The sequence below is a fragment of the Macaca fascicularis genome, chromosome 13 (assembly GCF_037993035.2).
Source record: "Macaca fascicularis isolate 582-1 chromosome 13, T2T-MFA8v1.1".
NCBI classification, from domain to species: Eukaryota; Metazoa; Chordata; class Mammalia; order Primates; family Cercopithecidae; genus Macaca; species Macaca fascicularis.
In genome coordinates, this window is record NC_088387.1 from 107,981,459 (window position 1) to 109,134,891 (window position 1,153,433).

The 1,153,433-nt window shown below is 35.7% G+C and overlaps 2 long non-coding RNA genes and 1 pseudogene across 3 annotated transcripts; 1 reads left to right on the forward strand and 2 right to left on the reverse strand.

The window, feature by feature from the left end:
- Nucleotides 1-104,841: 104,841 nt before the first annotated feature.
- On the forward strand, nt 104,842-646,054 carry LOC123568281 (uncharacterized). Its single transcript, XR_006691469.2, has 3 exons — nt 104,842-104,997; nt 386,618-386,668; nt 645,131-646,054. It is a non-coding gene; the product is annotated as an uncharacterized lncRNA (long non-coding RNA).
- On the reverse strand, nt 390,244-402,327 carry LOC135966879 (uncharacterized). Of its 2 annotated transcripts, XR_012421765.1 has the most exons (3): nt 401,979-402,327; nt 400,675-400,722; nt 390,244-390,534 (listed from the first exon to the last, which is right to left on the reverse strand). It is a non-coding gene; the product is annotated as an uncharacterized lncRNA (long non-coding RNA). The 2 variants fall into 2 exon arrangements; XR_010580567.1 differs by lacking the exon at nt 400,675-400,722.
- Nucleotides 646,055-976,537: 330,483 nt separating the features above from the next.
- Nucleotides 976,538-978,804, reverse strand: LOC102121153 (histone-binding protein RBBP4 pseudogene; annotated as a pseudogene).
- Between the last annotated feature and the right edge of the window lie 174,629 nt (nt 978,805-1,153,433).

The following is a 1,153,433-nucleotide window of genomic DNA, read 5'->3' on the forward strand; positions in this document are numbered from 1 at the left end:
TAAGCAATAGGGTATCAATTAGGAAATTCATATAGCTTTCAATGTCTAATATATTATTTTAAAGTTGAAAGAGTCAATGTCTCCCTAAAATAGCCTATATATCAGGGTCATAAAATCTGAGAGAGAGAAACAATGAAGATCTTTACGGAGCACAGCATGATAGGTAAAATCCAGGGCTCCTCCTATTAGACCAGAGCACTGACTGATTTGGTCTCTGCCACTTAGTGGCACTATGATTTTGGACAACATATTACAATGATGGCAATTAGTCTACATTTATTGATAATTACTATGTTTCATGGGATGTTTTAAGAGGTGTGTATTTTTCCATTTAATCTCTACAACAACCAAATGAATTTTATATTAATATAATTGCCATTTTATAGGTCAGATAACAGTTGCATAAAGAGTTAAGTCACTTCCTTAAGATCACATAGCTAGAAGGTAGTGAAGCCAGAATTTAAACCCATTCTGCAACCAGGTCCTGTATTCATCACCACTGTATATACTGCCTCCCTAAAATTGCTAACCACTGTTTTCTCACATGGAAAATGAAGATAGTAATCATACCTATGTTATAGGTATCTGTGATTTAATAAAGGAGGCATTTAAATTTATGACTCATGTTAGACATGTAATAAATGTAAGTTTTATTATCTTATAGTTATCGTTGTGCCCTGATGTTATTGGTGGGAGGAGAAAAGGCTCAGGGAATTTAAATAATTGCCTAAGGTAGCATCAGGAGAAAATACAGATTAAAACCTTAAGCCACTGACTCATTCTGTGCCTCTTTCCACATCTCCTGAAAAGTGATTGTTATATTAAAAATCAGGGGGCAGATCCTATTATATTGATGTATAAATTAAAGACATAATTTACTCATAAACTCATTAAGAATCACTCATAGCTGCAGCTCATCAAAGAGAGGATATAGAAATCCTGTGTTTCCAGGAGCAGATGCAGAGAACATATTAGCAGCTTTGCTTCTGGAAAAAGTATATGCTTTGTTGATCACTCACCAACTGGCCCACTCCAAGGAAAGCTCTGAATCAGCAACCCCTTTTAAGAAAGTGTCAAGTCAACTCTTTATACCCTAGTAAGAAATGAGTAATGGCCCCATCACTAGAAGTAATTAGTGACTTTACACAAGACATTTCCAGTGTGTGGGCCTCTATCTAAAATCACAAAATGAAAGAATTGGACTAGAGAAGTTATAATATTCCTCAAAGTTTAATCATTTTACGATACTCTGAAATATTTGATTATTAATTTTCTCCTTAGTGTGGGTTTTTAGAGCAGGCGTTAAGGAATCTATCGGCTAATAATTAATCCCGTATTTGGTATGGTGTTAAATATTCATGTTCATTGTAAATTACATAGCATTATCAGCCAAAGGTCTGGGGTTTCAAACATGCTTTTTCCTGGGCCCACTTGTCATTTGCCTGATTTCTTATTGAAATGTGCATACTTAGGCTTTATCTGAACATTTGCTCAAGAATCCCAGTTTCTTGTACTGCAGAGAGTCTCAAATGTGAGAACCTTGTTTTCCATAAAATGAAGGTATGTCTGTACAAACTCTCTGTGCTTTTTATCTATCCTTTATTGTTCCCAGGTAATACCAAAGGACACAAGAAGTTCACATCAGTGTTTGGTAATGCACTGATTTTTAATTTTTATTGCTTTTATATGCAAAGGTTTTCTAAAGACCTCTGGAAGAATGAATTTCCTGCAAACTTTTCCACCATATGCCACACATTTTAAAATCAAGATGGGGGGGAAAAAGCCAGCATATGATGGAATCAATGAGATCATGTGCCTCTGTCTTCTTATCCCAGCCTGTTTTCAAGTTGTATTAACTTGAAACCAAGATCAAAGTGATAATACCAAGATCCAAAATAAACCGAATTGCTTAAGACATTATACTGCAATTGGCCTATTGTTTTATTCTTTAGCAAATTAGCTTAGTCAATAGTTCAAACTTGAGTTTTCTTTTCAGAAACATTCTTTCTGAAACATTAAACAGAAGTAAAGTATCTTCCATAAGTTAAACTTCTTGTTTTTTTTTTTAATGGAAGTTTTAGTGCCATTTTTTATAGTTTACTTTATGAAGTGGTGCCTAGTCAAGAGTAGATTTTCTAAGACTTTTGCATTTATCTGGGAAGGAGTATAAATGATCATTTTTTTAAATCAAAGAATCATGGATATCATATTGCCTGCATAGAATACTCCATGGGCCTAGGTACTGGGAGACAGGCAGGGATGGATTCAAAGGAAAGGCAACAAGGCTGCCCAAAGTTGCAGCCATCCAAGTAGGGAGGGAAGAGATGCACATAAATTGCTTGAATGCAAAAGTCACCGTGTCACATAACTTGAGAGATTCGTAGAGCATTTTGAGAGTTCAGAGGAAAGTAAAACTGTTTCCAGGTGACAGATGAGGAAAAACTTTGCAAGGTTAATATTTAGGCGGGAACTTGTAAAATGTTTCAAATGTGGACATGGAAAAATTCAGGATAAGGACACCTGAGAAAGAATGGATAGCTTAAGAGGAGGCACAAATGGATGCCTCCATTTGTAGGGTGTGGTTTGAAATTTGGGGATAGTTTAGTTTCATTAGAATGTATATCATGTAAAGAGGAATTCTAGGAAATTCTAGAACAAAAAGGATAATTAAGTATGTGGGAGACACTACTTAGGAAGTGATTAGCAGGAATAACATCTAACCCAAAATTTTATTCTCACCCCACTAGCACTGTGCTTGGCATTATTCAGTTGAATTTATCTGATAGGAAAGAAGGAAGCAGAACATGTAGAATCATAAAGGAAATGGAAGAGATAGTCGAGATGTACAGTTTAGGATACCTTAATTTTTTTCCCCTACAGCAAACTTCTTAATAAAACACAGGAGAAGCAGGAATGCCTTTTTAATACTCTTGAAGGTAAAAAGAGTATAAAAAAGAAAAAAAAATAAATTATGGAATTGTGATTACTTGCAAACTAATGTCAGTGGGATTGCTTGGAGTGTCAAGTTTTGCTTTTTGAAAGATGCCCAATGAAAGAAAAAGTCGGAATGCAATTTCTAGAGGAGAATAGGTTTTGTGAACTCTGTCATCACTTCATTTTGCCTCTATGCAAAGAAAATTGTATCTTATGTTCCAAGTCACAGTACATTTGTCCTCAGATAGTTTTACGCGTAGTCACCACTACCAATTTTCTGTCAAAATATTTACATTATCTGTGGGGCTATTTCACAAACTAACAAACATTCTTAGGCTGAAGGAAATAAATTTTAGTGCGTTTAATATATACTTTGGCTTCCTTACCAAATTCAAATGCTGCTTGCAAGCTACATGACATTGCAATATTCTGCCAGTCCCCAAATTTGAAAGATCTGTTTGAGAAGATTAAATGTAATTACTTTGTTCATCAAATATTTGGGGAAGTTGAGTTTGGAGATTGCTGATTTGAGATTTAACTTTCAGTAAATTGGAAAGTTAAACAACAACAAAAAACCTATTGTTTCTCTCTCTCTCTCTCTTTTTTTTCTTTTCTACTTTGTTGTAGAGCCATCCATGTTTAAATTGCTTTTCCTATAGGGAGTGATTTATTTCAGGCTAACTTGTGATGGATATGTTTTCCATGATTCAAATGAGTACTTTTTAACCTTAGGCTATGGCAGATGGGTGCATAAATATGAAGCAGAAACTGAGCCAAGGATTGACTTGTTTGCTTTCTAATCCTTTTTTCCCCAACAATTTTTTTAAAAAACTAAAATCTCAGTAGTTTTTAAGAACTCTGGATTGGATTATTCAAACTTCTTGGTTCCAAAGCCCAGTGTTTCATTTTGACAATGATAATAGCTGAATTTACTCACGGGTGTTTCTTACTTGGACTATCTCATCCTAATTTTAGGGTGCTGTTCAAGTACTAATTATGATAATCCTAGACATGTATCTCTTCTTAGCAATGCCAGGAGGAACTCTTCTATTTGCCAACTTATGGGAAAAACTAGAAATACCTAAAAGCAATCTTTATGTTCATGTAGGACATTGATCTGCGTTCTCTCTTATGTATAATATCTTTTACCAGTTATGTGATCATGGTTATATGAATATAGCATGTGATGGTATTTGGATAATCTAAAAGCAGATTGTATAAAATGGAAGGTCTTGGTTCATTAATAACAAAACATGAAATGAGACAAGCTAAACTCACATTGGAGAACAGTAGTGTGAGCACTAATTTAAGCAGAGACTCATATAACAAATTAGTATATATACAAGAATCATATAAATGTAATTCCAATTTTAAATTTTTATTTCTTTTATGGGCTGATTAGCAGTGGATAAGGAAATGCCTTTTGAATGATTTGGCCTGGATCTTCTTGCACTTTTGCTGTATTGTTCTAAATATTCTTGATTTTGACCCACTTGATCTATTTTCTTGTCACATTCTACTGCATTCCAGATTACCACTGTTACTGGTACCTCATCCTAATTGCTATGATTTCTCTGACTTATTGTTATTGCTTAGGGTTCAGGAGTTTGCATAAGACGGTCTTTGCCTATGATGCATTTCTTCTGCCCTGGGTCTCTTGATTCACCTCTGGATTTCTTGTTCAGTGAGTCTTGGTATAAATCTCTTCAAAGACATTGAAATGACAAAAGATTCTCTGACATTTGGGGGTTGGAATTTAACATTATCATGGTAGTATATAGGCTGATAAACCAAGATTATCTTCTGACTGAGTACTATATTTATGACCCTTCTTTATCTTACAAAAACCTTTTCCTCTCTGCTTATTTCCTGCATCATCATGACCTAAGTTGTGGAAACTACATGGTGGAAGAGGAGGAGTAATGTTGCTGGATTTAGCAAATAAGAACTCCTAGGAAGGGCACAGAGAAGAGTTTGTTTTGGTGCATGTCTGAGCTATCAGATATCCCACGGAAAAGGTTGAATAGAAATGAGATATCTAAATTCGGTTGGGGAAAGTTTCTAATTGAATTAGGAGCCACTGGAATATAGATATCCTACGATTAAACCATGAAAGGGCAGTAGAACACCAGGGAGTGAATACAGATGAGAGAACCAAAAATTAGCCCTGGGCAATGACAACATGAAAGATTCTGAGAATGCTTAACAAGTTTAAATATTCACATTGGCTGAAAAAAACCTTATTTTGGAATATTTTTCCACTGGAAAATTGGGAAAATAGGGGATCAATTTTATTTGGATCTGTCTTATATGTTGAGACATGTGGTAGTACCTAGCTAATCAGAGTGTTTTGTAAAGGGTGCAGGGCACTGAAGGCAGTCCTTAGCATGCCTGAACCTGTGTGATAATGAGCTGGATCATAACGGGTTTTTATTGTGTACCTGGTGCTTATTCATACTCTGTAGGAAAGGGAAGGCTGGCTTTACTAACTGGGACTTTAAGTAATTTTTCTGTATTGATGCTCGAAAATCATCTTTCTTTTATTATTCATTCAGTAGTTTTTCTCCATCTGAAGGGAAATGTCTTGGCAAGTGTAAATGTGCTTCCAATATTCTTTCTTGTTAATTCCTTTCACATGATAAATTGCAGGGAACTGTACTGAAATCCCTTGAAATTGAAAAGTCGGCCTATATGAATGCTTAGTAGCAAAGGTTTGAAACATAATAAGTCTGTAGATATTCAGCTGAGAGCATTTTCAGAAACATTTGCAATCCCTTGCTACCTTTTATGGATACCTATAGATTCATTTGCATACTTTTCCCAAGTTCTTATTTAGGTGGTCAATTAGAGTTATCTAAAATGGTTACAAAACTCGCCAAGATTACTTAAAATATTTCATGTATTTTGAAAATAAAGTCATTCATAAGATAACCTTTCCTTAAAAATAAAGCAAAGTAAAATGAAGAAATATCTTTTGGTTTCCCCCTATTTCCGGCTATACAAAGACAAATGACATCTATTTCGAACCTGGCCTCCGTGACCCTCTGTGCTGCTTGGTCATAATACAGGTCCTCAAGCTATCTTTTTTTTTTTTTTTTTTTTTTTTTTTTAATTTGAGACAGAGTCTTGCTCTGCCACCCAGCCTGTAGTGCAGTGGTGTGATCATGGCTCATTACAGCCTCGAACTCCTGGGCTCAAGTGAAGGAGATGTAGCAGATACTACAACTGAGAGTTAAAATACTATATTACTAATAATGAAAAACTGGAACTGTGTTCCTCCTGATGAAACACTCTTGGAATAATACAACATCTCCTGAGAAACATCCTTGCTTATGTTTAATCTAAACATAAAGAAACATCAGACAACTATATATTGTGGGATACTAACAATGCACATGGCCTGTCTTTCTAAAAAATATAACAGTAAATTATATATATATATAAAAGAAAAAAACACCAAAAGACTTGATTAGATTCAAGATAAAAAATTTGCACATAAGTTATTTCTTAACTGTATCATTGTATTAATGTTAGATTTCAAGGTTGTGAATATAATATTATAGTTACCCAAGAACATGATTTTATCTTTAGGAGATATAAGGGTACAGTAGAATAATGTCTACAACTTTTACAAAATTTTACGTACATACATATTAACATACATGCAGATACAGAGGCTATAGAAAGAAAATTTGGCAAAATGTTAATAATTGGTGAATTTACAATACTAATAGGGGTACATAAGCATTGTACTACTCTTTCAACTTTAGTGTAAGTTTGCATTTCACGAAAAAAAAGTTGGGGAAGTAAATTATATATACAATTGACCTTTGAACAACATGGTTTTGAACCATGAAGGACCACTTGTCCTTGGATTGTTTTTAATAAGAGTCACACGAAGTATGCCTGTCTGTCCTACCTCCCCTTCCACCTCCTCTACCTCCTTTACCTCTTCTGCCTCTGCCACCCCTGAGGCAGTGAGAACAACCACTCCTCTTCCTCCTCCTCTTCAGGCTAGTCAACATTAACAGGAGGAGAATGAAGACCTTTATAATGATCTACTTTCACTTAGTGAATAGTAAATATGTTTTCACCTCATTATAATTTTTCTTCATAACATTTTCTTTTCTCTAGCTTTCTTTATTGTGAGAATACAGTATATAAAGCATAGAACATTAAAAGTATGTGTTTACTATTCATGTTATCAGTAAGTCTTCCAGCCAACAGCAGGCTATTAATTGTTAAGTTTTGGGTGAGTAAAAAATTACATGCAAGATTTTTGACTGCATGAAGACTCAGCATCCCTAACTCTCCTATTGTTCAAAAGTCAACCATATTTGAAAGAAAAATTAATAGAACTGGAAAATATACTTCTCATTATAAATAACCCCAGTTTAAGAGGAGTACTTTTAATTGAAATCTGCAATTATGTATATAGTAATAGCTTATTTTTCAGAGAGTTCTGTACACTTTATCAAGCACTAATATATCCTATTTAGTTAGTATTTAGAAACTCCAATGGTGTCATATTGAATAATTTTTACTACTAATCTTCACTTTCTACTGCTGGAAAAGTTGCATCACTGAATTTAATAATCATGCACATGATTTTATAAGTTAAAAAACGTGGAGAAACTCAACTCAAACTTAGGTCAACCAACTCTAAGTGTCCTTACACTTTCTATATGGGATTCATTGCATGTACACGTTTGTGAGTGTATTAGTCTGTTCTCACACTGCTAATAAAGACATACCTGAGACTGGGTAATTTATAAAGGAAAGAAGTTTAATTGACTCACAATTCCACATGGCTGGGGAGGCCTCACAATCATGGTGGAAGGTGAATGAGGAGCACAGTCACGTCTTACATGGCAGCAGGCAAGAAAGCTCTTGCAGGGGAAGTCCCATTTATAAAACTATCAGATCTCATGAATCTTATTCACTACCATAAGAGTAGTATGGGGGAAACTGCCCCCTGAATCAATTATCTCCATCTGGCCCCACCCTCGACACATGGGGATTATTACAATTCAAGGTGAGATTTGGGTGGTGACACAGCCAAACCTTATCAGTGAGTGTGTGTGTTTTTCCAACAATTAAAAGATCTTTCAAATTTTGTGGCTGGCTCTTGCTTTGGTAGATAGGTCATGGAGCTGATGAAGCAAAAATTGTAGAATCAATTTTCATATTGAGAGAGAAATATCCAGCATTTCCCATTACTATGCCACAAACGATTGGGATTGGGATCACAGGGCATAGAGTAGTGTTGCTTTAAGAAAATGTTATTCCTGCAACTTGTATATATTTATTTGGTGGCTAGTACTGGCTTAAAACTCTTGTTTTCATTTACCCAGTTTGCTCTTGTAATACTTATAATTTTAATTCAAATATTCAGATTCTTATAGCTTTTGATCATTTCATGAGTCTTTTTCTTTTGACATTTGAAAACCATAAAGTCATATTAAATAAGAAAACCTTTTTTAGTTTTGGAAACTTGAAAATAAACTTATATTTCCCCATGCGCTACAAGTCAAAGGGGTTTTAGGAGCAACTTTCCTGAAGTTGCATTTATGATGATTTGTTTTAAAGTTTATTTAATGATAAGATGACAGACATATTTATCATATGAAGTAGTGGCTATTACCTTAAATTTTTTTTTTGCCAGTTTCTTCTGACATTTTTCACTACTTTGGCAGATTTAACCAAACAATGCCAAACAAAGTACTGTACAAGTTAAGTGTTTTATGGAACCAAGTAAAGTGGGCCTTGAGATGTGTTTTTTCACTTTGTAATTGTATGATTATACATCAGGACTTCAACTCATATAGTTTATAACTGGTTCTTTAATTATGGATGTAATTCCTAGGCTTAATATGCTAGATTCAAAGTCATAAGCTGATTCACATCGATGCTCTGTGGCTATAGCTTTGCTGTCCCATGACTTCAGGGAAATGGCTTTCTCTGCCATTGCTGCTGCTGCTTAGATGAAATGGCTATTAAAGGGCTTGGTTCATTTGCTGACATGCCATATCCATTCCTTTCTATATCTCTTTATGAAGTATTCCGTGAACATTGAAAAAAAATAGCATTTTGAAGACATTTAAGGAGGGAGGCCAGTTCTCCTTAGAGCTGGTAAATCTGAAGGTCTGGACATGTGTGTACAGGCTTTTGATGTTTTCTGTTTTTCTAATAAGTAATTTTAGACACCTGGCTATTTTAAGAGGTCTATTTAAATCCCTCTTAAAGGAACCAACTGCATTAATGTAAAATGTAGATTATTTGTGCATATTGTATGGAAAAAGCAGAAGTAACCATTAAAGAGCATTTGCTTGACCATCTCTTAAATAAAGTTTTATCAGACCAATTGCTCTTTCTCCTTTGATGATCCAGTATCCAAAAGGCCCAGGAACACTACAAAAATGGAAGTCCTGTAGCAGTAATAGAATGTAATAGAAAAATTGGCAAAGGATCCTAAGGTGTAATTCACAAAAGGGGGAGAAAAGAGGTAAACAAACAAATGGAAAAATATGCAACCACTCTATAATTAGTCATACATATATAATTTTTCTGAAAAATAAATATAACAGTTCATGTAAATTAAATGCTTTAAAAAATACCATTTTAGATACATTTTAACATCATAAAAAGTTACATATGGTGACACATTATGCAATATTAGGAAAATACAGAAAGAAAAAATACCCATTATTTCCAATCCTCATGTCCCAGAAATAAGCACATTTAGTATTCAGTTCTTCTGTATTGTTTCATGCTTATCGTTTTATTTGTTAGTTTTATATAGTTTCAGGCTTAATACAGTATAGAATTGTGTATTCTTCTACACATACTTAGCAATTTTTCATTCTTCTCTATTTAAACTTAACAATATGAGCTTTCAATATACTATAAATTTCTCACCAGAATGTGATAGCTTTTTCCTTTCTTTTATTCCTATCACAAATTTACATATGTAGAAGTGAAAATATGAAGGACAGAATTACAATGTGAAAGCCTTCACCTCTTAACTTTTCTAGTTCTTTGTGTACGTTTCCAGATTCTCAGATAAGAATGGGTAAAAAGATAGGTGGGGCAGTAGCTAGGATAGAGAGAGAGCACAAATACAGGATCGTACTCAATATGTTGACTTGCAATTTGCTTTTGGATTAATACATATAATGGACATTCTTCAATTTTACTAAGCAAAACAGCTTAGTCTGTTGAATAAATATGCAATGTTTACATTATAATTGATGCACTAATGGACATTTAAGTTCTCTCCAATATTTTGATGTTCCAAGGCTGCAACAGATATTCTTGTCTACTCTTCTGAGTGTTTTTGTATGAGAGTTAACTTAAAAGTAGAATTTTCTGGTCAGCAGTTTTACCTATTTTTTAGTTGATTGGTACTGACAAGTTACTCTCTAAAAATGTTGTACCAATTTATTCTTCAATCTATAATATGTGGAGTATCATATTTCCTATGGTCTTAAAAACACTAGATATTATACTGTTTTATAGTCTTTGAAAATATAATGGAGTAAAAATCGTACTCTATATTTTTATCATATTTCTCAGAGCAATACATAGTTTGAGCACATTTTCATATATGTATTATTCATTTTTGTGTAAATTGATGTTCAAATATTTTGGCCATTTTTATATTTATCTGTTTAAATCACAGTAAAACATTCCAATGAATGGTTTAACTATTGAATGCTATCATTTTGCAATATTGAAAAAATTACAGTATAAACACCTTTTGCAAAACGCTTTTATGCTATTCTAGATTACATACTTAGGATACAAATGATAAACCCAATTTGGGGTTAAGGGAGATGCACATTTTTAAGGTTCTTCTTATTTTCCAAATAATTTCCCAGCAAAGGAGCAATGTATAGTAATGCTTATTTCATCAAAGACCAGAAAAAATACTTTTTTTGAAAATGTTGCTAAAATCATAAATGAATACATTTATTTTTCAGAAAAAGTATACATGTATGACTAATTAGAGAGTGGTAGCATATTTTTCAATTTGTTTGTTTACCTCTCTTCCCCCCTTTTGTGAATTACACCTTAGGATCCTTTGCCAGTTTTTCTATTACATTCTATTACTGCTACAGGATTCAATAGAGTATTGCAAGAGTGGGAGATGAAATAATTAACATAATCATAGAACAAAATCCACAATTTATCAAAAAGTCTGTATTGTACTGTGGTTGAAAACATTAATTCTGGAGCCAGATTATCTGGGGTTTGTATTCTAGGAGGATTAAATTAATTAATGTCAATGTATGAGTGTCCTGTGGCTGCTATGACAAGTTATAATAGACTGGAAGGCTTAACACATTCCTTTTTTTTTCATTCTCTCATAGTTCTGGAGCTTGTAAGTCCAACTACATATCACCTGAAGTCAAGGTGTTGGTGCTGTCTCTGGAGGTTCCAAGGAAGAATCAATTTCCTTGTCTTTTCAGCTACTAGAACTGCATTTCTTGCAATTCCTTGGCTTCTTGTCTTTTCTCCACCTTCAAAGCCAGTAGCACAGCATCTTGCTTCAGTCTTCGCATTGCCTCTGTCTTTCTCTGTGAAATCACCTCCTGCCTCATTCTTGTAAGAACACCTGTAACTACATTTAGTGCTCTCCTGGATAAACCAGGATAATCCCCCGACTTCAATATCCTTACTTTAATTATAGCTTCCAGGTACCTTCATTACATAAGGTGATATTCACAGGTTTCAGACATTAGGATGTAAATATCTTTAGGGGACATTGATGAGTTTACCACAGTCTGTAAAGCACGTAGGACACCCTGGGCCACAGGAAATGCTAGGTAAATGTTGGCTGGTACTATGTAAAAGTAGTTTGAAATAATGATGATATAAAATGCCCAATAAATTACTAGGGAAGTGCATGGGAATTTAGAGGAGGCTGAGTTTACTTCCATCTGAGGATATTGCAGGTGGCATAACACAGTGGTAAGCGTTGAGAAGAAGAGTAATATTTCAGTTTGCAAAGATGGGGGCAATGCAAGTTTAATGTGCTGCATAATTCAGCTATTCCTCCTGCCCCTCCATCCTGTGACCCCACATTTGCTTTGTATTCAAAAGGACAAGGATAGTATAATCTGTGGACAAGAAATTTTATTCCCTTCTCTTATTAGCTATGTTACTGAGAATGCTTTTTTCTCATTTTTGCATTTCTAAGCCTCAAATTCTTTCTCTATAGGATAGAGATTGAAGTACCTCTCTTACGGGCTTCAGAATTAAATAAAGTGTAATGGTTAGGGGGAGTGTTTTGTAAAACGTAATTTAGTCCACAAATATTAGCTGTACTGTTTGTCTCTACATAATTATCAAGTATAAGGGGACTCCATTATTCCCAGGAAAAATGAGATCATTATCCTCAGAGCTTGATCAGGTTGAAGATATACTTTTCACAAAGATTCAGACTAAGTCTAAATGCAGGTAAAAATGAACTACTTTTTGTAACAATTAAATTTAAATACTTTGCTAAAATCATGGCACTACCGAGATGTGAGATTTGAGCAAACAGGTAACTCATTTCCAAATTAATAAATAGATTAATTCAATGGAAGTCAATATTAGAATAAAATTATGACTTTGAGGTTTTTCCTTGTTTTCTCTCTTTTCATACTTTATGCCTTAAAACTACAAGATTTGTATCTAAACCTATTCCCCTCCCTCAATTTTTTTCAGAAACTTTCAAGTATTTTCTTTTGCAGTCTTCTCCTCCAAGACCTAAACAATTCACTCTGGCATTTTTTTTTTTTAAGGAACTAAGAGATTTTTTTTGACTCAGTGGGTTGTTCCAGCCACCCTAAGGCTCTCAGAATATCTCCCTCAAATTGTTAGTGACAAAATTCTGGTTTGCATACACTACGGGTTTTGATGAATAAAGAACTTATTTTACCTGGCGTATCTTATAAGAGCAAATCTGTGCAATTATAAACTCTGTCTTGTAGTTACTCTTATTAAGAAAAATTTCTCTGGTCAAAGTTAACTTTTCAGCATACCTAGTAGTGGTTAATGAAACTCGAGGTGTAATGTATGATAAATAACTTGCCCTGAAGCACTGCAAGAAGCAAAACCAATCCTTATTTCTCTTATGGAGATAGGAGTTCTACATTTTTCCTTTCTGCGCTTTTGTTAGTACGTAATGTGGAAAAGAATTTTGTCATGTGATAGGGTTAGATGATGGCATTTTCTTCCTTAGTTGGTAAGAAAGAAATTGATGCTTGTGGTACATTGGTCATAGGTGGGGGTCCCTTTGGGTTTACTGCACTATGTCATTTTCCTAATGATTGGGGAAAGAAACATTATAGTCCACAAAAAATAAATGGGGTCCCGAGTGACCAGAACTTGTTATTTCTCTGATAATATGTCTTTATGTTTGTTTCCCTTTAAAACAGAGAAGTCAGCAGCTCCATCCAGGTTACACAGAGCAGGAGGAGGTATTTGGTCTTTTACTTGGTTCCACATGCTCTGAGCAGGAGAGGAAAGAAATCAAGCCAGTTAGACCTAGGCATTGGTGATAGTCTGTGATGGATCTTTATATCTTAGTTTCTTTTCACAACAATGAAAGCTGAATATCACCTACTTAAACTATACAGTAATAAATAGTTGTAACAAAAACATTGCATAGGAACAAAGACAGAAACTAATATAATTTGATACAATAAACATATCTTTGTATGATATATACATGTTTCAATAATACGTAAATGTAACATAAAGATACATATTAGGCAGTTTATAGTTTGAAAATATTTTTAGATCTATCATGGCATCTGTTCCTCACAATAAACCTGGGACGATGAAAATCATCCCATTCTATAGACAAGAAAAGTAGAGGGGTGTGAATTAAATTTCTTCAACATCACTCACCCAGCTAGAGGGGCAGAACAGAGTGTGAGCCATGATTTCCTGGTTTTAAGACAAACCTCAAAACTTACTCTTAAACAACAGCTTCCACAGAAAACAAGCCTGGCTAATTCTCATCTCCTGCATGACAGTAGCCTGGTTTGTTATGCTCATTACTAATCGCTACTCTAAGCAGCAGGCAGTATCTTGGGAGGAAAAATGTCTTGATGCCAAGTATGATTTCTAACGTGTGTAAGTTTCATAAAGCAAAGGAAAGCTTGGACATGTATTACACGGCTGATGATGAAACAGGGTACTTACTGAGATGGATGTCTTTTTAAACACAGCAGCTGTACTATCTGTGTGTGTATCCATCCTTATATGTGAGTGTAAATAGCAATGTAAAAAATATGGTCCTTAGAATGGCAAACCCCCAAAAGCCTCATTAAATGCAAGTTTATGAAATATACTGATGTGCCAATGAACACGAGATATTAATGTATCTCTGATGGAAAGTATCATTCTTTAAAGTATGTTGGGTAAATATGATGCTATAAATCTAGGGCTCCCCAAGCAAGATTTTTCTAGTGAGTTTAGTAGACATGAGGGGAATCTGACCCACTGTGATTTTATTTGCTTTAGCGAATGGGGAAAACAAAAATCTCTCCATTGCTCAAAGCTCTTGGGCACACAGTTTTTTAAAAAAATGAATTACGGTATTAGCAGTCTTACAAGACACTCCCAGGTAGGTTAATAAAATATAAATACTTGCAGCGGCCAAATAATAGCACATTTGATTAGGAAAGTGGGGTGGGGGGGGTTGGTCGTTAAGGTCCAGGAGAGTGATAAAGGTGCTGGTATGGGCTTGTGCGCTCTCTCTGTGTGGATTCAGAGACTGTAGCTGTGTTTTCCCCCAGTGGCACTGCCAGCTGCAGTTCTTAATGAGTTATTACATCCTGGGCGGAGCAGACAACATGGTATATTAGGAAATATTTTAAAGAAAAATTTGCCGCCTTGCAGGGTCAACATTTTGAAGAGGCTAGACATGAGCTCCTGAGACCTTTCTTGAGAGGAGGTTAAAATAGAAAGTCTTCCTGGGAAAAGACAACGTGATTTTTATCAATGATCTAAAGGCTGAAAGTCAGCATGCCAACATGCAGAGAGAAATTACTGCAGTTCTTGCCTTCCACAGAAAGGTTCTTGTGACAAGGAATAAGTGAGTCTTACTGAGAGGAAAACAGAAATTAGAGTCCTCCACAGCCCTCCAAAAATGTTGCATGTCAGGTGAGTGTTTATCCATTTTAACGTTTTTTTAGTGATAATGGCTGAAGATACTCTTAGTATGTATTCATCAATAAAACATAAGGTAAGGGCCAAGAAACAGAGTCTGTGGCTTTTGAGGAATCAGTGCCTTAAGGAAAAATGTACCCCTGACATAGAAGGAAGCTGGAGAAAGAAAGCAGCACAGAACTCCTGTGATTGTTCTTTTCCTCGATATTTTCCGTTTTATCCTCTCAAGAGTTTTGAAAGGTGAATATTTTGAAGTCTATTTTTTTGAGCAAGAAACTGAAGCAGAGAGAATGCAATTCCCCCTTAACTCTGCAAATAGAAGTGTCTGTGCCTTTCTACCACAGCCATAATTCTAGTGTTGATATACTTCCTTCAAATTGTTGTGGTGGTGTTTTTTCCTCTGCTATCTGTCTCTTCAATTCCTCAGTCATACGGTTAGCTTAGAGGGAAGGCAACTTTTTATGTTTCTCACAACTCATGCCCCACGGTTTTCACCTGTTTGGGTTGCACTTTCCAATCCCTGTTACTGTCATCTTCCTACTCCCCTTTCTCCTCTTTTATCTTCTATTACTCCATGGCAATATCAGCTCCATTAAGTTGTGGAAGGAAACGTGCAACAGTTGGCAATTTGCAGCTATGAAGCAGGAAAATGTGAACTTTCTCTTTCTTTGTGGAAATAACTCTATTTTTTTGGTGTGAGAAGCACAGAAATTTCAAAAGTTTCTCTAAGGATATTTTATATCATACATTTACTAAATACCTACAATTTGTCTTGGATGGTAGTGGGAGCTTGATAATTTTGTGTATGTAGTTTAGGAGAAATAACGATGAATTCTTAAATGATGTGATAGACTTTCTGGTATTCAGAAGTTAAAGAAATGTATACACGTATGTATAAAATAAGAAATCATAAAAAACAATTTTAGCATAAAAATAAGCAAAGAGCCAACACTACACAAAGTAAAGATAAATTGATTTTGATTGGGGAAAAATGAGCAGTTTATTAGAGGAGAGCTGGGCCTTATTACACAGAAAGGCAGTTTGAGCTGGCCTTACAATATGGTACAACTGGTCAACATGGTAAATCAAAAACCCTCTCTTCTGATTCTTTGTGGGATAACTTTTGAACCACAATAAGTGTTTTTATATTCTGTGTCAAAATTTATTTCATTTCCCTGATTTCCTTTTCTTTTAACCAGTTGTTTTTCTACTTTTTTGAATCTTTAAACATGCTTCTAAAAAACAAAGTGATTTTCAATATTATGTCTTGGGGCTGGAATAAGAAGTTGAGAGAGGTCTGTGGCTAATCAAAATAGAAGAGACACTCACAGACTATCACGAGGTTTCTGAATCTCACTGAAATAGACAAATACAGTGGCTGCCCATTGGTGCCCCAGGTTTGGAAGACACCTATAGTCTGAGTGCAGAATGTTCCAGCTTATATGTAGGATGACTGTGAAATCTTCTGTGGTACTTCATAGGCAAGCTTCAGGAGCATGACCTGGCTCTGAGTATGTTAGGGAACCTAGCTAAACCCAAATTTTTCTTCAGCATATGGTAAGTAAGATTCCTTTTTACAAGCTACAGTTTTCTTTATTATGCCTTTACTCAGGCTGATAACTAAAATACCTTATAATGTTGTTCTATCACATTTATAATTCAACAACTATTTACTAAGTATCTATTATAAAACAGATCTGAGGAAGTGCCTTCCACTTTCCAAACAATTATTTTCAGTGTTGCTGTTAGATAAATCAAGAGAGCCTTTCTACTTCTTTGCTTCCATTTTGCAAATTACTGAAATTCTCTGTTGTTCAATTTTTCATTTTAATTGGTAATGAATTACCTGGTGAGCAGGTGCAGGAGCCAAGGTGAGCATTTTGGGGCACTGGCAGGAGCAAACTCCGTGCAGACACAGTGGCAGCATCTGGGGATGCCTGTGACCCCCAAAGTCCCATAAAGAGTGTTACAGAAAGAGTGGATGGCTTAAGTGTTAAGAGTTCAGTGGATGCTCTGCATTTTTGCGTGAGGCAGCTGCCTTTCACCAGCGAGTGCAAAGGGTCAGTGTGACAGCATTTTGCATCCTCAATCATGGTTCACAAGTTCTTGTCCAGCATCCAGGAGAAGTGAGGTCACATAAATAACTGAAGGATGGTGAATGTGGGGGATTTTATTGCTGATGAAAGACGTGGCTCTTAGTGGGAAGGGGAGCTGAAAAGGGGCTGGGGTGGGAAGGTAATCTCCCACTGCAGTCTGGCTGTCTCTGGCTGATTCTTCTCTGAAGTTACACCATCAAGCCATCCTTCTGAAGTCGAGTCGCTTCTCTCCCATGTCCAGCCGTAGCCTCCGATGTCCAGCTGCTTCTCCTCTCGCGCGCAGCCGAGCATGGGGTTGTTATAGGCACAGGATGGAGGCTGGGATGGGCCACGGGTGGTTTTGGAAAAGGCAACTTTGAAGTAGGAACAGGAATGTAAGTTCTCACTTTGGGCCATGGTTTCAGGCTTTTCGGCCTGAGGGTGGGGCTTTCACCAGGGACCCGCTCTTTTCTGCCTAGAATTTCTCTGCCTCCTGTCCCTATCATAAACCTGGGGAAAATAAGATTCTCTAGGAACACGTAGGAAGGGCATGACAGCATGCCCCAAGGCAGTGGGATAGATGAAATGCAGCACCTAATGAGCAAACAACTAAATTTAGTTATTTAGGGCTAATTTTAAAGCTATGTCATTACCAGGCTGTTGTCTCAGGGGTCTGTGGATCACTAAGTAAGGGACCCTGGTGCTCTATTGATTATGCTAACTTTGTTCTCATCATCGCCCCTACACCTTTAATGTTATGAAAATTATATATTGTGTTTTTTCACTTCTTCCAGCTACCTTTAGAATTTTATCACTTAAAGGCTTACCTAGTAATTAACTAAAAATAAAACAAGATGAATTTATTTTTGCCTCATTTTCCTTGAATCTCCTAATGGAACTTCTCATTAAAATTATTTGAAAATTGATTTTAGAGTTATTAAATTTTTAACATTATATATCAACTATTACTTCTTGAAAATAACTTATAATATTGTTAATTCATTAATCTATTGTTTCTTTTATTCTATGTCTTCCCTTTGCTTGTTGACTTTTTCCACCATTTTGTGGTGGTACATCCTTGAGAACTACGTATTTTACAATTAGTATTTCTTGAATGGTACATTTGCCGAGTTATTGAATATACAACAGGCTTTTATTTTTCCCCCACAATTAACTCACAATTAGGTATAACTGAAAATCTCAGGCAAAAATCATATTTTTTGGAAGAAATTACTTCATAGTCTTCTAGCATTCAGTGCGGCTGATGAGAAGTCCCCACAAATTGTATTCTTTTTTTAATACTCTGCAAAATACTGGAAATTTGTATTTATCTTTGGTGTTCTTAAATATCACATGCATGTTGCAAGGCATGGCCTTTTAAAAAATATACACTACTTGACATTTAGTGGGTCTTTTTCATCTGAAAATTTAGGTCTTTTGACATTTTGAAAGTTTTGGAAAATTTTTCTGTGTCGTAATAATTCTATGTCTGCATAATCCCTTTTTCCTTAATCCCTCCCTCCCCCCCTCCCTCCCTTAATTCCCCCCTCCCCCCTTCCCTCCCTCCCCCCTTCCCTCCTTCCCCCTCTTCCCTCCTTCCCCTCCTTCCCCTCCTTCCCCTCCTTCCCTCCTTCCCTCCTTCCCTGCTTCCCTCCTTCCCTCCTTCCCTCCTTCCCTCCTTCCCTCCTTCCCTCCTTCCTTCCTTCCTTCCTTCCTTCCTTCCTTCCTTCCTTCCTTCCTTCCTTCTTTTCCCTTCCCGAGTTTTTCTTTAAGAGGTTATTGTGTTTATTTGTTTTTTTCCAAATATAGTTTAGTTGCAACATTTACTTTATCAATCTGTATTGCAGAAGGCTGTTAAAATTTCTATTTCTACATTGACACGCTTGTTTTTAGCTCTTTCTGTAAATTTTATTTTGAAATGATTTCAAATCTACAAAATAGTTAAAAGAATATACAAAGAGATTCTGTCCCACTTACACTTTTCCTTTCTCTTTCCTTCCTTCCTTCCTCCCCTCCACTCCACCTACTTTCTTATTTTGCTTCCTGGAACTTCTGTTGACATTTGCTGGGGTTTATGAGTTTATACTGCATTCTTAACTTTTCTTATCATTTAAGTTTGTGTTTTTAAGTCATTTTACATACTCCAGGAGAATCTTATCTTTTACCTTCCTGATCAATAATATGACATTAAAATATTTAGTCCATGATTCAGCTATTCAGCACCTATTTTTTATGTATGTATTCATAATTTCTACCAACTTGAATTTATTCTTTTTTTATAACAACTTACTCTTGTTTACAGTGAAGATACCTCTTTATCCCTTCAAGGATACTGTTCTTTGAAAGTCATATATATTTTTTTTCTCTAATAAATCAACTTGCCAGTGTCTTAGTTTCTGTTTACTGAATTTTGCATATTTTTCAAAGTACTTTTTATTTTATTAAATATTTGATTACTCTTGATTTGGTGCTCACCATTTTATTTGAGATCTCCTTCTAATCTTGGCGTGGATCTAGATTCTGGTTGCTGTATTCAGCCTCCAAAGAGTGCAGTCTCTGCGGCAGTGCATGTCTCTCTGGTTGCTTTTTCCCTGGGTTTGGTTTCTAGTCACACTTTTGAAAGTAAATAGCTACCTGGGACACTGGTGCTACTTATTTGTCCATTTTGCCCATTGCAGTGTTCTCCTCTGAGTTCCAATGCTGAGGAAAAATGTGTTATGGGAAAGGGCTGATGACCCAGCTAGTCCAAAAGCTGCTCCTTAATTAATCACTTTCTGAAACACGCAGCCTGCCTTCTTCCAGGGTGTCTTACCTTGGTATTTCTGGAGAGATTCCTCCAGTGACAGAAGTTTCCCCTGTGCCTGAACTATACTGAGGTTTCCTTTAAGAGGTTGTTGTGTTGTTTTGTTTGCTTTATCCAAATGTACTTATAACATTTACTTTATCAATCTGTATTGCAGAAGGCTGTTAAAATTTCCATTTCTCTGATTGCACTCTTATTTTCTAACCCTTCTTTTTAAAACTTTTCATTTTGAAATGATTTCAAATTTACAATGTAGTTGAAAGAATATACTAAGAGATCCCATTTCCACTTATATTTTACCAGATTTATTTACCCTTGGTTCTCTTGTATTTTTTTCTTAGCTATTTGAATATAGGTTGAATATATATTTATAGCTTTTACTAATTTATTACTACATCATGTTGATTTTCAGTATTTTCTAAGAACAACAATATCCTTTTAGATAAATATAGTAAAGTGTAGTTGAGAAAATTTAACATTGATATGACAAAACTTTTATCTGATCTACTGTCCACATCCCAATTTTAAAAATTTTCCCATTAATGTCCTTTATAACATTTTCCCCCCTCCATTATGGTATTTAGTCCAAATTACACATTTCATATAATATTTGCATATTTTTAATCCTTCTTTAATCTGAAAATTCCTCAGTCTTTTTTGTCTTTAATGACATTGACATTTTTAAGACACCATGGCAGTTATTTTTGTATTTGTCTCACAATTTGAGATTGTCTGATGTTTCTTTATAATTTGATTGTGTATTTCAGCCTATTTGGCTAAGGTACCACATAAGCAAGGTTGTGTGCTTCTCAGGGTTTGATATCAGGAGGTACAGAATGATATTTTTCCCTGTAACTGGTTAGGAGTGTTGTACATTTTCTTCAGTGTATAGTTAATATTTTCCTTTTATAAAGTAATTTACAGAGTGCTATATATAAATATAAAATACATTTAAATATAAAATATATAAATATAAAAATCTCTTTTATTTTCCCTGGAGTTAGTATCTAGTGATACATGCCTGATTCATGCTTACTATGATAGCTACATAACAAGAATATCTAATTTTATCATTCTTACATATTTTTAGTTGGCATTATAAATATAAAAAAGAGGGATTTTTGTCATATATCTCTGTTTTTATTTTATTCCTGGATTCCCATTTTATACAATAGGATATAATCCATTATTACTTTCCTTATTTTTATGCTAAAATTTTCCCAGAACCAGCCACCAGTGAGGACTACTCCAGACTGACTTCCGTGTTTTAAAAATATGTCCTTGCTTATTTAGTCGTTTATTCAGGAGCATTCTTTTATTTTCTAATGGTGCAACATGTTCCAGGTTCATTTTGTATTTTGTTTCTCAAACATGGAGATAGCCTTTTTTTTTTTTTTTTTTTTTTTTGAGACTCCTGATTCCTTTTACTGGGGAGTAGTATTTATTAATAGACACCAACATCTGAGCAGTATCTGTGCTCATTACTCTGGGGGTATTGTTGATTCTAGTCCCTTTCAGAGTTCAGAAATTGGAGCACTCCCTTTAATTCTAATTCAACCCCAAAGTGCTCTTGCATCTTTTCCCTCCTTCCATATTGTCTCTTCCTTCTATCATAGTAAAAACCTTGATTCTCAATAACATAAACGTATTTATTTCTCAGTCTTCTGACATATACAAATAATACCATAATTGCTTTACCCATATCAGTGCAAAAAATAAAACTACTATGAAGAGTTCATAATTTTTTGATGTTCGTATACTTTTATTTGGACTGAAGTTGTATAATCAAAGTTATGAGTTCTAAAGTTATCTGGCTTAGCCCCTCTGCCTCCACAGTGTGATTGTTATTCATTTGAAATAAAACTAAATCTGAGTCTGGTAGCCTCTGGCTCTAGGATCTACTTCCCCATTTTTGTTGATTTAATTTTATTTTTCAAATAAGTCAACTCTCTCCCTCCTTCCTTGCCTCTTTCGAGTGACCAGTATTATTCATTTCTGTTTTATCTATCTTTTCTGTGTGTGTGTGTGTGTGTGTGTGTGTGTGTGTGTGTGTGTGTTTCATAGCAGAACTAAGAAGAGAGATGTTTTGCGATGGGCAGAATTCTAAGGTGACCCCCAATGAGTCAGTCATATCCTTATATAATTCCATCCCCTTAGGTATAGAAGGAATCTTTCACTTACTTTCAGTCAATAAACATAGACTAGATGAAGGGACAGTCACTCCCTTGATTATGTTACATTATACAAAACTGAAGAATGAGAGCGAGAGAGAGAGAGAGAAAGAGAGAGAGAGATTTTCCTGCCAGCTTTGAGGCAAGGACCTCCCACACTGTGAGAAGACCTGTGAGAGTGTCACTTGACAAGGGACTGTGGGGTTCTTTAGGTGCTGGGCATGGCCCAGCTGACAGCAGCAGGAAAGACAGGACTTCGGTCTTTCATCCACGAGGAATTCTGCCAACAACCACGTGAACTTAGAAAAGGACCTCAAGCTCCAGAAAGGAATGCATCCACTGTACACCTCTACTTAAGTCCTGTGAAACCCTGAGCAGAGAATCCAGTGTAGCTGTACACAGATGCCCAACCCACGGAAACTATGAAATTAGAAAAACAAAAAAGCACAAGCCACTAAATTTGTGGTATTTTTTTCTTAGTATTGAAAACTAATAAATATATTTCCTTATTTTCGATTTTATTTGCAGTAAACATAGAATTCTTCGTATATTCTTTTACACTTTTAAAATGCATTATATCCCGGAGATCTGCATGCTAGTTAATTTACAGATTTTTTTTTTCTCAATCTGGAGATCACAGTTGTAAAACACTTTATTATTGTAACAACAATTTTTCAACATTTGGGCAGTTATTCATTTCTAACACTTTACAATTATAAATGATGATAGTTTAACTTTTTAGAAATGTGAAAATGATTTTCTTCTAGTAGAGAAGGTAAGCCCATTTGTCCTTATTGATATGACTAATATTTGGTCCCAGCTCTACCATAATATTTTATTTTCTAATTTCTCTTTATTCATGTTAACTTTTCTTTGTGTGGAGTGTCTTCTTTGTTCTCCCTGTATTTTTTTGATATTTAGTCATGTTTGTATTTCTATTCTAGCAGCTACCTTTGTGTTGGTGCCTTTTGTAAGTGTCCTGAATCCCCTCTATTCTTCCTTCACCTTTTACTATCTGGGTTGTTAGTTTTAAATGCCATCCTTTGATTCCTCTTAACAATGTATACAGTATTCAATTATCTCATTTTCTATTGTATTTGTTCTTTCCTCTTTTTCACTTATTAAAGACACAATCGTTTTGCTTTTTCAGTACATATAATATGTGTCTACTGTCCATGGCATTCCTGTTCCTACCATTCTAGATTTACTATTAAATATGTTATATCTTTCTCTGTCTCTTAGTATTGCTGAAGCTGTATCATGGGCAGTGTTATTGTGCCTAGTGTTAATCCCATGTAGAATTATTTTGGGGGAGGGATTAGATATGTCAAAAGATATAAAGTCACGTGGTCCTTCATATTCTAGGGTTATCCAGTGTGGATTTCTATTTTTTTTTTTTTGTCATTTTAATCTTTTAAAAAGAATTTTTTTAGATTTGGAGTTGGAGAAAAAGTAAATGTATGTCCTTGTTTTGCCAAGCTAGTACCATTTTTATAGCTGTTATAGCTTTGTTCTCCCTATACATGTTTTGATATTTAGTTTACCCATTGAAGCTAGTTTCTGGATGAACTGACATATTCTGTTTCTCATGGCAAAACTGTCCTATTTCAGTGTTTCAATCCATCAGCCAGCATTCCTGTGCTCACTCAACTAAAGCCTTGGCAAAACAGGATGGCTTTGGCAAAAACTGTTCTGATGTGATTTGACAAGTTGGAGGACACAATAAAATGAACTGCATTGTCATTTCACTTCCACAACTTTCGCAAACATTCCACAGCTGTTTGTCTTGTGTAGGCCATTCACCCAGAATAAGGAATGGAGTATGCTAGTAAAGTCTGTTGTAGGATGGGTAAGTAGGAGTTAACTCGGTGAAAGAGGATGGAGACAGAAGTTCGAGGCCTAAGGAATTATACATGGGCTGAACACAGCATTGACAGAAGAGGGCAGAGAGAAGGAATAAGGAAGAAACCAAAACAACAGGGCCTACTTAGGTCCCTGCTTTGCTTGCTAGCCCTGAGACTTGTAAGGAAATCCATTCTTTAATTAAATAAACATAACACTCCAAGAGGAAGTGAAAATTCCTAAAGGGATATCAAGGTCATTAGTATGGATAGTAGTTTTTCTTCGTCCTGACTTCTCCTAGGGAATGCTATGTTTTATATTTTAGGAAGGTGATTCTCCTGCATGAATTTGCTTTCCTTCCCTGAGTTTTCACATCATACTTAGTGTTCTTGTCCTGTAGAGTTCCCCATTTTTGTATTCTCTATTGGTATTGTGGCCAGGTTTCATACTGAGTCTCTCAGGTATAAAATATCTTTACCTCTCGAGTTTCACAAAGCATCTCTGAGGGTAGTTATCAACACAATCAAATAGGGCTGTGAGTCTGTTCAGGGCTCCAGGAGTCTGGATATAAACGTTGCAAATTTGGTCAGGAACGTGAATAACACAATACATTTCTTTACATAGCATGTGTCATTCTTACAACTTATTAGTAGATGAAGAGAAGGAGAGTAAGTGGGGGAAAGTGAACAGAGAGAAGAGAGGACAGGAGAGATGAGAAGAGGCACAGAGAGGAAAGGAGGGAGGACAGAAAGAGTGGAGAATATTTCTTACTGTGCAATTCTATCCAGTATATTAACCCCCTTTCTATAGGCATTAATATACTGGATAGAATTGCACTGTATGAAATTTCCAAATTATTAGACAAAACTTGCCACTCACTATAGAACAGGAAAATTCTACATTATTACTTTATAACCATTTTTGTAGTTTTTCTTGCAATTCTGGTACAAACAGATTTTGCTTTCCCATATTTTGAATCATCCTCTGCAGATGCAAAGAACCACAGGGCAGAAAGAATCCATTTCAGTGAGAATGGGAACAGCTGTCATGCACTGAATTTCTAGAGATGGCAATGGCTGTGATTCTAGTGGGACCTACCCAGTGTCCAGGGGTTGGGATTGGCATTGCAAACTATGTAACATATGCCCAACAGGAGAGACAGTAGTTTTCTAGTGAACCAGTTTTGTGACATGATTTTAGATATTTTCCTTACTTTTTACCCCAAAATCTGGGATCCTACTCTTCCAGAGAACTGTTCAATATTCTTTTGCATAAATTTTTCCTGTTTAGCCTCTGTTGCTTACAACTAAGAACTCTAATGTACTGAATAAGTCACTTTTTCTTTTGGGGACTTTCGTTGTTGTGAAATTGGCTGATCTATCTATTTCAGTAAAATAATCTATCATCATAAGATTCATTAAAGACTCTTCATGTTAGAAATTAATAAGAGTAAGAGTTCCTTGAATTTAAAAAAAAAAAGCAAAGAATGGCTCTTTCCAACTTTTCAGAAAATATTTCACACTCATTAGTGATTTTCTAATATCAAATGATTAATGACATGACAGTAAACTTCTTACTCCACTCAGTGAATTTCTGATTAAGTTAGAAGTGTGTTAATCACAGATGTAAGAAATTTATGTTTTTTTTAAAAAAGAATTTGATTATGGTTCTAATGAGAAGTGATTTTTTAAAGGGGCATACAATTTGCCATTTTGAACAAAATAACACTTTTTATGGGAATTGAAATATGCAGAGTGGAGATATAATAAAAGGAGCTTGAGATGTTGTCTGGAAAGGAAAAGAGCTCCAGGGTAAAAAGGACTGATAGTCAGAACATATAAACTGAGCATTCCATTGTTTTCCAGGGAAAGGAGATTCAAGAATTTTTTTTAAGATCAAAATAAAGGTTTTTTAAGACATCAGTTTCTTTCTGGAAAATATTTCAAAGTATTTGACATTTACATACCTTTATGGACAATGTGAGATATTTTTCAGGTCACCAGAACATAAGTATATTTAAAACATTCACCAGTAAAGATAGTTCAGCTTTCTTAAGATTGGACATATATCTTACAGTGCGCAAAACTTACTGTTTTGAAAACATGCAACTTTAGAAGAAACAAATTTACTTGTGCAGATTTCAACAATAAAAACTCTTTGAAGGCTGTGAAAAAAATTTTTTAAATAATGACATGACATTTAAAATTTGAAGGGTTAATTGCCCTTGGGTGATTTTTAGGATGTTTCACCACAAGATGTAACAAAACAAAAAGGCAAAAGCATACTTTTTCAATCACCTAAAAAATCACTGACACTTTTGTGATAAATTGATTTAACATATAATCTACTTTTTTTCTTACTAGTGTTAAAATATTGATAATAAATAAGTACATTTTCCCACTACCCATCTTAAACATTCATCAGTGTGATGAATATGCATGATTATCTGGTATTTGTGACTGACACACACTTCTTTAGATGTGTCGTTGGTCTAGATAGTGTTTTATCTCAGGTTGAAAGCTCTTCAAAGCCAAGAACTATGCTTTTTACCTTTTTCCAATAGTAGTATTGAATACCACAGGTCTTTATCAGATATTTGATGATGTCCTTAGTGTACATTTAAACAGGTTTGCATTTCAAAGCCTGCGAAACAAGCATTTGTAAGACAGTATATGAATCTGGAAGTTTCATTAGTCAACTTTTGGTATACAGAGCCATCTTGTTTTTGTTGCTTTGTTTTGTTTTTAAAATTCACAAATTTTTTCAAACATTACATTCAGCTGAACTTTATCAAGTACTGCATAGTGCCAGGCACTGTTAGATGCTAAGACTCCAGGGTGAGTGAACAGAGCTGCTCTTTTACCTCATGTCCAGTGACAGATATATATTCATTTAAAAAATTACACCAAAATCAGTAAAAGGGAAACTGTGATAAGTGCTGTGAAAACATGTTAAAATAAAATTGAAAATGTGGAAGACATGTTCTGTGTTTTAGTCAGTTGTGTGTTTCCAAAGACAACCAAATAACTGGCAAATACTCCTTCATTAAAGGTCAGTTTAATTAATCATTTCCACCTTTCATCAAGCCTGTTTGTATCTATATTTGGAAGGCTAAGCTGGTTAGAGAGATCAGGACAATGTCCCTGAGTAGTGACTTCTGAGCCAAGAGCTGAAGAATGAATCTGGCTGGTAAAAACCAGCCAGAAAGGAGAGTGCTTCAGGCAAGGGGAATGACTTGTGCAAACAGCACAAGCTCCTGGCAGCTGGTAACTGGTACAGTTGGCCCTCCCTTGATACTTACAGCACACTGTCCACTCACAGATACAATGACTACTCACACATCCCAAACCGTCAATATCCAGCTCTTCAATATGAATTTCAATAGAAAACAATTGAAATCACCGCTCAAGCAAATGGAGAGCAAAATTAACACAAGTCCATTCACAGTGTTCTTGGTACAAGAGATAGATAATAAAAACCTGCCTATTCAGTGAAAAATGACCAGCAGAAATGACCAGTCTAGAGGTGTGTCAGAGACATGTTACTCCACACAGAAAGGAACACCAAATTCCTAATAATGATGAAAAATGAAGTTCTTTAAGGAAATATCCAAATAAAAATGTTAAACAGATACTCAACTGCACCCTCAAGGAAATGAAAATAAATATCAATTAAAACTAATAATTGGAGGATGATTCGTAATGGATTTGAAGATGTGCCACTCATATCTCCCTCAGACAGGACTTGCTGCTGGCATGATGACAGCAGAGAACTGTCAGTCTGGGGTTGCCTCGGCTGCAGAGAACCATTTAGCACAAATCCAAGTTGTTCTCAGGGTGGCTGGCATCCATTGACCAACCATGGTCAGAATATAAATCTCTGCCCAACATGACCCAACAGGGAGCCTCACTGATGAATTATTTCAGTTCCAGAGCTCCCTGTGAGACCAACTGACACTATTGTTTAAACTACAACAGAGCTTGAATTCTGCCTCTGCACAATACTGACTATTCCTCTACCTTTCACAGGTGTTGATCACAAGATCACTTCCCAATAAACATCCTATGCTCAACTTGACTCAGAGTCAGCTTCCTAAAGAATCCAGCCTGAGACAAAATGCAAGACATTCAATAGCAGATCCAAAATTAAGAGCACCAGATGAAGTGAAAAATGGCAGCACTAAGGGAAGAAATTAAAACAAATTATGCTGTAGTATTTAAAATCAAATCAGAACCAGCAATGTCTGGAGTTGACTTGAAGAAAATACAGTCAACTATGCTAAGGACTAATTTTTAAAAATTCTGAAAAATGAAGTTGAAATGAGCCAAAAGAAAAGCAATTAGAGAGAGAAACATACTACCTGAAAGTTAGGTGCTTCCACAGAGATTGTGATTATTAAATAATATAAGCAAAATATTTGCAGAGTAGAAAATCTCAAATAGAAAAGTCTTTTTTTCTAAAATATATGTGTACATGATATTTATCGTGGTTTGAAACAAAAACAGGTGGGGATAGTTTCCTGGAGAAATTATCTCAGGATACAAGGAGGGAAGTGCAGAACTCAGGACAGGGTAAAGGTGTTGTAATGAGCATATTTCCACTATGGACCCCTTGGGCTTAGAAGTGCAATGTGCAACAAACCTTGGCATAATCCCACCAGAAAGGAGACTGAACCATTTAGCACCTGATTCCCATCCTCCATTGACAGAGGTGAATTCTGGGAACATTAACTTCCCCATGTTGCCAGACAACCTGCTGGCACTGGTGAAAGCCTTTAGAAAGAGAAGAGGAGGAAAAAACAAACAAACACACACACCACACACACACACACACACACACACACACACACACACACACAATTTTAAAAACACAAGTTTTTGAGGTGGGAAACTGAAAGCATACTGAAAACTGTTGGTGCCTACGGACAAATTCAGGTACGGCAAACAAATATTGGGCAAGGCGTCGTTGGCTTTTGAAAAAATAATTTTAAAAAATCGAGATTGAGATTAAATTTGGTGAGGTAATTAAAATTCAAAAATGAAGAAAATATTGCACAAACACATTGGGGAAAAAGTCGGTTATGGAAGGGAAAGATACACCCCCATTTGCACATGGAATGGCATAAAACAAAGATGAGTTTCCCAGAGTGTTGTAGGAAAATAAATATGTCCACTAAATGTAATGGTGGAAAAAATCAACCCTCAGAAACCAAATAACTCCTCACAGAATAAAAACGGATTGACTGACTTTCCAACAAGAATTTTATAGTAGAGTAAAAATGACTTGGCTAGGGCAATCAGGCAAGAGGAAGAAATAAAGGGTAATCAGTTAGGAAAAGAAGAAGTGAAATTGTCCCTGTTTGCAGATGACATGATTCTATATTTAGAAAACCCCATTGTCTCAGCCCAAAATCTCCTTAAGCTGATAAGCAACTTCAGCAAAGTCTCAGGATACAAAATCAATGTGCAAAAATCACAAGCATTCTTATACACCAGTAACAGACAAACAGAGAGCCAAATCAGGAATGAACTCCTATTCACAATAGCTTCAAAGAGAATAATATACCTAGCAATCCAACTTACAAGGGATGTAAAGGATCTTTTCAAGGACAACTACAAACCACTGCTCAGTGAAGTAAAAGAGGACACAAACAAATGGAAGAACATAACATGCTCATGGATAGGAAGAATCAATATTGAGAAAATGGCCATACTGCCCAAGGTAATTTATACATTCAATGCCATCCCCATTAAGCTACCAATGACTTTCTTCACAGAATTGGAAAAAACTGCTTTAAAGTTCATATGGAACCAAAAAAGAGCCCGCATTGCCAAGACAATCCTAAGCCAAAAGAACAAAGCTGGAGGCATCAGGCTACCTGACTTCAAACTATACTACAAGGGTACAGTAACCAAAACAGCATGGTACTGGTACAAAAAGAGATACAGACCAATGGAATGGAACAGAGCCTTCAGAAATAATACCACACATCTACAGCCATCTGATCTTTGACAAACCTGAGAAAAAACAAGAAATGGTGAAAGGATTCCCTATTTAATAAATGGTGCTGGGAAAATTGGCTAGCTATAAGTAGAAAGCTGAAACTGGATCATTTCCCTACTCCTTATACGAAAATTAATTCAAGATAGATTGGAGACTTAAATGTTAGACCTAAAACCATAAAAACCCTAGAAGAAAACCTAGGTAATACCATTCAGGACATAGGCATGGGGAAGGACTTCATGTCTAAAACACCAAAAGCAACGGCAACAAAAGCCAGAATTGACAAATGGGATCTAATTAAACTAAAGAACTTCTGCACAGCAAAAGAAACTACCATCAGAGTGAACAGGCAACCTACAGAATGGGAGAAAATTTTTGCAATCTCCTCATCTGACAAAGGGCTGATATCCACAACCTATAAAGAACTCAATCAAATTTACAAGAAAAAAACAACCCCATCAAAAAGTGGGCAAAGGATATGAACAGACACTTCTCAAAAGAAGACATTCATACAGCCAACAGACACATGAAAAAATGCTCATCATCACTCGCCATCAGAGAAATGCAAATCAAAACCACAATGAGATGCCATCCCACACCAGTTAGAATGGCAATCATGAAAAAATCATGAAGCAACAGGTGCTGGAGAGGATGTGGAGAAACAGGAATGCTTTTACACTGGTGGTGGGACTGTAAACTAGTTCAATCATTGTGGAAAACAGTGTGGCGATTCCTCAAGGATCTAGAACTAGAAATACATTTGACCCAGCCATCCCATTACTGGGGATATACCCAAAGGATTATAAGTCATGCTGCTATAAAGACAAATGCACACATATGTTTATTGTGGAAGTTTGGAAGTATTCACAATAGTAAAGACTTGGGCAACCCAAATGTCCATCAGTGACAGATTGGATTAAGAAAATGTGGCACATATACACCATGGAATACTATGCTGCCATAAAAAAGGATGAGTTCATGCCCTTTTTAGGGACATGGATGCATCTGGAAACCATCATTCTCAGCAAACTATCACAAGAACAGAAAACCAAACACTGCATGTCCTCACTCATAGGTGGGCATTGAACAATGAGATCACTTGGACACAGGAAGGGGAACATCACACACCGGGTCCTATTGTTGGGAGGGGTGGGGGGAGGGATAGCATTAGGAGAGATACCTAACGTAAATGACAAGTTAATGGGTGCAGCACACCAACATAGCACGTGTATACATATGTAACAAACCTGCAGGTTGTGCACATGTACCCTAGAACTTAAAGTATATAAAAAAAGAAATGAGTATAGGGAACAAAATGTGAAAATCAATAAAGATTAAGTAATAAGTTATTAAATGGTAAAGTAGGAGACTTGAGAAATAAATGCCACAATTAGTAAAACAAATATATAAGCAAGTAGTAAAAGGGAAGTGTGAAAAATATGTAAAATTAAGAATTAAATAAGAAGATAACCACAGACACAGACAATCTCATTGAAAAGATAAAGTCTACATGATATACATAATTTCCTACAAATTACAGTAACCACTGTTGACTTAAACTTCAACTTCCAAAATAGTATGGAGGCAAATATAACGATCCACAGACATACTCACAGGCAAATTATTTCAAGAAGCAGTGATTTTAATGATATTAAGCTGTTACAGAGGATTCTGCATAAATATTCAAAAATATGAGTTATAAGCAGGTTCATTGCAGACTTATTTGTAATAGCAAAAAATGTGAAAACGATGTGGATGTCATACTTCTTTCTTTGAGACTGGAAAATTACCACGAAGAATTCATATTCCTTCCGTTTGAACCTGTCTACAAACATTCCGAATTCTGGTTAAACTTTTATTATTTATTTCCCAATACTTCTTCACAGGGAACTTTGTGGAAGTTGAAGTTTAAGGAGGCTCACTCTTGTTCTAATGAGATTCTTCTGAGCAATGGGCCATCGTGTTTTAGTGGCATTGAGAGGAGCAGTCACATAAATAATTTTCCTAGGCTAAAAGCCACCTGAAAATTTATTTTGCCATTTGAAAGTAATTGATCCCTTTATTTCCTATGTTCTACTCTCAAATAAGTATTCCTCCACAGACCTCCACCCTCACTGTGCCTTTACTGCCCCACACTGCCCTGTTAACTGGTACTTGTCATTTGATTGTTTTCATTTCAAGATCAGGATCCAGAATTATGCCAGAATCATGCCAGAACCATCCCAATAGGCATCTCATGGGATGTCTTCTATCAAGACTTACTGGCCATCCATCATTCTCCAAGAAAGAAACTAGATTCAGCCTTCTCATTCATTACTTATTCAACAAATATTTATTGAAAGCTATTATTCATCAGGCATTGAGCTAGGTACTATGAATATGGATATGCATAAGATATAATTGTTGCTGTAAGTGATCTTGCATAAGTAAGTACGAAGGTTAAGCAGATAAAGTCATGAGGTGTTATGAGTGCAATAAAAATATTTTATGGAAATAGGGAGGAAGAGGAGCCTAAACAATGTGGAAAGGGAACTAATAGGGCAAGACTTCCTTGGGAAAGTCACATATGAATTATATCCCGAACAACAGTAGGATTTATTCACAGGAAGATGGTGTGTGTGTGTGTGTGTGTGTGTGTGTGTGTGTGCGCGCGCGTGCGTGCGTGCGTGCATTGGGGCAGTTGTCAGGAATATACAAGTCATGGGAAAGGTAACACAAAACTCAAAGGCAAAAAGTAACACAGAATATTCTGTACCAAAAGATAATGGAAGAGAAATGTGCTGTTACTACCTGTGTAACAACACATTCATTGAGCTTGTTGATTTTTAATCTTAAGCATCTGAATTTCTAAAATCAAATTCCTACATTTAAAGCAATCTAGAAGTAATTAGCAACACAACAAAAAACACTTATACTCGTACCTTGAAGAGTTTCTTTAGCTTTCCTTTTCCCAAAGCCATTCAAATGATAGACTTCATTTCCACCTTTAAAACACTTTAGACAGAAGAAGCCCTTGGGCATATAGAAAAGAGATGAAAGTAAATATTTATCGCCACAATTCATTTTCTTTTAAGCTCTCAGTCATGCTTTGGATCAAATAGAGCTAAAAGACTTCAAGGATCAAAGGGCTAAATATCATGAAGTGGCCACATAAATTCCAAAGCTATCTTTCATTTTAAGAATATATTAAGAGTGTCTTCGGTGACCTATAGAAAATTATTTTATGCTCTCGCTCCCAATTTAAAATAAACTCTTGCTAGCACACAAGAGACATTCATAATTTGCTTAATGTCTGCCTTGTGCAGCAGGAAAAAAATAAAAACTAATAAATTAGAGTGGAAAGAATAATCTTAAGTGCCTGAACTTTGGAGTCACTTATTCATTTATTTATTTATTCAATAATTTGATGATTTGTTTTGTGCCTACATTGTCACAGTGGAAGACACCAAAGATACCAGCAGACAAGTCAGGCGTACATCCTGCTTCTGGGGCCTAAATGCTCGTGGGGAAGATACACAACAATGTGTGTCAACGGATGAACCAACACAGATTCTAATAACTGCTATGAAGCAAGTAAACTGAGTGATATGATACGAAATAACTTAGGAATGCCACCTTAGGATAGGATGTTAGAGAAAGCCTTTCTTAACAGGTGACATTTCAACTGGCTTTCTGTAAGTCTCAGTTTACAGACATGTAAACTGTGAATAATAGTATCTATCTGATAGAACTTTTGAGAGCATCAACTGAAATAATGGACATAAAAAACCAAGCATAGTACCTGACAGTTAGTACTTGCATAAGTAAATAAGAAGGTTAAACAGATAAAGTCATGAGGTGTTATGAGTGCAATAAAAATATTAAAACAGTTACTTACACTAGTATTAAAACAGTTACTTACAGACTATACCCCTGTACATTTTTAGTTTTTCAGTAAAGGTTGATGAAGCTTACATAGGTACACCCATTCTGTGAAGTAAGACTGTACACTTTCAAAATCCACTTCTTCCCAGAACTTTAGGATACGGAACATCAAATTAAGAAATGGTCTGCTGCTGCTTTTAAAAATGGCAAATTAACTTGTATCAGCTCGTTCCAACGCCAAGAACCACATGAGAGAAAGTAAGACGCAGAGACAGCGTGAGACAGATACCAGGCGTGCAGAGGCAGGCAGGCTTGATGAGGTTGTTCTTTGTTCTGATTATCATCTCTCTCCTTCATCTTCTGCACTTTGCTGATGCTGACTGGAGCTCCAGATTCGCCCTCAAAAAACTGATCTGTGTAAGGCGTGGAGTCTTCTCACAGAAGAGTGTAGCTGACAGGTTAAGTGCGATGATTCAGTACTGAGGTTTGGTGGAATTTGAGCTTTTTCAAGGGTTCTCAGGGCCGCATTTGAATGAGATGACCACTAGTATTTGTGTCAGTTGTGCCTTTGCGTCAATCCTTTCTGATCTTCCCCCTCCATCCAACTTAATAAACATAACAATAACAATAATGGCAACTGAAACCTACATACCATTTTACGGATCATAAAGTGCTATCTGGTACATTGCCATGAATAGGTTTGATAATCCATTGAATTTTTATTATTAGCCACTACTTTTGAATAGAGGAAAAGAATTATTTTGAGAAACTGGGTGATTTTCCTAAGAATACCCAGGTAGTAAGGACAGAAGAGGGGCCTGTTTCATGTCAAATTATAATCATTTTGGGAATCTAAGTTCCCATTTCTGTCTTTTGTTTTTTCTGAGAGTGAAAATGCATGGACTTGTCATTGTCATCCTAAAGAGAAGACAAAAGCCAAGATTGACAACTCAAATTTGCCTCCTTTGTGATACAGCATGGAGTATGTAATGGACAACCTGGTAGAACTGGTTATGATTAATACTCTACGGAATGAATCTGGGAGACCTAGTTGTTGCATAATCAATTCCCTTTCCCTTTTTATCTTGGCTGCTGGGGAGTCCTGAATAAATTTTAAATTGATTTCTGACACAGCTACCATCTCCTTTCTTCATAAATTTTCTTATTTTATTTTATTATTATTTGAGCTTCCCTGTAGGTATTTTTATATCTACATTGATATCTACATTTCTGTCTGTTTCTAAAACTACATTTACACTTGCATCTTTGTGGCAAGCTGCCTCTAGTCTGGTTCAGAAGCAGTCAGGACATAAATCATAAGTGTAAGGTAGAACTACTTCACTCAAAGCAATCGAGCAACTTGTGAATGTAGGGAGAGTATTTTGACATTAAAAAGTAAAGCCAAATTTTTTTAGCATATTTGCCTGGATAAAGACATAGACTGAAGTCAGTCTGAATTTTGTAATATTTTCATTCGAATCTCATTATTTTAGTTATTTGCTCATTCTCAGACTTAAATGTCACTCCTTTGTGGGAGCTCCTCTACCATTTCAACAAGAAAACACATGGACATGTTGGGACACAGCTTCTGTTATTAATTGGAAAAATAAGAAATTTCTGTTTATACAAAACTTGTATGAGGTGCTGTTAATTTATTTGTCAAAACATAATTAAACTGCAAACAAATTACCGTACTTTTGACTGATATATTTTGATGCCTGGGTGGGAAATATCTCATTATTTTTTAGTCAATTACAAATGTGCAAATCAAGGATTTTAACACAGGTTTTCCTTTTGATGTAAATAGTAACATGTTTGGGTTTCTGAGTTGGAGGTGATTATTTCAAAATTATTTCTTTCTTTTAGCTTGTAGGCCTGTGTGTGTGTGTGTGTGTGTGTGTGTGTATTTGCAATAATTATAAAAATAGCACCTACATCAAGGGATGCCAATTGAATTACTAGAGGAAGCTAGCTCAGTGGGAAGAATGATTCAATTTCTAGACAGCATAGTTCACCAAGAGACCCTTCCCCAGGTGAGAAGTTCTCTTTTGATTTTGCCTCTACTCAACCCCGGTTATTCTTTTTCAAAGGTCACAATATGCTCAGGATATTTCACTACTGCTTTATTAATTTAACAGAAATTTGTTGAACACACATCTTTAGATACCACCCTTAGGCCTACAATATAATTTATCATCTAAACTGGGACATTTTTTAAAGGAATGAAGGTGTTACTAATAATCAAGGCAAGGCTCATAAGATTTGGAGGTTTATTGACTTTTCTGATGGTCACACTAATAGCAAAGAACAGATGGAAAGCCTGGATCTATGTCAAATGTCTTTCCCTGTACTTCCCTTAAGGGAAGAGTAAGTGTTCAACAAATTACTGAAAATTTAATGAAGGAATGAATCGATATTTTAGTTTCACCATGGCACTTAACATAAACCTTTGGGAAGAAGGATAGAAGTGTAAACTAGGACAGTCCCTGGCAGTCTGGTGCACAGGTTTGCCCTAACTAAACTAGACCCTGAGTATACAGATACTAATACCCTTCATAGATTGTCTTGTTAGCCATGCCATGAGACTGACATGCATCATAATATAAGAAAACGTTGTGTGGTGAAAATGATAAAGGGCTTAGGTGTCCCACAAGTCAGGTGCTGAGTTACACTTTGGTCATTTTCTAAGTCACTATCTTGAATAACTCTCTTCACTTTTGAAATCGAGCTTCTTCATTTGTAATATATGGGTTTAACAGAGTTCTTATTTCCAAGCAACAGAATCAACAATGGTGATTTATGCAATTCTTTAATAAAACTAACATATTAAAATAATACCGAGCAGTCATAGAAACATTGGAAAAGCAGGCTAACTTGCCCAAATTAAGATGCAACGATTAAAGTCCAAAGCTCCACCCTACCACAAGCTTAGTGAGGAGACTGTTTGTCACACTCAACACTTGGTCCCATGTATTGCACTCCTCCTGGAAACTCCACTGAAACTGTTACTCTGTATCAAAAACTCTCCCTTTCAGTTATTGCTCCAGACTGAAGTCCAACTGCATGCATGCCTATGATTGTTGATATCTTGATCACATGATTAAGATTTAGCTGCTAAAGAGGCCAGGCAGAAGGCAGGTGGTAGGACTCACACAAGGAGAACTCCACAAATAATGGAAGGATATCCAACCTCACAGGGTTTCTGTCATCATCAAGTTAGCCAATGAGAAAGTCCTTTGTAAATGGTAAAATGCTTCATTATTCATCATATTCCCATACCTGTTTAATGGTATGACATATAAAGAGGTTAAGAAAATGTTAATTGGCTAGAGACAACTAAACAACAAGTTATGTTTCCTCCAACTCCCAACTGGGAAAAGAGGATCGTGTTTACTATGAGATATATACATTTTACAGACTAAGTGTAGCAATGGTTTAGGAACAACTTTTACTCACCTAGGGAAGTCAATGCTTGCAGATGTTTCTCGTTGCTCCATATCTTTCCATTTAATGTATGTAATTTGTGCATCCATTTCAAAATAATAACTTCGACTTCACCCCAAAGTGTGTAGACTAAAATAATCTGAACCTTTATGCCACTCAGTGATTAGAAGTTACCCTTGGTTGTTGACCAGCTCTACACTCTTCTTGTGCCTCTGCTTCTGACAACCCTGAACAGTCAATATTAAATAGCTGTAAAGCCTTCCAATGGGCGAAATGCTTAGGCTGTGCCCCCATCATTTCACATAGTGTCCCATCCCACTGTCCTCTTTGAAAATGGGGACACAAGATTAAGTATCTTTGATTAATATGGGATTAGCCCTTGAATCATATTCATTACCCCAACTTACACTTATAAGTACTTACAATAATCCTTTCCTTTGTGAGAAGTATATAGATAATATGCATAGCTTTTTTTTTCCCCCTTTGGCCTGAGAAAACTGAGAACTTAGGTGGCTTTTCCAAATTCACAGTTTGTAAGAGGGAAACATGAGTAGAATGTGTCCCTTTAAATAATATTAGAAAAATTAAACTACAGTATCACTTGTATTTACATTATTGAATACGTCCATATTTTGTGGGCATTAGGTCAGAGATTTATCAGTCTTATCTTAGCTCAAGAAAAAGGTTTCACTAATTGCCCATGAAACTGAAGAAATGTATGTCCTGTAGTAAGTTGTAAATGAAAGTTCTCAACGTTATTATAGTTCTGTTTAAGAGTACTGGGTATCATTTTCTTGTGGCAAGACCCTTAAAGGTAAGAATGAGGGAAGTTTGTCCTAGTTATGGGTACCATATTGCCCAAATTTCCCAGGAATTAAATTTTAGATGTCCTAGGACCAGACAGAAGTAACAATTGGTCCAGAAAAATCACATTCAGACAGATAATAAATCCAGATCATCTTTTAACTAATGATCTGGTATTTACAGCTGTCTTTGGGTACTAATGTGGTGAGGAAGGGGACTGAGTGAAAGAGAAATGGGACAGGGCTAGTGTAAACCAGTCCCAAACAGAGGAAGTAAAGATTGGTCCTGAGTGTCAAGTATCAAAAAACTTACAGTTTCCTACAGGCAAAAATACACTCACCTCTTTTCTATGCTTAGAACCACTGTTCATTTATTTCCAAGAAGAAATTTTTGAAAAGAAAATGTACTTGTAATTCTAATATTTCTTTACATTTTAATCCAGTAGATGCCAACTTAATGGAGATTGAACAAATCTTAGTTTTAGTAGAATACACACTTATCTATCTATGTATCCATCTGTCTACTTACCTGTGTATCTATGTATCTATCATCTATATATCTACTATCTATCTGTCCATCCATCCATCCATCTATCTAATCTTTCTCAGTTACTACACTTTAGATGAAAATGTATAGCTAAAAATAATGCCATGGGGAGAAAATTAACAGCAACTTGAGACTCAAGAAGTATCTGAAGAGCAAATATTTAGCTTTAATTTAAATTTTATCTTCCTCATATTGTGAAGTAGTGTTATGGGATCTTTGGGGTGTCACTTTTCTGGTCAGAAACCTCTGTGTGGCTGCTGCAGTGGGGCAGACAGGTTCAGGTGCCAGCACCAACACCAGCTGTCTATGAGGCTACAGCTGGACCAGGTGTACTGCATGAAGTTTCCACAGCTGGCACCAGGGAACATGGTGGCACCTGGAAGCTTGGAGATGCCAGGAACTGCAGGGTTCCAAGGAGGGAGTCACAGCCTTAGCTCTGGGTGCTCTGAGGTCTGGGGTTCCCTGAAGGACTGCAGCTCTTCTTTCCTTCTCCCAAAACGTGGTGAGCAAGGAGCATGTCTCAGCCCTGTTTCTGTTATTGCTCTTATAGCCTTGCGAGTTGGTGGGCTCTGAGTTCTTGTCCTGTGGCCAGGAAGAATAAGGAAGAATGAGATATGCAAATAAGTGGATGGTGAGCAAGAGGAAGAGGAGCTTTACTGAATGATGGAACAGCTCAAAGGAGACCCCATGATGGGTAGCTCCTTTCTGCAACCATGTGTGTCCCATTGAGTGTTCAGCTCCTAGCAGAGAGGGTAGCTCCTCTCTGTAGCTGGTCTTCCAAACAAGTGTTCTGCTATCAGTGGACAGGTTAGCTACTCTCTGTAACTGATCTTCCGAACAAGTGTTCAGCTGTCAGTGGAGAAGTTAGCTACTCTCTGTAACTGATCTTCTGAACAAGTGTTCTGTTATCAGTGGAGAGGTTAGCTACTCTCTGTAACTGATCTTTCGAACAAGTGTTCAGCTATCAGTGAAGAAGTTAGCTACTCTCTGTAACTGATCTTCTGAACAAGTATTCTGCTATCAGTGGAGAGGTTAGCTCCGCTCTGTAGGTGTTTGTCCCATCATCTCCCCATCTTCTGCTCTCCTCATCCTCTGCTCTGCTCTGGCTGAGTCCAGGGCTTTTATGGGCCTCAGAGGGAAGAAAGTACATGCTGATTGGCCCATGAGCAGCTACGGGTGGCCTGGGAAAGGCACCACAAGTCCCACTTCAGTCCATGGGACTGGCAGCCCAGCCCCCAGCCTTCAGGCCCTCCCTGGTCTGAAGGTGGGGCCTCACTGGGGATTCAAAGGCTGAGGTGGCAGAGGGCTGACATGTCAGCACTGCCCTGAGCATGCGCACATATGGCTGGGCTATGACAGCACCAGGGCTTGGCCTCAACCCTGTTCCAACATTGGAGCAGGCACTGAAAGTGGGGAGAAGTCAGGCAGCAGGGGCAGAAACCCCAGTGCCTGCAAGGGGTAGGGGCCTTCCTAGGCCCCCAAGGGTGCAGACTGCAGAGCTGCCCGGGTCCTGTGCCCAGCCTCTCTGGCTCATGGCCCTGCCATGTGGATGGAGGGAGAGCTCTGGGAGTGAATCACCAGTCTTGGCCCAGCTATCATGAGTGTCAGACCCAGAAGTCACCCCAGTGTGGTGCAGACCCCAGGCACCTGGGTGGCACTGCAGCAGAGCCTCCTCCCAAGGTACAGGAACCGGGTGCCCTTGGCAAAGTGGGCATAGTGACCATGCTGCTAGTCGGGTCCTGAAGCAAAGGCTATTCCCACTTTCCCTGATGCGTGGCCCGAGCTGTGTTCCCCAAGCCCAGCCCCTTGCTCTGGACGACCCCGCTCTCTGTGTGCAAGCATAACACCACCCCAGGCCCAGCTCCACCGTGGACCTGGCTCTGCCTTGGGACCCCTCTCTTCCCAATAGCACTGCAGTGGTTGTGGGCAAAAGCGGTGACGTAGGACCAGGGTCCAAAGAGGCAGAGGCTCTGGGCCTGGGGCAGGTTCTGACCGACTGCACAAGGGTGGATTCATGCAGTCGGCTGCCTCGGGGATGCGGGGCTTGGCGGCCCCCTGACCACTGCCACTGCTGCTCCTGCAGCCACTCTTGCTGCCACTGCTCACACCTCCCTGCTGTAGCTGGCACAGTGACAGCAGCCACTCCAGAGGGCCCTTCTGCTGCCATCAGTAGTAATACAGGAATTCAACTACTCTGATAAAATGTGGATGTATTTTCTTAATTAGAAATGTAAAATTTTATATGAAAGTGCTTCATTTTCCTAGATCGAATGCCATGCAGTCTTAGTGGTTTTCCCAAAGTTCCTCTCATGTTAAGTACTCGATGTAAGTAATATTTAATAGAATTTTTTTCAAAATAAATAGGCAAACTCGGGCCCACAGGCTGGTCACCTGCCTTGTAAGTAAAGGTTTATTGGAACTCTAGCCAGGATGAAGGTAAGGAAAATAGGTTTAGGTTGTACAAATACAGTCTTGAATCTTATATTTATTTAAAATCTCAATATTTTATTCATCTTGAATTATAGATTTTTTCATTAATTTTTGTATTTTTAAAGGCTGCATTAAATATTGTTTATCATAATTACTGAATTTTTTGGTACCTGTCTAAAGTCTACCTCTGAGATTGGAACCTTACTTCCTTCATCCTAATTTGGGGTTCCTGATATTTTCATCCCAGATTAAATTTTAAACAAAATATATGCTCAAAAATTATAAACCATAGCCCTATGATATGAACAATAACATATGTTTAGAAAGGAAGGAAGGAGAGATGAAGAAATGGAGGCATAGGGAGAGGGTAAATCATTTTCTTCAACACCTAGGAAAGAATTCCACCACTTTCACCAGCCAGTTATATGCTCTTCTTTTATTTCCATGAGCACATAGTAGAATGCTGAAGAAGTGGTCCAGAGTTTAATCCTGGCTCCACCATTTATTAGCTATAGGTTTTAAGCTGCATTTTTAATCCAGCTGCACTTCAGTATCTGTACCTGTAACATTGGGTATAAGAAGACTTCTGTCACAAGATTATTTGTGATAATACATGAAGATAGTGCATTTCACAAAGTTTTCAAGTTTAGTTTCTGGTGCATGCTGAGGTCTCAGTAAATGGTAGTTATTGCTTTTCTTGTTTTTGATATGCTAGTAACGATATTATTGATTTTTTTCCTAATATTTTTGTATTACATAATAGAAATCAATGATATAATATGTAATATATTTTGTGTGTTAAATATATGGTAGTATACGACTAATATCAAATTGTACTACCCATAAGTTAATTATATTTATATATTGTTATATGTCAATTTTATATTCTCTTACAGTATCACTATCTATCTCTTGACTTATCGTGTATATTCTCAGAAAAAAGAGTTAACACCTTATATATTTATTGTATTTTGGCTTTTGGTTACATGATTCAGTTTCATGTTTAATATGTTTTATTCAGTTGGTACCATATTTCCAGTAGAAGTAGTAATGCTAGTTCCTTTCAATTTGGTACTTTCTTAATCCTCTCAATAACTCATGAGATCTATACTATTATCTATATTTGCCAGTTGAAGCACCAGGGTCTCAGAACGTCTGTGTGACTTGCCCAAGATCACAAAGCCAGTAGTAGAGCTTCCATTTAAATACAATCTAACGGACTTTTAGTCCAGTTGTAATTTTTTAAACTTTGTTTTGTTTTAGTTTAATTTTACTCATGAATTACACTGTCTCCCAGGATGTGAGCATATTATGTAGACCTAGTTGTGGTTTAATTAATGGTCATTTCCTTTCATTCAAGACCAGGCATCATCAACTCTTCTCAGTAGACTTTGCTAACACGTTTGAGGTGGATTAGATGTTGCCATAATAACTACTTTTTGCTATTTCAGCACTTCTCAGACACCATGTAATTGTTTTTTCATCTGTTTACCTGCTGCCACAATATGCGACCTTCCTGAGGTTATTAAACATGCTTTATTCACTTCTGCTTCTTCAGCACTTCATGAAATATTTGACACCTAGTAGGTGCTCAGTTAACATTTATTGACCAAATGAGTTAGTTCATGTGTAAATATTACTATTCATTTGAAATTTGAAAAATAACAGTAAGCATTAACATTCTCGAGTTCAAGACCAGCCTGGCTTACATAGTGAAATGCTGTTTCTAATAAAAATACAAAAAATTTAGCCTGTAGTCCCAGCTACTAGGGAGGCTGAGACAGGAGAATCACTTGAACCCGGGAGGTGGAGGTTGTAGAGGTTGCAATGAGCCGAGATCATGCCATTGCACTCCAGCCTGGGCAGCAAGAGCAAAACTCCATCTCAAAAAAAAAAAAAAAAAAAAAAAAAGATTCTTTAGACATGACGTAAAAAGCTTTGCTATTTTGCTGCACTATGCTTGCTTTGATCTGTTGATTAATTAATAATAATTTTATGACTTTGTTCTGTAATGTATCTTACAAGCCAATCAATACATAAATATAATAAAATGGCATATTAAACACACTTCCCTCCTTCCAATTTTTACATATATCAGCAATTGTTTTTGTAATAGTAATAAAAGTAATTGCTGTTAGAGTACTGTAAGTTTGAGATTGCCTGGGAAGTTATATCCAACTTTTAGAAAGTCATTTGTTAGATGTTTAATAATTCATTTTAAGTGGGTAAGAAGTATTATGTTAGGTTTTAGGAATATATACATAAACACAACATGGTTTTTTCTGAGATGTACTGTTATCTATTGTAGAAAATGGAAACTTAACCAAAGGGTATTTTGATACACTTCACTGAGTACTTGTTTTTCTTTTTTTTTGCTAGCTGCAAACTGAGATGGTAAGACAAGGTGAATTTTAGAATTACTTTCTGTCCTAAAACCCTTTGTTGTTTTGATTATGATTAGCATTATTGGACATACCTATCAAAAGATGAGTATGGAATTTATTGTGTAATAAAACTTGATTCCTGGAAGGAAATAAATTAATTTAGTGCAGTAAGATAAAAGCTTCTGATCATCTAAACCAAACACAGCTGGTAAATAAACTTGGAGGATACATTTAAAGGAGGATTTGGATATCCAAAGGTTGCTCCTTACTGTATTAATTCCTATTTTAACTTAAGTCATTCTCTACCGAACAAATCCATTTTTTGAAAAATGAACTCTGTCACTGATGAGGTTGTCTCTGGCCTTTCCCTAGGAGAAATGTGATTTAAACAAATTAAATTCTCCCACTTTTTAAATTGAACAGGCCAGGATCGTCAGCCCTATCTCTCTTACTCCCATGCTGAAGTGAAATGAAGACCAAACTATAATTGGCAATTAATAACTTCAGATTCTATTACAGAACTCTTGTTGCAAAATTCATCTGCATAGAAATTTCCCAAGAAAAGTGCATGTCTAGGTCACTGTGACCAAAATCCGCCCTCTCCTATGGAACTACAAATGTCAAAACGACATCGAGACTGTACTCCTTGTCCCTGGGCTCATCTGCACTGGGATAATCAGTGTCTGGCTGTCCTACTGTTTCTCAGCCTCAGACTGACCCGAGCAGGAGTCAGGAGGTTGGGTCTGTGAGGATTCTCAGGTCTACATGGCAAAAACTGGCAGAAAAGTTACTTAAGCCAAGGAATTATGTTTCTGCTATGAAAAGATCTTCATTATATGTTTTTTAAAAGGGACAAAGTCCTCTATATCTATACATAAACTGGAAATTTAGAAAATGAAAAAATAAATGGAAAAGTGATATGATGAGTAGGTCATCTATCTGTTTAATTAGTAAAAATGCAAATTAGAATAATGATTGATCAATTTTCCCCATGAATTGACTAAAAGAAGAAGAAAAATAGTGGTAATAACAAGTTTGGGCAGACATCTAGGAAGCTGCGCACTCTTATTTACCTTTGTAGTTGAGTTTGGAAAAACATACCCAGAGCTATAAACACGTGTATGTCCTTTAAACTAATAATTTTACCTTTTAGAGATTAAAAAAGCAAATATTTCAGAATGTGAACATAGATCTAAATAAACATTTTATTTTTGACATTTTCATTTATAATAGCTAAACTAGGGAATCACATAAATATTCAAAAATTGAAAATATTAAATTCATTTCTGTATATACATACTATATACATACAATAAAGGACAATGAAGCCATTAAAATGGGATCATAGGAGAATACTTACCAGTGCTGTCAGATGACAGAAACACATATTTCAATGTGACTTCAGTAGTTTTCTCTAAGATGCCACTATATATTTGTATACTTTCAATATTTTGTAATGTCCTAAAATTTTATAAAAATTGCTTTTTCAAAGTAAAATAATTAATGTGTATATAAAATGTAAAATATATACTAAAATATCTCATTGTCAATAGGAATCACAAGCTATAAAATTACCTAACCTCAAAAGACATACATTTTTGGAGATAAACTACCAAAATGTATTTAAAGACTTGGAATTATATCAAGACCTTGGGCAGCAATTGTAAAGGTGTCAGTTCTTCCCAAATTAGGTTCCAAATTACTAAACATCGAATTAAATTGTAGTAATCGTTGCTGGAGGCGAATGGAGGGAGGGCTGTAGCCTTGAAAAGTTAAATTCCTTATTTGTCTATTTTTTCTGTGAATGAATAGAAAAATAAAGCCCACATATTTTAAAGCAGAAGTATGAGAGAACAATCCCTTTCTTAGTATCAGTGGCACTGTAAAACTGCAGCAGTTCACACAAAATTATAATAATGGAAGCAGGATTGTCAGACTTACTGATGGAATGGAATACTAGTATAGATGTTTAATATGCAGATCCTTAGAGGGCAAAGGATTCATTATATTCTAGTATCTTTTAATCCAGCTCCTCCTCTTCTTTTCACCATAACCAAAATCTTAATACAGGTCCTAAACATTTCTCTCCTTTTCTTGCCGTGTAGTAATTTGCAATTATTCTGAGACATAAATTTGAACAAAGCTCTCTGAAGCTGCTGATCAGTTAACAATGGAGACTTACTTGAAAAGCACTTTATTGCTGTATTTTCATTGACCGGAAAATGTTCTAAAGTTGGCAATTTGTGGACAAATGTCTATTTTGTGAGAAGACATAATCTTAGTATAATTTTAAAAGTTTCTGGTTACATGAGAACCTGTACCGAAAATATGTGAATTTATACAACTGTAATTCCATAGAAGGCCACAATCCACTTTCGACTTTTCCATATTGTTGAACTTGCTTAATATTAAATCAGTAAGGGAAGGAGATTATCTATTGAATAAAAATATAAATACCTTGGTCTTTGTCTCCCTTTGAATCAAAAATATTTCAAATTTTCTTAAGAGTTACATTTTGAAACAATAGAAATCAAATTTCTCGGAAAAACGCAAATGTAGTAGGTTTTAGTAATGAGAGGATTTTGTAATGCTAATGAAGTTTTAAGACCAAAAATAGAAACAAATGAGTAAACTTACTGTAAAACACTGAAACATTAATATCTAAGTGGGTTTCACAAAAGAAAATTTCTCTATTTTCTTAAGCTGATAAGACAAACTACTAAACAGCGTTACCATAACAACAATAAAAACAAACAAACAAATGAATGTCGAAGTCTGGTAGAGCTGAGTTGAGGAAATTCTTATATGTTGTTGATTGAATTATAAGTTAGGACAAATTTTTAAAATAATATGGATCAAGAACTTGAAGCATGGTTCTATTTCTGAATCCATTTCCAACAGTCCATTCTAAGGAAACAGAGATACAACAAAAATTATACATAAAAATCTCTCATCATATCATTACAGAATTCATAATAGTAAAATTCTGGAAGTAATGGCATTGTGCAGAATGTTTGATTATATAAATTTGTTGTAGTATAAGAGTAGTTGTTAAAATAATTTTTTCAAGTAATACTTAAATACTCAGGAAATATCATAGTATAGTGCTAAATGAAAAAGAAGAGGGATACTAAACCAAATTTATACTATGATATTTCACATAAATGTATGGGTTTTTTTTTTTTGTATTTTTTTTGTTTTGGCTATAATGAAATAAGTTTAATTCAAAAGCATGCTAGCAGGTTTTTTTTTTTTCATACTTTAAGTTCTAGAGTACATGTGCACAACGTGCAGGTTTGTTACATATGTATACATGTGCCATGTTGGTGTGCTGCACCCATTAACTCGTCATTTACATTAGGTATATCTCCTAATGCTAACCCTCCCCCTTTCCCCTTCCCAACAATAGGACCCGGTGTATGATGTTCCCCTTCCTGTGTCCAAGTGATCTCATTGTTCAATGCTCACCTATGAGTGAGAACATGCGGTGTTTGGTTTTCTGTTCTTGCGATAGTTTGCTGAGAATGATGGTTTCCAGCTGCATCCATGTCCCCACAAAGGACACGAACTCATCCTATTTTATGGCTGCATAGTATTCCATGGTGTATATGTGCCACATTTTCTTAATCCAGTCTGTCACTGATGGACATTTGGGTTGATTCCAAGTCTTTGCTATTGTGAATAGTGCCGCAATAAACATATGTGTGCATGTGTCTTTATAGCAGCATGACTTATAATCCTTTGGGTATATCCCCAGTAATGGGATGGCTGGGTCAAATGGTATTTCTAGTTCTAGATCCTTGAGGAATCGCTACACTGTTTTCCACAATGGTTGAACTAGTTTACAGTCCCACCACCAGTGTAAAAGTGTTCCTATTTCTCCACATCCTCTCCAGCACCTGTTGTTTCCTGACTTTTTAATGATTGTCATTCTAACTGGTGTGAGATGGTATCTCATTGTGGTTTTGATTTGCATTTCTCTGATGGCCAGTGATGATGAGCATTTTTTCATGTGTCTGTTGGCTGTATGAATGTCTTCTTTTGAGAAGTGTCTGTTCATATCCTTTGCCCACTTTTTGATGGGGTTGTTTGTTTTCTTCTTTATGATTGAGTTCTTTATAGGTTCTGGATATTAGCCGTTTGTCAGATGAGGAGATTGCAAAAGTTTTCTCCCATTCTGTAGGTTGCCTGTTCACTCTGATGGTAGTTTCTTTTTCTGTGCAGAAGCTTTTTAGTTTAATTAGATCCCATTTGTCAACTTTGGCTTTTTTTGCCATTGCTTTTGGTGTTTTAGACATGAAGTCCTTGCCCATGCCTATGTCCTGAATGGTATTACCTAGGTTTTCTTCTAGGGTTTTTATGGTTTTAGGTCTAACATTTAAGTCTCCAATCTATCTTGAATTAATTTTCATATAAGGAGTAGGGAAATGATCCAGTTTCAGCTTTCTACTTATGGCTAGCCATTTTTTCCAGCACCATTTATTAAATAGGGAATCCTTTCCACATTTCTTGTTTTTCTCAGGTTTGTCAAAGATCAGATGGCTGTAGATGTGTGGTGTTATTTCTGAGGGTTCTGTTCTGTTCCATTGGTCTGTATCTCTGTTTTGGTACCAGTACTGTGCTGTTTTGTTTACTGTAGCCTTGTAGTATAGTTTGAAGTCAGGTAGCGTGATGCCTCCAGCTTTGTTCTTTTGGCTTAGGATTGTCTTGGCAATGAGGGGCCTTTTTTGGTTCCGTATGAACTTTAAAGCAGTTTTTTCCAATTCTGTGAGGAAAGGCATTGGTAGCTTAATGGGGATGGCATTGAATCTATAAATTACCTTGGGCAGTATGGCCATTTTCACAATACTGATTCTTCCTATCCATGAGCATGGTATGTTCTTCCATTTGTTTGTGTCCTCTTTTATTTCACTGAGCAGTGGTTTGTAATTCTCCTTGAAGAGGCCCTTCACATCCGTTGTAAGTTGGATTCCTAGGTATTTTATTCTCTTTGAAGCTATTGTGAATGGAAGTTCATTTCATGATTTGGCTGTCTGTTTGTCTGTTACTGGTGTATAAGAATGCTTGTGATTTTTGCACATTGATTTTGTATCCTGAGACTTTGCTGAAGTTGCTTATCAGCTTAAGGAGATTTTGGGCTGAGACAATGGGGTTTTCTAAATATAGAATCATGTCATCTGCAAACAGGGACAATTTGACTTCTTCTTTTCCTAACTGAATGCCCTTTATTTCTTTCTCTTGCCTGATTGCCCTGGCCAGAACTTCCAACACTATGTTGAATAGGAGTGGTGAGAGAGGGCATCCCTGTCTTGTGCCAGTTTTCAAAGGCAATGCTTCCAGTTTTTGCCCATTCACTATGATATTGGCTGTGCATTTGTCACAAATAGCTCTTATTATTTTGAGATATGTTCCATCAATACCGAATTTATTGAGAGTTTTTAGCATGAAGGGCTGTTGAATTTTGTCAAAGACTTTTTCTGCATCTATTGAGATAATCATGTGGTTTTTGTCTTTGGTTCTGTTTATATGCTGGATTACATTTATTGATTTGCATGTGTTGAACCAGCCTGGCATCCCAGGGATGAAGCCCACTTGATCATGGTGGATAAGCTTTTTGATGTGCTGCTGGATTTGATTTGCCAGTATTTCATAGAAGATTTTTGCATCGATGTTCATCAGGGATATTGGTCTAAAATTCTCTTTTTTTGTTGTGTCTCTGCCAGGCTTTGGTATCAGGATGATGTTGGCCTCGTAAAATGAGTTAGGGAGGATTCCCTCCTATTCTATTTATTGGAATAGTTTCAGAAGGAATGGTACCAACTCCTCCTTGTGCCTCTTTTAGAATTTGACTGTGAATCCGTCTGGTCCTGGACTTTTTTTGATTGGTAAGCTATTAATTATTGCCTCAATTTCAGAGCCTGCTATTGGTCTATTCAGGGATTCAACTTCTTCCTGGTTTAGTCTTGGGAAAGTGTAAGTGTCCAGGAAATTATCCATTTCTTCTAGGTTTTCTAGTTTATTTGCATAGAGGTGTTTATAGTATTCTCTGATGGTAGTTTGTATTTCTGTGGGGTCGGTGGTGATATCCCCTTTATCATTTTTTATTGCGTCTATTTGATTCTTCTCTCTTTTCTTCTTTATTAGTCTTGCTGGTGGTCTATCAATTTTGTATGTGTATTTTATATGTATGTTCATAGAAACCACAGTTGCCCGAAACCCAATGATCCAAACCCAAGTCACCAATGGCCACTTTCAAATGATCAACTCTCCTAGTTCATAAACTGCCTGTTCCACACACATTCTTATATACTTTTAAAAAATATTTACATATTTAATCTTTATCTTTTGTCTTTAATCCGCCTGGAATTGATTTTTTCAGTAAGCTGTAAGTTAGGAACAACTTTTTTCTCATTTAGATAGCAAAAATACCATTGATTTATTCCCCCACCAATGATCTGCAGAATTTTGTTTCCTGTTCTTTATTTCCTTACATAAGTGAGTCTGCTTTTGAATTCTTTATTCTACTTCATTGCTTAATGTTTCTAACCCTTTCCAACAACTACAGTATCTTAATAGCTTTATCATATTTATTTACATCTGATTAGAAAAGTTATTCATTCCACTTATATTCTGCAAATTGTCTATTGCATTCTTGTCCACTGCTGTGCTGCATAAGTATTTTGATTATCTTTTAGAGTTTCATAAGAATTCCTGTTGGAATTTTGCCTGCCATTGCATTGAATTTATAGATTAATTTGGGGAGACTATGAATTTAGTGAGAATTCATATTCAATAATGAAACTTCCTATTTCATAGTCCGTAATGATATTATTACTCTCCATTTCCTTAGGTTTTTAAATTATGTCTTCAATGAAGTTTTATAATTTTTCCATATACTTCTTTTCATGGACATATTGATTGCAGTATTGTACATTTACTCTATGCTGGTAAAGTGATCATTTTCTTTGAAAAGAACACTAATCACAGAAGTGGCAACATAATTCCTGCTTTTTAGCTGAATGTGTAGAGCCAGAGTGTTATGACTGTAGAATATTTGTTTTAGGTCTGGCTCTTAACTCTAAAATTTGTCCTCTAAGGATGGTCAGTAACTACTTTTTTTCCTAAAGGATAACTTTCAGATCAAATCAGTCTTAGTTTTTTTCACTGGCATTATTTCTACATAGACACTTTATATATATACACATTATATATAACATATACATTATACTATATATAATATATAGTATACATACTATCTGTACACATAGTATATACATATATACTATACATATATATACCTATATGTGTGCGTGTGTATATATATGTCTAGAGAACAGTTGAAAAAAATTAAGTACAAGTCAATAATCAGTGCAGTATTTTAAGTTGTGCTACTCCAATTTATTACTTTTCAGCGTATTATAAAATAATTTTTAAAGCAAAGACAAGGAAAGAAAATCCTCCTGTAATTAGAAAATAATATGTAACAAAATGAATCTTTCAGCCTATAGGAATAATGGTATAAAACATTGTTTAAAAAGACATATGACAAGGATAAGCACTTCTAATTTGAATCACGTCTGTAGTAGCTTTCACATAGCTGTTTTTATTCTAATTTCTAAGATGAGCATTCTGTTTCTCTACCCATTGAGAGATGTGTGAGATGTATGTTTTATCTCTTTTTTTCTGTATCATTGCACTTATGAATCAAATAATTTACTTTTTAGGCAATCTTAAGCATTTTCATACACAACTGTCTATAGATAGGCTGGCTGTATTGAAAGCCTTTTAAAAAAATCAGTTCTCTGCCTAGAGGATATCACCAGCTTTTGAATTAGGTATATATGAGATCTACTTCACCATTTCTGTCAGATATGTCCCTTCCATTTCTATAAGTACCAGTGTTCTCAACTATAAAAAAGATTATAAGTGTACATTTCTCTGAGGGTGCTGAGAAATACAAATTAAATATAATATATAAGATTCTCAATATAGCTCTTGGAACATAGTATTGTCTCAGCCATTGGTCAATGTTCTAAATCTCTTTAACATCTTACCTCTGCTTGAAACAGTTTAAACCATTTATGGAGCTTTTTCTCTCCTTACGTATGTCTCAATTTTCCTGTTGATTGGAATGTTCTCTTATCAGTGAGGTCATCCCTAACAGACCAGTATAATAATGTGCTCTACCACACACTTTCTTCTCTAATTTTCTCTTTCCACTTGATCTAATTTATTTTTATTTATAGCTCTCTTACTACCTGACATGTAATTATTTGATTGTTTAATGTCTTTTTTCTTTCACTGGAATGGAGCAGGAGCTTTAAGTATCCTCAGTGCATAGAACAGCACCTGATACCATAGTAGCCATTCTTTTAATATTTGTTGAATGAATGGTCGAATACATGAATAAATATTTTCTATTTAAATTAGAATACATGAGTCAGGAAATGCTTGCATTACTATATAAAAGAATAATAGTATCTGCAAAATTGGTAATCTTCATCTTTTAGTTTAATAACAAATAACTTAATCTACATGCATGGTAAAAGTACATTTATGCTTTTGCTGAGCAATTGAGATTTCTGTCTTGTTATGTCTTGTTCTCTTTCTAGATGTAATAGTTCTTTTAAATGGTCACATGACACTTTGATGTGGCTATTAAGAAATTTAAAGCCATTTATAGCCTATCTTTGTGCTATATAAGAGTTTATGATATCCATTTATTTAAATTTAGCCTTATTTTATTTCTCTACCATTTTTTCTCTCTCACTTCCATATCCATAAATACTTATTTTTATTTCATTATATATTCTATTTGCCATCTAAATTTTAAAACTAGGAAGAGGTTTGTAATACACATACACATAGAATCATAAAGATACAGTTTTTATGTGTAAAGTATCACAGTGGCAATAAATGAAGTATATATACATTGTACATTCTTTGTAATTTGTAAATCTGTTAAACATATGCAGTAGTTCAATGAAGAGGATATATAGTCTAACCATATATCTATCTTTCATAATCAACCGAAGAGTTAATTCAGTATACATGTAGAGTGAATGGAGTAAACTGCTGCGAAATGTTCTGGCTTTAGGTCTAACGTGGAAATTTTTTAAGGGAAATGCCCTATGTATTCTTCTTTTCATAGTACTTTATTTTTAATAGAACTTTCACAAGTTACTGCTCTATCTTCTCTTCCATTGCATGAGATTTTTGAAGATGAGACCATTATATATTCAAATTGTAGCCATAATAGTGTTGTATCACTTAACACACTCTTCAAAATGAATGAAAAAAAGATCCTTTTTCAAATGTTCCAAATTATTTTATAGCCTAGTAATTAATGAATTTGGTTGAATTGTTGTATTTATCACATAAACTTTATAAAGATCAAATGATGAGAGAACCCACACATTTTTCCATCAGAAAGTGAAGCAATGACTCTGCTGTTAGTCTAAGTTTAAGCTCCCTTAGGGTATAAGCATCAATCTGCTTGAAAGTGCGACTTTTTTATGGATTAAAGTGGGAGATTCTGTTCAGTGAGATGGACATTTTAGAAATTTCTCGATGTACAAGAAAATTATGTTATTATGATCAGTGAAACAGATGTATGATGATATAATTCTACAGTAGACATATTTTGGAGAAATGTTTATTACTCTACAGAAAACAAAGGAAAAAACAGAAAGATTAAATTCTATGATTGTTTTTGGAGATTTTTGGAAGGGGCCGCGAATAAATGGCAAATAAAAATACATAAGTGATAATTTAAAAGAACTCAAGTTATATCCTTATGATAGATATGGATGACATTTTTGGAAAAATTGTTTTGGAAGAAAGAATGCAAATCATATTAGTCCAAGTCAAGATTTTCTGCACATTGATTTTCAACATTTTTAGTTAATTATGCATAAATCTGTTAGAATTTCTAGTAACATATATGTCAGATTAATTCACCAATTTTTGTTCTTCTAATGTTATAGAAAGAAGGGGAAAAAGCATGAAATATGCAGATTCCTCACTCAGATATGTTTATTTTTTATGCAGACACATGACTGGAAGTCTAGAGATTCTACTTTATGATTTTTTTTTTTTTTTTTTTTTTGAGACGGAGTCTCGCTCTGTCGCCCAGGCTGGAGTGCAGTGGCGCTATCTCGGCTCACTACAAGCTCCGCCTCCCGGGTTTACGCCATTCTCCTGCCTCAGCCTCCCGAGTAGCTGGGACTACAGGCGCCCGCCACCTCGCCCGGCTAATTTTTTTTTTTGTATTTTTAGTAGAGACGGGGTTTCATTGTGTTAGCCAGGATGGTCTCGATCTCCTGACCTCGTGATCCGCCCGTCTCGGCCTCCCAAAGTGCTGGGATTACAGGCTTGAGCCACCGCGCCCAGCCTTATGATTTTTTTTATAGGTTTTTGCCCAATATACTGTTTCACAGTACTGAAATTGTCCCTATGAAAGTTCCCATTATCAGCATAACTCCTCCAAGATATGTGGATTTCATGCAGGGAACAAAAATAAACAAGATCTAACCCATCATCATTTTCTAAGCTTGAATATTTAGTTACTATTGTACCCATTGCCAAATGCTTAAGTGGAAAGTGGAATTTTCATGATTTGCAGCAACGTTAGTATTTTCTAAAGATGTTGGTCCTAGGATATTCTTGCCTCTTACGACTGTGGGACCATTTTAAATTATTTTTGCCTTATGTCTCCCTATTTCTCTTCTCTCTGTACTTGATTACTTATGTGAGTATCTACCTGCGTGCTATAGAATCATCAAGTTATTCTAACCATAAAATAAGGAGATAGATTTTTTTCAAATGTCACATAATGAGTGTGTGTTCTCTGTATGACATTTTTGGAGCTAAAGCTTGTCACAAGAGTTTTTGCTAACAATGTTATGAGATTAAGTTTACTCATTCATTTATTCTTGAACAATCTCTCAAAACCTATGAACTGCCAGGCACTGAGTTAGGCGCTATAGAAGACAGAGCTTTGCATTAGACATGAGCTCCAGTAGCTCCCTGGTGCTCTCTCCTACACTTTGTAGTTGCCTTTCTTCTAATTGTTTCATTTTTATAATCCATTTTAACTTACATCAAATATTAATATTTATATGCGTGTCATACATAAGTATATAGTTACTAAAATGTAGATATATGGATATAAATATTTTATGAAATATATATAGATGTCTATGGAAGTTTAAAAATATATACATTTTATAATTTTCCTTCAGCAAACTCCCTTATCCTTGTTAATAGATTAAATTAGGCAGTATTGCCCCCCAGGGATTGGAGGGATGGGAGCAGCATGGCTTTGATTTCTATTCATTCATAGTACTCCACAGTAAAAGCTAATTGTTTTAACTTACATTCACACATCATTTTTATATGATGATTTTATGCAAATGATTAGTGCTTATGCAGATATTTAGTGCTTATTATTTTTATATGATGATTTTATGCAAATGATTAGTGCTTCCTCTGAGACCACCAAGTCTTTTCACACCTATAGTCATATTTATGTTAGACATAACCTTATAAAACTTGTAGAGTCTATCATACTAATTTTAGAAAGAAGGATACATTGAAATAGAGATTAGTTAAGTCATTTTCTGTAGGTCACAGAGTAAACACCATATTCAAGCATAAAATAACCTTGACTCCAACTAAATATAGTAGATGCTCAGTTATCTGCCAAAGGAAGGATCATCTGGAATGCTTTTATCTACCAATCAAATATTTTCCTAAACTGAAAGACTAAACCTTATCTTTTTCAGAGATGATATATTAATTCTAAACTCTTAATATTTAGTATCAGTCAGGAGAAAAGTGAAGTATGAGAGAAACATGGTATATTGTAGCATATGTTTAAGATGCTTTAAGTTTTAATTGGATAGAGTCTTAAAAAGAGACTCTCTTTTTGTCAGGTCAGCCTTAAATTATTTTTTCTTTAAAATATTTCCATAGAGCTCTATCAGAGAACTTACAATAAGGTTCAAATTAATATTCTAAACCCAATATTTTCTTGGCTGAAAGATTATTTAGATTTATGCTTCTATTTTCAAACATTGAATTATAATCTTCAATTTTAGCTTAATTGTATTATAATTGGAAAATAAGTTATATATTATTTCATTTCTTTGAAATCTATATAAATGTACCATTGTAAAAGTACCACTTATTCAAGAGACTGTCTTTTTATATAAAATTACTTTAGCAACATCTTTGAAAATCAATAGACCATGTATGTGTATCTATTTCTGCACTCTGTTTTTCAGTTCCATTGATCTCTACATCAATTATATGTCAATACTATATAATTATAAGTCTTAAAATCAGATGATGTGACTCCTCCAACTTTGATATAGAGAAACTGTTTTGGTTTGTCAGTGTTTTTTGCTTTTTCATGGCAGTTTCTGTAAAGAGGCCTGCTGAGACTTTGAATTGGATAATATGGCTCTAAAGATCAATGTCATAAAAATGGGCATCTCTACAATATTGAGTCTTCTGATCCAAGGACTTGACATATTTCTAATTTTATTTATATGTATCAAATTTTTTGGTCATTTTCTTTGTATAGAATGTGCACATATTTTATTTAATTTATCCTTATATTTTCCATTATTTCTATGCAATTCATTTGGTTTTAAAATTTTTCAGCTTTCAGATATTTTTTTGGTAATATATAGGAGTATAATTGTTCTTTGTAATTTACCTAATGACTATAGCTTTGACTCATGGATTACTTAAGTGTATGGGGCTTATTTTCCAAGTATTTGGGAATTTTTCAGATATGTTTTCAATACTGATTTCTAGTTTAACTCAATTTTTTTCAGAGTTCATTTGCTGATATGATTCTAATCCTTTCTAAATTTACTGAGACATGTTTAATAGTTCAGCATATGTAAAGAATAATGCAATTGAAAAGTTCTTCCAATGAGAGATAATATAATAATGGTGGTTAAACTAAAAAAGAAGACATAAAAACACTCAAATATATGCTGCTAAAAACATCACCTCAAAATATACAAGACAAAATAGAAAGAGCATGAGAAATAGGCAAATGCAGAATCACAATTAAGAATTTTAAAATGTCTTTTGGTAACTGATAGAACAATATGCCATATTATGTTAGAAACTATTCATACACTCTACAATCTAGCCTAATTAAAATCTTTATATTTTGCATACATTCAACATAAACCTTTTTCTCTTAGCCTTTGCCAATATTGCTTTTATTTTCTTGAAAACGTTTCCTAACATTTTTGTATGACCACTCTGGCCCAATTAGTTTAAAGGCCATATTACCTCTAAGGAGATTTTCTATTTCTCCTTCCTTCTAAGATTGAATAGCTAATAATTATTGAATATTGATTCTATGAAAGACACTGTGCTAATTATGTAATCATGTGATTTATCTTTATAAGAAAACTATGAGGTATCATTACGTCCGTTGTATGCATCATGAAGTTGAGATTTATGTAGGTTGAATAATTTGCTATATTTAAACACTTCATGAAAGATGAAGTGAAACATGCACCTAATAGTTTCTACTCCAAAGCCCATGTTCTTAAATTCTATTCTAAATTGAATTACATATTTTCTGACTTCTCTTGGTGTAAACTTTAGTCGAATGCACGAAGTCTAATTAGGGTTCTAGTTCTATGTAACAATCAACCTGGATATTAGATACATAACCTATGGAAAAATACAAAAGCCAAAAATCACGTTTTCTAGAAGTAAAAACAAATACTTATACATCTTATTCTCTCTCTCTCTCTCTTTTTCCCTCTCTTACTTGTTCTATGTGTATGTATATGTGTGTGCATACATTTTTAATTGAATTTATTTGAACAAGTGCCCCAATACATGGTATTGCCCAAGGTAGTGTGCTTTTATGGTTCAGTACATGGTATTTGATTTTCTACTTGCGTCTTGGCAAAAACATCCATTAACTATATACACAATGGTGAAGAAATTCAATCCAGCATGTAGCACATTTCTTTTCAGAACTTGTAATTTTGCTCTATAGGGAAGGCAGGTATTCTCAGTGGGAATCAGGGGCCTGCTCACTAAGAATTCCCCTGAGGCTCAGTAATGCCACCCAGACACATTTTCTCTCCTGCAGGCTCTTAGGATTAGTTTATTGAGACACAAGTTATTAGAGGGAATGACTGGGCAAACTGCTCTTAGCTACAGTTATGTTGAAAGCATAAGAGATATATTTACTTATTATGGACAAAAAAAGCTTCCACAAAATACTCAGTTCTTGGTTATAAAGTGCCTTGAGGGGTAGCACAGATTAAAAAAAAGAATTAACTAGCAAATTAACTCAATTCTGCTCTGAAGCTATGGTTCAAATGAACATTTAATAGGCACTTTCTTTTTTCAGTAGCAACCCATTGATTTTTTCTAAATGAGATTAAGTATTAATTTAAAAAGGATAAAAACTAAACCAACAAATAAGAAAACTATTTTTTACTCATTTTAAGTTATTGTATAAGCTATGTAACAAAAACTATATTGAAAATCAAAGTAGTGTTAACAATTCAGCCACAACTTCCTTGTCCTATTGTGGCAAATAATTACATTTTATAATATTGTCATAATTGCAAGATTTAAAGAGCAAAGCAGAAATATTGCTTATCTTCCTCAAATATTTTCATTGTGTATGGAGAAAACTAAATTATATTGAACACCAAATTAAAATGTATACAGCTAGATCCCATACCAGACAGAGTTACTTATGCGATTCACGTAATTTTCGCACTATAAATTAGGTATCATTATCCTCACTTAGCAGAATAAGATTGAAGCAGAGAGATATTTTTTTAAAAAGTTCTACATAAATTTCAAAATTACCAAGTGACGATGCCATGATTCAAATTTACATCTTACTAACTTTATAATCATTCCTTGCTCCAATTGCTGCATAGACAAAGAAACTGGCACTTGTATTTCTTAGAGGTCAGAGATTCATACTCAGCTAAGCAGAGATCTTTCCCAGGTGCCCTGAGTTTCACTTAGGAAATAATAAAGTTTCAAAACGGACAGATGAGTTCTTCATTAGAGTGATAACTGACCATTACAGTGACTGCCCATCTGAAAGTATCTCTTAATGTTAATCAGCATATTATCATTTATTATTATTATTATTATTATTATTAAATCTATTCTAAGTAAAGGTGTTGAATTGAGCTCATATAGTCTGACATTTTCAATGGCAGACCTTAAAGTCAGACTGAGTTTGTATCTGCCATTTATTTTGTGGGCATGTTTGTATCTTCTCTGTGCCTCAGTTTCTGAGCTGCAAACTGAATTAATGCTAGAATAATACATATATTAATATGTTATTGTAGGAATTTAGTGAATTTATAAAGAAAAGCACTCAGAACAGTGTTTTGTACGTTGTAAGTCGAATATTGGCTTCCTTTATTATGTAAATAGATAGTTACAACAAAATATAATTTAGACAAATGAATGTATTGTTATTGTTCTAACTTTTTGCAGAATGTATAAGAAAATTCTATGGACAATATTTATATTCAACCAAAGTTACAAAGTTAAAAAGACAAAAAGTTTATCCTACATTCTCATAATAATATATTTTATTGTCAGAAATGTTTGAAAAACGGTCCATTATTTAAAATTCCTTTGATATTACATTAATTCTTCAAGTCTTATTCTGTGCATAGAAATTATCCATTATTTGCATGTTGTTACTAAATTAGTTAATTGACCATGACTTGTAATTAAATCTAAGGTGGATATCAAATTATTCATGCTGTAAATAAATTAATGCTCACAGATTTTGCTTTTATTTTGGGAATATTTGATTCGTATTCCTTTACTCTGTAACTAACTCATTTTCATTTCTTATGGGCCATAATTTTCCACAGACGGGCATTATGAACCCATAAAAAGTTCATATGACTAATTTCAGTCCATTCTGCTTTGTCTTGAAAATATTTTCAGTAGCTCTTTCTGAGGTTTCTAACTGCAAATGAACGCCCAATGAAGCTTATTTCTCTGAAGTGTGACTTCAGTGTAATGGATCTTTCTAACAAACATGTCAAAATGCAAGTACCCAAATCAACTTTGTGTGTCAAAACGTCTTCTAGTGAGATTATAAATATTTCTATGAAATTATGGACAAATTACAATGGCCATTGTGAGATTTAATGTGACTAGTGTAATGCAGTGCAGATAGCAAATAATGATGGACACCTACCATGGCTTTGAATACTTCTTAACTTCTAGTGTCACCTCTATATACAGACCTGCGTGTGCACACCCAATGGACACAAATATCATCTAGTGGCACTGTGGGTGAATTATGTAAATGAACTGGTATCAGAACGTGTTCTGTTTAATACCATAAATAATTGTTGACCTATAATGGCCCTGTGACTGCTATGTTTTCAGAGTAGAAAAATCATTTCTTTTTTTCTCCCCAACTGATAGTTTACAGGGAAAATGAGTGTCAAGTACAAAAGAAAAACATGAAGAAAACTACTATATGTCCTGGTAAATGATCTGATAGAGGTATACTCGGGGTCCTTCTAGAATACAGTAGAACCACTTCTAGAATTATCAAGAAAAGTTTCTCATTGAAATTGTAGCCTGGATACTCACTCTCTTGGTGGGGGGTTAAGAAATGTTGTCAAAGCATTTCCATGGTTATGGATTTCAAAGAAGCAGTGCTACCTTTGCCTGAGTAACCTGGAGGTCTCAGTGATCATTTTGATAATTCTAGAAGATCAGAAATTAATTTTTAAAATTTCTAGGACCTAACCAGTTAATAATTTCTCTTTCCAGGTAATACTATTCACAAAACTTTAAGATTTTTATCCATCAGCATTGTTCTATTATTATAGTGTAGAGGATATACACATTGTCCTTTTTGTGTACATTTACATACATTTAACCAATTTGAATTAAATATAACATTATGATCTGCTTAATGTATGAGCTCACATAAGATATGTTCCTTGTTTTTAGAAGCCTAACATTCTAAACGGTGGAGACAGATGCATGAATAAATTTACATAATAGAGCTTTTGGTGCCGAGACTATTGCAGTATTAGAATGTTTTGAATCTGACAATGTACTTATGTTCCATGCTGAAATAGTATTGTTTACGTGGTCCACTTGAGCATTGAATCATGGCAGAATGTATACTTGATTGAATACATTTGATGCATGAACCTTCAAAACAACCTGAAATGTTAATTTCAATTTGAGATATTATAAGAAAAAAAAATATTAATCAAATTTTTATTATTTGCTAAAAATTAATGTGCATGTTTAGGAGCATTGATTTATGGAGGAGAGTTGTGGAAATGATGGCAATATAAATTTGAATTTCTTGGTTTGATTCCCAACTTAATCTAATCACAGTAAAAATAGATAAAATTACTCTTAAATGCATAGCCTTTATCAGGGATAGAATATCATATCTGGGGATAAAAAACTCAGCGGTAAGTGACATGTCATAAATCACTTGACTCTTCCGTTCAAAGGCAGATGGAGGTACTTGGAAGGTTAGCTGCAGTGGGGTAAAGAAGGTCGGCATCTCCCCGTGTGTTTTAGGAAACTAGATTTGGACTCACCGAATGAAACTGCTGCAAACTTCTTGCATCCTTCTTATTAAAAAGTCAAAAAACAAAAAACAAACAACAACAACAAAAATAGATCCTGGTAAGGTTATGGAGAAAAGGAAACACTTATATACTGTTAGTGGGAATGTAAATTAGTTCAGTCATTATGGAAAGCAGTTTGGAGATTTCTCAAATAACTTAGAACTACATTTGACCCAGCAATCTCATTACTGGGTATATACCCAAAATAAAATAAATTATTCTATCAAAAAGATACATGCAGCACTATTTGTAATGCCAAACACGTAGAATCAGCCTAGGTGCCCATCAACAGTGGATTGGATAAGGAAAATGTGCACATATACACCACAGAAGATTAGCCTTTAAAGAAAATAAAATAATGTCCTTTGCAGCAACATGGACGCAGCTGGAGGCTAGACTATTATCTTAAGCCAATTAATGCAGAAACAGAAAACCAAATACCACATGTTCACATATATAAACGTTGGGTACACATGGACATAAAGATGACAACAATCACCATGGGACTACTAAAGCAGGGAGGGAAGGTGAGGGGCAAGGGTTGAAACACTATTGGAATTTAAGCTCACTACCTGAGTGATGGGATCAATCGTACCCCAAGCCTCAGCATCACACAGCGTACTCATGTAACAAACCTGCACATGTACCCCTTGAATCTAAAATAAAAGTTGAAATTATAAAAAAAAAAAAACATTAAATTTCTGCATCCTTTGATGGAGACAGAGAGAAAATATGACTGAGATTAGAATGTTTCTCTGTTGTTAAGTGGCATGTTCTACAGATGTCTATGAGGTCTAGTTGGTTTATAGTGTTGTCAATTTATGCATAGAAACATGACTCTTTGCCTTTTTTCTCATATTATTGTTATTCATATTAAACTTAGGCATGCAACAAAACCAACAATACATTGTTATATTTATTACTATGTATAATTTTATGTCTTCTAAGGAAGCTGAAAGAAGAAAGACTAACAAATATGTATTTATAGCTTTTGTTATATTAATCCTCCTATTTTTCATCTTTGGTTTTCTTTGTTTCCATGGATTTGGGTTAACCTCTGGCATCATTCCCTTATCCCAAAACAACTTTGATCTTAATGGCAACTATATTACACACATATTATATTTCCATATGTTACGTGACCAATGATAGGGTTTGACTGTGTCCCTGCCCAAAAGTCACCTTGAATTGTAATAATCCCCACATGCCAAAATGGGGCCAGGTGGAGATGATTCAATCATGGGGGTGGTTCCCCCATACTGTTCTCATGGTAGTAAGTAGGTCTCACGAGATCTGATGGTTTTATAAATGGAAGTTCCCCTGAACAAGCTCTCGTTTACCTACCACCATGTAAGACATGCCTTTCTCCTCCTTTGCCTTCTGCCACGATTGTGATGCCTCCCCAGTCATGTAGAATGGTGAATCCATTAAACCTCTTTTTCTTTATAAATTACCCAGTCTCAGGTATGTCTCTATTAGTAGCATGAGAATTAATACAGTCAACAATATATTGTATTCATATTTTCTATGATTACTTTTGTACAATCAGGAGAAAAAAAGACAGAAAAAAATGGCAGAATTGCCTTTTCCAGTCCCCTTTGCTTTTTCATGTGGATGGCTTACCATGTGTCGGTCATTTGTGTTTAACCTGAAGAACTTTCTTAGTATTTCTTGTAAGGCAGGTTTCAAAGAAATAAAGTCTCTGTTTTTTTTCTTTTTTAGGAAAGTCTTTTATCTTTACTTTTCAAGAATAGCTTTGCTGGATATAGAATTGTTTGTTAGTTTTTTTCCCTTGAGCTCTAAGAATATGTTATTCCACCACCTAGAGCTGAGTCCTTTTTCTCTTGCTGCTTTTGGAGTTTTTCCTTGTGTTTAACTTTCAGCATTTTATGATACATCTCTTTGTATATCTGTTTGTGCTATCCTATTTGGATTTTGTTGAGTATCTTGGATATGTAGATTGAATTAAAAAAATAAATTTGATAAGTTTTCAGCCATTATTTTTCAAATACATATATATATATGTATTTATATATATATATATATTTTTTTTTTCTAATGGTTTCTCTCCCTCACCTTCTTCTGGTGCTCTCATTCTTCATATTTGGTGCACTTAATGGTGTCCCACATTTCCCTGAGGATCCATGCATCTCCATTCCCTCTATCTTGTCTCCATTCTTTAGATTACATAATCTCTATCAATCTGTATTTATGTTTACTAATTATTTCTCTTGTTTGTTCAAATCTACCATCCTATTGAATACCCAATTCTTCCTAATTCTCAAATAGCTGTTATTTACTAAATAACTGTTATATATAGTAAATAGCAGACATTTGAGATCTACACATCTTGAATAGATATACTTGAAAGAATATTAGTTAACATTCTATTTCTAGACTTGATACTACATCATTATTGCTGAAATAGTGACTTGACTGCCCTGTACTCTGAACAGCTTTCTTTGTAACTTGGCAAATGTAGATATTACCTGTTTTCAAAGGATTAAAGGAAAAATAAATAACATATGTGAGAGTGTTTTAATAATATCAATATAAGGTATAATATTAATAATTCAAATGTAATAAATTCTGTTAAATTATTTAAAAGTTTATTAAGTATTTATATCAACCCTAGATAACTTCTTTAAAATTATATGAGCAAAGTTACAAAAACAGCTCTGATGACATTTTAAAAATATTTCTGATGACATTTTAGATGAATATAAATGCAGTAAATATAATTCTGAGACATGGGACCAACATAGATATAATTCTGAAAACCAAGCATAGGGAGAGTTCTAGAACTGAGAAGATTTCAATATTTGGAAAAATAAACATTCATTTTCTTTTCACAAGGCAAAATTTAGAGTTTGTGTCTTGAAAAATTATTTGAATTCAATGCCAGCACTTTCTAAGGATTAAAACTTTTCACTAATGAAGCACAGCTATTAAATATTGTCTTGTTGATGGTATTAAAACAGAGGCAGACAAGTCTTTTGTCAGTATTTCTATATGAAGTATTGCTGAAATCTAAAGATTTCTCTCAATCAGCATATTAGTGTTAATAACAACTTGATGAGAAACTTTGTACTAAATGAATTCTATGGTTTGAATTTGTCCCCACCAAAATTTAGGTGTTGCCAATGTGGTAGTATTAAGAGGTAGAGCCTTTAAGCCATCATGATTAAGTTATGATGGCTCCTCCCTAGTGAATAGGACTAAGGTCCTTATAAAAGAAGCTTGAAGCAGTATTCAGCTAACTTGCTTTTCTGCCATTTGAGGACACAGTGTTTCTTCCTTCTGGAAGAACAGCAAGAAGGTCCTCACTAGACACCATGTGCCAACACTTTGACTCCAAACTTCTCAGCCTCCAGAATTGTGAGAAAATAAATTTATGTTATTTATACATTACCCAGGGCCAGATATTTTGTTACGGCAACATAAATAGACTAAGACAATTGGTGATTTTCAAATGAGGTTTAGAAAAAAAAAAAAAAAATTAAAAAAAAATTGACTCAAAGCCTCAAGCTGAGGATGAAAATGGAGACTGATCTCTTGGAATACCATGTTTTACTCAAAGTAAAATTTTAATTTTATATATATATATATATATATTTTAATTTTATATATAAATTATAATTATATATATTTAAATATTGGGAAGTAATGTAGGGCTCTTTGGGAAAAATCATTTTTTTTATTGTACTTTAAATTCTAGGGTACATGTACATAACGTGCAGGTTTGTTACATATGTATACATGTGCCATGTTGGTGTGCTGCACCTGTTAACTCGTCATTTACATTAGGTATATCTCCTAATGCTATCCCTCCCACCTACCCCCACCCCACAACAGGCCCTGGTGTGTGATGTTCCCCACCCTGTGTCCAAGTGTTCTCATTGTTCAATTCCCACCTGTGAGTGAGAACATGAGGTGTTTGGTTTTCTGTCCTCGCAATGGTTTGCTCAGAATGATGGTTTCTAGCTTCATCCATGTCCCTACAAAGGACACGAACTCATCCTTTTTAAGGCTGCATAATATTCCATGGTGTATATGTGCCACATTTTCTTAATCCAGTCTAACATTGATAGACATTTGTGTTGATTCCAAGTCTTTGCTCTTGTGAATAGTGCCGCAATCAACATACGTGTGCATGTGTCTTCATAGCATCATGATTTATAATCCTGTGGGTATACGCCCAGTAATGGTGTGGCTGGGTCAAATGGTATTTCTAGTTGTAGATCCTTGAGGAATGACCACACTGTCTTCCACAATGGTTGAACTAGTTTACAGTCCCACCAACAGTGTGAAAGCATTCCGATTTCTCCACATCCTTTCCAGCAACTGTTGTTTCCTGACTTTTTAATGATCGCCATTCTAACTGGTGTAAGATGGTATTGCATTGTGGTTTTGATTTGCATTTTTCTGATGGCCAGTGATGGTGAGCATTTTTTCATGTGTCTGTTGGCTGCATAAATGTCTTCTTTTGAGAGATGTCTGTTCATATCCTTTGCCCACTTTTTGATGGGGTTGTTTGATTTTTCCTTGTAAATTTGTTTAAGTTCTTTGTAGATGCTGGATATTAGCCCTTTGTCAGATGGGTAGATTGTAAAAATGTTCTCCCATTCTGTAGGTTGCCTGTTCACTCTTATGGTAGTTTATTTTGCTGTGCAACTGGTTCAACATATGCAAGTCAATAAACGTAATCCATCATATAAACAGAACCAAAGACAAAAACCACATGATTATCTCGATAGATGCAGAAAAGGCCTTCGACAAAATTCAACAGCCCTTCATGCTAAAAACTCTCAATAAACTAGGTATTGATGGGATGTATCTCAAAATAGTAAGAGTTGCTTATAACAAACCCACAGTCGATATCATACTGAATGGACAAAAACTGGAAGCATTACCTTTGAAAATTGGCACAAGACTGGGATGTCCTCTCTCACCACTCCTATTCAATATCCTGTTGGAAGTTCTGGCCAGGGCAATCAGGCAGGATAAAGAAATAAAGGGTATTCAATTAGGATAAGAGGAAGTCAAATTGTTCCTGTTTGCAGATGACATGGTTGTATGTTTAGAAAACCCAATCATCTCAGCCCAAAGTCTCCTTAAGCTGATAAGCAACTTCAGCAAAGTCTCAAGATACAAAATCAACGTGCGAAAATCTCAAGCATTGCTGTACACCAATAACAAACAGAGAGCCAAATCATGAGTGAACTCCCATTCACGACAGCTTCAAAGAGAATAAAATACCTAGGAATCCAGCTTACAAGGGATGTGAAGGACCTCTTCAAGGAGAACTATAAACCACTGCTCAGTGAAAGAAAAGAAGATACAAACAAATGGAAGAACATTCCATACTCATGGATAGAAGAATCAGTATTGTGAAAATGGCCATACTGCCCAAGGTAATTTATAGATTCAATGCCATCCCCATCAAGCTACCAATGACTTTCTTCACAGAATTGGAAAAAACTGCTTTAAACTTCATATGGAACCAAGAAAGACCCTGCATTGCCAAGACAATCCTAAGCCCAAAGAGCAAAGCTGTGGAGGCATCCCGCTACCTGACTTCAAAGTGTACTATGAGGTTACAGTAACCAAAACAGCTTGGTACTGGTACCAAAACAGAGATATAGACTAATGGAATAGAATAGAACCCTCGGAAATAATAGCACACATCTACAACCATCTGATGTTTGACAAACCTGACAAAAATAAGAAATGGGGAAAGGATTCCCTATTTAATAAATGGTCCTGGGAAAACTGGCTAGCCATATGTAGAAAGCTGAAACCGGATCCCTTACTTATACCTTATACAAAAATTAATTCAAGATGGATTAAAGAGTTAAATGTTAGACCTAAAACCATAAAAACCCTAGAAGAAAACCTAGGCAAAAAAAAAAAAAAAAAAAAAATCCGTTTTTAAAAAACATTTGTAAAACAATGCTTCCAGTATGAATTTGTAAGCTACAAAACTAGGCAAACTCTCTTCATCTGTTCAGATTTATGATATTTTAAATTTGAAAACAGGTAAGTGAGGAAAACAGTTTCTGAATCTTAGTTCTGTGCTTTCTGGAATTTTTCTCTAGTTTTTCAGTTTTCCCTGGTTTATTTTCAACTTTCATCAGCATCTAATTCTTTGGACTCTTTTTTTATCCTCTCAAGGGTAGAGCCACTCTGGAAGATATGACTTTTCTCTAAAGAGGATGTCTGGGGTATTGTTGCTGTAAAAAGACACATTCTGAGCTCTTCATTACAAAAAGAAAAGAGATTTTAACCCAGGTTCAACTTTTCTAGCAAAAGGACACAAATGCCAGATGCAATGCACATTTATTCTCTCATTCTTCTTCTCAGTTCTTTCTAGGCTGACAGCTGTATGGCATGAAATAAGGGATGCTTTTGGCCAGCCAGAAATATAAAGGCCATAAAGAAACAGCACACACTGCACTCATTTCCCATAAAACAGGACCAACTTTATTACTTTTGATTTATAATAGAAATGACAATTGCATAAATTTGTTCGGGCATGTACAGAATCAAACACAAAATAGAAAACTCCCTGAACAATTCAGGATGCTACCAATTAGGTCGAAAATTGAATAATTTCATTGAGTTTAATAACTTGAAAAACAGTTCTAATGATCTCTCTCTCCACCTCTTCCCCACACTCTCATTTTCTCTTTCACGGGCACATATACACACACATTTTCAGAAAATTATCAGTTATTACTACAGCTTAGAGTGCTTTTTGCCATTATTATTTACATCTGCAGTGTAAATTTTACCTCTAAAATTATTTCCCATGAAGTTGAATTCAAATAATTCAAGAGATTTCTTGTGCTTTAAAACATCTTCAGAATATTTGGTCACGTGTCTTATTAAAAATATTATGCTACAGGATTATATATTATTCTTTCTTTTGTAATCTTATTACTAGAAATATCCTGGAATGGTCATTTTTATTAGATAAGTGTAAGTATATGTATACATGCATATTTACATATAGCTGCATGGAGTACACAAAATATATCCAGGAACCTTGAATCAAAGAGTTTTTTTTAAAAGAAGATACAAAAAAAAGTATAAATGTATATTGAGCACTTTCTCAATACCATGTACCATTTTATAACTAACATCTCATAGAAGCTGCTGTATATTTTAGAAATGAGAACCTTGAGAATCCATAGGATGGTTATTTCAGTCACATAGTGGGTATATGTCTCAGTTGGGACTCAACTGATACCTTCTCCTGTCACATTTTCCCATTTTATTACTCCAAAGTTAATCAAGAAATAATGAAAATTAATCCATAAATGGTGCTTCTTCTTTAGGAATCAGTAAAATTTCATGATAAAGCAAAGTGTTCCACCAATTACTAGTTAGATAAACTTGGTCGAGTGAAATTCTCTGTGCTTCACCCTCTTCATCTGTGAAATGGGGATAAACACAGTCATTTTGTCATGTGACTATTGTAAAGAGCAAATGATTGAATCCGTGTAAAGTTTTTAGAAAGAGAATGCTCATATAACATAGCATTTTTCATAGTCTGGGACATGGAAGTCTCCTGGTATATTCTAATAAGTATTGTTATTTCTCTGACTCTAATACCTTGGTTCTTTTTTTTCTCTTATTCTGTGATAACGTAGTGGATATTTTCTTTTCCCCCAGAAATTACTGGGGTTTTTTTTCTTCTCTTTTTAAGATAACTTTGTTCTAGTGCTTCCATAAAAAGGGAATGCAACTATGTTAGCAAATAAGGTTAAAATGAACCAGGGAGAATTGAGTATATTAACCTATTTTCCTGTCACTGAAGACTTAATTCTGTTGCTAGACAAAGCATAGCTGATGTAGCAGCTCCCAGGACGTTGGTATTCAGACCTAGTGCATCCATGGTGAATTAAGATAGCTTTTCCAACTCTTTTATACAGGATTTAACTCTCTACTCTCTGGTGGCATTATGACAACACAGTTTCATAAACAGATTATCTTTTATCATTTCTGTCACATATTTAGAGTCTATATTTATTGCCTAGATCTCACTCCTCAGTAATAGAGCTGTGTATTCCCCTCTTTAGTAGATGTCTTCTGAATCTTCAAGAGGCAATTTGAACTCAGTATGGCCTAAGTTAGTTTATTTTCCTTTCCTCCAAAGTACTTCTGTCCATTGTGTAAACTTCATCTCCATTAGCAGATTTGCCTTATGTCTATGTCACTGGAGGAAAACTTAAGAGTCATCCTCTACTCTTCTGTATTTTTCAAATTAAAAAATAAAAGTTGAATGTTGCAACAGCCTTCCAATTAATTCTCTCTCAATCTTAAATTGTTGCTACAAGCATGATATCCTTTGATGAATGAAGATGGTTGCACCTTCTAAATAACTATTTCTTCCAATAATCATATTTTAGAAATAGACTTCAATGGAAATCATTTTCCTGTTTGAAAAATACCAAACTTATTAACATGGCATAGAAAATTCGTCCTGACCTAATTTCTTTCTCTCTTCCCCCTTCCTTCTCAACAAAACATGTCTCATATCCCAATATGTATAACTGTTAAAGTTTCTAAGAAACACCACACACTGTCAGACTCAGAAGCAGGTTTGTTTAATAGCTAAATTGTGTGTGGCTTCCATCTCTCTTACTGCTGAATTCCTTATACTCATTTAGGACTTGATTAATGCTACCTCACCTGTGAAGCCTCTCAACAGCTTATGCAGAGGTAGGAACCCATAGAACCTCGTGAATACACTGTGAATAACTTTATAGTAACTTGCATACATCAATTGCCTAATTTCTAGTTGGGAACTATACCATTATAATACTAACTACAAAGGGTTGTTGGAAAGATTAAAAGACACAGGATGGCTAGTTTTATGTGTTAACTTGTCTAGGCCATGGTCCCCAGTTGCTTGGTCAAACACTAGTCTAGATCTTGTCGTGAAGGTCTTTTTAAGATGTAAATAACAAATCAGTAGACTTGGAGTAAAGTGGATTGCACTTGACAATACAGGTGAGCCTCATTCAATCTATTGGAGACCTTAAGAGAAAAGATTGCTGTCCTCAAAGAGTAATAAACTCTGTCTCCAGACTGCCTCCAGTATTATGACTACAATGTCAACTCCTGCCGGAATTCCCAGCCTGCTAGCAGCCCTGCAAATTTCAAACTTGGCAGCCCCTATTTTTTTCTCTCTCCCTTTCTCCCTCTTCTTTTCTTTCTCTCCCTCTCTCTCTCGCATACATATATACACAGACAGTTATTTATGTATTTATATGAAAAAAACCTATTGGTTTTGTTTCTTTGGGGAACCCTGACTGGTAAAGGAGATGCACATAGTTAGTATTTAACATAATCTAAAATGGGCCCTGTTTCATACCAAGTACTTTAGTCATGACATAGTTAGATATTATTTAAATATATTCTGATATGAACACCCAATATACAAATTGATCAAACTGTGGCTGTTTGTTGATTTAATCAGAATGAAGGGTGGACAAGATTATTCACTGCTTAGCTGACTTCCTGCCTCTCTATTCCTCTGCATAAAGTCCATCTTTTGGGCACATCTTTGTGACTCTTGGAACACATTCTCAAATATAGGCTCAAGCTCAAGTCTATATTTTCTGTCTACCTAGAATAAAATAAGTGCATCCTTAGACAGTATTAACTGTACCTTTGTACAACACAGGTCTTGGAATTTGTCCTTGGATTTATGCTTGACTTTGTGATGCATCTGAAGTACTGGAACACAGTGACCACTTTCTTACTCAGATAGTTTTCCCAGAGCACAGTGTCTGTCAAGGTGAGATTCATAATGATTTTGGTCAACTCAGAACACATTCAGATTAGACTGGGGTCAAAAGATGGGTGAGTGCTGATTTATTTCCTAGATTTTGTGGTAGTTTTAAAATGTCACATTAAAAAAAAAAAAAAAACTGGCCCCATTGGAGACCCATCTAATTATAATGTCTGGCTATTAGGTATTGATAGGTGAATTTTTTTAAATGCATAGGTGATTCCGACATACAGCTCTGGGTAAAAATATTCATTATATTATTCCATGTACCTTGTTTTTCTTAGCTACTGGTGGGAGGGAGTTAAAAGAGTTGACTTGTGAGCCATTCACTTGCTTTAGTTCTCTGGAGTAGGTGAAGAGAAAGAAGACAGGTGACCTGGTCTACTCTCCTTGTCAAGTGGAGCACTCTTTATCTCTGGATAAAGAGACAACATTGGCTTGATGGAAGAGGCTTCATCTAATGAGTGCACTTAGCAGGGTTTTTCCTTACCAGAGATTTACTAATAGTGAAAAACAAAACAAAACAAAACTATGAGGCATGACTCCCTGGAAAAAGTAACATAAGTGATACAACTTTCTGAAGTCTAAAATGGAGATGTATCATAACATAAATGCTTCTCGTTGCGTTCAGTAATGACCTTTAAATCCTCACCTGGAGATTCTCTGTCTTATCCTTGACCAGACAGTGTAGGTCAAACACAGAAAGACACATTAAGGGAGCTTTTCTTATGTCCCAGACATCTGCCTTCTGTGCCTGAGCCTCTTTATTGCCTGTATCCCTGGGATTATTGATAAAATTTGACCCCAGATAAAATCTCTGATATGTTTGAGCCTGATTTGACAATCCTATCCTGTGTATTAGCTTAGATACCAATGAGTATTTTGAATATTTTGCTCTGCCAACATAAAGAACTAGGTTGGAAGTGGAACAAAGGGCAATATTTAATTTTATCCTAATAGCCATGGACTATAAACACTGGTACCTAGGTTGGTAAAAGAAGCCAAAGGAACAGTTAGCGTGTGAATATTGTACCGGATCATTTCCTGCCTTCTTGTATACAAAGACATTTTGATATTTTGAAAGGAAATAAGGTGGAGAGGAACAAGGTGTCAATGCTGTCTTTCCTGTGACCTGAATATTAAGGGTATCTGTGTTTGTGATAGTTTCATTTTTAAAAACGTACCCTTTTACAGAGAAATGCATCCTTAACTTTAGGTGTCATGTTTTAGGGACAGATACTACGGTAATCTTTATTAGAAATATTATCTCAGAAATTCAAGGTAATGCCCTCGAGACATGCCCATCAAGTGAGCAACATAAACAACATGGCGCCTGTTTCCAAAGTAACTAAATCACATCTGCTAACAATCACTTTTATTTAATAATGTCTACAGAGGTGCTGTAAAACAGTCTGTGCAGAAATTTCAGAAGTGTTCTCTGAGTTCTAATGAGACTTCTGAACTTCCCACAGTCTAAATGGAAGTGGAAGTGGGTTTATAGCAGGGAAGTCCCACTCGTGTGCTGGGGAATCTACATACACTATTGATTCTTTTTATTGGTAGTAGGGAGAACACTTAAAAACATTTCACATTTTAAGGGTTCCCCATTGCTCTACTGAGCTGCCGTGACATATAAAAGAAAGACGACTGATGAGTGTGCCTTCTATTTTTTTGAAAATAGTATTGAGGATAAGCCTAACGGGGTGTGACAAGGAGTAAAGTGCTGAGAATAATCTAAAAAGTTCTGGTTTGAGAGCTTGGAAACCTGACCTCTCAACTTGACTTTCAAACTTACTAGCTGCGTGGACTTGAGAAAGTCAGTAACTTCTCTGAGCTTGGCATTCTACTTTAAAATATAAGGCCACTGAACTTGATAACATCCAAGTAATTATCTTGCCCCACTTATTTTGACCCAATGAATCTATAATTCTATGATTTCTGAATATACTTGCTGTTTTCTATTACTTATGAAGAGTAAGAGATCAAATTTATATTTAGGGAAATCTAATTCTCATTTTTTCCAACTTTCCTCAACATTTTCATCCAATTACCTTAAAGGTCAAAGGAGAGTCTTCATGAACCTGGGGACTAGTTAAAGCAGCAGCAAGCAAGAATCTGCTTTGACATTCTGCTTTAAAGTTGAACATTAATTGAATGCGCTTAGCCTGTCCTGTAATTTATCCAATTGTTTTGTATAAAAGTAAGTGCTTTCCTCATTCTCCTATGATTCTTTACTAAAACTGATGCACATATTGTGCTGCCTATTAAGGCATCCATTACCCACATGTATCTATTTAAATTTACATATAAAATAGTTAAAATTCAATGCAATTAATAATTCAGTTGCTTGGGTGAATTAGCCACATTTTAAGAGCTCAGTAGCCATATGTGGCTAGTGGATAATGTACTGGACAGTGAAGATATAGAACAGTTCCAGCATCATAGAAAGATCTACCAAATCGGCCCAGGCGTGGTGGCTCAGGCCTGTAATCCCAGCACTTTAGGAGGCTGAGGCGGGTGAATCACCTGAGGTCAGAAATTTGAGACCAGCCTGACCAACATGGTGAAACCCCATCTCTGCTAAAAATACAAAATTAGTTTTTCATGGTGGCACATGCCTGTAATCCCAGCAACTTTGGAGGCTGAGACAGGAGAATCACTTCAACCAGGGAGTCAGAGGTTGCACTAAGCCGAGATTGTGCCATTGCACACCAGCTTGGGCAACAGAGCAAGATCCACCCTCAAAAAAGAAAGAGCTACCAAGTCACACTATGGCCAAAAATAATCTGGTGGTTTCTTGTTGTTCAGGAATTCTGAGTGCTTTCTGAAATATAGAAATCCAGTTTGAGAATTACAGCTGAAAGGATGCTGAGAAATATTAACTTCTAATATAGTAGAAACGAAGCCTAAATTGGAAATTAAAAATAATAGGAATCATATCAATTTCTGTAATGCAGGGATTTAGGCAAATCACTTAGATTATTGATGTGTTTATATACAGTTGCTTTATCTGTATTATACTAATAAAAATAAAGGCACTTCCTAGATCATAGGGCCAACTGAAGATAAAATGAGATATTGCACAAAGACAAATATGTCCCATTAATATTTATATATTCTCAATTTACCAAGGTGTCAGACACATCTGGGCACTTAATAAACATTAATAACTGAAGGATTAAATGATGGTATTCATTCATTTATATAACATTGATATAAAAAAATAGAAAGTGAACTTGTTTATGAAATTTTCCAAACACAATTCTAGTAATGAAGACAAAATATTTTTACTTTATTAAAACTATTTCTCAAAAAAATTTTCTTTTTCTTTCTTTCTCTCCTTCCTTCCTTCCTTCCTTCCTTCCTTCCTTCCTTCCTTCCTTCCTTCCTTCCTTCCTTTCTTCTTTCATTTCTTTCTTTTTTTCTTTCAGGGTCTCATTCTGTTGCCCAAGCTGTAATGCAGTTGTGCAGTCTTGGCTCACTGCAACCTCTGCCTCCCAAGTTCAAGTGATTCTCCTGCCTCAGCCTCCTGAATAACTGGTACTACAGGTGCATGCCACCATACCTGGCCAATTTTTTTTTTTTTTGTCTTTTTAGTGGAGATGAGAGGTTTCACCATGTTGGCCAGTCTGGACTCAAATTCCTGACCTCAAGCGATCTGCCCACCTTGGCCTCCCAAAGTGCTGGGATTACAGGCTTGAACCACAGTGCCTGGCCTCAAAGACTTATTTCTAAATTTCACATGCTGGAGGATTAGCAGAGCAGCATAAATTACCTGTGAATTGTGGAATCTTATACCAAATTTAGTTTTAATGCTTTAGCCAACAAGTTTAGCATAAGTTCTAGAGCTAAAGATATGACACAAATTTTCCTTACAACCAAATCATCTCTGAACATTATCCTTTTCTATGGTTTTAAATAATATCTCAAGCTATTTTTGGAATGAGGCATTACTTTATTTGAAGGTTGCTTCCCTAGATCCCCTCTACTATAGTAGAGCACAGTATTAAGCCAAGAATTTGTAAAATAATGTTTGTAAGAGATAGGCAAGTGTCAAAATTTAGTGCATCTGCCTCATGATAATGTTTCCTGGGCCATTAAGCAATGTCTACTTGGTCTTAATTTACAGAGAATTCTAACAATGCCAGGGACCTACCTGCTTTCAGTTTATAGCAGATTATAGCTTGTAGCATTAAATGTATCTCAGTGGAGGGGTTACATATAAAGTAGAAAAAGTGATCACTGGCAGTCTTAAGAAAAATAAAATATCTTCAAGAAAAAGAGCAAATAAATAAATAAGTAAAGCAGATAGAGGCCATTTCACATGGCACAAACCACTCTAAGTTTTCCAGTCTCCAAGGGCATTTTTGGAACCCAGTGTAATATTAGATGGAAGTATTAGATGATATGAAATAAAGCATGACTTACAGAGTCTGAGGAATTGGATTCTAATCTGGGCATTGCTATTCAGTGTTTGTATCAGCTTTGGCAAATACTCTTCTTGCTAGTTACTTCCCCTTCTCTATAAAATGAAGGTAAATTTGTGTTATTGCTTGAGTCACTTTTGGTTTCCGAGTTTTATGATTTCGTTTGTAACAACAAATTAATGTGATTGTCCTGAGGGTTTTGTTTTTTTTTTTTGGGAAGAATTTGTTCATTCATTCTTCTTCTTTGACATGTGTGCTCATGTGTTTATATGTCACTCAACTGCTGATAGGATGACAGTCTCCAGACAGTAGTGCAAAGAACACACGTTCCTTTGGAGCCACACAGGCCAGGCTTTGGGTCAGAGCTTTGGCAGTTCTTGGATATCTGACTTTTGTCAACTATTCTATGTATTTATGGAATCATAGTTCCTTCTCTGTAAAATGGGAATTGTATCATGCAAATTTAAAATGTTAGTCATGGGGATTAAAATCAAGTATAAAGAAAGCTAGACTTTGTTTTTATGCTTAATATAGGAGACTAAATGAAGAGTAATTAATACTCTTTATATCTTCCCTGTCTCTTTAAAATTCTCATGGCCTTACTGGTTGACAATTCAGTTAGAATATATTTGTTATTTTAAATTTTAAAAGTATAAGTGATTTAGACTAAAATGAAGACAATACTAAAGTAGCACTTTAAAGAGGACCATGAACAAATAAAATTAATCAAGCTTAAAGTGATACTTGTAATTCTAGAAATTTTTTATCCAAACGTTAGAATTTTCCTATAATTATTTTATTGTTCTTGTTAGTCATTTAGGTTATAAAAAAAGATTAATTCACATTTATTTTATTGATATCATGGCACTTGACTTGGTATTTGTATTTTCTGGAATTTCTACATGCCTGATTTTGAGATCAATAACCAACAATTCATTCCAGATACAAACATATGAAAAAAATTCAGTCTCACAAAATGTGCATTAAAAAAATGAAATATCACCTCTCCTCAATGCATGATATGCATTAATTTTAATTGTATTTTTATTTTTAGTTTTAACATATACATGATTTTTGGCTTATGGAAATTAAATTTACACTATTATATATTATTTTGGTAAAAATCTATCAATATGTTAATGCTATTAGATATTTTAATTGTTGAATTACTCATTTCTTTTTTTAATTTTTTTATTATACTTTAAGTTCTAGGGTACATGTGCACAACATGCAGGTTTGTTACATATTGAATTACTAATTTCAACTGTAGATGTTAAGAAAAGAAATAACCAGAGGTGTATTAAAGTATATGTACATGGATACAAAGCAGTAATTATTTTTATTAGTGTATTTAAATGAATTTTGATCTTTAAGATATCTTTCTCAGCCTTATCATGTTTCATATACATTTTATGTAAAATATTATTGCCCTTGAACTTGCCTGAATCCCTTCTTACCTATTGGAAAGTATACTTTCATCGCATGCACAAGAAATGTAGCACTATTACTTATGTACATGCTCAGCAGTAGAGAATGCTTTTTATGTTATGTTACATTCATGCTAAACAAATATGTTTCAGAAATTAAATATGCTGCAGATTTATTTACATTAAAATATTTAGGATATTTAATGAGAAGCTGTGTGTTTATAGCACACATTCCACCATGAGCAATACCATCCCCAAGGGAGTGAAAACTTGGTTTTGGACGAGTGCCAAAAATCTTACTCTTTTTATGTGTAAAGCATAGATATACATATAGTACATAAAAAGATAAATGGCACACCTATGATATTAAAATTCATACTGCCTTTTTAACAACATGACTTTTTAAAAAACTATTGAGAAATGCTTCTTAAAGGGGTGATATTTAAAAAATCTTGAAAAATACTGGTTTAAATATACTGCTAAGTGCTAAAGAGGCTACAAAACTTGATACTTAGAGTCTCTCCCACTTTGGAGGATTGGTACAAGACCCCCATGGATAGCAATCTACAGATTCTCAAGTCCCTTACATAAAATGACATAGTATTTGTATATAACCTTTGCACAGCTTCTTGTATACTTTAAATTATCTCCAGATAATTATAATACCTAATAAAATGTAAGAGCTATGTAGATAGTTGTTATGCTACATTGGTTTTGAATTTATATATTTTTTGTTGTATTGTTATTTTATTGTTTTTCCCCAAAATATTTTAGATGTGAGATTGTTTGAATCCTTAGGTGTGAAACCCATGGATACATAGGGCCAACTATATTTGTGTGTGATACATTTACAAATATATACATATGCAATATACGTAATGAGCACACACTCATCTACACACACATCCACTCAGAGAATGAAACTGAGAGTACTTTGTATGTATATATACTCACAAACACACACTTCTACAGAAAATTATTGTAGAATTATAGAATATTTTATAAAATACTTTAAGTGTTCCTTTTATTTGTGATTTTTACTGATAATTTGTAAAACACACAGTTTTTTTAAAATAATTATTTTGAAGACCAGTAACTACCATTGGTTTTATCTGAGCCCAGTATCAGACTACATAGAAGATTCCATGTTATAAAAGATAGGCTTAGAACACTTGGAGATTAGCATGTAACGAGGAAAAGAATCACACATAAAATTACCAAACATAAACAATTGAGCTTTTTTGTGTGCCAAAAGAAAGATTTGAATGACAATGGTTCCACAATTTAGAAGAAAATCAGTTCTGCTAATCTATGTGCTCAGGGAAGTGTTAGGACTTGAACTTGTCTTTGGAAGACAAGTATATCAATGGGATTAGGTTTGGTTTATTTCCATGGTATGGAAAAGTTGGGTAAAAAGATAAATATTCACTTTTTTCTCACATAAAATCTGTCTTGGCAGAGGCAGTCCAGGGTTGGCATATGACTCTATTGCCCTCAAGATATCTTTCTATCTTGCTGCTTTACCATCTTAATGTTTGGCTTCTATCCTCAAGGTAACCTCACGAGGTACAAGTGATGCTGAAGATCTAGCTTTTATATCGAAATTCCAGGTAACAGGAAGGAAGAGAAGATCTCATTCTTTTCTTTTAAAAAGCCCTTTTGATAGGCTTGCAAAACACCTCTTCTTAAAACTCACTGGATAAAACTCAGTCATATTATGGCCACGTCTAGCTCCCAGTAGGACCAATAAAAGCATTCATATGCAAGGAGACAATGTCCTCTACCAAAATTTGGGCATTACTGGAGACATAAAAGTAGAATGGTTATATATTAGGCAATTAGCTGTGTCTGCGACAGTGCTGCCTTTAACAATGTAACAATCTTTGCATGTTTTAAATATAGAACACCTCTTCCCTGCCTCCCTAAAGAAATATCTCCATGGTCTTACAGAAGTTCTACATTCAACCCAAAGTCCATAGTCTCTGGATAAGATATATCCTTTCCACAGATCCAGAATGGCTCCTGATTATCCAACATTATATAAGCTGGAAATATTTATTAGCCTCCAAAATACCCAACAGAATTCATACAGAACAATTAAACAAGAAAGGTTATTTATAAAAGGAGGCGATTATATTACTGTGAGAATTGATGTACAAGAAGTACTAAGTGAGAAGGTCGCATAGAATAGGAGACAATTTTTTGTGACTAGAGAGATGCAGAAATGGCTCACAGGGGAAAAAAATTATCTGGACCACAAAGAATCAATAGGACTTTAAAAGAAAAATGATAATAATGAAAATGATAGTGGCAAGAATATTATCAATAATAATAATAATAAAATTAATATGTTAAGTGTTTTATATGTTTTGTGCATTTTCCTATTTCTCTATATGTGTTAACCCATGTGTTCATTTTAACAATCCTATAATACAAAATTCATCCCTGATATTTTTTTGTTTTGTTTTGCTTTTTCTTTTCTTTTCTTTCTTCCTTTTTTTTTTTTTTTAAATGGAGTCTCACTCTGTCGCCCAGGCTGGAGTGCAGTGGCGCAATCTTGACTCAGGTTCCCAGGTTGACGCCTCCACCTCCCAGGTTCATGCCATTCTCCTGCCTCAGCCTCCCGAGTAGCTGGGACTACAGGGGCCCGCCACCACGCCTGGCTAATTTTTTTTTGTATTTTTAGTAAAGACAGGGTTTCACTGTGTTAGCCAAGATGGTCTCGATCTCCTGACCTTGTGATCTGCCCACCTTGGCCTTCCAAAGTGCTGGGATTACAGGCCTGAGCCACTTACCCAGCCTCATCCCTGTTTTATAGAGAAGTCTCGTGCTCATGCCCACACAGGTAGTAAGTGGCAAGGAAGTGACTTGTCATGCTCTTAACCACTAGAGTAGAATTGTATTGATGTTAGCATAAATAGAGGGAACACCTAATACTTTTTTTTTTGGTGGTTTTGCATGGAATGTACTAGACACCAGCAGGTAGTTTTAATTTATGCTATGGCACAAAGATGAATTCCAAAATACACATAAGAACCACTCTGTGTAAGTTGATGTGTGAATAGTATCTATGCTTTACTGTTTATAAAAACTTATTTTAGACACTCTGAGCTCTAATAGTGATGAGATGATTACAATACCAAACCAATATTTATTTCACAGACTTTACACAGAAATAGTCATGTACTTTAGACATGCCTACCTATCAATGCTAAAGCCAATGTGCTTTAAATGGAGATTTGCTTGACGTTAGAACAGCGCCATATTTCTATGTCTTAAGCAAAGCCAGTTTAGAAAGAAAATGAAAAATATAGTGCTAAAAATACTCTATGCTCATCCTCTTCATTTTTTTACCATGTTATTTTCAAGGATAAAATACCAATTTATGAAAGAAAGATATTCTGAAGTAACAATTTAGGAGTGTTTTATTCATATATTTTTGTTTTAACATCAAATGCTTGAGGAATGTAAAATGAAAGCAAACTGTGGCTTTGAAGTTGATAACAGAAATGAAATTTAAATTCACAGCATTTATCACATAGTGGATAATGAATATATTCTTGTTAAATATAAGTCTTTCATTATGCTGGTTCTAGTGAAGGAGATTCTTTCTAGAATATCACAGTCCAATAGTACTTTCTGTGATGCTGAAAATATCCTGTACCTGTGTTGTCTAAAAATGGTAGCTACTATTCAGTACCTATTGAGCACTTGTGGCTTGGGCTAATAAGAAACTGCATTTTTAATTTTATTTTAGCTAACATATTTAAATGTATATAGCTACATAAAACTAATGGCTACCATATTGGGAAGCACAGCTGTAGTAGGCATAAATCTTAAATAAATGTGATGTACACATCTAGAGGAACTACAAAAACAAGAGCAAAGCAACCCCAAAGTTTGTAAAAGAAAAGAAATAACCAAAATCAGAGCTGAACTGAAAAAAAAATTGAGACACACAAAAAATACAAAAGGTCAATTAATCCAGGAGTTTTTACTTGAAAGAATAAATAAGATTGACAGACTGCTAGCTAGACTAATAAAGAAAAAGAGAGACAATCCAAATAAACACAATGAGAAATGACAAAGGGAAATTACCACTGACCCAACAAGAATATATTAAAACAAACAAACAAACAAAAAAAAACCTCAGAGGCTACTACAAACACCTCTATGGACACAAACTAGAACACCTAGAAGAAATGGATAAGTTCCTAGAAACATACAATCTCCTAAGATTGAACAAGGAAGAAATTGATTCCCTTAGTAGACCAGTAACGAGTTCCAAAATTGAATCAGTGAAAATAAGCCTACCAACCAGAAAAAGGCCAGGACCAGAGAGATTCAGGGCTAAATTATACCAGATGTATAAATAAGAGCAGGTGCCATTTCTACTGAAATGATTTCAAAAAACTGAGGAGAAACTCTCCTTAACTCATTATATGAGGCCAGCATTATCCTAATACCAAAACCTGGCAGAGACACAACAACAACAACAAAAAACTTCAGGCCAATATCCTTGATGAATATGGACGCAAAAGTCTCCAACAAAATGCTAGAAAAGTGAATCCAACAGCACATTGAAAAGATAATCCACCATGATCAAGTAGTCTTTATCCCTGGGATGCAAGGTTGGTTCAATATACACAAATCAATAAATGCAATTCACTGTATAGACAGAATAAAAAAGCAAAAACCACATGATTATCTCAATGGATGCAGAAAAGGCTTTCAATAAAATTCAACATCTCTTCATGTTAAAAAAAAAAAAAAAAAAAAAAAAAAAAAAAAAAAAAAACAACACCCTCAACAAACTAAACACTGAAGGAACTTACCTCAAAATAATAAGAGTCATCTATGAGAAACCCACAGCCAACATCAAAATGAATGGGCATAAGCTGAGTGCATTCCCCTTGAAAACTAGAACACCATTCCTATTCAACATAGTACTGGAAGTCCTAGCCAGAGCAATCAGGCAAGAGAAGGAAATGAAAGGCATCCAAAAGAAAGAGAGGAAGTGAAACTATCTCTGTTTGCAGACTATATTATTCTCTACCTAGAAAACCCCGTAGTCTCTACCCAAAAGCTCCCAAATCTGATGAACAACTTCAGCAAAGTTTCACAATACATAACCATTGTACAAAAATGAGTAGCATTTTGTATACACCAATAATATCCAAGCTGAAAGCCAAAGCAAAAATGCAGTTTCATTCACAATAGCCATAAAAAATAAAATACCTAGAAATACAGCTAACCAGGAGGATGAAATATCTCTACAGTGAAAATTGGAAATGAGTCACACTAACATGGTGAGTGTGGACAGAAATTGTGACTTGTGTTTTGGCAATAGAATATGGTAAATGTGATGGATGTTTGCTGCATGTTGAAAGGCCAATTTCACTGATGTTGGAGACACTTCTTCTACTAGCAAAGAAGATTCTTTAGAATTTAGGGACTCATTGTCCCCTAGTTTCATCAGAGTCTTCCCACACATCTCCATTTCAAATTACAGGATCCTATCTTTCTGAACTAGTCCCCCTACATTAACAATAGGCACTCAGTGAAGCTGGAAGTTCAAACGGCTTTATAATTTGGTCAATCTTGGGATAAAGTTCTGTTTTTAATTTTCAGCAATTATAGCCCTGTCACTATAGGAGATAAACCTTTCTTTTCGGGTATACCTAGTAGCTCTCAGGTCATTTTGATAGAGTGCATGAGCTGAACATTCAAATCCTTGAGCTCATACTTTTCTTTCACCACTGTAGCCAACTATATTAGGAGCAACCAACCAATGCAATTACATTCCATACTTTACAAAAAATGTTTAAATGTATTATATACATAAGTTACTTAACTCCTTGACTCTTATTAATGCTTGAGTATCCAATGCAGATATTTTGTGAATCTGTATAAACAGTTCATTCCATGAATTATCAGTACTCTCTTTACTACTAAAAATAGCCATTAGCACTTTAATCAGACTAGCCAATTCCAGACACCACAGAACAAATTTAGCCAATATGTACTTATAAAATTTCACCCTATCCCTACCTTAATGCTTTTCCCTTCATGCAACAAAATTTGCATATATTTCTCCTTGCTTGTACAAATGAATACAAGCTCGTGTGTGTGTGTGTGTGTGTGTGTGTGTGTATTTGCATTTGTATACACACACTTGGGATTTTTTTACAGAAATAATAATATAATAATATAAAAAATATTTTTTCTAAATAATAAATAATGAACATACAAAGGTATAAATATAAATTTTCTCCTGATTTCATTGTGTTTACATATATGCAAACTTATATGTTATTATATGATATAAGTGCTTTATATGTGATTAGGGTGTTTAGTGTATCACTTTTTTGGTTTTACTTTTTTAGTTTTGCTTGTCTCATTCTCTCCTCTCTTCCCCATCACTCATGGAATAAATGCCCTCACTTCTTATACATGTGAAAATCTGACATCTGTTACCTGTTCATAAATCATAAGTTTGCATATACAAAGTTTTCATATATATATATGTACATATATATGTAGCATTTCTTCGTAGTATGCTGTAGAAAATTTATTTAAATTTAATACGGTTCTCTGTATATCATTGTTTATTTACTCCATATTAGCTCATGAAAATTTCTCCGAGACTCCTGGGACAGTTGCAGTTCCACAATATGCCATTTAATAGCTGCATGATAGAGTCTATTTTTAGATCTAAGTATATTCAATCAGCATTAATTTTGTTGTGGTATTTGCCTTAAAATTCCCCATAAGCATATCTTTGTGTTCCAGACTGGTTTAGCAAACAGATTCCCTAGATTCCCAGCAAATTTTGCATAGAAGGTATATGCAGTTATTATTTTAAAAGCACGGCTGTATTGTTTTCCTGCCATGGGGTCATCCCAACTGAGTTCCAGTGACTAAGAATCAGAAATGAGAAGTCATCACAGTATCCTTTGTGAATTCCTGTTAGTCCTATGAACGTTATAAATTAAAGAGTTACTCTAAGTTTGTGTGTGGGTTTACAGCAGGAATAGGTACCAGGGTTAGAAACTGACTTCTGGAAGTGGGATGCTGCAGTATTAAAAACCTAAATATGAGGCATTCGTTTTGGGACTTGGAGATGGGCAGAATCTTGAAGGATCTTGAGGCAACTCTTATTGAAAACTGGAAAACTGGAAGGGCTCTAAGGTTCCCATTAGTAGAAACTGGAAGGCAAGAAGACAATTTTTATTGGACATTGGGGAAAAGGTGACACATATAATACGGCAGTGGAAAGTTTGTGAACAAAATCCCTACAATGAAATGGAAAGCAAAAACGCTATCAAATTATATTGCAAATCTGAGATTCCCAGGAAAAATGTAGAAAAGGCCCACAGGTAACTTCTAACTTCCTATGCAATCATAGAAAGATGAACGAAAAAAGAAACTGTCAACCTTTAAAGTATAATTTTTAGAAAATATAAAGCATTCAGGATGAGATGCATTCAAAACTAAAATTGTTTCTCATCTCTAATATCTCCTGGAAAAAGACTCTCATGGTAATGAATAATCCCAAAATAACTATCAAATCTATGATGTTACCTCGTAAAACAATCTAAAAGAGCTTCTGTAACACATTGCGTTGACACCACATACCTAGCACAGTTTCTAAGGTGTTGAGGGTCATGGCTTTTAAAACTTCTCTCCTAGGGAATAGGACTTCTAAGAAGCTTAAAGGAATGTCTTGTAGATTCTTTCAATTTGACAAAATGCTTTTGGTATCATAAAGGCATTGTCCTATGATAGCTTTAATCTCAGCCCAAGGTATAAAGATGTTTGTCTCAGAGAAACTGTATATGAACCTCGATTTAATCAAGCCAACGCCATTATAATTCATAAAAATTGGCAATTTAAGATAAATGTAGTAGCTGAAGCACCATTTGCTTGAAATAAAAAGGATAGAAAACAATCAAAATGCAAGAAGCCCCAGGAACCCCAACTTCTAAGGACAGGAGCCGAATAAGAAAATAAAACGCAACAGCACACACAGGCCACTTTCTGGGAGAGGCACTAGGAGAGCAAAGAGTTTTCCTGCATTTACTGTCTCTATGGGAGGCATCCTTAGGGGAAAGAAGGCAAGTGATCCATCTAACCTCCTTACCCATTGAAACTCCACTTAAATTAAGTAGTGATATTTGTTAAGAGGAAGAGTTCTTTTCTATGGAATGTCCTTAAGTAAGGTTTACTTACAGTAAATAAATTCAAACTCAATGAGGTGCATTCCTTGAAAATTGTCACAGAAGCTCTATACCTCTGTGTAGTATAAAATGAAGACATTCATAACTCAACTATTCCCTGCTGTGTGAGATAATAACCTGCAAAACTCCACTTTGAGATTTCATCTGTTATTCTGAGATGGAGAGTAAGTATCTGGCAGGAGAAGCAAGGGCCTGAGGAGCCCAGCGGGGTGTCTCAGATCTCTCTGTTTTACCTGAGCCTTTACATGCCTGTATTCTTGAACTTCACAGTAAAGCTTGATTTCAGGTATATTCGTTTGTTAGGGCTGCTGTAACAAAGTACCACTAACTGGGTGGCTTGAAGAACAAATTTATTCTCTCAGTTCTGGCGACTGGAAGTTCCAAATGTAGATGTCAGCAACTTTGGTTTCTTCTGAAGGATATATGAGAAAAACTGTTCCATTTCTCTCTCCTAATTCTGTTGATTTTCTGGCATTTTAAATTCTGAGCCTTTTTTTCCTTTCTGTTTTTGATTTTCAGTCTTATTATTTCCTATCTTTTACTTATCTTGGCTTCATTTACCTTATATTCACTTTATTTTTTCACTTTTTTCCTATAAAATGTAAAATCTTAGGTTTTTTATAGTATAAGAAATAAAAAGATATACTCTTTCTTTTTCAATATTATGAAGCTATGGCTCCACAGATATTTTGTGTTCTGTTTGTATTCAGTTAGAAATATTTCTAATTACCCTTGTATTTTTGACTCATGAGTTCCTTACAATGTGTTGTTTAATTTCCAAATATTTGCAGTTCTACTACTTATTGAAGCAGTTCTACTGGCTTACTGAAATTAATAATTTAGTTCCACTAAGGTCAGTGAATATGTCCTCTGTATTTCCATCCTTTTGAAGTTTATTGACATTTTTTTCAGTGCTAGCAATTGATCTGTCTTGGTGAATGTACCATATGCAACTGAAAAACGTGCATTTTGCTATTGTGGCAGATAATTTTCTACATCTATTAATTAGATTAAGGTTGTTGATAGTTTTGTTCAAGTCTTCTGTGGTTTGTTTGTTTTTTTTTTTAAATCTAGCTGTTTGAATGATTGCTTAAAGTATTAAAATCTCTTTCTGATTGTGGAATTTTTTACTTCACTCTTTTAAATAGTCCATTTTTGCTTTATGTATTTAGGAATTCTGTCATTAGACACACATATACATTTTTAACAGTCTTATCTTCCAGACGAATCATCCCTTGTATTATTAAGAGACCTACATTCTGAACAGAATGAAGTCATAGTAATCAGGGCTATGTGAACAATTGAGACTGATAATTGAGGCCATCTACTCCAAATGAGATTTTTGTAATGTTTTAGCATCATTATATATTTTGGTTTTGCTGATATGAACCAGACTACTAATAGCATTAATCCACAGTATTTATTGAGCATCTATTATGTGTTAAGATACTAAGTGATGAGGATATATCAGTGAAGTAGTTTTGGAAAATGCCTGCTCCTGAACTTAAAATATAAATATATCCTAATTTATTTATAAATTGTATGGCAATTATTTAGTGGTATATAAAATCATCTATTACTATTTTGTATATATGTTTATATACATGTATATATAATAAATATATATATGCATGTGTATATATACCTGATATATAATATACATTACATGATATATATTATCTGTATATAATATATTATATATAACATATATAACATATGAGTATATATTATATACATGCATTATATATAAGTATTATATGTAATACACAAACAGATGAATACACATGTTTTGCTAAATTTATTGCTCATGAGTGTTTTGTCTCCTTTTCTATTACCTTGAATCCTGATTCACTTGTTGTCTGGCTAGAGCCTTATAAAGATTTTTTTTTCTTAAAATACATGTTGTGGATAATATATTTTAACAATCTTTACATAGTCACTTTTTTTTCCCCACTAAGGTTAATGCTATCTTTACTGGGTTTAAGATACTGGTTGAAGTCATTTCCTCTTCAATTCTATAGTTCTCTGTTCTGATTTCTATGAGAAGTCCATAAGAAACAAAAAACACTAGTCAGATTTTTTTTTTGCTTTTTGGTAAATATTTTTTATTGTTTTAAAGATTTTAGAATTTTATTCTTTGTCGTAATTCAGGAAATTTACCATCATAAGTCTAGATATTCACTCTTTTGTAGCAATCCTGCTTAGACTTAATGGGATCTCTCAGTATCCTGATTCAGATCTTAGGAAAAATTAATTCAGTTACATTATCATTTACTATCTTTCTTCCATAAGTTAAAATGTTTATTTTGTGTGTTACTAGTATTTGTGTTAGGTCTACTGAATTGATGCTAAAAATATATCATTTTATTCTTCATCTCATTGAATTTTACTTTCTCATTTTAGTTGTTTCTTTTATTTCATAACCAAGTCCATTAATTCACATCTTTTCAAGTGACCAACCGTATTCTCCTGCAACGTGTCTATTGACATTATATCAGGAAATTGTATTTGTTTTGTGTCAAAGGTGCTTTATTTGGTGTATACACTAGTTAAATCTTCCTAAGTGCTCTTATTACAGCCGGAGTTCTGAGTGTGGCATCCATCCTTCCTGTCTCTGACTGTTGGCTTTTCTTCAGTGTCATATTGTTTTCACTTGTTATTCACTGAGGCTGATCTTCTGAGATGCCTTAAGGGACTGCATTGCCAAGGCTTCAGTAGACACAGCAGCCTCTGTCCCCAGAGGTCAGTAGAGAGCAGGAAGCATTGCAATCAGTTCATACTGCAGGTCCAGAGCCTTTCTTATATTCTTCTGCCATGAATCTATAATGGCACTTATTTCAAAGACTTTTCTGATTTTTTCTAGAAGTTTTCCTCTGTCGCCCAGGCTGGAGTGCAGTGGCGTGATCTCGGCTCACTGCAAGCTCCGCCTCCTGGGTTCACGCCATTCTCCCGCCTCAGCCTCCCGAGTAGCTGGGACTACAAGCGGCCGCCACCACGCCCGGCTAATTTTTTGTATTTTTAGTAGAGATGGGGTTTCACCGTATTAGCCAGGATGGTCTCGATCTCCTGACCTCGTGATCTGCCTGCCTCGGCCTCCCAAAGTGCTGAGATTACAGTCGTGAGCCACCGTGCCCGGCCTTCCAGAAGTCTTTATTACCTAGATACAGGTGTAGAGAAAAGAGGTGTTTGCACTTATTCTGAACTTGGATTTTGCCTTTGAGTTTGTTGGAGAGAGAGCAAGTTCGTGCAAATGAGGCTATCTATGTGGTTAAAGTGAGAAAGATCATGAAACCAATCCACAGAAGGAAGGAAGAAGCGAGATGTTTACTAGGGACAAAACAATAATTAATATGCAATCAAAAAGCAGACAAAATGTAGTAATTTGATAAGAACCCAGAAAGGTTGCGATGTTTCACTTCCTTGTAAATATTTGTAGGAATAATACATATGTATTCTCTCAGTGAATCAGTTCTGAAGGATGGCAGGAAAGAGAACAAATGGCCCACGTGTCTTAGTTGGCAGTGGGTTCAGAGGAGTTTATTGCAAGGTAGTGATCCTGGAACAAGGGGAAGCAAAGAGAGCAATGGCATGCATTTCAAAGGATTATTTTTTTCTTTTGAAGTTGGAAGATAACATTTTTAAAGGCAAATGTTGAAAAAGGGAGAAGGGAATGAAGTGTATGAGAATGTGCAGCCTGGCAGCCTCCTCTGAGGGATGCACATTAAGTTATCATCTTAGGGGAAAGAAGGGTGTGAGCGAGAAGGGTGCAGGAGGCATTCAGCAAAGAGGATGCGTTTGCATGAGAGTTTCCTTTTTTCACATACTTGCATTGCATGGAGTAGGGTTTAAAATTTTGTGACAGAGAAGACATTAAGTCAAAGTTATATTGAGTCTCTAGCTTATGGTGTTACTAAGAAAATAAGAATTGCGTGTGACAGTGAGCTTATTTCCAGGTACAGACACACCTCAGAGATACTGTGGGTTCAGTTCTAGACAACCACAATGCAGCAAGTATCACAATAAACTGAGTCACACAGTTGTTTTGGTTTCTCAGCGCATATAAAAGTTATGTTTACATGGTAAAGTTGCCTATTTAGTATGCAATAGCATTATGCCTTAAAAATAAACACATACCTTAAATTAAAATACATTATTGCTAAAAAAAATGCAATGATCATTTGTATCTTCAGAATTGTAATCTTTTTGCTGGGGAAGGGTCTTGCCTCAATGTTGAGAGCCTTGCTCTGGATTAGGTTTTGACTTATGGGAATATTGTGGTTGGCTTAGTCTTGTATCCAGACCAATAAAATTTTCATCATATCAGCAATAAGACTGCTTTGCTCTCTTATCATTCCTGTGTTCACTGTAGCAGCACTTTGACTTTTCATCAAGCCCTTTTCCTTTGCATTCAACAACTTGGCTAACTATTTGGTGCAGATGGCCTGGCTTTTGGTTTCTTTCACTTTTTGACATACCTTCCTCACTAAACTTGACAATTTTGACTTTTGATTTAAAGTGAAAGACGTGTGACTCTTTCATGTGAATACTTAATGGCTATTGTAAGGTTATTAATTAGCCTAATTTCAATATTGTTTTGTCTCAGAATAGGGAGCCCTAAGGAGAGGGAAAGAGATGTGAGGAATGGCCCATTAGTGGGGAAGTCAGAACACATAATAATTATCAATTACGTTTGCCATCTTACATAGACTCAATTCATGCTGCCCCAAAACGATTACAATGGTAACATCAAGAATCACCGATCAAAGATCATCATAAGGCATCTGATAATAATAATAATAAAAATAAAAATTGGAAATATTGTGAGAGTTACCAAAATGTGGCACACAGACTGAAAATAAGCACATGATGTTGGAAAAATGGTGCCCATAGACTTGTTCAATGAAGGGTTGCCACAATCTTCCATTTGTAAAAAACACAGTATCTGCAAATAACAATAAAGTGAAGCCCAATAAAGCGAGTTATACCTGTATGTATTTGGCCGTTTGTGTTTGTATGAAAGTGTAGGACATTCTAAGAAAAGTATGGGAGTAAGGTTCAGTCATTTCTGTGGCTTCTAGTTTATTTTCTTAGAGCATACCTATTTCTCACTGAATTCCTGCTTATGATCTTCAAGGCTGTAGAGATCAGCTCGTAAAGAAATGCACAAAGAGAGAGAAAATAGTTTCTGAGTATATTTCTAAAACGTTCACATTATGTAAAATGTAACACAGACTTCTTGGAAGGATTTTTTGCTGCCTAGAATACCCCTTAGTGAAATCCTCATTTCTGCCTATTTCCAGAGGGAAGCAGTACTCACTGTAGTGGTTTGAATTATTTTAAACCACCCACCGCAGCCACCCTGCTACCCCTCCCACTGTGGGTAGAGAATGCTTCTCACACCCATTAAGGTTGGGCTTTGCCATGTGACTTGTTCTAGCCAGTGGACTTTTAGTAGATGTGATGTGAGCAGAAGCATTAGGTGTGCTGGCACTATTTGGCTTGACTTTTTTGCTTTCGTGATTTGTCACAGAAAAGCATGCCTCAAGCAGCTGTTGATCTTTTAGCCAAGCCTGCAATAAATGACCTTGAGCTTTACTCTGCTCCAAGCCTTGCTGACCTCCAGTCTAAATCAGAGCTGTCCTTACTGACTCACAGATCCGCGAATAAAAAAGAAAATAGCAACTTGATATTTTAAGACATTGAGTTTTGGGGCAGTTTGTTACATAACAAGATATGATTAATAGAATGCAATTGTCAAGTAAGTTAAGTGCTGAATAGGTCACTTGTTACTTTATTTTCCACAGACCGCTTCTCTTTTCTTATTTTCCCTTCCCTTCTACTTTTTGCTCTTCTATATTCTCTTCTCTTTTCTTTCTCTTTTTCCTTCCTTCCTTCCTTCCTTCCTTCCTTCCTTCCTTCCTTCTTCCCTCCCTCCCTTCTTCCCTCCCTCCCTTCCTCCCTCCCTCCCTCCTTCCCTTCCTCCCTTCCTTCCTTGCTTTCTTATTTAAATGCACATACTGATTATTTTTTAAGATTATCTATCAAAAATATATACTATTCTCCTTTCAGTAGTATCTGTTTGAAATATTTGTTTGTTTGAAACTCAGTAGCTCTTCTCCCTTAGTTTTTTTATTACTTTGCATCTCTGTCTTTTCAATGTATTTTTTTCAATAAATTTATTTTTAATTGATAAATAATAACTATGTATATTTACAGGGCAAAATGTGGTGTTTTGATCCATGTATGCATTGTAGAAAAATCAGAAGTGGTGAATTAACATATCCATCATATTACCAACTTACTGTTTTATTTTGTGGTGAGAATGTTAAATATCTATTTTTATAGCAATTTTGAACTATGATGTTACTATATTTTCTAATTATAAAATTAGAAATAATTATTTTAGACATTTGTAAGGTACACAAAATAGAAAGAATATTTAAGTTTATCTGTAATTACACTTAGAGAAAGGGGGTTTTAATTTTTGGTTGTCATTCTCTAGTATATTATTTCAGGATGTATTTCTTGTTTGTAAAGTCATTGTTTATATGGAGCAAATTTGTTTTTAGCTCCTCCACATAGTTTTGCATTCTGATTTATAAATTAATATATAATAATTATTTTCAACATTATGAAATTTTTAATTTTAAATTCTTTAGATTCTCTCACAAGGCCTCACCATTCTAGTTGCCCAATCATGAATATACAGCATATTCCTTTCACCTTTCATTCCATCATCTCTGCAGTTTTACATTCATCACCAGTGTTTATTGATTGCTTAATAATGTCTGAAAAAAGAGCATGTATTTTTGCCATAATAGATAATTTGATCTCTGCATACAACCCAAAAACCCATTATCCTTACCTTCGTTTTGTATGTGAGAAAACTGAGGTTGAGGAAATTGATTTTATTGTCCAAGATCTGGAGGTTCTTATGAGTCATTGTTGTACAAAGAAGCCAGATATCTTGATGGTTTGCTCTTTTGCCATGCTGTAGCTGCCTCTACTTTGCATGCCTGTAAACTCACATCTAGTTAGAACTTTTGGTTCAGTTTCAACCACAATCTTATTTGCCTGAACAACTCATCCATCACCGCCATTCAAGGCCCCCAGCCATGGACCCAACTGACCTACCAAGACTGCACAGGGCATGAATGTTACCATCCATATTAGGCAACCCAGTCTGAAACTATGGTAATCACCTACTCTTAAGTGAATGCAGTGCCTTGGAGGAGTTAGGGATTCCTGAGTTATATCTCATCTCGACTATTTAAGACAACTGAACTCCTTAAGAATGTCTACTGTGGTCAAGTAGAAAGTATGTAGAGCTTAAACTCAAAAAGCCCTCAGAACTGATATAGAAGATTCCGTGGAAAAGAGTCCTGAGACTCAGAGAGCAAAGATGGCTGGGCCAACGTGATGCTGCAAGATAGTGGTAAAGATGGTTAAATATCTTTGCTTCTAGATGGACAGTACAACATTCTTTCCTCCGATAGTTGAAACATAATTTGGGGTTCTATTCTGCCTAGGGAGCTAGCTTATTGTGGATTTAACTTTTTGCTCTTGGCATTGTTCTTCATGTATCTTCCCCCATTAGAATTGTACAATAGGTTGACTTTATTTCTCTCAATTGAGTCCAAACAATTAATCTCAAATGTGTTTTGATTGACAGATAAGAAATTTGAACCCTTGACTCACCAGAAATATTTGGTTATGTATTTTATATAAGCTAGATTTATTTGTTGTTATAATAGATAGTTTTAAAAACCTAGACACACATCTGAGGTGGTGTTTAAAAATTCTTGTGTTTCAGCCTTATAGTACTGTTAAGATTCTACATTTCTATTCAGAAGACTTGTGAGAGGGTTTCAATTCAGGACAGTTTAAAATTGTATTTAATTAAAATTCTACCTCACTGTTAATTTCAAAGGAAGACAGAACATGCTTTCTAAGAATATCTTATCTACTAATCAATTCCTTTCCATTGCCATATGTATAAAAATAAGGATGATATTTTAAATGAATGTGTATGCAATAATGCATAACAAGTAATGTGTAACAATCTGCAGAAGTACAGGTTACGTTTTGCCTCCCCTGGGATGGTAACCGTTGGCTTGCTTTGCTATTGTGAAGTTTAAATGGACAGTAGTCTATAAAATAGCTAGTCTAGGGCAATGACCAGCCAGTGTTGATAATAAAAACAGCAATTCTTTCCTGTTTCTTTTTCACTCATCTAAAAATATCCTCTATTCATTAAGTGACACCTCTAACTCTTTTCAGATTGGGAAATATTTATAATGTTATTGAACGTATTTGTGAGCAAGTAATGTCAACAGCCAATTCTTTGTCTATCTACAGCCTGGGATAAAAAGAGTGGAATATGTAAAATAGATATTATCAGGGTGCCAACATTACAGTGATGCTTCAAAACTATTAATTAAACAAGCTGATTTAATTCTTACCATAAGCCAAGCTCTACGCAAGAGAGCCCATACAGACACATGGAGCTCCAAGGCAGGTAGGTCATGGTGACTACCGTGGAGCTGATCTTTAAGGATATTTCCTTTACCTTGTATATCCACAAACATCTCCCCTGCGTCTGTTTTTCACAAATGCTACCCTGGTAACTCATCAGTAGTATTTTCTCTATCAAAACTCAGACCTTCATGAGCGTTCATGTGGCCTCTTAGAGCTGTGAGGCCGGAGTCTTGAGATCTTAAGAGATGTGTGTGTGTGTGTGTGTGTGTGTGTGTGTGTGTGTGTGGAGACTCACTTCATTTTTCCTTGTCCCTCCCGCATACAGGATGCTTTTCCATAACAACTGTTAAGGGGCATCTTGTAGGAAATAGTATTACCAAAGGTCCCCCACATACTCTATTCATTATTAGGGACTACAACAGAAGGTGTGAGAGGTTGAGTGGCTCTATAATGGGCACCAGGGCTTTTTTAGAACCAAATGACAGAAATGAATTCACCTGTAATATTGCTCCCTTCCCTCTGAGCCCAGCCATCATGAACACAGCTCCCCTCTTTGGAAAAGATTGAAATCTATGTAAGTGCCTCAATGTGCTGTGCTCTGTGGGTAACACTGAGCTGCGCGGAGCATCCGTCAGTTCCACCCTGCCTTTTCAGCACTGCCTTGGGCTGTAGAAATCCAACATCCACCACAGAACACAGCTAAGCCTGTCAGCACATCCACATCTTCTATAAGCCCCAGACTTGGATCTCTGTTCTGAGCTTATGGAATCATGAAGCTCACTCTACGAGGTGAACGCTGATGGATAAACACTTCTATAAATTATCCAGGAGAAACTCCAATCTGTGGATGATCTCTTCTTATCTCTCATGCATTTATTTATGTCAATGCTGCAGAAGCAGAAGGCTGTATAATCCGACAGCATACTGGTTTTGGAAAGGTTAGCTCAAAAGTTAGCAGAAAACTCTTCTTCACCTGTGTTACAACTTATTTGTTGAATGCTTCCAAAGATTTTTTTTAATCTCCAAGTTTAAAAATCGTATTGAGTGTTAGGAAGAGAGAAAGAAATTAAGAGAGAGCAAAACTAATGCTGTGTGTTAGCCTATTCTGACGTCTCCACATCTTCTTGGTATGCAAGGGTGATGGCCAAATGTGATAAAATGACCCCAGGTGGCCCCCGCCAAGTATGTATACCCACACACATACTTTATATAGTAATTTTTTTTGAGGGGAGGGCTACCCCAATGTAGAGGTGGATAGATTCCTGATGTGATGTCAGGGACATAAAATGAAGCTCCATTCTTATTTTCTTTTCGACTTTTTATTGATACCTAAGATCTCTTTAGCAAGTGGCAAAGCCTTTTGTTCTCTTATAAACAATGACAGTAACAAAGCAATAACAGCCACACTGACTTAAAATAAAATCATTGTTGTAGAAGATCATATTTATTGACATGATTTGGATGTTTTGTCCCCTCCAAATCTTATGTTGCAGTTTGATACCAAATGTTGGAGGAAGAACCTGGTGGGAGGTGTTTGGGTCACAGGAGCAGATCCCTCATAAATGGCTTGGTGCCATCCCCATGGTAACAAATGTGTTCTTACTCTGTTAGCTTTCACGAGAGCTTGCACCTCCCCCTCCTCCCACCCTGCCCAGTCTCTTGCTCCCTCTCTCCCCATGTCACATGCCTGCTACCCTGCTGCCTTCCGCCATGATTCTGCCTTCCTGAGACCTCACCGGAAGCCAAGCAGATGGCAGCATTATGCTTCCTATACCACCTGCAGAAGCATGAGCCAAAATAAACCTCTTTTCTTTATAAATTACCCAGTCTCAGATGTTCCTTTATGACAATGCCAAATAGACTAACACATTCATCTTATTTTTTTTTTTCCACATTATATTTTAAATGAATGTTAGGTAATGTCTTAGTCAGTTGGGCTGTGATATGGTTTGGCTCTCTGGAATGACATGGTTTGGCTCTGCATCTTCAACCAAATCTCATCTGGAAATGTAATCCCCATGTATTGGAGGAGGGGCCTCGTGGGAGGTGATTGAATCATGGGGGCTGACTTCCCCCTTCCTGTTCTCATGATAGTGAGTGAGTTCTCATGAGATCTGAAGGTTTAAAAGTGTGTGGCATTTCCTCCCTCTCTCCATCTGTCTCCTACTTCACCACAGTAAGATGTGCTTGCTTCCTCTTTGCCTTCTGCAGTGATTGTAAGTTTCCTGAGGATTCTCCTGTTAAGCCTGAAGAACTGTGAGTTAAGTAAACCTCATTTCTTCATAAATTACCCAGAGACTGGGTAAAACTCCAGGTAACAGGCTGCTGACTTCTCATTGTATCCTCATTTATTGAAAGAGCAAGCTAGCTCTATGACCTCTTCTTATAAGGTCACTAATTCCAGTCATGAGCGTTCCACATTTATGACCTAATTATCTCTCAAAGATCTTGGCCACAGATATCATCACATTGGGGATGATATTTTAACATAGGAATTTTGGGGGAACACAAACGTTCAGTCCACAATAGGTACCATGCTTTTTAAGTTGTATTTAACTTAAACCCTATGACAAGTATTTATATAAATAGTTTACATTAAATCAAATTAAATATCAAATAACAGTTATTTAACATTCAATTATAATTGTTAAATAATTTAAATAAAATTTAACTAAATTTTAATTGATTAAAATAATTTAATTGTAATTATAAATAATAACTAATATTTAATTTGATTTATTATAAACATTACAATGCCATTTTTAGCATTTTAATTTTACTGTTGATAAAACTAATGCTGAGAAAGGCTAAGCTCATTGCCCAAATTAAAATGCAAACACCTGTCTGTCTTACTCCAATATTGTTTTTATTTCATTATGATACTTTGCTCTCAACTATAGCCCGGGTATAAGCATGCTTTCTAGAGAGGAAAAGTAAAGCATACTTATCAGATAGTATAGTATGTTTTCACTTGATCTATTTGTTTAAAATATTTCCTTTGATTATTTTAGAATTCTAAATTTGTAGACTACAGAACCACTAGAACTTAGCTAAATTATACTACATAATCCCAACGAAATAATCTCCTCTTCAATGACTGGGTAAAGAAGCAAAAACAAACTACTCAGTTTTGCCATCAGCCAGCCATTTTTCCTCTCCTCTCTCTTGCCTGTAGAAATAAAGGCATTCTGAACTTGAAAAAACCATAACTTCCCTCTTTTTCTGAGATACATGAACAGGGAGCTTGAATCCAACTCTCAGTGCTCACACTCCTTAGTAACTGGCAAGGGTCAACGCCCCCCTCCTTCTGGCCTCCAGCAGTGAGATCTTGGAGCCTCAGCTCTTGCAGCCTGAATCTCTCCATCTGCAGTCTATCTGCATCCCCAACACAGCTGGGCTCTGCTAGGCAGGATTATTGCCAGTCATCTCCAACTCGCCAAACCTTCAGAAGGGCAGCTGGGACACAAGAACTTTCCTGGGAATTTCCTGGCCGCCAGCTCAGATACTGTATCCTTGTTTGCTGAGCTAAAACTAGTAAAGATTGGCAAAGATAAATTAGCAACAAATCCATGAGGATTCCATGTCTCATCCGAACATTTGCCCAGCACTGATTCCAAGTAGCATTCAACTTTGTCTCTAACGAGCTAACAGATGTGGGCATTACCAGAGGAAGTTAATGTGGGATTTTTCACAGAGCTGGGATTGGATGAGTTTCTTCTCTAAACTTTTTTCTGGAGCAACAGAATAGAAAATGTCATTCTAGTTTGACAGTCAACTCGAGAGAACATTGAACATTTTTTTTTTTCCTTTTCCTTCGTTAATTTCTCAAGGCCAGATGATTCTCTAACCTGTATTTGCCTAGAACATACCTGGAGGCTAGCATGAGGCACAATGTTCTGTCATTTATAGCACGGGGCTTTAGGAAAAGACATCTATTCCTGGTATGAGATCCATTACCTAGGGCTAATCAGACACTTAGCAAACTGCCACAGCTATAAAGTCTGGCGGCTCTGGAGGAAAAGCTGAGCAGGCCAATCTCACTGCATGAATGAGTGCCAAGCTTGTGTACATATTTTAGGCATTGTAAGCATGGAGAAAGGACTTATATGTTGAATACCCTTATTTGGCTGACACATCACACTCATTAAATTTTCAGATAAACCTATAAAGAGAACAATAATAATAGTTAAGAAAAATAGTGAACATTTATTGAGTAGTTAATATATGCCAGAAACTGTGCTTAAATATTGTATGTATTTGATTACATAATAAAATCTACCTATGGTGTAGGTATTATAGGGCCTGCTATACAAATGAAGAAACTGAGACTCAGCAAGTCTGCATTATTTTAAAGTTCTCTCATACAGTAAATAATGAAATAGCCATAACATTTAACTTGTAATAAAGTAGAATGGAAGAACACAGGCTTCAGAGGCAGGTGGATGAAAGTTTGAACCCCTGCTCTGCTGACGTGTAGTAACAGCTGCTTGATGAGCTGTTTAACCTCCCTGATTTTCAGTTGTGTCATTAGCTAAACGGATACTGAATGTACTTTCCAGGGATAAGGGAAGTAAAGTGCCCGTTGCACACTAGGCATTCAATAAAATGGTTGCTTTTTGTACTCTTTCTATGACTATTCACTTCAGGCAGGGAGGTAAGACCTTTTTTCAATATTTTCTGCCCCAGGAATGATTTAATTGAGATTGGTCTGAGGTCTAGGATTGGAGTGGCAGTTATGATTGGGAGTGTAACAGATAGTTATAAGAAACGGAGCAGCAAGAAATGAAAGAATACAGAGAGGTTAGAATTCCCTTCTTTAATGGGTAATTAAATGTATTATTTTAGGGTTACCAAGGGTGATGGCATGAATTCTCACTAGATCCTGCCCTTTGGGTAACTTAATCTAACAACAATTAAGATTTCCTGTTTCTTCTGATATTATCATATAAGGGTACATTGTTAGAATATACTTGATGTTTGGTGTGAAAGAAAAGAGAAGTTCAGGATGCTGAATTTTGAAGAGTGGAACTCCCTAGGGGGAAAATAAAAAGCCTTCAAAGGGAATAGTGATATATTATCTATGAGATAATAGTGATATATTATATATCTTTTTGATATATTATCAAAAGCTTTTGATAAAGTTGAGCATATTGCTCAGAACATAACATTCTCCAGTTATTTGTCCAAGGTATTTTATCCTGACAGAATTTCTTTGTTGGGAGAAATAATCTGGGTCCTTCTACTTTATTGCTCACTATGTGAGCAGAAATTATTAACGTAAATAATCTTTCCCAATTGTAGACTAAGCTGTTTATATAAATATTTTAACTCCAGATCCAGGTGATCTGTGCCATTGCCCAGGGCAGATGAGGAACTGAGGCTTGGCGAGATTATTTGTCCTTCCCATGATCATGCAATTAGGAAATGTCAGAGCACAAGCAACTGTATGTGGGACTCCAAGTCCAAACTAAAGTGTTTGTATTTCCAGGTGGAAACATGTTCTTATGATAGCAAATGTATCATATATATGTACATATATACAGTATTTGAAACATTTACTAGTATTTTTTATTTTATACACAGTTTATTATACTAACCATTAATATATAATACAATGAGCTAAACCCATTTAACTGGTTTGACTCATACTCTTAAGCACTTTGCTAAAACACTGTCTGTGAGTACTACATTAAGAACAAATTTGTGGGCCGGGTGTGTTGGCTCACTCCTGTGGTCCTAGCATTTTGGGAGGCTGAGGCAGGAAAGGTGCTGGAGCTCAGGAGTTCAATATGAGCCTAGACAACATGGTGAGACCTCCTTCTTTATAGAGAATATAGAGATTGGCTGGGCATGGTAGTGCGCGCTTGTGGTACCAGCTTAAGGGACTGGCATGGGAGGATTGCTTGAGCCTGGAGGGGTGAAGCCTGCAGTGGGCTATGGTTGTGCCACTGCCCTCCAGCCTGGGTGACAGAGCGAGACCCCATATCAAAACAAAACTCAAAAAAACTGTGATCATAAAAAGCGCTGTAAACACCAATTTCAAACTATGCCACTCTATCTTAAATTTTCAAACAGCTATGTGCCTAAAATACAAGATTAAGTTTAGAAAAACAATTTTCAGTTCTGTTTGTTGCTCACATGCTAATTAACTGTATAACTTCTGTTTGCCACGTGAAAGGTTAAGAAACTAAAGTTCATTTTCGAATGAAAAAAATACTTCCTCCCAAAATGCTGGAATTACAGGCATGAGTCACCGTGCCCCACAAATTTATTGCTTCTAATGTGGCTTTATCTTTGTATTTATTTTACAGTTGACTCTTGAACAACATGATTTTGAACCGCACAGTTCACTTATGTGGGGATTTTTCTCCCCAGTAAATACAATTAACCTTCCATACTGGCAGGTTCTGCATTCCCAACGAAATGCACATTGAAACTACTGTGTTCCCAGGCTATGAAACTCATCCCTGTGGAGGCCTGGCATTTCATATCCAGAGGTTCAGAAGGGCTGACTGAGGGCCATGTGGATACATGAATTTTGGTAACTACAAGTGGTCCTGGAGTCTCCCCACCTCACTCTACTGCACCGAGGGACAACTGTATTTTTCTCTTGTTTCCTGCACTCTGCCACCAAAAGTTGCCTCTCTTTATCTTCTTTTTGTCTCTTACTTTATTTATTCTTGAACATTATCCTCAGATAATGTAACTCGTCTGTAATATTTCTGAGGCCATAGAACAAACCATTCTGATACATGGCGGTCTCCTTTCTTCATTTCTTTGACTCCTATTTCCTCCATTATTTACATGCATAAGTTTTATGCTACAGCTTTGGTCATTTCTTAGTTAAGGGTCATTTCCATTTGGGTCACTTCTGTTGAAGAATGCCCTGGTAAGTAAAATGAGGACAATTTATCATTTTAAGCTGAGCCTGTATACTTAAGTATTTTTGATAAAATATGTATTTTGTGTGTGTGCCTTGAGCACTGTCTACACCTGCGATCCAGAATTTTGGCATTATGCACAATGAAATCCCATAAATTATAAACTCTCTATGAACTCAAACTAATTGTCTTTACATGGTGTGTTTCTTTTCACCGTGCCAAACTGCCGTATACATTGGTCACATTATTGCTATGAATTTCTAGAATAACCATCTTGCAAGGTTCATTCTACAGATTAGGATGCTGATAATGGCATCAATGGGATACATAGGAAGAAGTTACGGAAACATATCAAAGTGTCTTATCAAGTGGCACTTCTGTGGTGGAATTGAAAATGGTACCCACAGCTGGGCGCAGTGGCTCACGCCTGTAATCCCACCACTTTGGGAGGCCGAGGCGGGCAGATCAAGAGGTCTAGAGATCAAGCCCATCCTGGCCAACATGGTGAAACCTAATCTCTACTAAAAATACAAAAGTTAGCTGGGCATGGTGATGTGTACCTGTAGTCCCAGCTACTTGGGAGGCTGAGGCAGGAGAATCGCTTGAACCTGGGAGGTGGAGGTTACAGTGAGCTGAGATTGTGTCACTGCACTCCAGCCTGGTGACAGAGCGAGCCTCCATCTCAAAAAAACAAAAAAGAAAAGAAAAGAAAAAGAAAGAAAATGGTACCCACAATGCATTAAAATAAAAACAATTTTTGGAAGGAGACATATATAGAAGGGGTTTGGGGAAATAGGGATTGATAGCGGTGCTGTAAATCTTTCAGGGTTTCATGTGGTTAGAAGTCAGATAGCTGTGAGAGATTCAGCTGGGCAAATTGAAGCTGAATAAAAATAGTCTTGTGTTCACCTAGGTCAAATCCAAAAAGGTTTCCTGGTCTTGTATATAGGAAGAGATGCTGTTATTGGATTATAGTGTTAACATTATCAACAACAGATTATTCCTTCACAACAATAGGAGATCTCTTATTAGAAGGAGACAGCTGGTATCTATGTTTCTGATAAGGATAAAAGGCAGAGGAGTACATGGTAATCATAGGTTATTAAAAATTCACATTGTTAGAGATTCCTGCAGTCATTGCACATTTGGAAATAATTAAAACGATTGTCACCTTGGAGTCCCAGTAGCTTGTCACTTCAGCCGGCTACTCTAGCATCAAATGTACACCTAACAGCTGCTTCTCTGGAACTGAAAAAAAAAAAAAAAAAAAAAGGAAGGAAGGAAGGGAGGGAGAGAGGGAGGGAGGGAGGGAGGAAGGAAAGAAAGCAAGAGAAAGAATGGTATGCATTCTTTATGATTTTTCAGTGACAATCCAGGGTTTTTCATTTACTGGGTAATATTTTTCACTCAAATATGTAAATGTTTGCAAATAACACCCTATGAATATATCTCACATTTACTATAGCATCGTAATATAATAAAAGCAATTTTTAAAAGCATATTTCATATGGTATCTTCGTATGAAAAGTACTCCAGGGTAAAAGGCTATAAAATTACTTCGTGCCTTGATGTTGTTATTTTTTTCTTACTACTGCTAATTCTCAGTTTTTATCGAGAGTCTGTTTTCCTATAGCATATAATAAACATGTTTACAACACTTTGCATCTTTTAAACAACATTGGATTAAAGTACATAAATAAATATAGAATGAGGAGCACAGGTGTTTTCTGATTCAATTAGCGCTTCTTTATTCTAAACTGTTTTCTTGACTTGCAGTCTCTTTCTTAATTCAAAAGATGAAAATAAACAGTTGTTTGGCTATTAGGGGAGCCCATGGAGGACTCATTAACTGGGTTCTAATTGGGTTATTTCACAAATCTGTCACTCAGGATTGAAGGTGAACCTGACGCCAGCAGCAAATGAGTGCACTGAGGGCTATGAAGTGGAATGACTGAGAGTACTTACGAGGAATATGGGGGAATGAGATGAATTTAGGACTAATGAAATGCACTTTTAATATTAAAAAAAAAAAGAGGTAGGAAGTCAAATAGTGAGGCTGGTGTTTGGAAAGAGTGATTTAGTTTGATTCTCCCTCACTTTTCCTTTATTTTCTTGACTGGAAAAAAGCATTTAACTAAACAAATAATGCTTCAGGACGTGTCTTGCCATCCCACCAACACCTAGATGTTTGTGCATGTCTGTATCATTTCAGGTAACGAATTAGACCTTGATTGTTTTACTTATCCCCTTCCCCCATTATGTGTGGCATATCTGGCAACCAGGGCTATCTCTCACTTACATTGTACATTTACCCCAAAGTAAGTTACCAATTAATGCTTATTGTGTCAATGAACCAATCAACCAATTGGCGAATGAGTGAATGCACTCTCATACTTGAGACCTTTCCTTCCTTTTGGCATTCCTTTATTTTTATTCTACTCCTGGCTACATCTTATTAACACTTCAAGGAGCAGTTTAAAGGCTAATTTCACTATGAAACTTTTCAACCATTCTCCAGCAAGATAGAGATAATAGCTTCATCTTGCCTCCTCAAAACACACAAGTAACACTCAGTATGTGACAGTATTCTCATACCCATTATAGTCCAGTATAATGACACATTAATGTACCTATTCCTCAGGAAGATTATGGGATATTTGGAGCATGGAACTAAGTACTAATCATATTTTGGGGCTTCTCTGTATTCTCCCCAACACTTGAGTTGGCACATAAGAAGTGTTACATAGACATTTGTTACATTATGGGATATTTGGAGCATGGAACTAAATACTAATCATATTTGGGGGCTTCTCTGTATTCTCCCCAACACTTGAGTTGGCACATAAGAGGTGTTACATAGACATTTGTTACGTGAATGATTTGATCCTTAAGTAGGGATGGGACACAAAATATTCCAATCAAAGTTATCGCAAAATTCTCTTAACTCAGTGCTAATTTCCTCTTCAGATGGCATTGTTAGTTATGACAGGATCAGTCTTCTAGCCTCAGAAACCAACAAAACCCAAAACTTCTATTATATTTTATTATATATAAAATATAATTTATTATATATAAAATATTAACATTATATATTATATATAAAATATTATATATAAAATATAATAAAATAAAATATAATAGCAAATTGAGATAATAAAGCAAGATAGCTACAATAAAGATAAGCTATAATAAAGATTAAGCTATGATTAAGATAATATACTTAAGAAAAATATATCTCTCATGTCAAGAAACATAACAGATACCTTCCTTGGAAAGCGGGTACCAAATCCTCAGTCAGCTCAGCTCTGGAACAGGAAACAGGGCGATGTGGCCCAGAATTCAATGACTGTGCAGGTGGCAGACAACTTGACACCCCCATGAAATCAGGAAGGCAAGGGAAAAGAAGAGGAGAAAGTAATACATTTATAAAATAACAATAACAAATCATAACTATAAAATTACATATTCATTAGGTATAACATATTCATAAACTATATTGTATACGTGAAACAATATATAGGTCATATAGAGATTACACTTTTTAAGATAAACTCTATAAAATGATCATAAAGCATTTTAATTTTTTTCAGAAAATGGGAATAAAATCTAGGTAATTATATGACCTTATGTGAGTTGAAACTTAAGAGAGATCATTAAAATAATAAAAATGCAAACCTTAACTTCCAAATCAGTAGAGGAGATAATAAAGACACCAAGAACTGGTCCCTCCAACACCAGTAATATTTGTTTGACAGAGGATCTAAAAATGCTACATCAGGGATATCAGCCGATTTCTTCCTTCCCTTTCTTCATTTTTTACCCTAATCCAACCTACCATCACTTATGACTGCTTTGACAGCCTCCCTTCACCTCGTTGATAAAGGAGGAACCCCATCCCTAAAGTGCACGATGGCCAAATCCACAGCACCTGACCCTGGATATATGCAATTAACAGCACTTTGCTAGTCACATATGATCACAGCCTCAGGGAAGCGGATTGCATTCCATGCAGAGCAATGCAGTGGGACACTTAGAAGCAGATAGAACCCGAAAAGATTGTCAGAGGGAGGCATTGTAGTGACAAGAGGGTGAGGTAACCCTTGGTTTCTACAGGAGAATGTGATTGCTTTTTCTGAATAATTTCTCAGACTAGTAGAAACGTGAAACCCATTAGCTTGAGGACGAGTTTGGTGTAGCTGATCAAACTATTAAGGAAACTAGCTTTGGCATAATCTGGGGAAAATTTCCCTCTGGGTTGGGTAGCTGCGGCGAGCAGGACTCAGGGCCCCCCCTAAACAAGGGGTATTTGTTCCAGGACTGCCCCCCACCTAAAAAAAAAAATCCAAAGGTGCTGAAATCTCTTATAGAGTATAATGTTTTCATATAAACTATGCTACGTAAATAGTTGTTATACTGTACTTTTTATATTTATTTTTAGTTTTTTCTGATTATTTTCAGGCCGCTATTGACTGAATCTGCTGATGTGAAACTCGCAGATACAGACGGGCAGCCTTTGGTCAGCAAAGAGTCACGTCTACCCAGCTGGAGCTCCTGATCTACTCAGCCACAGATACTCGTGCTGTTTCCTCAAGCTCTGTCCATTGGGACTTCCAACCCCTTCGGGTGAGTGACTTTGTTTTCATGGTTGTAAGTTATACTTTTCCTAATGTTAAGGTTTATAAAAACCATTTGAGGTAACTTACAAAAATGAATACATAAACACAAGAAAGAGGGAAGAACAAAGGGTTTTTGATAAGGAGGAGAAAACTAAGCTGCAAAGAATCTGAGATGAGATATTTGATACAATTTATCGTACTTTATGGTTCTAAGATTCCTGGCTGTCTGAAAAAAAAAAAAAAAATAACCAACAGAACCACAACCAGAGAAACAAATTAATGTGCAAGGTTTTATTATCTGGAAAATGAAAGAAAACTGTTCATTTCATGCTAGAATTAGTTTATAATAGATGTTACAAGGTATAAACCACTCTCTGCTTCTATAGTTTACCAAAGTTGTAGAGATGTATATTTTTCAGATGACCTTTTTCTATGGCAATGCTTTCTATAATGGAATGAATATATATTAAGAGTGTATTTTGTATCCGCCACTGTGCTTTGAACTTGATGTACATAATTTTATCTAATCCTCATCCCAATGCTGGTGAACTATATACTACTTTTGAAATTTTATAGTTGAGTTAATGAAGGCATACAGAGGTTATGTTAAATTCTCAAAATGAAAAACCTTGACAAATTGAGGTCAAGATGCAAATCCAGGGATACGTGGCTCCTAAAAGAATACAATTTAATATTAAATAATAATGCAGTCATCTCTATTTAGAATTTAGGTAATGGCTTCCAGACATGCCACTTTTATAATAATAGTGTCCAGGCATGTGGAATTAGAGCTTAAAAATGCACAGAAATGAGTTGTTAAATCCTATTTACTGACTTGTATGCAAGTAAACCCAAGTAGGCATTGAGTGAATTTAGAATACCAGCTGACCTACATTGTGAGAGTTGCAAGTGTGTGCTTGTCATGCTCATACATATACAGAATTACCATTATTAATGTAAGATTGATGGCCTCCTATATCCAGTTTGTTATCAAAACATAAAGCAGTGGGACTAACTATGTCCGGTGCATGCTAAGGGCCAGCCCACTTTCTGAGTTTTCTTTGGAAGTTTGAAAAGGTAAGGCAAGGATTTCCTTGCAAATGCTTAGGTTCTTCCCAATGCTTGAGCATTATTTATTTAAATTTTAAACAGTCTCATCTAAGTCTAAAACATGGGAAATAAAATTATAATAAGGTGGGAGTTAATTATATTTTGCTAAATATGATGACCTCCTGTGTTTAGTTTATCTGCGTTTCTAAAGCAGTGCCTGATGAACAGCATGAAGCATCACCAAGCCAGAAATTTAGTGCTCACGTTGTGGGGAAGATAACAGAATCTTTAATTTGTAGCAACAGAACCTGGTAGCAATTACTGAATTGAAGACACAGGAATATTTTGTGCTGTTGCAAACTAAAAATTATCAGTTTCAAGGACACATCCTAAGCTGAAAGTCCCAATTTTGTGGGTATCTGAAAAACCACTATGCATGGTTATATGTGAATGACCAGTTAATATTATTCTAAAAATTAATGTTCTTAGCAATCTCATCTAATTAAAAAGCCTCCCAAATAAAAGAAATGAATGTTTAGCTAGCTCCTGTATGCTGGCAAATAATTTGTTGTCTAGCGAAGTTGAACAATCAGACCTCACTATTGTTCTAAGGAGGCAGGCCTCCCTCTTATCACAACACACAAGTAGAAATGTTGCAGCACAGACTCAAAAGCAAAGGAAATAAAGGTGCCATAAACTGAAGGATACGTGGAGAAAATGCGTTTAGGGTCTTATTAAGTCCCAGGGATCTTTGGGTCTATCTGGGCTTTTATTTTCCTGTTTTCCACGCTTTTATTATTATTATTTTTTCACCCTTTCTCTTTCTGCCTTGGACCTGTGTCTCACTAGCTGCTTGAGAAAGGAGTTGTGCATGGCACAATGTAAAGAAACCAGGGTCTTCGGATGACGCTGAGTTCTCATTTTGGAGAGAGTAAGATTAGGCACTTTCTTTTTTTTTTTTTTTAATCGAAGTTGTATGTCTAAGTTACCTAGGACAGGAAAAATCGCAAAAATCAGGAATCAGATTTGTGTAACTGACTGCAACTTTTATTGCATCTTGTCTCCCAAGGAACTCAGTAGGGAGAACTGTGTGCAGGATGATGAGAAATGACATTTCAAATGACCTTTAAGTCGACTTCCAACCTGTAAAGTGAGAGACACTGGCATAGTCATCAGATTGCCCTATTGCACAATTTTGCATAGGATTTTTAGACTCAGATGTATAATTTTTCATTTTCCATGTTACATTTCAAGGAAACATAACCTCTTGTTCAAGCCCGTCAAAAGCATTTTGGATCTGGGTTCTGTGGCATGGCATATGACCTAACAATCATAACTATACACCAGAGGTGAATTTGACAATATGTCACCGTGTAAAGTCCTCAACCAAGCTATTAGGGAAGAAAGAAAAAATTGAACAGATAAAGGACAGATACCTGTGGAATGTAAAACATTCCTTGTTCTCATTTGAAATGATCTGTGTTGGCTATTTACCCAATTCTTTTGGATTCAGGATTAATTTAATTAGTTCTATTTTGGTATTTTGACATGTTTACAGCAAATGTATAGATAAGCATAGAGATACATTAGAATATTTAGATATTGGGATTTCCTCCCATAAGCATATTATATCTTTACCTTTCAGTAGTTTTTATAATTTTATATATTTTACAATTTTGTAACTCTTATTAGCACTACAATGAGTCTGTAGATTTAGAGAGAATAGGCATCTTTATAACCATAAGATGTCCTATTCAAAAACATGGGCAATTTTGGACATAATTCCTAAAGAAACCTTATGTAGCTTGTTAATATTAGTTACCTAATATTAATGTAATATTAATGTATTACATTATACATAATGTATATAATACATTGATATATACTGTATTAATCTAATATTAATGTAACATTAGCTACCTAATATTAGTGTAATATTAGTGTAATATTAGATACCTAATATTAGTAATATTAATAAATGTTAGATAATATTAACTAATATGTAATATGCTAATATTACTAAATATAGGGTACCTAATATTACTAATATTACAGTAATATTAAGTACCTAATATTGGTGTACTGTTAGGTACCCTATATTTCTGTCACTATCGAAAATATATGGTTTCAGATTACATATTCAGTTAAAATGTATAGATCTGAAATCAACTCTCATTAACAAACTTTTTGTTAAGCAACCTTGCCATAATCTACTACTCATTATAATTTATCCCTAGGATATTTTAGAAATATTTTTTACACACATCAGATAATCAAGTTACCACATTTTTATTTTCTACCTCTTTTGTTTTAAAAAAATTATTTGTGTTGAATTTTATTCAATGCCTTTTTGGCATGTATTGAAATATTAAAATTGTTTGCTTTTTAATATGTTAATGGATGAGGTACATTCATACGTTTTCTAATGTTAGAACAAAAATTGCATTTCTGTAATAAATGTTTATTAGTAATTATGTTATCCATTTTATACATTGCTTAATTCTTTTTTTTAACATAAATAACTTCTGCATACTGCCAGCAACCTTTTTCCAAAAGTCAGTTTGTCTTCATAACAGCATTTCCTGGCATATTATTTAGTCTTGTTATAAATGCAAAAATTATAATGCATAATATTTTAGCCCCAATTCCACAACCCTTTTTCTTATTATAATAATGTAGTATAAAGCTCTCCTCTTTAATTAAAAAAACCCCTCTCAATTTAGGGTACAAAAACATCTTTAAAAACTGTTTGCTGAAAACCAAACAATTGATGTGGGTATTAAGAAGACATTTCTTTGTGTTTTTATTTGGGTTCTTCCTCAAAATTGCTCCTTTTGAGGATGGGGAGCCTGGCATATTTGATTTATTCACAGATTCGGATGTGTTTGGAGGGTGAATTTTCTGTTGTGAGTTACTCCTCTGGGGATTAACTCCCCCATAATTTTGTGGTGTATTGCTCATGGCTGAGAAGCCTTTTGTGGCTTTGGAGAACACAGATCAGAGTAGCCCATACATATTTGTGTGATGCTGGCAAGTGCCTGGAACTGCCCACTACTATGAGATGAAATCTGATAGGTTGGGTTGATTTGGTTTGGTGTATTATAAGTGTATGCTCACTTTGTATAGGGTTATCTTTTTAAAATTATATCACTTTTAACACCTCCTTTACTTTTTTTTTTCCAAATATTTCTTTTACATTTTCTTGTTCTTTTAGTATACAGATATTGGCAAAAATAAGTACTAATTATAAAATGAAATATAGAAACATGCAAGAGAAGAATGCATGGCTGGGAATTAACTCACAATAAGGATGATACTCTGATGCTATCTTAGCACCAAGGGTACGTGACATCTGCATCACCTTTGTTGACATATGAGAGACTTTAGGAAACTTCTACATACCATTCGGTAGCACTAGTAATTGTGTTTGGAATATAGCTCAAAGACATTAATACACAGATGTTGTTTAAAATTTTGTATTAATTTGGGGGAACATTGTTTACCATCTTTCTTATACAAACATAGATCATGAAACATTGTGTTGAAAAATGTACATTCTATGAAATTTGGGGATTAAAAAATCATAGGCATTCTACTGGGATAATTTTATGTAAGGGCAGTATATAATAGACTACACCTTTTTCTTTAGAGTTTTGCATCCATGCTTATGAAAGTAGTCTCTAAATTTTATTTATTATATGGTCCACATCTAGGTTTGATATCAAATTTCTTACAATCTTCACAGAATAATTTGTAGAATTATTTTTGTTCATTACTTTTCATTCATTTTAATTCTAAGTGGTTTCTGTAAGAATGGAATTAATTTATAATTAATATAATTTACCATTAATATTTGATGGAGCCAACCTGAGAGACTTCGTTTCTTTTTTGTGGTGAGATATGTTAATGACGTATTTACTGTCATCTCAGATTAAACCAGGACAACCAAATAATTTAACCACAGTTATCATGATTGTTTGTTTGTTTGGTTGGGTTTTTAAAAGAAATCTTTTCCACATTATGTCTACTAGAGTTTCATTGAGTTTACTGAGTCTGAGAATTGTTTTCTATCTCTTCGGTTTTTCATCTTTTGTCTCAGTTACCACTTCTGAAATTTCAGTTATGCATTAGCCCTCTCTCATGTTACCCTTGTCTGTCTTTCTGTGCTACAGTTTGTGAAATTTTTGTCAGGTACCTTTCCCAGGCTACACATTTTCTTTTCAGCTATGTATAATTTGCTGCTTAACTCCTCCATGGAGTACTGTATTTTTTCTCCTTTCAATTCTAAGATTTAAATTTGTTGTGAGTTTCATTCAAAGTCTAATTGGTCATTTTTGATAGTATCTAGTTCCTTGCTGATATGTTTGGTCTTTTCTTATAATTATTTACTCATCATTTGGATACAATAATTTAAAAATCTGATAGAATTTAAAATTACTATTTTTTTCTCTATTTATTATCTTGCTTATGACTACTTCTTGCTTATGTGTTTCCTGATTTTTTTATATTTAGGTCTAAATTAATTAATTTATGGCCATCTTTAAGTTGCCTTCTTCCTGAAAACTATTCATTTTGCGTTATAACGATGTCTGTGGACACGGATAACCCAGGATCATTTAAAAATAGATCTAGTCTTACACTTTTTGGACCATATTGAAGTCTGAAGTCTGTTTGAGTTTTGGTTACACTTTTCCAGCGGAAACTTTTTAGTTTTTTCTTCCAGACATAGCCATTTTGTAACGATAGGAGGATTAGATTCCTGTTTCCCACATGAGAGTGATATTTCTAAGCTCATACGTTTACTGACCGTGCGGTTCGTTGAGGTCCTGGCTCCACGTAGTAGTGGTCTGATTTCCCACCTCACGTAGATACTCAGCTTTTTCTCTCATATTGTGCACAAGATGGACGAAACCCACTCACGTTGGTAAGGGCAGATCTTTGTTCAATTCACTGACCCAGAAACCCCCTCATGAACATACTCAAGAATAATGTTTACCAGCTATCTTGCTATCCCTTAACTCAGTCAAGTTGACACCTAAAATTAAACATCACTATATACATATAGTGATTTTTTCTAAAAAAAATTTAGAAAAATGTTTTTTCTGTATATGCACACACTTACATATATGCATATATTGATATTATTAAATTTTTGAAATTTAACCTATTAATGTAGTGAATGACTTTATTTATTTATTTATTTATTTATTTATTTATTTTGAGGCGGAGTCTCGCTCTGTCGCCCAGGCTGTATTGCAGTGGCGCAATCTCGGCTCACTGCAAGCTCCACCTCCCGAGTTCCCGCCATTCTCCTGCCTCAGCCTCTCAAGTAGCTGGGACTACAGGTGCCCGCCACCACGCCCAGCTAAATTTTTGTATTTTTAGTAGAGACAGGATTTCACCGTGTTAGCCAGGGTGGTCTCGATCTCCTGATCTCATGATCTGCCTGCCTGGGCTTCCCAAAGTGCTAGGATTACAGGCGTGAGCCTCCGTGCCCAGCCCATGATTTTTAATATATTTTACTTTGTGTTAAGTCTTCCTTGCCTTTCTCACATAAATAATATGTGGTCACACATTTAAAAATTCAGTTTCCCAATATTGTTTTTACAGTCTTTGTATGTATATTAATGAAAATACCTGGGAATTTTCTATTGTCAACCAATATTTTTCTGATTATGATATCAAGATGAATTCATCTTCTAAAGGACATAGATTTTTCTAACTTTCTTTTATGATAAGACATAACTTCTTCTCTTGAAAGCATCTATTTTACGAAAAAAGTCATTATTATTTCTTGTATTACATCTCTATTTTGGTTCACAGTTAAAGACAGCTGAAGATTTTGCAGCAGCTGCCTCAAGAATGTTGGCTTCTTCTTGGGAGTTTACAAATACTAACTCATTATCCCTGAAGTGTGTAATGTTGATTTAGGGAACTAACTGTAAAATTTAACAAACAAAAGCATATACATCACACGTTCAATGATGAATAATTAGCTTACAGACAGACTAACAAGTGTTCTGTAAATATAAGAGCAATAGAAATATCACTTCTAGACTTATCACTCAGAAATAAGCATAAATAACATTCTAATTTATGATATTGGGCTATTACTTTATATATATATACACATATGTATGTGTGTGTGTGTATATCTATATATGTACACACACACACTGGCACTTATAAACATATGTACACCTTTAGTTCTTGGTATTGACCTATACATTTTCATTTATTTTTGTGTATCTATTTTAATATATACACATATTTAGTATTCAGTATTGGTCTATACATTTTCATTTATTGTTGTATATCTGTAAACACACACATATGTGATGATACAGGACATATTTTGAATTCTACTGTTTAATATAAATGATATCTGTCTTTGTATATTTAAATGTATATTTATACTATGATTTTATATTTTCTCAGTCTCTTTTGATTATGTAGTAATAGAATTCATGTAATCTACCATTTGGACATTTATGCTGATTCCAAATTTACCTGGCTACTTTAACGGCATTATAATGGAAATACTTGTACAATATCTTCCTCTGCTTATCTGATAATTTCTTTAGAAAATATGTATATAAGCTGAATTATTAGGTATTTACACCTTAGGGATATGGATTTCTAAGGTAAGCTTTTAAGTTATCCTCCAGAAGAATTTTATTATTGATTTGTAACTTTGATATGTAAAGGATAACAAACTTTCTTATTTTACATGTGTAGCAATATTTTGCTTAATTTTTCATTATTTTTCAGTTTGGCTCTTTTATTTATTTATTTTAAAAAATCACAAACACTAAGCCATAAAGCCTATCAGCTATTTCCTTCATGGTTTCTGCTTTTACTGATATGCTTTAAAAAACTTTTCGTGGCCAGGCACAGTGACTCACACCTATAATCCCAGCACTCTGGAAGGCTGAGGTGAGTGGGTCACCTAAGGTCAGGAGTTTGAGACCAGCCTGGCCAACATGGCAAAAACCCATCTCTACTAAAACTACAGAAAATTAGCAGAGCTTGGTGGCGGGCTTCTGTAATCCCAGCAACTTGGGAGGCTGAGGCAGGAGAATCACTTGAACCCAGGAAGCAGAGGTTGCATTGAGTCAAGATCATACCTTTGCACTCCAGCCTGGACAACAAGAGCAAAACTTTGTCTCAAACAAACAAACAACAACAACAACAAATTTTCGTATGTCAAGACTATAACAGGAATATTCATTATATTTTCATTTACTGCTTTTATACTTTTGTTTTTAAAATAAACTACATTTTTTTTATTTTAGCTTAAATATGAAATACGTATCTGGCAAAATCAGTCATTTTTCTGCTAAACAGTGGGTGCTCTAGCCTCATTTTTGAATTATTCATTGCTTGAATACCAATTTTAAACGACATTTAAAAGCATTTCAAAATATAGTACAATGTCCTTTAAAGAATTTACTATGCTTTTCATGATGTGCATGTCTGTTCTCACATGGTCATGGGCCATATTAATTATTATGGCTGTTAAATATAATTTATTTTAGAAATAGCTTGGTATCCCAATTACTAGACTACATTGTGAATCATGATTAGAGATAAGATTACAGAGAAACATTGTCTCTCTCTACATAATTCAAATCTTTTATAACAATTGTGTATCATTCTAAAGAGCAGCAAAGATGTTTCTATTTAAAAATATACAACAAAAGAAAAACATAGTTTGTCTATTTTTAAAACTATAGTTTGAGATTTGGTTAAGATTACATTGCACCTGCAGAGTAATTTCAAAAGAGCTAAAATATTAACAATATTAAATCTTCTCATTTCTAGCCAGTCATTTGTCCTCTGAAGAATGAGTAATCAGACTGTTTCAGGGAAATGCAAAAATTGGAATTTGGTATAAATTTATTTCATACAGTAAGTCATCACAAGGGCAAAGATATTTTCTACATATATTTACTTATTATCAACTCAGACATGCCTATAGATATAGTAGTTGTCACTACAGAATATTGTAATAGCATTATTAATTATAATTATAGCTGAAATATTTTTGATATTACCTAATTCAGAGAGGGACATTTGATGTTTTAAATACTCATGAGAAAAAGACTGGCTAAGAACTTTCAGTACATTTTCAGACATATACAAATTATGTATAATAATCAGACATAACTGATTATGTATCATCGTTATCCATCCAAAAGTCAGAGTGTCTATTATATCCCAAACATAGAGCAAGTGAAGGCAATGCAAAAATGCATAGATTAATATAATGTGTGCTTCAATAACTGTATTAGTCTGTATTCACACTGCTATAAAGAACTACCTGAGACTGGGTAATTTTTGAAGAAAAGAGGTTTAACTGACTCATAGTTCTACAGACTTAACGGGAAGCATAATTGGGAGGCCTCGGGAAACTTACAATCATAGTGGAAGGCAAAGGGGAGCCAAGGCACATCTTCCCATGGCAGAGCAGGAGAGAGAGAGAGTGAAAGAGGAAGTGTCACACTTTTAGACAACCAGATCTCCTGAGAACACACTCAGCTTCACAAGAACAGCAAGGAGGAACAGCAAGGAGGAAGTCTAAATCTAAGATTCAGTCACCTCCTACCAGGCCCCTCCCTTGACACATGGGAATTACAGTTCGAGACGAGATTTGGGTGGGGACACAAATCTAAACCATATCAGTAACTTACAGTATATCAAGGTAAACAAATCTAGAATCCATCTTTTTTTTTCCCTCTGATACATGTATTCCTATATGTTCAAAGTGGTAGCAGATTGTCCAGAAGAAGGTAGCTATTAGCATGTGAATCTAAGAAATATTCATACTATAATGTTTGAATTGTCAACTCTTTTTCACTCCTGAATATAGTCCAATCACCGCACTTCTCACATGAAGACAAAGAAAAAACATCTTTTACTAAACTAATCAATGATCTCAGTGTCCCTAACTTCATTGAATATTGCTATGTATCTCCAACTATACCAGTGACTGCCTTGAACACCAGACCTCTGTATTCACCTAGCTATTCATTACTTCCACCTAGATGTATCAAAAACTCCTCAAAACTGACTGTCCAAACCAAACTCACAGTATTTATTAACTTGATATTCCACTGATGATGCTAATATCAATAAAAGCAACCAAAATCTATTTAGAAGAAATCACTCATTCCATGTTTTTTCTTTCTCTTTTTTTTTTTTTTGAGACAGAGTCTCGCTTTGTCACCCAGACTGGAGTGCAGTGGCGCGATCTTGGTTCACTGCAACCTCCGCCTCCCGGGTTCAGGCCATTCTCCCACCTCAGCCTCCCAAGTAGCTGGGGCTACAGGAGCCCACCACCACGTCCGGCTAATTTTTTGTATTTTTAGTAGAGAAGGGGTCCATATTTTTAAACCCATGTTTTTCTGTACTACCATACCCAAGCCATCACCAATCATCACAATTTTCTTTCCTAAACAGCCCTCAATTCTTAAACTTCTTTACTTTCACTCCTCCCAGGGGAGTCTAAGCTATCAACGCCTCTCATCTAAACTACTGTAAAAGCCTATTGCAACAGCCCCCTCCATCATTTTTTTAATTGAAGTAAAATTCACACAACATACTCTCTGGACTTCAATTTTTTATTAACAAATTTGAGGGTCTATAACAGGTATAGAAGTTCTCTAAGTTCCTCCTTATTCTAAATCTGGAAATTTATCCATTTGTATGGAACATGAAATTTTTCACAGATAATGTTAACAATTTTTATGAAAATTGAATCTGAAGTAAATAGTTTTATTAAACTCTATGGTCAAAAAAATTGAGAGTTATAAAGTATGAAAATAATTATATAACTATGTAAAAATCTTGGCACTGTTCCTAGACATGATTAATACTTAATAAATATGTAAATGCATGAATATATATGTTATACATTAATGATTTTTCTCAAAATGTATTTAATTAAATAACTTTTTTCAGTTCTTTAAAATCTACTATATATTACTAACATATTTTTCTCCACGATGTGTTTAATTTATAAAGAAGTTGATATTTACTTTTAATGCATAAATATACTTAAGATTTTTTAAAGAAAAAATTAAATTTCAATCTGATTTAAAATATGATATTTTACGCAACCAAAGAACTAAGTGTTATGTATTATTTGATCACAAATTGGAGAGATAGATATTATTATATTTTATGATGCCAGGCAATTGACTATACCATGCTTGGTAGGAAAACTGTATTTAAAATATTAAATAAAAGTGTTCTGTTCTGTTCATCGGTTCTAATAAAACGAGACTTTTATAAATTATCACAGAAAGATGAATGAGGGGAAATAAAATGTTTACTCTATTGACAAGACTCCTATTTTTAATTGAGTAATTGAAAGTAAGATTGTACAAAAAAAAAAAAAGCCTTCTGATTATAAATCCCCATAAATTTATCTAATTTCTTTAAAAAATCAAAATGTGATTGTGGATTTTTCTGGATTTTTATTTATGACCTAAAATCATCTTATAATTTGACCATTTTCCATTTTTTAAAGTTTAATTTTAGTTGTTTTAATTTTTGAAAGAAATGTTGAACTCAATTGTGAAATCTCAGCTTCATTCAATTTTGAGGATTGTGTTTCTAGATATTCAACTTTATTCTGTAGATGTGTTATAGAGAGGTTTTCTTGTTTATCTTAGGGACTTTGTCCTTTCTGGCTTCTAATGAAGAACTTCTATGTGTTCATTTTAAGAATGCGCTGTTTTCTACAAGTCTAATGAATGCTATATTATTTTGAAAGAGGATATACAGGATCTTAGGATATTAGTTGTATTTACAAACACATGTTAGAAAATGTCACGGAAAATTTTTCCTGTCAATAATCACTAATGTGAATAGACAACATATTTACATCATTTGTGGGCTTTTAAATGTAGGTATCAAGTTTGCCTTCTGAGTAAGCTTAAGATATAAGTATTAATTTAGTTAATCGAGTTTTAGAGCTACTCTTCATTAATTATCAATGTTTGCTAAATGTCACAAAAGATAGTTCTCGATGCCTTAAGCTGGTGAGAAAAGCTAGTATGTAGAAATACACTGATAATCAACTAGGGTATGTGATGGTGTGGGAACACAGGGGAGAAGCTGTTTGTTATAACTGCTGTATAGAATTGCGGGGAAAAATAAGCCCCTCCCTTCCCCCAAGGTGATGACATTTAAACAAAATGGTTACAAATGGAAAACAAACAGCCAGATGTATTTCTAAAATGACCTTCATCTCAGAGGGCACCAGGGAATATTCCAAGAATGAATGACTAGAAGACAAATATAAAGTCTATATGGCCAGTGATATATGAAGAAAAATACTCTTGCGTCATTTGCTGAAAATCAGTATAAATGGTCCTAAAATGTTTAGAATTTATTCTGTAGGAAAAGGGAGAATGGAGAAGATGATGTTTGTTGTTGATTTTATCTAGTGTGTTGATTTTATTATGGTAATAGTAGCTGGTCTTTATTGAGTGGTTGTTACGCGGCATTCTCTATATTAAGCATTTTATAGATGCTATTTCAGAAAACAAGATTATGTTTCAGGGAGTATATGACTTAATAGAGTTAACACAGTTAGTCATAGAAAAGACAAAATTGAAAATTTATGATTTCTGACTACTCCTTCTACACTTTTCCACTTCCCCAAATCACCATTTAATTTATATTTTATAAATCCATCTAAATTCTGTGGAGATGCCTACTCCTGAGAGCAAGGACAGAGCACCCCAAGATATATCTTGGATCACGTGAGGAATCAGGATTCAGGGATCTAGCACTGAAATCATCTAGCTAGTTCTGGTAAAAGCTCAAACACACAAAGAAAAGGATACATGGCAAAGTACAAAGCCTAGCTCATTGTTTTGCCTAGTAGGGATAATATTTTTATTTGTAAAATTTTAAGGCTACAGGAATATAAAATTTAATGCAGTTTCTTCTGAATGAAGATGTTACAGCCTGAACACTCAGTGTAACGAACCCCCTGCATTCCCCAAGAGAATTCTTTCCATAGTTGCCTTCATTTTACACTGCACTGCTTCCAATCAAGAAAATGGTTTTAATTTAGAATCAAAATCCAGAGAAGTAAGAAACTTATAGCTGTTATAATATCATAATAGGCTCTAAAGGAAAGACAACAGTGAAACTGTTGCCTCCAGAGAATTCCACAGAGCATCATTGAATAAGCCAGAATTAGAATACAGTTATTAGATATTCATTTCCAACCACTGGATCACACAATTGCTTTTAGTTAGCGGTGCATTAGAATGGTCTCTAAAGAGTCTTAATATACTTACTTTTTATCTCGTAAAAATGTAAATGCTTTTAGTTCATGCTTTCCTCATTATATAGACAGGCTTTTGTTTAATTACAAAAATGATACCTAGTCAAAAAATAAAACAATGCAAAATTATGTAGAAGTAAAAACCACCTTTGTCTCTACATCAATATATTATAAATATAATTTTAATTAATATAATTAATGAATTTATGCCAAGTATATTTTTCTGTAACTTGCTTTGTTAACTTAGGACAATATCATAGTTATTTTTACTTTTCAGTAATAGATTTAATTTATTCTTCTTTCAGCTCATAGAAACCTGTGGGTAGGCATATAGCACAGTTTATTCAACCTTCACTTACAGAGAGAAATTAAGTTTGTTTACAATGATTAGCTATTAACATTTTAACATATATGCATATCTCATACATATTATCAAATATGTATATTTACAAATGCATGCACCTCTATTTACATACATATATCTTAATGGTAATCCTTATCAAAATATGTATATGTCTGTGTGTGTGTGCATATATGTGTATGTGTGTTTTACGTTTGATTTTTCCCTTAGATACCAAGAATGAAATGGATGGGTCAAAGATTAGGTAGAATCTAAATTTTGATAAACGTAGTCAAATAATTTGCAAAATAGAGTATATAAACAGTGTGAACGTTGTATTAGAATGCCAACTACCCACCCACTTGCTAACAGTGATTGTTAATTCAATTCACTATTATGAATATAAAGGAAAATAATATGTTATCTCATGATTGCTCATTACTTATCTAGGGAAAACTAGCTTATTGTTCTGTTTCCAAATATAGCAGCAGAGAATAAAAAACTGGTTTTTGAATCTATGAACTAAGTATACTGTAATGTCTTTTCCTTTATGTAGTCCTGCTGGGAGAAATAATAATAATGACAATAATAAGAATAAGTGGCTGTGCACGGTGGCTCATGCCTGTGATCCCACCACTTTGGGAGGCTGAGGCGGGTGGATCACGAGGTCAATGATCCAGAACATCCTGGCTAACATGGTGAAACCCTTTCTCTACTGAAAATTAGCTGTGCATGGTGGCATGAGCCTGTAGTCCCAGCTACTCGAGAGACTGAGGCAGGAGAATCACTTGAACCTGGGAGGCAGAGGTTGCAGTGAGCCAAGATCACACCTCTGCACCCAGCCTGGGTGACAGAGTGAGACTCTGTCTCACAAAAAGTAAAACTAAAAAAAACAACAAAAAGTGATAATTTTCAAATTTATATTTATCGTACAGTTTACAAGCTCTTGAATGTATCTGCTTCTTTGCATCCTCATAGCACCCGTGTTCGGTTTTCATAGCTGTGATAATTATTATATTTCTGCAAAAATGGAAAAGAAACTGAAAGTCAGAAAAATAAAATAACTTTACCAAGGTCACACAAAATCAAATGAGATGTGTGAAATTGCTTTTAAAATTGTAAAGATCATTGTATAAATTAAGAAATGGATCTGGAGGAGGCACACCCAAGATGGCTGAATAGGAGCAGCTCCAGCCTCCAGCTCCCACGGTGAGTGACACAGAAGATGCATGATTTCTGCATTTTCAATTGAGGTACTGGGTTCATCTTACTGGGGCATGTTGGACAGTTGGCACTGGTCTGTGGGTGCAGCCCAACCAGCGAGAGCTGAAGCAGGGCAAGGTAACGCCTCACCCGGGAAGCAAAAAGGGGAAGGGAATTCCTTTTCCTAGCCAAAGGAAATTGCGACACACAACACCTGGAAATTCGGGTAACTCCCACCCTAATACTGCGCTTTACCAAGGGACTTAGCAAACTGCACACCAGGAGATTATATTCCACACCTGGCCCAGAGGGTCCCACGCCCACGGAGAATCCCTCATTGGTAGCACAGCAGTCTGAGATCTAACTTCAAGGCGGCAGCAAGGCTGGGGGAGGGGTGCCTGCCACTACTGAGGCTTGAGTAGGTAAACAATGCCGCCAGGAAGCTGGAATTGGGTGGAGCCCACCACAGCTCAAGGAGGCCGGTCTGCCTCTGTAGACTCCTCCTCTGGGGACAGGGCATAGCTATACAAAAAACAGCAGAAACCTCGGCAGAGGTAAATGCCCCTGTCTGACAGCTTTGAAGAGAGCAGTGGATCTCCCAGCACAGAGTTTGAGATCTGAGAACGGACAGACTGCCTGCTCAAGTGGGTCCCTGACCCCTGAGTAGCCTAACTGGGAGACATCCCCCACTAGGTGCAGACCAACACCTCACACCTCACACGGTGGGGTACACCCCAGAGACGAAGCTTCCAGAGCAAGAATCAGACAGCAACACTCACTGTTCAGCAATATTCTATCTTCTGCAGCCTTAGCTGCTGATACCTAGGCAAACAAGGTCTGGAGTGGATCTCAAGCAATCTCCAACAGACCTACAGCTGAGAGTCCTGACTGTTAGAAGGAAAACTAACAAACAGGAAGGACACCCACACCTAAACCCCATCAGTACGTCACCAACATCAAAGACCAGAGGCAGATAAAACCACAAAGATAGGGAAAAAGCAGTGCCGAAAAGCTGGAAATTCAAAAAGTCAGAGCACATCTCCCCCTCCAAAGGAATGCAGCTCATTGCCAGCAACGGAACAAAGCTGGACAGACAATGACTTTGACGAGTTGAGAGAAGAAGGCTTTAGTCCATCAAACTTCTCAGAGCTAAAGGAGGAGCTATATAACCAGCGCAAAGAAACTAAAAACCTTGAAAAAAGAATGGATGAATGGATAACTAGAATAATCAATGCAGAGAAGACCTTAAAAGAACTGACAGAGATGAAAACCATAACACGAGAATTACGTGACAAATGCACAAGCTTCAGTAACCGACTCGATCAACTGGAAGAAAGAGAATCAGTGATTGAAGATCAAATGAATGAAATGAAGCGAGAAGAGAAGTGTAGAGAAAAAAGAGTAAAAAGAAATGAACAAAGCCTCCAAGAAATATGGGACTATGTGAAAAGACCAAATCTACGTCTGATTGGTGTGCCTGAAAGTGACAGGGAAAATGGAACCAAGTTGGAAAACACTCTGCAGGATATCATCCAGGAGAATTTCCCCAACCTAGAAAGGCAGGCCAACATTCAAATTCAGGAAATACAGAGAACACCACAAAGATACTCCTCGAGAAGAGCAACTCCAAGACACATAATTGTCAGATTCCCCAAAGTTGAAGGAAAAAATGTTAAGGGCAGCCAGAGAGAAAGATTGGGTCACACACAAAGGGAAGCCCATCAGACTAACAGCAGATCTCTCGGCAGAAACTCTCCAAGCCAGAAGAGAGCGGGGGCCGATATTCAACATTCTTAAAGAAAAGAATTTTCAACCCAGAATTTCATATCCAGCCAAACTAAGTTTCATAAGTGAAGGAGAAATAAAATCCTTTACAAACAAGCAAATGCTTAGAGATTTTGTCACCACCAGGCCTGCCATACAAGAGATCCTGAAGGAAGCACTAAACATGGAAAGGAACAACAGGTACCAGCCATTGCAAAAACATTCAAAATGTAAAGTCCATCGGTGCTAGGGAGAAACTGCATCAACTAGCGAGCAAAATAACCAACTAATATCATAATGACAGGATCAAGTTCACACATAACAATATTAACCTTAAATGTAAATGGACTAAATGGTCCAATTAAAAGACACAGACTGGCAAATTGGATAAAGAGTCAAGACCTATCAGTGTGCTGTATTCAGGAGACCCATCTCACATGCAGACACACACATAGGTTCAAAATAAAGGGATGGAGGAAGATCTACCAAGCAAATGGAAAACAAACAAACAAAAACAAGCAGGGGTTGCAATCCTAATCTTTGATAAAACAGACTTTAAACCATCAAAGATCAAAAGAGACAAAGAAGGCCATTACATAATGGTAAAGGGATCAATTCATCAGGAAGAGCTAACTATCCTAAATATATATGCACCCAATACAGGAGCACCCAGATTCATAAAGCAAGTCCTTAGAGACTTACAAAGAGTCTTAGACTCCCATACAATAATAATGGGAGACTTTAACACCCCACTGTCAACAGTAGACAGATCAACAAGACAGAAAGTTAACAAGGATATCCAGGAATTGAACTCAACTCTGCACCAGGCAGACCTAATAGACATCTGCAGAACTCTCCACTCCAAATCAACAGAATATACATTCTTCTCAGCACCACATCACACTTATTCCAAAATTGACCACATAATTGGAAGTAAAGCATTCCTCAGCAAATGTACAAGAACAGAAATTATAACAAACTGTCTCTCAGACCACAGTGCAATCTAAATAGAATACAGGACTAAGAAACTCAATCAAAACTGCTCAACTACATGGAAACTGAACAACCTGCTCCTGAATGACTACTGGGTACGTAACAAAATGAAGGCAGAAATAAAGATGTTCTTTGAAACCAATGAGAAAAAAGAAACAACATACCAGAACCTCTGGGACACATTTAAAGCAGTGTGTAGAGGGAAATTTATAGCACTAAATCCCCACAAGAGAAAGCAGGAAAGATCTAGAATTGACACCCTAATATCACAATTAAAAGAACTAGAGAAGCAAGAGCAAACACATTCAAAAGCTAGCAGAAGGCAAGAAATAACTAACATCAGAGCAATACTGAAGGAGACAGAGACACAAAAAACCCTCCAAAAAATCAATGAATCCAGAAGCTGTTTTTTTGAAAAGATCAACAAAATTGATAGACCGCTAGCAAGACTAATAAGAAAAGAGAGAAGAATCAAACAGATGCAATAAAAAATGATAAAGAGGATATCACCACCGACCCCACAGAAATACAAACTACCATCAGAGAATACTATAAACACCTCTATGCAAATAACTAGAAAACCTAGAAGAAATTGATAATTTCCTGGAAACTTACACTCTCCCAAGACTAAACCAGGAAGAAGTTGAATTCCAGAATAGACCAATAGCAGGCTCTGAAATTGAGGCAATAATTAATAGCCTATCAACCAAAAAAAGTCCAGGACTAGACGGATTCACAGCCGAATTCTACCAGAGGTACTAGGAGGAGTTGGTACCATTCCTTCTGAAACTATTCCAATCAATAGAAAAAGAGGGAATCCTTCCTAACTCATTTTACACGGCCAACATCATCCTGATACCAAAGCCTGGCAAAGACACAACAAAAAAAGAGAATTTTAGATCAATATCCCTGATGAACATCGATGCAAAAATCCTCAATAAAATACTGGCAAACCGAATCTAGCAGCACATCAAAAAGCCTATCCACTATGATCAAGTGGGCTTCATCCCTGGGATGCAGGGCTGGTTCAACATATGCAAATCAATAAACATAATCTAGCATATCAACAGAACCAAAGACAAAAACCACATGATTATCTCAATAGATGCAGAAAAGGCCTTTGACAAAATTCAACAGCCCTTCATGCTAAAAACTCTCAATAAATTCAGTGTTGATGGAACATATCTCAAAATAATAAGAACGATTTGTGACAAATGTACAGCCAATATCATACTGAATGGGCAAAAACTGGAAAAATTCCCTTTGAAAACTGGCACAAGACAGGGATGCCCTCTCTCATCTCTCCTATTCAACATCGTGTTGGACATTCTTCCCAGGGCAATCAGGCAGGAGAAAGAAATAAAGGGTATTCAGTTAGGAAAAGAAGAAGTCAAATTATCCCTGTTTGCAGATGACATGATTGTATGTTTGGAAAACCCCATTGTGTCAGCCCAAAATCTCCTTAAGCTGATAAGCAACTTCAGCAAAGTCTCAGGATACAAAATCAATGTGCAGAAATCACAAGCATTCTTATACATCAATAACAGACAAACAAGAGAGCCAAATCATGAATAAAATCACATTCACAATAGCTTCAAAGAGAATAAAATACCTAGGAATCCAACTTACAAGGGATGTAAAGGGCCTCTTCAAGGACAACTACAAACCACTGCTCAGTGAAATAAAAGAGGACACAAACAAATGGAAGAACATACCATGCTCATGGATAGGAAGAATCAATATTGTGAAAATGGCCATACTGCCCAAGGTAATTTATAGATTCAATGCCATCCCCATTAAGCTACCAATGACTTTCCTTGCAGAATTGGAAAAAACTGCTTTAAAGTTCATATGGAACCAAAAGAGACTCCACATTGCCAAGACAATCCTAAGCCAAAAGAACAAAGCTGGAGGCATCCCGTTACCTGACTTCAAACTATACTACAAGGCTACAGTAACCAAAACAGCATGGTACTGGTACCAAAACAGAGATATAGACCAATGAAACAGAACAGAGCCCTCAGAAATAATACCACACATCTACAGCCATCTGATGTTTGACAAACCTGACAAAAACAAGAAATGGGGAAAGGATTCCCTTTTTAATAAAAGATGCTGGGAAAATTGGCTAGCCATAAGTAGAAAGCTGAAACTGGATCCTTTCCTTACTCCTTATATGAAAATTAATTCAAGATGGATTAGAGACTTAAATGTTAGACCTAATACCATAAAAATCCCAGAGGAAAACCTAGGTAATAACATTCAGGACATAGGCATGGGTACGGATTTCATGTCTAAAACACCAAAAGCAATGGCAACAAAAGCCAAAATTGACATTGGGTTCTAATTAAACTAAAGAGCTGCACAGCAAAAGAAACTACCATCAGAGTGAACAGGCAACCAACAGAACGGGAGAAAATTTTTGCAATCTCCTCATCTGACAATGGGCCAATATCCAGAACCTATAAAGAACTCAATCATATTTACAAGAAAAAAACAACCCCATCAAAAAGTGGGCAAAGGATATGAACAGATACTTCTCAAAAGAAGACATTCATACAGCCAACAGACACATGAGAAAATGCTCATCATCACTCACCATCAGAGAAATGCAAATCAAAACCACAATGAGATACCATCTCCACCAGTTAGAATGGCAATCATTAAAAAATCAGGAAAAAACAGGTGCTGGAGAGGATGTGGAGAAATAGGAACACTTTTACACTGTTGGTGGGACTGTAAACTAGTTCAAGCATTGTGGAAAACAGTGTGGCCATTCCTCAATGATCTAGAACTAGAAATACCCTTTGACTCAGCCATCCCATTACTGGGGATATACCCCGAGGATTATAAGTCATGCTGCTATAAAGATACATGCACACGTATGTTTATTGCAGCACTATTCACAGTAGCAAAGACTTGGAATCAACCCCAATGTCCATCAGTGACAGACTGGATTAAGAAAATGTGGCACATATACACCATGGAATACTATGCAGACATAAAAAAGGATGAGTTCGTGTCCTTTGTGGGGACATGGATGCGGCTGGAAACCATCATTCTCAGCAAACTATCGCAAGAACAGAAAACCAAAGACTGCATGTTCTCACTCATAGGTGGGAATTGAACAATGAGATCACTTGGACACAGGAAGGAGAACATCATACACAGGGTCCTATTGTGGGGGGGTGGGGGGAGGGATAGCATTAGGAGACATACCTAAGGTAAATGATGAGTTAAAGGGTGCAGCACACCAACAAGGCACATGTATACATATGTAACAAACCTGCACATTGTGCACATGTACCCTAGAACTTAAAGTATAACTAAAAAAAAAAAAAAAAAGAAATCGAAATTTAAGGATGAGAAACTACTTGCCTTACTGAATAAAATAACATGCATGTTTCTTGGCTGGAAAGGTAGGGTCTACTGGAGAACTAAAATTGACGTGCTTGGAAAACTCTTTCCCTATATTTGTATATTATCCTGAAACAGGTGCACATCAGGACACAGCTGCCATCTCCTGCCTAGCAAAATCTTTGCCAAAATTTGGCCTTTGTAAGACATGGGCATAAAATTTTTATAGGCTGCTGCAAGGGACCTCTAGTAAGAATTCTTCAAACAGTACTGGCAGCATCAGGTTATATAAAGCAGTGAAAAATAAAAGATGCAAACATGATTGAGCAAGGGGAGCATGTAATTTATACTCAGAAAGGACTGTTTTACATCTTGCATTATTATTATTTTTTCCTCTGAAGCAGATAATTAATTTTCACTCCAGGAGATAGGTGGTGCCCCTCAGCTTATGTTTAAAACACACAAAAGTAAATACATACAACAAGCACGCATAATGCATGCACACAGTCACAAAGATAAACACACTCACATGTAAACATACAAGCACACACTGTAATGCATATTTCCACAATGGAAATGGAACAGAGATAAATTGGATATACTTAAATAACTAGTATATACATTAAGCAGACATGTACACACAACTAAGCATTTGCATAAATTACCATACACAACACATAAAATTGTATATACACAAACATGATAAATATGTTCAAAGAGTCCATGCATGCATCGATGTGTATGTAAAATATTAATGCACAGAAAGAAATAAAATTGCATACTTGTTCAGACATTACAAAGGTTTTAAGGGCAGTACTAGTAAATTCCAGCAAAGGTATTACAAAAACAATAACAACAAATTACACACTAATACCCCTCAAAGAATACAAACACAAAATTTAAAAAATTTAGCAATCACTCTAGCAACATCCTATAAAGATAATATGTCATGAAGATGTTGGGCTTATCCCAGAGATTTACAAATTTACAAAAGATTTATAAATTCGTGAAACTTTGTTTTTTTATTTACCAAAATTTATTATTTCTAAACAGATAGATTAGAGCATTATATCATATTATTAGTCAGTATTTGCCAAGCCCTAACATACACCACACACTATAGTAAATTCTATAAATACAAAATTGAATAGGTTATAATAATTGCTTCTGTGGAGATCCTGGGATATTAATGTAACATGCAGTTATAGACAAATATGGCAAGTGCTTCATAGCACTGTTTTTAGAAAGAATGGGTGCTTTGCAAAGGAGCTCCTTGATTGGCCTGTAAAGAAGATTAGCTCTGGAGAGCAACCTCAAGCAAGTGGTACCTGAGTTGCACCTCAAAATACAATGAAACAATTAATTAAAAAAAGAAGAGTAGGAGGAATATTTTAGGTATTGACAACAGCATGAGTAAAACCACAAACTCTAAATACAACATGAACATGAGAATTCAATAACTTTGTAATTCAGCATAAAAGACAGTGGAAATTCAGCCTAAGAGACTGGTAGGGGACATGTAATTAAAACCTTTGATTGTCTTTTTTATTTTTTGCTGTAGCTACAGCAACGTCTTAAACAGGAAAGTGACTTAATCAGATTCAATTTTATACTTTGCTATCTGAGAGGGAATGAAATTCAATTGTGCAGTTTAAGAAATGAGACATTTAAAAATATGAAAATGTCTAGGCCAGATGATGAACGCATGTTTTAGAGTAATGTTAATAGAAAAGGAAAGAATGAATTTCATTTTTGAATATTGAAGATTCAGAAATTGGCAAAAGTTAATGATTCTTTGAATGAGAATGTGAGAAGGTAGTTTCTACTGTTATTCTCATGTTTGTTTGAAGCTCAGGGGAGAGGTCTGGAGTGAAATATGTAATAATGAGTTAACAGTTAATGTCAGGGGTATATGTGATTTTAGATGATGCATAATCAGATAAGATGGGTTGTAAGGATCACTGCAGTTTATGTGATGGACAAAGGAAGAGTATCTTTCAAAGATGCACAAATAGCGTGAGATAGGTAGGGAGAACTAAAAGTGTGTTATGCTAGAATCTAACAGAGTTAGCAATTTAAGTGAAAAGAGAGTGGCCACATTGTCAAAAGCCACAGAGATCTATGAAAAATGAAAACATAAATTAAGCATTAATTGGTATCTTGAGTGAACGTAGTTTAAAGCAGGTGGTGAGGGTAAGTTAGACGGCAGAGAATTTCATCAGAATGTAAGTTGAAAAAGTGCAAACATTGCTGAAGAACACACAGGTAGGAAGGCTGAACAAAAAGAGAAAGTTAATTTCACTGGTGACTAGAATTTGACTTTTGAATGAAACATATTGAGCAAATTTAGGGTAACTTCAAGAAATTTGAAGACAAAAATAAGTTCTAGTGAAAAATATTTATTGATTTTATTATGTAATAAATATTTTTCTAAACACTTTAAATGAATGGATTCTGTTGTCTCTATTGAGGCATAGAAGGAAAAATAATTTTCCCCAGGTTATTATTTTAATACATGGTAGAGCAAGGGTTTCAGCAGTTGGACCTCATCAGTCAATAGTGCTTTAAAATACTAAACTAAGGAGGCCATGGAAGTGATAGTGTTGGAAATAAAGGGGAAAATAAAGAAGTAAGACTGAGAAATGATGGTATGAAGTATACAAATGGAGCTTTTGATTGTGTGGATGAGGACAAATAATTCAACTGAGCCTTGAAGGAAAATAAAAATGGGTGAGATTCAAGAAACATTTATGCTAGAAACTGAAAGTTAAGCCATGTCATGCTTGAAAGCCTCATACTTTTGGAGAAGAACGAAGAAGTTGGTTTAACGTACCCTTATCTACTCATGTGCATTCTAAAAATGAACAAACAAACAAACAAAAAACAAAGGTAAATAACAGAAAGAAACCCTTCCTTCCGCCTTTAGCCAAAATTTCTACTTACTCTTTAAATTTAATTATCTTCCATTCTTTCAGAGACTTGAACTCCTACTCCTGTATCTTCAACTTCTCCCGAAAGATTTGAAACTTCTTTTCCATGAGGCTTCCAGTTAATATTCTTTCATATAAATATTTTTGGAGATAAGTATACATCGTGAAACCGTCAACACAATGTTTGCCATAAACCTATTCACCACCTCCAAGATTTTTACCGCCCCCTCACTCCTGTTCCTCCCTCCCTCCCTCCCTTCCTTCTTTCCTTCTTTTTTCCTTCCTTCTCCCTCCATCTCTCTCTTTCTGTCCTTCCTTCCTTCCTTTCTTCCTTCCTTCCTCATTTCCTTCTTTTTCCTACCTTCTTTCTCCCTCCATCTCTCTCTTTCTCTCCTTCCTTCCTTCCCTCCCTCCTTTCCTTTTTTATTTTTCCTTCCTTTTCTTCTTCTCCTTTTTCTTCCTTCTCCCTAATCCCTTCTTTCTTTTTCCTTCTTCTTCCTTCTTCCCTCTATTCTTCCTGAATTTTTTAAAGTCAGGAACTTCCTTGGTCACCCAGACTGGAGTGCATTGGCATAATTATAGTTCACACCAGCCTCTAATTACTGGACTAAAGCTATCCTCCCATCTCAGCCTCCTGAGTAGCTATAACTACAGGTATGTGCCATTATGCCTAGCTAATTTTTTTATAGACATGGGGTCTCAATATTTTGACTTCTTATTCTTGTTTGTAATAAGAATACAATATAATATCCACTCTCTTAGCAAGCATGTGTACAGTATAATATTGTTAACTATAGGCACTATACCATGTATGCGATCTCTAGGACTTATTCATCTCATGAAACTAAAACTTTTTACCCCCTAACTAATGTTTCTTTATTTCCTCCTCTCCCCCAGGCCCTGACAACCACTATTCCTCTTTCTGCTTCTATGAGTTTGTCTGTTTTAAATTTGTCACATAAGTATTAATAGTGTCATGTAGTATGTGTCCTTTTGTATGTAGCTTATTTCTCTTAGTATACTGTCCTTCAGGCTTATCCATGCAGTCACATATTGCAGGATTTACTTCTTTCTAAAAGATGAGTAATATTCCATTGTATGTGCATACCACATTTTCTTTACATATTTGTCTATCAATGGACATTTAATTGCTTCCATATCTTGAATGTTGTAAATAATGATTCAATGCATATCGGGGTGCAGATGTGTCTTTGAAATCCTGATTTTAGTTCCTGTGTATATATCCCCAAAAGTAGAAAGCCTGAAAAATCTAAAGAAACTGAAAAGAATGGATCAGTGATCAAAAATCTTCTAACAAAGAGAAGTCCAAGACCAGATGGCTTCACAGGCGAATTCTCCCAAAGATTGAAAGAACGAATACCAGTGCAAAATGCACTCTTCAAAAAAATATAAGCAGGAACACTTCTGAACTCTTTTTATGCGGCCAGCATCACCCTGATACCAAAGTCATACAGAGACACCGTAAGAAAAGAAAACCACAGATCAATATCCCTGATAATCATAACTTCACAAAATATTAGCAAACTGAATTCAACAGCATATTAAAAGATCATAATCATAACAAAGTAGGATTTATCCATATGATTCAAGGATGTTTCAATCTACACACATCAATCAGTGTCATACACAACATTAGGAAAATGCAAGGCAAAAACCATAAGATCATATTAATTGATGTAGAAAAAAGTGTTTGAGAAATTCAGCATCCTTAGAAATTCATTACTAAGATGTAGTAATAACATCTTCAAGAATTTTTTTTTCAAACACTTATGTGGCAAGACAAAATATTTCCTTAATTTTCAGTTGAATTATTACTGGTTCATGAGAATCATCATGCTTTGTTTTCCTGTATCATCCACTATTTCCCTGTTGTAACACATTCTATATTTAAATCACATATTGAGTATATTTTCTCTCCCATATTATGTACATTTCTTGAAGGATCATTTTTGTTTTCTTTGAAATCAGGCTGTTGAGCAGAGACTTTAGTATCTAATGGAGACTCAATAAATTTTGTTTTATGAGCACATTATAAATGAATGAATGAAAGGATAAAGGTGTGACTGCTTTGTAATGAATGTATCTGTTATTTTCATGATTGCTGCTTATGTAATTTAATGTTAGAAAAGAGTCTTTAAAAACTTGAACATAAAATATTTTTAAGGGTTTTTATAGTGTGAATCCCATGTCTAATGTCATTTTTATCAACAGATTATGTCACAACCGCTATTACACTTATATTAAAGTTTAAATTTTTTGTGTGGGTGATAAGACCCCCATAATTTGTCCTCAGCCTACTTCTGCAACTCCATCTCCTAATAATCTTCCCTGTAGTCATCCTGTTCTAGGCATACTGGCGTGATTCTTGCTCCTTAAACATAGCAAAATCTTTTCCATTTCTGGCCTTTTGCACTTCACGTTCAACTTTACTACATCCTACTTTTTTAAGAAGATCACATGATTTGCTCCTTTATATCAGTTCAGTCTCTTTCTAATTGCTTAGGGTAAACGATAGAGTTCTTGGATGGGTGCTGTGGCTCACCCTTTAATTCCAGCACTTTGGGAGGCTGAGGTGAGTGGATCATGAGCTCAGGAGATCGAGCCCATCCTGGCCAACATTGTGAAACTTCGTCTCTACTAAAAATACAAAAATTAGCTGGGTGTGGTGGCACACACCTGTAGTCCAAGCTACTCGGGAGACTGAGGTAGGAGAATCACTTGAACCCAGGAGGTGGAGGTTGCAGTGGGTTGATATTGCTACACTGTACTCCAGCCTGAGCAACAGAGTGAGACTCTGTCTCAATTAAAAAAAAAAAAAAAAAGATCGAGTTCATGATGGCATAACACGTGGCCTGTTCTGGAGCATGTTCCATGTGCCTGTGAGAGAGAATCTTCATTCTGCTGTTGTTTTGCATAGTTTTCACATCTATCTATCTATCTATCTATATCTATCTATCTATCTATCTATCTATCTATCTATCTATCTATCTATCTGTCTATCTATCTATCTATTTATCAATCATCTATCATTTATTTATCTATATATCTGTCTATCTGTCTACCCCCCACCACACACATACACACACAGAATATTTGGCTTATGTTATTGTGAAACCTTTTATTTTTTGCTAATATTCTATCCAGTTATTTTATTATTGGAAGTAGGTTTTGCATTTTTAAACTTTTCTTATTTAATTATCTATTTTTCCCTTCGTTTCTACCTACTTTCTCTTATATATATAGTGACACTCTTTTTGGGTTAATATATGTTATAATTGTTCTATCTTTTTGATGAATTTACCTTTTATCATTACATGTGATCTATTTTTGTCTCATTTTAAAATTTTGTTTTAAAATTTATTTGCTCTGTTATTAGCATAGCTACTTTAGTTCTTTTTGGTGGCTGTTTGCAGTAATTACATTTTAAACCATTCAATCTATTTGTGTGTTTGGATTTAAAATGAGCCTCTTAAAAGACAGCGTGTTAAATCATTTAAAAAATACATTCTGCTCATCTCTGCATTTTAATTGGAGAGTTTAATCTGTTACAATATAATGTTATTATTGGTAAAAGAGGATTGATTTTGGTCATTTTGTTACTTGTTTTTAATATATATTATATGTTTTTTTTCTTTCTTAACTCCATTCTGCATCCTCTTTTTAAAAAATGGCAATAGTTTATTTCTAAATATTTTTGACATATATTTCCCCAACTTTTTGAGGAATAATTGGCAAATAAAATCATATATATTTAAGGTGTACAACATGATAATTTGATAAATATTTATAAAATGTATCATTGTGAAATGTACATGTATTGTGAAATGAAACTGTTGTGAAATGGTTACTATTATCAAACCAATTAATGTATCCACCACCTCCCATAGTTACCTTTTTTGTATCTGGTGAGAATATTTAAAATCTATTCTTGTAGCAAATTTCAAGTATATGATACATCTTATTAGCTATAGTTACCCTACTATACATTTGTTATCTGGAACTTATTTATCCTTCATAATATCCTTCCTTATCAAACCTGCTGTTGAACCCCTCCAGTAATTTTTACATTTCAACTATTGTGCTCTTCAACCTCAGAACTTCTATTTGTTTATTGTTATACTTTCTATCTCTTTATGGACATTTTCTGTTAGGTGAAGTATTGTTCTGGTTTCCTTTAGTTGTTTGAACATAGATAAAGTAGTTGGTTTTAAGTCTTTCTAGTAAATCACATGTCTGGTCTTTCTCTGGGACAGTTTCTATCTATTTTATGTTTCCCTTTTTCTTGGACTTTCTTGTTTCTTTGTATTCCTCATATTTTTTGTTGAAACCTGGAAATTTTGAAAGGTAAAATGTGGCTGTCCTAGAGATTAGATTATCTCTATTTCAAAGAATTTTACTTTTTGTTGTTGTTGTTGTTATTGTTTAGTGACTTTTCTAAAATAATTTTGTAAAGTCTGTATTCTTTGTCTTATATGGCCACTGATATCTGTGTTCCCTTGGCTTGGTGCTCAGCTAGTGATATGAGAAGAATTTCTAAATACCATTCTATCACATTTTGTTTCATATATTTTGGGGCTCTGTTGTTAGGTGCATATATATTTATAATTGTTATATTATATTGATGAATTGATCCCTTTACCATCATATAATGTTCTTCTTGGAATCTTCTAACAATTTTTGCTTAGCAATTTAAGTATTTTTTGGATACTGGTATAGCCACTTCAATTTTTATCTGGTTACTGCATGCATATAACACATCTATCCTTCTTTTCACTTTTAACTATTTTTGTCTTTGGATCTCATGTGAATCTCCTATAGACAGTATATAGTTGGATTATTATTTTAAAATTCATTCTGCAAACCTCTGCCATTTAATTAAAGACTGTAACTCACTTATATTTAATGTAATTACCTATAAAAACACTCTAACTATCCAGTCTTTCCTCCCACATGTTTTCATTAGTCTATTGTCTAACTATTATTTTTTACTCTATAGGGAAGCAACTAATACATTTGTCTTTGAATATTTTGTTTTATTTTTATTTATTTATTTTTTCTTATTATACTTTAAATAGTGGGACACATGTGCAGAACATGCAGGTTTTTTACATAGGTATACATGTACCATGGTGGTTTGCTGCGCCCATCAACCCATCACCTACATTAGGTATTGCTCCTAATGGTATGCCTCCCTTAGCCGCTCACCCCCTGACAGGTCATGGTATGTGATGCTTCCCTCCCTGTGTCCACGTGTTCTCGTTGTTCAACTTCCATTTATGAATGAGAACATGTGATGTTTGGTTTTCTGTTCCTTTGTTAGTTTGCTGAGAATGATGGTTACCAGCTTCATCCATGTCCCCGCAAAGGATATGAACCCATCTTTTTTATGGCTGCATAGTATTCCATGGTGTATATGTGCCATGTTTTCTTTATCCAGTCTATCATTGATGGGCATTTAGGTTGCTTCCAAGTCTTTGTTATTGTGAATAGTGTTGCAATAAACATACGTGTGCATGTGTCTTTATAGTAGAATGATTCATAATCCTTTGAGTATATACTCAGTAATGGGATTCCTGGGTCAAATGATATTTCTGGTTCTAAATCCTTGAGAATCACTATACTGTCTTCCACAATGGTTGAACTAATTTACACTCCCAACAACAGTGTAAAAGCATTCCTGTTTCTCCACATTCTCTCCAGCATCTGTTGTTTCCTGACTTTTTAATGTTCGCCATTGTAACTGTCATGAAATGGTATCTCACTGAGGTTTTGATTTGCATTTCTCTAATGACCAGTGATTATGAGCTTTTTTCATATGCTTGTTGGTCACATAAATGTCTTCTTTTGAGGAATGTCTGTTCATATCCTTTGCCCACTTTTATATGGGGTTGTTTATTATTTTCTTGTAAATTTGTTTAAGTTCTTTTTAGATTCTGGATATTAACCGTTTGTCAGATGGACAGATTGCAAAAATATTCTCCCATTATGTAGGCTGCCTGTTTACTCTGATGATAGTTTCTTTGTGCAGAAGCTCTTTAGTTTAATTAGATCCCATTTGTCAATTTTGGCTTTTGTTGCCATTGCTTTTGGTGTTTTAATCATGAAGTCATTTCCCATGCCTATGTCCTGAATGATATTGCCTAGGTTTTCTTCTAGGGTTTTTATGGTTTTAGATCTTACATTTAAGTCTTTAATCCACCTTGAGTTAACTTTTTTATAAAGTTTAAAGAAGGGATTCAGTTTCAACTTTCTGCATATAGCTAGCCAGTTTTCCCAACACCATTTATTAAATAGGGAATCCTTTCTCCATTGCTTGTTTTTGTCAGGTTTGTCAAAGATCAGATGGTTGTAGATGTGTGGCATTATTTCTGAGGGCTATGTTCTGTTCCATTGGTCTATATATCTGTTTTGGTACCAGTGTAACATGGTGTTTTGGTTACTGTAGCCTTGCAGGATAGTTTAAATTCAGGTGGCATGATGCCTCCACCTTTGTTCCTTTTGCTTAGGATTGTCTTGGCTATATGGGCTCTTTTTTTAGTTCCATATGAAATTTAAAGTAATTTTTTTCAATTCAATGAAGAAAGTCAATGGTAGCTTGCTGGGGATACCATTGAATCTATAAATTAATTTTGGCAGTATGGCCACTTTCACAATATTGATTCTTCCTATCCATTAGCAGGGAATGTTTTTCCACTTGTTTGTGTCCTATCTTATTTCCTTGAGCAGTGGTTTGTAATTTTCCTTGAAGAGGTCCTTAACATCCCTTGTAAGTTATATTCCTAGGTATATTATTCTCTTTGTAGCAGCTGTGAATGAGAGTTCACTCATGATTTGGCTCTCTGTTTGTTATTGGTGTATAGGAATGCTTGTGATTTTTGCACATTGGTTTTGTATCCTGACACTTTGCTGAATTTGCTTATCAGCTAAAGGAGATTTGGGGCTGAGACAATGGAGTTTTCTAAATATAGAATCATGCCATCTGCAAACAGAGACAATTTGACTTCCTCTCTTCCTATTCGAATATGCTTTGTTTCCTTCTCGCTTGATTATCCTAGCCAGAACTTTCAATACTATGTTGAATAGGAGTGTTAAGAGAGGACATCCTTGTTTTCTGTAGGTTTTCAAAAGGAATGCTTCCAGCTTTTGCCCATTCAGTATGATATTGGCTGTGGGTTTTTCGTAAGTAGTTATTATTTTGAGATAATAAGAGCTAAGTTCCATCAATACCTAGTTTATTGAGAGTTTTTAGCATGAAAGGGTCTTGAATTTTATCGAAGGCCTTTTCTGCATCTATTGAGATAATCATGTGGTTTTGTCATTGGTTCTGTTTAGGTGATGGATTACGTTTATTGATTTGCATATGTTGAACCAGCCTTGCATCCCAGGGTTCAAGCTGTCTTGATCGTGGTGGATAAGCGTTCTGATGTGCTGCTGGATTGGGTTTGCCAGCATTTTATTGAGGATTTTCACATTGATATTCATCAGGGATATTGGCCTGAATTTGTGTGTGTGTGTCTGCCAGGATGATGCCAGCCTCATAAAATGAGTTAGGAAGGAGTCTCTCTTTTTCTTGTCTTCTGTTAGCTTTGTAAATTGTTTGCTCTTGCTTCTCTAGTTCTTTTAATTGTGATGTTAGGGTGTTGATTTTAGATCTTTCCTGCTTTCTCTTATGGGCATTCCATGCTATAAATTTCCCTCTAAATACTGCTTTAAATGTGTCTCAGAGATTCTGGTACGTTGTGCGTTTGTTCTCATTGGTTTAAAATAACTTATTTATTTCTGCCTTAATTTAATTATTTACCCAGTAGTCACTCAGGAACAGGTTGTTCAGTTTCCATGTAGTTGTGTGCTTAGAGTGAGGTTTTGTGGTTTTTGTTTTTGTTTTTGTTTTGAGATGGAATCTCGCCCTGTTGCCCAGGCTGGAGTCCAGTGGCGTGATCTCGGCTCACTGCAAGCTCCGCCTCTAGGGTTAATGCCATTCTCCTGCCTCCGCCTCTCTGAGTAGCTGGAACTAGAGGCGCTCACCACCACGCCCGGCTAATTTTTTTTTTTTTTTTTTTTTTTTAGTACAGACGGGGTTTCACTGTAGTCTCGATCTCCTGACCTTGTGATCCGCCCGCCTTGGCCTCCCAGAGTGCTGGGATTGCAAGCTTGAGCCACCGCACCCGGCCTGGAGTGAATTTCTTAATCCTGAGTTCTAATTTGATTGCACTGTGGTCTGAGAGAGTGTTTGTTATGACTTCTGTTCTTTTGCATTTGCTGAGGAGTGTTTTACTTTTTTAAAAATTATGGGTCAGTTTTAGAATAAGTGTGATATATTGCTGAGAAGAATGTATATTCTGTTGATTTGGGGGGTAGGTAGAGTTCTGTAGATGTCTATTAGGTCCACTTGGTCAAGAGCTGAATTCGAGTTCTGAATATCCTTGTTAATTTTCTGTCTTGTTGATCTGTCTAATATTGACAGTGGGGTGTAAAAGCCTACCATTATTATTGTGTGGGAGTCTAAGTGTCTTTGTAGGTCTCTAAGAACTTGCTATATGCATCTGGGTACTCCTGTATTGGGGGCATATCTATTTAGGATAGTTAGCTCTTCTTGTTGCATTGATCCCTTTACCATTATGTAATTCCCTTCTGCTTCTCTTTTGATCTTTGCTGGTTTAAAGTCTGTTTTATCAGAGACTAGAGTTACAACCTCTATTTTTTTTTTTCATTCCATTTTCTTGCTAAATATTCCTCCATCCCTTTTTATTAAGCCTATATGTGTCTTTGCACATGAGATGGGTCTGCTGAATACAGCACATTGAAGGATCTTGACTCTATCCAATTTGCCAGTCTGCATCATTTGATTGGGGCATTTAGTCCATTTACATTTAAGGTTAATATGATTATGTGTGAATTTGATCCCATCATTATGATGCTAGCTGGTTGTTTTGACCATTAGTTAATGCAGTTTCTTCATAATGTCAATGGTCTTTACAATTTGGTATGTCTTTGCAGTGGCTGGTACCAGTTGTTCCTTTCCATGTTTAGTGTTTCCTTCAGGAACTGTTGTAAGCACTAGTGGTACAAACAGGCCTAGTGGTAACAAAATCTCTCAGCATTTGCTTGTCTGTAAAAAAAAATTGTTTTTCCTTCATTATGTAGCTTAGTTTGGCTGGATTTGAAATTCTGGGTTGAAAATTCTTTTCTTTAAGAATGTTGAATATTGGCCCCCACTCTATTCTGGCTTGTAGGGTTTCTGCCAAGAGATCTGCTGATAGTCTTATGGGCTTCCCTTTGTGGGTAACCTGACCTTTCTCTCTGTCTGCCTTAACATTTTTTCCATCATTTCAACCTTGGTGAATCTGACGATTATGTGTCTTGGGGTTACTCTTCTCAAGGAGTATCTTTGTGGTGTTCTCTATATTTTGTGAATTTGAATGTTGGCCTATCTTGCTAGGTTGGAAAAGTTCTCCTGGATAATATCCTGAAGAGTGTCTTCCAACTTGGTTCTAATCTCCCCGTCACTTTCAGGTACACCAAACAAATGTAGGTTTGGTCTTTTCATGTAGTCCCATATTTCTTGGAAGCTTTGTTCATTCCTTTTCATTCCTTTTTCTCTAATCTTGTCTTCATGCTTTACTCCATTAAGTTGATCTTCAAACTCTGATATGCTTCTTTCTGCTTGATTGATTTGGCTATTGATACTTGTGTATGCTTCATGAAGTTCTCGTGCTGTATTTTTATTCCATCATGTAATTTATGTTCTTCTCTAAACTGGTTATTCTAGTTACCAATCCCTTTAACCTTTTTTCAAGGTTTTTGCTTCCTTGCATTGGGTTAGAACATGCTCCTTTAGTTGGAAGGAGTTCGTTATTACCTAGCTTCTGAAGCCTACTTCTGTCAATGAATCAAATTCATTCTCCATCCAGTTGTGTTACCTTGCTGGCAAGGAGTTGTGATCCTTTGGTATAGAAGAGGCATTCTGGTTTTTGAAATTTTCAAGCTTTTTTGCGCTGTTTTTTCCTAATCTTCGTGGATTTATCTATCTTTGGTCTTTGATGTGATGACCTTCGGATGGGGTTTCTGTGTGGACGTCCTTTTTGTTGGTGTTGATGGTATTCCTTTCTGTTTGTTAGCTTTCCTCCTAACAGTCAGGCCCCTCTGCTGCAGGTCTGCTGGAGTTTGCTGGAGGTCCACTCCAGACCGTGTTTGCCTGGCTATCATCAGCGGAGGTTGCTGAACAGCAAAGATTGCTGCCTATTCTTCCTTTGGAAGCTTTGTCCCAGAGGGGCACCTGCCAGATGGCAGTTGGAGCTCTCCTGTATGAGGTGTCTGTCAACCCCTGCTGGGAGGTGTCTCTCAGTCAGCAGGCAGAGGGGTCAGGGACCCACTTGAGGAGGCAGTCTGTCCCTTAGCAGAGCTGCAGCGCTGTGCTGGGAGATCTGCTGCTGTCTTCAGAGCCGCAGGCTGCCCCTTCCCCAAGGTGCTTTGTCCCAGGGAGATGAGAGTTTTATCTGTAAGCCCCTGACCAGGGCTGCTACCTTTCTTTCAGAGATGCCTGGCCCAGAGAGGAGGAATCTAGAGAGGCAGTCTGGCTACCACAGCTTTGCTGAGCTGCAGTGGGCACCGCCCAGTTGGAACTTGCTAGAGGCTTTGTTTGCACTGTGAGGGGAAAACTGGCTACTCAAGCCTCAGTAATAGCGGATGCCCCTCCGCGTGCACAAAGCTCAAATGTCCCAGGTCGACTTCAGACTGCTGTGCTGGCAGTGAGAATTTCAAGCCAGTGGAACTTAGCTTGCTGGTCTCTGTGGGGATGGGATTCGCTGAACTAGACCACTTGACTCCCTGGCTTCAACCCCCTTTCCCAGGGAGTGAATGGTTCTGTCTAGTTGCCATTCCAGGCACCACTGGGGTATGAAAAAAACTCCTACAGCTAGCTCGGTGTCTGCCCAAAAGGCTGCCCAGTTTTCTGCTTGAAACCCATGGCTCTGGTAGCGTAGGCACCCGAGGGAATCTCCTGGTCTGTAGGTTGTGGTTGTGAAGACCATGGGAAAAGCATAGTATCTAGGCCAGCGTGCACAGTTGCTCAGGGCACAGTCCCTCATGGCTTCCCTTGGCTAGGGGAGACAGTTCCCCAACCCCTTGTGCTTCCCAGGTAAGGCGACTCCCCACTCTGCTTCAGCTGGCCCTCCACGGGCTGCACCCACTGTCTAACCAGTTCCAATGAGATGAGCCTGGTACTTCAGTTGGAAATCCAGAAATCGCCCAGCTTCTGTGTTGATCTTGCTGGGAGCTGCAGACCGGAGCTGTTCTGACGGGGCCATCTTGCCTGCCCTGCCGCCTTTGAATATTTTAAACAAATCCTTCTTGGAAAGCTGCCTCAACCCTGGAAGAATCCTGAGGTATGGAAGAAAATGGCAAGGCTTTTGTATGAGTCATTCAGAAATCTACCAAACAGATAAAACAAAAAACCCCAATTTTTTAAAAGTAAGCTGTGTCTTGCTCACTCTAGTATCAGGTACCTTTACTGGGCATATGGACTATTGTCTTCAAGTCCTCTTCAGAGGGATTCAGAGGGTATCCCTCTGAACTTCAGAGGGTAAGTTAAATTGCTACACAGCTATTTTACCAATTGTTTTTCTATATTAAGTATTCCCTTGGTTTGTTGAAGCTTTTCGTTAGTTTTCAGAGTTCTGAAAAAGTTGCTTCTAATAGTTTTATCACTTTATGTATTGTTTTCTTAGGAAAAATATGTGTTCAGTGTTCGCTATACTGAAGTCATTGGGCATGGCCTCTTAAAAAAAGTCATAAACAAATTATAAACCACTGCGATAAAATTGTTTGCTAATGTCAAATGGCAAGTTAAAGTCAAAGCTAAAATTAAAACTCAACTTCTTAGTCTATTGCCCTTCAGTCACAGTCAACTGCCTTTCAAAGAATGATCCCTAAATAAATGACTTTAATAATCATAATAATGACACTCCATGAAACTTCAACAATCTACAAAATCACTCCCATCTAAAACTTTACTGGGCAATAGAGTTGCAACTAACCACATATGGATATGTAAATTTATATTAGTTTAATTTAAAAGAAATTTAAATTACAGGCCTTCACTTATACTAACCACATTACAAATATCCTAGATATCAAGAGCTATGTAGGATAGTGAATATCTTACTGGACAGCACAGATATTGAACATTTACTTTATTACGAACATTTATTTTGGAGAGCACTAATCTAGAATATTTATTTCTAAGTCACTGTTATGCTTCCCAGGTTGAGAAATATAAAGTAAGAAGACACTTAGAGGTCAATTCTTTCATTTTAAAAAGGTAAAACCAGAGTGAATAAAATTACTTCCCCACACCACATAGTATTTCAGTGCTAGAGCCAGGATAGAATGTATTTCTTCAGCAAGTATGCATTGCCGGTCAACTTCTGAAGATTCTTTGTCTGCATAAACAATTGTATTGTTTCTTTGCAAAACCATAACGGTATTTTGTTTAATGCCTTGTTTCAGCCTTGCCAGTTAGCTTTTCCTGTGATTTAGGAGATAATGAAATGAATAGACTGCTAAATCAATATTAGTTACATTCTGATAAATTAATAGGAGTAGTGTGTTTCCTGCTTCATGTAGGACTGACCATTGGTGAAGAGTCACAGCGGCGAGAGCAGCTCTTTTGATTGATGAAAAGTTTGAGATCTCTAAATCAGTTGCTTATTATTTTACAGTTAGTTACCCTCTAGGAATTCAAAAATTCTTACTGACAACATGAACACTGATGTTTCAAACATTATTTTACAACTCCCAGGAGCAGGTTTTAATTTATCAAGATGTGATCATTTAATACTACATAGAAACAACAAATAACAATAATATATTTCACGATGATGCCTGTGGGGATGTCTGCATTTGTGTATTCAGATAAAGCTATAAATATAATTGAATTGAAGAGATAAAGCAATACTCATCAGAGGTTGGTAGCAGATTTGTCTCCTTCCTATAAATGATTAGGAGGGGAAATATTTTCCCACAGTGGGGAAGCTTGTTAATTTGCATAACAAAGGATAGCCTTTGGAATCAGATACTGGCTTAAATCTTTGCCTTGCCTTTTACCATCGGCCTAACCTAGAATAAGCTAGCTATTTTCTCTGTGGATTAAATGAGATAATGTTTTTTTAAAGTTTATTAGAGCAAGTGAGGACATTAGAATTTTCAAGAGTACATGCAAAGGACATATAATTTTTAGGACATTATTTTTCTACAGAATTATTTAAAATGTGGACACTTTTATTTTCTGGAATTCTTATCTAATTTCTGATACATATTTAAGTGTATTTGAAATATGCTTCCTATTTACACAAAAAGAGGAACTGGGTAGTCAGAGAGCTACAGAAAGATGGGTGATATTCTGTTTACTTATTTCTAACCTGAATTTATCAACCATCTCTAAACCACATGAAGATTTCCTAATATGCTGGAATTCTGAATTGATTCATTCACACATATCTAATTCTATTTTTATCCACATATGCATTCATTTATTGATAATGGGCACTTCATTTCCTTTTTTCCTCGATTGACACTGGTAATGTTACTATTCCATTTCTTCCTCCACATCTTTAAGTCAGACACAAGAATTTTGATAAATTGTATATTAAATGCACTATTTTTAAAAGAAGGTATGTTATGCTACTAGTTGAAATTTAACGAATATATGACTTGGCTCCTAAAAACATAAAATATATGACAGCAGGAAGAAACAATGCTAAAAGGAATGTCATAGATCAGTTTTGCTCTTGTCAATCAGTTAAAATGATGATAATCCACTAATCTTCACATGGGTTGTCATAAGAACTTGTGACATATTTAATACATACCACAAAGATGGTACATAAGGTACTAGAATGTAAAGTCTTAATGATATGCATTCACTTTCTTTCTGGAATAAACGCATATATATTCCAAAGTTACTGGTAGACAAAAATTATAAAAAGACACAGAGAGGGCTTCTATTTCTGGTTTTATAGATCAAGAACTACAGACCTGGAATAACCCTGAAAATGCAGTTGCTTTAAGAAAGATTTTGGCTGCAAGTTAAGAAGAAATAGGCATGTATCATAGGTTTCATTGGAAAATTAATTAATTTGCCTTTTACAGTAATTTTAAAACTATTATTAATCATGAGGTTCTTCATTGTCTCAGGCTTATCTCACAGAAAAATTTACTCTAAAAATAGTGAAGGAAATACCAGGTATTATTATTTAAATTTTAACTTCTTGGATCTATTTTTTAGAGTTCTTCCCCCCAACTCTTTTTGCTTGTTTTTCATTGATTAGTAAAAGTAAGTCAGAATCCAGAACCACAACTCATCAGTCAAAATAGCAATTTACTCCAGCATTTCTTTATATTGTAGCTTCAGCCTTGAAATTTCCTTTATTAATCATCTCAGCATCTCTAAATTCAAATTTTTAAGGCCCAGTGCAAAAGCCACATATTTCATTGACCTAAAAGCATTTTACCTAAGCAAATCAAAATAATTCCTTCCTTTAAAGCTCCCCCCACCACACACACACACACACACACACATATGTTTATATTAATACATCAATCATATTTTCACCATTATTATTCTCACCTCCATCTTATATAGATTGAATCATTCTTGAAGAAAAGTATTATTATTATTTTAATCTCTGAATAGTTTTCTAGGACCTTGCCACTGGAAAATGCTCAATGATTATTTACTGATTTAAATATTTGAACTGGAAGGACTATGTTGCTTTTTTGGATTTGTAGCAATTAAAGTAATTTGTCTCAATTAACTTCAGGGTTATCCCGCTCACTAGTGACTCTTTTTCATCAGATATATGAAGACATTCTTCTCCAAAAATGTATATAGATAGCCAAAGCACAGAGCTAAAAATGTCCCTGGGAAAGTTATTGGCCAGCCTAAGCATTTAATATCTTTGCAATGATTTTTAGGCATAGAATTATTGTGAATCAGTAATTGATTAGACTTTGATGAAAGGTGTCCGTCAGCTGTAAAATTATTTAGCAACCAGAAGCTTTTGTATTCATCTTTTTAACAAGTATTTGTGGTGCAAATATTATGTGCCAGATTCTGTGCTAAATCTTTGATATACAAAGGTGAGCAAGCATGCCAGCCTAGGCAGCATAGTGAGACCCCATCTCTACAAAAAATTTAAAAAGTAGCCAGGTACAGTGGCACATGCCTATAGTCCCAGCTACTCAGGAGAATGACGTGGGAGGATTGCTTGAGTCTGGGGGGTTGAGGCTGCAGTGAGCTATGATAATACCACTGCACTCCCAGCCTGGGCAATATAGCCAGACTGTGACTCCAAAAAAAACACGGTGAATCTGTGTGTGTTTTCTTCCTTTATGAGCCTACATTCAAGTGAAGTGACAGACTCTGAGGAAATAAAACAAATCAATGACTGAATTATATATTTTCAAGAAGATAGAATTGTGCTACAGATAAACAAGTGAAGGGATAAAATAGGTGGATTGATCCAGGGTCAAACTACCAAATATACATATGTATATATATACATATATAGCTACACAAAACACACACACATATATGTGTGTGAGTGTGTGTGTGTATTCATTCAGCCTGATTTCTGAGGGGTGGAAATGCAGCCACCATTGCATTTGAATACACATGGAAAAATCTCTAGGGTCTGAGAGCCCTAAAGGAATTCAGGAAAGCTAGAGGGTGGTGAACAAGAGAGAGAATTAACCTCTGTTATTGGGTGGGCCTCATATCATCATTCGAAGGCTTGAATAAAATAAAAGGTGAACCCTCCCTAGAATAAAATAGCATTCCGCTGGCGGATGGCTTTTGAACTTGAACTTTGACTCTTCTTGGTTATCTAGGCTTCAGACTCAAGCTGGTACACCAGGTCCACTTTGTTCTATAAGTGCATGACAGCCTTTGAATTCTAACTGGTAAATAGAATGCAGATACTGCACTTGTCAGAGTCCATAATTGTGTGAAAGAGATATAAAATATTTATATACATAATTTTTATCTATATCTTACATAACGTGTGTGTGTGTGTACATACATATATATGTTATTGGTTCTGTTTCTCTGACAAACTTGACTTATTCGTCCATCAACACTTCTCCACACCAAAGTGCAGCTTGTTTGATGGTTCATCTGGTTAATCCACCATCTGGGGGCACTCAAAGGCAATTTCTATTGTCTATTTAATTTCCTCTGTGTATAGGTTGCATTTACCTGTCTGTTTTGTTTAATCTCTCATTTTTTAAGAACTGGACATTTTGGATACTGAATTACCCTTTTATTTCTATATCTTGTTCTCTGTCTTTAGTTTTCACTCCTGAAACATGCTCTCTGCCTGATACATTATCTTGTGACAAGAACGTAAAAATTAACAAAAAAGTATCCCTAATTTCATTATACATGTTTTGAATAACTATGTTATGATTGTTTCTGTGTACTTAGCATAAAGTAGAATGCTCTGATACAGATGAATAATGTTTATATTGTATGAGATCAAGCATACCAATTAGGTACTAAAATATCCCCTGAAGGATATAGTACATGTAAATATACATATAATATGTATATAAAATCTATATAAAATATAACTTACTATAAACATGTACCATATATATGTATTTGGTAATTGTATACATATATATTTGGTAAATGTAAATATATATAAATATATACTTTATATTAAATATATAATACATGATATTAAATATATGTTATATAATATATAATATAAACATAGCAAATATATAAATAAGTATAAATATTTGATAAATACATATGGTAAATATAATAGGTCATATTTATAGATAGATAGATATAAATATTTATGTATTTTATAAATATTTGTAGTAAGTAATATTTATATATGTAGATTTTGAAACAACAGTTTACTGAACCACAGCTATTAATCAGTGATAATTATATTCAACTTCATATTTCTTGATTTTTGAAAAAATCTAATTCACTCCATTGGCAGTTGATACTTTAGAAAATAAAATAATCAAATAGTTACATTAATGCCCTTCTATGTCTTTTTTCTTAATTTCTACTTTTCTTGAGAAGGATCTAAACCTGAGAGTTCAACATTCCAGTATTTTTATTATACAATACTTTCATATGGCCAAGAAAAGTGATCATGTGGTACAAGACATAAAATGCAATAAAATGAAATAGGGGCCCTAAATAATTGAGACCAGAACTACATAAACAGCCTTTCTATTAGAAACTAAAGATTTTCATATGGTTTTCCCAAAAGAAGGTCAACAAGAGACTCAGAAAGTGCAATTATTCTCTGCTACTCAATTTTTCTAATCTAAACACTTGCTCTCACTTCTTTATGGTATAAAATATGGCATTCTTTTAATGCACTAGCTATGCATGGCTCCTCAAATGTAAATAATGTCTTGCTTCGGACTAAGGACTGATTGAACTAGCGGTTAGTTGGTGACACAAATACAGCCTTACTTTCTTATCTTTTCATATGTGCGACTTAGATTTTCATCCAATGAAAATAATTGTGCTTCTCTACTCTCATCCTGCTGCTTCTGTATCTAGGTCTACATATGAATTCACTATCAACCTGTAATGTTTTGCTATTACTCTATTGTTGTTTTTATAAATATCTTCGACTTCTCTGAAAGATCAATATAAAATGGGATTTCTGCTAAGTCTTCCCTGGCCTACTCCTTGACAAAGTTTATTTTCCCAATTGTAGACCTCTTACAGCTCTTTGTAATACTTGAGGTTAGTAAGAATGGAACTGTTGGTGTCAAGAAAGACCTGACTGACTTTGTAGCCTGTATTTCAAAGAAGATCTCTCGGAGAGGTCACTTTATGCAAGAAAATGTTTGATAAATTTGTCATTGAAGTAAACAGGCTCAGAATGCTTTAAGAAAATGTAATGCTATCATTAAAAAACAATTTATTAGTATAGAATGGAAGTTAAACATTTTTGGCCAATAGAACTCTAACTTTGCCTCTGAAAAGCATATAGAATTAGCATCCAAGAATGGTTTTGTGAAAGCTAACTATCAATACTATCTAGAAGCATGGAATTTGAAGAAGGAAAGTAGCAAAGATGAAAAGCAAAAACAAAAATAAATTTTTCAAGAAAGCTCTTGATATGAATTAAAGACCGCATGAGTTCACCACACTAGAGAGAGGGATTTTAGACATGAGGAAACATGATTACAAACGAAGTTGAATGGAAACAAAGACCCTCTTTATTTGATTTGCTGTCATTTGACTACTTTATCTCTCTTTGTCTCTTACTTTTTTTTCCTGAAAAATATGGCTGATACAGTACAAGTAGGTCAATGACATGTTGCCAAAAGAAAATACCCTTGTTTGTTAAAGAAACTAGGGATTCAATGATTGAAAGAGTAACAAGAGGAGAGTGAACTAAACAATCTTTATTATTATAGCTTCCTGTGGAAGGGTATCTTTCATTTTCTGTTTAACTTATTTCTCTGATCTTTGAAGAGGGAAGACAAAGTCGAGAATCAGCCTTTAGGGAATGGGAAAGTTTTCCAAAAACCAATGACTTAACTTTCCTCATTAGGCCAAAAGCTTCTTGGTCAGTGCGTGACAGAAATAGACCAGGCCAGGATTAGTAGCTACAGCACATTTAATAAAGAAATTTCTAGCTCAAGCCTGTAATCCCAGCACTTTGGGAGGCCGAGGCGGGCGGATCACAAGGTCAGGAGATCGAGACCACAGTGAAACCCCGTCTCTACTAAAAAAAATACAAAAAATTAGCCGGGCGCGGTGGCGGGCGCCTGTAGTCCCAGCTACTCAGGAGGCTGAGGCAGGAGAATGGCGGGAACCCGGGAGGCGGAGCTTGCAGTGAGCCGAGATCGCGCCACTGCACTCCAGCCTGGGCAACAGCGTGAGACTCCGTCTCAAAAAAAAAAAAAAAAAAAAAAAAAAAAAGAAATTTCTATTAACAACAACAACAACAAAAAAAATCTGTGCCTTGGTCATAGGAATCACTTAATAAATATTTGTGAAAATTAATTTGTCTGAATTTTCATTTTTCATAAAACATGGTAAACTAGTACAACAATCAGCTGCATAATTATTTGGATATTTGAGATATTTCCAGTGGAAAATATTAATGTAGTTAGTCTTCATATAAATTTGTAGTGATAGTTTTATAAGATAATGTATGTAACTGTACTGAATACAGAATCAAAGGTCCTAGAAAGTAGAAATTTAGGCAGCAGAATGGCCAATCTTATACCACAGGTATTCACAGAAGCTGCTATCCATAGAAAGAACAATAGAGTTAAGGATGAAGAAGCCAGGGTGAATTTTGAATCTTTCAGGGGGTCCCATTATATATGTGCCATTATAGAACTCTCCTCGTCTTCTTATACACATCTATGAGTACGTAGCATATGTTCCAATGCTGCATTTAAAGAAACAGTATTTACAGTAAACTAAAGAGTGGAAAACACTGAGCATCAAAAGTAAAAGGGTTTTCCTTTGTTTGGTTTTCATACAATTTACAAACTATTTTCAATTATTGATTGGATCAGCTGAGGTCAGGGGTTCAAGACCAGCCTGGCCAATATGGCAAAACCCCGTCTATACTAAAAACACCAAAATTAGCTGGGTGTCATGACAGACACCTGTAATCCCTGCTAATTGGGAGACTGAGAGAGGAGAATCACTTAAACCTTGAAGGAGGAGGTTGCAGTGAGCCGAGATCAAGCCATTGCACTCTTGCCTGGCTGACAGAGGGAGAATCCAGGTCAAAAAAAAAAAAAAAAAAAAAGCACAAATAAATATAACATAAACACATAAATACACATAAATTCATCCTCGAATTAAAAATAATTTAAAAAATAAACGCTTTCTATCACCTAAAATACAATTAAATGACAAACTGTAGCAGCAGATACATCTTTAAGAAACTCAGAAATAATAAAATATTCACTAAAGAAAGCCAGCAAGTAAGGTATACATTGAAATATGGAAGATTAAAACTATACAAGTTACTTTAAAAAGATAACATAAACATTATAAAAGTTGACATTGTGAAGGGAAAATGATGAAAAAGCATGAATTTGAACTTTTGAAATTCCTTCCATTGAATTTTAGTTTTTCTTCTTACAGGTAAATTCAAATAAATTCAAAATGTAATTATTTTAATTAAAATAGTATGCATAATAAAATGCCATTTAAAATATCTTCAATTTCTTCATTTTTTCTTTCTATCAATTCATTTTTATATTTCTACATTTAATTATACACAGTGAGTGCTTGGTATAAAATTATAAAATTCACCAAATGTTAATGACAGTTGCTACTTCCTGGTGTATGAACATGTTCCATTTGAACAGCAGATACATATATATATATACACATATATTTCTCTATTTCCCATTAAATAAACGTTTTTGAAGTGAAAGTTTACTGTTTTTTTGATATGACATTGAAACTTATTTTAGGTAATTCATCTACTTCATATTAGACAAACTGATCTTCTTAATTAGTCCTCCTATTAACAGAATTTGAAACCTGTTCAAAACTGTTTTATAAGACGTTATAAAGTCACTAAATTGGCAAACACTTACGAAGCCAAGTTCCTGGAGAGAATAGAAGTCTCAAGAAATAAGAATTACATTTGCCATCACTTTTATTCTAGAGGCATTTGTCAACTAACAAGGAGTTACTCAAACAGAAGATAGTATCCATACTGAAGCCTAGAGGCATTACTGTTGCAATTGCAGAAAAAATTATTAAGATACATATGAAACAGTTAAAAGGTGAAGTTTGTACATATTGCATTTCCTGGAAGGAAAGGGGAGAGGAGAATGAGGAAGAAATATTTGAAGACATAATGCCTGAGAACTCCCTCATACTTATAAAAGTCATAAAATTAGAGTTTCAAACGATGCGAAGAACCACAAGCCACATAAATACAAATAAAAACATACCAAGACACAATGGAAAAACAGCTTAAACTAGAGAGGAAATCTTAAAAGGATATTTAAAACTATATAAAAAATAGGATATTTTATCTACAAAGAATAAATTGCTTGGCGACCGATTTCTCGGTAGAATCAATGGAATCCTTTAAAAAAAATTCCATGAAGTGATAGTAGAATACTTTTCCACCAAGGATTTTATACAAAGTTACATTATACTGCAGGAATGAATTCATTTTCAGAAAGCAAAGAAACACACCTCAGACAGACTTTATCACCAATAAACAATCACTGAAGTATGATGTCAGACAGAAAGTTAATGCCAAAAGGAAGAGTGGTATGTAAGAAAAATTGAAGAGCAAGAGAAGGATGAATAAATACGCTAGCTCCTCCCGAAGATTGATTTCTAAGAGACAAGAACAGAAGCTGTACAGCTTTGATATCCTCGATTCTAATGTATCTTCTGCAAGTTTCTATTAATTAAACAAGTCACTAAGGCCAGCCCAGATTCAAGAAGAGAAGAAAAACTCTACCTGTCAGTGGGGGAATGGCGTCGATGTATCGGCAGGAAAACCATTAAAAAGATGGCTGTCATCTTTCAGAGGAGTTGTCACATGCTCTGTAGCCACACTTACTCATTTTCAAGTTTTCAGTTATCAATGAAAGTATCACCATTCCCTTATTTGAATATCATTGTAAGCAAATTAACTATTATTATATCTCCAAGACTTAATGCTGCCTTGATCCTAGTACTGGAGATTAAGATTTGCCATTATAGACCTGAGAAGTGTCTTTAGTTTTTAAAATCCTACCAGCATCCGTATATCCAACTGAACTAAAAAAACAGTATGTACGTTTGTCTGCTGAAAATTGTCTACTGAAAGTCAACAACCCCTGAATCAGTATAGTGTGTAGCACAGGTTCTAGAGTTATACTGAGTTTCAATTCCTGTTCTGCCGCTTACTAACTCTTGATATTGGGTGAATTCGTAAACCCCTAAGTGCTCAATTTCTTTACTGATATCCTAGAAACATAGTACATAGTATTATACATAGTACTTACATCATAGGGCAGATATAGGTAATTTCATACATGTTAAGAGCTTAGAAAGGTAATTGGTATACAGTAAACCCCTCCATAAGTGTTAGTAACTATTATTATGCACAAAACTGAAATTTTCATCTTTCATTTTCATCAGTTAATGTCATTACCGTTAATTCTTTTGCTCCTGCTAAAGACTTGAAGTCCCTTATATGATCCCTGAAATCCAAATCTTCCATCTTAGTGATTCATTTTCAGAATTGCTTCTGAAATCTGCTGTTTTTTTCACTCCTTCAGACTCAATTCTGGTCCAAAAGTTGTTCATAGTATACAAAGATTATTACAATAAATCTCCCTTTCTATTTTGTTATTACCGTAACAGTCATTCCAGAGAACAAATATAATCACATCATCCCTTGATTAAACCATGTTTTTGAAAAAAAACTTACTGAATACGTTTCATGCTTTATGATAACTAAGACTCTTCATAGATTTGAGCCCAACCAGCTGCAGAATCTGATTACACGTCACTCTTTCCCATACAATTTTCAATTGAGATTACTAGCTCAAAATGTGACCATGGCTAATGATTAGAATCCAGTGCTCAGGATTGCTTCTTTAACCCCTTCTCTTCTCATATTATTCATTTTCCTTTCTTTTATTATTACTATTAATATTATTTTTGAGACGGAGTTTCACTCTTGTCGTCCAGGCTAGAGTGCAATGGCGCAATCTCAGTTCACTGCAACCTTTGCCTTCCGGGTTCAAGCAATCCTCCTGTCTCATCCTCCGGAGTAGCTTGGACTCCTGGCGTTCCTACCAAAAACACACTGAATCACTGAATTAAGATCTCCAGGAAGAGTCTGAAAAATACCTTGGTATTTCTAATGATCAACCAGTTTGGGAACCACAATTCCTATGTATCAGTTCCTAGGATATACCTGAGAACTCTTCTTTTGTCAGGTATTAACAGAGACAATAATGTAAAACAATACTGTTGCTAAATAAGTTTGGGAACTCCTCTTCCAGCCACATAGAATTACAGGGCATCTGTCTTCGCATTTCTCAATAACAGAATACATTCTTTAATTTTCTTTGTTCTTAGAATATCATGTGTATGCCCTTATACCTTCACGTTAGTTTCCGTTATATATAGTTGTTCCACGGTGAGCAGACATACACAACACTGCCCTCAAAGGCCGAGAGAGCTGAGAGGCCTAAGAAAGAAGGTGACAAATCCCGTTTCTCAGAAAGAAACATTTAATAGAGACTTAGGAACAGAAGCCATGTCCTGGCAGCCTCGAGAGGAGATGGTGGATCCTGGCACTGTTATCCTCAGACCCAAAGCTTATTCCTTCCACAGGGAAGGAATGTGTGGGACAGTCGACCCTTCAGGGAAAAGCAAGAATTTCCTACAGACAGGATTTATGGTAATTACAGGAAAATAGAAATCTTAAAGGCATTCCCGGAGCTGAGGTTAATCAGAAGTCATCGTGGCAGATAAGCATCCAAGATGCAGGTGCTTTATCCTCTACAGTAGTTACTTATTATAACTCCCTGTTATTCCTGGTACACTGTGAGCATGAGGGAAAAAAGAAACCACACGCGGCAATACTTATCTACCACCCACATCCACAGCATTTCCTAATCTGATGCTGTTGAATAAATGTTCATGAAGTGAATTTTTAAAAAAAATTGTAGTCAAGACTGTTAATGAGCTGAAGAAATTGAAGATCATTCTTTATGGCAGAGACACATCCTCCAATGAGTCTCTATTTGTCCCTGTTAAAACCTTAAAGTATTACTCCTTTCTGTTGAACCTCCACTTGGTTTAAAGACAAAACATCTGAATGGGTAGTAATGGCATCTGCACCTCACCCTGGTCTGCATGTTCATGAATACACTTAAGGAGTATATTTGATATCTGAAACATATCATCTGTATACAACACCTTTGATTAAATTAATTAATCTGATCTCCTTATGTCAGAGTTTCTAACTCATTTCAGTGGGGACTTGGAGATTTTCATAATTTAATTTTTACTGTTTTCACTTCTTTTTAAAGGAAAAACTAGCATTATATTAAATTTAATTTAAACTTACTGTAGGAGAGGTGGAAAAAATATAAATTAATAAAAAATAATTTTAGGAAACATTTTTTCAAGATTAAAGTTTTGTATCAAGTGTAAATTTTTTAGCTAGATGAGGAAAGATTTTCTCCAAAATTTAATTTTAAAAACATTTCAATTAAAAAATAATATTAAACATCACCTTAACTTTATATAAGAATAAACTTTTTGTGGGGGGTATGATAAATTTAAGGAATCATTTTGATATAATAATACTGCTCTCTCTTTCTTCTATTTTCCAAGTTGCCTTTTTCGTTTGCAACATTATCTCTAAAATTTCCATTAGTCTTGTGAGTCTTATGACTCATCTTAGTATAGTTTAATGACTATGTACTTTGTAGCAAATTAAACCTGATTAAATGAGAATTTTAGGATGAAAATAATACTTCCATTTAAATTTAGCAGTTCTGATTTTTACATATCCTTTAATTTCATTTTAAAAGCTTCATATTTAGTTCATTGTATCCCATTTCAATGTGGAACTGTGCATATTAAAAATAGAAGTATCATTTCAGAAACTAAAAAAATAGATATGTGAATTTAGCAGGCACAAATATTTTTGGCATTTATTGTGCACTGTTGGACTGCATCAATGACTCATTAAAGTTCATTAAAATGATGCTGGATGTGTAATGGACTATTTGAATGTTCCTATTTGAGACAGAATAAAAATATACAAATTTTGTTCTTTTCTTTGTGACAAATTATGTACAAGTGAGATATTTTTCCTTGACATTTGTCAGTCTTTATTAGTTGAGTAATAAAATCTCAGTTTTTATCAGCTTATGCTGATTAATCAAATAAACAGAAAAAATATTTTAGAATCCACTATAAGTATCTAATTGTTTAAGACTCAAAATGCAGGAGTTTTATGCTACTTTAACCTATAGAATCCTTATTTTTGTTAATTGATAAATAGAAACAGAATTTTTAGTAAAGAAAATATTAAATGTATATATTAATTTCCAAATCTCTTGTATATTTTAAAAACACATTTTACAAAATAATTTTGAAAAATACGTTAATATAGAATGACTTTTTAAAAATTATAAAATAGAATTATAATAAAGCAACTAAAAATTGCCCGTATTGGAATTGAAATCTAATACAAATGATGGAGATATTTTATAGATTTATCTTGAATTTCTTCTATGTGTTTTTTATGTCTTCATTTATTATGTCTGCTTTTTATTTAGCAATTTACTTATTAATGCTTTGTTTATGTTTTATGGGGTATTCTTCATTTCTTGTTTGAAAAGATTGGTTGCATTGGTATTGATTAACGTAGTGCCAAAATGATTTCCATGCTTTGTTATACATAGTACTTAGGTATAACAAAGTATACATAATCTATACAGATTAGACTTGTTGTATTTGTCTTCTCCTTACTTTGGGATCATAAGCGTCATCAGGTACTGAGGACAGGTTTTATACAAAGAACAGATGCTGTTATGATGCATTTTACAGTGATGAGTATACATATGCTTACTGAATTATTATATTTTGAAATGAAACACATTGGCTCTTATTTCATTCTGAAGTTTACTTAAGCAGATTGCATCTTGATTCCTGGTATCATTGCTTGAAGAAGAGGCCTATACAATTTCTTATTTGTCTTTTTAATAAAACGTTCTTACTTTAGATAACTGCTTCAAATAGAGCAAATTGTAACATCAGGAATTGTCTAGGATTGTCTGTATATTCACTATGTAATTGAATAGTGAAGAAGAGGAAGAGGAAAAGGAGGAGGAAGAAGAGAACGAGGAAAAGAGGAGAAGTCAGTCTTGCTGCTTAATCCCACTTGTGAAATGAAGGTGAAGAGAGTGAGAGGTCCACCTCTAGTGCAAACGTCTTTGTATTTATATATTTATTTATTTATTGAGACAGAGTCTCGTTCTGTCGCCCAGGCTGGAGTGCAGTGGCACGATCTCAGCTCACTGCAACCTCTGCCTACCGGGTTCAAATTATTCTCCCGCCTCAGCCTCCCAAGTAGGTGGGACTATAGGTGCCCATACTTTAAAAATAGATGTACTTTTAGAAGAGATGGGATTTCATTGTGTTATCTAGGATGGTCTCGAACTCCTGACCTTGTGATCCACCCACCTCGTCCTCCCTAAGTGCTGGGATTACAGGCGTGAGCCACAGCGCCCGGACAGTATATATATATTTTCAGGTTGTGCTTCCTTGTTGACATGGATTCTTCACCAGAACTCCTTGAGTGCAGTAAAAGGCTGGAGATCTTGCTAGGATGAGCAATGATCAAAAGTGGAAGTAACTAAGATGTGGATTAATTAAAATGTAAGAGCCTTGAAACATAATGAGATAGCTACTGCTGATTGTTTTCCAGGAGACACAGGACATTCTGTGATGGGGTTGCTGGTTGTGTCTTACTCTTCAGAAGCTAGCTCAGAAACATAAAGGAATCATTTGCAGTTTCTTTTGTATGGTTTCAGGATAGATCTGAGAAGTCACGGGAATAAAGCTGAAGTTACAATTTCCTGACCACTGGCTTCAAAGTCACCCAGTGCTATTTTTCACTCCAATTGCGTCACTTACTAGTTGGGTGAATTTAGGCCATCTGCTTCGTACTTATAATTGAGTTTAATTTTCTTCATCTGTCAAATGCAGATTGAATTCTTCATATCAGATGTTGTTTCAAGCCACTTTATGTATTATCAAATTTACTCAACCTAATGAGATAAATAGACTAGCCCAATTTATAGTCAGAATATGATTTGGACACAATTAGATGTTTTCAGAGCCTCCATACTTAAATTCTAAGTTACATTAAATTTTAAACAATGACTTACACAAAATGCTCTGGTATATCATACTAATTCCTTAGAGCAGGACTTTTTGGGAGGGGAAAGATAACCACGACCATTTAAGTATAAAATCCCATTTTCAAGTTATTTTATCAAAAATAAAACATATGAAATATGTTTTCACCAAATATCTAACTTCTGCTTAACATGAAAGTCTTTTTTCCTGATAAATCAAGAAAAATTAAATTTATTTTCACAACTACAGAATACATGAGAACTGAACTGAAAGAAGTATTTAGGCTAAGTACTCTAACAAAATGGAACTCACATGAAAACATTTTCTATCTCCTCTTTCTGTCATTTTTTATGGACATTTGACATCTTTCCTAAGGAAGGAAAGGGTCTGAATTATTGTCAAAATAAGTCAAGTCTTTTTTACTAATTTTTCAAATTATCATACAGTAAAATTGACTTTCAGTGTACAGTTCTATGAATTCTAACACATGTAGAGATTTATAAAACCACCGCCATCATCAGGGTCCAGAAAAATTCCATCACACCAAAAACTCTCCTATGCTGTTATCTTTTTGTTGGCTTTTCCTCTTCTGCACATACACAAACACACAAATACACACATCCACACACAGGCATATGTACACTCGTATCTGTTAATGTGCATGCACAAAACATCCCTATAGCTTTCTTATTCTTATAGATTTAACATTTTGAAAATATCATATAAATGAAATAGAATAGTATGTTTCAATAAATTTTTTAGAAGAATAACTTTAAAATTTTTAAAAATAGCTCCTGATTCAGTATCCATACACATATGTAACTAAAATAGTGGAATATTTTATCTACCCTTCTAATTGCTTCTATATCACTAGGAAAATTTTCTTAAGAAAACAAACAGTTGTCATGACCTTCGAAATTAAATGTTACCCACTAATTAATCAAAGTCTGACAATTAATAATACTATTTTGAAAGTTTTCTGATATTTCATATATCCTCTGACGGGAAATTGTACAGACCCTGACTCTCTCCAAATGTAAAGTCAATAACTAGAATATTTTTCTGAATCTGGTAACAGAAAACATTGGCTATTGTGAGCCATAACATGTTTGATATCACAATACATCAAAGGCTTGTTTTTGTTGATGAAATATATTTTTTAAATACATATGGTCTATTAAGTGCTGTGAGAATTGGGTCTCATTCTGGTGATCACAAAGGCAAGTCAAGTAGTCTAAGTATTATGACGTAGAAGAAAACCATGAAGCTCAGAATCTGAGAATCAAAACATCTGAGCTTTACTCCAGATTTGACATTATTGGGAGGTAGAGACTCCTCTTAATATGGGTGAAAGAAAACAAAGAAAAAATTCCTTAGGCAACATGGAAGGAATTAATAGTTCCCATATTTGATATTTGCAGTCTAATAATAGACTGACTCCCTACAAAGTTTATTGAGGTGCTCAAGTACTGCCACAGGATTTACTTGGGCGACTTTTTCTGGTTTGGCTTCATTCTCAGGCAGGCTCTGCCTATGTTGTGACAGAAATGACCACTAACATTGTTAGGCTTATAAAATAGCAGCTTAGAAAACATCATGGAAACATAGGTTGGTGTGAAAGTAATGGCAAAACCGCGATTACCTTTGCACCAATCTAATATCCGTTTCCTTAAGAAGTGCAACAAATTTCCGAGCGTGGCATTGGTATAATAATTTGGCCATTTGAATTTTTTTGATCTATTCATTATGAATCTAATTAGCCATACCTGGGTTCAGCAGCTGACATTATCTCAAGCAGAAATACATAGAGAGAAATTTGTGGTTCCTCAAAGAAAAATCAGAGTGCTCTGATTAAAAGAAGGATTAATAAATGATGGGGAGGAAAAAAACAACAGATACATTTTGTAAATGCAAACTGGATATATAAATTTAGGTTATTCACCTTCTACTATTTAGAGTAAGAGTATATCCTTTCTAAAGACAAAGATCTAAAATTCGAAGTCCAAATTAGTAAAATTATTTAGACATGATAAGGGCAATATTTTAGCTTTCAATGGCTTTGTGACACATTCTATAATATGTGTGATCAGTTTGGCCTATTTTAGGTAAAAAAAAAAATCACTAATATCCTAAATAATTATTTTATTTACTTGGGCGACTTTTTCTGGTTTGGCTTCATTCTCAGGCAGGCTCTGCCTATGTTGTGACAGAAATGACCACTAACATTGTTAGGCTTATAAAATAGCAGCTTAGAAAACATCATGGAAACATAGGTTGGTGTGAAAGTAATGGCAAAACCGCGATTACCTTTGCACCAATCTAATATCCGTTTCCTTAAGAAGTGCAACAAATTTCCGAGCGTGGCATTGGTATAATAATTTGGCCATTTGAATTTTTTTGATCTATTCATTATGAATCTAATTAGCCATACCTGGGTTCAGCAGCTGACATTATCTCAAGCAGAAATACATAGAGAGAAATTTGTGGTTCCTCAAAGAAAAATCAGAGTGCTCTGATTAAAAGAAGGATTAATAAATGATGGGGAGGAAAAAAACAACAGATACATTTTGTAAATGCAAACTAGATATATAAATTTAGGTTATTCACCTTCTACTATTTAGAGTAAGAGTATATCCTTTCTAAAGACAAAGATCTAAAATTCGAAGTCCAAATTAGTAAAATTATTTAGACATGATAAGGGCAATATTTTAGCTTTCAATGGCTTTGTGACACATTCTATAATATGTGTGATCAGTTTGGCCTATTTTAGGTAAAAAAAAAAATCACTAATATCCTAAATAATTATTTTATTACTTATATAGTATTTTGATGGGGTTTGCAGAAGACTCATTTGCTATTCTTACTGAAACTTGCGACACACATGCCATCTGACTTAAGTAAAATATTTAAATAAACAATTTCATTACTTTAAGATTTTCTTTATTTAGAAAAAATATAGAACTGCACCACACTAGAGTTAACAGAAACCCTGAAATCATGCTGGCCACATTCTGAAAAGGTTAATAGCAATGTTCCACATTGCTTAAGTACTATATCTGCAGTTAGTTTGATTTTTATTTTATAGCCAAAAAACTATGACCAGCACACATGTCCATCAGATGATAAACAGATAAATAATGCATGATGTATCTATCTGATAGGACATAATTTGCCAGTGAAAAGAAATAAAGTGATACACAGTACTATATAGGTTAACCTTGAATATGTTATTGTAAATGAAAAAATCCAGACACAAAAGACTATGTATTGTATGATACTATTTATATGAAATATCCAGAATAGACAAATCTATAAAGCCAAAATTAGATCAATGGTGACCTAGTGATATGGGGATGTAAAGTGCCTGCTAATAGTACAGGTATTCTTTTTGTAGTGAAATTAGATTACAACATAATCTAAAAGTGGTTACACAACTTTATGAATCCACTAAAAGGCATTAAGTTGTATAATTTGCATAAGTAAAATTGATAGTGTGTGAACTAAGTCTCAATAGAGCTACAAAAATCCATGTTACAGGGGCTGGTGAGCGAGGGGAGGGAACTTAGGGCATGGGTCAGTAGGTGCAGCAAACCACCATGGCACGCGTATACCTGTGTAACAAACCTGCACGTTCTGCACTTGTATACAGTTTTTTTCTTGTTTTGTTTTGTTTTTTAGATTAAGTGAAAAACAAAACAAAGCAACCACAACAAAAAATCCATGTTACACGTTGTTTAAGTGTCATATTTACATGTAGTGTCTTACTTGTCTGGTTTATTAAATTATGATTGTACAATCATAAGGTTTTCTGTGGAATGCAAGTTAGGAAGCTTTGCTCAACTTCCAGCTAATAGTGCTGGAACGTTGGGGTTATAAAAACTGCTTGAGCTCTGGATTTCGAAGATGGGTCAGATTCCCTCCTTTGCCACATAGCTGTTGAAAATACTGTATATAACTATAATGGTCCTTACTTTACTTTTTTGAAAGTGTACATAATAGCAGCATCAAACTTAAGTTTATCTTTAGCATCAAATGAAACATGAATGTAAAGCCTTACGTGGTTTGCTTATGACAAATACTCAGCAGCTACCAGCTAAAACTTGATGACATTTCAACATCTGTGAACCGAAGATGATTAATATTCATTTGTCTAACGTTCAGGTTTTAATCTTGTTTTGGTTTTTGCATGATTGTAAATCAGTATAACTATAAAACTATAAGTAATATGGATCTTAGGGAATGAGGTAAAACCAAGACAATTTGGGGGAGAAGTTGACTATGAGAGAATAATCATTTGATCATGAGGGAATGAAGTCACTTAATGTCTCTCAGAATAAGAATATGAAGACTGAAAAGGTGCAGGGAAGAAAATTTTTGATTATATTCTTTAATTAGGCATAGATCATCTTTTCTCATATATGTCAGAGTTCTTTTTCCTCCATCTTAATTTGGAAAGCCAATTTGAAATATTCTGCTCATTTTCACATGAACAACCAGCACGTGCAAACATTTAAGGGAAATGTTTCATTCACATCCAAACATTTAAAGGAAAATGTATAGATTTTCTTGTGTTTTAAACCACTTCCTCCTATTAATAGTATTCACTTTGCATCCAGAAAACTGAGGATTCCATGTGTATTTGACTTATGTATTCAGCTCTAATTTTCACCAGGTTTAAAATCAATGTTATTAACAGATCCAATTAAAATGATAAAGTTTACCAATGTTTAAATTAGAGCTAGCTGAATACATATTCCCTTCAGCATTTCAACAAAGTTTCAGGTAAACAGGCAGACTCCAAGGAGAGATTATAATTAAAATACCTATTTTTCCTACCTGGATATATATTAGGTTTCTTTTTCTGTAATACGTGTTTAAACATATTGATATTTTTTAAAACATTATGGTAGTGTGTAGCATAAACCCCACCCAAAGGACACTGAAAGTGATGTGGCATCAGAATGAGGTTCACTGTCTGCTTTCAGGAAGAGATAAACTCTGCTTCTTCATCTAGACTTCTACAGCAACAGTGTGTAAAACACTTCTGGAATCCTTTAACTGGATTGTAATTCTTTTTCTTTAAGCTACCAGAAGCATAAACTTTTTAATTCCTATGCCTTAAGACTAAATTTTATTGCTAAACTCTTTACTCTCTTTTTAAAAACTTTCTTCTTATTTAAACCCTTTACTCAACTTCCCAGGACTTACAATACGTTTATCTTTATACACACCACTGTAACTTTTGGGGTTTCCACATGACTCAGTGTCACCATTCATTGGGAACCAGTATACCCAACTACTTCACAGATTCTTCGCATATAAGGGGATTTATTGGATTTATTAATCAGTTCCATAGGGAATGGAATAAACTAGAAAACAAATGTACATTTTTAGCATTTGCAAATGGAAAAATGTTTCTTAATGCACTACTTTAGGCTATGGTGTCTGCTGTGTAGTTCTGACTTCCTACAAGAGACTGAGGTTTCATTGAGCTTCTACCAACCTATTTCACTGCTAAGAAAAGGACATGTTGATCCTCCGTCCACTCGAATCCATGGCTAAAAGCTAACCTAACGATGTGTCTTCTATCATTAAGCTTCCTTCCTCCAGATAGGAAACCTAGCAAACCAGAGCAGAGCAGTGAGTGATCCTTTATCTCAAAAGAATAGCAAGAATATTCAGGAATCGTGATATACAATGAATCCGATGAGGCTCCTCTGCATAAATATGCTTCCATTAGGTAATAATTCATCTTTTCCTGTGAATATACCAGCTACACTGATTTTTAAACATTATTGTCTGTGTTACTTTCTTCATGCTTTTCGCCTTTTGCATACTTATTTCTATCTAGTTATTTTCCAACACAAGAGTCTCATAAAATTTTCCCATTCAACACGATTAGAAATTATTGTTCTTTCTTCTGAGCTATTTGTTTATTTTTGCACAGCAATTGTTGAGCATAATTTATTTTGTCCTAATTGCTTTTTGTCTATTCTTTTAGAAAACGATATGTTCCTTGGAAACAGGAACTACATGTTATTTATTTTTATATCTCAAAGGACTAGCAAAGTTCCTAGTATACAATAGATGGTTTAAAAATGATTGCTGAATCAATATAACTGCTAACTCAAGTAAATACATGAGAACCGGATGAGCATATTACTCATTTTTGGAACTGATCTGAATGATTTCTATCATTCAAAAAAGAAAACCACAGCAAAAAAAAAAAAAAAAAAAAAAAAGAAGAAGAAGAAGAAGAAAACTAAAATGGATTAAGGTGGGGCTAAGATTTCAAAAGGAAACTTTATACATTGCTGTGTGAAACACAAATGGTAAAACTACATGGAGAAACAGTCTAGGTTCTTACAAAGTTAAACAACACTATTTATACAACCCAAATATCTAACTCAGGTATTTATATAGGAGAAACGAAAACAAATACCCACACAACAACCTTTATATGAATGTTCATGGAATATATTAATAAGAGCTGTATTGAGATGGAAATATATATATATATATATATAAAACAGCACAACTCACGTATTTGAAGTGCACAATTCAATGCTATTTTATTCACAGAATTATGCAAACACCATCACGATAAATTTTAGATCATTTTTGCTACCCCAAAAAGGAGCTCTGTACACCTTAGAAGTCACTCTCTACCTCTCAATACCTCCCTCCCTACCAACCAAGCTCTGGATAACAATTAGTACATTTTCTGTGTCAATAGATGCGGCTACATTGGACATTTCATGTGAATGGAACAATATCATATATGGTCCTTTATGATGGTTATCTTGAACATAGCATATTTTCAAGTTTCACGCATACTGTCACATGTATCAGTATCTTATTCCTTGTATTTCAGAATAATATTTCACTTTGATGATATACGACACTTCACTTCTATTGTTCAGTTGATGAATATTTGGGTGGTTTCACTTTTTTTTTGTGAGATAGGATCTTGCTTTGTCACCCAGGCTGGAATGCAGTGGCTGGATCACAGCTCACTGCAGCTTCCACCTCCTGGTGCAAGTGACCCTCCTGCCTCGGCGCCCACCAAATAGCTGGGACCACAGGCAGGAGCCACCATGACCTGCTAATTTTTCTGTCTTTAGTAGAGATGGGGTTTTGCCGTGTTGCCCAGGTTGGTTTTGAAATTCTGAGCTCAAGCGATCTGCTCCTCTGCCACCGTAACTGCTGGGATTACAGGCGTGAGCCACCATGTTTGGCTCTGTTTCAAATGTTTTAATGTGATAAATAATGTCATTCTGAACATTCATGTACAAGTGTTTGTGTGTGCAAATGTTTTATCTTGAATATAAATTTAGGAGTGGAATTGCTGGATCATATGCTAACTATTTGCTTAAACTTTTGAGGAACTTTCAGACATTTTCTCAATGTAGCTGCACAATTTTACATTTACACCAGCAGTGTATGAGAGTTCTAATTTCTCTGAAATTCATGTTATTGTCTATCACTTTTATCATAACCATCCTACAGGTATAAAGTAGAATATCAGTGTGGTTTTGACTTACATTCCCCAACAGATAATGATTATCTTTTCATTTGCTTATTGGTCATTTGCATATTTTGTTAGGAGAAATGCCTATTCAGATCTTTTGCCCAATTTTTAATTGTGTTATCTGACTTCTATTATGGAGTCATAAGAGATATTTTAATATCCTGGACAAGTCTTTTATGAAACATAGGATTTGATAACAATTTCTTCCTTTCAGTGACTTCCTTTTTCACTGTCTTCATTGTGTTCTTTGAGGCAGAAAAGCTTTTAATGTTGATGAAGTCCAATTAATCTTTTTCATATATATGTGTGATATGACCAAAAATATAAAGATTAATTGGACTTACATAAGCCATATATATGACTTGTTTTTATACATAAACCATATATAAATATATATAGTATACAGATATATATAGTATATATAGTATGCAGTATAAAAAGTATAGTAATAAATATGTATTTATACATATACCAGCCTATTCAAGGTCATAAATATTTATTACTAAGAATTGTATAGTATTAGTTCTAATGAGCTATTCAATCCATTTGACTAATTTTTGTGCATGGTGTAAAATAGGCATTCCACTTCACTCTTTTGCATGTAGATATCAAGCTGCCACAGAACAATTTTTTGAGAAAGGTTTTGTTTCCCGATTGAATTTTCTTGGCATGTTTGTTGAGTTAAGTTGGCCACCAGTGTATGGGACTATTTCTATACTATCAACTCTATCCCATTGATCTATATTATTATAATTATGTAATTACCACGTTGTCTTTATTATTGTATATTTGTAGCAAGCTTTTACAGTGGGGCAAAATGAGTCCTCCAACTGTTCTCTTTAAAGATAGTTTTGTCTACTCTGAGTCCCTGAGTTTCCATATGAATTTTAAGATCAGTGTGTTAATTTCTGCAGGACTTGATTTAGGATTTTGATAGAGATTGCATTAAACCGATAGATCTATTTTAGGAGTATTATCATCTTAATAAATTAAGTCCTCTATTGATGATCATGGATGTCTTTCAACTTATTTATGTTTTTTTAAATTGTTTTTGAGATTTTAGCATATGTGTTATACAATTTTTTTATTACAGTTTTATTTCTAAGTATTTTATTCTTACTATTAAAATGCAAATATTTTCTTCATTTTATTTTGAATTGTTTATTGCAATTGTATGAAAATGCACTTGATTTTTGTGTATTGATCCTGTATCCTACAACTTCACTCATGTTTATTAGTACTAATAGTTTTTTTGTGGAATCCTAATGATTTTATGTGTATAATATCATGCCTTCTGCAAATAGTGGTGTTTCTTACTTCTTTTTTCCTAGGTTGAGTTTTTTATTTCCCCCGGCTTACTTTTCTTTGCTAAAATGTTTAAAACAACTATAGATAAAATATTATTGTCTTGGGCCAGGCGTTGGTGGTTCATGCCTATAATCCCAGCACCTTGGGAGGCCAAGGCAGGAGGATCACGAGGTCAGGGGATCGGGACCATCCTGGCTACGGTGAAACCCTGTCTCTACTAAAAATACAAAAAATTAGCCGGGCATGTTGGCAGGCACCTGTAGTCCACCTACTTGGAAGGCTGAGGCAGGAGAATGGCATGAACCTGGGAGGCGGATCTTGCAGTGAGCCGAGATCATGCCACTGCACTCCAGCCTAGGCAGTAAAGCGAGACGCCATTTCAAAAAAAAAAAGAAGGAAAACTGTGATGTTCTAAAAAAAAGTTCCAGGCTTTCAAAATTAACTACAATTTTAGCTCTGAGTCTTTCAAAGATGGTTTTATTAGGTAGAAAAACTTCCTTTTCATACCTACATTGTTTAATATTTCTTTTATCGTGAGGCAATGTTGGATTTTGTCAAATGCCTTTTATGAACGTATTGAGATAATCGTTTTTATTTACTATATTGATAATATGTATTATAAATTTAATTTTTCATTATTTTTAATCTCCATGGGTACATAGTAGGTCTATATATTTATGAGATACATGAGATGTTTTGATACAGGCATGCAATGTGAAAGAAGCACATCATGGAGAATGAGCTGTACATTCCCTAGGCATTATTCTTTGATTTAAAAACAATCTAATTATACTCTTTAAATTATTTTAAATGTACATTCATGTTATTATTAACGATAGTCACACTGTTGTGCCATCAAATTGTAGGTCTTATTCATTCTTTCTATTTTTGTCTTACATTTATTCATTTTCAGATGTTTAATGAGCTTTGAATTCTAGAGATTAATATCATTTGGTCATGTTGTACAATACTTTTTATATGTTGCTATATTCAATTTGCAAATATTACCTGTGGATTTTTGTGCCTAAAATATCTTCATAAGACAAATTGGTCTGTAGTTTTCTTTTGATATTGTTGTCTGGTTCTGTTATCAGAGTAACACTGGCTTTGTAGGGATTCTTTGTTGCTTCTCCTCTATTTCTATCAATACTTTGTGAAAGATTAGTGTTATTTCTTCCTTAAATATTTGATAGAACTCACAAATGAAGCCAGGTAGTCCTGAGCTTTGCTTTGCTGGAAGTTTTAAAATTACAAATTCAATTGTTTTGCTTGTTTTAAATGTGTTGATTCTTTTTGTTTGTATGTGAGTTAGTCTCAGTAGTTTGTGTATTACCAGGAACTTATTTCATTTAAGATAACCAATTTATTTACTTATGATTTTTCATATTATAGTATTTTCAAAGAATTTTAGTTTCTTCTATCAATATGAATGTTCCTTCTTTAATTTTGATTTTATTCATTTGAAGTTTCTTTGTTTTTTTCCCTCCATCATCTGAGCTAAAACTTTGTCAATTTTATTGATCTTTTCAAAGAATCTTTCTTTGGCTTCTTGGATATTCTCAATTTTTTCTATTCCCTATTTTATTAATATCCAACTTAGATGTTATCATTTATTTGTTCTATTTTCTTAGTTTTAGTTTCCTTTTTTTTATTCAGTCACATAAGATGGAAGGATACCCTAGTTATTTGAGATTTATTATCCTTTTAAATATAGGCATTTACAGCTATAAATTTCCCTCTAAGTTCTGCTTTGTTCAATGACTTTTAGTATATTGTGTTTTTCTTTTCATTCATGTCAAACATCTTCAAATTTATCTCATGATTTCTCCTTTTACTCATTATTTAAGCGTGTGTTGAGACCATCCCAAATTTCTACTGGTTATTAATTTGGAATTGTATTCTACTGTGGTCCAGTAACTTTCTTTATATAATTTCAATCATTTTAAAGATTTTAAGGGTTGTTTGTTGCCCTAAGATATTATCTATCTTGTTGGATGTTTATTCCACATGTTCTTGTAAAGAATATGTATTCTGCTGTTTTATGGTACAGTGATCTATACATGTTTATTAAGGTTAGTCTATAGTGTTCATATCTATTATTTTTCACATCTTTATTTTGTGATCATTTGCATAATTGTTTCATGCATTTTGAAAGTGGAGTGTTTATGTTCCAATTATTGTTCCATTGCTTATTTCTGCCTTCAATTTTGTCATTTTATGCTTTATGTATTTTGGGGCTTTTTTGTTAGATGCATACATGTTTATAGTTTATGTTTGCTGAAGAACTGATTTTTTATCATGACAAAATTTCTCTCTTTAACTCTAGTACCTTTTTATTTTCTTCTCTATTTGTCCTTATGTTAGTAGAGTCACTTCAGTGCTTTGCATTTTATATATATATATAAAAATATATATTTTTTACCTTTTTGCTATCAATCTATTTGTACCTTTAAATTTATGGTTTTTCTACTGTGAACTGCATGTAGTTGGCTTTTGTTTATTACTTCAGTGTGAGAACCTCTGGTTTTGATTGTTAAATCAAGTCGCATTTTATGCTATTTTCCATATTGTTGGGTGTGTGTGTGTGTATATATACATATTTTTTCTATATGTCTCATGTCCTTTTCTCCTCTATGCCTCCTTCCCTGATTTCTTCCACAATAAGTAAATATTTTCTAGTGTAACATATATTTTTTTTTAATTTTTCACACAATTGCTGGTTTGTTTTTTTTTTTTTTACAGTTGTTTTAGGGCTTACCATATACATATTAACTTATACAGAATGTGCTTTAAATATACAGATTTATTTCCTGTGAAATGTAAACACCTATTTCTATATAGTTATGGTTCCTTCCTCCCTATTTTTTTGCTCTAATTTAAAAAAAATTAAAAAAAAATATCGTGTGATATCATACTTTATACATATTATATACTTTATATAATTTTCTTTATCCAGTCTATCATTGATGGGCATTTGGGTTGATTCCATGCCTTTGCTATTGTGAATAGTGCTGCAATGAACATATGCATGCATTTGTCTTTATAATAGAATGATTTATATTCCTTTGGGTATATACCCAGTAATGGGATTACTGGGTCAAATGGTATTTCCAGCTCTAAATCTTTGAGGAATGACCGTGCCATCTTCCACAATGGTTGAACTAATCTGCGTTCCCACCAACAGTGAAAAAATATTTCTGTTTCTCCACAACTTCTCATTTCTCTAACAACAAGTGATGTTGAGGGTTTTTTTTTTTTCCATATGTTTGTTGGTTGTCTTCTTTTGAGAAGTGTCTGTTCATGTCCTTTACTCCCTTTTTAATTGGGATGTTCGTTTTATTTTCTTGTAAATTTGCTTGTTTCTTATAGATTCTGGATATTAGACCTTTGTCAGATAGATAGACTGCAAAAAATATCTCCCATTCTGTAGGTTGTCTGTTTGCTCTGATGATAGTTTCTTTTGATGTGCAGAAGCTCTTTAACTTAATTAGATCCCATTTGTCAGTATTTGCTTTTGTTGCATTTGCTTTCAGAGATTTCATCATAGTATCTTTGACCATACCTATGTCCTGGATGGTATTGCCTAGATTTTCTTCTAGGGTTTTTAGAGTTTTGGGTTTTAAATTTAAGTCTGTAATCCATCTTGAGTTAATTTCTGTATAAGGTGTAAGGAAGGGTTCTTGCTTCAGTTTTCTGCATATTGCTGGCCAGTTCGCTCAGCACAATTTGTTAAATAGGGAATCCTTTCCCCATTGCTTGTTTTTGTCAGGTTTGTCAAAGATCAGATGGTTGTACATGTGCAGTTTTATTTCTGAGTTCTCTACTTTGTTCCATTGGTCTATGTGCCTGTTTTTGTACCAGTACCATGCTGTTTTGGTTACTGTAGCCTTGTAGTATGATTTGAAGTATGATTGTGTGATATCTCCAGCTTTGTTCTTTTTGCTTAGGATTGTCCTGTCTATATGAGCTCTTTTTTGGTTCAATATGAATTTTAAAATAGTTTTCTTCCTAATTCTGTGAAGAATGCCAATGGTAGTTTAATGGGAATAGCATTGAATCTATACATTGCTTTGCAAAGTATGTCTGGCCTGCATTTTTTTCTTATGAGAAGTCAGCATTTAATCTGGTTGAGATTCCCTTATACGTGACAGTTCATCTATTTCTCTTATTTCAAGATTTTCCCTGTATTTTTGGCTTTCAGCATTTTTACTATGATGCATCTGCTTAAAGATCTCTTTTTCTTTATCCTCTTTGGATTTTGCTGAGCTTCTTAGATATATAGGTTAATTTTTTAAGTTAAATTTGAGAAATATTTAGACACTCTATATATGTATATATACATACATATGTAGTGTGTGTAAATAATCTCCATATATAATATATATACATATATTTTATATATATCTTCGTGTCTCTCTGTGTGTGTATATGTGTGTATATATACTCTCTTGCCTTCTATTTTTGTACTCCCATTATACTTATGTTAGTGAAGTGGTAAGGTTAATGGTGTTTCACCTTTCTCTGATGATACATTCATTTTCCTTCATTCTTTTTCTTTTCTGCTCTTTGGGTAGCATGATCTTTTCTATCTGTCTTCAAGTTCACTAATTCTTTTTTCCACCAATTCAATCTGTTGTCGAATCCCCCTAGTGAATTTTTCATTTTAGGTATTGTATTTTTAAATTCCACAATTTCCACTTTATTCTTGTTTAAAATAATTTGTCTTTTTATTTATGATTCCTGTTTGGTTTGACGTTGTTGTTAAACCTTCCTTTACTTGTTTTATAGATAGATAGATAGATAGATAGATAGATAGATAGATAGATAGATTTCTTGAACAGATTTGTAATAGTGACATTGAAAAAATTTTTACATCTGAAATCTAGGACCTGTCACAGGCAGTTTGGGTTGTCTGTTTTATTTTGTTTTTCTCTGTGTATTAGTGAGAATTTTCTGCTTCTTTTTAGATCTTGCATACTTTATTGAAATCTGGACATTATAAAAAATGTCTGGATGCTGTTTTTCTCTTCGATCTACCACTGTTATTTACTTGCGCATTTATTTAGTACCCTGGTTGTCCTATTTTGGTAAAGTCTATTTCTCTTATAGCGTGAAGGCTTCGGTGTCACTGCTCAAGTCGGCAGAGCTCTGGGTATGTGCAGAGTCACCCTGGGTCAACAGTGGTTTTGCAGAGCTTTTTCTCTTTCATTTTTGCTCTCTATGTTAACCATTTGTCTCAGTTGCTGCTTTTTTCTGTCTTGTTTTGCCCTGGTAAAGCTATTATTTCCACAGAGCTGGAAAGGGGGTGGAGGATTTATTTGACCAGATTTCAATGAAAACACCTTAGACTCCCACTGTTCTTATCCAAGTTTTAATAGTTTTGCTTGCATAAGTGCTTCTCAATTTGTCTACGCTTTTGTTCAATTATCGATTTCAGACATGGTTGTTTTAAATAATTGTGTGCAGTTTTAATATTGTTACATAGGAAATTTGCTGTGCTCCTTATCACACCATTCCAGAAACTCCAGCCCCCAAAGTGACAATTTTTTAGAACATATTCTTTAATCATAATCCAGTATATAGTACTTACATATCTTGTTTCCTTTGATCAACATTATGTTTAAATACTTCATGCGTATTTTTAGTATGTGACTGTAGTTTTGCTCTACATAAGATTTATGAAAATTTTACATAATCTAATATTATTTCAATATTGGTTTTTGATAGCTACCTTATATGATATCATGTAAAATAGGCATAGGCTTTGGAGTTACCATGTATATAATAGCAGTTAATCTTGGTAACTTAAGGAGAAAATGTAGAGTGTTATTTCACCTTTATCTGCAACCATTTAGTTAAAAATAATATTAGGCAAGTAGGCAAAATGTTAATAGTTGTTAATATTTGGTGGTAGTACATGGTATTTGCGTTATTAGTTTTTAACCATATTTTAAATTTAAATCTGTTGCAATTATTTATATAATTAAAATGATCATAGAAAAAATATACTAAATATAAATAGCATGCTGTTATTTAAAGATATAAACACTTAATTTCCTAGGACTCATGAACTATAACCTCCTCAACTTCCTGTTTTTCTAAGGACTCAAAAGTTTATAGCTTGTTTCCATGTTTTTTCAGTTTCCCACACAAGGTGCACAAGTGAGTATGAATACGGACATACACATAAACCTACACATGTGCACGTAGTCCTTTGAAAACATGATGAAATCACTAATACTCCTATTACATTTTAATGAGACTGCTAGACACTTCTGACACAAATGAAATATGAAGTAGGTCTGACATTTTAGAATATGTATTAAATAACAACTTCGTAGGATAGAAAAATGGATTTTATTTGCCTTGTCTCTAGGAAATTTATCACAAATAATTACTGGGGGTTTTTGCAAAAATACAGTGATTACCTCTTTTTGTTTCTTACATATACTAGTTGAATACAAAAATATGCAATTTTTCAGATACATAATTTCAGTATGATTTATAAATCTCTTTTTCTCAACTTTCTTTTTTCTGGGCTCTAATATTTTCTGCATTTTTAGTGAGCAAAATTCTGATCACTCAACCCAAGTTAGGTGACAGTAGCCATAAGCTAGGTTTTCTGTCAGGGTATTTTTCCAAAGTAGCTAGAAATGAAATCTAAAGTTGAGGATAAGACTATGTCAGGCTAGACCATACTGAAGACAATAAACTCAGTTTGATACAGAGCTGTGGAATTCAAGCAGATTATAACATGTAGATTAGAGTCACACATTCAGTCAACGTGAACAAGCATGCAATATAATGCTTATTTTACTCAGCATTTTAGTTTGTGCTTTGTTATCAACTCCTCTGAGAAATCTTACCGAACACTTCCTAGACTAGCTTGATTTATACTCTTACTTTCTGTTATATGTGCTGTGGTTTGGTTGTTTGTCCTCTCCAAACCTTATGTTGAAATTCAGTCTCTAGTGTAGCAGCGGAAAGTGGAACCTGGTGGGAGGTGTTTGGGTCCTTGTGGTGGATCCCTCATAAATAGGTGAATGCCGTTCTTCAGCCGGGAGTTTTCACTCTATTAGTTTGACACCCCACCCCCTCAAGTGCAATCTTTGCATGCAGTGCTGTCTCTTTTTCCACTTTCCACCATCAATTGTAGCAGCCCCGAGGTCCTCAACAGATGGAGATGCACAATTTATAACTTTACAGCACCAGAATTGTGAACCTTATAAACCTGTTTTCTTTGTAAACTACCCAATCTCAGGTATTCTGTTACAGCAACACTAAATGGAGTAAGACACAGTGCTGGCTTCCTACATCTCTTCTATCACAACCTTTATCATATCATATCACATATATATATATATATATTTTTTTTTTCTTTTAAATATTATCTCTGTGAGGTATGGCCAATGCATTTTCCAAGGATAGATTAGTGTTTGCCACCTAGTCACTTTCTTAGGCACTGTGGAAACAAAATCCAGTAAAACTTTCTCTTAAGGATGTGACAGAAAGGTGTGTGTGAGAGTATTTGTGTGTTTTTAAAAACAGACTTTTGAGTGTATTATCATAATAACTCTTGGAAAATTTAGTTCAATTGAGTACAGTTGTGAAGTGAACTATGGTTGATTGTCTGCAAAGATGGATGCCAACAATTCCCCTCATCCCTTTAACTCTTCTCCTAAAAAGTGGAATCTATTCCTCCACCACTTTGATCTGATCTTATAATGTGTGACCAACAGAATGAGGCAGACTTGATTTAGTGCAAGTTCTAGACGTAGCCTGGAAGAATCCTGGAGGCTTCCACTTTTTTTCCTTGCCTGAATCACCAAAGAATCTCTGACTGCATGGAGAGAGAAGTCTGGCCACTCTGAGGCATTTCCCTCACCCCAGCCAAGATGCCAATGAAGGGAGTGAAGACATGTTGGATCCTTTAGCTGTCGTCAGACTTCCCCAAGCAACTTTGGGGAACTGACCAGAGACAATTTTTCCTCTTTGAGGCTGGCTCAATATGCTGTCATAAGTAAGTAAGTAGTTATTTTTATCTCTAAGCTCTGTAGCGGTTTCTTACACAGCAATAGATTTCTGAACCAGAAACTTACAGAAAGGAGGGATTAGTTCCGTGGGGAGGTGTAAATGTAGAGAAAAGAAGGCAGGATTAAGAGAAGTGTAGAAGATAAAATCAACAATGAGGACAAAAATGACAAAAATGGGAAAATCCAATAACTTACTGATTTCACATGATTAAACAAATGGTAATTGCATTATCTGAGATGTAAAAGAATTGTTTAAAAGCATTTAATTATCAACAATATACTTTCCAAACAGGTTTGTTATAACATACTTCATTTAAAATGAATTTCATTCATTTAAATTATACAATATAGTTTTTCTACTACATTCACAGAGTTGTGCAACTATCTCCATAATCAAAGTTGATAACATTTTCATCACCCCCAGAAGAAACCCTATACCATGTGTAATCACCTTCTAATCTCATACATCAAATCTTATGCAGTCAATAATCTGTTTCTATCAATTTTCCCCTTCTGAGCATTTCATACAAATGAATTTATGCAACATGTGCTTTTCTGCAAGTGGTTCATTTCATTAGTCTAGTGTTTATGAGGCTGATCTATGTTGTAGCATGAATTAGTACTACATTCATTTTCATTGCTGAGTAATGTATGATTGTTTGGATGTGCTATATTTTATTTGTCCATCTATCAGGTGACAGATCATTTGGTTGAGTTTTTTAGCTGTTATGAGTAATGCTGCTAGGAACACTAGTGTGTATGTCTTCGTGGGTATATACGTTTCTCTTGGGTATATACCTAAGAGTGGAATTGCTGAGTTATATGTTAACTCTATGTGTAAACCTTTGAAGAACTGATATGCCATTTTGCATTGCAACCAAAAATATATATAAGTGAAAGTTCCAGTTTGTTCACAGTATCAACAACACTTACTTTTTATTGTCTCTCTTTTGATTACAGTTGTGCTAATGATATGAAAAGTTATCTGACTGTGGTTTTATTTGCAAACCCCTAATAACTTATGATGCTGAGCATCCTACCATGTGTCTATTGGACATTTGTTTATTTCTTTGGAAAATGTCAATACACATTCTTTACCCATTTTGAAATTGGGCATCTGTCTTCCTGTTGTTGGTATGTGCACGTGGATACTTTCGTGAAAGGGCATAACTCTAAATAATTAATACGTGGATTATCAATGCTTAATTGTCCAGTTAAAATTCTTTTACTTTTGGATTAATTTCATCTTGTAATAGATACCCATTTTTTCTTCTATCTTAGAAACTTCATAAAGTTTTACTATTGTCACTATTTAATTAGAACATTTGAATGGAATAACATTCACCAATCTTGAAATGCCACAAACAAATTCAGAAAAAGTCAATTAGACATTTACGTGCTAGATATGTAAACACCGGATTCAGACTTGATGCAACTCTTGTATACAAAAGAAAAACAAAGGAACAACATCAAATTTTTCATGAAAATTTTACATCATTTTATCAGCTATATTGTAATCTATTTCTGCAAAGTAATTATAATATTAGTATCCAATTATAAGTGAGATATTGAAAACACATCTTGTAGTATTTCTATTTAAACATACATCTCAATTAAGACATATTATATTCAATACATAGATGACAGATATCATGGTGCAGAGGGATTGACTCATATGGTAAATAATGCATTTTTAATATAAAAAGGTGCTCTGGATCACCAAAATTATGGACTCTATTGGTAACAAATAATACAATGGCACCTTTTCAACAAAAAGATAAAATATGTTAATATTGCTGTCTGCATTTCACACATGGCTGATGTGTTTTGAACGTTCTTGTTTACCAAGTCATTTCAATACCTATCGTACAGCAACAATATGATATACGTGCTATTTCTACTACAATAATTTTACAGATTAAAAACATAAAAACATGAGATTAAGTAATTTGTTCAACATACTGTTATTAACTACTAGAAACTAAATTCAAACCCAGGACACAGAGCTTCAAAGCCTTCACTATTTATCCCTGTGCGATACTGCATATTTCTCATAGAATCAGGTCAGAGCTATCTGTTAATTTCTTTCTTTGTACTGCCTTTCTTGGGGCATTGTCCAGATATAAGCTTTTTACATTCTGTTAAGAATGATTGGAAACTGCCGCCTACTGTCATGTCACCATTATTGATATATATGTTTTTATTTCTATATTTTTTTCTGACTCATTTCAATACACCAGATGCTTTTGCATGTATTGAATGGAGGTACTAAAAGATTGGTGTAAACTGGAGAACTTGTTGCCTCTCCAGGTGACTCCACTACACAGCCGCAGTTGAGACATAATGGTCTAGAAGAGAGGATAATATTGCTATGCAAAGTGATGTAAAACACGAATCTCTGAAACTGTAATAACTTTGAAATTTACAATCTGAAAAGTGCTATTGTTTCGTAAACAACTGAAATATACCATAAATAAACGTAAGTACTAGACTGTTATCACCAGATATTAACTCACCTGAATTGCATGAAACAGTAAAATTTCATGTGAAAAATTCTAAGATACATGATATTTTCTATTTATTATTTAATTATTTATTTATTTATTTATTTATTTTGAGACAGTCTCGCTCTGTCACCCAGGATGGAGTGCAGTGGTGTAATTTTGACTGATTGCAACCTCCGCCTCCCAGGTTCAAGCGTTTCTACTGCCTCAGCCTCCCAAGTTTCTGGGATTACGTGCGTGCAACATGACACCTGGCTAATTTTTGTGTTTTTAGTAGGACAGGGTTTCACCATGTTGGCCAGGCTGATCTCAAACTCCTTACCTCAAGTGATCCACCTGCCTCAGCCTCCCAATGTGCTATGATTACAGGTGTGAGCCACCGCACCCGGCATTTTTCTTTTTATTGTTTCAGACCTCTCTCTGATGACTGATCCCTTTGATGTCTGGACTTCTGCCCCACTTATGGAGAGAGGGTCTTTTTTATTAATGCCAGCACCCAAATCAGTAGTCTGAAGATGTGTCAGATATAATAGATCAAAGCAAAGAGAAGATCATCAGGCTTCATCACTAATGAAACACTGAGTATTAGAATGAGTACTGAGGGTTAAATATTAAACCAATGTTTTTAAACTTTCAGGTGTTAAGACTCTGCTCATTCCTTTTTAAAAATTTATTCTTTGGAAGTATATCCTTACTAATAATGGCCAGGGTTGAGACATTTCCCAGGTTAATAGTCTCTTCCTGGGCTCAAAGGATTAAGTGACCTTAAAAAGTATAATTTAATGGATTGACTAGTAGGTGAGAGTGTTCTGTCAGGTAAGGGAAACCATTCATCTCTTCTAAACTATAAGCAGGTATGCAGTATTCTACTGTATCTGTGTATGAGGCAATCCTTGAAAACAATCTCAATTCGTGTAATAACCTGTTTTTCCACCATGTACTCACCCTTTTCCCTAAAGCAGAGTTCTATTTGGATAAACATATTTAAAAAACAACTGTTTGAAAAAGTCAGGCGATACTGTATTATTTCAGTCCAAATATTTTATCATAAAACTTTGTTGACATTGCAAAGTAGGTATACTTGTGCTAAAGACAACAAGGATGTTATTAGGTTTGTGGACAACTCATGGCTCAGTCCTCTAGATTCTACTTACAGTGACAGCCTTGGGGAAAGAAGATCAGGGAACTACTTGGCTTGCTAGAGAGAGAGAGTGATCCCCTTCTCTGTCCAACACTGTAGATGGACAGAGAAAAAATAGATATCAAAAATTCATAATGCCAATTTTCCATATGATTATATATTACTTTTTCTTTTTAAAATTAATATTTTAATTAAATCATAATTATATCCATTTATGGCATATAATGTGATATTTTGATATATGTATACAATGTGAAATGATTTTAATCTAACATATCCATAATTTCATCTAGTTATCATTTTTTTCTGGTAAGACATTAAGGAATCTAAAAATGTAGAACTCATGTAAGTAGAGAGTAGAATGATGACTATCAGGGGTTGGGTGTGGGAGAAGAGGGAATGGGGGGGTGTGGTCAAAGGGTGTAAGTATCAGTTAGACAGGAAGAATACATTTTTGAGATCTATTCTACAACATGGATAATATTGCTTATAAAAATATACCATATGTTATTCTTTGTATGTCTATAGATTATGTAGTTGTGTGATACTGTATGAAGGGACTTCAAAAACTTCATAGAATTGAATTTGAAAATACAAACTTTATTTCTCAATATAAGCTCCATCAAGTTCAAGACACTTGTAAATGATGATACCAGGCATTTAGTCCATTGCTAAAGAACTTAGGGTTCTGGGAATTAAACCAAGTCAATGCAATCTTTTTTACATTGTTAATTAAAGAAAAATGGGTTCCCTTTAACAACTGTTTTAAGATTAGGAAACAAAAATAAGTCACAAGGAGCCAATTCGACTATAAGCTGGATGTCTAATGATTTCTTATCAAAACTCTCACAAAACTGCCTTTGTTTGATGACAGGAATGAGCCAAAGCACTGTAGTGGTGGAGAAAGACTCAATGGTGAAGCATTCCTGGGTGTTTTTCTGCCAAAGCTTGGGCTAACTTTCTCAGCACACTCTCATAATAATCAGATGGTAACATTATTTGGCCCACCAGCTATTCAAACACCAAAATGCCTGGAGCATCCCAAAAAACGGTTGCCATGCCCTGTGCTCTTGGCCAGTCTGCTTTTGCTTTGATTGGACCACTTTCGCCACTGGGTAGCCATTGCTTCCCCTGTGCATTGCTTTCAGGGTCCTGCTGATAGAACCACATTTCACTGCCTGTTATAATTCTTTGAAGACATGTGTTAGGACACAAGGAAGAGAGCAATAGACACAGGGTTCTTGAGGGCAGAGGGTGGTAAGAGGGTGAAGACAAAAAATCACCTACCTGGTACCATGCTTATTACCTTGGTGACAAAATAATCTGTTCACCAAACCCCCGCAACACGAAATTTACCCATGTAATAAACCTGCACATGTACCCCTCAAACCTAAAATTAAGTTGGAAATTTGAAAAAAAAAATGCTTCAGGATCTTGATTTCACTTATGTAAAATTTTCACTAAAACCTCTGCTCTCATCTGAAGCTAATCTGGACGTAATAGTTTTGGAACCCATTGAGTAGGAAGTGTGCTCCACTTTAATTTTTTTAGTCAGAATTGTGTAAGCTGAACCAATTCAGATGTCTACAGTGTTGGCCATTGTTTCTGCTGTTAATTGTCAATCCTTTTCAATTGGGGCACAAACAAGATTAACTTTTTCTTTGCAAATTAATGTCAATGGTCTGTCATTTCAGGCTTTATCTTTAAAATTGTCTTGTTCCTTATTAGAACAAGTTATCCTTGTAACAAAACTGCTGATTTATTTGCTACATCAGCCTCATAAACTTTTCATAGAGCATCAATAATTTTAACACTCTTTCACCCATGCCTGCCCATGAATTTGATATTTGTTCTTGTGTCAACGTTAGCAGAATTCATGTTGGTTTTATAGGGGCTCTTTCCAAACTTATATCTTATTTTTCTTAATGCCTCAAACTAGATCCTTCAGACATGTTTTAACAAGTCAGTATGAGTTTATAATGGTGCAAAAATATTAAAATCCACCTATAGTTTTTATGATAATATGTATTTCCCATGAACTTTTTGAAGATTCTTCCTTTGTGTTTACATATATATGTACAAATGTGAGAAGAAACTTTCTAGGGCTAGAAGATAAACCACAGCAGAGAAATAGGTCAAAAAATTTAAAATTCCTGGAACTTAAGCAAGGCTGGAATATTTTACCGAGGGAAGAAAATGCTCTCAATCAGTCAGGGTAGAAAGATCTTGAAATCTTCAAAACATAGAGTGGAATCCTCAGAGATCACCCGAGTTAGTAGGTCAGCACTAAAGGTCACTCTGGACCAGCCAAGAGAAAGCCTAAAAGCAGATTTCAAAAGGGGCCAATTGGTTAAAAGTAATTTATTTGTGCATCCAAACACAATATAAATTTATTTCTTTAAAAATGCAACAATACTTAACATCCATCAATGAATACAATACATAGGATTAAAAGAGATGGCATCCATTAAATGATCAGATATGCAAAGTAGCAGGAGAATGTGCCCCATATCCAGAACAAAATAACAATGAACAGAAAAGACACTGGAATAACAGAGATGATAGAACTAGTAGATAGGAACTTTAAAAACAGTCATTATGAAGATACTTCATATGTTTAAGACTATAGGAAAAAATTAAGCACACTGAAGAAAAAAAGTAAAGACATTAAACAATAAAACAGGACTTTAAAATATAAAAATACAGTATCTACAATGGAAAATATGCTGGATGAGATTAGTAGCAAGTTGCACATTGCAGAAGAAAATATGAAGCACACTTGAAGACAGAAATAGTAACTATTAGAAATGAATCATAGACAAATGACCTAAAGTAAATGAATATAACATCAGTGAGTTTTGGGACAGTACCTAACAATCTAAGCTGTGAAATCGTAGTCTGAGAATGAATGAGGAGGTGAACATAAGGTAAGACAATAAAAACAGTTAAAGAAATAATAGTGGAGACTTTTCAAAATTTGATAGCAAACGTAAACTGACACATCCAAGAAACTGCATAAAACATGAGTACAATTAAATTAAAGAAAACCATGCTAAGGCACATTAAAATCAAATTGCTAAAATCAGTGATTTTTTTTTTAAAGGGAGTAAAAGCAGCCAGCAATGGAAAGAATAATTAAATAGAAAGGAACAAGATTCAAGTTAGAGCAGTATTTAAGTCGGAAATGATGAAAGCCAGAAGAAAATAGAGTACTAAAAGGCACTGGAGTGGGGAGTGAGGGTGGAAATTATCAACCTAAAGACAAATAGGTTAAAAGTAAAGATGGATGAAAAAAGCTATAGTATGCAAATGCTACTGAAATGAACAGTAGACTGGCTATGTTGATATCAGAGAAAGTGCATTTTAGAACTAGAGATAAATTTTCATAATAAAAAGGCATGAGTTCATTGAGAGGACATATAACAACATTAAATGTGAAGATTAAATGTTTTTTCTAAGATTGAAAACAGGACAAATATGTTAATGCTCACTAGTTTTGTGCAATATTTTTCTGGAGATTCAACTCAGCACAATAAGGTAATTAAAAAAGTATACATTAAGGAAAATGTGGCATAAGAGTGAATTTATTTGCAGATGACATGGCTATGTTTCCAGAAAATCTGAAGGTATCACCTAATGAGTTTAGTAATGTTGCAGAATATAAGGTCAATATACAAAAATCTGTTATGCTGCTACATGTAACAACAAACAAACAGTTGGAAATTGAAATTAAAATGAAGACAATGCCTTTTTCAGTAGTATAAAGATATTTTTGAGTAAAACTTATGGCATGATAACTAAACAGTAATTCCCAAATAGATATCAATCCTATAAAATTCAAACATTAAACTAAAGGTAACTACTTGAAGTCACTTGGAGAAAACAAAAGGTGTCAGATTCCAGTTGGATGAGGGATGTGGGAGTAAAGTAGTTCCCCAGCTGCACAGATTTAGGCCTGAGGATAAGTGCCAGCCACATGCCCTGCCCAGAAATGTAGGAGGCATCAGTGTAAAAAGGCACAATCTTTTGGATGAGAAGAATTAGAAACCTAAAGCCAGGGGGAACCATTAATAAAATGAATGGAGGAATCTAAAAAAGCAAAGAGCCAATGAAAATTCTTCCATTCTGTCTACTGACATTTCTGACTAATTTTTGAACCATGTGTTTGCAGAATAGACTTAAGGAAATTCTGCTAAATAACACGTATCAAACATGAAAGTCGCTGCCTAGGCTATAAGGTTTGCATTTTAAATACAGCAAGAAAATTACCTGCTAACAAAATACACATCAGAGAAAAAAAAACTAACAGCATTCAAAATATTTACAATATAACTTATACATTTTCAAACATAAAATCAAAATTAATCAAAACACAAAGCATTAAAAAAACCTCAAGGGGAAATAAAATCGAGTGACTCTGACCCTGAGATGAACCAAACGTAAAAACTACCAGAGAAGAATTTTAAAATGGCTGTTAAAATTACTTTTATAAAAGGAAAGCAAAATATGTTTTTAATGTAATAAAAGTTAGAAAATATCAACATATAAATAGAAAAAGGGACAAAATAGAAATTCTAGAATTGGAAAACACTGTGGCTAAAATTCAAACAATATTAATGTAATGGATTTTTCATTTGACTGGAGATGATGGAAAAAAGATTAAATAAACTTGATGTTGTCAATAAGAAATGTTCCAAGATGAAGAATAGACCAAAAAAGACCGAAAAATAAAATAAAAGAAAGGAACAAAGCCTCAAATACCAATTATATAATTTCAAATGGCCCTACATACATATATGTGAAACCCCAAGGCAGCAATTAGGAAGAATTGGATATAAAAGTTATTTTAAAAAAATAGAAAAAATATTCTATATTTTAGGGAAGACATTTTAAGAGTCACAGATAGAATACATGCTTAATGGATACTAAGAAAAATAAATATGAATAATCATACAACATGCAAATAAAAATTTATTTAATCACACAAAATAAAAATGTAACATTATAGTTAAGTTTTTGAGGGTAAAATATAAAGAGCAAATGTTGAAAGCAGAAGAAACAGAAAAGAATGACAATATGTTTATATGCTGACATCTCGGTAGAAACTATGAAAATTAAAAGTGAATATAACTGCACATTAAAAGGGCTAAAAGATGAAACTATAAACTATTAATTCAGAATTCTACATCTAGTAGAAATATTCTTTAGAACTGAGTAAAACAGATATTACACAAAATAAAATGAAATGAATTTCTACTAAGTGGGCATGCATTATAAAAAATTGTAAAGAAAATTCTTTAGCTTTAAGGATTAGTGTATCGGGTGAAATCTAAGGCCATATAAAGAAAAAAGGGTATCAAAAATGGTAAATATTTTTGTAAATGCAAATAGTTATTTTTTTCTTTATACTTTGTTTTTATATTAATTTCTTTGTAAGCTTTCTAACTGCTTGAAGCAAAAATGATAACATTATTCTGAAGGATTTAAAAGACATGTCCATATAACACATAGAGCAACTATACAGGGAGGATATATATTAGGGTTCTCTAGAGGGACAGAACTAATGGAATATATATATATATATACACACACACACACACACATATTCTTTTATATATAAATATATATAAGTGTATATATACTTACATTTAAGTTTGAGACCAGCTTGCAAGTTTTTTTTTTTTTTGAGACGAAGGTTCCCTCTGTCACCCAGGCTGGAGTGCAGTGATGCAATCTCAGTCTTATATATATATATAAGTATATATACACACATTTTATGTATTTATGTATTTATTTATTTATTTATATTTTATTTATTTTTAAGTTTATTAAGCATTAACTCACATGATCAAAAAGTTTCACAATAAGCCATCTGTAGGCTGAGGAGCAAGGAGAACCAGTCCAAGTTTTAAAATCTGAAGAACTTGGAGTCTGATGTTTGACAGTAGGAAGCATCCAGCAGGGAGAAAGATGTAGGCTGGGAGGCTAGGCAGTCTCTCTTTTCATATTTTTCTGCCTGTTTATATTCTAGCCCTCCTTGCAGCTGATTAGATGGTGCTCACCCAGATTAAGGGTGGGTCTGCGTCTCCCAGTCCACTGACTCAAATGTTAATCTCCTTTGGCAGCACCCTCAGAGACATACCCAGGATCAATACTTTGTATCCTTCAATCCAATCAAGTTGACACTCAGTATTAACCATCACAGGATACAAACCTAAATGAATCAGTACAATACTAATTCTAAGGAGACAGTGGAAAATTAATAACATATTGTAATCTTTATGATAACCCTTAAAATCATGGCTAGAAAATCAAATTGGGATGGATTCTGGGAAAGAAAGTTAAACATTTAAAAGCCAATTAATGCAGTTTGCCATATTAAGAGAATAAAGAAGCAAAAGTGGATGATCATTTCCATAAGTGTAGAAAGTCTTTGAAAAAAATGTATCACCCATTTAGGCGTTAAAAAAAGAAAATAAATACTATCAACAAAGTAGGGATAGGATAGATACTTCTTGTCCTGATAAAGGGCAAATGTGTACATTAATAGTTTTTAAAGGCTGAAGGATTTCTCCCTGAGATTGGAGAACCATGATGTCCACTACCAGTGCTTCTATTTAACATTGTGTTGGAGATTCTAACTCTTACAATAAAACAAGAAAAAGAAGTATAATGTATAAACATTTGAAAGAGATATTTCCTTGCATAAGATATGATTGTGTATGAATAGCAAGAAAAGGAATCTATAGAATATTTACTAATTGCATATAAAAAGTCAATATTAAATCAATTGACATTCTATATCCAAAATGAACAATTGGAAAAATAAATTTTAGAAAAATTAAAATAGCATTTAAAACACTTAAGAAACACTTTAAAAATAGATGTGCAAATATAAGGTGATGGATATGTTAATTAGCATGACAATGGAAATCATTTTCCAATGTATACAAATATCAAAACACATTGTACACCTTGAATATATGCAATAATATTGTCAATTTAAAATATATATATATATACAAGACTTTTCACTTAAAAGTCCAAAATATTGCAAAGGGAAATTAAAGAAGTCCAAAATAAATTGAGAGTTATGTCTTGTTGAATTGCAGGGCTAAATATTGATAATATAGCAATTCTTTCCAAATGTATCTATAGATTTGATGCAATCTTCCCCCAATCTCAGGAAACTTAAGCCACCTTTCTTTAAAAAATTAGCAAGCTGGTGGCTGCGCACAGTGGCTCACACCTGTAATCCCAGCACTTTGGGAGGCCGAGGCAGGCAGATCACCTGAGGTCAGGAGTTCGAAACCAGCCTGGCCAACATGGTGAAACCCCATCTCTACTAAAATTACAAAAGTTAGCCAGGCAGGGTGGCGGGCGCCTGTAATCCCAGCTACTTAGGGAGGCTGCGGCATGAGAATCTCCTGAACCCTGGAGGCAGGGGTTGCAGTGAGTTGAGATTGCACCACTGCACTCCAGCCTGGGCGACAGAGGGAGACTTCGTCTCAAAAAATAAATAAGTAAATAAATAAATAATAAATAAATAAGTTGCAAGCTGGTTTCAAACTTAAATATAATGAAAACATATCTAAAATAGCAGAAACAATCTTTAAAAAAGAAGAACAGTGAGGATTTTTATTATTTGATTTTAAGATACGTTCTAATACTCTAGTATTTCAAAGGTTTAAATCTAAGAGCTAAGACCAAAGCATTTCTAGAAGAAAATCTAGGAGTAAAGCTTGGTGACATTGTGTTCAGCAATAGTTTGCTAAAATACACAAATATCATGAAGTAGAAAAGAAACAATTAGGCACATTGAACTTTACCAATTTTTTTTTTTAATAATCAAAATCAATGCTAAAAAATTAAAAGGCAAACAGAAAACAGGGAGAAAATATTTTCAAAATATTTATCTGACAAAGGCTTATATCCAGATTATCTGACAGACTTTAGCAATTTAAAATCAAGAAGTAAAAACTAACTAAATAATTAATAAATAAATAAATAAATAATAGAAGAAGCAAAATATTTGAACATTTATTTCACCAAAGAAAATATATAAGTGAAAATATTCACATAAAATAGATGCTTAATATTGTTCATTGTTATACACAAATTAAAACCAAAATGACATACCAATACACACCCACAGGAATTTCTATAATTAAAGACTGCCAATATCAAGTACTGGCAAGAATAAGTAGCAACTGAAACTATCATGCAAGAATGATACCATCCCTTTGAAAAACAGTTGGGCCATTTTGATATGTTAAATATATCATCACAATACATCCCAGAAATATTACTTCTATGTTTTTGCCAAAAGAATTAAAGTTATATGTATTAATATAGACATGTATTTGAATTTGCATATGAACCTTTTTTCATATAAGTGAAAAATTTGAATCAACCCAAACTTCTATTATGTAATGGATGGAGGTACAAACTGTGGTATACTCTAATTCTATCATACTACTCAGCAATAAAAATTAACAAAACTTATATGTCCAAGAAAGGTGTCCCAGTTAGGGACATTTTAATAAAAACTTGAAAAATCACTAGAGGTTTGATTAGCAAATAGACGGAAATACTTTTCTAGAGTGGCTAAGGAAGAAAATGACATGGGTTGGGATGGATTTGGAAGCATGACAAAGAAGGGTAATTTTATCTTAAGTGCCATTAGGAAGTCATTGGAATGAGTGAAAATGACATTATTATATCAACTAAGAGAGAGTGAGACTCTGGGGTTTGTGCCGTATATTTGAGAAGAAGAAAATAATATTTTAAAATAGAATGGCTATGGAATATCAGTAAAAGAACAATCAACGAACATTATTAAGTCTGGGGCTTGAGCAAAGGGAAACATGCTGGTGCCATTGGGAAGGCTGGAAAATGAACATGTTTCGGGTGGAGGGAATCAAGATCTCTGGTTTAGACATGTTAACTGAGAGGTTCTGAAACACCTCAGTATGCAGTTTGACAAGTCAACTGGAGAAAAGGGAAAGTTTAAGGCTAGAGATATAATTTGTATGTCATAAGCATAGAGACGGGGTTTTAAAATCACAGGTCTTAATTAACTGACCTAGCGAGAGTACATATAATAAGAGAAGGGAAAGGGATTATTCCTCTACCGAATTTTTGAGACTGGATGGAACAGCTCGAAAGATTATGATACAATTAAAAAATGGTAGCATCATACAAGCTGGGAAAATAAAACAAAATCCAGAAGAAATTGGTCTTCAGTGTGAATGCCGTGAGAGCTTTCTGAGAACAGAGACTCTATCATTAAATTTGGAAAGCTGGAATGATGAGTGATCTTGCCAGCAAACATTTCAGTGATGGAATAGAAGCCCAATTACAGGATATTGAGAAAGAATGGGAGTAGGGAAGTGGAAACAATATCTGGAGACAATGACTCCGGTAAAATATGAAAGGACCTATGCTTCAGGAGGATTTCTATTTTCCTCACTGATGGGAGGGATATCTGTGGGCCTTGGTAGTAGATTCCCTCTCTCTCCCTCAAATCTTCCCAATTTGGAGTCCACAGATGGTATCCCGATCAGCCTGCCACTCACCTGTTCCATCCCTGAAGAGCCTGTTCTCCTACCCCAGACACTCAGCGAGCTCTAGGGCCCTCACAGGTTTAGCTTGGTGTTCCTCAGAGGCCACTTCCATAAATTCTTTGTGAGGGCCTAAGATCCTGTACAAGGCACAGATCCTTAGGAGCTACCTCTACAACTATGAAGTGCCACAGCTCCTTTAGTAAAAGCTTTCTGTGGAATTGTGGCTCCATTCCTGTCCTCGTACTTTGGAAGTATTTTTAAGTTGTAATGATATAAAAAAGAGGGGACTTTTATTTCTTCCATCAACTCAATGCTAGGGTTCTTTGTGCCAAATAGGTTCAATGGAAACCAAAACCAATTTCCAAAGTCAAAATACTGAGTCCTCATATCCCCACCCTATCTATGTTAAATATCTCACCTTCTTTTTTTTTCTAAATACCACAAAGTTGCTTAAATCTGACAACTACTCCAACATGCAGTAGTCAAAATCCCATTGCCATAACAATCCCCTTTGTTCTTTTAACCCTTCATCCCGATATCTTAATCCTGCTGTTCCTCTGGACACCTTTTGCTCCTTTCTGATAGTCAGTGGAATGGTGATCTGCATTTCACCTAGCCAGATTCTCCTGTTTTCAATCAATCCAACTCATCTCCTGTACAGAGAGTAGCACTGAAAGCTGCAGCCATCAATTTCCACCCTTGTCATTCAGAAGCAAAGAGTGTGCTTGTGGGAAATACTCCGTAAGTGTCTTCTACCATCATCAAAGCCGTACATCCTAGGATCACAGTGGTTATCCTCAGTAGTGTCCAAGAGTCTATATATACAAAATCTCATTTTTCCTCATACAACCTAGTGAGGAAAATGTTACCATTCTTATTTATAGATAAGAGAATTGACTCAGTTATTTTATCTAATAAGACCAAAGTTAACAAGCTCGTAAGTGGTAGGACAAGAGTTGAAATTCATGTTCATCTCACTACATGTATGTCGACATTCCACTACTAAAATACTACTTTTCAGAAATATGTCACCAGAATGTTACTTTATGTAGATATTTTAGTCAATTATTCCTTTCACCTTTCTTGCTCTTGGCATTTTCTGTTGTTTCTCTCACTTCTGTACATTTCTCAACACTCAGTTCAGGCAAATTTCCTCCTCAAAACCTTTTCTGACACCCACTCCCTAGGCTACAACTCATATGTGTTCCCACAACAGCCTATCTATTCTTACTGAGATGTACAGTATTTGTCTGTCTTCCATAACAGTATAGAAGCATATATCTATGAATGAATGGATGAATACCTAAACAAAGGAATATATGTGTGGATCTGTCTTTAAAAATCTCAGCATGGATCATGCATATCAATTTTGGAGCCTCCACACATTTGGCAAAGGCATACCCTACTAAAGATCCTTAATAGAGGCATTTTTCTCTAACCCTGAACCGGAGGTAGCAGCTGTCCTCTAGCCTGGGATTATTTTTACATTACACTGCCTGTCAAATGGGAGCGAGTGGAATTTTCCTCCTAATGTTTTCCACCTGCAACCCGTCCTCTGAGCTGTGCCATTTCTGCCTGTTTGGTCCCCTCCCTACCTCTCCGCTAGCAATTGAGAAATCTTTCTGTCTCTTAAAATGAGTACTGTCAATTTTCCCAGATGCCATTTGCTCCTTGTCTCAAGACCTCTGCTCTCTTATTAACCACTCTTTTCCTTTGATTCTTGAAGCTCCCTGGCTTCTTAATACCTGCCACTTTCCCCTTTTAAAGAAACATCTCAGCCCTGTCACTTGCACTAAGTACCAGCTCATCGTTAACCTTCTTTTCTTCAGGCCTTGAAACTCTCTGAGTGCCTCTCTCGTAACAGTGTCTGTAATTGATTTCAGTCTGGGCCTGGCTCTGGTGAAGCTGGGCCAGTCCGGGCTAGAAAACAACTGTCTTGAGGTGGATAGTCAGGCATCTTCCTGTCGCAATTTACTCCTGACTTGAGGCAAAAGGGCACTTTTATAGTTAACGAAGTTACAATTCTGAGCTTTTTGCACTTTGCTTTTGCCAAATCACTCAGTAATGGGCAAGTAGTAATAGGGTCAAAAATGTCCTGCCATGTGCAGAAACCTAGGCTTGGGTTTCAGACAGTTGTGGAACTTGGACCCTACCCTATGGTTTTTGCTATCACTCTGAGAAACATGGCTTCTGTTGGTATACTGTAAGCATTTCTGTTTTAAGAGTATCACATTATTCAAAGATCATCTATAATCAAGTAAGATAGCACATTCTTGGATTGTTTGTAGATTTGTAAACCTTATCTACTTTTAAATGTCTCAGCGACTCTGTGGATGTGAACATCCAACACTTAATAATTGTAATCCCTCTCATTGTCCTTGTTAAGTTTGCTCACCACAACCTCTGCCTCCAGGGTTGAAGAGATTCTCCTGCCTCAGCCTCCCAAGTAGCTGAGATTACAGGTGCCAGCCACCACACCCAGCTAATTTTTGTATATTTAGTAGAGAAGGGGTTCCACCATATTGGCCAGGCTGGTCTTGAACTCCTGAGCTCAGGTGATCCACCTGCCTTGGCCTTCCAAAGTGCTGGGATGACAGGCATGAACCACCACACCCAGCCTCTGAACTGTATTTTTACCTGCAAATAACCCTTTCATATTTTTGTAATGCACCATATCCAATCAAATGGACTGTCCTATGGTTTTGTCTGCTAAATATCTTTTTAAAATTGATCTCCTTTTCTCTATGTTCACTTCCATTACTTCAGTTTTTCTCTTCTATTAGTGCAACCTCATCCTGATTGCTCTCCTAGATTCTAGGGTTTTTTCTTCCAATCTGTTTCTTTCATTGTACATAAAGAAATCCATCCATAATAATAATACAGTTTTGACTACTACAGCCTGTCTTTATCTCTCAATAAAGATAACTAGAGACATAGATTTAATAAAAGGAACTTTATGGTGACCCATAAGAAGCCAATCTATTCCTGTGGACCCAGTGTTTCACATCTGAATGTGAGGGTCATTCCTGAACTGACCCTATCCTCCAGTTTTGACTGCTCATATCTTGAAAAATAAAATTCCTCATTATTCTGAGAATAAGGGACATAATTTTTAATGTAGACAAAAGCATTTGTATGCTAGGCCCTTGCCTCCTTCCATAGTAATTCTTACAATTTTGTTTTCAGATCTCTGGTTTTCCTGGAATTTAATTTATTGGAAAGCTCAGTGTACTCTTCCGCATCAGAGTGTTTCTACATCCTCTTTCTGCCTGCAATGCTGTTTCCTTCTCAAATCGCCTCCTTCAAACCTCAGCTCTGTTGTTAATATCTCAGAGTGAAATCCAGAGCTAGCAACGTTGCATCTCTTTGACCCTGATTCTGCCTTTACATGTCTCTCTGATTGCAACCAAGAAAAGTTCTGTGCATTTAAGGATTTTTGTAATTACTGTGGGCATTGGGGTCATGTAAAATCCAGTGAAATCCTCCCATTTTGAGATCTATAATCTTAATATATCTGAATATATATATATATATATATATATATATATATATATATCCCTTATGTCCTTTAAGGTAATATATTCACAGGTTCCAGTGATTAGAGAATAGACATCTTGACACAGGAAGACGTTATTCTATTCTGCTTGTCACATTCTTCTCTGCTTTCCTGTAACACTTCATCTGAACTATTCTGTTTGTGTGAGACAGGGTCTTGCTCTGTTGTTCAGGCTAGCCTCGAACTCCTAGGCCCAAATGATTCTTCTGCATCAGCCTCCTGAGTAGCTGGGACCACAGGCATGTGCCACTGAGCTCAGCTCATCTGAACTTTTTTTTTTTTACATTTAAATCTATCTGTCTGTCTGTCTGTCTGTCTATCTATCTATCTATCTATCTGTCTGTCTGTCTATCTATCTGTCTACCTACCTACCTACCTACTTACCTATCATCTATCTATATCAAAGCATATTTCTTCTCTGGTATATTAAATTGAAAACTATTTGAAAACAAAATGTACATGTAATTTGCTTTTCTGTCTCTCCACTATCCCAATCATATCTGCATGGACTTAGAAAAAATATCTAATAAATAGCAGGCTTCATTTCACATTTACTAAAATATTAAATACATATGAAGTCTTTTCTAACACCTGAAATAGAAAAATGTGCCTTTCCCTAAGGATGTATTTTCCTAACAAAATATTGACAGATATATTTTGATAGGCATCATTGTTCCTGTAGAACAAGACCAAAACAAAATTAAAAAAATTAAAAAAGACATCAATTTAAGTTCGGAAGGGTTTTTAAATGTCCTCAGGGAATGGCTAAGAGTCTACTAAAATGACCCCTCTGCAGAAAAGTCAGAAATCTTGAAATACAAAAAGCAGCTACCTGAAGAATAAAGAGAAGTAGTTATAACCTGGCACAGAGTCCTCTTGTGAGTAGAAATGTTTTCAGGACTAAGTTGTCTGTTTTTGTCTCTTCCATTTGGGAGACAGAATAAGTTACCACTCATAGTACCATGGAGTTTCCTCATGAAAAATGTGTTCTTCAGGGAAGTTATGGAAGTTTTGAAAGAGATGAGAGGGTTTCAGAAGTAAATTAGCCAGAGAGGAATTCCCCAAATTCTGTCTTCCACATTCCTGACTGACATCAGATCAGGGCACATATGGAGCAGACACAGCTGCTCAGTTAAAGACAAAAGGTTGAACTGTGTTTGCCACCCAAGAAATAGTTAGTAGTCTGGGTTCAACCAAGCCAATTATTTATAAAACAAAAGCAGCACACTCACAACAGAAAAATAACAGAATCTACATTTTTTATTTCCAGGATACAATCCAAAATTATCTGATATGTGAAGTAAAAGGAAAACATGAACCTCTCAAAATAAAAGATAAGAAACTGAGAGCAATCCAGATGACCCAGCTGTTACAATTGGCAAACAAGGATGTTAAATCAACTCTCATCCTTTCCTTAAATTATGTAAGGTGTGCGTGCCCTGCAGAAACATCAACATAGGAAACTGAGGCAGAGAATATAAGATTGTTGTTGTTATTCACGGTCCTTTGTAGTTCCATGTGAATTTTAGAATTATTTTCTTCTATTTCTGAAAAAAAAAATAGCACTGGGACTTCGATAGGGCTTGCATTGAATCTGTAGGCCACTTTCAGTAGCTTAATACATTTTAAAGCACTGAAACTCCTATCTCAACTAGTCTGTTCTGTTCACTAATCCCTAAATTCATCTTCCTTTAGGAAATCTAGATCCCTCTCTCAACAGAACTACAGTTTTTCTCACCAGGATTAAGTGGGAAAGGTATAGGTATACTACTATATAAAGCTAATATTTGCTTTGAGAAAGATAAGTGAATAAAGAGTAATTTTCTTCATAGGAATAAGCATAATCTCAGACTTGAATAAAAGGAGTAGGAAGGAAGGTCTAGGGAATACAAAATTTTATTCATAATAAAGCATGCATGCATAAAAACACTCAAAGTATTAAATAAGATGAGAATTTCAGTGTCAGGGTTGAGATAATTTCACACACTGTTGGTGCTAAGATGGAGCTGGACATGAGACAGTAATGGAGAAGCCTGCTTTCAAGTATAGACTATAAAAGAAGCAATTCACAAAACAGCAACAATTATTTTCTGTTTTCTGTTATTTAGGTTCATATGTATATTTTTCTGTGCCATTTTACTTGACTATTGATGTACACTATTCCTGCATTCTGTAACATTTCGCTTTTTCCTTTATGTAGCTCTTATTCCATTCGGTTTTATCCTTAATTATTTTCATGTCTACCTCTAACTGGATTACAGGTACCTTGGGGACAGGGGATAATCAACTTCATATCTATATTTCTGTTTCCTCCTATTGTATATAAAGGATATTTTCAACAGGTATCTGTTAAACACATGTTAACTTCCTATTGAGCACCCTAAAAAAAGGATCACATCTTCAAAACTTTGAAATATTTTCTTGTGAACAAAAATTTTTTAAATACGTATTTTGTTCCTGTGACAATCACAGACTTTTACCTCTTTTTGGTTTTAAACTTTGTTTGGTAGGCACACTTTCCAAAATTCCGTTGTTAAATTCACGTGTTTAATGTTTGCTTATCCTCATAAATATTTATCTGACATAATAATGAAATAATAATATTCTATCAATTCTAGCAAGGTCTTCATAAATGCCCAGGAGAGTTCCCACTTCTCATATCCATATGGTTAAGGTTTTCAAGATTAATTCATTATTCCCATATTGACAACAAATGTAACTGCATCATAAATATTAATTACAAGGATCAGTGTCATTCCTTTCACCCCATCCCTTGTAATGTCATTACATTGTTTATGAAACTAATATTTCTCACCACCTTTTTCTCAGTACTACAACATTAAAATGTAGAAACACTTGGATTTTCAACTTTTCAATAGATGTTCATTTTTGGAAGGCAACAACTATCAGAATTTATTTTAGAATTTACAAAAACAAGTATGCATACAAACTCTTGTTTGCCCTTTACCTCCATTTTAATTTACATAGCAGTTGTTTAAATTAAGATTTAGAATTTTGGGAGTATTAATTTACCAAGCTTTCCATCATATTGATTTTGATGTTCAGAGGTATCCTCAGAAGTCTGTGAAGAATGCTTACTGTGCAAGAATAAAGGGGCGTTTTATTAAACATAACTGGCAAAAAAGATAAAGGGGCTTACACATAAAGTCCAATCACGATGTATCTTATATTGTTAAAAATAAAAGGGACAGTTAAAAAATCAAATAAAGCACAGAAGCTAAAGTAAAGGTTCACTGTTAGGCACATCCCAATGAAGATACGTGGCGTGGTCACTGGTTTCCATTCCACCACCTCCACTCTACTTCTTTCCCTCTCCAGGATGTTACACTCTGATTCTCAAATACTTTGGCAGGAAGCTGGTTTTAGAGGCAAAAGTCCATATTAGAAAAAAATGCTGCCATGTATTTTCTAATATTTTCTCTGACTCCAGCCTGAAAAATATATCCTTTTCATAGCACAGATTAAACCACCATGATCTGGAAGAGCTTACTATAACTACTTAATATATTGCAATATTTGGTGTCATCTTGCCTTCGGTTATGAGAGGAAATGAAAGGAACAACAAATTTGTTTATTGTCAGTAAATATTGTTTAAAAAAAAAAGTAAATATAATTGTCTTGATCTGCTCAGCCAAAGCTGACTATGAGATTGCTTTAGTTTGTAGATTTTGTCAACTGCATTTAACCAAGGGTAAGAAAACAGAAATCTAAAGAATTCTCATCGGCTGACTCTCTTTTCGGACTCAGCCTGCCTGCACCCAGGTGAAATAAACAGCCTTGTTGCTCACACAAAGCCTGTTTGGTTGTCTCTTCACGCGGACACACGTGACATTTCCTGCCGAAGACCCAGGACAGGAGGACTCCTTCCGGAGACTGGTCACCTGTCCTTGCCCTCACTCTGTGAGGAGATCCACCTACGATCTCGGGTCCTCAGACCAACCAGTCCAAAGAACATCTCATGAATTTCAAATCGGGTATGGGGTCTTTTCACTCTCTTCTCCAGCCACTCTTGCTACCCTTCAATCTCTCTGTCTCACTACACTTCAGTCTCCTGGTCCTTCCAGTTACATTTCTCCTCTCTAGTAGAGACAAAGGAGACACATTTTATCCATGGACCCAAAACTCCGGAGCCGGTCATGGACTCAACTTTCCCTTTAAACTTACCTCCTTCACTATGGGCAACCTTCCATCCTCCATTCTCCCTTCTTCTCCCTTAGCCTGTGTTCTCAAGAACTTAAAACCTCTTCAACTCACACCTGACCTAAAACTTAAGTGCCTTATTTTCTTCTGCAATACCTCTTGGCCCCAGTGCAAACTCAACAGTAGTTCCAAGTTGCCAGAGAATGACACTTTCGATTTGTCTATCCTATAAGATTATCTCCCCACCTTAATCCACAAGCATGGGACACCTCTACTGTCTCCTTGGTGACTGATCATGCATCCCTTACCATCCCATTAAAACCTAATCACCCTTACCCTGCTCAACACCAATATCCCATCCTGCAGCACGCTTTAAAAGGATTGAAGCCTGTCATCACTCGCCTGTTACAGCATGGCCTTTTAAAGTCTATAAACTCTCCTTACAATTCCCCCATTTTACCTGTCCTAAAACCAGACAAACCTTACAGGTTAGTTCAGGATCTGTGCTTTATCAACCAAACTCTCTTGCCTATCCACCCCATGGTGGCAAGCCCATATACTCTGCTATCCTCAATACCTCCCTCCACAACACATTATTCTGTTCTAGATAAACCTAACTGACCCCACAAATCCCAAATCCTTTCCCCATTCCCCTTTCCATTCCTTAAAAAACAGCCCATAAAGTTGCTCCCACACTAGCTCTCCCTAACTCATCCCAACCTTTTTCATTACACACACCGAAGTGCAGGGCTGTGTGGTCGGAATTCTTACACAAGAGCCGGGACCATGCCCTGTAGCCTTTTTGTACAAACAACTTGACTTTACTGTTGTAGCCTAGCCTTCATATCTGCATGCAGCGGCTGCTGCTGCTTTAATACTTTTAGGGGCCCTCAAAATCACAAACTATGCTCAACTTACTCTCTATAGTTCTCATAACTTGAAAAGTCTATTTTCTTCCTCACACCTGATGCATATACTTTCTGCCCCCCTCCACTAACTCTCAGCAAGCTGAACTCATTGCCTTAACTCAAGCCCTCACTCTTACAAAAGGACTACAATATTTATACTGACTCTAAATATGCCTTCCATATCCTGCACCATCACACTGTTATATAGTCAAAAGGAGGTTTCCTCACTACCCAAGGGTCCTCCATCATTAATGCCTCTTTAATAAAAACTCTTCTCAAGGCCACTTTACTTCCAAAGGAAGCTGGAGTCGTTCACTGCAAGGGCCATCAAAAGGCGTCAGATCCCATCATTCTTCACTTAGGGCAATACTTATGCTGATAAGGTGGCTAATAAAGCAGCTAACTTCCAACTTCTGTCCCTCATGGCCAGTTTTTCTCCTTCTCATCGGTCACTCCCACCTACTCCCCCACTGAAACTTCCACCTATCAGTCTCTTCCCACACAAGACAAATGGTTCCTGGACCAAGGAAAATATCTCCTTCCAGCCTCACAGGCCCATTCTATTCCATCATCATTTCATAACTTCTTCCATGTGGGTTACAAGCCGCTAGCTCATCTCTTAGAGCCTCACATTTCCTTTCTATCATGGAAATCTGTCCTCAAGGAAATCACTTCTCAATGTTCCATCTGCTATTCCACTACTCCTCAGGGATTTCTCAGGCCCCCTGCCCTTCCCTACACATCAAGCTTGAGGATTTGCCCCCACCCAGGACTGGCAAATTGACTTTACTCACTCACATGCCCCAAGTCAGGAAACTAAAATACTAAAATAGACACTTTCACTGGAATGGTAGAGGTCTTTCCCACAGGGTCTGAGAAGGCTACCATGGTCATTTCTTCCCTTCTGTCAGACATAATTCCTCAGTTTCCTTCCCACCTCTATACAGTCTGATAACGGACCGGCCTTTATTAGTCAAATCACCTAAGCAGTTTCTCAGGCTCTTGGTATTCAGTAAAACCCTCATACCTCTTACCATCCTCAATCTTCAGGAAAGGTAGAATAGACTAATGGTCTTTTAAAAACACACCTCATCAAGCCGAGCCTCCAACTTAAAAAAGAGGACTCTGTCAAGAATAGAGCCTGAAAACTCGCCAACCAAACAAGTAATTACACTGAACCCCATTTGGCATACTCTAATTGGATGTCCTGGGTCCTCCCAATTCTTAGTCGTTTAATACCTGTTTTTCTCCTTCTCTTAATTCGGACCTTATGTCTTCCTTTTAGTTTCTCAGTTCACACTAAACTGCATCCAGGCCATCGCCAATCATTCTATATGACAAATGCTCCTTTTAACAACCCCACAATATCGCCCCTTACCACAAAATCTTCCTTCAGCTTAGTCTCTCCCACTCCAGGCTCCCATGCCGCCCCTAATTCCACTTGAAGCAGCCCTGAGAAACATCACCTATTATCTCTCCATACCACCCCCCATAATTTTCGCCACCCCAACACTTTACCACTATTTCATTTTATTTTCCTTATTAACATAAGAAGACAGGAATGTCAGGCCTCTGAGCCCAAGCCTGCACGTATACATCCAGATGGCCTGAAGTAACTGAAGAATCAGAAAAGAAGAGAAAATGGCCTGTTCCTGCCTTAACTGATGACATTACCTTGTGAAATTCCTTCTCCTGAGTCAGAAGCTCCCCCACTGAACACCTTGTGACTGCCCCCCTGCCTGCCGGAGAACCACCCCCTTTGACTGTAATTTTCCACTACCTATCCAAATCCTATAAAACGGCCCCACCCCTATCTCCCTTTGCTGACTCTCTTTTCAGACTCAGCCCACCTGCACCCAGGTGAAATAAACAGCCTTGTTGCTCACACACACACGCAAAATAATTCTCATCACCACTTCATAAAATTAACTTGAATACCACTCCCTCCCCCTTCCCTTTCCTGGTTTTCCGTAATAATCTATGCAAGATGTAATATTTTTTAAAAGATTTTAGAAACTGGTTAATTCTTTTTATTCCATGTTTTTCCTTGTAATCATAATACACGACCACAATATTTACATGAATGCTGCATTAGTTTTCTATTGTTGTATAACAAATTGTTCCAAAATTTTGTGGCACAATATAACAATAAACATACATTATCTCTTATATTCCCTGTGGGTCAGAAATTAGGGAGTAACTTGGTTGTGTGGTTCTGGCTTGAGGGCTCTCATCAATTTCAATCAGATGTCAACTGGGTCTGCAGTCATTTGAAGGCTTGACAGGGACTGGAGGATCCAATTCCAAAGGGCTCTCTCATATGACTGGCAAGTTCCTTCCTGCATTTGTCAGGAGATGTCAGTTTCTCACCACAGACCTCTCTAGGGAGCTGCTGGATTGTTTACATGACCAGTGGCTAACTTAAGTTAGGCAAAATAAATTATAAAAAAAAGGCAATACCTCAAAAATCACACACTATACCTTCTTCAATGTTCACTTGGTCATGCAGATTGGCCATGATTCACTATGGGAGGCGTATTAGTCTTTTTAAATGCTTGTCTTCTTCTGAGCCCTCCAAACAGTTTCAATCTCTGCCTGTTACCCAGTTCCAAAGTCACTTCCACATTTTCAGGCATCTTTTCAGCAGCACTCCACTCTACTGATACAAATTTATGGTATTAGTTTGTTTTCATGCTGCTGATAAAGACATACCGGAGACTGGGCAATTTACAAAACAAAGAGGTTTAATTGGACTTACAGTTCTACGTGACTGGGGAGGCCTCACCATCACAGCAGAAGGCAAGGAGAGCAAGTCACATCTTATGTGGTTGGCAGCAGGCCAAAAAAGGAGCACTTGTTCGGGGAAACTCCCCTTTCTATAACCATCAGGTATTGTGAGACTTGTTCACTATTATGAGAACAGCATGGGAAAGACCTGCCCCCATGATTCAGTTACCTCCTACCAGGTCCCTCCCACAACATGTGGGAATTCAAGATAAGATTTCAGTGGGGACATAGCCAAACCATATCAGGAAGAAAGTGCACAAGGCTGTAAAAACCAGAAATCAAGAATCATCAGGATCCATCGTCATGGCTGGTTATCTACTACAAATAATTCTTCCAATTTTCTGGCCATCTTCAGTGGATTTCTTGACTTCAACTTAGCACCCACCCACAGGTTACACTCTAAAAACCTGAAAAAACTCCAACTATAAGAGCACCAATTCACTTAATCAGCTTTCTAATTCAACCAGCTCGCCTTGAATTTTACTTGATCAACTCCTCATAAAGTGTACATTTGCTCAATCAAAAATGCAGTGAGATACCATCTCATACCAGTTAGAATGGCGATCATTAAAAAGTCAGGAAACAGCAGATGCTGGAGAGGATGTGGAGAAATAGGAATGCTTTTACACTGTTGGTGGGAATGTAAATTAGTTCAACCATTGTGGAAGACAGTGTGGCAATTCCTCAAGGATCTAGAACTAGAAATACCATTTGACCCAGCAGTCCCATTACTGGGTATATACCAAAAGGATTATAAATCATGCTACTATAAAGACACATGCACATGTATGTTTACTGCAGCACTATTCACAATTGCAAAGTCTTGGAACTAAACCCAAATGCCCATCAATGACTGACTGGATAAAGGAAATGTGGCACATATACACCATGGAATACTATGCAGCCATAAAAAAGGATGGAACATGGATGAAACTGGAAACCATCATTCTTAGCAAAGTAACACAAGAAGGGGAAACCAAACACCGCATGTTCTCACTGATAAGTGGGAGTTGAACAATGAGAACACATGGACACAGGGAGGGAAACGTCACACACAGGGGCCTTGCAGAGGGTGAGGGGCTGGGGGAGGGATAGTATTAGGAGAAATACCTAATGTAAATGATGAGTTCATGGGTGCAGCAAACCACACGGCACATGTATACCTATGTAACAAAGCTGCACGTTGTGCACGCGTACCCCAGAAATTAAAGTATAATAAAAAAGAAATATACGTTTGCTTAATTTCCAGCACTATTTACTTTTAATTATTTTCTTATTCAACTTGAATTTTAGAGTCTATCATTCCACTATCACTCTTGGACATACCTTTTTATCATTGACATTTAAATTTTACAGTAACAGATAATAGTATCTATTTTCCCATTTTCAAATGAACTTCTTAAAAATACTGGAAAAGTTTACACAACAGTGTGAGTATCACTATTATTTAATGATTGCAAACCTCAAACAGGACCTCAGTTTCCCCAGGAAAATGTAATAGTTTAGTCAACTCATTCTCTGAATGAAACATTTTTTTTCCTCCTTGAAATGTGACCAACTCATTTCCTCTTTCAATATTACTGATGTCTCCTTCTTAACTAAGAATATGTAAGCTATCAGATGGGAAATCTCTTTACTTCCATTCAGTAAACACATAAACCTTGGTTACATCACACTCATCCTTTCCTTCTCTGTTTTGTTGCAATAGATCAGTAAGTTTCAAACTTTAGCATGCGTCAGAATTACCTGGAGAGTTTGTTAAATCATTGATTGCTGGTCCCTACTCTAACTTGTAAAGCATTCCAAAGTGATGCTGATGTTGCTGGTCTGAAAACTGTACTTTGAGAATTACTGTGATAGAGAACATATTACTGATTGGTGTAGTTAAAATCCCTCCACTTGCGCCCTGGACTCCAACACTTTCCTATTATTAGCATTATCACGATATTTATTACTCTTCTTTTTTCCAACCCCATAAACATATGTATATATGGACATTTGAAACAAACTTTTCTGTGAACCAATACCCTTCATAAATCTCCCTTTGACAGTAATTTTTTTGAAATAATTTTCCAATTTATTGTCCACATTCATTCATTTCCCTCTAACCCCTCATCTCTTTCCAGAGTGGCTGTTTCCCTGATCCACCCAACTGAAACACATTTTGATAAATTCATGAACTACCTCCAGCTTGCTAAATCCAAAGGGCATCTTTTTTATTCCTCATATTGATTTTTCTATTTCTTCTTTCTCGAAACACACCTGGTTTCAATTACACCATGCACTCCAGGCTTATCCAGAATGAAAATGTCACTATTTTATCCATCTCTGTTTGTTCCCATTTTATGATTATCTTTATAGGCTTCTTCAACATTTAGCCATTAGATTTTAGAGTCCCTTAACATTTTTCCCCAAACCTTCAACTTTCCTTCTCTATAATCTGTTCCCAGACAATTTTATGCTTTCCCAACATTTTAATCACCACCTTGATGCTGATTACTCTCAAATATAAATTCAAGCTTAAGAGCTTCCTTTGATTATCCCTTACCTGTATAGCTACCTGACTGCTTGATTTCTCAATTTGAATAAACATAAGCACCTCAAAGACAACATTCCTCGACCCCTATTTATTTGCTTTCTTCTGCTTTGCACACCAGATTGGATTCTTTCCCATTGTTTCTTATATCAGAGAGTGGTTTCCACATCCAGTCAGTGAAGCAAGTTACAGACCTAACTGCCACCATTGGTACCTCACTCTTTCTAACATTCCATATTCAAACTATCATATAGTCAAGTGCACTTCACATTTTAAAATAGCTCCAAAATTCATGTATTTTCAGTATCTATATTGATAGAATTTTAGTTGCTATTCCTCCAAGGTTTATTTTCTTATGTTCTGTAGCCTGAGAGCAAACTTCTTATTTATGAATTTCTTATTATGAATTTATTTCTATTTATTCATAAAGTTGACTAAACTTTATGAATTTCGGGGTTACTTATTATTATCAGTTCTGGAATATGGTCAATTTCATTGCCCCTGTATTTGCTTTCCCTCTGAATTCTACTTAATTATGTCCTGAAGACTCTTTCTTAATTGTCCATTTGTTTGATTTTTTGCATAATTTCTGTTTTTTGCTTCTTGCTGCTACATTCTGAAATATTTTTCTGCTCTAATTTATTTTTCATATATGTTTAATTTGCTCATTTAATGAATCCAATGACTGTATTATGTCAAATATTAAATTTTTAATTTCTAGAAATTCTTTTTAACTTTTAAAATATACTTGAACTCTTCTGGTAATTCTCTGCTCTATCATCATCCTTTTATTGCTTATGTAATTTTAAACATACTTTGAAATATTAATAGTTTATGTCTGAGAACTCTGATAAGTACAGGTTTTTGAGATTTATTTTGCAGTTTATTTGTCTACTATCATTCATGGGGGTGAGGAGATTCTACATTAAGAGCCTACCTAGCATTTTTTAAAATTATGAAATTATGAGCTTATATTTAATGGAACTTTATTTTTAGAGCCAGTATTCAACGTTTGCCTTTAGATAAAAAATGCATTTGATTACTTTGACATAACTAGTTTGAGACTTCTTCTAAACTTAATTTTCATTTTTATGTGTGAGAATAAGAGCATATGGGTAATGTGAATTCAATTATAAAAGTCAACTTGAGGCCGGGCGCGGTGGCTCGCGCCTGTAATCCCAGCACTTTGGGAGGCCAAGGTGGATGAATCATGAGGTCAGGAGTTCAAGACCAGCCTGGCCAACATGGTGAAACCCTGTCTCTACTAAAAATACAAAAAATTAGCTGGGTGCAGTGGCAGGTACCTGTAATCCTAGCTACTCAGGATGCTGAGGCAGGAGAATCGCTTGAACCCAGGAGGCGGAGGTTGCAGCAAACTGGGATGGCGCCACTGCATTCCAGCCCTGGCGACAGAGTGAGACTGTGTCTCAGAAAAAAATAAAAAAAAACTCGAGAATGTGTTTAAGAATTCTCAGGGTGGGCTTTTTTTCTTCCTCTTCATAGACTATTGAGGCCTGTGCATATCTCCTCTGTCTATGCCTGAGGTATAGAAATTTTAAATGTATTTTTCTTATTACTGTATTCCCAATGTGTAAAACAATCTTTGACACCGATTAAATATTTAATAAATACTTGAGGAATGAATGTTTAATGTTGAGTAGTTATAATTGATGTAAAGAAATCAGGTCCTGGTGTCCCTGCAGAAAAAGGTACTGATGCAAGGGAAACAGACTTCATGAAACATCTAGGAGAGCAGTTTTGCAGGCATCAAATAACTTACAGGTTTTTTCCATCTTAAACATGTGTGAATGATTTTTACAGAATATAAGCTTACAGACAAAAGCTATTATAAATAAAAAAGAACAAATATGCCTTTTAACTAGAAGAAATTAATACATCTATTTCAATCTTTCTGAGGTAAAACATTGATCAATATTAGGATATCTACTAGTAGAAATTATCAAGTTATATAGGTAGAAGTCAAACATGAAGAGGGTATCTTTTTGTCTATGAAGTACTTCATAAAGTGCCCAAACTGACGCTCGAATTTATGCATCTTTGACTCCAAACCTATATTCTTAAACTATAATTTATATTGAAAATTGTCAGATGAGGGGCAGCACAGAAATTTTTCAGAATCCTAGAGTATAAAATAAAACTTTATTGCAAAAGAGTAAGTTGTTTGACATAAATAATCAAATCCATTTTCTATTATATATTTATATATATAATATACACATTTCTCATATATGTATGGATATACAACAATAAGGAAAATAGCTTTAACAAAAAAATTTTTTTTATTATACTTTAAGTTCTAGGGTACATGTGCACAACATGCAGGTTTGTTACATATGTATGTATGTGCCATGTTGGTGTGCTGCACAAAATTTCAGTTGCATTCACGGGGGAACCGAACCTGGACCTCCCGCATGGCAGGTGAGAATTCTACCACTCAACCACCGGTGCTAGACGTATTTAAAAAATCTCTGTACCTCAGACATAGAGGAGATGTGGACCTGTCTCAATAGTCTATCCAGAGGAAGAAAAATAAGTCTACCCTGAGAATTCTGAACACACACACACACACACACACACACACATATATATATAATAGCTAGTTATAACAGCTAATGGGAAGACAACCATCTACAATAACCATATATACATAGAGATGAGAACAACATGCAGTTCTGATGGAATAAATACTCCAAAATCTTATTGAGAAACAATGGATTGTTAAATATGATAAGGTCTTTAATGATTCCATTTTTGAACTTATATCAACAAACATATCACCCCAAATTAACAAGTGTAATTTTGTTTCTATGTAAGTAGGGACACAATCAAACAGATAGAATTAACTCTGAGTATTTAAAAAGAAGGAATTCAATGCACAGGATGAATTACACAGAAGATGAAAGAGTTTCAAACAGCAGATCTTAAGCTACCAAGAGATTAACAATAGCAACAGACAATATTGCCCTTAGATTGGAGGGATATAGGGAAGGGGGAGATTTTATTGGAGCCCAGAACCCTAGCATAACTGTAATTTAAAGAGGAGATTTACTGGCAACTTGAGATGCTGTGCAAGGCAGAAAAGGAAGGGAAGAAATAACTTTGGCCTCACCTCCCTTCCCACCTTCCAATCTCCCACCAGTACATCCCATTGGACACAGCCATTTGGAAGCCTTTAAAATTAATCTCTAATGACAGACTCCCTCCCCCAGGACACTGAGGTATAAGCAAACCAGGAAAGGTTGACAAGCTGATAGGTGGGCAAAACCTTACCTTTTCTTCTATGTTTTTTTCCTAATATGAATCTGAGCACATTTTTCATTGTGAGCATTTAGTGTATATACTTGACTGCTCTTTGTATCTTAAAATTGTTAAAAGCATTCTTCTCTACCATAATTTCTGGGTTTTTTTGAAAAAATATTTTTAATGACTGTCTTTTCTCAATGTATTACCTTAAAAATCAATTTTTTTGAGATTATTTCTAATTGTTAAGGTGTTAGAAAATGTATATAAGCCTGTACTTTATACTTATATTTTATTTTTCCTTAGAATAAATTCCTGTAAACTGACTTGATGGGTCAAAGTTAGTAAAGTTATTAAGTTTCTTGACTAACACAATCCTATTTGTATATTTATATATATATATGAAAAATTTACAGCTATTCATAATCCTATAGTATATATTTTAACTAAAATTCTATTCCTGCATTTGTATATATATAAAATATGCAAAAATTTAAAATTATTGATAATCCTATAGTACAGATTTATCACTCTTAAACATTTGGAAGACAAATATTTTTTCTACTAGTGAATAGACTATATTATTTATAATTCAATGTTTCTAACTTTTATTTTTTAATAACCTTTATTATTTTAGGACAGTTTTAGAGTCACAGAATTCTTGTGAAGATAATACAGAATTTTCATATATACGGTTTCTCCTATTAGCAACTTCTGATACTATTAAGGTACATATGTCACATTTAGTTAACCAATATTGAATTATTATTATTATTAACCAAAGTCCACTTTTTTATTTTAACTTCCTTAAACCTTACCTAATGTTTTTTTATTGTTCCATGACCTCATCTAGGATGCTACATTACATTTCGTATGTAATGTTTTATGTAGTATTTAGTATTGAGGCTCTTATTCAGAGCCTAAACAGACTCTAATTAATTAGAGCCTAACAGTCCTCTGGTTAAAAGGACTAATAATTGTGACCGTTTCTCAGACTTTCCATGTTTTTGATGCACTTGACAATGTTGAGCAGTACTAGTCAGATATTTTGTAAAACGTCCCTGAATCGAAATGAGTCTGATGATTCTCTTATGATTAGACTGGAGTAATGAATGGGCTTCTGGGAGGAAGACCACAGAGGTAAAGTGTCATTCCATCACATCGTATCAAGGGTCCATACTATGACCATGACTTGTCACTAACGATGCTAACCTTGATCATTGCTCCCAAGATAGTTTCTGAGGTAACAAATTATTTGGAATTATTCTACATGGGAAATTTGCTTATTCTCCCCTATTTATATGTTTATTCTAGTATTTATTTATCTCAGTTTAAATGTATGGATATTTATGTTACACTCTAGGTTATAACATTTATACTATTTTAAATTTTATAATAATTTTGTTTAGTTACATTGAGGGGAATCTGTGCATAAAACCTTGATTATTTTCTTAGTGATCGACAAAAGTTTCTTGGGTTAAAGGTAATACATTATTGAAGGCTTCTGATATAATTTGCCATAATGCCTGTCATAAATGTTATAAAAATGTCCACTTTACTTTGCCTCCTAACTACTTTATAAAAGGCAATGAAAGTACCTACTCTTTCTATATCCCCCAATAGACATATTGTAGAACTTTTTACGTCAAGGAGGCATGGCTTGTGAATTACTCTCTCATCTACTGTATCTACTGTATGTTTTGCTTTTATCTTCAGCAAGACCTCTAACTACACCTGTTTCAGGAATGACATTTAAACCTCATCATTTGGAGACCACAAAATGAAAATAATACCTTCTGGGTCAAATGAATGTTTTGCTCTCCTTTTTCACTTCCTTGTGAAAGATATGTGAGTTGCATAGAGACAGTAATGGGCGTTTGTATCAATTTTACACTTCGTTCCTGAGAGTGCTGGTTGTATTGCATTTAATTGTCACAACAACACTCTATGCATAAATGGGACTGTTTATGTTTAGAAGGTGAGAAAACAAATTCCAAAAGGTCAAGGTGCCCTAGATTATATACGTAATTCAGTGTTAATATTAATGGTGTGTGAATGCTTTATACCAAGCATGGTTAATCTTCCACAACGCTGCAGAATGTTATTCTCATTTTGCAGACATTAAAACGGGAGTTGAAAGATGTTGAGCCTGAGGTAAGCAAAACTAAAAAGCAGTAAGGTGTTTTCCCCATTTGCATCATTTTCCTTTAAATCCATGCTGCTTCACGTAGTGTGGATAATAGTCACGGATAAAGGTAGATTTGCATATATAATTTGTGATGTTTATATTTGGTTGCTGCACTGTGCAGTCCTGTTTGGAGGAAAAGACAGAGTAGGAAGCAGAGAAGAGTACTATAAAATAAATAAATAGATAAGCTAGAGTTCAAAAGAAGAAATTTTAAATTTGATGTCACTGTGTCACTAGCATTACTTTAATTCTAAATATTTTCTTCTTAATCTTATTAAGCCTGAAACTTAAGTCCCAGCTTGAATGCAATTTTAGAGATGCTAAGCTAGACGGCATTATCTGTGAGGTTAGGACATTTCCCATTGCCAATGCTCATGCCAAAAAGTTTAGTAAGATCCCTAGTCTTGTCACATGCTGGAATGTAAGTTTTGTCCCCTGGCTAAAGACAGGGTTATTTTTTTTCTAATAAAAAATATTATGGATTCAGACAGACAAGTTTTTAATTCGCAGCTGCTGTGTGCATTTGGTCAAACTACTTAATCTCACTAAGCCTCTGTTCTTATTTAAAATATCTCATGGTTAAAGATAACAGAATAAATCCACTATTACTCTATATAGTTAAAACACATGGAACTAGAGAAAAAATAGAGTAATTTAAAAGAAAATTTCTTAAACTCATTCCACAAATCATGAGTAACACCTGCATATTCTTGTAATGATTTCAACATGAGAAAGCCTGCTGAGAAACAAGCAACAGTTCTCAGACCTCTAATAGAATATGGATGTAGTCAAAGTATCTCCAACAGGAAATTTGGTTCAGTAATACTGAGACTAGAACAGGAATTTCCGAGACTCAACGAAAAACACAAAAACAGCAGAATCCAGTGGCAGAGGTGGGAGGGTGTGATTTAAACAATGGAAGCGATGTTGCCTTTCAATCTGGGTTTCATTCAAGCTGCTTCCATCAACTTTGAATCCCAACACTCTGGTAACTGCGATGCTAGTCCAACCTTACATTCTTCTCGCCTTCATCAAATGCCTTTGGAGTTCATTCTAACACATACTTCCCAGTTTTCTACATATGTTGGCAAATTTTGAAATATTTTTATATGTATGCCATCTCTTCTCAGACTTTGTATTTATGCTCTTTGATACCTACTCAGATTTGGGTCTCAACACAGGTTTTGAAAAGTGAGACAGATACAGTGAGTATTAAGGAGAGTCAACTTGCCTGTGCAAGGCAGTTGCCTCTGGGAGAATTATTATTAAGATCTTTGGTCTCAGGGAAGCAAATCTCCTTCTACGGGGATAAAAGATTTCTACCTTCACCCCTGGGATTTGGGGATTTAAGATCTCAATACCAATTATTAGAGTTCCATTTATTTCTGATCTGAACATGAGAGACCTAAAGAGGCTATAAATTCAATTAACATTGTAATTCAGGCACTTGATGAGTACAACTTAGAATTTGGTTTCATGAAACCCTATGTAGATATAACAGAGCAGTCATAGAAAATGTCTGTTTTCTATACATGCCTTGGATTGAGACTTTAAACACCCAAGTTGGCCATTTTTGTTCTCCAAGATCTTCAGCACATTCACAAGCAGCTACCTATCTCAGAAAACCAGTACAACGTATTTCTGCCATAACTCTCTACTGCCAAGGTTATGTGGTATCCCCAAACATCATATTTTGTAGACATTCAACTCTAGGCAGCTTGAAATAACATGTTAAGAATTTTTAACTGATGATTGTCTCTGAATGGAAAGCCCTTAAATGGTTCTTAAGCTTTTTCCTAGTTCTATAATAGAAAAAAACAAAGAGTCTTTTTATACAATAGAATTTTTAAATACTTAGCAAAATATGCATTTAAATTCATGCTTAACGAGCAGGAATAATCACAGAACTATCTCCTGTCCCAACCTCACTCTGCCCAACAAATGTCATCTAGCAAATGAGTGGCACTACTTATTCAAATGACTGCATGTTTATATTCTGTGATATCACAGTAGAGAAATATTATCTATAAGGAAAGTTAATTTGTCTTGTTGACTAAGATGCTTTTCTTAATGTTTGTGGAATGAATGAATATTATTTCTGTATAATTGCTCTACTACAACAGAGCTAATTTTTTATGTTTCTTAAATAATTTTCTTAACATTAGGCAAGTTATTCTATTTTTTCTTGGTTATACTCCTTGTCCATGAAACAGAAATTTTAATATATGAAACTTAACAGATATACCTGATAAAGAAGCACTGTGTGAACATAAAGAAATATACATGTTGTTCATTCATCTTCCCTCACAGTTGGTCGTTTCGTCTAAGCCTTGAGGCCAGAAGCTGACTTCTTGGGTCATTTTATAATCATTCCAATCTGGTCCAATTATGTACTGGCCCAGTTCTATACCTTCATTTGTTTGTGGCCTGTTATTTTCAGTTATTTCCAGGCTGCCATCTGTTCTACTTTGACCTCTTTAAAAGTTTTGAGCATGTATAACTCAGCAGCTGAGAGAACCATGGACACATCTCTCTCTGCATTTTGCATTTATTAAGTATTTACTATGAGTCAGAGCTATTTAAAAATGGGGAAATATATATCTCTCTAATAATATGTATTACTATATATATCTAATAATATGTATTATTATAGATATACATATATATCTATAATAAGAGTTCCATGGGTAAGTGTTCAGTATGTAGAAAAGTTGAAGAGCTGGATTTTGAACTCACAAAAGTTGAAGAGCTGGATTTTGAACTCACAGTTATTTTTCTGCCTATTTTCTTAACTACTGTGTATACTTTTCTTTTTCATATATTAAACTAGAAATTTCCTCTACCCAATTTGATTTAAACAAATTTTATCTTTATACAGAGGCTACTTCTCTTCACCTAGTCTTATTTTTAGAGAGTAAATTTTTTACTCATTTCCCTGATTCTAACCTTGAATTTGCCCAGAATGTTGTTTTCCTAAATCCCCATCTGCTTCACAAGTTTAAATCATGTACAAGAGGCACATTTTTCAGTGACCCAGGCCACCTCTTGTCCTTGCTGGTAAGAGGAGGAGTCTCAGACTTCATTCTCAGGCCCTCTAGGCCATCTTAGAATCCTCACAATAGGGTCTTGGTGTTCTCCGGCCTGGTCTAATGCCCTTGTTCTCTGGAATACTCAGCTATTCCAACATCTCCAGTCTCCTACTTCTCTCAGTAATTAAATTTAAGGAGATCGATTCCTTGTAAAGCAGGTTCATAATTTATCTATGCGGGTGATCATTATTACTTCTCATTGAGAAAACAATTGCCGTTTGAAATAGGCTTCACAATGCAGAAAAGTTGTACAGGATGCCTAACGATGATCAAAAGGTTATCCCAGAAATGAATCAAGAAGAGTCAAAAGGAAGAGATGAATAGCTAGTGACATACCAGTAAAATAACCTGATGCATCTATGCCTAGAATCAAAAACCGACTACCATAGAAAACAAATGACAAAAGTAAGAACTGTTCCATGAACAGCCCCGCATGCCTAACACTGCCGTTTTTTATGTTCTGTGCTGAAAGAGTTCTCGTTTTTAGATGGGTTATTTGTATAGTTGTCTCAAAACTGATTTAAGATATGCATAAGGTTTTGTGTTCCTACCTTTGCTTTGGGATTGCGATAGCGTGTATCTCTAAGGGGCTTTTGTAGCTCTAGGGTCTCATTCACTGTGTTGTGGATGAATTCCATCAGCACATGAACTCTCAGAGTTCTGGTGGTGCTCCATTGTCACTTAAATAATGTCACTTACATATCTCTCTGTACACTTGGTCATTCTTTTCACATCACACAATCTGAAAAGAAAAGATACACTGAAACACAACAAAATCTGTGCAATGTTGCTTTGGCCTGGGTAAGCATATTGATTTTCTAGTTTTTGCTTTGGTCCCAACTTGATGAGAGCCTTTTGACTAATTACAGCTATTTCTGGGGTTTAGTTTTCTCCATGGGGGGAAGGAAAGCTCAACGGAATAACTACTAATTTTATTTTCAAATTGGCTGGTATAAATCAACTTGATATCTTTGACCCTTCAAGGCACCAGATTCAACATGACAATTTAATAATAATTTTAAAAAGAACTGCTAATAATGTGCCTGTTAGCCAGGCAGCCTACATGCAGAATCTTTATTAAATAAGGAAACCAATACTAATGTAGAGCAAGTGATTTCCCAAGGATGACATTGTTTTCTTTTTCTTTTTCTTTTTGAGACAGAGTCTCCCTCTATCACCCAGCTTGTAGTGCAGTGTGTTCTCAGCTCACTGCAAACTCTGCCTCCCAGGTTCAAGAGATTCCCCTTGCCTCAGCCTCCGACTACAGGCACGTGCCATCATGCCTGGCTAATTTTTTTTTTTTTTTTTTGCATTTTTAGTACAGACGGGATTTCACCATATTTCTGGGCTTGTTTCAAACTCCTGACCTCAGGTGATCCACCCACCTTGGCTTCCCAAAGTGCTGGGAGCCACTGCACCCAGGGTTTGTTCAAGAAGGGCAGCCAGAATACAAATTGTCTGAGCGTAAGGCCCTTGTTCTCACCATCACATGCTAAATAGTTTCTCCTTCTATCAAATGGACTACTTTAGATATACAGATGACTGCAGCACTGGCCTTATCTACCTGCTTACATCAATAATCTGATATTTAAGTAGAGCAATTTCTTTCAAAGGAGAAAACAATTTGAATGCTCCAAAACAAAAACAAAGGAAAAAAAAAACTTAAACAAAATAAAAAATACTTAACTCCCCATAAAGGTTTGTAAGAATATGTGTTTCTGCTGGAAAGAAATTCAGTGAATTCAAATGAATTCAAATTAAGTCTGTTCTTTAGAGAAAGGTGCTGTCCATTGACAAGGTGAGACCAATCAGACGGTATCAGTCAGAACAGTGTCAGAGGACAAATTGATTTTGCTGTCTTAAGGGCATATAATCAAATAATTTGTAGAAATAGAGAAATCACCATTCAACTGTTGATGTCAATAATTCAATTATTTTGAATGTTAAAAATTTGAAGACAGTCAAAATTACATATATTCCAGGTTTTAGAGACTGGCAAATTTTTTTTTTATTTGAATATTAATATTTTTCAAAATTTGAGTCAAAGTAAATCAGATACTGACTGTTGTCACTTACTTTTTTAAATAAAAAGGCATCCCTAAAAATTTCTAGTTGTATTTTACAGAAATGAAAGGTCACATTTTGTGTTTCCAGTTACAAATTGTTTGCCTGTAAACAAACACATTTTGGAAAAAAAAGTGCTAATAATGCTACATAAAGTTTATAAAAGTGCTGAATATGCTTTGTTTACATTCTAATATCTGATCTTGGAGTAAATACACTAGATAGGTAAGGAAAAGAAAAATATTTTCATTACAGAATAAAGGAAGTTTTCTGTGGTGTTCTACACTGTGACTTTGCCCTTAATCAGAGACCTCCTTAGCCCCCAGTCAGCCCACTTAATTCCTAATTACAATTCCAGGTCCAAATTACACTTAAACCTTTGTCAAGCCTCCTTCAGAGTCACCAGAAAATTCATTACATCCATCTTCTTCATCTATTTATCATCCATTTTCATTTATGAAGATTTAGTTTACTGTTAAATATATTACACTGTAATCATTATAGTAATATAATACATTGATCACACCTCTTCTCCAGAAAATAATTGTCAGCTTATGAAAATACATTAAATATAAAAATCTCAAATCCGTAAAAAATTGAAGTGGCACAAAGAAAGGGGGAGTGATGGAAAATAAGTCACAAAAATAAAAATAAAAAACTTTAGTGTAATGACCTACTCTATTTGCTGACATGGAGTCGCAAACCATGCTCAAGCAATCGATGAGAGGAATTTTTTAAGTCAATTTAATAATTCACTATGCTCAAAATTACAGAAAAAAAAAAGTGCTCAGAAAAAAATCAGAATAGTTTTTGTAGAAGTTTGACACCAAAATTTCTCCCAACTCTCTGGTAAGTTGTTTTGGTTTTATGTCCCACTCACACCAGACTAGACCATGAGTTCCTTGAGGGCTGGGGTGACTCCCATTCACCTGTCAGAGGGAGATTTGTGTCATAGTGTCCTGCTTCATGCAGCCAAGGCAATAGGTACCCTATGAAAAGCCCACAGCTAAATGTTAGCAAAGCTGGAAGTCCCCTCAGGCTCTCTGGAGTCATGCCTCGCTCATAAAATGAGTTAAATTACTCTCAATTTTTATCGTCTAAAACACATTGCATAAAACAAAGGCAATCTGTTTTTTAAATAATTTTTTAAACTCACCTTCAAAAAAAGAGCATTTAAAATAGGTTAAAATCAATGTACATGAATTTGTATTGCTCTAAATAGATAAATAATTGGGTAAATAAATAAATGGGTGAGAAAAATCAGTTCATCCTTAAAAAATGAAAGAGGAGGATTAAAAATCAACACTAGAACACTACAGTAGTAATTGTTTCAAGACGGATCCACCAATGAAGTCTGTAATTAGTGGGTGAAATTTGGGGGTGTAACTCCTGTTGTAGTCTACAATTACCCATGATATTTCTCAATTACAAAGGAAACATAGTAATAACTTTACATCAGAGAAAACCAACATTGCCGACCTCAGATAAGTGATCAAGTTTAACATCACCAGCATTAAGCTCGGCTGTCACCACATATCTCCTTATATGACCACTGAGAAAAGCGCATCACTCTCTGGGTATTCCTTGCCACAATTGCATGAGTCCAGTCTAATCGCGAGAAACAGCAAATAAATGGAAGCTGAGGGATATTTTTATAAAAGACCCGACTAGTATGCTTCCAAAGTGTCATGGTCAGGAAAAACAGAATAACTGAGGAATGTTTATAGATTAGAGGAGAGTAAGAAGGCATAATAAATGTGTGGTACAAAAGTAGTTTGGTGGGGACCAGGCATGGTGGCTCATTCCTGTGATCCCAGCACTTCGGGAGGCTGAGGCAGGTGGATCGCCTGAGGTTAGGAGTTCAAGACCAGCCTGGCTAACATGGCAAAACCCCATCTGTACTACAAATACACACACACACACACACACACACACACACACATAGCTGGGTGTGGCAGCAGGCACCTGTAATCCCAGCTTCTTGGGAGGCTGAGGCGGGAGAATTACTTGAACCCAGGAGGCGGAGGTTGCAGTGAGCTGAGATCATGCCACTCACTGCACTTCAGCCTGGGGGACAGAGTGAGACTCTATCTCCAAAAAAAAAAAAAAAGTAGATTGGTGGAAAACCCAGCAAAATTTGATCTGTATAAAATCTGCCATTGTGTTAGTAGTGTTGTCCTAGTATTTACACCTTAATTGTGACAAGTATATATGACTATGCAAGATGTGAGTAGTTGAGCAAGCAGAGAAAATATATACATAAACTCTATATTATTTTTGCAACTTTCCTGTAAATTTGAATTATTTTAAATGGAAATTTTCCTAGCATCTTTGGGAAGGAAGAATTTTGGTTACCAGTACAACTTCTTCTTTTTTTTTTTTTAATACTTCTTTTGTTAACATGATTTTATTTAGAGGTAATTTCAGTCTTACATAAGATTGCAAGAATAGTACAAAGAACCCCCACATATCCTTTGTCCAGATTCACCCCCTGTAATTTGTCACATTTATATTTTCTTGTTCTCTGCCTCTCTCTCCCTCTCTGTCACTAATAGTAATGACTAGTTTTCTTCTTTAATGTATCACTTCCTTTATAGAGGGCTCTTAAAAATCTCCCATTATCTTTATATAATTGCTTAAATAAATTTATTAAGTATGCTTAAATCTTTGCCAGAACTCAGTCTCATGGCCACACTTCTCTGGAAGAGAGCCTGGAAAATGTGGTTTACTTTCTGGGTGGCAAAGTGCCCAGCTAAACTGATGACTGTGGAAGGAGAAAGGAGGTGTAAAGTGGGTGAGTAGCCTGCTCTGAAATACAGATCTGCTTTAAGAAGTTTCTCCTGCTTTGATTCATCTTTGTTTTCCCTATTCCCGCCTCCCTCTAAGTTAACTTCCCTTCCCATGTTTACAGTTGCCACTACCTGATCCCTTCTGATCTCAAAGCAGAAGAAAGTCACACAAAATGTTCTTCCAGTGCTCCCGTGTTCAGAAAATTTGAAACTTTCCCAGATCGAATCAGCAAACAACAGGGAAGTTTCATTCAATTTCTGGTCACTATATGACGTTCAACATGGCTATTACACTATCAGAAAAGCTAAATACATTGTGAGATTGTGAGGGCTGCTCAGTTTAATTTTGTTTTGTGCTGGATCCAGCTACCTAAAATAAGCCCAAATTTAACATAACCATGTCATTAACGTAACGATTTTTTAGCACTTATGACTAAGAAACATAATCTTCTTTTTTGTTTATTTAATGTCATCAGCTAAATATAGCAATAAATAAATATTAGTTTATAATTAGTAAATATGATGTATGCATTAAAATATTTATTTTAATAAAGTAGAATTCAGAATCTTGATCATGTTAGCAAGGTACAAACATAATTTTGGCATTTAAAAAATATTTTAACTAGTTATCTTTAATATACTTAGTATATATCTGTAAATATTCTCCTTTAATAAATTAGTTCTTTCTATTTATTCAAGATTGTGTGATATTTAACAAGGGTACAAAGACAATTCCCTAAGGAAAAAATAATGTTTTCAACAAAATGTCCTGAGACAACTATATATTCACATGTGAAAGAATAAAGTTAAAACACCTTTCTCATACTATACACAAAAATTAATTCAAAATACATAATAGACTTAAATGTAAGAGCTAAAACAACTAAAAAATCACAAGAACAAACTATAATAGTATATGCCTGTGACTTCAGGTTAGCAAAAGCTTTCTTAGATATGATACCAAAAGTGAAATTGAGAAAATAAAAAAAGAATAAAGTGTGCTTTATCTAAATTAAAAACCATCATGCTATAAATAGTACCACTGAGAAATTAGAAACACAGGGCTGCAAAAGAATGAAATAAAATATTTGCAAATCATTTATCTGTTAAGGGACTTAGATCCAGGATATATAAAGAACTCTACTCTTACAACTCAACAATAGAAAAGCTGAATAACCCAATTTAAAAATGGGCAAAGGAGCAGAATAAACATTTTTCCATAAAAGGTGTACAAATGACCATTAGGCAAATGAACATATGCTCAACATCATCAGCCAAGAAAGAAATGCAAAGCAAAATCACATGAAATACTAGTGCACTCACACTGGAACTCTTATAACAAAGGGAACAGAGTATCAATTATTGGGAAGGATGTGGAGAAACTGAAACCCTCATAAATTTTTGGTTGGAATGTAAAGTGATGTGACTGCTTTGCAAAACGGTCTGGCAGTTCCTCAAATGTTTAAACACAGAGTTACCATGTGACAGCAATTCAACTCCTAGGTATACATCCAAGTAAAACAAAAATCTATCCACCCACAAACTTGTGCATAAATGTCCATACCATTATTCATAATAGTCAAAAAGTGAAAAACTACCCAAATGTCTATCAACAGAAAAATAAAATTGGGTATATCCATATAATGGAATATTATTCTGCAATAATAAATAAAGTACTGATTCATGGTACAATATGAATGAAACTTGAAAACATTATGCTAACTAAAAGAAATAACTCACAAAAGAAAACGTATTATATGATTTATTTTATATGAAATGTCCAGAATAGGCAGATTTGTAGAAAAAGTAAGTAGATTAGTGCTTACTTAGGGCCAGGTAGGTAGGAGGGGTAATGGGAGTGATTGCTAATGCATAACGAGTTTTCTTGGGGGATGATAAAAAAGTTCCAAAATTGATTGTGGTTATGATTGCACACCTCTATGTATATACTAAAAACCATTGAATTGTACGCTTTAAATAGATGTATTTTATGGGACGTAAATTATATTTCAGTAAATCTGTTGTACATAGATTTAGATAAATATCTATTTCTTTCTCTCTCCTCTCTTGAGAATGTATATTAGAGGAAATGAAAGATTTTTGGTCAGGAAAAAAACACGTTTCACAAGAAATAGTATTAATCATATGATTGACATTCTCTTAGCATCATCTTGTTACCTACTTTGTTTAAGTCTTTCTTGACCTCTTAACTCTTGTTGATTGTTATTTTTCAGCAAACATTTCAAAATCATAGAGCATATATAATTCTCATTTATGGGAGGTAAAAGGTGAGATAAACAGTTGGCCCTGTAAGGACATGTATCTTCAGTTGTCTAGGTATTGACTTAAGAATCATAATCTTACATAAAAACTATAAGAAAGGAAAAGAAAACCCACAAAAACATGAAATAATTTGATGAGTCAAGGTCAAAGCTGAGGAAAAAATACATTAGAGAAACTTATCTAAATTGTATTTGGACAATGGGTCAAGAAAGTTCAATATCTACATATTGCATATTACACACTACTTATTACATAACAGTAGTTCTAGACAGCAGCTTATTGGAGCTAAGCGTGAAACATATGATGTCTAAAATTCAGTATTGAATTGCACAAAAATGGCTATTCAAAACAAGTGAACCATTTGAGATGAAATTTACAGTTTGGGGGAAACAACAGATTATGACATCAAGTATTTTTTAGAAACAGGTAGAATTGATTTCAATGACTTGATCTTCTCCTACTTAGCTCTGTACAAATTGTGAATATATTTACCTGAGTCAATCTCTGTTCTATAAAATTAGTCAGTAAAAATAAATTATCTCTAACATTCTACTATTTTGTTGCTGGAGGTAGAACCTCAAGATAAATATATCTGGGGAAACCCCCAACTAGTCAGCATGCATTGAACTCAGCAAATTTCTACCACTCCATCACTGAAGATACATTCTTGGTGTCCTATATAGACATAATGCTCTCTTGGTATAGGCAGAACACAAAACCCCTAACTGGTATGATTTCTTCTCACTTAAATACCATTTGATACATTGCAATGCAATTTAACAAATGTTGGTTGAGTACATCCATTCCCACTGTTCTAGATCATTAGGATACAACAACCCAGTCCTGAGGGATCTCACATTCTGTTATTTACAAACTGGATATTGCCTACAAATGACTCACAATACAAACTAATAAATTAAAGTTAGTGGTATGCCCCTGGTGCAGGGCACACAGTGAAGGGAATGATCTATTACATCTAAGGATATCAGAGGTGATTCCCAAGAATACTTTACTCGTGACCTGGAGCTTGAAGGGTAAATGGGTTTGTCAGATAAAAGGCAAAGAAGGTGAGGAATATAGGCTGTTCTGATTAGACGAGAGGCAGATAACAATGTCCAAAGACATGGTATCATCATGGCCTATCAAGGGAAATTCTTATAAAGAGTTTCATATGAAATTGTTTTATATAAAGTTGGTTTGGGTTTGTTTTGTTCTATTTCTCTCCCTTCACCCCCGCCCCGCCCCCCGCAACTATCCATGTATCATAGGTAGGAGCCTAATAGGGATGAAGAGTGAGGCCAGCATTTCATGCTGCTGTCTTCTTTTTCATTATGTCCATCAAATAGATCTATTATCTTTCCGAAAGCTTGGTAATTAAATGAATATTCTGGTATTGAACACTCAATTCAATTGAATCATATGGTTAAATTTCAGAAAGTATTTAGCAATATCTTACTTCCAATTTTAAATGATCAAACCAAGTAAGAAAAGCTATTCACAATGATAATAATAAAACTAAAAACAAAATAATGACTTACATTTACATAACTTAGCATGTACTAAGGTTTGTTTCAAGTCCATTTGCCTGGGTTGATTAAACTTCACAAAACTTATAAGCTAGCTACACGTGCTATTCCCATTTGCTACTCGGTGAGATTAAACTTTCACAGCAAGGATCCAGAGGTGCATATTTAAACCACAACAGATATAGTGCTTCCAGCCCAAGTACTCCATCTGGCTCTAGAATCTGAGCTCTGGACCATTAAGCAACACAACCACAGAAAGTCAGTGTGGAAGGATCGGCCAGGATATCAGATCGAGGGTAGGCAGGGGCCAGATTGTAATGAGTCTTTATATTCCACTGAGCTTCTTTTTTATGTTCATGAGATTGAGAATCAATTAAGGGTTTATTTTCGGGATATTTTGTGATACATTCTGCATTAGTAAAGAATCACAGTACTGGGGATAACTGAGATGGGAGAGTCCCCTTGACCCTTTTGTAGGCAGGAACTGAAGCGTACCAGCTCCGGGTTCAGTCAGCCATTCCAACACTGGCAGGGACAAACTTCACTCACTCAAACCCACTGTGCTCAACCCCTCATGGGAGGCAGCACATAGGCAAGTGGGTGCTGGGGTGGGGTGAGCTTTTTTGGCCTCCAGTCCTGTGGCAGTGTGTAGGGGTGTGTTACAATTAATGCTCTTTTAGCTTTGCTGTTGGCTGATGGCTTAAGTGTTAAACAGCTCAGTGAAGAGTCAGTGTGACAGCCTTCTGCACCTGCCCGTTTGACACCTGGGTTCTTGTTCGATGTCCAGGAGAATCAGGTCTCATGAACACAAAAGGTGATGAATGCAGAGGATTTTATTAAACAGTGGAAATGGCTCTGAGCCGAAGGGGAGCTGGAAAGGAGATGGTGCAGGAAGAAGGGGGTCTTTCTCTAAAGCGTGGCCATCTGCAGCTGGGCTCCACTCTGAAGTCATGTCGTCTGAAGTTGAGCCGCATCTCTCTGTAGTCTCTGACCCTCAGTTGCTCCCTCCCCTCTCCACATTCAGCCACTTGTCTCTCTGTTAGCTGAGGTCTGGGACTTAGATGGGCACAGAATACAGGGGCGAGTGGGTCAAAAAGGCAACATTTGGGTAGGAAAACAGGGATAACTGTTCTCACTTAGGGCTGTGGTTTCCAGGCTTGAGAGTGGGACCTTTGCTAGGGAACCTCCCTCTTTTACCCAGTGTTTTCCTGCCTCCTGTCCATATCATAACCACATGGAGGCTGACACATTAAACTTGACATTTCATGATATTTTAATTTTTATTTTCTTTTTCTTTTTTTTTTTTTTTTTTTTTTTTTGAGACGGAGTCTCGCTCTGTCACCCAGGCTGGAGTGCGGTGGCCGGATCTCTGCTCACTGCAAGCTCCGCCTCCCGGGTTTACGCCATTCTCCTGGCTCAGCCTCCCGAGTAGCTGGGACTACAGGCGCTCGCCACCTCGCCCGGCTAGTTTTTTGTACTTTTTAGTAGAGACGGGGTTTCACCGTGTTAGCCAGGATGGTCTCGATCTCCTGACCTCGTGATCCGCCCGTCTCGGTCTCCCAAAGTGCTGGGATTACAGGCTTGAGCCACCGCGCCCGGCCTAATTTTTATTTTCAAACAACAATGAATCAGAAAAAATAATGGTTCTGGCAGAAGTGTGGAGCATGGACAGAAACAGAGGAAGACTAACTTCAGTTGTATCAACAGAACAGACAAGAAATCAATGGAAAAAAATTTTCTAGTCAAGTGGGAAAGAGCTTAGGGAGTATAAATGACAAAAGTAAATCAGGAAGTGGTGGCAAATTGAAAGACTGCATAATGGTTAAGTAATCTGCTCTAGGTCATACGCAATGGTGTGCTGGTAAGCCAGCTCTCTGAAGGCAGTGGGGGAACCATGATTTGCAGTCTTTGTTGACTGCTGTAGTGTAAATACCCTCACCCATGGCTAATTTAAAGATAACAACCTGATGTAATAGATACACAAAATGGGATCTCAGGAGAGAGCTGGTTGGGATTGAATACAAGCTGTTTGCAAGCCAGCTCCAGCCACAGTAATAGTGAAGATGTGATGCTCTTCAGCACTGTGGTACATGCACTGCATTTCATGCAGACCTGAATTTGAAATAAATTGCTGCCACATTTAGTAGCTGTATGAGTGAGCTCAAGTTCTCATCCTTTCTAAGCTTCAATTTCTTCATTTTAAACTGGGACTAATACTACTTCAGGGAGTTGTTTTGCAAACTAAAAGATAAAATATGAAAAGCATGTTCCAGTGCTTGTTGCATAATGAACCTTCTATGAATAAATAACTAGTAGTATTATTACGCTTTATAAACCTGCAAGAAGCCATTCTTGTGCTAAAGAACACTGTTCTAGTGGTCTGGCTTGTAAATTAGAGTTAGGAATTTGACCCATAGCTCCTATTGTTAGGAAGTTCAGAAAGAATGTGTTTTTTTTCTTGTAGACTTAGGAATTTAGGAATTTATCATACCAGCCAGGCCCCAAACCCTGAACCCTTAGGCTACTTTTGTTTCCTTATCTTAGGGACTATCTCAGTTGATAAAGGGGGCATACGTTTTGGTCTCTTAGATCAAATAAATAAATATTTTTTAAAAAGAGAAACATTTTTGTACCTTCAACTGGTACTGCACCCAGGTAAACAAGGGTCTGGATTCTGGAGCTGAAGTGTTTGGGTTTAAACTCTGGTTAGACCACTTGCTAATCTGGTAAGATGGCAATTTATTAACCTCTATCTCACCCAAAGTCATCTGCAAGATGGAGTTAATCATACCCACCTCATCAAATCATCATGAAGTTAAAATGAGGTAAGGTAGGCAATGCACTTAAAATGGTGTTTGTTATTATTGTTACTCTTGATACAACAGAGGTTCCCTTTAAGAAACAATTCCAGGTCTATAGAGCACTATAATTTATTCCTCCTACCTGGCTATAATTTTGTCAGATGGATATGCATGTATACATGTATCCAGACATCACTCTCCATCCCATAAATACATATAATTATTACATGTCAACTAAAAATTAAAGGGAAAAAATAAAACTATAATTTTAGCTCAGCAGCTTTAAAGCATTTTTATAGTTACTTAAAATATGAAAATGCACAGTATTAGGACTTCATGAGTGGTTACTATGTTAATTTTAATTTAAAATCAATGACAAACATTGATTTTCCTTAACATAACCTTCTGAAGATATGGTTTCAACCTCCAGCTCACCAACAGTAACTAAAAACATAACAACAGCATCCCTGGATGTAGAGTTGAGTTAATAAATGAGACATGTTAAAGACAGAAAAAAAATAATACTTTCGCATTTTTAACAGAATGTAAAAATGGAAATTTGAACAAGAGATCAAATAGAATAGATGTGAGTTTGTAAACCAAAATAAATTTTAGAAGTAATTCCACAACTCTTGTACCTCAAGACAGATTAAGGATATTAAAAACAAATCAAAGGGTGAAGAGAAAAAAGTATTTAGACTCATAAAAAAAAATGCTTTTGGAGAAGGCTGTAGTCAGACGGTGTGACTCTTTCCCTGCCCAAGAGGATGGAGTGTTTGGGTACAGGGTTAGCTACATAATTTTCAGGGCCTAATACAAAATGAAAATGCAGGGGTCTTGTTTAAGAAGAAGAAAAAAAGTGATTTTGTTCTTTTTACTTCTTTTTGATGCATCGTAGAGTATTTTATCTGCTGTTTGATATTGCATTCTCTCAGGTGTAGGAATATCATTGAGTAAGAACAGGCGATCACTGTTCTTGGGAAGCCTGTGTCAGTCTGACTCTCCCTGTACGTGTTCAGGCCCCTGCTGGAGTTGAAGGACCTATGCCAAGGAAGTGGGAAGGTGGAGGGGCGGGGATGTGGGACCTTACTTGAGGCTCCAATCTCCTCGTATAAATGTACCTACAAAATAGTCAGTTTCCAGCATCTGCCTCCAATCTCCCAGCACATACTCTATTGTTCCATTTGACTTCACTTACAAAACACAAATTAAAAACAAAGCCATCAAACATTTCAAATGGTGACCATAGAGAATTAAATCCTGATTTGAAACCCTTCTTGAGCATGGTGCCCTGTACAACTGCACTGGCCACGGCCCATTAAGCTGACCTCAGGGTTGGAGGAGTGTGGGGGTGAGAGGAGAGGTCTACCTCCTTCAGATCAAGCCTAGTATGCACAAATGCGCATGCTTGGTGGGGGTGGAGGGGCTGAAATCTACCTACCTCACAGAAAATCTTGTGAGGAGGCTCTATGGGGATGATTCAGATTTTAAATATGCCTCCTTCTTTGCAAAAATACGGAGAGCTAGCACTGACTCCTGACTCCTAATGCTAAAACAGACTGTGGAAGCAGGAGATGGGGGCTGCCTAGAGCAGGTCAGGGCATGAAGGGCAGAGACGCATGCCTGTTTCACAGGATCATCCTGTCTCAGAAAGACAGAGGTACCAGTCATCCAGAAACTTAGCGGGAACGCTCTAGGAGACGAAAAGTCATTTCAAGCAGATTTCTGGGAAACAGATAAGTGGAAATCTGCAAATGGACACGTCAAAATTATAGAAAAGCACCTACAAGAAAATCAGTTTTGAATATCTGCTAGCATTAGCAAACCTAAAGCGCTGTAGTGTGTGACGCACAGCAAAAGCATGGACTCCCGAGTCAGATTCTCTGGGAACAAATACTGGCTCTTTGATTTTGTTCAAAAACGAAGGAGAACCTGAGTGACTCTTGAAAGTGATTTAATCTGTAATCCTTTGTGCCTTCAGTTTCTCCTTCTAAGAATTGGTTATAATAAAATTTCCAGTGATTAATACGTGGTAAGAAATCAATAATATCTTTACAATATCAGTCCAGTTCAGACATTTCTAAGCCACTAACTCCTACCTACCCTATTTCTGAAAGCTTTGAAAATATTTTAATAGGAATTATCTCTCAAAATTAGTATGAAGATACTAGTTCAGTTAAGAAGTTTAACATATATTCTTCTTTCACCTCTTTTTTTTTTTTTTTTTTTTTTTAATCTGGAGGATGTAATTTCCTGGACAGAAGAAAAGGAATAATTCAACCATGCCTCTCTTTTCTATGCTGAACTTCTAACTATGATAAGGGGACAGGAGAGAGGGTAAATATTTTACTTTAAATTGACTTCAGAACATTGATGGGTGTCTTTGACTGACACAGTCATTTCTCAACCATGTTTTTGTGTGCGTATGTGTGTAAGTTAAGTTTAGTGATAGGTAGTTTACATACAGGAAAACTAATCTTTTTAGGTGTATAGTTCTATGGATGTTGTAAAATGCATACATTTCTGTACCACAAACAAAATTGGAATAAGAACATTTTCATCTTCTTGAAAGTTTTCTCCCACCCCTTTATGGCAGTCCCCCATCTCCCCGTCACGTGATCACTGTAAACTACTGATCTTATTTCTTTTCCCCTTCGTTTTCTTTTTCCAGAAGGTAGTATAAATGAACTATCTTAGTCCACCAGGGCTTCTATAACAAAATCTAATCCACTGGGTAGCTTACAAGCAACCAAAATTTATTTATCATAGTTTTGGAGGCTGGGAGGTCCAAGATCAAGCTACTGACAGATTCAAAGTCTGTTGAGTGTCCCACTTCCTGGTTCATAGAAGGTACCTTCTGACTGTGTTCTCACATAGTGAAACGGGCTGTCTATCTACCTTGGATCTCTTTTATAAAGGCACTAATTCCATTCATTAGGGGGGTGCCTTTAGGACCTAATTATTTCCCAAAGGTCTTATCTTCTAATGCTGTCCCATAATGTATACCTTTGGTGGGGAACACACAGATTCAATAAGTAGCCTTTTTGTATCTGACTTTCTTCACATAATATGAGATGCATCCGTATTGTTGCACATTTCACCAGTCTGTTCCTTTATATTACTGAGCAATATTCCATCATATGGACCATCCCTCTATAAGTTCTATGATAATGTGATCACAAGACTGTCTATTATCTAACATTGTGCAGAACATTCATAGTGTCTACCTACCTTTCTATCTAGCAGCAAGGTAAAATGACCTCTATTAAAAGCAGAGCAATAACAAAACAAAAAAAAAGACTAACTTTATGATATTCTGAGGGTCATGCTCATTCTCTGTTATCTTAAGATCATATGATATCATATTCTATGATTATACCTTTGCATAACATCATTTCATATTATATGACTTTCTGTGTTCCTAAGTCATATCCATGGGAATTATAAATTATGAAAGGAAAAGTACAGGTTGACAACCACATTTACAAAGATGAAGACTGTAAAACTGAAAGAGGTGAAGACATTCTGGAGTCTACACAGTTAAAAAATAATTAAAATAACAATGATAATAATAGCTTACTTTTAATGAGTGTCTATGGCATGGCACATATTTTTCAAAGGATTTTTTCCTGTTTTGTACCATTTAATTCTTATAAAAATATTATTCATAAACTTGTTTAATATATTATCATTTTATAGATGGAAAAATTGAGAGGTGGAAGGTTAAAGTTACATAGCTAATATGGCCTGGATTTCAACAAGAATTATTTTCAATCAGAACATTAACCCTAAAGCCCTTTTCCAATCTACCATTTGATTGTTAAATAGAAAGACTGGGACTGAACTTTCATATCATTGATTTTTGCATAGTGTCCTTTTGCTTTATATGGCAAATAGTAAGGCACAGCCTGTGCTGCAGAAGAAACAAAAGAGAGAAGCATGCAGTGGCTATAAACACACAAACATACACATGTATATACATGTGTACATATTTGTGTGTATGATCATATGACTTGTATTCTATATATTTTACTCTTGTATCAAAATATTTTTCTAAGACTTAGATACAAATACTTAGTATACTTATACTTGGGTATACAAAAAAAATTTAAAAACTCTCAGTCTTTAGCAGGAACTTACAAAATATCTAGCTTGGTTGATTTCACACCCTCCCCTTTGCTGGCTATTTTACTATTTATTCTAACAATAAGAAATTTGTTTTAAAGTTGTAATAAGCAGACAATCAGTGTCCACCATCCTGTGACCCGAACATTAATTGAAATGCTACCTTTAACTTTGTATCTTGTAAAATACTAAAAACTTCAGATGGCAGTGGGATTTTTGTATATTTCTAACTTATTCTCACATACAACACCCATTATTCCTTGATGGAGCCAATTTTCCTTTCTGAGAGAATTTAACATCATCTTAAAATTGTTATCACTGGTATGTGGTCTGCAGTGTTTGATCATGTTTTTATTTTTATTAAGTTACTCCAACTCAATATCTCCTTCCAAATATTTTTGTAACCTGTACAACATAGAGATGAAAAGGACTATTTTCTTTTATTAAACACATTATTTGTGAATCTCCTTGCTACAATTTGTGGAGGATAAGTCATAAAGTATAAACAACATGCTCTCTGGAATTTATACTGTTTTCACTATATTTGTTTGTCTACCGGTAGGTATTGTGCACATATAAAATATAAAATAAAAGGTATATACTGACACAAAGATCCCTATTTTTCTTCTTCATAAGAGCCGTTAGGATAGTTTAAATTATGTGACAATTTTTCCTGTTTATTCTCTGATTCCAAATACAGACACTGAAAGCCCTTGGTTCTCTAAGTTTAATTCCTCAAGTATTCATTTTTATCATGTTAGATATTTTCTAAATGGAAAATGTGTAAAAATTACACTTCACTTTAAATAGAGTTAAGTCATTTATTATTTAAAATGCTAGACAAGATTTAGCAAAAGCTTCTCCTAAAGAAGTAGCACAAGGAAGTTACAGAGACAGAAAAGTTGCATTTAAATGTGTTTTGTGTCATTGAAGAAAACAAAACAAACCAAACCCCTTGATTCAGCTAGCTCTGTGTAAGGGGACTGACACCTAACTGGTGGGGGACAAAATAACTTGACCAGGAGCTCAACTTCCTGCTCCGGCACTTACTCTGTAAATTTGAGCTTGGGGAACATCTCTAACTATTGAAAAGTAGTTTGTTGATCTGAATTGTAAGTGCAATGATTCTCCTCCTATGTTATGTATAGGGCGGATTTGGGGCTACATTTTTAAGAGTTAAAAGCTATTAGACATTTTACAAAGGCCAAGAATGGTGGCTCACACCTGTAATCCTAGCATTTTGGGAGGCCGAGGCAGGAGGATCACAAGGTCAGGAGATGGAGACCATCCTGTCTAGCACGGTGAAACCCCGTCTCTACTAAAAAAAAAAATACAAAAAATTAGCTGGGCATGGTGGCGGGTGCCTATAGTACCAGCTACTCAGGAGGCTGAGGCAGGAGAATGGCGTGAACCCGGAAGGCGAAGCTTGCAGTGATCCGCGATCACGCCACTGCACTCCAGCCTGGGCGACAGAGCGAGATTCCATCTCAAACAAACAAACAAACACCTATAAGAGCGTGTTAATATTAACGAATGGGTTAATGCCATTATTATTCTTTTACTGGTTTTGTATTGCATTTAATCAAGAGTCATGGGGCTTTTTTCCTGTTCAGGCGTATTTTTTAACTTTGAATGGAGTGTCTGTGAAAAAGAATTGGCGCTTCCGTTGGGAAAACATTCTGTGATCTTCACTGGTTAGTTTCACATCCTTGTGAAAATCTCTTCACCACCTAAATCCCACATTTCTCCTCCAGTAAAGCACAGGGTTGCATTGTACACTCGGGTCTGTCTCATCTGCACTGAAGGGTCTTTGACTCCATTCGTGGACAATGCCACCATCCCTTTAAATTAGTTGGTATCCACAAGTGGAAAGTTGTAGTAATATCTTGGACTAAATTTAATGGGGAAGAGTGGTGGAGAATTGGAATAGTACGTAATGTTTTTTTAATTTTGATACTGATGCTTTATTCAGATCGCTTATTCAATCTGACAATTCAGAACAGGTGTTATCTCAGCTTAGGATAAAACTAAGACTCAAGTTGTTGAAGAACCCTGTTCGAGGTCACCCAGCTAGGGATTAAGTGGTAGAAAGCGAATTAAAACCAATGACCCTGGTTCACAGTTTATCATTTTCCTCCTTTGTCTTGTTTCATCTGGCTGCTTCTTTGCCAACTTCTATTGTAGATCCTCATCCTTTTGGGAGTTTACCACTACTTGCAGATAGTAATTTGCTTTTTCTACTTGTATACCTTATATAAACATTCTTTCTAATTATCCTAACAATTCTGCAAGACAAATATGCCATTTTCCAGCTTTACTGAGGTATAATTGACCGACACAAATTGTATACATCTAAAGTATACAATATGATGTTTTCATATATCTATACATTGTGATAATTTTATGAAAATCAAGCTAATTTACATAAGTATCACCTCACATACTTTTATTTTTGTGGTGAGAATACTTAATATCTACCCTTTAACAAACTTGAAATATATATATAATATATAGAATACATTATTAACTATCATGACCATACTGTACATTTGGTTGCCAGAACTTACTCATCTTATAACTAAAAGTTTGTATCCTTTAACCAAATTCTCCCTATTTTCCCCACCATTTGAACCCTGGTAACCACCCTCTGCCTTCTACTCTATACTATGAATCTGACTTATTAAATTTTACTGTGAATGAGATCATTGAATATTTGTCTTTGTGTGTGTCTATTTCACTTAGCATGATGTTCTCCAAGATTATCTATGTTGCGGCAAATGGCAGGATTTTCTTCTTTCTTAAGGCTAAATAACATTCCACTGTGTGTGTGTGCACATATATTTAATATTTGGTATACTGATTTCATTTTCTTTGCATATATACTAAGAGGACAATTGGTAGATTATATGGTAGTTCTCTTTTGAATTTTATAAGGAATCTTCGTATTGTTTCTCATATTTGTACTAATTTACATTCCACCAACAATGTATAAGGGTCCCTTCTCCCCACATCTTCCCCAACATTTGATATCTTTTGACTATAGCGATTCTATTAGTTGTAAGGTTATATACCACAGGGGCTTTGATTTGCATTTCCCTGATGATTAGCAATGTCGAGCACCTTTGCATATACCTGTTGGCTATGTTTATGTCTTCTTAGAAAAAAATCAATTTAGATCCTTGCCCACTTTTTAATTGGATTTTTGTTTTATTGCCATTGAGTTGATGAGTCATTTAAATATTGTGGCTATTAAAACCATTATGGCGTATATAGTTTGCAACTATTTTCTCCCATTTCATAGGTTGTGCTTTTACTCTGTTGTTTCTCTTGCTGTGAAGAGGCTTTGCAGTTTAATATAGTCCCACTTGTTTATTTTAGCTTTTATTGCTTGTGTTACATTCAAAAAAACAATTGCCAGGACCAGTGTCAAAGAGCTCTTACCTTAAGTTTTCTTCAAGAAGTATTATGGATTCAGAAATTACATTTAAGTCATTAACCCATCTTGAGTTCATGTTTGTGTATAGTGTAAGATAATAATGCAATTTTCTTTTAATATTAATATCTTGATTTCTAATACCATTTATTAAATAAACGATCTTTCCCTGTAGTGTTTTCTGAGTGCCCCTGTTGAAAATTTGTTGGTCATATAGGCTTGGGTTTATCTATGAGTTTTCTGTTCCGTTCCATTGGATTATATCTCTGTTTTTATGACAGTACTGTACTATTTTGATTATTGTAGTTTTGTAATATAATTTAAAATCAATACATTTTATTTTCCCGACTTTGTTCTTCTTACTCAACATTGCATTTGCTATGAAACGTCTTTTCTGGTTCCACAGCAATTTTATAATTTTTTTTTCCTAGTTTTGTGTAAAATACCATTGAAATATTGATAAGGGTTTTATTGCATCTGTAGATTGCTTTGATTGTTTACATATTAACAGTAAAGACACATAGAGTATCTTTCCATTTACTTAAATCTTTATTTTCTTTCACCAATGTTTCATAGGTTTCAGCATATAGATTTTTCACCAATGTTTTATAGTTTTCAGTGTATAGATTTTTCACCAATGTTTTATAGTGTTTAGGATATAGATTTTTCACCTATTTGAGTTATTCTTAAGTAGTTTGATTATTTTGATGCAATCGTGAATGGGGTTGTTTTCTTAATGTCTTTTCCAGATAGTTCGTTGATAGTGTATGGAAACACTACTAATTTTTGTATGTTAAATTTGTATCTTGCAACTTTACTTAATTTATTTATTAATTCTAACAGGTTTTGGTGGAGTCTTTAGGATATTTTATATGCACAATTCCATCATCTACAAATATAATTATTTATTTTCTGCTTTTGATGCTTTTATTTCTTTTTCCTGCCTAATCATTAGGTTAGGACTGCATGTACTATGTTGAATATAAGTGGAGAGAGTGGATACCCTTGTCTTGTTCTTGATATTAAAGGAAAAGCTTTCAGCTTTTCACCATTGAGTGTAATGTTAGCTGTGGGCTTGTAATATATGACCTTTATTGTGTGGAGGTACATTTCTTCTATAATTAATTTTTGGAGTATTTATCATATAAAGATGTTGAATTTTGTCAAATGATTTTTCTGCATCTTTTGAAATCATCTTGTGATTTCATTCCATTAATGTACTTTAGTACATTTATCACTTTGTATATTTTGAGCCATCCTTGCATCCCTAAAACAAATCCCATTTGATCATACGGTATGAACCTAATTACTTTACAAAGGCCTTACCTTGTAATGCAATCACATGGGGGATAACATTAGCTCACACTAAGGAGAGCATTAATTTGTTATTGAAATTGTTTTGCTAGTATTTTTTTGAGTGTTAAGCATCTATGTTCATTAGGTATATTGGCTTGTAATTTTCTTATAACACTTGTCTAGCTTTGGTATTTGTGTAATGCTAACTTTCTACAATAAGTTTAAAAGAGTTTTCTTTATTTTTCTGGAAAAGTATGAGAAAGAGTAATATTATTTCTTATTTCAATATTTGGTAGAATTTACTAGGGAAGTCATTAGTTCCTAATATTTTTGATGGGGATGTTTTATTATGGATTCAACCGATATTTGTTATTAGTCTGTCCATATTTCATATTTCTGTATTATTCAGACATGGTAAGTTTTATATTTCTAGAAGTTTATCAAGTGTTTCCAGGTTAACCCATTTTTTGGGCATAAAATTGTTTATACCAATATCTTGTGGTCCCTTATATTTCTGTGGTATCAGTTGTAATGTCTCCTATTGTGTGTCTCTTATTTACTTGAGTTTTCTTTCTTTTTTAGTGAAAAAAAAAGGGTTATCAAAGCTATAGGTTTGTCAATTTCATCTTTTCAAGAAAAACAACTTTTAGTTTCATTGATCTTTCCTATTTTATTTCTAGTTTCTATTTCATTTATTTTTGCTCTGATCTTTATTTCCTTCCTTCTACCTACCAATTTTGGGCCTTTTTTTTTTTTTTTTTTTTTTTTTAAGTTCTTTGAAGGGTAAATTGTTTATTGGAGATTCTTTCTTTTTATTAAAGTAGGCATTGATTGATATAAACTTCCCTATTAGAACTGCTTTGGTTTCAACCCATAAGTTTTGGTATGTTGGGTTTCTATTTTCATTTGTTTTAGTATGTTTTTTCTTTCCCTCTTTATTTCTTCTTTGACTAATTGGTTGAGAGCATGTTGTTTGACTTTCTCATGTTTTTGAATTTTCCAACTTTCCACTTGTTATTGATTTCTAGTTTCATGCCTCTGTGGTCAGAGAATAAACTTCATGCAATTTCAATGTTTTAAAATTTGTTAAAAACTTACTTTGTGACTAAACACGATTAATCTTGGAGAACATTCTCTGTGTACTTAAGAATCACGTGTATCCTGCTGCTATTGGATGGTATATTCTGTATATGCCTATTATGTTCATTTGGTCGAGAGTGTAGTTCAAATCCAGTATTTCCTTAGTAATTTTCTGTCTGGATGATCAATCTATTTTTAAAAGTGAGGTACTGAATTTCCCTATTATTATTGTATTTTTGTGTATTTCTCCTATCAGATTTGTTTACAGTTGCTTTGTATCTTAGGTACTCTTATGTTAGGTGCATATATATATAAAAATATATATATATATATATAAATGACTATATATTCTTTTTTTCGTTTAAGAATTAGTAATCATTTTTATTAAGGGGTCGAACTTAATTATAAACCCAGAGGCATAGAATTCTCTGCCTGCCTTGGGAACTCTATGTTATTTTAAGGGGAGGCATTGTTCTGTCTGCTTACTCTATTTTCAACGTTCTTCTTTCAACTTCCAAAAGTGACTCAGGAAAACTTCAAGTGTACAGTGCAACATCTAACAGCTGGACTGTTAAGTGGGATCCTGCTAGTGGTCATGTGCAGAAATGTAGGATCACTTATCAGCCTTCCACTGGGGAAGGCAATGAGCAAATGGCAACTTTTCAAATAAAAATTATAACTTGGATAAATTCTACCCATTTCTCTTCAAACTCTTTTTCCCCTCAGTGTTTAATTAGTCATACTTACTTTTTATTTATTATTATACTTTAAGTGCTGGGATACATGTGTACAACATGCAGGTTTGTTACATAGGTATATATGTGCCATGGTGATTTGTTGCACTCATCAACCCATCATCTACATTAGGTATTTCTCCTAATGCTATCCCTGCCTTAGCCCCCTACCCCCTAACAGGTCTCGGTGTGTGATATTCCCCTCCCTGTGTCCATATGTTCTCATTGTTCAGCTCCTACTTATAAGCGAGAATATGCAGTGTTTGGTTTTCTCTTCCAGTGTTAGTTTACTGAGAATGATGGTTTCCAGCTTCATCCATGTCCCTGCAGAGTCCATGAACTCATTCCTTTTTATGGCTGCATAGTATTCCATGGTGTATATGTGCCACATTTTCTTTATCCAGTCTATCATTGATGGGCATTTGGGTTGGTTCTAAGTCTTTGCTATTGCGAATAGTGCTGCAATAAACATACATGTGCGTGTGTCTTTATAGTAAAATGATTTATAATCCTTTCAGTATATTCTCAGTAATGGGATTGCTGGGTCGAATGGTATTTCTGTTTCTATATCCTTGAGGAATCACCACACTGTCTTCCACAATGGTTGAACTAATTTACATATATATTCTTAATGAATGAATTGATTTTTTACCCTTATATAATGACTTTATTTGACCCTTACAATATTTTACCTAGAGTCTAGTGTATCTTACATAAGTATATTTGTATACTTGTATATTTTGAGCCATCCTTGCATCCCTAAAACAAATCCCATTTGATCATACGGTATGAACCTAATTACTTTACAAAGGCCTTACCTTGTAATGCAATCACATGGGAGATAACATTAGCTCACACTAAGGTGCTTACTCTGCACCGTTTGTTTCTATTAGCATAGGTTATCTCTTCCCAATCCCTTCATTTTCAACGTGTGTTCTTAAAGCTGCAATAGTGTCTTGTAAGCAGCATATAGTTGGATTTTTAAAAAATTCATTCACCCACTCAGTCTTTTGGTGAATTTAATCAATATACATTTAAAGTAATTATTGATAGGTAAAGACTTACTATTGTCTTCTTGGTTATTGTTTTCTATTTGTTTTGTAGTTTTTTTTTCCTTTCTCCCTCCATTTTGCCTTGTGCTTTTATAATTTTCTGTTGTGGTATATACCTTGTTTCCTTTTAAAAGAAATTTTGTATATACTATAAACTTTTGCTTTGTGGTTACTATGGGAGTTACATAAAACATTTAATATTTATAACACTCTATTTAAGCTGATAGCAATTTGTTTTCAATTGTCCATGAAAATCCTACACTTTTACTTACTCTGGCCTCTAAATTTTGTTTTTGTGTGCACAATTTACATTTTATATGTAGTTTTTCCCATTACAAATTATTGTAGCCATAGTTATTTTACTATTTTTGTCTTTAATATTTTACCAAAATTGTAAGTGATTTACACACCACCATTACAGAATTATAGTGTTCTGAATTTGATTATGTTCTTATCTTTGCCAGTGAGTTTTGTATTTTCATACGATTTTGTGTTACTAATTAACATCATTTTGTTGCAGTTTGAATAATTCCCTTTAGCAATTTTTATTCAGCAGATATAATAATAATCTCCTAAGCTTTTCTTTTTCTGTAAAATCAAAAAGTATCTCTCTTTCATTGCTTATTGATATATAATAGCTGCATATATTTATGAGGCACATGAGTTTTTTATATATGCATGCAATGTGTAATTATCAAATCAAGATAAATGGAATATCCATCACCCCAAATATTCATCATATCTTTGTGTTTCAAACATTCACAATCCTCTCTCTAGCTTTTTCAAAAAATATAATGAATTCGTATTAGCTATAGTTGCCCTATTGTCCTCTCTCTTCATTTTTGAAGAAAAGGTTTGCCAGGTAAATTTTTGTTTGACTTGCAAGGCTTCTGCTAAAATGTCTAATAACCTATGGCCATTCCTTTGTATTTCTCGTATTCCTTTTGTTTTCTTGCTGCATTTAAATATCTCTCTCTTTCTTTGATATTTGAAAGTTTGATTTTTTTGTGCAGGCATCACTGGTTTATTATATATTTAAATTTATATTTAAATTTATAATATTTAAATTCTTATAATATTTAAATTCTTTTTTCTTTTTTTTTATTTCAGTAGGTTTTAGGGGAATAGGTGGTGGTTGGTTACATGAGTAAGTTCTTTAGTGGTGATTTCTGAGGTTTTGATGCACTCATCACTCCAGCCACGTACACTGTATGCAATGTGTAGTCTCTTATTCCTCACCACACCCTGCTCTTTACCCCTGAGCACCCAAAGTCCAATTTGCCTTTGCATCCTCATAGCTTAGCTCCCACATATGAGTCAGAATATACAATGTTTGTTTTTTCATTCCAGAGTTACTTCACTTAGTATAATTGTCTCCAGTTTCATCCAGGTTGCTAGAAGTTATTTCAATTATTTTTTGGCTGAGTAGTATTCCATGGTGTGTGTGTGTGTGTGTGTGTGTGTGTGTGTGTGTGTATGTGTATACATATATATGTATGTGTATATATATATATCACATTTTTCTTTATTCTTTATTCATTTTTCTTTATTCATTTGTTGATTGATGGGCATTTGGGCTGGTTTCATATTATTGCAATTGCAAATTGTGCTGCCGTAAACATGCGTGTGCAAGTATCTTTTTCATATAATGACTTTTTTTCATCACCTATGGATTGGGATTGCTGGATCAAGTATATCTACTTTTAGTTTTTAAAGGAATCTCCAGATTGTTTTCCATAGTGGTTGTACTAGTTTATATTCCCACCAACTGTGTAAAATTATTCCCTTTTCAGTACATGTCTGTCAACATCTATTTTTTTTTTTTTTGGCCATTCTAGCAGGAGTGAGGTAGTGTTGCTTTGTGGTTTTGATTTGCATTTCCCTGATAATTAGCTATGTTGAGCATTTTTTTCCATATACCTGTTGGCCATTTATATATCTTCTTTTGAGAATTGCCTATTCATGTCTTTAGCTCACTTTTTGATGGGATAGTTTGTTTTTCTCTTGCTGATTTGTTTGAGTTCTTTGTAGATTCTGGATATTAGTCCTTTGTCAGATGTACAGATTGTGAAGATTTTCTCCCACTCTGTCAGTTATCTGTTAATTCTGCTGGTTATTTCTTTTGCGATACAGAAGGTTTTAGTTTAATTAAGTCCTACCTATTTATTTTTGTTGTTGTTGCTTTTGCTTTTGGGTTCTTGGTCTTGAAGTCTTTGCCTAATCCAATGTGTAGGAGGGTTTCTCTAATGGCATCCTCCAGAATCTTTACAGTTTCAGACTTTAGATTTAAGTTTTTGAATCATCATGAGTTGATTTTGGTATACGGTGAGAGATGAGGATCCAGTTTTATTTTTCTACAGTGGCTTGTCAATCATTCCAGTACCATTTGTTGAATAGGGTGTTCTTTCCCCACTTGATATTTTTATTTGCTTTGTCAAAAATCAGTTGGCTATAAATGTTTGGCTTTATTTCTGGGTTCTTGATTCTGTTCCATTGGTCTATGTGTCTATTTTTATACTAGTACCATGCTGTTTTTGTTGTTATGGCTTTATAGTATATGTTTGAAGTCGGGTAATGTAATGCCTCCAGAATTGTTTTTTTTCGTTTAGTCTTGCTTTGGCTATGTGGGCTCTTTTTTGGTTCCATATGAATTTTAGGATTGTTTTTTCTAGTTCTGTGAAGAATGGTGGTGGTATTTTGATGGGAATTGCATTGCATATGTATATTGCTTTTGGCAGTGTGGTCACTTTTACAATATCAGTTCTACCTACTTGTGAGCATGTGGTAACATTTTGGTATTAGTCCGTTTTCATTCTGCTATGAAGAAATACCTGAGATTGTATTAATTATAAAGAACAGAGATTTAATTGACTCACAGTTCCACATGGCTGGGGAGGCCTCAGGAAACTTACAATCATGGCAGAAGACGCCTGTTCGTGGGGTAGCGGAGAGAGAATGAGTTGCCACCAGGGGAAATGCCAGAAGCTTACAAAACTATCGGCTCTCACGTGAGAACTCACCCACTATCATGAGACCAGCATGGGGAAGACCACTCCCATGATTCAATTACATACCACTGGTTCCCTCTTATGACACATGGGATTATGGGGATTGCAATTTAAGATGAAGTTTGGGTGGCGACACAGCCAAACTATATCACTTTCTATTTGTTTTTGTCATCTATGATTTCAGCAGTTTTAGTATTCCTTGTAGAAGTCTTTTCTTGTAGTGGTCTTTCAGTAGTTTTAGTTTTTCTTGTAGAGGTCTTTCATGTCCTCGGTTAGGTATATTCCTGTGTGTGTGTGTGTGTGTGTGTGTGTGTGTGTGTGTGTGTGTGTCTGTGTCTGTGTCTGTGTTTTGGTAGCTATTATAAAAAGGGTTGAGATATCAATTTGATTCTTAGCTTGGTCACTGTTGGTATACAGCAGAGCTACTGATTTGTGTACATTAATTTTGTATCCTGAGGTCACACCTTATGAAACTGGAAAAACAAGAACAATCAAAACCCAAACACCATGGAAGAAAAGAAATAAGAGAGACCAGAGCAGAGCTAAATGAAATTGAAAGAAAATAGACAGACTGGGCACGGTGGCTCAAGCCTGAAATCCCAGCACTTTGGGAGGCCGAGACGGGTGGATCACAAGGTCAGGGGATCGAGACCATCCTGGCTAACATGGTGAAACACCGTTTCTACTAAAAAAATACAAAAAAAAACTAGCTGGGCGAGGTGGCAGGCACCTGTAGTCCCAGCTACTTGGGAGGCTGAGGCAGGAGAATGGCATAAACCCAGGAGGCGGAGCTTGCAGTGAGCTGAGATCTGGTCACTGCACTCCAGCCTGGGCGACAGAGCAAGACTCCATCTCAAAAAAAAAAAAGAAAAGAAAATAGACAATTCAAAATATAAATGAAACAAAATACTGGTTCTTTCAAAAGATAAATGAACTTGAGAGACCATCACGAAAATTAACCAAGAAAAGAAGAGAGAAGATCCAAATAAGCTCAATTAGAAACAAAACAGGAGATAATACTACAGATACCACAGAAATACAAAAGATTATTCAGGACCACTGTGAACACCTTTATGTGCATAAACTAGAAAACCTAGAGGAGATGGATAAATTCCTGGAAACATACAAAACTCCTACATTAAACTAGGAAGATATGGAATATCTGAACAGACCAATAACAAGCAGTGAGACTGAAATGATAATAAAAAATTATCAACAAAAGAAGTCTAGGAACAGACTGATTCACAGCTGAATTCTATCAGACATTCAAAGAAGAATTAGTACCAATCCTATTGATGCTATTTCAAAAGATAGAGAAAGAGGGAATACTCCCTGAATCATTCTATGAAGCCAGTATTACCCTAATACCAATACCAGGGAAGGATATAACAACAAACAAACAAACAACAAAAACTACAGACCATTGTCCCTGATGAACATAGATACTAAAATCCTCCACAAAATACTAGTAATTCGAATCCAACAGCATAAAAAAAAAGATAATCCACCATGATCAAGTGGCTTTCATACCAGGGACACAGGGATGGTTTGACACACATAGCTCAATAAATATAATACACCACATAAACAGAATTAAAAATCTCATGATTATCTCAAAGATGGAGTAAAAGGATTTGGCAAAATCCAACATCCCTTTATGGTTAAAACCCTCAGCAAAATCAAAATAGAAGGGACATACCTTAAGATAATAGGAGCCATCTATGACAAACCCACCATAAAAATTGCACTGAATTAGAAAAAGTTGAAAGCATTCCCCCTGAGAACTAGAACAAGACAAAGATCCCTACTTTCACCACTTTATTTAACATAGTACTGGAAGTCCTAGCCAGAGCAGTCAGACAAGAGAAAGAAATAAAGGGCTTCCAGATAGGTAAAGAGGAAGCCCAATTGTCACTGTTTGCTGATGATATGATTGTATACCTAGAAAACTCTAAAGACTCATCCAAAAAGGTCCTAGGACTGACAGTTGGATGATAATGTGTCTTGGTAAAGTGTTCTTTGGATTGAATCTGTTTGGAAACTTTTCAGCTTCATGTACCTAAATGTCCATATCTCGTCCAGGAAGAGAAGGAAGTTTTCACCCATTAAAATAAGCTTACTGCACCTTAAAATAAACTTACTCTCCTTTTTTCTTTTCTTTTTTCTTAATTTCCTAATTCAGATGTGGTATGGTTTTGCTGTGTCCCCACCCAAATCTCATCTTGAATTATAGCTCCCATAATTCCCACATGTTGTGGGAGGAACCTGGTGGGAGGTAATTGAATCATGAGAGCAGGTCTATTCCTGCCGTTCTCTTGGTAGTGCATGAGTCTCATGAGTTGATAATTTTATAAAGGGGAGCTCCCCTACACACGTTCTTTCCTGCCTGCCGCCATGTAAGATGTCCTGTTGCTCTTCCTTTTTCTTCCATCACTTTTATGAGGCTTCCCTAACCATGTGGAACTGTAAGTCAATTAAACTTCTTTCCTATATAAATCACCCAGTCTCAGGTATGCCTTTATTAGCAGCATGAGAACAGACTAATACAGTAAATTAGCACTGGGTAGTGGGTGCTGATGTAAACATACTGAAAATGTGGAAGTGACTTTGGAACTGGGTAACAGTTTAGAGGTTGGAACAGTTTGGAGGGCTCAAAAAAATACAGGAAAATATGGGAAAGTTTGGAGCTTCCTAGAGACTTGTTGAATGGTTCTGACTAAAATGCTGATAGTGATATGGACAATGAAGTCCAGGGAAGGTGGTCTCAGACGGAGAAGAGGAACTTGTTGGGAACTGGAGTAAAGGTTACACTCACTATGCAAAGAGACTGGTGGCATTTTACCCCTGCCCTAGAGGTCTGTGGAACTTTGATCTTGCAAGAGATAATATAGGGTATCTGGCAGAAGAAATTTCTAAGCTGCAAAGTGTTCAAGAGGATGTGGAGCATAAAAGTTCAGAAAATGTGCAGCCTGACAATGGGATAGAAAAAGAAAACCCCATTTTCTGAGAAGAAATTCAAACCGGCTGCAGAAATTTGCATAAGTAATGAAGAAACAAATGTTAATCACTGAGACAATGGGGAAAATGTTTCCAGGACATGTCACAGACCTTCATGGCAGCCCCTCTCATCAGAGGCCCAGAGGTCCAGGCACCCCCCTGCTTTGTGCAGCATAGGAAATTGATGTCCTGCATCTCAGCTGCTTCAACTCTAGCCATAACTAAAATGGGCCAATGTATGGTTCAGGCTGTTGCTTCAGAGGGTGCACAGAAGTCAAGAATTGAGGTTTAGGAACTTCTACCTAGATTTCAGAGGATGTATGGAAATGCCAGATGTCCAGGCAGAGGTGTGCTGCAGGGTCAGAGTCCTCGTGGTGAACCTCTGCTAGGGCAGTGGGGAAGGGAAATGTGGGGTGAGAGAATCCACACAGAGTCTCCACTGGGGCACTGCCTATTAGAGCTATGAGAAGAGGGTCACAATCCTCCAGATCCCAGAGTGGCAGATCCACTGACAGCTTGCACTGTTCACTGGGAAAAGCCACAGACACTCAATGCCAGCCTATGAAAGTAGCTGAGTGTTGGGGGGACATACTCTGCAGACCCACAGGGGCGGAGCCATGGGCCATGGGAGCCCACCTCTTGCATCAGCATGACCTGGATGCGAGAAATGGGGTCAAGGGAGATTATTTTGGAACTTTAAGGTTAAATGACTGCCCTATTGGATTTTGGAATTTCCTGGGGCCTGTAGCCCTTTTATTTTGAACAATTTCTCTGATTTGGAATGAGTGTATTTACCCAATGCCTGTTCCCACTTTGTATCTAGGAAGCAACTAACTTGCTTTTGATTTTGTAGGTTCATAGCTGGAAAGGAATTACCTTGTCTCAGATGAGACTTTGAATTGTGGACTTTGAGTTAATGCTGAAATGAAGTAAGACTTTGGGGGACTGTTGAGAGGGCATGATTGGTATTGAAATATGAGGACATGATATTTGTGAGGGACCGGGACAGAATATTGTGGTTTGGATGTGTCTCCACCCAATTTATCTTGAATTTTAGCTCCCATAATTTCTACATGTTGTAGGAGAGACCCAATGGGAGGTAATTGAATCATGGGGGCAGGTCTTCCTGTGCTGTTCTCATGATAGTGAGTAAGTCTCATGAGATCTGATGATTTTATAAATGAGAGTTCCCCTGCACACATTATCTTTTGCCTGCCATGTAAGATGTCATTTTGTTCTTACTTCGTCTTCCGCCATGGTGTGAGGCCTCCCCAGCCATGTGGAACTGTAAGTCAATTAAACCTTTTTCCTTTATAAATTACCCAATCTTAGGTATGTTTTTATTAGCAGTGTGAGAGTAGACTAATACAAGATATTAGCACTTTAGATGGTGTTCTGTAAATTCCATGGATGGTCTTCATTTCTTTTTATATTTGTATTCTTTTTCTACACTGACTGAATATTATAAAATGATCTTTCTTTTACTGCCCATGTTCTATTTTGTTATTGATCCCCAGAGTGAAGTGCAGTAGCATAGGAATCATCATGAGATGCATTCACAGGAGTCATCATAATATGCTTCAGCTTTTAACTCCTGGCGTCCTCCCATTTCAACCTCCCAAGTAATTTGGATTACAGTGGCACACCACTGCATCCAGCTTAAATTGACATATTTTTTTCTTCTGCTTAATCAAGTCTGCTGTTGATGCTCCCTGTGACATTTTGCATTTCACTCATTGTATTCTTCCACTCCAGAGTTCTATTTTGTACTTTTTAACAATTTTCTTCCTTTTAATAAACTTCTAGTTTTGATCATGTAATTTTTATGTCATTTTGTTGCATGATATCTGTGTTTTCTTGTAGCTTGCTGAGCTTCCTGACAATAATTATTTTAAATTCTTTTTTAGCAATTAGTCGATGTGCATTTCTGTGAGGTCAGTTACTAGAATGCTTTTGTGTCCCCTTGGTGGTATCATGCTTCCTTTATGTTCTTCATTTTCTTGAACTCTTGCTTTGTTGTCTTCACATTTGAAGAATCACTTACCTCTTCCACTCTTTACTGACTGGTTTGAGAGAGACATGCCTTCATCAATCAGTTCAGTTTTGGAATCGGAGGCTATCAGAGACCTTTCCTTTGAATGTTCTCACTTTTGGTACTCCTTGGAAGTAATTATTATTCAGAACCTTTGTCTTCTCTCAGCAAATTCAGGACAGATGCTAAGTGCCTCTTGTTTGTTTTTCATAAAGCCGTGCCCTGAAGTGCTGAAATTTTTGTGCCTTCTCCCAATCCTGCAGAGTCAAGCCAGCCATCCACTTGAGAGGCTTGCACTCTCTGTCTGCAAAAATACATTTGAAGAGCTTGCCTGTAGGCTGAGGAGTGAGACACAGAGAGCATTTGGGGTGCCTGTGATCCAGTTGTGGGAAGGTCCACGGGTGAAGTATCCCAAAATTTCTGATTAAGTCCATGGAGTAGGTAATAGCGTCCATTTCCTCTCTCTCCCTTTTTATTTTTTTCTCCCAGCCTTTCTCAACCTCTCAGCTGTGCTAATTATCTCAGTATTCTGGATGGAGTAAGAAATACATGAACTTTTTGGAAAGTTACCTTTATGCCTAGGGATCTGGGCATTTATTCACCACAATCTCATTTATTTTTTCTGTAGAAGAATCTTTGAGTGAGGGTTTTCTCTGTGTACTGAACTGTGCCACTTTAGAGGAAGAGTGACACGGGTAAAGTTAAGATTGTTCTTTTACTTTCTTCAGTGTATCTATTTTCACAATTTTCCCCTATTTGTGAACTAGAACTTCTCAGTTGGATTTCCACACTCCTACAAAAGTGTTCTTGTCCTTGAGTGGTTGTCAAAAGGAATGCTTCTGCATGGGGATAAAAACAAAAATCTTATTCTGCCATCTTTCTGATGTCTTATGATCCACCTTTTATATAAAGTCCCTAAAAGTCTGCTAAATTAAGAAAATTGCTCCAAATCACAGAATAAATAAGTGATGAGTCAAAATTTTAACACAGATTTATCTGACTGGAAAGCCGCCTTTTCTCTGTCAAGCCATGCTATACTTCACAAACCTGGTTGTTGTACTCATTGGCCAGTTGTCCTGCATTCACATGAGCCTCATCTGCTTTAGGGTCATAGAACCTGGCTCCATTACATTTCTTCATCTTTAGTATCAGGAAAATACTAATATCTGTGGGGTTTCTGAGAGGATTAAATGAGCTAAATACTTGTGCAACCTTAGCTTAGTGTCTATCACATAATAGGCACTGAATAAATGATAGTTGTTATTGTTATTTTTATAAATTTTTTTGCAGAACAAGTAGCAATGGTAATGGCATATGTGCATTTGGAGATAGTTGTCTGTTTTTTGATGATATCCACAAATTAAGAACTGTAGTAGTTATTTTCTATTATACACATTTTTTAAAGTTTTTTTTTATGATTTCTTGCATTTCAAACTGGATTATATTTCCAATTTGAACAGTTACCTTCACTGATACCATTAAAAATTAAATATATTCTGCAAACAAATATGTGCATTTGTACAATATTCTGAATCATAAAACATTCATTTTGTAAAAAAGAACATTAAGAATTAATATTTTCAGTAGTCAATATTTAATATATGTGCATACAACCTAAATATGAGATGATATTTTTGAAATATTTATGACATCTTTAACCTGTTCTGTGTGAACTACACTAGAGTCCTGAAAATTCAAGTTGTCATCTATTTCCACAAGGCTTGTGTAGACATAATAGAATTATATCACAATCATTCTGCACACCAACTTATTCAAATCCTACTGTGTGGCTGTAAACGTTACTGATTCTTTACCCTTTTAGAGGTTTCTTGTATTCATCTAGCAAAATTAGCGTGCACTTTTTTTTAAACATTTTAACCTTTCTGAACTTGGAATGTGTCTTTTAGACATGTCATCTTATAGTTGCTGTCAGTTAGACATCAGCCATAATATAGGTGTTATGGCATGTGCATGCACAAACATTAAATGCAGCAATATAAGAATTCAAAATAAAATTCAATATAAATATTAAAATATTATAAAATTTTAATAATAAATTCAATATAAGAATTCAAAAAACAATATAAGAATTCAAGAAACTTCCAGAAACAAAGGGGGAAATATTTTTAATTCCCACCATCAAATTGACTGTAGATGGGATAAGGAACATGACAAATAGGAAGTTGTGGGCAACATTCAAAAAACAAGACTACATTACAAATCTTCCTGAATAGCTATTTTTTGTGATTTTAAAAAAGTAAATTTAGCAACACCAATAATTCTGTTGAGCACAAATAATTATATTGCATGGATAAAACATAAGACTGACAACTCTGAGTTGAAAAGTGTTCAAAAGAAGCAAACTTCAAGTGTGCAGAAATTTATGGAATAATCTTACCAATTTGTATATATATATATTTTTTTTTACTAAGACTCAAAGAGCTTTTTCTGCAAGGTATCAGAATGAATTTATTGTGTCTTTTTTATGTTTGGGCTTATTCATGGTATGAATGGACAGTGTGAACAGAACTTCAGAGGCATTCTCTTTAGAAACTGTAAGACAGTAAGGCTTCCTGAGAAAGTTGACTGAGAAAGTGAGTAAGAATTCTATATCATAAGAAAAATATGTCAGAGTTGCATTTGCAGTACTTCATATTTCTTAGCAGCATATAATATAATGGTACATTGTACAATCAATGATGTTCTAGATACACTGAAGTAAGGTCTTTAAATGTCTGCTACCCCATAAGAGCATGAGTTCCTCCAGGTCACGCACCAGGTGCTACTCATTTTTGCATTATTTTTATAAAGTGCAACATTTGGTATAAAGAGAAAGAGAGTAAATAAATATATGTAAATTAATAAGTAAATTAAACATTCATTTTTGTATATATACTTTATGACTTTCAATTATGAGAAAAGCTTTTGATATATTCTTTGATTTATAAATTGGGGAACTATTGAGTTGCTATTATATAGGGCAGGGGTTCCCAACCCCCAGACCAGTCCCAGTCCCTGGCCTGTTAGGAACTGGGCTGTACAACAGGAGGTGAGCAGGAGGAGGGCGTTAGCACCCAAGCTCTACCTCCTGTTAGATCAGTGGTGGCATTAGATTCTCATAGGAACCAGAACCATTATTGTTAACTTCACATACAAGGGATCTAGATTGCATGCTCTTTATGAGAGTCTAACTAATTACTGATGATCTGAGGTGGAAGAGTTTCATCCCGAAACCATCACCTGCCCCCTCACCCCTCATTCATAGAAAAATTGTCTTCCATGAAACTGGTCTATGGTGCCAGAAAGGTTGGGAACATTAGGGATTGGGGATTTCCAAAAGGGTCGGGATATTAGGGATTTGTTGGGGCTAAAATGTAGGAAAAAAGTACACATTTCCTGCTTTCAAGAAGCTCGTGGTGTAATGAATAAATACATATACAGAAGCTACATAGCCTGTCTTGAATGTTGTCATAGAAGTGTGTTTGAGATTAAATGCAAACAAAAATGATGCAATAAATTCATCCTGGTATTTTGTGAAATGTTTTCTAGGAAAAGAGGATCTTAAACTGAGACTTGTATGGAGAGATGAGTTTTCAAGATAAATTGAGTGGCTTTTCTAGGTACAGAGATAAGTCTCTATAAAGCAAGTGAAGTAAGGAATAGTCCATAGTCCAGCATGGCAAAGAATCAAGTACATTTGTATAGGAAATTAGAAGTACTGGGGCATGTAGCTGGGGGAAAAAAAAAAAAAAAAAAAAGAGCTAGCTTGTAGAGACTTTTAAGCCATGATAAATTTGATAAATCTACAATTCATAAAAAATACCCTATAAAAGCAAACCTTGCACAATGTGACTCCCAATTAACCAGGGAAGGATCGCATAGACTTACTCATGATACAAGTGGACAGTGGGGAATAAACTTCAAAGGCATTCTCTTACTGTAAGACTTCCTGGGAAGGTTGAGAAGATGAGAAGAGAGAAAAATCGAGAGTCTATCTCTAATCTAATGTACTAATGCATTGTACATTTCCCCAGAGCCCATTTCAATTTACTAGTTTATCCGTTTGTTATTTTCAGTAAATTAATATCATTGCTCATCTCAAAGACATGAGTGTTTGACCCTGGAAAGAACAGGTAATTTATTTTTGAATTTGAATAGAAGATTACAGAAGGGGTTTTGTGATGTTGACATGTGCGTGCTGATAAACATGTCAGTAAACGGAGAAGTTCATTACCAGAATATGACCCTTGAAAGTGTCACATTGACAATGCCAAAGATAATTGCCGCCATAAGCATGGACCAGGAGACAATCAAGCTAGGCTATTTAAATCCCAGAAGAAGTCACAGATCTTTCCACATTCATTTTCATTTATTCTCCCTACGTTATTTCCTTCAGTATTCGTAATGCAGCCTGTTACTTACCCATTCATTTCCACATTAGAAAACAAGTCCCCTGAGCTGTGTCTCAGTTGTTAATCACTTGTGTGTTTGCCCTCCATGTCCATGTAGACAATATTAAGATAATGATTTTTCAAATCAATTGAATTTGTTATAGTCTTCTTGTAGTTTTACCACTTTAAATTTTCTAAGGGTTAAAACCTAAATATGCAGTGAGCCCAGACTGGGCCACTGCACTCCAGCCTGGGTTACAAAACAAGAGCCTATCTCTAAATTAATAAATAAATAAATACCCAGATACGGTAAAAGATTTTTATGCTTGGTGTTTTTTTTCAACCTGTCCCTTATTCTAAAGGAACTTTTTAAGCTACTTTGTCATGATTTACATATACCTTAAAGTACGTTATGATTTTAATGGCATGTAATGTGCCATACATATTCTTATGGTGTTTTTTGTATTTTATTATGTGCTGGACAGAGACTACTTGCTGTTCAACAATTCCTGTTAGGGGAATGGTGAAGGGAGGGTTGTCATCGTTTGCTTTTTTGTTTTCTTTTGTTATGTTTTGTTTCATTTTCTGGTCACTCACGGAGCCTACATTTCCCAGCTTCTTTAACCATTAGCGGTTGTTATAGACAATTTAATATAAGTACACACAACTTCCAGGCATTGACCATTAAAATTTTCCTGACGTATTTTGATGCAGACGAGTAGAGTGACCTTAGAAGCCAGGTTCTGAAGAAGATAGTTTGGCTGTCTCAGTGTGTTATGGGGAGCAGTGTACTGTGTACACACACCTGCTGACCAGGAACACGTACATTAGACAATTATGTGTGAGAATCATATGTATATTATCTTAAATCACTTAAATGATGGGCATGGTTTGTTAGAGTACTAAGAGTGTGCTTACCATATCTTAAAGGCATGTTAGGAGATCATGAAGGATATTAAAAGGCCAAAGAGACCCACACGAATAATAATGAAACTTCCCAGGAAGACAGATTAGTCCATCAAATGAGGAGACAGAAGTTTAAATCACAAATGCACAACCCATAGCCAAGTTTGATGCCTATAACCTGCTGCGTTGATAGTGGTGTAGGAGTAAGGAATACATAGTTCCAGGGCATCTAGAAAGCAACTTCTTCTTTCCATTGGTGGCTAATTCAAGCCCAGCAATGTGGAACAAGGTGCAACTATAAAAACAAATCCCAGTTTAAACCTTGGGATGAGGGAATGTTTTACAGTAATTTTAGGGAATCAAGTATCCAGTACACAGAGCTGGGGCTTAGAATGGCATCCAGTTCCAATGAGAAATTGTAACAAAACCCGAACTACATTGCTGGATTACAAGAGGGAGAGGGAACCATGATGCATGAGGCGCTCGGGGCTCTGGTAGCTTCATGCACACTGACCTTGATAATGTGGCAAGAGACCATCTCCAGACCTCACCAAGGCATCGTGACCACTGAGTTCATGCTAGCCACAAACTGGAAAGATAAGAGCCCGGAAGTGCTGGCCTTTAAAACCCTCAGATATGCAAGACCAAATAGGCAGGGACTGACATTGTCAGAGCACACGGTTGGAATTTTATCCAATAAAGTATGAAATGTCCTCAACTTTGGTACTCATGAACCTTACAGTATTTGTGATGTACCATTACATTAATCCTTTGAAGATTAGTTCGTAATGTTACATGTATTTAAATATAATCAAACTCTGTCACATAAAGTCATATAATGCCCCATTCTATTAATCAAAGATTACAAGGCAATTACTTTTATAACATTGGCAACAATTAGGACAATGGGAGAGAAATAGATGATAATGTGAAAGTCATTGCTAAATTAAAGATTTAGAAATGCAATCATAAGAATGCTAAATGAAGTGAGGACAAAACCAGGAACAAAATTAGTTTCTTGTTTGTTAGAAATGAAGGGGTAACATAAAGTCACTGTAGTAAGTATAAAGCTAAACATCTTCATGTCGGCAGAGAAAGGAATTACAGGAAACTCCTTCTGAATATATTTAAGTTTTCTCTTTAACATTTCTGAGTTGAGTACTGTAAAATTATATGTTCATTATTGTATAACTTTGACGTCCAAAAATTAAAAAGTAACTTTTTAGGAAAATAAGGTTACGAATGAACTGCCCCAAACCAATACATCTTTATGAAAAAACATCCCGTAATACAATATAATATCAATGCTAGCGTGGTAAAAAAAAAAAAAAAAAAAAAAAAAAAGTCTGTTACCTGCCAAATGAAAAAAAAAATGCTCTGTAATATATTAGGCTTCACCACTAAAATCAAAGTTAATGTTCTCAATGCAGAGGGTACAAGCAAGTTTGAAGCTACTAAGTTACACAGACAAGGACAAAATGCACATAGATTAAGAGGAACGATGCAGAAAGCACTTTCAAGACAGGACAGGGGATGTGTCCACACTGAGCCAAGACAAATAGAGAAATGAGGTAAATAAACATCATGTACCTTAATCCATATCTCTATGACTCTTGTTCAGCTGTCTTAGTAAACTTTGCATTCAACTGCTCTTACTTGAATGGCATAAAACTATTAGTGTAATAAAAAAAATATATAAATGAACCAACTTGACTGTTGTGTTACACTGATATCAATCCCTTATATAGTAATGAAATATGAGTTAATTTGAATCATGTATTAGAGAAGAACAGACTTTACTAAAGCTCATTATTAAATGCCTATCCATTGCAAGTACCTAGCATTTTTACATTTTAGAGAGTAGCTCATATGCACTCATGCACATATATATGAACTATAATTTTCAAATATTTTAAATACATTGAAATCCACTACAACATAAACTAGACATTTGAGTAGTCTAGACTGACAGAATACCATATGCAATCATATGAAAGCTGAAAAACCAAGACATAGTTGACATTACTGAGTTCAAATTTACGATATGAGATGTAGTGGGCAGGGAAATGGGAAGATTTAGGTCCATACAAAATTGGTACAGGTATATGCTATAGATACCACAAAGTCTTGGGAAATTCCTGCAATATGAAATGATATCATTGTCCTAGTGATTTAGGAAGCTAATTGTCATGGCAGAGTAGATTTCTTACATGCGTAAGAACAGTTAGGCAGTCATTACCATTGTGTAGAGAAATAGTTAAAATGAATATAAAACAGAGCAGTCTCAGGAGAGATGGAAAGATAGGAACAGACAGGAAAGATATTACAGAAACTAGAAATTACAATTCAGGTTGCAGTCCTTTGGAGCTTCCTGGTCTATTCACGATGATACAAACATTCTGTGTTTTTTGAAGTAGAAATCTGACTGGAGAAAGGAACAAAACACAGATCAACTATGCAGAGATAAACAACCACCACAGCAAACTCCTAGAAAGCACTCTGGATTCACAAGGCGGAGTTACAATTTCCTCAGTTATTAACACTATAATCCTAGAATACATACACATTACAAATATGCAGAAAACGCTTAATTTTCTCCAAAATGTTTTGGAAAGGTAACAGCCATTGATTAATGCCTAGATTCATTGGCCCTTTGTAGGTTACTGAATGGTGATATGCCATCATTCCTTCTTCAGTTAGCTACAATAGAAGAAACTTCCTGTTATCAATTATACGGTTACTCTGTTGTATAGTTTATATAGCAAAGGCATTATATATTTTTTATGTTCTTTTATCCTTTTAAAAAAATGCTGAATTCAATTTTAGCATGCTTAGTTGATCAATTATATTTTTACTATTATTATAGATTTGTCTAAAAGTATGTATTATACTTTATTTTTAAAAATAAAACTCTTTGGAAAGAGTTTCACTCTTGTTGCCCAGGCTGGAGTGCAATGGCAGGAACTCGGCTCACTGCAACCTCCGGCTCCCAGATTCAAACAATACTCTGGCCTCAGTCTCCCAAGTAGCTGGGATTACAGGCACCAACCACCATTCCCGACTAATTTTTTTTTTTTTTTTTTTTTTTGTATTTTTAGTAGAGACAGGGTTTCACCATGTTGGTCAGGGTGGTCTCGAACTCTGGACCTCAGGTGATCTACCTGCCTCAGCTTCACAAAGTGCTGGGATTACAGACATGAGCCACCGTGACCAGCCAGCTCTTAAGTTCTTTTGACATGACCTTTTTACTCTTGGATAGCTCCCTTTCCTTCTGGAATGAAAAGATGTTTTAGGCTTATCCTATGTTTAGCTCACTCTAAGCAGGGGTCCTTGTTTCTTTTAGAATAAAATGGCATTTTAGAGTCCATGATTTAGTCATTAGTAGATAAAATCCTAATTAAAATTAAATAAAAAACTCATTTGAGTGTTTTTTTTTTTTTTAGCTCTGTTAAAGTTTCCTGACGTATACAAATTTATATTTGGAATCTTTTGTTTGATCGTGATGCAAGACCAATTGGTAGGACAGTATTTCTTGGATAAAAAGGTGAATTGAGTTATGGAATTGTATTTTAATTTTTTTATTATTTTGTGGGTCAAATCTCACTTCATTATTGAAAAATAGTGAGTTACAAATACCATTACCACCTTCTTTCCTAGCACTTTTGATCCAGCATTTGTTTATAACAGTAGACTCAATACCAAATATGAGGAAAATAAGAAAGTTTCCATTTTTTTCTTTCAAAAAATATTATTTAAACCCTAAAATATTTTTGGTAGCACATTTTCCCTGTAGCTGGTAATTTATCTGTGTAAAGAAGTCCCTAGAGAAAGGGCATATACTCGCTGAGTAAAAGTATCATGGACCAGGTCTATGTGGTTATTTTTTGTTAAATTTCCATTAGTGTTAAAACAGATGATAATAAGATACTGATATGCTTGTATTTCAAAATTCACTGAACTAAGAAATTATCAAGTTTCTTTTAGCCTCTGTTAATTGTATGAATATAATGCAGATAGATTTTTGTGAAATAATATTTGTGTTCTGTTATGAAATCAAATTATAAATGTGGACATATGAACAAGTAATTATGCTCCCTTGTTATGGAAGAGAATAATTTGCCATGGAACTTATTATTCCTCCAGGCATTCTCAGAATATATTTCCAGGTAATAAAAATAGTGCAAGAATATACAGAAGTGAAAATTGGTCTCAAATGAAGGCCTCCCCAGAAAAGCAGTGGGGTCTTTCCTAACTCAAGTGCATGGCCAGAGGCTATTAGTACACAAATAATGGACACTAACCAGTCAGATTTTTCAAAAGGAAATATTTTTCTAGGATGGCACAGTAGATAGGCATGTTTTATGCTTGAGGCATGGATAAAACAGGCTTGAGATCAAGCTTATAAGTTGTTACATTGAGACACCACAGATAGCTGTAGGATATTAATGTGAAACCTTAAGATAGCGAAGGAAAAATCATGGAGTATTTAGAATTCAATTATCATAAACTCAGAATCTCAATTTCTACTCTTTTGCTAAAACGAAAAGTGATTTTTAATATTACCAAAATTTGCATTTGATTCCGCACTAAGAGTGAAAACCCATATAACAGTGTTAGACCGTCAATAATTCAAACAGCTTTTTATTGGGTAGAAATTTTCATTTTTTTTTCTTGCATTCCCTAAACATATATTAAGGGAAGTGACTTTATTCTGGCTTAGCTATTTAGGAACCTGGCAGTGTTCTCAAAATGACTTTTGGATTAAAGTGCTCTAGCTATTCTGGTTAAAAGACAAGTTTCCTCCTCTTAACTAAACTCATTGTAACACTTATTTAAAATAAAATTCAGATGAGTTCATTTTACTTGCTCCTCCATTACCAATTGTAAAGAGTGTGCATTCAGAACAAATGAAGGCATTTCAGTTGAGTGGGCAGAGAAAAGCTCAGCATCTGCTTTTGCAGGTGCACTGATGTAATAGTCTCGACAAGGCACAGCTTATTGTTAGTAGGTAACAGGCAATGGAGGGAGCAGGGAGCCCTGCTTAGAGTTATAGATGCAAAAGTGGCATCAAAACTTTTACCCTTGATTTCCATTTGTGCTTCTTGCTAGACTGTATTTCTGGGAAAGTTTCTTAACTTCTTGGAGCCTGTTGGCTCATTTTTGAAATGTGCATAAAAGAATTTCCCGTTTGAAATGTTGGTGGCTTTTCAACATTGGACTGTCTAGCAATGCACTTTACAAAGATACTCCTTTGATCTCCTTTCTGCATTCTTTTAGGATTCAGATCAAGCATTCATCTCCTTCTGAAATGTTTCCTCTGCCAATAAAAGTAATAATAATAGTTAACATTCCTCAAATATTTACTCTGTGCCCAACAGATCTAAGAGTTTTGCACAAATTATCTCATAAATTCATCAGAAACCACTCTCTGTGGTTGTATTACTGTCTTCATTTTACAGATTTTACAGATTAAAAAAGCTGAGACGTTGGGGGTGTAAGTAACATGTTCAAGATTCCATCGTGGTAAATGGGAGAGCAGAGGCTTGAGACAGAGTCCGTGCCATCAACTATTGCAGAGTTCTGCTCATACAGTATGGTGTTTATGGCTCTCTATCCTAGACTCTTTCACAGTATTTACTGCACTTCGTTGTAGTTTTTGGCTGGTGTGTTTTTACCTCTAGATCATCAACTCCTTGAGAGAATTAATTCCTTCCATACTCAAGTACAAGAAGTAGCATACACAGCATTTAGAAAAATAAACAGTGCATATGAACATTTAGCATAAAACATAATTTGATGAGAAAGAGTTGAACAGAAACATCCAGTAGACTGTCTCATGGGTGAGAAGGTGGCTGTGATCCTTGTTGCAGGGAATAATTGACAATACTACTCGGAAAGCAACCACTAAGAAATGCTTTCAGAGAAATCAGCCTTTTATTTCTGTGTCTTCATTAGATTAAAACCTTAAGAGAGAAGGGAGATTTTCTTATTTAATTTATTTTTTAGCCTTTATTCCTAACATAGTACTTGGTACAAAGTAATAATTTAGATAATGTTTGTTGGATGCATCTCAAATTTAAATTAGTTCTTTCTTTTAGGCAAAAATGGAAGCAGCTTGTTATGTCACTCATTCTACTCAGAAATTCAAATAATGTATAGATCTTGAGAAGGTGATTTTAAAATGCACACGAAATCGTTAAGTGTTCAAGAGGAGTCAAGTTAATTTTGAGAAAGAAGAATAGACAGTAGATTTGCCTTACTATAGATTATAAATTAAAATGCTATTAATTAAATGATTGTAATATGGTACAGATTTTCATTAAAATTTTGAAATAAAAATTTTAATAAAAAATTTGATAATTAGGCTCATGCATGTATAAAATTCATATATAATATGCACATGGTAAGTAATATGCATGAAATAAGCAATATTTCAACTAAGTAGAAAAAGATCGATGATGAAATAAATGACATTGGGTTAGTTAAGTATCCATTAAGGAGGGGAGATAAATCAAGTCAGACTGTTTCTATCCGTTCTAGATAGATGACAAAGAAATTTTTCAAAACAAGACTAAACTAAACAAAAACAAACCAATAAATAGAAACCTGGAAAATGTTAGAATACATTAATGTGGTCATGACTTTAGAGTTATCATAGTATCACAAGTAAGCTTCTGAATTGTATGCATTCCATTATTGTTGTATGCCTCACATAGCACATGGTACACTAAACTGAACACCAAAGAGAACTCCTTGAGTCATTATTAATTTTAGTATTCTCTGCGTGAAGTAGTTGGAAAAAAGCATAGTTTGTTGTAACTTCTATTTTTTTTTTTTTTTTTTGAGACGGAGTCTCGCCCTGTCGCCCAGGCTGGAGTGCAGTGGAGCGATCTCGGCTCACTGCAAGCTCCGCCTCCCGGGTTCACGCCGTTCTCCTGCCTCAACCTCCCGAGTAGCTGGGACTATAGGCGCCACCATGCCCGGCTAATTTTTTGTATTTTTAGTAGAGACGGGGTTTCACCATGTTAGTTAGGATAGTCTCGATCTCCTGACCTCCTGATCCGCCTGCCTCAGCCTCCCAAAGTGCTGGGATTACAAGCGTGAGACACCGCGCCCGGCCTGTAACTTCTATTTTTAAAGGAACTAATCCAAATTTATATTTGACTATGAGTTTTACAGTTCTATCTAGATCTGCCGAAGATAGATCTGTTAGCTTCTGGGGTCCTGTTTTAAGGTCTTAGATGTTCTTGTCTTGTGTTATTTTGACCTCGGTGATGGGGCAGTGTACTTTAGGATATTAGCACAAAATAAGAAAAGATAAGTATTTGAGGCCATGGATAGCCTAATTACCCTGATTTGATCCCACTGATCATTACACATTTTATATAGGTACCCCAAACATATGTACAACTAAGATATATAAATAAAAATACAAACAATGATGGAGTTTATGTTTCCAGCAGCCTAAGGGAGCATAACAAAGCTAGTTTCAGTATTGATTTTTCTATTTGGTGACCAAAATACTAGCAGTAATTTCATCTGCTATGAAAGAGGTAGAATGTAGTCAAATTTTGTGACAGAATGACACATTGACACATAAAACATTTTATTTTACTTCAGTTAACTTGAATAGGATGGAAAGGTCAACATGCTTATTCCTATGTATGACAAAAATATACAGCATTATTTTAAAAAATGGACATTTCACAACAAAAGATTAAGTAGCATTTAACTAAACATAAATAAAAGTCATCTGGCATTTTGAAGGATAAGAAGCATCTGTATCAGGTTTTTTTGTTTTGTTTTGTGTTTGTTTTTTCTTTTTTTTTTGAGACCGAGTTTCACTCTTGATGCCCAGGCTGGAGTGCAGCGGCACGATCTCGGCTCATCGCAACCTCTGCCTCCCGGGTTCCAGCGATTCTCCCACTTCAACCTTCCTGAATAGCTGGGATTACAGGCATGCGCCACCACGCTTGGCTAATTTTGTATTTTTAGTAGAGACGGACTTTCCCCCAGGCTGGCTTTGAACTCCCGACCTCAGATGATCCATCTGTCTCGGTCTCCCAAAGTGCTGGGATTACAGGCATGAGCCACCACGCCGGGCTGCATCTTTATCAGTTTTAAAGTAAAGACATCAGTGGATATACTGATCTGGAATGTCTGGAATAAAATTTTATAGTTGGAATTTTAAATTGAAGTTTTACATGCCATATTATCTCTGCCTCCCTAAATGTCTGGATGATATCTATTTATTTCTGAAGATTTTCCTCAGACATCCAACATTTGTCTTCACTGGGTAGCTACAATATTCCTGCAGTTATCCCATCTCTCTCATGGATCATCAATTTATTTTTCTGTATAGGATCTTTCCTAACAGTTTATACACATATGTAAATATATTCCTTAGTTGACTTCAGATGCACATTTTTTTTACTTGTTTGTATGGAACAATAATGAACAAAGTGTTTCTAAATGTCCTAATTTTCTAATGTCTAAAGTGCTCCACCTGGGTCCCCACAACTATACAGCTATTGTTCACAGCATTGTTATCAATAACCTACTCCTTGATCTATCAAATAGCCACTTACTTTACTAGGCTTCTCAGAAAAAAAATGGACAAATATTGTCTACTCGCCGTTGGCTTCTGGATTACATAATTGCCCTAATTTCTCATTAGTTCCCTGGCAATTTCTCATGAGATTTTTTTTTTTTTTTCTGGATTTGCCTCCCTGTTGAACACCTATTAAAATATCTGAGGACATAGTAGAGATCCTTCTTCCTTAGTTATCTGCATAAGTAACCTCATTCAGTCTATGGCTCTAAAATATTTATTTCCAGTTCCACTATTTATTTGTAGCTCCAGACTTACATTTATGCATCTCCCTGTGGATCTTTTTTCCTGTCTTCAAAAGCTTCTTCAAATCAATCGCTAAAGTGAAAAACTAGGTGTCTTTCTTTTCTTCTTCCTACACCCAATCCATTAGGAAATGCTATGAAATTTATCTTGAAATATATGCGGAAGTAAACTCCTTCACTCCAGTTCCACTACACCCATGCTGCTCAAAGCAGCCACCATTTTTCCTCAGGACTCCTTCAATAGCCTCCTGATCTTGTTTTGGCCTCATCCTTACATTTCACTTTTCACTCAGCAAACAGATTTCTAATTATTTTTTTAATAAAGATTATAACATTCATTCGCTTAATGTCTATAATGGCTTCAAATTTTAGTAAAAATCCTGACACTTTATTTTTGGGAGATTAAAAAGCCTTTTGTAATTCAGCCCTTGACTACCTCTTCAATTTCACTTTGTGTACCTCTCCTCTTCATCTTTTATTCCCTATATTCTTGCCTCTCTAGTATTTTTTCTGTTTCTCAAAAAGTCTGAGCTTATTTGAACATTAATGGCTTGCTCTTATGTTACATATTTCCCTGAAGTGTTCTTAGCTTTCAACTTTATCACGAGATCTCAGTTTGAATACCATATGCTCATAGGGGCTTCTGTTGTCAATCCAGTGTCTCACTTGTTCACTTGCTATTGCTCTGTCCTATTTTAATTCCCTAAGAACATTCTTTACCTTATGTTTGTTTGCTCACTTGTTGCTCAGTTGTTCTCTCTTCTCACACAGGCATGCAATTCCATAAGAGCAAAACCTTGCCTCTCTTCTTCTCCTTGTATTTCCATTGGCCAGAAAGGCATATGATATATAACAGTTGCTCAAAAAATATCACTTGAAATAATCAGTAAATTGGTAATTTACTATTTATTTGTCATTGCTTCACCTAATCTTTGATCTGTCTGAGACTAATGACTGGCATGATTCATTCTTTGTATCTTCAGTAACCCTATGATAGCAAGAAAATCAATATATGAAAAAATGCCCGAATAAATGTAAGATTCATTAACAATGCTCCCATCATTGGATTTCTCAAAAGTCCTAAATAGTAATCTTCAATTGCAAAGTATCCTAGTTTTATTGTACATGATTGAAAGAAAAAGGGACTTCAGAACTTGTAGAAAAGGTGACTATGACCTTCTACATATGGTGACTACGACCTTCTGTGACCTTACCAGACCTGTAACAGGGTGCACCTGTGGGTGATGCAAACCTCAGACACTGTGTCACCCCTGCCACCCCAGAGAAGGCCAGATGCTATAAAGCACAGCCAAGCCATCCTGGCTATGCCCTTTCCAAATGGCTGGCTGGAAAATCTTTAAGTGTAATAAAATTGTTTTTGTTTTTTATGCCACTAAGTTGGTGGTGTTTTATCATGCAACCATAGCATGGATGAAAGTCATTAGTAAAAGCATCTGTGTTTTGTGGATCAAGAGGGTATGTGGAGCTACAGGGACCATCTCAGACCAGGTGGGAACAGAAGCTATTCACAGACACTAATATCTCTATGTGGAATCCTTATGTTGTCCTCCTACTAGAGATCGTACAGTCTTGGGATTTATTCTGGCCATTGGGTGACAGAAAGTAAAGAACTCATATTCACTGCAGATGTGAACTAGCACAGGTCAGGCCCTGCCGTGGAAAAATTTTGAATACAGTGTGAGAAAAAAGTCAATTGCATGGAGGCCAAAATGTTACATGAAACCCAAAATAAGAAACTTAAACATAGTATATGATTGTAATTCAATTGTCATAAAATAGTTTCGGCTTTAGAGTTTCTCAGGGAATGTCTGAAAGGGGGCTGTTATAAATACATCTAGAAAACTAGTACATTCTCTAATTAATATTATCTATAGATGACGTTACCAATTAAAAAATGCTTTATCCAGTGAGCTGTAACCTGTAGTCCTAGAAAAATATATTCTTTGACGAAAAATAAAAAATCTTTCTGATTTTTTTTTTTCGCTTACAAAATAGATTCAAGATGAGGAGGTGAGGACAAACCAGTGAAATTCCTCATAGCCCACAGGAAACTTTCCCAAACCAACTTAGTCCAAGTTAACTGCTTGTCCATGTTTTCATTGTGGGATGAGTGGCCTCTCCTGATATTTAACAGGCATACATTTTTATTCCCTACCTTTTGATATTTCCATCTTCTCCTCTACTGCACTGTCAATGCAAATTATTTAGCTCACTGCTCAGTGCTGAGTTGATGGGATCAGTCAGCTGTTGTAGTCTTGGTGGGAGTCCTGTGAGGGTCTCTGGTTATCCCAGAGTAAATGGGGAGACAGTAATATATAATCCAAAATGTTAGGAAAGCATCACATAGAAACGAGTTAGTGCCCAGGTGAGGGATTTCCATTTGGCCAAATTGTAGCCACGTTAGAATTTAGTGGAGGTTCCTTGAAACAACGTTGTAAGGATATGTGGAAATAGGGCATTTTAAAAATAAACAACAGCACATATTGGATGAAAAATGTATTAAATGGACAATTAAAATAGTTTCTTGACACCTCCCTGCTTCCACCCTGTTCACAGATTGTACACAGTCTATTCTGTACATAACAGAGTGATTTTTTTCAAAATACATCAGATGATGCTAGCCATCTGCTCAGAACCTTCCTACAGTTGCTATTTCATGCAGAATAAAGTACAGAGTCAGTGGCCTACAAGGCTGAATACATCATGGCCTGGACTTATTTCCTGCTCTATCTCCTAACACTCCGCTGTGTTTATCCCAGCCTGGCCACATTCGTGTTCTCTTCCTCAGGACCTTTCCATTTCCCATTCGTGGTACCTGGAGTATTCTTTTCCCCAGCACTCCCTGTAGCTCCCTCTATCCTTTCATTTAAGTTGCTTCTAATCTCTCGCTCCTGGGCTGCTGGTGGTGGCTCACGCCCAGCATTTTGGGAGGCCGAGGCGCGCAGATCACATGAGGTCAGTAGTTCAAGACCAGCCTGGCTAACAAGGCAAAACCCCGTCTCTACTGAAAACACAAAAATTAGCCAGGTGTCGTAACAGGCGCATGTAATTCCAGCTAATCAGGACGCTGAGGCAGGAGAATTGCTTGAACCCGGGAGGCGGGTGTTGTAGTGAGCCGAGATCGTGACACTGCACTCCAGCCTGGGCAACAGAGTGAGACTCCTTCTCAAAAAAAAAATTATTATTATTATTGCTTTCTTAGATATTTCCTTTGACTTCCCTACATAAAACTGTCTCCCCCAAGTACATCAGTCACTCACTGTCCACACCCTACTTCATTTAGTTCACAGTATTTATCACTATATCACTATGCGGTGTTTTTTTTTTTATATATATGAGTGTATATATATATTTTTCCTTTTTATTTGTTATTCTTACTAGGACTCACGTTTCTGTAGGGCAGGTGATTTGTTGGGTTCCCTGCCTAACCTGCGGGTTGTAGTATGTAGTAAATGTTCAATAAATACTTGTTTAATTATATTTACTATTGCATTATATAAATATATGTTGAATTTGAATATCAAATGATATTGGACAAATTAAATGCAATATTTACATTTACCTGAAAATTCACCTGTATGTGTTCACCAAACAATTTTTAATTAGCTTAATTGGACCTAGAATTATTAGTGCGTTAGAGACCATTTAGCCCAATATCACCACATTCAGTGCACTAAGAACAAGAAAGTAAATAAGGTAATCACATCAATATTATCATTTAGTTGCTAAGCATAATACTATGTGTATAATGCACATTTTTAGTAACTATAATCTTCTTAATATTCTTTTTTTTTTTTTTTTTTTTTTTTTTTTTTGAGACCAAATCTCGCTCTGTTGCCCAGGCTGGAGTGCAGTAGCATGATCTTGGCTCACTGCAACCTCCACCTCCTGGGTTCATGCCATTCTCCTGCCTCAGTCTCCTGAGTAGCTGGGACTACAGGTGCCCGCCACCATGCACGGCTAATTTTTTTTATTTTTAGTAGAGATGAGATTTCACTGTATTAACCAGGATTGTCTCAATCTCCTGACATCATGAACTGCCAGCCTCGGCCTCCTAAAGTGCTGGGATCACAGGCATGAGCCACCGCGCCCGGCCAATAATCTTACGAATTTCACATATTTACAGTTATTGAGTGATGATGTGAAAACTTATAACCTGAGAGCTGAGTAAATAGAGGAACCTAGAATTAGAACTCAGGTCTGTCTGACTTTCTAGCATGTGTTCTTTCTATTCTACTGCCTGACGTCTTTCGGTTTCCCCTTAGTAATTTCACTCACTGGGAATTAGGTTGCTCTTGGTGCACTCCTGTTTTATTACTGGTCTCTAGGAGTGCGCAGTGACCTTGGTTTTGAGTCCAGGACCCATTCTACCTGCTTTTTGTTTTGACAGTCATTTGCCATCATCAGGTCTCAGTTCTCTTTTTTTTTTTTTTTCCTACTCTAAAATAGTCATAATACTATCCCTTTTATCTACTCTCTTCAAAAGACTCAAGTATATGTGAAATTATTTTGCTAATTTCTAATTGGGTTATGCAAATATGAGCGATTGTTACATTTGTCAATAACAAATATTTAGCAGCTTTCATAGACGGTTTCGATTATAGCAATGCTAAGTTTGCAGCTTGCTTCTATGATTGCTAATTCTTTCGGATTCCAGTGTCACATTATCACATACATTTGTAGATATCAGACTCAAAACAGAGGCAAAGTTAAGAGAATCTAAAAGAATACACAATTTTCATATCTTCCAAATTTTCAAGACCATTCTCTGACTAGGACTGACTCAAATGTGCTTTATAGTTTTGCCTGTGGGAAGAAATAATTTATCTAATAATATACAGGGGGCATATTTGGAAGATATTTTATGTTGCTGGATATTGTAGGATTTGGGCTATGCTCTTATCTAAATACATGCATAAGACCTGTTTGTTGAACCTGTTTTGGTAAAATGACTGAGTTAGTCATTTTCTTAACATCAAGTTAGTCAGTTTCTTAACATCAAGTTAAGAAATGGGTAAGGGGCCGGGTACTGTGGCTGGCTCACGCCTGTAATTTCAGCACTTTGGGAGGCCGAGACAGCTGATCACGAGGTCAGAAAATCGAGACCATCCTGGCTAACACGGTGAAAGTCCTTCTCTACCAAAAATACAAAAAATTAGCTGGGCGTGGTGGCAGACGCCTGTAGTCCCAGCTACTCCAGAGGCTGAGGCAGGAGAATTGCTGGAACCCAGGAGGCGGAGCTTGCAGTGAGCCGAGATCACGCCACTGCACTCCAGCCTGGCGACAGAGCGAGACTCCGTCTTAAAAAAAAAAAAAAAGAAAAGAAAAGAAAAGAAAAAAGAAATGGGTAAGAAGAGTCCTTATCTCAGTGTATAAGGTGGTTCTGGGGAAACTGTAATTGAAGTAAAATGCTGAGATGATTTTTGGAGGTAGCATTAAATATAAATTTATAGGAAGTCATGAGCTCTAGTCTGTCATTAGTCTCAAGAAGTTACCAAAGGCCAACTGCAATTTTGAAAATGTGAACCTTAAAAGGTAAATTTTTTAAAATCTCTACTGAAGTTCTCCTACCAGAATTTTATTTATAGTTCTCACGGACAGTGGAACTGACTGTTCAACTGTTTACATTCGCAAAAGAACAAAATATACAGAATTGAGAGCAACAATTGCCTACAGACAGGAAATGCCGAGGAATTTCCCCTCCATTGTTACATCTCCCCCGAGAAGACCTGCTCTTCTGGCCAAAGACTGACTTGGTCCATGGTATTAGGAGTTGGAGCTTTCAGATGAGTGATAAAAGGTTCAAAAGCTTCCTCTGTCCTGAGACTTTCTCCATTTTTCTTCGTTTTTGGGTTGATGTCAACCTGATCCTCTCTTTCATTTTCTGTCTGTGAGAATGCCTAGCTAAAAAGCTATGTGAAAATTAAAGTAGGGTTGAGAGAACACAAAGTTTGAAGGGTTATGTCAAAGTGGCTTTAACAGTCTGGGGCCTATACCTCAGCAGGCAATATTGTATTCCAATATCTCCTTTCATACTTTTCCCAAGTAGAGGACTATGAAGACAAGCATAGAGAATAGTACTGGCATATTAAACAGATAATTTTGTTTTTATGTTTCTTCTTCACTCATTTTTGAGAAGATGGTTAACTGAAGTAAATATATAAATATGACCAATACCTAATAGTTAACATTCTTATCTTTTATAAAATGCTTCTCATTTATTTTTTATAGCTGATATAAGCAATCCTGTGAGTTATGCTATTTTCATTTTACAGTTGAGAAGAATGTATTGAGAAAATTTAATAGACTTGGCCAAGGTCAGTAAACTGAGCATGGTCACAAATCTAGCTTTTTACTCCTTTATTTTGTATGCTTCCCTTCTTGGAGAAGTAAAAGGCCAACGTGGAAAATATACAAAAATGCCAAATATGATAGTTTATATTTAAAATAGAGAGTTGATAAAAATTATTTTTCTGGCAAATTGAAAACTAATACCTAGAAAGACAATCCTGTATTTTAAACCAACCAACTATTAGAATTTCTAAAACAGAAATAAGTTTCCTTACATAGGCTCTGTCTCATAAAAAGGCTGATTGTGTTTTCTTAATGAGATTTCCTAGGTTAAGCTAATCATATTTATGTATTAAAATTTTCAAAGTTCTCAAATTGCCCACAAGTAATTTAAAACATCTGAACTAAATGACTATAAGCGGTGCCAACATCCATTTATGAACTTGCATTATCATCTAGAATATAATGTTGCATAGAACTAATATAAATGTTGACTTTTTTCTTTTCAACCTTCCTTCTGAATGTCAAGCAGATGGTTTGATTTAGGTATCAATAAAGGCACTTAAAGTGTGAGTTAACAATACCCTGAATGGCTTCTAGTAACTGCTGCTTCAAAGCATAGAATATAATAAAAATAAATAAATAAATAATAATCAGTTTTATTAAAGAAGAAGGGATAGAATGAAGAATCAGAAAATAAAAAAAGAAAAATTTTATGATTTCAAGTTCTGAGTAGATAATCTCTTCCAGTTTTGCAGTTTATCAATTATAAATTTAAAATTCGGTTAACAAATATTATTTTTAATGTTTAATCATGACACGATTTCTGTACCTACCCCTTTGCTTTGAGACATTTTTAACTTCCTAGCAAAGAAGAGTTATCCAGAGTCCCACATTTTTAACTTCCTAGCAAAGAAGAGGTATCCAGAGTCCCACAGTCTTGCTAAATTAAGGAGCAAGAGATAAGAATTTATAGAAATTAAGAGTGTTAGAATTCATGGATCAGAGGAATGGAGAGGAGAAAATTATTCAGAGAAAGAATAATAGAAATCTACAAAATGGTTTCCTTGGGTCTTTGAAATTCCGCAAGGATGATCACAGCACAATTGCAGAAAACAAAAACAAAAAAACATTGTATGGCAACATAAAGCTGAAAAATTTCTAGAGTTCACACAGAGAAGGGGATTGTTTTAGTTTCTAGCAGTCAGTGTGCAGAGACTTGACTGGATGCCTGTGCCCTCAGTAGAGGCCCAAGGAAAGCCTTAGACGTGAAACTAAACTACCCTGGAGTAAGACTGTTCTAGACTTGCCCTAAAAAACTTTAGAAACAAGTCTCAAAGACTGCTAGAACACAAACCAACACTCTTCAACTATTACAACCAAGCATAACACTCAAAAATACAGAATTTTAAAAATCTGGAATTCAATAAAATATGATGCATATGCATGAGAAAAACCAGTCAGCTGAAACAGACCAAAATAACAGAGATGATGAAATTAACAAGCACTTTAAAACAGATAAAAAATAGGTTCAAGGGTGTAAAGAAAATCCTAAGCATATTGAGAAGAAAAATAAAATACATAAAAGGAGCAAATGTAATTTCTACATTTGAAAATAAATATAATGTCTAATATGAAAAATTCACTGGTCGGGCACGGTGGCTCACGCCTGAATCCCAGCACTTTGGGAAATGGAAGTGGCTGGATCACCTAAGGTAAGGAGTTCGAGACCAGCCTGGTCAACATGGTGAAACCCCGTCTTTACTAAAACTACAAAAATTAGCTAGGCGTGGTGGTGTGCACCTGTAATCCCAGTTACTTGGGAGGCTGAGGCAGGAGACTTGCTTGAACCCAGGTGGCAGAGGTTGCAGTGAGCCGAGATCGTGCCATTGTACTCCATCCTGGGCAACACAGTGAGACCCTGTCTCAAAAAATAAATAAATAAACAAATAAATAGAAAGAAAAATTTACTGATGGTTTGAATAAGATAATCACCGAAGAAGAAAAGAGTAATTAATTTGAAAACAAAGCAATACAAGTTAATAACTAAAGCACAACAGGAAAAGAATGAATGGGAAATAAATGGAGCTTCGGTAACCTGGGAAATAATATCGGATGGTCTCATATATGAGCGATTTTGAGCCACAAGGGGAAAAAGGGGGTGCAGAAAAAATTTTCAAGAATAATGGTTACAACATTTTTAAAAAATGATAAAATTATAAATGCACACATACACAATGTTAAATAAAATGAAAAGAATAAACTCCAAAAAAGTCACAAAGCACCCACATCATATTAAAAATGTTGAAGCAATAGAGATGAAGATTAAAATCTGAAAAGCAGCCTGATTGTAAAAGGACACATTAGAGAGGAACAAAAATGCAAATTTCCACAGATTTCTTGTCAAAAATTCTGCAAGCCAGAAGACAAAGACATATTTAAAGTGCTGGGGGAAGGGGAAAGTCTGCCAAACTAGAATTTCTTACCAGAGAAAACTTATACTAAAACTGAAGACAAATGGGCATTTTTTTTTCAGACACATGAAATCATTGTTGATAGATCCACTATATTAAAAAAATGTTAAAGATAGTTCTTCAGGCAGAAGAACATTGGTACCAAACAGGAAAATAACTACAGGAAAGAATGAAGAGCACTGGAAATGGCAAATACATGATAAAAATTAACTTTTTTTTTCAATCTTTTAACTAAAAAAATTGACTTTTGTCCAGTTTTATTGAAGTGCAGTTGACAACTAAAAATTTTATATATTTAAGGTTTACAATTTGGTGACTTGATATATCTATACATTGGGAAATGTTTACCACAATCAAGCTAATTAACATACCTATAATTTCATGTCTCACATAGGTACTATTTTCTGTGCATGTTTGCGTGTATGTGTTATGAGCACATAAGATGTACTGGCTTAGCAAATTTCAAATATACAATACAATATAGTTGACTGTAGTAATATTGTTTTACAATTAGGAGTCCAGAACTTCTTCATTCTGCAAAACTGAAACTTTGTACACGTTGACCACCATCCGTGTCCCACCTTGAAGAGACCTATGTGTCCCTTCCTTCAGCTTCTGGTAACCAGCATTCTACTATGTTTCTATGAATTTAATTATTGTAGATTCCACATGTAAGTGAGATAATGTAGTATTTGTCTTTCTACGTTTGTCTTAGTTCACTTAGCATAATGTCTGCCAGCTCAGAAGACTTACCATAACGTCTTCAACAAGGATTTATTGTGCAAATGGGAGGATTTCCTTTGTTTTTAAAGGCCTACTAATCTTAGTTAGTGTGTCTGCGTGTGAGTGTGTGTGTGTATACACAATGAAATACTAATATACATGCCCAAATTTCTTTGTATAGTTTTAATCCTTTGTTGAGCATTTGGATTTTTTTAATTTCTTGGCTACTATGAATAATGCTAAAATGAACACAAGGGTGTAGATGTCTCTTCCATTTGATCATATTTTCTTTGGAAATATACCCAAATTATAGTCGTCAGATTATAACGTATTTCTATTTTAAGTGTTTTTAGAAACTTCCATACTGTTTTGCATACTGACTGAACCATTTTGAATGCCCAGCAACAGTGTACAAGGATTCCTTTTACTGCACATCCTTGCCAACACTTATCTTTCATCTTTCTGATAGTAGCCACTTGAACAGGTGTGACTTGATATTTTATTGTGGTTTTGATTTGCAGTTCCTTGGTGATTAGTGATATTGAGAACCTTTTCATCTACCTGTTGATCATAAGCATTTCTTCTAAAAATTTCTATCTAGACATTTGCCTATTTTGCAATCAGACTATTATTATCATTATGCTGAGATTTAGTTGTAGGAGTTCCTTACATATTTTAAATAGTAACCCCTTATCAGATATGTGGCTTGCAAATATTTTATCTCATTCTGTAGGTTGACTCTCTTTATTTTTTCCTTTGATGTGCAGAAACTTTTTAGCTTGTTGCAATCCAGTGTCCACTTTTGCCTTTGTTTCCTGAGTGTTTGGTGTACTATATGGAAATTATTGCCCAGAGCAATGCTAAGAAGTTTCTTCTTTATATTTTTTTCACGAATTTTACAGTTTCAGGTCTTACATTTAAATCTTTAATTCATCTTGAATTCATTTTTGTATAAAATGTGAGATACGCATTTGATTTCATTTTTGCATGCAAATGTTTGTTTTCCTAGCACCACTTACTGATGACACTATTTTTTCTCATTGTGTTTTCTCCCTTCTAAAGTTTAACAAATAAAAATGGAAACGTAGCATACCCAAATGTATGTGATTCAGCAAAAGCAATACGAAAAGTAAAAGTTGTAGTGAGAAATGCCTGCTTTAAAAAAAATCTCAAATAAACAATCTAACTTTATAACTCAGGGAACTAGAAAAAGAAGGACAAATGAAGCCCAAAGATAGGATAAAGAAGGGAATTATAAATACTAAAGGAGAAGTAAATAAAATAAATAATAAGATATTTTTAAGAACAAGTAAATTAATAGTTTATTTAATTAACAAAATAAATCAACACTTAGGCTAAATAAGAAAAAAATATAGAAGACTCAAATAAATAAAATTCTAAATAAAAGAAGCAAAGAGGAGGCATTACAATGTATCCCTTGAAAATAAAAAAAGATTAGATGGCACTATTATGAAAAAAGAAAATATTTGAAGGTATAAACCTACTGGTAAAATTAAGAACACAGGAAAACCCAGAATACTCTAGTAGTATGATTGTGGTATGCAATCTGCTCATAACTCTGGAAATAAGCCCACAAGACAAGTCTATCAAAAACAACAATAGCTACAGCATTTAGTTAAGAGATAGGCAACATACAAACACATAAAATTATGCAACATAAAAAGTCTAAATGCTGTTTACAGCAACTAGAGTTACACTGTAGATTTTTTCTTCAATTTGTTCATTGTTTGTATCCTTTTCTTGGTAATCTAAGTTGTCATTTCTTTAATATAATGTGTTATATATATAAGATGAATTTTATGAGCCTCATGGTAACAATAATGCAAGAACTATAGTTGAATCACTAAAAATAAAAAGTGACAAATAAAATGTACTACCAGAGAAATCACTTAACGACAAATGATAAATAATTGAGTAACAAAGAAAGAGTTACAAAACACCTAGAAGACAAGTAACCAAAAAGCAATAGTAAGTCATCATTTATTAATAATAACACTGAATATAATTTGACTCAATTCTCTAATTAAAAGGCATAGAGTGGCTGAATAAGGAAACAGGATCCTACTATGCTACCTATAAGAAGCTTACTTCGCCTGTTGTGACACACAGAGACTGAAAGTGCAGGGGTGAGAAAAAATTCTTCATGTAACTGGAAACCAAAAAAGAGAAGGAGTAGCTGTACTTATAACAGATAAAATAGAACACAAATCAAATACTATAAAAAGAGACAAAGAAGATCACTATATAATAATAAAGGTGTCAATTATTTGGTAGATAAGCTAAAAAAAAAAAAAAAAGAGAGAGAGAGAAGACCAAAATAAATAACATCAGATTGAAAAAGGAGACACAGAAAATGGGACTAGAAAAATACAAAGAATCACTGGAGACTATTACAATAAACTGTATATCAACAAATTTGAAAACCTGTAAGAAATTTATAAAATCCTGGACACATGCAACTTACCAAGATTAAACCATAAAGAAATAGAAGACCTAAACAAACCTCAAAAATAATGAGTAACAAGATCAAAACTGTAATAAAATGTCTCCCAGCAAGGAAAAGCTCATAACCTAATGCCTTCACTGCTGAATTCCACCGTATGTTAAAACAACGAATACAAATTCAACTCAAACTCTTCAAGAAAACAATGAGGACGAGGGAATATTTCCAAACTCGTTTTATTAGACCAGTATTGCCCTGACACCAAAACCAAATAAGGATACAACAAAAAATGACTACAAGTCAATATCACTGATGAACATAAATGTAAATATCCTCAACAAAATACTATCAAACCGAATTCAACCAAACATTAAAAAAATCACTTACCATGATCAAATGGAATTCATCTTAGGGATGCAAGGATGGTGCATATGCAAACTAATAAATTTGACACATTAGGGTGACAAAACCGATAACAAAATCAATATGTTTATTTCAATAGATGCTGAAAAAGCATTCAATAAAATTCGACATCACTTTATGACAAAAATCCTCAACAAACATGGTAGAAAAGGGTCAAATCTCAAAATGATAAATAACATATTGACAAACATGCAGCTAACAACATGTCAGGTGGGGTAAAATTGAAAGCCTTTCTTCTAAGATCTGGAACAAGGATGCTCACTTTCACCACTTTTATTTAACATATTACTGGAAGCCTGGCCAGAGCAATCAGAAAAGAGAAAGAAATAAAGAGCATCCAAATTGTAAAGGAAAAAGTCAAATTAGCCTTGTTTGGATGACACGATCTTATATTTAGAAAAAGCCAAAGGCTCCAGCAAAAATTCTTAGAAATGCTATAGAAATTCAGTAAAGTTATAGAATTAAATATCAACGTACAAAAATCAATACCATTTATATACATCAACAGCAAACAATCTGAAAAAGAAATCAGAAAAACAATCTTATTTACAACAGCTACAAATAATATAAAATACCTCGGGATCAGTTTAGTCAAAGAAGTGAAATGTCTGTACAAGAAAAACTATAAAACATCAATGAAAGAAATTAAGTAGGACATGCAAAAAAATGGTAACATATTCTATGTTCATGAATTAGAAGAATTAATACAGTTAGTATGATAACACAATTCAAAGCAATTTACAGATTCCATGAAATTTCTATCAAAATACCAGTGACTTTCTTCACAGAAATAGGAAAAACAATTTTAAAATGTATATGGAAAAGAACACATAATAGCCAAATCAGCATGGTACTGGAATAAGCACAGATACGGAGGCCAGAGGAAAATAATAAAAAGTTCAGAAACAAATCCACAAACCTACAGCCAACTGATATTTGACAAAGGCACCACACACATACAAAAGAAAGGAAATGTCTCTTTAATAAATGGTACTGCAAAACTGAATAACCATATGCAAAAGACTGAAACTAGTCTCATATCTCACTATATGCAAAAATCAAACCACGATGGATTAAATAATTTAATGTTGCATCCCAATTTATGAAACTTCTAGAAGAAAATATAGGGGAAACACTTCAGGCCACTGATCTAGGCAAAGATTTTATGGATAAACTGCAAAAGCACCGTCAACAAAAACAAAAATAGGCAAATAAAATTATATCCTAAAAAATTTTGCACAGCAAAGCAATCATCAGATGAAGAAACATCCTTCAAAATGGGACAAAATATTTGCAAACTATTCATCTGACAAGGGATTAATAACCAAAATATATAAGGAACTCAGATAACTCAAAAGCAACACCCAAATAATTTGATAATATAATGGAAAAAATGATCCGAATAGCTATTTTGCAAAAGAAGACATATAAATAACTGACAGGCATATGAAAAATACTCGACATCACTAATCATCAGAGAAATGTAAATCAAAACCACAATGAAATATCATCTCATCTCAGTTAAAATGGTTTTTATTAAAAAGACAGGAGCCAGCAGATGCTGGCGAGGATGTGATAAAAGGGCAACCTTCATACACTTTTGGTGGAAACGTAAATTATTACGGCCACTATGGAAAACTGTATGGAGGTTTCTTTAAATATTAAGAATAGAGCTACCATATGATCCAGCAATTCCACCACTACGTAAGTATCCAAATGGAACAAAATCAATATGTTGAAGAAATTATCTGCACTCCCATGTTTATTGCAGCACTATTCGCAATAGCCAAAATATGAAATCAGCCTACATGCCCATCAATGGGTGAATGCGTAAAGAATATGCAATATAGATATACACACAAAACGTAATTCAGTCATAAAAATAATGAAATCCTATCATTTTCAGCAACATAAAAAGAACTAGCTTTTATAGTAAGAAAAATAACCTAAGCAGAGAAAGAAATGTTGCATGCTTTCACTCATATGTGGGAGCTAAAAAAAAGTGGATCTCATGAAGGTAGAGAGTAGATTGGTAGTTACTAGAGGTTAGAAAGATTGCTGGGAGGAGCAGATGAAGAGAGGTTACCTTATGGGTAAACAAATATAGTTTGACAGAAAAAAATAAGATCTAGTGTTTGATAAATCAGTAGGTTGACTATATTTTACAATCATCTATTGCATATTTTAAAATAGCTAGAAGAGATTAATTTGAAGTTTTCTAGCATAAAGAAAATACAAATATTTATAATTATATGAATGCGTCCAATTATCACATGTATCCCTAAATATGTAACATCTATTATATATCAATAAAAATAAGGTAAAATTTTAAAAGTTGCCAGCATATGTATCCATGTCACATACTGAGGACATAATACCCCAAATTTCAAGTTATTTAAATTTAAGTACCTTTCATATTTACTTCTTTTTTTTTTTTTTTTTTTTTTTTTTGAGACGGAGTCTCGCTCTGTCACCCAGGCTGGAGTACAGTGGCACAATCTCGGCTCACTTCAAGCTCTGCCTTCTGGGTTCATGCCACTCTCCTGCCTCAGCCTCCCAAGTAGCTGGGACTACAGGCACACACCACCACGCCTGGCTAATTTTTTGTATTTTTAGTAGAGACGGGGTTTCACCATGTTAGCCAGGATGGTCTCGATTTCCTGACCTCGTGATCCGCCTGCCTTGGCCTCCCAAAGTGCTGGGATTACAGGCATGAGCCACCGTGCTCGGCCCATATTTACTTCTTATGACTAATTGCCTCAATCAAGTCATACTACCAAAAGAAAAAAGAAAAAAAAACTACCTTTGCCAATGATAGTTTAGATTAGACCCTATTTTGGAATAACTATTCATTTTCACTATGGCCAGTTGCTTGGTATTTGGCCTTAATGAAGAATTACAGGTGAAATCCAACTCCATGATTTAGTAGATGTGGAAATTGAAACCTATGAGTAGAGTTAAGTAAACTAGTCAAGGTCACATAACTGAAAAATGGCAAATCAAGCTTTTCTTTGTCCAAATATAGTATATTTTTTATTATATCACATAAAATTATGAATCAGCTATACAAATAGAAAGTAATCACCATAAAAGCTAGTCTTTTTGCTTTAAGTAAACTGTGCACTGGTGTAGTGTTTTCAGTTTATACATAGAGTCATCATTAATTTGCTGATTCTAATGATACTTCAGTGACACTGTTGAGGACATTGTTAATTTCATAACAGTAGCAAAATGAAACCCTTAGAAAAACACATTTTCTATATGTTGCTGTATATATAATGTTATAGACTGCATATAGTAAATATTTACATTCCATCCAATAAGCAGTAATTTTACATATAACACAGGGTCTCCCATGAAGAAGAAATTGCACTTATCCTGCTTTACCTTCTCATTCTTTGCCTCTCCTAATATTAAGTAAACTGGTAAACTAAAAGGCAAGTTTGTTATCAAAGGATACATGATTTTTAGCTTAATGTCAAGTAAGATCTTTCAAAATATAATTCTTTAGTACATTTGGAGAAGCAAAATAAAATAGTTTGTTATATTACTTATAGAATTCGTTTTATTAACTTGATAAAATGTACAAATTATGAAAACAACGAAATAAATTTAAAAGCACATAAATCATGAGATTCCATTACTTATAAGGACAACTGGATGCCAGAAGTTTTAATCAGTTAACAAATGGTGTGAACCTATAAAACTCACAGCATACAAAATTTTCTAAATTTAGATTTGACTACAGAATCTCATTCAGAGGAAGCCTCACCAGGGACTGGTGTTCCCAGAAAAACGCTTTGAGAAATACGTTATTAGATATTGTTCAGAGGATTATAGCTATGCAAAAGTAAGATTACACTCAGTTTGTATTTGAACTTAATATCTAGATGCAGAGACAAGATATATACACATTAAATAAATAACATTAGATAATCATGCAAAATATATCAAGGCAGTATATGCTGTATTTCATAAAAATCATAAAATTAAAAATGCTAGGAGCTTAAAACTGCGAGAAAGTGGTCAAAGAACATTTTGTAATAGTCTTAATAATAATTTAGAAACTAAAATGATGAGCATTACATCTTATGCACTCTGTCTATAATTTTAGTACCTGTCATTGGGTGAATAAAAATCATACCAGCTTAATAAAATGCTTACAAAAATTAGCTGGTCATGGTGGTGGGCGCCTGTAATCCCAGCTACTCGGGAGGCTGAGGCAGGAGAATCACCTGAACCCAGGAGGCAAAGGTTGGAGTGAGCCAAGATTGTGCCATTGCACTCCAGCCTGGGTGACAAGAGCAAAACTCCATCTCAAATAATAAATAAATAAATAAATAAATAAATAAATAAATAAATAAAATGCCAAAGATTTAACATATTTTCTTTTTATTCTCCCACAACTCCATGGTGCATATGTTGTTTTCTCCATTTTATAAACTTAAGTCCCAGCAGTTAAAACATACCTACCTATGAACTTAATACCAGTGAACTATGTACTTGAAAATAGTTGACAGTAAATACAATGCGTATTTTCCCACAGCAAAGAAATAAAAAGAACAAACAATGCTTTTTCAAGCAAAATCAATTACAATGCACTGTAGCTTTTATATAATATATAGAAGTAAAATGAATGTATCAATGACTCAAACAAGGTGAAGGGGGATGTAATAATATTCTTGTAAGTTTTTCTATTATGCTTGAAATCCTAAAGTTACATAATGTTATTTTAGGTTAAACTGTGATAAGATATAATATTTTAAATACTAGAAAAAAATATAATTATAGTTAATAAGATAATATACAAAATGAAATATAGATATATACTCAGCCCCAAAGAAAGCAATACAAGAAGGGTAAAGGAACAAAATGAGATTGGACAAAAAGAAAAGTAATGGAAAGATGGTAAATTTACATTCAATAAATACATAATGAAATAATTTAAACTTTCTATTATAAAGCAGAGATTGTCAGACTGTACAATAAGTAAAATAAATCTACTTTATACATAAAGGTGTAGATAGATTACAGATGAAAAGATGAAAATAAAACCACTATAGAAACACTAATCAAACTACATTGGGATGGCTATATTAAGATTAGAAAAAAATATATTTCAGAAAAGGAAATATCACCAACGATTAAAAGAACATTTTACAATGACAAAGTAAAGGTATAATGATTCTAACTGTACATGCACTTACTAACATAGATTTAAAGTACTTGAAGCAAGAAATGATACAGATAAAAGGAAAAAAAGTAAGGAAACCCAGAATGATAGTTGAAGTTTTCAAGATTCCTTTCTCAGTATTGACACGACAATAGACAAAATCAATAACAACAGAAAAGACATAAACCAAAGTATCAATCAACTTAACATAATTGACATTTATAAATATTTCACTTAACAACAAAGAGTATACATTTTACATGCATATAGAATATACAAAAATACAGATAATTTGTTGGTCCATAAAACAAATTAAAATACATTTAACATAATTGGTATTATTTTCAGTATGTTCTCTGAATACACTTAAACTATCAACTAGTAAGAGAAAGAAAATTCTATAACATGAAATAAAACTATATATTTTAAACAACTCATGTTGAAAATAAATCACAAGGGAAATAAGAAAATAAGATCACATATAATAAAAATGCAACAAAACAAAATTTGTTAAGTGCAGCTAAAATAGTTCATTGAGATATATTTATAGTATTATAAATATTATTTAATTTTTTTTTTTTTTTTTGAGACCGAGTCTCACTCTGTCACCCAGGCTAGAGTGCAATGGCACTCACTGCAACCTCCGTCTCCTGGATTCAGGCGATTCTCCTGCCTCAGCCTCCGTAGAAGATGGGATTACAGGTGTGCACCACCATTCCCAGCTAATTTTTGTATTTTTAGTGGATATGGGGTTTCACCATGTTGGCCAGGCTGGTCTTTAACTCCTGACCTCAGGTGATCCACCCGCCTCGGCCTCTCAAAGCGCTGGGATTACATGCGTGAGCCACCATGCCTGGCACTATTTAATTTTTTATTTGTGTAAATTACCTTTAATTTACCTCTGTCAAAGGCAATTTTGTTACATGGATATAGTGCATAGTGGTGAAGTCCGGGCATTAGCCTAATGTTATTTGAATAAAATACATTGTACCCATTAACTAATTTTGCATCCCCTCCCACTCTTCCACCCTTCTGAGTCTCCAGTGTCTATTATTCCAGTCTCTATGTCTATGTGTACACATTATTTATCTCCTACTTACAAGTGCAAGAAAACATCTTATTTGACGTTCTGTTTTTGAGTTGTTACACTTAAGATAAAGGCCTCCATTTCCATAGATGTTGCAGCAAAATATTGTGTTTTTCTTCTTTTTTATGGCTGAACAGTATTCCATTGTACACATATATACATGTATATTGTTTTCTTTATACAATCATCCATTGATGGACATTTAGATTGATTCCCCATCTTTGTTATTGTGGATTATGCTGTGATAAACATGCAAGTGCAGTTATTTTATTTATTTGTTTTTTTCTTGAGACGGAGTCTCACTCTGTCACCCAGGCTGGAGAGCAGTGGTGCCATCTCAGCTCACTGCAACCTCCGCCTCCAGGGTTCAAGTGATTTTCCTACCTCAGCCTTCTGAGTAGATGGGATTACAGGCACGCACCACCACGCCTGGCTAATTTTTTTATTTTTAGTAGACATTGGGTTTCACCATGTTGGTCAGGTTGGTCTCCTACTCCTGACCTCATGATCCACCTGCCTTGGCCTCCCAAAGTGCTGGGATTACGAACGTGAGTCCCCTCACCTGGCTGCAGTTATCTTCTTGATATAATGATTTCTTTTCCTTTGGATAGATGCTCAGTGATGGGATCGCTGAATCAAATGGTAGTTCAATTTTTAGTTCTTTGAGAAATATTCACACTCTTTTCCATAGAGGTTGTACTAATTTACATTCCCAATGTTTACGGTGTATAAACCTTCTCTTTTCTCTGCACCCTCATCAACATGTATTACTTTTTGACTTTTTAATAATGGCCAGCCTGACTGGTATAAGATATCTCATTGTGGTTTTAATTTGCATTTTTTCTCATGATTACTGATGTTAAGTATTTTTTCATATCTTTCTTGGCCATTAGTAAACGATATGGCATAAAGCATTACTACTGGAGAGAGAGAGATGATAAAGAGAGAGAGAGATGGAGATAGAGATGTGTGTGTGTATGTGTGAAAGGGAGAGAGAGAGGAACAGAGAGAGAGACAGAGAGAATAGAGATATTGATCTCTAATAGATGGAGATGTGTGTGTGAAAGAGAAGCACAAGCAGAGAGAGGAGAGATTGGTCTGGATTAAGATCCTACACTGTGCCTCTGCGTGATCTTATATAAATCAAATCCCCTCCCCGAGCATGTTTGCTTGTTAATGACAACGACCTCACCTATTTGTCAGGACAAATTAATGAAAATGCTATTATGCTTTGTAAAGTCATTGGTACATGCAGATTATTACTATCACGAGCATGTATTGATCAGAACAGTAATTTTATAATGATAGGGAAGTATGCTGCTCATTTCCAAGTTAGCTCGCAGATCTATTTTTTGCCTTTCCTTTCTCCATTCTGCTCCATTCTGTGCTTCAGAGGACTGCTGACCCCTAAAATTTATTTTTTCCAAATTTATTTGCCAACTGCACTGTTAGGGGCTAGAGATCAATAGGAATGAAGCCCTTCGCCACCCTCTGGCTTTCTTTCTTTCTCTCAAGTGGCTTCTCTAGAGCTGCTGCATCTCACCTGTGAGTACAGCATGGTCCAGCAGGTTCGCAGGTGAAGGCTGCGCTTTGACTGACACAGCCGGAGAATATTTGGCCACAAGAAGACTAAAACCCAGAAGATAAAATTTACTTTCCCACAAATAAAGTAAACCCAGTAAGGCTTTTAACTGGAATTTTATTCTTGTCACATATTATTTTGTATTATTTTAAACCTATTATTTATTTTTACATATTACTTTCAAATGTGATTTTAGTGCAGAGACTTTCAAAGAAAAATACAAATACAATCAAAGCTTTCACATTATCTCCACCATTAATGTTTAAGCTTGAAAACTTTGCCTTCCCCAGTATGTTTTATTAAAATTATTATTATACATAAAAATTATTGCCACTCTAGGTAATCCCCAATAGGCATGTTGTTTAGATGCTGAATTTATAATTTGTTTTAATCTCATCAAAGTTTGAAATGCTTTTGCCGTTGTTTTTAATATCTTAAGCATATTATCCTGAAGCTTTATAAAATGCTTGGTTGTCACTTTTTCTTCTGTAAGTAATGATTTAAAAATCATGTTTTTGTACCTAATGTAGCTTTGCCCTTCTGGAAAATAAAAAAAGCCAGAATGGCTCTTAATTTGGATTGTTTCCGAAAAAAAGAAAAAACGTACCAAATGCAAATAAATTACTTTAAAATGCAAAGACACATTGGAAACTTTTAAAATATGAGATGCAACATGAAAATAAACAATAGCAACCTCTCTATCAACTGGAACAGAATGTAAAACAATAGCAACCAATTCCAGTCTCCCCAATTAAAATGTGGTGACTTTGAGTAATTCCTGAGTTTCTCTTCCTCCCTTTAGGTCACGTGTTCTTTATAATGGTCAGTCTTGAGTCCCTCATAGAGTTGTTGGTTACTTTATGACATGAGCTGTACCTAAGCCAATGCTGGCTCACATAAGGGCTTAGAATCTATAACTCTAATTTTCCTTCTTAACTAAAACCTTAAAGGCAACTTAATGGTCTTTGCTTTACATTAATAGAGAAAATTTTTGGTGTGTCTTTTACACATTAATGTGGGTAATATGAAACAATTTTAACATACTTAAACAGATGTAGAAAGTAATGAGACCAGGCACAATGGTGCATGCCTGTAATCCCAGTACTTTAGAAAGCAGAGATGTGAGGGTTGCTTAAGTCCAGGAGTTTGAGACCAGCCTGGGCAATATAGCAAGACCCTGTATCTACAAAATAATCATAAAATTAGCTGGGCATTGTGGTGTGTGCCTGTAGTTTCGGCTACTGGGGAGGCCCAGGTGGGAGGATTGCTTGAGGTCAGGCTGTTGAATCTACAGTGTAGTACAGGAATCTACACTGTACTCCATCCTGGGTGAAAGAGGGAGTCCCTGTATCAAAAAAAAAAAAAAGTGAAAAGAAATGAAACATAGTCACTACTGTGAGCCTTATTTAGCCTTTTATGTACTAATGGACACATCTGAAGAGACATATAGGACATATAGTGTGTAATCTTCTTCAACATTGCTTGACCTTGCAAAATCCAATTCTTTGTAGCATGGGTAAGAAACAATTCACTATACTACACTAACCTTGTTTTACTACACTAACCTCATCATCCTAGTAATGTAGTTACTTAAAAGTTATCACTTAAAAGGGACTCAGTATATTCTGAAGAAATTATCATTCTGTGGGATATAAAAATGAGACACGAATAAGGGAAAACTGCTTAATTAATCAGATAATTTATTCACTTTTATATAGTTACATATAGCTATTGAGCACAGATGATATTTCAAACACAATATTAATCTTTCCAAAGAAAAAAGATGAATGATAAAGGCCTATACCAAGTTCTATATTACAGGAGAAAAATGATAAAATTCGCCCAGAGAAATCTTTCGAAAAAAAGGGACACTTGAATTTGACCTTTAAGGATAGAAAAAGTTTCCCAAATAATGAAAAGTATCTTGGGCACAGGAAGAAGGCAGAGAAGAATAGAAATGGATTAAATATTTTGAGAATGACAAGTTCTGTGGATGAGAAAGGATTTAAAATATCCTTTACCCACTCGGTAACATTGAGAATATTGAAACAAGGGAGAATTGCAGAAATAATTATAGAAAGAACATGCTGATAGCCAAATAGAAGACACAGTTAAAGAGAAAATCACTGGACACAACTATAATACAGGTTGAGTATCTCTTATCTGAAAAGCTTAGGAGCAGAACTGTTTTGGATATTTATTTGAATGTTTGGAATGTTTCGATATATGTAATGAAATATCTTGGAGGTGGGACTCAAGTTTAAACACAAAATTTATTTATGTTTCAGATACACCTTAAACACATAGCCTGAAGGTAATTCTAAATAATATGTTTAATAATTTTTTTCATGAAACAAAGTTTTGACTGCATTTTGACTGTCAAGACTTGTCACATGAGGTCAGATGTGGAATTTTCCACTTGTGTTGTCATGTCGGCACTCATTAATTTTTGGACTGTGGAGCATTTTGAATTTCAGATTTGTGGATTAGACACTCAACCTATAGCATAAGGCAGAGAATAAACATACTTTAATTCTTTGCATATGTGTATGGATATTGATGTATACCCAAGGTAGAGATAAGTAAGGCAGCAAATCCTCACTGAACTTTAAAACATGCTGGTTTCCATGTCCCTGTTAAGCATTTGAATCAGCATAGATTTAAATTATATACCTTTCCCTCGTAGTTCTCTATCGTGTTTTGCCCTCTGTTTTAACAATCGAAGAATGGCTATTTATTCAGTACCTCTTTCTTATCAGATTTTGTTAGCTGTTTGGAAATATGGCATAATCTAGGGATTTGTCATCTAGATGGAGAAAAGGTATATATACAAAGCATAATTAAAGCTAAGAAGCAATATTTGGAACAGAATTAAATTTTCTTTTTAAAACTGTTTGTTCGGATATTCAACAAAGTATTGTGATCTGGGACTTCGGTTCAAACATCCTGATGGAGATCAGATGAGAAAGAACCTTGAAAGCTAAATAGATACAAGTAGCACAGCATATGTAACCCAATGTTACACTCTATGAGCTTTTGTCTCTTTACTTATAAAGAAGATAATACTTACCTTCCCTACAATACCTACAGCATAGCATACAGCGTAGCATTGTTATATTATTTAAAATTAAATCTGGTAATTGACATACAAAGGGTTTTTAATAGATATTTTTACACAGATGTTATTTTGGGATATTTCTAATATTACAAGCAGAAGGGAAAGACAGGATTTCGGGGAAAACAAATGGCAATGTGGGCATCAAAGCTAAAGTATTTTCTTCTTAAATTTCTTCTTTCCTCCTTTTTCCCTATTCATTGTGTACAATTCTGTGCCAGTCCCGAAGTTAAGTGGTTCCTACCATGGAGAAGACCACAGAATGTGTGCTAGGAAATAAAGCCGGTTGAACATATGGAAGTACTTTATAGGGTAAGTGAGGGAGAATTTACTTTTCCAAGGGGAGAATTTAAAAGACCTCAAACATGCTTTCCCCGTGAGAACAAGAATGTTTTTTTGGTCTGCAGGAGCATTTCCCACCGCCAAGCAGGTATTTGTGATTCTGTGGCTCTTAATCTGCTTGGCACCTTGAGAATGGGAAAACAGGCAGAGCAGAGAGCCCTGCTATTGGGGAATGACATGAAACTAACGTGGGTTTACTACAGAGTCATAAAGCCATTGGTGCTGCAGGACTTTAGAATTAGCTGAATGCTCTCTTCCTATCTATTGTTCCTGGGTTGCAAATGCCCAGGTATAACAACCTAGTTACAGTACTGATTACAGTGCATTCTCAGAGCCAACCATGTAAGACAGAACGAATGTTGAATCTAGGGTGACTAGGCCCACTTATTGATGGAGTTGTTAAGTGTTTTACACAAGGTCATGGATGATACAGGATCACATCTGCCACCCACTCCTCTCCTAGTTTACTTCCCTTGCTGTCAAGCTGTCCAACTAGAATATTGCCTTGTACAACCATCTTCATTAGAACATCCAATTTCCATACAAACTTGCAATAAAGATTTCAAACTATATTCTCTGTTTATATCTCATGTGTAAACTGGGAACTGTGGTTGTTAATTAAGTCTTACAAAGAGTATTTTTAGTAAAAATGATTTTAAAATATGTTATTGGTACACATTCATCACACTTCTATCTGCACCATCTGATTCCAACACTGGCAATCACTGCATCTTGAATGAAGGCAGGTTTTGAGTGTGGTAACACCTCTAAAATTAGCAGAGAGAAGAAACTCACAATATTCAGGAAGAATTTTCTCTTCACATGTCACTTTATATTTTTAGAGGTACATATTTCCTTTTTGACACAAATTAGACATCATGTTTCTTTATAATCCATACTGCATTATAAATCATTTAACGGTTCTCAAAAGATACAGAAATCTTCATTGCTTTGTTTTGGGGAAGGATATTTAATCTCATTATCTTATTTTGGGTGTAAGAGTGGATGAGTTTAAGAATTCATCTCTGGCCGGGCGTGGTGACTCACGGCCGTAATCCTAGCACTTTGGGAGGCCAAGGCGGGCGGATCACGAGGTCAGGAGATCAACACCATCCTGGCTAACACGGTGAAACCCCGTCTCCACTAAAAATACAAAAAAAATTAGCCAGGCATGGAGGCAGGCACCTGTAGTCCCAGCTACTCGGGAGGCTGACAGGAGAATGGTGTGAATCTGGGAACGGAAGTTGCAGTGAGCTGAGATTGCGCCACTGCACTCCAGCCTGCAGGACAGAGCAAGACTCCGTCTCAAAAAAAAAAAATTAATTTCTAATGATAACAGTAAGAACACACACAGCTTTAATATTTGAATGAACATTTTATCATCTCAATTCCTACCTTCCAAATACTTATTATTTTCAAGCTTTTCTTTTCTTTTGATTTTTATGTTTTGAGAAAGGGTCCCACTCTGTCATCTGGGCTGGAGTGCAATGGTGCTATCATGGCTTACTGCAGCAGCCTTGACCTCGGGGGCTTAAGCAATTCCCCGACCTCAGCCACCTGAGGAGTTGGGACAGGTGCATACCACCATGCCCAGGTAATTTGTGTATTTTTTGTAGAGCCAGGCTTTCACCATGTTGCCCTGGCGGGTCTTCAACTCCTGGGCTCAAGAGATCCACCCTCCTTGGTCTCCCAAAGTGCTGGGATTATAGGGATAAGTGACCGTGCCTGGCTGGTTAGTTTTTTTTGTTTGTTTGTTTGTTTGTTTGTTTTGTGTGTGTGTGTTTAATACAAGAGTAATATCATTTCAATTATAGCCTTTAAGAGAAGGACGTGATCTTCCAGATTATGATATTAAAGCTCAGAAAGCTTAAATAACTGCTCGAGATCACACCATCAGTTTCTGAAGCCAGCGTGTCTCCATACACCAATGATTCTGTCCATGCTACATCAGCAACTTTGCAATATATTTCAGAAGACTTTTAAATTCTTGGAAATCTCAAATACCAAAATATTTCATCTTTCACAAACATGCCATTTCTGTTACAAACCACAATGGTCTTACAATTATATATAGTTGTCACTAAGACAACTGTCTAGCAACAGTGCTTGAGGGTGGTCAGGAACACTTGCCTGGAATGGGAAGATGAGTGTGCCTGTTTCTTCCTGTTCATTTGTTGTTTTAATGTGACGAGACCCAGGTTTGTCTTAAGCCAAATTTGATTCCTGCGGGTCTCAATCGCTGGTTTGTAAGCTAATTTTAAGCAATGGATTTAAGATCCTTAAATAAGCTGGCAGTTCTTTAGAGAAAAGATTACATCTTCCACAAGTAAATAAATAATGAACTTGAGACTTGATGCTTGCAGGGATTTTCTCGTGTAATAAAATTGCTTTTGTCTTTGTGGTTTTTATACGATGACATCTGGAAAACCCTAGATGACAATTCTAAGAAAAAAGCATAGTTAATAATAGAGTACAAATTAACCCAAGTCATGTTCAGTTGGGAGCATATTTTAAATAAATAAAAAATTGAAGTATTTAAACCTTTACATAAATGCTTCAATTACCTTCCCCATTGGTATTTACGCCTGCAGTGACTAGCTCATACATTCACACTGAGTAAGCATTCAATGGATTGTCGTGGTTTTCAGCTATTGTTTATTTTTGTCATGTATCCATTTGTTCAGTTAGCACATATTGAATGTTTACTGTGTGTCAGATCCCTTGCTAATCTGAGAAACCAAGGAATAAAGTAATCTTTGCCTTTTTAGCACTCAGATATTATTGAAAGAAATAGAAACCTACGCAGATACAACTCTGTATAATTTAGCAAATATAATAAGAAAATTATTCACGGAGTGTGTTTAAAGGACTAACATGAGGATGCAAAATCTGGAGTAAAAGAAGAGTTTAAAGAGGTAACCTATATTAAGACCCTTGAAAAATGAGAGAGTTTATTTGATTAGATGTAGACTGATGGGGGACAAGGAAATATATCTCAGGCAAATACTGTTCAAAGAGTGGGATTGAATTAGTGCAAGAAGAAAAAAGGCAAGAAAGGAAGTTGAAGAGAAAGGTAGGTATCAGACCATGAAAAGTCACCTAAGACAAGATAAGGCGTGTGTGTGTGTGTGTGGTATGTATGTGTGTGTTAGTGTGTCTATGTGTGTTTGTGTGAATATGTGTGTCTATATGTGCCTGTGTGTGTGTGTATATATGTGTGTGTATGAATTTAATTTGCAGAAGTGAGTGCAAAATCAAACTTTTTATAAGAAAGACAAATGTGCTACCACTTTGTGGAATACCTAGGAAGGGATAATACTGGAAGCAGGTAGGTCAGTTTGGAAACAAGTTTAAGAACGCATATAGGTTCTATGTGACAAACTGATGACTAACCTAATATGCACATAGGAAACGTTGAAAGCTGTCCTTCTAAGATCTGGAACAAGGCAAGAAAGTCTCCTCTTGCTATTTCTATTAAACGCATTCTGGAAATCTTAGAGCAATTAGGCAAGAGGAAAATAAAAGGCATCCAAATTGGAAAGGAAAAAGTTGAATTTAACTGTCTGAAGAGCACATCATCTTAAATATAGACAGTCCACTGCACCAAAAAACTGTACAAAGTACAGTCAAGTTGTAGGATAGAAATTCAAGATACAAAAGTCAGTAGCATTTCTATGTGTTAACAACAAACTCTCTGAAAAACAAAGAAACTTATTTCATTTAAAATAGCTATGAAAAAATACTTTAAAATAAATTCAACCATGAAATGAAACACTGTATACTGAAAACTATAAAACATCAATGAAAGAAATTGAGGAAAATGGGTTGGACGTGGTGGCTCACACCTGTCATCCCAGCATTTTGTGAAACTGAGGTAGACATATGACTTGAAGCCAGGAGGTCAAGACCAGCCTGGCCAACACGGGAAAACCCCAACTCTACTAAAAATATAAAAAGTTAGCTGGGCGTGGTGGTGCACGCCTGTAGTCCCAGCTACTTAAGATGCTGAAGCATGAGAATGACTTGAACCCTTGAGGTGGAGGTTGCAGTGAGCTGAGAATATGCCATTGCACTACAGCCTAGGCTACAGAGACAGACTCGGTCTTTAAAAAAAAAAAAAAGAGAGATAAATTGAGGAAGGTGAAATAAATGGGAATATATCTCATGTTCATGGATTGGAAGAATTAATATAATTAAAATTTCTATACTATTCAAGTGATATACAGATTTTATAATATTCTGTCAAAATTTAAATGGCATTTTTAATAGAAAGAATAAACAATTCTAAAATTCACTTGGAACCACAAAAATACACCAATTAGCCAAAGCAATCTTGAACATAAAAAATAAAGTTGGAGGCATTACACTACCTCACTTTAAAATATACTGCAAAGCTATAGTAACCAAAGCAAAACAACATGGTAACAGCATTAAAACAGACACATAAACCAATGGAACAGGATGGAGAGTTCAGAAATAAATCCACAAATTGGCAGCCAGCTGATTTTCAACAAAAGAACCAAGAACACACTATTAGAAAAAGATATTCTATTCAATAAATTATGTTAGTAAAGCTGGATATACACATGCAAAAGAATGAAATTAACCTCTTATCTCACACCTTAACTAAAAATGGATTAAAAATTAAAATATAAAACTCAAAATTATGAAACTTCTAGAAGAAAACATAGGAAAAACAGCTCTATGATATGGGTCTGGGCAATTATTTTATCTTATTTTTGATATGACTATTATTGAATAAATATTCTTATCCACAAAGTCTTCAGGCCACTTACTTTTCATGGTTTCTAACTGAAAGAGTTTCATCTTTCTGATGTCACAAGTCTTATGCTTTGTGCAATTTAACTTAAAATAACTCCATGAATAAGCTTTTTCTGTTGTATATCTGAGATCTTTGTCAAAATCCTTCTTCAAATGAATGTATTTCTTTCTAGGACGATATTAGTCTTCTTTATGCCTGCACTTTTTGCTCCCTAATTATATCTGTAGTTCACCTGAAATAATTACTCAGCTTTTTGGGAATTTAAAACCCTCAGGAGTTAGGAGTTGGCCTGTGTATGCAGTCCACTTTGTCAGCTCCTGCTGCCATGGCTCCCTGCCTAAGGCAGTCACTTGTGCAGCACTTAGTCAATGCCAAACCCATTTTGTCCTTAGAATGATCTCTTTAGATCAGCCATTCTAGTTTCTGAGCCAGGTTGTCTTATGCATTTGCTTTAATAGTTTTCTAAGAGGGCTGATCCAAGTGATCGCATTAGGAAGTATGAGGGGACAATTTTCATGAAGCCTGTGGGGTGTGAGAGGAGTACCAGCTGTGCCTATGGACCACCAGGCACTGGGTGCTGACTCTGCAGCCGCCTAGATGTGGGAGCTTAGATGAGCACATATCCTTTCATGCCTCCATTTCCATATTCATTAATGGAGATAACAAAATCTCTAAAGAGCCCAGTGTCATATTGTTTTCATTCAGTTTTTATCTTCAATAAAGTAGAAAGAATATATAGATGTGTGTGTGTATATATATACATATACATATACACATACATCTATATGTGTTTATGCACATATGCACATTTAAATGTATATATGTATACGTGTGTGTAACCTCAAAAATTTACAATGTACACTAAATTCATATGTATGAATAAATTTGTATGTATATTTATATATAAATTTAGCACAGAACATAGCACAGGATAGCCATTCTAATTATAATTTTAATAGTAGTTATTTTCATGCTATACTGGCATTTAAATGACATATGAAAGAGGTGTCTGTTAATTCTGGTTGTTACTAATGATTTTCACTCTTCCAAGAATGCACACTTCAAACTGATTTTTAAAATTAGTTATATTGCCAGGGAATTTTACCACCATACCTTGTTCCAGAGCACTAAGACCAAGGGGTCATGCAGAGTGACGGTGGTGCCTACAACTTGACATCCAGACCACACATTTCCACATATAAATAGTGCAGAAAATTCTGTTGCTTTTTGACCATGTTTTGCTGTTGCATATTTTCCTTGGAAAGGTTTTTGAATGTCTTGCACATATTTCTGCTTTTAAATATGCAAAGGTAATCCAAAAGGATGGGGAGTTTAAAAAATGAAGTGCCCAAATGGCAATCCCTTTTTTTCTGGCTTCTTGGTAGGCAGATGCACAGGTGGAAGGAGAAACATGACCACTTAGACCCTTGAAGAAGAGCATGACATGTGAAATCAGGTACTGCACCATTTCTCATGTGAAAGCGCTAGGTTGGCAGCATATTAGCTGAAAATTAAAATTAATCTGTTATGAATAGTTGGCCATGAAGTTAGTTCATTTGTAACGTGTATTTGATGCCTCTACTCTTTTTAAAAATAGTTAAAATTCAACTCAGTAGCCTCACAAGTAAAATGTGTAGAACTAGTTCCCACTGGCTTTGTAGTGACCTAGAAATTCTAAACCAAATAAAGCAAAGTGGAGCATGAAGAATGGGTCTGACATGTTGTTATGAATTTTCAATCTTAGAAAATTTAAGCAAAGTCTTAAAAAATATCTTTCCATAGAGTAAAGTAATTCTACAAGCCTTTTAACTGCATGACAGTGAGAAACATTTAGAAAATACATCTCTCAAAAAATAAAACAAATATGGATATTTATTTTGCCTTTTTCAGTCATTAGCACAAAAGGCAGCTATGTTGGAAGCTGAAAAGGAAACAATTATTCACAGCAGAACAAGGGAAAAAAAGCACTATTTATAAACACATAGAATACATGTTATATAAATAGATGTAAGCAGTCAAGTATCTTCACTTAAAAAGGTACACTTGCAAATATACATTTGTGTGTCTTAAAATTTCATGTCCAGATACAAAAGGACGGTGGACACAGCCATGAACTCCAAACCCTTCTGCCCCTCCTTGGAGCCGCAGGGCTCTTGAGCAGTGACTGACAGTTCCTGTCAAGATTATCCCACTTGGGACAGAGGGCACAATACGCAAACTAGATGAAAAGGAAGTGCAAGCTGAAGACGATAGTACATAAAGTCCTGATGAAGAAGGGAGAGAAGAAACAGAGAACAACCTGAGGGGGAAAATACATTTTCACAAAGGAGGTCTTGACATATCACAAAGTGTAATGGTCAGCAGATCCTTCATCTGTTACTCCCTCTGGAAGTTTAACCAACAGAAAAGCCAACACTCGACCACGCTGCACCCCACTGATACCAGTAATCCCCAGTGATCTATACTGGGGCGACTGGCTCTGCCTTCTGATCCTATCATTATGTGCAGAAGCAATACAGGAATATGTATTTCTAGCCTATTGGGCTGTTTTAAATTATAGATGGGCTACCTTTGTTTTCAGTCAAAACTCACATTTGCATTTTTACATGTTATGCTTAGAAATCTTGGTGAGCAGGCCGGGTGCGGTGGCTCATGCCTGTAATCCCAGCACTTCGGGAGGTCGAGGCAGGCTGATCACGAGGTCAGGAGATCGAGACCATCCTGGCTAACACAGTGAAACCCCGACTCTACTAAAAATACAAAAAATTAACTGAGCGTGGTGGTGGGCGCCTGTAGTCCCAGCTACTCAGGAGGCTGAGGCAGGAGAATGGCGTGAACCTGGGAGGCAGAGGTGTGAACCTGGGAACCTGAGCTGAGATCATGCCACTGCACTCCAGCCTGGGCAACAGAGCGAGACTCCATCTCAAAAAAAAAAATCCTCAGTGAGCAAAGGGCTGGTGGGATTCAGACTACAGTCTGAACTACTTGATCTTGATTCTGTATGATTAAATTAGGCATGGAAACTAGAGGTCTTCATTTTTTGGAGGGATAGCCACTTATCAGGAATCAGGACCAGGGGAGAGCATTTCCTTCTCCTCCTATCTTCCCAGGAAAGAGCATTTTATGAATCTGTTACCAGTAATTCCTCTTCTACAACTAGTCTATTCTCCCCAATACATACAATAATCTAACACAGTAGCCCAATTTTTGTGTTTGTAAAACATTATAGCAATAACTATAGCCAAAAAAAAAAAAGACTCCCCAAGAAACTTCTGTCTCAGTATGTTTAAGAGTTTCTCCAACATTCGGAGCAATTAAAAACTGGAAATGATTTGGTTGGACAGACATCACTGCTACATAATTAATGGTATTTGTGAAGAAGTCTGATTGGCAGGGGTTAATTAATTAATTAGGAAAATATTATCTTCATTGTTCTAATTTCTATTAGCATTCTGAATTATTCTAACTACACTTTTAATGTTAATCCTTGCAAAAAACATTTTTTCAGTTGTTTGACCTGAGTGGAATGACTTTTTCCAGTCTCCATTCCATTCATGCAATCCCAGGGAGCCCTCCCACCTATATAGTGACAGGTGAACACAGTTAGGCTAAAGGATGTGCTTGTCATCTTCTGAAGATTAGAACAGATGAATTTAGATGAGAAGCTCCCATATGTTTGTGATAATAAAAGTATACCATGTTCTTGTCAGTTGACATCTCTTCCCATTTCTAGCCTGAACTCCATGGATCATTCTCTCGCCTACTTGATTTCTGTTCCTCTCTTTGATAGCATCTTTCCCATTGTCTCCCTCTTCTCAAGCTCTGGATAGACTCTCTGTTCTTAAATTCAGGAAACTGGATACACCGTAAAGATATCAAACAAAGCATTTTAAATTTGACTATGAACAAAAATTTCTAGGAGTTTTTCTAAAAAAGAAATGAGCTAATTCCATCTGCTTATGCCCTCATGGCGACTACTCTGACATCCCAAGATGCTTCCCTGTGGCACCTGTTCTCTTCCTGAAGTGAGAATTTTATGTGAGTCTTTATCTTATTGACCTGGGAACTGAAATGTGAATTCCAAGCGCTTCTTATCTTTTCTACCACTAAAGTCATAAGCCAGAAAGAGGCCTGATGGTCCGCCAGATGCTCCTCAATATTTGGGGTGAGACTCTACATTAAAGCATTCCCATGACATTGGTATCACTTCCCCTAGTTCAGTTGTATAACTTCTACTTGTAAAGATAATCTCATTAATTTTTTCTTTCCTAAACTTTGCTCGGTCCCATGCCTCTCAGGACGCCATCCTTCAATAGTGCATTGGTGACTCTTGGTTCCAACTTCGCAATCTTCAAACTATGTTTTATGTGAGTGCATTTCCATATTGTACATTCAGAAAAAAATATTTAAATTGCCTTGGTCTGTCAGAAAAATTAAATATTCATTTTTCTACTTATCTGTTAACCCTCTACTAGAAAATGTGCCCCCAAAATGACAGCTGACCATTAACTTTGTAATGTCTTTCATTACAAAATCCTTTGGTCTGGGTGAATTCAAATGGGAGATTAAGTTTAATGTTATTATAGTAGAATGAATCCCTTATTTCGATATTGGTCTTATTTTCAAAATGGTCAGTGCTTTTATCCATGAACACCTTAGAAAAATTCTTCTAGTTTCATGAGAAAGACTAAAGAACTTATGTTTATTCTTAGTTTTATTAACATTATCGATTTAATATGAGAGACTGATTTATTGAGAACTTCCCCAAAACTGAGAGTAAAAGAGCCTAAGAAACACAGATATGGATATATCTAATAAAATGAAAGATAAAAGCATTGACACATTCCGATCATCTAGTTTTGTAAAAAAAAAAAAAAAAAAAAATCACTTTAAGGGACACATTTATTTATTTTTGAAAAATACTTATATTAGAACTTCAGACACATTTAAGTAAACTTACGAAGGCCAGTGAGTAAATGCATTAGGTAGCATTCTGTATATCTAGATATTATTTAATTTATATTCTTATTAATTCCATGGCATAGTATTCTGAAGATAAACTCTGAAATACTAAATCCATAAGAGGTTATTCAAAATCAAATTCTATTTATAAATATACTTTTGAGGAAAGTTTTTTGATTAGTAAATATTCTTTTAATTTTTATCTAAACATACACCTAGATATTATAAATTAGAAAATATCTTTTAAAATAAGAAACAAAGTTTAAGTGGTAATCATGCATAAGGGAGATAGATATTGCTATTCACCTATCAGAATACTTACAAAAATATTAGAAATTATAGTAGCAAAGACTTTTATTTCAATGTATTTATTATGATGAAACTTTAACAGAAAATAAAGAAAATTGTTATGTATTTTAAACAAGGCAGATATATTAGCTATATAAGTCTCTCAACTTTATATATAAGCAAGAGCTGTGAATAAGATTATGTGAAATACAGAACATGCAAGTTTTCAAGGTCACTGGAGTAATTCAGTGCTACATGGGATTAGTCTTTTTAAGAAGGCATTTCACAGTTCCTAAGAGTCCCAGAGCTAACTAATCCAAACTTCGAATGCTCTCATTCCACTTATTTTCAGATGTAATAATAGACCCTAAGTTGGAAATAGGCTGTTTACAGTAAAATAGCAATACAAAAGTGTACCAATGTGTTGTAAATTATTAATGTATTATAGAGACATAAATTGCTTTAAGTTTTGATAAGGAACATAATTTAAAGCTGTATTTGTATATGGTTATCCAAAAATAAGTCATTTGATGGAAAGGAAGAGAAGTTATTTTCTAAACAAAGGTCAATTATGAGTCTATTCTTCTTTGGTTAGGCAATAAATATACCTGTCACTTCTTTGCCTGAATAAAAAGCTGCTCCGAGTCTAGGTTAGTTTTAATCATTGTTATCTAGTTTCCCATCTTGGTTGGCAGACGTTGAAGAAAGCTAAATCAAGACTTTGGGAAGAATTTCCAACTTCTTATTACCAACAAATTTCTTCATTATTATTTCCTCCAACTCTGCTTTCCTTTATATATACCATATTCGTAAGATTCTCTGTATAGCAGACATCTGTGAAGGACGAATGGCATGCTGTTGTGGAATTAGTCTGGCCTTTAAAATGTGTTAGAGGCGAACTTGACTTCTCACATGAACTTTTGACGGCTTGGTGACTTTAATCAAGTTAATTAATCTAATGAATCTTCAGATCCATCCACTGCTGCTTTGTAAGCTTATGGTGACAAATGTAGTAGAGGAAATGATGGTCTCAAAATTACATAGGAGGTGGCTGCTATGGTGAGCTGCCAACTTTTATTGTTTGCTTTCCTCCTTTCAATTTATATATTTAAGCAAACCTAAAATTCTATTTCGTATATTTCTAGTGTGAACGGTAATTTTTTCCATTCCAGAAACAGCAAAAAAGTTGCATATATTAATTACATCTGGTTGCCTTACCACAGAAAAACCTTCCTATTTCAGTTATTTGTAAATTATTGTTACAAATGTTTCAAATACAAATTTTTTATAAATACAACTTTTGTTAGTAGTAGTTAAAAAAACTCCTATACTTATATCATGTTCACTCACAGGCCAGGTTCAAGGTAAGCCTTCAGGAAGTGATGGCCATTTTCTCGCTACCTTTAACAAATCCATGGAACCTAAATTAGAGACTCATATTCTAGATGAAATGACATCTTTCAGTGCATGTAGTACGTGTATGTAGTCTCTTTGCTGTTTACCTGAGCTATGTATTTTCCTCAGAATCTAAGTATGAGAAGAGTTCTGACCACCTTCATTTTCACCCTACTATCTTGAGAAAGGACAGTAAATAAAAAAGCAACAAAAACGGAAAAAGCAAGGAAACAGAAAAAAAAAAAAAAGAAAAAAGGTGTTATTCTCTTGTTGTAGAAAGAAGAAGAAATGAAAACAGCCTCAGAGACCCTGTGTTAGTACTGCATTTAATTCCAAAGACAGATTGGTATTTGCTTTGAAAACATACTTATTTTACCCACAAGTATTAATGATGCAGAAGTCATAGCATCAAAAGATATTAAAATTATTGGATTCTGTATAAATATTAACCAAATTATACTGCTATGACAACCAAAAATATAGCAGTGCCTAATGTATCTTAATATTCTTGCTTATATAATGTTGAAGTATTCATCTGGTTTTATACTACTAAATATGACAACATTTTAGATAAGTGCACAACTATCCTTTAGTCTCAATTATTAGATATTATATTTAAGAATTCGACTTTTGTTTCATGCATTAAGTAAACTAATAAAATACATACAAAATTTATATTCCATAAACTACAAAACACTGATGGAAAAAAAAATCACAGGTGACTTAAATTGCTAGACATATTATATTTATATTCATGATTGGTAGATATAGTAATTATGTTAATTCTTCCCAACTTGATCTATAGACATAATGCCAAATGATCAGGACTTTTTTTAGATATAGATAAGCTGATTCCAAAATTCGTATATGTGGTAGGCTAAAAAATGGTCCCTCAGCAAATATCCATGGCCTAATTTCTGGAATGTAGAAATGTTACTATATGTAGAAAAAAAATGGAGGAATGTCATCTTACAAATGAGATTAAATTAAGGATTTTGAGATGGAGAGATTATTCTGGATTATCCAGGTGTTTCCTAAATGCAACCATAGGTGTCCTGATAAATGGGAACAGACAGATATTTGACATTGACTCACAGAGAATAAGATGATGTCAGAGAGATTTGATGGTGTTGGCCTTCAACATGGGAGTGATACAGCCAACCAAAGAAGGACAGCATCCACCAGCTGGTGGAGGAAGGGAAGAAGGGATTCTCCGCTACAGCCCTGGATGGAGTATAACCCCGCCTGCACCTTGATTTTGGACGATACTGATTCCAGATTCCTGGCTTCCAGAATTGTAGGAGAATAGATTTATGCTACTTTAAGCTACTCAATATGTGATATTTTGTATGGCAGTCCCAGAAAACTAATAGAATATATGAATGTAAAGGAACTCGATAGCCAACACAAGTATGAAAAACAAAAACGTTGTATGTTTAATAACTTCTCTTCTTTAAATAGCATTGCTAAAATAAGAGCTATTATGAAAAAATATTTACAAAATATATTTGATAAAGCACTTGCATCCAGATTATATGAAAAACTTTCAAAACTAAATAATGAGAAGATAACCCCTTTGAATGGTAAAAATACATAAATAATCTACCAAAGAATTATGTAGATTTTATATAAGCACAGAAAAAGATATGCTCAATTTCTCAGGGTTGTGATATGTCTTGATTCTAATTTATGGAAAATATTTTCTTGCTTAATTTTTATTACATAATGATGCTATTTGTCATTTAACAAATCCATGGAACCTAAATTAGAGACTCATATTCTAGATGAAATGACATAATTATCCATTATAAGATCATTAGGCATCATAATTATGATGAGATATCATACCCAAACTATAGAACAGCTAAAATACTGATAGTACTAAGTGGAGATAAGGATACAGAGCAACTGAAACTCTCATTCACTGGTTCTTGGAACGGGAAATAATACAACCATGTTAGAAAGTTGTTTGGGTAGTTTCTAATAAACTTAAACATGCACCATAAAACTCAGTCCACTTACATATATTTATGCAAGGGAATGAAAAATATATGTCCATAAAAAGACCTCTACATGAATATTGACAGCAGCTTTAGTCAGAGTCACACAAATACCCCCCAACCCTTACTACACATACACACACCATGAAACTATCTTCATACCTCTCATGGTTTGAATGAAGTAATTCATTGTCTCCATACTTACTTGGCAATGAAAAGAGGTCCACTACTGATACATGCACAGCATTAATTTTCAAGACCTGGATACCAAGTGAAAAAAGCGAGAAACAAAATGTAAAAAATTACAAACACTGATTGAATGTATATGGAATTCTGGAAAAGGCATAACTATTAGGATCAGAATCAGTTTAGCTATACTTAGGGAATGGGATATGATGTAATGGTTGTCTGTAAAGGAACAAAAGGGAAGTTTTTGAGGTACTAATAAAAATACTCAATTTCTTGATTGTGGTGGTATTTTCATTGCTTTATATATTTGTCACAATTCACAGAACTAACCCTAAAAGAATGCACTTTTGTGTATGTAAATCTTATAAACCTGACCAAAAAAAACCCTTGAAATGCGTACAAATATTTACATAATAAGGGACAAATACTGGGTTTTAAAAGATGTATACATTAATATGTGTATTTGTGTGTTTGATGTCTATCTGATTGACAGTAATTCATTTTCTATTTGAAAACACAAACAAGGTAGAGAAAAAGTGCCTTATTTTAGGCAATATGCTAAGCTGGTGTTTGGCAGCAGTACCACATAAAGTTGGCATGCCTTTGCCTGGGCATTTGACGTTGTGAATATTTAGTACCTTAGTTGTTATTAATGTTTTCTTAATATCTAAATTATTTCATGGCATAAACTGAAAGTATATTTGAAAGAAGACTTAATCTTCTAAGAATTCCAGTTGCCTCCTGATCCCAAGCCACTGGGATTTATTGAGATTTAGTAACTTGGACAGCATCATAGAGCTTCAAATGGGTGGTACAAGGAATCAAACTAACTTCTTTGCTCTTAAGTCTGGAGCTGTTATGATAATGTCAGGACTTCCTTTTGCCTATATTGTATGGTTTGGTGTTGGCTCTCTGCAGTAAGTTGATTTAGGATGACTGAGGCTAAAATTTCTCAGGCTTGTGACAGAAAAAAGTCTCAATTCTAGTTTATAAAAAATATCTTCTTGCTTAATTTTTATTGTATAATAATGCTATTTGATATGGAATAATTATCAATTATAATGAAGCTCAAAGAGAAATGCAGCTCATATCCCACTCTCCTAAAGATCATTTATTAATGATTTGGAATTTATTTGTTCATACTCTTAAATGTGTATGTTTTTGGAAACTGGAAGTTTATTAAAGCTGTCTATTACTATTTTTATTGAACAGTTACCACGACCTTACTTTCCACGTTAATAAATATGGATTTTTAAAATAGATTTGGGGGTACAAGTGCAGATTTATTACATGGACATATTGCATAAGTCTGGGATTTTGACAATACATGCTTGCCAAATGTAGAATGTCCATAAGGAAATGTATGATTCCATAAATATTTTCAAAGGGCACATAGATTTTTCCTTAAGATCGTAAACAATTCGATGAACAATTAGAATTCAAAATAGTAATAACAAATCACATATGCTAGAATAAAAAATAATGAAGTACAATGTAAATGACATATCTGTGGAAAACTGATGGAAGAAATCAAAAGACCTAAATAATAAGAGAGATTCTCCATACTCATATATTACAAGGCTCAGCATTATTTAAACTTCACTTTTTTACAACTTGAGGTGTTTGTTGAATGTACTCCCAATTAAAGTCCAATTTATGTTGTAGTTATCAATAAACTGAATCTAAAATTTAATGGAGCAATAAGAACTCAAAAATATTTGATATAATATTGAAGAAGAACCAAGCAAAAGAATTCACATGATCTCATTTTAAGATTTGCTGTAGCCTGTAATCCCAGCACTTTGGGAGGCCGAGGTGGGTGGATCACGAGGTCAGGAGATCGAGACCATCCTGGCTAACACGGTGAAACCCTGTCTCTACTAAAAATGCAAAAAACTAGCCGGGCGCGGTGGCTGGCGCCTGTAGTCCCAGCTCCTCGGGAGGCTGAGGCAGGAGAATGGCGCGAACCTGGGAGGCGGAGCTTGCAGTGAGCGGAGATTGCCCCACTGCACTCCAGCCTGGGCGACAGAGCGAGACTCCATCTCAAAAAAAAAAAAAAAAAAAAAAAATTTGCTGTAAAGCTATTGTAATCAAGAGAGCATCATGTGGCAGAAATAATACATACATAAATAATGAATACATAAGTGGACCAGAATGGACAGAAATAGATCCACACAAATATAGCCAACTGACCTGAGACCAAGAACGAAGGCAATTCAATGGAAAAATGAGAGTCTTTTAAATAAATGAAGATGGAATGATTGGAGGTCTGCTTGCGTAAGAAGGAAAAAACAAAAAACAAAAAAAACACTCTCAAACCCGATGTCATAGATTTCTCAAAACTGCCTCAAAATGAGTCACCTTACAGTGGAAAAATACTACTACCTAATCTACATTATCAAGATCAGCATCAATAGGGATAAATCATGTTGATTATATATATCTATCTAATAACAATCTAAATCATGAGGAAAACATCAGACAAATCCAAAGTTAGATACATTGTACAAAATACCTGACTTGGCATTCTTCAAAACTGTCATGTTCCTGTAAACAAGGAAATCTAGGAAACTGTTACAGCTAAGGAACTCTTAAAGACATGATGATTAAATGTAATGTGGTATCTTGGATGGAATCCTGTATGAAAAACAAAAGAAAAAATAGATAAAACCCAAGAGAATCTGAATAAAGTATGAATTTTAGTTAATAATAATGTATCAATATTTGTTCCTTAATTGAGACAAATACACCATACCAATGCAAGATGTTAGACCTTGCAGCAGATATTAGGAAAGCAGATGTCAGATGTATGGACACCCTTGCAATATCTTCACAATTTTCTTGCAAATCTAATAGCATCCTCAAATAAAATAAGTAAGGCAAAACAAGGCAGGAATGAAACAATAAAGGAATAAGGCACACATGGTACAAATTGAAAACAAATAGTAAAATATGAGAATAAAACTGACTCAATCATTAATTATATTTAATTAACCATTCTCCTGAAACTGTTTTTGTTTGTTTGTTGCAATTGTCAACTAAAACCCTCATCTAAGAATCCAGTGGGCTATTCTGTGTTTATATTACTGAGTTTGTTTCAACAATATTTGACTCAGTTGACCTTGTTCTCCTTGAAAAACACATCTTTATTAATTTTTGTAACTCTGCTTTCTAACTTAGGGATCATTTTACTTTTTTATTACTCCTTTACCCACGATGCAATTATTGAATAGTAGCAGGTGCTGGCCTGAGCCTTATCCTCTTCTTACAAGATAATGTCCATTCCTATAACTTTCAATGTCATGCAAAATATACTCAGATTTATGCCACAAATGCACATTTCAGCTCTGAGCTAACATTTCTAGTTGTTTAGTTGATATCTCCATTTGAATGTCTTCCACGTATTTCGGGCTTCACATAGATAAAATTGACATTTTTATCCACTCCATTAGCCCTCAATCATGTTATTCCCTCAGATTCTTCTATCTTGATAAATACAGTCAACATTAATTCAGCTATGTCAGGCAGAGATCTAGATGTTATTCTTAATCCCTCTTTCTTTTTTCACTTTTCATTTACAACTTATACATAAGTCTTTAACGTTGCCAGACACACAAAAAAATCTCACATCATTTTCTTTTTGTTTCTGCGCTCATATCATACTAAATCAAGTCACTGTCATCTCCCGTGGACTACCGCACTAACCTCTTAACTGTTCCAATTTCCTCCACTTTTGTTCACATCATCTTAATTATTTAAAGACAAGCCAAAAGTATCTCTTTAAATATAAATCAGATTATGTTAATCTGCTTAAATCCCTTCATTGACTTCCCATTCATTCAAATAAAGTTCAGACTTGACAAGGTGCTGTATTATCTAGCTAATTCTGTATTATCACACATCTACTCTTTTTCTTCCCACTGTTCCTCTTTCATTCACTTACTTTCCCATAAAATAAGTATTAACTACAGGGCCTTGGAATCCATCAGTAAACCAAGCAGATGATCATAGTTTTCTTTATGCACCTTACTTACATTGTAGAGAGACAAAAGGCACAACAAAAGAACAAGAAAAACACAAGTATACTATAGGCAGAATTGCTTTTCCTGATAGTGCCAACTCCCCTTCCCCTTACAAGAAAAAACCTCAATAATTAATATAAAAAGTATTATTATTCAATTACCTTTAAAAATTTTGTCTAAACATTAAAAACTGTCTTACTGCCCACCCTAAATGTGTAGGAAAATAAAAAGTATAAAATATAACATCTAGTATACTATAAAATATGAAAAACATTGAGAATTAATGTTTTGCTTTATAAAAAACTTAACAGAAGTAGTTTGAAGTGTTCTTTTCTTCAAGTTGTATAATTTACAAAATAGAGTGAACATGTTTCTACGCCTTGAAAAATTATCATGTTTCGTTCTAAGTTTGCATCATTTTCCATCAAGCTATCCTTTGTGTTTGCCATAATAGGAAGTATCTCTAGAATTCCTTTAATGCAAAGTTTTAACTTTTTTTTTTTATTTTGCTGGCACCACTTCCTCTGGGACATCTTTATTCTTTTGGTCATAGCCACTTTTCTCACTTATGCCAATAAATTTGCCTTCACTAAATTCCTCTTGCTGTGTGTTTAGGGTCCCTGAAACAATGCAGCATCAATATTTCCTTTGTCAGCTATTTCTTCTATAAATCTGCTTTATTCTATTTCAATGTCACTGATTTTGTGATTTATGCAATGAAGAGGTAGTGGTGAAGTTTTTATTTACATAATTATTATCAGTGATTATCCCATGCAAACTGAAATTTGATCAACGTAGTTGGGGGAATCATGTTATCTAAGTAAACTGTAATAAGAAAAATCCATGCATATCAGAGCCATACAAAGTGAAGACTACTTTATTATAATGCTATTAGTCTATGAGTACTAGGAAGAAAACAGTGGAGCAAAGCAAGAAGAAAGGAAGAAAGGAGGTGCTACTTTTGATAGAGAATCAAGCAATTTCTTTGTTAGCAGGTGACATTTGAGTGTAGCGTGGTTATTCTGGAAAAGAGCATTTAATTATATTTAATCATCCTGCCATCTATGCACTTGCTTGGCTTTTCCAAGCCTTTTTTTCTGCTGATGAGGCTTTGCGCTTATTCTGTCTTTGAATGAATTCTCTTTTTCAGCTGATTTCTTCTCACCTGCAATTTTGGAAGAAATGACATTTAAGTCCAAAGAGGGTGATTCTAGGACTATTAAGTCTTGTATATAATATTTGTATCAAACATTTTACTAAAGTGTGTAATATGTACATAAATAATAAAAGTACATATAACACCACAAATGAAGTAGGAAATTGTTAGCACCCCAGAGGCTGTCTTCAGTCCCCACCTACACTATTCCTTTCTGTCAAAAGAAAACCACCACTTTGACTTCTAACATCATAGTGTAGTTTTGGACTTTTAAATTTTCTATGTGGTAAATTGCATAGAATGTATTTCTTCTAGAAGACTTCTTTTATTCATTCTATACTGTTGCATGCATTAATAGTTTGTTCATCTCCATGGCTGTAGAATATTCCATCATGTATATATTCCGCAATCTATTCATTCCACTGACTATTGATCGATATGTGAGTTGAGATTATTATCATTAATGGTACTAAAAACATCCTTTTACACACTTTTGAAACATATATTCATGCATTGTGGGTAGTATATACATAGGACTAAAGTTTCTGGATGAATTGTATGTATGTGGACATGCAAAATGACAGGCAACACTGAACATTTCAAAGTGGCACAAATATACACTCTCAACAGCAGTATATTACAGTTTCAAAGGTTCTGCATCCTCACAATCACATGATATTACCAGACTATTTTTAATTTTAGAAAATGTGATTGATATGTAGTGGTATTTTATTGTAGTTTTAATTTACATTTTCTTGTCGACTAATACAATCAAGCATCTTTTCGTATACTTATTGGCAATTTGATGTTGTTTCTTTGTGTGACATGAGGATATGTTTTTGTTTAAATTTTGGTTGGACTCATTTATTATATTTTAAAAATTCCCTAAATATTCTGAATATGAGATTTCATGTGTTAGAAATATTATAAATGTATTTCACCAAGTTTTCTTTCACCCTCTTAAGGGTTTTATAAATAACTTTTTAATGTTTTTTGATAAATAACTTTTTAATGTTCACATAGTCCAGTCAACCAATATTTTTCTCTATGGTTAGCATTCTTTGTAGCTGAGAAAGTTTTGCCTAGCCAAATATCATTAATTTCCATTGTAAGTCCCATAAGTTTCTTGGTTTACCTTTCACAGTTAAAACAAAGTAATCACCTTTCCCTGTGTTTCTGAAAACTCTCCGTATGTTATCTTTCTGAGTTAAAGTGGCCGAAGAGTTGTTTATGAGATTTGGAAGGTGTTAATAAGGTATCAGTCATCACGTTCAGAGAAACATCATTCATTAGCGATAGTAAGAAAGGCACAAAGATCCTTTGCCTGGACCCTGTATGTTTGCTCCATTTGCTGCATATCGAGCTCTCTGTCTGAGGGCTGATATTCGTGAGCAGGTGTCTCCAGGCCCGCCCTGATTTTTCACCCTGAATGTCAGCCACAAAGAGCCACTCCATCAGCTCCCGTGTGATAGTGCTGACCTGGTGCCTGGAACTGCCTATCTTCCAGATTTTTCTGTCATCTCCAACTCATTCATATGAGGGAATGAATTTTCTATGGCCCTTCAATTCCCCTTTCATACCTAACTTCCTCAGTTCTTCCTACATAGTGAGAGGTTTATAGTAGTTTAGCTACTAATCTGAGACTGGTAAACCTTAAAAGTTATTTTTATATGCAGTTTCAAACTGGGATTACTGTTGTGCACAACCATGCCCAGATAATTGTTTTATTTTATTTTACTTTTGTAGAAGCAGGGTATCTCTATGTTGCCCTGGTTTGTCTTGAACTCGCAGCCTCAATGATTCTCCCTCCTCAGCCTCCCAAAGTGCTAGGATTACAAGTGTGAGCCATGACACCCATCCCATTTTAACTTTAATTTTTATTTTTAAAAATCATTTATTTTTTAAAGGAGCAAATATATTTCATTTAAAAAGAAACTGACAATTAAGTTATTAAAAGAAAAAATCCTCTTAGTTTAAGTCATATATTCTTGGTGACCTCTCCCTTTACTATCGTAACAAGGAAATTAAGCTCTCTATTTTTTCCTGAAGCTCTTGATGAAAGAAAACTTTAGTCGAATTATATTTAAAGGAGCTTAATTGAGCAATGAGCATCATAGCAGATTCACAGACTCCAGCGCAGCCACGTGGTGGAAGAAGATTTACAGACAAAAAAAAAAAAAAAAAAAACGGAGGGGGAAATGACAAACATTAATTGGAAGTGAGGTACAGAATGGCTGGCTTGGTTACAGCTCAGTGTGTGCCTTATTTGGACACAATTTGAACATTCAGCAGTGTATGAATGGTTGAAGTATGGTCGCTGGGATTGGCCAAGTCTTAGCTATTGCTACAGGTGCATACTACTAAGTTAGGTTTTCAATTTTGTCTGCCTGTTAAGCTAGGTTACAGTTCATTCACAAGGACTCAAAAATAGGAGTACGCAGTCCTTCTCAGGCCATACTTAGTTTGCTTTAACAATTCCCCACTTTTGGTCATCTGCTCAATTTTGAGAGATTGACCAAAATCTTAGTCATTGATGTCACTATCACCACCACAAATGGACTTATATGGTCTTGAAACCCACTGGGACTCAGTAGAACAGTGGATTTTGCAAGGAGGGAAAAAGGACTAAGTAGAGGATATCTCTTTATGCTGGAATGTTCTGTTTATGGGAGAAAACCAAAACCTGGTCTGTTCCAGAATTTATATGTTTCCTTAAAGTCTTAGTTTGATTATATCACATTTAGCACAAGTGACTCCATTTTGTTTGGTTTGGTCTGTTGGAGTCTAGTGTATGAACTCAGTCCAAAACAATGGCCTCCCATAATTTTGTTTTTAAAAGATCCCTCCTTTTCTGCAAGGATCATATTTAAGTGAGAGTGTGACCTTGGGGCCTTAGCGCCACCCTGAGTTACCATGATTTTGGGTTTCCAGTCTCAGCATGTCATTCATAGGTTATGGTGTCTTCATGGTCACAAATTTCTTTCAGCTTTTGTCATTCCAGTTGAAGAGAGACCATTTGACAGTTTAGAGAGGGCTGCATGCAAACATTTAAAACCTTTGAGAGACTACAGCACGCAAGGGAGACTATTATTATGACTATGGGGAGGATGATACCAAGAGTTTGGAGTATGCTCCTTACACAGTGTCCCCATAAACCAAACCACCCAAAAATAAATAGATTAAAGAATGAACTAGATGAAGAGTTTACTCGCTTGACTAAGTAGTGTTTTCATTATTCACCTACAACCGAATTTTTATAATTTACATTTGATGTATTTCTTTATAGGCCCCAAGGGCCAGCTGCTGCACAGGTACTTTTCTGTTTGGCTAATTCTGTTATTCAGCATAACTTTCATGTGTGAATTTAAAGTCTGTTGTGTAACCATAGCCTTTACAGTAGAATTTGCTATAGAGCCTGTTATGAGGGATACATTTCTAATTGTTGTCTCTTTTATTCTAAACCATGGAAAAAGGACATAATGAATGATGTCCATCTAGAAGAGTGAAGGTCACCTGGCAATGTTTTCTTTAACCCATGATGCAGGTTAAGAGGTGTTTTTACTGATTATGAGGTAACATAACTACCACAAAAGTTTCTCACCTACATTGGGCCTTCATCTTTTATCTATTAAAGTATAAGTTTATTCATGTTTAAGGCTGGCTGCAAACTCCTTTACAAATAAAAGTGTACCCCATAAGTGCTCATAACAGACCCCTTTTCCACTTTTATTGCTCGTAGAGGAATAAGGAAGAAAAAAATATTCGACGGTAAGAGTCTCATAATAGTAGGAAAGTCTTGATCCGTGATCTTGGGAAAAGCTGTTCACATCAAGGATACCATCTTCTCCCGGGGAAGTTTTAGCTTCCCTGGCTAGGTTTACCTTAAGGTTCTAATGGGTGTACAGTTTCAAGAGTGTGGAGGGACCCTTCTTAGTTGTGAGAGTAATTATGAACCCAAAGTTCAAGTTCCAAAGTTTTGCTGCAATGGGGATGGCAAGGATAGTCTCCTCTCTGATGTTCTCAGAAGATATGATCTTCAGCTTCCAGACTGGGAAGGGGTTGTCCTCAGTGACCCGTAAAAAGCTTTCTTTACCTGGTGAAAATACACTGTAGCATAATAATCTACTATTACAACATCAGCCCTCTTGCATAGGAAAGCTTTTATACAACCAGAAAACATGCATTGAAAATGAGAATTGAATGAAATCCCTTTATAAATGTTTAAATGGCCCATTCGGTAGCCAAATGTACCTGAAGCTTTGATTGTTTTCCCAGGAATATGGAATCAAACATTGGTTTTAAACTATTTCCACAATGTGTAAGTCACCACATCAATATATTTAATTTGGATTATTTTATCTTTTCCATGGTGAGTCATGGAATGCAGAACCTTTAATAACAAAAGTTTTAAGGACTCAGGAAGGACAAGGCAGCTGTCCTGATTCTTCATGAGTCCATACTTGAGGTTGGACTTATGTCCACTTGAACACCAGTTGTTTCTCCAACATAGGTGCATAGCACTAATAACTGATGCATTATCATAGGTAATTTGACTTAGACCATGGAGTTTAATCAAATTGTATATCTAAACAATTTTAGTATTGGCTGATTTAACATGATAATCTGGCAAAGTATTTTCTTGGTATTTACTTAATTTTGTTCCTCTTGGGTTAGCAGTTTCATAAACCAGTCAGTCTTTTTATTAAAGTTTCAGGAATTATTACCCAGTCTAATTCTAGAGGAATTGGGGAATTCACAGGGAATTCTTACCTATGACAGGATAAGAGTGCTTTTCAGGTTCCTTTACATCCTTTCATGAATGTTTTTGTTGATTTTTTTGTTTTATTGCTTTGTTTTGTTTTGTTTTTGTCCCAGACGGAATCTCACTTTGTCACCCAGGCTGGAGTACAGTGGGGTGATCTGAGCTCACTGCAACCTCTGCCTCCCGGGTTCAAGTGATTCTCCTGCCGCAGCCTCCCAAGTAGCTGGGATTACAGGCTCCTGCCACCATGTCTGGCTAATTTTTGTATTTTTAGTAGAGATGGGGTTTCACCACATTGGCCAGGCTGGTCTCGAACTCCTGACCTAGTGATCTGCCCACCTTGATCTCCCAAAGTGCTGGGATTACAGGCGTGAGCCAAGTTTCATGAACCTTTTAAAAGACACCATATTCTAGGATTTTGTGTGCTTGTGAAATTTTCAGAAACTGCATCAGCATTAAGCAATTAACTGTGGAAATTACTTTAAATAGTTATAGTTAAAAACACAATAGACTAGGAAATTTGATTATTTCTATGGTCTAAAATAACTTAATAACCTCAATTATGACAGATAGCACATACTCAGACATATTAGAATTTTAGAAATTCCATATGGTTTGGAACATATATTAATATCATTCACTAAAATATAATCTGAAGATTGAACATTATTTTTATTTTGACAGTGCTTCCCATGATTTTTATACTAAATAAGCCAATGTCACTGTTGCATTAGTGCATTATTGATGTTAAACCCAATTCTTAATGAAACGTTATAGACAAATGTATTCAATTTTAATCAGTTTGACCGTAAGGTAAGAATTTTATAAACCTTTTATAACTCCTTACAATTTTTGTTAAAGAGCAGAATAGTGCTCTAAGAAAATCTATTGTGCTTTTATTTCAATGCTCAATTTACAGATGAACCAGATAATACCCCCTTAAATTTAGTCAATATTTTCACACATAGAATTTTTTACAAAGTTCATTTTTATAAATTCTTCCAAGAGTTGTTTAAACTTTAGCTTTATTTAATTTAATACAGTCTTTTAACCTTTTAATCTAGGCAGAAAAAAATTCACATTCCCATGATTTCTTATAGTGCTTACCAAAAATACATTTCACTTTTCTTACACACCTTGCATGTAAAACTGTTTCTTCATTAGTCTAGATTACATGTTACAATGTTAACTTTTAGCCACTTTTACTTTTGGTGAAAACCTTGGAAAGTTCAGGATTTTAGAGTCACAGTGGCATTTTATTAAGCATTCAGGGGGCTTAATCACCTTTAAGTTATTCAACGTTTTTTGCATAAATTTCCTTTCATAAATTCTTTCTTGACTATACAGATCATCTAAGACGCTCTTGGACTTTCTGACTTGCCCTAAATATCCCTCTGTTTAAACAATCAGTCATTTTACTTTAGGACAAGAATTAACCACACAAGATCCTTTCTTATATACAATTTCTTTCTTTCTAGCCTTCTTGGTATAGCTAGGGGACATGGATAATTCCACATGTCCCCAGGTCTTATCTAGAATCTAATGGCTCTGTTAGACCAGATGTCTAAATTTTGAAGACTTCTTAAAAATTTTACCAATAGTTTTTAAAACTATCTTTATTTCCAAAAAATTGCTAGCGTCATGTGAACTGAAAGGCATTAGTTTTACTTTTTTTGACAAAATATTTGATTTAAGTGCTATTTTTATTTAAGTCAATTAATTAGAGCTCATTTATATAAACATTACATACAATATATATGTATAACTACATAGACAGACGAACAGAAGATTACTACAATCGTTGGAAGAGTTTTCATTTGCCAATTTTTAAGTTTCCTAATTGGTTATTGGTTTTAGGGTGGAGTCCTTGGAAGAACAGGGGCAGGGAAAGTCCTCTGGTGCCTCTTGTTTTTCCCAAGGAGTATAGGCTGTTAGAGCTTGAATATCCACTTTTAATTAAGCTGATTTTTAACCATAGCACTCTTTAATAAAGTCCTTTTAAAATTTCTTATTACCTGACTTTAGCCAGGACAGATGGCCAATATTTCTGGCTTTTGAATTTTACCAGGTGTAGAGAAAGAAAAATTTAAGATAGTCTGTTGAGGAGAAGAGAATAGAAAAGGTCATCCAGATATTAAACCAGAAAAGACCCACTTCCTGTTCCGAGAATCGGACCCAGGCTGCCCCTGTGAAAGGGCAGCAACCATAACTACTGAGCTATAGCATAGGGGAATTGCCATCACGCTTCCCACAAGGAGTCTAGAATAGTTAATTTTGAGCTTCCAAAGGCTTTTAACTACTCAAGATGATTTTTAGAGATAACTAATACATGAATCCTAAAATTTCTGTTCCCTGGAAGACAGAGATCAACAGAAAGTATCTCCACATGGTTACAAAGTTGGACTCCCAAGGACATAAAACAAGATGGAGACATCATTCAGTTTTTTGTTTGTTTCAGGGACCTGCAGCAACGTTTGTTGCTAACCAGATTGCTGGGCCATCTTGAGCAGTGAACTTATAGGGTTCAAAGTGCATGTTTTGTCCTGAGGTATCCCTCCACACAGAAAAACAAATTCATAGCACAAAATACACCAAATTCATGACAGCTTGAGACTAGCCTCAGAATTCTTTTTCACATTAATGAAAACTTAACAGAGGAGGTACACAGTGACTTTTGCCAATTATTCAATGAGTTTGCAAAGACAGAGAGAATCCAGAAAGCTGACTGCTAAGAAATTCTTACCCTTTGCCTGCACACCAGGTTTTCAGGTTCCCTTTCCCTGAGCAGCCTGGTGACCCAGCTTGCTGCATCATTGCCCTGGGGTCACACTGCATCATAAAGGAAAGGATCTTTTTTTGTTCTGGCCAAAGCAAAACACATGTGATAAAGCATAGACATTAGCCACTCTGCTTAGCACTCAATATCAAACTGGCAAGGTTTAGATTTACCCTCAGATGGGCCCTGTCATCTTTAACCCAACCTCTGACTAGGAGTTTTAACACGTGGCCTTTGGGCAAGATGGCCACCCTGAGTAACAGAAAAGACAGAAAAGGAAAAGAAGAAAAAAGAAAGTATTGCTTGTGGCAGGGTGTGGAAGGCGAAGAGCTCAGGGAGATCAGAGCAAGACCTATTCATTTCAGCAACACTGAAAAGTTCAGGTGGCCACTTGTTTGTAGTGAAGGGATCTTTTACAGCAGTCCTATCAGCTCTCAAGTTTTCCCTCTTAGGGAGAAAAAAGTTCCCCATGTGCCACGATCCTGTATATGTCTAATTCTGTCACCCACAGCTGTCAGCAAAGAGTGCAAGGGAGATTATTTCAAAGAGAATAGTAGTTAACATCCCAGAGTGCCAAACCCATTTTTAGCCAAAAAGGACTTTACTGAGAGTCCTTGTTTAAAAATGCACTTCAGTGGTGCGTTGTTCATTTGGAACATTCCACTGTAAGTTATTTTTAGTAAGATTTTGCCATTTCTGTAAGACTTCACTACCTTACAGGTCTAATGTATAAGCTGGAAGGAACTGTTTTCCAGAAATTAAGGATACTATGTTTACCTAAAATATTGTCTTTACTCTCAGATTTTCTCGATTAACTTAGCCAGTGATTTCTTTTCCTACCTAGCTGCACAAGAAAATGAAAAGGGGTAGAACACAAAAACCCCTGTGAATTTTCAAAAGCCAAATTTTATAACCCCTGCCATATTACTGCTTACTACCAGTTCCCTTCTGACCCAGTCAGATGTAAGAGGCTTCTAACTGAATCCAAGCCAGTTAATTCCTAAAACAAATCCATTCCTAGACCCTGTATAATTTCTGTCATGACTCCAAACCCAGTTTAGATCAGAAAGTTGCTCAAAGAAACTCAGAGAACTCAAAACACAAACCTGTAAAACTCCGAAATCCAAGAGAGTGCTTACCCACAATGCCCAGCAGCTCTGAGGCACCCAAGTGGGTCCTGCAGCTACCTTGCATGTTCACTCTGCACACCTGGGGGTTGCTGGCAGCTCCACTTTGGATCCCACTTCTGACACCATCTAATAAAAGAAAAACTTCTGCCAAATTAAATTTAAGGAGTTTAATTGAGCAATGAATGATTCACAAATCAGGCAGCCCCAGAATCAGAGCAGATTCACAGAGACTCCAGCACAGCCACATAGTGGAAGAAGATTTATAGACCAAAAAAAAAAAAAGGAAATAATGTACAGAAATTGGAAGCGAGGTACAGAATGGCTAGATTGGTTACAGCTTGATGTATGCCTTATTTGAACACAGTTTAAACACTCAGTAGTGTATGAATGGTTGAAGTATGGCTGCTGGGATTGGCCAAGGCGTAGCTGTTGTTACAGGTGCATACTACTGAGTTAGGTTTTCAATCTTGTCTACCTGTTAAGCTAGGTTACTTACAGTTCATCCACAAGGGCTATAAAATAGGAGTACAGAGTCCTTCTCAGGCCGTAATTTAGTTTGCTTTAACAGTCTCTATACATACATTTATTGGCATATGCATGAAAATATTTAGTGCCTGATTTCCGTACGCTTTCTCCCCTACTATATGATGAGGCTGTCCATAAATAAATAAAGTGATATTTCAGAGTTGGAAGACTTAGGGATTTTCAGAATCCCCAGTATTTTAACACTTGTTGACATGGCATGCAACTTAAAGGGGGAAGCTGATGCTTTCAAAATTGGGTATAACTTAAAATCAGCTAAAAAAAGTATTAAATAGCCCAATGCCCAGGATATACACTAGGCTGACAGAACCAGAAACTCTGGATGATGAAAGAACAACATGAGCATTTTTAAAGCTGTCAAAGTGAATCCAATGTGAAAGCAAAGATGAAAACCACTGAAGAAGACAGAATCTCTACTAAAATATATGATACAATATTTATCTAGAGTTGTTTTCTCTTCCAGAAACTTCTGTTAACATTTTAGAAAATGATAATTTTTGGTCTGTAAATCACCTCTTTTTCTTGCCCCTGTACATAATAAAAACTAGACACAAATAACATTTTTAACATAATTTGTACATGTTATTTTCTTTTACAGGAACAATATAATAGACTCAGGAAGTGGACAAAAAATTTAAGTTTTTGAAAGTTATTGCCATGCTTGCAGAAGTTATTTGAACTTGGCCTAGGTCAGTTCTTTGTTAATGCCTTCTTTTCAGAATTTAGGAAATAAATCCATGCTAACTAAAATTTGTATAAATCTAAGTAAATACCTTAGTACTACTTCAAAAATGTACCTTAAGGATATTTAGCAGGAATGGAAAGAACAATAATAACAGACATGTACTAAAGATAAAAGGCATATACAAAAACAATAGCAGGTGTATTCTAAAGAAGAGGAAGCAGGTCCAGACAAAATATTGTGTCATATATCAACTAAAGGATTTAAACACATTTTAATTTAATTCTCACAAAGCCATTTTTGTACATAGTTATGAAGTACATGTGATATTTTGATACAAGCGTATGATGTGTAAATAATCAAATTGAAGCAACTGGGGTATCCATCACCTCAAACATTTATCATTTATTTGTGTTAGGAGCATTCTAATAACACTCTTTAGTTGTTTTGAAATATACAATAAATTATCATTAACTATAGTCTCCTTATTGTACTACCAAGTGCTAGACCTCATTCTTTCTACCAAATTCTATTTTTGTCCCATTAACCATTTCTTCTTTCCTCCCTTCCCACTATCCTTCCAGCTTCTGATAACCATCATTCCACTCTCTATCTCAATGAGGTCATTTTTTTGTTTTCCACTTACAAAACCTTTTGAAGCAAATAATATGTTCTAGTTTTTACAGACAATCAAATTAAAGTTCAGCATGTTTAAATAACTTTCCTAGGATTATGCAACTTGCAGTTGTTAAAGAAAGAATTTGAACATTCATCTGTCTGTGATTAGAGTTTATCTTAAATCACTGCATTCCTTTCCCTCTGAAGTCACTTGTGATGGTGAATTATAACACAAATGAATGGATGATTCATTTATCTTGATAAAACATTTTAATAAAGAAAATACATCTTTTCTCCTATGAGCTCTTGTATGAGGAACTAGATTTGAATCGGAGGGTAAGATTAAACTCTTACAAGTATGAATCCCAAATATCTGAGACAAGCTTCCATCAATTTTTTGCCAAGGTTAAGGACACATTGATGACACAGCCTGAGAAAGTTCTGAAACATATGCCCAAGGTGATCGGGGGTGGAGTTTGCTTTTATACATTTTAGAGAGACATGAGACATCATGTGTAAGATGCATTGGTTCAGTTTGGTGAGACAGGACAACTCAAAGTAGGGGCTTCCACTTTAGAAGTAGAGACAAAAGTAGATAAGAGACAAAGTAGATAAGTAGCTAAGAGACAAAAGGTTGCATTCTTTGGTCAATTCCTTGGTCAGCCTTGCACTAAATACACAATTTAGTCTGGCTCAATGAATCTGTATTTTTACATAAACAACAAGGGAGAAGAAGCAATCAGATATGCATTTGTCTCAGGTGAACCTCAGAAGGATGACTTTGAATAGAAATGGAGGCAGGTTTGCCCTAAGCCATTCCCAGCTTGACTTTTCCCTTTAGCTTAGCGATTTTGGGGTCCCAAGATTTATTTTCCTTTCACACAAGCGTGTTAGAAGAAGAATTAAATATATTTAAATTATTGTTGAGTTTTTTTTTTTTTTTTTTTTGAGACGGAGTCTCGCTCTGTCGCCCAGGCTGGAGTGCAGTGGCACGATCTCGGCTCACTGCAAGCTCTGCCTCCCGGGTTCACGCCATTCTCCTGCCTCAGCCTCCCGAGTAGCTGGGACTACAGGCGCCCACAACCGCGCCCGGCTAATTTTTTGTATTTTTAGTAGAGACGGGGTTTCACCGTGGTCTCGATCTCCTGACCTTGTGATCCGCCCGCCTCGGCCTCCCAAAGTGCTGGGATTACAGGCGTGAGCCATATTGTTGAGTTTTTAAAGGTATCCCTTTCAGCAAAGCTATAGAGCTTATAGAGCTATGGGCAGCTTAAATAGTAAAAAATTCCACAAGGCTCACTGAGAAAAACAGCCATTCCTTTCCCCTTTCCACTTCCCTCTTGATTCCTATTAGAAAGGGTTTTGGTGACCCTTTGGTTGTACAGGAGTATGCCTCAGGCAGGCTTAAATCTTGAGTCTGATATGAGATGAGTTCTGGGAAACTGGTCAGTGGTTCATCACGTCTTGCCACAAATCGTAGAATTGGATGGTGGTTATTTACGCAAGTGTTACCTGTGGCTCCTGGTGAAGGAAGGGGCCTGGCCAGAGACTCTATCTAGTATAGTCAGACAAGAAGATAGTACATACAACTATAAAATCTTCCTTGAAAAGGTTAAAAGAAGCTTCTCATGAGTGATAGAACTCCCATGTTACATGGTTGATGTCATTCAGAGGTGCATTGCTTTCAGTTTTTAGTCTCAACAAAACAAGAGATACCCAATGTTGACATTAATTCTATAACAATTATTTTCCTAAGCTTTCATAGTTTTCCAATATCTTTTCATCTAAATATAAAAATATATTTTAATTAGTCAGGAAGCATGGCTTATTTATTTTTGGCATTATCATGGTGCTTTGTTCATAATAAGAACCCAATAAATATTATATTTACAGGAATTTTGCTTAAAATTAATTTTCTTAGTTTGCATTGAAGCCTGGAGCTGTTTCATTTGTTAATAATGTTATGTGTGGATTGATTAATAAGAGGAAATGTACAAAGACCATGCTTAATGAATGGAATATAATAACTATAACTTTTTAAAAAAAGTTTCTGTTCTTTGGCTGTACTTTCCAAAATAAAACATGTTGGTAAAATAATTACACATATGAGTAGTTTCATAAATAAAAAAAAGACCTTTTATATATATATATATTTAATGTTCCTTGGATTACTTTAAATGTTTAGGGATTCTTCTACATAATTTCCTCTGGTGTTTTTACTTCAAATATAAGATTTACTGAAAAATAAAGTATAATAATGGGGTGAGACTTCATAATCATCAGAGAGACACTTTTTAAATTTAAATAAATTATATAATAAAGAAGAACATTTAAATATTAAACAATCAATAATATAGTTTATTATGAAAACTTTCAGACATTTCATCTCTAGTGAATTTGCATAGAGAAGCATCTATGCAAATTTCTTTGAGACAACTTAATAAATATCTAGCCTCACCTAAACAGACTCAGAGGCATGAATTAAGACAGAGATTATAATGGTGGCTATGATTTTCAGTGGGGTGAGATTTTGCCTCTTAAGGAGTGTTGGAAGCTTTACAAGCTTATTTCAGTTTTCAGAGCAGTGGGAGACTGCCATTTAGAATGCAGGGCTTGGACAGTCATAGCTCCCTCCTCTGTACACTCTCTCAAGTCTCTTGTCTCTAGCCTTGGACTGTTTTGCCTTCAAAATTTGCACTTTAGTGGAAATTTTAACTTACTGTTTTGTTGTTATTGTTGTTGTTGTGAATTCGTAGTCCTTTCTATCTGAAGATCACTTTGCTTATTTACTTACTTGTTTTGGGACTTGAGTGGGTGGACATTTTAACAGATCTTTGAGGGATATCACTAGGTTTCACCAATTGTAGTGACTCATCACCAAATCAACACTGGTAAACTCTTGTAAGGATAATGTGTCTCTAAAATCAGACTTTAAGTTACAAAATTTGTGAATGGAGACTGCCAGTTTACTCAGGACAATTCGCATAGATGGTTCAGAAGTGACACAAACCCAGGTCAATATATCTATCACTTGCAGTTCATATCAATACAACACTTAGATCTAGAAGTTTTGTATCTATGTACCAGATTTGAGACACAGGATATATAAAAAATATTTTTCTAATCATTATTCTTATTTTTGACTATCAGAATGTAGTCAGTAGGGTTGAAATGTCTGAACATATTCATATTAAAGTTATTGATTGCTTTACCATTAAATACATTTCCTGCATTATCATAAAAGTTGTTTAAACAAAATAGTGCCCATCTGATTATCACAAAATTTCACTTCTTTGCATAATAAGCTTCCTCTTTGGAGCTCAAAATACAAAACAAATGCATTGTATATTTGGAGTGAGGGTGAAGAGAGGGAGAGAAGTGAATAAATTAGGAAAAAATATGAATTGAGTGACTATAATTTACCAAGTGCTTTGCATAAATCATAACATTTTCTAGGTTGGAAATGATTATCTTCATTTCCAAAGATATACTTCAACAAAATGTAACAGTACATATTAATGAGCAGAGAAAGTATGCAATTTACTCAGGGTCATATGATGAATAAACTAGTGTTTTAACATGTAACTGTTCAGTTAAATCCCTGATTGGAAACATAAAAATAAGTAATTTACTTAGTATTGGGCATAAATGCAATCATGATCAAGTTAGATATGGGATATAGAACTGATAAATACTAAAATAAAACAAAGGGGTTTTATTTTTGTTATTTATTTTTCCTTTTTGACAGTGCAATCTTGTTCAGATCATTCATATATTAAATATTTTTTTCTTCAAGTGAAAATTGATTTTTCTCTTATAAAGTGTGTCTTCTCTGGTAGATAAAGCACAGATCTATTTCACAGAAGTACAATATTCTAATACTATATAAACTTAATGTTATATCTGACATCTTTTGTAAGTAATTTCTATTTTTAAACAATAAAGAGAAATGAGTTTTGTCCACCTCACTGATTTGTTGGGAGGAACTCACTAGATAGTGCACGTAAGATATGATATTTAATGCAATTTAATGGATTATTCAACCATAAGTCTCATCAAAGAAAGAGATATAGTATTTAAGTTTATTTATTTATTTTCTGGGCTTTTCACTACGCTGAAATTGACTAGTAAAGTTAGTTCAGAGGAATTTACTAAATGAATTCTGAGGTAACATATATAAGTACTGTATCATTTCAGGAAGAATGTAACATTCAGAATCTAATTTATCTATAATCCTCATCATTACCTTATGAGGTAGTTATTATCCATTCACTAAAATATGCATGAAGAAAGTCACTGAAGAATCCAGTACCAATATTAATATTTAAGCAACAACCCAAAGTACAAAAATGCAGTAATTGTCTCACAAAAGAGAGGAAAGAACAAACACTTCTGTATGCAATAAAACATCACAGAAAAGAATATCGATTCTCTAGCCAACGAATATGAGACCTGCCAGGATGTCTTCTTGCATCTGGTCTCCTGGCTGTAGCAGGAGAATCCAGGTGCAGAGTAGTCTTTAGCAAAATCAGAGATTAAGTCCTGAGATTTGCAAGAGCCCAAATGACAAAGAGGATTGTAAGCCAAGATTAGGAAATGTCACTTTAGATGGTGTTGGAATGATATTAAAGCTTAGAAGCTCTTTAAATCACTAAAGTGAAGGAATTTGGAGGAAAGATTCTTCAGACAATTTTCATTTTAAATATTTCTGCTTAGCATATTATATAAAATGGTCTATTATTGTGTCTTTTACTGTGCTGTAGTTTAGTGGAAGTAAAGATGAGTGGGGAACATTCAGGGTCTTTTATCTGTTTATATTCTAATTGGTTTATACCATAATTCAAAAATAGTACAGCCTAGTTAGGCAAAATGTGGATATTAGGAGAGATACCTATACTGACACTAAAATTTAGAGGTGGACAGTCTAATATGACGTGAGACTGGGTGAAATCACCCAGGGAGAAAATATTTCACTCAACTCATTTGGCATCTACCCATTTGGAATGAGTAGTCCAACAACTTTCTTTTGTAACTTTTAGTTTGAGATTTTAATGTTATAAATGACATTGATTTGAAAAAGTTGGAGTCATGATAAAGATTACAAGTTTCAACCATTAAAACTCTCAAAATCCTGAGAAGATACCTTTGTTATTTAAAAGTTTCTGAATACATGCTAGTCATGAGTCCAAAGGTAAATTAATATTTCTTCAAAAGAAAAAATATTGGGAAATCATAGAAATCAACAAAGGAATATTGTCTCCTATAAATTCCTTATTTTAAAATAACTTTGTACACTTCTGAATGTCTCTTCTGCAGGAAGACTTAAGTTGCACATATATAGCTGCAAAAATTGGAGGTATATATAAAAAAATATTATATTTTGGAATGAATTTAGCCAGAGTGGGGTGATTGGATCAGAAGATAAATAATCTGTTATTTTTTTGATAACAATTTTATTGATATATAATTTACATACCCTAAAATTTGCTGTTATGATTGAGAATGTATTGGATATAACTCTATTAACAGAATTATGCCAGCTTCACTGATATTTAAATTGAGAATGTTTTCATTACTTCGAACGGATACCCCACACCCATTAGCAGTAATTCCCCATTCCCTCCTCCCCATGGCCTTTGGAAACCACTAATACATTTTCAGTCTTTATGAATTTTCCTATTCTGAACATTTTATATAAATGGAATCATACAGTGAGTGACCTTTTGTGACTGGCTTCCTTCACATAGTATGCTTTTATATATGTTGTAGTTGTATCAGTACTTCATTTTATTGCTGAATAATCTTATTAAATTAATAAACCAAATTTTGTTTTGTTTAAATTTATAAATTTGAGTTGTTGGCACCTTTTGGCTATTGTGAATAATGTTGCTGTGAACATTTGTGTAAAAACAATTTGTGGGCATAAAGTTTACTTCCTTTAGGGGCTATACTGAGATATGAAACTGATTTATTATATGACAACTCTCTTTATTCTAATGAGGAATTGCCAAACTGTGTTTTAAAGTGACTGTTCCATTTTACATTCAGACCAGCAGCACATGGGGAATTTACTTTTTAACATTCTTCCCAGGACTTGTTAATGCTTTCTTTTTAATTACAACAATCTTAGTGGTGTGTGAAGTAGTAATTTATAGTAGTTTTGATTTGCATTTTTAATAGCTAATAATGTTGAGCATCTTTTCATGTGCGTATTGGCCATTTATGTATCTTTTTTGGTGAATTATCTCTTCAAATTGTTTGCTCATTTTTTGATTGAGTTTTTTTCTTATTGTTTAATAGAAGAGTTTTTTTAAGTATTCTGTATACTAAAGTTTTACTATCAAATATATGATTTTTAAATTTAATTTTTAAATTTAAAACTTTTAAATTTAATTTAAAATTAATTTGCTTTTAAATTAAAGTTAATTTTTGTCTGAGGAATGAGGTGAGGGGTCCAACTTAATTAATTTATTTTTTTTATATGTGGACATCCAGATGTACCTGCAACAGTTGTTGAGATGATTTTTCTTCTCCCATTGAATGGTCTCAGAACCCTTGTTATAAATTAATTGATCAAAAATGTAAATATTTTTATCTGACTACTTAATTCTATTTCTTTATTCTGTATTTTGATCCATATGCCCATATATCATTATCTTAATTGCCGTAGCTTTGTAGTAAGTTTTGAAACATGGAGGTACGACTTCTCCAACTCTATCCTTTGTCAAAATTACTTTGGCTATTCTGTGCTCCTTAAGTTTTGACATGAATTTTAGAGACAGCTATCAAATTTCTGCAAAAATTTCAACTTGGATTTTGTCAGAGACTGTGTTGAATCTGTATGAACCTTGGCAATATTATCTTAATATTTTTTTTTCTGAATAATGAAAATGGGATGCCTTTCTATTTCATAGGCCCTTAACTTATTTTGATGATTATTATAGTTTTCAGTGCACAAGAATTAAACTTATTTTGTTAAGAGTATTCACAAACATGTAAATCTCTTGAAACCATTAAAAATGGAATTTTTTAAATTTTATGTTAAATTGTTAATTGATTAATATATAGAAACACAATTGATGTTTGTATGTGTATCTTGCATATTACAATCTCCTGAAAATAATTTATTCTAATATGTCTAATAGTGTTACTTCTAACACTCTTTTTGTGGGTTTTTTAGGATTTTCTATGTATAAAATCATGTCATTTGCAAACAAAAATAGTTTTACTTCTTCCATTCCACTATAGATGTATTTTATTTCCTTTGTTTTCTAATTGTTATTTTAGTTGTCATATAATGGTTAGTCAATAATGTTTTTAAATTTCTTGACCCAGTAAGTCACCCAGCCCTTGTTAAGGGGCTCTGTGTGGATGCTGGGGCATATCTTCAGTGCTCCAGCAGTTTACAATTCTTTAACCTTCACTTCTTGGGTGAAACTCCTCAAGTCAGCCCATAGTGAGGGATTACAGCCTCCTAAGGTCTTTCCAGGACACGCACACACCTGTGCGCTTGTGAGTAGTCTTCTATAGTCTCAGGAATATGTCAGACATTATTCAAAGCCCTCTGTGGACACCTCATTCTTCAAGTTTTAGTTTGAAGTTTTATGGCCAATGTTTCATCTGCCCCAAGAGGTTGCCATTTCATTAAGTTACAGTATTAAACAATTGCCACTGATTTTTTTCAACAAATTACCTGGGAATAGGACTGTTTGCACTGGGCAAGCACTGAGTTAAGATAAATAGAGATAAGTCTTATGAATGCCATTGTTACAGGAAGACTCCAGAAAGGATTAATAATCACAATTCTTTAGTGTTTTGGCTTTTAGAGAAGGTCCATATGAATTCTAGTCCCTCCTTTGGCTTCTAGTATGCTCTTTTTGCAAGCACTATCATTGCAAAGTTGTTGGCTTTCAAAACTACCCCAAAGCTGAGGAGAAGGAGCTGGCATCAGGGCAAGTTAAAACACTGAAAAGCAAACTGTTTCTACTGAAGTTCAGCCATTTTTCTTAAATAAAGGCTCACCAGACTATTGCAAGTCTTTGTTAATTTACAGAGTTCTGAAGGTTAATTTTGACAATTTTTGCTAGTGTTCTCATTGCTTGTAAGTCAATTGCCCTTACTATATTATTCTGGAAGTGCTTCTAATCCATTACTTTTAAGATAAGCATGCATCACAACCTTAATTAACTTTATTTTTAAATGTTAAAGTATATGGAGAGCATAATTATAGCATTAAGTAGTATGACTAGAATGTTTAGGTGTTTGAAAGCAGAAAAAATATCATCTTGAAATGTAGAGGAGGCGTAAAGATTACTTGGATGTGAAAGTAACTGAAGGGTGTGAGATGCAATGTGCATATTTGGGGTTGAAGAAATTATATGAACAATTGCAAATAGGTGAGCTACTGTAAGATATGTTAAGAAAAGTAATGTGAATGTAGTGGGATCAATTATTTTTACTTTGCTGGTGTATTAGTCCCTTCTTGCTTTGCTATAAAGAATTACGCAAGACTGGGTAATTTATTAAAAAAGGTCTAACTGGCTCATAGTTCTGCAGGCTGTACAGGAAGCATGGCTGGGGAGGCCTCAGGAAACTTACACCACAGCAGAAGGGGAAGGGGAAGCAGGCATGTCTTACATGGCTGCAGATAGAGGAAGAGAGAAAAAGGGGAGGTGCCATACACTTTTAAACAACTAGATGTCATGAGAACTCACTCACTATCATGAGAAGAGCAAGGGGGAAATCCTCCTCCATGATCCAATCACCTCCCACCAGATCCCTCTCTAAAACTGGGGATCACAATTCAACATGAGATTTGGGCAGGGACACAAATCCAATCCATATTAGCAAGGTATTTTTGTTTATACTTTATCATATAAAATATATTTTTCTACTTACTATAACAGAAAACAAGCTCAGAGAAGCTTAATAATTGTCCATGGTCACAAAGCTATTCACAGACCCAGTAGTCAATCCCAGCATTGTCTACCTATTTGGGGGCTCATGTCACAATGCTACCTACCATGCTAACAGTACTAGATCAGTATATATTGAATGCAGTGCTATATGCAATAGAGTTGGAAAGTTGATATTAATATTGTTTAGAATCTAAAATTCAGATCCAATACTGTACTAGGTAGTCCTAATTATGTCAGATAAATATATTCCATCTTTTTACTCAAAGGGATTAAAATCTAACTGGGGAGGAGTTGGTATAAAACTTAAGTCATGAATTAAGTAAATGAAGACATAAGATGGAATGTACTTATGTAACTAAGTGTTTGTAACAGGCTGTAATGTAGTTGGGAAATCCAAAACAAAATAAATCTGGGAGAGTCAGTATGTTGAGATTACTTTCTATATCCCTTATAACACAAGCAGAACGTTAAAGAACCCAAGTGATTATCATTGAAGCAGCCTTACCCACAACATTTTCCTAATGCATATTTGTTATATCATAGGATGATTAAAAAGTATGGCTGGTAAAACACATTAACAATTATAAAATGTGTTTAGTTCTTACTACATGACAAACACTTTGCATTCATTTTCACTAATACTCAAAACTATCCTGTCAGAAACTACAAAAAAAAAAAAAGTGAAGAGTTTGTGGCTACAAACTTTTTGAGACTGCTACTGTGAAGAATTTTTCTGCCTCATTTCTGCTTAGTCCTATGACTTACTTCAGCCCATGAGATTTTAGCAACCCTGATGGAAGCAGATTGCTAAGAAGTGCTTGCACATTAAGGCTGACTCACTTTTGCTTCTGGGAACTTTTTTATCATATGTGTAACCATAAGTTAACTCCCTGAGTGGCAGGTCATGGAAACAAGGAGTTCAGCTTTCCCAGACACCCCAGCTGAGGCCAGAGATATATGACTGAGAACATTCTAAGTCATCCAAGCCCAAACTAGTTAACCCAGATTAGAGAAACCACATGGTTTGCCCATAGAAAAGAAGTGTATTAAATAATTGCTATTTTAAGCCATTAACTTATGGAATGACTTTCTTTGCAGCAATATTAACTGATAAATTAATTGTAATCCTAGGTGTACACTATGAATTATCCTAATTCACCAGTTAAAGCAGCTGGATTCCAAGTTATTGCAGTGAATTGCTAGATGTTACTCAGCTAGAAAAAAGAAACACTGAATTTCAAAATCATAGTTGTTTCAATAGAAAAGTTTTTCTCAGTTGTAACACACATCATTGACTATACTCTGATCCATCTAGTGATCCAAAGTGTAGCATAGAAGATTCAGCCTTTGTGACATCTTCAGTTAGTCACATCTAGAGCTCTCCCATTCTACTCGGAGGCCTACCAAACAATGAAGGGAAGAGTATTTAGATTTAAAATTACTGTAATAGATGTATTTAGTGTGTTGGTTTTCTCAAATGCTGGTTATGCCAGCAGTGAAGTTGTCAAAAAATACACAATAATGTAAGTGCTATAATGTAATCATTCACAATGTGCTTTGTTAAAATCTAGTGAAATTCAATAAATAATTTTAAAGCCCAGTAGAAATTATTTCATCTAAAATGCTTTTATTAATACACAAAATTGATCTTGGAATAATGCATTGTAAAAAATGGAAAAGAAAAAAATTGACTCCTAGAGATGTTTAAAAGCAGGGTAGAAACAGCGCTTTAGCATTTTTAAATATTGATGTAAACAGTCAGTGGTTATATTCCCCTTCTTTCCTACTGAGTGGTAAGTAAAGCTCAAACTTAGAACTGACAGAGATTTGTTGTTCTTATTGATGGAAGGTCCAATGTTAGATTTATTAATTTATCAGTTCAAAAACACACCAGAAGTCTAAACTTCAGTAATTTTGGTAAAAATATATGGCTATGGATGAGAGTATTGTGGGCCTTCTTAATGGGTCCACCACTACTAAATCTGTATGTTTTCTTAGACTCTCATTAAACTTTCTGACCACCAGTTTCTTTTTTTTTTTTTTTTGTATTTAATACATTGTTAATAAGTCTTTAAAAAGCTGTAAGTGCAAACATTTGTACTTGTTCCATTAGAAATATAATGGATTAATATTTAAATGTTGTTTTGCTTCTAAACGCCTCTGTCCTTGTGTGACCACAGTTCTGCATCCCATGGACACCTCCTGTGAGATGGTCACTGATAACATATTTGCACGACTCAGAGGGGGGAAACTTCATTCTCTAATAGTCAAAATTTTGAATGAAAATATGATGTAGGCATACAAATCTAGTAAATGCTTTCATATACTCCTAGAAATGGTCACTCTTGAAGCCCGTTTGTGTAATCTGTGATCTGGAGATCACACAATTTCTATCTCCTTCTGTGTATCTTGATGTTACCAATTTGAAAATACCCGCCTCCAGCCATACGCCGGGCATCTCCATATTGCTAGGAAGGAGTCTAAGCCTTATAGATGTATAGTTGACGGGGAGAGAAAAATGAATCTTTTTCTTTTTCTGCCCAACCTCAGTATGAACTTCTTCACAGAGTGACTGATCATTGAAGTCTTGTTGCTAGGAAAAACCTTATCATGTCTTAGGGCGCGTGTGCCAGCCTCACAGATGCTAAGACAATTTCAACATGTGACAGTACACTTTCCACGGTTGGTTTTCAATTTAAGGCACTACCCCATGTTTAGTAGCAAAACTTGTTTCACATTATGCCGCATAAGGGAGAGTACTTTTTGTATGGTCTGTCTTTCAGTACATGTACAGAAAGGCCCTCCTGTCAAAATCCGATAGCCTCGGAGCAATGGCTTGAGCAAGACACAAACACATAGACACACAAACACACATGCACACACACACACCCCATATGATCACAACACATATACCAAGTTTCCCAATGTAAACAGTAATCTTCAGGATTAGAAATATCATCATCGTTTTCATTTACAAAGCATCTGCTTCTCTAGGGCAGTATTCTCTTTGTGTCTCCTTTTCATATGGAAACAGTAAGTGAAGACAATAAGTGTCATATTGCCCAGGAAGAGATCTTTATTCTATGATTTATTCATCATATGAATTTGGAAGTATTACTTAAACTTTTGTGCCTCATTATATAACTCATAGGTTTGTGATAAGGACTAAATGAAATAAGGCACACAGAAAATGAAATGTCAATGCCTCACAGAGTGACTGTTAACTTTTAAACAAATTAAGTAAAATAAATATTAATTCATATTTATTTTAATTAATGATTATCTATGTAAAAGCATTAGTATGTGCTCAATAAATAAATTAATTTATGCATGTTTAGTCAACATTTACTATGAGACAGAGTTACTTCTATTATTTTTGATGACATTCAAAATTTGAGTATGAGAATGCACAGTAATGTTTTCCTCTCACATTTGTATTTCTTCAAGATGAATTTGAGAGACAAAAATACTTATTTAAAATTGTCCTTCTCTTTTCGGTAACTGAATAATTTGGTTTCTGATGTGTCTTGCACTTTAGTCATATCTGATCACTTTCCTCAAAAATATGTTGTTACTATTGTTGGCTGCAGATTCTAAGACAGCTGTGGCCAACTCACTTGTCAACACAATTTTAAGCTAAGTTTATATTTCAAGTGTTTAATTGCTTATGATGCTAGAAGGTGCCAAGAGAACACTATTGATTTCCAGATTGCAGACTGTAAGTGATAAAATTTGCGCCTCAGAAAAAAAAAAAAATCATCTGACTGTAAATTATGCAAATGTAGCAGGAAACCTGTAACAGAAAATCAGATTTTTAAAAATATCATTATCATTATACTTGTAATCTTCACTATATTTTCAAAGCAGATTTAAAATAAAATTTCATGAATATTCTGTGGTACTGTGCCCACATCTTTACTAAATTCAGGGCGCTCACTGTCATTCAGGGTGTCACACATTCTTATGTTATAAATGAAGTTGACAATTACACAACAGATATTAGACATGGAGTTATGGCAATGGAGGCCTCTACCTCAATGACTCCAGGTGTCATTGGACCTGAATAATCACTTAAGAAGGTTATTATAACAAATTTTGCCAACCAAGTGTATTTTGCCAAATACACTTGATGTGTATTACAAAATTCATATTGTGACAAGATAAATCTATTGGGACTTTGGAGAAAAAAGGCATGCCTGAAATGTATTAACTTTCTTGATTTGCAACTTATATAACACAATTTACATTTGGTAGTTACTTACTGGTCACTTAGTATAAATATAGGGAACAAAATTTTTCATAAATAAACTAACTTTTAATGAACTAATCTTTATGCATCACCTTGTTAATTTTTACAACAGTTCTATTTGGTTTATATTGCTATCTCAATATTACAGATTAAGAAACAGTGACTCAAAATATAAAATAACTTTCCTAATATTTCTCACACACAGAATTTCTATGTCTGGCAAAATCATTGACAAAAGAACTTGAAAACCCCTGTTACAAATACCTAGAAACACTAGATAAAATTCAAAGAACAATCTTTTAAAAATATAGATAACTTCACAATTTCACAACAGCATGTGAAACAAAGAGAATGTTGTAATTTTTAAAAAGATACCACAGCTTTTCAAGGAGAGCAAAATATATATGTATATTTCCAGGTTGCAGATTGGAAGTGATGCATACACACACACAAATATATAGCTGGAACTACAGCTGGGGTGCATAAAGTCTCCTCCACATGGTTTCCATTTATAAATAGCTTGAGTGTTCTTACAAACTGGCAGTCTCAAGGCAATGGTCCTAAAGTAAGCATTTGAAGACCATCAACATGCATTCAAAAATCTCTTAAAACATACCTTCAAAAGCCAGAAATTATGAATTTATGAAAAATATGTCAATTTTTCTCATTTATTTTATAGATTCTGTGACATCATATTCAAACTTACAGAACACCCTTTTCAGATATAAAAATTTTGATTTTAAAATGTACGCGGAATAGCATCAGTTATGGAATAGCCAAAATAATTCTTAGGAGTAAGATTAAAATTAGAGACTCATATTATCTGATTTAATAAATGATTGTAAAGCTAAAATCATCAAGACAGTGATATTGGACAAATGAGAGACATATAGAGCAAAGAATAGTGATAGAGAACCTGGAAATAGATAAACAAACATATAGGCAACTGAATTTTCTAAAGGTATAAGAGCAATTGAATAAAGGAAGAATTCTTTCAGCAAGAGGTATAGAAACAATTTCATAATTTAAAAAAAAAAGCGGGCCGGGCGCGGTGGCTCAAGCCTGTAATCCCAGCACTTTGGGAGGCCGAGACGGGCGGATCACGAGGTCAGGAGATCGAGACCATCCTGGCGAACACGGTGAAACCCCGTCTCTACTAAAAAAATACAAAAAAACTAGCCGGGCGAGGCGGCGGGCGCCTGTAGTCCCAGCTACTCGGGAGGCTGAGGCAGGAGAATGGCGTAAACCCGGGGGGCGGAGCTTGCAGTGAGCTGAGATCCGGCCACTGCACTCCAGCCCGGGCGACAGAGCCAGACTCCGTCTCAAAAAAAAAATAAATAAATAAAAAAAATAAAAAAATAAAAAAAAAAAGCAAAAGAAAAACTCCACACATAACGTACATCTTAGCATTGAAAAAAAGTGATTCATAAAACTAAATGTAAAAGATATTCACTTCAAAATGTCTATAAAAAATCATGAGAGAAAAACTGCAATTTTTGGTTTGGCCATTAGTTTACAGACACAATATCAAAAACATAATTCACTGAAGAAAAAAAATGTTATATTGCACCTAGTTAACATGAAAAAACTTATACGCTAAAAAAGTTATTCATGAGAGAAAATAATACAAGCCACAGACTCTGAGAAATATTAGCAAATTACATATCTGATAAATATTTTACATACATAATATGTAAACAACTTTTAAAAGTCAGCAATAAGAAAACACCCCAGTAAAATCATGGCAAAGTACAAACAAATGCTTCGAATAATATAAATAGATGACAAATAGCCTATGGAAAGTTGATCAGTACAATTTGTCTTTGGAAAAAAGCCAAATTAAAATAATGAGACAATACTAGAAACCTATTAGAATAGCTATTTTTTTAATAGCAATACCAAATACTAAAAAGAATATAGAGTAACAACGACTTTTATTTTTGGTAATGAAAATGCAAAATGGTAGTCACTTTTGAAGACAGTTTGGAAGTATTTTTATAAAGTTAAACATAGAACTGTCATACAACACAGAATTAACACCTCTATTTATTCAGTTTCTTTAACTGAAAACTTATGATCACACCAAAACATACATGCACATTTTTATAGCAGTTTTATTCATAGTCAACAAAAATTGGAAGCAATCAATATTTCCTTCAACAAGTGATAAACGAACTATAAATCCATATAATTCCGTGATAAAAAAGAATGATCTATTGATTCTTACAACATGGATGTCTAAAATGTGTTTTGCTAAGTAGGAAGACAATCCCATGAGACTACCTATTGCATAATTCAGCTCATAGGACTTTCCAGAAACAGGAAAATTATAAAGACGGAAAACTACTTAGGGCTCAGAGGAGTTGCAGAGGTTGACTACAAAAAGGATACAAAATAGTTTTCAAAGATGGAATTTATCTGCATGGTACCAGTGTGAGAAACACATTTCTATAAATTTTGAAAATTCATAGTACTGTATATTGCAAGGAGTTAAAACAAATCTATGCAAATATAAAAAAATTAACCACCATGTTGGGAGATCATGAAATGGAATGCAGATTTTCACAAATAAATCAAACTGTATTACAAATGTGTGACTTAAAAATGAACTGACCTCATTAACTTTAGAAACTATTGCCTTGATTGGAAACTATAATGTTAAAGATAGAAAGAATAAACAAAAACTTTAGTTGATAAATTTGTTTCTCATAGTGACATAGTAATATATGCAAATAATTCTTAAGGTGCTTTAGTTCTACACTTATGCAGGTAATAAATTGTAGATAATGGGATCCAGATTTCTCACTGTCAATGAAAGAAATTACAACCAAGTGGAGAATATGATAATATATACTTTGATATTGGATTTTGAGTCCTAAATACCAGTTTTATGTATATACTGCTAGATAAGTGCAGAAATAATTAGTTATATGTATATATGTAGGTTGCTATATTTCCTAACTCCATGCTGAGAGATTCTAGAGAGTGATATCAGAGTAGCAATAATCTCAGCACCTTGCTCTTGGTTTCCAAATATCACTCTCCAAAAAAAATGTATTAGGACTCCTTGGAAAAAATGGCTATTTCTTTTTTTTTTTAATTTTACTTCAATAGTTTTGAGGGGACAAGTGGTTTTTCGTTACATGGATAAGTTCTTTGGTGATGATTTCTGAGATTCTGTTGCTCCTGTCACCAGAACAGTATACACTATACCCAGTATGTAGTCTTTTATCCTTCACCCCACTACCAACCGCGTCCTCAAAATCCATTATACCAATCCTATGCCTTTGTGTCCTCATAGTTTAGCTCTTACTTATAGGTGACAATGTAGGATATTTAGTTTTCCATTCCCGAGTTACTTCACTTAGAATAATGGCCTCCAAATTCATCAAGTTGCTGCAAAGGCCATTATTTTGTTCTGTTTTATGGCTGAGTAGTATTCCATGGACATATACATATGTGTATATAAGTGTATATATGCATGGAATACTACTATTATATATGTATATACACACTATAATACATGTACATATACGTATATATGTACATGTAACTATACATATATATGTACCTATTATATGTGTATGTATATATCCGTGGAATATATATATATATATATATCACATTTTCTTTATCCACTCATTGGTTGATGGCCATTTAGGTTGGTTCCATATTTTTGCAGTTGTGCATTGTGCCACTACAAACATGCATGTGCATGTGTCTTTTTCATATAATGAATTCTTTTCCTTTTAGTAGATACCTGGTAGTGGGATTGCTAGATCGAATGGTTTAAGAGTTCTACTTTTAATTCTTGAAGGAATCTCCATATTGGTTTCCATAGTGGTTGTACTAGTTTACATTCTCACCAGAAGTGCAAAAGTGTTCCTTTTCACCAAATCCATGCCAACATTTATTATTGTTTTGATTTTTAAATTATGGCCAATCTTGCAGAAGTAAGGTGGTATTTCATTGTGATAATTTTTTAAATGGCTATTTTTAAGGTTTCTGAAGGAAAAATAAACATGTTTAATGCCAGAAACAAGGAAGTAATTTAAAAAATAGAATGAAGGCAGGTCAAATGAACAGAGAGGGCAACCTGAAAGACTTCTCAGTTGCCAAAGTTGGAACAATTTGAGCAACAACAAAAAAGTAGCGTTAGGTTTTAAACCAAATTACAAATTAACTATGCATTAGTCCATACTGATATTAATTAAATTTTTAAAAAATATTTTCTCGCACACAAATTCCGAATAATATACGTAGATATTCCCCTGCCAGAAATGTAGATTGATCTCCTCCCCTCAAGTACAAGCTAGCTAGATATAATAACACATTTCTAAAGAATAGACTGTGGAAGAGAACTTTACAGTAGGGAAAGCCATATCATAACCAATTAATCAAAGGGAACATCACCAGTGATAATTCATATTGATATTATGTGCCCTACTATATAATGTGATTTGAAGGACACTTCTTACCAAAAACCCATGACTCCAAACTGATTATGAGAAAAGCATCAAACAAATGCAAATTCAGAAACATTCCAGAAAATATTTGATAGATACTTCTCAAAACCATAGGTCATGGAAAACAAGGAAAATCAGAAATTATCACAGACCACAGAAGACTAAGTAGGCATAATAAATAAATACAATATGCTATTCTAAATGAAATCTTGAAAGAGAAACAAAGACATTGTGCAAAAACATGAGAGTTGAATAAAACCTGGGGTTTTGTTAACAACATTGTGCAACGTTTAATTTCTTAGTTTTAAAAAATGTATTATGGTTATATAAGATGTTACCATTGAGAAAAGTAGGTGGAGAGTGTTTGGGAAGAAATCTGTATTGTCTGCAATTTTCTGCAAGTTTAAAATTATTCCAAAATATGTAGTTTTAAATGTAGAAAAGATGTGATGAACCTTGGTTGGAGCTATGCAGTCCTCACTTCCCCACTGGATCAATTTAGCACAATTCCCTTAATAGTACAATTTATTGTAAACATACTAACAGTTGGCAGCAGTAGTATCCTGACACTTTCACTAAAACAGTACTGTTTCATAATAAAATATGTACCAGCATGTGAAAAGATTAGTAAAAATGAATAAATAGATATTGTATTGCCATGAGTTCTCCAGTTGTAAATTGTTGTCATTTTTTAATTACATTTGTCTTCATTTTGATGCCATAGTATCTTTCCTTGTCATCATATTGTGATAGTGTATAGTAGACATTTTTTATTTTTATTTTTTAGCTCCAAGAGAAACGTGGTCATGCTATGTAAAATAAACTTCCTCATTTATTTCTACTTGTCCAGCAATCAGAAATTTGTCAAAAACTAACATAAAAGATAAATTTAACATTATAATAATTGTTAGTTGTATGTATCTAATATTGTTATAAATACTATTGTAACAAGTTATATGTGTTAAGATGTTGCTGTGGGAAAAAAAGCAAAACAGAAGAAAATATACAGACTAATTATATTGACTTGTTAATAATAAGAACATATGTCTTTAGTACTCTTTCTAAAAGCTACAAAAATGGCAGTAAGGAATTGTAATTATGAAACTGATGAGAGAGGGAGAGGAGAGAGAGAGGGAAAGACTGGAAGAGTCGGTGAATAACAAATGACTTAGTAGCTGACTTAAGAAGCTGGAGGGCCAAGAGCAGTGACTCAGGCCTAAATCCCAGCAGTTTGAGAGGCTGAGATAGGAGGATCACTTGAGACCTAGGAATTTGAGACTAGTATGGGCAACATAGCAAGACAGCATCTCTACTTTTTTTTTAATTAGCTAGATGATCCCCTCAAGGCTCAAGAATGACTGGCATCAGCTATCTCTGGAAGCAGATGAGTGAAGATGAGCTAAAAATTCAAGGATTAATTGAACGTTTATTAAGATTGACTGAGACTCCCAGACTGCTTAGCCCATGTCGTGTAAATGAGCGTGTCCTTCCCCACTGCTATGGTTTGAAGGTCCTCTCCAAAACTCATGTTGAAATTTGACTGCCATTGTAACAGTATTAAAAGATGGGACATTTAAGAGTTAATTAGGCCTCATGAGTATGTAATTGATGCCGGTATAAAAGGGTGAGTCCTGGCTCTCTTACCCTCTCCAGTCCTTTTGCTGTCTGGCATGTGAGGAACTGTGTTCTCCCTACTGAAGGATGCAGTGCTCCAAGCACCATCTTGGAAGTTTGAACAAGCCCTTACCAGACACCAAACCTGTCAGTGCCTTAATATTGGTTTTTGTAGCCAACAAAACTATAGGAAATAAATCTGTTCTTTATAAATTACCCAAATGTTAAGTATAATATTATAGCAGCACAAAAATAAAGTAAGACACCCACTGTGACAAAGGCAGAAGGTTTATTCTTCACAGAAAATTGTTCAAAGTTGCCAAGTTTAGGGAGAGGATACTATTTCAATACTGAAGATTAAGTAAAAGTGAATATACTGTGTAAAGAGTTTGAGTTCCCCAGAAACAGACACTGGAATGACAGTAACATCAGAATTTCTGTGAGTAAAACTTTAAAGCGATCACCTATTAGCAGAGACCAGAGGGAAGAAAAAGACACACCAGAACTTCCAATCAGCTTTCAGATGTCCCGCCTAGCAATCATGAGGACATAGCCAAAGATTATCAAGTTCTAATAAAAAGGACATAAAACGCACCCAAACCATGATAAAATAAAAATAAAAACTCATTGAAAGAATGAGAACCATTAAAAAACACAATTTAAAAATATGCAGTTTACATAAAGCAAAGAGTTTAAGTAAAAAATAATGAGAAAGAATTATTTTAATTTAATAATGTATAACAGGAAAAATTCAAGAACAACCAGTCTTGACTAAAGCCCATGAGAAGGCTCTAGTCAGAAGATAAAATTAATAGAACACATAATGAGTTTGGAAGAGTAGAGAGAGATTTACACAATTGCAGTTCAATTTAAAGTAAATATATGATGACTGCTAAAGCTAAGAAAGTAAAAAAAACCATATCAGCGAAAGCTATCACAACTGAGAATCAGCATAAAATTGTGGTTAAACACGCAAGTGGATTCTGGAGCTGAATTCTTGTGTTCCAATACCGTTATACCATTTTCTAGCTGTGTGACTTTGGACAATTAATCAAGACTTATTTTCTTCGTCCATAAGGTACACATAAAAATATAACAATACCACCTCATATAATTGTTATGAGGGTTAAATGAATAATTATATATTCAGCTACTAAAAGTGCTAGGGGAAAAATAAAAGTTTGAAAAAATGGTAAGCAAAATACAATGTACCTAATGGAGTAATAGTAATTCAATATTATTTTTAAAACATGTTATAATTACATTAGAAAGTTGGACTGGAGTGTGTGTGTGTGTGTGTGTGTAATTGTCTGAGACAGAATAATGTTGAGGTAAGAAAATACAGTTCAATTATTATATTCTATGCTACAAAGTTCATAGATAAGGGCTAAAACTGAAAAATCAATAAGTGGTTATATAAGCATGCCATTTGTCAAGATGGAGGTAACACTAACAGAATTAGTTCAAACAGTTGAACGTATTTGATTCTGTACAGAGTTCGATGGTTAGGATCTGCAATATTGTATTAGCTTTGCACGATGAAATGACTCTTTAAACTTATGTGTTACTTTGATGGAAAGTTAAACTATATTTAAAAATTAGTATTGCTATGAATATATGCATACATTCACATGCTTGCTAATGTGTTTATGTCTTTGCCTATTGCTTTTTCTCTGCTTATAATGTCCAATATCTGCTATGTTTTATCTGGCTGTTTTCATCAGTAAGCATGGACCGACTCATATTCTCGGGTTGGAGATCATTACTGACCTACTCATGCAGATTCAATCGCTCATTTATTTGTGTCTTCACTGAAGTGTGAGCATTCCTCCCTAGTACACTGCATTGAAATATCAATTATGTGCCTGCTTTCACTTCTAGGCTGGATGCTCACAATAAGAACTGTTCTCTAATTGTCTCTGTGTTTTAGACTTCAGTATAAAACATAGCAAGTACTGAACAATTAGCTTTCAACCAAACTAAAGGAAGTTAATACTGTGGATTGAGGTCCTTGGAGAGGTATGGTGCCCAATGAAGGGTATGCCATACTATTTCCTGGTTCATTCCTTATAATGGATGTCTTAGTCTCCTCAGGCTGTTGTCACAAAACACCATGAACTGAGTAGCTTAAGGCCTTACCTTGAAATACCCTCACATTGGGGGCCAGGGCTTCAGTGGATGCATTTGCAGGAGATACACAGATTCAGCCCTTAATGGGAAAGGATGTCAACTTTGAATTAAAAGTCTGCATGTTATTAATTGGTTATGGGTATTTGGCCTATCCAATATGCCAGCATCTGCCACTAGTCATAGAATTCCTGAAAACTGCTCCACATTTTCCTGAGAGGCGAAATCTTTCTCCTCACTCTTATCTGCCTTTACAAGTGCATGCACACACACATGCGCACACACACACACACACAAACACACACACACCATTTACATGGTTACCATGAATGTTAGCATGTTATTAAATTATGATAACTCATGTTCGTGGCACAATATTGCCTTAGTTGAATGGTTCATGGATATAACTATAATTCTGACACAATAGGTATTCCTCCTTTGGAATTTTGAAACTGAAACTGAGGGAGGAGATTTGTTTCTCCGGGACTGCCTGAAGGTTATATCACCTGAAATTCAGAAATTTCTATCAGTCATGTTCCATACTGCCAGAGATAGAGAAGTGCACAAAGTCCATCTTAAGATGGAGAATAAAGAACAAAACAGATGCATGAAGCAGAAAAATAAGGAGACCAGAGAAAACTTTGTTTCCATTTATTCCTAAAAATGTGTTCTCAGTCCTAGGTTTCTCCACACACCTTAGTGTGATTCCTTTTTTGATTTAAGTTGTTTTAAATTCGATTCATGGTATTTGTAACCAAAATACTACTAACAAATGCAAAATTACTGAAGAAAGAATTACACATGATAGTTTGGAAAAGTATTACCAGATAAGTTATGTTAGAGATAAGGAATTTAGGAGCTGGCTTGTTAAAATAATTGTATGTTGCATCTAAACAACATTTGTATGCTAGTCTCTGTTTTTGTTTTTTTTTGTTTGTTTTGTTTTTTTTTTTTTTTTGCATCCATTTTCTGAAATTCATCAGAACACTTTTAACATATATTAACTTGGCCTAAGTTATAATAAAAGTATTATGGGTTAGTCTACTCTAAAATTTGGATTGAATGGCAAAGGAAACATTTGAATGAGACACCAAAGTGTGTTGGCAGTGGTGATAAATAATAGAAAAAAATATGATAAACTGTGGAACAATCACAGATAACAGCAGCAAAAGAATAATAAAATGGACTGATGGGGAAGTTGTACCAGTGGATATTGAGGTACCTGAGTATTCTTAAAAATTTCTGAGAGAATGTTTGGAATAAGCAAATGTCTGAGATTTGTCAGTAGAAATTATAGCTTTAAAATGTGATTATTTTTGCCTTAGTATGGTACAGACTAATTTACTTCTTTAAGTATCTAAAATTATATATAAAATGTATTTGGACAGGGTAGACACAAGTACGCACTCAGAATATGGTAGCTAGTAGTAGTTCATCAGTGAAAACTGAAATAATATTGACGAGATTTAAAGAAAACTGAGAAAAATCAGCTGACTTGAATTAGTTTTCTATTGCTACTTAATAAATTACCATAAACTTATTGGTATAAAAGAGTAATTATCTCACAGTTTCTGTTGGTCAGGATTCCAGGCATCGTTTGGCTGGGTTCTCAGTAGAGATCTCCTAAAGTTGAAATCCAGGTCGGGCCGGGCGCGGTGCCTCAAGCCTGTAATCCCAGCACTTTGAGAGGCCGAGGCGGGTGGATCGCGAGGTCAGGAGATCGAGACCATCCTGGCTAACACGGTGAAACCCCGACTCTACTAAAAAATACAAAAAACTAGCCGGGCGAGGTGGCGGGCGCCTGTGGTCCCAGCTACTCAGGAGGCTGAGGTAGGAGAATGGCGTAAACCCGGGAGGCGGAGCTTGCAGTGAGCCGAGATCCGGCCACTGCACTCCAGCCTGGGCGACAGAGCCAGACTACGTCTCAAAAAAAAGAAAAAAGAAATCCAGGTCACAGGGCTGTAGTTTTCATTTGGAGCCTGAGGTTCTCGTTAAAGTTCATAGCGGTTGTTGGCTGAATTCGGTTCCTTGTGACTGTTTTTGTAGGACTAAGGTGGGTTTTTTTGGTTTCTTTTTTCTGTTATTATTCTTTTTTATTTTTAATGCCAGCTCTCAGTCATAGACTGCTCTCAGCTCCTGGAGTTCTCGTGGTTTAAAACAGCAGAGTTTGTTTCTTCATGGAGAATGGTCAGAGCGTGTTTCCCTGATGCTTCAATGTTGTGATGCGCTTCACATCCTCTGAACATTTATCATGTCACAGAAAATGCTTACTTCCACTAATTGGTTAACAGGTTTCCAATAGAACATAGTTTTGACAGTAATAGTGTATGATTTATCTTTGTGTGTGCTTTGTTCAAGAATATCTTAGACTTTAAGGACATTAATTAATATTTAGAAGAAAGGAAAGAATGAATAAAAAAATAAAAGAAGGAGAGCCAGGATTGATTATGACATTAATAGTAATGGATTTAAGTTAATTATATATCTATACTAAATAACAAAGTAAGATATTCTTAGTGTTGTCCATAAGTGGTTATAGTACTGTATTAGTCTGTTCTCATGCTGCTGTAAAGAACTGCCTAAGACTGGATAGCTTATAACGGAAAGAGGCTTAATTGTCTCAGTTTCTCATGACTGGAGAGACCTCAGGAAATTTACAGTCATGGTGGAAAGGGAAGCAGGCACCTTCTTCACAACGCAGCAGGAGAGAGTGTCAGTGTGGGAAGGAGGAACTTTCAAACATTTATAAAAACCATCAGATATCATAAGAACTCACTCACTATCAGGAGAACAGCATTGGGTAAACTGTTCCCATGATACAATCACCTTTCTCCTTCAACACATGGATTAAAGGTTCTCCCTCAACTTGTGGAAATTACAATTAGAGATGAGATTTCAGTGGGACACAGAGCCAAACCATATCATTCCACCCCTGGCCCCTCCCAAATCTCATCTTTTTACATTTCAAAACCAATCATGACGTCCCAACAGTTCTCCAAAGTCTTAACTCATTTCAGCATTGGCTCAAAAGTCCACAGTGCAAAGTCTCATTTGAGACAGTGCAAGACACTCAATGCCTATGAGCCTGTAAAATCAAAAGCAAGTTAGTTACTTCCTAGATTCAATGGGGGTACAGGCATTGGGTAAATACAGCCAAATGGGATAAATTGGCCAAAACAAAGGGGATACAGACCCACACAAGCCTGAAATCCAGCGTGGCAGTCAAATCTTAAAGCTCCAAAATGATCTTTGACTCCAGGTCTCACATCAGTGTCACACTGATGCAAGAGGTGAGCTCTTGTAGTCTTGGGCAGCTTTGCCCATGTGGCTTTCCAGGGTACAGCTTCCTCCCAGCTGTTTTCACAGACTGGCATTGGCATCTGTGACTTTTCCAGGTGCATGGTGTGAGCTGTCAGTGGATCTACCATTCTGGCATCTGCGGGAGGGTGGCCCTCTTTTCACAGCTCCACTAGGCAGGGCCTCAGTGGAGACTCTGTGTAGGGACTCCAATTCTACATTTCCTTTCCACATTGCCCTAGCAGAGGTACTCCATGAAGGCCCCACACCTGTAGCAGAATTCTGCCTGGACATCCATGGTGTTTCCATACATCCTCTGAAATCTAGGTGGAGGTTCCAAACCTTAATTCTTGAGTTCTGTGCACCCCCAGGCCCAATACTACATGTAAGTTGCCAAAGCTTAGATCTTGTACCCTCTGAAGTAATGGCCTGAGCTGTACTTGGCCCCTTTTGGTACAGCTGGAGCAGCTGGGATGCAGGGCACCAAGTCCCAAGTCCCAAGCCCATAAAACCATTTTCCCTCCTAGGCTTCTGGAATTGTGATGGGAGGGGCTGCCTTGAATTTCTCTGACATGCCCTGGGGATATTTTCCCCATTGTCTTGGTGATTAATATTTGGTTCCTAGTTACTTATGCAAATTTATTCAGCAGGCTTGAATTTCTCTCCAGAAAATGGGTTTTTCTTTCTTTTTTTTTTTTTTGAGTTGGAATCTCACTCTGTCGCCCAGGCTGGAGTGCAGTGGCATGATCTCAGCTTACTGCAGCCTCCACCTCCCAGGTTCAAGCAATTCCGTGCCTCAGCCACTTGAGTAGCTGGGATTGCAGGTGTCTACCACCATGCTTAGCTAATTTTTATATTTTTAGTAGAGATGGGGTTTCACCATCTTTGCCAGGCTGATCTTGAACTCCTGACCTTGTGATCTGCCCACCTCGACCTCCCAAAGTGCTGGGATTATAGGCGTGATCCGCTGCATCTGGCTGGGTTTTTCTTTTTATTGTATGGTCAGTCTGCAAATTTTCCCAACTTTTATGTTCTGTCACCTCTTGAATGCTTTGCTGCTTAGAAATTTTTTCTGCCAGATACCCTTAATAATCTCTCTCATGTTCAAAGTTCCACAGATCTCTAGTGCAGGGGCGAAAAGTCACCAGTCTCTTTACTAAAGCATAACATGAGTGACGTTTACTCCAGCTTGCAATTAGTTCCTCATCTCCATCTGGGACCACCTCAGCCTTGACTTCATTATTCACATGGCTATCAGCATTTTGTTCAAAAACATCCAACAAGTGTCTAGGAAGTCCTAAATTTTCCTACATCTTCCTGTCTTCTTCTGAGTTTTTCAAACTATTCCAACCTCTGCCAGTTACCCAGTTCCAAAGTTGCTCCCATATTTTCAAGTATCTTTATAGTAGTACTACATTGTCTGCAGTACCAATTTATATGGAGTACCTACTAATTTTTTAGGTTTTAAGAATATTTAGTTGAACAAAACATATGTGGCACCTATACTAAAGCTTATATTTTTGGTGAAACAAAATAAGCAAGTGCACAAATAAATTAACAATATCATTTTAGATATTTATTAATATCCTAAATAAACATAAAAGAAAATATGATAAACAGTAGCGTGGCAGACGGTGGTGGTGACTACTGTATTTAGCAGGAGGAGCATAAGAAGGTTTTTCTCAAAGTTTGTTATTCAATCTGAGACCTGGAGTGCAAGAAGTAGTAACTATGAGAAGTTTTGAAACAAGTGGGAAAAAGAAGTGCTAACAAGGTTGGTACATCTGAAAAATCTGGAGAAAGTGAAGCATGGCTATATCTTATTAAGTAAGAAAAGAGTGGCAAGAAATTAGATATGAAAGAAAGATAGAAATCAGATTCTGTGGGAAACTATAGGACACAGAAAAGAGGTATTGTTATTGTTGCTGTTTGTTCATTTGAGTGTTTATGATTTGGGGGGAGAGTCTAATGGGAAACTACAGAATGGAGAGAGGTAATTTATGTGATACAATTTAAACATGAAACAGAACAAGTTGTAGGAGAATTCCAATTAGAAGAATATTGGAGTGTTCCAAGCGGTATATAATGATGGCCTTTAGTATAACGAAGTGGTGGCAGCGACAATAAACAGACATGGAAAGAAAAGTAAGATATTTGACTGTAGAAAAGAAAAGAAAAGAAGAAAAGAAAAAGAAAAGAGAAAAGAAAAGGAAAGTGAAAAGAGAAAAGAAAAAAATAACAGTAACATCAGCAAGATGTCTGACTAGAGGTGCTGGGTGCTTGCCTCATTCTTCACAGAAAAGGACAAAACAATAAACAACTAAAACTTTACTGGATTGTTTGAGGAAGAACACTGGAGTGCAACAAGGGAGTAGCAAGATTCCTATAAAGCATGAATGCCCGGTATATCAGCATAGACACATGAGTGAGGCTTCTGCCTCTTCACGTCTTCACTGCAGCCCATCTTCACTGCTGAGACTGGCTCAGATCTGGGAGACACTTCCTTTTGCAGGGAATAGGTCATCAGAAGGCCCCCAACAGCCTCCATTATTACCACAGACATTTGCAGTCCTTAACCCAAGAAAATCCCACCATCCTCACAAGTTATGAGCTGAGTTTGGAAGCTGCCTGGAATTTATATAGCTGTACCACTCCAGAGAAGTAGCACATAATGGACACTCTCCAATGTCCATAGCTCCAGCAGCTGCATCATGATGCTATCTTGAAGCTGGAGCCACTGCTGGAGTGTACCCTTTTCTGCATGTCAGTAGCCACTGTGCCTCTTCAGCCTTGAGGCTTTGCTGCTATACAACCATTCTCACAGGGCCAGCTGTAATACCATAACCCTGGCTCTCAGAGCCCAGGCCCAAGAAGAGCCATGACCCTGGTCCTACACAGTAGAGAAGCCAACCCTGGGTAAGACGAACTACTGCATGCCCACATCCCCAGCCAGAGAACCAACTTGGAAATTATATCCTCAGTGTATCCACCCTCCAACCACAATATACATATACAATTAGCTGAGGAAACAGCTTGGTAGACCTGCTCCCAGCAAAGCCACACCACCATTGCTAAAATCTCCCACAGCTTAGACCACCAAGGCACTCATACCTATCTTTAATGAGGAGTGTGTCTGATGAATCTGCCTGAAAATTAAATTGCTGGGTCCAAAGGAAGTGCGCTCTACTCAACCAACACCATGGGACCCATTTATGGTAATAAGCCTCTCTCTTTAGGAAAGCTGCTTTTGTGTTTCTACATTTGCCCCTGCACATGTGGTAGAAAAATTGCTCTTCCAGTTTTTTTGTTTGTTTGTTTTTTTTGTTTGCCTGGGTGACAGAAGGAGTCCCTGTCCCCCAGCACCCCCCAAAAAGAAGAGAGAGAGAGAGAGAGAGAGAGAGAGAGAGAGAGAGAGAGAGGTAATAATAATTTTTAAAAGACTCTTTTGGCTTAGGCAACTAAGTAAATATAGATGTCATTTACTGAGATGAAAAAATGTTGATCTTTGAGGGTGATAATTAATCAGACCTCCTCAATGTCCTAAAAGTTCAGGACAAACAAATAAACAGGTGTCAGACAGGTGGAAAGCATTATTACTGATAAGCTGAATTAGAGAATAGAGCTTGGATCACAACTGATTTGTTAACACCACCATGAATTAAATACATTAATTGGATAAGGGCTATAAAATTTAACTGTAGCGTAGCTCCATTGGAACAGGCCATTTACCATGTTTCAGAGTGAAAAAGAAAAAAAACATCTATATGCTGAGAATGTGATAATTTAAAATAACAAGGGAGGGAGGGAAAGACAGACAGAAAAAAAGAGAGAATGCAAGAGAGAAATTGAGTAGATTTATAATTCACCAAATATAAGATTTACCTTCTTTTATTGGGGAGGAGTGCATAAGTGGTGGAATTATTGTTCAGAAACATTATTTAGCAGGATAAAATATACGGTAACTTGAAGAATAAAGAAAAAAAAATATGTTGGGGTGGAGTTAGGTGCCTCCACAACACACACACAAAAGTTCTGTTTTTGTGAAGTTTGAAATGGATATGACACATCAAAAAAAAAGTCAAATAGTCAAATACAAAAGTTTAAAGAGTGAATATATCACATATATCGATAGGAAAGCAGATGTCAATGTTGTGCAAAACTATGTGGATATCCAAAGAGCAGTTTAGAAAAAGAAGATAATATAGAGCTAAATAGAGAATTGTAGGGTCCTATGATATTTAGATGCTGCACAGAAGATGAATCTAGAACAAAGGGGAATGAGAGGGAACAGAGGTAGAACTAAAACCAAGAACTTGTGATATCATGGAATCTGAGAAAAGAAATCATTCCAGAAGAGAAATGTACATGTACAGAATGTTCCTGAGAAGTGACTACAGAAGGTAATAACAGGCAGGCCTTGATATATCTGATATATCTTGATAAGTTTCAGCAAAGCAATAGCGATGGAACATGCTTCAAGGTGGATGACTATAGAATGAGAGGTGAAGATATAGAAATAAAGTGTAAGCAACTCTTTCGAAAATGTGTAAATGTGTGTATGTGAGTGTGTAGGTTACTTACACTTTAACTGCAGGGGAATATGAGTAATGGAGGCTAATTTTATTAGTAGTTTGTTTTTGCAGAGGGAATTGGAATGTAGTGGCCATATTCTTCTACACTGCCTACTGGTTTTTTAATTTTTAATTTTGATGGGTAGATAGTAGGTGTATATTGATTGGATACAAACATATTTTGATACAGGCATACAATGTATAATAATAATGTCAGGGCAAATGGGGTATCCACCACCTCAAGCATTCATCACTTCTCCGTGTTACAAACATTTCAATTTTACTGGCTCAATGACTCAAAATTGTACAACAAATTGTTGCTGACCATAGTCACCTTGATGTGCTATAAAGTACTAGATCGTATTCATTGTATCTCACTATATTTTTGTACCCATTAACCATCTCCCTCCCCTCCACCCTCCAACTACCCTTCCCAGCCTCTGGCAACAATCATTCTACTCTCTGTCTCCATGAGTTCAATTGTTTTAATTTTTAGTTCAAACAAGTGAGAGCATGTGAAGTCTGTCTTTCTGTGCCAGGCTTATTTCACTGAAGGTATATAATATCCTCCAATTTTATCAGTGTTGTTGCAAAGAACAGGATCTCCTTTTTTATGACTGAATACACTCTACTGTGTATATATTCTACATTTAGTTTATCTACTTGTCTGATAATGGAAACCTAGGTTGATTCCAAATATTGGGTAATAAACATGGACGTGAAGGTATTTCTTCAATATACTGATTTCCTTTCTTTTGATTATTTATCTAGCAGTGAGATTGTTGGATTATGTGGAAGTTCTACTTTTAGTTTTTGAGGTAATTCCACAAGGTTCTCCTTAGGGGTTGTACTAATTTGTATTTCCATCAAGAGTGTATGAAGTTTCCCCTTTCTCCACTTCCTCACCAGCACTGGTTATTGCCTGTCTTTTGGAGAAAAACCATTTCAACTGGGGTGAGATGATATCTCATTTTAGTTTTAATTAGCATCTCTCTGATGATCAATGATGTTGAGCACTTCTTCGTATACCTGTTTGCTATTTGTATGTTTTCTTTTGAGAAAAGTCTATTCAGATCTTTTGCCCACTTTTTAATCAGATTATTAGATTTTTTTCATATTGTTTGAGCTCCTTGTATATTCCACTTATTAATCCCTTGCCAGGTGGAAAGTTCACAAATATTGTATTCCATTCTATGGGTTGTCTCTTCACTTTGTTGATTGTTTCCTCTGCTGTGCAGAAACTTTTATTAGTAACTTGATGTTATCCGATTTATCCATTTTTGCTTTAGTAGCCTAAGCTTTTGGGGTGTTACTCAAGAAATCTAGAGTCAGACAATGATCTACAGAGTTTCCCCCAAAGTTTTCTTTTAATAGTTCCATAGTTTGAGGTCTTAGATTTAAATATTTAATCCACTTTGATTTTATTTTTGTATATAACAAGAGATAAGGGTCTAGTTTCATCCTTTTGCATATGGATATCTAGTTTTCCCAACACCAGGTATTGAAGAAACTGTCCTTTCTTCTTGGCAACTTTGCTGAAGATGAATTCATTGTAGATGTATGAATTTATTTTTAGGTTCTTTATTCTGTTACATTGATCTATGTGTCTTTTATGCAAATATCATGCTATTTTGGTTACTGTAGTTCTGCAAAGTAATTCGAAGTAAGGTAATGTGATTCCTTCAAATGTGATTTATTTTGTTCAGTTTGCTCAGGATAGATTTGACTATTCTGGGTCTTTTGGGGTTAGGTATAAATTTTAGAATATTTATTTTCTTTTCTGTGAAGAGTGTCATTGGTATTTTGATAGATTGCATTGAACTTGTAGATTGCTTTGGCTAGTAAGAACATTTTGATATTGATTCTTACTATCCATGAGCATGGAATATCTTTCTATTTTTTTGTGACCTCTTCAATTTCTTGCATCATTGTGAAGATCTTTCACTTCTTTCATTAAGTTAATTTATTGGTATTTTATTTTATTTGTAGCTATGGTAAATGGGGTTACTTTCTTGATTTCTTTTTTACATTCACTGTTGGTATACAGAAACACAACTGATTGTTTATGTTGATTTTGTATCCTGCAACTTTACTGAATTTATCAGTTTGAATAGTTTTCTTGTGGAGTCTTCAGGTTTTTCCAGATATAAGATCATATCATCTTCAAACAAGGATAATTTAACTTACTCACTTTTAATTTGAATAGCTTTTATATCTTCCTCTCATTTGATGCTCTAGCTAGGACTTCCAGGACTATGTTAAATAACAGTGATGAAAGTGGGCATCCTGTCTGGTTCCAGATCTTAGAGGAAAGTTTTTCAGTTTTTTCCCTGCTCAGTGTGATACTAGCTGTGAGACTGTCATATATAACTTTTATTGTATTAAGGTATGTTGCTTCTATACCCATTTTTTTAATCATGAAGTGATGTTGAATATTATCAAATGCTTTTTCAGCATCAGTTGAGATGACTATGGTTTTTGACCTTCATTCTGTTGATATGATGTATCACTTTGATTAATTTGCCTGTGTTGAACCACACTTGCATCCCAGGGATGAATTCCACTTTTTTATGATAAATGAACATTTTAATGTGTTGTTGAATTTGGTTTGCCAGTATTGTGTTAAGAATTTTCACATCAGAGTTCATTGGAAATACTGGCCTGTGGTTTTCTTTTATTGACGTCTCTTCTTCTGGTTTTGGTGTCACAGTAATACTACCTTCCTAAAAGAGTTTGGAATTATTCCTTCCTCTGTTTTTTTCAAATAGTTTGAGACAGATTAATTCTTTTTAAATAAAACTAATTGGTAATTGATTGGTAAAATTCAGCGGTGAAGCCTTTGGGTCCCAGGCTTTTCTTTGCTGGGAGATTTTTTTTTACAGCTTTGCTCTCATTACTTGTTATTAGTCTATTCAAATTTTGGATTTCTTAGTGGTTTAATCTTGGCAGGCTGTATATGTCTAGGAATGTATCCATTTCTTGCAGGTTTCCCAATTTATTGGCATATAGTTGCTTATAGTAGACTCTAATGAACCTTTGAATTTCTGTGAAATCAGTTGTAATCTCCCCTTTACCATTTTTTATTTTATTTATTTGAGTTTTCTCTATTTTATTCCTCACTTAGCCTGGCTAAAGGTTTGTCTATTTTGTTTATCTTTCCAAAAAAGAAAACTTTTAATTTAGTTAATAATTTGCATTTTTATTTCAATATTTCCATTTTATTTATTTTCATTTTGATATTTATTGCTATATATACATATTGATATATATTTATTGAAGTTTTTATACTTTTTTGCTATAGGCACTTATTGTTATAGACATTTCTCTTATTACTATTTTTGCTGTATCCTGTAAGTTTTGGTATGCTGTGTATCCATTTTCATCTGTTTCACTAAATTTTTTAATGTTCCTCTTAATTTTTTCATTGACCAACTGGTCATTTTGGAGCATATTTTTAAATTTCCATGTGTTTGTATAGTTTCCAAAATTTCTCTTGTTATAGATTTCTAGTTTTCTTTCATTGTGGTCAGAGAAGACACATGATATAATTTCCACTTTTTTGAAAATGTTAAGACTTATTTTGTGGCCTAACATATGACCTATCTTTGAGAATAATTCCTGTTCTGAGGGGAATAATGTATATTCTACAGCTGTTGGGTGAAATGTTCTATAAAATTTTTACATTCTCTTGCTGAATTGATACCTTTATCAACATATAATGACTTTATTTGTCTCTTTTTCTAGTTTTTATGTTGAAATCTATTTATTCCTGGAACAAGTATAGCTCATCCATCTCTTTTTTTGGCTCCCATTTGCGTGGAATATCTTTTTCCAACCCTTTATTTTCAGTGTGCGTATCTTTATAAGTGAATTGTGTTTATTGTAGGCAACAGATCATTGGGTTTTGTTTTTTGAAATCCATTCAGCCACTCTATGTCTTTTGACTGGAAAATTTAGTCCATTTACATTCAATATCATTATTGCTAAGTAACCTACTCCTGTCATTTTGTTATTGTTTTCTAGTTGTTTCATGGTCTTCTCTTCCTGCCTTCCTTTTAGAGAAGATGATTTTCTTTTAGAAAATCTTCCTTTCTTTTAGAGAAGATGATTTTCTATGGTGGTAAATGTTAATTACTTGATTGTTATTTCTTATGTATCTTTTGTATTTTGTTAAGATTACTATGAGACTTTGAAACAACATCTTATAAAAATCCATTACAACTTAATTCTTATTGCAAAAACAATCTAACAAGCAAAGAAAAAAGTATTACAAACTCTACACTTTAACTTCATTCTCTTCATTTTTTGCTATTTTGTGTTGTTTCTATATACTTCTTATTATACTGTCTATATCATAAAACGTTGTTGTAGCTATCATTTTGATAGGTTCGTCTTTCAGTCTTCCTACTGAAGAGGTTATTAGTATATATATTATATATATACTATATATTAGTAGTTTACATATAGCTATGACAGTATTATAATATTGTTTATTTGTCTGTGTACTTATTGTTACCAATGAATTTTATGTTTTCAGATGATTTCTTATTGCTCATTAACATCCTTTTCTTTCAGGTTGAAGATCTCCCTGTAGCTTTTTTTTTTTTTTTTTTTTTTTTTTTTAGGATAGGTCTAGTATTGATGAAATCTCTTAGCTTTTGGGGGTGGAGTAGAGGAGGGTCTGGAAGAGCCATTATTTCTCCCTGGGGTTTGAAGGATAATTTCACTAGATATATTATTCTAGGATAAAATTTTTTTCTTTCAGCACTTTAAATATATCATGCCACCCTCTCCTGCCTGTAATATTTCCACTGGAAATTTGCTGCCAGACATTTTGGAGCTCCTTTATATGTTATTTGTTTCTTTTATCTTGCTGCTTTTAGGATCCATTTTTTATCCTTGGCCTTTGGGAGTTTGACTATTATAGGTCTTGAGGTAGTTTTGTTTGTTGTAAATCTGCTTGGTGTTCTATAACTTTCTTTTACTTGAATACTGATATCATTCTGTAGGGTTGGAAAATTATCCATTATTATCGCTTCATATAAACTTTCTACCTTGGTTTCTCTAACTCCTCTTTAAGGCCAATATCTTCTAGAGTTACATTTTTAAGGTTATATTCTAGATCCTTTTTTGTGCTCTGTTCTTCTTAATTCTTTTGACTTCTCTGACTGTCTATTTTCAAATAGTCTGTTGTCAAACTCACATTTTTTTCTGCTTGATAAATTCTGCTGTTAAGAGACTCATGTATTCTTCAGTTTGATTCTTTTTAATTATTTCAATCCCTTTGTTAAATGTATCTGATAGAATTCTGGATTCCTTCTCTTTGTTGTCTTGGATTTTTCTGAGCATGGTTAAAAGAGCCATTTTTAATTCTCTGTCTGAAAATCCACGTATCTCTGTCACTCTGAAATTGCTCACTGGGGCCTTATTTTGTTGTCAGTGAAGTCATGTTTTCCTGGTTGGTCTTGATTATTGTTGATGTTGATCACTCTGGGCATTGAAGAGTTAGTATTTACTCTAATCTTCTTTAGTCTGGGCTTGTTTGTATCCATCCTTCTTGAGAAGGCTGTCCAAGTATTTAAAGGGAATTGAATTTTGTGATCTAAGTCTTTGGTCAATGCAGCTATATGTGCATTAAGGGTCACCCCGGTCTCAGTAATGCTGTGACTTTTGTAGGTTCAGAGGCACCACCTTGGTAGTCTTGGGTAAAATCTGGGAAATTTCTCTGGATTACCAATAGTGTCTCTTGTTCCCTTCCCATACTTTCCCCCAGACAAACAGAATCTCTCTCTATCCCTGCTGAGCTGCCTGGAGTTTGGGGATAGGTGATACAAGCACTGCTGCAGCCACCACTGCCATGACTATGCTGGGTCACGCCTTAAGTGAACAAAGTATTTGGTCTTGCCCAAGGCCTGTGGAAACTATTTTCTGGTGATTGCTGATGTTTATTCAAAGCCCAAGGACTGTTTAGTCAATAGGTTATGAATCTTGCTGGTACTGGATCTTTCCCTTCAGTACAACAAGTTCCATTCTGGCCCAGGGTGAGTCTACGAATGATGTCTAGGAACTGGGACCTGGGATTGGCAACTTTAGGAATCTGCATAGTGCTTTCTTTTACCGGGACCGAGCTACTAACCAGGTTGCAAGACAAAGTCCTCTTTATTTTTCTTCTCCTTCCCTCAAGCGGAAGAAATCTCTGTCCACGGCTACCACCAACCCAGGCACATGGTGACTAGAAACTGCAGCCTGGCTACTGCTCATGTTTATTCAAGGCCCACAAGCTCTTTAGTTAGCACCTGTGAGTCCTGCAGGCCCTTCAGGGCAGTAGTTTCTCTCCTGGCTTAGGGTAGATCTAGAAATGCCTTCCAGTAACTAAGATCTAGAATCATGGACTTTAGTAGTATGTTTGATGCTTTATTTTACTTTGGCTGAGCTGGTAACCAAGATGCAAGATAAAGTCCTTTTTGTTCTTTATTCTCCTTTCCTCAAGCAGAAAATGTCTCTCGCCAAAGCCACCATAATTTTCAATGTACTGGGTCACACCTGAAGCCAGCACAATACTGGGTGGTGACTGCTGTCTGGCCACCACTGATATTTATTCAAGGCCCAATGGCTCTTTAGTCAGCAAGTCATGAATTCTGCCAGGAATGGCTACTTCCCTTCAGGTGCCCCAGCTGGTATCTCACCAGGTCATGAGTGCTTTGCTGCTTAGAAATTTCTTCTGCCAGATACCCTTAATAATCTCTCTCATGTTCAAAGTTCCACAGATCTCTAGTGCAGGGGAGAAAAGCCACCAGTCTCTTTACTAAAGCATAACATGAGTGACGTTTACTCCAGCTTGCAATTAGTTGGGAAGGCGGGTGTCAGTGAGTCAAGACTGTTTTTCATACCTTCTTTGGTGCCTCTTTCCTTGACATGATCTTAAAACCAGGTACTGTCATCGCTCACCTGATTTTTGGTTCTTATGAAGGTGTTTTGTGTGTGGATAGATGATCAATTTGGTATTTTTGCTGGGGGATGATTGCTGATGGGCTCTATTTGGCCACCTTGCTCTGTCTTGCCACATTGCTCATTAACTGAGAATACATACACGTTTTTCTAATGCTCTGTAACCAGTTTGTTCATACATACAATAGAAGTATTACAACTATCATGGCTTGTTGTGAGAAGTAAAAGTATTAACACACATAAATCACTTAGAATTTCTAAGATATTAAAGGGACCCATTTATCCTTAACTACTGTTATTTTTATTGATTACTATTATCTTTATATGCCTTTACACATTTTAGTATCAACAAGAAATAGATCCTCTGAAAGTATTGTTAATTAATAAGTAAATGACTGATGGAGTATTTTTCTGCCTCTAGATCCAGTTTACAAAAGGTCAGAGGAATCAGCTTAATCTAAATTCAAAGCTATGGTACTCTGGAAATTTACTAGAAATCCTTCAGTTGTACACATACAAGAAGTTATTTATGCTATGTAAAATATACTTAAATTAAGCTGTTAAAAATCAACTTAAGGCCGGGCGCGGTGGCTCACGCCTGTAATCCCAGCACTTTGGGAGGCCGAGGCGGGCGGATCACGAGGTCAGGAGATCGAGACCATCCTGGCTAATATGGTGAAACCCCATCTCTACTTAAAATACAAAAAATTAGCTGGGTGTGGTGGCGGGCGCTTGTAGTCCCAGCTGCTCGGGAGGCTGAGGCAGGAGACTGGCGTGAACCCAGGAGGCGGAGCTTGCAGTGAGCCGAGATCGTGCCACTGCACTCCAGTCTGGGAGACAGAGCGAGACTCTGTCTCAAAAAAAAAAAAAAAAAAAAAAAAAAAAAAAAAATCAAATGAGCAAGACCTATTTCCTATGCAGCTATAACTCTAATCATGGAGCTACTAAAGCAGAGTAAGAGGTGTTGTTGTTTCCAGATTCCAAGCAAGCAATTCTGTTGGAAGATAAATGATTCTCAATGAACTTATTTGCCTGGCATACAATTCAGTATTTTAAAAGGTTCTTCTCCTCCTTCTCCTTCTCCTTCTCCTTCTTCTCCTTCTCCTTCTCCTTCTCCTTCTTCTTCTTCTTCTTCTTCTTCTTCTTCTTCTTCTTCTTCTTCTTCCTCTTCCTCTTCCTCTTCCTCTTCCTCCTCCTCCTCCTCCTCCTCCTCCTTCTTTCTTCTTCTTCTTCTTCCTCTTCCTCTTCCTCCTCCTCCTCCTCCTCTTCTTCCTCCTCCTCTTCTTTCTTCCTCTTCCTCTTCTTTCTTCCTCTTCTTTCTTCCCCTTCCCCTTCCCCTTCCCCTCCTCCTCCTCCTCCTCTTCTTCCTCCTCCTCTTCTTTCTTCCTCTTCCTCTTCTTTCTTCCTCTTCTTTCTTCCTCTTCTTTCTTCCCCTTCCCCTTCCCCTTCCCCTCCTCCTCCTCCTCCTCTTCCTTCTTTCTTCTTTCTTCTTTCTTCTTTCTTCTTCTTCTTCTTTTTAATTTTTATTTATTTTATTTTTTTTGAGACAGAGTCTCACTCTGTCACTTAGACTGGAGTGCAATGGCACAATCTCCACTCGCTGCAACCTCTGCCTCCCGGGTTCAAGCAATTTTCCTACCTTAGACTCCCACGTAGCTGGGATTACGGGCGCCTGCCACCACGCCTAGCTAATTTTTCATATATTTTTTTAAGTAGAGATGGGGTTTTGCCATGTTGGCCAGGCTGGCATCAAACTCCTGACCTCAGGTGATCCACATGCCTCGACCTCCCAAAGTGCTGGGATTACAGGCGTGAGCCACTGCGCCCGGTCCTGAGTAGAATCATTAATGGTTAGTAATTCTTATAGATTACTAATGTCTGCATTTTAGTAAGTAGATTATATAAATTTATGAAATCACAAAATGTTATTTAAGATATAGTATAATATGCCCAAGCTCAACTCATTCATAATTTTAAAATAAAGTATAATGAAAAATATTAAATTTAGATGTATGAATAATAATTGTGGTAATATTTTTATAGGCTTATGTGATCTTAAAATTGGCAAAGTCCTTCACGTTAGTCTGGGAAACTTAGAGGTTTTACAGTTTTCTTTTTATATCATTTTTACTTAACCCTATTGTTGATGAAATTCTCTGGGCTACATATCAAATAAAGATTTATTTGGCGCTCACTTGATTCCAAGAAGGATATAAAATGGTTGCACCTAAATTACTGAGCCATAAATTCTGTTTCTAAATGACATGTTATTGAACCATTCTATACCAATGCCATTTCTGAATGAAATTTGAATCATATCAAAAGCTTAAAATAATTTCTAAAGGAATGTACTTATTTGACAGAGTAAACTTTTTTTGGCTATAGTAGACATTCCTGATGTATAATTTTATAGCCTTTTCTGTAAAGAAAAAAAACCCCAAACTCCACAAAGTTACAGCTAGACAGGAGAAATACTAATAGTTCTTATGATCTATAACTGTAGGATGATCATAATTAACAATAATATATCATTTCACACAGCAAGGAGGATATTGAACATTCCCAACACAAAGAATCATAAATATCTGAGATGGCGAATATACTAATTACTCTGATCTGATCACTATACATATGTGTATTGAAACATCACTATGTAGCCCAAGAATAGGTACAATTACTATTTGTCAATTAAAAAGAATTGAAAAGACAAACGCCAGCCATTTATTTCTCAAAAATTACATGACACATATGTTTTGTTCAAGAGTAGTAGATACAGGATAGTAAATTAGCAATGGAAATTACACTTTAGATATCCAGTTTTGAGATCAGAGCCCATTCCATTTACAAGCTCGAATGCACCATTAATTAGCTGTGTGAGGCTGGACAAGTTATTGAATTGTTTTAATCTCTTTGTAATATCCTGCTTTTAGGGCCTATAAAACCTAAATCATAGGATTATAATAAAGATTAATTGAGATACATAATATAACACACTATACAGAGTAAAGTACAAAGTAAGTGCTGAAGGTTATTTTTGATAATGATGACAATGATTAAGAAATAAGTAAAACAACAGTATTTTCAACCTAGTAATGTGGAAAAACTATATTCAAGTGATTACAAAATTAATTATCTATTTCTGTATAAGCTCATCAGTAATTAAAATTTCAAAAGAACTAACTTGAGTATTTGATAACATTCTGAATATTGAAAAGATATGGAAAACCAATCCCAGACCTATTACAGAATTTAAACTGGGCATTTTCACTAGATGATATCTTTCAGTTTCTCAGTTGAAGCTTTTCATGTAAGAAGATAAAAAGACCAACAGGGTAACAGCAGTGGTCTAGAGAATAATACACTCTTACTATGTTTTTGCCATAATATGGCAATAAAAGAGAGAAATGGAGGAGAATGATGGGATAAAGGGGCATGTTATGATAATCTTTAATCTTTTGTCCACTCCAACCCATTCAGTTGTAATGTTCCAATACTCATGTTAAGAGTCAATCAATTTAATTTGTGGTATTATCAAACCAATTTTAAACTATCAGATTAATCTTTTTCTTGGATTTGAAAATTAATTTAATTTAGCATGATCTTTATGATGGTATAAATAAATAAATGAGGACAAAATAGTATTTGCCACATGAAAATCGTAAACACATTGCACAGATACAACTATGCTGTAGTGATTAGGTAAATTTAGCTACATTGGGAAAAGCTTTAGGCTTTGGAGTTTGTGAAAGAATTATCTGCTCTAGCTTTTGTATATGCATGTGAGGTGATCAAGTAAAAATAGAACTAAATTCACATTCCTTTTTAAAGTCATATTGGAATTAATTATTTCTTTCTTCCTTAATTATGCCAGTCAAGTGTGCTATTTTTATTCTAACAAGAGAAAGAGGAAGAACCTTGAGAATATGAGAAGGTATGGGATCCAATTAATAAGTAGAGTTGTGGACCGCTGATAGAGAAGAAATACAGACTTCACTGAGAGGAGAGAAGAAAATTTGAGTCAAGCATAGAAACATTAGTATATTTGGTGGTTAGGAACTTGTTACCTGATCTTTTTTTTTCCCATTGAAGTTGTATCTTAGTATCATGACATCACAAAATCATATATCTAAAGAGAATTGATTTTTGATTTGTTCTATTTGCTTACTCATTCTGCAAACACTTACTGAGTTTTGCTAGTATATGCCAGGTGCCATGGAAATTGCTGGAGTTAGGGGAATGTAAAATAGGAACTTACAGCCTAATAGGGTATACTGACATTAAATAAACTGTCAAGCAAATAAATGGATAATTAAAATTTTATCTATGTAAAATAGAGCCCTTGCAAGAATTATTCGAGCAAGTAGAACTTCAGATGACACATAAAAATTTTAGGTGTAGTCACCAGTCAAAAAGTAGGTAAAGAGTGGTCTAGCCAAGGCAAACACATGTGAAAATTCTAGGTGCAACAGTTTATGACAAACTTAATGCAGGGAAAGACACCAACCTGAGAGGTGACCGGAGCATGTTTAGTGGATAAAGGCCCAGGATGGTGTTTCTAGACCAGGGATAGACCTCAACGCAATGTTTAAGGTTTGAATTTTATGCCAAGGGTATGGGAAGCAATTTAGGGATTTATTTGTTTAATATAGTGCAGCACACCAACATGGCACATGTATACATATGTAACAAACCTGCACGTTGTGCACATGTACCCTAGAACTGAAACTAAAACAAACAAACAAACCAAAAAAAACATAACATTGAATGCTAGACATGGCTGGTAGCAACACAATAATGATATTAATGATCCAATCTTTTTTGTTTTCCATTCAGCCACCTTGAGTATATATATTTTACCTTCATATCTCATGGTTGACTTTGGGTTCTCCAGTTCAGTACTTACACCCTCCATCGAGGCAGCTCAAAGACAGAGGGGGGAAATGGTCAAAGGGGCCCTGAGATTCTCTCATGAACTCAAGAAAAAATCCTTTCTCAATAATTTCATTTGCCACTCATCAGAAATGGTGACAAAATAGGTTAGGAATTAATAATTTATGCCTTTAGCCTTTCTGGTAGGACAGACCAAGGGCTAAGGATATATATGAGAGGCTTTGTATAGCAGATCACATTATCTGCCACTATCATTCCTTTAACTACCCAATATTCCTTCTTTCAAAGGTAACAATTTATGTGGAATGCCATCATCACCTCACTAAGAAAAGTAGCTCCAAGGTCTCAGGATTGCATTCAGCTCAAAACTTAGGATATTTTGTATGACGTATGGTTTCTTATGTCATGGTAAGACCCTGATCCAAAAGGAGCCCTTGGTCTTTTAAGTTCAATAAACTCATCAGGTAATTGAGGCTACGCAGGTCGAGTAGTTTTCAGGATGACCACCTGTGGAGAGATGGCAAGACGATCTCTTAGAAAGAGTCTGTTCTTACATGATAGTATTCTTTCGGACCAGTGATTTACAGCATCCACCTAGAGCAGTATTCTATCTATCTGCCTTCTGAAGCCAGAAATGATTTTAGAAACAGTTTCCATATCATTCTTTTCATACCACCTCCTCCCTATATAGACAGCTCAAATGACATTCAGTTACTCGCCTTCCATATGTCTGTGGTTTAATTATAATTCACACTGCCAGAGAGGGATGCTAAATCACAGAAATCTGCCAGAGCATGCTGGCACAGCATGGGCATTTTCCATGTTCATCTTTTCTCTGACTTAAAATTGATACTAACAGCCATCATTCTTCAGGAAGCTTTTCTAAGAAGTACTGACCACCAAGAATGAAAGAGAAATAAACTATGTATTGCCTCAAGCAGAAAATGACTGCTGCTAAACTGCCTAAATACAAATTTAAGATGCTCAGTTAAAGCCTCATATGACAAGATCTTTTCCATTTCATCAACGAATCACATATGTCCTGTCTAATTTATCCTGTGTGGATAAGAAGGTGTTAGCTATTCTAACACAAAGGAAAAAAAAATCAGAAATAGAACAAATTTACATGAGACAAAATAACTAAGAATAAATTGATAAATTAAAGCCACCAAGAATAGACATTTTAAGGTCTACAGATTTCTTTGAGGTGAATTATATGGAATAGACCATAAAATAAGGCACTTCCATTTAGGTAAAATAGAAGGTGTAGCACATTTAAATAGCAAAAAAAAAAAAAAAAAAAAAAAAAAAAAAAATTCTCAAGACAGCATTCTCTAAGAGGTTTCAGTTACATGATTTCTCTGACTTTCAAAATGAGATTCTTGATCTAATCCAGATAATCAGGTTTAATCTACTTGTTCAGGATTTTAGGAATAGATTAAAGAGGTTAGCTAGATGGAAATAAATTCATACCATATAGTGGGAATGATATAAAGATTATATTTATCCATCCGTGTTTACATACACAAACACATTGAACCATTAGACTCTATACAAACTCTAAAGTCACTAGACAAGCCATGAGATCTGCTCAATGTGACCATAAGAACATCCTTGATTATTTCCTGGTCTGGATTTCTTTTCCTCCAATTCTACTGACCCTGTTGTGACCCTACTGATTTCTGCCCTAAAAAATCAGCTCCAGTGTTGTTAGTGTGTTGCCTGTCCCTAAATGTCAGTTTGTGTGTAAGAATGTTCTCAAGTTTTACCAACACTGTTTTGTTACAAGAGATTATTTGCTGGCGGCACTTCATAATCTGACAGTTTTTCTGTCTCACCCGCCCCCATCCCACCCACCCCCACCCCAACAGCCTGTCTATTTCTGTGTAGAGAGTTTTCTGCTGTGCTATGATAAAGGAAGGACCTTAATTCCTTTAGTGGGAGAGAACAGTTCTAATTCAGATCAAATTCAAAAGTGGTTTTCCCATTAAACAGACAGGTATATTATTAATCTTTCTGTGAAAAGCTCGTTAAATATCTACACCCAGTATTTTGGAACGTTTTTAGAAATGCTTTCTTTTTATTTTTAAATCACTGAATGTTTGCTAACAATTGCTCTCAAGTACCAAGACAAAGATGCATTACACATTACACATGAGCAGAGTCACTAAAATATTTATCATATGCCACTGCTAGAGCCTTATTTGGGCCTTGTCACTAATGTTTATTCAGTTGAATTAATAAAATATGACAAATTGGTTTGACATAAAAATAAAATAGTGTGCATTCAATTTCCTTTACAGCATGAGAGTTGAATTTTGTGAGGAGAAGCCTAAATATTCCAAATAATTGACACGTGGCTTAAGTTAAATTAGGTTTCTTACATTCCCAGTAACAACAACAAAATTGGGGTTTTAAATATATATGTTTATTCTTAAAATATAGGGTTTTTTTTGTTTGTTGTTATTGTTTTGAGACAGAGTCTTACTCTGTCACCCAGACTGGAGTGCAGTGGCGTGATCTCGACTCCCTGCAACTTCTGCCTCCCTGGTTCAAGTGATTTTCCTGCCTCAGCTTCCCGAGTAACTGGGATTACAGGCGTGCACCACCACGCCAAGCTAAGTTTTGTATTTTCAGTAAAGGTGGGGTTTTGCCATTTTGGCCAGGCTGGTCTCGAACTCCTGACCTCAAACGATCCTCTCGCCTCAGCCTCCCAAAGTGCTGGGATTACAAATGTGAGTCACTGTGCCCTGCCTAAAATACAGACTTTATAATCAGGGATTTTTGATCACTTATATTCCAAATAGAGAAACAATTATTAGCTAAGTTTAAATAGCAATTTTTTTTTTTTTTTTTTTTTTTTTCCTGAGGCGGAGTCTCGCTCTGTCTCCCAGGCTGGAGTGCAGTGGCACGATCTCGGCTCACTGCAAGCTCCGCCTCCCGGGTTCACGCCATTCTCCTGCCTCAGCCTCCCGAGTAGCTGGGCCTACAGGCGCCTGCCACCTCGCCCAGCTAATTTTTTGTATTTTTAGTAGAGACGGGGTTTCACCGTGTTAGCCAAGATGGTCTCGATCTCCTGACCTCGTGATCCACCCACCTCGGCCTCCCAAAGTGCTGGGATTACAAGCGTGAGCCACCTCGCCCGGCCTAAATAGCAAATATTGAAATTTCTGGAACTTAATGATCTAGAATAACAATTCTAAAGTTTCTCTATTGAGTTATTTGTGAAGATAATAAAACTATACCCCGTAGCTTCTTGGTCACAGCCAGTCACTGGCATCACTTGTCTTTACAACTTCAATTATGTGTTAAAATTTCATAAACATTTTTTATTTTTCAATGCAATATTTATATTTGTTTTAATAGTTAAATAATAAATTATTTTATATCAGGCAAAGCTAAGAACAAATAAAAAACTAAATAAAATTTATACTTGTCATGTTAATTAACAGGTGATCTTTTTGTACACCTAATCAATCAATTTCAGAAGACTTCAAGTACATGTTTTGGGTGAGAGACACGTGGCATAACACATAAACTTCAGGTTCCAAGTAGTTTTCTTCATTTATCTACAACATACTTTTATATATTCTCAAGAGTTCCTAAATGAGACACTTGGAAATAGAGACAAATGTTTCATCTAGTTGACTTTCCAACTAATGTCTGAAGAAGAGTTGATCAGAACTATTAGTGAGAGAAAGGCATTCTGAGTTGTGGAAACACTGAGATGCGTGACAACAGGCTGGAAATCCAATATTGACTAGAAAGAGACAAGATGACTACTTGGGTGGAAGCCATATAGAAGGATTCATGCACCCCACATAAGTCTTTAGGTTTTATGCTTTAGACTGTGCAGAGGCATTGAAAATTTCAAGAATAGATGTCCATGATATTATTACAGTTTAGGATCATCTCTCTGTAGCAGTATAGATGGTGTATTTGAGGCAGTTGAGCCTAGGATAGGCAAATAGGTACAGAGACAATTGCGATGTTTCAAATGAGAAGTAATAGCACAGTGACAAGTTACAGAATTCACAATTATTTCAGAATATGGACTTAACAGTTGGGTGGATTTTCTTGAGTATTTGAATGAGAGAGAGAATGGAATCTAGGACGATTGCTAGATTTTTGCTTGGTGTACACTATAATTACTAAGGAGGGTAAGATATTTTGGGAGTGGGATGGAAGGCAAATTCAACAAGGCTATACACTCCAAGTGTTGTGAAACTAAATAACCACTCTGAGTTAGTAGCACAAGTCTAAGGATGTAAAATGTCTTACCACATTGTTAAACATCTTTTCTCTCACACTGTGTTATGCTTATGAGACAGCAGTGGATAATAGTGAATTAAAGTTAAAGAATAATCGTGAGACGATGTTATAGTGAAAAAAAGACAGGTCTTCATATTTGACTCTAAGACGCATAACCTACTATATAACTCTGGAAAAGAGGTATACATCTCAATCAGAATTTAATTCCCTTGTTTTGAAAATGTCAATAAAATAATAGCAATCTTATGACACTGATGTAAATATGAAGTAGGAAAATATAAGTGAAATTGTACAACCCAGTATTGTCCACAACCATTGATTAATCTTAATTTGCCTAATTAAACATAGGAATATATATATGAGGGATGTTAGCCTTTCTTTTCCATGAGTTTTAGTACAGGTAGAAATAATCAGAACAATTTCCATTTATTGGATTGTGATGGTTAATACTGTCAACTTAATTTGATTGAAAGATACAAAGTGTTGATCCTGAACGTGTCTGTGAGGGTCTTGCCAAAGGAGATTAACATTTGAGTCAGTGATCTGGCAAAGGCAGTCCCACCCTTAATCTGGGGGGGCACAATTTAATCAACTGCCAGCACAACTAGACTAGAATATAAGCAGGCAGAAAAATGTGAAAAAAGAGACCAGCCTAACCTCCCAGCCTACATCTTTCTCCTGTGCTGAATGCTTCCTGCCCTCAAACATAGGACTCCAAGTTCTTCAGATTTTTGAAATCAGACTGGCTCTCCTTGCTCCTCAGCCTACAGACAGCGTATTGTAGGACCTTGTGATCCTGTGAGTTAATATTTAATAAACTACCATATATATTCATATATATATTTATATATATATGAATACATATATATTTATATATGTATTCATATATGTATATTCCATTAGTTCTGTCCCTCTGGAGAACTCTGACTAATACACTGGGTGATTAGAGTAGGCCAGTAATTCTAATGAATTATGGGTATTTTATACCTTAATTTATATAATCCTTACAAAAGCCCTGTTGAGATAAATATTATCACTCCCGTTTTGCTAATTATTCAGATTATGGAATACATTAAATACTAGCACTAGGAAAAAACCCAGATGTGCCTGACTCTAGACCAAATCTGCTAATTAAGTCTTGTCAAAAGTAAGGTTATGACTTTTATATCCTGAGTATCTAGGCAGAGAAAAAAAGAACCAATAATCCTGGGTATAGAACGATGGAAACTGCAAAATATCTTTACAGCAAAAACCCTATGCTACTAATGTCATTTTATTTTTGAAGTCACCAGCTGTAAATGGCATCCAAAAATAAACAAATGAAAACAACAAAAAGTCTTATTTTTTTGTCACTATGTAACAGACTTCTAAAACTTACATTTACTTGGATATCTTTTGAATTTTATTAAATGCCACCTTCTTCCCCCCCTCCCAACTACTGTGTCCCTCTCATCTATGTTTCATCATTAATAGCACCATTTTCAATGATATTTATTATATAGGCTTACTATATTTAATCTTTTTTTATTCCCTGCTGTACCATATAATTATTTTTGATACCATACAGAAGCCATTAAAAGTATATGAGACAGAAAGAATCTAAGAAACCCCAGGTTGTTTTCTGTGGTGTTTTTCTATACAGATAAAACCAAGGAACTGAATAGAATTCACAGAAAACTCACAAACATAGGAAAGATAAGAAGCATCTGCTTTTAGATGAAAATGTGTAAAGATAACAGCTATCTCAGTATCAGCACCATAATCCAATGTTTAAAGGACATTGGATTTGGTGTTCTATATGTAGGATTTACTATGTGTAGCATTTTGGGTTGTTTACCTAGCCTCTTCAAATATTATCTTCCTCATCTGCAAAACAGAACACCTCAAAACAAAACAACAACAGAAAAAGGATCTGAATTACTGTCTCATAAGATCACTGTGACTATTACATGAGATAATGTATACAAATCCCTTGACATAGCCATATTGAAGTTCTTTCCATTGAAAATTAATTCTTTTATTTAAATGAAAGTAAAACATTTTTGATATGTACTGACTTAAATGAAGAAAGTATCTTTGTTTCCCTAAGGTAATTAAAATATATTGTCATTGTGATAAAATTTAAACTGTACCATAGTCTCTCTCTCAGGCTGCATCACAATAAAATATAAATAAGTTGTTAAAATATGACTGATTTAGTTGAATTGATCACTGGATTTCTATGCAAAAAAAGTTTATTTATTTTGTTGAATTCAGTTGGTGTGGGTTTAGAGTTTGGTTCTTAGACCCGTAGAGACAAAAGCTTAATCAGTAAAGCTTATCCATCTATCCCCTCTTCTTGGAAGCAAAATATCCAAGCTGGTACACTCATTTCAGGCAGGTGCCGTTTATCCAGCTACAAAAGGTTGACTCCTCCAACAGTTCCAAGAAGTCCAAAGTACTAATGCCTTATGATCAGAAAGCCTCTGCAGCCTGGCCTCTGCTTAGCTACTAAGCATGATAACTATGGGCTTCCCTTCCCACCACTTTCCTCAGATACCCTGTGTTCTAACACCACTGAAGTACTTTGTACTTCCAAATGATTCTTTCCCTTGTCTTTCCTCTCACTGAGAAGTCCAGTTCTAGGCTAAATCCTTCTTGTGACCTTTCAGGCCCAACTGTAGGAAATTACAAGGCTTGCCGTGGTAGGCATCATAGAAAAAGTTGTTCTCCCACCCTAGACTTGGTGTTCACTGCAGTTCCTGGAGAAAGTTTCAGACAAGGACCCACTTTCTCTGGGCTGGTTCCTGCACATATCTGTATTCCCAGCCCAAGTGTCTCCATTCTAAAGGAGACACTTGGCCGAGGTACTTTTCAGGGACCTCTGTTAGAGTCTCTTTCTAAGGGAATCTTGACTAAATCACTCTTCTCCTCTCCAACTCAGTATTTTTGTACTCTTAGTTTTTTAATGGACCTACAGAACATTTTTTTTTTTTTTTACGGCTCCTCAGGGGTGAAATAATTACCCTTACCTGTACTGCTGTATCATCTGAGTGACCCTCATTAGATGTGCTGTTCTGTGGGGGAAAAATGGAACACTAGGGTTTCTGCTTCTTGCATATAATTTTTCAGTACCTGAATAAAGGCATGATTGTTATTTATTTAACTTTATTGACTTAATTGGCCAACTGGGCAATGAAGTTGATCAATTAAGTCGATGAAGTTAAATAAACAAAGGACTTTTCTAGAGATATGAAGAGTGCCATAACTGGCAGCCATGGTAATCTTCATATGTCTAGAAAAGTTCTTTACATGCTGCCAGGCACAGCAAAGTATTCTCAGAATTTTCTGTTCTCTGACCCATAAGAATTTGAACTAATCCCTACTTTATAAATGTTTATCTTCGTCCTACATATACCTCTACATTTATATTACTCTCATTGTTATGTGGCTTTAAAATTTTCTGCTCTCTTCACTTTTGTTCCTAAGAGAACATGAGACTTTTGAGGAGACACTGTGGCATATTCATTTTTTCCCTATATAAACTATGACAATACGTGACACATTCTGGGTGCATGTTAAAAATATTCAATGGGTCAATCTTATCAAAATCTAGTGAATGTTTCAACATTAGCTTCTTATAAAGACATATTTTCTTTGCTTTATATAATCTTAAAAAGAGATTTACAATGTAAAAACAACATAATGTAAAACCTAATATCTTCCATTATCAGAAAATGAGATGTGAAAAGAAAATAATTTACCAAGTATCTAAGGCCTACATCATTAAATGCCTATTTCTTTTATTGGTTTTAAGCATTTTTGAAGTGAGTGCCATTCACATTGTATTCCCTAATTCCCCATTTTTTTTTACCTCACTGCTACATATGTAGATAGCCATCAATTTACATTCACATTTACCTTCTCATATAATTACAGTGAAATAATGTTCTGTAGAGTTTAAAATATCTCCAATTCTGAACTCTTCATAAATATTCCAATTGCTGCTGTGGTTATAAAAGACTGGTTATTAAAATTAAAATATAATATTTAAGCTATGAAGATACAAAATGAAATGGAAATAATTTACTCATTATTGTCATATAAGAATACTATTCAAAAACATTCTTCCAAGTATTAAAATATTGCACTTAAACTTTTGCAAATCTATAGTCACTTAAATAAAAGCACTACCTTAATCTAATGAAGAAAGCTAGTTAAAAAAATCTTTTAAGAAATACCAAAATTAGCTCAAAATTCTTAGTGTGACTGTATTCAGCAAAATCCCTTTTTTATTGTTGAATTACTTCTAAAGACCCTTCCCTTCTATTCTTAGTATATGGACAATTGGATAATTATCCAAGCCTGGAAGAGTAATCATGAGTAAAAACCCTTGGTAAATAGGAAAAAAGTGGTAGGCTAAGAAACCCCCCAGATGGACTCTCTGGAGAATGTGCATCTACACCAAATCCCTGGAAGAAGTTCTTTTCACAAACAGTCCCCTTGTAGTCATTGTAAATCAAGGAACTCAGATTGAATAATAAAAAGAAGAAATGAAATATTGTAGCACTGGCTACAGTATTAATCCAGAGGAAACACAAGTTCTTTTTGAGAGTTGTCTAACCCATTGGCAGGGGAATATGTTTGAAGCCCTTGAGCAAATGGTCTGCTGTAAAAACCATCTTATTTAATGGATTGGTTTATTCTTCTAATGACTGTATTTTTCATATTTTGCTATCCATCAACTTGTTTTGAGCACTTTCCTTCTTTAGTTTATATTGTATCGCCTTGTCTTTTAAGATAAAGTTTGCAGATTAAGGTTATTGTTTTTTATTTTGGTGACAAAATAATTACAGGGATATTTTAATGTAATCTAAAAATTTTAAAATGCTTGTTCTCAGTTGCTTCTGAGTAGGATGTAGTAATATTTAGTAGATGCAAGCTACTATCTACTAAAAACAGGCAATGTGAAATATTTAAATAGAAATAATGTTGTGACCTATTGTTTAAAAACATCAAATGACTACAAAGAAGTAATGGATACAAGGAAGTTGAGACAAGTTAAAAATTTTGCACAGTGAAGAGCACTTTCTAGGTAAGGTGAAATATTTAGCGATTTCTTTCCTTGGACATCTTCTCTAAGTCTGTTACAGGTGGATAACTTGTCTCTCTTGCCTTTGTCGGAAGTTTCTAATAGGGAAAATAGAAAAGAGTGAACTTTGGGGTATAGCTTGAGGAGTTATAACCAGAAGAACACAGAAATCACAGCTAGTTTTACCAAACGTTAGAGGCGTGCATGAATATGGGAAATTGAAACAGCAGAATAAAATATTCTACAGTGTTTTGATGCTTAAGAAGCAAAGCTCCACTAACAAACAAAACGTCTACTGCTCATATCATTTATGATATTTTAACCTGAATAAGTTAAAGAGATAAGCTAAGTTCAAAACATCTGAAAGTACAAATTTTCAAGCTTGCCATATGAGAGAGAAACACACACACAGAGAAATACTTCAAGAGGGAACTATTTATGAGAGAGAGAGTGTGTAAAAGAGAGAGGTAAAGATTGATATACAGTCTCACAGAGAGAGAGAGAGAGAGCGAGAGAGAGAAAGAGATCGACCTAGAGTCTCAGAGTACTAGAAATAATGTTTTCGTTTCCTTAGGTTTCCATTAAATTGGAAACTTTTTCAACCATTATTTATTCAAGTGATTTTATGTCCACCTCCATTTGTAGGTTTCCGTTGTGTATGGTAGATAAAGTGATATTTTCCACGTGCCATTGTCTCTCTGTTTTGTTTTTCGTTTTGTATTTTTCTGTGCTCCAGTTGGCAGTTTCTATGGTTATGAATTCAAGCATACTGTTTACATTTGTTGTTTTCTGTAGCATCAAATCAATTCTTGAGCCTATCTGTAGAATGTATGTGAGAGGTTTTATTTTTTAACTCAAAGTGTTCTATTTCAGTATTTCATATATCTCGCATTGCTTTACCTACATATATTCATATGAGTTCACATGCATATATAATGTTAATGTGATTGAATAAGTTTTTGATAGTTAGATTAAAATTCTTACCTGCTAATCCCAATATCTCTTTTAATTATGGACCCACTTCTTTTGTCTGACCTTTCTCATGTGCTATTGAATCATAACTTTTTGCTTCACCATAGTTCTACTAATTTTTGATTAAATGCTTGACATTGTGACTCTGAGTTGTTCAGTGGTAATTTTTGTGTGTTTTTTTCTTTGAATATTGCCACACTTGGTTTGCCAGCAGTTAATTATCAGTAGGTTGCTTGATTATCATAGCTCTCTTAAAGCTTTGTAGAACTCTTTCCTGAGCCACTTTAGCCCTACTATTAAGGCATGGCTCCTCTGGAGGAATCTCATGACTCAACCTGGTGTTTAATAAGACCTGTTTACTCTTGCTACTTAGAGCACAATTATTTTTTAGCAGTGTGCCAAGTTCTAAAGATAGTTTAGTTTACAACTCACCAGTACTTCTTTGTCTGGTCTTGTGGAATTGCAGCTTTTATATAAGCAGTTTGGTATTCAACAATAGTATCAAGGAACCTAAATAATATGTATAATTTTTTCTTATGCGGTTCCATTATCTCTTCACTTTACTCCACAGAATCAAGTTACTGCATCCTTCACCAAATCCAACCTCTTTTGTCCTCCACCAAAATGTATTTCTATATTTTCAATTAAAAATGTATGTTTTTTAACTGAGCTTGTAGCAGTATTGACAATGAGGTCAACTATTTTGTTTTAGAAAGACAAAAATTCTACAAGTGATACTTGGATTCCATGAGTCATTAGGAAAAAAAAAAATTATTAGAATTAACTATTTACTTTATTTGAACCATTCAATGACACTGGTATTATTTAGCTGTTTGTAAAGTTCCTCTTCTGCTAAAAGAGGCAAAATTTAACATTTATGATATCTACTTGAGACAGCTTGAAATTTAAAATGAAAAGTTTAAAAACGCACATACTTGATTTAAATGAAAAGACATGCTTCATGGAATAAAATGTCAATGTACTTCTAATGTACTACATGTTAAATCATCATCTTTCATACAATCTTGGTAACACTACTAATTTTGAAGTAGATGCTACTGCTTTTTCAGCAGAGCTGTGTCTGAGGAAATTTATCTGATCACTTATGTTATTATAACCCCATAATGGAAAGTACACATTTTGTGCAAGTTATATATTCACTATGTGCTTTCTTGAGGAATGAACATTTAAATGTAATTTTCATTAAACATTACTGTTTTGATCATTGCTGCTGAAAGTGTTCATTGCCAAATACATAGGCAACTCATAAACAAATAAAAATGTACTGCCAAACAAAATGTATTACTTCTAATACGTTTTGTATTAGTTCTACAAAATGTAGAACTTCCAGACTACTCTGTGTAGGTTATGGCTGTATTGCTCGGACTACTTGCCACACATTTCCTGTATTTGAAATCTCTAATATTCTACATTTCCCACTGAGCCCACTGACTTGAAGTCTTAGCTTTATGTGAAGGCTGTGCCATAAACTATGGTAAACCTAGCTGATACATCTAGTATCTGGTAGGCAGTGCTACTGAATACTTCCTTGTATTACTTCCCAAGACTACAAGGAATAACTGTCTATAATAATGAGCATCTAAGCACACTTCACAGGTTTTTGCTTTAAATTCTGCATGCTGTCTAGAAGAAAATGTGTAGTAGGTTAGATTTCATATGAAAGTGTTAATGAAAATAGAGATCAGTTACCACTGGTCATAATTCAGATTAAACTATGTGTTACAAAGAGTAAACCTTCTTTAATGAACAAGGATTTCATAAGTAAATATATGACAGAAACGACAGGTACAAAGGGAAGCCTCCAAATCGACCTTGCCTTACTTGAATGAAACTTTTAATTATAATGTGTTACTGTTAACATTACAGCTCAGGAACAAATTTCAACACAGATGGAATTCCAGTACAACACGCCTATCTTGGGACTTCCCTAAGCAAAGAAGACATATAGTCATCCTGTCTTAGGGAAGTGCCCCTCCTTCCATGTATCTTAGTCAATTGTTTGAATTATTATCCCTAGTTCTATTATTTAATTTTTGTATGCCTTCTCCACCAGACAATGAAAGCAGAGACTGTTACTCATTGGGTATTGCTAACAATGGGCAGTATACTGAGTTACTCTAAAATTTTAATAAATATTTGTTGAATGGGGGACACTTCCAATAAAATTTACATAGTCTCACGATTTATGAGAACTATATGAAGTTCTGGAAAATTGTTTAGTTAGCAATATCAACCTTACAGTACAATTTGGAGTTCAAACAAATTCTGAAGAACACAAATGCAAATTTAAAAATTAATACAAAGAAGTAGGTGTGTATATAGAATGGTATATAGAAATTGGAATAAAATATGATAAAATATACAGCTCTTAGCAATAAGGATTGTATTATGAAATCGATTTTGATTCACATCAAGTGGCATGCAAATAGAATAGGAGTCATGTATTTGGAAAAGAAAGGATTCATAGTGGACACTAGAGATGCATTAAAGAAATTTTATAAAGATATTAGTGAGATCTTCATACATGGAAACTTGTGCTAGACTTTGAAAGAAGAAACTCTTAAGGAGGTATTTTATATAAGATCATGTACAAAATGTTGACATGGGACTATGTCTGACATATGTGGAGACCGTCAGGAACAGTTGAGATGAGGCAATGTTTTTTCCTTTGAATCAAGGTCTTGCTCTTTTTCCCAGCTGGAATGCAGTGACATGATCTCGGCTCACTTCAACCCCACCTCCCGGGTTCAAGCGATTCTGCTTCCTCAGCCTTCCGAGTAGCTGGGATTACAGGTGCCCGCCACCATGCCAGGCTAATTTTTGTATTTTTAGTAGAGACAGGGTTTCACCATGTTGGCCAGGCTGGTCTCTAACTCCTGACCTCAGGTGATCTGCCCGCCTTGGCCTCCCAAAGTGCTGGGATGACAGGCGTGAGCCACCTCACCTGGCCAAAGCAAATCTTTTCTATAAAAGAGCAGGGGATGGATAAGTAACTAGAGTCGAGTTGTAAATTGTCTTATAAATGTTCTTGGAAGGAAAGTTTCTAATTCTATACCCCGATTCGTTGAAAGCCATGAAAATAATAGAGAAAGACAATTTAGAAAATCCTTAAAGGGCTTTCAAAATAAATTTTTGGAGAGGGTTATTTATTGAATTTGAGCTGGGTCAAGCCACTAGACATTGCAAATGTCAGAAAATCAAAATCAAACTGGATTAAAGAATAAGTTGATTTATTATATTATTGTAAACAGAAACTCCAGAGGCAAGACTTCCTTCAGGCATGGCTTAATAAAGAAATTAACTCCAATTTTGTAGTATTCTACGTCCTGTTACCTTGGCTTGACCTTTTAATGTGTATAGTTTTCTTAATGGTTATAGCACAGCTACTGTTAGCAACTGGCGCAATGCAGTTCCTTGTTTATAGTCAAATATTAAACTTTGCACCAATTCGTCTAACCTGGACCAATAGCTATAGAAAGAAATTCTATGGTTAGCTTAATATTGTTATTGGCTGTTCTTAAACATATTTTGGGCTAAAAGATGTGACTTTATTTGTGAGCTTAAAAAAATCAGAACTCCCTTCCAAACCACAAAACTATACTCTAAAAATAAATCTGGGTATCAATATTAAAAAGACACTAGAAAAATGTGGGCAATTACTGACATCCATCCTTTGGGTACGTAGTGAGAAGCAGGATAAATTCTGATTCTTTTTCTATATTGTCTTGTGCTAGCAATTAAAGTTTAACAGTTACATATAGTCAGGCCTCTGTATGCACAGGTTGTGCATCATGGATTCAATCAACCGCGGATTTTAAATGTTTAGGGGGAAAAAAGGATCATTGCCTTCAGTACTGAACACATACAAATTTTGTTTCCTGTTATTATTCCCTAAACAATATAATGTAACAACTATTCACATGGCATTTATATAGTATTAGATATTATAATTAATCTAGAGATGATTTAAAGTATATGGGAGGATATCTGTATGTAAAATGCAATTACTATACCATTTTATATAAGGAATTTGAGGCTTTGTGAATTTTGGTAGCTGTGGGGTTGAGGCAATCCTGGAACTGATTCTCCATGGATACTGAGAAACAATTTACATTAAGTTGTTACAATTCCTGGAAATAAATGTACTCAGAACTATCTTTTAGTTTTATAAGTATAGTATAAGACTTCATGATAAAGATGAGCAAAAATAAAATTAATCTTAGTTTCTGGACCTTTGTACCTATGAATAAGATTAGCTATTTTCTGACCTATGACCACAAATTTTAATTAAATTACAGTGAAATAAACAGACACATGAAATCTTTGACATAGGTACTAAAACACTAAAGTGCGCCTTTCCACAAGATGACCAAGAGTGCACTAGCAGGGCATTGCTTCCTTTTTTTTTTTTTTTTTTTTTTTTTTGAGACGGAGTCTCGCTGTGTCTCCCAGGCTGGAGTGCTGTGGCCGGATCTCAGCTCACTGCAAGCTCCGCCTCCCGGGTTCCCGCCATTCTCCTGCCTCAGCCTCCCGAGTAGTTGGGACTACAGGCGCCCGCCACCTCGCCCGGCTAGTTTTTTGTATTTTTTAGTAGAGACGGGGTTTCACTGTGTTAGCCAGGATGGTCTCGATCTCCTGACCTCGTGATCCGCCCGTCTCGGCCTCCCAAAGTGCTGGGATTACAGGCTTGAGCCACCGCGCCCGGCCTTTTTTTTTTTTTTTTTTTTTTTTTTTGAGACAGAGTCTCGCTCTGTCCCCCAGGCAGGTTTTTTGTTTTGTTTTGTTTTGTTTTGTTTTTTGAGACAGAGTCTCGCTCTGTCCCCCAGGCAGTGGCACGATCTCGGCTCACTACAAGCTCCGCCTCCCGGGTTCCCGCCATTCTCCTGCCTCAGCCTCCTGAGTAGCTGGGACTACAGGCGCCCGCCACCGCGCCCGGCTAATTTTTTGTATTTTTAGTAGAGACAGGGTTTCACCGTAGTCTCGATCTCCTGACCTTGTGATCCGCCCGCCTCGGCCTCCCAAAGTGCTGGGATTACAGGCGTGAGCCACCGCGCCCGGCCAGGCATTGCTTTCTAGTAGCAGAAGAGCAGACCTCTTAAAACTTCTTTCCTCATTTGCTTCATTCATTTATATACAAACTCAATTAAAAAATAAAATGCTAAAGAACTGTGAAAGTGGTAAACACGATTTGATAGGCATGCTTATGTGTGATCTCATTTAATTCACCAAACAAGCATGTGGATTCTTACAAAGGAGATAACTAAAGCTCAAAGAGAAGCTAAATACTTCGTCACATTTGCACAAATTAGCAAGTAGAAGAGCCTGGATGTTAGGTCAAATGGGATACTTGGGAAGGCAATTCCTACCTTACTTTGTTGCTTTGACTCATTAACATTTAGGATTTTCCAGTAGATATATTCAAAGTTAATTGAATTTAGCCTAGTTAATTTCCTAATGAAGGAAGTCCAGATGATTGCCCTTTGGATCTACTTCTTGGTACATGTCTTCCCATGAGTAGAACTGATATGTATTGCCTGCATTCTCTTTACAGTAGTATGGCCAAATCTCTGTCTTTGTTGAAGGGATGACTCTAGACCTGCTTTTCCCACTTAAAAAAAAAAAAAAAAAAAAAAAAAAAAACCTTTCTTAAAATTATTATATCTAAGAATTGATATTTTCACACTCTATCTCACCATTCTTTTAATGGATTCTAGTAGTCAGTTGAGTTATTTTACAATTAAGAAATATTAAAATGCCAACGTTTGTTAAGAGCAATGAGAGCTTGGTTTATATTCATAATAAGGATTACATGATTGCTATATTTTTTTCCTGAAACACTATTTAGACAGGTTGTATGAATCAAAGAGTGGTAGTAAATTAGGGGAAAAAATAAAGGAATGTTAAAGTTTACTACAGAAGAAGGAAATTCTCAGAGAAAGACAGGAAATGGTAAGATAGTCTTCACTGTTGCCTCTAATTATCCTTTATGCTGAAAGCACAATTGGGAGGAAAATGCAAGGATTCTCTGCTTCTTATGTCTAATTGCCAAAGTCATACTACAGGAATTGCATTCTTAATTCAGGGTTTTGTCTCCCTTTCTATTATGGATATATAGTTTAAACCTATAAAGTCTATTCCTCATGCCTCTTTTTTAAAAATAAATTTTCATACAATGTTATTTCATAATAATTTGTTTCAAAATTATTGGTTTTAGTATTTTTCAAGAACTTATGAGTTTAAACAAATTATTTTTTTCTTTCCTTAAATACCTATATTTGGGAATGCAGAGCTATGTATGCCCATGTGTTTCTCTTTAGAGAATATAGCGCTCATGAGTGTTCTGTTTTCAGTTGTGAAGAAAAAATGCTAAAAGTTTCTCTGACTAACAAGGTCACCTAATCATCCCTAGCAATCAAACTATCTGTAAATGTCACTGCACTTATTCACAAATTTCCAGCTGCTAAGAAAACTATGAAGACTTTGCAGGAGTTTTATTTATTTATTTATTTATTTATTTATTTATTTATTTATTTATTTTGAGACAGAGTCTCGCTCTGTCGCCTGGGCTGGAGTGCAGTGGCCGGATCTCAGCTCACTGCAAGCTCCGCCTCCCAGGTTTACGCCATTCTCCTGCCTCAGCCTCCCGAGTAGTTGGGACTACAGGCGCCGCCACCTCGCCTGGCTAGTTTTTTGTATTTTTTAGTAGAGACGGGGTTTCACCGTGTTAGCCAGGAAGGTCTCGATCTCCTGACTTCGTGATCTGCCCGTCTCGGCCTCCCAAAGTGCTGGGATTACAGGCTTGAGCCACCGCGCCCGGCTAGTAGTTTTAAATTTTTCTTTTCTCTGACCTCTAATACATGTTTGAAGGCCACTAGACAACTAAAAGCTGAAATTTTCACCAAGGAAGTTGCCTAATCAAACTCATTCAATCTGTTCATATCCATATAAACAGCTGAATGTCATGCTGTCCTACTTTTAAAATACATTTTTCTTAAAGTATTTTATTTTATTTTTTAAGTTGATTGAGTTCTTGCCAACTGGAGTAGGAAATCACAGGATCTGCTTGCAAATTACACGAAAACATTCAGGTTAGTTTTTTTCAGCAAGAATATATTAAATTCAACACTTTCAATATACCACATTGGCCGAACATAAGTGCTTATTCAGGTATCTTGAGGCATCCATACTGAGGTTAATCAGATTTCTATTGTTGTAAGAACCTCACGAGTCTCACTAAAGGCACAAGATAGGGACAGCCTGATATGTCTGACCAAGCTTACAAATAGTTTGTATACAATGGTCAGTCACAAGCTTTCATACCATGGTGTTAGATGTGCAAATAAGTCATATTAAGAGAAAAGAGAGTCAAGAAACACAACTTTGTTTGGTAAAGAGGAGTAATCTTGGTGTCTCATTGTGTGATGTTGAGAGGTGAAGCCGGCTGGGCTTCTGGGTTCAGTGGGGACTTGGACAACTTTTTTGTCTAGCTAAAGAATTGTAAACACACCCATCAGTGCTCTGTGTGTAGCTAAAGGTTTGTAAATACACCAATCAAAACTGTAAAAATGCACCAATCAGTGCTGTGTGTCTAACTAAAGGTTTGTAAACACACCAATCAGCACTCTGTAAAAATGGACCAATCAGCACTCTGTAAAATGGACCAATCAGCAGGACGTGGGCGGGGCCAAATAAGGGACTAAAACCTTGCCACCCAAGCCAGCAGCCACAACCTGCTTGGGTCCCCTTCCATGCTGTGGAAGCTTTGTTCTTTCACTCTTGGCAACAGATATTGCTGCTTCTCACTCTTTGGGTCAGCACAACCTTTATAAGCTGTAACACTCACTGCAAAGGTCTGCAGCTTCACTCCTGAAGTCAGTGAGGCCACAAACCCACCGGGAGGAAGGAATAACTCTGGACATGCCACTTTTTTTTTTTTTTTTTTTTTTTTTTGAGATGGAGTCTTGCTCTGTTGCCCAGGCTGGAGTGCAGTGGCGCAATCTCGGCTCACTGCAACCTCCGCCCCTCCAGGTTTAAGCAATTCTCTGCCTCAGCCTCCAGAGTAGCTGGGATTACAGGCGCGTGCCACCACGCCTGGCTAATTTTTTTGTATTTTTAGCAGAGACGGGGTTTCACCATCTTGGCCAGGCTGGTCTTGAACTCCTGACCTCGTGATCCACCCACCTTGGCCTCCCAAAGTGCTGGGATTACTGGCGTGAGCCACCGCGCCCAGCTGACATGCCACCTTTAAGAGCTGTACCACTCACTGCAAAGGTCTGTGGCTTCACTCCTGAAGTCAGCAAGACCACGAACCCACCGGGAGGAAGAAACTCCAGACACACCATCTTTAAGAGCTGTAGCACTCACTGCTAGGGTCTGTGGCTTCATTCTTGAAGTCAGCAAGACCAAAAACCCACCGGAAGGAAGAAATTCCGGACACAATGTCATTAAAATTGACCTTTGTCTTAGTTTCTAGGAAACTTACACTAATGTCACATAGTGAACTAAAAAAAAATTAATGATTGAGTAAAATGTTTAGACTCATATTGGTATGTAATCATAGTGATGGTCACCTTATAAGGTTTCATTCAACTGAAAGCATACGTGATAGGAAAAGAAGGCCATATGAAAATATACAATTTGGAAAACAGGCATGAAACAGAATATTCTAATGTATCCAATACTTAGATGCACCCTAAAATCGGTGAGATTAACAGAGATGAGAAAATATTCTGTTTATGCTGAGCATCATTCTTAGAATAAATCTCCTTCTACACACTTACACACTTGAAAGTGACTACTTAGAAGCACACATATGCATATAGCAATTAGAGAACAAGCAACTAGAAAGTCCCATATACAGTGGCAACATTAACTGAAGGAATCTGATCCCACATTGCAGGAGGAGAGAATACACTGGGTTATTTATAAACAATTGTTTCTTTAGGCATGGTTTATTTCTTATTTATATTTGAATTAGTATGGCACCTGGTGCAAACTTTGGTCATGTTGGACTCAAAAGTGTATGTTTATTTTAAAAAATGTACATTGTCTAAATATCCACATTAGCTCTTGGGGAAAAAGTGATAAAGACTACTTGACGTGAGGGATAGTGGGCTATTGGCTACATTGGTTATGGAGGCTAAGTGAGGAAAAACAAACTTTGATTCTGTTTGTTAATTTGATTCTATTATGTTAGCTTCTCCTTTTACTTTGTGTCATGGGTGGCAGTTTCAAAGGTAGTAATGTTTGTTCTTGTGCAATATAAGTGATACCATTATTAGTGCAACCAAACCATCAAACCTCACATTCGCCACACTCTGAGAACTGAAACCACATTTCATTCTCTACCTTTACATGATTTCTCTATTCCTCTGATTTCATTAGCATGACTTCATTGTTCTAGCAGTTTCCTGGAAACAACCAAATGGTTTGATTGTTCAGTATGAAAACTTACCAAAAGATCAATTGACTTTGCAATGAAAAACTTCATTAGTTTTCTGTGCTATAAGATTCGCTAAATCCGCCGGGCACGGTGGCTCAAGCCTGTAATCCCAGCACTTTGGGAGGCCGAGACGGGCGGATCACGAGGTCGGGAGATGGAGACCATCCTGGCTAACACGGTGAAACCCCGTCTCTACTAAAAAAATACAAAAAACTAGCCGGGCGAGGTGGTGGGCGCCTGTAGTCCCAGCTACTCAGGAGGCTGAGGCAGGAGAATGGCGTGAACCCGGGAGGCGGAGCTTGCAGTGAGCTGAGATCCGGCCACTGCACTCCAGCCTGGGCGACAGAGCGAGACTCCGTCTCAAAAAAAAAAAAAAAAAAGATTCCCTAAATCCTTTGTGTCAAATTCTTCACCTTAGTGTTCCCAACAATTCTGTACTGTTGTGTCTTGATTTGAATCCAATCTTCTTTATATCCTTACATTGAAAAACCCACCTTAAATCAAACTTCCAGTATCTCCATTTGATACACTGACAAACTTTGTGAGGTAATGTTCCCCATGACCCCATGACCTAGGTCTGTAATACACACAACTTTGACTTTTCAACAGGTCTTGTTGGTAACACTGGGGGAGTCAGTTTCTGACAGTTTTTGAGGCCAATTTTTTTTTTTACAATTATTTACCACAAAAAGCAATTCCACTTGTGTTTCTTATTAACAATGTCACCTTTCCTTATCTTACCTTGAAACAGTTGGCATTATTCTCTTTCATAGGACTAAAGTTTCCTGATACACATCACGTAGATGAGACACCTGTCTCTCTCTCTCTCTCTCTCTCTCGGAAAAGAAGAAAAATTTTTGAAAGTGTAAATTTTGACAGTTAATCTTTTTTCTCATGAGTTACAAAGGAGATATTACTGTTTGTCTGAAAAGTTAATTTCAGAACTTCTGGTTCCTAAATGGCAAAGTTCCTCTTGGATCATCCCTCCCAGAGATAAGTATTATAAACTTTGTGGAAAAATAATAGAATGCAAGTAAATCTGGAAGGAAACAGACATTTTTAAGAAGGGAAAGGCACAAGGTGAGTTTCTAGAACTAACAGCTTAAGCCTTAGAAGTGACCAAATTTAGGACCACATAGCATGGTTAGAATTTGAAAGAAAACACACAGTCTTTCTAACATCAAGAAACGTAAGTGTTTCAGGCAATCAACACCACTTAAAAGTGAGAGGGAGTCTAGTAAAGGAGAAATCCAGAGAGGAAAGCACCACATGCTGTGTAGCTGTGTATGTATATTCTCTGCCAACACTTCTGACTGACCCCTAAATCACTACATACATGCATGGTCCAGATTTCAAGAAATGTGCTGAAACTCGAACTGCTCTCCAAGAGAAAGGTCTTACACTTGAGTTGATCTAAATTAATTGCCTACTAAAACAAACAAATGAACAAGCAGCAATACCAATACTTTTCAGAGGACTACAACGTAACGTGACTTCCATAACAAAATTTTCACAATCGACTGGATAAAATTCACAATTATCCAACAATAAAAACAAAACAGAAAAACATGAACCATTTTCAAAAGAAAGTAAATGGAAAATTTGTGAATTTATGACTATTTGAGGCTTAAAAATGTCTTTAAACTCTCAAAATTCTACAGGGATGAGAAAACTGAAGAAGCCACTCTGACAGCAAAAAAGGGCAAATTATTTAATAGCCACATGTGATGAAACCAAGTAGGTAAAAACCTTACAAAGACACAGGGCTTTGTGTTTGATATTGTAACTGGCTAGGAATTTTGAGACCTTACTCTTGTGCAATGACAAATACTCTATTTTTATTTAGGAAAACAAGTGAGCTAAATATTAGTAACCAAAGAGTGAAATACAGTTTACCAATTATTTCCAGCTCTCTATTTTCTGAAAATATTTTCTCTATTTTCTCTATACAATTTCACCTCCTGGAGCATTTTGTGGTTGGGTGGGACCATACACTGAATTAGTAAATCAGTGGTAGACAAGTTAGTAGCATGTCACTGAAGAGACATATTATTCACATATATATTGACCAGCCCATTTAAATGCAATGTAAGATCACCCAAGCAGATTTTTATTTTTCTCTCTAGTATAGAAACTAGGAGCATCCAAATGAGTGGTTACTGTTTACTAGGTTTCTAAAGGATTACAACCGAGCAGAAGTCCTCCTGTAACCCAAATGGCTAAGAATTTATAGTAAGAAATAAATATTTGTTGCTTAAGAATATAAAGTTTTTGTAAAAAAATCACACATTATGTTTTTGAGGATGCTGGTTATTTTAGAGAAACATGGATGGCCTATGCTGACCACTGAGAAAACTCAACTAACTACTTTAGTTTTCCCTGTTGGCTGTGATGAGTCACTCAGCCAGGAGACCTCTGGTGTGTGTGATGTACTTGATCTTCCATAGCTTTTACTAAAACTTTGAACATTCTGTCAGTTCTCTGTCCTGCCTCATTGGCTACAGGAAACTCCATCTCTATCATGACTGTCTATCAGATTTTCTTTTCCACTTTTAGCTTTTCTCATTCTAAATTTAAAGAATCTACTGTCTAGATTTTCTCTCAGTATTTCTAGCTATGACAAACTCTCTTCATCTCTAAATAAGGGTAATAACAGATCATGCATTAGGGAGTTGTTAGAGGGATTTAAAAAAATGGATGTTAAGAATGTAGACATGTCTGTTGGCATTATGATCACCATCATCATCCCGTCCCTACCAGCATCTTTATCTCTGCCATCTTACAACAGATATGGGGACGGTTGAAGTGATTTTCTATGTAATGTCAAGAACTATGGGATCACCTCAGCATTATTTCCTTAAGTATCTCACTCAGATATTGGGGTTTCTCTACCCTAATTTTATCAATTTTTCATTATCGGCAGGTCTTACCTTATAAACAAAGCACAAACGTTATCTGTTCAAAGATACCTTCATACTTACCGATGCATTTTCATTCGCACTCCTGCTGATCTTTCTTTGGATTTGACCCAAATGGATCAAAGTAGGAAATTGTAACTGTAGAGACTCAACATATCTACATTTTAGTCAAGGCCCATTTGAATTTTACTCCTTTGATACATGCTTGGTGATAAAACTCTTTTCTCCTTTGGATGAGAAGAAGATATTTAGCATTATCATGCATTCTCAGCTTTATAGTTTGAGGACTGTATACTCTGAGAGCTTCTGACTTTCATCCTAATAAGTGATGCTCTGCTTTTTGAACTAAAAATAAAATCTCAGTTATCCACCATAAATAAAGTTCTAGAGATCTGCTACACGACATTGTACCTATAGATATTAATACTTTATTATACACTTAAAAATTTGTTAAGAATGCGCTTATCTCATGTTAAGTGTTCTTACCACAATAACAATACTTTATCATATATTTAAAAATCTGTAAAGAGGGTAGATTCTCATGCTAAGCGTTCTTACTACAATAAAATTTTTAAAATGCAACAAATAACAACAGCATTTTAACAATACTCCTGCAAAAAGTTTAAAAATATCCATTGAAATTCACAACTGAGATTATTTTTTTTCTTTAATCAAACTAGATTGTCTCTTTTCCTGTGGCAGTAAATGTACTGGTTTGTTAGGGGAGAGACCATGGAAAGGAAGGATCAATGTGAACAAGTAAAATTTCAGTTTCAAATCTTCATGTTATATTTTGCAACACTAACAGTATAATAAGGCTGAAATTTTGGGCTAGATAAAATATTAAATTAACACTCTACGCTTGACATTGCTAACTGGAAAACTTATGTGTTGATAAAAGCACTCTGTCCCCTACTCTTTCTGTTTCTAACAAACAGTGGTTCTATCACTTAAGCTCCACTCAGCTACAGGCCAAAGCATTTCTGACACTCACAGACTCCCTTCTTTGTATTTCAGCCCCTTTCTCCCTTCTCTGAAAGAGAAAGGACATGCAGTTCTAAAACTTCAAGTTTTGCTTTTCTTTTTTGTCTCAATTTACCTTTTTAGTTTTTAATGAGTACTGATATTCTCTGGCTATGACCAACAATATTCCTCACCTCTGCTGTTTTTTTTTTTTTTTTTGCACTGACGTATGATTATTCTTTTTTCTATATAACCTATATTTTAAATGTGATTCAAGTTATATACCTTAAATATCATATTTATCAGTAAATTACTTACGGAACTCTTTACTTTGTATCCTTGAATATAGAGATGGTATCATATAAGTTGGTAGCCCAAAAAGTGTCCAGATTCCTAAATTAACATAAAAATGTTCAAAAACGTTTATCATAAGAATTTTTCAATCGACTTCAGTGAAAATGTTTAGAATATGTTACATACCAATAGAAAGCTACTAACAAGAAGACTTTTTCCTTTTCCCCACTCCCTTATGGTATAATATGAATATAGTTCAAAAAACACACAACAAATTCACACTTTTGTGTTTATCCTTTTGAGAATTTACAATTTTGATACTATGGGTTTTCAAATTTCTTGATTCCTTTCTGCCAGTCTTCATATATAAATGCTGGATTTCCATAGATAGTTCCTATTGCAACTAATGACAGCATATAAATTAATCTGAAAACTGCTTCTGTTGGCCTATTACAAGCCTTCCTTTTTAATGATAACCCATTTTTTTTTCCTAATGGGAAACATGACAACAAAATGGCTTTGACAATATACCTGTAGATTTTCCCCTCTAATGGCAATTTGTATAGTTTTAAGATTATTAGCAGAAGTAAGAGAAAAAGTGGTGTGCCAATGACTCAGTGGCTTTTTGTTTCATAAAAATGAATTGTGTGTGCTTCATTATACATTAAAACAATAGCCCAGCTGTTATTGACACACATTTCAAAAATGGTGACTGGAAGTTTTAAAAATGTGTAATTACCTGAGAGTTAAGAACAACCTTGTGAATAGACGATGAATAACAAGAAGTGTTTGGCAGGCCATCTAGAGTTTCAAAGAGTCATTCAACCAAGATAAAAAATGCAGATCTATTATGGGGAAAAATACAAGCTGATGAAAACAGCTTGTGTATTTTTTTGCTAATAGACTAAACTTTGCTTTAAGGAAAAAAGTGATCTTGTTCTTTATTTTGTGATAGATATTCCAAGAAAGGGGGATTTCTTACCTATTTAAGATATCCTCTTTTTTTGTCTTTGTTGTTGTTGTTTTGAGATGGTGTCTCCTGTGCTGCACAGACTGGAGTGCAGTGGCGCAATCTTGGCTCACTGCAACCTCCGCGTCCCGGGTTCAAGCAATTCTCCTGCCTTAGCCTCCTGAGTAGCTGAGATTACAGGTACACACCACCACACCTGGTTATTTTTTGTATTTTTAGTACAGACAGGTTTTTGCCATGTTCGTCAGGCTGAAATCGAACTCATGACCTCAAGTGATCTGCCTGCCCCAGCCTCCCAAAGTGCAGAGATTACAAGCGTGAGCCACCACACCTAGCCATATGACTGATACCCTTTGATCAGCCTTCTCACAGAGCTCTTAGCAGGTCACGGACATGGGTCAGAATCTCTGGTTATAGGAACATATTTTGACGTCGCTCCAGCTAAACAGGGAAGTCACCTTTACATAAAACATGAATCTTTTATTTAGAGATCACCATGAAACTCTTAACTCCACAAACACAATTAATTATTTCTAGTCTCCTCTTACTTGCATTAGTGTTTCAGAGTTGCCACTTTGGGCAAGTGAGGCAGAGTGGTAGAGTATAGGTCACACACCTGTTCCCTATTGAAGAGAACACTGGAAAAGCAAGAACAAGCTTTCTCATGTTCTATCAAGGAAGAAAGGGGAAAGGGTCTATTCCCACCAAAGTCTGTGATAACCTAAATTTTCTGTGTATCAAGAGTTCAGATAGTCAATATAGCCCTTCACCAAAGTGTCAAATATCAAGTATAGACATTAAGAAAATAAACAATGAACTTAATTAAACTTGGTTTCAAATCCCAGCTATGCCACCACTTCTGTGTTATTCTGGGAAAATTATGTGCCTTCTATGAGCATCAGTTTCAACTGTAAATATGGAGAAAAGCATGTGCCCTAACTTACAAAATTATTTTTGGTATTAAGATAATGTAAATAAAATGCAGTATCTGGCACAATTCGTACTCAATAAATATTAATGTTAATTATGATACATGAGGCTGTATATTTCTCTGAAGATTTTCGGGAGGATATTGGGTATTGTGATGAAGGGTAACAGAACACTTGATGGCCAAGTTGCTAAAAGAAACACAAGTCATATCTTCAGATTTCATATGACCCAGCAATCTTCCTTCTGGGTATATATCTGATATGGTTTGTCTGTGTCTCCACCCAAATATCATCTTGAATTATAGCTCCCATAATTCCAATGAGTTGTGGGAGGGACCCGGTGGGAGATAATTGAATCATGGAGGCAGTTTCCCCTCTTCTGTTCTCTTGGTAGTGAATGTGTCTCACAAGATCTGATGATTTTATAAGGGGAAACCTCTTTCCCTTGGTTCTCATTCTGTCTTTGCCTGATGCCATTAAGGCATGCCTTTGCTCTTCCTTTACCTTCCACCTTGGTTGTGAGGCCTCCCCAGCCATGTAAATGTGTGAGTCCGTTAAACCTCTTTTTCTTTATAAATTACCCAGTCTCGGGTATGTCTTTATTAGTAGCATGAAAATGGACTAATACAATATCAAAAAAAAAAAAAAGAAAAGAAAAGAAAATCAATGTATTAAGGAGATATTTGCACTCCCATTTTTATTATGACACTATTCACAATAACTAAGATATGAAATCAATGTAAGTGTCCATCAATGGATGAATGGATAAAAAAATGTGGTACATATACACAACAGAATATTATTAACCCATGTGTTTGCAAATGACAGGATCACATTCATTTTTATGGGCAAATAGTACTCCATTGTGTATATGTAACACATTTCCTTCAATACATTCATCTGCTGATGGACACTTAGGTAACTTCCAAATCTTGGCTGTCGTGAAGAGTGCCGTAATAAACATGGGAGTGTAGACATCTCTTTGATACACTGATTTCTGTTTTTTAGGGCATGTATCTTGCAGTGGGATTGCTGAATCATATGAAAGTTCTATTTTTAGTTTTTGCAGAACCTTTAAACCGTTCTCTAGAGTGGCTATAATAATTTACATTGTCACCAACAGTGTACTTGGGTTCCCTATTCTCCATATCCTCACCAACATTTATTTTTTCCTCCAGCAAATTAAATATATCACGTCACTCTCTTCTGGCCTATAATGTTTCCACTGAGAATTCTGCTGGAAGATATATTAGAGACCAATTGTTATATAACATATTGTATTTGTATTTTTCCTGATGCTTTTAAAATATTTTCCTTATCCTTGACCTTTGGGAGTTGATTATTAAATGTCATCAGGTATTCTTACTTGGGCTAAATGTTCTTAGTGTTATATGACTTTTTTGAACTTGAATATTGATATCATTCTCTAGCTTTGGGAAGTTCTCTATTATAATCCCTGTGAATAAAATTTCTACCCCTCTCTCTCTACTCCCTCCTTAAGACTAGTAACTCTTAGATTTGCCCTTTTGAGGCTGTGTTCTAGATTTTGTAGGCATGCTTCTTTCTGTTTTATTTCTTTTTCTTTTGTCTCATTTGTGTATTTTCAAATAGCCTGTCTTCAAGCTCAATAATTCTTTCTTCTGCCTGATGAATTCTGATGTTAAGAAACTCTTTTACATTCTTCAGTATTTTAATTGCATTTTCAACTCCAGAATTTATTTTTATTTTTTTATTTTTATTTATTTATTTATTTATTTTTTTTTTTGAGACGTAGTCTTGCTCTGTCACCCAGGCTGGAGTGCAGTGGCCGGATCTCTGCTCACTGCAAGCTCCGCCTCCCGGGTTCACGCCATTCTCCTGCCTCAGCCTCCCGAGTAGCTGGGACTACAGGTGCCCGCCACCTCACCCGGCTAGTTTTTTTGTACTTTTTAGTAGAGACGGGGTTTCACCGTGTTCGCCAGGATGGTCTCGATCTCCTGACCTCGTGATCCGCCCGTCTCGGCCTCCCAAAGTGCTGGGATTACAGGTTTGAGCCACCGCACCCGGCCTCAGAATTTATTTTTAATTATTTTAATCTCTTTGTTAAATTTATCTGATAAGACTCTGAATCCCTTCTCTGTATTATCTTGAATTTTTTTGAGATTCTTTAAAATAGCTATTTTGAATTTTCTGTCTGAGAAGTCACATATCTCTGTCTCTCCAAGATTGGTCACTCCAATCTTGGACACTCTTGAACATCCACAAGCATCAAGAGCATCCAGGAAAACATGACCGCACCAAATGGGCTAGTTTTCCTGGATGGTCTTAATGCTTGTGGATGTTCAAGAGTGTCTGGGCATTTAAGAGTTTGGTATTATTTTAGTCTTTGATGCCTAGCCTTGGTTGTACCCATCCTTGTTGGGAAAGCTTTCCAGGTCTTCAAAGGGACTAGGGTGTTGTAATCTACATCTTTGGTTACTGCAGCTATATCTGCTGCTACACAGCCAGTGGTGCTGTGGCTATTGCATATTTGTAGAGGTACCACCTTGGTGATCTTGAATAAGATCCACGAGAATTCTCCAGATTACCAGTCAGAGACTCTTGTTCTCTTCCCTTACTTTCTCCCAAACCAACCAACCCTCTCTCTCTCTCTCTCTCTCTCTCTCTCTCTCTCTCTCTCTCTCCCTCTCTCTCTCTCCCTCTCTCTCTCTCCCTCTCTCTCTCTCCCTCTCTCTCCCTCTCTCCCTCTCTCCCTCTCCTGATCTTGCTGGAGCTGGGGGATGAGTAACGCAAGCACCCTTGTGGCCACCAACCCTGGGGCTGTGCTGGGTCAGATCTAAACCATCACAGCACTGGGTCTTACCCAAGGCTTGTGATAACCACTGCTTTGGTACTGCCTGTGTTCACTCAGACCTCAGAGCCCTACAATCAGCAGCTGGCAAAGCCAGCCAGGATCATGTCCTTCTCTTCAGGGCAGTGAGCTCTCTCCAGTTCTTGCTGGTCTCCAAGATTCATCTGGAGCGGGGACCTGAAGTCAGAAACCTTAAGAATCTACCTAGTGCTCTATTTTACTGTGGCTGAGCTGGCACCTAAACCATGAGGCAAAGTCCTTCCCACTCTTCCTTCCCCTTTATACCAGAGGAATAGTTTCTCCCTGTGGCCACACCACCCCATGCTCATGGTGAGTACTCTCTGACTACAACCTGTATTCATTCCCTGGGCCTTCCCAGTTGGTGTCTCACTGGGTTGCATGCCCCACGATCCATGGGTCCAAGCCCAGCACAACTCCAGGACTTGTCTGGGATTGCAGTTCTGTGGCCTAGACTGCCTCTCAAGTTTATTCAGGAACCCAGAGCCCTTTAGCTCATGGTAGTGGGGCTAGCTAGAACTCAGGTCCCAACCGCTGAGATGAGTGACTGCCCCATGGATAGGGTTGGTCTAATTCTCCCTCTGTAGGTGTCAGCTGAGTTCTGCTTAGTGTTGCTTTCCCCTGTGACAGGGCAACACGGGGTTCAAATGCAAAGTCCCACAATTACTGCGCTCTCTCTTCTCAAAGCACTTAGATTCTCTCTCTGAGTAGTGTGGCCACTGCAAAAAGATGAGGGTAGAGTGATGCCAGCAATTCACACTGTCTTTTCTACCCTCTTTAGTGCCTCTTTCCTTGATATAGTGTTAAAACCAGGTACTACAATAGCTAACCTGATTTTTGGTTATTATGAAGGTGCTTTGTTGTGTGGATTGTAGTTCAGTTTGTATTCCTGTCAAAAGGACAATCTGTGGAGGCTTTTATTCACCCATGCTCTGCCTCCTCCGGGAATTTTTTTTTTTACTGTAAGTTCGGGGGTACATGTGCAGAATGTGCAAGTTAGTTACATAGTTATACATGTGCCATGGTGGTTTGCTGCACCTATCAACACATCATATAGGTTTTAAGCCCTGCATGCATTAGGTATTTGTCCTAAAATGCTCTCCCTCCCCTTACCCCTAACCCTCCATCAGACCCTGATGTGTGATATTCCCCTCCCTGTGTCCATGTGTTCTCGTTGTTCAACTCCCACTTATGAGTGAGAGCATGCGGTGTTTGACTTTCTGTTCCTATGTTAGTTTACTAAGAATGATGGCTCCCAGCATCATCCATGTCCTTTCAGAGGACATGAACTCATCCTGTTTTATGGCTGCCTAGTATTCCATGGTATATGTGTGCCACATTTTCTTTATCCAATCTATCATTAATGGGCATTGGATTGGTTCCAAGTCTTTGCTATTGTAAATAGTGCTGCAATAAACATATGTGTGCATCTGTCTTTATAGTAGAATGATTTATAAACCTTTTGGTATATACCCAGTAATGGGATTTCTGGGTCAAATGGTATTTCTGTTTCTATATCCTTGAGGAATTGCCACACTGTCTTCCACAATGGTTAAACTAATTTACACTCACACCAACAGTGTAAAAGCGTTCCTATTTCTCCACAGCCTTGCAATCTAACCATCTGACAAAGGTCTAATATCCAGAATCTACAAGGAACTTGAACAAATTTACAAGAAAAAAACAAAACCCCATCAAAAATGGGCAAAGGATATGAACAGACTCTTCTCAAGAAAAGAAGACATTTATGCCACCAACAAACATATGAAAGAAAGTTCATCATCACTGGTCGTTAGAGAAATGCAAATCAAAACCAAAATGGGAATATTCTTAACATGAAGAAATGATAAATGTTTAAGGTGATGCCTGCCCCAATTACCCTGATTTGATCATTATACATTGCATGCTTGCATCAAAATATCATATTATCCCATTAATATGTATAACTATTATACAGCCATAATAATTAAAATTAAAAATTAAAAAAATAAATGCTCATAATTTGGGAAAATCTTTCTCTAAACCTGATTCCTTTCTCAATAATCATATTCTAATGAAACAAAAAGGCTATTCTATGCAAAGAGTTGGAAAATCCCTTAGAGTTAAGAATAATTTTATCACATTCCCACAAGATAAGTTCCAGCCCTTAAACTGAGAGCAAAACCAACTCCCCTGGTGTTGGAATGGTTTGTGTCTTACCATAGGATATTACTCAGCTTATGTCTAAAATAGTTAGAATTTAAATGAATTTTGAAAAGGCAATTAAAACACACTATGGTTATAAAGATATATTTTTTAAATCTAAAACTTAGATCTGATATTTAATTAATGATTTGTCATTCTGTAATTTTTATATTCCTTGGCAAATTATTATAGATTATCACAAATTTAAGTTATCTGCAATTTGACATTTAGGAAATACATTTTATTATAAAGATATATTTTCTTAAGTTGTCAGTGTTTTAAAAAACTGTCAGATGTTTACCATAATTGTAGCTCAATTATACATCTCTAATGACCCATATTCAGCCTGCAGCTCCCGTGACTTTCTCAATAGGCACTACCATTTAACTTTAGTTTGAAAGCCAGAAATGTTGTCTGCATGCTATTAGTTTCAAATTTTACAGGACAAAATGCAAGGTCGGCTGTCTCACTGAGATCAGTTTGCATCTCATTAACATTGTATCTCCATAGTATGCACTTTTAGTAAGGTGTAAAACAATGTATTCTACTATTTTCATTAACTTAGTAGTATTACGTAAATTTTATCCAACTTTATTTGGCAAAGTTTTCTTTGACCTGGCAAAAGCAAATTTTGTCAGTATCTTCAAATACTTCATAAACTTCGTGATTTCCAAATAGCTGTCATTTGAATTATTACAGTCAATTTATTTTCAGCAGGGAGATAATAGTATCACTAAATTCATTAATCAATAAAATCAAAATTTGTTTCACTTCATTGTTTTCAGAGGCTTTATTTGCATTTTCCATATTTGTTTCTCTGTCCTTCCTCTCTACCCATGTACATATTAAGTGTATATATAATTATATCTGTGCAGGTATGCCATACCTATTTACATAATAAAACATACACACACAACTATGTGTAGGTGCACAGAACTTACACATTATACACATGCACACACTTATAGTTATGATCATCATTATCAGATGGGAATTGCAAATTGTTCAATATGTATAGCTTTGTTAACTTAAAAGGAACACATTCTCTTGAACATTTTTGCTATAACTGTTAGTCTCTAAGCTACATGCGATGCATTTCAACTTTATGTGAATTCATATAAGTTCCTTAACCTCTCATGGCCTCAGTTTGATCATCTGTAAAAAGGCCGTAATTAAAATGTATGCCTCACATTCTTGTGAAAATTAAGGTAATTATCTTGCATAAACCACTTAGTTCCTTACTTGCCCCTTGCTTGGCAAATAGCATGTAAATACTACCAGTCATTTTCAAACTCTATATTTCATAAACTTTATGACAGCAAATTCTTCATTTTCTCTCTGATTTCTGTATCAATTCTGAATTATTTTTTCTGCATGGATAGCAGCCTCAAAATGTCAGGTCCCCAGCTACTCCATCTACCAAGGTAGCAGTTATCATATTTTTAGATTCCATGAACAGTAAGTTAAAAATGAGAACTGTGGCATATTTTCCATATTTATGACTTTTTAAATTAATGTATTTTCCACATGTGCACATAAATGTACATATTTAAACTCCTGCATCATCCGTGATGTTCATAAAAAGAATCAAGGAATAAAGGAAAGTCAATTTAATTTTTGTCCATGTATGCAGCATATCTTATAGGTACATATAAAATGTTTTATGTTTCCAGTTGTCTGGAGTAAAACTATCATTTTTGTAAATATAATGGTGGGTTCGATGCAAAAGAGATAATGGGTGGAGTACAGTACAGTGTCCTTGAATTAACTGGAAAAAACAACAAATTGGTGATAGACATTCATACTGAAGATGGTCTGTCATAGTCAAGATTTGTCAAGTTGCATCCAAAAATTGCATGGTTACCCAGATGATAGCAGTCTTGTAGGAGGTAAAATCACATAGCCTTCTTATTTGACTTTCTTTGTTTTCTTTTTCAAAAAATTAAATTCAAAGTTCTGACTGGCAAACCTCTGAAAAAAAATAAAAGTAAAAAAGAAATTAAATAAGAGTAAAGAAAAGAGCACCTGAAGTTTTAGTAAATGCATTATATTTTGGGTCACTAGAAAATAAGTCAATATAGTTTCTCAATAAAATAACTGAAAATTATCTGTAAACACTCTTGAAATCCATTAAAAATTTTATTGTTAAACAAAGTCTAATTATATTGATAAAATAGTGTTAAAAACACCCCCTAAAATATTAAATTCTGGTATGATCACATAAGGAACATTGCATGCCCATTCTCTTCTTTATGGAGTCTCTTAAAATCTTTGCCCATTTTGTATATTGTTTTTATGTTATCATATTGAAAGAGGGCTTTATATATTTAGGATACAAGTCTCTTTAAATATCTGTTGTAGATATTTTATCCAACTCTCTAGCTTGCCTTTTCACTTTTAATACTGATTTTCAAAGAGCAAATCTTTTTCATTTGAAAACATTTCAATGTATCTTTTTTTTACTTCAATATGTGCTTATTTGTGCTAAAAATTTTTTATGCTTTACAGCTGCAATAATTTTCACTGCATTTTCTTGTAATCTATGAGGTTTTATTTTACATTTGTTGATGTGGTCACAAGTCTAGCCACTAAATATAAATAATAGTAATTGTTACTATTGACTGTTTGTCTGCTAGATACTAGCACTATGCGAAAGTACATAAGGTGCTAAAGTACTAGAGAGAAACCGATAAAATAAATTTAAATGCTCAGAGATTTCTTCACTAAAAGGTAACATCTAAGCTGAGTAATTAGGGAAGAATGAAATTTAACCAGGCAAAGATGAATAGGAGAGGTTTAAACATTCAACATGGCAAATACCAAATGCATAAGCCAAGAGGTAACAGTAGATGGTAAGTGTGGGGAAGAGCAGGTTTAGCTTGATTGAAACTTTGCATTTGAGGGAATAAAGGCTGAGAGACAGATCTGAAATAATTAGGAAAGGTTAGATCATAAATGTCTTACACATCTTGTGCTCTGGAGTAGAATTCACAGCGAACACAATGGGAAACTATTGAAATGCTTTAATCAAGAAAGGGATCTAACACATTTCAACTTTGGGGGGAAAAAGCAACACAGGCCGTCATGTTCCAAATGAACTTGAGAGAGAATATGTAAGGAGTTATTTTAATATTCAGTGATAGAAAACATGGGAGTCTATAGATAATTTGAGGAGATGGGGTATTGAGATAATTCGGAGAGATATTTGAGGACACCAAATTAACTGGATTTTGTCACTGACTCATTGTTAGGCAAAGGGATGAATAAAGGTTGACCTGAGCAAATGTGTGAATACTCTTTTTTTTTTTTTTTTTTTTTGAGATGGAGTCTTGCTCTATCGCCCAGACTGGAGTGCAGTGGCGCAATCTTGGCTCACTGCAAGCTCCGCCTCCCGGGTTCACGCCATTCTCCTGCCTCAGCCTCCCGAGTAGCTGGGACTACAGGCGCCCACCACCACGCCCGGCTATTTTTTTGTATTTTTAGTACAGACGGGATTTCACCGTGTTAGCCAGGATGGTCTCGATCACCTGACCTTGTGATCCTCCCGCCTCGGCCTCACAAAGTGCTGGTATTACAGGCATGAGCCACCGCGCCCAGCCAAATGTGTGAATACTTCTAACATTAACTAATATAAAAAATACATAATGAAACACAGATTTGAGAGGGAAAACATCATTGGTTTATCATGTTTGAGGTAACAAAATATCCTCCTGGTGTTGTATGCAGCAGGTAGCTGATAGCATAGGTACAAATCATATGGTAATACAATTATGTGTACATATAAATTTAGGAAGTGTCAAACATATCAATGGTGTTTAATTATTTGGGAGAAGACTATCAGAATCCCTTTGCTTGAGTGCCAGAAAAACCTGCACTTACATGGATTACATTGATACGATGATAAGTATTTACATGTCTGTTCAGAGCTATTGTAACTGCATCAGGCCAATCTGGTTCAACTTTTACATTACAAAGTTATGAGTTGTTTTATAGTTGCCATGGACTCTCAGGTTGAAGTTCATGCAACCTGAGCATGCGCAGATGTAGTAAGTATGCAACCACAGGGGGAACCTAGGTGCTCAGTCTGAAGAGCGGGGACTGAATTTAGAAGTGGACACCCCATGGCAGGATCCAGGATTCAGTCAGATCAAGCTCTGGTGTAATCTCATGGCAGGACCAGTCAGATCATGCCCCTTAGCACCATCTCATTATAAGATCCAGTCAGATTACATTTCATTACCCTATGTTTATAAAACCTGACCCAAACTCAAGCTTAGGGAGACAGATTTGAGCATATCCTCTTGTCTGCTTGCCAGTTGACTTGAAATAAAGCTTTTCTTGGGTCGAAAGTCTGTGCCATGGTATTGGCCTCTATGCACGTCAGGCAAGGAGCCCATTGATTGCTTGGTAATATTATGGCTCTTTCAATATCACAAAATGTAACAGATATTAGTTTGTGTTTGCTGCACAAATAAACAAATTAGTGAGTTAATGAATACGTAAATAAATGAGACATAAAGAGTAAAAATGCCCATTTTATGATATAGCCTCAAATTCTCACAGCATGACTTTAACTGCAATCTGTAAGTTCCTAAGAGCCCAAATTCAAGGGGAGAATTAGACTCCACATTTTTATTAGAAGAGCCACATATATGTACATGGATGGACAGCTGATATCAGCCAACTATGATATAATATATTATACTAGTTTACTGTGAGTCCAAAAATATAGGTCTTAAAAAATAGAAAAAAGGAAAAGACACTACTTGGTGATACGCATTTCAGTAATCACTGAAAGTTGGTTGCTAGTCTCCTTGGCAGCTGATTCGGGAAGATAAGTATGCCTGGCCATTATTCAACAACGCATACTTCCAAAGCGATTACTTCAACTGAAGAGAAATACTACAATGCACTTTTATAATTCACTGTATCTTTGATCATTGATCTTATGTTACATGATAAATATACAATGTGGAGAGGTCTGAAGTTAATTGCTTTAGAATTAAATTTATATGCTAAACATAAGTCTACGAACGAAGATACTTCATTCAGAATTGATGCCTAAGAAAAGGATCAGTACAGAGAATATATTATATTTAGAGGTTAATACATTTCTTTAAAATTAATAAATGAAAAATAAAAAATTGTGTGTTTGAAGAAATCACATATGTAATGGCTGGGACAGATCAGACCAATGAAATAGTGGATACCTCTCCTTTAAATATTTTGTATGCAAGTAACAAAAAAATGTATACTAAGCTTATAAGAATTTTAACAATTCAATTTAACGTATGGTCTAACTTTCACTACCAGTCGTGCCTAAAATGTCTTTCAGTAGTTTGTGGAAAGTCTTAATCTATGCTACTTGAAGGGTAGTTGATGGGCTATGCCAACCTAGGGAAGGGTAGTTTTCAGTCTACAGATATGTTTAGAAACTTTTATAGCCATTGATTTTCTCATGATAACAAAAGATGTAATCAGTTATTCATTTTAATCATATTTTATAAAAGGATTGGTTTGCAAACTTTTAAAATTAACAAATAAAACATGTGTCTTCATCAAAGACTAGTTTGAAAAGCATTACATCTAGTCTATGTTTTATACATTAAATACACTCATACCTTCTTACCTTACATTAGTGTAACTTACTGTATTTATTGCTATTTATTTATTGTATTTATTGCTGTATTTATTATAAACTCTTACACTCAAAAATTAACCTTTTTTCCATAAGTTATGGGGGTTCAGGTGGTATTTGGCTACGTGAGTAAGTTCTTTAGTGGTGATTTGTGAGATTTTTGTGCACCCATCACCCAAGTAGTATACACTGCACCATATTTGTAGTCTTTTATCTCTTACCTCCCTACTCTTACCCCAGGTTCCCAAAGTCCATTGTATCATTCTTATGCCTTTGTGTCCTCATAGCTGAGCTCTGACATATCAGTGAGAACATACAATGTTTGGCTTTTCATTCCTGAGTTACTTTGCTTAGGATAATAGTCTGCAATCTCATCCAGGTCACTGAAAATGCCGTTAATTCATTACTTTTATTGGCTGAGTAATATTACCTCATATCAATATACTACAGTTTCTTTATCCACTCGTTGATTAATGGGCATTTGGGTTGGTTCCACGATTTTATTATTGCGAATTGTGCTGCTATGCACATATGTGTTCAAGTATCTTTTTGGTATAATGACTTTTTTTTCCTCTGGCTAGCTACCCATAAGAGGAATTGCTGAATCAAAAGGTAGTTCACTTTTAGTTCTTTAAGGAAACTCCACACTGTTTTCCATAGTGGTTGTACTAGTTTACATCCCTACCAGCAGTGTGGAAGCATTCCTTGATCACAACATCCATGCCAACATCTAGCGTTTTTGTATTTTTCAATTATGGCCATTCTTGTAGAAGTAAGGTGGTATCACATTGTGATTTTGATTTGTATTTCCCTGATCATTAGTTATGTTGGGCATTTTTTCACATTTGTTGGCCATTGTATATCTTCTTTTGAGAATTGTCTATTCATGTCCTTAACCCACTTTTTGATGGGATTGCTAGTTTTTTCTTACTGATTTGCTTGAGTTTGTTATAGATTTTGGATATTAGTCCTTTGTTAGATGTATAGCTTGTGAAGATTTTCTTCTACTCTGTGGGTTTCCCCTATTCTCTGCTGACTGTTCCTTTTGCCGTGCAAAAGCTCTTTAGTTTAATTAGCTCCCAACTATTTATCTTTGTTTTTGTTGCATTTCCTTTTGCGTTCTTGGTCGTGTAATTCTTGCCTAAGCCAATGTTTGAAATGGTTTTTCCAATGTTATCTTCTAGAATTTTTATAGTTTCAGTTCTTAGATTTAAGTCTTTAATCCATCTTGAGTTGATTTTCATGTAAGGTAAGAAATAAGGACGCCTTTATGACCTGTCAGTGTTAATATAATGTGATTTTATTTCCATTCTTTATAATTGATGCATAATATTCATTGAATAAATATACTATCATGTATGTAATACAACTCTTCTATTGAAATAATTTAAATATTTTCCAATTTTTTTTATTGTGGAAAAATACAGTAAAACCTTTCCACATATGTCTTCATACATATACATGAGTTATGTTTAGGACAGATTGTAGAAGTGTATGTACTAGCTTAATATATGCACGTAATTAAAAGTCAGTCAGATAATGACCAATTTCCTTCCAAAAATTGTTTATCTTTCAATTCTGGCTGTGATAAACTAGTTTGCAGCAGAGCAAACTTCACATCAGGAAGAACTAGAAAACTAGATATAATTTTAAAAATCTATTTAAAGGCATTGGAGAGAAGTCAAGGTAGCCAGAGAATGTGGCATTTACTTCATCTCTCTGGGAACACTCAGAGGATAGAATATTCATTGAAGTGATTTCCTGAATTCTACAACTGTGTTTTCTTTTGAAGCATCATCTTTTTCATAAACAAAACCAAGTATAATACAATGTAGGTTATTCTTATTCTTTTCTATTGATTACGGTTTTAAGTCAAAATAAGGGCCATGTCTACTCATAGACCATTAGAGAAAAGAATGTTGTGTGATTCCAGGGTCTGACACTTAATAGTTCTTGAAGAATTGGTCAATTTCCTTCAACTCCAGGAGCCTTGCCTTTTTCACTTGCAAAATGAGGATAATAAAATGTAACTCACAAAATTGTTAGGAGGAAATGCACTATGAAATGTAAAGTTATAAAAGTTCTTAACTCACGAATAAGGGTCACTCAGTTAACATTAACCTATTTCCTTGTCGTTTTTTGGATTTCCTTTGACTTTGTTCAAACTGATTTTAGGTCTTCTTTCTCTCTGCAGGACAGTGAGCTGGACAACACTGCTTTATTATTTCAGCTGCTTCGGAAGGAGGTAAGTTAAAAGCCTTCCAGGCTTGGTTGCTTTCTCTACAAGGAGCCTGCTTACTCATTCTTAGTGGGAAGTCTGTTTCATGGGTCAATAATGGATTCTGTTTTCCTGGAGTTTAGTCAATTGCCACAGGTCTGAGGCAGTTTGGGCCTTGATGTCAGTGCTTTTATGCTCTGATTCCAGCTGGTGAGCTTGCCTGTTTCTTACTATGTAATCTTAGATTGTGGAGTTAAGAGATACGCATATATCTAGGAGGCTCATGAAAACACTCATGCTTATTTGCATGCAGTTGGTAGTACATGACAGACATTTCTCCAGCTCCCACAAGTATCAAGACACTAGGGAGCTGCATGGGTCCTTACGATATCTTCTTACCCAGCTCGACCCAGAAAAGCGTGTTGCTTACTTGTCTTGCTGCGCTACATCTTCTGCTAAAACCTCTAGGTAACCAGTGGTTTGCTAGTTTCCTTCAGCAGCGTTCATGTGTTTTCAAGGAATCTAAGAGTCCACGATCAACGCCACTAACACATCCCCAGGCAAGATATTGTCTATTGACTTTCCAGTCCCATTTCAAAAAACACATGTATGGTTGTCCTTTGTACAGAGCCTTGTTGGGGAGCACTGGAATTATTCACTATTTGGAAGAGTCAATGAAATTGGCCCAAGGAATTAAATTAACTAGGGTCATTTTTAGTTACTGCATTTCTAAAGCATGTCACCTTCTTTCATATGAAGGTGAAATGTGATATGATGTCACATTCTTTAATATATCCCCATGACATAATTTATCCAAGCCTTAATTCTGCAGTGTCAACGGGCTTTTACAATGTGGGTGGCTTTTCCAGCATTCACTTCCTGCAGCACCCATGACTTCCTCAGTGCCCAGTGTCTGCAACATGGGCAAAGTTCCAGCGCCAGGCTCTCGTAGTGCGTACAGTTTCTGCAGTGCTCAGCATCTGCAGTGCTCAGCAGCCACGAGCTCCTAGTGGCCAGAAGCTGTTATCAGAAATCTAGGTGACCAACCATATTGGTTGGCTCAGGACTGGGGGTGTTTGTGACATATAGGGCTTTATACTTTAAAATTAGGCATTTTTGGACAAGCCAGGACAAGTTAGTCACCCTATGGAAAATACCTCTGCCCTTGGTAGTTTAGTAGCTTCTGGTGAGACAGGGATACCCCGTCCCCCACACCATGAAACCTTCCCCAGAACCCTAGAAAACATGTTTAATTTCTGCTAGCACAGTGACTTTTCTCCTATACAGTGGACTTGTTTATGACCTCCAGAGCCAAGCAGGCTCCTCCTTGAGCATACTCTCTCAGCCCAAGATATAGTGATGGATCCGTATATCTGCTAGCCCCACACTGCTTAGCGTTCTCCTTACTTCTTCTAGCCAATATCTCATTACTCCAGTTTCCTATTATAGTTAAAAACACTTGTATGAAATCTTCCCTGTTCAAATTTCTGTTTTGTTTCTGTTCAGTGTTTGAACCCTGACTGATACAGATGGTACATTCATTTTTCCCTTGTTGTATTGAAGAATACTTGGCAAGTAAAAATTGTATATATTTAATGTATACAATATTTTGTGATGTTTATATATAAATGTATTATTAAATGATTATAACAATCAAGCTAATTAACATATTCATTCACCTCACATAGTTAGGAGTTTGTGTGCATCAAAATCACTTTTTAACTAGCACTGAGAATACTTCCTGGCACATAAGAGGTGCCAAATACACATTGCTAGCTAAATCTATTAGCATGTGTATTATGTTGGTATCAAGTTTACCCATACCTCTCACATAATTGGACAATAATTCATTTAAAAGGTTGCATGAAAATATAGAACTTTTTGTAATCAGATGATATTACACTTAACAGAAGAATATAAAAAAACAAGAATCGTGCATTATTTTTTTTCCATCTTGTTACATCCCAGATGATAAAATTTTTGTCAGAACCTGAGACAAGAAAATATCCTGCTTAAATATTTGGGGTTGGGGAGCGGAATAAAGTCTTTTAAAAATGTACAGTTGTTGACTTGAGAGATAAAATGAAGTATAAGCTTCCTAATTGTTAGAACTTATAGCCTTCTCAATGTACATCAGATTCACAAGAGCTGAAATAGGACTTGGCATTATCAAACCTCAAAGCTTAAATTTAGGACTTGGAGTATCATCAGAGTGAGGAGTAATAATAATATCCCCTCATGGTCATTGGAATAGGAAACATCACTCCAACAGGCGAAGTCTTAGAATTAGAATATTGTCACAGAAACACATTATACTGTTCAAGGAAATTTAATGTTCCCATTGAAATATTAGGTTGGTGCAAAAGTTATTGGGTTCTTGCCTATTAAAAGTATTGTCAAAAACTGCAATTATGTTTGCACCAACCTAATATTTGCTCCATGGAGAATACAGTAACTCCTTTAGCACTCATATAGACCTTACATTTCTTAACAAAGTACTACATTGATTTGTCCTTAGGATTTATGATAGAGGATACCCTTTTTTGAGATATTGCAAAAGTATGCTGCTTATTCTGAGGACCTCTTTTGACTTACAACCGTATTCATGTTCTCTCTTCTTGTATTTTAGTCTTTGGTTCTTTTCTCCTTATCTATTTTCTGTCTCAGATGTTGCCATCTTTTGTTGCCTGATGACTTGAAAACCATTGTTTCCTTAGTTTTGTCCAGTTTTTTTTTCTTTTTTGTATCAAGTAGGAAGGTAAATCTGATCTGTGTTCTTCAACCTTATCTAGAAGCTACTCAAAATTTCGTCTATTATTATATTATTCAGGGAACTGAACTAGGGGTGTAATTTTTAATTTCTTAAAATTTATTCATTTTAAGCCACATTTTCACAGATAGGGAACAATGCAGTATAACACACATGGCTAGTGACCCAGGATGCAAATCAGTTTACAAGGTTTGGTTAGTGAAACATTTTTCCAAGTTAGTTTTAAAAGACTGTAGTGATGCTAGATATGTGTGTAGGTAAATATGCACTGAAGTTTCTAATGCCCAACTCAAGAGGGCCTTGCAGTTCCTATTAGATGAGTAACCTCAGCTCAGCTTTGAGACTTTTCAAGCGCAGCATCTTGTTTTCAGAAGTTTCTTGTTTGGTGTGAATCAGATTTTATTGTCCTACCTTAGAAATCAAAGAAAATTGGGGGTTGGGAGGAAGAACTTGCTTGTCTTCCTGTGTTCTTTACTTGTCAAGAATTGTATGGACAGTGTAATGTTAACAGAAAATTAGTTATAGTGATGGTTTTGAGATAAGACTAAAGAGCTAAAAACAAAAACAAAAACAAAAAACCAAACAGCAAGATCTCCAGTGGCTTGAAAGATTTAAAGAAGTTTTGCTTTATTATTTTAATATTGAGGACTTGCTGAAATCATCTGAAGACAGGAATTAAAACATCTGACCTGTATTTTGAAGGATAAATTTGGCAGCAATCTCTTTAAGCACAGCACTTTTCCAAGGCCAAATGAAACATGTTAAAGTGACTTTTGTTCTGTGTATTAGTCCATTTTCACACTGCTGATAAAGACATACCCGAGACTGGGCATTTTACAAAAGAAAGTTTATTGGACATACAGTTCCACATGGCTGAAGAGGCTTCACAATCACAGCGGAGGGCAAAGAGCAGCAAGTCACATCTTACATGGATGGCCGCAAGCAAAGAGAGCTTGTGCAGGAAAATTCCCCCTTGTAAAAACCATCAGATTTCTTGAGACTTACTCTCATGAGCACAGGAAAGACCTGCCCCATGATTCAGTTACTTCCCTTCAGGTCCCTTTCACAACACGTAGGAATTCAAGATGAGATTTAGGTGGGGACACAGCCAAACCATATCATTCTGGAAAAAAGCAAAAATAAAAATAAAAACGTAAGTCTTAGCAAAGCAATCTTTGTAAAGAAAGACATTTGAGGCTAGGTGCTGTGGCTCACATCTGTAATCCCCGTGTTTGGGGAGGCCAAGTTGGGATGGGGGGATCATCTGAGGCCAGGAGTTCAAGACCAGCTTGGGCAATAAAGTGAGACCTTCATCTATTAAAATAAAAATGCATTTGATAAATGCTTCTGCTCATGTGTTTAGAAATGTTTTTCATTGTATAGGTATTTTTTTTAGAAATGTCACAAGTGGCATGCACTTCAAGAGAGTATTCTCTTTCAGGCCTGAATTCTTCCCAAGTTCACAGCTATAGTATGACACTTGATTTGGAAAGTTTTCAAACGTGCTTTCTTAACTGTGTATAATTTTCAAGTGGAAAACAAGCATGAGTGAAGCAACAACAATAATAATAACAACAACAACAGATTTTGAGAAATCAAAGTTGTATTTTTTAAATTTCTCTATCAAAAAATGAATTGGTAGAAGGTTATTAGGAAGTGAGTACTAAGAACTATATTATCAAGGCCTAAGTTAATTGCATTTAAAATATTATACTTTCTAAGAGATGGGATGTTTCTGAGAAATAATTTGTATGTATATAAACAGTGTTGAACTCATAAATCATTTGGCTGTAATTTCAGTTCACAAAATGTGATAGAATGCTTAGTCTACTTGGTGTATGGCTGTGCTTATCGTATCCATACGTTTGGGGAATATTCTGTAGTCATCATATATTACTACACAGGATTCTTCCAGGGAAGACTGATTCATGCATAAGAAATGATATTATAGCTATTTCCACAGGGGAAGGGAAAATTTGGCAAACTAAACCAAGATACTGCATACAGACTTATATTCTTTACAATTAACTTTGAAATGGGAAATTTTATTCTTTTACTTTTTCACCTTTACTTTCTGGATCTCCTTTAGGAAAGATGAAAGTGGATGTACAGGACTTAGCATCTGATAATTTTGGAATTAGATTTCTATTCTGTAACCTTGACAAGTCACTTAATCTAATTTTATATAATCATTTTTGTACAAATTAAGATTCATAATTATCAGCAATAGCTGGTTTGTGAATTAAAGCAGATAATATAACAATTGCATAGCATGTCTTATAATAGATTTTACAATATGTGCTTGGATTATATTCCACTTGAATCTTAGGTATAATTAGGTCTAAAACGCTAGTTTCACAAACTTAATTTTTCAAATTGAGATTTCTGAGGTATTTTGCTCCTCAGTAACAGTAGGACAGAATAATGGGTGTGAAAATGATTTGAGGAAACCTATCCATATCATATATAGTACATTCCACATTACACTAGGTGTGTTTTAAGCTCCACACTTATAATTACTAAAATAAAATGATAAGAAAAACTATAATAATATAGTAATAATTGTTTTGTAAGAATTTAGGGAGAGAATTCAGACATGAATGGAAACATTTTTATACCAGTTTTCCTAGGAGGAAATATGGGTTGGTTCTTTGGCAAATAATAATGATAATGCTTTACATTCTTACAACTCCCATTGTCTTAAGAACTTCCTGCACTATGCGAAGAAAGATCAAGAGGTGTCATCTGAGGTGAAGTGTTTGAAGGAAGAGTGGTTTTTCAATTATGAACGTGGAGAGCTACAAAAGGTCACAGAACACAACAAGTAAGGATAGACGTAAAGCTGTGAGAGAGAATGACATTTTAGGAAACCTGTAATCCAGTTTTACAGCATTGTTTTCATTCAAACAATACTCTTCAAATTATTCTGTAAACTAGGCATTCCAGTAGGCAACATCATAGGACGTCATAGTCAATGTACAGTTAAGAACTGAAATGTAAAAGTGGTTACCCACCCCCTAACAAATTGAAGGGTCTGCATCTGTATCTATATTGATCCAGATATTTTAAAATGAATTTTAGTTCATCTTTCTTTCTCTAGTAATCGCAACTATTTGTAAAACTTGCTACTTTAATAAAGGATGTGGCCACGGATATTTTTCTTATTAAAATGAGACCTTTTTTTAGTCAGTTCTCACAATGGAAGTAGTATGCATGTATAATCCACAAGTTTTCGTGTAATATTTTTATTATTATTCAGTTCAAGACATTTTTCAATTTACGTTTGATTTCTTATTTTACCAATCAGAAGTTAATTGCCTTATTTCCCAGTGGCTAGACATTTTATAGTTATCTTTGTATTATTGATTTCTAATTTATTTGTACTGATCAGAAAATACATTTTCCTGGATAAAAATATATGGTATTTATCATTTAAAATAGGTTAAGTCTTTATAACCTGGCATATAGTTAATTTTGGTAAACTTTAATGAATGTCGTTAAATAACAAGCATTCTATAGTTATAGGGTGCAGTGTTCTTTATGTGCCGATTAGGATAAGTATCTTAATCTTTTATTGTTCAGATAATATGTAACATTTTTTTAAATTCAATATGCCCAGAAGTTCTTTTGCATGCCATCTTTCCCTTATTTACTAAAAAGCTTGAAAGAAATTTTGTAACTATTTACCTATATTAAAATTCTTTTTTATAATACTTAGGATTACTTCCGTTGTCAGACTAGCATGACAATAAAGTAGTAACAGTGGAACATTTCTGTATGTGTTCAAGAGTAGATGTAAACTGAAGGAAGTTTGTCAGGACAGAAAGAGATTTAAGCTGAATACCCCTTTCATAATTATATTATCTCTTTAAATATAAATAAATTACAATTTTGAATACAGTAACCTAAATTATGACATCTATACTTTTAATAAAACCACCTGAGTTAAAATGAAAAACTAGGATGTAAGAAAAGATAGATTTCTGGCAATGTGAATTATTATTAGCATTTATCATAATTTCTAATAAGATGGCAAAATGCTTTCAATAAATAAAGTAAGAGAGAAATTTCTATAGAAATGTGTATGTTCAACAACATCACATACAATGTTACAGGTTGTTGAAATTGCATGAATGTAATCATTCTGACACATTTTTAGTTGAATATGACACTATCAAATGTACTGTGATATTTTTATATATTTGTTCACAAACTATTTACTTTGTGATTTGCCTGAGCATATACATTATAGTAAAAAGTCAATATTTGTTTTTCAGATAATATATTATTTAAGGGTACAATTATATGATGTTTCTATTTTATGCATTTTAGCAAATTAAAAATTGGTAAAGCAAATATTTTTTACAATGTTAATTGACCAATCTAAGTGACAAGCATATGAGTATGCAAAACACAACACTTTTATTTCTACATGATAAACATTTTTCAAAAAACAAGGAAAGAAAAAAATAGTTAATTTTATTTTAAAGTACCCATCACAATTTTCGCAATTTTTTAATTGCAATTTCTCATTAGATATTTTAAAACATGTAAAATCATTCATATTTATTCTTCAAGTGATGTAGAAAGTTGTAATAATTTATCTTGAGATTTTGAAAACAAAGACAATAAAACCTGAGAGTCTTGTTGGGGTTTTATGAAACCAGCTGTTTTATGTGATTGTTTCATTACTGGTCAAAGAAGATCTGACCACATATATACAGAACACTGTAACCAGTCATACGAGCTACCATTTATTAGTAATTTTTCTGTACCAAACACTATTCTTAGGTATACTACAAGTATCAAATTGTTTAGTATTCACAGCTAGGTCTTGAGGAAAAACAGTATAATTATCTTCATCTTACAGATGACAAAACTGAGGATCAGAGCATTTAGGCTGTTTCTTGGAGACCGAGTGCACAGTAATGGCAGAGTACCCTTACCTGCCACACTGCTACCGAAACAGTAAACAAAATATTATTCTAATATGCACATCCTTGCTAACGACAAGGAACAATGTGAGAAAACTCTGTCTAAATATAATAATTATTGGTTCTTGTACTTTGATATAATTACGTATTCAATGACTAAAACATACATTTCAGACATATTTAAATAAATTGTTTTAGTTTTTGCTACAAATATGGCAGTAATATTGTAAATGAAGATTTTCCCAAATGGTGCTTTAGTTAAAACCCAGTTGTCAATGCATCTTTTAAAAATAGAGCATAGAAACAGTATTGACCATCACAGAAATATTCCATTAACCATATAGGATTAAGGAATTTATAAAGAACTTCTTTTTAAATGACAAATGACACTAGAATTTTAGTTTAGTTATAGCTGTACTAGTAAATGCTATCTCTAGTAAAATTTGATTTAGTTAACCATTTAATAAAATGTATGTCATTTATTTTGTATTTATTTTCAATTTTCCACAATTGATATTTTAATACCTCAAATGTCTTATTAAAGAAAATTATAAATAAGAGATTACAAATTTATCATCTTAATGCAGAATCTGTCGAGCAGATATGTAGTAATGGCCTGCACAGGATTTTTTTCTTTTTTTTTACTTCAACTTTTATTTTAAGTTCCAGGGTACATGTGCAGGAAGTACAGGTTTGTTACACAGGTAAAGGTGTACCATGGTGGTTTGCTGCACAGATCAACCCATCACCTGGGTATTAAGCCGAGCATCCATTAGCTATTCTTCCTGATGCTCTCCCTCCCCCAACCCCTGCCCCAACAGGCCCCATTGTGTGTTTTTCCCTGCCACATGTCCAAGTGTTCTCATGGTTCAGCTCCCACTTATAAGTGAGAACATATGGTGTTTGATTTTCTGTGCTTGCATTAGTTTGCTGAGGATAATGGCTTCCAGCTCCATCCACATCTCTGCAAAAAACATGATCTCATTCCTTTGAATGGCTGCATAGTATCTCATGATGCATATGTAGCACGTTTCCTTTATCTATTCTATCATTGATGGGCATTTGGGTTGATTCCATGTATTAGCTATTGTAAATAGTGCTGCAATGAACATATATGTGCATGTATCTTTGTAATGGAATGATTTATATTCCTTTGGGTATATACCCAATAATGGGATTACTGGTTCAAATGGTATTTCTGTTTCTAGGTCTTTGAGGAATTGCCACACTGTCCTCCACAATGGTTGAACTAGTTTACACTCCCACCGACAGTGTAAAAGCATTCCTTTTTCTCCATAACCTTGCCAGCATCTGTTGTTTCTGGAATTTTTAATAATCACCATTCTGACTGGCATGAGATGGTATCTCGTTAGTGGTTTTGATTTGCATTTCTCTAATGATTAGTGATGTTTAGCTTTTGAGAAGTATCTGTTCATGTCCTTTGCTCACTTTTTAATGGGGTTGTGTGTTTTTTTCCCTGTATATTTGTTTAAGTTCCTTGTATACTCTGAATATTAGACCTTTGTCAGATGAATAGATTGCTAAAATTTTCTCTCATTCTGTAGGTTGTCGGTTAACTCTGAGGATAGTTTCTTTTGCTGTGCAGAAGCTCTTTAGTTTAATTAGATCCCATTTGTCAATTTTTTCTTTTGTTGCAATTGCTTTTGATGTTTTTGTTATGAAATCTTTGCCCACGTCTATGTTCTGAATGATATTGCTTAGATTTTCTTACGGGGTTTTTATGGTTTTGGGTTTTGTATTTAAATCTTTAATCCATCTTGAATTAATTTCTGTATAAGGTGTAAAGAAGAGTTCTAGTTTCATTGTTCTGCATATGACTAGCCAGTTATCCCAACACTGTTCATTAAATAAGAAATCCTTTTCCCATTGCTTGTTTTTGTCAGTTTTGTTGAAAATCAGATTGTTGTTGGTGTGTGGTCTTATTTCTGAGTTCTGTTCTGTCTGGTCTTTGTGTCTGTTTTTGTACCAGTATCATGCTGTTTTGGTTACTGTATCCTCATAGTATAGTTTGAAGTCAGGTAGCATGATACCTCCAGCTTTGTACTTTTTGCTTAGCATTTTCTTGGCTATTCTAGCTCCTTTTGGGTTCCATATGAATTTTAAAATAATTTCTTCTAATTCTGCAAAAAATGTCAATGGCAGTTTAATGGAAAAAGCAATGAATCTATAAATTACTTTGGATAGTATGACCATTTCCACAATATTGATGCTTCCTATCCATGAGCATGGAATGTTTTTCCATTTGTTTGTGTCCTCTCTGATTTCCTTGAGCAGTAGCTTGTAATTCTCCTTCAAGAGTTTCTTCACTTCCCTTGTTGGCCATATTTTTAGGTATTTTATTCTTTTTGTAGCAATGGGAGTTCATTCATGATTTGGCTCTTTGCCTGCCTGTTGTTGATGTATAGGAATGCTGGAGATTTTTGCACATTGATTTTGTATCCTGAGACTGCTGAAGTTGCTTATTAGCTTAAGAAGTTTTTGGGCTGAGACAATGGGGTTTTCTAGATACAGGGTCATGTCACCTGCAAACAAAGATATTTTGTCTTCCTTTCTCTGTATTTGAATATCCTTTATTTATTTATCTTGCCTGATTGCCCTGGCCAGATGTTGCAATACTGTGTTGAGCAGGAGTGCTGAGAGAGGGCATCCTTGTTTTGTGTCAGTTTTCAGTGGGAATCCTTCCAGCTTTTGCCCATTCAGTACGATATTGGCTGTGGGTTTGCCATACATGGCTCTTACTATTTTGAGGTATGTGCCTCCAGGACCTAGTTTACTGAGAGTTTTTAACATGAAGCCATGTTGAATTTTATCCAATGTCTTTTCTACATCTATTGAGATAATTATGTGGTTTTTATCTTTAGTTCTGTTTATGTGATGACTTGCATTTATTGATTTGCATATGTTGAACCAACCTTGCATCCTGGGGATGAAGCCAACACAATCATGATGGATAAGCTTTTTGATGTGCCGCTGGATTTGGTTTGCCAGTATTTTATTAAGGATTTCTGCACTGATGTTCACTGGGGATATTGGCCTGAAGTTTTCCTTTTTGTTGTATGTCTGCCAGGTTTTGGTATCGGGATGATGCTGGCCTAATACAATGAGTTAGCAAAGAGATCTTCCTTTTCAATGTTTTCGGAGCAGTTTCAGTAGAAATGGTAATAGCTCTTCTTCGTACATCAGGTAGAATTCAGCTGTACATCTATCTGGTCCTGGGCTTTTTTTTCAGTTGGTAGGCTATTCATTATTACCTCAGTTTCCTAACTCATTATTGGTCAATTCTGGGATTCAATTTCAATTTCTTCCTGGTTAAGTCTTGGGAAGGTGTGATTCAAAGTGATGGCAAAAACCACAATAACTTTTGCACCAACCTATGTATTGGCTATACAAGGACTCAATGGATAAGTGCAGCTTAAAGTTATACCCATCTAAAGTTAAATGACTAGTAAGTGAATTTGTTAAAATTTCATTGGTGTGTGCATTTCTTCATAGTTATAAATATTCAGAAAGAAATCATGTAATAATCATGAAGAAAATAGAACACGAAGAAAAAATTCTCCCATGATAATTCTAAATAGCCAACTGGCTCTCACATGTGTTTGAGATCAGAATGTATAAAATATGCTTGGAATGAATTACACTTAAGAATAATCTTCTGGAAGAATCTAGCTAAACCCATGTTGAAGAATTCTGGCAAGCAAATCTCCAAGAATTATGAACTATAAAAATATATGAACAGTACAATAAAAACCTCCATAAAATGAGAGTTAGGCCCACCCATATAGCAGATATGGGAATTGCTAAATAAAAAAAAAAAAGTTCATTAGGTTGCTATCATTTAATTAAATAAAATAGATTAATAAAATGTACAACCAAGGAATGAGAGTTCACCAAGAAGGATCAGAGTGACTGGCAAATAAATATTAAAGCAGCAAATAACACTCTAAGAAAAAATATATATACTTGTGTATGTATATGTGTGTTTATAGACATATATATTTAAACATTGATATAAATTTAATAAAATTACTCAGAATAAAAAATAGTGGGAAAATAGATTAATAATAAGGAAAGGCAGCACAATTAATAGAATGAGTGATCATTAAATATCTAAATAAAATAATAAATGAACACAGTGCAGAAAAATTGGATTAAAAATATTTAAAGATATATTGACATAATATTTTCTAGAATTAATAGATAACATATATCTTCAGATTCTAAAGTTTCAAGGAGCCACAAGTTACATAATTAGTAAGCAAATATCACTGAATGCTTAATAATAAAAAATGCTAAATACCAAAGCAAATAGATTTTTAAAATACAGATAAAGAACAATAAACTAGCTACCAAAAAAGCAATAAGAAGACTGACAGAATAGGTCTCATGATTAACAATATAAAACAGCTTACACTGGTATAATATGTTCAAAGGGATGATAAAAAATGTATCATCCTAAAATTCCATACTGCATGATGGTAAAAACAAATCAATGTCCAAAAAAAAAACTTAAGAGAGGCCAGGTACTATGGCTCACAGTTGTAATCCCAGACCTTTAGGAAGCTGCGACAGGAGGATCACTTGAAGCCAAGAGTTTGAGACCAGTCTGGACAAAATAGCAAGACCCCGTCTCTACAAAAAATATATATATATATATTTTCTACAAAAAAATATATATATATAAAAATATATATATGTATTATTATATGAGGAACCGCAGGGCTCAACTTTAGTCCTAGCTACTCAGGAAACTCAGGTGGGAAGATCGCTTGAGCCAGGAGTTTGAGGCTGCAGTGAGCTATGGTTGTGCCACTGCACTCCAGCCTGGGCAACAGATTGAGATCTTGTCTCTTAATTAAAACAAAAATAGAAACAAGGTTAAGAGAATATTTTATCAATAAACACTGATTAAAATAACTCCTAAAGGATATAATTCAAGAAAGAGTTAAAAAGATTCCAAAAATAAATAATACTAATATTAATGAATAATATCAGTTACAAAATGGGTAATTGAAATTAAAGATCTTTAAATTCCTTAAATTGAAATGCAGAGGATTTATAATACTGATTAAGTTAGGTATTACTATTTATTGTGTAAGTACTATGTAAACACATGCAAATGTTAGAATATTTGTGCTAAGCACTGAAATACCAGGTATGAGTGTATAATCTTCTATCTAGTACAAAGAAAAATGTAATAAATACACTAAAAAGTAAAAATTAAAATAATAAAAAATACAAAAATAATAAAAAATACAAAAGGCAAGAACTAACCAAATATTAAACACATCAACATTATTCTTGAGTTAAACATGCCTATTTCAGAGGCAGTGTTGTAATACTGACTTCATTAAATCCATTTGCTGAGTTTATCCAATTTTGGAAAATATTAAAGATAGTCCTAGTAGTTCAGAGAATTATTTGTCTTTAAAATTTCACACTCAAGTTAAAATTTTCCCTTTACCTTAGTAATTAGAAATGCACAGAATTATTGCTCCAAGTCTGCTCGGGGAAATCTCTCCCTTTTCGTATATTCTATGTATTTATTATACAGCAGGAAACAGATATTCTCTCAGATTTCCCTTTACCTAAAATCTTGACTGAAATATTTATTTCATAAGATTTAATCCAGTTATTTTTTCTTTTATATCTCTCCTTTTATTTTGGGGAAGACATATCTTGATATTGGTTGCTTTCAATCGGTATTAACACAAGGTCAAATAAAATGCACAAGATGGCATTTAGTGCCTTGAATTTATAGTAAAATCCAACAAGAATCCATCACCTAAAGCCTAAGAGAGTGACAAAATTTATTATCACTCTCTCTCAAACTCCAGCTTTATTTATTTTGTGAGCAGTCTAAAGAAAATAGCACAGTTAATGGGCAATTCAGAGAAGAATCACTTTTCAATTATGTAGGAAACAATTTGTTAATGTCAGAATCTGGGAGTAGAGCAAGTGTGGTCTGTTCTAAACAATCACTTTTAAAAATTGGATGATGAGAAATTATCGTGGTTGCTATTTTAAAATCTTAGCTTACCATATCCCCATTGAGGCTGCATTAGTTTCAGGAGCCAGGGTTGCTGGTTCATGTAACAGGATATAGTCATGAAGAAACATGATGTACCAGATACTACAATCATTCCACTAATAGGTGTTTCATATGCATTCTATCATTTAATCTTCATTTCAAAGAGGAAATATTCACAATTGCACCATTTTTATATACACAGGGAGTAGGAGTACAAATCGACTTTCATAGTCGAAAAAATCTCAAGTGATGGAGCTAGAATTCAGAGAATCTTTACCTGACTCGCAGATTATACCGATGACAGTAAATCAGGCTGAGTCTCTGTCTTCAAGGAAGTTGCAATTTATCAGAAAAGAAGATAAAATGAAAATAGGAAGCTTTGCCTAACACAGCTATTATATTATATACAAATTCAGAAACCATTAAAATATTTTGAATTAACCAGTGAGTTTTAAAAATTTCTTTATTAGGTCAGGGGTACATGTGCAGATTTATTATATAGGTAATCTCATATCATGGGGAATTGTACAGATTATTTTGTCACTTGGGTACTAAAGTTAGCACCCAATAGTTATTTTTTTCTGATTCTCTCCCATCTCCCACCTTCCACCCTCCAGTAGGCCTCAGTGTCTGTTGTTCCCCTTTTTGTGTCCAAATGTTCTCATCATTTAGCTCTCATTTATAAATGAGAACATGCAGTATTTACTTTTCTGTTCGTGTGTTAGTTTGGATAGTTCATGTGTTACTTAGTAAGGGTAATGGCCTCCATCTCCGTTCATTTTCTTGAAAAGGACGTGATCTCATTCCTTTTTATGGCTGCATAGTATACCATGGTGTTTGTGTACCACGTTTTCTTTATCCATTCTACAACTGATATGCATTTAGATTGATTCAATGTCTTTGCTAGAATGAATAGTGCTGCAATGAACACACATGTGCATATGTCTTTATGGTAGCACAATTTATATTCCTTTGGGCATATACCCAGTAATGGGATTGCTGGGTGGCATGGCACTTTTGTCTTTAGCTGTATGAAGAATTTTCACACTGCTTTCCACAATGGTTGAACTAATTTACACTTCCACCAGAAGTGCTCCCTTTTCTCTAATCAGTGATTTTTTGGGAATCTGATGTATTTGTTTTCTATTGTTGCCATAACAAATCTCCACAAATGTAGTTGTTTAAAACAACACAAGTTTATTATCTGGCCGGGCGCGGTGGCTCACGCCTGTAATCCCAACACTTTGGGAGGCCGAGACGGGCGGATCACGAGGTCAGGAGATCAAGACCATCCTGGCTAACACAGTGAAACCCCGTCTCTACTAAAAAAATACAAAAAACTAGCCGGGCGAGGTGGCGGGCGCCTGTAGTCCCAGCTATTCGGGAGGCTGAGGCGGGAGAATGGCGTAAACCCGGGAGGCGGAGCTTGCAGTGAGCTGAGATCCGGCCACTGCACTCCAGCCTGGGCTACAGAGCGAGACTCCGTCTCAAAAAACAAAACAAAACAAAACAAAAACAAAAAAACAACACAAGTTTATTATCTGACAGTTCTGCAAGTTAAAATGCAAATATAGGGCTTACCAGGTTAAAATCAAGGTGTTAGTAGAACTTGTTACTAATGAGAGGCTCTGGGGAAAAATCTGCTTCCAAGATCATTCAGATTGTTGGCATTTGTAGGACAGTTTTCTCACTGGCTATCAACCAGAAATACTTCTTTGCTTCTAAAAACTGCATGCATTTCTTCTCATATTTTGCATTAGCTCCAATAGGCTTCTCTTTGATCCTTATACAGGTGACCCTACATCTCAAAGCAGTGACAGTTTGTCCAGTCCACAACATGCTTGAAATCCCTCTGACTTCCCTTCCTGTATCATCTCTCTTGCCATTCTCTCTTGCAGCGTCTTTCTCCAGGCAGCCTGAGAAAATGTACTTTAAGTGGCTCATGTAATGAGGTCAGGTGTACCCAGATAAGCCAGGATTATCTTATTTTAAGGTCTGCCACCTTAGTTACATCTGCAAAGTCCCTTTTGCCATGTAACACAACACAGTCACATGTTCCAAGATTGGGGCTGAGAATTTGAACAATAAACAGCCACATGTGCTTAAGATAGCAAATATATATATAGGAGAGTGAGCATTGGACCCTGTGGGTGATCAAAGACAACTTCTCAGAAAGAATGCCCACTGGAAGACATGATTTTGAAATCTAGCCAGTGGACTCATCAACCTCTTTTGTTTACTAATCTACCTGTCTTTGGAGACATTTTTCATGAGGTAGTGGGTTGGCTGAACATACCTTGGAATTCATCTGGTTTGATCTCCTTTGTTTTTGAAGGAGGAAAGTTTTCACGGAAGAGTAATGAGTTATTCAAGTTTAAACAAACACTGAATAACTGGCAAACTACTTAATTAAAAAGATAAAAAATAATACAAAAATACAACGGACACAGCATTATGAAAAGGACAGCTGAGCTTCTCTTTGGTTTAGTGTGTTCTAGGAAAGACCTACATTCTTCCTGAGTCCCCCTCTTCCTCACATGGTAAAGGAGCCTGAGACTTTACAAATTCCTACTGTTCAATCTCTTCTCTCTCCAATTCTCCAAGACGTGAAATTCCCCCCAACTGAGTCCCAAGTTGCCAATTGTCTAATCCAGTACTGTTGTATCCTTTACTTGTTTACTTCATGGTGATCTTGATGTTTGTTTTATTTTTATTTTTATTTTTTAAGAATTATACTACTTTCAAAATAGAATGGCAAACAATTTCAGGGCCTAGGAAATGGTCTTTCTATATTTTGTCATCTGTTTCCTTTACAGAAATGTAAATACTTCCTAACTCCCACAAACAAAGATTATACTACCTTTTTCAGTGAGATACCTGACCCATCAGATGAGGAGATATTTATTTTGATTTTTTATTTGGAATTTTATGTTCCATTTTTTTTAACTATTACAATTTTTAACTATTACTCACAAAGTACCCTTCCGAGCCTATCTTTTATTGACAAGGATAAATAGATGAAAGTTACAGACCACAGACCAGAGACACGGATTTAATTCTTTGTTCATTTACTAGATCAGTGAATTTGGTTAGGTTATTTAACATCATTGAGCCTTAACTTCCTCATCTGTGAAATGAGAAAAACACAGTTACTCAACTACATTGCCATGTGAATTAAATAAAATCATGTATGTGACAGTATCTGGCACAAAAACACTAGCACAGAGTTCTAGTTCTCTATCCCAATGTTTCTATTTTAATTCTGTTATGTGTTTTGCAGGAATCTCTGTTGCTGAATTTAAAAGACAAAATGGAAGGCAAACTCTAGATTCTAATTCACAGAGAAAGTGTTAAGAACAATTTATTAATGAAGCTTAGAGAACAATGGTTTAAAGAAAATATTAGGGTAAATTTCAAAACCTTGCAATTTCCCATGTTGTCTTTGTAATTAGATGTGTTCTCAGAATGCAGTTATACATTTTGTAAATGACTTGTGAATGTCAGCTAATCTTGTTTTAATTAGAGCAAATAAGACTGATGTGAAGGAAAGTTTTAAACTTTAATGTTGAATTCCTTTCAAGTGTAAAGTGCAGTGAAAAAGTTCCTTTTTTAAGTGAGAAAGAAGACAATATAATGAATCATGGACCTCAAGAGGAATAAAGCACTTCTTTTATGAAGCAGAAGAAAAATAAATATTTTTAAATAGTAAAAATTTTTCTTTGAGAAACCAGATAAAGCCGAATTCCAAATTTAAAAGCTTGATGTACAAATCATGATGATTACACTAATTATAAGAGCTAAAATGTACTGAAGATGTTCTATGTTCTTGACATTGACCAAGAAAGCCTTCATGTTTCCCTCAGCGTGGACTAAACTTCAGACAGGATTGTAAGCCCTAACCTTTCTCTCCTTAGAGCATTTATTTTAGAAAACTTGTAATTGCACATTCATTCTCTGCCCCTTTGAGATGTAAATCTTTTTTAAAAGTCTCTTCCCAGTTTTACAATTCAGCACTGCCTTTCTCAAGGACCTAGGAGCCTTACCTTTGCAATGCAACTATCAAGGAAGGTAACACCCCTATCTCCTCTTCCTATGGCAGGGTAGGAACCTAACTTCAGCTGGCACCTTGCTTCAAGTTGGATAATCACCTCCTTTCATGAAGACTTGAGAAAGTTCACTTTTCCTTTTAGGAATGACAATTAGCAAGGGTAGATGGTCTGTGATCCTCCAATCCAAGCTCTTAAAACGCTCCCGCCTTTTGTTTCAGCAGAGGTGAGCTCAGACTGAATTCTGGAGTCTCTTTCTTACGTGTTGAACTTTGTACAGTTCAAGTTTTGCTTTGAAAAGATCTATTCTTTGTAATTGGCTAAGGGGGCATATAGCACATTCTCTCCATCAAAAATGTAATAGTAATAACAGAAATATACCTATACCTGGTTCAGGCAGCATTGTATGTGCATATAATAATAATAATAATAATAATAATAATAATAATAGTACATATACCTGGTGCAGGCAGCATTTTCTATGAGAACTGCTCTGGACCCTGACCACTAGAATCCTGGCTCATATAATCAGGTGGTGCTATGTGATCCATCAATTTAACCTCAACTATCTAAGAGAACCTTAGACACAGTATCTTGTGATAATAAATAAATGTGTTGACAATGACTGAAACCTCTTCTTGAAAAAAATACAATTAAACATACACGTGCATATAAAAATAAATATTAAGGATTTGTAGTGGGTAAGAACGACTCCTCAGACTTTCCTCCTCACTGCTCTCTTGAAGCACCTGGTCAGATGTCTCTATTTAGTCCAGAGTCCCTGTGAGTGCCCAGTTGCCCATCTTGTTCAAGCCTATCACAATCAGAGAGAATCTTGGATCTCACAGCTTCTTAAAGAATTGTCCTGAAGGACGATGTTCTAGCAAACGATTTCTAGGATGCGATTGTCATCGTCCAAATAAGCCTTCAGTGTACGGGCCAGCCCATGAAGGGCAGCTTCTCTCTGTGTCACCCACCTGGATGTGTTACGTGCATATATGCCTGCTCTTGGTATATGTGCTCTGTGAGGGCTCTTCACTCTTAAGATTATGTGAGGACTACTTTGAACTCTCTTTGGTAAAAAAGACTCATTTCCTGCTTAGCACAGACTTGGAAAACAACCCACTTTCCTTGCACAGAGTGGTCATGACATTTTCTAGAGAGTGATATGAAGTATCCCCCATGAATGTGAAGTGACTCAACAGTGGTTCAGGTGTGTCTGTGATTATCCCAAGCCAAGCTGCCTGCAGAATCACACTTCGTTGGCAAAATAATACAGTAAGGCTAAAGAATTTATAAATAAATGGTTTTTTTTAATAGATGAGAAAACTAATAGGTAAAAAACTGATCAGAGACACATGACTGGCAAATTAACAACCCTGAATTCCAACTGTCTTTGAATCTAAATCATGCCTTTCTCCCACTTAAATTGGCTCTTTCATAGCTGTAAGAGATGTCAGTTCCCCACAGCACATAAATTACAGATGAGCTGCTTTTTCACTTTACCACTGAGAGTCAAAGAGGTTGACTGATTTTGCCCTAGGTCCTCCAGTTACTGAATGGCAGAACTTAAACAAGAACCCAGGTCTTCTGACTCTAAGCCAGGATTCACATCATAATTAATAGAGGGGTCAAAATGTATCAAAATAGAGGTGTTCCTAGTGAGGGCAGGGGTTGGGGTGTCATTAGAGAGTTAATTGCTCTCTTTGAAAAAGTAATTCCTAATAAAAATTACCTTGTGCTAACCATCAGAACTTCTATGAGTGTAACTTGTGGGCTTACTTAGTTATACATAGCTTTTATATATGGACAGAAGAAGGGCAGCCAAAGGGGGAGAAAAACCTATCATTAAAAAAAATATTCATTTAGCATTGTATTAATCAATGTTATTCAGAGAAAAAAAAACAATAGGATGTGTGTGTGTGTGTGTGTGTGAGAGAGAGAGAGAGAGAGAGAGAGAGAGATTGAGATTAAGAGTAAGGTTTTAAGTTATTGGTTTAAGCAATTATGGAGACTAGCAAGGTCAAAATTTATAGGATAGGTAATAGTCCATCAGGCTGGAGACCAATGGTTAGCTGATGTTGCGGTTTGAGTCCACTGCAGTCTGTTGGCAGAATTATTTCTTCTTTGGGCAGATCCATCTATTTTTTTTCTTCAGTTGATTGGATGAAACTGACCCCCATTTTGTAAGAAAATCTGCTTTTCTCAAAGTCTACTGATTTAAATGTTTACCTTATCTTTAAGATACATACAAAGAAACATCTGAAATTATGTTTGGGAAAAAGCTGTTACTGTGGCCCACTCAAGTTGACCAGTACAACTATCACAAGTTTGTGTCGTGAGTCACTCTTTGCACTGATGCTGAACATTTAAAGATGAAAATAAAACAAAACATAGGCTTACATAGCCTAGTATAGAAACAAACAACAAATGATTTCATCATCATACAATTTTCATGCTAATGGAGATATTTGCAAAGTAGAGAGCAGGAAAGGGATTCACTTAATTGTTGCTAAGGAAGCAGGGAAGCTTTCCTAATAGGCAGAGAGTTTAGCTTGGAACTTCAAGGGTGGGTGGGGACTTCCCAAGCAAACAAACGGAAAACAGGACTTCCCAGTCAGAGGAAATGTTTGTGGAAAAATAGAGATTTGATGGAATGCTTCCTACCGGGGAAGCTATGGATAATTATATATATATATATATATATATATATATATATATATATATATATATATATATATATATGTATTATCTGAGAATGTTAAGTACTTTGTGGACCTTGAAGGGCTTCTGTGACTAGGAGAATAGTGGTGGGAAATCAGCCAAATCGCTGCCACCCTGTGAGAGTGTGTGAGTGGGACATGAAGACTGATTCACACAGTACTCAGGAGAGGGAGACAGCACCTTGACAAGTTTGAAGAAAGAGATTACGTGTATATGTATATGTGTGTGTGTGTGTGTGTATACACACATATATATGTGTGTGTGTGTATATATGTGTGTGTGTATATATATGTGTGTATATATATACATGTATATATATACACACACACACATACACACACATATATATGTAGTGGAGGGGGCAAAAGACAGGAGATGAAGATCAAAGTCCAGGTAAGACCTAGATTGTGGAGGACTTTGTGAGCCATGCAGTGGCTTCTGCACCTTATCCTGTAGTCCCTGGGAGAAATGGAAGAATTTAATGCGAGTCTTCTCATGGCCAGATATTTGTTATAGAATTCACAAGATGGGAAAAGCAAAGACAAATGAAAAACCTGGATACATATAGCCATTAGAATCAGACTGGCATGATGGGATTATTACAGACACAGCACAACTTCATTAGGTAATTGTCCAACGTTTGCCAGCCACACAGATATTTACTAATATTAAAGATCTCAGTAGCAGGCTGATCCCCAAAACATACTTCTCTTATTTCTTTGAAGTCAGTGGAGTTCAGATACTCCTCTCTCCTTTGGACCTGATTGTTTTCCCAAAGTTCTTATGAGCTGAGATCAAGTGACCAAAACTAACAGTGCCAATGAATTCAGATAACCGTCAGGGGCCGTTGGGGTGAGGTGGACAGGTCTCAGCGTGACCCGGTTCCTCTCAGGGTCAGAAGCCATTTAGAAATCATATTGGACTGTGTAAGTTTGAGTTGCTTTGACACTTCAGAACCTTGAGTAAGTCATTTTAGATCTTAGGTTTCAGTTTTCTTACCTTTAACGTGCAGATAGAACTGTCCACCTGGTTGATTACTGTGGGAAATAAAAAGAATTTCTAAAAAGTGCTTAGCCTAGGGTTTCTTGAATAATACTTGACCTAAAATTTCCTTCTGCTTGGCCAGGTTTCTGACAGCCTGTCTATGCTTACCCTTCTCTCAGTCGCGATGCTGTTTGCTTCCTAAATATGGAACTATGTGCTACTCTGAGTTCAGCCTAATATTTTATCCTTTAATTCTTCTGCCTGGAATATCTGTTTTCTGCATGGAATATCTGGTGGGTTAAGTCTTCCTATCAGTAAACTCTTAGGGGAAATGTTACGTCTTCCAGGAAGCCTTCCATGCTAAGTTCCTTCCAGGCTTCCCAGAGCCACTTCTTCACCTCCCCACAGCTATTAGCCCTACACCAGTGGGGGCTGTGAGCTTTAAAACTATGTTTTCACTTTTATTTCCCCAGAAACTTCTGCAGAACAGCACACGTAGTGGAAAATAAATATTTACATTAAAAGAAACAAAACAAAGAGCTGAAATAGCAAATCAAATATCCACCCACTGCATGAGGGAAATGATATTTCCTACAAAAGTTATGTTTCATGTGGCTTAAATATGCTTTCCTCTTCCACATGTTTCAGTGAATTTTGGCACAATGTTTCTCTTTCCTGGTGTCCATTTCCTTGTCTGTAGTAAAAGACTGAAGTTTCTGAATTACTGGATAAGGCTCCCTGTAGTTTGGAATCTGTGTTTCTTCAAAACAACCCAGTAGTAACAAGTAAATACTTTCTTATAAAAAAAAAAAAAATGCCTGACATTTTAAAGGAGTCAGAAAACAACTGCACACATTGAAATCCAAGTCCTAGCTAGATCACACTCATGTGTACTTGTGCTTCTGGCTGTGACAACTTTTCACAGAGCATCTCTTTCTTCAAACTTGTCAAGGTGCTGTCTCCCTCTCCTGAGTGCTGTGTGAATCAGTTCTCATGTCCCACTCACACACTCTCACAGGGTGGCAGCAATTTGACTGATTTCCCACCACTATTCTCCTAGTCACAGAAGCCTTTCATCTTCTTCAAGGTCAACAAAGTACTTTTCATTTTCAGAGAAAAAGAGCTATTATAATGCAGTGTGCTATCTTTTTTTCAAAATAGAAGAAATCTCTGACTTTAAAAAAGTTCTCATATAGAATCTGCACACTTAGACTACATATAAATGATTAACCTGATGTATTTTATATCAATCTTTAATAGCTGCATATTTAATAATTCTTCATAGCAATCTAACCTCATATTCCCACCAATAAAAAAATGACTAATTTAGTTTGCCTAAACTATCCAAACTTTCTGTTTTCCACACATAGTTGGCATCCATATAGGCATCAGCGTGTTTGATTTTGAATGTAGTAAACATAATTTTGCATAGTTTTTAAAAATTAAAACAATCCATTTTTCTCGGATTTTCCAAATTATTTACATTTTAACCGATTGCGTTAATGGCCTCTTAAACTTCTTTTGTGATTTAGTGTAAAACTTTTTTTGTGATTTAGTGTCAAAAGCAAAATGTTTGTAATTACACAGATGTGAATTAGAATTCAAGCTCTGACACCAGCATGTTGGGTTTCCTGAGACACCTTATTATGTATTTATTTAGTTAGTTGAGATGGAGTCTCTTTGTGTCGCTCAGGCTGGAGTGCAATGGCGCGATCTCAGCTTACTGCAACCTCTGCCTCCCAAATACAAGCAATTCTCCTGCCTCAGCCTCCTGAGTAGCTGGGATTACATGGTGAGCCACCATGCCCAGGTAATTTTTGTATTTTTAGTAGAAGCGCAGTTTCATCATGTTGGCCAGGGTGGTTTTGTACTCCTGACCTTGTGATCTGCCCGCCTTGGCCTCCCAAAGTGCTGAAATTACAGGCATGAGCCACCGACACCTTATTATTAATAATAATGCTGAGCCATGTTTATCTTAATTATAAAATAGAGAAAATAATTCATCAATGTTAGGGTGCTTATGAAAATTAAATGTGTTAACACGTGAGAATGTCTTCTTTCCTCCTGTTAGAAAGTTGAAATTATTTTTTTCTTTTTGTTAGTGCTTATGCTGTTACAAATAATGCTGTAATATAAGGTTATCCTCTATTCTCATACAGATGTGAGCATAGAAAATTACACATAAAATGTTTCTAATTATATGTGTTCCTAGGTAAATGTATGTATAGGGCAAGAATTGTCTAATCCCTGTATATCTGAAGTCAATGGTTCCCACCTGGGGATAATTTTGTCCCCCTGGGGACATGTGACAACGTTTGCAGACATTTTTGATTGTCACAACTAGAGGATAGGGTGAAACTGCCATTACCCGCTTAGTGGGTAAAGATCATGGATGATGATAGACGTTCTACAATGGGTGGGACAACCATCCGTAACCAAGAACTACTTGGCTCAAAATTCCAATAGTGCTAAAGTTGAGAAAACATGCCCTAAATCTATCATAGCACCTGGCATATCATACATGACCAATAAATATTTTCTGACTGTATGGGGAATTTTCGGGTCCTCACCGAAAGTAAACAGCTGGGTGCATGAATTCACAATGTCTAGTATGCTATTTTTCTTGTTATAAAGAAAGGGCAAGGGATGCCAAAAATACTACAATGTCAAGAGGATTTATTCTGAAAACATGTTTACTTATTTGAAAATAAAGTAGTTTCTCCAAATAGCACTTTGTCCTCACGAAGGTACTTTCTTTCAGATACAAAATAGATTAGCATCCGCTCTTGCCCACTTTATCAAAAGCTGTAAAGCAGTTAAAATTAACAGAAGAGAATGACCTCCATTATAAATGTTGCTCATTACCTGTCAGATCAATGAGTATTTAGATGGACTGAAAAAAATAACACTCTCAGATCAAAAGCCCACTAACAGCTGAAATATATTTCAGATTAAGTTAATTGCAACCCAGGAGGGATGACGTTAGCCAATATTGTTCTGTGCAATCTAATTAAAGGAAGCCAGGTAAAATCAAGAGCCTTTGGGGAGCTTTATCAGGTTTTACCAAGTCACAGACTCAACATATTTGATGAAATAGAATGTGTTTACAAAGAACAACTGCACTAACAAAAGAACCATATGAAATAAAATGAAGGAAGCGTGTGTCTTCCTAGACAGATATGATATGAAGACCTGAATTGCAATCTTGGATTTATCATCATATTCCTCAAAGAAAGTATTAATTACTCTGTGCTTTTATTTTCTACACCTATGCAATAAAGACTGCTGAAGAATTTTATTACTATTATTTCTTTGAAAAAATTAAATGAAATAAGATGAATAAAAGAAGGAACAGTAAAGATAGGATATGTCTTATTCTAATAAATAAAATGTATAGCTAAACTTTAATATACCAAGTACAGATTGTGGTAAAACTCTTTTTTCATCATCTCATTCAACTCTTGGAACATATGATGAGGGACATACTATTGTTAGAATTTTACAGATAAAGAAACCAAGGCACATACAAGTTACTGGATGGGCTAAGATCATGCAGGTGGTAACAGAGATGACCTTCAGGTTTCTAAACCCTACATTATACAACTTCTCAAAGTTGGTAAGGAGAATAACCGTGTTTAACACCAAATCTTCTGATACCAAAGCCTTCTTATTTGTACCCCAGTTAGTTGAAGACTGGTGATTAAACAATGATAACAAGTTCAAAAACTGCCCAGAAAGGAAAGTACTGCCTAACGTTAGTAGGAATTTGATATTAGCACCTGAGTCTTTAGTCAAAGTTCCTTGAAATACTATGAGATAATTAATCATGTGTAGAAAAATACTATGAGATAATTAATCATGTGTAGAAAAAGTTCATGAGTAAGTTTACATCATGGAAATACGGTAGTTAGAATTTGGGTGCTCATGGAGAGTAAAGAAGGTATAGAATATCATTATGAATAGCACTTTTGGGTGCAAGCTTTGCTTTATTGGCTCTGAGAAATCATATAGCCTACTCTCATGGCCATTTGAGGTCAAATGGCAAAAAAAAAAAAAAAAAAAAACCTCTGAATTGATATACTTTAAGGTAACATCTTCACTCTGCTAGCCCAAGTAGTCGTACAGGTAGAATGAAACTTCCTTTTTACTTATTTGACAAATACTAGTCTATTTCTATGTTCAAGGAACAATATGCTAGTGGGTGAAGATAAGATTAAACATGCAGATAACATTCTTGCTCTCATTAAGCTTCTATTAAAGTCAGAGAGACAGAATATAAACAATAAATTAGTAGCGTAACTGGAGATAGCGGCAGGTACAAGTTGGGGAATAAAATAGAGTAATGGATGAGAGAATGAACTGGAAGAAGCTGTTTTCATCCAGAAAGTCCGGTCTATGGGGTAAGGATTAAATTAAATTAAAATATATCTTCTGTGATAACTAGAACATAGTGGGGACTTAGAGCAGGGAATAAATTATTAACATTTACTTTAAAATCGTAAGTCATTAGGAAACATTCCTTCGACTTTGTTAGATGAGACTGACCATGTGTCATAATTAGAACCACAAAATTCAAAGGTGGTAGTTACACATACACTCATCCAACTCTATTCCCTACGGTAATAAGCTGGAGAAGAATGTGGGCAGAGTTAAAATTTAGAAACTGGCCAGTTCTGAGTTTGAATGTAGTGGGTTATTTACTGGCTGTAAAGTCATGGATAATTTAAATAAAGTCTGAGTTTCTGCTTCCTTCTTTGTTGAAATGATTGGCAAGCACTACGTAGTCATCAGTTTCCTTTCCTTTCTACCCATTTAATTATGAAGAAATTGACTGGAGGAGAAAGGAAGGGACTTGCCCATGATGACATAGCTATTTGACACAGTTATTTATTAGGTAAACCTGAAGAAATACCTACTATATTAGTCTGTTTTCACACTGTTATAAAGAACTACCTGAGACTGGGTAATGTATAAAGAAAAGAGGTTGAATTGACTCACAGTTCCACATACTGTAAAGAAGCATGGTTGGGAGGCCTCAGGAAACTTGCAATTACGGCAGAAAGTAAAGGGGAAGCAAGCACGTCTTACCATGGTGGAACAGGAGAGAGAGAGAAGGGGGAAGTGTTATACACTTTTAGACCATGGGATCTCATGGGAACGCACCCACTATCACGAGAACAGCAAGGAAGTAATCTGTCCCATGATCCAGTCGCTTCCCGCCAGGCCCCTCCTCCAATTTGATGTGAAATTTGGGTGGGGACACAAATCCAAACCTTATCACCTACTCTCCATTTTATAGTCTTTCCTGAACTCCATTTTGCTATCCCCATGATAAATTTAATCAGTAATGTGCAAAACGACAAAAAAAAGGGAGATATTTAGAAGGATAGGACAAATGAGAAAAATATCTTTGTGCAAAAAGTGAGTTAGAGGGTCTTGAGAGCGATCCCAGGAGTAGCAGCATTATCATCTCTTGGGAACTTGTTAGAAATGCAAATTATTGAGCCCTACCCTAGACCTACTGAGTTAAAAACTCTGGGGGAGGCCCCAGAAATCTGCGCTTTAACAAGCTTTTTAGGTGATTCTTATGCACATCTCAGTTTGAGAGCCAGCCACTGTTTTAGATCAGTTTTAGGAAAAGGAAAGGTATCTACCATAAAAGAAGCGAGCTTCTTTGCAACATAATACTGCAAGAATGAAATTGCCACCTTAAAGGATGTTTTGTGAATGGAAAATTAAATGTAGATTGATAGATTAGATAGATTAGATAGATAGGTAGATAGACATGACAGATATGCATATAAATATAGATTTTATTCATCCTACTGTATCATCAATCACTTTCACATTCTACCTGTTGCTGCCTGAACCTACTCATTTGGCAATATTCTATTTAGTAAAGAATTGGTAATACTAATCGTATTGGGTTTTTACTCACTTTAAATTTACCTAATTGCAGAAAAATAAAGTAACAGATTTTATCCATAGCATAATTTATAGATGTTAATGCAATGCCCTCAGACCTCACCCAGAGTATTATGCCGAGTGATGTTATCCATCTAAATTATTGATAATTTGCATTTCTAACAGTTTCCCTGGTGGGTGGTACCTTAATTTTGGCTCAGCTATCATCAACTTCCACTCATTAGAATTCTTTGTAAAATGTAAAATACTTTTAAAATATTAATTATTGATCTTTTTGTAGGAGACTCTTACATGTGCTCAAATTATTTCAGATAGATTCTTAGGTCTAATTTACATTACAATGATTTTACACTATATTTATACATAAAATATGTGCTATTTTGCTCAGAATTGGAGTAGTAACCCAGAGAGTCAGCATTACAGGTCATTAAGAAAAAGGATAGAATGTGCCTCAAGTGGCGGATCACTCAAGAATAAAAAGAACCATTTACTGAATTCTGTATGTGGATATTGCTGTTGTGGCTTTACAGACATTCTATGGACTCCTCACAACTTTAAGGCTAGTATCATTTTGCCATTTTAGGTAAAAAAAAAAAAAAAAAAAAAAAAAATGAGGCTTGATTTTAGATTAAGTTCAATCTAAATCTAAATTTCTTAAAGTTAAGAAACCAGTGATTGAGACCCAAATTCTGGTTAACTAAAAGCTCTTATTTTCAACTCTCAATGGCGGACTAGTCAAGAATAAAAAGGACCATTTACTGAATTCCACATGTGGATATTGCCATTGTGGATTTACAGACATTCGATGGACTCCTCACAACCCTAAGGTTAGCATCATTATGCCATTTTATGTCAAAGAAATTGAGGTCTGAGCTTAAATTAAATATGATACATTAAAATTAAGAAACCAGTGATTGAGACCCAAATTCTGGTTGACTAAAAGGTTTTGTTTTCAACTCTCTGGGGCCACGTTTCCAGAACCACGAAAACAGTTTAGCATTAACTTATCAAACACTTACTGTGCACCTACCATGCCATACAATGCTTTGTAGAGTATTAGAATGAACAATGGCCATGTCTACCCTACTTGCCAACCTGTTTCAGCTTCCATGTCACCTTAGAGAAGCCTAAATTCACCCATCCCATGGGGTGAACCCATTCTTGTTTCTTTTCTCATCTATAAAACAGTGTGAAAATGCATAATTTATAAAGATTAAAATGTATTCAAAGATCTAATTAGTAAAACAATAGGTGATTTTTAAAGGCCCTGTCATGTCCCAATGTTTCTTAATGAGTATATATTATTTAAATACTGATAGGTATTTTCCACTAGTGTTCTGGAAAATGTATTCAGTGCCTACTCATCTAAAGAATTCCTATTTTGCTCCCCACTGAAGTTGTAGGTTGCTGTCCTATACTGGATTGGACAGAGGCAGGAATGAAACAGCAGGGAATAAATATTTTATTTCTCAAGTCTTAAAATAACTAAAATATTAGAGAGAAAAAATATGTGCAAAAGAACCTTCTCTATCAAGTTTGGAATCTGAGTCCCTTGACAGGTTTCATTGGTAAATTTTTATACAACACTGACTTAGAATTTTGTATATACCTGTATTGTCAATCCCTGTAGAAATATTCTTAAACTGTCAACACCTATGCATATGCAAATCTCACCTTTCCTTCAAACTACAGCGTAAAAGCCATTAAGCCTCCCTTTGTTCTTTGAAGCTGGAAATTCTAAACAGCTTGTCTGAACTCAGTGGGTTCTTCATCTGTCTGTCTCCTAGGAGCACATGCCTAAGAAAATGTTGGCAAGAAAAAAAGAGATATTATTATACCATTAAAACAGAGTGTAGGGAGAAAAGATAAAATTACCTCTATGCTTGTCCTAAGGCATTAGCTGCTAGGATTTTGGTTTATTCTGTTCACTATGCTTTCAATGTTTTATTGGTATATATTATTTTACACAATTAAAATTAACTTGTAAAAATATTAGATCAATTTTTTTAAATAATACAATTTTTCATATCAAGTGTGACATTACAGTATCAGAGTTTACCTAGCTGCTAAAGATTTTTCAGGATATATTGCTTTCTAACATGAAGTCTAAGTTTTCATTGACTATTTCCTATTATACTAGACTGCAAACTGGATGATGCCATAAATTGTATCTGAATTGTGCATTTCCCCCAGGGCCTTACTCAGAGTAGATATACAACAATATTTGTATACCGAACAGCTTTTGCTGTATTGCATTTGGAATCCATGAAATACATTTTATCATTTAACAATGTCTGCTCCTTAGGAAAGAGTAGACCTTTTTACTTATTTCATGGGTAATTTAACTTTGAAGAGTGAGAGGTCAAATAGACGTGACCATCCATCCCGAGCCTTTTGTCTCAGGGCTGGTGTTCCTTCTACCATAGCCAGCTGCCTTAAGTTTAAAAAATGAATGGATTCTGGGATTATCTTTTAACTTGAATTTATACTCTATAGGATGGGCAACAAACTCTTCCCAGTAATATTCAGGATATGAATACTCAGACAGATTGGAGGTATTTCTAATGAATTGGGCTTCAAATCTTCAGAACACATATCATGCCAAAAACATTATTTTGATGAATAGGCCCTAAACTTTTGAAAAATGAAGCTGTGATGGCAAATATCAAATCTTTTAAACAAAATCAAATTCAGGAGTTCAATTTAAATTTTGGCAAAGTCCCAGCACATTAAAAGAGAATTAAATCAGTTTTAGGAAGCAGAACATTCATATTTTACCTTTATTTTTAAACAACTGTTAAAACCTCTACCTTTTTATTTCTTTACTTCAGAGAAAGAATGGCCCTGAAGCAGCAATGTCTTGTCTGACCCTGGATACCATAATTGAAATAAATGGAGGAAAAAGATGTTTTTATTTTAAAAGCTCCTTCCGTATGAAAGGAAATGTATTACTGTGAAGAAGCAATTAGAACAATTTATAATTGTATTTTTTAATGTATTTTCATTTTTATAAATTTAGCCCTGTACAATCCTACTCCAAACAGGAATTTAAAGAATAATAATGTCTACTATTTTTAAGCACCTACTATGTGACAGGTATTGTCCTACGCTTTTTACTACATTACATCACCAATCTTTCAAAACAGCTGTTAGTATGTCTATTATTACAGATGAGAACATTGTTCCTGAAATAGTAAGAAATCTTGCCATATTTGCATGCCTATTATCTGATGGATTGAGGTTGTTGACTTCAAAATTCGTTTTTCTCTGCATACTACCCGGCTATTACAAAAATCCATAAGTCATTGTGCTTAAAGATGAAGAAAACATTTTTGAACATGCCTAATAGATTTGTATCATGTTCCTTATCTGCTAAGCAAGGCACTAGAGGCTTTTGCTGATGTGGAATTTATATAATTATTTAAAATTTCATGTAGAATTTGTGAATACAAATTTAATATAAACCAATAATAATTCTTCTGATAATTTTGCAAAAGAAATTTGGAATGGCAGAAGACAGAAAATAATAGCAGTTAGTAGTAAGAGTTCCTAGAAATGGTTGGCCTGGGGTCAAGCTCCACCCAAGGAAACCTGGACAGATAGAAGCAGAAAAGTTCTTTAAAATCTAATAGTTATATGTATATAATCATATATATATGTAATTTTATGTATTTATATATAATTTCTGCTGCAGTTACAATGTGGCCATTTATTTTAATGTAAAGGTAATATTGTATATTCCCTACTACGAAGAAAAATTGAAACCCTAGAAAGAAATGACATATTTTCCCTTGAGCATTCGATGCACCAGATATGCAACTGTGGACCCCAGGAGTACATGCACCAAGTTTGAGAAGAATTATTAAATGTTTTACCATGTATTTGATGTTTATCGTAAGAAATGATTACATATACATGATTTTTAAGGACTTCAAGTATAAGATTTTATTTAATCCTCACCAAAATCACTGAGACATATTCTTTTGTTTGCATTTATATAAAATACTCTATGACTTATCATTTAACAGCATCATCAATTCCCCTTTACCTGAAGTGTTTGATAAGTCACACCAAGTTTGAAATGTTCAAAGCTACAGATCATGTTTAATTGATTGCTTTGTTTTCCTAAATTTTAGAAGTAGTGGCAGAGGGAAAAACAAGGGATGCGTAGTTATAGGCAATGGGTGGGAGCCCAGAAATTTTGAGGAAGATCATGCTTTTAGGTGATACTGTAAACACTATGTTCATCAGATTAAATTACTTTTCATGGGACTTGTAAACATTCTGCTAGGTTAAATTTTTGTGAAACCCCATCCTATCATTTAACAGTTAACTCAAGTAATAGGCTAAATGTATACATGGGAGTATCTGTGAAGTTTTACAGAAAAGAAAATGCATGGGAACACTGTGTAGCTAACTGCCTATATTAGCTTAGAAAAAAATACAATGTTTTTCCGTTTAGGCCACATTTATTTCCACTGTCCTTAAGTGAAAGTTGTCCCACACCTTAAGATTTCTTTATAGCTATTAAATACACAGATTCCATTCAGTTTACACAGAAGTAAACGCCTGGAAGGAGCTTACCCTTCTTACTGCCAAGGGATGGGCACAGCAATACTGGGAGAAAGGGAGATCAGTTCTTAGCATCTTCATCCTACCAAGGTGAATACTGTGGTCCTGAGGGCTTAAAGGCTATTTTTTAGGTCAAAAATTAAATGACAGACATTGTGCTTAAATAATTTGACCTTTAAGGATTTCAGTTCCCTAAAGAACTTAGAATTCTCAGTTTCAAAATTAACACAACAGATGTGTTAATTTTACAAGTGGGCATAGATTAAGGCATTCAGGCACACATTGCAATTGTAGCTGGAAAAAAAGACACGGATGTGATCAGGGAAACTAGTCTCTAATGACTATTATTATTCTGAAGCTAATGGTGATGAGCCCTGGGTGAACTTCTGGTTCTTCTGTAGCTACACCTTATTTCAGGGAAGCTCGACTGTAAATACAGACAAGTTACAGGAAATGAAGATCGTTTTTGTTCAAAAGTGTTCAACATAACATTGCCTTCTACAGCCAGCTTCCCAGTAATGTTTCCAAATCTATTTTTAAATGGCTTAATTTATTTTTGTTTATTACTCAGTTGATCAAAGACTATTTTCCAGGTGCTGTGCTAGGTGCTTGTCTCATGGGATCACAGTTTCTTTCTTCATCAAACAAATATGTTAATGAAAAATATATTCAAATGATAGATCAATGTTTGATTACAAAATGAGTTCCTCTATCAAAACAGTTAAGACAGGAATCTAGATCTTTCTGAAGAGGTGACATTGAAGCTGACATCTACTGGAGTCCAAGAGTGAGAGAGGAGCATGTGGGATGGGATGGGCAGGCAAAGTACCCTGAGGTGGGCAATAGCCTTAAATAAAGCCACCATAACTGAAGCCAATGGAGAGAAGGAGAGTAATGCAAGGTAAGGTTTCAAAAGGAAGGCTGAAACTCAGTTTTGAAGAATCCTAAGCCATTGTATCGTATTAGCTTTCCTAGATTTCCCTTTCAAAAACTGGGTGGTTTTTGAGAATTATTTTCTTATAATCCTGGAGGCCAGAAGTCCGAAATCAGGGTGTCATTGGTGGTGGTTCCTTCTGAAGCCTCTGAGGGAGAATCTGTTCCTTAACTTTCTCCAGCTGTCAATACTGGGTATTCCTTGGCTTGTAGATATAAACAGCCCTCTATATTCAAGGATTCCGCATCTGCAGAGGCAAGTATTTACTTAGCATTCATACTGTATTGGATATTATTTGTCATCTAGAGATGATTTTAAATATACAGGAGGGCCAGGCACAGTGGTCCAGGCCTATAATCCTAGAACTTGGGAGGCCAAGGCAGGTGGATCCCCTGAGCTCAGGAGTTTGAGACCAGCTGAGGTAACATGGTGAAACCCCTTCTCTACTAAAAATACAAAAAATTAGCAGGGCGCAGTTGCACATGCCTGTCATCCAAGCTACTCCAGAGGCTGAGGGACATGAATTGCTTAAGCCTGTGAGGTGGAGGTTGCAGTGAGCCGATATTGCATCACTGCACACTGCCCTCCAGCCTGGGTGACAGAGTGAGAATCTGTCTCAAAAAAAAATATATATATATATGTAAATTGTATGCAAATATTATGCCTTTTATATAAGGAACTTGAGCAGACTTTGGTACCCCAAAAGGTCCTGAAACGAATCCTCTGAGGATACTGAGGGTAAACAGTACGTTTTAACAAGCTTTGTGCATGGCATTCGCTTCTGTGTGGTTTTGTCTCTTCACATGGCCATATTTTCATAAAGACATCAGTCATATTGGATTAGGAGCCGATCCTACTCCAGTATGACCTCAACTAATAACATTTGTAATGATCCTATTTCTAAATATAGTTACCTTTTTAGGTACTGAGGATTTGGACTTCAACATATCTTCTTTTGGGGGACACATTGCAACCCGTAAGTCGTATTAAGATATTTTTATTTCTCTTAAGATCAAAGAGAAATCACTGAGCAAGTTTATACCTCCTTCTGACATTTCTTTGAAGAAAATAAAAGGGCAGGAGGAGAAAAAGCTAATGAATTCGCAAGCTCTTGCAAATACATTAGGATGGTAAGAAGTAATTGTGGCTTAAACTAAGATGCCAGCACTAAAGGTAGCGAGAAAGGACACATTTGGCAAAATGTCATAAGAAAAAGTTGATTTGGCCGGGCACGGTGGCTCAAGCCTGTAATCCCAGCACTTTGGGAGGCCGAGACGGGCGGATCACGAGGTCAGGAGATCGAGACCATCCTGGCTAACACGGTGAAACCCCGTCTCTACTAAAAAAAAATACAAAAACTAGCCGGGCGAGGTGGCGGGCGCCTGCAGTCCCAGCTACTCTGGAGGCGGAGGCAGGAGAATGGCGTAAACCCGGGAGGCGGAGCTTGCAGTGAGCTGAGATCCCGCCACTGCACTCCAGCCTGGGCGACAGAGCGAGACGCCGTCTCAAAAAAAAAAAAGAAAGAAAAAGTTGATTTGAGAACACCAGCAAATCAATAGATCGTTATGGACTTGAGTTTGGCATGCCACCGACACTAAGGAAAATGAGAGGAAGTTGGCCACATAGGAGTACCATTCAAAAGAGAGGCTGGACTTACAATTTTAGGACTCATAAACACACAGATGACTCTAAAGACGTAAGTGTGGATGTCTCGTAGAAAGAGCATAAGGAGAATAGAATAGGAGAATAGGGCTCTGGACTAAGCCCAGTCCAGGTAGAGGGTAGGAAAAGAATACTGAGCAGTAGGTGCCTGAGAGGTAAAAAGAAAAACAAAGAGACAGATAATAACAAAAGGCCATAAATAAAGCCTTTAGAACGAGCCTGAAGAATGAAGTCACATAAATCAAGAGAAGAAAATGTTTCTAGAACGGAGAATTGAATAGTATTCAATGCTGCTGAATTTGATGAAAAATGAAGGATCCAAAAGGCAAAAAGGGATAATACAAATGCCATTTTTGATTACATAACAGAATATCACATTTACCAGACTGATTTTGGAGAGGTGAGGCCAGCTGGACTTCCTGGGTCAAGTGGGGACTTGAGGAACTTTCCTGTCTTACAAGAGGATTGTAAAATGAATCAATCAGTGCTCTGTAAAACCATCTATCAGCGCTCTGTAAAATGCACTTAGCAGGATTCTAAAAGTAGCCAGTCGTGGGAAGGATTGAAAAAAGGGCCCTCTGATAGGACAGAACTGGAACATGGGCAGGGACAATAAGGGAATAAAAGCTGGCCACCCCAGCCAACAGTGGCAACCCACTCCGGTCCCCTTCGACATGTGGAAGCTGTGTCCATTCGCTCTTCACAATAAACCTTGCTACCACTCACTCACTGGGTCCGTGCCATCTTTGAGAGCTGTAACACTCAGCGTGAGGGTCCCCGGCTTCATTCTTGAACTCAGCAAGACCACGCACCCACTGGCAGGAGCCAACTCCTGACACAATTTTAAATATATGATATAGTATACCTATATATGGGAAGTTTTACAACTTTGACCAACAACTTTTGACTTATTCTATTCTTGGCACAAACAACTGTCAAAATCATAAATTGATAGGGTAAAAATAATATGGACTTGAATAGATCCCAATCTCTTTTTAAAAACTTCTTTGAATGATATTAAATCAATGAGTCCTGAAAATTTACAATCATGTTTTACCAGAATAATTGAGGGCAGTTACTTTGTATACTTTTGGACAGAAAGTACTTATATGTTTCCCAATTTTAGGAATCAGCAGGTAATCCTTAAGTAGTGCCACCTTTAATTTTTAATAATGCACTTTCCATATTGTAATATTCAAATGACATTACAGGGACATTTTATTACTTTATTTCTCTTACAATTCCCCCTCCTCTTCCTTTCTTAGTGGAGACTCTACAAAACAGTTAAGAAGGCTAGGTGTAAAAAAGTAGTCAATCATGTGACTATAATCAGCAACGAAGTGCCATACCTGAAAATCATTCATGTTCATTTTCTGAAACAGTTTGGAGACCCCCAAACCAAAACAAAACAAACAAGAAATTCTTCCCCAATGTCTTGATGTTATATATTTGTAATCTGAAATTATATTTTCAAAACAGCAGGCATATAAAAGTCTAAAAAATGCAAGAAACTTGAACGAGCTTTTGAGTATTCCATAGAGTCTTAATTCTTTCTACACTTCAATTTATTGAATTAACCTGGCAGTACAATAATTTCCTCTCCTTCCATAGACTTGTCTACCTGCTGTTAAGAATTGGACAAGATTTACTGATCTGGCTACCTACTGTTGTGGTATCTTTAAGTGGTGAATATAAATCTTTAAATCACAGTGCTCACAATGACTTCACTTCCTCCTAGTATTTCCTCCACAAATAAGAAAAAAAAAAAAAAAAGCAATGGAGAACATATTACTGACATTTGCAACACCATTTTTCCCTCTTTAAATTTTTTTTTAACACCTCTGGGGAAGTTGTAACTTTTTTTCTACTAGATCTTAAGAGGAAAACATCTACTCTGCAATATGTACATAAATGCTGAAGGGAATGCTAAAATACAAGGATGAAAAGTTTGAGACAGGACACCTTCAATTCCTGGTAAATAGATGTAATTAAACTCAGTGGGTTTTTTTTGTTTGTTTTGTTTTGTTTTGTTTTTTTAACCTAACTTCATTGTTCAGGTTTGTTATTGCATCAAATGAATCATTAAGAGTTTGGTATTGCTAAAGCTTCTGCAAAATTACTCGAATAGCTAAGCATCCTAAAGACTAACTTTTTAAAATACGCTTAATTTTTCCCACCTTAAACATACCACCCCACTTCCCTCTCCCAACTCCCTACTCCCCAACCACACTTATTCTTTGACTCTGCTATAGATTTTTTGATGAGGATAATTCATCATAACTTAATTTGTGGTTGAACATGTATCATTTTTGCCTGATTATGAAGTATACATTGCTTAGTTTTAGTGTCATTTTTTCAGATTCTGTGATTTCAAAACTGCTAAGAAAAAATGAATGTCAATATCTCTGTCTTTGTGGGGTTTTTTTGTTTGTTTTTTGTTTTTGAGACAGTCTTGCTTTGTTGCCTAGGCTGGAGTGCAGGGGCACAATCTCGGCTCACTGCACCCTCCACCTCTCAGGTTCAAGCGATTCTCCTGCCTCAGCCTCTCGAGTAGCAATAAATCTCTCTCTCCTCCCTTTTTTTTTTTTTTTTTTTTTTTTTTTTTGAGATGCAGTTTTGCTCTTTTTGCCCAGGCTAGAGTGCAATGGCGTGATCTCGGCTCACTGCAACTTCCACCTCCTGGGTTCAAGCGATTCTCAAGCTTCAGCCTCCCAAATAGCTGGGATTACAGCTGCATGCCACCACACTCAGCTAATTTTTTATATTTGTAGTAGACACAGGGTTTCACCACGTTTGCCAGGCTTGTCTTGAACTTCTGTCTTTAGGTGATCCACCTGCCTCAGCCTCCCAAAGTGCTGGAATTACAGGTGTGAGCCACTGTGACCAGCAATATCTCTTTTTAATAGTGGAGTATCACTGGGTACTAAAAGTGTGGTGGAGTATACTGAGGTAGCAGAGCTTGGGTATAACAATTTGGAAATTGAATCCTGTTTTTGCCTTTTACTAGCTTTATGTTTATGAAGTCAATAGCCTATTTTCTCAGAATGTCATTTTACCTACCTATAAAAATAGACACTCAGAGCTTTCAAAACTCTGTCAACAGTAGTTGGAACAATTAAAAGAAATAAGTGGGTAAGTGTGCCTAGAAATTAGTAAGTGGTTACTTAACTTGAAGTCTTCCCCTTTTATATCAAAAAAGATCTTTAGTAAGATCTAATGCTATTATAATATTTTTATGCAACAAAAACTCTTCTTGAGAAGAAAATGAACCTCTCATTCATAAATAACGTAATTATTATACGGTTGCTGATTTCTTTTGTTATGTTAATATCATTGCCTCATTAGTGAAAATTGTGCCCAATGCGAGGACGACTCTGTTATTTTTGAGACATTTTGTAAATTTGCTTTCCAGAGGATTGTATTAACTGAAAATGCCACCAGTAAGGAGATTAGCAAACCCACGTACTATTTTTTTGCTATTATTTACTTACTGCTATTTTACCATTTTAAATGAAATACAATATTTATAACTTTAAAATTAAACAAAGGACACAAGGTTGCCATCAGAGCAAATGCTATATTCATTTACCTCATTTTTTTGTATATACATAGAAAAGGTTGTTTTCTTCCATAAATCTTCAATGAAATCTAGGGGAAGATACAGTCGTAGTGGTGGCAACCACAGGGGTTCTTGTGTCATTTCACCCCCAGCTTTAGATGGCTTAGAATGGAGAGGGATTTTATTTGTTTGGGAGAAAGTGAAGAACTAGAATAAGAGTTTCTGCCTGATAATCCAGAGAATTCTCCTGGAGCATGTCCAAAACTATCGAGGCAGTACCTCTATAAGTCTGCAAGAACCATGGCATTACTGGATTTGAGATTACCCCTACTAGAGTTTAGATCACAGAAACAAGTTCCTCCTACAGTTTAGATCACGGAAACAAGTCTTTTCAAATATCTGGAAAGCCATTCCAAGAAGGATGACTACAAATAATCCCAGACAGTGAAGACTAAAATAAATACCTAATTCTAAATTCTCAGACACCAAAGAACATCTACTAGCATCAACACCATCCAGGAAAACATGATCTCACCAAATGAACTAAACAAGTCCCCACAGATCAATCCTGGAGAAATAGAGCTGTGTAACCTTTCAGACAGAGCATTCAAAATAACTATGAAAAAGAAAAAAAAAAAAACTCAGAGAATTTCAATACAACAGAGAGAAAGAATTCAGACTTCTATCAGAGAAATGTAACAAAGAGATTGAAGTAATTAAAAAGAAGAAGAAATTCTGGAGATGAAAAATACAATTGTCATACTGAAGAATGCAGCAGAATTATTTAATAGCATAATCAATCAAGCAGAAGAAAGAATTAGTGAGTTTGAAGACAGATTAGTTGAAAACACACAGTCAGTGGGCAGAAAAAAAAGAATAAAAAACAATGAAGGACACCTACAGGATCTAAAAAATAGCCTCACAAGGGCAAATCTAAGCATGATTGGCCTTAAAGAGGAAGTAGAAAAAGAGGTAGGGTTAGAAATCATATTCAAAAGGATAATAACAGACAACTTTCAAACCAAGAGCAAGATATCAATATCCAAGTACAAGAAGGTTATACAACACCAAGCAGATTTAACCCAAAGAAGACTATCTCAAGACGTTTAATAATCAGACTCCCCAAGTCAAAGATAAAGAAAGGATCCCAAAAGCAGCAAGGGAAAAGAAACAAATAGGCTGGGCGCGGTGGCTCAAGCCTGTAATCCCAGCACTTTGGGAGGCCGAGGCGGGTGGATCACAAGATCAGGAGATCGAGACCACAGTGAAACCCCGTCTCTACTAAAAATACAAAAAATTAGCCGGGCGCGGTGGCAGGCGCCTGTAGTTCCAGCCACTCAGGAGGCTGAGGCAGGAGAATGGCGGGAACCCGGGAGGCGGAGCTTGCAGTGAGCCGAGATCGCGCCACTGCACTCCAGCCTGGGCAACAGCGTGAGACTCCGTCTCAAAAAAAAAAAAAAAAAAAAAAAAAAAAGAAACAAATAACATACAATGGAGCTCCAATATGGTCAATGGCAGACTTTTTAGTGGAAATCTTACAGGTTAGGAGAAAGAGGCATGACATGCTTAAAGTGCTGAAGGGAAAAAACATTCACCCTAGAATAGTATGTCCAGTGAAAATATCCTTCAAACCAGACGGAGAAATAAAGACTTTCCTAAGACAAACAAAAGCTGAGAAATTTCATCAACACCAGGCCTGTCCTACAAGAAATGCTAAAGGGAGTACTTCAGTCCCAAAGAAAAGGACATTAATGAGCAAAAAGTAATAGCCTGAAGGTAGAAAACTCACTAATAATAGTAAGTACACAAACCAACTCAGAATCTTATAATACTGACACTGTGGTGTGTAAGCTACTCTTGTCCTGACTGGAAAGACTAAATGATGACCAATCAAAAGTATTAACTACAACAATTTTTCAAGACATAGTCAGTACAATAAGATATAAATTAAAACAACAAAAAGTTAAAAAGTAGGGGGAATGAAGTTAAGGCATAGCGTTTTTACTAGTTTTCTTTGTGCTTCTTTGTTTATGCAAACAGTGCTAAGTTTTTATCAAGTGAAAATAATGGGTTCTAAGATAGTATTTCTAAGCCTTATGGTAACCTCAAACCAAAAAACATACAAGGGATACACACACATAAAAAAGCAAAAAGCTAAATCATATCATCAGAGAAAATCACCTTTACTAAAGAAAGACAAAAAGAAAGAAGTGAAGACCACAAAACAACCAGAATACAAATAACAAAATGGCAGAAGTAAGTGCTTGCTTACTAATTAACAGTGAATATAAATGGACTAACCTCTCCAATCAAAAGACACGGACTGGCTGAAATGGATGAAAAAACAAGACCCTTTGATCTGTTGCCCAGAAGAAACACACTTCACTTACAAAGACACACATAGATTGAAAATGAAGGAATGAAAAAAATATGCTATACCAATGGAAACAAAAAAAGAGCATAAGTCATACTCACATCAGACAAATAGTTTTGACAAAAACTATTAAGAAGAGACTAAGAAGGTCACTATAAAATGATAAAGGTGTCAAGCAAGAGGACATAACAATTTTAAATGTATATGCATCCAACATGGGAGCACCCAGATATATAAAGGAAATATTATTTGAGCCTAAGAGAGATATATGTCCCAGTACAATAATAACTGGAAACTTCAACACCCCACTTTCAGCATTGGACAGATCTTCCAGATAGAAAATCGACAAAGAATCATCAGACTTAATCTACACTGTAGAACAAATGGATCTAATAGATATTTATGGAAAATTTTATCCAACGGCTGCAGAATACGCGTTCTTTTCCTCAGCACATGGATCATTCTCAAGGATAGACCATATGTTTTTTCACAAAATAAATCTTCATACATTACCAAATGTAAAGTAATACCAAGCATCTTGTCTGACCATGATGAAATAGAAATTAATAACAAAAGAAATTTTGGAAGCTATACAAATAAATGGAAATTAAGCAATATGCTCCTGAATGACCAATAGTCAATAAATAATTTTAGAAGGAAAGTGAAAAATTTGTTTCATTATATTGAAACAAATGATAATGGAAACACAACATACCAAAACCTGTAAGATACAGCAAAAACATTACTAAGAGGGAAGATTATAGCTGTAAGTGCCTATATCAAAAGAAGAGGAAAAATTTCAAATAAACCCTAGTGATGCATCTTAAAGAACTAGAAAAGCAAGAGCAAATCAAACCCCCAATTAGTAGAAGAAATAATAAAGATCAGACAATAAATAAATAAAACTATATTTTATTTATATATAAAAAAATAAATACAAAATATAAATGAAGTAAAAAGTGTTTTTCTTAAAAAAAAATAAATAAAATTGACAAACCTTTAGTCACACTAAGGAAAAAGAGAGGGGCTGGGGACTGTGCCTAACACCTGTAATCCCAGCACTTTGGGAGGCCGAGGCAGGTGGATCATGAGGTCAAAAGATTGAGACCATCCTGGCCAATATGGTAAAACCCTGCCTCAACTAAAAATACAAAAATTAGCTGTGCATGGTGGTGTGTGCCTGTAGTCCCAGCAACTCTGGAGGCTGAGGTAGGAGAATAGCTTGAACCCAGAAGGCAGAAGTTGCAGTGAGCCAAGATGGCACCACTGCACTCCAGCCTGGCAACAGAGTGAGACTCTGAATCCAAAAACAAAGAATAAGGAATAAGGACAAAAGAGAGAAGATCCAAATATATAAAATCAAAAATGAAAAAGTAGACATTATAACAACTGATACTGCAGAAATTCAAAGGATCATTAGCAGCTACTATGAGCAACTGTATGCCAATAAATTGGAAATTCTAGAAGAAATGGACAAATTCCTAGACACGTATAACCTACCAAGATTGAACCATGAAGAAATCCAAAACCTGAATTGACCAATAACAAGTAATGAGGAATGAAGCTGTAATAAAAAGTCTCAAAGGTGACCAAAGTGTTTGAAGATACTTAACCATGTTCATGTATTGGAAGGCTCAACATAGTGAAGATGACAAGTAGTTACGGATCGCTAATAGTTAGGCATTGGCAGAGGGGGTAGCATGTGAATGTGGCTATACATGAGTGAAAAGAGGGAGCCTTGAAGTGATGGCACAGTTCTGTATGTCAGTTGTGGTTGTTGTCATTACATGAAGTTGCATATATGATAGAACTTTATTGAATTATACACACACATAAAGAGGTGCTTGTGAAAATGGTAATATCTGAATAAACTTTGTGAGTTGTACTATGTCAATTTCCTGGCATTAATATTTTTTACAATCATTATACAAGATGTTACTATGGTGGGTGCCGTTGAAGGGTGATTGTGGAATCTTGCAACTTCCTACAATGTTCTTATTATCTTAAAATAAGCTTAAAATTATAATTAATTCTATCACACTTTTACAATAACAAATAAATAATTTCATATTCCATGTAAAAGTAACTCTTAGCAGTTTTCTCAAAAGTTATTCCAATTGTCTATCTAATTTACTTTTAAATATTTTATGGTGTCCTAAGTCTAGCTATTATCCTTAGGTGTCTGATGGCTTCCCCAAACTCACAGATAGATAAAGTTAGTAGTCAACCCTGAATAGGACATAAGAGAAATAATTATTGCATGTGGAAGTCTTGTTGTAAACCTTGAACTATAGTAAAATGACTAAATACCACTTAACTTATGTTTTCTGATTTCTATCCTGATATTCTATTATATTTTTCATAGTGGCCTTAACTTTAACTTTCAAACAAAGAGAATTATGATCTGTCTTGTCACTGACCCTACATACTTAATCTTGAAAAATCTTCACCCAAGGGATTTTTTAAAAATTCAATCTGGAAGCTTAACTATCACCTAACATAACCTTTCTGAAGAAAGATTTTTCTCTGCAATTTGTTCCTTTGAATATTTTCAGACTTTCTTTTAGGTTCATTTGACATTATTTTCTGTAAGTTATAGAGAAATTTTGTTTCATTTGGTCCCAGAAAAATGTGCCTGCAATCTTATTTTAATAAATAAGCTCTTATCTCCCCATTTAAGTTACTCTGACGTACATGAAGAGTTTCAGTCTTGCAAGAGTAGTATAGTTGCTGAAAGTACCCATGTTGTCATATAATGCATTCACCATGCTTTAGTGAACTTGAAAGTATTATATTGTTAGGTGACAAAAATGATGAAAGAACATGTAGAGGGTTCATGCAGAAAATCATCTTTGCTGATCAAATAAACATGAAGCAAATCTAACATGCTAGGTAAATACCTAACCATGGCTGAGTAAGCCTGGCTCCACGAGTGGGCATACTGCAGCAAATTAATTTTGCTGATTCAGTGGACAACTGTGAGCTGGTGCCAGATGAGAGTCACTTAGTGTGGATCTATGATTGTTTTCCAGGCAAAAGTTACAGAAGATTTTTAATTTTCTCTTTCTACTTACCCCAGAACAAAGCAAAACAAAACAAACAAAAAAAATTCAAAGACAAATTTTATAAAGCCTCTAATATATATAAAAACATAGTTTATTTTTATAAAATTAGAGTTAAGTTGAAAATTTTATATTTAAAGTTATGGAAGTCAAATATCTAAGGTCTTAACGGCATCTTGATCTTTTACTTCTGTCTAAAGAGAGTTATAGTAACTGCATGGCTTATGGAAAATAAATGTTAGTTTTGGTTATCTCATTGGAGATTCCCATGGTTTCCAAAGGGTAATATTTAATATTTTATCTCTCTTCTGTACAATTTTTACTTCTCAGGATTTTGGTTTTAAAAAATTGAATGGTATCCAAATAAATAATTGTGTGATTTCCAGTTTACACAATGCAAAATTACATCTACTTTACTATTTTGTCTTAATCTGAGGTAAGTGTTCTATGAGACCATTATTCTCATCACCATTTCATAAACAGTGAAATTAAGAGCCACCAAAAGAAACATGTCCTATGTCCCTTCACTAATATAGGACAGAGTTGAAGTTCTAACTCTTAGATTTGTCTGAAACCATAGCCCATGCTGTTTCTCTTCTATTCTGCTGTGTAAATGAATGCAGTATTCCTTGTAACAGAAATGTCTCTGAGTACACCAGGGAGAAGGTTCTCTCTACCTAGAAGTCCTAAAAAGTCCTCAAAAGACAGCTTTTCCCTTATCTAATTAATCTCAGTGATCTAGGAAGAGGACTAAGTATAAAAAGAAGAATTGAAAAGTAAGTAAATCTTTCAGAATCTAGGAATGTAGTGTATTGCTTCTCCTCTACCATTGATACTGACTTTAAATAGTGTTGTTATGCCATACTAAGTAGGTATAAAAAATCAGAAGACTTATTAAAAAGTAAGTCAGGGATTTCTGTCATGGATTTTACATTACATAAAGTATCACTATATTTGAAAGGAGGATAGAAGTTTGATTCATCTGGCTTATCTTCTCAGTCAATACTTGCCCTTAATAACAACACTGACTTCCAATGAAGTACATGATATTTAGCTTTTACATTATTTAATTTTTTGGAAACAAAATAAATAATATAGTTTGGTTATTATCCATACTTTAAGATGTATTATTATCCATACTTTCAGATAAGGACCCTAAAACTCTAGAGGTTAAGCAATTTAATCAATAGCATTAGCTTGGAGTTGATAATGCTAAGACTTATGTTCAGGTTTCTCTAATTCTAAGCCTAGGTTCTAAAAAATCATGCTTAGATGCCCAGTTTACCTCTTGGGTGGTGGTTTAAGGTTTTTAACTCAAGGAGTTAAGGCTCAGAGGGCACAGACCAGTGGGTGAGACTGCCTCTTCCTTATTCCAGTGAGCTAGGCTCAAGGCCAACAGTTCACGGTGCCCTGCGATGGGCTTCTACCATGGTCTGCCTGGAAGGCAGGGATACCACCCTGATGAACATGAAGGACAGATAATCCAGCCAAAGGGGGATTGTTCTCAGCTTTAAAATATAATGGCATCTGACCTGCTAGATTTTGGACTTGTTGGGAACCTTGACCCCTTTCTTAGTCCTCATTTCTCCCTTTTGGAATGGCAATGATTATGACTATCCTATGCCTGTCCCACCATCGTATGAAACAGATAACTTGTCTGCTTTGATAGATTCACAGCTGAAGGGGCATTTTGCCTCAGTATGAATCATACCTCCAGCTTCACCCATACTTGAATTAGATGATATTTAGGTGACATTTTGGACTTAGAGTTTGTGTGGGAACGGGTTAAGACTTTTGGGACAGTTGGGATGGGATTAATGTATTTTTTATATGAGAAAGCCATGCATTTGGGAGAACCAGACAGTGGAGTGTTATGGACTGAATTGTATTCCCTTGCAAATTTGTACGTTGAAGTCTTATCCCCCCAGTGGTTCATAATGTGGCTGCATTTGAAGATAGGGTCTCTATAGAGACAATTGAATTAAAAGGAGGTTATATAGGTGGGCCCTAATCCAATACTACTGGTGTCCTTGTAAGAAAAAGAAATTTGGACACAGATACAGAGAGGACTCATGGAGAATAATGACATCTAAAAGCCAAAATAAGACTGGAACAAGTCTTTTCCTTGTGGCTCTCGGAAACAAGCAACTCCACTGACAACTTGATCTTGCACTCTCAGCTTCCAACACTGTGAGACAACATATTTCTATTGTTTAAGTCACCCAGTCTGTGGTACTTTGTTACGACAGCCCCAACAAACTAACACACCAATCCAAATGATAAATCTCTGCACCTGATTTCACACAATTCGTGAGGCTAAAAATAGTCTCAAACACGTGATTATCTGTCCATTTCTGAGAACACGCAGTTACGTTAGTGTTCCTTTTTGAAGCCAATAAAAAGTCAATGTGACTTTAGCTGTATATTTTTCTTTTTTAGAGTGTCTCTGAAAGTTAAGCAGAAACAATTATAAATGCATGCATAATATGGGTAATGAAAAAAAAAAAACTGCCTTTCAAGCTGGTGGATCAGAATCATAGATTTTTAGATCTTGAAAACATTTGAGAATGTCATTCCAAACTGATATTATACAATGTTCTTGGCTCAAGCCTTTTCTTTAGTAACAAGTAAATGTCAATTTCTGCTATTATAAAAATAAAATACTACTTATAACTTTATTCCATTTTTCATCATTAAAGACCCTCTCCCTAAATTCCCTTCAGTAAACGCTTCTTGTTCATCAATAGGATAGAAATAAATCTCTTAAAAATACAACACACTAAACATGAGCAAATCATGAGGAAGCTTTTTGAAAGGTAGCCACAAAAGAGTTCATCATTCCAGAACTTTATGAGGGAACCAAACTACTTTTTAAAGGCCAACTCACTATATAGAAACAATTTCTACATTTTCTATTGTTTGGTTATCTTAAGCATAATCATTTTTGGTAAACTCAATTGGTATAAAGTGTTTTAACTTTCAAAATAATACAACTTTTTAAACTAAGGAACTGGAAAACATCTTTAGGATGGACGAGTTAACAGAAGAGTTTCAATACAGAATAAGCTACATTTGAAAATGACAAATCCTCCACGTTGGTGTATATCCTGCAGGCACACTTCTGGAGAGTGGAGCATTGCAGGGCTCCTAAGCATACTCACTCTGCACCCAGAATCTTTGGTGATGCAAACAATCTGCCTACTGTGGATAGCAGCCCTCTTTTTGTATTGTTTAATTCTAGATTCCTGTACATTCTGAAACGTACAACAGCTGTTGCTCCCAAACTGTGCATCTTGTGCTGCTCTTTCTCCATGCTGTCTACTTTTAGATTTAGAATGGTTATCATGAATCGGCTCTCCCTAAATCTCTGCCCTAGTCCTCTCCCTTGGTTTCTATACCCATGTGTTCTGTAACCCACTTGATATTTCTATTTGAATATGTAATATATAGCTACATTAACGCAATATGTCAAAAATTGAACTTTACTATTCCCCCATAAGTCCTGTTTCCCTATTCAACAAAAATTCTGTTCCTCTTCCTCCTGTGTTTTATATACCATGGAATATCATTGTAACTCAGGGGGCTTTCCATACTGTAAACATGTATGTCACCTAATTTCCTCTGCTCTCTACTCCCATACCCATCCATTTACATTTTTATTTTATTACCAAAATATCGAAGATAATTTTTTTCCTTTTTTTCCCTTCTCAAATTCCACCTCCACAGTTTCAGTCATTAGCATCTATTCCCAGAATTAGTGTGACGTCTTTGAAAGTGTGTTCTAGCTTTTCATTTTGGTTTCCTTCCTTCAATATTTCATTGAATTCATGTTGATATTCCCAAATAGAAAATCTGCTTTGTAAAAATGTCTTTGCTTCAAGTCCTTGAACTTGCTATCCTTAGGATGAGTTCCAATGTTGTGAATGAACCCAACACAGTCATTCATTATTTGCCCCTACCGTTTCTTTCATTTTTTACTACTTCCTTTCAAGTAAAGGTAACTGAAGCTATTAGATTTTTGTACACACTTGTGGATCTCTAAAAGACTTCCTGTTTTCTCTCTCCTCAATACTTATTACTACTCTAGAACATTCTCTTCCCCTCTACCTTATCAGCAGCAACTTAATCTGAATAACTTTTACATACCCTTTGGAAATCATGTTTGAAGTGTGATTACAAATAAAATTTGTAATTTGTATTACAAATAAAATCTGATTCTCTAACTCAGAATTTAGTATACCAACAAGGTGCTCCACTAAGGACCTTGTAGTTACTTCAACTATAACACTTGTGAGATATATTGCTATTATTGGTTTACTTCTATAAGGTCTTTGTTGGAAAAGAATATTATTTTGCATAATTCATATATTCAGAACCTATTGTGCTCCTTGGCACCTAGTAGATACTTAAAAATATTTGTTAAAAGGTTAGAAAATAAATGTCCTTTATCTAGCTTAAATCCTTTCCGGTTCACTTGACCTTAATCTAGTCTTCAGCATTAGATGCAATATTTTCTTGCAGCTTTTGGAACTGTTAGCTAATGTATTACAACAAACATGAATGCCTGAAAAGCTATGACTTAGGAATTCAGATATCCTAGTATTCATAGTGTATATGTATTTATTCATTCAATTGTCAGATATCACTGAACTTTAATATGTATAAAATCTAAGTCAGGAGTAGACATACAAGGTAATATAGATAAAATTGGATCAATTATCAAGGTGTATATAGCAGCTTCCGTCTAGATATTAACGTAGATGACTCCATTAATAAGTACTGAAAAATATTTGGTATATTTACCTGAATTATATTAAATTGTTGATGGTTGCTAAGATTGCTGATTACTTTTTGTCCTAAACATTATACTTTTAATGGTTTCAACCTAATATAGTGCCTGTAAATTTGAGATCTGTTATAAAATATTTGTCTACATATGTTCCTCTGTAAATAAATTTCAGAATATATAATGTTAGCATAAGTAGAAGTCAGGAATCATAATTTTCCCCCAGGTTATTATCATATATACATATATCTATATAAATATATGTATCTGCAAGTAAGTGAACATTTATTTATCACATAACATGTGCTTGCCACATAGGTAAAATAGATGAATTTATGAATTTCACCTGTTGTCTTCAGGGCAAATATATATATGAAAATACACAAACTCAAAACAACATACTTGTATTTGTGCCTTATTTTAGTCACTCATTAGCTGCATTATTTTGGATAGTAACCTTAAAAGCTTACTTCAAATACTCAATTCATGCACACATAGAAATTCCTTTCATCCGTCACTCAACTAGGGTCTGTGGGACAGACCCAGCACTGTCATTACATTCTTCTTGCATTACATATTTGTCCCACTCTTTGTCCCAGCATAGGTAAAACTTTGTAACCAGGGCATTGATTATTTTTTATCAATCCAAATGAATATGGAGATGTTATCTCAGAAAATAATTTAAAAATGTATTACTTCCTTAAAAACTATGTTATTTTATAAACTCAGTTCTCAGATACCATGCTCATTTGGCAGCAGCTCATCTCAGACTCTGATGCCTGAGGTCCAAGTACAGATTGATTCCATTTTCTCCTTATTTTTTGCTAGTAACTGGAGGAGCACATTTCACACAACTTATGACAAGCAAGTCATCAAATGGCAACCTTCCTGTTCCAGAGGAACAATACAACTGATCTAAACAGAGAGGCTAGAGTTGTCCTGGATTCAGCGCTGGGGTTCACCTCACTATCAGAACATACAGAACAGGATGCCAGGCCTCAAATACCTACACAATAATCTAAGCAGGAGAGGGCTTTAATGAGACCCAATAATTCATCACAACCTTCAGAAGTACAAACCTGCATCCCAGACATATAGACTGTGGCCGCCCTATGTTCACGACTGTCATTGTAATTAGAAGAAGTACAATTTGGCCGGGCGCCGTGGCTCACGCCTGTAATCCCAGCACTTTGGGAGGCCAAGGCGGGCGGATCATGAGGTCAGGAGATCGAGACCATCCTGGCTAACACGGTGAAACCCCGTCTCTACTAAAAATACAAAAAAATTAGCCAGGCGTGGTGGTGGGCGCCTATAGTCCCAGCAACTCGGAAGGCTGAGGCAGGAGAATGGTGTAAACCCGGGAGGTGGAGCTTGTAGTAAGCCGAGATTGCACCACTGCATTCCAACCTGGGTGACAGAGTAAGACTCCATCTCAAAAAAAAAAAAAAAAAAAAGTAGAAAAATCTGTTTTGTGAAAGTAAAAAAGGTTCAAATTTTCACCACTGTTTTGCCAAACCATTACTGTATAAATCGTCTGAAGCGTCAAACATATAAATATTGGAAAATCTCTTTAAAAACCAGAAGACTTTTCATATTTAAAAAGAAGATCAAGATATATACCAAGTTGTAAAGATTAGATACAATATATAAAACGTGTTCAGCACTGTCCAGATTAGTGATAGATTGGTTTCCCATGTTGCATTGAATGTGTAAAAACAAAACAAAACAAGAAAGTGTTTTTCTGATACAGCTTTATTGATTTTTCTCTTGGTGTGCCATTTTTATTGCCTATTTATTTCCTTTTCTGTGTATATTTTTTAGTTATCTTCTTTGTGGCCACCATGGAGGTTATGGTCATCATAAATTTATAACAACCATGCATAAATTGATACCAACTTAGCTTCAATAGCATACAGTAACTCTGCTCATTATAAAAGTATCTTCCTACCTCTTTATGTTGTTATATTTCAAACAAAATATTTGTATATTGTGTGCCTGTCAACATAGTTTATAATTGTTATTTATGAATTAGTTGTTAAAATTATATAGGAAACAAAATGAGGAATGATAGACAAAAAGAAGAATAATAATGGTTTTTATATTTATCTAGGTTGTTACCTTTACCAGTGATCTTAACTCTTTGTATGGCTTTGAGTCAATGTTTGGTGTCATATTTTTTCCGACTGACAGAATCCCTTTAGCTGTTATTATAGGTTGGGTCAACTAGTTAGGCACATCTTTAACTTTTGTTTATCTGAGTATGTCTTAGTATTTTCTTCATTCTTGAAAAAGAGTGTTTTCAAATATAGAATTTTTGGATAAGTTTCATTTACCGTTTGGCACTTTAAAAGTATCATCTCACTGCCTTCTTGTCCACATGGTTTGTAACGTTTCTTAGCATAGATTTTTTTTAGTTTATCCTATGTGAGATTTATTGAGCTTCTTGAATGTCTAGATTCATATTTCTTATCAAAGTTTTATCAAGATATTTTTGGAATTATTTATTCAATTATTTTTACTGTCCCTTTCTCTTTTGCTTTTCTTCTGGAACTCCATTAATATTAGTACTAATTTAGTCAGCTGGATGATGCATCATAGGTCCCATAGGCTCTCTTCATGTATCTTTATTGTTTTTCATCCTGCTTCTCAGACTGATAATATATATTGCACTAATTTCAAGTTTGCTGATTCTTTCTTTGCCTGCTCAAATCTGTCATTGAAACTCTCTAATGATTTTCTTTTTTGATTTCAGCTAACTTACTTTCAACTCCTAAATTTCTCTTTTGTTCACTTTATAATTTCTATCTCTTTTTTTTTGGTATTCTATGTTTGTTCATACATTTTTTCTGCTGATATTCTTTAGTTCTTTGTCCATCATTTCTTTCAGCTGTTTGAACATTTTTAAGACAGCTTTCAAGTTTTAAGAGAAGTTACTGTTTTCATCTAGTAGGTTCAAGGTATGGGCTTCTTAAAGGATGGTTTCTATCACATTCTTGTTTTCCTTAAAATGACTCATTATATACACGTTTTTTGTATTATTTATAAATGTTTGTAGAGAATTGAAAATTTTGAGTATTGTAGTTGTTAACTCTGGAAATCATATATTCTCCTCTCCCCGAGGACTGTTATTGTTTCCTGATTAATATTACAGTTGTCTCTTGAACGTCTTTACAAAATGATTTTTGCAAAGACTATATTTCTTGTTATGTGTGGTTACTGAAGTCTCTGTTCCATTTTCTCCATGGTCAGGCAGTGACCTGGCTGAGATTTACTTAAATTCATAAACTCAATTGAAAAGAAGAAAAAGAAAGAAAAACAAATAAGAGCATTCTGTCTCTTAAATTCCTTTAATCAATCCTGCAAGGAAAGCCACTTTCTGATAGTTGAATCAATGATCAGCCTCTATGTCATCCCCTCAGCAAACTACCATATCCATCAAAACTCAAAACTCCAGTTTATGGAGGGCAAGCTCCCCATTGTTCACTCTGGTACAAGCAAGCCTCACCAAGAATGTAGGGTACCATTCATTTATATTTCTTCTGTAGAGCTGGGGGCTAGGAAATTGTACCTACTACACAAAATGCTAAAATTCACACATTTCTTTCTTCTTTTCTTCATCAAGCATATTTTGATGTTACAAGTATTCAACAAGACTTCAGAGGTCCCAGAATAGTTGATTCAGACAATTGTTGTGCTAAATAGTTGCTTTAGGAGAGGGATGGATTCCTAGAACTTCCTACTCTATCTTCTGCAAAGTCAAAGATGCACATTTTTATGCCTTTTATTTTCTTTCATTCTTTGCATTATTTATTTGTTTTGATAAGCTTTATTTTTAGAGTAGTATTAGCTTCATAGCATACAGAGAATTTCCATACCTCCTTCCCCCATAAATGCATACCTTCACCACTACTGACGTTCTACACTGCAGTAGTACACTGGTTACAATTGACGAACCTACACTAACACATCATCACCCCAAATCCATTGTTTGTATTAGGGTTCATTCTTGGTATTCTACATTCTATGGGTTTTGACAACTGTACGATTATGTGACTAACACATAATAGTTTTCATTGTCCTAAAAATCCTCAGCGTTCTGCCTATTATCCTTCCCTCTTTCCAAATACCTGGCAACCGCTGATCTTTTTACTGTGCTCATAGTAAGCCATGCCCATGGCTTAATAGCATATTTTTTTAGTGTTGAATAATATTCTGTTGTCTGGATGCACCAGTTTCTTTATCCATTCACTTAATGAAGAACATCGTGATTACTTTCACGTTTTGAAAGTTATGAACAAAGCTGCCATAAACATCTGTGTGCAGTTTTTGTCGTGGATATTACTTTTTAATTCATTTGGGTAAATACCAATGAGCAGAATTGCTGTATGTATAGTAAAAGTCTATTTAGATTCATGAGAAACTGACAAACTGCCTTCCAAAAGGCCATACCATATGCCTTCAGACCAGCAATGAATGAGAGGCCCTATTGCTCCTCATGCACACCAACATTTGGTGTTGTCAAGGTTTTAGATTTTGGCCATTCTCATGAGTGTATAGCGGTGTCTCGTTTTAATTTGTATTTACCTGCAGCATACGATGTTGAACATCTTTTGTATGTTTATTCTCCATCTGTCTATCTTTTTTGACAAAGTTTTGCTCATTGGATTGCCGGCTTTCTAGTTAACAAATTTTAGTATTTTTATGTTTTGGATGGCAGTCCTGTATCAGATGTGTCTTTTGCAAAATTGTTCTCCTAGTCTGTGACTTATTCTCTTTACAGTGCCTCTCAAAGAGGAGTTGTTTTTTTTTTTAATGTAGTTTTGCTTATTATATCTAAACAATGATTGCCATATCAAAAATTAAGTAGATATTTTGTTATGTTGTCTTCTAGGAGTCTTATCATTTTTCTTTCTTTCTTTCTTTTTTTTTTTTGAGATGGAGTCTCACTCTGTCCCCAAGGCTGGAGTGCAGCAGGGCGAACTCGGCTCACTGCAAGCTTCGCCTCCAGGGTTCACACCATTCTCCTACCTCAGCCTCCAGAGTAGCTGGGACTACAGGCGCCCGCCACCATACCCAGCTAATTTTCTGTATTTTTAGTAGAGACAGGGTTTCACCGTGTTAGCCAGGATGGTCTCAATCTCCTAACCTCGTGATCCGCCCGCTTCGGCCTCCCAAAGTGCTGGAATTACAGATGTGAGCCACCATGCCCAGCTCCATTTTACATTTTTCAATATGGCCTATGTTCTATTTTGAGTTAATTTGTGTGACCTTATTCATTTTTTATGTGGATTTGCAGGTTTTCCGGTATTATTTGTTGAAAAGACAACTTTTTCTCCATTATGTTATTTTTGCTCCTTTGCCAAACATAATTTAATTATATTTATGTAGATCTGTCTTGGGATCTCTATTCTATTCCATTAATCTATTTGTCTGTTGTTTCACCAATACCACACTCTCTGGATTCCTGAAGCTGTATAGTCAGCTCTTGAAGTCTGGTGTTGTCTGGCCTCCAGCTCCGTTACTCTCAACACACAACAATGTTGTGTTGGCTATGCTGGATATTTTGCCTCTTCATGTAAATTTTAGGATCGGTTTTTTGATATTCATAAAATTACTTGATGAAATTTTTATTGGAATAAATTGAATCACTAGATACATTTGGGGAAAACTATTTCTTGACAATATTGAGTCTTCATATCCATGAACATATCCTACCGCTTCAGGCTTTTAGTTTTAGTTTTTCTTTTATTACTTTTTCAACTTTTATTACTTTTTAAATACATTTTGTGCATTTTAGAAATTGGTCTGTGATTTTATGTTTCTAATGCCTGAATCTCCTTCCTGTGGATCATGAGTCATCTTTGCCAAGTCTCCTATAAATAGTAGCTAAAAATTGCATTTGATTTTTTTTAAGTATATGTTATGTTTGAATTTATCTCACTTTTATTTATAATTACTTGTATTTTAGGAATTATGAAACTATTTTTGTACTGCCTTATACTTTTTCATCCTAGTTGTTCCTTTCTTATATTTAATGACAGATACATATTTCTATTTCTTAACTTAAAATGACACTGCTTGGGTTATTAAAATAAACATATTTATAACATCATGTGGGAGAATTGCAAAAATCAACAAAGGAGAATTAAAAAAATTCTCATATACAGATATACTATTTATGGTATATTGAAATTTATAATACATATCATTTACATTTTTATATACAAATAAAATTGGTATAGATAGGCGTAGATTTTATTTTATACTAATTAATTTACTCAAGTTTTTTTCTGTGCACACAATTCTTTCTCCTGTATGTTCTCTACATAAATAAACCCTTATGTATTTGTTCCCATAAAAACATATATCATTTTTTCCTGAATTTTGTCTTATTATTTCATGAGCATTTCCACATTATTTGAAAATTTTTTCAGAATATATAATCTGCTTAAATAATCTCCTATGTAATTATGGCTTTAACAGTAATCTACGTGCAGATACTTAACAAATGCTCGCCTTTCTTGAAACTCTAAACCTATATATCACACTCTCTACTCAAAATATACTTGAATTCTCAAAAGTTTTCCAAAACCCTTAAGTAAAAATTCTAACCTATTAAGCTATGATTGTGCCACTCTACTCTAGCCTGAGTGATAGAACGGGACCCTGTCTCAAATTTTAAAAAATCTAACTTATACTATGTTATTGCAAATGTATTCATATTGAAGTTTCCCATGTACCGTTGTTTGATGTAACCATCATTCATTATCTGAGCCATAGACTCTGAAATAATCTTTATAAACTCAAACTTATAACATTATAATCTCTTGAGAATATATTTCATTCTTTGAAAACACATTTTAAGTCAAAAACATGCTGTTAAATAAATTCTAATAGACTTTCATGAATAACCAAAAAGAAATGCAGATATTTCTACACAAATAGTATTTATAATTTTGAAAAATGGAAACTGTATAAATATCCAATCATAGAAAAAAATGGCTAAGCGAATTAGAGTGACATTATAATTTAGGTGATTTATTGCAATGTTTCCATGGGCAGAGGATAATGATAAACTGAATTAAAGTGCTATAAATTAAAATAAGAAATAGAGGTGTAAGAGAGCCTTAAAGTGGCAAATTCTAGGTCTCAGAAATAAGTTGAATGCATAAATACTTGAATGGGGTGAAAGTGGTATTTGAAAGAGGAATCAAGATGACCCCTAGACTTACAAATTGGTTAACTATAATAAGGGTGGTATCAATATGTAGGTATCTCACACATATACACACACTGGGAAAGAAAGGGGAGGCAGAGAGATTTAGTCATGTTTAAGGGAAAGTTGATGGAGTAAGAATTGAAATTTTTGTGACAAATTTATCAGACATCCAGGAAGAAAGATAGAGATAATCATTGTAACTACAGTTTGCCCTCAAGTGAGATATCATGGTATCCAGGAAACTATCTTTAGGTACTCCTAAGCATAATGACTTATAAAAAGGTCAATTAATACCTCAAATACAGAAATTGGAAAGATGTGTCTGGAGATTATGAAGACAGTGGCAATATTAATAAGAAAATAACATTATGCCTAAAATCTATGGTTTCCTTGATTTCTTTTCCAGACTTTTCTTGGTATTCAGAGCTTGGAACATATACACACATTTCAGCATATAAGGAAAAAATTACTTCATAGACATGCTTTTATTAATTGATATTAGAACCAGAAGTGACCTGGCACAGTAGATTTTAAAATTGTGTTCCTCCAAAGAGCCAAGATCTAGAATTTGAGTATTTTTCTTCACACCACCAGAGCAATTTGTCCTTATTTCTTTTGCCTAATGGGATCTTGCATATCTTTTCTTCTATATAGATAAAGAATTAAACTACTAAAATAGATTTGAAAGTTTTCCATTTACTCAATTTCACTCATTTTTCAGACAAGAAAATGGAGAGTGAATAGAAAGTGAATCCAACATCATACTTAAAGTAAATGACTAATAGACAAATAACTAATGTTTTCTAATTTTCAAACTAGAGTTCTTGACATATGACCTAAAATAGTTTTTTCATATATGTGTAAATTTACTAATGTTATTACAATCATTGTTATTATCATTTTCATCATATTTTTCCAAACAAAATGAGTCATCCAGTAAAGATAGTATAAACAAAATGCCACAAAGTATAAGTAAAATTTATCTTGGAGAATTATTAAAATACTGATTGAGTTTTGTGTTGTGAACTACTTTGCATAATAAACCAGTGAATTGCTGATTTAGTCATGTCATAAGTATTAGCTTACACTCTTCTAGCCAAGGAATTAATTACTATAATTTTATTTAATTTCCTCAATTTATTCCAAAACTTGCAATTCTCTATTAGACCTAGCTTTTCATACTGTCTTCATCACAATGTCTGTCACTCTTTTTCATTTAAAGCTGGTATTTTTGAGTTGGCATTTAAAACCAGCTCTCATCAATGGAAATAGGGATAAAATAATATCCAAGCCAACTTGCAAATATAGTGTGACTGGGAATATGAAAACTATGAAATTCCGACGTGGTAGGATGATCACAGTAGAAGTCTCAGTGCCAAGATTATAATCCTGGTATTTATAACCACCAGCTGAGCAAACTTAAAGGAAGCAGTTAATCTCACTGTCTGTCAGAACCCCCATTCTCAGTGTAACAGGATGATCACTCTCTAAAATTATATTTTGCTCAAAATGAACAATATTTCATTTTGTGTGTGCCTAGACACTTTCATTCTAGATTTCTCTTTAGTACTTAGTTTGCATGACTGTTAAGGACCTCTAGCATTCCAGGCCATTTTAGCTCATCAAGTATTTACGAATTTCCCAAGACTAACACAACACTAATATCCCCAAATTTTGTTCTGTAAGCATGAATTATTTGGCAAAACAAAACAAAACAACAAAACAGACTGTCTATGGTTCAATGCCATGTACTGTTTGGTATAGCACAGGTTTCTGTGGATCAAACTCCTTTCACGAGACTTTATTTAATCTCATTTATTTAAAAATCAACTTGAATTTTATTATTTATTCCACACTATGGAAATACATTGTTTGAGTTAGAACGTTAGATTTTTTTAATACAAAAATTTTAAATGTATTTTACCACAGAATAAATTTAGATAGCCTAATAAAAATTATTATAAAAGTAATATTACTGATGGACATTTGGGTTGATTCCAAGTCAAATACCGCATGTTCTCACTCATAGGTGGGAATTGAACAATGAGATCACTTGGACACAGGAAGGGGAACATCACACACCGGGTCCTATTGTGGGGGGTGGCGAGGGATAGCATTAGGAGATATACCTAACATAAATGACGAGTTAATGGGTGCAGCACACCAACATGGCACATGTATACATATGTAACAAACCTGCACGTTGTGCACATGTACCCTAGAACTTAAAGTATAATAAAAATAATAATAATAATAATAATATTACTCACTGTGTACTCTTTTTATAAAATATACATAGTTATGTGTTTGGTTGTGTCATACACAAGATTAGAGGTCATAGATTTAAATAAGTAACACAGTTATGTGCTACCTAATATTTTAGTCAATGACAGACAAATTATTCAATGGTGATCCCATAAGATTATAACAGAGCTAAAAAATTTCTGTTATGTGGTGACATCATAGACTTCCCAATGGCACAAGGTGTGGAGGTAGAAGAGAATAGGATTGATAATGTTGATCTAATGCAGGCCTAAAATAATGTGCATATTTAGATAACAAAAAATTTTGAATAGTAGAAAAAAATTAAAAATAGAAAAAAGTTTAAACAATAAGGGTATAATGAAATACAATTTTTTTACAACTGTACCATGTGTTTGTGTTTTAAGCCAAGTGTTATGAGTCATAAAGTTTTTAAAAAGTTAATGAAATAAAAAGTTACAGTAAGCTAAGGTTAATTTATTATTAAAGAAAGAAAAATATTATTAATTTACCATAGCTTAAGTTTACAGTGTTTATAAAGTCCTTAGTTGTGTACAGTCACTTCCGAGGCCTTCACATTCACCCACCACTCACTCAATTACTCACACAGAGCAACTTCCAGTACCACAGGCTCCATTCGTGCTAAATGCCCTATAAAGGTATACCAGCTTTTCATTCATGCCATATTTTTACTGTGCCTTTTCCATGTTTAGATATGTTTAAATGCACAAATGCTAACCACATGTTACAGTTACCTGTAATATTTAGTACAGTGACATACTATACAGGTTTTCAGCCTAGGAACAACACACTATACCACATAGCCTAGGTGCATAGTAGGCTATACCATCTAGGATGTTTGTGTAAGCACATTCTGTGATGTTCAGACCTCAAAGAAATCTTTTACTGGGACATTTCTCAGAATGTATACTCTTCATTAAGTGACAAATGACTGCATTTTAGAACCTGTGAACCTCGGGATGCCTATTTGCCTTAATATCTGGGAAATTAAAGTTTAATTACTGCTTAATTTAGTCAATCTCAGAAAAAAATTAAACCAGCAATTATTTTACAGTTTATCATTTCCTGTTCTAATACTCTAACATGATAGATTTTATACTCACATTCTTCTAGGAAGAATGTGAGTATAAAAACTGGTTATTCAATGAAAGTGCAGATAATTTTCACAAATCATTCTGTTGAGACATTACATTGCTCAATTATGAACTTACTATGGGCACTTACTACATGAACATTCTTTCTAATTCAATGCATTATGCAATTTATACAATAAAATAAGAGTAAGATTAACAGCATAAGAAAGAAAATAGTCATTCAATAAAATAAAATAATTTGGAATCAGAACTAAGACTCTTCAAGGAACTCCTACTGACCAAATATTGGTAATAGTAAGCACTACTTGAAAAAATATGGTTTGTCCTAGGGTCATTTGGACAAAATTAAAATACTAAGAACACTTTGCAGCATTTTCATCACATAATCCTGTCAAGAAATAAGCACCCACACCCTTCTATTTACCAACTCATATTGGCCCCATTAGAAACACTTTTCAGTAGAAGATTTAGGACCAGGTTCAAATTATAAATTAAAATAGCACAGGGAATGGAAATAGATTGTGCAGCCAAACATAAAGATAAATTTTCTCATTATTTGCTTCCCAATGTACATGTGCATGCATTCCTTTAAGAGTCTGAATAGCTTGTAATTTAACGTCTATGAACATTTATAAATGCTGTTAGACTATAATGACACATTTCACTCTGAATTATAGCCAATTTATGTATCTGAAATTAAAGAAGCTCAGCTTCAAAAGAAATAATCTCTTGAGTGTTGCAGAGTATATAATAGCTTTTCCAAACACAAAATGAAACAAAACAAACACATTTACTACAGGAAAGTATAATCAAAACTGTTACATGACATCCAGAATTTTGATTCTATGGTTATTGATCATTGAAAAGCCTGGAATATACCCTTTTTCGGCACAGAATTTAACTAATTTGTTTTCTAGAAATATCACACGTTTTAAACTCCATGGTTTAATAATTTAATAGTATTTTGTTTGTTTGTCTGTTTTTGTTTTGTCTCAGGAAAGATACCCTTCAAGCCACCAGACGGTATTCAATTAAAATAGTTTCTTAGCTTTTATTTTAATTAACCTCAATTAATATTATTGAGCACATTTTCTGAATACTCACCAAATCCAGGAGATTCAACGAAGAGTTTTGAATGACCTTTTCCCTTTGTGATATAAAGCAGCAAGTTTCCATACAATATGGTAAATGCCATGATGAATGTATGCACAAGGAGAAAACACCAAGGAGGGATTGCTCACCAAATTAGGAGGTTTAGGGAACAATTTCTGGAAAGGACATTTAGTTGAATATTGAGACATGACTAGGCTTCCCAAGTTAAAAAAGAGATCGGGTCCTGTGCCGTGGCCCACGCCTGTAATCCCAGCACTCTGAGAGGCTGAGGCAGGCGGATTACCTGAGGTCAGGAGTTCGAGAACAGCCTGACCAACATGGAGAAATCCCGTTTGTACTAATAATACAAAAATAAGCCAGGCGTGGTGGCGCATGCCTGTAATCCCAGCTAGTCGGGAGGCTGAGGCAGGAGAATTGTTTGAACCTGGGAGGCGGAGGTTGCAGTGATCCGAGATCACGCCATTGCACTCTAATGTGGGCAATAAGAGGGAAACTCTGTCTCAAAAAAATAAAAATAAAAATAAAAAAGGAGAGAAAGAGATCGGAAAAGTAGAGCATTTCAGAAAAAGGAGAACTGACCAATTAAAGAGACTCTCGTGCATTGAGAATGACTGCAAAATGTTTTGATTTACTGGAGAATAAAGATGAATATGCAGATCGTTGAGAGACAAAACCAGATAGAAAGGTAGAAGCCAGACTGTGAAAGTCCTGCATGCCATGTTTCAGCTTGGGCGTTTTCTTAAAGTGAATGGAAGATACAAAAGAAATTAAACCCTGGGGATACTAGAAAGATTGTCCTTGAAATAAGGCAGATTTATGATAAAGAAGTGGGCCGGGCGCGGTGGCTCAAGCCTGTAATCCCAGCACTTTGGGAGGTCGAGACGGACGGATCACGAGGTCAGGAGATCGAGACCATCCTGGCTAACACAATGAAACCCCGTCTCTACTAAAAATACAAAAAAATTAGCCGGGCGAGGTGGCGGGCGCCTGTAGTCCCAGCTACTCGGGAGGCTGAGGCAGGAGAATGGCGTAAACCCGGGAGGCGGAGCTTGCAGTGAGCCGAGATAGCGCCACTGCACTCCAGCCTGGGCGACAGAGCGAGACTCCGTCTCAAAAAAAAAAAAAAAAAAAAAAAAAAAAAAAAGAAAAAAGTTTTCTGGAGGGGCGGAGCAAGATGGCCGAATAGGAACAGCTCCAGTCTCCAACTCCCAGCGCGAGCGACACAGAAGACCGGTGATTTCTGCATTTTCAACTGAGGTACTGGGTTCATCTCACTGGGGAGTGCCGGACGATCGGTGCTGGTCAGCTGCTGCAGCCCGACCAGCGAGAGCTGAAGCAGGGCGAGGCATTGCCTCACCTGGGAAGCGCAAGGGGGAAGGGAATCCCTTTTCCTAGCCAGGGGAACTGAGACACACAACACCTGGAAAATCGGGTAACTCCCACCCCAATACTGCGCTTTAAGCAAACAGGCACACCAGGAGATCATATCCCACGCCTGGCCGGGAGGGTCCCACACCCACGGAGCCTCCCTCATTGCTAGCACAGCAGTCTGTGATCTACCGGCAAGGCAGCAGCGAGGCTGGGGGAGGGGCGCCCGCCATTGCCGAGGCTTAAGTAGGTAAACATAGCCGCTGGGAAGCTCGAACTGGGTGGAGCTCACAGCAGCTCAAGGAAACCTGCCTGTCTCTGTAGACTCCACCTCTGGGGACAGGGCACAACTATACAACAACAAAAGCAGCAGAAAACTCTGCAGACGCAAACGACTCTGTCTGACAGCTTTGAACAGAGCAGTGGATCTCCCAACACGGAGGTTGAGATCTGAGAAGGGACAGACTCCCTGCTCAAGTGGGTCCCTGACCCCTGAGCAGCCTAACTGGGAGACATCCCCCACTAGGGGCAGTCTGATACCCCACACCTCACAGGGTGGAGTACACCCCTGAGAGGAAGCTTCCAAAGCAAGAATCAGACAGGTACACTCGCTGTTCAGAAATATTCTATCTTCTGCAGCCTCTGCTGCTGATACCCAGGCAAACAGGGTCTGGAGTGGACCTCAAGCAATCTCCAACAGACCTACAGCTGAGGGTCCTGACTGTTAGAAGGAAAACTATCAAACAGGAAGGACACCTACACCAAAACCCCATCAGTACATCACCATCATCAAAGACCAGAGGCAGATAAAACCACAAAGATGGGGAAAAAGCAGGGCAGAAAAGCTGGAAATTCAAAAAATAAGAGCGCATCTCCCCCGGCAAAGGAGCGCAGCTCATCGCCAGCAACGGATCAAAGCTGGACGGAGAATGACTTTGACGAGATGAGAGAAGAAGGCTTCAGTCCATCAAATTTCTCAGAGCTAAAGGAGGAATTACGTACCCAGCGCAAAGAAACTAAAAATCTTGAAAAAAAAGTGGAAGAATTGATGGCTAGAGTAATTAATGCAGAGAAGGTCCTAAACGAAATGAAAGAGATGAAAACCATGACACGAGAAATACGTGACAAATGCACAAGCTTCAGTAACCGACTCGATCAACTGGAAGAAAGAGTATCAGCGATTGAGGATCAAATGAATGAAATGAAGCGAGAAGAGAAACCAAAAGAAAAAAGAAGAAAAAGAAATGAACAAAGCCTGCAAGAAGTATGGGATTATGTAAAAAGACCAAATCTACGTCTGATTGGGGTGCCTGAAAGTGAGGGGGAAAATGGAACCAAGTTGGAAAACACTCTTCAGGATATCATCCAGGAGAACTTCCCCAACCTAGTAGGGCAGGCCAACATTCAAATCCAGGAAATACAGAGAACGCCACAAAGATACTCCTCGAAAAGAGCAACTCCAAGACACATAATTGCCAGATTCACCAAAGTTGAAATGAAGGAAAAAATCTTAAGAGCAGCCAGAGAGAAAGGTCGGGTTACCCACAAAGGGAAGCCCATCAGACTAACAGCAGATCTCTCGGCAGAAACTCTCCAAGCCAGAAGAGAGTGGGGGCCAATATTCAACATTCTTAAAGAAAAGAATTTTAAACCCAGAATTTCATATCCAGCCAAACTAAGTTTCATAAGTGAAGGAGAAATAAAATCCTTTACAGATAAGCAAATGCTTAGAGATTTTGTCACCACTAGGCCTGCCTTACAAGAGATCCTGAAGGAAGCACTCAACATGGAAAGGAACAACCGGTACCAGCCATTGCAAAAACATGCCAAAATGTAAAGACCATCGAGGCTAGGAAGAAACTGCATCAACTAACGACCAAAATAACCAGTTAATATCATAATGGCAGGATCAAGTTCACACATAACAATCTTAACCTTAAATGTAAATGGACTAAATGCTCCAATTAAAAGACACAGACTGGCAAACTGGATAAAGAGTCAAGACCCATCAGTCTGCTGTATTCAGGAGACCCATCTCACACGCAGAGACATACATAGGCTCAAAATAAAGGGATGGAGGAAGATTTACCAAGCAAATGGAGAACAAAAAAAAGCGGGGGTTGCTATACTAGTCTCTGATAAAACAGACTTTAAACCATCAAAGATCAAAAGAGACAAAGAAGGCCATTACATAATGGTAAAGGGATCAATTCAACAGGAAGAGCTAACTATCCTAAATATATACGCACCCAATACAGGAGCACCCAGATTCATAAAGCAAGTCCTTAGAGACTTACAAAGAGACTTAGACTCCCATACAATAATAATGGGAGACTTCAACACTCCACTGTCAACATTAGACAGATCAACGAGACAGAAAGTTAACAAGGATATCCAGGAATTGAACTCATCTCTGCAGCAAGCAGACCTAATAGACATCTACAGAACTCTCCACCCCAAATCAACAGAATATACATTCTTCTCAGCACCACATCATACTTACTCCAAAATTGACCACGTAATTGGAAGTAAAGCACTCCTCAGCAAATGTACAAGAACAGAAATTATAACAAACTGTCTCTCAGACCACAGTGCAATCAAACTAGAACTCAGGACTAAGAAACTCAATCAAAACCGCTCAACTACATGGAAACTGAACAACCTGCTCCTGAATGACTACTGGGTACATAACGAAATGAAGGCAGAAATAAAGATGTTCTTTGAAACCAATGAGAACAAAGATACAACATACCAGAATCTCTGGGACACATTTAAAGCAGTGTGTAGAGGGAAATTTATAGCACTAAATGCCCACAAGAGAAAGCAGGAAAGATCTAAAATTGACACTCTAACATCACAATTAAAAGAGCTAGAGAAGCAAGAGCAAACACATTCGAAAGCTAGCAGAAGGCAAGAAATAACTAAGATCAGAGCAGAACTGAAGGAGATAGAGACACAAAAAACTCTCCAAAAAATCAATGAATCTAGGAGTTGGTTTTTTGAAAAGATCAACAAAATTGACAGACCACTAGCCAGACTAATAAAGAAGAAAAGAGAGAAGAATCAAATCTACGCAATTAAAAATGATAAAGGGGATATCACCACCGACCCCACAGAAATACAAACTACCATCAGAGAATACTATAAACACCTCTACGCAAATAAACTGGAAAATCTAGAAGAAATGGATAATTTCCTGGACACTTACACTCTTCCAAGACTAAACCAGGAAGAAATTGAATCCCTGAATAGACCAATAGTAGGCTCTGAAATTGAGGCAATAATTAATAGCCTACCAACCAAAAAAAGTCCAGGACCAGATGGATTCACAGCTGAATTCTACCAGAGGTACAAGGAGGAGTTGGTACCATTCCTTCTGAAACTATTCCAATCAATAGAAAAAGAGGGAATCCTCCCTAACTCATTTTATGAGGCCAACATCATTCTGATACCAAAGCCTGGCAGAGACACAACAAAAAAAGAGAATTTTAGACCAATATCCCTGATGAACATCGATGCAAAAATCCTCAATAAAATACTGGCAAACCGGGTTCAGCAACACATCAAAAAGCTTATCCACCATGATCAAGTGGGCTTCATCCCTGGGATGCAAGGCTGGTTCAACATTCGCAAATCAATAAACATAATCCAGCATATAAACAGAACCAAAGACAAGAACCACATGATTATCTCAATAGATGCAGAAAAGGCTTTTGACAAAATTCAACAGCCCTTCATGCTAAAAACGCTCAATAAATTCGGTATTGATGGAACGTACCTCAAAATAATAAGAGCTATCTATGACAAACCCACAGCCAATATCATACTGAATGGGCAAAAACTGGAAAAATTCCCTTTGAAAACTGGCACAAGACAGGGATGCCCTCTCTCACCACTCCTATTCAACATAGTGTTGGAAGTTCTGGCTAGGGCAATTAGGCAAGAGAAAGAAATCAAGGGTATTCAGTTAGGAAAAGAAGAAGTCAAATTGTCCCTGTTTGCAGATGACATGATTGTATATTTAGAAAACCCCATTGTCTCAGCCCAAAATCTCCTTAAGCTGATAAGCAATTTCAGCAAAGTCTCAGGATACAAAATTAATGTGCAAAAATCACAAGCATTCTTATACACCAGTAACAGACAAACAGAGAGCCAAATCAGGAATGAACTTCCATTCACAATTGCTTCAAAGAGAATAAAATACCTAGGAATCCAACTTACAAGGGATGTAAAGGACCTCTTCAAGGAGAACTACAAACCACTGCTCAGTGAAATCAAAGAGGACACAAACAAATGGAAGAACATACCATGCTCATGGATAGGAAGAATCAATATCGTGAAAATGGCCATACTGCCCAAGGTTATTTATAGATTCAATGCCATCCCCATCAAGCTACCAACGAGTTTCTTCACGGAATTGGAAAAAACTGCTTTAAAGTTCATATGGAACCAAAAAAGAGCCCGCATCTCCAAGACAATCCTAAGTCAAAAGAACAAAGCTGGAGGCATCACGCTACCTGACTTCAAACTATACTACAAAGCTACAGTAACCAAAACAGTATGGTACTGGTACCAAAACAGAGATATAGACCAATGGAACAGAACAGAGTCCTCAGAAATAATACCACACATCTACAGCCATCTGATCTTTGACAAACCTGAGAGAAACAAGAAATGGGGAAAGGATTCCCTATTTAATAAATGGTGCTGGGAAAATTGGCTAGCCGTAAGTAGAAAGCTGAAACTGGATCCTTTCCTTACTCCTTATACGAAAATTAATTCAAGATGGATTAGAGACTTAAATGTTAGACCTAATACCATAAAAATCCTAGAGGAAAACCTAGGTAGTACCATTCAGGACATAGGCATGGGCAAAGACTTCATGTCTAAAACACCAAAAGCAACGGCAGCAAAAGCCAAAATTGACAAATGGGATCTCATTAAACTAAAGAGCTTCTGCACAGCAAAAGAAACTACCATCAGAGTGAACAGGCAACCTACAGAATGGGAGAAAATTTTTGCAATCTACTCATCTGACAAAGGGCTAATATCCAGAACCTACAAAGAACTCAAACAAATTTACAAGAAAAAAACAAACAACCCCATCAAAAAGTGGGCAAAGGATATGAACAGACATTTCTCAAAAGAAGACATTCATACAGCCAACAGACACATGAAAAAATGCTCATCATCACTGGCCATCAGAGAAATGCAAATCAAAACCACAATGAGATACCATCTCACACCAGTTAGAATGGCGATCATTAAAAAGTCAGGAAACAACAGGTGCTGGAGAGGATGTGGAGAAATAGGAACACTTTTACACTGTTGGTGGGATTGTAAACTAGTTCAACCATTATGGAAAACAGTATGGCGATTCCTCAAGGATCTAGAACTGGATGTACCATATGACCCAGCCATCCCATTACTGGGTATATACCCAAAGGATTATAAATTATGCTGCTATAAAGACACATGCACACGTATGTTTATTGCGGCACTATTCACAATAGCAAAGACTTGGAATCAACCCAAATGTCCATCAGTGACAGATTGGATTAAGAAAATGTGGCACATATACACCATGGAATACTATGCAGCCATCAAAAAGGATGAGTTTGTGTCCTTTGTAGGGACATGGATGCAGCTGGAAACCATCATTCTTAGCAAACTATCACAAGAACAGAAAACCAAACACCGCATGTTCTCACTCATAGGTGGGAACTGAACAATGAGATCACTCGGACTCAGGAAGGGGAACATCACACACCGGGGCCTATCATGGGGAGGGGGGAGGGGGGAAGGGGGGGGGGAGGGGGGAGGGATTGCATTGGGAGTTATACCTGATGTAAATGACGAGTTGATGGGTGCAGCACAGCAACAAGGCACAAGTATACATATGTAACAAACCTGCACGTTATGCACATGTACCCTACAACTTAAAGTATAATAATAATAAATAAATAAATAAATAAAATAAAAAAAAAAAAAAAAAAAAAAAAAAAGAAGTGGTTTGGGGACAAAAAACAGTAAAGAAAATTAGCTTCTGGCAAGCATGTGGTTAAAAAATCTATTAATTCCATAAATCTATTGATGCTAAAATAAAAAAGTCTGAAAAGTAATTGTAATGGCCATATGATCTTCTTCTACTTGTTATGTAATGATAAAGTTTACCTCTGTGTTCACATTCATATAAAATGGCATTTTGACTCCACCGAACTCACTTGAATAGTTCACCAGTGACAGCCAAGATTTAGCATGAATAGACCTTGTATGAAGAGGTTCATCATTATAATCTACATACTCTGCAGGCTAAAATGAGAGGACCTTATTCTAAAATTTATGGCTGGCTCATATATTTTACGGAGTTAGTCTTGCTCAGCCTCATGAAATCTGGGCTGCGTTTGAGCACTACAGATCCTTAGCAGTTAAACTGTTTTCTGCAAAGTTCAAATTATTGCTGGGCTAGCTATGTCCTCTTGCATAGAGAGAAATCATCAGAAATAGTTCTCTAAATAACAAAATGTCTCAGGTGTTTGAGTGTTTTCTTGTTCTCACTGAATCTGGAGGCTTAAAATGATTACAAAAAAATAATTTAGTCTTTCATTTATTTAATCATCCACCCTTTAATTAATTTATTCATTTCACAAATGTAGAAGCTTTCTCTGTTAGACACTTTCCTAGGCACCGAGAATGCAGAGTTGAAAATTGAAAACTGCCTTTAAAGTGTCAGCAACTCATTAATAAAATTCTGAACTTTCTTTGCCATTGTTGATACGCAAAGCAGAAAAAAAAATCTAAAAAATTTCCCAGATATACACAACATGTGGCTATAAGAAAAATCATTAAATTTATAATCTCTCCTTAATAATGTTTACTGATCCTCCTTTTTATTGTCTTTTCTTGACACTCTATTCCAATCTTGCTAGCCCTGCACAAATGAGCCACTGTTATGGTGTCCAGTTTTAGCCACTAGTTTAATACTTCTATTCTGGTACACTGAGAACTCATTTTTTATTCACACTGTGAGTTAGGAAGGTTGAAAAACATCTACATAAGCAGAAGATAGAAAAATGCCCGCTATATGCTCAGTATATTACAAAATATATTCACCTATGATATTAAACTTTATATTTATAATCTAATGGGTGTGGATTATCATCCAAGCTGATAGATGAAAACAATTAATTTGTCTAAGATTAAATATAAGATTTGTCTAAGATCACCCATATTGAAAATGTCAGACCTTGTATTAAATATGGGTCTTTGTGTTATGGAAGTTTGCCTCTGATGTCAATGACCTCAGTTATTGACTCAAGTATTTTACAGTTTTTAATTTTGATTTGTACACGAATTCCTGAATCCTGATTGGTCATTCTGTTAATGTTCACCCCATAGGCACTGAAAATGGACACTGACCTGAAGTTTTTCTAATTATGTTCAGCAGTTATCGGGAGCCATACAAGTATGAAATATTGGGGCTTGATAGAACCTGTTGTCAAAATAGTGATATTATGGTTGGAAAATACATAAATTTTTAGGAAGCAAGTCGAAGGATTGCAATGCAAACTTACTATTTTATTAAATACACGTGCATATAAAGGATTACTCTGCATGAAATACTATACAGCTAAGAGTACAAATAGAATTTGTATTCTGTGGAAGGTGTCACAGACAAGTACATTTAGAACTATATATTTGATAAACATTATCCTCAATCTTCATTTCAGTGCTCTTTCCAGGCTGCCACTGAAATATTCATTTTATCGTCCAATTTTTATTTATGTATTTATTCATTCGAGACAGGGCCTTGCGCTGCTGCCTAGACTGGAGTGCAGTGTCATGATCTTTGCTCACTGCAGCCTTGACCTCCTGGGCTCAAGTGATCCTGCCATTTCAGCCTCCCCAGTAACTGGGACTACAGGCGTGTGCCACTATGCCTGTCTAATTTTCTCTTTTTATTTTTTATTTTTTTTATTTTGGAGAGACTGGGTTTTACTATATGGCCCAAACTGGTCTCGAACTCCGGGACCCACGAAATCTGCCCGCCTCGGCCTCCCAAAGTGCTGGGATTATAGGTGTAAGCCACCATGCCTGACTCTTTCAATGTATGGAGAATAGAGAGAAGTTGGCTGGGCATGATGGCTCACGCTTGTAATCCCACCACTTTGGGAGGCCGAGATGGGCAGATCAAGAGGTCAGGAGTTTGAGACCAGCCTGGCCAACACAGCATAACCCTGTCTTTACTAAAACTGCAAAAATTTGCTGAACATGGTGGCGGGCGCCTGTAATCCCAGCTACTCGGGTGGATGAGGCAGGAGAATTGCCTGAACCCAGGAGGCAGAGGTTGCAGTGAGCCGAGATCGCACCACTGCACTCTACAGCCTGGGCGGCAGAACTAGACTCCACCTCAAAAAAAGAAAAAAAAAGAAGTTAAGATGTTTGCCTTATATTACAAAAATGTGTAAGTGAAGGAAATCTGTCTAGTCTGAGTTGCAATGTTTCCATGAATTCCAGGAAAATGCTTCCTAAAAAGAGTAAAGCTCCAAATTCTGGAAAAATGGCAAAGTAGAAAGCACCAGTAATCTCTCGCTTCGTCTAGAAGACAATTATATTGGCTGAATTTGTCTGACATAACTAATTTTGGAACTCTGGGGTCTGTTGAAAGATTGCAAATTCCTGGATAAGATGTATCCCATAAATTGTGGTTAATTTTGGCCAATTTCAGACCTTAGCACAGTAGCAGGTACTCATTCCTCATACCCAGGTCCTGGGCAGGCAGTCATGCGTTCGTTCTAGGATCAGCTTGCAGGCAACCATAGGACCCACAGTAAGCAAAACAACCCTGTCCTCCATATACAGGGGATCTGTTCTCTAACCTCTAATTGTTGCTTCTAGTCACAGAGATGCAGACAAAAAGTTGTTGAAACTCCTTTTTTTCTTGGAAGCCCTTTCCCTTGGCTGAAGTGGCTTCCTCTGGATTTAAAAGGCCAACATTTATTTCCCTTCTTTTTTTACCCTTCCTGGAGCCAGACATTAAAGACAAGAATATTCAAAAACAACAGTATATATGGGAGAAATTAGAAAGTGATCACTTATACCCAGGGTCAGAAAAAGTGCTGGCTCAGAAAAGATCTGAGAAAATGTGAAAAGACCTTAAGTTTACACTTCAGCTTGATTCTTAGCACAGAGACAACCTACAACAATTAAAAAAGGAATAAACAATTAAAAAAAAAAAAACAAAAAACAGAAATCCTGGGGAAAGTGGAAAAATCTGATTTCAAGATTTGCTGCCCATTAAACTGAAATGCACAGTTTTTTGAAAGAAAAACAAAAGGCATGAAAGAAAACAGGAAAGTAGGGCCCATAAAAGGAAAAAATCAGTAAAAGCTATTTCTGGAAAAAGATCTGATGACAGGCCTACTAGAGAAAGACTTTCAACAACTTTCTAAAAGATGCTGAAATAACTAAAGAAAGATGTGGAGACAGTCAAGAACATGATGTATGAACAAAATGGAAATTCTAATAAAAAGATAGAAAACATACAAAGAAATGAAAAAGAAACTCTGCAGCTAAAAATTACAGTAAGTGAAATAAAATGAAAAAAAAATGTACCAGGCATATTTGAGCAGGCAGAAGAGAGAATTAACCTGAAGGTCAATAATATATTATTCAATATAATACTGAAATCCAAGGAACAGAAGGAGAAAATTGAAGGAAAGTGAGCAGAGCCTAAGAAACCTATGGAATACGATCATGAGAACCAACATACTTACTGTCTCATTGTAGAAATTTCAGAAGAAAAGAGAAAAAAAAGAAAAAGAATAATAGCTGAAAAGCTTCCAAATTTCACTGTAAATATCCAAAGAGCTCAATGAATTTCCAGTAAGGTGAATTCAAAGACACAAACTGAGATACAGTGTAATCAAGCTTTTGAGAGACAAAGAGAATCTTGAAAGCAGCAATTTAGAAAAGTGATTCATCACATACAAAAGATCATTAGTAACATTATTATTATTGATTAGTCGATTTCCCAATAGAAAACTTGGAGGTTAGGAGGCAGTGGGCCAATGTGATCAAAGTGCTAAAAGAAAAAAAATCACCCAAGATTCTTACATGTAAGAAAACTGTCCTTCAAAAGTAAGAGAAAACTTAAGACCATCCCAGATATACAAAAGCTGAGTAAGTTTGTTATCCCAAGAAGTGTTCAAAGATGTCCTGCAAGGTAAAATGAGAAGACATTAGACATAGTGTGATGATAACCCTCAACCATGTGAAAAAATAAAGATCTTAATAATGATAAATACATGGACAATTATAAAAGGTAGCATTACTACAACAATACTTTATAACTCTATTTTTTGTTTTCGACATGATTTAAAGGATTAATTCATTAAAAAAATCTAAAAGCTAGTATTATTATAACTTTAATTTGTAACTCTATATTTTGTTTATAACATAATTGAAGAGGCTAATCAATTTAAAATAGTTATTTGGGGTTATTTTGGCACACAGCATACAAAGATATAAGTTTGTGATATTAGCAACCAAAAAGGGTAGAAATAGAGCTGTAAAGGAGGAGAATTTTGTGTTTTATTAGAGTTAAGCTTTTATAAACTTAAAGCATTATAATTTTAGGGTATCAAATGTAAGCTCCATGGCAAACACAGGAAAACAATTGTAAAATAAGTACAAATGAAACTAAGAAATGAATGTATACATTTCACTACAAAAAATCAACTAAACACACACACACAGAAATGCAGAAAATGAGGGACAAAAAGAGCTATGAAGGTCGGACATAGTGGCTCATGCCTGTAATCTCAGCACTTTGGGAGGCCGAGGCAGGCGGATCACCTGGGGTCAGGAGTTTGAGACCAGCCTGGTCAACATGGTGAAACCCTGTCTCTACTAAAAATACAAAAAATAGCTGAGTGTGGTGGCAGGTACCTGTAATCCCAGCTACTTGGGAGGCTGAGGCAGGCGGAGGTTGCAGTGAGCCGAGATCGGGCCACTGCACTTTAGACTGGGCAACAGAGGGAAACTCCATCTCAAAAAAAAAAAAAAAAAAAAAAAAAAAAAGGTATGAGGCATATAGGAAACAAGTAGCAAAATTAAAAAAGAAAAAGTAAGTCCCTCCTTATCAATAATTATTTCAAATGCAAATGAGTTAAACTCTCTAGTTAAAAAACAGAAATTGGTAGAAAGCATTAACAAAACAAAACAAAAACATGATCCAACTATATGGTATGTATAGCAGGCTTTACTTTAGTTGTGTAGTTATGTAGTTAAAGCTTTACTAGTTTTTCATTTTTTTTCTTTACTTTTCCTTCTTTTCTTTTCTTTCTACTTCTTTCTACCTTCCTTTTTTTGAATGTCTGTTGTTAGTGTTTTGGAATTACTGACTTCTCCAGCTTCAAGTTTAGGTATATGAATTAGAAGGAAAACCTGGAGAACTCACCATTTTATTCCTTGGGCAACCCTGCAATCCCTAGCTAATTTACTTTCTTCTCTCCACATTCAAAATCCTGCGTTTGTTTTATGTACGATGCTCAGGTCTTTAGTTGTAAAATTTGTTTGGAAAATATTTTGGATAGATTTACTTTTGCTGTTACTTGACTTATAATTAAATTTGTAGATATGTTATTAGAAATTACCACTGGACTGGTTTTCAAATGTTTAAATATTATACAATGGACATATTCAGATAAATTTCAATTCCAAGATCATATACAATCAACATTTTGTGGGGGGAACATCATCAGAATGGGACTGCAGATTAGTACATGCATTCAATAGTTCATTCAACACAAAAGTGCAGAGTACCTCTTCTGTTCTGGAAGAGGAAAGGATGAAGGTTCAGAGATAAAAGAAAACACTGGAAGTGTAGGCGTGTAGACATGGAGATTTTCAATGCAATGCATTCATCGGTATCATAGGGGTAAACACAAGGTATTCTGAGAATTTGTAGGTTCTGCAGATAACTATGATATAGAAGTGGCAGTTATTGAGAAAGAAAAGAGTACGTTTCTTCCAAATGAGGCATCTAAACTCAATTTGAAATGTGAATTATTGAAGCATAAAGGAGAATTCAAGGAGGAGACCACAGAAACAAAGAAGTAACATGAGCATATGTATGAAATATCAATTAATCTAGAAATTGAAGCTGTTTGGCAAGAATGAAACTTAGGTTGAAAGTGGTAAGTAAAAAATGAATGCTATTATATACAATGTCAATAAATTAAGATCAATAATTAAAAGCAATAGGTAGACTTTTGAAATCATTCTGTTCAAAACCATTTCTACCCATATTTTCATAGAACAGATCATACTATGAAACCATACATAGAATGGTTCATACTTATTATAGCTCATAATTACTAAGAGATTACTAAGTCAATTAAATTAGTATAAATCAGTATCAGTATGTATGGGGATACTGGAAATCCACATGCAAAAAAAAAAAAAAAGAAGAAAGAAGAAGGAAGAAGAAGAAGGAGGAGGAGGAGGAAAGAAGAAGAGGAAGAGGAAGAAGAAGAAGGAGGAGGAGGAAGAGGAGGAGGAAGAAGAGGAGGAAAGAAGAAGGAAGACAACGACGACGACGACGACGACGACGAAGAAGAAGAAGAATTATTTGAAACCTTACCTTACACAGATACAAAAGGTAACTCAAAATCAATCAAATACCTAAATGCAAGTGCTAAAATTATAAAACTCTTAGAAGAAAATATGGGGTAAAATCTTCCTTGCATTGGATTTAGCAATGATTCCTTGGATATGACAACAAACGCAGAGGCAACAGAACTTATTATCTGTGGCTCTAAGAAGATGAAAGGAGAGAAAAAGGAAAAAATAGATTAGGTAGATTATATCAAAATATAAAACTTCTGTGCCTCAGAGATTACAGAGTGAAAAAGCAACTCATGAAACAGAAGAAAATAACTGCCAATTATGTATGTGGTAAGGGTTTCGTATTCTATATAAAGAACTATATGTATGTGAATTTTTCTTTTATCAACAATCCTTCTGTCCTTTTTAGAACAAAAATTCAACTTCGCATTGGGGAAACTACATACCCTATTAATTGTGTTCTTATTGGGAATATTAAATATGGTGCTCCAACTTGCAATTAAGAGGTCAAAGCCTATGTGTCAGTGATCTCCATCACCACCCTCAGGTTGGATGATTTTCTAGAAAGACTCACAGAACTCAGTAAACCTTTTATATTTATAGACATGATTTGTCACAGTGAAGGGATCTAGATTAAATTAGAGAAGGTAATAGGTGCATAAAACAATACAGGAAGGTCCAAGCACAAGGTTATAATTGATGGTCAATCACATGGGCATGGTGCATCTTGTGTAACTGACCTTAGCTATTAATTCCACAGCCATCCTCTAGAGGTCAAAATGATATAGCCTGGTCCAGGAGCCTCAGATGAATATCTGAATAGGTACTCAGCATGTATGGCATTGTTAGCACAAACTATCTGGTGTGACCCAATACCTTAGGTATACAAAAACACTTCTATCAAATAGGCCATTCATTCCAAGGGCTCAAAGTTTATCTCCAAGGAGCTAGTTGAGAGCAAGACCTTACTTTCAAATGCACAAAATTTGAACACTTCATGTTTGCTGATGTAAAATTGTATTACATAGCTAGTAACATATATTGCGGTACTCAATGCAAAGTGAAAATGTGGGACCCCTTCATCAAGAAGCAGGAAATCATTGCCATTACAGGAAGTAAATATAAATCTTTTTATTTTCTCTATTGTCTCACACAATGTTATGGTGTTTCATATTTGCTGTGACATTATTCTCATTAAAGAAGAATTAAAACTTTTAGTTATTAGCAAAAAGTCACTATTTATCTATATATAATTCTAGTTTTAAATGCAAATGCAATGTCATTTAATTTTTATGTTGAACAATCAAATTGCACAATTTGTATTTTATAGCACATAAGTGCATATGTATTTTGTTCTTACAAGAACTGTGAAAAAACACACAAAACTAACTCAAATGTTTTACGCTACATGCTATGCACACCTTCTACCATAGGTCTGCCGATTCATCAGTATATAAAAGGACTGAAAAAAAGAACTCTCTTTGTGTATCTTTGTGGTGCTACCTTTCTGTTTCTTTTACATCATTATTTTCAGTGTTGAACACTACAGTGAAATAGCATGAATTAGAAAAGATATGACTGGCTTCTTTGGTTATTTGTCTTTTTGAGAGCACCACAATCTTCTTTTTCAAGAGTGTGAACTCTCAGCAGCACCCCTGCCTCCACATTCCCGTTGTACTTGCCTTGAGTGTCACTGAACTCTCATGTATTGTGCATTCACAGGAGTTTTATGTGCATGGGGTATTAAAAACACTATGCAATTAAGCCAGCAAGAAACTATACCAGATAAACCTGTTGGGCATATTTCACCTGCTCTCTTTTATACTTCATTGTCTCGTTGGCTTCACTTATAAAAAAATAAGTTCAAAGAAAATTCTTAAGAATTATAGATGGTAACAGAAGAGCACTTAAATAAGTCTGAGGCTTTTCTGACTACATGGTTTTCTTCAATTTTTAACAGCATAAAATTGGAATGAGCTACATATTAATATAGGATCTATTAACTAGGGATAGAATGATAAATACATCACATTTTCAGTGAACTTGAAATTCATTTGAGGGTCTAGGCAATTAAGCTATCATTAGAACATAGCATGAAAAATAGCAATACTGGAATTGTTCAGGGTGAATTAGTTGTGGACAACTAATTCAATTTGAGTTTCAGGAATTTTTTTTTTTTGAAACAAGTAATATTTAAATGACAGTCAAGGCTTGAGTAGAAATAAATTTAAAGAACATGGGTGAAGGAAAAAGAATATTTTGGAGGAGAGTGAATAGCATGGATGAATGATCTCCCCCTATTATCCTTTTCTCATATATAATCAATAGATTTCCTTTTTAAAAAATAAAAGATACTTTACATTTTCCAGGCTTTTAAAGATGTCTCTATATTTTTCATTAGTAATTAGGGTGCCACAAACCCAAGGGAAAGACAGACATAGTTTGAATGGAATTTCAGAGTAAGGACTCACAGACAAACATATTAGTTGCAATTTCAAACCAAAATACTATTTTGAATGGACCTGCTTAAAGCTTCTGAGCTTCACTCAGAAATTACTCTACTTATATATCAGACACAAATGGAAGCTGATTTTATTCTCTTCTATACAAGTTTTTCAAAAGGAAATGGACCATAGGATTAGTAAATTTATATCTTATAGATAATGATACCCACAGATGCTGTTTATCTGGGCTCTTGGGAAAATTGTGGGTTTATTCATTTTTTAGATCTCTTTCTCACTTTTAGAAATTGTTAACATTAATTAAAGAGTTAACAGAGTTGAACACATAGACATGAATTTTATTTATCTTTGTACAAATACGTCTTAGACCCTAAAGAAAAATAAGTAAGCAAGGAGGTGACACATCTCTATTAAATACACCCTTGATTCATAAATCTAATATTACCCTTGCCAGTTGTTTTTAGCATAATTGTTGCTAGTATTAGGAAGTAAAAAATTCTAGACATTGATGTGCAACTAATTAAGTTGAGGCCTAGTGCTTCTGTTCTGTCATCTTGGTCCTTTATATACACCCCAAAAGATGTACTTCACGCAAATCACAATCTTACTGCCATTTATCTTAGAGTCAGAGATAATAAGTTAATCCATTATGAATCTCAAGCGAGTTCAAAGCTTGAAAAAGCAACCTAATAGGTGTTGTAACAAGTATGCCACAGTCTCTGAAATGAAAAAGTGTATAAAGTAATGCGGCGGTGATGAAATGACCAGACAAACAGAATGGAGGTGCTGGGTTAGGGTCTAGGGTGATTAATTAAGTGACATCACTTGAGGAAAATCAGTGTAGCTTGTAGAAGTGTTGTTTGCATATGCAGTAAATTGTGGAAAGTTGAGGTATGCTGAGAGGAAAGATCATGGGCCAATGCCTATTTTAAGTACAGGATATGTAGACACATAAACACAAAGTGTGATATCATCATGGGGAGATTCAAAATGAGAATCATGACTGTCAAATAATAATTTGGAAACAGGGAAATGTGACCAGAGAGAAAGTTTAGTAATCCACCAGCTACCTTGGGAACAGAATCTAAGTTTCTCTATTCTCTGCCGTCTATGACCTCGTTACATTATTCTCTCTGGCCTATATTCCCTTTGAATTCATTTTCTCCAGTCCTTAAGATGCTCAGGGACCATACATTTGTTTTTCAAAAGGAAATGGACCATAGGATTAGCCAATTTATATCTTATAGGTAATGATATCTAGAGTAATATCAAATTTGTCTTACTTGTGTGGCATTCTCCTAGGACTCTAAACTACCTTTATAAATTAATAGAAGCAATTTAACTTTGACATTTATTTCTTTAATCAATCATCCACTTCCAAAATATTTACTAAACACCTTCTTTATGTAAAATCTGTTTTAAAAACTGGAGACATCAAGAGATGACACAGATGTAGATACTTGTTGTAGAGATTTCATGTGTACATAAGACAAGTATCTGTAATCCCAGTTAAACATAATATATGCTTTATGAAAGCATTGTAATAGGAATGTGGAAAGGTTTCCCAGAAAAGATCATATTTAAATTAGTTCATGAGAATGTATATAATTTGAATACATACAACTGTGTGAGATTTTTTAACACTGTTGAAGAATATGAGCAAGGAATGCTAAGGGTGCATGGGTGTTTGGATAAGTAAAGAATAGTTTGCATCGGGGAAATGTGATATACCAGATACATTTATGGAGAGTTTATTATTTTTGGAAAGATTTGGTTCTCAAAAGAGTGGTATTAGAATGTAAGACCAGAATGTCTTGGACTAAAAATGTGGATAAAAGAATTTAGGGAGGTAATGATAATTTGAGGGGTACTAAAAGTCACTTTTTCATTTATACTCGTTTTTATCAACTAAGGAATTATTTATATGCAGTGAAATCCACCAACTTTAAGTGTACAGTTTGATGAATTAAGTAACTCTATACAATCATTAAGAAATAACAGAAATCAGATTAGAAAATAGTTTTCTCATCCTTAAATGATTGCTTCTCTGGAATCAATCCCCATACCTTATGCCAGCTCCAGGAAACTACTGTTCTGACTTGTCATTAGAGTTTTGCTGTTTCTAGGTATTCTAATAAATGGTATCACAAGATATGTAGGGTTTTGTGTTTGACTTATTTTATTTTGCTTAATATGTTTGAGATTCATTCATATGTGTTATTGTGCACCAAAATTGTGGTCTTTTTTTAAAATTGCTGAGTAGTATTTGATGGTACAGATATACCCACAAGTTGTTCATAGACTTATCAGTTGATATGAACTGGACTTGCTCCCCGGTTTTGGTGTTTTACAAACAATGCTGTCATGTGTATTTAGTTGCACATCTTTGAGTGGACATACATGTCCATTTCTGTCAAGAAAACACTCAGGGATGAGTTACTGAGTCAGACTATTTACTATTACAAGAAGTGGTGGGGCTACTTTTGCCTGCTTACTAGAAATAGATGAAAGGTTGCTCTGCTCTTCAACCAAGCCAATGGTTTGTAGCTCAGATACAGTGCTGAACAAGAGTGGTGAGAGCAAACATTCTTACATTGCTTTTCATTTTAGGAGAAAAGCATTCAGTTTTCCATTATTTAAACTATACATTTTATATGGGTGTCCCTAACTAGGTGGAAGCAATTCCCTTCTATTCCCAGTTTGCTAAGATGTTATAAATAAGCGGGCATTTCATTTTACACATTTATTGAAATGATTATATGGCTTCTCTTTCTTTAGTCTGTTCATACGGTGAATTACACTGATTTAACTTTGAGTGCTGAATCAATCTTGCTTAACAAGAATAGACACAGCTTAGTTATGGAACATTATTGTCTTTCTATATGTTATTCTCTTTTCCATTATACTCCCAAAGAGTTTCTGTAGAATTGATATAACTTGTGTCTTATTTCTAAAATTAATCATTGAAGCCTTTGGAATTGGAGATCTCATCAAGGGATTAAAAAATAATAATCAAATTTATGTAGTAAATAGACACTCTTCAGATATTGCAGTTTTTTCTAAGTGAGGTTTCGTAGTTTGTGTCTTTCAAGAATTTTTTTTCGGCCGGGCGCGGTGGCTCAAGCCTGTAATCCCAGCACTTTGGGAGGCCGAGGCGGGCAGATCACGAAGTCAGGAGATCGAGACCATCCTGGCTAACACGGTGAAACCCCATCTCTACTAAAAAAAAATACAAAAAAACTAGCCGGGCGAGGTGGTGGGCGCCTGTAGTCCCAGCTACTCGGGAGGCTGAGGCAGGAGAATGGCGTGAACCCAAAAGGCGGAGCTTGCAGTGAGCTGAGATCCAGCCACTGCCCTCCAGCCTGGGTGACAGAACGAGACTCCGTCTCAAAAAAAAAAAAAAAAATAGAATTTTTTTTCAATTCTATCTGAGGTGTCAGAAGTACATGTACAGCTAATAGTACTTTATTTTTCATACTTGTGCAATCTACAGCAGTCTCCCCTCTTTCATTGCTAATATATATAACTCTTCTCTTTTCCTTGGCAGCCATGCTAGAGGTTCATTGGTGGTGGTGGTGGTGTCATTGTTATTGTTATCTTCTAATTTTTTCAGAGAAAAAGCTTTATATTTATTAATTTCTTTTTTTTTCACTTTTAATTGTACTAATTTTGGTACTTACATTCACAATTTTCTTCTTTTGGATTGCTTCGTGTTTATTTTGTTATCCCTTTACTAGTTTCTTAAGGTAGAAGTTGAGATCATTCACTTGAGACTCTTCTCCTTTTCTAATGTAACTATTTAATAGCATAGGTTCTTTGCAAAGCAAAACTTAAGCGGCCTCCATATTTTTTGATATATTTAAAAAATTTTCACTTAATTAAAAATATTTTTTTCGGCCGGGCGCGGTGGCTCAAGCCTGTAATCCCAGCCTGTAATCCCGTCTCGGGAGGCCGAGACGGGCGGATCACGAGGTCAGGAGATCGAGACCATCCTGGCTAATACGGTGAAACCCCGTCTCTACTAAAAATACAAATAACTAGCCGGGCGAGGTGGCGGGCGCCTGTAGTCCCAGCTACTCGGGAGGCTGAGGCAGGAGAATGGCGGGAACCCGGGAGGCGGAGCTTGCAGTGAGCTGAGGTCCGGCCACTGCACTCCAACCCGGGCAACAGAGCAAGACTCCGTCTCAAAAAAAAAAAAAAAAAAAAATGTTTTTCTCTTGTGACTTCCTCCTGGACCATGCAACATTTAGAAGTGTATGGTTTAATATACAAATATTCTTCTGTTATTATTATTTGTGTTTTATTGTTTAACAGTTACTCCTAGATAGTGTTTTATCAGGATTTTTAATCTTTTCAAATAAGTTTTTTACTTACTGATTTTCTGTCTTTATTTTTGTTTTCCTATTTTAATAATTTCCAATCTTTATTAATTTCAAATGTTTACTTTGCTTTTAATTTACTCAATTTCTAGTTTACTAAGGTGAAAGAAAATCAATGAAATTGTTTTTTTTCCTTCTATATGTGTTTATTGATATCAGCTTATTCTAAGCAATGCTTTAGCTTTGGTTTACATTTTAAATCAAAATAATTTCTACTTTTATTTTGATTTTTTGTTGACTTCTTGATTTTATTTAGAAGTGCATTAGTTGGATTTCAAATATTTGAAGATTTTCCAGATCTATATCTATTTATTTCTAAGTTAGTAATTGTATTTAGAAAACATATATTGAATGGTCTGAATATTTCTAATTTTTTGAGACTTGTTTTATAACATAAAATTGATCTCAGTATATATTTCATGTTTTCTTAAAAGTAATGTGCATTTTTGTTTATCAATGATGTGTTCTCTAAATGTCAGTTAGTTCAAGTTGGCCATTTATCTACTTTATTTTGTGAAGTGTTTGTATGCTTTTGCTCTTTAAATTGGGGGTGTTGTGTTACTTCAATACACCTTGCTTTCCCAGCATAAACTCCACTTAGTCTTTGTACATTACCATTTGTACATGTTGTTAAATTTTTTTTAATATATTACTAAGAATTTTTGCCTCATAGCTCATAAGTAATATTGGTCTCCTATTTTCTTTATTTGTTATGACTTTATCCAGTTTTAGATTGATATTAATGCTAGTTGCATACAATGAAATGGGAAATATTTTCTCCCTATTTTGTGAAAGAGTTTGTAGATAATTTGTTTCCTCTTTTTCTTAAATGTAGACAGCATTCAACAATGAAGCCATTTGAGATTGGAGTTTTCTTTGTAGAAAGATTTTAAATTATGGATTCAATTTTTAAATTGGTTTATAGGTATTCAGGCTTTACTTCTTTTAAATCAGTTTCGGTAACTTGTTTCTTTCAATAAATTATCTATTTCATCTAGTTGTCAATTTCATTCGCATGAACTTGTGCATATATTTCACATATTGTGAAATATTTTATTTCAGATAGTAATAATTGGGCCTTCTCTTTTTTATTGTCATATTCATCTCTCTGGCTGGGGCGTTGTTACATTTCATGTTTTCCACTGTATCCTTCTTATGTTTACTTATTTCATGGGTATCTTACTCTGTCAATTTACTTTCCAGTTATTATTCTCAATATTAAAGTACATTTCTTGTTAACAGTAACTTTTTGTGAATTCTGACAATCTGTTTACATATTTGGGTTTGGCTACGGCTTTTTTTATTTTTTTGTTACTTATTTATTTATTTATTTATTTATTTACTTCGAGACAGAGTCTTGCTCTGTCGCCCAGACTAGAGTGCAATGGCGCGATCTTGCCTCACTGCAACCTCCGCCTCTCGGGTTCAAGCGATTCTCCAGCTTCAACCTCCAGAGTAGCTGGGATTACAGGCATGTGCCATTGCATCCAGCTAATTTTTGTATTTTTAGTAGAGACTGGGTTTCACCATGTTGGCCAGGCTGGTCTCTGAGGTCAGGAGACCTCAAGTGATCCGCCTGCCTCTGTCTCTCAAAGTGCTAGGATTACAGGAGTGAGCCACTGTGCCTGGCCACTGATTATAGCTTTTTAAAAATCTTGACTTCCAAAGTTTCTGTACTTTGTACTTTTGATTCATCTCCACAACTTTCTGAATTCTTTCATTTTTCTCTCATGATTGCTGTTTCCATAATTTTATCAGATGGTGATAATGATGATGACAGTGATGATGATGATTTGGGAGAACGTGCACTGGAAACTCTGCTTCATGAGCAGAAGTCCTTTCATGAGGTAATATATTTCGATCAACTGCTTTGAGTTTTTTCCATATATATGTGGCTCAGGAACCAGTCAGAAATATCGGCAAACCAATTTCGGGAATCCCTTCTCTGGTTCTTTCTATTCTGTTATTCTTTCACTCTCTGTAGTGTTCAGAGCTTCCTACCTTCCCACTTCTGCCTCCTTCTGCCAGAAAGATTACAGGTTTTTCCATCTGCGATACAGCCGTTACTGGACAAGCTACATACGCTGCCATTAGCCCAAAATTATAAGTGGTGGAGATGAGATCTCACAGGTGTAGCTCCTTGTCTCACTTTTTCCAAGCCAGGTTGTGATGCTTTCTCCACCAGAATTTGCCTATTTTGTCCATTCTCATGTGCTTTCAGCATTTAGTTTTTGTAGTATGTCATATGTTATATTTGTTTTCTGCAGAGGGTAGACACCCAGTATAGTTTTATTCTCTCATATCTCTTAGTTGTCTTAATTAAGTCTAATTTGGGACAACAGTATTAAAACTTGGCAGAGCACAGTGGCTCACACCTGTGATCCCAGCACTTTGGGAGGCCGAGGTGGACGGACCCTGAGGCCAGGAGATCAAGACCATCCTAGCTAATATGGTGAAACTCCGTCTCTACTAAAAAATACAAAAAATTAGCCAGGCGTGGTGGCAGGCGCCTGTAGTCCCAGCTATTCCGGAGGCTAAGGAAGAAGAACAGCGTGAACCCAGGAGGCAGAGCTTGCAGTGAGCCGAAATCGTGCCACTGCACTCCAGCCTGGGCGACAGAGCGAGACTCTGTCTCAAAAAAAAAAAAAAAAAACACTTCAAAAATGTTCATTTGTTCGATTATATCTATTTTCTCTCTTTCATTTGGCTTGCAGAGGGGGTACATCTTCAATGTGGTTAGGAAGAAGTAACAAAACTAAATGGCTTTTAACACCCCCTTGTTGGCCCAGAATTTCTAAAATAACCTCCCAAAGATGCTCCACACAATCACTAGAATCTGTGAATATGAAGGGGTATATTCAGATATATGATATTACATGACAAAAGGAACTTTAAGAGAAGAGAGGGAAAAGGAAGGAGAGGTAAGTCTTGTCTACTGTGTAACAGAGGGCACTGCCATTCTTTGACAGATGAGCCAAGGAGGAAAATGTCCTTCACACTAAACATGCTCTTCTCTCTCTAATGAGCTGAGTATTTTCTCTTTAATGAGCTCAGTGTTTTCTATCTCATGGCATCTCTGATTCTCTCTGTGTCTGCTCTCATCTTTCTATTTTACTTCTACTTGGTGGCTGTCTCATAATTTCTGCTCCCTCATTACTTTTCTTGCCAAATGTTCGACTTACAATGATCCCCTTTACCCAGAATCTGCTTCAAGATGTTCCTAAAAATAACTTGACCTCACTTCCAAATATCTTTTGCTTTCAGTTTCCTCATTTTATATTCCAGAGCAATAAAACTATTTAGCTCCCCTTTAAGCATCAGGCCATAAATCACAAATTACAAATGTGGTGTGGCTGCCTCTGGTCCTGACCAATTACTGTTTCAACCAATTATGAACAGGGAAGACATGTTTGAGGTAACATAGTCACACCCTGTGCTTCCTCAGGAAGTCTGAAATCATGTTTCTCAAGGAAATCTAAAGGAATCACCTTCATATCTCTAACACAACCCTTTTTCTTTCTTTCTTTCTTTCTTTCTCTTTCTTTCTTTCTTTCTTTCTTTCTTTCTATTATACTTTAAGTTCTAAGGTACATGTGCACAATGTGCAGGTTTGTTACATATGTATACTTGTGCCATGTTGGTGTGCTGCACCCATCAACTCATCAGCATCCATCAATTCATCATTTACATCAGGTATAACTCCCAATGCCATCCCTCCCCCAACCCCCTCCCCATAATAGGCCCCGATGTGTGATGTTCCCCTTCCAGAGTCCAAGTGACCTCATTGTTCAATTCCCACCTATGAGTCAGAACATGCGGTGTTTGGTTTTCTGTTCTTGCGATAGTTTGCTGAGAATGATGGTTTCCAGCTGCATCCATGTCCCTACAAAGGACACGAACTCATCCTTTTTTATGGCTGCATCATATTCCATGGTAACACAACCCTTTCTGACTGTACTCACTAAGAACTGAAGCCACACATCTTAGTAATCAAGCCTGGCTACTAAGAAAAGAAAGAAAAAGAAAACAAAAACAAAAATTGATTTACAACTGTTTTTGCATGAGTATGACGTTACTATTCTAGGAAATTCTTTCTCGTGAAGATGATTTTGGAAGTAACTTTATTATTTGTTTCAAAGGCTTCCTTTTCAGAAAAACAGATTACTAAACTGGATTTATAAAATGACTATTTATTAGAAAATATTCACTTTCAAATCATGCCTCATTGTATGCATTAATCCTAAATTATTACATCACAAACTTGCTTAATTCTAATCAGGCCCTCCTATTAAACTTCCACCTAAAATCTTACTTTCAAAACGAAGGTCCTATCCTTGACTTTTCTTTCCCAACGAAGATCTTTCCCAAGTCCTCTTTGCTGTGTTCAGCAGGAAATTTGTTTGCGTGGTCAGCAGGTGATACTGGTTTTGTTTTATGGGATCATCAGTCAACATCTCACTGTGATCCTGACTGCCACCTATGAGGGATACAGGGTAGGCATACTTTTTAGAATGAGCAAACGAAGATGAGTATGTTGACATCACTTCCAGTTATTTGATTTTATTCTAGGAAAGTTTCCACTATATAAATCTACTGCCTCAACAATATTAAACATGTCATGTTAAGTATGAATAATTCATCACTGAAAGACCTGAAATTAACTATTATACATCCTCAAGTTATCAAGTACATACTTTAGAATTTAATCTTCTTTAACCTTTTTTAATCTTTCTAATATTACTTGCCTGAGGTCACATTTCTGCTCAAACCTTCTCTGGTCCTGAAGTTCTCTTCAAGATAAATTGCATGTTCTTATTTGACATTAAGAACTCTTCCTAATATGGGTTCTAAGTTTGGGTGTGCTAACCCAAACTACCCTTTTGGCTTAGCACCAATGAGCCTTTCTTAATCTTAACAATGCTTGCCCTCACCCATCTCTCAATGCCAGCTACTTTTTTATTTCTATGCTTTTGTTCTCTCTTGTTAAGCATGATGAGAAAACTAATTTCTGCTTATGTTTCATCTCTAGCCTAAGTCTATTCACCCATATGAAACTAAGTATGGCCCTTTCAAAAATATATCTGATAAATCATAATTGTTCAATGAATGCATTTTCAACTGAATATTGCTTCAGACTAATAAATTGCTCACTCCAATCTCAATGAAGAGGGTAAGGAGAAGGTCAGGAGAAGCATAAAGCTATAACTATATCCCTTAATATGTTATTTCCAGGGAATTCATAAAGGTTAATTCATATTGTTCTTGTGCTTAACACAATGGTAAAGTGAGGCTTCTGAAATAATGCAGCAGGAAATTCTGATGAAGTGAATCATTTTGTAGCAAAATCTAAACAATGGTGTTAGAAGACCAAATGGATTGTGCATAAGGAAAACCAACTCTCCTATTACTTTAATTATTCAGCCTATTAACTGTGACAGTGTGGTTTTAAAATCTCTTCATTATTCACCGTAATTAAGTGGCACAGCAAACAACAGGATGTCAGAACTCACATTCAGAGAAGACAAGCTGTGAGCGATGGTGTGCACACTATATATAGACAAAACATTTTAAAAAGAATAATTGCTCTCACATCACTTCCCAAGATGCCTCACCCGTCTTCTTTTACATCTTTTTTTTTTCAAGCGAATGCTCGTAAATGTACAACATCAGTTTAGCACTTTCTAGTTTGCAACTTTGTAAACAGCAGCTTTACCACTTGAATAAGAGTGAAGAGGAAGTTCAGAATGGTTTGTGCCTAATCGTTGATGGACAATCATAGAAAGTAAAACTAAACATAGGCAAAGTAAGGGGAAGTAAGAAAGCAGGCCATTGTCTACAGAAATACACATAGAGATTTACAATAGCTTGATAATTGCTTTGAAATGTTTTATTATAAAAAAGAAGAAATAAGATTGGGAAAACAAATGAAGTAACAGTGTGCAAACTGGCAGGGGGTAGTTTTTGTTTTGTTTTAGTTTTTTAATGGGCTCTTATGAGCTGCCTTTCTTTCCCCTTGGGAGAAGGGACTGTTGAGATGGAATAAAGAGGGCCCTTAAATAAAAGACTAGGATTATTTTTCTTGTTTATTACAGTTGATATTTTGACATTCTATAATAGCACAATACCCGTCTTTCAAGCTCCCCCCACCCCCCGCAGAATACATATCAAGACAGATGACATCCTAAGTCATAAAATCTCGACAAATTTAAAATAACTGAAATCACATAGAGAGTGTTCTCTGAGCACAGTGGGATCTATCTAGAAATCAGTAAGTTAAAGATAACAGAAAAAAAATCTTCGAACACTTGGAACTGAACAAGCCACTTTCAAAATAACCTACAGGTCCTAGAAGAAGACTCAAGACATGTTATAGACTGAATGTGTTCCCCCCAAATACATGTGTTAAAATCTATCCGCTAATGTGATAATATTTGGAGGTAGAGTCTTTGGGAGAGAATTGTCATGAAAGTGGAGCCTTTGTATTGGGATTGGTGCCCTTATAAGAAAGGATCCAGGAGCTAGCTCAATCTCTTTCTGCCCTGGGAATACATACAGAAAAGTCAGCAATCTGCAACCCAAAAGAGGGCCCTCACCAGAACCTGACAACATGACACTTTGATTGTGGACTTTCAGCTTCCAGAACTGTAGGAAAAAAGTTGTTTGAGAGTTTGTGGCACTGTTATAGCATCCTGGACTAAGACAAAAGAAAAGGTTTTTAAAAATACATTGAACGTAATGAAATTAAAAACACAACGTATCAAAAGTTGTTGAACTCAGCTAAAGCAGTGCTAACAGGAAAATGTAAAAAGATGTATCTAGCATGAAGGAGTTCTTTGTGGTGATGAAATATCGCTGTATTTTGATTGCAATGCTGATATCATAGAATTAGACTTGTGATTAAAAAACATATAATTACATACACACACATGGTTCTGAGATCAAATTCCTGATGACCATAATTATGTAAAATATAACCATCGGGAGAAACTGGGTAAAAGATGCATGTGATCTCATTATTCTTTTTAAGAGTTATCTTAGCCATTACTGTTGCTTTTTCTTCTACACAGGATTTTGTTGTATGGAATGTTCTTTTTCCCTTCAAGATTTTCATTACATGGAAAATTGACCTGTTTATGATAATGTTAATATATTTAAATGAGTTGAATAAAATATTTGAAAATACCTGATTCATGTAGGCCTCATGAATGTTTCTGTTTTAACTTTTATTTATTTGTTTCATATTTTGTAGTTATAAAAGATGTCCAATTAAAAAAAGGCTGTTGGAGTCTTCTATAAAGTATATCCAGTGAAACTGCAAAATATATCTTAAAATTAACTATTTGGCTGATATCTGATGTTACCACCTTTGTCTAATCCATCCATGCTTCTATAATTGCTTCCCTATAATTTCCACATAAAAACTCAAGTAATTTTTATATATGATGTCAGTTTATAGCCTCATATTTCTTTCTCTTCCTTCGACCCTAAACCCTGCCAAATCTTCCCATTTATGCAGAATAGTATTTAAACTCCTTATACTGGCATTACTGTCATTAAAATTTTAGCTTAACTGTCACCTTCCCAGAGAAGCCTCGTCTAGTAAGAGTCAAAAGTATATAACCATTCCCTCCCTACTGTGTAATTCTTAGCACAGCATTTATTACTATTGCAAATGTTCTATTTGTTTACTTCGTTATTCTTTCTCTTCTGTAGAGTGTAAGCTCCCTGAAAATAGATGTCTTCATTTTTCTTCACTACTGAATCATAATAATGAAAAATGTATTTATAAGCATAAATTTACATTGACTAATTCAGCTCTCATAACAACAACAATATAAATATATATTATTATTATCACCATCATCAGTATTTTATGGTTGAAAAACTAGACAGATAAGTTAGGTAAATTCCTCAAGATCTCACGATCTGGAACATTTAGGATACATAATTCAAACCCAGGCAGTCTGCCTCTAGTGTCTTTATTCTTAATCACTAAGTTACAATGCCTATAATTGTTTCCAGACCTTAGCAGGTTTTTAATTAATGTTCCTTGATCAGTGAAAATATTAAGTTACTTCTCTTGAAGAGGTGGTTGTGCTCTGAGTTTATTATAGAGCTTGTTTTACTCAGTTAAACATTTTATATCTAGAAATAATTTTACATGTGAACTATTTTGGGGACAATAATCCACAAATTAAGTCTTTATTATTTACTAATAGATATTAATAGATTTGCTTAAATCATTCTTATGGAAACTGTATGAAATTATATCCTGAGCATAAGGACAAGAAATTTTCCTAATCAGAGCACAAATTAACTATCATATCAGTGGAGTTTATTAAAATGCATCAGTATTCATTTGTTTTAGATATTAGACAAGCTATATGCAAATATATTATTATTATAGAGTAGCTGAAAAAATGTCTATGGCAATTTGCTTTATAATTTAGCATATACTTAATCTCTTTTTTAAAAACATATTTAATGCTGTGCTCAGCTCTTAGGGAAATCTGAAGATTAGGCAAAGCCAGGGCTCTGGAAAGCCTAGAGCCTGGGCTCGCTTTAAGGTACATCCTATAACCAGGACAGCTTAATGGTAAGTTAACTTTCATTTTTTTCTACATCTTGGATACTGCTAATAGGTGCTATTCAGAATATATAATTGCCATTTAAAAAGGATAACACTTTGGCATAGAGTAAATGTTTACCCCCCAAATTCATATGTTGAACCATACTGCACCACGTAATGTTATTAGAAAAGGCTTTTGGGATGTAATTAGGTTTAAACAGGTCATGAAGGTGGAAACTTTATATGAAGAATAAGAGAACAGAGCTCGCTCTCTTTCTATGCCATGGGAAGATACAACAAGGAGGTAGTCTTCTACAAACCAGAAAGAGTCTCTCACAAAGAGCCAAGTCTCCTGGCATCCTGATTTTGGACTTTTTATCATCTACAACTGTGAGAAATAAATATCTGTTGCTTAATCCATCCAGTCTCTGGGAATTTGTTATAGCAGTCCTAGCTAACTAAGACAGTCTTCTTTCATGAAAGTAATGTTAGCAACTAAAGAAAAATAGAGTTGCTCTTGTCTTATTTAATTGAGTCTTTTATGTGTTTGGATCTGCAAAGTGGCCTAGAGCTTGAATTAGAAATATGACCATGAGAAAGGTATATTATTCTGCATTAGTAAGCAGGAAAAAAAATGTTATTCCTAGAAGAGAAATGAAAATATTGACATGGATGAGGGAAAAAGGAGAGAGTTAGGGACAAATAGAGAAATTACCAGAGGACCAAACTTTCAATGGAGATGACTTAAGAAGAATTCCTGACTGTGGCCAAAACAACCCTTGGAAATAGATATTTTATCATCTTAGGGGCTCATAGTAAACCTTACTAATGCATATACATACAGAAAGACCCTATCATGAAGAATGTTTTGTTTGTTCCCTATAAATTGTAAAGGTAGCTGCTTTTATTACTGTATCACTAGTGGTAAAGAATGCAGACAGAATACAGGGGAGCAAGGAATCCTCCTAGAGTAGAAGTCTAATGCCAGAGATGAAAATGAGAACGCTAGCTGCATAGGAATGTGCACATACGTTGAGTAAATTACATATGGATAATGAGGTTTGAATATATGTGATAGTGTTCATGATGATTATTGATGATTATTATAATAGTAACCTATATTTAGTAATCACTTACTATGTATCAGGCCTGCAGGAAGCCTAACATGGATTATTGTCCTAAATTTCCTGAGCAATTCCATTCTATTTTCCCCCCACTTATTAACATGTATTTGGGACTCAGTGGGACTGAGTAACCTGTGCACATTCACATTTTTAGTAACCGATGATGATGGGACCGAATTCTCAAATTACTTGACATGTTAAATGTGAATTAAGGTCATCATTATTTTACTTTGCAGCTTATTGCACTGGATGCTAAAGAATATGAGCGATGCTTATTTCACGTCTCTGAGATTTTGTAGATATTATTGCTGTCTTGAATAGACTTTCTTCCTTTTCTTTCGGGTTTGCAAGTTTCTAAATGTGATTGAACACAGATTTGAGACTATAAACGAACAGTTTAAACAAGATTTGTTGACACTTTACCTACAAAAAAGTAATTTTTTCTCTATACCTTTATGCATCTTTTTGGGAATACTTTTCCTTATTGAAGCTAATCATGACTGTCACCCTGACTTGTTTACTTGACTGAGCCCAATTTTAAACCATGAGTTCCTAGAAGACTAAAGACTGAGTCATAATTTGAAGCACTAATTAGATATTTGTCAAGATAAAATTCAATTAGAGTGGGAAGGTGACCCTCAGATTCTATTCTAGTTTTATTTGTTAAGTATGACCATGATAAAGTCTGTCTATCAATAAAAAGAGTAATCAACTCTGCTGCTAACTCCTTGCTACAAGTTATAAGAAGAGATACTATTTTGTGACTATTAAAAAGCTTTGAAACAGAAAGGAATTTACTTACTTGTAAAATCTCAGACTTTTTATTTTAGGAGATGCTGATGTTATAAACACTTGTATAAGCTATCAGTTGTCAAGACTGCTATAGTTTGTTGTTCAAGGTCATGGTTAAGATATCAAGACAATAAGGTTAAGAGAAATATTTGCAAGTGTAAAGGAAAAGTATAATAATATTTTCTGGGATAGTCTTTCCTTCTTTTAGTGAGTTGGAAAACTTCTGAAGACTCAACTCAGTCAGCATTTTTAAGAAGCTTTCACTGAATAACCAAGTGTGACACAGCTTGACATTATGATCCCAGAAAATCTGAGACAGGTCTCAGTTAATTTAGAAAGTTTATTTTTCCAAGGTTGAGGATGTGCCCATGACACAGCCTCAGGATGTCCTCACAGCATGTGCACAAGGTGGTTGGGGCACGGCTTGGTTTTATACATTTTAAGGGAAACATGAGACATCAATTAATATGTAAGAGGTACATTGGTGCAGTCTGAAAAGGTGGGAAAACTTGAAGCAAAGTCAGGAAAACTGGAAACAGGAGGGAGCTTCCAGGTTGGGAATAGGTGAGACACAAAGAGTTGCATTCTTTTGAGTTTCTGATTAGCCTTTCCAATGGAGGCAATCAGATATGCATCCATCTCAGTGAGGAGAGGGCTGACTTTGAATAGAATAGGAGTCAGGATTGCCTTAAGCAGTTTCTAGCTTGAGTTTTCCTTAGGGATTTTGTGGGCCCAAAATATTTTCTTTTCACATTTCCCCCCTTTTCTTTTTAAAAATCTTTTGGAGAAAACATTTTACAAGAAAATGAGTTTCTGGTCTCTGATCTCTCATGGCTAGGATGGCTTATTCCTAGATGGGTAGGTTCCGAAAGTTCATTTTTAGCAGGTTGTGAAGACTCATATTGTGTGAAGAGAAAATAGTGGGGAGGAAGGGAGAAAACAACAACAACAACAACAACAACAGCAACAAACAAAAGAACAATCCTAGAAAAATTGATATAGGCCACATTACTCTGAAGCCCACACATTAGTTGGCAGTGATGAAAGTGGCTTATGTATGTAAATATGTTGCTGTTACTTTATTCTGAAGTTTAAGTTGTCTGGCTTCAGTTCATAAGGTTTTAGGAAAGCACAGCTTAGTTTTCAGTGATTCCAAATTAGGAAAAAGTAAGGAAAAAAAATGAAAAAACTTGTAGCCAAGAAAAATTAGAATTCAGTCCAAACTGTAGAAAATAAAAATTGAAGGAAAAAAAAAAAAAAGAAAAGAACAACATTAGGCAAGACTAGAATATAACAACAGGTTTACTATCATTTTGAAACATATTTTTTTTTTTACTCTCTCCATTTTACCACTTTACTAAAGACAAATTATGGTAGAACTGGTTTGCTTATTATATTTGGCCTAATTATTTGTTTCCAGTGCAACAAGTATAATTATTTTTTACACAGGCTTTAAAATGGGATTTGATGGAACTTTGTTCCATAGGAGGAATCTCAGATAAGACTTTTTTTAAAGCAAATCCAGGCCATGGATTTGTGCCATCAAATACCTATGAGTTGGGTGAATTTCTTCTTCCCTTGAGGTTCCTAGATAAACCTGGGACTTCTGCGCCTGTCAGAAAGTGGCATTTTTTACTTACCACAGGTCAGAAACATTTTACTTACCACAGGTCAGAAAACAAATAAACAAACAAACAAAAAAAACATTTTAAGGCAGTCATAGTCAAAAGACACAATTGTCAAGGAAATTTGTTACCTCTGTAGCACACAATAATTTTAACATAACAATTGTCATTATTACTGATAATGTACACTAAGTTATATCAGAATTACATGCGTTTCCCATAAGTTTGAAATATACACCAATAACATATTTCTACAAATACGGTCCAAAGAAAACCAAACACAATTCCATATTTGACAATGCTTCCTGTGTAATTTTTATACCAAATGAGTCAAAATATGTTATTTTTGGACATTGGGGAAGCTAATGTCTTAAAGGATTAATTAGGTTAGAAAAAGACATAGTTGTAATTTGATTCTGGAAATTTTGTCAAATATAAAAGGTTTAAAACATTTGATGTTACAAAATAGGATTACAGTTTGTTGTAAAGTCGTTTATTTAACCAAAGTGACAATTCAAGGATTTGAATAAAAAACAAAAATCTTTATTCTTTGAGAGGTGAGACTTAATTTTCTAAACAAGAAACACTAATAAAAACAGCAAGAAGCCAGTTACATTTGTTTTTCAGAATTTTGTAAACAATCTATACAATTTAATCTTAATTATAAAATATAACTTCCATAAGCCCTTTATAACCTTTATAGCCTTCATTAAGGAGTAGGTTTATGCTGCAAGAAAGCTTTGTTAATCTGACACAGGGGTTTATATACTGGTTTTGCTTCAGTGTGCCTTTGACACTGATAATTAATTTATAGAGAAGCTAAATTTATTTTATCTTTCAAAGTCGGACCTTACAATCTTACGCATTCACCACTTCCACAAGAGTCCCTGGGCCTTGAGGAGCTGAATAGCTTTAATTTCTTGCCCTGTGTCTCAGGAATGAAGTTCATTTGGTTGGCATCTCTATGGGGCCTGAATAGGATGATGTAATTGCTGTTAAGTGTTTAAGATTTAGCAGGGCTTGGGATCCATTTTAGACCCAGGAGTTAAAATCCTCAACTAAACATTACAAGGACTTTAAAAGCACATACAGGAAGATACATGGATGTTAAAAGCTTAATTTAAAAAAATTCTCAGTTTTTTTTTCCTAAGCAAACCACAACTTAATAATATGACAAACTGATTATATAAAAGTTTTTGTTTGTCTCATATATATGCTTCTTATTGAGACTTACACTGACCATTCATGACATGCTCAGACTTTCTCTTTGTCCTGAACATCTGTCCCTTTTAAACAACCAGTTATTTATTTTAGGACTAAATTTAGCATACAAGATACTTTTTTATATAAAAGTATTTCTCTTTAAGCATTTTACCTTAAAAAAAAAAAAAAAAAGAAAGAAAAACCTCAGAGCTGTGTATGGTGGCTTACACCTATAATCCCAGCACTTTGGGAGGCTGAAGTGTGAGGATAACTTGAGATCCGGAGTTTGAGACCAACTTGGCCAACATGGTGAAACCCTGTCTCTACTAAAAACACAAAAATTAGCCAGACTTGGTGGTGGGCGCTTATAATCCCAGTTACTCAGGAGACTGAGGCAGGAGAATTGCTTGAACCTGGGAGGTGGAGGTTGCAGGCCGAAATGGTGCCATTGCACTCCAGCCTGAGTGATAAAGTGAGACTCCATCCAAAAAAAAAAAAAAAAACCACTTTATTTTCAAAACTTCTTTACATCTTTTAAAAAATGTTCTGGTTCCTTTTACCTTGTTTAATACATTACCTTTAAATAAATTTTGAATTAGAAAAACTTGTTTACTTTTTTTTTTTAAAGAGACACACCTTTTTATTTTTATTATACTTTAATTCTGGGGTACATGTGAAAAACATGCAGGTTTGTTACATAGGTATACACATGCCATGGTAGCTTGCTGCACACATCAATCCGTCATCTACATTAGGTATTTCTCTTAATGCTATTCCTCCCATAGCCACCTACCCCCTGACAGGCCCCAGTGTGTGATGTTCCCCTCCCTAGTCCATGTGTTCTCATTGATAAACTCCCACTTATGAGTGAGAATATGTGGTGTTGGATTTTCTGTTCTTGTGTTAGTTTGCAGAGAATGATGATTTCTAGCTTCATCCATGTCCCCGCAAAGGACATGAACTCATCATTTTTTATGGCTACATAGTATTCCATGGTGTATGTATGCCACATTTTCTTTTTTCAGTCTATCACTGATAGGCCTTTGAGTTAGTTTTAAGTCTTTGCTATTGTGAACAGTGCCACAGTAAACATATGTGTGAATAGGTCTTTATAGTAGAATGATTTATAATCCTTTGGGCATACATTCAGTAATGTGATTGCTGGATCAAATGGCATTTCTAGTTCTAGATCCTTGAGGAATTGCCACACTGTCTTCCACAATGGTTGAACTAATTTACACTCCAACCATCAATGTAAAAGTGTTCCTATTTCTCCACATCCTCTCCAGCATCTGTTGTTTCCTGATTTTTTAATGATTGCAATTCTAACTGGAGCGAGATGGTATCTCATTGTGGTTTTGATTTGCATTTCTCTAATGACCCATGATGATGAGCTTTTCTTCATATGTTTGTTGACTGCATAAATGTCTTCTTTTGAGAAGTGTTGGTTCATATCATTTGCCCACTTTTTGATGGGATTGTTTATTTTTTTCTTGTAAATTTGTTTAAGTTATTTATAGATTCTGGATATTAGTCCTTTGTCAGATGGATATATTGCAAAAATTTTCTCCCATTCTGTAGGTTGTCTGTTCATGCTGATGATAGTTTCTTTTGCTATGCAGAAACAGTTTAGTTTAAGTAGATTCCATATGTCAATTTTGGCTTCTGTTGCTCTTGCTTTTGGTGTTTTACTCATGAAGGCCCATGCCTATGCCCTGAATGGTATTGCCTAGGTTTTCTTCTACAGTTTTTATTGTTTTAGGGTTTACATTTAAGTCTTTCATCCATCTTGAGTTAATTTTTGTATAAGGTTTAAGAAAGGGATCCAATTTCAGTTTTCTGCATATGGCTACCCAGTTTTCCCAACACCATTCTTTAAATAGGGAATCCTTTCCCCATTGATTGTTTTTGTCAGGTTTGTCAAACATCAGATGGTTGTAGATGTGTAGTGTTATTTCTGAGGCCTCTGTTCTGTTCCATTGGTCTATATACCTGTTTTGGTACCAGTACTATGCTATTTTGGTTACTGTAGCCTTGTAGTATAGTTTGAAGTCAGGTAGCATGATACCTCCAGCTTTGTTCTTTTTGCTTAGGATTGTCTTTGCTATGTGGGCTCTTTTTGGGTTTCATACGAAATTTAAAGTAGTTTTTTTTTTTTTTTCTAATTCTGTGAAGAAAGTCAATGGCAGCTTCATGGGGATAGCATTAAATCTATAAATTCCTTTGGGAAGTATGGCCATTTTCACAGTATTGATTCTTCCTGTCCATGAGCATGGAATGTTTTTGCATTTGTGTGTGTCCTCTCTTATTTTTTTGAGCAGTGGTTTGTAGTTCTCCTTGAAGAGTTCTTTCACATCCATTGTAAGTTGTATTCCTAGGTATTGTATTCTCTTTGTAGTAATTGTGAATGGGAGTTCACTCATGATTTTGCTCTCCGTGTGTCTATTATTGGTGTAATGGACTGCTTGTGATTTTTGGACATTGATTTTGTATCCTGAGACTTTGCTGATGTTGCTTATCAGCTTAAGGAGATTTTGGGCTGAGATGATGCGGTTTTCTAAATACACAATCATGTCATATGCAAACAGAGATAATTTGACTTTCTCTCTTCCTATTTTAATACCCTTTATTTTTTTTGTCTTGCCTAATTGTCCTCACCAGAACTTCCAATACTATTTTGAATAGGAGTGATAAGATAGGGCATCCTTGCCTTGTGCTGGTTTTCACAGGGGATGCTTCCAGTTTTTGTTTACTCAGTATGATATTGGCTGTGAGTTTATCATAAATAGCTCTTATTATTTTGAAATATGTTCCCACAATACCTAGTTTACTGAGTGCTTTTAGCGTAAAGGGGTGTTGGATTTTATCGAAGGCCTTTTCTGCATCTATTGAGATAATCATGTGGTTTTTGTCATTGGTTCTGTTTATGTGATGGATTACGTTTATTGATTTGCATATGTTGAAACAGCCTTGCATCCTAGGGATGAAGCCTACTTGAGCATGATGGATAAGCTTTTTGATGTGCTGCTGGATTCAGTTTGTCAGTATTTTATTAAGGATTTTCACATCGATGTTCACCAGGGATATTGGCCTGAAATTTTCTTTTTTTTGTTGTGTCTCTGCCAGGTTTTGGTATCAGGATGATGCTGGCCTCATAAAATAAGTTAGGGAGGAGTCCTTCTTTTTCTATTTTTTGTAATAGTTTCAGAAGGAATGGTACCAGCTCCTCTTTGTACATCTGGTAGAATTTGGCTGTGAATCCATCCAGTCCTGGACTTTGGTTGATGGGCTATTAATTACTGCCTCAATTACAGATCTTGTTATCGGACTATTCAGGGACTTGACTTCTTTCTGGTTTAATCTTGGGATTAAACATGTCCAGGAATTTATCCATTTCTTCTACATTTTCTAGTTTATTTGCATAGAGGTGTTTATGGTATTCTTTCATGGTAGTTTGTATTTCTGTGGGATCAGTGGTGATATTCCCTTTATCATTTTTATTTCATCTATTTGATCTTCTCTCTTTTCTTCTTTATTAGTCTGGCTAGAGGTCTATCTATTTTGTTGATCTTTTAAAAAACCAGCTCCTCGCTTCATTGATTTTTTGAAGGGGTTTTCATGTCTCTATCTCCTTCAGTTCTGCTCTGATCTTAGTTAATTCTTGTCTTCTGCTATCTTTTGAATTTGTTTGCTCTTACATCTCTAGTTCTTTTAATTGTGATGTTAGGGTGTCAAATTTAGATCTCTCCTGTTTTGTCTTGTTGGCACTTAGTGTTATAAATTTCCCTCTAAATACTGCTTTAACTGTGTCCCAGAGATTCTGGTACTTGGTGCCTTTGTTCTCATTGGTTTTAAAGAACTTATTTATTTCCGCCTTCATTCCGTTAATGACCCAGTAGTCATTCAGGAGCAGGTTGTTCTGTTTCCATGTAGTTGTGTGGTTTTGCATGAGTTTCTTAATCCTGAGTTCTAATTTGATCACACTGTGGTCTGAGAGACTGTTTGTTATGATTTCAGTTCTTTTGCATTTGCTGAGGAGTGTTTTACTTCCAATTATGTTGTCAATTTTAGAATAAGTGCGATGTGGTGCTGAGAAGAATGTGTATTCTATTGATTTGGGGTGGAGAGTTCTGTAGATGTCTATAGGTCTGCTTGGTCCAGAGCTGAGTTCAAGTCCTGAATATCCTTGTTGATTTTCTGTTTTGTTGATCTGTCTAGTATTGACAGTGGGGTGTTAAAGTCTCCCACTATTATTGTGCAGGAGTCTAAGTCTCTTAGTAGATCTCCAAGAACTTGCTTTATGAATCTGGGTGCTCTTGTATTGGGTACATATAAAATTAGGTTAGTTAGCTTTTCTTGTTGCATTGGGCCCTTATTGTGTTTGTCTTTTGATCTTTGTTGGTTTAAAGTCTGTTTTGTCAGACTGGGATGGCAACTCCTGCTTTTTTTCTTTTTTCTTTTTTTGGCTTTCTATTTACTTGGGAAATATTCCTCCATTCCTTTATTTTGAGCCTGTGTGTGTGTCTTTGCATGTGAGATGGGTCTCTTGAATACAGCACACTGATGGGTCTTGACTCTTTATCCAATTTGCCAGTCTTTGTCTTTTAATTGGGTTATTTAGTCCATTTACATTTAAGGCTAATATTATTATCTTGGAATTTGATCCTGTCATTATGTTGTTATCTGGTTATTTCGCCCGTTAGTTGATGCAGTTTCCTCATAGTGTCCATGGTCTTTACAATTTGGTATGTTTTTGAGGTGGCTGTTGTCAGATGTCCCTTTCCATATTTAGTGCTTCCTTCAGGAGCTTTTGTAAGGCAGGCCTGGTAGTGACAAAATCTCTCAGCATTTGCTTGTCTGTAAAGGATTTTATTTCTCCTTCATTTATGAAGCTTAGTTTGGCTGGATATGAAATTCTGGGTTGAAAACTATTTTCTTTAAGAATGTTGAATATCGGTCCCCACTCTCTTCTAGCTTGTAAGGTTTCTTCACTGAGATCCACCGTTAGTCTCATGGGCTTCTCTTTGTGGGTAACCTGTCCTTTCTCTCTGGCTTCCTTTATTTCAACCTTGGTAAATCTGACGATTATGTGTTTTGGGGTTGGTCTTCTCAGAGAGTACCTTTGTATTGTTCCCTGTATTTCCTGAATTTGAATGTTGGTCTGTCTTGCTAGGTTGGGGAAGTTCTTCTGGATAATATCCTGAAGAGTGTTTTCCAACTTTGTTCCATTCTCCCTGTCACTTTCAGGTACACCAATCAAACATAGGTTTGGTGTTTTCACATAGTCCCATATTTCTTGGAGGCTTTGTTTGTTCCTTTTCAATCTTTTTTCTCTAATCTTGTCTTCACACTTTATTTCATTAAGTTGATCTTCAATCTCTGATACCCTTTCTTCCACTTGATCGATTCAGCTATTGATACTTATGTATGCTTCACGAAGTTCTCATGCTGTGTTTTTTCACTTCTTCTCTAAACTGGTTATTTACGTTCTTCTCTAAACTGGTCATTTACGTTCTTCTCTAAACTGGTTATTCTAATTAGCAATTCCTCTGACCTTTTTTCAAGGTTCTTAGCTTTCTTGCATTGGGTTAAAACATGCTCCTTTAGCTCAGAGCAGTTTGTTATTACCCACCTTCTGAAGCCTATTTCTGTTAATTCATCAAACTCTTTCTCCGTTCAATTTTGTTCCCTTGCTGACAAGGAGTTGCGATCATTTGGAGGAGAAGGGGCCTTCTGGTTTTTGGAATTTTCAACATTTCTGCCCTGGTTTCTCTCCATCTTCGTGGATTTATCTACCTCTGGACTTTGATGTTGGTGATATTCAGATGGGGTTTCTGCATGGACATCTTTTTTGTTGATGTTAATGCTCTTCCTTTCTGTTTGTTAGTTTTCCTTCTAAGAGCCAGGCCCCTCTGCTGCAGGTCCATTGGAGTTTGCTGGAGGTCCACTCCAGACCCTGTTTTCCTGGGTATCACCAGCAGAGGCTGCAGAACAGCAAAAATTGCTACCCATTCTTTCCTCTGGAAGCTTCATCCCAGAGGGACACCCGCCAGATGCCAGCTGGTGCTCTCCTGTATGAGATGTCTGTCGACCCCTGCTGGGAGGTGTCTTCCCCATCAGGAGGCACAGGGGTCAGGAACCCACTTGAGGAGGCAGTCTGTCCCTTAGCAGAGCTGGAGCACTGTGATGGGAGAACCGCCTCTCTCTTCAGAGTTGGCAGCCAGGAACTTTTAAGTCTGCTGAAGCTGTGCCCACAGCAGCCCCTTCCCCCAGGTGCAGTGTCCCAGGGAAATGGGGGTTTTATCTATAAGCCCCTGACTGGGGCTGCTGTCTTTTTTCCAGAGATGCCCTGCCCAGAGAGAAGGAATCTACAGAGGTAGTCTGGCTACAGTGGCTTTGCTGAGCTGCAGAGGACCCTGCCCAGTAGGAGCTTTCCTGAGGCTTTGTTTACACTGTGAGGGGAACACTGCCTCCTCACGCCTCAGTAATGGTAGACACCCCTCCCCCAATCAAGCTCTAGTGTCCCAGGTCAACTTTAAACTGCTGTGCTCACGGCGAGAATTTCAAGCCAGTGGATCTTAGCTTGTTGGGCTCTGTGGAGGTGGGATCTGCTGAGCTAGATCACTTGACTCCCTGGCTTCAGCCTTCTTTCCAGGCAAGTGAATGGTTCTGTCTTGCTGGTGTTCTAGGCGCCGCTGGTCTATGAAAAAAAAAAAAAAAACTTCTGCAACTAGTTTGGTGTCTGCCCAGATAGCCGCCTAGTTTTGTGCTTGAAATCCAGGGCGTTGGTGAGGTAGGCACCCAAGGGAATCTCCTGGTCTGTGGGTTGTGAAGACCACGGGAAAAGAGTAGTATCTGCGCCAGAGTGCACCATTATTCTCCGCACAGACTTTCACGGCTTCCCTTGGCTAGGGGCGGGAGTACCCCAACCGCTTGCGTTTCTTGGGTGAGGCTACACCCACTCTGCTTTGTCTCACCCTTCGTGGTCTGCTCCGACTGTCTAAGCAGTCCCAGTAAGACGAGCTGGGTACCTCAGCTGGAAATGCAGAAATCACCTGCCTTCTGCATTGATCTCCCTGGGAGCTGCAGACAGCAGCTGTTTCTATTCAGACACCTTGGTAATTCCTGACAATCTTTTTTAAGCAAGAATGTTTTCCTCCAATATATGTTAATTGGAGAATACACAGATGATAAAATATCTGTTATTTAATTTAATAGACCTTTATATTCTAAAGTATGACCAGTTTGTTTATAAGTATTTACCCCATTACATCTACCTGATTATTTTATTTTAATCATTTACCTAGATTATTTATGCAAACTGTGATAGCTATGATTTAATGTTGTAAAACCACTATTGCAAAATTATAACAGAGGCAGTGAAAAAATATTTGACCTAACTGATTTCATCTTGCTTTTAACCTCCAAGCTGTCCTTGGTCATTCCTGGGCATGGGGGAAGCAACTTGGGGAGAAACTTACTTTATAGTTTAGCTTTGAAACAAAGATGATAACAGTTCTTTCCCAAAACAAGCCTCCTTGTTGTCTGTGGACTATAATGCCTAAAGCCACAGGATTAGAAGTTATGATAATCTTACTACATTCGAGATGCAGCTATTTTTATTAAACCCATATCAATGCCTTATTTATTAAAAATTAAACAAGAAAAGATCATTCTCTTTCGGGCTGGGTTGATAGTTTTGTAACCCAGTGTCAAATTTTGACACCCTATAGTATCTGACAGTGATAGGTATGAAATTGCTTCATTAATAAATGCAAACAAAAATGAATGCTGGCAATTCTTAAGACATTTCTACTATTACTTTATCAACGATTTTAAAGCTATCTTATTTTTTTAAAATTTTACTTAACTTACATAAACTTGAAAAAGCATTCAACTAGTCTTTTCTTTTTTAGTACCTGATATAAGGGCTTTTATTTTTTAAACCAATTAATTAGAGCTCTTTTATATATTTTTAATAGTGAAACTTTGTGTACACAATACATAAATACACAAAAAGATGTATTAGGCATGCCAGTAGAAGTACATTGTATAGATTTATAAATACCTCCCCCCCCACCTGCTTTTTTTCCTTCTCTTAGACTTTCAGCTTCTTGACAACCTGTTTTATAACCCTAGGCAATTCTCAGCAAAATAGCTTTAAATTTTCACGTTAAAGGAAACAACTCAGATGAAAATCAAACAGCAAAATTTATATTATAAGGTACAGAGAGAAAAAAGTTTCATGGTGCTAGAGACGCTTTAATTTTTGGGGGGCCACAACATAAAATTAAACTATACTCTTCCTTAAAAACCCAAGAGTAGCCTCTGTTTCAATAACTACTTTAGTCAAAAAATCAGGTGAAAAAAGAATTCAGTCAACTGAGAAGAAGAAAAAGAAAAAAAAACTATTGCTCAAAAAAAGACAAGGTATTAGGAAAGAAAAACAAACAAACAAAATAAAAACATGAAGGCCTTTCAAATACAAACATGCACACATGCATACACACACATCTTACATGTTAAAGTTTTAATTCAGCTAACTTTTAACCATTAAGCACCTATTATTACCATATTTAAGCTAAGACAAAAAGCTGCTATTTCAGAAGTACAGCCGTTGCTCTTTGAGTTTGGTTTTCCTGGCAAAAATGTGGCCTTGTTATGTAAATATAGCCCCTTTGGTAGGTAATATTAAAAATCAAGTGTTTTTCCTTTTGTTGGCCATTTTCCTCCCACTTCAGAGGCCTTGTTTCCCATAATTTAGGGTTCCCCTTCAAATTTTACCAGGGCAGAAATAAACAACAAAACAGTTAAGCAAAACTAACAATGATCACACAAATTATACAATTTCTGAGCATTCTAAGTGTAAGCAGAAATTAACACCAGCTGGCTGTTAAATGCTAACTTCAGTCATTTGGAAATAATTTGCAAGACAGGATCCCAAACCAGTTTGTTACCTAGTGATGGGTCTCATGCTGTAGACTGCTCTCTACCATCCTAGAAGCAGGGGGGAAAATCCTATCGTTCCTGTTGGAAGCAAGCTCAAACTCCATAAAGGACTTACCTGCCGTCCATCCTCATGAAAGCAGGAAAACTTGCCTGCCTTGTTGAGGCAATTACAACTCTAGAAAAAAAAAAACCAAAAAAACCCAAAAAAACAAAAACAAACCAGTTGTACAGCAAAATAAAATTTAGATCTCGACCAAATCTGGGGAGATAAAGGATCTCTGGAGGGGATGCTCTCAGACCTTAGCAATTTGTCCTATTCGTTTGAGCCATAAATTTAGCTCATGCTGGTAACAAGCACTGACAGAAGATTTGTCAAAGATCAGGGACATTTCCATTCAGAATCCTTCCATGGTCACCAAATTTTGAACCCAAAAACTCTGAGACAGGTTTCAGTTAATTTAGAAAGTTAATTTTGCCAAGGTTGAGGACATACCTGTGACAAAGCCCCAGCACGTCCTGACAACATGTGCCAAAGGGGGTCAGGGCACAGCTTGGTTTTATACATTTTAAGGGAGACATGAGACATGTATCAATATATCTAAGAATACAATGGTTCTGCCTGGAAACGCGGGACAACTTGAAGCAAAGGCAGGAAGACTTGAAGCAGAAGGGAGCTTCCAGGTCAAGGATAGTTGAGACACAAAAGGGTGCATTGCATTCTTTTGAGTTTCTGATTAGCCTTTCCAAAGGAGGGAATCAGATACGCATCCATCTCAGTGAGCAGAGGGATAACTTTAAATAGAATGGAAAGCAGGTTTGCGTTAACCAGTTTCCAGCTTGAGTTTTCCTTAGTGATGTTGGGGGCCCAAAATATTTCCTTTGACAACATAACATTTCTGTTTATTTGTGATCTCTGTATTGGTCCATTTCCACACTGTTGATAAAGACATACCTGGAATGGGGCAATTTAAAAAACAAAGATGTTTAATGGACTTACAGTTCCACGTGGATAGGAAGGCCTCACAATCATGGTGGAAGGTAAAAGACACCTCTTACATGGTGGCAGAAAGAGAATGAGAGCCAAGCAAAACGAGTTTCCCCATATGAAACCATCAGATCTCATGAGAGTTATTCACTACCATGAGAACAATATGGGGGAAACCTCAGCCATGATTCAGTCATCTCCCTCCGCGTCCCTCCCACAACACGTGGTAATTATAGGAGTACAATTCAAGATGAGATTTGGGTGGGGACACTGAGCCAAACCATATCATTGTGCCTCTGACACCTCCCAAATCTCGTGTCCTCATTTCAAAACTTATCATGCCTTCCCAACAGTCCCCCAAAGTCTTAACTCATTTCAGCATTGACCCAAAAGTCCACAGTTCAAAGTCTCATTTGAAACAAGGCAACTCCCTTCTGCCTATGGGTCTGTAAAATCAAATAGTCTTACAAATCAAAATCAGTTTGGAAAACGTTCCAATGGGTAATAGAAATGAAAACTCTTTGAGGAGGTTTAATGACTGTATTAAAGGTTGTAGTTGTCACTCTCTACTGATGTCAGTTCCTTCTACCATCCTCTTGCACAATTTCTTTTCTTTTCTTTCTTTTTTTTTTGATACATTGTCTCTCTCTCCTGCCCAGGCTAGAGTAATGCAGTGTTGCTATCTCAGGGCTCCCAAAGAGCTGGGATTACAGGGGTGAGCCATTGTGCCTGGCCCATTGTGCATAAATCTTAATACCTTCCAAATCTTACAGTAAATTTATTCTACTCCAAGAGTAGAGTCCCATGCTTTCACAGCTATTCACAAGAGGTGACAGAGCCATAAAATTACACTTGCAGAAATCATATGTGAAGAACTTGTCTTTTGTTTACTTGTAGGGAATTGTGGTTTTAGAGTCATGAAGATAGCATTTTAGCATCATATATGTGTGGTTTAGCATTAGGATTAAGGGAAAAAGAAAAAAAAAAGCTTTCATTTACTTTATAACAGTTTGAGTAAAAATTGTAATGCTGTATAAAGGTTTTGCTTTGTTTTGTTTGCGACAGAGTCTCACTCTGTCGCCCAGGCTGGAATGCAGTGGTGCGATCTTGGCTCACTGCAACCTCCGCCTCGTGGGTTCAAGTAATTCTCCTGCCTCAGGCTCCCGAGTAGCTGGGATTACAGGTATGTGCCACCATGCCTGGCTAACTTTTGTACTTTTAGTAGAGATGGGGTTTTGCCATGTTGACCATCCTGGTCTGGAACCCCTGACTTCTGGTGATCCGCCTGCCTTGGCCTTCCAGAGTGCGGGGATTACAGGCGTGAGCCACTGCACCAGGCCTAAAGTTTTTTTATTACTAAGTAGAAATGACATTTAAATTGAAAATGGGATTGTACCGGTATCATTCAGCTGTGCAGTTTGAAAGGTTTTTTTTTCTTTTCTTTTCTTTTTTGACAGTTTTCTGGCTTAGAATGTACTTTAAAATTGGTTTCTTTGCTTCAAGACTTGTTAACTAATAATATATGTTTTTCTTAAGCTAGTTTGTTATTTCTGTATGTGTAAATGCCATCTTCTGAAATTTGTTGGAGACACAGACATCAATAGCCTTCAAATATTGAACTGGCTTGGGGTCTCAATTCTCCAGTCAGAGGGGTTAGTGCAAGGAAAGGGGCTAGCGAGAATAAAAGTCTTTTAAATCTTCATAGTCTTTAATATTTAAACTAACCTTTCAAACTCTTCAGACACTTGTTAAATAATTGGGTGTACTTTTGTAAATTGCCTTTGAAACTGCTGAAACATTTTTTCTTACACTGTTTTTTCTAAAAATAGCATGATAGTCTTCATCATTAGTATGATTCAAAGATTGTCATCAGTGGATTTCTGATGAGATTCCAGTTTGTTCACTACCTAAATAGAATGATAGTCATTTTTGTTGTTCGTTTTTATAATAAAGGAAGAAAATATTGTTTGTAATAAACCTTCTGGTTGAATAAAAAGGAGACACGGGAAATCTGATGTCATTCAGGGTTGAAACCACACCTGTAAGAGAAGGTCAGTTCAGATGAGGGGACATCTCTTGTTTTACATATACTCCATCTTTGGAAGGCCTGAGACACCTTCAACGACAAAGGAGTCTTCTTCCAACTGGGAATGATGCTTCTATTTAGACATTCCTTTCTAGCATTTCTCAGGACATATATTTCTGGATTTTGAATCCTGAAGAAAAATGGTTAAGAAATCTTGAAATCAAGCAAAAGGTTTACAGAACCCATATGGTAACATAGAAATGTTACTGCTTTGAAGGAATCACTGATTCCAAGTTAAAAGCAAGAAGAGGAATGGTGACATGCTGAGTTGAAATTTAAGGTAGACATTTCCAACAACTAGGACAAGAGCACATGAGAGAAGCAGTAACAAGGTAGTCTTGGGGACAGCAAATTTTTTCTGTAATGAGCCAGACAGTAAATATTTTAGGCTTTATAGTCTCTGTTGCAATTATTAATCTGTTTTGTGGTATCATAAACAATATGTAATTAGATATGTGTAGCTATTTTCCAATAAAGCTTTATTTAGAAACATTAAAAGTTGAGTTTTATATATATTTCAAGCTTGATCATATATCATTCTTTTGATTTTTTTTGACAATTTAAAAATGTAAAAAATTCTCAACTTGTGAGGCATATAAAAATAAGGGGGGCTTAGTTGGCCAATGTCAATCTAATCAGTTTCTGCTGCCATGTTGTGTAAAGAGTGGGCCTAATTGTTGTTAACAGTGAGTCTTTTTCGCATATATATTACAATAATATATATGTAGTAAATGTTTTAAAAATTCTATAAAAGATGTTTCAAAAATAAATCTACAAGCAAAGTCAGTCTTTAAATTGGCAATTTTGACAAATGATTTTGTGAGGTGTTGTTAACTGTGCTAGAAATTGTGAATGTTAAGTTGTTTATATGCTACACAATTAAATGTCATCCAATCACTCAAAAATGTTCTGACATTTTTCAGTGGATTTCTCCAAATTTGCTGTCAATATCTTTTTTTGGTAAATACGCCAAAAAAAGAAATGTAAACAGAAGCTAAGAATTTTGTTGTCTAATACTCCAAAATGAAATCAGAAACTGATCTAAAATCTGAATTAGCCAATGCAATATGGATTTTTATAGCTCAATCAAAATAATGAAAAACAGATAAGCTTTTCATTATGAAAAAGAAAATGAGGATAATAGACATAATGACATCCAACTTCAAGATGGTTTTGGACATATTTTTAACAGCCAAAGCAGTGCCAAACCAAAATGAAAGAAATGTCTTTATTTTTGAAATATGTGTTGCTAAAGGTCAAAAGAGTTGGTGCTCTAGTCCCATCAATTCAGGACTTATTTATTGAATTAAATTGAATTACAGGAATCAAAAAAGATACGCCAAAGATTGTGAATACTTCAATATGACTAGAGAATACAATCTTCAATAAGCAGAAAGCTATATGTGATGAGACTGGAGAAAGATTTGGAAAAACTTGATTTGCTTTACACTTCAGACTAGTTTTATCAGAATCCCTTTTATTCTCACCAGATGTGTATATATCTATTTCCAGCCACAGATGGGAAAAAATAAATATTTTAATAAAGTTCTAAAAAAAGCCATGTGAAGATTTTGAGTTGAGTACCAATAAAATCAGATTTTTATTTTTAATGAAAAACAATGTTTTATGACATTTACATTTTGAGAAAACCTAAAATTTCATTTCACTAATTTTATTTGGCATATTTGAAAAATTATTTTGTGTTAGACAAGAAATATTGAATTCTTTTTTAAATATACTATGCACAGTCGTGTAATATACAATAAAAATACTAAAAATAATATTTTAAACTGACACATTTTGTTTTTTAGATGTGGTTGATTTAAAAGTCTCTACTTACAAGTTTTGTAAAAAATAAACAAGGAAAACTAAAATGAAAACATAACAGAAAATTCAGAAATCGTTTTATTTAGAAGAGTGGCCACCATTCCCACTTGCATTTGCTATAGACTCAAAGGAGACAGGGAAGTGACGGAGCTCTATAGAGAAAAAGGGACAATTCCAACTATGCTTTGACTCAAGGTTCTTGTCATGGAAAAGGTGGAAATGAGCAGCAGAACATCTTAGGCATGTAAACCTAAAACAAAATTCTGAGCTCCCACAACCATCTGAATGAATCTCTCCTCTCAGCAAGGGCCTTCCTAAGTTAACCTGAAAAAATAGTTCAGGCCACAATGTGAAGGGGACTAGAGATGCCTCATTATATATACCCTTTTGGGGTTACTCATATAAAAGAATCTTTAAGTCTGATAAAAATCATTTTTAATCTATTCTCTCCGAAACCTGCTACATGGAAGCTACATCTGGAAGATAAAACCTTGGTGTCCACAACTCCTTAGTATAACCCAGACATACCTTTCTATTGATAATAACTCTTTCAACCAATTGCCAATCAGAAAATATTTGAATCTGCCTGTGACTTAGAAGCTCTCACTTTGAGTTTTCCCAACTTTCCAAAGTGAACAAATGTACATCTTACAAGTATTAACTGATGCTTCATGTCTCCCTAAAATGTATAAAACCAAGCTGTGGCCTGACTACCTCGAGTACATGTTCTCACGATCTCCTGAGTGCTGTGTCATGGACCATGGACACTCATATTTGGCTCAGAATAAATGTCTTCAGATATTTTACAGAGGTTGACTCTTCATTGACAGGTGATTGCTTTGGAAAACATACTTGGCTTTCTCTGGTTGGTGCTGTCTTGAAACTGAGGTAAAGAGAAGTAGCAATCACTGATCCAGTTTGGATGCTTTGGGGCCAATTGCTGTAGTTGGGGTTTGGTTTCCTGGCAAGTTGCTGTAGACATGGTGGATTAGAATTCGATTGTCCTACATGATCTGGCCATTGTCCATTTGTACACTAATTTCATCACAGCTTTCATCCCTTTCATAAATGCTAAGCACTTTATATCATTACTAAAACCTTCAGTCCTTGGGGAATTCAAATGCTGTATTTATGCTAAAATTCCATCTTTATTTTTGCATAGTGATTCCTTGTTAAAAACACAGATTATGACATATAATTTGAAAAAAATTTTCTCAATCACTGAGCTGGATTGATGAATGCTCACTTTTATGTCTTAAATTTTGGGTATCTTAATTTATTAAAAATATGTGTGTATTTATATTTACTTATCATCTCACGGTTTAATATCACAAAAACTGTTTTTTTAAATAACCTTTGTTCATTAGCATTAGACTCATTAAACCAATCTCAACTGTGTGCTTGAATTGTTTATATGCTCCTAAAAAAGTATACTAATGCAATGTAACTGCCTGATGGGTTCTTTCTGTCCACTGCCCAAAGACCACGGCATTTTAGTAAGAAAGAGTTTAACTGATGCAAGGCTCATCATGCCATATGGGAGATAGAGTTATTGCTCAAATAAGGCAACTCGAGGTTTGGAGCGTGGGAGTTTTTCAAAGACAGCTTGGAGCTAGGGTAGTGGCAGTTCTGATTGGTTGAGTCAAAGATGAAATAATAGGAAAGTCCAAGGTGGCCTCTTTGGCTGAGTCACTTCTGGGGGGGACCACAGGAGTGATTGGCAGGTGAAGGTGGAGCCATCAATCATCAGACATGAAAAAAAAAAAAAAAAACTGAAAAAATATCTCGAAAGGCCAGTCTTAGGTTCTACAATAGTTATGTTATCTCAAAGGGAAATTGGGGAAGTTGCATATCTTACAACCTCCAGAATAATGCCTGACAATGGTTTCTGGGTCTACACCTTAGCATAATTCAGGCTTCTCTCCTACCCCTAGCTTTGTGATCTCTCATTAGCTTTACAAAGGCAGCTGAGTTTTGGGAAACGGCTACTATCATTTAAACTATAAACTAAATGTCTCCCAAAGTTAACTGGCCTAAGCCCATGATTACTTAAAGCAGTTTGAAGGCTAAAGGCAAGATGGGGGTTGGCTAGATCAGATCTCTTCAACCACCATGGTTATCTGACATAATTTTTGCAAAGGTGGTTTCAGCAAGAAATCAATAACACTTGTTTGGTAAACAAACCCTAATTTGCTGTTGGAGTTTTAAAACAGTACAATGGATTTATAACAATACATTTTGATAAAAATCTAATTCTACTTATTTAAATGTAAATAATATGAAAAAAGTTTATGCAAAAGGCAACTGTTGAATTAAGTTTAGAGCTTTTGTTTTGGACATCAGTACACAAATACTTTTAGAAGAAAATTATGAAAAATGGACATATAAATAGAGCCATGAATGCATAATAATTATGGTTTATTTTAAAGTTTTAAGTGGCTTCAATATTTTTATTATATCCAGTTTCAGTAATTTAAATATTTTGAGCTAGTAGCTATTTACTACATTTCACACGAGATATATAAGGAATCATACAACGAACTCATTAATCTTCTGAACAGGATGCCACTGATGTTTCATTGTGTTCAATTACTATTTACCAAGGATCAGATATTGTGCCAGGTTAAGGGAGCATAAAAGTAAAACACCCACCATCACTGTTCTAAAGTAATTTTCAAATTTGTGTGGCGGTGTATGTATACACTCATATATGTATGAAATACACACATTATATAATGTATATATAATATACATTATATATTATGTATAATATATACATATAATATATACATTATATATACTATCTATATTAAATATATATTAACCTCTAATTATTTATTCAAATAACATTTCATGAATGCCTACTATTTGCCAGCAAATCTTCTAAGTGAGAGAGGAACAATTATATTCAAGCCATAAAAGGTTCTTCATGCAGCTAACATTTAGTGAAGAAGACTGATATGGTTTGGCTCTGTGTCCCCACCCACATCTCATCTTGAATTGTACTCCCATAATTCCCATGTGTTATGGGAGGTATCAGGTTTTCCCCATACTGTTCTCCTGGTAGTTAATATGTCTCATGAAATCTGATGGTTTGATAAGTAGAAAGACGTTTCATTTAACTTTCATTCTTTCTCTTGTCACTCCCATGTAAAAAGTGACTTTTGCCTTCTGCCATGATTTTGAGGCCTTCCTAGGCACGTGGAACTGTAAGTCCACTAACCCTCCTTCTTGTGTAAATTATGCAGTCTCAAGTATGTCTATTAGAAACCAATGATTTAACATAGAGTACGAAACTTGCAGAAGTCTCAGTGATAAAGTTTCAGGGAAGAACAGTAAGGTAAATATTTTACAGAGAAAATATGACTGATCTCTCCCATAATAGTAGCAATTCAGTGGAAAACAAATAGTGTTTTCAGCAAATGGTGCTAGAACACTTGGGCATATATATTTTTAAAACTAAACTTTGATCTATACTTCATATCAAGTACAAAAATTAACTCAAAACGCATCATAGATATAAAGGTAAAACCAAAAACTATAAAACTTTTAGAACAACTAGTAGAAAACTTTTGTGACCTTGGGCTAAGCAACCATATCTGAAATACAATAGCAAAAGCAAATATTAAAAAAAGAAAATGTTGATAATTTAGGTTTCACCAAAATTAAAAGTTTCAGTTTTCAAAAGTTATTTTCAGAGACTGAAATGACAGGCCACAGATTGAATTAAAATATTTTCCAATCTAATATCTGATAAGTAATTAGAAAATAAACAAGCCACTTTAAATAATGAGCAAAATATCTGAATAGTTATTTCACCAAGAAGAGAGCTGGATGAAAAATAAGCCCATAACAAGACTTTCAACATCATTAGTCATTAGGGAATTGCAAATTGAAACCACTACACATCTTTTAGAATGGCTGGAATTATAAGGAGCGACAGCTAATGCTGACAAGGATGTACAGAAACTAGATATGTCATACATTGCTGGTGGGAATGTAAAATGGAACAACCACTTTGGGAAATAGTTTGGTGGTTTCCTAAAATATAATGTGTATGCCTACCTGCTCCAACCATCCCACTCTAGGCATTTATCCAAGAGAAGTAAAACTCTAAGTTAATATGAAGACTTGTGCATGAATGTTCACACCGTTTTGTTTGTAATAACCCTACACTACAAACAACCTAAATTCCCAGCAAGAGATGAATGGATAAGCAAATTTTCCTATATCTTTTCAATGGAACAATACTTAGTTATGAAATAACCATCAGTGCATTCTATAACATAGATTAATCTCAAAATGATTATAGTGAGTGAAAGTAACTAGACAATATACATAGTTTCAGCATGTCATAGCAACATTCTTCCTCCAAGGAAATAAAACTATCACCTTTGAAGCAAATAACTTGTCTGAGATTACCCTTTTTTGAGAACTAGGTATTTCATTTCTAATATTACCTTTGCTAGGAAATCAGCAGCTTCATCCAGTCTCATTAAATCAGCAGTAAAAAGATTAGGAGGGAACCTCTATTACCTCTGTAAATTTACTGTTTTTTAAAAAGGAAAGCACAATGAGAAGTTTTCTTAAAGAAAAGGATAACTCTGTAGAGCTCAACATTTGAAGTAACATTTTTTTCCATCTAAACTGTAAGTTAGCTTTTGCCTAATTTTTTAACTTAAATTTTATTTTACTTATCCTTGCGTTGAAATATCTAACAGATTCTGGCCAGGTGCAGTGGCTCATGCCTGTAATCCCAGTATTTTGGGGGACCTAGGTGGACAGATCACAAAGTCAGGAGTTCAAGACCAGCCTGACTAACATGGTGAAACCCCATCTCAACTAAAAATACAAAAATTAGCCAGGCATGGTGGTGCACTCCTGTAATCCCAGTTACTCAGGAGGCTGAGGCAGGAGAACCGCTTGAACCTGGGAGGCAGAGGTTGCAGTGAGCCAAGATCACGCTACTGCACTCCAGCCTTGGTGACAGAGCGAGACTTCCAAATCAAAAAAAAAAAAAAAAAAAAAAAAATTAACAAATTCTAAAGATTATGATAAAATAGGCCAAATTACAGGCACCCATCTAATCAACTGTAATCAACTGGTAACTTCTAACAACCCACTAGTTCCGCATCACAGTTTTAGGGAGAAGGCATTACCCAAATGTCAAAGCCTAGGGAATTCTTTTTTTTCTTTTTTTTTTTTTATTATTATTATACTTGAAGTTCTAGGGTACATGTGCATAACGTGCAGGTTTGTTACATATGTATACTTGTGCCATGTTGCTGTGCTGCACCCATCAACTCGTCAGCACCCATCAACTCGTCATTTACATCAGATATAACTCCCAATGCAATCCCTCCCCCCTCCCCCCTCCCCCCTCCCCATGATAGGCCCCGGTGTGTGATGTTCCCCTTCCCAAGTCCAAGTGATCTCATTGTTCAGTTCCCACCTATGAGTGAGAACATGCAGTGTTTGGTTTTCTGTTCTTGTGATAGTTTGCTAAGAATGATGGTTTCCAGCTGCATCCATGTCCCTACAAAGGACACAAACTCATCCTTTTTGATGGCTGCATAGTATTCCATGGTGTATATGTGCCACATTTTCTTAATCCAGTCTGTCACTGATGGACATTTGGGTTGATTCCAAGTCTTTGCTATTGTGAGTAGTGCTGCAATAAACATACGTGTGCATGTGTCTTTATAGCAGCATGATTTAGAATCCTTTGGGTATATACCCAGTAATGGGATGGCTGGGTCATATGGTACATCTAGTTCTAGATCCTTGAGGAATCGCCATACTGTTTTCCATAATGGTTGAACTAGTTTACAATCCCACCAACAGTGTAAAAGTGTTCCTGTTTCTCCACATCCTCTCCAGCACCTGTTGTTTCCTGACTTTTTAATGATCGCCATTCTAACTGGTGTGAGATGGTATCTCATTGTGGTTTTGATTTGCGTTTCTCTGATGGCCAGTGATGATGAGCATTTTTTCATGTGTCTGTTGGCTGTATGAATGTCTTCTTTTGAGAAATGTCTGTTCATATCCTTTGCCCACTTTTTGATGGGGCTGTTTGTTTTTTTCTTGTAAATTTGTTTGAGTTCTTTGTAGGTTCTGGATATTAGCCCTTTGTCAGATGAGTAGATTGCAAAAATTTTCTCCCATTCTGTAGGTTGCCTGTTCACTCTGATGGTAGTTTCTTTTGCTGTGCAGAAGCTCTTTAGTTTAATGAGATCCCATTTGTCAATTTTGGCTTTTGCTGCCGTTGCTTTTGGTGTTTTAGACATGAAGTCTTTGCCCATGCCTATGTCCTGAATGGTACTACCTAGGTTTTCCTCTAGGGTTTTTATGGTATTAGGTCTAACATTTAAGTCTTTAATCCATCTTGAATTAATTTTCGTATAAGGAGTAAGGAAAGGATCCAGTTTCAGCTTTCTACTTATGGCTAGCCAATTTTCCCAGCACCATTTATTAAATAGGGAATCCTTTCCCCATTTCTTGTTTCTCTCAGGTTTGTCAAAGATCAAATGGCTGTAGATGTGTGGTATTATTTCTGAGGACTCTGTTCTGTTCCATTGGTCTATATCTCTGTTTTGGTACCAGTACCATGCTGTTTTGGTTACTGTAGCCTTGTAGTAGAGTTTGAAGTCAGGTAGCGTGATGCCTCCAGCTTTGTTCTTTTGACTTAGGATTGTCTTGGAGATGCAGGCTCTTTTTTGGTTCCATATGAACTTTAAAGCAGTTTTTTCCAATTCTGTGAAGAAACTCATTGGTAGCTTGATGGGGATGGCATTGAATCTATAAATTACCTTGGGCAGTATGGCCATTTTCACGATATTGATTCTACCTATCCATAAGCATGGTATGTTCTTCCATTTGTTTGTGTCCTCTTTGATTTCACTGAGCAGTGGTTTGTAGTTCTCCTTGAAGAGGTCCTTTACATCCCTTGTAAGTTGGATTCCTAGGTATTTTATTCTCTTTGAAGCAATTGTGAATGGAAGTTCATTCATGATTTGGCTCTCTGTTTGTCTGTTACTGGTGTATAAGAATGCTTGTGATTTTTGCACATTAATTTTGTATCCTGAGACTTTGCTGAAGTTGCTTATCAGCTTAAGGAGATTTTGGGCTGAGACAATGGGATTTTCTAAATATACAATCATGTCATCTGCAAAGAGGGACAATTTGACTTCTTCTTTTCCTAACTGAATACCCTTGATTTCTTTCTCTTGCCTGATTGCCCTAGCCAGAACTTCCAACACTATGTTGAATAGGAGTGGTGAGAGAGGGCATCCCTGTCTTGTGACAGTTTTCAAAGGGAATTTTTCCAGTTTTTGCCCATTTAGTATGATATTGGCTGTGGGTTTGTCATAAATAGCTCTTATTATTTTGAGGTACGTTCCATCAATACCGAATTTATTGAGCGTTTTTAGCATGAAGGGCTGTTGAATTTTGTCAAAAGCCTTTTCTGCATCTATTGAGATAATCATGTGGTTCTTGTCTTTGGTTCTGTTTATATGCTGGATTATGTTTATTGATTTGCGAACGTTGAACCAGCCTTGCATCCCAGGGATGAAGCCCACTTGATCATGGTGGATAAGCTTTTGGATGTGCTGCTGAATCCGCTTTGCCAGTATTTTATTGAGGATTTTTGCATCGATGTTCATCAGGGATATTGGTCTAAAATTCTCTTTTTTTTGTTGTGTCTCTGCCAGGCTTTGGTATCAGGATGATGTTGGCCTCATAAAATGAGTTAGGGAGGATTCCCTCTTTTTCTATTAATTGGAATAGTTTCAGAAGGAATGGTACCAGCTCCTCCTTGTACCTCTGGTAGAATTCAGCTGTGAATCCATCTGGCCCTGGACTTTTTTTCGTTGGTAGGCTATTAATTATTGCCTCAATTTCAGAGCCTGCTATTGGTCTATTCAGGGATTCAACTTCTTCCTGGTTTAGTCTTGGAAGAGTGTAAGTGTCCAGGAAATTATCCATTTCTTCTAGATTTTCTAGTTTATTTGCGTAGAGGTGTTTATAGTATTCTCTGATGGTAGTTTGTATTTCTGTGGGGTCGGTGGTGATATCCCCTTTATCATTTTTTATTGCATCTATTTGATTCTTCTCTCTTTTCTTCTTAATAGTCTTGCTAGCGGTCTGTTAATTTTGTTGATCTTTTCAAAAAACCAACTCCTGGATTCATTGATTTTTTTGGAGGGTTTTTTGTGTCTCTATCTCCTTCAGTTCTGCTCTGATCTTAGTTATTTCTTGCCTTCTGCTAGCTTTTGAATGCGTTTGCTCTTGCTTCTCTAGTTCTTTTAATTGTGATGTTAGAGTGTCAATTTTAGATCTTTCCTGCTTTCTCTTGTGGGCATTTAGTGCTATAAATTTCCCTCTACACACTGCTTTACATGTGTCCCAGAGATTCTGGTATGTTGTATCTTTGTTCTCATTGGTTTCAAAGAACATCTTTATTTCTGCCTTCATTTCGTTATGTACCCAGTAGTCATTCAGGAGCAAGTTGTTCAGTTTCCATGTAGTTGAGCGGTTTGGATTGAGTTTCTTAGTCCTGAGTTCTAGTTTGATTGCACTGTGGTCTGAGAGGCAGTTTGTTATTATTTCTGTTCTTGTACATTTGCTGAGTAGTGCTTTACTTCCAATTATGTGGTCAATTTTGGAATAAGTGCAATGTGGTGCTGAGAAGAATGTATATTCTGTTGATTTGGGGTGGAGAGTTCTATAGATGTCTATTAGGTCTGCTTGCTGCAGAGATGAGTTCAATTCCTGGATATCTTTGTTAACTTTCTGTCTCGTTGATCTGTCTAATGTTGACAGTGGAGTGTTGAAGTCTCCCATTATTATTGTATGGGAGTCTAAGTCTCTTTGTAAGTCTCTAAGGACTTGCTTTATGAATCTGGGTGCTCCTGTATTGGGTGCATATATATTTAGGATAGTTAGCTCTTCCTGTTGAATTGATCCTTTTACCATTATATAATGGCCTTCTTTGTCTCTTTTGATCTTTGATGGTTTAAAGTCTGTTTTATCAGAGACTAGTATTGCAACCCCTGCTTTTTTTTGTTCTCCATTTGCTTGGTAAATCTTCCTCCATCCCTTTATTTTGAGCCTATGTATGTCTCTGCATGTGAGATGGGTCTCCTGAATACAGCAGACGGATGGGTCTTGACTCTTTATCCAGTTTGCCAGTCTGTGTCTTTTAATTGGAGCATTTAGTCCATTTACATTTAAGGTTAATATTGTTATGTGTGAACTTGATCCTGCCATTATGATATTAACTGGTTATTTTGCTCATTAGTTGATGCAGTTTCTTCCTAGCCTAAATGGTCTTTACATTTTGGCATGTTTTTGCAATGGCTGGTACCGGTTGTTCCTTTCCATGTTTAGTGCTTCCTTCAGGGTCTCTTGTAAGGCAGGCCTAGTGGTGACAAAATCTCTAAGCATTTGCTTACCTGTAAAGGATTTTATTTCTCCTTCACTTATGGAACTTAATTTGGCTGGATATGAAATTCTGGGTTTAAAATTCTTTTCTTTAAGAATGTTGAATATTGGCCCCCACTCTCTTCTGGCTTGGAGAGTTTCTGCCGAGAGATCTGCTGTTAGTCTGATGGGCTTCCCTTTGTGGGTAACCCGACCTTTCTCTCTGGCTGCCCTTAAGATTTTTTCCTTCATTTCAACTTTGGTGAATCTGGCAATTATGTATCTTGGAGTTGCTCTTCTCAAGGAGTATCTTTGTGGCGTTCTCTGTATTTCCTGGATTTGAATGTTGGCCTGCCCTACTAGGTTGGGGAAGTTCTCCTGGATGATATCCTGAAGAGTGTTTTCCAACTTGGTTCCATTTTCCCCCTCACTTTCAGGCACCCCAATCAGATGTAGATTTGGTCTTTTTACATAATCCCATACTTCTTGCAGGCTTTGTTCATTTCTTTTTCTTCTTTTTTCTTTTGGTTTCTCTTCTCGCTTCATTTCGTTCATTTGATCCTCAATCGCTGATACTCTTTCTTCCAGTTGATCGAGTCGGTTACTGAAGCTTGTGCATTTGTCACGTATTTCTCGTGTCATGGTTTTCATCTCTTTCATTTCGTTTATGGCCTTCTCTGCATTAATTACTCTAGCCATCAATTCTTCCACTTTTTTTTTCAAGATTTTTAGTTTCTTTGCACTGGGTACGTAATTCCTCCTTTAGCTCTGAGAAGTTTGATGGACTGAAGCCTTCATCTCTCAACTCGTCAAAGTCATTCTCCATCCAGCTTTGATCCGTTGCTGGCGATGAGCTGCACTCCTTTGCCGGGGGAGATGCGCTCTTATTTTTTGAATTTCCAGCTTTTCTGCCCTGCTTTTTCCCCATCTTTGTGGTTTTATCTGCCGCTGGTCTTTGATGATGATGGTGACGTACTGATGGGGTTTTGGTGTAGGTGTCCTTCCTGTTTGATAGTTTTCCTTCTAACAGTCAGGACCCTCAGCTGTAGGTCTGTTGGAGATTGCTTGAGGTCCACTCCAGACCCTGTTTGCCTGGGTGTCAGCAGCAGAGGCTGCAGAAGATAGAATATTGCTGAACAGCGAGTGTACCTGTCCGATTCTTGCTTTGGAGGCTTCCTCTCAGGGGTGTACTCCACCCTGTGAGGTGTGGGGTGTCAGACTGCCCCTAGTGGGGGATGTCTCCCAGTTAGGCTACTCAGGGGTCAGGGACCCACTTGAGCAGGCAGTCTGTCCCTTCTCAGATCTCAACCTCCGTGTTGGGAGATCCACTGCACTCTTCAAAGCTGTCAGACAGAGTCGTTTGCGTCTGCAGAGGTTTCTGCTGCTTTTGTTGTTTACTGTGCCCTGTCCCCAGAGGTGGAGTCTACAGAGACAGGCAGGTTTCCTTGAGCTGCTGTGAGCTCCACCCAGTTCGAGCTTCCCAGCGGCTTTGTTTACCTACTTAAGCCTCAGCAATGGCCGGCGCCCCTCCCCCAGCCTCGCTGCTGCCTTGCCGCGATATCGCAGACTGCTGTGCTAGCAATGAGGGAGGCTCCGTGGGTGTGGGACCCTCCTGGCCAGGTGTGGGATATAATCTCCTGGTGTGCCTGTTTGCTTAAAGCGCAGTATTGGGGTGGGAGTTACCCGATTTTCCAGGTGTTGTGTGTCTCAGTTCCCCTGGCTAGGAAAAGGGATTCCCTTTCCCCTTGCACTTGCCAGGTGAGGCGATGCCTCACCCTGCTTCAGCTCTCGCTGGTCGGGCTGCAGCAGCTGACCAGCACCGATTGTCTGGCACTCCCTAGTGAGATGAACCCAGTACCTCAGTTGAAAATGCAGAAATCACTGGTCTTCTGTGTCGCTCGTGCTGGGAGTTGGAGACTGGAGCTGTTCCTATTCGGCCATCTTGCTCCACCCCCTACCAAGAATTCTTAAATAAAAGTAATCTATCATATTTTTTTCCCTGATAATTACATCTACATGAATTAAACATTATTAAAAATGATATGCATTGTTTGTGGTGGCCGTTTTGTCTTTCCATTTTTATTTTCAGAATTGAATTGCTGCCAGCTCTGTATCCCATTCAGATCTCGTTACCCATGTAACATCTGAGCAGTTACATTGTGCCTCTGCAAGGTATCACAGGAAGAGATAATGACTAGAATTACGTAGGACCAGTCTCATGGGAAGATACTGTGCTTGAAAAAGGAAGTGTTCATATTCTGTATATTCTGATATATTAAATCTTATTGAAAATTTAGAGGCAAACTCTAATCATGTATGTTGATTATAACAAAACTATCATAAACAAAAGCAATGACTTCAAAGTATTTCAGTTAAAGCAGCAGAAGGATATCATCCAAAAATTTCCAAAGGAAAATGAATTAAGAAAATTATTCTGGTGTGTCATGTTCCACTGTATTGGATAGAAGCAGCCACATCTTGTCATCTTCTTGGGAACACAATTTGAGTCTTGAAGTCCTAGGCTTCTAGGTTTTTTTTAAATAGTATTAGTTTGAACTCACTCATGAGTGTAAAACTCCACTGGTATGCAGGTTAGTAGTATGCCTGCACCGTTTTGAATCTTCACTGCTATTGCTATAGTCAGAAGGGTATAAAATGTTCTCTTCAAGCAAGGATAAAGAACTTTTCATTACTATTAGTCTCTCTTCTAGTAGATCCAGTTTCCATGCTGGAAATCATGCAATGTTTGGAAGGTGGCTTGTACTTGCTAAATCTAATTATAAATATAACAAGTAAGTCCTTGACTGTGTTTAAATAGATCTATGTGTAACACGAAGGCAGTTACTGGTAGAATTTTTCTAAATATTACAAATTCCATGAAATGTTCTGATATTATCTCACAGGGAGAAAGTTACTTTGTACTCTGAGATTTTTTTCCATGACCGCTAATGTTAGTGAAAAAAATCTAGGCCAAGAGAGAGCAACAAATTCTTATATTTTGGACAATTTTAACTTCAGCATCATGTTTACTGTTACTAATTTTCCTAATAACTGGGGGTGATATAAACAGTGAACTCATTTCTGAAGTAAGAGAAGAAGCTTGATGGACTCTTTCTATGTAGGGAACAAAGAGTGTAGTATTTAAGTTGTTGCAAAATTAATTGCAGTCTTTGACATTACTTTTGCACCAACCTAAATAGTATTTTTGTCACTTCATCAGTTGTAGTCCTCTATCAATGAAAATATAGCCAACCAGAAACTTTATAAACAAGAACTTTATAAAATATACTCGTAGTCTAAAAGATGTGAGAAATTCATTTGTAAATAAATGCTTGATAAGACTTTGAGGAGGAAGTCCTGAACAATTTTTCATCTTTACATATTCTCAGGATTTTGCTGCTTATAGATGAGCCATGTAGCAACTGTCTTTTTAATTATGTAAAGAGCAATAAAGAAGCAATTTGACCAGGATCCATTAGATGAAATATAATGTTTCTAGGAAGCCAGGATAAAATCAATAGTATCTATCATTAAAGTGGGAGAAGTCTTCTGATAGTGGATATATATTTTTTTCAGAAGGTTGAGCTGACTGCATTGATTCAATCATAATTTTATAAATTTATTAGCACTTAATATATTGGGTGGGTAAATGCCACATTTACCAAGGCCATTGCCCTTAACTTCAGGAGTGATCTCTAACATAAAGTACTGGTTTATTTACAGATATCTCTTTGCTGCATTGAATAGTTTTTAAAACTGCACTGCTTTATTTAGTATTTTCAATAGACCTGCATATTTCAGCCATATATTGCCAAATCACACAAAACTTGGAAAGCACATCTACTATTTGCATAAGCGTTTACTTTTTAAGCTTTTTCCAGGGTTAATGCTCAAATTGGAGATGTTGAGTTTAGTTACCTGAGCAGATTAAGGGTTAAGAATAGAAATTCTCTGATAACTGCAAGTTCAGTGGTAATAGCATATCCCACATAAGGTGCGCCTTCACCAATTCTAAGATAAGAGCCATATCAAACAATATTAATTTAGTATTGAATATGAGGGATCTGTAAAATCATAACTGAACATTCTTAATTCCTGAGTTACTGCTAAATAGTCACGTGGTTCTCCATGTAGAAGGAGTAAACTTGCAGGATTAAGATTTTAATAAAGTTTAATGGTAGCATAAAGTAAACAATAAAAAATTTTCTTGAGTCTTCATGTGGTATATTAAGAATTAACCAGAGTTATCTGCATGTGGAACCTATCAAGTTAGCACAAAGCAATCTGGCTGCGTCACACAAGCAGAATGTCTACGCTTTACGTTTTGAGTGGAGGGTTAGGCTAACGGCACAGGTCTGGTATAAAACTGCTTTACCATGTTAGTAGTCCTAATTCACAATCTCCTCTTTCAGAAACAAAGACAGAAGGATTTAGCACAATTAGGGATACCCAAAGTTGGAGGCTGCTGCAGACAGGTCTTTAAAGAGAAGGAATTGTTTTGCTTTTCTATCCCATGGGATATACCAGTATTAGTAAACACATGTGAAGGCTGATGTAATTTAGGGAAAAAGGCATTATTGCCTATACAAAGCAGTCGATCCTAAAAAATAAAATGAAAAAGCTTTTGGTGGTTTTTAATTTGCAGTCAACTGTAGTCAAATAACCTTATTCTCACAGAGTAGAATATATGTCTGCTGAGATCACAACCTAAATATTGCATAATTTGTTCACAGATTTGCAAGTTTTCTCTAGGTGCTTTCTGTTCCTCTTCAGTTAATCTTCTTGAGCGATATATGGAGTTCTCCTGTGGACTCCTTCAAGAGAGCACAGCACTAAATCACCTACATTTCATTCCAGGATGTATTTTCAAGCAAGAGTCAAATCTGTGATTATTATTTAGACATCAGGAGAAATATAAGGGAGTTTTCATAAATAACAGAGGCATAACCAACTAGGGAGATTGCTGATTGTCCCAGAAAAGAGTAAATAAATACTGACTGCCCTTACCTACTAGTTCCTAAATAAGACTGCAAATAAATCTGCCATCTTAAAGTGTTTACTTGGTGGTTAGAAGCTTCGGGAAATCTAGGGATCACAGTTCTATTGATTGCCCTGAGGCCTTGTACACATAAGTAGCCTTTTACATTAAGCTGTTTAACTGGCAATATGGGAGTACTGCAAGGACTGATGTCCGACACAATGAGTCCTTTTTCTAACAAAGGATCAATAATAGGTCTTCTTCCTGAGGTTGCTTGAGGTCTCAAAACACATTGAAATAGAATTCGGGCAAGGGCTTATATGGAATAATTTTAATTTTAATAAAGTAAGCTCCGTGTATTCTGCTCAGTTCAATAAAATCTTAGGCCCAAAGAGTAGAGGGTGAATAATCTAATATTTGATTTGTAGAGGTCATTGGGTGCACAGAAACTGGGGTACACATGATTGCTATAAATTGGTTTTATACAGCCTATTCCTTTGGGATCTCTAGATATCTACCAGCTTAAAAAGATTTAATTTGACAGTTTCGACCTAATAAATTTTGCTGGAGCAGTGTTGCAAAATAGAAAGTCATGTTCTTCCTCCAATTATTTGCTTCAAATTGTTAAGGTTGTGAGGCTGCTAGGATCATAGGTTCATTTGAGATGTCCACTGCCTCTACTCCATTTGTATCTTAAGGAATATTTTGGCATAAGTCACAAAATTTATTCAGAAAGAGAAGCCACTGTATCTGTTAGAAATGTGTCAGCCTGTCCTGAACAATCATATTAATTTCATTTTAATTGTCTAGAAAAATCAGTAAATATATTAATTTGATCCAGATCTGTATAGATGGGGCATTGTTGAATCCCTAAGTTGGCTCATTAGACCCCCTTTTTAGTTTTTGAGGATCAGTAAATTTTTTAGTGTTCTTACTTTCCTCTCAAGTTCTCCATACTAGTCTACTGCTGGTGTTTGCTTTGTTAATATAAATTATGCCAAATTTTTTTGCCCAAATCTGCTTTCATAAAGAAGACATTTAGGATGCCCTGAGGCTATCCTATTTCTTTAGTGTTCAATACATTTTCTTCTGACTTGTGATATGCTAATAATCTTCAATTGAGTTTCAGTTTGCTCTTTGGAACCATCTATAGCCTTCTGATGGTGAGACTATTATATTTATAGGTGGATAAAATTCTAGCAGAACTGGACTTCAGCACTAGAAAATATTTTAATTCCAGGAAATGTGTTGGGTCTCTGTAGGCTTGAAGAATCATTTTACTGTAATGGGGAGCTTCACTTGTGACCAGTTTTCAAAAACAATGGCATAGACTTTCCCTGGAGGGCGGGAATAGAATCTTAGTGGTGATTGTGAGATAGTTTTTCCTTTACTGAGATTAAGCTCAACAATGAGGAAGAATATGGGGCTAACAGACACAAAGAAATGAGGAGTTTGGAAAACTCCATGAGGATGATATTGGGAGAATGTTGCAAAGTTTTAGTCTTCTCAACAGTCAGAATATTATTATTTTGCAGGATACAGTGGAAGTAGATTGTAAGGTCTAGGAAGACAAAAATGGAGAGAGGTAGAGAAAAATAAGTGGTACAGTTATAAAAGGTTAACTGGATAATTAGCTAGCCTTTTGCTTAGTATTTACTACAGGATTCTTTAAAAAAAGTTAATTTTGAGTTATGAAAACACTTAAATCCTTTGACCCATACTCAAATACAGAGATCATGAAAGAGGATTACTTTCTGTTTGTCTTAAGATGCAACAGAGGTGTAAGACCTTGTGGAAAAATGAAGGTTATTCAAAATTCAATTCGAAACATTTTTCGATATATGTGTGCAGTTTTATTAGCTATGTACATGAATTTGACATGTAGTAAACATAAATATAAGACATACGGATCCTGGCGGTTGGTAAGGTTTGATTTTTTGAAGGGACAGAATGTTATTATAAACAACAAAAAGGAGATTACGTCAACGCTTGCTAGACACCTGTAAACAAGGCACTCTCCTCACTCCACAGTTTGGGCTGGGCTACTGGTCTGATTTACTACTAGATGCTGATTCCAAGTAATGGCATAGCTTATGTTCCAAACAATGAGCTATTTGAGAAACTCCTTGACAATACACAGATCCACTAATAGAACAGATCAGACATTGCAGAGATTCCCTCTCTTTGTGGCATTCAAAGGAGAAATTATATTACTTCTCTGTATTCAAGCATGAAAAGACCAGAAGGCTGTGAATCAAAATGAACAGAAACTCATAAGAAAGAACAAGAAAAAACTCAGTGACAGCAAAAATTAATGTAGTAACTATAATGTATTCAGTCAAACAAGCCAAAAAAAAGTTTGAAGTCAAGACTTGATGGGCCCCTGAAATATTTATTTCAAGAGTCACTGGTTAATGTACTTCAAGAGGTAGTGTGATCAAGTAATTTTGGTGGCACTTCTAGAATGTTAAAGAATATGAAGACCAAAAGCATTGCTACCAACAGTATAACCTGATAGAATACAGAGTCTAGGTACATTCTCAGGAATAAGATGAGTAAAGTGAAAGGGAAGTTGATCTTCAAAAGCCAAAAGACTCATATTAAGAAGTATACTGATTGGCCAGCAAAATCTAGATTTGTTGGTTGTGAGAGCACTGCACCGGTAAAAAGTGTTCTGTGTGTCTCAAGATTATAAATACCTTTATTGGATACCTGAAGTTTCTACCTTGAGATTATGGCTTTCAGCTGTCTCTTGACATGCCCAGTTCACAGTTATTTCACCCAGTCGAGTCTGCATCAATTAAACAGGGTAGGTGGCCAGATCAAGAATTTTCAATCAGGTCTACAACAGTATCAGACAGCTAGATGGTCAGTTTGAGGACTCAGTCAAGACACTTTAATACTCACATAACAAAAATCTTTACTGAATATTATTATAAACAATGACCTATAATATAATTGGAAGTCTAGGAGTAGGTCTGATTCCAGTGATGTCTGAGCAGTAGCTTAATAATGTCATGAAAGACTGAAGCCCTTCTATTCTATGTGTTCTCTGATAGCAGTATCACACAGGGGTTAAGAGAACAGGTTCACAAGTAAAACTGCTTGCCTTGCTTGAACTCTCTTACTAATGTGCCATACAGAGCCCAGTAGCAACTACTGCTAGTAAAGCAGACGCACACACACACACCCACCCACATAGAAAAGTACTTTAAATTAAATATTAGTTGTTATTCCATCTTATTTGCTTTAGCATTTTGTTGTAGTAAGATGAATACCAATGCCATATACAATTTGTTCTTCCTATTCATTTATTCCATGTGCACATAGTGTGACTCTGTGCTGAGTCTTGTTCCATGCCACAGAAGGAAACAAACACTTTATCTTAGAAAATGAATCATTGGTCTTTCTACTTAATTAAGTAAAGTAGATGAATATGTAATGAAAGAAAGAAACCTGAATCAGAGAGACATTCTAGTAGGAAAGAGAAAGGTAGAAAAGAAGGTTGGGAAGGCAAAACATATTCACCACACATGTAAAAATTAACACATAAGTTACAAGGATATAAAAATAAAATCAGTAAAAGTTAGTGTATTGCTATGCCATTAAAATATCTAACATCTCTAAAAGTGAAATGGGAGAGTTCCCTGATTCCCCTCACAGGACATGTGATGAGGGTGTGGCTCATCTATTTACGCTCAAACCCCTTATGGGAGAGGGAGCATGCAGACAGGCAGGTGTTGGAGTCAGGGTGAGCACTTTTGGCTTCAGCCCCACAGTAGCATCTAGGAGTGTTTGCCGGCAACTCCCAAAGCCCCAGTGTGCACATTACAGTGCTCTTGTAGCTCTGCCATCTGCAGATAGCTTAAGTGTTAACCAACTCAGTGCCCTCCCAGGTTCTTGTCCAGCATCCAGGAAGAATCAGGTCACAGGGACAAATTGAAGGATGGTAAATGCGGGGGTTTTATTGCTGGACGGAGGTGGCTCTCAGTGGGATGGATGGGGAGCTGGAGGGGGATGGAGTAGGAAGATGATCTTCCCCTGGAGTTTGGCCGTCCCATGGCTGATCTCCTCCCTGACTGTCCCCAGCTGAACTTTCAACGTTCGGATGTTCCTTCTCTTCTCTCCTCTGCCACACTGCTCTTCTGCTACTATGCTCATCTGCTCATGGAATCTGTGGTTTGCATTTATATGATGATATAATTTGGCTGTGTCCCCACCCAAATCTCATCTTGACTTGTAGCTCCCATAATTCCCAGGTGTTTTGTAGGGGGGATACCTGGTGAGATAATTAAATCATGGGGGTGGTTTTCCCCACACTGTTCTCATGGTAGTGAGTGAGTCTCATGAGATCTGATGGTTTTGTAAGGGGAAAGCCCTTTTGGTGGGCTCTCATTCTCTCTCTTTGCTGGCCATCCTTTAAGACGTGCCTTTTGCCTTCCACCATGATTGTGAGGCCTCCATAGTCATGTGGAACTGTGAGTCCATTAAACCTCATTCCTTTATAAATTACCCAGTCTCAGGTATGTCTTTATCAGCAGCGTGAAAACAAACTAATATACATGGGTACAGGATGGGGTGGGGGGCGTGGGGGGCCAAAAGGCAATATTTGGGTGCAAAACCAGGAATGCCCATTTTCATTTAGGGCCATAGGTTTCCAGGCTTGATGGTAGGGCATTTGCTGGGGAATCACTCTCTTCTAGCCAGTGTCTACCTGCCTCCTGTCTGTATCAAAGGGTTACTATGTTCTAAAAGTTCAGTTAATCATCATTATTTCATTTAATCTTTAATCACTTTTCAGAGATACTCTATTAAATATTTTTACCTGAGAAAATTAAAACAAAAAGAATTTCATAATTTACAAAAATAGCTTATAAAAGGTAAAGCTAGTAAGAAAACCTAAATTCAACGGATTCTAGAACTTAAGCTCATAAACCCTATTCTACCTTTATTTGAATTTTCATTATACATAAGCAAAGTAGAGTGTTACTACAAGTCATTGAGAAAAATAATTATTCAAGAAAAATCTCTGGAACAATGAGATTAGTGCACAAAAACATTTCACTGAGCAAATAGTCATACAATACAAGCATGCTAAAGAATTAAATTTATAAGTAAAGCTGTCAATCAGCTGTCAACAACAAAAGAAAGCAAATAGATTATTTATCAGCTAAGGTATAAGGTTATAATTTTTAATCATAAAAGTTTCAAAAATTTGTCATACAAATTTTAATAACTTTATATCATTTTGAAACTAAATATTTTAAAGCAAAGAGATTGGAATGGTACAAATTAGAAAACATTTTGGTATACAATATATAAAAGCCTAATTAAAATCAGTAACAGAAATACACCTTAATGAAAAGTAGTGAACATGACAAGAGAGCTTACTAGAGAAATACAAATACATTTAGCAATGGAAAATTTTGTTTGCTTTGAAAGAATAAAGAAATTCCATTTCATTCGGTTAAAACTATACTGTCTTGAAATAAAAGCAAAGATACCTTATTTGGATAGGCCGGCATAGTAATCACTGTATTGTAATTCTTCTTGGAAAGTTTATTTTTGTAATCTTTCTAGAAATACTTAAGGTAGGGATCTACCAGTCACCAGTGCTTTCTCACATAAGAACTTAAATGAGGATAATCAGAGATTAATATTCTATGTCCCTATCAGCTTATAAACTAGTGAGTAGCTTCTTTTTTATTTTATTCCCCAAAGATTTAGGACACTTTAGGCTCTGACTAGACCATGAATACCCTCACCCAATGAGATCCTGAGAGAAGTATATTTAGAAGGTTAAATAGCAATAAATAAATACAAACATTTCATAGATAGCTCATATGTGTAGAATAGAAAATAGAAAAAAATTTATATGTCAAAATAGCAGGATAATAAATATATTTGTTATATTTTTAAAATATTGTATCCAGCTATTTTAAAATTATATGTTATGAATATTCTTAGTATTTGGGTTGAAATACTTAAAATTAAATTTAATTAAATATATTTTACATATGAAAGCATGATTTCAATTTTTAAAAACATAAATATAAATGCTACTTTGATGACGGGCGTTTGAGTTCTGGTTCTGTTTATTTAAACTAGTGGACATGAAAAGATAAAGATGGTAATGATTTCTGTATCGCAAATCTTCCTCTATGGAAGATTATTCCGTTTAAAACAGAAGTAAAGAGTTATACAGTTGGTCTTTCATATCCATGGATTCAGCATTCACAGTATAAACCAGCCATGGGTAGAATATATTTTTTAAGAAACGTAAAAAAAAAAATACAACAATAAAAAATAACCCAAATAAAAAAAACATGCTCTAAAAACTGTGTACATAGCATTTGCCTTGTATTTGGTATTTTAACTGATCTAGAGATGATTTAAAGTATACAGGAGGATGTGCATAGTTTATATGTAAATACTACACATGGTTTTATATAAGGGGCTTGAGCATCCCCAGATTTGGTATCTGAGGAAGTCCCAGAACCCATCCCTTGTAGAAGCCAAGAGCTGACACTGCACTGATACATTTGGTGTCTTTGGGCTTAACACACATCTTGAATCAATAATAATTTAGTCTGGTTAGCACCATTTGACTGGGAGAATGAAACAACTTATTAAAATCATCTTTCTCCAGTAAAATAAGTGGGTGAACAAATGTTAATTAGTATCAGAGGGTTAAATGAGCCCATCACAGATAAGATATCAATTTCAGAGAAAACATGGCATGGTGATGAGGCACAGGGTTGCACAGCACACACAGAAAACTAAGCCTTGGTTCTGGGGCAGCTGTCACTACACCCACCTCACTTGTTTATATCATGCTTGGAGGATCAACTGATCACTTACATCTTCTACACAGAGAAATGTAATTTCTGTAAAGTGGATCTCCAGCACATCCAATTTTAGTGCTAGGGGAAAAGAAATTAAATTCTGGAGTCATATCAACATTTTCTTCTCTACGTTAAAAGTCAGTGTGGGGAGCTTTCTATAGGTACCAGCAAGGATGTTTTGGTGCCATTACCATCTTTTCTTTTCTGAATCCATTGCATCCTGTTGACACAGGTGGACTAGATAGGATTTAAGCAAACTTTATGCATATAATTTAAGTTATTGTAGAATTCATTCTGCTAAAAATATCTCCATTCATATTAAAACATTAAAGCAGGAGTCTGCAAACTGTGGTCTCTGGGCCAATCCAACCTATTGTCTGCTTTTGTACAGCCTATAAGCTAAGAAACATTTTCAGTTTTTTAAATGGTTGAAAAAAAGTAAAAGAATAATATTATGACATGTAAAATTATATGACATTCAAATGTTAGTGTCCATAACTGAAGGTTTATTGGAACATAGCTATGCTCATGTATTTACAGGTTGTCTCTGCCTGCTTTCATACCACAATGGCAGAGTTCAGTAGTTGTATTAGAGACTGTTTGAACTACAAAATCTAAAATATTTACTCTCTGGCCCTTTACAGAAAAGCTTGCCAACCCCTGTATTAAAGTAACCCAAGATGCTAACCCTTTTATATTTTTGAGTTTGATAGTATTTTGGAATATAACCTGTATACTAAACAGGAAAGATATGTACATTATAATGAAAATGGAGAACCTGGGCCAAATGCAGTGGCTCATGCCTGTAATCTCAATAGTTTGGGAGGCCGAGATGGGAGGATTGCTTGAGTCCAGGGGTTTGAGACCAGCCTGGTCAACGTAGTGAGATCCCATCTCTAAGAAAAAAAGAAAATGGAGAACTCAAGATGTAGATTTATCAGAAATTTGTTGCTTTGAATAGGGTACATAATTTGGAATTAGGTTAATGTCAACTACCATTCAACTGTGCTATGTGTAAATATAGTAATAATTATATACCTCAATAATGTGTAAGTAAAATGTTGGTTTGATCGAAGGAAGTGGTTACTAAATAACTGTATTTAGCAAATTAAGGGAAAATGCATGGATTATTATTTCAAAATAAAATTTTAATTTAACATGGTCTAACCTTCCTTTTTTGAAGCGCTTTTATTTCTGTGATATTAAATAGCTTTCTTTTTTATGAAGATTCCATGACAGTAAATAGAATTTGGTATTGTGATTGTTATTTTTCATTTACAAAAGGCAAATTAAAAACAGGAACCGATTTACACAGACATGCAAACTCACACATGCACGCACATGCACACACAAACACAGATGTGCAGACACGCATACACAGAAAATATATGTATATGTAAATATACCGACATAAATGCACATGTATACATACCTGTGCATATATTTACATGCTAAATATTTTTAAGTCTTCTGAATAATTTGACTAGCTGCCACTTATGTTATATCCATCTTTAAAATACATGTATGCTTTATACCTGTGAGTTTTCAAATAAAGACTATCCTTGCATAATTTTTGAGAAAATGTCCAACCCTTCTAGAACATTATGGGAAATTTAAAAGACTACTACAATATTGTGTATTCAATGGTACAATGGTTACTTCACTGTCATGCTGTCTAAAATACTGACTTAGGTCATATGAGTTAAATCATTTCTCCTATTTTTTTCTAAGACAAAATTTACACCAAGGTATTAGAATTCATTGTGATTCATAGCTTCTGTGTCTACAGAAGTATTTCAAGTGCATTCTTCTCTAACACAATCACCTTGTGAATTGATTTGCTATATTACGTGTTAGAACAAATGACCAGCTGCTCTAAGGAAACAGCAATTCCCATCACAGCCTCCACTCTACACTTTTTATCTTTGTGGGTAATTTGAAGAACCTGACTAAGGAATTATATCTATTCTTTTCTGACAGTATGTGCCCAATTACTTAAATATCTAACTTGTACCTATTGATCTCTATTGAATTTCCTTTGTCCTCAGAAGCCTTTGAGGAATTCTCTAAATTCAAACAAGTATATTTTCCTGAAAGGTAAAAATGGAAAACCCTAGGGGCCTGATATGTGCAAGAATAATTCTGAAATGTTCTATTCATTGCGTCTATACAATTTCATGAATTGTTTTTCTTCATGTTCACAATTTTATATCTTTTTACAAACCTCTTGGTGAAGTTGATTTCAGCTCTATTCATGACTGATGTATAAAATTTTGTGAATTATACATGTCACACAGAAAAGCTCAAGTCATTAAAAAGTAAATTGTTAAAAAAAATAAAAACAACCTGGCTAGGGGTGTGGTGGCTCACGCCTGTAATCCCAGCACTTTGGGAGGCTGAGGAGGGTGGATCACAAGGTCAGGAGACCAAGACTATCCTGCTAAAATGACGAAACCTTGTCTCTACTAAAAAATACAAAAAAATTAGCAGAACCCAGGAGGCAGAGCTAGGAGTGAGCCGAGGTCACGCCACTGCACTCCAGCCTGGGCGACAGAGCAAGAGAGCGAGAGAGTGAGACTGTCTCAAAGATAAATACATAAATAAATAAAAATAAAAAATAAAAACAACCTTTGGACCTGCATCAGATGTTATCAATATAGGTAGCTAAAAAATAGGTACACCTGACTCAAAGTACAATAAACCCTCTTTAAAGGACAATGAATAATGGGGAAAATATGAAAATAATAAAAAGGAGAAAATACTGTCCTTTTAAAAACATATGGGTAAGGGACATTCTGTAAACCTCTAGACTTCTTAGCTTCACCTTGATGCAAGATAAATTTTAAATTAAATTATTGTAAAAGAGCTTATTATATTACCTGTGTCTAACAAGCAGCATTATTTTAATGCGTTAAATTCATATGAGACAATTGTCTTTCTCTCCCTTGATGAGGCAACTGACTTTGTAAAGCATAATTGGAGGAAATATGATTACAGGAGAACCAACGTGAAGCTGACTTCAACTTGTTGATTACTCAGTAGGATAAACTGATGTGATGTGGCTGTAAGCTATAAGCTCTTCACTTGCATATAAAATTTTAGCTTACATTACTGTAAGCAAAAATAACTTTTCAAATGAGAGGAATATAAAAAATAGAATTTAGGGTGGAACAAGCTCTCCATAGTATGAAACCATTACTGTGACTCTTAGTAATTCATTGCATATTTCAGCTTTTGAAAAGACCCAGAGTATAAATGGTACTTCATGTTGGATGAAAGATATTACAGAGCAGGATTTGCAGTCTGGTTTATGGTCTTTCTTCACAATTCCTTGTGTTGTGTTCTCTAATGCCAAAAAGTATGCATTCAACCTTATGTTCCTGACACATAGTCATAGTTGCTTTATTTTATACTTAGAAGGGCAAAGCATATCTTCAAGTCGCCTTGAAAGTGCTCAAAGATAATATAGGCAGATAATTAGTTTTAAAATATAAAAAGAAGCTATCATAACTTAAGTTTTCAAGAAAAAAATAAAACCCAGTCATAGGGTTGGTTGTCTGGTACAAGAGATTGGGTCAGAGGAGAAATAGATGACTCTACTCAATTAAGGTTTGGTGGGGCCAGTAAGTCCTGAACTAAACTGTTCGTGCAAAGATGGGTTTGATTTGGGAGATGGAGAATCATAATAGTAAAGTGTGGTATGATGTCACCAGTATCTTTGCTTTACTACAGTGGAGGAGCCATAGATTTATAAATCTCATGAAAATGAAATCAGAAGAAATGGTCTAAAGAGTTGACTAACAAAACAACGTTGACTATAAAGACTGCTGTTCTTGAATTCATTCATGAAATTAGTAGTTTTTCCACCAGGTATGTTTTGAAGGCTGGCTACTCTAGTCTTTCCAAGACTATTTAAGTGTAGATACGTCGTAACAAAATGACCACTGAAAAGCCTTTGATTCTTCAGGAATTAAGGAACCATATGCACAATTTATTTTGTAAACTATTCTGCTTAATCTCTATCATTCTCTCTAGTTGCCAGCCACAATTCTCACCACATTTTCTTCACAGTAAGGTTTACTTATAATCATATTTCCTTCAGTAACGCTTTAAGCTGGCAACCCTCATCAAAGGAGATATCAAGTCTGTAAGACTTAAGACTTATAGATCTGCTCAAAAAATCTGAAGGCATTCTGTTTTCTCTCATTTGCTGTATTATATACACTCGTGTTCTGTTGTGGGAAAGGTATGTATCTATGCTCTACCTGGCTAATTTCTCATCCTGTAAGATTTGGTTCAGTCACAGTGCTCACAAGGATGCTTCTTCTGATTATCCACTGGTTGGAGTTTAGTTCCTTTCCTATGGAGCCCCTTCCCGTGTTTTCTGCTTTCATAATGCTTACTCAAGTCTTCCAAAACATTTGGTTTATTTGCCTATTATTAGAGTAGACTAACCTATTTCGGGGTGGGAACCATGATTTCTAAATGTTTCCATCTTTTGCAATAACATAATACCTGAAAGGACATAGCTAATTAATGAATACTATTAATAGTTAAATAGAGTGAGTTAACCCACATAAACACAACACACACTCACATCCACCTAATACACAAAGAGGAAATTGCCCAAAACCATGTTCAGAGCAGCATGCCCCTCGAGGTGCATAGTCTTCCAAGTCCTCTTTAGATGTCAATGTCATCTGAGATTAATATAATTCTGAAGGACATGTTGGTGTGCAATGATGAATAATAAAGAAGAGCTCTAAACTCATGCAGCCAGAGGGTATGTTTAATGATGCTGTATGTGAAGAAGAAAAATGTCTACATTTCTACATAACAAAGGAACCCATTTTCAGCTCAAATATCAACAAGAAAGTTACTTTCAACAAAAGGAACAAATTGTTGTAGTACTTTTGTCGCAAAAGCATGTAGCAGAATGCAAAACACAGAGGCAGAACACAAAATTATCAAGTCAGAGAACACAGAGTCCTTGAATTGGAAAGAAGCAAGATAAAAAGCTGCAGGGTAACACGGAGAGGCCAAACACATGACAATTATTAACTCATGAACTAATGGGTGGCCTTTTTAAAAACACATTTAAAGGACAAAGACTGATTACTGCAAGTGAACCTGAAAAGTTCAATAAAAAATTCAGAAAATCATTTAAAATTGAGCCAAAGAGGAAAATTATTAGGCATACTCAAAAGAAAAAATATATGGAAATGATTCAGTCAATTTAAATAAATGCCTCAGAAGGCAGAATTGTTCTTTGGAGTAGTGACAATAATTGTAAAATTCATCTTAGGAGGAAAAAAGCATGAGAACAATAAAATTTTTGAAAAATAAAGAATATTAACAGAATCTGTCTACAAAAGTACAACAATGCATTATATGTTATTTCAAATGGGTAATATTGGCACCTAAAAAGAAAAATTATTAGAGCAAATTAGGATCACTATTTATATAATTTTGATATACTAAAAAAGTAGATTATTTCACAAGATTCTTATCTCATTTCTTCGTTACTTTGGTTGTGGCCTTATAATTAATTCAGTTGATATTCTCAATGCTTTCAGCATTTCCTGCATAATGTTTTTTGAACCACATCCTTTATCTTTCTTTCTCTTTCTGAAAAGTCATGAGGATGGAGTTCTCATGAATGAGATTAGTGCCCTTGTAGAACAGATCCAAGAGAGACTCTTGCTTCTTCCATCATGTGACGACACAGAAAGAAGGTATTATCTATGAACCAGGAAACCGTTCCTTGATCTTGGACTTCCAAGTCTCCAGAACTGTCAGAAATAAATGTTTCTGGTTTATAAGCCACTCCATTTATGGTATTTTCTTATAGCAACCTGAACAGACTAAGACAAAGGATAACTTGCTTTACTCAAAGTCTGCCTATGTAAATGTTAGTCTTACCTAAAAAATATCTTCACAGCAACATCTAGACTGATATTTGACCAAATCTGGATATCATGGCTTTGCCAAGTTGACATATAAATTTAACTATCACAAGTTCACCCTTTGTCAACTTGGCATTGGTATATATATTCTTAAACTTTATGTACTTAATCTCCAAAAGGAAACAAATAACAATGTCATACTTCCTCCTAACATGATACAACCATCCTGCATACAACCTGAAATGCATAACCTTTTTTCCAGAAAAGATACAGAGTGCTTGCTTGGGTGATATTCACTCTTCTCCTTAATATCTTGCAACTTAAATATTATAATATTAAGCTGGCAATACTTAAAACTATAATGTAAAGTCAATACATATTATAAGATAAGGGGATACAAGAACAAAGAAAATATTTTATATACGTGATATATATTATATTTTATATATATAAAATATGCACACACAAACATATTATAACAAAATAAGGAAGAAATACTCATGGCAATTAGTCTTCTTTTCTGTAAATGTTTGTGTGGTCATAGCTAATATTCACAATTACCCTCTATCATTGCTCATTTCATTTCACCTCTTTCCTCAACAAGCACCTCAGCTGGTTGTTATTATTTACCTGGTTGGGTAACCCAAATTTTCATTCCTGAAGTATCTGGACCATCAGTAGTCCTGCCTGAAGGGGGTTCTTGTAGTTTTCCATTGACCTTAATCACAGGGTATGCGAATACGAAGAAATGCCCCAAGGGAGCTGCTGTATTTCAGATATACCCTTTCTCACTTCCGTTGTGGATTACCAGTTCAATTTTCCCTTGGTAATCAGGATCAATCACCGCAGCCAGCACAGTGATTCCCTTTTCTGCCTGTTAATTTGGAGACATGAGAAGCCTAAGTGGTCTGAGGGCAGTCTTCACTTTCAGCTCAATTACATCATTGTGTGCTTCCCGGTGGAAGCATTTCTCCCTTTGGAACTAAGACCTCAAGGTCAGCAGAGCATAACGTTTCAGGAAGCAAAAACTTTACTAGTGGATCACTAGGGGTAATGGTAAGTGGTAACTCTTCCATTTCCACCTCTTTGATACCTGAACACAAGAATCCCGGCTACAGAAGAAACAGCACCATATATTGGATGCTGACTCAGAACATACACAGTCATACATTAGTGTAAGCATGGACTCATAACAATGAAGTTGGCATTATCCAAATTCATGTTGATTCCATCATTATTCCACATCCTTAATATTCATTCTCAGCATTATCCAAATTCATGTTGATTCCATCATTATTCCACATCCTTAATATTCATTCTCATACATGCTCGCTAGATTTCTGTCCATATAAATTTGAGATATCATGTAGTTCTTTTGGAGTATAGCATATTTCTTCATTGGTTACACTTAGTACATCACTTTTAGTGACTGGCGGAAACACGAATCTAGTAATAGGTCTAGAAGCAAAAAGAAGCAGGCAATAGTTGATCTTGAGATTCAAGTCCTAAGGCAGTCTGGTGACAGAATTCTCTCTTGAAGGATCTCAGTCCTTTTCTCTTAAGTCCTTCAACTGATTAGATGAGGCTTACAACCTTAGGAAGAGTCACTTATTTAAATGATAATCTCATTTTAACAGCAACATTTGGATGGTATTTGACCAGATATCTGGGTCCTATAGACTAGCCAAGTTAACACATAAGATTAGTTATCACAACAATCATTCTTCTTCACTTATTTGCTTCCTCTTGCCTTCTTTCACAGTTCCAACAAGAGGCCCAGTATTTGAGTGAATCATTTCTGCACTCTACCTGTAGTTTGCAGTGCCCCTTTCTTTTTTTGGCGATAGCTGGGAAATGGAGTTATCTTTTCAACAGTACCAGGAGCTTTAGGGATGATAAATCATGGTATCCTATATTCACGGCCCTTGCCATCCCTTGAAAAACACTTCCTCCACCTCTTAGGATATCTTGGGTTTACCTGCTGGTGTTTCATAGAATTATGGTCACTTTCTGATTGGAAAACATTTAGCTTTTTATTAGTTTCAGGAGATCTAAAATCCTTATAAGTAATTATGATTCATTTCACAAAAAAAGTTCCAAAAATATCCTGTAGCAATAAACTGTGTTGATTAGTAGTTAATAGATAAACAGGTAACTAAACTTGATAAATCTAAGCGAGGCTTTCAATCGTTTCCATCAAATCTTAAAACATAAACTGTTGGACAAATCTCAGAAGAAAAACAGAAGCCTTTACAATTTCTCTGGTGCATCAAAGGCAAGAAAACAAAGACGGTGATATGGTGCAAATAAATGTTTTTAATTTTTTAAGTTGTTGTCTATGTAACAAGTGCCTCCAATTTACAAGTTGCTATCTTAGATATTTTAAAATATATAGTATCACTTAATTGTTACAGAATTATTATGGATTGATTAGTATATCCATTTGAAAGATCTATAAATCAAGCCTTGAAAAGGTTAAGGAAGTAGTTCAATAGGTATTGTTTGTGTTAGAGCACCCAGTATGAACCCCTATGCTTTTTTCTAGATCATGTATTCTCTCTTCACCTGCATCTAGTCCAAAATTAAAGCTATATGACATTTGGATCTCAATTGACATATTCTTATTTCTTAGATTTCTACTAGAAATAGTTTGAAAACTGCCTTGTCCACATTTTTGTCTTTGCCTTATTTATTGAAACCAATGAACATAAACAAAACTGTTTTTTATTTGTATCCATTATTTAATGAATTTGAGGATTACTCTAGGTATAACTTTTTTGTACTTACTAATGAAAGCATTATCTTGTATATTTATTATGTTAATGTGAATATTAGCCTTCTATTTTGTCTATAGGAATTATCCGATGAAAATTTTTCTTTGTTTCTTTCAGGTTCCTGCAATCAGTATAGATCTATGAGTTAGGATTTTAGACTGTGTTTGCCACTTACATCATTCTGGGTCATCCAGGTAGTTTGCTAGAGATATCTATCTACCTCAGGACTAGTGCATGGTCACAAAATTTCAGGAAAAAGAAATGAATTTTTGCTTTTAATCTCTGCTCACGGTTAAATTTTCTGAACAGATGTTCTCTTATCCAGGCAATAAGACAGTTATTGCTAGTTTTCTATCCAGAGCAATTTTTACTGCTGTGTCAGGGATGTATTAAAGACATTTGTTTGTTTTATAACAGCATTTTGATTATTATCAGCAGAAGTACCAGTGTAGTCAACTGGGTATGGCAAGAATTGTAAGTTCTTTCTTTCAGCGTGATTTTCAGTTTATCACATTTTGTCCTTAATTTCAAAACCACTACTACATCAGAAATGTCCAGTTTTTATTTAAGTAGTGTCATCTTGTGAAGTTTGTTGGTTTGAATTTACATTGCTAGAGGCTTTTGTATTTGGTTAACCATTAAACACAAACTCTTCTGGGTATTTTGAACGTATGTGTGTGTGTGTATGTGTGGGTAGATACATATATTATTATATGTGTTACATTTATATGATATATATACGGTATTCCATATTCTATATTCTATATTATGTATTATATATCATTATGTATATAATTAGTTCCATTAATTGTTAGTCATAGTATTTGCTCCCTGAAATGCTAAAAAGTGTTGAGTTTAGACTAAACGTGAAGTTCAAATGAAATATTATGTTTGAAATCAATCTGAAAAGCCAGAAAATAAACATATTTTAGTCACCTGAAAAGGTACCCTGGAGTAGCTAGACTGGGGATTGAAGTTTGAATGAATAGTTTGTAGGGAAAGTGGAGAGCTGAGGCAAGAGAAAGTATTGCATAGGTTGTCTCCTGTAATTCTCACACATGTGTGCATGTTCAAGTAGTGACTATCTCCATTACTTAGGGATGGATAGTGAGGTTCAGAATGATTAACTAGGTTTAAGTAAAACCTACATTTACCTAAAATTTACAATTTGTAAGTCATAGGTAGCTGGATCAAAAGATTTGGGGCTTTGTTTTGCTTCTGTTATTTAACTTCATGATCTTACTTATTGGTTTCTTACGTCTTATACTCTTCTTAACCCATATGTCTAGTGTTCTATTATTGGAACACTAAGCATGTAGGAGTTATTTATATCCTACAGCTCAAGGTCATTGCAAAGCTCTGATTGCCAGAATTCAAAGAATTGCAACCTCAGGCATAACAGGGTTAAGGCTGAGAGGAGAATATGTACAGGATCAGAGGCAGGGTGAGTCCATCATGCCAGGGCAGTCACCTCACCAGAGAAGCGGGAGGTAAAGCATGAGATGTTCGGTTTTGCTTGTTTTTACCCTGTGTGACACAATAGAGGTAGATCGATGATAGACAATAGATAGCTAGATAGATAGTGAAGCCTTAACAAAATACCACAAAGCAGGATGCTTAAACAACAGAAATGTATGTTCTCATAGTTCTAGAGGCTGGAGGCATTGACAGGATTGGTTTATTCCAAGTTATTTCTCCTTGTCTCATAGGTGGCCCTCTTCTCCTTGTATTCTCGCTTGGTCTTTCCTTGGTCTCAGGAAGCAAGGAGAGAGAGATAAGGTCACCAATCTCACCAGATTAAGACCCCACCCTTATAACTATATTCAACATTAGTTACCTCCTAAAATCTGTTTCCAAACACTGTCACATTGCAGGTTAGGGCTTGAAGATTTAAATTGCGGGGAGTTACATACAATTCAGTCCATAGCCAACAGACAGTTGGGTCAACAGATAGAAAAATATTGTATCAAGAAATGATAAGACCCACTCACATTTTTCAAGAAAAAAACAAAATCTGGAATCATTAATTAATAGTTGGTGTTATTTTAGCCAAAAAAAATATGAATACAAAGAAATTGGAAATGCTAGATTCCAACAGATTCTGGCAAGAAATCTGTTAAAGAACTACACTAGTGACTTTCTCCTGCTCTGCATCTTTGGGCCAGGTTCATGCTATATGTTAAATAATGACTTGCATGTCCCACGAAGAGCACTCTGAAGACATTTAACTTATTTTGACTTGAGGATAATGAGATGTTTCCTACACATTGGCATGGATCCCCTGGTACACATACTATGTGTACCACCTCACAACCTCTTTTCAAGTAACACTGGCTTTGGAATTTTCAAAACAGAACCTTAACATTTAATGCTTTTTAAAAATGATCTCTCACTTCTTTCACTCCAGTCCCATGATTTAATGGGCAATCTAACATCTAATTATATTAAAGTGAAATGTATCAAATTTCTGATATTTAATGGTATCTGACCTACAAAAAGAAAAAATTCATCTGGGTTTAATATAATACCCAATATTATACTGAGTGTGGTATACACATAGATTCATTAGAAATGATTTAATGTAAATTATTTTAGAACTGAAAAATATTCAGCTACTTGGGAGGCTGAGACAGGAGAATCGCTTGAACCCAATAGGTGAAGGTTGCAGTGAGCCGAGATTGTGCCACTGTTCTCCAGCCTGGCAACACAGCGAGACTCCAGAAAAATAAATAAATTAATTAATTAATTAAAAAACTGAAAAATATTATCATTTACTGTTTCTAAATTTAATGGATTCTAGCATGAACATATGCTTACTTGGCTCTCTAATATTTGCCTCACTGCCACTCTTACTGCTGAACATTCTGGTTCTAGTCATCCTCATCATCTTTTTGACAGTCGTAATAACTTTGATTGTGTCCTTCCTGCCCATTTCTTATTTCCTCCCACTCCTTTTCAGTTATCTTTATAAAATTATTTCCGGGCCTGTCATTTTCATGCTCAATCATTTTAGAGACTTTTTCTGACCTACAGAAAAAAATCTGATAGCTTTACCACATCATTCTATATTCCTAACAATGCCCAACTTACGTTTCTGCTCTCTGTGTCTGTCTGCCTATGTGTCTCTCTCTCTCTCTCTCTCCCCACCCCCAACAATTGTGCTACAGCTGATCATTTTATTCAGCTAATGTCTCACTGTTATTCAAGTATCACTACAAAATCTTAGGCCTCTACTCTTTCCCAAATAGTGTTTACTGGGCTTGAACCAACCACTTCATTCTTTTCCAATCAGTGAAAGACTGATTATATTCCATTATTTAACTGAATGTCACCTCTGTTCTTATTTTCTCCCCAGAAAGATCATATTCTATACCTAGTACAAGAAGAAAGAACTCCCTCTTCTGTCTGTCCTCAAAACTTTCCCATATACCTAACTTACTGTATTGTGTTATGGTTATTGCATAGGCTATTTTCTCTCCTGGATTGTGACGCCTTTTGTGGATAATTAATGTACCAAAATTTCAAGCATAGAAAGGAACTTGAAATGAACTCTCCATAAGCAGGTATTCAATTTAATTAAATTAATTTGGGATTGGTACTTAAATATTTTACACACACACACACTCTTCTATTTTATTATTGGAACTCTGAATATTATCTATGGAGTGATTCCAGGGTCACGGTTGATTATTTGTGTTTTCTGACTCCATGCAGTTGCAATTTAGGTAATTGTTTAAAAATGTTGGAAATTGTGGCCTCCAGGCTTGCCCTATATGTTAGCCCTTTCTCCTTGAAATCTATGATGCAGAGTTAAAAGCTGGGGACAAACTTAAAAAAAACAAATTTATAGTTTTGGATGAAGTTGATCAACCTACAGATTTCAGAGTAATGTAGAAATCTCTACACAACGAATATCTGCAGTTTTAGTTGGTAACATGGATTCTTTGTTTCCCAAACTGCAGCACAAATTTCTTTTCTAGGCTTACCCTAAATCTTTCTTGCTAAAATTCTAACTCATTCCCTCAGTTAACAGAAAAGGCCACTGCTCATTGTTCCATAAGCAATATTTCTTTTCCTCGAAGATTAGGTCTCCATTCAACCTTCTCCCTTTCCATCGATCATGAACGTCTTTCTTCTCTCTCTCTCCTGCGGGGCCAATTCCATGACTTTTCATCACTCTGCTTGCTCCTCTGTGGTTTCTTGCTCAAATGCCTGTAACCACCTTCTTGCTTCTTGCCAGGGTCTGTGTCTCATCCAAAAACTGTCCTGGGTCCATCCTATCTTTTTCATCCTTAGGTGACACACATGACAATCAACTATGCAAAAGTCTATACTCCCATATAGATTTCTCCAAGTAAGCAAAACGACTTCTTGCTCTCGCACAGTGAACACTATAATTGTCACAGGTTTTATCAAATCCACAAGACGTCTGCAGATAGGGCCTTAGATAAACAGTTTATCACATCAGCTTGGTGCCTCGTAATGCAAAAATGCAGTGGTTTCCAGTGACAGTTTTTTGTGGTTTCATAAAACTGTGGGCCTTCTCTAAATATTTTATTTCCTTTTAGGAAATGCAGAAATGTTGTTAAACCTAACTCAATTCTTTTAAAACTTCAGAGTCTTTGGCTTGTCAGCAGAACAAATAGACATGGCTCCAATGAGCCCTGCATATGAAATCACTAGCAGAATAATCCTACAGGATGTCAGCTTCTACGCTCCAATGACAAAGCACTTCAATAATAGTTTTCTACAGAGGTATATTTTACAATCCAATGAGCTAACAAATTCTAACCCACCAAGCTTAAAACAAGATGAAATAAAATAAAACATAAAATGTTCTTGTTCTGCGGAACTGGGAGTGACAATTTTTTGTAGCTTTTTTTAAAAATTGAATTTCAAATGGCTTTTCTCATATGTTTGGGTAAAAATAATTTCATACAAAGAATATGTATTAATAGTTGTGTGTTATTAAAAGGCGGTCCAAGTTATTATTTTCCCCTCATGGTATGAGAAGATTTTATTTAAAGCCTTCAGTAGGACAACGTAATGTTTAGTTCATCCCTTCTGCTGTCTTCACTTGTTTATTAATTAGCACGATCTTCTAACGTTTAGTAAGACAAAGCCTGCTGAACACTAGGAAGATGTATTTGGAAAAGAAATATAATAGCTGGTGAAAATCCTACCTCATAGCCAGCCTTCTCACTTTATCACTTTGAATCAAGACAGATTTGGGTATAAACCATCATCACTTGGTATTTGTGTGCAATGCTTCCTCATTAGCAACCAGAGAGAGACTGAGGATATGGCTGATTAAGCTGTTTGTCCCATGTTGTGGCATCTTGGAGTAACACAGAAAGTGAGATATTTGAAGTTATATCAGAGAAAAATTATTTAACACTTGGGGCACCATGGCAGGACAAGCAAGTTATGTGACATGACACAGTTGTCCTTCTCAGAGGCTGTCCTGGAATTATTCAATTCCCATGTATATGGTACTCCTATCGTATGTTAATCACTGCATGTAAAACAGATGTAGACTTTGTTGTCTCCTCCAAGACTTGTCTGTCAGGGCATATAAACACTAATTAAATAATCATGCGATGAATATTAAGTTAAAATCTGCGAGACTTATTTTAAACAACCACAGCAATAGCAACAACAAAAGGGTTCTGGGAAAAGCTTCCCTGAGATAATGCTTACTCTAAATATGTAACAAGGTGAAGACAAGTGAGAGCATTTTTGGTTTTGTTTGTTAGTATGCTTGTTTATTGTTACACAATTATTTGATGAAGTTGTTTTCAAATAGTGTTCTATATTCACAGAAAATATGCTTACATTTCTTCACAGTTTTTTTAATAGAAAAGATTTACTATAAAAGTTACCTTTTTGGCAATCATTTTTTAATAATTACATCAAGGTTTCTAACTGCAAAGCAATTTTTTTATGCAATTTTTTTATGCTTGTGGGTGTACAGATTTCCAGACTTCATGATAACATAAATATTTGCAGTAAGAATTTAAGTACACACGTACATACACACACACAAACACACACACATCTCATTTATCCATACTGAAATTTCTCATTAAATGTACAAATAAAAGAAAGCAAAGAGAGGAAAAGAACCAAATGATGTCTCAGAAGGCCAGTCATGTGTCACTAATCTAAAATAGGCTTGGATTCAAAAGCATATCTGTCATCCCAATCTGTACTCAAGTGACCCAGTGTCATCATCTTAATGGGGGTTATGAAGTATAATGTTCCTAGATAGCAAAGTATGTAACATTAATTCTTAATCTGTATTAGATTATTGGTTCAAAGGTCTTATAAATTCAGAAGAGGAGCTATTACTCCATATTTAATGTTCCATATTTAATGACCTATTACTCCATATTTAATTTTCCTCAAATAATATGCTAGGCTTACTTTTGGTAATTATGAAACTAGTAGCCCTGGATGGTTTGCAGGGATGCCTCCATGCTCTTGCACCTCCTCCGGAACCTCAACCCTGTTCATTTGCCTCATTTTTCATTTTCATCACTTTTTCTTTTCTTCCTTCTTTTTTATTTTCTTCATATGCTATGTCCCTCCCCTTGCTAGAAGTTATATAATTTGTTCCATAAAGCTAAATCTATTAACTTGGTTCTAACAAACATAATTTCTTGGAACTTAAGAAAGAAGAAAGAAATTTACTTCTATCACTCTATGTTTTCAAATATATATTTTATAAATTATAGAATTTCCATTCATTTATTCTTACTACTTTATTTTTCGTCATTGTATTGCTATGTTTCAAAAATTAAAAAGCCCAGTTTTTCCTATTAAAGCACTAGTTCAAACATATATTTAATGAAATGCAGTTATAAATCTTCATAAAATCTTGAATATCTGCCTGTTCAGTTCTTTGAAAATCCAAATGCCTAATTAGTTTTGAAAGTGAATATAGAAATTGAAATAAGGGCTTGCTAGTACAACTCAAGCAGTGGTGATTATTTAACAATAGATAACTTCCATCTACTTCTTTTTTTTTTTTTTTTTTTTTTTTTTGAGACGGAGTCTCGCTCTGTCTCCCAAGCTGGAGTGCAGTGGCCGGATCTCAGCTCACTGCAAGCTCCGCTTCCCGGGTTTACGCCATTCTCCTGCCTCAGCCTCCCGAGGAGCTGGGACTATAGGCGCCCGCCACCTCGCCCGGCTAGTTTTTTGTATTTTTTAGTAGAGATGGGGTTTCACCGGGTTAGCCAGGATGGTCTAGATCTCCTGACCTCGTGATCCGCCCGTCTCGGCCTCCCAAAGTGCTGGGATTACAGGCTTGAGCCACCGCGCCCAGCCACTTCCATCTACTTCTAAAGTTAAAATGTTTGTTGATACTTTGACATTGACCCAAAGCAAAAAAGGAATTTCCATTTAAAAAAATTAAATAGTGAAAGAAATAGATTATTAAATTGAATAAATATGCAAAAATGACTGTTTCAGAAGGTAATTAGAAGAAATATCTGGAAATTAATTACCTAATAAAAATAATAAAAAATAAATGAATTCCTAGAATGTATTTTATAGAATTTGAAACATTAGAGTGAAAACCAGAAATGAAGGGACGGTATATAGTAGTAAAATTAAATGGAGGATAAGCACATAGGAACATGTGAGATCAGAGATTGGTTTACATATCAGCTGGTTAGAAAATAAATTTAGAACCAGGCTCTCTTGAGGTGGGAAGGAGGCAGCTATGTCAAGTAGTTTGGCCAGGTCCTCTCTAATCTTAGTTGTTAAATAAATCACTCTTCCTTTTGCTCTGTATTAGTCCATTTTCACACTGCCTTAAAGAAATACCTGAGACTGGGTAATTTATAAAGGGAAGAGGTTCATTGGACTCACAGTCCACATGGCTGGGGAGGCCGCAAGAAACTTACAATCATGGTGGAAGGTGAAAGGGGAAGCAAGCACTTTCTTCCCAAGGTGGAAGGAGAAAGGAGTGCAAGCAGTGGAAATGCCAGGTGCTTAGAAAATCATCAAATCTTGTGAGAACTCACTCACTATCACAAGAACAGCATAGAAAAAACTTCCCCCGTGATCCAATCACCCCCCTCCCTCAACACATGGGGATTACGGATCCCTCCCATGACACGTGAGGATTACAATTCAAGATGAGATTTGGATGGGGACACAGAATCAAACCATATCATCCTCCCTCTCTAGAGAGCTGAGCATAGTTTGCTCACATTCTTATTGTCCCTGGACCACAGTATTATTGACGTTTTAAACTCAAGAATCAATGATCATAGGGTGCTGTCTTGTGCATTGCACAATGTATGGCAGAGAGTCCTGATCACTACCACTAGATGCCAATGGCAGTCCTGCCCCACTAGTTTTTATAATAAAAAAATCTCCAGACATTGGCAAACATTATCTGAGAATAAAAATTGTCCCCTACTTGCAAACCACTGGCTTAGATGTAATCTCCAGGTTGGGGCAGTCCCTAGGCTGTCAGACAGTCATCAAAGTAGTGTGTCTTTTCATGTTCTTGGAGGCAACATGTTAAACTTTGGAAGTGATACATACGAGTGAGAGATCCTCAAGCTTAATCTTCATGGTAAATTTGCTTGTCAGTCCATACTACCTATACATCTGTAATACAGTATGTTTAACAGTTTGAACACTTTAAGTATTTGTTTGTATGTCTGTAGGCTGACCACCAACACTCTGAATCCAGGGAATGTCTCTTGGCTTATCTCTGTTTGCTCAGCACTTCCAAAATGCCTGGCAAACATATGACCCTTGATAGGCATTTATGATAAAATCACAAAACAATTCCACTGAATTTCTAAATTAATTAGCGATAGCATCATGTGTTCTTCTAAAAAGAAAAGCATAGCTGATGAATTTTATCAAGGTAGAAGTCTACCCCTCAATGAATATGGTGAGAAATTTAAAAATAAATGAAGAATCCTATGGGAGAATTTTTCTCATACTAAGTCCATCATGTGTAGGTCTCCTTTCTCCTCTCACAGTTAGTGACTCACAACTTAGAACAAAATTTTGCTTGTCATGTCCTGTTATCTCATAGACTCCCAGTAGTGTGGCTTATCTCCACAACCCCAGTGCTGAAGCCACAACAAAGTCATCACCAAAGGTTGCCCTCTGTGCTCAGTACAGACACACACTGAATGCTCAGCAAAATCTTAATCATTTGATTGAAAACTTTTTTAGTACTTTGTTAAAGTAAATATGAGTTAGTCTATACAAAAATCCAAACTGTTTAGACTTTAGGTTTACTTAAATTACTCTGCCACAGCCCATGTAGTAATTTAAAATCTGAAAGAACTGAAGACAGATATATTTCATTATGCCAAAGTTTAGTTACTCCTGTTCATTCATTCTTTCATTTACTAATAAAGACTGTCTGTTCTTTTATTTAATGCAGAGCTCATAATCTAGTCGTCAAGGTTGCCATGGAAATACACAGATGTTATAAAACACATAAATGTTATGATAAAAAATGGACAAAGTCAGTACAGAATAATGGATAACAACATAAACTCTGTAGTCATACTGTCTGGGTTCATATAGCAGCCATGACACTTACTACTAATGTGACTTTGGAAAACTGACTTATTCTCACTGGTGCCTCAATTTCTTCATCTGGAAAATGTCGGTAATGACAATGACAATCTCTAACCTCAGAGTTGTCACAATACAGATTTCTACATTGTTTATTTTTCTTTCAATATTTAAAACATTTTTCCTCTTTGTTTTTGCTCACTGTCTTTGCTTGCATGGTTTATCACGAGAAGTCTGCTATAATACCAATGTTGGCTTCTCTGCAAACAGGAAGTGTTTTATGCCCTCTGGATTCTTTCAAGACGTTTTCCTTTGTCTTTGGGCTGTACCTGGTTGAAGATGATTGTGTGTGAGTGTTTTGTGTGTGTGTTCCTCCTCAGTTTTCTAATGGCGCCGGAAAAGTCATTCATTTTCTCTTTGTGTAGTTTTTCCTTGTAACTGTGGAAATTCCAACTTCTACACTCTTTACAGGTCAAGACTGAAACTGGAAGTTAGAAACAGATTTGAAAGGAGATCTTCTAGACTTCTCTTCATAATCCTTTTCCATAGTAAAGGCAAAAGGAATGTTTTCAGTTTCCTCTGTCATATTTCGAAAAACAATACAAAAATATGTCATAAAGGAAACATAAAATTCACATCTAGAACATAAGTCACTGCTATCTGCATTTTCTTTTTTTTTTTTTTTGGAGACAGAGTCTTGCTCTGTCGCCCAGGCTGGAGTGTAGTGGCGCGATCTCGGCTCACTGCAAGCTTCGCCTCCTCGGTTCATGCCATTCTCCTGCGTTCATGCCATTCTCCTGTGTTCATGCCATTCTCCTGCCTCAGCCTCCCAAGTAGCTGGGATTACAGGTGCCCGCCACCATGCCCAGCTAATTTTTTTTTTCTTTTTGTATTTTTGGTAGAGACGGAGTTTCACCCTGTTAGCCAGGATGGTCTCAATCTCCTGACCTCATGATCCGCCTGCCTCAGCCTCCCAAAGTGCTGGGATTACAGGCGTGAGCCACTGTGCCCAGCCAACCTGCATTATTCTTTTAGACTCATTATTTGAAGAACATGTTCCTTTTTTATCACTTAAAATTGTACAGGTAAAATACCTCCTTTTAAAAAAATTTACTGTTGAATGGTAGTCTAGATTTTCTATATTGCCTTTCTTTCCTATAGAATATGTAATTCTGTGTGTGTGTGTGTGTGTGTGTGTGTGTAACTTTACTAGTAAGTTCTTTGGAAGCAAATGTATTAACTCTTCCACCTTTAAAACAAAGTGTCTAACAGTGAGTTGCCTATGTAATGGGGCTTAGCAAAATTATTTGGAATAAACAAATGAATGAAGCATTAGTGTTATTTCCTTTTTAGTATCCATACACACAGGCCAATCTTGAAAAAAATGTGAATTCGTATATTAAATTTCCACCTATTAATTTACTTGTTTACACAGAAATGCTCTCCTCTGGGTGCTTTTTGTGTCATTCTCTTAACTTTCCTTTCTACTCAAATTTATTTGATCTAGGTTTCAATTCTTCTGGTCCAATAAGCGATTCCGATGTCCTGATGTAGCCCTCTTTAGATTAAACTGGTCATCCATGAAATAATATATTTGGAACTAACTACTATCTTTAAAAAGAAATTTGCCTATTTGCAGGTAGTCTACACATCTCTGCATGTCAAGTCATGCCCTTTGTTGTCAAGTTCAAATACTCACATTGGCATATTTGAGAATGTACTCGTAATCGTATAAATGCCAGAAGGAAGTAAAAGATTAAGCCTACTAAAAAGTACTTGTGAGAGAGATAGTAAAACCTTAGAAATTTGAAAGTCTGAGGCAAGTAGATAGAGCAGTTATCTCCCTATGCAATGGGGACTTCTGTCTCACGGAATTTATATTCAACTATGACCATTCAAGCACATTTTAGAGAAAAGCATATAAAAATCATCAATAGTAACCAAAAGAATGTTTATATGTTAGAAAATATTCTTTAGACAAATGTTCCCATTTTCAGAACTTTAATACTAAGAAAGCAATCAGGATTAATTCACATTTATGTGTAATTAAAGCCTTACTTCGACCAAATTGTTTTTTAATATACATAATTGGTCTTTGTAAATAGAATAGTTCAAGTTGCTATGTAAAAATAATTCCATACGTCTTCAGATGATATTCCTGAGCATTTGCGGTTATTCAATTTTTAATCTGTAGAAATTGTGAGCTAGTGCTTTAAGGATGCAATTACTATGGTCCAAGTAAAACATGAGAACAAATTTAGTAAGAATCAGAAATCTCTTTCTTGTTCTTAATGAATTACAATTACAAAATACAATCACTATGGTAGAGTGCCACAAATGGCAATGGACGATAAAATTATTTTTTTCCATCTTCATTGTTTTGTGCAACAGGATTCAATATATTTATATATATTTCAATATACAAAAGGTACAATTTCAAAAGCATAAAATTTTAAAGTCATGAATATTTCCAGCAGTAAATTCAGACATTACCTCCACCATATGCATTCCTGCTGCATTTTAATTAGCAAAAAAGGTTGCAATTAAGGCCACACATCTTATTAATTCTGTAAAGAAATGAAGTGCTGCTTTTTGATATCTCTCACAAGGAAGATTTGGAAATGTCAGAGACTGAGTTATAGGAAAAAGAACATTTCATGGCCTAGTAATTCAGGCAATACACGCCAAACAATCAGAAGGGGAGAAAGATAATTGAAGCAGGTAGGATAGAGGAAAGATTGCAAGATAAACATTATGTATGGAGGCATACTCCTCAGGTAATGAGCTGATAGATCTAATCTTTTGTAAAATGTATTTTATAAAATACATAAATAGCCGTTTTCTAGAAATAGACAATACCTGCAGCTATAAAAGAACAAGTAACCAAGCATTATTCTGTAGCTCTAACAATAAGCAGAAACTTATGAGGGTGAAAGAAGTTTTTTTAGATTAAGAAAATGGTTCAATTTAGGCTTTCTCACACTGCAGATCAGCTCTCAATTATATGCACCGATGGAAGAGGAGACCTGATTCAGGCTACTGGAAATGGCAAGTATAGAAAAAGGACAATTACAGATGGTTTGGTAATGGAGGTAAGCCCTAAAAACAACAAAGACCCAATGTCTGCTGACAATTATGTCATGAAAACTCACAACCTGGGGGCACTGTGTACTAATAGTTGCACACAATACACATCTTCTGTTAGGATGTGTGCTGTTGGTACAAGATTTGGAATTATTAGGCAAGGTAAGAAACTGTTTTACTTTCTGATTATTAGTGTTTCCATCACTAAAATTGTCTCAATTGGTTATTATCAGGATTCAATGAAATAAGTTGTGTGAAAACATTAGGAATCTGTTTAAATTACAGGTTTTAAAATTGTACCACAAAGACAGATAGTTGTTTGTTTTTTAAACATTCTTTCCCAGTACGTGGCCCAGTAATTGGCAAACAGGTTGACACTAAGTATTTTTTGAACAAACAAATACGTATTCTCATTAGTATTATTATAAACTATAAGATAAGTTTCTGATGACCTGTTGAATAAGAGGTATTTTTTCTTATGACAATAGTAGAGAAAATAATTTTTGAGGAACCACGTAGAAATATAATTAGCAAAATCTAAAACTGTAAACTTTAGTTTATCAACTCTCCTTCAGACTTGTCAGTGATCCTCTTTGCTTGGTCAGCAGTATAATAATATTATGTGATGGTTAATGCTTTGAAAATTTCCTATATTATAGCTAAAATACTCCTATTTAGTGAAACCTAATACTATTTGAGTACATCATATTTCTATAAAATCATATTTATCATTTAAACCTCAGATAATCTGATAGATAGAAACTATTATTATACTCAGTGAAAAGATGAAGAAAGAAAACTGAGATGAAGAAAGTTTTAAAACTTGTCCAAACATAGAACTAACAAGGAGTCCATCTGAGATTTATATTCTGCTTGTGCGACTCTATGTCTTGACTTTTTCCTTAAAAATACTTAGTCTTTGGGTAAATTGAATACCTGATTATTGATTAGCATAAGAACAAGACATAAAATATAATATTTATTATATGTAGGTATAAAATATATCTTATTTTTTATAAAATATAATACTTATATATAATATATGAAATAAGTATATATAATATTTGAAATATATTTATACATATATTTATTGATACTAATTTATACATTTATATTTTTATAATATGTGAAATAAGCATTATATTTTATATAAAATATATTTATGTATAAATAATAAAATTTATAAAATAACGTTATTATATATTCTTATTATAATTATATAGTATTTATACATTTGGTAGTATATATTAAATATATTTATTCTTTATAAAATAATATATGTAATATATAATGTTATATTTTATATAAAATAAGATGTGTTTATAAAATTTGTAAAATAATATATTTATTATATTATTTATTATAATTATTATTAGTATATATTTATTATATATCATTAAATATAATAATATATGTATATTTATTTATAAAATAATACATCATATATTATGTATAATAAGTATTATATTTTATATAAATAAGATATATTGTATATAAGGTATTCTATTTTATATAAAATAAGATACATAATATATATGTAAGATATATATTATACATTATGTAAAAGATATATACATTATATAACATACAATGTATTATATAATAAGTATTATATTTTATATGAAATAAGATATATTTTGTATCTCTTCTTATGCTAAAATCAATAATCAGGTGTTCAATTTCCCCAAAGACTAAGTATTGTTAAGGAAAATGGCAAGACATAGAGTCACAGAGCAGAATATGAATCTCAGACAGACTCCTTGTTAGTTCTGTTTGGACAAGTTTTAAAACTTTACTTATTTAATACTTATTATATATTATATACATTAATATGTATACATATCATATATATATTCTCAAGTATATGTATATTCAACCTTGGTAGGCAGAACGTCTTAGGATTCCTGTTTCACAAAGTCATCCATTATAAACCCTAAAGACTTCACCTTTTTGTCAATTTCCATCCTTTTATTTATGAAGCAAAATTAAGGGTAAGAAAAAGATATGTGGATTGCTAATAAACATTGAGTCACCTCAGCCTTGATAGTCTATACTACTTGGGGGTTTAATATTCTTGTAAAATATCTAATGTTCAAAGCATATTTGGGAATTAATTTTAGGTTAGGTAGAAAACAACAGACAATGTTTGGAGTTTAAAAATTAGGAATGTGAAATGCACCCATGCTTGTCTCATTTCTACTTTTATTCCCAGATTCTATAGCAGTCTCCATATGTGAATATTTGATCAAAACATTTTTATTATATAATTAAATGAGAAAATTTGAAATATAATTTTCCTGAAGCATAGTAGAGATACAGAGTACAATCCCCTTTCTCACCAACTTAATTTTGTTCAGTATTTGTGAAATTATCTATAAAAATGTGTAATATTAGTCAATGGGATGGATATAAAATACAATAAAATCACTTACATAATTAGTATAGCAGGGGATTCAAACTGCATTTGTAGATATGTTTGCCTTCTAACCTTACCTTGTTATTTTTGTTTCAATAGGTAGAAACTGTGCTATACTAATCACTGTTAAAGCTGAGTTTGTACGTGGCAAATAAATTAGAATATATGTAAAGTCCATAACCAAATTAGCAGGGAAGCAATACAGCAGTTCGTAGCCCATTGAGAAAAGCAAATAAAATCACTGGACAAGAGCCTTCTAGGAAAAATCAGAGTGATTACATGAAGAGCACACGATGATGACAATGGTGATTAACCTGATAACTGTGTAGATAAAAGGGGGATAATATTGCGTAGTAAAATAAGCTATACTTTCACCTCTTTCCTATCTCGTTTCTGAAGTGAAGTTGGTGAATTTCCTAACAACCAAGGGGCAAACTCAGTACTGACAACGTACTGGGAATGTAGTGGTTGAGAATGAGGATTGAGGGAAGGGAGGATAGATGCTTTGATGAAAACCTTGCCTAATTCTTCACTTGTCAACCAGCCAAGTTCCTGTGCTCTCATGTATTAATCCGTTATCACGCTGCTATAAGGACATACCTGATACTGGATAATTTATAAAGGAAAGAGGTTTAACGGACTCACAGTTCCGCATGACTTGAGAGGTCTCATAATCATGGCAGAAGGTGAAGGAGGAACAAAGGCATGTCTTACATGGTAGCAGACAAGAGAGCATGTGCAGGGGAAAAGTCTTTTGTGAAACCATCAGATCTCGTGAGACTTATTCGCTATCATGAGAACAGCATAGGAAAAACCCACCCCCATGATACAATTTCCTCCCACCGGGTTTCTCCCATGACACATGGGGATTATGGTAGCTACAATTCAAGATGAGATTTGGTTGGGGACACAGCCAAACCATATCAATTCACAAGTTGGAATTTTAGCAACATAAGCCCTCACATCTCTCAACATTCTTTAAAAGCTAACTGCTTTATACATATTGATCGCATTAAACCTCAGAACACTACTGGGTAGGTAGCAGTAGTATTTCTGTTTTATAAAGCAAATCATAAGAATAATAATAAGTGGATTAAGAAAGCATAGGTTACTTTTCCTAGGTTTCAGAGCCTTCAGTAGAATAGAGCTTCATGCGTAAAATCATGTACTTAATCATGATAAAATAGTGACTCTCATCTACCAACTTGGCATGTAGTGTATGCCCATATCTGTTAATGACTTCTCTGTTTAAGTTGTGTCTCATTTGATGTGTGATTAAAAGTATAGACACAGAGCGCTCTTCACATTTCACGTATCCTATGGAGTGCTGGCAGAAATGGAACATAATGTTGGTACTTAGCAAAGACAGGTATTTTAAAAGAGGCAATACCTTAAAAAGGTGACCAATTAGTAAAAACATGAAAGACTGTGTCATTTCAGGCATTGCCTATTCATTAGAAAAATAAATATTCATGTTAATATAAACACCTTATTAATGATAATACAAAAACCTTAACCCCATTAGAAAAGAAATATATGATACTCAAGCTCTTATGGACTAGGAACTGGGTAAAGTGCTTTATATACATTATTTCATTTAGTCATGGCAATAAGCAGAATCACCTTTACCTCTGCTAAGATGCTATCTTCATGATTACCTGAGATATTTTCTTTCAATGCCTCTTGGGGTCCAAAAAAGATGATTTTAGCATTCTGGGGAAAGTGAAAGCAGAGTATCTCCTCTTCCTGGATAATGCTCACAAACTGTTTGATATCGCTGCTGTACTGTCAAGAGATAACTCCCCCTTATTGTATAGGAGGTCAGACTGAAGTGGCTGGAATGCAGAGTAATGAGACTAACATTCCGCGGTCACTGGCCAGCTACCTAATTCTTAAAACTTCTCTAGAAACCAGATGCAATTTCATGGAAATGATAAATAAATCACGGGTAAGATTATTTTATTTTGTATCTGTTAAAAAGTATAATAAAGAGCCATTGCCATTGCTTTTCTTAAGTAATAATGGTTAAGATGCTTTCATGTATCCACAGATCTAACCTATGACTCCATAAGGTATAACAAAATAGGCATTAAAAGTAATAACTTGAAATGAGTTAGATCTAATTATATTAATAATACTAAGATGGGAAGTAGTTAAAGGGAAAAAAGAAACATTAAAGATAGCTAGATTAAGTTTTCTTAGCTTTAACTTGGTAGAGCTTGACCCTGGAACAATGGCCCATGACTCTTATGGTGATGACAGCTTATTGACTCGGGTATGATGTGCCCATCCTTTTCTGCGTGCGAACGGCAGTCTCGGTGGTTAGCAGCACAAGGTAGGTTCCTTCACAGGCTGGCTCGAGTTTCCCCTGTTTACATCCCTTTGATGAGGACATGGTTCTCAGGCTGGTGCTGTTTTACTGGGAATTCTAGGGGTGGTGTCTGTGCTAAAAGACTTTTAGTTTTGAGGGACGGGAAAGTGGAAGCGAGACCAAGTATATAATTTTTAGTAAACTGAACTTTTGTTTTAAAAGTGGGGACATCAGCAGTGGACTTTACAGTCCCCAGTGCCTCCTTGCTGAGAGATTTCCTTTTTCTTAGTTTTACTTATGTTGTCTCTAAGGGACCCTTTGGGGTTCCTTGATGTAGTTGGAACAAGATTTCCTTTATAAGGGATTTGGATAACATTTTTTAACCTTTTAATGTAGGTAAAAATCCACATTCTTATGCCTCCTTATAATCCTTTTACCAAAAGTATATTTTACTTTCCTTACACACCTTGCAAATAAACTGTTTCTTCAATAGTTTTACATTCAGGAGGCCTAATTACTTTTAAATTATACAACATTTCTTGCATAAATTCCCTCTGATAATTTTTCATGACTTTCACAATCTTTGACATGTCTCAACTTTCTGACTTGTAAACAACCCTTTCTTTAAACAACCAGTTAATTTATTTTAGGACAAGAATTTACCATATGACATTCTGTTTATATAAATTCTCCCCCCCCCCCCTTTTTTTTTAAGATGATAACCATTCTTTTCCAAAGCAAATTTCCTTCATGTTTGTGGACTAGACTGCCAAAGGCCATAAGATTAGAAGTGAGGATGAATACATGTTACACTGTTAACTTTTAGCAGATTTTACTTCTGTTGAAAACTTTGTAAGTTTGGGATTTTAATTATCCTTTGCAATTAATAAGACCTCATTTAGTCCAAATTAACTTAAAATTGGTATAGATGGTTCCTTCCTGGTTCTGTAAGTACTTTAAGGCTTGGCTGAGTGCAAACAGCCCACACATTTGAGCCGACCAATTATTAGGCAATTTTCCTAACTTCATTTCTGCAAGGGTTTCCCTATCAGTTACTGGATACCCATAGTGTCTTTTTCCCTCAGTCATCCAGGCGGAACCATCTATCATCCTGCCCTGAAGGGAGTCCCTCCTAGGTCTGGTCAGATCTCTCTATTGTCATTAATTAAGGTTTAGATCCCCTGTCAGAAAACCTGCTGAGTTAAGGGACTTAACAGTGGTTAATGTTAAATCATCTTTTTCTAACAGAATAGCCTCATACTTTAAGGTTCTTGAGTCAGTAAGCTACTTTTTTGCTTTTTTGACTTAGGATAGTTTTGACCTGTTGAGGTGTTGTACTCACAATGGGGTTTCCTTTAAAAGTTATTTTTCTACTTTCTTCTGTTAGCAAAGCAGTTGTCACTACAGTTTGAATGCATTTGGGCCATCCGCAGGTTACTGGGTTAAGAATTTTTGATGGGAAGGTTATATGGGTTGTCTGTGGCCTCCGTGCTTTCAGGCTATGCCCTTGTTTATACTGACAACAAAGCGGAATGGCTGATTAAGGAGGGTAAAGCCAAGACAGGGGCAGTTAAAACTAATAGATGTTTTAACCTTTCCACCTATTGGATTTCTGGTAATTGCCAAATGAGGAAGGGGTTTTTGCCAGTCTTGCGTGAACTTTCTGTATAAGGGTTTTGTTTTCAGGACATAAGAGTCTATCCATAGATGACAGCATCTGACTAATCTTAAAATTGTCTAAGTTTTGTTTAGTCCCCAGCACAGGCAAGGATATGATGCCTTTAATCCGTTCAAGCTCAATTAGGCGTTTACCTTTGCTAATTAAATTACTTGTTCTAATATTTGACTAAATAAATCTGAAGACTCCATAAAGCCTTGGGGTAAGACTGTCTATTGGTATTGCTATTTTTGACTGGAGTGAGGGTCTTCACACTCAAAGGCAAATAGGTCCCAGCTGTCCTCTGCTAACGGACAAGCCCGGAAGGCATCTTTTAAATCTATTACCGTAATGATGGGGTGGGTAGTTTGGAGTATCTGATGAATAGCTCTAAGGTCTTGCACTCACTGGTGTGACCCGTCTGGCTTCTTTACAGGCAGTATTGGAGTGTTATAGGGTCACGGAGAAGACTTTCAGTTATCAATTATAGATTTTAAATTTACCCTGGCTTTTAGAGGAATAGGGTACATTGCTTTCTCTTTACCACTTCTATCTTTCTCTTTCTTTCTCTCTCTCTCTGATTCTCTCTCTCTCTTTGACTCCCTCTTTGTCTCTTTCTCTCTCTTCTAAGATTTTTTTTCTTCCTTTGAGTTTCCTGGTTTTACTCTTTCTTACCCTTTATATTGTCTGGAGAGTGGGGTTCTGTGTTCTTTATAGGTTTTGGCCCCCTGGGTACTTCGGCTGGTAGTGAGTGGGCTCTTGGGATGATTCCCAAGAGGCAAGTTTATAAAGAGGAGGACAACAGGGATAGGAGAAGGGTCTGGGACAGCAGCTGCTTTTTCTTGTTTTTGGGCCTCTCATTATCCTTCTAATATATTAACATATGCCCTAAAGGACTGTTAGAAGAAATCTGATCACCTTCACCTTTCCCTGAGTCATCTTTACTCCCTATCCTTGTTTTACCAGAAACGTTTCCCATGTTGGGTAGTGGTCAGGTTCAATCTCCTGAAATTAGTGGAAGGCTCAACCCCTCAAACTAGGGATGTCTTGCTTTGCCTGCCCTGGGAGGTTGACCTGTTTCCTCACTTTCCCCCTCTGAATGTCCCTCACACACTTCTCATTCATGTTGTCCTCTCTGGCTGCTCCCCAGAGGAAGAATTAGGCCCCTCTTAGCGTGGGCATGCCGGTATAAATCCCACAGCAGAATCCACCCTAAGCCATATGAGGTAGCTACCAAACTGCAGAGAGGACCCACTCACTCTGTCCAGCAGTAGGACTTGTCACCATCCACACAAACACCACCACAAGCAGGATTGTCTGTGATCATTCATGCACACACACATTCAGCCCTCCAGAATCTGACCACCCAGGAAGTACTTTACTGGCTCCTGTGGCTTTTCCTTCCTTGTCCTGTGCACAGAATTGTTGCTGCAGTAAGTGAGAATCCTTTACCCCAGGTTGCTGGCCAGTTTCTTTCCATGTTGTTGAGAGTCTGGGTTTATTTGTCACACTGGGTGGGTCTTGATTCCTCACCCCTGAGGCCACCAAAAGAAGGTGGCAGGACCCATCCTCATGAGAGAGGACTAGAGACCACCACCAGAGGACAGTGAGTCCCCACACGGATTGCCACCAAAATTGTCAAAATTGTTCCATCTGCGAGGAGCACCCTTTCTGCAGAAAATAAAAATGGCCTTGTTGAGAAATACTTTGTCTCTGTGCTGACTTTTCTTTGTGGCACTCATTATCTATTTCTAACAGCAGGTTTGTCTAAGCATTCCCAGCTTGAATTTTCCCTTCAACTTAGTGATTTTGGAGGCCCAAAATATTTTTCTTTCATAAATTACTCGCATTCATCAAAACAGAACACACAAACCAAGTTCATTTTGTTTTCGCTGGGTGTATAGTTTTACAACCTTCTGTGCCAAACACTGAAATGTTAAAATATCTAGCAAAGACAAACAGAAAATTCAGACAAAATGTATGCTGACAATTCTGAAGGCATTTCTATTTTTATTCTACCAATAATTGTAAAGCCAGCTTGTTTAGTAAAGTTATACTTAAGTCAGGTGAGCTTGAAAATTGCTTAGACTTATTTACTTAATATTTTAGCACTTTTTTACTTATAACCCAATTTGTGCTCACCACATATAACAATAAGTGTACATACAAATAAATACATTTAGACATGTATATGCAGTCATAAACAAAGATCCAATAACGTGGAACCTTAGCATGGGATAGCAACACAAGCTTCTTGCAGTTTTTACTTTGTTTGGCCCAATAGATAATCCAATGAAGGCTGTGAACCAAAATTACAGGTAAAGCAGTCTCCATGGCAGTTTGATTTTTAAAGGCCAAACCTTTTAAAGGCCACCTATGAAGGGGAAAATTTACATCTCAAAGTTACAGAACTTAGATCTAAACAAAAGCGTGGTTTGTTACATAAACTTTAAGCCATTGTCTTCCCCATAAAGTTCCTAGTGGTTTCAGTGCAGAGACAGAAATGCCCTTACAAATGGAAGATTTTCTTTAAAGATGTAAATTTCTTTTACAAACAGTTTAAAAGAATGATTTAGTTTGATAGGTAGTCTTTTAACTTGACTTGTTCCTTCATTAGATTACTAACTTTAGGGTAGAGCCCTTTAAGGAACACTATCAGGAAAGTTTTCGGACTAAAACATGCAAAGAGCCAAATAGTCCCCTGTTGTAATAACCACTTATAAACAACACTGCTGTCTGCTACGTCTAACACTGTAGCTGTCATGACTAAAAGCCAGTATACACCAGGGTCAAGTCCTCTCACGATATATTTTCTCATAGCTCTGAAAAGCCAAAGCAATCAAGTAACATAATAACAAAGACAGCAGAGCCTTAGACCTAAGGGGATCTGCCTGCTTACAATGCTTGGGATTCCCTGAGGGAAAACACGTTCCTCTAAACAGCAGAGTCTTTGGCACCTTTCTGTTTTTCCTAAGGGATCCCAGGCTGTCAGAAATTTCTTTTTTTTTTTTTTTTTTTTTTCATTTGTTCATTCTATTTTCTTTTTTTTCTTTTTCTTTTTTTTTTTTTTTATTATACTTTAAGTTCTAGGGTACATGTGGATAACGTGCAGGTTTGTAACATATGTATACTTGTGCCATGTTGGCATGCTGCAAAGAAATTTCCTTTTTTAAGGTTCCTCCTATGGCGTCAAGGTGTTACAGGTAGTTAGACAGGTATGAGCAGGGCAGGAGAGGGCTCTTCCCCCACCCACCAAGAATGTCAAACGATCATTGGGTATGGTTCAACGGTTATCACATCACCTCCCTAAAAATGTTAATTTGGCAGCTGGTATCAGGGAGATACAATCTCCTGATGGTCCACAGCTGCCACATTAAAGTGTTAATTAAATGTAGGCACCAGAGAGAGGCAACTTTCTGGGCATGTGCATTAAGAGACAAAATGGCACGAGTATGACCTTCGGGGAGTATACCACTGGAAAGGGAAGAAAGTCTCACATGGGCATGCATACAACTTCCAAAACACACTGCCTATGCTCACACCCAAAGCCTAAGAAGGGCGCTGTGCATGCCTGCAGCCCACCCTAAGCAAAGAATCATGAGAAAGGGGTGCAAGATGCCAGGAGTGGCTCAGCATGTAAAGTCATAAGATGAAGGTTAAATGCTGCACTTGATGTTCACAATGCCTGCTTGGGTGCCTTCCAAGTGTACCTTCCTTTCTTTCCTATTCTAAAGCTTTTTAATAAACGTTTACTCCTACTCTGAAACTTGCTTCAGTCTCTGTGTTTTTCTGCCTTATGCTCCTCACTCAAATTCTTTCTTCTGAGGAGGCAAGAATTGAGGTTGCCGAAGACACATATGGATTCACCACCAGTAACTTGGCGACCTTCCATCCCTAACAAAGGGTTGTAAGAGGAAGGAGAGGCAGATAGAAGCAAATGGAGAAATAGAGAAGATTCAGTTGACTGAGATGTTGTACAGAGAAAGAAAAAGGGTCTTAAAAGAATACCTATGTATACATAAATAGCCCAAATGTCAGTTTTAACAAAGTTGACTTTTGTGTATAGAGTTTTTTAAGAATAACATTTTCCTAGTTGTAATTCCTACTCAAGCAATTTTATTCTGCTTCTGCTGCTACCTGGGTTCCAACACTGACCAAGCAGCCCACGGAAGCAGCCATCCACTGCAGTAGCTGCTGGCTGCCCTTCTTGCTGCATGTGCTGTCTCTCAGCCAACAATCACTGAGAACAGGAGTAAAGGTGACTATAACACTTCACATTTTCAGGGCATCTCCATACTCACCCACAAGCATTCGAAAGGTGAGCCATGCCATTCAACCTCGAAGTGGCTGCTACCCGGGATTTTGCCTAAAAATGCCTCAGGTTGTTGTGCGTTTCTTGGTCTCTCACTTTCTGGCTAGGGCTTGCCACATGTTTCACAGTTGGTGGGTCTATGGAATCGAGCTTCAGGGCCCAAGGAAGCTGAGAGGGCAAAGAAAGAGGGTGATAAATCCAGTTTCTTAGAAAGGAACATTTAAAAGTGACTAACAAAGCGATGTGTATTTTGTTCAGCGATGAGATGAGATGGTGGATCCCTGCCTTTTTAAATTATTCTTCATGTTGGAAGCTTTATGTAGTGATTTGAGATCTTTCATGTTTTTTAATGTAGGCATTTAATTTTATAAAAATCCCACTAATCACTATTTTAATTGCATCCCATACATGTTGTTGTGTTGTATTTTTTTCTTTTCCACTAAGTACAAAATAAAATGAATTTCCTGGGCAATTTCCTCCTTGATCTAGTTATTATTTAGAAGTATACTGCTTAATTTACAAGTACTCAGGAAATGTCTAGATAACTCTCTGTTATTGGTTTCTAATTTAACTCCATATGAACAGAGTATAAATTCAATTATTAAAAACTTGTTGCACCAGGCATGGCGGCTGACATGGTTTGATTGCGTCCCCATGCAAATCTCATCTTGAATTGTAACCCCCACAATTTCCAGCTGTCATGCAAAGAATCTGGTGGGAGGTAATTGAATCGTGGGGGTGGGTCTTTCCTGTGCTGTTCTCATGATAGTGAATAAGTCTCACAAGAGCTAATGGTTTTAAAAATAGGAATTTCCCTGCGCAAGGTCTCTCTTTGCCTGCTGCCATTCATGAAAGACATGACTTGCTCCTGCTAGCCTTCTGCCATGATTGTGAGGCTTCCCCAGCCACGTGGAACTGTAAGTCCATTAAACTTTTTTTTTTTTTTTTTTTTTTTGTAAACTGCCTGGGTATATCTGCAAAACCCTATTTCTGAATAAGGATGTAGTCACAGGTACCCGGGGTCAGAACTCCAACATATACTTTGGGAGGACACATTTCAACCCATAACACACTAGAAACTTTAACCCAGAAATCACAGTTATTTTAAAGTCTCTGTTGAGTAATTCAACCTATGTCATCTTTGAGTTTATGTCTTGAGAATACATCATTTTTGTGCTTGTTTACATACATTGTCATTTTCAGTTAGGTAAAAGGTTTTGTATAAAAAAGAACAGTAGATACGGAGTCATATCCAGCTGAAAATGGGCACTTTTATTTCTCATCCAGTCATTAGTGTATGTATCATATTGGATCATTCTAGTCACCGGGTGAGTTGGGTATGAGTTTTGTTTTTGCTATTGCAATTTATTTTCCCACACACTTCACACTTCTCCAGTGGCAGACTTTTGTTGCTTGTTATTCAGTGCTAGGCCTATGGTGCAGGCAGGAAATATTTCTCAGTCCTCTTGGTCCACCCTCCGTTTGAGGTAAGACCTGAGCTTCTGGGTTCAAGACTGAGCCTTTTCAACTCCCTCATCCATTTTCTCATTATGGCCAATACAACCTCATGTCTGTGTGAGATCTTGAGCATGAGAAATTTTCCCACTCATCTCCCGGTTACAGGTGGCTTTCACTTTTACCCTTCTTCCAAAAATACAACGATCACTAACAACAGTAAAAACCCTGGTCTTCACTTGGTTCCTTGAGATAAAGAGAGACTTTTCTGACCTTGGGAAGCCAGAATGTTCTGCTTTTACTTCTTCAAAAGTGACTTTAGAAATCAAAAGTTTCGATGCCCTTTCTTTTGTGGTTGAAAGTCTTCTTTTTAATGTGTGAGAGAAGAGCTTTAGGAAGTGGGTGGTGTTTGGGTATGTCTTGCATCAGGATCTGACACGTCTCATAAAACTGTGCCACTGAGAACAGCTCCTTTGGCCTTGGTCTAACCCCTACGCTTTTTTGTGAGTACCCAAAGAGGAACTTCTGAGGAAGTGTGTGCTCTGATTTCTGGACTTGTAATTATGTTAAATTGGTGTGCTATTGCACACTTGGCCTTCAGAAATTTGTAATAAATTCAGCTGATTTATTCTTACCCTCCTCTATGGGGGCTGCTTCTTCCTCCCATGCCTGGTAAAGGTGAAACAGTTCATATGTCTGCTCTCCATGGAGGTACGTGTTACTCTTTGAAATTCAGCCCCCTTTGTTGCCTTGTGACCTCAGCTCTTGGATAGGGTCAAAGAAATGTTTGATTTTGTAGATTAAATGGCTTTTCTCATTCTTAGCATGAAAGCAACATTCTTTTGCATCTTTCTACATCCTAATCACATACCGAACTCTCAGTCATTTTTAGGTCTGTGTTGCAATTCAAAGCAAAAGACAAATCTCATACTTGATTCTTTATTTTTCTTATTGTTTGTTTCACCCTACTGGAATAAAAATGCTTTGAGAGCAGGGGTTTCTGTCACTTTTATTTATTACTATAGTTCTTAGAACACTTAAGAGGGGAGTCTGCCATGAAGTCTGCTTCTCAATAAATGTTATTGAATGAATGAATATTTAATAAAATAGTTGAAAACATAAGTATGTTTTCACAGTTTGTACTCAAAAATATTTAAATAATATTATTCCCATATTTTGGAAGAAAAAATGATTTCCAAATATATTAAATTCATTGACCTGCATAGCATAGTTTTACTTGGCAAAGAGAGACACAAAGTATTGTCAGAGAAGAACAAGAATATTTATGGAGGCAAAAATAGGCTTAAATCCTGACTTCTCTATGGACTATATTTGAGCAAATCACCTACGTTTTCTCATCTTCAGTATTTTTCCCTTCTACAGAGGTTAATACTTTCTTGTTTAAAATGTTATATTAAATAATTAATGGAATCATTATTTAAAGCAAGTACCACATGGTAGGCACTAAATAAATGTTGTTATTTCAATTAGTCTTAATATTAGCATTATTTTCATATTACTTTTCTTATTATCTGGATCTTGATTTCGTTGTTCTCTGATACAAAATTTTGGGCAGGTTTTACTTTATTATGTTGCATCTGTTGAGAAAATAATGACATTTTTGTTTATAGTTTTGTTTATATGATGAATCGCATTAATTAGTTTGCATAGCTTGAACCAACCTTGCATCCCAGAGATAAAGTCTACTTGACTATGGTCAAATAGTTGTTTTGATGTGCTGCTGAATTCAGTTTGCTAGATTTTTGTTGAGAATTTTTGCATCAGTGTTCATCAAGGATATTGGCCTGAAGTTTTATATTTTTGTTGCATCTCTGCCAGGTTTTGGTATCAGGATGATGCTGGCCTCACAGAATAAGTTAGAGAGGAGCCCTTCCGCCTAAATATTTTAAAATAGTTTTGGCAGGAATGGTACTGTCTCTTCTTTATACATCTGGTAGAATTCAGCTGTGAATCCATCTGGTCCTGAGCTTTTTTTGGTGGATAGTCTTTGTATTATGATTCAGTTTTGGAACTCATTATTAGTCTGTTCAGGGATTCAATTTCTTCCTGATTCAGTCTTGGGAGCTTATATGAGTCCAGGAATTTATTAATTTTTTCTAGATTTTCAGTTTGTGTGCATAGAGATGTCCATAGTAGTCTCTAGGGAGTTTTTTTGTCTTCCTGTGGGATCAGTGGTAACATCCCCTTTGTCATTTCTAATTATGTTTATTTGGATCTTCTCCATTTTTTCTTTATTGGCATTGATGCTATCTATCTGGCATTTTGTTGGAGTTAGAATACATGTATTTTAAATTTTTATTGTAACCTGCCCATCACTTTCCAAATGAAAAAGTGGTTGAAATTCAAAATTTTAAATATGAGAGACTGGTGAAAAACAAAATAAGCACTTACAGAAGGTTTTTAGTTTAACACTCAATGAATAATTTTGAGAAAAAAGTTTTGAAATAGAAGTTTTTATTAAAAAATAGTCGATAAAACACAAATACCATTGAGGAGAGTGTCAGGGATTATAATGATAATGATATGACAAATGAATCAGGATGAATCTTCTAGGCCATATTACTTGGGACTTTATTAGCAAGAATAGGAGTGTGGAAATGATTTAAACAGAATAACAAATTTATATATCTTAAATTTATTTCTCACAGCAGAATAGAGTGGTGTAAGAGTAAAGTCATAAATACTTTATTCAAATTCAAATGTTCTGCTATTGTACGTTGTTTGAGACACAGTGCTTTTGTATGTCCAGGGAGTAGCATGACAGCCAAAGGGGGGTGATGGGAACAAAAGCACCATCATGAAAGTTGCAATCGCAACTCAACTACTAACGCAATAATGATCACACTGACTCAAGAATGAAACCAACTTTCTGTGTCAAGTATAAGTTCTGGATTCCTTAAGCAAATGGTCCAACATGTATCATTTTACTCATTTTTGAAAGAAATGATAGATGTTTTTGTGTCATTTTAAGAAAACAGATTATTTTTCTCTCAGTGCAAATGTCATAATAAAGACAAGAAATTTTGAATGAACACATCTTGATGATAAAATACATTTTTCTTTTAAGAAATAGAATTCTGTAGGGCTTTACTTTGTGTGTTTAAGAAAACATTCTGAAGCATTATGTTCTAACATACTGGTTAACATCTACTTTTCAAATTTCATTAATCAAAGAAATTCAGGCTGAATATGAGTGTTTTCTTTTCTTATTTAAAACAAATTACAGATAACTGGGGCTATTTTGAAGGCTAGAAAGACATTATAGCTGGAAATCATCTCAATGTCATGAAGAAAAACATTTATTTCATAGTTGAAAAATCTAAGGCCTAAATTAAAAAATGCTATAACCGAAGTCACGCAATGATTACCTTCATTGGCTAGGTTTTATCATATTGCCTTGACTGCTAATTAATTGTGCTTTAAATTGTAGCTCAAAACTTTTCATTGAATTTTTCACAAATGATATTGTTACATTGATTATGTAGCAATAAAAACATTATTTCATCTAATAGCTTAGAATTTCAACTAATTACTTTTTATGTTTTCAGATAACTTAATGATTTACATGTTATTTTTTCAGAAGAAAAGTTTACATGCAGAACAAACGACACTGACATTCAATGAAACCCAATTTTAGTAAGACATACACACTTTCTTCAATGAACTCATTATCTAGTAGTGAGGCAGACACTAAGAAATTTATATGTATATTTTAATAATTGAAATAATAGAATGATAGAAATAAAAGGCTTTTTGAGCAGCAATTTGATTGTGCAGCTGAAAAGAAAACATGATATGTATGACATGCTTTAAAACTGTAGTATAAGATGCTTAATACAGGGTTTTCTGAAGAAATGCTGCAATGAGAAATTTTTAGTAACAAACTGTACATAGAATAACATCATTATTACACAGAATATCTACTACCAGTTTGGACCCTAATTTAGAAATGACTTTGACTCCAAATGGTTTGAATACAAGTCTTTCCAATAGAGAGACAACATGAATATAAAATATTTAAAGAACTCTCAAAACTCAGGAGTACAAAACAAATTGGCAATTACACTCATAAAAAGATACTCAATGTTATCAACAAGTATAAAAATGAAAAATAAAACCATAATGGAAATTCACTGCATATCTATTAGAACTGCTAAAATGGTGGGGTAGGGCTCCTGTCAAAGCCCTCTTTGGGGCTATGGAAATGCAGACATGGCACCATTAACTGAAGCAGCCCAAGGAATCGACTAGTGAAGGAGTCATCTCTCGCCCCCCATCTCCCCTCCCCAGGGCACTGCTGCATATGCTCTGTAATACTAATACAAAAGAGGCATGCCCTGATTAAGAGTCTATCAGCCAACCCCTACTCTTAAAGATCATCTACTGGATTGGAGTCTGAATTATACTACCAAACAAAAATAAATTCCTTCAACACACAAAGTCCATGAAACCCAATGCAGGAAATTATCTACAACTAAGGAACCCATACAGAGCCTTGGCCCTCTGAAAGCACATAGAAACAAAGGCAATCTACTATACACACCGTACACCACAGTCGAATTCTCAACGGGAAAAAAAAACCTAAGAAGCCCCATTTAAACAAAAGCAATTTCCAAAAAAAAAGAAAAAAAAAAAGAAAAAAAACTACTAGTGACCTCCAATGAAACAGATTCAGCAATTCAAAAAGCCAGAGTGTTTCTTTATCTTCAAATAATTGCACTAATCTCCCAGCTATGGATTCTAACCAGATTGAAAAGCCTGAAATGACAGACCTACAATTCAGAATCTGGGTGGCAAAACACAATGAAATTCAAGAGAAAATAGAAATCCAATCCAAGGAAGACAGAAAAATGCTCCAAGACATGAAAGATGACACAGTCATAATAAAAGGAAAAGCAAACTGAACTTACAGAATTAAAAAGTCACTATAGAAATTTCAAAATACAGTTGGAAATCTTAATCACAATAGACTAAATTAAGCTGAGGAAAGAATTTCAGAGCTTAAAGAATGGTGTTTTGAATCAACCCAATCAGACAAAAAGAAAAAAAAAATTGAAAAAATCCGCAAAGACTCTAGAGAATATGGGATTATGTAAAGAAACAAAATCTATGAATCACTGACATTTTTGAGACAGAAGAAGAGAGAGTAAGCAAATTGAAAAACATATGTGAAGATATAATCCACAAAAAATTTCCTAAGTTCTCTAGACCAGTTGACACAGAAATTCAAGAAATTCAGAGAACCGCTGTGTGATACTATGCAAGATGACCATTACCAAAATACGTAGTCATCAGACTTTCTAAGGTCAATGAAAAAGAAAATATCTTAAAGGCAGCTGGACAAAAGGGTCACATCACTAACACATGGATTTACATCAGGCAAACAGTGGACAGAGCAGCAGAAATTTTACAAGACAGAATAGATTAGGACCTATTTTTCGCACTCTAAAAGAAAGTGAATCCTAAACAAGAATTTCATATTCCACCAAACTAAGTTTCATGAGGAAAAGAGCAATAAAATATTTTCTGGGCACACAATTGCTAAGATTTTTTTTGACACTAGACTAACCTCACAAGATATGATTCAGGGAGTTCTGAACATGAAAACCAAAGAACAATACCTTCTATTACAAAAAACACACATAAGTACATAGGCCCAGGCCGTATAAAGCAACTGTACATTCAAGACTACAAAGCAACTAACAATCCCACAAAAGACTTAAAACTTCACATATCAATATTAACCTTAAAGATAAACAGTCTAAACACCCCCACTTAACAGACATAGAATAGTAAGTTGGATAAAAAACAAGATGCAAAATTCTGCTGTCCTCAAGTGACCCATGTCACATGTAATGACACACATAAGCTCAAAGTACAGGATGGAATAAGATCTTTCAGGCAAATGGAAAACAATAGAGAGCAAGACAGCTATTCTTATAGCAGATAAAACACACTTTAAGCCAGCAAGGGTAAAAACGGACAAAGAAGAGCATTACGTAATGATAAAAGGTTCAATTCATCAAGAAGACTTAACAATCGTACATATATATGCACCCAACATTGGAGCAACCAGATTCATAAAATAAGTATTTCCAGACCTATGAAAAGACTTTGAATGCCCCACAATAATTGTGGGGGACTTCACAATCTTATTGAAGGTGTTAGACAGATCATCAAAGCAGAAAAACTAACAAAAAATTCTGGACTCAATGTTGTCATTTGACCAATTAGACCTAATAGACATCTACAGAATAATCCATCCAACAATCACAGCAAATATGTTCTTCTCACATGCACACAGAACACACTCTAAGATCGATGAAATGCATGGCCATAAAGCAAGTCTCAATAAATTAAAAAATATCAAAATCATACAAAGCATATTCTTAGACTAAAGTGAAATAAAAAATAGAAATCAATAACAAGAGGATGTCTCAAAACCACACAATGACATGAAAAGTAAACAACTTGCTCCTGAATGACTTTTAGAAAAACAACTAAATTAAGGCAGAAATCAAAACAACATCCTTTGAAATAATTAAATAAAGAAACAAAACATAACGAAATCCCTGGCATGCAAGAAAAGCACTGTTAAGAGGAAAGTTTATAGTGCTAAACACCTACATCAAGAAGACAGATCTCAAATAAAGAATCTAACATTGCACCTGTGGAACTAGAAAAATAAGAACAAACTAATTTCAAAGCTAGCACAATAAATGACAAATAAAATCAGAGCAGAATTGAGTGAAATTAAGACACATGAATCCATACACAGAATCAATGAAACCCAAAGCTGGTTATTTGAAAAAATAACAAAGGGCAGTAAATTGCTAGCCAGATCAATAAAGAAAAAAGAGATAATCCAAATAATTACAACCAGAAATGACGAAGATTTTCTATTCAATGCCATGGAAATACAGAATATCCTCAGACACTAATATGAACACTTTTATGAACACAAACTAGAAAATCTAGAGGAAATATATGAATTCCTGGAATTATACAATCTCCTAAGATTGAATCGGGAAGAAATTGAAACTCTGAACAGAATAATGAGTTCCAAAATTGAGTCAGTAATAAAAACCCTACTAAACACACACAAAAAGCTCCATACCAGATGGATTCACAGCCAAATTCTACCGGACATACAAAGAAGAGCTGGTGCCAATTCTATTGAAACTATTCCAAAAAAATCAAAGAGAAGAGACTCTTCTCTAACACATTTTACAAAGCCACCATCACCCTGATACCAAAACCTGGCAAAGTTACAATGATGAAAGAAAACTACAGGAAAATATTCCAGATGAACATATATTGAAAAATTCTCAACAATATATTAGCAAACTGAGTTCAGCAGTATATAAAAAAGGTAAATGACCACAATCAAGTAGACTTTTCTCCTGGGACGCTTTCTTGGCTCAAAATATGCAAATCAATGGATGTAATTCACCACAAAAATAGAGATAAAAGGAAAAAACCACATGATCATCTCAACAGACACAGGAAAAGCTTTCAATAAAATCCAGTATCCCTTCATGATAAAAACCCTCAACAAACTAGACATTGCAGTAACATACTTCAAAATAATAAAAGTCATGTATGTCAGATCCACGGCCAACATCATACCAAATGGGCAAAAGCTGGAAGCATTGCCTTAAGATCTGGAAAAAGACAAGAACGCCCACTCTCACTGCTCCTATTCAAGATAGGACTGGAAGCCCCGAAATAAATGAAAGGCATTGAAGTAGAAAAAGAATAAATCAAATTATCTCTCCACTGATGATATGATTCTATTCCTGAAAACCTCCAATGACTTCATCAGGCTTCTAGACCTGATAAACGATTTCAGTAAAGTTTCAGGACAAAAACCACATACAAAAATCAGTAGCATTCCTATATATCAATAACATTCAAGTTGAGAGCCAGATCAAGAACACAATCCCATTTACAATAGCCACAGCAATAAAATATAATACCTAGGAATATATTTAACCAAGGAGATGAAAGAGCTCTACAAATAGAACTACAAAACATGACTGAAAGAAATCAGTGATGACACAAACAAATGAAAAAAAATTCATCCTCATGGATTGTGAAAATCAATTATCATTAAAATGTTCATAATGCCCCAAGCAATCTATGTTTTCAATATCATTTCTACCAAACTACCAATATCATTCTCCACAGAATTAGAAAAAAAAGTATTCTAAATTTCATTTGAAGTCAAAACAGGGCCCAAATAGCCACAGTAATCCTAAGCAAAAAGAATCCAAGGCACCACATTATTTTACTTGAAACTATACTACAAGGCTGTAGTAACCAAATAGCATGGTACTCGTACAAAAAACAGACACAAAGATCAATGTAACAGGACACAGAACCCAGAAATAAAGTCACACACCTACCACCAACTGATTTTCACAAAAGTCGACAAAAAAAGGGATGTAGAAAGGATTTACTATTTAATAGGTGGTGTTGGAATAACTGGCTAACCATATGCAGAAGAATGAAATCAGACCTTACCCATCGTCATAAACAAAAATTAAATCAAGATAGATTAAAGAATTAAAGTAAGACCTCGAACTATATAAATCCCAGAATGAAACCTAGGAAATACTCCTCTGGACATCTGCCTTGACAAAGAATTTATGACTAAGTTCTCAAAAGCAATTGCAAAAAAATGACAAGTGGAACCTAATTAAACTAAAGAGACTCTGCACAGCAAAAGAAACTATCAACAGAGTAAACGGAAAAAAACACAGAATGGCAGAAATATTCACAAACTATGTATCCGATAAAGCTCTAACATCCAGAATCTATAAGGAACTTAAATCAACAAGCCAAAACAAATAACCCTGTTAAACAGTGGGCAAAGGGTATGAATAGACACTTCTCAAAAGAAGACATACGAGTAGCCAACAGACATAAGAACAAATGCTCATCATCACTAATCATCAGAGAAATTCAAATCAAAACCAGAATGAGACACTGTCTCACATCCGTCAGAATAGCTATTACTAGAAAGTCTAAAAACAACAGATGTTGGCAAGGCTGGAGAGACAATGGAACACTTATACGCTGTTGGTAGTAATGTAAATTAGCTCTGTCACTGTGGAAAGCAGTTTGGAAATTTTTTTAAGAATTAAAAATAGAACAACGATTTATCCAGCCACCCCATTATTTAGTGTATGTATACCTAAAGGAAAATAATTTTTTCTACCAAAAGGATGCATAAATTCTCATGCTCATCATGTCACTCTTCAAAATAGTGAAGACATGAATCAACCTAAATGGCCATGAACAGTGGATTGAATAAGGAAAATGTGGTACCTATGAAATACTACACAGCCATAAAAAGAATGAAATCACGTCTTTTGTAGTAACACTGATGAAGGCCATTATCCTAAGGGAATCATTTTGACTTCAAAAGGCAGCTTGAGGGAACATTTTCTGCTGGTGTAATTCTTCTGTATCCTGATTGTAATGGTGGTTACAAAATCTATACATAACTTAGATTCATAGAACTATATACCAAAAATATATATTTAATTGTATATAAATTTAATAATAAGAAATGACATTATTATAATAATACACCACTAATTCAATGACTATATTGGAAATATGTGGACTCCAAGTGCTGGAGAGAATGTACAGGAAGTGGAACTCTTCTATTTTCTGATGTAAATTACTTTGGAAAATAGTTTTACATCTTTTTATTTATTTATTTTTTTTTTCAGACAGGATCTTACTCATCACCCAAGATGGAGTGCAGTGCTGTGATCTTGATCACGGCTCACTGCAGTCTTGAGCTCCCTAGGCTGAGGAGATCCTCCCACCTGTCTCCTGAGAAATAGGGACTACAGGTGTGAGCTAACACATCTGGCTAATTTTTGTATTTTTTGTAGAGATGAAGTTTTGCCATGTTGCCCAGGCTGGTTTCAAACTCCTGGACTCAAGTGATTCGACCGCCTCGGACTCCCAAATTTCTAGGATTACAGGATGAGGCACCACTTCCGGCCTTACATCCATTTAGAGTAAACACAAGCCAACACTATGACCCAACATTTTACTCCTAGATTATATAGTTAAGAGTGTGTATGTCAATCAAAAGCATATGTTAGAGTGTGCATAGCAGCTTCTCATAATTCCAAAATGTGGAAACAACTTTAAAAACTAGTACATAAAGAACGTTTAAATGAGGTGCAATAACATAATAGAGTTCTATATAAAAATAAAAGTAAGCTACTGATAACACACAACAACATTGCTGAACCTCACAGATATGTTGAATGAAAGAACAGAAACACAAAGAGAATATTTATATAATTCACTATGTATCTCAATGACAGAAAACACTAATCTCTGATAATAAAAAATGAGAACAGGAATTACCTCTGGAAGGTACTGAGTGAGCTGGAACAGGAGGAGTCATTTTTTGTTGATGGAAACATTCTATATCTCAGTGTGAGTAGTGGTTAAATGGTTACAAACATATAAATTTCATTGAGTTTCATGTTTAAGATTTGTATACTACACATATGCTATATTCAATTTTAAAGTAAAACTTTTTAAAAATGAGATAAAAAGAAAGGATTTTTTAAAAAGAAACAAAGGAAAAGGAAAAGAAAGGAGAAAAATTAAAAACTTTCAGGTTTTTCTATTTCAGATCTTTCTATTGAGTTCTAATTATCTAAATGCTGATGCTAAAGTAGATAAACTTGGTAAGCCTCCTTCTGCTTTGAAAATATTCTTTTTCTGGCTTATCTTCGTATGCTATTTATTTCACATAGATATTTAATTATTCCACAACCTCAGTTATTAGTTACATGAATATATAAAAAAGTATGCCAATCGGACAATTTAGTACTAAGCGACCTTCCTGAGCAGCTAGAGTCCTGAATACAGTTCACACCATCCTTGCATTGCATCTGGCAACCTACAGAGTAATCAGATAGTTGCTTGTATAGCAACTATAGTTGCACTTTATCATTGTATTTTATTTCATCCACTTGATTTATTAAACACAGCAATCCTAGTTATCTGGTAGTCACGGACCCAAAAGAGGAAAATACAATGAACACAGCAATCCTAGTTACCTAGTAGTCATGGACCCAAAAGAGGAAAATACAATGACTGAGGGAATTTGTTATTCTCTATCTTTATCTGGTAAAGCCTGTGATTGTTAACTCATTATTTCCACCAGCTTCTTCTAAGATCTCTGTTGTATTGTATGGTACAAGCTGGGGACAATATAAGCTTTTCTTTTTGCTTCCTCTTGTAAGAGTCACTAAGGTGAGATTTGAAATTTGGAGAGAAGACACCATAATTCTGTTGATTAATTTTCAGGCATATACACGATCAGAGGACTCAGGCAGGGAGCTAAGCAGTTTCTAAAGCAATGCCTGAGAATCACCAATTTTGGTGCTTAATGGAACATAGACGCTGGCATCTGTGACCTTTGCTTCCCTAGACTTCCCTAGAGCCAAAGCAGGAACACCTCACCTAAGTAAGGGAAGTCTTCCTAGAAGAAAGGACATTTAAGTTGACAAATAGAATTGGCATCAGTTTAATAAAGTTGGAAACGGAAACATTACTGGGGTCCTCTAGAAGATAAATATATCTAATCTCTTCTCAAACAATACCAATAGATTAATTTAGAAATATCCTCACACATATGAGAAATATTCTGTAATAACACACAAGCCTGTATATTTCAAAAATAATTCTTTCATAAGGAAGAAATGTATTTAAGACTGGAGTCAATCTTGGATCCATTTGCACCATGCCCATATTGCACTAATACATTTAGGCACTCTGACAGGTAGAATGTATCTTGGCCTTTCAATAGGATGTAGTTTTACATTAATCTGTATTGAAAGGTGCTAACAACTTATTTAGTTATTACTAGCTACTGTGGCTTGAGTATCAACTCCCTGCCTGTTACTGTGTTTGGCATTTTGTGTTTGTTATTGGATCTAATGTTCCCGTCAAAACTGTCCTATAATAAGGCACCTATTTCACCAAGAAACATAAAGTTGTAGGGAACTATACCACTTGCCAGTGGGATGCATCTACTGCATGCCAAACAGGGGAATGATTCTACCTCTGAATGCAGGACTCGCATTATTTTCTCTACTATACAATGGCTCCAAAGACTAAAAGGCACATTTCTGGATTTCCTATAACTGATGCAAATCAGTTGTATTTATCTTTTGGAATCCTGGGAATTAGACTACATTTATTATTTTATAGGAAGTAATATTTGTTGAGGACATGTCATGTACTAGATCTTTTGTTAGTTGTCTTAAAAATAAGGTATCATTTTATTTTTAAGCCTTCTGAGTAAACAGTTTACCTTTATTGCAGAGAATAATTAGAAACTCAAAGAGATACAAGTTCATAGAGTTAATGTAAGAGTGGGACTTTGGATTTGAACTTGGTCTGGTTTGGTATTAAACCTCTATGTTTTTTGCAACTGTCCAATAAGTGTGACCTCTAACAGAAAATTCTAAGAGATATATTAACAGTGAAAGGTATTTAAATAAAAGTAAATTTCTCAGTGACAGTAGATTTAATTCCATGTGTTAAAGAAACTGAAAATTCATTCTGGCAAGCTGCGGAGATAATACACAAAGTTGGGCTGTGAGATATAAATTAACATTCACTAGAAATTAAATATAGGTGTTACAGCAGAGATAGGAAACTAGGTTAACAGACTAGAGTTTGAGGGATGAATAGTTGGTGCCAAATAGGATGCTTATCTAGCTGAAATCTTTACAAGCAAGCTGCCTTAGTGTATGAGCCACTATGTGGTTTTATGAAACAACAACAGATCTTTGGCTGGAAAAAAGTTATCCTGGTGTCTGGACCTGAAGAGCAGATTCCATTGTCGAAAGACCAAAAACATCTTCATTTTCTATAAAAGAGGGAAATATAATAATACAAAGAAAAGGCATTTTTTGTTCATAGACATTTTTCTAGCTGGAAGGCAACTGTAAAATCACTAAGATAATGTTAGTGTATACAAGTAAAAGTGGAGAGCAAGAGAAGATTTACGTATCTAAGCCCACAGAGCTTATTAGGTGTAATAACTTAAGTTTCCTTTTCGGAGCCCAGTGATTTCCTACAGCCCACACATTAGTGTGGTTTGGGGGTGAACCTCGATGATACTCTTTCCAAGAAATAGTTACTGATTTTTTACACACAAAGGCATGGTGCTACACAATGAGAGTACATTTTCCACTCAGGCCACAAAATAAGTGAGTCTCTCATTGGATAATATTTATAAGTCTTTTCTTATTTCCACTGCTTGAGCAATATACTGATCATGACAGAGACAAATGCAATCTGTAAAAGACACATAGGTGCACTGAAAAACCTTGCAGTTCAGAGAGAAAGAGATTGATTAACAACTGCAGAGGATATTGTACGAAACTAAAGCATAATGTGGAATTCAATTAAAGGTTTTTGTTAATTAAAGATTGTTGCTGAAACAAGTGAATAAACGAATACCAAAATATACTGAATAGGCCGGGCGCGGTGGCTCAAGCCTGTAATCCCAGCACTTCGGGAGGCCTCTGAGACGGGCGGATCACGAGGTCAGGAGATCGAGACCATCCTGGCTAAGACGGTGAAACCCCGTCTCTATTAAAAAATACAAAAAATTAACCGGGAGAGGTGGCGGGCGCCTGTAGTCCCAGCTACTCGGGAAGCTGCGGCAGGAGAATGGCGTGAACCTGGGAGGCGGAGCTTGCAGTGAGCTGAGATCCGGCCACTGCACTCCAGCCTGGGCGACAGAGCGAGACTCCGTCTCAAAAAAGAAAAAAAAAAAATACTGAATAAGAGTACTGAAGAAAAAATGTCACATTCTCACCCACGTGCTGGAGACTACAAACAGACCAAAATAAAAGTTTGGGAATTTGAAAGACAAATTAACAGGATTAGCCTAGAAGAAAACAATTCTTGCACAAATGTAATTACACATTTATTATGGAGTTAGGAAAAAAATGATATCAAAATGTGCTTGTCTTAATTTAGGGTTATAAAAAATGGACAGAAAAAAGAACTTGCATACAGATAATTTTCAGGGAGATGATCTATGGAATAACAGATTTTAGAGCATGAGACAGAAAAAGAGGAAAAGCTAACTTAAGGTCTATTATTGCTATTTCATCAGTAGGCAGCATGACACTTCTGACAATCATAAAGGATGCTTTTTAGATTGTTCACCTAAAAAGCTAACGCCTTTCCCACTGTCTGCAGTAACTGTTAGTTAAAGGTTGCCTTGAGGATGATAAGCTCCTGCCTTTCCAGATGAAATTGCCACTGAAGAAGACCGGGCAACAGAATGCAGAAAGTTGGGTGGGGTTGATGCGAGGTGAGTCACTGGCAGCAGGAAATGAGTCTGAGCTCCTCATAACAGTTCACAACAGCTGTGGCTGCATCTGAGGTGGGCTGAGAGGGCTTGTCATAGGCACCAGAGGTATCTACTACAGCACTGTACTTCCTATATAATTTGTTGTAAGCCATTTTTATTGAAGACACTCTTCTTTTTTATGCCTATAATTATGAGAATGTACCCATCCAGGCTGTAAATTCATTCCCATTTACCTGTATGTGGGTCCCATTTACACTTCATAAGAGAGTCTAATCGCCAGCCATTCTGAAGTCAGAAAAGCAGCTAGCCCCTGCCATTTACTCCCTCATCTGCCTGATTATTTAATGCTTTCTGAATGCTTCCTGATTGATTGAATTTGTATTTTGCTTCGTGTTGCACTTCTTCTACATGATTCCAAACTATTTATTCCACATGCTGATGGAGATGATGACTTATTCATGAGTCACACGGTGATCATCTGATTATTTGTTTAAATTGTAATACTGAGCAAGACAATTTCAGTGATCATTTGCTTTAAAAATAAAAAATATTCTAGCACATTATTAATGAACTTTTAGATAATGAGAGTAAAAGGAAAAATGAATTTTATAATAAAGAGATAATGAGTTAGTTTTTGAATATGCTGTTTGTTAAACAGATAGCAGAAAAAATTAATATGCAAAATAAAACTATCTCTAAAGCTAGAGATCTAGATTTGGGAATTATTGATATTAGATGACTAGAAGATGAATTCCCATATATAAAATTGAGAAATAAAACAGATGAAGATAGATTTCTTGCAGGTGCATACAGAAGGCAGAAGAAGAGTAAGAGAGACAAGAAATAGGGTCACGATTTTTTTTTAAATTTGCATGTATGTTTTAGGAAGCAGAGAAAAGAAAGATTTAATTAAAGTGTTGAGTATTGGTTGTAAATTTGAAATCAAGAAGTGACAAAGGACTCTATATTTAGTGATGTGTCATTTTTCCCCTCATGAGTGCTTTTGGTGAACTGATGGCAAAGTTTATTTGCTGCAGAAGGGCTAGAAAGGGAGTACAATCTGAGGACATGGTGAGAAGCTTGAAACTGAAACCCATAATTTTGAGTGTCTCCTATTATCATGAGTAGATTTTTAATTTAGCATAGTTTCATTTTCATAGAATTTTAAAGACCTTTTCTAGTGAGAAAGAAACAATGGAAACAGAGAAATTGAATCCATTACAGGAAGGCAATCATTGATACATAAATTGATGGAGGAGAAGTTAATCACATAAAAGTAGCCATATAATGTTCCCTTTTCGAAAAGGTGTGAGACAGATACAGTGAAAATACAAACTATCCATAAATCAACTGAGGGGAAGTTGTAGATATAACTGATGATCCTAGTACTCACAGGTAGAACATAAAAAGCGTAAGTTCACTTGTTAGGGGGAAGTGCTGTTTTGGTACTTGAGAAGAGTAAAATAAAAAATGAAACTGTACATGATAGTACATATTTATGAGATAACAGTGAGGCTCTGTTTATATGCCTGGTAGTAGACAAATGATTTAGGATTTCTGTGGATTATGAGTGTCTCAGAAAGTCAGGATGGGATGCTAACCATTGCTTTACCACTAGCCAAATAACCTACAAGTCACTTAACATCTCCCCATCTTAATGTATCTTTTTCTATTTTTTTTTTATGCTGACCAAAAAGCTTTTTAGATGTAAAAGTGATAATAATATGATGAAAATGAAGAGTGACAAATCCAGTAAGATTCACAGAGCAATTAACCCTTGACAGCTGTGTAGGGTGGCTGGCTAAATATAAACACCTACACACCAGGATGGCCTGTCTCCCTTGAGACAAAAGACTGGACAGAGAAGAGAGTCTTAATGGTCATAGTGGCAGGACGCAGACAAATGCCTAGGCAGATAGGGGCAGGTTCCCAAAGAAACCCCACCTTCAAGCCAAAAACAGCCTGAAGGCTAAAACACCCAACTGTTCATTCTGGATGAAAAATGTGACACAGAGTGCGAACTTCTTTCCTGTTTTCTTGCCCTTTCCTGCTTGGTTCTTTCTGAATAATGCTTTTTAATGAATCAAATGTTTCCTTTTCCCATATTACCACAGCCCACCCCTCCCCTATTCTGTGCCTCTAAAAACCTCAGATTCAGTCACCCTGGGGGAGAAATCACCCAACCGTGGGAGTGGAAGACTATCCCATGTCCCCTCTGCTGAAAGCTATTCTGTCACTCAATAAAATTATTCTCTGCCCTCCTCACTCTTTGAGTCAGAATATCCTCATTCTTCTTGGATATGAGACAAGAGCTTGGGACATACTGAATGTGCGTATAGAAAAGGCTATAACATCGTGGCCCTCTGCCCTCTGCTGGAGGAGGGCAGAAGCCCAATGTGACAGAAACACTGGCAGGGCCTCACCTGCCTTGATGCCTTGGGCCGAGGTACAGCAAGGGAGTTTCTGACTAGGTGTTTCTGGCTGGCAAAAGTGGTGGAGAAGAGTCCTGTGTCATTTTCTGGGAGATCATCTGGGATTCCCTGAAGGGTGAGTAAATGTGGACCTACACTCTTCACTTTTTTCTGAGGCTTCTTGTCCTCACACTTTTTACTAAAGACATACGAAGGACCAAACCTCTGATTAGCTAGTTAAGAGTGAATGGCACTACTACAGAGGACAGGATGCGGGAGAGGACACTGCCACCACCATCCTCTTCACTCTTAGGGGTTGGGAGTGCCAGTTTCAGTATAATCTGGTCTTTTTTATGGCATTCTCCTTCTTCCTTTTAGGACTATCACGGCACCTATCTTTTCTTTGACAATGTTGGGGTGTTGTTGGACCCTCCCCTTGAATGCATATATCTCTATAACTATCCAGTTATAGGCATCGAAATATGTAATTCAGAACAGTCATCAAAAATGTAATTCAGAACAGTGCAGTTTTCATCTATTCTCGGAAGCAGGGAGGAGTCGGTAATTAAAAGCTGTTTTTTTTTTCCTGTTGAAGGAACCAATTTGCATGAGAGCAAGAGACTTTTTCCACAGGCATCTTCCCCTCCCTGCATTTAAACTGTTTTTACTTCTTTTCTCCACAATGCCAGGAATTAATACAGCTCTGTGAATATGAAAGCTTTGCTATGTTTCTTTTTTTTTTTTCTTTTTGGAAGGCATGTTCCTAGGCCAGGTCCCAAATTCTCAGGGACTCCCTGTTCTCTCCCTTGTTTGAGGAGGATTCAGCTCCACAGCTTCACCTTAGCTTTTGGCTTATGATAAGAAAGCAGTGAAGGAGCAGCGCTCCTGGCTGCTGACTGCAGTCTGGCGAGGGCCACCTGGGATTTGTCTGAATGAGTTCATTCACCCTCCTGCAGTTTTTTTTTTTTCATCCCAAACTCAATTCCAAGCTTCCAGTTGAAGCCCTAGAAAGGAAAACTGGATTTGAGGGATCCAGAGGCAGATGACAGCAGAAGTCAAGGGGCACAGTGCACATAAGTATGACTAATTCCAGCTGATTAGTGCCCCCCCACCCCCGCCCCATTTCATGGATGGAGATCATGCTCGTATACAGGGCATAGATGAGATCTAGGGAACTCAAAGGTTACTGACTGTGGGGAGGATAGGCCAGTGCATAGGTGAGTGCAGATGAATCCTACCCTGTTGGACTCCCTGTGATATGGGTGAAAACCACATGGGCACCCACAAGTGGCACCTGCCGAGGTTGCCAGGACTCAGAAATATAAGTATGGAAGAAAAAACGGGGACACATTTTTTGTCTTTCTCTCTCTCACATACTCTGTGTATTCAACGGGAAGAGAAACAAACTAAGCGACATATTTTTCCCCTGTTTCCAGATGGGTAACCAACCATCATCAGTCTGTATTTCTCTTGAATGCATCCTGAATCATTGGGACTCCTGTGGAAAAAAAACGTGCCCAATTTTTCTGTTTCCTCCTCTGTCCTCTCTTTGTGGATGAGTAATTGTGTGTCCATACCACGGGACCCTCCCCTTGAATGCATTCCTCAAACTGAGAAAAATTTAATTTCCCCACACCTTAAACCGTTTGGCTTAAAAATGAATCAGGAAGAAATTACAGATCTAACTAAGCAAATCTCTTGAGGAGGGACAACTTTTACAGTATGCAAATAAAACCTCTTTGTCTGTTCTCCCTTTATGGGACTCCAGGGTCAAAAGGGCTCCATAGATCAAGGGAAGGAAACCCAGCAGCCTGACGTGCTGGCAAAAGAGTAAAAGCTCTTACCAGTCAGACTTCTGGCCTCTCTCTCTCTGTGCAAACTGGTCATAGGTGTGGTAAAAAATCACTGTTTACATCCTCTGTAAAGTTTTGATTAATGGAAATAAGAGTTTGTGAGCTATTCTTATGCAATAGCCAATTTGGTGTGATTTGTGTGTCTTTCTTTATGGTTCTCTCAGAAAGAGGGGTACCTTAGGATAGAGTGCGGGCCTAGGACCCCATAAGCTCACTATTGAAGCCAGCCTAACAAACTGGTTAGTAAAAACTTCGCTACAGCTCTCTGAAGAAACAAACAAACAAACTGGATGTGGTCTCCACCTTGTTTTCATCCTTGGGAGCTTGACCTTGTAACTATGTGGCAGTCCTTTCTTTCGGTCTCTGCCATTTTATAATGACAGCCTGGGTTCAACCCTGGCTTAGGAAATGACTACTTTCTGGTTAACACCTGTGTGACATTCGCTGATTCTCTTCCCTTCCATGAATGACTTCTAGATTCCTTTCTTAAATCTTTCTTTCTCTGAGCTACCATTGAAGATTCTAGATATTGTAAAAACTCCTTATCACCTCCTTGAAAAATACCTCATACACTCGCACTTAAGTCACAACTATAGGTAACACTTGTTGGTTTCACCTGTGAGGTTACTTTTGGTAAAGTTCAAAAGCGAGAAATATCAGTCACTTGGTGGGGCTAAAGTAATGTAACAAGGGATTTTAAATAATTTTTTTAAAGAGTACCATGTTTAAAAGTCAGCTTAATTAAAAATGGATATCTAGGCTATCGGTATATTTAAAGGGTCTTTATGTTTTTTTTCGTTTATTTTCTTGGATCTTGTTTTGCTGGAAAAAAGGTTTTTATTCTCTCAGTCAGCTGAATTATCTTTATTCACTTTTAATGTATACACGAGAGGTCCTAACATAACTTCTGATAGCTTGGGACTCCTTGGAAGAAACAAAGAAGGCACCAGAGACCCAATTTTGTAAAAAAGTATCTGTTTTCCTCGTGGAACCCCAAGAATTAGAAGTGGATAGATCTCTCTAAAAATCTGTTTTTGTCTTCCAGCTATACCTGCTTATTAAACCCTAAAAACTGAATGTTTTCCTAGCCCTGTTTCTTGAAAGGCTTCACAATGAGGCCAATAATTTAATTAAGAGATTGGCAAATAAAAATCGTACAACTACTGGATCTTCTTCTGTCTGTCTGCATATATGTTTTATGTGTGTGATGTTTATATATAAAAGAGCTCTAAGCAATTGGCGTACAGAAAAATAAGTGCTTAGAACAAATATTTTTAAATAAAAAGCAAGCTGTAATGTCTTTCAGTTCACATGATTTTACTATTTGAAAAATAAAAACAATTTTAAAGATTATTGGTAAAATACAAATGTTTTCAAAATGTGAACATGTGGTCTAAATCATGTTCAGATATTAGGTTTGCTAAATGCTTTAAAGTAACAAACTGCTTCTTTGGCTTTTGAAAATTGTTCAATTTGCCTGCTTTACAGCTTGGTAAGGCCTGAGGACATATGAAACTAACCACACCTCCAACTATGCTGGAAAAAGTCAGACCTTATGTGCAACTAGTATGTAATTAAAATACCTTACCAGGTTTTACATTAAAATTAAAAATCGCTAAGAGTTACCATTATTACATGTAATTGTTATACTGAGACTACTGAAAATAGATTTACATTCAAGGTATATAAGGAAAGTAAAATGTGTTTTTAGTAAAAGATTATAAAAAGGCATTAGAATGTAAATTTTTGCCTAGTTAGAGGGTTAAAGAATTGTCTTAAATTAGATAAGATAAAGTTGAAGGTTTAAACAAGTTATGAAACATTTGTAAAATTTAATCTTAGAAAAGAAATCCTGTGTGTGAACATATTGACAAAATTCAAAAGAGTATTATATGGTTTTTCTGTAAATTGAGCATTGAAATGAAAACACAAGGTTTTCTTAAGGCATTGATCTGCTCTTTAACAAAAATTTGTAAAGGATTATAAAAGGTTTATAGGAATCTCACCTCGTAGCCAAACTGATTAAGATTGTATAGTATTATCTACAAGGTTTCATTTAAAAATTGGGGTTAAGATTGATAGTAGACTAATGCAAGGGTGAAATTTGGCTTTCTCTCCCTTGAACAAGATTTTCATGTAACAGTAAAGGATAATGAATGATTTTTGTTTGCCTTGTGAATGACCTACCGAAAAAGAAGATAACAAGAAACAAATTGTTTGGAAAGTTAAGTCTTCCATCTTAATGAGTAAAGGTTTTTGCCTTGTTTTAACATATTTGAGTCATATTTTGGCTAAATGAATAACTTAAGGTAATCTGGAGTTATATTTAATAATATGAAGTGTTTTAAATCTGTAACATACTTAACAGGCTTCCCCAAATCAAACTTCAGCTTCAAAAGTTTTTTTTTTCTGACCCCTAACTTTTGAATGCTACAGAGGGCCCCTGGAGCATCCAAAAGAGAGGTGAACAGGGCTATTTCACACGCTTAGTTACATGGGATTGCCAAAATAAAAATAAGGTTTAATCTTCTTCCAGCTATATTTTAGTGAATAATGTTAGTATGTTTCAAAATTGTATGGCATTTATAAAATTCTGATATCCAAGTATATGCTACCAATCATAATAAAGCTTGTAATGTTAAGTTATTGTAAACCAGATATAACCAAATTTCTTTGTCAATCATGTTTTTGACTGTAACTTCTCTGGACATTTTGTAACTCACAGAAAATTGCTGTCTTGCTTTAATCCTTTACAAAAGATGGTTTATAATCAGCTGTAGGACTTCGGCAGGTACTCTCAAATGCAAGTTTCTGATAACTTTGGATATTGTGATAACAGAATAGAGGAAAAATACACAGGACTCATGAAGAGCTGCAATGTTCATGAATATCAAGCAGAGAAAAAGTAAGTGGGATTAATTAAATAGAAAACTGTAGTAATCCTTTTTAACTTTTTCTTAAAACATTGCTGAACCTTGTTTTATTTTTCAGAATCGTCTAATAATCTAGTTTGTCTCTTCTTGCCTTCAGGCCATCAAACTCCAAATGGTCATGCAACTGGAGCCTCATATTATGGCTGACATTTACCAGAGACCCTTAGATAGGCATATGAGAGAGATCTGACTGCCCTCTTTCCAAAACAACTCACCTGTCAGCAGAAAGCAGTTAAGAGTGATCACCATCCTTTTCCTAAGGGCAGTGTACCTCTTGATAGGGGAAAATTAATAGTGGCAGGAGGCAGACAAATGCCTAGGCAGATAGGGGCATTTCCCTGATAAAACCCTACCTTCAAGCCAAAAACAGCCTGACTGAAAGACCAGACTGCTGGTTCCTCATGAAAAACATGTCCTGGAGTGAGAAATTCTGTTTCTGTTTTCCTGCCATTTCCCAATTGGTTATTTCTCAATAATGCTTTTTAACCAATTGAATATTGCTTTTTCCAAGACTACCTATGGCCTGCCCCACCCCCATCCTGTGCCCATAAAAACTCCAGACTCAGACACCCTGGGGGAGAAACCACCTGACTTCAGGGGTGGGGGACCACTCTTGTGTCCCCTCTCCCCTGAGAGCTGTTCGTTGTTCAATAAAATTATTCTTCACCCACGTCACTCTTTGTTCATTAGCATATCCTCATTCTTCTTGGATGTGAGACAAGAGCTCAGGACCCACTGAACTTGTGTACAATGAAGGCTGTAACATCGTGCCCTCTGCCCTCCACTGGCAGATGGTAGCCGCCCCATGTTACAGAAATGTTGGCAGGGCTGAGCCAGCCCCATAGCGCAGGCCAAGGTTAGGCCAGGGTATTGTCAGTTAGGTGTTTCCAGTTGGTGAAAGTGATTAAGATAAGTCCTGCATCAATGACAGATTAGATACTGTCTATTCTATGTATCTCACACGCAAGGAGCTCTGTAAGATAAATTTTTACGTTATTGTCTACAGAAAAGCAACCCTCTACTGTGAATATACATAGAAAAGTGTCCTCACTGTGACACATCATGGGTGGACCAGGAAATCATCATCTTTAATGTGAACATTGGAGTCTATAGATATGTAAGTTTACACATTTTGTTCCTGGTCAAATTAATCAGTCAAAAAGTTTGAAGATTGTGATATTCATAATTAAGATTTTACAATTAAAATCAGTGTGAAATTTGCTAAGAGAAATCCTAAGATATAATGGGAAAAATGCAAAGATATTTTGAGGAAAACACCAGGCAATATTAAATTTCTAGTGTCTATGATTTTTCCCTAGAAAAAGCATGTTATAAATGATCCATTCATATTATCAGTTTGAATCATTTCCTTTAGTTTAGATTGACGGTTTCCTTTTCTCACAACCCCAATCCTAATACTTTTCAATAGAGGCAATTTGTAAAGACATGCCCTGAGGAAAGTTATATTAATGCACCATGCTTTCCTAGTATTTAAATCAAAAACAGCCTTCTATTATTTGACAGAAAAGGTAATGAATAAAATAACAGCAGGATGAAAGAAACACTTTCTAGTGAGGATATAGCTATTGATAACACAGAAATAACTTCGTATCTTTGACAGTCAATATGGTTCACAGTTAAAAATCTTATAATGTATTTTGTGGGATTAGAGATGAAAGAACTGATTCAGTTCCTACTTTGCTGAGCTGTTTTTGTTTTATTCAGCTTTATTGACTTCTTTTTCCTACACCTTCTCCCCTAGATTATTTCTTTCAGCCCTCAAGAATCAGCTCCAGTGTCATTTTCATTCTGAACGCTTCCTATTCCTCCCCAGGTTGTATTGGTTCCTCTTAAATTTGTGCTCTCACATCACATAATATTTCTTGTACTGCATTTGTATTAGCCAATATCAAGTTAGGAAAATATACACAATGCTACTTCTTTCAAATGGGAAATTGAATACCAGGAACTAGTTTTAATGTGCTGAAAGAACTGGATGAACAATAGAAGGTTAAGCTCTCTCACCAGTTGGTGGCTGATTCAAATCTAATGATTAACCAATCAGCTGAATGGGAGATCAAGTAAAAATGTATCATAAGCCAAGAAAGATTTACCTCAAAAAAGATTGCCCAAAGGGACTAAACTAAGTTAAGGCAAAAATACCAATGGCTTCACTTTACAAAATGGAAACTCTACCCTTAGCACAGTAGTCATTAGCATACTTGAGTCTTCCTCCTCTGAGTGTTCCATCTCAGAGATATTAACATATTTAGACAGAATATCCAACATAATTAACATAGAATAGAGTGGTGTGAGTTATTAAGAAAAATATTCTAATGTGTATGAGCTTTAGAATTAGAAAGGTTGGTTAGTTTGCTCTATTCTTTAAACTCAAATGAGGAAATACAATTTGTGTCTCAGAATTGCTGATAAGATTGGAGAACATAAATTCAAAAAGAATAGTATATAGTGTGTGCTCAGTCACTGAAAGCTACTCTTTATATTACTATTTTTCATTAAAACTCTCTGTTTCCTTTTGCTCTGATTCTGTCTTTAGAAATTCACATTTAGGATGATTCATTTGCTTTCTGGATATGTTGATTCTGATCAACTATAGCCATACATGTAATTATTTTCACACACAGATTATCTTTTGATTCCTTCTTATTTGGATCACCTTCAAGCTATAATCTATATTTCTGAGTGAACTGAGAACCTATCCTACTTTTTGGTTGGCCCTGCTTGATGACCAAATCTAGGGTATGATGAGTTCACCTAATTAACCTACCTTACACACAAATGGTGACAAATCTGTCTGCTTCTTTTACTTTGCAGGCATCATCACCTCATTTATTCTTAATTTGACAAGTTGCTCCCTTTTTTAAAAATTCAAATTTCATCAGTATCCAAGATTTCTTTCACATGACAGTGATATTTTTTGTTCTCAGAGCATGCCCATAGGGTGAGTAACATTGGCTTTGATTAATAGAAATAGAGACAGAAATTTTATTTTTGAAGAGTAAGTAGCTTTTTAAAAGTATAACAAAATGTATTTTTGCAAAATATCATTTACCAATAGTTAATTAAAAATACATAAAATACTTCAAAACATCCTGCACAAAAAGAGCATACAAATTATATTAATAACAATTTTAGATATAAAAATCCTTTTAATTTAAGAACTTACTACACTAAAATGTTCAAAACCAAAGAACAAAAACATTAAGTAAATTGAAACACTCTTTGCAAAGATTATAACAGTGAAGAAATTATGACAGCAAAAGAGATCTGACCTATCTGACTTCATCTTGCCTTTAACCTCCAACCTGTCCTTATTCATTCTTGGGTGTAGGTTGAATTAACTTTGAGAAGAACTTAGTCTATAGTTTAACATTGACACAAAGATGATACCATTCCCTCCCCCAAAGGAACCCCACTTTACTTGAGGACCAGATCACCTCTGTAAAACTAACAAATTATCCGCAAGACTAGAAATTATGGCTCAGGAGTCATGCAGCCAGAGGCCACAAGATTCCTCATCTCCCTAATTACTCCTGCGGATAACATTACTGTTTTAAAGCCTAGGATTTATCTTCAAGATATTTTTCAGACCCTGTATTCTCATGGATCAGCCAGCACCACCCAGACTAATAAACTAGTTCCTCTTGTCTTGTAGTCCCCACCCAGAAACTGACTCAGTGCAGGAGAATAGCTTTGACTCCCTATAATTTCATCTCCAGCCCAACCAACTGGCATTCCATGTTCCCGGGAGTCTCTCCTGCCAAACTATCTTTAAAAAACCCTATCCTCTGAGTTTTCGGAAAGGCTGACTTGAGTAATAATAAAATTTTGGTCTTTTAGCCAGCTCTATGTGGATTAAACTGTTTCTCTATTGCAATTGCCCTGTCTTGATAAATCAGCTCTATCTGGGCAGCAGACAAGGAGAAACCATTGGACAGTTACAAAACCGCTTAATGGTGTATGATACCATAATTTTATTTCTGTAACACTGCAGGCAGATTTTTGTGCTAGGAAAAAAATGAAGAAAAATGTAGATTAGAACATAAATAAAAGCAATGGGTGTTCATCAATTTCTGGTTAACTAAAACTTACCTTTATATGGACTGGATGCTTTTAAGCATCAATTGTGTTGATAAAAATTTTATTACATATTATTAATACTTTTTACTTCAGCAAAAATGCTTTTTACTGATATTTCAGAATCCTGTTGTACATTTGTCAAATTTATAAACACCTGATTAACTTTTCAAATTTAACTATCAATGTCACCCTTCAGATGTGGTTTTCATTAAAATTCCTTATAACATATTTTACCCCAATGAACCTAGGACCTAGAATAGGGAAGACACTAAAATCTACTTAGATAATTGGTCTTAGAGATACTTTATTCAGAAAGTGATTATTGAATGCCTAGTATATTCCTAGCTTTGTCTAGATAAAGCAAAACAGATATAACTCCTCTCTTTGGGAGCTCCACATTGTAGTAAAAAGCTTGAGTACTGCTTCTGAATCACTTATGAGCATTCATTTCATTTTACAATGTGAGTATAGATGTCTATTTCCTCTATGAGAGTAAATAAAACCTTTCTTTATGCACATCATTCTTTGGATTCTCATATGACAAATTTTATTTTTTATTTTATTTTATTTTATTTTATTTATCTTGAGATGGAGTCTCTCTCTGTTGCCCAGGCTGGAGTGCAGTGACTCCATCTTGGCTCACTGCAACCTCTGTCTCTGGGATTCCAGTGATTCTCCTGCCTCAGCCTCTCAAGTAGCTGGGATTACAGGTGCCTGCCACCACACCCAGCTAATTTTTATATTTTTAGTAGAGACAGGGTTTCACCATGTTGGCCAGGCTGGTCTCGAACTCCTGACCTCAAGTGATCTGTCCACCTTGGCCTCTCAAAGTGCTGGGATTACAGGAGTGAACCACTGTGCCCCTCTTGGAAAAAGTTTTAAATATAAAATAATTTGACAAGGCCTAAATTCTGATGTATTTAGTTCCTATTTTCTATTATGACAATGTCAAGTGTTCATTTTTGCGTCTCAGTTTTCCCAGTATACCTTCTGCAATTTTGTAATCTGGTTGGCTTTTTCTGTGACACTTTGCTACAGTGCTCTGTTCCCCTTTACTGTTTTTTGTCCTTTGCTACTTCCTCCTTACTAAAAGGCTAATCATCAAGGACTTTCCTACCTTTCTTTTTCTGGTTCATATGTACTGTGATTGATTAATCTTAACACTTGCTTAAACACTGAGTTTTTAACAAGTAAATGAATATCTTTTGCATTTATTTCAGTTTTGTTATGAAAATCAGATCTTCTTTGCAACAATACTCTCTTATTGAATACCATATAGAACTCCTCAAAAAGCTGATGGTTTCTGTTTTAAAAGTGGTAATAAAATACATTGATAAATCCATACTTTCACCAGAATGGATCTAATATGTTATCAATTATCACCACTGAAATCATTGAAATCTGCAAGATCATAGTTAAAAGTATTTGATGTGGTGTGCCAATTTATAATCTAAGGATCAAACTTAAAAAATCAATTTCTTGCATGTTGATGATAAATTAAATTTTATATAAACACATGGAGCTTATAACTTAAAAAAACTAAATACTAAAAATGAAGATATTTAAGTATTCATTGATGTGCCTGTTACCTTCAATGTAAACTATATATAATTAAGAATTTAGCTATTTATGTGTCTTGCAAATCAGATGCTATTAAAAAACTGTTGTCTATAAACCACATTATTCTTAACTCAGTAATAAGTTAATGATAAATAATTCAGGTTCAGAAATTTTTTACTAAATAGATTATTTTTTAGAACACTTTTAAGTTTGAAGAAAAATTGTACTGTCCGGTTATATGGCCTTGACCAAATGCATACATGGCTTTGACCAAATACATGCATAATGCCATGTATCACCATTATATTATTATACAGAACAGTTTCGGTATTATTCTTAAATTTCCCGTGATCCACCTATTCATTCTTACTTCCCCTCTCTCGACAACTATTGATCTTTTTGCTTTCCCTATAGGTTTGTCTTTTCCATAATGTTATACAGTTTGAATTGTATACCATGTAGCCATTTTGAACTGGATTCTTTCACTTAGCAATATGTATATAAGGTTTCCCCATGTCTTTTGTATTTTGATAGTTCATTTATTTTTAGCACTGAATAATATCCTATTGTATAGATGTATTATAGTTTGTTCATTCAAGAACCTATAGAAGGATATCTTGGTTGCTTCCAAATTTTGGTAATTGTGAGCAAAGTTGCTAGAAATATTTACATGCAGGTTTTTGTGTAGACATAAGTTTTTAACTCACTTTGGTAAATACCAACGAGTGCAATTAATAAATCATATGGTAAGAGAAGAAGGCATAAATCATATGCCTTCAAAGAGGCTAAATCATTTTGCATTCCCACCATCAATGAATGAGAATTCAGGTTGCCCCACATCCTTGACAGAATTGGTATTCTCAGTATTTTGGATTTTAGCCATTCTAATAGTAGTGTGCTGGTATCTCATTGTTGTTTAAATTTGTATTTATTTAATGCTGTATGATGATGAACATCTTTTAATACACTTATTTGCCATTTGTATATCTTCTGTGGTATCTTCTCAGATCCTTTGCTAATATTTAAATTGGGTTGTTTGATCTCTTATTGTTTAGTTTTAAGAGTTCTTTGTATATATTGGATTCAAGTCGTTTATCAAAAAGATGTTTTGTAAAATCTTTTCTCCTAGTATGGGATTTGTCATTTCATTCTTTCAACAGTGCCTTTCATAGAGGAGTAGATTTTTAATTTTAATTGTCACACTTAACTTTTTTCTTTCATGGATCTTGCTTTTGGTGTTGTATCTACTAACTCACCATGACACTCAAAGTAGCTTAGATTTTCTTGTTTTCTTCTAGAAATTTTCTGGTTTGTGATTTTCCATTTGGGCTTATGATCCATTTTGGTTTATAATGTCAGTGTCTAGATTCATCATTTTGCATGTGAAGGTCCAGTTTTCCTCAGCACCATTTACTGGAAGGACATGTCCTCACTCATTTGACAGAGATCAGTTGACTGTAGTTCAGTAGGTTTGTTCACAGACTTTCTATTCTGTTTTCTTCATCTGTTTGTCTATCCTTTCACCATCACCATACTGTCTTTATTCTTACAGCCTTATAGTAAGACTTAAAGTCAGGTAGTGGCAATCCTTCAACTTTGTTCTTTAATACTGTGTTGACTATTCTGGATTTTTTGCCTTTCTCAATAAACATTAGAATTAGTTTTTCAATATCCACAAAGTAACTTACTAAGATTTAAATTAAGTTATTATTTCTCAATTATTTTTAAAAATCATTTTCAGAAATATAATTATTATACAAAAATAGTCAGATATAAATATATGGCATGTATTGCTCAGAAAATCAAATTTACATACTATCTAAAATAGCTAGATAAACTTTTTCCACCAATAAACAACCTTGTTCATTAGGTAACAATGAAGGACGATAGGCTTTTCTGTGTTGGTGGCAGTCCCATTGTGCAGCATTCTCTCTTAATACTAATCATATGAACAACAGAAAGGGATAAAAGAATTCTCCTTCATTACTTATTGACTACTGTCACTTTCACAGTATTCTAAATAGCCTGACATCGATGTTACAAAAACCAAACCAAACGAAACGAAACACAAAAACCAATATGTGTTCTGAAAGGTAATCAATTGTTCCTAATAACAGACATTATTTCCAACACAATCTCTAGAAACAATTTGCAGTTTGAACCATACTTTTGAATACTGTTTCCTGAAGTCTGTACAGGATTTATTTCTATCCCATCATTAATAATTATTACACTTGTAATTTCAAGCACTTTCCGCTCTACAAACTTCGGTGAAAAGTTCACCTTTCAGACACTGAGTATTTTGTACAGCAGACATGGTCCATCATCAGCATAATCTTGAAGGAAACATGTCACATGGTGGAGCCATTGTGGTCAGAGACCACGTGGTAACTCTGTGTAGTGTCTGCATTTCCTCCCTTGTTCAGGAAGCACCCTACCCAATTCAGGAGTAAGTAGACTTTGAAATACAGTTCTGCTTTTTTCTACCCAGAGATGTGTGTGCTAACACTATATGCCAAAGAGGAACGGACACCCAAGAAAGCACAGTCTTACAGCAAGTCTACAAAACTGTTCCACTCTAAGGAAGCAATGGAATATATATAGGGGGAAAAAAAGCATGCACAGTTTTAGCTCTCATTTACCTCCAATGATTCTGGACATGCCACCTGGATTCAGTGAGTATCAATGTCTTTATCTGTTAAAAAGGCTACTATCAGCTCATTTGCAGGGTTTCAAAGATGGCTAAATTGAACCACACATAAAACTACCTGGTACATATTAATACTCAGAACATGTTTCTTGAATTGAAATTTATATGAGTTATTTAATAGCTCTCCATTCTGCACTCAATTTTGTAAATGAGAAAACTTATCCATCAGACAACATCTTGCACAAGGCTCATTTTCCTTCTCCAATGCAGTCTTTACATACAACCAAACCATTTCTTTTCTTTTCTGAATCCCTATTTTCATTTCAGCACAATAATTTCTCATCTTCTGCCACTGTCATAGGGTATTTTCATAAAAATAAAAGTGAAAACTTACCCATGACCATAATGAGACAGGGCTTTTGAGGAGTTAAAGACTGGGTATCATAAGGTTATGATGTACACAAAAAAGGAATTCAGAGCTATGTAAGAAATATCATGTTTATCCATGATAGTTACATTCAACTGCTATAAATCAAATAATAAAAGGCAATCTATGCTATTATTATTATAGAATCCTGTCTGAGAAAAACAAAGAATAAATGTATGCTAGGACATTTCCCACTTTCCTACTAACCAAAATATTAATAGAGAAAATAATTGGACAAAAAAGAAGAACATTAAGTATCTGCATATAGATTAGGTAGAGGATACAAATACAGACAGTGATTAGGAATTGATAATACAATCCATTTATTTTACTCTCCAATTCATAATTAATGAATAAAATTAATGGTGCAATTCCACTGGGACATAATCTTTATCTCTTTAAGCCTAAATTGGAAAATCTTAAATAAAGCAGAGTGTATATTTACACAAACACACAAAACACTTAAACAAAGATATATAGAGAGTGGAATTTTCTGTCTATTGCATTTCAAATCTGGTACACTCAGTTTTCCAAATTCTACTATGATAAAATATTTTTCTTGTTCTTTTTTTATTGACTGTCTTTCTTTTCTTCTTTTTATTATTATACTTTAAGTTCTAGGGTACATGTGCACAACATGCAGGCTTGTTACATATGTGTACATGTGCCATGTTGGTGTGCTGTACCCATTAACTCGTCATTTACATTAGGTATATCTCCTAATGCTATCCCTCCCCCTCCACCACCCCACAACAGGCCCCAGTGTGTGATGTTCCCCTTCCTGTGTCCAAGAGTTATTGTTCAATTCCCACGTATGAGTGAGAACATGTGGTGTTTGGTTTTTTTGTCGTTGCGATAGTTTGCTGAGAATGATAGTTTACATCTTCCTCCATGTCCCTACAAAGGACATGAACTCATCATTTTTTATGGCTGCATAGTATTCCATGGTGTATATGTGCCACATTTTCTTAATCCAGTTTATCATTGTTGGACATTTGGGTTGGTTCCAAGTCTTTGATATTGTGAATAGTGTCGCAGCAAACATACCTGTGCATGTGTCTTTACAGAAGCATGATTTATAATCCTTTGGGTATATACCCACTAATGGGATGGCTGGGTCAAATGGTATTTCTGTTTCTAGATCCCTGAGGAATCACCACACTGTCTTCCACAATGGTTGAACTAGTTTACAGTCCCACCAACAGTGTAAAAGTGTTCGTATTTCTCCATATCCTCTCCAGCATCTGTTGTTTCGTGACTTTTTAATGATCGCCATTCTAACTGGTGTGAGATTGTATCTCATTGTGATTTTCATTTGCATTTCTATGATGGCCAGTGATGATGAGCAGTGTTTCATGTGTCTGTTGGTTGCATAAATGTCTTCTTTTGAGAAGTGTCTGTTCATATCCTTTGCCCACTTTTTGATGGGGTTGTTTGTTTTTTTCTTGTAAATTTGAGTTCTTTGTAGAATCTGGATATTAACCCTGTGTCAGATGAGCAGATTGCAGAAATTTTCTCCCATTCTGTAGGCTGCCTGTTCACTCTGATGGTAGTTTCTTTTGCTGTGAAGAAGCTGTTTAGTTTGATTAGATCCCATTTGTCAATTTTGGCTTTTGTTGCCATTGCTTTTGGTGTTTTAGTCATGAAGTCCTTGCCCATGCCTATGTCCTGAATGGTATTGCCTAGGTTTTCTTCTAGGGTTCTTATGGTTTTAAGTCTAACATTTAAGTCTCTAATCCATCTTGAATTAATTTTTGCATAAGGTGCAAGGAAGGGATCCAGTTTCAGCTTTCTACATATGGCTAGCCAGTTTTCCCAGCACCATTTGCTAAATAGGGAATCCTTTCTCCATTTCTTATTTTTGTCAGGTTTATCAAAGATCATATAGTTGTAGATGTGTGGTATTATGTCTGAGGGCTCTGTTCTGTTCCATTGGTCTATATCTCTGTTTTGGTACCAGTACCATGCTGTTGTGGTTACTGTAGCCTTGTAGTATAGTTTGAAGTCAGGTAGCATGACGCCTCCAGCTTTGTTCTTTTGGATTAGGATTGACTTGGCAATGTCAGCTGTTTTTTGGTTCCATATGAACTTTAAAGTAGTTTTTCCAATTCTGTAAAGAAAGTCATTGGTAGCTTGATGGGGATGGCATTGAATCTATAAATTACCTTAGGCAGTATGGCCATTTTCACGATATTGATCCTTCCTATTCATGAGCATGGAGTGTTCTTCCATTTGTTTTTAATCCTCTTTTATTTCGTTCGGCAGTGGTTTGTAGTTCTCCTTGAAGAGGTCCTTCACATTTACTATCTTTCTAATTTTAAAATATTTTAACTAAGAGCAGACTGCTGAATGATGAAATTTTGTAAGTACCTTGGATTTCAAAGGTGCCAGAGATACAAAGGAATTAGTTGTTGCAACTTGTACGCTGAAGGGAAATATACTTTGTCCCGTTGAAGATAATATCTTTTTAAAAATCAGGAGCACTCGAAGTAAAAACAAAGACACATGAAGTCACATGTAAAAAACTAAAATGAAGAAAATGATTCAGAGCAAAATCTGCTGCAGAGAAGGTATAAAAGCAGCTTATCTGCCTGAAATTTGTATTCTAAGTTCTTACTGTGCTTTCAGTAGTCTTAAATTTGATTATAAATCTGTGTTGGGGGGCAATTTTACATGATAATACTGTTGTTTTCATTTATTTTAGTTTGTTTATTTTCATTCTATTTTCCATAATAATGTTCCCTTAGCTTAGTCTAGATCCTACTGGCAGGACAGCTGTTTTGTGTAACTCCAGGGATGCCTATTATACGTAATTCATATGAATGGGGTGCCATGGACTTTGGCAATCCTCAGCTTACATGGGCTTATATGGAGTCTTACCCATCCTATTGAAAAATGATGAGGTGCCTGAGATGAGCTCTAAAGTCATTTCAACTCTGAATATTTTGAGATTTCTGTCTATTTTCAATTTTTTTCTCCTTTTTATTTGATCAAATTCCATGGCTTTAACTATCACTTTATACTAATGAATCTAAATTAATAAAGATAAGTATTGGTATCAGATATTAGAAACAGCCTCAAATCCCAGTGTCTTCACATAGTAAATGTTGTTTTTGCTGACTCATGCCATAGTCCAATTCAATAAACGCTCTTCTGAGTGTAAATCTAGACTTGCTAGACAATGTACAGAAACAAGAAGTCGAGTTATCTGCCTCCATTCCCCATATACAAATACAGGGCAGCAAAGCTGGGACAAACAGAGCATCCACAATGCTGCAATCCTGTGAGAGACATGGTATGGGGTGTCCTTGTCCATGGATGTGGGGGTACATGTCCTTATTATTCCTAATGTTGTTCCTGGAAAGAACTCCCTTGTCTCTTCTCTGATTCATGTCCCTGCCTTCTACAATATTCTTCCTTGTCTATCCTCTCTTGTGAGTCCAGAAAATCACAGAAATTTTGAAAATTGTTTTCTACTCAAAGAAATTTGGTGGCTTAAGATTGTTTTACTTATTTTATTGTCAAAGGCAATTTAATTTGGGCTTAATGTTTTATGTTTTATTTCATTTGTTTTTAGAAACACAATTCCTGCAAAAACACAGTTAACTTCTGTTGTTTTGATTTAGTTCCATATTCCAATAGCTGCATATAGAGTCATTTTCTACATATTTTACTTGTCAATTTTTTTCTTTTTCACCACCATGATTGCACTTACTACCTCAATCTAATGGCAGCTACTTTGAGAGTCTCAAGCTTTAATGCTAAGGGCACACTCTTTACTTGATTTTTAACAAAAGCATCTTGTTAATGTGTTTCCACAGCTCAAGGACTTTTGCAGTGCTACTTTTCAAATTTGGAGTAAACAGGTGTTATTAACTCCCCTTTGAAATGAAAAAAAAAAAAAAAGAAAAGAAAACAGTGCTGGACTTTCCATTTCCTTTCATTATACCCGCAATCTGGCCAAGTTTCCTCTGAGCGCACCTCTTTCTTGTAATACCTTGCCAAACACAGCCAGTAGTAGCTAATACGGTGTATCAATACAGTGTATTCACTGTATTCATTTTCTATTTCTGCTGTAACAAATTGCCGCAAACTTAGTGACTTAAAAAAGCATATATTTTTTTATCTAAGAGTCTGTAGACCATAAATCTAAAATGAGTCTCATTGGGCTAAAATTAAGTTGTTGGCAGGGTTGTATTCCCTTCTAGAGGCTCTGGAGAGAATCCATTTTCTTGCTTTTACAGCTTTTAGAAGGCTGCTCACTGACCTCAGCTTATGTAGACTTTCATTCATCTCTGAAGCCAGCAATGTTCAGCTGAGTTCTTCTCACAATGGCACCTTTCTGGTTCTCCTTTTCCACCTGCCCCTTTGACCTTTAAGGATCACTGCAGTTTTACTGTGTTTATTTGTATATTGTCCAATATAATCTGCCTATTTTATCTATTAGGTCAGTGGATTAGTACCTGGAGTGCATTCTGCAATTTTAATTCTTCTTTGCCTTGAAAGATATCACATTCACAGATTCCAGAGATTAGGATGTGAATATCTCTGAGGGAACCATTATTATGCCTAGGATTACATTAACCCTATATTTCCAGTTATTTCCTCGAGAGCTGTCAGCCTCAAAGACTCATAATCTTCTTTCCAAATTCTCACTGGCAAAAGTTTTGTAAAATATTTTGACACAGCTTAAAATGATTATCCAATTTTCCAGACACTGATATCAATTTCCTCAACACCCACACCTTGATAGATAAGCTAATGCAACATATATAATATAATATATTACATATACATAATTTTTAAATAATTATAGATTTATAGGAAGTCACAAACAAACATAAAATACAGAGAGGTTTTGTGTTCTCTTTACCCAGGTGCATGTTAGGCTACTATAATACAATATAGAAACTAAGGAATTGAGAACGACATTGGTACAATGTGTGTGTGTAGTTCTATATCATTTTATTGCATGTAGTTTTGTGTAACCACCACCACAATAATGACAAGGAGCTCTTCTATTACCACAATTATCTCTCTCTTGCCACCCCTATAAATTCACATCCACCTCTTTCTCATACACCACCCCCAACCCCTGTCAAACAATAGTCTATCTTCTCTCTCAATAATTTTGACATCTTAAGAATGTTACATAAATAGAATTGCAAAATATGTGACATTTTGATGTTGTATTTTTCTTTTGTACTCAGCATAATTTCCTTGTGATCCATTCAAGTCATTAGATATATCAATAGTTTCTTGTTTATTTAATTTTTATTGTTGAGTAGTTTTTCATGATATGGATCTATCACTGTTTGTTTATTCATTAGTCTATTATGAGAAATTTTATTTTTTCAGATGTTTTTTCTAGTATAAATAATGCTACTGTCATGCGCATCCCTGTGAAGAGACCACCAAACAGGCTTTGTGTGAGCAATAAAGCGTTTTAATTACCTGGGTGCAGGCAGGCTGAGTCCGAAAAAAGAGTCAGCGAAGGGAGATAAGAGTGGGACCGTTTGATAGGATTTGGGTAGGTAAAGGAAAATTACAGTCAAAGGGGGGTTGTTCTCTGGCGGGCAGGAGTGGGGGTCACAAGGTGCTCAGTGGGGGAGTTTTTGAGCCAGGATGCGCCAGGAAAAGGAATTTCACAAGATAATATGAAATTCTATTTCATATTAAGGCAAGGACCCGCCATTTTCACTTCTTTTGTGGTGAAATGTCATCAGTTAAGGCGAGGCAGGGCATTTGCACTTCTTTTGTGATTCTTCAGTTACTTCAGGCCATCTGGGCGTTTAGGTGCAAGTCACAGGGGATGCGATGGCTTGGCTTGGGCTCAGAGGCCTGACAGCTACTATGAACAATCTTGTACTAGAGTTTGTAAAGACGTAAGTGTCCATTCCTTAAAAAAATATCCATAAAGGTGATTGCTGGATAATGCAATAAGCATAAGTTTACATTAAAAAAGGAAAAACAGCAAAACTATTTTTCTAGTATTGTTTTAGAAAGCCAGCAGCAACGTACAAGGAATCTAGTTTCTCTACATTCAAACCAGCATTTGGTATCATGGTGTTTTTGTTTTGTTTTTCTTTTAGCTGTTCCAGTAGGCTGTGTTGTGGTATCTCATCATGGTCTTTCTTTCTGCTGACCTGATGGTCCAATAATGATGAATATGTTTTCATGTGCCTTCTGGATATCATCTGTGGTAAAATATATGTTCACGTTTTTACCCATTTTATAACTGGCTAGCTTTTAGTTTTTGTTTTTCTTTACTTTTTTTTTTAACTGTTGAGTTTTGAGAGTTCTTTATATATTCCAGATATGAGTCCTTTAATAGTTATGTAGATTTTCAAATACTTTCTGAGTCTGTAGCTTGTCTTTTAATCCTCTTGACATGGTCTTTCACAAAGCAGAAGCTTCTGATTTTGACAAAGCACAATTTATCATCTTTTAAAAATTGCATGCATCATAATATTTGTGTCAGATCTAAATTTGCTCATCAAGCCTGAGCTCCCCAGGAGTTTCTCCAGTGTTTTTTTCCAGATATTTTATAGTGTTACATTTTATTTCTAATTCTATAATCCATCTTGAATTAATTTTTGTTTACCGTGTGAAGATTAGGTTGATGTTAATTCTTTTTGCCTAAGGATATATGTATTAGTCCTCTCAGACTGTTATAGCAGAATACTGTAAAATGGGTGTCTTATAAACAATAGAAGTTTATTTCTCACAATTGTGCAGGCAGAGAAGTCTAAAATTAAGACACTTGTAGAATTAGTGACTGAGGGTCTCTATCTAGTTTCATAGATGGCCTTCTCACTGTATCCTCACATGGCAGAAAATGTGAGGGGGCCCTCTGAAACCCTTTTATAAGTGCACTAATCCTGTGAATGAAGGTTATGACCTCATGATCTAATTACCTTCTAAAGTCCCCACCTCCAAATACTATTACATTGTGGATTACGTTTAAACACATCAGTTTGGTGAAGACATAAACATTCAAGCTGTAGAAATAGCCAGTTGTCCCAGCACTATTTATTGAAAAGACTAGTTCTCCTCCATGGAATTATTTTTGTGTGTTTTGTAAGTCACCCTTGCATGGGACCATTGCATGGTATTACTCTATTCACTTGATCTATGATTCTATTTCCACCAATGCTACACAGTCTTGAATACTATATAGATATTGTTGTGGGAAGTCAGGGACCCTGAATCGAGGGACCCGCTGAAGCTGTGGCAGAAGAACATAAATTGTGAAGATTTCATGGATATTTATTAGTTCCCCAAATTAATACTTTTATAATTTCTTACGCCTGTCTTTACTGCAATCTCTGAAGATAAATTGTGAAGATTTCATGGACACTTATCACTTCCCCAGTCAATACCCTTGTGATTTCCTATGCCTGTCTTTACTTTAATCTCTTAATCCCGTCATCTTCTTCGTAAACTGAGGAGGATATATGTCGCCTCAGGACCCTGTGATGATTGCCTTAACTGCACAAATCGTTTGTAGAGCATGTGTGTTTGAACAATATGAAATCTGGACATCTTGAAAAAAGAACAGGATAACAGCGATGTTCAGGGAACAAGGGAGATAAGATAAGACTTGGAGCCTGACTGAGCTAGTGAGCCAGGTGGAACAGAGCCATATTTCTCTTCTTTCAAATGCAAATAGGAGGAATATCGCTGAATTCTTTTTCTCAGCAGGGAACATCCCTGAGAAAGAGAATGTGCCCTGAGGGTAGGTCTATGAACGGCCCCCTGAGGGTGACCACATTTTACGGTTGAAGCAGAAGGGATGAAATAAGCCCCGGTCTCCTGTAACGCTCCCAGGCTCATTAGGACAGGAAATTCCCACCTAAAAAATTTTGGTCAGACAGGTTGTCTGCTCTCAAACCCTGTCTCCTGATAAGATGTTATCAATGACAATGCATGCCGAAACTTCATTAACAATTTTAATTTCGCCCCATCCTGTGGTCCTGTGATCTCGCCCTGCCTCCACTTGCTTTGTGATATTTTATTACCCTGTGGAGTATGTGATCTCTGTGACCCACACCCTAGTCATGCACTCCTTCCCCTTTTGAAAATCGCTAATAAAAACTTGCTGGTTTTACGGCTCAGGGAATATCACGGATCCTGCCGACATGTGATATCTTCCCCGGACACGCAGCTTTAAATCTCTCTCTCATACTCTTTCCCTTTATTTCTCAAACCAGCCAAGACACCTAGGAAATAGAAAATAACTCACATTAACTATCGGGAGCAGGTTCACCCGATAGTATATAGTAAGTATTGTAATCAGGTAAAGCAATTCTACTTTATTCTTCTTGTTCATGATTGTTTGAGATATTCGAGTATATGTTTTTTTTTCATAGACATTTTAGAAAAGGCCTATTTCTAAATAAAATAATAAAATAAAATAACCCCCCCCATCCCGCAGAATTTAATTAAAATTGCACTGAACCTGAAGATCAATTTGGGGAAAATGGATATCTTTACAATGTTGGGTCTTCCAATCCACAAACATAGTATGTCTGTTTATTTATGTAGGTTGTAGGTCTTTTTTTTTTCATGTGCATTTTGAAACTTATAGCTAGAGATGCTGTTCAGGTTTTATAGAGTTTAACATAACAGTATTTCAGTTTTATTGCTGCAATTGTACATGGTGTGTTTATCACTTAGGTTTCTAGATGCTCACTGTTAGTATATACAAATAAGACTGACTTTTCATATTTTTCTTGCATCCTGTAACCTTAATAAACTCATTTATGAATTCTAGATTTTATTTTCCTTTTGTTGGTTTTTCATAATTTTTTACACATACCTTTTCTCATCTGCAAATAGAGGCAAATTTGTTCCTTCCTTTCAAATGTGTGAGCAATTGATACCCATTGTATGTCTGATTACTCTTTCTAGAACCTCCATTATTATGTTCAATATCAACAGTGATGGTAAATACCCTTGCCTTGCTCTCAAACATTCAATCTTTTATTATTTAATGTAATACTAGCTGTAGATTTTTCATAATTGATTTTTGTGAGGAAGCTCCTTCTGTTATTTTTCTGAGAGTGTTATAAGAAATGAGTGCTGAATCTTCGAAAACTTTTTATGCATCAAATGATATAATCATGAGATTTGTCTTTTTTTGACCTTTTCATATGGTGGATTACATTGATCTTTTAGTATTGAACCATCTTAGCAACCCTACAGTAAAACTCACTTGGACATGGTATAAAATTCTTTTTGTATATTGTTGAATTCTATTTTATAATATTTTGCTAAGAATTTTTGCATTGATATTGATCTGTAGTTTTCATTTTCATTGCTATTTTTGGTCATGGTATCAGGGTAATATTACCTTCATAAGAAAAGTTGGGAAGTCTTCTATTTTTTGAAAATGATTTGTGTTGTTTATGTTAATTCTTCTTTGAATATTTGTAAGAATCCCTCAGTGAAAACTGAGCTTGGATATTATCTTTTTTAATTAAAAAATATTTATTTACTTATTTATTTAATTTTGTCAGTAGTTACAGGAGCATTCAAATTACCTATACCATATTAGATGAGTCAGGGTAAATTTTGCTTTTCAAGAAATTGGTAAATTTCACCTAAGTTTTCAAATTTCATGTGTGTAAGTGTATCAGCAGGATTTTCTAATTAGTCTTTGAATATCTGTGGAGTCCATAGTGATCTCCCCTGTTTCATTCCTGATGTTGATGATTTGTGTCTTCTCTCTTATTTTTTTTCATTTTGGTAGAGCTTTGTCAATTTTATTGATAATTAAAGAACCATATTTTTGTTCATTTTAATTTATTATTCTTTCTCACTTCAATTTCATTGATTTATTCTCTCAACTGATCTAGTAGCTAGGACTACAGGCACATGCCACTATAACTAGCTCTTCTGTGTGAATTCTAGTTTGATTCCATTGTACAGGGAGAATATATTGTATACAATTGCAGTTCTTTGAAATGTGCTGAGATTTCTTTTCTGGTCAAGGATATACTCTAATTTAGTGTAATTTATATAGGCAGTTGAAAATACTGTATATTATTCATTGTCTAATGTTGATTCAATCCTACTGGTTAATCATATTTTGAGTTTTTTTATTATTGCAGATTTATGCCTAATTTTATAGTATTTGCTGAGAGAGAATTGTTAAAGTTTTCCACTGCAATTGTGAAATTTCCTATTCTTTTCAGCTTTGTCAGTTTTTGCTTATATATTTTATAGCTCTATTGTTTGATTCATACACAAGTAGAAGTGCCATTTTTTCTGGCTGAATTAAACGTTTTATCATTAAGTAATGTTTCACTCTATCCTGGTAATACTAATGTAATCACTCCTGATTCATTTTATTCATATTTACATGATACATTTTTCACTATTCTTTTAACTTTCCTCTTTATATTTGAAGGCTGTTTCTGATAAAAAAGCATATCCTCGGGTACTGTTTTTTAAATCTACACCGTTGATTTATTTAATTTAATTGTGCATTTAGACCATTTACATTTAAGTTATTTACACTGTAGAGCTTATCTGTCATTTTAATTTTTGTTTGTTCTTTATTGTCTGTTTTATATCTCTATTTTCTTTTTTCTGCTTTCTTCTATGTTATTTGAGATTTTAAAATTAATTTATATACTTTCTGTGAAGCACAATTATTAGTATTTTATTCTTAAATTTCAACTTTTATTTTAGATACATAGATATATGTTCAGATATATTGCATGGGAATATTGCACGATGCTGGGGTTTGGAGTATGGATTCCATCACCTTGGTAATGAGCATAGTACTTGATTGTTAGTTTTTTAACTCACCTTCCCACTCCACTCACTGGCAGTCCACAGTGCCTATTGTTCTCACATCTATTTCTATGTGTGCTCAATGTTTAGCTCCCATTCATAATTTAGAACAAGTGATATTTGATTTTCTGTTCCTGCTTTAATTTGTATAGGTTTGGCCAGGCGCGGTGGCTCAAGCCTGTAATCCCAGCACTTTGGGAGGCCGAGACAGGCGGATTACGAGGTCAGGAGATCGAGACCATCCTGGCTAACACAGTGAAACCCCGTCTCTACTAAAAACTACAAAAAAAAACTAGCCGGGCGAGGTGGTGGGCACCTGTAGTCCCAGCTACTCGGGAGGCTGAGACAGGAGAATGGCGTGAACCTGGGAGGTGGAGCTTGCAGTGAGCTGAGATCCGGCCACTGCACTCCAGCCCAGGCAACAGAGTGAGACTCCGTCTCAAAAAAAAAAAAAAAAAAAAAAAAAAAAAAAAATTTGTATAGGATTATGGCTTCCAGCTCCATCCATATTGCTGCAAAGGAAGTAATTTTATTCATTTTTATGACTTGTGTAGTATTTCATGGTATATATGCATCAATTTTTCTTTATCCAATTTGTTCTTGGCGAGCATGTAGGTTGATTCCATGTCTTTGCTATTGTGAAAAGAGCAGTGGTGAACATATGAGTCCATGTGTCTTTTGGTTTAATGATCTATATTCCTTTGGGTGTATACCCAGTAATGGGACTGCTGAGTCAAATGGCAGCTCTGTTGTAAGTTCTTTGAGAAACCTTCAGACTGCCTTCCATAGTGGCTGGACTAATATACATTCCCACCAACACTGTAGAAGTATTCTTTATTTTCTCTGGAATCTCATCAAGGTCTATTGTTTTTTGACTTTTTAATAACAGCTATTCTGTCTGGTGTGAGATGGTACCTCATTGTGGCTTTGATTTGCATTTCTCTGGTGATTAATGATGCTAAGCATTCGTTGATAGGTTTGTTGGCTCCTTGTATATCTTCTTTTGAGAAGAGCCTGTTCATGTCTTTTGTCCATTTTTTAATGAGGGTTTTATTATTATTATAAATTCCCTATAGATTCTGGGTATTAGGCTTTTGTTGGATGCATGGTTTGCAAATGTCTTCTCCCATTCTGTAGTTTGTGTGTTTGCTCTGCTGATAGTTCTTTTGCTGTGCAGAAGCTCTAGTTTAAGTAGGTCCCATGTATCTATTTTTGTTTTTGTTACAATTGCTTTTGACGACTTAGCCAAAAGTTCTTTGCCAAGGCCGATGTAGAAAAGTGTATTTCCAAGGTTGTCATTCAGAATTTTTATAGCTTGAGGTTTTACATTTAAATCTTTAATACATTATGTGTTAATTTTTGCATATGGTAAAAAGTAAGGGTCCAGCTTCTAACTTCTGCATATGGCTAGCTAGTGAGAGAACTACAAAACACAACTGAAAGAAATCAGAGATGATACAAATAAATGGAAAAACATTCTATGCTCATAGATTGGAAAAATCAATATCGTAAAAATGGCCATACTTCTGAAAGCAATTTATAGATTCAATGTTATTCCCATCAAATTATCAATGTCATTCTTCACAGAATTAGAAATATGGAACCAAAAAGAAGCCCAAATAGCAAAGCAGTCCTAAGCAAACAGAACAAAGCTGGAGGCATCACACTATCCAACTTTATACTATAAAGCCACAGTAACCAAAACAACCTGGTGTTGGTACAAAAAGAGATATTTGAAAATATTTTAAACTTCAATTTTATTTATCCATAGTGCTTTTGAGTGAATCTGTATAGATTTTTAATGGTTATTCTAGGTAAAACATTATATATACATAATTTATCATGTCTACTGGAGATAGCATTTTACCAATTTGAGTAAAATTTAGAAATTTTTACATGCTTGTATGGTCTTTTACCCTCCACCATTTATAATTGTTTCAAATATTGCCTCTAAATATATTTGAGTCAAATAACATAGTATCACAATTTTTTGTTTTAACTACCTAACATTATGTATTAAAATCGAAAGGATAATACAATGTATATATTTGACTGTATTTTTCCTTTTCCACTTTTTCTTTCTTCCTGATTTTCTAGTGTTCCTCTTTTATTCATTTCTTTTTGTTTAGAAATCTTTCTGTAGCCATTTATTTAGGATTGTTCTGATGACAACAAATTCACTTAGTTTTTCTTAATCTGAGGATGTCTGGACTCTCCTTTTATTTCTGAAAGATTTCTGCTAGTTATACAATTATGGTTATCCTTAGTTTCAGACCTGAAAAATATCTCACTTCTTATTGGCCTCCATTGTTTTGGCTGAGAAGTCAGCTGTGTTTTGAATCATTTTCTTCTATATTTAAAGTCTCATTCTCTCTTGCTGTTTTCAAGGTTTTTCTTCAGTGTTTTTAGCTTTTAGAAATTTGATTATGATGTGCCTTGGTGTACACTTCTTTCCAATTTTCCTGACTGGGGTTAATTCAGCTCTTCTGAAAGGAATGAAAAAAATCAGGCACATTCCTCAGCCCCGGGCTCAACTTCCTGAGCCCAGTACAAACACATCCCCCCATATATCTCTCAACTTCCCGAGCCCAGTACAAACACATACCCCCATATATCTCTCAACTTCCCGAGCCCAGTACAAACACATCCCCCCATATATCACTCAACTTCCCAAGCCCAGTACAAACACCACCTGGAAAGTCTCTGATAAGGACACAGCCGTTTGTGGATTTACTGAAAGCGCGGGAACCAATAGAAAACTGCTAAATGTATAACTTAAAATGTTACCCAATTGTAGTGCTGTAACCAAAAGAATTCCTTTGTTCCTCTGTAACTTGACGTATCCTATTTACCTCGGGCTATAAAAGGCAAGCACTTGCTTTGTTCGGGGCCCTCCTATATGCGGTGGAATGGAGGGACCAAGTTCGAACTTGTAGTAAAAGATCCTTGCCTCTTGGCTTTGACTCTGGACTCTGGTGGTCTTCTTTGGGGAACAAACGGTCTGGGCATAACATCTGGGGGCTCGTCCGGGATTCCCCAAGCCCACCAGACCCCTGGTCAATGGATCTACTAGGATTGATCTACTGATAGGTGAGCCGGTTCATCTCCGTTTGTCTGTCTGTGTCTGTTCTGAACCTGAATCTGTGACTTGCGAGGTCTGTAACTGAAGCTGGCGCAGTCCTGGCGGACGCGCGATGGGACGGCCAGCGGAGACCCGTGGGAGACGTCCCCTGGCTTTTGTCTGATCTAGATTTTTATCTGAGCTGATTCTGAGCCGGGCTGCCGGAGCGCGCTTGTGATCTGAGCTGCCGGAGCGCGTTTGCGATCTGAGCAGCTGATTCTGACCCGGGCTTCCGGAGCGCGCTTGCGATCTGAGCTGATTCTGACCCGGGCTGCCTGAGCGCACTTGCGATCTGAGCTGCCGGAGCGCGTTTGCGATCTGAGCAGCTGATTCTGACCCAGGCTGCCGAAGCGCGCTTGCGATCTGAGCTGCCGGAGCGCATTTGCGATCTGAGCAGCTGATTCTGACCCGGGCTGCTGGAGCGCGCTTGCGATCTGAGCTGATTCTGACCCGGGCTGCCGGAGCGCGCTTGCGATCTGAGCTGCCGGAGCGCGTTTGCGATCTGAGCAGCTGATTCTTACCCGGGCTTCCAGAGCGCGCTTGCGATCTGAGCTGATTCTGACCCGGGCTGCCAGAGCGCGCTTGCGATCTGAGCTGTCAGAGTGCGTTTGCGATCTGAGCAGCTGATTCTGACCCGGGCTTCCGGAGCGCGCTTGCGGCTAGATATTATTAATACGTCAGATTTCCTTTACAGGAATTCTAACCCATATTCTTTTGCAGGAAGAGACTACAAATTATTACAGGATGGGTAATACCCAGAGCACTCCCCTATCTCTCCTTATAAGTAATTTCAAGGATGTTATAGCAAGGGGCCATGATCTTGGTATGGAAATCAGGAAGAGAAAGCTAATTACTCTGTGCCACTCTGAATGGCCTGCCTTTGATGTGGCGTGGCCACCCGAAGGGACGTTCCGACTTCCTGTCATCACTAAAGTCCAAGATTTTCCTACCTGGGCGTGCGGGCCACTTAGATCAAATCCCATATATCCTCGTATGGTAGGACCTTGTTGAGAACCCGCCTCCCTGGCTGTCACCTTTCCAACCAGCCCCTAAACCTTGTAAGGCACTGGTTGCCCGGCCGCTAAAATCCAAGCAGCCGACTGCCCCCCCATCCTGTTCTACCTGATAGCGGGGACCCACTGTCCACAGAACCCCCTCCGTACCCCTCCAGGCCCCGGACCTGCCCCCCCGAGCTGAGCCGCGGGAAAGAGCAGGTGGACGGGAGGCGGCCGGCGCACCGGACCCACCCCTCAGGCTGAGCCGCGGGAAGGAACAGGCAGACGGGAGGCGGCCGGGCCCCAGACCCGCCCCCCGGGCTGAGCCGCGGGAAGGAGCAGGTGGACGGGAGGCGGCGGGCACACACGGACCCGCTGAAAGTGAAAGTAACTTTGAAGGGCCGGCGGGGCGGATGCGAGGGCGCACTTCGCGGGCCAGCCCCTCCCCCCAGCCGCCTGACTCCACAATGGCTCTACCCCTTTGGGAAATAGGAACCCCAGATGACACGGGAATCCCCAGGCTCCAGTACTGGCCATTCTCTACCAGTGATCTGTATAACTGGAAGACCCAGAGTGCTCGGTTTTCAAACAACCCCAAAGATTTAATGGCTTTACTGGATAGTGTCATGTTCACCCACCCGCCCACTTGGGATGATTGTCAGCAGCTCCTCTGAATCTTGTTCACAACAGAAGAGCGAGAGAGAATACAGGCCGGCGTGGGACTACAACACAGCAGAAGGTAGGGGACAGCTACACCTTTATCGCCAGACTCTGATGGCGGGTCGCCGGGCAGCTGCTCGCAAGCCCACTAATTTGGCTAGAGTATACTCTGTTCTGCAGGGAAAGACAGGGAGCCCAGCTACCTACTTAGAAAGATTAATGGAAGCTTTTAGACAGTACACCCCCATAGACCCAGAGGATCCAGGAAGTCAGGCAGCTGTTGTAAGGTCTCTTGTAAATCAGGTGGCCCCAGACATTAAAAGGAGGGACCTCCTTCAGATAGTCCAGCGGGTTTACAATAACAGAGCAAACACCCTGAAATAACCTTACTACAGTATGTTGATGACCTCCTGATTGCTGCTGAGACCCAAGAAACTTGTATTCAAGGGACCAGGAGTCTCTTACAAGCTCTAAAGAATCTAGGCTACCGAGCCTCGGCAAAGAAAGCTCAAATCTGTAAGCCAGAAGTAACATATCTGGGGTACCTGTTAAAAGGAGGGCAGCGCTGGTTAACAGATGCCCGGAAGCAGACTGTTCTGCAGATCCCCAGGCCACAATCCACCCGACAAGTGAGGGAATTCCTGGGGTCGGCAGGATTTTATAGACTATGGATACCTGGGTTCGCAGAACTGGCTAAACCCTTGTATCAGGCAACACGGGGGCAGCAGCCATTTAATTGGACAGACGAAGCCGAGTCGGCTTTCCAACATATCAAAACTGCCCTACTCTCTGCACCTGCACTGGGACTACCTGATGTCACCAAGCCCTTCCACTTATACGTGGATGAGAGTAAGGGTGTCGCCAAGGCGGTAATAACTCAGAACTTAGGCCCCTGGTGGAGGCCGGTTGCCTACCTGTCAAAGAAGTTAGACCCAGTGGCTGCCGGGTGGCCCCCTTGTCTCCGAATGATTGCGGCCACAGCTCTGATGGTACAAGATGCTGATGAACTTGTCATGGGTCAAGAATTGCGGGTCGTTACCCCACATGCCATCAAGGGTGTACTCAAACAGCCACCTAATCGAAGGATAAGTAACGCCCAGCTCACCCACTACCAAGGACTACTACTAAATCCTCTCAGGATAACTTTCCTGCCCCCAACGACCTTAAATCCTGCCTCGCTGCTGCCCAACCCGGACCTGGACGCCCCACTCCATGATTGCACCGAGATACTAGCTCAGGTGCACGGAGTTCGAGAGGACCTGCAGGACCGCCCACTCCCTGACGCTGACCTTGTCTGGTTCACTGATGGGAGCAGCTTCATGCATCAAGGCCAGAGGTACGCTGGAGCGGCAGTGACTTCAGAGACTGAGGTAATCTGGGCGGAACCCCTGCCCCCGGGGACATCAGCCCAGAAGGCCGAACTGATAGCGCTCACCCAAGCTCTTACCTTAGGGGCAGGGAAGAAGCTGACAGTATATACAGACAGCCGATATGCTTTTGCTACGGCGCACATACATGGGGCCATTTACAGGGAGCGAGGGTTACTAACGGCTGAAGGAAAAGAGATAAAAAACAAGCAAGAGATCCTAGCCCTGTTAACAGCCCTATGGAGGCCAGAAAAGTTAGCCATTGTGCATTGCCCAGGGCATCAGAAACCAACCACTCCAACTGCTCAAGGCAACTTTCTGGCAGACCAAACTGCAAGGAGTGTGGCAAAGGCTCCCAGCCAGCTCCTTGCACTCCAGCTCCCTGATCCGGGCCCCCGGGACTTGCCATATCTCCCTGATTATTCAGAACAAGATCTCCAGTGGATTGACAAACTTCCCCTGAAACAGATCCAGAATGGGTGGTGGACTGATACTAATGACCAAACCATCCTACCGGAAAAATTAGGACAGCAAGTGTTAAAACACATCCACCGAACCACCCACCTGGGTGCCCGGCGGATGACAGACCTGATCAGACGCTCTAAGCTCAAAATCAGACATATAGCTGAGACGGCCAGCAGCATCGTGACAAGTTGCAAAGTCTGCCAGCTTAACAACACCTACCCCCAATCCCAGGCTGCAATGAGAACAAGGCTTAGGGGAACCAGGCCCGGTATCTACTGAAAAATAGATTTTACTGAGATAAAGTCAGGAAAATACGGGTATCGGTACTTACTTGTCTTTGTAGATACTTTTTCAGGGTGGACTGAAGCATTCCCAACCAAAAGGGAAACTGCTCAGGTTATAGCAAAGAAAATTCTGGAAGATATCCTCCCCAGGTATGGCTTCCCCGTCCAGATAGGGTCAGATAACGGGCCGGCCTTCGTTGCTAAGGTAAGTCAAGATTTGGCTTCCATCCTTGGGGCAAATTGGAAACTACATTGTGCTTACAGGCCCCAGAGTTTAAGACAGGAAGAGAGGATAAATCGGACCTTAAAAGAGACCTTAACTAAATTGACTATAGAGACTGGCGCTAATTGGGTGGTCCTTCTCCCCTACGCTCTGTTCCGGGCCCATAATACCCCTTACAGACTGGGCCTTACCCCTTACGAAATCATGTATGGCAGACCGCCACCCCTGGTTCCCAGCCTAAAAGATGATCTGCTCAAGTCTGAAACAGAAAATGTCTCTGAACTCTTATTTTCCCTACAAGCCTTGCAGAAAATTCATCAAGAGTTCTGGCCCAAGCTGAAGGAACTATATGAGACCGGTCCCCCACCGACACCCCATCCATACCAGCCAAGAGACTGGGTCCTGGTTAAGCGACACTGACAAGAGACCCTAAAACCCAGGTGGAAAGGACCGCTCCAGGTACTCCTAACCACTCCCACCGCCCTGAAGGTAGAAGGCATCGCGTCGTGGATCCATTACACCCACGTCAAGCCAGTGGACCCAACCTCCGACCTTCTGGGGCCAATCACGGTGGCAGCTAAAGCACCGGCCACGTGGACTGTGGACAGAGCTAAGAACAACCCCCTTAAAACTCACCCTGTGCCGGCAGCATAGCTCACTGTAAACATGCAGTTAGGTAGTCTAACCCTAACGTTAGTCGCCCTAGTGGCCGCTGGGGAAATCACAAAACCAGCTCCTAATCCCTTTGTCTGGAGATTCTGGCTTTATGAAAACCAAACCCACCCTGGGCAACCTCATAAGCCCAGAAAATTATTGGCCAGTGCTGATTGCCCCTCCTCAGGGTGCAATAGCCCAATTCTACTAAATTTTACTGGTTTTCAAATAGCCAAACCTATGGCACCAATAATATGCTTTGAGTTTGATGAGACTAAATACAATTGTAAACACTATTGGTGGCACCAAAATGCTGGCTGTCTTTATAACTATTGTAACATCCATAGATCCCGTTATTGGGGAGGGGAAAAACAGTTAGACCCTAAGTGGCCCTTCCATCGTAGACAGGACGGAGACTTTTCATATACATGAATAGTTAGAGACCCCTGGAACTCCCACTGGACCACGCCTCAACATGGGGCTGTATACTACTCCTCCTCCTCCACATGGCCTAGCAGTCACCTCTATCTGTGGCGAGGTCTAGTGCAGGTACTGCCCCTGGTCCATGGGAATATCCAACAACAAGAAAACAGACTAACACAAGACTTACGTCCTTTCTCCTGGTTAAAAATATTACAAGAAGGACTAGAACTTGCTAACCTTATGGGACTTCACAGCCTGTCTGGCTGCTTTCTGTGTGCCACTCTAGGGCGTCCACCGCTAACCGCTGTCCCTCTGCCATGGGGATCCTCTACCTCTGCCCAAGCTAACAACCTCCAAAACCTCTCATATGCCCCTATCCTAAACGTGCCACTATACCTAAACCCCAGTCAGGAGAAGTTTCCCTACTGCTTCTCAGGAACCAATTCCAGCCTCTGCAGCATCACTGCAATGTCCTCTAATATCACCCTAAGGGCTCCGCCGGGCATATTCTTCTGGTGTAATGGAACATTATCTAAGAACCTATCTGGTCCCTCTGTTACCAACCTACTGTGTCTTCCTGTCACATTAGTTCCCCGGTTGACTCTACTAACTGCCGGCAAGTTCCTGGGGTACACCGGTAACTGGACTAGTACTGCTATTCACCCAGTCCCTAGACTGAGACCTGCACGAGCCACATTTCTCCCCCTCATTGCGGGAATCTCCCTCACCGCATCCCTCATTGTGGCCGGACTGGTGGGGGGAGCCCTAGGTCACACCCTCATAGAAAGCAACAAGTTATACCAACAATTTGCCATTGCTATGGAGGAGTCGGCTGAGTCCCTTGCCTCCCTTCAGCGGCAGCTCACGTCCCTAGCCCAGGTAACCTTGCAGAACCGGAGGGCCCTAGACCTACTCACTGCTGAAAAAGGTGGTACATGTATGTTTCTAAAAGAAGACTGTTGTTTCTACATAAATGAATCAGGGCTTGTAGAGGACCGGGTCCAACAGTTACGCAAGTTAAGCACAGAAGTAAGAACATGGCAGTTTGCTTCAGCTGCAGACCAATGGTGGAATTCCTCTATGTTTTCCCTGTTAGCCCCCTTCCTTGGACCCCTGCTAAGTCTACTATTTCTGCTTACCGTAGGACCTTGTGTTGTTAACAGAATTTTGCAGTTTGTCAGAGAAAGGTTTGACACCGTTCAGCTCATGGTCCTCAGAGCCCAATACCAACCTGTAAACGCTGAAACAGAATCAGACTTGTAAGACCCAAGATTGGCTCTAGAGGTTCCTGAGGAAAGGGGGGGATGAAAGGAATGAAAAAAATCAGGCACATTCCTCAGCCCCGGGCTCAACTTCCCGAGCCCAGTACAAACACATCCCCCCATATATCTCTCAACTTCCCGAGCCCAGTACAAACACAACCCCCCATATATCTCTCAACTTCCCAAGCCCAGTACAAACACATACCCCCATATATCTCTCAACTTCCCGAGCCCAGTACAAATACATCCCCCCATATATCACTCAACTTCCCAAGCCCAGTACAAACACCACCTGGAAAGTCTCCGATAAGGACACAGCCGTTCGTGGATTTACTGAAAGCGCGGGAACCAATAGAAAACTGCTAAATGTATAACTTAAAATGTTACCCAATTGTAGTGCTGTAACCAAAAGAATTCCTTTGTTCCTCTGTAACTTGACATATCCTATTTACCTCAGGCTATAAAAGGCAAGCACTTGCTTTGTTCGGGGCCCTCCTATATGCGGTGGAACGGAGGGACCAAGTTCGAACTTGTAGTAAAAGATCCTTGCCGCTTGGCTTTGACTCTAGACTCTGGTGGTCTTCTTTGGGGAACAAACGGTCTGGGCATAACACTTCATATCTATAGGTTTATATATTTCACCAAAGTGGACATTTTTTCAGTCATTATGACATTCAACTCTTTTTCTTCAGCCCTTCCCACTTTTTTCTTTTTTCAAAAATTCAATAATACAAACATTAGATCTTTTGTTATAGCTTCCACTTGTCTCTAAGGCTCTGCTCATTTTAATGTTTAGTTTATTTTCTCTTTCTTTTCAGTTTAGGTAATTTCTACTGTTTCATTTCAATTTCACTGACTATTCTCTGTTTTATTCATTTTTCTGAGTTATTTGTTCATTTTATTTTTAAGTTCTACAATTTCCATTTAGTTTGTTTTTACATCTTCTACTTTTTGCTGAAACTTTCTAATTTTTGGTTAAGATCTTCTATTTTTGAATATTTTTGTCAAACATGTTTACAATTTTTCTTTAAAGCACTTTCTAGTAATTGCTTTAAAATCTTTGTCAGATAATTCTATCATCACCATCATCTTGGTGTTGGCATCTGCTATCTTTCTCTTTTAAGCACAGACTTTTCTGTTTCTTGATATGATGCATAATTTTTGATGGAAACCTGGCTGTTTTCCTAGTATGGTATGATTTTTCTCATTCTTATTTAAAATCTGTGTTTGCCTTGACTTCTCTGTCACTACTCCATCAGAAAAAAAGCAGGGTACTGCATCTTTATTGCTATGTAGACTAGAAGACCACACACCATACTCAGCATCCATTAATACCCAAGTGGTAAAAACTCCCAATTTCTGTTCAAATGTGTAGGAGTTACAGTTGTCTACTAAGCCTCTACTATACTCACCTGGTTGGGAGGGACAGGAATGTCTTTTTGCCATCTCCCATGTGTCCTACATTGACACCGAGGGTGTCTGGCTTTGTTCCTATTGGGCACTATTGAAATTCCTGACACTGCATTAAGCCTCCTCTCACACCACTCCAGCTAGAAGATGGAGGAATGTCTCATCACCTCCATGTGAAAATGGAAGTCCGCCAGGCGCGGTGGCTCACGCCTGTAATCCCAGCACTTTGGGAGGCCGAGGCGGGTGGATCAAGAGGTCAGGAGATCAAGACCATCCTAGCTAACACGGTGAAACCCCATCTCTACTAAAAATGCAAAAAATTAGTTGGGCGAGGTGGCGGGCGCCTGTAGTCCCAGCTACTTGGGAGGCTGAGGCAGGAGAATGGCGTGAACCCGGGAGGCGGAGCTTGTGAGCCGAGATCACGCCACCGCACTCCAGCCTGGGGCACAGAGCAAGACTCCGTCTCAAAAAAAAAAAAAAAAAAAAATGGAAGTCCAAGATCTCATGTACTCTCTCCTGAAACAGTGGAGAAAGAGGTCACTCATTACTGCACAGCAGGTATAAAAATCTCAACTTCCTCTTTAGCCTTTATGTTGTACAATAAAATAAGCATCAGTAAATTCTAAAATATCAAAATGTTTAATTTCATAGAGGAATTAAATATAGTATCTGAATAAATCTACTGATATCTACTTCTTAAGGTTGGGGTTCATTTAGGTATTTCAAGCTAAAGCAACTATGCCCGTTGTTCTGAATTCAATTACGAATTTCTTGCTTTGACCTTTAACAAGTTTCTAGAGATGTATAAAAACATGAAAACATTAATATGTTATTAGCCTTGCTTGCATCTGCCAGTGAGAAATGTCATTTTGTTTCAACATGCTATTTTCCTATCATGCTTGAATAGTTACAAAGATTATTTTATGTTCCCTTGTATTTCTGAGTTATTTATCCCACAGTAGTTGCCTTAGACTAGCCACACATCAACTACACTGTATACTTCTGGTCTCCAAATTTCCTATGATAATCCACATACACCAAAAATTAATAACTCCTGGACTCCTATAAATGCCACATAACACCCTCTATGATCATCCTTGTTCTCATTGCCTGTTCACTTCCTTACAAGCTCACTAGCCTCAAATATGTTGTTCCCTCTGGTATCTTCATTCTGTCATAAGTGGAGATTGTGGGGTGTTTATTGAATCTCAGGTAGTAGGTATACACCATATACTTTTCCTCTTGATTGGAAACCCCAGTCATCCTAAACTTATTTTTAAGCCCTTGATGACTCATCTCAAGAGTTCCATCTTCTGATACATTTTACATGAATACCTTGCTATATTCTTTCTAAATTCTCTTACATCCAATATTAATTGCTAACACAATATATTTTTAACTCTTTACTAATTGTCTTTAAAAATAAACTATTTTCAGATCCATAAAAATTGTGAAGATAGTACAGAGTTCCCAGATACCTATATCCATTTTTTCCCATTTTTGACATCTTGCATTAGTATGGTACAGTAGTTATAATAAATGAACCAATATTAATACATTATTATTAACTAAAGTCCATACTTTATTCAAATTTTTTAAATTTACTGCCTCTTTCTGTGTTAGGATTCCATTCAGAATATCACATGAGATTTCACTGCCATGTCTCCTTAAGCTCCTCTTGGTGACAATTTCTCAACCTTTTTTGGTTTGTTTTTGATGGTCCCAAGCATTTTGAGTACTGATCAGTTACTCTGTGGAACAGTACTGGCTTAGTCTGTGCTGCCATAACAAAATACTTGAGTCTGGGTGTATTAGTTCATTCTCATGCTGCTGTAAAGAATTGCCTGAGATTGGGTAATTTCTAAAGGAAAGAGGTTTAATTGACCCACAGTTCCACATTGCTAGGGAGGCTTCCAGAAAGCTACACTCACAGCGGAAGGTAAAGGGGAAGCAGGCACCTTCTTTACAGGGCGGCGGGACAGAGTGAGTGCAAGCAGAGGAAATGTCAGATGCTTATAAAATCATCGGATCTCACGAGAACTCACCCACTATCACCAGAACAGCTTGAGGGAAACAGCCCTGTGATCCAGTTCCCTCCACCTGCTCCTGCCCTTGACATATGGGGATTATGGGGATTACAATTCAAAGTGAGATTTGGGTGGAGGACACAGAGCCAAACTATATTACTGAGTAATTTATAAAGAACAGAAATTACATCGCACAGTTTTGGCGCTGGAAGGTCGAAGATTAAGGTGCTGGCAGGTTCTGTTATCTGGCGAAGGCTGCTCTCTACTTCCCAGATGGTGCCTTGTTGCGGCATCCTTCGGAGGGAAGGAGTGCTGTGTCCTCACAAGGCAGAAAGCGAGACAGCCAAACATTAAGTGAAGCAATTTTTAAAAGGGGCTTAATCCCATCCCCAAGAGAAAAGTCCTCAAGGCTTAATCAATCACCTCTGAAAGGCCCCATCTCTCTCTCTCTCTCTCTCTCTCTCTCTCTTTTTATTCTCCAATTTAAAACTTTAAAAAGGAAGCTTTAATGTTGAAAATGGAAACTTGGGGAGGGCAGGAAGATCACATACAAGGCTGTCACTTCACACTTGGAGGGTTGCACAGGGACCGGGCAGAGGTGCCCCTCACTTCCCAGACAGGGCAACAGCCTTGGCAGAGGCTCGCCTCACTTCCCAGACGGTGCGGAGGCCAGGCAGAGGTGCCCCTCACTTCCCAGACTATGCAGCAGCCGGGCAGAGGCGCCCCTCTCTTCCCAGTCAGTTGGGTTGCCGGCCGGAGGTGACCCTCACTTCCCAGACGATGAGGGGGCCGGGCAGAAGCCCCTCTCACCTCCCAGACGGGGCAGCAGCTGGGCAGAGTCGCTCCTCCCTTCCCAGGCGATGGGTGGCTGGGGAGAGGAACTCCTCACTTTGAAAGGCCCCATTTCTTAAAAACTGAGTTCAATAACACATGAAAAAGATCTTCATTGTGACCAAGTGGGTCACATCCTTGAATCCCTCAGATTCAAGGATGGTTCAACATATGCGAATCAATCAGTGTGATACACCATAATAAGAGAATAAAGGACAGAAACCATAGGATCATTTCAACTGATGTTGAGAAAGTGTTTGATAAAATTCAACATTCTTTCATGATAAAAACCCTTAAAAACTGGGTACAGAAACAACATACGTCAACCCAGTGAAAGCCATCAATGACAGACCCAAAGACAGTATCATACTGAACAGGGACAAACTGAAAGTCTTTTTGCTCTAAGATCTGGAACAAGTCAGGATGCCCTGCTGAATAACCACTGTGATTCAACATAGTACTGAGGGTCCTCAGTGGAGCAATCAGACAAAAGAAAAAAATTAAGGGCATCCAAATTGGAAAGGAAGAATTCAAACTACCCTTGTTTGATATGATCTTATTTTTAGAAAATCCTAAATACTGTACCAAAAAACTGTTAGAACTGATAAGCAAATTCAGTAAAGTTGCAGGATACAAAATCAACATACCGAAATCAGTAGCATTTCTATATGCAAACAGCAAACAACCTGAAAAAGTAATTCCATTTATAATAAAATATATTAATATATAATAAATTATATAATATGATATAAATATAACTTATTTATAAATTATGATTTATTATATTTAATGTGTATTATACTTATATAAGTATATTTGTTGTATATTATAATACAATAATATATAATATTACAATGTAATAAGTATAATACAATTATACTTATATAATTACATTATAATTATTGCATATTAAAATTGTATAATATATAAGTATAATATACAATAAATATAATAAGATAAAATACCTAGGAATAAGCTTACCAAAGAAGTGAAAGATCTTTACAATGAAAACTCTAGTATATTGATGAAATAAATTAAATAAGACATAAAAAAATGGAAAGATATTCCATGTTTTTTGGTTGAAAGAGCCAATATTGTTAAAATGTTCACACTACCAAAAGCAATCTATAGATTCAATACAATCCCTATCAAAATACCAAAGATAGAAATAAGAAAAATAATTCTAAAATTTATATGAACCCACAAAAGAACCAGAATAGTGAAAACTATCCTGAGGAAAAAGAGCAAAGCTGCAGGCATCGTCTGACTTCAAATTATACTACAAAGCTATGGTAACCAAAACAGCATGGTACTGGCATAAAACAGACATATAGACCAATGATCAATGAAACAGAATAAAAAACCTAGAAATAAATCCACATATTTATAGTCAACCTGTTTTTGACAAGGTGTCAAGAACATACACTGGGATAGGACAGCCTTTTTAACAAATGATGCTGGAAAAGCCTAGATAACTATATGTCAAAGAATGAAACTAGACCTTTATCTCTAAACATACACAATAATCAAACCTCAACAAAGTGAAGAGACAATACACAAATGAGAGAAAATATCTGCAAAGCACCCATCTGACAACAGAAAAACCAGAATAAAGCAGGAGTTCAAACAACTCAATGGGCAGGGGAGACAAATAATTTGATCAAAAAAAAAACACATTTGAATAGACATTTCTCAAAAGAAGACATACAAATGGCCAACAGGTATATTTTAAAAAATTATTGACAACATCACTAATCATCAGGGAAATGCAAATCAAAACCACCATGAGCTATCATCTCACCCCAGTAAAAGTGGCTTTTATTCAAAAGACAGGCAATAACAAGTTCTGGTGAAAATGTGAAGAAAGGGGCCCCTCATACACCGCTAGTAGAAATGTAAATTACTATAGCCAAAAGAATATTATGGAATTTCTCAAAAAACTAAAAATAGGACTTCCACATGGTTTAGCAAACCCACTGATGCATTTATATCTAAATGAAAGAAAATCAATATATCAAAGATATGTCTGCACTCTCATGTTTATTATAGTAGTATTCAAAAGAGCTAAGATATGGAATCAACCTGTGTCCATCAACAGATTAATGGATTTTAAAATGTAGTACATATATGCAATGGAATGTTATTTAGCCATGAAAAAGAATGAAATCCTGTCATTTGTAACAACATGAGTGAAACTGGAGGTCATTATAAGTGAAATAAAGCAGACACAGAAAACAAATTGCATGTTCTAAGTAATATTTGGGAGATAAAAAAAAAATTGAACCCATAACGATAGAGAGCAGAATGTTTACCAGAGGCTGAAAAGAGTAGTGGGGAGGGATTATAAAGTAAGGATGGTTAATGGGTACAGAACTATGCAATTAGACAGAAGGTGTAAGATCTAATATTTAGTAGCACAATAGGCTTACTATAGTTAACAATAATTTATTGTATATTTCAAATAACTTAATGAGCAAAACTGGAACATTTCTAGCTCAAAGAAATGACAAATAATTGAGGTGATTTGTACCTCAATTATCCTGATTTGATCATTGCACATTGTAGGTTTGTGTCAAAATACCACATGTGCCCTATAAGTGTGTTCATTATTTATTCATAATCATTAAAAAATTAGAAATTAAAAAGTTTTTAGAGAAAAATATAAGATTCCATGTACCCATCTCCCAGCATAAAGTATAAACGTTTTATAAACACACTGAATGTCCTTATTCCTTTCACTCTTTCTTAGAAGATAACCACTCTCTTGAAATTTAAATATTTCATTTCCATGTAATCCTTTACATACCTATTACTTCTTATGTTTCCACGCAACAATATATACCACAAGTGATCAGAAGCTACTTAACTAGACAGCATAGATTCAGATTATTTCCAACCTTCTTAGATCAGAGAATGACTGTTGCATAACTCCTTTGTACCTGTGAGAGTTTCTCTTAGGTGCATATCAAGGACTAGCATTGCTTAGCCACAGATCAGACACATTCCGAAACTGTAACAGAATTGCCACATTGTTTTCTAAAGTTATTGCCATAATTTATACTCTTACTGGCAGTATATGAGAATTCCTGTTTTCCTGCTTCCTACCTAACTGTTGATATTGTCAAATGATAAAAGTACCAACATTATGAATCCTAAAATATTTTTTGTTGTGCTTTTAATTTGTATTTACCTGATTACAAAAGAATCTGGGTATGTTATCATGTTAATCATTGCTCATTTAGAGCTCCATTTCTCTTAAACAACTGCTGGTTAAATTTGTTCATTTATTGTATTGCTAAAAAAGTTTAAATGAAGAGAAACTTTCAGATAGGTATCATTATTACTAATTATTACTTTGAGGCAGGGTCACACTCTGTCATCTTGGTTGGAGTGCAATGACACCATCTCAGCTCACTGCAACCTCCGCCTCTGAGATAGGCATGAGCCACTGTGCCCTGCTTCAGTTAGGCATTAATATTCCCATTGTGTTAAAAAAGAATCTGATGCAGAGATAATCAGAGAATTGTGCAAAGGCATAGCCATGCTAATGAGGAAGTATTTTTGTTTGTTTATGTGTTTGTTTGTTTGATACTAGCCTCTTTTCTTTGGACTTTGGGATGTTGAAGACTTTCTTACTGATACACGCCAGAAAAGGATTAACCCTCATTGCTCCCTGTTGCTTCATATGACTTACCTGGTAGGAAAACTTAATGCAGAGTGACTGTCAAGTGCTCTGTGGCCCCACAGAGCACCGCATGTGCTAACCACTGTGAAGAGGAAGAGCCTAGAGAAGCTCTCTGCTGGGATGCATCAAACATTCATTTTCTGAATTCTGCCCAGCATGGCCCTTTTCCTTTAGTTTCCTTTAGCTTGATGATCCTTTAGTTTCAAACTCTCTCTAGGGCTTCCTGCCTTTAACACCTGCCCCAAAAACTCTTTCATTGCATCACCCCTTCCTGGTACACAACATACAAAACGCTAGTGTTTTGCTCTAGGCAATAACGGATTTATGAGGTAAAAAATTTGACATAGCTAAGATTTATTTTTCCCTCCCTGTAGAATGGGCTCCTTCTGCCCTCTGTCAGGACATGAATACATAAATGCACATATCTATAAATATTTCTATATACTACCATCTATACATATATTAAGCTAAACAGTAGTTCATAATCATGCCCTAATCCATCACCGTATAGATCATTCTCTCCTCTTCCAATTTTTATTTGTAACGTCCCACTCCAACAGCAAGAAACTTGTACCTCTTGATTTGTGATGCAAATACAATTGTTAAATTCAATTAACCATATATAGTAATATATATAATATATAAAATACCAAATGCTGGCCGAGATGCAGAGCAACAGTAACTTTCACTCATTTCTAGTGTGATTGTAAAATAGTATATATATAATATTTATATAATATTAATATATATAAATATATTAATATATAATATTATATAATAATATATTATTATATTATATAATAATATATTAATATATATAATATATAATATATAATTATATAATAATATATTAATATATAATTATATAATATAATAATATATTATTACATAATATATAATATATTAATATATAATAATATATCATTATATAATATATAATAATATATTAATATATAATATTATATATATTATCTTTTGCCATTTTAATAGATATACTGTAGTATCTTGTTGTTTTAACTTACATTTGTTTAAGGACCGTACATGTGATTGTTATTTGTATGTCTTTTTGTTGATGTGTTTGTTCATATCTTTCATTTTTTATGTAGGTTTCCTGTCTTACTGTTGAGTTTAAAGTGTTCCTTGTATGTTTTGGATACATGTTATTTGTAACATATATGTTCTGCAAATATTCAAGTCTGTGGTTTATATTTTTATTCTGTGAACAGTGTCCCTTCCTCTGTCCCTTCCCATTCCTCAGAGCCACAATGGAAACTGCAGGTTCTTCACCGGGAGAACAAGATAGGGTTCCCGGAGGTAAAGCCCAGAAAAGTGTGGCCCCTCCCTAAGACTGAGGTCCACAGGAGGTTTTCATTCACCACCTAGACTACCCTCAGCTTCCAGTAATTTTTCAAGATTACCACTCGAGTATTCCTACCTGTTTGTGGCACCTGCGGCCTTTAATCCAAGGAAAATCCCAGCTGTGACTCCTTAGACACTCCACATTTCCAGGAGGCAGTTTGCCCTCTGTTCCATGATGTATCCTAAAAAAAAAAAAACATCGATTATCACTTTGTCCAGCTTTTTGTTGTTGTTGCTGTTGTTCTAAGGAGGCTTTGTTGTTGTTGTTTTTCTTGACTTACTCTATATTTGAATTTATATTCTTGATTATTTTCTTTTTTTTGCATTTTGATGATTTTTTTTCTGGTTTTGTCAAATTTCTGTTGATTCTATATTTCGCATTGACAACTTCGTACATGTAGAATGCTTCTCCATTACATTAACTATTAACTTTTTAAACTTGGAAATCATAAATTTGCTTTATAAATATTTATTTATTATTCACGTTTCTGCCTGGCATGGGACTAAGACAAAGACTGAAATAGACAAAGTCCTTAACACAATACAGTTTATATTCTAATTATTCTAATACAAAAACAAACACTAACAAAGATGCAAATCAATATATGATAAAATGTCAAGAAATAAGTGCTATGGAAAATAACAGTAAATCAGTTAATGGGTTGGAAATTGATAAGGTTGTCCAATTAGTCAATACATTTTTGAAATTCTGAGGAGGGTGCATAATTCTGATAATAATAAAACTCATTATTTTTCTTGTTTAACATAATACTAAGTATTTTTCCAGACAAATATGCTTTGATGCCATCATTTCCCATTACTAATACTGTGTGATACCTTTAAAATGCTTGTTTTCTCTATCTTACTATTTTTCTGTCAGTGCCTACATAGGTTTTTACTTAGTCTATTATTAAAATTTAGCTTATAATCTCTCATCTATATAGATAGATTTACATTAAATTATACTATATTGACAATTACCCTATATAATAGTTGACAATTGTACATTTATTTTATATGTATATGTATCTTTAGCTGTAACGTACTGCTATATATTTTACATTTTTATTACTCATCATTTTACTCTTAAAATTTTTTTTTCTCATTGTAGAGAGCTAAAAAATATTTTGTAGAGTCCTTGCTCAAGTATTTGAATATTTCTTTGAACTCAAATTCATGGATGATAAACTCTTGAATATCCACAACATACTTCTTTTTTCCTAGATATTGATAGTTTTGTTGGGTATGACATTTTCTATCACTGTGAATTTCTTTTGATGTCATTCTACCCCCTTTTAGCTTCTGATGTGGTAAATGAAAAAAAAAAATACTGTACTACTCTAATTTTTTTCTTTGTAAGAAATTGTTTTCGCCATCTTAAAGTTTGTGTGAATTTTTTCTTTATCCTTGAATTAATTATATTTGGCTGCAAGAATCCTCCTATATTGTGTCACTTCTCTTTATTTGCTTATTGGAGTCCAAGTCTTTGGTTGAAATACCTTGAGTTGTGGGATTTCTGCAAGTGGTACAATGTAGACATGGTTGGCATCTGTCAACAAGCAGGATGCACATCCCCATGGAAGTATCAATGCTCTCAACTTTCCTAGCCTCAGGAGTAGGAGGAGTTAGACAGTTTTGGCTCCTTGGAGATAAGGCAGGTCAGGCAAACTCACATAGGAACAAGGTGGTTTTTACAATTCTGTAGGCCAGGCTCTTTCTAGGAGATGATAGTTATAGATGATATATAGATACACATATACATATTATATTCTTTTCTTTACACTGGGGTCCTTTTAAAATGGCCTCTAGTAGTCGCACTGGCCACTGGCCACAAGAGCCTTGTACCACTTTCGTTTTATTGGATTTCCCTAGAGCTAAACTTCTCTTTCCTAATCAGTCACTGACAAGACTCGGGAACTGCTTGCCTCAAGACAGTTGGCTGATTTAGAGTTGAGTTGAAAGGGATGAAAGATGATTTTGAACCATCATCTTCCTGGAATTAGTCCAGAAATTGGCTCTAGTTATTTACTGATTTTTTTCTTGAGTTATAAGATATTACCCAGACTCTCAGAAAAATGCTTAGGCAAATCAGATGAAAACAACCACAGGAAATACAGTCAGAATGATTTATTATTTATCTTTTAAAAATATACCTAAATGTTCTAGAAATAAGTATGTACTTCTCTCTAATAAAGCAAACATATTTTCAATTTACTTGTATTTTGGCAAGATTTTAAATATTTATTATTTTACAAAATAAGGTTGACAATTTCAAAGGACGGTTTGAGGCAGATTCCTATATTTGATAAAAAATTATATTTATCCTTTAATACTGAGCTCCTTTATCCTTTGAAGTAATTGTTTAACCTCCTCAAAATAATTCACACTTCCCTCTACATCAATTATTTTATGAGTATTTGGATAGTATGAGTATTTGGATACTAATGTAATTAGTTGTTTGAATATTAATCTCTCTAAATATTTTTATCTGTGAACACTTGGGCTGTAAATATCTTTTTACTGAATATTGACATATATAACTGTTTAATAAATGTTGGCTTGAGTGTAATATTCAACTAGATGGAGATATTTAGTCATTTGTTATATTAGATAAAACTTTTAATAATTACTTTTGTTAAGAATCTGATAAGTGATTACTTGTCAGAAGGGTTATTGTTTGTCAGATAAATTAAAATTTCATTCTTATCATTTACTTACCTGAAGACTAGAATAATGTTAACAAATTTCATCTACTCCCAGAATAAATGATTATAGTCATGTACTATATAGATTTTTTAGTCAACAATGGATCATGTATGATAGTGATCCTGTAAAATTATAAAGAAATGCAAATCAAAACCACAATGAGATACCATCTCACACCAGTTAGAATGGCAATCATTAAAAAGTCAGGAAACAACAGGTGCTGGAGAGGATGTGGAGTAATAGAAACACTTTTATACTGTTGACAGGACTGTAAACTAATTCAACCATTGTGGAAAAAACAGTGTGGTGATCCCTCAAGGATCTAGAACTAGAAATACCATTTGACCTAGCCATCCCATTACTGGGTATATAACCAAAGGATTACAAATCATGCTGCTATAAAGACACATGCACACGTATGTTTATTGCAGCACTATTCACAATAGTAAAGACCTGGAATCAACCCAAATGTCCATCAATGACAGACTGGATTAAGAAAATGTGGCACATATACACTATAGAATGCTATGCAGCCATAAAAAAGGATGAGTTTGTGTCCTTTGTAGGGACATGGATGCAGCTGGAAACCATCATTCTCAGCAAACTATCGCAAAAACAGAAAAGCAAACACCGCATGTTCTCACTCATAGGTGGAAATTGAACAATGAGATCACTTGGACACAGGAAGGGGAACATCGCACACTGGGGCCTATTGTGGGGAGGGGGAAGGAGGAAGGGATAGCATTAGGAGATATACCTAATGTAAATGATGAGTTAATGGGTGCAGCACACCAACATGGCACATGTATACATATGTAACAAACCTGCACATTGTGCAAATGTACCCTAAAACTTAAAAAGTATAATAAAAAAAGAAAAAAAAAACATTTCATATACTCCCAGAATAAATGATTATAGTCATGCAACAGAGTGAAAGAAAGGGAGGGAGGGAGGGAAGGAAGGAAGGAAGGAAGGAAGGAAGGAAGGAAGGAAGGAAGGAAGGAAGGAAGGAAGGAAGGAAGGAAGGAAGGGAGGGTGGGAGGGAGGGAGGGAGGGAGGGAGGGAGGAAGGAGAGAAGGGAAGAAGGAAAGAAAAAGAAAGAAAGAAGGAAAGAAAGAAAGAAAGAGAGAGAGAAGAGGGAAGGGGGAGGAAGGGGGAGGGAGGAAGGAAGGAAAGAAGGAAAGAAGGAAGCAAGGAAGGAAGGAAGGAAGGAAGGAAGGAAAGACGGACGAACCTGATATGGGTACCTAACTGGATTTTCAGAGATGTTATTAAGTAATATTTACTTTAGGCTACAAATATATAGCCTTTAAAATATCTTTTTCATTCAAACTTCTGTAGCAAATATTTCTAATATACTCCACATATAGTTAATAATTATTTCATTTTTAAAATGTTGTCTGTCCAAGCTGAGACAATACTTCATTTATGTCAAGTAGCCCAATTACAAAATTTACAGATCCTGGCTTACAAAGTGATGAGAGCCAAAGAGGACAAGAGCTTCTATTATCATATGCTCTTTGAACTAGATCTGGAAAGACTTTAGCTCTCCTACAAGGCCTGGCAGTAGGACATACAAGCTAGACTGTATACCCCATCACAGCTTTGGAAGGAAGAGAGTAAGAAGCTTGGATGTCCAGCACTCAGTACACACGTTGCAGTAGCTCAGGATACTCCATAACCAGCATCTGGGTTTGACAAACTGCCTGATTGCAGCCTCATACAGGATTACTACCACAGCACATGGAATATCCTACAACTCAGGTCCTGCCATGTATATGCCCCAGTGAGGGCAGGCTAGAGTGGACAGAGCCTCAACAGAGCCAGATTGAGTTATGCTTGCCTAGCCCTAAGGCCATCCCAATCAACAAGGGGAATTGCCTAATGAGAAGTAGAGAGCAATCCAGGCCCACTGCCCAATGACTTGGCTTGTGTACCGATCTCTGGGCTGATGTACTCATCTGGGAAGACTGTTTCTGCTAAGTAAGGAGCAGCACCTTGGGACGTTGCTGCCAGGCAGGACAGTAAGGGTTAGAATCATGTCCCAAGGTTGCTGGAGGGCCCTCCTCTGGCCACTTGGAACTGTCCCTGAACTTCATTTTCAAACTATGTTTGGGATTAGCACCAGATTAAGACCCAGGCCATCCTTTTAGAACCAGTACTTGTACTTGGCTAATACTACAAAGCTAATTTGATTACTCATTTTGTCAATCAGATGTAGAGCAAGCTAACTACAAAGATTCCTTGCAAAGGTAACCTGGGTTAGGATATGGAAAAATATTTACATTCCGTGATTTCTATTATATTCTGTGTACTGATAGGATCCAGCCTAAGAGAACAAAATCAAGAATGTGATTCAATGTAACATACTGGAGAAGGAAACAATAATGTAAAACCAATGAAATAATGCAAATCCCTAGAGATATATTGTCATGAAACATAAGAAAATAATAGCAAAACACATCACCAAATATTGTTAAAGGAGGAAATAATTACCATTTTCATACAAGAGCTTTAATCTGGGATGCAAGAATCCAAAGGAGATGATGAAGAAATAGGTAGAAATGAAAAATAGGCTTTTGGGTCTAAGGAAACAATAAATGAGTATAATTAAATCAACACAGGAATGAAGCCAATAATGAAATGAAATGAAGCCATGTGGACTCCACAGTCCGCATGGTAAGGATCTGGAGGGCAATATTAGTGGTCCGTGTAATGTATGTCAAGATGTTAATATCTGCAGCTGAGCAGAAACTAGGTTTGTGAGAGAATTTTCCTAATACATTTTACAGTTTTTATGAAGTTTTTAGACTTTATAATGTAGGTTATTTTTAACCTACGGTATATTTCTGAACGTAATTATGTCAGAAAAGTTGGGGTCTGGAATTCAGCAGTGTGATGCTCTCTTTTTCAGATCGAATTAACAGAAGCATGAAAACAGCCCACAGAGGCAGGAGGGCTTATGTAATACAAATTGATTTAAAATACTACAAGAAAATTCAAGTCCACTCTGCTCAATTTCTCATGGGGGTATAAATCAGCTCCTACAACTTTGAATAAAAGAAATTTTAGGCATTTTGATAGGTATTTTTAATAACTGATTTTATTTCATATTTCATTTTGCACCAAAGTGGTGAGGTAAGCATAATTGTTAAAATTTTAGAGAATCAAATTGAAAATTAGAATTGTTGAGTTACCTGTTTTACAAAAGCAGGAAGTGCTTATTTTTCTCCCATTACACCACAAAGACTTATTATTAAAGATCTTTAAGACTTTTCTGGATTATTTTTACATTTTCATTGGTAACTGAAAATAAATCCTCAATATGTTTAATGATTACTTATTTTGTCTCAGGTTTGAAGAAGTCTAGATACAACACATTTTCTGTACTTTATTTAATAGATTTGTATAATATTTATAGAAAGAATGTTAAAATAGTAAATAAACATGAATCAATAAAATAAAACAACAGAAATATGGTGTGATTGAGGTATTAACATATTCATGTTAGAACTTAGAAGGGTAGCAGCTAGCATCTTACATCATGCCAGATAAAAAAATATATATATATATATTTATATCTGAATTACACTTGCATTTTTGTCATTAATATTCCTGAATATCTGTCATAAAATTGAAATAAATGATCTGTGCTTCCAGCAAAATTACTGTCAGGTTTTGAAAATGGCTAAAAAACAGTCGTTATTTATAGACCCACAATATAACTTTTAAGTTAAATGGAAATGGAAATAAACACAGCTTTTCTTTTTCTTTTACAAGTAAAAGTTATATTTACAGAATATCCTTTTCTAGTTTAAAATAACGTATAGTTTTGAACATTATAATAAATTGTATTACTATTATCCAACCAATCATATATGTATCATATATTTACGATACTATGATAATGCACTTTAGAAATTTTGCTGCAAGAATTTTTTAGTTTTATCTCATTGGGTGCTTCCATTAGGAAAGGAATTTCACAAGTTAATCAAATATGGACACATTTTAAGTGTAATGAAGCAATGGTTTGAGGAAGAATAACCTACTCAATTTCTTGGACTCAACAGTGCTATCAGTGGTCCCCATCAAAAACAGTATGGAGTCGAGGTCTTACATTTAATTTTTACCATGTCAGAAATCTCTTACAATAGACATTCTTTATGATGTGTTTACTAATATTGACCAAAATATAACTTTTTCACAGAAGAAACTATTGCTCTGTTCAAAAAGTGCAGAGTGATTGCTATAGTTTTGCGTTTCCAGTTTCCTATAAATGGAATTAGATAATACAAAGGCTTTTATGTCTATTTCTCACACTTCACAAAGTAATTTTAGTATTCATCCATGTTTTTGCATACATCATATTTATTTTTATTTTTATTGTGTGGTAAGCCATTGAACAAATGTGTCATAATTTGTTCATTTACCATCCGAAAGACAATTGTGTTGTTTTCAGTTTGGGGTGCTAATGATTAAAAAAAAAATACTCTGAGAATTCACCTGAAAGTCCTTGTTTGGACATATATTTTCATTGTCAGTAAATAACTAGGAGTGAAATTTCTGAGTTGTATGAAACATATATTTTTAGATTTATGACGAACTGCAAACACTTTCCAAATTGGCTATAACATGTTGTATTCACACTAGCAATGTATAACAGTTCCAGTTAGCCTCACTAGCACTTGTTATTTTTACTCATTGACATTTTGCCAACATAATTGCTTTGGAGAGGTATTCATTGTGTTTTTAATTATGTTTCCTTAAATATGAAAACCTCAGCTATTTGAGCATTATTTCTTGTCTTATTGTCACTCATACATCTTCTTTGAAGTGTATACTCAAATCTTTTATCCTATTGAATCATTTTTGTCCTAATTATTGAATTGTAAGTATTATTTATATATTCCAGATATAAGTCCTTTTACCAAATATATGTTTATAAAATGTCTTCTGCCAGTTGGTAGCCTGTCTTTTCATTTTCTTAAAAGTTTTTAGAAAGAGCAAAGCATTTTTTACTTCAAAGAAGTCAAGTTTATCATTTATTCTTTTATAGTATTTGCCTTTTTGAGTCATAACGACAAAAAAATTTGCATAACTGAAGGTCAGAAAGATTTTCTTTCACGTTTCCTATCACACATTTCATACTTTTAACTTTTGTATTTAGTCTTGTAATAAAGTTTCACTAAATGCTGCTATATGGTACAAGAAAGGTTCAAGTTCACATATGTACGCATGTATATTTACAACATTTCTGGTATCATTTGTTGAAAATACAATTTTTTCTCTATTAAATAACATTTGTGGTCGGGTGTGGTGGCTCACGCCTGTAATCTCAGCACTTTGGGAGGCCGAGGTGGGCGAATCACGAGGTCAGGAGATCGAGACCATCCTGGCTAACACGGTGAAACCCCGTCTCTACTAAAAATACAATAAATTAGCCGAGCGTGGTGGCGGCGCCTGCAGTCCCAGCTACTCGAGAGGCTGAGGCAGGAGAATGGTGTGAACCCGGGAGGCGGAGCTTGCAGTGAGCCGAGATCATGTCACTGCACTCCAGCCTGGGCGACAGAGCGAGACTCTACCTCAAAAAAAAAAAAAATTGTATCCTAGCATCATTGTAAAATATAAAAAGTCCACATCAAGTGCATCAATTTCTTGACACTTCTTTGAGCTGAATGTCTGTCTCTATGCCAATATCACACTGCCTTGACAATTTTCGCTTTATAGTAAGTTTTGAAGCCAGCTGGTATCAGCCCTCTAGTGTTTTTTTATTTGTTTCTTTGTTTTGTTTTTTGTTTTACTTTTTTAAATTTTTGTAAGTACCTTATTATTTGATAACACTTTTATAATCAGTGTGACCATTTCTAGCAAAACCTTTTTGGAATTTTTATTGCATAGAATCTCTCTGTATGTGTAGGTGTGTATGTGCGTGTGTGTGTGTTGTCTGTGTGTATATAATATTTGGGGAATATTGAAATCTTATTATTGAGTGTTCTGATTCATGGATATCATATATGTCTATATTTATTTAGGCCTTCAATTTTTTTCAAGAATTTTTTTGTAGTTCTTCATATGTTTTGTGAAGTTTATCTGTATTTCATGTTTTTCATGCTATTATAAATATTTTATCTTCAGTTATATCACTATAAACTTTGAAGCTCTTTTTTGAATGTATTCTTACTTATTTAAGATTGTTATGTATTGATGAATTGACTTCTGTAACATGCAAATTATTTTTCATCCATAGTATTTTTTAAGTCTACTTTGCCTTGTATTCATGTAGCCACTCAGGATTTGTCTATTTGTGTTTTCATGATGTAATATATTTTATTATTTTATTATTAATCTAGCTTTTCTTTCTGTATTTGGAGTGGATTTCCTTTTTTTTTTTTTTTCTTGAGATGGAGTCTGGCTCTGTTGCCCAGGCTGGAGTGCAGTGGCACAATCTCGGCTCACTGCAAGCTCCACCTCCTGGGTTCATGCCATTCTCCTGCCTCAGCCTCCAGAGAAGGTGGGACTACAGGCACCTGCCCCCATGCCTGGCTAATTCTTTGTATTTTTAGTAGAGACGGAGTTTCACTGTGTTAACCAGGATGGTCTCGATCTCCTGACCTCGTGATCCGCCCGCCTCGGCCTCCCAAAGTGCTGGGATTACAGGCATGAGCCACCGCACCCAGCCTGGAGTGGATTTCTTATATGTAGCATGTATGTGGATCTTGCTATTTTATCCATCTAGTTAAATCTATATGTAACTAGAGTATTTGGAAGATGCATGTTTAATGTAATTATTGATACTTTTAGTTTTTAAATATACTCTAGCTATTTCTTTTCTATTTTACTCTGCTTTTCCTCTTTCTGCTATATTTGGAAAAATTATTTTATTTCAATTTATTCTCACTATTAATTTTGTAGGCATATTTCTATGTTTTATTTCTTAAGAGCTGTTCTCAGATTATAAAAGGTACATTAATTTATTGGAGTCTACTTTTGCATAATACCACCTGATGCAACATATAAGTATCTTAGCATAATAATTTTCCATTTTGCTCACTCCCATCCTTTATTATTTGATCTTTTCCTCTGCCACTTGGTAGAAATCTCACAGTACACTTTTATCATTTACAATATTAAGTCTAAGGAAAATATTTTGTATATTTATTATCATTTTCACCATTTCTGTATTCTTCTTTTTTTGTGCATTGAAATTTTTATCTGGTGTCATGTAGACTTTCCCTGAAAAAAAGAAAACCCTGTAATATTACCTGTAAGGCAAGTCTGCTTTCAATAAATCCTCCAGCTTTGGTTTGCCTCCCATCGATGCCTTGTTTTGGATAAAAAGTCTGCTGTTATCATCATATATTTTCATATATTTTATTTTATTTTCCTATCCCCCTCTGCTGCATTCAATATTTTCTCTTTTTTTTTTAATATTTCACAATTTAGCTATAATGTGCCCTTGGAAATTTTCTTAGTATTTATCCTGCCTATGGTTACCAGTAGAGTCTTTTGATTCTACCTGGTATGGGTTTTGATTAATTTAATGTAATCCTTGCCACTTTCTTTTCAACTATTCTTCTAACCTTTCCTTTTCTTTTCCATTTGTTTTTTCTTTTAGGACACCAATTACATTTACGTTAAACACTCTGATATAGTTTAATAACTCTTAGAAGCTCTATTCTGAACTAAAAAATATGTTTATATTTCATTTTAGATATTTTTTATTAGAATGTCTTCAAATTCACTTATTACATCTTTTACAGAGTCCAGTCGACTTATTCAGCCTGTTACAAGACATCTACATCTCTGATACCATGGTTTGCATTTCTTCCATTTCCATTTGACACTTTTTATGGTTATCACTTTGTAGTTATCCATTTGTTCAAGCATGTTGTTACCTTTTCCATTACGTTCTTAAACTGATTATTCATAGTTTACAATTCCTTTCCCGGCATTTTCAACATCAAGGCCATTTTTGAGTATGGTTTTGTTGGCTGCTTTTTCTCTTTAAAACTCTTTCCGATCACTTTGTCTCGGAAGTGGATGACTTAGCTTTAATTGTGGCTGAATTGCTCTTCAGTGAACCACTGACTTCATATTTCTTCATCAATGGCGGACTCCTACCTGTTGCTTACTGTATGGCCTGTAGCACTGGAGAGTTTTTTCTCAATGACCCTGCTCTGCTTCAGCTTTTAAGGGACCTTGCACACCAGAGACACAAAGTGACTTACTCTCTCTATTCATCCTTGGCTCTCCTTCTTCGGTCTCAGTCTTAGGTAGCCCATGAATATATGTGTTTCCAAGATAATGTGTTTCCCACTTTCTTTACCTACCTTATAATAGCCAAATGCTACCATATAACGTTGAGGAGGCGTGGGAGGAGAGTGATTTTTCAGCACTTTGTCTGCTTTATTCCAGTGCATGATACTTGGCGAGGAGGTGTTCTTACAGTTCTCTAAAAAAGATGGTTTGGTTTCTTTTCCTTTACTAAGAGTGGCTACCCACTCTCTGGGTCTGGTGGTGGGGAGATTTCTAGCTTGTCCTTAGCAGCAGGCAGCTTTCTTTCATGTGAGATAAGAGTCTGCGTTTTGTACCTGTTCTCTAGGAACAGCTTATCATGATATGCCTGCCTGTGTCACCACAGGACCCCCTCAGATCTACGGTCTGCTGCATGTTTCTCCTGAGCACCCCAAGACAGCTTCTGCAAGCAAGCCCTTAGAGGAATGTGTGGGACATTCAGGTAGAACTAAACTGTCACATTCCCCTAAATGTGATCCTTAGGAACTTGAAAAAAATTCGGTTGTTTTCTTCTTTTCTGCTTTTCTGGTTGTTACCTTGTTTCATAAACTCTCCCAAAGGTGAAACAGTTTATGTGGCTCACTGAGGAATTAGTTACCATTTTGAATTCAGTTCATCAAGTTATTTTGCAATGATTAGTTCTTTGATAGGCTCAAAAAAGGTATGATTTTATAGATTACTTAGAGTATTCTCAATGTTATCAACAGAGCAAAATTATTTGCAGCCTTTCTTATTCCTTGTGGAAGTTGTATTCTCTGAAGCACCTTTCTGAACAGTCTTTAAATATCATAGAAAAAGTATTCATATTCTCAAGGAAATACTGGAAAAATGTCAGAGTAATGATATGGCAGAGAAGAAAATATTTCAATGCTATTTCTACATGTTTCTTCATATCTAATATATGCATTTATTTATTCATCCATCCCTAAACATTTATAGTTTACCCAGAGCATGTTAAGTATTTTGTTAGACTCTAGAAATAAATAATATATGATACTCTATTTACTAAAAGGTCCAGTTTTGTTTTTATTTCACTTTACACAAAATGACTCTGTATCTGTACAGTTCACTGTTGGTAAAAAAAAAAAAAAAAAATCCTCAAAAGATAATATTGTATTTCTCATCAATCTCAATAAGCAGGCTTTAGTTATTTGACAAACAAAATTTGTATTTCTTCAAACTGATATGCTATGCAACAACAACAGCACCAAAAAAGCCTATAGCATGTATAAATGAAAGTACTGAAGCCATGTTTTTATCTTCATTCAAATAAATCAGTCCCATCAGTACACAATGATATGTGGTGAAACTGTAGAGATTTGAGGAAACTGGAATTTGCAATGTTCACTGGTGCACAAGTGACTGAATGTTTGTTATGAGAGTTTACATACTTCAACATAAAGGGCTGAATTTATGTTCATATAAGCTAAAATGCAAGCCTGGAAGGTGTCATTTGAGACACTTTAGGAACTACCACAAATATCTCTTTCCCAATCATGCAACACCACTTGTAGACAAAGAAGGCGTCCTCTACCATGAGCCAGGCTCAGAATGCCTGACTTCTACTCAGATTGATCTTTTTGGATCTCTCCCTTTGAACATCTGTTTGGCAATGAAAGTCATCTTAGAAAGGATTATGTGCTACGCTAATATACATTGAGGTATATATATACTTACTGACTCAGTGGGAAGTTATAAAGGAGAATGGAGGCAGTAAAGAAAGAAGCAGTAAAGAACATTTTGGCAGACATAATAACTTAGGTCAAAGATTCTAATGTGAAGTTCTATGGACGTATTAGCACAGAAGATTCTTTGTTCTATTTGGCTGTACTGTGCATTGTATGAAGATTTGCAGCATTCTCATTCTCTATCCACTAATTGCAGGAGCAACCTCTCACTTGTGGCAACCAAAATTGTTCCTAGATATTATCAAATGTCCTCTCAGTGGAGGGTAATGACCTCTGGTTGTGAACAACTGACTTAATCCAAATCGAACAAAGAATACATCCATAGAACTTCACATTAGAATCTTTGACCTAAGTTATTATGTCTGCCAAAATGTTCCTTACTGCTTCTTTCTTTACTGCCTCCACTCTCCTTAATAACTTCCCACTGAGTCACTAAATGTATATGTACCTCAATGTATATTAGTTTAGCACATAAACCTTTTAAAGATGACTTTCATTATATATATTAAAAAATGAAAAAGACAAAATATTTTAGATAAAAGCGACTATACTATGTGAAATTTTTCTTACAATTTCACTGAGTTGTAGGTATATTTGTATATTGTTTTGTTCCCAATTATTAAATATCTCCAAGTGACAGATGACTTATAGCTTTACTTAACGGGCAGACCATCTAAGTAAAATATGTAGACAAGCATAAAACCAGATAGAAGATAAATAATAGTGGTTTTATGACATCTGCACAGATCAGTTTTTCTTGATAGAAGTGTCATTATTTTAACAGTTATATTCCAGAGAAATGACTCTCTCTCTCTCTGTCGTGTGTGTGTGTAAATAACCAGCTTCAGAAAGGACACATCAGGGCTTTGAGACTACTCACTGTGACGAAATAATACGTTCATAGTGTCACTTGATTAGTACACTGATGCTGTTTCCCCCCCTGCTTATGAAAATTAATGATTTTTTTTTTCTGAAACTCCTAAAACTAACCATAATGGGAATAATATTGAGCTTCGTTTTAAATCTCCTATGACATGCATCCAATCAAGGCGTTCTCCTAGGTTTTCAGCAGAAGTAATCTTAAAGAATTCAGTAGATTGATATTAAAAAATAAAATAAAATAACTTCTACTACCTCATGATCATTATGGTTGGAACAGACTAGGAAAATTTTATTAATGACGAGTAAAAATCTGTACAATCCAGCTTCGACATGTGAAGAGCTCAGAGGTCATTATTCCCACCCTTACATCCAGAAAAGAGCTGAATAAACTCAAAATCAATGATTTTTCCTGGATCCAATAGAAAATTCAGGTCACAGTGCAAACTGCCACTCTGAAAACTGGGGAGACAGGAAAATACAGACAAGTCCAGCCAAGATCAGATTAACCAGAAAAGAAACTACTGGACCCATAAACTGACAGGAGCATTTAAATGGCAATTTGATACGTATGGGCTAACTTGAGAGTGAGAATCATGGGACCTGCAACCTTAGGAAATCCTTGTACTTTACAGTTTTCAATTCCAGGACTTTATCAGGTTTTTTAAGTAAAGGGCAAGAAAAATCAACCTGTGTCTTTGGCAGGTGGAGTGATGTGGTTCCGCTGTGTCCCCACCCAAATCTCATCTTAAATTGTAACTCCCACAATCCCCACATTTCGTGGGAGAAACCCAGTGGGAAGTAATTGAATCATGGGGGCAGATCTTTCCCTTGCTGTTCTTGTGATAGTGAATAAGTTTCACAAGATCTGATGGTTTTAAAAATGGGAGTTTCTCTGCACAAGCCCTCTCTTTGCCGCTGCCATCCATGTGAGATGTGACCTGTTCCTCCTTGCCTTCTGCCATGATTGTGAGGCCTCCTCAACCATGTAGAACTGTAAGTCCAACAAACCTCTTTCTTTTGTAAATGGCCCAGTCCAGATATGTCTTTATCAGTCACCTGAAAACAAACTAATATAGGGAGTGAATGAGTAACCATCTGAAATATACTGTGTGTTCTCCTAACGAAGACCTGTGCTTGTAGCAGTCTTTGTCAGAAGCCTCTCTCACACAGGCTTAAGGAAAATTATCAAAAGTTACTCATTCTGGCATTTCTGTTGTCTAAATCAAGAGACAGTAAAAGATTTTGAAAGCTTTGAAAGTCACAGACCACGAACACGGTCCCTTCGAAAGACAGATCTCATCATGTGATTACTGAATGTTTTCTCTCCCCCACCCCTTACTACCATATAAACAGGGATTACAGCTGAAATAGCAGCAAGAGACACACTCAGTTTTAAGGAGTTCTTAGGAAAACACAAAGAAAACAGAGGATAGTAAAGGAAAAACACTAAATAAATTTGAAGCCTCTGATACCTACTATTGCAAAGAACATTAAACATAGCCCAATTCAGAGGCAAATAAACATAAAATCTCAGACCAAAGGTTTATTTATCTCTGATCCTAATACCTGATACATCATGCCCAGCTTTCAACAAAAATTACAAAGCATTAGTAAAGCCAAGTTGGAAGAAAAGTCTGAAGAGACAAAGCAAGGATGAGAGCCTGACTCACATATAGTATAGATTTTGAAAATATTAGAAAATGAATTTAAAATAAATATAATTAATACATCATGTGCTTTAATGAAAAAAGTAGACAACATGAAAGAAAAGGTATGTAATATAAGCAAGGAGATGGAAACTCTTTTTAAAAAGCTAGAAATGAAAAATATGGTAACAGAAATGAAGAATGTTTTTAAAGGCCTATTAATTGATTGGACACAGATATAAAAGAATTAGTAACCTTAAACACTTTTTATTAAACACTGCCTGAAATGAAATACAAAAACAGAGAAGAAAGAGAAAAAAAGGACAGGATTTACAAGAACTGTGTGGTAATTCCAAAAGGTGCAACACGAATGTAATTGAAGTATCATAAAGAAAAAAATGAGAGAAGAGATTTGAAAGGAATGTTTGAAGAAATAATAACTATGAGGTTAAAAAAATATAATGACAGACAATGGACCACAAAACCTGGAAACAAAAACTACCATTAGACTTATTATGTTAAAACTGTAGAAAGTCAAAGAAAAGTACAAAATCTTGAAAAAAGGTGTAGGAAAGAACAAAACAAACTTTTTTTCCTATAGAAGGAAAGGAATAGATTACAGTAAATTTCTTAGAAACCACACAAGGAAGCAGACAATGGAGTGAAATGTCCAAAGTATGAAAGAAAGAAAACATCAATGTAGATTTTTATATTCAGAAAATTTATTCTTACAAAGTGAAGGAAAAATTAAGGCTTTCTCAGGAAACAAGCAAATAAAAAATGCTGACAGAATTCATATCTAGCAGATATTTCCTGCAAAATGCATTCAAATAAATTCTTCAGGAAGAAGGCAAACAACATGTCCTCAATTCTGATCTACATTAAAAATGAGAATGCTGAGAGAAATTCCGAGATTGCCAACTAGATGCAGCCAGGAAGAACTTCTCCCACCACGACAGAGCAGAATATCAAGTAAACCGGCATATTCCAAACAGACCATCAGAGAGAAGGCTCTGAGAGTGGTTGAAGAGATGATCCAGATTCTGGGACCGAAGGGAGAGAAAGCTGGGAACCCCACTGGGTTGGCCCAGCGTCGATGCCCTTTCCAGGCCTGGAATGGCTCTTAAAGACAAAGTGGCTCTGCCCTATGTAAGCTGTGGACCTGGAGAGAATGGAAAGAGCAGAACTATCATTCCCCTGGGACAAGGGAAAGCCTGATGTGCCTGCTTTGCTGATTCCAGTCTCTCCTAGAGTCCCTGCCTGGCCATGTCTGCAGATAGTGAGCCCCCACCCCTGCCAAAGGAGTGCCTTTGCTGATAACCTCCCACCGGAACATGCTAGCCTGAGACCCTGCAGCCACCCTTTTGGAGCACTTCCTGCCGGCAGCACCCTCACCAAAATGCTTTCCTCCTGTGCCACCGCTACTGAAACACTTCCTGCTCACTATGCCTGTGCCCTCCCCCAACCAGAGTGCCTCATACCATACCATTGTGACACCCCACGCCAGAGCACCCTCACCCACAGCACCCTCCCATCCCCCTGCTGGAGTGCCTCCTGCCCAAGATTCCCCCATTGTCCCCACCAGAGCCCCTCCAGCCAGTGGTACCCTGCTGTCGCCTATGGAGTGCTATTGCCAGTGGTCTTTGAGAACTTTGGACTCTCTAGCCCAGCTGGGGCTTGACCTCGAGGAAGAAGGGGATGAAACCACTGACCCAGACCCAGTACTCCAAGGTTAGAGAACACAGCCCAGAAGTGTGAAACTGAACCTTGCCCGGTAAAAGCATCCAGAAATAAAGTATTTCAGCTACACCCATGTTGTGCCACAGCCAAATCCTCAAAGGTAATAATGACAATAAAAACGAAAATTTCCATCTAAAAGACAGCAATACCAAATAGATAAAGGATCATCACCCCTTAAAGATGAGAAAGATCCAGTACAAGAACTCTGGCAACACTGAAAGCCAGAGTGTCTTCTTACCGCCAAACAATCACACTAGCGCCCCAGCAATGGAATCTAACCAGATTGAAATGGTTGAAATGTCAGACATAGAATTCAAAATCTGGATGGCAAGGAAGGTCATTGAGATACAAGAGATGGTTGAAACTCAATACAAGGAACATACTAAAATGATCCAGGAGTTGAAGAATGACATACTCATTTTAAGAAAGAATGAAGCTGAACTTTTGGAAATAAAAAATGTACTATAGGAGTTTCAAAGTAAAATTTGAAGGACAACAACAGAATAGACCAAGATGCGGTAAGTACCTCAGAGTCCGATGACCACTCCTTGAAAGCAATACCAGCAGACAAAAATAAAGAAAAAATAATTTTAATAAATTAATAAAACTGCTGAGAAATATGGGATTATATAAAAATACCAAAGCTACCACTCACTGGCATTTCAGAAAGAGGAGAGAGACCAAGCCACATAAATTTTGAAGATATAGTCCATGAAAAATTATACAATCTCACTAAAGAGGTTGACATGCAAATTCAAGAAATTTAGAGAACCCTTGTGTAATACTGTGCACAGTGACCATCAGCAAGACACACAGTCATCATATTCAACAAAGTCAATTTGAGGGAAAACAATTAAAGGCAGCTAGAGAGAAGGCGAAAGTCAATTAAAAAGCTAAGGGAATTTGTTACCACTAGATCTACCTTATGAGAGCTTCTAAAGGGAATGCAAAACATGGGAATGGAAAGACAGTATGTGCACCACAAAAACACACTTAAGCACATGTCTCACTGACACTATAGAGCAACTATACAATCAAATATACATAACAACTCTCTAACAGCATGATGACAGGAACAAATCCTTACATATCAGTATTAACCCTGAATGTAAACAGGCTAAATGGTCCACTTAAAAAGCACAAATGAGCAAGTTGGATAAAGATGCAAGACTCAATTGTATCCTGTCTAAGAAACCCATCTCATATGTAAGGATACCCATAGGGCTCAAACTAAAGGGATGGATGCATATCTATCAAGTCAAAGGAAAACAAAGAAGAGCAGGGGTAGCTATCCTTATATGAGATAAAAACAGGCTTTAAATTAGCAATAATCAAAATGGACAAATGCATCACATAATGATGAAGGGCTCAATCCAACAAGACTTAATTGTCCTAAATATATACACACAATATTGGAGCATCTAGATTCATAAAACAAATTCTTAGACATCTACAGAGAGATTTAAACAGCTGCACATAATACTGGGGGACTTCAACACCCCACTGACAGATTTACACAGATCATTGAGGCAGAAACTAACAAAGAAATTATGGACATAAACTAGACATTTGACTAATTAGATGTAAGAGACATCTATGGAAAACTCCACCCAACGACAATAGAATATATATGCTTCTCATCAACACATGACGCATACTCTAAGACTGAGCACACAACTGGCCATAAAGCACACCTGAACAAATTTTTAAAAAAAGAAATCATACCACACTCTCAAACCACAGTGCAATAAAAGTAGAAACAACACCAAGATTTATCAAAACCATAAAATTACATAAGAGTTAAACAAGTGGTCCTGGATGGCTTTTGGGTAAAGAATGAAATTAAGGCAGAAATTTTTAGAAAAATCTTTGAAAGTAATGAAAACAGAGACACAATGTACCTGAATCTTTGAAACTCAGCTAAAGTCGTGCTAAGAGGAGAGATTTTTTTGCACTAAACACCTACATCAATAAGTTAGAAAGATCTCAAATTAGGAACCTAACATCACACCCACAGGAACTAAAGAAACAGGAACAAACCAACCCCAAAGCTAGCAGAAGAAAAGAAATAAAAAATCAGAGTTGGACTGAATAAGATTGAGACACACAAAAAAATTCAAAAGATCAACAAAACCAAAAGTTGGTTCTCTGAAAGAATAAATAAGATTGAGAGACCACTAGCTAGACTAATAAAGAAAAGAAAGAGAGAAGATCCAAATAAATACAATTAGAAAGACAAAAGGGACATTATCAACAACCTCACAGAAATAATAATAAAAAAATAAAAAGGCCAGGTATGGTAGCTAGTGCTTGTAATCCCAGCACTTTGGGAGGATGAGGCAGGTGGATCACGAGGTCAGGGGTTCAAGACCAGTGTGGCCAACATAGTGAAACCCCATCTACCAAAAATGCCAAAATTAGTCAGATGTGGTGGCACACGCTTGTAGTCCCAGCTACTCAGGAGTCTGAGGTGGGAGAATCATTTGAACCTGGGAGGTAGAAGTTTCAGAGAGCGGAGATCACACCATTTCACTCAAGCCTGGGTGACACAGTAAGACTTCGTCTCAAAAATAAACAAAGAAGAAAAAAAATCTTTCAGACTATTATGAACACCTCTATGCACACAAACTAGAAAACCTAGATGAAATGGATAAATTCTTGGAAAAATAAAACCTCCCAAAATTGAACCACCAAAGGTACCCACGCAAGATGGGTCCTTGCTGGTGCTTTTGTCTGGGCTTCTGGTAGAAAGATATGAAATAAGAAAAGGACATTACATAATGATAAGGAAGTCAATTCCCCATGAAGGTATCACAGTGTGTACCTAACAATAGGGCACCAAAATGCATAAGGCAAAATCTGATAGAACTGCAAACTGAAAAAAACAAAACCTTTATTAGAACTGAAGAACATAACATGCACATTCTTTATGTTTATAACATAACACATTCTTTTCAAGCTCATATGAAACATTCAGAAAAGTAAACTATTGCCTGGATTAAAAAGCACAATTAAACAAATAAAACATTTAAAAGAAATTAAAAAGAATACAAATCATATAAAATATGTGTTCATACCACAATAGAATACAATTAGAAATCAATAATGGAAAGATGACTTCAAAACATTCCAATATATATGGAGAGGAAATAACATATTTGTAAATAAAATAATATCAGAACTCATGAAAAATAGTTAATCTGACTAGGCCTATTGTCTATGAAAAAATAACTTCCTAATAACCTTTCCACAAAAATGTCCCAAGGATCACTCTCAGAAGGTTATTAGTAAGTTATGGTATTAGGTTATTACTATATGAAGCATTCTACAAATGTTATGTGATCAAGTCTACTGATAATATTGTTCAGATCAACTATATCGTTACTGATTTTCAGCAAGTTAGGTTTGTCAATTGCTGAAAATGAGATGTTGAATTCTTCAGTTATAACAAAGGTTTTGTTTTTTTCCATTTGCAGTTCTGGGCTGCACACAGTGACTTCCTTCCAAAGATGCACCGTATGGAAAGGAGAAATTTTAAATAAATTGACAGATTTTAGTTGATAATATTGCATCCATATTGACTCATTAATTCTAATAAACATACATACTAATGTAAAATGTTAAAAATAAAGGGAGCTGAGTGAGGGACATGGTTATAGAGACCATTTATACTATCTTCACAATTTCTACATAAATATAAAAATAAACACCAAACTACCCATTTTTCTGAATTTTGTTAGTTCATTATTCAAAAAATCTTTCTTGCCAGCTCAATGAGAAAAAAGATAAGGAAAGAACATTGTTTTTTTTTTTTTTTAGAGTTCATAGTAGAGGAAAATGGAGACAATAATCAAAATACAATGAAATAAAGGATATAAAACACTTACACAAATATGAGAGCAGTAAGTTTCTACCATGAAAATAAGGAAATGTTTCAAAGGAACAATGACTGACATATGACAGGAGCATTTAAGGGTGAATGAGTTCCTCAAATAAAGAAAGTAAAGGTGGGTATTTCATGCAAGTTGAGCAGTATATGTGAAGGAACAAGCATGAAACTGATAATGATCACATTATACTATGTAAACAGCAAATAACTGTGTGGCATAAATAGTGGATACTTGGTGGGAACTTGAGGTTAAATCAAGTAGGTTATAGAAGGTATCGCTGAGGTCATGTCATAAGTAACTTGCATGCAACATGAAGGGAATTTTATTTTATTATATGAAACATCAGAAAAATCTGGCATGTTTAAAACAGTTTATTTATAATAAGAAAGATGTTTCAGAAAGATGACTCTTAACACAGTAGATTGTTTAGGAGAGAATGAGATCTAAAGTCTGGTTAAACTTAGATTTCAAAAGTTCTGTGATGTCACTCTTACATGACAGCAATTTTTTGTTCAGTTCCAGTAAAAAATCATGGCACTTTAGGTTTTATGCTCCAACAGATGTATTTTGGACTTAGACTTTGTCAAGACAATTGCAACTGCCTTAACACAAGCTATTCACAGTTTGCAAGTGGAGAGATTACATCAAATGCCCAAAAGCCAAACTCTTAAAAATAACTATATCTGAAATGGGTGAAAACATCATCCCAATTTTGTTAAAGTGTTGGCAGGCTTATTTAAGAACTTAATAATTTTAATATATTTTCCTAAATAAATTGGATCTGCCCTCTGTGCATAATTTTAAAACATTATTTCAGTATTTCTTTTAATAGATTATTGTTAAGGACTTTTCAGAAATGAAATATCGAAATTGTTTCTCTCCCTAAAAGAGCAATTTGTTCTCGTCAGTGAGGACTCTTTATAAATGAGTTAAACATAGACACATGGGAGAAGGGGAAAGATACTTATAATATTATATTATTGAAGGCTTTTATTCTGGAAGGATTAACAAATGCAAATACTAGTTAAGTACTTGCCACAAATATACATGCTGTAAAGAATTAGTGTTGCCTCTTGAATTAGTGGTATTCTGTTTAGCTAAGTCTTGAACTCATTGCTCAGCCGGACATAAAGAGTTGGAATATGTTTAACATGGAAGGGATGAATGTTTAATGACTAGATTCTGTGTCATGGTATCTTTAAATTATGTAAAATGTAAACATAATTTTATATTAAGTAATTATATAAACCTAGGCTTTGGGAAGGCATGCACTAAAATGATTTTGATGATTGTCAAAGTTTTAGGATTATAAAATGACTTCATGTTTTCAAAGTTTTATTCCTAATGTGTCTACAGATTTTTTAATCAATCATAGACAAAAGCAAATGTTAACAATGTACTGATTTATGAATATAGTTTGAGAGATGTGAATATATGTGCAGACATTTGTGTGTGTGTGTAGCTATGTATGGAATCAGAAGTATTTTTATCTTCTGGGAACTATTATTTCCTTTACATTCATTTAATCAGTAATTCATTTATTTAACCAATAAATGAACTTTAACACATATTTTATACCAGGCATAATGTTGAAGGTTAAAAAAGACACAATCTTACTTTATCTTTATTCTGCCACCACTTTTAAATAATTGAAGAAGATGAAAAGGTCTTATGTTTGTTTTAATTACTCATTGCATGAGATATAAGAATATGCCACTGAAATGTATTTAATGTTTTATTAATAAACTTGGTACTATTATTCAGGGGAGTTACCATAAAAGGACATATTTTTTTAAAGTATCATACTGGAAATGATTGGCTTGTGTAAGGTAGAACACAGAAATATTGTAAGAAAATGGTTCTGGGAGCTGAGAGGCCATAGCTGTGGATGAATTGTTTATGTATATGTTGAAATCAACAACCAAAACATGGGTCATTTTGTTCAGAATAATGGCGATCAAGAAGACAAAACTGTCCTAGTAGTTGGTACAAAACAGCAGCAATGCAGGCCAATGGACAAGAAACTTGCTAATATTAGATTTGAAGGTGAAGGGAGTGGGGGTTGGGAGCAAGGAAAGTGGTTTATAAACAGCCATGTGGCATAAGAAGACAACTTTCAAGGAGGTGATGGGGATGACAGGATGAGGGAGACTAAAAACAGCCGTCACTGTAAAGCCTGGCAGGGCAATTATGGTCCTCAGGGAAAAGCCAGCTTTCTCTTAGAACAAAAACTAAAGAATATTCCTAAAATGGATTGAAGTTAGAGGCCATTTTTTCTCATAATTAAGTAAAAAGAATTTCGAGGAAGGGTCTTATGTCTTGGAAAAGGTAAGAAAAGAGAACGGAATAAAGATGTACAATACTTTACAGGGATTAGAATGTGGAAGTCTCAGGTGAGCTGGGTGTCTGCGTGTTGTGTTGTTGGCTCGCTGAACAAGGTCAGATTGGAACTATGGACTTCAAGGCAGACAGTGGTGGTGAGGCTGAGAGTAATGGGGTAGGGAGCAGTGGGTTTCACAGTTTCAATCTTTATCTCTGATGAACATAAACCATGAGTGCTAACTACTCTTCTCAACCAATCTTCCAAGAATAGTATCTCTCATTCTCAGAAGGTAAATTTTCACATTGATGCAAGGAATGAGGCATATCAAGTGTGCCAAGTTCTTCCAATTTTATCAAACTTTAATGTTTTTAAAGAACAAAGGAAGTTCTGTCTATTGAAACACACACACACACACACACACATCACACACACACACACACACACATCACACACACATGACCAAAAGGTCTCATAGAAAATAGTATCACATAAATATCTAAACTGAACTTTCTAATGTTAAAAATGTGGAAATTGAAGTGACACAGCCAATTCAAAAAAATAACTGTTTTTTCAAGGACTTACAGTGAAATAGAAGAATATATTTCTTCACTGGATTGTACCCAATTTTTCCATTCTATGTGAAGAATGTGATATAATTATGTGGCCAGGCATTAGGTGCCTAGGTCTATAATAAAAAGATACATTTACATTTAAAAAATCAAGTAACAAGCTATGAATTTTATACTACTATTACTTCTAGTATAATTGCCAGACAATTTTCAGGCCATAAATAACCCTACAATTACTTAATGCTTTTTTATGGTCTATAGTCTACATGGCAACAATCACATTATTACAGAATAATTACATGAATTGCTTTATTTGTAATTGCCATAAAGACATTATTTCACTACCTTATTCAAAGCACAAAGATTCAATACAATGTTTGTGATGCTGAGGATTTGATCCATTATTAGGGAATTAAATCATATTAAACCTTCACCTTTTATTATATATTTGAAGAAACACATATATGAGTCTCTGTGGGTCATTTGTCAAATATTGTTCTTTTAATGCCTTAAAACACACTTGGTAAAATAAGAGAACAGGGAAATTTCTTAATCCATTGTATTATAATTTTCTTGTGTATGCCCCTTTGCAAAAAGACTGTATCAAATCATAAAATGGCATGAATATAGTTTTAAGAACACAATAACTGGAGACTTTGTGTTTCAATGAATAGGCTTCAAGCAGCAAAACAGAACTGCATTTAAAAGAGTCATTCAATAAACTATTTTCACCGGGACCCAAGGATGCTTGAATAAAGCTAAAAGTTACAATTTGGTATTAAATTCTACTAGAACCATTAGTTGAATTAATTTTCATAATTTTTTAGAAATTGATTGCCTCAATCAAGTTTGATGTATAATCAAATGACTAAGATGCAATGAGAAATGCTACCATTTTTACCTTTCCTGAGCAGCCAGATTTCAGGCATCTTCTTTTTACCCAAAATACATTCATAGCAAAAAAAAAAAAAAACCCACAAAAAATCATTCTGCTCAAACTTTTTGTTTATCAGACAGTTTGAATATCCCTATGCATATAACTATGTGGTAAATGAGGAAATCCAGTGTGACTTATTTTTGTGGGGATTTATTTGGTTGGTTTCTGTTTTTTAGTTAAAAAAAAAAAGCCACAACTTCATAAATTGTTAGAAACACGATTACTTACTCTTTTGGGACTGCAATTACTCATTGGAGACTCCAAAGAGCCCAGATCTCCAAATGATATAATTGCTCATTGCCTAATAGCATTTACAGCTATTTTGCTGTTGTTTTCCAGAGCCCAGATCACTTTCACTCTGTACACATTTTTGTATGTTATGGTCAATTTTATTTCCTTCCATTTCTTTCCAATTAACCTCTCCCTCTTCTCTCTGCTCTTGTGCAGTTGGAGTATATGCTTTTGCTTGAATGTTTATGACAAATTAATTCTGAAATTCGATTCTTCTCAGAAGCTGCTAGTTGATTTTGAATTCTCCAAAAGCTATACAGGTATCTGAAGCTGGACTCCTGTGGACATACGGCTTTGTGAAAACAGAGAGGATTTTATTAGATTTCCAGAGAATGACTGTGCTGATTTCGAGTATAGCCTTTCAGGCTTTCTTTTCACCCTGTTTGGCTTTACTGGGTCTTCTGAGTCTGCATTAAGTCAGCTGCTGCCGCCAGCTCTATTGGATGTATGGTAGCTGTGCATCCTGTTTCTAGAATTCCAGTGCTGATTCATCACTTTTAAATTCTGTTATTTCCAGGATAAGCATGGCATTTTTAAAAAACAACATTGTAGACCCTATCTTAATTGAGGGTTGTGGAAATTCCTGTTCTGTGAGAGAAAGGGCTTCTGTGGCTATGTCTTGCAATAAAAAGGAGAATGCAGAGTCTATATGTTGGCAGAAAACAGAGGTTTATTCTTTATAGAACATGCCTTGAAGCAAGTCAAACTCTTAGTAGATTATGTTTTTTTTTTTTTCTGAGATTTGGAGAAATTTTTATTTTAAGGCATTGTATCAGTCAGGATTCTTCAGAGAAAGAGAGCCAATAATACACTAGTACACAGTATGTGTCCCTAGCTATGTCAATGGATCTATCATCTACCTGTCCATGTATCTATCATCTATCTATGTATCTGTCATCTATCTTTCTATGTATCTACCATCTATCTTTCATTTGTCTATCTAGTCTAGTCTGTCTATCTATATATGAGAAAGATATATTGATTTATGTTAAATAATTGTCCTTTTTGATTATGGATGCTGGCAAGTTCTGCAGAATGGTCCAGCAGGCTGGAGACGGAGAGACGAGCCAATGTTACAGTTCAAGTCCAAAGTCTCTTAGACTGGAGACGCAGGAGAGGGCCAATATTGTAGTTCAAGCCCAGAAGCTGTTTGCTGCAGAATTCATGCACATTATGGAGGACAATCTGCTTTACTCATAGTCCCCTGATTTAAATGTTAATCTCATCCCCAAACACCCTCAAACATTCAGATTCATGTTTGACCACACATCTGGGCACCATGGCCCACATAAATTGACACATAAAATTAACCACCCAGATATTTAGGTTAAACAAACATACACATACCTTATAGTAGAGATTAAAATTTTGTATTGATTTTTGATGTAGAGCATAAACTTTCAAATAAATTTTATTCTTGTTGCAAACCACTATAATCTATGTCTTTAGGCCCCTAGCAATAGCATTTATTTTTTTTCAGTATATAAAGATCTGGAAAATGGTAGAGATAACAAGAATACCCTAAGTGTCAGGATACTTTGCTGTATCTTCAACATGCAGTGTTTACATTGAGAATGCCATGCTCCTATCTGATCCCCATGTCCTTCAACTGTGAAATAGAGCATAGTTGTGAAATATTACATGTAAAATATTTACATATAGCATAGTTGCAAAATATTCCACATATTGTTAAATATGTGCACATAAATATTACATATATTAATGTAGAATAGCTGTGAAATATTACATGTAAAATATTTAATATTAATATTACCTGTAAAATGTAGCATAGTATAATTTCTCAGCACGTTTCCAGCTCTGACAGCCTCTGACTGTGCTTATTTTACAGTGGCAACAAGAAACAGACAGGCTCATCAGAAAAAAAGAATCAGCTTTGTGACATCTGGTATATGACAGCTACAGACAATTTGATGACTGGATAACTGTGATGTTTAACTTTATGTGTTAAATTGACTGGGCCGCAATACTCATATAGTTGTTCAAACACTATTCTTAATGTTTTTGTGAGGGTGCTTTTGAATGAGATATACATTTCGATTGGTGGACTGTGAGTAAAGCAGATTACCCTCCATGGTATAGATGGGTCTTATCCAATCAGGTAAAGGTTTGAATGGAACAAAAGACTGACATCTCCCAGCAAGAAATAATTCTGCTAGCTCTCTGACTTCATGGATAACATTGGACCTGACTGAATCTCCAGCATTCCAGCCTCTCCCAAAGGCTTACATATGAAAATAAACCTTTCATATAGATATAGATATATTTCATAAAATAAATATGAAAAAACATATATGAAAGGCTGATATTTCATGAAATAAATCTATATCTATATGAAAGGTTTGTTTTTGTTTTTGAGATGGAGTCTTGCTCTGTCACCCAGGCTGGAGTGCAATGGTGCCATCTAGGCTCACTGCAACCTCCGCGTTCAAGCAATTCTCCTGCCTCAGCCTCCCAAGTAGCTGGGATTACAGGCACCCGCCACCATGCTCGGCTAATTTTTGTATTTGTAGTAGAGATGGGATTTCTCCATGTTGGCAAGGGTGGTCTCCAACTCCTAACCTCAGGTGATCCACCTGCCTCAGCCTCCCCAAGTGCTGGGATTACAGGCACGAACCACCATGCCGGCTGAAAAGTTTATTTTTAAGAAATTTGTTCACGCCATTGTGGAGGCTTGCTAAGTCCAAAAGTATATATATATTTTATGAACTATATATATACTTTATGAACTATATATATGTAGTTCATAAAATATATATATTTATGAATATATAGTTTTCATTTTCTATATATATATTTTTGAATATATAGTTCAAACTATATATTTATGAATATATAGTTCATAAAATATATATAGTTCATAAAATATATATATATGAAATATGTGAAAGGTTTATATTTTATAATATATACATACACACACACACACGCTTTTTTTGGCTTGGTAAGTCCAAAAATATATACATATATATAATAAAAATATATGTACGTATATGATTTTTATATTATATATATGTATGACACATCTTATTGGTTTTGCTTCTCTAGAGAACCTTGACTAATACAATAATTCAGTCTTAAAATTTAGTCAAGTTGAGACCATGTGAAAGCTGTTCACTAGGTTAGGCTAAATAAAAGATAACAGTGTCATGTGGAAACATGAGGTGACTTGGAAGAAATGCTGATGCCCCAAGTCTAATGAAGCCAAATGTCAATAAGGACGTGAGTCTTTGGCTAAGTTTGCCCCACTCAAGTGCTGGGTCCTTTGCCTACAGATCCAGCCATACCTTAATCACTACCAACTCTGACCAAGTCTAGACACTGAAGAGCTTGCCTAATCTCAATCTAACCATATGGAAACATCAAATACACCCAAGGGACAGTCCATAAAATAATTGGTGTATATTCTTCAAAGTAATCAAGTTCCAGAAAAGCAAAAACAAACTGGAAAAAAGTGCCCAAAGAAACATAACAAAAATAAATACTAGGTTGGTGCAAAAGTAATTGCAGTGTTTGCCATTGGAAGTAATGGCATTTACAGATAGCAACAAAAACATTGCTGAACATTGAAAGTAATGCCATTACTCTCAATGGCAAAACCACAATTACATTTGCACCAACCTCATAAAATGAATATATAGTTGGAAATTGGAAGTGAGCATATACAGTATGGTTACAGAACAATAAATAACAGAGTTCCTTCCCTTTAGCAACCAACATTTGATAAATTAGAGAAACATGTCAATAGGAAAGTATAGATTGAAGTGAAAAGTGTGCTAATGAAGATATGTAAAATATGCTAGGGCAGCTGAAAGTAGGAACAAAAAGTCTATCTTTTGAAGGAATGTAAAAGTTGGAGACATTTGAACTAGCTATTGGAAGAAAGTTAGACTGTGAATCTTAGAGACCTGGCTTCAAATTTTGCCACTGCACTTACTCAGCTTCTGTGAGGTCTGCAACAGAGACAGTCTTTTTTTTTTTTTTTTTAAGAGACGGAGTCTCTCTCTATTGCCCAGACTGGAGTGCAGTGGTGCATCTCAGCTCACTGCAAGCTCCGCCTCCCTGGTTCACGCCATTCTCCTGCCTCAGCCTCCCGAGTAGCTGGGAATACAGGTGGCCGCCACCACACCCAGCTAATTTTTTGTATTTTTAGTAGAGACGGACCTTCACCATGTTAGCCAGGATGGTCTCGATCTCCTGACCTCGTGATCCTCCCGCTTCGGCCTCCCAAAGTGCTGGGATTACAGGCTTGAGCCACCGCGCCCAGCCGAAGAAGCTTTTACAAAGTGTGAGACTTGGGAAGGATACGGGAAAAGCCAAAAGCATTGCACAGCTGTTCCTAATGTAGTACAAATGGGAATATCTCTGTTGCTATTTTTAAATACCTACAGTCTTGGTCATGGGCCACATCCTTAGACATTATATGATTGAATCTTAAAATATACCTCAGGTGATTCTGATGTACAGTTGTAATAAGAGCTACCCTTTTTGAAAACTTATTTGATCCTAGAGGCTTTGCATTTATTATTAATAATTCCTACATACATCCTGTAAAATAGGCACCCTTATCTTTCTTTAAAACATGAGCAATAGATACGTGGTCTCTGAGAGGTTAAGTACTTGCCCTCAGTCAGACATATTGAGAAGCTGGAGTTTCATTCAAGGTCTGTGTAACCACAAATGCTATGCCAATTTTAATTCCACCTATCCTTCTCTAGTGATTAAATTTACCACATAATTCACAGAGAGGATTATAAAGTTAACCAAAAGGAGAAGCAGAAAATAAATACTGACACTTCAGTGAGTGCAGAATATTGATGATTAAATATGTCATTCTGTGCTTTCAGAAGCACTATGTATTCCCACAGATGTTTCCTCTTTACAAACTACATCAAAGAGGATGAAGATAATATATGCTAATTTCTACAGTCCTTCGACTCACAATTTCTGAGGATTAGTAGAATTCAGAATATTTTTAGTTTTCACTATATGATTTAAGAAATTGTATTCGTATTAAGATCTTGATGTTGTAAAAAGAAAGTCATACCTTATCATATGTTTTCAAAATTGTTTGATTCCACCAAAGTTTAATCATTTTTCGTGACTCAATACTTTATGCTTGTGTTATTTCATTAAAGATGATAATACTAGTATTGTGAAAAATGCTTATATGAAATATGGGGAGATTTCTTCTCTGATTGTTCCCCATCATTGATGTGCAATTGAATTTTCAAGTAGAATTTAAGAAATATTTAGTTTCTTTAAACAAATATTTTTTATATTCTACCATAAACTCTATTTTTACATTTAAAAAAATAATCAATTTGCTAAATTACTGTGATGTCCCCCCATCCCTTGTCACAACCAAAAAACAGCCACATTAAAGTACAAACACCTACTAGTGTGCCATTACTACACCCAGTGGAGGGCAATCACCTTAGAGGTGAACTGGTAAGGGTGTCAGTTACACTCCTACTTCAAGGGAGCCTGTGGTCCTTCTTACATCCTCATTCCTCATACCTTTGAAAATGCGAGTATTTTAGGTCTAAAGATGAAAATTCATCCTCAGTGCAGTCAACGTAGCATCCACTAACCTCCTTGCATTCAGTTAATATTTTTAGGCCAGGGGATTTATTTTCCTTTCTTGAAAACTTAGTCATGCAGTGAAGAGAATGTTTTGCTGTTTATTCATCTTTTCAAATGTATGGCTCTGGAAGTGCCTACAGATTATCTAGTCTGTCTTCATGTTAAAATGAAGTACCCCTCTCAGAATTAATCTTTTCTATACCTGTGTGCTTCCTCTCAAGGCTACACTCCGTGTTCCCCAAAGGACTGCAATGTCCAGCCAAGCGGTGTCTACTCTATAGACACTCATTTAATCCCATACTTTGTATGATATTTTGGGAAGGATGGGTCTAAAACATGTTTATATAGAAACAATGTATCACAGTGAAAAGAGTTTAAACTGAATGATGAACAAGCTGATCTTCTAATTCAGTTTTTGCTGATGTCTTGCGGTAGTTGTTAACTATATCACCTTTTCATTTTCAAATGTGTTTAAGTTTGGGTGATAAATTCTACAAACACCCTACCAAAAGAGGGCATTTTTGATTATAATTGCTTTTGTTGAATTCACTAACATACTTTATGGAAAAAAATATTTATAAGGAGCTTGATATTTTCACTTCTCTCAATAAATGGCTATTCTATAATTTCATATTTGCTTATGCAATGCTTATTTCACTAGAATGAAAGACTGACAATTCAGTGTGTGAATAATGTAATTAATACTTATGCAAGAAATTATTATGGCAAAATATAACCAATTATACTTTATATTCTGTTATAAAGCAACATATTTTTAAAAATACACTTGGGTGGATTTTCAACCAAATTACACATTGGTCTGTTTTTATAAATGGATTATTTACAGACCTCTGTCCTTGGTTGAAAATTACTATAAAGAGCAGAGATAAGGCTGCCCTCTACAGAACTCAAAGCTCAGCACAGAACTCAAAGCTCAGCTAGAGTGGACTCTAGGGGGCAAATGATGAGACGATGAAACTAAAAAACATCCACTATAGTAAGACAGAGTTAGGCCATGATCAGATCTTTTGCAACTCTGGTGCTCATAATTCTAGAAATGAGATATATCAAGGTCAGTAAAGAAAAGACATGTTTTTTACCTAGCATTCAACAGAAAATACTTCATCCAATACATCATATTGACATAGGACATCACAGGTCAGGAGAAGTGTGGCTCATGAAGAGAAATTGGGGAATAAATGTGTTCTATGCTCAGATGACCTTATTTGTTGATGACTTTATCTTATTCTTCAGTCAGCACAGAATTATGATACACTGACTTTGGAATGCAAACATTTCATTTCATTGGCCATTTTAAGAGCAATGATGTGCTACAGACCAATGCTGTGCTGAATAAGAACCTGTGTCCTTCAAGTATATGGAAATGATCTCATACCTTCATTCCTTTATTGAGAATCACTGACTTTCTGCCACTTTCAGGTAAAGTGACATTTTCAGGGGTGCTGGCTACTTGATATAAAAATAACTTAGACTTCTTATGAATCTTATAGCAGATCCCCTTAGAGAGAGAAGTATCATTACCATGATTTTATGGATGAATAAATTGAGCCTGAGGACAGGGGTGGTGGCTCACACACGTAGTCCCAGCATTTTAGGAGGCCAAATTGGGCAGATAGCTCCAGCCGAGGAGTTCGAGACCAGCCTGGGCAACATAGCGAAATTCTGTCTCTACAAAAATAAAAATAAAAATAAAAAAAAGCCGTGTGGTGCAGTGTGCCTGTGGTCCCAGCTACTCAGGAGGCTGGGGTGGGAGCCCAGGAGGTGTTGGTTGCAGTGAACTACAATCATGCCACTGCACTCCAGCCTGGGTGACAGAGTGAGACTCCATCTCAAAAAAATCTTTTTTTAAATGAAGAAAAAGAAAGAAATAAGGAAAGAAAGAAGGGAGAAAGAGAGAAAGAAGGAAAGGAAGGAAGGAAAGAAGGAAGGAAGGGAGGAAGGGAGGTAGGAAGGGAGGGAAGGATGGAGGGAGGGAGGGAGGGAGGGAAGGGAAACTGAGAGGTACAAAATAAATTTTTTGTTTACATACCCACTGAGGCAAAGCCAGTTTTCAAACCGATATTAATACAAATCCTTTGTTCATTAATTTATACCCTTTTGAATATTTTTGAGCAAGAAAGAAAAGTGATTTGTAATTCCTCAAGAAAGTTATAAGCAAAGTACCTCTGAGTGTGAATGTTCAGATTTGTTTTGCAATCTGGTCATCACCTGCAAGGATTGGGTCTGGAGTAGAAGAACGATAGTTTCCAGTCTAGTCGGATGAGAATTGTAATAAGTGGCACTTTTGGAACTACTAAAAGATTATAAAAAATGTGTAATATTTGATACCTGCAACACATATGTGGTGATTTCTGTACTGAATTGATCTATTATTTCACAGCTGAGGAACCCGAGGTACAGTGGTAATTCATTTTTTCAGAGGAAAACATTAGTTGTTGTAAAATTGAAATTTCAATGCCCATCTGTTTGCCACAGAAGTCTTTGGATTTGTCATTATTTGTAAATGCAAAAATATATTCTGAGAACTTATTCTGTATCTTACTCTAAAAATGCATCAATTAATGGATAAGAACCCTGGCCCAAATATGGCTACATGCCTTTAGGCAAAATTTGAAATATAAATAAATAAATACAATTGGCAGGAGATTGTAAATTTAAGGGCAGGGGTGGGGACAAACCCTGAGCAGAGATTGCAGCGAGTGCAGAGGCTTGCAGGCTAGAGTATACCTGACATGTTTGAAAAATAGCAGGGAGGCTAGGATTGTATTGAGTGAGAGGTCAGAGAGGAAGCACCTGCCAATTCATGCAGAGACCCGCAGTCTGTTATGACGGCTTTGTGGTCTGGTCAAAAATGGGAGACCGCTGGAAGGTTTGAGTTGACAGTGACAAGACCTGACATATCTTGAAAGGAATACAGTGGAAGTTGTGTTGAGAAAAGGCTAAAGTGAAGAAAAAGCAGATAGATAAGAGGGGTACGTTTTATTCCAGAAATTCTATTGAGAAAGGACAGTGACCTGGACCAACGTGATAGATCACAGTGTGTGTCCACCATAACAGTGCACCTCTCAGATCTCTGACAGCCAGGAGCATTCTGAAATCCATCAGTGGGTTTCAGCTGAGGTCACGTGTCCCATAGACTGCCTAGCCAATGACTGAACGTGGCAGGGATACAAAGGCAGGCTCATTTGTTGGGAGTTGAAGCAATTTTCTGATGAGTGACTGGACTTTGGCTTGAGGACTCCCAATGGCCTTGCCAAACAAACCTTAGCATTGCTCTGCAGTCAAAGTTACTTACACTCATGTTCATTAGGCAGTTAAAAATAAAGTCTGGAGTTTCAGGAAGGAATCCAGGTTGGAGACATAAGAGGATTTATCATGTAGAGGCGGTATTTAATGACATGATGCTGGATGAGATCATCACGGATTTGAATTATTGAGTGTGGAATAAAAAGAGATATGAGTTCCCAAAACTACGCACTAGAGCACTCCAAAAATGTATTAATCAAAAAGAACTAGCAAAGGAAGTTAAAAGGAGTGACAATGGGACAGGACAGGAGAAAATCCGGAGAATACGGGGTACCTGGAAGCTATGAATTTATTTCCCAATTCAACATGTTGTATTGTAGAAATATACAGATTTAGAAAATACTCCAAAACAATTTCTGGCTTTGAAAACTATGAATGTCTAACTGTATGTATCTAAATAATCTTCAATACTTAACTTCGCCTACAGACAAAGCATTTTTCCTCTCACTAAGCAAAGATTCAAATCATAGCAGTGATTTCGCATGAGTGACTTAATCTGTCTAAGGTTTAGTCTCCTCATCTATATGACAGTGATAAGCAATCACTACTGAGTTTGGAGAGTTTGAAGAAAAAGTGAGCTCACGACTACACAGTACTTAGCTCAAAGGCAATTGTCCCCAAAGCAACACTGAATAGATATCATTAATCCCATTTTTAGGATTGAAGTTGGGTAATTCAACAAGATAATAACATAAAAGGTGGGAGAGTTAGATTAAATCCAATGTCAATGGCCCATTTATTGATGAACTTACCACACACAAACACCACACACACACACACACAAAAGGACCTATTCTATGCCATGCAATAACTTTTGGGATATGTTCTGTGTGCTAAATTTAGACAGTAGCTGACTTCCAGTATCGTTCCAGGAAGCCTGCCGTCTGACACTTCCCATATAAATAGGCACTCATCAGTTACACTGCTTTCAAACTTGAATGTAGGAGCCACTAAAAGATTGATTAAATATACATTTGAGAAATATTTTGGCATGATACTATTTCTGTCCTTTCTGAATGAGGATAAAAATCAAATGTCTTGCATTTCAATAATAAGGAAGGATCAAATAAAATTCTAGGAAACCATCCTGAGAAGGTTTGATTACAACAAAATTCTGACAGTGTGATAAATTGGGATCAACTCCTAGAAAACAGAATGGTAAAAGACTGTAACACACACATGCATCTAACATGCATGTCTGTGCCAACACAGGCATCCCACATTTGTCCGTAGCAAATACATTTACCAAACACAGCATTTTGCTGTAAGCAGGAAGTCTGCAGCATACTGATTGGGGATCTCACTTTGCTTTTGGCAAACTTCCTTTAATGCAATAATATATTCCGCCTGGGGTTGTTGTCCATGGTTCTTGGTTCTGCCCTTTAGCCTTGGTTCTGTTCTCTAGGTCATCCTTAGTTTCCTACAAAATAGGACATGTGTAGGTAGTGGATAGCCTTCCTGGACACCTTCCTGTGTAAAGACTAAGGTCTAAAGACCCTTTGTACCCTTGACTGTCTCTATTCCTTTCAACTAATGCTGTTGGGGCTTTCGCTGGTACAACTTGCTTACAAACTTTGTGATAATTTTTATAAATTGTATTAAAATTTACTCCATTTAGACATAAAGCCACAATGACAAATCTCTGAGGAATTCCTTTCTCTGTTGCGATCCCTTTAGATTCTTAGAATCTCTGTTATTTAACAGGGATTGTCTGTGAGCCACATACACACGATCATTAGAAAGGCCTTTTGTCTCTAAGAAAGGGCTCCATGAGTCACCACCTTAAAACTCTGAGGTTATATAAGGGGTCTTTATAGTCACATATCAAAGCCTTAAAACAGCAATAATTTTATTTGCTTGTGTTTTTGGCAGGTCAGGAATTCCAAAGAGCTTGGCTGGGCAGTTCTTTCTTTGGAGCCTTTAACATCCCTCACTTCCTAGCAGTTGATGCTGATCTCCAGCTGAGAGCTCATCTGTGGTTCTTGCTGGTGACCTGCACGTGACTCTCCAGGACAGTGACTTCAGGTACTCAGACTTCTTACATAGCAGCGAGCCTCCTTCAGAATATCCCACGTCACCAAAGAAATCATGAAGAAATGACATGGTCTAATCTGACCTGTGCTAACAAGTTACACAGAGTAACTTTTACTTCATTCTACCGGTTACAACTGAGTCACTAAGGCTAGACCAGGATCAATCTCTCTCTAAAAAGGTGATGTTTTAGAAGAAATCTGAAAGAAGAACAGCAAAATATAGGTCAATCTGGAGGAAAAGCAACTCAGAAAGAGAGAGCGAGAGAGAAAGAAAGAACAGTACTTAGAATGTGTGTGTGCTTAAGAGGACGTCAGAGTGCAGCAGGCGGCCTGGTCTTTTAAGGTTATGTAAACTGTTGTAAACATTGTATATATTCCTGTGAGTAAGATGAAAATCAGAGGAATACTTGAGATGCAGGCATATTCTACCCAAGTTAATGTTTTAAATGTGTTCCTCTCCAGCAATGAGGAAACCAGGGTCTGGGGAAACAAGAGTATATTCAGGCATATTTGTGGGTGTTTACTGCAATGATTCAGATGAGAAGTGATGATGGCTTGAATAAATTGAGTACACAGAAGGTAATTAGAATTATTCACACTCAGAATACCCTTTGAATGTAGAGTTGCTAGAATTTCTTGATGAATTAAATGTGAGGTATGAGAGAAAGAAAAGGGCTCAGAATTTTCAAAGAATTTTGGCCTAATGTCTTCCTAAATGAAAAAAAGCTGGTACTTCTTCAAATAAGTACTGTGGTTGGAAAAACTGTAGATAAAATTGAAGGAATTCTATGTTGAAGAACTTGTGGGCAAAACTGTGGATAATTCTAAGTGTATATTGTATGATAGACACAAACACGCACACACACCCCTAGAGTAAACAATTAGAAATTCATTTAAAAGTGCAACGTTAACACTATTAAAAAATCGTCTATCTAGGGAAATTCTAACAAAATATACAGCACATTTGAAAGTTACAAATTGCAAGATTCAGTTATGTAAAGATGTCACTTGCCTTTAATTTGATCTATACATTCAGTTTCAGCTTAATCTAAAGATGATTAAAGTGTGATAACAGCAAGTGAAATTAAGTTTATCATCATGGCTCCATTACGTGAAATATATAATTCTAAATTAATATGCAGAGTCACAACCAAGAACAGCAGAGACTACTAGAGATAAACAATGGTTTAGTATTTCCTCAAACCTATATCAATATTTAGTATTTCCTCAACTATATATCAACCATACATATTAAAAAACTATCTATAGTAACTGAGACAATAGTACATCAGTGAAAAGCAAGATTGAGAGGAAAATCGTACAAAAAAACAAAGCCCAGAAATAGACTCACATATTTGTAGACTCTTGACTAATAAAAGATTGGTATTGTTAAAGCAGTAGGAAAATTTGGTAGTAGATTAAAAAATTATATGTATAATCAATTATATATGTAATATTATATAATAATTGATTATATATGATTATGTAATACTATGTGCACATAATTTACATATAACATTGATATATGAAATACACATATATACACATGAATATAACGACATTTTACTACTACATATCATAAAGAAAGTGAATTCTAAATGAATTTTAGAAATCAGTGCGAAAGGGAAAACAGAAGATGTGAATACTTTCATGCCTTTGGTGGAGGAAAAGATTTCTGAAACTAGACACAAAAAGTCTTAATATAAAAGGAAAGTATTAATGAATTCAATCTTATGTAAATTGAGAATTTATATTCATCAAAAACCACTGATGTGACAAATGGCAAGTGACAAATAACAGATAATATTTGCAACCCATATAGTAATCACAAAGAATTTAGACTCAGAATATATAAATACTGTAAATCTATAACATAACATTGAAATTCTATTTAATAGCAGATAATCCAATAGAATAACAGTATAGGAGACCTGAAAAGATATTTCATAAACCAGAATAAATAAAATGTAAATACAAATATCAAACAATATTCAACCTTATTACTAATCAAGAAAATTAAAATTATGTGACCAAGATAATGGCTAAAATTAGCAAATGGCTGTTCCCTTGATGAGAATGATGTAGTGAGCATCTAAATTAGCACAATCACCAGAAAAAAAAGTCATTTTTTACTAAATTTGAATATGTGAACTATCAACTATGTTTCAATAGAAATATGAACACCAGTGCATTAAAAAACTGTTTTTATACTTAACTTTTAAAAATATTGGCTTTGTGCTTAGGGAAAGAAGCATTTATATGACCATTTAAGAGGGGAATTGATAAAAATATGATTTACACAATAGAATGAAAAAAAAACAAATTAAACTACTTTCAATGTAGATGGATCTGCCAAATATGTTGAATAAAAACAGTCAGAAAAATATTCATAATTAAGCTATAACTCTAGAATAAATTTACAAATTTAGAAATTAAGCTATAGCAATCTTGGGGTAAAAGGAAAGAAACAGTTAATGAGATAGAAAGTAAAATGTCTCGTCTGATACAGTCGGTGCCTTATTTTTGGTGCCTTTTGGTAGTGGATACACTGCTGTTAATTTTGTGGTAATTCTTTGAGCTGACTTTTGTATTTTTGTACTATCTTTTGCTGTTATTTTGCAATATAATTTTTTCTTGTTGATGGATTTTCTTTATTATTATTATTATTGTTATTTTTACTTTAAAACTTCTGGGATATGTGTGCAGAATGTTCAGGTTTGTTACATAAGTATACATATGCCATGGTGGTTTGCTGCACCTATCAACCCACCAGCTAGGTTTTAAGCTCTGCATGCATTAGGTATTCGTCCTAATGCTCTCCCTCCCATTGCCCCCACCCCTACCCCCGACAGGCCCCAGTGTGTAATGTTCACCTCCCTGTGTCCATGTGTTCTCATTGTTCGCTTCCCACTTACGAATGAGAACATGTGGTGTTTGGTTTTCTGTTCCTGTTTTAGTATGCTGAGAATGAAGGATTCCAGCTTCATCCATGTCCCTGCAAAGGACATGAACTCATTCTTTTTTATGGCTGCACAGTATTTCATGGTGTATGTGTGCCACATTTTCTTAATCCAGTCTATCATTTTTGGGCATTTGAGTTTGTTCCAAGTCTTTGCTATTGTAAATAGTGCTGCAATACACATACGTCTCCATGTGTCTTTATAGTAGAATGATTTATAATCCTTTGGGTATATACTCAGTAATGGGATTGCTGGGTCAGATGGTGTTGTTTCTAGTTCTAGATACTTGAGGAATCGCCACACTGTCTTCCACAATAGTTGAACTAACTTACTCTCCCACCAACAGTGTAAAAGCGTTCCAATTTCTCCACAGCCTCGCCAGCATCTATTGTTTCCGGACTTTTTAATGATTGCCATTCTAACTGGCCTGAGATGGTATCTCATTGTGGTTTTGATTTGCATTTCTCTAATGACTAGGGATGATGAGATTGTTTTTTCCTATGTTTGTTGGCTGCATGCATGTCTTCTTTTGAGAAAGGTCTCTTCATATTCTTTGCCCACTTTTTGATAGGGTTGTTTGTTTTTTTCTTGTAAATTTGTTTAAGTTCCTTCTAGATTAAGGATATTAGATATTTATCAGATGCATAGCTTGCAAAAATTTTATTCCATTCTGTAGGCTGCCTGTTCACTCTGATGATAATTTCTTTTGCTGTGCAGAAGCTCTTTAGTTTGATTAGATCCCATTTTTCAATTTTGGCCTTTGTTGCAATTGGTTTTGGTGTTTTAGTCATGAAAACTTTGCCCATGCCTGTATCCTGAATGGTATTGCCTAGGTTTTCTTCTAGGGTTTTTATTGTTTTGGGTTTTATATTTAAGTACCTAATCCATCTTGAGTTAATTTTTGTATAAGGTGTAAGGAAGAGGTCCAGGTTCTGTTTTCTGCATATAGCTAGCCAATTTTCCCAGCATGATTTTTAAAATAGAAAATCCTTTCCTCATTGCTTGTTTTTGTCAGGTTTGCTGAAGAGCAGATGGTTGTGGATGTGTGGTGTTATTTCTAAAGCTTCTGTTCTGTTCCATTGGTCTATATATCTGTTCTGATACCAGTACCATGCTGTTTTCATTACTGTAGCCTTGTAGTGTAGTTTGAAGTCAGGTAGCGTGATGCCTCCAGCTTTGTTCTTTTTGCTTAGGATTATCTTGGCTATATGGGCTCTTTTTTGGTTCCATATGAAATTTAAAGTAGTTTTTTTTTTTTTTTTAAATTCTGTGAAGAAAGTAGTAGCTTAATGGGGGTAACATGCAATACAAATTTTTAAAATAACAAAACCTTTTACATGGGCAAGGTACCACAATGGCTTGTTCCTTAGCTGTCTTTATTGATCTCTGTTAGGCTCTTCCCCTTTGCTCTTGGTGCTGCTATTCATACAGGCCTTCTTTATTCCCCAAGTACATACTCAAGAAAGGCTTATGCTCCCTCCAGCCACTGGGATTTCTACTTGCTGTTGACTTTCTTCATCACCTTCTTATTCTTTGGATAAAGTCAGTGGTTCCCTTTTTCAGAAAAAAATTTCTTGAACTTCATTTCTAGGTCAAACCCACATTAACCTAGTATGTAAACTTTACAAATTTTCAAAAACCATGATCCTCTAAATTTTTTCCATGTATTGTAAATGTAATTTTACATTTACTGCTATCATTATTATTATTTGATTAATGTCCTGAAATGTCTTGTTTTGAAGAACAAATGATATAAAAGCATTAAATCACCAAGAATGGTATTTGATGTCACATACACTCCTAAAAAATATCAATTATTTTTATTATTGTTTAGCATGATCTTAGAGAGGAGGATTTGCCCAAAGTGATTTGCCCAGAGTAGCTAGTTAATAACCATTAGATTCATAAATAATTATCTTTTATTTAACTGAATTTTTTTCAGTATGAAATTTTGCAAAATGTGATATGTGGAGAAAGTATACTTGAGTGTGCTAGGTATAATCCATAGGATATGATTTAACAGCCCTAGTACTTATTCAATGTATCTTCGCTTGAAGAATATCAGTACTGTATTTTCATAGAACCATTTGGCAAGAATGTAAAAATAAACAGTAAACTGAATTGATTATATTCAATTTTCGGTTCACTTGGGCTGGCTTTCTTTTCATACACACATACACACACACATACACAATTGGATATATTGGTCCCTAATTGCTATCATTTATTTAGATTACATTTTCTTTCAGGCATTCTATTGGACATTTCAAATGTGTTATTTATAACCCTCACAAAAACACAATGCAATATATAATGTTATACTTTTTATATATGGGAGTAAACTATCATCAGAGAACTTAAATGGATTGCTAAAGGCCACAGAATAAGCAAATAGCTAAACCAAAACTGAAACCTAGTATATCTAGCTCTAAAGCTTGGGCTCTTTTGTATCCATCACTCTTCCTCTCAAAAAAAAATTGTGAAATTGTGATTCAATATTAACATGTAACATAATCTAGGGATATATTAAAATGCTAAATAGTATGAATCAAAGAATTGAAGGCTATAACCAAAGTGATTAAGTGATATTTAATTGATTTGCCTGCTTTTGGATTATTCTCAGGATCTCTATACAATTTAAGTTTGCATCTGTTAGGTGTGCATTTTATTTCTTTCAGTTTGTTGAGGTAGATTCTCTAAATCTAAACGGCAAGTGTATTTATATTTCACTTTACATTCCTTAGTATTTTAAGATAGCTTATCTGAATAACTCCAAATTGCAATTCATATAAGTTATCACAAGGTCCTGTTCCCTTTGTCAGTGAATAACATAGGAAATATTTTTTTTGATATTAAAATGAAACACACAGAATAAATGACCTTCCTTCCCTCCCTCCCTCCCTCCATCCTTCCCTTCGCTTCCCTTCCCTTCCTTCCTTCCTTGTTTCCTCCCTACCTCCCTCTCTCCTTCCCTCCCTCCCTCTCTCCCCCCCCTCCCTCCCTCTGCCACTTTCTCCCTTCATTTTTTATTTTCTTTCCTCTTCAGCTGCTGGATGTTATTTCTTCACTTAATATCTGGAATTGCCACAGGCTTCTTTCTACCATTAATAAGTGACATTTAGGAGAATATTTGGAAAATAGAAAGCCAAACAATAAGAACAGCCCAAGTATTGATAATTTCATGAACTCACCCAATTAACCAGTCGTGGAACTGCTCTACCTCTGAAATTGTTGAAATGAGACACATTAAGTCATTATTTCAATTATAGACCTTTGCATGTTGAATTCTTTTATCTGCTGCAAAAGTATCCTAAGTAATGCTTCCTTGCTTCTTCCTGAGAAAGGCAAAAATTTCTCAGGGATGACAAATGAAACTTTACTGATTCGACAATAGTTAATAGTTGCACTTTCTAGGTGGCTTATACACTTGGCTGAATAGATTGCCTACCCAATAGCTAGGAAGATGAAATGACTTTCCTTGAGGCCGAAAAATGATATCAAAGACATTATCACCTACTAGGACATTTTTTGTGGCCTTCATTTTTTCTCAGCAGCAAATGGTGAAAAATCTTTTCTGAAGGAGATAATCATGGTAAAAATGGATTGCAATTCCAGTGTTTAAACTGTCCAATGATTTGTACAAAAAAATGGTAGCAAATTGGTCCCTCTTCTCAGTAGTTTCAGGAGGGCTAAGTTTCAAATAGCTCTGTTATGATGGGCTTAATACATATTTGATTCAGGGCACCTATGAGAAAAAAACACACTTTAGGTCAAATATTTATATTAAGCCCCCAAAGAGTTCAAAGTGTCCAAAAATATATTTTGCATAGTGATATATTTTAAGATTACTGGCTTTTAGTCTAGTTTTTCCCACTTAATAACAAGTGATTATCCTTTTGATCCTCAGTACTTGCTTATATAATATGAGGACTTTTCTAATTCACCTGAGAGTTCTTCATGCCTTTCCAACAGTGTTGCATCATTTGACATTTTCTGCTTTAATACTGTAGTTATATTTTAAATAACCATATCTTGCCAAATAATGGTTTCTATGTTAATACTTTTTTGAAACCTCCAAAAATTTTAACATATATTTTGCTGCCATTAAAACTTCTTAATCATAACTTGAAAAAGTCATTTTACATGCTTACAAAAATTTTTATGTAGCACAAACATTCAGTTGGTATGTGATGGAGTATTGGTCCTTACAGGTTTTTTTTTTTTCTTAAGAGATACTCTTCTTTATATTTCTTCTTTTCCTCTCTCTCTCCTGTTGTGTGCTATGGCACTTAGCTGCTGTCAGTTATGAATAGTTACTGTTATAATTAACAAGCCTCAGTATGTTTTGGGCTGTTTCTCATTTACATGAAATGAAAAAACAAGTCATGTGGCTAAGTAAAAGCATGTAAAATTGCATTTTTAAAAAGCAGACATTTCTTAAAAAGATAAAAAAGTGCAGCAGAAGCTCTGTAGACATCTCTCTGGCATGCTGCCTGCTGCTTGGCCTTATGGTCAGGTGTGTGATCTTAGGGTTAGTTTCTGGAGCTTTCTCTTACAAATCATTATGAGTTTGTGTTTGGGGGCTCAGCAAATATTTCTTGGAACAGGCTAGCAATAATGTTTCTCAAGCTGTGCTATTTTTATTATTATCATTTAAAAATACATTGTTTGTCATTTAAAATATTTGTAAGTATACAATGCAGTAGTGTTAAGTTACATAAACCTTGATGTGCAACAGATCTCTAGAACTTTTTCATCTTGCAAAATTGAAATTCTATACCCATTGAACAGCAACTCTCCATTTTCCCCATCCCCTGCCAACCACCATTCTTATCTCTCTGAGTTTGACTACTTCAAATGCCTCATATAATTGGAATGATGCAGTATACTGACTGGCTTATTTTACTTAACATTTTTTATGACTGCCTTATTTTACTTAACATTATGTCCTTAACGTTCATTCACACTGTAGCCTATAAGAGGATTTTTTCTTTATTTGAGGTTGAATAATATTCCACTGTATGTGTTCCCCACATTTTTTTATCCATCTGTCACAGACATTCAGGTCCCACATCTTTGCTATTGGGAATAATGCTACAATGAACATTAGTATACCAACATTTCTTAGAGATACTGTTTTCGATTCTATTGTATATATACCCAGACATGGGATTGTTCAATCATATGGTAATTCTATTTCTAATTTTTAATTTTTTTAAGGATCTCCATACTGTTTTCCATACCTAGGCACCATGTTACAAGCCCACCAATGGTACCCAAGGGTTTCAATATCTTGACATTCTTGTCAACACTTGTTATTATCTATTTTTTTTTAATAGTAGCCATCCTAATGGGTGTGAGGTGTATATATTTAAGATGTTAACTCTTCTTTAAAAGTCTGGCAAAATTTTCCAGGAAAGCCACTTGGTACTGGGTTCTCCTTTGCTAGTAATCTTTTGATTGCCGATTCAGTAAGCTTGCTAGTTATAAGTCTACTCGTATTTTCTTATTTCTTAAAAATTCAGTCATAGTATGTTGTATGTTCCTAGGAACTTATCCATTTCTTTTGGTTCTCCAATTTCTTGATGTATAATTGCTCATAGAAGTCACTTATATTGCTTTTCATTTATATAGCATCAGTTGTGACGTTTCTTCTTTCTTTTATGGTTTTGTTCTTTGTTCTTTTTTCTTTTTCAGTGTAGATAAAGTTTAATCAATTTTGTTGATCTTTAAAATTTAACTCTTAAGTTTGTTGGGTTTTTTTGCATTGTTTTTCTATTCCTCATTTTACTTCATTTTAGTTTTAATCCTTATAATTATTTTCATCTGCTATTTTTGGTTTTAGTTTGTTTTACCTTTCTGGTTTCTTCATATGCATAGACAGTTGACTTGAAATCTTTCTGCTTTTTTAGTGTAAGCATTATGGCTATAAACTTTCCTGTCACTATGGTTTTTGCCACAACGCATATGTTTTGGTACTTCTATTTGTCTCAAAATATTTTCTAATTGTCATTATGACTTTATGTTTGACCCGTATTTCTTCAAAAATGTGCTGTGGCTAAGCATTATGGCTGCCACCTGTAATCCCAACACTTCTGGAGGCCAAGGTGGAAGGATCACTTTAGGTCAAGAGTTCAAGACCAGCCTGCACAACAATGAGAGACCGTGGAGATTTCTCAGACCTTTCCTGAGGATGCGTCTTCTCTGGGCTCACGTGTGCAATTTCCCAAGTAGAGAAATTCACCACTGTCTTTTTAAGAAGCTAATAAAAAATCCCTCCCTATGGTGTCTGTCTGGAGTATTGCAGGTTCTCTGCTGCTGTAACAAACCACCAAGCTCTCCTTTGTTCTAAGCAGCCCAAAGTATGCTGATTCTCCATCAATACTCTGAGTCAGGCAAGACAGAAACCAATTTCTCTGGCAGCCCTTCACAAATTGAGAATATTGGATGTACATTCCACTTTTCTCTTTCCCTTTCAAACAATACATCACAAGTTGAACATTTTCTCCCAATTACACTGAGCGGTGCCAGCTTCAGGGAAAGCTTACCATAGGTAAAATGCAATGCCTTTCTTTAAGCTATTCCATTTGCTTTGTGCTCACCTGGTAGACTATGACTTCTTGTCTAATTTTTGCAGTTCTCATTAAAGCATTTTTAGATCATATATTATTTTTAGGTCAGTGTCTGTAAAACAATGAGGTCCAGAGTTTCTTATTCCACCATCTTGCAGACATCATTCTGTCCTCAAGCAATATTCTCATCATTAGAAACTCAATGCAGATAAGTCTATTCAAACAAAAAGTTAGCATAATTTCATTCTAAATTTTAACATTTGTTCAATTAATACTAATATCATTTGTTTGGGGATTGAAAGAAACAAGTAAATAGTACTTTTTGTTTCTCCTTAAATTCAGAATTATTTGCAAAATATACAGTGCAGTCAAGCATATTGAAATATAACTTTAGATATAATAGAAAAGTAAGCTTTTCAGTAATTCATCCTTAAAATGACTTGCTCACCCAGGTTGAGCAACAGTTTTCTCAAAGGGGAAAAGTACTACACAATTTACTGTGAAAACTAGAAAACATTTAAGAATGTAGAGAAAACAAAAAATATTTAAAAACTGTACATGTTATTGATTTAAGTATACTAGTAGATCTGCATAATAATTCCATTTAAAAGCCACTCTAATAAGTAAAATATCATATAGAAATATAAAGATATAGAGACATGCGTACCTTAAATGAAGAAGTTTAAAATATCATAGTGAATATGTAAACATAAAACATCAAAATAAACTGGGCATGGTGGTTCATGCCTGTAATCCTCAGGACTTTGGGAGGCTGAGGTGGGTGGATCCCCTGAGGTCAGGAATTTGAGACCAGCCTGGCCAACATGGTGAAAACTTGCCAATACTAAAAATACAAAAATTAGCTGGGCATGGTGGTGGGCACCTGTAATCCCAGGTACTTTGGAGGCTGAGGCAGGAGAATCACTTGAACCTGGGAGGCGAAGGTTGCAGTGAGCCGAGATCTTGCCTCTGCACTCCAGCCTGGGTGACAGGAGCAAAACTCTGTCTCAAAAAAAAAAGAAAAGAAAAAGAAAATAATGCAATATATATTCATATATTTATAATCAATTTCATATCTATATTTGTTTCTAATACCATGTCACTGTTGCACTATTTTCTGAAAAACATGTTTTATCATGTTATTAATTTTAATGAGTTTAAGAATGAACCAGAAATCTTCTGCAAGGTTTAATTTATGGCGACAGATTACTAAATTTTGTGATATCTTCTATTGACTGTCTTATGTAGACCTCAATTAAAAAAATCATTTTATCTCTGCACTTGCTGAGATACCTGAAAAAATGAGGGCAAATTTTGATGAAGGGTGAGTACTTTCATTTCTGCTTTTATTCATATAGACATTTTATTAATAACAGTTTTATAAAGTATTTGTCTTCATTCTAAAAGACATTTTGCAAGAAAACCCATATCAAATATTCTTTATTTGTGTATTATTCTATTTATAATCCATAATTCAATTTAAATGTTAAAACATTGCAGGCCTTCCTAAATTATATCTAATTCTTATGCATAATATAAATTTATCCAATTAAAAGTAGAAGCTCACTCTAAGATCTTTTCTCCATGTTGTAATATTTAAAACCTCAAATACAGAAGTTCAAAATTAAACCTCATGCATTGCCTGAGCTCTTATCTTTTAATTAGTGCTATAAGTTTCCGTCTTAGATCCACTTTTGCTGAATCCCATAGGTTTTGGTATGCTGTGTTTCTATTTTTAATTGTCTCATGAACTTCTGAAATTTACCATTTAGTTTCTTCATTGAATCATTTGTTATTTAAGAACACATTGCTTAATTTCCATGTATTTATGAATTTTCTGAAGTTCCTACTCTTAGCGATATTAGTTTAACATCATTATCATCAGAAAAGGTACTTAATATGATTTCAATTTTCTTAAATTTCTTAAGACTTGTTTTGTGAACTAAAGTATTTTCTATACTGGAGAATATTTTATTTGCCATTAAGAAGAATGGGTAATTTGAATCTGTTGAATGGATTGTTCTGTAAATATGTCTATTATTTGACAATCCATTTGATTGAGCGTATAGTTTAAGTATGATGTTTCTTTATTGATTTTCTGTCTGGATGATTTGTCTATTTCTGAAAATGTGTTGTTAATTTTTTATTGTTATTGTATTGCAGTCTATCTATTACTTTAGATCTATTAATATTTGCATTATACACCTAGTTGCTCCAGTGTTGGGCAGCACATATATAGTTATGATTGTTATATCCTCTTGTTGAATTGAGTACTTTATTATTATGTAATTATCTGTTTGTCTTCTTTTACAAACTTTGATTTAAACTCTATTTTATCCTATTTAAATATAGCCACTCCTGCTCTCTTATGGTTTCTATTTGCATGGAATATCTTTTTTATGCCTTCGCTTTCAGTATGTGAGTTCTTTCAGAAGTGAGTCTCTTGGAGCAGCTTATAGTTGGGTCTTGCTTTTTTGTTTCCATTCAGGGACTCTATATTATTTTATTGGAGAATTTAGTTCATTTACATTCAAGGCAATTATTGATAGACAGGGGTTTATTACTACCATTTTGTGGATTGTTTTCTATTTGTTTTGCAGATCTTATCTCTTCCTCTCTTGCTGTCTTCCTTTTTGGCTAATTATCTCTAGTCAAATGTTTTTATTGTTTCTTTTGTGTGTGTGTCTATTTACTACAGGTTTTTGCTTTGTGGTTGCCATGAAGCTTACAAAATATCTTATAGTTGCAACAGGTATTTATTTATTTGTTTATTTATGATAAAGTCTCGCTCTATCCTCCAGGCTGGAGTGGAGTGACACGATCTCAGCTCACTGCAGCCTACACCTCCCAGGTTCAAGTAATTCTCCTACCTCAGCCGCCCAAGAATCTGGGACTACAGGTGCTCACTGCCACACCTGGCTAATTTTTGTATTTTTAGTAGAGACTGGGTTCACCATGTTGGCCAGGATGGTCTTGATCTCCTGACCTCATCATCCGCCTAGTTTGGCCTCCCAAAGTGCTGGGATTACAGGCATGAGCCACCGCGCCCGGCCTATAACAGGTTATTTTAAGCTGATTATAACAACTTAACTATAGCCACATACATACACATACACACAAAAACTCCACACTCCAATTCATTCCACCCCACATTTCAAATTTTTGATGTCACAGTTTACATCATTTTATATTGCATATTCCTTAACAAATTATTCTTACATTCATACTAAAAATACAAGTAATTTACACACATAATAGTATTCTAAATTTGACTCTATATGTACTTTTACTACTGAGTTTTATACTTTCAGATGTGTTTGTCTTACTCATTAGCATTCTTTCAGCTTGAAGAACTACCTTCAGTGTTTCTTGTAAGGCATATTTGGTACTGATGTTCTTCACCTTTTGTTTGGAGAAGCCTTCATCTCATTCCTGAATTTTTGAAGGAGAGATTTGCTGGGTACAGTTTTCTTGGTTGGTGGTTGTTTTATTTTTTCACTTGGCATTTTGAATATCACACTCTCTCCACATGAAGGTTTCTGCTGAGAAGTCTGCTGCTATCTGTATAGGTAATTCTTTATATGTCATTTGCTTCTTTTTTCTTACTACTTTCAGGATTCTCTCTTTGTTTGCATTTTGACAGTTTTACTATTGTTTGTTTGGGGATGGTCCTATTTAGATTGAATCTGGTGGGAACCTTTTGACCTTCATATACTGGAATGTCACTTTCTACCTTTTATCTTTCTCTTCTCCTTTTGAATTCATTTGATTCAAACATTCCTTCTTTAGAGGCAGTCTCAAAAATCCTGTATGTTTTCCTTACTCTTTTTCATTCTTTGTCTCTTTTTTCTCTTCTGACTGTACATTTTCAAATAACCCATCTTTGAGTTCACAGATTCCTTCTTCTGCCTGATTATTTCTGCTATTGATGCTCTTCCTTGCTTTTTAAATTTCATTCATTATAATTTTTTATCTCCAGAATTCCTGGGGTTTTTAATTATCATTTGAGTTTCTGTATTCAGTTTCATCTTCTGATTTATTTCTTAATTCATTGAGTTTTTTCTTTGTATTTTCTTGAAGTTTACTTGGCTTCCTTAAAAAGTTATTTTGAATTATTGGTAGGGAAGTGCACACATCTCCATTTCTTTAGAGTCAGTCACTGGCACCTTATTTTCTCCATTTAATGATGTAATATTTCCCTGATTATTCTTGATCTTTTTGGCAGTTCATCAATGTCTACGGATTTGAAAATGTAGATGTTCATTTTAGTCTTCACAGACTGGCTTTCTCTGGAAAAGCCTTGCAGCAGGCATAGTTCTGTAATATTTCAGAAGTACAGAGCAGCTGTGGCCAGTATGGTGCTCCAGAAGCCTAGGTCTTGCTATGGTAAGTATGGACCTGGGGCACGCCGTAAGTCTGGGACCTCGGAGGCCTGCCTGATAATGAGGGCTTTCTAGCACCTGAGGCCACTCACAGCAGCCTAAAAGTGTTGTAGGTCAGAAATTGAGTTCTCCCAGAAAGCATAATGCTTAGAGCTGTGTTATCCCACCAGCACCGGGGCAGGTATACAGGATCAGGCTACAGGTACCAGCCTGGAATATGGAGCTATGGGGATCTGTCCAGTGCTGAGTTTTACTGTGATGGGCTGAGTGCTATGATTTAAGGCAAAATCCTCATTTTGCCTCTCTCTTCTCTAAGCAGACAGAATCTTTTTCCACACTGCACTGCCTCAGATTGTGGAGGGATGATACAGGTAACGTACAAATATCCTTCTTCCCTTCTTCAGTGTGCCTTTTCTTACTGTTATGCAACAACCAGGTACTACGGTCTCTGACCTAGCTTCCTCAGCTCTTGTGAATGTATTCTTGTGCATAGATACTTGTTCTAATTGACGTTTCTGTGGGGGGACGATTGCTGGGGAGTCCTATTCTGCTACCTTGCTCCCCACTTCTATATTTTAATTGACAGTACATCACACCTTGCTTGGACACAATTGTGAATTTTATGCGTTCTAAAACCAAATTCAAATACATGTTTCCCCACAGAATTCTTAATTTAATGAGAATGGAATATTGGTTTTGCTATGATCTCTACCACCTCAAAACATGTATTTAAAATACTCTAAGCAAAAAAAACTTTTTTGCACTTTTAAGCAAGATACTCTGTAACACTCACAACATTTCTGCTTGTTTCATTTTTAATAAAATCAGCTACCAAAGATTTTGATTTCATGAGTTGTTGTATAAAATATCTGAACAATATTGGAATTAATCTGATTGTATATATTATTGATCACATGATATAAATGAGCATTAATTGTTTATGAAATTTTTCTTCTACTAATAAAGCCAAAACATTAACAGCTATTTGTTACCACTTCATATATGCACAAAAATTGAATTAAAAATTAATTTGAAAATACACAAATGTCCTCTTTACAAATGTATGTAGCTATCTACTTGCTCCTCTCTTACAATAACTGCTACTGTGATTTGTATCTTATGGGTTTACCACATTAGATGGTAAATACTGATAGACATTTTGTGAACATTACACACTAAGATTCCAATTTTAAAAAACCCAATACCAGTTATTTTAACTGAGAAAATACAGACAGACAATTGGTTAGACAGGTTTTGGAGAACAGAAATAAAAAGAAAGGAATATTGATGGAAGGTGGTTTGTAACTTCCAGAAACTGCTATCATCCCTAATTTCTTGGGAAACAGAAGGAAGAAGTTGGGGTTGTTGGAATTTAGAGTCTTATAGAAAGGATTGCACAGAATTGTAAAAAAGGCGTGGTGCCCATGTAATGTGGGGACTCAGAAAACACAGCTTGTTGGAGGGTTCTCTCAGAACTGAAACTCGGGTTTCTGAAAATGGGTTGACAGCTGGTGTTAGTTTCAGCCTAGAGGGTATGATGAACCTGGTTCTGAGACAGAAAAAAAATTAGAACAAAGAAAAAATAATTTCCCTTTTCTCTTCTCCTACTTATTAGTCTCTCAGTAGGCCACCTATGTCCAGAAACTGACAGCAAGCCATGTGACAAAGAAGAAAGAAATGTAGTTTATATGATCTTAGCCTCAGCCTCCTAAAGCAAAGTATATAAAATCATTTTAGAGCTGAAAAACCAAAGTTTAGTCCAGAGCATAATCAGCATTTTTTATAAACGTGAACTTTTACTACTTAAGTGTTCATTAACTATACATTTTAAAAAACTAATTAATGGTAGAATTTATTATTAAATTGTTATCAAGTAATATAACACAATGAATAATTGTGATTTACCTCTGTAGCAAAAGGATTGCCATCTTCTCTTTATCTATGGTTAGTCTCCTCAGTCTCTATTTTCCACACTTATTTCATCTAAATTGTAAGTTTTTAAAATTTTCACCAAGGTATCCTGATGTAATTTGCACATCTCACAGCTTACCAGAAGTTCTGCGGTTCAGTTTTCTGATACAATAGGTAGCTTGTGGGGATAGCAGCATTAACTACTTCTCCTCCTATTACTCAAAGACTAGACGGAATTGGCTGTCTGTAGCTGCTTATGTCTGAATATACTCTTGTGTGGTGTACTTTAAAGGGAGGCCAGAGGTACTGACATCAAGAAAGGCTACTCAAGAGAGAAGCTTGCTCACTGGTCAACTCTTTGATTTATCCATGTGTTAAATGAGAACTCTGTTCACTTTGAATTTACTTCTGACACTAATAGGTAAGATTATGACAGAAGCTAGAGAAAAGACAAGTTGTAGGTCTATCAAACGTAAAGCCACTTATTTTCCTGCAACTGTTAATAACACAACTTTATAAGAAAAAAAATCGGTACCCATTCTAAATTGAATGAGGCTCCAGAAAAGAATAAACTTTGACTTATCTGGGCAAAGCAGAATGTATGACCACCTTACTCATGGAAGCCTGTCTCTAGAAAATTAGAAATTCCATGCTTTTGGGGGTTAGGCAGAATCTAAGAATTAGCTTGGAGGAGTCTGAGCCAGGCATGTCCATCTGCTTCAATCACACTCAGTAATCAAGAAGTCACCCTTTCTCACCAAGGAATGCTGAAAAAGTGCCTGAGACAGCACAGAAATGTCATTTTAACGGAGGACTTTCTGCTTCCATTAAAATATCATGTTATCATCATGTTAATAGAGGAAACATAGGGAGTAGAATATAAATATGATTTTTCCTCCCCATTATCTTATATTGAAGACATTATAACCATGTTCTATCTATAGAGAATTGCAATGATAGAATATGTTTACATTTACATAAATGAAATACGTAACTTTTATAAGTCATATGTCAAGATTATATATTTGGATGATGCATTATTATAATATTCTGGAGGTGGGGTCTGGGAGAAAGTATTTGGGTCATGGGGGTGGATCCTTCATGGCTTGGTACTGTCTTTGCAATAGCAAGTTCTGATAGGATCTGGTCATTTCAAAAGTGTGTGGCACCCACTCTTACCCCACTCTCTTTCTCTTGCTTCTGCTTTTGCCATGTGAAGTGCCTACTCCTGTTTTGCCTTCCACCATGATTGAAAACTCCCTGAAGCTTCAAGCAGATGCCAGCACCAAGGATTCCTTTAAATCCTGCAGAACTGTGAGCCAGTTAAACTTCTTTTCTTTATAAATTACCCAGTCATGGGTAATTCTTTATAGCCATGCAAGAACTGCTTAACACATCATCTATTCCTATGTATTTACAGCCAGAAATTTGAACTCCAAATAGAGGTCTGGCCTTTGACCCAGCTCCTGGGAGGTGACCTCTATACTTTTGAATTTTTCTGAGTCATAAGAGTGTCTTTTTTTCAACCATGATGGGCCCCTTAACCAAACCTCATAGTTTATGCCAAAAAAAGTGACTTAATGAGTAGATTCCAGGACTGCACTCAAGAATCTTAGGGTTAGGTGGCTGGCCAGACCAGAAAGACTAAACAGGTGATTAAGGGTTGGGAATTTAGCTCACAAGATATCAACCCAACCTATGGGGAAGGGGGATGCTGAAGACTAAATTCAACCACATAAACAATAATTACAGTAATTGTGCTTACCTACATAATAGAGGCCCAGTAAAAGCTCTGAATACTGTAGCATGCATGGGTTTTTCTGATTGGAAATAATCTCTGGATATTGTAACACATTGTGGCTGGGAGGCAGTAATGCCATGCATGACTCCACAGCACGATGACAAGCAGAAACTCTGCTTTAGGCCCCTGCTGTATTCTACCTTATGCCTTTCTTTCTAATGTGTGTCCTTCGCCTGAAGTAAACATAACTGTGAGTGTCAGGGCTTGCAGTGAGTTCTGTGAGTCTACTGAACTTTCTACTGAATTATCAAAACTGACAGTGGTTTTGGGAAAGCCTCCAGCTTGCCATTGGTGTCAGAAGTCTTGGGCAGACTTGATCATCTGACATACTGTGCCCTTTGCCTCCAATTTGGCTAACTTTGGGTAATGCACAATAGGTAAATTTATATTTTTGCATGTTATACCCATTCATATAGTTGATAGGCCAGAGTGAACACTAGAGAGGGGGCTCAGAAGATTTATATTCTGAGCCTATTGTATAATTTCACAACTGTATGGTCATTTGGCAAAATACTTTATTTCTCTGACCTCACAGGAGTTTTCTCCCATGTAAAATGGTTATAATGTTGGCATAGAAGAGGTAGCTAGACTTTTAAGGATGTCATCAAATGTATCATTCTAAGATCACATAAAAATATATAAAAAACATGAAATTATAACATTTGATTTTGTTAGTATGACTTAGTCATACAAAAATGTATGAGGGTTTACTTCACACATACACATGTAAGAAAAATATATTCCTTTTCACTGTATATGTTCAAGACTGTCGTTTCCTTAAAACATATTTTCATTAAATTAATAAGAATCGACATCTGGTTCATTGGCAACATACTCCTTCTGCAAATTAGCTTTTCTGATGTTGGCTGGGTTCCTTAGGAAACTGTTCACCTGCTATTAAAATAATGCAAAATGACAATATTTAACCCTGGAATGACAGAGTGGTGGGGAAGTCCCTGATGGACCTGGGGAGATCTATGCTGGGTCTTGAAAAACATTAAGGTATTTATGACACCAAGGAGATTTGGAAAAGAGTGTTCAAGCCTAATCAAGAGCAATGTTGAGGCAGGTGTGGCACTTGTGGGGAAATAGCAATAGTTCAGTTACAACTAAGCATCATATGCAGAATAGGGAGAAGGAGGAGCTCTAAGAAATAAAGCAAAAAGGCTTCAATATTTGAAAAGTCATATATTCCACGCTAAGTTTTTGGACTTAACCTTGCAAGAAATGGGAAGCCATAGCTATTTTTAAGGTTAGTGTTACTTTCTCATTTTCAACAATATAGAGAAGCTATCTCTCAAAATGTATGTATCAATGTACATATGTACATGCACCAAGGATTTGGAATAATGTGAGAGGGAAATTAAAATAATAAGCATAAAGAACCAGATGTCTGGGTGCTCAAAACCTAGGCAGACAGCCAGCCACAGGAACAGAGCACATTGACATTTAAGTTGTTGGTGACAGAAAAAATGCAGGCTATGACCCCCCATTACACTAATCTCTTACAAAGTGCTCTGCCTCATTTTTGAACAAAAAGTTCTGTTCTTTAAAAGGCAGAGGTGCCCACATTATCAAGTGTTAGAAAACTTGAGGACCAGAAAAGAGAGAGAGAAGATTCTTTGGCTTTTTATCAGACTCCCAAGGTTCCTCTTGAGAAATAAATCTTAAATGCCACAGTGCTTTTAATCATTATTAACTCCATCAAATATATTTTAAGATGTTTTTCCAATAATTTTTGCACGCTAGAGAGAAAATGTATCCTCGTCAGAACAGGTGGAAAATATTATATGTAATCACACCTGCTTTATCCAATTTAACAGGAAAAAAGTTGAGAATATTGTTAAATGAGATAAGAATTTTGGTATCACAAGACTTCAGTGTGGTATAGTGGAAAGACAGTGTGTTTGGAAGTCAGGGAGGCCTGGGTATAAGATTCAGTGTGGTCAATTTGGAGCTGTGTCTCCCTTTAAAGTCACCAGTCTGCATATCTGTGAAAATTTTCTACCAGGAAGGTTGTTGAAAAGTACATTTGTGATCACATGCTGTCAACAAGATATTGAGCATAAAATAGATGCTCAACAAATTCTAGTTCATTTTACTCTAAATAAATGCAACTCCACCACACTTGCTTTTTTTCTGTTTTCCCCTCAAAATAATTATCTCCATTTTCTTTTCTTTCTTGCTTTATTATTGTGTATTAAGATTTACAACATGATATTTTAAATGATTACAATAGTCAAGTAATTTAACTTATCTGTAACTCTCCAGTTACTTTTTTGTAGAAAGAGCACCTAAAATAGAATCTTTTGACAAATTTTTATGAATATTGCCTTTTAAATTAAATATTGACATTTGTTTATTTATTTTAAGTTGACTGGTCAAATTAAATGTATTTATTGTGTATAACATGATACTTTGAAGTACACAGGCCAACTTTGTCTTACTGCACTTTGCTTTATTGCACTGTGCAGTGATTACATTTTTTACAAAGTAAAGGTTTGTGGCAGCCCTGCATTGAGGTAGTCCATTGGCAGCACCATTTTTTCAACAGCATGTACTCATGTTGTATCTCTGTCACATTTTGGTAATTCTTACTATATTTCAAACTTTTTACTTGCTATTATATCTGTTATAGTGATCTGTGATTGGTCATCTTTCAGGTTACCATTATAAATATTTTGGGGCACCAAAAGCTGCTCCCATTTAAGACAGCAAACAATCTATAAACAGTGTGTGTTCTGGCCGCCTCACTCACTGGCCATTCCCCCATCTCTCTCCCTCTCGTTGGCATCCCTATTTGCTTAGATGCAACAATATTCACTGTGGGCCAATTAATAACCCTACAATGGCCTATAAGTGTTTAAGTGAGAATAAGAATTGCATGTCTTCCACTTTTAACCAAAAACTAGAAATGATTACGCTTACTGAGGAACGTATGTTGAAAGCCAAGACAGGCCAAATGGTGGGCCTCTTGTACCAAACAGTTAGCCAAGTTGTGAATGCAAAGAAAAAGGTCTTGAAGGAAATTAAAAGAGCTACTCCCCCGAACACATGGATGACAAAAAAAAGTAAAGAAGCTTATTGCTTACATGGAGAATGTTTCACTGGTGTAGATAGAAGATCAAAGCACCCACAAGATTCGCTCAAACCAAAGCCTAATTCAGAGCAAGACTCTAACTCTCTTCAATTCTGCAATGGCTGAGAGAGGTGAGGAAGCTGCAGAGAAAAATTTGAAGCTAGCAGAGATGGGTTCATAACGCTTAAAGAAAGAGGACAGGCACCGTGGCACATGCCTGTAATCCCAGCACTCTAGGAGGCCAAGGTGGGTGGATCACCTGAGGTCAGGAGTTCGAGGCCAGCCTAACCACCATGGAGAAACCCTGTCTCTACTAAAAATACAAAACATCAGCCAGGCTTGGTGGCTCATGCCTGTAATCCAAGCTACTCGGGAGGCTGAGGTAGGAGAATCGCTTGAACTCGGGAGGCGGAGATTGTGGTGAGCTGAGATCGTGCCATTGCACTCCAGCCTGGGCAACAGGAGCAAAACGCCATCTCTAAATAAATAAATAAAAGAAAGGATCTATATCGTGAAACATAAAAGTGCAAAGTGAAACATGAAATGCTGATATAGAAGTTGCAACAAGTTATCCAGAAGATCTAGCTAAGATAATTGATAACAACAGCTACACCGAAGAACAGATTTTCAAAGTAGACAAAATAGCACTATAATGGCAGGAGATTCCATCTAAAATTTTCATAACTAGAAAGAAGTCAATTCCTGGCTTCAAAGCTTCAAATAACAGGCTAACTCTTATGTTAAGGGCTAATGCAACTAGTGACAATGGCAGCCAATTCTCATCTACCATTCTGAAATCCTAAGACCCTTAAGAATGATGCTAAATCCACTCTGCCTGTGCTCTGTAAATGGAACAACGAAGGCTGGATGACAGCACATCTGTTTACTGCATGGTTTACTGAACATTTTAAGCTCACTGTTGAGACTTACTGCTTGGAAAAAAAGCTTCCTTTCCATGTGTAATCACTGACTGAGAATACATCTAGTCACCCAAGAGCTCTGATGAAGACGTACGAGGAGATTAAATTGTTTCTCTGTCTAATAACACAATATACATTCTGCAGCCCATGGATCAAGGAGTAATTTTCACTTTCAAGTCTTATTATTTGAGAAATATATTTTGTAAGGCCATAGCTGCCATAGATAGTGATTCCACTAATGGCTCTGGGCAAAGAAAATTAAAAACCTCCTGGAAAGGATGTGCCATTGTAGATGCTGTTGAGGACATTCATGATTCATGGGATAAGGCCAAAATATCATCATTAACAGATGTTTGGAAGAAGCTGATTCCAACTCTCATGAATGACTTTGAGGGGTTTAAAACTTCAGCGGGGGAAGTAACTTCAGATGTAGTAATAGCAATAAAATTAGAATTAGAGGTAGAGCCTGATAAGACTGAATTGCTGCAATTTCATGATAAAGCCTCAATGGATAGGATAAGGAGTTGCTTCTTATGCATGAGCAAAGACAGTGGTTTCTTGGAATAGAATCTACTCCTGGTGAAGGTGCTGTGAACACTATTTGAATGACAATAAAAGATATGGAAGGCCAGGTGTTGTGGCTCACTCCTATAATCCCAACACTTTGGGAGGTCAAGGCAGAAGGATCACTTGGGCCCAAGAGTTCGAAACCAGCATGAGCAATAAAGGGAGACTGGTCTCTACAAAAAATTAAAAAGTTAGTCAAGCATGGTAACATATGCCTATAGTCCCAGCTACTCAGGAGGGTGAGGCAGAAGGATTATTTGAGTCAGGGAATTCAAGGCTGCAGTGAGCTTTGCTCACACCACTGCACTTCAGCCTGGGTGACAGAGCAAAATCTTTCCTCAAAGGAACAACAACAACAAAAAGGATTTAAAATATTACATAAGTTTAGCAGTGGCAGAGTTTGTGAGAATTGACTTTGATTTTTAAAGAAGCTCTACTTTGGGTAAAATGTTCTCAAACAGCGTAACAATGCCACAGAGAAATCTTTCATGAAAGAAGGAGTCAAATTCATGCAGCAAACTTTATTATTGTCTTATTTTAAGAAACTGTCCCAGCCACCCCAGCCTTCAGCAACCACCGCCCTGATTAGCCAACAGCCAACAACATCAAGACAAGGCCCTCCACCAGCAAAAAAATTACAAGTTACAAGATAACCATTAGCATGTTTTTGGCAATAATGTATATTTCAGTTAAAGCACATATATTTTTAAATACCTAATGCTATTTCACACTCAATAGGCTACAGTATAGTATAAAATAACTTTTAAATGTGCTGGGGAACCAAAAAATTTATGTAACTTGATTTATTTTGGTGTTTGCTTTATTTGCTTTAGGAACTAACCCTCAACATATCTGAGGTATGCTTGCATATACATTGTGGAAAATAGTTAATTCTAGCTAATTAAAATACGCACTACCATACATGGTTATCATTTTTGTAGTGAGAATATTTAAAATCTACTCTTTTACAATTTTGTAAAGCATTTTTCAAGAATATAATGTATTTTCATTAACTGTAGTTTCTGCACTGTACAATAGATCTTTCAAACTTATTCCTGTTATCTAACTGTAATTTTGTCTCCTTTGACCAAGATCTCCTTGGTCTCCCCTCAACCAGTTCAGCCTCTGCTAACCACCATTCTACTCTGTCTATGAAACCAACCTTTTCAGATGTGAGTGAAAACAGACAGTATTTGTCTTTCTGTGCTTTATTTGACTCAACAGAATGATCGCCAGTTCCATTCATATTGCTGCAAATGAGAGGATGTTGTTTTGTGACTGAATAGTATTCCGCTGTGCATATTTGCATTTTCTTTATCTATTGATGGGCACGTAGAATGATTTTACAGCTTGGCTATTGTGAATAGTGTTGTAACAAACATGGCAACGAAGGTATCTCCTTCACATACTGATATCATTTTCTTTGACATATACACAATGGTTGGATTGTTGGATCATTTGGTAATTCTATTTTTAATATTTTGAGGAACTTCCATATTGTTTTCCATAATAGCTGCACTGATTTACTTTCTCATGAACAGTGTGCAAGGGGTCTCTTTTCTCCGTATCCTCACCAACATTTGTTATCTTTTGTCTTTTTTATAATAGCCATTCTAACAAGAGCCAGATGATATTTCATTGTGGTTTTAATTTACATTTCCCTAATGGTTAGCGATGTTGAGCTTTTTTTTCATATCCCTATTGGCCATTGTATGTCCCCTTTTGTAAAATGCCTATTCAGGTCCTTTGCCTATTTTTAAATTGGATGTTTTTTTAGTATTTACATTTTCAAAGATAAATCAAAAGCTGTATGCTAGTAAAATCATCGTCTTATTTGTAATAGAGACGGACTGGAAACAATATTAAAATCATCTATGAGGAAATTGTTGCACAAAAGATACTGTATTCACAGGTTGAAAATTAAAGTATATGTTTAAAATAGTAATACTGATGAGTGAAGACTATGGAAACATTTTTCTAAGTAAAGACACAGGCTTATACATATAAATTCATTATAGTCCTGCACAATAGGCATGGAAGATAAAGAAGGTAATACGTTAAAATTATAACTGTAATTTTTTTCTTAGATTGATGATTTCTCTCTGTACTCTTTGCTAGTATATTTGTAAAATTCCTGAAATTTATTTTTTTCTCCCATTTTCACTGGGTGAGCTCATCTCAACTGGTAACTATTTGGAAAATTTTCTTTGTTCTTCTTCTGTAAATAATCACTTATTTCTCCATGCTACTCTAATACATTATAACTATGTTTACTGTATTACTAAATGAATAGTTTTGTAGTTATTTTTATATGCTGCCTTCATTAGAATATTGGACCGTTTAATAGTCAGCCTTTGCTGCATGACAAAGAAACACACAACCTTGGTGGCAAAATAAAAAATGTATTTTTACGCTTAGGGTCTAGCAGTTTAACTGGATTTCCCAATGCAGTCTGAGCTGTTACCCTCTGCTACAAGTTGAGGCTTCCACTGCTCTGAGATCCTAGCTCTGGGTTGGGTTATGCCAATTTAATTTGTATTTACTCTGGGTCCTAGATGAAAGTAGTCACAACTATCTAGAGAAAGTTCTTCCCATAACTGGTCAATGGAGCCCTAGAGTGCAAGTCCAATTGTATAAGCAAATGTCAAGCCTCAGCTCTCATCATATGCACTATGACGTCACATTGGACAAAACAAGTCAGCCAGCCAAGGTTAAGATTAAGGAGGTAGAAAGCCTATTCTGCCCACAGGTGAACCATAGAAAGTGTGTGAATTCTTAACTGTGTCAAGGGAGTGAGGAATTGTGAAAATGATTCGGTCAACCACAGGGATCCTTTACAGCTTATATTTATTTTTGTGACATCATTGCTCTATATAACTCACATGTTATTTTGCATGAAGGGCTTATAGAGTAATACGCTGAGGACTCCAGGGAACACTGAGAATGAAATAATACCTTCTTCTCTGCACAACGCAGAATTCATTTCCATTTTCCTCTCTAAGCAGCAAGTGCTTGAATCTGCCCAAAGAGGTTTGAAACCTCTTCAACAGCTGTCGGTGACTGTGCCTGTTACTGTATAAGCACTTAAGATTTTTGTTGGTGAAATTATTAAAATGGCTGTATCTGGAAGAAATTTATATAGTTAAAACTGAAGGAAATAAACAGTTTTGTTGTTGTTTCAAATCATTGAGTATTATTTTAACAAATACGCAAAACTTCTTGGTTTGTTCAAAATAGATGCTGGGGTTTTCTTCTGACTTAATTTTTTTCCCTAAAATGAACCTAATTCAGAAGTTTATTTATGAGAGACTCATAGAGCTTTTTCTAAAAGGATGAGGAGCAGCATGCAATCTAGAAGAAAGAAACCTTGTTTATTCTTTGTTTTCACTTTGGGTCTAGTCTCAAAATACGTAAGTCCAATGTTGAAAGAAATTTTAAAATCTTGTAATGCATTTCATATAAGAGGAGCTAATGACTGGCTATGAGTGTTAGTTGAGAATAAGAATAAGCCTGGCACGGTTTACAAAACAATTTGCGTGTCCTATAGTATGTGGAGACACACATTGCATGTCAGCCATCCTTCTTCTTTTTCTTTACTTCTTTTATTATCATAATTATTATTGCTGCTATTTGATTTAAAAACATGACAGTGATAATTATCACAGAATACACACAGTGCTGCAGAATTAATATTCCCCCAACCCTTATCATATAGCTGGGCACATTGAGGAGGACAGAGTGCTCTGATCAAAGTCTTAAAGTGAGTTAGTAGCAGCTCAGCAAATTGAAATCTGGCTATTTTCTACTTTCTAGAATAAAATACAGTACCCCATAATTGGTAATATTTCACAGTAAAAAGTAAGAAAAGTAAGTACGATGGTAGGGAATAAGGGGATGTTTTCAGAAGCAGTATGGAGGAAGATAAAAATAACCAAATACGGGCTACATTCTCGTTTGATAAGAAACATTGTTCAGATGTGATCGAAGTGGACGGAGTGGAATTAGAATAGCCTGGTGTGTTCAGCTGTGTTCTAGAGAGTGGATTTTGGATGAGTCTAAAATTTTAATCCCTGTGTATTTGAACAGGGATAGAAAAGACTCACAATGCCCATGGAGAAATCCTCCTTTGTAATAGCAAGGAAGCAATATGGACACTTTCAGTTAGAACTGCTTCTACAGCATGTAGCTAAATTACTTGGGGTCTCTAGTGCCACACACTTGTCAGGACGCAGACATAACGCATATTTTTAAAAGGCCTTTCCTTTATCCGATGATCATCCAGAAACTGAATTCTTATATTTAACATGCAATATTTATTTTGTGACCTTGTGATTATAGTGAATAAATTCTAATCTCTGATTTTTTGTGTGTTTAATTTTTTTTTTTTTTTTTTTTTTACTGATAGGCTTTATTAAGGTAGTTTTAAGTTTATAGGAAAATTAAGGGCCGGGCGCGGTGGCTCAAGCCTGTAATCCCAGCACTTTGGGAGGCCGAGGCGGGCGGATAACGAGGTCAGGAGATCAAGACCATCCTGGCTAACACAGTGAAACCCCATCTCTACTAAAAAATACAAAAAAAAAAAACTAGCCGGGCATGGTGGCGGGCGCCTGTAGTCCCAGCTACTCGGGAGGCTGAGGCAGGAGAATGGCCTGAACCCGGGAGGCGGAGCTTGCAATGAGCTGAGATCCGGCCACTGCACTCCAGCCTGGGCAACAGAGCGAGACTCCGTCTCAAAAAAAAAAAAAAAAAAAAGAAAAAGAAAATTAAGTAAAAAGTACAGACAGTTCTCGTATACTACCTTTTCTCTCTCATCCCAGCCACAATTTCCCTATTATTAGCATCTTCTTTGGCACATTTGTTAGAATTGGTGGACAAATATTGATATACAATTATTAACTAGTTCGTGCTAGGGTTTATTCTGTGTTTTTTACAGTTCTATTGGTTTTGACAAATACATGATGTCATGTACCTACTATTACAGTACCATACCAAAATAGTTTTGTTATTCCAAAAATCCCCTATTTTCCATTTGTTCATTTCTCCCTCCGTTCCCCCAAACCCCTACTGACCACTGAGCATTTCACTGTGTCCGTAGCTTTGCCTTTACTAGATTGTCACAGAGATAAAGTCATACGGTATGTAGTACTTTTAGTCATTTTAGGCTGGCTTCTTTTATTTAACTAGGGCATCCTGTAGTGACTTTTAGGCTTGCTCGTTTCCACAGAAAGTTCCTAGCAGTGAGAGCTGTTTGTTACTAATATGCACTGAAGGTTTTTCATAGTTTTCATATCTTGATAGCTCATTTTTTAATGTTTTTTTTTTAGATGGAGTCTCACTTTGTCACCTAGGCTAGAGTGCAGTGGCTCTATCTCGGCTCACTGCAACCTCCACCTTCTGGGTTCAAGCAATTCTCTGCCTTAGCCTCCTGAGTAGCTGGGATTACAGGCGCCTGCCACCACGACCAGCTCATTTTTGTATTTTTAGTAGAGACAGGGTTTCAGCATCTTGGCCAGACTGGTCTTGAACTCCTGACCTCAGGTGATCCACCTGCCTCGGACTCCCAAAGAGCTGGGATTACAGGCGTGAGCCACCGCGCCTGGCCAGCTCATTTCTTTTTATCACCGAATAAAATTCCATTGTATGCATGTACCACAGTTTGTTCATTCATTCACACATTGAAAGAGATCTTGGTTGCGTTCGGTTTTGTCAATTATAAATAAAGCTGCTATAAACATCTGTGTTCAGGCTTTTATAAGGACATAAGGTTTTTACATGGACATTTTCAGCTTAGTTAGATAAATATCTAGGAGTGTGAATGCTGAATTTTATGACATGAGTATGTTTAGCTTTGTAAAGAACTGTCAAACTGTCTTCCAAACTGGTTGTGTATTTTTCATTCCCAGCAGCAATGAATAACTGCTCTGGTTGCTCCATATTCTCATCAACATTTGGTGTTGTGTTTTAGATTGTAGCCATTCTAATAGGTGTGTAGTATCTCATTGTTGTTTTCATTTGAAATTCCTGAATGACATACCATGTTCAGCATCTTTACTTATGTTTATTTTCCTTTTGTATATCTTCTTTGATGAAATGCCTGTTCAGATCTTTTGCCCACTTTTAAATTAGGCTTTTAGATTTTATTGTTAATGTTTAAGAGTTCCTTTTATATTTTTGAAACAAGTCCTTTATCAGATACTTGTTTCGCAAATATTTTCTCCCAGTTGTGGCTAGCTTTTTCATTTACTTAATAATGTCTTTTGCAGAGTGAGCATTTTTTAATTTAATAAAGTCCTACTTACCGATTTATTCAGTCATGGATTGTATTTTTGGTGTTGTATCCAAAAAGGCAACACTAAACTCAAGGTCACCTAGATTTTCTCATGCTATTTCCTTGAAAGTTTATGGTTTTGCATTTTACATTTGGGCCTATGATCCATTTGGGGGTTAACTTTTGTGAAAAGTGTAAGGCTTGTATATAGATATTCTGCAGGGGATATGGATGTCTAGTTGTCTACTTGTTCTAGCACTATTTGTTGAAAAGATATTTTTTTTTCATTGAATTGTTTTTTGCCTTTGTTACAGTCAGTTAATTGTATTTGTGTTGGTCTATTTCATAGTAAGTGTTAAAGTAACGTAATGTCAGTCCTCTGACTTGGTTCTTGTTCTCAATATTATGATGACTATTCTGGGCATTTTGCCTTTCCTATACTTTCAGAATCAATTTGTTGATATCCACAAACTAATTTACTAGTAGTTTGATTTGTAGTGCATTGATTCTATTGATGAAGTTGGAAGAAAACTGGCATCTTAATAGTACACAAGACGTTTACTGCTCTTAATTGTACTTAGTACTAATCAGCAATTAAGACCAAGAATACATTTCCCCATACATGAGCACAAAATATTTCCATATTTATTTCTGTGATTTTTTTTCATCAGAGGTTTGTGATTTTCCTCATACAGATCTTATACATACTTTAAACACATACCTAGGTTTTCAAAATTTTGGTGTTCATGTAAATAGCTGTGTTTTTTATTTCCAATTCTAATTGTTCATTGTTTATATATAGGAAAGCAATTGAATTTAACTATTAATTTTGTGTCCTGCAGTCATGCCATAATCACTTGTTAGTGACAGTTTTTTGTTTGTTTATTGATTCTTTGAGTCTTTTCTACATAGAAAAGCATGTTTCTTTAGAATAAATATTTATCCCAATAATTTTTAAAATTTCCTTTCCTTGCTTTTCATTAGCTAGAATTTTCACTATGATGTTGAATATGAGTGATAAGATAGGACATCCTTGACTTGTTCCTGACTTTAGAGAAAAAGCTTCCAGTTTCTCACTATTAAGTATGATGTTAACTGTAGATTTTTGTAGATGTGCTTTATCAAGATAAGGAAGTTTCCCTCTATTGCTAGTTTACTGAGAGTGTTTGTCTTGAACAAGTGTTGAATTTTGTCAAGTGCTTTTTCTGCATCTGTTGATATGATCATGACTTTTCTTCTTTAGCCTGTTAAAACAGTGTTTCATCTTAATTGGTTTTGGATGTTGAACAAGCCTTGCATACCTAGCATAAAACCCATTTGGGTGTAATGTCTTTTTAAATACATTGTTTAAGTCTATTCTCTGATATTTTGTTGAGGGTCACGTTCGTGAGATATATTGGCCTGGACTTTTACTTTCTTGTAATATCTTTGTCTGGTTTTGATATTAAGGTAATGCTGACCTTGTATATTTTATTTTAAAATATCTCCTCTGCTTCTATTTTTTGGAAGAGTTTGCACTTAATTGTTATCATTTCTTTCTTAAATGTAGGGTAGAATTCACCAGTGAAACTCTTGGCATGAAACTCTCTTTTTATTACTCCATCTTATTTTTCCATATTAGAGTCACTGTGATTTTTTTTCATTTCCACTGACATTAAAATCTACAATTAGCTTTCAAAACAATACCGATGGTGGATAAATGGTTTTCTAAGAAATGCATTCTAAGCTGAGTTTCTGAGTATAATCTAAAAATCTTGGCCTCACCATTCTGTGAATGCAGTATAAGGTCCTATGTCTTTCAATACTCATACTATGACTTCAAGCCCTCACCTGTCAAACTGAAGGTCCAATTTTTTAAACATCACAATTTTATGTACCTTTGTTTAGAAATTATTCCTTGTAACTCAAGTAGGGCCACCTGAGGACTAGCAGAAAATAGGATACCTTGAAATAGATTCTGCAAATATTGGTCTCTGGAATTTATCTCCATAGCTAAAAGTATTTGCAGTTGTCACCTTGTTGTTATCTATAGTAAACTGCAAATTTTCATGCAGAATTCTGGCAGTCTTAGCACAATAGGGTTGAATAGACTACAAGTTCCTCCTAGATCCACTGCCTTTTCATTCTCATGACGGTTTCAGGAATTGACTACAGTTGACATTCCTAGATTTCTGTGGCTCCTAAACTTATGAGGAATAGTGATCTTTCTGTCACTGTCACAGTGTGTCATGAGTGAGTCACAGAAGTCTGCCCTGACCACAGTGTCATATTTAGTGGTTAGGCTGTATTATCTCCAACATAGATGTATCTTGAGTTCCAGAATGTCTGCACCATAACCAGTGAAATCATCAGCAGAACATATGCCCATAATTATGATTCTACTCTAGCTACATAACCATGGATGTTAGCCCAAGTCTTGAGTTCAGAAATTATCATCTCTGATGATAGGGTTCTACTGGGTCACCATGGTCAATCTCTGCCAGTTGATCTTATGCTGGACCATGCCACATTAACAGATACATTTTTTAATATTTTGAATATCAATCAGATGCTCTTTCTACAGTTTTCTAATTTCATGTGAGTCTTCTATGATTCCATTGAAATACCTAGGAGCAGTTAATGTTTAATGCTATAATACAATTTGACTGGGCCATGGGGTATCCAGATATTTGGTTAAACATTATTACTAGATGTGTCTGTGAGGATATTTCTGGAAGAGATTAGCATTTAAATTGATAAAATAATGTGGAGGGAAATTATCCATTGAGGGCCTGAATAGAACAAGAGACAGAGAAATGGAGTCCATTCTCTCCACATGATATGATTTGGCTCTGCATCCCCACCTGAATCTCATCTTAAACTGTAATCCCCATGTGTCATGGGAGGGACCTGGTGGGAGGTGACTGGATCATAGGGCTTGGTTTACCCCATGCTGTTCTCATGACAGTGAGTGAGATCTCACAAGATCTGATGGTTTAAAAGTGTTTGGTAATTCTCTTCTGTATTATTATGTTCTCACATTGCTACAAAGACAGATCCGAGACTGGATAATTTATAAAGGAAACAGGTTTAATTGACTCACAGTTCTACATGGTTGGGGAAGCCTCAGGAAACTTACAATCATGGTAGAAGGCAAGAGAGAAGCAAAGGCACATCTTTTATGATGGCAGGTGAGAGAGAGCAAATGAGTGAAGAGGAAAGAGCCCCTTACCAAACCATCAGATCTCATGAGAATTAACTCACTATCATGAGAACAGCATGGGGGAAACTGCCCCATAATCCATTCACCTCTCACCCAGTCCCTCCCTGGACACACGGATTATGGAAATCACAATTCAAGATAAGACGTGGGTGGGGACAGAAAGCCTAACCATATCACCACCACCTCTCTCTCTCCTGCTGCCTTGTGAAGAAGGTGCTTGCTTCCCTTTTGCCTTTCACTGTGATGGTAAGTTTCATGAGGCCTATCCAGCCATGTGGAAGGCCAACCCAGCCATGTGGAACTGTAAGTCAAGTAAGCCTCTTTTATTTATAAATTACTCAGTGTTAGGTAGTATCCTTGTATCACTGTGAAAACAGACTGTACACCACCTGACTGCTTGAGCAGGCACATGATTCTGGCTTCAAATTGGAACTTTATGAGCCACTCTACTAGTTATCAGGCCATTATATCAGGACTGGAATTCATAGCACCAGCTCTTTTGGGTCTCTAGCTTGCTGATTGTAGATTGTGGGACTTCTAAGACTCCCCATTCATGGAACATATTCATGGAACATACATATAATATATACATATATATATATAAGCAATTTCTGTGCAGTTCTCAGTAGCATTTGCAACCTATTTTTGAGTGAATATATTTGGTGATGTCCTGAGAGATGCCTAACTTGTTAGATAAAAGCCACTGGATCTGCCACTACCTAGTTGTATGACTTCGAATAAATGTGTAAACTTGTCTGCTTCTCAATCTGCCAATCTACAAAGCAAGGAATATAGTCCCCACTCTTGCTCTCACATGGTAATTGGGAAGGAAACTAAAAAGACATGTGTGAAACTACAATGCAGGTTTCTCAACAGCAGTAGTATTATCACTTTAGGACATATAATTCTTTGTTGTGGGGACTGTCCTGAGTAATCCAAGATATTAACAACATCTCTGGCCTCCACTAGCCAGGTGCCAGTAGAACACTCCCAGAAGTGACAACAAAACCCTCTCCATGAAGTTGAATTTTGAGGAAAAGTAAAAACAAAAGAACTCCCTCTAGATATTGCCACATGGCCCCTGGAGGATAAAATTGCCCTTAGTTTAGAAGCACTGGTATAATACGTGGCTTATTCAGACTAAAAGGAATTTTTAAAAAGTATTTAGTAGTGAATGCTGTATTAACTGAGTCTCTAGGATCTTGATGTGTGTTTCCAATTATGTCTCAATTCACTTCCCATACACACAAGAATTAAAATAGCTGAACAAAATATTATGAACAAAAAACTAAAATACAGATTTAAAATAAAAACATATATGACATATATAATATAAACTAAAAGATACAAAAAGCATAATTTTCCAATTCCTCTTCACTACAGAACTGATACAATATTTAACATATTTAACCATGTTTTGCTCTGGATGAAACTATTCTTTCATGTACTACTCATTTGTGCGTGTGTGTGTGTGTGTGTGTGTGTGTGTGTGTGTGTGTTACACATCAATTTTATCCAGACCATGTCTGTGAATGGTGGCTCATATAACTCCACACAGTATCCTTCTCTTTAGAGTATATATATTCTCATGGAGCCCATGCAGGGGTAACATGTACCTAACTTGCCATTCTTCAGAAAAAATAACTGGGCCAGACTCTCACCGTGCTAACCTTGCCTGCAGCCTTCCCTGTTTTGCCTGCAAACAAGTGCTCTAGAAAAGTGCTATTTAGTGAGGAGAAATTTGATACATATATGTAATTGCTATTGTTTGAATGTCTTCTCTATGTTTCTGTGTTGAGAATTTAATCATCAATGTGGCATTATTGAAAGGTAGTGCCTTTAAGAGGTGATTGGATCATGAGAGAGAGCCCTCAAGGATGGATTAATCTATTCGTGGATTAATGGATTATTGTGGGAGTGAAACTGGTGCCTTTTTCAGAAGATATCTCTGGGCATGCGCGTGAGTATGCTCAGTACCCTCACCATGTGATACCTTGTACCACCTCTGAACCTCTGAATGCTGCAAAGGCCTCGTTAGCAAGTAGGCTCTCACCAGATACATACTGTTAACTGTGGATTTCCTAGCCTTCATAACTATAAGAAATAGATTTATTTTCTTTATAAATTACCCTGTTACAGGTTTTCTGTTATAAGCAACAGAAAACAAACTAATACAGTAAGATGTTCCAACGGTCTGCATTTCTTATCATGGTGAAGATACATGTTCCTCAGCATTTTCAGATTCATTGATCTTAGAGCTGGACAAAATGTGAGTCAGTTTAGAATTAAGCAAACAAGGTCCAGAAATAGGTAGACATTTGCTTGAATAAAGTGAATGCTGGTGATAGACCTAAGACAGGAAGTCATTTCCACATTCAGCACTTTTTTTTTTTTTGAGACAGAGTTTCATTCTTGTTGCCCAGGGTGGAGTGCAATGGCACCGTCTTGGCTCACTGCAACCTCTGCCTCCAGAGTTCAAGCAATTTTCCTACCTCATCCTCCCAAGTAGCTGGGATTACAGGCACCCACCACCATGCCTGGCTAATTTTTTTTTTTTTTTTTTTTTTTGGTATTTTTAATAGAGAAGGGATTTCACCATGTTGGTCAGGTTGGTCTCAAACATTCAGCTTTGCCTGTATATTACACACTTTTATTGATGGGAACCATACCATGCTGTGCTGAATTGAAAATTTAACAGGCAGAATCTACCTACATTCTAACCTTTCCATGTTTAAGTTTCTATCAGTGAGTCTGCTTTTTGATTGATTAATTCTCCAATTTGTTCAATAAGCCCCAGTGTTATTTTCAAGTACATTACAAAGGCTTGAGAGAATTTGTGTCAGCTTCTAGGTTTTTTCCCTTATTGTGATATGTGCCAGGTAAGAGTATTACCTCCTGGAGATGATCCTGCGTTTATTAATCCATTGTTCAAAACTACATTGTAAGTTGTGCCTGCTTAAAAATTTTTCATTTTCCATGACACTGAGAATAAAAAAGGTTATCCACAATATAAAGGTCAATCTCTCAGTTTTCTAATCCCTCAGAACAAAACAAAACAAAAAACATGTGCCAATAGATATTAAAATGTATTACAAAAATAATTGGATTCTCTTGTTTAGTTGTCATCTTCTGTCCATTAAATAGAAAGATTATTAGCAGAAACAAGTCTAGGTTCTAAGGAAGAAGCTGATTCAGGAACACTATTTGCCAACAAAATGCTTATTGCATGCAAAAATGAATTCATGTCTTTTCATTACAGCTTTAACTCTAAGGCTCATATTAATTAAGAATCACAGGAAACCATAAAAGTTATCACCTGTTTTCTCTGTAAAATTACTCAACACAATTTTATAACTACAAAAGAAATCATTCATTTTCTATTCAAAGTCACTCCTTTCCCTTCAGAATTCCACTCTCTTTTTAATGGAAAAAATAAGCAGCCCTAGGAAAAGTGGAATAATATTGGAAATAATTATGGTTACATATTAGCTGTGATCCTGTGGAATATTGTTCACAAATATTTGCAACTGCTTCCTGTGAAGCCAAGAATTGAACAAACTAAACTGCCTTGTGAAGTCGAACTTGGCCTTGTGACTGCCTTTGGCTGATGGATGGTTTTTTGGTGTTTGTTTTTGGTGTTTGTTTTTGATGTCTTTGTTGTTTTTCATCCCAGGGGCTTTGGAGCCAGTGCATGTTGGGCCACGTTCTCTCTGTCTGTCTTCCCTGCCTCTTGGGCTGTGACAGTAGGTGTCCAAATGAAGGCATGGAGAGCCTGGCTCCCTATGTTAGAATGATGAGCAGTTTCTACTTGCCAAAAAGCAAAGGTTCACCCTGAGCTAAAGCATTTTGAAAAAGCTTCAAAGGTGATTCTGATGGGCAAGATTGAGATCCCTATTAATTAATAAATGTTCAGTTCTCAGAGATTACTTTGCTTTTTAGTAGTATATGTGTCTCCACCATAAGGCTATTACTGAACTCTCACCTGTCAAGGCCCTCCTTCCGTAAGACTTTCAAAAGTTGTCCTAGAATCAATCACTTCTTCTCAGTTACATTTATACTTCCTGTAATTTATTATAAATTACTCTTCATACATCCACCTTTTTTCAGAAGATTAAGGAATAGCTGCCACAGCTTTTGCATGTAGGAGCTCCATACAATTAGGCATGCCACTTTTCTGATACAAAGTGGCATTTTGGGGTGGTTCGTTACAAAAAAAAAAAATAGCTTTTATTTCTCATTCACACAAAAACAGAATGGGAAACCCGTACAGATGAAAACAGACTAGGCTTTGCAGTGAGATACACTTGACTTTCAATTTTTTCCCTGCTACTAGATATTCGTTAATTTGCCTCTTAGACATTAGTTACCTTATATGTAAACCATGTTATGTCTTTGTATATATATCATGTAAGAATGTTGGGAGATACTTAACGGACAGATGGATGTGAAGGAATGGAAGCAAATGTTTTCTAAAACCTTTCAAAGTGCTGGGAAAAATAGAAGGCTTGATTTTTGTCTTTTAAAAAATTTTGTGTTTTATAATTTTCAGTAAGAGGTAATAGGATTAAAATAGACTGTCCTATGCATAGTAATAGGAAGTCTACATGTATCAGTGCTAATGCTTACAACAACCCTTCTACACAGATACTACATCATTTTATGAATGAGGAAACTGAAGCTTTAGGTTTCAGAGTCAAAATGCTGCAAAACACGAGATCTGTGAATCAAGTCCAGATCTCTCTTACTCCAAAGCTCATGTTCTTTTTATTAAACCATCTTCACTCTGTCAAGAAGCTTTCCTTAATTCTCATTGATATACTCTGACATACACATGACACATATCTGCAGTTCTAGGAACTGCGTATGGAGTTTCACATAACCAACTTGTCATCCAGACAGGATCAGTCTTATTTCCACTTTTATATAAGGGGAAACTGAGGCTCACATAGTTTACATGGTATTTTAAGGCCATCCAGGTAGTGAATGACAGAGGCAGAGTATAAATACATGCTATATAGACTGAATGCACACCCATGAAGTCATCTCTTGGTCTCTCTTTTTTTTTCTGTTTACATCTATTCACAATTTCCTTCCCTTGCTCCTTATTGTCCAACAGCAATTCCATGTTCCTTTGAGTCCACTCTCCTTTCAATTATTTCTCACAACGTCTTCCCTTCCCTTTGGGACAATAAGAGGTTAGCGAGCTAGATCTGAGCAGAAACGGATTGCAGTTGTTGGCAGGTACCTGCTGAGCACCAAATCACCTGATCCCTCATCAGCCTGCTCTCAGCAGGCTCCACTTCAGCCTGCCTTGTGGATCCATTAAATGCAGGCAGATGTATAAATTCTATTCTTTCGAAGGTAGAGCGTAGTTTCATGCACTGTTCAAACTAATCTTACAAATATAGCATCCGAAGGCTTATCATAGCATAGACTTTCTTTTGCTTGAGGACCAGATCTTTTTAGAAACTAAAGGTAAAAGAAGGATGGTTGGCACAGCAGGCACCCACAGGTACCAAGATGAATTCCCAGACATTCACTAAACCAGGCCAATGAAAACAATAGAATTCCAATAGTCCTACTTCTTTTTATATATTATATAGAATATATATTATGGTTACCTATATGCATGATTGTGCTAAGTGTTTTCTATTATCATATTTCATACATGCAGCACTGTGATTTATTATATTTCTCCTCTTACAGATGGGGTAATTGAGAATGAGATTGATTATTTTACTGAAAACAGTAATAGGTCTTGTAAGGGGTGACTTTCTGCATTCTAGAATGTTTAGGCATTACATGCCATGGGAGCATAAAAGCACTGGATGTATGGAGGATTGAGAAAGGCCAATAGGTTCTAAAGTTCACTCTTTCCTGGCTCTTACCTACTAAACTGCATCTGCCTATCAAAGTATAATACTATAAAATGATTCATGATTTCATGAATCAGTGATTTTATGGATTTGGTGAAACTGATTAAAATACTCTCACATTAACCATTTTTCTCAGTAATCATCTGTCTCATTTTTACTAGAATAAAAATGAAATAGCTACATTATCCACCTATTCTAAGATTGTCTTAGCCACTCAGATAAGTTTTACTCAAAGCTCCATGACATTAGGAAAGAAAATAAGCTAAGTAGAGTATGGCTTATAATTTTTCTTTACGAAATGTACTTTTGCTTTCATTTTGATACATATTCACTTAAATGAGCTTTAAGGGTGATAATTTTCCTTCTCAAATGTCAGAATAGATTGAAGAAGATATTGATGTCTCACAGAAAACTGTCACAGATAAAGCTGTATTGAAAGATATTGTATACACTAGAAGCCAACATTAGGATTCTGATGATTTTCCATCTGAAATGGGTTGGACATTTGCAGGGCAGAGGAGCTCAGTCCAGTTGAAATTTCCACATGGGAACAAAAGCAGAGGAAAGATTATCTATGTTCTGTAGGCAGGGTGTGTCTGAAAGAATGTGCCAAGGAAATATTTCTGGGACATGTGGCTTTGCCTCTGATCCTGTTTGCTCAATGCATATTTTAGGGTACTACATGAGAAGGCACACCAGTGCAGAAGAGAGGCCCATGGGACCTGGACCAAGCATGGTCAGTGGCCCCTTGTATTAGTTCGTTTTCACATTGCTATGAAGAAATATCTGACACTGGGTAATTTATAAAGGAAAGAAGTATTAATTGACTCATGGTTCCACATTGCTGGGGAGGCCTCAGGAGACTTACACTCATGGTGGAAGGCAAAGAAGAAGCAGGCACCTTCTTCAGAGGGTGGCATGATAGAGTGAGTGCAAGCAGGGGAAATGCCAGACACTTATACAATCATCAGATCCCACGAGACTCAATCAGTATCACCAGAAGAGCATAGGGAAAACTGCCCCCATGATCCAACTGGCCTCCACCAGGTCCTGCTCTTGCCATGTGAGAAATTATGGGGAATACAATTCAAGATGAGATCTGGGTGGGAACACAGAGCCAAATTATATCACCCCTTTTCTAATATTCCCCCTTTGTGTGGGAGTTTTAGTGTGTAAGTGTATGAAGACAGGTAGAATTTATATGCCTAATGTTGGGGACCATAAAAATGTTTATTGTAATGTGTGTCTGCTCTTTATCCACTGAATCCGCTGAGAGGAACAAGGGAAGAGCAAAACTGCTTCCAATCCTCCTCCACTCCTCAAACAACTTACCTCCAGTTATATGAAAACTATGCCAGGAATGAATCTTTTAAATTACAAGGAGATCGAAGGGCTATCTCTTTATAGTGTTCAACAGCTGTGGTGGCTAAATTGTTCACTCTGTAGCCATTTGGACTGAGTTTGGAATCTGAAGTCCATTTATTTAATGGGGGTATGAGGCATGGAGTCAGGGTTAACATGTGCAGCGCAAAATAAAAATATTTTTGTGAGTGTAAGGGAAAACAAACAACTTTATATAATCAGAACATCGTACTGATATTCTTCTATTCAGACGAAGAGCACCTAATGATGTTTTCTGACTTATTTTCTCTCCACTGAATACCTCCTGTGATTCAGATTGTTGAAGCACAATGTGACTTTTTCTTTTCTTTCTTTCTTTATTGAGACCCTGGCCTTGGATAAATAGTTATTCTTGCCCTCTGTGTCTAACTTCCAGTGTGTCACTTACCCTATATTGCATTTCAGGAGCAGCATGAAATCATTGTAAGCCTGTGGGATTTGTAATTTTTAAAATCCTGGATTTAAGTAACATATGTGAATATTTATTCTTAAGATATTAGAGATAAAGCCATAAATTCCTATTTAATTCAATTGGCATAGTGATCAAATTCAATGAGACCATCCCTTCAATATTTTTATCAGATGTATTGGGGATATATAACCCCATTATCAAGATATGCATCACTTCCAAAGATTCTCCCATGCTCTTTATTTTCCCCATGTCCTTTTGTAGTTAACACTTACCCTCATACCATGTGTCTGGCAACCTAACAACCACTGAGATATTTTCATTTTCTTTAGTGCTGCCTTTTCCAAAAATTCATGTATGTGGAATCATCCAATGTGTGTTTTTTTGAGTCTGGCTTCCTTCATTTAGCACTATGTGTTTGAGATTTTTCTATGTGTTACATATACTACTAGTTTTTTATCGTTGAGAAGTAGTCTGTTGTGTGATGCACTATGCGGGATATTACCAGTCTAAAAATATTTAGTTTATTTTCAGTTTGGAGTCATTAGGAACAAAGCCTTATTATGAAATTTCAAATAACAGATTTTGTGTATATACAAGTTTTTATAGTTTTCAGATAAATACCTTAAAATGGCATTGCTAGTGCAAATGTTAACTATATGTTTAACATCATAATAAATTAACAAATTATTTTCTGAAGTGACTGTAACATGTTCCATGTTCATGAATGATGCATAAATGATCCAGTTTCTCTCTATCATCATCGGGACCAAACTGTGTCACACACACACACAAACACAACACTTATTTTAACTATGTAGTGGGTTCAGTTACAATCCCCCACAGCCATATCTCCCCAAGGGTTCAGAATGAGAACTTATTTGGAATCAGGGTACAGATGAAATTAACGTAAGATTCTCAAGATGAGTTCAATTTGGAATAGGTTGGGTACTAAAATCTGACAAGCCCTCATAAAGGAAAAATAAGGAGTAGCTGACAGAAACACACAGGGAGAGTGACCCTGTGTAGATGGAGGCAGAGATGGCACTAATGAGCTTACAAGCCAAAGACACCAAGAATTGCCAAAACCACCTGAAGTCAGAAGGTGACATGACATGGATTCTACCTGAAAGCCTGCAGAAGGGAGTTTGCACTCTTGGCCTCTAGAACTCTGAAATAATACATTTCTGTTGTTTTAATCCATCCCATTTGAGGCCATTTGTTACGGCAGCCTTAGGAAACAAATACACTACTCGAACAGATAGGCAGTAGCATCTCTTTGTGATTTTAATTTACATTTTATGAAAGGCTAATGTTAAGCATGTATTTATATACTTATTTTATATATAAAATTTATGTATATATGTATATAGAGAGAGATGCTGTTCAAAGTTTTACCCTTTTTTATTGTTGAGTTTTGAATATTATTTATACATTCCATATACATATCTTTCATTGGTTATAGTTTCCAAATATTTTCCCCAGTGCATCGCTCATCCTTTTATTTTCTTAAGACTGAATTTTTCGAATAGTAGAAGTTTTTAATTTGTTAAAGTCAAATTTGTCAATTTCTTATTGGTTTGTGTTTGTGTGTGTGTGTGTTTATGTGTGTGATGCCTAAGAAATTTTTGCCTAAACCAAGGTCACAAAATTACCTCTAGATATTATTCTGGAAAATTTATAAATTTAGGTAATGCATTTAGGTGTATGATCAATTTGAGATAATTTTTATATATGCTGTGTGTGTCTGTGTGTCAAGGTTTATGTTTTGCCTATAATTAGATGATTAAAGAATTACTCTATTATTATTTTTGGACTAAAATTTCCATGTTGCTACCTGTTTTCTGTTTCTTTCAAATGTCCTTTGACCAGTTTGCACTCTGCCTGCATTTGGATTGACTATATTTTACCCGATTATTAGTTTTCATTTATTCTTTTGAAAATCACTTTCTTTATTACTCACTTTTGTTTGGTTAGTTTGCTTTCTTTTGTTTTACCCTGGCTTTGTGGTTGCCCTAGGATTGACAATATAATTTTTGAATAAATCACATTCTATATTTTTGAAGAACAATGTACATGTTGGTAAAGTTTAAACGAGGACGAAGCAAAACTAGATTTATTTATTTATTATTATTATTATTTCTTCCTTCGCTTGCTTCCTTGTTTCACCACTCACTTTATGGGTCAGAGTTCCAAAAAACAGATAAAGTCTTTTCAGTGTGCTTATTACTGAGCTAGGTAGTATGCTATTATAGATACAACCTTTTGAGGGAAAGCTTATATTTAATTAACTTGTTTTAGTATCTTCAACACATAGGATGTACTATGTGTCAGATAAATATAGATTTAAATTTTCTGCAATTTGACAAAATAATTTTTATGTAACATCTATTATATATTTTACATATATATATACTATAAAGTGCACATACCAAAGTATACAGTTTTACAAGATCTGTGATCTATTTACACCTAGAATATCATCACCAAAATTATCCTAATGAACATATGTATGATGCCCAATAGTTTCTTCATGTCCCTTTGCAGCTCATCCATCCCTCACTATTCCATCTTCTTATTCCCAGAAATCTTCTAGCCTACTTTAAGTACTGATTTGTTTGCAGTTTTTAAAGCTCTACATAAAGAATCATGTACAATGTACTAATTATTTTTGGTGTGACTGTAAATACTTTTGGCCATTAAAAAAGATTGTTTTATTATTTAGTTGTAAGAGTTATTTTTATATTGTAGATACAAAGCCTTTGCCAGATACATTTTTCACATATTTTTTTCTCAGCCTGTAGTTTGCCTTTTTTACTTTTATAGTAGTGACATTTGAAGTGCAAAAGGTTTAATTTTGATGCAGCTTAATTTACAATTTATTCTTTTGTATTTTCTCTTCTGATGTAGTATCTAAGTAACTATTACCTAAGTCAATATCACAAAGATTTTCTTTTATGTTTTCTTCTAGAAATGTTATACATTTACATTTTCCATTTACGTTTTTAGGTTTTTGTTTTTGTGTGTGCGTGGAACAAGGTTTATTTCCTTGCACGTATTCTACCAGTACCATTGTTGAAACATATCAGATTCAATTGAATTGCCTTTGAAACAATTTAAATATAAATTGGCCATAATCTGATGGGTTATTTTTGGACTCTCTATCTCCTTCAATTATTTATATATATTTATAATTGTATTAAGTTCATATAGTCTTGATGGCTGTACCATTATACTGTATGTGTAACTCCTAGCAGATTTCCTACTTGTTCCCTGGGAGCTGACTTGTGCAGCTGCAGTCAGATGGCAGCTCTGTTGAGGCAGTCTAGTGGACCAGTCTAGCAGGGCTTTGCTCATGTGTGTCATATGTAGCAGGGTGTTGGCCAGAGTTCCCTGACTCTTCACATGGCTCTTCAATGGAAAGCCCATAGTTCGTGAATGGTAGTTCCTGGGTTCCCAGTAGCAATAGAGGCCAACCCTCAATATGCAAATACTTTTAAAGTTTTACTTGTATCATATTTCTAATGCCTTCTGACCAAGGCAATTTGCATGGTCATGCCAAGATTCAAATGATGGAGAGAAAAATTTCACCTCTCTTTTGAGGAGTAGCAAAGTCACATCGGGAAGAACATACCTACATGCATGGGAAAAAACTGTGGCCATTTTTTTCACTCTACCACAATTCCATTGATTTATATTCCATTCAACATATGTTGGCCAATTTTGAACCATTCTTGTTTCCTACTTAATGTGAAAAAAACATACAGTATCATCTTTCAACCTTTCCTTTTTCTTTCTTTTTTTTTTTTTGTTTTTTTGGGTTTTTTTTGAGACGGAGTCTCGCTCTGTCGCCCAGGCTGGAGTGCAGTGGCGCGATCTCGGCTCACTGCAAGCTCCGCCTCCTGGGTTTACGCCATTCTCCTGCCTCAGCCTCCCGAGTAGCTGGGACTACAGGCGCCCGCCACCGCGCCCGGCTAATTTTTTGTATTTTTAGTAGAGACGGGGTTTCACCGTGGTCTCGATCTCCTGACCTTGTGATCCGCCCGCCTCGGCCTCCCAAAGTGCTGGGATTACAGGCGTGAGCCACCGCGCCCGGCCTCCTTTTTCTTTCATCCTGTCAATGTCTTCATTGTAAACCATGCTAGCACATACCAAAAAAAAAAAAAAAAAAATTGTAAGTGTGAAATCATTTCAAATGCTTATTCTGCACACTGGGAGAAAATAAGTTCTAGATTTATTTGGTACTGAAGTCATTAATACCAAAAAAATTTCCGTATTAATATTACTACTCACTCATTAATTTACTGTGTCAGTATGACTCTGTTACAGCTCTTATCTGCCAATAGTGATTAATCACTGAATGGCATGTATCTGTAACATTTGTCGACTATGAAATGTTTTCAGGAACATATGATTTACACATTTTAGGACAGTAGAACCAATATAATGTTGTTTAAAAATAGCATTTCTTAACTGCTGTATGACATCTATGAGTCTTCAACCCTATCATTCTGTCTCCCTTTCTTTTTTATTAATAACATTGCAGCACAGCTGAAGACATGTCATAATTTATTTTATCATTTATCTTGAATATAGAACATGGATTAAAACAATAAAATTAGTCACCTATACATATTGGCTTTCTTTTTTTTAACTTTTCAATTAGATTGACATCATTAGGAAAGACATTGACTATGAAGTTCATCAAAATGAAGAACAAGTGGATATAGTTTCACATGAATTTAGTTTTATAAGTGGCTTATTAGGAAAGTGAGGTGGAAAAAGCAGTGGGAACGTAGAGGGCTATATCCTTTCTCTAGTTTGACTGCTAACTCATTATTTATCTCAGCAGGGTTACATCTCTCTAAGCCATAATTTCTTTCTCTATAAATCTATGAGTTGGGAGTAACAAGTTGATTTTCCCCAGGTATTAACAGAGCTACCTCTAGGGTTCACCACAATTGTAACTTGAGTTTCACTTCTGATTTTACATTTAACTTTAAAAAAGAAAACTGAATATTTTCACATGTGCGGATGCGTTCTTCATAAACTTTTTATACTTTGTGTTTGTTGTGGAGTGAATGGTGGATTAATCCCTTTTTTGAACGTGACAGATAGCCTTCTCTGCATTTTTTGCTTAATTAACATTGCCACTCTGCTATGGATTCAATTATATTCACTAAAAATGTACAGACTGATGCTGTAATCTCCAAATGTGGTAGTTTAGAGATAGAATCTTTGGTAGATGAGGTTGTAAGTGTGGGGCCCTCATGACGGGATTGTTGCCCTTATAAGAAGAGACGCCAGAGAGCTTGATCGCTCTCTCCACCATGTAAGGGCAATGAGAAGGCAGCCAGATGCAAGACAGGAAAAGAATCTGATCCTACTGGGCTTCTAACTTCCACAGTTCATCTTGGACTTCTAACCTTCAGAACTGTGAGAAATGAAATGATTGTTGTTTAAACTACCCAGTCAATGGTATTTGATATAGCAGCCTGAGCTGCCTAAGACATCTTTTTCTGACTGTAACAGAATAAAATCTTTTCTGCATCCTTTGCTTAATCAAATATTTTTAATATAGAGATTTTTAAATTTATGAGAGTTTTATTGATATTAGGCAACCAAAACAAAGCCACAAACTCACTAAGATGTTACAGGCTTTAAAAGACCCCATGAATTCCCTCCTCCATTCTCAAAATCACATATTCATTAAAAATGACCTTAATTTTCCATATCATTTTTGTTAAACACATGTTATCAGTTTCATTGTGTATATTTTTCACTGTATTAAAAAGTTCTTTTGGCCATTCTGCATGTCCACATATAAAATAGCCTGTGACAAAAATATTCTACACTGAGAATGTGAAACTTGAGAAAAGGAAAATAGCTGAGAGCAGTCTGAGATCTCCGAGGTATGCAGACCCAGAGAGACGTGGGTATGGGATTGAGTCATGCCCACACCCCACACGCATGCCTAGGGGAAATTGTTTAAAGTCATTTTGTTCCTGACTGCCTCACTCAATATCTTCATGTTCTTAGAATTTATGATACAAAGAACAACGTTGAGCCAATCAATAGCTTATATTATTTTAACGTAAATCCTTGGTAAAAACCTCAGGAACTGACTCTTTTTTTTCCCTTTAAAAATCCACTTGTTACTGTTGCTAATCAGAGTGTATATTCAAGACAAATAGAATCTATGCTCTTGGGTTGCAGCCCTCAAACTTAGCCCAAGTAAAATCTCTGCTTATTAATAGATTAAATTTGACTCAGCAGGTTCCTTTGAGATGGGCGTTATCTGGCATCGTCAGCAGGATTCGGAGTGACTCATTCTCACCACCAGGTGCGGTGTTTCTCCCTGAAATCAGTGCTTGATACCAGCACGAACTCTGTGTCTTCAGAAGTCCCACTGGGTGTTTTGGGTAAGTTCTCCAGAATTAGGACCTCCCACACTTGGGTTGAAAATTTAGACTTTATTTGGCTGTTTTTCAAACCGTCTCTTTTCTTTAAGAGAGGACTTTGGTCTCTGTCTTTGGACATGAGCTTCAAGTAAAGAGCTCTGCAGAAAATGTGTTTTTGCTGCTGTGTCTCACAGCAGAGGTTCAGATCAAGGTTCTTCCACCTCTACCTCAGGATGGAGATTTAGGTCAAGGTTTTTCTGCCTCTATCTCACAGCAGAGGTTCAGGTCAAAGGACTGGCAGTTACGCACAGATGCTTTTGTTTTATATGGCATGCTCTTAAGATTAGAACTCTTTCTATTGCTTAAAAATTCAGACCTATCGTTTTATTTGAGACCAATTCCTGTTAGTTTCTAACTGAAAAGTGTTCCCTCTTTTTGCTCTTCCAAAAACGTATATACTATGAAGATCTGGTCCTCATACACTGAGCACACTATTGACCCCTGGAAGTTAGAGACAGTCCGAGATAAGTTACACTTTCACCCTAAACACACTCCCAACCTTGAAAAGTTCCTAAATTAGGGAAAGTCAAGCGTCAAGCATCAAAATTAGAGTACCCCTTTTAGAAACACCAGCTGGATTTATGTGTAACACTCATGGGGCATCCTCTTGTAAAGGCCTAGGAAAGTGGACCCGCCTAATTTAGTGATACAGAAGGTAGAAATTATTTAGACAGATAGTGAGGGCAACAGAGTTCTTCGCAGAGCTTCCCTTCTAACAAAAAGGAGCCCCCCAAATCATTCCTTTTCTAATGAAGATCAGCCTGAAACATAGAGCTGCAAACACAGATAATCAAGAGAGAAGCTTGCAGGGGCGAATGCTGGCAGAGGCCCTGATAGAAAAGGGCCACCTGAGGGCCGAGCACGTCCAACACGGAGGCTCCATCTTCCCTTTTCTTGTTACCATGTGTGCGATAAAGAAACAGGCAACATGGCGCAGCTCAGGCAGAGGACCCGCCTGCATAATAAAAGATTAGGGCAGGGGTGGCCAGAAATTCGCACTCTGTGCAGATGGCACACCTAATCCCAACCAGTTTTTCATGATCTATGCAAATGGCACCCCTGGTCCAACCAATCTTTCACACCCTATGTAAATCAAACACTGCCTCCTCACCAGGCACCTATAAATCCCCCTGCATTTCGCCATGGATCCGGCAACCCCTTTTTCTGGGACCCCTCTCTGCAACAGAGTGCTCTTCTCTTTCTTTTGCCTATTAAACTTCTACTCTCAACCTGACACTTTGTGTATCTGCATCCTAGATTTCTGTGACTGAGACAACAGATCTCGGGTGTTAACTCCACAACCAGCCCGTTTCACTGGAACGATCAGCAGTAGGTAAAATAAGAATCCTTTGCTATGTCTAAAAGAATCCATTTGCTCACACAATTGGAAAAAGAAAAAGAAAAAAAAGCTGGTTTTAGCACCACACATACTGAATCAGAGAAGTACTTTGTTTTTCTTGAATTAAGTCTCGTAATAAGAGATTTAAAAAGATTCTTTCTTAGAGCTCTAGGGTCAGAAGTGAGCTTAACTAAAAGCTGACATTTAGGCTATAATTTTAAAAAATAAGAATAAAAAGGGCTTTCTGCATTTTCTTCTTTTGGTTCCTGTTTTGGGGGATTTTTTTCAGTTGACTGAAACTCTTTTTAAAGGTGTTTGATCCGTCTGGTTACTTCCTATCTTGTTGGCATAATTTTTGCTGAGAAAAATGTAAAACATCATTTGCCTTTTAGAAAGCTTAACATGCCCCCAAATTGATTCCTATAAGACTAATTCTTCTGTTTCTTTTCACTTCTGATCCTTTCTTTCACTACTTTTGATACCACAAATAATAGTAATAATAATAATTTAATAAGATATACTATATTATTAATATATTATTATATATTATATTAATATATTATATTATATATAATATTATATATAATATATTATATTAATATATATTAATATATTAATATATATTATAGTATATCTCTAGAGGAGATATACTATATACTATTATGTCTTTCAACATTGTATGATATTCCTAAAATTATGATGTGTTAACATACATTGTCAGACATAAATATGGTTATTATGTTACATTGTCGTTTGCCACAGACATAACCAAATTTCCTTGTCAATTGCGTTTTTAACCATGACTAGTCTAAGTCTTTTGTCATCCACAGACAACTATTGTTTTACTTGGATTCTTCTCAGAAAGTGGTTTACAACTGACAACAGTTCAAAATTTGCTTTTTTTTTTTTAAGACAATTCATGGAAAGAACCCTGACAAGTACTCTTGAATACAGGTTTCTGATAACTTTGGAGATTGTATTATTAGACTAAGCAAAAACTTTGAGAACTCTCATAAACTGTTGTGTTCATGAAGATTTCTAACTCAACATCAAGCAGAACAAGAATTTATTATGTGGGACTGAACTGATAGAAAAAGAAGACTGAAATGATTTTTAGGACTTTGTGTTTAAAACATTGCTGATTCTTTTTATAACTGTTGTGCAGAGTAAATGAAACTTTTTTGAGCTATTTATAGCTTATAGAATGGGGTGAAATATACATGTGTGAACAAAATTCTCTATAAGTTATTTCTGCAAAATTTAAAATCCTTTTATGAATACTCTTACGTTATGGTAACCGTAAAATAAGATACACTAGATACAATGATTATTATACTAAGGCTACGACCAAAATGGCATATTTTTGGATATTACTAGACTGCTTTAAAAAATCAAGATTGACTTTATAGATTCAATAAAAAGTCCTCGGAGAGATTGGCCTGGTACTTCATCTACATAGTTCCCTTTCAAAAATTCTGACCTTGCAGTAAGTAAAGAACGTCTATACCTGACAGGCCCAGGAAACTCAAGATATCTTGGGGACCTTGAGAAGGGAAAAATTTACTCAATTTGTACAGGTATTACAGGCACATTCTAATTGTGAATCTTTGACTTGGCTTCCTAGCCTGGAGACTTATGAAAGCCTAATCTGAAATTCCTTAAAGTTTCAGCAAAACCAATTTAAAAGAGCCTATACGGTAATAGCTATTCTTGTGTTTTTTGAAAATAATCAGGCCCAGTGTAACACTAAAACTTACTTTGCAAGTAAATTGGTCCTACTAAGATTTGTCCTGGGTATAAATGGGAAACTGGAGAGAGAAAAATTATGGCTCAGAGAAAAATTATAGCATACCTGTTACTAGATTCCAGCCCTGACCACTGTTTTTGAGTTTTTGTAATTTTCCAACAATTTGGACTGAATCCCCAATGAAACAGGTTTTTGATTATGTATTTATCAGTTTTACTTCTTCTGAGAAAACCAAAAGCATGAAATTCTGAAGACTGGAGATGACTCAACAAGCAATGACAGTTCTATAAATCAATGACTTGACTGAGGATTATCCAAGAATGAGCCTTCCCAGTGCCAAGGGATGAAGGCCTAAGAGACTGATCATCACTGCTTCCATGGGAATATTTTTTATAAACAGGAGAAATGAGGAAAGAAAAATAGTTCAGAGCAGTCTGAAGTCTGCAAGGTCTGCAGGCCCAGAGAGACATGAGTATGGGACTTTAGTCATACTCCGATGCCACACTATGCCTAGGAAAAGTTATTTAGTTTTTGTGCTCCTGACCAGCTGCCTCGCCCATTATCTTCAGGTTCCTAGAATTTGTGACACAAAGAACAATGTATAACCTATCAACAGCTGATGTTATTTTAATGTAAATTTTTGGTAAACGACTCAGGAACTGCCTCTTCTTTCCCTTTACTTCCCTAGTTACTTACAAGCAACACTTGTTACATTGCTGATCTGAGTGTATATTCAGGATAAATAGAATCTATGCTCCTGGGTTGCAGACCTCAAGCTTGGTCCAAATAAATTCTCTACTTACATTGTTTGCCTCAGCTGCTGCCTTTTTTTATCAAAAAAATCCATGGAGGTAAATGCTCTCTTGAAGTATTTTAAAGATTAATCTTGACTGGTTCCCATGTCAAGAGAAGAAAACTTCAAAAAAAAAAAAAAAAAAAAAAGAAAAGAAAAGGAAAAAACTGCATAGAGGTGCTATATTCTCACTGCTGAGTTGCTGGTAAGTTTTCATTTTTAACAAGGTCCGTGTCACACTGAAAGGTTGGAAGTTCTAGCTTGAAGATGTAGTATATGGCGGTTTTATTAAGGAGACTGAAGAAAAGCTTAAAGGGATAAGCAAGAACCCGTGGTTAGCAAAGAATTTATTATGAATCTGAACATTTTTAACACAAAATATTAAAATTCAGAAATATGTGCCAAAGCTGTCAAGTTAGAATTAAGCCTTATATGAGAATCCAAATGACTAGAGTCAGAGGCCCTTCATACTGAAAGCATCATTACATGTTGGAGTTCATGCGATAGTAAAGTCCAGAGATACAGATGAAGGAAATGAACTTTCCCAAGTGTATACACTAAGCCTCGGACATAGCTAGGTTGAAGCATGAAAGTGATGATACATGTTATCACAGGGAAATACAGTAGAGTTTTAGACCCTTTTCTCCTAAAATACTTTGGAGTCTGCAAAACTTAGCTAACCTATGAACAACTGGTGTTCTGCATATCAGTGAATAATTTTATCACTCCCCTGTTTAGCTATTAAAAGCTTCATAGACAAAATGCTTGACTATCTACTTTCTGTATTTCTACATTAGTTGCATTCCTATTTGCTTTATGTTTGTGTAATAAAAGAGTCATTTTGAAGATTTTGCCAAAACAAAGAAAAGATTTCCTAAATGTTTCCACTTAAAAATGACATAAACCCATAAAATGCAAACGTAATAATCAATTTGACTATTAACTAAAATTAATTAACTTTCTTCTAGGAGTTCTACTGCAGGTAAGTTCTTATTTCTGTCTCTTAGCGCTTCCTACCTTAAGCCTGAACATAAAGAAAGGCTTAAGTATGGATTTGGCCTGACTTAATTAAAGTTTATGTATAATGCAATATATCGATGAAATGAGTTACTTGGTCTTCTAGCAAATGAAGATATTTGTCAAAACAGATAATTTGCAAATTTATATAGAGAGAAATGAAGCACAAACTTTATGAAGAGAAGCATATTTAAGATAATTTTTCACAAATTACTTATTTTATAAAATGTTTTTGTTCTGCCCTACTTTTTAACTTTCTCCGCATCATTGCTAGTGTCTTAGAACAATAGTAGGTGTATATGCAGTACCATTTATACAGAAAGGAGTTGCTATGAATGAAATCTTTCACCCTGCCTCACTTTCAGGTGTGGTTTTGGGTGAATTCCCTAAAAGCCAGTTCAGAATTGTCATTAAGAACTGCAGCCTTACTCTAGGCACAGAAAGGGATCTCAAAGACGCTAGAACTTCTTCTTAAATATATGTGTGTAATGTTCGGAAAGTCACACCAAGTTAGTGGGCTTCATCTTTCACTTCTAAAAAAATAAAGAATTAGATTATCGGGAAAATCTTTGCTGGTACTAATATTCTGCAAAATTTACTTAGAGGGACATTTCCTCTTAAGGAGAAATAGTTGACCTCTCTAGGAGGGGCACGTTTGTACAAATAGGATGCATTCACTTTTTCATTTAATTTCTCTCTGAATGCTGCACAGGTTTTTACAGATGAGGTCACTCAAGCTCAGAGAGCTTCAATAGCTAGCAATCTACTCCGAAGCCATGCCTTGATCTCTACATTGGAAAAAAATCAGCACATTTTTCTCCTAGCAACATGAAGATCAGGGTACATAACGGAGCTATGAGAGACACTAAATGTATCAAAATTATTATAATTAGTAACATTTACAGATGAACTGTTAAAAACGCTTTTTACTTTACCAGTTCCTGTCATAAGTGATATCCTATTTGATCTTCACGCAGTTGTTAGGGATTGTAAACCTGAACAGACCTAGAGTTTTCAGTTGAGTATTTCTGAATCAGGAGATTTTCTGAATCAGGGGATGGATTCAGAAAGACAAAATACTAGGTCCGCTGCTCACCAGATCTAAAATTTGGTCAAAATGCTCATTTCCTAACTTGTGACATTTTCATTTTACTTTATCTACAATTCTGTTGTAATCACCATTTTATAATTTGATATTCAGTGTTATATTTGAGTATCTTTTCAATCAATCTATTTTGTGTCATTAAGAAGAAAAAAACTTTGTGTCACTGACAAATAATAATTTAAAATAAACATGTATTCAAAGTATCATAAACACATGTTCTGTTAGGTTATATTTGGATTCTCTACATGAGTGATCTGGAAACTAAAGCACCCAAAGGACTAGTTGCAGTGGATCACACAAGGAGTACCAGAGACAGATTAAAAGCACAATTATTCTTTTGATAATAATGGAGAAATTGCATTGCCTCTTCTATGTCACATATACTTTTTATGTAAGTCCCATTGTTAATCTTTGTGCTTTTTTTGTACACTGGGCATTAAGGAGGATTACATTTCTAATACTACTCTTTATGATTAAAGGTAAATAATAATTATGCTTGTTACTTCTATGAGCACAGGTGGAGAACAGCAATCACCTGGAAGTATATTTTTATGATTATGGGAGGAATCCTTTAGAGAACTTATTCTTTTTCAGTAGGCAAATATAAGACAAATAGGTAAATAGTTGCTTGGGTGGAAGGATGTAATTGATTTTCTGTGGCTTGGACAATACTGCCATTCTTGAGATCCTTGAGTATACATGCCGTAGAGTGAAAATAGACCAGTTTACATAAGGAGCACCAGGACTTCGAGAAGAGACCAAGATCCCAATCCTTCTACCCTGAGATTCCATGTTATAGAAAGCTGTTTGTATAAACAGCTGTCTTTGTAAACAGCATGACCTATAGTTGATCTGCAGAGAGAAAAAGATAACAAGAGTCTGAAAAAAGAACTTAGTAAGAGAAAAATTTTAGCTGGTACCTATGCTAAGCAGAAAGGACTACTGAGAAATGGCTGATTGGAATGAAGTTAGAATAAAGGTTCAACTTGGAATGGTGCTGAGGAACATACTGAGTATATCAAAGAGCTATGAACTTGAAGCCCAGCAGGAGGAAACACAATGTTGCCAGGAGGAATTTGTACTTAAATATTATTATTGAAACAGAGGACATAGTAAATGGTGTGGAACCAACCAGTCTTCTAAATAGCACCTAGTAGCAGCATCTAAAGCAGTTAGAGTAATGGTTGACTTACCGTAATCAGTAAAGGTTAGAGATGACTTAAGATGTTATTGGGAGAAGGACGATTCCCTGTTAATCAGAGAAAATGAATGCTTGTGTGTCATTTATAAACATGTGGGAGATATGAAAGCATCTGTGTTTAAAGATAATTAAGCATTTCCTATAGTTGGCATTAGTCATGACAGGGCAGGCACTACAGAGACACAGGTGCCACTGGGATTAGAGATAGTTTGTTACTATCATTTTGAATGAAAAACTCTTTTCACACCTAGGTAGGGTAGAGACTATTGGGAGGTTCTTCTTGCATCAGTATGAATACACTGGTCACCTCTGCACCTGGCATTCACAAGGAAATCTTGGTATAGAGTAGACTTAGTCTTTGCCTTTAAGAGATTTACTTCTCCAAGGTTAAGCGATGCTGATAGAAATCATGATTAGTGGTATGAAAAAGTCATTTGAAATAATCAGAGGGAAAATACATGGAATTTTGAAGAAGGAAAAGATTCCATTTGACTAGTATGATGAAAAGCCTCAATAGAAGGAGTTAAGACTGAGGAAATCCATGAATGAGGCATGGAATTTTAATGAACCATGAGAACAAAACTTGTGTTCTTTCCTCTTTTTTTCCTCTTGGGAGCCAAAGATAGAACAGCGTTTTCACTATATTCTTTGCAGAAATGCTTTTGTAGAACACGAATGTTTATTTGGCAAAAAGAAATATGTAACATATAAGTATTAATTCATACAGAGAGAAACTGCCTTATTCTACAGAAACCAAGGTATTGTTTCTTTGCGTAGGGCAATTATTTTTCCTTGAAAAGCAAACTACCTTTTAAAAATGAGGCAGTAAGTTTTAGTGTCATCTTAAGCAGAATATTATGGCTTTAAAAATGTCTTAGAATCAAATTCAAGGCTATGGTGTTCAGTAGTTGTTAATTTCACTTCACTGAAATGGGTTTTCTTTATTACAAGACATTGAAAGAAAAAACCCAAAAAGGCAGAACGGTGCTTTTCCCATTGATAAGGAAGAATCATCCCTCTGATTTGCTGCTTTATTTATCTTGTGAATATCTGAGCTCTCCTCTGGTTGAATATTTATTTATTTATAGATGAATTTTATTTTTCATTCAGAGCACCGAGAATAACTAGTTAAAAGGAGCTCAGCATAAAGAATTGAAGTCTTTTGTGTATATGTTTTTCCCTTTCACTGACTGTAAAAGCAGAACGGTTGCAGTTGTTACTTCCTTTCTTTTCTTTTTGTCTGCATCAGTTTTGTTCCAGGCCTGTGCTTTTCAGGAAGACATAACAATGCTAGATGTAGGTGTAATAAACTACACAAATGAATGCCTCTGTAATCATGTTATATTTTGGTTTAAATATTCTGTGCCACTGCTTGACATTGTTAACTTTTTTGAATAAATGTTTAATGAAATTCTTCTTTACTAATTTAAATCCAAATTCAGAATAATATATTCTGTGAAATTACAGGTCTATGAATCAGGTGCATGTTGTCACAGCATTTTCTAACCACACATTAAAAAAATAAAACCTTTATGCCCAAAAGTCAGCGACAGTTATCCCTAAAGCTGAATGTTCCCGTATCAAATGACAAAGTCCAAAGTGGCCTAAGTAACTACATATCAAACACTGAAGAATATTTGAAGTATTTTTGCTGTTTTATTTTTGTCCCCCTCTCCCAAATGTTATTCAGGTATAACATTACAACTGAGGGGTAAACAATCATTAGTTTGTTTCGCCAAATTCTGATAAGGAGATAATCTAATGTAGCTGGACCTGAAATAATCCACCTATCAAACTTGGCCTGAGATTCACTGATAGGTCAACAATGTAAAGAGAGATAGTGGATATGAGGTGATTCCACTAGACATTAATTTTAAATAGAGTTATACATCACCTGCCTACGTTGTAAGTAGTATTAAGGACTCAATAGAGGACACTTTATTTAGAAAGATTTACAGCAAAATTCTAAATTTTGCTACTTAAGAAGAATTAGAACATTTATTGCACTGTGATATTAAAAGAATTTTTTAGTGATCATATCTTCACTTTTCATCTCATATCTTAGAACACTCAGAGCAAAATTTAACAGCTGCAGTCAGTAACTGTGAATTCAGGCAGACTTATTTATGATTACCTTTTTTTATTGATCTAGGCTATAAGCTCTTGAGTAGCTTTTGCATGGTCCAGGCTTGTTTATTATTTTTACCTTTTATAAATCATATACATATATAATATATATCACATATAGTATACATATTTTATATATATACACACACATATAGTATATATAAGTGGAAAACTGGAGTTTATTAATCAAATCAGTCTCCCACAGAATTTGGAGACGGGGAATTTTTAAGGATAATTTGGCAGGCAGGGGACTAGGGAATGCGTACTACTGATTGGTTGGGGTGAAATCACAGGGGTGTGGAAAGCAGTCCTTGTTTGCTGAGTCAGCCCAATATGAGGGTCCAAAAAAGTGATTTTATCTATTTTTATCTATGAGTAGTTGGGGAAGTTACAAATCTTATGACTTCCAGAATAATGGCTGGTTATCATGTAACTAAACCGATATCTTAGCAGAATCCAAGCCCCTCTCATAATCGTAACATTATGGCCTTTCATTAGTATTACAATGGCAGTTTTGGTCCCAAATATGGAAGGAGTGGTTTTGGGAAAGGTTATTATCATCCTTCCTCTAAGGTTAAACTACAAACAAAATTCCTCCCAAATTTAGCTTAACCTATACCCAGAAATGAAGAAGGACAGCTTGGAGGTTAGAAGCAAGATGGAGTCAACAATGTCAAAACAATATTCAGGGGGAAAAAGCAATAATAGAAATATAGCATTTGTGGAATAATATCTGCTAGTGATTTAATTTAAATTAAATTCATTTAGATTAATTAAAAATTTAAAAAAATTAAATCAATTAAAATAATATCTGCTAGTGATTTTACCTAAATTAACTAATTTAATCCTGAAAGTAATACAATGATAACAGAGTTAGTAGATTTTAGAGATAAAGAGCTCAACCTTGAGAGAAGTTAACAGTTTCCTAATGTCCCTTTGTTACCCTGATTCAACCAAAGTCTCTAAATGCTAAACAGATGCTCTTCCCACCCCATCCCCATTGAGCAGGCTTCAGTCAATACGTGGGGGACAGTGGAGCAAATACACAAACTTAAGTGCTCACCAGTACAGTGTCCAAATATATGGTGTCATAATCACCTCCCCTAATAATTCCTGTTACTGTTTCACAGTGGCCTTTTTCTAAAGAGACATTTGGATTAAACTTTCATTATATCTGATGACCTCCATGTACTGTGAAAATAAACAGGAGAGGAAGAAAAGTGTGAAGGATGAGAGAAGTCAGAGGATAGCCATGGGCATGAGAAGCCAAACGATGGGAAACAACTATCTCACCTAAATGGAGTCAAGTTCCTGGCCCAGGAGGAAGCTGCATTGTCCCAGATGAAAAATTAATTTGTTTTCCTGCATGCCTCTGAGGGCTTTCACTACAGAAGTCGGCCTCTTGGAAATTCTTTCTTCCTTTCTCCCTCATTTTATTACTGTGTCTTATAGCTGTGGTCCTACCTAATCAGGTCACCCAATGCCTAAAGCACAGAAAGTTTATAATGCTGAAAAGGGAGTAAATTATCTCATCTTATTTGTTATCTCTGAGACTAATTAGTATGCAAAATGACCATTTTCCCTGAAATCTACTTTTTTCATTATCTGTGGAATGACAGAGACACCTCAAGGAAGACAACTTAGTTCAACCACCCGCTTTATCCTTTGGATACCTATGGATAAGACATGTCAGCGGTGCACATTCTCCCCAAGTTATTTGAGCTGGCTGGCAGGCCATTTATAGAGCAGGTCATTTACATAAGCAAGAGCAGTGTAAAGTCGGGTGAAATCAAAAAAACCTTCTATAGTTTGGCATAGAAATTAAAACAAACAAACAAAAGCCTCCTTTAGCACTGGTTAGAATACCCATGGATTTGAAGTCTTGTTGATGCAGAGGGTACACAACGACAGGATTACTGCTGAACAAAAGCATTCGAAATGTGCTTTTTAAAGAAATCTGTATTTCTAGATTCTCTTAAAAAAAACTGGAAGATTTGACATAACTATCCCATATTTCAACATGATATAATTTCACTTGAACTTGGACCTGACATCGGATGTCTCTTTAGATTGGTCATGATATCTTCAGTTTTTTGCAGTCCCTACTATACATAAAATATAATCATAGCTATTTAAACTTTGCTTGCTTCTCTCAGTTATGTTAAGTACTAATTCTTGTGCCGCAGGAATTTGCTAATTCTTCCTTCAGGAAAATGCCAAAAGCAGATTAAAGCATTAGTGTGAAAATGTTAAGTGCTGTGTTTTAATGGATTTTGAATGAGACACATAATCTAACTTTTTTCTTTCATCTGTAAAAACAACTCTGTGGGTTAGTCATTGTACGAGGCAATAAAAATTTATTCTATTTAATTTCCAGACAGTTCAAGATTTCTGTTATCCACATTTTCTGATGGAAAAATTAAATGTGAGAAAATTTTTTAAAATTCCAAGGTTAGATAACAATTAGAGTTCAAACACAGATCATTCTTGCTCCTGTGACTTATCCAGAAGACCAAAATTTGAATCATAGCTCTATATTTACTCCAGAGAAAACCCTGCAAAAACACCATTTATCAAGAGTGTCATGAGATTCTGACAGAGAGTACCTCCCAGGCAATATGAGTTACGCAAACCCTCTGAGACTCAATTCCTTCGATTATTTTTTCCAGAGTAATATTCTTCCTGTAGTTCTTCTCATTTTCAAACTTCAAAACACCTTGCTATGTATTTTCTCCCAGAAACTTCTTAAACATGTATGGATCCTTCATTTATGCTCATACTTTTTCTTCATCCTGATCAGTTTCTCCCTTGCTTCAACTGTACTCTCAGAAGTCTCTGAACTACATGAAGACATTAAACTATTCTTGATGTTTAGTGTCATGATTGTTCTGACACAGCATTCATCACATTTTATTAGAGCTAGTTGTTTATGTTTTTGTGTATTTTACCAGATTTCGAATTACCCACAGTAGCATTTTGTCCTGTTTTTTTTAACTCCCAGGAGTTACAAAAGCAAATGACAATTAAGAATTTTTAAATTAAATTGGTAGACTGAAGAAAGAAGCATATCAATAAAATAATATATATATAATTTTATATTAGTTTGAGAATTATTTTTCTAACTACATCTTTCATCTTCATTAGACTTTTTTTTCAATATCCGAGAGCCAAAATAGTTTAGTATATTTGAAATAATCAAATTTTTAGGTTGCTAAATAAGACAAAAATTGGTGAGACTAAGATACATAATGAGGCTGATACTCTGAAAGATATACTAATGGAATATAAATACTTTTTAACTATTTAGAATCTGGAGGCAAGAAGAATATTGATTTTTCTGCCAAGCACACAAATTTGGATTTTTACGATAAATGACTGAAGAAATTCATTTATCAAAGATATTGCGATATAAAAGATGTATAAGATCTGATTTCATATGTTTATCTCAACTTTTTTATAGGTTAAAGAGACATTTATTGAGCATATACAATGTCCTTTGTACCAAGACTATGGAAATGAAAGACCAAAGACATGATTTCTGTTATTCAGTGACCAAGATTGATAAGTGAACAGGACATTGTAATAAAACATCAAAAGTGATATAACAGTGATAGTCTATGAATTATCTCTGTGTCCTTTGGCAAGCCATGTGATTTACTGGTTTTGATGGCTTCATCTGTAAAACAAGTTACGTGAATTAAGTACAATTTAGAGATTCTTCTAGCTCTGGTATTTATAAACATTTCTGTGAAAGAATAGTCTAATGTCTTTACATTTAAACATGTCTAGATATATTACGTAAGTCCACGATTCCAAAACTATGTGTTGAAGCATCCTGCAGTACCGTAGAGATAACTCTGAGACAGTTTAAATTTTTTGAAACAAGAGAAGAGATATTGAGTGTATTTTGAAAGCTATGTGAACTAGCAGCTTGAGATATTTCACAGTTTGCACATTAGATCCCATTGCACTCCTTTCATGAATGTGATATTTGTGTGAAGCTGGGATTTTAGTGGATGTTGGAATTAGAAGCAAACACCAGTATAAAGCAAGAAAATCACTGTGGAACAGAAAATGAGGGTGGTGGTGTCCAATCTGGTTCCAGGTTTTAGAGGCAGTACAGTACCCAAAAATCACTTTTACTAGTAAGTAATTGTAATTAAGAAGGAAAGGATTTTTGAAAATCATTTAACATATATAACATACGTATTTTGATTATTCCAATTTAGGATATACGTATTTAAGTTGTTTGAAACTTTTTAATACATATATTGAAATTGTTTGGTACTTCTGTTGGCCTAAAGCATGCCATGAAAAAATTACTGTGATGCAAGGAGCACAGTGAAATGAGACAACTTGAAAATATCTAGGGTAAATCATTTCAAATAGGTTTCTCAGTTATAAGCGAAGTGGGTATAACATTGCTGATCAGAACTATGTAGGAGTCAAACTTTCATTCAATAGATTAAAAAAATTTATACTGAGAAAAGACATTATATTTTTTTCCTAGAGTCACATAGCTGGTTAATGATGGGTTGTTCTATCTCTCCATTTTGTCTATACTAATGGTACACAGATAGGCTAATCATCCTTCTACAATCCTTTTACAAAATACATATTTCTACAAAAAGGTTAAATAGAAAAGAAACACCAGCTGCTAAATAATTTCCATAATTACGGAAATTAGGTGTGAGCACCATTCTCTTGGTAAATTGCCAATATGTCCAGCTGGTAGAAACAATTGGCCAGCTATGCATGAAGAGGACAGTGTTAATTTTTACATAAGACATAGAAATGATGATTTTATGTAAATATACAATTTTTTACACATGTATTCTCTTGTCTGATTTCTTTTTCATTTTTAAAAAATGTCACCTACCCATTGAAGTAAACAGAGAATACAGAAATAATGAAAAAAGATTACAAGCAATCTGTCATTTAATCACTCCTATACATTGATATCTTGAGGTATACCATTTAATACTTATTGCTTCCTATTAATGAACATTTAAAAATTATTGCAATCACAATGGATGTAAAATTGGTTATTAGACTAATCCTCACCATAGCCAATTTCCATAAAGTAGGTAATCTTTATAAAAAATATTTTAATTATAGCATGTTGTTCCAATAAGCAGAATTACCATAAGCTTTTCAAAAATAATTGAACATTGTAATTTTCTTCAAAAATTTCACTATCATACCCAATTCAGTTAAAATGATGGATACATAGACATATTTGGTTTATTGTCTTCAAAATCTACATGAACCTGACAGTGAAATAATAAAAAAAGACGTAACCTCAAAACAAAATAAATAAAGGGAATGATATAAGCAGTGAAGACAGACAAGAACATTTTGGAAACTGTAAGATGAATGGGTGATTTACACTTTGTTTATGAGGGTTGAACTTCAATTATAGGTAGGGTCTACATATCCCTGAAAAATTTAGAAATGTACTTTCTCAATATTTTGAATAAAAGTAAGTTTAAATGTAGGATAAAAGGGACCCAAAAGGACAGTAGTGATATACCTTATGAAAAACAGGGGGCTCAGCAAAGTCTGCAGAAACAATTTTGAGTCACGATTTTCCTCTTCCACATTTTGTTCTCAGGACACTAACAGCCAAACTTATAGACCCCTCCCACCAGTAAGGACAGTGGATTACTTGCTCTGATCCAATTCAGTAGCCCCGCATAAAACAGCTATAGGTAGTCTCTAAGATGGTGCCATGGAAACATCCAGGTTGGCACCTCATACTGTGTCTGGAATTGGTGGGTTCTTGGTCTCACTGACTTCAAGAATGAAACCACGGACCCTCGTGGTGAGTGTTACAGTTCTTAAAGATGGTGTGTCTGGAGTTTGTTCCTTCAGATGTTCAGATCTGTCTGGAGTTTTTTCCTTTTGGTGGGTTTGTGGTCTCCCTGGCTTCAGGAGTGAAGCTGCAGACCTTCCCAGTGTGCGTTACAGCTCATAAAGGTGGCGCAGACCCAGAGAGTAAACAGCAGCAAGATTTATCGCAGAGCAAAAGAACTAGCCTTCCACACTGTGGAAGGGGGAACTCCAATGGGTTGCCATTGCTGGCTAGGGCAGCCTGCTTTTATTCCCTTATCTGACCCCACCCACCTCCTGCTGATTGTTCCTTCTTACAGTGAGCTGATTGGTCCGTTTTACAGAGAGCTGATTGGTCCGTTTTGACAGAGTGCTGATCGGTGCGTTTACAATCCCTGAGCTAGACAAAGAGTGCTGATTGGTGCATTTACAATCCTCTAGCTAGATACAAAAGTTCTCCAAGTTCCCACCAGATGAGCTAAATACAGAGTGCTGATTGGTGCATCCACAAACCCCGAGCTAGACACAGAGTGCTGATTGGTGCATTTACAATCCTCCAGCTAGACATAAAAGTTCTCCAAATCCCCAGCTAACTAAGGAGGCCAGCTGGCTTCCCGTAGTGGATCCCGCCCCTGGCCATGAAGGGAGCTGCCTGCCAGTCACATGCGGTGCGCCTGCACTCCTCAGCCCTTGGGCGGTGGATGGGACTAGGCACCGCAGAGCAGGAGGCAGCACCCCTTGGGGAGGCTCCGGCTTCGGGGGAGACCAGGGCGGGAGGGCAGGGAGGGGAGGTGAGAGTCTCAAGGTTTGAGGCTTCAGGCTCGGGCATGGCAGGCTGTAAGTCCTGGGAGGCAGCTGAGGCCTGGCAAGAATTCCAACGCTGTGCGGGTGGGCAGGCACTGCTGGGGGACCCAGAACACCCTCTGCAGCTGCTGGCCTGAGTGCTAAGCTCCTCATTGCCTGGGGCCAGCAGCGCCTGCCTGCTGCTCCCAGTACAGGGCCTCCGAGCCCATGCCCACCCGGAACTCATGCTGGCCTGTGAGCACAGTGAACAGCCCCAGTTCCCGCAGGGGCCTCTCCCTCCACACCTCCCCACAAGCAGAGGGAACCCTCTCCAGCCTCCGCCAGCCCAGAGAGGGGCTCCCACAGTGCACCGGTGGGCTGAAGGGCTCCTTAAGCGTGGCCAGAGGGGACACTGAGGCCTGAGGAGGTGCCAAGAGCAAGGGAGGGCTGCTAGCACATTGTTACCTCTCAATACCATGGCATAGACCATCAAATAGGAACATAGACCGTTCAATAATCATTTCAGTGTTCCCTCAAATATAAACAATCTACAAGTTATTACATTTCTGATAAATGTCAGATAGAATAATAAACCAAAGCCAGTATTATAAAAAGAGATTATGATAAGACAAAAAAAACTTCAAAAATATTTTAATATCCTCAGAGAGGTAGGTAAAGTTAATATGTGAAGAAAACCAGAACATTGGGGATCATCATCCATTCAATAAATGATTTTTTGAAAAGTTGCAGACATGTTTAATGAAGACAGAGATGATATATTTATTACAAGTTGTGAAGGTAAAATGGAGAGTTTTCTAATCACAAAAGTAGAACAATATAGAGAATTGGAAGAAAAAAATAAGTAAATTAAAGATTCTTTTCAGGAGATAGCTGAATAAAAGTTGTTCCAGAACAAAGAAAACAAAGAATGGCAGGAGAATATCAAAGAAATAAGAACATTTTTCATAGTTATAAAATATAAGGTTTCTAAATCGAAAATAAAAACTGAATGCTAAGCATAAGGAACAAAATGGAATAATAGCACATTTTTGGTGAAACATAAAAAATAACAATGTCACGATCTCTAAAAGCTTTCACAGAGAATGAAAAGTCAAACCACATAAAAAGAATGAAGGAATCAAACTGGGCTCCACTTAAAAATGGACAAAGAAAACTTTTAAAATGCTAATGAGAATGGATGTCCAACCTCTATTTTTCACGCAGAGAAGTTTATAATCAATTGTAAAGGTTCATTTAAATTTATTTTCAAGTAATTATGATGGTATAGTTTAAATGTGTCCCCTCTAAAATTCTCATTTTAGTCTAATCCCTGTTGCGGTGATGTTAGGAAGCAGAGCCTTTTGGGAAGTGACTAAGTTATAAGGGCTCTGTATTAGTCTGTTTCCACACTGCTATAAAGAAGTACCCAAGACTTGGTAATTTATAAAGGAAAGAGGTTTAATAGACTCACAGTTCTGGGGAGGCCCCAGGAAACTCATAATCATGGTGGAAGGCGAAGCAGGCACCTACTTCACAAGGTGGCAGGAGGGAGTGAGTTCAAGAAGGGGAAATACCAGACAGTTATAAAACCATCCAATCTCATGAGAACTTACTGACTATCACGAGCGCAGCATGGGGGAAACCACCCCCATAATCCAATCACCTCCAATCAGGTTTCTCCCTTGACACAGGCACATTACAATTCAAGATGAGATTTGGATGAGGACACCGAGCCAAACCATGTCAAACACCATACTCATGAACAGATGAGTACCTTGTTAAAGGGCTGGAGGGAACTGGTTTAGGCACTTTTGCCCTTCTGCTATGTGAGGACACAGATTTCCTCCCCCTCGTATGATGCAGGAACAAGGTACCATCTTGGAAGAAGAGAGACTGGGCCCTCACCAACCAGCACCTTGATTTTGGACTTCTCAGCCTCCAGAATAGGGAGAAATAAATTTTTATTGTTTATAAATGACCCGGTCTGTGGTATCTTGTTACAACAGCACAAAATGTCTAAGACAGGAGCATATTACAAATAAGCCTCTCATGGACTTAATGACATGAAGATGCTTAGAAGATGAATATTACCAAAACGAAGTGGAAACCAATAAAGAGGATAACATGTTGTATCCATTATGGCTCTTGGTTGCAAATGAGAAAAATTCACTTGAACTGTTTGAATGAGAAAGGTGTTCATTAAAATACATTGTTTATTCAAATACTTTGGGATGGCTAGATTGTTTGTTGACTTGTATGATACAAGGCTAGGAGCAACAGAGAGAGGGACAGATTCTAACCACTTCTGAGAACTTTCTAATGAAAATATCACTGCTCTTCCTGTTTACAGTGTTGCACTTTCATGCTCCGGACTGAAAATCAGAGGTCCCATGAACTCCAGAATTCAGTATTTCCACATGCAACTGCCATACCACATAGCTCCCATGCACTAACTGCCAAATCAGCAGTGGGTGCAACTTATTGGATGAATCTAAGTCATATATGCCTATACCCTAGTAGAGTTTGGAAAATGTAGATTTTTTTCATGATCCATTGGAAAGGAAGTAATCACAATGTGGAAAATTAAAAGTGAAGAAAAATTTACTTAAACTTTGTTGGGGAGCCATAAGTTAAAAATAAAATTGGTTTTAACAGTATAACAGTTGTCTACTATGCAAAATAGGTGCTATAACAAAGGAAGGAAGCAACAGGAATATGCAGATGTGAGATGAATGACAGTCCCTGGAAGATGACTATGAAGTAGGCGTTTAGCACATAAACATTAGCATCCGACAGTGGTGGGCATCAAGAGAGGCATCTCCAAGAAAAATAAATGGCTTTGTTGTATTTTCTGAAATGTTTAAACATATTAAGAGAGGATCTTCAGTGCTGGTGGAAGTCTGGACATAAATAAGTGATGTGGCTGTGTATGCAGATTGCTGCAGATGGTCCCAGGAACATCAGTCCTCCCTGTCATCACATCTGCAGAGCACTCCCCATATTGACCCTGGTGTTGGCATGTGAGTTGCTTTGGACAATGAAATATTAGCAAAATGTCACAAGCAAAGGCTTACAAAGTATGTTCTTGAACAATGGAGCTTGCCTTTCTTTTGCTGCTGTTAACTCTTCTGCCATTTGAAGAAGGCCAGGTTAGCATATTGAAGATACATGACATATTTAAAAAGCAGTCCTGAACACTAAATATGCGAATTAAGGAGTTATGGACATCCCTACCTCAACAGACTGACCAGATGATCGCAATAACATGAGTAATTCATACAAGACCATTAGAATTAGTCATCTTAGCTCAAATTTCTGAAGCACAGAAAAACAAAATGGGAAAACGAAATGTTGGTTTCACAAGTTAATAAACTTGGGGTGGTTTTTTATACAACAAAAGTAACTGAAAAATAAATGATTATTTATGTGCAAGAACCTCCCATAATTGAAATCCATAATAGCTATCATTGAATATAAAGTTGGAGGGCTAAAAGAGTGTTTAATAGAGAAAAGGAAATGCTGGCAAAGACTGGAACTTTTTAAAATGCTATTTTAGGCCTACAGGCCATTTTTTCTTCATTTTGAGTTGATTTAATAACATTTACTTGAAACTGATGACAGCCAGAGGAAAAAAAAAGTTTTCAGATAAGCACAGTAAAAAAAATGATGACTGACAAAATTGTACACAAATTAAATGATTGTTTTTATAAGTAATAAAAGTTGGGGGTAAGTTTTAATGCAGCAATACATATCTGAAAGAATGGAATATATGTGTGTAGTTTGAAATCACCTCTTTTAAACGTAAGTTATAGGTAGTTGTGTCAAAATAATAAAGCTTTCTGGATACACTCTGTTTCCTACTGTGCCAATCACTCAGCTTTGTGGCACAAAGTTAAAAAAAATAAATAAAGGCTAGGCGCAGTGGCTCATGCCTGTTATCCCAATACTTTGCGAGGCCGAGACGGGCAGATCATGAAGTCAGGAGTTCGAGACCAGCCTCGCCAATGTGGTGAAACCCCGTCTCTACTAAAAATACACAAATTAGGCTGGGTGCAGTGGCTCATGCCTGTAATCCAAGCAGTTTGGGAGGCTGAGGTGGGTGTATCACCTGAGATCAGAAGTTCAAGACCAGCCTGGCCAACGTGGCAAAACCCCATCTCTACTAAAAAGAAAAAAAATTACAAAAATTATCTGGGCATGCTAGTGGTCGCCTGTAATCCCAGCTACTCAGAAGACTGAGGCAAGAGAATTGCTTGAACCTGGGAAGCGGAGGTTGCACTGAGCCCAGGATGCACCACTGCACTACAGTCTGGATGACAGAACTCCATCTCAGGAAAAAAAAAAAAAAATTAGCCGAGTGTGGTGGTGCATGCCTGTAGTCCCAGCGACTCAGGAGGCCGACAGGATCTTATGATTTTATAAGTATCTGGCATTTCCCCTGCTTGAAGTGAGAGAGAGAGAGACAGAGAGAGAGAGAGAACTCTAGATGTCTGCACAAGTTACCCCTCACTATTCAGTTAAGCACAGATCGGCACATACACCTCAGGAAACTACCAAAGTCAAGGCAAGGACCATCCAAAAATATTAGCGGTAACAGTGCCCAGAATTCTTACAGGGCTGGAAAAGAATTCCCACCTGCCGTAATGGAAAACATCCTGAACGTGAAGCAATGTGTAGAGTACACAGATGAGTTTTACCTTAGCAGTGGGAAATAATCACTCCTAATCTAAACAGTGCTCTGATCCTACCCAATAAATCTTAAGCTAAAGACACAAAGAACCAAATGTTTTCCAGGTGACTTAACTGTATCCCGAAAACAGAGCTCAGAAATATTTATAGGGATATTAAAATCTCTGCACTCCCAAAACATAAATCACGATGTCTGGCATCCAGTAAAAAATCACCAGACCTAAAATGAACATGAAAGTATGGCCTATGCGAAAAAAAATTCATTTAAAACCAACTAAGAACTGAATTAGCACACATGGAAATAAAATCTTTTATTATTATAATTACATTCATTCCATAGGTTCAAAAAGTTAAGTAGAGATATAGAGGATATAAAAATAACCCAAATATAGCTTGAGATATAAAAACTATGATGTGTAATACAGAGTAAAGGGCAAATTTGATTATCAGGAGAAAAGATTAGTTTGATGATAATTAGATAATTTGATGACAACTAGAAAAAATCTTGAAGACATATTACTAAAAACTATTCACAGAAAATGTATAGAGAAAAAAGCAAATTAAAAAACAGTATCAGGAAGCTATGGAAAAATTTCAAGCAGTTTAATGTACATACAGTTAGAGTGCCTGGATGGTCAGGAGAGGGGTAGTCAGAAAATTATCTGAAGATGTAATGGGAAAAAATTTTCCAAATTTAACAAAACGATACACCCGCATATCCAAGAAGCTAAATAAACACAAAGCAGAAGCTGTGTGAACTAAAGAGAATATTTTAAAATCAGAGGGCGGGGAAGAAAGGCATACTGTATATAGAGGAAAAAGGAGTAGGAAGATCTCTGATTTCTCATTGAAAACAGAATTGAAGTCAGAAGACAGCAGAGCAACATATTGGAATAGAGGACAAAAAATAACATAGCATTCATAATCGCCCAAACCAATAAGAAAACTAGAGATGCCAAGAATCAGAAAAAATGCAAATCATAATGAGGAGAAAAATTAGTAAATTTAAAAAAAAGAAAAACAAAAGGGACAGATACGACTAAACAAACAGACCCGGATATTAAAATAAAGCTTGTAACCATGGTTAAGTATTTACAAGAAAACATGGACCTAATGAAAAGAGAAATTAAATATATAAAACCAAAATGGAACATCTAGATATGACAAATAAAATATGTGAATTTAAAAATTGTGCTGGAGGAGAATAATAATAGATTTAACACTGTGGGGAAAAAAATCACTGATCTTGAACATAGAACAATTAAAAAAAGAAACAGGCACTTTGAGCTTGTGTGTGATAGAATGCACTGGAAAACACACAGAAATGGAGTATCAGAAAAAGGGGTGAGGCAGGAACAACAGCTGAATAAATAGTGGCTGAAAGTTTAGTAAATTTGAATCTTATTTGTACAAAGATCTAAAAAGCTCAACAAATGTAGGAGAATGCCAAAACAAAGAAAAGTCCAAAAAGTCAAATCAAATCATTTATAAAGAGATAATCTTAAAATTCTAAAAACAATATTAAAAGTAACCAGAGGATCTTTTGTATGTGCAGAGTAGAAATGACAGGATTTTCTACTTATTTTGTATCAGAATTTTGCAATAAAAACACAATGTGATGATGTATTTAAATGGTGAAAGCACAATGAATAGAAACACAGGCAAAGGTTGAGTGAGCTAAGACTGTGCCACTGCCTGAGTGACAGAGTGAAACCCTGTCTCAAAATAAAAATAAAAATATGGCATTGATGAGGCAGAAAAAGTGTCTCAAAACATTGAAAATAATTAAAAACATATGCAGTTCATTTTAGGGTCTCAAAAGAAACTAGATATTAATAACAAAATTACATCTATAAAATTCCCAATTATTTGAAAAATAAAAAGCATTTTTCAGAACTCAGCAATGGTACACTTATATTTGTCCATTTAATTGTATGTAAATTTTGGCTTAAAATTTAAAAAATATAAATAAATGCTCACTTCTATTTAATAATTTGAATGTTAAACTATTCAGAGGAGCATGTCAATGTCTGCAATTTACCTTGAAATGCATCAAAAATAAGTTAGATTAATGGAAGGGTAGGGGGAGAGAGAGAATAGATATGTGATTTTTTTTTATAAAAATGATGGTACAATCTAGATGGTAGAATACAGGTACTCAACTTTAAATTATTTAAATGTTATTTTATGTTTGATTATTAAAATAATTGTGAGAAGACAAAACTGACAACACAAAGTTTTTTGGACAAAATAGAGCAACTGGCACTCATATTAATACAATGGTAGTGGAAATGTAAGAGGGTTCTAACACTTTGGAAAAGTCTCTTGCCATTTCCTATACAGTTAGTAAATACTTACCATATGATTTAAAGTATGTGAGAAGATGTGCATAGGTCATATGCAAATCCTACACCATTTTACATAAGATACTTGAGGATCTGTGAATTTGGTGTCTTCAGGAGTCCTGGAACCAGTTCCCTACTGATATTGAGTGACCACTAGACTGTATTATTCCATTTATGTGGAAACCTAGAGAATATATAATTATAGCAGATCATTAGTTTTCTGGGGCCTGAGTTGGTAGAAACTGGGAAGAGCCAAGATAAATTTTGGGGATGAAGATGATGTTTTATATATCTTAATTATGGTGGTGGTCATATGAGTTTACAGATTTGTTTAAATTCAATGAATGTATGTAACTTTAAGATATGTGACTTATTTGATCTAAATTACAATCCAATAAAATAACTAAAGCACAATAAGGAAAACATAGTTTTCTGGAGCTTTCTGATACTTTCCACCTGAAATTTAACTCTAGAGGGACAGTATTGTAGTTAATAAGACTTTCTTTTGGTCACAGAGCACTTCACAGTTATTCATAGAATCATGGGATTTTGTGATTGTAAACAGTTTAATACATGGTAGACTTCGTAGGTACTGGGTAGCTAATGTTTCTATATGTATAAATTCATCAAGATAATTCATCAAGATAATGTTGTTTTCTTGCTGTTAAGCCTTTTTCTCATTTCCTTGTCAATAATTGAGACGTGCTTTTTTGTTCCATTGCTACTGAAGATTTTTTTTTTTTTTTTTTTTTTGGTGAAAAACATAAGGATTCAGAAGACTGCTTTAATTAGGGAGTTGATGTTTAAAAACCTACAACCACTGAGAGGAGATACACTAAAGTATCTGTGTGGAGAGGCTAAAGTTGGGCACTTGGAGTAAAACACAGCACTGATGCTTAGTATTTAATACTTGACAGGTACTTGAGTGTGCACGTTTGCATATTTGTATGCGTGTATGTATGACATGTATGTGAGCGTGTGTGCATTCACGTGCTTGCTGCAGAAGTGTATTTGGACTACAGTGTGAGTTAAATCGGTTTTAGTATTGTGTTAGCTTCATATTGTCTTCACAAAAGAACTCTTAAATACACTGACATAGAGAATATACCAAGGCTGTGTAACACTATTTCTGCAATATTCTAGTGCTTGTTATAGAAAAACAAAGTGGCTTGTTCATGATATTTTGCTTGTTTTTCACCTTATGTGTGACATTTTATATATTTTCTCCCAATATTTCTTTGCTCTACCATTGCAGAGTGAAAACTACTATCAAGTTCAAAGCACACACAGTCATTCAATAAAAGAAAAAGAGCGCACATTTATAGTGAATCCCTGGCGTGAGTATATTTTTTCCAAATTTAATTAGTGCTGTTTGTTCTCATAACTTGACTTCTACAACAAAAACATTTGGCAATAGTAATCTTTCTCAAAGATGCGAAAGTAATCAGAAAGCGTATAGTAGAGCAGAAAAGAATCAGGCATTCTTGCCTTCTAAATAAATGCTAGGTCTGCCATGGGTAAGGTGGTTGTGGCCATGAAGTTTACTAAGCATGTTAGCCCAAGCACACTTCTTTATTGTACTCTGGTTGCTAGCTTTTTCAGAAGAAATCCAGTAAAAATGTGTAATTAGCCTATTCACCAGTGGTGGTACTCAAGGCACTACAGTCTGCACAAACTAGACTAGCGTCTCAGAAAACAGGAATTTTGCAGGCTGCTTTAAATAACCCTTTACTTCTCCCCATGCTCCAAATTCTTTATGGGCAAGAGAATGTTTTGTTATGCTTTGAATCTGTATACCCAGCATAGTGCCCGAGATAGGGTAGGCAAAGGCATGTCTTTTTAATTAAACTAAGCAACATATTTACTTCGAGTATGTAAAGACCAATGCCTTATCATAAAGCATAACTCATAGACTTAGCAAGAAAAGGTCAGAACTTTCCATTGCTTAAGACAATACATTTTTGCACACAGTGATGGCCAGACTTGTTTTTGCCTAGAGAACAATCATAAGATGGTAAGTATTATATTTTTTCTGTAGTCATTCATATTTCTGGGTCTTTACCATGAGCTAAATATTGTGCTAAAGATATTTACATATTCTATGTAATTTAAGTCTGACTTGAATCCAATTGATTGCAGAAACTCTCAATATCTCCATTTTTAAATTGAAGAGATGGGAATCAGAAAAGTTTAATAGCTGTGCAAAGACACAAAGCAAGTATCTACTAAGACAGGACTGGAAATCAAGAAGTTAGATACTAGAGTCCATAGTCCTAAATCCTAGATACTAGAGTCCATAGTCCAAAGTCCTTTACTGTCCCACTAAACCGATTTATTCTCCCTGCTGGTGATGGAAACATACTCAACAGAAAATAGTATCCAGCATTCCTGATCTAACTTTTCCCATCAATATTCAACTTTATTTTTTTTTTAATTTCAATTTTAGGTTCAGGGGTACAAGTGAAAGTTTGTTACATAGGTAAACTTGTGTCATGGGGGTTTGTTGTACAGAATATTTCATCACCCATGTATTCAGCCTAGTACCCATTAAATTTTTCCTGATCTTCTCCCTCGTCCCACTCCCCACCCTCTGAAAGGTCCCAGTGTGTGTTGTTTCCCTCTATGTGTCCTTGTGTTCTCGTCATTTAGCTCCCACTTAACACATGAGAACATGTGGCATTTGGTTTTCTGTTCCTGCGTTAGTTTGCTAGGGATAACGGCCTCTAGGTAAAACTACATTTATTTTAAATGCTTGAAAATCATTTATTCATTCATTCACTCATTCACCAGTTACCATACTTATTCTATGTATCATTCATTATGCTCAAAGTTAGGAATACAAAGAAAGCCAATAATTATTTATTATACGTTGGTGCAAAAGTAATTGTGGTTTTACCATTCATGGCAAAAACTGCAATTACTTTTCCATTGGTCTGATAATATGCCTTGTTCTGTAGGAGTTCACTCTCTAGTCGGAGAGGTAGTTTGATAAACAAGACATATCAGAGCACTCCGAAAGAAGGAAAACCTGTAAGTCAACTCCACCTCTGCTATCAGTGAAAATATTCCTACAACCATTACCAGAGGGGGAAGAATATTCTAGGCTGAGAGCTAGAAGATGTTATGTAAGATCATTAATAGTTCTGGGGTGCCTGGCTATAAGGAGAAGATGTGTGTGTGTTTGAAATATTGAGTGGAAGCTTCAGTGGGAGATAAGAATAGAAATGATGAGTCATAAGATGTAGTCAGAACACAAGATTTTTTGTTTTTGTTTTTGTTTTGTCATTGCTGTCTGTTTGTAGCAGCAATTTTAGTGCCAGGGATATATGGCCTCAAACACAAAATATTAATCTTTTAGCTTGCTTTTTAACTGATTGACATGAAAAGCAAGCATCCTCATCCCATCATAAGTTCTCACACCATCTTTAACCTCAAGAGATGACATTAAGACTGGAATACAAGGCAAGGATGTCACATTCCATGGTATCCTAGTCATTTCATATTTTGACATAGCTGCTCAATACATGCTATGGAATGTGTAATATTACTGATGATTGGTGCCACTTCAGGCCTATCTTCTAGAAGCTCAAAACCCTGTCTTTGATGCAGCCGCAATGCAATTCTCACCCGACGGTAAAGTACTCTGTGTTCTGAGTGAAATATCTAAGTCTGTTTTATGTCCTTCCAAGTCCTGCAAGTTTACAAAGCTTACACAGTGTTCTCCTTGCAGTGAAGACTGGAGCTTGCATGGAGTGTGTGACATCATTCACAGGAACCATAACTAATGCTGTTCAGAGAACGTCTACTATAATGAGTATTTATGGAAAATTAAGATATTAAATACAGATTCTCCAAAGAACGCTGTCAAGTTAAATTAACTTTTAAATAAATCACGTAAAGTTCATCTCAGACTCAGACCAATTAAGCACAAGAAAAATGTGCTTGAATATTAGAATGGAATAAAAATGGAGTAAAAATATTATAAGTAGATATAATTTATGTAGTTATTAATAGAGATAAGCTGAAATCGGACTGTGATCTGAAAAGGTAGTTAGTGTAAATAGCATGGGTTTTGAAGTCTAATGTATCTCAGTTTTATTTAATGGGTTCACCCTTATATTAGTAACCACTGGTGATTAATTTAACTTCACTCAGTCATAGTGTTTCCATATTATAGAGCAAAAATGTAAATAATATGAGCAATCTTGTTTTGAGTATGCACTGAAAGATATTTCTAAAGCACGGTGTTTGTTACATAAAACTTCTGTGACTACTAGCTGTTATTATAATATTTATTAACCTTACATATAGTACTACATATTTCTGACATTAAAAAATAGAAGATTTTAAACATGAGATATTTGATTTCTAGCCTTAGTACAACCACTTAATGTAAATGTATATGAAAATACTCAACAGACCATAAAGCTTTTTTACAACTAAATATATATGATAAGACATTATAAACAGTCATTTGCTCATTTGATCAATATTTATTTAATACCCATCATGTGCCAGACACTTTTTTAAGATTCTAAGGAAAAATCAGTAAACAAGCAAATCAACTCCTGCCACACAAGGCATAATATCTAATGGGAAGATAAAATATAAATAACTGAAATAGAATGTTAACTAATGATAAGTTCTAGGAAAGAAATATTTGTGTAAGAAGAGCAGTGATTTGAGGGATAAACAGAAACCAGTTATGTCAAAAGCTGAAGAACATTCTAGGACAAGCAAGTGCAAAGGTTGAGCTGAGGCTGAGGAATAGCCGTGGGTCCAGAGTGATCCTAGTGAAGAAGTGAACGCCACAGGCAGTGACGTGGCAGGGATGGAGAGATGTTGGTCAAAAGATAAAAACTTCCAGTTACAAGATGAGCATGTTCTGGGAATCTAATGCACAACATGATGATTTTCACTAATTATATTCTATTGTATACTTGAAATTTGCTAAGACAGTAGATTTTAAGTGTTCTCACCATACACACACACAAGCGCGTGCACACATACACACTTGTGACTATGTGAAGGGATACATTAATCAGTTTGATTGTGGAATTATTTCACAGGTAATACTTGTATCAAAACAGCACATTGTGTACCTTAAATACGTACAATTTTTTCTTGTTAATTGTTCCTCATTAAAGCTTAAAAAAAACCTGTCAACCACACTTTTTTTTTTCCAAATTGTTGCATCATGCAATTCACTCTACTTTCTTTGTGCTAGTGCCAGTAAGGAGGCAGACAAAGGATGGCATGAAATATCTATACAATCACATCTATATGAAAAGAATCAGGGATGGAATACAGATTTTTTTTTTCTCCCTCAAAAACTATGTGATAATAAAGAAAAAAAAATAGCAATATTTGGATGCATAATGGCAGAAAAATATCATGAATAGGATAGAGGCATGAATCTTCAGATCTTGGAGGCATAAAGAATTCTATATATTATATGTAATAAATAAAAATAAGTTCACGTATTTTAGGAAAACTTCAGAATACAAAATATGGAGATCTTACAAACTGCCAGAGAGGAAAGATATTTTACGTCATCCATTGTCTACCTCCTTACTGGCAGTAGCACAAAGAAAGGGTGAATTTCATAATGCAACGATTTTGGGGAAAAAAATATGGTTGACAGTTTTTTCCCAGATTATTTATTTTTTCCAGATTATTCATACACAAAAATGCTGTTAGACTGACAAATTTTACATAAGCCAAAATAGAATCCATGAAACCTTTAAGAGTAGTAAATTAAAGTTGTTCAGAAGCAAATCTAAAAGTAAACAAAAAGAAATATTGTCATAATTCAGAATTGACATGCAAATATCCAATGAATGTATGAAGAGATTGTAAATCTCAATAGCAATCAAGAAGAGTATGATGAAAGCAAAATTGAGATACTATTGCTAAACAAAATTATGGGAGGCCATTGTTTTGGACTGGGGCCACCAGGCCCCAGCAGACCAGACTAAACAAAATGGAGTTACTCATGTCAAGTGCCACATAATCTAACTGAATCCTAAAGGAAGCAGGTAAATCCCCAGACCAGTAGTTTTCCGAAAATCGGAGATTAGCAGCAGTCAATCAGAAAGATCCCAATCTACCTGATTCAGCATAGTAAGAAATTTCCCTCTGCTTTAAATCTTACAAAAAAAGTAACCTGTAGTAACTTGATGTTAATACATCCACTTTTTTTAAATGTTCTTTTTCCTTATTCCCACTTTCCAAAATCCAACTGTTCTGTCACGCTGGGCCAAGCACTTATTCTATTTCTTAGAATGAGGTGTTACCTGCTTCTAGAATAGCAAATAAAAGCCAATGAGATGTTTAAACTAAATTTGTTGTAATTTTGTCTTTTGAAAATGTCTGGCAACTTATGAAGGAACTCCAAAGACACCCCGAGGCCCCATGGGGAATGCAGGTGAGGCACTGTTGACTGCCTTTTTGGGGATTCCTCCCTAAACCCTGAGGGTCGTGAAATCTTCTTGAGTTGAAATTCTGCTGTCTTTGCCTTGAGCTCCCTGATATTTTTGGCTTTTGAATCCAGCACTTATTTGTGCTGTGAGAGAGTGTGTGGTTTTGTTGTACCAAGAGCACATGACTTTTTGGTGATTTGCATGGTGATTGATGTGTCACTGACAGTCACTGGAGTTTTAAAGGTGATAGATGGTGGTTCCATTAAGTGGCTATTAAGGCATGAGATGTGCGAATCCAGATTTCAGATATTTAACAAAATTTGAGTTTTCTCCTTTTCTTGCTTTTATTTTGCATGTTTACATAGGGGGAAATTATTGGCTAAGTTGGTCAAAGGCAATCTTCGAGCCAAGACATACTCCAGTGGTGGGCATGAGTCAGGCACCTAAAAGCTGTTAGACCACTAGTCAGCTAAAAATAAGACTCCCATGTTAAGATAAGCTGGGTCATGAAACTGCAAAGGTGACACCAGGTCACCTAACAGTCTCAAGAAAATTTCTGTTCCACAAAAGAATTTTATAAACATATTACAGGACCCAACACTGTGGTGTTTTCTTTTTAGTCTTTTATTTTGGCTCTAAGAGACCCAAGATTCAATGTAAAAATAAAATTCTTAATATCTAAAGAACTGAGTACTCCAACTTCTGGCGACACCTACCCTTTTAAGTATTAGGCCCCAGAAGCTGCAAACACTTACAAAAATGGCAAAATCTTACTAAAGATAATTTAGAATTACAAAGGCTATAATGTAGGACATTCCAAATGATTAAGACTGTTCATCTAAGGCATGTGTTTTAAAATAAGTACTCTTAAGTTAGGTCCACCCAGGGGTACCTATTTTAATTGCTGTACAAAAGCTTTTAAAAAGGTTTCAAAAAATTTTTGTCTCTTCAAAAGATTTCTTACAAAAGGTAAATGAAAAGATACATGAATTAACTGATAAGAAACACTGAATCTGCAAACTTTTTCAATTAGTTACCATTCAACCCAAAAGGAGAAAAGAAAGCTAAAGTGTTTATAAAAGCTAGACCCTTAGGCAAACCCAGTTTTATTCTTTAACCACATTCACACCCTAGTTCACAGCTATCTATGCTGAATTCAGGTATAGAAGCTATCTTTCCCGTTTATTGATAGGCTCCTCTTTAAACTCAGTAATCTAGTTAAGAAACTGAAGCTCAATTTAAAAGCAAAAAGTCACAGACTACAATGAATAAACTAGCTAACAATCATTTAGGGTAATACTCAGGGAGGTTAATCAAGAAATGGGCAATGGTCCCTTGACTCAGTCTCCTTTTGGAGTGGATAAAGTGGTCAGGGGTAAAGAAGAGAGATATCCTTAGAGTAAATAAATGTCTTGGAAAGATAAATGGCTCCAAAAGATACAGGAGGGTTTGTGGAAAAGTTTGGGTGTGATGGTTAGTGTTTCGTGAAAATTTTCATGAGCAACTCAAGCACAATTATTAAAAACAAGTAAATTAGATGAGTGCAAATGGGATAAAAGTTCACAAATGAACCTTTCATGGTTTCAAAAATATTTTTTGGTAACTTAAAGTTTTAAATTTATATTATGTTAAGTAACAGATATTCATTAAATGTCCGAGTGATTTCTAAGTAGGTTCAAATGCTGAAATCTTAATTGCTAAATATACATTTAAATTTATATGTTTAGAGATCTTGTATTTATACAGTGTAGATAAGTTAAATATATTTGGATCTGTTAATAAACATGAAAACTTTTATTAGCATGTATATTCTATAAATTATGATTATATTACCAAAGCTTTGACTGGGATGTCATATTTGAGAATGTGCATAGGACACCTGGCTTCAAGTGTTCCCAGCCTTACAGTGAATACAAAAATTTCACTGATTGGCAGGCCCAAGTACCTGAGGATATTTCAGAAACTTCAAAAAGAGAATTCACTCTAATATATAGGTACTAAAGGCAAAGTCTGAAGTCTGCTGTGGTTTGGCTTTCTAACCTTGAGAAACTTTTAAAAGTCTAATCTGGGATTACTTATACAAAATTCCAGCAAAGCAAACTCATTAACAGCCTATGTGGTCAATCACTGTTCTTTCTGCACTTACTTTAATTATAAGGACAAGCTTGATGAGATTAAACTTATTTTTCAAACAATCTATCTGACTGTCTTAGATTTGAGTAGAAATGAGGATGACTAGAGAAAGAAAAATGATGTTTCAGAAGAAAACTATAGTATACCTGTTATTAGATTTTAACTGTATTCATTGTTTTCCATTATCAACCTGTAGACTGGACTGGATCCTGAATTCTTCTACGTTTCTCCAATTTTTTTTTTTTTTTTTTAACTTTTATGACTTGGAATCACAAGGAACAGGAATTATTTTGTCCGTGAAACTTTATAAGCTGGAGATGGATAAGTCAATGTAAATTTCAAAGGACAACCCTTGTACCTGATGTGTGAGCCACTCATAGAATTCACAGAAATACCCAATGTTATAACCAGAGACATTCAAATTGCAAACAAAGGCAAGAAGCTGATGATGTCATTTTGTGGGCAGCTTTTCCCAAGTCATTGGAACAAGACTTCCCATCATAATGAGACTCTAACTCTTCTCAATTTTTTTCTTTGCTTATGCATACCTCTTTCACTTGTCAGAATAACCCTGTAGTTAGAATTTCAAATTCCCTAGCTTCATTGAGTAACTTGACCAATGGCAAATGAAGGGTCAATATGGGCTAAGAATTTTAATGGTACCTTCATCACTCCATAACCCATCAGAAGCAGAACATTGGTTCACTCCCCTTAACCTACAAAATAAGGAGAATATTACTAGGAAGCATTAACCCTTCTGGATGAGCATTATTTTTCAGGTACCTTTTCCCATGGCTTGGAGTAGGTACAAATGAGTCAAGGATTTGAAATGTGTTTCTCACAATAGCCTCTATAGCAAACTCTACTACAACAGCTATAGTTGCACAACAGACTTTTCTAAATTCTCTTGTTAGAATTGTACTAGATAAGAGAATTGCTCTCAATTACCTGGCTGAACAGGGAAGGTTCTGTGAGGTGGCTAACACTTCTTAATTCACATAGGTAAGTATGTTGGGCATTGTAGAAACTTAGTGGCAAAAAATTAATCAATAAGCTATTTGGTTAATATGGGTAGATTTCTAATCTGATTTATTCTTTGATCTATTAAATTTTAGTTGATTTGTTTTATGGGAACCCTGGCTAATATGCATTCTCCAAACTCTGTATTATTCTTCTGATAGTCATAATAGTAGTGTCTCTGGTATTCTGTATTCTCTCAAAAGTTTTAATGTCTGCATGCAGCCATTCTTTAAACATTAAATGGTCCTTCTCTGGCTACATCAACAAAAATTCAAAGCGACATATAACAAGGAAACTGTGACCTATGAATGATATGTTGAGGCTAAAAACCAAGAATGGTGGTAACTGAGAGTAGCGATAACATATTAAGTTTTTGTCACACTGGCACCTAGGTGACGGCCTGACTAAACAGGGGGAAACGTTAAATAAAATTATGAGAGGCCATTGTTTTTGACTGAGTTTATGTAACAGGCCCCAGCAAATCAGACCAAACCAAAATGGAGTTACCCATGCTACGTGCCACATAATCAACCTGAAAATTTAAAGAAACAGGCAAATAATCAAATAGATCAGGTATGTTTTCTGAAAACAGATGCATGGCAATGGATCAGAAAGAGCCAGTGTACCTGAGTCAGCATAATACAAATTTTCCCTCTGTTTTTACAACTATTAGTAAACTATAATAGCCTGATATAAATGAATCCACTTTATTTATTGTGCTGTTTCCTTATTCTCACCTTACAAAAACCAAACGCTTGATCTCGCACAGCAGAACATTTATTGTATTTTTAAGCATGACGTATTACCTGATTTTAGAATTGCAAATAAAAGCCAATTAGTTCTTTAAACTAAATTAGTTGTAATTTCATCTTTTGACACCTCTTTATAATCATCAAATTAAGACCTGTGATGTGACAAGATAGACTGTCAAATCTGGCAATTCCAATTTTTATGGAAAGTAAGATACTAGAGCACGTCAGCTTTGGGACTGTCATAAAGTCTCTCATTTACATGAGAAAAAGACAAGAACTGTTTCATAACAAACTATTATATGCTAGTGTCTGTTTCTTATTGTGATTAACATTCTGAATATTCTAGTTTTTGTTCTGCAATTTGAATTTAAATTGTACCTGTTCAGGCGCCGTGCGGTGGCTCACGCCTGTAATCCCAGCACTTTGGGAGGCCGAGGTGGGCGGATCACGAGGTCAGGAAATCCAGACTATCCTGGCTAACACGGTGAAGCCCCGTCTCTACTACAAATACAGAAAATTAACCGGGCGTGGTGGCGGCGCCTGTAGTCCCGGCTACTCGGGAGGCTGACGCAGGAGAATGGCGTGAACCCGGGAGGCGGAGCTTGCAGTGAGCCGAGATTGCGCCACTGCCTTCCAGCCTGGGCGACAGAGCCTCTCAAAAAAATAAATAAATAAATAAAAATAAATTGTACTTGTTCATTGAGACATACATATATGTTAACTTAAACTATTTACTTGAGGATTTTCCCATTTGTTTAACTTTGTGCTTTCAGCTAATCGGGCCCATATATTTGCTGATTCAGAAGAATAAATTTTCCTCTTTTGCCAATAAGAAAATTGGCTCAGCATGTTATGATTGTCTTCACTTTTTAAATTTGTCTGGTTTTAGATTATCATGATATCTTGCTTCTGGGTTACCCTAGTAACTAATCCTCTCCAAATCCCTTTCATTTGTCTAATTATCTACATCTTCATCTCTGTCAAAGCAAAGTTTCTATTTACCAGGTGACCCATATGCTGCTCAATTTTGTTAATTACTTAAAAAATAAGTAAAACAATCACTCTTTGTTGTCTTCGTTAACATTGAATAAATGCGTTTGCAAAGTTGAATGGATTTTTTTAAATATATATAGTTGAGGTGAACTTCAGACTCCCACTTTCTCATTCTACTTATAGGGAACTGAGTTTTATTTATAAATTCATTCATTCAACAAAAAGTTATTAAACCAATGTATCTATTATGATGCTGTCTATGCTGGGCATTAAGATGAATAAGATGTGGTCCAGGTTATATGTAGATGAGTGGGGGTCCGGGGTATGTACAAACAATGAATAATAATGCATAGTGTATTAGCTTTTACACTGATATAAAGAGCTACCTGAGACTGGGTAATTTATATTAAAATAAAAAAGGTTTAGTTGAATAACAGCTCCCCATGGCTGGGGAGGCCTCAGGAAACTTACAACCGTGGCAGAAGGTGAAGGGGAAGTACGGCAGCAGGACGGGGTTGAGAGGGAAACTGCCACACACTTTTAAACCATCAGATCTGGTGAGAACTCACTCACTATCACAAGAACAGCATGGGGGTAACTGCCCCATGATCCAATCACCTCCCTCCAGATTCCTCCTCCAACATGTAGGGGTAACAATTCAAGATGAGATTTGGTGGGGTCACAGAGCCAAACCATATCACATAGATTGCCATAAAATTACATGGCAAGAACTAGGCTGTATCTGATTGTGCCTTTCTGTAAAGGTACAAAAACATTGCCAAGCAATTCTAATGCAGGGATTTTAGGAAGATTCATGGAGATGTATGGCATCTGTCCTAAGTGTTCAAAATGCCTAGAAATTAGGAAGTTAGATGAGAGAAAGGTTAAAATATTCCATCCAAAGAAATTCTGTGTGTTTTTTCTTTAAAACGAAGATATATGGGATTCCAGGGAGTTTATTGGGACTAGGAAACGGGTGTGGTAACAGATGAGAATAACGGGCTAAAATACAGAGACAAAAAGAGTTGAGTAGCACAGCCTTAGAAGCCGTTGAGTGCAATGCTGAAGATTATTATTATTATTTTATATATGAGTAAATTCAAGAAGTGGAGCGGGACGTTTTAGATATTATACTGTCCTAGCTGTTCCAGAAACAGCAAAAGGCTAAGACTTTTTATCTCCAATCTGATGGATTTCTCACTGTTCCACGGAAGGACAATTAGGTTTTGCTAGAAGTCAGAAATACAGACCATAATTAACATTTCTAAGTGGGCACAATTACTTTTTATAAATTCTGGTCTTCGAATCTTACGTACTTTAATTTTGGACACTTTCCAACCACTAGGACTTGAATTGAGCTGGATACATTTCTGGGGTTTGAGGAAAGAGCCTATTACTCTACCTGATTGATGGAGGAAATAAACAGAAGGCAATTTGTTCATTCCTTGGAGAGCCAGAGAGTAGCCCCCATAATGTGCAATTTAAGATGAGGGAGATGTCAGCAACAAGACCAATGGATGGTGAGAGCCAACAGCTTTCCCAATGGCAGGAGGGAAATTGTAAAATCACTTACTGCTTATTTGCTGTGGAACCAGGCAAGCCATTTTCTCTTCTGCCTTTTGTGTACATGTTTCCTTTTTAAATAAGATCAAATTACACATATTCATAACTGTCCCATGCATGTTTTTCCCTTTGGGCTAATCTTTCTATATTTAATAAAGGATATACCATGACTTTTTAAATCTGTCCTAGATTATGAACTATTTTTGTATCACATTGTTGGACTACCTATTTTAGAAGAGAATATAATTTACTAACATGTATTAATCCTTAATAATTTGTAAGGCACTTTATAAGCTACTAAAAGAATTAAATAATTTAATTATAACAATTCACTGAAATTCTTACTACTAATATAAACATTTTGCAGATGAGAACATATACAATCAGAAAGATACATAGACAGATTAATTTTCCCAAGGTAACAATGATAGTAGGGGTGTTCTTGGTCTTGAGTTCGTGCACTTAACCACTAAATTTTGCTGATTTTTATAAGGTAAGAACTTAAAGATCTAACCTTATAAAACCTAACTTTAACCTTTTACTCTTCAGAAAAGCTAGTCAAAGAAACACATTTTAATGTCTGCAATTTTTAGATGATAACAGAATTTGTTGGTAGCAGAGCCAGAAATGAATCCTGGTTTCTTACTTCTGAGTCAGTGACTATTTATTCCACATGATGTTATTGTTTCCCTAGTAGATGCATAGACACACACACATACACACACACACACATTTACATTGACTGGAAATATATCTCAGGCATGAAGCTGGAGAAAACAACTTATTTTTATTTAAGAGAAGTAGTTTTATGTGATAATTAACAGGAGTATTTTGCAAACAAGAAGATAAACGGGATATATAAAATGTGGGGGAAATGGCATTATGGTTGCAGAAAATGTGACTTAGAAAATGACAGGTCTGTTCATGGGACTTAGGAGTGCTCTCACACAAATGCACATATATGTATATAAACATGCACCACTCATATGTAAGCACATATGTAAATATTTTTTTAAATTTAATTTGTTATATTCTCTCTCATTGGAATTTAGAAATATATGTGTATTTGTGGTTTTGTGTATATGTGTATGTATGTATTCATATATGCATACACACAAACACATATATTTCATACACACACACAAACACACACACATATATATATATATGATGGTGGCAATAGGTTTACTGAGGAAAACATTCTCCTTAGAAATGATGATATTTATGTATACCTAAGGCAGCACCATGAAGCCAGAAAGAACAGGGAGTTTCACAATCAGAAGAACACAGATGCAAATCCTGATTATTTAATTATATTACCTTATGAAGGATATCCCGTCACTAAAACTGTTTTCCTCAATTTTAAAATAAAGAAATTAACTCTACTTCATTGGGCTGAATTTCACTGAAAACTACATAAAGAGACACATACCATGGAATAGGAAATATATTTGTATAAATATGTATTTATATTTTATATATAAATATAAATATATAAATAAATATAAATCTATATAAAAATAAATATAAATACATATATTAGGTTCTCTCTCTCTTTGTATAAACGTGTGTGTATATGTGTGTGCGTGGATACATATCATGGAATAAGGAATATATATATATAAATTAATATATATTTATATTTATATGTAAATAAGTGTAAATATACACACACATATATTTTTATTTAAGAGAGTATATAAGCTATATATAAGTATATGTATCATAATATATACTTATATATAACATATATATTATAATTAGTATATGTGTATATATATAATAAGTATATGTAGGCCGGGCGAGGTGGCTCACGCCTGTAATCCTAGCACTTTGGGAGGCCAAGGCGGGCGGATCACGAGTTCAGGAGATCGAGACCATCCTGGCAAACACAGTGAAACCCCGTCTCTGCTAAAAATACAAAAAAATTAGCCAGGCGTTGTGGCAGGCGCCTGTAGTCCCAGCTTCTTGGGAGGTTGAGGCAGGAGAATGGTGTGAACCCGGAAGGTGGCGGAGCTTGCAGTGAGCGGAGATTGCGCCACTGCACTCCAGCCTGGGCGACAGAGCGAGACTCCATCTCAAAAAAAAAAAAGGGGAATGTATATGTAAAATAAGTATATGTATTATAATATATATACTTATATATAACATATGTATTATGTTTAATATAATCCATTTTTTAAGTTTTCTAGTTTCTGCTTTTTTAGAGAGGAGACCACCCCTCATATTGCCTTATGCCCAATTTCTGCCTTCTGCTTTCTACTCTTTCTGACTAGAAAGAAGTAAAAACTAAAAGGCAGAAATGAAATCCACAGGCAGACAGCCCGGCGCCACGCCCTGGGTCTGGTAGTTAAAGACTGACCCCTGACCTAATTGGTTCTGTTATCTATAGATTACGGACATTGCATAGAAATGCACTGTGAAAATCCCCATCTTGTTTTGTTCCAATCTAATTACCGGTGCATGCAGCCCCCAGTCACTAATTACCGGTGCATGCAGCCCCCAGTCACCTACCCGCTGCTTGCTCAATCAGTCACAACCCTCTCACACGCACCCTCTTAGAGTTGTGAGCCCTTAAAAGGGACAGGAATTGGTTACTCCGGGAGCTCAGCTCTTGAGACTGAAGTCTTGCCGATGCCCCCGGCCAAATAAACCCCTTCCTTCTGTAACTCGGTGTTTGAGGAGTTTTGTCTGCCGCTGGTCCTGCTACATTTCTTGATTCCCTGACCGGGAAGCGAGGTGACTGGTGGATGGTATAGGCAGCTCCGTAGGCGGCTTAAGCCTGCCCTGTGGAACATCCCTGCCCGACCAGCCCGAGTGAGCGGATCCTGAGAGTGCTCCCGGTAGGCATTAGCCCCGGTGGGACGCCTCGCCAGAGCAGTGTGTAGCAGGCCCCCGTGGAGGATCAACGCACTGGATGAACACCAGGAAGGAAGGCGCACTTGGAGTCTGGACATCTAAAACTTGGTAAGACTAGTCTTTGAACTTGCCCACTCCGTTTGAGTGGAAGCGTGGCTTGATCACCCATGGCGTGCCTTTATCGGCAATTTGGTTTTGGTTTTGGTTTTGGTTTGGTTTGAATTGCTTGACAGGACCGGTCTTGGGAACTTACCCACTCCATTTGAGTGGAAGCACGGCCTGATCACCCTTGGTGTGCCTGTACCGGCACTTTGGTTTTTGTTTTTGACTTGACTTGGATTGCTTGATACTTTGGTTTTGGTTTTGACCTGGTTTGGATTTCTGGATACTCTGATTTTGGTTTTGATTTTGGTTTGGTGTAAACTACAAAAGTGTGTGTGTGCCCTTTTTACCCGTTCTTTGTTTTGTGGTGTGCGTGTGGTGTGAGCGTGGTGTTTTGTCTAGAGGAAACATGGATAAGGCACAAAGTAAGCCCACCCCACAAGGAACTATGTTGAAAATTTTCAAAAAAAGGATTTAAGGTAGACTATGGAGTGCTATGACACCAGGAAAATTTAAAACTTTGTGTAAGATAGACTGGCCAGCATTAGAGGTAGGTTGGCCATTAGAAGGAAGCGTGGACAGGTCCCTTGTTTCAAAGGTATGGCACAAGGTAACCTGTAAGCCAGGGAACCCAGACCAGCTTGTTTTAGATCCCCCGCCCCCAACACAGGGTGGTTGAGAGAACAGCAGCAGAAGCCGCTGGCAGAGGCAAAGAGAGAGAGAGAGGAAGAGACGGAGAGGAAGAGACAGACAAAGAGGGAGTCAAGGAGAGAGAGACAGAAAGACAGAGGCAGAGAGAGAGAGGGGAAGAGACAAAGGCAAAAGGAAAGTCAAAGAGAGACAAAGTCAAAGAGAGAAAGAAAGAGTTATATAAACAAGTAGTTAAAAAAAAAGTGTACCATATTCCTTTAAAAGCCAAAGTAAATTTAAAACCTGTAATTGATAATTGAAGGTATTTTCCGTAACTCTGTAACACTCCAACACCACTTTGTTGTCAGTGTAAACAAGGGCGTGTCCAGAAAGCACAGAGGCCTTCCTATCAAAAAAAAAAATCCTTAACCCAGTAACCCAAGGATGGCCCAAATGCATTGTCTGTAGCAGCAACTCCTTTGCTAACAACGACAACAACAACAAAAAAAAGTAAAAAAAAATAATAACAACTTTTAGAGGAAACCTCATTGTGAGCACAGTTCACCAGTTCAGAAGTATTCTAAAGGGAAAAAAAAACTTGAAGTCCCACCAGGACTGGACAGTCCCCACTGGATTATACTGGATATGTGGGCATAGAGCTTATGCCAAATTACCTGACCAGTGGGCAGGTAATTGTGTTATTGGCACTATTAAACCACCTTTCTTCCTACTGCCCATAAAAACAGGTGAACTCCTGGGCTTCCCTGTCTATACTTCCCACAAAAAGAGAAGCATAGCTATAAGAAATTGAAAAAATGATAAATGGCCCCCTGAGAGAATCATACAATATTATAGGCCTGCTACTTGGGCACAAGATGGCTCATGGGGATACCGGACCCCCATTTACATGATCTACCGAACCATACAGTTACAAGCTGTCTTAGAAATAATCACTAATAAAACTGGCGGAGCCTTGACTATTCTGGCCCGGCAAGAGACTCAGATGAGAAATGGTATCTATCAAAATAGATTAGCTCTTGACTACTTGCTAGCAGCTGAAGGAGAGATCAGTAGGAAATTTAACCTTACTAATTGCTGCCTATACATAGATAATCAAGGGCAAGTAGTTGAAAACATGGTTAGAGATATGACAAAACTGGCACATATGCCCATGCAAGTGTGGCATAGATTTGATCCTGGGGCCATGTTTAGAAAATGACTCCCAGTGCTAGGAGGATTTAAAACCCTTAGAAGAAGAGTTATAACAGTAATAGGAACCTACTTACTGCTCCCTTGTTTGCTATCTGTACTTCTTTGAATGATTAAAAGCTTCATCGCTACCATAGTTCACCAAAATGTGCACTCTAGTATGGGCAACAGAGCAAAACTCTGTCTCAAAAAAAAAAAAAAAAGACATGCGGTTGATTACAGGACTGTGGGAGCACAGAGAAGGGAAGCCTTGACCACTTGGGAAATGAGAACATCAAGGTTTAGCAAGAACTTCTAGAGAAAATGACCACTTAGATTATCCTCAGGTAATGTTATTGTAAACTTGAAAACTCTGCCCTGCCTGGAAGCCACTTAGCATGCGTAAGTGAGTGAGAAGTAAACACTTATTGCAGTGCTGGGGCCATTAGCAACTGTATATTTGGGTTCTATCTTGTTATACCTACTAGGCTATCCAAAGTTTATACACACACACACACACACACACACACACGTATGTACACGTACACATATATATTTATATGTAAATTACCCTGAGGTCCACATTGATGTTAATAAATATACTCTTAAGTAACACTTGCACATGTGACCATGTAGAATTTTCTTTTTAATTTTAAATTTTAAATTGTTGTGGGTACATAGTGGTTGTATACACTTATGTGGAAGATGAGGTGTTTTGATATAGACATGCAATGTGCAATAATCTCATCATGGGAAATGGGGTATCCATCCCCTCAAGCATTCATCCTTTGTGTTACAAACAATCCAATTATACCCTTTTAGCTTTTTTAAAATGTACAATTAAATTATTTTGAGTATAATCACCCTGTTGTGCTACCAAATACTAGGTCTTAATAATCACATCAGAGAGAATCAGGTATCCATGCCCTCAGGCACGTATCCTTTGAGTTACAAAGAATCCAATTACAGTCTTTTATATGTAGAAATTCTCAAGAATGTTCTAAACAGATTTTCTGGGGGGGTAAGCTGTGCTCTCCGAACAGCATAAGCATGTCAATTGAAAGGACAATGAATATGTGTGCATGCCTGTATATATACATATATCCATGGTTGGTGCAAACATAATTGTGGTTTTTGCGTTGTTGCAATTTGCCAATTGATACTGGAACATATTCTTAAATTTGGTTATATTATACATCATTTTAATGGGCATTTTTCACTTTTTTTTTTGCTGATGACTTATTACTTGCTGTTTATTTTATGTTTATTTTAGACTGTGGAAATGATATTAGACAAAAAGCAAATTTGGGAGATTTTCTTACTCGAGTTCAAAATGGGTCTTAAAGCAGCAGAGACAACTCGCAACATCAACAATGCATTTGGCCCAGGAACTGCTAAAGAATGCACAGTGTGGTGATGGTTCAAGTTTTGCAAGGGAGATGAGAGCCTTGAAGATGAGGAGCGTAGTGGCTGGCCATTGGAAGTTGACAATGACCAATTGAGAGCAATCATCAAAGATGATCCTCTTACAACAAGATGAGAATTTGCCAAATAACTCAGCATCAACCATTCTATGGTCCTTTGGCACTGGAAGCAAATTGGAAAGGCGAAAAAGCTTGATAACTGGGTGCCTCATGCGTTGAGCGAAATATAAAAAAAGTTGAGGCCGGGCGCGGTGGCTCAAGCCTGTAATCCCAGCACTTTGGGAGGCTGAGACGGGCGGATCACGAGGTCAGGAGATCGAGACCATCCTGGCTAACATGGTGAAACCCCATCTCTACTAAAAAATACAAAAAATTAGCCGGGCGAGGTGGCGGGTGCCTGTAGTCCCAGCTACTCGGGAGGCTGAGGCAGGAGAATGGCGTAAACCCAGGAGGCGGAGCTTGCAGTGAGCCGAGATCCGGCCACTGCACTCCAGCCTGGGCGACAGAGCAAGACTCCGTCTAAAAAAAAAAAAAAAAAAAAAAAAAAAGTTGTTTTGAAGTGTTGTCTTCTCTTATTCTGTGCAACAACAATGAATCATTTCTCAATTGGATTGTGACATGAGATGAAAAGTGGATTTTATATAACAATCAACCAGCTCAGTGGTTAACTTCAAAGCACTTCCAAAAGCCTAACTTGCACCAGAAAAGGTCATGGCCACTATTTGGTGGTCTGCTGCTGGTCTTATCCACTACAGCTTTCTGAATCCCAACAAAATCATTACATCTGAGAATTATGCTCAGCAAATCAGTGAGATACACCGAAAACTGCAATGCCTGAAGCCAGCACTGGTCGACAGAAAGGGCCCAATTCTTCTCCATTACAACGCCTGACCACACATCGCACAACCAACGCTTCAAAAGTTGAATGTATTGTGCTACAAAGTGTTGCTTCATCCAGCATATTCACCTGACCTCTTGCCAACCAACTACCACATCTTAAAGCATCTTGACAACTTTTTGCAGGGAAAATGCTTCCACAACCAGCAGGATGAAGAAAATGCTTTCCAAAATTCTGTCGAATCCCAAAGCATAGATTTTTATGCTATAGGAATAAACATACCTATTTCTCATTGACAAAAAATGTGTTGATTGTTATGGTTCCATTTTGATTAATAAAGATGTGTTTGAGACTAGTTATAATGATTTAAAACTCACAGTCTGAAACTGCAATTATTTTTGCACCAACCATATATATATATGTATATATATATGTGTATATATATATACACACACACATAAATATTTGGAATTATTTTCTGAAATAAATAATTGAAAAGGAATGAACTAGAATTGCCTATATTATCATAGGTGAATCTCATACATTTACAGAAGAGTAGATACATTGTATCTTTTTTAATTCTAAATTTCAAAACCATTAAAATACATAAGTATAAATACATACATGCTGGTGATACATACCTATACTGTCAAACTAAAAATGAAATTAAAGGTCTTATCTGTAAAGTTCAGGCTTGTGGTGCTATCTGGGTACTAGGGAGGGAGTGAATCAGAGAGGGACAGAGATATTTTAATAGTTTTAATGCTATACTTTGTCTCTTTTAATGAAAGCATACTGGGTACATAAGTCTTTGTTTTCTTATACTTTTTCTATTAAATATACTTAGTGTATTTTTACATCACTGAAAACCTTCCCCATAAAAATAAACTTTAATATATGTAAGGTATGTACCACAGTGCCTCTCACATAAAACATTCTGAATAAAGCTCATTTTCTTTATGAATTATATCCTATAAAAGCAAAAGATTATGAGGAGTCACATTCAGATACAGTGTGCACATGAGATAATTTATTGGGCAGAGCTAAAGTCGGAGAGTCAGAAGACTCAGGTTTGTAAGACACTGATGTGCTAGCACTCTACTCTGTTAAAGCACACGACAGTTTGTACTATGTCCGCCCCTTCATTTCCTATACTATAGTCACCATTACTCTTTTCTATCTCCATAGGCAAAGCGCTTTTCTGGACACTATAGATATACTCAGTTAATGTTTACTGAATGAATTCATGAGTCAGTTAGTGAATTAGTGTCTGTTTCCTTCTTTTTTTTTTTTTTTTCCAGTAAGGTCTATTAACTTGAACACACCATGCTATCTCTTTCAGCAGTAGTTCCTTTATCTCTGAAATTAACAGAATCTATGCCACGGTCTCCAAGATGCCACTAACTTTGAGATTCATTGTATTGTTACATTACCTGGGACTTTTCACAAAAATATCTGTTTCTTCCATTATAAAAACAAAGTTTTTATTGTTTTTTCAAAATTACAGAACTTTTTAAGTTGTGTGGAAAGTAGAGTCCTCCTTAACAAATTACAAATTGTGGATACTACAATAGCACCATCCATCCTTTATCTCAAATTAGGAGATAACGTCTAAAGTTCAATACCAGATCCCAAAGCACAGAATATGCACCTGGCATCAAAGGAAACCTCAGAATACTTTACATGTTGTGATGCATTTTAGTTCAACAGCCCTTTAGTGAAAGTTACATGCAAAATATTGTAAGGGATGGTGGGGATAATGAGATTCTGTCCAGTGAATTCACAGAGCCAAGCATCAGCTTTGAAGATCATATAACCAGGACTCATTTTGCAGAGAAATATTAAATGGTATAAACGGGGCTATACTCCTTTCTTAGAGTCAGCTAACCACTTTCCCTAGTGTTGTAAGTTAGTTAACATTTCTGTTCCTCCATTTCATTGTGAATTGAAAAGAAGTTTGCACTAAACCTCTCATTTTTCTTTACAAACGATATCAGATTTGCTATCTGAAAAATGGTGAAAATGATATGTCTCATACAGTAATTGTTAGGATTAAGAAAAATATTCTTAGGAAAGCTCCTGGTAGTGTTTTGCCATAGCAGATAGGGTCACTGCGATGATTGTTGGTGTTACTGTTGTAGCCACTAATTTAGATAGCTGTGATATTCTACATGGTGTCCCCTTCCCTCTCCACTTAGCACCAGATGGGGTGAAAACAAGATTGCGAAAATTCTTAAGACTCACTTCCCTAGGCAAACTCTGTGTCCATAATCCCTTTATAACCTGTCCCATTGCAGGTATGGATAAATTAATGCAGGCATCTTGCAGAAAATAACCACAAGCATTCAAGCTTCTCTTCCATTGTATCCCCAGTACTTTACATATTATGTTTGGAGGTTTGGGGCTCCTCACAGTCTTGTTTCAGACTCTCCATCTTACCCTCCAGGCTAAACAGTACTTTCTATCCTCAACCTTGACTTTGAGCGCTAGGTTAAACAATAGAAACTAGTGTGATGACATCAAAGAAGAAAAGTCATACTTGGACAGAAATCAACAGAATTGTTTCCTTGCATACATACTGCAATGCTGTGCTGGGTCTGGCATATGACAGAATGTCCTGACCTGTTTCATTAGTGATTCTCATCTACTTCTGCAGAGTAGCTTCTCTGATCTCTGGAACAGCATCTTATTATGCCACTTGGTCAAATTTAAGTCATACTCTAATTCCCCAATTGACGAGACAGTTGCAAGAATGTAACAAATACAGAACCCTGAAAATCCTGCAGATTGTATTACACCAAATAATATCACAACAAAGCACCGACTTTGTCAAATTTATCCCTTGTAATATCTGTTTTTTGTCTTTCACTAAATATGTCCTATTTGGATAAACTCAATACATAACAGATGGTTACCTTCTGAAGATAAACCTTTCATATATATCATAGGCACCAAAAAAGGTCACTGGCTGAAGGCAGAGAATGAAAATCATGTCATTGATCCCACTCTTGCTAATTTTACCAAAGTAAAAAACATTGTTCTCGCTGTAATTACATCAACTCTAAAGAACTACCAGGCCTGGCCTGCTATCTGTTTAGCCTGGGCCTGCTAGAAAGGAACATTAGATGATTTCTAATGTTCAGGAAAGGAAAACTAGTTATGCTTGAAAGAAATATTTTTAGGGTTTTAGTGCAGCCATGAAGTTCTAAATGGGAAATTATCAGCTACCCCATAGATGAGAAAAGCTTCCTCCTATGACTTGTGGACCTCAGCAAGTCTGTTACAGATATTCCATCGGCATATCCAATCCTCTTCTAACCAGTTCCTTCACCCTTAATGAAGGTGTGAGAATAATGGAAACTTGACTATGTGAGGACACATGGAGGTAATCTAGTCCATGAAGAAATGTATATTAGAATGGAGAAACAATGACTTTAGTGTTGAGGGATTTCTCTTCCAATGCTATTATTTTGTCTGATTAGCCTTTTATACAACCATTTGTGTTAACAATAAGCAGAGGCTCTTTGCACAAATTGTGGAAGATAGAGGAGAGTACCAAAAATAACCTACGTCTGAAGTTGATTCTATGTGAATTATGATGCCTGTGTGCTAGGTAGATGGACAGATGGACAGAGAGACGGAGGGCATTGGGAAAAGCAGCCTCCTACATGCAGTCTTTCGGCCCTGACTCAGAAGCATTAAAATAGGACTTGGGCCTGGAACGCTTTCTTACCAAGAGACAGAGAGTCTTTACAGCCTGTGCTGGTCCTGTCAATTTGTATGGAAATATCTCTCCCTGTTTCAAATGCAATGTGTACTCCATTGTTTGCTTAAGTGTGTGCATCACATGGAATCTGACCAACCCCTGCTGTTACACCTGTCCTCTGAGGGGAGAAGCAGGGTCCTTTACTCTGAGGCACAAGAAAGATTCCTGCAGGCCAATGGCCCAGTGTCAGTTGCCAGGAGGGACCACTGGCCACGGGGGATCAAAGCCCACTACGAAGCTGACCTTGGACTATACCTTTTCTATGTGACTAAAATGTTCCATCCAGTGCTTGATTGCATTGTGTTTTTCTGGGTGACTTCAATACTAAATAACAAGATGTGGTGGGACAGAAGTGTTTAGGATTCTACTCATGGAGATAGGCAGCAGATGACACTTGCTTGATGGAGAGAAAATCAGACAGATAAAGTGATAAACCTGTAAACGGACATGAGGAAGGCAGAAATAGAAGGGAAAGCTGAATAATTACTCATCCAATTTAAAATTAAGGAGATGTTTTATTTAAATCTTTGTTGTGGTTGTTGCTTTACTTAACATCACATAATCAGCATTATCTATTTAATATTAGCAGTTGATGCAGATATCATTATATTTAGGGAAGCTGTCTTTCATTTTTGTTTTCATTTTTGCTTCTGTCCCTTTACTTCTATCGTGTGTTTACTTTTGCTTAGTGATAGTGAACATTCACAAAGCTTATTTGATTTATATTTTAAACTGTACTTTCATCAGGACCTCAGCCCAAGACTAATATGCTTTTGTGGCTTCCTGGCTTAGAAAATTTACCTTAGTGGTATTTTCCAGTTCCATTGTGAATCCTGTCCAGGGATGCCTGTGATATGTGATTCAATTTTCTTTATTCCCACATATGCACCAGCAGAGTTTCCATGAACTTACTAGGGAAAATAAGAAATAATGCAAGCAGTATATTAAATGGAATCTTCAAAGTTAACCTAGGATACATGTTTTTCTTTGATGACAACATATTATGCAAATTATTTTGTCAGAGTTGTGTTTGTTCTCACATCAATTCTAAAATGAATTATAGATAAATATAATGTTAGGTGCTCTATTTGCATTATCAGTTGAGTATACCATAATAATGTTGTTCAAACTTACCCCAAAATTTTCCAAACTGGTATCCTCTTTATGAAGCTTGGAAAGCAAAACACATAGTCTAAGGTCTTAACTTAAACCAGGCATTTATACATTTCATACACTGCAGAAATAATATTTATATAATTATTTTACTTGCAGCATTTACAGTTGAATTAGCATGAGTTTTGGATGAAAAGATGTGGGTCTGTATTCACTTTCTGGAACTCACCAGTTATGTAAATTCTAGATTATTACCTAATTTCTACGTGGTATAATTACCTCAGCCTTAAAATAAGGATCAAAATATTAACTTTGAAAGATAATTTCCAGTGTTAGGGAAATGCATGTAAAGTAGAAAATCCGGTTCCTGACTCAAACTATGGGTGATGTTATTATTGATATTTTTGTAATATTAATACTGTTACTAAGCTATTAATACTATTACAATAATAATAATAATAATTTTACCATCTCCTGATGGTTACTGGAGAAAATAAGTGCTAAAATATCCGTATCACCAGCCAAAATTTTATTTCAATGTAAGGCAATATCATATTTATGTGGAGGATTATATAGTATCCCTTGAAGGTAGGCATCTGCAATGGATTTTGAAATATTATGGAAAAATAACTAATAGAAATAAGGAGGGCTTTCCAATAAATTGAATATACTCTCAAAAGGAGGGATAAACAGAAACTTAGACTATGGTTTGGGAACAACAAACAATCCACTATGCCTGAATACATACATAATCTATATGTCTGGAGATGATATGGTTTGGATGTTTCGATCCCTCCAAATCCCCTGATGAAATGTGACCTCCAATGTTGGAGACAGACCTAGTAGGAGATATTTCAGTCATGGGGGAGATCCCTCATGAATGGCTTGGTGCTGTCCTAACAGTAATTAGTGGGTTCTTACTCTACGAATTCACACGAGATGTGGATGTTTAAAAGAGCCTGGTGCCTCCCCTCTGTCTCTTACTCCTTCTTTTTGCAACCTGACCTGCTGTTCCCCCTTGGCCTTCTGCCATGATTGTAAGCTTCCTGAGGCCCTCACCAGGAGTAGATGCCAGCACCATGCTTTCTGTACAGCCTGGAGAACGGTGAGCCAAAATAAACCTCTTTTCTTTATAAATTACCCGGTTTCAGAAATTCCTTTATAGTAATGTAAATAGACTAACACACGAGACAAATAATAAGAAATAATGGAGACCTTCTATTTATAATAGGGCTACTGGCAGAATAGAAATTATTAAAAAAAAGAATCTGTTTGCAAACACCTTGCAATAGTATCTCAAACACATAAATAATTTTTTATTTATAAAGTAAACATAATGCAGACAGAAGGGAATAGGAAGCTGAAAACTCAACACTAAACTAGAGTTGGCCTTAGGCACCCATTAGTAACAAATGTTAATGGCCAGGTAGGACACAGGAGAAAAGGCCTTGGGCTCTGTGTATAGTGGAGAGCCAGATTTCTAGACACAGGTATTAAGCTATGTCTGGCAAAATGGTACATTCTTCACCAAAGCATACCTTAGTATTAGTTTCATTCTTTGGCAACTATAGCAAAAAGGAAACTAATCTCCCTTAGAAATTGACTGTGGATGAAAAAAAAAAAAGCCTCTTCTAATAAATTGTAATTATTAGATTGTACTTTAACTAGTTCACAATATGAATATGGTTCTAAGTTTGGGCAACTTCTAAGTATTTTAAATGGAAGCCTCCAAGTTAACCTAATATTGAAACTAAGTTTGGGCAGGTTCTCTAGCAGCCCCTTTTAAAACATTGGGGTTTTCTAAGTTAAGGGTTACTCATCTGTACCACACCTGACCACAAACCCACTGTACATACAGAATCTACCTGGGATTGCTTCTGCATCACTCCTTGGGGCTTGAGAGAGTAAGGCAACCATTGCAAACATGAGCCTCATTCTACCTGCAGTGAATGCCATGAGTAACAAAGTCCTTTGTCTCTGACCCAGAAGTCTCAAGTTTTCTATCAGCATCTATAAAACTGTGGTTTATCTACAACTGTCAGATTACAAAGAGAGCTAAATTCCAAACCCTTTGCAGTTCTTGACAATGACGTTTGCTTTGTAACTAATGTTAGGTGACTTTAGAGGAAGTTACTTTCTTTTCCTAAGCCTATGCTTTCTAATTTGTATAATTTAGGGAGTGGGCATGAACCGCCATTCAACATTAATATTTTACGATTTGATTATTGTAATTATGTCATTCAGCACGTCTGTTGTCATGTTCATAAAACATAGCTGATTATTCACTGAACTTCTGGGACCAGTTGTAAATAAATTGAGTGTGGCTAACACAACAAATAGTGTTTAAGAAGTAACTGTCTGCAAATGAAGGGCCCTGAAATCAATTCGGTGTAGGGTTGATCACAGAACAAACATTTATTTTGGAAGAGGAAATCATGTTAATTTCCCAGAACCTGGTCGATGGTGTTTTCTGTTGGCCAATGCACATACCATTGCTTGATACATTCTCAAGGGTGGCAGTTAGTCTTAAAGAAGCATTAGGAAGCATCCCAAAATTTAACTACCTTTATTTCTGTGAAATTTCACAGGAATTAAAGCAAATGGGGGCCTTCTTTGAAGGAGCAAGAGTTAAAGGAAGCAAAATGAAGAATAGAGATTTTATCTGCCTCATTAGTTTCATGAAAGTGCCTGTGATCTAATAGCAAGGACTTTTTAATAGTAATTATGTATAAAACCACGTTGCAAATAAATGACTATAATTTTTAAGAACTTAACAAGTACTAAACAGTGTACTTACAAAACACTTTTAAAACCACTGTAAACTTTAATGTAAATAGAACCTTGCAAAATAGTCACATTAACTGAGAATAAGTGATATTAAATGAGAAGCTTAAGGTCATATATGTAAGTGAGGTTGACCCAGATCTAGATTTCTGACAAACATCATGTGATATTCTCAATACTTAGTTGAAAAGACTTTTTATTAGATCATTTCCTTAGCATATTACCGTTTAATTTGTTGACTTCTTAGTTTTCCCTTTACCCAGAATAGTTTCATAATATGGCATATTTTTAAAGATGTGAAAATTATAGCTTTGCAATTTCAAAATATTTTCTCATATCCATACTGGAAAAATAGATTTGGTTGACTAAAATTAAAACAACACACACAAAAAAAATTAAAAAAAAAACTCTGGGAGCACTGCTTAAAAAAAGTCAAGGGAACTGGTTTCTTCTACCTGCTGTGCTATTGTTGAGAGAATATTTCTGAGCTTCTCCTGAAAAGGGACTAATTACAAGAGAATTATAAGTTGATGTAGATTTACAGAGATAAAAACTTAAAATGACCTGTAAATGAAAATGTTTCTCTACCAGTGATTTTATTAAGACTATTTCCAAAATTACCACTCAGTTAAGCAGATCGCGGCTCCCTGAAGCTTCTACCTCCCTGGTTCAAGCGATTTTCCTGCCTCAGTACCCCAAGTAGCTGGAATTACAGGTGTGCGCCACCATGCCCAGTTAATTTTTGTATTTTTAGTAGCAATGGGGTTTCATCATGTTGGCCAGGCTGGTCTTGAACTCCTGACCTCAAATGATTCACCCACCTTGGCCTCCCAAAGTACTGGGATTACAGGCCTGCGGCACTGCACCCGGCCTTTACCTAGTTTTTAGAAGTATAAACATGGAATGGGAAAAATCTGGATTTGAATCTCAATTCTTCCAGTTATTAGATTCATCATTATAAAGAAGTTAATATCTCTGAAACTATTTGCCTCTTCTCTAAAAAGAGTAATAATAATACTTCCTTTACAAGGATTTTATGAGGATTGTAAGGGGGAAAATATGCAAAATGGTTAGAATAATATATATCTTAAGGGGAATCACTTAAGTAAATATTAATAATTTTCAATATTACTATATGATATACTACATACATTTTTATGATGATGAGTATCTACCTGAATGAGAGAAGAAAAGAGTTAAAGAATCAACTTTTATTTTTCTGTAAAAAAGTTTTTCTTAGTAACTAAAGCTGATAAGCAAGAAATATTTCTATAAATGTTATTACGCAATATGGGGTAAATGCTAGGATAAATAGGTTAAAACACTGAAAGCTGTTGCTTTCTTGGAACAAGAATTATCAGAAAGAGGTGAGTTGGGTTATTGCTGTTTTTCATTATCAGCCTTGTAGTACAATGTATACCCCTTTGTACATGTATCACATTGATAACAATGAAAAATTACATTTAAAAAGAGAAACACATTAGATGGGGAAATGGAAATACGTAGTCAGTTTCTTAATGCACTGGGATAGTTGTTTGGAGCCTAAAATTGTCAAATTAAAGCGGCTTGATACTTGAATATGGTTGCATTTTCTGAAAAGAAAACCAAATTGAACTATGTTTTTATTTCCATTCCGTATTTTGAAAACATAAAACGGCATCTCTCCCTTCGAAAACATAAAACAGCATCTCTCCCTTCTACTCTTTTGTCTTCTCCAGTCCCTTCCAGAGTTAACATCAATTAGAAGGGAGCGTGCTCCCTTCTGATGATGATTGGCAGGTGTTTTCTTTCTGCACTCTTCTTCATTATGCAAATTTTCAAAATGGACACGAAGTCTCACCATATTTTTATTCATTTGCTATGGAAATCTCTCTAAAACAATGTAGCTATAATAAGAAAAGTAAAGAAATTAGAAAGTCATGCATTAGTTCATGGAATGGCACTTAGAGATACAGGCATAAAACCCAGTGTTTTCTATAGAGCTCTTGATGACATAATTACCATCTCATTAGCCAAAAGCTGTATAAGAAGATATATTTTACATGGATGAAAAACATGTCAATAGTCTTCTGGCATTAGTTGTGTCCCTTCACACTGAGGCTACACACTCCCAGACTCATTCATTAGAAGCCTGACCAAGTCACCATCATTCATTAACTGTCTCTTTACTGAATAGGAAAAATGAATGGAGCCCTCTAATCTGACATTAATAAATTGCAACCATTTGGGGAAGTATTCAAATGTAAAATGTTGAGGTTCATTGTTGAAATTATATTTGATGATTTGTGTTTGTTCTACCTCATTTAATAAAATGTTCACACGACTTCATCCCTGATGGTTGGTGATAACGGATACTCTAGCCAAATTGTAGAATAAGTCTAAGCAGGGTTCACTGGGACTAAAATGCAGATTCATAGACTGTTAATGTTGGGAGAAGTCTTGGAGGCCATATGGAAGTAATTTTCAAACTTGTGGAAATCAATATTTTTTTCTTTAAAGAAAAATGTACTTGAAAAACTAGGTAAATCAGATGACCTTGCTCACCTGTTTATCCATTGAAAAAGTGAGGATCAAAAATAAAAGCAAATATGTCACTACAATTTCAGATGCTAATCATAGTCCATCAGGAAAAATTGCTTTCCTTGTACATCCTCTCATAGCATTTATAAATGCTTTCTTTATAAGTAAGTAGGCACAGAAAAAATTATTATATAATACATAATGTTTACTTTGTATTTCTGTATTAAGTGGTTTGCAAATGTGTGTGAGGTATATGTTTGAGATGAGGGCTGGAGACACACTTTAAAGATAAAGTGACACTTGAAGTGTCTTTGAAAGATGTTGTTATTTTATTTTGCCTCTTTCATTTAAATAAGACTGTGACCTTCTTGAGGAAAAAGCTTTATTCATATTAGTAAATACAATGTTTAGAATGATGTCTGCAATAGAGCATATAAATACGGCTTGCATATGTCAACTCAAGTTTAATTTGAGTGCAAACATTCAAAAATCTAAACATAAGCTAGAAACATAGATTTGGCTTCAAAAACCTCACTTTTTAAAATATTCATTGGTTGCTAGATGAAATTTGACTTTGCTCTGGCTACTTTTGATGGAATAATTTTTTTTTAAAAATCCCTGTTACATCTCTCTAATATAGTCACTTTTTCTGAAATGTGTCAGCCTTCTTTATGGGACTCATGCATGTCTGTAATTCGAATGGACATTAGAGTGTTCATGAAAGCCAATATTCTACAATATTTCATGTTTAAAAATCTTATGTGTTTTAAATTATGTGTTTAAAAATCTGTATTATATTCTGTTTACCAATTCAGGAAAGATTGAATAGATGTTCAACAAGTTCAGAAATAAATATGGCATAATAGAGTATGGGGATGATTCATTAATATAGAAAGAATATTTGAAATGTCTATGAAGAGATTAAAAGGTATTACAAATGCTATTTGTGAAAACAAAAAGATGATGGGGAAGAAGTTTTAGCAGCACTCAAAGTAATAGAAAATTTCTATGAAAAGATCCTGAAGAACGAAGTTAATGTTTTTGAAAATGGGAACGGGAGTAAGACAAACAGCTATGTGCTTTTTTACTCATTGATTCAGTTATCAAACATAAACTAAGAGTCTACCCTATTTCAGGAAGAGGAGTATAAGCGTCAAAGAAGGACAGTATCTTTTCACAATACTTTTCTCATGTCTCCATTGACAAAATTCTTATTATTTATAAGCTTTAGGAAAGAGGACTATGGTACATGTCAACTCTTCTGTTGTCTTCACTTTTCCTGTCTACACACAAGTCACAATCTTCAGAGGCTGCTGTCACCACCACTATTTCGTTCCTTAAATATAAAAGTAATTGAAATGGTAACATCTATACCAGTGCGTACTCGATAATTATTTGCTGTGTATCAACCAAATCCTAATTTGTTCCTTTCAAACACAGTTCAGTAGAAACTGTTCATGTTACATATGTGCAACTATGTGCAAAAAATTGTGATGGTGTCCTAGGAAAACACAAATAAAAGACACAGCTATTGTCTATAAGAGGCTGAGACTAATGGATGGGGGCAGATATATAAACAATTTAAAAAAACAATTTGGCTAGGTATATTAGTTGAGGTGTATAAATAAAGAAGCGTAAAATGTAGGGTAAAAATAAAGAAGATGTTTCATTAGGATTTTGAGCATCTAGGTTGAGTGAGTGAATATTCACTTCAACCATCCGTTGTTCTAGGTGAAGGAAACGTAACTGATGACTCATTGTAAGGCTGAAAACCTTTCCTGATCATGGTGTTAGAGGATTTCCCGGAACTGGCTTCAACAAATGCTCTCAACCTCATCTTCAACTCCATCATACGTCCTGCACTCTACTTCTAGGAATCAACATTCATGAAGCATTCTCCTCACTTTTATACTCCTTTATACTCTTGCTCTTTTATTGTCCATTAGTGTCTCACGCACAATTTTCTTGAAGGAAGTTTACTTACCTGTCAAAGCTCAGTTCAAGTAAAATATTCAGTATCAAGTTCTCTCCTTATATACGCATAAGAATACACACATTATGTTCTTATATAATAAACACAACACTAGATTTAAACATCCTGTGGTCTGTGCAATTCATCTCCTTTTTTCCCCATCTCTATTATGGTACACATATTATAAACAACATTTTTATATGTGGCTGTTCCTCCCCTACTACACAATGGCTTACATTTTTGTGGGGTCTGTGCCTTGTTCAACTCGAATTCTCTAGTTTTCAAAGAAAGAATCCTCTAAATATGCCTAGTGAATAGAATTTGGAGAATACACTATTTTGTTTCTTACTAAGGTCTTTTAATAAATAAAAACAAAAAAAAGATCAGACTCAAGTTGTCAGAAGTGTAATTCTGTGTTTATGTAATATTGTTTTACCTCAGAACTTGTATTTTGACCGTTACTCTAAAAAGTTATACAGCATTGTAATAGAAGCACAATAATTTTTATTTAAAGTATAATTGGGGGAAAATTACTCAGAATTTTGCAAATATGCAGAGATTTTACGGTTTTCTCTTTGACCTGCCCAGAGCTAACACTAAAATAACCCATACAAAACTGTAAATTTTCTTGTTGAAAACTGTCACACAAGTTCAACACAGTTATTTGACATACTAGCTTTGTGTCTCTGTTTTAGAGAACACGTGTTATTACAAAGCAAAACATTTTTCATACTTCCAAATGAGAGGAAAATTCTCAAATTCAAGCAATTCTATAATTTTCTCTAATTCTTTTATAAATACATCCAAGGCATTAAATAAAAACTTAACTACAGTACATTTTAATGGCTGAAACATATCAAGTTATATCACCTCTATCATGCATTTATTATTTATATATTTATATTTTTAATAGACTTTATTTTTAGAATGCTTATTACACACACAAAAAAAATTAAACAGGTAATACAGAGTTCCCATACATTCTATCATACAGCTTCCCCCATTATGAACATCATATATTAGTGTAATATATTTATTACAATTAATGAATCAATACTGATGCATTATTATTTACTAAAGTTCACTGTTTATTCAGATTTTTAAAGTTATTACCTAATGTAATTTTTCTCTTCCGGTATCCCATCTAGGATATTATATTAGTTACCATGTTATATATATGTATAGTAACTAAGAATACACATGTCTATAATTATTTTTGTATGCTTTTTTCTGGATCTACACATAACTAAACAAGGGTTCACACTAATGTCTCTTACTTAGCCCATTAGCACATGGATCATTCTAGTCTTCTTCAGGTATTATGTGTAAATCCCCATTCCATCAATGAGAAATTTGACTCCTACAATCTGCCTTTTATATACTTATTTGTTCAGTGTGGTAAATATGTGTAGAAGTATCAACATTGTTAACCCATATTTCCATGGAAAACAAATTTAGCAACTAGACTGCAGTAGCTGTGTATAATTTCTTTTGCCTTTAATCTTCTAGTCCTCATTCATTTCAGAAGTTACATAAGTCATCATCTTTCCCCTCCTTGTCCCCCACCACCCTCTTTAGTGAGGTTGTTTTTAACATTTTTATTACAGTTTAGATTCATTGTCATACTCTGCGTTACTTCATGGAATTTTCCCACCTCTGAAATAAATTCTTTCACAACTGCATACATTATAGTTCACTATCTGTGTTATAAAGTTCTGTGGGTTAAGGGAAAGGCATAGTGTGATGTATTCACCATTATATTATCATGCAGAATTGTTTCTCAGCTCTAAAACCTGCCCTGCATTTCACCAGTCTTCTCTTATTGCCTCCAGAAACCATGGCAACCACTGATCATTATACTATCTCAAATTCAGCTTTTTCCAGAATGTCATATAATTGGAATTATACAGTATGTAGCCTTTGCAGACTGGATTATTTCACTTATCTATGTTAATTTAAATTTCCTCCAGGTATTTTCATGGATAGGTAGCTCATTCCTTTTTAAAGGTAAAGAATGATCTATTAAATGTACCATTGTTTATTTTTTCATTCACTTTAAAGAGTGTTTTGGTTGTTTCTAGTATTGGGCAGTTATGACTAAAGCTATGAAAAATATTTGTGTGAATATTTTGAGTGACATACATATTTGAAAGCAATTGAGTAAATACTTGGGAAGATGATTGCTACATCAATGGAAAAGCTATGTTTAGCTTTGTAAAAAACCACCAAACTGTGCCCCAAAATGGCTGCCCTGTTTTCTTTTTCCATCAGCAACCAGTGAAGAGTTTCCACTGCTGTACAGTCTCTATAGCTTTAGCATGGTCTGATTTTTGGATTTTTGCTATTGCAGTAGGTGTAAAGTACCATTTTAATAATTTCCTTAGTAAGATTTTTGTTTAAGTCTGTTGCCCTTTTTTTTGAGACGGAGTCTCGCTCTGTCGCCCAGGCTGGAGTGCAGTGTCCGGATCTCAGCTCACTGCAAGCTCCGCCCATTCTCCTGCCTCAGCCTCCGGAGTCGCTGGGACTACAGGCGCCCGCCACCTCGCCCCGGTATGTTGCCTATTTTTAATGGGGTGACTGGTTTTCTTATGTTGAGGTTTAAGTGCTCTTTGTATATTTTAGATACAAATCCTTTGTCAAATATGTGTGCTTATGAATGCTTTAACCCAGTGTGTGACTTGTCTTTACATGCTTTTAACAGTGTCTTTAACAGAAATTTGTTTTTTGGTGTTGTGGTGATTATTCTTAATGAAGTCCAACTTAACAGTTTTTTCTTTCAAGGATTGTGTTGTTGGTGTTATAACTGAATACTCATTGCCAAGCCCCAAATCACTAAGATTGTCTCCTATATTATTTTCTTCTAGAAGTTTTATGGTTTTGCATTTTACATGTAGCTCTGTTTTATTGTTAATATGTATAAGATATGTGTGTAGATTAATTTTGTTGCATATAGATCTCCAATTGTTCGAGCACCATTTGTTGGAAAGTCTATCCTTTGTCCATCAATTGTCTTTGCTCCTTTGTCAGAAATAAATTGGCTATATATTGCCAGGGCTTATTGTCTTCCATTGATCTCATTACTGTAACTTTATAGTAAGCTTTGAAATGCAGTTGTAAGTCCTCTGATCTTGTTCTTTGTCTTAACTATTGTGTTGGTAGGGTCTTTTTGTCTCATCTTGTAAGCTTTAAAACGAATTTGGTAATAACTACAAAGTAACTTGTTATAATTTGGTTTGGGATTGTGTGAATCTGTATATCATATTGGGAAGATTAACGGTTTAACTATATTGAGTCTTCCAATCCTTAAACAGAGAATATCTCTACATTTATTTAGATCTTTCATTTCTTTCATGAAGATTTTAGTATATATAGATCATGTACAAATATTGTTAGTTTATACTAAATATATTTCATTTTGGTGCTATTACAAATTGTATTGTGTTTTTAATTTTAATTTCAAATTCCAGTTGTTGAACTGATATATCAGAAAACAATTGACTATAGTATATTAATTGTTTTATCCTGTAATTGTGTTAGACTTCTCACAGTTCAAGGGACGTGTTTGACAATTCTTTGGAATTTTCCTACATAGACATTTATGTTACCTGCAAATGGAAAAGGTGGTTTTAGTACTTTCTTCTCATTCTGTATACGCTTGATTTATTTCCTTATCTTATTGCACTAGTTACAACTTCAGTTCAATATTGGATAAGAAGAGCGGGAGAGGACACCCTTCCCTTGCTCCCAATTTTAGGGGGAAAGCATCTCGTTTCTCACAGTTAATTATAATGAATGCGGTAGGTTTATTGTAGATAAAGAATAGGTTTATTGTTGTAGATAAACAATGGATGCAGTAGGTTCATTGGAGATAAACAGTAGGTTTATTATCATTAGATAAACAATAAACCTACTGCATCCATTATAATTAACTGTGAGAAACTACTTTGATAAAGTGAAGATTTTTTTCCCTCTAGTTCTAGTTTGTGAGATTGTTGTTATTATATTAATGAATTTTGGATTCTTTCAAATGCTTTCATATCAACTTATATAATTATATTATGTTTTCTCTTTAGCCTTCGATGTGGTAGATCACATTAATTGCCTTTTAACTGTTAAAGTAGTCTTGCAAATCTGAAATAAATCCCGCTGGTTGTGGTTATATATGTATGTGTGTATACACACACACACACACACACGAATATAGTTGGATTTGACTTGTGAATATTTTGAGTGTGTTCCATGTGAACTTAGTGTGATGTAAATTTTGCTGTTGCTGGTCGAACTATTCCATTACTGTCAATTAGATCAAGATGTTGCTGTTCTTCAGTTTAGCTACATCTTATTGACGAAATTCTGCTCAATCAGTGACTGAAAGAGAAGTGTTGAAATCTTCAGCTGCAATAGTGGATTTACTACGTTTTCTTTCAGTTCTATCAGTCTTTGCTTCCCATATTTTGATGCTCTGTAGTTAGGTGGACATTATTAAAGATTTTTATGTCTTCTTAAAGACTTGACCCATTTATCACTATATAATGCCCACTTATCTTAGCTCTAATAATTTCACTTATTAGCTCTAATAATATCACTACATAATGCCCACTTATTAGCTCTAATAATTAGCTCTAATATGCCCACTTATTGGTTCTAATATTAATTTCAATTTTTCATTTGTCACCATAGAATGCCCACTTATTAGCTCTAGTAATTTCATTATATAATGCCCACTTATTAGCTCTAATAATTAGCTCTAATATGCCCAATTATTAGTTCTAATATTAATTTCAATTTCTCATTTATCACCATAGAATGCCTACTTATTAGCTCTAGTAATTTCATTATATAATGCCCACTTATTAGCTCTAATAATTTCTCAGGTTTGATTGAAATTAATATAGCTATTCCACTTTTGGCTTAATATTAGCATGGCAAATCTTTTTTCTTTCCTTTGTCTTTACCTTTAAGGGAGATTTCTTTTAAACAACCTATTGTTGGTTCTTATTTATTTTCTGTTTTCATTGCTGTTAACCACTCTGACGAGCTTTAGGTTTTAATTGGTGTATTTAGGCAATTCATATTTAAAGTAATTATTACTATATTTGGTTAGTTATGAATATGTATCACTTTTTGAACTTTTTTCTATTGTTATATATTTTTTCTTTCTCTTCCTTTTTCTGCTATCTTTACCTTTAGTCAAATATTTCGTATCATTTTGTTTTATTTCCTCTCTTGGTGTATCAGTTATACATCTTTAAAAAAAGTAGTAGTTTTTTTCAGAGTATAGTATATATATTTAACTGATCTAAGTCTACCTTAAAATAACTCTATATAGCTTCACATGTGGTGTAGGTACCTTAAAACAGAGATACCCTTATTGTCTGTATTCTGATCCATGTTATTTTTATTTTTATTATCTGTTTCTTTTACCATATATTATAACCACCCAATATGTTATTAATGCTATTACTTTGAAGACAGAGTTATCTGTTAGATCAATTAAGAAAAAGAAAATATTTTTACTGTATTTTCACTTATCCCTTCTCTGAATCTTTTTTCTTCTTGTAGAGTTTTACATATATTGTTTTCCTTCTCTCAACAATTTCTTTTACCATATTTTGCAGGGCAGATCTAGTGGGAACAAATGCCCCAGTTCTTGTTGGTCCGAGGAAGGGTTTTATTCTTCATTTTTGAAGGATTATTTCCCTGGATATAGAATGCTAGGTTGGTGTGGTTTTTCGCAACACTTTAAAAATTTCAATCCATTTTCTTTCTGCTTTGCAAGCTTCTGATATGTCCAATATGTTTTTTATGCTTTTTTTTTTCTGTAAAGATAAACTGATTTTCACCTCTGTTTTCCTACAAGACATTATCTTGGGCTTTCTGCAGTTTGAATATGATATGTATAAGTTTATATATATATATAAACTTTTAAACTTTTATAAGTTATAAGTTCATATATATGTTATATATAAGATTTATATATATCTAAACACACACACACATATATATAAATATACACACACATATATATATAATGCAACTTAGTATTCTCTGAACTTCTTGGATCTATGGTTTGGTGTCTATCATTATTTTTGAACACTCTCAACTACTATTACTTCAAATATGTCTTCTGCCCTTTTTTCCTTCTCTCCTCTCCGTTATTCTTGAATATTCTTTTCTGAATTCTTTTCCATTTTTTTCTTTTTTTATTTCATGTTTAGAAATTTCTATTTACTTATCTTCAGGTTCTCTGATTCTTTCCCCATCTATGTCTAGTCCACTTGTGAGCCCATCAGATACATTCTTTTTTGAAATTTATTTTAAGTATTTTTGAGTTTTGCCTGTCCTATTAATTCATTCCTAAAGTTTTATATCTCCAGTTATATTAGTCATCAATTCTTGCTTATTGTCTGCTTTATATGTGAAATCCTTTAACATATTTATGATCATTATTTTAAATTCCCTGTCTGATATTTCCAATATTTTTGTCTTATCTGAGTCTAGTTCTGATGCTTGCTTTGTCTCTTGTGACTGTGTATTCTCTTGCCTTTAAGTTTGCCTTTAATTTTTTTGAATCAGGTAATAGGAAAAGAGAGAAATAAGCTTTGATGTGAGATTGCATGTTAACATGACTAGAAGTTGGGCAGTGTTTTTGTTGTTGTTGTTTGTTTGTTTGTTTTGAGATGGAGTCTCGTACTTTTTGCCCAGGATGGAGTACAGTGACGTGACCTCGGCTCACTGCAACCTCCGTCTCCCCAGGTTCAAGTGATTCTCCTGCCTCAGGAGAAATGAGAAATTCTATCACAACCCATCATCATGCTCCCAAGTAGCTGGGATTACAGATGCCCACCACCATGCCTGGCAAATTTTTGTATTTTTAGTAGAGACAGGGTTTCACCATGTTGGCCAGGCTGGTCTGGAACTCCTGATCTCAATTGATCCACCCACCTTGGCTTCCCAAAGTGCTGGGATTACAGGCATGAGATATTTCTAGTAATATCTTTATTTGGTTAGGGTATTAGGGTAGTAATGATTTCATAGAATTCCTTATGAAGAATTTTCTGGTTCTTTCCTCTGTAAGAACTCATAGAGGATTAGTATTCCTTCTTCCTTAAATATTTGGTGCACCAATGAAACCATCTAAGCCATGTGTTTTTTTAATGGTTTAGGCATGAGCCATCCCACCTGGCCCAGAAGTTTGGCAGTATTTAATGTTTGTTATATGTATAGGTGACTGAGGCTCCAATTTCTTCTAATGTTCTTATTTTTCACCCCCCACCCCACCCATTGTCTTTACATTTCCCTAAGAACTCCTTAAATCATCCAGGAGTTGCAGTTCCTTTAGCTGTAATTCTGTGTTATGTTGGAGCCCTGTTGATGTGATGTTAAGGTATGAAAGAGGTGGAGAAGTATTCTATAATATTATAACTAAATCTCAGACTTTTAGTGGTCACTGCTCATGACCTTAGACCTTAAATATTCCTTAGATTTTTCCTTTTACTTGAGGTCATTGAGGAAGGCTGGAAGGGGCGGAAGGTGGATCATTGTTCATCCTTCAAGTTAAATGAGGCCCAGATAAAGTATTTTCAGTTGGAGTACAGGCATCTTATTAAGAAAACGCCAGACATATTTTAAATGGCTATTTTTTCCTTGCCCTACCTAAAACATAATAGGGTTTTTCTTGGCACTGCACTGGGAGCTCCTGGCAAATTTCCTGAAAGTAAAACCCATGAATGGGCTAGGGTACTCATAAGCTTGATTCCCCAGGAATTTCTCCCTCTAAAAAGCCACTCAGCGCTTAGTCTCCAACAATTCATGAAAATTACCATTTAAATGTTCCAACCAATTTATGGTTCCACCAACCTCTATTTCAAGTAAGCTAATGTTCGCTTGTGATTCTCTGCATTTGCCTATCTCCAGATTTCGGGGTGACCGATTGTCCTGTGACCTCAATTATATAACGAATCCAAGAAAAGTCATTGATTTTCAGTACTTTCAGTTTTTTGTTATTTGGGGGATTGAATTGATGACTTCCAAGCTTTTTAAGTGTCCAAGTTAAAATCAGAGGTACCACATCTCACTTTTTTTTTGTTGTTAATCTTCCACACTGCTGTTATAGTGAATATCCTAAACACCAAACTGTTCTTTCCAATGGGCTTCTCTTGGTCCATTTTTCTAAAGATTAAACTCACAATATCCTGCATAATTTGTCCCAAACCTATCTCTTCTCACTGTATGGCATTCAAGTTCTCATTGACTTGATTTGACTGTTTTCACAGATCTGTGATTCTGAATGTGTTGTTTTATATACATCACATATTCACCTGCCTTTCTTACACTCCCTCATCCAACTGGAAAGGCCGTAGTCATTTGATTGCCAGTTCTATGATTTACTCCTTAAAATACTTGCTACTCTATTATCCATAACATTTTGAATATACAAAAAAGTCTTATAATAAAACTATTATTATCATAATGTGTCAGTCTCTCAGATTAATACCAAAGCAGTCTCTAGTTCTAATTTATTTCTGCTGCCTAAAAGAAGAAAAAATATCTAATGAAAACTGAAAGTTTCTTTTGAAAAGAATGACACAGGTCAGATACAGTGGCTCACACCTATAATCTCAACACTTTGTGAGGCCATGATGGGAAAAATCACTGAAACCCAGGAGTTCAAGACCAGCCTGGGCAACGCAGTGACATCTCATCCCTACAAAAAATAAAAAATTAATAAGGCATGGTGGCATGTACCTGTAGTCTCAGCTACTTGGGAGACTGAGGCGAGAGGATTGCTTGAGCCCAGGTATTCGAGGCTGCAGTTAGCCATTATTGAACCACTGCATTGTAGTCTGGGCAACAGAGCGAAACCCTGTCAAAAAAAATAAAAATTAAAATTAAAAAATAAATAAATAAACAGAAGAAGAAGAAAGAAAAACCTTTAGAACTCAGTATCTTTATGATTTAACAGTGATTAGCATTGTGTTGCATATTTTTTGCCTTGATTTAATTTAAAGTCAGACTAAGAAAGGAACATTCTAGATTCTGGTATCATAAAATAATGAATAAACAATTTTAAGTGTGTCATAATTTAAAGATGTGCTATGTGCAATACTGAGTTTTCCATGTTGTTTTTAACACAGACATCTGAAATTTAAGAATTTGCTTAATCTAGGTTTAGCTTTCTTTGAGTAGAAATATGCCATTTAATAATAATAATTATATCTGACATTTATTGAGTACTTTTAAATTTATCAACCATTGTAGTTCAGTACCTCAAAAGCATTATCTTACTTGGCACACAACTCCTTCAGTTCAGAGATATTTTTATTTATATTTTATGAGTGCATAATTTTACTAGAAATGCATTTCCACTAATATAATGAGAGATCCTATCACAGCCTGTCATCATGCGGTGGGCCAGGCTGTCCTGAGCCAGTTGACAGTCATTTAGCTTTGCATTAGTGTGTTGGACAAGTTATCGAGTGCAATGACTGTTTGATGAAACAAGCGATTAAAATGGATTCTGCCGAGGATAAAAAATAGTGGAAGACTTATTTATTTGAATTTGTGTTCCCATCTCCCATTGCTGAGCCAACCCTGCTAACACTTTAGTCTGATGAGCCAATGTAAAAGCAGATATGATGGCCTGAGGTACCATAAGTGCATGGAAAGGGAGAGACAGAAGCAGAAAGGAAGCATGGGGAAGCTTTGTGCCAGACACTATCTTAGTCCATTTTAGCAAATTATCTGGTTTAAGCGTCTTAACAGTTTTAAGAGTTAAATTTTCCATATGAGGACACTGAAAATCCCAGAGATACAGCTACTTGTCCAAGCCCATATAGGTCAATAGCAAGCAATACAGCATTTCAGAATCTGATTTAAGTGCCTAGCATTCTTTCTGCCATACTATAATATAGTGATGCTATTAAGGGAAAATGTAAAGGTTGTCACCTGTGTTTTTAGAATGGTTAGCAAAGTGGACAATTTATGTATTTGTAGATAGTGCTTGCAAATAATCTGAGGATTCTAAATATCTAATAGAGAACTGAGTTCAACTTGAAGCTAAAGGGATACAGCGAACTGAGCTGGAATCATAAGAGAGGATTTCATTTGAGACACACCATATCCATAGACTAGGCTGTAAAAATCAGAATTGCTCTGAAGATCTCAGAAATATTTGCTCCCCTAATTTAGAATTTGAATTGCTAAGTGCCCCAAATTTTTCAATGGTTTGTATGCAACCTCTACATTCACCAACTTGCAAGCATATGATCATGATTGCCTTAGACATTGGGAGCCTATGCAAGCAATTATGCTTTATAATATGCAGTTATATAAGCTTTCATTAGAATAGTTTGAGCTCTCTCTGTTAAATCATAAGTTAGTAACTTAGCCTTAGGGGAGGGTAATCACACCAATACAGACATGGGTGGACTCGTGCAGAACATAAATACCATCTTTGCTTATGTCTCTGTTACTCAAGGAACCAGGAAAACAACAAATTCCCAATTACAATGCAGTAAACTTTAAGAGGAGCAGAGTAAGCTTTGTTCTTTTATGGTTGGTCTATTTCCAAAAAACACTTTCTTCTTCTTTCTCAATTCTTTTTCTAGTTTCTCCTAAATTGGTGTTTCTTTAGATGGAAGCAGTATCTCATACCACAAAGCACTAAACCTATTTGAAGCACTTAAGTTAATTATTGTATTCATAAAATCTAGGTTGATCTGTCTCATAGCAAAATCAGTTACTATAATTTTGCTTTCTTCTTTTTAAAAAGTCAACAAACTATAGGTGGTGCTTCTATGTAGAAACATATAAGTAGAACTGAGGTTTTACTTACAGAACTTATATCAAATGATGATAAGTGAAGGAAAGTGTTTTTGTTCTATAACCTGAATTTAAAAATATATAGTCCCTGCAATATATATTAAAGAAAGATAATTAGTTTTAAGAAGTCAAATGGGAAATAAAACAAAACAAAATGTTCCATCCTTAGATGACCTATAATTTATTTTATTTGATTCAAGCTATATCTTTAAATAGTAGTGTCAGGATCACAAGTCATTTTGAAATGTCACAAAAATGTTCCAAGTTTGTGGTTTAAAGGACCTTAGAGGGACTATTTGTGGTTTTGTACTTTCTTTGTTCAGTGATCCACTTCTGAACCTCCCTGGGAAAAGATGAAAATAGGATGGCATTTTGGAAATGATTCTTCATTCTGAAACCTCCTTGAGTGATAGACTAGGTGAAGTATAGCTATATCTTTGGCAGTAGAAACCAATCTCTCTTGTCAAATTTCCCATTCATTTTTATTTCTAGATTTATTCTTTCTACTTTTGCTCAAATACCAACACATAAGAGCCACAGATATAGGCTCTAATAATGCATTGTGGGAATTTAATACATTTTAAAAGACTGAAGGATAGTAAGAAGAGAGTTTTTAACAGATTACTTATGGAGGGAAGAGAATATTGCTAGATGAAACAAAAATTGAAAAAAATATTTTATTGACAGATGTAGCTTGTATTTTCTTCCTTTACACGTAATTGAATTGTGAATGCTTTATTATAAAAATTCACAAAATTTTGATAGAATATGCAAAATATTTCCTGAATTACAAGTTGTCATTTAGAAACATTTGCTTTAAATTCTCATATAGATCCAATAACTGTTCTGTTCATATTCCTGTTGACTGCTTTTTCCACGTTGACTTGGGATACCCCAGAAGAGATACCCTTGTTGTTAACAAGAAAATAAGCTAATATAAAAGGGATATGCTAAAGTTAGACTATAGGCCATGTACTAAGAACTAAAAAATTGAGTTTGGTGGAAACATAAAGATTATGTAGTTAAATGCTCACAACTTTCCCTTATATCACTAAATGAACAGAAAATAAAAATATTACAAAGGGTAAAAAAAAAAAAAGAAAAAAAAGAAAAGATGCCTGCAACATTTTTAGTCAGATACATATTCGCATAGACATTTCTATGTATTCATAGAAATATCTAGCACCATTTCTTTGAGAATAAGAAAGTATAAAGGAAGAAATTGATTTTGACATTATCCTGAAGAGTTTAAATTGATCCTAACCAAACACAGACACAAGTTAAATAGCACTGACCATCTGAGCATTTTACACTGATCAAGATAATGGCAAAAAGGTTGAACTTAAGACAAATACAGAAATAAGTAAAATGTGTGTTATTTTTTAAAGAGATAAACTGTCTGTGATTAATCTTTTTCCCATTTATGTAACTTAAATGACATATCATTTCTTTGTAAACTGTAGGCAGGGTGTTTAAGTATATAAAAATGAAACCTACATTCTGTCTTTATGGAGTTTATGGAAATAAGGTAATACAGATTAATTCAGGCTAAAGTTTTAAAAATTAATCATTAATATTAGAGAAACAAGGATCAAAAATATCTAAGTAAGCTGTGGCTCAGATAAGAAGGCACTGACCCATTTCTTCTTGCTCCCTCTCACTAGGCGCAGCCCTTCAACACTGCAAATGGTGCGAAAAGCAAATAAGGGAGAACTCTGCGTTTGGTAAAAATAGAAGAGCTGGTGTGGGGACCCGGGATCTGAGCGACAACACAACATCAAGATACCTCGTGTCCTCCCACCTGACAGAGGAACGCCATACAGTATTTCTTTCTCCTTATGACATAGTAGCAGAAGGCAGCCCAGATAGACCCATTGTTTCTCCAGATCAAACAGTAGTCCCTAGGATAGCACCAGCTGAACTTAAGACATGAGAGTGCTTCTCCTTACCCGTCTGCCCTGAGACTTCTTTTTTCTACCAAGAGATACCTAGGCTACAAGGCAGACCCTGCAGGAGAGACTGAGCAATACCAGGCAACCTGGTAGGTCATGGAAGCCTCTTTGTCCTCATAGGACTGAGATTCTCCATTCTTGACAGGATGTATTAGACCATTTCATGCTGCTATAATATACCCACTGACTGAGTAATGTATAATGAACAGAAATTTATTTGCAGCAGGAACCAATCCTTCTCATCAAATTTCACATTCATTTTTATTTCTAGATTTATTCTTTAGACTTTTGCTTAAATGTCAACATTTAAAGAGTGTCCACAGATACAATATAGGCTCTAGCGATGCATTGTGGAAATTTAATAGTAAAACACAACGATAGTAAAAAGAAAACTCTATTTTTACTACCTTCAGGGTTCTCCTCTATATTTGTCTTTTCACCACTTGCAGTGCTTAAGGTTGTGTCTCATGAGAGGCAGCAAGAAGAAATGGGTCTATGCCTTCTTGTCTGAACCACATTTCATGTACATGTTTTTGATCCTTGTTTCTCTTATACCAATGATGATAAAAGAATCGATCAGGCCGGGCGCAGGGGCTCACGCCTGTAATCCCAGCACTTTGGGAGGCCGAGGCAGGCGGATCACGAGGTCAGAAGATCAAGACCATCCTGGTTAACACAGTGAAAGCCCGTCTCTACCAAAAATACAAAAAATTAACCGGGCATGGTGGCGCCTGTAGTCCCAGCTACTCGAGAGGCTGAGGCAGGAGAATGGCGTGAACCCGGGAGGCGGAGCTTGCAGTGAGCCGAGATCGCGCCACTGCACTCCAGCCTGGATGACAGAGCAAGACCCCATCTCACAAACAACAAACAAACAAACAAACAAAAGAATCAATCAACTAGATATAAAAATTCTAATTATGTACCGATCACAGGAGCATATTTGCAAAATAACATGAAACAAAAACAGATAAAGAGTTGACAGGAGAGATTCACAACTGTAATTGCAGGCTCCATCACTGTCATTATAACAATGATAATAATGATAGAATTATTGGAAAATCAGCAATGACCTAGAATATCTAGAATATCTGCTCATTCAACTAAGAGGATCTAACTACCACATATAAACACTCCGTTCAGTGACAGCAGAACACCCAATGTTTTTCAGACCTTCATGCAATACTCATCAAGATAGATCATAGACATAAGTAGATATTAATCAAGCCTCAACAAATTAAAAAAAGAAATAATTTAAAGTGTGTTATCTAATTTTTATATCGAACTAGAAATAAATAACAAAACAAGAGGAATCTGAGAACATGTGGGAAATAACATATTTCTAAATGATCCATGGGTCAAAAAGGAAGTCTCAAATAATTTAAAAGCAAATACGTGAACGATTTAAAAGATACAAAATATTATGCCACATAGAACTAAAAAAGCGTTTAGAGAAAAATTGATAGCAATGTAGACTTACATTAAAACTGAGAGGTCTCAAGTTGATAATCTACATTTCTACTAACAAAAGTAGAAACAGAAGAGCAAAATAAGCTTGAAACAAAAAGAAAAAATAAATCAAAGCAGAAATCAATAAAATAGAAAACAGAAAAGCAATAAATAAAATTAATATAACCAAATACTTTCAAATATGTTTATCAATAAAATTGATAAAACTCCAAAAATTCTAAGCTAAAATAACAAAAAGACACCTATTGCTCATGTCAAAATTAAAGTAAGAAATAGCACTCTTGATTCTGTAGCTTTTAAAAAGATAAAGAGAGAATAATGCAAACAACTTTATGCTCATAGTTTCATCAACTTAAAATAAATGGAATAATTTTTTGAAAACACAAATTATCAAAAATTACCAAGACAAAATTAACAACTTAAAATAGCTCTATTACAATCTAAGCAATTAAATTATTAATTAAAAGGTCCTGACAAATAAAATTCCTGGGTGAAATGGTTTCATTGGAGAATACTAATAAACATTTGAGAAGTAATTAATACCAAATTTATACAAGTTTACCAGAAAATAGACATGAAGTGAAAATTTCCTAACTATTCTTATGAAGTATTACACTAATACCCAAGCCAGACAGTGCACAAAAAAGAAAATCATTGATTAGTATCCCTCATGAATACAGATATAAAAATCATTAACAAAATATTATGAAATAAAACTCAACAATATATAAAAATAATTATACACATAACCAAGTGTGTTTATTCCAGGAATACAAGGATGGTTCAACATTACAAAATCAGTCATTGCAATGAACAATATCAACAGGCTAAAGGAGAAAAATCAGATGATCATGTCAATTGATGCATAAAATTAATTCAGTAAAAAATACATATTTTTAATAAAAAACTCTTAGAAAATTAGGAATAGAGGAAGACCTTCTCCAAATTTTAAATAACAGGTAAAAGCCCTATAGCTAAGATTATACTTAATGATGAAAAACATCCTAAAATCCTTCCTAAAATCAGGAACAAGGTGCTATAGTTTGGATATATGTCCCCACCAAATCTCATGTTGAAATGTAATCCCCAGTGTTGGAGGTAGGGCCTGGTGAGAGGTTTTGGGGTCATGGGAGCAGATCCCTCATGTCTTGGTGCTGTCCTCAGGTTAGAAGGTGAGTTCTCATGAGATCTGGTTGTTTTAAAGTTTGTGGCACCTCCTTCCACTCTCTCTCTCGATTCTGCTTTGGCCATGTGACATATCTCTTCTCTATATGTAAAATGTCCCTGAGAGGCCCCCAGAAGCTGAGCCAATGCCAGTGCCATTTTACCTGTACAGTCTGCAGAACTGTGAACCAATTAAACCTTTTTTCTTTATAAATCACTCATTCTCAAGTATTTCTTTGTAGCAACATAAGAACAGCCTGGCACATAAGGTGAAGATGACTAATCTTACTTCTCTTTTCTACATAGTTCTGGAAGTCCTCAATCAATGCAATAATGAAAAGAAAGGAAACAAAAGGTATACAGACAAGAAAGGAAAAAGTAAAAAAAAATTTCTATTTGCTGATAACATGATTGTCCATGTGGAAAATCCTAAAGGATCTATCAAAAAACAGAGCTAATAAATGATGCCAGCAAGGTCACAAGATACAAGATAAGTTTTTCATTCTAGATACTAGAGTGTGCCCATGAACACTGATATTAAAAACACAATACCATTCACAACACTCAAAAATGAATTATTTAATTGTAAATCTAACAAAACTGTGCAAGACTTGTATGCTAAAAAATATACAACAATGATGAAATAAATTAAAAATCCTAAATAAGTGGAAAGACATTGTGTTCATGGATTGGAAGAAACAGTATAGTAACGATGCTAGTTTGTTTCTAAATCAATGCACAGGTTTAATGTAATTCTTATCCAAAATAGCCCACTTTTTTGTATAAATATGGAATTATTACTGTAAAATTTACATGGTATGCCCAGGGAATTAAACTAGCTAAAATAATTTTAAAAAGGAAAAATAAAAAGGAATGAATTATTATATCTGATTTCAAGACTTATTATCTAAATACATTAATTAATATTATGTGGTATTGACACATAAGCCAAGGAAACAAGGTAGAGGGCCTAGAAACAGACCCATACAATATACCTAACAAACTTTTGAGCAAGATGCGAGAACTAAACTGAAAAATGTTCTTTTCAAGAAATGGTCCTGTGGCAATTGTATATGCATAGACCAAAAGGAAAAAATACAAAAGAAAAAGAATCTCAGACTACACATCATATAACATATAAAAATTAAATCAAAATAAATTATATCCTTAAATGTAAATGTAAAACTAAAAAACATGTTTAAACTAAAAGAAAAAAATCTTCAGGATCTAGAGCAAAGCTACAATTTCTCAGACTTGACATCAAAAGCACAATACATAAAATAAAAAAATTATAAACTTTCTCTTAGTGAAAACCAATGTGAAAAGGATAAAGAGACCAAGGTACATATTTGGAGAAAACACTTTAAAATTAGATAGCTGAGAAAGCATTAGTATTTAGAGCATAAAAAAGACCTCTCCAACCTCAACAAAACAAAACTATACAGATTGTAAAAGGTCTTGTAAAAATGAACTAGGAAACTCAATTAGAATATGGGCAAAAGATATAGAGAGACATTTCAGTGAAGAGGATATACAGATGGCAAATAAGCATCATATCAACGTCATTGTTTACCAGAAAATTACAAATGAAAACCACAGTGATATATTATTACCTAATACCACACATCTATTACAATGGCTAAAATTTTAAAAAAAAATAGTGACAGCAGCAAATATTGCCATTTCTGCAGAAAAACTAGATCACTCATCTATTTCCTGTGAAAATGTAAAATGATACAGCCACTGTAGAAAATAGCCTGGAGCTTGATAATAAAAAAAGGTATACAACTGTCATTCAGTCTAGCAAATTGTACTCTTGTGAATGTCTCCATGAGTGGGGAGAAAGCACTGTTCACAAAAACCTATACAACAAATATTTATAGCAGATGTATTCATAATAGCCAAAACCTCTACTCAATCCAGATGTACTTCAGTAGGTGAATGGTCAAACAAATGGCAGTAAATATGCACCATGGAATACTACTTTAAAAAGGAATAGATCATTTATGTACATATCAACTTAGGCAAGTCTCCAGAGAATCACACAAAGTTAAAAAAAATACTAATTCCCAAAGTTTATATTCTGTATTTTGTATTCATGATGAAATTTTAGAAATAGAGGATCAGTTTAGTGGCAACGTTTAGAAATGAGTGGGAGAAATGGAGGGAGGTGTGTATGGTTACCAAAGAATAGAAAGGATCCTTACAGTGTTATCGCTGTTTAGCATTTTTACTCCTATTTGTGGATAAACACATCTACTCGTCTTAAAATTGTATCAGATTTAATAGACAGATATATGTGTGTAGGTAAAACTCGGTAAGTGTGAATTAGATCAGTGGATTTTATTTATATTAATATCCTGGTTATGCTATTATACTATGCTTAGGCAAAATGTCACCACTGGGGGAAACTGGACGAAGTATATAAGGGATCTCTCTGTATTATTCCTTCTACCACATGTAAATCTACAATAATCTCAATTAACAAATATGCTGCTCATAAGTGAGAGAGGTTCATATGCCAAATATTTCCAGAAAAAAAGTAGTACTAAATTCATGATACTGTAAGGTTTGAACAATGCAATAGTTTATAATTCCATAGGAAAGAGGATTTTTTAACATTTAAAACTCATCAGGATCTGGCATTTACACAAGGAAAAAGGAGTACAATTAGCTGTACCAAGTATGAAGTCAGATGTGATCTATGATTATGACACAAACATCATGTTTTATCTTCAAGGCCAGTCCTGGGTGAACATTTGTCTGTGGCCCAGCATTAGAGACTCATGCATCAGGTACAGGTAGATGGATTAAGAAGAGGATTGAACACAATAAACTAAAATAAAAAGGATACAAAATAAATACATGCCTCAGGCAGTGAGAAATCTCAAATATTCCATAGTAACACAATGTTTCTTATGGTGATGATATAAAAATACATCACTAAGATTATAGTATACTGAGATGCTGCATCACCATTATCCTAGAGCTACAGTATGAGTGGCTGATGAACAGTAATGAAATTTTAATTAACATTTTGGTAGCGGAAGATCAGTTCAATAATTATTTTCATTTAATTGAGAGCCTTTTGGAAATTGGGATGCTTGTTTCATGCACAGATCATTGCTTACCACCTTCAGGGTTTATTTGTATGGCTAGCTATTAAATCTTACCTATAACCATCATGAAGCTAAATGCATATCACTTCTGTTTTAAAGTGCCTTTCAAGGAAAAAGTTCAAACATTCAAAGGATCATGCTCCGTAATGGAAAAGAAGAAAACAATAGTTTTTTCTATTCGATATGAGCCTTCATGGAACATTTTCATTTAGAAAATGTTCTACATTTATGGTGGTTTAATGTTTAAATAAGCACATAAGTACGTTTCTTAGAGTCGAATACCAGTACTTGAGGTAGAAATGATATTTTTAAAAAACATTCTATGGATATGCTTTCAGGCATACAGTGGATATTGTTCGCTGCCATCCATCATCATCCATATTTTTCTCCTTCCAAACAGAATCTCTTTCTCTTTTCAAACAGAAAGGTCTTTGGATATTCACCATTTTCACAACTTTGTGCATCTTATTCAGCAGCTACTGAGTCTACCCTCAGCTTCAGAGAATAGTTGGAGAAAATTAGAATGATTATATCTTCCCTTTCTGTATTTGAATCAAGAATGGGCATGTCATCTAACCCAGAACAATGAGACAATATAAATAGTTGGTTAGAGCTCCTGTGGAGGTCCTCTCTGGTATTTTCAAGGGGAAAGGTCTCAGTTTCTACACAGAATCTGCAAAAGGGCCGTCCTACCTTCTAAATCCCTTCAGTAGTTTTTGGTAATCTAGTGAAGGCATTTCATGTAGGTAAATGTACTCAGTCCTGTAAAATGCCATTTATATATCAAACAATACTTGGATTGATAATCAACCATTCAATTTAAATATATGAAAATCACTGAGGACCTTGATAACATTAATTTCCTTGAGGTACTGGAAACAAAAGCTTTATGTAAAGTATTCAAAAAGATTCAGAGTGTTGGGGGTGTGGAGTGGGGATAGAGAGAGCATTAGAAAAAATAGCTAATGCATGCTGGGCTTAATATATAGGTGGTGGGTTGATAGGTGCAGCAAACCATGATGGCACATGTTTACCTATGTAACAAATCTTCATATCCTGCACATGTGCCCCAGAACTTAAAATAAAAAGAAAATAGAAATAATTGAAGGCAACCAGTATCCATCAACAGATGAATGGATACACCAAATGTGATAAATAGACATAAAGTAATATTATTTGGTCATAAAAAAAGTTCTGATACATGCTAAAATATGCCTTAACCTTGGATAAATTATGCTAACTAAAAGAAACGAGACACATAAGAATAAATGATGTAACATTCCACTTACTTGAAATATTTACTGTAAATGACGAGTTGATGGGTGCTGACGAGTTGATGGTTGCAGCACACCAACATGGCACAAGTATACATATGTAACAAATCTGCACATTATGCACATGTACCCTAGAACTCAAAGTATAATAATAATAAAAAAAAGAAATATTTACAATAAGACAATTCATAGAGAAGTTCCCAGGGGCTGGGGGAGAGGGAAATAGAAGTTATTACTTAATGGGTGCAGAGTTTCTGTTGGAAGTGATAAAAAAGGTTTAGAATAGATAGTGATGATGGTTGCACAGCAATATGAATATAAAATGCCACTGAGCTGAATATTTTAAGATGATTAAAATGACAAATTTTGTTTACATATATATATATTTCACCATGATAAAACCATTTAGACAATTAATGTAGATAATTCTTTGAAATAATTTTCTTTAAAATGAATAAAAATATTTAGTGCTAGTTGAGTAAGTTCAACAAAGGACTTGAAACTATAAAAATAAAAGGATATTTAATTCCTATAATGACACTTAAGGACAGTGATACATCATGAATAATGGCATTTTGAAAATGTGACAGAAGAGAAAATCCAAAGAATAGCTGAAAGAAAAGTGGGGGGAAAAAGTCCCAAGAACAGGTTTTCCCTTGAAAAAAAGATCAGAAAGAATGATAAAGTTGGCTCTTTGGAAGTAATGAAGAGGTGGGTCTGACTGTATTACATACATATCAATGTGAAGAACAAGAGGTGTGTGTGTGGCATGTTAAATCATCCTGTGGACTCTATTGACAAGTATTTTTATGTGGAGTGAATATATTATGAGGCTTCAAGTTACTAGATTAAAAATGCTATGAAAGATTACTCTAATTAAAAACTCTTCTAGAAATGTGAAACAAGTCACTGGTGAAGCACTTGCTCAAATGATCAATTTAATTCAGATTAATGAAATCTACAAAGTCACAAGGAAAACAGAAGACATAAATTGTTAGAAGATAAGCACCCTTACATGCTAGATAACCAAAAACAAACTTCTTAGATATAAAATGCCAATAAATATATTCCTTTACTTTTAACAAATTAAAACACAGAACCAAACAAAATATTTAAAAAAATAATTAATTTTAATTAATTTTATTTTAATAAGAGAAACATTTATGCTTTTGCAGGTAGAATCAACAATCGTTTAACATATTCATTTTTTCTGCCATATCACGTTGCTCTGACTCAAATTAGGGCTAAAGATATTTGAATATTTTATTGCACCACAATATAAAAAGGATAAATACAGGAGAGAAAAACAAATCAGAAAATGAGGCTCCCTGGGGTGGGTTATATTTGTCTCATGTCTCAAAATATGAATAAACAACAACTTAAATTTTGCAAGCATTAAAGAAGAATACATGTAGTTAGTCTTAATCCCTAGGAGTAACAAAAATTACAAATATATCATTTATGCCTGGTAAGTGCCATTTGATACTTGTGGAATAATTAAAATTACAGTACAAAAAACAGATCAAGTCTACATAGTATTATTCCTCACACCTTCTCCTTTTAAATTATAAAATCACACTTGCTTTTGTGACAAGATTTTGAGAGACTTAAATGAGATAATGCATGTAAGTGAAACTGTTCTTCACTCTTAATGGCTGCATTGGATCTTGCATTGGTTATTCATTAAAAAACCACTCAGTGAGCACCAATGTACAAGCCCTGTTTTAAGAACTGGTGGCACAGTGCATAAAAGCACTTTATGCAGAAAAGTACTTCTCTGCATAGTACCTTTTTATGCCCAAAAGCACTTCTCTGCATAGTTTATATCTTTCTTTCAGTCTTCATTTAGTCCCATGTCTCATCATGAGATTGCAATAAAAATTCTCAATTTCCCCCTTTATTATTTGTGAAAATTATGGACGTATTTGTAGCTATGATCACCTGTCACTTTTCCACTAACCACAGAGATAGACTATGAAATGGCTTCAACTGAGAGTTACGAATCAACCCCAAGCAAACCTGAGGAGGAGCAACGAATTCTAGGCCAGGCTAAGCGAGGCATTTTTTATACTTTGGTAGTAATGCCAACTATGATATATAACACTAACCAAATACTTACTAATGTGTCAGTCCAGGAAGACTATTAAGCATTGTATGAGTACAAACAAGTTTCTATGACTATTCTGCATGTTTTCTGTCCTCATTTTCCCAAGCTACAGGACTATGAATTAGCAAAGCTTAAATCTGAACACAGGCAGCCTGAGAGCCTGCAATTGCTTTAGCCTTGGAGACTTATTTGCCCTTAAGTAATTCTCCCTAATTTTGATCCTTGATGTTAAATATGGCCAAGGCAAACACAGACTCCTTGTATCTTGAATAGTTGACCCTGAAGCCAGTGAAATAAATAAAATATGATCTATCATTGAATCACATGTATTTTCTGTGGGAGGTGAAATGATTTGTAGTAAATTATACATCATTTTCAAAGTAAGGTGAAATATAAAGGAAAATTTAAAATAATGTTGTTTAAATATAAATATATATGTATACATATAGTTAAACAAATAATTACTTAAATAATATTTAAAATATCAAAATATTTTAAAATTTAAGATTGTATGTGTATTAGCAAGTATATGTAACTATAAATTACATCAAAATTATGTATGTATATTTTATGCTATGCATTAATCATTTTTTCTTTCTCAAAAATTTTATACATAGCTCCTGACTCTATAATTTATAATAAAATATATACACAGTCCCATAAACTCACATTATCTTTGCAGCAGGGGAAATCAAAGAGAATAAAATCAAGATTCTTCTCTTTCCTAGAATTATATAAATATACATTCCTGTAAAAAACAAACAATATCTGATAAACCATGATAGATAAAATCCCAGGTTATTTTTTATTGAATCATTCTAAATGTTGAATTGAGTTAGTATAAGGCATTAATTTAATATAAATTTTTATTATTACTACGACCTATATATTACCACTACAAACATTAAACAAATATTACCAGCATCAGCATCACTTAATATTTTTAATGTTTATTTGACCCGTTAACTTTGTTTACATGAATTGAATTAAGTACTCATCACTCAACATTTAGCAGATTTTTTAATGAAAAATAAAGACAACAAATAACATATTCAATACAACTTTCATTTATCACCATTATTAAAGACCTATTGTGGAACACACACTGGGTTTAAAATATATTATTTATTCCTTGATAAATTATTTACATTTTTGGCAATGTTGTTAATGAAAATGTTGAATAGTTTTGCAGTGCTTTGAAATGATCTATGTAGCATATTACATTTACAATGACATGAAAACTTCTAGAAACTTTTAACCGATAGATCTATATGTCATCTCAACTCTTTGAGTAGGACAGTGAAATTCAAAGGGATACAATGATTTGCTTAATTACAGACAGCTAGTGTATGGTGGTGAAGATTGGAATCTAGGTGCTCTGAATTGTAACATTGCTCTTCTCTCATTATACCTGACATTTACTAAGAGCACTGAATCTTTCTGTCCAAAGTCTTCCACTATTCTTATGCCTCCCCCATTTACCTAATTAATGCTTCTAAAATGTAGACAGTTTTAAGTGTATTTTTAGTTATTTTTATTTTTTTTAATATAAGAAACTAGCCAAGTTAACAAAAAACATTACAATTGAAGTGTTTACAATCTTTGGTAATCTGAACATTCTCCACATCCATTCCAAAAATTATGTAGGTGAAAGATATTTTAATGTTAATTTTCAACTGATAATATGGGGTAGTCATGTAGCTATCATTATTGAAAGAGGCATGTATTTTTTTAAATGGAGACTTTCTAAAAGAATTCTGTTTTCATCAATATAAATTGAAGTGATTGCCATTTTCAACTATAAATCATTTGCACCATTTTAGGAAGCACTACTTGTTCCTGTCATGATTCCAGTCCTTGACATTGCCGCTGATCATTAAACCCTTTTTCTCCTTGTATTCATATAATTCAGATAGCTACCTTGGCAATGCAGGATGTCACATTTTCACGATATTCACGAACATAGAATGGGAGCCTTCAATTTCTGTAATCAAGATATTTGAGAGTTGATGTGCCCAAGGTCCTCTCTTTAATCAGCTAAGGTACTTCCCGCCCTGAACTCAAATTATCCCTGCAACAGGAGTAATCAAGGCAGAATAAAATCCAGGTTATTCTCTTTGGCCCAGTTTATCTCTCCACAGCCACAGGGAAGGCTGCTGCATCAATCAAGTCTCCAAATAAAAAGGTAATTATTTCTTGATTTCTCGGGAGCAGATGCAATGAGAGCAAGGTTGCTTCTACTGGGAGTCCCTACTGTGTTGCCAAACAGCAGCAGTTATCTTAGAAGACAGAAGCAATTACTTGCAAGATGTTCTTGTCTTTTTAGGTAAGGCTGAGTGCTACTTATTAAAATTCATCTGGCATTTGAGTAACCACTACAGGCCAGACACAATGCTAGATATTCTTATGTGTATGTACATATTTTATATACGTATACAAGTTAAATTTCTTTTAAACTTCAAACTTATATGAATGCACTCACATATGCACAAAAATATTAACACTGTAAGGTCTGAATCATCTTCAAATAAGAGTGAGGAAAAACTCAGTGAGTGAGTGAAATGACCAAGGTCACTGAGCTAGTCAGCAGCTCAGTAGTATTTGAAACTTATGTTTCTATCATCTTTCCACTACCTTTTTATTATCACCATGGAGTAGTTTGCAAAGCCTTTTTTAATGCATAACTCACACACTCATATATACACTACAACAGCTTGCCATTGCCATCTTAAATGCTTAGGACAGCAGTTCTAATCTTCTGTTTGTCCTAAAGGGTCCTTGGTGATGGAGGGACCAGCCTGGATGTTAGCCTAAATTATTCTTTCAAACTTTATTTAACTCCCAATCTCCCTTGTCCAAATGGTATAAAATATGTGAAATTTACTAATTAACTAAATTTAGCATTCCATTTCTTCTTGATACCATTTGAGGGAAAATATACATTATATACTTAGTCCAATCATTGAATTAATATGATTGGATTACTCACTGCCCAGATGGAAAGAAGGATGCCATCACTGGTGAGGTATAGTACAGGCAACCCCGACACAAAATAACAGTGTAATTCTTGAACTAGGGGAGGGTGCTACTGACATCTAGTGAATAGAGGCCAGGGATGCTTCTAAACATCTGCAATGCATTAGACAGCACAACAGAGAATTGTGCTGCACAGTTTTGCCCTGAGAGGGCAAAGTGACGTTGGCCGAGGTAACTATCTTCATCTCATGAATTCCTAAGAGGCAGCATGTACGTGATAACTGATTCATGCAGGTTTATAAAGATTCATGTTCTTTCTGTGGCTCCTTATGGATCTGAGGGGCCCTCCAGATACAGACTCCATCAGCTGAATAAAGAATTCATTGAGAATGAAAACTGCCCCCTTCGCCCAATCTTGTTTCCTTTCCTTCCCTTTCCTCATCTTTTACAGGAACGACAGGAGACAAGATTGGGCAGAGGAAGCAGTTTTCATTTATTAGGGGATTATTCTCAAAAATAGTCCCCTAATAAATCTTTTGCATGCTAAGTCCCATATCAGGCCCTTTTTCCTTTGGAACCTGACCAAAAAGGGCTGGTATCTGAACTGGTCTGAGAAAGCAGATGCTAAAATGAGGTTTTGCAGTTGGATTATCCACTGCCCAGTTGAAAACAAGGACGCCATCAATGGTGATAAATAAAGTAAAGGCAGCCCCTGGCACAAGAGAACAGTGCAATTTTTAAAATCTTCAGTGGCAGAGTGATGGTATACACTCAGGTAGACAGTAAAAGAGAATGAACTAGATGATATGGCGTGATGTGTTAAATATTTGAGAAATATTGGAGACATAGTAGTTATAAGGAGAGTGGAACTGAGTAGCTTTGCTAAGCTTGAAGTATGCCTTGAAGAAAAAGATAAAAATGTGATTGATTAATCTGGAATTAAAAGCTAGGCATGAATGCCAGTGCATGAATGCAAGTAGCATATAAAGAGGATCTCATTTACTGCAGCTAGAGGCAAAGAATGTTGAGGACCAAACCAAAATCTCAATCATGAGTCAGAGAGAGCTGTAAAGAAACTTAAACTCTCAACGTAAGCAGGTCTGCTATAGCCACATAAAAACTCAGGCCAGGAAAGAATGAAACTATCATGGAATAAGAGCATCTGGATTATTACTCTAAAAATATTGTAAACCCACATACCCTTAGATTTCAACATCGGCCACAGATATGACCAATACATTCCTGTTAAGGGGAGCCTCCTTTGCGTCAAAATGACTTAGAGACCTCCCCTTCATACTACAAAGTATTCCACCCTCACAATGTGTTTCCACATTCCCTTCTGACCATTAGATCAATAACCAAAGTTAAGCCACAACATTGCCCATCTGGTGACGTGTGGGCCTGATAGGAGAGTAAATAAACCATACCTCAAAGGAGTTAGAGAATCTAGCCAACAGCTGCTAGTCATGGCTGAGAGAGTAAGCATGAGATTACCATATTAGATACTAGTCAAATATTGGAAGTGGGGAGGTACATACAAATACATAGGAAAGTATTGGTCAATTTTGGAGTGTTATCTCAGTTTTCAGACTCCTAGTAAATAATAAAAACATGAAAGGAGGATGTCTTATAAAAACATGGAAAGACTGATAACCCACACTAAGTAAGGTAGAAATGCTGCTTCTGATAGCTTATGCAAAACAGGATTACAAGCCTTAAGTAAGTAGGTATTCTAAAATGGAAATACCATGTAAACCTGAAATACACACACACACACACACACACACACACACACACACAGCCCTCAAATTACTGCCTCCCATTGGTGTGGCAGGGATAAGCTATTTACCAAAGTAATTAAGAATGTGTTGGCAGTATGAACTCTAGCGTCATCAAGAAATTCAGTGATAGCTCATTTCTATAGGCCATCACTGATTGTAGGAGATATCACTACAGAACTGGGCTCACTAATAGCAATGGTGATAATACAACACCAAAACAAAGACCAGGAGGTGGCATTTACATGACCGGAACCAGGTGGATATAGTTATCATATGAGAGTTAAGACTAGAGTAATAACAAAGGAGACCTGACTTGCTAGAGTTATGAAATGGTTAGTGGTGCATGGCTTCTGTAGATGTAAATTTGAAGAGCATCTAACAAGGGTATTCCTTATTCTGTACAACCAAATATAGCAAGGATACATGATCAGAAGGATCTTGCTTTTGTCAGCTTCTGTACAGAGATGATTTTTGATTCGGAAGCCATAGACTGAAGATGAGACTGGGTTTTTGGAAGAGGGGCCCAATAATACCATCGAAATAATGATACCTTCAAGTTCTTTTCCAAACGATTTATGGCATTATGTTTAAGTAACCATCAGCTGAAGAAAAGGGAGGTCTCAAACATTTCAAGACTTCTATGCATAGAATTTTAAGTGGTAATGATACCCAGAAACTTGAAGTATCACAATGAAGGTATCAAAACCAGTTTAATAAACAGTCTGTTCACAGATCAGCTCACAGTGGGACCACTTGTCAATGTATGTATCCTTCACCAGTAGATATATCCCCAGTTCCTTAATATATACTCGGAATAGACAAAGTTGGTAGTTGCTATATTCTCTATATTGATTCTTATGCCTTTAGAGTAAGAGTTGTAATGACGGATTCTATGGTTTGGCTCTGTATCCCCAATCAAATCTCATATTGAGTTGTAATTCCCATAATCCCCATGTGTCGAGGATGGGACCTGGTAGGAGGTGATTGGATCATGGGGGAAGTGTCTCCCATGCTGTTCTCGTGATAGTGAGTGAATTCTCATGAGATCTGGTGGTTTTAAAAGGGGCAGCTTTTTCCTGCACTCTCACTTCTCTCTCCTGCCATCATGTGAAGAAGGTCCTTGCTTCTTCTTCATCTTCCACCATGATTGTAAGTTTCCTGAGACCTCCCCAGCCATGTGGAATTGCGAGTCAATTAACCCTCTTTTCTTTATAAATTACCTAGTCTCAGGCAGCTCTTTACAGCAGTGTGAAAACAGACTAATACAGTAAATAGGTACTGGAAGTGGGGCTCTACCCTGCAAAGCCACAGGGGCAGAGCTGCCCAAGACTGTGGAAGCCCACCTCTTGCATCAGCATGCTCTGGATTTGAGACATGGAGTCATAGGAGATCATTTTCAAGTTTTAGCGTCTACCCTGCTGGAGTTTGGACTTGCATGGGGGCCTGTAGCCCCTGTGTTTTGGCCAATTTATTTCATTTGGAATTTGTATATTTACTAATGCCTGTATCATCATTGTGTCTTGAAAACAACTCACTTGTGTTTTCTTTTACTGGCTCATAGACTGAAGAGACTTGCCTTGTCTCAGATGAGACTTTGGACTTGGATTTTTGTGTTAATGCTGGAATGAGTTAATACTTTGGGGGATGATTGGGAAGGCATGATTGTGTTTTGAAATGTTGGGACATAAGATTTGGGGAGAGCCAAGAGTGGGCTGATATGGTTTGGCTCTGTGTCCTTACCCAAATCTCATCTTCAGTTATAGTTCCCATAATCCCCACATGTCAAGGATGGGACCTTGTGGGAGGTGATTTCATCATGGGGTGATTACCCTGATGCTGCTCTTGTGATAATGAGTGAATTCTCATGAGATCTGATGGTATTTAAAGTGGCATATTTTTCCTGTGATCTCACTTCTCTCTCCTGCCGTCTTCTGAAGAAGGTCCTTGCTCTGTCTTCACATCCTGTCATGATTGTAAGTTTCCTGATGCCTTCTCAGACATGTGGAACTGTGAGTCAGTTAAACCTATTTTCTTTATAAGTTACCCAGTCTTGGACAGTTCTTTGTAGGAGTGTGAAAATGGACTAATCCAATAGAGAAATCCAAGTAGAATTTTCTGAAACTTCGCTGTACTTTGGCAAAAATATAAACCACATGCATTATTATTGCATCCCAATAACTGATGGTACCCATTATATCTCCATTTAATCAGTCTTAGCCCTGTTTTTTTTTTTTTTTTTTTTTTTTTTTTTTTTTTTTTTTTTTTTAAATGAGAGCGGAGTAGTGACAACTCAACAAAGTAGCAGACCCAAATTTCACCAGCAGTGTAATCTGATGAGTCTGATAATCAGAAAGTGGTTGATCTGCTGCTAAACAATGGTGTCACGGGGCAATATGTTTGACACTTAGGTAAATCTCACCTGGGCATATATTGGTATTCTCTGCTAATTTTGATGGTAAACAGACAACTGCAACAGCAGTGATTTAAGAAGGGCATTATGAATGTTGGCTCATACTACTCAAGAATGACCTTGTACATTGTGTCACTGGGCTCAGCAGATGTGCTTGCCAAGGCGGAACAAAATATAGAATAAGAATAGAGGAGAAATATAATGAGAATAAATTGTGGCCTCAAAACCAGCAAGAGACTGAGGTTCCTTTCACTAATTTTCTATTGTTTTTTGTTTTATCCAGGAAAATTGGCCGGTAAGCATCTCCAAAAATCTGTTATGTATATGTATACCTTCAGGATGAACAGGCTGGATGTTTTGATATACCACCACCACCTAGACCCTCCTTCAAAAACATATTCTCCCAGGATTTTAGAGTGCTGCCAGAAGATAGCTCTCAGCTATTAGCAGTCATTGGAGACAATTATCTCACTCAAGATGAACCCAACCTCTTGGGCAGCCTCCATCCAATAATTAGGCACTATCAGAATATAAAGACCCAGACCTCTTTCTCTAGCTTGGGATAACTCTGTAGTGCCTTCCAGACTGAGAACTCACTTTGGGGTAAGATAAGTCCCTAGTTATGACTGCATTTTAGGTCACTATTTTTCTATACCTAATTGTTTTCTTCTCATACCTTTTGCAGGTAATGTTCCCAAATGAACACTTCTTAACAAATCATTTGCATGCTAACCTTTGTCTAGGGAGCGTCTTCCCTGGGGAATTTAATATGCCATAGATGCCATGTTCTCAAGGCTTTCTACTACAAGCAGTCAGAAAAGAATTGTATGATTTTTTTTTCCTTTTATTCTTAACAGTTCTTAGCATGGCACAGTATACAGGATAAATATATATTAAATTAATCTAGTTTGTTTAAACTCATTTTCAATTTGAACATAATAAAATATAAAACTTGTGGAAGTCTGTTTGGTTGCATTATATCACTTTGCACTAACACCTCACACAATACCTTATGTTGTTTTAGCATGCATTATCTTTCAGAATAATGACACATCTCAGCATTTGTTAACTCATTGAAGAAATTCTATCAGGCATTGAAAGTGGCACTACAAAAATAAATGACTAGGGCATTGTTCCTGTCCTAGAGATGTTCATGCTGTAGCTTAGGGAAACAAACTAAAATATGGATAAGCACAATATAATGAAATGAGGGTTAAGAAAGGGGCATTAGCAAAGTGCTAAGTGAAAAAGAAGGAACAAGTCTGCTTCTATGGTGCTCTACTGTGAAGTTTTCTTTTAGAAAAAGTGATTAACTTGAATGTAGAAGGGTATGTAATTTTTTAGATAAACAAGTAGATGAAGGTAGAGAAAAGGGAAAATAAACACAGGAGACATACATGATTCTAGCCTATGTAAACAATGGTGAGAAATCGACTTAGATAAAGTGCATGAGTTTACAGGAGTAGAGGGAAATCATGATGCAGGAGAGTCCTGTTAAAGGTGAAAAAAATTATTTACTAATATTTGTTGAAGCTGTGATTATATTACCAAATGCTACTTTATCGAATCATTCAGCAAGTAATCTGAAGGATGTATAAGAGTTTTTAAAAACTTGAATCATGAAGATTAATTAATAGCATATCCCAGTCGTTCAGAGAACAGATGATATATGTCAAGATTTCTTGTGAGAAGTGGGAAAATATCTGTAGCTGTGAGTTAGTGACTATCTACGTGGCCTGTGGATGGATTGTAGTCTGAATAAGGGTGGAGAGCTTAGGAAATCAAGAATGAGCACATATAAAGAGAAATGTGAATAAATTAATCTGGGGCACTTTAAATTTTAGTTTCCTGGGAATATGGAGGTTTGATGTTCAGGATCAATGTCGAGAGCTAAAACTTATATAAATGTCTAGTGTGACTCTAATACACATACACACACTACTCATTTTATGAGATAAATGAGTGGTTGTGATTGGATGAAGTGCCACAGGGGAGTATGAAAATTAAAAGAAAAATAACATTGTAGAACAAAAATCTTAACACAATGTAAACGTAATGAAAGTTTGGGAATAAATAGAAGAAACAATTGGATGTAAGGAAATATATAAGTTTTCTTGGAAGGACAGAAATATTGATAAGTTATTAAATGAATAGTTGTAAATGAACATAAATCTGGCTTATATGAAGGGGAATAATAAACAATAAATATGGTGCATAAGTTTAACATTAGCAGAGGAAAAATTGATCTATGCAATAAAAATTAGAAAAGGAAGTAATGTAAATACATTAAGTGGAACAAATGAAAAACAATGTGGTATGATTGAATGCTTGTGTAGCTGTACTTACAATAGATATAAATAAGTTTAACCCATCAATTAATACTCTCAAACTGGTGAGAAATATGATATTCAACAATATATTGTCTAAAAAGGTTTCATTTACAGTTAAAAAAAAAAACAACCAAAAATCTTAAACATTGTTAAAGGAAAGTCTGGAAAAGAATAGGCCAAACTCTAAAGTTAAAAAAATAATAATAAGAGGATAATATTAAGCTAAGACTGAGCACCTAATGTTGAAACAGCACCAAAAATACAAGGAAAGAGGGATGGAGGGAAGGAAGAAAGGAAAGGGGCAAAGAAGGGGAAAAGAAAGAGGAGAGAGGAGAGGAGAGGAGAAAGGAAATGGGGAAGAGAGCGAGCGGGGGCAGAGGTGAGGGAGAAGGAGGAGAAGAAAGAGAAATAGAGGAAAAAGAAAATAATCAATAATAATAACAAGAAAAAAACAGGTGACATGGTTGGCTTGTCCTCACCCGAATACCATCTTGAAATTTAGCTCGCATAATTCCCATGTGTTGTGGGAGGAACTTGGTGGGAGGCAATTGAATTGGGGACGAGTCTTTCCCATGGTGTTCTCATGATAGTGAATAAGTCTCATGAGATCTGATGATTTTATAAAGGGGTGTTCCCCTGAACTAGCTCTCCTGCCTGCTGCCAGGTGAGATGGGACTTTGCTCCTCTGTTGCTTTCCACCATAATTGTGAGGCTTCCCCAGCCATGTGGAACTCTGAGTCAATTAAGCCTCTTTCCTCTATAAATTACCCAATCTCAGGTATGTCAGCATGAGAACAGACTAATACAGTAAATTCGTACCAGTAGAGTGGGGTGCTGATGAAAGTGCCTTTGCAAAATTATGACTGAGACAGTGAAAGATCTAATTTAATCATCTCCATCTTGCTTCTAACCTGCAAGTTGTCCTTGTTTATTCTGGGCGTAGGCTAAACTAACTTTGGGAGAAACTTAGTTTATAGTTTATAGTTTATAGTTTAAAACAAAGATGATAACATCCCTTTCCCAAAGCAAACCTCCTTCTTGCCTGGGGACTAGATTGGCTTCGTAGCACTAACATTAGCCACAGAATTAGAAATTATGGTTCAGGAATCATGCAGCCAGAGGCCACAAGATTCCGACCCTCCCTAAACTGCCCCTAAGATCAGTGCTTGAGATATTTTACAGACCCTGTACTTGATGGATCAGCTGGCACCACCCAAATGGATAAAGTGGCTCATCTGATCTTGTGGCCTCCCCACCCAGGAACTGACTCAATGTAAGAAGACAGGTTTAACTCCCAATGATTTCATCCTTGACCAATCAGCATTCCTGGCTCCCTGCTTTCCCTCACCCACCAAGTAGTTCTTAAAAATTCTGATCCCCGAATGCTCTGGGAGAAAGGTTTGAGTAATAATAAAACTCCAGTCTCCTGCACAGCAGCTTTGCATGAATTACTGTTTCTCTATTGCGATTCCCCTGTCTTGATAAATTGGCTCTGTCTAGGCAGTGTGCAAAGTGAACCCATTGAGCAGTTACACTACTGTAAAGATACCTGAAAGTGTGGAAGTGACTTGAACTCTAGGTAACAGGCAGAGGTTAGAATAGTTTGGAGGGCTCAGAAGAAGATAGGAAAATGTTTGAAATTTCCTAGAGACTTAGAGAGTTCAGAAGACAGGAAGATGTGGGAAAGTTTAGAACTTCCTAGAGACTTGTTGAATGGCTTTGACCAAAATGCTGATAGTATGGACAATAAAGTCCAGGCTGAGGTGGTCTCAAGAGGAGATGAGGCACTTGTTGGAAACTGAAGAAAAGTGACTCCTACTATGCTTAGCAAAGAGACTGATGGCATGTTGCCTTTGCCCTAGATATCTGTGGAACTTTGAACTTGAGAGAGATGATTTAGGGTATCTGGTAGAAAAAAATGTCTAAGTGGCATAGTGTTCAAAAGAAAGCAAAGCATAAAAGTTTGGAAAATTTGCAACCTGATGATGGAGTAGAAAAGAAAAACGCATTTTCTGGGGAGAAATTCAAGCATGCTGCAGAAATTTGCTTAAGTAATGAGAGGCCAAAGGCTAATAACCAAGACAATGGGGAAAACGTCTTCGGGGCATGTCAGAGAACTTCATGCCAGCCCCTCTCATCACAGACCCGAGGTCTAGGAAGAAAAAATGGTTTCTTGCGCCAGGCCCAGGGACCACTACTATGTGCAGCCTAGCGACTTGGTGCCCTATATCCCAGCTTCCCCAGCCATGGCTAAAAGAGGACAAGGTACAGCTCAGTCCATGGTTTCAGAGGGTGCAAGCCCCAAGCCTTGGAAGCTTCCATGTGACATTGAGCCTGTGGGCACACAGAATTCAACAATTGACGTTTGGGAACCTCCACCTAGATTTCAGAGAATCTACGGAAATGCCTGGATGTCCAGGCAGAAGTTTACTGCAGGAGTGGGGCCCTCACAGAGACCCTCTGGTAGGGCAGTGTGGAAGGGAAATGTGGGGTTAGAGCCCCCACATGGAATCCCCACTGGGGCACTGCCTAGTGGAGCTGTGAGAAGAGACCCACTGTCTTCCATATCCCAGAATGGTAGATCCACCAACAGCTTGCACTGTATACCTGGAAAAGCCATCAGCACTCAACACTAGACCATGAAAGCAGTCAAGATTGAGGCTATACCCTGCAAAGCCACAGGAGTGGAGCTGCCCAAGACCATGGGAACCCATCTCTTTCATTTGCATTCCCTGGATGTGAGACATGGAGTCAAAGGAGATCATTTTGGAGCTCTATTTAACTGCCCTGCTGGATTTTGGACTTGCATGGGGCCTGTAGGCTTTTAGTCTGGCCAGGTGTATTTGGAACAGGTGTATTTACCCAATTCCTGTATCCTCATTGTATCTAGGAAGTATGTAACTTGCTTTTGAAATTCACATGCTCATAGGTGGAAGGGATGTGCTTTGTCTCAGATGAGACTTTGGACTGTGGACTTTTGAGTTAATGCTGAAATGAATTAAGACTTTGGGGGACTGTTGGGAAGGCATGATTGGTTTTGAAATGTGACATCATGAGATTTGGGTGGGGCCAGGCATGGAATGATATGGTTTGGCTGTGTCTCCACCTAAATCTCATCTTGAATTGTAGCTCCCATAATTTCCATGAGTCATGGGAGGGAACTGGTGGGAGGTAATTGAATTATGAGAGTGGATCTTTCCCACGCTGTTCTCGTGATAGTGAAGAAGTCTCACAAGTTCTGATTATTTTATTAAGGGGAGTTCCCCTGCACATACTGTCTTGTGTGCTACCATGTAAGATATGACTTTGCTCCTCCTACACCTTCTGCCATGACTGTAAGTCTCCCCCAGCCATGTGGAACTGTGAGTCAATTAAACATCTTTTCTTTATAAATTACCCAATCTCGGGTATGTCTTTATTAGTAGCATGACAACAGGTTAATACACCAAGTAAACAAACATGTTGCTAGAACAAAGCAGTAAAGAGAGAGAAGGAATAGTTAATGAAGTAGGAGAAAAACCAGAAGTGCATAGCAAACTGAACACTTAAAATACTTCATGAACATCCCTTCAAAGCCAAAACTCTCTTTTGGTAATGCTTGTCTGCCATGGCTCTTTTCCTTTCTGACACAAAAGATACAACTGGGTGGTCTTCATTCATGATTTCATAATTCTAAGAGGCCTTGACGTCTCCATCACATGACCTAAGGGTCAAAAAGGCTCCAAAAAGCTAACCTTAGATGGAATGCTCACTATAGGTCAGGAGCTTTAAAAACTATTTTGTGGTGTAAGTTCACCAACTTTTTAGCCAGGCTTTGAGTCAGGCACAATTAGTAGCACTATTTGAAAGATGAGGAGCTTGAGTTGCAGAGAAATTTGTAAGGAACACATAGTTCCTATTACGACAAGTTCTTCTTCCTGATGGAAAGACAGGAATCTGACTTCACAGCCCTTGTTTCTATCTGCTATGCCTTACTGCCTCTAACTGGCCAGTGATACTTCCTACTGTTTTTTTTCCAATAGGAGATAAATTAAATAAATTGGAAAGATTTGGAATATAGCAAATAATTAGCTCATGTGTTTATGGAACCTGCAGAGGTCTTTAGTTTTCTAGGGCACAGCACAAATGGCTTTCTTTTATCCAGCTCGTTTGGAAAATTCCAAGTCTAGCTGTGGAAATGAAAAAGAGTTCTCAGTCTACTAAAATGATTTTGTTCCCAATCTGATGTAGCCTGGTGTGATTTATGCCTTTGAAAAGGATGACCAACATGGTACATAACTGCCATGCCAATTTCAGCTAAATTACCTCTGCCCTTTTGCAGTTTCCCTGTGAAACTCTAATTTGGCTTGTGAAATCAAGTTGTTTTAACAGCAATGCTTTTTCTCTTTTTAGAAGTTTTCTATAAAATGGTAAAAATGTTTATTTTTAGTTTTAAATATAGGTTATGGAGTGAGATATCATTCTTTTTAAAATCAGAAATGACTAAAATCTGAATTTTGAAATTATAGGGGGAAATATATCATCCCAGCAAAGCACTATACAGAAAATAATGCACCAAAAGATTTAAAATGTAAGCTATCTGTTTAACCTATCTGCCATTCAAAGGCAGGAGTGGCAAGATGGTGGAAAGAGGTCAAGTGAACAGAAAATGAAGAGCAAATCACAATATTGGAGGATCAGAAGAATTGGAAGGGGAATGACATGATTTTAAGTGGGTTCCAATTGCCTTTGTGTGAATATTAAGAACATCCTTATAATGATTGTAAAGATGCTTAATGATGTGATCTCCTGCTTAGATCTCTAACTTCACCCCTGGTTAGACTCCTACACAAACCTTATGCCAGTCATACTGAATATTGTCTGAATCCTTAAAAATTACTTTACAATTTGTGCCTCTGGGAATCCTCATGTTCTGTTTCCTGCTTCTGTGAAGATCTGGACAACCTGATTCACAACCTTATTTATTTTTATGACATATTTTAGCCTTTGGTTCAGATTGCTGGTCTGTAAGGACATCACTGATTGGCCCAGATTCTAAAGAGTTACTTATTTCACTTTCTGAAAGTTCATATAATCACATGCTTTCCTCTTTTTATTTTAGAGTCTCTCTCTCTCTCTCTCACTCTCTCTCTCTCTATATATAGTCTATACATATATATAGACTTATATATATATATATGTGTGTGTGTGTGTGTGTGTGTGTGTGTGTGTGTGTTCCAAAATGCCTCCGAAGAAAGAAATGCATTCTATAAGACTTTAGGTAGATTTTTTATTTTTTTTGAACAGAGTCTTACTTTGTTGCCCAGGCTGGAGTGCAGTGGCACGATGTGGGCTCACTGCAACCTCCATCTCCCAGGTTGAAGCAATTCTCCAGCCTCAGCCTCCTGAGTAGCTAGTATTACAGGCCTGCGCCACCACGCTCAGCTAATTTTTGTATTTTTAGTAGAGATAAGGTTTCGCCATGTTGGCCAGGCTGGTCTCAAACTACTCTTGACCTCAAGTGATCGGCCTGTCTTGGCCTCCCAAAGTGCTGGGATTACAGGCATGAGCCATTGCGCCTGGCACCTTTGGGTAGTTTTTGTTGTTATTTTGTTTTACCCCATTTCTCAGTACAAAATGTGAGGCATGTGAGTCCTCTTAACTGGAGCATGTGTGTGGAGGGGAACATTTTGTTGTTTAGTGCCAAAATGAGATAGGTAGAAATTTAAAGAATGTGACATTTGTGAAATGTTCTCCGTAAAAAAAGAACAGGTACTTATCAGCCCTGGACTAGAGGAAGACACCATGCACTGCTGGCTGCTGTGGGGGAGATAAAACTGGCAGGGCACTGAGCACAAGCCTAAAAAAATAAAAGTGTGCCTTATTTTGTGTGTGTGTGTGTGGGGGGGGAGGTGATTGTATATATGAGATGTGTGCTTGGGGGGTGTGGTTTTGTATGTGTGCACATGTGTGTAGTGTAATGTGTGGTAGGTGATGTGTGGTGTGGGTGTTTGTATGTGATGAGTGAAAGTGGTGTGACTATGATGTATTATGTGTGGTGTATGTGTATATGTGCCTATGTGGAGTATGGTATATGGTGTGTGTGTGTGTGTGAGAGAGAGAGAGAGAGAACATAAGAGAAAGAAAGGAAGAAACCTCTCAACTATGTTGTAAGCGTTTAGTAAAATTACAAAAATAGCCATATTCTTGGTGCAGTTGTCTCCTGTGAAGGTCAGCGAAGGAGATGAGTTTTGCATAACGAAGATGTATAAGCCAGACCATGTGCAGCAGAGAGAAAGCCAGCATGTGAAATACTATCTTATCTTCATGACTACTATAGGCTCTGAAACATATTGGTGCTTAGAGACATTCTTAAAAACATTAATGTTTGTAAACATTACAATTTGTATTACAAACAAAAACTATTTTATTAGATACTTGTTCATTATCTTTATAGAAAGGAGAGATAAAGAAAATAGTTTCAAGATTATAAGTTTAACAAATGTTTCTGTGAAAATTACTAAAGTCATGTTTGCTGATATAAAATTAGTCCTTCAGTTGTTGAGATTGAATTGAATTATTTTTACTGAGCATTATTAAAATTACTATTAAGGTTTTCTTCAGTAAATCAAACTATTTAATTTACGGATGCTCTCTAGGTGTTACTGTATAGCAATGATATTCTGCAGGCAATTATGTAGTAAAAGATTCCGAGCATGTTTGTGATGTGTTTAATTCCTGACCCTTGGCTTTATTTAGTTAATATTCTTTTGTTCTTTCATTCATTTAACTTCATTCATTCATTCATGCAAAAGCTACTTATTGAGAGATTTCTACATGTCAAGCATTATTTTAGGTGTTAAGGGACATGATAGTGAACAAAGCCAGCAAAACTGTCTGCCCTTATGGATTTCACATTCATGTGGTTGCAAATGCAAGAAATCAATACAGGGAAGTGTTAACACAAATTGGAAAAATCAAAAAAGAAGAGAGTGGTGACTAAAGGAACCAAAAGATTGAAGTACAACTTGGTCTGATAAAATTTCTGGAACCCACTAAGAGAACATTAGTCAATATTCTCTCTCTGTTTTTTTTTCTCCTATCCTCTAAGACTTTTATCTATTTTTTCTATACTTTGTTTCTAAAGGCTAGACTTTTGTGCTCTGTAGATAACCACTAACGTGATCCAGTCACATCCAAAAACATTTTAATCTCATTTTTGCTTCAGACTCCAAGAATAAGTTTTCTGATTGCACTAGGTTGTGGTCAATTTTTGTCACAACTGTGACAGATTGGGGACATAATTAAACGTACTAAATGGTTGCCACCAATATAATATTATGAATGAGTGAAAATTTTTAAAAAGAGTAATAAAACTGTAGAGAACGCTGAAATCTCTTTTTGACACTCAGGGTGTCCTTATCGCTTTATGTCTATTCTGGTTCCCTCCATGTCCGGTAGAAAGTATTCCCCTTTGGGATTTTAACTCCTGTATGTCTATGTGTGGACACTTACCTATTTTACAGTTTAAAGCAATATAGTTGGCTATTTATTTTTGGTTGGTAAACGGGTTTGTAAGATTTAAAGCAATAAAGAACATAACAGAGAAGAAGATGAGCTGGTTTAACTACTCATATAAACTATTTCAAATATCTTTACATATTGAACATAATATCAAGAAAAAAGGTAACTGATCTATGTTCCTATGAATTGAGGAATATCACCTGGCCATTTTGAGCTTTCATTTATTAATACCTATAAAACTTTCATTATGGAATACATATTTATGTGACACATTCTATCTGATGTTGTCCAGGTCCTGAGGGGGAAAATTATTTTCTTGCTTCCTTGACAGGGTTTTTGTAAGGATCAGAAAAAAAGAAGCAGTATCAAATGACAAAAGCAATGTATAAAGTGCCTAAAAATGGAAGTGATCACTATTAAAGAAGATCATGCTTTTAAGAGAGCATCACAAACTAACATGTGGCTAAGTTTGCAACACATTTGTCAGACTTTCTGGGAGATTACTCAGAGGTGTCTGGGTCAGTACCAGCTAGCCATCTGGTGGAATCTAAAGGAATTAGAAGACAAAAATCCATTTTTCCTGCTGCATTTATTTGAGCAGGGTGGTTTTATCATGCATATCCTGTACCATGCTTTGTATTTACAAGGCTTGCTGACTATCACTGCAGTGCAGTGCCCCCAGGACACCATCAATGCTTCCCTAGGGAAAACCTGAACAACAGCTCAAGCTTTGAGAGTTTGTTCGCCAATGGAAAGGGGTTGCAGGAGCCCAGTAGGCATCCACCACGAATTTGAGGCTGTTGCGTTTGTATTCTCCTCACCCACTGAGTTCATTCTTCTTATAAATAATAGTACTTGCTCTAACTTTGTAGTTCTTCTTCTCCAAAAAAAACATCTGGACATTCTTTGCTGAAAAATACACAGCATAACTCTCCTGAGAATATTTTTCATCTAAAAATGTAATGTTTTAAATCAGGTAAAATTAAAGAATAGGATTAAATATCATAGCTTGATCTCCTAGACTGGGAAGCACATGGTGTTGCTTTAAACTTGGATGCCAGAGCTGAATTTTTCCAACAAGTGACAAATAGCAATTAGAATGTAAGCAAATGAAGCATACAAATTAAATGAAAATACTCTTCTCTTTAGTCCACTCTATCTCTGTTTTGCCTTAGAACCCAACTGCCATGTATCATACTTACTGATCACTGCTTATTTCTTTGAACTGACGCCAAAGGTCACACCTTGTAGGAATCTTTCCATGATTCCCTCCCTCTATACTTCGGCTCTTCAACTCATGATCTTTCACACCTAGCATAGTTCTTGGCATATGGTAGGCAATTTTGATATGTTAGTTAAATGAATGAATTTGGCTTACAATACTGTGGTAGGCAGAATAATGCCTCATCAGTATGTCTATATCCTAATCTCCAGAACCTGTAAACATTTTAGTTTGTATGGCAAGGGGGAAATAATAATGCAGGTGGAATTAAGGTTTCTCTTCAGATGACCTTGAGATTGTGATGTTGTCTCTGATTATGTATGAACCCAATGTAATCTCAAGGGTTTTATAAGTGAAAGAAATACACAAGAGAGTGTGATGATGCAGCATGCAGAAGACCCTACTGGCTGTTACTGACTTAGAAAATGGAAGATGGGCAGGAGCCAAGAATGAGGACACCTTCTAGGAGCTGGAAAAGACAAGGAAACCTTTTGTTTGTTGTGCAAGAGCAATGCTGCCTTTCTAATATCTTGATTTTAGCCCAGTGAGATCTGTTTCAGGCTTCTGCTCTCTAGAATTGTTGAGATCATTTTTTGTTTCTTGAGATAGAATCTCACTCTGTCACCAGGCTGGAGTGCAGTGGCCCACAATCTCGTCTCACTGCACCCTCCACCTCCCAGGTTCAACTGATTCTCCTGCCTCAGCCTCCCAAGTTGCTGAGCCTACAGGCTAATTTTTGTATTTTTACTAGAGATGGGGTTTCACCATGTTAGCCAGGATGGTCTTGATCTCCTGACCTCGTAATCCGCCCGCCTCAGCCTCCCAAAGTGCTGGAATTACACTTGTGAGCCACCGCGCGTGGCCCAAATTGTATTGTTATACCCAAATTTGTGGTAATTTGCTATGCAGCAATAGAAAACCAGTATAGATACCGTAATATATACTTTTTTGTTTGTTTCCTCCTTTTCTGCTGAAGCCAGTGGTGAAGTCATGGGCAGGATCTTTCAATATCAGAGGAAGTATAACCATAATATTTCCGGATTGAATGTACTTCTTGAAAGTTTAGTAATGAAAATGCATTGAGTTTAGAGATTGCACGGCTCTGAATCCTAGCCCAACACAAGACTTTGTGACCTTGGGTAAATCACTAAACTGTACTGAATGTTTTTATCTGTTTAATGGAGACCATAATATATACTTTGAAGGGGCACTGTGAACATTAAATGATCTGCTAAAGGTCACCGTACACAGTCAAAGTAAAATAAATGCGCTATAGCAGAGAATCATTTTGAATGGTGAATGAAGAATGTAATAAGGCATAAGCACCAAATGTGTGTTGAGAACTGTGATATTTCTGGGGGGTGTTAGAGCTGACATTGGCCTTGCATGAAGGCAAAGGTTCACACATGTGGACACAGCACAGAAAGGGCACTCCAGGCTGTTCAACCTGTGTTCAGGGTAAGACATGAGGAGCAGCCCAGAGCAGCGGCTGGTGACACCACCTAGTGGCCACAAGGGTGACGCTGGAGCCAGAAGGCTTTGGATTGCCTGGTTCCACAATTTCCAGAGGTTGGCAGTTTAGGATCATTATTCAAACCCTTTGTGCCTCCGATTACTCAAATGTAAAAAGACAGGAAGCTCTGGCAATTTAATGTGTCAGTACATCTAAAGCACAAGAGCAAAGTATTTATACAAATCCAGTAAAAATTAGCTAATGTAGGTGTTATTTACTGCACGTGGAGAAGTGAGTATGGGGAAGGTGTTATGGAATATTTTCAGCCTGGATCGCTTGAGCAGCAGCCTCTTCAAACCCACGGAAAATGTCTTGTATGGAGGAATTTCATGCACTCTTACAGGACTGGGCAAGAGAGTTCAACTACAGTTGAAGTTCAATAAGGATAGAAATTAGATTTTGCTGTTGTAATTCACCAATTTATCCTCAGCACTCAATGTCTTGCCAATAGAGGTACTCTAAATATTTCCTGATTGAACATACTTGTCTAAAGTTTAGGCTATAGCCTAAAGTAGCTTATCAGTGCTATTATTTGCATAAACTAGGGTGTAATCAGTGTGAATGAAACACTTGAAGCCCATTACATCAAGCCAGATAGACCATAGTTTAAATCATCCAGGGATAGGAGTCTATATTTCTCCTCTGCTTGCTTGTATGACATTCAAACTCACTTGCTCTCAGGTTCTACCTTTATGAAATGATAAATCTGTGGGTTGTGTTCTATTCTAGTCTGTTACTTTGCATGGTTTTGTAAATTAATAATAATACCATAATTATGTAAATCCCAGTCCAGATTCTATCTTTCTATTTTACAATCTATATAACTTACCTACCATATTTGCTAGGAGTGTAACTAAATGTCAATGAAACATCAAGAGTTCAGTCTAGGCCCTGTTGCTTGCTTCACAGAAAGCCAATCACTGAAACAACGAGTATTGCCAGGGAAAGCGGCTTTATTTGGATGCTGCAGCCAAGGAGAATGGGACGTCACTCAAAAATCCATCTTCTCAATGGACTAAAATTAGAGGTAGAAAAAGAAGGGGAGAAATGTAACTAAGTATGGGAAAATAGGAATTAGGAGAGGATTAGGAAGAGAAGGTGGTCAACAGGCAGCAGCAGGTTACTTATGCAACCATAATCGGCGAGGGGTCTGGGTCTGACATCTCATTGTCCAGATATAGTTATCTGGTAAGTTGAGTTCCTTGAAACTGTCTTGAAGCCTGATAGCTGGTTTTCTGACAAAGGAACTCAGATAAGAAAAATGTAAGCTTCTTCAGTTTTAAGAATGGGAGGGTCAACTTTTCTCTTTATTTAATTTTTTTCAAAAGAAACCATAAACATCAGTTCTATGGGACAATTGGGCCAGTTTCATAAACATTATACCATATAAGCAAAGTGTATGAGACGGGTACTGGTCCATAACCAATGTTCAATGAGCCCCTCCTTGTTTCTCAGCCTTAATAATATTTAAGTGATTTTCTTCCATAAGTTAACAGGCATAAAGTGTTATCTACAGTCCTGGCAGAAGAGTAAGATGTCTCGTTGAATCTGTTCCCTGGTTTATGTCTCCCACACTATTCTTATTTAAATGGAATTATCCTGTTAACACATTACCATTTTACAGATAAACTCTATGTAATATAAGCACCATGCAGAGCATTATAGCCATGCTAAAATATCATTTTTCCTGGGAAATAATATCAGTATCAAGGTGTATGGCAAGAAAATATAAATCTTTCTTTCAACGGGCTGAGAATTAAAAAAAGAGTAATGATTCTGTACAATAATAGTATAAGAAAAATGAGGGTGGATATTTAGGTAGTGTTGATTAGAAAGCAGAAAACAATCATTTGCCACAGTGACTGATTTATGGTTTCCTCTTAGTGCACATGTTGAGGTTATTTCCTCCAGAAGGAAGCTGTAGACAAATTCATAATTTATAATATTTAGGAATACACTTGTGATAAAGTAGCTAGTGTTAACAGGAGAACAGCTATTCCAAGGATTATGCTACTGTTTTTAGGATGTTGATGGTCCTATTTTTATGATCATTAATAATTTTAATACTTGTCTATAAATCTCATTTTCAAACTACAAGCTGCATGAAGCATCATAGGTATAGTAAAAAGAATTAGGGAAGCTGGATTTGAGACAAGCTTCTTTGCGCTCTGGCAATGGAGTTCTTTCCCCTAATTCTATGAACTTCACTTACCGTATTGATAAAATGTGTAAAACATAGTGTAATATGTGAAAGCACTGTAAAAATGATAAAGTGACATAGCATAACCATTGATTTGTGAATGTGAGTTGAATAATAGTCGTTGTCAAATCTATGAAAAATATATGGGTATGTGTTACGATATCCAAAGAGTAAGATCTTTTTAAATATTAACCACAGGGATGAATTTCAGTGGTTGGTTGATTGGTTGGCTGCTTTTTGTGTGTGTGTAATTTTCCCAGTTACTCCACCCAACATTCCCTGCTCTCTAATATAATGACTCTCAGATATTCATTTGGGCCTAACACAAGATTAGCTTTTTTATATTTCTTGTGCAAAATTTTCTAAACCATGTTATTTTATAAAGATTAAAAATAAGTCTATTAAGAAAATTAAAGTTATCAAATTAGATTAATAAACAGACATCAACTTGAAACATCCTCTACCACATAATCTGCCCATGACTGTAGAAAGTGTAATTTTTGAGGAGCCTCACAACATTGCAGGTAAGTAACTTTTTCATCCCAATTGGTTATTTAGATTTGTTTTTCTATCTAGAAAGTCTGAGTTTTAGGCCTTTGTCCTAAAAGTTTTACACAACTTTAAAACTGAATATCTTTAGTCTTAACGGAACCTGAATGACTGTGTAATGAATTCCTATATATTTCTACCATTTCACTAAGAGTAAGGTATCATTGAAGAATGAATTTCCTGATCATGACAATTACTGCCACAATCTCATATTCAGACACTCTGTGGTGACCCATTTCTGGGTTGGAAATCCAGAACAGAGTATGAATCATATAAATACACATGATTTCAAGCTTAAGGAGGTTTTTATCCCAACTTCATTGGGATGGGAAGCATGAAGGAGGAGTTAATCAGCCTCTAACCATTTTCTTGAAAGTGAAAAATTTGATTGTCCCAATTAGAAATGAGGTTGTCATGGCTGTTATTTTTCTGATTTATTGCCTGTCAATGGCAGACACCAACAATAGACTTTGAATTCTTGAAATATAATACAGATAGCCCCTCTTACCTTTTAAGTTGGAAAGAATGTATTTTTCTTCCCTAGAAAAGAGTATGCTGTTTAGTATTGTGCATGTGTGACTGTGCATATCCAAATATACTTGTTCATGTGTTGATTGCGGGAACTGGTTGACATGTATCATCTAATTTAAAATTCACAACAACGGGAAGGATTATATTTCCTATGTAGTTTATTGTAAATGACAGTTAATAAATGAGATAAGTTGAATCAATATCCATAGCTATCTGATTCAAAAGACTGCACATACGTTTTTGTGTGTTTGTGCATGAGGGATATATGTATTTGTATGTACACTTAAAAAAATGATTGCAGCATATTGCTAATCCAGATCTTGTCAGGAGTCCACCTATAGTACTATGCATAATTTTCCTCTGTCAGTTTGTATCATTGGTCAAAATCTAACAGATGTTTCTAAGAGTAAAAGCACAGGGAACTAACATTGTTATCATTGATGAAGTACATGTGCTCACACAGCTATCTTTATTTCATGCCTGTGAGGTTGATCAGCCACATTTCTAGTTTGGGAGTCAGCTATGCCTATTCTTATACCTTTTATTAATAAACACCATTTTGAAGTTTTGGGTTGACATTAAAAAAATGTACCTCAACTTAAAACTGACATCCAATGTCCTTGCACATTTTTTTGAAAACATTATCCTTTCCACAGCAAATATGTTAACTTTACAAAAAAATTAATTTATCATAAATGGAAAGTTTTATTTCTGGATTGATACTCAATTCTGTTCTATTTTTCCATATGCTTATAGTATACTAATACTATACCCTATTGATTACTGTAACTTTATGGTGAGTTTTAAAATCAGGTAGTATAAGTCCTTTAGTATTACTTTTTTCCTGAGTTTTTCTGGCTATTTAAAGGCCTTTGCATCTTCAGGTAAATTTTAGGTGAGTTTATGAATTTTAACAACAAAAAAATTCTGCTTGGATTGTGACAGACATTGAATTGAATCTATAGATCAATTTAGGGGTGAATTGCTATCTTTATAATATTGAGTCTTCCACTCAATGAAAATGCAATGGCGTTCATTTATTTGGAACAATTATCTCACCAATACTTTGTAGTTTTAATTGAATATGCCTTAAAGTTATTTTATTAAATGTATTCCTAAGTATTCTATATTTTTGTTATTATAAAATACATTATTTTCATAATTTCATATTTAAATTATTTGTTGTTAGTACATAAAATACAATTTATTGATCTTACATCTTGCAACCTTGCTAAAGTTCTTTGTTAGTTCTAGTAGTTTTTAATGTAGATTTGTTAGGATATTCTACATAATGATATCATCAGGGAATAAAAACAGTTTTACATCTTCCTTTGTTAGTAGAATGACATTAATGTTTGTTCTGATTGATGGATTGATTGTTTCATTAATAGATTTGCCTTATAATACTGGCGAGAACACCTGTACAATATTGAGTATCTTTCTGTGTATTTGTAGTTTTATTGTGGATTTATTATTCAGAAATGTGTATTTGATACCTAAGAATTTGGATATTTCCCCTCTCTTATTGATTTCTAGTTTAATTACATTATGTACATAAATAATATATTACATTAATTTGAATCACTCAAATTTGTTAAAGTTTCCATTAGGATATGTCTGTTTTGGTGAATGTTCCACATCTACTTGAAAAAAAAAATAACATTTGTGTGTTTGGGTGGAATGTTCTATAAATATCCATTAAATCCAGTTGGTTGATAATGTTGTTCTAAATTCTTGCTGGTTTTCTATCCTTTTATCATTTACAGATAAATGTTGAAGTTCTCTATTGTGAATTTGTATGTTTCTTCTTACTCTTTTGTTAGATTTTTCCATAATATAAAACCCTTTGTTAGACATATCTCCATTTGAGACTGTTGTGTCTTTTAGGTGAACTGATCATTTTATCTTTATATACTATCTCTTTTTGTTTTGTTAGTTTTCTTTGTTCTAATATCTGTTTTGTCTCCAGCTTACTATTGATTTGTTTCTGCATGGTATAACTTTTTTCCATGTTTCTAATTGTAGCCTATCCATATCATGTTCTTAAAGTGGGTTTATTTTAGATGGCATTGGGTTATTACCTTTTAATCCATTATCCAAATCTAGTCTCTTTTATTGGTGTTTTAATACCACTTACATTTAATGTAATTAATGATATATTTAGATTTCAGTCTACTTTTTCTTATTTACCTTCTGTTAGTTCCCTCTGCTTTTTATTTCTCTTTTTTCCCTTCCTCTTTCTGCCTTCTGTTTGGGTTATTTAAACATGTATACAAAGCATTCACTATAATTCATCTAGTTTCAAGATTATTTATTCATTTGTTTACACTAGTCTTTTTACACTAATTTGTTGTTCTAGGAATTAAAAGTTTACAAACTAAATTTTATAGTCTTCTTAGAATTAATACACTCCAATTTCAATTGAATATAGAAAGCACTTATTTGTATTTCCAAATGTATTCTATAATCAATTTGTCTATAAATTGTTTTACTTTTTTCTCCATAAAAATGCATGGTATTTTAATTGAAATTCTAACAATTTTAAATTAATTTAAGAAAAATTACATTTAATATGTTGCATATTTCTTGATATGTGTTGACATTTGTTCAAGACCGCCTTTTTTTCAGGAATATTTTTAAGATTTTTGGGTGTTAAAGCTATTTCTTGTTAAATTTGTGTGTGGTTCTTTTATTTATCCCTATTCTATTTTATTTATCTCCATTCTATTCTATGCTATTCATTTTCTTTCCTTATGTATTTATTTTTTGAATGTACATAAAAGATACTGATCGTTTGAATATTATTTATAGCTCTAGCTAATTTACCAGATCCCCTTATTTTTTCCCATAAATCTGCCAATTTTGTTGAGTTTTATTGGCACATTTATGTGCACATTTGTACTATTTACATCAAAGGTGACATTACTTCTTCCTTTCTAATTTTTATACTCCATTTTTGGTGCCTAATCACATTGCCTAACTTCTCTACAATGACATTGAATAGTTATAGAGATGGTGGCCTTCCTTGTCTAGTTCCAGACAAAGCACAATAAGAGAAAAAGTAATGAAGAAGCTGCTGGTGTGTTACAATTAAGTCAGAACTCTTGTTTGCTGGAGTCCTACATCTCTATCGAATCTACATCTATGTCTACATCTACTGTGTCAAGGAAGTATTTAAATGCTTTTTACAGGAATTGTCTGTTTAAAGCTTTTTCAGCTTTTATTAAGATGGTTATATGATTTTTTTTAGTACTTTATATTTAATTGACAATAAGTAAAAATTATTGTGTATATCACATACACTATGATGTTTATATGTATGTGTACATTGTAGAATGATGAAATCAAGCTAATTAACACATCTTTCACTTCACATACTTATTTGTGGTGCGAAAACTTAAAATCTATTCCCTTCAAATTTTTCAAATATACATTATTATTAACTACAGTCACTATGCTGTGCAATAGATTAGCAGTACTTATTCCTCCAGTCTAACTAAAACTTCGTACCCATTGACCAATGTCTCCCCTTTGCTTTTCACCCCACTCCCCCAGCCTCTGGTAACCATCATTCTACTCCCAACCTCTATGAGTTCAACTTTCTTATATTCCAGATATAAGTGAGATCATGTGGCATTTGTGTTTCTGTGCCTGTCTTATTTTACTTAGTGTAATGTCCCCTGCATACATTTATGTTGATGCAAATGACAGAATTCCCTTTCCTTTTTGGGCTGAATAATGTTCCATTGTGTGTATATATATATTTTACCCATTAATCCATATTGAACACTTAGGTAGTTTCTGTATCTTGGCTGTTGTGAATAACACTGCAATGGACATAGGAGTGCACATATCTCTTTAGCATACTTATTTCAATTTGTTGGGATATATACCCAGAAGTGGGATTGCTGGATGATACGGTAATTCATTTTTTTTTTTTTTTGAGGAATCTTCATAATGTTTTCCAAAATGGCTGTACTGACTTACTTTCTCATCAACAGAGTGTAAGTGTTCCCTTTGCTTCACATCCTTGCCAACACTTGCCATCTTTCATCTTTGTGGTAATAGGCATTCTAACAGGGTAAGATGATATCTCATTATTGTTTTTATAAATTGTATTTCCCTGATAATTTTTGTACTTAAGCATTTTTTTATATATGTTTGCCTTTTGTACATCTTTTCCTGAGAAATGTCTGTTCGTGTACTTTGCTCATTTTTAAATAGGGTTATTTGCTTTCTTGTTATTGAGTAATCTGAGTCTCTTATATATTTTAGATATTAACTCCTCATGAGAGGAGTTATATGTCATTTTTTCTCCCAATCTGTGGATCGTCTCTTCATTCTATGCATTTGTTTCATTTGCTGTGCAGAAGCTGTTTAGTTTGATGTAATCCCATTTATCTATTTTTATTTTTGTTGCCTGTGCTTTTGTGGTCATAATAAATAAATCACTCCTTAAACCAATGCCATGGCTATTTGGGCCCTTTTTTGGTTCCATATAAATTTTACAATATTTTTTCTAGTTCTGTGAAGGATATCATTGGTAGTTTGATAGGAATAACATTGAATCTGTAAATCCCTTTGGGCATTTCTTTGAGCAATGTTTTGTAATTCTCATTGTAGAGCTCTTTCACCTTCCTGGTTAACTGTATTCCTAGGTAGTACGTGTGTGTGTGGTGCGTGTGTGTATGTGTGTGTGTGGCAATTGTGAATGGGATTTCCTTTCTGATTTAGCTCTCAGTTTAGTTGTTGTTGGTGTATACGAATGCTAGTGCTTTCTGTACGTTGATCTTATATCCTGCGACTTTGCTGAAGTTGTTTATCAGCTGAAGTTGATATGGATTTTAATGATAAAAAATTCCTCCAATATATGATAAAATCTAGACAATATGTTTTATTGTATTTTTTAAGATTATATATGTTTCTTTTTTATTTTCTGTTTGATCAGAGTATTTAAAATATTGTATTATTAAATGCAAAGCATTTTTTAAATTTTGTTATTAATTTCTAGTTATATGTGATTTGTGATTAGATACATTTATATTATTAAATTTCTTATTATGTGTCAAGTTTTTCCTCATTACCTTCTTAATCATGTTCTTTTAATCTTCTATATCTTTACTAATTTTTGTTGATTTTATTTGTCTTGGATTTAGAATATGTGTTTTAGATTCTTCATTTTAGCATGTTTCTCTCTAAAGCATTTTTTAGTTTTATTTTCTCTTACAAGCTGATTTTTATTTTTTCTTGCAGCTCTGTATTTTCTTCCTCATAAATATTTTTGCTGTATTTTTGAGGCTATAGACACTAATAGCTGATTTTTTTGAGTATTAAAGCTTTTAATATTATAAAGTGAACTAGAATCTATTATGATTTTATTCTGAAAGTAATCTCACTAGACACTAATATTTTATCCTTCACGTTCCTCCTACTTACTCTTCCATAGTTCATCATTGTCACTTTTTTATGTTTAGCCTTTCTTGATTTCATTGTTTTGTGTTTGTCTCGAGTGTTCCACAAAGGGTGAGGAAGCCTTTCTAACTTTTTAAATATTATCACTACATTTGGCTTCAGTTCTCTTGTGGTTGTTTTATTTCTATTTTATTTTTTCTATCACTTTTTTATCATTTAAATTTCATGCTTTCGTTCAAATGTTCAAATTTTTATACTTACTTTTGTATGTAATGTTCTCATCTCTGTCCCCCAAATTTGGATACAGTATATCGGTTCCCTGCTATTAGCTATAATGAACTTTACCAGCTAACTCTTCTTCCTCCTTTTCTCTTTTTCCTCCAAGATTTAATGTGAAGTAAAAATCTTTTATATGCATAGTTTTGTAGTTTGACTCTATCTTCATTATGAGACATATGCTATTCACATACTATACCTTTTCCGTTATAATGTTCATTTTATTTTATTTCAGTTTATCAGAAAACATGTTAATTTACTACTCATGACTAAGTTTTTATGTTGCTGTCCCTCCGTTTTTTGTTTTTTTTTTTTAATTATCTGAAGCTTGTTTTCTAATAGATACATCTCTTTTTAAATTAGCTCTTTAGTATTTGCTTGGCTAAATATCATCTTATTGCAAAGCAAAAACTGAATCTAAATTTTCACAAAAATTTGCTAACCCCAGTAGTGATTCCTGTATCTGATGTTATATAGATTTTTATTGAGGGGAATTTCACTAGAATGGAAAGTTTTTTCTCTGCACCCGAGTATGATATCATTACTCCTCGGTATCCACTCTTAATTTCCTTTCTAAGTTGAAGCTTGTCTTTTACTTGTGAACACTTGCATCACTTTGACTTGCCCTTACTCTTTTCTCCCTTTGCCTCTTTTTAGCATTTCTCTTCAGGGTTTAGCTAAGTGCCACATGTGTTTGCAAAAGTCTAAATCTTGGGAATACTGGGATATTTCTGCCTATGCAGGTGATTGCCTTTTTTGTTGATTGCTTCTGGTGTGCTTTTTTGGCTGCCACTCTCCATGAAACATTAGTTGTTCAAGTTATGAATTCTTGGAGGAAGATGCTATGTGGAACTTAACTTTACCATCTTTAGCTGCAATTTTAATTCCACTTGATCACACAAATCTTGCTTTCATATTTGTATTGACTGTATCTCCTCTATGGTTTAACTCATGCATGTAAGGAATAGCAGTTCTGCCACTGCCTGTAGAGAGATGAAAGTGTTCTTGATCTGAGTGTTTTCAAGTCAGAATTATTTTTATATTTCTTTTCTAAAGACATAATACAATATTTATCATTTAATAAATACTTTACAATGTATTAAAATATCTCCACCATTACTTGAGAAAATGATGTATCATGGAGATAATTTTATCCCAATATGGAAATAAAGAAGTATGGATATTCTTGAGGCATAAAAATATGGGTAGGACATAAGTGGTCACAAATATTAAAGTGTTTCCTTTTCTACTTGCATTATAGTGTGAAAAAGTTAGTCTAGTACTAGATGAGTAAGAGTCAAATAAGACAATGATTAGGAAGATAGTGTCTGGGAAGCCAACATTCAACTAGCTACTGGACTATGAATTAACCTAAGCCAAATTTCCCAATGCTTTAATAGTAAATTGATACTCTATCAAACAATTATATCTTATTAATAAGGCAGCATCATTACAACTGAAAAAATATGCAAGAGTAAAATGAATCATTTGTGACTTTCTGATAAAAACATATTTTGCTTATCTTTAGAAGAAAACAAATTGATCTGCAGTCCAATTACCTTAGCAAAATAAATTTTAAAGTTAGATTTGGAGTCAGCTAACAATTGAGTTTTGCCTTTCAAAATAATTTGTGTTAGAATTCAAAGTATATTATTTTATATAAGTTTAAACACAATTTGAGTCATCTGCCAAATTTTACCTCAAAGATGGGGTAATTCATTGAACCTTTTGTGATCTGAAATATTGTTTTTTATCTTTTCTCAGATTAATGAAAATCATGAGAACTGCTTTATCGAACACCAAGTTTTGCCAGGCTAAGCATTACATATACATATACCCAAATATGTACACGTACTGTGTATATTACATGTACATAATCTTCACTTCACAAAAAATACTTGCAAGAAAATACTAACAAACCCATTTTACATGTGAAAAAATAGGCTCAACAAGATTCGTTACATTTTCCTCAGTTAAAGAGCTCATATTCTGCAGAGGCGATAACCGAACCTGTTCTGTCTATTCTACATCTTCCTGATGCTGCTCTACCTTTTCAAACTTCAATATAAATAAGAGTTAGCAATTATATTTATATAGATATTTGCAGTGTGTGAAGGAAGTGAGAAAACATTTACATTAATTTAGAATGATCTCATTGACTTTTACTTTCAAGCACCTGTAGTGCCTGGGATATTCTCATGCAATTAGCTTTTGTCAATACATCTTTTTTTCATATAGACCTGAAGGTAATGATGGATTATTTTTTCAATTAAAAATCTAATGTCTAATGTCTAATCATGAATCTACATTCTTTTAAGATACATGAAATAATATAATGAGATATGCATACAACACTACCAGTAATAAACCTGAGATATGGTAAAGTTAGTGCAATAAATTGTTCATAAATGTGTCTCTACGGAAGAATAAAAGGTACAAAGAAAGACAATAGTAGGTGTACAAAAGATGCCCTTAACAGTCTTGTTTCAAAGTCCAGACCCTTTTGAGTAGTAAATAACTATAGATAACCTCCTTTTTGAAAATAACAATTATTTAGCTGGGTCTTATTATTTACAATTTTTAGACTATTCCATCAATTTATCCTTTTACAGTGCTTTCCAATGTGTCTGCTAAAATATTTAGTGTTTTCCTTACTTCTTTTATTGTCTCTCAATATCAATACCCCTTAATATGCTAATACCTTCTCTTCTATTTTCTTCAGAAGCTGATTCTCAAAGGAATGATACACATTCATTATCTTCATCTTACTCAATTTCTATTCACTTTTCAACAGACTGAGATATGAAATCCATATAAACTACCATTTTCTCAAAGTTATCAGGGCCTGATACCACTCTACTTTCCCTGACAATTGTTTTCACAACCCTGGAATTTCCTTCCTCCTCTTTTTATATTGCCACAAATTCTTTCACCACTCAACTAGAACACTCATTTTCATAGACCAAGAAACTTAATTCAATCATCAACTTGTCATTTGTTCAATGTGTCTTTTAGGGTAAACAAAATTTTATTAAGTAGTAAGAAATTACTTGCTCAAAGGACATTCATTCTCTATTGTCCAAAAACTCTGAGTCCTAATTTGTTTGCTCTTCTAGTCACCTCTAATGACAGCCTTGTTGATATTTAGCTTAGAGGGCACTTTCCCTTGTTTAATTGAGCTGAAATATATTAGAGAGAAGAAAACACAAAAATCATAGACAAGTCAGAATTTAAAGTTGTTCCTAAAATGGCAGGACAATTATGGTAAAATAGGCCAGGTGCACTGGCTCACACCTGTTATCCCAGTGCTTTGGGTGGCCAAGGCAGATGGACCACTTGAGGTTCAGAATTTGAGAGGAACCTGGCCAACATGGTGAAACCGCATCTCTATTTAAAAAATACAAAAATTAGCCGGGTGTTGTGGTATGCCCCTGTAACCCCAGCTACTTGGGAGGCTGAGGCAGGAAAATCACTTGAACCTGGGAGGCAGAGGTTGCAGTGAGCCAGTATCGCACCACTGCACTCCAGCTTGGGCAGCAAAGTGAGACTCCATCTCAAAAAATATATATATATACAAATATATATGAGATAAAATAAGAGAGAACATATTTCATATTACAAGGTAAGTTAGTTACAGTAAATTGCAAGTACAGATGAAATAGTTATCAAGGAGCTTAAGTACTGGATGTGAGAGAAACTCCAGCTTTATTTACAGTGAACATTGTAAATGAATAGACATTTTCTGTATTGTAAAATTTGTGTAAGCATATTTTCCCTATTTATAATTCAATATTTTTGTATTAAGGTGCATTGATTAATGATAATATACTTTCTATTTTAATTATAAAGATGTATAATTTATTTTTCTTTTTTCTTTTTTCTTTCCAATGTTTATTTTAAGTTCAGGGGTACGTGTGCAGGATGTGTATGTTTATTACATAAGTAAACATGTGCCATGGTGGTTTGCTGCACAGTGCATCCCATCAATCAGGTATTAAGCCCAGTGTCCACTAGCTATTCTTCCTGATGCTCTTCCTCCCCTCAGCCCCATCCTCTGACAGGCCCTAGTTTGTGTTTTTCCTTGACATATGTCAATGTATTCTCATCATTCAGCTCCCACTTACAAGTTAGAACATTTATTTTTTCTGTTCCTGGGTTAGTTTGCTTAGGATAATGTCCTCCAGTTCCATCCATGTTCCTGCAAAGGACATTATCTCATTCCTTTTCATGGCTGCATAGTATTCCATGGTGTATATGTACCATATTTTCTTTATCCAGTCTGTTACTGATGGGCATTTGGGTTGATTCCATGTCTTTGGTATTGTGAATAGTGCTGCACTGAACATACACATGCATATATCTTTATAATAATAGAAAATTTATATTCTTTTGGGTATATAACCAGTAATGAGATTGCTTGGCTGAATGGCATTTCTGCTTCTAAGTCTCTGAGGAATCACCACATTGTCTTCTACAATGGTTGAACTAATTTCACTCCAACCAACAGTGTAAAAGCATTCCTTTTTTCTTCACAACCATGGCAGCATATGCTGTTTCTTGACTTTTCAATAATCGCCATTCTGACTGGTATGAGGTGGTATCTTATTATGGTTTTGATATGCCTTTCTCTAAAGATTAGTGATGTTGAATTTTAAAGCCAGAGTGCCCCTTTTCCTCCAAATGACCGCAACTCCTCTCCAGCAAAGACTCAGAACTGAGCTGAGGCTGAGATGGTTGAAATGAAGCAAGCTTCAGAATGTGGATAAAAACAAACTTTGCTGAGCTAAAGGAACCTATTTTAATCCAATGCAAAGAAGCTAAGAATCATGATAAAACAATGCAGGAGCTGAAAGCCAAAAACAGCTGGAATATAGAGGAACATGACCACCCTGACAGAGCTGAAAGACACACTGCAAGAACTTCACAGTGCAATCACAAGTATTAATAGCAGGTGAGACCAAGAACCTCAGAGCTTGAAGACTATCTGCCTGCAATAAGACAGACACACAAGAATAGAGACATAAGAATAAAACAGAATGAACAAAATGTTTGGAAAATATGGGATTATGTAAAGAGACTGAATCTACAACTAATTGGGGCACTTGAAAGAGAGGGGGAAATGGAAGTGACTTGGAAAATATACTTCAGGATATCACCAAGGAGATCTTCCCCACCTAACAAGACAAGCCAACATTCAAATTCAGAAAATGCAGCAAACCCCAGTAAGATGCTCCATGAGAAGATCATAATTATCAAATTCTCCAAGATCGAAATGAAAGAAAAAATGGCAGCCAGAGAGAAAGGCCAGGTCACCTACAAAGGGAAGCGCATCAGACTACAGAGGAGCTCTAGGGGGAAACCCTATAAACTAGAAGAGATTGGGGGGCCAATATTCACCATTGTTAAAGAAAAGAATTTTCAACCTAGAAGTTCACATATGGCCAAACTAAGCTTCATAATAAGAACTTTTTCAGACAAGCAAATGCTGAGGGAATTTATTACCACCAGACCTGCCTTACCAGAGCTCCTGAAGGAAGCACTAAATATGGACAGGAGAAACCGCTACCAGTCACTACAAAAACACACTGAAGTATACAGACCAGTGACACTATGAAGCAACCACATCACATCTGCAAAATAACCAGCTCGCATCAGGATAACAGTATATATATATACACACACACACACACACACATATATATATATATATATATATATATATATATATATATATATATATTTTTTTTTTTTAAACAGGATATCACTCTGTCACCCAGGCTGAGTGCAGTGGCACAATCGTGGCTCACAGCAGCCTCGACCTGCCAGGGTCAAGCAATCCTCAGCCTGCCAAGTAGCTGGGGCTACAGGCACATGCTACCATGCCCAGCAAATTTTTGTACTTTTAGTAGAGAACATACACATGCATATATCTTTATAATAATATGTCTTAATATGTTGCACGGGCTGGTCTTGAACTCAAGTGATCTGCTCACCTCGGCTTCCCAAAGTGCTGGGATTACAGGCATGAGCCTCTGTGCCCACAAAGATGTATAATTTCTAGTTGGCATTCTTATTGCTCTAATATTAATGAGTTTTTCATTATGGGAAAAATTAAAATTTTGACATTGTGATGGAGACTTCCTAAAGACCCAGAGCACTTCTGGATAGTATTATATTGAAAAAGTATTTTGTAAATGATTATCCAGTGAATAGGATACTATACTGTCTATGACTTGGGGATTAAACTCCAAGAGAGAGTTTGGTGAAATGTGCATTATTTTGTAGCTGAGGAGATAGCAGCTTCATCATAGACCTGGTGCCCATGAATAGGTTATTAGCCAAAGACAATCATGCCTTTCAGCCTCCCCATAAGGTCCAGCTATTTACTAGTTACTCCATAATCCCATTCCTCTCTTATCAGCATTTTAAAAAATAAACTTTATATTAGGTTTGCAATTAGTTGCCTATAACATTACCGAGAAATCTGCAAGCAATTTATATATAGCTGCTACTTACCAGTGTAATCACATTTGCCTCTCTAGTGTAACATTTAAAAAAATGAAACAAATAGTTTTGGTCACTTTCAATGTACTTTTAGTTTTCAGTTCTTTATCTTTGTAACATATTTTATTGACGCATAACAAGAATTTGGAAAAATTCACAAACATCAGAACACAGAATGTCACAGTAAATCACAACCTGCCCCTGACCCCACGATCCTTTCAGGTAATTAACTCCAAAGACAACCACATTCTTACCTGAAACCATAGATAGATTTTGCTTTTCCTTGATATTGTATTATTGGAATTATAAAATATGCATGCTTTTTGCCACTGACTTCTTTCATAAAATGTTTGTGAATTTTATACAAATTTATGTGCATAGTTGTATTTTGTTTGTTTTCGCTTCCATAGGATACAAATATACATCACTTTATAAACTCACTTTATTGTATACAGAGTGTAAGTGATAATTGTAGAAAATGTCCTTTGTTGAGGGTATGTACACATTTATGATTGGTATGAGTGCAAATATGAGACATAGGGTATAAATGCGTTCAATAGATACTATCAAAAAGTGTTCAGATGTGATTTTTTTTTCTTAAATGAAACTCTCAACAGATTTAATTTTTTAAATTGTGGTAAAATATACGTAATATAAAATTTCTTATATTCAACTATTTTTATGTATACAATTTATTGGCATTAATTACACATACAATGTTGTGGAATCATTACTACTATATTTTTCCAAAATTTCCTCACCTAAACAGAAACACTGTACCCATTAAACAATATCTTTCCATTTCTGCCTTTACCGGGTAATTTCTTGTACATTCTTTTTCAATGAATTTGCCGTGTCTGTATAATTCATGTAAGTGGTATCACATAATATTTTCCCAGGCAACTTACATCACTTAGCATAATATTTTCAGGGTTCATTCATGCTGTAGCATGTATCAGAACATCATTTCTTTCATGGACTGAATAATATTCCATTGCATTCATATACCACATTCTCTTTATACATTCTTCTGTTGACAGACATTTGGGTTGTTTTAACCTTTTGGCTATTATAAATAATGCTGCAATGAACATTGGTATACAAGTATCTGTTTGAGTCCCTGAGTATATATCTGAAAGCAGAATTATCAAGTTATATGGTAATTGTGTAGAGGTATTTAGCTTTTTGAGAAACCATCAAGCTACTTTTCACAGCAAGTGCACTATTTACATTTTCATCAGCAATTTATTAGTGTTCTAATTTCTGCACATCCTGGACATTTGTTAGTTTCCATTTCTTAATTAATTAAATATTTTTTATTATAACCATATTAGTAGGTGTGAAGTAGTATCTCACTGTGATTTTGATTTCCATTTCTCTAATGATTAATGATGCTGAGCATCTTTTCATGTACTTATTGGCCATTTATGAATATTAGATGAAGAAATGTAAACTTGAGCCAATTACAAAATTTTTAATGGATTATCTCTTTGTTATTGAATTGTAATTTTTTATATATTCTGGATATTGAATCTTTATCAGATATATGATTTTCAAAAATTTTCTCCCATCTTGTAGGTAGTCTTTTCGCTTTCTTGATAATGTCCTGTGTTGCACAAAAGATTCTAATTTTGTTAAATAATTTGTTAAATTTTTTTTTTTTTTTTGCTTCTTGTACTTTTGATGTCATATCTAAGATTTCCTTGACAAATCCAAGGTTAAGAAGATTTCCTTTAAGAATTTTATGGTTTTTGTCTCTTATATTTAAGTCCTTGACCCATTTTGAGTTAATTTTTTAATATAGTTTAACTTTTTATTTCTGCATGTGGAAGCTCAGTTATTGTAGCACCATTTGTTGAAGCCAGCGGTAATTATGAGTGTTTCAATTATTCCACATTCTCATAAAGATGTACTGTTGTCTGTGTTTTTATTCTTCTGTTATCTAAGGGTTTTATACTTTGGTTATAATTTGTATTTAAATGTACAATTATATTTACTGTGAAGGTCGTACCCTTTCAAAAGTTTATTGGACATTTGGATGTCCTATTTTATAAAGTGCATGTTCTAGCATTTGTCTATCTTTCCAAATGTGAAAAGCTAATTTGTTTATATATATTGGATAAGAGCCTTTTGCGGCTTAATTTCTTATTCTCTTAATGGTGACTTTTTTTTTTTTTTTTTTTTGAGACGGAGTCTCACGCTCTTGCCCAGGCTGGAATGCAGTGGCGCGATCTCGGCTCACTGCAAGCTCCGCCTCCCGGGTTCCCGCCATTCTCCTGCCTCAGCCTCCTGAGTAGCTGGGACTACAGGCGCCCGCCACCGCGCCCAGCTAATTTTTTGTATTTTTAGTAGAGACGGGGTTTCACCGTGGTCTCGATCTCCTGACCTTGTGATCCGCCCGCCTCGGCCTCCCAAAGTGCTGGGATTACAGGCTTGAGCCGCCGCGCCCGGCCAATGGTGACTTTTGAAATTCTTAGTTGTATTAGAGTAGAATTTTTAATCTCTTTTCATTGTGATTAATCCTTTTCTATCTGTGTTAATTTTTTTTACTAGCCCACGTTCATGAAGATATTTTTCTGTACTGTCTTCTAGTAGTGTTAATTTGTACATTTATATTTCCACTCAATTTATATTTATTTTGTATATAGTATAATATAGGAATGTATTAATAGATTCTTTTTTGAAAATGTCAATCAACATACAAGTGGCCCAGCAGCAATTATTGAAAAGGCCATTTTTCCCCTATTGTACTCTAACATTTCACTTTTATATATCAGTGAAACATATGTATGTGCAACTGCTTTTAAATACACTTTTACATTCTTTTGATCAGCTTACCTATACTTTTACCAATTTTACACTGTACTAATTACTAGAGCATTGCAATAAATCCTGATATAAATTGGAATGAATCATTTAGCTTTCTTTTTCTTCTTGAACATAGTTTGGCTATGTAAGACCCTTCATATTTCTAAACTAATATTGGAAAGAATTTGCCAACCTCAACAAAACAACAGAAAGTTTTACTTAGTTTTGATTGATATCACATTGGATCTGAATATTTAGAAAGAACTGTGATTTTTATAATATTGTGTATTTTCACAAAATCACATTGTATATCTGTACGTGTACAGGTTTGTTGTACATATGTATATCATGTATGTATATACACAAAAATACAATCTGCAATTTCTTACAGCACAGTTTTGCAGCATTTGGTGTTAATTCAAATATATTTTATCATAATTATTCTCAGTTATTTGATATTCTTTTTATTATGAATATTTTAAAATTTTATTTTCTAATTGTTTTTAGTATATATAAGAAAAATTAATCTATATATTGACTTTCATACAACCAACACGTTAAATTTATTTATTGATTCCTATAGTTTGCCAATGGATGCTTTTGGATTTTCTATATATGTAATTGTATGATCTCTGAATAATGAGAGTTATTTCTTTCTTTTTAATCTTGTGGTCTTTATTTCTTTTTCTTCTATAACTTGTAATATCATTAATAGAATTTGTAAAATCAGGGACACTTATGACATTTCTCATGTCTAAGGAAATACATTCAATAATTCACTCATAACTGTAAAATTTACAGTATGTTTTTGGTTAATATTCTGTGTCATATTGTATACATTTCCATCTACTTACACATTATCATGAAACTTTTATTGTTGATGGGTGATTAATTTTATCAAATATTCTTCCTAAATATATCAATAATATGCTGTCATTTTCTCATTTTTATTAATATATAATAAATTATATAGACTGATTGAAGAATATTAAGCCACTCTTACATTCTTGTAATAAACCCTAATTGACTTTGAGATATATTATCAGTTTTCATAAATAAATGAATATAGTTGACCCTTGAACAGCACAGGTTTGAGCTGCATGGGTCCACTTGTATACAGATTTTCTTCTGCTACAGCCACTCCTGAGACAGTAAAACCAACGCCTCCTCTGCCTTTTCCTTCTCAGCCTCGTCAACATGAAGACAACGAAGATAAAGGCCTTTTAAATGATTCCACTGCCACTTAATGAATAATAAATATGTTTTATGTTCCTTATGATTCTTTTTTAAAAAATTTTCTTTTCTCTAGCTTGATTTATTGTAAGAATATAGTATATAATACACATAACATACAAAATATGTGTTAATCAACAGTTTATATTATCAATAAGGATTCTCGTCAACAATGTGCTATTAATAGTTAAGTTTTGGGGGAGTCAAAAGTTATGCACAAATTTTCAATTGCATGGATGGGTCAGCATCCCTAACCTTTACGTTGTTCAAGGGTCAGTTATAAAATGATTTCATCAGTGTTGGTAACACATTATTCTGTGAATTTTTTTCTACTAATGATCTTGCCAGAGTTTACTATAAAGAATATTATAGCTTTATAACAGGAATTGTGAAGTGTTCTCATGCTTTTTATGTTCTCTAAAATACTTTTTGTAATATCAGTGCGATTTATTTTCTAAAAACTTGAAATAATTCATTGGGCACATCCTGTGTACCTCAAATTGTGTTGAGGGTATTAATGAATTCATTGTTTTACATACATACAGGACTATTTAGGCTATTTCTTCTTGAAAACTTTCCACAAGTTTTTCATTTTGTGATATATGCATATGTCATACAAAGTGTTAAATATATTGGCCTGAAATATTTTTAATCTTGTTAAATCTTTAATTTGTAAGAAGGATCTGTAGTAATTATCCAGTTTTCATTAGTGATATGAGAATGTATTGCTTTGTTATTTGATTTTACTTTTTCTTTAAAACATTTCAAACATAAAAAAGTAATTTTGTATATACCCATAAATCTACTATAACAATTATCAAGTCATGATCAATCTTGTTATTTTATCTATACACCCACTCATTTTGAAACTGCATTACCCATATTATTTTGAATTAAATCCCATGAATCTTATTATTTTGTTTATACATGTGTTTGTGGGTTTTTTGGTTTTTTTCCAGAGTGTCACTCACTCTCCTGCCCAAGCTGTAGCTAGAGTACAGTGGCATGATCTCAGCTCACTGGAACCTCCGCCCCCTGGATTCAAGCAATTCTGCCTCAGCCTCCCAAGAAGCTGGGATTCCGGGTGTGGTGGCTCATGCCTGTAATCCCAGCTACTCAGGAGAATCGCTTGAACATGGAGACAGAGGTTGCAGTGAGCCAAGACTGTGCCACCGCACCCCAGCCTGAGTGACAGAGTAAGACTCCATCTTGAAAAAATAAATAAAAATAAATAAATACATTAAAAAGTACATAAATTCAACTTCCAGGGTATTTATCCATTTTCCTGACTTTTAAAAAATAATTCTTTTCCTGTGTTACTTTTTCCTCTGTCATTGTGGTAGTTAGTTAACACTAGTAGGACCCCATGGTTTATGCTTCAGTGTTTATGCCCTTTTGTAGTTATTTCCTCTTGAATCCAAGCTTAGCTTATGACTCAAAGACTTTAGAATAGAATATAGCAAAAATATTGCTATGCCAGTCCTAGCCTACACTTTAACAACGTATAAAACTTCCACTTACGAGCTCTTAGAAGTCCTAAAGTTTCACATGAGAATTCCAGATGAAACTGTGTAAAGAGAAAATATGAAGAGGTCATGTGGAGAGAGAGAACCTTGAGAACTGAAGAATCCAGACATGACTCTAATCTAGTTCTTCTGGCCAGCCCTCCACCGCCCAAATCTCCCTTGCTGAGGCACCAAAGAGCTAAAGAAGCTGTTGCAGCCTTTCTAGTGACAGCAGGCATTGAAGTGAGCGTAGATAAGCCTACTACCTCTGTAAAATCCTGACCCTCAGAATCATGAGCAATCACAAGGGATTGTTGTTTTAAGCCACACTATTTTAAAGGTAGTCTGTTCCATGGAAGAAGATGAACAAATAGAATGACACCAAGAAGAGGGGTGCTTCAGAAACAAAATATCAAAATATGCAACACTGACTTTATGATCAGGTGGAAGTTATGGACCTAAAAACCTTGAGGAAACTGTTAGAAAGAGCTAAAAACAAATGGACCTTAATGATATTGGCACAAAAAGTAGTGAAGCTGCCACCTTCTCATGTGGAAGATAGCAAATGTGGTTCATAAACTTGCAAATCTGGCTAAGAAAATTTCCAGGCAGAGTGGTGAATGTACCAACTGGTTCCTTTAATTGCCCACAATAAAGAATGTGAGAAGTGAGATGAGCTAAAAGAGGAATTGCTGGAATTTGTTTTTCTCGATATGGCCTCAATCCATTCCAGTAGTGTAAAGGCAACATTCTATGGGTTGTTGGTTTCTTTGAAGGAAATGAAAGTAAGCAACAAGAAGGCATCCAGGGAAAAATCATTCCATAAAAGTAATGGGCAGCATTTCAGATGTTATGCTTTTATTAGCATCATCATATCTTAATAATGAGAGGACCTCTGGAGGTCTTTTAGCTCTTTGGAAACAGGTCCACGCATATTTGAAATATTGGAAACTAATCCAGAGCAGAAGAATAAATTTCCCAATATCACACAAGCTGGTGAGAAGCAGAGCTAAAAATAAAATCGAGTTTTCCTGGCATCCTTCCTGCTGCAAAGCATTGAAGGTCTCTTCCTTTTGCAAAGTGAAACAGGGTAGTGGTAGAGAGATCTCAGTGCTTAACTGTCAAACTGAACCCAGGCTGCTTGATAGTGTCACAGGGAGAAATAATCTAATGGGCTGAAATGAAGAGAGGAAAATAGTTCCCAGCAAGTGGCATCAGCTTATTTGGTATTTTTTTCTCAGCTTATTGTTACAGACATGTTAATGGCAAATCTGAGAAGTTTCTTTTGTGAATCAGGTTATGGCTGTGATTGTTCAAAAACTCATTACTAATTTACCAAGAGCAGGAAAACTCATTTTCTCTTAATGTGAAATCACTTCAGCCTGTCAGTAGAAAAAGAATTGTTGAAAAGTGAATTGACCACATGCGGATCCATTCTTTCTTTTAAAAAGAAATGAAAAAGTCATCTAAAAGGAAAATATCTTGCAATAATGAGATATATGTAACACTCAGCCAGAGTTAAGCCCCAGTTAATAGGGTTTTCTGAATTGGGCTATTTTTCTCATTTGCCTATGTGGGTACCACACAGGTAGACTTCATAAACCTGAGTTATCTGTCTATTCAAGAACAGCAGGGGCTCTTTGACTCAGGATTTCATTAAAACAACAGCAAGATTTTGGGCAATAACTGAATTCACTTTCTGGAATTAGAGATACATAGTTTAATACGTACATATTCTTTCCATAAATTGCATGATTTAGGTGATCAAAATGAGTTCTGATCACAATTCCTGGTTACTCCACGTTAAGAAATAATGATTGTTAACCATAGCGGCTGTAGAGATAGGTCTCTGTGGTGTGAGATTGTTTTTCTGTATTCTGTCTGTGGTTCCTATGACCTCTCTCATGCTCTGTCACTTGGGATATCTAGCTCTTATTCTAGAGTCTTTCAAAGTCTTATTTTTCACACCAGATCATGTGGCCAAAGTTCAGCATTTAACCACTGTGTCTTTGTCTTTTTTTCCTATAGCTTTATCTTCCACTCTCTATTGAAAATCCCTGGATATCTGCTTAATTCATTAAAGTCAGGAGAGGTTGTGGGCACTGCAGCTTTCTGATTGTTTTAAGATTGGCATATCTGCATTATCTCTGCCATGATCATCATTGGTCTAATCCCTCACTTGTTTGTTTGTTTATCTTTAAGGACTTAATTATTTTAGAGCAGTTTTCGGTTCATAGCAAAATTGAAAGGATATAACAGGGATTTCTCATATGCCCTCTGCCCCCTCACATGCAGAGCCTTTCATTATCAATATCCCCTACCAGCATGGGACAATTGTTACAAGTGACGAACCTATATTTTCATATCATAATCACCAAACTCCATAGTTTACATTAGGGTTTACCCTCGTTGTTGTACATTACATAAGTTGGAAAAATTTATAATGATATGTACCCAGCATTAAGGTACCATGAAGAGTATTTTCCCTGCTCTGAAAATTGTCTCTTCTCTGTGTATTCAACCTCTTCATCCCCAACTCCTGGCAACCACTGATCTTTTTACTGTTTCCATAATTTTGCCTTTTCTGGAATGTCATATCATTGGAAATTTATAGATCGGCTTCTGTCACTTAGTAAATAGCACTTAAGATTCTGACATGTTTTTTCATAGCTTGAAGGTTCATTTCTTTTTAGTGTTGAACGACATTCTATTGTTTGGATGTAACGCAGGCTATTTATCCTTTCACCTACTGAAGGACGGATATCTTGGTTGTTTTCCAAGTTCGGGCAATTCGCAATAAAGGTGCTTCCAGCATTCACGTGCAGGCTTTTGTGTGAACAAATATTTTTCATTTCTTTGGGTAGATACCAAGGAATGTGATTACTGGTTAGTATAGTAAGAGTATGTTTAGTTTTGTAAGAAACTGCCAAACTGTCTTCTAAAGAGGCTATACCATTTTGCATTTCCACCAGCAACAAATGAAAGCTCCACTCCAGCATTTGGTCATGACAGTATTCTGGATTTTTCTGGATGCTAATAGATGTACTGCTCCTTTGCTTTTTGATAAATGAGTACATGTATCTTCAGCGGAGAAGTGTGTTAGTTGCTTATAGCAAGAGTATAAATCAACATCATCTTCATGAAGCAACAGTTGCATAATTTTAAGACATTAAGATAGATTTGTAGTAAATTGATCATGAATATTTTATAGAATAAAATGAAAAAATGGATCACTTTTAGATATAATTATGGATTCCAAAAGTATTGTTTGAAATGAGCCACTAACTCCACTATCCAATGAGGGCAATTTTATAAAAACTATGAGACCAATAGCAATGATAACAAAAACAAAAACTTGATACCTATAGGTGTATTTACATTTTGAAAAGCTATTAAATTCTATAGTTTTAAATCTAAAGTGCATTGCCTACTGATATATCTATTTGTGTGTGATCAGCAGACAAGTTTAACACTTTTGGTTTATATTTTTCTTCATATATATGATAGTTCACTCAGTTGAATGTTTCTAAGTGAACATCCATCATTTGTTAATATCTTATAAGGCCATGTAATCATATAAGTCCTAATTCCTGAATCTGAATGCCTAAGATATATTTTCTAGTGTGACCACAACTACACTTTCTAGGTATTTATTGAATATGAGACTACCACATACCTGCACAAGAACCTTCAGGAGCATGCCATCAGGCAAAAAAAACACCACATTATGAGAACAGTGACCAGCAAACTAGACTCCAGGAATCCCCTGAAACAAGTTTTCATCTCAGTACTTAAGAGAAGTCATTCTTTAAAATAATGCGATAAATTATGTTCCACACTTGATTATCTAGATTCTAATTTTAAGCCATTAAACACATAGGTAACCATGACACTTCCGTAATCTTTTCAAAAATTACTGAAGGTGGAAGTTAAATCTGACATTTTGTCTACTTTTTACATAATAACTATTCCAGAACATGACTGAAGAAATAAACTCAGTATCAAAAGATCTAAATTCAGATAGTAGCTTCCCAATCTATTAATGGAAGGATACCTAGAAGTTATCGAAACTCTCTGTCAGTTTTCTCATCCATAAAATAAGAATAATGAGATTTAATAAAGCTTTTGCAAAGATTAACATACATGGTGATATATAAAAAGACTTTTTTTTTTTTGAGATGAGGTCTTGCTTTGTCTCCTAGGCTGCAGTGCAGTGGTGTAATCTGGTTCACTGCAGCCTCAAACTTCTGTACTCAACAATCCTGCCACCTCAGCCTCCTAAGTAGCTAGGACCACAGGCACGTGCCGCCACACCTGGCTATCTTTTCTTTTTATTATTTTTTGTAGAGACAGGATCTCACTGTGTTGCCCAGGCTTGTCTTGAACTGCTGGCCTCAAGCAATCCTCATGCTTCAGCCTCTCAAAGTGCTGGGATTACAGGTGTTCGCCACTGCATCCAGCCTGCAAAGTCTTTATCTCAGTATCCTGTCTTTATGTTTTCAGAAAACTTGTAAGATTCAGTTTTACTCCCAGAATACTCCTCTCACTATTACATTCCATTTTCTCTTAGGATTTTATCACTCTTTTTTAGATTTAACCTTGATAGTTGTCTTCTTCAATCACAGAGAAAGTTCAGTGGGCATTGCCTCTTCACTCATCTCTGACTAAAATGGAAACAGCCACTTAAGAATAAAGTAATCCTTTCGTGGAACATTTTCATGTTACTATGCAAACATCAGAATTTGAACCATAAAAATCAGTGATAGCCGAAACAGCTATAAAGGATGATATTTAAGGGGGAAGAAGAAGCAACATGATCCTTTTCTTTGCAGTTCATGAAACTCACAGGTTGTGTAGTAGAATTCCACATCTATTAATAGGTTCGTTTGGATTGTGTGTTGGGCAAACATTGAAGCAGTCAGATGAATAGACTAGGGCAATAAACAGAGGTGAAAGTTGAGAATAAGACCTATTTTTCTCTAGGGTTTCAAAATCTAATTGAGGAGAAAGACATTGAAAAGGCAGCTGATGTGTATTTTCATATAACAAGTAGTCAACTTAAACACAGGGTGTAATGAGAGAAGGCACTATCTACCACAAGCTGGGAGTGAGGTGGGCAGTTGCCTGAGTAAGGGGGGAGCATTCAGCAGAAAGTTGTTGCTTGCATGGTGTGAGTAGACTTTATACCAAAACAAAGATGAAGGTCATCTAAAGAACAGAATACAGTGGTAGAAGTGAGAAAAGCTTATCGATACATACAATCCTAAATAAGAGTCCAATATGGCCCAAGAGGAGGTAAAATAATTAGCCTCCTCTACTCAGCTCTACAGTGCTGGAGACTCTGATGACTTCCAACTTCAGGTTTAATACTGTCAAAAGAGAAGCAGAGGCTACCTAAGTGGGCCAGCACGCCTACCATACAATGAGTTAGGCTGTGAAAATGGTATTACCGCTAAAAATTTGACATCTACAGAGTTTTTCTGTGTTCTCTATTCATAATATTTTTAGGGCATAAGGATAGACAAATGTCTTTCTAGAGATTATCTGACATGAGCACTAGTGTGGCAGGATTAGCAAATGATCATATTCCAGGGCATCATGCTACCATGCCATTTAAATAATCTGATTGTTTCATTACCCTTGCATCAGCTAGCTCTTGCAATTGCTAAGACTGATTGTAAAGGAGTTCAAGCAACATGTCTTCTGAAAAAAGAAAAGTAAAAACTTCACATTTGGCCTGGCGTGGTGGCTCACGCCTGTAATCTCAGCACTTTGGGAGACTGAGACGGGTGGATCACCTGAGGTCAGGAGTTCGAGACCAGCCTGGCCAACATGATGAAACCCCATCTCCACTAAAAATACAAAAATTAGATGGGCATGGTGGCACGTGCCTGTAATCCCAGGCTGAAGCAGGAGAATCGCTTGAACCCGGGAGGCGCAGGTTGCAGTGAGCTGAGATAGCACCATTGCACTCCAGCCTGGGGGACAAGAGCAATACTTGTCTCAAAAAAACAAAACAAAACAAAACAAAACAAAACAAAACAAAAAAAACCTTGATGTTTGTTGTTACAACATTAGGGCAAGCTTTCTATAGAAGACTAATAAAAGGCTGCTAAAAAAAAATTACCAAAATCCTACTACTCAGAAATGAAACCAAAACAGAAACATTGTTATTATTTAGTGAACAGCATTCTAGATATTTCTCTGTAGAGACAGACATATGAATAGACATGTAAATAAATAGAATAATAGATCAATTCATACAATCCCACAAATGAGATTCTACATCACACTACATTATTTTTACTTTTATAATATTTAATTTAATGAAATAAAATAAAGCAGAAGTAAAATTACAGCAAAAATAAACTCTATTCTAGCACAAAAAAATTAATTCTAAAATGTAGTTTTAAATTAAAAACAGCAAAAGCAACAAAAACAGAAGATAAAGTTAAGAGTATTGTGTCATTTTTTCTACGATTCAACTTGAAATAGTAACTTTATATTCATATTTAATAGAAGAGGATATAATATTTGTATGTCAATTCTCCATACGGATTGATTTATTTTGTTATGTTGTTAAGTTTACATTGCCAATGCTTTAAAAAGTTAGTCTCCGTTAATCATGATTGACAAAGATTTTGTTTCATTCTAATTTAATTTCCATATTTAAATAGAGGGTAGTTTTCAGCATCATTCATTTCACTGAATCTTCACATTCTTGAGTCTGTTATTTTAATTTCTGTCTAGCTTGACGTGTTTTCAAGTCAGGAGTGAGAATTAAAGCTCATGGGTGTTTTCTTCCGTTACACTTGCAAGAGCACATGACTGGCTTCAGAATTCTAGGGTCAAATTCCTTTCTGTCAGAATTTTGCAGTCACTGCCTCATTGCCTTCCAGCATGGAGCATTTCTGTGGAAAGTCCTCCACCCCAGAGGCCTCCATTTTGATCAGTTTGGCTATTTCTTCCAATAAATATACTGAACTTCCAATTCTTCTTACTGACTTATTTTCCTTTAGCAATTGCATTTCTTAATTTTCAAAAGCTTTTATGTATTTTATTTTTTATATTTTTTACTTGTTACAGCTTACTCTATCTTTATAGATTTATACTCTACGTTATAGATTTTCTCTCTCTGAACATAATGGCATATCATTTTTAAAAGTTTTTCCTGTGCCTGTATTGTATCTTTTATTGTAGATTTACTTGTAATTATTATTATTATTTTTAGCTTGATCCCTGCCTTTCACATTTGAGGTTATTGTCAAATCTTGGCCATCTATTCATTTTTAAGATAGAGGAACCGCAACACTTATTGCAGATGGTATTTGGGTGATGTCACATGTCTGCTTGTGAATTTCTCTATACTTATTACTATCAGTGTATGGATCTGAACAGAAGAAGTTATGAGAGTGATTGACAATTAATGTTAGTACAATGAGATTTTTACCCTTTTGTTTGGTAGACTTTATCCCCTTGTTCTGCGAATTGTGTTTCCTCCCTCTTTCTGTCCCTTTCCTCCCTTTTCTTTCTAGTCGTGTGCAACATATAGCTCCCATGTTTATGTCCATGTATGCTTAATGTTTAGCTCCAACATATAAGTGGGAATGTGTGGTGTTTTGCTTTTTGTTCCTGTATTAATTTGTGGCCTCCAGCTCCATCCATGTTGCTGCACAGGACATGATTTCATTATACTTTATGCTCCCTGGTATTCCATGATGTATATGTACCACATTTTCTATATCCAATTCACTGTTGATGGGCACCTATGTGGAATCCATGTCTTTGCTATTGTGAATAGTGATATGATGAACATATATGTGCATGTGTCTTTTGGTAGAATGATCTATGTTCCTCTGAGTATATACCAAGAAATAGGATGACTGGGTTGAATGGTAGCCTTGTTTTAAGTTCTTTGAGAAATTTCCAGACTGCCTTTTACAATGGCTGAACTAATTTACATTCCTACCAACTACATATAAGCATTCCCTTTACTTCAAAGCCTTGCCAACATCTGTTGTTTTTTGACTTTTCAACAATAGTCATTCTGACTGGTGTGACATGGTACCTCATTGTGGTTTTGATTTGCATTTCTCTGATGATTAGCGATAATGAGCGTTTTTTTCATTTTTGTAGGCCGTTTATATATCTTCTATTGAGGAGTGCCTGTTATGTCTTTGTCCATTTTTTTATTGGGGTTATTTGCTTTTAACTTGTTGATTTGTTTAAGTTCTTTATAGATTATGAATATTAGACCTTTGTCAGATGCTGATATGGTTTTGCTCTGTGACATACGAAAATATCATTTCAAAATGTAATCCCCAAATGGCCCAGGAGGGACCTGGTGGAAGGTGATTGGATTATGGGGGCAGTTTCCCCCATGATGTTCTTATGATAGTGGGTGAGTTCTCACAACAGCTGATGGTTTTAAAGTGTGCCACTTCCTTTTTTCCTTGCTCTCTCTCTCCTACCACCAGGTAAGACGTGCCTTCTTCCCCTTGACCTTTTCCCATAATTGTAAGTTTCCTGAGTCCTATCCAGCCATGGGAACTGTGTGTCAATTAAACCTCTCTTTTTTTTAATAAATTACTGAGTCTCAAGTAGTTCTTTATAGCAGTGTGAAAACAGACTAATACAGATACATAGTTCATTAATATTTTCTCCCATTCCATAGGTTGTCTGTTTATTCTGTTGCTGTGCAGAAGCTGTTTAGTTTAATTAGGTATCACTTGTCAATTTTTGTTTTTGTTGCAATTGCTTGGGGACTTAGCCAAAAATTATTTGTCAAGGCCAATGTTGACATGAGTATTTCCTAGACTGTATTCTAGTGTTTTTATAGTTTGAGATCTTACATTTAAATATTTATTCCATCTTGAGTAAATATTTGTATTAGTGAAAGATAATAATTTGGTTTCATTTTTCTGCTTACGGCAAGCCAGTTAACCTAACACATTTATCAAATGGCAAATCCTTTCCCTATTACTTGTTTTCCTTGACCTTGTTGAAAATCAGATGGTTGTAAGTGAGCAGCTTTATTTTTTTAGTTTTCTATTCTGTTCCATTGGTCTCTGTGCCTGTTTTTGTATCAGTAACCTGCTGTTTTTTCATTGTAGCCTTATTGTTTGAAGTTAGGTAGTGTGATGCCTCCAGCTTTGTTATTTTTGTTTAGATTCGCATTGGGTATTTGGGCTCTTTTTTGGTTCCACATAAATTTTAGAATAGTTTTTCTAATTCTATGATAGCTTGATAGGAATAGCATTAAATCTGTAAATTGCTTTGGGCAGTATGGCCATTTTAATTATATGGATTTTTCATTATCATGAAACATTAAAACATTCCATGAGTATGTGACTTTACCCTGCCCTTTAGCTGACTTTAATACTTTTTTCTTTAGTGTTGACCTTGATGAATATTATACTATGTGCCTTGGAGGTGGTCATTTCACGTCATATCTAGCTGGGGTTCTGTGTGTTTCTTGGATTTGTATGTAAACCTCCCTAAAGAGATAAGAGGAATTTTCATGAACTATATCTTCAAATATATTTTCCAAGTTGCTTATTCTCTCTCCTTCTCTCTCAGGACTGACAATGAGTCATAGATTTTGTTGCTTTACCAAATCCCACATTCTTGGAGGTTTCCTTTATTTTTCTTATTTTTTTCCTTATTTTTGTCTAACTGAGTTAATTTAAAGAACCAGTCTTCAAGTTTTGAGATTATTTCCTCAGCTTGGTCTATTCCGCTGCTAATACTTTGATTATTTGATAAAATGCTGATAGTTTTTCGGCTTTAGAATTTAAGTTGGGTTATTTCTGAAAATGGCTATTTTATCTTTCAGTTCTTGGATTGCTTTACTAAATTATTTGAATTCCTTGAATTGAATTTCTACTTTCTCCTGAATCTCAGTGAGTTTCCTGGCCACAGATGCTGCATTTTGCGTCTGGTATGTCAGTCATTTCAGACTGGTTAAAAACCATTGCTGGGGAGCTAGTGGACTCATTTGGAGGTAAGGGTACACTCTGACTTTTTGGATTGCCAGAGTTCTTGTGCTAATTCATTCTCATCTGGGAGGGCTGGCATGTCTTTAACTGTGGTGTAAGTTGAGAATAGTCAGTTGGCTTAATTTCTGAATGCTTTTAGAGACCCAGGGCTCTGTACAGAATCTTTATGTGTGGATAAATTTTTGAACTTGGTTTCACAGCTGTCTGTATTAGCAGGATAAAATTTAGGTGTTGTAGTTTGGGCGGCAATCCAGTAAATGAGGCTTAACAGTAATGGCTGGTAGCTAGGTTAATAACTGGTCACAGGGCTTTTTGGTACTTCCTGGGTTCACGGATATGCTCTGCAGTGGGGAGGGAGGGAGATGGTTCCATCAACAGATCTGCTCGTAAAACTTGAGAGGGCTCCCTCTGATAGCTGGTGCTGTGCCCACATTTCTTTTGTTAGATTTTCTGGGCCACAAGGTCTTCTTGGGCAGAAGCTGTGGCAGGGAAATATGCCACATGCTTTTTGGACTGGACCTGAGAAGGGAGGCATGTTCCACTCTTACCCCAGCTCAGGAACCCATGCATCTCACCCCTCTCAGGGCTCTGAGAGTAGGGGCTCTTTCTCTGTTTGAGTGCTAGCCCCAAATCTTGGTTCCATACTCCCAAGCTGCACACTACAGCCCTGGGGGCACTGGAATATCCTATGGCTTGGGTTTGGGTTCTTGTTGCACTGGGAGATACAGTGTGCTCCAGGGTCATGAAGAAAGTATGCAGATGCAACTACACAGTCAGGCTGGCCTTCCAGGGCTGCACCATGCATCTGCTCCTATAGGGCAGCTAGGCATGGACCCTGGGAGGGGCTGGTAGGTAGAAGGGCTTGCAAAGCAGATGCACCCCAGTCCTGCAGGAAAGCTGGCCCAATTCTCTCCTGGCTTGGAGGTCAGTAGGGGTCCATGCCTCCCAGAGGAGAATGGAAATCCCTGGGGAATGGGCAGCTATGGCTGCTCTTGCCTGCAGCGGTCCAGCACACAAATGCTCCTGGGCTCTGTGCTGTCCAAAGGTCTGTCTCTGACTGCTCCCCAGGGAGATCCCCTACCAGCTCCCACATCCATGGTCGTGTAAGGTCCCTTGTAGCTAGAAAGTCAGCTGCTCATGGCGAGAGTGAACCATCCCTCAGTTCCTTCATTCAGTCTTTTCCTAGAATTGTTTGGGGCCAGGAATTAGCCCTGGCATTTGGGTAGCTAACTCAGGGTTTCCAGCTTCCTCTCTCTTCAGCCTTGGTTTCGACCTTGCCTCTCCATCCACTTTCAGCATTTTCTCCCTGAATACCTGTTCAAATTATGGTGGTTTACCGAATAATTTGGCCTGTCTTGAGAGGAGTGGCACTTCCTGGCTGTGTCTAGTTGGCCATCTTGTTCGTCTCCTCGATCTTAAAATGGAGTCAACCAATCCACTACAAATAGTGTGATTTGAGGAAGTCCAAAGCTCTAATTCAGGTTTTTATTTGTTTGTTTTGTATGCTTTCCTGGTTTGTTTTTTTTGTTGTTAGAAAAACTATCTCAACAAATTCATTTTATTCTCTCCAGTAAATGTACATCTCATCTAAATTTTGGTATTGAGCTTTATTATACACCCTATTTCCAACCAAAAAGACTTGTTGTTTTTAAGTGAATGCAATTTAATTATCCTATTTCTATTATTTAGATACTATCATTCCTTCTATCTGGAGGTCTCTGTAATGGCTGCATTAACAGTACTCAAAAGTAATGTGGATGATATAATTGTGGATTTTGTTCTTGTTTTGAAATCTGTCTTTACTCATCTCATGTAAAGTTGTAAGCCTTTGAAGCATTTGAGAATTTCATACAAAACATTTCTGAAAGATAAATTTTCTCGTATTTTCTTGGACACATTGATTGATCATTTTAGCTAGTCTCTGAAGAAATCCATGAAAAAGTACTTGTTACTATTTTTACCCACAATAGCATAATTTAAATTTGAGTTAAATAGGCTTGTAAACAAATTTGTATAACCACGATGGGAAATGATCTTCCCAATAGTATAGCTAAACCAATAAAGTAATTATGGTAGGGATAAGCAATTATAGTCCAAGCAATGTAAACTCAATTCATATGTGGAACACCACAGGGGTAAGGGGAATACAGTATATAGACAGTGTCAGAACAAGAGACTGCTAGGAGTTCTAGGTTTTATCCTTCTCTACATATAGACATTGTCTACCCAGTTTCCCAAGAGACCACCAGATAAATGTCTTCTTTCAACTCATCATGATTAAAGGTTAATAATATTTTCTACAAAAATAATGTGCTCTTTTAAAAGGTAGTAAAAATTTCTGGGACAGAGATTGAGTATGTTCTTCAGCAATCTTACAAATGATTTATTGGTTTATTTACATAAAATCAAATCAGTGAATATTCTATCTTACATAAGCTGAACTATAATGCTTCCACAATAAGTCAAGCATAAATTTTAATCCATTTAACAACATTTAGCAAATGTTTATTTAAGGACTCAATCAATCTCAGTTCCTGCCTAAAAGGTACCTAATCTTTAAGTTTCAAGATAATAGAGACATATAATCTAATAAAATAAATAAATCCATCTGTTTTATTAAACAATTATTTAGTACCCACTACATGCAAGCTATTGTGTATATTTTGGTATGTGCTAAAATTCTATGATTCTGTGTATGTTTTTCATGTACCTATTTTTAATAAATTTGCATTTTTTCTTAATACTATAACACAATTTGCATTTTTAGTCTTTAAAGTCTTTCACTATTATTCAATTTTTGCCAATATTCCCTCATGAAGTTCTTGTGGTATGTCTTAGCTTTTTTCTGAATGCACTTTTATCATATTCATATATATTATGAATCTTTCAAGATACAGTTCAGTAGTCACCTCCTCCACTCCACTATGATACTTACAGACATACACACCACCCAAATGAGAATAATCTTTTCCTCTTGTAAATGCTCATAGCATTTTCTCTGTGTCCCGAGGAATTTTCGTTTTGTTACAGTGCATTGTGTATATGCCTCCTCACTTCAATGCATTGTGTTTCTGTAGAATAGGATTTGTATCTCTTCATTTTTATTTTGTGGGAATTTAGGGACAGTTTCTGGTATATAATGGATCTTATTATGTGTTTTTAATGTAAATTTTATGTATATTTAATTTGAAATTTATAATACCTTTCAAAATTCTTGACCATTCTTTATATATTTAATAACAAAATTGAAATAAATGAATTAAAAATCTGTCACTCTGATTACCCTTCCAGAAAATGGTACCTTGGTTTCTTTCAGAGAGAAAATATTTGACAATCAACAAGGAGACTTCTCTAATATGACATATCTGAACCAAAACAACAAGCGTAAAATAAGTGATTAGACATTACAAAATATTATAAAAATCTATAGAAATCTCTTAATCAGAACATTTATGAGAAATGTCATAAATTTAAAATTAATGTGAATTGCTTTTACATTAGTGTGTTGTTTGTAAGCCATCTACCCATAATATTAATTAGCATGGGTATAGTACATCCAAACAGAGCTACAAGCTGTACTAATATTTTTTCTTTGAATAATTCTACTTAAATTATTGGATGAAAAAGTTATTTCCAATAAAAAACATTGAGACATACCCTAGAAATCTGTCTATATAGTACATTCTTGCTCTGGTTTTGAAAAAAAGCATATCAGGTGGTTTACCAATGGAATAAAATGACAGATGAAATAGTGAACACCCTAGACAAACCCAGGCATCTCTACATGCATAGTTAACTGCTATTTTAATATCTGGCCGGATGACATGTAAAACCATAATATTTAATGTCTATCTAACCACACCAAACTTTCCAAATGTTGTTGCAATGTTTCTTTTTAAAAATAAAAATACAAATTTTACTTAGATGTCAAATTGAAAAATAAAATAAATATTGACAAGAAATACATGTAATGAAATGTTACAAATAACATTTTCATATATATATATATTTATGATTGGTCACATTTTATTAATTGGAGCGTTAAACATAAATACTTTTAGCATGTTTTCTACCCTAGAAAATATGGAAGATAAAGCTCTGTTGTGCTTCTTCATTTTCCTAAGTATTTTATAAAATATTGAGGTATAATTCTTTTCACAAAGTGATAAATCCTCTACGCAAAATTGTTCCTACTGAAAATATAATAATTCTCCAAATACAGAAGCATCATCCTTTTATAGTCAATTTTGTCCCTCTTATTTCAGCCATTTACTTGAAAACAATTGGGACACAATTTCAAAGTTGACATCAACCTTGGCAATAGCCACCCAATTAAGATAAAATAATATTTTTAATGTAGTATATTCTATGTAAATAAACAATTTCTTTTAGATATAGATTTATTACAAACATATTTTTAAAGTTTTTCAAACATGCAATTTAATATACTCATTTAGATCACACATTTTATAGTTTACATTGAAATTGGGAAAATTGATTTTTTAATTTTAATTTTAAATACCAATGAGACTTATTGAGAGTCTCATTTTTTTTAGTAGGAATTTTGGTAAAACAAAAAATACAAAAATTACCAGTTTCTTAATTGATGTAAGGTTGTTTATTATTTAGGACTCTATCACAGCCTTTGAAATAATTTGATTGGTGTAAACTTCTCCTTTTCTATAGAAATTTCACCTAGCATAAAAGCTCCACTTTTATTTTTAATAACATTTGCTTGATATTTAACACAAATGTCTTTCAAGCTGAGAAGGCCACATAATATCACTGCTTGACATATGTAGAGATTCATCACTCTAAATAATTTGTGCATCACCATATTATATGAAGATATGCTTGATTTTTACTGATATGTTTTTGTTACCAACTTCCATTATTTAAAATAAGGCAAAAAGAAAGAACAACTAAGAAATTACCACAGATTATCCTATTGAATTTGCAATCAAATATGCAATTTATTTCTTTATTTAGTAATTAATATTAAGATCCTTTTATGTGCAGAGAACTTAGAAATTAGAAACTTAGTAATTAGAAATATAATATTCAAGAAAAATAGACAGCTTATATCTTCAAAACTTTGGTCACTTTTTAACAATGAAAACTGCATAACCTGTGCATGTGTCTTTGTGTATATGCATGTGTGTGTAATATTGACTAATTATCTGACGATAGAAAAAATAAAAGTGATTGATCATAAAATCAGCTTTTACTTTGCATGGTCATACTGAACTTACTCTCATAAAAATTAAAAATAAACTAGCTGCAAGAACAAAACTAACAGAAATATTCAGAAGTTCCATTTTTTGAAAGATATTTTGGTAGCAATAAAGTTCATATATTTCAGTTTGTAAGTAATATCTAGCTTGTGACATGCAATTACAAGAAGATCTATAATTCTTTTTTAGCTATTTTCTCTGTATGGACAACAAAATATATATGACATGACTCTAATAAACATGCCATCTTTATAAATTTTTCTCTCAGCTCTATCTGTTTTCTAAATGTATTTCTGTTTAGTCCCTAACTTCTACTATGTATGATTTAGTTTTATTTTATGTAGTTTATTTTTTAAGGAAGGTAAGATTTTGCTTATCAAATTATTTATGAAAACCTATTTTGAAATACCCTAAACAAATATTTATTATGCATATTTTTAGCTTGCAAGAAATAAATGGATTCTCCAGACAGCTGAAGAGAACGAGAAGTAAAGATATATGAAATCAGGGAATTAGACTGAAAACAATCACCTATATCAGCACTATGATCTGGGCATTCAGACTTTCGATGTCCGTAAGCTAGGGTAGCTAATTTACTGAAAATTCGGGTTTAATTAATCTAGCTACACTAAAAAAGAGTAAAATCTGGGACTTCTTCTTACGAGTTATAGCCAATTTAGGCTTCAAGGATTTCTACACATCAAGAAAGGGAGATCTTATATTTAAATTTATATTAAATATCATTTACGTAGGCAAACTATTTTCAAAAAATACGATAAGTAAAAGCAAACAAAATAAATTAAAATGACCAATAGTTTTAGATAACCAAAGGCCATCAGAGTTTTGAATAATTAGAAACTGATTAAAATCATTATTAAAATACTGAAAGAAATAAGATATAAATATATAAGAAAGCAAAGAGGTTATTGAAAAATTTAAAAATTGATTAAAAAAATGCCACATACAAATTTAAAATTGAGAAAATAAATAAATCATATGCCCATACATTTTGTAATATAAATGAAATAGGTCAATTATTTGAAAGATACAAGCTACCAAAACTCACACACAAAAAATAGATAATTTGGATATATTATCTATACGTATTTATAATTGAATAATTAAGAGTCTTCCAAAAAGAAAGCCTAAGACCCACATAATTTCACTGGTGAATTCAACCTAATATTTAAGGAAGGAATAATACCAATTTTCCACAATTTGTTCCAGAAAACAGAAACAGAGAAGATTTTTCCTAATTCATTCTCTGAGTCAATCATTATCCAAAACTAAAACTCATATAAAGCCCGTGCAATACATAAAATGTACAAATCTTTTTTGCCTGTGCTTTGGGGATTGTATCCAAATACCTTTTTCAAGAATAATGTCAAGAAGCTTTTCATATGTTCTTTTCTAATTTTATCTTTTCATTAGCGTTTAAGTATTTAACCCATTTTGAGTTAATTTTTGTATACGGGGTAAAATTAAGGATTCATGTGGATAACCAGTTTTTCTAACATTTATTGAAGAGACTGCCCTTTCCCCATTGCATGTTATTGACGCCTTTGTCAAAGATGAATTGGCTCTAGACACATTACCTTATTTTGGGATCTCTGTTTTTTTTTTTTTTGTTTTTTTTTTGTTTTTGAGACGGAGTCTCGCTGTGTCTCCCAGGCTGGAGTGCAGTGGCGCGATCTCGGCTCACTGCAAGCTCCGCCCCCTGGGTTCACGCCATTCTCCCGACTCAGCCTGCGCCCGCTACCACGCCCGGCTAATTTTTTTGTATTTTTAGTAGAGACGGGGTTTCACCGTGTTAGCCAGGATAGTCTCGATCTCCTGACCTCGTGATCCACCCGCCTCGGCCTCCCAAAGTACTGGGATTACAGGCTTGAGCCACCGCGCCCGGCCTGGGATCTCTGTTTTGTGCCATTGATCTACATGTCTGTTTTGTGCCAATTCTGTACTCTTCTGAATTGGAAATATTTGTAGTAAATTTTGAGATCAGATTTAGTGGTGTCTCCAGCTTTGTTCTTTTTGCTTGAAATTGCTTTGGATATTTGAGTCTATTATGGCTTCATGCAAATCTTAGAATTACTTTTTTTTTCTTTCTATTTTTGTGAGAAATGTCTTGGGAGTTTTGATAGGGATTGCATTGAATCTGCAGATATCTTTAGGTATTATGGGCATTTTAATAATACTAATTCTGCCAACCCATAAACACATGCTATCTTTCCATTTATTTGTATCTTCTTTAATTTTTGCCATTAATATTTTCAATAGCTTTTTAATGTACAGATCTTGCAACTCCTTGTTTAATTTATTCATATTTTTGATGCAATCATAATTTTTTCTCTTTCTTTTTCAGATATTTAATTGTCAGTATATAGAAGCACTACTGATTATTGAATGCTTATTTTGTGTCCTCCAACTTTATTAAATTCATTTATTAATTTTAACAGTTTTTATGGTGGAGTCTTTAGAGTTTTTATATCTAAGATCATATCATCTGCAGAGACAATTTAACTTCTTCCTTTCTGATTTGGATGCGTGTAATTTCTTGCTTATGCCTGATACCTGTCACTGGGACCTCCTATAGACACTTCTCAAAACGAAAGGCATACAAATAGGCAATAGGAATGTTTAAAAATGCTCAACATCAATCATCAGGGAAATGCAAATTAAAATCACAATGAGATATCACCTCACGGCTACTCAAGTAGCTTTTATCAAAAAGGCAAAAGCTAACAAGTGTTGGTGAGGGTGAGGATAAAAGGGAACCACTGTACATTGTTGGTAGGAAGGTAAATTAGTACAGGTGTTCTGGAAAATATTATGGAGTTTTCCCTAAAATCTAAAAATATAGAACTGCCATATGATCCAGTAATTCAATTTCTGGGTATATATCAAATAAAATGAAATCAGCATGTTGAAGAGATATCTGCATTCCCATGTTCACTGCAGTGTTGTTGACAATGGCCAAGACAGGGAATCAACCTAAGTGTCCATCAACGGAAGAATGAGTAAAAATAATGCAGTATATATACACAATGAAATACTATTCAGCCTTGTAAAACAAGTAAATCTATAGGTGAATCTGGAAGATATTATGACAAATAAAATAAACCAGGCACAGAAGGATAAATACAGCATGTTCCCACATATATGTGGCATCTAACATTGTCAAACTTACAGAAATACAAAGCAGAATGGTAGTTAAAAGGGATTCCGGGAGACGGGAAGATACTGGTTAAAGGGTGTAAAGTTTCAGACAGACAGGAAGAATAAATTCTGGAGACATATTGTACAGCATAGTGACTATAGTTAACAATAACGTATGGTATGTTTGAAAACTGCGAAGAGAGCAGATTTTAAATGTTCTCACCACAAAAAATAAGTATGTGAGGTGATAGATATTGATTTAATAATTTCACAATGTATACACACAGGAAAACATCACTTGGTACCCCGTAAATGTATACAATCATTACTTGTAGATTAAAAATCAACTAAAAGGAAAAAACTAGACTAATCTATCTGAAGAACACAAATGCAAAATTCCTCAACAAAATGTTAGCAAAAAGAATTCAATAGTATATAAAGAGAATTATAACCATAACAAAACAGAATTTATTCAAATATCCAAGAATGACTGAACACACAAACCAATCAATGTAATTTACCATTTCAACAGGCTAAAAAAATAAAAAAGAAAAATATGTGATTATTTCAATAGATGCAGCAAAACCTTTTGGCAAAAACTCATCAATTCATTGCCCTAACAAACAAAAATTTCTTATAAACTAGGAATAAATGGGAGCTTTCTCAACTTGATAAAGTACACTCATAAAACCCAAAGCTAACATCATACATAATGGTCAGAGGCTGAACGTTATATCTTTAAAGTAGGGAAAAGACAGTTATAACTTCTCTTGCCACACTTTTCAACATCTCACTGAAAATTCTACCTAATGCAATAAGACAAAAAATAAAAGGTACTCTTATTGGAAAGAAAAATACCTGTCTTTATTTGCTGATAATATAATAGTCTATATGTAAAATCCCCAAAAATCTGCAAAGAAAAATCCTCTGGAGTATATAAGCAAGCATAGAAAATCTTCACAGCACAAAGTTCGCATACAAAACTCAATTCTTTTTCTACGTACCAACAATGAAGTTTTGCAATCTGAAATTTAGAAAACAATACTATTTTCAGTAGTAGCAGAAAATAAAACATTTATGTATAAATTTAACAAAATATGTGCACGTCTGTATGCAAAAAGTTAAGACTCAGATGGAACATGTTAAAGATCTAATTATATGGAAAACATTCTATGCCATTGATTGAAAATCCCAATATTATTGACACTCTTTTCTCCCAAATTGATCTACAGATTTAATTCAATCTCAATTAAAATTCCACCAAACTACTTCATAGATATAGACAAACTTATTCTAAAGGTTAAATAGAAAGGCAAAAGATAACCAAAAAAAAGTACAGTGTGGAGACATAAACTACCCAACTTCAAAACTTACAGTATATCAAGATTATATGATACAGTTAAAAGATACATATAAATCAAGGAAAGAGAATATAGACATAGAACAAAGCAAATATGATTAGCTGATTTTTAACAAGGACATAAAAGAAATTTGAAGGGGAGATGATAACCTTTCTCAAAAAAATGATGCATCAACAATTAGATTTCTATAGTTAACAAAAGAACCCAAGCACAAATTTTACAATAAAATTAACTTTAAACAGATCATAGTTATAAATGTAAAACGAAAAACCATAAAATGTTAAAACGAAAAACATAAAATGCCTGAATACATGTAAGAGAAAATCTGCATGGGTTCAGTGAGGAGTTTGGGTGCAGTGAGGAGTTTTTTAAGATAAAACACTAAAGACACTTTCCGTAAAGAAAAAATGATAGGTGTACTTCATTAAAGTAAAAACTTCTGTTCTGTGAAAGATACTATTGGAGTATTAAAAAATGCACAGACTGGAAGAAAATATTTGTAAAACACATACCTGATAAAGAAATTTTATCCAAAAACATAAAGACAGACAACCCAATTAAAAAACTGGATAAAAATTTAAACAGTCATCTAATCAAAGATGATACACAGATGGTCAATAAACATAAAAATATTCCCAATGTCATTTGTCATTAGAAAAATGCAAATGAAAAAGTAATAAAATGTCAGTACATGTGTACTAGAATGACTAAACTCCAAAAAACACTGACTGATGATATAATTAGCGATGAGCATGCAGGGCAACAAGGATTGTCACTCATTGCTGGTGGAAATTCAATGTGGCAAACTACCTTGAAAGACAGTTTGGTAATTTCTTACAAGGACAAAAATAGTCTTCCCATACAATCCAGTAGTTGACATCTTGTTAGTTACCCAACTATTTTGTAAACCTATATTCACAAAAAAACTTGGATGTGAGTATTTATAGCAGTTTTATTTTGACTAAAACTGAAAAAAAAGTCAGATGCCTTTAATAGGTGAATACATAAACAAACTGTGGAATATCCATACAATACAACACCTTATATGTATGTGTGTCTTTATTTATAATTTTTATTTTAACGAACATGGTAGGTACATAGTAGGTATATTTATTTATGGGGTACAAGAGATACTCCATAAATGTATGCAGGCATGCAATGCATAATAATCACATTATGGAAAATGGGGTATTCATCCACTCAAGCATTTATCTTTTGAGCTACGAACAACCCAATTAAACTCCTCTAGCTACATTAAAATGTACAATTAAATCATTATTAACTATAGCTACCCTGTTATGCCATCAAACACTAGGTCTTATTAATTCTTGCTATTTTTATTGCACCCATTAACATTTGCACCTTCTCCCACCCCATCGCCCTACTGCCATTCCCAGTCTCTGCTAACCAATCTTCTACTGTCTATCTCCATGAGTTCAATTGTTTCATTTTTAGACCTCATACATAAGTCAGAATATGCAATGCTTGTCTTTCTGTGCCTGGCTTGTTTAACTGAACATAATGACCTCCAATTCTATCCATATTGTGCAAGTGACAAAAATCTCATTATTTTTATACCGGAATTGTTCTCCATTGTGCATAAGGACCACATTTTTTTTATTTACTCATCTGTTGATAGACACTTAGGTTGCTTCCAAATCTTGGTTATTGTGAACAGTGCTGCAGTAAATGGGGGAGTGCACATATCTCTTTGATACACTGACTTCCTTTCTTTTGGGTATATCCCTAGATTTTTGGAATGCTGGATTAAATATTATCTCTCTTTTTAATTCTTTGAGGAACCTCCAAATTGTTCTCCATAATAGTTGAACTAACTTACATTCCCACCAACAGTGTAGAAGGACTGCCTTTTCTCTGCATTGGTGCCAGCATTTGTTGTTGCCTGTCTTGATATAAGTCATTTTAACTGGGAAGAGATGATACATCATTGTAGTTTTATTTTGCATTTCTCTCATGATCAGTGATATTGAGCACATTTTCATATGCCTGTTTGCCATGTGTATCTCTTCTTTTGAGAAATCTCTGTTGAGAAATGTCTGTTCAAATCTTTTGCCAATTTTAAAATCAGATTACTAGTTTTTTTTTTCCCCCTACAAAGTTGTTTGAGCTCCTTTTTATAGGATGAGTAAAAAGATGTACAGCCCGGCGTGGTGGCTCAGGCCTATAGTGACAGCACTTGGTAGGCTGAGGGAGGTGGATCATTTGAGGTCAGGAGTTTGAGGGCATCTTAACCAACATGGTGAAAGCCTGTATCTACTGAAAATACAAAAATCAGCCAGGTGCGGTAGCACACACCTGCAATCCTAGTTCCTGGGAGGGCTGAGGCAGAAGAATCTCTTGAGATTGGAAGGTGGAGGTTGCAGTGAGACAAGATCACACCAGTGCACTCCAGCCTGGGTGACTGAGTGAGATTCTGTGGGTGGGGGTGGGGGGGCGGGAAAGATGCAAACCATTCATCAAGGGCCAAAATCCTTTCTACTCCAAGTGCATAAGCAAAATCTACTGTTTCTGTAGGAAGGATACATTTAAAACTCCTCTGACTCTGGGCGAGAGGTAGAAACTTTTCCACCTTTGTCCACGGGCAGATATCAACATACTTTGGGGGAGAAGTAGAAGCAAAAGTAGTTTTGTCCCTGGAGGAAGAAACAGAAGCACTATAGCTGGATGTGGGGCGGAGAGCTCTTTGCACAGGAGAGTTTTGAGATGTACAAAAGAGTTTCTCATCTTTGGGGGTAATAAGCAGAAGTGTTGAAAAATCCAACCCTCAAAGACAAAATACACAGACTTCTAGGACTGACACTGAATCAGGATAACCGAGAAATACTAGAAAATGCACCGGATACTTCCAGTCTCACACCAAGTAATAGCAACCTAGTCCTGGAGAAACGTGATGTCTGTGGGCTGCTGTGAAGGGGACTAAACAGCAATAAAACTCAATATCAATTCAAATAATTATTAATAGTGTATTGACTCAGTTTTCAACATCAATGGCCTGAGAGAAGAAAACAGTTGTCTATTGGAAGTCATGAAAACTTTGTACATAAGTATCTAACTTTTAAGCAGTCAGTTCAAAATTAAAGGAGAAAAGTTACACAGAAGAATAAAATAACTTATTAAGAGATAAAGTAGTCGACTAAATCAAACTCAGATGTGGGTAAGTTGTTAAAACTGACAGGAATTTAAATATAACTATGACTAACATTCTCAGAAATCTAGTGAAAAAGAAGGATAGCATTTGTGGACAAAAAAGGAATTAGAGCACACTAATAAAAAAATAAGAAACTGAGTCAAATGATAACTCTAGAATTTTTTTAAAATACTACTAGACATAATGAATTCCCTTGATAGTGATAAAATCAGTTGGACACAGCTAAGGAGATAAATAAACTTTGAGACAGATCATTATAAAACATCAAAATTGAAAGGCACAAACAAAGACTATGGAAAAAATATTAAAAAATAAAAAAAGTAGAGAACATCCAAAAGGTCTAGTGTACATGTATTTGCAGTCCCAGAAAGTGAATAGAGAGAGAATCAGAAAGCTATGTCCTAGGTAAATGCAAATAAACTGAGAATATTCATGTCTTAGAAAAGGTGTGGGGTCAGAATGAAAGAAGTCTAGAATTTGGAGCACTTGACAATAGTTTTATTACAAATCTTTAAATTTAGTCAAATGTATGAGCAAGATACCAAAAAAGAAATAAATAGGCCTTCAGCAGGTACCAATATAAGATATTAATAAGCTGGGCAGAAAAGGGGATATTTCAGAGGTGGCCAGTGAGAAGTTAGAAACAGCTTGTGGATCAAAAGTTTTGTGACTGAGAAGATTAATACAATATTTATGCCAACCAAGATGAGGTAGACAGTAGAAAACATGAAAATAATAGAATAATCTTAGTAGGGGGTATAACCTTTGAAGTGACTATATAATTACCCTCAATGAGACTGGTTTAAAACAGAAGGACTTTCTCTACATTTAATTGGAAAATTTATGAATATTTGGCTTCTAATGTAAGATAAATACATATATTTTAAAAGTAAGTATCTAACACTTATAAAACACTAACCATGGAATAGATAAAATCCTAAGTGTTTTATTTATACCAAATCATTCATCCTAACAATTACCACAGGAAATAGGTGACTACGAGGATTATCCTTGTTTTTAAAATGAAGAAATTTATCAAGATTACACAATTAGAAAATAGCAAAGCTTAGATATAAATGTTTGTAAGAGGCTCACAAGTTCAAATTTTTAACTACCACCATAGTGAATGGGGACTATAAAAAAGTAAGGCCTTGTAGAAAAAAACCAAGAAAGTTGTGTTTTTATACACATGAGCTAATACGGGTAAATTCTGGCCTCAATGCATTCCTTACTAATTAGTACATCAAAGAGGGTACATTTCCTGTAGCCCTCTCTTGATGTACCATTTTTGGCCTCATTTTATAACTTTAGACATGTAAAGTATCAATACTGTTGATTTTTATAGAGTTTTGCATGTTCCTTTTTATTTCCTTTTGACACAAATTTTTGGCAATTTGTATTTATCTTTCATTTTGTCTATATTCTTTGTTGCTGTTTTTTAAGGTCCAGAAAACATTGGCTTACCAAGAAAAATTGTGTAGGTCTGCATGTTGACATTTTGTAAGGTAGCTAAGGATGATGGGATCCATGATTCTCATTTTCTTTGGCCTTCTGGATATATCTACATCATGCATCTTGAGTGCAGAAAATTAACTTTTATGTGTTTGATAGCTGTGATGCACTCATTAACTCACTTAAAAAATACCTTTTCTGTCATTTCTTGGCTTGTGGTGAAAAATGGGCAAATCCAGCATGTGTTCAGTCTATCATCCAAAGAAAACCAAAAATTAGGAAAATTAAGTCCACAGAAAGTAGATAAAGTCTTTTTGTTGTCTTCATGCATGTGAATGACAGGTTGGCAGGGTGTAAAATTCTTGGAACAGAAAGATTTTCTCTAAAAACTGTGTATGTTGCTAAAATCTGGTATATTATCTCCTGACTAATTTTTCATCCTATATAAAAGTTCTCTTTTGCCTAGATGCTTACAGTTTCTTTTATTTTTATGTCAAGACATTCTTTGTGCATTTCCAAGGTGGAGGGGTTTCTCCATTAAAATAAAAAAAAAATCTATGTTTACTGCTTTTGTTTGACATATCAACAATTAAGAGGGACATATTAATATTTACAAAATTAGTTGGGTTTGGGGCCATTTCTCCTTATATTATTATTGGAATATAGAAACTCAAATATTGTTCAAATTGTAATCTGTATATCAGATACATTGTCAATAGAGCTAGATCCAGTTCATGCTGTTTCATGCTCCTTCTTTACTTATATTTTTATGATGTAAATATTATCACTCATTTTATCATTTGATTTTTATATTATACATCATTGTTTCACTGTTTTCATTTGATTATATTAATTTATTTTAGCTGCATCTACTGAAAACAGCAAACAACTTCAGTTTAAAGTTTCTTTTTGACCAGCTTTATCAGACGTTTTTAGTCACACGGTCAGAGTCAGGTTTCTCATTGTTGAAGTGAGAGTTCTCTACATACAGTCGTTGTAATAGGAACAGGGTAACAGAAATCCTATATTACAAAAAATACTCAAGAACAACTCAGATTTAGTGACTGCTTTTTATGCAGGCTAAGAATATGTTTTTCCTGATGTTGAGTTGGACTATTTACAGATATTTTCTTAAACAGAAAAAAATAAGTGCATGGTTAGCTTATATAAATCCTTTCTGAGTGACGGTATATGTTTTAAGCATAAAAGCCATGTGGCACAGCAAAAATTAAGTATCTTGAAATCAGCAACATCACTCTTGCACAGACTCTGTTAACGCCAGCTGCACATCTGCATCTGGGACTCTGGGGAGCCTCAGGCAGCTGAAATGGGCCAAGCCAAATATGTTTCTGTTCACTGTGATCATAAATACTAGCCTGTGTTCCTGGATTCTTGTTTATATAAATCGGGGTGTCAGCCCCAACTTGCAAATGTATGAACTGAGCCTGGCCCACAGATTTTGTGGTTTGCCCTAATTGTTCTCTTTACCCCATGCGATCAGCCAAAAATTGGATTTATGTATCTGGGCATGGATACAAAGGCAAAAGACAGAAGTGACAGTGGTTCCTTGCCCCCACTCTGCCCACAACTCAATGTCACTTCACCCTCTCATAACTCAGATTTTTTCTTTTCGCCTCAAGAGTGATGTAACCACTATGTGTGTGTATAACGATTTCTTTCAGGTAGTGATTTTGCAGTGCACCTCAGATGTGCCCCTAGATGTGTCAATTCAGTTGTGGGTTGGTTCAAAGGAAACGAGTGTGAGATTCATGGTCACCACAGTTAAAGAAAAAATTATTTTGACACTTGTTAAAATTGTAAGGAAGACTTCATTCAGGACTCTCATGATAGATGTCAAAACTATCCCAATAAGAGAGAAAGATGGAGCCTAACTCCGAACAAACAAAAACAAGGAACAAGCAGAATGAAGGGTCAATGGACAGAAAATTACTAAGAGGGCCAGTCGCGGTGGCTCACACCTGTAATCCCAGCACTTTGGGGGGCTGAGGCAGGCGGATCATGAGGTCAGGAGTTTGAGGTCAGGAGTTTGAGGTCAGCCTGACCAACATGGTGAAACCCTGTCTCTACTAAAAATACAATATTAGCTCTACTAAAAATACAAAAAAAAAGGTCAGTGTTTCCTGGACATTAAAAAAAGAGCAACAAAGAATATAGACAAAATGAAAGCTAAATACAAATTGCCAAAAATTTGTGCCAAAAGGAAATAAAAAGAAACATGCAAAACTCTATAAAAATCAACAATATTGATACTTTACATGTCTAAAGTTATAAAATGAGGCCAAAAATGGTACACTAAGAGGGGGCCACGGGAAATGTACCCTCTTTAATGTACTAATTAGTAAAGAATGTATTGAGGCCAGAATTTACCCGTATTAGCTCATGTATATAAAAACATAACTTTCTTGGTTTTTTCCTAAAGGGCCTTACTTTTTTATAGCCCCCATTCACTATGGTGGTAGTTAAAAATTTGAACTTGTGAGCCTGTTACAAAAGTTTATATCTAAGCTTTGCCATTTTCTAATTGTGTAATCTTGACAAATTTCTTTGTGCCTCAGTTTCCTCATTTTTAAAACAAGGATACTCCTCATAGTCACCTACTGCCTGTGAGTAATTGTTAGGATGAATGAGTTGGTATAAATAAAACACTTAGGATTTTATCTATTCCACAGTTAGTGTTATATAAGTGTTAGATACTTACTTTTAAACTGTATGTATTTATCTTACATTAGAAGCCAAATATTCATAAATTTTCCAAACGTTGCGCGCCTGTAATCCCAGCTATTCAGGAGACTGGGGCAGGAGAAACACCTGAACCCAGAAGGCAGAGATTGCAGTAAGCTGAGATTGCGTCACTGCACTCCAGCCTGGGTGACAGGTGACAGAGTGAGAGTCTGTCTGAAAAAGAAAAAAAAAAAAGGAAAAAAAGAAAATTGCTAAGAGGAGACATCAAGTGTAGTGGCATTCTTGCTATCTTGCTAAACCCACTGAGGACCAAATAGGATTCTTGCTGAAGGCAAACCAGAGTGAACAGATATTGCCTGAGGGATGCTGAGGGATGAGAAATTTAATCATATATCCAGGTGACTAGATATCAAGGGTGGATACCGGATACCGGATCTTCCTTAAAATTGAGCTTCGCAGGCCCAGGAGATTGGGGACCAAGGTCAAGACCTAGTCAAAAAGAACACAGTGAGGAGCTTGACTCCGTTGTGGTTAAGAGGTGAGTCTTTTCACCATGTACCACATAAATGAGAAGCAATTCATGGGATGACTTTCTGAAAACTCAGTTATGGTACCAATCCAGAGCAAATACCATGAAAAATAGGACTCTCCTTCAGTAGATGCAATATATGCTTTAAAATAGCAAAGAATATATGGTACTCTTTCTTCCATAGCCAGACTAGAAATGTTTGGGAATGAGAGGTGGAAGTGTTTGACTCATCACTCTTTTGCCTGCCTTATAGCACTTTTCTGAGTCTTTGCTATACAGAGATTGTCTTTTCTATTTTTAATTTTAATATGTGAATTTCTTTGAAGTACAAACAAGAAGAGGGAGTCTAGTGTATATTTACTTATTGATGGCTATTACCTCAATTTTCTCTATTTAACAATTGAACAATTGTTTTGTAAAATTCTATATTGGCTAAGACTTTCATCAAGAATGCTACTCTCCTCCCCACAAGAGGACCTGTGACCCATAGTGGGCTAACTGATCCTTTTGTCATAGCATTTGGACCATGGCCATGGGTAGATATAAAAAGAGAATGAAAACTGATAGACATCTATTCCTAATGACAGAGTGTTACAATAAGACAATGATAGCTTTGATTCCTGATTCTATTATGAGATTAATCATACTCAAGGAAGTGTACATACATCATAGATGTACAGGTTAAAGAAAAAATATCAAAGTAACACCTGTGTAACATCAGGTGTTGCAAATATTTATATTATAGAGTATACATATCTTAACAGGACCAGACAATGTCAAACTTTTCCAAAGTGGTTCTACAGGCTTACATTTCCATCAGCAGGGTATGAAAATTTCTTTGCTTCATTTTTTTAAATACTTGTTATACCTAACTTTAAAATTTTTAAGAATCTGGCAGATTTGTTACCTATGAACAACTGATATCTGGAAAGTATTTCTTTTTTATTATGAAATGCCAATTAAATTTAAATTTCTCAATTTTCTTTTTTTTTTTTTTTTTTAGAGCTTTTTCTTATTTAATTGTTGGAGGTCTTTATGCATCTGGATGCTGAAACTTTGTTGGTTCTATTTGTTGCAGATCACTACGACTTTCACTGGGTGTATGGCATCTAAGGATGAACTAAAACTCTTAATTTAAATATAGTTAAATATATGTCCTTTCTTTCATGGTTAATAATTTTTGTGATGTATTTAATATTACAATAATATTCAACTATATTAATTTGTAAAATATATGTAACAAAAAAAAAGCTCACATAACCAGTGCAATCCTAAGCAAAAAGAGCCAAGCTGGAGGCATCATGCTAACTCACCTCCAACTATACTACAGGGCTACAGTAACCAAAACAGCATGGTACTGGCATAGAAACAGACACCTAGACCAATGGAACAGAATAGAGAACCCCAGAAATAAGACTGCATACTTACAACTATCTAATCTTTGACGAAGCGGACAAAAACAAGAAATGGTGAAAAGATTATCTATTCAATAAATACTCCTGGGATAACAGGCTAGATTATAAGTGGACCACTTTCTTATGCCACAAACAAAAATTAAGTCAATATAGACTAAATACTTACATGTAAAACTCTGATCTATAAAAACCCTGGAAGACAACCTAGTCAATGCCATTCAGGAGATAGGCATGGGAAAGATTTCATGACAAAGACACCAAAAGCAATTGCAACAGAAGTAAAAATTGAGAAATTGACAAATGGGACCTAATGAAACTAAAGCGCTTCTGAACAGCAAAGGAAATTATCAACAAGTAAACAGGGCCAGGCGCAGTGGCTCATACCTATAATCCTCGCACTTTGGGAGTCCGAGGCGAATGGATCAGTTGAGGCCAGATGTTTGAGACTAGCCTGGGCAGCACAGTGAAACTCCGTCTCTACTAAAATTACAAAAAATTAGCTGGGAATGGTGGTTCACGCCTGTAATCCCAGCTACTCGCGAAGCTGAGGCATGAGAATCACGTAAACGACAGAGGTGGAAGTTACAGCGAGCCAAGATTGTGCCACTGCACTCCAGCCTGGGAGACAGAGCTAGATGCTATCTAAAAGAGAGACAGAGAGAGAGAGAGAGAGAGAGAGAGAGAGTACACAGATAACATAAAGAATGGAAGAAAATTTGTGAAAACTATGCATCAGACAAAGGTCTAATATACAGTGTCCACAAGGAACTTAAACAAATTTACAAGAAAAAAACAAACCCCATTAAGAAGTATGAAAAGGTCATAAACAGACACTTTTCAAAGAAAGACATACTTGCCGCCAACAATCATATGAATAAAAGCTCATCATCACTATCATTAGAGAAATGCAAATCATAACCACAATGAAATACTATCTCACACCAGTCAGAATGGCTATTACTAAACAGTCAAAAAATAACAAATGCTGGTGAGGCTGTGGAGAAAAAGGAATGCTTATACATTGTGGATGACAGTGTGACAATTCCTAAATATGTCAAACACCATTCAAACCAGCAATCCCGTTACTGGGTACATACCCAAGGGTATATAAATCACCCTACTATAAAGACACATGCATTTGTATGTTCACTGCAGCACTATTCACAATACCAAAGACATAGAATCAACCTAAATGCCCATCCATGATAGACTGGATAAAGAAAATGTGCTACATACATAGCATGGAATACTATGCAGCCATAAAAAAGAAGGAGACCATGACTTTGGCAGGGTCATGGGTGGAGCTAGAGGCCATTATCCTTAGCAAACTAACACAGGAACAGAAAACCAAATCCTGCATGCTTTCACTTATAAGTGGGAGCTAAATGATGAGAACACATGGACACATAGTGTGGAATAACACACACTGGGGCTTATGGGAGGGTGGAGGGTGGGGAGGGAGAAGATCTGGAAAAATAACAATATGTCCTTGGATTAATACCTGGGTGATGAAATAATCTGTACAACCCCACCCCCCCTCAGCCCATGACACAAGTTTACCTATGTAACAAACCTGCACATGTACCCCTAGACTTAAAATAAAAGTTAAAAAAATTATGGACCATAAAAGAAGAAAGTTAAATTTTAAATCCCAATGTTAATTCCTAAACAGTAACAATTTTAAAAATAAGAAATAAATTTCAAAATTAAAAAATAATATTTACAGTTTTATCTATGCCTTTAGTTCACTTAAAATCATTTATTATAATCTGAGTGATCCTAGCACCATACATTTCTCCCTTCCCCAGAATGCCACCTCCATATATCATGTATGGGTGGGTGAATTTTAAAGCCTGAATATGATGTTTGATTTGTCAATTTCTGCATTCTTTCACAAATACTATAGTATCATAATTATTTATAGACCTTTATGGTGAGTCTCCATAAATTCTAAGGTAAGGCCTTACATTTTAGTCTTTTTCAAAAATGTCATTACTGTTTTTCAATTGTTTCTAATATACCAAAATATAATGACTTTTAATATATTGATATTTTTATCTAGAAAATTTCCCCAATTTTTAATTCTAAAATATATATTTTAGGTATTATAAATTTTCTATTTGTATAATCACCATCTGCAAATAATCACAGTATTATTTATTCCTTTTAAATTATTTTTATAGTTGTTAATAAATATTATCAAATTAAGGAAATTTCTCTAGGATTGATCATTTTTTTATCATAAATAGATCTTTAATATTATTTGTCCTTTCTGGATGCATTGATTTAAGCTTTTGATGTGTTTATCTTTAATCTGTTAATGTGGTGAATGATGTTTTTTTCAGCACTAAATAGAAACTCTAGGGATGGGGGAGATCAGTAAGTATTATATCTGTTATGTGCTGCTGAATCCAGTTTGCTAATATTCTGTTTGGATTACTTGTATCTGCGCTCATAAATTTGATCATTTTCCTACCCGTTACTATCCTTGAGAGTTTCTTGTATCAAGCTATGTAAAACTTATTTTAAAAATTGCATATTTCTTTTTTTCTATTGTTCTCCAAGCTTTTTCTCTCAAGCATCAAACAAATACTTAAAGCTCCTAATATTCATCCAGAAATGGTCCATTCATTAAGTCAGCTACCAATATTTTATTTCCAACAAAGAAGTTTAACTGCAGAGAAATTGTAGTCAATTTTGGTTTTATAAGACAGACTTTTACTTTTTAATTGCTGCACATTCGATTATTTTATTTTTGACCTAAATTTTAAAATATACATAGAATATTTTTGCTGGGGTTTTCTGTTTATAATTTTGTTAGTAACACAGTCAATAGTTTTGATCTCTATACCTGGGTATGTTTTGATTTTCATAATTTTTATAAATAGTGTTAATTTTGATCTTTGAATACACACTATTTTTTCTTCTTGATGAATTACTCTAGTCACTGGATTAAATTTATTTTCTATGTTCTCCTCATTGATCATCCCACTATTTTCCAATTTTTATGTTGTTCTGGTTCTTAATGAGTTTATTAAATGTGTCCTCCACATCATTAATTTGATGTATTTTGAAATTTTAATTCTTCTCATTAAACCTTCATTAAAACTTTTGGTTCTGCCCTTGTTTTGTATTTTATGTTTATCTCACCTGTTTCTTCGTGCTTTTGATACTGCTGTTTTTTTCCGTTTTTTTTTTTCTGTCACTATAGATGTCTGCTTCTCTTTGATGGCATTTGTAACTTCTTTCATTCCATTGAAGATAAAAACTTCTTGTAAAAAGTTATTCTACTTAAAATACTAAATAAGTTTTGCAGAGGGCAATTCTCTGAAATTTCAGGTTTACATCGTTTCAGTTTCTCTTTATTGTCATTTCTTTTAAAAATTTTCTCTGTAATGAACTTCTTCAAAAGCTTATGGCTTCTAAAAACAAGTAGGACTGTGTCTTTACTCAATCATTTTGTGTTCAAACTGCTGTTCAGATCTACACTAGAGGTTGGATTAGATGTTTACATATAAGTTCCGTCCACAACGCCCTTCGTTCACTGTTTGCAATTTCTTTATTATGTAAGAAATCTTGACTGCCTGCCCTGATTAGATTCATGAGGCTGTGATTGCAATAATTTTCTATTTTACATATTATCATGTTCCTTCCACATACATTAATTTTTTTATTTAAGAGCTTTATTGGGATATAGTTGACATGAAATAAACTGTACATATATGTAAAGGGTACAATTTGATAAGTTTGGACATATGTACACACTCATAAAATCACCATCAAAATCAAGATAATGAGCATCTATATCACACTAAAAGTTTCATTGTGACCGTTTAGATTTTCCGCTAACTTTACCCACGTTTCCAGGCAAATTTTGATCTGCTTTAAATTGTCAATTAGGATGTCTTTTTCAAAAGTACTTCATTTAAATGTAATCATGTATTATATATTATCTGTCTTCTTTTACTCAGAATAATTATTTAGAGGTCTATGATACTGTGTTGTGTGTCAATAGTGATTTATTGCCATTGCTGAGTAGTATTCACTTATATAAATGTAACACCATTGGTTCATTCATTCATTTTTTGATAGACATTTGGACTGTTTCTGGATTGGAGGTATTTTGAATGAAGCTGCTGTGAATATTCATGAACAATGTACAAGTTTTTGTATGGACATATGCTTTCTTTTCCTTTGCTTGAATGCCTAAGTGTGAAATGGCTGGATCACATAGTACATACATGTCTAAGTTTTAAAGAAGCGATCAAACTGCTTTTGAAATAGTAGTAATATTTCACATAACCAACCACAGTGTATAAAATTGCAGAAATTCCACATCATTGGCAATGCTTGGTGTGACCAGTCTTGAACTTAAACATTGTAGTAAGTGTGTAGTGATACATTTGTAAATTTTACATCTAATAAATTATATACTGTAATTTAATTTCTATTTCCCTAATGACTAATGAGATGAAGCATCTTTGCATGTGCTTATTTGTCATCTTTATTTATATCTGATTTAGTGATTTCTCTGTTAACATTTTGCCCATCATTTTATCAGGTTATTATTATACTTTTAAAGCATTTTATGAAACCTAAATACAAAATATTCATTAAACATGTGACTTAAAAGTTGCTTATTTTACTTTGTGGCTTGACTTTTCCTTCTCTTAAAGCTTTTCAAAAGGCAAGAGATTTTATTCTTAAAGAGTTTAATATATATGTGTACACATATATAAATACATGTCTTTACATACATACACACATATAGGTATGTAATTTTTAATTTTATGGATCATGATTTTTGGCATCATAAATAAGAAATGCTTACTTAACTCAAAAAATTATTTTCTATATTTTCTTCAAGTTTTAAATTTTACATTTAGGTACAGGATCTCTTTTGAAATAATTTTTCTATACAGTGTTGCACATAGATTGAAATTGCTAGTTCAATGTTTTATTTTCAAAGGTGTATCTAATTATTCTAGCACAATTTGTTGATAAGATTATACTTTCTCCAATTAAATGAGTTGGCCATATATGTATGGCAATATTTTGGGATACTGCATTCCATTCCATTGATTTGTTAGTATAACTTAATGCCAGTATCATTTTATCTTGATAACTGTGGCTTTATAATAAACCATGGAATAAAGACATGTTAGTTCTCCAACTTTATTCTTGTTTTTCAAAGCTAATTTAGCTATTCGGGCTCTTTTACATTTCCATTTGAATTTCACAATCAGTTTGTCAATTCCTACAACATTTCTGCTGAGATTTTGGTCAGAATTGAACTACATCAATAGATCTACTGGGGGGACTTGACATCTTAGCAATAATTAGCCTTCTAACTCGTGAATGTGGTATAAGTCTCCATTTATTCAGTCTCCATATTATTAAAAGTCTCCATATTATTCACTTAATATTTTGTAATATTCACATATATTGTAATATTTATACTTAAATATTTTATATTGATGTTATTAAAAACCGTATTTTTCTTTATATTCTATTCCTTTTTATTGCTAGTATATAAAAATACAACTTATTAATTTGTATATTAATTTTTATCTTGCAATCTTGTCAAACTCATTTATAAGTTCTGGAAGTTTTTGTAGATTTTATTGTATTTTCATATACATGATCATGGCATCTACAAATAAAGATAATTTTTCAACTTACTTTTAAACCTGGATACAGTATGTTTCTTTTTGTTGTTTTATTATACTGGCTAGAAGCTCCCCTAAAATATTGAATAGAAGTGCTAAGAGCAGGCATCCTTACCTTATTTCTGACATTAGAGGAGAAAAATCAACTTTTATATTAAATATGATGCTAGGTGTAGGCTGATCACTGATACCTTACATCAGGATGAGAAAAGTTCATTGTATTCCACTCAGCTGAATAATATCAATAATGAATGTTGAATGTTGTCATTTTTTTCTGTTTCTACTGAAATTAGGTGTTTTTTAAGCCTATAAATATTTAGGTGGATTTAATTTCTATTTTGTGAATATGTTGATTTTTTTTTAATGTTAAGCCAGCCTGGCTTTCAAGGAAATATTAAATGCTATATAGGTTGGTTCATCTTTAAATTTTTATTTTGGTAAAATATACATAAGATTGACCATGTTAAACATCTTTAAGTTATGGTATCAATTACATTCACCTTGTGAATTGATTGATACATATGGTATCACTTACATTCACCTTGTTGTGCAACTAGTCTTCAGGATTTTTTCTTCTTACAAAACAAACTCTGTATCTGTTAAACACAAACCCTGTTTCTTCCTCTGCTCTGTCCCTGGGAACCATCATTCTGTTTTCTCTCTATTAAGAGTCTCAAATAAGTAGAATTACATGCTATTTGTCCTTTTATATATGGCTGGCTTGTTTGACTTAGCATGTTTTCAAGGTTCATCCATATTGTAGCATGTGTCAGAATTTCCTTACTATTTAAGTAGATATTCATTTTATGTATGTTTCATTTTATATTTAAATGAATATCATATATTCATTTTATATATTTTTATATAATGAATTTTAAATATTAATTATGTATAATATAAATGTATAAAATATATTTTTTCATTCAAATATATATAATTTGAATGAAATGAATATTTTATATATATTTCATTTTATGTATTGCTTATTCATTCACCTGTCAATGAACCCCTTTGGTTGCTTCCACATTTTGGCTATTGTGAATAATGCTCCTATGGCCATGAGTGGACACAGTGTGTCTTTTGACATATTTCACTGGATTAAAACAATTTTAGCCACTAAGATCTTTCTAGACTCTCTGCTCTTTCTCTTCAACTCTAGAAATCTGATGGATTCTGCCTGCGTTTTTCTTCCCTGTACCATAGTCTGATAACTCTTATTAAGACAATAATTTAGGGCATTCCTGGGACTCACTTTATTTGTTTCCTGTTCCTCAAGGATCAAAGTCCTATATTACCGGCTATCCAGTGTTTTGAAAATAATCATGTCCTGTATTTTGTTTTTGAGTGTGTGTGTGTGTTTGTGTGTGTTTTTGTGTCTCAAGTGGTTAAATCTGTATTACTTCATCTTTCCTAGAAGTACATGTCTAAATTTGTTTTATCACACTAAAATGTTAAAGGTTTTTTTCTTTTAACTTGTTTTAACCTTACTAAAATTTATTTTTGTTAAGGATGTTAGGCAGAAATGTAATATGATTTTTCTATGTGAATAAGCAGGCATCTGAGCACATTTATTAAATATTCTGTTCTCATGATTACATGGCATCTGATATTTTATAGCCAATTTAAATTCTCAATATCCATTCATGTATATTGCTTTATTATATTCTTTAAGGAAATTTAAATGAGGTGTTGTACTGGTGAGTTTATTTTCTGCATGAAATATCTAAGGAAATTGAAGATCATCATGGTTAAGTTACTTGTCCAAGACTGTACAGAATTAAGTGACTGAATCAGGAATATAATTCATATGAAGGAGCTATGACTAAAACATTTGCCACTCCATTAATCTCTAGGCATGATTCCCCTAATCTGGTTGATGAAGTGGTTTCTCACTTAATGTAAAACTGTTTAAAAGTGTGCTTACACCTTAAAAGCAAGAAAGATTTCTTTTTTTGTGAGGGAAATTTACTTCCAAGATTTATAATATGTTTATTACATTGTGGCATAGTTTTTTTCACTTATTCCTTTAGCATACTCATAATATTATATCATTTCATTATATCATTTCATTGAATTACAGATATATATATATGTGTGTGTGTATATATATATATGTGTGTGTGTGTATATATATATGTGAATCATTTTGTCAGTTGGGTAACTCAGTTCCCTAATATGGTTAATGGTTGTTACTTTCAAATTACTTTTTAATGGTAATAAATAGTGAATTTATATATTCCAAATTCATGTCTAAAGCAAAGTGTTATTCACAACTTTTGGGGAGTTATACACAAGATATTGTATTTTATATTTTTCTTACATTGTATGTTGTATGCTGGCATCATGTATAACTTTTGTGTCTGTCTGTATACAGTCATATATATAAATGCTCAAAGAAGTATTAAAGACATGAAAAAAGAGAATTTAGGGTTGCAAACATTATATCAGATACAGTAGAACCATACTATGTGCTCTCGCCTATGTGTGGCTAATTTAAATATTAACTCTATTTATATATTTCCAATCATAGGCTAGTGCTACTTTTCTCTTTTAAATATGTAAGACTCAGAAAGGCTAATTAACTAGACTATTTTCACACAGCCAGAAAATGTTATTGTGGAGACTCAAATTGAATCTTACCTAACTTTGCAATTCATGATGTTCTCATTTTACTGTACTCCAGGATAACAGGTGTTTAATTTTTATATCTCAACAAAATATGTATGCAGTACTATTAGGTATAAAAACATACTAGTAAGTGCAGTTTGTGACTCTTCACTTAAGTCCATAGCAGTTTTCTCTCATATGGTATACTAGAGCTATGGCAAAGTATCTCTACTTTGGGACAACATCATTTTTTTCAACAACCATTAGAATTTTATTTTCCTATCTCCCTATGCTCCAGTGTAATTGATGGGTTTGATTAGAAAGATGAATATATATCTACTTCTGACATTATCTCCTAAGAACAAATGATTTTACATTTTCTCACATTATCAAAACAAGCATACACACATAAAATAATGTGTATGATCTTTAATATCATTCTTGGAAATTAAATCTTATAACGTGAATGAGTGATAAAATGCTACAGAAGCCGACATACTGAAAACCTGTGACGGAATGCCTCGGAGAGAGAAGTGATTGAGAAGCCTACATACAGGTAGAATCATAGAAAGAACTGGGATGTCTGGGTGCATTGCTGACTCCAATGAGACATTAGATACATGTTCAGATCTCTGAATTGCTATTGTCAGGTAATACATGCTGTGTCATCTCATAAATCTCCCATGGAGCAATTCAGATATATTACAGGAGGCAAATGTTGATAATATGTTGTGAATAATAATCGGCTACCTTTGCTCCTTGATATGATCAAATGGAAACTGAATAACCAAAAATCAATCCAGATCATGTTTCCAAAGATTCTGCAGTTTTAAAAAGATTGAATTTTTGAGTACTTTCAGTTCATTTCTAGATCTGTTATTCTGTGATTTTCAAGATAGAAACTTTTTCTATCTCAGTTTATGTTCCATATGTATCCATACATCGTAGGATAGTCATTTACCTACAGTATGGGAGTCAGATTGAATAACCTTTAACGCTAAATCTTGCAAGTCTCTTAAACTTTTAACATACAAGCAGTATACTGATTCTAAACCATCTGGAAGTTACCTCTAGTTCTCTGGGCATGACTAAGACATACCTCTCTCTCTATATATGACAAAGATGTATAGAAGAAGTAGAAACACAGTTCTGACCCATAATATGAACTTTAAACTGGTTAGAAACTGAAAAAAAGTTGCAAGTAATTGCAACTTTGAGGCATCCTGGATTTTGTGGAGATAATTTTCACCGTCTTTTCTTCTGCTTTTAACATTCACATGCAATTCCCAGTCTATTTCAACGTTTCTCTCCTTTAGAATTTGTTCATTGCCTCTCATTTTTAAGAATTGGATTTTAGGGCCGGGCGCGGTGGCCCAAGCCTGTAATCCCAGCACTTTGGGAGGCCGAGACGGGCGGATCACGAGGTCAGGAGATCGAGAACATCCTGGCTAACCCGGTGAAACCCCGTCTCTACTAAAAAAATACAAAAAATAAACATACGTGTGCATGTGTCTTTATAGCAGCATAATTTATAATCCTTTGGGTATATACCCAGTAATGGGATGGCTGGGTCATATGGTACATCTAGTTCTAGATCCTTGAGGAATTGCCATACTGTTTTCCATAATGGTTGAACTAGTTTACAATCCCACCAACAGTGTAAAAGTGTTCCTATTTCTCTACATCCTCTCCAGCACCTGTTGTTTCCTGACTTTTTAATGATTGCCATTCTAACTGGTGTGAGATGGTATCTCATTGTGGTTTTGATTTGCATTTCTCTGATGGCCAGTGATGATGAGCATTTTTTCATGTGTCTGTTGGCTGTATGAATGTCTTCTTTTGAGAAATGTCTGTTCATATCCTTTGCCCACTTTTTGATGGGGCTGTTTGTTTTTTTCTTGTAAATTTGTTTGAAAACCAAACACCGCATGTTCTCACTCATAGGTGGGAACTGAACAATGAGATCACTCGGACTCAGGAAGGGGAACATCACACACCGGGGCCTATCATGGGGAGGGGGGAGGGGGGAGGGGGGAGGGGGGAGGGATTGCATTGGGAGTTATACCTGATGTAAATGACGAGTTGATGGGTGCAGCACAGCAACATGGCACAAGTATACATATGTAACAAATCTGCACGTTATGCACATGTACCCTACAACTTAAAGTATAATAATAATAAATAAATTTAAAAAAATAAAAAATAAAAAATAAAATGACAAAATAAGTAAAAAAAAAAAAAGAAAAAATACAAAAAAAAAAAACTCAGCCGGGCGAAGTGGCGGCGCCTGTAGTCCCAGCTACTCGGGAGTCTGAGACAGGAGAATGGCGTGAACCCGGGAGGCGGAGCTTGCAGTGAGCTGAGATCGGCCACTGCCCTCCAGCCTGGGCGACAGGGCGAGACTCCGTATGAAAATAAAAATAAAAATAAAAAAAGAATTGGATTTTAGAAAATGTTTGTATTTTCCATTGTCGGACTCATCTGTCTCAAAAGACTCAGCTTGCATTCTCTTTAAAAAACAAATGATTCTCTGGCTACTTTGCTTTAGGTAAAAACCTCACCCGAAAACATTCCATTTACTGGGACGCTGATCTGGGATGAGTGTCTCCTTGCAGGCACTTGTCCGGTTAATTTTGGTCCCTCGCGTGTTATGGACAAAATAGTACACTGCAATTTAAGAATGAATGAAATAGATTTCATAAAAATTTGAAGTATACTTGGCATTAATGAAAAGTTCTAGTTTCACTGTCTACTGCTTGTCTATCCCAACAGATTTCACATTCCCTGAATATGAAGCAGGCCTTATTTTTTTCTTGTATTATTAATATATTAGCTTGATTTTCTCCAAAAGAATTTCAAAGTTCTGATAATCACTTCATTCCTGCAGAGAATAATATTTGCTGTGTTTCAGAGGCAAAATGAAATGATAGAAAAACGGTTAATGGGTTCATGATATAAAGGGATGACTTTCTGAAAGACGAAGGGTTATGATAACATTATTTCATTTAGTTATGTTTTCTAAGCTTGCGTTTTTTATGGAATCCGGGAAGATAATCTTGTGTCTCTCTATATACATATATTTTTCTAAGTATGTATGTATGTAGCAGTGTATGTATATATGCATCTATCTATATCTATCTATCTATCTATCTTTCTTTCTTTCTTTCTTTCTTTCTTTCTTTCTATCTATCTATTCTTTCACTAATAGAGTGGTAAGAATTGGAGTACTGTGCTGGTTCTTGGAGAGTACAGGGAAAAAGAAACAAGCCAAGTCCTTCTGTCTTCCACAAATAGATCAGATCTAACAAGACTCAATAAGTTTCCATGTTTTGTATATGATTTTGTCCAAATTACCAAAATTGAACATGCATTTGGAATTAGTAACAAAGTTAAAAATGAGGTGGACAGTTGAGGCTGAAGTCATAAATGATAATAAAAAGGGAATATTTGTCTCACCTAGAAAACTAATAATAGGTGATGTATTCAGGCTTCTGAATACCAGTGAGAGAACTATTTACTGACACATGACATACATGGATTGTTACCAGCCATGTGTCAGGAAATAATGTTCATTTCTTTAGGTGACAAATATTGTTTCTAGAACTTATATATCCATAAGTGCTATGAGGAAAGGAAAAGTAGAGAAACACAAAGAGACTCACAGTGCTGAGTGTTGGAGGTAATAATTTCCAGTATTAAGTAGGAAAGTTCCTGTAAAAGTTTTCCTGGCAGGAAGTTCTATTCAGAGTAATCAGGCAAGAGAAAGATATAAAAGGCATCAAAATAAGAAAAGAAGTCAAGATATCTCCATTCATTGATGATATGATTCTGTACTTAGAAAACCCTAAAGACTCCAAAAGGGTCCAGGAATTGACAAACGACTTCAGTAAAGTTTCAGGATACAAAATCAGTGTTCCAAAATCAGTAGCATTTCTATACACCAATAATGTGCAAGCTTACAGCTAAATCAAGAATGCAATCCCATCTACAATAGGCAAACAAAACAAAACAAACAAACAAAAAAATATGCAGGAATACATCTAACCAAGGAGATAAGTTATCTTTGCAAGGAGAACTACAAAACATTGCTGAAAGAAATCAGAGGTGACACAAATAAATGGAAAAATCTCCCATGCTCATGGATTGGGAGAATCAATATTATTAAAATGCCCATACTGCCCAAAGCAATCTACAGATTCAATGCTATTCCTATTAAACTAGCAATGCCATTTTTCACAGAACTAGAAAAAAAACTATTCCAAAATTCATATGAAACCAAAAAACAGCCCGAATAGGCAAAACAATCCTAAGCAAAAAGAACAAAGCCTGAGGCAACACATCACCTGACTTCAAACTATAAGGCTACAGTAACCAAAACATCATGGTATCAGTACAAAAACAGACCCACAAACTAACATAACAGAATAGAGAAACTGAAAATTAAGTCACACACTTAAAGTCATCTGATCTTTAACAAAATTAAGAAAACTAAGCAATGGGGAAAGGACTCCCTATTCAATAAATGGTGCAGGGATCACTGACTAGTCATACGCTGAAGAATGACATTGGACCCCTACATTTCACCATATATTAAAATTTAACTCAAGGTTGATTAAATATTTAAAAAGTAAGACCTCAAACAATAAGAACTCTAGAAGAAAATCTAGGAAACATCATATGACTAATTCCTCAAAATTTCAACAAAAACAAAAATCGATAAATGGGACCTAATCAAACTAAAGTGCTTCTGCACAACAATATAAACTACCAACAGAGTAAACAGACAACCTACAGAATGCGAGAAAATATTCACAAACTACACATGTGGCAAAGGTCTAATATCCAGAATCTAGAAGGAACTTGAACAACTGAACAAGCAAAGAAGAAATAACCCTATTAAAAATGGAAAAAAGAACAGATACATGTTAAAAGAAGACATTCGGCCGGGCGCGGTGGCTCAAGCCTGTAATCCCAGCACTTTGGGAGGCCGAGGCGGGCGGATCATGAGGTCAGGAGATCGAGACCATCCTGGCTAACCCAGTGAAACCGCGTCTCTACTAAAAAATACAAAACACTAGCCGGGCGAGGTGGCGGGCACCTGTAGTCCCAGCTACTCGGGAGGCTGAGGCAGGAGAATGGCGTGAACCCGGGAGGCGGAGCTTGCAGTGAGCTGAGATCCCGCCACTGCATTCCAGCCTGGGCGACAGAGCGAGACTCCGTCTCAAAAAAAAAAAAAAAAAAAAGACATTCAAGGCATCAACAAACATATGAAAAAATGCTCATTATTACTAATTATCCGAGAAATTCAAATGAAAATCACACTGAGATACCATCTTACACCATTAAGAATAGCTATTATTAAAAGTCAAAAAATAACAGATTCCCCGGGGGATATGAAGAAAAGGGAACGCTTATACACTGTTGGTGGGAATGAAAATTAGTTCAGCCATTGTGTAAAGCAGTTTGGGGATTTCTCAAAGAAGTAAAAATAGAACTACCATTTGTCCCAGAAGCCCAATCACTGGTTATATATCCAAAAGAAAATAAAGCATTCTACCAAAGAGAAACTTGCATTTGTATGCTCATTGCGGCACTATTCACCATAACAAATACATGGAATCAATCTGGGTGCCCATCAGTGGTAGGTTGGATATAGAAAATATACCAGAATACTACACAGAATACTACACAGCCATTAAAAAGAATGAGCTCAAGTCCTTTGAAGCAACATGGGTGCTGCTGGAGACCATTATCCTAAGTAAATTAATGCAGAAACAGGAAACCAAACACTGCATGTTTTCACTTATGACTGAGAGCTAAAATCTGGGTACACATGGATATAAAGATGGCAGCAATAGACACTGGGGATGACTAAATCAGGAGGAAGCAGGAGACGAGGGTTAAAAGAAAAACTAACTATTGGGTACTATGCTCAGCATTTGGGCATGAGATCAACCATACTCCAAACCTCAGCATCATGCAATATACCCAGGTAACAAACCTGCACATGTACCCCCTGAATGTAAACTAAAAGTTGAAATTATAAAAAAGTAAAGGTTAAAAAAGTAAGCTGTTCTTGTAGAAGGGATAAGCAGGGCCAGGGCTCTGGACAGGAGAGAATGCTGCATCATGAACAGACTGATTGGGAGGAAAGGGGAGATGCAAGGAGACCAATGAAAAGGTTTGGACAGTAACACAGGTGAGATATGGGGGATACAGGGAAGGTGATGAGAAAAATATGTTTTGAACCTAAAGCCTTTACAATTGCCTAACAGATGGCACAGTGTTGTCTATTCAGTGAATGAAAAATTATCACTTAAACTTTATTGTATTCATTTAACCTACACGGAAGAGGCATGGTACGATTTTCAAAGGCAGAATTTTTACTGAGCTAGCTTTTCAAAGCTTCCACCTTTCTTTTCGCTGTGCCCTTAGTTTGGAGCTCCCTTCCCCAAATGTCCTCACGTCCTTCAGCCCCATAACTACCTTCAGACATCTGGCCAGGTAGACACCTCTTGAACACCCTCATAACGAGGCAGCCCACCTCTCGCCCTCTCCCCTCAGTCTCCTCTAGTTTCTTTATTCATATTGGCATCATCTGACCCACACCATACTTCTTTGTACTAGAGGAAACAGGCTTTTAATTTTTCCTGGAACAGCTCAGATTTAGAGGTTAATTATTAACAGTGTCAGCTTTTAAACAATCAACTGGATGTCATCTTAACTTGTGATGTTTCTTTGCTTATTTACCCCTTTACTAGACTATGAATCCCATGAAGAAAGGAACTTTTTCCAGTTGTGATTATGCTGTATTCTCCAGTCATACATCAGTGTCTGACATATACTGAGGTGAATGAGCTATTAAGTGAATGAATGTTTTCTGAGTGCCTTCAAAAATGAGGCACACTGTGTTCTGATTAGAGTAATTTGATGAGCACTCTTCTTTTTGTTATTCTTCCCATAGAAGTGAGGTTTATTCAGGGAATAAAGGCTTGTGAAAGACTTTGTAAACAGAATCTATGGAGGTAACTCTTTGAGTATGACCCCTAGCGAACAGAGAAAGGGTTCTGAGATTTCAGGGTGGGAATACAAAGAAGATTGGAAAGGAAGCTCTGGGTACTGAGCTCCAGGTATGGAAGTTAAACATCACAACAGCAGATTGAAGTTGCAGATAATCTTGATCACCTTTAAATGTAAGGAACTCTTGTCAAGGAATATGACCATTGATAAACACCTGCTAGATGTTAAGTTTGTCTGTCTTCTGGATGGCCTATTCACATCTTTTAGAATAGGTTTCACTGCTTAAAAGAAATAAGTCTTGAAATAAATAAATACCCAGTTTTTCATCAAAACCAGAGAGATCAAAATCAGTTCATTTTGATTACAGTTGTCATTACACAGTGCAGAGCAAAGATACTTTATTTTTGAAGGCACTCAGAAAAATCACTCTATACTTCAAAATCTATAGAATAAACTAAAAACAAAAATAGAGCAGGAGAGATAGTAATAAAAGTTATACCTTTAACTCAGCCATCCACCCAAAACCCTCAGTACCCAGTATTACAAACCATGTGGAACAGGAAGAAAATGAATAGAAAGAGCATTTGAACATAAATCGTAATGTGCATTTGAGATTAGTGCCAAAGTGAGAATCAGAAATCTAAAATCTTTGTCCAAAAGATTGGAGAAACCGTGATCTAGCGTGACATTGAAAGTGAAGTACTCTATTCTACAGGGTGTGTGAGGAGGGGTGTGCTTGTAGAAACAGAGAAAACAACAGGTGTTCAGGTTCATGATTGACTTGCACGGTGACTCTGCCTCTAGGCAGCACAAGTACAGATAATAACTGGGATTATCTGAGATAAGTACTTGGCTTTATAGATTATAGGGAGAAATCTAAGCTAAGAAATTGGAATTATTCTCAATAAGAAAATATATACTAAAATAGCAATGATTATGCACATAACCAGGAGAGAAATCCAATCAATCTTGCTAAAATGATGATTCATAATAGAGGATAATGACAAGAAACATGACTGGGCATATTTCCAGTCCCATGAAAACAGCATTAATTTGTGATCCAGCCCAATATAAGATACCCCACTCCTAACATAGTGCTTGCTTTAGTCATGAGGGATTCAAGAGCTGACTGGGGCTGAACTCAAAAGAGGCGTATTTCAGTGAAAGTGGCCGAAAAAAGCTGGACCTAGCAGCATAGTTAACTGGACTAAAACGAAAGCCTGAATTTGAACTTGCAGACATAGACTAATAGTCTCAGAGGCTACAAATTTACTTAATTTAAGAAAATCACACTTTTACCAAGACATAAAAGACCAATTTTGATCCAAGTGTTATACAAAGGCAAAAAAATGTAGTATAGACCCAGAACAAGGGCAACAAAAAAATTAAATGTCTTCAAATACAAATCAAGACAGAGAAGCTCCACTTACTACACCTAGATAAGACTTTAACCAATGCCCTGGGAAGGAGCAATTAACAGTTAGCACCATGCCTTCCATATAAATATACAGACACACACACACACACACGAACACACACCCCCTCATATACAATGATGAATAGATACATAAACCTATGTGGTATATCTACTCATATATTTCATGTATAATTTTTGTTAGTCATTATTGAGGTTTTCCTCTAGTGCTATGCAATATCTTACTACACTACTTATCCAGAATTAAAGAATAGATGAAACAAAAACTTTAATGAGATGTAAGGAATTCAGGGCAAGTTAGTTTCAAAGTTTTCATGGACTGTTTCAAATAAGTAGATCAGAACTTGATATACAAATACACAAATGTCCAGTATGACCCATTCTTTCTGTAATTATATTCAGGGAAATAGTTCTTATTTTCAGAACAAAGATTTAGCCAGAATATGGGTCACAGAGAGAGAAAGAAAGAGGGTGAAAGAGGTGCCCTGTACATTTAGCCTCTTATTTATTTCTGTGACTCCAAAAACTCTTAACCTCTTTTAGCCTATGCTCTTTAAAAAAAAATGGGAAACACTGTGACTGCTAAGTCCAGGATATCAAAAAAGTACTAATGTTTTATGAAATATTAATACATGAATCAGGGTCTGAGTCTGCCGGGAGCACTGAGAGCCCAAAACACTAGAAAGGTGCCAGATACCCTCATGGCCTAAAGCAAGCTGTGGATCCACTCGTGCCCGACTTACGGTAAGTTTGCTTCTAGATAGTGTCAAAAAGTTTGTTCTTTCTTACTCTCCTATCTGTGCCTTCCCTTTAAAAATGGACATATTTCATTTATTATTTCTTTATCTTTCCTAGTCAATGACTTTATCTTGAAAATAAAGTGGGGGAGGGGGGGAATTGTCATTTTCTTAATGACTGCTTCTCTAATTCTTATTTGCTATATTAATAGCAAACCATAATGTCAAGTCACAAAATAACAGTATCTCTGGTGAGAAAAGGAGTCCATTGAATGAATGAAAAGGTTTCACTGTTTCTGGTATTTTGCCAATGGACAGTTTGTGTCTTATTATGGATCATAAAATTGCCAGCAATTCTGAAATTAAGAACATGGACATCATAAAATGGACTACATAAAAACTCACAAAGCCAACGTGCTATAACTTCTCTTCGTGGAAATTTCTGAGATTAGGTGAGAGTGTAAGGCATGAGAAATTCACCAATTAAAGCATATGAATGTTGACATTGAAATAAATTTTAGAGAATAAGTAGTGCAATTAATTGCTATTATTCTCAGCATTTGCTTTAGAAAGCTAAAATAATATAAGGAATGAACTATACACTTTGAATTCAAAATAACATAAAATTGATGCTAGGTTTCATTATGTGCCAAGTGTTCGACTTTGCACAAATAATTTACCACTGATTTTCAAATCTCTCATCTGTAGAAAGGAGAAAATGCACCCTAATTTAGGACTCATGCGGATGATTTAATATATAATTATATTAGTCTTTGGTATGTGACAGATCCTACCTCTCATTAGTAATCATGGAGGTGTGACTTGGGTGGCAGTAGCTTAATGAACCTTTATTTATACCTAATGCTTTATACTTTCCAAAACTCTTTTTGTACACAAGATCCATTTATAAAAGGAAGGTAAAAGACACAAAACAGCTCACCTTTGCTGATCACTTGCTACCTGATGGGCCCTGGTTTCATCACTGTACATCCATTACTTCATTTCATTCTAAAAATAACTTATTGGTATAAACATTATCAGTCCTGATTTAATAGACATAAAGAAACTGAGGCTTAGTGACATTAAGTTGCTGAAGGTTATTAGCAAGTGTCAGGACAGAATTCAACAGCTCTTTGTGAATCAGAGACTGAGTTTATAAGCACTGACCAATACTACCTGCTGAAAAATCTGATGGAATTAAAGCTGAATACGGGTCTCAATTAAATGGCACTGAGTTTGGTTGCTGTCGGTAATATTTTATTCTTTCTGTGTAATGGGAAGGATTTGAAAGACTAAAAGTAAATGCATAGCATGCAATGACCTTTTGGAATTTAGAAGCTGCAAAAGAATTGATAGATCATCTCTTCCAATCAATTTACAACATCATTATCATATTCCTTATCATAGTTAGGGAGACATATATGTTGATGCACAATAGCTTTGCTGTGACTATATATAGCTGAAAGAAAGAGCTAAATATAAATTTAATCAATAATATTAAGAAATATATACACAATTACAATTATTAGGTTAAACAATTCTCCAGGGTTTTCTTAAAGTGTTCTTTTACAATAAAAATACAGATTATTTTCGGTATGATATATGACTTTGACTAAAGAATGTGCTTAATTTGAATTTCAATTTTTAAGCTTGCGATTCACTGAAATTGAATTTCCAAGTGCAAATTGCTGGTTTATAAAAAATCCTATTGCATAAATGATACTGTTGCATAATACATATTTAATAGTGATTATAATGATACATCATGGCATTTTGGTAGCCTATTTGAAACATGTTTTGTGGTTATATTTTGTATGGCTACTTTTATTCTAGTCTTTTATGCAATTTCCTGATATGCAAAGACCTAGTAGAGCCAGAAATCCTTTCTGGCTCCAAAATTCTTAATTTAAAAATATAAGATAGTGCCACCATCAAGAGTACACATTTCCTGCACGTTCTTGTTTATAGATGTTTTATTTTTAATTATAATAGATGCATAATAGTTGTCCATATTTATGGGGTAAATGTGATTATTTCACACAAGTATATAATGTGTAATGATCACTAAATTGTACATTAAAAATGGTGAAAATGATAATTTTATTCACTTTTTTTAGTTAAATAAAGAAATGCTTTGATTTCCGATGGCACTGGCTGGGTTCCTTGGGGAGCAATCTCTGAGACAAAGATTCATTCATAGATGTGTACTGGGGGTACTCCAGTGACCAACATCTGTAGTAGGAGAGGGAAAGGGACAGGATTGACGAAAAGAGAAGCAGTTTGTGAAACAGTGACAACAAGGGTTCAGGAAACACTATGAGAATTCTGGAGCTTGGAGAGCCTTGCGGAATTGTCCTGAATCGGGTCAGAGTGGCTGGCCCTTTACGCCCCTCTCAAGCTGTCATTGAATGCAGGCTGTCTCTAGGAAGGCATCACAACCTTATGTGAGGGGGTTCTCCCCAGCTGAGGGCAATAACCCTGATGGGGCATGTGGTATATGCTGCTCAGAGTGCCAGTGGTAGGCGGCCCCTGGTTTTCAGCATTTTTGAGTTGCCTCAGATGATCCAAGGACATCACACATTCCCATTGGTCTATATCCAGTCACTGACTGGGAATATCAAAAGCTAGTCTTTTGTTATGGACTGAATTGTGTCCCCCAAATTCATATGTTTGTGTTAAAAGCCCCAAGACTTCGTGTGACTACTTTGGAAACAGGACGTTGAAGGAGAGATTAAGATTAAATGAGATCATAACCATGAAGCCCTTATCTGAGAGAACTGGTGTCCTTTGAAAGACAAATAGCTAAGGTTGTTCTCTTGCCTCCATGCGAGGACACAGCGAGAAGGAAACATCTGCATGCCAGAAAGAGAGCCCCCACCAGAAAATGAACCCTGCTGGATGCTTGAACTTTCCAGTCTCCAAAACTAGGAGAGAAAAATATTATGTTTTTCTAGCCCCACAGTCTATGGTGTGTTTTATGACAGCATACGTAGATGAAGACACCCTGCAGTCCAATTTGCAAGAGTTCTGATTCTGTTTCTCAGGGAACTCAGACTTCAATGGATGGAACTAGAAAAGGTATAAGAAAGAAGACATTAGGATGGGATTTGGAACTGGATAATTTGCCCCCATCTGGGAAAGAAGACCCCATCAGTGGTGGTAATTAAAGCATATATTGCCCTGGGCAAGGTGATAATACAATTGCTGAAACTCCCCCTTGTTAGTTGGGGTAGACGGTATATACCAGTGAAAACCAATTCCTGGGCTGGTGCAGTATATCAGTGACTTGAGAAACGTAAGTAAAATACTAACTATAAGAACAATAGAATCAGATCACTATTGCTAAGGAAACAATAATAGGAAAAATTTGAGATAGATTATTTGACAACCCAAATCTAAATGTTAAACTCAGAAGGTTTCCTTGGTAGCATATAAATGGACCTTCATTTCCTGCAGTGATGGGATAGAGAAAGCTGAAGACCAGAACCAGGAGATAATTTTAAGAGGAGCTGAACCTCTAAAAAGTTTAAACTCTTAATACAGACAAGTCTTATGCCAAAGCAAAGGACCTAGTTGGAATGGAATAGGGTCCTGATATACGCAATGCAGACGTCAGAGTTGAGTCTTCAGAAAATAATTTAATGTGATTGCCCTGGACCCTTCTGAGCACACAGCAGTGACACAGTCCTCTTGCTTGCAGACAATGCAGAGCCCTCTTTTCCACAACACAAGACAACTTGGCCCTTCTCAGGATCTATCTCTCCCTCACTATTTGGTCATGAGGCCAGTAGTAAGGATTCTATTAGAACATAACCCAGGTGAAGACAGGCTGGGCCTGATAAGGGAAGAAAAGGACTAGAGACTACAACGTATACTAGAAGACGCTGTGAAAGTATGCATAGTGCTGAATTTTGAGGGGATTGTATCATACAATAGCTAAGGGAGAGTTTACTGGCTTTAGAATACTCTTTTTAGGACACAGGATTTAACACTCTAACACAGACTCCGAGAAATTGTGAAGTACCCTGTTAGGATGAATTATTGAAGCATGGAGAGACCAATGGCACACTTTAAGTGTGGTAGAGCCATCAGAGTTGCAGTGACAGATGGTAGAAAAAAACAGATTGAACTGCTTAGAGAAGTGACATGCCACAGTGAACACAGTATGTCAGCTTGCAGAACTCTAGAAGACGGACTTCCATGAGAGGTCACAAAGGATATAATATTTACTAAAGCAACTTCGAACTAACTCACTGGTGAGAAGCACAAAACACTACTTAGGAGTTCAGTGGTGACTGTGGTGTATGAGCCAGGCCTGACTGTAGTACATAGATGTTGCCAAAGAACTGGGCTGCTGTTGGCAATGAGTGTGATGGGACCTCCACAGCCAAAGAGGACAGGAGATATCACTCGGCCATCAGAAGCCCAGTGGTCACAATTATTGCAATGAGTGGCAGAGATGGAGGAGCAGCTCGATATCCTGCAAAAGTTACAGAGATGGTTACAAAACAGGACATCCTTAGGGGAAAAATATATGGGCAGTCAAGTACAACTCTATTGGTATAATCAAAATAAATCAAGTACATAGTTAGAGGCTGAAAGCCATCTCCCAGCTAAAAAGATTTCTTTCTCAGTGTCAAAATCTGAGTGAATATTCAGACTCAGAATTGATAGATTAAATAGCCTGGGTCACTGGGACCAAAGAGCCTACAACATTTCAATGGTGCATGACATTGCTTCACCCACAGATGCTTATGGACATTAGTTGCTCAACTGTCCACTCAGTAAAGGATAATACTCCAAACTTTTCAACACCATTTAACAAAGGAACAAAGTGGACCAAAGTGTTATCATGCCTCCCTGTTAGACTAAGGGTATTTTGGAGTCAAGCCATAAATGAATTCTAGTGTATATCTGGCTGAAATTGGGTCTGTTGACTCCTGGACCCACTGTGATCATTTATGTAGTCTTCATATAGACATACTTGTTTATTAGCTCAAGACCCAAAGCATAAGCTCAGTCTATGGGTTTATAGCTGTCATACTGGGGAAGGTCAAGTGGAAGCCTCTAGAATATATCCACTTCATTTCTGCCAAAATAAATAGTCAAAAACAATATCACATCTCAGGTTCAATGGTAGAAATTAGTATCACTTTTAGAGAAATGAATGATGAAGGAATATGTTTCCTTAAATATCTCTATGAATTTCAACAAACCCTACACATACACACACACACACATACACACACACACAAATAGGACCTGAAAGATTATAGCCGATTCCTACACATTTAACAAAGTTGTTAGTAGTTTCTATTGCTGCTGCTGCTCCAGATGGGGTATCCTAGCTAGATAAGATATTATATGACCTTAGATAATGTGGCGAATGGGTTCCATTCCTATTAGAAGAGGATTAGAAGCTGTCTGCATTCACATGGAACTGACAATGCTATACATTTCAAGTTTTGCCCCTGGGTTCTGTTAGGGATCCTGCATTCTGTTACAGCACTTAGTCTGAAGAGATCGACCCCATTTGGTAGTCCCTTAATGTGGTGCATTATGTATTGAGATCAAATGAGCAAGAATTGGCCAGCATGTTGAAGGCTTTGGTAGGACATCTCTCCTCCACAATACAGGAAATAAATGCTACTAAGATTCAAGGTCCTGCCACATCAGTAGAATTTTCAGAGGGACCAGAGGTTTGGGGTACACTAGAATATCCCACTCCCAAAGTAAAGGACAGCATATTGTACCTTGCAAATCCCCCAAGAAGGAAGGAGACATAATTCCTAATAACTTATGTTTAGTTCTGAGGTAGAATATTATATTTCACCCCAGGAATGCCGTTTTGATTTGTATATTAGGTACCATAAAAGTTTGCAAGCTTTGAAAGGAGCCCAAAGGAGGAAAACTGTTTTACAGTAAATCTAAGCTGTAGTACAAGTAGCCCTGAGGCTAGGATCATAAGCTCCAACAAACGCTATGACCTTATAATGATATCACAAGTACCACTGGTGGGAAAAAAAGTTTTGAAGAGTTCATTACAGCCACCAATGGGAGAATAAAAATACACACTACTATGGTTCTGGACCAAAACTGCCAACTACATTAGAGAATTGATCATATTTTAAAAGTAGCTCTTGGCATGGTGTCATGACCTGCTGGAGTCAGAGAGGCTGACCATGAGTTAGCAAATAACCATGCAGCTCTAGATGTCCCTCATAGGCTGGGTTTTATGTGGCCTACTGAGAAATAAGGTCCGATGGTGCCAGCAGCCACATTATAAACTGGCACAGCTACCGGACTTCAGCCAGTTTCTGCCATGGCCACCCCAGTGTTGGTACAGTGAACTATTTATTAAGTGACTATGCAAACAGGAATGGAAGCTGTGGATTCAAAAGGCTTAGCTCCCACTTGCCAAGACGGATTAGCCACTGGTGTCATTAATTATATAATTTACCTTCAGCAGAAGGCAACCTTGAGTCCCCAAGATGGGATTATCTCTCCAGAAAACCAACAGGCTCTTGTTGGTAAGTGATTCACCTAGGACATCTCCTGTCTCAGAGGAATCAGCATTTCATATTAAAAGAAATATACATATATTCTGAGCATAGTTTTGCTTTTCTCACCCTCAGGGACCACTGTCCGATGACTTACAGAGTGTTTTGTTGTGATGGTATGTGAGCCTACACAATATTACATTAGGCCAAAGGATGCACTGTATAGCAGTGGAGGTGTGGAAGTGGGCCCATAACTTGAAGTCTACTAGTTATCTTACATATCATACTACCCAGAAACTCATTGTTTGGTAGAACGTTGGACCAGCCTCTTGAAGACTCAAGTAAAACATTAGTATATAAACAATACTTATGAGGAAGGGAAACATCTTCCAGAATACAGTTACTATACTCCGAATCAAATAAATGTATACATTAGTGCACCCTGCTAGGTGGAATGAATGTTCCCAGAGAATAAGAGCAGAGATGTTCTTATGTAATTGGAAACAACCCACCTAATCTTGTACATGTGGTGTGTCTCATCTTTACAACATTGGCCTTTGTAGGTTTAAAGGTCCTGACAAGTGAACACAAACTCCTTCCAGGGGACACAGCCATGCTTTCATTGACCTACGGTCTCTATTTGCCACCTGGCATCTACCATCTCTAATCCAGAAACTCTCTCTAGACACCATCATTGTAGATCTAGTTCACCTTTTTATGTTCTGCGATACAATCATTCCCCTGGTACTGTAATGAAGCTTTCTGCACAAGCTCCAATTATCTCATATTAAAAGGATATCAATGGTAAGGCTCGGCATGGTGGCTCACACGTGTAATCACAGCACTTTGGGAGACCAAGGAGAAAGAATTGCTTGAGCCCAGGAGTTTGAGAAGTGCCTGGGCAACATAGTGAGACCCCCATCTCCACACACAGAAAAATGATAATAACAAAAGTTAGATGGGTGTGGCGGTGCATGCCTGTAGTCACAGCTACTTGGTGGGTTAAAGCAGAAGGATTTCCTGAGCCTGGAAGGTTGAAGCTGCAGTGAGCTGTGATCATGTGCCATTGCACTCCAGCCAGAGCAACAGAGTAAGATCTTGTCTCAAAAAACAAAAATATCAACATATAGATATATAATAAATATATATATATAGACATATCATATGTATATATCTATGTATCTGCCAAAAATATGCTTTAGAACCAATCATTATTTTCTTGGTATTCTTTCTCTGTGAGTTACCAGCACTATATTGTGCAAGTCATCACCAAATTTCTCAGAAGTTTACCTTTTTATAATGATGGATGAAGAGAGTAATATCTACCTTGAGTGGCTTGTCATAAGTATTAAGTAATAAAAACTAGCATTAAAATATCTAGCATATCTAGATATATGTTATATGTTACAGTTGTATGTTTAAAAATTAGTTTATTTCATGCCTTAATTATCTTTAAGAAATTTATAACCTGCTCGGTGCTGATTCTTTTTCCAAAAAGTTATGTCAATTTTTATCAGGAAAGTGTTTTCTGTAACAACTATTATTTCTTGTCTTTCTGCCATAAGTGGATTAAAAAGATGTGAAGGATCCTGAGTTTTCATACTTTCTAAATGGGCTAAGAGTACAGATGTCAGAAGCTATGCCATGCTACACTATGAAATATGTTTGTTAAAAAAGTTCCCACTTTAACATGATTATGGAAGAAGGTGCAGACTTTTCCATACAATACCTATGAATAAAAATATTCATTTGGTATTTGATTACTAATTAATCAGATAATAATTGCATTCTCTATAATGAAAGTCATATTGTGCAAACATACACACAAGTCAAATTCCTAAAAATATCCTATATAAAAGGTTTAAACCTCAGTATTTCTATAGACACTATGAGAAATTATAAAGTATAGTCATTAAAGTAATCCTCTTAAAGGCCAAGTCTGGCATAATTCAAATTAATTTGAACACTTCTTTCTTAGGTAATTGTTTACATAGCCAGTCAGTTTAGGAGACAATGAAAAAACAAAAACAAAACAAAAACTACACCTTGCACATAAATAAAAGTTTATTGCTCAGTAATTATCCTTTCTAGACTTGATGCAAATGATTCCTGACAGTTAACACAAATGAAAGCTAAAAACAAAGAAAACAGCTTTAAGAATAGTTCAAGAATGTGAAGCAAACATAGAGAATACGTTTTGCTTTTTTTTTTCTGTTTTACAAATAAAAAAACCTACAGGAGCATGTTAAATTTCTTATTATATATTTGTCATATCCAACTTTTAAATTCTTTTTCATCTCCACTTTATCTTTATCTTAGACTGGGCAACAGCAAACTTAAAAAGATGCATCATGGGGTAATGAAAATTGCCCAGGACTAAGAGATAAAAGTCTAGATTCATGGCCTAGCCTTGCCTCCAACTGATTTTTTGTCATGGACTTGTCAGTCTTTTCTACTTCCCTCTCTAGCTGTTTATTTGTTTGTTAGTCTCTGTGATGATTCATTTCATGTGTCAACTTGACTGAGCCACAGGATTCCAGATATTGGGTCAAACATCATCCCAGGTGTTTCTGTGAGGTGGTTTTTAGATGCAATCAGCATTTAAATCAATAGACTGCTTAAAGTAGACTGCCCTCCCTAATTTGAATGAGCCTTGTCTCATCAGTTGAAGACCTGCATAGAATAAAAGAGTGATCATCCTCTGAGTAAGAGAAAATTCTGCAGGATGCCCTTCAAACTGGAATGTCAGCTCTTCCTGGTTCTAAAGAAGCTTGCAGCCTTTGGACTCAAATTAGGATATTGACTCTTAAAGATTCTAGACTTGCTTACTCTGGAAAGCTGTCTTCTACATTAAATCTACTTAAAGAGATGGCTGTCTTTTGGACATACACATTCAACATTTCATTGGCACCTATGATGAAGAGGATTTATAGGATGAACTGAAGGGTGCAGATGACAAGGCTCTGCCCCTGCCCTTGTGCAGTGTCTAGTAGGACGTTGCCCTAGGTTTCATGCTCACTGAAGTTCTGGAGTAGACTTCTGAGGTGTCCTTTAGATAGATCCCATCTCTCCAAAACTGAGTGAAAGATGCTAGTGTTTGGATTCTGCATTAGAGAGTGGTTTCCCTTGGGACTAAAACTATTTCATTTAATCATCATCACTAATCAAATTACCCGAGTTCTTCTCTTTGGAAACTGGGTTGAAAAAGCCAGATTCCCATTTTTAGGAAACAAAAAGCAAAAATAACAACAATAACAAGAAAGAAAAACATTAAGATACTTTATTAAAAAAAAGACAGGAAATTGCTCATGAGTATACGCATAAACTATGTGACATTTCATAACCATCAAAGAAGTTAAAGCTAGAAAAAATTAATGTATATGTTATCAGAAGTTTAAGGAAGAAATTGCTCATATATTAAGTTACCTGGTCTGGGTATAACTTAGGAGCCATATATTTGGGCATTTTTAATAAGATTCTCATGAATCCTTAGTATTAAGTAAAACATACATTTTTTGATGTCTAATTGATTTCTTTGGTAGTCACATAGGCGTGAAGGAGAGTGCTATGCCTGTCTTATCAAGAGTTACACTTTGGGAAGAGGTTAATTGCAGTGATACAATTGTGGGATTTCAGAGCCCGAAGGGATATTTGGAGTTATATGGTTCAATCTTAGTACTTTATATACTGGAAGTTAGATTCAGAGAAATCGTAGACTATTTCCCCACTTTCCAGGTCAGTGCTATTTCCTCTCTTATCTCTATTGCTCCACTGGAAAACATACAATGAGCAGCAGCTCAGTCCGCTAAGAATTTTTCTCCCTTAAAATTGAGTCTGCTTCCTATCAGTCTAGATTTCTGAGTTGTTCTATGATTGGGCTTGTTTACTGCTCGAGGGAGAAAACCACTGTACTCAGCTGCTACCTCCTGTCACCAGTATCTTATCTTATTCACCTTCTTGCTGCTCTAAATACCTCATCAATAGTTAATGTCCTTTCCAAATGACTCCATAAAACAGGCTAAGTTTTATAAGAAAAGCTGTTCAATATGTGTCTAAAACAAATGATGGTTTACGTTCTCTATTGTTGTATGAGGAATTTAGTGCTTCTGCAAATATCCTTACTGCGTGAAAGATTAATGTCTCCAATATAGTTTCCACCCTGTCTTTCACTTTAGAGACTATTCAACCTCCTTAGTTGCCTTTTCTCCTGATGTCCATGAAGCTGAACATTCCGGGACTGTGTTGCTACTCAGTTGTGAGTAAAAGAATTGTGCAAACTTAGCAGAATCAGCTCTGCATTTGATCTATGCCAGGCACAAGTATGACACAAAATATTTCATTGAAGTTTCATGAGAAACCTTTAAGAATTAAGCTACTGAGGAAATTTTCCAGGTGCAGAAACTGACAGTCAAAGAGTTTAAGAAAAGTGCAAAGAAATAGTAAACAAGGTTGCTTCACTGTATTCAAAGCAAATATCCATTTATTTATTGAAGTATTTATTAAACCGACATTTATTGAACACTTACAACTGTCAAGGTTCTTTTGAAGTCATATAGTGACTGCCCTTAGAGACAATAGGTGACAAATGTTTCCTATTCAGACACTTACAAAGATGCTAGACTCTTACTTAATCTTTTCATGATTGAGAAGGCTTGGAAGAAAAAGTTCTAGTTATGTTAATAGAGATTCTTTACAGATGCACACTTTCTCCCACAAAGGACAGCTTTGCAGGGCCATTTCAAGATAAGACAAAGAAACATGTTTTGGGGTAAAGTATTTTTATTTTCTTCCTTGTCTCATAACGTTATGCCAGAGGTAAGTTGAAAAGTAAGTAACTATATATAAGGTTAGATAAAACCCATCTGGTGAGAATTTATGGTTTGTAGGGCATGACTCCCCAGACCCCTAAGATAGGAATTTGGGCAAGATAATGAAAAAAAAAAAATCAGAGCTTAGTCCTTACAATTTATTAGAAAGCCTGCTAGTTACCGTCAAACTAAGACATGTAAAAATAAGATATGAATATCACTAACTTTAGAGAAATTGCATGCTCTTATTTGATGAAGACTCAATAAACTGGATTACAGTGTGATTGAAAGAATGAGAAACAAAGAAAGATGAGAAGAGAGCCTGTATGTGTATTCTGAGAAACATTGATTTAAAAAATAAGTAGAATAAACAATAGGTAAATGACAGAGGAATCTGAAATGAAAGGCCAGGAGACAGTGGTATAATGGGGAGCCAAATGAGATTTACAAGGGAGCATAGCAAACAGCAGGGTGAAATGCCACGGTGAGGGTTTGAGACCAAAAAGCGTATTGGGGCAGTTGAACAGAATAAGTTTACTGGAAATATAAAAATTTATGAAGAACAGAGAGGATGGAAGCTAGAGTGGGACATTGGGTAAAAGTATTTGGTTGGTGCAAAAGTATTCACAGTTTTTGCCATGAAAAGTAATGGCAAAATTCACAATTGCTTGTGCACCAACTCGACAGTTGTGGCCATCATGTTAATATTGGCATTGTTTTAAGAAGAAATGGATGTACTGATGTTTAAGTCCTATAAGAAGGAATCTCTGCACTTCGAGAAGTAGAAGACAGATGCAAATACAGCAGATGAGCTAATAATGGGTAAGGGCAGTTCCTTGTGGAGATGGGATAGGAGGAGACCCAGAGCACAGGTCCTACATAGAAAAATAGATCTTTCTCCTACTGCTAGAATAAAACGAAGCATATGCAAATCGTTGCTTATAAATTAGAGGAAAAAAATCCTGATTAAACAAAGGAATAATGTTGGGTAGGCCATTTGTAGAGATTACACAATTGAAGAAACTGATTGAGAAAACATAAGAGCAAATTTATGAGAAAAGAGAAATAATTGGTTTGTGGAAATGTTTGTCATGTTTGGGGTAAAGCATTTTTATTTTCTTCCTTGTCCCATAATGTTATGCCAGAGGTAGGTTGAAAAGTAAGTAACAATATATAGGGTTAAATAAAACCCATCTGGTGAGAATTTATGGCTTGTAGGGCATGACTCCCCAGACCCTTTAGAGTTCTTCTTTTATTAAGAAGAAATGTCATTGTTTGAGTAAAGAGTCAATGTTTGAGTAAAGAGTATAATCAATGTTTGAGTAAAGACTATAGAATTGTAATAAAAACAGATGGTGTGGTTATCTATTTTTTCTGGAGATGTGTAGCACTCAGGGATTGGGGGTTTTTTGTTTGTTTTTTATTTCTATTTCTATTTTATTGTGTTTTGTTGAGACAGGGTCTTGCTGTGTCTCCTAGGTTGGAGTGCAGTGGCATGATCTCAGCTCACTTCAGTCTCTGCCACTGTACTCCAGCCTCCACCTCCCAGGTTCTCCCACCTGATTCTCCCACCTCAGCCTCCCAAGTAGCTGGGATTACAGGTGCACACCACCATACCTGGCTAATTTTTGTATTTTTTAGTGGTGACAGGGTTTCATCATGTTGGCCAGGCTGGTCTCGATCTCTGGAGCTCAGGTAATCCACCCGCATCAGCCTCTCAAAGTGCTGGGATTACAGGCATGAGCCACTGCACCCAGGGGTAAGTTTTTTTATTTTTCAGTGTTTTGGTAGAGGGGAAATAAAGTAAAATGAGAAATAAGTATAATACAAGGGTGATAAATAACTGAAAATACTGAGTTTTTATCGAAATCACCTATAAATGGTTTTTTAAAAAAATAGACAAGCTATTCCTAAGCCATAATCAACTTTACGGAAGGAGGGTCCTTATTCCAGGAGTAAAAAGTCACAATTGACAAACAGGATCTAGTTAAATTAAAGAGCTTCTGCACAGCAAAAGAAACTATCATCACAGTGAACAGGCAATGTACAGAATGGGAGAAAATTTTGCAATCTACCCATCTGAGAAAAGTTTAATATCCAGAATCTACAAGGAACTAAAGCAAATTTACAAGGAAAAAAAAAAAAAAAAAACGCCATTAAAAAATAAGCAAAGGACATGAACAGACATTTTTCAAAAAACGACATATGTGCGGCCAAAAAACCTATAAAAACAGCTCAACATCACTGAGCATTAGAGAAATGCAAATCAAAACCACAATGAGACACCAGCTCACACCAGTCAGAATGGCAATTATTAAATATCAAGAAACAACAGACGATGGCAAGGGAGCACAGAAATAGAGACCCTTTACTCTTTTGGTGGGAGTATAAATTAGTTCAACCATTGTGGAAGCAGTGTGGTGAGTCCTCAGAGATTTAGAACCAGAAATACCATTTGACCCAGCAATCCCGTTACTGGATATATACCCAAAGGAATATAAATCATTCTATCATAAAGATACGTGCATGTGTATGTTCCTTGCAGCACTATTCACAATAGCAAAGACGTGGAATCAACCCAAACGCCCATTAATGATAGACTGGATAAAGAAAATGTGTGCAGCCATAAAAAGGAATGAGATCATGTCCTTTGCAGGGAGGCGGAGGAAGCTGGATGCCATTAGTCTCGGCGAAGTAACACAGGAACAGAAAACAAAACACTGCCTGTTCTCACTTATAAGTGGGAACTGAACAATGAGAACGCTTGGACACAGGAAGGGGAACAACACACACTGGGGCCTGTCCGCAGAGGACTGGGGTGAGGAGAGCATTAGGGAAAAAAGCTAATGCACGCTGGGCTTAATACTTGGTGATGGGTTGATACATGCAGCAAGCCACAGTGACACTATATAGCAAACCTGCAAACTGTGCACATGTACACTGGAAATAAATAAATAAATAAATCGCTGTCATTTGAATGAGAAAAATACAGAAGGGAAGGTTAAACATATATTTCAAATAAACAATGACTTTTTTTTCATATTGGAATCTTTATGTTCCATGCCATAACTGAGACTTACTTGTAATGATGAACCGAAGGCTTGATAAAGCTAAATAAGCCAGTATCACACAACTAGCAAGAGACAGAAGCTAAATTTCAACCTAAGTGTTTATGTTAAAACAACTAGGGATTTTGAACTAATGAAAGGAAAAACAAAACAAAACAAAACAAAACTGCTTCTTGCAACTGATTGTATCCAAGCTTCTTCATATATATAACTGTGAATGTATAAGCCACATAACATAAGAATCCAAACATTTTTATTCTTTTAGGAGTTTATTCTGAAGGCATATTTTTAGAGTCAACTCAACTGAATACTATCATTTTTAGAGAGGTCAAATCAAATCAAAAATGTTCTTGGTAAATATATCTTGAAGTGTAGTTAAAGCAATCTTTATGTTTGATGACATTAAAAAAGGAATATCTTCATAAATTGAAACTGAACAATGCTCTAATTACATGCCTAACATACATAGTGTTTGTTCATTTCAGGTGACAGAATCTGTTTACTAAATTTTGGGAGCCTATATTGAAATATATAAATGATAAAAATCAAATAAAAATATGAATTACTTGAGGATATTAACAGATAATAAAAATGATATTTTACTATCACAAAAAAATGTAAATAAGGCACAGGGAAGATTATTTAAAGCATTATACAAATAGAATCAGGAGACTGAAAGTATTGAACTTGCATCATTTAGAATTTCATCTTAGACCCTCACTGAGGTTCACTGCTATCTTATATGGTGCCTTTGCACCAATTAGAATAAAAAAGGGGTATCTATTCTGGGTGGATACTTTCAGATACATGAATGCACACACGATTCTTGCAAACAATCCCAGGTGTAAAATTTGACAAGAGAAAGGTAGGTTGAATCTAAGCACTGTTTGTGCTCATGACCAAGCTTTCTTGCAGGAGCCTCCATCTGTATGAGTCAGGCTAGACTTGTGGAGCCTAATGCTTTCCCTGATCATGCCCTTCTCTATCTATTCCAAAGGAAGCGGGAAGACAAAGAGAGCAAGTGAGAACACGTAATTACAGAGGAATAGCATTCACTTCCAAAAAAGCCAGAATCATCCTAAAAGGTACACACACACACACACACACACACACACACACACACACAGACACACACACATTGTGAATTAGCAGCAGTAAAAATTGATTTTCACATGGCAATTTTTTTCTTTTTTTTGAGACAAAGTCTCGCTCTGTTGCCCAGGCTGGAGTGCAGTGGCATGATCTTCACCTCCTGGGTTAAGGCAATTGTCTTGTGTCACCCTTCTGAGTAGCTGGGATGACAGGCACCTGCCACCACGCTGGGCTAATTTCTATATTTTTAGGAGAGATGGGTTTTCACCATGTTGGCCAGGCTGGTCCCCTAATTTCTGACCTCAAGTGATCCGCCCGTCTCGGCCTCCCAAAGTTTTGGGATTACAGGAGTGAGCCACTGAGACCAGCCCAAATAGCAATTTCCAAGTGACAGGAGAGCTAGAGTTGGCAGGAAGGCGGGCAAGCAAAGCACAGGGTACAGTATTGGAAAGGAGAAACGATTCACATATTGAGTAGCATTTTAGAAGTGGAGATGAAAAGAAGGTTTTGCAGAACTGCATTGCTTCTCTTCTCCTCTTGTGATTGCTTTCTTGAAATCCTCTTAATCCACAGTAAAGTGGATTTCAAAACGAACCCCTGCTACTCAGCAGAGTATTATTCCACTGGCACTACTTATACTACTGAAAGCAAAGAACATTTGGCCTTCAGACTTGCAGGTGAATAATAAAAAAGAGGACGTAGGCAAAGAATTTATGAAAAATTCAGAAAATAGCCACCAATAATCTACCTTGTGATTTACAAACATTTGTTCCCCTATTAAAGAGCATTACAAAAAAATTCATGAATGGAATTAGTATGTAAATGAAGCCACAATGACTGTACATTCTAACTGATTTTATTTCACATGGTTACTATACAAAATTAAGAGTAGCAAAGCACGAAATTCCTGACAAGCAAAATAAAATTGTTAGCGTTACGAAGAGTAGCAAGCTTCTTGACAAAAGAACATAATTTTACTTTCATTCTTTCCCCCATCAAGCTTCTTTTTCTCTAATCCCTATATTCTCCAGAGAGGACAACTGAACCTATAAAATGTCTGCTGATACTCATGCATGTCCATCATATGTCCTGCTGAGATGAAACCCATCAGCAAAGTTAATTCCCTTTGACCCCTAGGCAAAAGTTGTACTGTGCCGTTTACAACCATAAGATCACTATTCCCAGTGATCTTTGAAAGGAAAACTTGATGAACATGGACCTGAAACTGACAATGATAAATCAACCAATCCCTGACTTGATTAATAGTACATTCTTTAGTCCCTTAATGACTCGTAATTGCCCCTTGAAAAGAATGAATAGAATGATTTCGGTAACATACAAATTTAGAATGCAGCTTTCTGAAAAGAACCTCTTTATCAAAAATGATGACAAATTGATTTTAGAAAAAGGAAAGTCTAATGAGGGTGTAGGCGAGTCTATTACATTCATTTCAGCACTACTCTATAGATATTAATTAAATGCCAATTGTTTTCAAGCCACCATGATTTCAAGTTCTTGCCCTCTGGACAATTCTACAGAGACTTGTGGGTTAAGAATACTGATGTGAGAAATTATCATATCTATAAGTGAACTCAAAGTTTCAATGGGGTTTTAGAATTATTTCCTACGATAAAGGTAAATTGATCTCTAGTCATTGCACTAAAAATGAAAAACCTCAACAATCCCCTCCAAAATTGTGGAAAAACATCCCCTCCAAAATTGCGGACAGATTTAGAAATCGTTGCTTTCCTGTTATGATTATTGTTTAAATACTAAATAAAGTACATGAAATAAGTGGTTGTTTTCACAATATGTAATTGGATATTTACAACTGGGTACAGTATATCTCTCAAATATGATATGAACACTAGTGCATCTTACAGGACAGAAAGATAATCAACCTTGAGAAACAGGATCTATTTAAACATCACTTGGAAGGTGTTCAGTGGTCAGTATTGTTTGGTTGGAAGTCTCATGTTTAGTAAGACTCTAACAATGAACTATACTAAATTTCGTATTGTCATGGGAGCTCTAACATCTGGTGAAGAGGAGAGTCCGATGTGAAAAGCAGCACTTTTGCCAGGATAGCGAATGCATTCATTTATTTATTCATGTATTAATGTAAACAAATACACACAACATGAAGCAGGCACTAGAAGGACACTAGTGAGAACAGGTAGAACAAGAAATCAATCTTCTCTTCAGGGGGCATTAATTCATTGTGTTAAGGGGAAAAGGGACACGTTGATCAATAAATGTGGTGCTTTGCTAGCATAGAAGCATGCTAGGCTGCTCTGGGAATAGGGAGGAAACACATCTTAATTAGACTGAGTTGGGCATTAGGGGAAATCAAATTTGAGTTATAAAAGATAAACAAGAGTTACGTAGATGAAAATAAAGGGAAGAGCAATGCCGAGATGGAACAGTAAGGTAGGAGGACTTATCAGAGCTCCATTGGTCCTGCTGGCATACATTGAATAGGCACAACCTTTAAAAGTATCCAATCTCATGGCTCCAAAGCAGAATTCACCAACTTACATTCACATTCCTATCAGTTTGTCACTCTAAGCAGAGCTCCCTATAGTGTAGTTGAGGTGTTTGTCTACAAACTATGAATAGTGGTGATATAAGGCAGAAATAGACAATGTTTAAGCTTTGAATAATCATTTTCATTGCTGTGATATTCAAGCACCTGATCACTAGCCTCATCTCCTTGGATAGGATATAGAAAAACATGATCTGTGTGCTACTCATAAGTTGAATTTCCCCCCACAAAAGATTTATTCCAGTCCTGACTCTAGTACCTCATAACGTGATCTTATTTGGAAACAGGATCTTTGCAGATGTAATCAACATAAGATTAGGTCATCAGGGTGTACCTTCATCCAATAGGACTCATGTTTGTATTAGTTCATTGTCATGCTGCTATTAAGAGGTAGATGAGGCTGGGTAATGTATAAAGGAAAGAGGTTTAATTGACTCACACTTCTGCATGGCTGGGGAGGCCTCAGGAAATTTCCAATCATGGTGGAAAGCAAAGGAGAAGTAGGCATCTTCTTCTCAATGTAGCAGGATGGAGTGAGTGCAAGCAGGGGAAATGCAAGATGCTTGTAAGAGAATCAGATCTCATGAGACTCACTCATTATCACCAGAACAGCATGGGGTACACCGCCCTCATGATCCAATCACCTCCACCTGGTCCCACCTTTGACACATGGGGATTATAGGGATTACAATTCAATGTGAGATTTGGGTGGGGACAGCCAATCCATATCAGTGTTCTTCTAAGAACAGGGGAAACTGAACACAGAGATGTATGTCATGTGAATACAAAGGTACACAGGGAGAATGCAAAGTAATGAAAGAGGCAGACATTGAAATACTGCAGGTGTACTCAAAGAATGCCAGGGACTGCCAATAGGACACCAGATGCTGGAGAGCAAGGAAGGCTCCTTGCTCTTTTTCAGAGGGAGCAGGACCCGACCACACTTGAATTTCAGATTTTTAGTCTCTATAACTAGGAGACAATAAAGGAAACAATTATAGCTACGAACTAGAAAGCAAATTCACTGGCCCTGCACCATAGATAGTTTGAGAATTTCTACCCTAGATGAGGTGATACATTAATTCAGAGTTCAGCAGTGGCACAGATGGGCCATAAAGGACCCAGAGATAAACTGAGCCTAAAGAAAATGAACAAAAGCAGTACAGTAAGAAAGGCAATGAACCCGGGGGGCTCTTTTAGTAAGGGATAGAGAAACAGAGAGACTGAGATCTGACTAAAGGTTGACTGCCCATGAGATGAGCAGCACCATGCCCTCTCCTCCCTATTGGTCCTATAGATTTCCAAATGAACTATCTTCATCTTACCTAGGACATCTGGGGATTTTCACACATTTTTGGGAGAGGAATATGTGAAACACACAAACCAATGGATGGGAACCCACAACTCTAGAATGTGATATATTTTTCTTAAAAAATTATAAGTGATAAATAGAGACTACGCATTTCACTTTCTGTGCATTACAAACTATTCCAAACCATTACAGACATTCTCATTTGATGTTGATGGTGGTAAGTGATATTAATTTCCTCATCTTTAAATAAGAGTGGATGAATAACTGACCCAAGGTCACACAAACAGGCAGTGGAAGGACCAAGCTCCAAAACCAGTTTAGTTTGATGCTAGCGCTTCTAGTTTTAAACATCAATTGAGTGGAACCTGTTTTACCTCCTGCAGAAGCTTGAGAATATGTGTATATTATATCTATGCACGTACATACAACATTAGCAACCAGCTGATAAATGCCAGGCACAGACATCTGTAACAGATGATTTTCTTTTATCAATTCGAACACTTCATTATTATTGCCATTATACGTTTGGAGAAATGAACTCTGTTATTTCAAAATTTTTAGGACTGAAAGAGAAGTAATTGAAACCCAGAATAGACACCCCCACCCAATCGTCTTCCACAGCCCCATTTCTGCTCTGAGGACTAGACTCACATAACATAGTGAAGTTACAAAGCTAAAACCCCTGATGAAGCCACATCCTATGAAGCTAGGTTGTTTTCCTACCTGTCATTTTTCTTTCAGTGCCTTCAGCCATACCCATTCAAGTAGTTTGATCATTTTTAGAAGGATTTGGAAGTAACATGAACACTTTCCTCCCAACTTATAAATGCTAGCTTATTACATTTAACACCACTTCCCCTGTGAGAGACCGTTATCTCTTCACAGAAACCTGAGCTAACTGGGAGACTCTCAGTTACTTGGAAAAAGAGAGCATAGTTTAGAGACTCACTGTCTACAAAGTAATTTAACAAGTCAAACATCCAGCAACAGAGAATTAGTTTAAATATTCTGAATAACAAAGGACCTTAATAGAGATTAGAGTATTTTAGTAGTTAAGGCCACCGTCCCTAGAGATAGAATGTTTATGTTTAAATCTCGGTTATATCAGCTACCAGATCCAGATATAATCCTGGAAAGCTCATTTAAACTATTTATGTCTCCATTTGATTATCTATAAAGAGGGGATCATATTATACCTGTCTCAAGAAGTAAGACAATGTTGGCATATAGTTCACATGATAGCAAAATTTCTTGATATTAGAAGTAGCTCTCAGGTGTCACTGGGAATTGATGTTTGTGTTTCTAAAGTGAAGCAGTTACATAATTTGTAGTAAAATGTAACAAAATGATCTACCTGTCTAAAATCTGTATTTCTTAGTTGTGCTTTCTCCAAATATTCCTATCTTTGATCTCCTCAAAATGTATTACCTCAGGAAAACTGAAGCTGCTTAGTATGGGGCGGGGCTTGAAAACAGAATTTCATCATATATATCACTTAGCCAGCTCTTATCTTTGTAACGCATATCTCCTGCTTTCCCTTCTTTTGGTTTTCCTTGACTTGTGCCTACAGTGACAACAGATAGTGGCATATTTTAAGAACTGAGAGTCAGAAGACCCAAGTTCTACTTTTACAGTGCGTGGTTCCATAATCACTATAATTCCATCAGTGTATTTCCTTGTGACAAAATCTGATTGATAAGTCCCTGTCTTGGTTCATGAGTCTTTCTGAAGGCAGATATAAAATTACTTTGAAAATGTGCAACAATAAGTAAATAGAATAGATAAACTTGAGGAATCTATTTATTTAGTCATAAAGACCCAAACAACACAGGTTTGCTGTACATAAAATGTACATTCTATTTCAGGAAAATAGAATGAATTTAAAAATGTATCTTAAAATATATATAAAACAAAACCATGTTATTTTGGCTAAAATAGACAAAGTATATAAAAAGATGTTTTTTAAAACTCACTTTTAAATGAACATTAAGAAGTATACCAATTCTTCAAATGATGACCAATTATCTGGTAATGTATTCATTGATGAACAAATTCTAAAGGCTTACTCTCAGCAAGGCAGGATAAGAAAACAAAGTAGAAAAAAAAAAAAAGGAATATATGGTGAGAAAAAACGTAGGCTGCAAGCATACTGGAGTTTCTTAGCATTTGTCTTATGCATTCTTAACACTAAAACATAGATATTATTTCAACTTTATAGATAAAGAAGCGAGATCAAAGAAGTCCTCCAAATTGCCCGTGGTTACAGAGTTAATTGCGTGCAGAGTCTGGATTTGATCCCAGAAATCTTGAGAGGCAAATCCAGACCCTGTTCCATTATATTATTTGAGGCCCTGGAATCTGCATAAAATAACTAACTTTGACGGAGTGAGCTATGCCTAAGAGATAAAGTACTTAAAAGGCCTTAGGGGCTTTGTAAATAGTAAAACTAAATGTGAAAGAGTCAAGAATATCAGAGCAATAATTGACATCTGTGCTCCCAGGAATGGCCAGGCGTGCCTGCAGTAGTGGAGTTTGTAACACATCTTGAAAGAGGGTAAAATAACAAAAGATCAATGGAGGTTTCAAGCATTTCCCACAAAGTTTAGAGGCATAGAAGTAGGAAAGGTCAGAATGGCCAGGTTATGGCTTACTTGATGATCTGTTAATTGAAGTTTAATTGAAAATGAAAGTAAAGCTATGACAATAACTTTGTTTATAGTTCTTCTAAATAGCAATCTCCAGAGACAGCAAAATTCAACGATCCTACTTTCATTATCAATATGCTAGTTATTCCATCTAAAAACCCTATTATTCTGCCTCAGTGAGTAAGCACTTGGGGCCTGAAAAGAAAAAGGTGCACTTATTCCTTGTAAAACATACTGTGATGATGCGATACACTCAACAGACAAATAAAAAAGGTCACTGGAGTTAGCAAATACTCCTGGAGGGATTTTTTAAAGGAGATACCCATTGGATTTGAATTTGGAAGACTGGATGTTAGCTTCTGCCCTTATAAATACACAATATGTTTGACTCTGGATAAGGCACTTAGCATCTCAATTTTTCTAGCTTAAAATTAATATTAGTAATAATAATATTAGCTAAAACTTATTCAGCATATACTTTATAGCTGGATATGGCAAACTAAGACCCAAAAGCTAAATTCGGCCCCCTACTTGTTTTTGCAAATAAAGTTTCATTACAATGTAACAACACCCAATAGGCAGACTGTCTATTGCTTATCTTGTGCTACAACAGCAGAACTGAATAGATGTTAAAGAGATGATATCACCTGCAAATCCCAAAGTATTACCCTCTGGCCCTTTACAAAACAATGTTTCCCAACCTCTGATCTACAACATATAATTCCTTTATTTTCTCCAACAACACTATGAAGTAGCTACTGTTGTTATCCATATTTTACAAATGAGGAAACTGAAACACAGAGATATTTAGTAACACAGCTAAAGTCACAAAGCTATAGAGTGGAGGAGTTGGTAGTAACATGACCACAGTATTAAAACTTACAAATGATATTATAATATGTGGGAAAGTACATTGTAAACATGAGACTTATGAATTGCTTCCTGAGAGGCAGTGATCCCCCTCAACATTCGCTTTTGAAGCCACATAGATTGGTTTAAATCCTAGCTTCTCCAACTGCTTCATCCAAGTCCCAGTGTTCTTATTTGTGAATTATGGAATATACTTACCTTGTGTAATTTCAGTGTGAATTAGAGCAAGCAAAAATAAGATACTCCATAAAGGATGGTGCCTAGTGAGTGATACAAAAGGGGCTTACTAATCTGTGTTTTCATGATGCTATTTACCTCAATGACAATAGTTAATATTGTGATTTATTTCCTTGCCTAACTTCTTTTCTTTTTCACTGAACTGTGAGCTCCTGAGAGGGAAGGGGTCATGCTCATTGCCTATGTGTCCCGATTCTTACACGGAGTTTGGCACAAAGTGAGAGTCAGTAAGAATTCATTGACTAGATGCCCAGTTTCTAAAGCACAGAGGCAGTAGGCTTTGTCACATTCATTCCATGTTAAGCCACGTTACAGAGAGAAAATGTTCTTATTACATTCTAATATTTTGGGGATGTAAAGAATGGTGCTTCATTTGTTAGTTCTGCATTATGGCTAAACCTGAGATTTATTGCTGCATTGGGTAGTCAGCTTATTATAGCCATTTTTATTCCTTCTGGGTAGAATCAGTTAATCAAGATGAAACACGTGTCTGTTATTGGATTCAAATATATGCCATATTATTTCTTAAAAGACACTCGTAAATCATCCAGAAATATGCCACCGTTAAGAATGCTTAATTTGCTGAATTATGACTGTTTTCATTGGGTAAGAAAATAAACTTATGCTAAAGGTTGTTGGATGCTTTTGTAATGCTTCCCCTATGGACATTTCTTAAAGCAGGTTCTCCTCTATCACCTAGTCTACTTAATTCGCTTAAGAGTGACTGCTTTTTCTTACGCCACAAGACCTTAGACCAATGTGTGTTTTCTGGCACACAAAACAGATGTAAATGCTAGGTAGGTGTTCTTATTCGGACCTCTGCCCACTTCCGTCTGTGAGATGAGAGTCGTGATTTCTCCCTCAATGATTTATTAGGAAGATGATTTGAAATTACAAATGCAAGACATCTGGGAGAGGCCTGAAAAGAATCATAGATCACAACATATGATGATTCTCTTTTATCATTTATCTTTTGTCATCAAGGAAGATCACTGAGGTTTAATTAGTAAATTATACAGATTATTATGTTCAAGGAAATCAGACTAATGACAAAACAAACCAAACCAACTAAAGGCTACTTTTAGGTTTTATCACACACACACACACACACACACACATATGTTCAACAGGTATATTCATTTCTGTTACATAAATCATTCTCAGCTCAGGTTTCTCATATTCAGATTCTCACTCTAATAATTACTGGCCATATGATATCAGTTGCTAGTGAGCAAAAATATGTAATAAGCACTCAGTAAGTGTTATAATTTGGTTATTAATATTTAAAGTATTACTGATTCTCTAGATCTGAGGCTTTTATCTTACTTTTTTTCATTCTTTCTGTCTTTTTCTATTTTATTTCAGAAATGTTTTATTTGCACCTTACATATATCAAGCACTGTGCTAGGAACTGGAGATACAAAAAGGCCTGTATAATTTTTTATCTCAAGAGATGAGAAAGTTGGTCACTCAGAATACATTTCAGACAAATGCAGAAGTAAGTGTAGAAAGTGAAGAAAATGAATAAGTGAATCATGATACAGGCTACTTATTAGACAGAAGAATAAACAATCTTTTTTTAAAAAAGTATAAGAACCAGTAAATGAGATAGAGAAAGTAGAGGAAACAGTATAATAAGTTTTTCTGGCAGAATATAGGTAGGCTTCAAAATCCGAAGACTTTCAGTCTGAGACTTGAAAGTTGAAGACATTTTGCCCCAATACGCAGACCTGAAGATAGAATTCCTAGAAGAGGCAAAAACATATGGAAAATTCAAGATGTGTGAGAAATAAATACTGCTGTGTTTTTGAACAAGTAACTGGGTATTTCTGTAAAATATAGATTGGGCATTAGTACTAATTTGATAGGCAAGATTGTTTTTGTCCATCCAATGAATTTAAGACCTAATCCTGTTCATGGAGAGCTAGTTATGATTTTAGGCAGAGTTGTAGCATAATGTATTTTTATGACCGAAAGATTATTTTAACAATAAGAAGGCAGAGCTATTTGAAGGTTTTAATAATAAAAACAGGGTGATCAGTGTGGAGATTGTTGTAGTCACCTAGGTGAGAGTCAATGGTGAACTGAAGAAATAATCATAAACAAAGAAGGAGATAGGTACCTATCAAATTATAAGGGTTCTTAAAATTTAATTAACAAATATTAAAGAACCTGTAGCCTAATTAATTCCTGGGATGATGAAAATAAATCAAATCAAATGACTTTCTGTCTTCTGACTTTCCAAGTACTGCATGGTGTATGGAACCTCTTAAGCTCTTAAGTGAACTTGCAAATTCACTTATCTTAGTATCCTACTATCTGTAAGTTTACCAGAGTGCCTAGCATAATTTAGTGATCAATAACTATTTGTTGAATGAATAACTGGTGAAATTTACAGAGCTGGTTAATGCAGGATGCAGAGTAGCTTATAGGAGTGAGATAATGATGTCAGTTCTGGAAATGAATGAAGTACCCTTGGCTTCATGTTGTAGATGCCTAGCAAGTAATTCCATACAGACATGGAGCACTCCAGACAGAACTGGACTACACCTATAGGGTCACTCACATATAAGTGATGGTTTAGTACAGTTATAAAAGAGACCACATTTTTTAATGCTCAAATTCTGTTCCACTAACCTGCCCTTTATCCTTCCAGTTCTTTTTTTTTTTAATTTCCTTTTTTTAAAATTTCCTTTACCCTCTTTACCTGAAGACCAACATTCATGTATTGTATATCATTGTACTCTCCAACTAAATAATCTTTTGGTGACAACTGGTCTCTTTATGGCCAACCCCCAACAGAAATGGTTTTCAAACAACATTACATACCAGGTGAATTTTCTGCACCCTATCTGTGTCATCAATAACACAAAACACATGATGCTCTTAAGGAATAAAATGAATCTCATTAATTTTTAAGGTTTTTAAATCTTAACTCTTCTGTTGTTGTGTAAGACCATCCAAATAAATTTTCTTTAGAATTTAGAAAGTGAAAAAATAAAAAATATTTGCTTGTCATTGAGTTTATTTTAAACTAACATATAAAATTATATATAATTGTACAGATAAAATATAATTTATATATATATATATAAAATCAACACCATAATGTTTTGAAATATATATATGTTGTGGAATGGCTATATCAAGCTAATCAACATAAGCATTACCTTGCATAGTTGTCATTTTTGTGGTGAGAAAACATAAGATCTTCTCTCAGAAATTTTTGCATCCTCAATATATCTAATTAAGGTAAAAATTAATGCTTCCTGAAATCATTTCTGATATGCTTCTTTTGGGGAATAGAGAACAATTAAATTAATCACTTCTTTTACTACTTTAAGAACACATTCACTGTTATTCACCATTTAATTCAATGACAATTTATATTACATGTTAATTTTATAAGCAATGATAATTTTATTCTAACTAAACCAGTCAGACCTCCCTCCCATTTAAACCCACCTTTATACATAGGATTCATCACTTTAAAATCAATGAAAATTATACTGAGGCATTTAAAATAGCAATAAAATATTTAGCATTTGTGAAAGTACTTCACAAATATTTATTCACTTTTATCATGAACTTTAAAGTAACACTATAAGTATTATAAAAAAAGATTATTTCCTACCAGAGGTAACTTTGACAGTTTAATGATTCCTTTGCCCAGTTCATAGACTTGGTAATTGTAGGACCTTGAACTCAAACAGACCCAAGTTCTATATTCTGTTCTTTTCATTCATCACGCAGCCTCTTAGTAGAGACAACTTGTCTGTTGAAAATTCTGCCTGAGGATTATTAACTGGAAATACCATTTGGCTCCTCTGATAATATTTAATCACAAATTTAAATTCATGACTTATCTTTACTGTGCTGATATTCTTAAAACTTTTGATTAATGTGTCCAACTTCATTGCATTGATATAATTTGACATGAAGTACATATTGGAGTTTTAAAATCACCAAAGTGTAGCAGTATTTCAGTAAGAATTTGAGAAAAGTTTGAGAGAAACTGCCATTGATGTGCAATACTAAGTAATGTTGGGTGCCAAAAAAAAAAAAAATCTCGGAATTGGCCTCAGGAAAGGACAGTTTATCTAAAAATCTGTTCTTATTTTAGAAAAACACGGAAGTGCTCAGGAGAGAGAGTTTCATTTTTCCACTGCCCAATTTTTGCCCTTACATTTAAAATCTATTAATCTTAAAAACAATGTCTAAAACTTGATTGAGTCATGAAAAATTAAAAGTCTTTTGCAGAAATAAAGCCTGGTAAACTTGGTTTTAAGTAAATAATGGTACTTTCAAATTGTAGATACATAACCGTAGTATCCTGAACTAAGGATTATGCCTCACGTATTTCTATCTCAACCACAGTAGCACGACAGCATCTGGAAATTACTACATATTAACAAATAGTCAATGAAATAATGTTATACTACTTCCAGGTTTTTGGAGCAACTACTTTCCCATTCTACCTCCTACATACACATTCACACCCGAACACAACAGACAATAGTACCCAGTCTCATTAACGAAGGACAATGCATTGCACAGACACATCCAAAAGCCCATGTCCAGTCTAGCTACATGGAAACCTTCCATTCAGAGATTAGAATGCCATGATGGAGGTATACAGAGAAAACAAGGAACAACTACAAATAAGGGCAGCCACCAATCTCACGCTCATGTAGCAAAATATGCTTGATCAAGACTAAGAAAAAGCCCAGAATGCACTTGGGCTGTTTTAATGTTATGGAATGACCACGTATGCTTTTCAAAAAAAGCATCACTTTCAAGAAAAACAGTCAAGGAGGAGTTAGAGCAAGATGACTGAATAGAAGCCTCCAGGGATCATCCCCTCCCATCTCTCACCCCCCACAGAAATACCAATTAAACCACCATTCACACAAGAAATCACCTTCATAAGAACTAAAAATCAGGTAAATGGTAACTACCTGGTTTTCACATCATATAAGGGAAGAGGCACTGAAGAGAGTAGAAAAGACAGTCTTGAATTGCCTACATCACCACTCTCCCTTTCCCCTGCAGTGGCCTCATGGCTGAAAGAGAGAATCTGTGTGCTTTGGGGAGTGACAGTGCAGTGACTGTGAGGCTCTGCATTGGAACCTAATGCTGCCGGCACAGTGGAAAACAAATACGAGGCAGAATTCAAATGGCATGGAGGTAGGATTTAGACAGGCCCTAGCCAGAGGGAACTCAGCTATCCCAGCAGTCAGAAAGTTAACACTGACTAGCCCCACCACTGCAGGCTAAAGTGCCCTGCAGTCTCAAATAAACTTGAAAGGCAGCATAGGCCACAAACACTGCAATTGCTGGGCAAATCCTGTTGCTGTGCTGGGCTCAGAGCCAGTGAGCTTGGGGTGCACATGATCCAGTAAAATTCCAGCTGGGGTGGCTAAGGGAGTGCCTGCATCACCCTTTCCCAACTTCAGGCAACATGACTTGCAGTTTCAGCAGGGACTTTGTTTTTCTTGAGTAAAGGAGAGAAGAGAGTAAAGAGATCTTTGTCTTGCAGTTTGGATAGCAGTTCAGTCACAGGAAAATAAACCACCAAGCAGAGTCCTGAAGCCACATTCCAGGCACTAGACACACAGAGCAATGGAACAGAATAGAGAAACCAGAAACAAATCCATACATCTACAAGGAACTCATTTTCAATAAAGTTGACAAGAGCATACATTGGGGAGGGAAAACTATCCGTATGTGGAAAAATAAAACTAGATCCCTATCCTTGCTGTGTACAACAATCAAATAAAAATAGTCTAGTGACTTAAATCTAAGACTTCAAGTTATGAAACTATTAAAAGAAAACATTAGGGAAACTCTCTAAGACATTAGTCTGGGCAATGATTTATTAAGTAATATCCCACAAGCACAGGCAACCAAAGCAAAAATGGACAAATGGAATCCCATCAAGTTAAAAAGCTACACGGCAAAGGAAACAATCAACAAAGTATAAAGACAACCGAAGAATGGGAGAAAATATTTGCAAACTCACTATCTGATAAGGTCTTAATGCCCAGATTATATAAGAAGCTCAAACAACTCTATAGAATAAAACCTAATAATCCAATTTAAAAATAGGCCAAATACCTAAGCAGACATTTCTCAAAAGACAAAGACATGGCAAACCAGTATATGAAAAGTTGCTCAACATCATTGATCATCAGAGAAATGCAAATAAAACCTATAGTGACATATCATCTTCTTCCAGTTAAAATAGCTTTTATCCAAAAGACAGGCAATAATAAATGCTGGTGAGGATGTGAAGAAAAGAGAACCCTAGTACACTTTTGATGAGAATGTAAATTAGTACAGCCACTAGGGAGAACAGTATAGAGGTTCCTCCGAAAACGAAAAATCAAACTACCGTAGTATCCTGCAATCCCACTGTTAGGTATATACCCAAAAGTAAGACAATTAGTATATCAAAGAGATATCTGCATTCCCCTGTTTATTGCAGCACTATTCACAATAGCCAAAATTTAGAAGCAGCATAGGTGTCCATCAACAGATGAACAAATAAAGAAAACGTGGTACATATACCCTATGAAGTACTATTCAGCCGTAAAAAAGAATGAGATCCCGTGACTTGCAGCACCGTGGACTGAACTAGAGGGCATTGTGTTAAATGAAATGTGACAGACACAGAAAGACAAACTTCATATATTCTCACTCATTTCTGTGAACTAAGCATTAAAACAATTGAACTCATGAATATAGAGAGTAAAATGATGGTTTACCAGAGACTGGTGTGGGGGAAATGCAGGTTTCAAATGGGTACAAAATTATAGTTATATAGAATGAATAAGATCTAGTATTTGATAGCACAACAGGGTGACTACAGTTAAATATTACTGTACATTTAAAAATAACTAAAAGTATACTTTGAATGTTTGTAGCACAAAGAAATGAGAAATGTTTGAGGTGATGGATAACCCATTTACACTGAGGTAATAAACAACCACACTGTATACCTGTATCACAATATCTCATGCACCCCAGAAATATATACATCTACTATGTACTCATACAGATCAAAAATTTAAAAAGAAAGACAGTCACTATTAATAAGGGATAAATTCTTCTCATAATTTTTTACTCAATAAAGAAAGAAGATGAATGGCTAAAAGTTGATATTACGGGCAGAAGAGGAAAATGAAAGAGAGTGAGCGAGAATGACCTACAGTAGAAATGTTCAGACTTGAATGATTGTCTTCATTTCTCTAGATAGTGCTTTCCTCATCTGCAGTATACTTTTCAGAACTATTCCTGACCAATTTATCTATGAACTGTGATTTTGCTAAAATTAGACATTATTCTGGCATACTGTTAGGATAAGATACTTCACAATATAGATAGACCTGTTCTGATAGAATAATGTTAACGGTAAGAATTTGATATGTGAACCTGTGTAGTAAGAAATTTAACCTTGCCCCCAAAGAAGTTGGATTTTGCTCTTGGCTCCTGGAAGATAATCTTTGTTTGCCTGAGGGTCTTGGAGTAGCCAGACAGTAACTGTGATATAGAACCGGAGTTGACCATACTGTAGGGTAAGGACTAGAAATGCCAGAAATATAAAAAATATGATTAGAGTGCAGGCTTTGAATAATAAACTATCAACTGATCTAAAGACTGATATCAACCATATGTACATCAATCAATCAACCAGTCAATCACTAATGCCTAGATAATGAAGTCACAATTAAAAACTATCAACTCAACATTCAAGTGAGTGTTCTTGGCTGATAATACTCTGTGAGTTTTGTCACACATAGTTACCAGCATGCTAGCAGGGAGAGCACATCAGAAGTTCAGTGTCTAGCACGTCTGTTGGACTCTGCCCCATGTGTCTCTTCCATTGACTGATTTTATTTCTGTATCATTTCCCCGCAATAAACTATATCTATGAAAATAACAGCTTTCAGTGAATTCTGTGAGTCGTTCTAGCAAATTTGCAGACCTAAGGGTAGTTTTGGAAATCCCTAGAACTTATACTTGGTGTCAGAATGAGCATGGTCTCATGCAGATTACTATGGTAACTTTAAACTTGATGGTTGTTTAATTATCACAGTTGTTCTACACTTTTTCAGGACCATAAAAGAAAGAGCTACCTTTGAGTTCATTTCTATTCGAATAAACAATTTCTTAGCACCTACTACCGGAAGTTATAAGACTATATGTTATAGGTAATATAAAGGAGAAAAAATATAGCTAACAGCTCTCTAGGGTCTCAGTCTAGTGAAAGAGGCAGGCATACATTGCAATTTTAATGCAAGATATAAGGTAGTGTGATGTGTTGAAACAGAAAAACAGAGGAAAAAAAAAAAAAAAAAAAGCAGAGGCTGACATCAGGGAGCTGGTTTGCCACTGACATCCAGACATTGGTGTTGCCAGAATCTGGTCTGGCGCTCTCAGCTAGTTCACATTTTCCTTATGTTGTACATGAATAGTGTAATTTCGTAAAGCAGCAACATAAAACAAGGCCACCCTGTGACGTGACAGAACAAAACAAAACAGACCATTCTGTAAACATTTTTGATAAATGCCAAAGCATTACCCTAAACTCCCTAATGATCAAACATTTCCTTTCATGGCTAATATGAGCAACCAAATCTGAATTTTTGTTGTTGTTGTTGTTGTTGTTAATATAAACATGTTCATTTATTCCTTCTGGTTTTGAAGACACAGGATTCAAAATAGAAGCCACCTATGCAATTGTGTAGGTGTGTGTGTATACACACACACACACACGTGCACATACATATTGTACTGCCATAATTTTGTTAAATGTTGCTTTTTAAATAATAATTTCAACTTTTATTTTAAATTCAAGGGTACATGTGCAGGTTTTTTACATAGATATCTGTGTAATGCTGACATTTGAGGTGTGAATCCTGTCACCCAAGTAGTGAGCAAAGAACTGGGTACCCAGGCTTTTAACCCAATAGTCCCTTCTAATAGTCCACAGTGTTGCTTTCTCCCATCTTTATGTCCATGCGTACTCAATGTTTAGCTTCCACTTATAAATGACAACATGTGGTATTTGGTTTTCTGTTTCTGCTTTAATTAGCTTAGGATTACGGTCTCTAGCTGCATCCATATGGCTGCATAATACATGATTTTATTCTTTTTCTGGCTGCATAGTATACTACGGTGTATACATACCACATTTTCTATATCCAATCCACCACTGATGAGCACTTGAGTTAATTCTGTGTCTTTGGTATTGTGAATATTGCTGTGACAAACATGCAAGTTCATGTGTCTTTTGGGTAGAGCAATTTATTTTCCTCTGGGTATGTACCCAGTAATAGAGTTGATGAGTCAAATGGTATCTGTTTTAAGGTCTTTTAGAAACCTCCAAACTGCTTTCCATAGTGGCTGAGCTAATTTACATTCCCACCAAAAGCATGTGGGTTCCCTTTTCTCTGCAGCATCTGCAGCATCTATTACATTTTGCCTTAATAATAGCCATTCTGACTGGTGTGAGATGATATTTCATTGTGGTTATGACTTGCATTTTGTTGACAGATTTGATGTTATTCCTATCAAACTACAATGACATTTTTCACATAATTAGAAAAAGACCATTCTAAAATTCATATAGAACCAAAAAGGAGCCTGAATAGCTAAAGCAATCTTAAGAAAAACAAGCAAAGACAGAGGCATGAAACTACTTGACTTCAAACTATACTACAAAAATACAGTAACCAAAACTGCATGGTACTGGTAGAAAATCAGAAACATAGACCAATGGAACAGTAGAAAACGTGGAAATAAAATGGCACACCTGGAAGTATCTTGATTTTTGACAACTAACAAAAGAAGCAATAGGGAAAGGAGTTTCTATTCAATAAATATTTGGGGATAACAGGTTAGCCATATGTAGAAGAATGAAACCGGACCCCTACCTTTCAGCATATACAAAAATTAACTCAAGATGGATTAAAGATTTAAACATAAGTTCTGAAACTATAACATTCTTAGAGACAACATAGGAAATACCCTTATTAACATCAGCCTTGGCAAGGAATACTTGGCTAAGTCCCCCAAAGCAAATTGCAACAAAAACAAAAATTGAAAAGTGTGACCTAATTAAATTAAGGAGCTTCTGCACATATACATATATGTGTGTGTTTATATATATATATTAAATATATATATAAAATATATATGTGTGTGTATATATATGTGGAGAGAGAGACAGTAAACAGACAACCTACAGAATGGGAGAAAATATTTGCAAACTGTGTATCCCACCAAGGTCAATATTCAGAATTTATAAGGAACTTAAAGAAATCAACAAGGAAAAACCAAGTAAGTCCATTAAAAATAGGCAAAGGATATAACAGATACTTCTCAAAAGAAGATATACAAGTGACCAAAACAACAACAACAACAAAAATACATGTAATCACTAATCATTGTAAAAATACTGCTGCTTTTTAAAACATGTATAGCTTTTGATGTCTTGCTCCTCTTGCCATTTAGATATGATTATTAAAAATGTGGAAGCACAAAAAACCCTGGGCTTCTAGAGCACACCTAATTAAGAGCAAAACTCTCTTTTTGTTAAACTCTCTCAAAGACCATCTAACACTTTCCCCTAACCGTTAGCAATTATTTATTTCTTTTTTCTTTTTTCTGAGAAAGTCCAAGTTTCCAATGGTGTATTCTCCCTCATTTGCAGCAAGTCAATAACCTCACCTTAGTTTGACTGTATCTGTGTTTCTGGCAATCTTTTTTTTTTTCTTTTGAGACGGAGTCTCGCTCTGTCACCCAGGCTGGAGTGCAGTGGCTCCATCTTGGCTCACTGCAAGCTCCGCCTCCCGGGTTCACGCCATTCTCCTGCCTCAGCCTCCCGAGTAGCTGGGACTACAGGCGCCCACCACCATGCCCAGCTCACTTTTTGTATTTTTAGTAGAGAAGGGGTTTCACCGTGTTAGCCAGGATGGTCTCGATCTCCTTACCTCGTGATCTGCCCGCCTCGGTCTCCCACAGTGCTGGGATTACAGGCGTGATCCACCGTGCCTGGCCGTTTCTGGCAATCTTTGACTAATGGGCATCAACAAAGTTGTGGTATGTTTGTAAGTTTGAAGGAAGAAGATACTAAAGGAAACATGACCATCCCTTTTAATACTACTACTCTGGCACTTGTGCTTCTTGTTACTGGATAAAGGGATTTCATAAAGTTCACATAGTGGTTAGTGACTGAACTAAGATTATAAATGTGTATGTGTGTGGTGTGTGTGTGTGTGTTTTAATCACCCAAAACAATGATGTATCTATTACAACATTCTGTTTTTGTTTTTATTTTCCTTATACTTTAGATAATACAACTGAGAAATAAAATAAAGTTTAAATTAGCATAACTTAAAATGCTGTGATGTTCATTAATTAAATATGTGATAACGTGAAATTCAAAAAATCCTAAGGCTTCATGATTACAAAACGTAATTAAAGACTATTGATGTTCTTTAATCAGAATGTCAAATCTGAAAGCACAGCTTACATAAGCTTTGGTATAGTCCTGTTTAAAGACATGCAGTCACTTTATCATACTGATCCAGACCATGCAATTTTATATTTCTCACAATTAAAATTGTGTGTGTGTGTATATATATATATAATATATACATGCATAACATGTATGTGTATATATCTACATAAGCATATATAGCTTAATATATATATAATTGTCCATATGTATCTTTCTAATTTATTAAAAGACATTATTTTAAATTCTTTTTAAATTCTATTACTATGTACCCATTATCAAAATAAATCAAATAAAGAATATTTTAAAGGACTATACTCATGTTTCTCAAATGTGGTTCTATTAGTGTATATTAAATGAATACATTTAATTAAATATTTATTAATTATACATTGCATTTTGCAGTAATTATTATACCTGAATTATACATTACCTTTAATGCATAATTAAATGTATATTATTGAAGGAGAGTCAATAATCCAATAAAGAAAGAAAATGCTAGGTCCTTGAACTGAGTATTTCTCAGAGCCCTTAGCTTGCTCAGGTTCATTATAAATATAAAGGGCAGGAATACAACACAATGTGCTTTCGAAAATTATCTAACATTTCTTCCTGTACTCCATCTCCCCACTCACTTCCTGTTACGGGATTTTGTGTAGTACTAGCATTTTATAGGAAAAAATTGAAACACAGTGACTACTCTTTTCATTCATTTGTCCGTTTTGTAAATTACTTTTTAAAATTTTTTATCTACAAATAGTTGTGGACTGCTCATTATGCTAGCCTCTATGGTGGAGAATGGGAAGCAGGGCTAGCAGGCAAATAAAATTGAAGGGTACAATGTTTCTGACTTGTAGGATCTCACAATCTGATTGGGCTAAACACATGAACAAAAGGATTATTCATAATGTTACATAATGTCTCAGAATACACAGTGGCTACGTGGGTGAAAAGGAACAAACTGACATTATTTTGAGGATGATTAAAAAATATTGACCTGGGTTTTGAAGAGAGAAAAAGAAGGGACATGGGAATCGTTTAAGGTGGAGAGAAATATCTGAAAATCACAGGAATGGGTGTCTTATGTGTAGAGTAACAAGGGAGAGGGTGAAAAGGGAGGAAAATTGGTTTGCAGAATTCTATGAAGAATCATTTGGATAATTTATTGCTGGTGATAAATGAAATTGAGCTTATTATAGAAAAATACACAAACTTTAAAAACATGATAAATATAATTCCACTCCTTATAAAATCTGCAATTATGTAAATTGGTATGCTAGTTTTGCAATTATTTTGTAGATTTGTCATTAAAGTTTCTTGTATTGTTTGTTGGTTTTTGTTTTTAAGGAAGTGGTTATGATATTGAATTATCGTTTCTCTCCAATAAATTTACCCTTGCCTAAGACTGTGAAGCCTTTAAGTATGAGGAATCGTGAACTATTCAATTCTGTAGATACAGTGCTCATTACAGCACTATAAGTAGTAATAAGTAAATATAAGTAAATATGTTCTGAAGGAAAGAATGAATACATTGCTACTGGGATTGAATCTTTCAAGACGACTAAGAATCAGGGAGATAAAATATTACAATGGTGTAATTCAATAACAGAAATAGCTATAATTTTTGAGTGCTAGTTTTATGTAAGCTTGTTTGTTTGAAAAAATTAATTTATATATATTTACTCCACAAAACATACTCATGATAAAGGCATAATGATTATCCTCATTTGTTGGTGAGGAAACTGTAACACAAAATTGTTGAATAACTCACTTGACTTGAAATTGATAGGACTTTCATTTGAAGGACCCTTTGGTTTCATGGTCTAGGAAAGTCACTACTATGCATTCCATCATCGTTTGCATTAAGAAACATAGAGGAATTTAAATAGAAAGAAAGTGTGGATGTAAGTAAGAAAGGAAGTAATGAGAGCAGTAGGCGGCAGCCAAATATCTAGGTAGATAGAGGCGGGTCCCCTGTGAAACCCCACTGTCAAGCCAAAGACAGTTTAAAGCCTGAAAGCAATGCTACAGGTTAAGTCCTTGGACGGGATTGAGAACCTTCTTCCCGTTTGGAGCATTTTCCTCTGATGGGTCTCCAACCTTCACTTATTTTACATATAGCTACCCTTTCCTAATTGGTTTTTCTACACTGTCGTGCCCACCTTTGAATGGTATCTTTGCTTTAATCTTTTTTGCATACTCACAAACCAATCAGCATGCACTCCCCATTCTGAGTCCATAAAAGGCGCTGAACCCAGCTACACAGGGGACTTACCCACCTTCAGTTAGGGGAACCACACTCTGCATTCCCTGTCTGCTGAGAGCTGTTCCGTCGCTCAGTAAAATTCTTCTCCACTCTCCTCACCCTTCAATGTCCAGCATATCCTCATTCTTCTTGGACAGGGTGCAAAAGCTCAGGAACTGCTGAATGTGGGTACAATCTATAACACAAGCAAGATGGGGCATGCAGCGTGGCAGAGCAAGGCCAGGGCAAGGCATTATCGATCAAGGGTCCCTGGCTTGCAAAGTGACTGACAAGAAAAATCCTACATCCCTAAGGAAATATAGAAAGCATAATATGAAAGTAGGGTTAGTGGGATTCGAATCCAGTGAAATGACTTAAAGAGAAACACTTTGAAAGGAGTACATGGTGTATGGTTTGAAATTTTTCATTTAAAAACATGTCTTTGTCACCTATCGCATACCGGGCACTTGGCTAGATGTTGAAGTCTACCTTTGAGTCAGAAGGCCGCTGAATAAGTGAGGTGGCTCCAAGAGTGAAATTATGCAATGTAAACAGAAAAGGAAAAATATAGAGAAAAGGACAAACTCACTATTGAATCCAGTATAATTTTTTGACTCACAGCAAAAAAACCTTTTCAATTTTTTCTTCAGGAAAGCTTTGATTTTATTTACCTCCCAATACAAATACTGTTAGTAATTTCCATGAATTGAGCAATTCCACTGCATGATGCTATTTACATATTACATATAGTGTCTATTGAATTCACAGAACACGTTAGGATATAGGTTCTCAGCAAGTAAACATGAGTTAGACATTACAAAGCTTTACTAAGACTATGCTTGTATAGCAAACAGCTAAGAACTGTCAGACTTAAAATCTCTGTTCTTAATTTATGATCCTTAGCTTAAAAATATATGATCCATTAAAATCTATCTTCCCATAAAAAATTAACGTTGATAATTTAGATGTCACCATTCAATTCAAGGTTTAGTTGATGACGGGCATCTGAAATTGGGTAGAATTAAGATGGAAGAGATAAATAGAATTCTCCTTTGCTGGCAACATTATGAAAAAAGTTCATTTCTTCACAACATTCTCCTAGATCCTAAATAAATCTAACTATTTCATAGTAAAACAAACAAAAAACAAAACAAAACAAAACAAAAGCCTTTGGAAGTCTAGAAGCATTTAATAAAATTTCAATGTCATTCCACTAATTTCAACACCACATTATTTGGCCTGTATTAATCAAAAATTTAAAAGGAAAATGGAGCAACTGCAGTTGAGAATTATTGTAAATCACAGAAAGTTATAATAAATGGCAAAGACCTAATAGGTCACCTAACTCAACTGAATAGTGCAGCCAGATGAGAAAGAAAAGTTACACAGGGAATTAGTAACTCTTCATTGTCTTGACTTCCATTAGGTTGAAAAATAAGCACTAGATAAGGGCCTCACTTCATATTGCTGTGCCTAGGTGTCACTAGTAATGTGTCCAAGCTTTTCTTTGTTTTATTTTAAATTGTGAAGATGATAAAGCTCAAAGAACACAATAGTAGAAATAAGAAATAGAGTACTCTTTTCAGTCTTATTCCTGATACTAAATTTCTATGTATGATAAGCAAATTGGTTAGACCCTTGCCATAGGTAGTGTGTCTGAGAGCAAAGAGAAGAATGTTACATAGTAGTTTTTTGTCAGTAAATAATTGTCCTATTTATTCATCCACCTTCAAGGGAAGACTATTAAGGAGATTACTGCAATAAACGAGTCAAGCAGGACATATAGGTAGTAGTGGTATTGATGTTGAGAAATGATCAGATTCTAGATGATAACCACAAGATACTTAGTTTGAACAAAGAGTGGGATGGACTTAGTATTTTCTGAGATGGGAAAACATGGAAAAAATGGCTTTGGAGTGAGGGAACTAACCAAGAGTTTAGTTTTGAATACAGTTGTTTTGAAAGGTCTTTTATATATCTAAGTAGAAACATTCAGTAAGCGGTAAGTATATGTGCCTAGAGTGGTATAATTCCAAGATTATAGAGAAATCAAAATAATAATTGTGGCATTTATTTACTCACATTATAAAATACTTATGACATAATTTAATTGACTCAAGTAAATATGTGTAGTAAGTACGATAAACTTATGAAAATGTAAAAATTATAAAGATATGTGGCCAAAAAATTTTTGGATAAAAAAGCCAAAATAGTGAGTTCTTAGAATGAGTTTTTTTTTTCTAATTTCCATAACATAACACTTTGATAATTTAAAAGCAAAAATTATGCCTTATTTAGAGCACTACAATTTTCCCATAATCAAAATCTCCTTCCCATTTGTTTCTCCCCAGATCTAATCTGTAACATAGGTTGAAACAAAAGTGTTAAAAGGAAGAAAAAAATCTGATCATGCCTTCTCCAGCCCAACAATTCACACATTACTCTCAATTAAAGCCTTCGACTTCTCTTATATCAAATCCAATACATTTTAGGCACTCAAAACTACTTAATCTTTTTCATCCTTCTGACAACTTTCACTCAGCACACCTCCCTAACTCACACTGGTCAAGCCTGGTTTTGTTGAATTCTTAATTTGGCGCATCAAAAACCATCTCCCTTCTGAAGGACCTTGAACCCCAGGTTTTCTGTGGGCTTCTCCTGCATGATTCCTCTACACTCCTGACAACTTTTAAGTCTTTCAAATGCCACTCCCTCTTAGTACTTTTTTCACTACTTACTAAGATATTGTTCACCCTTAAATTGCAAGCTCTGGTTTTACTTTGGACTCTTATGTTATAAATCTTATTAGAATTATGGCTAAATAATTACTTATATAATTATCTGCATAAATACCATTTGCCCTGTGAGATGGACAAGTCCATGAGGGCTGGATCTGTATCTAATTCACTCGTTTCCATGCAACACTTAGTAGAGTGCTTTGAACATAGTGAGTGCCCAATAGTGTGAAATCCACACACAAGACAGAAGGAGAAACCAACAACCATTCCCATGTAATGTCAATAATTGATTAAAAAGGAGGGATTAAAGAGATAGGACCCAGGTAGTGAGCTTCCAGATGTCTGTCTAAGAAAGACAATAGGGATATGGGTGGATGAATCCATTGTGCTTATTGAAACTGTCCTGAGAATGATAGTGATCTTTCCAGAGAATGAACAGTGACAATAATCACATTGTATTTGAATGTTTCTGCTGGTCCTAATTTGGTTTGAAGTTTTAGAAAGCATGTACATTTGTATTAATTTTATTAAAGCTGCTTCATAAGATGTGTTTGGGGAGAAAAAAATTATTAAAATAGTTTGGTACAATGATTATAGGCTTCAGAGTCACAGTTTTGTTCCCATCAATTTCCTTAATTGGCAGATACTGGGTCAATCATAATCAGATGATCTCAATTTCATCTTTTTTATGTGCAAAGTGAAGATAGCCATTAACCAGATTTTTTATGTTCTTTCTTTTTCTTTTTAATTGAATTTAATTTTATGTTCTGGGATACATGTGTAGGACACACAGGCATGCTACATAAGTAAATGTGTGCCATGGTGGTTTGTTGCACGTAGCAACCCATTACTGAGGTATTAAGCCCCACAGGTGTTAGTTATTTATCCTGTTGCATTCCCTCCCCAGATCATGTTCTTTCAAAATTAAAATCCCATAATTTTAATTGTTTCCATCTCTAGTCTAGTCAACCCTGAAAATCTAGAGTTTTGTATATTAATGCTGTTCTTTCTAGGATTAAGTTTTAGTTATATTTATTTCTAATTTTTTGGATAAAAATCTGGATATAAATATCTAAATAAAAGAATATAAAGCAATCTGCTGATTTTCTGTGTTAGTATAAAAATTCCACAGGTATGACTTGATGAATAGAATGATTCATGATTTAAACTTACAAAGAATTCAAGAAGTTTGTATTAAAATTGTGTTACAATCTATTAGTGTTTGAATCCATTCCATAAACTCATTAATATTGCTATTCATTTAAAATGGAAATTAGTACAACTAAATTAGATTAAATTAATGACTCAAACAAAGATAATTTAATTACTTTGAATTTTACAAAAATAAAAAGAAGAGGAAGATATAGATAAGCCATATGAAATTATGAGAACAATTAGAACATTTCACAGATTGTCAAAGCAAAAATCACACCGAACAAAGTGGACAAAATTCTGAGAAAGTTTCAGAGAAAGAATGCTAAAGTGAACCACCTAATTCTCTATTTTAAAATGGAGACGCTCATTCTCCCAGCTTCTGGGAATGTTGACTACATAACAGCTGTCAGCTAAAGCCCTCTCTGGGAATTGTCTTCTCCCCAAGATACCACCTCACCCAAGATCAAGATCCTTTCCTGAGGACATACTGAAAACACTGACGAGTTCATGGTAGTGGAGGGCAGGGGGTAGTACACAATAACAGCCACTTGTTTAAAATGGGATAGTTTTCAAGGTCGGTCACAGCTCCAGGGTTCCTCTGGGATCAGCTACAGTCTGCACTACAAATGCATCACAGTTCAACTTATATCTGATTAATCCTAGTTCTTTGCTGCTTAACAATAAACAAACGTCCATTATAGCAATTTCAAAATGAGTCTGTTTCCCAGGAAACCGAACCTACAGTAGTTGGTTCCAGAATTTATCTGAGGAAACAGTGTCAAAAATAATATTTTAGAGCTAATTTCTCACTGGCATTGAGGATCCCTTAACTGCTGGTAGGAGAAGTATTGACAATCCCTGGTACCTTGTAGCACTGCAATTGTTAGTTAATACCAGTGATGAATGAGGACACACTGGCTAGAGCAATGTCTCAGGGATTTGAGAGATTAGGGCTAAGTACTAATCATAAGGAAAATGGAATTTGATGGCAATTACTGAGTCCTATTAACGCACTTAAAAAAGACAAGACAAAACTGAAAGCATATTTAATAGTTAAAGGCAAAGTGGGAAAGTCAAAGGACCTCTTTAGCAGAATATAGACAAAGCTATATGTGATGTAAGAGAGCAAGAAATGCTAATGACAAGGGACAGGCTAATTATATGAGTAGCAGAGAGTTCCAGAGAAGGTTGGGTACTGTCTTGTGCAATGCTAAGTTTAGGGTCCTAGTTGGGAAGAGATGAATTTGAGATGTTAAATTAGCAAAACTGGGTTGAGGCCAGGAGCGGTGACTCACTCCTGTAATCCCAGCACTGTGGGAGGCCAAGGCAGGCGGATCATCTGAGGTCAGGAGTTTGAGACAAGCCTGGCCAACATAGTGAAACACTGTCTCTACTAAAAATACAAAAATTAAATGGGCATGGTGGTGGATACCTATAATCCCAGCTACTCAGAAGGCTGAGGCAGGAGAATTTCTTGAACCTGGGAGATGGAAATTGCAGTGAGCCGAGATCACACCACTGCACTCCAGCCTGGGCGACAGAGTGAGACTCCGTTTCAAAAAAAAAAGAAAAAAAGAAAAACTGGGTGGATAAACTTGAAATCATTGAAAACTGACATCCCTCTAAATCCTCTTGATCTGGCCTACACCCTCCTGTTAGGGGGCTAAAACTCACCCATTTGATGAAGATGTTGAAAAGGCCACTACAATGTGACTCAACACATGACATCATCATGATCCTCTTCTGGCTACTAGATCCATAACAATGATTAAGTTACAACATAATCTGACCAGGCTTCTGATAAGCCTACTTACAAAGAAAGAAATTACATTGCAAGGAGCTGTGGGACCTAGAAAAATTGTATTCGAAAGAGCTGGAAGAGGGCTGATGCCTGAGGATACTGGATCCAAGGTCATTTCACTTGATGGTAAAATGTGAAGAATGCAGAATTTATTAATAATATATGAAAAGGAAACTCTTCACACCTCATCTCTTTCTTAATGTATTTTTGTAAACAAGTACAATTTCTATGAACCTCTGCTAACCAGTCCTATTGTAAGCTCTCAATAAGGTTGACCAACTCAACAAGGATCTTCAAGTAAAGTTATGGAGAGTTTTTTGCTTTTGTTGTTTTTGTAGAGATAATGCCTCCTTCTGTTTCCTAGGCTGGTCTTGAACTTCTGAGCTCAAATCATGCTCCTGCCTCAGCCTCCAAAAATGCTAGAATGACAGCCACAAGCCATCACACTCAGCCCTCAAGCAAATTTCTTTAACAAAAAAGTTGTTTTAAAAATTTATTCACACAGCTGTGATCACCAGTGCTTTATCGGAAAAACGGTAAGTAAGGTGATCAAGACATTGCACAGTTAAGTTAAATTTGATGTTAAACTTTCTCACAAATCATTGTAGTAAACACCTGGATCTTAGTGATTTCCATGCAGAAAATTTTGCAGTGACTGAATGATTTTGAAATATGCAACTTCAGAGCTACAGAGCTGTCAGAGACAGGTATGGCATCAGGGAGTATAATCAGAAACATAACGTTATTCCCTCTGCAATCCCAGAGATGACCAGGCTCTTCATGACTGATTTATGCCATTCATTATCAATCTTTGCTCATTTAAAAACCAGAATGTCAAATGGTTGACATTTAGTAATGCACCTAGCTGGGAACAAAAACATCTCATCATATCATTTCTGGCTAAAACACTCATTGCTTTCCAACAACCTTAGTATAAAACCCCAAGTCTTGGTATAAAACCCCATAAGCCATTGCATAATCAGCTTCCTATCTATCACTCCAGCTTTGTTTTCTCCATTTTCAGATCACCTTCACTACACAGCCTCAGTGAACACCTTGTTCAGAGTAAGCCATAGTCTCTATTACCTTTCTTATTTTTCAAATGCTGCTTATTGTCTTAAATTCATGCCCTTGGTTCATGCCCCCATCCACTGCAGATCCTACACACATGCATATTTTGTCCAGTTTTATTGTCCTTGTTCTTGATACAGATATCTTCTCTTCTCAGAAACCTACTACAATTAAAACTTAGTTCCTTTTTCAATGAACAAGAATAGTGCCCTGTATTCAATAAGGGAAGTGACATTTTACAGAAAACTTATCCTGGGAAGGCAAGTGACATGAACAGGTCTTTCTGTTGCTACACTTTTGCTAGTAGGGATTATGTCACATTCATCTCTGGGACTCAGGATCTCAAGGGTGAAGGAAAGGGCCTCACGGAAAAAATAATCATAAATAATATAGGCAATAAATGGAAGCCAGCATTGTTCATTCGATTCGTTCACTCCATTTTGGTATGGTGGTCCAACTAATAGTTTAAAAGTCAATCAAAAGTCTTAAAATGAATGTGCCCAATAAGTTAGGCAGGGTGACAAATTCCTTTCTTCTATTCTACTGAAAATTTTACCAAGGTATTGTGACCACGTTTAATAAATGATTAAAAAATGATTAATCAGCTTCCTCCTCTGCCAGTAACCCTCAAATAAGCTCATGCAGTACAGCATGGGTGATGACGGATGTGTCAGTCAATTTGATTGTGATAATCATTATATAATATATATGTATATCCACTTATCACAAACCTTAAATGTATGTAACTCTTATCTTTCAATTAAATATTTTAAAATTACAAAGAGAGGAGTCTGATAGAATTGACTAAGCTGGTCTCTATACAACAGGGCATGGTTATTCTCATGAAGGCTTCACAGTTTGTCCTTCAAAATATACTACTTCATTGAAGGGCCATCTTCTTTCTATTTTGTAGGTTTTTTGATGAATTACCTTTTTAGAGGTTAACTTTGACCCGTTATTCTAGAAGATCTTTATCATTTCTTTGTGCTCTGACTGTAGTAGGACAGACACACACACATATTTGTCTATGATTATATTTTCATGCCTATGTAAACAGAGTGATGGAACAAGACAGCAGAGGTGGTGAGAATTCTCCACTCCAGGTGTACCAATGAAGGCAAAGCCTATAAAAAATTTAAAAAATCATAGTAAAACCAAGGTAGCGTTTATACATATGTTTAAAATTTACAATTATATAACATGCAAACTGTGAGACACGTTTGCTAAGTACAAATTTTCATGTATATTGAAATACTTCACTGAATTTAAACGTGTTACATAGAAAAAAATTCTTTGTAAAAGTATTAACTACTTGTTTGAAAACCAAAGAACAAGAAAGCAGAAACTGTATTGTGTTTATTATTGTGACAGACTAATACATATTTTCTTTCTTTTGAAGAATATATATATATAAAGAGAATATTTAATATTCTCTCAAATATATTTAATAAAATATATTTATATTTTAAGAGACAGGGTCTCTCTCAGTCACCTGGGCTGGACTGCAGTGGTGTAATCATAGCTCATCGTAACTTGGAATCCATGGGCTCCTTTCCTCAGACTCTTGAGTAGCTGAGACTACAGGTCTGTGCCACTGTGCCTGGAAAACTTTAATTTTTTTTTTTTGTTGTAGAGACAGAGTTTTGCTTTGCTCTTTACACTGGTCTCAAACTCCTGAGCTCAAGCAGTCCTCCTTTCTTGGCCTCCCAAAGTGCTGGGATTACAGGTGTCAGTCACTACACCTGGTCTATTAGTGTAATTTAACTCTTAATTTATTAGTTTTATTCTTTTATTCTCTATATAATATGTATTTTACTAATTGATTTTACTTTTTTCTGGCATGATTATTACTGAAAACAATTTCTTTTCACATAGAATAAATGGTTAATAAACGATTCATTCCTCTGTTCAATGCACTAGTACATTATAGCTTAGGCAGGTCAGAAACGCTATCCAAAGGGACTCAGCCACAAAAGTTTAGTACCCCACAGCACATTAGCTTAATCATTCATCTATTCATTGATTTGTTCATTCAATCACTGAGTACCGAATATACACCAAGCACTCTGCTAAGCCCTGTAGATACAGAGATAATTAATCTCAAGGAGAGTTTAGTGTAATTGCAGAAGAGAGACAGAAAATTCAGTAAATAGAGTGACAAGTAACAATCTTTATTCTGTTTATCAATTTATTCCAAAAGTCTATTTCAGTAGGTATTTAATAAACATTTTTGGATAAATATATGCTGTGAAAAAATGTGCTCGAGATATACGGGGGGCATTTGTGGAGAGCTGGTGGTTGTCAAGTTGTGGGGGTTAGGAAGAAAGGTTTCATAGGCAAAGTGATATGAATGGCCTCAAGTAATCTACAGATCAGTGAAAATAAATGATTATCGTTTCAACCGTTGTGTTTTGGGTTATGTGTTACATAGCCTTACTGTGACAAGGGCTGAACAATATAGATGTGGAGGAGACTTTGGGGAGAGAAAGGTTGGAAACTTGGAGAGGAATTAACAAACAGTAGAGTGAAATCAATGAGAAAAGAAACAATCAGGTCTGAGCTAGGGCAAGTGTAGTAGAAACTGAGAAGAGGAAACTAAACTCTGAAAAGAAACCCAAACTGTGTGGAGTACTTACCTTTCCAAAGGTAAGAGTATGATCAAAATGACAATTTTAGATAGTTCCGATTTTAGATCTAACTATGACTGCCCCCATATCTGCCAATTAACGAAATTGATGGGAACTACAAAGCAAGATGAGATTTGGGTAGGGACACAACCAAACCATATCACCAAGCTAACAGGATAGCTTTTCATTGTTTTTGTTATCAGTATATTTAATCATTGCATAATATATAGTACCTCAATATAAAATTTTAATATGATAGCTTGATAAATAATCTGTCAAACAGTCACAATATATGTGACTATAAGTAGTTTGCCAAAGTGTGGCATTTTTCAGTTTTTATATTTCAGATTCATATGGAATATTTCATATTTCAGTTAGCAAAGCCTAACTTACAAGCACAGTGTAGAAGCTTAAAAGTACACTTTATTAGTGTACATAAGGCTTCACTCAGTCAAAATATTCTGTTTAAGAAATGAAGAGGAAGCCATGGTGGCTCACGTCTGCAATCCCAGAACTTTGGGAGGTCAAGGGAGAATGGTCACTTGAGTCCAGGAGTTCAAGACCACCCTGGGCAACGTGTGAGTGTGAGGCCTCATCTCTACAAATATTATAAAATATTAACTGAGCTTGATGGTGTATGCCTGTGGTCCGAGCTACTGGGAGACTGAGATGGGAGGATCGCTTGAGCCCAGGGGTTGATCCTGCAGTGAGTGACAATTGTGCCACTACACTCCAGGCTGAGCAATAAGCAAGACCCCATGTCTACAAAAAAAAAAAAAAAAAAAAAAAAAACAGGAAAAGAACACATGAAGAGATTCTGAATAGAGGACATAAAATCTGAAAATTTAGTCTTGTATCTTGAAGTCAGACACACGTAGTTTAGAATGCCGTGTCTACCATTTGCTAACTCTGTGGCCTTTTTAGCTTTCCAATTACTCACTTTATAATGATATGAAACAACCCTCGTGGAAGCTGCTTTAGTGATTAAATGTGACATAAAATAACCTAGCAAAGTGTATGGGAAATCACAGACAATATCTAATATCACTCAGGTATTAAGATCCAGTAATTTTCTACTCACCGTAAGTATGCTTAAAAACAACATGTGTGAAATGGAGGTAATAGTAATTTCTGAGCATGTCTATATGGCATATGTATGTCAGGAATTTGTACTGCTTTTCCACAGATATAATAACTCAAAAATTATTTATAAACTTTAAAAATATTTATGAGTTATCATTTTTGATACATTTTTTACAACGTAACAATAAAAATGAAAAATATTTACTGGTTATAATCAAAACGAGGCAGTTTTAAAGTTATGAATTTACTCAGTTGAATCAGAATTTTAGGTAAGGTATTAAAATTGCTGTAGTTGAACATATCAAGAGATCATTAAATAAAATAAATTGGTTAAAAAGTAAAAGTAGAAAATCACAAACTTACCTTTCTCCCCAAATGGCATTTAAGGTCCTATATTTCAGGTCAAACGGAAAAGGCCACTTAGTAGAAAAGAGCAATAATTCTAACACTCCTTATCACACGGATTAGTGCAAGTTTTTCTTGTTGGGAATTTACTGTAATGTATTTCCTAAGAAGTCAGATAGTATTTTTTCTTATCATCAGTTTTCTGACATTCTCCTATGACACTATGTAATAAGAACCTCTGAGGAGAAAATTATCAGTTCCTTGCATTCAGCTCTAAATAAACATATTTCTATGAGCAAAAACTTTCTTACCCCAAGTATCCAAAACGCACATTTTCAGTCCTAAGTTTAGTGCACTGAACTGTGGCAACTGGCAAGCATAATAGATTGAGCCTAATAGATACATTGAGCCTAACAGAATGTAGGTTTTCAAACTGAGGCTTTATACCATAAGGACTGTGAATGTTATTAAGCCCCAACATATATGCTCTGCTTGGCATTTCCTTCTCTGTGATCAGAAAAGTTGGATGAGATGTATGTTACCTCCATTCAATATTTCCAATTTTTGTTAGCATAAAAGAGAAACCCATGAAGATTTATTCAGTCTAAGGAAAATGGATGAAGAAAAAAATAAACTATAAATGACAACTACTAACAAATTTGGAAGGATGGGCATGGTGTGGGAGGGGTAGAAAAAGGAAGAAGGAGGCCGGTATGGTCTTAAATGTTTGTGTCCCACTGAAATTCATATATTGAAATCATAATCCGAGGTGATGGTATTAGGAAACGGGGCCTCTCAAAAGTGATTAGATCCAGAAGTTAGAGCCTGATTAATGGGATTAATGCCTTTCTAAGAGAGGCCCAAAGGAGCTTTTTCATACATCCACCATGTGAAAGCCCCGCAAGTAAACATCATCTAGGAATAAAGAAATAGGACCTCACTAGACACAAAATCTGAGGCCTTGATCGTGGACTTCTCAGCCTCCAGAACTGAGAAATAGATTTCTATTGTTAATAACTCACCCAGTCTATGGCATTGTGTTATAGCAGCCCAAAGGAACTAAGACAGAGTGAGAAACACATACACACAAATACACACACGCACACACACACACACACACACACACAGAGAGAGAGAAAGAGAGAGAGAGATCGATCCTGATCTGCCTACTGATTTGCTCTTACAGAAAAGAAAATGCCTTTGCTTAGTTGATTGCTTGTTAAAACAGTATGTAGTGCTAATATCAGATTTAAAATTTTAGCATTCCTTAATCCCATATTTAGATTGCTAGAATTTTTGAATCTGAATGGATACTGAGAATCTATGTGACTTCACTTCCTTTCTTCTAGCAATGTATTTTGCCATATGTATATGTATATACACACACATATAAAAGTGTGTGTGGGTGTACAAACAGGGTTTCACAAGTTCTAATATTTTAACTTATACATTTTTAAACTTTGCTATCTAGTAAACAGCAAAATATAGGTATAAAAACATTTCAAAGAGCAATTAGAAATGTCTGATGAGTAAATTCAAAAGCTTCAAATTTGTATTTTATAATGCATATGATTGTATGTGAATTTGATTGACTTAATATTTCTAAGCAACTTAAATATGTTTTAAATATAGAAGTCTAATCAGTCTCTTTTGGGTTATTAAATATATCAGTATTTTATAGCATCATGATACTAGCTCTGTAATTTCCATGTCCTCAGTATCCTCACTTAAGTTTGAGAATAATTGTTAGTGAAAATGAATTCTTAACTTTTATGCATCTTACAAGTTTCTTTATTTTGGAGGTGTAACTATTGTGTTCTATATGCTTTTATTTCCTTTAAAGCTGGTAACTAAGAATATATCTAGTGAACGTATGTATGGCTTTTAGATACATGTTAAGTTGGGAAGACTTCAAAGAATGGTGTTTCAAATGCATCCACATGATGTACCTTAAACTACTAATGAGTCAGAAGTTTTCTTGGGTCTGGATGGAGTTTTACGTATAAAGACATTTTGGTTCTGTATTCAATGATTTTAATTGCTGTGGAAGTCAGATGTCTGTCCCCGAGTGGTTTATTTCAGTCCTGCTGAGATTTTACTGCAATGGCAGAGAGTTGTCAGGGGTCACTGAGTTTCTTGGAAGTCCTCAGCTCCTCTTGACATTTGACAAACACAAATGAAAAACTTGCTGACTCTTAAGTTTCAGGATTTCAGTAAATCTTCTGCCATCCAGAAAGGGAAGAAAAAGTATATAGTGAGAAGAAGACAGTCTGAGCATTTTTTTGTTTATAAAATTTATATTTATGTTTCTTGAAAGTGCACAAATATAATTGTATATAATTAAATAATTAATATCTTATGTATTAATTAGAAAATCAGAAAAATATTACAAAGTAAGCAAGTAAAAAATAGCCACTATACAGGAAAACCTGATAATATTTTGATACTCACTTTCAAAGTGTTTTTTACATGGAATACAGAATTATTTAGTGGGAATTTATATATATATATATATTTTTTTTTTACTTTACATAAGGTTTTGAGCATTTCCCTCATTTTGAAAGGATATTTTTGTTTGTCATCAATGTTTGATTGTATTATAATTTTTGAAATCTGTGTTTTCTGTAATTATCACTGTGCGGTGGAGAGACTCCAAGGTAGTTCTCATAAACCCAGGTTGTTGGTATTCACACCTTTTATTACCTTCCTCTCTTTAAATGTGGCTAGGACCTGTGGCTTGCTGCTGACCAGTAGACTACAGCATAGAAGACAGCATATACTTGGTTACATTCATGTGATTAACTTACATCAGTTTGCTATAATGTCTATCTTGCTAAAAAATTCTGTCACTGCCTTTGAAGCAGCAAGCTGCTATACTATGAGCTGCCCTATGGAGAGGGCCAAATGACAAGGAAATGAGGGTGGACATTTTTCAAGAATTGTCATAAAGCTACAGTAACTAAGGCAGTGTAGTATGGCTAGATGTAACATTAAGTCAAATACACAGACTAAAACCGAGAAATTCACCCATACCTTTATGGTAAGCTGATTTTATGCAATGATGCAAGGACAACATTAAGGAAAAGAAGGACAACATTCAGTTAATGGAGCTGGAACAACTAGGTATCTGTATGAGAGAAAATAATAAGTGACCCTAATCAAAGATAATCCAGAAAATTATTTTGAGAAGGATTCATATTTCTACATCTTTAAAAATAAAAATTATAAGACTTCTAGGAGAAATATAGAAGTATGTCCTCAAGACCTTGGGCTAATCTAAGATTTCTCAGAAAGGACAAAGAAAATATTAACCATGGGAAGAGAAAAGTAGCAATCTGGACTTCATACAATTTAAATTTTCTGCTCATATGAAGATAGTAATAAGAAAATGAATAGAGAAGTCACAGAATGAAAGGAAATATCTTCTATGGACATATCTGAAAAACTACTACTATTCAGAATATAAAAATAACAGAACTCAATAATAAAAAGTAAAACAACTCTATAAAAAGCAGGCAGAAGTCATGAAACAATACCTCTCAAATAAAGATGTAGAAATGGCCAATAAACACATAAAATCGCTCAATTTCCCAATAACATTTGTTCATCAGGGATATACAAATTAAAATAGTGAGAAACGGCTGGGCGCGGTGGCTCATGCCTGTAATCCCAGCACTTTGGGAGGCCGAGACGGGCAGATCATGAGGTCAGGAGATCCAGACCATTCTGGCTAACACGGTGAAACCCCATCTCTACTAAAAATACAAAAATTAACCGGGCGTGGTGGCGGGTGCATGTAGTCCCAGCTACTCTGGAGGCGGAGGCAGGAGAATGGCGGGAACCCGGGAGGCGGAGCTTGCAGTGAGTGGAGATCACGCCACTGCACTCCAGCCTGGGCGACAGAGGGAGACTCCGTCTCAAAAAAAATAATTTAGGCAAGAGAAAGAAATCAAGGGTATTCAGTTAGGAAAAGAAGAAGTCAAATTGTCCCTGTTTGCAGATGACATGATTGTATATTTAGAAAACCCCATTGTCTCAGCCCAAAATCTCCTTAAGCTGATAAGCAACTTCAGCAAAGTCTCAGGATACAAAATTAATGTGCAAAAATCACAAGCATTCTTATACACCAGTAACAGACAAACAGAGAGCCAAATCAGGAATGAACTTCCATTCACAATTGCTTCAAAGAGAATCAAATACCTAGGAATCCAACTGACAAGGGATGTAAAGGACCTCTTCAAGGAGAACTACAAACCACTGCTCAGTGAAATAAAAGAGGACACAAACAAATGGAAGAACATACCATGCTCATGGATAGGAAGAATCAATATCGTGAAAATGGCCATACTGCCCAAGGTAATTTATAGATTCAATGCCATCCCCATCAAGCTACCAATGAGTTTCTTCACAGAATTGGAAAAAACTGCTTTAAAGTTCATATGGAACCAAAAAAGAGCCCGCATCTCCAAGACAATCCTAAGTCAAAAGAACAAAGCTGGAGGCATCACGCTACCTGACTTCAAACTCTACTACAAGGCTACAGTAACCAAAACAGCATGGTACTGGTACCAAAACAGAGATATAGACCAATGGAACAGAACAGAGTCCTCAGAAATAATACCACACATCTGATCTTTGACAAACCTGAGAGAAACAAGAAATGGGGAAAGGATTCCCTATTTAATAAATGGTGCTGGGAAAATTGGCTAGCCATAAGTAGAAAGCTGAAACTGGATCCTTTCCTTACTCCTTATACGAAAATTAATTCAAGATGGATTAGAGACTTAAATGTTAGACCTAATACCATAAAAATCCTAGAGGAAAACCTAGGTAGTACCATTCAGGACATAGGCATGGGCAAAGACTTCATGTCTAAAACACCAAAAGCAACGGCAGCAAAAGCCAAAATTGACAAATGGGATCTCATTAAACTAAAGAGCTTCTGCACAGCAAAAGAAACTACCATCAGAGTGAACAGGCAACCTACAGAATGGGAGAAAATTTTTGCAATCTACTCATCTGACAAAGGGCTAATATCCAGAACCTACAAAGAACTCAAACAAATTTACAAGAAAAAAACAAACAGCCCCATCAAAAAGTGGGCAAAGGATATGAACAGACATTTCTCAAAAGAAGACATTCATACAGCCAACAGACACATGAAAAAATGCTCATCATCACTGGCCATCAGAGAAATGCAAATCAAAACCACAATGAGATACCATCTCACACCAGTTAGAATGGCGATCATTAAAAAGTCAGGAAACAACAGGTTCTGGAGAGGATGTGGAGAAATAGGAACACTTTTACACTGTTGGTGGGATTGTAAACTAGTTCAACCATTATGGAAAACAGTATGGCGATTCCTCAAGGATCTAGAACTAGATGTACCATATGACCCAGCCATCCCATTACTGGGTATATACCCAAAGGATTATAAATCATGCTGCTGTAAAGACACATGCACACGTATGTTTATTGCAGCACTATTCACAATAGCAAAGACTTGGAATCAACCCAAATGTCCATCAGTGACAGATTGGATTAAGAAAATGTGGCACATATACACCATGGAATACTATGCAGCCATAAAAAAGGATGAGTTTGTGTCCTTTGTAGGGACATGGATGCAGCTGGAAACCATCATTCTTAGCAAACTATCACAAGAACAGAAAACCAAACACCGCATGTTCTCACTCATAGGTGGGAACTGAACAATGAGATCACTTGGACTCAGGAAGGGGAACATCACACACTGGGGCCTATCATGGGGAGGGGGGACGGGGGAGGGATTGCACTGGGAGTTATACCTGATGTAAATGACGAGTTGATGGGTGCAGCACACCAACATGGCACAAGTATACATATGTAACAAACCTGCACGTTATGCACATGTACCCTACAACTTAAAGTATAATAATAATAAATAAATTAAAAAAAAATAACAACAACAAAAAATAATAATAATAATAAATAAATAAATAAATAAATAAATAAATAAATAAATATAAAATAGTGAGAAACAACTCCATAATTACTATAATGGCTAAAATTTAAAAAGGCTAACAACACTAAATATTAAGCAAAAGAAATCTCATACTTTGCTAATGGGAATGTAAAATTATGTAACACTTTGCAAAACTGTTTGGTAGTTCTCATAAAGTCAATACCTACTCTCTGACCCAAAACTTTCCTCCCTTGTTATTTACCCAAAAGAAGTTAAATATTTGCGTGTGTGTGCGTGCACACACATACACACACCCCTTGTACAAGATTATTTATAGTTTTATTTGTAATACCCAAATTGGAAAATGTCAAATAGCCTTTACAAGTGAATCGATAAACGTGATGTATTTACGAAATAGAATACCACTCAAAAATAAATAGAAAAAGACTACTAATATACAATAATATATATAAATATAGGTAATATTAGGCTGAATGAAACAAGCCAAACACAAAAGTGTGCATGTTGTATGATTCCATTTATATAAAGTTCTACAATAGACAGTACTAGTCTCTAATGATAAAAGTCAGTAGAGTAGCTGCCTTGCGTAAAGGGTAGAAGGGAGATTTCTACTTATTTCTTTCTTTATTGATGTTCTTTGACCTTTAGAATTTAAGCTTCATGAAGTTGGGATACTTGTGTTATCATCATGTATAACAGTGCTTGTGTGCATGGGTGTTCAATGAATATTTGTTAAAAGAGTGAATAATGAGTACATATACATTGTAGCATTTCTGTAATAAAGAATTGTGATCTAGCCTAAATGTTCAATATGGGGCAAGATTTATGAATAAATAAATTATGCTTTCATCTACAAAATATCTGAATGCATGTAACAAGTAAAAAATAAAATATGAAAAGATATAAGTAATCCTTTTAAGTTTGAGCAATTATAGGTGCATTTAATTGATAGTTTTACTTTCCACATAATTTTTACTAAAGGACAAAAAATCTCTTATTGAAAAAGGGTAATGGTGTATTCTGAACACAAATTTTAGAAAGTATGGCCCCTGCTGACATATGCAGTCAGCGATGAGATCTCAAGTGTCCAATTATTTCATTTGTATTTTTTTCTGTGATCACTGTTTTGCAGAGAAGGAGCTGAAGTACTACTTGTAACTTCATTTAGTTGAACTAAAAGTTGTGCTTTGATCAAGCATAGCTTACTGTTACTATAATTTAAATGGGAACTGTGTAGATGATTCCGAGGCTTTAAATAAAAGGCAACGTGCAATGAAATATTGACCACCGCAAAGACTGTTTAAGCATCTTTATTGGAGTCTATTGTTTTAGTAGACTACAGATTTATTCTTCAAGTTCCTTGAAGAAGCCTACAGTGCCTGATCCAAATCCCTAAAGGTAGTCCGAGACAAATATGAATGAAAAACAAAAAGTTAGGATGGAAGTTTCCAGTATGTTTAATTTACAGAGACTATTGAAGCTCTTGTGGACATTGCTTTAGACATTAAATGCCATGCTCTAGGGATATGCTACAAATATCTCGAATTTCCTGTTACTTCCATGACTGTTAATGGTTTCCCATACCTATAGATAAAATTGCCTCAAGATCACTGTACTCTTTAGAACCTGATTCCAGCCATCACTTCAGGTCTCAGCCTCTGATACCCTGGACATTATACCTGATCACATTGCTGCAAAGTACCAATTCTTATTTATGTCTGAGTTCACATAACTTATTATTTCTTGAAATGCCCTTTCTCTCCACTCCCACCTCTTGCCCCCGCCTACCAAAAAATAATTACTTATCTTCCAAAGCCCAGTTTTTGGTAGTTTCTCTGAAGTTTTTAGGTAGAATTCCCATAATATTTATAAAATTCCTCTTCCTAAGATCATCCTCTTAAAGTTAAAACAACTTTTTGCCACTCTTGAAGTGTATGAGAGGTTTAAGGGATTATGAAACTCATTAATATATATTTCCCTTGAAAGCTGCACTTTGATCCATCTCACAACTGATTTGGTATCTGATATTTATCATATTATGGCACTGCATTCAAAACTTTCCATTTAACATACTGTCACAGTAATTATACCAGTGAGAATAATTCATCATTATTAAATTATTATTATAAGACAACTTTCTTGCCCACCAGACCATAGACTGGGACTATGTCTCAATCATCTCGTTCAATTTATTTAGAATTTCACTTGCTCCAGAAAGGCCATTTCTTACTCTTTTATTCAAAGTAACGTTCCTGGTGATTTGTCACTAAACTTCTTTAATTACTGGATAGAGATAAAGATACTATATTTTGTGGAATATAAAATGCACAAAGACAAGGACATTACTTTTCATTTCTTCTGGTATCTCTAGCTCCTCACAGTATGTAGAATAAATTACTAGCTCAATAAATATATGTTGAAAGAATTAATATATGAATAAATAAATGGGTAGTTATAAAACAAGTAAAACCATACAGTCAATGGATATGCTAACAAATTTTTGCTTGTTGAATATTTTAGAATGTCCTATGATGAAAGTCTTTAACACCATTAATACAAGAAACAATTTTGTTAAAGAACAAAGAAAGAAGGTAAAATCTTAGATTGAAAAAAAATCAGATTTTTTAGCTTGTGATGCTCTTTAGTGTAATACTTCTGACTCTTACAGTACATAAAAATAGGTTTATTATGTAGGATTTTATGATGTACTCAAGAATGTTTTTATAGGCATTTTCTTTTATTTTCATGATAGTTACCTGGTAGGTATTTAAAAAATTTTATGGGTGATAATAATGGCAGTAAATAAACAAATATACACACACACACACACACACACACACACACACACACACATATATATATATATATATATAGAGAGAGAGAGAGAGAGAGAGAGAGAGTATTTAAGTGTGTGCCTGGCCCTCTTCTGATTGCCTTTAATTTATTTATTTCATCTTTATAAGAATGTAATGAGGTAGATACTACAGTACACTGTACAGAAACAAACTGAAGCTCAACAATAATTATAAAATTGATTACATTCTAAAGGTAGAAAATCTCAATTTTTTATTTCAGTTTTCTCTCCTATATCCAAAGTCCCTGTTCTTTCTTTAACAAACTGTGTTTCAACATATATAGTAGCTAATCAATCCTTTGCCACACTGCTATAAAGAAGTGCCTAAGACTGGATAATTTCTTTTTTTTTTTTTTTATTTTTTTTACGGCATCAGTTTGCACTTTATTTCCTCTCGCATGTCTGTCATCAGTGCCTTATGTATGTGTCACCTAGTCTATTAATCCACACTTCCTTACTGAGTACCACCGTGTTCCAGGCAGCATGAGAAGTACACAGCCTTCAGGAAGCTTCTCCACACACTCTCTCCTTGTTAGTTTGCTCAGGCTCCATAACCAAGTACCACAGACTGGGAGTCGTAAAACCACAGAAACTTACTCTCTCTAGTCCTGGAGGCTAGAGTCTGAAATCAAGTTGTTGGCAGGGCTGGGGCCCTTCTGAGCTCTAGGGGAGGGTCCTTCTTTGACTAGATAATTTCTAAAGGAAAGAGGTTTAATTGACTCACAGTTCCATACGGCTGCGGAGGCCTCAGGAAGCTTATGATTATGGCAGAAGGGGAAGCAAACACATCCTTCTTCACATGGTGGCAGGAGAGAGAAGAGCAGAGCGAAGGGTGGAAAAGCCCCTTATAAAACCATCAGATCTCCTGAGAGCTCACTCGCTGTCATAAGAATGGCACGAGGGAATTGCCCCCATGATTAAATCACCTCCCATTAAGTCCCTCCCCCAATGCAGCGGGATTGCAATTCAGATGATAATTCAAGATGAGATTTTGGGTGGGGACAGAGCCAAACCACATCATGTACATTAGAAATATATATAGTTCTCTGAAGGTCTTAGAATACCTCACTATATTTGCCAAATAATTTTATTTGAAAAGGCTGAGAGCAATTATGACTTGGTTAACTTGTGTCGTGTTTACCCATTTCGTTTGAAGTTGTCATTTAATAAGTATTTCTATGATACATTTCAAGAAACTTACAAATAATATAAAATAGTCATAGATGAAGCTTCCCATTTCATTCAGATTTTTGCCTTCTTTCCCAGGATTTGAGCAAATAAAAGTAGTTTTAGAAACATGTAAACAGAGAATAAGAAATAGTAAAATATGAATTAAACTAATTACAAATTCTATCTTAAAGATATAGGGAATAGAAAGTATACGAGTTAATAAAAGTTATATAGGTTGTATAAATAAGTTATAAAATACTTCTCTCATCTTTCATATTGTTACAGTTTGGGATAACTATGTAACCTATATAAATAAAACACTGTTTTAAAAACACTCCAGAAAGGTTTTTATTCTTTAATCTATCATTGCCCTGTAAAGCAGGAAATAATGAGGGGATATATATAATGTGAATTTAAATAAACGTTGTCATCCAAAAGACCACCAGGGTAGCTAAATAGTAGAAAAAAGAGCTTTATTGACAAATCTGTTTGGAAAATTGGAAGAGAAAGTCTTTCCCTCCTCCCAACCTCCACCCTCCGTTAGGCCTCAGTGTGTGTCATTCTCCTCTATGTGTCCATGTGTTCTCATCATTTAGCTCCCAGTTATAAGCAAGAACATGCAGTATTTGGTTTTCTGTTTCTGCATTACTTTGGTAAGGATAATGGCCTCCAACTCCATCCATGTCCCTGCAAAGGACATGATCTTGGAATAACAAAGACATGGAATCAACCTGAATGTCCATCAGTGATAGACTGGATAAAGAAAATGTGGTACATATACACCATGGAATACGATTTTTGATTTTAAGTTTTTACCTTTTAAATTTTTTGTTAAAAACTAAGACACAAATACATAGATTAGCCTAGGCCTACACAGGGTCAGGACCATCCACATCACCATCTTTTACCACCACATCTCCACCCACTGGAAGGTCTCCAGGGGCAACAACATGCACAGAGCTGTCATCTCTTGTGATAACAATGCATTCTTCTGGAATACCTCCTGAAAAATCCATCTGATGCTATTTTACAGTTAACTTTTGTATAAATAGAAGGAGTACACTCTAAAATAGTGAAAAAAGTATGGTATATTAGATACATATAGTAGTGACATGGTCATTTTTTATCAAGTATTATGTAATGTGCACAATGGCATGCACTATAATTTTATACAACTGGCAGTGCAGTAGCTTTGTTTATATGAGCCTCATCCCAAATGCATGAGTAATGCTTTGCATGATGACATTAGGACAGCGATGATGTCACTAGGCAATAGGAAATTTTCAGCCTTATTTTAGTCTTTTTGGGACCACTGTAAAATACACAGTCTGCCATTGACCAAAATGTCATTACGCAGCACATGACTATATTTGTAGAGACAGCCTATGCATATGCTAAAAATCAAGTGGAAACAGCTACAATATTTATATATGTTGTGCAATGTGTTTATAATACCTTACAAACCTAATAGCTTTGTAACATATTATTTTAAATGACATGATTCTAATGGTAAATCCTTGAGAATGGTTTATTTTTTATGTTTTTTTAACTTTTATTACAGGTTCAGGAGGTACACAGGCAATTTGCTACAAAGGCATATTGTGTGATGCTGAGGTTTAGCGTATGAATGAATCCTTCTCACAGGAAGTGAGCATACTACTCAAGACGTATTTTTTTCAGCTCTTGCCCCACTCCCTCTCTCCCTAATTTGTATTCTCCGCATCTATTGTGTTCATCTATATGCCCACGTGTACTCAATCTTTAGCTCCCAATTAAAAGTGAGAACACGCTGTATTTGGTTTTGTTTTCTCATTAATTCACTTAGAATAATGACCTCTACCTACATCCATGTTGCTCCAAAGGACATGATTTTCTTGTTTTTTATGGATATATGGTATGCCATGTTGTATATTTACCACATTTTCTTTATCCAATCCAGAATTGATGGGCACTTGGTTTGATTCCACGTCTTTGCTATTGTGAATAACCCTGTGATGAAAATACAGGCACATGTGTTTTTTGGTAGAATATACCAAAAAGTACATACCCAGTAATGAAATTGCCGGATTGAATGGTAGTTCAACTCTTAGTTCTCTTTAAAGGATTTTATAAATAGCTTAGTAGTACTACTTAAAGGTAGGAAAATACCACATATATGTAACCTACAAATATACATAACACACACACACATTCAGACAGACACAAAGATCTTACACTTTTTTTTTTTTTCTTTTTTGAGACAGGGTCTTGGGCTGAAGTACCTGTGACCCAGGCTGGAGTGCAGTAGCACGATCTTGGCCCACCACAACCTTGACCTCCTGGGCTCAAGTGATCCTCCCAAATCAGCCTCCCGAGTAGCTGGGACTGCAGATATGTGCCATCATGCCCCGCTAATTTTTTGCATTTTTAGTAGAGTTGGGCCCTCAGCATGTTTCCCAGACTGTTCTTGAACTCCTAGAATCCAGCAATCCACCCACCTCAGCCTCCTAAGGCACAGGGATTACAGGTGTGAAACACCATGCCCAGCCAAAAATCTTACACTTTTAATTGAGATAAGTTTCAAAGGACACATAGAGTTTATGTTTATTCTCCATGGCTAGTCACTTACTACACTTGGATGACCTTGACACACCTTCACAGATTCCCTCCAGAAATTGTGTGTGTTCATGTGTATGTTATGTACAAAAGGATCTCATTCAATACACATGTATTTTGGCATCAAGGAACCAGATACTAAGAATAAGAGTGCAGCAGGAAATAAGACACAGTAGTGTATTGCTCATTAAAGCTGCTATTGGTTTTTACTTACTAACAGTTAAGATATTCAAAAGTATAATCACATCTGATATTGTTCCATAATTTTCGCTTCATGGTTGTTGTTCGCATGTTTCGCTTCATGTTGTTATGGGTTCAGTTGTGTGTCTTGCAAATTCATATGTTCAAGTCCTAATCGTAGTACCTCAGAATGCAACTGTATGTGGAAACAAGATCTTTAAAGAGGTGACTGAATTAAAATGAGGCCCTGAGGGTGGCATCCTCCCCAATATGACTTGTGTCCTTAGAAGAAGCTGAAGAGATACAAGCGGCACAGATGCATAGAGGCGCTACCCTGTGAAGAGGGAGCCAAAGGGTGTCTGGGAGGTTTTAGAGAAACCCAACTCTGCTAGCACCTTGATCATGGACTTCCAGCTGCCAGGAAAGTAAGAAAATGAGCTTCTGTTGGCTGGGCGCGGTGGCTCACACCTGTAATCCCAGCACTTTGGGAGGCTGAGGCAGGTGGATCATGAGGTTAAGAGATCGAGACCATCCTAGCCAACACAGTGAAACCCTGTCTCTACTAAAAATACAAAAGTTAGTCAGGCATGGTGCTGCACGCCTGTAGTGTCAGCTACTTGGGAGGCTGAGGCAGGAGAATCGCTTGAATCCAGGAGGCGGAGGTTGCAGTGAGCCAAGATTGCGCCACTGCACTTCAGTCTGGCAACAGAGCTAAACTCTGTTTCAAAAAAAAAAAAAAAGTTTCTGTTGTTTAAGCCACCCAGTCTGTGGGATTTTGTAATAGTAGCCCTAGTAAATTAACACAACTGCATCTTTGTTAGGTATTATTTTTGTTTGATGGCTTTGTTAAAACATGTTTTTATAGTTTATTCTTTATACAACTCAATGCATCTAAATTCTCTCTCTCTTAAAGATTTGAATAAATTCAACTTTAAAATATCTGGAATTTTAAAAATCAGCTCTTCAAAAGCACAATTTCTTCAATAAAAATCAGTCTATTCAAATTTTCCCTCCCTCTTTGACTCAACCATTGGATGATTTAAAATTTTTTAGACAATTATCCATCTCACAGATTTTCACAAGACCCCGCAGGTTGATAATAAAATCTATTTCAATTCTGTATATCACTTACTTATTTGTAGTTATTTTCACTCGAATTTCTATTTTTTTACTTGTGTGTTTTTATTTCTAAAAATATTTAGGTTAGCTAGTGTTGATTTATGCATTTTATTGTTGTGTTGTTATGACTCACATTGTTCTTTATTTGTAGTCTTTTTTAAAAATAACATATGTGCTGGTTTTCTTCACTGTTTCCTTGTAATTTATAAATGATGATCATTTTTAACTTGTTATTTGGAAATAGTAAGAAATTTGTAGAGTTTGCAAGAATACAAATAATGCAAGGAATGCCCCTACACCCTGCATAGAGAATCACTATTGGTAATGCATTTTACTCCATTTGCTCTACCATTTGCTATCAATTTTTTACTTCTTTCTACCTAAACTTTTATCATCTATTTAAATGTATTTTCTGAACAATTTAAGGGTACATTGTGTACATCAAAGCCCTTTATTTCTAAATATTTCAAGTTTATTAACTAAGAACAAGGCTACTTTTTACACAACAACAGTTTACTTTTTGATTACCAGCAGATGTAACATCTAAACCATATATTTTCCAAATATACTATCTATATTCCAATTATAATTATTATTTTAGTTTTCTACACCCTTGAGTTAAATACGTAGTTTGATCTTTTTAAAATACTAATGCAAATGTCAGCAATGTGTTAAAAGTAATGGATACACCTTAATGAGACTTTGAATTATTATAACACTTTTGAATGTATTTTAAAACATGTCCAAAAATCTTAGTCATGCTCATAAATTTTACTTCTATTAATTTCTAAGAAAATAATGCTGAATGTTTACATATTTTTAGGCTAGAAGAGTGTCCCCCTCAATAATATGTATAAGCATTTAAATTTTGCATTTATGTATAAGTATTATTGAAATAGTCAATATTTCAATAATAACAAAACAATCTAAAGGAACAAATATTGGCAGTTATTATCTCTATGTGGTAAGAATAAAGGCATTTTTTCTTTATCTGTGATTGCTAGACTTTGTATAGATATGACATATAAAGGTAATATTGTTTTAAAATATGTATGCAAATTCTAAGCCCTTTGTTTGTATTACAAAGCGTAGTCTTCAAATGACTTTTTAAGTTAGATACAATTTTTTATTTGTTTGTTTGGATGAGAAACACTAGGCACAGTTATTTAGAATAACGGGTGAGTGACAGAGTGAAGATGTGAACCAGGAATTCTGACTGTAGAATTTGGGCTCTTAAATCCTGTGCCATAATAAGGGCTACCATTGCAAAAGTGGAAAAACATAAACATGACTTTTGAAAGCTTTGTTGTATTAAGATAACAGTGGTTTAAAATAATTATGAATAACATAGCCAATGAAATTTCTAATGAAATTTATGTTTAATTTTTTCAGTAGATGAGATAGATCAATTTCAAGTAAATTCCAAGAAAATAAAAGGCTTTAATGTTAACAGGCTGTTATTGCTTAAAAGAAAGGAAATAACATTCAAGTCTATTGATTGTCTACTATAAAATATACTGGATACATTTGAGCAATAAAATGTACTTCTGAAAGAGAAATAGCTTTCCACGTCTTGCTAAGGTAATACTTCAGTAGATTAACTATTGTTAAGAAATTTAAAGGCAATGAAAAATTATGGTCCTGCCAGAGGAAGAACCTTTTGCTGAGAAAGCAGGGAGTTGCACCACCTCCACTCAAGCATAAACATGGCAGAATGACCTTAACGCCTACCTTGTTTTTTAATGTCTGCATAAAGCTGTGAAGTGTGCCAGCAATTAGGGCGATGGACTAAGGAGAAAATAATAAAAATGTGGGAGGCCAGAATCTTCACAGTGAATGAATAGGGACTGTTCTAGGAATTATAATACACAGCTTCAACTTATAATCCTTATTCTGATAATATTAATCCGGCAGACATGCAGTGTAAGACCTACATAGATTTTTTTTTATATCCCCTGCCCATCCTATGTGTTCTGAAGTAGTTTGGCTCAGTCTTTACTGAGTTTGTTTCCTGTGTGAAGATAGGGTCCTAAGATTCAGGGGTTCCTTTGCAGATATCAGAGCTTTATTACCATGCAGTTCCCTTTTCTTCAGTACTCTGCCCCACAAATCTTGCTCCCTCAGCCTCTCCTATTTCAGATCTCTGTCTCCTTAACTCGGAAAGACTACTGGGATATTTTTGGGTTTGCTTTCCACACTACAGCCTGGAAACTGTTTACAGGCAGTAAGGTCACTCCATTTGTTTCTTTCCTTTCTAGGAAGAGTTATTTGCTGCTGGTAAGTTCCATGTCAAAAAGTTCCTTTCATAGATTTTGCCACTAGATACAATTCCCACTGCATTTAATCCTGTATAGGTGGAAAACGTTTGATCCTTTCTTCCATAATCAGCTTCGCTGGTTTTGCCATTTCTACATTACTTAGTTTTCACCATGAGTTCCCCAAGTTTCCAAGAGCCATTTCAGCAGGACATTAGGGCAGCCTCCCTGGGACCTAGCCATGGTGCTGAATATTGAGTACTGGGAGAATGCCCCCATATGAATAATGCCTCCCTTATCCAACTTTTGTTCCCCTTCACCTGACACTGTCAGAATCTTTCCCATGAATACTCTGCTGGCTCTTGCCACTATGGTTGGCTAGATCCTGCAATTTCCTGGGGATACAAACCCTTTCTTCTGTTTCTAGAACCAACACCTCCCCGGCTAGGTGAGCTGTGATTTGAATCACCCGAGTTTTTGGCCTACTGGTCAGGAGAGGAAGAGGGTTTGAATCCTAAGAGAGACATACATTGCTTTGAGAGTGGAGACTTCTCCATCATCTTCATGCAAAAGAGGGGCAGTTGTCCTTGACAGGGAAAGTTAGTTTCCTCTGAAGGTTTGGAAGATTCAAGAGAATCTGAGATTTCAAGATTTTTTAGTGGAACAATCTAGAATCTGCCATCACATTCTTCTTTCACCAAAAGTGCTGAACATGGCATGGCAGACACTTCTAGATTGAGGATTGAATATTGCCTTCTGCTTTCTTACTCTGATGATTAAATGATGTCCCTAAACTTTAGATTTTTCTGTCCTCTGCCTGAAAAAGCTGTTGTCAAGGGGGTGGTCTAGCTTTAAAACCTAGCCTTTTATTAATTAACAATCATCTCTCTTAGCATTTTATTTCCTTTCTCCAAGACATCATCTGCCTCCACCACTAGTAATTCAACTTAATTTTCCTTATAATTATCACTACTCTAATATTTTCCTAAAGAATGATAAACTATAGCACTAGTATATGTATTCTCTCCTTTATATCATCCTCTTTCACCATAGTGAAATTTGCGATGATTTCACTGTGACAGTAAGCCAGGGGTCATTCTATCAGTGATTCCCTCGCTTGCTGGCTTTCAATGGGCAACTGATCTATTTCCAATCACATTCTAGATGCTACCTTCTCAGAGAAATCCTGTCACTGACTGTTGCAAATCTGATACTCCAAAAAGTAGACTGTGAGATAGGTTGGGTGGAGGAAGTGTATTAGGGCAGGCTTTGAAATCACCACTTGTAAGGAAATAAAGACAACAGGGTTGGGTAGAGGCAAATCTGGGACAGTGATGCAACCACTATAATCCCCAGGATACACCTGGGGCTCTGTGGATGGGAGCATCCTTCAGAACTTTCTCAAGTTGAGGTGAGAGAGCGAGGTCTTTATATTGTCACACCAACAAGTTGTCACATGACCCTGCCTCCCATAAGAGGACAGATTTGCAGCACTCCCAGTGGCTGGCAGAACCAGCTAATAAGTCTTGAAGACAGATCGTGGTAGCACAGCAGAATATCTGCTAACAGATTAAAAAAAAAAAAGAAAGAAAGATGGAGTTAAGTAAAAGAAGGGGGAAGAGAAAAAGGAAAGCAGAGAAATGAAAAGAGAAGCAGAGGGCAAGAAGATAAAGACTAGTATGTCTACAAAGATTGTTTCACATTGTCAGAAATTTCAACTGAGCATCTCTAAAATGTTTATGATGCTATGTCAGGAATTTGGCAAATATTTAAAATGGTTATATCCTGGCTTTTCCCTATAATGACTTCTCAATTTGGTTATATCAGACAGGGTTTCTAAATCTTAACACAGTATCACATATATTAATACTACTTTTTAAAGATTGTTTTGTATTAGAAAAAAGTCTAATACAGGATAAAGTATAAACAATAGTTTAAAAATAAGAAAATTGAGGGAGAAGAAAAAAGTCAGAATATTGACAATAACTGAGTTCAGCCTTACTATAAATCTACAGTGATTATGAAAGTGCAGGAGTAGTGAAAGAACAGACGCATAGACGAATGGAACAGAATAAGGACCCCAGAAATACAGATACACACATAAATAAATACAAATATACTTTGTTATATATAAACACTCAAATGTATATAAATATATAATAGTAGATTTAAAATTATATATTATGTCCAGCCTGGGCGACAGAGTGATACTTCGCCTCAAAAAATTATACATATATATGCTATATGTGTATATGTAATTATATATATGTATGTATTGCCATTGCTCATCAAAAATATATATATTTTTTGCATATATATTTTTAAATATATACATATATATTTTTAAGGAGCAAAGGTAATACAAGGGTGTAAAGGTATTCTTTGCACTGTAACAACTAGAAAACTACCTGCAAATAACTTTAGGCATAAACCCAATACCATTCAAAAGAATAAACTCAGAATGAATAATAGCTATTAAATGTACAACAAAAAACTGCAAAACTCTTAGAAGATAACATAGAAAAAATCTAGATGATCTTGGGTATAGAAATGACTTTTTACAATACAACACCAAAAATAAATCATTAATAACCTGGACTTCACTAAAATAAAAACCTCTGCTCTGTGACATACAATTTCATGAGAATGAGAGAAGACAAGTCAGAGACTGGGAGGAAATATTTGTAATGAATACCTATGAGAAAGGACCGTTGTACAAAATATATAAGGAACAACAAAAAATAAAAGAACCAAAAGACCTGAACAGATACCTCACCAAAAAAGATATTCAGATGTCAAGTAAGCATGTAAAAAGATGTTAAACATCAGATACTATCAGGGAAATGTAAATTAAAACAAGGATGAGATACCACTACACACCTACTGAAATAGCCAAAATCTCAAACACTGACAACCCCACATTCTGGAGAGGATATGGAGCAACAGGAACTGTGATTCATTGCAGGTGAAAATACAAAATGGTACAGCAACTTTGGAAGACAGTTTGGCAGTTTCTTACAAAACTGAAAATACTCTTACATAGAATCCAGGAATTATGCTCCTTGGTATTGACCTAAATGAATCAAAATCTTATGTCCACACAAAACCCTGTACAAGTAAGTTTATAGCAACTCTATTCATAATTTTCAAAGCTTGGAAGAAAGCAATATGTCCGTTAGTGGGTGAATGGATAAATGGACAGTGATGCGTCTAGCCAATGGAATGTCACTCTGCCCTAAAAAGAAATGAGCTATCAAGACATGGAAGGAACTTAAAGGGTCTTCACTAAGTGAAAGAAGCCAAACTGAAAAGGTAGCAAGATTCCAACTCTATGGCATTCTGTAAGTGGCAAAAATGAAGAGAGTAAAACAAATAATAGTTACGGATTAGGGAGAAAGGAAAGATGAACAGGTAGAACACAGAAAATTTTTAGGGCAGTGGGACTATTGGGTATGATAATACAAGGGCGAATGCATAGCATTATACATAACACCATGAGAGAATCCTAATATAAACTATGGGCTTTAGGGGACTATTATGTGTCAGTGAAGGTTTGATTGTAACAAGTTGCACTATTGTGATGTGGGATGTGAATAGCTGGGGAGGCTGTCTGTGGATGTGGACTGTCCGTACTTTCCACTCAATTATGCTGTCAACCCTAAACTGCTAAAAATAACGATTATAACGTTTTTTAAAAGGTAATAGTGCTATGGGAATCACAAAGAAGAAGAGTGATTCATTTTGAGAGCAGATGGGATACATAAGGTCTCACCAAAAAGCTGAACCCTGAATAGGATCAATAATTAAAGTTTACTCAACAGAGACAGAATCCTAGTTTGAGGCTTGGATTTTAGTGCACTTATGCTCTGTAAAAAGCCTGAGCTAGTCTAGACAGGCAGTAATACATTTTCTCACACTTGATCCAATATTATATAAAAGCTAGCTTCATTAAATAGGAGGATGAACATAATAAATGATGGAAATAAAGGTTTCTTATGGAGGTCTCAGCTTATCCTTAGTCATCTTGACGTTAGATTTTTCATGTTTTAGACAACAGTTAATGGCGCAAACCCAAGATGCCAAAATGACCAAAGTAAATGGAGCTGATCTAACATAAAGACACCTGCGATTGGTGTGTAATTGAATTTCAATGGTGTCATTTTAGAACAACAATATATGTTTCTCTGGCCGGGCGCGGTGGCTCAAGCCTGTAATCCCAGCACTTTGGGAGGCCGAGACGGGCGGATCACGAGGTCGGGAGATCGAGACCATCCTGGTTAACACGGTGAAACCCCGTCTCTACTAAAAAATACAAAAAACTAGCCGGGCGAGGTGGCGGGCGCCTGTAGTCCCAGCTACTCGGGAGGCTGAGGCAGGAGAATGGCGTGAACCCGGGAGGCGGAGCTTGCAGTGAGCTGAGATCCGGCCACTGCACTCCAGCCTGGGCGACAGAGCGAGACTCCGTCTCAAAAAAAAAAAAAAAAAAAAAACAAATATATGTGTTTCTCATAATAAGATTATCTTCTATTCTGCAGGGATGTTACATTAAATCTCACACCAGATAGAAAATCACCTAAAATGATTGCATATCAGTAACTTAAACAAGATTTTCAAATTTATGGGTAGCAGTGCCAAAAAAAAAAAGTGCTTTGATGTTTCAATGGGCACCTTTGTGAGTAGTAGTCAAATCCAAGAGCACTTTGCTACTTAGTCATTGTAAAGATGTGTTTTCCTTTTGAAAAATTCATTTGATGTCTTTTAAGGTCCCTTTTATCTTAGGTTTTTTTGTGATTGTATAGAATGGCAATATTGTCCAGTGACCCATCTAATGTGTCCCTTCTACTACATCTCTGCCAAGTAGTTGCTCACTCAGACCCTGCTTGAACGCTTCACTGTTTTCTAAAGGAAACTAGTTCAAATGTATGCAGGTGAGATTTTAAAACTGTTAGGATTAGCCATTTTCAACACTGGTTCTGAACATCGCTTGAGGCTTTATGGAACAAATCCACATTCCTCTTTTACATAACAGGCTATCAGATATCTGAAGACAGTGCGAGTAATTAATGAACAGAGATTGTGTGTGCCACAAAAGAAAGAATAATATGTCTCTTGCTTGACACTGATTGATATATGCTACCATATGGCATATAAGATATCTTCTAGGACCCACTTAGTTTTTTCTCAAGATATATCTACCTAAAATGAATTAGATGTGTTTTCCCAAGAAGACTAAAATTCGCGTAACAGGGAGTATCACATCTTATTTCTTCCCTCAACACTAACAACTTAAGACAAAATATATGAAAGAAAAGAAGTTCACGTTTTATTAAAGTTCTAAGCATTTATGAAGAATTTACTGAGTATTAATCATGTGTCAGACACTACATTTCATATTCAGGAAACATACAATAATGCATAATACCTATTATCAAGGACCTTATGATGTACTGAAAAAGAAAGTCACAAAAATGATCTCTGTATGGAGAGTTATCTATATGGAAATTACTACCAGAGCACAAAGGTATGCGATAATCCTCCCAGGGTTGCAGCAGAAGATATTTAAAAAGAGGAGATACCTAAGGCAAGGTCTAAAGAATGAGAATTTATAAAGTAAACAAAAGAGTAAAGCATTCCAGAAAGAAGGAAGAATGTTGGCAAAAACAAGAGGCATAAAAGTGCAACATCGGAAGAGGGAATATACTTCAGTAGTTCAGAGAACAGTTCATGTACAAAGTGCAGAGGGAAGTGGCTAAAGAGATGGGGTAGCCAAATGTCACTTTCTTGCATGCCAGGCAGAGGAAGTTGCACATTAATTTACAAGCTACAGGAAATCATTAAAGGGGTTATAGCAAAGCAGTGACATTCTTTGTAATGAAACGTGTTACATTTTGCTAACATATTTAGCAGAAACAAAATACATATTTTTAGAAAAGTCACTAATAGTTCTGTGGAAATTAAACTGAGACTGGAATAGAGTTTTTAAGCAATCAGAAAAAAATTCATATCGCTCAGATGAAAGGTGAACCTAAGGCAGAAATTTATAGCCAATAGGGAGAGGAAGTTAGAAGTTGAGAGATATTAAAAGGAGATAATCCGGCATACTTCCTCTTTGATTGTCTGATCAAAGAGGAAGAATAAAGAACAGGTGGGGTTAATTGTAAGTTACCGTTCTGATTTCTGACTTCTGTGGATGATTGGAAGGTGGTGTCATTCACTGAGAGGATGCATACAGGGAGCGAGATCTATTTTGAAAAGAAAGGTTGAGTAAGTTTGACACAGTTTGACTGTAACATGTCAGTGAAAGTTGAAGGTAGCAAAGTTTCATGAGCAGTTAGACATGTCTCAACAGAACAGAAGTATCTGCATTCATGAGGAACAAAAGAAAAGAGATATGTGAAAACAGAAAGTCATTGAGGAAACAAAATATTTAAAAGGTATTCAGAGGAAGTGGTAATGATGAAGATACTGAGAATTATAAAAACAGTCCAACTAGAACTGGTGAAGAGACTTGCTCTAAATTAGAAAACTAATAAGGCACAAATTTAATATCTCAATGGCTATCTGTCTGCTTGGAATACACTTCCATCTCCTTGCCTCACCCTCCCTGATCTATTCCACTGACATTCCTCATGCTTTAAGAGTCAGATATAATCTGTGAAAAGCCTTCCTGGTCTACAGTTTGCATTAATTATGCATGTTTTCTACATCTACATAACAAGATGTTTTCATCCTGGCATTCTGGTTTTCTCCTTATTGATCTATCTGCCCAGGTAGGTTACACAACCTACAATATAGCTGATGGAGACTAAGCTTCCATCATTTCTGAAAGCCCAGCATGTATCATTTTGCCTTATATACATGGACACTTGGAAAAACTTATTGAAGTAGACTACATTAATATCAAATGGATATAGTTGAAATATCAACTATACATGTCACCTCCCATTAGGTGCATTGTTGGTGTGTGTGTGTGTGTGTGTGTGTGTGTCCATACTTGGTCATATGAGCTTGAATACAAGTCCATTAGTGAAAGTCCTTGGAACCCGAGGTCGTACACATAGTAGCTATATGCTTAGTAAAAGTGTAATGGTACTGTGATGTACAATTAATGTTATGGTGATGCAGTGCTCATCTAAGGGTAATGGTTTGTGGGGAAAATGAAGAAGAGGAAGGCAATAAAAATGACTCAATTAAAATGATAAATATTCATTTATATTTCAAAACTATGTTTTTGCCATGTTGCTGGTGAATATATAATTGGCTGTACTATTTCAATAGTTGCTTCACTAGATTTCTCCATTCTAGTACCAGCAGGATTTTTAAAAACACACTCCTGCTCTGATCCCAATATAACACCTAGGCTTTTTATTGCTTAATAAAAATAATAATGCTTACTATAGAAAATGTCAGGCACTGATCTACATGCTTTAAATATGGTTATTCATTTAATCCTCATAAACCCTATGCAATACATATTATTAAATCCATTTTAAAGATTACAAAAGTGAAACATGAAGAAACTTCAGTATTAAACAACTTGCTCAAAATCATGTGAATATTAAGTGGTAAAACACATACAATTTGGTTCCTGAGAACTTGTCCTACTAAACAGTGTATTATTCTTTGAAAAAAATATATATATATACACATATATATACACACACTATATTTTTTCACATCTTGCCATTTCTTCCTAAAGTTTTCATCTTTCCATGTTCCTTGATGGGAAATTCCATAATTTATTTACCTTCTGGCTCAATTATGATTTTATTCATAGGCTTTCCTTTTCTCAGAGTAAATTTTAAGTCTTTTTCTCATTTTTCTTTCTCATTGCACACTGCAAATTCTACTTTTATACCCTCAATCCTGTTATATTATGTTTATATTTCTCTCCACTTCATAATGAGAGTTCTTTGTTTATCTTGTGGTGGCAGAAAAAACTCCACATTTTGTGACATGTATTATCCAGTTTCTGAATATTTGTTGAACCAAAATAATGGATAGTGTAATTTAAAAGAATTGAGATCTAATGTAATTGAAATTCTTTTTAAAGTATATAAATGTAAACTTTTTTTTGTTCTTGTTTTAAATGTTGTTTTACTATTTCTTTAGGTATTTCGAGAAGGGGTTAGCAATCTCATTTAGCACGAAGGGCTAAGAATAGGAAACAAAAATCTCTGCAATTTGAGTTTTAGATTACATATGTGAAAGCAACCTGTAACAGTGGGTTCTGTACAGTGTACAATCTGTCAGGGCTGTCTTTCCCTGAAGTAGCACTTTCTTCGCTGATGAGATGACACCAGTCAGGTCTGCTACATTGTGCAATTCCAGAGGCACCATTCACATTTTTCTCTATGTGCACAGATCCCCCAAGGTTGCTTAACTCAGGGCCTTGTATCATCTGACAGCTACTATTCCTAAGTTACTATTGTGCACAATACACTTAGCTTACTTTCTTACCTTTTGGTAATGATGACAGGAGTAGAAAATGTAGTGCCTGCTTCATAGGAGCTTACAATATTTGTTGCATGTATGTGTAGCAGTTTGTGTGTAGAGATGTGGCATTGGGTGAGTTTATTTGTAAGAGTATTGGCTATGTGACTGTTTCAAATCGTTCCTGAAATAGAATTTGTCTTATGGTACAGTTTAGGACAAAGAAGATTCTGTTTCATGAGGTTATCCAGGGACCCGGCCTGACAGGAAAGCTCTGCCAACCTCAATATGTGGCTTTCTTTTCAGGATCTAAGACAGTTTTTCCAAGCAGCTCCACTTTCCATACAACAGGAGAGGGTTCATAGCAATTATCTTTGTTTCTCAGAGAATTTACTTGAACTAGTGAATTTTACTTCTTCACATTACTCTTTTGTGTTAAACTTAGTCATGTGGTCACTCCTAATGGACAGTCAGGCTGAAAAAAATGTGGTGTCTATCAGAGCCTTCTCAAGCACTCTGTAGCAAGCTGAAACTCAGATCCTAAGGCTAAAATTAATGAATTGAGAACAGATTTAATGTTTCTGCCTCAGCAAGAAAGATATAACACAGAGAAAAAGGTGACAGGATCAGAACATTTAGAGTGCCTTGTGCGGATCACTAATACCAGTTTTATCTTCCACAACAAGTCCAGGAATAGAGTTCCATAGAATGATGCCTCAGGCCACATGTCTCTTGTCACTGCTGGGACTCTGTCTTACAAAAGAACAAGCAGAGTTGCATGCCTTCCTCAGATCCTCTTATTACATGCTTAATGAATATTATAGACAGAGTTAATATGATTTTAAAGATATTATCATTATTCTTAAATGATATTATAGAAAACTAGGTTTGACCAATGGAGATGTGAAGAGGTTAGACAATTTCCCTCCAGAGCAAATAAATGTAAAACTACTAAAAACAACCATTTTAGAAATTAGGAATTAATCAAGGGCAGATAATCAATTGGCAAAATTTATTCTTGAAAAACTGCTTTTGCACCAGGTAAGCATGGCAAGAATTCGGTGGCCTTCTAGGCTGGGGGTGCTCCCATCCCTCCAGCTTTGATGATAAAATCACAGCTTTACTGAGGCATGTGGTGCTAGAAGAGGCTGGCCATAAACTCTCACAGATTGTCCGGATGAAAAAGCAAACCCGGTTCAAAATAAGTGATACAACTGGCAGTTTCACTGACTTGAGGATACAGTCTCAGTTAGCCAAACAAATCATGACAAAAGGAAATAAGATACAAATAACTAACATCCAGAATGAAAAAGAGGACATCTTTACACATACTTAAGAAAGTAAAAGGGTTGTACAGCATTATTATACTCAACATTCTGCCAAACATTTAGACCTCTTAGATGAGTTGGATCAACATAATGCAACAAATGAATAATATTCCATCTCGACAAACTTTTATTAAGTGAAGAAAATTACTTGCTCATTAAATATATTCTAATAAGAAAATTCAAATCCTGACCTCTGGAGTTATGTCAAACATTGAAGGAAGAAATAATATTAATTCTGCACAACTTTATACAATGCAACAACAGTGAACATACCTCAACTTATTTTGTTAATAAAGTTTTATTCTAAAAACTACAGACCAATGTTCTTTAGTAGCATAACACAATATCTTTTAAATTTTAAAAATACATTGCAGAAGAGCAATATATAAGAAAGAATAATATACTAAGACCAAAGAGGGTTTATCTCTGCAATGAAAGACTGCTATAACACCTGCAAATCAACATATATCACTATGTAAATAAAATAGAAGGTAAATCTATATTATTATGTCAGTAGATGAAAAGAAATTGCCAAAATCTAATGCACATGCATGATAACTCTCAGTGGAATAAGAACAGAAGGCAAACTCACAATGGTCGTCTACGAAAAAATCTGAAATAGCTTCATCCTAAACGGTAATAGACTGAATGATTTCTACCTAAGATTATCAAGAAGGCAAAATGTCCATTTCTGTGACTTCTATTCAACCTAATACTGGAGGTCCTAGCCAGTGGAATGAGAAAAAAAAATAAATTTATACATATGGATTGGTGAAGAAGTAAAATTGTTTAGTTTACAAACAATATTGTCATGTACATAAAGACCAACCCTAAAAAACCCACGGAAAAGTTACTACAAATAATAAGTAAATTTCACAGTAACAAAATAAAGGTCAATGTATACGAATCAACTGTTTTCTATATTCCTATAACAATCATTCAAAAAATGAAGTTTAAAAACCTTCACAATATCATCCAAAAACTATGAGAATACAATTACAAAACATTGCTAAGAAAACATTAACCAGGAGATTACCATGAGCTTAGATTGCAAGACATGTTATTGTTAAAATGGAAATTATAACCCAAATAATTTATAGATTCAATCCCCAAAAAATCCTAGCAGGTTTCTTTTTTTGGCAAGTAAATTCTAAAGTTGTAAAGAAAATGCAAATTGTCTAGAATAGCCAAAACTGTTTTAAAAAATTGTGGAACTTTCGTTAACTAATTTAAGTCTACTATAAAGTTGCAGTAAACAAGATTGTCTATTATGTGCATTAGCATGAAATAAACCAGAAATAAACCCACATATATGATTAACTGATGATAAAAAAAAGTGCCACAGCAATTCCATTTTAAAAATGACAGTTTTTTTCTACAGTTTTGAAACAATTGGATATATGTGTGTAAAATAATGAACTTTGACCCTTACTTTACAACATATTACCCAAATTACAAGCAAGTCATAGGCTTAAAAGTAAACAAAAAAGTAAATTTAAAACCATAAAATGTCCAAAAGAAACAAAGGAGAAAAATCTTTCTATCATTGGGTTATTCTTTATATGAAATATAAAAGCTTGAACCATTAAAAATGATAACTGATAAACTGACTTCATTAAAACTAGAAACATTTTCTTCTCTAATGTCATAAACTTGAGGAATACATTTGCAAACATATACTGATAAATAACTTGTATCCAGAATATATAAAATACTATTACAGCTGAAGAATAAGACAAAAAAATTACAAAATGGGCAAGGAACTTAAATAGACACTCCACAAAAGAAAATGTACAAATCAAATGTCAAGTAAGCAGATGAAAAAATGCTTAATATTGTTAGTTATTAAATAATTGAATACAAAAACTGCAAAAAGCATACACATTATATGCCTACTAGAATGCTAAAGATGTGAAGAATCCTCATGCATTTCTGGAGACATTTTAAATTAAAAATTATACAGACACTTTGGAAAACAATTTTCTCGGTCTTTAAAATATTGTAGACAGCTTATGTTAAATCATAGATCTTCTACTAGTAACTTTTTACCTAAGAGAAATGAGAAAAAGGTCCACACAAACACTTTTGTGACATTTTCTATAGTGGTATTATTCATAATAGCAAAACTTGAATCAGTTTAACAAAATGTACTATAGCCATGAAATGCAATACTACTCAGCAATAAAGGAATAACAAAGGAACAAACTACTATATTAATGCATTCAGCAGCAGGATCGAATCTCACAAATATCATGAAAAGTGAAAGAAGCTAGACACAAAAACACTTGGTGTAAGATTTTATTTATGCATTTTTTTGAAAAATCAAAAACATATCAGGAAGCCTATTAATTGTTGTCTGGGCCCAGAGGTCAGTGTGGGGATTAAGAGCATGAGAAAATATTTGTGAATGATGAGATTGTTCTAAAACTGGATTGCGTTCATATTTGCACTATCACAGATATTCGCTAAAACTCTGAGTATAAATTGGATGAATTTCATGGAGTACAGATCAATTTCAAATTAAGATTGAAAAAGATAGTATATGTATCAAATCTCATCCCCCAAAAAGTTGATTTAGGGATAAATATGTTAATAAAGAAAGAAAATTCTGATTACAGAGTGAAGGAAAGAAAACGTCCGAGGAAACGTAGAAGTAGAGGTATGGGAGTGGAACGGATTCTCCCGGAAGCATGAGATACAGGACTTTGTAGAAGGATGTTAGAAGAAATGACCTGAACTGATCCCAGCATCTAAAGGGAAATTTGCATCCAACGGCTACAAAAGTAAAACCAAGCAATTCATGCAGAGTAAAAATAATTCATTGTTTTGTATATTTATGTGACATCGTTGGGTAGCAGAATGAGTATGAAACTGTTACAATAAAGACATTTGAATTCTTTGACGAATGAAAGGGGCACTTTTCACTTAGATTACATTTGCAGAGCCGGGCGCGGTGGCTCAAGCCTGTAATCCCAGCACTTTGGGAGGCCGAGGCGGGCGGATCACGAGGTCAGGAGATCGAGACTATCCTGGCTAACATGGTGAAACCCCGTCTCTACTAAAAATACAAAAAACTAGCCGGGCGTGGTGGCGGGCGCCTGTAGTCTCAGCTACTTGGGAGGCTGAGGCGGGAGAATGGCGGGAACCCGGGAGGCGGAGCTTGCAGTGAGCCGAGATCAGGCCACTGCACTCCAGCCTGGGAGACACAGCGAGACTCCGTCTCAAAAAAAAAAAAAAAAAAAAGATTACATTTGCAGAATTTAAAGTCATTAGTAGTGATCTGTACAAAGAAGGAGCAAGGGAATATCAAGAGGTCAGTTTGTAAAAGCATGACAATGTTTCGCCTTTCTCCTTTGCATGGAGATGGAGATTTCTTCATTCCAGTGGGAATTTGAAGAAGGATAACTTATTTGCCTTTAAAACATGGCGGATATCCCAGGGGAAAATATGAGTGATCTCACTGTTAGGTACATTCTATGACTGAAACATGATTCAGGGTTGAATTCTGCCAAATAATGGCCTTAAGCATCCTTTCAGTTCGTTGTTCAGTGAGGTAATCATGCTTTTCCTAGGACCCCAACAGAGTATCCAGGTTCAAGCACCAGTGAGCTCTGCCGCTGATGAGTCCTCCTGAGAGCGCAGTAGACCTTCCTCAAGATAATCCCTTCTAGACTTGATCCATGCTTCTCACTACAAGGTCAAGAGGGAAAAGGCCTTCTAGAGTCCATCCACACATAGCTTCCAAGTCTAGGTTTTCTTTAGCTTTTTCCATATCGTCTCCTCACTTGTTTTCTAGTGAGAGCATTAAAAAGGAAGAAAGAGAAAGAGGAGGAGGAGGAGGAGGGACTACTCATTTGGCAATACAAATACTAGAAAGGTTTGCAAATTTTGCTAGCATTTTCCCCATCAAAGTATATAGCTTAAGTCTGGATTATGTCCAGGAACATAAATATAATCAGGCTGATCAAGAGCTGGGTTTCGAGAGTGAGAAGACTTGCTTCAGAAATCAGGCCACATTACCTGCTAGTTGTATGGCTTTAGAAACTGCAACTCAATTTCCTTTTCATTAGTATGGGATTGCAATGCCACTTAAAGTTTTCCATAAGAGTAAGAGGGAATATTGCTCAACAACGTAAAAATCAAATAAAATAATTCAAAAGCGTTTTGAGTGTTACCTGTTACACAACAAGTGTTGTACTTCAGGTATTCTCACTTAACCGATCCCACAGCTAATAATATTTTGAAAGCAAATGTTAATTCTCCCACTTTGCTAGCTGTGGCAAATAATCATCTGCATAATTACTGTGGAATGTTTCAGTAGCTTCAGGGAGAAATTTGATCATGGATTGTAAATGATGAGAGAATATGATCACATATGCACACATTTGAGGAGGATTCAACGAGGACAAGAAAGAAAAAATGAAGATAGCACTAAATACCCTGGCAAGCCAGATTTCTCTCCTCCCTGCCTATAATGCATGGATTGAACTTCATTAGAAATTACCAAGTTCTACCCTAGCTCTGGTTACCACTATCAAGATAAACTGCCTTTTGGGATATCCAGGATAGATTCTCTGCTATCTCAATTCCCCAAGCCAGGAGGTTTCCTCTTGTCTATCACACCACTAAATTACTATTTAACAATATAAAAGTAATTGTGTTGGCTTTTGTTTTGTGTTATTTTTCTTTCCCCCATCCATCATCAATAATTCTGAGAATCCCTGAAATACAGAAAAGTGATAATAGCAAAGAATACATTGACATTTGCATTAATGGTAAAACAGCATTAATTCAATGCTTAGTGCAGGAGTTGCAAACTGCTTTTCTGTAAAGGGGCACATAATAAATATTTTAGGCATTATAGGCCATACAATTCCGGTTGCAACTTGTCAGCCATAACACAATGTTATAAAAGTAGCCAGACATGAAAATGAATCAGTATAGCTGTGCTTTAAGTAAATTTCACTTATGGACACTAAGAATTGGCATTTCATATTGTTGTTATTATTATTATTTTAGGCATATACAAATGTAAAAATCACTCTTTGTTTATGGGCCATACAAAAAGGAGCAGCAGGACGATATGGCCTGAGGACTGTGGTCTGAATGAACCACTCACACTGCCTCCACGCTTCCAAATAACAGCCCGCCGCCTCACCAACTGATTGGGAAGATAGATCATTGGGTGTTTCAGTGGTGTGGCACCCACTCTGTCCTCCAGATACTGTCTTCTAACTGACCCCTTGAGAGCCTCATCCTTCTTTGCCCACAGGACAAATCAATAGTCACAGTTGTGTATGTGTCCATCACTCACTGGCATAAAAGGACTCTGAACACTTAGGGAAAAGATGGTTGTTTCTCTTTTACTTCCACGCATTATCTTTTCTCAGATATTCCCTCTTTTGGCTTTTTCAACTGAAAAGGAAACTATCCTTAAATACTTCACCCAACTGATGGCACGACCAAACCTATGTTCATGGTCATGCTGTCTGACAACATCTCCAAGTATGTATCACAAAGATTTCTTGGTAACTGTCAAAGTTCCGTGGTATTCCTGGCTGGTGTCATCTCGTAGCTCTTAATAAGAAATAAAACATTGCTGCACTACTGTTTTTGCCATTATCTAATTTCTAATTTATGAGGACAGTCATCAACCTGCTTCTAAAACAGTTGCATTACACAAAAGTGCTCTGTCTCTATAATATCTTGCCTACTGACCTGTTAAGTGTTCAAGGAAAAATGTGAAAAATATATATATATATTGTGAATATATGCTTGGAAGTGTCATGCTTTAGTGAAACTTACAGCTTTCCCCTTCAACTTAAGTACAAAGAATGATTGGGTAGCACTTTAGCAAAATTTCAAATAAAATCAATGTGATGTATACAGTGGAATGAGGGCTAAATGTGCTTTCAAAATTACTGGAAACTATCTGTCACAACTCAAACAGGTCATATATCACACAATCAAGTTTTTATTGGAAATTTTGACACCAGTCTCCTTCCCTAGAAAACCTTGAAACTCTGTTTTAAAAGTAGAATCATAGTAATGATATTGCAAAAATGATACAAATATCTTGTTAGTGTTTCCTCTTGTGAAAATTTATAATTATATTTTAACAATCAGTTTTAAAGTAATATGTAATATCTAATTTTATATTTATCTACTTTATTATCTTCCACTAACAACTCACCTTAAATACCAAAAGAAAACTCAAGAAAGCCTAAGAATGTTAAGGGTAACAAAAGTGATGGAAGTTTGAAAGAAGAGAGATTAAATCTGACTCCTCAGTTCATGAACTGTGTAGTTCTAGCCAAATGACTTATTTAAATCATAGGCCGGGCATGGTGGCTCATGCCTGTAATCCCTGCACTTTGGGAGGCCAAGGTGGGTGGATCATCTGAGGTCAGTAGTTCGAGACCAGCCTGGCCAATATGGTGAAACCCCGTCTCTACTAAAAATACAAAAATTAGCTGGGCATAGTGGCAGGTGCCTGTAGTCCCAGCCACGCGGGAGGCTGAGACAGGAGAATCGCTTGAACCCAGGAGGCAGAGGTTGCAGTGAGCCAAGATGGAGCCACTGCACTCCAGCCTGGGAGACAGAGTGAGACTCCATCTCAAAAATTTAAAAAAAAAAAAAAAAAAAATTGAATCTCAGTTTGCACATTTCAAAATGTTTTCAGAGTTATGGATAATATACAAAAAATTAATGAATGCTATATTCATTAATTTTTTGCATGTTCAACATCAATATGAATAGTGATAGAGTGCATATTCAACATCGATATGAATATTATCGTCATATATTAAAAATCATTTACTTCAAATTCCAAGCATCATATTTACATCCATAGAACAGGAGAGCTGCAAGGGGACTTAGAGATCATCTCTTAACTCGCTCTTAATCTACATCAGATGCAGAAACTGATGGTCAGAGACAGCAAGTGATTGATTTGAGCACATTAAAAGAGCTAGAAGCAGTTTCTGGTTTAACAGAGTTGTCTTTAAAGCTCTGATTCAGTTTTCTTTCTCTCTATGCTGTAACTGCTTATGGTTTCCATGTTCAATAAATAAAAATATAAAAGACCTATTTATATTTGATTTTAATATTTTTTAATTTTAATTTTATTTTTTAGGGAAGTATGTGTCCCATGCAATCATTGAGACATATTTATATAAAAAAAAATTGTTGATTATCTAAGATTTAGATTTAACTGAGCATCTGCATTTTATCTTGTAATCCAATTTAGGATAAGAAAAGGCAACAGTTACAGAAACCAGGAGCGCACAGCTTTGAACCTCTCAAAATCTCCACTTCAGCCAGACATTATCACTACTTGGGAAAGCCCTATTCACTCCTAAATCCACAACTCAGTGTCTTTAGAGTTTATTTCATAGAAACTCATCTTTGCTTCTTCCCATGCTCACAAGGCACTTTAATTCTATTTTTCCTAGAATTAATCACGTTCTCCCATGCACCATATGTTAGATGCATATGTGTTTGTCTCCTCTACTCCTTTGTGGGCTCCTGATTTATTGATATTGCTTTTTTTTAAACTATAAATTAATGTATCTGCAATTTTTCCAGCCCAGTGCCTTGGAAGCAATATCATATCTGCACAATGTCATTTAAAAGAGGGATTCTTATTAATAATAGCTATGTTTCCATGGTTACACCAGTCCAATATAATTATCTTTCATCATCATCTTTATCATAATTATCATCATTAAGGAAGCATCATTCATTATTGAGATGTTCAATAATAGTTTGTGTAACTGTGATAATCACTTGGAATTTATTTACTCATTCGAAGCTCACAACAATTTTTATAGATAAATTATCATGGTTCTTACCCATTTTTCTGATGATGGAACTAAGCCCAGAGACTAGAATAAGGAAGATTATTTAGGTTACTCAATTACATAATAGGAAGCAGTAAATCTGGGCTTCAAACACAAGACGATGTTTTTAACAACTTCTAGCCTATAACACGAGACATAGTATGGTATTTCTCTACTTCCGACTTCAGGTAAAGTGCAGGGTCTGCAGTCCATTTAAATTTAACAACACCCAGGCTCCTCACAAATTCTAATTCACAAATTATTTTTAGAAAATAACAATGAACTGCCTTGTGTATGCATCAAAGACATCCATCTCAATGATTGGGTAAAATCCACTATTTTTCTACCAATTTCTTACAGCTTTGATTGAATTTATCATTGCCAGTTTTTCAGTCTTTCGAGGCCTGTGATTGCACTGTGGCACACATAATGATAACTCTAATCCCTCTTTCTGAGGAAAATGTTGCTCATTTCTTTCGTAACCCAGAAGCCTAAAGGCTGAGTGTACATAATAACAAATGCTTGTACATTTATTGTTTACTGTGTGTCAAGTACTGTCCGTAATGTCCTGCATGTGCAAATTAACTTAAGATTCACACCTCTCTCTAAATATGCCACAATTATCCATTCCCACATTAGAAATGAGGACCTTGAGACCCAGAGAGGCCAAGCTGTGCTCATCACACAGCTAATTAGTGTCAGAGATAGAGCCAACCACCTCGCTGCAGCCCCAAATGCCCAATCCCAGTACCGACTGCTCAGGGCTCTGAAGTGGAGCACACTCTTCTCTGAAGTACAGAGCATTCCTCTTACCTAGTTTGTGCCACATTTTGTGGAATTCATCCCAGAGTACAACATCATTGTGTTACTGATGATTAACAGGTGTTTCTCTGAGATTTTACTCATAGACCTCTATTCTTAAGACACAACTCTAGAACAATCATTGGAAAACTCCAAAACAATCCTGTTTTTCTGATTCTCAGCACTTAGCTCCAAGCCTTTCGAGTCAAGTCTCTCTTTTCATTTTAGGTTTATTTGCCAGCATCTCCTTAATCCTGCCATTTCCCAGCCTACCCCTTATGCCATCCAGAGAGAATGAGATGGTTCTAAATTCTAGGGTTACTTCTTATTCAAACTCAGGCCACAGCATGTGTGTAAATCATCGGGAATTTTCACTACATAACAGAAAGAAGAAATTCAGAAAAGTTACCATGGAGAATAAATGGAATAGGTTGGAGGTAATTATGTTGTTCTTTCAGTTACATGAAAAATTCAAAGGACAAATTGTTGTAGTTCCCCATATTGATGATTATGAACATTCAGTTATTTGAAGGCAGCTCTCTCTTTGGAAGATTCGCAAGGACAAATTTTAATGGTTTATGCTTAATTGTGTCTTTAATTAAAACTACAAAATCATAGCACCTTAAATAGGCTTACTGAACTAAAATACTGGCATTCGAAGAACAAAAGTGACATATTTTCTTCACCTCAAAGACTGAAAAAGTGATGTTTAGCTCATTTAATATCATTCAAATAATTTCCTTTAAAATGCATATATCTAGCGAGAACAAAGTTACATATTTTTAAATACTTATAATTTCATATAATGCTTAAATTCAATATTCTAAATGAGAAAACTCATGTCTATTGGTCATTTTTAAAGATTGTTTAAGGGTTTATTTTTGTATTTCCAAGTATAAATATAAGCCATGTATTCAGTTGTTTCCCACTAAATACTCTAGAAGGTGTTATATTGAATCATGTGAAGTTATCATTGTTCTGCACTTTTAGACCTACAAAATGGCAATTACACATGGTTCAACTTAACACATGCTATAACCTATATTTATACCCACCAGAGAAGAAAGGCTATAGAAAATACTATATATTCAAAAGTACTGGCAAACCTTAAAATTAGTAATTTTCTAGCTTATTCAGCAACTTTTGAGCGAGCCCTACCTTACTTATTTCAAGTATTTTTATGTTTTGTTATTCTCTTATCTCTTCCATTTCTCTAGTCACATTGCCATTACTTCAGTTGAGGTAGAGAAAGAAATAGGACAAGCTCAGTGACTAACCTTATACTAGGTGAGCACTTGAATTTTGTATTTGAAGCCATATTGTATTTGAAAGAATGAACTTGTATTTTGAATACACATATTATTCAGAAGTTACTCCATAGTATTGTCTATGTCGAAGCTTGAAGCTGTAGTAATATAGGTTAAGGCCTTAAGTGTCTACGATTTAAAGTGAGAATATGTAAAATGTAAAGATATAATATATGACAATTTATGCATGCCAAATACAAGATTATAGCATATCCACAATTTTCTGGGCTAGACATGATTTCAAATTTCCTGCCCCACTTGTACTTAAAGTATACTTGCTATTATTGTCTTCCACATTTCATTAATAGAGGATTAAGAAATTTTACTCATGGCATCCCAGGAGAGGTCACATGTGGTTGAAAATGCCTAATAGAGTAGCTCACCTTCAAGGACAGTCTACAAACACAAAGAGAATTTTAACCATAATGCAGGAATGAGATAGCCAGTACAGGCATGAAGCGAGGATTTCTGTAACGTCGAGGAAACAATAGACCGAGGAGATCTGCTAGAGTGGCCACATGCTATATATATGACTCTATTGAGAAACTTCATGAAACATATCTTGCTTACTGTACACATGTAAAGTTTATGGATTTTATAAAAACTTTTCACTTTAGCAGTATTTAGAGATTTACATAAGACTGGATTATCCATATTGAGGAATAACAACTCACTAAATATTCATGCCTAAGTTCATACTTACTCTAGTGTAGCTGTCAGGTTACAGATGTTTATAATATTTTGCGGGGCGGATGAGTTTTTACCCAGCAAAGTGGAAAATAGCTAGATTTCTTCCATGTATACATCAGTTTTGGTTTCTAACATTGCCATGTGAATTTCACCTTCTTTTAGGAGGTACATATTCTGAAAAATTGTATTTTTCTATAAAATTAGGGTAACAGGCTAGAAAATGGTAAACATTTTGTTAGAGAACACCGAGGTGAAGATGAGGGGTAATAGTCAGAGGGATTTTCAAAAGTATATGGGATATAAAGAGTTTGTGTACAAAAATGATGAGCTATCTTATCAAACAAGATGATATAAAAAATCCAATTCATCAAAAAGAAAAAAAAATGGAGCAGAGATATCTAAAAGGAGACTAAGAAGAGATACTTAAAATTGCTTAGATGATAATGTAAGCCTGATCTGGTTTCAATAGTCAAAATCATGTGGGTTAATTCAAAGGAGAATATCATTAGAACTCTACAGAAAAAATAATAATTGATATTTTATACTTACTAAAATATTAAAAGCCTTTATTTACAAATGAAGCTGCTACAAGAATTTTGGAAGAGATAAATGAGGTGATATTATGATACACAGCAAGTGACCACAGCTAGTACATAGTGATGATCCATAAATATCTATTTTTCTAAACATTTATTAATTCCAACTATGAGGACACTCCAAAGTGGGGACAGAGAGGAGTGCAAATTAATATGACTCATATTGAAACTTTCTCTTTCAGTTTAGAAGCCTCAGCAAGATCATTTGCATAGATAACATCAAGAAGCAATCAAAATATCCCTAACATATGCATACACGCACACACACACACACACACACACAAACAACTACACACAGCATCAGTAGTTCTCTATGTGAGCCTTGCAAATGACATAATTATTATGTACATTTTATAGTTAATTATAACATGTTCAATTTTTTCTACTATAATAATTTTTAAATGGGAGATGATTGTGTCTATTTTGTTTTAATCCACCAGAATGTCATGCCCAGTAGCTTTACAAACTCTATACATTTATGAGCTGATGAGGTATTATGGAACACCAATTTATGAGCTGAGAACACAACTAGAAAACACCTGTGAGGTATGTAGCACTCAAAGAGGTAACAGAGTGAAGTTGTTAATCTCAGAGTAAGAGTACAAGCATGCCTCATTTTATTGTGCTTCACTTTGCTGAACTTTTAAGATTCTGTGTTTTTTACAAATTGAAGGCCTGTGGCAATCTTGTGTTCAGAAACTCTCTCAGCATCGTTTTCCCTACAGCATGTACTCACTTCATGCCTCTGCATCTCATTTTGCTAATTATTTTAATTTCAGCATTTTTCATTATTATTTGATCTGTTAGAGTGGCCTGCGATCAGTGATCTTGGATGTTAGTATTGTAATTGTTTAGGGACACCACTTAAGATGGTGAACTTCATCAATAAATTCTGTGTGCTCTGACCAATCTACTGACTTGCCATTTCTTTGTATCTCTCCCTCTCTTCGGGCCTCCCTATTACATGAAACACAACAAGATTGAAATTAGGCCAGTTAATACTTATAATGGCCTCTAAGTGCTCAAGAGAAAGGAAGAGCCCCCAAACTTTTACTTCAAATCAAAAGCTAGGAATGATTAAGCTAGCGAGAAAGGTGTATCAAAAGCTGAGGTAAGTTAAAAGCTACGTCTCTTTTATGCCAAATATTTAGCCAAGTTATGAATATGAAGGAAAATTTCATAAAGGAAATTAAAAATGCTCCTCCAGTAAATACACAAATAATAAGAAAGCAAAACCACTTACATTACTGATACGAAGAACGTTTTGTGGTCTGTATAGGCCAAAGTAGCCACAACATTCTCTTAAGTCAAAGCCTAATCTACAACCATGTCCTGACTCCCTTCAACTCTACGAAGGCCAAGAGATGTGAGAAAGCTGAAGAAGAAAAGGTGGAAGTTCATGGAGTTTAAAGAAAGAAGACGTCTCTATAACATAAAAGTGCAAGGAGAAGCAAGTGTTGATGTAGAAACTGGTGGAAGTTAAAAGACCTAGAGGCAGCAATACCTTTTGACCCAGCAGTCCTATTACTGGGAATATACCTGATATGGCTTGGCTCTGTTTCCCCACCCAAATCTCATCTTGTAGCTCCCATAATTCCTACATGTTGTGGGAGGGACCCAGTGAGAGATGATTGAATCATGCGGTGGGTGGTCTTCTCCATGCTGTTCTCACGATAGTGAATGAGTCTCATGAGATCTGATGGTTTTAAAAATGGAAGCTTCCCTGTACAAGTTTTCTTCACCTGCCACCATCCACATAAGGTGTGACTTGCTCCTCTTTGCCTTTCTCCATGACTGTGAGGCCTCCCCAACCATGTGGAACTGTAAGTCCAATAAACCTCTTTCTTTTGTAAATTGCCCAATCTCAGGTATGTCTTTATCAGCAGCATAAAACTGGACTAATACAATACCCAAAGGAAGAAAAATCAGTCTATTATAAAGATACATGCATATGTGTATGCTCATTGCAGAGACAATAGCAAAGACATGGAATCAACCTAAATGCCCATCAATGACAGACTGAATAAAGAAAATGTACATATACACCATAGAATATGATTCAGCCAAAAAAAGGAATGAGATCCTGTCCTTTTCAGGGTCATGGATGGAGTTGAAAGCCATTATCCTCAGCATACTAATGCAGGAATGGAAAAGCAAATACTACATGTTCTCACTTATAAGTGGGAGCTGAGTAATGAGAACAAATGAACACATCAGGGGGAACAAAACACACCGGGGCCTGTTGAAGGGGGATTGGGAGAAGGGAGAGCATCAAGAGGAATAGCTAATCGATGTTGGGCTTAATACCTAGGTGATGGAAGGCTCTGTACAGCAAACCATTACGGCACATATTTACCTATGTAACAAACTTGCACATCCTCCACATGTATCCCTGAACTTAAAAGTTGGGGTAAAAAGGATAAAAAGAAGGGTGACTCTCTTGTTAGGGACTGATACAGTTTGGCAGTGTCCCTACCTAGATCTCATCTTGAATTGTAGCTCCCATAATTCCTACATGTTATTCATGATAGTAAGTCTCATGAGATCTGATGGTTTTATAAAAGGCAGTCCCCCTGTTCAAGCTCTCTTGCCTGCCACCATGTAAAACATGACTTTGCTCCTCATTTGCCTTCCTTCATATTATAAGGCCTCCCCAGCCATGTGGAACTGTGAGTCCATTAAACCTGTTTTTCTTTATAAAATACCAGTCTCAGGTATGTCTTTATTAGCAACATGAGAACAGACTAATACAGGGACTAATGCAGTTGGTGACTTTAATTTGAAGCAGATGCTCGTTTGCCACTCCTAAATTGTATATCTACTTTCCCTGTACTCTATAAATGGAACAGTAAGCCTGGATGACAGTACATCTGTTTATAGCATGGTTTACTGAATATTTTAAGCCCACATTTGAGATCTACTTCCCAAAAAAACAAAAGTTCCTTCCAAAGTATTTCTGCTTCTTGACAGTATACCTAGTAACCAAAGAGCTCAGTCAGAAATGTATGAGGATATTAATGTTCTCATGCACACTAATAAAACATGCATTCTGTGGCCCATAGATTAATGAGTAATGTTGACTTTCAAGTCATACTATTTAAGAAATGTATTTCATAACACTATAGCTGCCACTGATAGTGATGCCTCTGACGGAGGCGGGCAAAGGAAACTAAAAACATTCTGGAAAGGGTTCGTCATCTTAGATGCCATTAAAAACAATCGTAATTCATGAAAAAAGATCAAAATAGCAACAATAATAGGAGTTTGGAAGAAGTTGATTCCAACTATTATGAATTACTTTAATGGGCTCAGGACTTCAGTGGAGGAAGTCTCTACAGATGTAGTGAAAATAGTGAGAGAACCAGAATTTGAAGTGGAGCCTGAAGGTATGACTGAATTGCTACAGTTCCATGATTAAATTTCAATCAGTGAGGAGTTGCTTATTATCAGTGAGCAAAGATAGTGGTTTATTGAGATGGAATTTATTCCTAATGAAGACACCATGTACATTATTGAAACGGCAACAAAAGATTTAGGGTATTTTATAAACTTGGTTGATTAAGCAGTAGCAGGATTTTCGATAATTGCCTCAAAATTTGACAGACTGTTGAGTAAAATGCTAGTAAACACCATCATGTGCTACAGATAAATCTTTTGTGAAAGGAAGAGTCGATTGAGGCGGAAAACTTTGTCATCTTATTTTAAGAAATTGCCACAGACACCCCACCCTTTAGTAGCCACTGCCCTGATCAGTCAGCAGCCGTCAGCACCAAGGCAAGCGCCTCCACATTCAAAAATATTTTATAAGACTTCATGAAGGCTCAGAGGATTATTAGCATTTTTAGCAATAAAGTATTTTTCAATTAAGGTATGTACATTGGTTTTTAGACATAATGCTATCGCATACTTAATAAACTACAGTACAGTATAAATATAACTTTTATATATACTATGAAACCAAAAATTTTACACAGCTTGCTTTATGGCTGTATTTATTTTATTGTGGTGGTCTGGAACTAAATATGTGACATCTTTGGGGTATGGCTGTATATGAACTAATAACTCAGCCCTACCATTTGGAAGCTTGTGACCTTGATCAATTTCCTGATCTTTGTGCATTGTTTCACATGTGTAATCATGAGATTGATATCCTTTCACTGAGTGAATGCAAATAAAGCTCTGAGGACAGTTTCCAGAACAACAACAACAGAAAACACCATTTTTTTTTTTTGCTCCTAGAACACAAGCATGCATAAATCATATTATCTATTATTGCATATTAATCTATAACTTGTCTTTTCCAAAAGCAGTTTTTAAAAAATTAGACAAATTCATACATTGTTCTGTTATGTTAGAAAAATGAGGCTAAAAAATATCAAAAGTAAAATGTAAACAAAGAGATAGAAATGCATTTCTGAAGGTCTGGTATACATACTTTAAATACCACAAGTTTGGCTATAAGAATTGTGCTAGCCAAAGTATAAAAAGTATGCGAATCAGAGTTGTCAGTGCAAACCTGAGTTGGTTTCTCAAGAGAAGCACATTTCTTCCTAGAGCTGAAAGCTGAATGTTTTCTATAAATTCACAAAAAGAAGTCATTGTTGAATGTATTGTACTGATACATCCAAACACGTTTCTAGTAAATATAACCTTAAGTTTCATACAGCTTTTTCCAATAACATTCATTAATACGATCTGTTGGTTAAAAACAGCTCAACAAGGTCACACCTGGGCGAATCCAGAGTTAATTGCGAACTATCTGGATGAGTGGACGATGTATTAGACATGAGCTTGGTCTAATCTCTATATCCCAATGTCAGCGGATCTTCCTCTCCTCACTGGCTGCATGATTGAGTCATGTGAGGCTTGCTTCAGACCCTGACTCCAGAGTGGGCATGAGACCCAGAATTTCTCAGAATATTTCATCTCCCTGACAAGTAACTGATTCAGGAATGCACTGGACAAGGCAACTTACACGATCAATCCTAAATTCAAGGTGAAAATTTAGGTTGGTGCAAAAGTAATTGCAGTTTTGGCCATTACTTTCAATACAATCTTTCTATAAGTCTAGATGGAAAGCCAGAAATATCTCTTGTGTAGCACACACGAAAAAATCACAATGGTAATCCAAATTGTCTGCAACTATTTATCAAATAATACTCCCTCTCTCCACAGATTTTTGAAGCTATTTTATCATATGTAAATATCTTAGATATGTATGAAACATATTCTGTTCCCTATTATTTTATGCCTATTTTTATTTCCCCACACAGGTATAACACAATTTGAGGGAATGTATTATTTTAAATACATTTTAGAATCAAGACGATCTCGGGAATTTGGTAGTCATTTCATCGAAAAGAATTTAGCTTTGTGAGAACATCTTTACTATGTCAAGAAACACTAGCTGACAAATTGCTAGGCACTCTGTCATGTTCTACTGCTTATAAATTAAATCTTCAGGTTTTAAATAATTATATCAAGTAAAAAATTCTACCAAAATTCAAATTTAGGCTTGGCACTTTCTGTATTTAAACGGTGTACTTATATTTTCTTTCTTATTATATTATCAAATATTACTAGTTCTGTTAAACAATAATAGAGAGTGAGCAGTGATATTGACTGCTTTAAATCAACTGCTTATAAAATTTATGATTAAGTACCCTTCCCGTAGCTTTTAGATGTGTTCGTATTATCAAGGAGTTAAATTTCTTCTTAAGATCTTTTTACAATCATAGATAGATGTAGGCTTTTATTGGAGGCTTTCATTTATATCTATTGAAATAAGCCCCTGTTATTTTTTTCTATAAATTTTTACTATGGTTAATTATATTGTTAGATTTAAGTTAGTTGAACTAACTTTGCATTCATGAGATAAACCCTCACAGTTAACTCTGATACCTAATATTTATTTAGGATATTTCATTTACGTTAATAAGAATAATTGACACGTATTTTTTTCTAGTGATTTTCTTACTCAGTTTTCAACGCATTATTTAGTTGCTGTCATACAAACATACGGTGACTTTATTCTGTTGATTAAATTCTACATTACTTTTTAAAAAAATCAATAAAATGATCTGCTTTTAGTATTTCCTTGCCCTATCCTGTGGAATATCTTTAAAGTCTAGTTTAATAAACTTTGGGTCAGAAAGTAGTTGGGGTAAAGTTGGGTTGGTCTTTTTTTTTTTTTTTTAACTTTAGGTTCGGGGTAATGTGCTGGTTTGTTACATAGGCACACTTGTGTCATGGAGTTTTGTTGGATGGATTATTTCGTCACCCAGGTATTAAGCCTAGTACCCATTAGCTGTTTTTCCTGATCCTCTTTCTCCTCCCACCCTCCACCCTCTGGTAGGCCCCAGTGTGTGTTGTGCCTTTCTATGTGTCTGTGTCCCCATCACTTATCTCCCACTTACGAGAATATGCAGTATTTGGTTCTGTTCCTGTGTTAGTTTGCTAAGGATAATGGCCTCCAGCTCCATCCATGGACATGGGCATATTTTTATGGGGACAAAATTTAACTCACTACAGGCTAGGTTCACAGCTCTAACACATGTCATACAAAAGTGAAGATCCTCACTGGAAAGAAGAAGAGCTCTAAAGCAGGAATATTTGGATGAAACCCACACCTCACAGATTCCTCTAAACAGTCTGTTCCAGCGGAAGTGACTGTCCACCTCTCAAGTACAGCCTCCATTCCCAGAGACAATGCAGACCATCTCTTGCCCCCTCTTGCATGGAGTTAAATAGTCTAAGTGGTTTTATTCAGTGGATTATAATCCATTGATATCATTATTTATTTATATAGTCTCATTGACTAAGATTTAGCCAGTAAAATTCTGTTCAAATTGGCTTTCTGTCCTTTTTCATACTCTCATCTTTTTTAAAAAAAATATATTGTTTTCCTCCTGTAATCCCAGCACTTTGGGAGGCCGAGACGGGTGGATCACGAGGTCAGGAGATCGAGACCATCCTCGCTAACACGGTGAAACCCCGTCTCTACTAAAAAATACAAAAAACTAGCTGGGCATGGTGGTGGGCGCCTGTAGTCCCAGCTACTCGGGAGGCTGAGGCAGGAGAATGGCGGGAACCCGGGAGGCGGAGCTTGCAGTGAGCTGAGATCCGGCCACTGCACTCCAGCCTGGGCGGCAGAGCGAGACTCTGTCTCAAAATAAATAAATAAATAAATAAATAAATAAAAAATCTAGCCGGGCGAGGTGGCGGGCGCCTGTAGTCCCAGCTACCCGGGAGGCTGAGGCGGGAGAATGGCGCGAACCCGGGAGGCGGAGCTTGCAGTGAGCTGAGATCGCGCCACTGCACCCCAGCCTGGGCGACCGAGAGAGACTCCGTCTCAAAAAAAAAAAAATATATATATATATATATGTGTGTATGTGTGTGTGTGTGTGTGTGTATGTGTGTGTGTATATATATATATAGTTTTCCTTTTGGACAAAAAAACATGTTACAGACTCAACTTATTATTTACCATCACCAGCTCTGGAATAGTCGTGTTTCTAATTTCCCTTAGTCACTTGGTATTTTCTGTTTTAATTTATCCATTCTGATTGCTTCGTACTAGTAGTACTTTATGATTTTACTTTTCATTTCCTGTTGGATATTGACTATTTTGAAGTGTCTGTTTAAGACTTTTGGTCATTTTCTATTTGGTTTTGCCTTTAACAAGCATATTTAGAGGAGTTCTTTATATATTGAGTATTTTTTTTCTTTTGGCTTTTTCTCATTTCCTGCCTCTTTGGTCAAAGACTTTCCCAATGAGGTGTTAAGTCTCCCAACCACAGTTTGTGTTACTTGTGCTACCTGACCTGCTATGCCTGTATTCATTGGTTTAAGTTGGGCTTTTATTCACTGTCAGCAGATTTTAAATTTATCTCCTTCCCTTCAGGCTCTTACCCCCAATCTATCCTTCATAATGCAACCAGAACCATTTCTTGAAACACTGGCAAGATACCGCAATTGTCAGTAGAAACACAGTTGGCATTTTCTATCATCTGGGTTGATATGAAAACCATACATGATAGGCAAGCTTCTCTGACAATGCTCTGTAAGATCATTTTCTTGCTGAAATAAAGAAAAGGACAATTTTTTGTTGTAAGTTACATTTTTGAAAGGCAAGCTTAGCCTTTTCAGAGCTCTTGTGAACCTTCCTTTATGCCTCCGTATATACACTTCGCTATCTTTGTTATACTTACCCCCATACAAATTTGTTTCCCATTCTCTGACATTATCACTCTTGCTTTTCTCCTATGTGTTTGCATATTTTAAGTGTGTTTGGACAATTTTACTGGTCGATTCCCATCCGTCATTTATGATTTCTTGGATGTTAGCATTATCGAAGATTTTTAAAAAGCCTTTTATATGTAATATTAATACCTTGTTTTTGTGACATAACCATGTTCGATGTGCTGTTTTGAGCAAGTTATATGTTATTTATTTCAGTTCTCTAATAACCTCATGGAAGCAAGAGTTTCTAAAGTCCCTGTTTTACAAATAATAATAATGAGACACAGAGAGTTAAACTAAATTTTCCAAACTTAAACAGCTAGCAGGCAGTAGAGCCAAGGTTTGACTTGGGCAGCCAGTTCCAGAGTCCTGTTGCTTAAAACCATGCTGAAATCCTATTCTCTATAATCTTATAACACTTGGGAATGACTTTTTTGTAAGTATTTTGTGTGTAATTCTTTATTTAGTGTTGTACATTTAGACAGAAAATATGAACTTACAGAAAGGACAAAGTATTTCTTATGTTCTATATGCAGCATCTAAAATAGTTCATGCTATTTAGAAATGCTGAATGATTCAACAGTGGATTTATGAGAGTCTTTAATTCCTTTTGAAGAACCAAGATCTTCAACTAGTGAGGCAATATTTGAGAATAGCTTACATTCTTATTCCATTGTATACAAATATTGTTAGATAGTTTGTTAATCTAGATGGTAAAGCCTGAAGAAAATTTGTGATAGTTTGAGACATGAGTTTATTTAAAGTACATCAAATCTTGCAAAGGAGAGCTCTAGAGCCCTAGGACTAGAAGGAATATGATCTTCCTTAATGGTTTAATCTGGTAGGCCTCCTTCAATCAGAATTTCAAAAAAAAATTTAATAAGATATCATTATGATAATGTTATCTTCATTTCTTTCCGCTCTCATGAAATTTAATCAGAACTTTAAAATACAATTTTACAATTCTGAATACACTGCATTAATTTTGTTATTGAATGTACAATTGCAAGAAAAAATTTTTGGCTGGCATTAACCTGATTCAAGTTTTCATAAAACCAAGTGATTCCCCATTTGACAACCCACACGTTTTCCTTTGCAACTGAGGTTACAGAATTTGGAGTTCAAAGAATGGGGTTCAAGTACTGTATTTTTTTTACTGATGGTTCAAGTGATCTCAGTTAAATTGATCTCAGTTAAAGGACAGGAGGCAGGGAAACACTGGGTAGAAGAGGGTGGTTTCCCACCAAAGACTCAGTTCTCAAGCCTGGAAACCGCTGCCCTATTGAGAAGAGTTATCCCTGTTTTCCCATCCAAATGTTACTTTTTTCACCGACCTCACTCCCCTTCCTGTGTCCATATACACCCCAGACCTCAGCTGGCAGAGAGACAAGCTGCTGAACATTGAGAGAAGAAGCAACTAGACACGGCTTAACTTCAGACGCCACAACTCCATACAGCTTCACAGAGAAGCCCAGCTGGAGATGGCCAGGCTTCAGGGAAAGATCACCTTCTCCCTGCACCAACCCCTTTCCAGCTCCCCTTCCACTGATAGCCACTTCCACTGCTTAATGAAATCTTTTGCCTTCATCACCTTCCAAACTGTTTCTATGACCTGATTATTCATGGATCCCCGACAAGAATTCAGGACACACTGAGTGCAGGAACCAAAAAACCTGTCACCCTGACTCTTCACTGAGCTGTTTAACACATAAGCCATCCACAGACGGCAAAGCTAAAAGAGCATTAATCGTAACACATTCCTAGATGCAGCTGTGGGGCCTGAGCTCAAAAGCACTTTCCCTGGCTCCTGCACCTGCTCACCGGCTGCTGCCCCTCCAGCACCGAGTTTGAGCACAGTGGCCAGGTAAAGGAGCCACACCCCTGTTTCAAGTTCCTTGAGGGGATCAAAGGAACTCTCCCATTTCAAAATCACTTAACAACCTAGCATTGTCGTTTTCTCCCAGGAGAGAAAACTAGAGTGTGCGTGTGTGTGTGTGTGTGTGTGTGTGTGTGTGTGTGTGTGTGTGTGTGTGTGATTCTGCTGCTAGCTGGGTCTCACAGAATGATGCTCAATTGATTGGGTTGTCTCAGCAGTAAATGGGATCCAATTGTCTCCATCTGAGAAATCTGAAAAGATTGCAACAAAAATGTTGGACTTCTAGAAGCTGTGAGACAAATTAAGAGCTGTAAAACTTTCATTTAAGAAGCAAGAAGCCAGTAGGCATGGTGGTGGTTCATGCCTGTACCCCTAGCACTTTGGGATATCAAGATGGGGCAGATGGTGGGCAGGGGAGGGTGCCACACACCTGTAATCCCATCTACTCAGGAGGCTCAGGTGGGAGGATCACTTGAGCCTGGAAGGTCAAGGCTACAGTGAGTGGAGACCGCACCACTGCCCTCCAGCCTGGGTGACATAGTAAGACGCTGTCTGAAAAATAAATAAAATAAAATGAAAGGCAAGAACCCAAATACACACATTTTGGTGTTTGAACAAGATTTCAGGGTTTAGATTCATCAGTATAACTAGACTCCACAAAGTAGATGTTTTCAAAGCTTGAATTTCCACATTCAGTAAAGACTATTTGTATCAGGAAGAGATAATATTTAATAATATACTGATGGGTATAAGAAAATTGCCTCTTCTCTGGTTAGAGTGGCATTGTCTATACTCCTTGGATCGGGTAAGATTTGCCTGAACATGTAATATACAGATGAAGCAAAATGACATTAAACTCTGTGACAATTTTATAATCACAATGAAAAACAAATTATCTGATGAGTTGTTGTTTACACTTCTGTGTTTCCAGCTAGAATAAGGTTGGCACAGATTCTTAAATATCTCTTCATCTTTGATTATACTTGGCAGACTGCCTTTCCTGGAATGGTGACTTAATAAATATTGATTTATTAAGCCAGGAATCTTTTTGCATATCAAATGAATATCACTGAATGTCTTAGTGCCATCTTATGTTTAGTTGGGAATTATCTATATTTGGATATATCTCAGAATATAGTTTATTGGCCATCCATGTTAACATCACGTGAGAAACTGGTATAAATTACAGATTTCTGATCTCACAAAAAATGAGAATGAAGTTCTAACCATCTATTGAGTGATATGGGCTACAATGTCTCATTAATCCTCTGAACCTCTAATAATTAGAAGTTCTTCTATATTAGATTCTTAAGCCTAGCATAATCTCCTGATTAGTATGTGATGGTTAACTCTTTGACTTTAACATGAATAGTTGCTTATTAGTATGAAACATAATTTTGTTAAATAAATTATCGAGTAAATTTATAAATGACACTTTGAACTGGACTTCAGTAATATCAAAAATAATTATTTCCAGTTAAGTTGTACTAGATAATAAGGTATGCTAATTACTAATTAATACGAATTAATCTACTGAAGATTCAGGCAATGGGATGAAAACTAATACGTTCAGCAATTTCTCCTTGCCAAGACTTAATATCAACGTTTGATTTGAATTTTATTAGAGTTTTAAAAGGTAAGTATTACTTTGCCTATTGTACAGATAAGAAAAATTCAGCCTTTACAGCTATAGAGAGCAGAACTGAGATTCAGACCCAGTTCTGGTTAATACTGAACCCTTATGGGCTTACTTCAGTATCTCTCCAGCTTTTTTTTTTTTTTTTTTTTTTTTTTTTTTTGAGACAGAGTCTCGCTCTGTCGCCCAGGCTGGAGGGCAGTGGCCGGATCTCAGCTCACTGCAAGCTCCGCCTCCTGGGTTTAAGCCATTCTCCTGCCTCAGCCTCCCGAGTAGCTGGGACTACAGGCGCCCGCCACCGCACCCGGCTAGTTTTTTGTATTTTTTAGTACAGACGGGGTTTCACCGTGTAAGCCAGGATGGTCTTGATCTTCTGACCTCGTGATCTGCCTGTCTCGGCCTCCCAAAGTGCCAGGATTATAGGCGTGAGCCACAGCGCCCGTCCTCTCTCCAGCTTTTGACTGCTACTGCCTGATAGATAAATATAAATTACAAGCATTTTGACCTTAAAATTAATCTGGATCAATTTAAGTTCAGCTTAGATAAATGAATGACATTAATACCTACATTTCAAAACAGAATTTTAAAAGACCAAAAGATAAAAAGGCCACCAGACACAAGCTGTCACCTCCATTGAAGAAGGTTGAAATACGATTCCTTTGAGTAATAAAAATTCAACTGCTCATAAATTGTAATACAGTACTTGTTAAACACAATTGTGATATTTGCTCAGTAAAAGTCCCCATAGTAAAGCTAAGGAAAGCTATCAACTTGAGTAGAAGGAGAATCTACTATTAGTAGGTAAGTAGTTTTTTGTTTGATTTATTTTTTATATTTTTTTACATTGCTGCAAAATTTTGCTGATCCCCAATGGCTTTTGTGATTATATTTGCTATGGGTTGCTCTTAAAGAATAATCAAATCCAAATTTTAATATATATAAAAATATATATTTATATTTAAAAATATATAAATATTTAATATATAAATGTATATATATTCCTTTAAATAAAACACTTCACCATTGGTAACATTCTAAACATATTCCGTGAATAATTGTGACGATTTCTCTTACAAGAATAGAAAATGAATGCATCTGTTAACCTCTATAGTTGCAATAGAAAACAAAAAACAAACTTAAACTTTTGATGTGCTCTCTGTGTGCTGTCAGCATCCACAATAAACATTAAAAATAGCATATTCACAAAAACAAAATACGAAGCTGGTTCAGCTATATTAAAGGCAAATTTTTCAAATTGTTCCCAAAATTGTTCTCTGTACTTCCAGGCTGAGTCCATTGATACAAAGTGCATTTCCTTCCCAGCTTGAGTCTGCTTAAACAGGTGCTATGCAAATATAAAACCTCATTATCCTTCTTAATAGAAGCTTATTGTTAGAGCACACAAAGACAGCAATCCTTCTGAGTCTTTGATTTTCTCCTCTCACATGTATTTATATTTTAGAAGACAACTTATGTAGCTTTTGAAAAATAGTCACTGAATATTTAAGCACCAACTTTCACACTAAGCATTTCTACTGATGGAATTTGAGTTAGGAAAACAGAATTTTCTTTATAGGCATGGGCCATAAAAATTGTAAGTACCAATAATGGCAAATTGTTTATTTTGGAAGTCGAGAAAGATTTCTGTATGCCTTAAAATTACACTGATTTTAAAAACTGTGTTTCTATCAAACACAGATAATCTGTTATAAAATGACTGATGATTATATTGTGAATTAGTAAAATTTATCACAATTCACAGAGGACTTTTACACACTTGAGATTATTGTCCCAGAAAAATTTTGTGATAGAAAAATCTCATATTTATACTGTAGAAACTGAGGCTCAGACAGATTAAGTAAAGCCTTGGAGTCATACAGCTAATAAGGGACAGAGCTAGGATTAAAATCCAGGTTTCTGGCGAATAACTCTAGCCTGTATCCACTGTAGCACAAGTAAACAACTTCTCTGTAATTACTCCCGTTAAAATATATAAATATGTCTCTGTGTGTGTGTGTGTGTGTGTGTGTGTGTGTGTATCTGTGTGTGTGTTTATCTTCTGGTCAAGTGTCACAATATAGGCCTTTGCTAAGGCCATGTAAGGATTGCCCAATATTTTTTTTTAAATGTGTTATGCACTGGAAGATGCTAAGGAAAATGTAACATGGTTCCTTCCCTTTTCTAATTCCCTGCTTTCTAAAAAAATCCTCTTGTTGAGAAATTTTATTCTCAAGCATTTGCTCTGGGAAGAAATTGCTCTCAACAGAATGTGTGGACTCTAGATGCTGAAAGTTGTAATCTCCTGTTTAAGTAAATAAATCTGTTGGGTATTTTTTCCCTTCCACCTCAATATAGTATTAACTAACAGCCCCGGGCTAATCAAGACTCTGTTTAAACTGAAACAGTGAATTTCAGGAAATGTTGAATTTCAGGATCAAGATACTTGAAAACAGGCCAAGATTTCTATGGACTCAAACAAACTAGTACCCTTGGAAAACTAGCTGAATGTGCTTCAGAGCGACGTTCTGCTCAGTGTTACCAACAGGCATGTGATACTCCAGCCCTTAACGTACTTCCAGCCATTTTTTTGGTTTTTTCAGAAACCAATATCCCAAGCCCTGTGTATGTGTGTGTGTGTGTGCGTGCGTGCATGTGTGTGTATATATATGTGTGTGTGTGCACGCGTGTGTGTGTGTGTATATATACGTGTGTGTGTGTGTGTATAAAATAGCTGAACAAAATAACTTCTATGATGGTCACAGAACCAAATGTGCTCTAGAGTTCCCATGTTTTTATCCTGTTCGTGGGTGGATATGGTGTCACCTTGTCATTCCTACCAGTGCAAGATCCTTTAAGGACAAGGGCTCATTCCCCAGTTCAGCCAACGCTATTAACAACTAGAGAGACTGAACCAAACAGAGCCTCATGGACTCCTGGGACATGAACTAGCTTTCAGTAAGCAAGTCACTGTATCAACATACAAACCTTGAAAATGGGACAGCCATCTTTGGTCTGCTACCAAATGCAGATGTCCATTTCTTTCTATAGCCAAGAGGCTAACATCTCCAGTCAAATACATTCCAATTTACAAATAAAACATTTGATTACATTGTGAGAGAATGTTTTAGGGAAGACTCAACTAGTGCCATGCTCCTCTTTTCTTCTAGCTTATATTGATTTCCAATCAATCACTGTGTTAGCTTCAGTTACAGCTCTGGGGTCAATCTTGATGAAATACTCTGTTTATGAATCTTGAAGAGTACAAAGATATTCTTCTTTCATATAAAATGTGATTATATTGCTCATGACTACAATTTGAGGTTCTCTCTGTCCCTGATATCTTGTCTTTTTCAAAACTAAGTCGCACAGTAATGTAGGTAGTTTAGTTTAAATAGTTGCATAAAACATACTGGCCTACAAATCAAATCTTTACTTCCGTTCAACTGAGCTTTACCTTCTCCAGTTCCCAGTATTGCAAACGTCTGACATTTGCATAAACAATGAATGCACATACACACATGCACACACATATACAAACAAACACAATATACAGAGAAGGACAGAGATCATTATCAGGGTATCCTGAACGGTACTCTACAGAGTTTTCTTTCCAGGAAGCAATATTGAATATGTAAAAAAGTAAATATATAGGAAGTTTGGGCCAAGAGAAAATGACTAATTATTCCTAGGATCTATCATATCAGAAATTGAATCAGGGATCGGGGCTTAAACTTTGCTATTTCATGTAATCTTCCCAAAATTCTTTTATTTATATCAAGAAGGCTGAGCCTGGGTTGGGACAAAGAATGTGGCGTTAAATAGCCTTCAAGCATTTTTGGTGCAGGGCTATGTTGAAAACGCTGGTTTTCTCACTCCAAAGCTCGTATTGGTGCTGGGGGTCTAGTTGTTCCTTTGGTTTTCTTTTCTTCCTCCTAAACCATGCTATTAGGTGTTTGCATGGATTTACACTGTTTCGGGGAAAAACACTCAGAGACTATTCAGTGGTGTCTGTCTGACATCAGTACAGTTGCTGTCCATTCCCTAACAGAATGTCCACCCTGCTATCATCTCAGAAGCCTATGGAGCCCCTTCAATCAACACCATGGAATTGCTCATCAAAAGTCCCTGCCAGAGAACTGATTCTTGCATTAACTGTTATTCAGATCTAGCCAGATTCATACTTCAGATTGATATGGAATTGGGGTAATTTATAGCTCTTTTCTTTGTTCTGTGTTATCAAAGTTCTAAACCCAAACCAAGTTAGATAGCAAAAAGCAAAAATACACAAACATATATACTTAAAAGTTCATAGAAAATTATTCACTAGGTGACAAACCCATATTTTTCATTGGCCTTTAATTGAAATAGAATATGTAAACACATTATAAATGGTCCACAGTATTTTGTAAAACCAGGGTCAAATTACTTGTGGTTTCTTCACCAGTGTGGGCATTTTTCTCTGTGTTATACAACAAATTTTCCTTGATAATACAGGATCAGAAAAGAAATAACTTTTTATTTCTGCAAGGAATGAATACTTCAATTTGTTTGTTTAAGTGACACGGATATAGAAGTCAGTATGAATCTGTTTTATAGTGACTGCCTAGGAGGGCAAGCTAAATTTACTTCTCAATTGCTATATTGCTAGAATCTTTTCACCATTATTAATCTGTTAGATTTTGCTCTCTCTTTCTCTCTGTTCTGTTTTTGGTTTCCTTTTTAAAAAACTCTTTACATAAACTGTAATACACACACACATCAGCTAAGATGAAAGAATTACCTAATTTGGCAGCTGAATGTTATTAAAGTGTGTGTTAAGTCCATTTTTTCCTCAATCTAGGACTTACTATGCTTGAATCAATGTCAAGTACTATGAAAGACATAAAATTCAAGAAAATGTTGTTTTTCTCTTCCAAATATCTGTAACTAAATATATGCCAATTGAGTCTCTGAAAAGTGCAAAATTACAAGTGCAGATAATATTCTGAAAAGACAGGAACAAAGCACAGGTGACAAAGTGCAGATAATATTCTGAAAAGACAGGAACAAAGCACAGGTGACATTAATAATCACAGACTTATGTGGTCTAATTTTGGGCCAGAAACTATTTAATGTGCTTTACATTGATAAATTTATTTAATCTTCACAACCAAATTATCAATTCTATACTAACATTATCATTCACACGTTTTAAATAAGTGGTGAAAGGACATGCTGCAGTCTCACAGCTTGTAAGAATAGAACTGGGATTCAACTCAGTCTGACTGGCTCTTGTGTCTCCAGGTCTAAGCAATATTCTGTGCCGCCACTCAAAGATCAGAATGGCTGGGGCTAGACAGGGGAATCAAAATAGTTTCTTAGAGAAGCTAAGTTTTAACTACACGGAAGTTAATTTTCAAACAAAAATAAATTATTAGTATTGCTGAAAACGAAGTTTATAGTTTTCTGTGGTCTCAACTTTTCTTCCCTTCAGAAAATCCTTTGTATATATCAGCTGTGTGTGGGTGCATGAGTGTGTGTGTGTGTGTGTGTGTGTGTGTAAAGGATTGGCGCATGAGGGAAAGGAGGACAAAGATTTTACAGGCAAATGAGTTGTTTTGATTAATAATGAAATGGATTTATTCAATTGTAATTTTTAAAGCCTCATCCAAATCAAATAATATAATGCAGATTTTAACTTTCTTTTCACTTTGTCACTGTGGTACAAAGTTTTTGAAAAAGAAAAAAAGCAGACCTTCAAGTTCGCTTTTGGAGAGGGGAAAGTGGAGAACAGAACTGTGGCTGGCATTTAGAGTTCATCTGCACTTCTTCAGAAAAGCTGTCTGTGACACGCCACTGGGGCAATGACTTAGCAGGAGGGCAACACTGGGCCACTGGGTATGCAACTGAAGACTTCTCCAGCGGCTTACCGTTCCCAAACACGCTGACATTTTATGGGGACTATTAGAAATGCATGAATTCTGCACACAAAATGTCAACTGATATATTAAGAAAGAGCAACTCGCTATAGTTACTAGCAGTAAAATTTCTCTAGCTTTAACCCCATTCTCTGCTTTATAGATATATTGTTATGCCTGTACCATTTCAGATGAGATCATTTGACACCGCAAATACACATTCAACTTAAACCTTTGCAATATGAGAGTGAAATCCCATAGAAAAACTGAAAACAGTATCATTTTTCCATCTTTAGATCAAAAACCGAAGTCATGGATTATGAATTTTAAATAGTCAATATATCATTCAAAAATCATTCTAGATAGAAATATGACATCTTTATTCAACTTGCTTATTGCTTTTAAAGTATGTTCTTATTGCTTCTTCATATGGATAACTTTTAAAAATTGGATAGTAATACAAAAAAATTAACCCCAATTGTAAAGCTATTGAATTGAATAGCATTTTTATATTGAATTTTAGAGTGGGTAATGCTGCCACACGCAATGTCTAGAAATTCAAAGAAAATTGAATACTTGAAAATAAAACACATGCTTAATCTTTATGTAACCTTTTCAGCATAAAATAGCCAAGGAAGATTTTCTCTGTGAAAAATCAGGTTAGCCACAAAATTGGTTGCTGCAGTGCATAGACTTCCATAGAATCAACTGAGGCTCAGAGGAATACAGCTTGTGTGTGGTGCTTCCCTCATCCATGAGGCAGCTCATGTATACCATGGATATATGAGTTTGTTTCTAATGTTAGTGTATGTTACCCCAGCCTCCTCATCACATATAAGCCTGCTCTGCGCATACATTGCTTGCTACTGTTCTATCAAATTCATTCCTACTTTCTCACTACAACTTTCAAGGCCCCTTTCATATTACAGATATAGTCATGCATCCCTTAATGACAAGGATATATTCTGAGAAATGCATTATAAGGCAATTTTGTTGTTGTGCGAACATCACTAACACAAATGTAGGTGGTAGAGCCTACTGCGCACCTGTGCTGTATGGTGGAACCTATGGCTCCCAGGCTGCAAACCTGTATGGCACCTGATTATGCTGAATATGGTAGGAAACTGTAACACTATAGTAAGTATTTATAATATCTAAATATATCTAAACATAGAAAACGTACAGTAAAAATACAGTACAAAAGATTTAAAAGATACACCTGTATAGGGCGCTTACCATAAATTGCACGACTGATGGTTGCTCTCTTTTCACATTTTTCTGCCTGCTTGTATTCTAACCATGCTGGCAGCTGATTAGATTGTGCCTATCCAGATGAAGAGTGGGTCTGCCTTTCCCAGCCCACTAACTGAAATGTTAATCTTCTTTGGCAACACCCTCACAGACACACCCCAGATCAATACTTTGTATCCTTCCATCCAATCAAGCTGACACTCAGTATTAACCATCAGAATGTCACTAGGCAATAGGAATTTTTTCAACTCCATTATAAATTTTTGAGACCGTGATCATGTACGTAGTCCCTTGTTGACCGAAATGTCACATGGTGCATGACTTTACATGTACATCATGCCATCTATGAATAAGGTACTCACACAGGACTTTCTGCAACTCTACCTCATATGCAAGTAACACATAAGAATTAAATTAATAAATTCATCATAATGTAGTGAAAATAAGTTTTATTTAAGGTAGAAATATTTAAATTTATTTTCTAGATAGAAGTGAAATAACTGAACTCTTCCTCAAAAAGAAATAGATCGTTCAATAGAGAAAACCCACAGAAAAACTTGAAGTTACATCAGTTCACAGTTTCACTCAGAAAAGCATCGCCTATTTGGAATAAATGAGAATGTTACTCCTCTCATTACTCATAACAGGGAAAGCTGTCATTTGCAAGTAATATAGATTTGAATGATGTGGTGTGTCTGGTACCTACAGGGTTATTCAGTTTCTTTTTTGTTGATGACTTGCCATGTCAACTTGTCTTTTGCTGTTGTTGTTGCTGCTATTCTAGAAAATGGGGATTTAATTACGCTTTTCAGAGAATATGTTGCTGGAGCAGAAAAGGAAAATGGACTTAAAATGAAAATGTTAAAGACATATTTAGTGGTGCCCTGACTCGTCAAATTAAAAGCAGTCTTTCTATTGCAGTATGCAAGAGGGGCTGCTGCATTGAGGGGGGTATCATTTTCTCTATTGAATAAGATAAATTCTGGAATATTTCATACACTATTAAATTACATAAAATGCACTTACGGACATTAGTCGAAACTTGTTAATCATTTTTGTTTCTTTTTAATTTTTAGACATGATGCCGTCAATCATCCCACAATTACTAATTAAGTATTTACTATGTGCAGGATGATATGCTAGGCACAGCCAGGAGATACAAAGCATAAAAAGCAGAGGATATGGTAGAGTGTTGTAGATTTTTATTTCCAGAGTCACACCAGCTTGTCTTTGAATCCTGCTCTTCCACTTACTAATGAGTGATCATCGGTGAGGTACTTAACACTTTTAATGTCAGGTTCCTCATCTCTAAAATGGTGATCAAAATAGTTTCTGAGCCATAAAAATTTTTTGAAATATAATGTAAATGTGCACACAAAGTGTCAAATACTCTGTGCCACTCGCCTATAAAGAATGCTCAAAATTTTAATATTATTGGACTAACCTCATCACTATTGATATGCATTTTAATTCATTAAGGAATTAGAAGCTAAATCAGTAGAGAAGGCATGCACTTAAAAAATACAGATGAAAAAACTGTTATACTGTAGAATGTCATTTTATGGCAAAAATTCTCAGAATTTAAATAAATCTTGAACTTATGCAGGAAAAAGTATAAATATGCCATTAATTATCCTGCTCTAGCCTGAAATTAATTTTCTAATTAAAAAGAAGAAAAGGACCAGATGCAGTGGGTCACGCCTATAATCCGAGCACTTTGGGAGGCCGAGGCGAGTGGATAACCTGAGGTCAGGTGTTCGAGACCAGCTTTGCCAACATAATGAAACTCCATCTCTATTAAAAATACAAAAAATTAGCCAAGCGTAGTGGTGGATGCCTGTAATCCCAGCTACTCGGAATCGCTGGAACCCAGGAGGCGGAGGTTGCAGTGAGCGGAGATCACCCCATTGCACTCCAGATTGGGTGACAAGCATGAAAGCACATCTCAAAAAAAAGAAAGAATGAAAGAAAAAGAAAAAAGAAGAAGAAGAAAAGAAGATGTTTTCAGTCTTGGAGAAATAGCAGTAAATATATTAATAAAATACTTTTGTAATACATGAACATAGCAAAAGATGAAGAGAAGGCAAGAAAATTTTAAAGATGGGAATGACTAATCACTATAATCCCAACACTCACAGATTGCCATGTTCAACCATTTATTGCATTTTCCTCTAGTCTTTATAGTGTAGTTTTCTACATGGATGATATTCTATTGTACATTAAATTTTATGTCTGCCTTTGATGTTACACATTATAGTATAATAATTTTTCACATCTTTGGAATTTTTTTGTTTGAAGATGTACTGTAAATAAACACAGAATATTATAATAAATGTCATGTTTAATAAATGCATCAATCTGTATTTTGTCTGACAATTAGACGATATGACCACACACACTAGTATAATTGTGATGTTCAAGCAGTTGCTTCTTTAAAGAGAGGCATTATTATTTTTTAAAATTATTAAGAAAACCTTCATCAAATATAATAAAATATTTTGAGTTATTTATTAAAGAATAAATAGAGCATCACTAAGGTACAGGAAGATATTAGGTTATTTATATTAGCCAAGAATCTCATGAGCCAAGAATATTGAGGTAGAAGCATAAATTGTAAGATGATGATGGTTTTAAGACTGCCTGAATATAAATAGTTTATGCTTGAAATGGCATAAAATAAAACTGAATTTTGTTGAAGTAAGTAGGAAAGACAGATGATATGGTTTGGCTGTGTTACCACCCAAATCCATTCTTGAATTGTAACTCCCACAATTCCCATGTGTTGTGGGAGGAGCCTGGTGGGAGGTCCTTGATTCATGGGGATGGGGCTTTCCTGTGCTGTTCTCATGATAGTGAATGAGTCTCATAAGATCTGATGGTTTTAAAAGCAGGACTTTCTCTGCAGAAGCTCTCTGTTTGCCAGATTCCATCCATGTAAGATGTGACTTGCTCCCCCTTGCCTTCTGCCATGATTGTGAGGCCTCTTCAGTGATGTGGGAGTTGTAAGTCCAATAAACCTCTTTCTTTTGTAAATTGCCCAGTCTCAGGTACATCTTTAATATCAGCATGAAAACAGATTAATACAGTAAATTAGTACCAGTAGAATGAGGCACTACTGAAAAGATACATGAAAATGTGGAAGTGACTTTGGAACTGGGTAACAGGCCGAGGTTGGAACAGTTTGGAGGGCTCAAAAAAAAAAAAAAAAAAAAAAAAACAGGATAATGTGAGAAATTTTGAAACTCCCTAGAGACTTGTTGAATGACTTTGACCAAAATGCTAATAATGTTATGGACAATGAAATCCAGGCTGAGGTGGTCTCAGATGGAAATGAAGAACTTGTTGGGGACTGGACCAAAGGTGAATCTTGCTGTGTTTTAGCAAAGAGACTGGCAGCATTTTGCCCCTGCCCTAGAGATTTGTGAAACCTTAAACTTTAGAGAGGTGATTTAGAGTATCTGGTGGAAGAAATTTCTAAGCAGCAAAGCATTCAAGAGGTGACTTGGATGCTGTTAAAGGCATTTAGTTTTATATGGGAAGCAGAGTATAAAAGTTAGGGAAATTTGCAGCCTGACAATGTGATAGAAAAGAAAAAGCCGTTTACTGAGGAGAAATACAAAATGACTGCAGAAATTTGCATAAGTAATGAGGAGTCGAATGTTAATCCCCAAGATAATGTGTAAAATATCTCCAGGGCATGTCAGAGGTCTTCATGAAAGCAACTCCCATCACAGGCCTGGAGGCCTAGGAGGAAAAAGTGGTTTCCTGGACCAGACCCAGGGTCACAGTGCTGTGTGCAACCTAGGAACTTGGTTCCCTGCATCCCAGCTGCTCCAGCCATGCTGAAAGGGACCGATATAGAGTTCAGGCTGTGTCTTCAGAGGGTGCAAGCCTCAAGCCTTGGTAGCTTCCGTGTAGTGTTGAGCCTGCCAGTACACAGAAGTCAAGAATTGGGGTTTGGGAACCTCTACCTGGATTTCAGAAGATGTATAGAAATGCCTGGATGTCCAAGCAGAAGTTTGCTGCAGGGGTGGGGCTCTTATGGAGAACCTCTGCTAGGGCACTGTGGAAGGGAAATGTGGGGTTGGAGCCCTCACACAGTGTCCATACTGGGGCACCACCTAGCGGAGCTATAAGAAGAGGGCCACAGTCCTCCAGACCCCAGAATGCTAGATCCACCAACAGTTTGCACCATGTGCCTGGAGAAGCTGCCAACAATGACAGTCTGTGAAAGCAGCCAGGAGAGGGTCTATACCCCTCAAAGCCACAGGAGAGGAGATGCCCAAGACTATAGGAACCCACCTCTCGCATCAATGTGACCTGGATGTGAGATGTGTAGTCAAAGGAGATAATTTTGAACTTTAAGATTTGACTGCCCCACTGGATTTCAGACTGCATGAGCCTGCAGCCCCTTTGTTTTGGCCAATTTTTCCCATGTGGAATAGCTGTATTTACCCAATTGCCTGTACTTCTGTTGTATATAGGAAGTAACTAGCTTTTGATTTCACAGGTTCATAGGTGAAAGGGGCTTGTCTCAGATGACACTTTGGACTGTGGAATTTTAAGTTAATGCTGAAATGAGTTGAGACTTTGGGGGACTGTTGGAAAGACATGATTGGTTTTGAAATGTAGGAACATGAGATTTGGGAGGGGCTGGGCGGAATGTTATGGTTTGGTTGTCTTGCCACTAAAATCTCATCTTGAATTGTAACTCCAATAATTCCCACATGTTGTGGGAGCAACCTGGTGGGAGGTAATTGATCCATGGGGGTGAGTCTTTCCTGCACTGTTCTTATGATAATGAATGGGTCTCATGAGATCTGATAATTTTAAAAGCTGGAGTTTCTCTGCACAAGCTCTCTCTTTGCTTGATGTCATCCATGTAAGATGTGACTTGCTTCTCTTTGCCTTCCATCATGATTGTGAGGCCTCTCCAGCCAGGTGGAGCTATAAGTCAAATAAGCCTCTTTCTTTTGTAAATTGCCCAGTCTTGGGTATGTCTTTATCAGCAGCATGAAAACAGATTAATACAACAGATTTGGTTTCCTTAAGTGATTTTCTGTCTCAACCATTAAAACAATTTCTTAAATGTTCTAATAATTTCCAAATTAATTTTACATGCAATGTATTTCAAATTACCTGAGCAAAGTACTGAAATAATCATATGTTGTATCTTTAATCAATGAGTTGATAAAGTCTCAAAGAGCCCTTTCTACCTAAAATTCTTTGTTTCATTTTGATTTTACATCTAAAAAATACATTTGCTAAGAATACAGTCTGTGGGATGTTTTTGTTCTCAAAATTCTGTACACTTTGCTCCACTGCCTTTTTAAAATTGTTTTATAAGATGTGAAGTTGATACAAAGGAATCTGTTTTCAAAAGGGTAAAGCAATGTACCAATTACTATGGATGCATGAACAAATTATCCCAAAACTTAGTGGTATAAAACAACCATTTATTATACTCATACATTTTCTGTTTCAGAAATTCAGACAAGACACTGGGCTTTTTTTCTCCCTGTTTTACAGTGTGTGGGGCTTTAGCTAGAAGACTAAAAGGTTGTAGCTGCCATCATCCAAGAGCTCATTCATTCACATATCTGGCCTCTGGTTTGGGATGACTCAAAAAGCTAGGAATTGAAGCAACCAGGATTCCCCAGGAATCTCTCTCTCTCTCTCTCTCTCTCTCTCTCTGTATATGTGTGTGTGTGTGTGTGTGTGTGTGTGTGTGCATGCGTGTGTGTGTGTGTTTGTTCTCTCTGCGTGGTCTTTGTAGCACAGTAGCCAGTGTGTTCACAGTAGCCATATATATGGCAGCTCAGGGCTTCAAAGGCACATGCCTTGATAAAGAGAGATGGGGGAAGGAGAGAGAGAGGTGAGGAAGAGAGAGAGTCAGATCATCTATTATGGCCTAGCCTCAGAGGTCAAATCATGGTATGCAGTAGAACTCTATTGGTGGAGGCAAATTCAAAGATCCACTCAGAATAAAAGAGAGGAAACACAGACACTACCTATCATCTGAAGTGTTTCAACACCACATTGTAATTAGAGTGTAGTACAGGCTGCTGTTGGTTTGTTCAGGTATGGAAAATACAATCTGCCTTAGGTTAAGACTTAATGATAACATAACATTTGAATTTCAACTATCCATTGTATAATTAGAAATATTTCATCATTACCTCTGAAACCCCTCTGTGCTTCTCTTTGAATGTCTCACCCTCCTTCCCTTTCTTTTACACTTCTCCACCTCCCTGTATTTTATATTTTTCTCTATAGTTTTACCATGTGTGCTTTCATGGTGGCCCACAATCAATGCATATGTATGCACGTGTGTGTGCAGATCTGGGTTTCATATAATAAGAATAATACTGAATGAATTCTTCTGCAACTGTCTTTTTTTCTTCCTTAATGCATGTTTCTAAGATCCATCCTTGTTGTTGCATGTACAGGGACACCTTGAATATATTCTAGACCATTGCAATAAAACAAATACCAAAATAAGGTGATTCACATAAATTTTCTGGTTTCTCGGTGCATATGAAAGTTATATATTTACAAGACACTATAGTCTATTAGTGGGCAACAGCATTATGTCTTAAAAGCAATGCACATATCTTAATTTAAAAATAATTTATGCTAAAAAATGCAAATGATCATACGAGTCTTCAGGTAGTCTTAATCTTTTTGCCTGTGGAGGATCTTGTCTTGATGCTGATGGCTGCTAACTGATCAGAATTGTGGTTGCTGAAGGTTGGAGTGGCTGTGCCATTTCTTAAAACAAGACAGGAATGAAGCTTGTCACATCAATTGACTCTTCCTTTCCTGAAAGATTTATCTACAGCATGCGATGCTGTTTGATAGCAATTTACTCAATAGAACTTCTTTCAAAATTGAGGTCACTTGTCTCAAAACCTACCACTGCTTTGCCAACAAAGCTGATATAATCTAAATCCTTTATGTCATTTCAAGAATGTTCAGAGTGTCTTAGTAATAGATTCCTTTTCAAGAAACCACTTTCTTTGCTCATCCTTAAGAAGTAGCTCTTCATCCATTCAAGTTTTATCATGACATTGCAGCAATTCAGTCAAATCTTCTGGTTCCACTTTAGATCTAGCTCTTCTGCTGTTTTCACCACATCTGCAGAGATCTTCTATACTGCTGCCTTGGACTCCTCAAAGTCATCCAAGAAGAGTGGAATCAACTTCTTCTAAACTCTTGTTACTGATATTTTGACCTCTTCCCATGAATCACGAATGTTTTAAAGGCACTTGGAATGGCGAAATCTTTCCAGAAAGTTTTCAATTTCCTTTTCCCAGATCAATCAGACAAATCACTATCTATGAAATCTATAGCCTAATAAAAAGTATTTCATAAATAATATTACTTAAAAGTTGAAATGACTCCTTGATCCATGGTGCAGAATGGATGCTGTGTTAGCAGGCATGGAAACAATGTTAATCTCCTTGCAACTCCATCAGGACTCTTGAATGACCAGGTGTAGTGTCAATGAGCAGTAATATTTCAGAAGAAATCATTTTTCTGAGCAGTAAATCATAACGGTGGGCTTAAAATATTCAGTAAACCATGCTATAAACAGACGTGCTGTCACCCAGGCTTTGTTATTAAATTTGTAAAGCACAGGCAGAGCAGATGTAGGATTTTCAGAATTATAAATGAGCATTGGCTTCAACTTAAAGTTACCGCTGCATTTGTCCCTAACAAGGAGTCAGTCTTTCCTATGAAACCAGGCATTGACTTCTTCTCTACAGCTATGAAAGTTCTAGATGAAATCTTCTTCCAATATAAGGCTATTTCGCCTGTACAGAAAATCTATTGTGTAGTTTATCCAGCTTCATCAATAATCTTTTCACTAGATCTGGATAATGGGCAGCAGCTTCTACATCAGCATTGTTGCTTCACCTTGTGCTTTAGTGTTAGAGTGATGGATTCTTTCCTTAAGCATCACAAACCAACCTTGCTAAACTCCAACTTTTCATTTACAGCTGTCTCATCTCTCTCAGTCTTCACAAAACTGAAGAGAGTTAAGACCTTGCTCTGATTAGGCTTTTGGCTTAAAGAAATGTTGTGGCTACTTTGATCTTCTATCCAGGCCACTAAAACTTTCTACATATCAGCAGTATACGAGTGTTTTGCTTTCTTATTATTTGTGCATTCACTGGAATGGCACTTTTAATGTCCTTCAAGAACTTTTCGTTTGCATTCACAACTTGCCTGTTTGGTGCAAGAGGCCTACTTTTAGCCTATCTCAGCTTTTGATGTTCCTTTCTTGCTTATGATTTCTGGCTTTTGATTTAACACAAGAGGCATGTGAGTCTTTCATCTTTATACTTAGAGGCCATTGCAGGGTGGTTGGTTGGCCTCATTTTAACATTTTTTGTTTCTAGGAAATAGAGAGGCCTGAGGAAAGAGAGTGAAATGGGGAATGGCCATTCACCTTCTTATATGGGCATGGTTCATGATACCCCAAAACAATTACAGTGTAACATTAAAAATCACTGATCACAGATCATCATCACAGATAAAATAATAACAATGAAAAAGTTTGAAATATTGAGAAAATTACCAAAATGTGACATATAAATATGAAGTGACCACATGTTGTTGGAAAGAGGTGCTGATAGAATTTTTTAATGCAAGATTGCCACAAACCTTCAGTCTGTATAAAATGCAAAATCTGTGAAACACAATACAGCCAAGAATAATACAACAATACGTGCCTGCAGCCTAAAAACAAACATTTTACATGCCTTATACTATTTCATAGAGCATATATTCCACAAATTATGTATTTAATTGGTGACAGAGTTTGAGTTGTTTCCAGTTTTGTTTATATGACTACCATCGAGCAGCTATAAATATTTAAATATTTTTGTGTATGTATACATGCACACATATACATAGATATGTCTGTTTGTCAATTACATTCCTCATGACGGTTTACCACTAAATAATTTTATATATATATATATTTCCTAATAATAAGGGTACTATTTTATATAACCACGGTAGTTATCAAATCTTTAAATTTACATTGAATTTATACTTTTATCTAGTCTATTCCCCATATTCGACTTTTCTCACGTGACCTAATTATGTTGTATATAGCACTTTCACACTGTAGTAACAGAATCCAACCCCTGGATCAGACACTATAGAGTTGTTATGTCTCTTTAGCTTGTAATATTTTCAAAGCCATTCTTGGTCTTCGACAATATGGTCATACCCAGAGAAGTTGAAGTCCATCCCGTTTTTAAAGAAAACAATCCTCATTTTGTTTTTGACATTTTCTCCTGACTAGGATGAGTTTCTGCATTTGTTTTGTAGTATGCCTCAAGATTTCACATCAGGAGGCACACGATGTCACTGATGATATTAACATCTGGTAAAGGTGTTGCTCCCATTCTGCACTGCCCATTCATATATTTTTTTAAATGCTGTTGTTAAACTGTTTGTCAAAACTAATGTAAAGAGCCAATGGGAGAACACGTTAGCATCATGCAGATAGAATGATCTCATAAATATTTCTCCCTATACACAGCATCCACTGATTATTTTTGCCTGATCTCAGCTTTACCATAATGATAGCAATATGATATTTTTCCATCTCCAGGACTCATTTCATATTTAGTAATTAGCTTTCAGTAGTCTACCGTAGTCAAGAGCCTCCATTTTCCTATATATATGTGTGTATGTTTCATTTTATGTATCTATTTTTATATATTCACTATTGAATAATCACAAACTTCTACATTTAATTATTATAATTTATTACTGGACTTAATTCTTTTTGTTGTTCAAATTCTCCCAGATGTGGCCTGTAAGAGCCTGGGAATCTCCTCAATCTGGTTCCTGCATATTCATTCCATGCTCCCATCTGATCTTCTGGCATGACAGAATGTTCCCAGGTTATCTTGGATCTATTCTTTTCTAACCCCACAATCATTTATTCAAGGTGCGCCAGTTACTGTCTGTTAGTATCATTTACGCAAAAGCCTAATATTTTTTCTATTTATCTCTATTATAAATCAAGCTTCCGTATATGGGTGGGTACTATCTTGGATTTATTCTGCTCTGTTAGTGTACTTACATAAAACTAACTGCATACTAAAATAGGCTTAATTACTATAATTTCGTATTCATTGTCAGGCTTTCTGATTACTTTTCAGGTGTGTCTAAACTCTTATTCTTTGTACATCCCCATAAAATTTGGAATTAGGTTACTAATTTGAATAAAAAAACAGTCATTAGAATTTTGATTGAAATTATGTTAAGCCTTAGATTAATTTCTAGAGACTTGCACCTTTTTTTTTCAGGATTCTGAGTATTTGTTTGTCTTTTTAATTGAATAACTTAGCTAGAATTTTCTCGTTGTTAATCATTCTGGGTTGGTTTTCCCAGCACATAATGTACCCTTAATTATATACATGTAAGACATTTTGCAATTTCAGAAACATGTACTTAGATTATGTCTTTAAATAAAAACATAAATTGTTTTAGTTTATTTTCTTTTATGAACCCCAACTAGACACAGCTTATATCTCATTTCCCTTTAAAAAAAATTATTAACCTTGGCAATTTTTTATTTCCTCTTTTTGTTTTCAATTCTATATTTATAACTCTTATGCTTGATATATAGATCCCTTTAGTACTCAGAGTTGCCATGTAGGCAACACTAGTGTAACTAGCTTTTGTGGTCTGCATGAGACTGAGGCATTTACTGGGATGGAGGGACTTTTACGGTTTAAAACAAAGACTCTCACTGGCAAATGGACTAATTGATCATCGTGTAACTAAGGGTAGAGGTTCTCCTTGCCTAATCTAAGGGCAATATTACCACTGTGTGCAATAGAAATGGTATTATTCTTATATTTTCCATGATATTTAAATAGATAAGTGGCATGATGTAAAATAAATAAAGCAGTATTCTTAACTAAAATTATCCCACTAAGAATTCCGTGCACAGACACCTTCACCTGAAAATTGTACTGAACAGTGAAGGAAGAAACAATGCCAAACTTTTACACTTTTTTCAGATAAATTGGAAAAAAATAAAAGATGCTCTGCCTATTAGGTCAGTTTCTTTATTTTTAGATCAACATAATGTTGATTAAGAAACACATGACACAGCTCTTGCAATAAAGAAAAATGATAGGCCAGTCACATTCACAAATTAATTTTAAAATCCTAGAAAAGCAAATAAAATATAGCAAAATATATCAATTATTCAAGTTGTGTTTAGTTCTAAAAGTAAAGTTAGGAGTATTTTTTTATTTCCATATTGCTATAAGCAATACCTGAGACTGGGTAATTTGTAAAGAAAAGAGGTTTAATTAGCTCATGGTTCTGCAGGCTGTACAGGAAGCATAGTAGCTTCTGCTTCTGTGGAGACTTCAGGAAATTTACAATCATGGGAGAGGTAAAGGGGAAGCACGTCTTACATGGCAAGAGAGAGAGGGAATGTGCTGGACACATTTAAACAACCAGATCTCATAAGGACTCACTATCGTGATGACAGCACCAAGGAGGAAATCTGCCTCCATGATCCAATCACCTCCAACTAGGCCCCATTTCCAACAGTGTAGATTACAATGCAACATGATATTTGAGTGGGGACACAGATCCAAACTATGTCATTTCACCCCTTGTCTGTCCCAAATCACATGTCTTTCTCACATTTCAAAATATAACCGTGGCTTCCCAACATTCCCCCAGAGGCTTAACTCATTCCAGCATTAACTCAATAGTCCAAAGTCTTATCTGAGATAAGGTGAGTCTCTTATACCTATGAACCAGAAAATCAAAAACAAGTTAATTACTTTTTATGTTTTTTTGTTTTGTTTTGTTTTTTGAGATGGAGTCTTGCTCTGTTACTCAGGCTGGAGTGCAGTGGCACAATCTCAGCTCCCTGCAACCTCAGCCTTCCAGGTTCCAGCGATTCTCCTGCCTCAGCCTCCTGAGTAGCTGGAATTACAGGCATGCACCACCATGCCTGGCTAATCTTTTTGTATTTTTAGTAGAGACAGGGTTTCACCATATTGGTCAGGCTGGTCTTGAACTCCTGACCTCAGGTGATCCACCCGCCTCAGCCTCCCAAAGTGCTGGGAATACAGGTGTGAGCCACCATGCTCGGCCAAGTTAGTTACTTTTATGATATAATAGGAGTATAGGCATTGGATAAATATTCCCATTCGACAAGGGAGAAATTATCCTAAAGAAAGGGGCTGCAAGCCCCATGCAAGACTGAAACACAGCAAGGCAGTCATTAAAACTTAAAGATCCAAAATAGTCTCCTTTGACCCCACGTCTCACATCCAGGGCACAATGATGTGAAAGGTTGGCTCCCAAGGCCTTAAGTAGATCTGCCCCTGTGGCTTTCCACTATTCAACTCTCACTGCTGCTCTCAAGGGCTGGGTGTTTACAGATGCACAGTGCTTGCTGTCAGTGACTCTACAATTCCGGGGTCTGGAAGATGGTGGCCCTCTTCTCACAGTTCTACCAAGGAATGTCCCAGTGGGTACACTATGTGTGGGGACTCCAACCCCACAATTTTCCTCCTCATTGCCCTAATATAGATTCTCCATAACGGCTCCACCCCTGCAGCAGGCTTCTGCCTGTATATCCAGGCTTTTCCATACATCCTCTGAAATCTAGGCAGAGGCTCCCAAGACTTAATTCTTGTACTCTGTGTACCCACAGGCTTAACACCATGTAGAAGCCGCCAAGGCTTAGGGCTAGCACTCTGAAACAGTGGCTTTAGCTGGACCTGGGTCCCTTTGAGCCATGACTGGAAGTGGAGTGGCTGAGATGCCAGGAGCAGTGTCCTAAGGCTGCGTGGGGTAGTAGGGTCCTGGGCCTGGACCACAAAATCATTCTCCCCAATTAGGCCTCTGGGCCTGTGGTAGGAGAGGCTGCCGTGAAGTTTTCTGAAATGTCTTTGAGGCTTTCTCCTCATTGACTTGGTTATCAGTACTTTCCTTCCTTTCAGTTTTGCAAATGTCTGTAGCCTGCTGGAATTTGTTCCCTGAAAACGGGCTTTTCTTTTCTACCACATGGCCAGGCTGCAAATGTTTCAAACATTTATGCTTGGTTTCCCTTTTAAATGTAAATTCTGTTTTTAGATCATTTATTTGCTCATGCATATAAGCATAGGTTGTTAGAAGAACACAGGCAACATCTTGAATGCTTTGCTGCTGAAAAGTTTCCTCCACCACGTACCCTAAATCATCACTCTCAAGATCAAAGTTCCATAGATCCCTAGAGCAGGGGCACAATGCAGATGGGCCCTTTGCTAAAGCATAGCAAGAGTGACCTTTACTCCAGTTCCCAATAGTTTCCTCATTTCTATCTGAGACCTCCTCAGCCTGGATTTACTGTCCATATCACTATTAGCATTTTGGTTACAACCATTCAACAAGTCTTTAGGAAATTCCAAGTTTTCCCTCATCTTCCTGTCTTCTTCTGAGCCCTCCAAATTCTTCCAACCTCTACCCATTATCCACTTCCAAAGACACTTTGACATTTTCAGATATCTTTATAGCAATGCTCCACTTCTCAGTACCAATTTTTTGTTTTAGTTCATTCTTGCACTACTATAAAGAAATATCTGAGACTGGGTGATTTTTATAGAAAAGAGGTTTAATTGGCTCACAGTTCTGAAACCTATGCAGGAGGCATAGTGGCTTCTGCTTCTGAGGAGGCCTCAGGAAACTTACAACATGGAAGAAGGCAAAGGGGAAGCAGGCATCTTAAATGGCCTGAGCAGGAGCAAGAGTGAGAAGGGGAGGTGCTATACACTTTTAAACAACCAGATTTCATGAGATGTCACTATCACAATGACAGCATCAAGGGGAAAATCTACCCTCATGGTCCAATTACCTCCCATCAGGCCCCACCTCCAATACTGGGGATTACAATTCCACATGAGATATGGGCGAGGACACAGATACAAACCATGTCAACTATTTTGTAATTTCCCATCATAATAACATGAGAAAATTCAGAGGATTATCACAATGGATGCAGAACAATCTGTTTATAAATGCTCATTAGTAATTAAAAATAAGGATCATTTTCATTCTAATACAACATAGCCACAAGAAATGAAAATGAGAAAGCATTATACTTGGTGGAATGTTGATAGCTTTTTCTTTGATCTCAGGGACACAGACAGGATGGGCAGAGTATACACTTTTATTCAATATGTATTTGCATCCCTGGATAGTCCATTAAGAGAAGGAAAATCAACAAAAGTTATATGAATTAAAGCATGAAATGAAACTGCCATACTATTTGTGATGTTATTAGCATTATGTATGCAGAATATCCAAAATAATTTGTAGATAATTATTTTAGATCAAATCAAGTTGTAAGCAATTTTGTTGTATACAAGATCTATTTGCTTTTTCTAGTCTCCACTCTTCTACACAAATCCTTCATAAGTGGAAGAATGTACCATTTTAATATCATACAAGACTCAATATTGTAATAATGTCACGTTTGTCCAAAACCTATCAGATTTACCCAATCCAGTCTCCAATAAAATAGTTTATTAATATTGCCAGGCCAATACTAAAAATCATATAGAAGGGCAAAGGACCAAGAATAATCAAAATTAATATTGAATAAGAGGAACAAAATGGGAAAACTTGACCCTATTGTGTATCAAGAATTATTGTAAAGCTACTATCATTAAGACAGCACAGCATTTGTGTAGAAATAAGCAACTACACCAATGAAACAAAATAATGAGCCCACTATGTGAGAAAGACAGCACACATACATGGATATTTAATATACAAAATGCACCTGGAGAGTAGAGGAAAAGTAACAGTATTTTTTTGTTTGTTTTTTTGTTTCAGTAAATGGCGCTGGAGATAGTTGGCATTCATGTACACATCTATATCTACAGCTTGTACTGAAATCAATTGCATTGGAGTGTAAGTCTGAATGTTAAAGTGAGAAATAAAAGCTTTAGAAATATAATATGCAAAAATATTTTTAGACTTCTATATAGGAAGATATTTCTCAAATAGGACACGTAAATCATTAATTAGAAAATATTGATAAATTTTGATGACAATAACATAAAGGTATTTCTTCTAAAAACAACATTAATTCAATAAAAAAGTAAGTATTGAAAATATATTTCTAACTCGTATATTTGACAAAGAGATTGCATCTGCAAGGTGTAAATAAATGCTTCAAGTCACTAAGGCAAAGAAAGGAAACATAGCCAAAAATATGCACAAGGCAATTGAATAGCACTTCACAGATGAAGCTACACAAAAACAATTGCGTGTCACTTAATGATGAGGATATGTTCTGAGAAATGCATTGTTAGGCAATTTAATTATTCCTTGTACAAACATCATTGAGTGTACTTACAGAAACCTAGATGGTATAGCAAACTACACCATACATACAGGTTATATGATATAGTCTATTGCTCCTCTAAAGATTTCTTTTTGTCTTCTTAACATAAAGTTTATTTGAAAAGGTGTGTTAAACCTCCCACTAATGACTATGGATTATTTTTCTTCTTAGTTCTGTCAGATTGTGTTTTCCAAAATTAAAAATATATTTCTACTTTCAGACATATCAAAATCTTTTATATCTGGCTGAGTGACTTTTACCATTACAAAATGTTTTCTTTTAAAAATCTCTGACCATGCTTTCTACTCTAAAGATATTTAGGGTAGATACTGATATTGAAATAGTATAGATTTTCTTGTCTCTTCAGCTATCTAATTCCACTTATTTATTTTAATATATTTTATAGTATACATTTAAGGTATACAACATGATGTTACGAGGTAAATAGATATAGTAAAAAGGTTGCTATTGTAAAGCAAATGAATATATATATCATCTCGCTTTTTTGTTGTTTTTTCTTTTTGCTTTTGTGGCAAGAATGACTAAAATCTACTCACTTAGCATAAATCTCATATATAGTATTGTTTTATTTAATGCTGGGCTACATAATTACTCAGGATGCTGCAGCATCCATTGTGCTGCTTGTGTGAACTCTGGCTTCCAATTCAAATGTTGCAATTCTTTTTTTTTTTTTTTTTTTTTTAAGACAGACTCTCCCTCTGTCTCCCAGGCTGGTGTGCAATGGTGCAATCTTCACTCACCGCAATCTCCATCTCCTGGACTCAAGTATTCTCCTGCCTCAGCCTCCTGAGTAGCTGGGATTACAGGCACGTGACACCATGCCTGACTAATATTTGTATTTTTAGTATAGACGAGGTTTCACCATGCTGCCCAGGCTGGTCTTGAACTCCTGACCTCAGGTCATCCACCTGCCTGGGCCTCCCAAAGTGCTGGGATTACAGGCGTGAGCCACCATGTCCAGCCTATATGTTGTAATTCTTAACCAGAGTATGCAGGAAAATATTAAAACAAACAAACAAACAAAAACTTCATCTTCTGGTCACGTTAAATTAACTATTCAAAGTATTTTATAGTCCAAATGTAAAACAACACATCTGCCAACAATGTCTTACCTTGAAATCTCTTGATCACATCACCGAATTCCTGAAGGAAATGGGAACATTTTTAGCGTGGACCACATTTCTGCTATCTGCATACTGCCACCGGCTGATAGTGTAGACGAAAGACCTGAAAACAAACAAACAAACAAACGTTATTTTCACGTCCCTCAATTAGTATGGCTTAAAAATCAGTCATTTACATATCACTCTAGATCTATTACCATCAGAGTACTAAACAGCAAATGGTTTAAATGTAGAAGAAAAACGTTTTCTTCATTTAATGGCATACCTAAACTACTCACATCATTTTGATACTCTCTTCTCCCATTTGAGTTACGGTAAGTCAAATTACTTATTACTTATATGTTAATTCATCCTACCACATCAGATATGTTTCTTATCTTCTTTTCTATATTACATAAAATTTTTGATATGATGTGTCCCCACCCAAATCTCATCTTGAATTGTAATACCCATAATCCCCATGTGTTGAGGGTAGAACAGGTGGGGATAATTGAATCGTGGGGGCGGTTTCCTTGATTCTGTTCTCGTAATAGTGAGTGAGTTCTCATGAAATCTAATGGTTTTACAAGGGGCTTCCCCCTTCGCTGGCAACCCACTCCATCCTGCTGCCCTGTGAAGAAGGTGCCTGCTTCCCCTACCCCTTCCACTATGATTGTAAGTTTCCTAAGGCCTCCCAAGCAATGTGGAACTGTGAGTCAATCACACCTCTTTCCTTTATAAATTACCCGGTCTTGGGTATTTCTTCATAGCAGTGTGAGAATGGAATAATACAATTTTCTTTCTCACTGAGTATTGATGTATATTTACCTGTTTTTCAGCCAACAGAAGTTCTTTTCATCTGTATCTAATATTTTTTTAAACCCATTCTTTGGGTTTTTTATTTAAATCATTTATTATTTAGTTCTATAATTTATATTAGACTTTTTCAAGTTTTCCATTCTCTTCTGAATATTTAATCTTGTAATTTAATTTCTTAAAAATAATAAGGATAGTTTTTTTTTTTTTTATGTAGAAAAGCAATTTATTCCATTTTAAGCACTTACACAGTTAGTCATGGAGAGTAACAGGCCTGCTGGTGAAACAGGTCACCCAAAATGGAGATGGCATCAAACTAGTGGTCAAGGACTAACTCCTAAAAAAAAGTAACTCTTATCAAGGATTAATTTAATTTTTAAAACAAATACAAGTTATTGATTCACTCTTCTCAACTTGACAGTCTGCCTGTGGTGTAACTGTCAGGTAAAAACATACATCTTTACAACTTGGTGGTCCCAAGTTAAAAAAAAAAACAACAACAAAAAACACACCATTTCACAGACAGGAAAGAAACAACATGAAAACAGCTGAAGAAATACACTAACGAGCAAAAATATATGAATATATGGGGAAAGAGGAACATGTAGTTTTGACTTAACTGAGGAAACCAAGAGGAAACTGGTCTACATATGAAAATGTGCATCCTGGAAAGTCAGGTGTCAAGATTTTCGAGTAGGAATCTATATGACTTGAATCTCCCCTATTTCCTGAATAAAAGTGACATCTTTCAGTATTTATACTTCATGGCTCAGACACCTACCTCATTTGGCTCTATTCCTTACTCACTCTAGCTTTTACTTAAATGAGTCTGAAAAACTTGGGGATATATAGCATAAGAAGAAAAATAATCACACATAATATTCCCCCTTCTGTAGCTACTTTAGACCTGAGTTACTAGAAAATTCCTGAAGAAAATTTCAATGTTAAGTTTGTGGCTTTGCTGAATCAAGCCCCTCCATTAATATTTAGAAAACACCCACTGTTTGGGCTAATAGCATTATTGGTGGTACCTATTATATAGAGGGATAGCTGAACAAAGTCTGTCTCAAAACCAGTGTTAAATCACTCTCAGGGTTGAGAAGAAAAAAGGGGAGTCTAAAATCACAAGAAGTAAAGACATATCTAGGACCCTTGTCCTTCTGGATCCACGCTTCCTTCAGGGTCTTCATCATTATAAATGTTCTCTGCCATTTGCCACACTTGCATGATATTGTCTTCTGATACAGAACAAATCACCCAAGGTTCATTGGGATTCCAGGAGAAATCAGATATCTTGGCAGTGTGACCACCATGAATAAACAACAACTCTGGTGGCCCGTCTTCTGCATCTTCCGGGGATTGTTCTTCTCCAGTTTTACTTAAATCCCAGACATTCAGTCTGCGATCAGTACCACTGGAAGCCAAAATAGTCTCATTGTGAGGTGACCACTGAACCTGGAATATTTCATCCTTATGTGACTCAAAGGAATGCAACTTAAGTTTCAGATTTCTCAGATCCCACAAGGCAACAGTCTTGTCAGCTGATCCTGTGGCAAGAATGAACTCACTATAAGGATTGAAAGAAAGGCAGTTCACTTCAGCAGTGTGAGCGTCGACTGAGTGGCTTGGTTTGGAAGTATTGTTTGAACGAGTATCCCAAATCATAAGTTTCTGATCATCAGCAACTGACCCAAACAGAGACTCATGGAGCAGATGCCAGGAAACATCTTCTACTACTGCCGTATGCCCTGTAAAGATGGTCTTTGCATCCACCACTTTTCCCTCCTTTGGAACGGCACTGATGTCCCACAGGCAGATGGTGTGGTCATCTGAAGCACTAAGTAAGTGCCCACTGAGATTTGGGTTCCAAGAAAGCCCATAGCCTTCCTTTTGATGTCCACGGAGACGCAAGTCTGGGTTGCACTCTCCAGAAGGATCTGGTTTAGAAGGATGTTTTGTATAGTCAAAGACAAGAACATCACTGGAAGGAGTCTTTGTTGCGATGATACAAGGGTTCTGGGGCATATAACGGGCCCTGTTTACTTCTCCTTCATGGTTGATCTTGATTTATATTTCAATTTTTCCACTAACTGAACCAAAACCTCCAAATTCTCCTTTCTCACTGTCGTAGTGTGACGCATCAAACTGAGCATCATCATTAGGGAGTTGCACACTGGCTATAACAAGATGGTTTTGTTCATCCGATGTGTGTGTCCCCAGGACAAGTCGATGAATGCTGAAATCTTTCCCTTCTGGTCTTGTTACATCTGGAAGCCACTGGGCAGTTAGGCTGGGCCACTCCAGAGCATGGGTCATCACCAAATCATAAAGAAAAGGGGTGTTCTTTTTCCATATTTTGTATTCCTCGTTGATCACTCGTTCTTCCACTGCGTCGTCGAACGCTGCTTCCTTGTCGGCCATGGCGGGCAGACGAGCCGGGGGAACCCTGGGGTCGAGCATTCCGGGAGGGAAGGATAGTTTTTATAAAGGCTGTGTCTGATTATTTATAACTGTATATCCTTTGGATCTTTATTTTCTTGAGTTTTTTTTTTGATATTCTGTTATTTTTTCCAACTTGTTCAAATGATTTTTAAAATTCTTAGATATTATATATGAAAAATTATGCAAATAATTACAAACTCTGGATAGTACTGTTCCTCCAGAAAGAGCTTTTTTTTTTTTTTTTTTTTTAAAGGCAGCTAGGTTTGCCTTTATGCTATCAGAGGCCAAGGTTATTTGTGGTCAGATTTAAGTCCCTGGCTCACTTTTTCTCCCTAATGGGATAACCCTTTGGGTTATAAGCCAAAGTCTGATTTTTTTAACCAGATAATCTTCTCCCTGGAAGTCTCTGAGCTTAAATTTTTCCCCCATTCCCCCACGATTTAGGAGACTGAAGAAAGCCCTACCTCCTGCCTTCACCTCTTAGCTCCATTTTGGCTCATGGGGAAAAGGACAACCTCCGCCCTTCTTCTTGCCTTCTTTCTGCATCCTGGTCTGGCAAATTCTCAATGTTTTGATAGCTCTCCAGTGCCCTCAAACATACTCTTCACCTCTATTGTCTAATTTTGATTATTTATATTGAAATAAATAATCTGAAACAAGCAAGCTGGCCATTACTAGACTATAACTGTCAGATTGCTCTGGATTTGAAACAAATAATTTCTATCTTATTATAATTCAAACTTTAGTATGTTATCAACTTTATCTATAATTTGTCATTTAGACAACAAACACCCTGTGAGCACATTTTTTACTAAATATAAAACTGTGTAGTGAGGCACAAAAGGTTGAAAATTACAGAAACTAACTTCCAAGAATCTTCAGTAACCTATTGTGAAAGTTTAAAAGTAGCATTTAGATATAAGTAAATATTACTAAGAGAATAAAAGCAAATATCAAAATTGAAATTACATTCAGGTTCAGCTGATACTGACTAAGTGATCTCAAATTCATACTGGGCACTTTTAACAATATTCGTAAAAATATATGAGGTGGAATTAAGACTCAAAACAACAAAATGTCTTAGTATCTCAGAGCTAGATGATGTTGGACTAAGGATTTGAAAGTATATATTTTGTGTATATGTGTGTGTGCCCCTAAAATCTTCATGTTCTTTCCATTTTCTTGTGAATGGGGTAATCTTTGCTACTGGCATGATTTAGAACAGAATATCAGTAAGCATACAGAGCAAATCACCTATTTTCTCAATTATTCAAAAGCTTCAAGCACATATTATTAATTAACTTAGCTTCTACCCTTTCTCTTTAGCCACAGTGAATTCCTTCTATTTCTGTATTTCCATACAGGTCATGTATTTAATGGTCTCTCGTCTGTGTAGCTCCTGAGTCAATGAGAATTGTACGGTTTGTGGGTTAACTTAAACTTATGTTTATAAACCAATTTCATTTGTTGAGTCCCATGAAGTCAGAACAATTTATTTTGCTATGACTTAGGGAGGAAGGCACTAGTATATTTTCAAAATGGAATCCAAATTCATTCTTAAAAAATTTTATAAATTGAAATTGCTCGCAATAAACAGGGATTTTGCAAATGAGGCAGAAAGACATCCAAATTCTGGTAACAAATGTTCGTATATGCCTATCTAGCAAAAGTAGCAGGTGTGAATGACCAGATTATAAATTTATGAATTAAAATTTAGTATCTATTTTTAATTATGTCATGACAAGACAAAGGAATAAACAAGAGATTTTATAACAATGGCTATTCTTTTGACTATTAAGTTGCATATTTGCTAAATTTTCTCTCAACACTTAGATTTAATTCTATGGAAATAGTTATTTTACAAAGCAGGCACACATATCAATTTCTTATATGTTTATACAGTGCTATTCTTTACTCTTTACTGATACTTTATCTTATTCATTTGACAAAAATCTGTAGACTTTTTCAATGCTAATATTTTGCTTCTAAAACATCCTATCCTTTTCTTACCAGTCAATAAACCTCCACTAACCCTCACAGATATTTTTACTGTTAGCCATCCCGTCTAGGATGTGAAAGTAAACACTTCCTTAGATTTGGAGCTAAAATGATGTTTTCCTTATTAAATTACTCATAAGATGTGTCTGTACTCTTCGAGCAAGTCAGGATATCTGGAAGACAGAAACAGCTTTATTATTCTCTTTGACCCAGAGTTCTTAAGAGAATGTTTTGTAAATGTTTATTGGATTAACATTTTACATAAGTCTGGGATATAAGTAGTACAGTTTTATATTATTCCCAGAACTTCCTGTCAACTCATGTGTTTATATCCATTTATTCGTTTGTTCATTTATTCATTAATTTGTTTATTAGCATTTATTTATTCATCAGTTCATTCCATGAAAAATATTGACAAAGTGCCTTTGATCTGATGCTTAACTTATAAGTGCCATTTGAAAATATAGAGGTGTGTAGAGAAGAGCTTGATAAAAACAATATGATAAATATTAGAGACAGAAAAATAAAGAATTCAGTTTGGCTGGAACAAACTATGGACACCTATTCTACTGCCAGTCTCAGCCTGGATTAACCTATCCCTCATTAAGGATAAAGGAATGAGTGCAGCCTGACCAAATCACTGCTTCTATTACAAGTAGCAAGTCCAACCCACCTAGGTTTCAGGAAAATGAACTTAGCACATTTCCATGTCTCAAGTTTCTTCTATGGAAGAATGTTCATAAGCAGAACAGATAAGACAACATGTATACAAAAACATGTGGTTTATTACCTCTGCTAACCCTGACCAGTTAATGAGTGAACCAACAGATCCACACCACACTCAGAGGGCATCTTAATTCCAAAAGCTGAAATTAATGATTTTAGATTTATTCATACTATTTTTCACACGATTTGATTATTTTTCTGCAGGACAAAACATCCCCAATTTGTCCCCAGATCTTCTCCCAAGGTAAAATAACTGGACAACGTATCACTCTGGCAAAATAGAGTATTTATGTTTTTAACACGGTTTCTTCTCATTACAATGAATCAACATCTTGTTTAGGTAACCAAATGAGCATGGCATGTTCAGGTAATCCTCAGCTAGACTCTTTGTCCTATGTGGTCAAACTCCAATTTTGTCTTGGCTAACCTTAATTTTGTGTTTTCAAGAAAAGAAAATATTGGCAATTAGTTCTTCTAGGTCCCATTTATCAATAAGTTTTTATTTAAGTCCTTCTTTTCTCCCCAATTCACTGATTTGTTTTCTATTTCAACTCACTGTTCCTAACTTGGTTCTCTCCTTCAATACAGCACACTGTTCCTCTGTGTTCTCCCTCTGAAAAATAGTCCCATTCAACCCAAATGATATGCAAACAAAAAGGAGAAATAAAGTTAGAAATATGAACTAGGTGCAGAATCTGAGGTCATTAAAAACCTATCTGGGGAATTTGGACCTTTTTCAATGGGCGAAGGAGAATCCATAAACGTAACTGTGTATTGGAGAAAGATAATTCAACACTTGCTCTTCAAATTGCCATCTGACCATCATGAATTCAGCTGGCTTGGAAGGGCATAAAGCTGCATAATCATACCAGTGAGAAGGCTTTTAAGATTGTGCAGGTGATCATTTGTGAGGGCTTGGATTTAAGTAGTGACAGTAGTCACAAGACAAAACGGACAAATTTAGATATTAAAGAGCAGTGCAGGCAGAATAAGACCCTAAAGAGATAAGTCATACACAGAATGGGAGATTGGACATGAGACTATTTTTTTTTTCTCACTTGTAAGTGGGAGTTAAATGGTGAAAATACATGGACACACGGAGGAGAACAACACACATTGGGGCCTTTTGGAGGTAGAGAATCAGGAAAAACAACTAATGGTTACTACTAGGCTTAATATTTGGGTGATGATAAAATCTGTACAACAAACCCCCATAATACAAGTTTACCTTTGTAACAAACCTGCATTTGTACCCCTGAACTTAAAATAGAAGTTTAAAAAAATCTAGATGAGTGAGAGAATGGTGATGACATTTACAAACATAAAAAATACAGATGTTTTCCAATTTTGACTTTAGACTTTAGAAATGATGAAGTAATGATGAGTGGGTTCGTTTTGTCTGACCAAGGGATGGAAATTTCAGGGAAAGGTCAGAGCTAGAGATTTAGTCCCAGGTGCTATTTACATTTGGCTGCCACTTATGAGCTTTAATGATTTTTCCAAAGAAAAAACACCAAGACGAGGTCAATAATCTCCAACATCCTCCCCCCACTATTAATATAGTAGCTATCAATAAACATCCTATTGAAATAATCTTCTGAAGGTTACCCTAGGAAAATGTTGCTCTAGAATAATTTATGATAGAAAAAGGATATGTGAAGGCATGTATTAGAAGATCTATAAATTTTCATTCTAATAAAATTTTATGCAGAATCTAAGCTTTTATCTGACAGGACATCATGTATTGCAACAAGCATCATTCCAGCTAGATACTACTCTCACTGGTATAATACCAGTCATGTCAGTAGCAGGCTCAGTCATATCATTACTATGCTAATTTTTGACTGACAAGTGATTTTCAACTCTGTAATTCAGCAGCATCTACTTGACTTGTGGGACCTTCTGCTAGTTCAGTACCAACCTGATACCTTGATTTTCATGCCCCCTCAACCCATAAACTTTGCTAAGTTAAACTATGTTCTCCAAGGCCTCTGGTATTCTGTTTTTTGTGATTTTTTGGGGGGCGGGGGGTGGGTGGAAACTATTCTCCCAAATGCATCACATGTTTATTCGATTTGCTATTTAGTCCTAAGCAGCCTTTAAAAGCTCTAACAGTAACAGCTTTATTTGCATTTATTAGTTTTTGGTTGTTTTCAGTAATGCTACAAATATAAAAACCATATGCATCATGAAAATAATCATAATCTTTCCACAAACGTGCTTTGTCAACATTCTAATATTTAATCAGATCTATCTGAAAACATATATATCTATATCAGTTTTCTTTTTATTAATATTCTATTCTGTCTGATTTCCTGGGAGTATACCACCAGGTTTAGAAATTACTCATATATATAATATATGTATAACATATATATATAATATATATGTATTTAAAAGCTATTATTTGAAACCTATTTTCAGAGAGCATTGCTTAAAAAAGAGTTAAAAGAAATTAGCCAAACCAGGCTAATGCTCTACTTATCCTTTGATACTCACAAATATTCCCGAAAAATATTTGTTTTTCATCCATGTTTGCCATCTATCTCTACGACCTTAAACTTTTTATGTTAATAGGATCAATAATTTTAGATGATGATTTTCAATTTTTTATGACTCCAAATACTAATAGATAGTTATTAGGAAATTTAAAGGTCTTGTCCTACAAATGTTTCAAACTACTTCATATCTTGACCAATTATTTACTATCCAGATACATTATTTTATTTTAATTTCATTGTAAGTTATTTCTTTCCTGAAATATAATGTAGATATGTATATGAAGGACTTGGTTAAAAGTATATTTTCATACTATCACAATACATATGTTTATATTTTATGTATATAAATTTTCTTGAGGCAACTGAAGTTGAAATTTCATTATTAATACATTATCTAATAATATTTAGGTAAAAACAAATATTTGATGAATAATCATTGTTTTCAAGTACTTGCCTATTTTGTAACTTAATCTAAGTACCAGTTATTATAAATTGCACAAATGTATTATTACTCATTTTAAGTTCTTATCTGCATGTCATTTCTCATACCAAGTTTGCTCCTTGGAATTGTCTTAACTGTCTTCACTGAAGAGTTTCTTCCAAAGCCTTAAAATCTTTCTACCAGAAAGAACATCCTCTGTGAAGTCTTCCTAGTGGTTGATCACCACATTCATTTAATCTATTCTCTATTTAGCTCTCATAGCACAGTTCATCACAAACAGTAAATAAATAAAAATACTTTCTGAATTTTGGTCAATGATGTTGTTTTACATAAATAAATTTGCAAATTTTTTGTTTCCCAGTAATTCTATATATAGTTCCATCTCACATTACTTATTAAAATGGCATTTCCAAAAATGTTTAATGTACAGAAAATTAAATCAAATAATAATGTATATAAATTAGTTGTTGATACACTTCTGTTGCATTTCATACAAACTACTTGAGGATCTGTGATGATCCTCAAAAGGCTGAAAGGGAATTAAAAATCCATGACCTTATCAGACTGTTGGAAGAAAAAAAAATATGGGTTTTAAAGTCAAATTGGCACTGGTGTGGTTTTGAGGAATTACTTAAACTCATGAGACAGTTATCTCATCTGTAAAATAAGAATCACTAATCAGCCTTCCTTCTTTTTATAAAGATTACTTTTCTCTCCTCTCTGCTAGTCTTCGAGTTCGTCCAAGCCATTGTCTGGAAGTTTCATCATCCCTATCCCAGTGCAGAATTTAACACCTAAAAATGACTCAACATATGAGTGAGAAGAAAAGGCGAATAATGAGATTTTTAAAGCCCATGAGAGGAAGAAGTAATTCATAGGTCTGATACCATTAAGGAAGGACTCCCAGTAAATATGAGTATTGAGCGTGATACCAGAGTGTGTATGGGACTGAAAAAAAAAGGAAAGAATATTTCAGTTTTGCTTCCTCTAGGCCATATGTAGACTTTTGTGGTAACTACATGAAAGCATCTTCCGCATGTAAAATTTCCTAAAATGTTCATTAATCAATGTGTTTATGATGAATTTTTCTAGATATGTCCAATCAGTGCAGGATATATGTTTGTCTAGCCTAATGAGTAGAAGTACTTTAAATTTCTGATCAGTATGCCTGCAATGCAAGGATTAAAAAATAGAAATTAATTACTTAAAAGTATTCTTTGCCTCTTTTTTTTTTCTCCATCTCTCCTACTTTGAATCAATTTGAAGCATAAAGCATAGGGACAGTGTTTCATAAGTCATTGTGCCCTCTTGTGGTAATTCGATTTGGCAGCAGAAATACTGAAGAATCTTGCAGGAAGACAAGAGGCTGCTGGACCCTCTACCCATCCTGCCTGTAACAGATGATGCTCCCCTAGGCATGAAAGCCAAAGTAGCCACTAACCCATCTGAAATTACAGGTACATAATAAAGAGAGAAATTCGACAGAACTAAAAACAGTTCAATTGTACCCACACTTTCTGAAAAAGCATTTTGCTTTTAGAAGCTGCATAACCATTGGCTACTTACTTAATTGTCCTGAGCATCACTAGCCTCTTTTTGAAAATGAAGATATTCTTATATCCAAACAATTCCACAGGAATGCTGTAAAGATGTCATAGGTTATTTTTTATTAAAGTGTTTCATTATCTAAGTGAACAAAATAAAAGGGCGTATGATCATTACATTTCATGACACATATTATATATATATATATGCCATAAAAATGTGTAAGTTCAAATAAGATGCATTTAAGTGTATTCATAACTTGCATACACTTATTGGATATTGAATATCCAATAGCATAACTTTTTTATTATTGACCAGAAATATTGATAACTTTTAGCACAGAGAAATATTAAAGTTGAGAAAATAAACTACTATATTTTGTGTATAGTTATATCTACTGTTAAAAGAAAGGTTTTAGACAAAATAAATTTAGCAAAGCCTGTTTAAGCAAATTTATGAATCAAACAGCACAAAGAACCAAGAGAGGTTCAGACAGCTCCACCCAGCGCATGGGAAGGCAGTATTTATAAATGAAATAAGGAAGCGTATACATAAATAGCCTGAGTGGTCGGTTGCAGCTGAGTGTTGACTTTCTTTATGCAGGGTGTGATGCATTTGCCTTATATGGACATGGCTTGAGCATTTGGCAGCCTGTGATTGGCTGAAGCTCATCTCATGTAAATGACTGAGACACAGCTACTTGTTACAAGATTCTATTCTTAAATTAGGCTGCGGTTTGCTACAAATTGATTCAAGAGAAGAGGCAGCATTAGGCCACATTTAATTTAACACTATATACCTACTCCTTCACTAAATATATACAAACCAAATAAAACAAGAACTTCAATTCAGAAAAAACAGATTAATTTAGCAAAGAACATTGAGGTAATTATTAGATGTGTTTTTATTTATTCAGCAAGTGATTAAAAATAATATGGCAGTCTCTGCTTATCAAGGGTTTTGTTTTTCAGGGTTTCAGTTACTGCTGTACAGTAAAATAAGATATTATGAGAGAGAGAAAGATACACCATAGTCACATAATTTTTAAAATAGTATGTTATAATTATTCCATTTTGTTACTAGTTAATCTCTTATTGTGCCTAATTTACACATTAAACTTTATCATAAGTATGTATGGGGAAAAGCATAGTGCATATAGGGTTCAGTACTATTTGTGGTACTATTCTGGCATCCACTGGGTGTCTTGGAGCATATCTCCAAGGATAAGGAGGGATTACTGTACCCTTTGTGCAAAACATTAGTCTAGGAGTAGGGAAAACATGGTGAGTTCCCACATGAAGCTAATGTTTTAGGAAATAAACATAAATAATAATTATATTACAAGTGTAAAGATAGAACTGTAGTAAATGCCAGAACATGAAATATATAGATATGAGAAAATTTAATAAAGAACATTTTATTAGTTCAGAAAATCCTGAAAAGGTGATGCCTGTGCTGAAATCTAAAAGAATAACAAGCCTTGTAAGAGCAAAGGATTAAGGATGGATTTGGGAGAAAGAGAAATATGATAGGAAAAAGCAGTTTTTAGTGGGGGAAAATACACATTGAAAGATTGAAAAGATCAGTAAGCCAGAGAAAATAATAGCTTTAGACAAGCAGGAAAGCTCAGACTTTAAGAATACTTTTATTTCCAGACTTGTTCTTTTTATAATTTTAATTATATAGTTTATTCCTGTAGTTCTGTAAAAAAAAAAAATTTCAAAAATCAGCTGGAAAAAAAAGACGGAATTCAAAACAACCTACTCCACCCCAACACACATTTGCACAAATGCACACTCACAAAATTACACTCCTTTACCTGTTCATCGAGTGTAGTGATTTTTGTTTGTTTGTTTTTAGAGATGGAGTCTCGCTCTATTGCCCAGGCTGGAGTGCAGTGCTGTGATCTTGTGATTTCAGCTCACTGCAACCTCTACCTCCTGGGTTCAACTGACTCTCCTGCCTCGGCCTCCGAGTAGCTGGGACTACAGACATGCGTCACCAGGCCAGATTAATTTTTTTTTTTTTTGTAGAGACTATTTTACCATGTTGCCCAGGTTGGTCTCGAACCCCTGACCTCAAGCAGTCTGCCCACCTCAGCCTTCCAAAGTGCTGGGATTACAAGCTTGAGCCGCTGTGCCTGGCCATGAGTAGTGAAATGTTTTAAGAGAAAATTGAGAATAAATTTGTCTTTGCTATCTATTGTTTGAGCATATTCTTAATCAGATAAATCTATGGTTACATGCTATGTAGAAAATGCATTTATCACTTGCTTATTCCTCTCCCTCAGAGGATGGGCTGGATCTAGTTAGTGAATTGCTTCTAACAAATAGAACTTGGCTAAAGTGATGAGGTGTCTCTTTTATAATTAGATTCCAGAAGACAGTGAGTTCATCTTGCTGGCACTCTCTCCCTGGATCTCAAGTAAGACTCTGATAGAAAGGGTCACCTGCCAGGGAATTGAGGGCAGCCTCTGGCCAGTGGCGAGTGGGACCTGATGACCCTACTGGCTTACAGCTCCGAAGGAACTGAGTGCTGTCAGCAACCATTGAGTAGCTCAGAAACAGCCCTTGCCCCAGTCAAACATTGAAATGAATTTGGCCTCAGTTAGCGTGGTGATTGCAGCCTCATCAAGGCTGCAAGGTGAGTACTCACGCGAAGTCCCTAGTTTGCCTGGACTGAGGTTTCCTAGGGTGCAGACTTTCTATTTTAAAATTGGGAACGTCCTGGGCAAGCCCAGATAAGTTGATTATCCTGTTTGTAACAAAACCTCAGCCAGAGTACCCACAGGGATTGTTAGATAATAAATTTACATTGTTTTAAGCTGTTCAATGTGAGCACAGTGTGTTACAAAGCAAAATAAAACTAAGACAAATATTCAAGCCTCATCCCAAATGTCAGCTCTTAGAGGAAAACGTCGGACTCTCAAATACCAGCATGGAGACCCCTCCTCAGATCTTCCACAGTATCCTGTACCTCTCTTTGTCAAAGCATCAAAAAATACCATCTCATAATTGTCTGCTTATTTTTCTTGCTGTTCCACTAGGGTAAGATCACTTTGCTAGTGGAAATCTCCAAGGGCAACTTTGTAATATTGCCAGAGTAGATTTTGAAACAGAGTGTATGTGCACATATGATCTAGTTAGGTGACCTAACACTTTTCTGCATACCAGAAAAGATGACACTACTTGGGGACACTGCTTACTAGGACTAAAAATACTTTAGCTCAATTCAATTTTGATCTTCTAAGAGTTATCCATAGATTTATTATATCATTTTCATGGTTATGAAGTAGATAAAAACTTAATCATTGTTAAAGGCAAAGCTAAAATCTAAACCTCTTACTATATATTTAAAAGAACATGATTAAGATGTAAAAGAATATGGATTTCGTGGTCAAGGATATTCTAGAATAAGCTGTGTTTAAGTAACAAGAAATCTATAATAAAGTCAGTTTAAATAGTTGTTCTGATTACATTCACATAGAAATAACTTCAAAGTCAATTCTTATTTCATTAATAATATTGGAAAATAAATTTTGTATAACAATGCCTGACTAAAGGAAGCAGATATGACAAAATAATTAAACTTTGTAAAATTCTAATTTTATCTCTCATGAGTGAATAGTCTTCCTCAGACATCTGAAAATAGGGTTTTGCAGCAGATGATACTATATTCTCTAAATTTAGTTGACTAAAACACTATGTTACATGATTAGTATTGAATTCAGTCTCTGTGGGCCACTTAGCTCGTGTTCATACCACGGCTTTTGTTTGAGTTCCTGGGAATTGCCCTTCCAATCTGTGCGTACAATCATGCTTTAACCAAAACATGCAGAGCGTGGCTAAAATAATGTGCTAGTAACATATTTCCACACAACAAAAACACTTAATGTTTTCTATTCTCTGTTTCTCTTAAATATGTTCTTATGTAATCTGGATTAATTATTATAGGCTTTCCAAATACAGTCTAATTGGAGAATGTACATTTTCCAATTTCTAAACAAATGTTTATCAACCTCATATGTTAATTAAGAACTCTATTGCAACATGGTGAGACTCCATTTCTACAAAAAGAAAAAAAAAATTAGTCAGGTGTGGTGGTATGCACCTGCAGTTCCAGCTACTCAGGAGGTTGAGGCAAGAGGATCACTTAAGCACAAAAATTCGTGGTTGCAGTGAGCCGTGGTTGTTCCATGGCACTCCAGCCTGGGCAATAGAGCAAGGTCCTGTTTAAAAAAAAAATAGAACTCTACCTACCTACAAATTCAAATTCAATCTCCAGATTGTCAGATTTGTTGGCTGGATGGTTTTTGGCTTCAGTTAGTGAGTTTTCTTCTACTGTTTTTTTCATGGAAGAATGTGGAAAATAAAAAAGTAATAAAATAAAAATGAAAGATGTACTAAGGGGAGAGAGTCATGAGCAGTTAGAGGAAACTGGTATCATATAGAAATGAAGCAAATAGAGCAAAAGAGAATGAACATGTTTGTCTCTCATAAAATTTAAGGAAGCAGTTACTACTACATTAGAGTGAGATGTTCCATTCAGTGAGCTATTACAAAACAGAGCAAACTTTTTGAGCTGCCTAGAGCATAAAGTATAATGAATATTCAACACTTACAGCCTTATAAGAGTCAAATCTTCACATGTTTATCATACCTAAAACCTTATCTGCAGTCTTGTGCTGAAAATAGGAGGTTGGCTAATAGTGTAAATACTTTAACGAGTTTTTGAGTTATGATACAAGTGTTGTCATGTGCAATACAAAAGTTTATTTTGTTTGTAAAACAATCATATGTCTAGTTGTCATGTGAAAAATTGCATGATACTTCTAGACTTTGGTATTATTCTGATCTCTTGCACTTTCTATAGAATTTGCAATCTTCATCTCATACAGTCTGAAAACTACCAAGGGATTGACAATGAATAATGCTGTAAAATATATTCATTTCTAAAAAGGCTATGTAAAAATCTCACTTGTGGATTAATTTTTGGTTCAAAGACAGCTATTCATTTTCTTGTGTCAAAATGACCTGTATTTTAGCAGACATGTCAGAAAACATTTTCTCTATGGTATCTACTATTTAATTAGCAGTTAGTCATCAATTGTAACATGTATGTTACAGTACAGTGTATTTAGAAAGTTGGAAATTTAATCTCAAAAACAGATTTTATTACAGACATTGAGTCATATGGCATTCGATATAAAACAGATTACATTTGGGGAGTGTCAACAGCATCCAAATTGAGGATGCACATGGCTAATTGGGCAGGACTGGACCTTATTAATCATTTTAGCTTCCCATCTATGTCTTACATGTAATGACATTTTTACTATAGATTATTATTATTATTTTCTGAGATAGATTCTCACTCTGTCCCCTAGGATGAACTGCAGTGGTACAATCACAAGTCACTGTAGCTTCAGTCTCCGAAGTTCAAGTCATCCTTCCACCTCAGCATCCTGAGTAGCTGGGACCACAGATGCATGCCAGCACACCCAACTAACTTTTAGAGTCAGGCCTTTACTACATATTCTTGAATTAAATATAGCCAAAACCATGAGTTAATTTTATACTTACACTTTTCTTAAAGGAAATATAGCTTTTTTGCTAAATTACATAATACTTTAAATATCAAAAGCAGTGATCAACCCAAGATCACTCTAAGAGATTGGGTTCAGGATAAGAAAATCAAGATATTTGAAATTCAGACACATTTATGAAATTTTCATGTTAAGAATAAAGTAAATAAATTTCATTGTTAATAAAAGGAAAGATTCGCTGTGGCAATAGAAAAGGTGTTTCCTTCCACTTTTCTCTAAATATCTATGTTTTGGCTGAATCGTTAAGTTTGTGGGCATTCAATGTTTTGTTTTCTAAATTCTATATTTAAAAAGGGTGTGTCTTTGAACACTCTCCGAAACTAAATATATCCTGCTCATAGTCTAAGTCCCAGTTTAAAGGCTCCTGCTTCCAGCAAAATTTCTTGTTTTTTCAAATATCCTGGATGTTTATGGGACACAGTACTTAAATATTTATAGGATACAGTCCTCTATTATTTCTTGCTACTGATTTCAGGTACCTATTGAGTTACTCATCTATTAAGAAGCATAGTTTTCAAATTTAGATAGGCATAAAACTACCTTGGCTGCTTATCTACAATGCAGATTTCTGATGCACATTCCTGGAAAAATTTAACAGATCTAGGATAATATCCAGAAATCTCCATGTCTAATAAGACCAGGTAACCATCTTATCAAATTTAACTGTACTTGATTTCATGCAAATAGTATTTTTCATATTTCTTTCAAACATATTGTGATGACTTTATTTTTCTGCTCCAGTCCAAAAATCTCATGTATTTTCTCTAATTATTTTCACTACCTTGTGACATGGCCTGGCATCTTAGAAACACTCAGTAAAAAAAAAAAAAAATAGTAGGCTATAGCTATTTTATTTCAATCTTCATTTGTGTACTATGCAAATTTTTTCTTAAGTATGCCATAAGCATTCTGTTTTACAACCATAATTACCTCATTGAATTAAATTTAATTCTGTAATTATATGGATTTAATTCTTACAAGTTTTTTTAAAGCTTTATTTCTACATGCATGTATATTTGTATATTGTTTAATAGGCTTATGTTTTCAAATCAATTTTTCAGTAAAGCTACATTTATAATAAAATTCTTAAGAAGTTGTGCATTTAAAAATGTCTTTTCTTGCATTTACTCATTAACATTATGTGAAGGAATATAAAATTTGGAAGTCACATAATGTATTTCCCTCAAAAGTGTGCTAAATATTTATTTCTCTTACATTATTTTACTAATGAGAAGTAACTCAAAAGTCATTTATTTTTCTCTTTCAAATTTAGCTACAGCATTTTTTGTAGTGTAAGATGTTGCACCTTTTACTATAAAGTTTAGTTCACTACTCATGATATATAGTGTTGTGGTTGTAAATTTTATTTTTCTGGAGTACATTGAGTAACACCTATCTAAACATCCATGCCTTTATTTTAGTATCATTTTCTTTTATGTTTGACATTATCATAACATTTCATTTGATATATTTTCTTAAATTTATATAAATTATCTTCATGTGCATATTTGTCTGTTTTCCATTTCTCTCATTTTTTCTCAAATCACATCAATTGCTTTGTTAATTTCCTTTATCATTGTGATTCTCACAAGTCTCTCCTGCAGGTAATTTCTTTACATTTTGATTTGAGTAAACAAAATGAGCATAGCAATGGTATTAACTTTTACCTTAATGTAAATACTTAGCTATGTCAGTTCCCTGTTTTTTGAGCTCATGTTTTTTTCTTCATTTATGGTTAATCAAGTATTTCATCCTGTCTATGTCTTCTTTGATTTTCCTAAAGGGAAACATAGTTACATTTTAAGTCATTTCTCTATTCCCTAAAATTTACTTTGTAAAATTCTTGTTTCTCAGTATTTTGAATATTATTTCTTACGTCTTTTAACAAATACAGCAATCCCTGTGTTGTTTTAAGTTTGTGAGATCATGAGTGTGTGTGCTTGCATGCACATGTAGGTACATGATATTTGTACTTTTGTTAAATCTATTTTGAATGGGTTAAATTCTATGCGTCTTTGTCATTCTATTTGCTATAAACCATACATGAGTGGTGGAACCTATATAAATTCCTTAATTCTTTATCCGAAGACTTCAGAATTTTATTATTTGATTCTGAGTTGCAAGGTTGAATGTTTTTTGCTTATTTTAGTTTTATGCTAGTTTTAACCCATCAACTACACAAGAATGGAACTTTGGATATTCACAATGCAAAACTTTCTATGCTTGCTCTTTTTTTCTTTCTTTCTTTCTTTCTTTCTTTCTTTCTTTCTTTTTTTCTTCTTTTTTTCGTTTTTTTTTTTTTTTTTTTTTTTTTTTTTTTTTTGCAATCTGCTAATGTGTACTTATTCTAAATCTGTCAGTGCAATGCAAACTTCAGTGATGATGGAGTGGTCCCTCTCTTAATTTAATCCTATATATTTTGCTATTAGAAGCCTTAGATTTCATGGTAAGAAGAAAATAATAGTTTTCTGCATTAGAATATTATTTCCTATGTTCAGCTCACTTTATCTGCAGCTACAAACCTGATTCCATGCTTACTCGGGCAAATATTTAGCCTTGTTCTTTCCAATGATATCAATTTTGCCAACATAAAAATTGCTTACAAACATGGAATTTTGCTTTTATCTCTGCCTTCCTTACTTTCCATTATGAATAAAATAGGCCTACGTGGTGACTCCAAATCTGAACTCTTTAACTTAGAGGTTCATAGTAAGGCTCTTATAAACTCTTCTTGCCTCTCATATAAGGTGATGTAAAAGTTGCCATCTTCCTGTTCTCTTGCTGAAATTATTCTGGGTTTTAGGATGACTTTTCAAATTCTGCAATATGAAACTCTGGTCACCACCACTTTTAATATAGATGACTTCTTTTCTAAATTGTTTTCTATTGTTGTGTGTTTTGCAGATGTATTTCAGGGCTAGAATTTGATCAACTGAAGGCAATATCTATGTCATAAGTACTGAAAGGAAGGTAAATACCCAGAAAAGTTTACACTGGGCACAGCTGTATCTGGGCCCAACACGCAGTTACCAGTTTCCATATCCTGCACGAGGCTCCCAATATTGTGAGGGCTGTCATAAGGAAGTTCTTTGCCCAACTCCTTAGTTCTGATGCAGCATGAGAATTTCCACGCCTCACACACCTCCCAGCAATTTTAGGGACCAACTTCAGGCCACCAATGGTGTAGCCACAGCATAGAATGAACTTCTCCATGACAGGCCAACCCACCTGTGTGTCTTCTGTCTTCTCAAAAAAGCAAGTTAAAAAAAAAAGACACTTGCAAAGTACTTTGATAAAGTATTTTGGTTTTATTTATAGCATTACTGGTGTGTAAAGTATGTCAAATGCTATGCAAGTGTATTTATAGATTATAGATTATTTACTTCTCATAACTCTGTGAAATATGTATCATTACCCATATTTGATGTATGAAGTAACTAATGTCAAGGAAAATAAGATTTGAAAAGTTTCTCAAGGTTAAATTGTTGCAGTTAGGAAAGTTAGAATGAAAGCCTACCTGTCGAATTTATAATATCTCTGTTCTTTCTATTTTATGATAAGTTTTTTCATGCTCTAAGCTTTTTAATCTAATCCTAACAGTGGACCATTAGTGGGAGAGAGAAAGCAATCTAAAACAATCAACATTATAAAATTCATAGGTACACTAGCAAAACTACAATACTTGTCTGCATTTCATACATACATTAAAAACTAGACTATGCAGAAAAATGTAAGTAAAATGAATATAAATTTTTAAAAAGAGCTATTAAACTATTATACATTAAATAGTTGAAGTTCTTTTGTACATTACACAAACACATAGCAGATATTTTGTTTCAAATTAATAAAAACATCTGATATAAAAGTTCTTTCTGTTTATATTTAATAATTATATGTAGCATTCTAAACAAGACTTTTATATAATATTTCCAATTTTTATTAGTAGTTTGGAAAGCCATTATTTCAAGAAAATATGTAATTATTTTACTTTGGGCCTGGAAAATTTTATTACTCTTTTCTAAAAAAAGAATTTCAGTTCAGTAGAAGATTAATATAAGCATCATGCATTCATCTGTTAAATTCCAAATGAGCTCAGATATATCTCTGGGATAAGACATATGATCCAGAGAAAATTTCGAAGAGCTGCCATGATATAGGAAGGTAATTGAACACATAAGAAAAATGAGAGAAATAGAGCTGATCCAGGTTCATCTATATCAGTAAAACCTAGATATTTTTAAGATGGCAATATTAATAATCTACTCAAAAGTTCTTTAAAAGAAGAGTCAGTAGTACATAAAAGTTAAAGAGGATTTTATGAAGCACCATCCTAATTTTCAAAGTTCCTCTTATTAATGATGTAAAGCATATTTGGTCTAAGTTTAGATTCTGAAAATACTCAGGTTGGGAGGAGTTTAGAGTTCACATATGCAATAACTTCATTTTAAAGATTAGGAAACTGATGCTCAGAGTGAGAAAATGCTTTGTTCTAGATGTATGCCTAAAATTTCACATTATGTAATTTAAAAATATATCAAGAAAAGGAACCTCAATGTATCAATTAATAAAAATGGATTAAGACTTACTTTGCCAGAACAGCATCATGTGGAAGCATGAGGGCTTTGGTTGAGAGGCGATGTGTACAGAAATTGTCCTGCAGCCTCATTATTCTGCTGCTACTGCACATGTGCTACTACTACTTCTGAAAGCCCTGGTAATTCTACCTAAGCCTGCAAAGTAAGACATACTTCTTAGATGGCCTCCAATATTTCTGCTCTACATGCACTGAATAATCTCCTCCTTTGAGTAGGAAGAGGACCAGTAAAGATGTCATTCAAGATCATTCCTGTAATTGGTTAAATTCTATGGCAAAAGCAAAGGGAATATTTTTAGAGGCAAGTAAGTTCCCAAATTTGGTGATTTTAAGTTAATTTGAAGATATTTTATCATAATGATGCTGACTTTGTCACATGGAAGCTGAGGCCCCTTTTGAAGAGGAGATGCCCTCCCCATATCCCCAAAGAAGCAAACAGCCATGCTTTGTACTGCCCATAGAGATGGACTACCTCTAGTGCCTGAAAGACTGTCTGACAACGACAAGGTATTAATTCTGTCAACAACCTGAATGTTCTTATAAGAGAACCTGACCTCCAGATAAGAATGCAGCCCAGTCAACAACCTGTTTGCAGGCTTGTGAGACCTTGACTAGAGAACCCCAAAAACCTAGAAAATATTTGTTGTTTTTGAAAACACAATATATTTGGTTTGGGGGACATAATCGTTCATCTTCTCACTGTCAGGCACTGGATCATACTGTCAGCTCATTGCTGTTGTCCATCAGTTAATTAAAGTGCAGCAAGATGCATTTTGGATGTGCTTTCCAGCACAGGCCCCACAGTCTGCACCTCTGCTCAGAGACTTGAGTTTCGATTTGCATACATAGTGTTTAACAATTCTCTCCATGACTCCACAGCTTTGCGGCCCAGTTTACTTCATGAGTGTTTCATTTATCTGGTTCACCCATGAACTGGGATCAGACCCCTTTATGGGACTTGGGGCATCAAGGCCTCCAAGAAGTAGGAGATGTTGGCATAGAATTTATTTTGGGCGTAGCTATATTTGGGCCTGACAGGCAGTAATCAGCTTCCATATCTTGCAAAAAGCTCCCCATCTTAAGAGAGGTTGCCATGAGGCATTTCCTTACCCAACTCCCCAATTCTGGTGTAGCATGAGAATTTCTATCCCTCACACTCCCTTCCTACACATTTGGGAAACAGCTTCAGGCTATCAACTGTGTAGCAGCAGTATGGAATTAGCTTCTTCATAACAGAGCAACCACCTGTTGCTCTGTGTCTTCTACCTTCTGTTTTCTTGTTTGATGTTGCCCTGTGGATGGTGGAAAATGGATACCATACTGATCTTGCATATGCTGTCCTGTGTAAGTAATCCATTATTTCAAGCTATTGGGCTCACTGTGACTTTTCCAGAAAATTGTATGAAACCATGATCAGCCAGCTTAGCAGATGCAATAGTTACTACTGTCTAGGCCTTGCTGGACTGTTGAAAAATGTGTCACTCAATGTGAGGTCAGTAAGGCCCCACTGGTTTTTAGCTACAGGGCAGCAGAGGCTGTGCGGATGAGGTTATAGGGAATTATAAGACTCTCTAGGACCTGGTAGCACGTAACTCCCTCAAGCAAGCTGGAGGCGGCATCAGCATCCTCCGTGTCCTACCCGTTAAGGGGCTGAATAGGCCAGGTTAGGGGATATGAGAAGACTTCCCAAGGTCAGATAGTGTGTGCTATCTTTAGTGATAGCACTAATCAGGAATTACCAGCCAGAGTGGGAGAGCAGTCAGTAGACTGAACAATACGAAGTAGAATTGAAAGCGGCTTCCCAAAGAGTATCTTAGTTTTTCTTAAAAGTCGATCTGTTGATGCTGGGTTTTCAGCCGGTAAAACTCAAAGTGAGTGTTACCCTATTCTTCCTGGTGTGAAGTCGCCCCTTATGCATCACTAATCTTTCCTTCTCCCATCATCCTATCCTAAGCAGCTCTAAGGAAGGATGCTTTCCTGCTGCTCTGGTTGCCCTGGCCGACTGGCCTCCTCTACACTCTCCTGAATTCCCTGAATTTTCAGACAAGGAGAAAAGACGGTGTCTCGGTAATTGGAGTTGTAATTCCTCAACTGTCTTGGTTAAACTTTTTGTTTTTTTTTTTTTATTTGTTTTAATGCAAATTTTATATGCAAAATTTATAGTAAAGGAAAACAAAAGTTAAAGTGGCTCACGAGTGAGACCTGCAAGCCTGTTCAAGAGACTATTGTAAAATTGTAGGATTGAAATTGATATATCACATGCTCGCACTGTGGATGTGCACAAAGTGTTACAGAAAATGTTTCTGTTGGAGGCACTGCCACAAACTGCCCTACTACTTTCCATCAGCAGGTAAAAATTTAGCACAGAGTCTCTCCTTTTGATGTCTAAAGTTTTATAATGTACTGTTAGTTGGCAGGTTTGAAGCCTCAATCTAAATGGTGCTATCATATGTCTCCCAAGAGCAGTGGCTAATAAATCCTGACAAAATATAGAGGCTTGTTTCTTGGAACTTTATTAACTGATTGGCCATATGGAATCCCTCTATTAGTCAAACAATAATTGTTTAACAAATAAAAAGGATGTTATGTTTCTAATAAAGTCAACATTTTATTAGAGTTTATGCCTGGCTTGTAACCCCTGCCAAAGTCTTGTCCATTTGTCTTGCAAAGAAAGAGGTCACATGTCATGAGGTGCTGGTCCCCCTCACTTGTAATGGTTTGACTATAGTTGACTTTTCACCCCCTTTCAGGGTCATCAGTGGTTCCTCAACATTGCTGACACTTTTTCAGGTCACAGTAGTGTAGCTAATCAATCCACTGTCTTCATCATTGTGGTCTTTAAAATAAATTGCATCGTATTGTATTTGATGAACATTCTGTACATTATACACACTGAAGTAGTTGCAACTGATACTGTTCAGTACATTGTAAAATTAATGTTTCAAATATGTGCAACCATTTCTTGATTTCACTAATTAAAACAGATGTTCTAGATGAGAAAAAGAGTTGTAAGAGATAGTCTCAATGGGAAAATGCTATGACATGAACAGTGATGGAGGACAAGTGCACAATCAGGAACCCACAGGCCCTATCAGTCCAGCCATGTGAGAGGCACAAGACTACTATGCTGATTACAGCTGGCAAAGGCCAGAAGGCTTAAAAACGTATCCAGCTGGTTGTGCAACCAGCCCTCCCAGTCTGGCTGGTAATTCCTAATGAACGATTTCAGTTCAGAATGTAAGTGACCGACTGTGCATGCAATACTACCTAAGCATCTGTAGAACCTCCTACCCTCACGAAAAGGTGGCCAGTCATCTCCCAGATACAGCTACCCTAAAGTAAACGTGCTAGCATCTCATGCTTCTTGGGGGACTTGGTATGCCAAGTTTTCTGAGGATGTCTGTCTTGTTGGACTGAGACCCTCAATTCCTAGAGGGGGCGTTTTCTGTAGGCTGTTACTTCTCTGAGGACATCAGAGAAGAATCTCTCACTTTCAGAGAACAATAACACAACCCCAAACCAGTATAATTTTTGAGTAGATTGACTCACTTTTACAAACTCATAGCCCGACCGAAGAAAAGATGCACCTCTGTAGGCCAAACCCCAAATATGGAAGTCAATCCACATCAAATGGAAATCTGCATTTATCCATACACAATTGAAAAAATACGGAAATAATAAACAGAAGGAAACAGAAGATTGAAGACACAGAGGAAGAGGTGGGTTGCTCTGTCATGGAGAAACTAAATAGTAAACATGAAAATTAAACATGACACATTTATCTTATTTGTATCTGTTCAAATGATGATTGACAGTCTAAAGCAAAAACGTTCTTGTCTTCTGAGTCCTCCAATTCTCTAGGAAGTTCCAAACTTTTCCACATTTTTCTATCTTCTTCTGAGTCCTCCAAACTGTTCCACCCTCCCCATCTCACCAAATTCCAAAGTAACTTCCACATTTTCGAGTATCCTTATAGCAGTGCCCTACTCCCTTAGTACCAATTTATTGTATTAGTCTTTCTCATCCTGGTATGAAGAAATACCCAAGATTGGGTAACTTATAAAGGAAAGAGATTTAATTTACTCACAATTCAACATGCTGGAAAGGTCTCAGGAAACTTAATATCGTGGTGGAAGCCACCTCTTCACAGGGCGGCAGGAGAAAGGATGACCTCAAGCAGGGGAAATACCAGACACATAAAACCGTCATATCTCGTGAGACTCACTCGTTATATAAATTACCCCATCTTGGGTAGAGAATTGGAGGACTCAGAAGACAAGAAGATGTGGGAAAGTCTGTAACTTCTTAGAGACTTGTTGCATGACGTTGACCAAAATGCTGATAGTGATATGGACAGTGAACTCCAGGCTGAAGGGGTCAACATAGAGATGAAGAACTTCTTGTGAACTGGAGCAAAGGTCACTGTATGCTTTAGCAAATAGACTGGTGGCATTTTACCCCTACTCTAGAGATCTGTGGAAGCTTGAATTGAGAGAGATGATTTAGGGTATCTGGGGGAAGAAATTTCTAAGTGGTAAGTGTTCAAGACTAAGCAGAGTATAAAGGCTTGGAAAATTTGTAGCTCGATGACACAATAGAAAAGAAAAGTCCATTTTCTGGGGAGAAATTCAAGCCAGCTGCAGAAATTTGCATAAGTAATGAGGAGCTGACTGTTAGTCATCAAGACAATGGGGGAAATGTCTCTCTCCAGGTCATGTCAGAGAATTTCATGGCAGCCCCTCCCATCACAGGTCAGAGGCCTAGAAGGGAAAAAAGGATTCCTGGGGGTCAGGGGGTAGGTTCCAGGGACCCCCTGCTGTGTGCAGCCTCTGACATGGTACCCAACATCCCAGCCATTCCAGCCATGCCTAAAAGGGGCCAAGGTACAACATGAACTATCACATCTACCATATATTAAAAATGTGTGGCCATTATGTTTTAAATATATATTTTTTGTTCCATTCTCTTTTTCTTTCCTCTTGGAACAACAATTAAAAGCAAGTTAGAACAATGATAGTGCCCACCAGGACCCCTGTTCATTACTCCCACCTGTATTTCTCTGTACTTCACATGAGATAATTCTACTGATATGCATTTAAATACAAACTTTTCTTTTCCATTTTCAATGTGCTGTTAAGTTCATCCAGTGTTTTATTTGTTGTTGCCTGTTTTTCATTTTTTTAATTTCAGAAGTTTTTTATCATTTCTAGAATTTTTATTTGTTCTTTATTATATAGTTTTCACTTTCTGATGAGGTTCTCTATGTTTTCCTCAGTGTTAACCATTTTTCCTCTTAAGTCCTTGAAGAAGTTATTAATGACAGCTTCTTCAATGTCTTGGTCAACTGACTCCAACGTCTGGTACAGGTCAGTGTCTGCTCTCATTGCTACCTTTTCTTGATTTTCTGCACATTCTAAGGAGACTGGATTGTGGTGTTTACATGGAATGGGTGTTGGCTTGTGTTCTCACAGGTGGATGAATTCCTGGCATATAATTTTGATCCTACCAGGCGTGCTTCTATTTTTTGTTAGAGTGAGTCTGTTTCTTTTCTCCTTAGTCTTAGGATATGTTTTTGTTTGGTTTGGTTTGGTTTGGTTTGGTTTTGAGACAGTCTCTCTCAGGCTCTCAGGCTGGAGTGCAGTGGCGTGATCTTGGCTCACTGCAACCTCCACCTCCCAAGCTCAAGCAATTCTCCTGCATCAGCCTCCTGAGTAGCTGAGATGACAGGCGCCCGCCACCATGCCCGGCTGATTTTTGTATTTTTAGTAGAGACGGGGTTTCACCATGTTGGCCAGGCTGGTCTTGAACACCTTACCTCAGGTGATCCACTCAGCGCGGGCTCCCAAAGTGCTGGGATTACAGGCGTGAGCCACGGTGCCCAGGCAGGACATGCTTTTAACTGTAGAGCAGGGTTTTTACTCTTAAATCATTACATTTCTGACTTCTCAACTTAATGCCCGAGGGCCTCAAAACGGCCTCTTTATGTGGCTGTCTTGACAATACAATATGTCTTAGCATTTCTTGTCTTATGATATTTCTATTTATCTCCGAACCCGACAAGTGGCACTTTCTGATGGTCTTAGGGAGCTTCAAACAACGCATGCACACCTCAGCTCTCAGCCCAGATTACCTACACTTGACTGACTCCAAAGCCGGTGCTTTTCCCTTGGCACTTCTTAAGTATCATAGACTTCCACAAGTTCCTCTGCCCCACTCTATTTTTTCTCATATTCTTTGCAAATACCAGTCTCTTCAGCTGCCCTGAATGTCCACCTTCCCAGAGCTCTTGCCTTGGGCTCCACTTCCCCCTGCCAGAGCAGCCAGTGTCTTCTATCAGATAGCCCGGGCAAACATGGGCCCCAGTTTACATGTTCCCATTCTCTCAAGTATCTCAGAGCTGTGCTGCCTGCAATCTGATGTATGAATCCAGTTGCCTCATATATATATATTGCTCCATTTTATAGTTTTTATGGTGGATGTGCAAACACTATACTAGTTACTTCATCATGGTTGCATGTCAATATTCCCCATTTCCTCTACATTTATATGTACTTTATTAATTTCTTCCAGTAGTAACCAGAAATGCCCTCCAATTCGTATTTTTTCACCCATAATTAGTTTTCCTCTAAAAAATAAAATACTCATAGTGATACTCTTAGAAAAAAGTCAGTCAATAATTTGAATTACTTTAACTACTACTGTTACACATTAAATTACTCAGTTCATACAAAATACTAGGCATTATGTCTATCACTTTATGTGAATTTCTCATTAATCCTTACCAAAACTTTATAAATACTCTTTCCATTTCAAGTGTGAGAGAAATGAAACACAAATAACTCATTGAGTTATCTAAGATAGCTGGCACCTTTGAATCCAGGAGAGAAAGTTGGGATGTTTCCCCCCAGAGCCCATCCACTCGAGTATTCAAGGTATAATAAATAACATTCAAGGTATAATAAATAACAAGTCAAACTGAGAAAGGGCACATTAGAGATCAGTACCAAATACTTATAGTTTTTATGGGAAAAAATTTTAAAGTCACTAAATGGAAGCATAACATTAATTACTATTTATAAGAACAAAAGGAAAAGAACATATACATCTTAAAAGTATGTCAAGGTAAAGAAGGTATCAAGGAAAAAAATAAGCTTAGTAATTCATGTGTAGAAGACTAAAAGTAATAACTAAAAATAACTCATAGTTTGAAGCCATTTCTTCTTCTTCTTTTTTTTTTTTTTTTTTTTTTTTTTTTGAGACGGATTTTCACTCTTGTTGCCCAGGCTGTGCAGTGATGTGATCTCGGCTTACTACAACCTCTGCCTCCTGGGTTCAAGTGATTCTCCTTCCTCAGCCTCCCGAGTAACTGGAATTACAGGCATGCACCACCACATCTGGCTCATTTTGTATTTTTAGCAGAGATGGGCTTTCTCCATTTTGGTCAGGCTGCTCTCAGACTCCTGACCTCAGGTGATCTGCCCTCCTCAGTCTCCCAAAGTGCTGGGATTTCAGGCATAAGCCTCCATGCCTGGCCTCTTCTTCTGTCTTTAAAGAAAGAGACAGAAAACAAATCTCAAAATTAGATGCAGGCAGGCAACTTGTATAAAAATTTCAGCTTGCATAAGATTTGTAACCTGGCATGAATTGGCAATACAGTTAATTAGGTTATTAAGGGAAGTAACTATCATCACTTGGAATTAAACTAGTTTTCAATAAGTTACTTGTTTCTGGCAGGACTTTGGGGAGAAAATGAGCCAAGTGTCATAGAGGGAAGATGACTGGCTCTGGGCCCAGCCGGCAGAATGGCAAGCACGTTGACCTTGGACAGGTCTTTTATCCTCTTGAGCCTCTGCTTTCATCCACCAAACAAGGACCTTGATGACATGATATTTCAAGTACTTTCCAGCTCTACATTCTAGGTATACTTCATCAGTGAAATGAACGGAATATCTGAAATGTATTTTATCCAAAATAAATCAACCTATTAAGTGAATGCCACAATAGAATTCCATTGCATTATAATAGATTGCATTACAAGTAAATCACTAACGATAACCATCTTTGGGATTTAAGGCAATCTCACAGCTAATTTAGAAATCATTAATAACTGGCCATTACAGCCCTGGCACCCATTCAAAGGTGCTTTCAATAATCCTTGATTCAAGTTTTGCCTGTGAAAGCTTTCGTAAATAGTTAGCAAAGTAACCATGGGAAACTCATCTAGAATAGGAAACATGGACAGTCTCGAGCATCTGGACATCATAATTCCCTGTTTAAGTGGATTCTCTGTGATCAAGAAGTGAGAAGAAAATTAGATGCTCTAGAATCAATCTACTGACTAGAAGTCGTATTTCTGTCTCTTAGAAGCTGCATGACCTTCAGCAAATTATTTAATTTGTTGAGCTGTAATATCTGCATCTTAGAAACATATTACTAATGACAATATCTACAATAGAAAGTGGAGGGTTGCTAATATTGGATATAAAGAATTGAGTAAGTATGTTAAGTGCCTGCTAATTGGCAGTTATTATCCATCTTTTTTATTTGATTAGTCTTAAAACAAAGCTGCCATTTTATCAGGTATACTTTTATTTTAAATTCATAGATATCCTTTAATTTAGAACAGAAATAAGAAGCTAAGACACGAAAGAGAGCAATAAGTTAAACCATTTCTGGCAAGAAAAATTTATAAAGTGGCAGTGGATGAGCAAATATCAGCTTAACTAAACAAGAATTTACCAGAATGTAAAGGTCAATAGCACATATTCAATATAGTTTATTTAATTTTTTTGAAAATAAAGGTAAATTAACTTAGATTAAAGAAAGATTGAATAATTTGTCACATTATAATCATTAGAACAAATTTGTCTTTATTACTTTTTAATTACTCTCAATTTCAGATTTAGAATGAAGGCAATATTCTACCTGTTATTGGCATTTATTGTTTCGTGTCTTCATTTAACAAAACTCTTACAGTTCACTCTCTAACGATTGAGCTGGATATTGGAAAGCTATAAAAATGAGTAAAATAGGTCCCTGCCTTGAAGGAACTTATAATGGCAATATGCAGTCATAACAGAGATAAAAACATCTTGAGGTTAGAGATGATTTTGTCTGAGATGATAAGAAATGACATCCCAGAAGAAATCACATTTTAACTGGGCTTTGAAGTAGTGAAGTACTTTGATAGACAGCAAAAGTGTGAGAAGCAAAGTCATGGATAGGTGAGAAGTGAGGCATAGTTTGGCAATCCATCATGTGTATGACTGTAGAGTAAAATGCCTAGAAATGTCAATTGCGATAACGTGGACATTGTCAATGGGTGCTAGATTATGGAAGCAGTTGAATGCAATATTAAGAAGTTTATGCTAAATTCAGAGAGCAATTTGGAGTCGCTGGCATTTTTTAAGTGGGTGAGAAATGTTGATAGAAAAAGGTTTCGGAAGGGGAGAGATTTACAGCAGACCAGTAAGGATGATGATGAGAGGAAAGGAGACGCTGGGTAGATGGATACAGTGAAAATGAAAAGTTGGACGGTTGGAGGGTATGGATTCTTTTCTTTCTGTTGTGCCCGGCAAACCTGTCCAGACTCCCAGCCACAATCTGAACAGGACCCAACTTGACTCCGAGCCTCTAATGTTTTTCTCACTTACTGATGATCACAGAGGATCCATTTCTTCAGGGTACTATAATGTCCAGATGCTCAGATTTTTGCATATTTCCTAGATTAGATTTCCCCAGTCACTTTGCTAAATATTTATAACAACCTTCAAAACAAAATGAAGCATCTTGGTTGGCTGTCTCTGCCCCCACTCCTTTGGCTCAGCAACCCTGGCTTCCTTGCAAGGACTGCTCTCTGGTCTTACTCAGCTGCTGCTGTTTGCTTGAGACCTCTGAATCCTCTTTGTCCTTGGAGCTGGTCCCTAAATCTTTTCCACCTCCTAAATCCCAGATTTCTCATCGATCATAGAAATCCTAATAATTTGGATGTAAAACTGGGAACCCAATCAAAATCTGAACAAGTGATGCCAAAAGGGGTTGTTTTAATTTTCAGAAGGCTCTTTCCACAGTCTTGTCACAAAACGCTCTCCTTCCAGCTATCCACGTGAACAGCTTCCTCCACACCAAGATTGTTGTCCAGATACTGCCTTCTTGCAAAGGCTATGCTGACTTCCTGTTTAAAATTTCAACAGCCCATCTCTCACCTAGCTCAGCATTTGCTATAGAATGTTTCACTTTTAAAAAACTTCACTTTTTCTGAGTAATTTTTGGCCTTCTAACATACTATTAATTTATTATATTTAATTTTCATCTGTTTCCCCTCAGTCTCCGCAGAAGGCAAGCTCTATAGAAAGTGAAATTTTTGGTTATTTTATTTTCCCAACAAAATAAAAGGTATCCAATAAATGCTGTGGAATGAAGCTAATGATAATTATAGGGTATTCAGTGAGTCAAAAATACTTTAATTTTTTAATTAATATATGATGTGGCTTGTTTGGGAAATTTAGGGAAGTTGAATGAGAGTAAATATTGGTTTAGGCTGGGTTGGAGAGAGCATTGATTTAGGCTGAATATGAAAATAAACTGACATTCTTCATACCTTCGATGAACAAAGCTAAAATAAGCTAACCCTCATTGACAAGAAAAGAGCTCGGAATTATATCTCCTCAGTCGAGTATTTGCAGAGCTACCACTTAGCAAGCATTTCTAAGTGGCTGGGTTGAATGGGGGACTTTCATATGATGTGAATAGTATATTCCTGCTTAATATCTGAAGAAAGCAGAAACAGTCCCCCAAAGATGACCACATCTTTATCCTCAGAACCTCTGAATATGTTACGTTACAAGACCAAGGGAAATCAGGGTTAAGATGGAATTAAAATTGTTAATTCGCTTATCTTAACCAAGGAAGATTGCTCTGGATAATCCAGACATAATTACAAGAGTCCTTAAAAATGAAAGTGGGAGGCAGAAGAGGCAGTCAGAGAGATATGATTTGAGATTTATTCAACCTCCTGTTACAGACTTAGAAAATTGAGTTAGAAAGCCATGAGCCAAGGAATGCTGGCAACCTCTAGAAGCTGAAAATGCATGGAAACTTATTCTTCCTTATAGCCTCTAGAGGGGAACACCAAGGGAGACTCATGTCAGACTTTTGACCTGCAGAACTGTAAGTAATGAATTGGTTGTTGTTTTAAGCTACAAGGTTTATAGTTTGTTATGAAAGCAAAAAACAAAACAAAACAACAACAACAAAAAAACTAATACACACTTTTCGCAAGTGACTAATGATAGCTAAACTAATCATCACCCTTTACATGATTTATTCCATGGTTATTACTTATTAAAGAGCACTCATGTGATTCCACATGCATGCAATTCTGATTTCAGACAATCACTGCTCTGAAAGTTTTGAAAATCTTTCTATATTCTCAGTAATAATATTTCTAGAATGTCTGCTGCTAAATAAAAAACTATAGTCTGAAAATATATTACAGGGCACATTTCCAATCTCAGATTCTTGCTGTTATCTTAATCTTATTTCTCCTCAGCTATTTTTAATACTAGAAACATCTGTGAGGAGAAGGGCCAGATGTGAAATAGCTTGGAAAACAGTTTCCTGAGAGGTGCTCTACAAAATGACTGCATCGATTATTTTGACTTGGGAAACAGTGAAGGTAGGCTTTAAAAACTGCACAGGCTGCATTGTAAAAATATTCTTCAAAGTTTATTTGTTTTTGAGATAGTTTCTATTTGTGCTCATTAGATGAAAAGCATTGCTACATTATAGAAAGAGTATTGGATTAAAAGTCAGATGACTTTCCATTACCAGATCTGTGAATTTTTAGGATGTATGTTAACTTGGTTTTTGTATTTAAAAAGCTGCAAAACTTTAATAAATTAATGTGTATTACTATATGACTTTAAACTGAGATATTTAAATGTGAGTGAAAACTATCATAAGCAGTGGAAAGAACATTAATTCAATAGTCAAGTGACTAAGTTTCATTTGTAGGAGAAAGAGCATACATCTTAGAATTGGTTTAAATCATTTCACTATTGCCTAGCTAGGCTTCAACATGTTATTTACTGTCTTTGGTCCTCTCTTTCCTAATTTTTAATAAAGATAACAATCCAAAATGTAGGTACTCTTTTAGAGATTTATTGTATAATGCTATTAATTTACTAGCGCAATTTCTTCTTTTAACAAATGAGTAGTGCTAATTGGAATAGATCCAAGCAAGTTTCTCCATACCAATTCTCATCTGCAAGATTTAACTCTCAATCTTTTGTGAGAAGTGACTCTCATTTCTTCTTGAGAATTAAATAAGGCAGCATCTGAATTTGTCTAATACAAATTAAGTATTTGAGTATTCGATAATAGTTTACCAAAAATTACAATTAGATTTCATAGATCCATCTAGTTCTGTCTAGGGCTGGGAAAAGTAGAAAGGAATATGGTAACACATGACTATTCCCTCAACCTCATGCCCCTACTTTGCACAATGCATTTTCATCTATTTCAAAAGAAGTCTAAGTATAAAGTTGACCTTGGGGATGAATGAGATGGGCACATGACTTTCAGGGAAGATCAAAATTGGCATGCAAATTGTGGAAGCCACCAAGGGTTTGAGTCAGCGACCATGGTGGAGTGATAGCAGCATGGGAAAAGAAAGCTCTAACACAGGTTGTAAGATAATTACGACTAAGTTCAAAACTGAATAAAAAGACCAGTGGAAGAAGAGCTAAGGGACAAAATCTGAATCTGAAGTGGCCTTTCTCATCTCACTTTTGAGACAAGGTAAGGATTAAAAAGTAACTGCCATTATTTTCTCTCTCTGTAGGCCAAGCGTACTTACCCTTTATGGTATCATAAAGCTCTTTGGGAATTTAGTCAAACATGTTGACCTTCCCTTAGCAAATTTAAATGAACATTTGCACATAAATGCAGAGATTTAATGGTGACTTGAAGCCCATCCATGGGTTCCAGGTTAAGATCTCCTGCTATGAGTATGCATTTTTAATCAGAAAAGTACTTGGCAAACGGGGAATCAGGGCTCAATAAATGTTCAGTGACATTCAGCTAAAAAAGTTTAATGTATCTTTCACAGAAGTAATAGTTATTTTGCCAGGTTCAAAAAAAAAAAAAAAAAAAATGTCCTTAAGCTAAGAATTCTCCTTTTAAGATCACTGCTGATTTGACCTTTGAGATCATTTTTCCCTCTATATTTTTATGGCTTACCAAGTTCCCAGGTGTAAATCAGTTAGAAGTTTAATAAATTTCCAGACAATTAATAGAGGTATGTCTTCTCTTTAGAAACAGTTGAGCATCACTGATTTGATTTCAAATATATTGATATTATAATTTAGCTCTGAAAGATCATTTTTTTCCATTTCTGCTGGGGTTGTGGGGTATGCATTCAACATTATCTAGCCCCACATTGATCCCTGTGGTGCCTCTTCTTAGCTACTTTTCTTAAGCACAATTTCTCATATTCTCAGACTTGTGTAGTTAGGGCTGAGAAAGAAGGTTAATCCCCTGGCTCACGTTGTTGGCGGTGCCTTAGTGTGAATGGCTGTATTGATTCATCTCACACTGTCATGACTGTCTCCGTTCTAATCGAAGCCACTGACAGATTAATGTAGTAGTCTACAACTCCTCTCCTTATCACAATTTCACAATTCATTCTTAACGCTCACTGCTCAAAATCTTCTAATGGCTTTTTATCCTCCCTACAATATGTCTCAAACCCCTATCTTGCTCTACAAGGCCCGTATGGTATAGTCATTCATACCACCTCAAATAACACAGTTTGTTTCACTCCATCTAGAACCACCAAGTCTGCTTGATGAAAATTCCAAGCTAGTTCCTGCATAGGGTTCCGGCCCTTGCTGTTCATCTGCCTAGAGTGCTTTCCTCCCAAATTTTCTCACAGCTGGCTACTTCTCAACATTCACATCTCAGCTCAAACATCACCATTTTGGAAAACATAGATGCCTATGTCAGTCACATCATCTACAATAAGTGCCTCACACACAATCATCCCCCCACACCATTCTTTCATTTTCATTTTCCTATTATCTTACCCTGTTAGTATCTGTGACGTTTTTCCTATTTGTCCATATATATTTATTTATTTTATTACCAAATTTCAGTTATGCCTATAATAACATGAATCCCTTGAGGGTAGAAATTTGCCTTCATGACTGCTCTGTTTCCAGTATATAGAATGATAACTGACATACGTTAGACACTTAGCAAAAAGTAGTTGAGTGGATGAATAAATGACTCAATCAATAAATGAGAAAAATCAGTTCATTCTCAAATTAATTCATTCATGTATTTTTAACCAAACTTCCCTGAGCATGAACTATGTGTAAAGCAGAATGACAGGCAGTAAGCCACATACTAAAAGCAAGAGGAACAATAAATTGACTCATAGTTCATAGTCGAGATGCCCAGGGAATGTTCCAAGTACCCTAAGACAGATGCAGATAATTTGCTTTTGGAGTTCAGAAACAAAAGGTAGCTGTTTATAACAAGATGGATTGAGTCACCTGGTGCATTCCTCCAGTAGTGAATAGCAGCCCATCTGCTACCTTAGGTTCTAGGAAGCTTAATGCGGCAGCAAATTCATGGATAAATTGGATGGGAAAGAAGCCGGAGGTAAGAAGTTTAGCTCTGAAGACATCAACAGACAGTGAAGAGGGAATGAAAGGGTCATGTGACTTGGAGATTAAGCAAATGCACCAGAGGAAAAGCCTGATACACAGCTGGTCACATTGCATTAAGGGAATTGCTTTCTCTATACAGAAATTAATTTGATATCAATTTTATTGATTTTGGCACTTTAAGTACTATTTCTTTATTCAGTTTAAGATGCTCATCATTAAGAGTGTAAGGACTTCTTTATAAGGAATTATTTAGACTGATGGAGTCTTAGACGCTAACAGGACTCCATAGTCAACCTGAGGATGGATGACATAGTAAAGATTGATGATGGAGTCTATTACAATGTCATTGAGGAAGACAAAAGAGTCACGAAGTCTAAAACATAGACTTCCCCCCAAATTGGGTCTTCTTTCAGAGTACTCTAATTCAGAGAATAGCAGCACAACTATTTTACTGTATAAGCAAGGTTTCTGGAAAAAATATCCAACACATTTCACTTTCCCTCACGTACAACGTGATCCAGTTTAAGCCCGGGAGAATGAAAGATTAAAGCCACGGAGTGTGTGATCTACTAACAATAAAAACTGACCACTCATTTACAACTAAAGACAATCAATATGGATGTATTATATTGGATGTAATATCAATCAGAATTACAAGCACATGGACTTGCCCAAGATAATTAAACCTCAAATATAAATTGCTAATTTGAGAACTCACTGAAGGATGTCATGGTGGAAGTGATATACCTGCATTTATTTTGTAAAACTGTTTATTATTACATGAACAGCTTGAACCACCTCCATTTATATGTCATCTCCTTTTGAAGTAAAAAGACCTGCATCTGACTTCCTTCCTTCTTTCTTTCCTATTCTTTTATTTTTAAGTTTATATCATGAAATGCATACAATAGAGTATATATAATATGTGTGTATAGTTTAAAGTCTAAAGATAAAACGACAACATAAGAAACTACTATCCAGCCGAAGAAAGGCACTTCTGGATCATAATTCTTCCCTTCACTGAATATTTTAATCATAATTTTCTTGATCTTCTTCATAGGAAAGTTTTACCCATGTCTGGCCATTGTGTAAATGAAATCCTATCGTAAGCGTTTTTAGTGTGCAGCTTTTAGTGTGTAGTTTTTTCTTCCTGCAAAAGCTTAATTTTTATATCATCTATCAAAAGGCCTTTTACATATTTTACGTTATGCACACAATTAATATCTCTATAGTATGTATTTGAAGTTTAATTAACAATGTTAATGAAATAAACACATGTATACACACAACTGGTTTAACAACAGAAAATTACCAATAATTTTAATCGGTAATTTTCAGTCTGCTTCTCTCTGAACATAGAAACCTCTGTCCAACTAAGAGAAAAAAAAATTTATCTCTTAATATTTTTTTGTTTCTTCTTAGCATGTGACCACAAATCCATGCATTCCTTTACGGTATTTTTAGCTTTATGTATTTTAACATTCATGTACATGAAATCACTATAAATATTCAAAATTACTCGACTTTTCTCTTCAATATTTTGTATTTTACATCCATGTTGTTTCATGAAACTGTAGTTAACTCCTGTGCATTGCTATAGACTATTTTGCAATTTGACTACGCTATGATTTATTTCTCTGGTTTTTGGTCTTCTAACTGTTATTGCTGCTTCTATTGTGGATGACGCTGCTTTGCACTTTCTGGCACTCCTCTCCTGATGTACATGCGCAAGAGTTTATTCCGGTTATATATATTCTTGCATATTTACTGTAAAGTTACAAATTAGAACTAATCAAATTTTCCATGTAACTTTGGATTATTATTTCAACATCATTGATGCAAGTGTTTTTGCTTTATCATTTTATCAGTGTTTTTGCTTTATGTTGCCAAACTTGATACAGACTGGTATCTTAAGTGTATTTTTTTTTTTAATTTCCCAATTGAATGAGGGTAAAGCTATGCTTCATTTTGTTTTTCAATCTCATTCCACTTACTGCATTTGAGGTTAAACAAATGTTCACTGGGCCAGGCGTGGTGGCTCACGCCTGTATTCCCAGCACTTGGGAGGCCAAGGCGGGTGGATCGGCTGAGGTCAGGCATTCGAGACCAGCCTGGCCAACATGGTGAAACCCCGTCACTTAGAAATACAAAAATTAGCCTAGCATGGTGGCAGGTGCCTGTAATCCCAGCTACTCAGAAAGCTGAGGCAGGAGAATCGCTTCAACCTGGAAGATGGAGGTTGCGGTGAGCCGAGATCGCGCCATTGAACTCCAACCTGGGCGACAAGAGTGAGACTGTCTCAAAAAAAAAAAAAAAAAAAAAAAAAAAAAAAAAGTTTACTGGACATTTCTGTTTCCTTGTCTATGCAATCCCTTTTCATCCATTTTGCCCATCTTTCTATTATGAAGTCAGTCTCTTGTTTTGATTTACAGAGCTTCATTTTGTGTTCTGGTTGTTTTGTCAGGTTTACATATTACAAATATTCTCTAATTTTCTGCTTTGTGCTTTCACTCTCCTTACGGTAGCTTTTAATAAATAGATTTTTTTTTATTTTTGTGTACTCACATTTGTATGTCTTTCCTTTAACTTGGTTCTTTTAAGGTGTTACTTAAGTTTTTGTCATAAATAGATTCTATAATATTAATTTGTTTATAAAGTTTTTACATTTAAACTCTTAAATGTTTAAAACCTTATTTTTGTGAATATAATGAAGTGATAAATAATTTTTATTTTCTCCTATATTTGACCAATTGTTCTATTCTTTTGAATTATCATTCTATTCCCACTGATTTTAAATAAAAATCTACCAAAATTAGACATGGGTTTATCCATATGCCTTCCATCCTCTACCATCTTCAATTACCTGTCACTGCACAAAACCAAAATCAAAATGTCATTATTACCATACCTTTATTATAAGTCTTGATATCTGTAGCCAAGTCTTATTATTTTCCTTTATGAAAGTGTTAATAAATATTGACTCTTTGCTATTCTGAGGAATATATTATTTGAGTTGTCAATTTTCAGTCATGCTCCTCCCAGAAATACTTTCTGAGTTTATCAGAATTATAACAAATTAGTATACAATTTATTATTAGAAGTTGAAATTTTAATAATATTTACGTAGATGATCCTTAATGGCTATAAAGTAAAATTGTCTGATTTTCTCTCTAAGGTTCTTGCACTCATTACTTTTTTTCAAGGGGATCTTAGTTTAGTTTCTATTAAAAATAGTGTACATTTTAAATGATATATTTTATTATATAACCATAACTGATAATTAGAAATGCAATTTACTTTTTTTCTTGTATTGATTAGATATCTGACAAACTTGTTCAACTCTCTCATGAATTTCGTAATTATCTGTAGATTACATTAGGGTACCAGATAGAAAAAAATTATTTTCTGGGAGTAATGATAATTTGTTTTTCCTTTCCAATCCTCCCCTTCCTTCCTTGCCTGCCTGCCTGCCTGCCTGCCTTCTTTCCTTCCTTCCTTCCTTCCTTCTTTCCTTCCTTCCTTCCTTCCTTCCTTCCTTCCTTCCTTCCTTCCTTCCTTCTTTTCTTCCCTCCTTCCTTCCTTTTTCCCTTCCTTAAAGATTTATTAGTTTTAAGTTATATACCTGGTTAAAATGTTGAAGAGAAACGTTGTAGAGAAGGGGCGGGAAACATGCAAGCACGCATACATGCACAATGACTGGGAAAAAGGAGAATTTCTTTTATTTTGCCTTTTATTTTTCTTTATTCAATTAGAAATGTTATAAAAACAGGATAAAGCAAAAATGACTATCAATTATCTAAGCTTAGAAGTATTCATAATTGCCCTAATTTGCTGCCAGATATTCGTCCAGGAGGAGTAACATAAAATTTGTCTCCTACAAAGAATGTCAAGGACTGTCGTAGGGAAGTGAAAAAATATGAAAACTAAACTTCACTTACATTGACAAATTCATTATAAACAGGGCCTTAGAGGAAAATCACTGTTTTGTATTTCTTTATGGGTGAATCACAAGTAAAAGTAGAATAAATTTATGTCTGTTAGATTATGAACTAAATTCTCTCAGGTAAATTCCTGTGATTTTCTTTGAAGTCAGCTGTAATTAAACTCATTCACGGTTCCTCTGTGAATGTTCAATTTGACTACAATTTTGACTTTGATTAATTTGAACACTGAAGAAAAGGCTTTTCAGAAACCATCTGAGCAAAATGTTTTCTCAAACCCAGTAGCACTATTGATTTAATCTTTCTACAAGGTATACGTAGATCAGAATATTTCATTGTAACCCATAAATATAAGCAATTATTTGTCAATTAAAAATAATTGACAATGAAATAAAATAAAATAAAATCTACACCTAAAAAGAAGAAACATATTTGGAAACTGAAACTATGTGGGTATTTCTAATTACAGCAGTTATAAACCAACATTTCTCTCTTGTTAACAAAGTCACAGTACTGAAGTTGTCTGGCTTCTATGATTTTAGGAAAATTGTGGGGTTTTGCATGTAAACCTTTATATTTGCTTAATATTTCTACTTTTTGTGCAAGTTTGCTCTAATGTTACCCTTTTACTGGAAATATGTGTAATTTGATTTAGAATGAAAAACTTGTAAAAGTTTGATGTGAGGATCGAGAGCTTGGCTGATTCCAAGATTAAAGAGAAGAACCACTGCGCAAAGTGTTAGGAAGCCTGAGTTCTGTTGCTGTTTTGAGGTTGACTAGTTGTGTATTCTGAAAATGATCATTTTGTTTGCCTTGGTCTGCTTTCCTCTATCTTTAAAATAACGGGGATATGGACTAGATCGTCTATGACAATGCTTCTCTTAAAAAGTTTATACCAGTTTAATTGGCACAATTAATCACTGAATAAATTAGATGAAACTCAGCCACATCAAATCCAGTACACAAGCACCAATAAAAGTGACTTAGTCCCATGCAGCTAAGTGCAATGAGAAAAGCAGTGGACACTTCTATTTACTCCCTTCTATTTACCTCTTTGGTGTATTTTTCGGTTATTTCTTGGCTTTCCTATATCTCTAGTTCCAGAAAACCATGTTGGCATGGCTTCTCAGTTATGAGGTGTCCTTGGCTAGAGAAAGTCTAGGCTGGGGTTTCTCAATGAATGCTCAGAGTTGCGTTGAGTGTAGTAGTTATAAGTTGGCTTCATAGCTGTGGGACCACTAGTTGGCACATCTGTAACATGGTATTAGTGATTGCAATAATAACACTATTTAGCAGTGCTCTAAAATTAGAAAAGATAATGCCTATGAAGTGTGTGCTCAATAAATGTTAGACACTGTTAAAATTGTAATAACAATTATTATTATTTCCCAGAGTGCTTGTTAAATTCAGATTTCTTGGCTTCATCTCCATTGGCAACCTAGGAGTGTAATTTTAGTGAGAAGAGATTGCAGTGTGGGGCCTTCCATGTGCAGAATCATGAATCATCATCACTGACCTCTTTTTCATAGCATCAGGACAAGAGGATTTACATCAAAAGATAAATGGGCCATCGTCTCTTACAAAACTTGAATTCTACTCCAAACTCCAGGTGTGAACTTTGGTAAGTTTTTGTATTTCTCTCCATCTATACCATTTTAAAGAGAAAGTAGTTATTTACTCAGGGCTCATAGTACGGAAAGGACAAGTTAGTACGTGGAATATGCCTCATAGAAGCTCCTCATCCATTTCCCATTAAAAGCATTTCACAACCATATCCATCATTTTCTGTCCTAGTATTGGTGACTTGGTTTAATTTTGGTGTGGAATAACTTATTATGTTGAAAGAGAATCCTAAAGCCAGCGCTGTCAGATAAAATTAAAGCAAGCTGGTTGTAAAATGGCCCTCTTTGAGAGATGGCATTTACTCATCTTTTAAATATCTTTTTTGAAATGGGAAAAAGTATAGTGAGTATGGTATTAGATCACCTTCTACCAACAGTTTCTCTTATTACATGAAGTGACTGCGTGATAAGGTAACCTCACTGAGTCAAGTAGAGAAGCACGCTGGGAAAATTGTTTTTCTTTTCATATTTGTTTTTCTGAGATTCTTTACAGAATAAAAATATCTTAACATTTCTACACAAAGTAGAAAAAACATGGGTTAGGCAGTAATTCATATGTGTTTGCGATAGGTAACAACTGTTGTACAGAGGTGAATATAGTGGTACCAAATATGATCGCATTGATTTATAGATTGATTCAAATAGAACTGGCATCTTAAATGTAGCAAGTCTTTCAAGCTATGACAATTGCATGAACTTCCATGTATGTACGTTTTCTTTAATTTCACTAATGTTTTAGGTGGGAGTATGGAATTCATATAAAGTACAGAAGTTTTTAAATCTTTTGTTAGATTTATTTCTGGATATTTGATATTTTAAAGTAACACTTCATGTGGAATAATATTTAAATTATTATTTTCTATTTTTTTGCTGCTAGCATGTAAACACACAATGCTTTTGCTCTATTGCCCTTGTATCCAGCAATCATGGTATATTCACACATTTTTAATTTTTTCTTTGTAGATTATTTTCATTTTCTATCTATATGATCTGTTAACTTCGTTTTTTGTTTTCCAATCTTGCCTCATTTGAGAACATCAGGATTAAGCTTTCAATATTTCATGATTAAATGTGACATTTGCTTTTTTTATAGTTAACCATTAAAATATTATAAATTTCCTTTTATTGTTAATGTGAAGAAATATGTATCATAATATTACATATTATTAATTTCTCCTTCTGCATCTATAGAGATGATAAAAGTATTTTTCTTCTTTATTCATTATAGAATTACATTGTTGAGTTATGTTAATTTATTTTGTTAAGTACCTTGTGTTCTTGGAATAAACTACACTTTGCCTTTATGCAGTATTCTATTGGTAAAATGTTGGATATGAAATGTATTATTATTACTGTTATGTTAAGAGACAGAGTCTGACTATGTTGCCCAGGCTGGATTGCATGTCTGTCCACAGGCGCAATCCTACTGCAGACAAGCATAGGAGTTTTGTATTACATTGTTTAGTTTTTTTGCATCTATGTTTAGTCTTTTTTCTTATGTTTTTCAGATTTGGGTATCAGCCTCACAAGTTAGAAGCTGTCATTTATATTTTGTTTTCTGAAAGATTTTGTTTAAGGGTTGTATTGTTGCTTCATTAAATATTTGCAAGAATATGTGAGAGTAGCCAGTTAGCCCTGTAGCTTATCGATGTGGACATCTTTTAGTGTGGAATCAATTACTTTTAATATCAAACAATAGAGATTTTTATTTCTTACAGTTTTAGCATGATAAATTTTATAGATTGGAAGACACAGTATTGTAACATATTGGTTATCTGCAAATTATTATATAGATTCTATAGAATGCTAAATTCAAGCTAGTTTTACTTTTGTGAAAATTGACAAACTGATTTTGAAACTCACTTAGAAATGCAAATAGACAGTAATAGCCATGTTAATCTAAAAATAAAAGCAAAGCTATTTACATTTCCAAACTTCAGTAGCTTTTAAAATGTTTAAACCTTCAAAAATACTTAAAGGAGTGTGATGTTTGTCCAGGATAGACTAAATGAACACGAGAACAGAAGAATTTAAACACAAACCTCCTAATGAACACTACTCTGAAATATGTAAAGAAAAACATGGCAACTCACAGAGTGGGGTGAAGAAAGGCGAGCCTGATGGAAATGTTCTGGAATGGCAGTCAGAAATATCAGAACCAATCAGAGCCTACCTTCAAAGCATCTCTCTCCAACCTTCTTTCAGAGGACTCCGGTATGTTTCTCCTAAAATGTAAATATCATCATGTCACTCCCTGAATAAAATTGTATAATGCTTTCTTTTACAACTAGCCAGTCTTTGTCTAGTATATAAACTGTTCTTTATTTATGTCTCCAGCCTCAAACATTAGCACTAATACAGATAGTCCCTGACTTACAATGGTTCAACCTACAAATTTTTGACTTTAAGATGGTGTGAAGTTTTAGTAGAGACGGGGTTTCACTGTGTTCACCAGGATGGTCTCGATCTCCTGACCTCGTGATCCACCCGTCTCGGCCTCCCAACGAGGTGGCGGGCGCCTGTAGTCCCAGCTACTCGGGAGGCTGAGGCAGGAGAATGGCGTGAACCCGGGAGGCGGAGCTTGCAGTGAGCTGAGATCAGGCCACTGCACTCTAGCCTGGGCGACAGAGCGAGACTCCGTCTCAAAAAAAAAAAAAAAAAAAAAAAAAAGATGGTGTGAAAGCAATACACATTCAGAATAAACTGTATTTTGAATTTTTATTTTGATCTTTTCTCAAGCTGAGAATATGCAGTAGAAAATTATCTTGCAATGCTAGGTGGGCAGTGAAAGCAGGCTGCAACAAACACAAGGGCACATAATTTATACTCTATAGTGTACTGTGTTGCCAGATGATTTTGCCCAAATGTAGACTAATGTCAGTGCTCTGAGCATGTTTAAGGTAGGCTAGGCTAAGCTATGATGCTCAGTAGGTTAGGTGTGTTAAATGCATCTTTAACATTTAATATATTCAACGTACTATGCGTGTATCTGGACATAACACCATCGTAAGTTTAGGAGCTTCTGTACTCTCATGCATTGGTTAGCTCACCCCTACCCATCTATGTATCTAGTAGAAAGCCTGATACACAACAGGAGACAAAAAATATACGTCTGAGGTTTGAGCAAGCTGGTAACTGAGGCAGTAGACTACTGGAATTCCCGAGTTCCTCTTTAAAAACAAAGGAACCAAAACGAAATACCTGGAAAACATACAAAAATCCAGGTGACTAGGTATCTTCACAAACTCTAGTATATTAGAATGAAGGGCTAAAATAACCACTACCAACAAAGGGGACATCATAATAGCAACTAGGTAGAAAGAGTGGAGGGAAGGTCCTGAGAGCTGGAAACACAGAATCTAATCATTAACAAGTATCGACTCTAAAAGTGCAGTGTGAGTAGCTGAGTCCATCTGAGAAGAACAGGTGAAACAAGGAAGGGGCTTTGATAATGAGTATCACAACGTGACTGACTGCCCATGGGATGCTGTGTCTTATGCATGTTTGAGGCTAAAAACTGAAGCACTTTCCAGGATAGAAACTAAATAAACTGTCCCAAACTAAGGAGAAATTGCTTAAAATAAAATAAAATTGAATAATACAGAGATACGAAAAGGCAAGAGAAACAGAAAATCCCAATGAAACCAGGGAAGGCAAATCTCAAATACTACAGGACTTAATCTGTGAATATTTTGCATTAGCAACGTGATAAGAAATTATAAAATTATGAATCTGGGGAAACTGTCCTTGTCTAACCACTCTTCTTAAGAATATAGTAAAAGCCATCTAATTTAAATATGGGAAAAGTAACAGAGGTTGAATGAAAGTACAACAGAAACACACACCATCCTCTAAAACTATTAAAATCAAACAAACACAAACCTTTCACCTAATATTTCAAAAATGACCAAACATTTTAAGAAAATGATAGAATTTAGGAAATTACAGTATAAGTTATATTTATAAATTCCAAAATTAAGAAGATTAGACAAAATAACAATCTGAAATAAAGACTGATAGAACTGAAGAAAAAGCAAGAACAAAAGTCATTTCGGAAGCTAACATTACACTAGAAGGAATGAAAGAGCAAACGAATACCAAAAATTCTGCCTCATATAAAAGAGAATGTGGAAAAATGTAATTTTTAAGTTAAATTTTTTAAAATAAAAAATTGCTTAAAATGATATGAAAGAAATGACAGATTTAATAGGTAGATAAGAAAAGTAAGCATACATAAAACAGGGGTTTCTAAAGAATTCCAAACAATGAAAGAGGGCACATGTTATAAACCATAGTTTTATAAAACTTTTCTGGAGTAAAAGATACTTAAATGTAATATTAAATACATGTACCAAGATTTTCAAGTAAGATTATTGAACTTTCAAAATTAGTAATAAAAAGTGGGAGATAGTCCAGCTCCTCTAAAAGAGCTACAAAAGAAAAAGAACAAAAATCAGATCAACATCAGAATTTCCAAAGGGAACACCTTGCAACTTATGTAAAAATAAACAAAAAATAGTAATTCTGCTGGAAAAACTCTCTAAAGGAAGGAGAAAATTCTTAACTGCCTGATATAAAAATGTTCAAAAAATAGGAACAGCTAATTCGCCTTAAAAAGAAAAAAAAAAATAGCCAAATGGCTTTTTAAAATACAAAAAGATCCACAGAAGCAATGGAAGTTAAAGCTACACTAAAATACAATTTTTTCAATTTTTTTGGTAAAAATTCAAATTTGTCAGCATACTCTGTTGGCAAAGCTATAGGGAGACAGATTTTTCTAATATATTGCCAGTAGCAATGCCAAAAGATATGAACCCTACGGAGGGGAATTTGGCAATATCTAGTAAATTAGATATGCATTTCCTTTTTTAGCTAGCAATGTCGCTGGCAGAAAGGTGTCACAGAGCTATACTGCCACTAATATAAAAAAGATGTGTGCACAAAGCTATTTGCTGTAGCACTATTTGTATAGCAAAAGGCTTGAAGTAACCTAAATGTCTACTGGAACAGTTAAGAAATATATGGTACAGTTACATAATGGAATACTCAGTATATATATGAAATGGAAGATAATTGTATAAACTATACAAGATGTAGAAAAGTGTAGTTTGCCATTGTTTTTCTAAGAATGGAGCAATCTCCAGTACAATAGTCATAAAGCCTTTGCCTTAGGATGGGATATCTAGGAAGCCCACCTTAAAACACATATCAAAGATAATTGAATTGACAAATTTATATTCTCTGTAAAACAAAATAAGACAAACGTTTTGTTGGTCACCTTAGAAAGAGGTGAGGGAATGTAGTCCTTATTGTGAAAATCAAGTATTTATTCTAATCTGCATGTTCAAATCAAATTGTATCTTAGGATAACCAATAGTTGATGAGAAGTAGCTTTTCTTTTCAGATGTATTAAAGACAATGGATGAAAAATAATGATAAAATTATAACATTGATATTTTAGAATCCCTAATCAAATAATGAATGAAGGTGATATTTATCAATAGCTCTTAACATCAGAGAAAACAAGATGATGAGGGTATGTGTGCATTCTGCTAGAAATGCAATACATTACATGTGAAGAAGTTGGAACATAAAACCTAATCTGAATCTAATCAAGTTTCCAGCTCTAACTACCAATTTAGAAAAAAAATACAGAAGACAGAAGAACATGACGAAGGACTCTGTGTAGGCAATATCATTAAAATCCACACTGTGGAACTCTGAGGAAAAATGGACTGCTATATTAACATAGAAATTGAAACAAAAAAAAAACCACATAAATGACACAGTTGAGAGGGAAACTCTATCATGTTTTGCAAAAGATTTGAGACATGTTATTGAACACTTGCAATATATGAGCTTTATTTTATCCTAATTCAAACAAGAAAAAATGTAAAAATGTGAGATGTGGTGGAGGAAATTTGAACACTGACAAGATCTTTGATGATATTAAGAAAGTATTCTCATATTTTTGATGTCATGTAGTACTTTAATCATGATTTACAAAAGTCATATGTTAGAGGTACACAGTGAATATCACAAATCAAATTAAGTGATAACAGAAGATTGCTTCAAATCAGCTGGAGGTGGAAAAGTTGGAGGCATCGTTGAAACAAAACTAGTCATGGGTTAATGATTATTGAAACTACGTGAGAGGTACATGAGCTTATTATATTCTTTCTACTTTTGAATATACATGAATTTGTCCGATGGAAACACAAAATGAAAGAGAGAAACTGTAGTTTAAAACAAGGAAGACTCTTTTGCAAATAGTGTCTCAGAGAGGCGGACAGAGGTCCACAATGCGATAGCTACACTATTTAGAACATCTCATCTTCTTGTTTGTGGTAGGAGCAAAGGAAAAACTCAAGAGTCAAGCAAAGCTCTGTCACTGCTAGATCCGTGTCATTGGCCAGAACTAGTCACATGACCCTGCCTTAAATGCAGGGTCTTTGGAGTATTCCACACCACAAAGTGGGAAACGGGAACAGATTTTGGGAGCACTACAACTTTCACCACCCATCTCAATGGAACTTTCATAAGGACTAACGCTTTATGCAGCATTTTAAAATGTGTAGCTTCATGTCATTCTCCAAGCAGACTTGAGACACTGGAAAAGGCTAATATCCTAAGTAAAACATGAAGAAAATTTAAGAATTTCCTGAGTTCACACAATTAAACAAAGCACATTCAGGACTTCTGAGTTAGAGTACTTTATTTCCACCTAATGCATTTTTTATAAAAATTAAATAGGTTTGTATTTTTTTTCCTTTTTTCTTTTTTTTGAGATGGAGTCTTGTTCTGTCACCCAGGTTGGAGTGCAGCGGCGCGATCTCGGCTCACCGCAACCTCCGCCTCCCAGGTTCATGCCTTTCTTTCTTCTGCCTCAGCCTCCGGAGTAGCTGGGACTACAGGTGCCCGCCACCATGCCCGGCTAAATTTTTATGTTTTTAGTAGAGGCGGGGTTTCACCATGTTAGACAGGATGGTCTTGATCTCCTGACCTCGTGATCCGCCCGCCTCGGCCTCCCAAAGTGCTGGGATTACAGGCGTGAGCCACCGCGCCCCGCCAATGGGTTTGTATATTGAGGGTTGCTTTGCATGCTATAAAGTATTCAGTATATTAGTTAACTCCTCTCTTAAGGAAAGAGACTCGCCATTCTTTGTTCTTTTATGCGATGGTCAGTCAGACGCAATCACAAGAGAAGACTCAGAAAGGTTCAGAGAAAACCGAGTTTATTATACTTACAAGTCTTAGAAACAAGAGTATGGCACATCAGGCAGAACCACTGGGAAAGCACCTGCATTGGTGAAGAGGCAGAAGGAGAAGGAGCAAGAGGAGATCCCAGGCCACAGCCTTCACTGGAATTTCTGCAGGAAAGGCAAGACAGGGCAGGGTAAGCAGTATGGGATTGACAAGTTTTTATACAGGAGGAATTAGGGGTATGCTGGGTAGAGAAGGGCAGGGCCCCTGGCCAGAGTTCTGCCCTTGGGCCTGTACCCATGGAGCTAAGTGAGAACAGGCACTCCTGTTTTCACACCCAAGTGTTGTATTTTCCAAGACTACTCTGGCCCATCATATCCCCTATCCTGTGCCCATATAAGCCTGAGACCTTAAGCAGGCACACACACAAGTGGCTGGACATCTAGAGGAGCAGAGGAACAAACTGACAGACAGCAGCAGCAGACACTGGCAGACCAGCAATGGCGGAATGATGCGGACACCGAGGGGAGTTTGCCCAGGGGTGGTAGGAGAAGTGTCTGGCTGCTGGGCAGCCCAACTCCAGGGGAAGGCCACCCTCCCACTCCATCCCCCTCCCAGCTCCCCATCCATCTATCTCACTGAGAGCCACCTCCACCACTCAATAAAACCTTGCACTCATCCTCCAAGCCCACCAGTGATCCAATGTTTCTGGTACACTGGGCAAGAACTTGGGATACAGAAAGTCTTCTGAACTTGCAATAAGGCAGAGGGCCTAATTGAGCTGATTAACACAAGCTGTCTGCAGTTGGCAAAGCTGAAAGAACACAGTGTAACACAGGCCCACTTGGGCTTTGGGAGTCATAAACGCTCACCCCTGGATGCTGCCATGTGGTCGGAGCCCAAAAGTGCTCCCCACAACCTCTGCACCTGCCCATCTGCATGATCCCCTAGGGGTTTGAGCAGTGGGACACTTAAGAAGCCATCCACACCCCTGTTGTGTGCACTGTATGGGGGATAAGGGATCTCTCTAGTTTCAGTTTGAATAATTTTGAAAAGCTCTAAGCTAAAGGAGAGGTCACTAGTTGGGACCTGGCCCTGAGATGACTGAGACAGGCCAGGTAGAGGAGGCAGTGTTCTGAGTTGGTTAGTTTGCATATGAAAGATATGCCCCAAATGAACTTCTTGCTGTCTCTAAGAATTGGCTACTCTGTAACCCAAGAAAGGTTTTTATGATGTCAGAACTTTCTAATACACGCAAGATAAAAATACAGAATCAGAACACTCATTAATGTTTCTCCATGCCATACGCATGGGTGGCTCGGTATACTTTGGGAAAAAGGTGCTGAAAGTCATGGTCAAATCCTATCTGTACCCATGCACTTACCTGGTCACTTATGTGAATGATGAAGTCTATAATTTGAGGTCTCAATTCACTGGGATAATTAGCCTAAGTAGACCTCTGCAGTGTTCACAGAATAAATAACCACAAACCACGGTAAACAGTCTTTCCATATGTGAGAACCTTACAGCCCTTTTCCATTTCATAACAGAGATAGCAGCTTCCCTTAGTGCCCCACGCAACTAGTTAGTACTGAGACTTTCTGGTTCTTTCCACATACAGAAGACAAAGATTGGTTTGAGTTATACGATATTTCCCAAAGCAGACCTATGCAAATGAAAGGAAGAAAGAAGAAATAAGAAACCTGACCCATGTGCACAGCATATTCACTGGAATTTGCTCAATTATGAGAGCACAGTAAAAAGCCTTGGAGTCAGTGAAATGCATACAGAATTCCAGCTCTCTGAATGACTTCCCATTCTACCATTGTGACGGGAGCTACGAAGTTTCCAGACCCTTTCTGATGGGGTTCCCACTGGCTAGGAGTCAGTGACACAGTTACCTATATTCCAAAAGTTTGGCATGTAAAAACCAAATATTATCAGCTAGTTAAAGCTTTCTCAGTTGCTTTAGCTGTGAGAAGATCCTGCTTTCCATGGTCCTCAATATCCCCCATAATTTATGCCTATTTATTATACTTTATAAAAATAGAGTTGTTTAATTACATTTAGTTCCTGACACACTTGTCTGTGTTAATGCATGTAAATTTCAAGAAGGAGGAGGCGCAATTTGTTTTATCTCTGTTTAGGCTCTGTACCACATGAGAAGTAATAGAGACCAATAAACCCTCATTGAATGTATGATCTTATGAATTATAGAATGCAAAGCGAATGAATGCAAAAAAAATTAGTAGGAAAGATAATATCTCATATATAATTGGCATAAACTCAAGTCTTTACCCTTTAGAAAATAAAAATGTTTACTCCTAGGTTGCTCAGTGAAACTAATTTCAGTACTAAATGTGTTTTTCTGAGAACTTAAAAAGGTTTTCTACTACCTTTCATTAATATTGAAAGGAGAAAAACATGGTTTAACAGCCGATTTCACATCTTCTGAAATTCCTCACGCTTTAGCACCAATGCCCAGCTGATTGGGACTGTCCTCTGTTGTGCCAATTCTTGGCTGGAGGAAGAATTAGAACATGCGGCACTTTGCTCAGCAGAAAGTCACCCCATCGTGAACTTAGGAACATGTCTGGCTGAAAGATGATATTTGGCTCGCTGGTAGGGTTAGTGGAGTCCCCTCTGAGTCTGGAAATCACGTGCTTAAAAAAAATCGTGTTTGACTTTATGATTTATTTCTTTGTTTAATATGTGTCTTTATTACAGTACTTGTTAAATTTCCATACTTCCATATCTGTTTTTTTCCCTACAATACGGAAGCTCACTTTGGGCTTGGATTATGAGGCTCATATTTTTTTTAATCTCTGTGGAAACAAAAGAGTGACTTTCATATTGTTGCTGGTCGATTAAATATTTGTTTATAAATTCCTAGGAGACACTCAATGTGTTCCTAAGTTACTGTTTAAGAACTGAGGTTGATAAACAATGTGAGGCATTATTACTGAATAGTCTACATATACAAACTTGATGCTTCTAACAGTTGGGGAAGCGTATAAGACAAATATTTTATTTCTCTTCACTATCTCTTTTTACTTTTTAATATGGCAAGGAATATGAGTTTTAAATTACTGAGATTTTCTTTGTGCGTGTGTGCCTTCCTCTTAGTGCATATCTGCTATTTTGTTTGCTCAATGTCTCTTACCTTTGGAGACCCAGGTCCATTATCTCTGGAAGGGGCTGATTCTGCCTTTTACTCCCAGAACCTACAGGGAGGAGCAACAGACAGATTTGGCTTATCAGAGAACTTCAAATCATGGCAACAGTGAATGAATGACTAATCGATAGGGACACTATTAAATTCCAATCAGAATAACGCTGGGATTTTTCTCTTACAACTATTAGAAAAGATTCTCTCTCTAATGAAGTCTGTAAACTGCCACCATATGAGATGAAATGACATCAGCCATCTTGCTTATCAAGTAGAATCTAAGAACAACGGAGACTGAGTCTTGGTAATGTCATTAGAAGCCATCATTTCAGCAGTGCCTAAAGCTGAAGCGTTTCTGAACATTCTGTTCAAGTCATCAGCAACATTTCTCTTTATTGGTTAAGCTGATGTAAAATAGGTTCTATCAACAGCAAGTGGAAGACTCTGGAACTTATTGCCTCTAATATGTATTTTTTCTGGTATTAACATCTATCATATTGAGACAGTAGAGTCAGTGGTTCTTAGTATTTCATCATAGTTTGATTGTCATCATTTTCTTCTTTCTTACCAGTGTATATGATAATGGTCAGCTAGGTGTGGTGGCTCACACTTGTAATCTCAGCACTTTTGGAGGCCAAGGTGGAAGGATTGCTTGAGTCCAGAGTTTGAGACCAGCCTGAGCAACATGGCGGAACCTGGTCTCTACAAAAACTACAAAAATTAGCCAGGCAGGTGACACGCATCTGTAGTCCCAGTTGTTTGGGAGGCTGAGGCAGGAAGATCATCTGAACCCAGGGAGGTCAAGGCTGCAGTGAGCCATTATCCTGTCACTGTACTCTAGCCTGGGTAACAGGGTGAGACCCTTTCTCAAAAAAAAAAAAAAAAAAAAAGCCTATAATATTTTTAGAAAAGTAAATAAATAAAGAAGAAAATAATATGTCTTTCAATTAATGGTGTCTTAGGCATGTATCTAGTTTGAATTGAGATGTGTTTTAAGATAAATCACGCATACCAGATTTCAAAGGCTTCGAATGGACAAAAGAATGTAAAATATCTCTTTAGTAATTTTATATTAATTAGATATTAAAAGTATTTTGGAAATAATTGGTTAATTAAATATAGTCTTAAGTAATTTCATCTGTTTCTTTTTACATTTAAAAATGTGGCCACTAGAAAATTAAAAATTAAATAGATGCATTGTAGACTCACATTATATTTCTACTGGAAGGCTCTATTCAGTAGTGTATATAGATTTACATGACTTTACAAATTAGAGTAAACTGAATGATTTTACTTTAGTTCTCAATGTCACCATTTATTCTCCTTTTGATTTTTAAATAATGTGCTGAATGCTAACAGAATGAGGGATATATCCCTAGAGGTTTTTTTGCTGGTTTATTATTCTCTGGGCAAATAATATGTCATGTGCACGTGTATATCTTCTGTATAAACTCATTATTTTTTTCACTATGTTATTTTGGCTTCTTATTAATACCGGATACCTATTTTATATATTGAGAAATACATCTTTAGTAGTACTTTATTTTGCTTTGTCTCAAATGATAATTATATTCTCACCCTCATACTGATAAAAATCATATACCTATTTCATAAAGTTTAAAAATACATAAAATCTCAAAGAATAAAAATTGAAATTGCTTATTATTCCACTGACACATTACTTTTAATATGTTGTTTCTACCATTATACTTATTTATGCTCTTAAAATAACCAGGCTTTATTCTTTTTTCTCTTACTTTGGCTCACTTTTCTCCTCATTTTGATTTAATATTTTTTATTAATGTTAATTAATTTATTATAAATTAATATTGATTAGTACATTTCTGACACTCTGAATTTCCACATGTCAATTTTTTCCTGGGCTACATAGTGTTCCCTCATATGTATGTGTCTGGATTTATTTAACTAAACATCTATTATTAAATGTGTAATTTGCAACCAAATATTAGTTACTATAAAGTTCGAGACCATCCTGGCTAACACGGTGAAACCCCGTCTCTACTAAAAAATACGAAAAACTAGCCGGGCGAGGTGGCGGGCGCCTGTAGTCCCGGCTACCCGGGAGGCTGAGGCAGGAGAATGGCGTAAAAACCCGGGAGGCGGAGCTTGCAGTGAGCTGAGATCCGGCCACTGCACTCCAGCCTGGGCGACAGAGCGAGACTCCGTCTCAAAAAAAAAAAAAAAAAAAAAAAAAAAAAAAAAAGTTATAATAATTGTCTACATTGGGGCATATTAGATTACATCCTTAGATAATAAAAAGTAGAAAACTTAGTAGGATATAAAACACAAAATGTTTTCAATAATTTTGACATATATGCATATTTAAGTTTCCCCTCAATAAGTATTAAGCCCCAAACAATATCATTTAAAACCCCTGTAATGTAGGACATTTATAGAAATGTTACTGCACCCCTCATTTTTTCATAGTATAATCTCAGGTTTTTAAATTCTATTAATAGTCACACAATGTAAATCCCCTATCTTAGCCCATTTTGTGTTGCTGTAACAGAATAACGTAGGTTGGACAATGTATAAAAGAAAGAGGTTTGTTTACATCAGAGTGATGCGGGCTGAGAAGTTCAAGGGGACAGTCCTGGCTTCTGACAAGGGTGTTTGTGTTGCATCATAATGTGGAAAAGAGGGGGAAGGGGAAATTTCAGAGGCAGTGTCCCAACGTGTACAGGTCAGTGGCACTCCAGGCCTGTCCCTGGAAAATATTGTGTCCTCCTAGGTCTCTGGGCCTGGGATGGGAAGGGCCACCTGAAAGATCTTTGAGATGCCTCTGGGGCTTTTTTCCCCATTGTTCTGATTCTTAGCACCTGGCTACATTGTATCTACGCTAATCTCTTTATCAAGGCCCAGGGGTCCTCCGCCAGCCCCCTTGAATTCCTCTCCTAAAAATGTTCTTTCATTCTCTGCCACACAGCCAAGCTGCTAATTTTGTAAATGTTTTCACTCTGCTTCTCTTTTAATTATAAATTCTACCTTTAGATCATTCCTTTGTTGTCAACCGAATGTATGCTGTTAAACATAACCATATTGCTTCCTGAATGCTTTGCTACTTAGAAATTTTCTCGCCAAAAATTCACAAAGCACTAGGACATGGACATAATGCAGCCAAATTTTCTGTTACAGTGTAAGAAGCATGGGCTGTTCTCTCATTCCCAATACCTTGTTTCTCATTTTCATTTGTGAGCTCATCAGAGTGTCCTTTAGTGTCCACTTTTCTATCAGCATTCTGGTCACAACCATGAAACCAGCAGTTCCAAACATTCCCATGTTCCTTTTCCTTCTGAGCTTTCATCAGAATCACGCTTACTGCTCCATTTGTGGCAGTACAGTCTTTTTCTAGCCTACTCCTCCAAACTCTTTCAATCTCGACCCATCATCCAATTTTAAAGTGGCTTCCACATTTTCAGGTATGTTTAAAGCAATACCTCAGTGCTTGGTAGCAATTTTTGTTGTAATACATTTTGTGTTGCTAGGACAGAATACCTGAGTCGGGGTAACTTATTTTAAAAAGAGATTTATTTAGCTCATGCTTCTGCAGTCTGGGAAGCTCAATGGCATGGCCTTGGCTTCTGGAAAGGGCTTTCTTGATGCACCATAACGCGGTGGAGAAGGTCAAAGGGGAAGTTGGCACACGTGAACAAGCAAAGCCTAAGAAGGGTGCTGGCTCCTGACTTTACAACAGTCCACTCTTACAGGAACTAATTCATTCCCACAAGAACTAATGCAGTCTCTGCAAAATGAATACTCATTCACTACCATACAGTTTGTATCAAGCCACCCACAAAGATGGATTCCTCTTGACCCAAACACCTCCCGCTGGGACCCACCTCTCACAACTGTTACAGTGAGGATCACATTTCAACCTGAGTTTTGATGGGGACAAAGAAACCATATTCGAGCCATAGCATCCTCCCATAATATTTCTTTGTTCAGAATTCTTTTGTATAGTTTCATTTATTTGTTCAAGGAAAAGTATTTTAATGATATAGATATATTATTAGGATTAGTTAATTTTTAATCTTTACTGTTTAATGTTTAATATAATAATTTACCCATTCATGATTTTTTTACAAATAGTTATTTTTCTATTTATAAAAAATTAAATACACAAAAAAGCATAGAAAATAAAATAAAAATATTTGGGCAACTAACTGAAAAATTCAACAAATAATATTTTCCAGTTTTGGTTGATATTTTAAAAAGTGTTAATATCACTAATATCCTAAAGTCCTACATTGTCATCTTATTTCCCTGACTCCCTTCAAAGTGGGAGTCACTACCTTAAAGTTGTATTTTCTTGCTGTTTGTACTTTATAAAATATATGAAGTCATAGAAACACATAGTAATAATTTCTGGGAGAATATTTTCTGTATATTATATAATTACCTATATAGATTGTTAAGCCTAACACTTAACATTGTTTTCAACATCATTCATATTAGTACACTCGTTTAGCAGCTAAACATAATAAGTGTAAATGAGAATTTCGTGTTTTACTTTTTTCCATTCTTTCCCTAATGAATTTTGCTTGTGTCTTTTGGTTGCAACAAAAGTCAACATAACAGTGGACATCCTTAGACAAGCATTCTTGTACTTATGCAATACTCCTGAATACATTCAATTTACCCCCATTGCGTAGGCTGGTCCTTCTCAGTCTCCTTTGTTGAGGTTACCTCTTCTTCAAGAAATACAAACAGTTGAGTGTCTCAGGACTGTTATTGCACCTTTGTTCTTTGTCTCTAACTACTCCCTAAATATGATCATGCAATACTAAATAAAATACCATTCATATGCTCATAATTATCCAACATTTCTCTTCTGCCCTGAACTTTCAACTGCCTACTTGGCATCTTCACTTGCAAGTCTAATCGATACCACAAATTTAATTGTGAAAGAAGATTATAATTGCCACACTATTCCAAACCTACTCTTCCATAGTCCTCTGTCTCTTAGGAAATGACACTATCTTATATCTAGCCACTGAAGCTAAAAACCTGGAAGTGGAGCAGCCTCCTAGTGGTATGGAACCTATTTCTTTCAAATACTATTTTTAAACATTGAGAAAGTCTTCCAGAAACTTCCTTCAAAATATATTGTCAGCTCTCTCTCTTTCTATGCCTAGAGTCTTAGAGCTCACGGTTATCATCCAATGAAAAGTAACTTCCACACTTTCAGGTATATTTTAGGTATACCTAAATAAAATGGAGGAGTTTTCTAAACGGTATTCCTTCTACTTTTTCAGAACTCTATAGCAAATTATCTAGAAAATAACCACAGTGAGTTTTCAAAACTGTAGCATTGCCCTGCAGAAAATAACTCTCTAATAAACTTTCTCATCACACTTAGAATTGAAAGCAAATGATCCGTTGTGGCCTAACAGGCTTCACGTGTCCTGGGATGTTACAGTGACTTTATCTCCTTACACTCTTTACTTTCCTCGACATTGCTATAACCACACTATGATTCCTTATGTAACTAACTGATATTTCTGGATCTTAAACTTGTTTCTCATTCATCCCATTTCAGTCTCAACTCATTGTCACTTTCTTTGTGAATCCATTCTGAAACAATCTAATTTAACATAGCACATCCTCCATGCTGTGTTTTGTTTATTTTGTTCTGATATATATTTGCAGCACTTTTATAATGTATGTTTACATACTTATTTCGATTTTTGTCTTCTCCCACAAGAATGCACATTTCCTGTGCATAGAAAATGCTTCCATCTTATTAACAACTATAGCCCTAGCACAAAAAGAAATGTTCAACACTTAATAAAAACTTCATAAATATGTATTTAAATATTCATTAACTAAGCAATTAATTAAATGTTCACAAGTAGAATTATTGACTGGTAATTTATGTGCATAATTACGTTTACAACATATTGGAAAATTATCTTCAAAAGTGGCTACAAAAAACTGCTTTCTAAAAAACAGTATTAGTTGGTGATTTTTTTTATCTGTGTGATTACTTACCATGTTCAGACTTCTTGATGGTGCCAAAACAAATAGTTGTAAAATTATAACCACCTGAATTTTTTACTTGCCATTATTATTAGCATGAGGTTGAACAGCGTTGCATTTGTTTCTTGGCCATTCAGGATTCCTATTTTGTGACTTAATTGCTCACATATATCTTCAGAGTATTTAAAGATTCATATTCTTTTCATTAATTTTGGAAGCTATTTTATGTAGTTTGAATATTGATTTATTAAGAGAGCTTGTGTACAACTAACTTGTGCTAGTATTCCAATTGTTTTTGGATGTGAAATAATTTGTGATTTATTATTTTGTACTAAGTACAAGAAATTTTTTAATATTTCCTCTTACTAAAATTAGAACCATTCAGCCAGCAATCAGACTACTTAGTATCTATGCAAAGGACAATAAATTATTATATCAAAAAGATATCCACACTTGTATGTTTATTGCAGCACTATTCACAATATCAAAGATATGAAATTAACCTAACAATCAATGGATAATTGGATAAAGAAAATATGGTATATGTGTATATATATGTATACTTCAGCCATAAAAAGAGAGCAAAATTGTATCTTTTGCAACAGCTTGGTTGGAACTGGAGCACATCAAGTGAAATAACTGAAACAGAGAGTCAAATACCACTTGTTCTCACTTACAAATGGAAGCTAAATAACATGTACACATTGACATAGAGATTGGAATAATAAAAGCTGAGGACTCAGAAAGGTGGGAGGTTGGTGAGGGATGGGAAATGTCTTTATGGGTATAATGCACACCATTCAGGTGATGACTACACTAAAAGCTCAAAAATCACTATTACATAATATATCTATGTAACAAAACTTGATTTCTAACCCTTAAATCTATAAACATAAAAAAATTAAAATTAAAAAACAAAATTTTAAAGTTTTACTTTTTATTTTTAGAACTTTAATTATCCTTGAATTATATTTTAAGGTATGGCCTTTTATTATTCCATTCTCATACTGCTATAAAAAAACTACCTTGGACTGGGTAATTTATTAAAAAAAAAAAAAGAGAGAGAGAGATTTGACTCACAGTTCCTCAGGCTCTACAGAAACCATGGCTGGGGGGTCCTCAGGAAACTTATAATCATGGTGGGCAGCAAAGGGGGAGCACACTTGTCTTACTATGGAAGGGCAGGAGAGAGAGAGAGAGAAGAGGGAAGTGCAACACACTTTTAAACAACCAGATCTCATGAGAACTTACTCACTGTCATGAGAACAACAAAGGGAAAACCCACCCCATGGTCCAATCACCTCTCTTCAGTTCTCTTTCTCAAGAGTGGGAATCACAGTTTGACCTGAGATTTGGGTGGGAGCACAGAGCCAAATTATATCATTTAGCATATGGCCCCTCCCAAATCTCATGTCCTTCTCACATTTCAAAAGAAAATCATGGCTTTCCAACAGTCCCCCTAAGTCTTAACTCATTCTAGTGTTAACTCAAAAATCCAAGTCCCAAGTCTTATCTGAGACAAGGCAAGTTTCTTCCACCTATCAGCATGTAAAATCAAAAACAAGTTAGTTACTTCAATGATACAATGAAGGTAAAGGCACTGGGTAAATATACCTAGACAAATAGGAGAAATTGGCCAAAACAAGGGGCTACAGGCCCCCTGAAAATCCAAAACCCATCAGGGAAGTCATTAAATCTTAAAGCTCTGAAATAATCTCCTTTGACTCTATGTCTCACATCCAGGCCAGACTGATGCAAGGGATGGGCTCCCAAGGTCTTGGGCAGCTCTGGTCTAATAGCTCAGCAGCATAGAGCCTCCTCAACTGCTCTCTAGGGGCTGGCATTGAGTGCCTGTGGCTTTTCCAGGTACAAGGTGCAAGCTCCTAGTGGATCTACCATTCTGGGGTCTGGAGGACTGTAGCCCTCTTCTCACTGCTCTACGAGGGCAGTGCTACAGTGGCAATTCTTTGTGGGAGCTCCAACCCCACATTTCCCCTCCACACTACCCTAGTAGTGGTTCTTCATGAGGACTCTGCCCCTGCAACAGACTTCTGCCTGGACATTCAGGCATTTTCATACCTCCTCTGAAATCTAGGCAGAGGTTCTCAAACCTCAACTCTTGTCTTCTGCACACCTGCAGGCCCAACACCAGGTGAAAGCCACCAAGGCATGATGCTTGCACCCTCTGAAGCAATGGTCCGAGTTTTACCTTGGCCCCTTTTTATCATGGCTGGAGCTGGAGCAGCTGGGATGCAGGGCTCCATTTCCTGAGGCTGCACAGAGCAGTGGGGCCCCAGGCCTGTCCAAGGAAATCATTTTTCCCTCCTAGGCCTTCAGGCCTGTAATGGGAAGGGCTGCCAGGAAGGTCCTTGAAGTGCCTTTGAGGCATTTTTTCCATTGTCTTGGCTATTAGCATTTGACTCTGTTTTACTTATGCAAATTTCTGCAGCCTTCAATTCCTCCCCAGAAAATGGGTTTTTCTTATTTATCACAGGCTAGAGCTGCAAGTTTCCCAAACTTTTATCCTCTGCTTTCTTTTTAAATACCAGTTCTAATTTCAAGTCATTTATTTGTTTATGCAAATAAGCATAGGCATTTGGAAGCACCTAGGCTACCTATTGAAAGATTTGTGCTTAGATATTTCTTCCATCAGATACCTTAAATCATCTCTCTCAAGTTCAGTGTTCCACGGATCTCTAGAGCATTGGCACAATGCTGCCAGTCTCTTTGCTAAAGCATAGCAAGAGTAATCTTTACTCCAGTTCCCAATCTGCATCGGAGACCACCTCAGCCTGGACTTTATTGTCCATATCACCAGTATTTTGGTCACAACCATTCAACAAGTCTCTAGGAAGTTCCAAACTTTTCCACATCTTCCTGTCCTTTTCTGAGCCCTCCAAAGTCTTCCAACCTTTGTCCTTTAGTAGTTCCAAAACTGTTTCCACATTTTCAGGTATTTTTATAGCAATGCCACACTTTTCTGGTACAAATCTTCTGCCTTAGTCCATTCTCACACTGGTATAAAGAACTACCTGAGACTGGGTAATTTATGAAGAAAAGACATTTATTTCACTCACAGTTTCTCAGGCTGTATAGAAAGCATGGCTGGGCAGCCTTAGGAAACTTACAATCATGGCAGAAAGTGGAGGGGAAGCAAGCAAATTTTACCACGGCAAAGAAGGAGACAGAGAGCTAAGGGGGAAGTGCTACACACTTTTAAACAACCACATCTCATGAGAACTCACTCACTATCATGAGAATATGGGGGGAATTCACCCCTGTGATCTAATCACCTCCCATCACTTCCCTCCTCCAACATTGGGAATTAGAATTTGACATGAGATTTGTGTGGGACACAGAGTCAACCCATGTCACACCTAAAGTTTGAATATAGTTTCATATTATTTTTATACACAAAGCCAACTAACATAACCATTTATTATCTCCTATTTCACTCCTTGGCTTGTGATACCTTATTTAACATATATGATCTGTCATATGTGAAATTACCATCTATTTGTGGCTCTGTTTCCAGGTTCTTTATTGTGTTCTATTGGACTTTATTCTACTGCTATACTATTTTAATTATAATTGCTTTATAGGAGCTCTTTATAGTAGAAAAAGTTCTTCCCTATTATGTTTTTCTGAACAATTTTTGGTCCATCTTGGGTCTTTATATATCCACATATAGTCTGTAGAACAATTCTGTAAAGAAACCTTGTTAGAATTTTTATTAGGATTTTACTTAAGAACAACTTAATTTGGCAAGAATTGACAATATTAAACCAGAGACCCATACTATGTTTAAAAACTAGTAAAGATGATCTTTGACACACACACACACACACACACACACACACATATATATATAAAAGCTTTTAGTTTATTTGGAAAAGATCTGTTTGGGGAAGGAAATATTATTTTTACAGCTGAATTGGGCCGCAGTTCACCTAATCTTCAAACTATGTTCACAAACGTATATTCTTTATTTAGATTGAGGCTAAATACCAGGCACATTCATACACATCCTTCAGCAGCTATGTGGGGATATTTGTGGAGAGAAACCAGAAAGAAAGTCTCAGTATCTTTCCAATTATTTCAAGCCCTGAATATACATTTACCTAAGCATGCAGTTAATTACTGCCACAGCCAGAGAAGCAGGCCACATCTTTATTTTCCACCATCTATTAACAGTCTATTCTTGATAAGGTAGAGAGGTTTACTAACATTCTATATTTAAAGCCTTCACTTCAGGCTTAATTTTTGCTCTGGAGAACGATGTCCATAAATTCACGAGATAGAGCAACGTTCTCTAATGTCCTGACCTCCTGGCTCCAAAACATAGACGTGTATTCAGCTCTTCCCCAGGAGGGGAGCAACTTGCTGAGAAACAGAGAGAGAACTGTCATGGAGTTAAGTTGAAGGTCTTAACAAGTTATACCCAGAAACACAGAACAGTGAAGTATAGAATATAAAACATTTGATTCTGAGGAATTGAGTTTTCATTGCAGATGTTGGGGAGAGAGAAAATTCCTCCTTGATAGTACATTCTTGTCATTGTAGCAGAAATATGAAAATGACATTAAAGCATCTCTAGTGAACTTTATTTTATTTCTGTGGAGGGAGGGGACGTGACACGTTTCTTTATTTGAAATAAATTGTTTCCTTTAATTTTCTTCTCTGCCAGCAGTGACAGATTATTACAAATTTGATCACACATACACTGGACTGACTTTAAATTATGTCATTGCAAGGAAAATAGAAATGCTTTCTTTTTTTCCCTCCAAGGCAATTTCAGAAAACAAATCATTAGAAAGAGTTCACTAATTTTATAGAGAAATGCTAACATTTTTCAATTAAATTACACCAATTGTGTGTTTTTAAATCTTTAATAAACACTTAAAGCTGTATCTCATAATAGCATTATAAAATAACATAGACAAACAGAACAAGGATCTCAATGAAATGGAGTTTTGCTTAAAAGCAAGCAACCAGTGAATGAATAAAATTGCTGGTAAAACTGAAAAAAAAACAGTATAACCCAAGGAAAGACATTTATTAGTCTGTTCTTGGTTACTGATACTCATGGCTTCAGATGTACTTTCTTGACTTGGTATAGAGCATATATAATGGAAAAAAAATTAAATATTGAATGAAAAATATTGTAGGTTGTAGGTTATAAATTTGCAAGGTGTCTACTTTCCCTATATCATTATTTTTTAATGAGGAAATTCTACTGCCAGTGAGGAAAAGAAGGCACTAAGCAGGGGAAAATCCACCAGTCAATAATGGGGCAAAAAATATGGTGTGGCCTTTGCACCCGTCACAATTCTACCCAGATGCCTCCATACCTGGGAGTTGTAGGAGCTTTGGTTGGTTGAAAGCAAATGCTGGAAAACTTGTTTTTCATCAGGTATGCCATCTGTTTCTCATATTGTAAATCCTCTTTGCTTTCCTAGCTTTGGATACTCCTAACTGCAACCTTTGCACATTCTCTCTTCTTCCTTTTAAGTAATCTTACTTCCTCCTAAAATAATAAGATTTTAAAATTTCAAACCCAACTGAGATCATTTTTGGTGAAAATCACTATTAACTGATGGGTTGATAAACCACAGGAAATCTTTTATTTCAAGTCTATCTGTTTGTCACAACAGATCACTTCAAAATTCTCTGTAGTGCCAATGCCCGGCATCTCCTTTCTGCTTACTTCTTTGATTTCATAAATATTTCTTTCTCTGCTCAACTCTTCAACAAGGCTCTGCCCTCCATACGTAATTCCTCACAGAGGTCAATTATATTCAATCACATTGTTTCCCCATATACACATTACTCCAAATGATTACTTCTACCCCCATTTTCTCCCCAGTCTCTCCCTGCATTAAGGTTTATAAATCAAATTAAGGCTGAACCATTTACCCAGCTATTTAGCAGGGGCTGAAGCTCAATCTTTAAAAAACATTATATTCCCCAAATATTTTCTTTCTTCTGAGTTTCATTGCTCAGTGTATAGAACCACTAAGTTACCCAACTAGAAAGCCATAAATCTACTGGGCATTCTCCCTTTTACCCATATATTCAATCAATCACTGAGAAAACATAAAACATCAAATTTTTAAAATAAGATTTATGTCTATCGTACATAAAGAATGCAGTTATTAGGCGGAACATGCAGAGAGACCTGGGACCACCCGGTGGCTTCCCAGGTCCCTCCTTTTGGCATTAGACATGCTCTCTGGCCCATCATTATAGTTGAAGTTTCTAAGTGAGGTCTGTAGGTCACCTCACACATCTGGTAGTGTAGAGGTTATGAAACATCTCTCTTTTATACCTAGGTCATTACAGGGCTTATGTGACACTTTCCAGAGGACCATGATGCGTAAACTCATCGAATCAAGACTTGTTTGCCACGAGCAATCCTAAACAAGAGACAGCTTGCTAAGAACATCACAGAGACCAGGTCTCCCCCTCTAGCAAGTATCATTAGATTATTTATTAGGAGGTCAGTTATCATGTTTACAATGAGATTACACTGGGTAACTTGCCATATTTTCAATACGTGTTTCCCCCAAAAGGAGGAAATGGGTCAAAGTCCAGCTGTTTTCACTCCTTCTTCCCCAGTAAGCAACTTTTAATGATTTTTTTTTCTTTAAACTTACTTATTTTCATCTCATTATGATTATGTCAAAAATGCAGAAAGTTGTAGATATAGTTTTTACAAAAGGCAGTTTTTACTTTGAGTAAGAGAAAAGTATTTGGAGGAACCTGACTCCTAAATGTAGAGGAGATGAGAGGCAAGGACTGAGGGAAAGCAGGCTCTCCTGGATTTCTGAGTGAGGTCTTTAGCAAATGGTCACAAACTCAACCTCTGGGGTTCTGGAAGTCTGGACTGCTCATTTGCCTTACACCTACACACCATCTGAGGGACATTGATCAGATTGACACTAGACAGAAACAGTTGAAGTTAGGTTTTGCTGTTGTTGTTGTTGTTGTTGTTGTTGTTGTTTGCACAAGCAAGGGAAACCAAACCCGGCCACTGATACATTCTTTGTATCTATATATTTCTTACATAAACACCATATATTCAACTTTGCATTATATCAACCACTTCATATTGCTTGCATAAACACTTAGAAGAACATAGTATTATTTCATTTTATAATGAAGTGAGACTCAAGAGATTAAACAGTTTTTCCACAGTCAAAGTACAGTAGACTCAGAGTTGAAAAATCTATTAGGCTTCTTCTCTATTGTGATACAAGGTCCCTTTTATCATAATTTAGGTGACCCCCTAATTGCACACTCAGCTAAACCATTCATCTTCATTTATTGCCAACTCATGGGTTTGTTTAACATTTTTGGCAAGCTTATCTAGATACATCCTGCTACTTTGTGTCTCCATTCCTTTATTCTTGATCCCTTCTCTCCTGAAATAAATTGCCCACTCACTTCTTCGCCTTCTGTGTGACTCCTATTCAACTTTCAACTCCTTTCCTTCATCCCTCCTTTTACCTTTCCTTCCTTCCTTCTTTTCTTTCTTTTTTATTCTTCTTTCTTTATTTCTTTCTCTTCCTTCCTTCCTCCCTCCCTCCCTTCCTCCCTTCCTTTTATTTTTCCTTCCTTCCTTTTTTTTCTTTTTTATTGTTTGAACAAATACTTGTTGAGTGTACAATCAATCAGATCCCTGTAAGGGCTTGTCAAACAATGAAAACAAAGCCATACTTCTTACACTGGAGAAACTCTATTTATGGGGTAGATGAATCTTTATACAGATCATTTCAAAGTGGTATAATAAAGGCTATAATGAAATAGTCACAAAGTACTTTACTTAGGCTGTTGGGTTTCTTGTCCAGAAAGCTCTCTCAGACTACACCAAGGTGGGAATGGTTCCTCTTCTCAATGCTTCCATAGTACTTTCTATAAATCTTATCATTGTAATAACCATATTTTTTTTCTCTCTCTCTCTCTTTTTTTTTTTTTTTTGAGACAGAGTCTTGCTCTGTCACCCAGGCTGCAGTGCAGTGGCGCCATCTTGGCTCACTGCAAGCTTCTCCTCTGCATTCAAGCGATTCTCCTGCTTCAACCTCCTGAGTAGCTGGGATTACAGGCTCCCATGCCCAGCTAAGTTTTGTATTTTTAGTAGAGACGAGGTTTCACCATATTGGCCAGGCTGGTTTCGAACTCCTGACTTCAGGTGATCACCCACCTTGGCCTCCCAAAGTGCTGGGATAACATATGTGAGCCACTGTATCTGGCCAGTTTTCTTTATATTATCAGTTTGCCTGTTTTCTGCACCTGAGCATTAGTTTCCACAGGCAGGAATCACGACCTATTTATATTTATGTAGCAATTTCCTGGAAGTGCTAAATAGCAATAGAGAAATATGATTATTGATAATTTATTTTATTTCTTAAATATTTGATACTGTCATACAATATATGACATTTATAGAATGATTTTTTAAAAAACTGATTGGAATACTTAAGAAAAAAAAGAAAAAAAAAAAAGAAGCTCATCCACCACCATCAAGTTGGCTTCATCCCTGGGATACAAGCCTGGTTCAACATATGCAAATCAATAAACATAATCCATCACATAAACAGAACCAATGACAAAAACCACATGATTATCTCCATAGATGGAGAAAAAACCTTTGACAAAATTCAACTCCCCTTCATGCTAAAAACCCTTAATAAACTAGGTATTGATGGCTTTTGTATCTCAAAATAATGAAAACTATTTATGACAAACCCACAGTTGATATAATACTGAATGGGCAAAAGCTGGAAGCATTCCCTCTGAAAACTGGCACAAGACAGGGATGCCCTCTCTCACCACTCCTATTCAACATAGTGTTGGAAGCTCTGGCCAGGGCCATCAGGCAAGAGAAAGAAATAAACGGTGTTCAAATAGGAAGAGAAGAAGTCAAATTGTCCCTGTTTGCAGATGACATGATTGTATATTTAGAAAACCCCATCGTCTCAGCCCCAAACTCCTTAAGCTGATAAACAACTTCAGCAAAGTCTCAGGTTACAAAATCAATGTGCAAAGATCACAAGCATTCCTATACACCAATAACAGACAGAGAGCCAAATCATGAGTGAACTCCCATTCACAATTGCTACAAAGAGAATAAAATTCCTAGGAATACAACTTACAGGGGATGTGAAGGACCTCTTCAAGGAGAACTACATACCACTGATCAAGGAAATAAGAGAGGACACAAACAAATGGAAAACATTCCATGCTCATGGATAGGAAGAATCAGTATCATGAAAATGGCCATACTGCCCTAAAGCAGACATAGACAATTAAATGTTTGTTAAATCTAATTGTATAGTGTCATTTGGTTTCCTCATTCTATGTTGTGCTGCTAACCCTTGCTGTTTATGCTTTCTTAGGTAATCAAACAGATTCTATCACTAGTGATTCTTTGGTGTATGCTATGTGTTTTAGCCTTTGCTATAACAGAATTCCCTGGACTAGGGAGTTTATAGGAAACCAAAATTTACTTCTCCACAGTCAAGGGCCCTGCAGATTTGGTGTGTGGAGAGTTCCTGCTTCCTGGATCATAAGCAGCACCATCTTGCTGAGTCCTTCCAGAGTGGAGGAGGTAACAGTACTCTTTGGAGTGTCTTTGATAAGGGCACTAATTCCATTCATTAGGGCTGCACCCTCATAACCTAATCAGCTTTCAAAGGCCCCAACTCCTAAAACGAACACATTGGGGATTAGGTTTCAGCATATTCATTTTGGGGGGATATAAACATTCTGTCTATAGTACTATGCAACATCAGGTTGCAGTTTTCACTGTAATTTTAATCACCCTCTCAGTTGTGGATTTATGTCCACCTTGTTAGCTGAGATCTACAAGTTCCTAAAAGTTAAGGATTGTTTATTTCCATACCTTACAGGCTACCTCTTCTTGGACCCTCTTCTTGGTGTTTGTTAAACACCAGATCTAACAGAGAGTTGTTGAGTGTGGATTCAGATGTGCCTGTGCTTGAGTGGTGGCTTCACAGCACGTTAGTTGTGCAATCTTGTACAGGTCTTCTCACTTTTCTGTTTTGAATCTTCATATATAAAATGGAAATCACAATATTGTTCTCATGTAATTATTATAAAATGTAGAATTGATAAAATCCATAGTAACATTTCAATAAATGTTGCTTTCTCTTCTCCATTTGTGTAATACATTCTAAGTGCATAACAAGCAGGGCTCAATTTGTAATTATCTTGGCAACAGAGCAATGAAGTTATCAATCCATGCTTGCTTAACGAGTAAGAAAACCAATGTCTGTTAAAACTATTTAAAAATAATATATGCAAGCCATTGTCACAGAGTATAAGTCCTTAAATTGCTTTGCATCCCTTTGTAGGTAAGAAGATTTTAAAAATCAAAATATAATCTTAGATTTAAATATACAGATATTTGATGAAGGTGTCACACCTCTGATTTTGAAGGCAGTAGGTCACCATTTACTAAAAAGCTAATTTCATTATTTTTATTTCAGAATTTTTTTTTTCTACCAAAAAGAACCGTTTCACCTATCTAAATGGTACTGTTCTTTTCTGATTATCCTAAAGCCCCAGATGGGCTTATTGTTTTGAGAGCAACATGTCCCCTCACATTTAAATGAACAAGAGAAATCTGTGAATCTTTACTGACCACTTCTACCTCCAAACTGAAAACCACCTAAAGCATTCACACTGGATGTTGAGATCTTACAGCATCATCAATTTCTTTTCATGGTTCAGCAAAAGATAGGTAAGAGCTATTTATAGTCTTTCTTTTATTTTTCTATTTTTCTCCTAAAATATTACAAAGGATTTATCACTTTACCAAATTTATTTTTCCATGGGTATTTTCTCCCTCCCCCACTCACTGGATGAAGAAAAGAAAATACTTCTATTTGAAGACAGAATCATCAGCTTTCATGAGAACTGCCAGAAATGGTATTGTAAACACACCTTGCCCTATTAATTCTAATTTTTCCCCAGAGTACTTTTCTCTTTGTGTTTTGTGCTCTTTGCAGCCCAAGAAGAATTAAAATGATACTGAGTTTTCCAAATACAGACATTTACATTTCAATGTACTGTAACGAAAGAAAAATTACAGCCATGACACACACACACAAAAAAAGGCAATGCAATGCTTTGTGTGCCTTGCACATGCCTGCATTTTGCGTTTTGGTTAGAATACAGAATAGGAATTAGGTTGCTCAAAACTGGAACATAAACTGGCATTTGGTGTAGAACCTCTGGCCTTCTTTCATGCCTCAAAGATTCTGCTCCTTCACCAAACAGTAACAGAGAAAGGGCACCCTGGAAGATCATCTGCCCCTCCTCTGGAAAAGGTGGCAGCATCGTAAACTCGCGATGTGACTGTAAACAATACAGAAATGAAGTAGTCTAAGAGGGACACGCTGTTCTCTCCTTTAATTGATATCTCATTACAAAGCTCAGAAGTAATCAGCACGCTTAGAGAATGTTTAATTAGTCCCAGAAACATGGTCATGGAAATCCATTTCCATGTGCCTGTGTATCTACGAATCACAGCAAATAAAGAGTAATATTTTCAAATACATGCTTAATTTATGCAGTATTTGGTGTTTTTCAAAAATTTAGCCAGCATTATGTAAGCACATAGTTTAAAGAGAAAACAAACTGAATAGTTCTACAGGTGCCTGTTAAAAACGTCAGCAGTTCGCCATGCTGACATGACGGTCCAACATGCACACGCCGTGTTCCCATTCCCCAGTGATAAATGCTCTCAATTCCTTTAGCTGATATTTTGCAATTTTTCTCCACATCTCTTAATACTATGATCCTAATACAATCATACTATTATTTTTAGTAAATCAATATTTAATATGTAAGTTATAATGAGTACGTAAATGTTGTTCATGGCAAAGATATATAGAATGTTATGATTATCATTCATTTCCTGTGAAATATTTTGCTGTATTTTGAGTGCTATTTCAGAGATAAAAGTTTTTATTTATTTATTTATTGACTATTTTATTATTTATAAAATAATTATTTTACTATTTTACTATTAATTATTTTAATATTTATTTTACTATTTATTGACCTTGCTTATTTCTGTATTTTTAAGTCTACGTTAACCCCAATACTTCTTAAAGTATGTACAATTTTCTTTACCTAAATCCAAAAACATGAGATATTTTATCTATATGATTTCTTTGGAAAGCATTTCCAGTGCATTTTGAACTCATTCCATCTGGACTGATTGTTCTCTAGGCCTGTCACAGAACTATTATCTACAATCTTTCTTCACCTTTTCCTTGTGGATTATCTTCATTTCTAATTTGTTTGAGTCTCTGCTTCCTAGATCCTATGTTTTCTTATATTTGGTTTTATTTCTCCTTTTGGTAGAGGTAGGACATAATATCTGGAAATATGTTGAGAAAAGGCATACAGCACATAATTTTTTGATACTCAGGATATCTGATAAATGTGTTCTCCTCTTACACTTAATAGTTGGGATATAGAAGTGTAGGTTAGAGATACTGTTTTTCAGAAATTGGAGTCATTACTGTTTCTGTTTTTCAGTGTTCCCCATAAGAAGTAGACTGCATTTCTGATACTTATCAATTGTTTAAAGTAATTATTTCCTCCCACCTCTTCAGGAAATTAATACAGCCACATCATTGTTCCTATTGCTTTCCTATTTCTCAATTTTATATGTTTAGGTATGGTCCAAAATATGAATGTCTGGTCTGAAATATGAATCTATATCTCTGTGTATCATTTTTATTTTAGCCATGTACTTCCAAGACAAATAAGTTAGACCTCTAACAGGAAAATCCATACCAAAGAATGAAAAAGCCCTTTTAGAAATCCACATGTCCCCCTAATAACACAATTAGAAAAGAAATCATAAATGTTATGATATGTTTTAGAGCTCCTGTATCAACAATGATAGTAATCTTGTATCCAGTAGTTATGATAGAATAGAAGTGTCTGTTTAAAGAGAAGGGCGTATACTATTCTGTAACAAAAAGAAATTTGAAAATATAGGATTGGGGAATGTGGTCTTATACATAAAAATATAGAAACCTTTCTGTATTAAATATTCAGAATACATTAAGTAAAAGCATACAAGATTAAAAGAGAAAGGGAAAGAAAATGACAAATACTACCAGTGGAAGTATACATTTACAAGTTCCAGGGACATATAAAATGTATTGACTTTTCCTCATGTAGTTTCCTTAATTTAAATGGAAATAGCAAAGATGTTAAAAAATCACATATGCTATACTATATTATACTACAGTACACTATACTATACTATACTACAGTACATTATACTATACTATACTATACTACAGTACATTATACTATACTATACTATACTACAGTACATTATACTATACTATACTATACTATACTATACTATACTATACTATACTATACGATACATAAATACAGATAACTTACTACAAAACCCTCAGTCAGTTTAGAACGATGAATAGTGGCATAGTTTCTGGAGCCAAGGCGATGAACTGAACTCATATAACCTTTGGCCAGTCACATCACCTCTTACTTTCCCACCTGCAAAATGGATATACAAATTTTTTCCATTTATATGACAATATATTTCCAGTATAAGGATATGCCTCATAATGTTGTGATGTTAAATGAGTCCATCACAAGTGCTTAGGAAAGTACATGCAAATGAATATTTCAGAAGATGAATATTATCAGTTGTAGTTGTTTTTATTATTGTTATTGTATTAGTACAGATTACAAAACCAGTTCAGAGTCAAAATATGGTCATGATGAACGACATGGAAACTATTCGACCCTCTATTTTGAGTGACCTTGAATCTGCACATATTTTTATGAACTTAGTTATTAACGTCTCTAAAACTCCGTTTCTGCATCTGTAAGATGTAGCAAATAAATTTTACCTTTCAGTAGTACTATAAATATCAACTGTTTCAATATAAATGAAGTGTTCACTATAATTGGGTGGTTAATTTTTGCATTTATGATAGTTGTACAAGAAATCTGACAATAATTTTTTCCATCAGGTTAACCACTGGACATTGAGGTTTTTTTCTTTTTTTTTTTTTTTTTAAAGGAGTCTCGCTCTGTCACCCAGGCCGGAGTGTAGTGGCGCGATCTCGGCTCACTGCAAGCTGCGCCTCCCGGGTTCACGCCATTCGCCTGCCCCAGCCTCCCCCGGAGTAGATGGGACTACAGGCACCCGCCACCACAATTTTTTTGTAGTTTTTAGTAGAGACGGGGTTTCCACGTGTTAGCCAGGATGGTCTCGATCTCCTGACCTTGTGATCCTCCCGCCTCGGCCTCCCAAAGTGCTGGGATTACTAAAGGCATGAGCCACCGCGCCCGGCCAACATTGAGTTTTAAAAATTGTGTGCTTAAAATTACGGAGCTGGAGTTCCCAGTCCTCCCTCATTTCAATTCCTTGAGATTTCCCTTTTGTTTATCTCAACAATTTTACTATGGGATAGTAGAATTGATATTCTCAACCAGGAAGTAGCAAAGATGTCAGAATAAATCAGCAGTGCTACAGTGGTGCTTTCCCGTGAAGAGAGATTAAAAATCAACCCATGCAGGAGATTACTCCATGAAGAGTACCATCATCCTGGAAATACAAAATGTTTACAGTCCAAGTGAAATAGAGACAGGAATGCATCTAGGCTGTGTATGGAGCATAGCATGAGCGAATCCACGTAGATATCTTAACCCTAGGAAACTGTGTCACTTCTTGAAGAAAACGGGACATTTTTATAAGGCTCTCAATAATTGTTGTATAAGAACAGACAAAAGATAATCCACTCTCAAGTTATTGGTTAAGTAAACCTTAAAGAAAGAGACAGAATGTGAGCTGGAATTCTGAGGAAGGGTAGGATTCTGTAGTTAGAGGTGGAGCCTGGCCACTCCGTATGGAGGAAGGCAAAAAAAAAAAAAAAAGAGAGAGAGAAACAAAAAAATAGGGGAGAATTTGGGCAAAAGTGAGGGCATTTTGACAAAAGTGAAGTGTTTGGACACAGGAGGCATAGAAGAGGTGTCTAAGACTTTTTGTACCTGGGCTGGGCAAATTGATTTCTCTGTCTCTAGTTCTGAGTACTTCACACTTAGCAGGTGCAAATATTTTATTTTTAATGCAGTATAGTTTTCAGTTAGATTTAAAATGACCTAGAATGTCAGGACAAACTAATAAACCAAAAAGGGACCTGTATTATAGGCTATGGGAAGTAACTGAGTGATTTTTAGCAGAAAAGGAGTAAGTCTTTCACTTGCAGAAGCAAAACCTAGCAGCCCTTTGGAGAACTGTATAAAAGAGGCAGTGAGGAGGTTACGGTAACCATTTGGAAAATATGATGAGGCCCTAGACTTAGAAGAGATCAGTGTTTGAGTAAACAGCTTTAAAAAAAAAATTAGTGAACATAAAATTGATAAGATCTCATAGTGACCAACAGGCTAAATTAGGGAAAGAACAAAAATAAGGATGGCCATGTTGGAGCTCAGATGATGGGAAAAAGAAAGGGACACCAGTGTGAGAGCTCCTCAGATTGCATTTTATAGAGTTTATGACTTCTGACATTGGATCTGCCTATGAAATAGGAAAGCATTATTTTCAGCATATCCATGGACTTTTAAAAAATTCATATTTATTAAGATGTAATTCACTTTACAAAATTCACCCTTTTAAAGTATACAGTTCAGTGGTTTTACATTTATTAATTCAGTTATTCCTCACAGTTCCATGAGGTAAGTATTAATAGCATTCCCAATTTGCAGATGAAGCTGAGGCCAAGACATACTGAATAACCTTCGCTAAGCTTCGAATGAAATAATAAATATCAAATACACTATTTATTTAACAAAGCAGATATTCAATGAATGTGAATTATCTTTCCTCCTTTATTATGTAATTAAGAAGCAATTTGAAGATCGTCACAATGTATCAATAATTATTCAGTCTTGACCTAGTCACTGTTCAGTTCCAGGCACATGTGAAGTGCTAGGTTTACAGACATGATTAATTATTTCCCCTATCCTAAAAGATGCTCACAAATGCCTGAGTAGCAGACTCAAACAGTAAATAAGAATGTGACAAGTGGTTGGATACCACTTATTACTGTGGGTTATCTGCATTCAGCATAGCACATAACTTAAAGAAAGCAAAGTAAAACCAGTTTTTCAGTCCAAAAGTATTATGTAATTCATGTACTCTCATAAGTGTTGTATAGAGGTATGAAAGGAGTGAAACAGTGATGGCTCATGGAGTTTTTTCACTCAGCAGCGAGACAAAGCAGAAGGCCACAGTCAGTCAAAAGAGTAACATCTGCTTTCTATGAAAGACAGGAATCCAGTTCAGAACAAATCACCTCCGGCTGGGGTAATCCGAGAAGACTAGAATTAGCACTGAAAGGAGAGCAAGAATTTAGAAGCTGAGAGGAGGAAAGAGGACACTCGAAATAAAAATACACTTATTTTAATCCAGGTCACTCATTTATTAAGCATAAAAATTATGATAAACGTAAAGAAATCACAAGAGAAACACAGATGGATGCGATAAAAATTCTACACAAAAAGAGCTCACCATCTAACAGGAGAGAAATAATTATATAGGTAGCAATTAGAGTGATGAGTTCTCTGTGAATGAATTCACACATAGAGAAGTGAAGAAGGCCCCAGCTGAGAATTTGGCCCTCCGGGAGGGTCTTGCTCCAAGCATTCTTGAATAGTGTAGCCATATAGAAAATAATGATTATTTGGGGTACCCCAGAAGCCAAAATCAGCAGGGACAAATCTCAATACAAAATGTACAAAGGAGAAGCAGAAGCCACAGGCAGAGGCAGGTTGAGACATGAACCAAAGGAAGCATGTTGGGAACAAAGTAAAAAAGCACTGAGGGGCTGTTGCCAAGGGAGCTGGAGTGGTCAGGCTGGCCGTTATGGATTGATAGGCTGAACTATGGACAATGTGCCTCCTTACAAGTAACAGTCAGGGCAGACATCGTGCTAGTAGTACGAACAGTATTCTCTGATCAAGTAGAGGGACTGGTCAATTTTGTGGGTCAAGGACGGAGGAAACGCTTCACAAAGGAGGGGATACATGTATTGGCCTTTGAAAATCAGGCAGGTTTCTTTCAGATAGAGAATGGGGGCAGGAAAGGTCTCTTTATGCACAGGGCACAGCACGATCAAAGGCTCAGGGCATGTGAGTGCATGGCTGCATGGGGTATTCAGGGCATATGAGTGTTTTGGCATTTTTAGCACATTGCATGTGTGGGGAAAAAAACAGTAGGAAATAATGCTTACAGAGAATTTCAGAGAACTCTAATTAGATACTAAGAGGAAAAGGCAGGTTTATTGCAGAAACAGTGTAAGATATTTCTTAATATTCAATTTATAGCTATTTTTTCTTTAGGTCTAAATAAGACTATCCATGTTAATAAATTGAATGAACATCATTTTTTGAAAGGAAAGGTTTACCAATTCTATGATGGTTAATTTTATATGTTATCTTAGTCCATTCAAGTTGTTATAATAAAATACCTTAGAATGGGTGGCTTATAAATAACATATATTTATTTCTCATGTTTCTGGAAGTTTGGAAGTCCAGGATCTAGACTCAGATATATTTTGTGTCTGGGGAGGACCCATTCCCTCATAGATGGAGATTTAACTGTATCTTACCTGATGGAAGAGGTGAATGAGCTCCTTTGAACCTATTTTTAAGGGGACTAGTCCCATTTATAAAGGCTCTGACCTGATGACCTAATTACTTCCCAAAGACTCCACCTTGTAAAACCTTCAATGTGGCTGTTAGGATTTCAAAATCTGAATGTTCAGGGGACATAAATATGTAAATCATAAACACGCATCAACTTGAATGGGCTACAGGGTGCCCAGACAGTTGGTGAAACATCATTCAGGACGCTTCTGTGAGGGTGTTTTGAGATGATATTCTTATTTTAATTTGTAGACTGAATAAAGCAAATTATTATCTTAATGTGGGTGGGCCTCATTAAATCAGTTGAAGGTCTGAAGAGAATATAGTCTCAATCTATCTTAAGTAAAAGACAGCTTATCCCACCTGGTGGCCTTCAGATTGTTACATCAGTTTCTTCTTGCATCCAGACACAAACTGAAAGATCGGCTTTCCCTAGGTATCAAGCTTATCAACTTTTAGCCTGGAACTACGCCATCAGCTTACCTCATCTGGTTTTTAGGCCTTCTGACTCTGAGTGGAACTATACTATTGGCTTTCATGGTAATCCAGCTAGCTGACTCAACCTGAGGATCTTGGGACTTGTCAGACCCTGAAATCACTTGAACCAATTTCCTGTAATCTCTTTCTCTCCCCCCTCTCTCGTTCCTTCTCTCTCTTTCTTTGTCTCCATCTGTAGCTATAGCTATTCTATTGGTTCTGTTTTTTGAAACCAATAGAATTTGATTAATACAAATGCCAATAACTTCTTTATTATAACCCACTACCCATGCATTTTTTTTATCCAGATCAACAGACTCCATACTTTTAAACACCTCAAAATTTCCCTAGGAGCAATCTGAGCTGAAGAATCTTTAGAGCAAGATATAAACAGGAAAATGTAAAGTGTCCTGACAACATTCTTGCCACAGTGGCTTCCTTTGGGTGACAGTGATTGCCTCTGTCTCTTCCTGCACAGACTCACACACACACACACACACACAGCGATACACACATACAACAGTGGCCTAGAGAAAAGTCTGCTAAGGATTTGGGGTCTAACAAATCTTAGTCCAAATTTTTGCTCCATTTTCTACCACTTGTATGATCAGTGGCACATGACTTAGTTCAAATTTTGGTCCATATTCTATCACTTGTTTAATCAGAAGCAAATGAATTAATTTTAGAAGCCTCGATTTATTTTTTGATAATATGAGAACAATCGGAGAATGTACCCATAGGTGAAAATGCGATGAGCATACAAAACACTTGTCACACACACAAAAATCAGTGCTTTCCTCTAATCCTAGCATGAGCAAACGTTAGTGCTTCCTCCTCTTTCCTCTTGTTCAATTCTCCTGCATGTCCTTCCGTGAAGCAAAAATCATACTAATGGGATGAAAAATCCTGTTGTAAACTTTTGACTTGCATTTGTGTTCTGAGCACACATCAGATTCAGTCACACCCCAGTGTAATACTCATCGAAAGAACTGAGATGAATAAGCCTTCATTATCTATGGCCAAATGTTTAAAACACCATCCAGTCATCATCCAACGTATAGGCAGCTGCACTCCTGAAATTTTTTGATTACTTTTTAGTATGTATAAAGTCATTCAGATAATAAGATCTCAAGAAGAAGAAAGCTAAAGGATGATGGAAATTTTTTCCTAAGGATCTTGGGCTATGGTAAAGTGTGGGCAAACACACACACACGAACACACACACACACACTTCAATAAACATTAACAACCACCTACAAATATGCTTTATGGGCTTTCATGAATTTATGAAATTAATAATTTATTATTTCATAAATAAATAAATTAATAAATTAATAATTTAAATTTCATAAATAATAAATTAATCTTTGTGCAAACAAAACTCTTGTAAGCTGTCTAGCAGCTGACCTTAGAAACAAGGCAGTATATACGTCTCTGGCAGTCCGTTGTAACCTTGACGGATCTTAAATATGTTTCTTTTCTGTTCCCATCAGTGCTGTGCATACTTCAAGCTATGCTCACTGAATCTGTGTGTGTGTGTGTGTGTGTGTGTGTGTGTGTATGCATGAAAATACAGTAATTTTTTCCAGTCATTTCCATTTAAAAAATTATTCAAATTATAAAAAATGTCAATAAAAAGAACTTTCAGGGACAAGGCCTGTTAGAATTGTAAAAGAAGTCAGAGATCATTTGGCCTGAACCTAAAACTGTGTAAAATTATAGAGAAAAATGTTAATTTTCTAGCATCTCTACTATGTGCTAAATGTGTTATCCAAAAATGTATGTTGAAGCCCTGACCCGTAGTCCCTGTGCGTGTTGCTTTATTTGGAAATAGGGACTTTGTAGCTCTAACTGGTTAAAATAAGATAATACTGGAACAGTATGGGCCCTTAATCCAATACAACTGGTGTTCTTATAAGAAGTGGAAATTCTCATGTGAGGACAGAAACACACAGAGGGAAGACAACCATGGGATGACTGCAGTCGAGGTTGGAGTTAGGTGACTACAAAACAAGAAACGCCAAAGTTCTAGGTTGGAGAAACATGCAATGGTAGCAGTGAAATGTGCGAGAGTTTTAACAGTAGTTACCTGATAGAATGAGTTGAAGCTGCATATTCACAGTGTTAAAAATGCTGATAGTTCATATAAAAATATGGGAAGGGATAATTGAAATCATGACAGGTCACACATCACATCCCTGCCCCAGCTCTTCCTTGGTACCACGCTGTGCACTGCACTTAATTATCGTAAAAGGGAAATAGTAAGCATCTTAACTGTTCTATTGATGATTTGTTGCTCTTTTTGAAGGGAAGAAAATAGAAGGATTTTAAGCTGAACATATACTACCATATGAACCATACTTGAAGCCAATATACCAGTATGGTTGTGCATCAGGGGTAGAACCAATCCAAACTCCTAGGCCTAAGAATAGGCTTTGGGAGGCCGGGCGCGGTGGCTCAAGCCTGTAATCCCAGCACTTTGGGAGGCCGAGACGGGCGGATCACGAGGTCAGGAGATCGAAACCATCCTGGCTAACACGGTGAAACCCCGTCTCTATTAAGAAATACAAAAAACTAGCCGGGCGAGGTGGCGGGCGCCTGTAGTCCCAGCTACTCGGGAGGCTGAGGCCGGAGAATGGCGTGAACCCGGGAGGCGGAGCTTGCAGTGAGCTGAGATCCGGCCACTGCACTCCAGCCTGGGCGACAGAGCGAGACTCCGCCTCAAAAAAAAAAAAAAAAAAAAAAAAAAAAAGAATAGGCTTTGGGAAACCTGCGTAAATATTCTAACTCCACTCTCTTCATCTATAGAATGTACATAATAATAGTTTCTATATAAATGTATTATGAGGCTTAATGAGGTAATGCATTCAAAGTGATTAGTTCTATTCCTTCCCTACAATACTCTGTATATTTAGGTGCGATTAAGAGGGTAAGTGGGAAGGAGGAGAGACTGAAATGGGAATTAGGGGGTAAGTGGGGTGTCAATGTGAAGAAATAAAGAAGAGACCCATGATAAGCTTTATTTAAATTACAAATAAGAATTTCAGATGTGTTTATAATTCCATCCTTATTCCCTTTCCTTCAGAGAAGCAAAGTGGAATTGTACAGAGGACTGAGGTGAAGAAAAGACAAAAGTCTAACATCATATTTGGATCCTTCATTTATTCCTCAAGTCAGCCATCACTACTGTCTTAGTTCGTTCTCATGCTGCTATGAAGAAATACTGAGGTGGGGTAATTTATAAAGGAAAGACACTTAATTGGATCACAGTTCCACAGGGCTGGGGAAACCTCAGGAAACATACAATCATGGAGGAAGGGGAAGAAAACACATCCTACTTCACGTGGTGGCAGGAAGCAGAAGTGCTGAGCCAACTGGGGGAAAGCCCCTTTCTCATCAGATCTCATGAGAACTCATACACTATTAGGAGGACAGCAGCATGGAGGTAACTACCCCCATGATTCAGTTACTCCCACCAGATCGCTGCCATGACATGTGGGTTTTATGGGAGCTACAATTCAAGATGAGATTTGGGTGGGGACACAGACAAACTACATCAACTATTGAGTACTTTCTGTGTATGTGTAATAATTTTGATACAGTTCTACTCTCTTTCCCCTGATGGCTTTACTTAGGGATGTTTATAAATGAAATTACTCTTCCTGTCACCAAATCCTGATCAAAGATGAACGGATCTGACTCATTGTGGTGGCGATGATAATAATATTCCAAGTTCTATCCCCTCTGTTGTCAGTTTAACCCTACCAAAACATTGTGACCTGGGGATTAAGCCTGACCAGCCACAGGGCTAACACAGGGGAAGAATTCATGACAACGACAATTCAGACTCAACCAAGGTTGCATTTTCATCAGTTCATTGTTGAACCATCAATCAAATGAGACCAAAGGTAACCACAATATCAGGAATACAGAAGCTCGCATTGGGATTAATCTTCCGGTCCTTCTGATCTCACAGGGACAGCTCCAAGTTATATTAGTTCATTAGCCCTCTTAGAATAAGATGGGAGGATCCTGACCGGGCACGCTGTCTCACACCTGTAATCCCAGCACTTTGGGAGGCCGAGGAGGGAGGATCACGAGGTCAGGAGATCGAAACCATCCTGGCTAACACAGTGAAACCCCGTGTCTATTAAAAATACAAAAAAATTAGCCAGGTGTGGTGGCGGGCACCTGTAGTCCCAGCTACTCTGGAGGCTGAGGCAGGAGAATGGCTTGAACCAGGGAGGCGGAGCTTGTAGTGAGCGGAGATCGCCCCACTGCACTCCAGCCTGGGCGACAGAGCAAGACTCCGTTTCAAAAAAAAAAAAAAAAAAAAAGAATAAGATGGGAGGATCCCAAAACTGCTGCCTTGAGGTAGGGGAGGAACTCCATGTCATTCTTTCAGAGTTCATGCCAGTAACACATTAATAACAACAAAAAATGTGCATTGAAGCTTCATACTTTAAATGCCATTTGTTGTTGAATCATTGAGTCTAAGTAAATTTTTCTTATTTGATCTAAATTTCTAAATTTGATCTAAATTTCATGGCAAAAATAAAATGAACCTCAAATAAGTCAAAACACAAAGATTAATTATTACAAAGTATTTGAAAACTTTGTTCATTGAAACTGTTACCAGGATCTACTGGATTAATAATTGAGTTTTACTTAGTTTCAAAAGAACAGATAATTAAACTGTTATTTAAGTGATTCCTGGAGCTAGGAAAAGATTTAAGAATCCTTGATACCTTTTGTAAAATCAAGACATGTTTAATACAATAACTAGGTAAAAATATTTTTATTAAGAACAATGTGGAATAGTATTTTTGTGAATGTAGAAGCAATAATTTCAAATCAAGAATAAAGCATTATTAAAAAGAAGCAAGTACATTGTCAGCAAAACAATAAACTACAAGCAGAGTTTATTCTAGTAGTACATCAATACATCAAAGAAATAGCATATAATCACAGCTACAAATGAGAAATTTTAGTATAGTAAACACTAATAAAATTCATCATTTGTTGTTATCCTAAAAGGTAAAACAATAAAACTAAATTAAAATCAGAAACTACACCTACCATCACCATTTTCATTTAAATTGTGCCTATTAGGTTCTAGAAAATGCACTTAGAAAAATAAGATTGCTGACATAAACATTGGAAAATAAGTATTTTTCTCTTTGATATTAATACCAAAAAAATCCAGATTTTTCTGCCATGAAATTTCTAATATTGAAAGTCAACAGTTGATCTATTTTCTAGCAAAACTCTTAGAAAGGGAATCAGGGAAAATATTCTATTTCCTAGCATTCAAAATTATATGCTGGCTAGAAATAATTTTTAAAGTATAAGGTCCTGAATGAAGCACTTCATTATAAATAAATAAAAATGTATTTATAGATTATAAATAAGTTCTGCACAAAAGAAGACACATATCATAGTCTTCATTTTAAGACTAAATGAAATGCTGATTTTTACAAGATTAATATATAAATTTATGTTAATTCTAATTAGTAACTCAACATAGTGTTTTGGCATTGGAAATAATAATCTGAATTATTATATGGAAGGAAAACTTCCTCAGAAGAAACAAGAGATTAGTGGAAGAGAACGTTAAAGGAAGAAATTGCTTTAGTCAGCAGTATAATAATTTATAAAAACGTTGAAGTTAAATCAATGTATTCTTTGTATAAAAATAGATACATGAATCAATCAAAGAAAATAGAAAGTTAAAAATTAAATCACAGTATATATGATAACTTCATATAATAAAGGTACTATTCTTTTTCAGGGTGGAAAATACAATGGTAGAAATTACTTACTATTAATCTTTATCATCAGCTTAGAAAAACAGAGAGATTCTTCAAAGATACTAAATTTTTCAGGAATAAACATGTATAAGTGTAGTGGGAAGATGTATGAGTGTATTCTGGGAGGTAAAGAAAGACAAATGTTTTTAAAAGAAAAATAAATAGGTTTATATAAGCTGTTTAGAAACAATTATCCTTGGCTACAAGGATCAATAACAAGGGTGGTTGTCAAGCCAAGGTTAGCCAGGCAGATGTCCTCATAGGAGTGGTTTTTGCCTAAGGTTTTGATTTTCAGCAGAGCTATTTGTGATAGGTCTTGTTAAGAGGCAATTGTGTGTGAAAAGTTCCCTGCATGACTTCCTGGCTCCATTTTATCAGAGTTTGACACAAGTCACTCCATTTTGAGTCTGACAAATTTAACCATACGAAAACAACCTTGGATCCTACTTTTTCCTTTAACCACGCAAAAAATAAATTCCACAAATAAAAATAAAAGTTGAGAAATCATGTAAGAATTGAAGGTGACTATAAATATCATCCAGAAATTAAAAAAAAAAATTTCAATCAAAATAAGAAACTCAGAGGATGTACAAGAAAGTTTAATATATTTGACTTCATACAAACGAAAACTTGCTAATGGCAACTTACACTGCGATTAAAAAGGGTCATAATCTGACAACGGATCTTTAAATATGCAATACAAATAAAAGATTTATATATACACATACATATTATGTACCAGGAGCTTTTATATACGTACAAAACAGTACAGAAAACAAAATGGAAAAAGTGACCAAAAGATATAAAGAAGCCAAAAATAAAACAGCGTATCCAAATGATCAATGCACATATGAAAAAATAATCAAAGTCATTAGTTTCAAGGAAATGCAAGTCAAATTAATAGTAACATATTTCTTTACATTTAAAATACTGGTACAATTTACTAATATAAGAGCTGCAATACACAGCATTGCCAGGACTGATAATATTGTGTATTATCAATACTATTTCCCTCACACATTGTGACAGAAATTTGAATTGTTACAGAGTTTTTAAACAGTAGTCTAGCAACATCTATGAGCATATAAGAGTAAATATTGCCTTTGACCCTGCAGTCCCACTTCTGGAAATCAGTTCCACAAAATGAAAACACAAATATGTCAGGGTATAGATATGGAATTGTTAAAACGTTGTTTTATGGAGGGAAACACTTAGAAATACAGTGCAAGTCCATCAACAGGAGATTGTTAAAATAAATTATGCTAGAATCACCACTGAACCATTGAATACCGTGCAGTTATTAAAGCAAGATGCAGAAACGTTTATAACATGATCTCGCATTAAAAAAAATAAGCAAGAAGTAAAGAATGTATGAGTTTCAGAGTATATAAAAGCATATAAAGCATATAGATACGCACTTAAAAGTACACACACAGGTAATGTCTCAAACCAGGTAATTCATGCCAACAAACTAATGTTATTTTACCATTGTGAATTGTTTAGTTTGTAACAAAAGGGTAAGTTTAGAAGACAGAAAATGAAAGGGGGAGATACAAACTAAGACCGAATAACTATAAAACAGTGATATCAGTGTGCATATTACAATCATATGAGTGCCTTCGTGCAATTATAGATACATGAGTATATGCAAAATTAAATTAGAAACACATAGGGCATGTACAGATAACAAATTTGGTGAATCCTATTTGGTTCCAAGGTTCTGAGACACAGAGAGAAAAATCAGTTAAGCAAGTTCCAAAAATCAGTTAAGTAAGCACAATTCATGTAAAAGCTTGGATTTGACTCAGCTCATTCCCAGCTGGAAAAGTCAACTATTGACGCTATAAAAGAATGTTTAGTCTTCAAAAGACCACATAAATGTATCATAAATTCTCAAGCTTAAAGGTTCGCTGTGGAATTGTCAAGACTCTTTCTTGTATATGAACAGGAATTTTGTACTTTATTATTCATATCTAACCTAATTGGAGAATGCAGGAATTCGTTCAGCCTTTAAATTGCGATTATCAATGAATAACCAAGCGTGTATCATGGAGGAACCTATTCCTGTAACCCTTTTCTTTCTTAAATAACTAAAAATGCATGCACTCTATCTTTATTACTGTTTGATGGTCAGTTGTCATTGTTACTAATAGAAGTACTTTCTTGCATAACACGAGTATTTTATCTTTTAATAGACAAGAAAATATTTTCAGAATTCGGTATTATTAATATGTTTGATTTGGTGTCTCAGAGAATTACTTTTGTACTTGTCCTTTATTTGTTTTTCAAATATTAAAGAAGTGCTGGGAAATAAAACACATTGCCCCAGAACACACAGAATAAATGAACATCTGACCACTGTCCAATTTCAGTACCCAGGGTAGCATGGAGGAGAGGACTGAATTTCTGGGGCACCTGTGCACATCCATGTCAATCACCTGACACAACAGAGCTGCATTAGCCCCATAGTGGGGAAATCCTTTCCCAAGGATTTGCTAACAAATTACATTTTATCTTCATTGCTTTCACACCCTTGAAGATGAAAGAGAATACATTTATGCTTGAAATAAAGCAGGAATAGTTCGATTATCACTAAGAGACAACGAGGAAAAGAACTTGTCTTGAAGTTGTATCCACAATAAAAGAGAGAAAATATGTACATAAATTGAGATGTTTATTCCCACTCACTATTTTATGCCTGACTGGCATGATTAAAATGCATTTTTTTTTTTTTGTAGTTTGCTGAGCAAACAAACGAACAAAGTGGAGCAATAGTATTAGCAACCATTTATTGAGCTTTTACCACATAGCAGTCATATAAGTGTTTCAAAGCCACATCAGTTTTACACATTTTAGGCATTTTTACAGCATCATAGTGATGCTGTGCTGTGTGTCTTAACTGGCCCTTTTACTAATGATTAGAGACATAAGGAGAGTGATTCACTTCTCATAGGAATAAGTGGAGCAGCCTGTATTAAAATCACAGTTGTTGGAATTTTACCTGCTCCCAGAAGCAGTTTGGTTGTTGGGGAGGGATGGATAGGGAGGGATGGGGTGGGGAAGGGCAGGGAGGAGTGAGTTGAAGAAGAGGAGTCCCAGTTGTGATAGATTTTGCAGTGGCAAACCTTTCCTCCAGTGTATTGCAAAATCAGCAATGAGAACAAAATATTATTCGTTATGCGCTACAACATTTCATAGAATCGGTATTCAACTTTTGTAGCTGGTATGGAGCTGAGACAAATTGCAGCTTTTACATTAATTGTGCTCTACAATATTGGAACAACTTTTCTTACATTATCCTGTTCTTGGATATAAAATGGGTAGAAATATGAATTCTGGTAATGCAAATAAGAAAGTAAGGCTCAGAGTGAATTAGCAGTTTCTTCGTATTACAGAGTTAAAAGTTATGCCAAGTTATGCCTTGGCATAAGGCAAGAGAGAATGAGAGCCAAGCCAAAGGGGAAGCCCGTTTTATAAAACCAGATCTTGTGAGACTTATTCACTACCATGAGAACAGAAAGGGGGAAACCACCACTATACTTCAATTATCTCCCCCCTGGGCCCCTCCCCCAGTACATAGGAATTATGGGAGCTAAAATTGAAGATGAGATTTGTGTGAGGACACAGCCAAACCATATCAGTCATCAAACTACAGGGCTGAGGAATCTCATTTAGATGTGAACATTAATATGATATATGCAAAGACCATTGTACCATTTAAAATATTTTTTCAGGCATGACATCAGCAAGGTGATGGAATAGGAAGTCTAGCCTTCCTTCCTCCTACAGAAAGTTTGACTACCAACGATGCACAGAAAAGAACATCTCTTTGGAAACTTCAACACCTGGAAACAAGCTTGACACACTTGCATGGTACGCAGAACTGAAAAAAATCCTAATTAGAGGGCAAGAATGGTCTCAGTACAACCATACCACCCTCTCCTTTTTATCTCCAAGTTGGTACAATGCCAGACAGAGAGTATTTCCCTAGGCTTACAGTTTCTTCAGAAAAAAAGGATAACAGGAGGGAGGCAACCAGCCTTATTAGCATTCTGAGGCACTTCCGAGGACACCTACTCAATTCTCACCTTACAGAAATACTGAGGAAATGGTATAGTTTTACCACCCATCTGTAAGGTAAAAACAAAGAAATTAACCAGCTCATGGGTATTGATGGTACCCCTGTTCCTACCAGTTGCAGTGTTCAATAAGAGATATCAGCCAATCTCATCCCATATCTACAAAGCTGATATAATTTGGCTCTGTGTCCCTACCCAAATCTCATCTCAAGTTGTAATTCCTACATGCCAAGGGAGGGAACTTTAATCCCCATGTGTTGAGAAAGGGAAGTGATTGGATTATGGGGAAGGCTTCCCCCATACTGTTCTCATGATAGTGAGTGAATTCTCACAAAATCTGATTGTTTTATAAATGATAAATTTTCCTGCACTGTCACATGCTCTCTCTCTCACATGCCATCATGTAAGGCATGCTTGCTTCCCCTTCCACCATGATTGTAAGTTTCCTGAGGTCCTCCAAGCTATTGCAGAGCTGAGTCCATTAAAACTTTTTTTATAAATCACCCAGTCTCAGATAATATCTTTATAGCAGTGTGAAAATGGGCTAACACAGTGAATTGGGACTAAAGTAGTGGATCACTGCTGTAAAGATACCTGATCATGTGGAAGTGAATTTGGAATTGGGTAACAGGCAGAGGTTGAAACAGTTTGGAGGGCTCAGAAGAAGACAGGAAGATGTGGCAAAGTTTGTAACTTTCTAGACACTTGTTGAGTGGTTTTGACCAAAATGCTGAAAATCATGTAGGCAATGAAGTCCGGACTGAGGTGGTCTCAGATGGAGATGAGGAACTTCTTGGTAACTGGAGCAAAGGCCACTTTTGCTATGCTTTAGCAAAGAGACTGGGAACATTTTGCCCCTGCCCTAGAAATCTGTGGAACTTTGAACTTGAGAGAGATGATTTAGGATATCTGGCAGAAGAATTTTCTAAGCAGACAAAGCATTCAAGAAGTGACAGAGGGTAAAAGTTTGGAAAATTTGCAGCCTGATCATATGGTAGAAAATAAAAACCCATTTTGGGGGGAGAAATTCAAGCCAGCTGCAGACATTTGCATAAGTAATGAGGAGTCCAATGTTATCTGCCAAGACAATGGGGAAAATGTCTCCAAGGCATATCAGAGATCTTCATGACAGCCCCACCCATCACAGGCCCAGAGGCCTAGGAGGAAGAAATGGTTTCATGGGTTGGGCCCAGGGACACACTCCCTGCTCTTTGCAGCCTCAAGGCATGGTGCCCTGTGTCCCAGCTGCTCCAGCTCCAGTTGTGGCTAAAAGGGGCCAAGGTACAGCTCAGGCCGTTGCTTCAGAGGGTGCTGGGCCCCTATGGGTGTTCCATGTGGTGTTGGGCCTTGGAGGGGCGGGCACAGACATGAACAATTGAGGTTTTGGAACCTCTGCTTAGATTTCAAAGGATGTATGGAAATGACTGGATGTTCAGGCAGAAATCAGATGCAGGGATGAAGCCCCCATGGAGACATGAAACTATGAAACTACTAGAAGAAATATTTGGAGAAATGACCTAGGACATTGGTCTAGGTAAAAAAATTTTTGGTATAAGACCTCAAAAGGACAAGCAACAAAAGCAAAAATATACAAATAGGATTATATCAAGCTAGAAAATTTCTGGACAACAAAGAAAATAACAAAGTGAAGAGACAATCCACAAAATGGGAGAAAACACTTGCACACTATCTGTCTGACAATAGATTAGTAACCAGAATATAAAAAGAACACAAACAAATGAACAGCAAAACAAAACCAGAACAAATAATTCGATTAAAATATGGACAAAATTTGTGAATAGCAATTTTTCAAAAGAAGATACACAAATGGCCAACAGATATATGAAAAACATGTTCAATATGACTAATCATCAGGGAAATATAAATTAAAACCACAGTGAAATATCATCTCACTCCAGTTAAGATGACTTTTATTAAAAAGGGAGGGAATAACAGATTCAGATGAGGATATGGAGAAAGGGCAACACTGGTACACTGTAGATGGGAATGCAAATTAGTACAGCCCTCATGGAAAGCAGTATGGATGTTCCTTAGAAAACTAAAAATGAAACTACCATAAGTTCCAGCAATCCCACAATTGGATCTATACCCAAATGAATTAAAATAATTATGCTGAAGAAATGCCTGCAATACCATGTTCATTGTAACATTATGCACAATAGCAAAGATACAAAACAACTTAAGTGTCTATCAATAGATGAATTGACTAAAACATATAGCATATATACACAATAGAATATAATTCAGCCATGATAAAACACGAAATACATTTGAGACAACATGGATGAACCTAGAGAAAAATATGTTAAATGAAATAAGGCACAGACAGAAAAATACCATATTATCTCATTATGAGTAATCTAAAACATTTGAAATCAAAGTACAGAGTAGAGAGGTGGTTACTAGAGGTTGGAGCAGGGAGGGGTGGAAAGGGAAAAGGAAAATATTGGTCAAGGGGTACAAAGCTATAGTTATATCAATATATTGAAGCATCACATTGTACCCCATGAATATGTACAATAATTATTTGCCACTTAAAAATAAAATAAAACAAAGAAGTTATGTAAAATTATTTGAGTTAGATTTTACAACAACCCTGAAATTATAGGTGTAGATATTCATACAGGGCTCCTGGGACACTATATCTCCTACCATGGAGGCTCATCCCATCTGATGGAATCCAGTGTTAAACAACTGGCCCCTTAGGTTTAATTGCATTTGTTATATCATGTGCCCTACAGCTGTTTATAAGAGGAAAGTTGTGTTTAACAGAACCTGATACAAGATACAGAAATCTGTATTTTTCTATTCCCAAATTTACCCCTAATAATGTATACAAGTCTTCCAAACCCAGCCCAATTCCTTTGTATAATACCTTGATTTCCTGATTTTCCCAGTGTCCCAAGTTAGGCTTTGGGATATAGCCAGGGCAATCCCTGTCACCACAATGTCATTGAATTCAGCACTAATGAGACCTCCTCCACTCCAAACCTCTCTCCCAAGCTACACTTCTGTGAACTCTAAGCATACAACCTTGGAGATCAAGAGCATCATTCAACATCTAATTTCAAATTCGGTTTCATAGAACTCTACTACTGTGGTGTACTTTGGCATTTCTTCAAATATTTGATTTGAATTTTACTCTGTCTATAATTTGACAATTTTTAAGTGACTTAACACACAGTCAAATGTGCTACATAATAATTTAATACTTCAGAGACCAGCAAAATGACAAGTTGAAGTTTCTTCGACTAGATTTACAGCACGTTTTATTATATATTTGAGCTTAGTGAAATGCTACTTTCTTCTGGTTTACAGAGATAACCCAGAAATGGCAAAAAGAATGCTTTCTCAAGGAGCAAGCGTTCAAATGTTGGATTTACAGGCTGTCTTTCATAGGCCATCCGAAGACTGTACTATAACCAAGGCTTTTTCCATCTCCCTAGATTAGCTGTAAACACACTCTGGTCCTTGTTAGTACTACTTAGAGCTCTAAAGTAGATAAGTACATGTCATCGAATTTGATGGTACCATCTTCCAGGGTCTTTGTTTATGCTTGAAAGGATAATGTCATGCACTAATAGTTCACTATTCAAGGTGTATTAATCTGTTATGACACTGCTAATAAAGACATACCCAAGACTGGGTAATTTACAAAAAAAGAGGTTTAATTGACTCACAATTCAGCATTGCTGGGGAGGCCTCAGGAAACTTACAGTAATGATGGAAAGCAAACATGTCCTTCTTCACATGGTGGCAGGAAAGAGAAGTGACTAGAAAAAGGTGGAAAAGCCCCTTATAAAACCATCATTTCTCATGAGAACTCACTCACTATCACAAGAATAACATGAGGGTAACCACCCCCATGACTCAATTACCTCCCGCCAGGTCCCTCCCACAACACATGGGGATTTTGGAAACTACAGTTCAAGATGAGATTTGAGTGGGGACACAGCCAAACTATATCACAAAGGGAGTGTCATTCACAACAAAGAAAGCATTGATTTATATATTTATCATAACGAATTTCTGGGAGATTACAGGAATGTGCCTCATTCTAACAAAATCACAGTATATTATGTTAATTTTCCAATAGATATAAGTAAGTAATTTAAATGAAGAATTTCTCTCCTTGATTCACACTGCAGCAGGTATTTTTGGCCACCAAAGCCATATCCCATCTGATTTCAGAACTTTGGCTTCTGCCTCCTAAGAAACACCACTTCATCTCTCTAGCCTCTTGAACTGGAATAGCCTGTGAGTATATTTGCAGACACTGCTAGTAGCTTACCCACTAGCTATTCTTTCCTTTGTACATTGTTACATACCATGATTTAATTCAAGACAACAGTTGGCACTGCTGAAAGAATATTCTCCAGCCTTCTTTGCAGCTAGAAGTAGACATTTAATTCAGTTACAACCACTGACATATCAGTAGAAGGATGAATTCCAGGAAATCGTTTGAAAAATGGGTCTGACTGCTGTGTTGTATTATGTTTGTCCTTTTCTACCTCCTCCTTTTCTGCTTCTTGAGATACAGATGTGATGGTAGGATCATCCTGTCGGTCTTCTTAGACCATGAAGTGACCTTGAACATGGAATTCTAGTTTTAACAAGGGTGAATAAGGTGAGAGAAAACTTGGTATCGCATACTGTGTTGCTACCACTATATTCCAAGACTTCCGTCTTTAAACAACTTATATATGAGATAAAAAACATGTTTATACATATATGCTACCATTATGTTAGTATTTTTTGTTGTGTGCTGCTGAATCTCATCTAATGCAAATTTTCTAACCAAGCTGTGGAACTCATACTGTGTTTGATCACAGAAGATTTCAGGAACCCTTGGCCGGTTGAAAAAAATAAACATAACCTTCCTGCTCTTTTTGTTGTCTTCAGGATTCCTTAAGAAGACAGATCTGTCCCTGAATCCTAAAACCTATGGCTTGGATAACATCATTTCTGTTGTCTTCCTCCCTGATGTGTATGCAGACTTCTACTTTCATTTAGCTCTTGCAGTCTTCCCACATGTTATATGTCCAAAAGTGCTGATATGTACAAGGAAAAGAAGGAAGGAGTTTCATTTTAGAAAGTTGGGTTCAATATCTACTATCAACAATAGAAATGGAAGATAAAATGCATAAATTATATCACTTCCTGAAGAATAAATGATAAAAATAATATGGAGGAATAAGCAAATAATTAGGTCTTAATAAATACAAGCATTCATTCCTTCCTTCCCCTAAGTACCTTCTACTACCACTCTGAGCTTCATTTTCTTGTTTTAAAATGGATGGAAATAACTGCACTTATCTTACAGGCTACTTTAATGGGGTAGAATTAAATAAAGTGGTACAGTGGTGGAAATGTGCTTTATCAATTCTGAAGCATGTGAGTATTTTGATTATCATTTAGAGTTATTGCTCCTGAGTGATTGCCCTGTCATAGAGCCAATGCACACTATGTGTAAAATTCAAACCTCTTGACTCAGAATTTACTGGTTGTTGGAACTGAGGAAGAATAATTACATACTTATTAAGGTTATGTTAATAATAAATTGCAGCTTTATTATCATTTTTCCTTAAATGGAATTGTGCCCACTGTGTTGGCACAAAAGAATAAAAATGTTATTCAAATATCCAACTGATGAACTCGAGTCAAATAGCCAGAAAATTGGCTAACAGTGTTGTCTTGAGAATATGAAGTTCATTTTGCTTGGAAAAAAATCAATTCCCAAATGAAGCCGTTGAAAGTCTTGGTTTTAGAACAATGTGTCCAAGAAAAATCTAGTTTTGCTACAGAAAGTAATTGGGTCCCCTCCGTTGGCACAGCACAAGTCCCCAGTGCCACACATCACTCTGCATCAGCACCCAATGACTTTTCCATTTGCTGGGCCAAAAGAGAAAGGTGAAAATGTTCCTTCCCGAATTAGCTTTCCATAGGAACTACACAGAGTACATCATGATTAATGAGATAGTCCCTTGTGTAGTTCCACTGGTTCCACTAAGGAAATTGTATTGTTTATTCACATCTACCTTCATAGTCCAGAATCAAAATTGTATTTCACTTAGATCCATTAGAGACGTCAGCTTGTGTGGTTTATACCTGAATTTTTTTTTTTTCTGATAGAGTGTAACCATTGCATGGAGAGGGACTTTCCGTTTTTCAGGCACATCATAAAGTCCAATAAATACATTTGGGATGAATGCATAAATAAACACCCAATTTGAGGGTAGAGTCTTTATCTAGTTCACTTCTGTTTCTCTCTTCCTCTAACCTTCCCCCATTCTCTTGTTCCTGGCATGGTACATATATCATAAGGAAACTGCTAAATGAAAAACAAACCGAAATTGCTTTACTAAGGAGGAATGTATAAAAGAATCATAATGACTATGCTCCTGTCCAAAAGTGCTGGGAGGGGAAGAGACAAATAGGTATGTTTTCACATCAGCACAATCTAGAAGTTACTTTTCCCCTCAAAAGGGCAAATTCAGCATGTCATAATTCCCATGGTGGTGACAGGACACAGGCATTCTCCAGCACATGCAGCAGAAGGCAATCCTTTTAACAATAATGTTTTAACTTCAATAAAACTTTGAATTAAAAACATAAACAGATTATTTTTTCTATCTATAGTTACAAAGATCTAACTTAAGAAATACAAATTCCAATGTAAGCTATTACTGTGTGTCAAAAAATATTCTCAATGCTGTATAAGCATGATTTCATTTAAGCCTCACAGCAGCCTTCTCATACAGATGATTTATGGAAGGCTTTTCCAACAGAATGTCTAAAGGATGAAATTTTTATGATCCTTATTTCTAAATGAAACGTTTATGAGATTTTTCTTTAGCCACAGTGGTGTCCCAGATGAAAGTGATACCCTTGAACGTGGCCTACTGCACTTTTCCCAACAATATCCAGTAGCAGCTGACTACACATGGTAAGCGAGCTGTTACAAACTGAAGGTTTTTGTCCAAAATTCATATGTTGAAATGTAGCCTAATCCAATAGAATGATATTAGGAGGTTAGGTCTTTGGGAGTAAAAGGCCATGAGGGGAGGTTCCCATGAATGGAATAAGTGCCCTTATGGAAAGAGGCCAGAGAGCCAGCTTACCCTCTTTCCCTGTGTGAAGATACAGTATGAAGTTGGCCACCTACAGCCCAGAAGAGGACCCTCATGAGAACCCAGCCATGCTTGCACCCTTCGCTCAGACTTGGGCTTTGAGAGTTGTGGGCAGTAAATTTTTGTTCTCTATAAACCACTCAATCTCTGATACTTTGCTATAACAACCCAAAGGGAGTAAGACAGGAGCTAACAACAGCCAGCTCCCCAGACTCATCAAAACCCGCTGTAGGCAGGAACCAGCACATGAGCTGGGGGTGGGGGCATTCCCTTTTTATATCTACAATCAAGTGAAAACATTGTGCTCTTCATCAACTGAGAAAATGTTTATTTTTCTCTATCTTTGTTTCCATTTCCAATAGTTTCGTTTCTGTTAGGGCATCCAGCCCACAGCATCTTGATTTCTTCTACAGAAAGAGGTTATCGTTAGTAATTCCACTTTAGAGATGAGAAATAGGAATACAAAGAGGAATTTAAGTCATTTACTCAAGATTACATAAATACAAAGTGTGAGGGCTGGATATAGAACAACTGCAGATTCACTAAGGAGACTAAAGAGAAATATAATTTTATCCAACTAGAGCAGAACACAGTTATTCTAAAAAAATCTGACCACATTTTTTTGTTTTGTTTTAACAGTTTCCTTCTGAAGAAAAATTCTGTGTGACTGTCAGAGTCTTACCACATCTGTGTTGTGTAGTGTAAAAGCATGTTGAGTACATTTTTATGGTGTTAAAAAAAAGCTTAACTACTGTACTGAGTTGAAAAGTGTCTCCCCAAAATTTATGTCCTTCCCAAAACCTTGGAATGTGACCTTATTTGGAAATGGAGTTGTTGCAAATGCAATTAGTTAAAATGAGCTCATACTGCAGTATGATGGGTCTTGAATTCCATATGACTCAGCACTTACATGAAGATGAGAAGAGAGACACAGGAGAGAACCCCAAGACAGAGGTAGAGATTGGAGTAATGAGTCTGTAGGTCAAGGAATATCAAGGAGTGAGAACAACCACGAGCTGCTTAGAGGGAAGCACAGGACAGGTCCTCCATCAGGCTGTCCAGTAGGAACCAAACCTGCCAGTACCCTAATTCTGCACTTAGCCTCCAGAACCACAAAAGAATAAACTTGTGTTGTTTTAAGGCACTATAATTTGTGGTCATCTGTTACAGCAGCACTAGGAAGCTAATAAAACTACTCAATTGATTGGAAAATCTGTCCACACAAAACCCTGCACACAATAAAAAGAAATGAGCAATCAGGCACAAGAAGATGTGGACAAATCTTAAATGTATATTGTTAAGTGAATGAAAGAAGCAAGTCTGTATGAAAGAAACTACCTACTATATGATTCAAATTAAATGGTGTGCTAGAGTCAAACATATGTTTAGCTTAACAGATATACAGATGGTTACATGAAGAAATATTTAAATATATGTGTGAATATACACAGGTTAGTATACACACATGTATTTCCTGTTTGTGTCAGTAGTGAGGGTCTAAAAGCGATGACACCTCAATCACAATAAGCATACCTCAGGGTCAGATCCTGGTTTCTAATACTATTCTTCAACAAATTGAACCAGGGCTCTTTGGAGAAATGACCAGTTTAGCATTGGGCAAGAAATGTACAAGATGAACCTGGAAAATTTTGTAGTAACAAAAGTGAAAAGTAAAAAAGGTGCTCACAAAAAAATCCACAAGGATGTTGATATGTCAAAGGGACACAGAAGCCAACAGAAAAAGCTCCCAAAGGACAAAGTTGAAAACCCTGCAGAACAAAAGAAATGAACAAGTGATGGATTATTATCCAAAGTATAAAATAAATATGCATGAGTTCATATTAAGTAAACAAGCAAATAAATAAATGGGTAGAAGAAATCTCTTGTGCACAAGAATTATAAATTTAACAGCTCCCACATTGTATATTAATATTTGAAACTATAGTTAGATTGATAATGGTTATTTTATATGTAATCCTAATTCTCATGGTGACTTTGTAATGTTTCTCGCTTGAGGGTTGTTAAGGTCTTTTGTGACTGATTTTCTAACAGTCCTCTCTATGCACTTGATAAATATGTAGCAAAAGAATGGATGACTGATTGAACCAATGAGTGAAAGAAACCCTAAGTTACACATAATCCTTATAAAGTAAGTTATTAAATGTATAAACCAAAACCAATATTTTGGCTCTGGAGAAAAATTATAGTGAATAAATTTCCTCAAATAGTAGAAATAAAGGACATTTTTAAAACTACGTATTTTAGAATAAAGATGCAAGCAAGACCTACGTTTAAGATCTAACCCAAACATCTAATAGCTGTTCAACCTTGAAAAACAAGTCTCTGACATCACTGAGCTTCAGTTTCTCCTTCCAAGAAAGGAGAAAATAACTTTTGCCAAACTCACAGGCTGCTGCGAAGATCAAATGTTTTCATAGACGTGAATGTACTCTATAAAGTGAATGCACTATGGCAAGTCATTATTATTGGAGTGCACTGAAGTGGGAAAAATGCTTGACTATGAATAAGAGGCAGTGCAGAGATTAAACAGGCCAAGAAAGACATTGAGTGGGGAACTATATTGACTAAAGAGAACACAAATGAACACACACATGCCTGTGAATGTATCAGGTTCATCGTAACTTCTGGTGGGATTCTTACTGGTGGAGCTGAAGTTTGCAGGATTGTATATTTGTGAGGCACAACATCACGTCTCTACAAAAGTAGGGCACTTTGAAGACAAAAGATGAGGAGCTGGGCTCCAGAACGTCTCAACAGAACTGAGGTCATATGGCACCATTAGGTCTATTGTCTATTATCCATCTCACTTGAATTTTTTTTATGAAGAAGACATCATTTCCCACTGCAGAGCAGATTTTGAGACAAAAAAAAAAGTTTAAGCATTTTTAGCATGGGCCAGTAATTAAAACTATTAGGGTTTCGGGGTCATGGAATCTGGGGAAGGAGTGGTTTCTGCCAAAGGATGGCTAGTTACTTCCTGAGCACGAAGAAAGAGGGAACCTTGGAGTGACATATAAATCTTTGTCTTACAAGTCAGGCATAACATTTATTATGGTTTAGTAGTTTTTGTGTATTATTTTAGCTTTACAAACATTCTAGGGCGCAGAAAACATTGGTATTCAGAATGTGTTCTGTCAAAAGAAGTATCTTCAATTTTGAAGAAAAAAATAGTAAACACAATAAACATAACAATAAAAAAGTGCTGCCACCAAGCCCCAGATATTCTACCAGGTGTCTCACTAACCTAAATGTTAATTCTCATGGCAAGTCAGAGTAAGTATCTAATCTCCATGTAAAGATGAAGAAACTAAGAGTAAGAGAGGCTTTACAAAACATGTCAAAGGTCACACAGCCAGTCACACAGCAGATAACAGAATCAAGCATTCTTTCCGCTATAACACACTGACTCACACATATTTTGAGAGTGTTGGTCAGCCTTATTGTGACCAAAAATCAATTCTGGCATGATAGTGTGGAGAAAATTAACACTTAGAGGGCACTTACTACGTCCTAAACACATGGCATACCTGTTTCTCATTTAATCCACAGAGCAGCACTTAGAGCTACATGTCACTATATCCAATGACACATGAGGAAACGTTACATGTTGCATTTCAGGAACATGCTCTGTCCTTCAGATCATGCACTGCTTGGCAGTAAACATTTTGTTTTTTGCTTCTGCCAGAAGTCAATTTAAATTATGTGGATGTTCCAATTTACTGATGCTCACCACAACGTGAAATCACTGAATTTTATCTTCATTGGCTAAACCATGCTGACATATCTTCAACTCTCTGTTTGTCATTCTATGTTTATTGTATTGAATAGCAAATGGCTATTTCTCATAACCTTTAATATCGTCATTTACCAACAAATGCATGTGCGTTTTAGCCAACCTTTTGCGTAATTATTTAATAAGCACCTCTTGCTTCTTTCCACAGGCTGCTCTGTAGTGAGCAGCATAATCCTGTTTCTCTTTGGCAAATAACACTTTTGTTTGGCATTATTAGGTTTTACTTTCTATGTCTCACATAACTGAATATATGAAAAGTGCAGATAATGATTTAAAAAATTATATGGCTGAGAAAAAAATGATTGGCATAAAGAAGGAACATGTATTTATGACAGAATAAAAGAAGAAAGCAAAAGAAACACGTACATTGCATACATTGCTTTGGGAAATACTACTAAAACTTCTTAGGGGAAGACAAATAGAAGGGGACTATAACAACCCCTCCAAGTATACACTAGCTCTCGTCTCTTTTGTAAACCAAAATGTATCTGAGACAAGTCTCAATCAATTTAGAAGTTTATTTTGCCAAGGTTAAGCACGTGCCTGGGAGAAATAAACATGGAATCACAGATCTGTGCCTTTCTTCAAAGATGACTTTGTGGGCTTTGATATTTAAGGGGGAAACATGGGCTGAAAGAAAAAGGGAGGGTATGTAATTCATATGTTGCAAGAGAAAAGGAGTAGGTAGGGGAAGGGTTGAGTACATATTTGTCTCACACTCAGTGAATCAACACTTTACATAAGATAAGGTAAACTTGAGTAGCTACCTGTGAAGACGTTTAACCTTTTATCTGTAGCTACCTGCTTAGGAACAAAAAGGAAGGCAGCTTCTTACATGACTCTGCTTTCAGCTTATTTTTTTTTTCCTTTTGACATAGTAAATTGGGGTTCTGACTTTGTATTTTCCTTTTGCATTTCCCCCCTTTCCTTTCCAAAGTCTTTCAGAGAAAGCATTTTAGAAGAAAACAAGTCTTTGGTCTCGGGTTTTGTCTGATTTCTCGTGGCTAGGATGGTTTATTCCTAGACAGATAGGTCTCACATTGTTCGGAAAGCTCATTTTTAGGAGGTTGTGAAGGCTCACATCACAAAAAGAAAAAAAAAAAGTGGAAGGAAAGAGAAAGAAAACACTAAGCACAAAGGGAGAACAATCCTGGAAAACTGAGATAACCACCATATGACTCTGAAGTTCATACATCAGTAGGCGGGTATGAAAATGATTTATGTACATAAATAAGTTGCTATTATTTTCTTCCAAAGTCTAAGTTGTCTAGCTTCAGTTTCCAAGACTTTAATAAAAGTATGGCTTACTTTTAGTGATTTCAAATCAGGGAAAATGAGAAAAAGAAAGGAGAAAAGAATGAATATATTATCTGAGACTTGTAGCCAGGAAAAAATTCAGAATTCAGTCCAAATTGTAGAAAATAGTTAAAATTGAAGAAAAAATTAGGCAAGGCTACAATGTAATAGCAGGTGTTCTACAATTTATTTTGAAACACAATTTTTTCTTTCTCCAATTCTCCAATTTAATAAAGACAAAATCATAGTAGGGCCAATTTATTTGTAAAATAAGTTTTAGTCCTTATTTGCATGAAGTAAAGCAAGAATAATCATTTGCCATATAGACTTTCTCTCTCTCTCTCTCTCTCTCTCTCCCTCTCTTTCTCTCTTTAAATTGGCTTTGCAGGAACCTGTTACACAAGGAATCTAAGACTAGCACTTTTTAAAAGACATTGGCACAGCTAAGGATTTTTCTGTGCCTGCAGATACTTGTGTGAATTGAATGAATTTCTCTTTTCAAGGTCCCGAGAAAACTTAGGCTTTCTGGGACTGTAGGAGAATGACATTCTTTACTTACCACAGGTCAGGACCCTGTAAAGGACAAGGTATAGGACCAGTTTTTCCAAGGGACTTTTATCAGCTCTATAGGTCAGCCTCATTTTCTCAAGGCAATCTGGAAATGTTATTCCAGTCAAATCCTTAGTAAAATAACAAGTGTCTCCAACTATGCCCTGTTATAGATGAAAACAGATTCTTATTTAAGTTATGAAAATAAATAAATTGTCATAAACTAAGAATATTCACAAAATACTTTCAGATTTTGGAGAAATTTAGTTGAGATAAAGTAGGTATTTTAAAATTTTGTTCATAAGAGTATACTTTAATCAATTGTTAAAAGTTGTAAATGGTTTAAAAGAAGAGAAAATTTTCTTGACTCTGAAAAACAAAACAAAAAGCAGCAGCAAATGTTTCATACAAAAAGTGATAAAAGATTACTTCTGACTTCTATTAGTTCAATTCATGCAATTAACTCCTGTTCTGCTTGATATCGGGTCAGCAAATCTTATGAATATGTCAGCTCTCCATGAGAGTCTTGAAAGTTTCTCTCTCTATTCCAATGGCACAATCTCTAAATTGATCAGAAATCAATAGTTAAGAATACTCCTTAGAATTCTACAGCTGATTATAAACTGCCCTATAAAAGGATCAAAGTAAAATTATAATTGTGGATGACAAAAGTCTTAGAACAGTCATGGCTAAAGACACAACTGACATGGAAACTTGGTTATTTCTTTTGCATACAATAATCTTACATAATAATCATAATATAGCCATAATTACTATTCATAGCATATACGAAGATATATTAGAATCACAGAAAACTCATAAAATTTTGGAACACGTATTAGTAACACATTTATATAAATATAATCCAAAGAAGGTTAAACACCATTTCATATTTGACAATGCCTCCTATATGATTTTATTAGACCAAATAAGCCAAATATGTCTCATTTAAACTTAAGGGGATATAATATCAAAAAATTAATGAAGTCAAAAAGATTGAATTTAGAATCTGATTTTAGAAAGTTTGTCAAATATTGTAAGTTTAAAACACTTGGTATCCCAAAACAGGATCACAGGTAACTGTAAAATAAGTCATTCATTTAGCCAAAGTGATGACTCGAACATTTAAAAGAGCCAGAAACTTTTGTTTATTGATAGAGGAGACTTACTTTCCTAAATAATAAGTCCTAAGAAAGAGAGCATAAGGCCAATTTAGCTGTCTCTCAAATTTTATAAACAAATCTATTAAATTTTAATTATTTTGACCACAAGATAAAATTTCTGTAAACCTTTTTATAACCTCTTACAATTCTTTTTTAAATTGAAGAGTGGCTGATTCTCCAAGAAAACCTTGTTAAGCTGACACAGAGGCTCAGATGCTGGTCTTGCATCAGTGTGCCTTTGGTATTAGTATTTAATTTATAGAGAAACTCTGAACTAATTTTATCTCTCAATATTGGCCTTACAATTTCTCACTCCCACCTCTTCTGTGACAGTTCCTGAAATTAGAGGTGTTGAGTAGTTTTAATATCTGGCCTCATATCTCACAAATGCAGAGATAAATATAAAATTTTTTGAGCGGTAAATCTAAACAATAACGTATGTTGAAAATTCCGAAGACACTTGTAACTTTATTTTACCAATACTTTAAAAACCAGCATATTTATTAAAGTTTTACTTAAGTCACATGAATTTAAAAAGCATTTGAGCATCTTTACTTAATTTATGAGTACTCCTTTATTTTTAAGCCAATTTGGTACCTTGTGCCACAACAAATAACAAAACACATGTACCTGCATGTAAATACAACTAAGCACACATACTCACTCATACAAATAAAGATCCCATAGCTTTTGCTTTGGAACTCTAGCCATGAGGTGTTAACACATACTCACCAGTTTATAAGAAACTGGTTTGATGCAAAGAGTGGTTTTTATCTCAATACCAGTAGAAAGGACCTCTAAACTAGGGGGAAAAATGTATAATGAAATACTACTTCTTTATGTTTTGTATAAACTTCACTAAAAAGACATCTTACACTCCTACTATTCTCTTAGCAATGCCAATTGCCAGTGAAAAACCTAGGATTGCTTAATTTAACATAACATTATTTTAAGATTTTAGATTGCTGGAAATATTTTTTGAGACTAAATTTATCAAATTAATCTTACCAAAGATTACTAACATTATGTTATGTGAACTGAAAGGCCTCTGAGCTAGCTTCTATCAGTCTGATAAAGGCTTACTTTTCTTTAAGCCAACTAGTTAGAGCTCTTTCATAGGATTAATAGTGAAATATTATTTCCATATGAGACATGTAAACATATACGCAGAACAGAACGAGACAGAGGCAACTCTTACATAGTTAAAATTTTTTATTTGCCAGTTTTCAAATATTTTCTCTTTCTTACTTTAGACTATTAATCTCTTGGTTTTCTGTTCCATGTCCTGAAAAATTGTTAAGTAGGCAACTCTCTACATTTGTACCTCCAAAAATACGACTTAGTTGAAGCGAGGTAGAAAATGTACGTGTCCACGTACATGTAAGCCTCTGTGTCCACTTAACAAGGTTTTCTTGGAGAATCAGCCACTCTTTAATTTAAAAAAGAATTGTAAGAGGTTATAAAAAGGTTTACAGAAATTTTATCTTGTGGTCAAAATAATTAAAATTTAGTAGATTTGTTTATACAATTTGAGAGACAGATAAATTGGCCTTATGCTCTCTTTCTTAGGACTTATTATTTAGGAAAGTAAGTCTCCTCTATCAAAAAACAAATTTTTTGGCTTTTCTAAATGTTTGAGTCATCACTTTGGCTTTGGCTATGGTACAGACTTAGATCTAAACAAAGGCAAGGTCTGTTATGTAAACTATAAACCATTGACTTCTACCCAGTTAAAGTTTCTAGCGATTAGGTACAGAGACAGACATGTCCTTAAAAAATGGAGATGTCCTTTAAAAATGTAAATTTCCTTTACAAAGAGTTTTATTTAAGTGACTTAGTTTGATAGATATTTCCAATACAGCTTCATTAGATTACTCACTTTAGGGTGCAGCCCTTTAAGGAACACGGCTAGGAAAGCATACATTATTTTCTTATTTAAATGCCCAAAGAAACAAGTAGTCTTCTGTAGTAATTCCTAGTTCCTATAAACCGTCCTCGGCCACCCCTAAAATTGCAGCCCTTGTCTGCCAATACACACACTAAAGGTCAAATCCTCTCACAGTACAAGGAAATCTCTGGTACCCCCAAAGCCAAGGAGGTCAGGTAATGCAAAACAAGAAGAGCTTTAGAACTAAGAAGAATCTGCCTATGCCTCCTGAAACTCTACAAAGAAATCAGATCACTCCAAAAGTGAGCAAGTGGTACTTTTCTGCTGAGTTTTTTAAGGGTCCAAGTCATTAAAAAGCTTTTTTACTTGGTACCAAAGATGGTGAAAGGGGAAGGAGGCATAAGGTGGAAGACAAGTAAATGAATGAATAATTTTTAAGGAAGAAAGTAAACCAAGTGCATAGGTTTTCCTCCTTCTCCTTCTCCTTCTCCTACTCCTTCTTCTTCTTCCTCCTCCTCTTTCTTCTTCTTCTTTTTTGCAGCTGAGAGGAATTTTAGCCAATTCAGAGACCTTGTTCCCTATAATTTGGAATTCTCATTCAGATGTAACCAAGTCAGGTAGAGTTGGTGAAATCTGATGGGAGAAAGACTGAAACACCAGCAATACAAAACCAAGCAAAAGAATTACTGAGCACTCCAATGGTAAAGAGGAATTAAGACCAGATAGGTGTTAATCTTATGGTTCAGTCATTAAGGAGCATTTCCAAGACAAAACCCCAGTTCAGCTACTTACCTTGAATGGAGCCCAGGCTGAAGACTGCTGTCTGCAGGCTCAAAAGCAGGAAAAAATTCAACTCACTTTCCCTGCTGGAAGGGAGCTGAGATTCCAGAAAGGAGTTGCCTGCTTTCCGTTGTCATGGAAGCAGGAAAACGAGCCTTCTTTGTTAGAAACGAGTAAAACTCCAGACAAGGAGTTGCACAGCAACATAAACCTTAGATCTCAACCAAAGTTTGAGAGATCAAGGATTTTTCTAGAGGTGTGAGCTTCTGGACCTCAGGAAATTATTGTACAGATTTGAGCAATAAAGATAGCCCAAGCTGGTACCAAACACCAACAGGAATTGTCAAATGTCAGGGCCACATCCACTCAGAGTCCCTTCCATTGGTCACCAATTTGTAAAGCAAAAAGTATTAGAGACACGTCTCAATCCATATCGAAATGTGTTTTGCCAAAGTTAACCTCACGCCTCAAAAAAATAAACATGGAATCAGAGAAACAGTCTGTGGCCTGAGCCTTTTCCCACATATGATTTCGAAGGCTTCAAAATTTAAAGAGGAAAGAAGGAGGGAATAGCAATCAGCAATTTGCAAGAGAAGAGGAGCAGGTAGTCAGTTATGTATTTATGCTCAGTAAATTGGCACTTTATACAAGATAGGGTGAACCCATGTTCACCTGTGGAGATATTTAACCTTTATCTCTAACTCTCTGTTTTATCTGTAACTTTATCTGTGGCTATCTGCTCAGGTACAAGAAAAGGCAGTTTCTTGCATGAGTCAGCTTTCAACTTAATTTTTTTTTTCTTTTGGCATAGTGAATTGACATCCCAGGTTTTTATTTTCCTTTCACACTTTAGAGACTCTGGGGCACATCTACACAAGTCTACTTGAAAACGACATACAATGCTGCTTGCTAACATCATCTTGGAAACAGCTTCAGTTTGAACCTCTGTCCAACTGCTCTGCATGGACAACATTTGGGATACCAGCAACATGGAGCTACCAAGAAGAAGTTAGCTAGAAGTAGTCTAGCATCAGAAGAACGGTGTCCACTGCCAACGTGGGCTCAAAAGTCAAACTCTTGCCTGAGTGGCTGAGAAGCAATAAATATCTCTTTCCAATTCCAGAAGTGTTGATACAAAATCATCCAGTCAGCAAACAGGAGTTAGAACCATACAGGTGGTGACTGGAGAAATTATGGCTGAGAGATTTCAGTGACTGAACTAGTGATTTGTTTCAGATTTTTTTAAAAAGAGGTTGACTTTTCTGATGAGTGAGGGGCGTCTCAATACCAGCAACACTACCCTGTCATATAATGTGACAAAGTATAAAATGACAACAGCAATGAGAACCTTACATAAAGTAAACTCAAACCTCACAGTGCTTACAGAAATCATGCGATCTGATATGCATTTCATGAAACCTGTTTTTTTAAACCACATCCTGCCATAGAAAAAAGCACATGGCTAATTTGATTTTTTGGATCTAAAAAAAGGATCTGGGGCTATGGAGAAACTAAGGTTTTGAGTGAGAGAACAAGCCAAGCAAAACACAGTTAGCAGTAGGACCCTAAAAAGAACTGTGATCCAGGTGAGAAGCTATGACCAGAGTAGGAAAAAAACAGTTGGTGGTCCCAATCTAGGGTTGGATCAACGTATGAAATGGGAAAGTAGGGTCAATTTAATTAAAAAATGCATTAGAAACTTTTCTGTGTGAAGCACTGTATCAGAGATAGATACTTCACAATCCCAGAGAGACTTACCAGATACCGACAGAGTAATCTCTTGTACATATTGAGCTCTCATCATGTGCTTAGTGTCTTATGTAATTTTAAGTCAGTTAATCTACAATAAAACACTAAGCAATAATTTGGTATTGCCCACATATGACAAGTAAGAAAACTTACCTCAAAGAAGTCAGTCACTGAAATCACTCAGCTGCCATTTCTACAATCATCACCTATCTGATTCTAATTCTTGTTTGCTGAAAATTGACCCCACAATTTTCAGCAAACAGTGGCAACTGGTGGAAATACATTGAACCTGGCCAGTCTGTTCCTGGAGTTCATCATCTAGCACAATGGGAGAGATACTATGATAAAGGAGCACTGAGTGCCAGCACAGAGCAAAATTTTACCTTTCCTTGAGGTCATGCAAGGTCACACAAAAAGTGAAGTTCAGGTTTGCATGCATCTGGTTAGCAGCAAGTGGGGCTCAGAAAAACAGAAGTAGAATGGATGAGGAGGACAATCATTTATCTTCTTAGGCTGGAAAAGTGGCTTAATATGAAACGAACACTTGTCAACCAGTGGGGCTCCTCTAGTGATCCAGCTGTCTGAGAATGAAGACATAGGATTGGCAGAAAGAGTAAGGTCTCCTGTAGAAATTATTTACTCTCAAATAGTTCATTTTTTAATAATCTGCTCTTTTCCCATTGTGATCATCACCTTTAAAATTAAAAAAAAAAGAAGGAAAAACAAAGTGCCTCTGAGTATCTTTTAGAGCCCAGAAAGGGAAGGCAAAGCGTGATCTACACAAAGCAAACTATGCCTTATGTGGCTTCCCTACACCTAGAAGCTTACTGTAGGAAGACTACTTGGTGAAAGAAAGAGAATCAGGAATCCATGTCCAGAATGCTAAGAGAGAATGACGCCCTACCACTCTGATGTCAGGGAGTCCCTTACACAGCTGAAGCCATCAAATCCTCAGGATTGCACTCAGTTCTGCTCTTGGCCTTGGTTACAAGTTCTCCTTTGGTCCCTTGGAACTGCAACTCAGGAGCAATTTTTACTATTTTCTATCACTTAGCCCCCAATGCCATCATGTACAATATCTCAGCTAGTTATCCCAGGGACTTTGTTATCTCAGTGTGTTCAGGCTGCTATAACAATGTGCCATAAACTGAACAGCAGACATTTGTTTCCCAAAGATCTAGAATCTGGAAACCTGAGATGAGGGTGCCAGCATGGTATGATGTAAGTGAAGGCCACGTTTTGTGTTTCAGATGACCATCTTCTCACTAGGTCCTCATGTCATAGAAAACAGAGATGGTGCTTTCTGAGATCCCTTTTATAAGGGCATTAATCTTATTCATGAGAACTCCACCTTTGTGACCCAACCGTCTCCCAAATGTTGCACCTCCTCTTAACACCACGTTGGGGATCAGAATTTCCACCTGTGAATTTAGGGGAGAAAAATATTTGGTCTACAGCATTCGTGTACAGGACACTGATAATTTTTTTCCCTCAACTCAAACAGTGGGCTCAAGTTCACATAGCTGGTGAGGACGTCAAGATTGTGTCTTGCTCCATTCACTGAAAGTATGATGCTGGTTTCACTACACCAAGTCGAACACCTTTGGAAGCAAACATTGTACTACAAATGTATTGCAAGCGAAACGACAATCATAATAAAAGTCCAATCATTTCTCCTAAGCTGAATTTCCACAATTGAGAGAGAGAAAACCTGTCTCTGTAACATCTCCTCTTTCTGACCTGCATGGAGGTTTGCCACTCACAAGCTTATCTGGCTCCTCCCTACCTATGAAACTTCACTCTGCTTCTTCCCTCTTTTTTGGAAATGCTTTCCTTTTTTCCTTTTTTTTTTTTCACCTTGGTGAAATATTCCGAAGACACACACACACAAAATGTTGCCTGCCCATCAAATATTTTTTGAGAACCCTCCAGAATTAAATTCTTATATCTGGGCTTCTTTCACTCTATGTTTATTCTATGTGGTTTCTTTACATATCTGCCTCCCTTAGTAATTTCTGACCTTCTCAAGAAAGGAGAAACGTACTATTCCCATACATCTGTGTCCCTACCCTCTGCAAAGCATAGGATACAGCATAAAACAAATCCCTTTCACTCAAAGCCTGGCACTGACACTGTTTTCTGTGTATTCTTGTTCTCGTATTTAGTGTTTATAACACTCTAGTTTCCTCTCCTGTGCTGTGAACATAATCATCATGAGAACCCCATAGCCGTTTAAGGAATAAACGAAATAATCCATCTAATGTGGGAGAACAAGTCTGGCACAGCGGAATGTTCAGCTGTTATGAGGGGCAGAGTCTGGCATGTGCTCTTCACTATTTTTTTTGCACGCGTGTATAGCAGGTGTCAAAGTAATAAAGCCCTTTTGTGTCTGCTCTTTCCTTTATCCTCACCCCAGTATCATGTGGGTTAGGAGAAGCAGGGATTCAGAAAAAAATGATAGCTAGCATCTTTTGATAACTTAGGCATTAAGATGAACTCCAGGGGAGAATATGGGGGAACTGACCTGTTATGTGCTGCTCCAACAATGAGTTAAGCAGAATTTGTGAGTTAAATTATCAGCGACAGTAGACACTTACAAAATACTAGTAAAACTTACTTGGATTCAATCAACCTATCTAGTCACTTGTAGAAATTGTAATCAATACATAGATAGATATTAATAAATACAGTATATGCTACATATATATCATATGTAATATATTTTGTATCATATTATAAATAGATATATATTACACACAGGCACGTGCATATGTGCACGTACATAAATGGTTGGGTAGTGTTTGTGAAATTCAGTGCGATGGGTTTACTACATGCTCTTTAGGAGACTAGGGGTAAAATGGAATAGTGGCCATGTCAGATCTTTTAGAATCCCCAAGTATAATTACTGAGCATAGTGTTTTGCTCTTATACTACAAAAGTGCTTTAAACTAGACAACACTTTGAAAAGCTCTCTCTGACTATGCCAGCCTTCTGTAATCTCTTTAACTAGCTCATATTATCCTGAAATTTCCTACAGCATTTTATTTGCTTTCTACAGAGCCTAACATTTCCTTGAGGACCTTAACAATAGACTTTTATATTTTCTCATTCTCCTGTAGGTTGATTAGTGGTAAAACATTATATCTCTTTTTGTTGTTGATTTGCAGAGTATCCTAGCTTGGCACAAAAGACAATATAGTACCTTAATAATATTTGAATGACCAGTAGTTTTTGGCCTATTAGTTCATTTATCACATCAGATTTCTTTCTCAACCTACTGCTGATTTAAATCTATAGATTATAGATATGGAGTCCCTTCTCTTTCTCACTCTCTCCAAATTTATCTATTGGTAATTATATATTTGGCTCTTCAGCTCTGTGTATTCTTATATTGTATGTCCTAGTTCATTATTGATAAACTGTTCCTTTCTTCCCTCTGCTTTGGCTCTGGGTGAAAAATTTTAAGCTCAGATTGCAATAATAAAAAATTATCAGAAAAAAGCTTTTGACTCCCCAGATGAACTACTATTATTTTAATGCATAATTATAATTACAGTTGTGTTCATTGGGATAATTTTCCAATACATTCAAACAACATTTTTTATAATCGTGTTCATTGTTGCTAATGTACTATAGATCCTGGGAAGAACCAAGCTATTAATTGGGTACATTTGAGTGCCAGCTGGAATAATTAGTTTCTGATACAGTTAGATTGTTTTTAATAGCTCATTGACACCCAGATGAATTTTCAACTGGAATTGTTTTAAAATTATGAGGCACAGGGCAAATTGGAAAAAAATGAAAGTCTGAATTCCCACACATGTATCTCTAGGTTCCTTTAAATATTATTATTTTAAATCTGAATATAAGAGGAGAAGGGAATAAGGGATGTGTGTTCTATCCTGGATACAACATATATAGAATTGAATGGAGAAATGTAGACTGTAGAATAGATCTTTTAGATACATTCTGAACCTTTGGACAAGTCAGTCCTCTGGTCCTCAGTGTAAATCCATGTATAATTAAAAAAAATAGGAAAAGTCCTCTGTATGCTTTCCTTTCATTCTTCTTCTCATTTTTCCCTTCCTATACTTCTTTCCGGCCTTCTGTAATAGTTACGTCAAATATGACTCATACAATGTAACAAAACACAACTTTATCTACCATCGTTACTATAAATTGTGTTACATGTAGATAATCTTTCTCCTTCCAAAAAAGAAATGTAAGCAGATTTCATACATGTTTTTCAAGCTCATCCTTAAGTAATTGCATAATCATATAGTCATTTGCTCTGTTTAAAAAACCACTCAATTTTTATTATTTCTAACAAGTATTTGAAGGAAATGAATGTTTCCTTCAAATAATAATTTCAGAATAAAACCCCAACTGCTTCCTTACCTATAGCTCGTGCTTGCATGAAGTTGCCTTTGCAGGAAGTGATCCTCTCTCTCTCTCGCTCACTCGCTCTCTCTCTGTCTCTCTCCATCTGTCTCCTCAACTCCTCTCCTACTCCATAGCTGTTATTTAGTATTGCATAGTTGTAACGTGGTAGAGAAAGGGAGATAATAAAATAGAACTTGTTTTATTTGGCGGGATGGCTCTAGGTATACACATGATTAGAATTGATATTTGTGTGACAAATCTGTGGGTTCTTTGAAATTTTTTTCTTTTTGTTTTCTCCAACAGTTTCGTTTATACTGAGGAAATGCATCTGTATTTCAGATCCCTCTTCTTCCTCAGCGTAGGTCTTCAGCCTCGAATTCTTGCCTTGAGGTTTTCTAAACCCTCCTCACTGGGCAGGACCTAAATGACCCTATGCCTGCTCTCCATTCCAGGTGGCTTAGATATGAGCCCAGGAAACATATGAGCATCCTGCAGCCTGTCGTTCTGGAAGTGTGGTGAGTCTTAGCACAGTCATCGCTATCCTGCTGCCACAGGTGACTCTAACTTCAGGTGTTAATTGGGCACCAGTTTAGAATGTCTTATAAATACCTTTCAAGTCTTTTAGTGTCTCGAAAACCCCTCCTAAGCTTGAGTAGAAGGAGATGGCAGCCTCTCACACCACACACTGTGGCAACAGCTTCCTCCGAAGGAAACTATGCACACAGTTTCTCTCTTTCCATAGTCAGGTTCTACTTATATAATTAACGAGAAGATTGATAATATGGAAATGTACTTTACAATTTCTACCTTATGTGTATGATCTGATTTCGAAATTTCTTACACAGTGAAACTTGGTAATTTGTGGATACCTCAGTTGAAACATCCTATTAAAACTCTGCCTTATTTTATTGGTATATCTTGATGTAAAATGAAGAACAGAGAAAGAATTTTGCGCTACATAAAAAGTAAGCGAAATTCAAACTTCTGAGTCCATAGATAAAGCTTAATGGGAACACGGCAATGCTCATTTTCTTTCTTTCTTTTTTTTTTTTTGCATAATGTCAGTGGCTGATTTCAGACAACAGCACCAGTTTTTAATTGAAACAGAAAACGTATGGCTTGTAATGTCAAAATTGATGCAGGAAAGGCCAGCTCCAAAACTGGAACTTAGCATGGGAAGTTTCTTGGCTTTGTCCAGGAAAAATTTCAAGGGTGAGCTAGTGATGTCAGATAGCACTCTTTTATTGAGCAGGGAAATCTCATAGGCAATGTGCCCAGAGCCAGCAATGTATGGGCTCTTGGCAACTGTATTTATAACCACTTATCCCCACTTTCAATGGAATATAACTTAACGATCTGGTTATTTTAAACTTTCTAGGAAAGGAGTGGTAATTTCCAGGTCACTGCCATGAAAAAGAGTGGACATCTCTGGGTGACTGCCATGAGGTTTAGAAACTGTAGTAGTGATGGTGAAACTGTCTTACGCTAATGAACAATGAGAGCAGCTAGGGATAATTTGTGTTACCTTCTGCTGGTTCCTGCCAGTTTTTTTTTTTTTTTTTTTTTTTTTTTTTACTTTATCCTCTCTGGACCAGATCATGCTCTGGCCAGCAATGTTTTGACCAGAAAACAAGTCCTGCCTCCTTCGCCCCTCAGAGATTAAATACTCCTCCTTAATCTTAAGGGGGCTGCAGAAGGGTGGAGGTCCATCTCTTTTAAGGGCTTCTTGCTAATTTTATGGGTGTAAACCCTGCCTAGCATTGGAGAAATAAAAGTCTCTAGATACATGATATAAGGAGCCAAATGGCAGGATGTTTTTATTCTCTAGGTCAGAAGATGGAAGGGGCTGGAAGCCTTGTGCCAGCATTGTCTTTATGTAGAAACCAGAAGATGTAAACTTTACAATGAGATTAAATAAACAAGGAAACTACAATTGGAAGAAAGAGAAAAATTAATGTTCCTATGCCCATAGATGTTATTTATCTATGCATTTGTAAATGAATAGTTTTAAGTCTTTCAGGGTTCACAAGTGTAGGTCATGGTGTCCTCCCCTTATGCCTATGAGGATGATATGGTTTGGCTGTGTCCTCACCCAAATCTCATCTTAAATTCTAGTTCCAACAATTCACATTTGTGATGGAAAGGACCTGGAGGGAGGTAATTAAATCATAGGGACCATTACCCCCATGCTTTTCTAGTGATAGTGAGTGAGTTCTCATGAGATCTGATGGTTTTATAAGGGGTTTTTCCCCTTTTGCTCAGCACTTCTCCTTCCTGCTGCCATGTAAAGAAGGACATGTTTGCTTCCACTTCCACCATGATTGTATGTTTCTCGAGGCCTCCCCAGCCATGCTGAACTGTGAGTCAATTCAACCTCTTTCCTTTATAAATTGCCCAGTCTTGGGTATGTCTTTATTAGCAGTGTGAGAATGGAGTAATATAGTAAATTGGTACTGGGTAGTGGGCACTGCTGTAAAGATACCTGAAAATGTGGAAGCAACTTTGGAACTGGGTAACAGGCAGAGCCTGGAACACTTTGGAGGGCTCAGAAGAAGACAGGAAAATGAGGGCAACTTTGGAACGTCCTAGAGACTTGGAGGACTCAGAAGACAGGAATATGTTGGAAAGTTTAAAACTTCCTAGAGACTTGTTGAATGGCTTTGACCAAAATGTTGATAGTGATATGTACAATGAAGTCTGGGCTGAGGTAGTCTCAGATGGAGAAGAGGAACTTGTTTGGGAACTGGAGTAAAGGTCACTGTTGATATGCAAAGAGACTGGCAGAATTTTGCTAATGCCCTAGAGATTTATGAAACTTTGAACTTGAGAGAGATGATTTAGGGTATCTAGCAGAAGCAATTTCTAAGCAGCAAAGAGTTCAAGAGGAAGCAGAGCATAAAATTTTGAAAAAAATTTGCAATGTGACAATGCAGTAGAAAAGAAAACCCCATTTTTTTCTGGGGAGAAATTTAATCCAGCAGCAGCATACATTTACATAAGTAACAAGGAGCCAAATGCTAGTTGCAAAGACAATGGGGAAAATGTCTCCAGGGCATGTCAGAGACCTTTGTGGCAGGCCCTCACTTCACAACCTCAGAGGCCTAGGTAGAAAAAATGGTTTAGTGGACTGAGTCCAGGGTCCCACTGTGTGAAGCCTCAGGACTTGGTGCCCTGTGTCCTAGCCCCTCCAGCCATGGCTAAAAGGGGCCAAGATGCAGCTCAGGCCATGACTTCAGAGGGTGCAAGTCCCAAGTCTTGCCAGCTTCCATGTGGTGTTGGTCCTAAAGGTGCACAGAAGACAAAAATTGAGGTTTGGAAACCTCCTCCTAGATTTCAGAGAATGTATGGATGTGCCTGGATGTCCAGGCAGAGGTGTGTTGCAGGAGTGAAGCCCTCATGGGGAACCACTGCTAGGGCAGTGCAGAAAGGAACCACACAGAGTCCCCCACTGGGACATTCCCTAGGAGAGCTGTGAGAAGAGGGCCACTGTCCTTAAGAACCCAAAATGGTATATCTACTGACAGCTTCTGCTGTGTGCCTTAAAAAATTACAGAGACTCAACGCCAGCCCCTGAAAGCAGCCAGGAGGGAGTCTGTAACCTGAAAAGACACAGAGATTGAGCTGCCCAAGGCTGTAGTAGCCCACCTCTTGCATTAATGTGACCTGGATGTGAGACATACAGTTAAAGGAGATCATTTTGGAATAATAAGGTTGAATGACTGCCTTACTGAATTTTGGAATTGCATGAGGCCTGTAGCCCTTTGTTTTGGCCCATTTCTCTCATTTGGAATGGATTTTTTTACCCAATGCCTGTACCCCATTGTAACTAGGAAGTAACTAACTTGCTTTTGATTTTACAGGATCATAGGAGGAATTAATATGCCTTGTCTCAGATGAGACTTCAGACTTAGACTTTTGGGTTCATAACTTAACTCATTTCAGTAAATGAGTTAAGACATTGCGGTATGTTGGGAAGGCATTATTGCGTTTTGATATGTGAGGACATGAGACTTGGGAGGGGCCAGGGGCAAAATGATAAAATTTGGTGTGTCTCTACCCAAATCTCATCTTGAATTGTAGGTCCCAGAGTCTCCACATGTGGGAGGGACCCAGTGGTACATAATTGAATCATGGGGGCAGTTACCTCCAGGCTACTGTTTTTTTTGATAGTGAGTGAGTTCTCAGGAGATCTGATGGTCTTATAAGGGGCTTTTCCCCCTTTTGGGTGGCACTTCTCCTTCCTGCTGCCATATGAATAAGAATGTGTTTGCTTCTCCTCTGCCATGTATTTACCCAATGCCTGTACCCCCATTGTATCTAGGAAGTAACTAACTTGCTTTTAGTTTTACAGACTCATAAGTGGAAGGGACTTGCCTTGTGTGAAATGAGACTTTGGACTTGGATTTTTCAGTTAATGTTGAAATTAGTTAAGACTTCTGTTGGAATGGCATGATTGTGTTTTGAATTGTAAAGACCTAAGATTTGAGAGGGGCCAGGAGCAGAATGATATGGTTTGACTGTGTCCCCACCCAAATCTCATCTTGAATTATAGTTTCCATAATCCCAATGTTTTTTGTGAGGGACCAGGTGGAGAAAATTTAATCACAGAAGCAGTTTCTCCTTTCCTGTTCTCATGATTGTAAGTTCTCATGAGATCCGATGGTTTCATAAGGGGCTTCTCCATTTTCTTGGCTCTCATTTTTCTCTCTCCTGCTGCCATGTAAAGGAGGGCATGCTTGCTTCTCCTTCCTCCATGACTGTAAGTTTCCTGAGGCCTCTCCAGCTGTGCTGAACTGTGAGTCAATTAAACCTCTTTCCTTTATAAGTGACCCATTCTCAGGTTTGTCTTTACGAGCAGCATGAGAACAAATTAATACAGGGTACTTAAACGAAATATGTAAATCTGTAAAGTTATAACCATTTAGTAACTCTGTGAAGTTCAACAGCAATGGATGTACTTAACAATGCCTAAAAGGAACCCTTCCATTTTACTTGTAACTGATCCTTGCCAAATCTTTCTTTTGAAGATTTTAGTAAGACTAAGTTTTTTGTTTTAACAGCACAGCTATTTTTTTTTTTTTTCTTTTCTGGAAAAGGACAATACTCTTTCTTCACAATTTTGAAAGGCCTTTTGAACATGGCCTAAATTTCAACGTAGGAGGTGCACAATGAGATATATGTATAAAATCCCTTGTTTTCCACCATTGCTTGTTACTAGTTTCCTAAGTTTCTCTGGTATTTCCTTTGGCCTAAGGACTTAGAGTCAAAAGACTTATAGCAAATTAAACATTCTAGGCCACATGAGAATGGGGGTGGGTAGGCACTCATTAACCCTTAACATATTTTGAAGCAATATTAGAGTCAAAAACTAAAGCCAAAAATAAGCTTATGTATTAAGAAAACCCAAGAGCATAGAATTAAGCTATCTTGAGGGAAAGCCCTGCTCCCATAGACCTCCAAGACAATACACTTTAGCATCAGACCACAATAGGTAGACCTGGAGGGGAAATAATCAGAGGAGTTAATGAAACAGCTAAAAGGGTCAGCCATCATCCCAGGCCTTGTTAAAGGGAGAAAGAGCTGAAAGCAGCAAGACACAACAGTTGAACCTCTAAGACATAAATCTGAGAAGTTTTAAAAGACACTAGTTATTGTATTAGAAGCAAATTTCCCCTAATTTAATAAATCAATACTTTAAAGAAACCCAGTTAAAATATATAGCCCATTCTGCAGAAAGTCTACCACAAAAAAATATCCTTTCAATCGCAGTCAGCTTAGTCATACATAAAACTCCCAGTCACAAATTCCCCTTTCACAAACCTCATTATGACCCATAATGACCATCCATGACATGTCTAGATGCAAGGACCTGTCCTACACCACTTCCCTCCCAAATAACCAGTCACTTTATTCTAGGACAACAATCCACCGCACAAAGTCCCTCCTCAGACAAAATAAATCTCTTTTGATATCCCTCCCCTCTAAAAATACACCTTCCATCTGTAATGCTTCTCGCATCTCTCTTTTCTACTCATTGGTTTCTTTATATTTTGAACCTCACTTTTAGTAACTTCCAAGTTAGACAAACATTTTTTCCCAGTAAAGAATATATCTTCTTTGGCACATTATATATGAACCTAGGAAGCAAGAAATCCTGAACTGCCTATTAGATGTTGGCAATTTTTTATGAGAACCATTGTATAATTTTAAGATTTAAAACCACACAAAAACTCACTATTTAAAGCCATTTTAACTATTTTGAAGCCTGCAAACATGACTGATTTACCTAGGCAAAAATCTTAAATTTAAATGTTAGAAGACACAAATTTCCTTCAAGCTAACAAGTTTAGGCTGGCCTTATTTCTTTAATATATGAGCACTTTTTAAATTTATAAGCCAATTTAATAGCATCCTTGACACAAAACACATTACACAAATGAAGTCAGCTACACAAGATAGCCAGAGCAAAGTTATTGACAAAAATGGGACCTTTCTAGCTACCTGGCCAAATTCTGGTTTGGCCCAAAAGGTATGAAAGGCAGAAGAGTGAAGGAAAAGGATCCCATATCAGTAAATAAGGAAGGGAGGGGGCAAACTGCATTGCTAAAGGGGAGCCCTTTCAGTCCCTGAGCCACCGGAGAGCTCACCCAGCAGTAGAGACATTGAAGAAAATGTTTGGGTAGCTGCTTCTCTGCCACAGCAGGAAGCTGTCTGTCAGGTCAAGGGTCCAAGACCAAGAGTAAATTTACCTGAGCAAATTAGCTCATGGGGTTGGTGGAATAAGATTAGCTCTAGTATTGATGAGGAATCTTTTGCTCTCCCAATGGGGATGTGTAAAATATTCTCATTGACAATGGCCTCTTTGCTTACAGTAGGCACACTGATTTGACCCAGGAACTGGCAAGTTGAGGGCTCTCAACTGAGATACCCAAAAGCCAATCTTGTGACACTTTCTTGAGATAGGTAACCCTGAGGAGGTAGGGGGCTTAAAGCAATTGTTAACAATTGTACTTTTTGGCTATTTCTTTTGGGTTTTCCTACCTCATTTGTGCTTTTTGTTATGAACCTTCAAGGCCATGTGTTAAGAGTCTGCTCACAAGGTTTTGATGTCCCATTTCCTCCTTTTGTAGTTTTCTCCTAATGACAGGGGCAGATTGAATAATAAAATGCATACATGGAACACTTGCCCCTCTTGGTTGTTTTGGTAAGCATTAGTATGTTTCCTGAGTGCCTCAACCAAACAATCCTGAAACAGAGCAGGATTTTCACCTCTTCCCTGAGTTACATCTCTAACTTTGTCACAATTCTCTGGCTTAACTGTAGACTTTTTCCTCCCCTTTTTTTTCCGCGGCAAAGCAAGTGGATATCAATACTTGCATGTCATGACAAATTAAATTAAATTAAATGGTCAACTAAATTTTTTCTATAAACTTTTCTGGATTTTTTTTTAATCCAGCCAAATTTCTCCTTGTGTAAAGCCACATCAGATAGAAAATGGTACATGTACTCTAAGTGTTTCCCCATTTCCATCAGCTATTTCCCACAATGGACAAAGGTTTGACAAGAGCTGATGTGGAGCTCTACTCCTGATGGTACGGTTGGGCTTACTTTCTCAGGGAGCAGGGGATATAGGCTGAGGCTACTTGGATAAGGGAGAGGGGTGTGACTGATTATTGTGGAGTGGACTCCTGCGTTAGAGAACTGGCAGGACTGGCCCTCACAATTAGGATACTGAGGAGGCTCTGAAGAGGCCATTGGTCTTCTACAGAGAGCGGCAGGGGAGAAGATCCCCTCAATGTGGCTTTCTGATCCCTGGAAGAAACATGAGCCAGTAAAGGGGCCATAGAAGTCTGTACATAAGGACCTCTTCCCGTTTTCCTTCTTTATTTACAGAACAAATCTAATTATAATATAGCATTTGCTATTTATAATATTCATAATAGAATTCGTTCCAATAGCCTAAAAGACACCCTAATGCAAGTCCAGTGGGATGCTCATCAGTGTCCTCATGACTAACAACAATTTCTACTGGACACAGAAGTGTTTCTAAGTCTAACGAGAGGGAAAGCAATTGGGCTATTGTTATTTTCCATTGTAGATTTTCACTTCCTGCAGAGAAGGTGCATCTATAGCTAGCAATGTGTTATGAAAGTGGATTATAAGCATTTGCCAGTGAACAAAATATGACAAAAATAACTTTTTATTAAGTAACGTGTAGAAAGAAAAGTACAAATAAAGTGGCAATATGAAAAGAAAATGCTATTACAGAAAATAACTTTAAGGTGGAAACAAGAAAAGGAAAGATCAAGATTCCCTAGGCTAGGAATCTCATCTCACAATCCTGGAGGGAATTTTAGTGCCCAAAACCCCAGAGCATCCATGCAGCAGCCTACAATACCAAATGCAAAAACCCAGAGTACCTTGGTATCGGTTAACAAGGGTCTCCACACCAAATGCTGAAAATCTCACAGCCAACACTCAACCCCAAAGACCAAGTTGGTGCCACTGAACAACACGATTGGCATCCCAGAATCAACACGATGGGGGACATCTCATAACCAACAGTCTTGCATCAAACAGTTGACCAAATACAGTTATGAAGAAGCTAAAACAAAAACTGCAAGTGAAACATATATTTCAGAACAAAAAAAAATGAAATGAAATAAAATGGTCAACAGAAAAATGAAATGGCATTAGAGAAGAAAGGAGGAAGAGAAGGGGTAACAAGTATGTAGTTGGTCAGGCATACTATGGGGAAATTCAAATTTACTGTATAGCCTAAGGCTTTGTTTCTTGGCTTGCCTGATACTGGGGGTAGACTCCTCTGTCTGCAGGAGCCAAAATAGAGCCAACTTGCCTACTGGTCTCCTACTTAGGGTCCAGGTAAATGTCTTCTTTCCAGGTTTACCTGGCTTTTGTACCCCTGTTTCAAAGATCGACTGTAGTAATCACACCAACCTGATAGTCAAGTAATTAAATTGGGAAATCCATCTCAGATCAGTAAGTTCCAAAGAGTAATGACTTGTAACATTGCCTAGGAAGGTAGGGTCTAGTAAAATAGACTGCTCTTAGTAAGTCATAGCCTGGTTTAAGGGCCTTCCTCCCAAGAATCACACGCGCTCCCTTCACACCGGAAGACATGCGTTTTGCCATAGACTAGAGAATGCCTGGTCCTTTAATATGTATAGTGGTCCTGGGTTAGCTTTCAGTCATGAAATAATCTGTCTCTGGAAGCTTTCCTTGTTTTAAATCAGACAATTCATAATGCCCTAATGTAATTAATGACAATTAATTAACCAGATTATATTACTTGTTGCAGATCATTTCAATGGAACAGGTGTTTCTTGGGAATGTCATTGATTGACAGTTTAGAGACTAGGAAGATTCCTAGTCTCTAAATCTCCTCTCTTCCCCCCATCTTTGTCCTCATTACACTGCAGTTTTCTATTCCATTGCCTTTTCATACCAGCTGTTTCCAATAACATGAAGAATGTAAGCAGATTTCTGGCCTACAGAAAGTAGGGCAGATACCTTTAAGTTCTCTAAAATGTATCTGAATAGCAAATCGTACTTTTTCTTTGAAAATGAAAAGCATGTTTTTTATGCATAAAAAGTATGCTCTCTCAGAGGAAAATCCCTTTTCATTTACATATACTTTAGTTTAATAATAACAAATACTTTAGGTTAATCAACTTAAAACCATGATTCTTGAAGCCAAAAATAAAATAAGAAGATGAAGAGCATTCAATTCAATAAAATGTAAGTTAAAAACTGAAGATAAGATCATGTTTTGCCAACTACTTACATCATCTCTACCAGGCTCACTACAGGAGGGTTTAATTTGGAAAGATAAAGCGTATTGACGTCGTAGTGAGTCTTTGGGTATTTGACAGAAGAAGGAAGCCACTAACAAGAAGCTTATCTTTTATAAAGGTTAATTCTCAGGTGGAGAGATTTATAGACTGAAGCTCAATCTTTGTGTCTTTTTTCCCCCTTTTTCTTTTTCTTTTAATCTTACTTTAAGTTCCAGGATACACATAGTTATACCTGTGCCATGGTGGTTTGCTGCACCTGTCAACCCACCATCTAGGTTTTTAAGACCCACTTGCATTAAGTATTTGTCTGTATAGCTAGTACTACTTCCTTTTCAAGAAAACACTGTTGAATTTAAGTAATGTAAAAATATTAATTAAAATTATACAATATAGGTGTAACTCCTTAACAGATTCACATATTTATTGTTAAAATTGTGGAAAAAATAGGATGATTTTTAATTTCTTCTTTATTGATTTTAATTATTTCTCAAATTACCCTGGGAATAAATGCACATTGTTTTTAAAAGGGAAAATAATAAGTATGGTCTTTAAATGTGAGACAGTGTGTTTGTGTCCTCATACATAAGGCAGAGTGTATTCAATTATATCTCCTTTCTACCAGCAAAGAGCCCTTAAAATGTGATATCACAATCATTCTTTTGCCCATTAAAACCAGTGGTAATAATTTTCACCATTAAAAACAGTTTGTAATTCAAATTATGTCTCTATTCTGGTCCTCAATTTGCCCAGTTAGAAAAATGATATCATTGGTCTAATATAGACTATGCTTCCATCGGACTCTAATGATCTCCAATGGTATACACACTAAAAGTTTCTCATGAAAAGCTTTCTGTTTGTGTCTTATTTGTGTTGGTGAGAGGTAGTAGATCAGGTGGGGAGAATTATTAGCAAACAGACAACGAACGTGGAAATTAAGCAACATGCTCCAGAACAACCAATGAGTCAATGAAGAAATTAAGAAGAAATTATAAACATTTCTTGAAACAATTAAAATGAAATACAACATTCCAAAACCAATGGGATACAGCAAACACCAAATACTAAAAGGGAAGTTTATAGCAATAAGTACCTACATCAAAAAAATTTGAAAGACATAAGCATACTAATACACCACAAGAAGCTAGAAAAATAGAAACAAACCAAACCTCAAATTGGTAGTAGTGAAGAAATAGTAAATAGCAGAGCAGAAGAAAAAAATGAGACTAAAAAAATGCAAAAGATTAATTAAATAGAGTTCGTTTTTTGAAAAAAAAATTTAAATGGGAGGCATTTAATTAGACTAACTAAAAAGACCCAAATAAATAAATTCAGAGACAGAAAAGGAGAGGTTACAACTGATACCACGGAATATGAAGGATGATTAGAGAATATTATAAACTACTATACGTCAACAAATTAGAAAACCTAGATGAAATGGATAAATTCCTCGACACATGCAAACTACCAAGAATAAATAGAAAATCAGAGTAGACCAACAACAAGCCACAAGATTGAAGGAGTAATAAATAGTTTCCTATAAATTAAAAAAAAAAAAAAACAAAAAACAACCTAGGACATGACGGCTTCACTGTTGAATTCTACCAAATATGTATAGGAAAAAAGAATTGAAGAAAAGGGAATACTTGCAAACTTATTCTGTAAGACTAGCATTACTCTGATACCAAAACCAGATAGAAACACAACAACAACAACAACAAATCTATAGGCCAATATCCATGATGAACAGAGATACCAGAATCCTCAACAAAATACTAGCAAACCAAAAACTAACCATGCAATCCATTTATGCCTAGTGTTCCATCATTGGAACGCTAAGCATGTGGGAGTTATTTATATCCTACTGCTCAAGGTTGTTGCCATGGTCTGATTGCAAAAATTCAAAACATTGCAACCCCAGGCATAAATGCATTAACAAGATCATTCACCATTGTCAAAAGGAATTCAATCCAGAGAGGTAAGGATGTTTCAAAATATGCAAACAAAAACACATGATAAAACTATATAATCATTTCAACAGATGCTCAAAAACACTCAATAAAATTCAACATTTCTTCATGATAAAAGGAGCATACCTTAAAATGATAACAGACATATATAGTAAATTCACAACTATTATTATACTGAATGGGAAAAATGGAAAGCTTTTCCACTAACATCTGGAACAAAATAAGAGTGCCCACTTTCACTGCTTTTATTCAACATAGTACTGAAAATCTTAGAGCAATGAGGCAAGAAAAATAAATAAAGGAGATCCAAATTGGAAAGAAAGAAGTCAAATTATCTTACTTGCAGATGACATCATGTTATATTTAGAAAACCCCATAGAGTCCTTCAAAAAACTCTTAGAACTCATGAAGAAAATCAGTAAGTTTGAAGTATACAAAATCGACATGCAAAAATGTTGTGTATTGTGTATAGCATTTCTATAACCAATAGCAATCTGAAAAAGAAATTAAGAAAGCAATCCCATTTACAATAGCTACAAAAACGATACATACAAGCAAATGTAACCAAAGTGAAAGATCTATAATGAAAACTGTAAAACACTGAGGAAATAAATGGAAGAGGACCCAAAGAAACAGAAATATATTGTATGCTTATAATTGGAAGAATTAATATTGTTAAAATGTCAATACTACTCAAAGCAATCTACAGATTCAATTAAATTCCTATTAAAATACTGATGACGTTCTTCCCAGATATAGAAAAAACAATCTTAAAATTCATTGGAACCACAAAAATCCCTGAATATCCACAGAAATCCTGAGCAAAAAGGGCAGAGCTAGTGGTGTCACACTAACTGACTTCAAGTTGTATTACAAAGCTATACTATAGAAAACAGCATGACATTGGCATAAAAACAGACATATAGACCAATGGAACAAAATAATAAGTGCAGAAATAAATCTATGTATTTGCAGCCAACTCATTTTCAACAAAGGTACCAAGAACATACACTGAGGAAAAGACAGTCTTTTTAATAAATGGAGTTGGGAAAATTGGATGTTCACATGCAGAAATATGAATGTAGACTCCTCTCTCTCACCATATACAAAAACTCAAAATTGATTAAAGACTTAATGTAATATCTGAAATTATGAAATTACTAGAAGAAAACATTGAAGAAGTGGTTCAGGACACTGCGCTAGACTATGACATTTTGTATAAGACATCTAAAGTACAGACAACAAAAGCAAAAATAGACGAATTGGATTACATTAGGCTAAAAAGCTTCTGCACAGCAAAGATAACATCAACAGAGTGAAGAGATAACTTACAGAATGGAAAAAAAATTTCCAAATTATCCATCTGACAAGGGATTAATAACCAGAATAGAGAAGAAACTCAAACAACTTAACAGCAAAAAAAAAAAAAGTAATAATAATCCAATTAAAAATGGGCAAAGGATCTGAAAAGATCTTTCTCAAAAGAAGACATACAAATAATCAACAGGTGTATGAAAGGTGCTCGACCTCACTAATCATCAGGAAAGGGCAAATCAAAACCACAATGAGATATCATCTCATCTCATTTAGAAAGGCTACTACTAAAAAGACAAAAAAATATCAGAAGCCAGTGAGAATGTGAGTAAATGGGATGTTTCATACACTGATGGTGGGAATGTAAATTAGTGTAGCCGCTAGGAAAAGCAGTATGAGATTCCTCAAAAAACTAAAAATAAAACTGCCATATGATCCAGCAATCTCACTGCTGAGTATATATTTAAAATAAAGGAAATTGGCATATAGAAGCTGTATTTGTGCTTCCATGTCTATAACAGCACTATTCACAATAGCCAAAATTCAGCCTAAGAGTCCACAAATGAATGAATGGATAAGGAAAATACAGTATATACACAATAGAAAATTATTCAGTGTAGAAGGAATGAAATCCTGTCATTTTCAGCAACATAGTTGCAATTGGAGGCATTATTTAAGTGCAATACACCAGGCACAGAATGACAAATATCACATGTTATCACTCACTTGTAGGAGCTCAAGAAGTAAATCTCATGGAAGTGGGCAGTAAAATGGTGGCTACCAAAGACTAGGAAGAGTATGAGGCAAGAGTGGCAATGAAGAGAGGTTCGCTAATGGGTACGAAAATGCAGTTACATTGAAAGAATAAGTTCTAGTGTTTGATATCACAATAGGATAACTATAATTAATAATAATTTATATTTCATAGTAGCTAGTAGAAAAATTTGGAATGCTCCCAAGACAAAGAAATGATACATATTTGAGGTGACGAATATCCCACTTATCCTGATTGCTACACATTGTATGCTTGTATCATAATACCACATGTACTCCAGAAAAATGTACAATTATTATGTATCAATTTTAAAAATTAAAAAAATGCAGAGTAGTTCTATCACCACAAGTATCTCTATAATTTTGCATTTCAAGAATATTATACAAATGGAATCACACAGTATATCATCTTCGGGGAGTGACTTTTTCACTCAGCTTAATTTTCTAGAGACTCATAAAAGTTGCTGCATGTATCAACAGTACAATTTGTTTTTATTTCTGAGTAGTATTCCATTGTATGGCTGCACTACAGTTGGTTTAACCATTTCCCAACTGAAGGACATCGGGGTCATCTCTAGTGTTTGGCTATTATGATAAAGCTACTTTGAACATTTGTGGATAGGCTTTCATGTGAACATAACTTGGAATTTCTCTGGGATACATACCTGAAAGTGCAATAGTGGGACATATGATAATTACATATTTAGTTCTCTAAAACACTGCCAGCCCGGTGTGGTGGCTCATGCTTCTGATCCCAGCACTTTGGGGGGCCGAGGCAGGCAGATCACCTGAGGTCGGGAGTTCGAGACCAGCCTAACCAACATGGAGAAACCCCATCTCTACTAAAAAAACAAAATCAGCCAGGCATGGTGGTGCATTCCTGTAGTCCCAGCTACTCAGGAGGCTGAAGCAGGAGAATCACTTGAACCCAGGAGGCGGAGGTTGCAGTGAGCCGAGATCGCACTATTGCCCTCCAGCCTGAGCAACAAGAGTGAAACTCTGTCTCCAGAAAAAAGAAAAAATAAAAAAAACACTGCCAAACTGTTTTCCAGTAACTGTGCTCTCTGCCAGCTGTATATAAGGCTTAAGTTTCTCCACCTCACCTTCTCACCAGCATTTTGTTTTGTCACATTTTTATTTCAGCTATTCTGATAGATGAGTAATGATATATCTTTGTAGTTTTCAAAACAATTATAAGATAAATTACAATCTCAATTTTAGCAAAAGAAATGAAAGATGGGCCCTTTTATTGTCACTTTTAGCCAGGTTAATTCTATTTGGCATAGTAAATCCACTTCCTGAAATCTACCCTACTAGTAAGGAGACAGTTCCCTCATTCTCATTCCAAAATCAAATCCCCTCCTGAGTATTTAGTGTTCCAGGACAGTTTGCCAATACTTAAGGAGACACACATCATGGGAATGTCAGCCTCCTCGTATTTTGGACAGTTCTCTTTTTTAGTGCAAATATATAAATTGGTGTTCTTGTCCACAGGTCAGTATTCTCGGGTCAGTCCATCTGAAGCAGTCCTGATGATAGATTTGAGCTGGGTTTACTGACAAGTCAGTTTCTAATAACCCACCGTCACAAAACCAAGACCCAGGGCCTTGGAAGAGTTTTCTAACATAATAATACTCAGAGCAAAGCCATAGCAACCAGCCCCTCTCATGGGGAATGCTCAACATCCCTGCAGGCAATATATTGGCACTTTCTGCAGTAACGATTCCATTTTACAGGTGAATCTTTCATAGAGAAACTTGACAGCCATAGATATCATCTCAGAGTCTGGATTTTTTTTCAATGGAAAATCTTCTTTTTTGAGACTAATACCACTCAGAATTAATTCCTAAAAATGTTTATGATCCCAGCATGTATAAAATTAATGAGATGAAGAGAGAGATTATCAGCAGAGTCTAAGTTAATTCTCTCTGAGAAGGAAGTACGAAGATTCACTTATTTTCTTTAAATAGGATTGAATGAAAAAATTTTAAAAGAACTTCAGAACTTTCTCCTCCTTTCTCTCTCTTTCATACATCCACATAGACACAAACACATAGAAGTAGATTAAATATCAGATTATTCCTATTGGAATTAAAGTAGAAGCCGATGGACAATTTCTCATCTTGAGTATCAAATATATCCAACCATATTTGGCAAAATTAGATTTTAAAATATAATTGTGTGTCTACAAACAAATGAAGAAGACAATGAAGAAATATTTCATTGCTGTTTCTCTTTGTGTTATTAATAAAGTCTCTTATAATCCTTGGAATAATCTTTGGAAGTTATGCAATAATTATTTCCAAAACACTTAAAGTAGGATTCATCAAATGATAAATTCTTTATTTTTGGTGCCTATATGTCTTATTGTTTCTATGCTTCATTAAAAACATAATAATTAATGCTAATGTTTTGTGTTTATCAAACACCTTTCTTCGGTGTTTTTAAAATAACAGGCTTTATGTGCATTAATCCTTTAAACCCCTATAAGCCTCTATCTTAGTTACTAAAATGAATCTTTCTGAGGAATAATAACTGTTCACATAACTTGTCTAAAGTCTTACAGCCAGAAGGGGTGGAGACAGAATCCAAACCCAGTCTCTACTAACATAATCACTGGAGTTGCACTGCCTCCTGTGCCTAGTACCTTGCTAGCTATTAGATAGATACTAGATACTTGCTAGATAATAACTTGTTTAATGATTATTGATAAATATAAGTAACTGTTATTTCTCAAACTTCTAAAATTTCTTCCCTGTGTGAGGGAAATGAGACATTACGGAAAACGAGAACTAGTAATCAAAGCTAAATACAGTAAAGGTGAAAAAGAAAGCCTGCTTTGGAAGTAAGGCCCCAGGCTACCCCAAGGATGTGCAGGTTATAGCTGCAAGAAGGTACCCAAATGAAGGGATGAGTGAGGAACGAAATCCAGCTCTGCTTAGCCTGTGTTGGCAAAAGAAGGGCACTTTGTGTAGTGCATCTGCACAAAGAAAGCACATTTTTAATTGGTCTAGTTGAGAAGTTTATAAAATTTGGCCAAAATTCTAGATGCACCTGTATCAGAGAGACTCCCATTCCACCCTCAGGTATGTCCCAAACTATTGAGTGAGCTTGGACAAGCCTATTTTATTAACTTCCTCCTCCCACTTTGATGCATCCATATATGATGTTAGATTAGATACTACATGTAAACTTGTAGAATAAGCTTTATTTTCAATGCAAAGTTTGGGCTTTTGTCTACTGTAGGTTTTCAGAGCAGATTTACAAAAAAAAAAAATCACTGATGTACTTTCAGCTCTCACTATAGAATAATTTCTGGTTCCTGAGGCAAAAGGGAAATTAAGGGACGACAAAGAAGTGGAGGGGAGTGGAGAACATAGTCATTCAAAATTGCCACTCAACTGGGGTCTGATCCATGAAGGGGAGAAGTCTAAGATTTCAGAACATTCGTTTTCCTTGCATTTTACAGAAGCAAATTCTCTCTCCATGAAAATTCACCAAGGTCTGAAAACAATGGAAGTCATATAAATCTTGTCTTAAAAAGTTTGATTTGTGACTTCAGGGCTTAGCAACACATCTATCATAAAAAGATTTCATGTTGTCATTGTTTAAATGACATATTTATATTTATATTAAATATATCATCTCTAATGGTAAGACAGGTAAATTGAAAATTGATTTTGAATTGAAGAAAATTGGAAGGGAATTTAGTGGAATTATTGTACTGTCAAGAATCCTTCACATTCTCAATAATTCAGAGGCTAATTATTCTGTTCCGAGATTGTTCGGACTTGGCGCTCTGCATCTTCCTGTGGCTTTTCTCATTTGACCACCTCATTAGTGTCTTCTTTGAAAAATGTGCAGGGCAATGAAAAGGGCACTCTCCTCTGGCATGGTGGGCAAAGAGGATGGGGCCACTGACTTCAATGAGATCTGGACATTTTCTAGGATTCTTGCTAGCTGCAAATTGACTACATATTATAAATCATTAGATGAAAGCATCATTGTATTATAAATGTGTACACATAATTTTTACAAAAGCACATTCCATTTTCTTAATAACATATGTAAGCTGCATTGACAAAGTCTCTACTTCTACTTTCTCTGTATCTTCTTTTTCCTTAGGCTACTAAATAGTTCAAAATGACAGTGTGCTGGATTGCATACTGTCCTCCAAAAATTCACGTCCACCTGGAACTCGTGAATGTTACATTATCTAGAAATAGATTATTTGTCTGTGTAATTAGTTTAAATGAGGTCGTACAGAGTTAGAGTGGGCCCTGAATTCAATGACTGATGTTCTTACAAAGAAAGAGAGATTTGAAGACACACACGAGACACACAGGAGGCTACGTGAAGATGGAAGCAAAGATTATAGTCATGTTGCCACAGCCAAGGAGTACCAAGGATTGACAGTAACCACCAGAAGCTGGAAGAGGTATGGCCAAATTCTTCCTTAGAGTCTTTGAATGGAACATGGCCCTGTTGACAACCTGATGTTGAACTTTTAGCCTCAGTGACCGTGAGAAAACTCATTTATGTTGTTTTAAGCCACCTAGCTGTGGAATTTTGTTACAGTAGCCCCGGGAAACTAACACGGATTCTATCTAGAGGTGTTCCTCCTAGCACAAGAGTTTTGGAGGGCATGAAAGTGCTGTCTCCACCACTTTTGGAGAAGGTACGATATTTAAAAATAGTTGATAAACAAAAGGAGGAAGTCTCTTATTTTCGACTGGATGGACATAGTTCCATGTGTATATCTGTATTTCCAGCTCTCTAAGCACAAATCTCTTTCTACACTCTAGCTGTTTTTTTTTTTTAATCTTGACTCTTTTTTACACTCTAAACTCTAAAGAGGCAGTATAAAGATTTGACTTGTGACTGCTATGTCCCCAGCACCATGTAAAGTGCCTAGTACACAGTAATTGCTCAATTAATATCTATGGAAGGAAGGAAAGGAGAGAATGAGAGAGGGAAAAAGCTAAACTCTTTATAAATGAATTTTAATTTTTATTCCTATCAAACCTGTTTCCCCCAAATTTTGATGATGCCAGGAAAATCTACAAATTCACTGCTGTGCTCACAGAGTGACTAATGAGTAATTCAGTCTTTTATTATGAAATATAATTTACCATTTGTGGTAATGAAGTCATTAAATTTTACAACATCTATTACATTCAGCATTAGAAAAAGGAAATAATAATGGACTTAGTGTTAATAGGGATTCCAGAAATAAGATTTTTTTTTTACCCTATTCTTGTATAAATGAAGAAACACAGATCCAGAGAGAGAAAGTGGTAGAATCCATGTGTCCTAACTTTCAGCTTTGTGTTTTTCCTGTTACATCACATTGTCTTTCAAGACATCAAAGGTGGTGTGCAAGGGAGTCTACATCCACAAGAATATGACCTCTAATCCTTTGTGTCACCCCATGATGCAAATAATTGAACTCAAACAACATCAGATTTCTCCAAGTTATCACTGACAGATCATCAGAAGTGCACACCACCAAAGTGGTATCATGTCCTCCTCTCAAAGGTTTTTGTGAACTAAGCCAAGACCAACTTCTCTGTCATTCAGCTTCCTATTCGGAATACGATAATACTTGATTCTTCTGTGTTTTCTAATTATTTACTTAAGATACTGCTGAGCACCAAATGAAACACTAGCTGTGAATACTTTGGAGAATGAGGAGCCTTTTATACATGTTTCCAGGAATCTTTTATACTTGGATAATATTATTACCCAAGATTTTTTATCAGAAAACTACTTCTCTGGTCTCCAGCTAGCCTCACCTCTTACGGTTCCTTTCTGATTGCAGCACACACTTCATCTTTTGGGCTCATCTAAAAATAGCTTTTCTCCCTTTATTTCTTCATCTCACTGCTGAAAACAACCCTGGCGCATTCAGCTAAGTGCCAAGTCAGGCCGATTCAGTCCCATTTTATTCTGTTGTTAATTTAGGACATAAATAAATGTTAGTTCACTGTGGCAGACAAACGCTTCTCTGACCTATTAAAGAGACCAGCATCTCAGGCAAAGAACTGGCAAGATTTTAAGATTTACAAAGTAATTTGCTGCAGAGACCACTTGATGTCAACGTGAGGATTGTCAAGGTTGACTTCTTGCAGGAAAATTAATATAATTCGCTCTACAAACAATAATGATTCAGAATTTATTCTTTGTGTCAAAATATCCCCAAACTTTATCAATGGCCAAGTTTATTTTGATTAGCTTGGCCTATAGTATACTGTAATAGCTGGCCCATAAGTTTCCTCAGTTTACTGATAAACAGCCATAATTAAAATAACATTGGGATTCATTTTCAAGGCATTTTATTAGCTTCTCTGAATTGATTAATGCTTCATAAAGTCTGTTTGAAGGGGGAAAAAACAGTGATTCCATCCTTGATGAGTGTCTTTCTGTTTTTGTTTTAATTTTATAACTTTACTAATTTATATCACAGTGCCACCTATTGGGCTAAATGAGCTTTTCTCAACAAGAGTCAAACTTCACCATTCACTTTTTTGGTGTCAAGAGAGTCAGCAAATTAGTTTATTGCCATTAGTAGGCATGGTAATTATTCAAAGGGATATTTAAATTCAACACAGTTGAAAGCACTGTAAGCGGTATGGAGGCATAGGTAATAGCAAAGAAATAACTGGATGTGTTTAGTGCAACTTATTGTTGTGATATCATATTAAGAGACTGCTTTATCGAATAAAGCACTGCAATAACATTTCTTGATTTTGGATTCTCACACTCCCTTGAAAATGTGTAGCATAGATAATGGAAGCAAATGAAGTTTTAAGTGAGCCAGACTCCCCCCAGTACCCCAGAAATATTGAGGAGATATTTACTCTGTTTTCCTTTGCATCTTGTAATGACTCCTACTGTAGCACACATGCACAGAAAACAACAACGTCTAGCTATCATCTGCTTGCATGTCTGTCTGCCAGATTATACTGTAGAGTTAGGAGGGTAAGCTCTATGCTTTCTTAGATCTGTGTTCCAGAATCAGCTACACAGCTTGGCCGAGCAGTAGTCTCCAGAGAGTGGGAGAGTCTGATAGAAACATCATTTTCAGACCTCTCTGCCTCATCAGCACGTTATCCTTCCTGGTTCACATGAAGAAAAATGCCCATTGGTAGGAAGAGTGACAAATTCAAAGAAAGCAATCATTACAGATAACATTTGGATAGTACGGGTGTTTTGTTTGTTTGTTTGTTTGTTTTTGAGAGGGAGTCTTGCTTTTTCACCCAGGCTGGAGTGCAATGGCATGATCTCAGCTCACTGCAACTCCGCCTCCCAGGTTCAAGTGATTCTCCTGCCTCAGCCTCCTGAGTAGCTGGGATTACAGGCACCTGCCACCACACCCGGCTAATATTTGAGTTCACCAAATTGGTCAGGCTGGTTTCGAACTCCTGACCTCGTGATCAGGAGTTTGGGGATATTTTGATCTGCCTGCCTTGGCCTCCCAGAGTGCTGGGATTATAGGCAAGAGCCACTATCCCCAGCCAAGATTTGGATAATGTTTAATGTCACCCTGACCTATTTGAAATCTTAGTTCTAATTTCAGAGCTACCGTATTAATACTTACAACATTCGATAAATGAGTTTCATCTCTTTTGTTGGTATTGCGCTTTTTTTCCTGTATTGTACAGATCTTAAATATGTGCATTACGATGAGAGTGTGCTAAAAGAAGGATCTTCATCTGAGTTTGTACATCCAGAGGAGACATTGTCCAGATTTTTAACTTCCATAGGTAAAAATCTCTTACAAAAAGTTTCTCTGGAAGTATCTTAAAATTCACAAATAGTTCTTTCCCTCTTTATTTGAGAAACTTACATTTCTTACCTGTTATAAGTTTTACTAAGGTGATTTGGCCCAGAATGTGAAAACTTCTAAGGAACCAAATAAACAAGATCTCTTTTCAAGATTATTAATTAAGGTCCCATAAACCTATGTTCTGTGGGGCGTGGTGAAGTGGCAGATATGTAACTTAGTAACAGAAAAGTATCTTGGTGTATGTGAATTAAGATATATGGTATACTGTACTAAGAATGTAATACATTGATATTCTTTGCCTCCTCCATCTCCTCAGTTTCTTCAAAGAAAACATTCCTTTTGAGGGAGAGACCCCTGAGAGAATGAGACTCCCTTCTTGCATTGCTATAAAGAAATACCTGAGACTGGGTAATTTACAAAGAAAAGAGGTGTAATTGGCTCATGATCCCGCAGGCTATATGGAAAGCAGGGCAACACCTGCTTCTGGGGAGGCCTCAGGAAACGTTCAATCATGGCCGAAGGTGAAGTGGGATCAGGAACCTATTAAATGGCCAGGGCAGGAGGAAGAGAGAGAGGGGGTAGGTGCCACACACATTTGAACAAACAGATCTCATGAGAACTCTATCAGGAGAAGAGCACCAAAGGCATGGTGCTAAACCACTCCTGTGATCCAATCATCTCCCAGCAGGCCCCACCTCCAACACTGGGAATTACCATTCAATGCAAGATTTGGGTGGGGACAAAGATCCAAACCTGTCAGAGGAAAGCCAAAACTGATCTGCCAAAGTAGAAATATTTTAGTCATGTGGATTTTTAAATGTATTAGATTTGTGCAAAAGTAATTGCAATTTTTGCCACAATTACTTTTGCACCAACCTAGTACCTGGAAAGTTTTCTGGGACTATTACATTTTTACATTATATTAGATAATATATAAGGACAAAGTTTCTATGTTATTATTTTCAGATTCACTGCGGATTATTCAATAAGGTAGTCAAAAATTCAAATCATATCATAAAAGTTTTTCCAATTTTAATCAATTCTCATTTTATTTTTTCTTGAATATGATTATCTTTTCTCCTTCCAAAAAAGATAACTTATAATTCTCAGACATTTAGTTTTTTTGCTGTATTCTTTTTTAAATGCAATCTTTGATAATGTTTTATGTCATTAAGAAATAGATTTATTTCATAATTATAAAATTATATACATATTCCATTTTTAAACTGTAAACATGTTAAATATTTTAAACTGTAAATATGTTAATAATTACTATTATTTGTAATAATACTTTAACCCAATCCAAAAATATTATAACATACAAAGTCTCAGAAAACAAAACAAACATAAAAAATCTCAATTAATACACTCATTTTAATTTAGATAGGTATGATGAAGTTATCAGTAAAAGACTTAAAACTTATGTTACGTGAGTGTTGAAATATGAGGAGAAAGTAAAATTGAAATATGAGTTCAAAGAGAAAAAGAAAATGAAAGTTGTCTATGTTAAAGAAGAGCTTGTTTATCCACTTTTAAATGAAGGATGGTGAATATCAAATTTTTTAAGCTTTATATTCCATTAAATACAATTAAAATAGTGATGTAACAATTTTATTGTTCAATGTCACTGTTTAGGACTTGTCAGGTACTGCATCCTTTCAATATAATTAAAGAAAACGTAAAAGTTAACATAAAAAACCTTTACATGGAATACGTGGCTTTTCTTAAGTATACTATATTAGCCCATGAACTTCTCTGAAAGAAAAGAAATAGTGATGGGCATGTAGCAGATGTTTAAAAACAATTAAAAACCTCTTTGAAATAGAAGACAGGTTACTATAGTTATTAAAGCTCATGATTCTCTTCAATGGTTGGCTATAGACATCAAGCTTCAATAAGCATTTCCATGGGCAAATAGACTCATTTAAAGCAAGGATTTAACAACTAGATCAATATTTACAAACTAGCATTCCCTCTGTTTTTTACCAGATAAATGAGCATATTTACCAGATAAATGAGTATATTCCCTCTTTTTTTTTAACCAGATAAATGAGTATATTTACCAGGTAAGTGAGTATATTCCTACAAGGATTCATACAAGTATATTCCTACAAGGATTTATCCTACCAGATAAAAGAGTATATTCCTACAAGTATATTCCTGTAAAATGTATAAATTTGTGTGGCCCCAGCATGAACAAGGCTATATGACCAAGATGGTGTGATGATCTTCAAGTCTCTCAGCTCCTTCAGAGTATGAGCTGAGAAAGCTAACTCCACCATCCGACTTCAACGTGTTAGCCTCAGGCTCATGGATAGAAGCTCCTCCAGCTAACCCTGGCTGCAGTCACGCAGCATTCTGTGGCTTTAACCAAGATCCTCATGTTCTTCAGAAAAGAAAGAGAATTCCGAAAATATTGTATTTGAATTGCATCCATTCTCAATCTCTTTTCAAACTAATAGACTATATGCATATTTACATTATGATATCATAAATATGCACATGTTAGAGAACATCAATGATTTCAAATATGGTAATGATTTTATCAATTGATTTTGCTGATATCATTAATATATCAATTGATTGATGCAGAATAAGGCTCCTGTTAACACAGCTGCACATATCTGAATTCCTTGAAAGTAGGTTTTGATTATAAAAGTTGTGGATATTCTATAACCACTTTTTAAGTCTGAACATGTCTACTCTTGTTTAATGGTACCAATGAGGCAGACTAACAGTTAAGGTGCACACTACAGCCTAATCCACCACGCAAGGTCCACGTGAGTGTATCTGGCATTTTGTCATAGCTTAACGTTTGTTTGAACAGTAACCCATCCAAATAAGAAAATAGCATGTTATTTTCTTATAGATTTACCATTATGATTAAGTTGTGTTTTATCAGATGTATTTTTAATTATTGTGGTATTTTCATGTATTGGGGTGATTATTTCCTAACATATTTACAAATGTCATATTTTCAGCTTATGTGATGAATTCTTAAAATTTAAATACCTAGCTGTCCAAAACAAAGACAATTTTAAGAGTAATCTAACAAATATGACAAAATTCATGCTCAAGCTATTTGACACAGCTATTGTGTCTGAAACAGTTTATTCTATATGACAACAGTATATGAAACAAGGAAATATGCTGAAAACGCTCAACAAAGTTACTTTGTTGAAAGGGAAAACTGGAAAATAAAATAATGTCTCTCATGTGGTTTAATGTTGATAAATATTGTTCAAATTCTCAATATCTGGGGCCGGGCACGGTGGCTCGCACCTGTAATCCCAGCACTTTGGGAGGCCGAGGAGGGCGGAGCATCAGGTCAAGGGATCGAGATCAGCCTGGCCAACATGGTGAAACCCCATCTTTACTAAAAGTACAAAAATTAGCTGGGCCTGGTGGCATGCACCTGCAGTCGCAGCAACTCAGGAGACCGAGGCAGGAGAATCAATCACTTGAACTCTGGAGGTGGAGGTTGCAGTGAGCCGAGGTCACACCACTGCACTCCAGCCTGGCAACAGAGTGAGACTCCATCTCAAAAAAAAAAAAATTCTCAATATTTCATAAATATATTCAAATTATTAATATTTATATGCTTTCATTTGTTAAAAGTTAAAAATTGTACATTATATATATTAGAATAGTTGCAAATTAAAAAGGTATATTAATTTGAATATGTGTATTCTTTATAAATCAAAATAATTAATTGAATCTACCATTTAACTGTGAACTTAGCATTTTAAGTTAGGAGCTGAACAATATCAAATACTTTCACTTTCTTATATCCTTTTTCGCTAGCCCTTCCTTCTCCTCCCTTCCCCAAAACAATCAAAATTCTAAACTTTGTTTATAATATCCTTAATATAAGTCATCTCTCCCTTTCACATGTAAAAACAATGCAGTCGGTTGTATTTGTGTTTGAGGTTTCTAAAAATTGCATCATGCTGTCTTCTACAAAAAGCTTATTCACGTAGCTGTGTGTAGTTCATTTACTTTCACTGCCATATAATACCCACTGGGTGACTGTATCATATCACTTATCAATTCTTCTGTCAACCAATAATTTTGCTATTATAAACAATGCTATAATGATACTTCTTGTGTATGTATATATAGTTGCACATATACAAAAATACATACAACATTTAGTCTCTAGATAATGCACAAATGAATTGCTGAGTCACAGCATAAGTGACTGTTCTCTGTTATAACATGATACTAAACTGTTTTACAAAATTGTAAAATTGCTTTACAAAATTGTTGTACCCAACTGTACAATGGATGTTGTACCAACTTACATTCCATCAGCATTGTGTTGTATTACCCATCAATCCATACGATCACAAAAACATAATAGTATAAGATACTGTGTTTTATTGTCATTGTATGAGTATAAAAAGCTATTTCATAATAGGATTAATTTCATTTCCATAACTACTTATGAGGCTGAACACCTTTTAATGTGTTTTAAGCCTGTCTCCATAGGCATGATGTCTGCTTATTTCCTGGTTCCTTGTTTTTAAGATTTTATATTATGTCATATTTCTAATAAGTTTTTTATTTTTTAAATCCTTCTATATGTCATATTAATCATTTATTATTTATATGTATTTCAGCTATTTTATTTCAGTTTATAAGTTGAGTCTTTCCTTCTTTTAATAAAAAACCTCTTTTCCATTTTAATATAGTTAAATATTCTGAAATATTCCTTTTTCTTATAGTTAATATTTTTGAGTTATGTAGCCCAAAGGTCATTGTGATTATCTTCTCAGATTTGAAGAATTTGCCTTTAACGTTTCAGTTTTAAATCTATCTGAAGTGTGTGTGTGTGTGTGTGTGTGTGTGTGTGTGTGTGTGTGTGTCTTGTGGGGATATAATTTTGTTTTTCTATCTAAATTATCAACTTTTCCCAGCAGCATTATTAAAGATTTCCTTCTTATCTTAGTAATGCCATTTATATAAAATATTCATAAATGTTTGAGTCTATTTCTGGGATTCTTATTTGTCTTCTTTTTATTGCTTAATTTGTTTATCCTACTTTTAATTTCATAGTGCCTCAATTAATATGTCTATATAAGGTTTGATAAATGATAGCACAATTACTTTTTCTAATTTTTCTTTTCCAACAAAGCCATGGTTTCTCCTAAGCCTTGGTTTTCCTATGTAACTTTTAAAATCACCTTCTCAAATTTAAATTCTTTGTTAATATTGAAATTGGATAAAATCTAGACATCATTATGGGGGAGAATAATGATTTCTCTTTGTTATTATAGGATTTTTCCAATTATATTGGTTTTTTAAATGTAACATCATTTTCTTCTTAAACAATTTATTATTTTTAAATTGTATTTATAATTTACCTGCTTTAATCTTTGGTGCTCTACTGCTATTATAAATGGTATCTCTTTTTAATCATATTCATGAATTCATAATTACTACTCTATAATAGTATGAAATTTTTAAATTTACCTATCTTGATGGTCTCTGACATTTATTGTTACTATTATGTTTTTAGTGCTCTGAGTTTATTGGACAATTTAGTAATTTGCAATCACTGTGATTGTAATCATAGTTTTAATTCATACAATTCAAACTTTATAACAATTTTATTGATTACGATCTACAGAACAATGTTGAATTGTGAGTGAAGTGGAAATTTTTGCCTTTTTCCTGATGTTTAAAGGAATGCTTATAACGTTGCCTATTTATGGTAGTATTTTAGAAAGTTTTTAAGTATAGATGTCCTTTGTCAAGTTGGCAAGACTTTTTACATTACTAAACTTCTAACAGTGTTTTTGTAAATTTATGTTACATTTATATCAATCTTCTTTTATTTATTAACATTATTATAATGTCTTCTTTCATTTTCAATGTAGTTGATATGGTTTAGCTGTGTCCACACCCAAATCTCATCTTGAATTGTAATTCCCACAACTCCCATGTGTCATGGGAGAATGCTAGTAGGAGATAATTGAATCATGGGTTGGGGGGCGGGTCTTTCCAGTGCTGTTCTCATGATATTGAGTAAGTCTCACCAGATCTGATAGTTTTAAAAATGAGAGTTTTTCTGCACAAGCTCTTTTCTCTTGTCAGCTGCCATGTGAGATGTGCCTTTCACCTTCCACTATGATTGTGAGGTCTCCCAAGGCATGTGGAACTGTAAGTCCAAAAAACCTCTTTCTTCTGTAAATTGCCCAGTCTTGGGTATGTCTTTATGAGCAGTGTGAAAATGGACTAATACAGTAGTAAATTTTATTTTCTAATATTGAATCATCACTTTATCTGGAATAAAGCTAAGTTGGTCACGATGAACTCAGTCTTCTATGTAGGTTTAGTTTTCTAGTATTGTGTTTAGAACTGTCATATTCTATATTTTATACAATTATTGATAATAATACAGTGTTAAAGACAGCCTTAAAGAATAAGTTGAATATTATTACTTATTTTTGCTTGATGTAGAGACTAGAAATATCATGTTTCCCTTCAGACAGGGAAACAAGAAAACGATTAAACACAAGGTTTTGAAAAATGTTACCTCAAATTGAGTAAGGCGATAGGTGGGCACAGAGAAGCATCATGTAGAGCTGGAATTCTTATGTTGGGTGAAAGGTGCATGGCTTCTTTATGCTATTAATAAATAAGCAAATGAAAATTATGTGACAAATTTAAATTTTAAGCCACTTAAAAATAGATATTGTGGGATCCTTCATTTTAAATGTTATATTTATGTAAGTGATTTTTATGACAAATGTGATAAATGCACAGGTTTTTGAAAAGCTCTATATAAGCGTGAGAGATTTTTATATTGGTAGGAAATATATTTAACTTGAACCACACTATTCATACTGTTTAACCTTGTGAAAATTATACAGCTGTCTATAAGTCATTAAATTTCTGTCTATAAGTCATTAAAATAATCACTTAAGTATAAGTGTAAGTATAATTATTTTACTTTCTTTTGGCTTGATCTTCAGCAAATTAGAAGGTAGTGGAGATTTGCATAGTTTGGAAAAGTCATTATGGTAAGTTTCTCATATTTACCGCTGATGGTATTCCAAAAGCACTCCTCTTCATCTATGTTTTGTGTACTGAATAATTATTTGTCCATCGTAACCATATTCTATTAACATTTTCTTATGATACAATCAAAAGAAAAATATTCAATAGCTCTAACCCAAAGGGATAGCATGGGTCCATACTGACAGGCTACAAATGAGCATTTCTTTTAGTATTTTAGTCTGTTTCACATGCATCCATTTGCTAAATGATTACAGAAGTAGAAAAAGTATCTAAAGCACAATGTGTTGTTATTGTTAATTAATTTTAATATTTTATAGTTTAAAAGTAATATACGCCATTTTAGAAGTTTTTTATTTTTTATTTTTTATTTATTTATTTTTTAAAATAGAGTCTTGCTCTGTCGCCGGGCTGGAGTGCAGTGGTGTGATCTTGGCTCACTGCAATCTCTGCCTTCCAGGTTCTAGCAAATTCTCCCACTTCAGCCTCAAGTAGTTGGGATTACAGGTGCATGCCAACACACCCAGCTAATTTTTGTATTTTTAGTAGAAACAGCGTTTCATCATTTTACCCAGGCTGGTCTTGAACTCTTGACCTCAAGTGATCTGCCCATCTCTGCCCCCCAAAGTGCTAGGGTTACAGGCATGAGCCACCATGAAATTATCTACTTTATAGAAAAAAACAAATTCATAATCTCCCCTCAATAACTATTCAAACTTCTGCATATTAACCTTGTAAACGTTCTTGAAATTGATCTTCCATTCATTTTTTCATTTTCACATAAAAGTATCTAAAGCATTTTAGGATCCTTTAAAAACTGCTTGCCGACAAAGGATATACCAGACATTCTAGAATAACAGGGACTAGTATTTGTTCATTTGTGTTAAGTCACTGTTTTAAGTAATTTAGTGATATTAGCTCATTTAATCTTAAAAACAAACAAACAAACAAACAAACAAGCTAGATACCATTATTTTCTTTTTAGAAAAGTGAACAAGTTTAAGTTATTTGCCAAGGTTAAGCAGTTTGTCTCTGTGGTAGAACCAAGATTTGAATCTATGTCTATCAACCTTTAAAACTGTAGCTTTTTATGAAGAATCAGAGGGAAGAATGTATATGTTTACTACTCTCAGTTGGAAGGCTGTTTTTCAAAAGGAGCTTAAAGAGGAAAAAGACTTACTCCTGATCATTGGCTTTTGAAATGCATAACAAATTTCTAAACTAAATGGAATTATTCAAATTGATAATAAAATCAGAAAGTTTGGTCATAGTGGCCTCTTCTGGTGAAAACAAGAATATCAGAAATACTTGTGAAGAATAATAAATGTTCAATATGAAATTTAAATAAATCATACCAAATAAATTTTTACTTATTTAGAAATTATATTTTCTTATCAATACTAAGTCAAAACATGGTAATATTAATGGTAGATTATTCTGGGGTGTTTTTTTTAAAATGTCATCAAAATGTATTATTTTATGACATGAAAGAGTACTTCACTGGACAAACACAAAGATAAATCTTAATGCTGTGCTCTTAGGTGAAGGCTTAAATTCTTCTGTGAAAAACTAAATAGAAAAGATTGAGATAGCAATAGAAAGAGGTACAAAAACACTAATTTTTCATGGCCATGTTATGGTTTACAAAGAAATGTCCCATATGTTATTACAATGATTTTCATAACAACACAGTGAAATTCACAGAGCAGTCTTACAGATCCGTTATAAAAAAAGATCATAAGGCTTAAATATTTTCCATATTTTGACTAATATACCTCCTAATGGTGAATCACGTTGTATACCCAGATCTTCTCCATCAAAATTGAATGACTTTTTGCTACAGAACATTATTTGCAAGATTGTGATGACTCCCATGAAGTCCCTGCATATGAAAACCTTTGTTAACTCAAGTTCACTTTACCTGCCATGATTATGAACCTGACAATGTCAGGACAGAAGGATTGAAAAACTACCCAGTCCAGTCATTTTCCAAATGTATTTATCTGTTGATCCCTCACATTCTTTCTACAAATACTTCAAAGTAGAAAGTAGGCAAACTTATATTCCTTTAGGTATATACCCAGTAATGGGATTGCTGGGTCAAATGGTATTTCTGGTTCTAGATACTTGAAGAATTGCCACATTGTCAACCACAATTGTTGAACTAATTACATTCCCACCAACAGTGTAAAAGTATTCCTATTTTTCCACAGCCTCACCAGCATCTATCGTTCCCTGACATTTTAATAATCACCATGATGACTGGCATGAGATGATATCTCATTGTGGTTTTGAATTACATTTCTCTAATGGTCTGTGATGTTGAGCTATTTTTTCATGTGTTTGTTGGCTGCATGAACGTCTTCTTTTCAGAAGTGTCTGTTCATACCCTTTGCCCACTTTTTAATGGCGTTGTTTGTTTATTTTTTGTAAAGTTGTTTAAGTTTCTTGTAGATTTTGGATATTAGACCTTCGTCAGACAGATTAAAAAAATTTTCTCCCATTTTGTAGGCTGCCTGTTCACTCTGATTATAGTTTCATTTGCTGCAGAAGCTCTTTGGTTTAATTCTATTCCATTTACCAATTTTGAGTTTTGTTGAAATTGCTTTTGGCATTTTTGTAATGAAGATTTTGCCCATGACTATGTCCTGAATGATATTGCCTAGATTTTCTTCTAGGGTGTTTATGGTTTGGGATTTTACATTTAAGTCTTTAATCCATCTTGAGTAAATTTTTATATAAGGTGTAAGGAAGGGGTCCAGTTTCAAGTTTCTGCATATGGCTAGCCAGTTTTCCCAGCACCATTTATTAAATAGGGAATCCTTCCCCCATTGCTTGTTTTTGTCAGGTTTGTCAAAGATCAGGTGGTTGTAGATATGTGGTGTTATTTCTGGGGTTATTTCAGTTCTGTTCCATTGGTCTATGTGTCTGTTTTAGTACCAGTACCAGGCTGTTTTGTTTTCTGTAGCCTTGTAGTATAGTTTGAAGTCAGGTAGCATGATGCCTCCAGCTTTGTTTCTGCTAGCTTTGGTGTTTGATTGACTCATTAATCAAAATTAAGCATTTTTAGTTTATTTTAGAATAGTTTATTCAATAATCACCCTTTATACTTGTGTGGAGCTGTTTTATTCAAATTTTTAGAATAACTTCTTTTTTGGATGATACTGTTTCTACATAAATTTATCAGTTACATAGTTCACATAAAAGAGTGTGTAATTTCACTTAATAATTCCCTGTGTCTCTGCAGGATCTTAATTCTCAATTTTTTAAGTATTATTTTTCTTGTATTTTTTCACATGATAAACTCAAGTAATCTATTTTTCATTGTGTGTTAACCTTTGGCGCCTAATCCTTTGATATACACTCTACGGGATCAGTCCCACAGCTTTAATCCCATAGGACTGAGCAGAATGAGGCTTTAGAAATCTAACTAACTAAACACCCTCCTGCACATTCACACACTCGGTGGGTGGATCCCTCTCAATTATCACGTAATATGTGATTCTTCCCTGCCACAAGTCTGTAGTCCCACATAGAACCTCAGAACTTCTACTCTATTTTCCACCTCCTGTTTTTCTCCTGTGAAAGCCAATTTAGTCTACCAACTTAAGAGACTCCAATCTCTCCTACACTTTTAAGAGCTATTCTGGGAAGTCGAGAAGTATCTTCTTCCCATATGTTTTATTCCATTAGGCTCTCTGATGGTTAATACTGAGTGTCAACTCGATTGAATTGAAGGATGCAAAGTATTGATTATGGCTGTGTCTGTGACGGTGTTTCCAAAAGAGATTAACATTTGAGTCAGTGGGCTGGAGAAGGCAGACCCACCATTAATCTGGGTGAGCACCATCTAATTAGCTGCCAGCGAATGTAAGGCAGGCAGAAAAAACATGAAGAGGCAAGACTGGCCTAGACTCCCAGCCTACATCTTTGTGCTGGATACTTCCTGGTCTTGAACATCAGTCTTCAATTTCTTCAGTTTGGGGACTCGCACTGGCTCTTTTTGCTCCTCAGTTTGCAGATGGCCTATTGTGGGACCTTGTGATCGTGTGAGTTAAATATATATATATGTGTGTGTGTGTATATATACATATATATGTGTGTGTGTATATACACATATATATGGAGTTTATAATCCATATATATTATATATATTATAATATATAATACTTAATAAACTCCCACAGATAGATAGATAGATAGATAGATAGATAGACTGATAGATAGATCCTATTTGTACTGTCCCTCTAGAGAACCCTGACTAATACAGGCTCTTCCCACAGGCATGTAATAATAAACATGTTCAATTATTTGCAACACAAAACAAACAAGCAAAACCCTATCTTCTTTCCGTCATTCCTTAGGCCTCTTGTCATTTTGTTCCTTCCTTTTTTAGCCATAAAGGCCAAGAGACTTGACCTTATTTACCCACCATCTTCCTTCCTACTCCACAATCTGCATACCAAACTCAGTATTTCTCTCAAATTATTCTTCTAAAATCAACATTGAACTCTTCTCATTAAATCTAAGGGCTTTTTCTGTCTTTGTCATATTTGTATTTTAGGAGGCATTTTAAATCAGTTGATAACTCTCTCTCTCTTTGAAAGTCACTGTTTCCCTCATCCCTTTTTATTGAGGATAAAATCAACAGTAAAGCATCAAAATCCTAGGTAAACCGCTCAATATTTAATTTAAATTTTAATTTTAAGTTCTTAGGTACGTGTGCATGATGTGCCCGTTTGTTACATAGGCAAACGTGCCATGGTGGTTTGCTGCACCTCTCAACCCATCACCTAGGTATGAAGCCCGGCATGCATTAGCTCAATAAATTTTAAACACCTGTACATCCATAAAACTACCTCACAAATCAAAACTTAGGACATTTCCAGCACCCTGACGGTTGTCCGCAGACTCTTTTCTACCCAATATATTCCAAAATTTACCCACTACCCTGGCTCCTTTAACCTTAGATTAGTTTTCCATAGTTGTGAGCTTCACATAAATAGAATCATATGGTATTTACTCTTCATTGGGGGCCTTGTTACTTTACAATATTTCTAAGATTCAGCCATATAGCTGACTATAGGAGTAGTACCTAGTATTTAGTATGTACTACTCCTACACAAATACATAGTATTTCATAATTGTCTATCATTTTCAGTGAGAAAATAAAAATTATCTATTCTACAGGTGAGAGATATTCAGGCTGTTTCCACTTCTCTGAACATTTTTTTTCTGGTTCTGTTTTTGTGAATATGAGCACACATTTCCACGACAGAAATTACTGCATTATAAGTTTTATTTTATGTAGCTTTAGAAGATAGCTGAGTGTTTTCAAAAATGGGTAGAGCCATTTTCCCTCCATCCATCATATTAATATATGAGATTTCTATTTGCTATGTATCCTCACCAAAATATAGTGTTGCCAGTTTTTTAAATAATAAATATTATGGTGCGCATCTCATTGTGGTTTTAATTGTGCTTTTAAAATCACATGATTGCTGATTTTGAATATGTTTTCATATACATACTGGCCATTTGAAAATTCTCTTCAGTAAGTAGCTTTTCAAACTTTTGCCAAGTGTTATTTAAATTGAATCTTCTGTCTTTTCGTGTTTATTTGTAGTGTTTTTTATATAAACGATAATATATTAATATAACATGATATTCATATGAGCATTAGATATGCTCTTTTAAATTGCTGTTTAAAACATTTGCTCATTTAAAATTTTTAAATGTTCTTTTTTATTTGTGTTTACTCATATTTTATGTATATACATATGTATATATGCATAAACATATGTGTATGTGCATTTTTATTTACTTAAACCTATATACCGGATGTGACTCATTTGTCAAATATGTAAATATATATCTTTTCAGTCTCTGATTGACTTCTTATACTTTTATGATTGGCTTTTGATGAATAGATATAATAATTTTAATAAAAACTTATGTTTAGTGCTTTATTCTGCTAGAAAATAGCTTGCTTACTCCTAGATTAAAGATATTTACATGTTTTCTTCTAGCAACTCCATACATACAATAGCATACAAGATATGCTCTATCTTGAGTTAATTTTTGTGTATACCATGATAAGGTCAAGATTCACTCCTTTTCCAATATGGATATTCCACCGGCCCAACACTACCGCTGAATGTATACCACACCTTGCCTTTTTTGAGCTATTATCTCTATTTATTATATTTAATTTGAATATTTGTATCAATATATCCTTACACCAATAGCACATTATATACATTCCCATAGCATCATAATAGCTTCATATTTAGTAATGCAACTTCTCCAACCTTTTGTTTTTCAGTATTACTGTGCTTATTCTAATCATTTGAGTCTCAGTATATTTTGTCAAGATTGAATTGAATCAGTTTTTCCATTTCTATAATAAATAGGCTACATTTTTTTGATTGGGAATGCAATGAACTTCTAGATTATTTGAAGAGGACAACTCTAAAGTATATTGAGTCTTCCATTCCATGAAGACATGTGTATATATTACATTTTTAGATTTCCCTAATTGATATCAGTAATATTTTTCAGTTTTCATTACATATGTTGTTACATTAATTATTAGGTTGATGTATTTCTGTGCTATTGCAAAAGTATCTTTACATTTTAGTTTTAATTTTCTATTTTTACAAATAAAATTAATTTTTATATTGACCTTTTAACTAAAGAGCTTGCTAAATTTACCTATTAATTATAATATTTTAGATTATTTGGGGTTTCCAAAATACATGATCATTACATCTGTGGATGATAAAAATTCTCTTTTTAGTTACAAATTTTATATGTGTATTTTTGTCTTTTTCCACTAGCTATTAACTCTAGTACACTGTCCAATAAAATTGAAAATAGTGAACATACTTACCTTGTTCCCACTGTCAGGGAAAAATAATATGCTATTTCATCAAGTATAGTGTAAGCTCTATTTTTTGTTTTTGTTTTTGGAGAGTCTACCATTTATCAGACTAAGGAAGTTTTCTTTTGTTGCTAATTCAGTGAGAATTTAATATAAATAAATACTGAATAGTATCAAGTAATTATCTGTATGTATTATGATGACCACATAATTTTTTATCATATTTTCTCTTAAAGAAAAGTTAATCCAACCTCATAATCCTGGACGAACTTCGCCTGGCTTTGTGGTGTATTTTTATACATATATCTCTTGATTCAACTTGCAAAAACTACTTTAAAATTTTTGCCTATATTTTAGTAAAAAATTTTGAGCTGTAATTTTCATTTGGTGGGTGTGTTCTTGTTGTCTTTTTGTACTAAGTATATGCTGGCTACATAAAATAATGTGGAAAATATTCTTTATTTTACTATACTCTGATAAATTTATGTACCATTTTTTATATATATATATTCTATTTGTTTAATATTACATTTAACATTATGTTCATATTCTATATAATAATCTACAAATAACAGCATTGATAATAATATAAAAATGCTTAATATTCTATGAATATTTTATTTAATAGGTACATATTTTATTTCATTTTGTGTGCATGTGTCAACTTGGGAAATTGTGTTTTCCAATAAACTTGTTGATTGCATCTACACTTTTAAATTAATGTCAAAAATTGTCAATAATATTGTCTTTTTAAACATGTCATTTGAATTTGAGTAACAGATACTAATCTACTCATCATTGCTTATGATGTAGTTTTTACTTGCTTCTTTCTTTATCTTGTACAGTCTTGCTAGCATTTGCCAATTTTTTGGCTTTATTTTTATTTTTGGCCAGATTTTTATTTTTTTATTTTATTTATAATGTTTATTCTCTATCTTATTGATTTTGTTCTTATTTTTATTATGTTCTTACAATTTTCTTTGGGTGTAGCTTGCTATTCCTTTTGTAAACTTCAACAGATGAAAACTTAGCTCACTGAATTTCAGCCTTTCTCCTTTTTTAATGTATGCTGTTAGGGCTCTCCATTCTTTTCTAAGTACTATTTTAGCTACATCCCACAAGATTTGATATGTTTTCACTTAATGTCATTCACTTTGAAATGTCTGAGAAGGAAAACCCCTCTGTTTGATGAAAGTCTCTTCCCTCTCACAGATTTTGCCTTGTATGCATCCCAAGATTACAGAAGATTTATTCTGGCTTTTTGAAGCCTTTGGATTAGTTATTCCCTTTCCTCTCTCTCCATCTCATCTTGGTACAACCTACGAACTCAGTGAGTCTTATGAGGCAAATTAGTTGCCTTTAGAGATTCCCAACTTTGCCACCTGCCTCTTTGGTCTCAGTTGATAAGGCCTCATTGGTTTCTTATTTACCTTAAGAATCATCTGTATGGACCACACCCAGTCCCCAGTACACACCCAGCTGCAGTAAATGCTTTCAGGGAAGGAAACAGCTATTTGCAAGTCTCAGCTCACATCTGAATGATAATGTGTCTTCTCCAATGCCATCTTGCCTTGTTGATCCAGTAGCTGGATTTTTTGAGTTTTCCTCCCACAACTTTGGAAGAGAGTGCTCTTTTTCATGCTCTTTTGCCGTTTTCACATTCAGGACTTCAGAAACATCAGAATTTCTCAGGGATTTTTCCTGAACTATCTTTCTTTTATTCTATACTTTCTCATTACAATTCCAGTAATTTTTCTGACTTAACTGCCATCTGCCATATATATAATATATATAATACAAATATGTTATATTTATATATTAGTTATATAATATTATATTTTCATTTCATGGATGTGTTCTTGTCCTCTTTTTGTATTAAGTGTATGCTGGCTACATAAAATAATTTGAAAAATAGGCTTTATTTTATTATCCTCTGATAAAGTTTACATATTTAAATATACATAAACATATTTGATGCCTATATATAAATATGTTACATATAATAATATATAACAAATAGAATATATACATATAAAAATGTGGCATAAAATATATTATATATATAATATATATCACACACATATATATAACACAAATGTATATATTCAATTTGTTAAATAAATAAATGTTTGTTTCACTTCTCTCATTTATTCCTCAGACAATATTTATATATAGATAGATAGATATTTCATTTGAATCTAAAACTTTAATTTTCAAAGTTTTACTCATTACTTTTTCTCAAACCTTTTACTGTGTTATTATTTCCTACACCAGTGAACAGCACTAACATACCTGGAGTTGCCCAAACAAAATCCTAAACATCGTTAACTTCTCTATCTTTCCCTGTAATGCCTGAAACATCTATCTCTGAACTGCTTCTAAACTCCATTCTGTTACTTTCACACCCTCTCCACCACTCTAGTTAGCCACTTAGCATTTCCTTCTTAAATTTCGGGAATAGGCTTCTACCTGATTTCCTAGCACCCATTCAGTCTGTCTGCATAAATCCACCCAAGAATAACATTTTAGATAAAATATGATCATGTTCCATCCATGTTTTAGTCCTTCCATAGGTCTCTATTTACTTTAGATTAAATGTCAGCATTTTAATATGTTATACATTTATGATACCCATTTTTCTGCATTACTATGTGGCCCTGTTTTCTCCTTCTGCCATTCTGTTTTGTTTCCATTTTCCCTCATGCACTGTTGCTTCTCCTCCTGTGTATGTTATATTTTCATTTCTTGAAATGCTTTCTGTCACTTCTCCCTCACTAGTTCCCCTCCTTATGACTAATCCATACCTATCCTTTAAATCTCAGCTTGAGTATCTCTATACAAAACTATGTGAAAAGTTGGTTGCTCTGGTGACAGAAAAAAAGAACCGGCACCATCAGTATATATCTGATAAGAAGAGCTGGCTCCATCAGTAGGTATCTGAGAGGATTGCGGACTTCTACGATTAGTACCAAAGAGTCCAGGATTCCAGGAATGGTACCCAAGATCATGACCCTATTCCATTTAGCAGGCCGACCAAAACAAGAGAACAATCATGAACTTCTCCCACTTCAGAATTCCTTGAGAAACACCTTAAGTTTAGCTGTGTTCTCACAAAGCTACTCAGACTTGACACCCAAGGATACTCCTGCTCACATACGCACTGTCCTTTCGGTCTCAGAGAAAACCTGGTTGGGGAGTGGGCACTCAGCCTCTTTAAAGGAATCTACTACATGTCTCTGCTTTACGGTCGAATGATCTGCCTGATATATTTAAATAAATTTAATTAGGAAGTTATTCAAATATTAGTAAAATGAATGTTTTTGTTAATATTTCAGGTTTGCTTTCTTAGGATGCAATAGGACACAGCTCAGTCTGTGTAAGATAATTTACAAGGGTAAATTTAAGAACATCACAAGACAGCATTTTGGGAGGCCGAGGCAGGCGGATCAAAGGTCGTGGTGAGCCAAGATCGCACCATTGCACTCCAGCCTGGGTGACAGAGCGATCCTCCATCTCGAAAAAAAAAGAAAAAGAAAAAAAAAGAAAAAGAAAAAAAAAGAAAGAACAACACAAGAATGCTCTCATTCTCTTTTTTTTTCTTTTTTTTTTCAGACGGAGTCTAGCTCTGTCATCCAGGCTGGAGTGCAGTGACAAGATCTCGGCTTACTGCAATCTCTCCACCTCCTGGGTTCAAGCAATTCTGCCCCAGCCTCCCCAGTAGCTATGATTACAGGCACTAGCCACCACACCTGGCTAATTTGACTAATTTCTGTATTTTTAGTAGACATGGGGTTTCATCATGTTGGCCAGGCTGGTATTGAGTTCCTGACCTCAGGTGATTCACCCACCTCAGCATCCCAAAGTGCTGGGATTATAGGCGTGAGCCACTGTGCCTGGCCAAAATGCCCTTATTCTTAATCACAGTTGCAGTACTTAAGAACTGTTAGAAGAATTAAAAATTTGATTACATTAGATTCTGACTAAAGTATTAAAAATTAAAATAAATACAGAGAGAGCTATTTTTCCATCCTACCTTCTGCATAATACAATGGACTAAAAGAGATTTGTGAAATCAGAAGACCAGATTGCAAACCACCAAATACCCTTTATTATTGGCCATTAAAACTTGGGAAAATCACTTCAAATAAACCTGCATTTCTTCATCTGTAAAATGAAATGAGGTACAAAAGCCAGAATGAAAATATATACAGAATGTTTCATAAACTCAGTGTAGTATTGTAATTACGCTTGGTCAGTCAATAATGTTCATCATTCCAGAGCAAAAAATTGCACTTTAATATCACTTAATATTCATACTTTATTAATATTTTATGTATTTGAGGTGAAACAGTTATTCCAAAAATGATTTCATTCAAGCATTATGTACTATAGGGGAACATTGAAATCTTGGGCTCATTTCTTTTCCTTTGCAGTGCTGTACATTCAAATGCAAGTCAATACTTATTAAGGTATCTACATTTTAAAATTGTATTCTAGTTATATTCGACATTTTATTTTTAAATATCTTGCATATTACTAGTATTCATTCTAGTTATGGATGCACATGCTATGATTTAAAATGTCTCCTCCAAAATTCAAGTGTAATCAATGTGACAGTATTAAGAGGTGGGGCTGCTAAGAGGTGACTAGATCATAAAGGTTCTTTTCTTATGAATGGAATTAAGGTTCTTCTAAAAGAGGCTTCATGCTGCGTTCAGCTTGCCCTTTCGTCTTCCACCATGTGAGGACACAGTGTCCCTCCACTCTGGAGGATGCAGCAACAAGGCGCCATCAGAGAAGCAGAAATCAGTCCTGGCAGACAACTGAACCTGCCAGAGCCTTGAACTCGGACTTCTCAGTCTCTAGAACTGTGAGAAATAAATGTCTGCGTTTTTTTAAAATTATAAATTATGCCATTTCAATTATTTTGTTATAGCAGCAAAACTGCACTAAGACTGCATATATCTGATGTTTCTATTCCAGATTAATACAGAATTAGTTCTTCAACTTAGCTCTCATTCTCTCTGTGGAATTTCCAGTTCATTCATTTATCTATATTTTTCTTTTTCTCATCAATATGCTGTCTCAGGAGGGTGTGTCTACCATTTTTATTAAACTGATCTTCTTGACAGCCCATAGCATCTGTCATTTTGCCAGGAATATGGCAAATCCCATTGAAGGTGCCATCAACACTGGTGCTCAACTTAAGTGCCACTATTGTCGTAAACAGGAATATTAATGCCTATGCTTCTGATGCCCAATATGAGGGTTCTTGGGTCTGGCTAAGGGTGTTGTTTCCTAGTTGTTCCAGAAACTGATGGGATGCTCTCTCAGTTTTCTAGATCTTTTAACTTTTACTTACTCTTTTATTACAAACCTTCTTTGAGTTTAAGTGCAGGTGCCCGAAGGGACACACAGAGAAAAAAAAATTAAGACACAGACAAGGTAGTGTCTCAGAATTAAACATACTCTCTAAAACTCAATGTACTGTCCTTGATATAAACTTGTATCCTGGACCGCTCTCTTCCTTAGTCCCAGCAGGCTTTTTAAGCTTCCTCAAAATAGAATCTAGGTTAGCCTAACCAATCATACTTGCAAACATTCCTCACCATGCCTGAATATAGGGGAATACAAGGTTAGATATAATTTTGGATCTATGGCTTTTGAAAATACCATGCTTTTCTCTTTTGTATTTGCCAAATAAGTAGTTGTTGCTTGAAGTTACAGCCCTGGTTGCTGTCCTTTATCATTTCACATATAAGATATAACTCCTAGCCCCTTTGTCAACATTGCAATAGCATGACGGCATAGTTCCACAAATCCAGAAACTCTCAAGCAGGAACCTACAGGTTATCACACAGTAGTGTTGGTCCACAGTTGGTTATACAAGTGAATCATTAAGAACTTCATCTTATTTAATGAGGCCTGATATAGATGATACTGTCTGCATAATTATTATAGTAGAGCTTATTAAGGAACAGAACATGTAAGGATATTTTTAATGGCCCCTGAAAGACAACTGGAGACCTTCATTTGAAAGATCATATTTAGCCAACAAAAATCCTTGGCTTGGGGAGGTGCTAAACATTTTTAAACCATTTGAAGGACCAAAAGAAAGGTCCTATTATGGTCAAGAGGAAAAACAAGGCTTAAAGTATGAAAAATAACAGGGACCCAAAGTTGGATACTTCTAAAGCTTCAAGTTGAATCTATAATAGAAAAGTGACCTTCAGTAATACTATCACCTTCAAAGAACCACAGTTTTGTCATTTGTAAAATAATAATTATTTGAAGGATTGTTCTAAATAAAGCAGGTGATAAAAATAAAGTATCTAGCATAGTATCTGTACCATGGAAGATAACCAAAAACTACTAGTTGTTGTTAAAACGATTGGCTTTGTTATTCTCTAGTCATTACACACTAGCTATTAAAATATCCATAAAAATTACCATATCTTTCAGATGATATAATATTGAAAAGATATTGAAAAAATGGTATTACTAATTACTTAGTTGAGAGGAGTTTCACATCTGTCATCGATGGAATATGCCTGAATGTCAGTTTTACATGAATATAGTTTTTAATTAAAATTGTATGGAAAAAAATGTATCAACACATTCTCCCTAAGTAACATCTATAATTAGCTATTTTATTGCCTACGAAATGTAAATTTTAATTATAATATATTCTATGGAATATGTATTTCAAAACAAAGTCAAAGGTGTCAAATTAAGCACTGTAAGGTGTTTCCAAGTTTTCCTTGTAAATATTCATTTGCTCTAAATCATGACTTTTGTTGCCTAAAAACCAGTATCAGCAGTACATGACTAGTAACTTTTTTTATGTAAATGAGCAAGAATTACCAAGGTACCAGCAGAACTAAAATCACTTTTTGGGTTCTTTCAAAGAATACTATTAATTGAGCAGTTATTATGTACACGGTGCTAGGAGAAGAGAACTGAAGGAAGGAAAGGGATCCTTTAGTGAAGTGGGCTTTAACCCATAACTTCTAATGCCTAATTCAATATCTACGTTCTTTTTATCACAGACTCTCCTTCTTACGAATGCCAGGACACAGCCCTTCTCTCCTTAACCAGGAAACATGTCTCAGGACATTGCTGCTCAGCTAGATCTTGATTTTCTCATCCAGGAGCATAAAAGGAAATTTACAGAATACAAAGTACAATAGCAAGAGGACAGAAATAAGTAAACAATATGTTACCCAGGGCAACTCCTCTGAAGTGCAGTGTTTATAGATCTTAGGTAAGGGGACTTGCTAAGAGTTAGGATGAGAAAAATCAGAAGTTAAAGTTTAGAACTTACTCCTATGAGCCCCATAACCTAGGCGGCTGAGATGGAAGGATTGCTTCAGGTCCAGACCAGCCTTGGCAACATAGCAAGACCTCCACCTCTAAAATGAATTCTTAAAAAAATAGCTGTGTGTGGTGGTGTGCACCTGTAGTCCCAGCTACTCAGGAGGCTGGGGTGGGAACACTGCTTGAGGCCAGGAGTTTGAGGCTACAGTGAACAATGATCACACCACTGCACTCCAGCCTGGGTGAGAGAGCCAGATCCCGACCCTGAAATAAACAAACAAACAAAGAAACAAAAACAAAAACAAAGCTGAAGCCTATTTATTTGAATGACTTATGGTTAATAAAGGTTAAATTCAACTAAGTGGCTTCTTTCCTTTTGACAATTATCTGTCTTTGTATGTCACAGCTACTTTGTCTTCATGTTAGCTTGGGTTTGGTTAGGGTTTGACGGTTCCTTCCTTCCTTCCTTCCTTCCTTCCTTCCTTCCTTCCTTCCTTCCATCTGTCCGTCCGTCCGTCCTTCCTTCCTCCCTTCTTCCTTCCTTCCTCCTCTCCTCTTTTCTTTCTTTCTTTCTTTCTTTCTTTCTTTCTTTCTTTCTTTCTTTCTTTCTTTCTTTCTTTCTTTCTTTCTTTTTCTTTCTTTCTTTCTTTCCTTCCTTTTCTTTCTTTTCTTTCTTTCTTTTCTTTCCTTTTCTTTCTTCCCTCCCTCCCTACCTTCCTTCCTTCCTTCTTTCCTTCCTTCCTTCCCTCTCCTTTCCTTTCCTTTCTCCTTTCCTCCTTTCCTTTCTCCCTCCCTCCACAGCATTCTTTCTGCTGCAGTCCATTGGTCCAAGTATGTCACAGGGCCTGGTGGCTCATGCCTGTAATCCCAGCACTTTGGGAGGCCAAGGCAGGTGGATCACCTGAGGTCAGGAGTTTGAGACAAGCCTGGTAAACATGGTGAAACCTCATCTCTACTAAAAAAAAAATACAAAAATTAGCTGGACATGGTAGCATGTGCCTGTAGTCCCAGCTACTCAGGAGGCAGGAGGCTGAAGCAGGAGGATCACTTGAACCCAGGAGGCAGCAGTTTCAGTGAGCCGAGGTTGTGCCACTGAACTCCAACCTGGGCAACAGAGCAAGACTCCATCTCAAAAAAAAAAAAAAAGAAAAAAAAAGTCACAGGGCCAGATCAGATTCAAGGGGGAGGGAATGATGCCATCTCTTGGTGGGAAGAGAGATAAGGCCATACTGTCAAGGAATATGCAATTCTGTGTACTTCTAACAGAAACAAGAGAGATGAAATCATTCATACCAATCATCTTTGTTTTTACTGACTGAAATGTCATTGCCTCCTTTTATTGAGGAAGAGAGAAATCACTTTGTCTTCCTGTGTTTGGCAAAAGACTAATACACACAGAATGTCACAGAGGACGCTGCCTGCCTTTGAGATAAAAGAAAAAAAATGTAGGCAGCCTGCTAATATTAATTCCTGTCCTGCCTTTTTTTCTATATTTGCTCACTCAAATATCTTTATACCAGATGAATACGGAAAGGGAAACTTTTAAGGAGAGAAAAATTATGGTTTACGCATATTGGGTTGAAACGACTGTGAGATATCCAGTTGGATAACCTGATATTGATGTTATCTCTGGTGTTTCCTGTCTTTGTTTCAAACCCTTCTGCCATCCTCAACTATGGGCATACAACAAAATCATTACTCTGTGTTACGGTCTGCCAGCTCGGATCTCTCTGTCCAAGAATAAAGGTCTGATCACCCATGTAGTCTTTTGGCTATGTTTTTGTTTTCTTCTAATGGAAAGATGCTATATTTTGTCAGTGGAGAATAGGAAGTATTCTAATATTGGATCCATAAATTGTAAAGTGGACTGGAACACCCTAGCAAGTTCATTTTGGAATAGAGACTTAGCATGTAACTACTCCTTATAATTATGTTTGTGTATATATTTGGTCTTGTCAAGAGTGAGGAATTTTATTGATAACAAACATAACGGAGAGCTATGCCCTAACGTGATGTGCTCTATTGACTACTTTTACATTATGTAGATAACCTATATGGGTTTTGTCAAATTAGGTACTTTGGCAATCATTTTCTGAGAATAAAAGCTATATTCTCCAGGGTTTTAAAAGTCCAACTCCGTATCAGACTGGATTGTTGGTCTACTAGTTCAGGGGTCACCAAATTATGATCCACAGTTGCAATCTGAAATATTGACTATATTTGTGAATAAAGTTTTAGAGGAACAAAGCCATACCCGTTTGTTTACATATTGTCTATGGATGCTTTTGCACTGCAATAGAGCCTGTATGTCCTGCAAAGCCGGAAATCTTTCCTTTCTGTTTCTTTACAGAAAAAGCTTGCTGATCTCATGCCTATTTCAGCACTAAGTAACTTTCCATTCTCAATGTCCAGAATTCTAAGATTCTATGAATTTATCCTAAAGGCTTGGGAGTGTTATAGGTGTTTTGGGAGAGGGGAGGTACAGTGATACACATGTCCTAGAAATGTCAACCTGATGGTGTTTAAAGAATCAGCAGAAGCATGGAGAGGACAGTGGCAAGGTAATAACTGTTATTACAAATCCTGAGTGAGTATTAATTTCTACCTAGAAACTCAAAATTAAGATAATTATTATATAAACTGGACATGTGAGGCATCAGTGTATAGTATCTTATTTAACAATTTTGTCTTAAATCAACACTGCTTACAGACTTAATTCAATGAGCATGCCTGCCATCACTGTTGTAATTTTTTTTTCCCCAGTGAACAAGCAGAGATATCATGGAGTGGCTGTCAAACTCCAGGAAAAATACATATGAAATTTAAAGGTTAAAGACAGATAAATCCTCAAAAGTGCAGCTTACAGGAGATGCTGTTTATATTTTTCTTTTAAGATATTGCTCTTTGCCTGTTATTTGCATTTGCCTATAATGTCAGCAATCAGTAAAAATTACTAGCAATAGCTTATCAGTTAATGACAAGAACAGCTGGGTTCTATCTCCCTTGATGCATTTTAATCAGGTCATTGAAAGGGAACTCAGCAGCTGAAAGCTATCTATTTTCTTTGCAATGATTGCATAATATAATTAAAAGTATTTTATCAGTATCTCATGGCAGAAGAGAGAAGCTCTACGCATGTGGCCTCGTAGATGTGAATTGCCCGCATTTTTAACACTTGAGGAACTTGTCACATAAATCATTACATCATACTCTAAGACTCCATTAGCTTTTTGATGCTCGTGCTTGCTGGCTAGTCAGTGAAGAGACTTAACTGCTAGTGTCTATAGAAAGAATTCACGCCCTGAACTCATCAACTCTCAAAGTCACACAAAGATACAGACATATCCAGAAAATATCACACGGTGCACATCCCATGGTAGGGGGGTTGGGGGGTAGCCTCTTGAGATTGAAGTCGAAAGAATACAATTCTTTTTCTAGCTATACTGCTTAGTAGATGCATAAAATGAGGAAGTTAGTTGCATTTCTAGCCCAGTATCTTCATATAGCAAACAGGCCTTTAAATTGAATTCCTAACTTACACCATTATGTCCTTTGCAATGAGATGCCTTTGAAGCAATTACACATGTACTACATAAAGGGGTACCTGTTAGCAAATTTAATATGTTCATTATCCCAATATGTAGTATGTTAGCTCTTTCTCACTGCTTTAAATTGAGGTATAATTTCTATATACCAAACTGTACCTATTTTAAACGTTCAGATGAATGTGTTTTGAAATTTTATACTTTCATGTAACTGCAAAAGAATAGATAAAAGATATAGAGTTTTCCACCATGACAACAATTCCCTTGGACCACTCACCAGGCAATTCTAGCTGCCTGCCTCACAAGAAAGACAACCAACTTCTGATTTCTGCATTGCCTATTTTTGATCTTCAGATAAATGGAATTGCGGTATGCATTTTTCATGTCTAGTTTCTTGCTCTCTACATAACGTTTTTGAAACCCATCCGTGTAGTTGTGTATATCTTCACTCCTTTTATTCGCTTTCAATTCTATGAATATACCACTCTTTGTTTATTTATTGTACTGTTGATGGATATTTGTGTTGTTTCCAGTTTGGGGCTACAATGAATCAAATCGCTATGAACATTCTTAAATAAGTCTTTTTGGGACACTTATTTTAATATCTCTTAGAAAAATATCTAGGAGGGACAACGCTGAGGATTAAGGGAGGTGAATGTATGACTTGATAAGAAACTGTTGACATTTCTTCCATAGTGCTTATCCCATGATATACACCCAGCAGGAATATGCGGGTGTCCAGTTGCTGTAGATGTTTGACAACATTTAGTATTGTTTGTGTTGTAGCCAAATCAGAGATGTGAGATGTGCGAGATGGACACCCCCACCCCTGCAACAGGATAGCACACCTGGCTGCAAACCCGATCAACAAATGACTTGAGAAAGCAAGGATGGGTGATTTGTTTGGGGGTTGATGTTTTTTGAGGAGTAGGGCTAGCATGAGGATTACTGCCTATAAGTCTGAGTCTGCATGGTTCAAACTTTCAACTAGTTTTGCCTTTGTAATGTAAAGCTTTCTAGTAAGTGTAAAATAGTATCTTCTTATAGTTTTAATTTAATTTTATCCAATGACTAATGATGCTGAACAAATTTAAATAACCTGCTGACCACTCATACCTTCCTTTATTATCAGTTGAAAGCTATTGCCGATTTAATTGTTTCATTTTCTTTACATTGGTGATGTGTTGGAAGCTTTATGTTTTGAATATGTGTTCTTCACAAGATACGTACGTGTGTATAAATATATATAAACATATACATATATAAATGCACATATACATGTAACACGTGCACATAGAAAATACTTTTCATGCAGAACAATTTTGCTGGTGATGGTCTATATTACAGTTACCCCATAAACAACATGAAGTTAGGGGGAACCAACCTCCTCCATAGTCACAAATTGATGTATATCTTTTGACTTCCCTGAAACTTAACTACTAATAGACTACTGCTGACAAGAAGCCATACCAAAAACATAAACTGTTTATTACCATGTATTTTGTATGTTAGATGCATTATGTACTATAGTCTTACAGTAAAGTTAGCTAGAGAAAAGAAAGTGTTATTAAGAAAATTATAGCCAGGTGTGGTGGCTCACACCTGTAATCCCAGCACTTTGGGAGGCCAAGGCAGGCTGATCACAAGGTCAGGAATTTGAGACCAGGCTGGCCAATATGGTGAAACCCTGTCTCTACTAAAAATACAAAAATTAGCTGGGCGTGGTGGCAGGCGCCTGTAGTCCCAGCTACTCAGGAGGCTGAGGCAGGAGAATCTCTTGAACTCAGGAGGTGGAGGATACAGTGAGCCCAGATCATGCCACTGCACTCCAGTCTGGGTGACAGTGAGACTCTGTCACAAAAAAAAGAAAAGAAAAGAAAAGAAAATTATAAGGAAGAGAAAATATGTTGACTATTAAGTGAAAGTGGATCACAAAAGTCTACATTCTCGTTTTCACACTGACTGGGCTAAGGAAGAGGAAGAGGAGGTTTTGGTCTTGCTGTCTTAGAACTGGTGGAAACTGAAGAGGTAGAAGGAAGACACCACAGAGACAGGCACGTGGTGTAACTTCATGGAAATATATTATAATTTCTGTCGATATTTTTGCCTTTTTATTTATCTACAAATGTTTCTATATGGTACCAATTCTTCCTCCACCATTTGTTGTAGTCTCGGTACCCATATCCTACAAGGGTCTATCTCTGCTGTAAAAGCATTTCAAAGTAGTCTTGAATAATCAGAATGATTCTGCCAGACTGTCTAATAACAATTTCTTTTCTGCACTGCTTTTTTTCCATCTCCCTCCTCATCATCTGATATTGGTTCAGAAGCACTCAACTCCATCCAAGTTGTCTTCTGTTCATTCCTCCAGTGTGGTATCTTTTTGCTTTTGAATTTCTCTCAAGACTTGTACCTTGAAACCCTTCACACCCACCTTTTTTTTTTTTTTTTTTTTTTTTGCCATATCCATAATCTCTTTCATTATGTCTTTGATTGGCTCTGTTGTAAATCCAGTGAAGTCACTCACAACACCTGGACACAGTTTTCTCCCGTAGAAATGTATTGTTTTGGGCTTGATGGCTTTCATGAACTTTTCCATAGCAATCATGGCATCTTCAATGGTGTGACCCTTCTGGACATTCATAATGTTTTCTCTCTCAGCATTCCCTTCCACAGCATTGACAATCCTTTCCATAGAGTACCATGTGTAATGAGCCTTCATGGTCCTTATGACCCCCCGATCCAGAGGCTGAATTAGAAACACTGTGTTAAGAGACAAGTAGACCACTTCGGTGATTTCAGTGTTGACCTCTAGGGCTTCTGGATGTCAAGAAGGATGATCTATTATCAAAAGCTTTAAAAGGCAATCGCTTATTAGGAAGATACTTCCTGACTTTAGGGATAAAGCATCAATGGAACCAGTTAAGAAGGAGTTTTGATTGTCTGGACCATCTTGTACAACCAAAAGACTGGCAGCTGGGGTTTATCTTTGTTCTTCAAGACTCAGGGGTTAGCGACTTTATGGATAAGAGCAGTCCTCATCAGAAACCCAGCTGCATGTGCACAACATATTAGAGGTAGGATATCCCTTCCTGCTTTAAATCTTAGTGCCCATTTCTCTTCCTTACTAATAAATGTCCTTTGTGGCAATTTTTTTTTCCAGGTTGAGCAATTTCATCCTCATAAAAAAACCTGTTCAGACCAATATCCTTCCTCCTCAGTGGTTTTCTTAATAACATCTGGGAATTTGCCTGCTGTCTCTTGGTCAGCATAAACTGGTTTGTTATCTTGACTTTTTTTAGTGAAATTTGTTTCAAAATTATCCAACCATCTCTTTCTGGCATTAAATTATTTGGCTTCAGATCTTTTACCTTTTTTTTTTTTTTTTTGCTTTAAGTTACCATGTAATGACTTTGCTTTTCCTAGAATCATATTAGAATCTATAGGTATGCTTTGCTTATGGCAATCCTGCACCACATAGAAGCTGCATTTTCAATACGATATAAAAAGATATTCCACAAAAAGTACAAGATTTTTGCACCTGTTGACATAGCAGCAGCGACAGCTTCAGTCCTTATGCTAGATTCATTTATCTTTAAATGGTAGGAAACCACAACCGCAGACAACAATCTATGGTACATATCAAGTAGTTCAACTTTTTCTTGTAATGTCATGACTTTTCTCGGCTTCCTGGGAGCACTTTGTATGGGGTCCCATGGTGTAATTCAAGGTTATGGGATTACACTAAACATGATGAGAAATACATAAGAACTGTGAGAACTCACGTTTTACCGTTGTACACAATTTACTGGAGTGATGAACTGCTCAGGTGGAGGTTTTTAGCATAGTATGGCATTCTAAGCAGATGTAACATGAGCTCACCACAATAACAACAGGAGGTGGCTACGAAATGATTACAGTAGTACAGTATTACTACATTTAATTTTATGCAGTTAGAATTTGATACTTCATCTTTACACTTCTTTACATTTCTCTTGATTACAAATGGTGCAATGTATAGTTTACAAGTATTTGTGTGTTTTTGATAAATTTTAACTTTTCATGATAAATTTATGTACTATTTTATGGTAGCAAATGATAAAAATGGACTAGTATCTGTATGTATTTTATGTATTCATGACATACCTAACATTTTCTTAATTTATTTTTATACTTCTAGGCTATGTGGTTAGTCTGCAAGTTGTTGCAAATTGTCACAAATCTCTCAACATTTTTCAAATTATTAATTGAAAAAAATCCACATAAAAGTGGATCTACAGAGTTCAAATCAATGTTGTTGAAGGGTCAACTGTAGTGTGTTTCTGTTTTAAATTTATATTTCTTTATATATTTATGGAAGGTATTCTCACTATATAAGTCCTAGGCTGAAAGTTCATTTTTTTCTCAGCATTTTAAACATGCCATTCAATTGTCTTCTATTCATCATGATATCTTATGATAATTTAGCTATCACTCTTATTATTTGTCCTTTTATGTCAGCTGTCTTTTTTTCTTATTTTTATTTTTCCTTTCTGGCTGTGTTCAAGACTATTTCTATATCTTGCATTTTCCCCCCGGTTTTGACTAAGCTTTTCCTAGGTATTATTTTTTTATATTTATTGTGCTTGGGTCAACTGCGCTTGGATTTGGGGGTTGTTATCTTTCAATGTAGAAACTTCTTAGGCACTACCTTTTCAGATGTTATCATGACTGGTCTTCAAATTCGCTAGTACGCTCTCCTTTCATGTCCTGTCTGCTCTTTAGCCCACCCAATGAGCTTTTTATTTCTGATATTGGGTTCTCCATTCCCGGTGTTTTAATCGTATGAATAATATTTTCATGGATATGCTGAAATTACCTATTTCTTCACTCTTGTCTTTCTTCCCCACTGTATTTGTTAACGTAATTATCATGATGATTTCAACGTCATTGTTTGATCATTCTTGTCTCTAGGCCAACTCTGGTCCTGCTCATATTGACTTGACTATTTTTTATCTTAATTATGGGTTGCAATTGCCATATCTTTTGCTTTTCTCATTGTTTACATTTGTGTGCTAAGGATAATATGTAAGAGAATAGTACAGACCTGAAGAAAATTATATTTATCTTCCAAAGAAGTACATGACCGTCTGTCAGGTTGTCAAGGCAGAGGCTAGGTGCATCTAACCTGCAGTGAAGCTGGGTCTGGGCTTTGCTGCCACACTGATTAGTTCTCAAATCATTTCAAATATTTTAAAGGCAAAATTAAAACTTTTCATTTGGCATGACATCACGATTATCCCAACAAGATTCTAGAGATTTCTTTGTTTTTTCACCTTAGCTATCAGCCTTCAAGGCTCAGAAAATATTTATTCACCTTTATCTTCTGCTTGCCAGCTGTTTGCGTATCATGCCAATTTTCTTTGCTTTGTATTTTCTCCACTAGCCTTCTGTGTATCAAGAGACTTCTCTCAATCTTGCTGCTCTGCCTTCAGTTCTCAGAGAGTCATTGTAGTGGAGACCTGCTATGTTTCAGAATGATTTAGTTTCACTCTCATGGTCTAATCTCATTTTTCAGAGGGTCATCCATTGTCTTGCATTTAGGAAGGTTCTGAACACTAGGGAATCTCTCCCCACAATACTATCCAACCACAAGTCTCTGTCACACTACCCTGGAACACAATGCTAAAAGCCAGAAACTGTGACATCAAGACAGCCTAACAAATACTTAAACTGTTTCTTGACTGGGAAATTGCATTACCCCTTAATGGATGTATCCATTTCTAAATTTGTTACAGGGGGAAATAATGCCTTTCCTTTGTAGATGAAATTAAACAAAGAAAAGTGCTTTAAAAGAAGTGTAAAGTATTATACAAAAGTAAGGTCTTGTTAGCATTATATGTAATGTATTTAGATGCCAACAGCTGTTTTTCAACGAACACTTCCTAACACCAGGGAAAACGCTTTATGTGTGTTTGTTCAAGGACCAGAGCACTCTGACAGCAGCTGGCAGTTTCAAAGATCAAACCAAACCAATTTTTCACTGTTAGGAGATTTGTTTCCGAGCCTTCTTACTGTATGTTCAGAGTAATATATAAATGTGATTTTTAAAAAATTGATTTGAGATCTTGTCTCAGGAAATTTACTTATGGTCCCTTATTCAAATCTGAAAAAAATGAAAAGATAATTAATTGTTATAAGTACAAATGAGGGCACTAAGACTCAAGTATCATGCCCCAGTTAGCAGATAAGAGCAGGCTTTAACTTACAGTCTCAGTAACTCCAAATCCTTTGTCCTTTCTATCACAGTATATTTTGAGTTTATACTACAGTATGATCTCAATCTCTTTTCACTATACTTTCAGATTCCTTTAAGACTTTAATTCCCCTTTAAAAATAGAAGTTTTTAGTGTCAGTTTTAACATTAATTTTTCAATTTTGCTTCTCTCTTCAAACTGTAGCTCTGTAAATAAAAACATAAAGTCAATTTTCTCCAAGTTCAGAGCATTTTCTCTTCTCTCTATCCAGGTATGTCTAAGTTCCGTTATGTTAAATTATCAGCACTATCTCCGACTGTCTAAGAAAGGGATCTGTTTAGCCAGGATATTCAATAGAGTCAATGTTTATCCTTGTAATCTATAATTATTAGTGAATTTCCTCTCTCCCATCTCCAGGATGCCATCTGGAATTGCTCTTTGTTCTTTGCCCTGAAGCATGATATCTACTGCTGACCTGTTTTCTCCTTTCTGAAACTCCTATTTCTCCGAGACAACTCTGGTTCGTAGGAAATGAACCACACATACACACAGAGGAAATGTGTGTTTGCGCACATGTGCGCGTGCACACACACACTCCACAAGTGATTTTATCAGAAATAAAAGCAGCATTTTTAATAGAGTGTGATTTATTTAAAGAGGCACACTCTCATTCTTATTCTAATCTACTGCTTTCCTTTTCTTAAATTAGCAATTCTTTTAAATTCTGAGGAAAGTGTCTAATTTTTGTGCTTCATCAAGGATGATAGAAATTCATACAGAAACAGCCGGGCGCGGTGGCTCAAGCCTGTAATCCCAGCACTTTGGGAGGCCGAGACGGGCGGATCACAAGGTCAGGAGATCGAGACCATCCTGGCTAACATGGTGAAACCCCGTCTCTACTAAAAATACAAAAAACTAGCCGGGCGAGGTGGCGGGCGCCTGTAGTCCCAGCTACTCGGGAGGCTGAGGCAGGAGAATGGTGTAAACCCGGGAGGCGGAGCTTGCAGTGAGCTGAGATCCGGCCACTGCACTCCAGCCTGGGCGACAGAGCGAGACTCCGTCTCAAAAAAAAAAAAAAAAAAAGAAATTCATACAGAAACAGACATAATTCTTTTGTGAACTGTTTGTGTGACTCAAAATGGAATATTTTCATCAAACCTTCAGGAATTGGAATACTTGTGGATACTCCTAGCTAATTCATGTTTGGTTTCTGTTGTTTAGTTATGAACTTCTAGGCAATAGACATGGCTTCAATGATTGTGGCTGAACTGAATTAGTGTATATAACTAGTTGGAAGATACTGAACATTTTGTATTACTTTGTTTTTGTTTTTTCTTGTTTTTTGCTTACTGATCAAGGAACTGGCCTGGCATTCACTCAACTAATACTTTTCATTGCATACTATTCTACTTTGTCATCAGAAATATGTGTTAAAATTATCAGTGAAGCTTTCAAAATTGTAAATTCCCTGCCTCAAGCCTTAAAGTTTATGATATAATGTGTGGAGTGGAAACACAGGTGAAATGGGATGTGCTCCTGTGAATAAGGGTAGATATGGACCATCAATCACACTTTGAAGCACTTAAATACAGTAGGGGATGTGCCCTAGTGATATGAAGGACAGGGAATGCTTTTGAAGAAAAGCAATGTCTTAGCACTGTTCTAAAGAGAAGGGCATTCACCCAGGAAGAGAGAAGAGAATGAACATTCCAGACAGAGGGAGCAGCATAAGAAAAGATCCAGAAAGGAGAAGTAGCTTCCAATATTTGAGAATTTTAAGTAAAAATTATTGGTGGGAGCGGATGACAAGAGATAAAATCATGTAGGATCTTAGAAACCATGTTAAGTATTTAGCTTTTATTCTTATCACACAGGTCAGATAAAATATGTAAATATGTAAAATATGAATCTCATAACCAAGTAAGCCTCATATTCCTCACAAGCTATAATGCTTTGGGCAAGTCACGTAAACTCTCTAATCCTCAATTTTCTAATCTCCTGAATAGGACTAATAAAACCCACCTCCTGTGTAGTTAGAAGCGAAAATGCTATTACAAATAAAAAGTATCTATTTCGGTACATTTTAATAGCAGAAAACCATTCTCAGTCAGGTTTCAGGTCTTCTCACTTAAGCCAGCAGCACTCAGGCTCTAGCCACCAGGCTGCTTAGAGCCCTAGCTCAGGGAGGGGCCGAGTGAGGACCCAGCAGCAGTCGGTGCACGGAGGGCTGCGGGGAAGAGAGAGAAGGAGGAGCACGCCTTACCCAACGACGGCATCCATGCTTACTCAGATATTTAGAGACAGATGATGCAGGCTTGTTAACTCATTTTAGGATCTGGGTTTTGGGGTTAGTTCTTTGTGACTCTTGATCTTTCTTCCATGGTTATAAATTGGTGGTGATACAACTCCAAGCAAAGTACAGCACTGGGCAAAAGCTCTTCATGGAAGCTTCACAAGGGGAAGAAAGAAGCAACAGAGAGAGAAAAATAGACTTCCACAGACATACCTTCATGTACTTTTGCTTAGTGAGCTTAGATTATACTTTCTTTTTTTTTTTTTTTTTTTTTTTTTGAGACGGAGTCTTGCTCTGTCGCCCAGGCTGGAGTGCAGTGGCCGGATCTCAGCTCACTGCAAGCTCCGCCTCCCGGGTTCACGCCATTCTCCTGCCTCAGCCTCCCGAGTAGCTGGGACTACAGGCGCCGCCACCTCGCCCGGCTAGTTTTTTGTATTTTTTTTTAGTAGAGACGGGGTTTCACCGTGTTAGCCAGGATGGTCTCGATCTCCTGACCTCGTGATCCGCCCGCCTCGGCCTCCCAAAGTGCTGGGATTACAGGCTTGAGCCACCGCGCCCGGCTAGATTATACTTTCGTAAGATAATTGCGATGACATGAATGGTTTATACTAAGCATGAATATTAGGACTGGGTGAAGCACCTTCCTTCCTTTTATATCCTCCTACTCATCTGAAAGCTGAACAAAACTGGGCTTCTGTGAACAAGGAAGAGAATGAACAATGGATGCTAGTCAACAAATAATACTATTTGAAATGGATTAGAACATCTTAGAACATCAGGAAAGAAGGGGAGAGTTAGATATGTGAGACGGTCGGCCAGAAGCAGTGAGCCAGGGGGTTCAACGATCAGAAACTAATATCCAGAATAGACAAGGAACACGAACAACTCAACAGCAAATAATAATAATAATCCCATTCAAAAGTGGGCAAAGGTTCTAAATAGACGTTTCTCAAAAGAGGATGTACAAATGGCCAACATGTTTATTTTAAAAATGTTTACTGTCACTAATCATTAGGGAAATGCAAATCTAATCGATATTGGGATATCATCTTACCCCAGTTACAATGACTATTAGAAAAATTACAAAAAAAAAAAAAAAGATACTGGCAAGGATGGGGAGGAAGGAGATCACTCATACACTGCTGGTAGGAGTGTAAAGTAGTGCAGCCATTATGAAAAAGCGTATGGAAGTGTCTTTTTTTCTTTTCTTTCTTTTTGCTTTTTCTTTGTTTCTTTCTTTCTTTTTTTTTTTTTTAATTGTTTCTGATGCAGAGTCTCACTCTGTTGCCCAGGCTGGAGTGCAGTGGCGCAATCTCAGCTTGCTGAAGCCTCCACACCCCCACCCCCAACCCAGGTTCAAGTGATTCTCATGCCTCAGCCTCCCAAGTAACCAGGACTACAGGCATGCACCACCAAGCTCAGCTAATTTGTATTTTTAGTAGAGATGGGGTATCAGCATGTGGGCCAATCTAGTTTCGAACTCCTGGCCTCAAGTGATCTGCCTGCCTTGGCCTCCCAAATTGCTGGGATTACAGGCAGTGTGAGCCACCACACCCCACAGAAAGTTTCTTTAAAAAAAAAAAACTAAAATTAGAATTACCCTATGATCCAGCAATCCCACTACTGAGTGTTTATGCAAGCAAAATAAAATCAATATATCAAAGCGATATTGCACCCCCAAGTTTATTGCGGCACTATTCACAATAGTCAAGATATGGAACCAATCTAAGTGCCCATCAAAGGATGAATGGATAAGGAAAATGTGGTACATATGTACACTGGCATACTATTTGGCCATAAAAAATGAATAAAATCCTATCATTTACAGCAACATGGATGGAAATGGAGGTCATTATGTTAAGTGAAATAAGACAGGCACAGAAAGACAACACATTCTCACTCATACGTGGGAGCTTAAAAGGTGGATCTTATGGGGGTACAGGAGATAGAGAGCAGAAAAGTGGTTAGCAGAGGCTGGGAAGTGTGTGATGCGGGGGAGTGGGGATGAACAGAGGTGGGGTAATGGGTGCAAACATACTATTAGATAAACGAAAGAAGTTAGAACTTAAACATCAGAATGTTTAATAGCACCATAGGATGAGTACAGTTAACAACAATCTGTTGTATATTTCAAAATAGCTAGAAGAGAGAATGTAAAATGTACAAACACATGGAAATGATAAATGCTAGAAATGATGGATATCCTAAATAACCTGACTTAATCATTACACATTGTATGCATTTAACAAACTATCGCATGTACATTACAAATATGTACAAACATGATGTATCTTTTTTATTATTATTTTAAGAAACCAAGTCTAAGCAGGTGCAGGGCAAGAATGATCCTATTCCAGGCAGATGGGAAAGAGACTGCAAACATCTGGGAAAATCCAGAGCAAAGAGACCGGGAAAGTCACGCAGACTTAGGCTTTGTAGAAAATATCTCTAACCACATAGCAGGAAAATTAAATAGGGCTATACAACCAACTTCCAAACAGACCCCAAATACCAGTGAGGATTATAGGTTGGTCACTACCTTTTGGCTTGACGACTGCCTGGCAGACAATAGGGGTCTTGGCTACAAGCTTTCCTCTCTGCAACCGAAGGCTAGCATCTGGAAAGTGCTATGCACCTTGCCAACGTCCAATGAACATTCAACCACACTGCGAGTGTCTTTAAATAGAAACAACTTTTATCCAGAAGAGGAGATTTAAAAAGAAAGAAAGAAAGAAAGAAAAAGACACAAACAAAAAAATGCTACAACCTCATCACTGAGAACAAGTAATAAAAGTGTTAAGCTCTCTGCTGATAAAAGTTAGCAGTAAGGTAGATGACTTAAAAATGTTCTCTGCTTTAGCAATTGTTCACATACTTTTTTCTCCTAAATGAGTCACCCTCCTTGATTTCCTTAGTTACAAGAAATCAGAAAACAGGTGCACAATTCTTGAGGAAAGATTGGTGTTCAGATCTACTGAATAAAGTTACAGCAGCTACAATAACAATGGGAATGGGGGAAGAAAGCCTCACTCTGTTGTCTTTCTGGAGGTGTGTGTGTATGTGTGTTGTGTCGCGCACTTGTGTGTGTGTGACTGAAACATAACATTGAGTGCCCACCTTGTATCAGGCCCCTGCCAGACATATTACATATATTATTTCAAATCCTCTTCAAAATCCTGTGAGCTCGTCATCATTATCCCTTCCTTATAGATCAGAAAACACATTCAAAGGGGTTCAGAACTTTTCATCAAGTTCCATTCGAATCTGAGAGCCAGTTGCACAGTGAACACCAGATCCACCTGGGGCTACAGTGTGGGTTCCTTCCACCACATCACAGCAGTGCTGGGCAACAGCTTGGGGTCTACAGCGGTGACCTCTGTGGTTGTCTGAGAAATGAAGTCAGGGCAGGCTGAGGTTCCAGCAGGCAGTGGAACCGGTGAGAATGCTCTTGGGCTGAAGAGCCACCCTTTTCAGTTCCGCGTTCTCCTCTGTCCTCCACAGAAAAGCCAAAATTCCATCATGGATCCGGGTAACACTGTGTTATTTACATGACAAAGGATTTCTGCAAAGAATTTGACCTTGAGCTCCTGCCCTTTCCCTGCTTTCATTCTATGTGAACTCCAATGACTATCCTTTAAGGAAATTACAGTGAATCAAAGCCAGATTGATGTCAACATAACCGAGTACCTAAGCAATCTAAGAAAAGATTCTCTATGAGATCCATTTGGCAAAATTAAGATTTATTGAGTAATGGTACAAAAATATTTTGATTCACAATACCAGTTATATAAACATATTGGTACATAGTAATCATATATATAGCAATCATATATATACAGTAATCATATATATATATCTATTTAATTGAAACACTATCTGACCAAACAGGTTAGTTTGGACACTTAGGTTGTTAAATGATATCAGAAAATGAATATATATACACACACACACACACACACACACACATAGACATGAATATATATATATTCATGAATATATTCATACATATATTCATACATATATTCATGAATATATATATATTCATATATATATAGACATGAATATATATATATATATATATATGCATGCATGTTTCTATCCCTTTGGTCTACTGATGTGATTGCTTCAGAACTGAACAAGTGTCCTCTGTAGGATTGCTTTTCAAATAATTCCTTTCTTAGACATTAATCCTTTAACTTCGTTTGCCTAATCACTTGCCACCTGGTCAGAATTCAGCTCCTCCAACTCTGAGGGTGTTCTGTCCAGAACTACAGCAGGAGAGAAGAATTTCAGTCTATCACATACAAATTAATTCATGTTAAACACTGTTTGCATTTGATCCTTCAGGATATGCAAGACTACATTAGTCAACTCAAGTAATAGAAAGTAGAGACCTGCTAGTTTTTTCTTAGCCTTGAGAATACACATTCTATGTTGCTATAGAATGGAGAACACATTCCCATTCTAATTTATTTCTATTCTCATCTTTGAAAGATATGTTAATTCCTCGTAGTTCTCAGGGGTGACATAATCCAAACCTGAATTAACTGAATATCCTATTTGAAAAAGTGCTATTGTTAAATGGCAACCATGCAGTTTTATTGTGTGATTCATAAGAAATCAGGTTGCACAGGCATGCTGGCTTGGGAGCATCAGCCTGCTCCATCAATGCTCTGATTTGAGAGGTGGAAGTGCTGGTGCTTTCTTCCTGTACCTCTTTGAAGATCAGCTGTAGGAGTTGCGAGCAAAGCCTATGGTCTGGAGGGTTTCCATTGTAATCCACTGGCTAACCAGACAAACCGGTGCACATCGCTGGGCCTTCCAATGTTGTAAGACCTGGCCTTGCCTGTGAGAGGACAGCCAGTGGCCCACCTCTTGAACTTCCCTACCTCCTGCTGGTCCAATATAGATGCTGACTGTTGAACTGTGGAAGGAACGAACTGTGTATAGAGAGATGTTTGCAGATGCCCAATCATCAAATCATCTTTATTTGCAGGGCAGTCATGTATATTGGACAGAACTTGGGCTTTGGAATCACCTGGATAGACAGAGGCTAGAATCCCAATGGTTAGTACCTTGTTCAGGGACCTCAGGGCACTCAGCCTCTCTGAACCATCCTTTATTCATCTGTGGGGATGACTGTCAGCTGTTTGATGACGATTTTAAGAAGGCAATTCCAGCGTGCTTTCCCAAATTGCTAGATCATAAAATTTACCTGGAAAGTCTGCCCTCATTCGAGAGATCTAGAACGCTCCCCAGAAAATTTTATTTTTTGAAAGCAAGTTTTAGAACCATAGATAACTTGTTAATATGAAACATTAAATACATTTTAAAAAATGTATCCTTTTTCACAGAACATTTACAAATTATTAGCGTTCAAAGATTAACAAAATCTAAAATGACAAAGTTTTTTTGATACAGTCATCCGTGAAGGCTTTTTAAAATCCCTGAATGGAAGCAGTGTTGTTAATTCTCATGTGTCCATTCTAATATCTGAGCAAATCTCATTCTGCTGAAAATCTTTCTTGACTGTTTTTAAGATGATGAACAGAATTCCTACAATCCTACTCAGTACGAGCACTGCATTTTTATTTACCTAAGTAATTTCTTTGATTCTTCTAAAACTAAACTCATAGGAGTTATTTTTTAAAATCACAAATCTGAAAAATGTCACACTTCAATTTGACTTACTTCTAACTAAGCATATATATATGGCTTATATATTATGTATATATTATATATGTATAATATATATGTAATTATATACACATAATATATATATATTCTTTTGATATCCAAATATCTCCCAAGAAGGACTGATGACATTTGAAGCGTATTTGCCCACCAAAATAAATAAATAAAGTGAAAGAATTAGTATGAGTGTGATCAATATTCTTCCCAACTAGAGATTTCCAGAGTTTAACTCGAGTTAAATCTAAAGATCACAGGGGTTTTTTGGTAAAAATCTTAGCTTTTCCTTCCAATGAATTCACATGTTTTTTTGCCTTATGAATTTCCAATACTTCATCCCCCGCCCCAGCAGGCAGTAAAGTCCAACCTTTTCATTCAGGGTTAAGGTTGCCCTGAGCCCTCCTGAACTTTCTAGCCCTGGCTCTTGTATCCTGCACACCAGCCAGATGTATGGGGGGCACCCTGAACTAACTGACCTCCATGCTCTTTTACGCCAATTCCCTCCACCTTAAATGACCTTCTTCACTTTCGATCATCAAAATGTGAAGACTTGCACAAAGTCACTGCCAAGGCATTTCTGATTTTTCGACTGTGGCCAGTGCTGCTTGGTCCACAGTTAGTTACGTTCACAGGCACGTTTCTGTGACATTCCCTCTGTACTTCCCACATGAGAAATGCTGTCCTCGGGTTTGTGTTCAATTTATTAGGTGAAAAGCTCACCGGCATACAAGCTCCCTGCGACTGTGTGACTCCCTGTTTCCACGGCCAGCGCCTAACACTGCTTCAAGCCTGAAGTGATGTACAGCTTTTGCTGGTGTGGACTAAAATCACTAAAAAAAGTGATATTGAAATGATTGAGCTCATTCAACTAGTCAGAGAACAGCTCGGTCAATTGGCTTTTACATTGGCCAGAATTAGTCTCAGCTGCTGTGGGAATTCTTATTCTTAAATGTAAATGTATGGGCTTCTGGCTCTTCATTCTGTCCTGGTTCTTATGACAGAATAGTCTCTTTATTCTGCTTCCATTCCCTGAACTACAGCTTTAATACATTGACAAATCCTTTGCAGGGTGTTTTGTCTGTAGCTGGCAGCCTTGGAGTTACAGGAAAAATTCTAGGAATCATCACCAGGTGGCGCCAGAGCCACATTACAAAGCGCCTCTGAGGCCTCCTCCCAAGAACGGGGTGTGTTTGTCCTCCAGCACCAGGTGGGTTTGCGTTCTCCCTAGATCTTCCATCCGGGATAGCCCGGGAATTGATCTTGATGCTATCTGTTCCTCATTAAAGCAGACCTGCTTAACTTCAGCAGGCAGAAGGAGGATTGTCTTTCACCAGCTGCAGGAGCCTGTTCCCACTAGAGTGAGATCATAATTTCGGTTTTTCAAGCCAAGAAGTATTTATTGAAAGCCAGCTACGTGCTTCGTTCTATTATCTCTTGATTTAAAATCTAGCATTTTGCGGCTTAAAAGAATTTAGAGTTCTTCTATCTATCACTATGTCCACCTGTATTTAATAGGGAGAGATACTGAAGCTTAGAGAGGAAAGGTTACCTGACTAATGCCATTCACAGAGTTTGTAGCAGCAACTGTATTTAAGACCAGAATTCCCAGCTACAAACCACCTCCTTCACGCTCAGTGGCACTCCAAGGCCACTGGATTATAAGCATCTCGAGCATACAGATGTAGTCCCATTCTTCAAGTCTTGACATAGCAAAATGCCTTTTTAGGTGCTCTAAGAGATGTGCGATTGTTTGATGAGTACCCTGACTGTATTTTTAAATTCTGATTTAAAAGGGTGATTATTTGACTCAGAAATGCAAACATTTTCTTTGCTTGGGGATATTATGAATTTTAAATTCAGTCCAATATTTTCGGAAAAATTTAAGAAAATGAAACTTCCAAGAATTGAATAACAATCTATTGGAATTCGTATTTAAGTGTTCATTTGTGTCTTTAGCAAGTTACAGGTATGCTGATATCAGAAGTGTTCGTAGGAGGTTTAATTCTTACAACACTGAAATTGTTTTTTAATGACATGCTAAAGCATAGGTACTGTGAAGACTCACTCATGTTTTCACAAGCTATGTAGGAAGTGCCTTTTACATGGCAGGCACTGTTCCAACTCCGGGGGTTCAGCAGAGAACAGAAAAGATAGAGGCCCCAGAATTCACAAACTTATATGCTGATGGCAGCAGACCTACAATAAACCAAAAAAAAAAAAAAAAAAAAAAAGAAAAAGAAAAGAAAAAAAGAAAAAGAAAAAACCACCACCAACAAAAAAACAAACAAACAAACAAACAAACAAAAACCAGGTAAAATACCATAGTATTTGGGAAAGTGATCGGGGCTGTGGAGGAGGAAGAGAGGCAGGAAGGAGGACAAGAAGTACTTAAAGGAAAAGGCTGCACGGCTATAAAGGATATGTGCAGGAAGGGCATTCTAGACAGAAGGAACAGCCAGTGCAAAGTACTGGAGACAGGAATATGCCTGATATATTGGAGAAGGGCAAGGAAGCCAATACTTCTGGAAGGGTGTGAGCAAAAAAGAAAATGCCAGCAGTAAAGAGAAGGCCTGAGATTATTATAGCAGTTGTTTGTTTTGGTTTGGTTTTTGTGTTGTTGGGTTTTTTCTTGTTTGTGTTGGGGTTTTTGCTGGTGTTGTTGTTATTGTTTGTTTGGTTTTGTTTTGTTTTGCACAGTCAAATAAGAGAGACACTGACCTCAGTCTCTGCAAGGTCCAACTTGTATGAAATAATGCATGGTTTTCCTTTTGCCAATGTAGGAAGTACATAAAATATCCAAGCTGCTAATCGAGCTTCAGGACTTGGTAACGGGAAAAGTGTCATCTCAGAACAAATAAGGATTGATTAATATCAAAATAATTTCCATCTCAGACTGGAAATTCTACCTATCTATTGGAGCTGACAAGCAAGATTGATCACCTAAACTGAGTTAATCATAACAAATGAAAATGTTGAGGCACCTATAATTAATTACTACCCAAATGAGATTCGCATTTTTGCTAGAGATAACCTCTGAATATATCCGGTCATCCATCTTCCAGTTTCTTCTATTAGAGTCATGATTTCATTTTCCTGCTGGTTCCTCTCGGAACCCACCACGTGACTATGCAGGCAATGTGTGTTTTCCCTTCAGTTTTTAATATAATTATATGCAAGAAATATGCAACTAAAGAAAATGTTCAGTTCTAGGAAAATGAAGGTCATTCTCTACTCAAAAACTGGATGAAGGACATTCTTTACTTAAAAACTGATGAAATGACTTTGAAATTCATGATTTCTCTTCCACATTCTATATTTCTGATCTTTCTCCCATATACTGAATTGGATGTTTTTGTTATCATTATTGTTATTCATATCTTACATGTGAGATATGCTGGTCAAAGTGTTTTAAAAGCTTCTCAGTCCTCTTCACCCCCATCAAACTGCAATTTGTTTTTAACTTGCTTCATGTCTCAGTGTCCAGCTTGGTCTCATTCACTATTTTAAACCCTGAAATAAGTTCTGTGCTAGTCATATAATGGCAAAATAAATGTTTGTTGGTTTGAACTGACTTGATTTCCTTGGAAATCAATTATGGGGAGTTCTGCAATAGCATCCCAGCTTTACCACCGACTCTGTGTCCCTAAGCAACTTCTCTGGTTCTGTTTCCACATGTGTATGATAGAAATTTCAACCTTGTTGTACATAATTTCATTTTCTTAGGTGCTGGCCTTCATAACAATCCAGCAGAAGAAGAATCATTGCTGCCATTTTTACAGATGAAATATAGAGTTTTCTGGGGCATATATTGTAATAACTAGAAGTTCTGCGGTTTAAACTCCCCCATATGCCTTTGTGTTTATTCACACAAATAGAATCAAATTGAGATTTCCAATATTCTTGAATAAATTGTTGCACTTTGCTTAGAAAAAAAAATCTGTACTTGAATGCTACCTCCCTGAACCCAACTCTTTCTGGACATTTTCTTGACTCATTAAGGACTTGGATTACATAGACACTCAACATTTAATTGCATCGCTATCAAACATGTATCTAGCAAAATAATATATAAGGTCGTTTAGGTTTCTAACTATGTAATTATAGTGTTCTATGTATGTAGAGTTTATAAAACCATTCACATGTTACAGTAGCTGAGTTTATCAAAGCTCTGGAATTGACAGCTGCTTTCCATATATGGGAAATTGATGAAGTTCTTTTGCTGCCTTCCTCATGCATTTCTTAAGAGCTTTAAAAGATCAATATTTGCATTTTATAGCACAATAGCAATAAGAAGTAAGTGCTCATCAAATGTCAGTGTAGTTTTCAATATCATCATGTTTGTCATCACTCTATTTTTTCTTCCTAAGAGCCTGGTGGAGTCTTCAGAGCAGATCTGATTCTCCTACTTGTATAGACAAAAGAAACTGAGGCTCGGAAGAGACACGTGGCCGAGTTGAACAGGACTGCAACAAGAATTTTGCCTTTCTACTTTCTGGTACAGTGGTCTTTCCTTCGCCACTAACGTGGATATGCCTCGGTTAGTAAATTCTCCCAGTTGGGAAAAAGCTTGGCAGCAATGAAAGTTAATGTGATGAATCATTTAGATGGACAGATTGGAAAAATGTTGTTCCTTTTGCATGTTATGTTCTTGCCAGAAATCAAGTAGGTGGAGTTTTTGAAGAGTAATCAGTTAGATAAGCATGGTGGTTTTAAATAATCAAGTGTGGAGACGTACCAGTTGTGTTTAATTTATAACAAAATCAAACAATTCAGGCATGATGTTGAACTCATTGAGCTTGGCTCACTACTACATGTCTCTCACCAAAAGCAACGACTACAAAGAGTTATAAATACCATGACCCTATATCATAAAAAATAAATTATTCCAGGAAGTTTTCCATTTAAGTCACCTTCTCAAAATATTAGGAGAAAACTACCAATATTCAGTTCAAACCCCAGAGGCATAAGGAAAAAAATTAAATGTTGAAATAGCAAGTAAGTGGTAATATCCTCACTATATGCACAATTGCATCTGCTCAGGGGTTAGTCTGTCTTTAGCTCCTGTCTACAACTCACACCAGTCTCCATAAAAGAAGTGAGGTCTCACCGATATCTTCTAGCTTAATGAGACAAAAATCCTGGTGATCTGTGCAAGAAAATAAAACTAAGATAAACTAGTATCTGCTACTGATAAATATTGAACAGATGTGGTCCAAATCCCTCTGCCAGCTGGAGGAAGGAAAAAAGTTCTATTTTACAGCTTGGATATAATTATTGGCCACATTTCTCCAAGCAAAGACAGTGACATTGGCTCACTCCCCAGGAGAATTTTCTTCTGATCTTGGCACTAAGAGTTGCTTTTCTTTAACAGATTGCAGCAATATACCCTTCACTTGACCCAGTTTATTCATTCAAAAGATACCTGGAGCCAAAACCATGTATGAGAAATAGAAAAGGAAGAGGCAGGCACAAGCTGTGTTTATATGCCCACCAAAGGATTACAGCGAAACACATATATTCTAGTCACCACTGAATGCACCTGTCTGTTTGTCAACAGTAGACCAGCTTCGTCTGGCAGATGACCATGACCCAGCTGATTCACTCTGGAGTTAGAGGAACTTTTCCCAGACCCTGAAAGTCACCTTTTTAGACAACTTCACAAACAGCCATCCTTGTTCCCAGTATCATGCCCTTGTCACTCCTAAACAGATCCTTCGCAAGGAATTTTCCTGAACATCACCACTGAGGCTCCTTCCAGTAATGACTCTGATCCATCATTGGGATTGCTGAGCAGTTGTTTCATAACATGAGCAAGGTTGTTTTGACCGTGTTTCTTGACCTGGCCATTTGGATCCCAAGGATGTTTTGGTCCAAGAATAAATTCCAGAGCTTAGGCAGGTGACATACCACAACTATCTTCATTTCCTACTTCTGTTCTTTCCATGTGCAATCCTTTTCCTAGCACTGTGACTGAAAGAATTTTTCTAAAACATTAATGTGATCATACTACGTCTCTGCTGAAAAGCCATCAATCACTGTCTACCTATTACCAACAAAAACATGACGTTCTGATCCCACTTGACCTGCTCTTTCTCATCTCCAACTCTTCTCCTTACGTAATTTCTCACCTGGTGACCAACCACACCCTGCATGTCCTATACATTCATTTATGCTTTTTCACTAGCCCAAGGCCCCCAGAATCATTTTCAAGTATCATTTTTCCCAACACAAAGCATCAGTCGAGACCTGTATTAAGTCTGAAGCATCTCAGAAGCATTTATTGACAAACCAGTCCTCTATTCTCCTCTGCCTGCAAATACACAGCACATACATTGTGTCCCAAACATTTGTAGGCCATCATTGTCTTTTGCCTGGCCTTTCTCTACTAATTAATATATATTTTATTCATGTGTGTATATTTATCTCACCGATATTTAGGAGCAGAGCCTATGGTTTATTTTAGTTATACAGGTTGTTGGGTGATATGGTTGTGAACCTGATATGCTATAGATTATAAGGGCAGGTGGAACCTGTCACACTTCCTCTTCCTCCATCACTGGGTGTCTGTCTCAAAGGTCACCAAGGAAGAGAGGAAAACTAGTCAGATGGGGTAGGACATGTCAAGAGTATGCACACAGATTTACTCTTCAGCCAGAAGCTCCAATTCCTAGATGATCCGAATCCAACTCAGAGTGCCTGCACCTGTTTCCTGCCACACAGCTAGAGCTGGTCAATCTGATTTAAGTAAGACAAGCCTTAGGCAAGACAAGGGAAGACAAGACTTAGATAAGAATAAGCAGTTGAGTAGACAGATATTTCCCCCATGGAGTCTGCCTTGTTCAGGAACAAGTTTAATCAGTTACTGACTTATAGTAAGAATGTGAATATGATAATTTTATTAAAAGTTTTTATAAATAATTTCATTGTAATTTAAGCATCAGTGAAAATGTGTCGTATATGGTCATGTACTTGCTTTGTTTTCTTTTTGTTTATTCTGTCGACATTTACAAAGCCCTTACACTGTGCATGAAGACACATGGGATAGAACACTATCCCTGCTGTTGAGGAATCCCCTATAACCATTTATAACAGAACAGCTGAAGCTCAATATGGTCAAGCAACTGGCCACTGGCCAGAACCTGATTGTCATGGACTTCAGTTAAGGTCCTCTGATTCCCATCATAGTCTCTTTCCACTCCTTATGCTGTTTCATGGCCCATGTTCAGGGAGTGACTCTGCTCTGCCTGGATTTCTGAAATCTTGTATGGATGGCTGGTGAGCTTAGAATAAAGATGCAACATGAGGAGGTACGCCCTGTTTCCCATATGACTTCCGGGAGACCAGGAGAGCAGTCTTCCCGAGTCAGGCAGGAGCACTGTGGCTAAAGCAGCTTCCCAGGGAGAGCAGTGACGTTCCTGGTCTCAGAGAATATCTGAACCCCATCACCCCCACCAGTTTACATTTCAAAATGCTTCTTTCCACTGGCACGCAGCGCTCAGTAAGACCGCACAGTTTCCCTGGGCTGTGGTCCAATTTGATTACCTCCTTTTTCCATGCTTGGAAGCTGCTATGCAATAATCTTTTTAATCTCTGCAAAGCCAGGAAAAATGTGACAGCAAAAGCAATGTTAGTACTTGAGGACATTTTCTCCTTTTAGATTTTGAGGGTTTATTTCATGTTTATAAAAAAAGCACAAAACTCTGTCACTTTCTGTTGGTGTTATCCTGGTCATCTCAGAGCTCACATTAACTGCTTTCCTACCCCCAGCAGAAACTAGAGAATTCGGAGGAAAACACCCTTTCAGTTCATGGAAACATCTCAGCCACTCTTTCCAGCGTTGCTTTTCCTTCCATCCTAACCATCTTGTTTTGATCTTAAATATCTTCAGAATCTGACTTTTGAAATTTATTTTTATATCCCTTTCCAGCTACTTTTGATTAATAGGGTAAGCAATATGATTTTCATTTTTTTTTTTCTTTTCTTTTAAAAAGCTCCAGCTCTGGCTGGAGTGCAGTGGTAAATCTCCACTTCCCAGGTTCAAGCAATTCTCTCGCCTCAGCTTCCCAAATAGCTAGGATTACAGGCACCCGGCGCTGTGCCCGGCTAATTTTTTTTTCTTTGTATTTTTAGTAGAGACAGGGTTTTACTATGTTGAGGCCAGGCTGCTCTCAAACTCCTGACTTCATGATCTGCCCGCCTCGGCCTCCCAAAGTGCTGCAATTACAGGTGTGAGCCACCTCACCCAGCCGATTTTAATTTTAAAAAATTCTTGTAATAGTTCTCAAATGCCCTGAGTCCTGCAATCTTCAGCCTTCGCGTGAATTTCCTCACCACCATGACAGGCAAGGCCCCAAAGCTTCCCAGATGAATTTGACTCAGTATGTTCCTTTCTAAGAGGAGAGGTTAGACAGGCACAGAAGAGAATAACGAGCTGTGTCAGACTAAAAGACTTACCGAAAAGTTCTAATTATTTTTCTTCAACAGACTAAGTATTTTAGTTTGTTTTTTGACAAATGTGGTAGAGGTCGCCTAGGTGTTCCACAAACACATTTCCTCTTGTTCCTAAAGCCACTATGAGATATTTCCCAGCCTCCCTTGAAATTACATATGACCACATGTAACTTACCTAATCAATGAAAATGTAGATAAAAGTAATGTGGACAACCTGTAGGCCTGTGTTATAAAAGCTTCCTACAAACAGACCCCCAGTCTCTCTCCTTTGCCCACAGGCTGATTCATAGGACTTTATTATCCTGGAGAATGGTAGAAAACATAAATAATAGATACTTAGGTAAGTCTCTAGTTTACTATTAGAAAGCCATCACTTACTGGACTTCAGTTGGCTGAAAAATAAACTGATCATGTTAAGCTACTGAGGTTGGGGGGGGGGTTTGTTTCAGCAGTATATGTTACCCTCAACTATTATACAGATAGACACCTTGGTCTTGGCTTAGTAATTGGTTTGTGGGTGGCAAGTGTGTGTGTGTGTGTATATACACACACACAGTCTTCTGGCCAAACATATATATACACTTATATATTTATATGTTTAAAGGCTGCCTCAGATTATATATATATCTCTCTCTCTGAAAAGTAGTTGGAAAAAGT